The sequence below is a fragment of the Diceros bicornis genome, chromosome 2 (assembly GCF_020826845.1).
Source record: "Diceros bicornis minor isolate mBicDic1 chromosome 2, mDicBic1.mat.cur, whole genome shotgun sequence".
NCBI lineage: Eukaryota > Metazoa > Chordata > Mammalia > Perissodactyla > Rhinocerotidae > Diceros > Diceros bicornis.
This window is the reverse complement of record NC_080741.1, coordinates 83,496,665-84,523,690: the sequence shown is the minus strand read 5'-3', so window position 1 is coordinate 84,523,690 and position 1,027,026 is coordinate 83,496,665. Positions and strand designations below refer to the sequence as shown.

The following is a 1,027,026-nucleotide window of genomic DNA, read 5'->3' as shown; positions in this document are numbered from 1 at the left end:
GGGAGAGGGAATAAGGAGAGACTGTTAGTGGGTACAGAGGTGTTTTTTTGAGGTGATGAAAATGTTGTAAAATTAGATAGTGGTGATAGTTGCACAACTCTATGAGTAGACTAAAAGCCATTAATTGTACACTTTAAATGGGTGAATTTTATGATATATGAATTTTATCTCAATACAGCTATTAAAAGAAAAAAAAGAAATACATTTTTGTTAAGTTCAACCACTGAGATTTCAGGGCTAATCTGTTACTACTAAAGCATAATCTGGTCTATCCTAGATAAAACACTGCCCAAGGTGCCTGCATGTCTATATCAGCCTTGGTCGTAATAAACTATGAATAAAGTACCACGAGGTGGGCCGGCCCCGTGGCTTAGCGGTTGGGTACTCGCGCTCCGCTGCTGGCGGCCTGGGTTCGGATCCAGGGCGTGCACTAACACACTGCTTCTCTGGCCAGACTGAGGCCGCGTCCCACATACAGCAACTAGAAGGATGTGCAGCTATGACATACAACTATCTACTGGGGCTTTGGGGGAAAAAAATAAATAAATAAAAATTAAAAAAAAAAAAGTACCACGGGAACATAGAGCAGGGCTCAGCTAACTCCACCTGGGAAATGGCGGAAGAATCCCCAGCCAACGTGTGGGGACTGGTCCAGTCAGAGGGGTTTTTAAAAGAGGGCTGGAGTGGCGATATTTGTATTTTAGATCACTCTGGCACCAGGGCAGAGACGGGATTCAGTAAAACCCTGGGTCAGAAGCTGGGAGCTTGAGGCCATGTGCCCACAAACCCATCCTGCTGCTGGGCCTTCACACATGCCAGCCCCTCTGCCTGGTACACTCTCCCCTCACGTCTTCACCTCCTAACTCCTTCTCGGCCTTGAAGTTACCTCCTCCGGGAAGCCTGCCCCGGCTGCACAGACTAGGTTAGGGTCACTTGTTTTGTGCTTCTGGAGTATGCTGTCCTTCTAGCACTTGTCTCCGCTGTGATTAATCACCTCACATGGGATGACTTGCATATGGTCTGTCTCCCTCACTGAACTCTAAACTCCAACCAGCCGTGCTTGTCTTGTTCATGGCTGCACCCTCACTGCCTAGCACAGGGTCTGGCCCACACCAGGTGCTTGATAAATACTGGGTGAATAAACCGGGGGGGCGGGTATGTGAATTGGTAGATGAATCTGGAATTCTAATAGCTGGCTTGAAGGTGAAATTTCTTCTGAAGGGAAAGAGAAGCATGATCTGACCTTCCGTGAGAGCAGGGAGTGGTGAGAGTTCAGGCTCTGGTGTCAGCCTGGCTCAGTCGGGCCCCAGCTGCGTGACCTAGAGCAAGTCACTTTCCTTCTCTGAAACTCAGTTTCTTTCTCTGTAGAATGGAGACAATAATATTTATCTCATTCAATCAGAGTGTACAAAAAGCAGCTAACCTGGTGTCCCGCGATAGTAAACTCGCAATATATGACAATAATAATAACAAAAATAGAGCTTTATTTTCTCAGTCCTGGCAATAATCCTTTGAGGATTATAACTCAGTGTTTCCCAAACTGGCCTAGTTATAAGAATCACCTGGGAGAAACATGGTATTGTGGGAGATCAAGATTTGGCCACCCTGAAATCTATCTCTTTACCTTGGTTGTTTTCTCTAGGGACATTTGACCTCCCCCACTAACTGCCTAAAGAATTTGACATGGTGGCTCCTTTCTGGAACAGATCTATCATGATGGCTGTAAAGATAACGTAGGGTAAATGTTACAATAGGAAAGGCACCAACAAGCCCCTCTTATCAGAAGTTATGTCTCTCTGGCCACATTCTCTGGATGACCCTGTGAAGAGTTGCCAGACAATCATTTACATTTATAAGGGAAATCTCCATTTGTAAAGGTATCTCCCTCTCTGTTTGGAGAAGAGAGGGGGATGAGCTCATTTCTAGTGACTTATCAATGTGGAAGGTGAGGCCTTGGGCTGTATAGTAAACCTTACTCTTGTTTACTGTGCTTTAGTGGTAATCTCCTGTAACTGACTCCCCCCACCCCTAAAATCCTCCTTTGTCATTGGCTGAAAATGATATTTAAGACGAGAATTTCTGCTATTGTGTTGAGAAACGCAGTGTCCCTGCTTTCTCCCATGTATACATGTTATTAAACTTGGTACTATTTTCTCCTGCTAACCTGTCTTGTTAATTATTTGGCCAGCCAGAAGAACCTTAAGGGAAAGGGCAGAGGGTGATTCTCCCTCTTCCCCCGACAGTATAAATACAGATTCACAAACTCCTGCCCTGGACGTTCTGATTTAGTGGGATTTGGGTGAGGCCTAGTGACTGTATGTTCATCAGGCATTCCAGGTGACTCTCATGAGGAGGTAAGTCTGAGAAACACATTGGGTGTTATTATTACCCCTATCTTGGTGATAAGGAGAGTGAGTCTTAGACCAGAGCTTCTCCCGTGCACTTTAACGTACAAGAGAATCACCTGGGGATTCTGATTCAGTAGGTCTGGGGGTGGGGCCTGAGGTCCAGGAGTTCTAGTAAGCTCCCAGGTGATGTTGATGCAGTTGGTCTGAGGACCACACAGAGTGGAAGGGGCTGGCCTGGAGAGTCAGCTCACTGGTCCTCAGATAGGTGCACACTGGTGTTGGCTAAAAATGCTGATGCCTGGGTCCTGCCCCCACAAATTCTGGTGTAATTAGTAGGGGATGTGGCCTGGGCATTGGAATTTTTAAAACCTCTCCAGATGATTCTACCTTATAGCAAAGTTTGAGAACCACTGGTTTAGATAAAAGTCATATAGTTTGAATTCATAGAGCTAATAAACGGCCAAGCCAGGATGCGACCCCAGAGCCAAGTATCTTGTGAGAGAGTACACAAAATAGTAACTGATATTATTTTTATTATAAGGATATTATTATTTGAGGGGGTACCCCAGAAATAAGGCACAAAGAAGCAGCATAAGGCTGGAGTCAAAATCTGGAACTTGCAAGCACGAAATGGGCCAGGCCACCATATGGGCAGGGTATAGTCTAGGAGAGAGCCCTGCTTGTTTTCCCAGCTGGGGGCGGACAAAGGCAGACAAACGTGGGTGCGCGCCTCTCCCTCTCTCACTGGCAACCCTCCAAATGGCTTGAGCAGCTGCTGAGGCCTGAACTCACCTGGCATCCACGCTTACAGCTTTTTGAAGATGGAGACAAAAACCAGGCTGCCCTGGCCCCCAGATCAAAGAGGCACGATTGGACAACCTTGAGAAAACTGTAGCCACCCCTAACTCAATTTCTTACCCATTATCCCAACGAAATGTCTCCAAGGGACAGATGTCTGTGGCCTGATTAGCTAGAACGCCAGACCACCGGAGACAGGCAAACATTCCAACCGCAAAATTCATCTGGAAGACTCAAAGCAGAGAAGGTTGTCAAAGAAGACTGGCTATAATTTCAGAAGCCATGAGAGGCACCATTTGACATGAATAACAAAAATAAAAGCTGTCATTCATCGCGGGACTGCCGTGTGCCGGTCTCCATGCTAAGTACTCCCCATGCATCGTCTCAATCCTCACCACCACTCTGTGCAGTAGGTACTCTTGGCCCCCTTGAATAGGAGAGGGGATTCAAGTTCAGAAGTCCCAGGGTCACACACAGCTATTAAGTGGCAGAGCTGCGGTTTGTATTTTGTATTTTCCTTCTCACTCTGTGTAGCTGAGCCTCATATATCACTGCCTGCTTTGGCCTTTAAACAAAGAAAGAGATATTCTTCCTCTGACTATGCAGTGTAATAATTATCCCAGCTGAGCAGAGGGGAGACAGGGCCCAGCTGTTCTCTGTACCCACATCCATCTCTCCAAGTGCCTGCTCTCCAGCGAGGAAAGAGACTGACTTTGGGATGGCTGCAAGGCCTCAAAGGGAGAAACGAATGAATATACTTGGCTTTGAAGAGTGCCAGCACCGGAGAAAGAGAGGTTGTTTGAGCAGCTTGTCTCTGGTTTTTCACCAGAGCTTTCTGCTGTTTTAATTTGCCCCGGGGTTCTGGAAAGACAAGCCCTCTATTTCAAAGGCTTCATGCAGAAACAACTACAGGTGTGGTCATTTAATTTCCTATCTTACAAAAAAAAAGACCAGGTGACATTTTGAACCAGCTGGCAGATATTTGTTCTAAAGAGGAGGATTGTGACTAGCTCTTATTTTGTCCCTCCACCGCAGGGCATACCAGTGTTCTGTGTCCTCTACCAGGGTCATTCCCAGGATCCAGCATTATCCATCTCCGCCTGCCCTGAAGACTGAAAACCTGTTCACAGGAGGACAAAAGCTTTCCTTCTGTGATTAGAGACAAGGCTTAAAGGCAGATAGCCTGGAGAAAGGCAAGGTGAGGTCTTTCCATCCTATCAGCCAGCAAAGACCTAGAATCATCATGACCTGAGTCTGTCCTTATCAACTCACAACCGGGAACGTCTTGGTGAGGGCAACCTTAAGCAAAAAGCTGGGAGCAGTCTTCAATTTTAGGCTTTTAGCTAGCTAACAAATTAGTGAACAAAGAATCTGAATTACCTTTTTTTTTTTTAACTTGCAAGCTAATGAGGAAACCTCGTCCCTCAAGTTGAGAGGTAGCTAACAAGCTAATGAATAACTGAACTCCATGGTGGATTTCAAGCTCTATTGTTGGCTTGGATCCATCTTGGTTTGGAGACTCTTTAGCCAGCAAGCATACAAGCAAGCAGTTTGGGAGACCATCTTGGCTTTGTATCATTTTGGCTACAAAACCCAGACATGAATCTCTTCCCAGTTCTTTCCCTAGCTATCAAGTGTAACCTTTGTTTCTTACCAGGCTTGGTTGCAAAGTGGTCACATAATAGGAATAATAATAGCCAATCTTGATAGAGTGCTTACTATTTGCCAGATGCTGTTTTAAGAGTTTTATGTATATGAACTCATTTGCTCCTTGCAACAATTCTATGAAGTAGGTACGATTTTCGTTCCGATTTACATATGCAGAAACAGACACAGACATTAGGTAACTTCTCCAAGGATACAGACAATAAGAGACCAAGTCAGGATTTGAACCCAAGCAATCTGATTTCAGAGCCCACACTCTTTTTAAATTTTAATTGTAAACATTTTATGGAAGGATAACAGACATACAGGAAAATACACGAGTCATAAGTGTACAGCTCAAAAAATTTTCACAAAGTGAACATAACCCAGTGCCAATACTCAGATCAAGAAACAGAACATGCTCAGATCCCAGAAGTGCTCTCCTGCTCAGTTGCAGTCCCTACCCCCACCCCAGGGTAACTACTATCCTGATTTCCTGCTCTCTAAGATCCTACTATCTTTGCCCATTTTTTAACTTGATATAAATCTAATCATATAATATGTATGTACCCTTTGGTGTCTAGCTTCGTTCATTCCTTGTAATGTCTGAGATTCATCCATGTAGTTGCCTCTCTATCCCATTCTACTGGTCTGTCTGTCCTTGGGCCAATACCACACTCTCTTAATTACCGCAGCTTCGTGTTACGTCTTCACATCGGATAGTACTAACTTAAAGCTGTAGTAATTAAGACAGCTTTCTTCTTCAGGATTGTTTGGCTATTCTTAGCTCTTTGCCAAGCTTATCAATCTCTACCAAAATACCTGTTGGGATTTTTAAAATTGGGATTACATTAAAATTATGAATAAATGTGGTGAGAATTATTATCTTTACAATAGTGAGTCTTTCAAATGAAATATCCCTCCATTTTTTTAGATGTTCTTTAATTTCAGTAATGTTTTATAGAGTTTTTTTTTAGGTCTTATACATCTTTCATTCAATTTATTCCTAGATATTTGATGTCTTTTATGCCATTATAAATAGATTTTTTAAATTTCATTTTTTATTTGTTTTGTTGATAGTATTTAGAAATAAAATGATTTTTATATATTGATAAATAAATGGCAAGCAATAGGATATATTGGAGCATATGAGGAAGCCATTTGGAGTAAAACTAATTCGGCCTGAGTTTGTTTTTCCAAAAGGGCCTATCACCTGCATTATGTATCTGCTTTGCCATGTCCCAAAGAGAAGAGTAAATGCCCTTAAGATAAGGATGCAACTTCCCCCACATTGGCATTTCCTTAAGGATAAGCATTTCTCCCTAGGCTAGGATTTGATTGCTGTACTCATCCTGTGACCACCGAGCTCGAGACCACAGACCTGACACCAGCCACGCCTGTCGAGACAGCAGATCTGCTCCCCACTGTGTCCATCAATAGCTATTGTGGCAGGGCAGTTGGGCAGGGCCATTTTGTGGCTACTGTAAAAGGGACATTGCAATCATATGTGATACATGCTCTTTGACAGTATATAACTGCTCTGTACACCCCACTTCTTTGGTGCCCTTCCTTCCTTAGGGAAGGAAGGCCCCGGGCCATGGTCCTCAAAAGTTGGCTCATAATGAACTCACCCCAATTTTGATTCATAGATTGATTATGGATTATTTACGTCAACAATACTAACCTTGTATCCATTGACCTTGCTAAATTCACTTAATTTAATCATTTTTGTGTAGATTCTTTCGGATTTTAGTGTGTGTGTGTGAGGAAGATCAGCCCTGAGCTAACATCTGATGCCAATCCTCCTCTTTTTGCTGAGGAAGATTGGCCCTCAGCCAACATCCGTGCCCATCTTCCTCTACTTTACGTGGGATGCCGCCACAGCATGGCTCTACAAGTAGTGCATCAGCACATGCCCAGGATCCAAACTGGCGAACCCTGGACCGCCGCAGCAGAGCACGTGCACTTAACCACTTGCGCCACCAGGCCGGCCCCTCTTTTGGATTTTTTACATGCACAATCATAATATCTACAAATGATGACATGTTTGTTGCTTCCTTTCCAATAACTATGCCTCTCATTAATTTTTCCCACTTCATAGCTAATTTCTTAACTACTATGCTATAATCCAAATTGCTACACAGAACACCAGAGCTGTCTATAGAACCCACTTCCCTCCCAAGTCCAACATTCCCGGGATCCCACAGCAAATATTCTTTACATGTGTTCATTGATCAAGTTAGGAATGCTTTCTGCCCCAAAGAACAGAAAATCTGACCTTTGTGGCATAAACAAATAGGAGGAGTTTTTTTTTGTTATTTTGTTTTGCCTAAGGAGTCGCCTAATAGAGGTCCTAAATAAATGGCTGCTGCAGCTCCAGCCATCACATCCATTTTCAAGACAGGAAGAAAAAGGAAGAGGGTGAGGGCCCCCACGTTTATACCCTGAACACTTCCCCAAAAGTCCCAGAGCAGATTACCCCTTAAGACACATTGACCAGAACTAGGTCATGTGGTCATTCCTAATTTCAAGGGAGCCTGGGAAAGTGGGATATGGAGTTATTATAATTGACTTAGATCAGATCTATAATCTGGGCCAGACACATTACCTCTTTGAACAAAATAGTAGTTCAGTTAGCAAAGAAGAAGGCATGGTATTGGGTAGGCAACTAGTGGTGTCTACTACAACTCAAACTTACCTCCACCATGACAGGCTTCTGCCTGCTCTCTCTTGCACATACTAGGTATTGTTGTGTCCCCTCTGGACAATACCAACTTCTGCCACAGCTGAAGCCTCCAGGTAGTCAAAGTGCCCTGTGACGTAGCAGCCAAGTGGAGCAAATGCATCTCACCTCCTTTCATGCTACCCTCTGTTAGAACTGTCACACAATTGTGCTGTTCATGCTCAAAACATTACAGAATTTTTAGTAAAACAGATCACTTACAATCCTCTTCTTTGCAAAGACCTCAACACAAGCATGTGGGCCTGATCCCAGAAGCAAGTGAGAACCACCACACTGTGCACATGGCCCCATGTGAAGACCAGAATTTACTAGTGAGTCCAGCTTGTTATGCTAGGTGCCCTCTCTCCTCTTTCCCAGGAGACACTGGTATTCTAGTGAGCCAAGATTCTCATCTGGATCCCCAGTCAGACACGAGCTGGGACCCCGGCTATACATATAAGTAAGCAAAAAACCAGTGATACTGAACCTCTCAATCTCAAGTCTGTGTGCCCCATGCGCAGCAAGCCAAACACTGAGACATCAGTGCTTGGAGATGGAGAAAGTTTTATTTGAATTGGCCAAGACAAGAAGGTGGGAGCCTGGGTTCACTCAAATCCACCTCCCCAAGAATAGAAAGCAGGGGGTTTTATAGAGCTAAGGGGCTTGGCAGGAGGGGCTTTGGAGAAACAAATGGATAACTCCTGATAAGCCCCTGGGCAGTCTGACTTCTGCGCTGGGGGCTGCCATCCAGTGATTGCAACCTCCCTGAAGGCATTTTCTTTCTTCTGCAAAACAAGCTCACAAATCCTCAAGACCCCTGAGTCACCCCTCAAGTTAAACAGGAAAACAGCAAGTTGCTAACTGAATATCTACAGTAACCCTCAGATACCCAGCTTCACTAGGAAACCATTTTGGCTTCAGAGCACTTTTGAACTGGGATAACAAAGCATTTTCAAAGTATTTTAGCTAGCTTGGAAGTCTAGAAACCTGGAGTCTAGATCCAATCTTGGCACTAATTGGCTAATTAATCTAAGGGAATTTCACTCCCCTCTCTGGGCTTCAGTTTTCTCATCTGAAAACATAAGAGAGTTGGACCAGATGGCCTCTCACATTCAGCTCAGCTCAACTCTTTTTAGAGCCCATCCCCATGAAAGTGTGCTAAGGGGATGCCCCAGTGGGCCCTCAGGATTTGTCCCTCAGTGTTTGTAGCTTAGATCCTGAGTACCCGAGGAGGAGGTCCAAATGTTATCACCAAGTTTAAGATGAGGAAACTGTGAGTCACAAAGATAAGGCAACTTGCCCAAGATGGCACAGCTAGTAAGCAGTGGACCAGGATTTGAACCCAGTTCTGCCTGTCTCCATCCCAGGCTCTGGAGCACCATGACATGTGGCCTCTATCAATCCCCTAAGAAGGGAGCCTCTGCAGCCGCTGTGCAAAGCCTCGGCTGCAGGGAAGAGAGTCTTGCTTCTGGGTGGAGCTGGAAGAGCTCCCAGGTGAGGGGCAGGGCTGTTATCCGCCTACGCACCCTCCGTGTGCATTGTCTGCCCACGTGATTACAGTGCTCTGCTAAGCCTTCAGCTTCTCTCCGCTTTTCCCTACCATAGGCTTCTTATTTTATGATTTCAATATAAATGACTTACTGGGAATTGTCATTCCTTAGACTGCTCAGCCTGCTATAGAAATCAGGTTGCCCTAATCTACAGCTAAGTTGAACAGAGGAAGTAAACGTACCCTTAGCTCTAAGGATCCAGAACTGAGACAGCAGGCAGGCCATCACAGTTGCCACCTGTGTCATTTACTCAGTGGTGCATCTTGGGACCTGTCACACGGGAGGCCTGTAAACACACCCACGTGTGTGCATTCTCTTCCCATAGTCTCCATGGGAGGCTATATACACATGCCAACAATTCCACCTTGGAAACTTTTGTGAGAACTTATGTTGTATTTGTTGAGCTGCCTCAGTTTCCCCCAAAGCAATCAGCCTATGGGAGGCCAAATGCAAAAAAACAAATGGGAGTATTTCAGTTTATTGACTATTTTCTGAGGCAAAGGCAGCCAGGATGCCAAAATTCTGAACTCTCCACCAATCCCTTACCACTGCATGTTCCTGAAGGAGATTTGCAGAAATCTAAGCAACAGCCGCTCCTTATTGTTTTGTTGTCTCCTGTGCTGATAAGCTTGGTGGTCCATATTGGCATAGAAAGGACTCCTTTTGCACCTTTTGCCTGAAGCTCTCAGCCAGTGCTGCTTTTTCTTTTTTTGTGAGGAAGATCAGCCCCGAGCTAACATCCATGCCAATCCTCTTCTTTTTCGCTGAGGAAGATCGGCCCTGAGCTAACATCTATTGCCAATCCTCCTCCTTTCCCCCCCTCAAAAGCCCCAGTAGATAGTTGTACGTCATAGTTGCAGATCCTTCTAGTTGCTGTATGTGGGACACTGCCACAGCGTGGCCTGACAACCGGTGCGTCGGTGTGCGCCAGGGATCCGAACCCGGGCCGCCAGTAGCAGAGTGCGTGCACTTAACCACTAAGCCCTGGGGCCGGCCCCTCAGCCAGTGCTTTTTGTGAAGTACCATTCCTTTTTCCAATCTGTCACGGGCCAATAATTTTATAAAATACAATAAAACTGAATTACTAGGAAAAAAAATAAGAAAAAAGACATACAAAATGAAAGCCTGAGTGTTTTATTATTAGATTCAATATAGATTCAACTAGATTCAATAAAATTACTCGGTCAAACTGCCATAAAAGTTTCTAAACACTTACTCTCAATTTCATTTCTTACCTTGTCCTGACCACTTTCAAACAGCTTACAGATCAGCACTGGTCCATGGACCACAATTGAGTAGCACATTGCCAGACCACAGAGGGGCAAATATGTGGCATATGTGCCACCAGTCCCCTATCCCACAACCACAGCAGACATTGCTAATTGATCACAACACTCATTCTTGAATACAGCCCCAGGTTCCTTCTCAGCACATTCATCCACTCCCAAAATCAGATTGGGTATGCAAAACGAAAACTATTTGCTATCCCTGGTTCCCTTTTTCCAGTCCCACTCTCTGATCCTGGCTCTTCAGACTCTGTGTAGAGCTGCTGTCCTGAGCCGTCCACTCCACCCCTCTCTTCCACTCTCTCCAACATGGATAGGTCTTCTACGTTGGAGAGGCCAGAGCCTGTCTGTGAGGGAGGCAGCCCCAGCACTGGATTCATTGGAGGGAAGAGAGAGAAGTGCAATCCCAAAATTTCAAGGAAAGAAAAGATCAAGAGAATCCCCCCACCCCCCAATTCCCTTGCCAGCCAGTTCTATTTATGGTCTCTTTACACCCCCCCCCCCCCCCCCACAGTATGGCCTAATCATGTTCTTTGAATCTTTTACTGGAGATACCATCTGTGGAACACCTGCAATGTATCAGACCTTATTTTAGGTGATTATTTTTGCCATCTCAATTGATCATATAATACCCCTATGAAATAGCCATTATTATAACCGTTTTAACAGAGGATGAAACCTCAGACAGAGAAAGTGATAAAGCTTGGATTCAAACGGAGGCCAGTCACATTCCAAGGTCTGTGCCTTGATTCATTTTATCTTCTCACCTCCATCCAAACCCAGCTTTGGAGTCAGGGAAGACAAACGAGCTCCCTCTAGAGGTGACATTATGTAATCCACGGGCTTCTCCAGGCGGTACTACCAGGCAGGAGAGGTAGCACTTCCCCTCCGCACCCCTAGATGGCAACGGAGGGCAGACCAAGGCTCAGCCCCAAACTCAGCCTTTTATCTTAAAGATCATATATTGACGTCTGTTGAGGAATTACAATGTCCGCTCCTACAGTCCTTAGGTGTTGCTAGGGCAGTTAATTGGACATTGTTCATTTGCTTCTCTGGGTCCTGGAATCTTGACCTTTTAAAGTGGGAGACTACAGAGTGTCCACCCAAAAAAACTGGTAGAATGAGTCAGTATTTTATCAAAAGCATTGGCTGGAGAATTCACCCATCTGGCCTCAGCAATCTGGCCTCCTAGACAACTGTGGAAATAAATAAAACCAAATAAGAAAATGAGAATAACAACTGCTGCTATTTATTGAGCTCCATATGCCACACACTGTGATTAGCATATATATATTCCCAAATATACATATATCTATACATATTCCTAAAACCCAAACAACATTCCTTTGCATTTCTTCAGTAAAGGGGAAATTTCCATGCTTTGGGAGAGTGATTTTTCACAAGACCCTAGAGTCATTTGGTATAGAGGCAGATGAATAAGGTGGGCGATGGAACTGAATCACAGCTGTATTTGATCCAAAACGAAGTGATGACTATGGAGTGATAAGATCAGTTTCCTGTGTCTCAGAAACCAGCACTTCAGACTGCGAAAGGGGCCCTGGAAGATTTTGAACACTGGCAGCCCTCCAAAAGATTATTTGTAGTCAAGGTGACTTTTTTCCCCCTTTTCAAAGAAGTAGCATTTGTTTTCTGAATTGCAAAGGCCATTTATCTTTACTGTAGAAAATAGAAAATAGAAAAGATTAAAAACAAAAACATAAATTACTTGTAATTTCCTGTTTTCCTTGTTTCCAATTTTGTTGCTATTAAAATTCTGCTGCAATGAATATTCTTGTATATATTTTTTGCACATCCCTGATTATTTCCTTAATATAAATTTCCAAACATAGAATTTCTGTATCAAAGAGTATGTATATTTTTAAAACTTTCAAAACTCATTGCCAAGTTGTTAAGTGGAAAATGTTATCTTATTTTAAGGTGAATGTTTTAATTATTAATAAGATGGAACTTTTTAATAGATTTATTTGTTGTTTGTGTTTGTTCTTTCGTGGGTTGCCTATTCATGACTTTTGCTTATTTTCATATTGCAGTATTTATGTTTTTCTTTTTTTTTTTATATAGTGAGGCAGCCAACCCTATGTATGACATGTACTTCACTTTCCCTAATTTATCACTTGCCTTTCAATCTTTAATGATTTTTTAAAATTATGTTTTTCACTTTCATGTAGTCAGATATATAGATCTTTTTTCTATATGGTGTCTGTCTTTGCTTGTATACTTTAAAAGGCCTTTCTTATATGGAGATAACTATTCATTAAGGCGACTGCTTTGCAGGGAACAACATGTGTTTGGGTATATAAACACCAGTATATTGTTTTTAAAGTCTCAATGTTTTATAGTCATGCCATTTAATTTATTCAATCATTTTTTTCAACCAACATCTGACGAGTACCTCTATTTGCCAGGCTCTATGCCAATAGTTGAGGGGTGCAGTGATGAATATTTTAAGAGCTCAGAGATAACCCTGACCTCACTCTACTTTGGCCAAAGCCAAACTTGGCAACTCAGGGAGAAGAAGAAAATGGTGGTTGCTCTCATCAGTCTCCTCTCCTCGACCTCAGTGTGTCCCTTAGATGTCAGTGCTTCCTGGAGTTCTAATCTAGGCCTTCTTTTCCCCTCACTCCTCTCAAGGTCCCTGGGTGATCACCTCCAATGACTGTGGAGGTGTGAGACACCCATGTCACCCTCCTGAGCATCAGCTGTGTATGCTACCTTCATCAAAACCCATGGGTCCCACCAGTACCTCCAACTCAACATATCCCAAATGGAGCTCATCATCTTACCCGCAAACCTCACTACCCTTGTTCAGCTCAATAAATGGCCTCACTGTCTACCCAAGGGTCAAGCCAGCAACCTGGGGTCATCCTTCATTCCTAGCCTCTCTGTTGCCTCTGTTATCTAACCAGTCACCAAATCCTGACAATTCTGCCACCAAACAAAGTTCATTTCCATCCCCTTCTTTCCAAACCCATCACCACGACCGTAGTCTGGGCCCTCTCATCTTGCACCTGGATTACTACCCTGGGCTCCTAACTAACCTCCACGCTTCCTTTCCGGTCCCCTTCCAACCTATCTTCCACACAGCAGCCAGAGTGATCATTCTAAAGAGCACCTCTGACCATGTCACATCCCTCCTTCAATTGATCCTCACTGGCCTCAGGATAATGTCCACGCTCCTTAGCCTGCCCTACAAGACCCACTGTGATGCAACCCCTGACAACCTCTCTAAACTCATCTGTCATATTCCTCACCCATCCCTTCCTCCAAATTACATAAACTGCTGGCAGATCCCTGAATGTACCAAGCTTTCTCTTGCCTCCAGGGCTTTTCAAATGCTGTTTTGTTTGTTTGGCATTTTTTTCTCCCACACCTTCACATGGCTAACTCCAGCTTTTCCACGGGGCCCGGTTTAGATATCATTTTCTCCAGGAAACATTATGTGAAATCCACCTCCATGTCCAATGGCTTGATTAAGTACCCCTGCTCTCTGCTCCCACAGTCTTCCTTCTTACTTATCTTGAATACTGTACCACAACTGCTTGTTTACTTGTTTATCTTCCTCTCTAGACTGTGGCATAGCCGCACGGGTTACACATTGCACAACTCAAGAAAGATGATGATGTAAACAGTGGCCCCTGAAGTTATGCAGTGCACACCCTATACAACTGTATCTGGAAGCCCTACCTGTCACCCCCTTGAGGAGCAGGAGGACTATATCTTGTTCACTCTTGTATAACTCATGTGCTCAGAAAATAATTGTTGAATTGATGGATGGATAGATGGATGATGAATGGGTTGATAGATGGAATACAGAACTTGCCCCTTGGTCTCCATGTCTGCCGGCCAACGAAAGTCCACATCATTTATTATCTTTGCCGTCTCCCATCTGCTCTGCTCGTCTCTAAACCAATTCACCGTCTCACCAGGCTTCCAAGCAAGTACCTTATTTATGGGGGTTAGTCCTTCTATTGCTTAAAATCAAGACTCATTTCTCTTTGGTTGCTGCCCCAACTCCTAAGCATCTCCTGAAGGTTTAATCAGGAAAGACTGATGACCTAGGATTACGTGGGTTTTTGTCTTTGACATTATGAAAAGTTAGCCAGACTCTCTGCTGTGTTTCTTAGGGCATAGAAGATTTAAAGAGAAAACAACTCAAATCTTCCTTCCTTTCCCCACCTCCTCTTTTTTCCACTGTTTAAAGAGAAATTGCCTTTCGAAAATTACAGTGTTTTTTTTTCCTGCATCCTGAAGAGGGGGAAAAAAAAGAGTTTATGAGAATTATAACCAAGGGACTGTGCCTAGGAAACATTCGAAGGTAAACTATGCAGATATGCCAAGTGAAATAACCCAGACTCAAAGGCAAAATATCATATAATTCCGTTTATATGACATTCTTGCAAAGACAAAACTATAAGGCCAGAAAACAGATTAGCAGTGACCAGGGGTTGAGGGGTTGGGGAATCTGGGTGGAGACAGAACTGTTCTACATTTCGACTGTGGTGCTGGTTACATGGCTGCATACATTTGTCAAAACTTGCAGAACTGTACGCTAGAAAGGGAGAATTTTACTGTATGTAAACTATACTTTAATTTTTAAAAACGAAAAAAGTTGTACCATGCAGAAATCGTTAACAACAATGTAAATGGGAAGAATGCAGAAGGTAATGTATGACAAATCCAATTCTGTTAGTTTCTATTCATTTTTTACCTCTGGAAATCCACCGAGAATGTCATTTTTTCTCACCCTCCCTTTTCTCAAACTAAAACAGACTTGGGTATGAAATTTGTGGTGCTACTTCCCCAGAGATGAATCCTGGACAAATCGCTCAACCTCACTGAGCCTCGGTTTCTGTGTTTCCTTATCTGTAGACTGGGGATAATAATATCCATTTCTCAGGGGGTCTCTGGGAGTGCTAAAAAGATAATGTAAATGAAGGCAGGCACAGTGTCCTGGGGCAACCTGTAGTGTAGGTAGAGTGCCATTTTATTCATCAATCTATCTATCTATCATCCACCTATCCATCCATCCATCCATCCCATCCTTCCTCTACTGATCACTTAGAGATTAAAAGGGAAGAAGGACCAATAAATTAACTTCATTAAGGGTCTACTGGTACTGTAGCAAACACTTTCATTTAAAGTTTCCCATTTAATCCTCCTAACTCCATGAAGAAACTCAGATGCAGAGATATCAGGTTGCACAGCCAGGAAAAGGAGTCAACAGGGTGCAAATTTTTCTGAATTCACCTACTCCTTCCCCAGGTGTCAGAAATTCTATTTTTCAAATGTTATCTGTTTTGGCACTCACAACAGCCCTGTGAGGCACACAGCCTTATCCTCATTTTATATTTCTGGAGACTAAAGGGTGGTCCCTTGCACAAGGACACACAAAGCTAGTAAGTGACTGACTTCTGCAGCTCCAGTCCAGCCCTTGTCATCACTGCTTACTGGTCCAGGTCAAGTTGCCAAGCATGCCGTGCACGTTCTTTTACCAAGCGAAGACCCAGACTGTGTGCGATGCAGTGCATTGTCAGTGCGTATAGGAGGAGACGCTATCACTGTCCTGAGGGGTAGGAGATGCCTGGGGTTTAAAAGCATCCTGGTAGGTAAATAATCTTCATAGTGTGTGGGCTTTTGCATTATTCAGAGTGTGACCTTGAACCTGTTACTTCCACCATCTGAACCCCAGCTTCCTCCTCTGTTAAATGGAGTTTATTATGCCTGTCAGTTGGAGCTGGGGTGGGGATTTAATGAGACGTATGCAAAAGCACCTAGCACGAAGATGGTCCATAGTAGGTGCTCAATAAAATGTAACCTTTCTCTCCCTTTCTTTTCGCAGTCCCTGCTCTCCCAAGGTTCAATCCGCCTGTGAGCAGGTGGTCATGATGTTTATGGCTTGTTTATGTGCAATGGGGTGCTCAAATCAGCAGCACCCAATGAGGTGATTGGAACGGAATGGAATCATCTTGGCACCTGCCCATGACAGGTCAAAGGCTTGGGAGAAGAAATCTGAGAAGACAAGTTTATGAGGGTACCCGTTACATGTGGATTTTGTGTGTTCAGATCAAGATCCCTACCTCCATCTCAGAAGGATTAGGAGTGTCCTTGGATGTAGAAAGGGGAGTTGTTGGTGAAGTTACCTTGTGCCCCGGGCAATGCAGCTGGCCAGCGACCGAGCCAAGTCTTGGGGCACAGGTGGGCATTACTCCTGCAGGACCATGCTGGGTGCTATTGAAGGGGGTCCACACTCCTCAACCAGCAAGAGGACAACTGAGCCCTTAACACAGAGGCTTGGAAGTCTACAGACACTGACTCATTTCCCATATGCTCCCAGTTGCAGGCAAGGGACAGTATGCATGCAGGTAGAAGCTGGATGGTGAGCAGAAGCTGACTCGGCTCCTGTCCATGTGGTCTTTTCAGGTCCAAATCCATGAGCTGTCTACCTCCTCATGCCCTCTCTGTCTCTCTCCCTCTCCCCTCTAGCACAGAGAATCTTTCTGTAGTTTCGAGGACAAGAGGCTTTAATCTGAGTTCTCAAATTTTTTCCCAAATGTGTTGAATATGCCCTGAGGTCTTTTCATTCCCTTGAAAGTCTAGCCTTCGGGAACTCAAAAGCCAGAAACAGTGCGCTGTCCTCTGCCAAGGCATCCCTTTCCTGGGATAATTTGTCCCAGAACAATCTAGCCCAGGGGTTCTCAAAGTGACTAGTAGCAACTTCATCACCTGGAAACTTATTACAAGTTCAAATTCTCAGGCCCCACCTCAGATCTAATGAGTTGGAAACTCTGGGAGTGGGGCTCAGCAATCTGTTTTAACTAGGCCCCCTGGTGACTCAGACACAAGATACAGTTTGATCACTATTGCTTAACTGATGGCTGAATGGTAAGTGAGGTGGGTTGGGAAAGGGTGGAGGAGGAACTGAAAATGCTAAGGGGAACCAAAGGTTATTATTTTAAACATATTCTCCTCTTGTAATAACAACTAATAATCACAGCGAATGTTTTCAACTACCTGTGGTGCTCCACGCACTAAACCAGGCACCCCACCTGCACACAACCACCTTGTGAGGAAGGCACTGTCATAATTCCCATTTCCCAGGAGAGGATTAGGAATTTGTATTTAGTTACACAGGAAGTAGTAAGGTCAAGATCGGGATATCATAAATCTGTTCAAGAGCTCCATTTTAGCACTAACTTAAAAAAATCAGGTTACAAAATAGTCAATAATATGAAAAGTAGCATTAAAAAATTACTTTAATTTTCTTCTATTTTTCTACATTTTCCACATCTCTCCACAAACACATTTTGCTTTTTAATCAGAAAAAATAAGCAGCTATTTTTAAAAAAACAATCTGTACACTATGGCCCCATATTGGCAAAATAAAACCTATAAAACATATAATTATATATAAATGCACATATATATTTTACATAAATATATTACATATATCAATAGTTATTTATTCACAGAAGAAAAGACTAGAAGTCTCAGCATCAAAATGTTAGCAATGATTATCTCTGTGTGGTAAAGATCTAAATAATTGTAATTTTCCTCTCTTTGCTGCTTAGTATACTTGTATAATAAACATAAATTAGTTTTGTCATCAGGAAAAAAATTATTTTAAAAATCCGAGGCTTTTTGGCTCCAACACCAGGATTCTCTCATAGCAAACTGTCAATGCTTTTTTTGAAATCCTTTTTTTCTAGCTTTTTCCAATAAACCAGTCTTGTTTTTCTGTCCCATGCTGTGACTAACCACTCATCTCATTCCACATCATCCAAGAAGGAATGAAACCTTCCAATGAGGAGCCTCCTGCAAGGCTGCCCGATGATATCTCTGATGGAGATTTTGCCTGCAATCCTGTTGTTCTAAATAAAGACTAGAAACACACTTTGCCTTCCACTAGATAACAGTTGAGCTCTAGGTAACTATGGTACGCTCCTCTCTGGATTTTTGACTATAAGTACATGAGAGGCAACGTTCCCTCCTCGCTTCTTAAAGGATTATGGGATCATAAGACCTAGGTTCAAACTCTGGCTCTTTTCATTTCTTACCAACCCTATTGACCTCGGGCAAAATACTTAACTCCTCTGAGCTTCAGTTTCCTTCTCTCTAAAATTAGAGAAAGTTATGAATGCCTTTCAAGATTGTTATGAGGAACCAAGGAGAAAATATACGTGAAATTTTCTAAAGTGCCTGGCTCATAGTGGCTCTCAACCTTAGTTTCCTTCTTTCTCGAAGATTCATAGTCTGATTCTCTGGTTACTAACAGTGGGCTGGTTACATAACCTTTTTCAGCCTCACTTTCCTCATCTGTTAATGAGGATAAGACTTCCTTTCGTTTTTATGCTGAGACAGTGCACACAGACATGAGCTGCCCAGATGCCCCTTAAAGGAAAGACTTGTTGCCCCAGCTGTCTGCTCCTGCAGGGGGGCTTCAGGGTGGGACCTTATCCACAGACTGACCGCAGTGGGGATCTCAGGGCACCCCACTTTAGCCCACTGCAGCGTAGCCCTAACAGGGCTGGCCGGGGCTTTGTCATGCCTGTATTACAGTTCAACTTCTCCCTCTAACAGTCTGTCTTCCTCCCTTCCCTGCCACAGCTAGTGCTCCCTAATAAATATACTTCATGCCAAACTCCATCTCAGTGACTGCTTGCAGAGAACCCAATCTGTGACAGAGACTTCAGGAGGAGTCTCAGAAAGCAGGCAGTAGATGAGGGCTTGGAGCTAAATCACTCACCAGTGAAGACCCCATCACTAGTGGAGTTAGAGCACACGCAGCCCCTGGCACAAGGAGATGATGGTGCAACTGGCAGAACATTCGCCTGTGGTGAAGTGGGATGGCACCTGCCGGTGGAAGGGAAGCCCAGGCGCCTGTGATGTACCAGGTGTTGGAGAAGTGTGGGCAAGTAGTAGCTATGCAGACAGTGAGATTGGATGGAGTATTAGTTTCCTAGGGCTGTCTTAACAAGTTACCACAACCTTGGCCGTTGGAAACAACAAGAATATATTATCTCATGGTTCTGGAGGCCAGATGTGCAAAATCAAAGTGTCAGCAGGGTTGGTTCCTTCTGGAGGCTCTGAGGGAGAATCTGTTCCATGGCTCTCTCCTCATGGTTGCTGGCAAGTCTGGGGGCTTCATAATCCAACCTTTACCTCCTTCTTCACATGGCCTTCCTCTGTGTCTCAAATCTCCTTCTCCTTTCTCTTGTGAGGACATCAGTCATTGGATTTAGGGCACCCCCTAAATCCAGGGTGATCTCATCTCAAGATCCTTAATTACATCTGCAAACACCCTATTTCCAGGTAAGGCTACATTCTGAGGTTTGGGGTAGACATATCTTTTGGGGGCCATAATTCAAGCCCCTACATCTGGTTATTACTTTACACCGTGGGTGCCTTAGATAAAGATCGTGAAAAACTACTGGATCAACAGGCAATGAAAGCCACAGGTGAAAGCGGAAGGACCTCCTGATAGCTTACAGAGGGGCTCTCATCTCCTGCAGCAGGAGGGCAGAGCTGAGGACCAGGCCCAGGACTTAATAGTCAGAGTGGCCAAGCTCCAGAGAAGACTAACTGCTCAATCAAGGCAGATTTGTCATGCCAAGGTCAGGTCTCTGATTGGAAAAAAATGGGACCCTGACACTTGAGAAGGGGGAATCTGGTCTAGACCTCCTCTAGAAGCTCTGAGCCAACGTAAGTAGCACCCCTTCTTATTAAGAGCCAGCACTCCCCTTGCTTGCTTGAAAACAATGGGGAAGCCTTTCCCCAACAAGATAACAGGTCCCCCCCCACCTTTAGGATTTGCTCCCACCTCCTCTCCTGGCCACTAGGCCTATAGCTAGATGACATGCTGGGCCTGGTAAGGAACGGACTACCCCCAAAGAGCTGTAAGACCTAGCAAACGTGTGTCTGCAGAAGCCAGGGGAGCACATGTAGGACTGGATTCTGAGGATGCTTGAGCAAGGGGGTTTATGATCAAGAACATAAGATTGGAGTCTGGAGAGTTGATTGATTTCCAAGCACTCTCCCAAGATACAGGAATTAACACCCCAGCAAAGAACTCCAGGAGATGGTGCAAACTCTCCCTTAGGATGGTTCCTAAAAGCATGGGAGAAGTGATGACCCATGCTAAGTGAAGTTTCAATTGTCATGGCTGGCCATGGAAGAAGGTAGTAAAATGCTCAGGGAAGTAGATATACTATAGCAGACCGAAAGACCCACCAGAGTATTATGTTCCATGGGAAGGCCCAGAGGCTGTACCATCTACCAAAGCTTTAAAGAATGGGCTGGTGAGAGAGACGCTAACATCACTAAAAATTCAGTGATGAATGGTTCTCTTCTGTAAGCCAGGACTGACACTAGAAAAGACTGGTAAGACCACCATTGATAGGAGTGGAGATGATAGGACCCCAAAACAGAGGCCAGGTGGTGGCACTTAATCACCAGAAGCCAGGTGGATGCAATTATCATAGTGAACAGCAGGGTTGGAGTGGCAGCCAAGGGGCCTGCCCCACAGAGCTGGTTAATAGTGCACAATGTCCTAGAGCAAAATAGATGGCAGCTTGTACCATCAGAGGAAATCAAGAGGGATGATCTGGAGGCTTAGGACAGTTGTCCTAAGAAAAAGCCCGCTCCCTTGTCCATTTCCAGACCTGAGCCAGTTTTTGAACCTAGAATTCACCGACTGAAAAGGAGGCCGGGTCCTGTAGAGGAAGGCCTCTTGTAATACCATGGCCAGTATACACAGTAATTATCCCCCAGTCCTTCCCTAAAGGGACCTGCAGCCATTTACTCTGGTAACTGTTCTCTGGAGAAAGGTGAATACACAAATATTTTGAAGACTGTTCAACACATGGCCTGAGCTGACATTGTTAACTGGAGACCCGAAGTGTCACTCCCCGCATTAGAGTGGGGGTACATGGGGACAAGGTAGTAAGTGGAGTCCTGACTCCAGAGACCAGGAAAATGACTAGTCAGCTTTAAGATGTCCTGCATGATCCAGATTCTGCTCTCTCTCCAGACTCATCTCTCAACACTTACTCCACTCACTCCCCACAACTGAGCTACCCGCGCTTCCTTGATGCTTCATCTCCCACCCCCATTCTTTCCCTCAATTTCAATATCTCTTTCAATCTCTCTCTGTCTCTCTGTCTTACCTCTCTTCTATCTCTCTCCCATCTCTTCCTCTCTTCCTCTCTCCCACCACCCCCTTAAATCTTTCCCTCTCTCGATTCTCCTCTGTCTCATCTCTCTTCTGTCCTGATCTGTCTCTCTGTTCCTCATCTTTCTATGTCCCTCATCTCTCTGTCTCACTCCATATCTCTCTCTCTCACCTTCTCTCTCTCTCACACAAACACACACAAACACACACGCACGCACACACACACACAATGTCAAGTTCTGTACATGCTTATTCACCTGTCTTGAATGCCCCCCTCTTCCCCTGCCCTTCTCCTACGTAACTTCTATTTGTGCTTCAAATTCCTTTCAGGAATCTCCTCTGAGGCTCAGGGAAGCCTTCTTTATTCTCTCTGTGCTTGCTTCAACCACAACATAAACCATACTTTATGAAATAATCAGGACTTCCCAAATTGACCTACAGATTCAAGGCAATCCCTATCAAAATCCAAAATGGCTTCTTTGCAGAAATTGAACAGTTGATCCTAAAATTCAGGTGAAAATTCAAGGGATCCAGAATAGACAAAGCTGCAGTAATCAAGACAATGTGATACTGGCATAAGGATAGATGTATAGATCAATGGAATAGAATTGACGGTCCAGAAATAAACTCTTACAACTATGGTCAATTGATTTTTGACAGGGATGCCAGGATAATTCAATGAAGAATAAATAGTCTCTTCAACAAATGATGCTGGGACAACTGGATATCCATATGCAAAAGAATGAAGTTGGGGGGCTGGCCTGGTGGCGTAGTGGTTAAGTTCGTGCGCTCCGATTCAGTGGCCCGGTGTTCACAGGTTCAGATCCTGGGCATGGACCTACGCACCGCTCATCAGGCCATGTTGTGGCAGGTGTCCCATGTATAAAAAAAAAAATGGAAGAATATGGGCACAGATGTTAGCCCAAGGCCAATCTTCCTCAGCAAAAAGAGGAAGATTGGCAACAGATGTTAGCTCAGGGCTAATCTTCCTCACCAAAAAAAAAAAAAAAAAAAGAATGAAGTTGGAACCCACTCTCATCATATACAAAAATTAACTCAAAATGGATCAAAGACCTAAATGTAAGAAATAAAACTATAAAACTCTTAGAAGAAAATCTTGGATAAAATTTAAAACCCTTTCCCATCACGGAAATGCAATCAAAACCACAATGAGATACCACTTCACAGTCACTGGGATGGCTTTAATCAAAAAGACAGATACTAAGTATCTGGAGGCAGTTTCTCCAAAATTTAAACATTGAATCATCATTTCATCCAGCAACTCCACTTCTGAGTATGTACCCAAAAGAATTGAAAGTAGGGACTCAGATGTTTGTACACCTATGTTCATAGCCTCATTATTCACAACAGCCAAAAGGTGCAAGGAAGCAACCCAAGTGTCCATCAACAGATGAATGAATAAACAAGTGTGGTATATACATATGGTGGAATATTATTTGGCCTTTAAAAGGAAGTAAATTCTGACACATGTGACACCATGGGTGAACCTTGAGGACATTATGCTAAGTGAAATAAGCCAGTCAAAAAAGGACAAATACTGTATGATTCCACTTATATGAGGTACCTAGAGTAGTAAAATTCATAGAGACAGAAAGCAGAATGGTGGTTTCCATGTGCTGCAGGGAGAGAGGAATGAAAAGTTAGTGTTTAGTGGGTACAGAGCTTCAGTTTGGGAAGAAGAAAAGGTTCTGGAGATGGATGGTGGTGATGTTGCACAATAGTGTGAATGTACTTAATGCCACTGAACTGTACACTTAAAAATGGTTAAAATGGTAAATTTTATGTTATATATATTTCACCACAATAATAAAAAAGAATGCTTATAGTTGCCTAAACTTACCATTTTGTTTAAAAAAATAGCATGTTGATCATTAAAGGTCACAACACTATTAAAGTCACTGATGCTAAATTTGGAGGCACTGAGGAGGCCCATGTGCCTCCCTGGACCTTGTGTCTTCATCTTAAAAATGAGGTGGGGGGCCGGCCCGGTGGCGCAAGCGGTTAAGTGCGCGCGCTCCGCTGCGGCGGCCCGGGGTTCGCTGGTTCGGATCCCGGGCGCGCACCGACGCACTGCTTGGCAAGCCATGCTGGGCGGCGTCCCATATAAAGTGGAGGAAGATGGGCACGGATGTTAGCCCAGGGCCCTCTTCCTCAGCAAAAAAAAAAAAAAAAGAGGAGGATTGGCGGATGTTAGCACAGGGCTGATCTCCTCACAAAAAAAAAAAAAAAAAAAAAAAAAAAAAAATGAGGTGGGTAGGACTAGATCAATCCTACTCCAGCTTGGAGTCTCAGGATCCCTGTGGACTCCAAATGTAATAAAAAATATCCTCTGTTTACTTTCAATATTTCCAAATAAAACCTAATAAAATTATTCTTTTACCTTTCAAAAACCTGCCCAGAGCAATAAAAAACATCATGCTTCTCTCCTATAGACTGGGATTATAAGACTTCAGGCTGGACTTGCAGGTTATTAGTTACTATTTTTACAGAGGAGGGAGGGATGGGTTCAAGCTGCTTATTTAACAGCTGCTACTGGTGAAGAGGAGGGGACTGTCACCGTGGAGCCTAACTGGAGAAGCACTTCGGAGCCAGCAAAGGGCACAGCAGTTTGAGGGTGGGCCACACCACCTACGGCTGGAGAAGGAAGAAAGGACGTCATGCTTGAATGGACACAGGTACTCACGGCAGGCAAAAACATTGCAGTTGAAGCAATAGTGCCTTCAGGTTCTGTGACAACTGGAGTTGTCAGCAGCTGGGAGAGGAAAGGAGGAACATGGCACTGGCTACATGGCAGCTGAGAAGACCAGAGAGCCATTCTTGACACTGTTGATTCCCTAAGTTAGTAGTTCTTAGACTGTAGCATACATCAGAATCATCTGGAGGGCTTCTTATAGCCCAGAGTGCTGGGTCCTGCCCCCTAACTATTGTGTTTCAATAAGCCTGGGGTGAGAACAAGAGAATTTGCATCTAACAAGATCCCAGGCAATGCTGAAGCTGCTGGCTTGAGGACCACACTTTGAAAACCACTGCCCTACTACTGATTGATCAGGATAAGCTATGCTATGCTACGGTAATAAATAAACTGTAGCATAGTAAATAAATAAATAAATCTCAGGAGGTTAACACCTTAAAAGTTTATTTCTTGCTCACATCTCAGTCCAATGCAGTTTGGGTAGTCCTCCCCCATATTGTACCTATGCCAACTTCCCTGTGGAAGAGAAAGAAAGCAAGTACTGGGACAGTGCATGAGAGGTGTTTAAGGCAACGCCTGGAAGAGGTCTACATCACTTCTTCTGCCTCCCATTGGCCAGATCTCAACCACAGGACCTCAACCTAACTGGAAAATGTCGTCTTCCAGGATGTCCAGAAAGAAGGAAACACTGTGGTAAACACACAGCATTATCTCTGCCACCAATCCACTATCGATTCCCCATGTCTCTCCCTTCCTCCTCACTAGCAGATCTTTTTTTGGAATACATTTTTTTTTATTCAAATATATTTGACATATAATATTGTGTAATTTAAGGTGTACAAAATGTTGATTTGATACATTTATATATTGTAATATGATTTCATTGTAGCAATAGTTAGCACCTCTACCATGTCACATAATTATCACTTCTTTTTTGTGGTTGCGATAATTAAGATCTAGTCTCTTAGCAAGTTTGGTGATTATAATACAATATTGTTATCTATAGTCACTATACTGTGCATTAGATCTCTAGGACTTATTTACTACTAGTTGCAAGTTGCACCCTTAAACAACATTTCTTCTATTTCCCCAATCACTAGCCCCTGGTAACCACCATTTTACTCTCTGTTTTTATGAGTTTGGCTTTTTTTGGTTCCACATATAAGTGATATCATATAGTATTTGTCTTTATCTGTCTTATTTCTCTCACTTAGCATAATGTCCTCGAGGTCCATCCATGTTGTCAAAAGTGGCAGGATTTTCTTCTTTCTCATGGCTGAATAATATTCCATTGTGTATATATATATACACACACAATGGAATATTATTCATATTACATATGTTCTGGGTAAGAAGGAGTAAGCATACTCTACCCTCTCTCACCCACTGAATGCAGCTATAAAACCTAGACATGACGCTTGGAGCAGACATTTGAAATCTCTGAAAAGTAAATACTAGCAGTCAAATTAGGAAAGAAGACTAGAATTCAAAGTACCACTAAACTGAAAGAGAATTTAGCACTTTTTTTTTTTTTTTACTCCAATGTCTCCCAGCCTGGGCTCAACACAGCCCCAACCTGGAAGTGGACATCCACATGGACAGAGAAAAGTCCTCTAGGTATGGCTCTAGGAGCAGAATAAGGACGTTCTGATGCTCAGAGAAGGTGAGAGGTTTCCTCTGGGGTTTTTCCTTCTTTTTTTTTTCTTTTCTTAGCTTCTATACACTAGTCCCCAAGCAATTGTGTGGCAGTGGCAGTGACAGTAGTGACAACAGGGACTCACAGAAACCTAAACCTCTGAGAGAGGGGGAAACTTCCTCTCTGATCAGAGGACATGTGGTCCCAAAGGGGTGGAGGGAACCTGTTCATTTTTCTCTTTTTGACCTCAGATGTGGGTGTCCTCAATGGAAGTGAGCAGCAGAGCAGGATAAATAAATCCCCAGCTTTTTGACTAAGGGCTAGAAAATATATAAAGTGTTGAAAGAAAGAATCTACAAAAGAAACCTGAATAAATGGAGAGACTGATATACCATGTTCATGGATCAGAAGACACAACATAGCAAAGAAGTCAATTCCTCCCATATTGATCTATAGATCTAACATAATTCCAGTAAAAGGGAAATCCAATGGGATTTCTGCAAATATAGACAAGCTGATTCTAAAATATAGGGAAAGACAAAGGAACTAGAATACAAAACAATTTTGAAAAACAATAAAATTGAAGCCTACCCACTACTCAATTTTAAGACTACCCAATTTATAAATCTCCATTAATCAAGACAATGTAGTACTAGAGGAGGGACAGACATATAGATCAATGGAACAGAATAGAGAGTCCAGAAATGCACCCACATAAAATATAACCAATTGATTTTTCACAAAAATGCAAAGGCAATTCAATGGAGAAGTGACAATCTTTTCAACAATTGGTGCTGGTAAAATTACACATCATATGTAAGAAAATGAACCTTGACTTAAACTGTACAACTTATACAGAAATGAACTCAAAATGGATCATAGGTCTAATGGTAAAACCTAAAATTATAAAAAGAGGAGGATTGGCAATAGATGTTAGCTCAGAGCCGGTCTTCCTCAGCAAAAAGAGGAGGACTAGCACGGATGTTAGCTCAGGGCTGATCATCCTCACAAAACAAACAAACAAACAAACAAAAAAACATAAAATTATAAAGCTTTAAGAAGAAAGTACAGGAGAAAAATCTTTGCGATCTAGGATTAGGCAAAGAGTTCTTAGACATGACACCAAAAGCATGATCCTTAAAAGAAAAATTTATCCCCTGTTGATAAATTGGATTCAATGAAAGTTAAACCTGTTGCTCTGTGACAAACGTTGTCTAGAGAATAAAAGGATTAGTTACAGAGTAGGAGAAAGTATTTGCAAATCACATATCTGACAAAGAACTTGTATCCAGGATATATAAAGAACTCTCAAAGCTCAACAGCAAGAAAACAAAAAAATCCAACAAAAACAACAACAAAACAAGCAAGAGATTTGAACAGACACTTTACCAAAGTGGATAGAGAGATGGTGAATAAGCACACAGAAAGATATTTTTGGGGTGAAGGAACTGTTCTATACCCCGATTGTAGTGGCATTTACATGAATCTATATATGTGTTAAAATTCACAGAACTGGGGCCGGCCCCCTGGCTTAGCGGTTAACTGCACACGCTCTGCTACTGGCGGCCTGGGTTTGGATCCCAGGCGTGCACCGATGCACCGCTTCTCCGGCCATGCTGAGGCGGCGTCCCACATGCAGCAACTAGAAGGATGTGCAGCTATGACGTACAACTATCTACGGGGACTTTGGGGAAAAAAAGGAGGAGGGTTGACAATAGATGTTAGCTCAGAGCCAGTCTTCCTCTGCAAAAAGAGGAGCATGGATGTTAGCTCAGGTCTGATCTTCCTCACAAAAAAATAAAATAAAATAAAATTCACAGAACTATAACAGAAAATTCAAAAAGTCATGATAATTTTAAAAATAAAATTAAAAGAAAAAATAGCATCATACTAAAAGTACTTTCTTGATAGGGCTTTGGTGTTTCCGGCATGGAAGTACTAACAAGGAGGTGTTTGTGCACTAGTTGTGGTATTTCTTCTTCAATCACTTTCATCCTTGAAGAGGCCCAGATGATGCCCAAAGCAGGAAGATGCCAGGCGAAAGGGTCACGTGTCAGACCCTGGAGATTTGGAGGGTGTCATTCTTTTTTTTTTAATAATTTTATTTATTTATTTTTTTCCCCCAAAGCCTCAGTAGATAGTTGTATGTCATAGCTGCACACCCTTCTAGTTGCTGTATGTGGGACACGGCCTCAGCATGGCCAGAGAAGGGGCGCGTCGGTACGCACCCGGGATCCGAACCCGGGCCGCCAGCAGCGGAGCGCGAGCACCCAACCGCTAAGCCACAGGGCCGGCCCATTGGAGGGTGTCATTCTAAACAAGAAGATTGTTCCTAGAGTTTTATCAGTTTTAGGTCTGAACAAAGACATCATCAGAATCAAAAGCATAGATATTCCTGGGTTTTTACAATCACAAATTATAACGGTAATTCATGTGTCAGGAAGCTCCTCAATTTCTCTCTCACGTTATGAGATCCTCTGGTGCCTTTCAGGCAAAAGAGGTCTTTGTAAATTAGTCTTGATTGGTTTGGGACACTGAGATGATTCTGCGACAGCAAAGGAATGCTTGGCACCAATGTTTCTCAAATCGATGCCACAGAACAATAATCCCAAAAGATGTTGAGAGAGGAGGGGAGTGGGAGAGAGAGAGGTAGGGAGAGAAGAGGAAAATATAGTCTGGGAAATTGGAAAATGCCACATGTTCTATTATTCTCTTGGAGATTCACAATGCATGTTTATATATTAATGCTCTGAGAAATTTCACAGCAAAGAAATCTATTTGCCTCTATTTAATCTGATTTCCCAAACCTAGTTGGCAATAGAATTTTTTTTCCATGTAATTCCAAATAGTAATAATTCCATGAAACTCACTTTGGGACATGCTGCTCTACACCAAACCCAGATTGTGGACTTTGGTGGCTAGAGATAGACTTGGTATTTAGTAATTAATTCTTTCTTCTCTAACTGTGTTCTTTGCCAACTCATTTATCCCAAAATTCAGGGCAAACAGATAAAGTAGGCAGTTGCTGACTTGCTTGAATGTCAGGGACAGTATATTAATAATAATAATAATAACAACAGCAAACGCATACATAGTACTCACTACATGTCAGGTATTTTTCCAAGCACTTTATGTAGGTTAACCAGTTTAGTTGTTGTGACAACCCTGTGAGGTAAGCACTATTATTATATCCATTAAACATGTGGAAACTGAGGCACAGAGCTACTTGCCCAGCGTCACACAAAGACAACAAATGGTTGAGCCAGGATTCAAACTAGGCAGTCTGGATCCAGAGCTCACGTTCTTAACCACTGTATTATACTGCCTCTCAGATGAGATACATGCTCTGTTCTCTGAAGTTATACGATTATTCATTCATTTCTTTGGTACCGTAAGAGTCTATGATCTTCCAGAACTCCATTGGACAGCACAGTGTCCTCTCAGAGTGAGGACTGCAAGGCCCTGTGTAGAGGCTGTTCTTTCTCTCTAGAATGTTTTCACTACTCTTTCCCATCTGATAAAGTGCTGGTCATGTTTCAAGACCTAGCCCAAATGTCTCCCCACTCCCAGATTCCCAGCCAAGAAGCTTTCCCAGAAACCCAGCCGTGGTACAGACCTTGTCTGTATTTTACTGTAATTGCTTTGTATACATGTTTATTTTTTTGTCACCAGCCTATGATGTTCTCAATTGCAGAAACTGTGTTTCAGGCACTGTGCTAGGCACTGAAGGGTAGAAAGATGAATCAGATGTGGTCCCTGACCTCAGAGAGTCCGCAAGCCTTTTATAACTGTTCTTGATAGACTCATCCGATATTTAGACAAAGGCTGGAGAGCTGTAAGCAAAGGGTTTTGTGGGCACAGAGGACTGAACAATTACTTCTGATTAGAAGGAGGTGCTATTTGAGCTGGGACTAAAGCATGAGGAAGATTTCAATGGCAGAATGAATGAGTGAATGAATCCTTTGGGAAAACGAACAATTTTGTGTCATTTTTATGGTGCAAGAGGAAAAGGGTTACACTTGGAAACTGTATTGGCAGGGGCTGCCGTTAGCTCTGCGACTTCAGGCAAATCACTCCATTTTTCTATGCTTCAGTATATCCATCTGTAAAATTGGGATAATAACCACTCATTTCCCAGGATTTGTTTTAAGAATTAAATAAAATCAAGTTTGGAAAAGTGCTTTGTGTTAAATGCTAAACGCCATAAAGATGTTAGGTATAATTATGCTTCTTAATTCCTCTTGTATATTGTCTCAAGAATTCAGTAAGATGGGGAACAGTTACTGAGAACCGACTCTGTGGCAGGCACCAATCTATGTATTTTCTGGATACTATTTCATTTACTGTCCCAACAATCCTGTAAGGTAGGTATAGGATTATTATACCATAATAATCCTAACCATAATACCATAATTATTATTATGCTCATTCTACAAAGGAGGAAAACAAGACACAGAGAACTTCAGTTGTCCTGCCCAAGGTCACACAGCTAGTAACTCCTGGGGCCCACATTCAAACCCAGGTGTTACCACAGAGCCTCTGATCAGAGACTGAAGATGTATTAAAGAGCTCTCAGTCTGGCCCAGGTGAGACAGATCAATCAGCTGAGAATGGACAGATGCGACGGTGATCCTCCGATGAGACGGAGATCGAGACCCCGCTCCTTCACCTCCATCAGCAGGTAAATTGAGCATGTGGTTAATTATAACAACCACAGAGCTTGGATTTTTTTCCCCCAGACATTTTCTGTTCTTTACTTAAACACTAATCAGAAGAAAAACCAGGACATAAAAGTTATAGAGATTCCATTTTTAAAAAATGGAATAGATGAACATTCTCCTGGTGAAACCTAGCCTGACAAGGTCATTGTTAAGGAATACAAAGCCAACAGCTGGATAAATCAGAAAAATGAGGCCCAGCATTCACTCAAATCAAGTGGCATTCATCTATATTTTAAAATGGCTCTCTAAGGTTTTTCTTTCATTGGTATGAGAGTTCCAACAGAACCCTCAAGCGATTATATAGAACACTAGGGCTATTTAATAGCTTCTAATTTAGCAAGCCATAGTCATTTAAAAGGGAGCAGATGAACTGGTAGGAGCAGGAGATTTCTGCTGGAAAATACAAATGTGTTCTCTGCTACAGTGCGTCTGCCTCTTTCTGGTGAAGGGCAAAATGCATACGAGAATGTGATGGAACTTTCCAGCTGGTGGTTTTGCATTATCAGAAGGAAAGTGTTTGTGAAAATGAAAATTACTGATAATTAGGTGTGAAAGCCTGTAAGGGAGAAACATTGCAGAATCTTTACTTATATCAAGTGCTGAACGCTGTTGGTGAGAGTGTGAATTGATACAATCTTTTGGAAGGGATTTTAGCAATGGGCCGACACTTTGACCCAGCAATTCCAATTCTAGGAATCTACTTTATAGCAATACTTGCACATGTTCACAAAGGTCTGTATACAAGGATGTTCACTGTAACAGTGTTTGCATATATGAAAAATGGAAATAATCTATATCTGTCAATATAAAAATGTTTAAACAAATGATGGCATATCCGTATTTCAGAAAAATTTGCTGCTAATAAATAGATTGAGATAGATCTATATATTCTAACACGGAAAGGTGTCCCTGATACGTTAAGTGAAAAAAAGCAAATTGCAAAATAGTATTTATCATATGATTCCATTTAAAAATGTTTTTAACGTTAATGTATTCATAGAAAAATATCTGGAGGAATATGTACCAAAGATTACCAGTGGCTATCTCTGGGGGATGGTATACATATTTTTGTAATGTTTACATTTTTATGAGCATGGATTACTTTTGTAAAGAGAGGGGGGAAAAACAAAGAGTTGAATTATTTCCTCAAGGGAAGAAATAAAAAAAAGAAACAAACAAATAAAGCTGGTCGAGATTTATTCACTGTCTTTGGGTGAAAGGTTTCAGTGTAATTCCACGGTGAATGCATTTCAGATTCTGGGAGTCTGGGCAAGGACGATATTTAGTCCGAAGGAACCAAAATGATTGTGCTCACATAGAGAGACTGCGACGCACCATGTGTCCCTTCTGCCATCCTTATTCTGGTCTCTTGATTGTCCCTTTGGCTACTGCTGCTGTTCCTCAACCTTGGCTGATGGATTAGAACCAGCTGATTTCCCATTCCGTTCTCTTGCCTCATAGGCTGCCCATTTTAGAAGGCACTACAACACGGTGGTAAAGAGCTTGGCTTTTGGAGTTCGGGGTCCCTGGGTTCAAATCCCGACTTCACCACTCTCCTGTGTGACTTTGGGAAATTTGCTGCTCCTTTTAGGGCCTCTGTTTCCTCGTTTGAAAAAATGATGATAATCTTAGGGAACCTGCTTCATAGGGTCTTTAGAATGATGAAAAGAGATAAGTATAGAAAGTGTTGGGAATAGTAAATCAATAAACAAATATCATCTATTATCATTATCATGGTGTCCTATCAATTCTTCCTTGGTAGGATCTCTCCCATCTATCTTCTGCCTGATAAACTCCTACCCATCCTTCAAGGCCTGATTCAGACGCCATCACCGTGAAATCTCTCTTCTCTTCCCACACGCCTAAAACCTATTAACACTGTCTTGTCAGAGATCCTGTGTGCACTGGGTATGCAGCTTCACGACTGCACGTTATACTCTGGTTTGCTCGTCCGTCTCCTTCACAGATCCTGAGCTCCTGCAAGGCAGCCGCCCTGTTCTATTCATCTCAGATCCTCAGCACTTACCTCAGTGTCAGGCCCAGAGTTTGAATACAAATAGTAAACTTTTTTCAAATTGAATTAACCCATCCCCGCCTCTATGACCCCAGGCCTGGCGTCTTTAGTTCATGGTGAAACTATGGTAACAGCTTCCTAACTGGTCTCCTCACCTCTTCTCTCCCGGCTCCAATCCAGGCTAACATTTGAGTCCCACAGTCTTTGCTCAAAACCCTTCAAGGACAGAGTAGAACTGTAGGATGTGGAGCCAAACCTGGGTTTTAGCTCTAGTTTTCCCATAGCTTGATGTGATCCTAAGCACACTGCTTTTTCTCTCTAAGCCTTAGCTTCTTCATCTGTACAATAGAGGCAATAATCTCCTCCCACAGGGCAGTAGAGTGGACTCGATGAAAAATGCATGTGAAATGCATCAACATAACCCAAATGTTAGATATTATTCCTTCCGTTATTTCTAAGAGGCATTGTACACTGGGGAAGAAGGAAAGAGTATCTGAAAGTCTCTGTCCTGGAACTTCAACTACATCATGAATGGCCCTGTGATCTTGAGCAGGTTTCTCCGGTTATACATAGAGGTGAGCTTTCACCTGGGGTCCTGTTTCCTCCATAAACTGCATTTAATATGCCTTTTGTGAGACCAAGCCCCAAGACAAAAGGGCAAAGACTCTTCTCTACCCTTAAAATTAAATACAAATATCAGAGAACATTGTGCCGTCCTTTACCACTTATGGAGCACTTTCATATCCGCCATAGGATTTGAAAAAGTCTGTAATGGGAAGAAATCACAGCCAAATATTAACAATGATAATCTCTGGATGCTGGAATTGGGCATGATTTTAATTTTATTTGTGTTTTCCTAAACCTTCAAAATCTTCTGCAATTTTAGAGACGATGGTTGCACAACATTGTGAATGAAGTAATTGCCACTCTATTGTACATAAACTGTACAATTTTATGTTATGTGAATTTCCCCTCATTAAAATTCTTCGATACACATGCATGATTTTATAATCATTTATTAAAATGTGGTTTGAGGCAAGAACAAAAAAAGATTCTTAAGGCTCAAAAGCAGTTCAGTTAGCTGACACTCTCCCGCACCCACTTATCAAGTCACAGTCCCAGGCCGCTAGCCTGCAGTGCGCTCCTCCGACCACCAGGGATCTCTGCAAATCCCCTGCATCACCACACGCTGGCGAGCGACTTCTCTTGCGCCTTTGAAGCGTGTGTGCGTGCGAAAGGCGTGGCCCCAGATGGTCGGTCGCTCGGCCGGCAGGCGTGCTGCCCGCCCCCGAGCCTGCGCTGGGCGCATTTCTGCGCCTCCGACTGGCCTACCGCCGCTAGTCCTTGCCGGTCCCTCCAGTTTCCCCCCCACGGACCCACCCTTCTCCCGTTGGGGCCGGTCCCCGACTTCCATCTCCCCACGTATAACCGTGGCATCCTCTTGCCCGCTGTCCTCTGCCCCGCTCTGCTCCACCTAGGGTCCTCGTCCCTGAACCTCGGCCCCATGGCGCTGCAGGCGCTGCAGAGCTCGGGGGTGGGCTTACGAAAGATCCTGTCTCACTTCCCTGAGGAGCTGAGTCTGGCTTTCGCCTACGGCTCCGGGGTGTACCGCCAGGCGGGGGCCAATTCAAACCAGAAGGTGAGCCCGGCCCCCGGCCAGCCCCACGCCGGGAATCGGCCTGTTCTCACGAGTTCCCGTTTTCTTGGATCCTTCCAGAGGCCTTGAGCTGCCTGTCCGCTCTGCGCCCTCCACGTATCAACTAGCAAAGTACAAACCGTTCGAAAGTGTTCCTAGTGTACCGACAGCGTTAGCTGGGTTTTGAAGTTTACGAGTCCATTTCGGTCTAGAGCGGCAGATGAAGTTATACTGAGGGAAAAGCTGATGCAGAAGCAAGAAAAAAAAAGGAAAAGATACTTGCCAGGTGCTAGTTCCGTGTTCTCAGCCTTGGCAGAACATTGGAGTTTTCAGGGAAGCTTTAAAAAATTCTACCTGTGGAGATTCTGATTTAATTGGTCCGGGATGAGGCCTGGGCTTCAGGAATTTAAAAAACCTTCTAGGTAATTTAAATGCACAGCCGAGCTTGACAGTCACACGTGTAGCTGTAGGAGAAAATATAAAATGATCCACTTGACTTCAGGAAGCCGACAGACTGGTTGTAGGGCCAGAGTAGGTGCAGTGAAGTTAACAGCCAAAGTTAGTGGGTAACCAGTATGTTTATGCATGCTGAGGACATTTAACAAGAGTCTGTTTAGGACTAGGCGCTGTAAGGCTTCAGAGTTGGCTGAGCACAATGGCAGTGAGGGTGCAGTTTTCTTTGTTATCCCAGATTTTGTTTTTCTGTAAAGGAAAAAAGCGCTTGCTTTCAAAGTAGAGACAAGATTCAAGACATAGCAGAAGAATAGAAGGCAAATGTTTTCCACTTAAATGAGGCTATTGACTTTCTCTGGCAAGGCTTTAGAGCTTTTGTTGAATTAACATAAAAGGAGCAAGAGTCTGAATAGAGATATTTTGTGTGTGTATAACTCACATTCTGAACTGGATTTCTACTTGCTATAGTTCATGCACAGCCTAACAGTTCACTGTCATCTTTAATAAACGAAGGGAATGAAAGTGCGCAGATTCCAATAGGGCCTCCTGGATTTGGATACCTGGCTGTAATCTGTCTTCTGGTTAAAGTTTGCCTGTTTACTTCCTGGTGAGGCCATCTACAGTTGCTTGGATTTCCTGTTTTCCACATATAGTAGTGTTTTGCTTGTCTTTAAATTGACAGCATGTGAGAAATTGTAGATAGGTATATAAGAAATTATAGGTTATTATAGGCTAGTTATTCTTTCTGACATACATTAACATAATTATAAATTTTTTAAAAACATATCCACCCCAGATCTTTGGTATCACCAGTGGTCTGTGGATCACACTATAGGAAACTCAGAGCAGGTCTTAGCCACCTGATTCTATAGCTGCCTCTTTATCTTTCCATGAACGTTTTCCTTTGAGCAGACCTGGAATTCCCTCCAACAAAAGGTCCTTCCTTCTCTTTCCCTCACCCTCATTCCCTACAAGTTAACAAGTCTTGTAGATTCTAACACCTAAGTCTGTCTCACATCAGTGCCTCAGTGCCTTAGTTAATATCTTTTCATTTCTCACCTGGAATCTTGCACTTAGCCTCCATGTGGTTTCCCTATCCTTAGTCTCTCCTCCCTCCAATGAGCTCTTCTGCAGGAAAATTTCTTAGCATGGCAACCAGCCTCCCTCTCTGGTCCCATCTCCTACCACTCTCTGCCAGTGTTCTGTTCCAGCCATAAGCAAACTAAAAGCATCCCCCAGAACTTGTCCTGCTCTCATATCCACAGGAGCATTTTCCTCTAACAGGGCTCCCTTGCCTTCCCCATGCTTCTAATACTTCCACCAAGCCTGCTTAACTCTTGCACATTCTTCAAGACTCAGATTTATCAGTCTTGAAGAATGTAATTTTATAGGAAAATTTCTCCTTCCTGTTCTCCTGGCTTCATTCTGAATGAAGTTAGTACATTTTGCATTCCTCTATCAAGTCAGATTAGTGATAATTTGTCTGTTCTTCCCAGGAGACCCTGAGCTCTTCTACCCCAGGACCTATCAGAGCTCATTTTAGGTGCTTAGTGAGTGGTTGGTGAATGGGTGAGAGTTAAACTAACTTGTTTCCCTTTACATAATTCTTTATAGAGCTTATCCATAGGGTGTTACTCAGTCTGGAAGACAAGTGAAGCACATTTAGCTGAAAGGCAGTGTAGCATAGTGGTTAGGCACGCAGAATTTGGAACCAGACTGCTTATGTCTACTGCTTACTAGCTATGTGTCCTTGGGCAAGGAACTTACTTTGTGCCTTGGTTTCCTTGCCTATATAATTGGGATAGTAACTACCTACTTGTAGGATTGTTTTGAAGATAAAGTGAATTACTGTACATGTAATATACAAAGTGTTGAGAAGAGTGCTGGCGCCACAACACGTGTTAAGTCAGCGTTGCTGTTATTATTTGAATTGATGAAAACAGAGCTCAGATTGGTTCCAGAGACTTGCTTAAATTTCTGATGAGAACCCCAGATCTCCTGTTAATCATAATGGCATAGAATTTTAGAGCTTTCCACTCTATCTAGGTGCCTTTCTAGGAATTAAAACTAAAATCGTTCTCTTTTTTCACCTCCCAGGATGCCATGCTGGACTTTGTGTTCACAGTAGACAACCCTGTTGCATGGCATTCAAAGAACCTGAAGAAAAATTGGAACCATTACTCTTTCCTAAAAGTTTTTGGGCCAAAGATTATCACAACTGTCCAGAATAACTATGGCGCTGGAGTTTACTACAATACACTGATCATGTGCGATGGGAGGGTAAGTGACTTCCGGCCTTTGTCTTAACTTGGGTGGTTGTTAACCTTTGTTATTAGAACACCAGCTAAACATGTATGTTCTAGCAGTCAGGAAATGTTCACACTCCCGCTGGATGTCTTGAACTCAGGAACAGAGTAATAACTGGAGTCCTCATCTTCTCTTGACTGTGATTGTAGTGTGAGAAGGTGGTGAGGCATGATTTTCTTAATTTTTTGTCTTTGGCCAAGTGGTTCTCAAATTTTGGTGTGCATTAAAATCCCCTGGAGTGCCTGTTGGATACACAGATTGCTGGGCCTCACCCCCAGAGTTTCTGATTCATTAGCTCTGGGGTGGGGTTTGAGGGTTTGCATTTTTTTGTTGTTGTTTTGTGAGGAAAATCAGCCCTGAGCTAACATCTGTGCTAATCCTCCTCTTTTTGCTGAGGAAGACCAGCTCTGAGCTAACATCTATTGCCAATCCTCCTCCTTTTCTTTTCCCCAAAGCCCCAGCAGATAGTTGTATGTCATAGCTGCACATTCTTCTAGTTGCTGTATCCACAGCATGGCTGGAGAAGCAGTGCGTCGGTGCGCACCCGGATCCGAACCCGGGCCACCAGTAGCGGAGTGCATGCACTTAACCGCTAAGCCATGGGGCCGGCCCCTGCATTTTTTTTAATTGAGATATAATTGTCATATAACATTGTGTTAGTTTTAGTGTACAACAGTGATTTGATATGTGTATATTGCAAGTGATCACCACAATAAGTTTAGTTGACATCCATCACCACACATAGTTACAAATTTTTTTTTTTGTGATGAGAACTTTTAAGATTTACTGTTACAGTGTACGTGTATATCAGCTCATCAGGTTGTATGCCTTAAATATATATGATTTTTGATTGTCAAATATACCTCAGTAAAGCTGGAAACATCTTTTAAAAAAATCAATTCTCTGCTAAAAAAAAAAAAGATTTACTTTCTTAGCAACGAGGATTTGCATTTCTAAGAAGCTTCCAAATGATGCTGATGCTGCTGGTCTGAAAAACAGTTTGAGAACCACTGGTTTGGTCAGTGGGAGGAATAGGCAGGCCTGTTAAGGATCAGGGTGGAGATTAATGTTATGTGTACGGGGGGCAGACACTCCCAATAGAAAGTTGGAAGTGAAGAAGGTATCATCAGTAGTTGGGAGCATGTGGTGCCAAGTGATAGGAACCTCTTGGTGCCAGCAGGTGGGTGAAATTTAATGATGGGGTGTTGGAGAGCAGGTAGAATGCACGGATCCCAGCAGAGAGTTGTCTGACAGCAGAAACCCTGCCAAACTGTCTTTCAGATGAAGGGGTCCAATCTCTAAGAGAGCTCTCAAAAACTAGGCAGGACCCTAGCCTAAGAGGACCAATGGGGGACTGTCAGATGCCTCCTAGAGATTAGCTGGGCTAGGGGTGACATACGGGTTCTGCCAGCTGTGGCAACTCTGTTCATGCTGCTGATTGCTCACAGCAATCAAACTTTGATGTGCAGATGAATCACCTGAGGACCTTGTTGAAATGCAGATTATGATTCAGTTGGTCTGGGATCGAGCCGGAGATTCTGCGTTTTTTTACAAGCTCCCAGGTGATGCTGATGCTACAGATCAATGGACCACACTTTGAAGGGCAGGAGGTTGGAGTACTGACTTGAGAAGGATTTTGAAGACCTATCTGAACTTGGCAGGATTGAGTGCTATGATTAATTGGTGATGTCTGCATAGCCTTTGAGCCACATATTTACTTTTCCTGGTTGAAGTCCAGTCCTGTTCCAACTGTGTTTTGCAGATGAGGAAACCAAGGTTCAGACAGAGGCAATGACTTGCATAAGGTCATTCAGCAAGTTAGTGACAGACTCCCAATTTCCAGGCTGGTGGTGTTTTCATTATGTCCCAGTTGTTACGTGCCTGCAGCAAGAAGGGCTTTCTGCAATGCTGTGGCCAGAGTGGAGGGAAGAAGGTTATTCAGCACAGCCTTCCACATCCACTTCAGTCATGCCAAACACATAGCTTTGTTCTTTCCCCATAATTAATATTATGCTGAGCCTATCTTTAATTAGTAGTTTCAAACAGTATTACAAGCTCCAGTAGCCAAATGTTTGAGCATAATTATATACCCAAGGGACTGTACTTTTTAATTGAAATTCTTTAGTTACTTTTTAGATATGTGCAGCCTGAGAAGGCTGTTTGGATACTGAAGTTCAGGAGTGAGTCTGAAGATATTTTTTAAAGCAAATTGGATTTTGTAACCTGGAACAACTACATTCAGGGTTTGTACAAATTACTTTTGAAATGAACTTGACCATGATTCTATGTGTTTAGCACTGATAAAGAGGTTTTATTTTTGGATATTGCTTTGTAATTATAAAAGTGTTTGAAATAGTAGCAAAAGAGAAATTCACCATGTAAACGATGTCAGTGAAAACTTTTAATTAAAGAAAATTTCTTGGACTTTGTGATGAAACAAACATTGGAAGCCCGGACTGAAATCCAGGGACCTAATTTTGACTCTGCTACTAATGGTGCCACCTTGGTCATGTCATTTATGCTCTCGGAGCCTCAGGTTTCTTATTTCTCAAATGAGAAGCATAAACTGTATCATCACGTCTCAATCTGTCTGTGGTGAAGGACCAGTTTTTTATTTCCAGTCCATTGAGGACCAATACTAGATAGCCTCTAAGAGCCATTCTGCCTTAACATCGCAAGAGCGTAAGTTAAAATAGTGATCACTGGGCCGGCCCGGTGGCTTAGCGGTTAAGAGCGTGGGCTCCCCTACTGGCGGCCCGGGTTCGGATCCCGGGCGTGCACCGATGCACTGCTTCTCGGGCCATGCTGAGGCCGCGTCCCACATACAGCAACTAGAAGGATGTGCAACTATGACATACAACTATTTACTGGGGCTTTGGGGAGAAAAAGGGGGAAAAAAGGAGGAGGATTGGCAATAGATGTTAGCTCAGAGCCAGTCTTCCTCAGCAAAAAAAAAAAAAAAAAATAGTGGTCACTTCACCTGGCAGACCTGAGGGGACAAATCAGTCTTGGAAACTAATCCTCTGCAAAGGGTTTTGGTGGAGATGTCTGTTTTCACAAGGTAGGCGTTTTGAGTGACTTCGGAAATCAAGGTACTACTCTAGTCAGAAATTTATTTCCTTATATTTTGCATTTGCATTAGTAAAAATATGGTATTTTGCTCTTTTTCATGCGCATTTCTTTTCTTTTCCAGCTTATCAAATATGGGGTTATTAGCACTAGTACTTTGATTGAAGATCTCCTCAACTGGAATAACTTATACATTGCTGGACGACTCCAAAAGCCGGTGAGTGAGTGTTTTGTTGGCTGCCACATTTAGGGACGTCTCTCCTCTCTGAACCTGACCTTACTTTGATCTTTGTGATTGCAGTGAGATGGAACCCCAGGAAGTAGGAGTGAGTTTCAGACTCCTTTTACTTCCTACAGAGTCATGGCCAAACAATATCCAGATATTGCCCACACGACTCCTGCCCCCTCTCTAAAGATTCTTCAGTTGTCTGAATGAATCAGACTCAGAGTCGGTCCAGTTAGGCTGGGGGAGGATGGCAGAGGAGGTGCCGAGAGCCTCCGTGGAGCCTCTATCAGCACTACCCAGATCACCTTCCCTTCTAGAATATAAGTGCCATGGGGCACTGTCTGTCCTCTGATGTATCCCAGCAGTACCTGGGACAGTGCCTGGTAAGCATTCAGCAAATACTTGTTGAACAAATGAATGAACCAGGTAGTCATTCCAAAGGGAGTAGATTCTGATCCCCTTTATTACCCTCCTCAGGCTCATGGTGAGATCCTGTCATAACTTCTTCCCTCATTTGGGATACGGGTGGCTCGTGGAGGCTCTCGGGGGTGGGCTTCTCCCTGGGCTCTAATAGAACAGAAAACAAACTAAAACAGGAAAAAAAGTGGGAGAGGACTTGAATTTTTGACAAGTATTTGCAAAGATCACATTTCTTCTTTTTTGCAGATACATAGTCTATTTTCTGAGAAGGTGTCTTTTCATGGTTTAAGAACAATGTGAAATAGTCACAGTGCAATCTCACAGCAAGGAAAAATTTTCTCTGTGCTGTCGGAGGGTCTCAGCCCCACAAGAGGGTACATGGATTGTTCGCAAGTGTCTCTCAAGACAGTGACTCTGCTGCTGCTCCTTTCATCAGTCATGGCAATAAACTACAGATTTATACAGTCTTAGCTTGCTTGGTTGTGTCATAAAAATCTCTTTATCAATGGGCTGTCAAGAGTCTCTTGCCTCGCCCCTTGGTTTTAAAATTTAATAGTATAGCTCATTAAAACATCCAGAAACACTTGCTCTGGGCTTTACAGAGGTATATACATATTTTTGAGTATATCAAGCTATAACCCATTCCATTTGTGCACTTCCCTGTAGGTAATTTTTACTTCAGCAAAATCACTTTTTAGAAAGTCCATAAACAATAGGCTTTATTGTTATTTACTATTAACCAAAAAATTCTCAGTGATAACTATCTTTACACAAACTATTTTTACCTCTAGGTGGCAGCAAATATTAATCAAACTTGAACAAATCTGATGAAAAGAAAGAATTGGTAGCATTTTGGACCAAAAAAATGGGTGACTGTCTAAAGAAAGAATTGTGATAATATGAGTGAATTCTTTGTTTTCATGTGTTTTTTTGTGTGTGTGTGTGTGAGGAAGATCAGCCCTGAGCTAACATCCATGCTAATCCTCCTCTTTTTGCTGAGGAAGACCGGCTCTGAGCTAACATCTATTGCCAATCCTCCTCCTTTTTTTTTTCCCCCAAAGCCCCAGTAGATAGCTGTATGTCATAGCTGCACATCCTTCTAGTTGCTGTATGTGGGACACGACCTCAGCATGGCCGGAGAAGTTGTGCGTCGGTGCACACCTGGGATCCGAACCCGGACCGCCAGTAGAGGAGCGCGCGCACTTAACCGCTAAGCCACGGGGCCAGCCCTGTTTTCATGTGTTTTTAAAAAAGGAGTTATGTTAAATTATATTGTCTGAAGCTCTAAAATTATCTTCCATATTGCAAATAGAATAGAATTTCTCAATCACTAGCAATTTAAGTCTTTGAAAGGAATAAACAGAGGGTATTTGAGAACTCTCTGTACTTTCCATTCAGTTTTGCTGTGATCTAAAACTGCTCTAAAAAATAAAGTTTATTAATAAAAGAAAAAAAAACAAAAAAAAGAAATATAAAGGAGTACCTTGCTTAAAAAGATGGACATTTCTGGAAAAAGTTGAGTGTAAATTAAATTTCTATCATACTTTACCATTAACTTACCTCATAATTCAGGAGTTAACCCATTTTTATTTCTAGTGCAGACCTAAGTTTCTGAGTCATTTTCCAAGTATAAAACCATGAAATTTTAAGTATTTAATAGAACCTTGTGATCAATCCTTTTTTAAGTCAAAAGAACTATAAAGTAATGTTAATAGTCATTTTGCTAATTTATTTAACATAAGTTTGGATTTTTATATTTCATATTGTTTTAGCATGTAGATAATTTGGCTTGAATTTTTAGTGTTCATGTTGACATGCAGTGGTATTTTGCCACACTGTTAAGATTTTAATTTAATATATTCATTGCAATATATTTTCTCTTATTTGCTAGTAATATGGCTTTTTTAGTAGCTTTATTGAGATATAATTCACATACCATACAATTCAGCCATTTAAAGTATACAATTAGTGGTTTTTAGTATAGTCACAGTTTTGCAACCATCACTATATTGTAGCTTTATTGATTTACTTTTTGTAAATAGAAAAATCCGAATGGTATAAAAGAATTGGAAAACCTGGCTTACTAATCTTGGCTCTGCCCAGCTGTGAGCAAATCTTTGGGCCTCTAGCCTTTGAAATGCAAAAATTGCGCCATTCATTTTCTTATTCAAAAGACAACTGTTTCTTCTCTGTATATGCCAGAGGAATAAAATAACACCACATTGCTTGTCCTGGAAGAGCCCACAGTGCAACAGGTAGATAATTAATAAGTTTTCATCCAGCTCTAATGTTCATTGTTTCTTCTCAGTCCTCAAAGGGTGACCATTTAGAAAAATTAGGCTTTCTGGTCATTTGTAATGAAAACTTCTACGAAAGTGTCATTTGGTTAGTGGTTGAGTATTTCAAGACTAGGTAGGGCTGTGTTCTTTGTAACTGTAACTTCACTCTTTGCAATTCAAGTACTGTCTCCATGTGACCTGTATTATAGAGACCACATGTGACTTTCTCTTTTTTTCTATCTTGAAAGGTACTCACAAATCTCTTGAGCTGGGCTTTTGAAAGTCGCTTCAAGCGTTGCCCCTTCCTCTCTTCAGTAAAGACTTTCTCCTTGGCAGTAGTGCTAATGCTATTTATGCGGTTCAGGTCGGGGCATTCCCAGTAAGACACAAGCAGCTATTCACAAATCTGAGGGCTTTCTTTTTTTCTTAGGCCTCTCTGGCAGTGTCCCAAGAGTTCACTGGCTTTTCATTCTGAACAACAAATAACAGTGCTGCTGAGACAAGTTCCTAGTTCACCTCACACTGGAGAACCAGATCAGCACAGTAGCAGAGTCTTCTGAATTGACATTTTTCCTTTGAGTAAGGATGCTTTTATTTTCACTCTCTTAACCTTAAATAGCAGACTGCTTTTCTGCAACCTAAGTAGAACAGTTTTCTTGGAGAACAAGAGGCATTTCATTAAATAGGAAGATTTCCCCAAGCTCACGCTTTTCTTTGCATCTTTCATTTGTTATTGTCTCAAAATAGCTTCTCTTTTCATTGAGTTTCTGTAAAAGCCACCAAAAAAAAGAGAGGATGAAGAATTATTGAGCAGGACCTGGAGGTAAAGAGGCTTCACAGGCTTGTGGAAGGAGCTCTGGACAAATCAGGGACCTTTGTCCTCATCCAGTGTGCCACTGCATCTTGTGGGGAAATCTTTTAACCCTCGGTGCCTCAGATTCCCTGTCAGTAAGATGAGGAAGTTGCCCTCCTAGATCCATGATTCTGTATGGAATACAGGTTTGGGAAAGTTATTCAAGGAATAAACACAGGAGTTATTTTAGGATCCCACCATTTGTTTTAATCATCTTTCAAGATAAGAAGTTAACCAGAACAGACCCCTAACTGAATGCATGAGAATAATTCAAAATATTTAGAGCTGGATTTGCCAAGTATAAGGGTGTTACCCTGATTTTTGCCATCAACTCATTATGCAGCCTTGGGCAAGTCATGCTACTGGGCTGCTCCTTGGTTTTACTTTCTGCAGATGATTGCAATAATACTAAACTCACCCAAATACTGAAAGGCTTAATTAAGGACTAGTGAATCCTTGTAATTACAAAGGAGGAGGTAGTAATATTGAATAAAGTGGCTTACTTACCATATGAGAGGTTTTTATGTTATAAATAAATATTCACTTAGAAAAAAAGTAGGGACAAAAGTAAAGAATTTAGGTTCTTAAGCCTGATTTATAAAATAGTTATGTTTTATAACGTTGCTTTTTACAATTAAGAAAAAAAAGAAGAAACTATACTTTGAGATATACGTCATTCTCTTTCCTTGCTGTCTGATAGAATTTTAATTTGGAGTTTCTCCTAGTGTATGTGTCTTTTATGTGCCATCTTAATTTTGTCAGAAATTGTCTCTATTTGACAAATAAAAGGCAACTTAAGCCCTATTTTCTAGAATAGGAGGACAATTTGGTGACAGCACTAAATGGTTTAGATGTGGTGGATACATTTCAGATATATGGGAGTCCTTATTAGAGACTTCTAGACCCTTTCCTTCTTTAGAAAATCAGTCAGAAGCAGCATGATGGTTTAAAAAGATTACGGCGGGAGTGTCAATTGGCACAACCACTCTGAAGAGCAATTTGGCAATTCTACTTCCAAGTATTTACCTTAGAGCAGTGGTTCTCAAAATGTGCTCCCTGGACTAGCAGTATCAACATAACCTGGGAACTGGTAAGAAATGTACATTTTCAGACCTCACCCAGGCCTGCTGAATCAGGAACTCTGGAGGATAGGCCTACTAAGATGTTTTAACAAGCCCTCCAGGTGATTCCGATGCTCGCTAAAGGTGAGAACCTCTGGCCCAGAGAGACTCTTGCATTGTGCACCCAGCAACACACGAAGAAGCTCTCTTCAGCTAAGAGTTCATATGCAGTATCTCATTTAATCTTCCCAGCAATCTTATGAGCTTGATTCTAAACCCCATTTTACTGATAAAGAATCATGCCGTAGTCACAGAGCTAGAAGGAGATGGAGCTGGGACTTGAACACATTCTCTTAAGTACAGTGCAGTCTTTAAAACCGATAATCTCGGAGCAGACTAGAGCAATTTGTATTTTAATGGATTCGGGGCAAGTCAACAACAGCAGTTTCTGCTCTGTATTCAGGAGAAAAATCCTTTTTATTGATTAAGGCATTCACTTGTGCGTTAGGTACTTTACATTTATTATCTCATTCAGTCTTTATAACAATTCTTTGATGCGCGTCTGTTATCCACATTTTATAGATGAGGACTTAAGTTCAGAGAAGTCAAGTAATTTGCCCAGATTCACACAGCTAGTAAATACCTGGACTTGAGCCCATACCTGTCCCTAAAACCTATGCTCTTTGTGCTGTAGCTAATTTTCCTTAGTCAAATTCAAAATCAGTTCAAAATGGAGCATGAACTGCTCAGGTTATGTATGGATAAGAACAGAGGTGAGTTCTAAATAAAGAAGTGAAATGCCTTTGTCCACCATAAAATTAAGTGAAGAACAATGAGGTTATAAAATAAAAAAATATTAAATTTCCCAAAGGACATTTATTCCATTTCTGCTGACTTCTTTTACAAAACCCATGGAAAATTTCTTCATTTAAGAGAAATATTTAGGGGCTGGCCCGGTGGCACAAGTAGTTAAGTGCACGTGCTCTGCTACGGCGGCCCCCCGGGCCGGTTCGCCGGTTCGGATCCCGGCCGCGCACCGATGCACTGCTTGGCAAGCCATGCTGTGGCAGCATCCCATATAAAGTGGAGGAAGATGGGCACGGATGTTAGCTCAGGGCCAGTCTTCCTCAGCAAAAAGAGGAGAATTGGCAGATGTTAGCTCAGGGCTGATACTCCTCACACACACACAAAAAAAGAAATATTTATTTTGTTTTCTGTATCATGATTTTTCTAATTTTGGCATAAAACAGGAAACTCTGGGGTTGCTTATCAGAATAATAATTATTTCATATCAACTGGCCTAATACTCCAAGATCTTCAGGGCTAAAGGTTTGGGACATCTCCAGTGCATGTGTAAACACATAGCTTGACCAATATTCTGCTTCTGGAATTTTTCTTCTGAATGTTCTGCTTTTTTCAGGTAAAAATCATAGCAATGAGTGAGAATGTTGCTCTGAGGTCAGCCCTTGATAAAAATCTGAAGAGTGCTGTGACGGCTGCTTTCCTTATGCTCCCCGAAAGCTTTTCTGAAGAAGACCTCTTCATCGAGATCGCCGGGCTCTCCTATTCAGGTTAGTACATTTGATGCCCATATCTTCTGCAAGAAGGAGATCTGTTGTTTGAAAATCCTGCAAACATCCTGCCGCCTCACCCTGCACTGGAGCTACAGCAACCGTAGTTCTGAATCCCATCACTTCCTGTGTAGGTTATTGCAGGAACCTTGTGATTTGCCTCCTTGCCTCCAAGGTCTCTTCCTTTCCACATCTGTACATAGATTACCCCAGGGTAGTCTTTTTATTGTTGTTGTTAATTTTTATTTTGAAACAATTTCAAACTTACAGTAAAGTTTCCGTAATAATAAGACAACTCTCATATACCCTTTCTCCAGATTTACCAATTTCAACATTTCATCACATTTGTTTTAGTATTCTTTCTGTATCGGTGGTTTTCAAGCTTTAGTGTGCATCAGAATCCCCTGGAGGCTTGGTAAAACAGACTACTGGGCCTACCCCCAGACAACTGATTTAGTAGGTCTGGGGTGGGGCCCCAAAATTTATATTTCTAGGAGGTTGCTGGGTGATGCTGATGATCCTCCAGGGATCCCACTTTGAGAACCACTGCTCTCCTTGTATGTGTAAAAACACTGTATTATGTATTTTTTTCTGGACTATTTGAGAGTAGGTCACACATAGCATGTCCCCTTTAGACAATATTCTTCTGTATGTTTCCTAAGAACAAGGACATTCTCTTACATAACCGCAGTACAGTATCCAATTCAGGAAGTTTAACATCAATACAGTGTTTTTATCGAATTGATGATCCATTTTCCAAATTATTGTCCCAATAATGTCCTTTATAGTATTTGTTTCCCTCAAGTACATGGTCCAGTCAAGGATCATGTATTGTATTTAGATGCCGTGTCTCTTTTCTCTTGTAATCTGGAACGCTTCCTTTGTCTTATATGACATTCACATTTTTGAAGTCTACAGACCAGTGACGTTAGCATCCTGATAAGCAGGGTCTTCTCCCTTCTAAGCAGTCTTTGGGGAGACATTTGAAGATCATGCAAATGTATTGCTTCTTATCAAACTTTCCCTCCTAAGGTTGAGCATCCATTAATGATTCTTGCTTGAACCGGTCTGACTATGATGGTTACAAGATGGTGACCTTCCAACTCTCTCTTCCTCCACATTAAGGAAAAGCTTTCCCTTCTTCCCCATTCATGTATTTATTTATCTAAAGATTAACTTTGTTTCCCTTTCCCCTTAAATCAGTTGTGTTCCTCAGAGATGTCAGGGGCCCCCTCCAAGGGCGAGGAGAAAGCTGAGAGGATAGAGCCCCTGCCTCACCCTTGCTGCAACCAGAGGAGTGCTTGCTGATCTGTTCAATATGTTAAGGATCCATGTAAAATTTCATTTACAAAAAAGTAGTCTGCTACTTAAAAAATAGTTTGAAAACCACTATCTTAAATAATTATCCTCTTTCCCAACTTTTAAGTGTGAGTCGAACTCTATGCTCAAAATATTGCAAAAGCAGTTTACTCATTTTCTGAATCTCTGTACAGATAAGATTTCATGGAAATGTAATGCTGAAAGAGACCTTAAAGGTCTTGTTCTTCAGTATTTCCCAAAATGCAGCTAGCATAACCACAGCTGTAATTGCAACACTGGGGAGAAAGGAAGTGGAATAACCTCAGTCTTTGGTTGCTTCCAGCTTCACATGGCAACATCCCTGCCTTTCAGCAAAGGGTGGAGGGGCAAAGAGTGGTGTGGCTGTGTACCAGAATGAATGGGCCTGCATGCGGCATGTGGGAAAAGGGGGTCTCTTTGTTAGGGTCATTCCCTCCCCACACTCCCCTGTGGAAAAAGATGGATGGGAGCCTTTTATTGACTTTGTGGGAGAAGATGCCGGACTCTTCTCTACTTTGCCCGCACCACTACCACTTGTCTGTTTTTTCCCGCGTAATCAACATCAGCATAGTGTTAGGTGGAGTCTAGGAGTTCTCTATAAATTCTGAACATTGATTAAAGAAGTTTATTGACTCACATAACTGCTTTTACCTATTTTCAGACCTTAAGTTAGCATTCAAGGTGCTATCAATCTTTAGCTGATTTTTGCTTTGCCTCCTGGAAGGACTACGTTTTATATTCCTCGTTTAGCCTGGGCTGTGAGGCATGCACAAATTGTTCAGTAAATACTTGCTGACTCATAACAGAATCATCCCCTGTTTAGTTTCTTTTATAATATTTATTAAGGGCTGCTGTATAGTAACACAGTACCAGACGCAGATAAGTAGGTAAGTAGGTAGGTGCGTAGATAGATAGATCGTTTATTCCATCATTGAATCCTCGCACAACAGCCCTATTTATTCAACAGATATTTATTGTGTGCCTTCCACATGCCACACTGTGCTAGGCCCTAGGTGTACCCTAGTGAGCAGGACACGAGTGAAACTCCTCGTGGAGTTTATCTTCTTTTAGGAGAGTCAGACAATAAAGAAGCAATAAAGTAATTTCAGGGCTGTGAAGAGAAGAAAATGAATCAAGATGAGGGCAGGGCTGTCTTTACAATGGATAGACAGGAAGGGCCCTCTGAGGTGATGATAGCTGAGGTAAGATCTAAATAGTGATACGGAGTCAGCCCTGGGCTGTTGGGAGAAGAGCAGTCAGAGAAAGTGAGTTGCTCCCTAAGAGCCCAGTTTCAGACCTTGGTGTGTCTGACTCCAGCTTTCTCAGCCTCCAGTCTCTCCCATTTCTCATCTAGTCTCCTCTTGTATTCTTGCCATTAGGTTTTTTTATTGCTTAACCCTGATTTGGATCTGAGAATTTGGCCAAGTATCCTACATTACTCATTTCAGTGAGGTTGGCTTCTTTTTACTGCAAAACTTAGAACACAGTACTTGGCAAATCCTCTCTAGAGGGAACTGATTCCAACTCTGTGCAGTCCCTAGCTCATGAATGAGACATTTTCCAAAACGTCTTCTATAAGCCGGTTGTTTAGAACTGGAAACATATTTTCCCATTGAAACAACGTTATGCATGATGGTGTTCCTAAGGCAGGACACGGTATAATTAATGGTTACCTAGTCCATAATATGATGGAACTAGACTGGAATAGTGAGGCCAGGGAAGGATCTAGGCCCTGCAGGTGAATATCTTTCCTAGGAATGAGACTTGCCCCAGGTGATGTGTTGATAAGGCAAGCTTTTCCTCCTGCCTTTCCTAGGCTTCTGAGAACCCAGTATCCGAACTGATGGGCTTCTATGCCTTTGACAAACCACCCAAACCTCCCAAGCTCTCAGAATATTCCAAACTTCAAATTATCCACCAATCTCATTTTCATTTACTTTGACATTTATTTTCCACCTATTTCTAGTTGAGAGATAATATGCTGTCCTTAACCTGTGAAGTTCAACATTTCTCCCTGGAAGGGTGGGGAGAGGGGAGGGAGGGACAGAGAAAGCACTGTCTCTCCGTGTTATTGGACAAGTGCCTGCCAGTAATTACTGGCAGAGGCAAGATCTATCGGTATTACTAATAGTGATAATAACCCCTTACGTTTTATGTAGTATTTAAGGCTCACGTTGACTGCCCTGGGTCAGTATTTATGGCATTACTTGTTGTAAAGGATGGTGAGAAAGGAGTAGGTGGAAGATGAGAGCCTGCAAAATTGGGGAGGAGCAAAGCTTTTCTAATTCTTCAGTTATTCTTAGAAGTCAACATTTAAGTAAGCAGAAAAGGAAAGCCAAATGAACTTTAAAGGGTCACCTTGAACTTTCTTATGTAAATACAAACTATTAACATGATTAATTTTAGGTAATGAGCCTGGTTTAACATTTATCAAGTGAATCAGCATCCCATACCTTTTAAAGAATTGAAGATGTAATTTCTGCTCTGAGGAACTTCACATTAACAAACACATGCAGTCACGGTGAGTCAGTGGTAGACTTAAAACCAGCAGCTGTGGAAAAGGCAGGGAGTGTGAAAGAGCATGGCCTGTTTAGGGAAGAAGGAGTAGACTGATGGGACTGAAGTTCATGGCTTTTGGCGGAAGAAATAGCATTTATTATTGTGTGCCAGAAACAACTCGCAATACTTTTGATGTGATAACTGGTTTTGTTATCCTTGTGACAACCCTTTGATTCAGGTGCTGTATTATTGCCCCATTTTACAGGTGAGAAAACTGAGGCCCAGAGCAATTACCGGTCTAAGGTTACTTGTCCAGCATGTTGGTAGGTAGTGGAGCTGGAATTTTAGCCCACACTTTTAACCATTTAACTTCACTGCCTGTGGTATTTTGGAGAAGAGGTTAGACCCAGGCCAGGTTGAGTAGGGCATTGAATACAAACTTAAAAGATATTGGAATTTGACAACCTGTACACAGCTAGGAGCCATAGAAGGTATCAAGCATGCCAGATGGTCTGAGATTTGTTGTTGTAGAGAAATAATTTTGCCAGCACTGTGCAGGAGGCAGAGAGACCAAAAACAGAAAAGTTTTATTCATTCAGCAGATAATTACGGGTCTCCTATGCCGAGCACTCTTCTAAGCCCCCAGCATCATACTTCATGGATAGTTGGTGCTCAGAAAATGATTGCTGTTGTGACTTATTACTAGTATCATGTATTATTGTTGGCTACATAGGTTTTCCTCAGGTTGAGACACCATTATTTGTTCATTCTTTCAGTGATTGGTGGACACTCAGGTTGGCTTCCTGTATCACTGTATTGTTTATGACAGTGCTATGAAATTCTGTGGACAAATTACTTTGGTAGGGAGAAGGGGGAGAAGGGTGGTACTAACTCCCTTGAACATATTCTCTAAAATGGAATTATGTTGTCAGTTATAAAAATTAAAAAACTTGTTACATGTTGACAAATAACTCTTGTCAAAATTAGCAGAATACTTATATCAGGTAGATTGAAACTTGACAGCCCAGATTCATTTGGCCCTTTACGGTCCTTAAGGAGTGCAAAACACCTTCCAGCACTCTCCTGTAAGAGAGAGAATAGGTTTCTTTCAGTGCCAGACTGTCTGAACACAGGCTCAGCTCCTTCTAGGAATAAGACAAAGCAGTGAGGAAGTTGCCAGTTGAGTGATTCTTGGAGAAAAAAATTAGAAATGGGTGCCAGCACTCCAAAGTGTGAGTAAAGTTCTCCATTTCTGGATCCTGGGAAAAGCTAGTAAAGAAACGTTTTCTCTGGGTGAGAGCTCTTAAGATTCATTCCATGACAGTCACACCGTCTGAAACCTTACGGTGTCATTGGGAGACCTACCTGTTGGGTGTTGACTGTTTGAGGAATCTGGAAGCATTTCTCTGTGCTTGGCATGCTTGGGCTTTTGCTGAAGCCTTCGTTGGAACTCTTTGTACTCAGTAGTCAATTGCTAATTTCTGAGAATGCAGCACTTTTGAAGGGATATTATCAATAATATCTAATGTTTAAGGATTACTGACTGTGTGTCAGATATTGTTTTAAGTGTTTTACAGGTATTTTCTCAATTAATCCCTGAGACTTATAAACTAGTTACTATTATTTCTTCCATTTTACATTGGAGGATACCGAAGACCAGAGAAGTTAAGTAGCTTGTCCTGGGTTGCATAGCTTGTAAGTGCCAAGCTAGGATTTGAACACAGGCATCTGGTTCTAGAACCTTTGCTCTTAACCCTTCACTGTTCTACCAAGGGTCTGTCTGTTGTGGCAGGTGACATTCCTGGTTCTCCCCTGGGACCCTCTTCCCCCAGGGATCCACGTGGCTCACCACGCACCCCCCCCCCCCAACTCCCTGTCATCTTTCTCTGCTTGTGTTTTCTCCATAGCTCTTTCTACCATCTGAAATAGTATTTATTTTATTTGTTTGTTGGTTTGTTTGTCTTTGGTTTTGGTTCCACTGCTGAAATGCGGAGGGCAGGAATTTTTGTCTTCTTTTGCTCCCTCTACCCCAATGCTGACAGTAGTACGTAACACGTACTAGGTGCTCCGTAAATACTTAGGAATGAATGGATGAGTGGTTGTGGTACTGGTTCCTTCCTGAACCAAAATTGTAAAGCTGATTCCTCCCATCCCTCCCTTCACCCATCCATTTTGTGTTCTCTAAAGTGTGGAAAAGAAAAAGTGATTCAAATTTATATCACCAAGTGCATCAGCCATTTATTCTCATCTCATTCTCTTCCACATGTTAGTGAGTGTGATATGGTGTCTTTTCTGCAGCCATGGAGATATTTTTGAGGATGCATTTTAAATGGTGCATTAGACTGCCTCCTAGAAATACTGTCTTAGTCATTTTTGTTAAAATAAATATTATTTTGTCCACATGCAAAAGAATGAAGTTGGACCCCTAACACACACCATACAAAAAATTAACTCAAAATGGATCATGGATGTAAGAGCTAAACGTATAAAACTCTTAGAAGAGTGACTTTGGGTTAAGCAATGGTTTCTTAAATTATACCCAAAGCACAACAACAAAAGAAAAAATAGATTAATGGGACTATATACAAATTAAACTTTTGGGGCCAGCCCGGAGGCGCAAGCGGTTAAGTGCGTGTACTCCGCTGCGGCGGCCTGGGGTTCGCCAGTTCGGATCCCGGGCGTGCACCGACACACCGCTTGTCAAGCCCTGCTGTGGCAGCGTCCCATATAAAGTGGAGGAAGATGGGCACGCATGTTAGCCCAGGGCCGGTCTTCCTCAGCAAAAAGAGGAGGATTGGCAGATGTTAGCTCAGAGCCGATCTTCCTCACAAAAAAAAAAAATAAATAAACTTTTGTGTTGCAAACAACACCTCAAGAAAGTGAAAAGGCAGTCAACAAAATGAGAGAAAATATTTACAATTCATATATCTGATAAGGGACTAGTATCTAGAATATATAAAGAATTATTGGAATGCAATAAAAAGACAAATAGCCTAATTTTAGAAATGGGCAAAGGACTTGAGTAGACATTTCTTCAAAAAAGGTGTACAAATGGCCAATAAGCACATGAAATGATGCTTATCATCATTAGTCATTAGGGAAATGCCGCTCAAAACCACAGAGAACCACTTCACACCCACTATGGTGGCTGTAATCACAAAGACGAGAACAAACGTTAACAAGGATGTAGAGAAATTGAAACCCTCATATATTGCTGGTGGGAATGTAAAATGGTGCAACCACTTAGGAAAACAGTCTGACAGTTCCTCGAAATGTTAAACATGGAGTTACCATTTGACCCAGCAATTCCACTCCTAGGTATCTACCCAAGAGAAAGGAGAATGTATGGTCACATAAAAACTCATACACAAATGTTCATATCAGCGTTATTCATAATAAATAGCCAGGGGCTGGCCCCGTGGCCTAGTGGTTAAGTTTGCATGCTCCACTTTGGTGGCCTGGGGTTCGCCGGTTCGGAACCCCGGGCGCACACTCACACACTGCTTGTAGGGCCATGCTGTGGCGGCGTCCCATATAAAGTACAGGAAAATGGGCACGGATGTTAGCTCAGGGCCAATCTTCCTCAGCAAAAAGAGGAGAATTGGCATCAGATGTTAGCTCAGTGCTGATCTTCCTCACACACACACACAAAAAAAGTGGAAACAACCCAAATGTCCATCAAAGGAATGTGTAAATAAAATGTGGTACATCCATACAATGGAATTTTATTTAGCCGTAGTACAGATAACAACATGATGAAGTCTGAAAACATTATGCTAAGTCATAAAAGACCATATATTGTACAATTCCATGTGTATAAAATGTTCAGAATAAGCAAATCTATGGAGACAGAAAGTAGATTAGTCTTTGCCTAGGGCTAGGGGTGGCAGGATGGAGGGAGATGGGAAGTGAATGCTAATAGGTACAGGATTTCTTTTAGGGAGGCTTAAGTGTTCTAAAATTAGATGGTTGCATAACCCTGTAAATACACTAAAAAACATTGAATATACTTTACATGGGTGAATTGTATGGTATATGAGTTATATCTCAAAAAAAGCTGTTAAAAATGACTATTATTTTGCCATATCAACATCCAGTTTGGGCTACTGTTCTTAAACACTACCACATAAGAAATACCCACTTCTGTAACCTGCACTGAAATGATCTGTTTTCATGTCACTTGCTGCCTGAGGTGGGGCCTATATCTTTGTATCTCCATTGTCTAGCACAGCTCTTAGAACGTAGTAGCCACCCAAGTATTTATTGAACTGAAATGACAGCATTATTTCAGTTAGTTTAAGAGGGGAAGAGTTAGCCAGTCATCGTCTTCAAAGACTCAGGCTTCCTGTACCCTCCATCTTTTGCCCATCCCATCTGCTTTACTGTTTACAAAGCATTCTTTAATACTTTACTCGTTTCAATCTAAAAGCAACCTTGTGGGGTTAGTATGATTGTTACAGCTGTTTTACAGATAAGGAAACTGACTCAGAAAGGTTAAGTAACTCAGCCTAGGACATTGCCAGACTTGAAAGCCTTTCCACTGACTGTGCATCCCCTCACATCCCCGTGTTCATAATAAGGTCCCTGACCACTGGTGGCGTGCCAGAATCACAGAACAGGCCAACTACAGATAGTTTCCAAGCCTCTGAGTTTGTGTCATTTCAAAGTCAAGAGAAATTACCCTTTTGGTTACCCATTGTATTAGATTGGCGGTTCTCTGGCTTGAGCAGTCAAGAATTAAATCCATCAGTAGAGGCATAAAATAAAAGTCACCAGTTGCTTTTTCTCAATCCCTGTGTTTTTTTGCAAACTTGTCTCTGGAGGTAAGAAAAATTCATTGTTATGATCAGTTGCTGGTTCATGCTGTGCCCACGATTTTATTCATTTTGTTCTGAAGAAAAGGGTAATAAGCCCATTTGCTTGCTATTCCCTGTGGCTGAGCTGGTCTACTGCATAGCAGTTGGAGAAATTCAATTCAGCAGACATTTATTGATGTGCCTTCCGTGTGCCACGCAGTGCACAGGAGCTGGGCATGCAGAGGTGAATAAGTCCGAGTCCTTGTTCTCGGAGAGTCTCGGAGAGAGACTCGGAGGTCTGCAGGTCCTTCAATCGTGGCTTGTTCTTTTGGGGAGGATTTGGATTGGTTTGCTTTTACATTTTGGTAAAATACAGTCCCTCTCTCATAAAGTTACTATCTAAAATATAAGAACATTTTGTTTGTTGAATGTATAGAAAGAGGAGAAATGACCCAAATATTTAGACCAACAGTGCTGCAAACTGATCTTTCACTTCAGAGCCAGCCAGGTTTGATTCTGAGTTGGATGACATTTCATCCTTTCAGGGATTCATGGAATCCATTTATAGGCTCTAAATAAAAGCGTCAGGATTTACTCAACTGAAAGTTAACCCAGCTGCCTCTCCATTCAAATTTGCCAAGACATCATGTCTATGCTCCCTGTGAATTTATTTAAAATGCTGGAAGTAATATGCCACTATTACAGAAGTGAGGAAAATGACAAAGTAGAGTAAAACTAGTCACCTACAAGGTCACTACCCTGATGCTGAGAGAGTGGCTGGACCTTGGGCAGGTTATCTTTGCACCTCATCTCATCTGTAAAATTGGGAATCATTAGTACCTTCTTTATGAGGCTTTGCCAGCACTAAACGAGATAACAGATGTAAAGCACACACACATAAAAAAGGCACAATAAGTGTGTATCTTATTAGAGCAAAAAATAACCTTTTTTTTTTTTCTTGTGAGGAAGCTCAGCCCTGAGCTAATATCCGATGCCAATCCTCCTCTTTTTGCTGAGGAAGATTGGCTCTGGGCTAACACGTGTGCCCATCTTCCTCTACTTTATATTGGACGCCGCCACAGCATGGCTTGACAAGCTGTGCATTGGTGCGTGCCTGGGATCCGAACCGGCGAGCCCTGGGCCACCGAATTGGAGCACAAGCATTTAACTGCTGTGCCACCAGGCTGGCCCCAATAACCATTTTTATATAGTCCCTTTGTCTTGTTTTTCCTGTTTTTTTACAAAGTTGTTTTCTTGTTGTACTTTTGTATCCTGGTTTCTTAACTATACATTATTCTATGATCATTTTCTGTCTTGCTGTGTGTGATTACTATAATTTTTAATGGTTGCACACTATTCTTACACACTGTGGTAGAGTATGGGTGTACCATCCTAGCTTATCCATTCCCCTACTGTTGGACATTTGGGTTGCTTCCAATATTTCAGTATTATAAATAGTGTTTAAGTGAACAGTTGTATGTGTGTACTGTATTCATTTACTTCCTGGGAAATCTTAGGCAGTTACTTCATCTCTGTGTCTTTGTTGCCTTGATGCTAAATGGGGATAGGATAGTCTCTACCTGAGAGGATGGTTGTGTGGACTAAATGAGGTAATATGACAGAGCACTTGGGAAGTGCCTGGCACTTACCAGATGCTCAGTGAACGTTGCCTCTTCACCTCTGTTTGGGTTTGTTTTTTCGGGCTTCTCTCCAGGGATGAAGTTTCTTCATTCCCTGCTTTCCAGAAGGATTTTAACAGTTAATGATGTCAACAGGGGCCGACTGGGTGGTGCAGTGGTTAAGTGCGCGTGCTCCACTGTGGTGGCCCGGGGTTCACCGGTTCGGATCCTGGGCACGCACCAACACACCGCTTGTCAAGCCATGCTGTGGCAGCATCCCATATAAAGTGGAGGAAGATGGGCATGGATGTTAGCCCAGGGCCAGTCTTCCTCAGCAAAAAGAGGAGGATTGGCAGATGTTAGCTCAGGGCCGATCTTCCTCACACACGCACACACACACACAAATGATGTCAACAGCGTTATGTGCAAGGACCAATTTCTCTACACCCTCACTAGCAGTCATCCCAGGGTGTAACTATGGAACTCTCCCTTTAAAATAAGAGTGAAACAATAAGTTCATCCATATTTGAGCAGCTTGTTATGACTGGGACTCACTTCTGCTCACTGCCAGAACAGCTGGACCTTGTGTCAACAAAGGTTGGGTGTTCCAGGGGCTGTTTTTTTGTGTGTGTGTGTGTGAGGAAGATCAGCCCTGAGCTAACATCCATGCTAATCCTCCTCTTTTTGCTGAGGAAGACTGGCCCTGAGCTAACATCTATTGCCAGTCCTCCTCCTTTTTTTCCCTTTTTCTCCCCAAAGCCCCAGTAGATAGTTGTATGTCATAGTTGTACATCCTTCTAGTTGCTGTGTGTGGGACGCCGTCTCAGCATGGCCGGACAAAGCAGTGTGTAGGTGCGCGCCCAGGATCTGAACCCAGGCCGCCAGCAGCGGAGCGCGCACACTTAACTGCTAAGCCATGGGGCCGGCACCCCTCCAGGGGCTGTTTTTAAGCCCCTGTTTCTGAAGTTGCAGTCCCCAGCTGCTTTCCACCAAATTGTGTATAAGTTGGTCCTTGGAAGTTTAAGAACCCAGGGTAGTTTATTCCTTGTTGAAGTGCATACTTTTGAGTATCTTTTTGTTTTTCCAGAACAATCCAACAGTTTGTTCTGGGAAAATCTGTTGTAGCAGGTAATAATCTGAGTGATCCCTTCCCCCCTCCAGAGAAAAGAAATCAGCAAGGGTAACCATGTGTCCTGGATTGCCCAGTTTATACTTTTCTTGGTGTAATTATTCGTAGTGCCCCCTTCACCCTCAAAAGTGACCGAGTTTGGATGATAAATTGTATTGTCACCTTGTCCCAGGGCATTCTTCAGCAGCTGGGGTATCTGCCTACACTTGCCACCTCACTACTCCCTGGACCACTTTCTGTCTGTCCAACAAAGCTTTCAGCCACATTGCTGTCCCCAGGCTTCACCTGGGAGTTCCTCACACAGGCCCAGCCTCTTGTGAATTAACATTAACACAATAGGCATTCACTCTAGTTTTCTCACTCTTTTCCCCTCATATCTTGCTGATGATTGTCAGTGGCAAAGGCAAGGCAGGGCACTTTAAATTTGTTTCAAAAGTTGCTCTTTGTCATTCAGAATTATTTATTTTGCAGCTCAATTCATCCCACAGGCAAACCTAAAGTTCCCTCATTTCTCACCATTTGCAGTTTTTAAAATTATATCTGCTTTCAAGTTCATCTTAAATGTAAACCTCTTCTTATGTAAACCTCTTCTTCCTAGGACCTTTAACACTAATTGCTCTTGTCCTTATCAAATATAATAAGGTTGTTTATATTCATAAAGCGCCTCAAAAGCCCTCATGCAAACACAGCAGGCAGGGCCAAGCTGAGGAAGCAGTAGCAAGGACACGCCCAAGATGATACACACAACCCCATCTCTGTGATTGGTCGCAGACAGAGTTTTGGTCACAGGATGAAAGTTTATAAATACAGAAGCTTCTGCATTGGAAAAACAAACACAAATTAGTTTCTCAGTGAGGATTATCTTTTGTAGGTAGGTAACAATATTTTAACTGACATAAGAGACTTTGTAATTAAGAGGCTCTCTTTCCCCCCAAACAAGTTCCTGCATTCCTTGGGTAATGTCTTCACGGTTTTAGTGAGGAAAAACAACTGTCTTGAATGAGGGATGCTGCCAGGTGCAACTAGTGCAGGAATCAGTGTGGGGGCTGTAGTTCACAGATCAGAATGTGGATTCTCAATGGAAAATTTGTTTTCCCGTTTGTTTTAACCAGGTGACTTTCGGATGGTGGTTGGAGAGGATAAGACAAAAGTGTTGAATATTGTGAAGCCCAACATAGCCCACTTTCGTGAGCTCTATGGCAACATACTGCAGGAGAATCCCCAAGTGGTGTATAAAATCCAGCAAGGCCGACTGGAGGTAAACTCTATGTGAAAAATAAAATGTATGTCGTTTCTAAGGCAGGAGCTATTTTAAGGGAAAAAGTAGAGGTAGAGCGGTAGGACTAGTGTGATAATATTTATATTTTAAAAAGTAAGTTTTGGGGGCCGGCCTGGTGGTATAGTGGTTAAATTCACGTCCTCTGCTTCGGGGGCCCGAGGTTCGCCGGTTCAGATCCCAGGTGCGAACCTACACACCGCTCATCAAGCCATGCTGTGGCGGGGTCCCACATACAAAATAGAGGAAGATTGGCACAGATATTAGCTCAGGGACAATCTTCCTTAATCAAAAAGAGGAGAATTGGCAACAGATGTTAGCTCACGGCCAGTCTTCCTCACCAAAAAAAAAAAAGGTAAGTTTTGTATATAAACATATTCTTCTCTATATTTGGAATAATGCTAAAAGGTAACGCAAGAGACTAGTAATAGGAGGCTGCCTTTGGAGAAGGGAACCACGGGCTGACGTGGGAGAGGGACTTGTCTTCACCATGTATGTCTTTTTTGCCATTTGAAATTCTTACTATGCATATTAATTACCAATCAGAAACAAGTGAAAATAAACTCTCAGATTACCTTCTTTCCATCCCCAATCCCATTTGCCTCCCCAGAGGTAACCTTATTGACGGTGTGGCATATATTTTTCCAGGTCTTTTTGCATACATTTTTGTATGTGTTTGTTCATATAAACAGGTATGAAGCAGTTGAGTCTTTTTTGTTTGGTTTTGTTTTACGTAAATGAACTCATACATGTTATTCTGAAGTTTGTTTTTTCCCCACTTGTATGTTTGTCATGTCTTGGAACTTTTCTTTTGATATATCAAATAAAACTTTCTTTCAAGGTATTTTAAAAAATAATATTATTAAATATTTGAAAATAAAAATCAAAGAACCTTTCCTTTTTGAGAAAAGTAATTCTGATTTAAGATTTTTTTAAACTATAGAAACCACAGTTTTTTATCTTGAACATAAAGAACACTGTATTTTATTTTTTTTTATGCTCTTCCTCTTCCACATAATAGGGACAACTTATGTTATATTGAATGACAAATTAATGGAATTTCTAGAACTGAAAGGAAACTTTAAAAAATAGGAATTATTTTAAACGTAAGAGTGGAGAATAACATGAATGCCCAGAATACCCACCAACCCAGTCTGACAGATTTTGCAATGTTTGCTTCAGATTGAGGTTTTTCGTTTTAAATTTTTGCTTTTCTCAAAGTAACGCGTTCATATGGTTTAAAAACCAAGTGGTTCCTCAAGGTTTATAACAAGAAGTAGAGTTGCCTGCTATTCACCTTCCTACTTCTCAGCCCTACTTTCCAGAGGCAGCTGCTTTCATCTCGTTAGCTGATTCTTCTGATATTTACCTCCAATTTCTAAATACAGTCATGTGCTGCATAGCAACGTTTCAGTCAACGACAGACCACTTATACGACGGTGGTCCCATAAAATTAGTACCAGGTAGCCTAGGTGTGCAGTAGGCTATACCATCTAGGTTTGTGTAAGTACACCCTAGGATGTTGGCATAACGACGAAATCGTGTAAACGACACATTTCTCAGAACATATCCCCGTTGTTAAGCAATGCATGACTGTGATATGATTTAACTGTTATTTCTTGACTTTTGCCTTATGCTTTATTTTTGTCATCCTTCTATGGAAGATGAGGATTTTTTACTCTCTTATGCCACCCCCATCAATGCACACACATGCGTGCGCACACTTACAGACTTCCCCTGCCACGTTACCCCCTCTTGTTCCACATGTTATTTCATAATTTTTGGTTAGGTTAATATTCAATATTTACTTTATTATGACAACTTACTTTGTTTTCATTGCTGAGATACACTACTATGAAATTCCCTTTCCTGTACAACTTTGTTTTTCTTGGAGTTGTCTGATTTTTTTCACTTGCTTGGTTTTCTGCATACCTGTAGCTAAGTCATCCTCAAACTTTCTTACAAACCTGTAAAATTTCTCCCATTGTAGACAAAGACACCAGGTATTTTCTCTGTTTCTTGCTTTTCTTGGGGACGTTCTTCCTGGAGCCCTGTGTCCCCTGTTCCTTTCTGCCTGGTTGTTTTCTAGGCTGCTGCACAGCTCTTCTCCTGGAACTTCCTTTCATTATCACCCTGAGAATTTCTTTTGCCTCTCTGCTTTGCTAGTTTTTGGTTTTCTGGATCTTTTCCTCTTTCACAGTTTACACTTTAATTTTTATGTAGTATATACCTTTTAGTACCTTCCTAACACAGGTTTCGAAGGAGGTAAATTTTCTGAGACCATGTAAATCTGAAAATTCTACCCTCGTACTGATTGATGGTTTGGGCTAGATATCACATTCTGGGTTGGAGATAATTTTCCCTCAGAGTTTTTAAGTCACAGCTTCATTTCTTCTAGTTTCTAGTGTTGCATTAAGAAGTCCAATGACATTCAGATTCCCTACCCTTTGGATGTGACATTTTTATTTCTCTGACAGTGCTTAAGATCTTTTCCTTTTTCCAGTATCCTTAAATTTCTTGATGATTTGCCTTTGTCTTTGTCTCTGTCTGTTTTTCATTTATTATTCTGGCACTTCATGAGCCTTTTCAGTCTGGAAATTCGTCAACCTCAGCTCAGGGAAGTTTTCTTTTATTATTTCTGTAATAATTTCTTCATATCCATTTTCTTAGTTTGTTCTTTCTGGAACTCCTGTTAGTTGGTTATTGGACTTCCTGGTTCGATTGGTTTTATCTTTTTTCTTTTTCTCTTTCCTGTTTCTTTAGTTTTTTTGTTCTGCTTTCCAGGGGAATTTTTCAAATTGATTTTCTAACACTTCTATTGAATTTTTAATTTCCTCTGAATGTTCTTTTTTATAGCATCCTATTCTTGTTTTATGAATGGATTATCTTTCTTCATCTCTTTAATGATCTTTATTATAATTTTTGAAGTTTTTTTTTTTGCTCTCTACATTGTTTCTATTTCTCTTATTCCTTTTTTCTGTTGATTCACTCTCATCTGTTAGGTTAGAGGCTTTCCTCAAATATTTGGATGTCCTTTGTGGCTTGTTTTTAAAGAGCAAGGCACTTTTAAAGATGCAGACTGGGGCCGGCCCTGTGGCTTAGCGGTTAAGTGTGCGCGCTCCGCTGCTGGCGGCCTGGGTTCGGATCCTGGGCGCTCACCAACGCACTGCTTGTCAGGCCATGCTGTGGCAGCATCCCATATAAAAAGTGGAGGAAGATGGGCACGGATGTTAGCCCACGGCCAGTCTTCCTCAGCAAAAAGAGGAGGATTGGCATGGATGTTAGCTCAGGGCCAGTCTTCCTCACAAAAAAATAAAAAATAAAAAAAATAAAAATGCAGACTGGAAGTTCTTTTTTTTTTTTTTAATTTTTTGTTTATTGCAGTAACATTGGTTTACAACATTGTAAAAATTTCAGGTGTACATCACTACACCTCCACTTCTGCACAGATTACATCATGTTCACCACCAAAACACCAACTACAACCCATCACCACACACATGTACCGAACCATCCCCTTCACCCCCCTCCCTCCCCACCTCCCTCCCGGCAACCACCGATCCAATCTCTGTCTCTGTGTGTTTGTTTATTGTTGTTATTATCTACTACTTAATGAAGGAAATCATACGGTATTTGACCTTCTCCCTCTGACTTATTTCACTTTGCATAATACCCTCAATGTCCATCCATGTTGTCACAAATGGCTGGATTTCATCGTTTCTTATGGCTGAGTAGTATTCCATTGTGTATATATACCACATCTTCTTTATCCATTCGTCCTTTGATGGGCACTTAGGTTGCTTCCAAGTCTTGGCTATTGTGAACAACGCTGCAATGAACACAGGGGTGCATGTATCTTTACGCATTGGTGTTTTCAAGTTCTTTGGATAAATACCCAGTAGTGGAATAGCTGGATCGTATGGTAGTTCTATCCTTGATTTTTTGAGGACTCTCCATACTGTTTTCCATAGTGGCTGTACCAGTTTGCACTCCCACCAGCAGTAAACACATGCTTTCAGGCAAAAATTCCAGTGCATTCTTTTCCTCAAGAGAAAGCAATGGAAAATACTATTTTCTAATTCCTCATATTACTCAAGCCATTTTGGCATCTCTAAAATTCCTGGAAGTTTCACAGGTAAAACCATACAGAAAGATAAGATCCTTTTGACTAATCTCAATACTTGGCCCTGAAATATGAGTCCATAAATGTCATTTCTAGCATATTTTACAGAAATATCACATTTTTTGTCATTTATCTAGCCAAAGCTAAGTAGAGGTCCAATCCTGTGAATTTAGAACCATCTTAATGATAAATATGAAATATTTAGGTTAAAAAAACCTTTCACCTTATTGGAGCCACTAAATAATAGCATTTTCTTCTTCTTTGCGTAGATTTTATAGATAAAACTAGAAAATCCAAACATTGGCATGTACTCAGTAAACATTTGTTGAATGAAAAAAAAGTGGTAGAATGAATGAATTCGAATTATTAAGAAAGTTGCTCATATCTAGAAAATCTGAATCTAAAATTTAATACATTCATCTAATTTTTTTTCTTACTATTCTCTTAGTTGAAGTTAAAACCTAAACATTTGTTAAAGGAATACAAGACAGATTCTTACTTGGAAAATAATGTGATGAGCTGTTGAGGGCAGTGTTACTGGCTCTCCACTTGGCAGGCAGTCAGTGTTTACATGATTTTGCAAAAATTTAGTTTCATAAAGTAAAGTATATTAGACTGGGAGGTAGGGAAGCTAGATGTGGCCTCAGCTCTAACTTTTGATTCAAAGGTTTCTATGTAGAGGCTGATGTGTAGTTTCATATATGTTTGATTTCTATATTTATCTTTCAACTTGATGTATTTTAAAATACCTTGGGAACAGAAACCACTGGTGTAACTTACTCCTATTTAAGAAATAATGACAACTAAGTTTTATTGATGGAGTTATTCATTCCTTTATTCAACCAATGTTTTTTGAGTACCTACTATGTGCCAGGGGATTAAAAGTGAACAAGATTAGTCTTTGTCATCAATTTAATTCTGCAGTTTATGAAATACAGCACGGTATGTAAAAGGCCCTAAAGGCAGGAGACACAGATTTAGATTCCATGTTCTTTTATTGGCTGTATGGTCTGGCTGTGTTACTCAGTGTCCCTGTGTTTAAAATGGGAAGGAGAATGCGAGTGCCTGGGTTTGCTGGGGCTTCAGTGAATGTTAGCTGCAGCCTCACTTTCTTTAACGGCTGGACTTGAAACAAATAGAAATTTTATTTTTATTTTATTTATTTATTTTTTTTGTGAGGAAGATCAGCCCTGAGCTAACATCCATGCCAATCCTCCTCTTTTTGCTGAGGAAGACCGGCTCTGAGCTAACATCTATTGCCAATCTTTCTCCTTTTTTTTTTTTTTTTTCTCCAAAGCCGCAGTAGATAGTTGTATGTCATAGTTGCACATCCTTCTAGTTGCTGTATGTGGGACACGGCCTCGGCATGGCCAGAGAAGCAGTGCATCGGTGTGCGCCCGGGATCCGAACCCGGGCCGCCAGTAGCGCAGCGCGTGCGCACTTAACTGCCAAGCCACAGGGCCGGCCCCAAATAGAAATTTTAAAACTGAGAATCAGAAATTGATCCTTAAAAGAGGCTTCTATTCTTTTCTTGTGTAGAAATGAAATATTATAGGAAAAGAATTGGCTTTTTTGAAGGGACTTAGAATCCTGAACACTTACGCATTCAGTTTCAGAAAGGAGAGGCTGGCTTTAGCATGCTGCCTAGTCTAGGGTGTGAATTCATCTATGTTTGTGTGATTTTAAAAAGAACTCATGTGTCTTTGAATATTTATAGAATTCAAAGCACTTTCCGTAGACATCATCTTTTTTTTTCTTCTTTAGATAGATAAAAGCCCAGAAGGACAATTCACTCAGCTAATGACATTGCCCAAATCCTTACAGCAACGAATAAATCATATTATGGACCCTCCTGGAAAAAACAGAGATGTGGAAGAAACTTTGTTACAAGTTGCTCATGATCCTGACTGTGGAGAGGTGGTGCGTCTAGGTGTGTTTATGAATTTGAGGTTGAAGAGGTGCTGGCTGTGGGTAAACACAGACTTTGTGACTGAGACGTATTCTTTATTCTTTCTTGCCCAGTGAGATCGGGAGATAGATTGCCTCTAGGCAGAAGAAAGCACTAACAATCTGGGGTTTTTCCAAATATAAATTTTTGCTTCTTTGAAGTGGGGTGGTGAAAGTACTTCTATTTTCGGATTCCTGGGCCCTAAATCACTGTCAAAGGGGGAAACAATGTTTCTTTTGGCTCCAAGAGCCTAACTTCTAAAAGCTATTTCAAAGGCATGTCTGTGTTCTTCATGGTGGTCTGAGAAGGAAGGAGACCAGAGACACTTTTAATGCTTTTAAACAGCAAGAACACAGCTTTCCGTCAGCCAACTCCCATTCAGTGTGTCTCATGGTGTGTTCAGCAGGTTCCCTGCGACATGGCCTGTGTTCCACACGTTATCCCCAAGGCCTCCCTAATATTTACCAAAAAATCTGAACCTCCTCTTCAGAAACCCACTTCCCTTTGAGGTGTTAAAGGTAATTTACGAGGTCAGTCAATAAAGAAATAATGATGAAATTGAAAATGACTTCCTCCCTCAGATGAGTACATTCTGCTGTTTTATGGAGTAAATATTTACTGAGCTCCTCCAGGGTGCAAGCCACCTGCTAGAGGTGATTCACAGTGATGAACACTATCCCCAATAGGCAGACTCCACATGCACTCCCTCAGGACCTGCCCCAGGTTGTCAGAGGTCACCAGGTACTGATGCTGAAGATAGAGTGGAGACATCCTTTGTTTGCTTTTCACTTTAACATGATTCTGGTCACCGTGTGATCTCACTGCCTTTCTGAGGGCGTGGAGCGTTGTACTGTTGCTGCTCACTGAGGAGTCCTCTATATGTGTTTTCAGAATGAAAGTTTTTCTTCCAGGCAGAAACATTTGTTTTTTTATCTTTTCACATCTTGGAATTGAGAACTGGCAGCCTTAAGCAAATTTAATGTCATAAAGTGACCTTTGAGGGTCACCTAACCCACCTACTTGTTTTAAGGTGAGGAGGCCCGGGCCCAGATGGGGTCAGTCATTTGTGCTCACATGGCTGGTTGGTGACATGGCTGCCAACTCCGGTTTCCTGATCCTCAATCCTGATCCCATTTTCACTGTCACTCTATAACACCAGGACAGAGATAGATTTGCTGGCTTTATTGGATAACTGGGAAGAATAGATTTCAGATTTTAAAAGTGTGAAGATGACTAACATCTGGCTTTTTTACAATCCTTTTTGGTTTTTCCTCTCAGGGCTTTCAGCAATCGTGAGACCCTCCAGTATGAGACAGAGCACCAAAGGCATCTTCACTGCTGGTAAAAACTTGAGAAAATTCATGCTTACTGAACCTGCTGGATTGAGTGGCGTCAGCACTCCTGGTTAAAATGTAGAGCTTGTCTGTATTCTGCAAGCACTTGTGAAATGCTGAATTTTGATGGTCATAAACTAGGACACAGCAATAACATGCAGACAGGCAGAACAGTGCTGTGATCTGGTCATCTGAAAAAGTCAAACCAGGTTAGGGACTGTTGGAAGGCTTTGCTGTCCCTCTAAGTTTACTGAGTGACTCCTTGTGTACAGGTTTTTCCCTCGTGTTTTTATATTTATGAAACTTACACATGCGTATCATTGCAAACACAGCAGTACCGTGCTCTTCCCGCCATTTCGCCTCTCCAGAGACAGCTGCTGCCAGCTCTCTCAGTTGGTTATTTTTGTTTACAGTGCCAGTTCTCTAAATAATAAGCTTATGTTGTTGCCTCTCTCCTTTTCAGTTTTAGGCATCATCTGTTGACTCCTCACTCCAGCAGGTTAGAATTCAGCTCTTCACCCACCTCACCACACATACTCACTCTCCATCCCTCTGTCCTCCTGATGTAGTTGTCTGGAGCTCTGGTAAGGTCAGTCTTCAGAGCTGACGTTGTATGACTGTGTTAATGTGATCCATAGGTGAGCCACATAATACACTTTTCCTTCCCTGCACAGCTTTCTTTGCCCACAGAGACTGTCTTCAGCTGGCTCGTGTGAGGGATCCTGTTTCCCGTATCTCGTGTGTTTTACTTTCATGGTGCACACTCATTTTGATAAAGTACATCATCTAGTAATTTCCTGAGGAAGGGTACATGGGAGGCAAATTTGGAGACCATGTATATCTAAAAATATGTCGGGGCAGGCCTAGTGGCGTAGAGGTTAAGTTCTCACGCTCCACTTCGGCGGCCCAGAGTTCACAGGTTCGCATCCTGGGCATGGACCTATGCATCGCTCATCAAGGCATGCTGTGGCAGCATCCCACATACAAAATAGAGGAAGATGGGCACAGATGTTAGCTCAGGGCTAATCTTCCTCAGCAAAAAAAATCTTTAGTCTACCCTCATGCATAATTGAGACTTAGGCTGGATATAGATGAGAAATCATGTTCCTTTAGAATTTTGATATCATTGCTCCGATCATCTTCTCACTTCCAGGATTGCTGTCGAAGTCCAAAGCCATCCCGATTCTTAATCCTTTGTATATGTTCTTTCCAGAAGTTTGTTAGGTCTTCATTTTCCTCCAGGGGTCTGAAATTTCTCAGTGACCTACTGTGATGTGAGTCTGTCTTTATCTGTTACACTGGCTACTCATTGCCCTTTCCGTTTGGAAACTCAGAATGTAAGATTACAAAACTATTCTTTTATTCTTTCTTCACTTTCTTCCCATCTGTTTTCTCTCTTCTCTTTCTGAAACCTCTTTTATTCAGACATTGGATCTCCTAGAATAGTCCTTTGGTTTTCTTTCTTTTGTCCCTATTTTTGATCTCTTTGTCCTTTTATTTTGCTTTCTGGGAGATGTTCTCAACTGTAGCTTCCAACCTTTCTATTGAGTTTTTATTTCTGCTATTATATTTTTAATTTCCAGGAACTCTTCTTGTTTCCTCTTTTTTTCTCTGAAATTCCTTTTTTTTTAATTTTAAAACATCCTGTTCTTGTTTTATGGGCTTAAGCATTTGAACATATCTTTGGATATTGCCAAATTGGCCTCCAAAGGGGTTATATCGATTTATAGTCCACTAGCAGTTAACGAGAGTTATGGTCTCTCCTCATTCTTTCCAACACTTGGTTTTGTCAAATGATGGACTTCACTGGTTCAGTCTTTCTTCATGTAACCATGTACCGAGCGTCTCTCATGTCCTAGCCACACAGGATGCAAAGTGAACATGACACTATCCTGCCTTCAAGGAGTTCATAAGCCAGAAGGGGAGACAAGTGTGTACATAGAAATTCACAGTACAGGGGGATAAATGGCCCAGAGGTAACCCAAAGAAGGGAGTGAGCTTTCAGCCTGATTCTGATCCCTGGGTTGAGATGCCAGGGAGCTGGTGTGGTCACACCTCTTAGCGTCTCACCCCAGCTGCCTGGATACATAGCCAAGCATCTGGCCCCAAGGACACAGTGTTGCCCTCCTGATTCTTTGGAAAGATTCAGCCAAAGAGTCAACAAAGATTTAGTAGCACATGTGCCAGATCTACTCAGCTGAAGAATTTTCTGCCACTCGGGTGCATAGATTTGCATTTCCAATTAAGATATTTATTTAATCTATGTTCCAGCTGGTTTTTCCTGTCAAGGCTGAAGATGAGGTGCTTTTGTTTGCTTGGGTGGTTCAGGCTATTAATCTGTGTTTTGCTTGATTGCAGCTCCCTTTCCATAATCCTCCTTGGATGAGGCTGAATGTTTTGGTTTTTTTTTTATTTTTGGCTTCCGGTGCTATAAGGAATTATTAGATTGATGGATGATTTGTTTTTAGTTGTGATAATGTGTTAGAGGGTTTGTTAAAAATTCATTTTCTTTTAGGAATGTATACTAAAATATTTACAGATGAAATGACAGGATATCTGAGATTTGCTTCAAAATAAAACATGGGGAGGGCAGTGGGTAAGGGGTAGATGACACAGATTCGCCATGAGTTGGTACACTGTTGAAGCTGGATGAAGATACATGGGGACGTATTATACTATTCTTTTATAAGTTTGAATTTTTCTCTAATAAAAGGTTTTTAAAAATTCATCGTCATCATCTCTTGACACTTCAACTTGAAATGAAATCTTTGGTCCTCTTTCCGCTCGTTCTTTCCAGCCGCCAGCAGAGGGCAGTGGGTGACACCTCACAGAACCCACAGCACGGATTTCCTTGTGGCTGTGGAGTGCCCTGTGCTGGTTTCCCTGAGTGTGTACTGCTCGCTTCCCTTTCCCTTCTAAAGATGCCTCATTGAATTGTGGAAGTCCGGAGTAGCAGAATGTGTGTAACCTGCACTGAGGTTGCAGAAATTGTGGCAACTGATGTGCATGTCTTCATATTCTATGGGTTTACTTACCTTATGCTCTGGCTTCGCTGGTTTATGGTGATGGTGGGCTGTGATGAAGGCAGCCCAGGCCAAGAGGAGGAGTTTGTGAGCCCCAGAGACTAGGGTACAAATTCCTACTTAACTACTGTGACTTGGGCAGTTACCTAATTTTTCTGAGTTTTAATTTCACAGGGATAATTATACCTGCCTTACCAGGTTGTAAAAATCATGTCTTAAGATATATAAAAGCATCCAGCACTGTGCCTGGTCTTTCCTCTTGTAGCGTCATTAGCTAAAAGTTTCCTGACCTCTTTAGAACGTGCCACTGTGCGCTGTCATATTCAAATGGCATTAGCCCATTCGCCTGGTCTCCAGCTGGAGTGAACTGGCAACGATAGGCCCTGAGTGGCCCTGAGTGGCTCCTTAACTGCTCCTCTTTCCTCTAACTTCACAGTGAGCTTCAGAACCTCTGTCCTCCTGTGCTTTGTTCTGAAGTCCTCCTGTTGTAGTCGTAGCTGTTGTTGTTCTGTCTTGCTTTTGTTGAGTCCACCTTCCTGAAATCTCCACAGTTCTGCCTCTGTTCCGTTTTTCAGCAGCTGACATAGCATCTGCAGAGTGAGAAAACCCCAGTGTATTTGGTTGAGTTTTTATTCCTTTGTAGCCGTCATCACTCCTCCCCTTTGCAACCTCCCACTCCGAGTGGGGATGAAAAGGAGGTTCAGTCTCCCCTTCACCAGCAGATACCTTTTATATTCAAATACAGTTAAATTTAGGGATATAGCTAACCAGGAGCTAAGCTTGGATCAGCAGACTTTGGCTTGGAGTTGTAGTTATTCGTTTCTTTGCTCTGTAACCTGGGCATATTAATTAGCCCCCCTTCCCTGAAATGGTGGGGGATACTAATACACAGCTCACTATGAGTTCTGAGAGAGTCCAGTATGTAGCCAGTGCCTAGCAGGTACTATATAAACTTGGCTGAGTCTAGATCTAAATATCACTCTATCCCTAGAAAAGATGGAAGCCAGTCTTCTCTAACCAGCCCAGAGGCTTTCCCTTTCTCATAAACTGTATTGGATAACGTGGCAGCATGTTCTTGTGCAGTCTGACACTGTCTTTATTTGTTCCCTTGAAATTCCCTCACCATTGATACACTCCTTTTCAAAGATGAGTACAGAAATGCTTCCAAAGCCAAACACTATTTTTTCCCTTTAGCCTGGGAGTTGATTATGTAGAAAATAAGATTGACTTCTCTTAGACTGTGCTGTTAGTAGAAGAGCATAGCTCTCATCACGGTAGCGGATCAGCAGCTGGAGGCAGCCAGCTCAGGAGGAGCGAAAGACTATTCAGTCTCCTAGTACTTCCTGCTCCTCCTTTCGTGGTAGCAGCAGATGGCATCACATCTCACACTGGTAACAAAGACCAGCTAGGCAAACTGTCCTAGTCTGACCAGCAGCAGCCTTTTATGTTTCTAGCCTGATTAGAGAGAATGGAACTGTTTGAGTATTCTGTTTGGGAACTGGGAGAGAAATGGGGGAATTTAGTGATTAGATTGAGGAGTAAGCAGGAGCCAGACAAGGGAAGGCCTTAAAAGCAATGAAAAGGAATTCAGAGTTTATTTTGAGGCAGAGCGAAGGCAGCGGAGGATTATAGAAAGACCACTACAGCTAGAGACTAGAGAACAGATTGAAGGGAGATGAAGCTATTGCTAGGAAACCGATTAGATGTGGTTGCAGCCAGCCAGGTGAGGAATTATGGCAGCCTGAACTCAGGTCATTGCAGTATAGGTGACGGAAGAGTTGCAAGCAATGTTTAGAAGGCAAGTTGCCGGGTCTTGGTGGTTGGAAGGATATGGGAGTGAAGGAGCGAGAAGAGTTGAAGGTAATTCCCGTGTCCCTGGCTTGGGCAGCAGTGGACAGTGGTGCCGTTCCTAGAGGCGAGGAACACTGGGGGAAGATGATGAGTGTAATTTTTGTAATCTTGCTTTATTTTTTCCCGTCTGTATTTCTGGTCAGTCAGAATTAACTCTGGGGGCAGATACCTGTTTACCTCTCTAGCTTCAAAAGATTCAGCTGAATTCACAATACAGGTTTAGTCTCGTTCCTAAAAAGATTCTCATATGCCTCAGTTGATCTTTACCAGCCCTTTCCTGGAACACAGTAGAATGGATCATTGATAATCCTTTATGTCTGATTTCTTAAAACATTTCTTCCAATTTTTGGTACCTACTTATTTAAATAGGAAGAACACATAATAATAGTTAAGATTTATTCTGATGATGTGCTTACCATTTAAACCTGAAAGTTCTTAGAATAAGTTGTCCTTCTGCCTCAGAAGAGATTTTCTTTGTAGGTATTTTAACTATAGCTGGAAATTAATTGGAAGAATGTTTAGGGGCTTGCTGATTTTCTCTCCTAAAGATCTGAAATATAGAATTGTGGGAAGGTAGAGACCTCTCACAACCTAGTCATATCTCTGCCACACATTGTTTCCTGGAGAATTTTGTCTGGCATTGGACCCATCAATTTAAGGTCACACAGGGAATTCCTAGTCTTACATGTGTAGTAACTTGGTTGTAGGTCACGTGAAACAAGCTAGCAATCACCAGAAGAAAAACCTTAGGAGCCGTATATTGAAGTAGATTTCTGTAGCTTCCAAAACAAAATCCTGACTTTAGATACTAATCAGAATTCGTAATGACTACCTTTAGGTAAATAAGGATCTGTCTAAAGAGAATGTTATCTAAAGAGATGTTGTGTCTTTATTCATTGGGGAAGGAACAAAGATGATGATGATGGTTCTTAAACTTTCTCTCTTAGCAGGCTGTCTTCAAAACACATTCTAAATGCAAATTTCCTAAATCACCATCCCTATCTTGTTTCTTCTTCTTCTTTTTTTTTTTTTGTGAGGGAGATCAGCCCTGAGCTAACATCCGTGCTAATCCTCCTCTTTTTGCTGAGAAAGACCAGCTCTGAGCTAACATCTATTGCCAATTCTCCTCCTTTTTTTTGTTCCCCAAAGGCCCAGTTGATAGTTGTATGTGACAGCTGCACATCTTTCTAGTTGCTGTATGTGGGACGCGGCCTCAGCATGGCCGGAGAAGCGGTGCGTCGGTGCGCGCCCGAGATCCAAACCCAGGCCGCCAGTAGCGGAGCGTGTGCACTTAAGCGCTGAGCCACGGGGCCGGCCCACCATCCTTTTCTTTAGAAAAGAAGCAGAGGGCTGCGCCGGCCCACCATCCTTTTCTTTAGAAAAGAAGCAGAGGGCTGCGCCGGCCCACCATCCTTTTCTTTAGAAAAGAAGCAGAGGGCTGCGCCGGCCCACCATCCTTTTCTTTAGAAAAGAAGCAGAGGGCTGCGGTGGGCCGGCCCCGTGGCTCAGCGCTTAAGTGCACATGCTCCGCTACTGGCGGCCCGGGTTTGGATCTCGGGCGCGCACCGACGCACCGCTTCTCTGGCCATGCTGAGGCCGTGTCCCACATACAGCAACTAGAAAGATGTGCAGCTGTCACATACAACTATCAACTGGGCCTTTGGGGAACAAAATAAATAAATAAAATTATTAAAAAAAGAAAAAAAAAGAAAAGAAGCAGAAACCAAAAGTAAGCTTAATGAAGGCCAAGTAGAATTCTGTAAACTCGGCGAAGGTGGAGACCATAACTTTTGTTCATACCAGTATCTCCAGCAGCTGGCTCAGTGTCTTGTATATGTAGGTGCTCAGTGAATACTTGTATTTCAGTGACTGAATAAATGAAAGATTCTAGATCATCTGGTGGCAGGAAGAATCTCCATATATACAGAAAAGTGCACAAATCATAAATTTGGTGAATTTTCACAAAGTGAACACACTAATGAACCTAGTGCCCAGATGAAGAATAGAACAGTACCAGTCCCCCAGAACCCCCCTCCTGCCCGGTCACAGTCACTACTCCTCCAGGAGTAACTGCTATCCTGACTTCTAATGCCAGGCTTCTGTTTTCCCCGTTTTTGAACTTTATATAAATATGTGCTCTCTGTGTCTCTCACTCGTAACATCCTCGTAGTGTCAGTGAGATTCATCATGGTGTTGGGAGTGGCAATAGTTAATTTATTCTTGTTGCAGCTAGTCCATTGTATGAATACACCACAGTTTATCCTTTCCACTGTTGATGGTTTCTTGGGTTTCCAGTTTGGGGCTATTACAAGTAGTGCTCCCGTGAATGTCTTTGTACCTGTCTTTTGCTGAGTGTATGTGTGCATTTCTGTTAGGTATATACTTAGGGGTAGAATTACTGGATCATAAAGTATGTGGATCTTCAGCTCTGGTATATACTACCAAACAGCTGTCCAAATTACACTGCCACCAGCAGAGTTCCTGTTGCAGCGCTTCCTTGGCCAATACTTGATAGTAGATGTCTTTTTCATTGTAGGCAGTCTGGTAGGTCAGTAGTGGTATCTTATTGGAGTTTTAATTTAATTTTCCTAATGACTGGTAAAGTTGGGCATTTGTTCATATATTCATTTGGATATCCTCTTTTGTGAAGTGCCTAGTCTAGTCTTTTGTTCATTTTTCTATTGAGTTGTCTGCCTTTTCCAACTGAATTCTCCATATAGTCTGGATGTAAGTCCTTTGTTGGACATATGTAATGCCAAAATCTTCTACTCTGGGGTTGTCATTTCAGTCTCTTAATAGTGTCTTTCGGTGAAAAGAAGTTCGTAATTTTACTTAGTCCCACATGTCAATTTTGTCCTTCGTGGTTAGCGGCTGTCCTATTTAGGAAATTTTGCCTATTCCAAGTTCGTGAAGTTTTAAGTCCTCCACCTTTATTGCAATTAGAATATTAAGGCAGAAGGAGCCCTTCATTCTAATCTGTTGGTTCTTCACCTTTTGCAAATCCTGGCTTCCTCTGAAACTCTGGACCCTCTGCACAGAAGTGCACATGTACACACGCACAGCAGACTTCCCTGCAGTTTCAGGGAGTTCACAGACTGACATTGAAGCCTGCCCATGGGCCCCTCGTGAGAGAACCCCTGATCTAGTCCAGCCCAGTCATTTTGCAGATGAGGAAGTCAAGGCCCAGAGAGGGGGAGTCACACTGTAAGTTTGTGGCCCAGCTGGAACTAGAATCTGGGTCTCTTGACTCCTATTCCATTGCTCTTTCTAACACAATTCCCTGCTGCAGTCTTTCTGAGAATATCTCTCTGGCACAGCCATTGAAGGGAGGGACTGGTTTTTTTTGTTTGTTTGTTTGTTTGTTTTTCCCCCAAAGCCCCAGTAGATAGTTGTATGTCATAGCTGCACATCCTTCTAGTTGCTGTATGTGGGACGTGGCCTCAGCATGGCCAGAGAAGCGGTGCGTCGGTGCGCGCCCGGGATCCGAACCCGGGCCACCAGTAGTGGAGCACGCGCACTTAACCACTAAGCCATGGGGCTGGCCAGGAGGGCCTGTTTTTAATTACAGGAGGTTTCTATCCACTTGCAGCAAAAAATGGCTACATGGTGATGCTCATGTACATTATGTATTTACCTTAAATGTTAAGTTCCAAGGAGTGTGTGAGTAAGGTTTTTGAAGTTGAGCTGGGACTTATCATGGTCGATGCATCTTCCTCTAGCTGTGACTCAGTGCCCTGGGGTTGCTGTGTTGGACCTTACCATTTGCAAGTACCTGTGTTCTGCCTAGTGTCTTGATTGGTGCTGGCTGGGATTTTAAAAAGCATCTTACGTAATAAGTTTCCAGCCTCAATGCTCAAGTGGGTGAGGTTTACCAGAGTGGTTGCTCCAGGGAGAAAATTAAAAGGGGTGGAGGCAGGGAAAGGAGCTCTCAGTTTCTCGATTAGGCCATGTCAGTTTGCAAATAGTCAGTCAGTAGACAAGCCAGGCCAGAGTTTCTAGAAGTATTTGCTAATGATTTTACTGGTACCCTGCCTTTTTACCTGCCACTGCCTGCGGTAGCCTCTTAAAAGGTCCCAAGTGGACTAGGCAGCTTACAGGTAACATGGCCAGGTATTTTCAAGAGATCACTCAAACCCCAGAGCTAGGAGTCTCCAGAATGAATCCTGTTCCCTCGTGTACTGCCAGGGGTGTGCATTTCAGACTTGCAGCACAGACCACAGTTTGTATCTCATGGTGAAAAACACTGTTTGGATCTGTGAGCCACACCCTGAAACACAGACTGAATGACCTCATCCTCAACACAAAGGAAGTTGAGCCCATGATACCATCTACAAATAGGATCCTATTAGATCTGACAGACTAATAACATCCCATTTATTTTATCCTATTTTATTTCTTCCCATAAGCCTCCAGAGAGCCTCTTCTCTGGTTTCGTCAGGTACTTGTGATTAAGTAGATAGGGAATGCTAGAAGGTCAGATACCTGAATGAGGTGCATCTTCTATCATTTCAGAAGTGATTACTGAACACCTGCTATGTGCTGGGTACTGTACAAGGTGATGGGGATACAGGGACGAATCTACTGACGAGTGTTGTCCGGTGTGGTGCGTGCCGTGCTAGAGGTCAGCACTGGTGCTGTGAGGCTAGGAAGAACAGAGTCTGAATCGCCTGGGGAGTCAGGGAAGGCACTTTTAGAGAAGAAATCTGAAGGGGCTTTTGGAGTCTCCCAGATAGGAAGTGATGGAAACGACATTCATTATGGGCGGATCAGCGGCATATGCAGTGACACAGAAGCAGTGAGCTGGGGGAGGTTGGGTTGTGGGCATTGGGAGTTAGAGAGGTGCCAAGGATGCCCACTCGCATCCAGAGTCTTGTCTTTGTTCTTCCTTTCTCTTTTTTAAAAGAGCTACTAAATTCAAAGGCTGCCACTATGGGGTAAGTCAAAGATTCACTTACCCCAGAAGCTCAGGTACCTTTGGCATCCATATCACTGTTTCAATAGATGCCTGAATCTGAATCTTTTCCCCTCACATTGATCATGGTGACCTTTAATAACTTCGGCTCCCAGGGTCTCCTGGACCCCTCAGACAGCCCATCACTGCTCCACTCCAAAGACAAGTCTCTGGTCTGAATATCACGGAACCTCTAGCTGACTATCTGCTCAGTAAGCCTCAGTTTCTCACTGTCTCTTCTTTTCTCTTTTAGGCATCAAGAAATCAGTGATTTATAGTTCACTAAAACTGCATAAAATGTGGAAAGGATGGCTGAGGAAAACGTCCTGATTTTGGTTGCTTTCATATATGTTATGTATAGATGAATAAAGTGTTCTTGTCTTTTTGACAGAGCAGTGTTACTTTGACCCATTGCTTGAATTTGTAGATACTTTGGTCTGCATAATACTTGATTTTTTAAATGTATATGTCAGATATTTATCCCGGGGACCCAAATACCTTTGAGGACTTAGGATGAGAGAAGAATCCTCTTTACATACAAAACCGTCTGGGTCCTGCTTTCCTAAGAGCGTTAGCTGTGGTCTGCATCTTTTGTACATGAGCATCAGAGACCCAAGAAACCGTGCGTACGCTCATGGACGTGCAGCCCCGGGGTTTACAGGCGGGGACATCTGGCTCCTCCGCCTAGTCTCCATCCTGTTCTCTGGGTTTTTCCAGTGAGAGCTCACAGGTGTCGCATCAGCATTTTCCTGGATCTAGGTTTTTTATGTTTCTCTTTGTTCTCCACAAAGGCATGTGGCAGTGACTTTTGGGTGAAGAGCCTGTGACAGACCCCTCGCAGAGCTTTCCCTGTTATAACAGGTAGGAATGTTTGGGTAAAGGAAACCCACGCAGAGTGCCTTGAACAACAAAGGCTCATTAGTTCAAAGAACTGAAAAGTTAGAGGTGTGGTGGGCTCCAGAGCTAGGTCGATTCAGTGGGTTAACAGCTGATATTCGGACCAGCAGTCCTGGACCCAGTTTCTCTCCGTCTCTCCTTTCTTGGCCCTTTGCTGTGTTGACATCACACCAAGGCTGGCTCCTGTCTTAATTCTGAGACTGCTGGCAACAACTTCCAGGGCTGTATGCTTCCCCATCTGCATTTGGGGAGACAGAGAGGGTTCCTTTCAGAAGCCCTCTTAGAAAAGCAAGAAACCTTTCCAGCAGCCGCCAGCAAGTCTCTGTCCAGTTTCTTGGGCCCTAATTGGATTACTTGGCCGTCCCTATGCCAGTAATTGGCCGAAGGATGGAACCAGGCTGATGAGTTTAGGCCTGAGCCATGTGCCACACCCGAGTCACCCTCCCCTCAAGCTCAGCTGCAAGGAAGGAGTGGACACCTCGCCCATCACGTTGGTCTCTTCAATCCAAACTCAGGTTATATCTTTCTTTTCTTCAAATTGTCTCATCACCTCACACTGTTTGCATCGCCCAGGGCTCTAGTGCAGACCCTTAGGTTCTCTTGTAAATTTGAACAATGTGTCTCTACTTATTTTTTCTACCTTTGGGTTTAGCTCATTCCAACCCAAATTAGAAGCCTCATGGTGGGCCAGCCCCGTGGCTTAGCGGTTAAGTGCGCGCGCTCCGCTACTGGCGGCCTGGGTTCGGATCCTGGGCGCACACCGACGCAACGCTTCTCCAGCCATGTTGAGGCTGCGTCCCACATACAGCAACTAGAAGGATGTGCAACTACGACATACAACTATCTACTGGGGCTTTGGGGGGAAAAAAAAGGAGGAGGATTGGCAATAGATGTTAGCTCAGAGCCAGTCTTCCTCAGCAAAAAGAGGAGGATTAGCATGGATGTTAGCTCAGGGCTGATCTTCCTCACACACACACAAAAAAGCCTCGTGGTATACTGAAAGGAGGACAGGTTTAGGATATGACCAAACTGGGTTGAATCTCAGCTCCACTGCTGACTAGCTGTGTGACTTTGAGCAAGTTATTTAGCCTCTCTGAACAGTTTCACCATCTGTGCAATGGGGATAATACTGCAAACCTCCTTGGGCTGTTGTGAAGACCCTGTGAGCTAAGTGTCCTGTGTACTAGGACCCCTGCCTAGTAGCATTCAGTATGTGATTGTTGCTGCTGTCATTTTGTATTACTGTTTTTGGTACTATTTTCTTCTCTAAACCTTTTTGTTTCTTTGAGTCAAGTTCTTCCTCAAGAAGCTAAAATGATTCCCCACTGCTTATAGAATAAAATAAGAATTTCTCATCAGCCGTAGTCAATTTGGGTTGCTATAACAGAATACCACATACTGGTTGGCTTGTAAACAACAGAATTTATTTCTCACAGTTCTGGAGCCGGGAAGTCTGAGATCAGACTGCCAGTATGGCCAGGTTCTGGTAAGAACCCTCTTCCTGGTTGCAGAGGGCTATTTTCTCACGTCTCACGTGGTGGAGAGGGAAGAGCCTAAGTGAGCTTTCAGGTCTCTGCCCACCTCTGAGTACCATCACAGTGGGGACGTTAGAATTTCAACATCTGAATTTGAGGGGGACACAAACGTTTAATCCATAACGATTCTATTTAAGACCTTCTATAAACTGGCTTTATTTTACTTTAACTTCTGCTCCCTGTATCTGCCCCCTGCAAAGTAGATAACGCAGTAGAGCACAGAAGGTTAGAGTCGTTTTCCAGGTGGGGATACCTGAGGCCCCAGGAGAGAAAGTGACTGCCTAGGGTCATAATATACGTGAGTAACATAGCTGAGACTTGAACCCAGGCTGCAGACTCCCATCTAGTGCCTTTTCCCACACACGCTGTAGGCTTCACAAGTGATGCATGCTTCAGTCCTTGTGTTCCACTTCCCCTAGGTGTGTTCTTTTCTTCCTTTTCCTCAATTCATCTTGCAGTATCGATGTCTGAGTTGGGATTGATCAAACAGGTATAGAAGGATGAGAGGTGAGACCTCCTCTGAGGAAAATAGAATTCTTTGGCAGGAAGTAGCTCTTCTCAAATTCCAGAAGACCCAAAAAATAAATGTCTGTCTTGGGAGTCAGACTTCTTTCCAGCTGTGTGCTTGGGCAAGTTATTAAACCGTTCTGAGCCTCAGTTTCTATGCCATAAGGTAGGTGTATTCATACCCATCTGGCAGGGCTGGCGTGCGAGTCAATGAGATAACATAGGTAAAGCACCTAGCATGGCTCTTGGCACATGAGAATAGTTAATGTTTCTACAAGTCGCTCTGCTATTCAATTCAGATGGTGAGTTTGGATAGCCAGGGATAATCCTACATATATCAGAGTCCAGTCAGGAAAGCAGAAATCATCCTAGGTATTGCACATAGAGGGGATTTAATGAAGGGAATTAGTTACAAAGGTATTGAAAGGGGTATGCTGGAGGAGGAAGAGGGGATTACTCCCAGAGATCAGAAAGCGCCTAACATCCCTTGGCTGGAGTCTCCAGGCTGACCTGCTTGCTGTGTTGCTGGAGATGCTGCCTGTGGTAGTTTCAAAATATGTTCTCAAATTCTTTGGCCTTCCTCCCATCAGGAGGTGGAGTCTGATTCTTCCTTGAATGTGGGCTGGCGTTAGTGACTTGCTTCTAACAGATAGAATGCAGCAAACGAGATATTCTGTGATTTCCAAGGTGAAGTCCAAAAGGTGGCACGGCTTCCACCTGGCTCTCTTGCAAGACACTCACTCTTAAAACCCAGCTGCCATGTTGTGAGGAAGCCCAGGCCACATGGAGAGGACAAGTGTAAGTGTACCAGCTGACAGCCAGCATCAGCTACCAGCCAAGTGAGTGAGCGGGCCCTTGTGGTAACTCCAGCTCTAGCCACTGCCTGACTGCAGCCAAGTGTGGGATCCCAAGCCGGAACTGACCAGCTAAGCCCAGTCAACTCCCAGACCTCTGAAGGAGAATAAGAAAATGATCATTATTATTGAAGTCATTAAGTTTTGGGGAGACTTGTTATGCAGCATTAGATAATTGCTCCAATGCCCCTGCCACTGTAGGAGCTGCCAAAGAGGTGCCACCACTGCCCAGGTGCCACTTGGGGACCACGAATAACTGCTGCTGCTATTGGGGTCAAACCCAGGAACTTCTCTCTTCCCCCACTCTCTGATCTCCCGTCACCTGGTAAGAAAGCCTGGGAAGTGTAGCTTGCAAATGCCTAGCCCCAGCAGTCTAGGGTGGAGTGTAGAAGAGTGGGTGTACGGCTGAGGCCCACCAGATAAATAAAGAGTGGCATGTCCACTCCTTCAGTGCCTGAGTGTCCATATGTGCCCTTTAGTCCATACGTAAACTTCCTACGATAACAGCAGCAACCTGCTTCCACCCAACACGATGCAACTATCCTTGTACAGAAGAAAATGCTCTCACTTTCTGGTAGGAAAGAGTATGATATCCATCTCCGGGTGACACTAATTCCTCTTGTAATCATAATCTCACCTGGCTACCATATAACCTAGAAACTAACCTATAAAGTTCACCACCACCGACACTCCTTGTAGAAAATAATAGGAGAATGAAGGAGGTTAAAAATACGTATGTGCCTGTCAGAGAGTAAGAGTGTGTGTGTGTGTGTGTGTGTGTGTGTGTGTGTGTGTGTGTGTGTGTCTACGTGTGTACATGCAAGCAAGGAAAGAAAGACAACTACCTCATTTTTCTAAGTTGGTCATGCTGTTACAGTAGATCCTCAGAGCATCTTTCTTCCATTCCCCATTCCATGTTTCTGTTTTCCTCAGCCTGCACTTCAGCTGGTGAGTGTTCCTTACCTGTTGGGGTGACCCAAATCTTCATTCCTGAAGGAGCTGTGTCCTTATTGGTCCTGTCTTTATTAGATTGCTCTAGTCTTTTATTAATTTTTACTATTGAACATGGTTCCAAGTTTTACATGTTGGATAGTGAGAATTAGAAAGTGCTTATTATTCTAAGGAATGTTTCTTGTATTAACTCATTTATCCTCACAGCAACCCTATAAGGTAGGTACTGTTACTATCCTAACTATACAGATGAGGAAACCGAGGCTCAGAGAGGTTAGGTAATTTGCCCCAAGTCACACAACTTGTTACATGGTAGAGCCAAGATTCAAACCCACACGTGTGAATAGTCTGAATCCAGTCTCAGAGCTCTTAACCACTGTGCTACTCCACACTGAGCACACAGGAGGCACTCAGCAAACGGTAGCTGTTATTGTGGATATTACTTCCATTTGACTGATACCTGTCTCGAGACTCTTTTACTCACTGCCTTGTAAAAATAACCAGTTGACTAAATAAAGCCTAAATAAAGAAATCACCCTGATCTCTGTTTTGATTCCTTAAAACGCTGTTTCAGAATTCACAACTGCCTAATGAAAAGCTCGATTCCCAAAAGAGAGCTTCCTCACAAACTGGGAGTCATGGCCTCCAGTCATGACATTTTCCTTTATTAGCCGGGGATCTTGGAAAAGCTTTGGATTTGGTGACCAAAGACTCATGAGCAAGTCACAAGTCGGCTTGGTGACCTTGGCCCTATCTGGAGGATTGGATGGTTGAGTTTCCTCTCTGCTCCAGGATGAGCAGTCTTTGGGAGACCAGAGAAGAGAGGGCAAGACCACAAGTACAAGACAGCGCAACACTGGAAGGCCGCCTCTGCCCACAGCCTGTGTCACAGCCCAAGTGACCCCCAGATGAGCGTCAAAACAGCCGTGAGCTCAGTGAGACTTGTATACTCTGTCTCATGAGCGGAACTTCTTAGCAGTAAGGTAATCCTGTAGCTCCCGGGGGCGGCTGAGGGGTCTCCGTGGCCACGGCCCGGATTGCAGCTCCAGCTGAATGGTGGATTCTTATCCCTCTGAGGTACTATGTGGCCAGTGAGTCTTCAAGCCCGTGTCTCCCACCTGAGCCCGGCCCCTCCCTGCCCTCCAGTTCCCCCAGAGCTGGTGGTCACCTTAACTACCAAAACACCCTCAATGAACAGTAAGATGCATAGGACTGAATCTTATCAGACACACTAAGAAGATGCTCATCTACCTTGGCGCTCGCCCTACCAAAAAGCCACTGAGCTGGTCTAACCTGCAGAAACGTCCACTCCCCAAATTCCAGCCTGGTGAGGAGCAAAGCAGTAAAGTATCACAGGCACAGACTGGTATCTGTGCAAGTCCTTTTAACTAGTGAAAGAGTAAGTAGAACAGGAGAAATGACCTAACATTTCTTGAAGGCCTATAAACACCAGGTGTGATTCATAAACTGCTTCATGTAATCCTTACCCTACTTCTACAACATAGGTATGATGCCTGTTCTTTTACAACCAAGCAAACTCAGGGTTAGAGGTTAAATGACAGGCCCACAGTCCCATAGCTAGTACCTGGCAAAGCTAGGATTTGAATTCAGGTCTGTCCCTCTCAAAAGTCCACTTGTTCTCTAGTATCACACCCTATTTTGGGTCTTGCCTGCAAGATGTGGATAAACCTCTCCAAGTTTATCTAGATGATCTCGCCTATGATTATTTTCAGCCATCACTGGCCAGGGAGCTCCAGACACCTGGTGTAGTTTCCTCTACACCATTTCTATTCTTTCTATTCTGAGATCAAGTGGAGCAATAGGAAATTCCTTCCTAGAATCATCTGGAGAGATGATGCATGATATGTCAGAGTGGATGGGAAACTTAGAGACCCCTACTTTAAACATTTAAACTCCCTCGCTTTACAGGTGGGACAAGTAAGTCCCAGACAGATTGTGACGTCCAAGGTCACATATATTTGTTGTCAGCCTGGACTAAAACCTGCATCTCTTACTTAATTCCCCTTTTGCTTCAGCCTGCTCTTCTACCCACCCAGCATATAGGTAAATTAGAACAGGCCCTCAAGTTTCGGTAGCATTTACAAGATAAGGAAGAAGAAAACCTCTGGGCTCACTATTCTTTTCAAAAATTACAGGACACCCCACCTAAATGTAACTCCTAACTCTAACTTGAGTTTCATTGTCTTCAGCCCCATCTTGTATAACTAACTTACTAGAACAATTGGGCTACAGAGGCCGGCCCCGTGGCGTAGTGGTTAAGTGCACGCGCTCCACTTCTGGCGGCCCAGGTTCAGATCCCGGGCGCGCACTGACGCACCGCTTGTCAGCCCATGCTGTGGCGGTGTCCCATATAAAGTGAAGGAAGATGGGCACAGATGTTAGCTCAGGGCCAGTCTTCCTCAGCAAAAAGCGGAGGATTGGCGTGGATGTTAGCTCAGGGCTGATCTTCCTCACAAAAAAAAACAAACAAACCATTGGGCTACAGATACAAGAAAATCTTCCTCTGGAATTCCAGGTTACAATGGGTCAGGTAAAGTAGATCAGAGGATGTGGCAGGTGGAAAAGCAGGAAAAGTAAAGGCAAAAGGCTCTCGGAGAGGAGAATTTAATTCAGCTGATGTTAATTCAGTGTCTACCAAAATTAAAATGTTGCTAAGCAATGTTGGGTTGGGGGGAAATGAGATAGTTGAAGATGACTCTACTTCTAATCCTGCTACATATCAAGCTCTCATACATCAAGTTGGGGGGCTTACCCTCATATCATAATACACGATGAGAAGTGGTCAATGCCATGAAGAGAAGTTCATTCGTTATTGATTTAATCATGTAACAAATATTTAATAAATACTTACTACATGTCAGGAACTGGAGCACTAGTAATGAATAAGACATTGTCCCAACTCTGAAGATCTTACAATGCAGAAAAGTAGTCAGGTAAGTAAATGGGGAATTATATTTCTCTGATAAATGCTTGTTTATAGGGGTACCTTGAGGGTACTCTGGAGAAACATAAAAGGAATGGCAAATATTGGTTAAACTCTTACAGTGTGTCAGGCACTATTCTAAGCACTTTCTATGTATTTATTCATTTAATCCTCACCACAGCCTTACGTAATAGGGACTCTTATTATTCCCTGTTTTGTGTGTAAGGAAATGGGGACACAGAGAAATAATACTTAGCATATGTTTCACAGCTAGTAGATGACAGCCAGGATTCAAAACTGGGCCATCAGGTTCCAGAGCCTCCCTCTTAACCTCTTAGCTGAACTATCTTTCCATCACTCAGTGTTTATCCAGTATGAAAAGAAGGGGCAAGTGATGCCCAGCTTGTTACTTTAAGTAGGAGTTACCCAGAGGAGAAGGAAGAGTATTCTGGGCATAGAGAAATGCTTGTTCAAAAGCCCTGAGTAAAGAGATCACAGTGTGTTTAGGGAACTAAATTTAATTCAAGATGAATAGAATTCCAGGCAAATACTGTTTAGAAGTGAGGCTGGAGCTGGAAATGTAACTATGAGAGTTGGCAGCTAATAGATGTTGGTTAAAAACACCATGGGAGTGGATGAGATTCCCCCAGGAAGTCTTTAGAGTACGAAAAATGGAGAGGTCACAACACTGGGGAACACCAACATGGAAAGAACAGGCACAGAAACCTGAGGGGTAACGGAGAGGTCAGGAAAACCAGGAGAACTGGGTGTCAAGTCATGCAGAGGATGGTGAGGAAGCATTAAATTGTGTTACTGTTCCCCTCAAGAATCGATTTTCCCTCGCTGCAGTGCTCTACCCTATTGGAGGATTAATTGTCTCCCCCCATGGACATCAAGTTTGGCCTCATGACTTGTTTTAGCCAATAAAGTGAGAATGGGAGTGACGTGTCAATTCTGAGCAGAAAGTTTAAGAGCCAGCCCAGAGTTTATGTCTTATTTTCCCTCTGCCACAGGACTGGCAATGTTCCAGATAGAGGCTACTGCTTCAGTCTGGGTTCCAGAGTGAAGACCACATGGGCAGACCTATGATGCACACTTAGCGTAAGTGAGAAACAAACATTTGTGGTTGTAGCCTCTGAGATTTTGGAAACACCTGTTACTGCAACATAACTTAGCCTACTCTGACTGATCAAGTGAGAAAGGTCAGGTTCAGTTGGGAGGATCAAAAAAGGTTTCATGCGGTCAGTTGATTTATTGATTTTTGACAAGGGTGTCCAGGCAGGAGTGGGGAAAAGAATGATTGTTTCAACAAATGGTGCTGGGACAATTGGATATCCACGTCAAAAGAATGAGATGGGGGGCCAGCCTGGTGGCATAGCGGTTAAGTGCGTGTGCTCTGCTGTGGCGGCCCTGGGTTTGCGGGTTCGGATCCCGGGCGCGCACTGACACACCGCTTGCTAAGCCATGCTGTGGTGGTGTCCCATATAAAGTAGAGGAGGATCAGCAGGGTTGTTAGCCCAGGGCCAGTCTTCCTCAAGAAAAAAGGGGAGGATTGGCATCTGATGTTAGCTCAGGGCTGGTCCTCCTCACCGAAAAAAAAAAAGAAGAAGGAGATGGGACCGTTACCTCACACCACATACGAAAATTAACTCAAGAGGCCGGCCCGATGGTGTAGTGGTTAAGTGCACGCGCTCCGCTGCTGGCGGCCTGGGTTCAGATCTGGGCTAGCACCGACGTGCTGCTTGTCAGGCTATGCTGTGGCGGCGTCCCATATAAAGTGGAGGAAGATGGGCACAGATGTTAGCCCAGGGCCACTCTTCCTCAGCAAAAAGAGGAGGATTGGCATGGATGTTAGCTCAGGGCTGATCTTCCTCACAAAAGAAAATTAACTCAAGTAGATCAAAGCCTAAATGTAACAGCTAAAACTATAAAACTCTTAGAAGAAAACACACTTAAATCTTCATAACTTTGGATTGGTGAAAAGCTTCTTAGACATGACACCAAAAGCACAAGCAACAAAAGAAAAAAATAGATAAACTAGACATCCTCAAAATTTAAAACTTTTGTTCTTCAAAGGACACCATCAAAAAAAGTGAAAAGAGAGAGTGACGTCAGCATCATGGCGGAGTGAGCTTTCCCGTGAATTCTTCCCCCACAAGATACAATAAAAGCAATAGCCACAGGCCAACAACGGAATCCCAGACAGTGAAAAGCTAGAGCAGAGGGATCCACACTGCCACACATCTGAGAGCGGAACGTGCTGGGCCCCCGGAGGAAGTGGGGAGAGGTAAGGAGAACTCCGCTCCCTCCCCATCAGATCAGCGATCCGGTCCGAGCGGCTCCCAGAGAGGGGGGAGGGGCGGCCCTCGGCGGGAAACTGTAGCTCTTCGGGCTCTCTCAGCCAGTGGGAAACTCCCGCACAGAGGGCTCAGAGGAGCCACAGGGCTACCATCAACATCTGAGCACCCCAGAGAGCGGATAAAGAGGGGCAAACGAGAAGCCTCCCACGTCAGGGACCCAGAGGGCAAAAGAGAGAGCTCCCCCCTCCCCGCAACCCGGAGTCTGCAGCTCGACCAGATCTAGTGATCCGAGGCAGACCTGAACAAACTGGACTGGACCCGTGGATCGCAGTGGGGAAACAAAACAAAACAAAACAAAACAAAACTGCGGATCGCAGCAGAAAAACTGGGGCAGAGCGCAGGGGGCTTAGACTACACAGCCCTTTACCACCAGACAGTGGCGGCAGGTGGAAATTGCAACCAGAGACTTCCAGGATGAGGAAAATCAAAACCAACACAGGAACCACAATGCAAAAATATATGAAATCACCAGACCAGAAACAAAATGACAAGCACCCAGAAATCAACCCCGAAGACACAGAAATCCATAAACTAAATGACAGAGATTTCAAAATAGCTATCATAAAAACACTCAACGAAATACGAGACAACACAGACAAACAATTAAATGAGATTAGGAGTTTCTTCACAAAAGAGATTGAAATCATAAAGAAAAACCTATCAGTGCTGATGGAGATGAAGAACACAATGGAGGAGATAAAGGAGAATCTGGAATCTTTAAAGAACAGAGCTGACAATATGGAGGAAAGAATTAGTACTTTAGAGGATAGGAATACAGATATACTCCAGATGGAAGAAGAGAGAGAACTAAGACTAAAAAGAAATGAAGAAAGACTCCGAGAAATATCGGACTTTATTAGAAAATGTAACATAAGAATTATAGGTATTCCTGAGGGAGAGGAGAGGGAAAGAGGAACAGAGAGCCTATTCAAGGAAATAATAGCTGAAAATTTCCCAAATCTGGGGAAGGAGCAGGAAATACCAGTAAGCGAAGCCAACAGGACGCCTATATATATTAACAGACAAAGGCCTTCACCACGACACCTAGTGGTAAGGCTAGCCAGGGTCAACGACAAAGAAACAATATTAAGGGCAGCTAGACAAAAACAAAAAATAACGTACAAAGGAACTCCCATCAGGCTCTCAGCGGATTTCTCAACAGAAACTTTTCAGGCTAGAAGAGACTGGAATGATATATTCAAAATACTAAAAGACAAAAACTTTCAGCCAAGAATACTCTATCCAGCAAAAATATCCTTCAAATATGATGGAGAAATAGTAACTCTCCCAGATAAACAAAAGCTAAGGGAGTTCATGGCCATGAGACCCCCACTACAAGAAATACTCAAGAAGGCCCTCAGGCCTGAAAACAAGAAGAGAAAGGGAACACAAAGCTTGGAGTAAGGAGAAAAGTAGGTAGACAAAATCAGAGAAATAGTAGATCTTTACCGGAATAGGTTAGCAACCACTTAAATACTAAACTCAAAGATCAAAGGAAGAAATTCACCAAAAATAAATTTAACCTCATCACTGTAAACACACAGCCACAACACAAGATAGAATAAGGTATAACAAGAGCAACTTAGAAGGGGAAGAGGAAAGTGACTGAATTGACTTAGTATAAGGAAATAGGAGGCTATCAGATAATGGACTATCTCATACAGAAGATTTTTTGCCCAAACCTCAAGGTAACCACTAAACAAATAATCAAATTAAAACCACATATGATAAACAAAGAGAAAACTAGAAGAATCATAAGACAGAACAACCAAACTGAATTGGCAGTCCAAAACAAATGGGACAAGAAACAAAGGAAATGCAAAAGAACCAGAAAATAAGTGACAAAACAGCAAAATTCAGCCCTCATATTTCAATAATTACCCTAAATGTAAATGGATTGAACTCTCCAATCAAAAGATACAGAGTGGCAGGATGGATTAAAAAGCAAGACCCAACAATATGCTGCCTTCAGGAAACACATCTTAGCACTAAAGACAAGCACAGGCTCAGAGTGAAAGGATGGAAGACAATACTCCAAGCTAATGGCAAACAAAAGAAAGCAGGTGTTGCCATACTCATATCAGACAAAGTAGACTTCAAGATAAAACAGGTTAAGAAAGACAAAGAAGGGAAATATATAATGATAAAAGGGACACTCCATCAAGAAGACATATCACTTATAAATATATATGCACCCAACATAGGAGCACCAATGTACATAAAACAACTATTAACAAACCTAAAAGGAGAAATCAACAACAACACAATAATAGTAGGGGATCTTAACACCCCACTTACAGCAATGGATAGATCATCCAGACAAAAAGTTAATAAAGAAATATTAGACTTAAATGAAAAACTGGACGAGATGGACCTAGTAGACATATACAGAGCACTCCACCCAAAAACAGCTGACTACACATTCTTCTCAAGCGCGCATGGAACATTCTCTAGGATAGACCATATGTTGGGAAACAAAGCAAGCCTCAATAAATTTAAGAAGATTGAAATCATAACAAGCATCTTTTCAGACCATAAGGCTATGAAACTGGAAATGAACCAGGAAAAAAAAACTGGGAAAGTGACAAAAATGTGGAGATTAAACAACATGCTACTGAACAACCAATGGATCATTGATGAAATTAAAGGAGAAATCAAAAACTATCTGGAAACAAACGAAAATGATAACATGCCATATCAAACCATATGGGATGCAGCAAAAGCGGTCCTGAGAGGGAAACTCATAGCGATACAAGCCCACCTTAACAAACAAGAAAAAGCCCTAATAGGCAACCTTAAATTACACCTAACAGAACTAGAAAAAGAAGAACAAACAAAGCCCAAAGCCAGCAGAAGGAGAGAAATAATAAAAATCAGAGCAGAAATAAATGATATTGAGACCAAAAAAACAGTAGAAAGGATTAATGAAACAAAGAGTTGGTTCTTCAAGAAGATAAACAAAATAGACAAACCCTTAGCCAGGCTAACTAAGAAAAAAAGAGAAAAGGCTCAAGTAAATAAAATTAGAAATGAAAGAGGAGAAATTACAACGGATACCATGGAAATACAGAGGATTATAAGAGAATACTATGAGAAATTATATGCCAACAAATTGGACAATCTAGAAGAAATGGATAAATTCTTAGACTTATACAACCTCCCAAAATTGAACCAAGAAGAAATGGAGAATCTGAATAGACCAATCACAAGTAAAGAGATTGAAATAGTAATCAAAAACCTCCCAAAAAATAAAAGTCCAGGACCAGATGGCTTCTCCAGTGAATTTTACCAAACATTCAAAGAAGATTTAATACCCATCCTCCTCAAACTATTCCAAAAAATAGAGGAAGATGGAACACTTCCTGAATCATTCTATGAGGCCAACATCACCCTGATACCAAAACCAGACAAAGACAATACAAAGAAAGAAAATTACAGGCCAATATCGCTGATGAACATTGATGCAAAAATCCTCAACAAAATATTGGCAAACCGAATACAACAATATATTAAAAAGATCATACACCATGATCAAGTGGGATTTATACCAGAGACGCAGGGATGGTTCAACATCCGCAAATCAATCAACGTGATACATCACATCAACAAAACAAAGAATAAAAACCACATGATCGTCTCAATAGACGCAGAGAAGGCATTTGACAAGATACAACATCCATTTATGATAAAAACTCTCAATAAAATGGGAATAGAAGGAAAGTACCTCAACATAATAAAGGCCATATATGACAAACCCACAGCTAACATCATACTCAACGGGGAAAGACTGAAAGCCATTCCTCTGAGAACAGGAACGAGGCAGGGCTGCCCACTCTCACCACTCCTGTTCAACATAGTACTGGAGGTTTTGGCCAGAGCAATTAGGCAAGAAAAAGGAATAAAAGGAATCCAAATAGGTAACGAAGAAGTGAAACTCTCACTATTTGCAGATGACATGATTGTATATATAGAAAACCCTAAAGAATCTGTTGGAAAACTGTTAGAAACAATCAACAACTACAGCAAAGTTGCAGGGTACAAAATCAATCTACAAAAATCAGTTGCATTTCTATATGCTAATAATGAACTAACAGAAAGAGAGCTCAAAAAGATAATACCATTTACAATTGCATCAAAAAGAATAAAATACCTAGGAATAAATCTTACCAAGGAGGTGAAGGACCTATACAATGAGAACTACAAGACATTATTGAGGGAAATCCACGATGACATAAAGAAATGGAAAGATATCCCATGCACGTGGATTGGAAGAATAAACATAGTTAAAATGTCTATATTACCTAAAGCAATCTACAGATTCAATGCAATCCCAATCAGAATCCCAATGACATTCTTCACAGAAATAGAAAAAAGAATACTAAAATTTATATGGGGCAACAAAAGACCCCGAATAGCTAAAGAAATCCTAAAGAAAAAGAACAAAGCAGGAGGCATCACAATTCCTGACTTCAAAACATACTACAAAGCAATAGTAATCAAAACAGCATGGTACTGGTACAAAAACAGACACACAGATCAATGGAACAGAATTGAAAGCCCAGAAATAAAACCACACATATACGGACAGCTAATTTTCGACAAAGGTGCTAAGAACATGCAATGGAGAAAGGAAAGTCTCTTCAATAAATGGTGTTGGGAAAACTGGACAGGCACATGCAAAAGAATGAAAGTGGACCATGTGCTATCGCCATTCACAAAAATTAACTCAAAATGGATCAAAGACCTGAAGGTGAGACCTGAAACTATAAAACTCATAGAAGAAAATATAGGCAACACACTATTTGACATTGGGTTTAAAGGAATCTTTTCGGATGACATGCCTACCCAGACTAGGGAAACTAAAGAAAAAATAAACAAGTGGGACTTTATCAGACTAAAGAGCTTTTATAAGACAAATGAAACCAGAATCAAGATGAACAAACAACCAACCAGCTGGGAGAGAATATTTGCAAAACATACATCTGACAAGGGGTTGATCTCCATAATATATAAAGAACTCACACAATTGAACAACAAAAAAACAAACAACCCGATCAAAAAATGGGCAGAGGAAATGAACAGACACTTCTCCAAGGAAGATATACAGATGGCCAATAGGCACATGAAAAGATGCTCAACATCACTAATCATCAGGGAAATGCAAATCAAAACAACACTAAGATACCACCTCACGCCCGTTAGAATGGCTATAATCACCAAGACAAAAAACAACAAATGTTGGAGAGGATGTGGAGAAACAGGAACCCTCATACACAGCTGGTGGGAATGCAAATTGGTGCAGCCTCTATGGAAAACGGTATGGAGATTCCTCAAAGAATTAAAAATAGAGATGCCCTATGATCCAGCCATCCCACTACTGGGAATCTATCCAACGCACCTGAAATCAACAATCCAAAGAGGCTTATGCACCCCTATGTTCATTGCAGCATTATTCACCATAGCCAAGAAGTGGAAGCAACCTAAGTGTCCCTCGACGGACGATTGGATTAAGAAAATGTGGTATATATATACAATGGAATACTACTCAGCCATAAAAAAAGACAAAATCGTCCCATTTGCAACAACATGGATGGGCCTGGAGCGTATTATGTTAAGTGAAATAAGCCAGAAAGAGAAAGACAAACACTGTATGATCTCACTCATATGTGGAATATAAACCAACACATGGACAGAGAAAACTGGACTGTGGTTACCCGGGAAGTGGGGGTGGGGGGTGGGCACAAGGGGTGAAGGGAGTCATATATGGGGTGATGGACAAACAAAAATGTACAACCCAAAATTTCACAATGTTAGAAACCATTAAAACATCAATAAAAAAATAAATAAATAAATAAATAAAAAAAATAAATAAAAAAAAGTGAAAAGACAACCTACAGAATGGGAGAAAATATTTGCAAATCATATATCTATCTGATAAGGCCCTTGTACCTAGAGTATATAAATAACTATTACAATTCAATAATAAAAAGACAAATAACCATATTTAAAAATGGGCAAAGGATCTGAACACACTTTTCTCTAAAGAAGATAAACAAATGGCCAACAAGCACATGAAAAGATGCTCAACTTCATTAGTCATCAGGAAAATGCAAATCAAACCATAATGAGATACCACTTTATACCCACTAGGGTGGCTATAATCAAAAAGATAGAGGGGCCAGCCCCGTGGCTTAGCGGTTGGGTACTCGCGCTCCGCTGCTGGCGGCCTGGGTTCGGATCCCGGGCGCACACCGACGCACCGCTTCTCCGGCCATGCTGAGGCTGCATCCCACATACAGCAACTAGAAGGATGTGCAGCTATGACATACAACTATCTACTGGGGCTTTGGTGGAAAAATAAATAAATAAAATTATTAAAAAAAAAAAAGATAGGAAATAGCAAGTGTTGCTGAAGATGTGGAGAAATTGGAATCCTCATACACTGCTTGTGGGAATGTAAAATAGTGCAGCTGCTGTGGAAAACAGTCTGGCAGTTCCTCAAATGATTAAACATAGAGTTACCATATGATCCTATATTCTAGCTCTATACCCCAGAGAAATTAAAATATGTGGCCATGAGAAAACTTGTACATGAAAATTCATAACAGCATTATCCACAATAGCCAAGAAGTGAAAACAACCCAGTGTCCATCACTGTTGAATGGATAATAACATGTAGTATATCCCATCAAATGGAATATTATTCAGCAATAAAAAAGAATGAAGTACTGATGCATGCTACAACACGGATGAACCTTGAAAGCATTATGCTAGGCAAAAGAAGCCAGACACGAAAGACCGCATGTTGTATGATTCAATTTATATGAAATGCCCAGAATAGACAAGTGTATAGAGACAGAAAGTAGATTAGTGGTTACCTAGGGCTGGAGATGGGTAATGGGGGGCTTGGGAGTGATAGCTAAGGGATGTAGGGTTTCTTTCTGGGTTATTGAAAATGTTCGAAAATTGTGGTTATGGTTGCACAACTCTGTGAATGTACTAAAACCATTGAATTGTACTTGAATGGTTCAAGTACATTAAATGGTGAATTGTATGATATGTGAATTATATCTCAATAAAGCTGCTAAAAATAAAAGTTTCATGGAGAAAAGCCACTTGAGATGGTCTCAAAGGAATGGTAGGAGTTGAATAAGTGGAGAAAGAACAAGTGAGAAAGGGCATGAAGCCTGAAAAAGTAAAGAGTTGACAGGAATAGGACTTTTTTTTTTTTGCTGGAGAGTTTAGGGTTTTGTTTTAGGGTCTCAAACTAGAGCTACCTGTCATCGCTAAGCCATGCTACATTTTAGGACACAGACAGATCAAAGAGTGTCCTACTCCCTTTGTTTACTCTTCAGTGCTATGCCCAGAAATACCTGGGTATCAGCTACACTGCTCCCAGCCCTCTACTGGAAGACAGATGCCTCAACCCGCCCCAGAGCCAGTGTTGCTCTCAGACACCTTCGAGCTGAGCATCTACAGACCTCAGCACGTGAGGAACAGGGCCAAATGATGGGCCCAATCTTAACCTTGAGAGTGGCAAGTTTGTCAACATTCTTTTATAGAAATTGGAGAAGCAAGTATGATTCCTAAGACTGGAGGGACTTTTAAGAGAGAATTTGCAGTGATTATGTATTTTCCTCCTTTCCTGCAGATATGTAGCCAATTATCTAGCAAGAGGCCCACAGACCTTGGTATCTTTGTGCAAGTATGGCAGACAAAAGTCTCAGTCTGTTGATACAGCCGCTTCCCTTGAGAAGGACAACGTAACTCTGGGGATGTAAGTCTTAGGTGGGTTCCCTGGGAAACAGGCTCTGAGAAGGGGATCTTCCTGCAGGAGGGTTATCGGGGCGTGGTCTCAGGAACAACACCTGTAAGAAGGCGAGAGCAGCAGGATCCTATGGAGGGAGAAGTTGGGCTGGGATGCAGCTGCAATAGAGGCCTCAGCCGTTCCTCCAGGAACACTCTGGAGTTGGATGGCCTTGCAGAGTGGTCCCAAAATGAGGCAAGACAGTTGGTCCTTTATACCAAGGCAACAGCTGGTTATTGGATGTGGGGCCTACCCCTTGGCAAGGTGACTTCCTCTGGCCGGTGGTGATGCCCACAGAAGGACTCTGCTGTGGCAGTCAACAGTCCTGGCAGCTGGAGGAATGTTTGCTCCATTTCTGGAGGGAAATCTGGATGGTGCTGAAGTCAAAGGGCCTTCTGGACCTTTTGCAGCTGTAAAACCTCAGAGCTCCCATAACATAGAATAAATACTCAAATATTAAATGTTTATATGTTGACACTTTTTTGTAGCACTTCTCTCCAGAGGTCTCATAGACCTGTGCTGCCCAATGTGGGGGCCATTAGGCACATGTGGCCAGAGAGCCCTTGAAATATGACTGGTCCAAGTTGAGATGTGACGTCAGTGTAGAATACAGACCAGAGTGCGAAGACTTAGTATGAAAAAAAGAATGTAGAATGTCTCATTAATAATTTTTAATATTGATTGCATATTGAAATGATAATATTTTGGATACATTGGCTAAATATATTATTAATGCTGATATTAATACCAATTTCCCCTGTTCCTTTTTACTTTTTTTTAATGTGCTATTTGACAATTTAAAATTACATGTGTGGCTCCCATCATGTCTCCACTGGGCAGTGCTGTCATGCCTGTACACCGGTTTCTTTCTGAAGTGGGAGAAGGCTGTTGCTCTCCTCATGTGATGAACAGTAAGAACTATATTCATTTCTTCTAGTCAACCATGCCTTGTCCATAGAAAGCGCTCAAAAAAGTTTGTGGAGGAAAATGACGAAGCAAGAACATCCCATTTTGTTTTACTTCCCTCTTTTAGGTGCTGCTATGCTATTTTGTTTATCAGATTCTTAGCTTCATCACAGCTGGGAAAGAAGAAAGATTGTGGATGTGTCAAGGGTGTGTGAAAGAAAGAGTAAGTTATTAGGACGCTGTGATGTCATTCAAAGAAAGTAATTGAGTGAAGATTATATAAAACCAATGGCTACTGTTGGTGCCATCTTAACAGTTGTAAGCATCTCTCTGAGTGCTTTTTCATGGGCATTGTCTGATTTAAGCCTCATAACAATACTGTGGGATGTATATTATTATTAGCCTCATTTTGCAGGTGAGGAAACTCTCATCTCTCCAAACTCTGGTTTACATTACCAGCCTGGCCTGCTGAGATTTGAGGTTTTGACCCCTGCTCCTTGGCCAATTACATATTTTTTATACGGAAAAACTGATTGAAACCAAATGAATAGGGTTCTAATCTAAGTCTTAATTGAAAGATCTTGATTGAACTTTTTTAATCAAAGGCATTTACATTGTGATTTAAATACTTTAGACCCGAATCCATCCCTAGCACAGGAGATTCCATTCAAGGTTTTCTTTGTAAGTACACTCTAGTTGTTTAACATAACCTTATTATGCATCTTTCTTAACTCAAAGATAATTTTAAAGTTTCCTTTTTGGGAGGACCAGATGCTGAAAGCAATTCGTTTTTCAAAGTTGGGAGCTATTCCAGAATATGAAGCTAATCGAAATAGATAACTGTGAACTCACGGGGAGGTGACCCATTTCCAATTCAGCAGGTCAGGGAGGGGATTGGGGTGGTATTTTCACTATTTTTATTAGGAGTGCAGTCACAGCCAGCACAAATGTAGAGATGGCAATGGTTTTATTTAACTAGAACAACACACATATGTGTTCCAGATATTTATATTCAAGACCAAAAAAGCAGGAGATTTTTTTCCAATAAAAGAATGAGAATTTTAGAAATGTTTAACTCATTTACAAATATAAAATACATTTATTTAAAAAATATGTACTAAGCAGGTTGTTTCCATCAGGTTGACGTGTGAACCTTGAACTATATGATTATTTCACATGAATACATATGTACATATGATTACGTATGTACATATGATTATGTAGCGAACACTGTTCTCATTTTCTCCTTCCTTTCTATTCACAGGACAGAAGAGAAAGCATTCCCACTTTCCAGTTCCCAAATGGTATTTCCACATAGTATTAACTTATCTAAAGGAGATACATGTTCTTTCTATGCTTATTGCTGTTAGAAGCTTAATCAACTCAGAAAGGGACTGTGTGGTTTAATGGAAAAGATGTGGCCTCTGGTGGTAGTCAGACCTGGGTTCAAATCCCAACCCTACTGCTTATCAGCTGAGTGGCCTTGGAAGATCATTTATCCTCTAAGAAGTTGGGTTTCCTTTTCTGGAAAGTGGGGATAATACCATGTTGCAAGGGTTGGCAAGAGGCTCAAATTAAATGGCTATGGTAGTATTTTGTCTGTCATAAAGCTTACAGAGAATATCCTCTCTGATGAATTCCAGTGACTGAGGCCGTGTGGTGTAATGGAAAGAGCTCTGAATTTGAAGGCCAGAGGGGAAAGAAGGTAAGGCTGCTTGAGTACCTACTGCTCTCCAGTACTCTACGCAAGTTGTATCATTTCCTTACAATAACCCTCCCAGGTAGGTGTTAATATTCCCACTTTGCACTCTGCTCTGCTCTCTATACCTCTTAGATTTAAGTTCAAATTTCCATTATGCCAATTACCACATGGCCTTTTTTCTAATGCTCAGTGTTCTTCTCTGTAAAACTGTAATAGTATTAATCCTGACATCACAGAGTAGCACCTCAACTCCTTTTTGGAGATGCCTTGGAGCTAGGTTAGCTCTAAATAAAAAAGTAAAAGGTCAAATGGCTACCTTTAGGGTAGAATGGGACACCATGCATGGGAACACCTAGCTCATAATAGGAGCTCAGTAAATAATCACGACATCCGGATCTGAATTAAGTTACTTCCACCAGCACACTAGCATGACTTTGTTTTAAAACTTCTCAGCACACACATCTCTTAAAATTTGTAACAGTTTATATAGCGGAGATGTGACTACAGTATGGCCAGATCCTGGCCACCTTGATGAAACTGTCATGCTGTCCTGAAAAACATAGTTGAAGGGTCAACTGTTCACATGGATATTGGAAATCTCCAGGATGGTAGCAGGGAAGGTGACAGAAAGGAAGATGGTGAGCAGGGCTCCAAAGCCTACAGCGAATGTCAGGAGGCCATTCAGAGATAGTAATAAAAGTATTCTGGGGGCTGGCCCGGTGGCGCAAGTGGTTCAGCGCGCCCTCCGCTGTGGCGGCCGGGGTGTCACAGGTTTGGATCCCAGGCACGCACCAAGGCACCGCTTATCAAGCCATGCTGTGGCAGCGTCCCATATAAAGTAGAGGAAGATGGGCATGAATGTTAGCTCAGGGCTGACCTTCCTCACAAAAAAAAAAAAAGAAAGAAAGGAAAGTATTCTGGCTTATGGCTTGAACCTCAAAGGGAGAGAGGTAAGGTCTAGGGGCAGCCTCGGGAGCCAGGAGATTGCAGTCTCCACCCCTGGGCCTGTGGCATGTAGGTGCTTCATGGAAAGGCTCCCTCTTCTGCTCATGGCACAACTAGTTGATCTTGTGCTAGCCCAGCCATCTAGTTAATAGCCACCCTGCAACTCAGTTACTGCTTTTGTTAGCAGGGTGGAGGGCCTGCCTGTGTCAGCGTGGTTTGATAGAGAACTTTCCAGGTGCACATATAAAGGGAAAGAACACCTTCTGATTCTCAGGGAAGAGAAGAAAACAACTCCCTGGGTTGAGGTTTCTCAAGTGGTGAAAGAACTCTCGCTTGCTCTGTTTGGTCCAGGAAGTTTTCCTGTGCATAAATTATGCGTTCATAGAGTCGGATAACAAGGGTGCTCAAACCTGTTTTAGGTGGCAGAGCACGTAGACGTCAGCTTCCTTTGCAGAAGATGATGAAACACTGGCATTTCTATTTCTCATTATATGGATTATGATTTAGCTCAGAATACATTGATGGATTTAGCATCTTGGCTGGGTTAGAAACGTCTGCTTAATTAATGTGCACACTGTTATAAAATCACAGCCGTAAGCATACTGGCTCATGGAAGAAACAAGTCGGTGAGCTACTCAGGATCCAGTTTCCAAGTGTCTCCATGACATTCGTTTCTAATATTCATTTGGCAATACGTTTGGATGTTCTGCTCATACTTGATAGTAGCCATCAAAGAAAAATGTTGGGAGAAAAAGTTAAAATTGACAAAGTACTAGTCATTAGCTTTTTTTTTTTTTTTCAAGCAAATCAAAAAGAAAAAAAATCATATTTGGAGGACTTTGGAGTCAGAAAGACCTGGGTCTTTAAAAAAAATCCTTGGCAGGATTATTCTCCAGATTAGCATTAATGTATGTAAAGACTCTGGCACAGTGCCTGCCCCATAGGAGAAAGCTTAATAAAGGACAGGTATTGTGAAAATTATTGGCATCAGAACACTTCCTCCAGCTCCTGAAACACTAGTGTTCCATTAGGAGGGGAAAACTGAGCTGGAAAAAACCTAGGGACGATTGAGCTGTATTCCCCCATTCAACATGAGGCAACGGAGACTCAAAATTACATAGCAAGTTTGCCATGAGCGAGGCGTGGAATCGCAACCCCACCGGCCTCCCTACCATGCTGAGCTGTTCTGTTCTGCAAACCTCATGCCTGTCTAAAATGCCCCACGTTGTCCCTGAGGCCACCCGCTGTTGTATGCCTTGTCTTCTCTATTGGTAGCTAGCCAAGAAGCGAAAATGTGCAGTGACTCATCAGGTGAGCCAGTCCCCAGTCCCTAGTTACTGTTCCTGTTAAAGAAAACACTCCTCTCCCAACTGTGCCCGCACGTTTGTGCTTCTCGTTATGTTTACTCCTCCTGCTGTGGCTTTGCTCTGTTTGGAGAATTTGTCAAGGGCGGCGCCTGCTGCGCACAAGGGCACAGCTCGAGATGCTGATATCGTGGCCATCTGGAGCAGGGAAGGACCCGCGTGCTCAGCCTGGCCTGGGCGGCAGAGTGGGAAGCTGGCTGCTCGCCTCAGGGCTCCAGAGAGCAGGTTTGGGCAGAGAGAGGGGACTGGGAGTGGAGGGAGACGTGTCCGCACTTGTCTGCGAGTCTCCAGGGAGAGAGAGACACCTGGGACAAGGAGAGGCAGAAGCAACACAAAAGAATCCAGGTGCACCTCAGGGACCGTACATAGTTTTCACTACCTTGAAGACTCTATTATTTAAAACACGGCCCCCCATGCTTTAAAAGATGTTGGTTGGTTGTCCCCCTGCGCGTCTGTTCCCATTCTGGACATGCGCCTTTCACGTCCTCCGCCTCCTGGCTCAGAGGCTCGGCGGGGGCAGCTGGCCCGCCAATCACTTTCTTGAGCTTCTATTATGTCACCAGCAGCCAATCAGAGCGGCTGGTTAGTATGCGCTGACCAGCGTCACTTCCCTGGCTTGACAGAATCCCAGCCAAGAGCAGAGAAGCTTGACGGTTTTCGTCAGCAGGTAGAGCCTTTTAAACGGCTTTTTGAAAGCCTGCATGTTTCTATAGGGCCACTCATAAACTTTCTCCATGTCTCCACCCCACGCTGACTGATGAGCCGCCTGCACACGGAGGTAGAAAAGCCGGTATGCAAAGCCTGCTGCAGACACCGAGAGTCGGTGCGGCCCAAGAGACCGAGAGAGGCACCTGCTGCTGACTTTGCAGCTCCTGGCTCTAGTCCAGGACCACCTGCACCTCCCACGCCTGGGTTCTAGGAGGTGCCCTGAAGAAATTCTTCTTTACTTAAATTAACTGGAATCAAGCCTTCCTGTCTCAGACTGAATGATGCTTTGCCAAGACTTTCTACCTTGTTATCTAGGCTTCTCCTTGCCTGGGCTGTGGGTTCCTTGGCAGGATTGTCACTGGTTTAGGCTCCATGACTCCCACGTTGCTGACCCAGGGGCCGGCAGAGAGTTCTCAGTGTTCTCAGAGTTCTCAGTTCACAGTGGCCCCAATGAATGAATGATGTGCTTTGGCACAGCTCCAGGGTTCTGCATTGCCTTGTATGAAACACTGGCTGGGGAGTGGGAAGCAGAGTTCCACTATTCAGCCCAGCCCATGCTGAGGACCTGACACTTCTTGAAGTCTAAAGATTCCCTCTGCTTCAGTTAAAAGTCAAACTTCCCTTGCTCCGATTTTGATTTTCAGCACTAATGAGAGAACTTTCTGGATGGTTGGGGGTCTACTTGCTTTCATTCTTCCCTTGGTCTAATCTAGGAGTCAGTAAACCATGGCCCTCCAAACAAGTCCACTGCGCCTGGTTTTGTAAATACAGTTCTGTTAGGTGACAGACAGGCTTATTTCAGTATTGCCTGTGGCTGCTTTCCTGCCGCAACAGCAGAGTTGAGAAGTTGTGATGAAGATCATATTTTGGCAAGGCCAAAAATATTTACTATTTGGCCCTTTACAAAGTTTGCCAACCTCGTAGTTCATCTACCTGGCTTCTCCCAGAGTGATCTCTTTAAACGTCAGATCCAATCACATCATTCTTCTGCTTAAAAAAAAAAGAAAAAAAAATATCTCGGCCGGCCGGGTGGCATTATGGTTAAGTTCGCGCCCTCCACTTCCGCAGCCCCGGTTTGCAGGTTCCGATCCCGGGCTCGCACGGACGCACCGCTTGTCAAGCTATGCTGTGGCGGCGTCCCATATAAAGTAGAGGAAGATGGGCACGGATGCTAGCCCAGGGCCAGTCTTCCTCAGCAAAAAGAGGATTGGCAACGGATGTTAGCTCAGGGCTAATCTTCCTCACTCACACACACAAAATCTCAAAATCCACTGTCTATAGACAGAAGCTCCTAGTGTGGCTCTACACAACCTGGTCCACACTCCCTTCCATCCCTGCGTTGCACCCTCCGCCTCTGCTCACGCTCAGCTGCAACGTTACCAGTCTTGCCTTTGTCCATGCTGTGCCTGATGCCTAGAACGCCCTTCTGCTTTCTCCATCTGTCAAACCTCTAAACATCCTTTAACCAAATTCAAATGTCCCCTCCCCTATGCACCCCTCCTAGATGCCCAGCAGAATTAATTGCTCCCTCCTCTGTGCTCCCATAGATCTTTGGACAGACGACTGCCATTGTATTGACCATATGGGATTGCAGTGATGTTTTTATGTGTTCCCTCCTCTAGACAGTGAGCTACTAGGGATCAGGGACCGTGTCTCATTCCCTTTCTGCTCCTGCCAGAACGAAGATGAATCATCTGGAGGATAAGTTAAGTCAGAAACAGACCTTTACAAGAGTGCCAGGAACCTGACTGTAACATCTTATTTATGCCACCTCTCATGACTGATGGTCTGGCTTCTTCTTATCTCTGTACCTCCTGGTAGCTGGAATATCATTAGGTGCTCAGAAAATGTCTTAATGAGTGAGTGCGTAGATGAATAAAATACATATTTTTTTTCTTCTATTCTAACATCAAAATGCAGTAAACACGTTGTCACATTCACTTTATCATCAAGTACATTCAGGACTTTCAAAAGTAGTCTACCTCCATCCAAAGATATGCAAATAGCCAATAAGCCTATGAAAAGATAGTCAACATCATTAGCCATCAGGGCAATGCCAATCAAAACTACAGTGAACACCACTTCACACCCACTAGAATGGCTATCATCAAAGATAGAGAATAACACGTGTCGGTGAGGATGTGGAGTAATTGGAACACTGTCCCTTGCTGGTGGGAATGTAACATGGTGCAGATGCTGTAGAAAACAGTCTGACAATTGCCAAATGACTCAGCAATTCCACTCCTAAGCATGTACTCAAGAGGAATGAAAACACGCATCCCCACAGAAACATGTACCGCAATATTCATAGCAGCATTATTCATAATAGCAAAAAAGTAGAGACATCACAAATGCCCATCGACTGATAAATGGATAAATAAAATGTGGTATATTCCATACAATGAAATATTATTCAGCCTTAAAAAGGAATGAAATTCTGATACATGCTACAATATGGATGAACCTTGAAAACATCATGCTAAGTAAAAGAAACCAGTCACAAAAGGCCACATGTTGTATGATTGCATTTATATGAAATATCCAGAATAGGCAAATCCATGGAGACAGAAAGTGGATGAGTGGTGGCCTAGGTTTAGTGGGCATGGAGGTGGAGGAAGAGATGGGCAGTAACTGCTAATGGGTAGAGAGTTTCTTTTTGGAGTGATAAAAATGTTCTGGAATTAGATAGTGGAGATGGTTGTACAACTCGTGAACATGCTAAAATCATTGAACTGTACACTTTAAATGAGTTAATTTTACGGTAGTGGATTATAAATTTTTTTTAAAGTATTCTATATCAAATAACTCTATATCAAATAAGAGCTAAAATTGGTGAATTCTGTCAATTCAGTATCCTAGTTGAGACATTGTACTACAGTTTTGCAAGATGTTACCACTGAGAGAAACTGCCTTAAAGGTACATGGGATCTGCTCTGTTGTTTATTACAACTGCACGTGAATCCACAATGATCTGAAAATAAAAAGTTTAATTTAAAAACATGCTCCAGGGCCGGCCCCATGGCTTAGCGGTTAAGTGCGCGCGCTCCGCTGCTGGCGGCCTGGGTTCGGATCCCGGGTGCGCACCGACGCACTGCTTCTCCGGCCATGCTGACGCCGCGTCCCACATATAGCAACTAGAAGGATGTGCAGCTATGACAGACAGCTATCTACTGGGGCTTTGGGGGAAAAAATAAATGAAAATTATTAAAAAAAAAAAAAAACATACTCCACCTCTTTCCTGTTCCTCTCCTCCCCAAATCAGAATTTCCCAGAGCAGCATGTCCATGTTCTTTAAAGGATGTTGCCATTTGATGGCATCTTTTACTTGTTAGAAACCACAGGCCTGGCTAATAGACCCTATGAGCTTTTCAAAAGCTGGCCCAAGTGTTGGATGCATCAAAAATATTTACTGACTCCAAATGGTGAAAAGAAAACCATAAAATTAACAAATATTTAAATGTCTATAAAATATGATCTTATATCCAACAGTCAGCTGTAACTCAACTCAGCTCATTTATTTCTGTGTGTGTGTATTATATATACTTAATATTTAATGTGGGATGTCAGGAGGATTCGAAACCAGAGGTAACCTGGTTTTGAATCCTGTCTTTACCTCTTGTAGCTCTGTGACTTTGGATAAGTTTCTTAACTTCTTTGAGTCTTAATTTCATTATCTATAAAAAGAAAATTGTAGTCTCCACTCCGTAGAGTTGTTGTGAAGGTTAAAATTACGTGATTAACTAATGCATGTAAAAGGCTCAGTAGAGTACCTGCCTCGTAGTAGGGCTCAATAAATGGTAGTTATTATGATGATAATGCCAAGGATGGCGATTTACACACTATTGTCCCTGCTGTATATTTGTAGGTGACTGGGGCTGGTGCTAAAGCCCTCAGCCCAGCAGGTTCTCAGGTCCCCTTGATAATGAGTTTGTACTTAACCAGAGCCAGACAAAAGGCTTCTATTGTCAGTTCTGCTAAAGGAACAACAGGAGAAGGAGAACAAAGGCCTGGTTACATTGGAGGCTCAAGCTAATATTATTTTAAATGAAAGCTACAAAAACAGTATAGAAAAACCACAGGACAGGTGAGGCCAGCTAAAGTTTGCGTCCCGAGGTCAGCTGGTGGTTGACTGAGTCACGAAGCATTTCATACAAATCATGATCTGATAATGACTGTATTTTCCTTGCGAAAACTCAGGATATCTGTTCTAATTTTTTTTAAATGTGTGTAATTTGTGGTGTCTTATATATGAAAAGGCTTGTATACAACTTAAATTTGGTTACACATTTACTCAGTCGTCTTTATTGAAAAGTCGTCTTTGTTGAAAAGAGTGACATCAGGACCTCACCAGCACACCTGAGCTTTAAGGTTGTGTAAAATTGTGTAACCTTCAGGATAACTGTTTGGAACATCTCTGCAAACGTGTGTCAGGGCCGGGCACCTCACTGAGTATTGAGGATGCAAAACACCCCTGTCCTCAGGCACACGTGGTACTGTACCTATAAACTGTAAAAAAAAAACCACAAAGAAACAGAGAGATGTGCAAAAAATAAAAATCAGTGATTCTGTGAATGTTTTATCTTATTGGTCAAAGATAATATTGAAAGAAAAATGATTAGGAAGGTCATCTTCATGTTTCTGGCATTCGAAAGGTATTGTTTATGAAAAACAGTCTAACAGTAGAAATAGTGCTGATCTACTAAGCAATACAAAGATGAGAAATGAAGAGAGCTGTGTTGTGGTCCAGGCTCCGCCACTTACCTATTGTGTGACTCTAGCCAACTCACTTAACCTCTCTGTGCTTCAGTTTCCTCGTCTGCAAGAAATGAATAATAAAACCCATCTCATCGGTTTGGTATGACATTAAGTAAGAGAAATTGAATTTGATTCAAATAGAAGGTAACATTATAGGAAATTAAAGAGAATGTTCTCAGTGGTGGGCTGTGTACAGATAACCCAGGATCACGGAATTGTTTTATTTCTAGATGTGTTTGTTTTTCTGCATTTTAGGCCAAAATTAGAGTGGGAAGTAAAAATTCCAGAACAATAGGAGACCACAACATGAACCTAATTTATCAAGTTTTCAGTGTTTTTCTCTTTCAAGAGCTTTAGGACCTTCAATTGGTAAAAGAGAAATCTGTGTCTACACTGGGAGGGCAAATGCTCAACTAATAGTGCGTGCTAGGTAAGTGCTGGGTGAGGAGGGGTCACGCAGCAATGTCTGGACAATAAGAGAGTTCTCTGACCAATTGGTTTTTTGTTTTTTTTTTGAGGAAGATCAGCCCTGAGCTAACATCCATGCCAATCCTCCTCTTTTTGCTGAGGAAGACCGGCCCTGAGCTAACATCTATTGCCAATCCTCCTCCTTTTTTTCCCCAAAGCCCCAGTAGATAGTTGTATGTCATAGCTGCACATCCTTCTAGTTGCTGTATGTGGGATGCGGCCTCAGCATGGCCGGAGAAGCGGTGCGTCGGTGCGCGCCCGGGATCCGAACCCGGATGGCCAGTAGCAGAATGCGCACACTTAACTGCTAAGCCACGGGGCTGGCCCCTGACCAATTGTGACGTTTGCCATGAGCACGGGAAGGGCAGGATAGGTAAGAGTTCAATGTTCACTGACCTTGCATTTCTAAAGGAGAGACACTGTGTTAGCTTAGGGGGAAAAAGCAAAGGGGGATTATGAGAAATCTAGAAGACAGCAATGGGAGTCTAAGGTTAAGTTGTTCAACAAACACTAACTAAGCACCTGTTTTGTGCCAGACCTTGTGCAAGGCACTGGCGATGGGGGATGAATGGAGCTGTAATTCTCAGTGTTCTAGACAAGAGGCCTTGGAGTAAGACTGAGGCTCAAATGCTGGCTCTGCCACTTGACCTATGACTTTGGGCAAGGGGTGGAGTCAGCCATGTAAGCAATCATAATACCATGTGACAAGTGGACTAACAGAGGTACGTGCAGAGGATCTGGGAGGCTTCTGGTCAAGATGGTATCATAAGGTCATGCTTTGAGGCTTTCCTCTGCTCCAAACATATGAAATGATAAAGTGTGAAATGAGAGAGAGAAAACATAGCCACACTAAAAAATATAATCGATATCTCTGTGGAGCAAAACTGGAACATATACATGAGTGATAAATGGGCCCGCAGGGCTCTGGGTAGAGAAGCAGGCAGAGGTGACCAGGATCGGGCTTTTGTGTAGTCACAGGAATGGCAAGGGCACCAAGCAAGGTGAAGGGCCTGGGGAAGGGTGTCCTTTTTCTTCACACATGTGCACACGCACATGCACACACACATGTAGCTTCCACCTATGAAACGAGGCTAAGAAATCTGCAACTGTCAGCTCTTTGGACCTATGACTTATAAAAGCATGTTCCCTGGGAGATGGAGAAGGAAGACCTGGGCCAGCCTTTCCAGTGACTTGGTGCCTGGGTTTGCATTTCCCCCACAAGAGCGGAGAGCCCAATATTGGATGGGCACCCAAGGCACCAACATAACATTTAATTCTGGACTAAGAGCCTGAGAGGCTAGATAGAGGCAACTAGAAACTACTGGACACGAAGAAGGAGTGCGGTACAGAGACTAGGGTGGTCAAAAGGGGAAATGCATCCTCAACAAGAACGTGCAAACCAGAATCCCAAAGTCTGTAGGGAAGAACAATGCTAAAACACAGCACCAAACAAAATCAACAATCAAGAGATGAATTCATTCCAGATATAATGAAAATAATCAAGCAACATGAAGATGACTTTAAGATGATTATGTTTACAGTCCTCTAAGGAATAGAGGGAGAAACAGCAGCTATTTTTTAAAAAGGACAAGACATTAAAAAATAAAAAATGGGAAGAAATGAAAAAAGTGGATATGAAAAAGAAGCAAAGGCTGAAAATGAAAAAACCATTTACAAGAAGTGTTCTTCAAGGATAGGAAAGAAAGCTCCTAATTCAGTTGGTGGTAGAGCTCAGAAGGAAATGCTGAGTTCCTCAAAGGTTTATAGGAGGGCCACCAGGGACTCCTTAGCATGTCTTGTATTGTTATACTCACTAGCTGTTGGGTTACTGTCAGAAATGGCAGTAGGCTGGCCTCCCAGCTTTTGGGAGAAGAGTAGACAATTGCTTGCATTATAGGGAAGAAAACAAGCTTTGTTTGACAATGAAGTTAAGATATTTCCTTCAAGTGAAAAGCTTCCTGAGAGGGCAGCAACTTGCCCATCCAGAATGACCACCACTGTGTGTTCTGGCAGTATTATTATTTGGTTCATCATCTTTGTGTGGGTTTTCTACTGAGGAATATTTTCTTAAACCTGATTTATAAAATTTGGTTTTAGTCTAGATGCTTAAACCTGGAAGTGGGGGGGAGCAGGGGTGGAGTGGCAGGAATGAATATTTATCGAGCCATACACTGCACTTGTTTGCCAAACATTTTCTCATTAATCCACACACCAACCCTGGAAATCAGGTATTTTTATCCTCATGTTACAATGATGAAATTGAGGCTCCAAAAGGTTAAAGTAGTTCAATCAAGTTGTCCCAGGACGTAGTAAGGTGGGAATTTGAATCCCTGTCCATCTGTTCCAACGATCTTCCCGCCGTACCACTTCAAAATAGAGACTGGGTCACATGTATGTTTGGACTCCCATTGCCTAGTGTTCAGCACATGAAAGATGCCTGATGAGTGTTTGCCAAGGGATGGAAGACCATTGATCAACCTATAAGCTCCTAAATGGGCGATTACTCCTTCCACTTAAATATATAGAAGGGAGCTGAGTAATACTGAGCACATGCAGGTAAATCCCTGATGAACACTTTTTTTTATGAGAAAGATGAAAAATAATTTCTTTTTCATCATTTCATTCTTTAATCTCAGTAAATCCTGTTAACTTCTCCCTCTTAAACATCTCTTGGGGCCAGCCCAGTTGGCGTAGTGGTTAAGTTCTTGCACTTAGCTTCGGCAGCCCAGGGTTCACAGGTTCAGATCCTGGGCATGGACCGACACACTGCTTGTCAAGCCATGCTGTGGCGGCGTCCCATATAAAGTAGAGGAAGATGGGCATAGATGTTAGCTCAGGGCTAATCTTCCTCACAAAAAGAATAAAAGAAAAAGAAAAAAATCTCTCAAACCCATTCACTTCTCTTCAGCCCAGCCACCTCCATCCTAGCCCAAGACACCTTTCTTTTTTTTTTTTTTTTTTGTAAGGAAGATTAGCCCTGGGCTAACATCCGTGCCCATCTTCCTCTACTTTATATGAGATGCCACCACAGCATGGCTTGACAAGTGGTACATTGGTGTGCGCCCAGGATCTGCACCTGCGAACCCTGGGCCACCAAAGCAGAGCATGCGCACTTAACCGCTATGCCACTGGGCCAGCCCCCAAGACACCTTTCTTTCTCCCCTCCACTGCTGCCGTAGCCTCTCGCCTGGTCTGCCCACCTCCCCTTTGCCTCCTTTCCATCCATTCTCCACACTGCAGACACGATGGTCTTAAAAATATACAGATATGATCATGTCACTCCCTGCTTAAAGTCCTTGAATGTTTCCATTGCCCTAAAAAATGAAAAGCCCTAAAACCCTTAACATCTTAACTTGGCCTACAGAATCCTATAAGATTTTGCCCCTGCGGAGCTCTCCCTCTTGCTCTCTCTCCTTCAGGCAACTGAGATTGTCTCATTCCTTGGACTTTGCTGTCTCCTGCCTTCATACATCTTTCCTTCTTTTCCCTGCCTCGCTCCTACTCAACCTCCAGGCCTCAGCTTAGATATCAGTTCTGCAGGGAAGCATCCTCTGCCCTCCCAAGACTGAGTTGGGACCCCTGTTGTCTGCTCCCATGGCTCTCTGTACACCTCCTTTAAAAACTCCTAATTCAACTCTAATTGTTTCTTAAATGTCCCCCTTCCCCACTATACTCAGTTCCTAACCAACGGGAACTGTATCATTCTTATTCACCGACATATCCTACTCAGTGAACAGACATACAAGGGGCTCTCAATGAACACATGTTGTCTGCACGAACAACTTTCACACTGCACTGACGTGTGACGTGCCCAGTGATTGAAGGGAAGTGACACAGAATTGCTTCTAAATCGCAGAATCAGAGCAAAGATTAAACAACCCTGTGATTTACTTCTGAGTGACTTTTAGACGGGGAGCTCCTGATGGTCTGAAGAATAAGTTAAAAAGCATTGTCATTTTGCTGTCTGTGGCTGGCAGTTAATCAAGCCCTGGTGGGGCCCGACTCCCATGTGGGGAATAAACAAGGTGACATCATGGTGACATACTCCCGAGAGATTGCGAAAGTTGTCGGCTGTTTGCTGGTTGGAAGAGTCTGTCCTTGCTCTCTTGGGCCACTAATCATCTTTGTAAGGCTTATGATTCGGTAGGTCTCCAGGGATGGGTGACAAACTTCAGTCTCCCGCTTTCTTCGCCCTCCACGTGACCCTCAGGATCTGGCCTGGCCTGCTGGGGTGGTGGCCTCCACTGCACATCAGAGTTCCAGGAGAATAGCGCCTTTGCTCACTGGTTTTCAAACCCTGAGTCACTCAGAATTTCCCCTCACTTGAATTTCAACATAACATCCCTCCAGCACATCACGGTTTGTAAAACTTTCCCACTTACTCTCTCTCATTTGATCCTGGATCTTATGCTCACTGAAGAAAGAAGACAGAAGAAGACTGCAGTGTTCCACACACATTATGTACACAAACAGATTCAGCTTAGTGAGCTGGGCAAGTTATTTAATCCCTTTATGCTTCAGTTCTTCTCTGTAAGATGGGCTAACAATAGTACTACTTCATAGGGTGTTTGCAAAGGTTAATTAAATCAATACGTGGACAGAGCTGTCAGCATTCCCAGCACGCAGGTAATCACTAAGTGTTAACTGTTTTTATTACTATTCTGGTTATATTGTACTTTTCATGAGAGGAAATGTGGTCTATGTGAAAGAACCTGGGCTTTGGAATCCCGAAGACTGGATTTCTATCTTGACAATATCGATTACTGGCTGTGTGACTTCAGGAAAGTCACATAACTTCTCAGAGCCTCAATTTGGTCGTATATAGGATAGTGGTTAACAGTAGTGACCCCCAAGAGTCACTGTGAATATTACCTGAGAGACTCTCTGGAAAACACCTGGTGAAGGCCAGGCACGGAGTAGACACCCGGTGAATGATAGCTCCTGCCTATTACTCTATGTGGAAAATGCGTCTCTTCCAATACATAATAAATGACAATTGCACTCAAGTTCACCAGCAAAGGGAGGTCAAGGAAGAAGGGAAAGGCAGTGCTATCAGATACTGTTGGGAGCATCCCACCAACAGTAGCTGTTCAATGACTCTAGAGTTAGAACCAGCACTTACTGAGTGCCTCAAGGGCAAGAAAGAGAGCTAACGCTTATTGAGTGCCTACTATGTGCCAGGCAGCTTATACAAATCCATTTGAGCCTCAGAAAGACCCGCAAGGAAGGGATTACAGCTCTATTTTCCTGATAATAAGACAGACAAAATGATTTCTAAGGTTTCATAGTGAGTAAACAGTAAAGCTGGAGTTCAAATCCAGGATGGTGTGATGCCCAAACACGGCTTTTGTCCCATTTTATACGCTCCAACACCTATGTCAGTCATATGGGTGGACAGACAGTAGTCAGGAGGGGTGTGTGTGCTTTATCTGGGGTGAAGTCATTGTAGGCAATGGGAACAGCATGGCATTGGAGAAGCACAAACTAGCCGACACTTACAGGAGGGGAAAAGTCCCACCCAGGGAAGGTGAGAGAGGAGGCGGGAGAGGTGTGTGGAGGAGGGCAGGTTGTGGAGGGTTTTTTGCAGCCTCTTGACCCCTTAATAGTGAGAGGAGGGGAACAGCATGAAGCAGCCTTAGCGCTGGCCGCAGAGTACACATGGGTCACAAGGGCACAGGAAACAGTCCTTCTCTTTGGCTTCAAGGTGAACATTCCCACCTGAGAGTGTCCAGAGTGCTGGGTTCTCAGAGGTGATTCTCCTCGTCTGAATTCCTTTTCCTGGCTCCTTAGTAGGAGTGTGTCCTCCACTTTCTCTTCTTTCTGTCTCTTGAAGGCCTCTCAAGCCCCTTAGTCCTTTCACATTCCCTCTCCAAGAGCTCCCTCTTCTTTGTTCTGCCTGGATCCCTTGGGAGAGGACAATGGCCTTGGAGTCCCAGGTTGTGTGTGGGAGGCGCCCACAAGTTCCAGACTTTTCACAAAACCCAGACCATGGCCCTCTTTGCATATCTCCTATGTCTATGCATGATTATGCCTAGTCTCATCTCTTTCTCTACTTTGAATTCCATTCCCAAGGCTTCCTTTTGTTATCTTATCTTAGGCATCTGCCAAGGCCAGGAAGAACAAGTCGGTGGGGAGGAAGGGAGAAAAAATGGATCCCACCACCCCACGAGCAGGAGTTTGGACTTTCCTAGGTTCATCCCGGGCAGACTAACATTTTAGCGAGTTCACTCTGGTGGTCAGTGTGGAGAGTATATTTGAGAGGAACAGGATTGGGATAGGAGGACTGTTGAGGCGGCTGTTGCAACTATCCAGGGAAGAGCTGTGGTCACCCGCTTTAGGACTGTCATCTGAATTAGGCAGGATAGTGAGGAAAAAAGAGATGTGAAAAATATTTAGGAGGTTAAAAAAATTGGTAATTGACTGGCTGTAGGAGGAGAGACTCACAATGACACTCAGGTTTCTAGGTTGGATGTCTGGGTATCAGGTGGGGAGTGGAGCCAACTGAAGGCAATGCTCCTGGAGGGCTTTGCACAGGTCTGAAGAGCCTGCAGGATGGAGGGAGGGAGGGTCCAGCCTGTGTTTGATGCATGAGTCCGAGGCCCAGGAGAGAAGTCTCAATTGCCATGAGAGCAATCAAGATCCCCTCAGGTAGGGGCCAGCCAGGTGGCGTAGTGGTTGAGTTTGCACGCTCCGCTTCGGCGGCCCGGGGCTTGCGGGTTCTAATCCCAGGTGGGGACCTGCGCACCCACTTATCAAGCCATGCTGCAGTGGTATCCCATATATAAAGTAGAGGAAGATGGGCATAGATGTTAGCTCAGGGCCAATCTTCCTCACAAAAAAAAAAAAGAGAGAGAGAGATCCCCTCAGAATGAGAAGACCAAGGGGCCAAGGAAAGAAGCTGGGAGACTGCTAACACTTAAGGGGCAGGTGGAGAAAAAGTAACTCATAAGAAACACAGGGCCGGGCCAGCCCCATGCCTTAGCGGTTAAGCCCACACGCTCCGCTACTGGTGGCCCGGGTTCGGATCCCAGGCGCGCACCGAGGCACCGCTTCTCCGGCCATGCTGACGCCGCGTCCCACATACATCAACTAGAAGGATGTGCAACTATGACATACAACTATCTACTGGGGCTTTGGGGGGGAGAAAAAAAAAAAGAGGAGGATTGGCAATAGATTTTAGCTCAGAGCCGGTCTTCCTCAGCAAAAAGAGGAGGATTAGCATGGATGTTAGCTCAGGACTGATCTTCCTCACAAAAAAAAAAAAAAAGAAACACAGGGCCCAGATGATCCTGCCCTGCCTGCTTCATCTCCTTGTCTCTTGCCCTTCCTTTCTTAGATCAGACACATGACCTTCCTCTTTTCCCCGGCACACCAGGTACATTCCTGTTTTAGGTCTTCTCCTTCTGACATCCACCACCTTCCAGGGCAGCCATTTTTTTTAACCACTTTATTGAGGTATAATTGACATGCAAAAAGCTGTACAGATTTAATGTATACAACTCAGTCAGTTTGGGGATAAGTGTACACCTGTGAAACCATCACCACCATTAAGGCCATAAACATATCTATCACCTCCCAAAGCTTCCTCTGCCCCCTTCATTATTATTATCATTTTTGTGTGAGTGGTAAGAACACAACATAAGATCTAACCTCTCAGCAAATTTTAAGTATACAATACAGTACTCTTAGCTATAGGCATTACACTGTATAGGAGATCTCCAGTTTGCATAATTGAAACTTTGTACCCTTTGACCATCATCTGCCCCATTTCCTCCTCCCCCCAGTCCCTGGCAACCACTATTCTGTTCTCTCCTTCTATGAGTTCCACTATTTTACATTCCTCATATAAGTGGAACCGTGTATTATTTGTCTTTCTGTGTCTGGCTTATTTCACTTAACATAATGTCCTCCAGGTCCATCCATGCTGGCACAAATGGCAGGATTTCCTTCTTTTTATGGTTGAATACTATTCTATTGTTTTTTGGGGTTTTTTTTAATAATTTTATTTATTTATTTATTTTTTCCCCCAAAGCCCCAGTAGATAGTTGTATGTCATAGGTGCACACCCTTCTAGTTGCTGTATGTGGGACGCAGCCTCAGCATGGCCAGAGAAGCGGTGCGTCGGTGCGCGCCCAGGATCCGAACCCGGGCTGCCAGCAGCGGAGTGGGCACACTTAACCGCTAAGCCACGGGGCCGGCCCCTCTATTGTTTACATAAACCTCATTTTCTTTATCCATTCATCCATCCATGGACGTTTAGGTTGTTTCCATATCTGGGCTACTGTGAACAATGCAGCACAGCCATTATTGACCATCCTATCTAAGGTAGCTCTCTATTCCTCTCACTTCATCTTGATTTATTTCCTTTATGGCTCATAGCATGATCTGAAATCTTTTGAACATTTACTTGTTTACTTGCCTCTCTCCACATCCCCCACTAAAATATAAGCTGCGTAAGGACAATAAGTGTGTCTGCCTTGTTCATCTCTGTACGCTCAGCACCCACCTGAGTGGCACCTAGTGCGCACTCAGTGAATTCCTGAAGAATGAATGAATGGACCAGGAGAGGGTGCTGTCACAGCAGCCTCGGGCAGTGGTTCTTAATCCGGGGTGCTTGCATCAAACTCACCCGTGAAGCTTTATAAACATGCAGATGCCTGCCCCCTGCCCCAACCTCATACCCATAGAATCTGAATCCCTGGGCATTGGTAAGGGTAAAATTCTCCGCTTGGATAGATGCAGATGACAGCCAGGGTCAAGAACCTTTAGAGTAGGGAATTTCAAGAAGGATCAACAGTGGCAAATGCAGCAAGGTGTCTGAGTGATCTGAGGACTGAACAACGTCCAGACTTGACACGCTTTGGGATTAAGCCAGTCGGTTCAGAGAATGGAGGGAGCTGCTCAGGAGGAAATGTGCAGACTGCCTTCCCAGGTTGACCTCCCTCTTCTCCTACCAATGCTGCCCTGACTGTCCTTTGGGGGATTCATTCTCCCCCATTCTCAACCATGTGGTTTGGTGGGTCTGACCCCATCCAGAGCAGGCGCTTACCGGTCTTAGCGATGTGTTTGCCTCCCACAGCATTCAGCTCAGGACTGGACACAGCCAAGGACGTCCAAGAAGATGCTTGGGATCCTGAGTAAAAACCTCTTCTGTAAACTCCTGGAAAAGACTCTTTCTCTTCCTCTGGATGTTGTGGTATGAGAGTATGTGACCTAGACCTGTGGTAGCCATTTTGCTACTATGAAAGCAGAATGTGGAGCCTGCGGATAAACTAGGTCCGACAGGAGCGAGAGCTGAGGGACAGAGTAGCTGCAGCCTCCATGGCAGGTAGATCCCTGAGAACAAGCCCTGTCTGGGGCCAGTTCCCTCGGAACACTTCAGTTCCACGGGTAAATAAACTCTTCTTATGGACGAGAGTCCCAACCGATACAAGTATTACATCAGCCTGTACATCAGGTGAGTTGAGAGTGAACTGGGCTTTAGTTTGTTGATGCTCAGACTCGTCAAAAGATTTATTGAAGTAGGAAGTGAATCTAAGCCACCAATCTTCAGTCACCAGGATGATGTGAATGATCAGAACATCTGTCACAATCAGTCTGCGTTTTTAGAGGGTTAGAACATGGGTCTAAGAGGGTGAGAAGCCTAAAGGAGGCTTGACTCTGGAAAGTAGATCTTTTACAACTGCCTCAATACAGAGAAACCTTTTTAGAAATAGTCACTCCATGAAGTCTTCTGTTCACATGCGCACACACCAATGCCAAGGTGTTCCAGTATCCAATATGGCACAGTAAGTCTTAATAACCAAAGTCAATTCTTGCCATCTTCAGAAACCAACATGGGAACAAGCAGATCCAGCCAGTCTCAAGCTACTGTGGGCGTGAAGGAACACTCCCTTTTGCTTCATGTCTCAACACTGTACATCTGTTTGGGATTGCACATTGTGTGTGTTTATGCTTTGATTCACAGTAACTTCTCATGTTATAGAATTGATTTGCGTTGAACACCACTGTAAATAGAAAGAATAAAAATCAAAATAAATAAATGTCTTAAAGAGGAAAAAAAAATCTGCCAGCAGATCCTGACCAACTGTAGTAACAGTGGACTGTCTTACCTATGTAGGTTGGAGTTGTGCAGAATTCAGGGGCTCTCCTGGGGACCCTGATCATTGTAAAGCAAAGGAAACAGGCTTTGGTGGCTGGGACCCACACATATGACTATGAGATTCCAGTTTCCAGGGCTGTACTAAAAAGAGTATGGACTTTGGAGACAGATTTAGGTTCAAGCCCTAGTTCCATCATTTACTGGCTGTGTGACAAGTAAGTTGTTTAACAAATCTGAACCTCTTTGCTCAACTATAAACACGAGTGCAATCGAATCTACTTCTTTGGATGTTGAGGGTCAAACGATAATACACATCATTTGAAAATGCCAAGCAGGACCCGCTCGAGGCTCTCACACTTTTTGTGGTAGCAGGTTCAAATCTCACGCTCTGCACCATACCATCTAGGTGACCTCTCTGGTAGCTCCCACAGAAAAAGAAGCTATCAAAAATGTCAGTTTCTGTTTCTTTTCTTTCTTGATCATTTTACTGCTGCATGTAAGAGTACAAAAAACATTAATAACATGAATATGAGACATTCTAATCACTTGGAGGCTGAAGAATGGGATTCTAGTGTTTGATATGTAAATACTGAGTAGACTCTTCTCATCTCTGTCCCACTAACATTTTTTCAACTTTATTGAAGTATAATTTAGATCTATTTTAAGTGTACAGCTCAAGGACTTTTGACAAATGTATACACTTATGTAACCACCAATCAAGATACAAACTATTTCCACCACTCCAGAAAGTTCCCTCATGCCTCTTTGCAGTCAGTCCCTCCTAAGCATTATCCCAGGTCACCACTGAACTCATTTCTATCACCATAGATTAGATTTGTCTTTTCTGGAATTTCATATGGATTAAATCATACAGTATGTAGTCTTTTGTAGCTTGATTTTTTTCCCCTCAGCATAATGTTTTTGAGATTTATCCATATCGTTGCATGTATTGGTAGTTCATTCCTTTTATTGCTAAGAAGTATTCCATTGTATGAACATACCACAATTTGTTTTTTATCTATTTGTCTGTTGATGGACGTTTAGCTTGTGTACAGTTTTTGACTATTCTAAATCAAGTTGCTCTGACACTTGTGTACAAGTCTTTTTGTAACATTTCATTTTTCTTGGGTATATATCTAGCTGCAGAATCACAAGGTCACATGATAAGTGCATGTTTCAATTTTTAAATGTTTATAAAATGTGCCAAACTGTGTATGAAAATTCCAATTACTTCTCCTCTTTGCCAACGCTTGATATTGTTTTAGCCATTCTGGTGGGTATGAAGTGGTAACTCATTGTGGTTTGTTACTAACTTAAAAAAAATTGTGTTAAAATACACATAATATAAAATTTACATCTTAACCATTTTTAAGTGTACAGTTCAGTGGCATTAAGTACATTCACACTGTTGTGCTACCATCACCACCATTCCTCCACAGACCTCTTTTCATCTTGCAAAACTGAAACTCTGTCCCCATCAAACACTAACTCCCTATTCCCCCTCTCCCCGGCCCCTGGCAACCACCATTCCACTTTTGGTCTCTATGAATCTGACTACTTTAGGTACCTCATATAAATGGAATCATATGGTATTTGTCTTTTTATGACTGGTTTATTTCACTTAGCATAATGTCAAGTTTCGTCCATACTGTAGCATGTGTCAGAATTTTCTTCCTTTTCTTTCTTTTTTTTGTTTTTGTGAAGAAGATCAGCCCTGAGCTAACATCGATGCTAATCCTCCTCTTTTTTTTTGTTGAGGAAGACCGGCTCTGAGCTAACATCTATTGCCAATCCTCCTCCTTTCTTTTTTTCCCCCCCCAAAGCCCCAGTAGATAGTTGTATGTCATAGTTGCACATCCTTCTAGTTGCTGTATTGTGGGACGCGGCCTCAGCATGGCTGGAGAAGCGGTGCCTCGGTGCCCGCCTGGGATCTGACCCCGGACCACCAGTAGCGGAGCGCGTGCACTTAACCGCTAAGCCACGGGTCCGGCCCAGAATTTTCTTCCTTTTTAAGGTTGAATAATATTCCATTGTATGGACAGACCACATTGTGTTTATCCATTCATCTGTCGATGGACTTAGGTTAGGTTGCTTCCTTCTACCTTTTAGCTATTGTGAATACTGCCGCTATGAACATGTGTGTACAATATCTTTTTGAGACTCTGCTTTTCATTCTTTTGGGTATATACCTAGAAATGGGATAGGTGGATCATATGGTAGTTCTATTTTTAATTTTTTGAGGAAGCTCCATACTGTTTTCCACAATGGCTGCACTATTTTACATTCCCACCAACAATGCACAAGGGTTCCAATTTCTCCACATCCTTGCCAACACTTGTTGTTTTCTATTTTTTCAATATCAGCCATCGTAATGGGTGTGAGGTGGTTGCTCACTGTGGTTCTGATTTGCATTTCCTTAATGATTAGTGATGTTGAGCATCTTTTCATGTGCATATTGCTCATTTGTGTATCATTGTTGGAGAGATATCTATTCAAGTCCTTTGCCCATCTGTTAATTGGGTTGTTTGTTTTTTCGTTGCTGTTTATGCCATTAACTTTTTTTTTTTAAGATTTTATTTATTTATTTTTCCCCCCAAAGCCCCAGTAGATAGTTGTATGTTATAGCTGCACATCCTTCTAGTTGCTGTATGTGGGGCACGTCCTCAGCATGGCCTGAGAAGCGGTGCGTCGGTGCGCGCCCGGGATCGAACCCAGGCCACCAGCAGCGGAGTGCGCTCACTTAACCGCTAAGCCACGGGGCCGGCCCTATGCCATTAACTTTTAAACTGTCCTTCTCTTTGTTTGTTATTCCATTTTATAGATAAGGAAACTTTAGTTCTGAGTGGCAAAGTGACCATAATAGTACCAGTAACAGGCATTGTTCTTATCTCATAAAATAAAGATAAGCAATTATTTGAATATTCATTTGCATATTAATTGAGCACATACTAAGGGCAGTAGAAGCCTGACAGAGTCTGGGGATACCTGGTTTACAGTTCCTAGAGGGAGACAGATAAGGAAACAGACAATATTAATACAAGGTGACGAGTGCCATAAAAGGGGAAGTACGTGAAACTAGTAAGGTACATTTGGGAAACTGGAAGTGGTGTAGGATAGCTGAAGCCCTGAGTATAAGGAGTGGCCAGAGATGAGACTAGAGAGGGAGATTGGTTGGAGTTCTTAGCGGCAGACAACAGAAGCCACTCAAGCTTATTTAAGCAGAAAATAAATTTGTAAAAGAATGTTAGTAGTGCACCTCGCCAAGAGGGCCAGAGAGCGGGGCTTGGAGACCACGGGACCAGAAACAATGCCCAAACAGCCCCACAGGACTTTCAGCAAAAAACCCCCTGTCACCACTCTGCTGGTGTAGTCATAGGAGCTCACTGGCTGCAGTGACGTGGACACCCAGACCATGTCCCCCAAAAGCTGGTTGCCTCTGCTCTCATCTTTGTCTTAAAATGGATTCTCTGGCATGCCTGCTTCCTCACAGAGCTCACCTGTGAACAAGATCATGCACGGCTGTGTCTGACAGACAGAGTCGAAGCACCTCAGATGCTGGTAAAGTGTTGGTAAAGTGAGTTTTTCTGGCTTTTATCTTCAGTAGGCAGAACTCTAATGGAGAGAACTCCCCAATCATGGGAAGGCTTCAAAAAGCAGAGGGCATGTTCACACAAAAACTTGTACATGAGCATTCATAGCAGCTTTGTTTGTAATAGCCAAAAATTGGAAAGAATCCAGATGTCATTCACCAGGTGAATGGTTAAACAAACTGTGGTCCATCTGTACCATAGAGTATTACTCAGCAATAAAAGGAATGGACTATTGATACACGCACCAACTTGAATGGATCTCCAGGGCATTACGCCAAGCGAGAGAAGCCAATCCCAAAAGGTTACATACTGTGTTATTCCACTTATATAACATTTTGAAATGAAAAAATTTTAGAAATGGGGAACAGATTGGTGGTTGCCAGGGGTCAGGGATGGAGAGAGAGGACACAGCTGGTGGGAGGTGAGTGTGGTTATAATGACAGATATAATGTGCTGTGTCTTGACTGTGGAGGTGGATACATGGACCTACACACATGATAAAATGTTACAGAACTAAACACACACACACACATCACACAAATAAGGACAAGTAAAATCGGGAATTCTGAATAAGATCGGTGGATTGTATCAATGTCAATTTCCTGGTTACGATATTGTACAATAGTTTTGCAAGATTAGTTAGCACTGGAGGAAACTGGGCAAAGGGTACATGGGATCTCTCTGTATTACTTATTACAACTACATGTGAATCTACAATTATCACTATAAAAAAATTACAAAAAAAAGCAGTAGGAAGCTAGAAAACACTAGGGACTTGGGACTTGATTTTCAGAGCTGTGGGAACTATTGAGGGATTTTAAGCAGGAGTGACACATGTCTTCATTTAGCACCTATTTTCTGTCCAATGGTAGGATAGTGTTATCCTGGTTTAAGTTACAACTGTGACATTTTAATTTAAAATAAAATTTTAAAAGTCCGTCTTTTTTTTTTTCTTTAACCTGATGTGGTTTCCCAGAGTTTCCAGGAAGGCAATTTTGGACCCAATATGTGAACTCTGATTCCTCCTGCAACAGAAATGAGGATTTGTTCTTTCATTCCTTCCTCAAGCATTTATTAAGCATCTGCTATGGGTCAGGCTCTGTGCCAGACACTATAGATTTGGCAATGAAAAAGACAGTCCTGCCTTTGAGAGACTGCGTTGTTAGACTCTGGGAAAAAAACCATGGCTCCAATAAGAAAGAGATTTGAGTATTATGTAACCTGAAGACTGGGGACAAAGGTCCAGAGATGGTGCAGTGGCCTCACAATGTCACCAATGTCTCAGGCGCCTACTATCTTTTCCCTCCACCATCCTTAGCACATGTCTCCCAGCCTCAAGCTTACCACCTGGTTGCAGGGTGGACAATGCAGCTCAGCTCACATAAGGAGGAGGGAAGAAGGGCAGGGGACCTGCCAGCTGAGTCATCAAGCCCCCCCCCGGCCCAATCTCTCCTAGGGAACTCTCCTGGGAGCTGCACCCATCAGCTTCTGTTCACATCTCATTGACCACTCCTGTCTGCAAGGGAGCTGGGAAATCAGCATTCTCTTGTTGGGGCAAGGAGAGAATGGATAATGATTGGTAAGTAGCAGTCTCAAACACAAGGACCTTGTAGTCTAGGTGGGGAGGCAAGCATGTAACTAGTTAGTGCCAATACAGCATGCTAACTGCCATAGTAATAGAAGTATGACATAAAGGCTGCAGAGCCACATGTCCAGCCTTGAAGCAATCAAGCAAGGCTTCACAGAGGAAGAAACCTTTTGAAGAAATGCCCAGTAGAGGGAACTGCACTGCGTATAGGAAGGCATAAAAGGGTCTGTCACGTTAAAGCGGAGAGTCAAGTCTAATGGTGTTGGAGCATGAGGTGTTTTCAGGAGTGTTAGAAGAGGCTAGAAAAGTAGGCTGGGACTGGAGCAGGAAGAGCCTTGAATGCTGTGCTAAGAAGTCTGGACTTGGTCCTATAAAGCCCTAGTTCTCAGACTTTAGCACGCTTCAGGATCATCTGTAGGGCTTGTTAAAACACAGATTGCTGGGCCCCCCCACCAGGAGTCTCTGATTGAGTATGTCTGGGATGGGGCCTGAGAATGTGCATTTGCATTTCTAACAAGGAACTGCATGTGGAGAGCCACAGGTATAAGGAATATGGACAGGAGTTTTCAAGTAGGGGAATAATGTGATCAATTTTTTTAGAAGGATCATCGGTGGAATCAACCTAGAGACTGAGTGATTTCCTGCAGAGTGCAAATTCCTCACATACATGTGCCCCATGAGCACAGCCCTAAAAGGTAGGCAGCTGCCCTAATGGCATCACCCTGCTTAGCACAGCTGGTCTTAGAAGCAAGGAGCTACGTGCTGAGAGGATCTGGGTTTCAGTTCTGTCTCTGTGATGACCAACTGGCTGTATGAACTGGGGCAAATGTGTTAACGATCTGAATGTCAATTAGGACACCAGTGATGATAATTACTACCATTTATTGAATGCTACACAATCATCTTGTTTAATACGACTGTCCTAAAAGATACGTATTATTGTTCCATTTTACGAGAAAATTAAGGCTCAGAGAGATTAAATAACTTGCTTAAGATTCCAAGACTATTAAAGGGTGGGGCTAGGATTCAAAACCAGGGTTTGTTTTTTTTTTAACTCCAAAGCTTATGTCCCTAACTACTTTGTCATGATTTCTGAAACTAGGGTTTACAAATGTATTCTTAGGAATTTATGAGTTTTTCATGAGAATTTTTTATATTTAGTTTTTTCTGTGTGTGTGTGTGAGGAAGATTAGCCCTGAGCTACCATCTGTTGTCAATCCTTTTTGCTGAGGAAAATTGACCCTGGGCTAACATCTGTGCCCATCTTCCTCTACTTTATGTGGGACGCCACCACAGCATGGCTTGACAAGCAATGCGTAGGTCCGTGCCCAGGATCTAAACCTGCAAACCCTGGGCTGCAGAAGCAGAGCACGCGAACTTAACCACTACACCACCGGGCAAGCCCCTATGTTTAGTATTTTTGATGTTAATCTTTAAAAACTTCATTTAAGAAACTATTGAGTCATCTGGACGACCCTTCCAGCTGATTCCCAGTCCTGCATTTGCATTTGTGTTTACAGTGGCGTTAAGGCCAAGTAGGACGATTTTAATTGCCCCAGCCAAATGACAAAAGAACATCAGTAGTCTTCATTTGTGAATGATATGCCCATGCAAACTACAGAGCAAATGACCTCAAGACAAGCCGTGTGAATGAAGTGTTCAGTGGTTTGAGTGGAGAAAAGAGGTAGAAGAGCTAAGTCACCAAGTGGCCCATGGTAGTAAAACATAAAACCACATGAGCCCCTATCAGTCAGTTTCACATTCACATTACTAACATTTCCTTTACATATAACATTCACATTTTACAAAACAACATCATCTGTCCTATTAAGTTAATGCTGTTGATTTCAACATTGCTGATTTGGTGGCATTGCTTGTATTTAGCTTGCAAATGTTTGTGTTTTATAGTTGCTTAAAAGCTACAAGTCTTGGGCCGGCCCCGTGGCTTAGCGGTTAAGTGCGCGCGCTCCGCTACTAGCAGCCTGGGTTCAGATCCCGGACGCGCACCGACGCACCGCTTCTCTGGCCATGCTGAGGCCGCATCCCACATACAGCAACTAGAAGGATGTGCAGCTATGACATACAACTATCTACTGGGGCTTTGGGGGAAAAATAAATAAATAAAATTATTTAAAAAAAAAAAGCTACAAGCCTCTAAGGAGCTTATATTTAGTTTTATGACGTACATATGTGAGTGACATGAGAATAAAACAATGTAAGTCAACACTGGGAACCCAGGGGGATTTTTGAATAGGGGTCTGCAAATTACTTAAGATTAAGTCTGGGTTCTGGGTTATAGTCAACAGAAATGGTCTCTGGTTCATATAAGCAGAAATGGAGTTTATTGGGTGGCTGCAGAACAGATGGGAAGGCTAGAGAACCACAGAGAAAGTGATTAGGTGCTAGAGAGGGTTGGCAGGGCTGCCTCAGAGTCCTCGGAGTGGAAGAAGCTCTGACTCTCCCAGCACTGGACTCACTTTGGCCCGGGCACTGCCGTCCTGGGTCTCTTGACGCTGCAACCACCAAGCCTTCAAATCACTTTCTCAGGAGTGGAACATCCAGGCAGAAACATCCAGTTGCCTGAGCCTAGGTCATTTGCCTACCAGGGAGGGGCCATGTGGCTCCTTTTGGCTTCTGCTGAGCCAGCCAATGGAGAATTTCCCCCAAATAAGAAGGACTTCTAGATGCTGGGGAGCCAAAACCCAGCCAATGTCTGCTAGACACTCTCTCCTATAAAACAGAGAAAATGGTACCAATTCCAGGGATGTCAGCATTAAATAGGACAACCTCATGAGCATCAGCCATGAAGCCCTGCCCACGTGTTTGCAGGTTATCAATGAGCAGTGACCACTGAGGCCCCACTGTTATCGGGAGCAGCGATAAGAGGCCCAGACCCTGCCACTGGTATTTTTGTTTCCTGACCCTCAGTCCAGTGGGCAGATCAGGAGGGAACCACGAAAGGTAATTTAACAGGCCTGAGAAACCGTGTCTTCCTTGAAAAACAAAATTTTTTTTCATTTAAACCAGCTTTTACTGATATTTATAAAAACAAGCTAGTAAAAGGCTTCTGGCTCAGATTTTGGAGTTGAAATTCAGAAAACATAGTATGTATCAGAGCAGCATTTTTATGTTCCCATCCTCCTGGGCTAATCGCACAACTGGTTTTGTTCTAAGCACGAAGGACGGGAAGCGTTTGTCCAGGTCTCTGATGGCGCTGGCTAAAAATGCTTCCCTGCAGTGCTTCACATGTGGCTGCAATTAACCGTGAAGAAAACCTTCTGCAGGAGGCAAAACTGTGCATTCTTGCTCCATGTTATGAAACTGTTACCTTTCCTTATTTTAGTCGCAAATCCTCCACTTTGAAGGTGTTTCATTTTAGGAATTGCACGGCAGGTTCCTATTGTGCATTGCTTTCTTTGCAAAGATCTCTGTACCCGGAAATAAGTTTGTTTTTCTCCTTCCTTCTCCAATTACATGAAGGTGTTGGGAAAAAAACCTGTTTTGGCTACTGCATGGTCTGCGCACTCTCCCACCCTTCTGACCTCACTCCTTACCAGTCTTCCCCATTCCTACCCCACTGCAGCCAAACTGGCCCGCTGGCTGGTTTTGGAACATGTCAGGTACTCTTCTGCCTCTGGGCCTTTGCACGTGCTTTGCCCTTGCCTAAGCACATTCTTCCTCCATATAGACACATGATTTGCTCCTTCATCTTCCTTCTGGATTCTGCTCAAATGTTCCTTATTATAGACGTCTTCCTGCTTCTAGTAATTCCCGCCCCCAACTTTCCTAGTACTTTCTCATTCACCCTGCCCTATTGTTCTCCAGGCTATGTACTTACTTCTTTGTTTATTATCTATTTTCTCCTATTAGAATGCAATCTTCACAAGGCAGAGATTATGTCTTCTTGCTAATCATCAGTGCCCAGCACATAGTAGACACTCAATAAACTATGTGTTGAATGAGTGAAACCATGTAATATCACTTAATGAATAACAGATGTATAAATAAAATAGATTTAGTGAGTAGTAAATAGTAAAAGCTATCATTTAATGATTAATAGAATTATAAACATTATCTCTAGTATAGGAGTGAAATTATGCTGATGCAGTTAATGCATTGAGGGTCAAGGGCAATGAGGGGCCCACACCACTGTAGGAGGAGGTGTCAGGATCAGAAGCACTGGGTAAAGGGGAAATGCAACATTTAAATCTTCAGTCTTGACGGCTCCTCTGCAGTCCTGACGCACATACCCAACTGCCTTTTCAACATTTCCATCTGGATGTCCCACAGGCAGCTCATACTACATACGTCCAAAATGGAACTCTTGATTCCCCTGGCCCCCAGTATAAATTTGTTCCTCTCTCAACTTCCCACTTCAGTTAATGACCACCTTCCACCATTGCTCAGGCCAAAAGCCAAGGAGTCATCCTGGGTGCCTCACTTTCCTTCAGCCCCCTGAGCGCAACCCACCAGAATGTTTGCCAACTCTACCATGACAGAAATGGCCAGCTGGCCACCAAAGATCTGTGTTTCCTTTCCACAGTGTACAGCTGTTGACAGAAGTGGCTGCCCGCACAGGCACTGCATTTCCTAGCTCCCCATTATTCGGGTGAGGCCGTGTGATGAATTCTCTTCAGTGGGATATAAGTGGAAGTGATCTGTGCCACAATCAGGCCCAAATGCTTAAGAAGCATGCATGCCTTCTCCATGCTGTCTTTCTCCATCTGCTTACTGGATGAAGAAGATCCTGCAAAGCATTCTGGGGCCCCAGGGGCTGGCAGAATCACAAAATGGAAGGATCCTGGGTCTCTGAGTCACCACTTAGAGGAAAGACACTTGCTCTTCTAGAATACCTGTTTGGCTTTATGTGAAAAACCACCAAGTTTTTGGGGTCATCTGTTATAGTAGCTGGCATGACCTCAACTAGTACATCTACCTCCAAAATACATCTCAAATCTGTCTACTTGTCTTCATTAACCTCTTATTTTATTTTGAAACACCATCTTCTCTCATCTGAAAGATTTTAAAAGTCTCCTAACATCTCCTTGCTTCCATCTCTCTGCCTGCTTATAGACTGAATGTTTGTGTCCCCCCAAAATTCATTGTTGAAACCTAATCCCCAACGTGATGGTATTTGGAGGTGGGGCCTTTGGGAGGTGATTAGGTCATGACAGTAGAGCCCTCATAAATGGGGTTAGTGCTCTTATAAGAGACCCCAGAGAGCTCCCTTGCCCCTTCCACCCGTGTGAGGACACAGCAAAAAGACACTCCTCTAAGAACCAGGAAGCTGGCCCTCACCAGACACCGAATATGCCAGGAACCTTGATCTTAGACTTCCCAGCCTCCAGAACTGTGAGACGTGAATGTTTGTTTAAGCCACACAGTGCATGAGACTTTTGTTATAGCAACCTGAAAGGACTAAGACATGCCCACAGTCTATTCTCCACACAGCCAGCAGAGAGATCTTTTAGGAACTCAAATCATGTCACCCCTTTCCCTAAACCCCCTCAAATGGCTTCTTTTTGCATATAGAACAAAGTCTGAACTCCTTACCATAGCCTGTCCACTTCCCCAACCTTCTCTCAAACCTGTCTCCCCCTCACTTATGGTCCAGCCACCCTGGCCTCACCCTGTTCTTCAAACACGGCAGACTTGCTCCTGGAGCCTCCGCACTGGCTCTTCCTTCTGCCTGGAAATCGCCCGCTTCTCCCCCGAGCCCTCCCTTCCTGGCATGACTGGCTCCTTGTCATCATTCAGTCTCAACTCAAACGTCACCTCTTCACAGAAGCCCTCCCTTATCACACTATCAGACTGCTGCCACCACCAGTCATTCTCTATTTTATTGCCCTATTTTATTTTCTTCATTGCTCTTATCACTATTGAAAATGATCTCTCTTAAGTTATCTTAACTTATAGGACTTAAATCATGTTTCCTGGCTAATTGCCTCTCTCCCCACCTCATCCCCAACACCTTCCCAGGAGAGTAGCTCCATAAGAGCAGGACCTTATCTGTGTTATTGACAGTCATAGCTTCAATATGGAGACCAGGAAATGGCAAACGGATGGTGCTCTAGACGGAAGGAAGGGAGGGAGGTGAGGAGGATGGAAAGAAAGAGGGACGGGAGGGAAGGAGGGAAGAATTGCCCTAATTAGATCAAGGACCCTCACAGAGCAACCCCGGGAGCCACACACAGTTCCTGGAGAGGAAGAGGAGTGGGCTGCGGAGAGACAGATGGGAGGTAAGCCGGGCAGCCCCGTGGCTCCGGAAGTCGCCTCAAAGCTACAGAAACGACATTACCCACCACCCTGAGCCATCAGCTTCCTATTCTTTGGAAGGCGCTCTCACACTCTGGAAGAAAAAAAACGCCCTTACTCTTCTTTCCTCCCTCTGTACAGAAACCTCATCTATTTTGGACCCAAACCTACTTCTCCTACTGCCAATAAGCACTGCAAAGATTACAATGCCTCCTCATATATATAATTCAGAAGAATATCAAACTGTAAAAATAGTATAAAGAAGACATAATTTTACTCAAGATGACTAGTTATTTATTTACATATATCAAATTCTTTCAAAAATAGTCTTGTATGGGGTTGGCCTCGTGGTGTAGTGGTTAAGTTTGCTCGCTCCACTTTGGCAGCCCAGGGTTCGCAGGTTTGGATTCCAGGCGCAGACCTACGCACCACTTATCAAGCCATGCTGTGGCAGGCGTCCCACATATAAAGTAGAGGAAGATGGGCGTGGATGTTAGCCAAGGGCCAATCTTCCTCAGCAAAAAGAGGATTGGCAGCAGAACAGGGCTAGTCTTCCTCACCAAAAAACAAAAAGTCTTGTACATTTTGGTGCCCTAAATACAAACACAGTCCGCTCACTGGGTATTCCAGCACCATATGCATTTGGGGCATGTTAGACTTTGAACTGGGACCCACTTTTATTGATTATGTGACTGTTCTAATGTATACACTTTTTTGTGTGTGTGTGAGGAAGATCAGCCCTGAGCTAACGTTGACAGCAATCCTCCTCTTTTTGCTGAGGAAGACTGGCCTTGGGCTAACATCTGTGCCCATCTTCCTCCATTTTTTCTATGGGATGCCACCACAGCATGGCCTGACGAGGGGTGCATCGGTGCACGCCCAGGATCCGAACCCAGGCCGCCAGCAGCGGAGAGCACGCACATAACCGCTACGCCACAGGGCTGGCCCCACACTTTTTTTTAAATACAAGCTAATATGAATTCATTAGCCTAAGCAAAGTTGACTTGGATTTTAAATCTGTTTTAAGTAATCAACCTTAGGCCAATCAGATGAATGATGAAGTGGAGAAAACAGCCATTAAATAATTTTAAAACTGTTTAAAGTACTTAATGTTTAAAAAACTCTGAATCTTTTTTTTTTTGTGAGGAAGATTAGCCCTGAGCTAACATCTGTTGCCAATCCTCCTCTTTTTGCCGAGGAAGATTGGCCCTGGGCTAACATCTGTGCCCATCTTCCTCTACTTTATATGGGCCGCTGCCACAGCATGGCTTGATGAGCAGTGCGTATGTCTGGGCCCTGGATCCGAACCTGTGAACCCTGGGCCACTGAAGCGGAGAGCATGAACTTAACTGCTAGGCCACCAGGCTGGCCCCTCTTTTTTATGTTTTTCAGTTAGGGCTTTTTCTTTTTTTTTTTCCCCCAGTGTTATTGAAATATAATTTGACATACAGCACTGAATAAAGTTAAGGTGTACAGCCTGATGATTTGACTTCCATATAATGTGAAATGATTACCACAGTAAGTTAGTTAACATCCATCACTTCACACAGATACAAAAAAAATGGTTGTTTTCCTTGTGATGAGAACTCTCAGAATTTACTCTCAACAACTTTCAAATATATCATACAGCAGTGTTAACTATAGTCACCATGCTGTATATTACATCCCCAGCACTTATTTATCTTATAACTGGAAGTTTGTACCTCTTGACCACCTCCCTCCAATTCCCCCCTCCCCCTCTCCCTGCCTCTGGTAACCATAAATCTTTTTTTTTCTATGAGATGCTTTCTTTCTTCTTTTTTTTTTTAGATTCCACATATAAGTAAGCCTATACAATATTTGTCTGTCTCAGTCTGTATTTGTCTGTCAGTATTTGTCTTACAAACACCTTTGTAAGTAGGAATCATCTCCACTGTATAGGCAAGAAAATGGAAGTTTGGGGAGTATCTGAGTTTGACAAATAATGTAAAAAATGATGTTAGAACCCCAGTAAATTCCAATTGCATATGGTAGGTAGCCCATAGGGGATGGGAAACCAAGAGGAGATATTTCCCTCCAGAGTTGAAGTGTTAGTCTAGGAGGTAGATTCGATAACTTATTTAGATGTTATCAAAGGGGTCTTTTCTGGGTGAACTTAGTGGTGTTGTGGCACGATTGCTGAACGAGGAGTCAGGCCAGCTGGTGTGAGTCCTGGTTTGGCACTACTCAAGTAGCTGCTCTAAGGCAAATGTTTCACCCTCTTGGAGCCCCCATTTCCTCATCGTAGAATGGGGTCAACAACGTCTTCCTCACAGGATCACACCGCATTGAATGAGAATGCTTGGCACAGTGCCTCACACGCAGTTGGCGCCCAGTAAAGCTGATCTTTCCTTCCTTGTTTACTTTCTTCTTGCCTATATATAGCACACGCTTGCAAGAGCTGAATGCAAAAGAAGTACTTAGAGCCAAGAGAGACATGGCAATCTTGGTTTAAAGAGTTTCTCTCTGAAGTGTTGTCCTCCACGTGATTCCACACTCAGAAGAAAAACACATGCTCATTTTTGATAAGTTCCCCAGTTCGAGCCATCCTCTAAGAGGTGGCTAGTTAACTGTGGCCAAACTCGAGCTGGCCTTGAATCCAGCATCTGCAACATTTCTATTCTGTGGAAAATGGCTCTTAATATCTCCTGCCCCAGCGCACTGACGTTTGTCTTTAAGAAAGACAGCAAGAACATATTGCCAAGCTGAATTGCTCTTATAGTATTTGAAGGAAAATTCCCTGTGTGAGGACAAATCCAATCTTTGGATCAGTGTTAGATATCACTCAGAATTCCAAGGTCTGAGCAATTGTTCCGGCCATAAATCTGGTCTTGCTTAAGGGGACTCATTCAGAACTATGCTGTGAAAACAGCTGACATTCAGAAAAATGCTCACTGACTTCTTGACAGGTTTCAAATGGTACCTCCCCGAACCTTGGAACAGTGCCCTCCAGCACAGCTCTTCATCAAATCCCTCAAGGGGCTCCAGGCTCAGGCTACTACCACTCACAATGGCCCCATCACTGGACTCCATCCAGTGGGGTGAAGAGCAAAATCCACGTTGGGTCATGGTGGAGGTGAGGCTCATTTCTGGGCTCTGAAACAGTTGTAAGGAAGGAAGGAAGCGAATTAATTGAGTGCTCACTGTGTTCCTGGTACTGTTAGATGCTTTCATATACATCTGCCTAGAAATTTTGCAAATGTTTTAACCTTTCGTAGTTCTATTATTACCACATTCCGATCCTGTGACCACATCTCTGAAATCTGAGCAGTAGACGACTTGGCAAACCAGATCTGGGTTTGAATTCTGACTGCCCACACTCGAACGACAGCTCGGTGAGGGCACTGTTTCTTCACTGCTATCTCCTCAGTGCCTTGCACACAGTAAGGCCTCGGTACTATCTGTTAAGTTTATCAGTTGGGCTGGTTACTTAGCTTCTTTAAAGCTTCTGTTTCCTCAACAATAAAAGTAGAAAAATATAAAGCCTACATCATAGGATTTTTTAAGTATAGTTTTTATTTTGAGATAACTGTAGATTCACATTCAATTGTCATAAATAATACAGAGAGATCTTATGTATCTTTTCCCCCAGTGGTAACATCTTGCAAAACTATAGTACAATATCACAACCAGGATACTGACACTGATCAATCCACTGATCTTGTAGGACTTCCTTTCTAGGATTTTTATGTGGATTAAATGCAATTATATAGGCATAATGCTTAGCACAGTGCATGCATGTTGTAAACATGTAATAATGGTAGATAATATCCTTCTATGAGACATATGGTGTAGACCAGTGCTTCTCAAAGTGTACTGTGAATAAGAATCATCTGGGGAGCTTGTTGAAATGCAGATTCTAATTCAGTAGGTCAGGGTGGGGCCTGAGAGGCTGCATTACTAACAAGCTCCCAGGAGATGCCTGATATGGAGGTACAGGCTAAGCATGTGGACTCTAGAATCAGACTGCCAGGGTTCAATTCTAGTTGCACCCTTATTTTATTTATTTATTTTTTTGTGAGGAAGATCAGCCCTGAGCTAACTCCATGCTAATCCTCCTCTTTTTGCTGAGGAAGACCGGCTCTGAGCTAACATCTGTTGCTAATCCTCCTCCTTGTTTCCCCCCCCCAAAGCCCCAGTAGATAGTTGTATGTCATCGTTGCACATCTTTCTAGTTGCTGTACGTGGGACGCGGCCTCAGCATGGCCGGAGAAGCAGTGCGTCGGTGCGCGCCCGGGAACCGAACCCGGGCCGCCAGTAGCGGAGTGCGTGCACTTAACCGCTAAGCCACGGGGCCGGCCCTACTTGCACCCTTATTATCTTTAAGACCTTGGACAGGTTATTTAATGTCTCTATGCTTCAGTTTCTTCATTTGCTTAACGGGGATATTTACAGTCCCTACCTCATAGGGCTGTCATGAGGCTTACAATAGATAATTGTCCTAACGCACTTAGAACAGTGCCCGGACCACAGTAAATGTTAGGTATCATTATTATTTTAGAGCATTTCTTATTCTGTACTGTCTCATTGAAATAAGATCATTTGAATTTTTCCACTGGTTACTTTGGCCCCCAGAAAAGCAGAAATTCACCTGTTCTCCCTCTATGAGAAAAGAGAGAAGTTACTGCTAGAAGGGAGTTTTAGAGCTCTTCTAGATCAGAAACGGCAAACATCTGGTTCACCAGTTCCTATTCCCTGCTCATAGCAGACATTACTAATCGATCTGGACACTCTTTTTTCATTGAACCTCAACTATGGCTTCAGAGTCCCTGTAAAGAGAGGGCTCCAGGCAGAGCTGGTGCTCAAGATGAAACCTGTTTGCCAAAACTGATCTGGTCTCAGCTCCTCACAGGTGTGGAGACTTAGACCCAGAGGTGTAAAATGACTTCCATGGGCTCAACACTGTCACCTAGAGAACACACATCCTCTGAACTAGAACCCACATCTTTGGTCTCCTCACTGCTCTTTGTGGAACAAGTTGGAGGGAAGAGAAGAAAGGAAGAACAAGAGTCATGTGAGCACATTATAAGCAAAGGGGCATAGGGTAGAAAAGACATTCTTCCTACACAGACTACTGCATCAAAAGAACAATAAGAGCCTATGTGCACTGTGAGCATTTCAGATTCGCAGCCATCGGTGTTTCCCTAATTCCCCCCTTGGAAGTATGCCATGGGAGGACAAATTGAAAAATAAACTACTTATTGGGATTTGGTGTGGAAAAGAAACCTGATTTTATAACACTCACTAATTGGGGAGCCTTAAGAAATCATAAGGAGTAAACAGAAAGGCAAATACCTTATTTTTACTTAACTGAACTCCTGAGGGCCTTTCAACGTGCTGCATTGCTGCCATCCCCTGCTCCTGCTGGCAGCCATATTATATACCCTGTAATTCTGCCTCCCCTCTCCCTCCCATTTCTCATCACTGGACCATGCCTGACTTCATGGACCCTCATGAACACACGACTTCAAAGTGGATCAGACTGCAGCCATTTCTATGGATTAGTAGAAAGAGAAAAATCAGATTGTCTCTCTGAGCAATTTGAACCAGGACGGTATGAAGGGAGTCAGTTACCAATGGGAGCAAAAGCCAAAAGGAGTAGTAGAGACAGTAATAAGGGAGCCAAAGAGACGAGGAAGCTCCTCGGTAGAGAGATGAGAAGGAATTAAATGGGGAGGAGGCACAGAGACACAGAGAGGGAGACTGACCAATGAATGACTCTGTGGTCCGTGGAGGAGGCAGAATAATGGTCCATAGAGCATCCTTCAGTCCTCTGACTTTCTTTTCCTTTTTTTTTTTTTTTTTTTTTTATTTGTGAGGAGATCAGCCCTGAGCTAACATCCGCCAATCCTCCTCTTTTTTTGCTGAGGAAGACGGCCCTGGGCTAACATCGGTGCCTATCTTCCTCCACTTTATGTGGGACGCCGCCACAGCATGGCTTACCAAGCAGTGCGTCGGTGCGCGCCCGGGATCCGAACCAGTGAACCCCGGGCCGCCACAGCGGAGCGCGCGCACTTAACCGCTTGCGCCACCGGGCCGGCCCCTTCCTTTTGATTTTTTAATGTTTTAATATGAAAAGTTTCAAAGATATGCGAGAATAGACAGAACAGTATAGTAAACTACCCTGTACCTTCACTCAGCTCCAACCATCATCACCTCAGGACCAGTCTTGTTTCTTTTCAATCTCCACTCACCCACCTCCTTAATTATTTTTCATTGTTCTTTTCCTTTTTTTAAAAAATAAATTTCTGGTGCATTTATAAAATCCTAGGTTTGAAACACGTTCTTATCAGTGGTCAATGCACAGTGTACCTTTATTTTTTTAGTTAGCCACTCAAGTAGTTTTTAGAAATTTGCCCAATTCTTTTTCCTACAGCACCTTATATATTTTTTATGGTGGTAAAATATACATAACATAAAATTTACCATTTTAACCATAACTTTTGTTTGTTAGTGAGGAAGATTAGCCCTGAGCTAACATTTGATGCCAATCCTCCTCTTTTTGCTGAGCGAGGTTGGCCCTGGGCTAACATCCGTGCCCATCTTCCTCTACTTTATATGGGATGCCGCCACAGTGTGGCTCGACAAGCTGTGTGTCGGTGCGTGCCCGGGATCCGAACCTGCAAACCCCGGGCCACCGCAGCGGAGCGCACGCACTTAACCGCTGCGCCACAGGGCCAGCCCCTTAAGTATAACATTTTTAACGTTTTAAAGTATAATTCAGTAGCATTGTGTAACATCACTTAAGTAGTCATTTTTAATAGTGAACCTGTGAACCCACTACCCCAAACCTAGGACCTTGACAATAACCTACATCTAACCAGTGGTTCCTTCCCATCCATCCCATGCAGTCCCCCTCCCTAGATGATTCAGAATTCTCGCATCATCATTGCCTTACTCCCTTTTTATATAGTTTCATTGCAGGTGTATGTACTCCTACAATTATTTTTCATTTTACTTTTAACATCACAAGTAGGATATTATGCTATATGCTATATCTGATCTTCTGGGACTCACTGTTTTCACTTCGTATCATCAAGATTCATCCATATGGTTGCAGGTCACTGTAAGTGATGTGTTCAGGCTGCTGTGTAATAGTCCGTTGTGTGACTATTCTATGTGTCTGACGTGTTCCCGTCCCAGTCCACCTGTGTCTTGACAGCATGGTAACTTGAGTGTCTCCCTCCTGCACATCTAAAACAGCCAGACTAAAACAACCATGCTTAGATGTTGCCAGAGCAAAGGCACACTAATGCTGATGTAAGGGAAGCAGTGAGATTAATCCTTGCAAAGGTCAAAGACTGGCCACATCCATGAGAAAAGGCCCTCTGTCCTCATGATTTATCTGCAGAGTAAGGTTTGCTCTAAGCAGTGATGGAAATTAAAGAGGCAGCTTTAGGACCTCTGCACTGACCCCCAATGGAAATCATTTAATAGCATACAAATGGCAGAGTTGTCATAAAGATCAAATGAGATAATGATATGTGGGAACACTTTGTAAACCCCAGAGCTGTTTTATAAATGTGCCATTGTTATTATTATTGTTATCACTATTTATTTGCATTATCTGGGGAAACCATTTTCCTCCCCCCTCCCCATGATTAAGGTGGGTACCTGTTTACAAGGTGCCCCAGGAGGACTGGATTTAAGGCAGGAAGAGAGAAGGAGGGAGATGCAAATATTTATCACATATTCTGCCCAGTCCTTAGTCCCTGCAACAGCTCTTCGAAGTAAGAATTATTTTCTCTGTTTTATAGATGAGAAACTGGGCTTGATAACATACCCAAAGTCCTATAACTAAGAGAGGTGGAGTTCAGATTCAAATCCAGGTCTGTCTGAATCCAAACATCCAAAGCCCTTTTTCTCTCTTGCCACGCTTGCTGAAAGCTGCCCAAACCATCCTCACCCTTTCCTCCTTCTCTGTACTGATCTGGCAGGACGAAAATCTCTTTATCACCTTTCTCAGGATTTTTTTCCTAGTCTGAGACTACTGATGAACTGAAATGGAGTCCAAGTAAAAATATCTTTGGGAAGACTGGGAGCCTTCCCAGCCTTAATCTGTGAATTTGAATCTGGGCACCAGAAACCAGGGGCAGCTATGCTTGGGTCGCCTTGTCACTTGGGTTGCCACATCTACGGTGGCCCTGTGTGGGCTAGAGGAGAGTGCATTTCAAAAGGGCCACAAGACCAGGGCTCTGGTTCAGGCAACGCCTCTACCTGTTTTTAGGTAAACCATCTAATCTCGCTGTAAGATGGAACTGTTAATACCTGTCCTGCTACCCAACAGGGGCTAAGATCAAGGAAGATAATATGCTTCGACTTGATACGATGGGATGAGGTAATAAACGGGAAGACAGTTTGAAAACTTTTGCAAAGCACTCCCCCCCACCCCAGCGTTAATGTAAGCTGGTATTTGTTTTTATTGCTATCACTCCCTCTCAGCAGTCCTCTTCCAGGGAAAGCCCTATAGTAGGAGCTCCTAATAATGACTGAGGTTTGAGAACAGCCAGAAGGCAAGCAACATGAAGCCGTTTAAAGCAAACCAGAGGAAGTCCAGTCTCTGACTATTTATTTTATGAAGTTAGAGGCTGGATATGTTAAGCAAATGTTTTCTTAATTGTGGCAGTATGAGAAAACAATGGGGCAAGGGCTGCCGGGGACCGGGGAGTATCAGGCCTCCAACCCCCTGCCCCCACCATCAAATCACCAGAGAATGACAGGAAAAAATTAAAGACAGGCCTTTTCTTTTCGTGGTCACATGTCTACGCCGCTGCTGTAATAAAAACCTGCACCAATTAGAAATGTTTCACCTCCTCCTCTCTGCCCCTCCCCGGGCACATTTCAGAGCAGCCCGGGTTGTGGCCTCCTGGAGTTTGCCAAACACAGCAAACTCGGGTGTGTGAGCGGCCGGAGGGGACTCTCTCCACTCAGATCTCTCTCCCTTCCTCCTCTGCTCCCTCCCTTCCACACTGTTTTCATTTACTAGGACTTCCTCCTCCGGGCGAGGGAGGGGGAGGAAAGAGGCTGCCGAGCGCCTGGGGTGTGTGTGTGTGAAAGTGGAGTGGTGGAGTGGAAAACGCTGTAATGGGAGGACACCGAGCCGCGTCGGAGTGCTTTGGACTGCAGCGGCTGTTCTGATCGCAGTGGCACTTGAGCACACACCTCTCCAAGCCAGTGCGACCTGTACCTTCAGGTACGTGTGGCCGCCGGCCTGTCTGGGCAGCGCGGCTTGGGTGTGTGTGGGTAAGAAGAGGGTGAGGCAGTGCCCCAGGTCGGCGCCCCGTGGAGCGTGGAGACCCGCGAGGCAGGAGGCCCAGGCGTGCGCCGCGGTCCGCCGGGCGAGCGGGTGTGAACGCCCACCCCGGCGCCCGAGGGGTCGTACGCCCTCCCAGGGGCTGCTGTGCGTGAGGCGGGGACGGGCGCGGGTCTGCAGCCGAGGGCAGCGTCGGCGCTGCAGGTCTGGCTCGCACGCGCTCGCACCTGGCTGGCGGTGTGAGGCAGTTAAGGGGCAGCCGGTCCAGTGGGTACCGAGCGTGGTTCGACCATGGACGTCGGTGTCGCGCGGGCTGTGTCCACTGTGTGCGTGTGGGGAACGTGCCTGAGCCACAGCCGCAGGCACCTGGAAGCGCACGAAAGGTTCGCTTGTGTCTGTGCGTGCGCACTGAAGGTGTGTTTCCACTGGCTGGGCCTTGGGGATAGACGTGTGTGAGATGCAGGGTACACAGCGTGCGCCGGCCCCACGCGCAGGACCAGGCCCTCAGCGGACGTTCGCAGCCGGAGCGCGGCCGCACCCGCCGGGTAGGTTCGAGCGGCCGCCCGGCGCGCGGCGGGCGGGGGAGGGGAAACGGGCCTCTCCCCGGCGCGCGAGACCCCGCCCCCGCCGCCCGGCCGGCTCACCTGGGCTCGGCCCCCACCTGCGTGGTGGGAGGGGCGTGTCCGAGGGCGTGTCCTGGCGGGTCTGGCGGAGCCCGGCGGAGCCCGGGTGGGGGCGGGCGGCGCCTCATTCCAGGGATTCCTCGCGCTCCCGCGCTCGCGTCCGCCGCGGAGCCGGCCCGGCACGCGCCGCCCGCGTGTGCGTGTGGGTGTGCGGAGGGGGCGACGGTGCGGGAGCGCGAGCGCGCCTGTGCGTCTGCGCGCCCCCGGGGTGCGCCCCGCGCGCCCGGCGGTCCCGCCCCGCCCCCGCCCCCGCCCCCGCCCCCAACCGGGCTCGGCCGGCCCGAGGCGGGCGCGCCGAGAGCCGCCCGGCGGTGAGTGCGGCAGGGCCGGGCCGGCGGGCGGGACCCTGGCCCGTTGAGGGCTGGCCTGCGGGGGAACCCCAGGGTGGGCTGACTTGGAGCGGGCCCGAGGGCGTCCTCCTGGAGGGAGAAGACGGCTTGTCCTCGCGGGACCACTTGAGGCTCCCGGTGAGACCCGAAGCGCCTGGGCTCCCGGAGCGGGAGGTCCAGCTCCTGGAAGGACCCCGAGTCGAAGGCGTCCTGGGAGTCCGAGGCGCGGGGCCGGAAGGGAGGCCCCGCGCCCTGCATCCCCTTGGTCCTGGCCAGCAGCAGAGGAGGGCTGTGGAGTGGGACTGCGGGAAGGGGCTGAGGAAGGGCAGCCAGGACCGGTCTCTTTCCTCCTCATATACTTCCTGCCCCCTCCCCAAAACAAAACGGCAGTCTCTTCCTGCCCCGAGTGCAGGCCCCGCCGAAAAGCAAGGTCTTTTCCTTTTTTGTTTCGCTTCAAGTCTTTAATTCATCGCTCTCAGACCTTTATATGTCTTAGGTTAGGATGACAGTACTTGCTGGGGCTGTTAACTTAGTCTTTATGCGCTTTACTGGCATGTGTTCATCTGTTTAAGCTAGATGATTTTAAAAAATCGGTTTCACTTTGATCACTGGTGCTTGTATGTTTGCTAGTTGTATTTCTTTCTCTGTGGTTAATAAGAACCAGCAGCCTAGGGGGCGGGGCGGAGGCGGCTCTTTCTAGTTTTTATCAGCAGCTGGTTGCCCCCTCTATGTGAAAGGTTCTATTCCTCGGTTTGTAGAGTTTGAATATCTTTTTCTAAACCCAAGCTACCCTGACGAAAATGAAGGCTCGCATTTGTTTCCTCTGAACATTCAAAGACAAAAACAGTAAATGTTAATTTTCCTATTGGTATTTGAAGGTCAGTTTTGCATACCATTTTAGCATACTTCAACTCGTTGCTCTAGTCTCTGAGGCCACAGTCTTGTAATGTTCATTGTTTTCTGCTTGCAGCTAATGAAGTCTGCGCAGGACTGAGGGGCGTAGCGGGGGTGGTTTAAAGAGAGCTTTGGGGTCAGCGCTTTAAGGCTGTACTGATGACGCCGTCTTGGAACAAGTTACTGATCGTCTGTAAATCTCAATGCTCTAATTTTAAGTAATAGGTTTAGAAATACTTTCCTAGGAAGTTTGTTGTCTTATACTGAAGACACAGGTTTTTTTCTTTTTTTCTTTTTGTTTTCTGTGCGTTTCCTGTTGCATCTGGCTGAAGAGTCAGCTCCCCTATGGTAGAAATGATGTAAACCCCTCACTTTGTTGTTTAACTTTGGCAAAATTTTAATCCCAAGCTGATTTCCCCTGCCACTGTTTTTTCACACTTCTGGGCAGCCTGCCTTTGCTTTCCATTTGGAAGGGAATGCAAACTAATTTTTATGTTGACCAAAACAGAATACAATTAAGAAGATAATTCTGCTATAAATAACCATGGACTACATTCCAAAACTGTGAATGGTGTAGTAAAAACAGCCCTGATGTATTTCTGGAGACTTGAGTTCAAGTCCTATCTCTCACCTACTAAGTTTGTGACCAGAAAAAGTTACTTTTACTTAACCCTTGTGCATGTTTTTCCTTTGTAAGAGAGTGATAGAATCTGTTCCAGTACATCACAGAGTTTCAGGAATTACAGGGAATAATGTGCTTTGAGTAGTTTGTGTTATGTTATTTACAGAAGTCTTTGATGATTTGAGAGAGTTTCGTAAGCACAGTCATTGCCGCTTCCCCCAACTGATTTAGAACTATGACTTTACCTTAAGATTTTAACACTTCTTACAGACACGATAATTATGAAACTAAAACTTTCACTCTCAAATGTTCTGTTTGATGTGAGTTCTGTAATGGGAAATTCCTTTTAACTCCTTATGGAGTCAGCATCGTTACCAACCTCTGGTGGTTGCCAAAACAAATCCAAAGGAAGATTTTATTTTGTGTCTCTTCCAGGTAACTCTCCTGGATAGTTCTGCTGTGCAACTTTTAGTTTGCCTTAATATAGTAATAAGTGAAATAAAAATTATTTTGCAACTTTGAATATGACTTAATAAAATAATGAGAGTTGTAAGTTCAGAAGGTAAAAGTTAAATACATTGGGAAAATTCTAATGTAACTAAAATTATGACACTGTATGGCGATTTTAACATATCAAGTTGTCTGTTTCTTGCCTGTGTTAGATAAGCTGTTGCAGTTAGGAGAACCTGGTGAAAGAGAAAAGGTTTTTGGTTTAAGACGTTGCTGCAAGATATGTTAACTGAGGCTCATTTGTGTTTCTTTTAGGGCGCCTATCTAAAGTTAATGAAGTCTGTATATGGGAGTTTAATAGAAGAGAAAAGCAAATGCTGCTCATCAGTCTCTAGCCGTTTAGGATCTGTCTGCATTAAAAAAAAAAACCTAACAACTTAGAAATTGGACTGCCAAATCTTCATGGTATAAACTGCCAAGGTAGGAAAGGAAAGAGTGTATGTGGGAGGTGCTGAAACCAGAAAAATTCTTTCTGCTTTGGATACAATATGATAGCTCTTTTGCAAAGGAGGAAAACCTTGTAGAATATACTTGCTGTGTCTCATGCCTCAGGTATGATAACCAGATATAGTCTATCCTCACTATTTGTGGATTCCATATTTGCGAATTTGTCTACTCACTAAAATTTGTTTGTACAGTAGTCCCCCCTTATCCGCAGTTGCACTTTCTGTGGTTTGTTACCTGTGGTCAACCGTGGTCCGAAAATATTACATGGAAAGTTCCACAAAATAATTCATAAGTTTTAGATTGTGCACCATCTGAGTAGTGTGATGAAATCTCTCGCCCTCCCGCTTTGTCCCACCCAGGACCTGAATCATCCCTTTGTCCAGCGTATCCATGCTGTATATGCCAGGGGCCCGTTAGTCACTTAGTAGCCATGTCTTTGTTATCATATTGACAGTTGCGGTATTGCAGTGCTTGCGTTCAAGCAACCCTTACTTTACTTAATAATGGTCCCAAAGTGCAAGAGTAGTGATGCTGGCCATTCGGATACACCAAAGAGAAGCTGTAAAGTGCTTCCTTTAAGTGAAAAGGTGAAAGTTCTAGACTTAAGGAAAAAAAGCATATGCTGAGGTTGCTAAGATCTACAGTAACTTTTATTACATTATATTGTTATAGCTGTTCTATTTAATTATTATTGCTGTTAATCTCTTAGTGTGCCTAATTTCTAAATTAAACTTTATCATAGGTATGTATGTATAGGAAAAAACACAGTATGTATAGGGTTCAGTACTATCTGTGGTTTCAGGCATCCACTGGGGGTCTTGGAACTTATCCTCTATGGGTAAGGGGGGGACTACTGTACTGTGAATAATGAGAATTGACTATTTACTGATGCAGATAACTAGCGTGTCATTGGTTAGAAGACTTTGTCTAGACTGTTAATGGGCTGAGAGTTGAGATTTTGGAACAGTGGAGAGTTAGACCTGGGTTATTATGGGAAGTTGGCCAACTTGGACTGTGATGCCAATTCATGTCTCTCATTCTTGGGGGTAATAGTTCCCTGAGAGGATATGGCACTCAGTACTTGTGATAGAAAATTCTAAGTATCCAAATAAAATAAGTGGCAAGAACGAGCATATCCAGAGTAAACTAAAAATGCCAAAGAGTTTCTCTTAGTTCACATGCAGTGCTGTAGAAGGCTGAGGTCTCAGAATGAAGAGACAGATTCACAATAGCCTAAATATGAGAGAGAAAATGATGGTTCATTTTTATTGGACAACAGTGTTGAAAAATGGTGGGAATTGGTAGTCTGCTCAAAACGTCCAGACTTGAATTTTATTTTTCCTCTTTGGATTCAGTGGTGTCAGCGTGGGCCCACAGTTACTTTCCAGGAGGCACTTTAGGGAGAGGGGTCACGTTCAGCCAGCAGTAAGAATTTTATGCCAGCATTGGGTAGCCTCACATAAAGGTCATGAAATATGCTGTAACCTAAGTTTGGTTCTGTGGCTTTAACCCTATATGGATGGCCCTCGGCTGACATATGGTCAGCTTTCATACAATCTTGCGTTTGCACAGTTTACACTGATACCAAACTGCATTGTAGTAACTGAGGATTTTAGTTATGGCATGGTGGAACTGTTTGCCAGCTCCTTTGCCAGGGTCATCGAGATGACTAAATGTCACATCCCTACCCCTCACCCCTACCCCCACTCCCTCTGGGGCTGAGGAGATCTACACAGTCAAGTCTGGGGCGCCTTTTAGCATCAGAAAATCTAAAATGGTTGAGCTGAACATTCACTCAGGGGTTTCCATCCAGAGTGATACCCCTTATTCCGCCTAAGCTAACTGGGCCCTCCATCTCTGCTGAGGGGATGGGAGGAGGAGACCAGAAGTAGGTAGAGCCGAGTTGATGGCAGGCACCTGAGGTTACCTTGTTTCTGATACCTCATGTGCCCTGCTTTGGAAGATAAGAGATTGATGGCTGCCCAACCTACAGACCTGCCTCTTGCAGAGGTTTTATGGGAGAGGCGTTAACCCTTATGGGAAGGATGCATCCCTGCACAACTTATCAACTTCTTTAGTATTGTAGGACAAAGGGAGGACTGCCAGCAGAGCTTGCTCTCATCCTGGGGCTTATACTTGAGGTTGGCAACACCCGAAAGAAGCCTAACTAGGGATTTTACACATACATGTTTTTAATTCTCTGGAAGTAATCATAGAGCATGTAGGTATATTTTTCAAATTTCAGACCTTTGGCCTTCCAGTGAATTTTCAGGAATGATTATGTGTAGAAGTAAGGAATTGGATGTAGGTGAAAGCTGGTCAAGTCCTTCTGATGTTACAACTGGTAGGGTGCTTCAAATTATGGCAGTTTGGGCCAATAACTCATTCCCTGGGAAATGCCTAGACAAGGAAAGCTGGCCAGGCAAAGGATCCATCTGTTTATGCTCTTTCTTTGGTAGTATGACTATTGAAAGAGTATTTTGAATAAGGGCTGTCTTCTGTTTAGGAATGTGGCATGCAATTTAAGGTGAAAAATACAGACTAGATGAAAATTAGAAAATATTCACTGAACCTTAACAGTTATTCATTGCAGGTTAACAACAAGTTTTCTTGAGCATGACTACCATCCTTTCTAATTCTGAACCTGTTCTTGGAGCCTGAAGTCCTTAGGGCTTATGTTTAATTCCTGTGTAGCTGCAGCCCCAGTCTGCTCCCAGCATTGTCTACCCCACTCGCAGCATCAACTGACTTGTGAGCATCTTCTTACCTGCCTTGGTGGGTATTCATGTGATTCCATGCCTGTCTCTATTCAAGGAAAGTAAAATACGGCAGATTTTCATGTTCCCTAGAGAAGAGGGCTTGTTTCCCTTTGCTTACTTTAGAAACCATCAAGTTGTTGCCTGATGTGTATCTCAGAGTGTAGGAGAAAGAGCACACACTAGAAGTCTTGCTTTGTTTGCTGATGGAAGATTCTTTTTTTTTTCTGATACCTTAAGCTAAATAAATAACTGTGCTTTTCTCCAAAAGGACTCTATGAAAATCAGCTTAAGAATAGTAAAAATAGCATTGGATGGTGAGGCAGGAGACTTGGATTCTAGTCTTAGCTTCTTCAGGAAGTTGCTTATATTCTTGGCACCTTGGTTTTTCATCTGTAGAATACTAATCCTATTTGGTCAACTCACAGTGAAAATCCAGTAAGTTAATTTATGTGAATGTGTTTTGAAAAACTTTGTGCTGTACAGCCATAAGATGGTGGTGGCGGTGGAATAATAACATATATTTCTCACTGAGTTTATGAGATATTTTCAGTCACATCATTTAATCCACGTGCCAAGCTTGTGACCATATGAAGTAGGCAATGTTATTACTATTTTCTTTAAATGAAGAAACTTGGGCCTGGAGAGGTTGTGTGACTGGCCTCCACAATTAGTGTTAGGCATTTAGCGCAAAACCTAGAACATCACAGGCTTTCAGTGATTAATTGTTGATTGAATGAGTGAAAGTAGTAAAGTAGGGCTCAAACTTAGGCTTTCTGAGGCTCAAGTCCTGGCTCTACTGATTTAACGGATGGTAAAGTGTGAGAAGAAAAAAGGATTACACAAATGAGAGATGTTTCTAGCAAGAAAAACAGAGGGATGGTCTGAGAATTCGATGTTAACAGAAGAATGAGTTGTAAGAAGTTAGTGGGAGGGGCCGGCCCTGCGGCTTAGCGGTTAAGTGCGCGTGCTCCGCTGCTGGTGGCCCAGGTTCGGATCCCGGGCGCACACCGATGCACCACTTCTCTGGCCATGCTGAGACCGCGTCCCACATACTGCAACTAGAAGGACGCGCAACTATGACGTACAGCTATCTCCTGGGGCGGCTTTGGGGGAATGAATGAATGAATAAATAAATAAATAAATAAAATAAATAAATAAAAAAAGTTAGTGGGGCATCAGTTGGGCACACTATGGGGAAGAAACACCTAGGAGGACATTAATTCATGTCTGCCTCATGTGCCTGAAGCTGTGTGTGCATATGGCCACCAGATCCTGGTGACAGTTTGGTCTGAGTTTTCATTTCAGTTATCCTCACTGAGATGGACAGCTAGCCACATGGACCACCATGTGATCCATGTTCAGTGTAAGTTGCTCCAGGGCAGCGAGTTTACCTTTTCTTTTCTGTAACATCCATATATAGTGTTTAATAGAAATAGTAGATACCAATTGAAAGCCTCTCAATTCTTGATGGCCCAAGGGGCCATACACCCCATGCCATGGTGTGGTAGTTCATACTAGGCTTGTCCTACAGTTGTACTTTATTAGCTGAGGCCGAGTTGGATTAGCCCAGGAAGTGGTCCTGATGGGGAGGTAGAGTGATGGAACAGGGCCAAGAAGAATTCGGGTTACTGAATAGTGTGCATCGGGATGTTGGGGATGCCGTCAGGTATGCCAGGATAGTATGTAGAAGTAATGGCTTCTTGTTTCTGGCTTTTGGCCAAGTAACAGCGTGGCAGGAACATCAGGAAGTTTGAACGTGCTTCTCCCCACCCCTCCCCGTGTCCACCTCTAGCCAAGATAGTTGCTCCGTGTTCATATTCTTTCCTAATCATACTGTACTTAGCCATTGTTACTGGAAGAGCCATGTGGTGAGGCAAGCCTGGTGCTGTAGCTGTCCCTTTGGAAATCTCCTTGGAACACTTCCATAACATATCTTGAAATTCCGTTCCCTTGCCTGGAAAAAATATAATATACCCCATAATTTTATTCCCAGGATAGGTGCTCTTGTCTTGTGGATCAAAAAGGGACAGTTCTTTGTGTAATGCCAAAATGATGGCTTTCAGATTTATGGCTGAGCTTCTCATTAGCACTGAGAGCCCCTAAATTTTAGTAGCTTTAGAATTGATACCTGTTATTTCCTGATTCTCAACCTTAAGTTATTTGGAAAAGCTTATTACTGGGGATAAGGGAGTCTGAGGAAAGGAATGTGGGCTGACAAAGAAAATACTGACCATTGCTGGAAAACAAAACAAAACAAAATATACGTTCTGTTCGTGATGAGTAATGTTCGTATACAACAACCACACAAAAGAAGCTGAATGGGTGGACCAGAAATGGGTTGCAATACAGTAGAACACACTTACTAGTACACTTTATGTCTTTTTCCAGAAGCACATTTCTCTCACTTTAATGGCGTTATGTTCCAGGTGTCAGCATTTCAAGTGATTGTATTTTTGGTTATCACCATATTATAATGAAAAAACTATCACAGAAATGAGAACACATTATTTGGATGTACTTAGATTTATTTTTGGATGCTGCATAATCTTTTGCAAAAGGTAGTAGATGGTTTATGCTTCATAAAGGATGTAAGATAACCTAGACTTGTCACTCCCCTGCTTAAGACCATTCAAACCATTCAAGGGCTTTTCATGAACTTAGAATAAAATCTCAGCTTTATCATGCCCTGCAGGGTGTGCATGGTCTGGCCCTTGACCAGTTCGCCTCCTCAGCTCTCCCTCTTGCTCCCTGCAGTGTGGTCACAGCAGTCCTGCACATCCACAGGTCCAGCTTTGGTTTGTCCTCGGTTTTTTGCAAATGCTGTTTGTTTGCCCTTGCCCCGCCCCTTCACAAGGCTAATTCCTCTCATCCTTTACATCTCAGCTTCCATTCTTCTCAGAGAAATCTTCCTAGATTACTCCATCTAAAGTAGTGGCCAGTGCCATGTCTTTTTTTCGATACATTTACTGTCATTTGCAGTTTATTTAATATGTTTGCATATATTTTGACAAATAATTATTTTAATGTTTAAGTCCATTCATTTCTCATAACACCCTATGAGGGAGGTAATTGCCCCCCCCCCCAAGCCCCAGTAGATAGTTGTATGTCATAGATGCACATCCTTCTAGTTGCTGTACGTGGGACGCGGCCTCAGGATGGCCGGAGAAGCGATGCGTCGGTGTGCGCCCGGGATCCGAACCCGGGCTGCCAGCAGCGGAGCGCGCGCACTTAACCGCTAAGCCACAGGGCCGGCCCGGAAGTAATATTAATAGCCCCATTTTACAGATGAGGAAACAGACACACAGAGGTAAAGTCACTTTCCATGGTCACACAGATAGGACGTAGCTGAGCCCATTTCAAACTCAGGTTGGCGTCCAAAGACCACCCTCTTAACCATTATGCTAATTTGCCTCTCAATGTAGTGTGGCCCTCCATCAAATACTGCAACCATAGTTGTTTCCCCCATGTTACTAATATTTTTATTGGGTTTGTTGGTCTGTGAGTATTGTACAAGATGTAAAATTCAGACGTCTTTTTTTTTTTTTTTTTTTTTTTTACTGTTCCACCTTTATTTGTTTAGGTCTTTTGTGTCTAGATAGTGCCTGGTCCCTCATCCTCATCTTTCACCTGTATTATTGTACCAGCCCTTACTGTCCTTATCTCACATCTGGTTCCTGTGGAAGCCTCCTAACTGATGTGCTCCCAGTGACTGCTTACTTCACCCCCTCAAGTCAAACCCCCCTCCCCAGAACTGCTAAACAGAAATACCCATGTCGGGTCACCAGCCTGCTCACGGACTCATGACGACTGCTGGTTGCGTGCTGCATGAAGTGTAAACCTGTCTAGGGGCCTTCAGCTCTTTCCTAAATCCACTCCCATCATGCTCACCCAAACTTGATTTCTGCTGCTTCCTAACAAGGATTCTCTGTCTGACCAGGCTGGTCTCAGTGTCCCTGTCCCAGGTTGTCATTCCTGCCTCTGTGCCTTTCCTCAGGCTATTGATCCAGCATGACTGTACATGTAAAGATAAGACAGGGTCCTTGCACTCAGGAAATATTCAGACAGTGGGATCCCGGTGAGTAAGAGAGGTCCAGGAGGAAAGTGACAGCTTGGGAGAGAGATACTGGGGAAGGAAACTTTTTTTTTTTTTAATTTTTTATTGATGTCATAATAGTTTATAACAGTGTGAGATTCCAGTTGTACATTATTATTTGTCAGTCACCGTATAGATGAGCCCCTTCACCCCTTGTGCCCACCCCCAACTCCCTTCCCCCTGGTAACCACCAAACTGTCCTCTCTGTCTGTGTTGGTTTATATTCCACACGTGAGAGAGATCATACAGTGTTTGTCTTTCTCTGTCTGACTTATTTCCCTTAACAATACTCTCCAGGTCCATCCATGTCATTGCAAATGGGACGATTTTGTCCTTTTTTATGGCTGAGTAGTATTCCATTGTATATATATACCACATCTTTTTTATCCAGTCATCTGTTGATGGACACTTGGGTTGCTTCCATGTCTTGGGTATAGTGAATAATGCTGCAATGAACATAGGAGTGCATAAGCCTCTTTGGATCATTGGTTTCAAGTTCTTTGGATAAATACCTGGAAGTGGGATAGCTGGATCATAAGGTTGGGGAGGGAAACTTTTGAAGTGACTTTTTGAAGCATGCGCACATGTGCACACTCACACAAATACACACGAATATACGGACACATACACACACAAACTAAACAAGAAATAGATATCCACAAGGTAAACACCAGCTGACGCTAATCTCTCTTTTATCACAAAATACACATTTTAGTTTTACATTACATTTTGACTTTTATTATGGTCTTTTAAATTTGTCTGTTGTTATCCTATTCCATATACTTTAGGTTGACAAACAAGATCGTAACTCCTGGAAAGCAGAGATCCTATCTTCTATTTTTCTTCAACCTCTCCCGAGTACTTCACTGAACTTGGAATAATTGTGTAATAAAAATTGGTTGGTTTCATTAATAAGAGTGCAGCAGATGGCAGGTGCCTTGTAGATGAACCTTCAACACCTAATCTGTTATCTACCTACTTTGAACATAAGTTGCTTGGGAGTTTCGATTTCATAGTGTCTGAATAAACTTAAATATCTAACCTGTGGTGCTAGAATTCTGGGTCTACTTCTTTGTGTCATTTGACATATTTATGCTTTGATATTTTGCTTCTGTGCATAACACTTCTGGGCATATTTCTCATAACTTAAGGCATAATGTTAATATGTATTTATTTGGGTTTAGAATTTTGAAAGCATTGTCCTTCAACTTAATGGGGAAATTAATTTAAGGAATTGTGAGTCTAAATACTGCATTATATATAGAGTAGAATGCTTGTCAGCATTTACTTAATCAAAATAAAAGACTTTAAACCTGTACCTTTGCCTGAATAGGAAACTGTCTTGGGTGAAGGGAATAAAGTTGAATTCTTGGGAGTTCAGCAACCCTTTTCCTATCAGTCTGCTCCAAACCTTTGTTTTCTCCACCTCTGAACAAGTTTACAAATCCTCACTCGCAGAAGATGCTCTTTTCTGTCTTAGAAAGATTAGGACTGTGAATGTCATTAATTTTTCTTTCCTATTCTTCTGATTTTACTTATCTTCCCTTTTCTCTGAAAAAGAAATGTACTCTGGTTTATGACATCACTGGCCTCTCACTCAGAGTCTTCATTGACTCTCCTCTGACATCTTGAGACCTTCCAAGCTCTGTCAGTTCTGTCTCTGCGGATTTTCTCTTATCCCTACTGCTCCCATGATAATGCCCCTCATTACCTTTGCATGCCCCACAGCTATGTCTTTCAAATTGTCCACCCTGCCTTTGCCTTCCCATTCTGTAGAATGGCTCTATTCCATTCTACACAGTGCTAACAGGATAATTTGTGTAGAACACATAGATGACCAAGTTATTTCTCTGTCCAGAGATTTCAGTGGCTCCTTAATGCCTACGAAAGCAAGCCCAAATCCCGTCAAAGCCCTCAGTCCTTTGGCGATGTGGCCCCAATCAAAATTTCCCTCCCTGTCTCTTACATCCTATCCCCATTCTAGTTTTGTCTTCTAACTGATCTTGGCAGCTTGTTCTTGAATGGATTCTGCTTTATGTTCTTCTCTTCTGGAGTGCTTTCATGTTCGTTCTTTGGAGGCTCAGCTTAAGGTCTGTTTTCTCCACAAAGCCTTTCAGAATTCATCTGTATTTCTATAGGATTTTGTTTATAGCTCTGTTTTTGACACTTAGCACATTTCATTAATCCATTATTTCCGTAAGTGACCCTTAAGAGATCTTTCAGGTTAAAAGAACGGCCAGTGATGTTGGAGAGATTTCGAGTATATAGAGCTGCGGTCCCCCTGCCTTTGCCCCCTGCGAAAGGCACAGCAGCGTATTGGCAGCGCAGGAAGGAAAATACGCTGCTTAACTTGGTTCACTCCGGTGTTTTCCAAACTTATTTACCGTGGAGAAAATGTTTCTTCTTACGAAATATGAACACCCAGTGCAAAACACTTTAGAAAAACACTGCCTGAAACCAGATTTCTAGTAGGTGTGTCTACTGTGCAGATTGAAAGCTCTTTGGAGGCAACTACTGGGCTCTGTTTGTTTATCCTGCCCTCGCACCTCATAGATGGTTGCTGTTTATTGAATGAAATCACATTGCGAGATCAAGAACTGATATTTCCTTGGAGGCCTGAAGTATGAATATTATAAAGAAAAGCTGGTCTGCCCTGTCTTGTAACTGGCACATGCATAGTAGGTACTCAGGAAATGTTGAAGAATGCTGAATAAATGTTGAGTGTCTTTAAAGGGGTGCAGTTAAGAAGGTATTTTTCTCAGTTGTTGAACTAATAGGATGTGTCTGTTTTCCCAGTAATTGTGTGTGCATGCGTGCATGCGTGCATGCATGTGTAGGTATGTGTTTAGATAATCCAGAAAAGGGAAACTGGGCAAAAGCCTGGTTTTCTAGGTTTTCCACCATCTTTAAATCTTTTGCAGTTTTTGCTTTTATAGGTGGGTTGTAATTTAGGAAACAGAATTAAAAATAAACATCCAGGCTTATTAAAAAACATGGCACTAGATAAATTGGTGATAGGTGGTGGTGATAGTAAGTACACTACAAAACGTGACGTTTTAAAATAAAGATTTCTGGGCCTGCCCCGTGGCTTAGTGGTTAAGTGCGTGCGCTCCGCTGCTGGCGGCCTGGGTTCGGATCCCGGGTGTGCACCGACGCACTGCTTCTCCGGCCATGCTGAGGCCATGCCCCACATACAGCAACTAGAAGGATGTGCAACTATGACATACGACTTTCTACTGGGGCTTTGGGGAAAAAAAAAAGGAGGAGGATTGGCAATAGATGTTAGCTCAGAGCCTGTCTTCCTCAGCGAAAAGAGGAGGATTAGCACCATGTTGGCTCAGGGCTGATCTTCCTCACAAAAAATAAATAAATAAATAAATAAAGATTCCTATTGAACTTAAATTACCATTTAACTCACCAGTGGAATTCACACACTTTTCATGAGAATATTGAATGTTTTAAGGTATGCAGTTCTGCAGCCACTCTCAGCTAAGGAGGTGAAAGAACAGAATGGTTCAATCTTTTTTTTTTTTTTTGAGGAAGATTGGTCCTGTGCTAACAACTGTTGCCAATCTTCCTCTTTTTCTTTTTTGTCCTTCCCCAAAGCCCCAACATAGTTGTGTATCATAGTTGTAGAGTTGTAGCTCTTCCATATGGGACACTGCCACAGCATGGCATGATGAGCAGTGAGTAGGTCTGCACCCAGAATCCAAACCGGTGTACCCCAGGCTGACGAAGCAGAATGCACGAACCCAACTACCACGCCACCGGCCCGGCCCTCAGAATGGTTCAATCTTAGTAATCTTTGTTAAAACTAATAAACCAACCACCACCACTACTACAAAAATCTCAGACTGGTAGTAATGCTCTGTTAATAGAGTAGCCTTTATTCTGAAAACTATTTTTTTTTTTTTTTGGTGAAGAAGATTAGCCCTGTGCTAACATCTGTTGCCGATCCTCCTCTTTTTGCTGAGGAAGATTGGCCCCGGGCTAACATCTGTGCCCATCTTCCTTTACTTTATATGGGACACCTGCCACAGCGTGGCTTGATAAGTGGTGCGTAGGTCCACACCCGGGATCCGAACCTTCGAGCTCAGGGCCACTGAAGCGGAGCGTGCAAACTTAACTACTACGCCATCGGGCCGGCCTCCTGGAAACTTTTTTACAGGGTATGTCTGTACAAGCATGTTACTATTTACTATGCGTGCACATAAACATTTATAAGCACAAATAACGTGGCGTGAATATTCACAATATCCCTTCTTTTAGTTCTGACATGAGCTACTTCCTGGAATCAGCAAGGTTTAGGTTAGTAGACAGAGTGGAATTTAACCCTTTTCTCTATCTGTTCCTGAACCATTGGATTTCTTCACACGGTGGAAGTTTCATCCTCAGAATTGTGGTTTGCAGTTAGTGGAGGAATCATTCTAATTGTTAACTACCAGAATTCTAAGAGACTTTCAGATTCTGTTTAAATTTTTTTTCCTAGTTTTTTTTTTTTTTTCCTTTTAGGCTCCAACTAGGAATGGAGACGCCACTGGATGTGTTGTCAAGGGCAGCATCTCTGGTGCATGCTGACGATGAAAAACGTAAGTCAGGAGTCTGTGTTAAGTGCTTTTTACCTATGCCCCCTTGTCTGCTGCGCTATAATAAATCACATGCTTCTTTACATGGTTGTGTGGCTATATGTTGTTAATTTTGGTTGTTTTCTTCAGAGATAAGAGCTTGGTATCCTCATTTTTATTTTCAAGTGACAGACCATATAAGTCTTTTAAATGTTGTCTTTGGATGCTAAGGCTTGAGCCGTTAACTCCAGGAGGTCCTTTCCTTTGCAGCTTACCCTAGTGGGGTCTGGAATAGAATTACTCCTTACTGTCTCTAGAAGTTTAGATAAGTATGTGTTGGCTGATGGACTAATTAACCAGAAGAGAACTAGAGATGGAAAAAAATCATGCCAAGATCATTCATGTCGTTGGAAGTGTGCAATATGTATCATAATGGGAAACAGTTGTGCAAATTCTGTTTGCATAGCTGAGAGCAAATATGTGGGGAAAACATTCGCTAATGCAGTGGGGGAGGGGCGAAAGACTGAACATTGACGTTGGAAGATTATTCCACAATGCGTGAAAGTGATTTTCCTGCTCATCTTGAGGTATATTTATTTTTAAATGTTCTTGTTCAAAGTTAAAATTGCTTGCTGAACAATATTTGCAAGAATGACTGTTTTATGTGGGAACAAAGTTGTGGTCTTTTTCTAAGCACTAAAATACAAATAACAAAAATATATATAAGGTTCAGCTTTTATGCATTATAAGTTCTTGAAGATGAGCTACTTTCCAGTTTAGTTCTTAATAATTGGCAGCTGGAAGTGCATGTCCTTAAAACATAAGGTCTGCCTTTTACTAGCTGTTAAGACTTTTATTTTTCTATACCTCCGTTTCCCCACTAGTCACGTGAAATAACAATACCTACTTACAAAGTATTTGTGAGGATTAACTGGGCAATTGTGTATACAGTGCTTACCTTAGCTCTCAGTTCCCGGTGGGACTTGCCCTGTTCTCTCTGGGCACTTGTGGGCCCTCTGATAGGATTTACTCTGATCTTCTATGTTATCAACCTGTCTGCATCTCCTTCCCGCCCCCCTCCCCCTCGAGAGATTATCTTTAGAATAGTGATTGGGTGAGATAACCTTTTTTTTTTTTTTTGTGAGGAAGATCAGCCCTGAGCTAACATCTATTGCCAGTCCTCCTCCTTTTTTTCCCCTTTTTCTCCCCAAAGCCCCAGTAGATAGTTGTATGTCATAGTTGCACGTCCTTCTAGTTGCTGTATGTGGGATGCGGCCACAGCATGGCCAGACAAGCGGTGCGTCAGTGCGTGCCCGGGATCCGAACCCCGGGCCACCAGTAGCAGAGCACACGCACTTAACCGCTCAGCCACGGGGCTGGCCCCTGAGATAACCATTAAGGTTTTTTTTTTTTTGGTCAACCTCTTATGTAATTTACATTTATTTAACTTTTGATTGTTGGGAGGCTATCACTACTCAATGGTAAGGTGTAATTATCCCTTCCTAAGGAAATTGAAGCTCAGGGATGTTGAGTGTCATTCCCAAGGACATTGAGCCAGGGAGAGGCAGCTCAGGTTGTCTGCTTTTATGTAAACAACAGAAAACTTCTTTATGCCTCTAAGATTGCAATAAATGTTACTGACTTGAATAGCTACTCACAAACTTCGTTAAACATTAATATTGTTAATTTAGAAGTTTTTATAGAAGACAGAATTTTGAGTTTTATAATGCCCACATTTGGTTAGGATCAGTAAAACAAAATACTGTTTATACAAATGAAAAACAGAAGTAATGACCTCAGGGTGGTCTTTTGTGTCCTGAGTGTAGAGAGTAAAAGTTTCTTCTGTTTTTTCTGCTGCCTTCTCAGGTTCGCTCCTGGAGCCCGGCTTCAGGATCACTCTGTTCAGGTTGCAGGCCTGCATAGTTATCATCTCAGTGAGCAACGATTGAACGCTTCTGTATAAGGGACATCTTTAGATGAACAAGGTGTATGTAGTCCCTGCCTTCATGGAGCTTATGAACTTAGTTGTGTATAGACTCTTGCGGCTGTAAAATGTATGGAAGGGGAGACTGGGTATCCTTGGTGACGCTGATGCAGGACCTACTTAGAGCCTACAGTTTGGGAGACCTGTTTTCATAGAAACAGAATGATACTGCCAACGGAGAGAGGAATTCTTACTTTCCTCTGGTGTTGAACACAGCTGTTAGTGATTTGCAGAGTGAGGATATTTACATATTTAAGGCCAGAACAATCACAGAGTAGACTTTATTCTGGAATATTGTTTGGACTTTGGTGATTCCATTGGTTTGGGAAGGGGCTGGCGTAATTCTGGAATCCTTCTGTAATGGTTTCAGCTTCTCAGGATCATTGTTTACATTTGAAGAAGAGGAAACAAGTCCAAAGATGTCTATAATCATTATTATTAAATGTACGCCAGGTTTTTGAGAAATTTTTTGCTGTGGTCCTCTGCACCACCTACAAGAGTATAGAGCACAAAACCAGGCATTTATTGTATTTTCTGTTGCCTAGTAAATATATGTATGTGAAAACTCATGCAGTTTATAGGCAAAGTTGAGCATTAAGTTCCAAGTCTTTCAGTAGATATTTTAAGACCTATGTGGGCTTGTTCAGCCTGATTCAGCGCCCTCTGCCCTAGATTAATTCTGTTTTAGCTTTTTGTTATAAATTACTCTTACACTTAACATTCTCCTCAATACTTTAAAAAAGTCTTGTGTATGTAATCTGATTGGGGTGTAAAAAGTCTGGTGTATGTAATCTGATTGGGGTGTCTAATTACAAACAAAAAAATGTTCTGCTACGTGAGATCCGTTTCCCAACTCATGCAGGTGACCTAAATGATTCTCTTTTCTTTTGCTCATGGAGGACCGAAAACTCAGGCATATTTGAAGATTTTATTGTTTTAGCATTCTGAAGAGAACAGTACCTATTAGGACTTGAGTATATAATACCCACTAGCCTTAAGGCTTCATTATGTCTACCAGCAGAGAATAAAAGAAATATCTTAACAGTACACTGTAGAGCTAAAGTCAATAGTGAAATGGTGGTTTTGTAGTAACACAATAGTCACTTATCTAGATGGCCCAGAAGGAATACATTTACTTAAAATAATCATCCCACTGCTCATGAGACATTGATTTAATCAGTGTCCAGGGTAATTCTGGAAGGTACTTAATGAAAATACAATGTGAGGTTGCTGGTTTTCCGTGTGCTTGAGGAATCTCTCCTTTCAGTGATAATTAATGCTGGTGCTGGGAACACCCCAACCTTTTTCCAGGTCTATTTTTCAGTAGTCAAAATTGAGCAAAATTTGAGGACAAGACACTTATACACTGATGTTGAAAACAACACCTTGGTGTGTCTTCAACACGATACTTCATTTTATTGTGATGTTTACAAAAGGTTTTATTTTTGGTAGTTTTGTTCTTGTATCTTCTGATTATAAAGTCTTGTATCTGCTGACTTCCTCACTTAGATTAAAATAATTTTAAGAAACGTTTAACTTTTTTTTTTTTTTGTGAGGAAGACCAGCCCTTGAGCTAACACTCGATGCCAATCCTCCTCTTTTTTGCTGAGGAGGACTGGCCCTGGGCTAACATCCGTGCCCATCTTCCTCTACTTTATATGGGACGCCACCACAGCATGGCTTAACAAGCGGTGCGTCGGTGTGCGCCGGGGATCCAAACTGGCGAACCCTGGGCCGCCGCAGCGGAGCACGCGCACTTAAGCGCTTGTGCCACCGGGCCGGCCCCATTGACTTTGTTTTTGAGGATTTTCGTGGTGGGGATAGTGCTTTTGATCTGATCTAATGAATATGCATATGATGAGAAAAAGCTGGCTGAGGTTGGCCAGAGTGATGTGGAGAGCGGTGAGGAAGGCAGCTGGCGCAGGTGGTGCTGCTGCATCTGCGCCTGGAAATTCACTAAGTCCTTGTTTGGTGAAGGTCACTGAAAGTTGACTAATTGATGAAGCGTAAATTACCATAGTCTTTCCAAATAAAGCACTCCTAGGAGTACAAGCTTTTATTGTTATGGGGACTGATGCCTCAGATATATGGAGTATTTTCATGTATATGGGTTGTGGTCTATTTTACCATAAAAAGGAAAAAAAAAAACCTATCCAATTATAGCATAATGATCAATTGCACTCACATACTGTGTTCTCAGACTGATTTCTTTCCTCCAAGATCATGGTCACCTTTAGTCAGCCTCCGCATCAATAAAGTAAGCAGGGTGCTGTGTGCACAGGTTGCGGTGCTTCAGTCAGCACTTTTCTTTGACCAGATAGCTAGGCCTGCTCCTGATTTTTTTCTCTCTTTTTTCCTTTCCTTTTGTTTTCTTGCTTCTCCTCTCAGCATCTGATACAGTGGCTTTCAAACATGTTTGATCATGGCATAGAGTAAAAAAGCAATTATATTGTGACCCTTGTACTCGTATACTGACATAACTGATACAAAAGCTTCATGAAACAATACTTACCCTGACTGTGCTCAGTGTAGCTTGATTTGCCTGTTATTCTTTGCATTTTACTTTATCTAAATAAAAGTTAGGTCATGACTCATTAAATTGATTTTAGGATCCACTAATGAATTGGGACCTGCAGTTGAAAAAACATGATTTGGTTTATATCTCCCTCGTTGGATAAACTTGTTCTGGCTCCTCCATTTATGCACTGGGAAGATTTGACTAACAGGTGGATCATGAAAATGCAGTGGAATATATTGGTGACTGAGCAAGAGTGATGTCATCATATTCGCTGTGAGGAGCACTAGAGGACGTGGCACACCAATTGTAAGCAAACACAACTACTCCATTAGAGGCAGTTCCTCTCTATTCTAAGCCTATATTGTGCCTGCTTTTTAGAGTCAGTGCTCAAGAAAATGGTCACTCCTCTTTGGTTAAACCTATTTGGCTCCCTCTTGTTCCCTAAGGCCTGTTCCTAGCTGTACCACGGCTCTGTCGAGACTGCCTGTTAGACTCTGATTGAGAGGATGCTGATCTAATCATTTGTAGCCTAATTTGATGGCTTTGATCACTGCATTTGAGATTTTTATCCTTTATTTTCTACACACCTGAGAGGGATACCATGCATCCAAGGCAGGGGCTCACTGTGGCAGCCATTCTCAAAGAGAGGAGAAAGGAGTACTTGTAAGCGTCTGGAAACGCCTTCCTAGGTGATTCTGATGTTGGGTCCCTTCCCCCAGATGAGAGTCACTGGTCTAATAATACTCCTTGGGGAGTTCTGGATCTGTATCTTTAGGAAGGAGGGGCTGGATCCTTCTAGGTAGGAGGCACTGTAATGATCATATATCCTTTAACCAGATGCATCAGTTGTTTATATTTTATCCCATTTCCTTTATCATTCTCTCCCTCCCTCTCTCTCTACACACACGTATATATGCACATATATATGCTATATATGTGATTATAGTTCTTTTACAACTTTGTAAGTGGACTATGAATTTATCATTTAAATATAGCCAATAAAAGTTAGCCATGATACAATAGATGAGGATCTGCTACAACTAAATCCTGTTCCGCAAGTGTATGCCACCTGCTGCCGCCGTTCTGGGTTTGTCCTTTCATGTCAGGTGCCTGTACCGCCATGTGTCCTTTGACTCAATTTCCTCACCAGTTTTATCTTTGCGAACTCTTGTAAAATATTTCATTGTATAGATTATGGTGCCGTAAAGTGGCTTTCTCTTAATGGAAATGCCTCAATTTTATATTAGATTTGTTTCTGTCCTTTTCTCATTAGACGGGGGAAAAAATGCAAACATGGTCACCAAAATCATGTGCCAATGCTTGGTTATATAGTAGGTGTCTGATTCAGAATATGCTTATGGCAGATTTTAAAAAAGATTCTCATTGAAATAACAACACAAGTGAAAATTCCTCACAGACCCCTGAGCATTTGTCTGTGGACATCAGTTTAAGGATTACTGTATTATCTCATTTAGTTCTCAAAACAACCCTAATCAGTAGGTACTAATTTAGTCCCATTTTATAGATAAGGAAGTTGAGGCTTACAGAGGTCAAGTAATTTGCCTGAGGAGGCTTAGCTGGTAGTGGGGTGTTGAGATTTGAACTCAAACAGCTGACTCTGAAGTCTAAGCCCCTAATTTCTCTGCTCTATGCCTCTCAAAGACAGGGCATTGAAGACTTGACTGCTGATTAAAATAAATAAATAAATAAATAAAACAAAACTCCCATATATACCACCTCTGCTAATAAGTCAGCAACGAGGTTTTCATTTGGAAAAGGTTTCCCAACCAGTGAAATAGTATTTCCAAAGTATTACGTAGTTATGATCAGCCAAAGGTTTAGGGCAGGTGGTAGCACATATTCAGGAACGGCTATGACTCTGCCTTCTCAGGTGTGTCTGGCTCAGGTGCACACTGCCACAGGACCTCTCTTTATGTTGAGCTTTCTTTTCCAGTGAGCACCTCAGTTAACTGAAGGAGACGATCTGGGCTCTAGTCACATAGGCTGCCTCATTGCCAAAGTGTTCAATTAGAGATGAGGTAACCACGTCCAGAGGCATTGTAGAAGGGAATTGGCGTTGGGTGCGTGGCTGAACTTGATGACCTGAGATTCTGTGAGTCTATCTGTGTTAGACCCTAGGCTTGTTCAAGGCAGGGATCCTGTTCCACACTGCTTTGTGTTCCAAGTGTGTACCGTTTGATGCATATGGTAGGCATTTAACAAACAAATGTTGGTAATAAAATCACTGCTGGAGTGAAAGGCTCATCTCTAAGGAATTAATTTATATAATACTAGCAAAAATGACTCGTTAAAATTATCACTATTACCACCACTAATGTGCAAATTCAAAGGAGTACTGGATTCTACTTGATAATACTTCATACTTTGCAGAACGTTTTTGTTTGGTTCTTATAACAAGGCTGAGTGGGAGGTGTCAGTAAAAATTAAGTTTGAAGAAGTTGGATGCCTAATTTAAGATTAAAGAGTAAAAAAAGAAAAAAAAATCTTGAGGTGCTGCCCCCCCCCCATTGCCTTCATGTGCAGTCACATGCTGTGACCATCGGAATGGCAGTTAATAACTGAGTGTCAGCTGTTGCTGGGTAGGGCAGAGTCCTCCAGGGGAGGAAATCACAAGGTCTTGGGGGGCATCTTCTTCTCTGACTCCATGTTCCCAAGCCTCCTTTTGATTTTCATAATAAGGACTGAATCTACTGCCCTTTCTAAAGGTCGGAGTCACTAATAATATGTTTGTGCTTTCAGTTATTTCCCTTTTGTGAACAGTGGCATTGAAAATATCGCCTCCCAGTAGCCCATTTTCCTTTAAAAGGCTTCATAAAACATAAAACATAAAGTGGGATAGTATTACGTGCTTATTTAAGACACTCTGTAGGTGTGGTCAGCTGCTTTAATCAACATCTGCCTTCCAGGGTAGGTACCTGGCGTTTAATCCGAAGGGCTACCCTCCAGAGACAACTACTACAAATGTCTCTGCTATTTTTGTAGTTATATATCAGATCAAATTAGCATAATAAATGTTAGAAATGGATCTCCACTGGTGAAAATAATGGCTTGTTAATTAGCATAATGGATATTGAAAATAGATTCTTCCACTGAATAGCTCTTTAGACACTTGAGGATGGTTTATTATGTTTCCTTTAAATGACTATTTCTCAATCTTTAGAAATCCCTGCTTTCCTTTAATACACATAAAAATGTTATGAGCTATTTTAATGTCATTTGCAATTCAATTTAAAATATCAGAGTCAAGAATCCTTGGATGAAGTACTTCCCTTTTTCCATTTGATACTTATCTTTCTCAGTGGCTCCTTTGCCTCCCAGGGTGTTCCTCCCTGCCCATTCTCTCTTTCCTTCTCTGCATCTTGAGAATCACTGCCCTAATCAGTATCTTGACCAAACATCCCCGGTACAAGCAACCATACTTTGTTGGCTATGTATTCTAAACTCATCATTTGAAGTCGCTGTATTCACCAACCCTGGCTCGTCAGTGCCCATCCTGTAATATGGTACATTCTAATCTAAACAATGATTTTTCTGTGTGATCTAGTTTAGTATAGTATACCTAGGACAACCACCAACTTTGTTCTAGTCCAAGAGTTCTTGGGGGTAAAGGGACAGAAGTGGTTGGGGTAGACTGGTGACAAGTGCATGAGGCAGCCAAGTGTAAGACTGTAGGAAGCAGTGGGAACCCTGGAGAACAGAAGGCCTCTACTCCTTTTTAAGGGGCAGCCACCACCCAGCTGTGGCCACTGTTGTGTCAGAGCTGGCTCATGAGAGCTGATTGTGTGCGTCTCTTCCCAACTTCCGACATCATGTTGGGAGCTTGAAATCAGCCATGGTGGGAGTATTTCCACCATGGCAAAAGCTCCGGATCAGTGCTTTTTTTTTTGGTTGTCTTCCTGACAGAGCCAGTTGTTACCATTTACCAGCACACCACTGGCTCCTGCTGACTGCTTTTACATGGAAATAACGGCTGGATTTGTCAAGTTTTCTGATTGTTCAAGACAAACTGAAACCTGGATTTTTATGTAAAATATCTAGATTTTTAAAATTCCACGTGAGCCAAACAATAGTTCCCTTGCCAAGATTGGCCTATAAGTATCTATCTAGTATGTGCTTTTTGGTCTAGTCTCAATACTTCTATTTGTACAACCTAAAATAACAGATTTTTTTTAAAGCAACCTCAATTAGCTTCTCTCCCCTCCCCAATTATAGTTGTGAAATACTACAGCAATTCTTTAAGAGCTGAAAAGGTGGTATTTAACATTAAACCATCTCCTAGTAGCTATCATCTCAATGTGGAAATTAATTTGGATATTTTTTTTTCCTTCACATTCGGATTTTCTTTTGTTAAAAGACAAAGGCCACATCTTTTCTTTATCTTCTTTTGCTTTCTTAAAGATTTATGTTGCACATGTATGAAATACTTGTTGACTTGGCATTTGATGTGGATTTAATTTGTAGAAGCAATACATTTGGGGTTTACACTTTTAGAGAAATCAAATAAAGTTTGAAAAATTAAACTGTTACATCCTTAGTGGCTTTAGATTTATTGGAACTGCCTTTTTGTTGGGTCAAACTCTTGATTCCTTGTAAATGAAATGAATAAATCTTCATTTATTGGGGAGGTTACCATTTCTTTCTCTACGACTATCTTTCTCAGCAAACTTTACATATATGTGTTTTTTCTCCCCCTGAAAAATATTGCTTAAATGTCAATTCTTTCATGGAATTTACCTTAACTGGACTGTAGTCGCTTTTTAAATGAACTTGACAAGGTAGAAATCTGTTTTGTTCACCAGTAAGAAGGAGTTGAGAAGAATGACTTTTCAATTCGCTAGCAAAATGCTAGTTTAGAGTGCTTTGAATAAAACAGTTTAAATTACAAAGGAGTATTTCATTTACAAATTCAGGAGGACAAACTGGATTTTTGGAGTAAAATGGCAGCCTGAACATATGCATCAGGCTCCCCTCTTACCATACATCCTTAAAATAACAAAATATAGACATTTAAAAATAGTAACACTGGGCCGGCCCTGTGGCTTGGTGGTTAAGTGCGCGCGCTGCGATGCTGGTGGCCCCGGTTCGGATCCCGGTTGCGCATCGAGGCACCACTTCTCCGTCCATCCTGGGGCTGAGTCCCACATACAGCAACTAGAAGGATGTGCAGCTGTGACATACAACTATCTACTGGGGCTTTGGGGGGAAAAAAAAAATAGTAACACTGCTGGAAAACTAGAAAGGGTGCCTACCTTCAGGACACCAAAAGTTATGAACAATTCCTGGAAAACTGAAAACGTGGGAGGACAACAAAAACAAAACTAAAAAATAACTCAAAACACAGGTGCAAAAGGAAATGGAATTAAAAGAAGAGCTTACAGTGATTAACAGCTGCCAACAGGAAGGGGCCCTAGAGCCAAATTCAAGCAATTGAAGTATTCCATTTATAACAATGACCCCATGGTGAAGAATGGAGAACTGTGCCCTCAAGAAAGTGAACATCCTGTTTGGGAGGATTCCACAAGTGGGTTTAGGGACCTGAGAGAGAAGCAGAATAGAGCTTAAGATCACCATGGGCACTCCCAACAAAAAGCGTGCTAGGGAAGGCAATGTAAGCCTTCTAGTAGGCAATATCTACTAAAATCCTTCACCACTAGAGAAAAGACTTTCTTATTTTGACAGGTTTGAGTATTCGTCTCCCACCCTGCCTTCCTGCTTGTTCCCCACTCATATACCGTAAAGCAAAGCCCATCATTGGACACCTCTTATACTCTTACATAGTCTACAGTTGACCTTTCCCAGGGAGAGACCTGATACTGAAGAGGAAACATGCATTCGTTGCTCTTGTTGATTGACCTAGTCTTTTATTCTTAAGTGTAAATGAATATCAAAGGATCATCAGACATTTGAGGAAAACAAATAGGATGAAAGAAAAGACCCAGGGTAAGCAGACTTTAGGGAGTATTGGAGAAGCTAAAAACATGTTAGTTGGTATCTTCAAAGAGATTTGAGATAGTGAATATATTAAATAAATATATTTTTTATTTTATTTCTATAGTACCCTGCTATAGAAAAAATCATTTAGAACAACAAAGTTTATGGAGATTAAAAATATAATTATTAGGCTTAGATTAAATAGATCAGCTTGAAGAATCAAATGATGTGATTAAAGACAAAATTAGTGATCTGGAAGATAGGCAAAAAAATTTTGCAGAATATTACAAGGGAATTAGGAAGTAATAGAGAACAACCCCAGGATCTTAGGCATCTGTTAGCTAGAAGTTCTGGTGGAATGAGGCCAAAGAAGTATTGAGAAGAAGATGCATTATTAGAAAAGTAGGAAATAAATGAGCCAAATGAACAACCCAAATAATAATAATAATAATGATGATGACGATGATGATGATGATGATGGTGTGCCCAAGGTAGAGAGAAAAAAATTGATCTCTGCTTTATCTTTATAAATAAAAATAAAAGATTAGATGAATTTTACCAAATCTTCAAGAAACAAATTTCCCTGTAAGGCTATTCTAGTGTATAGAGCATTTTCTAATTCTTTATGTAGGGGTAATATAACCATGATACCAAAACTGAACAAGCAAAGCATAAAGTAAATGTATATATTATAAATAAGTCTCACTTATAGATATGAAAACCCTAAATTAAATATTAAAAAATTCAATCTAGCAGTGTGTTCAAAGAGTAACGTGACATGTCCAAGTAAGTCATTTGCATCATAGGAATGCAAGGATAGTTCAATAACAGGAACTCTTACAATGTAATAAATTATTTATATTACTTTAGTAGATTAAAAGAAGGTAAATTCATATAATCAGGACAGAAGTACAAAAAGTATTTGATGAAATTCAGCATCTACTCGTGATAAAAACTGTTAGCATGGGAGCTGGCCCCGTGGTGTAGTGGTTAAGTTCACGTGCTCTGCTTCACGGCCCAGGTTTGCGGGTTTGGATCCCAGGCGTGGACCTACACTGCTTGTCAGCCATGCTGTGGCAGGGGCCCACATATAAAGTGGAGGGAGATGGGCACAGATGTTAGCTCAGGGCTTATCTTTCTCAAGTGAAAAAAGAGGAAGATTGGCAACAGGTGTTAGCTCAGGGCTAATCTTCCTCAGCAACCCCCCCCCCCCAAAAAAAAGCTGTTAGCATGATATGAATTAAAAGAAACTTTCTTAAATTAATAAAAGTTATCTGCTAGAAACCTGTGATGAATATGTTTAATAGTGAAACAGTTTAAAAAGGAGCAATACAATTTAAATAGCATTGAACCTGAGGTTCTAGCTAGTGAATTTTTAAAAAGAGATATAAAAACTAAAAAGGGATAGGCAAAACTATAATTTTCATTTGTTTTAATAGTCTACCAGAAGATCATAACAATAAATGGAGAAAAAAGCTACTAGGACTAATAAGAGACTTAAATAAAGTGGCTGGTTACAAGAATAGCATAAAAAAAATCAGTATTATCTTTATTCACTTGCAATAACCAGTTAGAAATTATCTCTAAAAAAAAATCTCATTTTTTTATCATATCAATGAAAGATATAAAATATTTAGGAAAATATCTAATAAACAGGTAAGACCTATATGAATAAATTATAAAACTATTGAATGACAAAGATCTGAATAAAAGGAAATACATACTATATTTCTGAGTAGGAAGATTCAGTCAAAGATATCAGTTACATTCAGATTAATCTATAAATTCAACATAATCCTGATCAGAATATCAAAAATAATTTTTAAATGGATAAACTGACTATAAAGTTTATCTCAAAATTTTTGAAAAATAAAGAGTGGGGAGAGAAGGGATGTAATGTATCAGACATTAAAATACTCTGTAAATTAAATTACTATAAATTAATTAAAATGGGGTAATATTGGTATAGGGATAACTTGAACAGTATTTCTTTTTTTCTTAATTGGGGTATAATTGACATACACGTTATATTAGTTTCAGGGGAACAACATAATGATTCAATATTTGTATATATTGCAAAATGATCACCCTAATGAATCTAGTTAATTTCCATCACCACACATAGTTACAGAATTTTTTTTTTCTTCTGATGAGAACTTTTAAGATTTATTTTCTTAGCAACTTTCAAATATACAATACAGTAGTAGTATTGTTAACTATAGTCACCATGCTGTATTACATCCCTGTGACTTACTTATTTCGTAACTGGAAGTTTGTACCTTTTGATTCCCTTCATCCGTTTTGCTCATCCCCCACCTCCTGCCTCTGGCAACCCCCAGTCTGTTCTCTGTATCTATGATAGAGCAGTATTTCTTAAAATTTTTTAGAACTATAGTTCATGATAACAAAAACGTTTAGCAGTTAACCAAATGTACATATAGACATCTAGACATCTATATGAAACAAGTTTCATAATATTTTACTGTATCAGAAGTGCTCTGCTATTTTCTATTGCACTTCACTAAAAGACAACAACCATGGGGGTTATGAACCATTAAACTGATTTTAAGAACCACCAATGGGGGTCTGGCCTGGTGGCGTAGCGGTTAAGTTCGTGGGCTCCGCCTCGGCAGCCAGCGGTTTGCAGGTTTGGATCCCAGGCTGGTCCTACACAGTGCTTATCAAGCCATGCTGTGGTGGCATCCCATATAGAGTAGAGGAAGATGGACACGGATGTTAGCCCAGGGCCAGTCTTCCTCAGCAAAAAGAGGAGGATTGGCATGGATGTTAGCTCAGGGCTAATCTTCACAAAAAACAAGAATCAACTGTGATGGACCTATAATGCTTATAACTCAACACCCAGTCACCCAAAAGAGACCTCATATACTGCTAGATTCAGTTCAAATCAACAAATCTGTATTGACTGCCCATTTTTGAGCAATGTGTTAGGTTCTGCAAACCACAAGCTCACAGTCTTCAAGTGTAAGGAGACAATTATATAAATAACCGTGAGCCACAGGAGAGTGTGTTGATCACGTGAGACATTTCCAAAGGTCTATGAAAATTCTTAGGAGAAAGAGACTATCTGGTTGAGAGCGAGCGAGACCGGTTTCAAGTAAATCAATTGCTTATTTTTTATTTATTTATTTATTTTGTGAGGAAGATCAGCCCTGAGCTAACATCCATGCCAATCCTCCTCTTGTTGACGAGGAAGATCTGCCCTGGGCTAACATCTGTGCCCGTCTTCCTCTATTTTATATGGATGACGCCACAGCATGGCTTGACAAGCTGTGCGTCGGTGCGCGCCTGGGATCTGAACCTGCCACCGAAGTGGAGCGCGTGCACTTAACTGCTGCGCCACCGGGTGGGCCCCTAAATTAATTGTTTACATCTTGGAGGGGAGGGAAGTGTTTAAAAAAAAACAATCTTCCTCAGCAAAAAAGAGGAGGATAGGCATCGGGTGTTAGCTCAGGGCCGATCTTCCTCACACACACACACACACACACACACACACACACACACACAAATTGGTTTTATATCTAACTTGAATATTATTGGTTAATCTTGACTATTGTTGAATTTCAAAATTTATTCAACCGTAGTATCCTGGGTGAGGATTCTCAGCCCCCTAAACTTTGCCTGTGGAGATTGGGATGGGATATTTCTAGAATAAGAATAAAAGTACGTTTTTCTTTTATTAGATTTGTTTGTAAATGTAATAATGTTTACGTGCCGTGGTGTTTTCTAGTGAGGCCAGTGAGCTACTGGATATTTTACCACATCATGTTGTGAAGTGCCAGAGTCCGGTTTTGGCACTTGATGTGTGTTATCTTACTGAAGTAATCGATACACAGAAATTTTCCATAATCTTTGTAGTGGATGCCTTGCTGCTGGTTGTGTGCAGGCTGGCGGCTCTCAGCTGATGGGAGCCTCGCCTCCCAAGGTCATGCACCTTCCTGGGTGCAGCCTGCCTGCAATGCCTGGTGGATAAGGGGTATAAGGTCCAGCCAACTCTCTTGCCCTGACTCTGAGGGGTCCTCCCCTTACAGAGCTTGCTGTGGGGTGGGCTGAGGCCCTGTTGTGACTGCCTCCTAGCCCATCTTCTCCCTCTGCTCCTGGCTCCTTCCCTTCCCCCCCATGGGTGGTCCTGAGAGCACTCTGCATCCATCTTACTGCACACTATCTCGGTCTCAGTCTGCTTTCTGAGGAACTCAGCTTGCGGCAGACCTCTGCTTCGCTTTGAGGACTTCTGTGCAAACGGATGCTACTTTGGGATTACAGAGATGGACAAGGCTTGGATTATCCTCTTGTTTAATCTTCCCTCTAATGCAGAGGTGCCCACTGCAATGTTCTTTTTTTTTTTTTTTTTTGTGGGGAAGATCAGCCCTGAGCTAACATCCATGCTAATCCTCCTCTTTTTGCTGAGGAAGACCGGCTCTGAGCTAACATCTATTGCCAATCCTCCTCCTTTCCCCCCCCCCCCCAAAGCCCAGTAGATAGTTGCACATCGTAGTTGCACATCCTTCTAGTTGCTGTATGTGGGACGCGGCCTCAGCATGGCCGGAGAAGCAGTGCGTTGGTGCGCGCTCGGGATCCAAACCCGGGCCGCCAGTAGCGGAGCGCCCGCACCTAACCGCTAAGCCACAGGCCGGCCCTGCAATGTTCTTGATATTTGACTCTGTCTTCTGCTTGGATGTTACATCATTACACCATCAGTTGTTAAATACTTTGAGGAATTAAACAGTTATTACTGAATGGAAATCTCCATCCCTGTAACTTTCACTCCTTGGACACACTTCTACTCTCAGCTCCTCGGAATGTCTCTTGCAATCTTTAGCATTGTTCCAATTTCCATCCTTGGGATATTTGAAGAAAGTTATCATATTTCCCCTAAGTTTTCTCTGATCCCATCAAAATGCCTCCTTTTCTTACCTATTTCTTATATGATGTGCTTTCTTTTTTTTTCTCCCAGCTTTATTGTGGTTTAGCTGACAAATGAAAATTGTATATACTTAAGGTATATAGCATGATGGTTTGGTATACATACCCACTGTGAAGTGATAACCACAATCAAGTTAATTAACACGTCCATCACCACACACAGTATTTTTTGTCGAGAGAACACAAAATCTACTCTTAGCAAATTTCAAGTATACAATACAGTATTATTAGCTATAGTCACCATACTGTACCTTGTATCTCTAGAAGTTTTTCATCTATTAACTGAAAGTTTGTGCCCTTTGACCAACCGCTCCCCATTTCTTCCACCTCCCAGCTCCTGGCAACAACTTTGTTTCTATGAGTTTGACTTTTTGAGATAACACATATAAGTGAGATTGTACGGTATTTGTGTTTGTCTGGCGCATTTCACTTAGCCCTTCAGATTCATCCGTGTTGTTGCAATTGGCAGGATTTCCTTCTTTTTTGTGGCTGAATAATATTCCATTGTATACATATACACGCCATATTTTCTTTATTCATCCACTGATGGACACTTAGGGTGTTTCCATATCTTGGCTATTGTGAATAATGCTGCAGTGAACATGAGTGTGCAGATATCTCTTCACGATACTGTTTTCATTTCCTTTGTATATATACCCAGAAGTAGGATTGCTGGATCATATGGTAGTTTTCTTTTTGTCTTTTGAGGAACCTCCATACTGTTTTCCATAGTGGCTGGACCAATTGACATTCCCAGCAACAGCGTACAAGGCTTCCCTTTTCTCCGAGTCCTTGCCAATACTTATCTTGTCTTTTTGATAATAGCCATCTTGACAAGTATAAAGTGATATCTCATTGTGGTATTATTTGCATTTCCCTGATGATTAGTGATGTTGAGCACCTTTTTGTATACCTGTTGGCCATTTGTATGTCTTCCCTAGAAAAATGTCTGTTCAGGTCTTTTGCCCATTTTTTGATTTTTCTTTGCTATTGAGTTGTATGAATTCCTTATATATTTTGGATATTAACCCCTTATCAGATACATGGTTTGCAGTTTTTTTCCCTGTTCCACGGGTTGCCTTTTCATTTGGTTGATTTTTCTTTAGCTGTGCAGAAGCTTTTTAGTTTGATGTAATCCCACTTGTTTATTTTTGCTTTTGTTTCCTGTGCTTTTGGTGTCATATTCAAAAAATCATTGCCAAGACCAGTATGAAAGAGCTTACCCTTTGTGTTTTCTTCTAGTTTTACCATTTCAGGTCTTACGTTTAAGTCTTTAATCCATCTTGAGTTGAATTTTGCATATGGTGTAAGATAAGGATCGAATTTCATTCTTTAACATGGGGTATCCAGTTTTCCCAGCATCATTTATTGAAGAGACTGTCCTTTTCCCATTCTCTCTTCTTGCCACACTTGTCATAGATTAGTTGACCGCATATGCATGGGTTTATTTCTGGGCTCTTGATTCTGTTCCATTGGTCTATGTCTCTGTCTTTATGCAAGTACCATACTGTTTTGATGACTATAGGTTTATAATATAGTTTGACACCTGGAAGTGTGATGCTTCCAGCTTTGTTCTTCCTTCTCAAGATTGCTTTGGCTATTCAGGATCTTTTGTGGTTCGATACGAATTTTGGGATTGGTTTTTCTCTTTCTGGGAAAAATGCCATTGGAATTTTGATATAGAATGCATTGAATCTGTAGATTGCTTTGGATAGTATGGACATTTTAGTAATATTAATTCTTCTAATCCATGAATACAAGCTATCTTTCCGTTTATTTGGGTCTTCAGTTTCTTTCATCAATGTCTTATAGTTTTCAGTGTACAGACCTTTCAAATTTCTGAATCCCTTACCATTCTTAATTTTCTTCCAAATTGTCTTCATTCTTTTTAAATGTGGTTCAGACCAGGCCTTGGGCGTATTACTGCATTTTCCACACATACTATTAGTTATCGCCTCATTTTAGGACCTTGCACCAGCTGCACTCTCCCTTTGAAATGCTCTTCTCTCAAATCTGAATCGCTGGCTCCTTCACGTCCGGTCCTCAGCTTGAATGTCTCCCAGGGCCACGGTATGACTTTCATGAGCTTCAGGCACTTCTGCCTTTGCCAGTGCCTTCCTTCATAAAAAAGTATTAAAAATTATATTTTACAATTGTGTTGGTATAAAGATGAATATGTTAATATTGTATATTGAAACATTCTCCTCAGCCTCACAGTTCATTTTTTTCTTCTGATTTTGAAAACAATTAAACTGTTAGGCCTACAGTGCCTAATGGAAAGTCAGCCTGAATGTGCCCTGCTCAGAGCCATGTCATGCTCTGTCACATGATATTATGGTACATACTGTATTTATTGCTGTATTCTTAGTGTCTAGAGCAGAGGCAGGCTCATGAATGAATGAAGAAAGAAAGATACATTGGGCTCCAAATGAAGAATTCTGCCCTGACCAAAGTTCCTGAGAATTGTATACTCTTAAAATCTTTAAACCTGTATTAAGTTTTTATTATACAAATAATACCTGCTCATTGAAGAAAGTCTGATAAACGCAGAAAAATAGGAAGAACAAACTCATAATCCCACCACCCAGAACGTCACGATTACTCTTTTGCTTTGTTTCTTCTGATCACTCTTCCACACATGCTCGCTGATTCACGGGGTCGCTGTGTGATGCTGGATACATTCTGTAGTGTCTTTTTCCAGTTAACATAATATGAGCATTTTTAATGTTAGGAAATGTTCCCCGATACTTTAGCAGTTGTATAATTTACCATCCAGTGCGTGGGCCAAAACAGATGCTCCTTGATTGTTGAATTTTAGACATTTGTTTGTTTGTTTATTGTGGTAACGTTGGTTTATAACATTGTATTTTAGACTTATTTGTAATTTTTCCCTTTTATACATGATGCTATAGTGAACATCTTTTATTCAGAAAGCTTCTCTTTCCTCTTCCTCTTTTGGGGTTATTTCCGTATGGTAAGTTCCCAGAGATGAGTTACTAGCTCCAAGAATGTGTATGTGCTATTATTACTACTTCTATCGTGGCTGTCCTGGGTCTTTTTTTTGTTTTCTTTTTTAATTATTCTCTGGCTCTTATCTTTATTACATATATTTGAATTTTCAGTTAAATAACCTTTTGATAAGTGGAATTAATTGCTTACTATTGTCTATTTATTGTTTCACATGTTTATTATTTCTAAGTAGGTATAAAATTCTTGAGGGCAAGATTCTATATTCTCAATTTTTCATAGTGCCTAGCACAGTATAGAACTCATAGTAGGTGCTTAGTTTTGGTTGATTGGTTGAGAAAAAAGAGAATTTTAGAAGGGGAGGTAATTCTGGGGAAAAGATGGCAAAACTTTATTGATATCAGATCAGATTGTCATTTTTAGACATATGAATTTGGAATTTATTCCAGAAAGAATAATAATCAACTGCACTGGAATGGATCATCTCTGAGGGAGAGAAGCCACAGCAGATGAGAACAAGGCAGGGTACAAGCCTTGGGAAAGGGACAGGAGGGGAGGTGGAGGGTAGGGAAGGCTGCTGTCGTTTACCGAGTACCTGTCATAATGGTGCGAGCATTTCCACATTTAATCCTCATTTTAATTCCACCCACCCATCCATTCATTCTACAAACAGTTATTGAATGCTTCTGGCCTGTCAGATGCCATGCTAAGTAGTGAGGTAGAGAGTATCATCTCCATTTGGCAGAGATCCGGCACTTTGCCTGTCTTCCCACAAGATCGTGGCAGAGATGGGGTGGGAAAGCAGACCTGACTGACTTCATAGCGCATATCCTTTTCACTCTGCCGTTTCAGCGTAGGTGAACATTAAATTGACTATTTGGAGTTAATCATGCAAATTTTATTTAGAATTTTGTTAAGGAACTTGGCATAAGTGCTATGGATGAGAAAAAAGTGGCCAAGTGGTATCCACCAAACCAGCCCATGGTGTCTTCCCACTTTCCTCCCTGCCGCCCTTCTGGAATCCGTCTTAGTATATTATGGACCCTATATTTCAGTATAGTCTGCCTTGCGTCAGACTTGTTATTTGCTCTGTCAGTCTGTCGTCTGCGCCACACATTTAGATCTCTCAGAGTGTCTTTGTGTAGTACTTTAAGCAAAATAATTTTTTTTAATTTTATTTATTTATTTACTTTTCCCCCAAAGTCCCAGTAGATAGTTGTATGTCATAGCTGCACATCCTTCTAGTTGCTGTATGTGGGACACCACCTCAGCATGGCTGGAGAAGCGGTGCGTCGGTGCGCGCCCGGGATCCGAACCTGGGCCGCCAGCAGCGGAGCGCACGCACTCAACCGCTAAGCCACGGGGCCAGCCTGCAAAATAATTTTTTATTTTAAATTGAATATTATTATTTTTCTTAGGATGAATTTGGTAGTGTTTTGGGATATTTGATTATCATACTGCTGTGGAAAATAGCAGATGGTTTTAATAATAGGGAATACTTAAAAATGAGATGGCTTTTCTTAGCAACATCCCTTTGCTGTGATTTTTAAAAAATGAATATGATTAAAAATTTGTTTTATGAAAAATTTCCAACATATACAAGTAGGGAGAACATTATAATGGACTCTCTTATACCCTTCAACTGGATTAGGATGATATGTTGAAGGTCACAGCTAAACAAAAGCCAGGAATGCATTCCCACTGGAAGATAATTAGAATGTAGGTCAGAATTAGTTCTTTGTGGGCCGGCCCTGTGGCTTAGCGGTTAAGTGCACGCGCTCCGCTGCTGGCGGCCCCGGACCCGGATCCCGGGCGTGCACCGATGCACGGCTTCTCCGGCCGTGCTGAGGCTGCGTCCCACATACAGCAACTAGAAGGATGTGCAGCTATGACATACAACTATCTACTGGGGCTTTGGGAGGAAAATAAATAAATAAATAAAATCTTAACAAAAAACTAATTCTTTTTTTTTTTTTTATCTCTGGAGAGAATAATACAATGATGTTAAGAATTTAGCTATGGGTTAGAGGCGTTTTGTTTGGTGTGAATCTTTTTCTTGAAAACTGAGATCTGACAACAATGACTTCCATTGAAGGGAGCCCATGGAGTTAGTCATTTAAATTGTAAAACAATATGGTCACACCATTAAGTGAAATTTTAAAAAATGATTACCTGTGTGTTCTCTTCTCATTTTTGTTTACAAATATTCTATTTATTATAGCACTTTTTAAAATTTGCAGTCTGCTATTTTAAAAATCTAACAAATTATATTCATACTCATCGATGGGAGTACAAAATTAGTAGACTATCCATACTTATTAACTCAGTAGTTCTTCTAGGAATTTATCTTAAGAAAATAATCTGAGATTTGCACAATGATGCTTATTGTGGCATTGTAAAATATTGAAAACAACCTAAATATTTAACAATGAAACTACATATGTGGTATGACACTAATTCTGCCAAAAACGTGTATGTGTAGCATAGGGGAAAACATACATCAATTTTTAGTGGTAGGATTATCAGTGATTTTTATTTTCTTATTTTATTTTTTCTGTATTTTCAAAAAATTTAACGAATGGATTAAATGTGCAATTATCAAGCACTGTAACTTATTTCACAGTGCTCTTATGGAGTTGGTGTAACAACTTATTAATTATTCCCCCTTTTATTAAATGGATTGCTTACAAGTAGTTATTATAGATAGTGACTATTTTCTTGCCTTATAGCATTTTTCTTCTCTTTCCTTATTTCCTGGTTCCAGGAAGAAGATTACTGAGTAAAAGAATATAATTTCTTAAATGTTTTTTATATACTTTTCTAAAAGGTTTATACCAATTTACTGTGGCACAAAATAGTTACATTTATATCAATTTTACCTGTATTGGATATTAACCTCTTTTTTTTTCAAAGTTTGTGATTCTGTAGACAAAATAGTGCCACATTCTTTTGTATTTCTTTGATTATTAACTGAGATGAATAGCCTATAAGTGTCTTAAAATTATCATTTTTTTGGGGGGGGGAAGATTGGCCCTGAGCTAACATCTGTTGCCAATCTGCCTCCTTTTTTCCTTTTTTCTCCCCAAAGCCCCAGTAGATAGTTGTATGCCGTAGTTGTACATCCTTCTAGTTGCTCTGTGTGGGACGCCGCCTCAGCATGGCTTGATGAGCAGTGCGTAGGTCCGTGCCCAGGATCCAAACTGGCAAATCTATGGCTGCTGAAGCAGAGTGCGCGAACTTAACCGCTCTTGGGCCGGCCCCTTAAAATTATTTTTCCACTGCATAAATCCATGGAGATTTCAAACTCATAGTCCTTGGTTCTCTGTTTTTTGGAGGTTACACAGGGTAAGTAACTGATACGAGAAAGTGAGAGTAAAGGATAAATGTGATAAATTATGTTCTTTTGAAAACAAAACATATATTTTTTTGTGTGTGAGGAAGATCAACCCTGTGCTAACATCTGCCAATCCTCCTCTTTTTTTGCTGAGGAAGACTGGCACTGGGCTAACATCCGTGCCCATCTTCCTCTACTTCATATGGGACGCCGCCACAGCATGGCTTGCCAAGCGGTACGTCGGTGTGCGCCTGGAATCCGAACCGGCGTTCGCCGCAGCGGAGCGCGTGCACTTAACCGCTTGCGCCACCAGGCCGGCCCCCAAAATATATTTTTATGGAAGTTAAGTGTACGTTATTGTATAAGAGTAAAATCAAAGGAAAACAGATCAAGAAGGAATACCTCTTATTGACCCCTACATGAATCCAGTTAATTTTTAACAGTTAGTTTTACTGAGTAGGATTTTTCAACTCTATTGAGTATAGCTTATATAATGTATTTGTGTTAGTTGAAAATTATTAACCGAATGATGTTTATTGCCTAATCTCTTAAGAAAGGAATCTAAATATGATTAAGTGTGGCTGTTATCCCGGAGAAAGTTTGCAGATATTAGGCAAGTTAGTTCTCCACCTCTAGTAATGGGATTAAGGTGAGCTTCTGTGGAGGTTTATGGAACAGATGAATTATATATTACAATTTCATAGCTTTTCTTTCTCCCTAGGGTTTTACACTTGAGTAAAATATTTTATTTAAAAAGAAATTCTGAACGAATGCATCTGAGTTGGTTTATGGGTAGATGAGTCAATGGAGTTAGATGAGCGCCCACGTTGCCCAGGACCCTCTGAACATTGTGAGCACAGCAAGTGTCTCATAGCTACAGCCGGTGAGGGCCTGTGCTGACCTGTTGCATTTTGATGGAAACTGAAAAGATGGGTTGAAGGAACTTGGAAATTGGTTGGATTTGATTACTTAGTAACGGATGAGACATATGACTTGTCGTCATTGAGGTAGGTTACGCCATTTAAGACTATACTTTCTAGGGGCCAGCCAGGTGTGCGGCAGTTAAGTTCTCGCACTCTGCTTCGGCGGTGGCCCGGAGTTCACCAGTTCGGATCCTGGGCGTGGACCTACTCACCACTCATCAAGCCATGCTGAGGCAGCGTCCCATATAGAAGAGCTACAACTCTACAGCTATGAGACATAACTATGTACTGGGGCTTTGGGGAGAAAAAAGAAAAAAAGAGGAAGATTGGCAATAGATGTTAGCACAGGGCCAATCTTCCTCAGAAAAACCCAATAAAAATAAAAATAAACGGAAAAGATTGCATTGTATTAAAAAAAAGAGACTGTACTTTCTGAAGTGCTGACCGTGTCATTGTAGTCGCATTCCTTAGTCCCATGTCTGTTTCCTGTTTCTTTCCATTTTTTTCCTTATCACTTCTCCTCCTTTTCCCTCATCCTTCTCCTTTTCCTTTTTTAATTTGGAAGAATCGTTAAAATCAGAAAATAAATACTGAGCAATGTGGCATCCAGCATTCATCTCGTCTGTATATCCTGTCTTAGGTGCCTGTCCTCTTTGCCTCATTATCCTTGTTCTCTTTGTCTCCTCCTTCAGATTTCCAAACTTCTGTTCTATCTCCAGTATCCCATAGTGGTCGTGAGCATAGACGTAAAAGGCTGACAGCTGGGGTTTGAATTTTCAACTCTGCCAGTTAAAGTTGTATGACATTGGGATATTAACCTGTCTGAGCTCAGTTTCCTCATCCACAAAATTGCCATGATTTGGCAATAATAGCTAATCTCACAGCTAATAATAGCTAATCTCACAGGGTTATTGTAAAATTTAAATGAGATGATGCATGTAATCTGCTTAGCACAGTGCCTGGACTGAGTGGCCCCTCCGGAGCAGTGAGCACTGTCCCTGGTCTGTCTAGGTGGTTGTCCACTGGGCTTAGGACACACACAGGGTCATCCTGGGATTCCTCTTCACTTGCATCTGTGGATCCCTCCACCTCTCGCCTGTGCCCGGTATCTTACGTGTTTCTCTTTCCAGATTTATTCTCTTATGTTGAAAGAGCTTATCTGAGAAAGAGCATGAGGAAGATAAGTGTTTTGAGATATGGCAGGAAACACCTTTATTCTACATTCCCATTTGATTGGTGGTTTGAGTATAGAATTCTCAGTCGGGTATTTTCCTTCAGAATTTTCGAGCAAGCTTCATTGCCTTCTGGCATTGTCTTACTATTAGGAAATCTGAAGCCATTTTGATTTCCTGTGTGTTAATATGTGGCCAGCTTTTTCTCTCTGGAACTTTTAGAATAGTCTTTTTGTCCCCAGGGTTCTGAAGTTTCACGGTGCTGCTGTCACTTGTTGTGAGTCTCTTTTGGTCCATTCTGTCGGAGACTCAGTAAGCCTCTTCCATCTGGAAACTCATTCCTGGGAAAATTTCTTAGATAATTTCATTAGTAATTTTTCTTGTCTCTGTTTTCTTCCTTCTCTCCTTCTGACAATTTTATTTTTCTGATGTTGGACCTCCTGGGCTAGTCTTCTAATTTTTCACCCTTCTCTCCCTTTTTTCTTTCTGGACTTTTTGTTCTCCTTTCTGGAAGATTTTTCTCAACTATTTTCCAATCCTTCTATTAATTATTTTTAAAACTTCTGCTATCCTATCTTTAATTTTCTAGAGCTCTTTTTAAAAATCATACCTTCTTTTACAGTTGCTCTCTCTTTCTTTGGCAATTGATATATTTTTTAAAGTTTTCCTTCTTTTTGCATAGTCTTTGTGTCCTTGGGTTGTTTTTTTTTTTTTGGTTTGATTTGGTCTCTATCTTCCACATTAGTAGCTTTCCTCCAATATCTGGTTGTCTGTTCATGGTTAAGGGAAGAAATTACTGAGTTCAGTAAAAGGAGGCAGGGAGCTTGTACCCTGAGCCCCACCGCAGGGTGGTGTCTGAGGGCCATCTGTTGGGGGAACCTCCAATCTCAATATCGTGGGTCTTGCATCTTGGGCTGGTGGTTTCTCAGAGCTTCCTGGAGTTCGGAAGTCTGGCTGCTGGCATTCTGGGAGCCAAATTGGGGGGTGCAAATCAATCTGCCATCTTAACTTGGCTAGGTGCTTAAAGTAGCACAAAATTGTGAAGTTTAATACCCAACCCCATTGGTTTCTACTCCCTTACCCTGCATTTTTAAAAACAGCTTTATTGAGGTATTGAGATTGATGTACCATGCAATTGACCAATTTATACAGTTCAATGTTGGTTAGTGTATTCCCAGAGTAGTATATTTGCTGTGTTGTGTAACCTGCATTTATTTATTTTTTTATTGAAATATATTTGACATATAACATTGTGTAAGTTTAAGATGTACAACATATTGATTTGATACATTTATATATTGTAATATGATTGTCACTGTAGCAATAGCACCTCTATTGTGTCACATAATTATTTCTTTTTTTATGGTGGGAGTAATTAAGATCTAGTCTCTTAGCAAGTTTGATGATTATAATACAATATTGTTGTCTATATTCACTGTACTGTGCATTAGGTCTCTAGGACTTACTTATCTACTACTTGCAAGTTTGCACCCTTAAACAATATCTCTCCTATTTCCCCACCTCTCAGCTCCTGGGAACCACCATTTTACTTTCTGTTTTTACGAGTTTGGCTTTTTTAGATTCCATATATAAGCGAAACCTGCATTTTTTTTTATAGCACCTGTTATTATGTTACGTATTTGTGCGTTGTCTCTCTCCCTCACTGGAATGTAAGCTCTATGAGGGCTGGGAATTTGTCTTGTTCACTGCTGAAGCCACAGCATCTAGAACAGTGCCTGGTCTGTGATACACGTTCAGTAAGTGTTTGTTTACCGAATGGAGTTTTCACTTGGATTGCTTATTGGGGCTTCCTTCCCCTTTCAAGCCCCTCTTTTACTCTCTCCTTTTGAAAATAATTGAGAGACTGCCTGCTGAAGTAGAAAAACATTGAACTAACGATGGAGTTCTGGACTAATTATATAATGTTTCAGAGACCTGTTTTTTGCCCGTTGCTCTGGCAATAACTGTGTTATTTATTTAACCTTTTTATATTCCATTTTCCTTAGTGGGACTAATACCTGCTCTGTTTGCTTCAAGTGAGATTCCCATGAGATGATCTTGTGAAAGTGCTTTAAAAAGTATACAATGCTGTTTTAAGGTGGGGTATTTAAAAATTAGGAACACATTTGTTGGGTTATCTTCAAGCCCTTAGCTTTTGAAAATTGGCATTATTAATGGTCCTAGAGCTAGCCTTGAAGGCAATTAGAGTAAGGAATGTATGCACTAAGTTCATGAGTAACAGCAGAGTCTCGTATGTGCTGCTGTGTTTGGGGATTAGGGCTGGTAATAGAGGGTATATTGTGGTTTAGGAAGGTGATAATGCAATATTCGTTGAAAATATTATGTTTATGTTCTGGGCATTAGTGGCCAAATTTGTGTAGTTAGCTAGTAACAACTGGCTAAGGAAACAGTACCAGATTGTTTTTGATAGCCAGCTGCAATATTATTTGTTTTTATCCTTAGGTTAGTTCAGGTGAATTTGAAAATGCAAACTTAAAAGAAAAAATGGGGGGGCCCGGCCTGGTGGCACAGGCGGTTAAGTGCGCGTGCTCTGCTGCGGTGGCCCGGGGTTCGCCGGTTCGGATCCCGGGTGTGCACCAATGCACTGCTTGGCAAGCCATGCTGTGGCGGCGTCCCATATAAAGTGGAGGAAGATGGGCACAGATGTTAGCCCAGTGCCAGTCTTCCTCAGCAAAAAAAGAGGAGGATTGGCAACAGATGTTAGCTCAGGGCTGATCTCCTCACAATAAATAAATGAATGAATGAATGAATGAATGAATGGGATAGGGGGCTGGCCTGGTGGCGCAAGCAGTTAAGTGTGCGCGCTCCGCTGCGGCGGCCCAGGGTTCACCAGTTCGGATCCCGGGCACGCACCGACGCACCGCTCGGCAAGCCATGCTCTGGTGGCGTCCCATATAAAGCGGAGGAAGATGGGCATGGATGTTAGCCCAGGGCCAGTCTTCGTCAGCAAAGAAAGAGGAGGATTGGCAGAAGTTAGCTCAGGGCCCATCTTCCTCACCAAAAAAAAAAAGGGGGGGGGGATATAGGTAAATAGGATGCCAAGAGTCTTTCTTTCCAAACTAATAATTATTATTTGGAACTGAACTTCCTGTTTAGTTACACTAACTGATAAATATTTGCCAGTAAGTGAGGAACCAAGAACCTATAGGCAGGAATTGGCCCTCAGCCTGGTTTTTTTAGCCTCTGAAGATAGAGGAGTCAGTTGCTAATGCCTAAAACTTAAATCTTTCTTCTCCATCCTAACCTTTTCCCATCTCACCCCAATTTTTTCCTCTTCCCCTTGGTTGAACCTCAAGTCATGGCGTATTATCTGTCATTGATCCATGCAAAGCTCATCTCTGATATATTTCTTTCTTTATCCCCATTTTCCACACCATTCCCCAAAAGCAGCCATCCCAGTGTGTTTAAAATATATATCTATGTGCTGCATTCTTCTTTCCCTTTTCTCTTTGAGTCATACATTCAACAAGTATGTTTTGAGCACGTGTTCTGCGCTTGGCACTCTGCTAGGCACTGGGACACAGCAGTGAACAATCCATGACGCCTGCCCTCGTGGAGTTGGATGGAGCTCTCAACTCTCTTCAATCTGGGATGATGCTTTTAATTGCCGCCGATATAAAATAAAAGTATATAATTAAATGATCCATGCATATCTTGACTAAAGTTCAGTGGTCTTTGTTCATATTTTAAAAAGTTAGTTGCATACTCTAAATTTTTCTGAGAAATTAAACTTTAGTTCTTTTATTTACGAATGATCCTTCGTTGATTTTCTTTTGCCCTGCTTGGGTCAACGGTACTCAATGAAAAAAGGATTTCTTCCCATTACTGAATAGAGCAGATTTACTATGAAACTTGGCCTGGCAGAATAGAGGAGGGAGGATTTGCTGTTTTAAATTCAAGTCTATGAGTAGCTGGCCTAAGAATTCAGTGTGATGTCTGCCCTTTCTTCTTCAATTAAGATAAAGAGTTTAGCATTCTCTTTTTTTCCTTTTATAGAATTTTTTTATTGGTAACTTCTTAAGTAAATGTTTATAAATAGCTTTTATTTTTCGTAATTGGCTGCCTCTACTTGTCTGTAGATTATTAGAAAATGTACGAATGAAGCCAGGAGAGTTGGTTTCAATACCAGTGTAACTTTGAGTAAGTCACTTAACCTGTTTGGTTCTGTGCCCTCCCCTGTAAAATGAAAGGGCTGGAGAAAGCTGTTTGAAAGTCTCTTGCTGTGCTAAGAATTTTAGCAAAGTCTCAGCAAGGGAAAGATAATAGAGTTCAGGACGTATATGTCATTACCTTGGAGAAGTTTGACAGATGATGTCTGCACGAGTTTTGACTTAGAAACCTGTGTCTGTCTGTGCTGGAAGACTCATGGGGGATTGTGAAGAATTTGCCAGGGATGTTGAATGAGAATGAAGGTGTTTTAAAAATAAGAAAATAATAAGATAGTAGAACTTAAGATGAGAAGGAAAAAAAACGCTAAATAGAACCATATGCTTTCTTCTCAAGCTGTTTTAATACTGAGAGTACAGTCTTGGAAAGTCAAGTTACTGCCTGGGTTGTCTGAAAGGTCTTTGCATCCTGAATTCATTTGAAGTTGACCTTCTGTACTTAAATTCTAGTTTTGTAATTAAATAGAGTTTTTGCTTTGCAAAGAGGACTCATGATTGCCCTCTCCATGGGATGATGATGTGAAGTAACCACAAACTTTCAGAAAGTCCACAAGTTCTTGTTGGTTCCCTAATTCCGTAACTCCCGCATAATACTGTGCGCCATTGGAAATCGTAAAGAATTTAGAGAAACAGGGAGACGTTGGTAAAAGGTTTTGAACTTTGAGCTATAAGATGAATAAAGTCTGAAGATCTAATGTAAAACATGGTGACTGTAGTTGATAATACTGTGTTGTATAATTGAAATTTGCTGAGAATAGAACTTAAGTGGTCTCACCAAAAAAAAAAAAAAAACTGAGACATGTTAATTACTAGATGAGGGAATCCTTTCACAATGTATATACATGTCAAATCACCTCGATATACACTTTAAATATCTTACAATATTATATGTCACTTATACCTCAATAAAGCTGAAATTTTAAAATATAAAAGAATTTAGAAAACTTGCCAGGAAAAAAATCTTCTGCTCTGTAGGAGATAAGCAAATGGCAAAAGGGGTTTCATCTACTTGACAAGCAAGAACAGTAGAAATTTGACATTTTTGTGACACAATTAAATGACAAGATAGAGCAGGAAGTGAAAACTGAAGGAAGGATTAGGTTAATAAGAAAAAAATAGTAATCGGATTGGTGAGTATCAAGAACTTTGCTAGAATTTTAGGCAAGTATCCTATTCTTTTTTAAAAAAATGCTAAGCATTTTGAAAACCTATTTTTAAGAGGCATGTGGCTGGGATCCTGGGCTTTGAGCCAGGGTCTGGATTCATGGAATTTTCCCAGTTGCAGTAAAAAAAAAAAAGTGAATTTTTAGATTATATGTTCTCAGAATGATAGCCTTTATTAAGCATATTGCTGCGTAGAATATATTCTCTACTTCTTTGCTACTTCAGTGTGGTCCGTGGCATCTCCTGGGAGCTTGTTAGAAATGCAGACTCTTGATCCTCATGGCAGAACTGCTGATTGAGAACATGCATTGTGACCAAGTCCCTGAGTGAGTCCTGTGCTCTCCAGAATTTGAGAAGCACGGCTCTAGACCATGGTAAAAATGTTCTCTTCATTTTCACATTTTTCTTTTTTTGAGGGGAAGGGGGAGGAGACTCAACAGTTCTTTTTTTCCCCAGCTTGAGGTATAGTTGACAAATAAAATTGTATATATTCAGTGTCCAACATGATGATTTGATATACATACCGCTGTGACATGATTACCACAGTTGAGTTAATTAACACATCCATCACCTCACATAGTTACCGCTTAAAAAAATTGTCACGTTTTCTTAATTGACTGGGCAAAATGGTATTGCATTGCTTGTCTTGCAAAGTTTGGTATGTTTATCTAAATGCCTCCTTCCTTCATAAAAACACCACTTGTGCTTGAGACCAGACTGTCGTCTCCTGAAGGACAGGGCCTGCTGCTGCTTGACGTCACCCGCCCTCCTCAGCACCTGCGCTCCCCCCCCCCCCCCCCGGTGGGTGCTCACCAGTATCCATGCAGGATTCTGCTCTCTCAGCCAGTGGGCTCCAAAGATGATGGGGAAGTCAGTATAGAAGTTCTATCTATTTTTATCTAAAAGTGAGCTTTACTACTAGTTAATATAGATATTGATGATATTACATATAGTTTAAAAAGGAATATACAGATTTGGGGTATGAATGTTGAAAATTTTTAATGATGGGTCACTTGATTAAATCAAATCCAAGTAAGAACCATGTGTACACATCCTGAAGGGGCCCGTGGGTTTCAGGGAAATGAGCACGTGCTCTGTCTCCAGAGCTGAAGATACTTGAAAGTGATAGCATTTTCAACAGGAAGGAACCTAAGCTTTCCTTATTTTACATAAAAAGAAACTGAGGCCCAGACAGTAGAAATACTTTCCTAAGGTCATAATACTTGGGACTAGGACAGAGGTTTTCCAAGTTATGCTTCAGTTTTCTTTCCATTGTTCCTTTGGCTTCTGAATGTCTTCCAGGGAATCTCGGGGTTCCATGGGGGTGCCTCAGATGCCAAGGGTGTGGTGGGAGGAGGAAGGATGATAGGAAGAGGTTCTGGTGGCCTGCCTTTAATCTGAATATTTTTGCTTTTTTCTGTTTTAGAAACAAAGAGGCTCCCACTTTTATCACAATTCATTCTTGAAAAAATATGTGATTGTCTTTACAGAAGACGTACCTGCTAGAAGAGGGATTGTATTTAGTTTTAAAGCAGCATGCCAGAATTGATATATTGAAAAGAATGTTATTCTAATCATTAGAATAACAGTACTACAGTGATACTCTCACTGTTCAAGACATTTTTGGAGTTGCCTTCAGGAAGTGTTTATGCACCCAAATAATAGGTTTTGTTAATATTTAAGCTTTGTTTTGGGATAGCAATCATATTACCCATATTAACCACCCCTTTTTATTCACACCATTTATATTTAAATGATTAGATGATCCCTAGAATTCTAATTATACCTTCAAAGGGTATTTTCCACCATTTAAAAGAATGCCATTTAAAGAAATGTTGTAGACTCTAGAGGAAAATGTAAAGATTTCCAAAGAAGCGTTTTGAACGAAGACAATATTTAATTAAATGCCTGTTTATTCCAAGCCGTGTGCTGGGTGCCAAGGCTACAAAGATGAATAATATATGGTCCTGCCCTTGAGGTACACACCACCCAGTGGAGGAGAAACAGACATTTAAGTGTGAGTTACAGTTTAGGGACACACTCTTGCTGTGTTGGAGGATAAGTGGAAGCCCAGAGAAAGAGGGATTATTTTAGCTTGGTTGCTGTGGAGTCAGGGACAGGGTATGGGATGGGTGGAAGTGGCTTTCTTGATGAGGTTTGAGTTAAAAGTTTTACAGGTGTGGAAGGAATTCTAGGTAAAGAAAACAGCGTGAACCCTGGCAGGGAGTCGGTTAAATGCATGGATGTGTTTGGAGAAGGGTGGTGTGGTGTGAGGAGAACCCAGGGGATGGGGAGCTGGCAGGAGACAAGCCCTGAGGGCAGCTTCCCCACTAGAAGGCAAGTTCCGGGATAGCGGGGATGTGGGCTCCATCCTCACAACCTGCACGTGTGCCTGGGGTGTAGCATGTTCGCTGATTTAGTGGGAAGACTGTTGCAATTAAATTATGAAGATCCTTCACCTTTTGCTAAGGTGTTTGTGTTTCTCCTATGGCCATTGAAGGTTTTTCATGAGAGATATGACGTGTCGAGGTGTGTTTTCAAAATGTAACTCCGGCAGCGGGATAGAGCTGTCCTTCTCCAGCGTTCACTTATGAAGCTTGTCTGATACAGTAGGTTGGGGAGGGCCCATTAATTTGCATTTCTGACAAGCTCCCAGGTGTTTCTGATGCTACTGGTAGCCTCACTTTTAGTAGCAAGGGGAGAGTGGATTGGATCCATTTCAATGAGAAAGTTTCCCGGAACAGTAGTAAGCATGATGTATTTAGAAATAGCAGTTACTCTAAAAGGCTGTATTTGGGATTTAGAAGATGAAAGTAAAGAAAGCTGTTTTGATGTTTAAAATTTTGTCTCCCCTTGGGGCTGGCCCGGTGGCGCAAGCGGTTAAGTGCGTGCGCTCCACTGCGGCGGCCCAGGGTTCGCTGGTTCGGATCCCGGGCACGCACCGATGCACTGCTTGTCAAGCCATGCTGTGGCGGCGTCCCATATAAAGCAGAGGAAGATGGGCACAGGAGGGTTGGCATCAGATGTTAGCTCGGGGCTGATCTTCCTCACACACACACAAAAAAATTCTGTCTCCCTTCAAAATACTATTCTTCGGCTGGATTTGTTTGCTCGTTTTTTTGTTTTTGGTGTTTTTTTTTGTTTACATCTTAAATGAGTTGCTTCCTTTGGCTTAAAGATAGGGATTTGAGACCTTCATAACATATGTCAGAAAGGTTCTCTATTTGTAAAAAACACTTGTTAATTGCAGAATAAAGAAAATGTAACCCAAGTGGTGATAATATTTAGAGAGTTTTAAAAGGGCCTTTTGAAGAAATTTTTTTTTTTTTTGGTGAGGAAGATCAGCCCTGTGCTAACATCTGCCAATCCTCCTCTTTTTTTGCTGAGGAATACTGGCCCTGGGCTAACATCCGTGCCCATCTTCGTCTACTTTATATGGGACGCCGCCACAGCATGGCTTGCCAGGCGGTGCGTCGGTCCGTGCCCGGGATCCAAGGGCGAACCCCTGGGCCACCGCAGCGGAGCGCGCGCACTTAACCACTTGCGGCACCGGGCCGGCCCCTTGAAGAAATTTTTAATGAGCTGACTTGGATGTTTGTTCACTTTCCATTGTCTTTCATACATTTGTTCATGATACAACAAATATTTATTGTGACCCTTTTGTGTGCAAAGTCTGTATATGCTGGTACCGCAGAGAAGTTATATAAAGTGAATTAAATAGATCCTAAATGATTGTCTAGTCTAATAGGGAAGATAAAGCAATCAGATTAACAGTAAATAGTATATATCATAGTATATGTGTGTTATGTCACCTTTTACCTCTATATCAGGTAGAAAGTGACATACACCATAAAAACAAGACAGATAACATGTTGTATAAATTCAGAGGGAAAGATAAGGAAAGATTATTAGGAAACTCACCAGTCTTATTTTGCTCTATATTAGCCATCCAGGGAAGCCCAAGCTATGTAGCCTGTCACTCAGTCATGCTCCCCGGGCTTTAGCCAAAGAGAACAGTGAAGGTTGGAAGCTCAGTTGAGGACTTCGTGAATTTTAGAGGTTGCAGGATATTAAGAAGTATCAAGGATGCCATTTGAAAGAGCAAAGAGAGTCAGGCTAGAGATGTGAATTTGTGTGCTCTGCTTTAAAGGGATTGTTGCGTGAAGTGATTAAAACTGCCATGAAAGACTTAGAGACAGAAGACAAGATAGAGGAGAATAGATCTTTGCAAACTCTCGAGATCCAGGTGTGCTGAATGAGAAAGCGGAATCAGGAAGGCAGGAGGAGTCCAGGACAGCACCACAGAGGCTGAGAGAGGAATTTCATCAAGAGGGGCCTTAGCAGTCTTTCCAGCAGAGGAGTTAGGAAGAGTGAGAACTAATGAAGGTGTTATCAGTGATTTATGAGAATAAATAAATTTCTCATTAAATGTATAAGAATCTCTACAAAGAATAGAGTGTGAATAAATAAAACTATAAAAGCATTAATATTTTGTTGGTTATTAGCTATTGTAGTGAATTTCTTTGTAAGTGTGGTGTTTTATGGAGCCCCAGAAGCCTTTAGGTTTATAGATCCCTACAGGTGCCTTTGATAGCTTGCAAGGTCTCTTTGGCACTAGATTCCAAGCCTGTTTTCAGTGTGAGTAATAGTCGTGCCTAAATATACATTTAAAAAATCTTGTATGGAGACCAGAAAGCTTAGAGTCATTCTTGGCTCTGTTTCTCTCACATCTCACAAACTGTCCCCCAGCAAATCCTGTTGGATCTACCTTCAAATATATCCCAAAGCTGACCACTTTTCACCATCACCATTGCCAGCGCCCTGGTCCACAGACACACATCGCTTGCCTGGATCATTGCAGAAGCGTCCTAGCTGCTGTCACTACTTCTAACCCTGTGCCTGTTCAGTCTATTCTCAATGACTGTGCTATGGGCCGGCCCCGTAGTGCGCGCGCTCTGCTACTGGCGGCCCGGGTTCGGATCCCAGGCACACACCGAGGCACCGCTTCTCCAGCCATGCTGCGGCCGCGTCCCACATACAGCAACTAGAAGGATGTGCAGCTATGACATACAACTATCTACTGGGGCTTTGGGGGAAAAAAATAAATAAATAAAATCTTTAAAGACTGAAAAAAAAAAATGATTGTGATAGAGTGATCCTTTAAAAATGTAAATCAGATTATGTCACTCTTCTGTTCAAAAACCTTCCAGTGGCTTTCCACCTCATGCAGAGATAGGAACTGACAATCTTATATAGCCTCTAAGGCAAGCTGGACTCCTTACTGTTCCTGGGAAGCACGTCTCCCCTCCTGCCTCAGGGCTTTTGCACTTGCTATTCCCTCAGCACAGAATGAGCTTCCTTCAGATAACTTGTGAATTGCTCCCTCCCTTCCTTCATGTCTGTACTCAAATGCACCTTCTTAGAGCAGCCTTCCTTCTCTCTGTTTCTCCCCCACCTGTGACTTGACTGCACTTTTTTGCTTTATTTTTATTTTTATCTCTTTTGTTTCTCATATACACTGGATTGTACGATCCATGAGAGCAGGGATTTTTGTCTTGTTTTGTTCACTATAGAATCTCCAGTGCCTAGATCAGTGCCTGGCACATGGTAGGCGATCAGTAAAGGTGTGCTGAGTGAAGGAATGCCTTCTCCTCCTTCCCCTGACTGATGGTGTTCTGGTGTGGACTTTGTTTGGAGCTGTGTGCACGGACGGGACTTGGCTTTCTTATAGGGGAGCGATCCTCAGTTCTCCTTCCTCCACGGCTGCTCAGCCAGCTCTTTCTGCCCACTCAGAAATTACTTATCCTCCAAGTTGTGGGCTGGTAATATGCTGTAAATTGGCTTTGGCAGAGTTAGAGGTGCATGAAGGCATGTTGGAATTTGAATGTGGTGGAATTTTTAGAGTAAGTGAGGACATTCAAATTTCTTTCATTTTGATAAGTGACATTTGGAACTTTATTTTGGAAATAATTGAATTTATTAAAAAATTAACTAGAGACATTAAAGTCTCTACTAGTCACTACAGAGTCTCTAAAAGTCACTACATATGTCATGAAGGAGTGTGTGAAGATGCTGCCCTGCTTTGAGGGAAAAGAGAATGGGAATGTACTTTGGCTAATTGGTGTAACTATTTTGTTATATTTGAGGTCAGTTTTATCTTCTGAGAGAATTCTATGAATTGCAGGGATCTGGGGCTAGTAGGGTTTCAATAGAGAAAAAATGCATTTTGGACAAATCTCAAGGATTACTTCTTTTCCACGTATTTCTGGTGAGATATTTGGTTCAGAACTGTGTTCTCTTTGAGGGAATTATTTCCAGTAATAACCCTTGAAAGTCTGTCTCTAGCTCCAAAGTCTAGAGTAGTATCTCTTTTATGTGGAAAGCATTTCACTTCTGGAGCATATCAAAAACCCTTGGAGGAGTTTTTACAGACGACATTGTGTGTGTGCGTATGTGTATATATGTGTATTATATATACATCTTCAGAAATTTTAATACAAGAAAGTTCTGTGACTCCTGAACAAGAGACAAATGATAGAAAATAAACCAATATCACGGATTTCAAAAAATGATACAAGTTTATTGTCGTTTGCTTCTTGCTCATTCATTAAAAATTAGAAAATATGTAAACAGTAATAACAAAAACCGTCTGAAGTCCTCCCATCTGCCCACAAGATAACTTACTATTAGTTTTGGTGTATATGCCTCAAACATTTTCCTGTACGAATATATAATACATCACAAAAATAGAATAATATCTAATATAATAATATTTACATGTAGTTACCCAGATATACAATATTATATATACACTATGTACATAAAACAAAAATGGAATCATACATATATAGACAAAACTGGAGTCATACCGTATATGGCCTGCTTTTTTCACTTAGAATTATTATGAACATTTGTCCATATCACTAAATGCAGAGCTGCATCATCATTTTAAATGACTATGTTATATAGATGTACTGTAATTTATTTTATTAGTTTATTAGTTTAGGTCATTTTCAATTTTTTTATTATAAACAATGCCATCATGAAAATTTTTGTATATATATGTGCTTTTGTGTTAGAGAGTTTCTTTTTTTAAGGTGATTTGATAGATATGTGATAGGTATAATTATTATTTTTCTTCAAATAAAATTTTAAGTTGTGGTCACAAAATTTTTCTTTTTCTGATTTGTGAATATATTACATGGGTGTTATTATCACTAAGGTAGAGAAATCTAGCCATATTTAGCTGTACTTAAAAGAATCGCATATATTGGAAAAAATACGTGAAGTTGGAATTGTCTTAGAAAACCAGGATGGGTGTTGACTAGTTGTTGGTATATATTGGCTTAAGCCCATTCCCTGCTTTATACATAGCTCTGGGCTGAGATAATTGATCTTTCCAATGATGACCTGGCTTCAAGCATTCAAGGACGTTGAGGGAAGTCTGAGTTTATCTTGTATACTTATGGTTCTACACGTGCTCTGCTCGTATTAAAATATTTGCTCTGTGATTGTCTTCAAAGTAATTGAAAATCAATTATTTATTCATGGTAACTTTCAGTTAACCAGAGCATTTAATTAATACTCTCTTTCTTCCAAGCTCCAAATAAATAGGAGTTTACTGCAATTGCTTCTTATAGTAAAACTACCCCGAATAGTTAAGGCTGTGTATACCTGTGTCACTGAGTTTAGATATTTAGTTAATTTAAATTGACAAGAAGTTAAAATGTTTATCTTGATGAGATAATACTAATTTTTAAGGAGTCTATTTCTAAACATGATTCTACCATAGTTTTACTTGGCAAAATTCCATACGCAAATAGAATTTCAATTATTAGGTAATTTACTCTCTGGATTCCGATGCATATGATCTCTCTGTTCAGACAGGTTCTGCCAGTTCTAATTTTTCTCCAATACATTTTGGAAGTTACCTAGTAAAGAGTATACGGTGCTGTATGAGTTTTTTTGTTTGTTTTGTTTTGGCTTTGTTTTGGTTTATTTTAGTTGCTCCTGGGAGCAAGGAACAAAGAATCTAAAGGAGAGAATAGTGGGACATAATCTAAAAAGGAAGTAGACAGGAGGAAAGAATCAATAGTATAGAAGTATGAGATCATAGGAAGCAATAATTCCATTCTGTTGGCCAGTTCTCTTCTGAAATATTCTCTGCAATTGTGTACCATTTAACAGAGGCTCAGTAACAAACTAAATTCACATGAAGAAGGAAGTTGAATGATGTAGGGTTAAAACTGGGAGACAGAGTTGAAGGACCCGGGGGTGGTTAATTCAGAGAGAAGTCTAAAGTTGAGGCAGAAGAGCTGGCTTCTGAATGACCAATATTCTCGTTTTAGAGGAAGGATTAAGTAGGTTTATCCAGGGTTGCTGCAGTGGACCTAACTAGGATCTTTGGGCAGAAATTACAGGAATTGATTTCAGTTCACTGGAAATACGAAATGTCTCGCATTGAGTTATCCAGCAATGGGAAAACAGGCCCCCAGTGAGATAGTAAGCCCCCCTCAGCGGGAGCTGAGGGGCCCATCACGCACTGGCCTTTTGTACAGTGAGTGATTTCTTGACTCTGGTGAGAGGGTGAGGTCTAGACAGCCCCTAGGACCCTTCCAACTCGGAAATGTTGTGATTTTATACATTGGTTGGTGAAAGGCTCAAACCAAATGCTTAGCCCTTAAAGTCTATTTCTTGCCATTTAGTTAAAAAAATCTAAGTGCGTCTCTATTGGAACTTCTGGTGGCTGTGCAGCCGCAGCCTGGCTGCAGGTGGCTGTGTTATGGCACAATTACTTCAGCGTGAGGTGCATCCCAGGGCTGTGAACGTCCTTCTCCAATACAAAAATTTCTTTGTCTTTTAAATTTTAATGTCTTTATTTAGGTACTTGAGGATATAGATTTACAAAAGAGAATATCTCAGTGTAAGAATTCTATCATTGCATTAATTTAACTAACAAATTCACGATCCATTTCTAAGAAGTAAATGATACAAAGAAAACGCTCACTGAAAGGCTGAATATATGAAGATAATTTCTGCAATTTATCTAACTGATGTATTCACCTAAAGGCATAAAGATTTATTTACTAGGCAATTTATCACGGCTTTTGTGTGTTAAAGCAAAAAAATGTGATAGTGAATAACATTCCTCATGTATATATATATATCTTTTTTATTGCACTAATATTGGTTTATAACACTGTATAAATTTCAGATGTTCATCATTATACTTATATTTCTGCATCGATTACATCATGTTCACCACCCAAAGACTAATTACAATCCATCACCACACACATGTGTCTAATTATCCCTTTCGCCCTTCTCCCCCCCCCCCCCCCCCCCGCCATATGTGTATTTTTTTAATTGTGGTAAGAAAAGTTAACATGTGATCTACCCTCTTAACAAATTTTTAAGTGCACAATGCAGTATTGTTAACTATAGGCACTGTGTTGTACAGCAGGTCTCTATCTAGAACTCATTCATTTTGTACAACTGAAGCTTTATGTCCGTGGAACAGCAACTCCCCATTTCCTCCTTCCCCTGGCCCCTGGCAACCTCCATTCTACTCTCTGTTTCCATGAGCTTGACTGTTTTAGATTCTACATATAAGTGGAATCATGCAGTATTTGTCCTTCTGTGACTGGCGTACTTCACTTAGCACAGCATCCTCCAGGTTCATCCATATTGTTGCATATGGCAGGATTTCCTCCTTTTTAAAGGCTGAATAATATTCCATTGTGTGCCTCTGCCACATTTCCTTTCTGTGTGAAGAAATAGAAGAGAACTAACTGGGATAAAAGATGAAAGCAGTTTATGCATTAAGATGGTGGTATTCTGGGTGAATTTTTACTCTTTGTAATAGTAAGATACTAATTATACAGTCTTTAAAAAAGCCTTATATATATTATATATATTTTATTGTTACTATAGCTATAAAGGATCCCCATATTCCAGGTAAATATGAAAATTGGTAGTGCAAATTCCTAAGTAGAGGACTTCTTAAATATTCAAGGAGTTTTAAATATCATGGTTAGGATGATATGTGCCCGGGTGGCATTGGTGACCCGTGACCTCACAATCTCAGTTGTTCAATCCCAGGTCTCCAGCTCTGGACCCAGGTTCTCTTTGCTGCCATTCCCGCCAGCTTCAAGGTTAAACTATTCTCAGTTTTAGAATTGGAAAGGACTGTAGCACGCTTTTGGTCTAACTCCTTTATTTTATAGATGAGAGTGCTGAGCTTCTGAAGGAGGAGGTGACTGCCCAGGACCACACAGTGAGCTACAGGGAGACTTGAAACCAGAACTTGCATCTCCAGGTTGCTAACTGTGTGCTTTTTATTATCTGTGCAGAAGTAGTAAATTGGACTCTGGGTGCCTGCCTTCTAAGGATTGGTCTGTGTCCAGCTACTGTCCTTTTTGGAGCCGTTTGGATGGAATTTTTACTTATAATGAAATGGACAAAGAAATGGCAAGTGTTTTCTCTTACATTAGTGTTCAGCATAGAGAAATTATTATTATTATATTTTTAAAATAATTTTATTTATTTATTTATTTTTTCCCCAAAGCCCCAGTAGATAGTTGTATGTCATAGTTGCACATCCTTCTAGTTGCTGTATGTGGGACGCTGCCTCAGCATGGCCGGAGAAGCAGTGTGTCGGTGTGCGCCTGGGATCCGAACCTGGGACGCCAGCAGCGGAGCGAGCGCACTTAGCCGCTAAGCCACGGGGCCGGCCCCAGCATAGAGAAATTAATCCATGATTTTGCTAATCTCAGAAATAATGATATGTAAAGCAGTAGTGTGTAATAACAGAGCTGTCCAAATTCTTCAACATATGCAACAACAAAAGTTTTTGTAAAGTACTGCTAATTTAATATTGAAACCTGAGAATTGGGTTGGATGAATTAGTTGTGATTTTCACTTTCTTTTTCTTTTGCTTCTTTCCCAACTTGTTCTGTATCCTGGACTGATTTTTAGACGTTGTTTTTATCATATCACACTCTCCCTCCCCCCAAAAGGAACCTACAGGGAGTCTTCACTACTGCACATTCCTGTACAGAGTCAAGTCTGATTTCTGTCCAATTTATTCCTGGTCCTCATCCTCTGGCCCCTTTACCTTTTTTTTTTGGTGAGGAAGATTAGCCCTGAGCTAACATCCGTTGCCAATCCTCCTCTTTTTGCTGAAGAAGATTGGCCCTGGGCTAACATCCGTGCCCATCTTCCTCTGCTTTATATGTGGGATGCCGCCACAGCATGGCTTGACAAGTGGTGAGTAGGCCCATGCCCGGGATCTAAACCTGTGAACCCCGGGCCATTGAAGCGGAGTGCGTGAACTTAACCACTACGCCACCTGGCTGGCCCCTCCCTTTATCTTTTCACTTATGTTTTCTATGACTTTCCACCCCCCAAACCCTGGTTGCTTCAGTAGACTCATGGCTCATGTCATTTTGATAGTCTGAACACCTTTTCCCTTGCTATTTTGCTTACCTGACTTTTACTTGTCCCCACTCTAAAACCTCCGAACTACTGAGTGACTCCTAGTAATTTCTTCTTCTGTATTTCCAAAGTAATTATCTTTATTTACTAGTTTTTATTAAAAATGTGCTAAATAAAAAAAGAAAGAAAATTCAATCAGTGAAGAAAATCCTTCCCATCTCAAGTTCCTAGTTTTTCTGAGGTAACCACTGTTAAGTTTCTCTTGTGGCCTTCTCATGCTTTTCACATCATAGTCACAAAATGGCTGCCTTGTCTCCAGGTATCACATTTGCATTCAAGACAGTAATTTTGGGAAGGGAGAAAAAAAGGGTATCATGAGCCATATCTGATCTTTTTATTAAGACAAGCAAAAGCTTTCCCAGAAGCCCAAAGCAGACTTCTGTTTATGTCTCATTGATCAGGTCTCTGTTTCATGGCTACTCCTACCTACAGGAAACTCTGGAGTAGAGAGTATTTAGTTTCCTCAGTCCCTCTAGTGGAGGTGAGAAGAGAGTTGGGACTGTATTCTGAGTTAGCCATCAGATTGTGTCTACCGCACATAAAATGTTATTTTCATATTGGATTTTGATAAGTTAATTTTATAGCAAGCCACTTAACTACATTCTCCTATTGTTTTGAATACTTTTTCAGTTGTTAATTTCTTGTCTTCCTGGTGTGTTATTTTAAAATTATGAAAATTTTGCTTTTTTATTTCAGTTGCTTTTTAATCTCTTATATCAAGAAGCTTTCAATTGCAAGTAATGGAAAACCAAATCAAAATGATTTAAAAAATAAAAGGAATTCATTAATTCACATAGCTGAAAACTCGGAAGGTAGGATTGGCTGTAGGTGCACTTTGATTAAAAGGGTCCTGGTGTTATCAGGTGCAGGCTTCGTCTCCCTGTGATTCTCTCCGCATGTGGCTCTGTCCGCGGGCCGACCTCCTTTGTAGTAGCAGAATGGCTATGCCATGTTAGCCAGAGAAGAAGGTCTCATTTGATAGCTCTCTTAGACTTCTTTCCAGAAAGTCTACATTAAACATCTGGAAGGCATGTGCTCATCCTTGAATGCACTGCTGTGATTTCCTGAAGCCTATCCTCCATATACCTAATTGGGTTTTCATCAATGTCTCTATTTCTTTTATTGCTTTTAATGTGACATCCACTTCTGTCATAGCCTAATTTTTCTTTTCAGTTTCTTCTCTGAACTTTGCTAGCTATCTTTTCATCTCCCCTTACTGTCTCGCTGTTTCTTCTCTGAGCTCTCATTTCAGAGAAGTTACGCCTTTTTTTTTAATTCTCATAGAGAAATATTGGTTTATAACTTTCAAATTCTTCGCAGTATAATCTCTCTGGTGTGTTTTCTTTAACTGCTTGTTATTTGTAATTTCCTTTCCTTCTTTTGTCTTGTACTTTATTTGCATCATTCGCTGGTGATTTCTTTCTCATTATTACTCTGTTTTAAATGGGGATTGTTCTTTCCGGGGTAGCGATTTGCTGAATGATTGTGACGGGGGAGTGTTGGGGCAGAGTGCTGGGGCTGTAGGCAGCTTGAATTTCGGTCTGTTGCCTCAGAATACTTTCTTACCAGCACTCCATCCTGAGGGTTTTTCTCCTCTCCAATACAGCAGGAAGTTTGTTGATAAAGCCGGTATGCCCGGGTCCTTCTGAGTTAGTGTTAGAATAGATAAACAAGCAGACTTTATGTGTTCTTTTTTTTTTTTTTAATTGTGAAATTTTTGTTGTACGTCATTGTTTATCAGTCACCGTATAAATGCATCCCTCCACCCCTTGTGCCCACCCCCCACCCCCATAGCTTTTGGTAACCACCAAAAAGTTCTATCTGTCCATGTGTTGGTTTATCTTCCACATATGAGTGAAATCATGCATTGTTTGTCTTTCTCTTTCTGGCTTATTTCACGTAACATAATACCCTCCAGGTCCATCCATGTTGTTGCAAATGGGACGATTTTGTCTTTTTTTATGGCTGAGTAGTATTCCATGGTGTATATATACCACATCTTCTTTATCCCTTCATCAGTTGAAGGACACTTGGGTTGCTTCCATGTCTTGGCTATAGTGAATAATGCTGCGATGAACATAGGGGTGCATAAGCCTCTTTGGATTGTTGATTTCAGGTTTGTTGGGTAGATACCCAGTAGTGAGATAGCTGGATCATAAGGTATTTTTATTTTTAATTTTTTGAGGAATCTCCATACCGTTTTCCACAGAGGCTGCACCAGTTTGCATTCCCACCAGCAGTGGATTAGGGTTCCCATTTCTCCACAGCCTCTCCAGCATTTGTTGATTTTTGTCTTGGTGATTATAGCCATTCTAACGGGTGTAAGATGATATCTTAGTGTGGTTTTGATTTGCATTTCCCTGATAATTAGTGATGTTGAGCATCTTTTCATGTGCCTATTGGCCATCTGTATATCTTCTTTGGAGAAGTGTCTGTTCATTTCCTGTGCCCATTTTTTGATTGGGTTGTTTGTTTCTTTGTTATTCAGTTGTGTGAGTTCTTTATATATTATGGAGATTAATCCCTTGTCTGTTATATGGTTTGCAAATATTTTTTCCCAGCTGGTGGGTTCCCTATTCATTTTGATCCTGGTTTCCTTTGCCTTGTAGAAGCTCTTTAATCTGATGAAGTCCCACTTGTTTATTTTTTCTTTTGTTTCCCTTGTCTGAGTAGACATGGAATTCAAGAAGATCCCTTTATGGCTGATGGCGAGTAGTGTACTACCTATATTTTCCTCCAGGAGTTTTATAGTTTCAAGTCTCACCTTCAGATCTTTGATCCATTTTGAGTAAATTTTTGTGTACGGCGAAAGAAGGTGGTCTACTTTCATTCTTTTGCAAGTGGCTGTCCAGTTTTCCCAGCTCCGTTTATTGAAGAGGCTTTCCTTTCTCCACAGTATGTCCTTAGCTCCTTTGTCAAAGATTAGCTGCCCATAGATATGAGGTTTTATTTCTGGACTTTCAATTTTGTTCCGTTGATCTGTGTGTTTGTTTTTGTACCAGTACCATGCTGTTTTAATTACTGTCACTTTGTAGTATGTTTTGAAGTCAGGGATTGTGATGCCTCCAGCCTTGTTCTTCTTTTTCGGGATTGCTTTAGCTATACAGAGTCTTTTGTTGCCCCATATGAATGCTAGTATTCTTTGTTCTATTTCTGTGAAGAATGTCCTTGGGATTCTGATTGGGATTGCATTGAATCTGTAGATTGCTTTAGGTAGTATGGACATTTTAACTATGTTTATTCTTCCAATCCAAGTGCATGGAATCTTTTTCTATTTCTTTATGTCATCATTAATTTCACTCAGTAATGTCTTATAGTTTTCATTGTATAGGTCTTTCACTTCCTTGGTTAAATTTACTCCTAGATATTTTATTCTTTTTGTTGCAATTGTAAATGGGATTGTCTTCTTGAGTTCTCTTTCTGTTAGTTCGTTGTTGGTATATAGAAATGCAACTGATTTCTATAAGTTGCTTTTGTACCCTGCCACTTGACTGTGTTGTTGATTATTTCTTATAGTTTTCCAATGGATTCTTTAGGGTTTTCTATATATAAGACCATGTCATCTGCAAACAGCAAGAGTTTCACTTCTTCATTGCCTATTTGGATTCCTTTTATTCCTTTTTCTTGCCTAATTGCTCTGGCCAGAACCTCCAGTACTGTGTTGAATAAGAGTGGCGAGAGTGGGCACCCTTGTCTTGTCCCTGCTTTCAGAGGGATGGCTTTCAGTTTTTTTCCCATTGGGTATGATGTTGACTGTGGGTTTGTCATATATGGCCTTTATTATGTTAAGATACTTTCCTTCTATACCCATTTTGTTGAGAGTTTTTATCATAAATGGATGTTGGATCTTGTCAAAAGCCTTCTCTGCATCTATTGAGATGATCATATGGTTTTTATTCCTCATTTTGTTAATGTGGTGTATCACGTTGATTGATTTGCTGATGTTGAACCATCCCGCTGTCCCTGGTGTAGATCCCACTTGATCATGGTGTATGATCTTTTTAATGTATTGCTGTATTTGGTTTGCCAATATTTTGTTGAGGATTTTTGCTTCTGTGTTCATCAGGGATATTGGTCTGTAGTTTTCCTTCTTAGTATTGTCTTTGCCTGGCTTTGGTATCAGGGTGATGTTGGCCTTGCAGAATGTGTTGGGAAGTGTTCCATCTTCCTCTATTTTTTGGAATAGTTTGAGAAGGATAGGTATTAAGTCTTCTTTGAAGGTTTGGTAAAATTCTCCAGAGAAGCCATCTGGTCCTGAACTTTTATTTTTTGGGAGGTTTTTGATTACTGTTTCAATTACTTTACTTGTGATTGGGCTATTCAGGTTCTCTATTTCTTCTTGATTCAGTTTTGGGAGGTTGTATGAGTCTAGGAATTTATCCATTTCTTCTAGATTGTCCAATTTGTTGGCATATTGTTTTTCATAGTATTCTCTGATAATCTTTTGTATTTCTGTGGTATCTGTTGTAATTTCTCCTTTTTCATTTCTAATTTTATTTATTTGAGCCTTCTCTCTTTTTTTCTTGGTGAGTCTGGCTAAGGGTTTGTAGATTTTGTTTACCTTCTCAGAGAACCAGCTCTTTGTTTCGTTGATCCTTTCTACTGTTTTTTTAATTTCAATTTCATTTATTTCTGCTCTGATTTTTATTATTTTCCTCCTTCTGCTGACTTGAGGTTTTGTTTGTTCTTCTTTTTCTAATTCTGTTAGGCGTAGTTTGAGGTTGCTTATTTGGGCTTTTTCTTGTTTGTTAAGGTGGGCCTGTATTGCTATGAGTTTCCCTCTCAGGACCGCTTTTGCTGCATCCCATATGAGTTGGTACGGTGTATTTTCATTTTCATTTGTCTCCAAATATACTTTGATTTCTCCTTTAATTTCATCAATGATCCATTGGTTGCTTAGTAGCATGTTGTTGAGTCTCCATAGCTTTGTCACTTTCCTGGTTTTTTCCTTGTAGTTGATTTCTAACTTCATGGCATTATGGTCTGAAAAGATGCTTGTTATGATTTCAATCTTCTTAAATTTATATAAGCATGCCTTGTTTCCCAACATATGGTCTATTCTTGAGAATGTTCCATGTGCACTTGAGAAGAATGTGTAATCTGCTGTGTTTGTTTTTTTTTTTTTTTAATTTTATTTATTTTTTCCCCCAAAGACCCAGTAGATAGTTGTATGTCATAGCTGCACATCCTTCTAGTTGCTGTATGTGGGACGTGGCCTCAGCATGGCGGGAGAAGCGGTGCGTCCGTGTGCGCCCGGGATCCGAACCCAGGCCCCCAGCAGCGGAGCGCGCGCACTTAACCACTAAGCCACAGGGCCGGCCCTAATCGGCTGTGTTTGGATGGAGTGCTCTGTATATGTCTATTAAGTCTATCTCATCTAGTTTTTTGTTTAGGTCCATTATTTCCTTATTTATTTTCTGTCTGGATGATCTGTCCATTGAGGAGAGTGGGGTGTTAAGATCCCCTACTACTATGGTGTTGTTGTTAATATCTCCTTTTAGGTTTGTTAATAGTTGCTTTATGTACCTTGATGCTCCTGTATTGGGTGCATATATATTTAAAAGTGATATGTCTTCTTGGTGGAGTGTCCCTTTTATCATTATATATTGCCCCTCTTTGTCTCTCATTACCTGTTTTATCTTGAAGTCAACCTTGTCTAAGTATGGCAACACCTGCTTTCTTTTGTTTGCCATTAGCTTGGAGTATTGTCTTCCATCCTTTGACTCTGAGCCTGTGTTTGTCTTTAGAGCTGAGATGTATTTCCTGGAGGCAGCATATTGTTGGGTCTTGTTTTTTAATCCATCCTGTCGCTCTGTGTCTTTTGATTGGAGAGTTCAGTCCATTTACATTTAGGGTAATTATTGATACATGGGGGCTTGTTGTTATTTTATCACTCTTTTTCTGGTTCTTTTGCATTTCTTTTGTTTCTCGTCCCCTGTGTTTCGGACTACCAATTTAGTTTGGTAGTTCTGTATGGGGGTTCTCTTTCTTTATTGTGTGAGATTCTGTTCTGATTATTTGGTTAGTGGTTACCATGAGGTTTGTATAAAGAATCTCATGGATGTGATAGTCCAGTTTTTGATGGCTTCTTATTCCCTTAGACTAAGTCGGTTCGATCCCTCTCCTCTTCCCCTTCTAAGTTATTGTTGTCACATCTTATTCCTTCTTGTGTTGTGAGTTCATGTTCAACATGATGAGGTTATATTTATGCTTGGTGCTTACCTTCCCTTGATCTTTGGTTTTATATTTAAGTGTTTGCTAATCTATTTTGGTAGAGGACTGCAATTTTTCTGGTTTTGTCGACCTGTTTTCCCCCTTGTTCAAAACTTTGAATCCCCTTTCTCTTTTTTTCCTCAGGGATGAGGGCCTTCTTGAGCACTTTTTGTAGTGGGGGGATATTTTTGCTGGATAGAGTATTCTTGGCTGAAAGTTTTTGTCCTTCAGGATTTTGAATATATCGTTCCACTCTCTCATAGCCTGTAAAGTTTCTATCAAGAAATTGGCTGAAAGTCTGATAGGAAATCCTTTGTATGTTATTTTTTTTTTTGTCTAGCTGCCCTTAATATCTTTTCTTTGTCGTTGACTTTTGCCAGCTTTACTACTATATGCCTTGGAGAGGGTCTTTTCATATTGATATATTTAGGAAATCTATTTATTTCATTCACTGGTATTTCCAGCTCCTTCTCCAGGTTTGGGAAGTTCTCAGCTATTATTTCTTTGAACAAGGTCTCTGCTCCTTTTTCCCTCTCTTCTCCCTCTGGAATACCTATAATCCTTATGTTGAATTTCCTAATTGAGTCAGATATTTCTCAGAGAGTTTTTTCATTTCTTTTTAGTCTTAGTTCTCTTTCTTCCCCCATCTGGAGCATTTCTGCATTGCTGTCCTCAATATTGCTAATTCTTTCCTCCATATTGTCAGCGCTGATGCTTAAGGCTTCCAGATTTGTCTTTATCTCCTCTTTTGTGTTTTTCATCTCTAAGATTTCTGACTGGCTTCTTTTTACAGTTTCAATCTCTTTTGTGAAGAAACTTCTGATTTCATTGAATTGTCTGTGGTTTCTTGTGTTTCATTAAGCTTTTTTATGATGGCTATTTTGAATTCTCTGTCGTTAAGGTTATACATTTCTGTGCTTGCTGGGTTGACTTCTGAGTGCTTGTCATTTTCCTTTTGGTCTGGAGAGTTAATATATTTTTGCATGGTGCCTGTCGGTGTTGGCTTACTTTTCCTCATAGTGAAAATATATCGTCGCAGTTTCCTCTTGCTGCCACTGGGTGGGGGTCGAGGGCTGTGTATTCTGGCCCGCCTCAGTCTGTGGGCATTCTCGTCGGCCCCTAGCTGATCTGAAGCATGGCTGAGCAGAGGCTGGTGGGGGTGAAGCATGAGAACAGCTGGAGCTGGAGCATGGGAACAGCTGGGACTGGAGCGCAGCTAGGCGGAAGCAGCTGGGGCTCAAGTGTGGGTGGGTTGAAGCAGCTGCAGCTAAAGTGCCACTGGACCGAAGAAGCAGAAGCTGGAGCACCACTGGGCCAAAGAAGCTGCAACTGGAGTGCACTGGCCTGAAGAAGGAGGAACTGGAGCTCTGCTGGGCCAAAGAAGCTGGAGCTGGAGTGCGCTGGGCTGAAGAAGCTGGAACTAGAGTGTGCTGGGCCAAAGAAGCTGGAACTGGAGCACCGCTGGGCCGAAGAGCCTGAAACTGGAGTGTGGTGGGCCGAAGTTGCTGGCGCCAAGTCAGCTGGAGCCTGAGCACAGGCCAAGCTGAAGCAGCTGGAGCTGGGGGGGCGGGAGACTCAAGCCGAAGGAGCTGGGGGCAGGGCGCTGTTGAGCTGATGCAGCTGGAGCCAGGGCACAGTTGAGCCAAAGGAGCTGGTGCCGTGGCACAGTGGAGCCAGGGCAGCTGGGGCCGCAGCTTATTCCAGCCGGAGCAGCTGGGGCTGTGGCGCGGTGGGTCCTGAACTGCTGCTCCCTCTGGTGCGGGGGCACATGCTCACCCCCCTGCTGGTGGGTCCCTAGCACCTAGAGGCCACTGCCTCCTTCCACTTACCCTGGGGATTCCAGCACCTCAGTCCTTGGGTGTAGGGCTTCCTGGGTGCCTCAGACGTCCCCTGTGTTGTGTGAATAGCTTATGTTGGAATATGAATGTCCTTTTTGTTGTGTCTTAGAGGGGGAGAATTCAATGTGGGAAGCTCACTCTGCCATGATGCTGACGTCACTCCTCTACGTGTTCTTTTTTGTGAAGACTTGTGTGTATGATAATCTTGCTGTTTGGTCCCACGGCTACCCTGAGGAAACTGAAATGTGCAATGAACTGTTTTGGTTGCTGTTTGGTGTTCAGTGGTTTTCTTGATCTATTGGGAGCAAAGCTGAAATGAATGTTCAATTAATGTAAAGCTTAAGAGTCTTCTCTTAGGATCTCAAAGTTTTTTAATTTTTAGAACTATATTTAAGTGATTTTCCACTGGTGTTTCATATACCCAAGTCCCCAAAGAGATATAATTTTTAAACCTGTAACATTAATCATACAAAGACTCCTACTGGAATAGAGATCTGCTGAAGTGTACAAAGTAAAACTCAAATTTTGGGATATTTCACACTTTGAAGAACAGCATACTTTATAGTACAAAGGAAAATATTTTCATTAAATAGAAATCCAAAATAGGGAAGAGAACTTGGCATTTACTGGATGTCTGCTAGTACGCACGTGGGGCTAACTGTCTCAGAGTAAACAAGCAAAGAGCTTGGTCCTCGAGGAGCTCTTGGTCTTGGTCTATTGGGGAGACAGAGCCATGCGTAGTTCTAACAGGCTGTATTAAATGCTGTGATAAAAGTGATCAGTCTTCTGAGGGCGGAATCATGATCCACATTTTTCGAAGATGGAGAACTAGCTCCGAAGGATTAAGTAATATGCCTAAACTCGCATAGCTAGTCCTTGACAGATCCAAGATTGGAACCCACTTCTGACTGACTCCAGGATTGGGCATTTTAAATATTTTTATGTTTTAAGTTACTTTTGTCCTAAGTAATCACTTAGAGTTCACTTAATATGCCTATGGAAAAATCAGTGAGGTACATCAAATATTTTGTTTGTGTCGGATGAAATGCTCTGTTTGGAATGCCTTGTCCCTCAACCCTGCTTTGAAGTTCTGTTCTTTTAGGGGCCCAGACAAAGGCCACTTTCTCTGAAGCCCACACCCAAGTCTCTTCATAAAATAGGATCTCTCCCTCCTCTGCCTTCTGTTGTATGTTTGCAGTTCTTGTGGTCTGTCCTCAATTATAAGCTCTTCAGGGATGAGGACCCTGTCTTGTTCATCTTCAAACCAGTCACTTCTAAGAGAGTGAGGTGGTGCTTGTATTAACATGGCACTCTGTCCGTACTGTTTATTGGATGTCTTGCTCGCCATGTGTCTAGGGTCCCGAAGACAAGGAAACAGTACTTGGAGGCATGAAAATTGTATCTGTTGGGTTTAACTTCTAGATTTTTACCTCTGTCATGGCCCTGGGCAGGATAAATCTGTACCTGAGGCTGGGAGTTAGGGGTCAGGTGTGTATGGGAGCATTTTCAGATGTCTCTGCTTCTGGGGCTTGGCAGCATCCTTCTATCAGGAAAAAAAAATTCTAGGTGCTACACTTTGTATAGTGTCTTCTATCAACAGCCAAATAGCACTTTTTGGGTCTTCCAAATATTTTCACATTCATGTACCAAGTGTACATAGTAGACATTTAAACATTTCATAAGTGCATCTTGGACAAGTTATTTGAACTCTCTTCGATTTGTTCAGTGTTATCTGTGCATTTATGAGTGAGAATTGAGGGCATACTTTTACTCTTGCATGAAGAATAGTGGGCCAGATGCCAGGTGGGTAAAAGGAAGTCTAGAAAGAGTTTGTGTTCTATTTCTCTGTGGCCTTCCCAGTTTATTACAATTGGCAGCTGGTTCTTTAATTGATCATGATATGAAAACAGCAAACACATTGCAGTGCCCTGTCAGAAGGTGATTGGAAGGTATTGGGCCCTGTGTTTGCCTAAATAAGAGGAAGAAGGCTTCTGTTTTACATGTCAGCCTTCCAAAGGAAAATACACTGGTGTACCTTTCGTTGGTGGTTCCAGGCCAAACTAGAAGTGTTTTAGCCTGTGCTTTAAGCAGTTGTACCTTGAGAATGTCTATAAATAAAATACGGCCACTTGGTTATTGCTGTGGGGAGCAGACACCTCCAGGTATGCAGGTGCAATGCTGTATTTTCTCATGTTTCTCTCTTTATTTTTATTTATTTATTTATTTAATTTTATTTTTTTGTGAGAAAGATCAGCCCTGAGCTAACATCCATGCTAATCCTCCTCTTTTTTTTGCTGAGGAAGACCAGCTCTGAGCTAACATCTATTGCCAATCCTCCTCCTTTTTTTTCCCCCCAAAGCCCCAGGAGATAGTTGTATGTCATAGTTGCACATCACATCCTTCTAGTTGCTGTATGTGGGACGTGGCCTCAGCATGGCCGGAGAAGCGGTGCGTTGGTGCATGCCCAGGATCCAAACCCGGGCCGCCAGTGGCGGAGCGCGCACACTTAACCACTAAGCCACGGGGCCAGCCCTCTCTCTTTCTTTTTAAAACTTGTTTTACTGGGAAAACGGAGGAAGAGAGAGGAGGAAGAATCAGTTATTTTGACGCAGTATAAATTGGCATTACTGCAAGGAGGATCATAGTTTTCTTCTTGGCAGCCTCTATCACAGGGCTGTTAGCACAGATATCCAGTAACAGCAGTCCTTGAATAATCAGAATGTCAGAGAACACTGATAGCCATTCAAAAGTAACAGGATTATACCTACTTTTACAGGTGAGGTGGTTAGATTCCTTAACCCTTTAATAAGTACCCTCACCTAGAAGCAGAGACAACCAGGAATTGCAGATCTTTTCATTCTTATTGAACAGAAAAGCCAGATTGCTTCTAGGTAGGGGACAGCTTGCCTCAATGTTCTCCCCAAACAAAGAAACGTACAACTTTTGTAACTTTAGGGTCTCGCTGTTATTGTTGCTATTGTTAATTCAGACCATCAGGAAAATGAGCTAAACAATATTCTTCATGTTCATTGTTCTGATAAAAATGTCTCTCCCTAGCTCTCTCTCTTTTTTTTTTTTTCGCTCTGGGAGGTACAGCTCTCTCTCTCTCCACATCCTTTCACCATGAAAAACCAAAGAAAAACAACCGTAAACCCAGCACAAAGAACACTGTGTAAATAATATTTACCACCATGTATTATATAAAATATGAAATTCTGTCTTGAGATTGCAAATGAAAGTGGCAGCCTATGGTTGGATAGGAATGAGGAGCAAAAGAGAAGAGAGGAATTATCCAGAACCCCAGAATTTTAGGGCTGACTCAAGATACCATAGAGATGGAAGAGAGAAGAATGTTGTTTATTGAAGTGGGACGTATGGTGGATAAGAGAGAAGAGATGAGGCTTGGGGAAATATGTAAGTAAACGTACATTTTGTGTGAAGTCAACAGAGTAAATCTCCTCTAGTATTAGATCCCTGTTTTTAATGCAGTCTTCGGGATATGCTTTTGTTTCATTTAAATAATGGATAAGTTGGGGCCGGCCCCGTGGCGTAGCGGTTAAGTGCGCGCGCTCCCCTGCTGGTGGCCTGGGTTTGGATCCCAGGCACACATGGACGCACCGCTTGTCAGGCCGTGCTGTGGCGGCCTCCCATATAAAGTGGAGGAAGATGGGCATGGATGTTAGCCCAGGGCCAGTCTTCCTCAGCAAAAAGAGGGAGAATGGCATGGATGTTAGCTCAGGGCTGATCTTCCTCAAACATACAAAAAAATAAATAAAAATAAATAATGGATAAGTAGTTATTGTGACTTTTGAATATCTGACAGCTTTTAGGGTAAGAATGCTGAATTTAACTGAGCATACGTTATGATCATATTTTTAAAGTTGAAAAAAAAAGATGTGTGTGGATTCCTTCACAGATCCACAGCCGTCTTAAATTACTTTTCCCTCCTCTGGATGAACAGATGCTGTATGTGGCAGTGGCATTTCTGGACTCTCTTTTCAGAAATCCGCATACAGTCTGATTAAACAGAAGGAAACTGCTGACTGGCAGTAAGACGACCTTTGTTCCTGCTTCTTTTTTATAGTTGTTGTTTCTGTTTGAGGTTCTTTGGGGATTGGAGGGGCAGGGCAGTCTTATTGTCTGGACAGACCTTGCTCCTCCTCATGGAATACCGAGAAACTCCATCATCTTTAGGAAGAATGTACTTTGTAGTTATTGGAACACTATAATAGCCATTGTCTCACTGGGTCCTTGACAGCCACATGCGAGGGGCAAGTGGGGTTTTATCATTTTACCCTTTTGCAGGTAAGGAAATTGAGGCTGGGTGAGGTAGAATTCCTTGATCAAGATCACACGGCTAAGTGAGGGTCAGAACTGGACTAGGAACCTGGCTTTTCTGACTCCGTATCTAGTGCTCTTTTTTACTGGAAAGCCAGTATGAGATTGCAGAGAGCTCGTCATGGTTAGGGCTCATCATTGCTCTCAGCTTGCTGTTCTACCTTCCTCCTCCTCCTCTGTCCCACTCCTGGCGTCACCTGCAGATGGCCGTGTTCCCCTACAGCCTTTCCTCCTTGGCTTAGTCCGTAATTTCTAAACCCTCTTTTCTCTTTCTCCAGGGTCTGAATCCCTCACCAGGGCTGTGGTTTGTTCTTACCGGGGCCACCGTATTTATTGGTGTTTCTCTGGGAGGCTGGAATATGTCTAATCTTCTAAGCCTTGTTAGAAACCTGGTTCTTCTGCAGAGCTCACCAAGCTGTCAACATGCTCTGCCTTCTGACTCCCCTAGACTTGATCCAAACCTCAGGGCATCTAACCCTGCTGGCTTTCTCCATTCCCAGCTTAGATTCTAGAGTTCCTCCCCATTTGTTCTTTCAACAAATCTTTATTGATCACCCACCAGGTGCCAGGCATTGTGTTAGATGCTGGGGAAACAACGATAAGGAAAACTGGGAGGGAAGTGGACATTAATCAGAGGAGCACACACGTGACATTACAACTGCCTGAAGGGAGGTTCATGCGCTGTGAGAGTCGCTAAACATTCACCGTCACCAGCCTCAACTAGACACACACTCTGTGGAAATCCTACTCTGCTCCTCCAGTAAATGCTGTCTCATTTCCAGGAGCCTTCACACACCACACATCCCTACCCGCGTGGGGATAAATAGGGAATCCTGGTTTGTATATTTCTGGTCTTAATACAGTCGAGTATTGGCAGTTTATAAATTTCTAGTCCTGTTCCAGGTATGGAGCATCCGTAGTTTAAGAAGAACAGACTGAGAATGAGGGGGTTCATTTGCCCCTTCTGTGTAAATCAAGACAGGAATTGTGTCAATTCAAGTGGTCAGGCTCACAGTCTAGCTTCCCAGTGGGAAGGAAGTTGAGCTGTTCTTAGGTTGGCTCACATTGCCCCCTAGTCCTGCCCAGGAGTAACTCACTGGGATGCATTTGTACTCTGGTGTGGAAGGCTTGGGGCTCCCTTAGCCAGGTGCTCTACTAAACTCAGTTCAAAATCCCCAGTGCAGTAGTCCTGAACCTCAAGGGGAGGGGAGCGTGTCAGAATTACACGGGGAGCTATTTCCAAACCATAGTGCTAAGTATAGTTGTTTCCTGGGTATAAATTCAAAGTACATCTTTCTGGGCCCCACTCTGCTCCACCCCAGATTTACTCAGTCAATCTCCAGTTATGGGTCCTGGGCATCCATGGCTTTCAGGGCCTCCTGGGTGATTCTAATGCATGGCCAGGGTTGAAAACTGCTTTTCTAGTGGATGGATTTCTGGTGGCCCTATGACTATAATGTCCTCACAAGTAGGAGCATTAATAAATAACAACCAAAGGATGATTGACAAGGCAATGTTTGCAAATCTCTCCTTGGAAAAATGAAACTGTTTACATTGTGAAAAGAAGTTGATGATATTGACCATGATTTGATTTAATTGAATATTTTCAACAAAAAACATTTAATTCTATTTTGTACTAGTAAAATATAGTTGACTTGGTGAAAAAAGAAAATCTGAACCATCTGCCTTGCTTCATGAAACTGTCTCCCCTCATCGGGGTTTTTAGGTCAATAATTAATCCAGGAGACTTGAAATGTCTACTCCTGTAGGCATGGGGGCATATACAAAGAAAATTAAGACACGGATCTAACTTCAAAGAGATCACAGTGTGGCGAGGAAGATGAATTTGTTTAACATTTTTAAGGTACAGTTCTTACAGGTACGTGTTAATCTTAACATTGCAAATGATCTATTTTTCATACCTAGTTTTTATTCTGTTGCTTTTTGCAAATCTAATGTAAAACTCACCCTTTGCAAGTTAACAATCATTGTGGACTTTAAAAACTCGTCTTATTTTTAGTTAAAAGTAAGACCTTGGCTATAGTGGAAAATCACGGCTTCAGATCCCAGATTTACCACTCTGTGTGTGAGTTTGGACAAGCTACTTTGCCTGCTATTTGTTTCTCATCTATAAAATGGTGATAGTACCTCGTAGCATTGTTGTGAAGATTTAAAAAGAAACAAGATCTGTGAGAGAACCTAGCACTATGCCATGTGCCATGCCCAATACATAGAAAGTGTCATTTGTCCTTCTATCTCTCCACCGGTAGGGAGAAAATAACATTTGAAGACAGTGGGAAATTGACCTCTTGAGCTGTACCAGCTATTGATTATATGGCTAAGGAGAAAAAATACTAATAATGGTTTATTTAGATCAGTTTCTTGACAGCGGCATTATTGGCATTTTGGTCCAGGTAATTCCTTGTGGGAGGCTGTCCTGTACATTATAGCATCCTTGGCCTCCATCCACTAGATGCCAGTAGTAGCCCCAGGTTGTGACACCCAGGCATTGCCAAATGTCCCCTGGGTTGGGGGAAGCAAGATCGTCCTGGTTGAGAGCCATTGGATTAGACCCTTTCCCCTCTCTTCTGGGTGGTGAATCCTATCCCTCTGCTTCTTAAAAGCATTTAAAAGTTTTTACTCTAGGTCAGAGAAGTGCAAAGTAAAACCACAGTGAGGCTGTTCCATACCTACCAGAGTAGTGGGAATGGAAAAGTGTGGGCAAGGATGTGGAGCAACCTGAAATCCCATACTCTGCTGGCAGGAGTATAAACTGGTACAATTGCTTTGTAGTTTTTATTTGGCAATATCTACTTAAGCTGAACATATGTTCACTCTATGACCTAACATATCTACTCCTAAGTGTGTATGCAACAGAAATGCAGTCAATATGTCACCAAAGACGGGTACTGAATATTTGTAGCAGGACTGTTTGTAATATCCCCCAAATAGAAACAACCCAAATGCCCATCAGCAGGAGAATGAAGGGAGTGTTATCTATTAGAGCAATGGAATCCTACACAGCATTGAAAATGAATGATATTTTTTTTCCATCTGCACATAAGAATAACACCACCCATAAACATAATGTTGAATGAAAGAATCCAGTCACACAAGAGTACATACCATATGATTCTCTCTATATAAAGTGGTCAAACTAATTAATACTCTTAAAGGTTAGGATAGTAGTTACCCTAGGGGGATAGTTATTGGAAGGGGGCACAAGGGGAGGAGGTATTGAAATTCTCTCTTAAAAAAACAAGTGTGGTGTCTGTTTTCTGGACTAGATCCTAACTGGTTGAAAGGGTGATTCTGGAGGTAGAAAAATGCTGCATAATTAATGAAATACTGTGAAGGCAAATTGAACTGTTATTTGAAGATTGGGGCAAACAATGGACTATCAGTGTTCTTAGCCCTTCAAATGTTAAATATTTGGGACTTTTCCTTCATTGGATTTATTTTCCTATTTTTACCATGGAAGTAAGTTCTAGCCAACCCTGGCAGGAATATGTCTGTGGATAATTATAATTTTTGAGAATGTGAATATCAGAATAATATTTTATTTATGAAAGTTCTTTGAATGAAATTTACTGAACCTAAATTGTTTGTAGTAATGAAAACCACTAAAATAATCATTTTGTTTGTAAGGAAACATTTGTTTCAAGCGTATAAGGCACTAGTTGTAAAACTGGCAAGTTATAGTGTTTTGCAAGAGATTTCTCCTTTCTTGGGAATGCTAAATGATTAAATTCTCTTCTCCAGTACAGACATATTTAAAACATCAGTCCTAGTCTGCACTTTTAAATACTATTTATATTTTACATTCGTGTTAATAAAGCAGATTTCCTATTCAGTCATTTGATATCAATTGAATTGGTTTTGTTAGTATTTTATTATAGTTTTTGCAAAGTTTAGTGAGAGTGGAACTGTTTGTTAAAAGATATTTACTGTGACTTTTAAAATTAAATAAAATAAGAGGCTTACTGGGTTTGAAATCAGATGAGAGTGGCCCAAATGAGACAGGTTGCTGTCTCAAAATTGTCTTTGCAATTTAAAATTCATCCCTAGAGGGTGCTGTTGTATTAAAAGTTTAAATCTTTGATTTGAAGAACCATTTTAAGTTTTTTAAAAAGTGCATATATTTGTATTAACATCCCACTATATTAAGTAAATAATCTAGTAATACTTAATAGAAGTTGAGAGTGTTTTAACTTTAAAAATGGTACTGTTTTACAAACAATAAAAGTCAAGACATATGGCTTAATGGTATTTGCTTTCATGAAACATTTGACAAAATACTGTATGTCTTTCATTGTCATTTCGGTGTGAGCAACTCCATGTTAGAGAAATAAGCAATGATTTATGATATATTTAGAAATTCTTTCCTTGAAAGAAAACATAGTAACATAGGGGACTTTATAGATATTTAGGTTCACATCATTGATACTTGATGTATTTGAAAATTGTTTTGTTTTGGTGTCTTCTTTAATTCAACAGCTATGTTGTTGAAGACCTACTGTGTGCAAAGCAGTTTTTATAAGCTGGTAGTGGAGAGATACATAAATTATCTCATAGACTGCCTTGTTTTAGAATTAAGTGGAGCATAAACCTAAAATACAGTGGAATAAAGAGATTAATCCTAGCTAATGGGCTTCTTGGAGAAGGTGGGGTTTTTATCTAGCCTTTAAGGAGCCACAGAACTTTGCATTCTGAACAATATTTAAAAGAAAAGAACGTTTGGTTTCTTCGGTCTTCTTTCTTACCACTCAATGCTAGGTTTTCATTTAAACTCTTTTCTGTGCTTTCCTTCTCACAACCTTGTCTTAGTAATTAAGATAATTAGATAAAACAGTGCAAGTGCCCTGACGAGTGAAGTGTTTAACAAACATCATCATCATCATCGTTATTATTGTGACTATTCATATCTTATTGAAGAATGTACCCATAATTGCAGTGAATTCTAGAGATACTCTTAAACATGACATTTTTACACATCTAACTTCTTGTTTAACTGATACCTTAGATTAAGGTACAGTCAAACTTATTTTCTTCCCTTAGTAAGGTCTATTTTGATTATTATTCACATATCAGGTTATTTCTAAAGTAATTTCTAAAATTATAAGTGATTTCTAAAATAATAAATGTGTGGTAAGGAGGAAAAAAAACTGTTAAAATGAAAGCATAAATATCTAGGTTACTTAGACTCCTGGGAAGAAGAGAGCAGTTGAATCTGGTGGGGGAACCAAATAGCCCAGTAGGGTTATTTATATTTCCCGGTGTCTTTGAGGAGATTATTGTTAGACTTAGCATTAAAATATCCCCTTCTGTGTGAGTGCTCTAATGAAAGCATTTTATTTTTTAAAAAGTATCTGGAGAGTGATTTTGATCATTTGCCTTTTATTAAGCAGCTCACAGTTTTGCTGGTTCTATTCTAGACTGGTAGACAACTCTCCAGCAAATAGAAGAATTTAACCCAGTAATTAGCCGGGGTTGCTTTTACCTTTGTTTTGCCATCATTATGCTGAGATGCTACCATAATGAACATTTCTGGAGCACTTACTGTATGCTGTGGGGAGCTTTATACCAAGAACTGAAGCTTAGTTTCCCTTTTCTCCAGAAGCTTATGTTCTAGTTTGGGGAATTGATACTAATACATGAAATAATTACTAAAGAAGACAAAAAGCTTATGCATATATGTCTATGTGCTCTGCAAGTTTAAAGTACAGAGAGTTTCTCCCTGTGGACTGTTCTTTTTTTCTTCCAGTTTTATCAAGATGTAATTGACATACATCACTGTATTGTAGGCTGTTCCTTAGACAGATGCCTCATCATAAACATCTTTGAATCTTACAAAGACCTAAACAAATGTTTGGAATTTTATCATCTTTAGTTGTTAAATCTAAATGAAAAGGACAAAAGGACAGATCATGGTGTTTCAAAATAAGATATATATGTGATCCATTGCTTATGCCTTACCAGGGCATATTTTCTCATTATGCGCCTGCTTTTTAAAAAATGAGGAACTTCGTTCTCCCTTACCTTGATTGTATAAGGAATATGCTCTTTGTAGGTAAATTAGAAATACAGAAAAATGTCAAAAATGCCCATCCCTCAAAGATAGGCATTGTTAACATTTTGATGTGCTTTGTCTTTTAAATACATGTGTATACTTTTTTCTATTTATGTGTATATATTCATAAATATATAAGCAAAATTGGTGTGTAGTGTACATACTACTTGTATATCCTATTTTTATTTACTTGTTTTCACTTAAACATATGTAGTACTATTATCATATAGTACAGAGTATAGCACTTCCTCCTGTCAGTGTATATTTTTGAAGGAATTATAATGGCTGCATAATGTTGTTAAAAACAAAATTCAGCCAAATAAATTTGAAGATCTAATTGGCTTTATTAAATGATTCGTGAATTGGGCAGCATCCCATCCAGCAATTAGAAGGGTGCTTGGAGGAGTTGTACAAAATGGAAAGTTTTTATAGGTATAAGTTATGGGTGGGGTAAGGAGGTTATTAGTGAAAGAAAAGAAAGGATTGTTTCAGGCCAGGTCATCTTCTTTTGGGGAAGGGAAGGCAGGGGTCTTAACCATGCAGATGACCTCACTACTGCTAATCGGGAAAGTTCAGGTGGCTGTTCCAAGGTCATGTTTCTGGGTGAGGTTGAAACTGTAGTTAAGTCTTGGTTTGCTGTCGTGGGGCAAATGACTCCATTTGGGGCCTGTTATTTCTTTTTTAACCATATTCTGTCATTGATATATCACAGTTTTAATGCATTCCCTTATTTTTTGGACTTTTAGGTTTTCAATTTTTCATTATTATAAATAGAAGAATGATAAGCATCTTTATGTAACTCTTTAACCAAACCTTATTATTTTCTTTTTTTGTTTTTGTTTTTGTGAGGAAGATCAGCCCTGAGCTAACATGCATGCTAATCCTCCTCTTTTTGCTGAGGAAGACCGGCTCTGACCTAACATCTATTGCCAGTCCTCTCTCTCTTTTTTTCTATTGCCAATCCTCCTCCTTTTTTTTCCCCCAAAGCCCCAGTAGATAGTTGCATGTCGTAGTTGCACATCCTTCTAGTTGCTGTATGTGGGACGCGGCCTCAGCACGGCCAGAGAAGCGGTGCCTCAGTGCGCGCCCAGGATCCGAACCCGGTCCGCCAGTAGTGGAGCGTGCACGCTTAACCGCTACACCACGGGGCCGGCCCTATTATTTTCTTAAGACAGAGTTCTAGAGGTAGTGTGCAGTGTGAGGAGAAGGATATGAACATTTTCCAGACTACAAATAGCTTGATGTGTGTGCCAGACTGCTTTGTAGAAAGGCATTATCTGCTTACACTTGCACAGCGGAGAGACCCAATTCCAATGGCATCTCGCCTCACCAGCATTAAATAAGATTGAAAATGTCTTTTCTTTTTGTTAATTTGGCAGATGGAGAATCACTAAATTTTTTAAAATTTGTTTTAAAAAATTTTTAATGATGTTGAATAGATTTTTAAAAATGTATTGGCCGTTTCTCGTGTGCTTTGCTCATTTAAAAAATATTTAGAGGGGCCAGCCCGGTGGCGCAGGCGGTTAAGTGCGCACGTTCTGCTGCGACGGCCCGGGGTTTCCCGGTTCCGATCCCGGGTCCGCACCGACGCACCGCTTGTTAGGCCATGCTGTGGCGGCGTCCCATATAAAGTAGAGGAAGATGGGCATGGATGTTAGCCCAGGGCCAGTCTTCCTCAGCAAAAAAGAGGAGGATTGGCATTGGATGTTAGCTCAGGGCTGGTCCTCCTCACAAAAAAAAAAAAAAAAAAAAAACTTTAGATTGTGTTTTTCTATTTTTAAATGTTCTTTATGTACCAAGAACATTTATCCTTCATCCACCATAATATATGTTACAGATAGATTCTTCTGTTTTGTGTTTTGCCTCTCTACTTGGTTTTGGTGTTTTCAGATGTACAAAAACATAAAATTTGTATATTCAGCCAATTCCTTCAGCATTTTCCTTTGTGACTTCTTTCTTTAAGGGTTTTTTTCTTTCAGGCTTAGATGTTTCCCTATTCCAAATTAGATAGTCTGAACAGAGAGTATTTAAAGTTTTTACAATAAAAACTTTATGACGGTATCTGTTCAGTGCTACTTAATCTGTACCAGTTCTACCACAAAAATGTTCTTTGCTTTATGTTTTAAATATATGATTGCTCAAATTTCTTCATCCTTAAAAAAACAAACAAAAAAAAACTTCCTACCTGATTTTTTGTGGATAGAATTTAGAACCATCTTTCCAATTTCCTTAAAGACAATCCTGTTGGTACTTTAATTATGACTATATTAGCCTATGAATAAACATAAAAAGCATTGACATTTTCCAGTATTTGGGTTTTTTAAATGAATGTGTTGATTGTAACCTGAAGCTCGATCAGAATCTAGATGAGTGTTCCTCAAATGTGAGGACTTCTGGTCACCAAAAGCTGTTGACAGGATCCAGTTTGAGAAATGTCAAGTTAGATAATGCAGTGTGTGCTGGGAGGGGGGAGGGGGGAGTTGAGAATCTGCCTTTGAGATGTTTTATTCTTGCTGATTTTATTCAACAAGTATTTATTGATGGCCTACCATGTGCCAGGCTTATGCCAGACTGACCTTGCAAAGGTGAAGAAGGCATAGCCCTTGCTCCTTTAATTTTTTTTGGTGAGGAAGATTGGGCCTGAGCTAACACCTGTTGCCAATCTTCCTCTTTTGGCTTGAGGAAGATTGTTGCTGAGCTAACATCTGTGCCAATCTTCCTCTATTTTTGTGTGTGGGACGCTGCCACACCATGGCTTGATGAGTGGTGTAGGGTCCACGCCTGGGGTCTGAACCCGCAAATCTTGCGCCATGCTGCTGAAGCAGAGCACGTGAACTTAACCACTATGCCACTGGGCCGGCCCCAGCCCTTGCTCTTAAAACCTAGACTTGGTTAGGATAGAAGCATGTACTCACGAAAATGATAGCACAGAGCAGGGAATGAGATGGAAGGACGAGGGTTCCACAGGACAAGAGAGGCATATGCCACGTACTGAGGGAAGAATGGGTGTTTGCTGGGTACACAGGCTGGAAAAGTCTTTCACCAAGAGAGAACATATGCACTGAGGAGTGAAATAATGTAGTTTTTAAAAGAAACTGTAGGTAGTTCAGTGTGCTTGCAGCATACAGAGAAAGATGTGAGGAGCTGGGATGGAACAGGCCAGGTTCCCAAGGGCGTTTACCCTACTGCAGAGTCCGGCCGTTGTAGCTGGCCATCCTCCAGCACAGGGCTTCTCAGACTGTCTGGGTGGAAGATTTAAGAGACATAAATTACTCTGTCAAATTGCTATAAAAGTTTCTAAATGTTCGCTCTTGGATTCTGTATCTGTCTCTTGTGGATAGTAACAAGCAGTTCTTGAACCCCTCCATGGACCACACTTCAGTTGCACCACACTAGCATCCCAGATCAGTGGGAAAGATGTGGCTAGGGGCTGGGGATTTTATGACAGATCATTCTAAACAAAAGTCAAGGTATACCTGTGGGACTGTGTGCACACAGATGACTGCCATTCAGAGGCCGAGAACCACATTGTAAGTGATACTGCGTTATTAAAGGGAAGTTACTAAATATTTTGCTCATATTTTTACACCTGTATTGTTTGAATTTGGTTAAATCACTATATTAAAATAACAAAAAAAAAATGAAACTATCCGTCTTAACTAAGTATATAAAATGAAGTGCGTTAAGGCCGGTAATTTTTTTCCCTCCCAGATGAAAGTAATGGTTCTCAACCGTGGCTGCATGTTAGAACCACCTGTGACTCTTTAAAGTGATACTGATGCTGGGCCTCACTTCAGATTATTTTGGGATGCAGCCTCAGCATCAGGATTTTTAGAAGCTCCACATTGATTCCAATGTGCAGCCAACTTTGTCCCATGTGGGATATGCTAATGACTCATAACGTTTTCTGATTGAGAACTTATGTCAAAGAACGTAGCACAATAATTGTTCTCCAAAACTGTCAGTTGAATTTAAATCTATACCTAAAGATATTAAGATTGTTTTAAGTGCAATAATCTTATGTATACTAGATTCTATAGAGTTTTCTTCTGACCCTGCCCACCAAATACCATTACGTGTTTTAATTTATAATTGATGGAATACATAGCTATCAGTACCTAGAATATGTATTCTAGCATTAATAAATATCTTTATAAATTAAAGCTTGTGAAATCTTGATTTTTCTGTTGCCTACTTCACCTGCTACTATCCCTATTACTACTATTGTAGCAGTGATGGCAACAGGATTGGGTGTTGTATTAATCTCCAAATAAGATTTGATTAGAACAGCTTGCCATGAACGTGCCTATTGCCCAAAATGCAACTATTGCTGAATTTTTAACATATAATCCCTTGAAATTATTTATTCAACTCTTATTTTAGAGTATTAAAATTTCAGGTTTTGTTCTACTGTATAGCACACTCCATATTTTCTAAATCCCTAAATACCATACAATAATATCAATATAGAAACACTTCCTATGGTGAATTATTAGTCTATTTATGGTGTCAGAAGCTAGCTGTGATCTGCGAAGATAAAACTATTTTTTTCCCATATTTTGCTAGTGTGTTCTTCATGTGCTGAAGACTGAATATTCAGTGGTTCACTCATTCAGTAAACAACACCTACTTGTGCTAGATGTCGGAGATGCAAAGTTTAAGCCTCACATCCTTCCCATGAGGAGCAACATGGCAGCATGCTCCTAGCCTCTGATACACAAATGGAACAGCTTTCATATGGGCAAAATGAAAGTAATTTTATCCCCCCCATCATTTCAAGTAGGCTTTCAGTTTTGGACATACCAGTCGTACTTGCTTAAACCTCTCTCACTGCGTCTTTCTCTTTCTCTTCCCCTGCTTGTTTTTTAGGTTATATTAGGGGAAAAACACTGTAAAAGTAGTTGTACCAATTATTTTGGGGGCCCTGGGCCAGTTGTGTAATCCCTCTGAGCCTCAGTTTCCGCTGCTGTAATAACCATCCGCCCTGTCCGTGTGAGTTGTTACGAGGATTATGAGAGAAGTTATATGGGGGATTACCATCAAAATTTTAAATATACAGTTAAAGAATAAATGGACATTATAAAACAATTTTAAAAAGAAACCTTACAAATGTGTGATATAGGTACCACAGCAAAACACTTTGGGTTTCTGAAACCCAAACGTGATGATACACCAGAGTTAAATTCCATGGAAGTTTGCTTCCTTGATGGATTTCTTACTTTTTACTAGCTCCTGAAAAAGAAACTTCCCGGGTTTTCTTTTTCCTCCTACGGTTTTGCAGTGGCAGGGCTGCTTCCTGCCGAGAGCAGCTCTGCCATGGCCCCTCTGTACAGACTCTCCACCTCCTCTTTCTCTGTCTTTCAAACACTTAATACATTTAGAGACTGATCTTGTGCAGAAAATATCCCTGACATTTGAAGAGCTCCAGGGATGCAGTGAGCATGCTCCGTGCCCCTCCCGCTGGGAAGAGGAAGCTCGTTTACATAGGAGTCATACCAAGCATAGCCAGCATGTCAGCGCAGTTAACTTGCAGCGGGCTGTGAGGAAAGCGAGCGTGGCTTTGTCCTAGGAAATGTGCTTCGTGTTTTTCTTTTTTACTCCTTTTATATTTTGAAGAAAGACTTGTAAAGACTTCTGAAACAATTTTTAAATGCTCAATTGAGGATACAAAACGTATACCGTCTACAAATAAACCCTTGAAGGGTTTTGTGCGAGTTCGATTTTTGTGCGTGTGTTCTTTTTTTTACTTTTACATACTTTGTTTTGATCATCTGAGGCCGGGCCTCCGTCTTTGTGAAGTTTGAGAAAAGAGCCAGGAGCTTCTCAGCAGTAATTGATTTTTGAAACGTACTCTTCTGGGGCGAACGCAAAGAGCTGGTTTTCTGTGCTAGCCCAATAAATGCTATTTATGAAGATGGACCTGTTGAACTACCAGTACTTGGACAAGATGAACAACAATATCGGCATTCTGTGCTATGAAGGTAGAGGTTCCGTTCTAGAAATTGCTATTCTATTGCTTTTATGAAGGCCACTCTTTCTTTAGGGTTCTGAATGCCTTCTGTGCATTTTGTTCTTTCTTGGGACTTTAGGGTGCTTTGGAAGGCGAGCGGTTATTATGTACTGTTTTCAATACAAAGTTGGTTGTTTGGATCGGAGCCTTCAGGGTTATGGTGGAGAGGGCTGGGGGGTGGGGAGGCGGAGAAATAGAAACTTAAAAGTTTGCTTTAGGCTTGCAACATACTAACTCTTCAAATTTTTAACTCTTTAAAATGTATTTTTTTTTAAATTTCTGTTGGTGTTCTCATTAGAGGAAGAACTTCTAGGACCCAAGTAAAAGTTGTGTGTCGTTTTTTTGTTTTTGCTTTGATACTTGTTTTAAACATACACCATCTACATATTCGTGTTGTATTCCAACAGTGCTTTGGATTTCCTGCAGAGGGGAACATCAAGTTATAATGAATTTTTGCTTTGGGGAGTGATTGTCCCAAACAATGAAGAATTTTTCTGTTCAGTTTGGAGGACTGGAAGGGCATCTGTGTCACGGAGCACAGACTGCCTCTTTGTCTGATTTCCCATTTCCTGTACAGCTCTGAGAGAGTTCTCACGTTGAGGGATGTTCCCTCCACACTCTGGTCCCTTGTGGAAGTGATAGCACAACACACCAACCAGAAAGCTAGATTAAAGAAAAAAAAAAAAGCTCTGAATTCTTATTGTTTGTTACCTCCTACTAAACCATGAGGTGTTTCCCCACTGCCTTGTAGTATTTCAAGCTGTCTCTGTTAGTAGTAAGAAGAGAAAAAGCGATTTCTTAATCTGTTGGAACATTATCTACGTGCGATTTGAAAAAGTGGTAATGGCCTGGGTTTAAGTGGCGGGAGAGGCATCTCTAGGGGAATTCAGCTTGGCAGGAGGAGTGTTTTTTGTTGTAACCACATACAAATCGAGGCGACATCTCCTTTCTGATTCAGCAGGAGCAGTTTCCATGTTTTCTCCTACAGTGAACTGAACAAGAAAACATTGAAGAAACTTGGGAGGGTGAGCTGACCCACTTGTAATTTTCATGTAAAAATTTCAGGCCTGTTGCCTAATCAGTTGAAAACTTACCCTTCAAGGATAAAAAATATCTCATTCACGTGTTTTTTTTTTTTTTAATTTATTTTTTTAACTCTGTGGATACGATCTCATACTTAAGGTTTAAAAAAAAAGGTTTTTTGTTTTTTCTTTACTCTTAGTTCTTCCTCTAATGAGAATTTTGGTGAATTGCTTTCTTTGAATCTGCTGCTTTAAGTATCATCTTACTTCTGAAGTCCCTCATTTAAAAGGCAGACTTTTTCAGAACCTTCTAAGCAGCAAGTGACTGGGCTTGTTGCCTGTGAAATTAACATATTGCAGTTAGTTTTTTAGCCTTTTTTTTTCAGTGAACAAGAAATTAAAAACTCTTAAGGCAATTTCTGTTGACTTGTCTTTGTCATCGAGTAATATGATATTTTCAAAAACAAAACAAAACGATCAGCCTAAGAGAGGAATATAGGGCTTGCTAGGAAATTGATACCACATTAATTTTTTATGTCGCCAGTTGGTGGTGGTGAGGAAAAGCTTATGGAAACCTTGCCCAGGTTGATTTTTTGTTGTGTAGTATGTAACACACATGAGACTAGTCTTCTGGCTTCCTTCCTTATTTGGGAGGAAGAAACTTTGATTTTGAAAGTTGAGTAGATATGTGGGATGATTTGCCATAGTCTGTTTGGTTTAAACATCTGCTGCTATTTTCCTTATTATGAAAGTTAACATTACTTTAACACCAAAATAAATACACAGGAAATGAAGAAAAGCACAGCAAAATTTGAGTGGTGTTTATAGTGGATTGTTTATGTCCCAGTGGTTTTCTCAGTGTAAACACTGCACACATCTGCTCTGAACTCAAAAGGGTGTTTTGAAGATGGGCATAAATCTTAGACGGGACTTTTTTTTTTTTTGTACGAAAAGTTGGAACAATTATTATTCCTTTAAATCCAGCACTTTGAGAATATTCATATTAAACATAGCAGTGCACTGGCATTCCTGGGAAGGTATTTGGAAAATGGAATGTACAGTTGGTGAGCAGCATTTAATTCCACTTAGGGCACAGGCAAGTTTCACGTCTCTTCATAATAAGGGACACATTAATTTTCTCAATTTTTAGTTTTAAAAATTAAGATGTTGATGGTTAGTTATTCTCTAGGTTAGTTATACCGTATTCCTTAGTTTTATTGACACAGCTCTACTCTGCAAAATAAACCATGTTCTGCATCATCTTTATTCAACCTCTCTAGCAACTTATACACAAATAGGTCTTTTTAAACCAATTATCTTGTAGCATATAAGGTTTTCCTAAAATCCCACATTTAGCATGGGCTCTAAATGGCTTAGATATGGACTCTGCTTGGTGACTTCTCTCTGGCACTTCTACTGTAGTAGTACAAGTGTAAATGAAAAGAGAATAAAGGAAAAAAAATAACCACAAATAGTAGGTTCGGGGTGGGGGCCCATCAGGATAGGAGAAGAAGATTGGCAAAGGGCAGGAAGAGTCTAAGTCTGGCTAACTTCTGGAAACTGACTAATTACCTTCAATGGTGATGAGCAAATTAGCAGAACTCTGCTTGTGTTAGTGTGTCTGTTAAAAAACCTCATGGTTTATTACTACAATCCTCAACGGTTAACCAGTTCACTACTGAATGTTCAAATCATACCCACTTGAATTCAGGTTTTGCCTCTGTCTCCATGAAAAGGTCATAGGCCATCCTCAGCCTTCAATTTTTCCCTCTAAACCCTGAGAATACTCCACTAGTAGACTGAAAGCCTCCTGAAGGCAGGGCATTGTCTTGGTCACTGCTGTGTCTCTGCGTCCTGGCACGGTGTCTGATTTGGCTCTCAGGAAGTGGCTGACTCAAAAAAATTAATGAACTCTCTCCAATGGCATAGTTGCTACTGTGTAATTTAGCACTTAATTATATATGATCTTGTATTCTCTAATTATTGCAAAGCTATGCAGGGCCTTAGAAATATCTAATATATTTGCCTTGTTTTTGCCAAGGAAACTGAGGCCCAGAGAGGTAAACTGTCTGTTCAAGTTTCTTCAGAAAGTTTGTAGCAGAATTGAATTGAGGTGAGAAGCCAGTGGTTTGGACTATTCTGTGATTCTTCAATACCATACTGCCTCTCCAAAACTATTTTATGTCTTGTCTCCTTAGTTATTAGCTCTGAGATGTTAGAGACCACGCCCTGTCCCAGGGACCCTCACAGCCCCCACACAGGACGCCGTCTTGGATGACAGTGCACAGTCCAGTCTGTCCTCGGTGCCTCGTTGCTCTGAAGCCAAGTTGCTGGTCTAGATTCCCAGGCTGTTGTTCAGGAAAGACGATAATGAGAACTCCAGGTGACCGGGCTTGTGGGAATTTGTTCTCCTTGCTGCTCTGGCACTTAGGTTTGCTTTACTTTTTCTGATTGTGCAGAGAAGGCCCTGTGTAATGCCAGTTCACAAAGAGTGTTTCCCCAAGGGAGCAGGGAGCTGGTGAGACCATTGACTTTTCTCAAGATGGCTGACAGTTGTATTTACATAATTACTTGGTGCTGAAAACTTAGGTCCTAATAAATGTGCTCATAGTTGGCTGTGGCTTTAAGCTGCTGTTAGTGATACTTTAATTATGGGTTAAGAGCCATTAGTGTGTAATTTGGTGGGATTTCTCCCCTTTTAATAGTGCGATTTATATTGGAAGAAAGTAAGAATAAATTGCATGTTGTGATCATCTGAAACCTTAAGAGAAGAGTATTCTAAGTTTCTCAAATTTTAAAGCTGTTCCGTTGTTTTAGAACATAATTATCATTTGTTTCATCACAGGCTACATTGAAATTAATTTTCTGGAATTGAAAGGAAAATGCGCACAACAAGAGTTGTTGAGTGAGTCTCTGCTAGGGATGTGCGCGGGGCTGGGGGCCGGGTTTCTTTTGTTTTCTCCCAGTCTAACTACCAGCAGTTTAATGGAGTCCTGGTTTCATTGTTCTTTGTCTAATGACCTCAGAGCCATCAGGAAAACTTAGGAGTGTTGGGTACGATTAAGGTGAAAAGGCCACAGAGCAGATCCATTTTGTGCCAGCCTCTGGTCCCCAGCCCTGCAAAGCTGGGATCACCAGCTCTGGATCCAGGGGTGTGTTCTGAGGTAGAACATCTGCAACTATTTTGCTGTGGAAATTCGTTTTACTTTAGCTTTTTATTTGTAGGAGAGGGTGGAGAGGGAAGAGAGAGAGAGGGAGAGGGAGGGAGAAGGAGGGGGGAGGGGAAAGGGAGGGGGAGATGGGGAGGGGAGAGGAAGGGGGAGGGTAGAGGGCGTGAGTGTGGGAGAGAGACTGGGAGGAGTCTGATTAATGAAATATGCCAGGTGAGCCCCAGAGCTCTCCTGTGAGAGACCTGGCCGGTTTGTATTTCTGCTAATCACAGTTTGTGAAGCCAAGGTGTGATTATACCCTCCTTCCTTCCAGCTCCCCACCCTTGTTTCCCTACCCTCTTCTGGAAGGATTATTTTGCTTGGCTATTTATCTCTTGGAGCGTGCACGTGGCTTTGTTTTGGAAGGCAAGTTTCTCTTCCTTCTTTCCTCCTTCCCTTCCCTGTTGTCTGCCTGGCTTTCTATTCCTAGGGTGCCTCCATTTGTTGCTATGAAGGTTTTTTTTTTTTAACAAGATGCCATAAGGTACAAAACTTCCCCCTCGGCCTGTGAGAAGATTCAAAACCTCTCAATATAGTTTGGTTCTGCTTGATTGTGAGGATGTTGCAAAAAACTGGGTTTTGTCATGAAGAACTTGGATCCCGATTTACCGCTTCTGCATGTGGGCGAATATATGAAACCAGTCTTACAAGGGGTTGTTTCTGGCTGTATCTGTTTTGTCTCTATATATCTCAGCATCTGTTCAGTGACTGTTGATATGTAGTGGTCTCTGTGTATTCATATTGAGCTCACTGGAACTATTCTCTAGTCTTGCTCAGCAACATCAGTTTGCCCTACAAAATAGAGTCCTTCTCCCTCTTATTTTTCAATGAACTCATATATCCGCCCTTCCCCCGCCCCCCAAAAAAACCTTTCAATCATGGACACTTAATTTTAAAAGCAGAGTCTGAAATCATTTTACTTTCTCAATTTATTCTCTCTCTCTCCACCTTCCTGAATGTTACATGTTCTGCTAAGTTCCAAGGAGTTATTTTCATCAGTTTGCTTTGTTATCTTGCCTTTTTTTCTTTTCTGTTTTTTTTTTTTTCCTTAGAATTCTGTAGATTGTTTTAAATTCAGGGTATTGTCTACAGGATATGTTTTAATCCTAACAATGTGCATCACTACTAGTTGAAAGAATGTTTATTTACCCTAAAATGAAATAGAAAATCTATTCTTAGGGGTTCTCTTTAATTTCTTGCTATTTATATGATCTTTCTGAACTCTTAACATTTCACCCATTTGTTTGCAAAGAAGTCTGTAAACATAACAAACTGAAATATATTTAGTAAGTGATCAGAGAAAACTCAGTACTGTTCTTTTGTCACCCCATATCCATCCTCTTAAACATTTGTGGAATGCCTACACTCTGCTAAGGAATGTGTTAGGTCTTGGGGTCGGAGTTTGTCTGTCTGTCTCTCTGTCTCTTTCTCAAAAACACTTTCCTAATGAAATATATAGTATACACATAAAAGTGCATAAAATATATGCATAGTTTATAGTTAAAAAATAAACAGTTTTGGGGCCGGCCCGTGGCTTAGCGGTTAAGTGTGCGCGCTCCGCTGCTGGCGGCTGGGGTTCGGATCTCGCTCCACCTTCGGTGTGCACCGACGCACCGCTTCTCCGGCCATGCTGAGGCCGCGTCCCACATACAGCAACTAGAAGGATGTGCAGCTATGACATACAACTATCTACTGGGGCTTTGGGGGGAAAAATAAATTAATTAATTAAAAAAAATAAACAATTTTGTACTCATCACGAAGTCAAGAAATAGTAAATTGCCTCCTTCAAGTATTCTCTCCCAATCAACATTCCTCCAGCCCCAAGAGGTCATCACAAGGGTGACTTGCTTTTCTTTATACCTTTACCACCTATGTGTGTAATTCTAAACAAATTAGCTTAGTTTTGTCTGGAATTTTTTTTGACCCCTATAGAACTGAAATTATCCTGTAAATCTTCTTTTGTGTCTTGTTTATAAGGTCTTCTAAAATAGTAGACAAATCCCAAGAGGTTGTCTTTTCCATATGAAGCCCGCTTATCTGCGAGTGTGGGGGATTGTCTGTCGGATATATGTGGATATCCCAGCCTTCCTTCTCACTCACCTGCTGCTCCACTGTTTGTTAAATAGAACTGGTGACGCCTTGGTCTGAACTTTTTTTCAGTCGGTATTTTGTTCACAGTCATCACCACCTGTTAAAGCTGGTGGTGTACATCATCCATGCTGTAATGGAAAATCGTGTGTTAGAAAAATTCTGTGTAGTTTTGGAGAGTGCAAAGTGGGGGACATTTCTGGAGATACATAGCTTAATTAGGATCTGAACAGTGACTTAGTTCTGCATTAATAAGCAATTTGCTTAAAGGCTGAGACTTGTTACAAGTCAACTTGGTTGCAGTGCCAGGTTTCTTTGGATGTTAATCCAGGGACTTTTAGATACACAGAAAAAGCTTAAATTGTTGCAGTATTCAAACAATACTCTAGATTGTATAGAGATGCTGTTAGAGAGCAACAAAGATCTGAAACAATAGTCTGCGTTATGCACCATCTAAAATTATGAATGAAAAAGAATGATCCGTATGTGTTGCCCTTGATTTTTATTTTATTTCTATTTTGCATGAAAATAGTTGCCTGTTAATTCTTCTTGGCTAATGATTTGATTTTAATAGAGAGAATTCCAGAATTTAATGGTTTGATGCAGATGCGCTCTGCCAAGCAATTTAGCAAAGTTGTTTACACTACCCCAAATCCAGCTGGACAGAGCCTATGCGCCTTCCCTGATAACAGATGAGGGAGTGATGAGTGCAAATTTCTGGACATTTTCCCCCCTTTGAAAACAAGCACGTCTTCCATTACGTGGCAGCACTATTAAAGTGACAAGGGATTAATTTAAAATTTTATTTTCATGTCAGCAGCTTTTTCCTGTACCCATTTTCTCCCATTCTTACTATGTGTGTCCTTTTAAACTATTGTTTTTCTGATGAGCAACTGATAAACTATTGGCTGACCCTACCAAGAACCCTTGTTTTATTTCCCTGCTGAAAAGCTATGACCTCTTTGCCAAGGCTTAAAATCACCCATGAGAGTGATTTGGGTAGCTTTTTTAAAAGAATATGTAATAGCAGCTATACCAGGCTTTAAGTTCTACTGAGTAGAGGGTAAAAGTGATGGGAGATCACACTAGTCACTCTAGGTATAAAAGAAGTAGAGTGAAGGAGAGTTCCAGAATCAACAGCAGACGTCAAGCACTGCTTTTGGTGTCCAATAATAAATACAACACATTCAAAAATATGTATATAATATAAAGACACACATACATACTGTACTTGGTTCTATGTTTTGTCCAAGAAAGAGAATGAATGGGAGAAGGCCTTCTTATATTAGAGCTGTAAGAATCCTTATATATCATTTAAAGAGAAAAGAGAGGAACCACCACATCTTGGCTTTCCCACCTGCAAACTCTTCTGAATTCCACTCCATCCTTCCTTCCTTTCCTTAAGCTCAGTGAAAGGCTAAATCTTCTATTGGTGCTCACAAGTCCCAACCCTCTGGCCTCAGGGACTCATCAGTGATCTGTTTCTTCCCTGATTTCTCCTCCTCCCTTGGTTTTTCTCTTCATCATGTGCTTGTGCACAAAGTCTCTCCCAACTTTATTTATTTATTTATTTTTGCAGAGGAAGATTGGCCCTGAGCTAACATCCGTTGCCAATCCTCTTTTTGCCTGAGGAAGATTCGTCCTAAGCTAACGTCTGTGCCAGTCCTCCTCTATTTTGTATGTGGGTCACCACCACAGCATGGCTGCCAACAAGTGGTGTAGGTCCACCTCCAGGAACTGAACCTGGGCTGCCGAAGAGGAGTACACTGACCTTAACCACTAGGCCATGGGGCTGGCCCCTCCCAACTTGAAAACAAAAACAAACCCATCCCTAAATCTTGTGTTCCCCTCCAGCTATTAGGCTTTCTTTTCCTTGCCATCCCTGTTATCGGAAGAAGAAGGTCAGTGTGTCACCTCTTCCCTTCTACCCATTCTCTCCTTGGTCTGCCATCATCTGATTTCTGCTCCCACAACTTCACTGAAATTGTTCTGGACAAGGTCACTAATGATATTCTAGTGGCAAGTTCAGTGGACATTTTTTAGTCCTTACCTTAGTTGATCTCTGTGCCATTCGGTGCTAACTCCTTCCAAATTCTTAAAATTCTTACATCCCTTAGCTCAAATACTTAATTGAGTACCCACTCGATTGGGAACGAGGTGCTGGTGAACAACAACAGCAGGGCTTTCTGGAGCTCCTGGTGTGGGTAAGAGAGCATGAAAGAGTGAGGCAGGCTGATAAACATTAAAGACAACCTACAGTTGCAGGCTGAGAACAGGTTGGAAGGGAATAAGGAGAGGACATAGAAATAGGAGAGGACGTGAACCTGTTGCAGTGGTTTAGGGAAGAGATAGTGGTAACCCAAACTGTGGTGATGGTTATGGAGGAGAGCAGTGGCTAGATCTAAGAGATTTTCAGAGAGAAGGCTGGCAGGACCTGGTGCTGGATTGAAGCAGGGGATGAAGGAGAAGACAGAGAAGACACTGAGGGTGCCTTCCAGGTTTCCAACTTGTCCAAGTGGGTGGATGGTGCTGCCCTTTGCAGAGATAGGAAACACAGGAAGAAGACTGGGTTCTGGGGTGAGATCATGAGTTTAGTTTTGGATATGTTGAGTTTGAAGGATCTTTGAGATTTCATAGGAGAGATAAATATTAGATAGTTGGGTGTATGAGTCTAGAGCTCAGAGGAGAGGCTGCTGCTGAGATATTAGTTTGGGAGAGAATAAGTGAAGCTTTGGGGAAGAATGGTCGCCTAGGAACAAAGGATAGAATAAGAAATTGAAGAGAAATTTTTTTGTGTGTGGTGAGGAAGATTGGCCATGAGCTAACATCCATTGCCAATCTTCCTCTTTTTGCTGAGGAAGATTGGCCCTGAGCTAACATCTGTGCCCATCTTCCTCTATTGTGTGTGGGGGACACCACCACAGCATGGCTTGATGAGTGGTGTAGGTCTGCACCCAGGATCTGAACCTGCAAACCTTGGGCCGCCAAAGTGGAATGTGCAAACTTAACCACTTTGCCACCAGGCCGGCCCAGTTGAAGAGAACTTTTGAACAGGAACTTTTCTCTTAGGTCTCCATGAATTTTCTTCTTTATTACTAAAATAAACCCATAACTGACCCCTGCCTCTAATCTTATTCCCTTCTAGACCTTCATCCATAATGGTCCCAGAATGCCATTCCCTTTTTACCTCGAGCCTTATCTCCACCATTCCCTCAACCACACCCTGTAGTCCAGAAATATCAAACTACTTCCTTTGAATGAGCCATTGCCTCTTTCTGAAATCCCATCTGCTCTTTCTCTTGGCTCCTATTAGTCCCTCAAGTGTAGAGGCTTCTTCTGGAAAGTGACCCTCCTCACCCTTGACCTTCTTGGCAGGTTAGGTGTTATGTTTGTATTTTCCTGGCATGCCGTGCATGCTTCTGTCAGAGAATTTTTCTCGCTGTGTTATATACTCATCTGTCTGCCTTACTATAAGCTGTGGGAGGGCTAGGACTTGGTCTTTCTTCTCTTTGTTTTTAGAAGTACCAGACACCACAGTGTCTGCTTGTGGATGTATCTACTCTAGAGTCTCTTTGTTAAAGATAAAGAAACATTGAAATTGTGTGATTAACCCAGAAACACTCAGTTAGTTGGTGACACAGGTGAGTTTGTTAACACTGAGAATGTTATTCTTAGAGGAAGGAAAGATAGCTGGGAAAAGGAGGGAAGAAAGAAAAGAAAACTCAAGTCTCCGATTCTATAGGGAAACGTTTGAAGTGGGCTGGTTGTTGGAAATAACTGCCCTACTCCTCTGGTTTTCTGGTTACTTGACTTTGGGTGGTCTATTAAATGAACTGATCATTTGTGGGGAAACATTAATACCTGGTATTAATGTAGCCAGGTCCTGTTTTATGTGCTGGGAATATAGCCGTTAACAGACAGACAGCAAGATGGCTGACTTTCTGGAGCTGACGTTCTCAGCAGGGGAGACAGACAACAGGTATATAAAGAAGATAATTACAGACTATGAAAAGTGTTATTACTACATTAGTAATAATGTAGTTATTAGTTGATTTACTGTTTAGAATAGTTGTATTTATACTTAAAAGTGACCGCTTTTATTTTCAAACTTCAGAATATAGATTTGAGTGGATTATTTATTTCTTCCATGGTCTTGTGAAGAATTTAAAAGTATATTAAGAGGGGCTGGCCTGGTGGTGTAGTGGTTAAGTTCACGCGCTCCACTTCGGCAGCCCGGGGCTCGTGGGTTTGGATCCCAGATGCGGACCTACACACCGTTCATCAAGCCATGCTGTGGCAGCGTCCCATGTGTAAAATGGAGGAAGATGGGCATAGATGTTAGCTCAGGGCCAATCTTCCTCACCAAAAAATAAATAAATAAAAGTATATTAAGAAAACTTTTATAAAATTTCCTTTGGAATCTCAGAAGTGTGGAATCTTTTACTTGTTTTATTTCTACAGTCAGCGAGGTAGACTGCTTCACTCCATTATACCTGTCTATTATATTGGGAACTAGCATTTATTATAGTATTATCAACCTGGAACAAAAAAAGGTCAAATGGTTCATTTGGGTTCTAATAGGAATAAAATATAATTAGAATAAAAAAAATTCAGTGAATTTTAAAAATGCTCAAGAAATCAATGGATTTGTTGTATGTTCCTCTTAAACGACTCTGGTCAGACCTTAAAAGATATTGCCCTGAATAGGATAGATTCTACAACACCCCAGGGCACCTTTTATCGTGAGCTCTTATTTTGTGAGAATAGAGGATTTGGTGAGAGCTAGACAAGATGTAAACCTTGGGCTTCATATGGATAATGCTGGGGTGTTCTACCTGTTCAATTTTCCTTGTTTTTCCTTTAATTTTATTGAGGCATAGTTAATTATGGTGAAATCTTCAGGGCATGGCTTTGTGAGTTTTTTCCCTATGTTTATACCTTTCGTAACCACCACCCAGATCAAGATATAGAACATTTCCATCACCCCAGAAAGTTCCTTCATTCTTTCTTCCTAGTCAATACACATCCCCCAGGGATAACCACTATTTTGACTTCTATAGTTATGGATTACTTTTGCCTGCTCTTGAGCTTCACATAAATAGAATCATTTTTTTGTGCTCAACGTGTTTTTGAGATTCATTCATGTCATGGGGATCAGTAATTTGTTCTTTTGTATTGCTGTGCTGTAGGCTGTTGTATGAAAATATCACAATTTGCTGATCTATTCTAAGGTTGATGGAAATTTGTGTTGTTTTTGGTTTTTAACTATTATGAATAAAGTTGTCCTAAACATTTTTTTATTGTGGTAAAATGTACATAAAATATATTATTTTAGCCATTTTTAGGTGTACAGTTCAGTGGTATTTAGTATATTCACTTTGTGGTGCAACCTCTGAACAGTTTTATACAAGCCTTTTTGTGGCTATATGCACTCGTTTCTCTTGGATAAATACTTACGAGTGGAATTGCTGGGTCATTGTGTCTGTTAAACTTTTTTAGAAACTGCTCAACTGTTTTCCAAAGTGGTTGTACCATCTTACGCTCCCACCATCAGTCTATAAGGGTTCCAGGAGCTCTGCGTCCTCACCAGTACTTGGTATTGCCAGTTTTAAATTTTAGCCCTGCTTGGAGTTTATGGACAATATTAAGGTGTTTTTCATTGTTAACTTATAATTCGTTACTTATTAGAATACCTATTGTGACACTGCTGATTGGTACTATGTGCAAAAAGCCATATTCTCTACTCGTGATGAGTTGATCGTCTAAGTTAAAGGCTAGAATATGTTTCTTGTCTAATTTTAGGGCAGAGGCAGTGATTTTGGTATTGTCAAAGGAGGGGTTGTTTTTCCAAATGGGTAAAATCCAAGCCGTGGAAATCAGCAGGCAGCCCAATGGAGGGATATGAACAAACACCAACGTGGCACAGAGGACTCTTTTTTTGGGAATACTTTCCTTTAGTAGAGTGTTGCTTTGCTTTATTTCTTACTTGGTAATGATTCACCAACCCCTGGCCTGTTAGAAGAAAGTGCAGAGATTCAGCTCTGTGCGCTCCAGTTGGACTTATCTTCTGATTCATTTGCCGTTCCCTCTCTAGGTTCTTCTGTTACCCCCCTCACCCCCCGTTTGGAATGCCCTTCCTGCTCCTTTCCAGCTGCGGGAATTCTGTATATCCTTCAGAGTGTAGCTCAGCCTCCCTTTATGAAACTTGACCTGAAACTTTTTGTAGGCAGGACTTGTGCTGTAACCTGTTACATCGTCAGTGCCTACCAAGATGCCTTACCCTGGTTCAATGTGAGACAGTGTTTATATCCTCTTCTTTTGGATGTCTGTAAAGTTTATATATAATACTTGTTTGGCAGTTGTATCACCTTGTATTTTGTTATCTCTAATGTAAATAAAGTGTGACATTAAAAGCAAACACATGTAACAGCTTACATATTTAAATAAGTAAGGTGTTCAAGCTTGTCTTCAAAATAGTTACCTTGGAAAATTACACATTTAACCTAACAGTTGATGATTTCGTTCCCAGAACGTTGTTGGTTTTTTAGAAGTTGCCTTCAAGGGCTGGTTACATTCTTTTGAGTATTTTAAATAGTGGCCAGTCATAAAACATATACATATTAGACACCTATAGAGAGCGCTTACTGTTTGCCAGGCCCAGTTCTATGAAAGTGTGCCTATAAAATGACGAGCTAGTTTTTTCTATGTCATTCTAAAACCAGTTCCACAAATGGAGTTTGAAAATATTTTTTTTAATCTTGATTTTTTTGAGGAAAATTGGCCCTGAGCCAATCTTCCGCTTTTTGTTTTTTTCTCCCCAAAGCCCCAGTACATACTTATATATCCTAGTTTCTAGGTCCTTCTATCTCTTCTATGTGGGATGCCGCCCCAGCATGGCCTGAGGGGTGGTGAGTATGTCCATGCCCAGGATCTGAACCGGCAAACCCTGGGCCGCTGAAGTGGAATGCACGAACTTAACCGCTATGCCACTGGGCTGGCCCCCAAAATATTTTCTAATCAGTGACAATTTTCTTTGGAATAAGTAGGTTCAAGTCATTCCAGAATGACTACTTTGAAAATGACAACATTCATTTGCATGTTTACCAAAAAATTAAAAATTCAATTTCACTGTTTTATATATATGTATACACATGCACATATACATAGATACACACATATATACATATACATAGATATATTATTTCATATTTTATATATATATAAAATACATACGTGAAATCATCACATCTCAAATGTGTTGCTTGAGGACAAGGAGTCTGCCATCTTTTGTGTACCCCTCTGCCCGTAGCCCCTCTCATTGTTTGTGACCATGGCAGGCACTAAGTAAATGGGGATGATTTGAGATCACAGAGCCCCTATTTTAGAGGGCTGAGATAATTTGGTTGTTATACTGGGTAGACTGACAATCTCTGTTTTTTTTTTTCTTCTGTTCAGCTTTGCTCACTCGTTTGTCACGCAGAGCAATGGGTGTTTGTGAAGTTCTAGCGATTTGTTCTTCACTTTACTTTATGGAAGATGTGAGTGCTACCTAATTTATCTATAAGAGATTTTCTGTAGAATGAGTCCCCCATTCCTACTGAAGAGTGGGGGATGATTAGAGCTCATAGCTACCACAATGGTATTTAGAGTACCGTTCAGGGAATATTCATGGCACCTTAAAATACTTATTCTTACTGCCTTTAAAGGTTGCGAAATCTCCAGCTGTGCTAGATTTTGTGTGTGTCATAAGAAAAAAAAATTCAAGTTCCTGCCTTTCCCAGGGCTTATCTTTTAAGTAACAAGAGAAGAATGAGAGAAACTCTGGTGACATGAGTAACACTGGGACACCTATACGCCCTTACAGGGACACATGTTGTTTTCATTTTGTGTGTGTTTTTGTATTTTTTTTTTTTCAGTTTGTTTCTTTGGGTTTAGAAGAATTTCCCTTCCATGTTTGATTCATCTTGCCTTGGTTACCATTGCAGCTGTGACAATTGCTTGACTAATTCTTATAATGCCCAGGACTCATTAAGAATCTTGGAATGATAAACAGCCGCCATATTTACTCTCCTCAATGTTGGCTATGTTTCTACTATAGCTTTTTAAAGATGATAGTTGTTTTAAAAAAATCTAGTATTTTTTAATAGCTTTACTGAGCTGTAATTCACATACCATAAAATTCACCCATTTGTAGTCTACAATTCCAACCATGTAACATGTACAACATATACCCATTTAAAGTGTGTATTAACAGAGTTTTGCCAACCATCACACCATGATCGAAGTTTAGAACATTTTCATCACCCTCAAATAAATCTTGTCCCCAATAGCAGTCACTCTCCATTCCCCCCTCCTCCTAGGCCCTGGTAACCAGTAGTCTGCTTCTGTCTCTATAGATCTGCTTATTCTGGACATTTTATATAAATGGAATCATACAATATATGGCCTTTTGTGACTGGCTTCTTTCACTTAGCATAACGAAAGGTTCACTCATATTGTAGCATGTGTCAATACTTCATTCCTTTTTATTGCTGAATGATAGTCCCCTGTATGGATATATCACATTTTATGTATCCAAAAGATAATGTTTTTTAAGAAGCAGTAATAGCTCCTGGATAAAGGTTGGGCTGAGCAATTATACAGTGCCTACAATGCCTTTTTCACTCTTAAGCAGGAGAAAAACATGCCATTTTATTTGCTGATTTGCACTTGAACCCCAGCAAAATGTCATGGTCCCAACTCTGTGGTGTAACCCCTCTGGAGCAATAGCATGGTTTATTTTTAGTATCTGAGTGATAATTTCTGCTCACGGGTAGACTGACAGTCCCTGACTTTGTCTTTGGTTCAGCTTTGCTCACTCATTTATATGTTACACAGAGCAATGGCTGTATGTGAAGTGGGTAGCCTCCTTGCTCTCAAGTAATTTACACTGTACATGTGCTGATTTTGTAATATAAATTCTGTACATACATTTGTGTGTGTGTATATATATATGGCAGTGAAATTGGATTTTTTATTTTAGATCTCTAATTTTACGTGGATATCTATCGATAGATATACAGCTATATTTATAAAATTTATATATAAATTATATATATAAATTTAAAAGATGTATCTATATCTATACCTAGATATATATCTGTATGTATTATATATCTCTATGTAAAAGATATGTCTATATGTATACCTGTATATATCTATATCTAAATAGATATAAAGTCTTTTGGCATTTTCAAACCTGTACTTTCAAAGACTTCAGATCTAAATGTCATTCAACCTAAACCATGATGGATTATAAACTAAGTGTTCTCTACTATTGTTCTCAGTTGCATGGGGTCAGGTAAGATAGACTGCCAAATGTTAGCAGTCCTACTTAGGAGGCGTACTTGTAGGATTTAAAAGAAATGTACTGCCATTGATGAATTATCTGACACCCATGGCAACATCTGCCTATTGTGAGCCATCCCTTCTGTCATGGACTAGCATTTGAAAAACGAGCTGGGACAAAAGAAAAAGCCTCTGGCACTTTTGAATTTTTGGAGAGAGAAACCTTTAGGAGTTAGCAAATGTGATTCTTTCTAATTATTTTATTATTTTATTTCTTAATTATTTTTACTTTATTTCTTATTTTATAAATATTCTCAGAATGAAATGAGATGTTTTAAAAGATGGATCCACTAGAAAGAATTTTGATGTCCCCCTCTTCCAGCACCAGTTAATGCCGGGCCGTTCTTAACTCCATCCTCTATTCACCTCTGTGGCATCTCGGAGAGTGATCACGGGGGCTTTGTGGCTGGCCTCAGTGTAATCAGGAGGTGCTCGCTGGGAGATTGCTGACAGTTTCCTGCTGAGCCAGTTGAGACTCATTTCTGCAGTCAAAGTGGAAGTTTCTCTTTGCTTCTTTCCCTGTCCCTCTCATGTTTCTTGACTTTGAGAAATTTACAGATTGGTAGTCATGGACTCTATCTGCAAGGCTTTAATTGACTGTCTTGTGGGCCAAATTCAAAGCTTTTGGGGGAATGAGTTGTTTTGTTATGCAAAAGACATAGAGGAAGTATATGGCAGTATACACATTATAGGGAATATATGGCAGCAGATGGTACACCCATTTTCCATGTGGGGAAACAGGCACCAGCGAGGGTGACCCAACTAAGGTTCTGGATGCTTGAACATTAAGATACTCAGTCATCAGTTCTCCCTTCCAGCTCATCACTGCCAAAACACTCCTCAGGCAGTTGGAAATGTTTGATTGATCATAGTATTAGTTGATCATAGTATTGATCAGCTGCGAAAGTGAAAGAGAGACAAGAGAAGATATACGCTAGTATGCATGGAACCTCTTGGACACCATGCTAAAATGACAGATTTTTAGGGTCCCTGGATAACTTTTTCATTAGAACTGGGGTCAGGCTCAAGAATATGCATTTTAAATAATCATCTCAGGTGATTCTGATACAGGTGGTCCAGGGACAACGCTTTGAAAACCATCGTACTAAGTGGTAAATAGGAGCGGCTGAATGAGAAACAAGGAAAATTTCCACAGATTGATGAAAATGAACTGAGAACCACTTTTGCTTTAAATAGGAGCTTGTTAGATCACAATGAAACTTAACCTAAAGTTAATTTATTCCCAAATTTTCGGGAATACATTTGTCACATGAAGTCAGTTTCACCTAGATAGTCATGGAAGTATTTAGCATCAGCAATTTACAGAGAATCCTGAGATAAAGAATAATATAATTTCTCATTAGTATACAACACCTATTTTTTTTTTCGGATTTCCTTAGGTTTTTTTTGTGTGTGAACTTTTAGTTGTACATTATTGTTTGTCAGTCAGCATATAAATGCATCCCTTCACCCCTTGTGCCTACCCCCAACCCCCTTGCCCCTGGTACCCACCAAACAGTTCTCTCTGTCCGTGTGTTAGTTTATCTTCTGCTTAAGAGTGAAATCATGTGGTGTTTGTCTTGCTCTTTCTGGCTTATTTCGCTTAACATAATACCCTCCAGGTCCATCCATGTTGTTGCAAATGGGACGATTTTGTCTTTTTTAATGGCTGAGTAGTATTCCATTGTATATATATACACCACATCTTCTTTATCCATTCATCAGTCAAGGGACGCTTGGGTTGCTTCCATGTCTTGGCTATAGTGAATAATGCTGCAATGAACCTAGGGGTGCATGAGCCTCTTTGAATTGTTGATTTCAGATTCAAACAACTATTTTTAACTCTTTGCTAAAATAAGTTCCTTTACTGCTTCTACTTCATAGATCCTTCTTCTATTCCTTCCAGCAAGTCTACAGTGCCTTGACATCATCCCAGTAGATGATGTGCTATCTTAGAGAGGTAACTTGATTATGTGTGGGTTAACGTGGAAGCTAAGATTTGGGTACGTACGAGGTTATGTCACTTTCTCCATCTGGGATTATCACCTCTCTGCTTTCAGCCAGTTTTGGGATCCGTAATAGGTCTAATGTGAGAATCTTCAATGAACGTCCATCCACCTTTGGCAAGAAAGGTTGAAACGTTAGCCGTTTAAGATATTTGCTGAAATACCAAGTGCTTAAGTAAATGGGTCATCCCAAGCCTGCACGTGAGTGTAAGAGAGAAGATGCAAGAGTCTTTCAGGCCTCAGTTCTCACTGCAACGGATGGAAACCTCTCAGTTACATGAGCTCACATCTGCCTCTCTGTCTTGACTGGGTTTGTGCCATAATGTGCTGTGGAATTACTGATTCTGTAATCCCTAGAAAGCATGATTGAAGTGAGACTGACAAAGAGCTAGACCCTAAAGGTTAGTGGCGCAGAGAAAGTAAAGAGCCTGGAGAACTAATAGTGAAATATAAGTGTCAGTGGTTGAAACCACTCATCCATTTAATTTGCTAGAAGTTAATATAGTCTAGTAGACCCCAAATTAAAATGATTCAGTTTTGCTTTATTTCTTCATTAGTCTAATTCCTGTTGACCTTGTGTCAAGGCTAAAACAATTTAAGAGCATTCTAGCATGGGAACAGTTGTAACAATCATTGTCAGCATGGTTTTAAAGAAAATAGGTTGGCAAAACACATGTAGGTTCTGCAATCTATTAATAGTGTGACATTGTATTTCTTTATTTTGTAAAACCACTAAAATAAGGCTTTTGCAATCTATTAATAGTGTGACATTGTATTTCTTTATTTTGTAAAACCACTAAAATAAGGCTTTGGGAAGATGGATTGAATTTCTGAAATGCCAGAATGTCTATGGTGAACATCACTGTTATTTATTATCTTGGAGTTGGCTGCCTGGGTATATGTGGTGGGTATTTAGCAATGGCTAGGGCCTCATCATTCAACAAAGGCTGGCCAGTCAAGAAACAGGATGGGAAGATAATGGCTTTTAGAAGAGCATTTGTAATAAAATTCACATGCCTTGTTAAAGAGGTAAGAATAAGGATCAGATTTTGTGTAATGGTCTTTTGTTCCTAAGCCTGAAGGCCATAGATAACCGCAATAATAGATTTGAATGAAAACCCACAGAATGGGGGGACATTTTTACAGATCATATATCTGATAAGGGACTTGTACCCAAAATATATAAAGAACCCTTACACCTCAACAATACAAAAACAGATAACCCATTTAAAAGCTGGGTAAAGAGAGCCAGCCCCAGTGGCCTAGTGGTTAAGTTCAGCACGCTCTGCTTTGGCAGCCTGGGTTCAGTTCCCGGGTGTGGACCTGAACACTGCTCTGTTAGTGGCCATGCTGTGCTGGTGGCCCACATACTAAAACATAGAGGAAGATTGGCAAGGATGTTAGCTCAGGGTGAATCTTCCTTGGCAAAAAAAAAAAAAAAAAAAAAAATGGGTAAAGAGTAAAGAATTTGAATAGCCATTTCTCCAAAGAAGATATACAAATAATAAGCACATGAAAAGATGCTCAACATCATTAGTCATTAGGAAAATGCACATTAAAACTACAGGGAGATACAACCTCATACCCACTAAAATAAAAAAGACAATAACAAGTGTTGTTGAGGGTGTAGAGAAATTGGAACCCTCATACATTGCTGGTGGGATTATAAAATGGTGCAGCCACTTTGGAAAATAGTTTGGCAGTTCCTCAAAAGATTAAACATAGAGTTACCATTTGACCCAGCAATTCTATTCCTAGGTATATACCCAAGGGAATTGAAAACATAGCCTCATAAAAATGTGTCCACAAACAATCCATAGCAGCATTATTCATAATAGCCAAAAAGTAGAATCAATCCAAATGTGCATCACCTGAAAAATAGTTAAATAAAATGTGGTATATCCTGTACAATAGAATATTATTTGGCAATAAAAAGGAATATAGTACTGACATATATTATAACATAGATGAACCTTGAAAACATTATGCTAAGTGAAAGAAGTCCGACACAACAGACTACACATATGATTCCATTTATATGAAATATCCAGAATTGGCAAATCTATGGAGACAGAAAGTAGCTTAATGGTTGCCAGGAGCTAGAGAGGGGGGACCATGTGGGGAGTGACTGCTAAGGGATATGAATTTCTTTTTGGGAAGATGAAATATTCTAAAATTAGATTGTGGTGATTGTTGCACAACCCTATGAATATGCTAAAACATTGGATTGGACACTAAATGGGTGTATTTTATGGCATATGAATTATCTCTCAAAAAAGCTATTGTAACATTTAGAGATTTGAAGTAGAGAATATTGTTACTGTTAGTCCATTCATTTGATTCTTTGTGTGTGTTCCATGTGTGTGCATTTGCTTACATGAAAATATTTTGAAAAGTATTATTAGCTTGATTATGAACCTTACTAATGGCACCTGTAGGTTATTCAGTGAATGTCTGAGTGTCAGGCTTTGTGTCTGGTGCCAGCGGGACCTGTACTGCTGAACATGATACAGCTTTTCTCAAGGAGCCAACAGTCCAGTATTGTGTTTTCTTTAAAATTAGTACTAGTGGCCGGCCCCGTGGCCTAACAGCTAAGTGTGCGTGCTCCGCTGCTGGCGGCCCGGGTTTGGATCCCGGGCGTGCACCGACGCACCACTTCTCCAGCCATGCTGAGGCCGCGTCCCACATACAGCAACTAGAGGGATGTGCAACTATGACATACAACTATCTACTGGGGCTTTGGGGGAAAATAAATAAATAAATAAAAATTATTAAAAAAAAAATAAAATTAGTACTAGCTATTTTATAAGAAACAAATTGGCACTATGCATGTTGTACATTAAGATATAAATCTTTACAGAGAATAAATTGTGCTTGTGGAGGGTGGAGTGTTTGGGGCCTCGGGGTGAGGAGAGGAGGGGATGGAATTCTAGGTGAAGGCAATCAACAAGGGCAGACGCACAGATGGCTACGCATACGTGTAGGTATGTTGCTTTCCAGCCTGAATGTTGTCATTGGCTCCCCAGAGCCTGCAAAAGAAAGTCCAAACCCTTTCTTTAGCATGGCCCAGTAGAAGAGGCTCCTCCAGAATTTCCATACAGGAGAGCTGTTGTGGTGGCAGTCTGATTGGAAGTGGGTGGAGGGAGGGCTTGTCTGGAGCTTGTCTGCATAGCAAGCTAAGTTTTACATATAATGAGTATTGATTTGAGGGGGCCTTGGAGGTGCTAAAGCCTTTGGATGGCTAAAGCCCAGCCTGTCCCCCAACACTGCTGTTAACAGGGTCTTTTATCTGCCCTTGTCTCTTACTGCTCTTCTACCTTTGCCCTGTATACGCCAGTGACTTGGCGGTACCACGCTGTTTCCCACCCCTCTGCACCCACTGCTCTTGTGGCCTGCAGGATTTTGTTCACTGGCAAACTCCTGTTTATCCTTCAAGACCCAGCTGGAGCACAATCGGCTACATTAAGCCTCTCTGAAAGGCATGTGACCTTGTGCTAAGTGCTAAGCCACTTTTTGCCTCCATTTTCTCCTCTGTAAAATGAGACTAATAATAGTACCTACTTCATAGGTAATTAGGAAGATCAAATGAATTCATGTATCTAAATTCATGTTTGGAACACTTCCCAGCACCAAGTAAATGCTCTTAAGTGTTACCTATCATCCTGATTTTTTTTTTTTAATGAGGAAAATTAGCCCTGAGCTAACATCTGTTACCAATCCTCCTCCTTTTGCTGAGGAAGATTGGCCCTGGGCTAACATCTGTGCCCATCTTCCTCTACTTTATGTGGGACACGCCACAGCATGGCTTGATAAGCATTGCGTTGGTCTGAGCCCAGGATCTGAACCCGTGAACTCTGGGCTGCCAAAGCAGAGTGCGCGAACTTAACTGCTACGCCACTGGGCAGGCCTCTCATCCTGATTTTTAATTTCAGGCAGAGTGGGTAGCTCCCTCCTCTTTGCTTCCTCTGCACTTGCATGCACTTCCATTACTAACAATAAATGACAGGGGGAAAACCCTCCCATAAATTCCCTGAAGTCTCCAGTTTGTCCAGAACTATATAGGTAAGGTTGCTCATGTGTTAAAGGGGGTGGGGTGGTGAGTGCACATTTACCCCTTTCTGTAGTCATTCCAGCGAGTCTGTCTTAGGAGGGAGGTTAGATTGAATGACTTAAGAGCCCCTTATACTGTCAAATCTTTACTGCCTAAAGAAGCTTCTGTTTGCCAAGGTACTGTGTATGGGTGGGAGGGGTGGGTACAGGGCATAGTCGGGGTGCAACAAGGGGACTGCTGTGGAATCCTAGTGGGTTTGATTTTCTCCTCCCCTCCTCCCTAGCCGCCTCGTAGCTCTAGACCAACTCGACTCCCACCCAAAAGCCTTAAGCACGCCTGGGGGTCCTTCTGCATCAACACACTAAGTATCCTGCATTAAACTGCTAGGGAAATGAGACTTATTGCTACATCCAAGATCTCAAAATTATGATTTATTTCATTATACACCTAAAGGCTTAAGGAAAAACCCTGTTTAAATATAATTGTTCACCGTTTCAGAGATGCCAACTTCTTCAGCAGTCCTTGAACCTCATTGAATTTTATTATTTTCATTTGTGCAAGTGCAGAAATGACGTACGCCACTTTATATCGTGGGGTTCCCTCCTCCTCTTTACATCCCAGAGGAAAACATTTGCATTTGCGTTTGTCCTTGCATTTCTGTTTTGTGTAAGGAGCGTACACATAAAGGACTCTGGGAATGTAGCCTTGTCCATTGCACTGCTCTCTGCACCTCTGAGGAGGGGACTCTTGCGGATAGCTCACTGAGCTCCGCTGTACCTTTGAAGTGGAGGGTCAGCCTTTCATCTTTGATTATTTTCACTTAATGACAGCCCAGCCTTTGATCAGCTCAATTTCCCTCTTTTGCTTCAATGAGTCACTTGGAGGTACGGAGGGACCTGAAGTAGGCTCCAAAACGGCTGCGACTTTTATGAGCACAATGGTTGTTTGACCTTCATATCTTAAGTAAATATACCAGAGAGAGTCAGCCCTTCCTGGCCTCTCATTGATAAAATTTGCTCACTGGATAATGTAAACTTAAAAAGAGAGGTGGGGGTGGGGAGGAGCGAGAGAAGTAGAAATAAAATGTGAGCAGCATCTCCCTCCCCCCGATGTTTTAATTTGGGGAAACTCCCTCACCTTAACGCTCCCATATAAAACGTCTCAGCATCATGGGGATGTATTGTGTTTTGGAAACACATTAAATTCTACATGCTGGTGGAATATTTGTTTTCGCATTACCTTTTATGACTTTTTAGTTTATTGTTTAACAGTCTCTTTTCTCGGAACTTGGTAAAGATACAAAAAGTTCTTGATTGGATATAATTTTTGCATAAGATTCTGAAGTTTTCTGATTACTATTAAAATCTGGGGAATAAATTTGCAGTAGTCCCTTTAAAAAGCAGCTCATAGATTCACATATTCTTGGGTTATGCTGCACTATGCCATTTTTATGGCATTACTATGCCATTTTTATTAATATGAAATAAATACATTTTGATATTGAATACTTTTTTATCTGTGTGTGAAATTAGCTGTTTGCCTCTCTAGTAAATGTTTTAATATCCTCTCAAGCTAGTCAGTATACTTTTAGACTTCAGTTCCAATGGTCTCTTAAGTTTTGGTTGAGGAATGCAAACATCTTTTAATACTAGCTGATGTAAACTATCATTACTGAGTAAAATTTAGTCCATAAAACGACTCCAAAATATACTGCATACTGTGAAAAACCCAACATAACTGTATATTAGCTTGACACCAATTTTATGAAGGATTTCATGTTATAATTATTTTTTGTGTGTGTGAGGAAAATCAGCCCTGAGCTAACATCCATGCCAGGCCTCCTCTTTTTGTTGAAGAAGACTGGCCCTGGGCTAACATCTGTGCCCATCTTCCTCCACTTTATATGGGACGCCGCCACAGCATGGCTTGACAAGCGGTGCATCGGTGCGCGCCCAGGATCCAAACCTGGGCCACCAGCAGCGGAGTGTGCACACTTAACCACTATGCCACAGGGCCAGCCCCATGTTATAATTTTTTAAAATTGGTTTGTTTCAATATAGGGTAGATTGCATTTGAGTCACTTTTTAATCACTATTCAGAATTTTTCTTCTATAAGTATGCATTATGATTTGAAATGTTTGATATTTGTTCATCAACTCAGATGTTACCCAGGACATATCTGTTGAATGAACGTTGATTAATTATGGATAATTGAAGCTCTTAGCACAACCTCTGCCACTAAAACAATAGACATCTATGTTGTTTTATTTGAAGAAAATGAGTTTTGGTATACTGAATTTTTTTCTCCAACAATAACGATGACATTATTAGAATATTAAAAATGTCAGCTGACAATAACAAAAATGTGGATGTAGAAGGTTAATTAGACTTTGTCAGATCAACCTGTGGAACTTAAAATGTGGAGTTATACTGTGAGCTCAATCTTTATTTTCCCTCTTATATATTGATAAGCTGGAAAAAAAATGTACCTTCTGACTTTTTAAATTCATACAGTTTCTCAATTTATAAAGAAGAAAAGATCAACATTGAGTACTGAGAGAATTACTAGGAAGAAGATGAGGGTGGCCTGTTTTGAAAGGGTAGGTGAATGTACTAGCTGAAGCACTTTTCCAGTTCTCTGGTTTTGTCTTAAAATGTCTCTTGGACTTGCCTCTTCTCCACTCTCACAAACCTGAGCACTGTTGCCCCCGCCCCGCCTGCAACGTGCATCACTGCCCTGTCCCCTGGCTCAGGTGCGTCCCTCCAGGCAGCCATTGGCATCATGTCATTAGACCACCCGGCTCTGAAGTTGCACGTTAGCTGTGTCAACACCTGTAATGGCTCCCTGTCAGTTGCCTGCCACCTCAAGTCTAGCTGTTGCGCCTGTGTTCAAAGCCCTTTATTGTCTGTCTGTTTAGCCTGAACTCTTTGCTACTGGAAGAAATGAGCCCTTTGTCCTAGTTCATCTGATACTGCACACACATGATGCCGTTCTTGGTCCCCAGTTATTCCTGAGGTTGTCCTCACCTGGAATGCCCATACCTGCCATTTCCAAGTGTCCAAATCCTACCTGTTTTTCAGACTCCACTTCTGTTACAGCTGGAATTGATATCTTCCATGTATAAAATGTCCATAGCTTCTCTCTGTTTTTTTACATGTAATGAGTTTATTTTTATCTTCAAATTAATTAATATTTGGAAACTTTCTCCATTTTAATTCCTAATATGTTAGTTACTGATAGATATAACCTATATAAGCAAAAGCTCTTTGTGGTCCTCAATGATTTTTTGTTTGTTTGTTAACAGCTTTAGTGAAACGTGATTCACGTACCAGACAATTCACCCATTTAAAGAGCATCTCTTTTATTTTGGTATTTGTAATGTTCTTCCTTACAGTTATTTATCTCCGTGACTTATCACTCCTACTACAATCAAGTCCCTCAAGGCAAAGCCCAGATCTGAAACATCTTTGTGTTCTCCTTAGCTCCTGGCATAGCGCTGCAAACACACCAGGTGCTAAAATGCTTTTGAATGAACCACATCCCCTCATTTTTTTCTGCCCATTCTAAATCCCATACCTTCTTTAGCTGGGGCTAGATTCAACATTTAGCAATTAGCCTTTAAAATAAGGGCTCCGTGTGTCAATTTCTGGGGTGATTTCGGCAGGGATACAAGTTCTGCTTAACTATCATTTTGGGAAGAGGACCATCTCAAGAAGAGAGCTTGGGAGGTGGCTTTCAGAGCAAAGGAAGACAGACTAGGGTTTGCCCCTCAAACCCGCTACAAGAAAGGAAAAGAGAACATGGGGAAGGAACTAGGTCTAGAAAGTGGTCTGATGACTTACCAGCTTTGTCAAAATACTTGTCAATAGTGCTGCCATTAGGTGACATGAAAAGAGCCTGCATGATGCAGACTATAAGGTTTACAAATATTTTAAGACAGCAAAGACTAAGGAAGGCTGACTTGCCAAGGAGGCACTTGATGAAGGAAGTACACTTGCACTCTAGACCAGACCTGAAAGTGAGGGGATGCCTTAGACAGGTGAGAGGGGAGACGGGAGAGATTCCCAGCACAAGTGAACAGCACGAGCAGTGGAGTCTGGGAGGAGTGGTGAAGACAAGGAAGAGAGGGGTGAGGCTAGAGGGATGGGCTGTGGACTTTATTCCAGAAATCCAATGCATCAGGGACTTGAATTTCTCATGGTGGGAGGCTGGGTGACCATGTTGGAAGACTTTCCACCCAAGGTGTGAGGTGATGTGAGAAGAAACAACTGAAAGGTGAGGCTAGTGCCAATGGCTTTGATTTGCCTGAACCATGTAGGTCACTTATTCAATAAATATTTATTGAGTACCTGCTATATTACAGGAGGAGTTAAGCCAGTTCCTGATAGTATTGGATGTTTTCTTGTGTTTCTCTTATCCAGCTTAGCTCTATTATCTTGCCTAGCAAATAAAAGCTGCTTAATAAATGAGCAAGAGATTGAGTGATAATGACAAGATACATACTCTCATATTATTACTACTGAAGGGAAAAGGTTACTTTTTTATAATAGAAAAGCTGTGGGCACCACCCTAACCAAGTACTCAAGCTTAGTTTCACCAGTAATGGGATAGAGTGGCATCAGGTACCTTCTGATGCGATGCCATGAGATGTGCACAATACTACCTCTCTGGTATTCTTGCCAGGAATGTTCAACCCGAATTTAATCCCGAGGAAATGATCAGATCACCAAAAATTGTAGGATGCTTCATTGGGCTGGATTATTTAAATACGTCAATGTCATGAAAGAGGAAGTAAGATCGAAGTTCCTTTAGATAAAAGGAGATTAAAAGAGACATGAGAACTACATCAAACTTGATTGGATCCTGGATTCTCCTACCTCCCTGTCCCGTGCCCCCAGAAAAGAAATAGATCAATTGGGGAATTTTAAATATGGATTGGATGTTAGATAATGACAGTATATCAACTTTAACTTTCTTGGGTGCGATAATAGTTTTGTGGCTATGAAGGAGAACGTCTTTGCTCTTAGAAGATACTTGTTGAAGAATTTTGGGGTGTGATGTGATGTCTACAAGTTACTTTAAAAAATTAGAGCAGTTATAGCCAAAAAGCCAATGCATGTAGATAAAACAAACTGACAAAATGACTTAAGGTGAAGGGAATGGGATAGTCCTTGTTCATTCAACACTTCGGTAGCTGTAAACATTTTTTGAAATAAAAAGTTGAAAAATTAAAATTATTTACTTGGGTACTTAGCTCTTTCGGTGATAAAGTTGACGAGATCTTACTTTACATTGCCTGTTTTGCCAGTCTTCGTGGTTATTAGGCACTTGAATTGTGTGTGTGCCTGAGTTCTTCAAGCTGCTTTCACTCTCAGTAATATGGAGCCTTTGAACTTTGCGTCCTATTGTAATCCTTGGAAAATTCTCTCTGTGGATCCTGAAACCAGCATGTTTGGCAATGATAAGTAATATAGTGAGTTAATGCTTCTCTGTGGGACAGTAGAACGGCTTTCTGGGATATTTGACTTAGGATATTTGTCATGTGCCAGCTGCCTGCCCACCTCAGCTCTGTCAGGGGTTTGATAATGAGATTTCATATTTGGGATAGGTAGGTCCACACGTGGCCTTCAGCAGTCCATATGCCAGTTTGCGTAAAAATTTGGAGTTGGTTCCTGGGAGCCTCCTCTTATTCCTCAAAGCCTGGACTAGAATGTGTTGCGGAGAGCAAGATTGCCTTTGCATCTTTTGAGAGAGAGTAGCAAGCATGATGGTATTGCTCAAAAATCTGTAGTTTTTGAGTTGGAGGTGGGCAGTATTATAATGTCACTTAGGACTCTGCCACGCAGCTTGGCCCAGCCAGATGGTATCAGAAGAGGTGCCCTTGGGGCAGGGCAGCCAGATGCCTTTGGGTTGGGTTTTGAAAGTGGAGATGAGTATGAATTGGCCGAGAGGAATTCTGAACGCATTCTGGTGGGGAGAAAGGTGAATGGAAGCAAGCACATGAGTTAAGGGTGTGTGCATGGGGGCAGGGGGTGCTGGCTTACCAAGCACCAACAATGTGCTGGGCACTGTGCCAGTATCTTGTTTGATCCCGGAATTAGCTCAGGGCCTATGTGTGGGTTCACATGGTCATTTTCACACGTGTGGAAACAGTCATAGGAAGTCAGGTAGCTGCCCCAAGCACACCCCACTGGCTTCTGAGGGAGCAGGTCTGGAATGCCCACTGGCCCTTGCTCCATGGCACCATGTCTCTGGTCTTTTTCCATGAGTTGGTGGAAACCGTGTCTGTGCTATCAGAGGAGAGGAGCTCTCATGAGTGGTGAGAGCGACGTTTGGAGAAGTTTCCTTTGCCCCCATCATTTTATCCTCTACATGGAAGTTGTATCAACTGATAGAATTCAACAAATAGTATAATAAATGGCGTGTTCCAGGCTGGGAACTTTCTGTAAGTTTTCATTGATCCTCACAAAAATCTGTCAAGGTAGATGAAGAAATAGAGGCTCAAGAGAGGTGAAGAGACTTTGCCAAGGTCACACATTGTCTGATTCCAAAGCCCACTGCCTGTGACGTTTCTCTGCACTGGGCCCGCGTGGTCCGGCACGCAGAGATGAGACGCTCCCTGCCTCACAGGGCAGGACTCTGACCACACCCAGGATGTTACAGGGAGGAGTGGGGCTGTGACAGGTCCATTCTAGAGGTTTAGAGTGTTATAGGAGATCAGAGGAAGGAAAGTTTAATTTTCCAATCTCTCCTTCCTCTCCCAAAATTATCTCTTTTTTCCCTCCTCCAGTGGGTCAATGACTGATTCTAAGACTCAACCCTCCCAGGGCTCCTGGCCTAGTCATACCCTCCAGAATTCCCTTCAATTAAAGAATGTTTTGAAAGTGCAGGTGCTAGCATATCCCTTTAGATGTTTAACCTGTTGCATGCCAGAGAGCTTAAAGAGTTTCATTGGGTAGGTTTACTCACATTTTGGAGAAGCGATACCATTTCCCCCCCAGCTTAATTCCTCTAGTTCATGGCACCTGGAGTCCCGCAGGAGGGGGCTCTGCTGTTGAAGGGGTTAGGACACCCGCTTTTTTGCTCTACCTCATTCAGTGATTCCTTCTAAACACTTATAATATAAGCTACACCTGAGGGGAAATCGAGCCCTCAGCAAAGTGCCTGATTCATCTGCAGACACTTTGCTTTCATAATTCTCCTCATTAACAGTAATATGTTACAAAAGTAGATTTGCACGTAAATATAGTTAAGAATTTCTGCTGGGCTGAAAGGGTTTTTTCTGTTAAGGAGGGTTCTGTGCACTTGGCATTCCAGGTTCTTGAACTGCTGTTATCTCCTTGGGGTTCATAGGTCATGTGTCAGTGCTGTGGCCTCAGATGGGGACATGTGAGGACATGTGATGCATTGTCCCGACTTTCTAACATCCAGGCGACACAGGCCTTCTACCTGCAGCAGTACAGAAAAAGCAGGGCTTGGACTCGAGTGAGACTCGGCTTGCTGACTTACTTTGAACCCTCTGCAGCCCCGTTAGAGCATAGACTAGGGTTGAAGGACCGAGGATAGAAGTCGGTGTGGCTATTAGCTCTGACTCCGGAAACCAAGAACGCAGACAGGTCTTGGTTCTTTTTTGAATCCCAGTATGATTTACGAAGCCAAAACCCAACCTAAGACCGAGATCTGCTGATCTTAAGCCTAGTCATGTCACTGTTAGGTACCTCAGTTTTTCTTTAAGCTGAGATGATATGTATAGTAAAGACATTAATTTGAGCCCTCTTACTTTGTGATAATTTCACGCAGGTTACAGGATTATGTAATCTATGAAGATACAGTTCAGTTATAAAGTGAATAATTCAATAGGGTAAATGAGATTGCAGGGACTTTTTTTTTTAACCCCAAATACAACAAAAGTATTTTAAGCGGTGTAGAACTTACTAATTAAATGAATAGCAATGTAAGGATGTGAATATAACAGTTTTTAACTTGCTTTTTTTTGAAGAGATCAGCCCTGTGCTAACACCTGCCAATCCTCCTCTTTTTTTTTTTTTTTGGCCGAGGAAGACTGGCCCTGAGCTAACATCTGCGCCCATCTTCCTCCACTCCGTATGGGACGCTGCCACAGCATGGCTTGCCAAGCAGTGCGTCGGTGTGCGCCCGGGATGCGAACTGGCGAACTCCGGGCTGCCGCAGCGGAGAGCTCACGCTTAACGGCTTGTGCCACCGGGCCGGCCCCCTTGGTTAGGCTTTTTGATATTCAGAATGACCTTTCCGTTCAATGTATTAAAAACATTTTAGTATATATTCAAAATTGATATTGAGAATTATAGACATCTTATTTCTTTGAGATGATTTTTTATTCTTTCCCTTCTAACCCCCATAGAATTAGATTTAAAATCATTAGGGGCTGTAGACGTTGTCCAGCCCTCGGGCACAGCAGCATCAGCACTGCCTGGGAGCAGGCGTCACCCAGACCTCCTGAATCCCAATCTGGCTAGAACTCCCACCTGGTTTGGGGACCCTCCCCTTCACCTGTGATTCTCAGAAAGAGCCCTGGTCACTTCCTGTGCGTGCGTTTGTGCTGAGGCACAGCACGAGTCTACACTTTTCCTGGTACTGAGCCAAGAAGTCCACTCTCTTTCAGTGCCAACCCACTGGTCTCCTCTCCTTAGCAGGCTCTAATCCGGAGGTGGCCTCTGTGCATTAGATTGCTTCTATCTCGACTAGTCCCACCACGTTAGGTTAGTTGGGATAGATCAGCAGTGGAAGCTGGGTCCAAAGTAAAGAGCTTTATCCTTTGAGTCACACCTAGGTTTCAGTCCTATCCTTGCCGCCTCCTCTCCTCCTTTCCTCTTCCCTCCTTATGTTAGTCTACTCGCGCTGCCGTAACAAAGCACCACAGACTAGGTGGCTTAGACAACAGACATTTATTCTCTCACAGTTCTGGAGGCTGGAAGTCCTAGATCAAGGTGCTGGCAGGGTTGGTTTCTTCTGAGGCCCCTCTCCTTGGCTTGTTGACGGCCGTCCTCATGTTCACACGGTCTTTCCTCTGTGCTTGTCTGTGTCCTCGTCTCCTCTTCTTAAAAAGACACTAATCTGGGGCCGGCCCCATGGCTTAGTGGTTAAGTGCGCGCGCTCCGCTACTGGCAGCCCGGGTTCGGATCCCGGGCGTGCACCAACGCACCGCTTCTCCGGCCATGCTGAGGCCGCGTCCCACATACAGCAACTAGAAGGATGTGCAGCTGTGACATACAACTATCTACTGGGCCTTTGGGGGGAAAATAAATAAATAAATCTTTAAAAAAAAAAAAAAGACACTAATCTGCTGGACTAGGGCCCACCCATATGACCTCATTTTACCTTAATTTCCTCTTTAGAGACCCTATCTCCAAATACACTCACATTCTGAGATACTGGGGTTAGGACTTCAACATATGAATTTTGGGGGACACAGTTCAGCCCATAACACTCCCCTTCCTGCCGTTCCCACTCTTCCCCTCTACTCTCTCTCCTTCCCTCTTCCACTTAACCCTCTCTCCCCATCTCCCTTCCCATCCTTCTCTCTCCTCTTGCCTCCCCCTCAGCTGTCCCCCCCCCTTCTTTTCCCTAACCTGTTAGGCATCCTGCACAGCTAGAAAGAATATGAAAACTGGGGACTCTAAATGCCAGGTTTTTCCGTCCAGCTCTTCTCTTAATCAGCTTTGTGACCTTGAGCAATTCGCTAATTCTTGAAACATGAGTTTCCTTAGCTGTTAAGAGTAATGGGAATTACTCTTTCCCTCTTCCCTTACAGGACTATAGTAAGGAAAAACCAGAATAATAGCTCATACTTTTAAATGCTTTTAAAGTGAAATATACTAATATAAGAGACAGGAAAGCTCTGAAAAGTGTAATGCTTATGGATTATTTGGATTACTTGAAATTCGAATTAAAATGGTGTATGTTTCAACTCCACAAGGTTTACTGTGTTGTTGTTCTCCTTAATTATATTATTAGCAGTCAGCAATACAGGTTGTGGGTTTGTTTTTTTTGTTTTTTCTCTCAAAGATCTCATTGTTGCTTTAAAGAAAAGACTAAAGCTGCTCAAACCAAGCTCAGCCGGGGGTCTGTGCTCAGCATAGCCTCCCCCGCCTGGCTGGCTGGCCAGAGTGACCTTTCGCTGAGGTTTGGGCTCCAGATGTAAGATCCGGCTCTGCAAGTTTAGAGCTGTGAGGCTGGGCTGCCTGAGAATGACAGTGGGAAAGGCATCTTGTGTTGCACCCAGAGGGGTGGGAGGGGTGGTGGGAAAGGGGGCTCGTCACTGAGTTGTTGAATCTCATGCAGCCCTTGTACCACCTGCAGGCACCATGTCACATCTTTTATCTCTGCTGGCTCCCCCGGTTTCATTGTGTGGCCTAACAGCCCTCCTTTAAAAAAAGGGAAAAGTTAATCAGAATGCGGATAGCCCCAAGTTGAACTATTTGAAAGAGGTTGATTTCACTGTTTTCTCCCCAGCTGCTAGTTCATGAGACAAAGAAGTATTTTTTGAAAGAAAATGCATGTACTTTGGCTGCCGGAGCTTCTGCCCTGCACGGTCATGAGTCTGAGATGCGAGCTGGGTGGAGAAATGTTCGAGTGCAGTCGTTGATCAGGTGCTCTCTTGCCAGTGGGGCGATGTCAGTCTGGTCCCCGGGGGCTGTGGTTGGACAGGAGACATATCCACGTGGCCGAGCGGCTGGCGTGGGGGACCAAGCTGTGGTTTTGCTTCTTTGATTTAGGTTCAGACACAATAAAAGGAGTGGGGAGGGGAGTAGACAGTAGAGTCTTGGACATAGGGAATATTTAAATAGTGGCAGAAAACTCTCTGTTGGGTGAGGCATAGAGATTTTTGTAAAAATCTATCCTTAAAAGTTACAGCAGGATACTTTTTAGTCTCGATGTACTTTCCTCTTCTCCATTAACACAGACATTGTCATTTCAGCCTTGTGTTGTTTGACTAATCTCTGTAAAATGACAATTAGTGCCATTATTTTGATTAATTACTCCTGAGTCATGCCACAGTCTTGAATGCGGTCACAAATCCCTGTCTGGCGGTCGGCCCACAGGGTTGGTGAGGAGGCGCTGTGATGGGGATCAGGAGACCTAGGTTCCAGCCTTGCCTCTGCTTTGTGCTTGAATCTTTCATCTGTTTGAAACCGAATCAGTTGCCTCATGTCCATGTTGAAGGTCTGGGCCTTGATCATTCAGTTCTAAAAAAGTTGAATATGCATTTTGTGGACCAGATTACATTGATCTCAGGTTTCAATTGACTACTTAAAACTTTCTTGTAGTAATTGAGTAAGTGAATGAGGCCAGAACACTGAGAATAAGTGTACTTGATTTTTAACTAAATCTCCTTCCATTATAAGGTGAATTACTAGTTAAGAACACATAGGTGAATCAGCTTTTTCTCCTACCACGTGAAGTGTGTCTTGTAAAAGTTTAGTGTTTATCAGCAATTAAAGTAAGACTTAGCTTTGGAAGATACACGTTACATAGAATGTAGACTTGGAGAGCCGAAGTTAGGCCATCAAGATGATCTAATTGAACCACTTAATTTTACAAATGAGGAAACAGGCTAGAGAGACGCATACTGTTTTGAAGCCTCTCCAGTTAGTTTCCGTAGCGCATCCAGTCTAAGATGAACCATTATTTCCTGTCCCACTAAGAAGGAAACAGTCCTGCCTGTGAACATATGCAAATTGATTATAAGACAAACTTCAGCCTCAGTTGTATTAAAATGTAGGAAATAAGGAGTTTTAGAATTGTTGAAATGTGGGAAGAACAGGATTCCAAAATTAGGCTACATATTCCTGGATCTTGTCACTGTGCCCTGCTCACCCCCCTGTCCATTCTGACTTTGAATGCAGAATTTTCTCCAATATTTCACAGGAATCGTTGTACAGCACATCATAAAGCCAAGTGGTTTTCTGTTTTCTTTCTGTTAAACTTTTTTCATTGAAATTAATATATGTTGATTCTTGTGAAATCTTGGGCCAAAATCTTTGCTCATCTTCGTTTGGGAGAAATATTTAAGAAATATTTTTGATCCATATATTAGAACTGCCACTATAACTAAAAACAGCAGTTAAGTAATTTTTGTATATATTAGGCATTTTTCTTCAGTAACACATACCTAGATAAAATTAATCTTCATTAACAAGGCCAAATACATTTTAAAAATTGAGCTTCTTTGGTTATAATTGTAAATTAAAAAAAAAGTTATATTGACCATTGTACCTAAGCCAACATAAGAAACTTAAAATACTGGGTTACTCAGACAGCTCAAACCTCCCTTCTCCAGTTTATTTTTGACAAAGTTAAATCTTTTCTCCTTTTTCAATTACCAAACCATTGTGAAATTTAGAATACACGTTAGTACAAGAGAAAAAAGACTTTTACACCCCCAAGATGAGTTCCTTTTGGTGTATACTTTTTTCCTCTCCTCTGTGGTTAGGGTCTGTATAAATTTCATTGTTTGTTTTTCTGACAGTTTCCCATGGCCTTCGGAGTGTAATGGGCACTCAGACACAGTCTGCTTAAAAGCTGAGCTGGAGCTTCATAGAACTCTGATGAAACCAAGTGCCTACATGACCTCAAGCGGTTCTCTGCTTTGCTTTTTTGAACTTAATAAATATTTTAAAAATTACCTGACTGTAACACAGTAGGGAGACATGGCTATAAGAAAAGGTTTATTTTTATTTCAGGGAAAATTAATGGGTATTTGTTCTTATTTAACAGTTAAGTGTGAAAAACCTGAGAGAGAAAAAGATCTAATAATACTGGGTCTTCTGTCAGCTACTTATAAATACATTCTTACTATAGGGGGGTGGGTAACAGCTTTATTGAGGTATAATTCACATACCATACAATTCACCCATTTTAAACTGTACAATTCGATGGATTTTATCGTATTCACCGAGTTGTGCAAGCTTCACCACAGTAAATTTTGGAACACTTTCATCATCCCCAAAAGAAACCTTGCACTTATTAGCAGTCATTTTCTATTCCCCCTCCTCCCAGCCCCCAGCAGTCACTAATTCTACTTTCTGTCTCTATGGATATGGATTTGCCTATTCTGGACATTTCATATAAATGGAATCAGACAACATGTGGCCTTTTGTGTCTGGCTTCTTTCACTTAGCATATTGTTTTCTAGGTTCATCCATCTTGTAGCGTAAATCACTACTTCATTCCTCTTTGGCTGAATAATTTCTGTTGTATGGATATACCACACTTTTTTGTGTCTGTTCATCAGTTGTTGGATGTTTGGGTTTTGTCTGTTATGAATAATGCTGCTGTGAACATTCATGTATAAATTTTTGTGTATGTTTTCTTTTCTCTTGGGTATATACCTAGGAGTGTAATTGCTGTGTCGTGTGGTAACTCTGTGGTTAACCATTTGAGAAATTGCCCAAAATTGTTTTCCACAGCAGCTGCACCATTTTACATTCGCACCAGCAACGCACAAGGGTTCTAACTTCTCCACATCCTCATCAACACTTGTTATTATCTGTCTTTTGATTATAGCCCACTAGTGGGTGTGAAGTGGTAGATCATTGTGGTTTTGATTTGCATTTCCCTGATGGCTGCTGATGTTGGACATCTTTCTACATGCTTATTGGCTATTTGCATATCTTCTTTGGAGAAATGTCTATTCAGATTCTTGCCTATTTTTAAATTGGGTTATCTTTTTATTGTTGAGTTGTAAGAGTTCTTTATATAAATACATTCTTTAATAGGTCTTTTAAAATTCCTTATACTGTGTCATCTTTGATCTTTAACATATCCTGAAACACTGTCACCTGGGCACGCCATTGCCTTGCCTCATATTCATTCAGTCAGTATTTACTGACCATCTGCCTTGTGGGAGATGCTGTGCTCTGCACTCTCAAGGATATAAAATGAATAAAATGTCCCTGCTTCAAGGAGCACCAAACAAAGTAGGAAGGGAAGTGCCGTGGTGGTAAATTTCTTTGGGTTCAGAAGAAGAGACGACTTTCAGGAATCAAGGAAGACAGCCCGAGGAGCTGGCATTTTAAGTGGCGTTTGCAAGATGCGTAGGATTTAAATACAAGAAGATCAGGGGAAGAAGCTGAGTAAAGATAGGTCTTCAGGGTAGACAGGGAGTTCTCTGTGGAATGGTGACTAATTGTGTTTAACTTTTAGAGCCGAAAGTTTCAGACCTTAAAAAGAAGAATATTAGGAACAAAGACCGGAAAGGTGGTTGGGACCAGATGTTGGTTTTGAAGGTTGAAGCAGTCTGGATGTTTGGGGTTAGGACTGGGGTTACATGGGTTGACGTGCTCAGAACGGGGCCCTGGAAGGCTGAGTTTTCAGAAACATGTAGGATGATTGGAGGTGGGGGTGACTGACAGCAGCACAGCTGTGTTTCCATCTTGGAGACCGACATGTGCCTTAGCAGACGAGATGGCCTGTAGTTAGGAAACGCCTGTGAAAATTGTTTAATCTCATGGTTTCCAAATTTATTTCATCATGGATTCACTTTTTTTTTGTAAACCTGTAACAGCTGAGGTACATACTTTGGGTTTTGCTGCCTTAGTTCAATGTTGCACAAGTAATAATTTCTTTAGTAAATGTTGGTTGGTTGATTGGTTGGTTGGTTTGTTACTTGATCCCTTGCAGGACTGTGGATCATAGAATTGGGTAAGTAATTGTAAAGGCTGAAGGAATGTTAGATATTGGCTAGTCCATCCCCTCGCTGTGTGGAGGCCTTAGAGGGGAAGTGTGTGCCCATATTCACCTGGTCTTAAATAAGGGAGAGTGTCCTCCAAGTGTCTTGACTCCCGGACCAAATGTTCTCCTCGATTTTACTAAAATACTTTTAACCTTCCTTTGCTACATGCACAATAGTAACAACAAATCCTGTTCTACAATACAAGGTGTTGGGCTGGGGTCCTCAGGGTGAAGGCCCAAGGATGAATGAAGGCACATAATAGCCAGACCTGTTTCTGCCCTTCCAACTATGGATTCTTTTCCTTCTACCCCTAGTCCCTTGCTCTAAGCCATATGTGGGGCTTGCACAGGGTTTAGTGGGAGGTGTTTGTCTGGTAAGCATAGGCATGGGGTTCTTGCCTACAGTTTCCCTGTTAACCATGTGACCCTGAGTAGGTCACTCCATGTTTGGGGGCACAGTTTTCTCATCTGTCCAGTGAGGGAATCTGTGTGTACAAGGACCTTTCCAGCACTAACACCATGTGTCCCCATCACCTCTAGGGGGTTCTCACCTCTAGGGGGTCTGGTAGAGTTATGCCACAGCCCCCAGGGCAGAAGGACCACCTCTGGTTCCTCTGTGGGTCCTTTACCCTCCAGGTTAGAAATCTTCAGTCTTCTCAAAGGATTCCTGTGAACTTTCTTCTTTCTATGTTAGACACCAGCAATTCAGTCTTGAAGATAAGCAGTGCATCAATTTGATGAACTTAAAATGCAAACAAGCACAAGAACTTATGCAAGGATGGAAATTGGGGAGTGGAGTGGACATGCTGTTCTCACCCCGGGAGTTTTGCTTTTCGTGTAACAGTGTATGCTGGTGTAATGAGTGACTCTTCCTTTTTTGGAGTGATTTGAATTTGTTGCTGTGGTGGTGGTTTTCCATGGCAACTGTGGTTGCCACACATCTGGCATCTGATGAACTGGCTCCCAAAGCCCAGGGGTCCGCACAGAGCCTGTGTGCTCCTCATCCCCGAGTGTCCTGCCAAGGCTGTGGAGAAGCACTGGGCGGAGGGCGTGGTGGCTCTGTGCCCTGCTGATGAGGTTTGATTTGCAATTGCTGAGTTCCTGGGGGTATCATCAGGGCTCCTCCTGAAGTTAGCTGGGCTGTTGACACTCTCCACTGGAAACTCCCTCTCCCCTCTCTGTGGAGGAGGAGAGTATAAGAAAGGGGCATATTTGCAAAGAATATTTTCTAATTTATCAAGGTATAAATATTAGTACTGCCTTCTTTTGTTTGTTTGTTTAAACCAAAAATCACTAATTGGGAAGTAGAGGTCAACCAAAATCCTACTGAATTTCTGAGTGTAGCAGACCAGCACAGGGCCTCTTTTTTAGGTATTTCATTTAGAATGGAAAGTTCCAATGTGCTTTGGGGCCAAAATCCCTAAAAGAAATCCTGCCTATTATGAGTCCCTGTATATTTGCTAGTTTATATCTTGGTAACTAAATTGGCAACATTTTAATTTTTTCCTGGTAAACATTCAGAAGGTTTTTTCCTCACTCCTTTCCCTAACAAAATCGTATTTGTCATATCCATATGAGGCAAATGACTGTTCGCACTGTCCACACATCTGTGATGATATGAAAATTAGTGGTGGCAAACAAAGATTTCCTTTCTTAGGTACCACAAGACCTCAGATGAAGTTGACTTTATCCTAATATTACTCCCAAATTGTGACCAAGTGGAAACAAAGTTGGTCAGGCCTCAGAGACCAATGTGAATAGCACAACAAAAGGGTTATTATTTGTGAAAAATTTAGGTTTCCCCCCCATATGACTTAGAAAGCTTGAGGTTTTCTCTTAAAGTAATTATTACTTTTGCTTATAAATTTTGGAAGGTGTATAACATTTATTATAATAAAGGGTTATGCTTATTTTAATTCATAATGAGGCACAAAGTTGTCGCCTAGCACAAAGGCTTTTTAAAACAGGAATGAAAAACAGCAAGATGTTGAATCAGATCAAAATGTGAACTCTAATTTGAAAAATGTTTTGAACTGCTCCTGTGTATTAAGCTCGTGACAAGTTATATGCACTAACTTTGTGCTGGTAATAATCATAATATTTTTAATGTGCCATTTTTAGTGTACTGTAAGAATAAAATGTTTATTTCCCATTAAACAATGTATTTTTATTTCTCTTAACATTTTGGGCAAATATGTGAATTATTAACCCATAAATTTTCCTCATTCTTTAAAAAAAAAAAACATACCAAACATACAATAAAAATGTAACAGGCAAGAAAAGTGGGTTTGGGGTAGTGTTCTAATGAACCCTGTGTTAGGTCATTCTCTTGTAGGTATGGAGTTGAATACCCATAAATCAAAAGGTCTTTAATGTTTTAAATTAACTTTTGAGATGGTTTATGGTCAATACTTTTTTCCTCTGTTACTTTATTTCAACTTTTAATTTTAAACTCTACCCTAGAATTATTGGAGAAATGGTAATTACGTGACATGATGGAGGTGTTAGCTAATGCTGTGGGGGTAATCGTTTTGCAGTATAGAAGTATTAAATCAATGTGTTGTATACCTTAAACTGACACAATGTTATATGTCAGTTATATCTCAATAAAGCTGGGGGGAAAAAGAGTTATTGTGCTAGAAAACCACGTTTATGTAAAATGTCTCATGCTTGGCACCTAACCTCGTGCTCTGCCTGTGTACTGAGAATGGCAGGCAGCCCGTCACGCTGCCAAAAACTTTCCACTGGGAGTAGTTTTGCAAGGGGCCGGACAGGCAGGGGAAGGGGCGGCATTTCTCCTGCTTGGTGACTGCATCATCTCTCTTTGCGTAGGTGAAGCTGCTCTCAGGGGCGAACCCAGGATGCAGACCCTCCCTGTGGCGTCTGCCCTCACCAGTCACCGCACAGGCCCGCCACCCATCAGTCCCAGCAAGAGGAAGTTCAGCGTGGAGCAAGGGGACGATGACCTGGACTGTGAAAATGACCATGCTTCCAAGATCAGTCGCATCTTCAACCCCCATCTGTAAGTTCCCTCTTTCTGAAGTGTGGGCGCTCTGGTTTTGGCTTGCGTGTTCTCAATGCCAGGGCCATATTTCTCTTGCAACTTTGTGCCAACCGTGAAGTGAAAGGATGAAGAGTGCTCATCTGCCAGGGGGGGCTACTGAACCTATTGTAATAACTCATGGAGAGGTGACATCTTACTTCTTGCCAGCTTACTTGTGTGACCATTCGCGTGTCTTCCCCATGGGTGTTAACTTTCCCTTAGAGCTTCATGGGTGGTTGTCTGAAAATTTGGCCCTTGCTTGCCTGTACTACTGATGGTTCTTAGGAGAATCAGTCTTTGGTGAATGTCTTTACGTGCCGGGGAAATGGAAGGAAAAGTTAGCACCTGAGCCGACTTCTGTCAAACATTTTACTTAGGAGTCCAGAATTGTAGGTATTAAGTATTAATTCTCACCTTGTGTGTTCACGGTACAAACTTGAGACCTTCCCATAGTGGGAAAGATGGCCTTTTGTGTTTATGATAAGGGGCCGCTCATCACTTCTGATCTGGGAGGCTGTTACAGCCATTAGAGAACCAGCCTTGGGGCCAGGAGACCTGGGTGCCACCAACACTCTTTGAAATCATGACATGAGTTGCTACAACTCTCGGGGTCTCAGTTTCCTTATTTGTGAAATGAAGGGGTTGAAATGAATGTTCTCTTAATCTGTGCAACATTACCACGTTTCTATTTGGGAAACAGCGTGCTTCTGTGCACTATATTCTGGCTTCCTCTTTGCTCTCTCTTCCAACACATGCGTGCCTCACAAAGGGAGTGGAATGCTTGTTCACGTTTTCAGCACTTGGAGACACCCAGCCAGCTGCCCAGAGAGTCTGCTCTGGCAGTTGTGTCGCCAGTCGGTATTATCAGAGGCTGAGGTCAGAAGGGATGAGGTAGCTCTGATTATTGGAAGGAGTAGCTCTGCACATGCAGGTAAAAAGGTCCCATTCCTTTTCTCCTTATCTTTCCCAAGCCCTTTCCCCAGGCATGAGTTAATGTTTTGTAATTATTCAAGATGCTCAGCTTCAGCAGTTCTGATTTCTGAGGATGCTGCTGTTTCTGGCAGGCACGGGAAGCTCCGAGTTCCTGTTTCCTCATTGGAGGAGGAGACCTTGCGCAGTTAGAGGTAGCTGATACCGCCAGCAGCCCTCTGCTGCCTCAGCGCCAGCAGTCCTCAGCATTCCACACATTCCAGCCCGCTCGGACTGTTGTGTTCAGTCATAAGACACACTGACGGAGGTATTTATCCTCAAATAAATCACTGCAGTGTTAGTCAGAGGCTGAGCCTGCAGTCTGGAGTCCTGGAATTTGCTACAATCAGGAATCCAGCAACATGGCACTGCAAAACAATGAGTTCTCGCAAGCAGGGAGAGGCTCGTCAGTTGGATCCCCGGTGCTCCACTATTTGGAGTTCTTTGTTTTGTTACTGGGAATTTCTTCTTCTCTCACGTCCCCTTTTCCCCAAACCCGAATAAGAGACATTTGGTCTTTTTTTTAATTTTGAAAGGAAGAGGGAGGCGCCCAGAGACAGTATGTTTTGTGATCAAACATGCCTTAGTTTACATCCTAATTCTGCCACTACCAGCTGTGGAGCCTTGGACCATCACTTAATTTATCTGGGCCCAATATCCTTATTTGTAAAACGGCAATGATGATGGTTCACATATAGAACTATTGTGAGCATTAGAGTTAAAATATGCAAGGAGTTTGGCACAGTACAATACTTAGTTGATGGCAGCTATTACTTTATTATTAATAAGTCCATTATTCAGACATTGGTAATGATGATAGAGAATAAGAATACTATTATGGTAAATTTAATGTTTGAGAGTGTGTGTTCTTTAGTCAGAACATCTGGGCTCAGATCCCAGTGTCTTGATTGCTTGGTGGGAGTAACCATTGTTCCTTCCTCGTAGGATGACTGTAAGTGTTTAGTGCAGTATCTGGCGGAGAGTAAGCACTCAGCTTCAGTCAGTAGTATTATTAGAATGTTAAAGCATTTAGAAAATGATTTTGTAACTCCTTGGGTGGTTACAATTATGACCTTGAAGTCCAGGTCTATGATGACACTATAAATAATTTAAATTGTAAATAATAGAAATAGGATTGCTAGATTTCATGTGCAACTCACAATTGACGTCATCATGCAAAGTTTTAGGAAAATAGAAACAGCAGCACCTCCATGGGCCAGACACCCTGGACTTAGCGAGGACAGGTGATCAGTGTGTGGTCAGTTCCTTCTGGTGTCACTTGTTCACCAATAATGATAGTTATTCATTTCAGTAACATTACCAGGGTTTCTACTTGTGTTTTCTAAGAGGTGAATGACAGATATTGCATCTCTTACTTCATGTTTTAGTACTGTTAGTACTGTTGTTTGGTTTGATGAAATGTTCCCTATTTGAGCTATACCATGTTCCTTCCTTTTTATTTAATATGTCTAAGAAGTTTTCTATAACAAATTACAGGTTCATATTTATTTGGAAAAGAATAGTCTAGTATATTTGTGTCTTTAAGGAGATTACAAAATGATTTTTGCTCTTTATCTTCTTAGAACATGTTAATGTCATGTAATGAAAACATGTTTTGCTTATTTTATCACGAAAGAAATCATAGTAATTCTTGGGGGAGGAGTGTTGTTGAAAAACAGTTTTGACAGCTAGCTAAGAGGGTCTCAAAGATGCATGCTTTGGCTGCATTTCATTATAACCATCGTATTGAGATATTTTCTAGTAGAGAGATGGGGAGATTGAGTGGCTCTGACCCAGAGCAGGAAGCTACAGAGAGGAGGACTAAATTTTATCTGATTTGATTTGGGGAGCAGGAGGGGAAAGAAGAGAGGTTTCCTTAGTGATTTCTCCAGAACTTGAAAATTGAGAATTCCTGGGCTCTTATTCCAGACTCTTACAGCCTGGGTCATTTGAACTCTTTATTAATTTTCTTGTTGATATGGTGACCCTGAGAAATAATTTTGTTGTTGGTTGTTCCCTAAGACAAGTGTTAAGAACATGAATGTCTTATTTGAAAGTTGAAAAGTACTCTGCCTGCCACTTAGAAAGAAAGTGGATTAAGGTATGAGGTAGGGGTCAGGGGAGGGTGAGATTCGTCTCGTGGAAATGTCAATAAGTAGTTTTTTCTATGACCCTGGTGTTCAAGTGTGATCTGGTAAGGAAGAGCTCTCCCTTTCACCGTGTCTACGTATCTATTATCCATATGGACTCATGGATTCCTGTTTTATTCAGTGAGCTGTAGCTGGTCCTGATTTGGCAAATAGCCCCTTTATCTGGCTCCTGGGTCCTTGTTACATGCTTCCTTTTTTTTAGCAGTTTCTTATTTTCTGGCAAACAAGTGCTTATCTTGTAACCTACCTGCCCCAGCCATGGAATCAGCCATTTCTCAAGGGGACCCTGGTTCCTTTTTGTGGGGAATAGTATATAGAAGCCGAGATCTGGGCTCTAGGTGTTACTGTGGTGTCATTGACTTGAGACTTGAGTTGTCTAATATGGTAGAAACTGGCTGCACGTGGCAGTTCATATTTAAAAATACAATTAAAAATTCAGTTCCTCAGTTGCACTAGCCACATTTCCAGCTCAGTAGCCACATGTGGCTAGTGGCTCCCACATTGGACAGTGCAGATATAGAGCATTTCTACCATCACAGAAAGTTCTACTGAAAGCACTGTTTCTAGACGCTTTCAGTGGAAAGAGCTAGGAAATCATGAGTTCATATTATATTAACACTCCAGTTCTAATCCAACTCCAAGGAGTTCGTCCTCGCCCACACCCATTCGTGTTTGTGTCTCCCTGGTTCCCAACAACATCAACACATTTACTTATTGTTCAGTCCTTCAGTTTCAGAATTCGTTTGCCCATACTATTTTGAAAAACAAACCTACTAAAAGTTAAAACTCTGTAATATAAGTAATATATTTGCAATATAAGTAAGTCAAGTCATTATGCTGTATACCTTAACCAACTTATACAGTGCTGTGTGTTGATTATATTTCAATAAAACTGAAAGAAAAATATCAAAACTATATTAAAAAGTACTTAGAGAAGTGTTATTTCCTTCCTTGTCTCTCTCACTCCTTTTGCCGCTCTTCCCCCCCCCCCCCCCCCCGGGGAGTTTATCTTTTTGGTGTATCTTTTTGTTAGAGTAAGCAGATACATGAACGTTTTCTCATTTCCCCTTCTTTCTTACACATAAGGTAGCATACTTTATATACTCATTTGAGCTCTGGGGGTTTCATTCAACAGTACATCACGGAAATCTTCTCATGCCCGTTCCTCATCCTGTTTATAGCTGCATAGTACTCCACTGTGTGCATGTGCCAGAGTACATTCAGCTAATCCCCTTTGTTTGGACATTGAGGTAATTTCTAGTATTTTATAATACTAATAATGCTGCCGTGGATAATCTTATGCATTTGTAATGTGTATTTGTAATACAGTAAAAACTCTTGAAGGCTAATAATTGATGCAGTATAACAGCATGGTAAATTCCTATTGGTTTTGAGACTTATTCTAGGCTTCCTGGCTGGTAGAAGCTGGTGAGAGGTCTGTGCTGAGGAGTACAGTCTAAGACGTTTGGAAATGAAGCAGTTTCCAACTTTGTGTGCGTGTGAAGGTTTGTAGTAGGGATGTGTGGTTGAACTGTTCACTCAGTCACCTGTGAAGGGAAGGGAACGTCTATTGAGTGCTTACTATACACTGGCCCATGCTAGACACTTTAAATATATTGTCTCACTTAACCCTCACAAAAAATGTGTCCGTTTAAGATGGTGTGTGTGTGTGTAGGCTCTATTTTACAGAAGCAGAAATTGAGGCTTTGAGAGGATAATGTGTGCAGAGTGGTGGAGCCTGGTCCCTGCTATGTGTGAAACCAAAACCAGTGGTCATTTGATTACGCCATAGCTGTATCTTACCTGAGACAGGATTATGCAGCTTAAAGGTGGACCTCACATAGTTAGGATGACACTTGGCCAGGCCAGTGTCCAGCACATGGCCGGGGCTAAATAATTTCTGTGTTGAATTGCATTAGACACACTATCCAGAGAATGTGCTCTCTGAGCTCATGTTCCAGTTGGAGGAGGCATCCTCTTTTTGATCAGTGGTATACATCTGCAGAGTAGTTGCCCCTGGCCTCAGAGCAGGGCAGAACCCGTAAGCTCACACTGAGATCAAAGCCATGGTCACTAGCCTTGTGCTGTGACCAGCTGCGTTTACCACAGCCCGAGTTAACAATCCCTACTGGACGAGGAAGGGCCCCGTGAAAGAAAACACCGCCTCTTCTCCCTGGTGGTGCTCCTTGGAAAGACTGTCCTGGTGTGAAATGTGTCCATTGTTGTTGTCTTTGCTTCTGTGGCCATTCCTTTGAAGTTTTTCCTCAAGTCTGATGTAGCCAATTCTGGTTTATCCTTGAGTGCTTGATCCCGTCTCGGGGGCTTCTGTTTCCTTTGTCCTCTTTCTCTTCATTGTCCTGTTTCTCTTCTTCCTTCTTACTCCTTTGCTTTCTTCTTCCCTCAACCCCCTGTTCTCATTCTTTTTTTTTTTCCTTGGCCCTTGTCACTTCACTCTTCCCTCCAGAAGGGTGAATAGAAAAAGAGGGGAAAACAGACAAACTCAAAACCAATAATTCTTTCATCTTGACAAAAGGTTGGAGGAAGCCTTTGAAATCAGGTGCTGGGCATACACAGAAACTCAGTAAAAAAAAAATGTATTGATTACTGGCTTAAATGGGTTTTGGGGTTTTCCTCTGGGTTTTGTTTATTTTTTGCAATTGAGTTGATTGTAAAAATGGTCCTTGAATGTTCTGGAGTATCTACAGTTTGTGATGTCTGTGCATAATCCTTGGCAACATTATCTCACTCCGTTTGGTGCCTCTGTCTCTTGTATCTCTTTAGTTCCTTCAGTTTGGGTGTATATAGACATGCTCATCAAGAGACTGTTTATTCCACAAACTCTGTCAACGTGGAGGAAGCAGTTCCTTATTTCAAATTAAAACTAGACCCAAAGGAAATGGAAAAGTTGGATTATTTTAGTACCTTGACTGTACTAGGAACTGGGACTTTGTAAGGTGAACAGTAATACATATTTATAGATGGAGCATGTTACTGTCGTGTTCGTGTCTACATAAGCCTTAGAGAGATGCAGACTTTTTCTCACTGAGAATGGTGATAGGTCAGGATTCCCAGCATGCAGAGACTCATGAGAGCCTTTGTATCAGGCCTTACTAATAACAGCGACTATTTATTGAGCCTTATTTTGTACTGAGCGCTGTGCTAAGTGTTTCATGGGCATGATCTCATTGCATCCTCACAACCCTATGATGTGGATACTATGATTATCCCTCTTTTACAGATGGAAAAACTGAGGCTCAGAGAGGTTCTATAACTTGTTCAAGGTCACACAGTTCACTAGTAGGTAGCAGAGCCAGGAATCAAAACCCAGGCTGTCTGTTCCCAGACAGTGCTCTTAGCAACCATGTTACATTGATATTAATAGAGAACATAGGGGCCGGCCCGGTGGCGCAAGCGGTTAAGTGCGCGCGCTCCTCTGCGGCGGCCCGGGGTTCGCTGGTTCGGATCCCGGGCGCGCACCGACGCACTGCTTGGCAAGCCATGCTGTGGCGGCGTCCCATATAAAGTGGAGGAAGATGGGCACAGATGTTAGCCCAGGGCCGTCTTCCTCAGCAAAAAAAGAGGAGGATTGGCGGATGTTAGCACAGGGCTGATCTCCTCACAAAAAAATATATATATATATATATTAGGGGCCGGCCCCGTGGCTTAGCGGTTAAGTGCGCGCGCTCCGCTGCTGGCGGCCCGGGTTCGGATCCCGGGTGTGCACCGACGCACTGCTTCTCCGGCCATGCTGAGGCCGCGTCCCACATACAGCAACTAGAAGGATGTGAAACTATGATGTACAACTACCTACTGGGGCTTTGGGGGAAAATAAATAAAAATTAAAAAAAAAAAAGAGAACATATCCAGCAGCCATGAATCATTTGATATAGGACCTTAACGCCTTATAGTTTTGGACAATCTGCTATTTAAGCACTCTCAAAACACAGTTGATGGTTACTTTGGAGATGAGAGGTGGAGACTGTTCATTTTAGCACGCAGTAACGAGGAGGGAGGGGCATAAGATGATAAAGGTCCTGTCAGTGATTAAGAGTACCACCCAAGTGAAACTCTCCCAGCCTGGTGATGGTTCCCTTCAGAGATGTGAAAGGAAGAGCTGCTATTCACTTTCCTGTGAAGAGGCTGGAAATGGTGTCTCTGTTCAGGTGAGAACCCTACAGGAACAATGAAGGGTTTTCTCTGTGCTCAGGAAAGTGCTTTTTAAATTGTTTTAGTTCTTGTCTAAAATCTCTGACCCAATTTTAAGTTAGTGGCACAGGCCAACGGTAACCTTAGTCTAAAAGATTCAAACTGGAGTGTTTTAAAATTTGCTTTAAGCATATGAAGACACATTTTTTTCTCTCCAGATTTCGTAAATCAAAGACTCTTGAAATAGAATCCCTCAAACTGTGTGCTTTCTCTCTTTTTCTCCCACATCCTTCTTGGTGTCGTCCAAACAGGAAGTTTTAGTCCCAAAGTTCTCTATTGTTCTGCAGTTTCACACACAATCTTATAAGTGTTCTGGGGATTTAAGAGGATATTTTATATCCTTAATTTTAATTATCGTAAATAACTAATTCAGAAACTGAGACATTTTTAAATTAGAATTTTTTTAATCCCCCCAATGTACAGCAAGTATGTGTATTTGCTTTGAAAAATAAATTAGCAGGGAGCCTGGCTCTTTAATAAATGTTTCACATGAGGGAGGAACAGTCTAAGAACTGCTTCACTGAGAGCGACTGTGCCCCTTACATGTTAGCTGGAGCCATGGGTCAGCCTTAGCAGCGATGGAAATGAAACTGGTTTTTGGTGGCTGCTCCCGTGTGACGTGAAAGGGGCATCTATGTCTTACATGCGAGTGTTTTGCTAATGAAGTGTGGTACCTTTAAATAAAGGTCACAGGCCTGACCTGTGTTGTGTGGGTTTCTTGTTTGTCAGGCTAGAGGCATTTTCTCATTTTCACAGTTCAGCCGAAAACAAAGACCTCCTTATCCAAGCAGGGAGCTGTGCTCTTAAGAGCTGACATCAGCCTTTTCCCAGCAGGCATCATTTCTGCCTTAAGAGTCTTTGCAGAGAGCTGGAAAGGCAGATAACCATCCTGCTACTGGTGTTTTTCTGGCCAAATAGCACAGAGGGTGAAGGAATGCTGAGGGTGCCAAGAGTCAAGGAGGCAGAACAAAGGGACTCTCACTGTCCGTCTGTTCTAGTCTGCAGCAGGGACCTCTCTGGTGCTCATCCACATCATGGAGGTTATAAAAGTGGGACGAGAACCTTGAAAAGGGAGGACTTTTTCCTGGAGAGGAATTAATGAACATTGAAGATCTGTCAGAACTTTCATTAGCCGTGTGTAAAGTCACTTTTTAAAACGACACACTAAAATCGAAAAAAGGAGTGTTTTTATATTTATGGATTAAGTCAAAGGCATTTATTCAAAAGATGAGGAAACAAAACAACACAGGATTTGGCTGTGTGCCCCCCCCCCCCCCAGATTCCCTGCGCACTGAAGCTCTTTTGGGAGTGCTGTTTTCCTGAAGATCCTTCTGCTCTGGGAACACAAATGGCAGCTATTTTTAAACATAGTTAGAGGGTTAATCTTGATGTTGCTTTATGGCCACACAGACCTCTTCTTGTTGCAATACAAAGCCAGGCTGTCCTGAAAGCATGTAAAGTGCTGTCACTTTAGTGATTTGATTGAGGACCAGAAAGAGGCATGCTAAGAAATGTGCCTGTGTGAGTGTTGAGGGTTCTTTTGTATCCCTCTAGGATCTTGCTTGTAAATGGATCGTTTGCCTGTGCTCCAGGCAGCTGGAGCATGGCGAGGTAGTTTACAAGCCCCGTGTTCTATGTCTAGTGTAGTTTTTATTTAATAAATGCCAGGACTTGCTCTCTGTCTTCTTTGGTAAATCTTTGGGTAAACCCACACACACACGCACGCACGCATGCTCTCCCCCTCTCCCCCTTCTTCATGTTGAAATTTCTTCACAGATTGTCTCCAAAGCATAATTAGAGAACTTAATGTTGCAGCAATGTTCTGGGTCTGGCAGTAGCTAGAAACCTTGCCAAACAAGGGATGTGAATTCTGGATCCACGCCTTCATAGTCCCGACAGAGGCAAAATGGACTGCAGAATAGAAGAAAACAAATTTCACTGCCGTCTTCTCCTCTAACTTATCCTACCTCTTGCCTCCCCTTCCTTGAAGAGACCTGAGAAATACAGTTAATGGATCCACATGGAAACCAGCTCCAGAAACTGGTCCAGGCCAAGTGGAAGAAACAAACCAACTCTTATTAGGTCACGTCACTTTGGAAGCGAGTCTGAGAGCTGAAACCTCTTTGCTTCCTTAAATTCGTCCCTGTTGTTGAACCCATCAGGGAATGGTCATGGAGTTTTCTAACTCGGTCGGAGTAATTTCCTCAGCTGCACGTGAGCACCGAAGTGACACACCTCCCCACGGGGATGCAAGGCACCGCTGCCCATAGATTCTTTCAGAACACTCTTGCCTCAAGATGCTTTAAGGGAAAAAAGTGTTCCCCTGGCCAAAGTTGGGGAAGTACCTAACCCGTTCTTCTGTTTGTTCGTGCGCAATTGCACATCTCAGGCTCGGGAAGTCCGATGTACAGAAACGTCGTGTAGCCCAGGATTTCTCAGGTGTAACTGGCCGTGGAATCCTTTATTCCTTTTTCATGAGACCTATTAGGAATATTCCAGGGAGCATACTTGCCTAACAATGTGAGCATTTTGTTTGGTTTTAAAATTCTATTATAAATGTTCAGACTCACAAAGGTCTGGTACTGTACAGCTTAGCTGTTGTAATGAGATGATTGTATAATTCCTTGATTTGGGATTGTTGGGTGCCATCTTGCATGCTTTGGGCTTTCAGGGAAATTCACTGAGGCCAGAGAAATTGAGGAAGCCTGAGGCCCTGTCCTCTCTTGACCTCATGTCCCTCATCTGCCATCCCTCCCTCTCTCCTTCCCTCTGAGCTGTTTCTAGAGAGCAGATTTTCTCCACTCCCCAGTCCAATGCTTTGATCCCTACCAACAATTTTAATGGAAATTCTCTCTCTCATGACCCACTAATCACCAGATCCAGGGGGAAACCTGCGATTCCTTATCTTACTTGACTTCCTCTTCCTTGTAAGTCTTTCTCCTTGGTTTCCATGGCCCTTTCTTGTTTTCTTTGGTTCCCTTCCTACTTCTGCGGCCATTCCACTCAGGATCTTTCAGAGACTCTTCATTACTGCCATTCTCAGGGCTCCAACCTTCTCTTGAAGTCACACACCAAAACATGGCTTGAATTACCACTATAGGTGGATGATTCCCAAGTCTTTATGTCTAGCAGAGACGTACTCTTCACACCCTTCATAGAGCTGTCTGCCTTCTAGACATTGTGTGTGCACCTCAAGTTCAGTACTGCTTCACTGGAATTGATTTTTAGGAGCTCCTTTCTTCTTCCAGCCCTGTCCCAAGTCTGTCCCCGATACTCATGGGGACGACTAACTTTCCATTTGTCCTGTAAGTTGCTGCCTCCCTTCTTCCGTCTCGTCCCCCGTATCTAATCCATCGCCACACGCTATTGAATCAGCCTGCTAAACAGTTTCCACATAGGTACTGGCCTTGATCATAGTTTAGACCCCCATTTCCATGGGAGCACCTCCTTACTGGTCTTGGCACTTCAGAAGAAGGTTTCTGAAGTCTTACTCTCTGCTTGGAATCTTCCATGGCTCCTAGTCAGCTCCAGGAAACATCGAACAGACCCCTGTCTACACGAGCTTCTGTCCCTGTGTGCTCCCCCGCCTTACTGGGATGAGCCCATGTGCCCTCACTCCTGTCCTGGTACACTTTTCTTGCCTTCTCTTGGCAAATGGCACTTCCTTCTGCTTCGAGATGAACACTTCTTTGTATAAAATGATGATATTTGGCTGTAATTGTGTGCCCATCTGTCTGTCCCCCTCCCCAGACTTCAAGTCCCTCCAGTGCAGGAGCTGAGTCTTACTCATGTGTGTTCCGCTAACACCCAGCACAGCACCCGACACCCTCCAGGTGCTAAGTAGATGTTTGGATGAAAAAGGAGTCACTGTAAGAGCACTGTCAAAACGCTCTTCCCGGGCCGGCCCCGTGGCTTTAACGGTTAAGTGTGCGCGCTCCACTACTGGAGGCCCGGGTTCGGATCCCGGGCGGGCACCGACGCACCGCTTCTCCGGCCATGCTGAGGCCACGTCCCACATACAGCAACTAGAAGGATGTGCAACTATGACATACAACTATCTACTGGGGCTTTGGGGAAAAAAAAAAAGGAGGAGGATTGGCAATAGATGTTAGGTCAGAGCCGGTCTTCCTCAGCAAAAAGAGGAAGATTAGCATGGACGTTAGCTCAGGGCTGATCTTCCTCACAAAAACAAAAAAAAAACACTGCTCTTCCCTTGTCTGGGAAAGATTATCAGAGTTGCTTTCAAATACGCGATAAACCCTGAGTGGCACCACTTACTGTGCTTCCATTTTTTCCTCGTAGCCTTGATTTTTCATTCAGAGAACCTGCTGGAACAGAATCCCACCACCACTACCTCCACTGCCTTCCTCTCCCCACCCCAGCTCCCCCAAAACAGAAAAATGTCAATCCCTAGTACCTGGGCAGATGCTCAGTTCATAACCTGAATTCCTAGCCCTGCTTGTGATGCTTGTTTTGGATCAAATGATCTTATCCCAATGTTGATTCTGTAATAAGTAATAAGCCTTCAGAGTGTTTTATATGAATGAATTTTTTCCCCCCACTCCTCTATTTACATTTCCTCTTATGCGTCTTGCTCTGATCCCAGTGTGGACATAAGGTAAGGTATCAGGTGGGTGTGCCTCACAGGTCAGCGAGATGGCCAGACGTTTCTTCTGGGTGGAAACTGACCCAAAGAGTAGATCCATTCATACTAGGAAAACACACAGATCTCTGCCCAAGTGTTTACTGTTTCTGGTGTTCTTCAAATCTACCTAAAAAATTCTCAAAGCCAAAGTGTCTTCCAGTTATTTTCTAATAGATCCATTGTGTTTGTTTTATTTGTGCCTGATAACTCTGGGTTTACATCGATAATAGCCCTCGTTCCCTGTATGTTGGTTGGAATGACACTGCCTCACTCGTGTTGGGCTGTTAGCGTTGGAGCAGGTTATACCAAGTGATTGAAACACAGACACTCCGCGTTCTCCAGGAGCTAGCCGTGTAGCACGGATATACCTTGGGAATGGAGACATTGTTAAAACGGGTGGATGGCCACGGTGCTCCACAATCTGCAGGTATTTCTTGCGAGCCTATTTGGAGGACGTGGCAGAGTTTATTTGGGGTCAGTGACTCTGGCTCCTTTTTGGTGACAATAAAATCCAAGTTCTTTAGGGTGACCTTCAACAACTTTGGTGATCTGTCCCCAACTTCCCTTCGCAGTATTGTTTCTCAGTAGCTGGCCTCCTTGGACTATCGTTTGTCGAAAGACTCCTTACTTAACCATGGTTAAATTTAAAAAGAATTTATTTAAATCCTGCTATTATACACCTTTAGGCAAGCCACACCGAGTGTGAGAAGCAACTCTCCCACAGCTCAGGGCAGGTGGTTTGTCCAACTTGCCACGTGTCCAATCTGCCTTGTTCATTTTGAGGCTAGTATTTGAAACCAGCATTCTCGTTGCCTGTGGCATCTTCACGTGTGTGGCGTGTCCCTCGCCATCACAGGTTCCTCCTCATATCCCTGTGCCAGCTCTTTTGAAAGGCTATTCTCAAATAGCTCCCAACATCCCACGTTGGCTGTGCTTTAGGTCAGATCATTCTAAACAGACCATCCAAATTTGGTGATAATCTCACCTGCCATTTTTCTCTCCCTCCCCTACAACTTTTCATTTTGGAAAAAGTTCAGATCTATAGAAACATTGAACAACTAGTACAGTGAGCACCCACGTATCCCTCACTAGATTCATCAGTTGTTAATCTTCTGCCACATTTGCTTTCTCTTTCTTTTTATGTGTTGTAGACAGTGATGCGATCTGATAGACAATATATGTTCACATTCAATAATGCCCTCTATAGATGTTTTCTTTCTAATTTAGGATTCAATTACGGATCACACGCTGCATTTAGTTGCCATGTCTTGAGTGATCTTTAATCTAGAATAGTTTTTCCCATTTTGTGGGGGTGGCTGGTGGTGGTGTTTTGGTGGGTAAGGGAAGAGGTCACCCAGACAGGGGCTGCCCTGGAGTGTCAGCTCCTTGTGAGATCTCTCTTTGGAACAGCACCTGGACCAAGGGGAGGGGGAGACTGTCAACCCTGAGAGGAATAACATTGTATATGATAAATAAGGAAAGTATTCAGGATATGTGTGTAGTTATTTTGTGGTGGGAAGTGTGAGTTCAGAAACAGGGGACAAGGGAAAGGGAGAGAAGTCCTGCTGAAGAAGGAAGCAAGGGATTTGGGACCCAAGATGGCGAGGTATATGGAATAAATTGAAATTTTCATGCCTGCTCTACGATAACTTAAATCACCTTTTGTAAATTTTTATTACTGCCCTAAAGGTTCATTTATATTTCTAGCCAATAATTCCAACAGTTTTACTTAAAAAAATTCAGTACCTTCACTTACTCATGGCAAAGATGGAGCAGTCCCTCTTCCTCTTCTCCCTAAACTTACAAAACCCTGGTAGATGGCTTTCCTGTGAGACCCGCAGTTTCTTTCTTATAAATAATTCATTTGAAGCTCAGGTGAAGTCTCTTGACTGTGAAAACTGGCATCATTTGTGTGTGGGGTGGGGAGGGGTCTTCTGATTTTCAGCAGCACATTTGATATCTAATAAAAACGATCTCAGAACTTCTAAGACTTGATGCTAATAACTCCTTATTGGCGCTGTGATTGGAGGTGGATATGTATGTAGGTCCTAGGAGGACGCCTGTGCTGTTCCTCCCGATGACTGAGTGGTAAGGCTTGTGGTGGTTGGCGGTGGTGCGTCCCCGCCGAGCCTCTTGCCCAGGTGCTGGGAGGGGCCAGGCTGGGCTGCAGGGAGCAGCCGCTCTGGGTGCACTTCACAGGAGCACGGAGCTCCTTCCACCCCGTTTTTCTTTTTCAAGGATTGGTGGTTCAACTCTTCCTTCATTTCCAAGAAATGTAGCACAGTATCCTTCCAGTAAATTCCCCTTTCTTTCTTAAGCTGGCTAGCCTTGTTTTATATTCCTTGTAACCAAAAGAACTTGTTAACAAATACAGATATTTGGGTTGTTTACAGTGTTTTGTTATTATTTGCAAAACTTCTGGGACTGTCTCTATATATTCATCCTTGTTCATATCTCATATTTCCCATTTATCTAGAAGTGGAATTTCTGGGTCAGAGGGCGCTGTTTCGGCTTTCACTGGTGCATTCTGCCAGCTTGGTCTCCAGTAGGTGTCCTGGTTTGCATTCCCACTAGCAGCTATACGCAGGCGCCTGTCTCCCTGGTCCTTGGAGGGTGACTGTTACAATGTACTTAATTTTTGCAAGTTTCATAGGGGAATCATGTGGTAACTTGCCTTTTTTTTTCCTGCTAATAGGAAAACTAAATCATCTTTTCACATGCTTATTGGCCTTTTGGATTTCTTCTTTTGTGACTGTTTATATCTTTGTCTTTTTTTTTTTTAAGTAGAGTGTTCATCTTTCTATTAGTATGTTACAACTCTTCATATTAAGGATTTTCTGTCAGATGTGATAGGAAAATAATCATTTTCCTAATTTGTTATTTGCTTTTCAGCTTTACTGTGTTTTTGAAATTAGATTTTTTAAAATTTGGAAATGGTCGAATCCTTGAATCTTGTCTTGAATGGAAAAGGCTTCTAAAGTGTTCTAGAATGGACTGAAATGTGTTGGCTGTTACCTTGTAACGCACGTCTAGTTTGTGTGGTGTTGGTAGGATAATTGTATATGCTTATTACATGTTAGCTGTGGAATGAAGAGAAGTGTATTGTTTGTATATAACTTAATCAGTTCATTTATCCCACATTTCCTGAGTGCCTCCTTTGTTGGTGGCATGGGGGAAGTGAGTGTGTGTGCGGGAGTCAGACCTGGCGGTGGTGGTGTGCAGGGCAGAGCAAGGGGCACTGCCATCTCAATGGAAGAACAGGATGCCAGCCGTCATTTCCTGACCTGTCTGCTCCCCCCCGCCCAGGACATTTCTCACTATGACATTGAGCACTGTGAGTGGTAGGGAAGCTTTTGGTATTTGTTTTAATAGCCTCTTGTTGGGTACGATAAGCAACCACTGAAATCAAAAGTTCAAATTCTGTTTTTATTTAACCATTTTACCAGATGTTTCCTGTGGTTTGACAGATGTACCATTTACTCGAAAGTTACACTCCTGAGATTTTGAATGTTATGGACACTGTTGCTATAGACAATGATTCTGTCAGGGCAGGATTTGGAAGACAACCTTCACATCATTTTTGGGTTGAAGATATGTTTTTCCCCAGAACAGAAATGCTTGTCTTCATAATCTGCTTTTACCTTCTCTGTTACAGTTCTAATCTCTGGTTTATAAAGTCTATAACCGGTTGATCAGAGTTTATCCCGAGAAACACCACTGGGCTTCAGTGGGTATTACTTTCTGAAAGCAGGTGGGCTCAGGTATATCTAGGTTTCGTTTGCAAAACTCACCTGGGTCGAAAGGAACCCAGGTCCTGGGCAGGTGAAAATTTAAATTGGGCTGAAAATCTGCTGCTCTGGCCTCTTTGGTGCTGGGATATGGTTAAGAAAGCTGCAAACTCAGCAGTTTTCTGCACCCGCCTGAGGCCTATCAAGAGGAACCAAGGATGGCTGTGGCCCCCCTGCCTTCCCAGGGCCTGCAGTCGGCATATCTCTGCAGCCTGAGTCCTCACGGAAAAGAGCCTCTCATCCAGGATTCTGCTGGTGGGAGGAAAGCAGAAGGAAGTTGCTTCCTACAAAACACGAGTGAGACTGTAGTTGTGGCTGCAGCGGAGGAAAAATAGGGATTTTTGACATTCCTTCTGCGAGGGGCCAGCTGCAAGGGTGCTGTGGAGTTGTGTATGCCTTGTTCTGTCAGAGCTGGCGCTCTTCTCCAGCAGCCTTCCTCTCCTGTGTTTTGTTTAGCTTTATTTTAGAGTTTTATAAAAGCCTTATGTTATGGAAGACGGAGAAACAAAGAAAGAGGAAATTGCATGCTATAATTCTGACAGCAGATCTATTTTCTCACAAAATGGAACTGTAATGATGCATGTAAGGTTTTGGCAAGACACCCTCTATAAATAAACCCTCCCAGGAGCTGGGAGTTGCTAACCTCTCCGGGACCCATAGGAAACTTCTCTTGCAGCGTGGGGGCAGGCAGGCCTGTACCTTGCAACTCTCCTTTCAGACGGGGACTTTTATTCTGACAGGCGTTCTGCCTATCCAGTTCTGTGCCTGGGATGGCTTGCCAAGTTTGTGAGGCCCAAGGCTTTCTTGTGGGAGGACGCTGGGCTGTCTTCATGCTCTTTGGCAATGATTAAAGTGAGGTTAGTACCAAAAACCCTTTCATTTTATTCCCTTATCCTTGCTTTTTCAAACCAGATGGCAACCCTGTATTTTCAGCTGTAATTAATTTAAACTATGAGGCAGCAAGTGCTGGGAGAGGTAGAGTTGATTTTGCACAGAAGGGACAGCAGAGATTTTTCCCTCTCATCCCTCTCCCCTCACCAAAGGGCACCTTGTCCCAATCAGAGCCATGTCATGGACAGTTTCTTCTGAGCGGGGACTGGAAGGAGAGGGAGGGCCATTTGCGGGCTGGCCGCTGATGGCACGTGCGAGCTGGAAGGGTTAACGCACACGGAGTAATCGTTTCCTTAATGGGTTGGAAGTAAGCAAGTTCCAGGTGACGGCTGACATGTTATTGCCAGGCTGGGCTCTCATGTGACCGCCTCCGCACAGTGCCGCATGGTTTGAGTGGCTGCTGATCCCGGGAAGGGCAGGCTGCTTTTTCTTCCTACTCAGCTCAGCTGCCAGGATCACCTCCAATAGGGCGTATGTTTTAGGTTGCACATTTATTCTTAAAGAAAATTACAAGGGAAATGAAAGCACTTGGCCACAATTGAAGTCTGGAGCTTCTGACCTCAGCCGTTTGACCACTTCCCTCCGTGGAAATTTCACTTGAGTCTCTCCTCTGTAAGTCGCCTTGCAGTGCAGGATCAATTAGAGATTGAGAGATCCTTCACATTTAATGGAAAATGAATGCTTTTGTTGAATCTCTCAGTAATTTATAAAATAACCCCACAGAGCAGCCACTCCTCCCTTTCTTTTTCCCCTCCTTGCTCTGAAATGAAGCCGAGGTTAAAATGGAGAGTGAGGTAATTGACTACTTGAGAGCCGGGTGTCCAGGTGCCCTCACCTGCCTGCAGAGATAGGTGCAACGGGGTTTTAGTTTCATCGTTTGAGAAACACATTTTCCGGGCATTATGGAGGAGTTGCAGATCGAAGAATATCTGTTAACAATAATATATGTGCAAGGCACTTTGTAAAACTGTATGCTGATGTTCTACAAATGGTAGTTATTCCTGTTATTAACATGAGCCATCCTTGGATGGAAGTAATTTTTAAAGGCCCATAGTGAGAAATGAGAACCACAAATATGTAGCTTGTGAGTCTCCAGAATGCTCAGTGGTGATCACACCATCATTGACTGCAGTCCCCATGTGTGCCTGAGTTTGCCGAACTTAGTGAGCTGGGTGATGGGTGTTCTTTGTTTATTTAATTTTTACGTCACATGTTTACATTACTCGTGAGTTTCTCTCATGAACCACTGGGACTGTGTTTACAAAGATTTGCACTTTTTGTTGTTGTTGTGGGCCAGACCCATCCTTTTGGAAACCTTTTATTTTTCTCTAGTAGAGAGGGACAAACATGTAGTGAAAAATGCACCCTGTAGTTCCAACCTCCTTTAATGCCAGTGATTTGTTAAAAAGTCTAAGGACTAAAAATTAAACACAGAATTGCTGTATGATCCAGCAAGTCCACTTATGGGGATACACCCCAAAGAATTGAAAGCAGGGACTAGAATGGATATTTGCACACCCGCGTTCAAGGCAGCATTCTTCACAATAGCCAAAAGGTGGACACAACCGACACGTCCATCACGGATGAATGGGTAAACAAAACGTGGTCTGGCCATACAGTGGAATATTATTCAGCCTTAAAAAGGAAGGACATCCTGACACATGCTGCAACATGGATGAACCTTGAGGACATTATGCTAAGTGAAATATGCTAGTCACAAAAGGACATTGTATGATTCCACTTAAATGAAGAGTCATATTCATAGACAGGAAGTAGAATGGTGGTTGCCAGGCAGTAGGGGAGAGGAGAATGTGGACTTAGTGTTTAATGGGTAGAGAGTTTCAGTTTGGAAAGATGAAAAAGTTCTGGATATGGATGGTGGTGATGGTTGCACAACAATGTGAATGTATTTAATGCCACTGAACATACTTAAAAATGACTAAAATAGTGAATTTTATATTATGTGTATTTTACCACAGTAAAAACATTAAAAAACCTTCTAGGGACTAATAATGAACTTTGGTTCACTTGAATAAACAATAATGCGTATATTATGTGTTAAGCCTCTGTATTCCGTACTCCGCTGGGATGAGCAGTGTGTAAAGAGGAGGTAAGTGGTTTGGAGGACAGAAGTTCAGCTCTCTGGGGATATACTTGGTGCCTAATAATAGAGAGTCACAGCGTGATGACTCTTGGGGGTGGTGATTTTAATTTAAAGGGTAGTTAGGACTAACCATTACCCTTTAGTTTTTGGAAGTCTTCATGAAAAGGAATGAGTTATGGCACTTGGGGTTTGGGGAGATGGCAGGTCTCTGGATTATCCAAAGGCATTTTTAGAATCATCACCTCAAGAATTTGGAAAAGTAGGCCACTTCAGTGTTGAATGGAATCATCAGGTTCCCCTAGATTCCTTTTTCTTCTTCCTTTTCAGGGTTCCAGGTTTCAGATTAAATATGGTTTTAATAGTCAGGGGCTTGCTCTTAGATGTTAGTGATGTTGTAATAAAGCTAAGCAGACAATTTAGGGAAAGTCAGTTCTGAATTCCGTGAAGAGTTTGAAAATGAGAATATTTGTAAAGAAATGCAGTTTTATAACTCAGAAAAATGAAGTAGGCCATCAATTTGTTTTTTTCAGGTCCCTTGGGGTCTTTGCTTTAAGGATAGAGATTGATTGGTAATTTGCCTATCGATTGTCGATATAGTGGTAGCCTTTGTAAGCACCTGAGGGTGCTCAAAATAATCTCTAAGTAATTTAAATCTTGTTCCTGTCATGTAATCTATGTTTAAAAAAAATAGCTTAGCCAACCTTTTCCTCTAGATTTTGGAAAGATGGAGTTCAGCTCAGAGTGGCTGGTTGCTCACAGGGAATTGATGTATTAAATGCTTCGAGTTAATGCACTACGTAATTTACTTTCAGATGGAAGGTCCTTAAGATTTTTTAATAATTTTATAATTAATTATAATAATTAATAATTTAATAGTAATAGTAATAAATATTTTAAAGAATATGTAGTAGATGCCTTAGTATCTTTTATTAGATGAACATTTAATCACTTTATGTACTCAGTACTTCAATTTTTAAACTTTTTAGTGTAGTTGTATAATTAACTCAATAATTTAATTTTGCACATGAAGTTTCTGATGTCAGTCAGTAGGTGGGTAGTTTTAAAAGAAAAACTGGCTTTCTTAATTTTTGTTGAGCATTGAACAAATGTGTTGAATTAGAGGTTATCCGCCAATATCAAGAAGTCCACGAAATAATTTGGAACTGGTTACCACCGACTTGGGGACTAGATGCTGGGGGAGGCTGCTGCTTGCGTTCAGGTGTAGGAGTGTGGTTGTTTGGGTGCGTGTAAGGGAGGAGGGAATTGCAACAAACCAATAGCACAACAGGAAGGAAATTTGATAGTTTGTATCTGACATGCATGCACATATAGTGCAAATATGGGTAGTAACTCATTTATAGCTCTCTTCAGCCAATATGAGGTCACAAATATAGCTGAATTCAAAGAAGGAAAAAGAGTAGGGGATTTTAGGTGACCACATACTTACTATGTGACATGGCTGCTGAGTGACTGTTGGCATCTTGGGTGGTGCTATGACAAGTGTGGCTCTGCATGACTGCAGGGCTTGGAATAACCCTGATTTCCAATGTTCTAGTCTGTTGACCTTAGGTCTCACTTACCAGACCTTGTGCCCTGACCTTTGGTTCAGAAATATGCTACCATGAGTGGAAGGGAGTGATCTTCTCCTGTGTGCTCTGTTCTTTTTTTTTTTAAATTTTTTGTTTATTGCAGTAACATTGGTTTATAACGTTGTATAAATTTCAGGTGTACATCATTATACTTCTATTTCTGCATAGATTACATCATGTTCACCACCCAAATACTAACTACGACCCATCACCACACACTTGTGCCGAATTATCTCTTTCACCCTCCTCCCTCCCCCCTTCCCCTCTGGTAACCACCAATCCAATCTCTGTCCCTATGTGTTTGTTTATTGTTGTTATTATCTGCTACTTAATGAAGGAAATCATATGGTATTTGACCTTCTCCCTCTGACTTATTTCACTTTGTATTATACCCTCAATGTCCATCCATGTTGTCACAAATGGCTGGATTTCATCGTTTCTTATGGGTGAGTAGTATTCCATTGTGTATATATACCACATCTTCTTTATCCATTCGTCCCTTGATGGGCCCTTAGGTTGCTTCCAAGTCTTGGCTATTGTGAATAACGCTGCAATGAACACAGGGGTGCATGTATCTTTATGCATTGGTGTTTTCAAGTTCTTTGGATAAGTACCCAGCAGTGGAATAGCTGGATCGTATGGTAGTTCTATCCTTGATTTTTTGAGGAATCTCCATACTGTTTTCCATAGTGGCTGCACCAGTTTGCACTCCCACCAGCAGTGTATGAGAGTTCCCTTCTCTCCACATCCTCTCCAACACATGTTGTTTCCTGTCTTGTTAATTATAGCCATTCTGACAGGAGTGAGGTGATATCTCATTGTAGTTTTGATTTGCATTTCCCTGATAGTTATGATTTTGAACATCTTTTCATGTGTCTCTTGGCCATCTGTATATCTTCTTTGGAGAAAGGTCTGTTCAGGTCTTTTGCCCATTTTTTAATTGGGTTGTTAGTTTTTTTGTTGTTGAGATGCATGAGTTCTTTATATATTTTGGAGATTAACCCCTTATCTGATGTTTGGTTTGCAAATATCTTCTCCCAGTTGTTAGGTTGTCTTTTCGTTTTGTTGATGGTTTCCTTTGCTGTGCAGAAGCTTTTTAGTTTGATGTAGTCCCATTTGTTTATTTTTTCTATTGTTTCTTTTGCCCGGTCAGACATGGTGCTTGAAAATATGTTGCAAAGACCGATGTGGAAGAGCGTACTGCCTATGTTTTCTTCTAGAAGTTTCATAGTTTCAGGTCTTACATTCAAGTCTTTAATCCATTTTGAGTTAATTTTTGTGTATGGTGTAAGGTAAGGGTCTACTTTCATTTTTTTGCATGTGGCTATCCAGTTTTCCCAACACCATTTGTTGAAGAGACTTTCTTTTCTCCATTGCATATTCTTGGCTCCTTTGTCGAAGATTAGCTGTCCATAGATGTGTGGGTTTATTTCTGGGCTTTCGATTCTATTCCATTGATCTGTGTGTCTGTTTTTGTGCCAGTACCATGCTGTTTTGGTTACTATAGCTTTGTAGTATATTTTGAAATCAGGGAGTGTGATACCTCCAGCTTTGTTCTTTTTTTCTCAGAATTCCTTTAGCTATTCAGGGTCTTCTGTTGTTCCATATAAATTTTAGGATTCTTTGTTCTATTTCTGTGAAAAATGTTGTTGGAACTTTGATAGGGATTGCATTGAATCTATAGATGGCTTTAGGAAGTATGGACATCTTAACTATATTAATTCTTCCAATCCAAGAGCACGGAATATCTTTCCATTTCTGTGTGTCACCTTCAATTTCTTTCAGCAATGTTTTATAGTTTTCGCTGTACAGATCTTTCACCTCTTTGGTTAAGTTTATTCCTAGGTATTCTATTCTTTTTGTTGCAATTGTAAATGGGATTGTATTCTTAATTTCTCTTTCTGCTACTTTGTTGTTAGTGTATAGAAATGCAACTGATTTTTGTATGTTGGTTTTGTATCCTGCAACTTTACAATATTCGTTTATTACTTCTAAAAGTTTTCTGGTGGATTCTTTAGGGTTTTCTATATATAAAATCATGCCATCTGCAAATAGTGAGAGTTTCACTCTTCCTTTTCAATTTGGATTCCTTTTATTTCTGTGTGCTCTGTTCTTTAGATGGCATCTGGATATTATGGGTCGCACACTTACAGATGAATGCTAACTTGGAGAGCGTGCAGTGCTGGGTGACAGGATGGTGAGGGGTCTGGTATTAGGATAATTTTGGTGAAGTGAATTCTGGGCATGGCAGGGCCGACATAGAAGCAGTTTTCCAGTAGTTGGAAGCGGAAATGGACTGAGTTTTTCCAAAGGGCAGACCTTTGACCAAAGAATCATACTGGAAAGCAGATTTCATTCACTGTGAGGAAGAACCTTTTATTGAAGCTTTTCAATCGCTGAGTGAATTGTCTAAAGAGGAAGTGAGCGCCAGCTTTGGACGTGTGTGAGCAGCAGCTGCACAGCAGTCTTAGGGGTCTGCAGCTCCACACCCCTTCCCTCTAGTCACAGCCATTCACCACGCAGCCCTCGTCCTCTGAGTAGGACGAAGCATCCAATCTTTTCACTAAACAATTTGATAATATTTTCCAGCGATTTGCTGTAAAATGTGGAATTAAAAGTTGAGTGAGCCTTCAGAAGAATTTGAATGGAGTTATGAAAGATGGCTTGGTACCAACCCAGAATAATGAAAGCAGAAAAGACGGTTGAGGTGTTTTCAGACCATTCCTTTCTGGTGGGTTTGCGACGGCTGGAGTTGTTTCTCGTCCCCCTGAGCCAGAGGCTGCCCTGGTCGCCCAGCTTTGTGAGCCCCTCTGTCTTATTCAAACCAGTTGGTGCTGGTTTTTCCTAAGAATTCATTTGCTTTTCTGTTGATTGGTTCATAAATTAGTTATTGTGTGCCAGGCACTGTTCTGGACACCGACTTATGAAAACTTCTGAGCAGCGCACTGTGTGTAGGGTCACTTTCCCTAGTTTGTTTTACTCCAGGCACATCTAGAGGGAACCTGTAATCTCTCGAGTTGGTGGATGGCTGAGAAAGGGGGTGCTTCCATCCCTTCCTTCCTGAGAAGGGTGTCTGAAGCAGTGGCAAAGTCCTCCACTTTTCTAGCACGAGGAAGGCTTTGCCAGTGGATCTTAGAATCCGATTGAGGGTGTGGGAGGGCGGGCAGCAGCAGGGAGAACTGAGCTTCTGGTTGACCTCAGCAAAGCCGGTGCAGACACCGTCCATTTAAAAGCCGGCTCTGGACAGTCTCATGGGCAAAGCCCTTTCCCTCCCCCCTTTCTCTAGTCCTCACCCTGGTGGTCTGGTCTCAAGTATCCCTAAATCAGGACAGCAAAGTGAAATACCACCATGTTGATGCCTCTCCTGCAGAGAGAGAAATGATCTTGCCTGTTTCTTGTCCACATTGTAGCTGAGTTACAGAAGGAAAGACATGATGTTTTCCATCCCTTCTTGGTACAAGGACCCTGTTTAATGCCAAAAATGTGATAGTGTTTGTATTTTTTTATTATCATTCATTGAGAGAATACATAATGACAAAACGACTACAAATTTAGTAGCAGTAGGAATTTTAGATTAATTTATATTTTATTAATCTCAGCTACATCTCCATTCATTTAAAACTCTGAGTGTTGGGGCTGGCCCGGTGGCGTAGAGGTTAAGTGTGCGCACTCCGCTGCGGCAGCCCAAGGTTCACAGGTTCGGATCCCAGGCGCGCACCGACGCACCGCTTGTCAGGCCATGTTGTGGCGGCGTCCCATACAAGGTAGAGGAAGATGGGCACGGATGTTAGCCCAGGGCCAGTCTTCCTCAGCAAAAAAAGAGGAGGAGTGGCATTGATGTTAGCTTAGGGCTGATTTTCCTCACTAACTAACTAACTAACTAACTAACTAACTAACTATAAAATAAAATAAAATAAAAAAAGAAATAAAGCTCTGAGTGTACACGTGTGGGGCATGTGATCCGAGCAGGCCAGACTCGGTGCTCTGTGTGTCCGTGGATGGGCCCGTCTGTCGTGAGTCCCCGGGGTGGCCCGCAGGTGGGGGTTACTGCTTTCATGGCAGCAGCTGCTCACAGCTCTAGGCCCTGCACTCACTCAGACCTCTTACTTTCCACATCATTCTAGCAAACCTCGTGGCCTGGCTTTCTGGCCCACCGTGAGAAGGGAGAGCTGAGGGCCACCTCATCATGCAGTGACAGGCACGCTTACTCTAGGAATGGCCTGTGATAACCAGGGACACGGCGAGGAGCTGCCCCAGCAGGGCAGGCGGCTGAGCAGCCTGAGACGCCCTGTACGGAGCACACGGGCCTGTCGTGGAGGCCTGCCGCTTCATTTCTGAAAATAGTGCTTGTAATGAAGGTCCTGGGACACCAGGAAAGGAAAGAAGTACACTGTGGGATGTTTCAGACGGCTTTCTAACTAAACTAGTTTTAAAATGTTTTCTCTCTCAAAGCTTACATTTCGGTTACCCTGAAGCTTTACTTAAGTGGCTGCGATGGGTGAGTGCACCGCATGGCTCCAGGTGACGGCAGTGGGGTCTCCTGGGTGCCCCTGCGTCCCTGACGCAGGGCTGCACAGTAATTGTTCTCAAGGACAGGAGAGACCCCCTCTCCCCTGGAGCTCCTTCCCGTCGTAGAGCAAGAGGGGCACATCTTGGAAAACGCTAACTAGGGCTGAACTGCTCGAGGTGGAGGGGAGTGAGGACTCTTGAAGGCTAGAGACTAAGGAGAGTAGGTTATGCTAATTTAACGCGTCACCCCAGGAGGGCTTTGACTGGAAACCCTTGACTCAATTACAGAGCAGAGTCCAAGTCAGTCACAGCTGAAGTGTCTCTCAGATGGAAGTGTCTCTCAGGTATGCATTTCCTCTTCACTATGCAGTATTGCTGATTTTCCCTCCTGCACCAGGGATGTGTGCTATTTCTGAAACCCTTGCAGGCAATTTCCACAGGAGAGGAAATGCTGGCCTGACTTGAGTCCCTGCCCCACACCTACCAGCCATGTGACCCTAGAGAGCGCTCCATCTCTCCACTCCTGCTCCCTCCACGTACTGGGGGATGGTGGCGGGCACGGCTGAGAGCAGGCGCAAGCACAGAATGAGAGAAGGCGGGCGGGACTCTCAACTGGCCTGTGGTCTTGGGGAGTTGGTCATCGATGGGCCCTTCAGAGCAGGAATAACGAACAGATCTGCTGGTTCATTCATTCTTTCATCCACCCAGATGTTCTGAGCCAAAAGGTTTTGGATTATAACTTGGCTGCCGAGCTTCTTCCGCCTTGTGTGTAGGGGCGGGTGGGAGCGTCTTTTCCTGGCTTCCTGAATTGTACTGGGGGTGAAGTCAGGGGCAGCTGGCCCCCTCCAGCTTCTCATTGGCAGGCCTGGCCTCACACACTGGTCTCGACTCGTGTTGTCATCTCTTGGTGCTTATTAAATATGCCGTACAATGACAGGCGTGCGTGACAAAGAATACCTGAGGTCCAGTGGATCTTATGGACCTCTGAAAATGTCCAGAGGAAGGTTTAAAAACGGAGGGGGGGTATTAATTAGAGATAAAGCAGAAAAAAATATGGGTGTGGAAAATATCAAAAGAAGTATAAAGCAATGGGAAGAAAAAGGCCGTGGAAATGGTGTGAGTTTCCCGGGTGCCACAGCCTGGGGGGCTTAAACAACAGAAATGGATCATCTCACAGTCTGGGGCTGGAAGTCTGAGATCAAGGCGTCAGCAGGGTTGATTCCTTCTGGGGGCCGTGAGGGAGAGTCTGCTCCAAGTCTCTTTCTTAACTGCTGGGAACCTTGGGCGTTCCTAGGCTTGTAGACGGCATTCTCTCTCTGTCTTCGCATCGTCTTTCCCCTGTATATATCTGTCACTTTATCCAAATCTCCCCTTTTTATAAGGCCATCAGTCATATTGGATTAGGGCCTACCCTAATGACCTCATCTTAGCTTGATTATCTGCAAAGACTTTATTTCCAAATAAGGTCACATTTACAGGTACTGGGGGTTATGACTTCAACATCTTTTGGTGGGGACACAATTCCACCCATAACAAATTAAAGGCAATTCACAGAAGAAAGTAGAATGGCCAATAAATGTATGAAAAGATGCTCGGCTGCGTTGGTAAGTGAAGAGATGCAAATTAAAACAAGACAGGGGGCCAGCCCGGTGGCGCAAGCGCTTAAGTGCGTGCGCTCCGCTGCGGTGGCCCAGGGTTCGCCGGTTCGGATCCCGGGTGCACACCGATGCACCGCGTGGCAAGCCATGCTGTGGCAGCGTCCCATATAATGTAGAGGAAGATGGGCACGGATGTTAGCCCGGGGCCAGTCTTCTTCAGCAAAAAAAAGAGGAGGATTGGCAGATGTTAGCACAGGGCTGATCTCCTCACACACACAAAAAAAGAGCGATTCCACACCACGCGAGTGGCAGAAACTGCCCTGCCACTGAGCCCACATGTTAAGGAGGATACACGTGGGCAGGTGGGAGTGCCGAGGGGATAACTACGTCGTAAAGGGTTTTGGCAACATCTGTTGAAGTTGCAAGTCGTGAGCTTTACAGCCCAGCAGTGTTACTTCTAGATAGCTGCCTGAGAGACGCTCAGAAACCCCTGCACCCAGGCACGAGGAGACATGTGCGAGGATAGAAACACCATGAGGATAGAATAACCATGAGGTTATTTATAATAAGGAAAAACCAGAGATTGTCCAAAGGCCTGACGGTACAGGAGTGGATGAATAAACTGTGGTGTATTCATGTGAAGGGATACTATATAGCAGGTAAACCGCGTGAATAAACTAGATCTCTGTGTCGGAACACGAGGGAAAAAGCATGGGTGTAAAGCAATACCTGCAGTGTGATACCATGATGTGGATTTAAAACGTGCTACATATTATTTACAGAAATACTGATATGTGGTCCGAGGACAAAAGCACAGATAGGAAGACTCCCCAAATTCACGACAGTGGGCACATCTAGGGATGAAGTGGGGATGTGCCCGGGGGTGCGGGGGGGTCTTCAGCTACGTCTGCCTCATCCTGCTGCCTTGATCGCTGCCATGTTTCCTTGAAGAGCAAGGAAAAGGTCTGAGGCAAGTGTGACAGTGCGGCTTCGTCTGTCAGTGCTGGTGGTTAGTACACAGGTCTTTGAGTTTCTCTGCCCCTCCCCCCGCCCCGCTTTGTCTCTCTGTCTCTGTCTCTCTCCCTCTCTCTCTTGAGACCGAAAGGTGAAAAAGAAAGGCTCTGGAGCCAGTGAAATATAGATGAGAATCCTTGTACTAGTTTTGCAAGTTTAGATAAGTTACTCAACCTTTCTGAACCTCAGTTTACTCATCTGTAAAATGGGGATGATGACACTTGTTTTGCAGTGTTGTGGTGGATTTATTAAGGTACTGAGGTCCAGCACATAGGATTCAGTAAATGATAGTACATGATAATAAAGATAGTCAAGGTGAGTAATTACTTAGAGGGATTCCCCAGCTTTTAATGCACTGGATTTTGGACACTGCTTTCTAAGGGCAACATTGCAGTGGTATATGCTTCTCACACAGGGATTGCAGGTCACAAGTGGCACGTGATAGAGCCAGTGAGGCGTATGTTGCTGAATTCCATGTAGTTGATGTTTGAAATCTGAACTAGCAGAAAGGGGGATGCTGCCTTTGTGGGGAGTTAATGGAGGAAATGTCACGTGGGTGGGCAGATGTGGCAACAATGTAATTAGCCCCTGCAGTGTCCTTCAGCCTCAGGCTGGGTCCCCTTGAGCCTGTGATGGCGGTAGGGCTGTGGCTTTTTCCTTGATTGTTAAGTGATGATGGTTAAGTGATGATGTATGCAACACAGTCTTTCCCCACAGTTGACGCCAAAGGCAGTCTCCACCCCCATTTCACTGCTGACCGGGATGGGCTTGTCATTGAAGCAGGGCGCCCCTGGTCGTTCTGTCTTTGGGACACTCTGAATGCCAACTTTTGCCTGCCTGTGACACACAGCTCACCATCTTGTACCCCGGGGGTGTCTCTGCCTCACCTCCCACCACCTGCACATGCAGACGCTTCCTCTACACCACAGCACCCTGCCGGGGTCATCCCCACCCCCTCCACTTCCTGTCTCAAATTGGTACCAAGGGGTGACGAGACTTGCCCAGGATGTCTTAGGGGCACACCCAAGAGTGTGGCCAGGAAGCTCAGGAGGAGAAGGAAGGAGGGGTGATGCGTGCATCCCTGGGGGTTGGGAGGGATAACTAGGGGACATTTACAGGTGGGGGGAGGAAAACAGAGGATGGGGAAGGTCGTGAAAGGGAGAAAACATTTCACTACTGTTTATGCCCCTTGTTTAAATGCTCCCTGAATTATGCTTGTTCACAAAAAAGTCTTTCCTTCTGAGAATTTCCTCTGAAATTTCCTCACTTCCCTTTTCATTCACCACAGATGCTGTTAACTGGACTCACACATAATGTATGTACTTGAATAATTCACTTAATTGTTAAAACATCCGCTGTGTGCTCAGTCTTGTGCCAAACGCTGGGGAGGGCGCGGAGCGTGGAGGCATGGGGCCAGCTGGGGAGGCGGGATGTGGCCCTGGGAACAGCACCGTGAAGCTGGCTGCTTAAGAAAGTAAGGCAGACAGTTAACTGGGGGTGTGTCTTGGGGGCCTGGTCCATGCACACACATCCAGGTTCCCACCCTTTCCTCCATCCCTGCATTTGGGGGGTCAGGGAAGGCCTTCTGGAGGCTTGGGGTGGAGCCGGCAGGTGCTGAAGAGCTGTCCTGGAGGTCTGGGGTGAGGACGGCTGAGCAGCCGCCGTGTCTGTGGTGGATGTCCTGCCTCCATCCCATCTCAGGCCAAGCATTTATTTTCTCCACCCTGGTCCTCTTTTAAGTAAACCTAGGGTAGTGCCACCTACCCGATCCACATCATAAACCCGAGGGCTCAGTAAGTAATGGCTGTGGGGATGCTTTTTGTTTTTAATTAAAAAAATTTTATTTTTTTAGTTGTGGTAAGGTACACATGATGTACAGTGTACCTTTTTAGCCATTTTTAAGTTCAGTGGCATTAAGTACATTTTCTGAGGAAGCTTTTTAAAAGTAAAGATGCTTTAGCCACTTTATTGTTATTAGTATTGAACTGTGAAGGTTTGTCTCTCTCTCGTAGGTCCCTAGAGGCAGACGCTTCTGTAAGGAATGAAACGGGAGAGGGAGGGAGGGCTGAGTGGAGGGCTCAGTCTTGGCCGTGACCCTCTCGGCCCTGCTCCTCCTGGCCTCACCACTGCTCCTGGTTCCTTCCAGCTCTGAACCTCGTCTACACCGAAACCCTCGTGCACAGTGGGTGTTGCCACAGACCTTCAGTTCCCTCCTGCCAGGAGTGCTCTGGCGTCCCGCAGGGCCACTGTCGCCTCAGTGACTTTCTGTGGATTACAGGAGCCTGGGCCCAGGGTGGAGGAGATGCGGGGCTGGACTGGTCCTTGCCTCATTTACCTGCCGAGGGACCTGCCCCGAGACTCTGCCCAGGTGCCTGCAGCACGGACTAAATGTCTTATACCCATCTCCCCACCTGTCGTAAGAAGGCACACTTACATTGGTTGAGTTAATAGCTGTCAGTAGGTAAGGCCTGAGCAAGTCAAGTAATCCCTTCCCAAGGGTTTGCTTTCAGCTCAGAGCCCGTGTTTGTTGAAGGGCGTGGAGGTCCCATTTTAATGAGAATACAAATGGATGCAGTACACTTTTTTCATGTGATGGAATCTTTCACAGTTTCACTGCTTGGAATCTAGTTTGCTTATTCCCAAACGCCGTAGACATTTCTGTCTTCTCAGCTCGGAGGGCAGGCTAGTAGCCTGTGGCATCTGTCTCCGGAACACTTTGTCCTGGAGGAAAGTCTAAGCGGCGTCTTTTTTTTTCCCCACCTTTTTACTTTCGCACCCTGGTTCTATTTTCCCTCCTAAAACAGTTGGAGGTGGAAATGCCGGCCCCAGGGTGAGTGTCAGTTCCCAGGGAGGGGCCCGCGTGCTGCCAAGCCTCAGTGTTGTGGGCCGGTCCTCAGCGTTGAGACCCCTGGGAGCCCTCTCGCCTCTAACTGGGCTGCAGCTGGGTTTTCATGAGCAAACTTCGTCTTTAAGGAGAACGGAGGCGACTTCGAGCTCCCAGGCAGGAAGCGTGTGGTTTGGTCTGCTGTCCGTGAGAGCACATGATGCTCTGGGAAGCAGCGGAGCCTGGGGTATGATTCACTGGGGGGACGTGGAAAACAATGTCTGTCTTTAAGCTCCGGGAACCAGGAAAATGAGCTGGAAATGTGAGTAATGTATAATTTTACTAAAATTAACCAGTGAGTTCTTCAGACGTTTTCTGTGTTTCTCAGTGTCTTTGATCCAGGATGCCCCACTGCGTCATGTTTGCAGTCGACTCTTTTCCTGGTTAGCGTCCCCACAAGTCCCCCTCTCCCGCTTCCCTGCCTGGTGGGCGAGAGCAGATCTTCAGGAGCACAGAGGGTGGTTGTGGGTGTGGCACTGCTGCATCGTCACCTCTGCCCCATTAGCTGGGTGACTGGTCATTCACTACCCTCTTTGGGCATCCCTTTCCCCTGGAACGGGGTTTATTGATCCCTGGTCCTCAGCGTTGGCTGTCTGGAGGCTCAGCTGCGTTAATAACACGTGACTGTGCTTTACCAATATTGAAGTGCCACTCGGACGTAAGATGTGAGGGATCGTGGTGCTGTGTGTACCCACGGGTGACTTGGATGTTGGATGGGGACGGATGCCACCTGAGCTTTAGGCTGCTCCTTCCTGCCAGCTGGGAGTGATTCTTCATCCTCACTCTCTCCAGCCTTCTGCTGGCTTCTCTGGCACATGCTGCCTCCCCGCGTGTGGGAGCCGTCACCTGTGAGCCTGTAGCCCTGAGAAGGCACGCTGTGTCTTATTTTCTGTCACCTTCACAAAATAGGGACTCATTAACACTGGTTGAATAAACTGGAGTCTGAATTGGACAGAGGCAGATTCTGACGGAGAAACTCATGAATCCATTCCCTGAGTTTGCATGGTTCATTAAGTGGCCTTTAGAAACCTCATTTTGGGGGGAGGTGAGGGGGAGAAGATTTTGTCAGGGAAGCAATTCACATATCTTGTCAAACATTAAATTTTATTTTATCCAAATTTAGAAGAAAACCTGATACTGAAGATGAGTGTGAGTGATGATGTAGTCTTTTCCTACACTGATAAATTGTATACTTAGCAATAAATATCCATTTAGGTAAAAGCTAGTTTATCTTGGGTTTGACTGGCCCCAGATCCATCCAGTGGTGCATCCTCACATCTATACTGCACTGATAGCGGTGTTTGTGATAACACCCCTGAGGCATTCATTGTAAAGGCCTGTAATGTCGTCTGAATCATCACAGGAAGATCAAATTATGGACGGGCTGGTTTCCAAATTAAGTGCATTATTTTTTTATTTTTTTGGCATTGTGATTCTTTGAAAATGGCCAGGATACATGAGGCATGTATGAAACATATCACCTAGACTGTTTGGCCAGAATATTCTCTTCCATGATTGTCTTACTGGGCTGGAAATTTACTCTCTAATTGCCTTTAAGTCATTCTGTAAAGTCAACCAGAGAATAAAAGGGGGAAAACACCCATAAATTAGAAGCTGTGCTTATGCGGTGAGTTACCCTGTAATCCATAAGTAAGATTAGAGCTGATTTGGTTCCTCTGATGGTCACTGATCGCCTGCACTGAACCTACACGCTGTCTATGTTTGTATAATATTCAGCCCCCATTTCAAGCTCTCTGAGGTGGATCTCACCATGACCACACGGTGGATGAGGACACAAGGCTCAGTGGCCCGCCCGAGAGATGGCGCGGCAGAACCATGGCTTGCATCGAGAGCTTGCAAGACTTTCCACTGAGCCCCTAATGGCATATTGATTGGGGCACATAATCCATCTGGAAGCTGTGAACGGCCCTCCAATTGGCTCCTCAGCCCTCCACCTCTCCAGTGATTCTGCCCATCCATAGTTCCACATCCACGGTGCCTGCCTTTCCTCGTTCAGTCCTCCATGTAATGTCTCTCTTCACTCACTCACTGTCACCGTGGGCCTGTCATGCTGGGCAGTGTGCTAGGCACTGAGGGTACTGATGAGCAGGGCTTGGTGCAGGCTTGGCCTGGGGGCTGGGGGGCGACATAGATGAAGAAATCGTTGACAGTAGTATGATGGGTTCTCTATTAAAGGTTTGCGTGGGGCACTTTGGGATCCAGAGCACAGCACGTAATGCTGCAGCCACGGTTGGCAGTGGGTGTGTGTGTCTATGTGGCACGAACAGAGGCATAAAGTGATGTGTCTTATCTGAGGAACAGCAAGTAGACTGTTGTAACTACAGAGCACAACGTTGGGGGGCATGGAGGTGGAGATGAGGATGGAAGGGTGGTCGGGGCCGGAGTGGGAAGGGCCTGCGAGGCCTCTGAGGACCGTGCTGAGCTGCTGAAAATTGTAACAGAGGGTTTGATGTGGTCGGATCTGCTTTATAAAAAGATTATGCTGAAATGAATACAAATGAAACAGGAAATCTGAATAAGGTCGGCGGCAGATGGTCTCAGTGTCAATAGCCTCGTTGTGCTATATTTTATAAGACATCACCATTGGGGGAAACTGGGTGAGGGGTACATGGGATCTCGCTGTATTATTTCTTACAACTGCATGTGAATCTACCATTTAAAGGCATGCCTACCACATGCACACACACGTGTATGTGTATGTACATAAAATACTACGTTACATTTTATTGTATTCAGCCAGTCGAGGCAGGCCATCCTGCTGCTTTCTCTGGGTTTCTTTCTTAGTGCCTGAGCCCAGGCCTCTCTGCTATAAAACAAGATGTCTGCTGAGGCAAGAAGATGACTCCTTGTGGACTCGGAGAATAATTTGTATTTCTTAAAGAAAAGTCACAGAAATCATTACCTACCACATTTTTAGTTAAAAGATTTGCTTATTTGTTATGGAAAAAAGATTGCTCTGGCAGCAGAGAACATGGTGGATTTAAGAGGCTGAGACCCGAGGCAGAAAGACCCCCTGGAATAACAGGGGAGGAGGGACTGGAGCTGAGCCCATAACGGTGTTCATAGTCCTCTCTCGCTGCTGTGTCCTTGCCTTCCATACTGTGCCGTGTCCCTTTCCTCATAGACGCGACACAGGATGCTGCCTATAGACCAGACCGCATCAGATTGTGGGTGGGGCGGTGTTTACAGTCCCATCCGTGTCCCCCACAGCACCTGCTGTACGCTGAACGTACAGCCGAGGCCCTCGTGCGTGCAAGTCGATGGACCTTCCTAGAGCAGATTCCTCTCTCTGGTGTATCCTGGATGGAGGAGCTGCACGCTGGCTCTCTGCTCTCCAGACGAGCTTGAGCGCACACACCGTGAGCCAGAGCAAATACCACCACTTCTCGGCAAGTGACCTCGGCCAGTGACACAACTGCTCTGAGTCTCAGTTCCCTCATCGGGAGAGGGGGTAGTTATGGCATCTCTTTAGTGCTGTTGGGAAGATGGAATGAGCTAGTGCCAGTGGAGTCTTAGAACAGGAGCTGGTGCATAGGAGGCATGTGGTGACTTTGGATCCTCATCATCGTCTTCATCCTTCTGAGTGGCAGATCCTTGTCAAACCAAGCTGGCCTTGAGCACATAGGTTAGTTCTGTAGGCTCTGAGCAAGTGGAGCTTATTACAGAAGTGCTCAGATGGGCACGTGGCCGTGTGTGAGACAGGCTGCTGAGCAGAGGGCTGCCATCCCTGTCTGGATGGCCCTATAGAGCTGCCTTCAGACCCTGGTGAGGGTGCTTCCTCCTAGCACCAAGGGACTTGAGAGTCACACTGACCTGGGTTAGTGTCCTGGCCCCTCAACTTACTGCCGAGCTGTGTGACCTGAGCCTCAGAAAAACGGGGACGATAATGATGTAATATTTACCCACAGCAAGGTGAAGAATTAAATGAACTAATCAGTGTGAGATGCCTGGCATGTGGTCGGTACCCTTGCATCATTCCGAGGATGCCAAGTATCCCATCTGACTGCTCATTCCTCTTTTCAGGAACAAGACTGCCAATGGAGACTGCCGAAAAGACCCCCGGGAGCGGAGCCGCAGTCCCATTGAGCGTGCCGTGGCCCCCGCCGTGAGCCTGCATGGCAACCACCTGTACGCGTCTCTCCCCAGCCTCAGCATGGAGCAGCCCCTCGCACTGACCAAGAACAGCATGGACGCCTGCAGGCCGCCTGGCATCTCGCCCACACTGACCCCGGTGGAACGGCAGCAGGTGTGCCCTTGTCCGGGGGGGTTCAGGCTGGTGGCTGATGGTGGGCACTGAGGCTGGGTGGAAAGCGCCGAGAAGAGGCCACGGGGAAGGGTTGAGAGAGGGCGAGTCCTTGGTTCTGTACTCGGAACAAGGGGCCCGCGGTGGCAGGAGCAGGAATCCTTTTACCAAATGCCGCCTGATGTTCAGTTCCTACCTCGACCTGCCTAGGCCTCGCCTCTTAGGACTAACGGGCCTTGGAGCAGACGGCTAATGTCTTGGGGCTCCATTTCTTTGCCCGAGGCAGGCTTGGTCTAGATTAGGTGTGTCAGCAGCGGTCTCCGGTGGTGGTCCTGTTTTTATTGGGATCAACGTAATGATCCTAATGGGAATCCTACATTTACCCATTGTAAAGTCCCACGGATGAAGTTAAATGTCAGGTTGCTTTGCTTTGGGCTGGAATCCTGTAAAGTCACAGTGATTATTGGGTCATGCTGGTCAGAAACTTGTGCTTGGCAGATAAGGGTGTTTTTTATTAAAGGAAAATAAGAAAATTAAATTATTACTTAATAAACAGTTTACTTGATAGAAAAAACAATTATTTCTTTAAAAAATGGGGTTTCTGGGGAAATGAAGCATTGAGGTTTGGAATCACTGCATGAGCCCGTGGCTTTTCTCTCTGAACCTCTGGGACATGTGACCTAATAGGTCCTCAGTCAACTTTGCTTAAGACTGACGGATGGACAGCGAGCAGAGGAAGGTGCTGTGCGTGAGGAGATGCTGGGTGCAGCAGGAGGAAGGCTCAGCTTCTGGGCTCGCCCCTGCATCCCAGCAGCACACCTCTGCCACTCCTGCCTTACTGCCTGGCACAGCGCTCTGACAGCTGCTCTGCCTGGCACAGTGGCGCCTCAGCCCAGCCGGCACTGTCTGGCGCCAGTCTCTGATCTAGAGTGTAATAACTGGTTGTGGGCAGGCCCTGGGCGTTGGGGGAGGTTATACCGGGGCCTGTGAATCCCAGTAAGGCGGATGAACAGTGGTGTACTCTACCTTGAAGCCAGACATCATGATCCCGGTTGTTTCCTTTGTTCATTTAACAAAACTGCAGACACTCGTGTATAAGGATGTGTGCTAGAGACAGGTAAAGTAAGATATGCTCTGTCTCAGGACACTCACAGTTCTAGTCTGGAGGAGAGACATGTAATCAAATAACTAAACTGTGGCATTTCAACTATTAACATATCAGTAGATAGCCCCTTATTCTAAGAAGAAGCTGGGGCCCAGTTATCATTTATTGAACATTGACTAGCGCTGCCCATACCCCGGGCTCTCTGTAAAGCTCTGGAGATAAAGAGATGTGTGGGCGGGACACAGGTCCAGCCTGGAAGGAGCTCAAAGTCTAGTCAGGGAAATGGATGTGTGAAGAGAAGGTTACACTCTAGGGCAACAGGGGCCACAGCATAGAGGTGATTTAAGCATAAAAGCACTTTATCTAGGATCCAGGGAATTCAGCCCTCTGGCTACTACCACTACCCTGAGAGTCCCTCAGGGAGGAGGTGGCCTGGGATTCCACTCGAAATTTAACCTGAGCCCGTGGTGGCCTGGGGGAAGAAGCTCCCAGAGCCATCTCTGCCCAGAAGTACAGGGTGGGCCCTGCCCTACCTTTAGCTTCTATGAAGCTTTAATGTTTTCTTGGATCCTGGATTTCCATGACTTTGCAAGGCTTTTGAGGATCTTCTGGTTGGTTTTTGGTCACGGTTGCTTTGTGCAAAGTGTACTGTTGGCCACGGTGACATGGCTCTCTCTACCATGGTCTCCCCAAACCTGCCCTAAAATGTGCCTGGCTGCCCACTCCAGCAAAAGGATCCCCTGGCCCATCGGATGTGCTGTGGGGCCATTGAGCGGGTTTTCTAGGAGTGCGAACCTTGAATTCCCACCTGCGTTCTTAAGGGATTCCTGGCCAGGATTGAGAACAAAGCCAGTGGCCATGGAACAAGCCAACAGCTTTCCTGGGATGGGCACAGTGGCTCTGGCTTCCCCAGTATGGCAGCCACTGACCTGACGTAAGCTTTAATTGAATGTTGGGCTTGGTGATGAAGAGAAGGTTGTCAGTCTGCTCTCCTCCCCTTCCTTGCTGGTCAACGTGTGTTTCATTCACATAGTAGCCATACATCCAGCTCCTTCCTGTGTCTGCGTGGTGTGACTTGGACAGTCCACTATAACCTGAGCTTCTGCTCAGACACGGACTGAGTTCTGTGCCAGCTGCTTTGCTGAGGACACAGATGAATGACACAGTCCCTGTTCTCCAGCAGCTCAGAGGCATCCACCGGTTTCCAGGAGTTCTGTTTCACTTGTTGGCCCACTGCTATCAGGGTGGCTATTGTGGGGAAGTGTGGGTGTCATCCAGCAACTCTGAGCAAGGGAAATGATGATGGGGAGGGGGCTTCTTGGCGCAACAGCAACGTGTTGTGTCGGCGGGCAGGCAGGACAGGCTGTGCAGTGGAAGGAAGCCTTCCGCTGTATGGTGGAAAGTGTGACTCAGATCTCTGGGAACCGGGACAGGAAAGTTCCCAGAGAGGCATGTCTGGGCAGGTTGCAGAAAGTGTCACCCCATTTCATGTTTTTGTGATGGCCGCTTTGAGGGTCTAGAGTTTTCTAAAGAAAGGTACAAAAGATACCAAGAAAGTGGCCTCGAGGGTAGCAGCAAATGAGGGGAGACAGGATAAGATGAAATATTAAAACCCGCGGGACAGTGAATATTGGGATTGCTCTCATATGGGGGCTCTTTCCTTTGGGCATCCTCGGCTCCTCGTGTGGCCAGAATGGGTGGGGCAAGGGATGGATGGAGCATGAGTGACAGATTCTCATCCTGGCCCTGACGCTAATTTGCCATGTAACCTCAAGCAGGTGACTCGTTTCTGGCCTTCATTTTCCTCATATGGAAAACAAAGGTGTTGGGGAAGGGGTGTTGGGCCACGTGAGCTCACAAGCACCCGCCGTCTGGAAGTGTGAGGCCTGTTCTAGGTGGGTTTGTGACGCCGAAGCCCAGCTTGCACTCAGCTGGAGTTGGGGGTGAGATGCTGGAACCTGAGCTCGGAAGACGAGGATGGTTTGGTGTGTCCCTCAAGAGCTCAGCCAGGCTTCCCTGCAGCCTGGGTTGGAACCAAGGCGCTGCCCATTTGCACATCCTTGGGTGTTCACTTCATCTCAGGTCAGGAGGCGTCCTAGAGATGATCTGAAACCACCAGTGATGAGGGAATCTCTTCACAGCGTCCCCACGTTAATCAGTCGTCCTGCCCTGCTGCCCCCCACTGGGGAGGGGGCCGCATTCTCTCCCAGGTGGCCTTTCCCGCCTTTGGACAGTGCTGACAGAAAGGCTGGACTTGGACTTTATTCTTCAGTCTGAGCTTCCCTAAATCCATTCCGTGACACTTTGCGTTTCTTTACCTTCCATGACTCTCTCCCCCAAACATGTCCCCTGACATTTGTGTTGGTCAGGACTCTGGTTGCAAGGAACAGAACCACCCTGAGCAGGTGTCAGCGCAAAAGGCAAGGAGTCTTACTGGGAGGGCTGTGGGCGTCTCCCAGAGCAGGGGCCCGGGTACAGCCTGCTCAGGAAGGAAGGGCCGGCCTTTGCTGGGAGAGCTGGAGAGGAGGCAGGACTCGCCCTCCTCTCCTGGCTCTCTGCCCGTCCCGGTCTCTGCATCCTCTCCTCTCTGCTTCTCCACCCACACGGCCAGCCTGGCGTGGCTGTCCTGTAACTCTGGAGGTCAACTTGAATCTCTTACTGAGTCTGCCTCAAGAGTTGGCCCCAAGCCTGGGTCACATTTCCAGCCTGGCCAAGGGGGCAGGGTCACTTAGGAACATGGCTGCCTTAGCCCCACCTCGTGGATGGAGGGCACGTTCCCAAGAGAGGGGAGGGAGGAGATCATGGGCTCAGGGATTAAATAGACCCTTCAAAAGAGGTGGGCTCCAAGCTGCAGGCTGTCCTCCCAGCGTGGCCTGAGTAGCAGCTGCAGAGCAGGACCCCTACAGGCCACCACAGCCAGGCTCCCTGCGCCTCATCTCAGGCAATCCTCCAACCCCTCTTCAGGTGCTGTTCTTCCTCTTTCACGCGAGAAGAAACAGAAGCTCAGCGTGGTGAAGGCCTTGCCCAAGGCCCTGCCCAAAGAGTGGAGAGCTGGCATTCGCTGCAGGCCCCCCGGCCTCAGGGCCATGTTCCCTCCTCCGCGCCATTTCTGTGCACCCTGCGGGGGGGTCACACTGACTCCTTTGGTGGCTCCCTCCCCATTGCTGACGTGTGGAACTCTGAATAAAGCCCCGAATTCTTCTTTCATATGCTTCTGCCACGCCACACCTTCCTCCGTCCTGGATGTGTGGAATTCCTCATTAGACTTCAGCCCGGGCCCTTATGTTTCATCCCAGTTTATCCTAGTAGATCCAGATTTCTATCACAGAATGTGTTTTTGTCATTCCTGTTCATTTCCCATCATGGGAAGGTTTGCTGTGCAAGCTTTTGTATCTTTATACTGTCTACTGATGGACTAAAGAAAAGGCGGGGGATGGACAGGCCCAAGTCCCCTCTGGTTGACACTGTTCTCATCCTGCAGCCCTTTGGGGTGACCCTTCAGCCAGCTCCTCGCTGTCTGTCTTGGAACGCAGCACACGTCCTCCTCCATCTTGTCCTTGGGGCTGTGAGGAGGCACCTTTCCTGGCTGAAGCTGAGGAAGCTCAGTGTGGGTCCCAGATATTTTCTGTCCCAAATACTGCAGCAAGGTCTGGGGGTCCCGCAACACTCTCCAGTGCCTGCTCAGAAGTGCACGTGGTCTGGAGGAGGAGACATACTGCTGTCTTATGGGTGCACCTGGAAGGGCTGATTTACTTGCTGAATTGGGGAGGGGGGGTGGTCATAGGGTCATAGAAGGCTTCGCAGAGATGGTATTTGAAGGTTTTACAGGACGAGTGGAGTTTGCCAGGCAGACGGTATGGTGGTTATGGGGAAGGAGAGAGAGAGCGGGCAGAGCAGACCGAGCAAGGGCTGGAGTGCATGCAGTGCATACACTTGGATGTATTGCCTGTATTTCCATCTCCACCATCATTCATGTGGTCGTAATAGAAAATCAACCTGAGCTGGCTTTGGTTTAAGCAAAAACCCGGAGTATGTTGGAAGGGTACTGGGATGGCTCAGAGAACCCCTGGGGTGCGGGGGTGCATAGTGAGAAGGGCAGCGAGTGGGGACTTAATCGTAGGGGCTGAGGAGGCTCCTCACACACCCTCGGAGGCTCCCTCTCTCTGGATTCGCTGTGGTCTAGCAGTTGGACTCCACTGTTGAAGCAGAAGGCAGCAGACGGGCTGGACCTGGATTTGCCTGTGGTCAGGGAGGGCTCCAGGACAGGCTCACAGCAGAGCGATGGAGGGGGCTGGTGAGGGCCCTGAGTGGAGGAGCTGGGACCCCGCAGAGGGGGCTTCAAGCACCAAGATGGCCGACGGCACTTGGTTCTCCCGGGCATGACGAGTGCCCGTCCGTGGTGTGGGAGGGGTGTGGAGATGGTGGTCCTGCCTCAGAGCTCTGGCAGGAATATAAGGCCGGGGGCCGCCGGCTGGGTGAGGAGGCAGAACTGCTCCTCGTCTGTCTTCTCAAGCCTGAGCTAATGCCAGCTCTCCTCCTCTCCCCAGAACCGGCCTTCGGTGATCACGTGCGCCTCTGCCAGCACTCGCAACTGCAACCTCTCCCACTGCCCCATCGCGCACAGCGGCTGCGTGGCGGCCGGGCCAGCCAGCTACCGGAGGGCTCCGAGCTGTAAGTGTCCCTGGGGTGTGGGGCGGGCAGGGGCCTGGGTGGCGGCTCGGGCTTCCTCGTTCAACATGCTTTCAAGTGGAGTTCGCCTTCCTTTTGTCTCACACGCTGTAGACAGAATAGCTAAGCCCTGGAGCTGATTTCTTATTTAGCTTGAGAAAGTGCTTTTTTGAGCACATAGGCACCTAGTGTTGTGCCTGGCTTTAGGGGGACAGGGAATAAACACATTGGCCCTGACTTCCAGGATCTCACTCTAGTTGGGGGGACAACGAGATCTACCATTATTGAATGCCACTTTCTCGCTGAACCTGTAGCTAGCCCAGGGCAGCAGACATGTTACAGGTTCAGAAAAGTGACCTGCCCAAGTGCCCAGCTAGGCTGGCAGGTCCTCTGTCCCCAGAGCCTGACCTGTCCGCTGTCCTGCTCTCCCGCAGCCACCACCACCTGTGACCCTGTGGTGGAGGAGCACTTCCGCAGAAGCCTGGGCAAGAACTACAAGGAGCCTGAGCCGGCGCCCAACTCGGTGTCCATCACGGGCTCTGTGGACGACCACTTTGCCAAAGCCCTGGGTGACACGTGGCTTCAGATCAAGGCGGCCAAGGACGGCGCATCCAGCAGCCCTGAGTCAGCCTCACGCAGGGGCCAGCCGGCCAGCCCCTCTGCCCACATGGTCAGCCACAGTCACTCCCCCTCCGTGGTCTCGTGAAGGGAGTACTGCCCTTGAACAAGATGTCAGTCTGCATGGTTTGCCTGAGCTTTGAACAGTCAGTGCTTAAAAAATGGGGGAAAAAAAAATGTGGGGGTGGGGTGGGGGGAAGGGAAGGGATGGTTTATTCGCAAAAACCATGTTGTTGGGATTTTTTGTTCTGTTTTTGTACTTGCTTGGTATTCGTACACGGGGGGCCCTCAAACATGATAGCAGGAACTGCGTGGGGGAACATCTGTCTCATGTAGCATCCTAACTTCCTGCCTTGGTTACCAAAGAAACCTCTGATGCAGGTCTGCTGCCCAGACAGGGGCCAGGACTCCACGGCGCATGCTTTCTCAGTCAAAAGCCATGACATCGGTGACCCAAATGCTTTGTGCTTGTTAATTTGCTTCTCGAGACTGGGGTGTGTGTGGCTCAGCTTCCGTGGTGTGTTTGGTGCAGCCCGTGCGTGTGCGCGCTGGGGTGTGCGTCTACTTGAAGAGAGCAGAGAACCGTCGTGTCTGATTTGCACTGTTGCAGGAGGACTCCAGTTGCCTGCCTGACAACTTGACGTGAGATGCTAGTACTCGGAGGGCAAACTGCTGGAAAACAAAGGGTTTAAGGATGACATTTCTGGCCGTTTGTGTGTTCTGTTGTTGTTTGTTTTTTTAATTTAGACAAAACAGCTTTGGAAGGGGAAGTCTCATACAGGTTATAGGTCTTTCTCTCTAGATTTCAGGTGCTTGCAACTGGACTGCAGACTCCACCAATCACGGGCATTTTACCTTCTCTAAACACTGCAGTTTGTTAGGCTAGAGCTGAGGCTGGAGGATCCCATAGTGCTTTAAACGTGATGCATGTTTTAATGGAGAAAAATAGCTGGTTTCTATTAATTGTATAGACAGTAAACAAAAACCTTAATACTTACTAGCTTCTTTTCAGAATTAGTTTATTTTTGTCAGTTACAGTCCTAGATATACTTACTGCTGGTACAGTTGTGCTCTAAGATTTGTATTTGATATTCACCTTACTCCCAAGTAGCGGGGGCCGGCCGGCCACGGGCAGGCCCTGGAGACGGGCAGTTGAGTGGTTGGTCAGCCTCGTGTAGGATGCTGGAGTTTTTGCTGCAGGCTGACGTCATTTATTGTTTGCATCCCTGTCTGCTTATTACTAGCTCCCAGGGGAGTTGGGATTGGTGTCTTCCAACTGCCCTGGATGCAGAAACTGCTCCCTTTAAACTCTCTTGGCTGAACAGCAGATTACTGACAATCTGTGATATGGTATTTTGTATGCTTCCTCTTACGCTGGGGCCAAGGCAGTATACATTCCTCTGACTTTATACAGTTATTACTGCATTTATTATTGTTTGCTAGAGTAATAGCTACTAACTAGAGATTAGGTGAAACAGCAAGCATGACAGACACAGCTGTGGGTATTCAACAGCTGCTCCTCGTGGTAAACGCACGCTTCTACCCCCGCCCCTCCACTGCGCTACATTCCAGCCTCGCCCACCAGAGGGCTTAAGAAGTCACCTGGCCAGGTGACGCAGGTGTGACCACCTCACCTGCGAGGCATTGTGGACTCATGGGAACCCTCGAGGCTGGTTTTCAGTATGGGAAAAATAACAGGATAGCTGGTTAATTTTGAAAATTGGCACTGGGTGAAAAGGTCGAAGGATTGGCTCTTGTGGCCACAGGGTGGCTACGGGTCTTTCAAAAGGCGAAAGAAAAGCCCTTCTCCTCTTGCCCTGCACACATTTCACTCCCACTTAACTGGGCTTCCAGGCTTTCGCAGTCAGGCCCCTATATTTTCTGTAGGAGAAATCGTTGAGAACACTTTTTTTATATAGGTAACTTTAAGACCATCATTACGCTGTGCGTAAAGAATGTACAGAGAAATTTGTAGGTATTTTTTGAAGAACAATTAATTTGTTAATGATATGTAGCTATTTAATTTTTCCCTTTCCTATTGTAATCATTCATATTTTTGTTTGGAAAAAAAGTTGATCTTTTTTTGTTGTAGATTTTGTCTGTAAAAGTGCAGGAACACAGTTATTCTATGAGAACACTGCATCTGCCTTAATAGCCACTAGTTTGTTATTGCTACAGGCTACTGAGTGTCGCCACAGGAAAACAACCCCACTGCTGGTGGGCTCTGTGAAGAATAGGCTCCTGGGACACCCCTCTGTCAGCAAAAGAGGCCACCGCTTTGGGAGGAGGTGGTGCTGACGGCCGGGCCCCTGGTGCGCTGACCTATCTGGGATAGGCAGGACCCTGGAGGGGCCTCGGGCAGACAAGGAAGCAGAAAAACCTAACATTTCCCTGGGAAAGGACACAGCCCGGGCCTCAGGAGCACAGTGAGCTTCTTCACAGAGCCAGGCCATCTGCAGTGCATTCTGACCGTTCTCTCCATGTTTGTAAATCTGTAATATACCATTTTCTGTGGCCTGTTTTTCCTGGAAGAAGAAGAAGAAAAAAAAAGGTTTGGCAGGCCATCTTTTTTTTGTACTTAAAAGTAGCCTTAAGAACAATAATAAAGTGCTCTTAAACCACAGACTGTGTGTGTGCCCACTCGGTCCTAGAGTGACAGTGCCGGGCTGGGCAGGGCCTTCTCTGGGAGGCTCCGGGGAGGGTGGGGTAAGCTCAGCGGCCCTGCACCTATGTATGGCGGTGTCCCTATTTAAGCCCCACATAGGCTGGAAAACTAATTTTAATTTTAACTAACTCTAGGAGAGGCATCATTTAAAACCTAACCTACAGCAGTCCTACTCGTGTAAAAGAGTCAGCCTCCACTTTGACTTTGGTTCCAGACCTGAGACAAAAGATGACACCATAGGACTAAAAGCGTGGAGAGGGCACCTCCCTCTCCTGGGTTTCCACAGCCACCTTTGCGGGTGTCTCAGACGAGCAACCCCAGGATAAGGAGGAAAACCAGCCTGAGTGACCTGCAGCGGAGCCTGTCTGAACCCTCCCACCGTCCAATGGACACCTGGCCACAGACTGAGGCAGACACGGACGGCATCGGGGCCTCCAAGCCACCAATAGGGAGAACCCTGGCGGGGGGTGGGGGTGGGGTAGGGGAAGCAGCCCTTGCTCTGAGGCCTTCTCTGGGCTGCGGGTGTCCGGGGTGGGGCAGGAGGGGCCCCACCTGGGCAGTTGCCAGCACCTGGCTCTGAGGCCTGTCTGTCTCGGGCTCTTCCACCAGCTCAAGGCAGCAGCAGCAACTTCTTCTCTCCTCCCCTGAGCAGGGAGGCTTCGGTGCTGCGCCCACAGCTGAGGACAGGCTGGGAGGTGGAGGCGCTGTTTGGGCAGCAGACTCGGCCCTTGGTGGAGTTCTGGGTTCACTAGGAAGAGCACGGTCCTGTCCATCCCGCAGGAAGCTCAGCTTTCCTTGCCTCCGTCTCCAGCAGGCCAGGCTGACGGAGAGCTCACAGGGAACCCCAGCCCTCATCGGTGCCCAGGGACTCGGGTGCTGCTGCCCACAGTGGCTACTGGAAGGAGCTGGTTTCTCACTTCCCCTTTTGGTCTATGTTGGGCCTCTTCTCAGTGCTACCCCATGGGGGTGAAGGCAGGAAGGATCCTGGGAGGTTTACTATCAAACAACAGTTGTGACAACAGAGAAAAGAACTGCTCATGGAGGGAATCAAGTCCCAGATAAATGGCAATGCCAAAGCCAAGGTTATTATTTAGCTCAGAACTGGTGGGATCATGAATCATGAGAAATGGAGAACGCCAGAAGGTCCTGGACAGCGGAGGGAGGCCCCAGTCCTCAAGATGTGGAGAGGAGGGGACCAGAAAAGTTGGAGGGGCACAAGGCCCAGAATCGCCAGTCCTGGGGGTGGCAGTCCTGCTCCGGGGTTGTGAGCTCCTCGGCAGGCAGCCAGGGAGAAGCCGGCCACGCGAGGGTGGGCCATGTCAGACGGTCTCATCGTCGCTCATGTCCCAGATCTGCGTGGAGAAGGGGGAGACGTTCAGAGGGTTCACTTGCCTGGTGGTGCCCACTGATGCTGTCTCAAATCATGCAGTTGTGATAACAAGCAAAAGAAACGGCTCCCGTGTGTAGATGACACACTGTGTGCCTCACAACTCCCGTGTCACTAAGGGATTGACACCTCCATTTCTTGTGTAATGAAACCAAATCGCAGAGAAGCTGTTCAGTCACTTACCCAAGGCCTCTCTGCTAAGTGAGCTAACCAAGGTCTGAGCTGGGAGTCAGACTGGGGCGTGTGAACACCTCCTCACCTCTCCAGCATCCGCTGCAGGGTGGCCATGCCTGCCCCAGCCCGTCCCTGCTCACTCTTGTTTCAGTAGCACTGACCACTACCCCAAATCATCCTCGTTAATCACCTCCTTCCTACTGCCCATCCGCCCTCCCTGGGGGCAGGGATTCTGGCTTGTGCACTTGCTGAAGGGGGCCCAGCCTGCCTGCGCACACACATCCCGCCTCAGCAGGCTCCCACCCCCAGGAGGACTGCTCCATTGTCCATGTGAATTGTGGGTCCAGGTGCCAGCTGGACTAAAGACCACATGCCCGGGCAAAAGCTAAAGAGCTGGCTGTCCCTCGAGAGTAAGCCCTCTCCCCACCAACCCTGGGGGACCTGGGGCAGGACAGTGGCGACAGCCAGATCCTGCCTGTGGCCCTCAGTGTGCATCCTTGGGGAGCCTGAGACTTCTCAGTCTGACCCAGGGGGGGAGGGGGCATGAATATGGGGAGAACGGGGCCCCCCACGGCATTGCTGTGAAGAGGAAGGAGTGAAGGGGAGGGGAGGCCCTGCCCAGCTGGCCCAGATAGGCCTGGCTCTGTGGCCATCAGCAGAAATCCCCAGGAGAGAGCTAGAGCCAGCATGGCGGCCCCTGGGGCTCCTCTCACCCCGGGCTCCCTGGGGGCGCTGGTCCCTGACCTTATGCTTTCAGACTTTCAAAATTCCTAGAATTGGTTGCAAAAGGCCACCTCAACACCAGCAGAGCTGAGAGAAGGAACATTGTGTTTACATGACGCTGGCCAGGGGAGACGGGGAGGCCTGGCCAAGGTAAATATCAACACCAGCTTGGCTTTCAAAGTCAAGGCTGTGGAAAATAAACAGAGAAGGAAATTTCCTCTCTCCTGAGGACCCCGGCTACCCGGGCTGAGGGCTGGTAGTGGGTATGCCTTTCACACACACACACCCCAATTCTGCATGGACCCTACTGTCCCAGCACATTAGGATGGGGTGGCAAAGACCCAGATGCCTGCAGGAGTAGGAATGGAGTGTGGAGAAGCCAGGTCTAGGGTCCAGCAACCTGAGTGTGGCGAGGCAGGCCCTGCCCTTCTCTGGGCCCAGCTCCCCACCCACCTCATCCTCAGCATGGCTTGAACCTCCTGGGCCTGCCCCTTGGGTGGGATTCAGCAGTAGGGGGCAGGATGGCCGCAAGGCTGTGTTTCAAATGAAGGGTGCACTTAGGAGCCCCTGTAGCTGATGATCTTCCAGTTCTCTCCATCTGAGTGGGGAAACCAGCCACCAGAGGGTTCACCAGCACGGTTCATCATTTCTTTCACTCAGCCCCTCAATGAACACACATTTATGGAGCCCCTCCCTGTGCCACGGGCACGCAGACCTGGTGCAAAGGCTCCCTCATTCTTGGGGGCCAGCCCGGTGGCGCAAGTGGTTGAGTGCGATCCACCGAGGCGGCCCGGGGTTCACCAGTTCGGATCCCGGGCGCGCAGTGATGCACTGATGCATTGGCAAGCCATGCTGTGGTGGCATCCCATATAAAGTGGAGGAAGATGGGCACGGATGTTAGCCCAGGGCCAGTCTTCCTCAGCAAAAACAGGAGGATTGGCAGATGTTAGCTCAGGGCTGATCTTCCTCACCAAAAAAAAAAAAAAAGTTCATCTCCTAAGGAAGAGACAAATGATCTCTTTTTATAGATGATTTTCAAGTACAGCTAGAAAATAAATGCTAAGATGGATACAGACAATAAAGAGTATTCAGTAAGATAGCAAGTTATAAAATTAACAACAACAAATTATAGCCTTCCTATATACAAACAACATCCAGTTAGAAAACATAACAAAGGAGAAGAACCCATTATAAGAGCAATGAACAAGATAAATTACTAGGGAATAAAGCTAACATGAAATGTACAACATCTATATGAAAAAACCCTTCAAAGCAGTCCTGCAACAGTCCTCCCAAGAATCTCAAGAAAAGTCAACTGGAACAAATGGGGAAACAGCCCTTGTTTTTGCTGTTTATTGTTGACGTCAATTAGGATGTCAACTTCTCTCAAGTTAATATATAAATTTAAGATAATCTCAGTTTTAAAAAATCAACAATCTTTTTTGGAGCTAGACAAGCTGGTTCTAAAGTTTATGTGGAAAAATAAGCAAGACTATCTAGGAAAACCTTTGAAAAGAAGAGCAATGAGGAGGCTCCCCTCCCGTATGATTAAACATGTCATAAAGTCTATAATTTAGAGAGGGCGCATCAGCACAGGAATAGACACATGGGCCAATGGGACAAAATGAGTCCAGAAACAGAACAGAGTAGAATGTCCAAGTACATATGGAAATTTAGGAATTTAATAATAAAGGTCTGGGCAATGTGATCTCAAATCATTAGAAAAAGATGGACTTTTTAGTAAATGATATGGGGATAACTGGATAGTCATTTACAAAAAGATAAAATTGATTCCATGCCTCACACTGTACATCAGAATCACTTCCAAATGGAACAGAGATCTAAACGTGAAAAATGAAAGCATTGGAAGACTAGATGCAAACACGGGTGAATTCCTTTGTAACCAGGGAGTGGGAAGCCTACGACCCAAAATCTATAAGCAGTGAAAACAGATAACATTGGATTATGTCAAAACACGTGCAGTTTTGCATGAGAAAAACACCAAGTTGAAAAGACAACAAACTGGGAGAAAACATCACAACATACCATAAAGGCTAATCTCCCTAATGTACAAATAGCTCTCAAAACTCGAGAAAGACCAATAAAGTGATTTTAAAGAAACAGGCCAGAGACATGGACAGTTCACAGAAAAAGACAGGCAAGTAGACTTTACACATAAGGTGCTCAACCTTACTCAGAATAAGAGAAATGCTTCAATTTCTTAGGACACAAAAAATGGTAACCAGAAGAGAAAAAATTGGGAACTCACAAAAATCAAAACTTATGGTCTCTGAAAGACACCACTATGAAAATGAAAAGGCAAACCACAGACTAGGAGAAAATACCCATACTGTATATAAAAAGGACTTGCATCTGGAATATACCAAGAACTCTCATAGCTCAATAATAAAAAGACAACCTGACTTTTAAAAAAATGGGCAAAAGATTTGAACAGACACTTCACAAAAGAGGAACTACAATGCCAATATAGTTCCTAAGGATGCTCAGCATCCTTAGTCTTCAGGGACATGCAAATCTAAACCATAAAGAGACAGCACACCCCACCTTCTAGAATGGCCAAAATGAAAAAGGCTGGCAACACCAAAGGTCCACGAGGATGTAGAGCAATGGGAACTCACACACTGCTGCTAGTGGGAGTGTAAACTGGCATAACTACTTGAGAGAAAGGTCTGGGGACTTATACAGTTAAACACGCTTTCCATATGACCCAGCCATTCCATGCCTGTACCCTGAAGAAATGAAAACACATGTCCACAAAAAGACCTGTGCAAGAGTGTTCACAGCAGCTTTATTCATAAGAGGCACAAACTAGAATCAACCCAAATGTCCATCAACAGGCAGAGAAGCTAATTGTGGTACCCGTACAATGGATGGGACTCACCATCAAAAGAACAAACCACTATTACACGCAGCAACATGTCTGCATCTCAGAATCGTTATGCCTCTCAGAATCGTTGTGCTGAGTGCAAGAAGCCCGACACAAAAGACTACATACTGTGTAAATCCATTTATATGAAATTCGATAAGGGACAAAACTAATCTATGGTGACAGAAAGTTGATCATCTGTCACAACTCACCAAACTATATACTTTAAATGGGTGCATTTTATTGATTTTTTAAAAAGCTGCACAGGGGCCAGCCCCGTGGCTTAGTGGTTAAGCATGTGCGCTCCGCTGCTGGCGGCCCGGGTTTGGATCCCGGGCGCACACCAACGCACCGCTTCTCCGGCCATGCTGAGGCCGCGTCCCACATACAGCAACTAGAAGGATGTGCAACTATGACATACAACTATCTACTGGGGCTTTGGGGGGAAAAAGGAGGAGGATTGGCAATAGATGTTAGCTCAGAGCCGGTCTTCCTCAGCAAAAAGAGGAGGATTAGCATGGATGTTAGCTCAGGGCTGATCTTCCTCACAAATAAATAAATAAATAAATAAAATAAAATAAAAAGCCACACAGAACATTTTCTCACCTATCAGAATGGCAAAAATCCCAAAGCTTGACAATATCTTGTTTGTGGCCCTGTGAGAAAACAGCACTCCTACAGTGCTGGTGGGACATCAGTGGTACAACCCCTCCAGAGGAAAATTTGGCAATATCCAACAGAATCACTTATGTCTTAAATTTTGACCCAGCAAGCTCATCCTTTTTAAATTTTGCAATAAACACAAGAATGATAAGCTAGAAATTAATCTACATGGCTACATACAGGGGTGGGTGGGATGGAGGTGAGACTGCTCTGAGGATACCTTTTATCTTTAGAATCAAGTAAATGTTTTACATATTTAAAAAGTTAAAAGGAAAAATAACCAAAAGCACAGCCACAAAACAAAAATAGATAAATTGGACTTCACCAAAATTAAAAACTTTGGTGCTTCAAAGGACACTATTAAGAAAGTGAAAAGACACCTCAGTGTGAGAGGGATATTTCCGCAAGTCACATTATTATCTGATAAGAGACTTGTATCTAGACCATTTACACTTAATAACAAAAAGCCAAATAACCCAATTCAAAAATGGGCAAAGGAGCTGAGCAGCCATTTCTCCAAAAAGATATATAGGGGGCCGGCCCGGTGGTGTAGTGGTTAAGTTTGCACGCTCCGCTTCGGCGGCCCAGGGTTCGCAGGTTCGGATCCTGGGGGCGGTCCTATGCACTGCTCATCAAGCCCTGCTGTGGTAGCATGCCATATATAAAAGAGAGGAAGATGGGCACAGATGTTAGCTCAGGGCTAGTCTTCCTCAGCAAAAAGAGGAAGATTGGTAACAGATGTTAGCTCAGGGCCGATCTTCCTCACCAAAAATTAAACAAATAAATATTCAAAAAAAAAGACATATAAATGGCTAAGAAGCACATGAAAAGGTACTTGAACATCATTAGGCATCAAGAAAATACGAATCAAACCACAAGGAGATACCTCTTCATACCCATTAGGATGACTTTAATCAAAAAGTCAGATAATAACAAATGCTGGTGAAGATATGGAGAAACTGGACCCCTCGCACATTGCTGTTGGAAATGTAAAATGGTGTAGCCACTGTGGAAGACAGTCTGGCAGTTCATCAAAAAGTTAAACACAGAGTTACCATAAGGCCTAGCAATTCCACTCCTGGGTATCTACCCAAGAGAAATGAAAACCTGTGTCCACCCAAAAACTTGTATACGAATGTTCATAGCATTATTAGTAATAGTCAAAAAGCAGAAACAACCCAAATGTCCACCAACTGATGAATGAAAAATATGGTCTATCCATACATTATTTGGAATATTATTTGGCTAAACACTTGCCTGCACTAGGTCCTCTCGAGCCCCGGGATGCTGGTGTGCCCAGTAGGCAACTCAGGCTCAGGGAACCTTGTGACTCGTCAAGGAGACCGTGCTAGTAAGGGGGAGAGCAGAGGCTTCTTCCACTTGCTCTCACCACTTCCTTACTGTTACACATACTTCCTTCTAAAAAACCATGGAAGACAGTCTCTGAAGCCTGCTTCCTGGACCGACAGTTATGCTGACGCACAATGAGTGGCCCCACTGCCAACAGCACACACAGGAACCACGGGCAAACCCAGGGTGGGAGGAAGGCCAGGCCAGCCTCTGACCTGTCCTGGCTCCTGGGCCCCCTATGTCTGTTCTCAGATCCGGTGCCCCAAGGTGGAGCCTAAGCTCCCACCCCTCTGCTTGGGCAGGGGCTGGAGGGAGAGGACGGAAGTATCCTGTGCAGTTCTTGGCCTGCCAGCCAGGGGGCCTGGCCCCCGGGGATCAGGGCCTGACCGGAGCTTCTCCCCTAGCCGCCGCCCTGCAGCACTGACTGGGCCCACCACTCTGCATCTGGGGGACTTTCCAACCATCGGGGCTCATCACAAGGGGCCAGGGAGACTGTGTGGCTGGACCGCACACACCCAGAGGGCCTCAAGGTTTCACTTTCCGCTCTCTCCAAATGAGACAGACAAACACGTTTGAGAGGAGCCGTTCGTCATCCAATTTCAAACTTGTGTCCCATTTCTGGACCACACTGATGGAGCCTGCCATGGGCTAGGGTTTTTCTTTTATAAACACTGTAATTACCCTGTGAATGGCACAATTATATTTGTGTGTTGTGTGTGTGTTAAAAGTGTTCATTTGTTAAATGTAAACATTTAAAATATACCACAGTTTTTGAAACCCAGTTTTAGCATTTCTTTATTTTTTAATATAAAAATGGAAATATCCAGACCTCTCTGGGCCTCTGAGTGGCCCTGCTTCCTACATGTCCTCGCTGGGACCTCACAGGTACGTATCTCTTCACCAGAAAGGACAGAGAACAGAGTGGTCTGGGGTGGATTTGCTGGGGACCAGGTGAAGACGTAGGATTGGCCGTCCCCAGCAGACTTCCCAGCCAGGGTTCTGTCCACTTGGGGGAAGAATGAAGGCCCCATCATGTTTCCAAAGGGATCACACTGTAGCCATTCATTCATTCACTCATTCAAAAAACATTTCCCGGGTAGTACAGCATGAGGCATGGGCGGGGCGGCCTTCGAGTCTTGCCTGTCCAGGTGGTCAGTACCTTCCTCAAACCTATGGCAAACAATGGGGGGCATTAACTCCATGTCTCCCATGGGGGCGGGGTCTGGTAGTCTGCGAGCCCTTACTGAGCACTTCCAGGGGACCGCTGGGGCTAGGGGAGGACAAGGACAGGAGGCACCCAGAAAATAGCTCCAAACAGATTCAGGGGGCAGCCAGCCAGAGACACATGCCCACAGGAGGGCCAGGCCAGACAGGGCTGCTCAGGACAGGGGGCCCAATCACACCCGAGGCCCAGAGAGAGGACAGGGCTTGCGGGGCTCCCCCTACCAGTGGACTGTGGGCCTGTGCTCAGTCCCTGACATCCTAGGTCAGGTTCATGGACAGCAAGGGAGGGGAGGAAGCAGCCTGGCAGGAGGAGGAGAGCAGGGAGGAGCAGGGGGCAGGCTGCAAGCTGCTCCCCATCCCCCATCCAGGCATCCCGGCAGGCCCCCGCCTCAGCCGCCTGGGTGGAGACACCACCGGGATCCCGAGGAGGGAGGCAGGACTGTTTCTAGGGTCACTCTGCAGGCTCTTGATGCCCACCAGAGAATAGGATCGGTCCTCCTCAGGTGCCATTGGCCCCTGGCTGCTCTCCTGGGGTCTCCACAGCCCCTCTGGTGCTGTTCCACCCACACTCCACACAGCACCAGGCTGGTTTTCTCACCATCACATCGTGCTCCAGCTGTACAGCCTTCAAAGGCTTTCAGGGCAGAGTGAATTATACCAGGTCCCATGCCCCGGCCCTGCTGGCCTCCCAAGTTCCCCTCCCGTGATGCTCCCTCTCGCTCACCAGCTTCTAGCTGCTCAAGCTCTTCCCTTCCTCTCACACCCGCCTTCCTTTGGCGAGGGAGACCCCTCCCCAAGACTCTGCGCTGCACAGCTGGCTCCCGTTGGTGCACAGCTCTTGGCGCCTTCCCTGATCACCCATCAGTCTCTGCAAACAACCAGTTTGGGTCCTCCAGACCCCCCACCATAAATTGTCACCACGTTTTAGTTTGTGCATCTGGCTGACTCCCCATGGGAGCCCCCTGAAGGTAGGGGTGGGTCTGTCTGTTCACTGCTGTGCCCCCAGCCCTGGCACAGAGCCTGGCGCATTACACAGCTTTTGAACGAACCGTGATTTAGAACCATCTGCTCTGGATATGATTCCACAGTGGAGGAAAGAAAGAGGAATTTTTGGTGTCAACATAATACCCAAGAATCAAACAGTAGAAAGGGTCCTTCAGTCCAGCTGGTTGCTGGGGTCTCCAGCAAGTCAAGCCCTTGGCTTCCAAGCCCCAAAGGACAGTGGGGCAGAGCTGTGGGCATCTCCTGGTGGGAGCCCATGGGGTATGTGGGCAGCAGAGCCAACCTTCCGGGAGAGGCCTTAGCTCCAGACCACTGATACCTTATTCTCTTTCCTGGGCCCCACCACTGGGTCCCAGACCAGGCCGTGGGAATACAGAGTGGTGGACAATTTTTGTTTCTCGACTCCAAGAGGCCCCAGTGCAGGATCAGTGGTGGTCAGAAAGGATGCTCTGACTGCAGCAGCTGTGGGGCCTCCCTAGATGGAGCGCCTCTCGGGCTAACCTGTCACCATGCCGGGCCCAGGTCCACTCGTGCAACATGTGCCTGGGGGGCCGCAGGAGGTGCCACTGGGTAAAGGCCCAGATTCTGACTGCCCAGTTCCCAGAATCCTGCTTGGAGCTCCTGTCACACCATAGGGACCTGGGCCAACTCAGGAATAACCCTGCTCTCTCTCTCACAGTAAGTCCAGAATGCAGGAGGATAGAGTAGGTGCCCTAACATCCATGTCTGTACCATGGGATCCAAAAGCTTTGAGATCCTTCTGCCCCTCAGCCAAGGCTGGCTGATGTGAACTGCCTAGGCCTGCTGATGCGAGCAGATGATGACCATAGTGGACACACAAGAGGGAAGATGAAGGTAGAGTCTGCACAAGGAAGGCTAGAGCAGATGGCGAGGGCTACCCTGGGGACTGGTCACCCAGGTGCCCTTGCTGTCTGTCACCGGCAGTCAGGGCCCCTCGCTCACATTACAGCCATCTGCCTTTCACTCTCCATAAGTGGCAATGAAATGATTCCTCCCCCCCTCCTCAGGGGTCTGCACCTCCCCTCTTATATACCACCACTTTGGTGCCTCACTTTTGAAAGATGCCCTCCTGCTGTTCCACCCTGTACCCCATTCATGACCTCCTCTAGCCTCGCCTCTGCTGGGCACCAGATTTGAGAGAGGAATTAAGGCCCAATCCCTCTTCTCAGGGAACCTCAGCCCCAGACTCAGCCTTCCAGACACCAGGCAGCTGAAGGCTGGGCGAGAGGAGGACAGGGGGTAGCTAGAACTTCTGAGGCAACTTCCAGCACTAGAGTCTTCTGGTGGAGAACTTCTCACCAGCCTTTCCCACCCCAACCCCTACCCCGACGGGCGCCAATTCAGGGACCCTGAGTGCACTGCCCCATGCCCCCGCTGCTGCAGGGGTTCTAGGAACAAGGTTAAGGGTTTACTAGAAAGAAACTGTCATGGCCAAGGCAGCTGGTAAGACGCAAATAATGACTTACACAAAGCACCCAGGGCAGCCAATGGTGAGGGGAGAAAAGGGAGAAAGGAAATGTTTTATGTTGGCAGCAGGATGGGGGCTTCTCCCCCTGCGGTGGGTGGGGAGGACGCCTCTGTCTGGCTGCACTAGATCAAAGGCACATCAAGGGAGGAGGCAGGGCCTGGGCCTATGCACACATGTGGCTGGCACACCACCTTCGGGGGCCCTCTGCCCCCTAATCCTCCCTGCTGCCCCTACAAAGATGCTCTAGGCTTCAACTGACAAGAAGAGAGGGTCTCATGTCTCAGAACCTAGATCCAGGGAAAGAGACAGGCCAACACACCAGGCTCGCACTCAGAGAAGCACTGGGGGGTGCTCAGTGGCTCCTAAATTTATTGCTCCAGGCACCAAGAACACAGCTAACACCTGAAACACAAAGAAACAGGGACAGGATGCCCTAGAGGGGGTACCCAGGGGTCATCATCTTAAAGGAGGCACAGGAGGGAAGCAGTGGGGAACAAGGTGCTGAGAGCAGCTGCGAGGCTGGGAGAGGAAGAACGGAGAACAAGGTCGAGGCTGCAGCTCCCCTCCATCTGGGGAGGGGCAGACCTCAGGTGACACCATTGGCAGGGAGGCTCCACGACAGTCCACCTGAGGAAGGGCCGCTTGTTTCCACCTTCCCACCAGGGCTAAGTGGGCCCCCAAGGCCAGCGCAGTGGCACCCAGGAGGCAGGGGAGAAGGTATGTCCCCTGGGGGCCAGGAGGCTCAAGCCATCCCCTGGGCCAGAAAAGAGAAACTGCTGTCTAGGGCTGGAATCCTTGTCCTCCCCACACTACCAGGGAGACTGGCCCAGGCTTAGGATGAGTATTAGGTGGGCATTAAACATGTTTTCAACCAAGTTTTAATGATGTGAGAAAATGATCAGAAATGTATTAAATGAAAAGAGGAAATAAAACTGTATGCTCAGCCTGACCCTAGTTACATACAGGCATAGTGTTAAAAAAAAAAAAAAAAGGCTAGAAGTAAAAAGCAAAACAGAACAGTACCTCTGAGTGGTGGAATCATGTAAAAATTTTTTTTTTTTGGTGAGGAAGATCAGCCCTGAGCTAACATCCATACTAATCCTCCTCTTTTTGCTGAGGAAGACCGGCTCTGAGCTAACATCCATTGCCAATCCTCCTCCTTTTTTTTTTTTCCCCAAAGCCCCAGTAGATAGTTGTATGTCATAGCTGCACATCCTTCTAGTTGCTGTATGTGGGACGCGGCCTCAGCATGGCCGGAGAAATGGTGCGTTGGTGTGCGCCCGGGATCCAAACCCGGGCCGCCAGCAGCGGAGCGCCCGCACCTAACCGCTAAGCCACGGGGCCGGCCCTAAAATTTTTTTACAATGCTCACATAGGACTTTCATGATCAGAAAAAAATGCAGAGTAAAGACGGGATACTGATGCCCCCCAGGGACTCGCCACAGTGCACAGGAACTTGGTACTTGTTGGTTCCTTTTGTGTTTCCCTCCCAGGAAGTGCTGAGAAGCAAAATAAGAAACCTCCTGCCAGGAGGAAACGCTTCCATTTTAGCCGTGGACTCCTCAGTGAGGTTTAAATGAAGACCCTGGAATTCCCAGCCCTTAGCACGGGCTGCCGAACATCTCCCCATTTGATTAGTCTGGAAAATGGGCCTTGGGGCCCTGATGTATTCAGCACCCTTGCTCTGGGCCTGCCCTTAAATGAGCACCAATATCTAAGAGCTCTGGCTGGCGTTTCTGCCTGAAGATAAGGGCACAACAGAGCTACGAGAGGGGGTCACTGGAGGCCCGGCCTGGCGAGGAGCAGCCTGGTGTGGGGCTCTCAGCTCCTCATTACCTAGCGGCACTGGAAGGCGCGAGCCTCCAAAATAGCAGCAGCAGCAGTGGCGGCGAGTGACTAACACCAGGGCGTGTATTCCGGGTCAGCGTCACCGCTGTCCCCGGAGTAGCGCGGGTGTATTTTGGGGACGCCGTGGAGGAAGGGGACGTGTGGGAGGAGGGCGGCCGGTCCCAGCTTGCTTGCTTTCGTCTCAGCTTCAAAACACATTTTTCAAATTAGGTGGTAAGAATACAGGGCAATTTCTGTGGCATCAACATACTTTCTTTCAAGATATGATTTATGTGTTTGGCCCAAATTTTAAATGAAATGGTTATTGAGATAAATGGCCTTGCTGGAGGCTGCAAAATGGTTTCCATTATGTAGTTCTTCTTTTCAGTTCCTTAGAAAACTTTCTGAAAAGTGCCCCTTTAAGAAGGCGGACACTTGGGCATTTTTGTTCTTACCTCAAACGGCTTTTGGGGTCAGTGCTGGAGAGGGGAGGGGGAAAGGGAGAAGAGCGGGGGCGCTCAGAGCTCTGGAGGGAAGTGAAGGCAGGATAAACACACACAGGCTGGACTTGGTAAGAAGAGATGATTTTGAAACCTTAAGTTATCTGCAAATGTGGATGACCTGGGATGTCAGGAAAGGGCCAAGATTCTATCCCAGGCAGGCGTTCTCCTGAGGCCCTGCCTCTGGGCCTGACCCGCAGAGACCGTGGGATGAGACGATGCCGACCCCTGACCTTGTATAAAGCTACAGGAACCAGACAGTGTGGCACTGAGATAAGAAGAGAAAAGAGTAGAGAGGCAGAAATAGACCCACATATGTACGGGGCAAGACTTTCAACAAAGGTGCCAAGGTAATTCAATGGGGAAAGGAGAGTCTTTTCACCAAATGGTGCTGGAACAATTAGAGACCCATATGGAGAAAAATGCACCTCAACCCTTACATAGCACTTACCTCAAACTATACGCAGAACTTAACTTGAAATGAATCATGAACATATATGTAACAGCTAAAAGTATAAAATTTCTAGAAAACAACATTAAGAAAGTGAGATTTTGGAGTAGGCAAAGAATTCTTAGGATACTAAAAATATGAACCATAAAATTAAAAATTAATAAACTAGACTTCAACAAAATTCAAAACTTTTTCTCTCTTAAAGAAAATATTAAGAAAATGAAAAGGCAAGCCAAAGATATGAAAAAAATATATGCAATAAATATATCTGACAAAGGACCTATGTCCAGAAAATATAAAGAACTCTTATAACTCAATAAGAAGATAAATAACCCAATGAAAACATGGGCAAAAGATTTGAAAGAAATGTCACAAAAGAAGATATAGAGATGGCAAATAAGCAGATGAAAAGATGTTCAGCATCCACTGCAGAGAACGGCAATAAAATCCACACGATAACCACCCCATACCCACCCACTTGGCTAAAATTAAAAAGACTGCCAGCTCCAAGTGTTGACCAGGATGTGGAGCAACTAGAACTGTCATACACTGCTGGTGGGAACAGCAAATGGTACAGCCACTTTGAAAAACAGTTTGTTTCTTTAAAATTTAAACATACTTACACCATATGATAACCCAGCAGTTCCAGTCCTACGTAATCACTCAAGAGAAATGAAAACATATGTCCACACAAAGACTTGTACACAAACACACACTGGTGCTTAATTTATAACAGTCCCAAACTGGAAACAACTCACATACTCATCAACAGGTGAGTGAATAAACAATCATAGTACATTCACAAAATGGGGCACTACCCAGCAATAAAAAGGGACATACTGGGGCCGGCCCGGTGGCGCAAGCGGTTAAGTGTGCACGCTCTGCTGCGGCGGCCTGGGGTTCGCTGGTTCGGATCCCGGGTGTGCACCAACGCACCGCTTGGCAAGCCATGCTGTGGTGGCGTCCCATATAAAGTGGAGGAAGATGGGCACGGATGTTAGCCCAGGGCCAGTCTTCCTCAGCAACAAAAGGAGGAAGATTGGCAGGTGTTAGCACAGGGCGGATCTTCCTCACAAAAATTAAAAAAAATTAAAAAAAAAAAAGAGACAAACTACTGACACATGCAACAACATGGATGAATCTCAACAATATTATGCTGAGCAAAAGAAACCACACAAAGAGTACTTAATATATGATCCCACAAAACAATCCTAAAATTTGTATGGAATCCCGAAAGACCTCAAATAGCCAAAGCAATTATGAGAAAGCAGAACAGAGCTGAAGGTATCATGCTTTCTATTTCAAACTATACACAAAACTACAGTAATTAGAACAGTTAGGTACTGGCATAAAAACAGACACACAGACCAATGGAATACAACAGAGAGCCCAGAAATAAGCGTCCACATTTACAGTCAACTAATCTCGGACAAGGGGGCCAAGAAGACTCAATGGGGAAAGGGCAGTCTCTTCAACAAATGGTGTTGAGAAAAGTGGATAATCACATGCAGAAAAATGAAATTGGACCCCTATCGTATACCACTCATAAAAATTAACTCGAAATAGATTAAAGACTTAAACATAAGACCTGACTCTGTAAAACTCCTAAAAGAAAACATAAGAAAGAAGCTCCTCAACATTGTTCGTGGCAATGATTTTTTTAGATATCACACTAAAAACACAAGCAACAACAATAAAAATCAACAAGTAGGTCTACATCAAACTAAAAAGCTTCTGCATACACACAAAAACAAATAGACAACCTACAGAATGGGATAAGGGGTTAATATCCAAAATATATAAAGAATTCATACAACTCAATAGCAAAAAAATTAATCTGATTAAAAAATGGGCCGGGGATCTGAATAGACATTTTTCCAAAGAAGATATACAGATGGCCAACAGGTCCATGACAAGGTGCTCAACATCACCAGTCATCAGGGAAATGCACATCAAAACCACAATGAGATATCACCTCACACCTGTCAGAATGGCTCTTATCAAAAAAGATAAGAAATAACAAGTTTTGGTGAGGATGTAGAGAAAACGGAATCCTTGTGCACTGTTGGTGGGAAAGGAAATTGGCGCAGCCACTATGGACAACAGTTCGGAGGTTCCTCAAAAAATTAAAAATAGAACTACCATATGATCCAGCAATTCCACTCCTGGGTCTATATCCAAAGGAAATGAAAACAGGATATCAAAGAGTTATATGCACCCTCATGTTTACTGCAGCACTATTCACAATAGCCAAGATATGGAAACAACCTACGTGTCCATCAGTGGATGAATGGATAAAGAAGATATGGTAGATATACACATACACACACACACAGGCACACTGGAATATTGGAATATTATTCAGCCGTGAGAACGAAGGAAATCCTGCCATTTGCAACAACACGGATGGATCCTAGGGCATTTTGCTAACTGAAATATGTCAGACAGAGACGGACAAATACTGTATGATCTCATTTATATATGGAATCTAAAAAAACTGAACCCATGAAAACAGAGAGCAGAATGGTGGTTACTGGGGGCTGGGGGTGGGGGAATTGAGGAGATGTTGTTTAAGGGTACAAACTTGCAACCACTAGATAAGTCCTGGAGATCTAATGCACAGCATAGTGGTTACAGACAACAATACTGCATTAGAAACTTCAGAGCTGCTAAGAGACTAGATTTTAATTGTTCCCACCATAAAAAAGGAAAAATAATTGTGACGTGATAGAGGAGTTAGCTAATGCTACGGTGGTAACCATATTGCAATATATAAATGTGTCAAATCAATGTGTAGTACACCTTGAACTTACACAATGTTATACGTCAATTATATCTCAAAAAAATAAAAATAAAACAAAAAAATATGATTCCATTTATATGGAACTCTAGAAAATACAAATGGAATCTGTAATGACAGAAAGCAGACCCTTGGGCTGGGCGGTAGGGGATCTGACTTTGAAGGGCCCCGAGGAAATCTTTACCTTTTGGAGTGATGGAAATCATCCCTATTTTGATTGTGGTAGTGGTTACACAGTTGTGTAAGTTTGTCAAAACTCAAAGAAATGTACACTTTTGCATACATTTTATTGCATTTAACTTACACCTCAGGGCCCACCCCGTGGCGCGGTGGTTAAGTGCACTCGCTCTGCTGCTGGTGGCCTGGCTTCAGATCCTAGGCGTGCACCGACGCACCCCTTGTCAGGCCATGCTGTGGCGGCGTCCCACATAAAGTGGAGGAAGATGGGCACGGATGTTAGCTCAGGGCCAGTCTTCCTCAGCAAAAAGAGGAGGATTGGCATGGATGTTAGCTCAGGGCTGATCTTCCTCACACACACACAAAAAAACAAACTTACACCTCAACAAATTTGATTTTTTTAAATGCAGCAAAAAAAGAAATATAGTCATGCATTGCTTAATGATGGAGATATGTACTGAGAAATGTGTCATTAGGTGATTTCGTCGTTGTACAAACATCATAGAGTGTACTGACACAAATGTAGATGGTATAGCCTACCACATACCTAGGCTATATGGTACTAATCTTATGGGACCACTGTTGTATATGTGGTCATCGTTGACTGAAACATCGTTATGCAGCACATGACTGTACAGCTAAAAAGGGGGAGTTCACAGAACATAAATACATATTTAAAATAATTGCCAAAAAAGATGATAAGAGGAATACTGTGTCCTTTCCAAAGTGGGCAAGAAGGCAGAGGGTGGGCAGTGCTGAAGTGGGATCCGTTCTACCCTTTCAGTACCATAACTGTTTCCCAACCATTTTATCTAGAAGTCTTATTTCCCAACTGGTATAAGCAGAACAGAATGATTACAGTCTAGTGTCCCCTTGCTTCCTCAGCTCGATGGCATGCCACCTCTTACCCTGGATATGATTCCCCCTTTAGTCACCAATCAACACCACGTGGCTTAGCCGAGGAGTTAAGAGCCTGGCCTCTGAGGCCAGACTTCCCGGTTTGAGTTTCTGCTCTGCCACTTACTAGCTGGGTGACCTCAGGCAGCTTACTTAATCTTCCTGTGCCTCCGTTTTCTCATCTGAAAAATGAAGACAAAAATGGTATCTCCCTCACAGGGAGGGAATGAGTTAAAGGATATAAAGTGCTCAGAACAGAGCCCGACACAGGGCAGACGCACGAGTACGTGCTGTTATTTGTTTAAAATTACTGGGAACACAACTTCACAACCTGAAAAAAAAATCCCTGTTCCCATAACTAACATTTTTTAGTAAGATCTTGGAAGTGTGGGTAACTGATCTCATAGAATAGCCTAATTAAAACTTCTTGTACTGAAAATAACATGAAGCTGTTTCCTCCTCTCTGTTGTCCCTCGGGGAGGAGGACATCTCGGATGTCACTCCTTCACTCACTCAGTCACAAGAATTATTAAGTGCTGATTCTGCGTCACATTCAACTATGAGTCTTTTTAATCTCTCCCATACTGTGGTATCTTAGAGATAAACAACTTGTGGCTCACACAATTCCCATGCTCTGTATGGCACCAGTTCTCTAGAAATGCCACACCTTATGACACCGTGAGGCTCAGGGACGTCAGGGGTCCGTGTTTCTCCTGGCTAGGTGGACAAGAGAGGCCACCTGAAATTGCACACAGGTACCTACTGGCCCTCCCTCCACCCTTCCCAGGTCCCTGCTATGTTCACGGCCACAGCTTGGCTCAGTGGCATCAGGTATGAAGGAAATAGCACTGGACCTGGGCAAAGCACTGCCAAGTTGAGATCTGGGCTCTACCACTTACGAGCTCTGCGATCTTAGGCAACATTACTTGACCTCTCGGAGACTCAGCTTCCACCATCAACCTCACAGAGGTTGTCAAGGGTAAATGAAATAATGATTGCAAAGCACTCACCCAGAACCTGGCACGGAGCAGCCCTTAGGAACTGTTAAACGAATCTGAGTCCAACCGCACTAAGGCCACAGGAACAAATAGTGGGGTGGGGAGTAAAAGACCCTCTTGGCTATTGACTAAGGACTTCATATTGCACACTTGGTTTGTTTTATAATCACCTCATTGCTACATTCAGACCCTTGAGGGAAAATGGGGTCTGAGACCAAGAGATCAGGAAGAAAGATGGAGCTCTTTCTAGAGGAAGCGTCCATCCATTCAACCACTCATCCATTCCACATTTATGGAGCACCTACTGTGTACCAGGCCTTATGCTAGGCTCCATGTGTTCAGCAGTGATCAGGACAGATAAGGCCCCCACTCTCGGGAGGTCTCCACTTGGGTGAAGCTCACATTCTAGTGGAGGTGACAAGAGACTAACACATAACTGGATCTAAGAAAATAGTTCCAAGACATCTAAGTACCATGAAGCAAAATAAACATAGAGTGAGAGGTGGAATAACAGAGGAGCACTTACTTAGACAGGGACTTTGAGTAAGGCCTCTCAGAGGTGACATTTAAGCTGAGATCTGAAAGATGGGAAGGAGCCAGCCCATCAAAGAGTGGAGGGAGGGTGGCTCTAGGTGGAGAGAACAGCCGGTGCAAAGATCTGAAGCAGGAAAGGGCACAGTGTGCTCCAGGGACTGATAGCAGGGCATGTGGTTTGGTGGGAAAAGCCCAAGGCAGAGGGACGGGGGTCTGCGATCAGAGGACCGCATGGTGAGGAGTTGAGGTTTCTTCTAAACCACTGAACTTAAGCAGGAAGCGACATGATCATGCACGATGCCGGGAGAAATGGAGAGCAGCCTACATATTTGAAGTGTATTTTGGAGGGAGAATCAGCAGGCTGATCATAAATATCTAAGATCAGAATCCTAAAATAGAGCTGGAAATGATCTTACATGCGTCAAATTCACTCCCCACTGTTACGGAAGGGAAAACCGAATCCCAGAGAGGGGACGTGGTCTAAGCAAGGTCACAGGCGGAGGTGTGCTCAGAATCCTAGACACCAGGGTGGTCCTCAGCTGTCCCGTCCAGTCCCGGGTCAGAGCTGCGGACTTGGTCTACGCCTGCGGAAACAGTAAGTGAGAGGGTCCGCTCTCCATGGACTCCCCCTATCGGAGTGCACTCACACAAATGTTTACTCTAAAAACAAGGGCAGCGACCTCCACGGAACACAAACATCCTCCCTAGGTGTGTGTGAAGCTCTGCACTTTTGCTGGGAAACAGAAGTTTTGGCTTTCTTCCTCTGCAATCCTGGTGAAGGTCCTGGGAAGGCACAGACATATGCTGAAATCCAGGCTCCACTGCCAGGACGAAACTAAACGAATCAGTGATGATGGCTGCTGCTGATGGAACAGGGTGCTGGCAAGATGGTGCCTGGGGCCCCCAGCTGTTTCTAGGCACATTCCCCTGAGCCCACAGTGGTAGGGGGGTTGAGTGGACCAGCACCAGGGCTTATGAGGGGTTGGCTATGCTCATTAACAGCAGTCCTGAAAGATATTTCTTTTGCTACCTAATTCATCCTTAATGAGCTATTTCGAACCCACTGGAAGGCTCTCAGTTCCCCTCCAGTCCCGCTCCCCTGGCCCCCAGGGGCAGTCCTTTCAAACTTCTCCTACCCAGGTACCAGCCCTGAGAGGCCCAGAGTGGTCAGGGATTGGCTTGGCCTGGCCTACCTCCTCAGTGGAGAGGGGGGCCTCCTCATCCCCACCGGCCAGTCATGAAGCCCCTTCCCTCCTGAACCACAGCCAGGCTGGGCAGCTAGGCCTGACAGCTGGTTTGGCAGGGGGCTCTGCCCCTCCCATTTGGAACTGCTGAGGACAATAAGCCTTGGGGCTTATTTTTTTATGGGATCAGCAGAAATTCTTAGAAAAGGACAGATGCATTTTACCATGAGAGGCTAGCAGGAACCCCGGTCCAGGGGAGTTCTGAAGTGCTCTTGAAGGCTTTTGGGAAGGCAGGATAGAGAACAGCTCGCACAGCTCTCCCAGGAGTCAGAACATGGAGTGCCTCATCCTGGGCTCCCCCAACCTTTATGCCAAGGAGCATGGACATGCAAATTCAAAAACTGAGAGGGCCGAGCCCGTGTGTTTCAAATGCCAAATCCACCCGGAAAGCTGGGTCCCTCCATTGGGTTTACAGCGAGTCCTCAGTCCACTGGCCCGAGAGCCCCATCAGGGCCACTGTCCCATCATCACTGCCTCCCCCAACCTGTCACAGGGAGCCTGCTCTGAACCTCTTCTTGCCATGCACACACTCTTCTCCCTGCTCTGGGAGGGGCCAATGCAGGAGACTTTAGGATAACAAAAGTTGGGGTTCCACCTTAGGGACTTGGGCACTGAGCTAGGTGCTGCTGGGGCTACAAAGATGACTAGGATGGGATGGCCCCTTCCCCCTGGCAGTCTTCGGTCTGGCCAGGAAGATAAGGCACACCTCAGATAACAATAGGCAGAGTGTCTGATAGATGGGCCCAGGGGAGTGGCCTGAGCTAGAGGGGACAGAGAGCTGGGCACTCAGCTAAGGCTCTGCACGAGATGGTCTGGGTCTAGGCCCTGAAAGATGAACATTCCAGAGGGAATGCCAGCATGGCTTCAAGGGAGGCCTCCAAGCAAGGCATCCAGGAAGAAATCAATCAGCCCTTCACAGAAGGCTTCCTGGAGGAGGTGATCCACAAGCACGTGGAGGGTGTGGACTGGTTACATGGCTGGGGCGCTAGAGGGGAGCAGAGGCATTGGGGTGAAGAGGTGTAGGGTGAAGACTGAAGGTTAGCTGGTGTTAGGAAGGAAGGAAAGGAAAGGCAGAGAAGGCTTCTAGGGTGGGGGGCCTGAGATGGGAGAAGCATCTTAGGGAAAGGTTGCTGAGCTGAGCCACCCCTCTGTGGGGGGGGGGGGGCACTCAGGAGGTCCCAAGGTGGCCAAGTACATAATGGCAGGCAGTGACTGGGGTTCTGTCCCCAAGAGGTCAGCAGGCCCAGAAGACAGAGCCAGGAGAGAGCGGCTCCCCATTGTGGATAAAGGACAACTGCTTTTGAGAGATGATGAGCCACTGGACAGGGCTGGCCACTCAGGGCTCAACTACACGGCCTGCTAACAAAGAGCATGCAGCAGCTGCCTTCAGGACAACAAATAGGAAACCATGGTGTCCAGTCCCTGCCCGGTGGCACGTAGCCACCCAGCATGAAGGACAGTCATTCAGGAAGGGCTCTGCTGCCTTCCACACTGCCTGGGCTTTGGGGCGATGCCTTCTTCTCCATGAGAGTGTCTAAGCCACGTGGCAACACAGGGCCTGCCTGTGAGCAGAAGATGTGAGGACAGGCAGCGAGGGCCTCTATTCCAAGACAAACAGCGTGCTGAGGCAACATCGATCATGCCTTCCTTTACCTTGGCAATCTCATGCCCCCACCTAAATATAGATGCCTTTGCAGAATGGGCATCTGCCTGCTGCCACAGAATCGGCCTGGTCCAACTTACAGGAGAAGGGCACAGTGTTAAGGCTCTAGAAGCTTTTCACTCTGTGTTGCTGGAATCTCAAGTTCCTTTCTCGTTCAGATTGAACACCCTCAGATGCAGGTGAAGAGGACAGACGGCCTGGCAGAGTGGGGGACAGCCATGCCAACTGGATAGACATGAACCTTTTCACTAGAGGGGAGGAGAAGGCTCACAGCCCCATGGCCACAGGGACGCTCTCCTCTGGTCAGTACTTTTCCAGCCCAGATAGCCCAGAAATGCTGCAATTCTTGACTTTTCCTTCGTGGCTGCACATTTCTGACAGCAGGAAACCTGGGCCTCAAGATGCGCTCCAAGTTTTTTTAATTGGCCATAACTTGAAAGAAATTAAATGTTTAAGAGCAAAAAAGAAAGGGTAGTTCATTCTCTTAACAAATATTTAAAAAAAAAAACACTTTATAAACATTCAGAGTTTTCTTCTTCTAGTGTCTTTCATTTTTCTCTTTTTTCTTTCTTGGTTTGTTGATAAACAACAGGAGCTGAGTTCGGAAGGCTGCATTTTGGTTAACAGAGAAGAAAGAGCAACTGTGGCTTCAAAACATAACATCTTTAAAGACTCAGCTCGGGGCTGGCCCTGTGGCTTAGCGGTTAAGTGCACGCGCTCCGCAGCTGGCGGCCCAGGTTCGGATCCCGGGCGCGCACCGACGCACCACTTCTCCAGCCATGCTGAGGCCGTGTCCCACATACAGCAACTAGGAGGCTGTGCAACTATGACATACAACTATCTACTGGGACTTTGGGGAAAAAAAAGGAGGAAGATTTGCAATAGATGTTGGCTCAGAGCTGGTCTTCCTCAGCAAAAAAAAAAAAAAAAAAAGAGGAGGATTGGCATGAATGTTAGCTCAGGGCTGATCTTCCTCACCAAAAAAAAAAAAAAAAAAGACTCAGCTCCATGTAGTCCCTCCCATCTCCATTATCTTCTCAGAAAGTAGTTTTTAGTGACGGTTTTTAGTCATTTCCGAAAAGAGTTTCTGCTTTGCTGTATTTATGTAATGCCTGGCTGTTTTTACAGAATGGAGTTTTTCTCAGTGGTCCCAAATTACCCTGAGAAGACGGTAAATGAAAGTTCATGTTGGGAACAACATCAAACCCAAGCAGAACAATAACAAAAAGCAAGCTAATGTATGGGCCTAACTCTTTAAAATCACACTTAAAAATCACTTTATCTTTCTTAATAAATTATTGCAAGCTGGACTGGGGAAAAAAATCACTCCCGAGGAGGTTTACAATATAAACAACCACTAAGAGATCATTTTCTTTGTTTTCATTGGCATGGATCTTGCTGAGTTTAAATGAACACGCACAGTGATGATGAAAGGAGCCGGAGAGTGGGCTGGGGGATAAACAGCTCAGTGTGGCCACCAGAATGTGTCTCCCAGCCCCTGGCCCCCAGCAGGCAGCACAGCGGGGCAGTTGGGGGTGGGGAATGAGTGGGCTCTCAGACCCTCGAGGGGCCAGAATTCCAGGTCACAGACTCCAGGGTGCAGAGCACTGAGCCACATCCTCCCTCTCTGCTCTGCCCAAAGGTCCCCTCCAGGCTGTCCCTGTCTCAGGGCCCTTCCTCCAGTCCTTCCCTCTCAGGCTAGGGCCTGCTCCTCTTCCTCACCCCTCTGGGAAACGTTCCCGGTTAGCATCCTGGTACCTAGTGTGTATGTAAGCCAACACCAATACCACTAGGGGATGGTGTGCGGACAAATGAACAAAACTCAGGGCCTCCTCCAAGCCCTTGTGCTCTATTAACAAAATAGTTCATTTTTCCTGCCTGCAGACTGCCTATCAGGCACTATGGTAAACACACCATTCGATCTCTAGGTCCATCCTCACCCCACGTGGAAACAGGTGCTATCATAAACCTTGGGAGAGAAGCCTGTGATCTTAGCCACCAACTCCTTCTCCCTCTCTGGACTGCCAACTCATCCTTCCATACTCAGCTCCTGTCCTCCTGCTCTCTCTCGGGCTGGGCACACTGCACTTCCGGGTTATGGGCTGCAGGTGAGGCGCTCCTTAAGATCAGCAGCTGTGCGTTAGTTGTGTGTCCGCAGCATCTCACAAGGTGCTTAGCCCCAATAAATGCTCCATAAATCCTAAACCATGCATAAGCCAATAACTCATGGCCAATAAACGCTTGTTGAATGAGGAAATAAGAGAACAAGTCTACTCTTAGCACTGAATCACGCTATGTAAATTCTCTTCTTCCCATTTTGAATCTCAAGCACCTTGAGGCCTGCAGCCCTCACAGTGCGTAGCACCGGAGGCACAAGGGGGATTGGTCTGTCTGTTGGTATAAAATGCAATCTTTTCGTTTCTAAGACTTAATAAGTGATCACTTTCTAAGTGATTACTCTGGGGAAGACTAAATAATTAAATTCAATGATTAAATTAAATTTAATGCCAACAAAGTGTTTAGAACAGCCGTTGGCACACAGTAGGCACTCAATAAATGTTAGCTGCTGTTATTATTATTATTAGACCATTTCTAGCTACTTAAGAAACTTCAAAACGCTATGCTGTCAGGGTGGACCTTAGTGAAAGCCAACACACACGCTTGTAGACCACTTGACTGTTCCTTGGGCATGAGGTTGTTTACAAATGGTGAGTGTTCTAAGTGCCTTCCAGCAAAGGACTGGTGCAAGGAGGTGGGGGTCCGTGTCAGGAAGGTGCTTGGCCTCCCCAGGTGGGTTGCACCCCAGTTCGTTCACACACAGGCTGGGAGGCATGTGCCAAGCATGAAGTGAGAGTGAGTCCCCTCTTGTTCCTAGGTCCCCCCACCTCTTAGGCTAATGGGACAGGAGTCCTAGTTCCCCACGCTCATACTCTTCCTCCCCAAGCCCCCACATTGGCTGGGTACCTTGCATAGCACCCCCACCCCGCTCCCAGAGTGCCAGGCCCAGGTCCAGACAACCAGGTTTTAGTCTCAACTCTATAACCTATTAATTGAGGGCACTGGGCAGAAAAAGAAACCCTCTGTGAACCAGCTAGGGGAGATGAAGCCTTCCCTGCCTAACTCCACAGTCCTGTGGTGAGGGGACATCACAGGGGACCATGGGGAGGAAGGCAGTCCTCATTTTAAAGAGTAAAACAAATGTGAAGAGTTATTATTCATTAGTAAGAAGGATCAGAGAGACAAAGATTGTGGCTAAATGGGAGTCACTGATGGAGGTAGGGGTCGGGAGGGCAATGTGATCTCAGAGGAGGGGGCACATTTCATGAGGTGGTCCAGGATGGTGCTGGTTGGAAAGAATTTGGATTTTTCTTGCATTTCTGTTTTCAACTAACACAAATCATTACTTCACTATTGAGTATCCAAGTTTCTCAGAAAACTGATGAAAGAAGGTCTGGAAGCAACTTCTGGGCCAAGATGCAGTTCAGGTCATTATGGCTCTTTAAATTCAAAAGGTTGCACTTCCTAAAAGTTTATCTTAGAGTGTTGAACACATTGACGGGCAACATGTTCAACAGAAGGAAGTCCTCAGACGCACACCCGGTACTTTTTCTGCTGAGAACGTGCTGCTGCTTGCAAGGCCTCGCTTGCCCTGTGAGCTGCTCTGACAAATGAATTAATTGTTCAAAGCAGACAGAGTTTGTTTAGTCATGTCTGCTGAGGTGGGAAGGATATTACAACACATCTGTGCTGGCTCTTTCTGCATGGGTCACCCAGTCCTCAGGCCTGCCTCTAACCCAACACCCTCCAGCCAGAGTGAGAGGCATCGCCACAAAAGCCAATGGCACACCTGTTCCACTGCTTTCAAATTAAAACGGAGCGAGCACAAGAGAAGTCTGTGGGCTCTTCCTCTCTCAGGAGAAGATGGTGAAGCCCAGTCATTGTGAGGGTGAGAAGAGGAGAGAGGGCTGGGTGCCTGAAATTGACTGAACATCACCGAGCCATCTCGGCCCCAGAACCCTCAGGTGGAAATGCAAACTCGTCACCCAGGCTGGCTTTTGAGGTGCCCCAGAATATGACCCTCAGGCTCTTAATTCCTAGTCTTTCCTTCCATCCCTCTTCACGTGCCCTCTTGTCCAGCTACACTTGATAGTTCCCACTGTCACCTGGAGGTACCATTTTCAACCGTGCTTTCAATGCAGTATTTCACTTACCTGAAATGTCCCCAGGCCCATCTTTGCAGTTCCTATCTGTTTTGCGGAAAGCCTTCCTCCACCTCCCGTCCCCACTGACAGTCTGACTGGTTATGTAGTTAACAAGTCCAACAACATTTTATTTATGACTTCTCTTCTGTTGCGTCCTTGAATTATGACTTGATTTCTGTCACGTTGTTTTTAACTTTCTACGTGCACTTTGTATTGTCTCCTCTACTGCACCGGACACTAGACTGTGATGTCAGAGACCAGCCTTTTTTACTGTAGTCCTCTGGTGTAGTCTCCAGTGGTGGCTGGCATACAGGAGGCACACAGCCATCTGACTTACTAGATATTGGCAATAACAAATAACTGACTGTAAGCGCTCTAAAAGCAAGAGAGATGACATGTTTTGGTACGTTGTGTGCCATTATAACTTCGATATACTCAGACACATTAGCAGGGTCTGATACTTGCTGATTTAATAAGAGCAGCTCAATAAATATTAAATATTTGTTGAATGAAGTCAACATTCTTGTGGGCTGAAAACAAGATTCATTACAGAAAACTTTGCCTTGTGAAATGGTTAACTTTCAAACAAGAAAAGCAAGCAGAACCTTACTTCATCAATGTGTTCTTTTTCTTTGCTATGCATATTCCCATGGTCCCAAAATTAAGAGGGCAACAGAAAGCCCATAACTGAAGTAAAAATGACTGCTTGGGTGCTCTTCAAGCAACAGGCAAAGTAGGGAAGATTTAATGATTCAAGTCAATAGGCAAGGACACAGGATTCATCCCAAATCAGTTCACTGTTGCATTTCTGTGCAGATAAGCGTGATAAATCTTAAAGCAGGGAGGCAATATACTGTTTCCTATGCAGTTCAAGTCCTTTGCAGCATAGAAGTTTCTCAAACTTTGATATGTTTGCTTCCTGAATAAACTCTGTGTGATTGTACATTGTAACACAAATCCCAGTGTTCCTTCCCACACAATCCTTGTGAGGCATTTGCATAACATGAAAAATAGTCCAGTGTCACTGATATCCCAGGAGTTAGTTCCCAGGAACCCAAATTCTTAACTATGGGAAATGGTTACTCTGAGACAGGTGGAAGAGAAGGACATTATCTCAGGAATGCAAAGATGGTTCAACATAAAAAAAAATCTAGTAATTTAATATACCACACTACTAGTTTTTATAAAAGGATAAAAAATTTAAATGTCTCAATAGGTGCAGTAAATGTTTCCAATATTCACTCAAAATTTTAATAAAACAGCAAATCTGTAACCAAAGGGAGCTTCCTTAACCTACTAAAGCCTACAGCAAATATCACGACAAATGGTAAAACTATAGAATCATTCTTAATAAAGTCAGGAATAATTCCAGGAATCTGCTGTTAGTGCTTTGATTCTAACATGATTTTGGCAGCCTTAGTCAAAGGAAAAAAAAAAAAAAAAAACACAGGAAAAGAAATGAAGTATACAGGGGGCTGGCCCCGTGGGGTAGTGGTTAAGTGCACACGCTCCACTGCTGGTGGCCCGGGTTTGGATCCCGGGCATGCACCGACGCACCACTTGTTGGGCCATGCTGTGGCTGTGTCCTATATAAAGTGGAGAATGATGGGCACAGATGTTAGCCCAGGGCCAGTCTTCCTCAGCAACAAGAGGAGGATTGGCATGGATGTTAGCTCAGGGCTGATCTTCCTCACCAAAAAAAAAAAAACAAGAAAGAAAGAAATGAAGTGTACAAATTGGAAAAGAAGAGTCCAAACTATTGTTATTACAAAAGATGTGTTGGTCCACGTGGAAAATCTGAAATAATTTTCAGACAAACTATTAAAACCAATAAGATAAGGGCTAGCCCAGTGGCCCAGCAGTTACGTTTGTGCGTTCTGCTTCGGTGGCCCAGGGTTTGCCAGTTCAGATCCTGGGCGCAGACCTACTCACCACTCATCAACCATGCTGAGGAGGTGTCCCACATAGAAGAACTAGAAGGACTAGTTCTTCTAGGACATACAACTAGGATATACAACTATGTACTGGGGGCTTTGGGGAGAAAAAAGAAAAGAAAAAAGCTAAGAAGATAGGTCAACAATGTTGTTGGATATATACTCAACATACAAAAATCAATAGTTTTGCTGTATACCAATAATAATAACCAATTTGAAAAAATTAATAGAAATAACCAGGGACATTATTAACAATCCTATTTTTTATAAGTTAGCAACTTAAAAACATCGTCAAAATTTTACCACGGCAGTGGTTCCTGAGTGAAGGCTATGGTCCAAGGTTACAGAATCTCATACTATGCCGTGAATTTGGGAAACAGAGCAGCAGTAATCACATCCATATCAGCATAGCATTTTAAAGCTTACTGAGTGTGATACTGCGATATAACAAGAAATATAATGAGTGAAAGAAAGACGAGTTGAGTGACTGCTAAGAGGTATGGGTTTTCTTTTTGGGGTGATAAAAATGTTCCAAAATTGATTGTGGTGATGGTTGCACAACTCTGTGAAAATACTAAAAACCATTGAATTGTACACCTTTAGTGGGTAAACTGTATGGTATGTGAATTACATGTCAATAATACTGTTATTAAAAAACAACAAACCACAATAAAAACAAAGCAAAAAAGAATTTCTCCAGGCAAACACATCTTAGAATTGACAGTAAAACGTCACCTGCTTAATACATTTTTCCTAAAGGTATCAAGTCTTATTTTGTTTTCTGCTTTAACCTCATAACAATCTTTGGAAATACTGTTAGCTCCCTTTGGGCTTTATTTTACAGTTGGAGCAACTGAAATACAGAGCCCAGATTGGCCTGAGAAAACTTTATGGAGAAAAGAAGACTTGAGTTGAATTTTGCTTGCCCTAGAAAGTGGGGAATCTAAAGAAGGAAACAGTACTGGAGGATAAAAGTTGACAGCTTTATTAAAGAAGGAAAAAAGGGAATGACATAGTCAGCTTGGAAACTCCCTGAAGGCAAGAATTCTCTTTCATCTGTGCCCTCCGTACCTAGTCAGATCTAGCCCAAAGGAAGGGTTTAGTAGATATTTGTTTAATGCATAAATAAACAAGTGGATGAACAAACAAACAAAAAAAGAAATATACATTTTGGTCTTTGTCTTTGGTTCTTGGCCAGAGCTCCCAAAACCCTTGTAATTTCCTAAGTGATAAGAGCACTAGGAGCATCTTTTGTTCTAATATTTGGTCTTTGACCCTGGTTCCTGACACAGAGCTCCTGAGTCCCTTGGAATTTCCTGGGTGACAGGAGCACCTTTGTTCTAATGAGGTGACTCTAGGTGGGCTCCTGGATGGCTTCAGATGGGTCCGGTCACCAGAAAGACCAAGCCATGATAAGAAGCTTAGAACTTTCAGCCTGTCCCCCATCTTCTGGGAAGGTGGGAGGGGCTGGAGATTGACTTAATAATTGATCATGTCTATGTGATGAAGCCTCCATAAAAATCCCTAGACTACAGGGTTTGGAAAGCTTCGGGGTTGGTGCACACCTGGAGGTGCTAGGAGGGTGGCGGTGCCCAGAGAGGGCATGGAAGCTCTGTGTCCCTTCCCCTATACCTTGTCCTACAAGTCTCTTCCATTTTGTTGTTCCTGAGTTGTATCTTTTTATAATCAACTGGTAATATAGCAAGTAAACTGTTTTCCTGAGTTTTGTGAGCTGTTCTAGCAAGTTTCTGAACCTGAGGAGGGGGTCACGGGAACTCTCGATTTGTAGCTAAGTCACACAGAAGTTGCGGGTAACCTGAGGACCCACTACTTGCAATTGGTGTCTGAAGTGGGAGGGTGGGGGGAAGTCTTGGGGGACTGAGCCCTTAATCTGTGGGATCTGACGCTATTTTCAGGTAGACAGTGTCAGAATTGAATTGAATTGTAGGACACCCAGTTGGCGTCTGCAGAGAATTGGAGAATTGCTTGGTGTGGGAAAAACACCTACACGTTTGGAGTAAAGTATTCTGTCAGTAGGGAGAACAGAGTTTTTCCTGTGACGGAGTCAGCTCTCACAATAGCATTTTAGATCCTCAAAATAATCTTGTGAGCGAGACAGAATCTCTATTTTATACATGAGGAAATAAAGCCTTCAAAATTTCTCAGTACTTGGTCTTCTGATTCAAAAAACAGCTAAACTACATATTCCTACTGGCTCCATAGAAGATGCTCAATCAGTCAACAAATAAGTGAGTATTTATCAAATACAAGGACAAGGGAGTAAAATACAAACACACACGAATGATTTCCTGTGAACCTGTAGGAGTAAAGTCACTCACTGGGGCTGGAGAGGAGGGCACTTGGTTTCTACTCCTCAGGAAACAGTGAATGTGAGATGTGAGCAGACAGAGGAATAAATGCCCCTAAATTCCATCCCAAATCCTGAAGCAGTGAGGACAATACAGAATATCTGGGATTTGTTTCTGTGTTGTCATCTTAAGCATCTGCTCACTGATAAAGAGTCATGTCCTTAATGATCCGTAAAGTAGGGAACCTCACCTGGAAGATGACAGGATCATGGGAGATCTGTCTAGACTCGGAATGCATGGTATTTATTAGTAGCATTAGAAACAGGCTGTACATTCTTTATTAGAATTCTTCTGCTTTTCTGAGAAACGTGTAGCAGCTGCCACCATTTTCTATGGTACTTTTCTATTTCTATACTATGCCAGCTTTGGAGGGAAACCTCAAATCCCATTTTTCAGCACTCCAACTCAGGTTTCCCAGGGGTGACAGTATTGGAGCGAGCGGCTCTGTCAGCGGCTGGAAGGAAATGCCTTCCTTCATCTCATGTGCTTCAAATTCAGCTTAACTAAGCCACAGTTAACCCAGGGGAGCCAGTTAACTGGGCTAGTCAGTTAACCCGGGGGAGCCTGCGAGGTAGACAATCAGAGGAAGGGGCACACGGAACAGTGGAGAGATTTGGGGTTCCTTTTGATAGAGACATTCATGTGAGAAAAACAGAGAATGTTTCAAACTGCTTTTGAAGTAAGACTTTTAAAAATTGTTTTGTCTGTTTTGGCTTCAGGCTGCATACTTGAAATGATAAAAGCAGTGCTTTCAACTCAACTTTAAATCACAGAGTTCCCACAGCTAGTGTCAACATGCAGAGCGCTGATGGCTATAAAAGATGGGTGGGGGCGGGGCCCGGGCCGAGAGGTGCTGCAGTTACTACCAGACAAGTGGAAACACAGGACTTTGTGTCCAACCAAGGCCCCCTTTCCCCGTCCCTTGCCACAGGTTTGGCTGATTTCCCCCCCTTCTCTTCTACTTTTTCCATGTTAGCTGGATTTAGCAACTGTTGTTTTAGCTGTAATCAGAGATCAAGTGTGGTATAATCATTCTAACATCACAAGGTGCAGTTTTGTTTCCAGAGCCGACATTTTAAAACCTTTGTTACTTGCTCAGTGCCAACATCACCAGAGCACTTCCTTTAGAGTATGTGAAAGGAAATCAGTACCAGGGCGATGCCGTAAATCAGGTTTCCCTGAAACCCCCACCCTCCCAAAGGCAAGTCGACATTCAGGGCTCCCTGAGGAACAGCAGGGCCGATTTCCCCATTACTCTAAATCAAACACTGTGGCGTACTTCACCTCAGCCTAGAGGTAGACTGGGAACGAGTCACGCATATGGTAAAAATTAAAGAGCATCCTCCCCCTTCCTCCTTCTAGGCCTGGAGACGGGCTAGATGGATGTGCCTCGTAAGCGATGGGTCACCAAGATTGAGGTAAGAATTTTATAAAGATTCTTTTCATAGAATTGAACATTCCCGTCCTCCCCCCACACCCCAAGAATGAAGACAGAGAAAAAGGTATTAATTTTAGCTTATAGGCCAGACATTTACAAAGCCATCACCACGACCTCTGGTTGATCTTACAACTTGATGTTCTCAGGAATGCACTGGAGGAAGCATTTCCTACATGACACAAAATTATGTCAACATTTACAAGGTACTTTACAAAGCAAGATCACACTATTTCATTAGCCACTCTGAAAAGCCCTAAAAGGTATCAGTGTGTCCATCTCACAGATGAGGAAACAAGGCTGCGAGAGGAAGAGTGGCTTGAGGCCACACAGGTGGTTGGTACCTGACCTCTGCTCTGTTTGATTCTAGATCCAGAGTTGTCTATTAATTTGTGAAAAGGAGCCTTCAAACACTGAATCAAAACAGTGCAGGTGTTCATAGTCTGCCTACATCTCCTGCAAGCCCCGCCACTGACGCAGCCACGCTTAAATGCAGGTGTGTCAGGCTCCGAGTAGAGGACACAGTGAGCATTCACTAGGCTGGTCTGAAGATTGTGGTTTGTTTGAATTCATTATTCACAGTCACATGGAATTGCCCAGTAAACACTTTTAAAATTGGGTGCACCAGTTTGAGAGAATTTAGTTTAAATTCCATTAATAATCATGTCTGTCGCCTCGGGGCATGACTACTTCTGTTCCAAGCCTCTCCCAGTCCTGTGCAGCTCCTCACAGGAGTGTCTAGTGGCCTTGCCCAACCCCTGCTGATTCACTTGGCCAACCTGCAGAGCTGTGAACTCCACGAGGCTCATCTGCTTGTCTGATGGATTAATAAGTCCTGAGCTTATTCAGGAATTCCCCAGTGTCTCCTAACGCAGAATCGTCTTCCAAATTACTGTAAACCTCCCTCTAGTAGGAGAAAGGAGTGAAGACACAAAAGAGTGGGAAGTTCCAAAAACATACAACTCTTGGCTGTAGGATGTCAGGATTCCCTGACACTCCACCAAAAAGATCTGCCAGTCTCTGGTGTGGCCTAACCTTTCAACAGGCAAGTTCCCAAATAGAAGATAACTAGATAAAAAGAGGTGAATGGGGTTGGGAAGCATAAAAATCTCCTCTTCCCAAGAAAAACCTTGTAATGCTGGGCCATGGGCTTGGGCCCTGGGGATAGACAGATCTGAAATGGAACTCTGGCTCAGCCACTTATTAGCTGAGGACTTGGGGGCAAGTCACGTAAGCTCTTTGTCCCTCAGTGTCCCTTTCTATAAAATGAGGATAACAATGGTAGCTACCTCACGCGGTAATGATGAAGCCCAACGACATAGAGTTAGTACAATATCAGTAGGCACTCAAACATTTATCTACGTTGCTATTGTTGTCAGCAGCAGCAATCCAGAGTCACTAAATGCATGGAAAATTCCCCACAAAGCTTCCCAGGATGGCCAAGCAAAGTTGATCCCATGGCAGGCCCTGGCAGCAAATTAGAAAGAGGCCATTTGGGTGCAGAGTCTTGCATCAGAGGGTCTTCAATGGCCCTCGTTCAGCTTGCTCCTTCCTGCTACCTGCCATTCTGTGTGCCTTTCCTCCCATCTAGAATGTCCACGTGTTCTTCTTCACCACCACATGTCCATAATCTCTGAGTTTATGAGTCACCATCTCTGTGACACTTCTCTTAGCCACCCTTTCCGAGGCTGGTCCCAGCCAAACTCTGATTTCTGTTAATACTTGGTCAGCACATGGCACGTACAGCCAGCATTCTCATACATCTAGTTGTTTCACGTGTTGCTGGCCTTCCCAACTCATTATCTAATGGCAACTAACTTTGGCTTAGTGCTTTACAGATCTTAAATGCATTATACGTATTATCTCATAATCTATGACCTGTTGGGACTAACCGCCCAAGACCTCTGTTAGGCAGACATTTTTACCATTATCCCCATGTTACAGAAAAGGCAACTGTAAACCTGACAGTGTGTAGCTGTCCACTCTGCTATTCTCCCTCTCAAATCCCCACAAGTGGCTGGAGCACAGCTGCCTCCCGTTATGCTAACATGGCAGCCTTAACTGCTAGAAAATGCTCACTGGCTTGCAGAATATTGCCCCACCCCCACCCCCCGGCCCCAGGACTCACATCATCTATGCCTAACTCTCAGGGGGTGAGTGCAGGGAAGATGTGAGGCACAGGAGGGGGATGGCTCCTACTAACTCCTCACACGGTAATGGTGAAGCCCAATGACATAAGGAGTTAGTACAATATCAGTAGGCACTCAAACATTTATCTGCATTGTTATTGTTGTCAGCAGCAGCAATCCAGAGTCACTAAATGCATGGAAAATTCCCCACAAAGCTTCCCGGGACTAAATGCTGACTTTTTAAAGAGGGAAAAACCACGTCCCAAACACATTGTTGATTATTGACAAGCCGAGGCCCAGACCCACAGAGTGATTTCCATGATCAAATTTATCAGGTCATTGTGATCGCTGCTGTGAGGTAAGAGGGCAACCTCAGAGGTGCAGAGGCCATTTCCTCTGCTGCTCTGTGAGCTCCTCCAGGGCAGGGACACGTCTTCCTCACGCCTATTTCCCCAGCCCACCAGCTACAGTGCCTGGCATAGCAGCCACTGTTAGTAGCCCTAAGGGCTACTGTTTAGCAGGCACTGACTGCTGAGCTGTAAGCCAAAACCCTTATAGGGAGTATATCTCTTTAATCCTTAAAATGTCCCTATGAGGGAGGTGCATGTATCATCTCCACTTGTTTACTGAGTGAATAAACAAAAGGAAGACAGTGGCATTTCAGACATGCTAGTTCTCTACCAGAATATTGCTAGAGAAGGGATTTTAACCAGGGGTCCCCCAATGATGGTAGAGCAGCATGCTGAATGGAGGAACATGGGGTGGGGTCTGCTGAAGTGGGTTCAAATCCCAGCTCTACCCCTTTTTAGGTAGGTGACCCTGGGTAAGTTTACTGAATTTCACCGAGCCTCAGTTTCCTTGTCTCACAAGATTCTTATGAAAATTAAATGAATTTATGTGCAAAGTCTCAAGCACAGAGCTGCCATTTGGGTATCAGATAGGCTCCCTTCTTCCCTTACTCACTGCAAGACCAGCACAGCCTCAAGCTGTATGAATGAGGCCCCTAAACCATTTCCTTTTTTTTTTTTAAAGTTATTCTTTTTTTTTATTTATAATTTTATTTATTTATTTTTCCCCCAAAGCCCCAGTAGATAGTTGTATGTCATAGCTGCACATCCTTCTAGTTGCTGTATGTGGGACGCGGCCTCAGCATGGCTGGACAAGCGGTGCGTCGGTGCACGCCCGGGATCCGAACCCGGGCCGCCAGTAGCGGAGTGCGCGTACTTAACCACTAAGCCACGGGGCCGGCCCAACCATTTCCATTTTAAAATGTCAAAAAAACGTGTCATCTGAAAGTGGGGAGGGGAAAAAGGAAGTCAAGATAATTTGGGTTGAAACAAAAAATGTTTATGATAGTATAAAAACTCCTCTCACTGACCGACGTCAATGATGACAGCAAATAATATCGGGAGCATGAATGCAGGACGGCTTGTGCCCATTTTATCCCTCTGCACTGAGAAGAGTTGGCTGCGATTGCTTCTCAAGTCTGTCCTAAGAATACCATCAGAACAAAATCTCAATAAGATTCACTATCCAGAAATATTTCGCCAAGGTCTGAAATAATTACATTCATCTACTTATTTCTTCATCATTAAAATGGGGATTATAATTGTACCCGGGTTCCTTAAATGACACAAGATAGCTGTTAGCTTTTCATAGCATTGGTATTGGGAAATTCATTGCTGGAAACATGGAACTTGATCTTTCTTTCCTTCAGAGGCTGGTATTTTCAAACAATAACAGTTCATTGGTTAGGAGATTTACACTCTGGAAAATCTGGCAAGTTGGAGTTTCAAAATTAAATTTCTGGATAAAAAAATGTTTGAAGCTCAATAAGGGATAACACTGTACCCTGTGTGTTTATTCACAGAAGTGGAGGTTTTTTTTTTTTTAATCTTGATGAAAAATTTTATTAGGCTAGGATTTCAGGAACTTTGCAATTCCTGCAAGGGAACTTTGAGATCAATCGGTCTTTTTCCTTCATTTACCAGATGAGAAAATTGGGGTCAAGAGAGATTAAGGTTGTTTCTATTGTTTACCTTACCATTTAAATTTAATATTTTAAGAAATAATGGTTAAAACTCAACACAAGCTATTCTCTTTTAATTAACTACATTGGCATTGAGGCTTCTATCAAGTTTTTCTCCATGCTTCAGCAAGCCCCAGATTGTCAGTTTGGGTATATAGGCCACTTTGGGAACGCAAAAGCTGTCAAATGTTTATTCTAGAATCCAACAATTCCCAGACGTCCTTCTATATCCTAGGTTCTGGCCGAAGTCTGATGTATCAAAGAAAAGAGCAGTATCAACAGCGATTTGCAACAAGACTGTGCCTGTCCTGGGTTTTCAATATGACATCTTTACCTTGGCATTCAGTTCTCTCACAGCATGGTCTAATCAACCTTCCTAGCTTTATTTCCTATCCCTCCTCTCCCAGCTCCTCATCCTCTTCTTTTTGAACGCCCCTACCCAGCCTGCTGTTTGAGCCAGAACCCAGGGAAGCCCCATAGTCCTTCCTCTCCCTCAGCCACCATCCAACCAATCACGGGGGCCTGTAGATTCTACCTTCTGAATTCATCCATTATTTTCTAGCTTGCTTAGCCAAGCCACTGTCCTCCTCGGGCCAGCCTATCATCTCTAATCTGTCCTCCACTCTGTGGCCATCTTTCTGAAACAGGGATCTGATGTCGCCCTGCTCAAAACCCTCTGGTTCTCCCCACAGCTTTCAACACTTAGTCTCCATGTCCTTGTGTAGGCGACTAAGCCTTGCCTGACCCAGCCCATCTGTACCTCGGTCTCCCTGCCCATCCCTCCCAGCTCTGCTGAGTCGCTCTCAAGTCAGGTCCCGCCTCTGCCTTCCTCTGAGTACAGAGGAAGAATCTGTACTTCCTCCATCTCCTTCTATGCTGTGTGTCTGTCTCCTCCACCTAGACCAGACATTTTTTATTTTTGAGGAAGATTGGCCCTGAGCTAACACCTGTTGCCAATCTTCCTCTTTTTTTCCTCTTTTTCCTTTTTTTTCCCTCCCTAAAGCCCCAGTAGATAGTTGTATGTCATAGTTGTACATCCTTCTAGTTGCTGTATGTGGGACGCTGCCTCAGCATGGCTTGATGAGCAGTGCGTAGGTCCGCGCCCAGGATCCGAACCCATGAACCCCAGGCTGCTGAAGCAGAGTGTGCGAACTTAACCACTATGCCACCGGGCCAGCCCCTAGACCAGACATCTTTAAGGAGAAAGAGGGAGTCTTTTTTTTTTTTTCACTGCCCTAAAAATCTTCTGTGCTCTGCCTACTTGTCTCTCCCCCACCCTAGCCCTGGCAACCACTGACCTTTTACTGTCTCCATAGTTTTGCCTTTTCCAGAATGTCATATTGTTCGAATCATACAGTATGTAACCTTTTCAGACTGGCTTCTTTTACTTAGTAATATGCACTTAAGGTTCCTCCATGTCTTTTCATGGCTTGATAGCTGATTTCTTTTTAGCACTGAATAATATTCCATTGTCTGGACGTATCACAGTTTGTTTATCCATTAACTTACTGAAGGACATCTTGGTGCTTCCAAGTTTTGGCAATTATTAATAATAAGTTGCTATAAATATCTGTGTGCAGGTTTTTATATGGACATAAGTTTCCAACTCATTTGGGTAAATACCAAGGAGTGTAATTGCTGGCTGGATGGTAAGACCATGTCTCATTTTGTAGGAAACTGTCAAACTGTCTTCCAACGTGGCTGTCCCATTTTGCATTCCCACCAGCAGTGAATGAGAGTTCCTGTTGCTCCACACCCTCGCCAACATCTAGTGTTGTCAGTGTTTTGGATTTGGGCCATTCTAATAGGTATGTAGTGGTATCTCATTGTTGCTTTAATTTGCAATTCACTGATGGCATATGATGTGGAATGTCTTCTCATATGCTTACGTGCCATCTGTACATCTTTGCTGGTGAGGTGGAGAGGTAGTTTTTTCATGCCAGAGTCCCCAGCACCTAACACAGTGGTTGGCACAGAGTTTGTGCTCAATAAACATCAGCTTAGGAATTATGTCCCATGTTAAAAAAAACAAAAGGGAATGTGAGCTGTCCCCAAAACACACTTCCCTGCTTCCATGCCTTTATTCTGGCCATTCCACACTCTAAGATCTCACTGCATATGTCACCCACCCGTCAGGATGGTGTAGGTTTCCCACAGCCAGCAGTGTTCTATGCTGGCTTCAAGTCCCATAAACATTCTTTTGTTCAGCTTCTCTTGTGATATAGGCCATATGTAGCTATACAAGACAGTTTACTATCTTACCTCTCATTAAACTATAAGCTCTTTGAGGGGAAGGACCCATCTTATGCACTTTAAAAAATAATTATTTTTAAAATTTACATATGGTAAAAAGCTGACTTTTCTGGTGAACAGTTCTGAGTTTTACAAACATATATGTCTATGTAACCACTACCACCACAATCTCACTCACTTTTGATTCCCTCATTGGCCCTGGGGACAGTGTCTTGTCACTAGACAGTTAAGACATATTGAGTACTGACATGAATTAAGACATGAATACTCTGAAATGTGGCAAGTTTTATCATGTACCTTTTCTTGAATTAAAACTAAAATTCAATCTATATAAAATCCTTTCAAGAACAAAGCATTTCAAAACCTTGACCACATACACTTGGCTGTTTTTGTTATCCGGAAACAGCCGGATATCTCTTCTCACCATTCTACCCATATATACCAGCATGCAGATCAAATTCTCTTTCGTGGAGGCTTCCCCAAAGCCCACCTTAACCCCTCCCTTCTCTGAATTCTCTTCATAGATGCACTTAATCCTATACTGCCAAATATACACACATTAATTAGTCACAATGCCTGTCCTGTCTTTTCTACAGGATCGTGGCTCTACACAGGAACCAAGTCTTCTATTTCCAATTCTCTTTGTGGCTAGCAGTGTGCTATGCCAGGGGCTTGATGAACTCACACCTGCCCTAGGCTCTTAAAAGCAGAGCAGTTCTAAATGCCCTACTCAATCCACTGTCAACCACAGAAACAGAAGTACAGTAAGCACTTTCTGAGCCTTAGTCATCTTGACAGCTAGTGGCTTACACAACAGAATCATTGTTGAGTTGGCTAATGTATAGTCAGTGCATCAGGGCGGTTCAGTGTGGGTGACAGGAGTGGGTGGTGTTTCCTGGAACCGGCAGCCACAGCTCATGTCTCCCTCTCTCAGTGGGAAAATCACCGAGTTCCTTCTGCTGAGGGGAATAAGGCCTGAGTACGGGAAACTGGTTGTTGATCTGAAAATGGAAGGCAAAACAGGTATCCCAACGAAAAGAACTACTAATGTCCATTTTCAAAGTTAATTATGCTTTTCTTACCAATCCTGAGATGGGAAGGAAAATATCCTGCTTAATAGATAAGAATATGGGCCTTAAAGTCATACTGGCCAGACTCAAATTTTGACTCTACCACTTTCCCTAGGTGTGTGATCCTGACCGATAACTTCATCTTTTTGAGCCTCATTTTCCTTTCTGTAAAACAGGCATACTACTACTTTTAAAGAGTAGTTGTCAGAGATTCAACATCCATTTATGATAAAAACTCTCAACAAAATGGATATAGAAGGAAAGTACCTTAACATAATAAAGGCCATATATGACAAACTCACAGCCAACATCATACTCAATGGGGAAAAACTGAAAGCCATCCCTCTGAAAACAGGGACAAGACAAGGGTGCCCACGCTCGCCATTCTTATTCAACACAGTACTGGAGGTTCTGGCCAGAGCAATTAGGCAAGAAAAAGGAATAAAAGGAATCCAAATAGGCAACGAAGAAGTGAAACTCTTGCTGTTTGCAGATGACATGATCTTATATATAGAAAACCCTAAAGAATCCATTGGAAAACTATTAGAAATAATCAACAACTACAGCCAAGTGGCAGGGTACAAAAGCAACTTATAGAAATCAGTTGCATTTCTATATACCAACAACAAACTAACAGAAAGAGAACTCAAGAAGACAATCCCACTTACAATTGCAACAAAAAAAATAAAATATCTAGGCGTAAATTTAACTAAGGAAGTGAAAGACCTATACAATGAAAACTATAAGACATTACTGAGTGAAATCAATGATGACATAAAGAAATAGAAAAAGATTCCATGCACTTGGATTGGAAGAATAAACATAGTTAAAATGTCCATACTACCTAAAGCAATCTACAGATTCAATGCAATCCCAATCAGAATCCCAAGGACATTCTTCATAGAAATAGAACAAAGAATACTAGCATTCATATGGGGCAACAAAAGACTCCGTATACGTAAAGCAATCCCGAAAAAGAATAACAAGGCTGGAGGCATCACAATCCCTGACTTCAAAACATACTACAAAGCGACAGTAATTAAAACAGCATGGCACTGGTACAAAAACAGACACACAGATCAATGGAACAGAATTGAAAGTCCAGAAATAAAACCTCATATCTATGGGCATATCTAATCTTTGACAAAGGAGCTAAGGACATACTGTGGAGAAAGGAAAGTCTCTTCAATAAATGGTGCTGGGAAAACTGGACAGCCACTTGCAAAAGAATGAAAGTAGACCACCTTCTCCACCATACACAAAAATTAACTCAAAATGGATCAAAGACCTGAAGGTGAGACCTGAAACTATAAAACTCCTGGAGGAAAATATAGGTAGTACACTAGTCACCATCAGCCATAAAGGGATCTTCTTGAATTCCATGTCTACTCAGACAAGGGAAACAAAAGAAAAAATAAACAAGTGGGACTTCATCAGATTAAAGAGCTTCTACAAGGCAAATGAAACCAGGATCAAAATGAATAGGGAATCCACCAGCTGGGAAAAAATATTTCCAAACCATATATCTGACAAGGGATTAATCTCCGTAATATATAAAGAACTCACACAACTGAATAACAAAAAAAAAATCAAACAACCCAATCAAAAAATGGGCAGAGGAAATGAACAGACACTTCTCCAAAGAAGATATACAGATGGCCAATAGGCAAATGAAAAGATGCTCAACATCACTAGTCATCAGGGAAATGCAAATCAAAACCACTCTAAGAGGGCTGGCCCTGTGGCTTAGGGGTTAAGTGCACGAGCTCTGCTACTGGTGGCCCGGGTTTGGATCCCGGGCGCACACTGACGCACTGCTTCTCTGGCCATGCTGAGACCACGTCCCACATACAGCAACTAGAAGGATGGGCAACTATGACGTACAACTATCTACTGGGGCTTTGGGGGTGGGGGGAAGGAGGAGGATTGGCGATAGATGTCAGATCAGAGCTGGTCTTCCTCAGCAAAAAGAGGAGGATTAGCACGGATGTTAGCTCAGGGCTGATCTTCCTCACAAAAAAAAAAAAAACACACTAAGATATCACCTTACACCTGTTAGAATGCCTATAATCACTAAGACAAGAAGCAACAAATGCTGGAGAGGCTGTGGAGAAATGGGAACCCTAATCCACTGCTGGTGGGAATGCAAACTGGTGCAGCCTCTATGGAAAACGGTATGGAGATTCCTCAAACAATTAAAAATAGAAATACCTTATGATCCAGCTACCCCACTACTGGGTATCTACCCAATGAACCTGACATCAACAATCCAAAGAGGCTTATGCACCCCTGTGTTCATGGCAGCATTATTCACTATAACCAAGACATGGAAGCAAGCCAAGTGTCCCTCAACTGATGAATGGATAAAGAAGATGTGGTATATATATACAATGGAATACTACTCAGCCATAAACAAAGACAAAATTGTCCCATTTGCAACAACATGGATGGACCTGGAGGGTATTATGTTAAGTGAAATAAGCCAGAAAGAAAAAGACAAACAGTGCATGATTGCACTCATATGTGGAAGATAAACCAACACATGGACAGATAGAACTGTTTGGTGGTTACCAGGGGCTAGGGGGGTGGGAGGTGGGCACAAGGGGTGGAGGGATGCACTTATATGGTGACTGATAAACAAAAATGTACAACAAAAATTTCACAATAAAAAAAAAGAAAAAAAAAAAGAAAATGCTGATAAAAGTGTAAAAGAGCAAGGTTAGTCTACGGCAATCAGCTTTAAGGCCACTCTCTCTCAAGCCTATAACACCAGCTCAACTGAATAAAATGTCACTGACCTTCCTAAAAAAAATAATAATAAATAAAATAAAAATAAATAAAAAAATAAAAAAAATAAAGAGTAGTTGTTGTCAGGATTAAAAGGTGGTTTCCGTGACATATAAACACAGCACCTGGGACACAGCAGATGCTTATAAAATAGTAGCTACCATTTTTATTCTTGCTGTTGCTATGCTCTCTACTTTTCATAAAACATTTCAAGTATTAAATACATTATTTCATTTGATCTTCATAGTTATTCTGAGATGGAACGTTCATCCCATACAAAGGCAGAACCAAAGCTCAGAGCATGGATGGACATCATTGGTGACCTGGTTTTGTGATCCCTTTGGCCGGACGGCAGCGCCAGGCTCTGGGGCCCTTGACCCTGAGGTGGAACTCAGAGATTGAAAACAGTCTCTTTTACTTCCAGTTCTCAGCCTAGGAAGTGAGAAAGGGCTCCCGCACTCAGGGCTGGCTGAGGGGTGGGAGAGTGAGGGGAACTCCAAGAGGCAAGCTAGTTGTAAAGTTAAGGAGATACTCAACTGGGTGGGAAGCCACAGATGCTGGTAAATTATCCAGGGCAGCTAAGATGCCAAATCGCCAACCAATTTAACATTTACCTTTAAACCATCATTTCTACCCCCAAGCTTAGAAGTTTGACTGCCAAGAACAGCGTGGTCAAAACACTAGGTGAAAAGGAGAGCAGAATCAATTTTTGTTTCAAGTTGAGAATGTGCTGTTTTCAGCATGAAAACCTGGGGGAGAGGATGTAAAGAAAGGGCTGTGGTCCAAGGCAAGTCTCTCCTGGTTAACAGCACAAGTACTGTGGTAGATTTGGGCAGGGGGTGGGGGTGGGGCATCCCACGAGGAGGGAAGAGAGCTCTGGAGACCCCCGGATGCAGACATCCTCCGGGCAGGCCTGACCAGGCACTCCAGTGTCTTTATCACTTGGGGCGGGTGTGTTAGGCATCTCTTCTCTCTTCTCTTTTTCTGACTATTAATTGAAGCCTGGGAACAAATAGGGTTGGGGTTAGGGAAAAAGAGTAGGGACCTCAAACGAGGCAGTTTGGTTCATTAGTGGTAACTCTACTTAGGATTTTTTTTTTTTAACTTGGGGCAGGGGCACGCCTACAAAGACAAACAAGAGGTAATACTGTAAAATATACATTCAGGTATGAATGTAGGGAATTGTTCTGCCTGAGAGCCGGTAGATATCTATTTCAGACAAGGCAGCCGGTCCCAGAGATCCTGTGGCCTGATGGGCGGAGTAGGTGCCATTCTTAGGCCGGATGAAAGAAAGATGATCCTGAAAGGGGGTGAGGATAGATATATGATTTCAGGCAACTCTGTGTCAGGCACGTACCTTCCTTCTGATTTCTCCAGACACCAGCTGGCTGGGGCAGGGGGAAAGACAGGCAGGCAGAATGAAGAAAGGATCTCCCCAGTGGTGGAGGAAAGCAGGGGAAGCCAGAGGGAGGAAGTCATTCTGGGTTCAAAGAAATCAACTTAGAAAGCTTCCCTTATAAAAATAGCCATTGGCAAATCCTAGTCTATTTATATCACCCGTCCAAGATCACTATCAGGATCCTGGGCTGAATCACAAGACCCAGTAAATAATCCTCACAAGTATGGGGCGCTGGCTGTTTGATTTGTGGGAGGATATCTGAAACACCACTGGAGCAACTGAGTCAGGGAAAATTTGAGTGCTGGCACCAAACGGTACCCTTGCAAGTGGATCTCACTTTACAGAAATAGATAGGTTCCTGAAAAGTTGGCTCTAAAATGAATTCAATTAATAGAATCATATTTTCCTAGTGAATCACATTTTAAAACTAGAGATGGATTGGGGGAGGGGTAGCCAAAAAAATAAACAAAACAAAATAATGGTGACCCTAAGACTAAATAAAAACCACCCTTCATTCAGCAAACTTTAAAATGGCACTTACTTAAAAGGCCATTATAAATGCTCATAAAATAGAAACGATTTGTCAGCAAATATATGTCTAGCGCCTATGACGTACAAGGAATCGCACTAGACTTTGTGGGGCTCCAAGACCCCAGTGCCTGCCCCTCAGGAGCTCACAATCTGGCATACTGAACATTCATGCTGCATCAGAAAAATACCCCCCTGGATCGAGACAAGGGGCGTGTAAGGGGTCGCCTGGCCCTTTAAGTGCTGTCTGGGCTTGGAACAGCTCTGCCTCCCTCCTGCCAGCAGAAGCCAACCAAGTTCGCCTCTAAGTATGCCTTTCCAAACCCTCCCTTTATAAGCTAAAAGCTGCTGGCCATGTGGTGCTGCGTCATAATTGCTATTTATTTAACTAACTTAAAAAAACCCCAAAAAACCCACGACTTGGGCGCTTTAATAAAATAAGAAGAGTTAAGGTACTTAAAGCTCTCTGAAAAGTTAAAGGCCTGTACGACCCAAGGGGCTGTTATTTTAAACTTTAAAGGGCATTTGCTCAAGAGATCTCTTTGTTTGGAAAAAGCCTGCCTCCTACTTTATGCTCTCGCACATAGAATATTGGTCATTGGTAACAGGAGCAGACACCTAATTTATTAGTTCCATAAATGCAGACCATGGCATACTGAGTTTGCTTTAAGCAAGGGATAAACACACTCTAACACTGATGAAAATGCTGTCTGTGCTAATAACAATGTTGCCAGCGACTGCAGGCATATGCACAGAGCTGGGGAATATTAACTCAAAATATGCTATATCCCTTAGATACCGTGTAACACTGTGGGGGCAGGTCCACAACTAATAAGAGTGAAATTCTTCCTGTGGATATCTGACTTAGACCTGAAAATGTACAAAATATCGGAGAATAAATAGCATATTTTGAAAAAGCACTTTTTGTTTCAATTGCATACTGATGAACGAAGCTGTAGCAGAGACTGCTATTTATCCTAACATCCATTCTTCCCTTCTTCCTTTTACTGATAGAACTTCTCCAGGTTTTTTACTAGCAAGGTATAGGGCTGCCCTGGAGACTACATTTCCCAACCTGCCTTACACTATAGGTGGCCAGGTGACTAACTGTTGGCCAATGGGATGTGAGCAACTTCCAGGTCATGTCCTTTAAAAGAGAAATCATCTGACCTCCACTTCCTCTCTTTTCCCCTTTCCACATTCTGGAATGCGGACTTGGCACTGCCAAGACAGCTCTGACAACGCCCAGCAGGCCTAACACTGGAGTCTTCACTGGTCTGTAAACTTGGATGGGAAAAAAAACTATGTAACTTTATTTTCATTGACCTCTATCTGAAATTTAGCATTTCCTTCAGTTATCATATAGGGAACAAACCACAGTATTATTAGCAGTATCCATGACTCTGTCATCAACAGAAATTGTAGATTATTTTCATATTACATTATACTTGTCATGGATTATCTTGAATTATCACATTTGCTCATCACTACTTTGAAATTATAATAGCTTTTAGACTTGCCACTAGATCATTACTTGGTTATATTAATAAAGCACCTATTACTATGTCATGAGTTTGTTTTTTTAAAATACTTTGACAATTGTATTTCAACATAATTAATTTCCTTTGTAATTCTATGTATTTTACATGTTTAAAAACATTACCCTATGAAGTGGTCCATAGGCTTCCTCACACTTCCAAAGGCATCTATGGCACAAAAAATGTTATGAATCCTTACCTAGGGAATGGCAGAGCAGTAACATTTAAGGAACTCAGATCCATGGATGACCTTGTGGAGCAGAGCCACCCTTCAAGTTCTGGACCATTCCTCTAGATCACAGCTGCCCAAGAGAACTTTATGATGATGGAAATGTTCTATATGTGCTGTCCAATATGACAGCCTCTAGCCAAGTGGCTACTGAGCACTTGAAATGTGGCTAGTGCAACTGAGGAATTGAATTTTAAGTTTAATTCTGGGGCTGGCCCGGTGGCACAAGCAGTTTAAGTGCGCGCGGTCTGCTGCGGCGGCCCAGGGTTCGCCGGTTCGGATGCCGGGCGCACATTGACGCACCGCTTGGCAAGTCATGCTGTGGCGGCATCCCATATAAAGTGGAGGAAGATGGGCATGGATGTTAGCCCAGGGCCAGTCTTCCTCAGCAAAAAAAGAGGAGGATTGGCAGATGTTGGCACAGGGCTGATCTTCTTCACAAAATAAATAAATAAATAAATAAATTCAATTCTAATTGATTTAAACGTAAATAGCCACATGTACCTAGTGGCTATCATATTGGATAACACAGCTCTCGATTGTTATATGAGAAAGAAACAAACTGCTGTCTTGTTTGAACTGCCATATTTTTGGGTCTCTCTGTTACAGTACCTTAGCCTACGCCTTAACTAATATACAAGCCTACCTGGATTCAGTATTAATGAATATCCCAGGAAAGAAGGCACATTTGTAGAGACAAACTCAATAGGTAAAGAAACTCACTAATTGAAACCAAGATTTGAGGGCCGGCCCCGTGGCTTAGCAGTTAGGTGTGTGTACTCCGCTGCTGGTGGCCCAGGTTCGGATCCCGGGTGCACACCGACGCACCGCTTCTCCGGCCATGCTGAGGCCGCATCCCACATACAACAACTAGAAGGATGTGCAGCTATGACATACAACTATCTACTGGGGCTTTGGGGGAAAAAGTAAATAAATAAATAAAATTAAAAAAAAAAAAAGAAACCAAGATTTGAAATAGGAATTTTCTATTTACAAAGCATTCCCATTTACTAGATTATTCCACCTAATACTTACAATCACCTTGTGATTATTATTGCCTTTATCTTAGTCTCAAAGAGGTTAGGTGACTTTGCTGAAGTCACAAAGACGGTAGAGCCAGGAGTCAACTTCAGATCTTACTATCACACCATATGTCTTCCAGCATTTTGAATGCCTCCAGACAACAGTCGGAATGACCCAGCTGCAACAGACCTACACCTAGCACTAAGCCACCTGAGCACTCACCCAGAGGTCCATCTGCCTCGAGGGTACACATGTCTGCCAAGTCCTTTTTCTGGCCCTGGGGTTCTGGGATGCTGCAGGCATCTGAATGTCCCAAATTCTTGAAAAGTACCCATTTCCTTTGGAATCTACTGTCTTGCAAGGACTCCTGAAGGTGGGAAGTGGTGGTTAGAAGATTCTTCGAAGTCCAGGTAAGGACTTGGAAATGACACTGTCTTTTCAGCAAACTTGATTGCAAAGGTCTTTTCAGTGACAGCTCATTTTCCTCTCTATGAAATTAGTTCAAAGAATACAGTTATTTTAGAACAATAACCAAACCTAGTAACAGTTTATAATTTTATCAGTAACAAAAGGGCCATGTTTTAAATTCTCAACAATATACAGACACCAAAGGGAGAAAAGCCAATACCTAGGTGTGACTGTACCCCACATCTCAAGCTTCCTTCAGAGGCCACACTACACCCACCCTGCTCATTGCCAGTTTTGGTTCTCTCTACCTCCAGCACATCCCTTTATTCCCTAGGCCTACAGAACTCTTACACATCCTTCAAAAACCCAGTCTGTCAATCCTCATTATCACTTCTTCCATTTTGTTTTGTTCTTTTTAAGAAGTTTTCATTCGATTCTAAGTTATACATGAGCATAGTTTAAAAAACCAAATAATTCCAAGGCTTGTTATAAAAAATAGCAGGCCTCCACCTTTTACTCCCTGTGGTGAGTTACCTGATGCTATTCAAATATTTACCTCTATATGTTAAAATAATATGCCTGCAATATTGTGATTTATAAGCAATATATATTTGGTCATTCAGATGATTAACATATATTTCTCATATATGTTTGTTCTTCCTCCACAGTTCCTGGCTCACAGCTCCCAAAACCCTTGGAATTTCCTGAGCAATGAGAGCAATGAGAGCATCTTTTCTTAGAATATTTGGTCTCTTGTCCTCAGTTCCTGAAATTGCTTCAGAGCCATAAAGGTGAAATGGTGTCTTGTTATTTATAACAAGTCCCTTTCCACCACAACTAGGTTTATGTTAATGAGGTGACTTTTAGAAGTCTTCTAAAGATGGTGGGGGGCTGGTTGCCAGGGGAACCAACCATGAATAGAGGGTTGGAACTTTCAGTCCTGCCCCAATTTCTGGGGAGGGGAGCCAGAGGATGGAGGTTGAATCAATCAGCAATGGCCAATGACTTAATCAGTCATGCCTCTGTAATGAAGCCTCCATAAAAACCCAAAAGGGGAGAGTTCAGAGAGCTTCCAGGTTGGTGAAGCAGAACACTTCCATGTGCCACCATGTTGGCTCCCGAACCACAAGGACAGAGGCTCCTTTGTTCAGGACCTTGTTCTATGTATCTCTTCATCTGGCAGTTGATTTGTATCCTTTAATATCTTTTGTAATAAACTGGTAATCTGGTAAACTGGTTTCCTGAGTCCTGTGAGCCACTCTAGCAAATTAATTAAACCTAAGGAGGGGGTTGCAGGCACCTCTGATTTATAGCCGGTCAGTCAGAAGAACAGGTAACAACCTGGACGTGCGACTGGCATCTGTAGTAGAGGGTGGTCTTGGGACCAAGCCCTTAACCTGGGTGATCTGATACTATCTCTGGGTACACAGTGTTAGAATCGAGTTGAATTGTAAGACATCCAGCTGGTGTCAGATAATTGCTTAGTGTGGGGAACCCCCCACACACTGGCATTGGGTACAAAATCTTTAATGTCTATATTGTTACTTTATTTATTTATTTATTTATTTATTTTATTTTATTTTATTTTATTTTATTTTATTTTATTTTATTTTATTTTATTTTATTTTTTCCCCCAAAGCCCCAGTAGACAGTTGTATGTCATAGCTGCACATCCTTCTAGTTGCTGTATGTGGGACGCGGCCTCAGCATGGCCGGAGAAGCGGTGTGTCCGTGCGCGCCCGGGATCCGAACCCGGGCCGCCAGCGGTGGAGCGCGTGCACTTAACCGCTAAGCCACGGGGCCGGCCCTATATTGTTACTTCTTAACTTCTTGATTTTTTTTCTTTCAGGTTTAAGCATTATAAATCTATTTCCCATTTTGGTAAATGAGAATTTAGCTCTCTTCCACTGCTGAGTGCCCCCTTACTGCTACAATCACCAACTCTTATCTTCCTTTCTCTCAGCCTTTCAACATAATTATAATCCTAAGTAGATCAATATCTAATTTCTATATCTAGGTGAGCTGTGTAATATGCTAGGATTATTTTTTTTTCTTCTACAACATTGTTTTCCCTGGAGTTGAACAATTGTCTTTGCTTTACTTCGTTACTATGTACTTATCCATAATTTAATTCCAAACTTTCTGCCAACTGTCTAAATCTCCTAAATATAGGCTCAGACACATTAGGTATTTAAACAATTTCATTTCCTTAACAAAATCTGTGCTGGAGCCTTCTGACCTGATCCAATCTGTTCTACATGCCCTCAATGCTTCAGGCACAAGTGTCGTCCTGAGACTTCCCTTCATTATTGTTCTGGCGATTTCTCTGACTCTCTCCCATGTGCCACCCCATTTCCTATCATCCATGTCTTCCTCTTTGTTGGTTTACTCTTTCGTTTTTCTGAAGTTTATCCTGCAGTGGTTTCCTCAAAAACAGTGAATAGAAGGCAAATTTTTTGAGATCTCGTGTAACTGAAAATATCTTTATTCTACCTTCATACTCAATTAACATTTTGGCTGGATACAGAATTGTAGATTAGAAATAATTTTCCTTCATGGTTTGAAAGCATTCTTCCATTGACTTTTGGTTTTTGATTCTTTGAATATGACTATTTTTTCCTCTCTTTAGGCTGTATGTATTTTTTGACCTCATTGTTCTGAAATTTCACTGCTGGGCCTTGATGTTGGTTTATTGTTATTCACTGTTCTGGACAGTCAGTGGACCCTTCTAGTCTAGAAACTTGTGCCTCTCAATTTTGGGAAATTTCTTTAATTTCTTCTTTATTTTTTCTGGTCTGTTTTCTCTGTTTTTCTTTCTGTAACCTCTATTATTTGGACATTTGCACTCCTAGCCTGACCCACTGATTTGCTTATCTTTTCTCTCCTACTTTCCATTTCTTTGGCCCTTTGCTTTAGTTTCTGGAATATATTCTGAATTTCACTGTTTAATCCTTCTATTGAATTTTAAATTTATTATATTTTTAATTTCTGAGAGTTTTTGAAAAGTTATCTGAATATCCCTTTTTATTGCCTTTGTTCTTGTTTCATGAATATAACATCTCTTTTATCTCACTGAGAACATAAATGATAGTGGAATTTTTTGGAGTATTTAAAATTTTCATCTCCTGGCATAGTCTGTTTCTTTCAAATTTAGTTTGGTCTCTGTCTTTCAAGTTAGGTGCCTGGTAATACTTGCTTTCTGCTCCTCTTTAAGGAGGTCCTCAAAAGCTGTTTGAAGTCCACTGTGGACGTCACTGTCAGGTCATCTGGCTGAGCTATCATGTCACAGAGCTCCTGATGTTTTCTCTTTAGGGTTGGTCAGATTCCCTGGAGAAGGATCATCCACTCTCCTGTCTGGAAGGTGTTTAAGCTTGATAACCTGAGTTGTGGGAGCCCAGAGTGGGTAGAAGGTCTGACCTCTCTGTATTTCATATGTGTCCATGCATTTAATCCCATGTTTTCAGTGTTATACATCCTCCTCTCAACTCTGGCTGATGTGCCCGCATCCAGAAACCCTGCTTACTCTCACCAGAAAGTAAACTTTCAGTTTCCTAACTGGAACAGGGAAGGCAGTTGTCCTATTGTGCAAAGCTACAATGGGGAGCCAGGAATCTAACTGCTTCTTAAGAGCCTTTTCACCAACCCTCCTATTTTAAGCCTCATATTTACCTCTTACTTTCAGATGCATCTACTGTCTCCAATTCCCAAGCCTCTGTGGAAAACAGTGGCTTTCTCTATTGGCTGGCTTAGAATTTAACTTTCTTTTTGTCCATATATCTTAGTCAGTTTGGACTGCTATATCAAAAATATCACAGACTGAGTGGCTTAAACAACAAACGTTTATTTCTCACAGTCCCGGAGGCTGGGAAGACCAAGACCAAGGCACCAGCAGATCTGGTGTCTGGTGATGGCCTTTTTCCTAGTTCACAGATGGCTGTCTTCTCACTGTGTCCTCACATGGTGGAAAGGGCAAGGGAGCTCTCTGGGGTCTCTTTTATAAGGGCACTAATCCCATTCATGGGTACTCCACCCTCACGACCTAATCACCTCCCAAAGGCCCCACCTCCCAGTTCCATCACAATGGGGATTCCGTTTCAACATATGAATTTTGAGGGGTCACAAACATTCAGTCTATAGCACCATCTTTCCAGATTCTAAATTTTTCGTTGCTGTTGTTTGCTCTCTTATTCTCATTGTCTTTGAGGGTTTTAAAAAAATATCCCTTCACCGTCATTTTAGGACGTTACAGCAGGGTTCAAAAATAAATGAATATGCTTGATCATTTTTTGAGTAACATATTCACATGGTTCAAGCTTCAGAAGGAAAAAAAGAGTACATAATGAAGTGTCCCTCCTATCCTTAACCACCAGCCACCAAAGAACCCTCCTAGGAAGAAACCAGTGTTACTGATTCCTGGTGTCCTTCCAGCCTACCTTTATCATTTTAGATCTTACTTGGTATTATCAACTTATTTGTGTCATTTTAGACTTTGCTTTATTATTATAGTACCTATCACACTGCACTACGAACTTCTTGAAGAAATAGATGTAAAACCGAAGGAGCCTAGCTCCTTGGGGAGGATTAAAACAATGATAAGGTTTATCTTTACTGTCCCTTCCACTGTATGTACCCCTTCCCACCCTGTATGGCCCTGTTCACTGCTTCAGACACGATGGAGTAACCACAAAAGCTTCTCCCCACCTATTATTAAACTAGCTCTACGAAAAGGGAGTAGACACAGTGGCGTGAATGACTAAGGCAGCCTACTCTGCTGTTCTTCATCTGAAGTGCCTAAATTTTCACAAGAGATAAACCTTAAGGCCAAAAGAACTCTAAACTTAAAACTCTAGTGGCTGCCATTTTGGGAGTCACCTAGGACAACAGGTCACTTCTGCCAAGAAGTGCTGTTCCTGGGACCATGCTTTCTAGGAATACAGGGTCAAACCAGAGTAAATTCTCAACCCTTGACAGATTTCAAGCCAAGAAAATGCTGAAGAAGCTATCTTTTAATACAGTGAGCACCAAAGCTGAACAGGCCAATTGAAAAATTCATACATTAATAAAGATGTTGCTAAAAAAATAATCATCTTCTATCTAAATGATAAAACCATCCCTGGTCTACATGTTGGGAAACATTACTGAATAACAAAATTAAAATGAAATAAACTTAAAATCAAAATAATCTATAAATTATGCTTTTAAAATGAGTATCTAAAGAAATATAACTGAAATCAAGATAGCAAAATGTTGACTTCTAGTTCCGACCACGATAAAGTAAATGGTATCAGACTTATTTTGTTGCAATATACAATAATAAAAACTTGACAAAATATATAATTATAGCTGTTACCAGACTCAGAGAGTAGCCAACACAGGCGGTCAGGCGGGAGCGAGGGCCTTGGCAGAAGGACGAGGCGGAAGTTAGAGGTTGGTGCTGCTAAGGAGGCTGAGACTGGGGAGCAGGGTGGCAGAGCTGGGTGAAGCTCAGAGCAAATCCAGCAATCTATATGGAAACTGCCCTTGGATCCTTGCCTAAGTCTCAGGCTGCAGAGTGAAGGGTGAGACTCCTAAAAGTATGGGAGCAAGTAGTCGCTGAGCAGCTGAGGTCTGAGGCTGAGCAGAAATGCCAGATATTAAACAGTGCTGGAAAGATGCTGGATTTTGCGCCAGGTCAGAGTGGAAGACATAGGTGAACACACCATTTATTTAGGACTCCAAGAAGCCACCCATAAGATTATTGACCATCCTCCAGAAGTACAGTAGTTCCCCCTTAACCACGGGAGATATGTTCCAAGACTTCCTTGGATGCCTGAAACTGCGGGTAGTACCAAACCCTATATATACTATGTTTCTTCCAAAATGTACATATATTTTTTTTGTGAGGAAGATCAGCCCTGCGCTAACATCTGCGCCAATCCTCCTCTTTTTGCTGAGGAAGACTGGCCCTGGGCTAACATCTGTGCCCATCTTCCTCCACTTCATATGGGACGCCGCCACAGCATGGCTTGCCAAGCGGTGTGTCGGTGCGCGCCCGGGATCCGAACCGGCGAACCCCGGGCTGCCGCAGCGGAGCGCGCGCACTTAACCGCTTGCACCACTGGACTGGTCCCCCAAAATGTACATATTTGAGGTGCGACAGCAAAACTAGCATGAATTTCTTTTTCCTTCTTCATAATTTCATGGATAGAAGATTTGTTCTTACTGTAGACCTTAGCAACCTCAGCATACAATTATTTTTCTTTCTCTATTAAGCCAACAACTTTCACCTTTTCACTTAAAGGAAGCACTTTACAGCTTCTCTTCTCTTCTATCATTTTACAGCTTCTCTTTGGCATATCTGAATTGCCAGCATCACTACTCTTGTGCTTTGGGGCCATTATTAAGTAAAATAAGGATTACTTGAACACAAGGATTACTTGATACCACAACAGTTAATCTGATAACTGAGATGGCTACTAAGTGACTAATGGGCAGGTAGTGTATACGGCATGGGTACACTGGACAAAGGGATGATTCACGTCCTGGGTGGGAGAGCACAAGATTCATCACACTACTCAGAACAACGCACAATTTAAAACTTATGAATTGTTTATTTCTGGAATTTTCCATTTAATATTTTCAGACCATGGGTAACTGAAACTGTGGAAAGTAAAACCGTGGACAACGGGAACTACTGTAAGGAGAATACTGAAATAGATCTGCCCTATCAAGCTAAGCCAGTTCTTAGCAGAATCAAAGTGACCTTCCAGGGTTTAGCTGACTGTCAGAACAATATTAAACACTTTTTAGAACACTATAACATAATCCAGAGTAAATTTATCATTTACAATGTCTGGCATATCATAAAAAATTACTAAATATGCAAACAAAAAACCTATAAAAACTGACCAATTATTAAGAGATAAAATAGTGAATAGAAGCAGGTCAGAGATAATCCAGATATGTGATTTAGCAGATAAAGAGTTCAAAGTAACTATGACTAATATATTAAAAAGAAAAAGATAGGGCCGGCCCTGTGGCGTAGCGGTTAAGTGCACACACTGAGCTGCTGGTGGCCCGGGTTTGGATCCTGGGTGCGCATCAACGCACCACTTGTCAGGCCATGCTGTGGTGGCGTCCCACATAAAGTGGAGGAAGACCGGCACAGATGTTAGCTCAGGGCCAGTCTTCCTCAGCAAAAAGAGGAGGATTGGCATGGATGTTAGCTCAGGGCCAGTCTTCCTCAGCAAAAAGAGGAGGATTGGCATGGATGTTAGCTCAGGGCTGATCTTCCTCACCAAAAAAAAAAAAAAAAAAAAAAAAAGAAAAAAGAAAATGACAGACAATTTGGATGGAAAAATAGAGCATCTGAACTTAGGTTTAGAATGATCAGTAAAAAAAATCCAAGAGGCTGGTCTGGTAGCGCAAGTGGTTAAGTGTGCGCACTCTGCTGCGGCGGCCCAGGGTTCGCTGGTTTGGATCCTGGGCACGCACTGATGCACCGCTTGGCAAGCCATGCTGTGGCAGCATCCCATATAAAGTGGAGGAAGATGGGCATGGATGTTAGCCCAGGGCCAGTCTTCCTCAGCAAAAAAAAAAAGAGGAGGATTGGCAGATATTAGCTCAGGGCCGATCTTCCTCAAAAAAAAAAAAAATCCAAAAAACTTTCCAGAATTTCCAAAAACAATATCTGAAATTAAGAACTCACTGGATGAGTTTAACAGGAGACTGGATACAGCAGCAGACAGGATTAGTGAGTCAGTAGACAGGCTTACTATGAATATTAAATATTCAAAATAAAGCACAAAGAGAAAAAAGAATAGAAAAACCAAAACAGAATGTAATATAGATTTGGGATATGGTCAAATGATCTAATGTGCAAGTAATCAGACTCCCATAAGGGGAAAAAAAAGAAAATGGAAAAGAAGCCATATTTTAAGAAATAATGGCAAATAATATTCCAAATCTCAACGTACTGAATGCTTTACACATATGGCTTCAATTGACCTCTAAACCACTCTGAGAGGTAGGCATTAGTATCCTCATTTTACAGATGAGTAAATAGAGACTTAGAGGTGTGGGCCTTGCCCAAGGTTACACAGCTCATAAAAAAGCAGTCAGGCCTGGGGTTCAGGTTTATATGATCAACAAAGCCCTTCTGATATAAGTAGGTATACACATATGACAAGAGAACAGATATGATGAAGGGAGACTTACTAAAGAAATTTCTCCAAGGTTACCTTCTCTCTATTTTCCCCAGCCATATCTCTAGTGTAGCACTTACTACAAGCCATCACAACTTATTGCTTCCCAGACTCTCTCTGCCACTAGATCGTGAAATGCCTGTATCCCAACTAACTGGCACAATGCCTGATGTATAGTTGGAACTCAAGAAAAGGTTAGATGAATAAATGGATTCAGCAACAATCTACATTTTCAACAATCCGTGTGTTTAACATTTTGATGTTTCCCCTGACCATTTTACAGTTCACAGGTAATGCACGAGGGTTCCAATTACTCTACATCCCCACTAGCATTTGTTATTGTCTGTTTTTATCTTAGCCATCCTAGTGGGTGTGAAGTGATATCTCACTGTAGTTTTGATTTGCATTTTCCTAATGACTAATGATGTTGGGTATCTTTTCATGTGCTTATTGGCCATTTGTGTATCTTCTTTGAAGAAAAGTCTATTCAGATCCTTTGCTTATTTTTCAGTGGGGTTATCTGTCTTTTTATTGACAAGCTGTAAGATTTATACATTCTGGATTTTGGACCCTTATCAGACATATAATTTGCAAATATTTTTTCCCATTCTGTGGGTTGTCTTTTCACTTTCTTGTCCTTCTTCATTCTAATGTCCTTCAAAGAACAGAAGTTCTAATTTTGATAAAGTCCAATTTGTCTATTTTTTTCTCTTGTCCCTTGTGCTTTTGTCTCATATCTAAGAAATCATTACTTAATCTAAGGTCATGAAGATTTGCACCTATGTTTTCTTTTAAGAGTTTTATAATTTTAGCTCTTACATTAGGTTTATGATTCATGTTAAGTGAATTTTTGTATATGGTGTGAAGTAGGGGTCCAACCTCATTCTTTTGCACGTGGATATCCAGTTGTCCCAGAATCATTTGTTCAAAAGATCATTCTTTACCCATTGAGTTGTCTTGCACTTTTATCAAAAATCAGTTGATCACAAATGTATGGGTTTATTTCTGGTCTCTCAATTCTAATTCATTGATCTATATGTCTTATCTTAATGCCAGTCACACTGTATTGATTACTGTATCTTTGTAATAAATTTTCAAATGAGGAACTGTGAGACTTCCAACTTTGTTCTTCCTTTTCAAGATTGTTTTAGCTATTCTAGATCCCTTGTATTTTTTTTTCTTTTTTGTTTATTGTGGTAACATTGGTTTATAACATTGTATACATTTCACGTGTACATCATTATACTTCTATTTCTGCATGGATTACATCATGTTCTCATGTTCACCACCCAAATACTGATTACAACCCATCACCACACACATGTGCCTAATTATCCCTTTCGCCCTCCTCCTTCCCCCCTTCCCCTCTAGTAACCACCAATCCAATCTCTGTCTCTATGTGTTTGTTTGTTGTTGTTATTATCTACTACTTAATGAGTGAGATCATATGGTATTTGACATTCTCCCTCTGACTTACTTCACTTTGCATAATACCCTCAATGTCCCTCCATGTTGTCACAAATGGCTGGATTTCATCGTTTCTTATGGCTAAGTAGTATTCCATTGTGTATATATACCACATCTTTTTTATCCATTCGTCCCTTGATGGGCACTTAGGTTGCTTCCAAGTCTTGGCTATTGTGAATAATACTGCAATGAACACAGGGGTGCATGTATCTTTACGCACTGGTGTTTTCACATTCTTTGGATAAATACCCAGCAGCGGAATAGCTGGATCGTATGGTAGTTCTATCCTTAATTTTTTCAGGAATCTCCATACTGTTTTCCATAGTGGCTGCACCAGTTTGCACTCCCACCAGCAGTGTATGAGACTTCCCTTCTCTCCACATCCTCTCCAACACTTGTTTCCTGTCTTGTTAATTATAGCCATTCTGACGGGCGTGAGGTGATATCTCATTGTAGTTTTGATTTGCATTTCCCTGATAGTTAATGATGTTGAACATCTTTTCATGTGCCTGTTGGCCATCTGTATATCTTCTTTGGAGAAATGTCTGTTCAGGTCTTTTGCCCATTTTTTAATTGGGTTGTTAGTTTTTTTGTTGTTGAGATGCATGAGTTCTTTATATATTTTGGAGATTAACTCCTTATCAGATGTATGGTTTGCAAATATCTTCTCCCAATTGTTAGGCTGTCTTTTCGTTTTGTTGATGGTTTCCTTTGCTGTGCAGAAGCTTTTTAGTTTGATGTAGTCCCATTTGTTTATTTTTTCTATTGTTTCTCTTGCCCGGTCAGACATGGTGCTTGAAAATATGTTGCTAAGACCGATGTTGAAGAGCATGCTTCCTATGTTTTCTTCTAGAAGTTTCATAGTTTCAGGTCTTACATTCAAGTCTTTAATCCATTTTGAGTTAATTTTTTTTTTTTCTTTTTTGTGAGGAGGATCAGCCCTGAGCTAACATCCAATGCCAATCCTCCTCTTTTTTGCTGAGGAAGACTGGCCCTGGGCTAACATCCATGCCCATCTTCCTCTACTTTATATGGGACGCCGCCACAGCATGGCCTAACAAGTGGTGAGTCGGTGCACACCCGGGATCCGAACCCGCGAACCCCGGGCCGCCGCAGCAGAACGTGCGCACTTAACCGCTTGCGCCACCGGGCTTGCCCCCATTTTGAGTTAATTTTTGTGTATGGTGTAAGGTAATGGTTTACTTTCATTTTTTTGCATGTGGCTGTCCAGTTTTCCCAATACCATTTGTTGAAGAGACATTCCTTTCTCCATTTGTATGTTGTTGGATCCTTTGTCGAAGATTAGCTGTCCATAGATGTGTGGGTTCCCTTGCATTTCTACATGAATTTTAAAATCAGGTGCCAATTTCTGCAAAAAAGGCAGCTGGGATTTTGATAGGGAATATGTTGAATTTGTAGATCAATTTGGGGAGTACTGCCATCTTAATAGTAATAATTATCCCAATTCATGAATATGAGATGTCTTCTATTTATTTATGTCTTAAGTTCTTTCAATAATTTTTTGTAGTTTTCAATATACAAGTCTTATATTACTTTTGTTAAATTTATTCTTGAGTATTTTATTATTTCTAATGCTATGGCATATAGGATTGCTTTTTAAATTTCATTTTCTGATTGTTCATTGCAAGGGTATAGAAATACAATTGATTTCTGTATATTTACCTTGTATTCTGCAACTTTGCTGAACTCGTTTATTAATTCTAATACTTCTTTTGTGGATTCCTCAGGATTTTCTATACACAATATTATGAACAGAGATAGTTTTCCTTCTCGCTCCCAATATAGATACCTTTTGTCTCTTTTTCTTGCCTGATTGCCCTGGTCCTATGTCCTTTGGGCATGACTTGTTAGCTTTGAGAGCTTATGTTTTCTGGCATAAAAAGATATTACTCCAGATCTGGAAATAGTGATTTCTCCCAGGAGCTCTGCTGACTAGAGATTTTAGAGATGCAGTTACCCTTTCTGGCAGTTATATTTCTACAGTGGAGAGGGCCACTGGCACTTAACATCATCCAACTTGCTCTGTTCCACGATCAGCAAGTTACTTGATTATAACTGGGCTTTCCATGTAGAATGTGCCAGCCACAGGATGTGGATGAAAAGACTCTACCACAGGTTAATTTTTCTCTAGTAAGTTCATATGTTTATCAGCTCTGGGTTCTGTGACAAAACCAAGTTTCTGGGACTTCATAATTGAGAGTCAGACCTTGATCCATGGAGATGGAACTGAGCTGAGCAGTCAGCTGGCAGCCTGGGAAACCTCTACCTAATCATGTTTATAACACAGCTGTACTCTTCATGGGCAGGGCAGTAGTCTGAAGCAGGTATACACCTGAGGGTGTCTTGTCAAGTTCTTTCTGCCTTTATTCCATAGTTGAATGCCAATTAAAGCATAGTCACTCCTCTGAGTTCACTAGATCTTTATATTAGCTCATTAGCCAAAAGTTAAGGCCAAGTATACCACCACTTGCTTCATGAATCCTTTAGAAGCTTTCTTGCCCCTAAACCAATATAACTGCATATATTCTCAATGGGTCAGATTTAGAATGAAATCATATGACCCATGGAAGAGGTTTACAGAAACTTGGTAAGCAGTTCCCCTTCTTGGAGAAGAAAAAGGTGAGTGATATCCAGAAAGACACGCCCCAGGCGAGAGGCCTAATGTGCTGTCAGCAGAGTCTGTACGATGTTAGGTCTGGAAGGGATCCTGGGGCAACAGACAAATCCTGTTTTAAGATGGAAGGGACCACAGTGTAGAAAGGTCAAGCGGCTTGCACAAGGTCTCACAGATAGTCAAAAGGCAGAGCAGGGACACTAAATGCTGGCTCCCTAATTCCAAATGCAGAGAACTTTTCTCATTTCCTGACTTCAGCATTTGCAGAGATCAACACATGAAAGACACGTGGGATGACTCTTTAACATTTTTTGTGTGTGTGCGTGCGAGAGGAGATCAGCCCTGAGCTAACATCTGCCAATCCTCCTCTTTTTGCTGCGGAAGACCGGCCCTGGGCTAACATCCATGCCCATCTTCCTCCACTTTATATGCGACGCTGCCACAGCATGGCCTGACAAGCGGTGCGTCGGTGCGCGCCCGGGATCCCAACCCCAGGCCGCAGTAGCGGAGCACGCGCACTTAACCGCTACGCCACCGGGCCGGCCCCTTAACATTTTTAATTGATACTTATTTCTTTCGTATGCCTCAAACTCTTGTCCTTATTTAGATGTTTATGCAATTATTTCCACATTATACTCCATTTTGTTTTCTCCTATTGTCATAGCCCTAAGTATTGACGCAAGTATTGCTGCTATTTACATTGGTCTGACCCCAGTTTGACAAAATGAATAGAAACAGAAAAAGAATAAGTAAAAAAAAGCTGCCCTCTGTCTACCAATCTGCATTTTGTTCACTTCTGACAGAGTAGCTACCTTCAAATTCATCCCTTCCTTCCTTTTTTCTACTGCTACTGACCTCCTCCTATCTCCTGATAAGGCCTCAGCTCTCCCTTTCCAATTCACACCCTTCCTGGTTGCCAAAGGCATTTTTTCTAACAGTCCTTACCACGTCTCTCCTCTGCTTAACAAGATGCTATGGTTCCCCCACATCTTCAGGATAAAGTCCATTCAAAATGTTCCCCAGCCTAGCCCCAACCTACCTACCTCCCTACCTTTCAAGCTTCATCTCTCTGCATCATCCTTGCCTACATCCTGCCCCCCAGTTACCTGAAGAAGGCAAAATCTGTGCCTTTGAACCAGCTGTTCTCATTGCTCATCTTCTCTGTTAAAATCCTACTAGCTCTTTTAGATACAGCTCAAATGGCCCCTCTTCCATGAAGTCTTCCTCATCTCCAAACTGGTATCATTCCCTCTTTGACACTCTATAACCTTCTGTTATATGTATGCAGTGGCCTTTATGTAATTTCTGGTGTTACAGTTATAAATGCATGTATCTGCAGCCTTTAGCACCAGAACACAATCTTACTGAAGGCAGGGCTGTAACCCCTATATTCAGCATGAGACTGGAATAAGTGATTGCCCTTGTATCTGAGATTAAAGAGGATAAGGCTTTCTCAACACAGAAGGAAGAAATACAAACAGCAGCCAAACTGCCATAGGTACAGGTGCCTATAAGGGATGATACAGGTGGAAGCAACCAGTAGGCCAGGACCGCACCATAGTGGTATCTCATGTTCACAATGGTTACTCTGCTGAAAGACCATTTCCTCTCACAAGGTCTGCCCACTTTCTAGGGGGCTATGACCACAGGCTAGTGAGATGTGGCCGCGGGAGGGACATGGCTTGCATGCTCAGCTTTGCAGAGAGTAGCCTATCTAAGTAGGGGTGGTAAGTCAGTGGAAGACCTCAGTCACTAGGAGCTTCTTCAAGAGGAGGTTGTCTTTCCCTTCAAGAAATTTTTTTTTTTTTAATAATTTTATTTATTTATTTATTTCCCCCAAAGCCCCAGTAGATAGTTGTATGTCATAGCTGCACATCCTTCTAGTCGCTGTATGTGGGACGCGGCCTCAGCACGGCCGGTGAAGCGGTGCATCGGTGCACGCCCGGGATCCGAACCCGGGCCGCCAGCAGCGGAGCGCACGCACCCAACTGCTAAGCCACAGGGCCGGCCCTCCCTTCAAGAAATTTCTATTTCAATAGGTCTGAGGTAAAGTCCTAAGTTTATTTTAACGGAAAAAAAAAATATCCCAGGTGACTTTAATGAACCACTCTCCAAGTTAAAAACACCGAAGTAAACCCATGTGCTTTCTCTCAGATAAGTACTCACTTTTATGAATCATGAATTCCTGAAACAGAAAGAGACCTAACCATTCGTTCAGTGTGTTGATCAATAAAGGATACAAAGATAGTGAGAAAAGAAAAGGCTCAAACCCTCAAGGACCGGTATTATGTGCCCAAGAAGCAAGCACAGGGATGTTTGCTGGTGCATTATTTGTTCTATCAAAAGCTTGAAAACAACCTAAAAGTCTTTCAGCAGAAGAATGGATGGATTTTCAAATACATATACAATAAAATACCGCGCTGTGGTGAAAATGGCTGAACTGGAAATACACGCAGCAACATGGATAAATCTCAAAAATACACTCGAGTGAAAAAAAAGTAAGTTGTGGAAGGATATGTACAACTTGACACCATCTGTATAAAGTTTTAACATATGGAAAACAAGGCAATACATCGTCTAGGGAGACATCTCACAGGAAGCCAGGGTATAAAGGCAGGCAGAGCAATGATAAACACCAAATTCAGGACAGGGCTTACCTCTATGAGAGGGCAGGGTGGGGCTTCAACTAAATATCCCACTTCACTCTTTGGCTGAGTGGTAATCTGCAGGCTTTCATTGTTTTCACTAAGTCCTTTTGCATGTCTGAAGTATTTCATCATAAAGTTAGTAGCTAAGAAAAGTTCTCAACTGTTCTATGTAAAATCTCCAGTGTTAGGTATTTTAATGCACCGAAGGCAAAGGACAAAATCCCCCAGGCGTTTATCAATCTCTTTCTAGTAGGAGGTAAACTGGGTTCCTTGCCAGGCCTTGCATGGGCAAAATATGATCTTTAGTGAACCTTGCCTCACTTCTCAGCCCCCTCTCCCTCCCTGCCTCCTCAGCTTTAAGCTGCACTACATCCTTTTCTTCTGAACAAGCAAGCAGATCAGCTTCAACACCAACTGTCGAGTGTCAACGAGTCTAATGCCTGCAGGAGCCCCCAGAGCCCTAAATCCCTATGGGCTTCTCACGCTGCTCAGTGTCATGGAAAGAACCCTGGAGAGATGGCTCAGGGGACATATGGTTCCTAGCTGAGCCACTTAGCTGAGTCAATGGACGATGGACAGACCTCTCCTGGCCTCAGTGTCTTCATTTGTAAAGTGGCATTACCAGCAGGCCAGGACTGCACCACAGAGCAGTTTGGATCCCTCAGGTAAGTCCCTTCCAGCTCTGAAATGTTGGCACCACAAGCCATATCCAAAAGACTATCAATTCTGGTTCTCACCATGGAGGAAACCCCAAGGATCATGTGCCTCTTACCCTGAACTCTGACACCGGGGAGTCTCACTGGTGTCAGGGTAAACAAGTTACTTATTAAAGCGTAGTCCATAGAAGTGTGCTCCCACACATCTGAGTCACAGTGAAAACAGGAAGCCCACACCTTTTTCTTCTGAGGACCATCCCATGTGCCCACCACCTCCCACCAGCTGTAAAAACGCCTTCATGAAATCCCCACAGAGCCAAGGCCAAAGGGCTGCTCCATGCGGACTGGGCGGGACGCAGGGGCAGGAAGCACATAGGCTGCTCACCCACAGGAGGACAGCAGCACAGTCGGGACAGTCCAGGGAAGAAACCACCCAAGAAATCCACCCTGAGAGAAGGCATTTCCCAAGTAGTCTTCAGTCCCCCAGGCATTCTTATTTCATTTATCCAATGACGGCACAACAGTGAAACCGAGCACAGGACATAGAGTTTAAAATAATAAAAAAATTTAATAACTTTTTTTAAGATAGAAAAAAGAAAGCACATAGCACAAGATTCCAAAGCTAAGTGTCCCTCCAGTCCTGTACCAGCCAACCAGTTCTGTTCCCAGTAGCAACCACTGCTCTCAATTTCTAGTATATCCTTTAGAGACAGTTAATGCATGTACAAGCATATAAACATATAAACACACACATATACATATAAATGATTTTTGAAAAACATACTATACACGTTCTATACCTTGGTTTTTTAATAATAATATTTGTTCTTTTTCTTTGGAAAAGTTTCAAATGTAGAGAAAACTTGAATGAGCACTCTTATATTATTCACCTAAAAACACTAATTAATATTTTCCCACATTTTTCTCTCTCTTAATATACGTTTATTTTTTTTCCTGAACCACTAAAAAGTATACAGCAGACATCATGACATTTATCTACTGAATACATCAGCATGTATCCTCTAAGAATAAGGGCATGCTCCTATACACCCATAATAACATTAGCACACCTAGGAAAATTAACATGAATTCAATAACATCATCTCACCGAGTCTACCTTCAAACTTCCCCAACTGTCTCAAAAATGAACCTTGCTTTTTAAACTTAGCACTATATCTTGGAGATTTTTCTGTACCATTCAAATGGAAACTCCTCAATCGTTTTGACAACTAAATAATAATAACGGCTAACATCTATTAAGTACTTACTGTGTGTCAAGCACTCTTCTAAGATTTTTCTTCTGCCATCTCTGGGTTAATTTTCTTGTTCTTTTTATAACTTGGTAAGTTTGATGCATAATTTCTTTTATTTTCATTCATTTTTTGCTATTCATATAAGAACTTACATTGGTGAATTTTCCAAAGCACTGTATTAGCTATATCAAAATAATATTTATGGGTAGAATTTTCACACTATTTTCTAGATAGTCTACAATTTTGATTTTGATTCCCTCACTGACCCGAGGAATTTTTTAAATTTCCCAATGGTGTTTTATTTCCAACTTATCAATTTTTTTATTTTGCATTTTTCACTTGTATTACACAATGATCAGATATGTTTTTTGTGCTATTTCTATTTTTTTGGTATCTACTAAGGTCTTCTCAGTGTCCTACTACATGGTCAGCTTTTGTGGCAAGTGAAAAGAAGATGGTTTATCAATTAATCTACCTTATTAATTAAGGAAACAGCAGTTTTATGTCTCTACTTCCTTCCTCCATACCAAATTCAGTATGTTAGAATTCAAATATCTTTGTATTTTTGGCATGGGGGTTGAGACATTTCATCCCCACCAGTGTCATGCAATTGTGCTTATATTGGTCTTAAATGGCACATCATTGCTACTGAATGAAAGAACCTTAGCAATGGAAGGGAGTTTAAAGGGCATCTAAGCCAATCTTCACTCAGTATAAGAATTTCCTTTACAGCATTCCCAAAAGTTGTTCAAATGGATTTATCCTGAATTATTGCCATGCCAGGGAACTCAGCACATTGCTGAAGTTGTGGCATTTGTGGCTTCTATCAGGTGGCCAAGGACTAAGATCCTCATAAAGTATTAACTGGCTGCCTACTATGAGGACTGCATTACCCAATGCACTTTGGGGAACACACGAGAGAAGTATGATATTACACTTGTGCTCTAGGGCTGTGGTTCCCAAACTGTGTGCTTCAGGGCACTGCAGTGAATTTGTGCCATGGGATATTTTTAATTTTTGAAGGAAACAACATGATACCCAACATTCGTCAGGCACTGCACAAACTACTAGATCAAAGTAGTTTGCAGCATCAACATTATTTTGTGCTATATTCTTTTTGATGATCTGTTATCTTTGCAAAACTGGGTTTTTGGCAGTCATTTTATAAAAATAAGTATTGTGTGAAAATCAACATAGAGCAGGAAAGGAGTGTGGCAGTGTCCCATCTGATTCCAAGGTTTGGGAAGATGTGCAGTGCCCAACAGGAGCATATATCCTATTAGTAAATAACTGGTTATTTAAGAATAAAACAATGGTATTTTCTTTCAATTTATGTGCAGCACTTTTTCAAATAGCTACTCAATTGTTAGGACAGAACTACTTAGTAAGTTGTTTGGTCATAACTACCTAATAAATGGAACTGCTATGTATTTCTTTTGGCCTAGGAGACTCTGTGAAATAATTCCTGAGACTCCAAGAGCACCTTGAACCAAGAAAGTTTGAGAAATTCCTTAGGAGCTCACAGCTGAGTTTCAGAGACCAGAAGTTCTGACAGCGATGCAATCAGGATGTGAACAGTTAGGCTTATATACTCTCACAGAATCAGCAGACATTCCAGGAGTTCAGAGTGGAGGGAGCACAGTCACGCTGGAGCACAGCCTAGTACAGAGTCAAACACGTGGGACCGGCCTAGCCCCTGCGGGGTGGGGCGGGCTGAATCACAGATAGGAGAAAGGGCCTTTACAGGAGCAAAGAGGATTGGGAATGAATACGGCCTGTTCTGGAGACAGGGAGGACACTGGTCTGACTGGGGCCTTGGAGGAGCAGCGGAGGAGTTTGGAGCTTTGATCTGGGGGCAGCAGGGGAGGTGTTCAGTTGCAGGAGTGATACAGTAAAAACCAGTGTTTTAGGAAAAGTAATCCTAGTGAAGTTAGCAGATGGACTGGAGGGGTGAGAAGGTAGGAAATTGTATCACCTGAAAAAGGAATTTACCTACCAAGTACAAGCCTCATATAATACAGAGTAGATGTTAGCCTCCTCCTTCAATGGCAGCACTACATGGGGGGGTACCATACTGCAAAGTTCCCCAAACTGTAATCCCTGATAATAGGAACTGTATCCTTTGATCGTGTACTTGGAAAACTGCTGTTTTAGGATTCTCTCTAACTGGGGTATACTGGAATCAAGTGTCTGCTTGGAGACCATAACCTTGCTTCTAGGAAAGTATATAAAAAGAGGGGTTAAGCATGGAATAGGAGAAAAAAATACTGGATCGAGAGTCAAGAGATTTGGAGTTGAATCTCAATTTGACCACAAACTCACCAAAAAGTGGTCCTAGGCCTCAGCTTCTTCACTCTTAAAATGAGGGCTCTCTGACATGAGACACGAAGAAATACTACATCGCCAAAGAGGGCCCATGTCTACCTGATGAGTCAGGTCCAATCTTTTTGTGTACTGATAAGTAGAGCCAAAATGGTGGTTTTACTATTTCATTCCAACTTGCATGAAGCATTTATATCAACAAAGGGCTCTATATTATTAAAATATCACAATCTGGGCTCTTGTAAACTAGTATTACCATAATAGCAGTGAATGTATACAACAGAGCGGAATATTGGCAGAGACTTCTAGGGAAAGAAAATCAGCCTCATGTACCAAAGTTGCCCCATGATGACGGCTCACAGACAACATTTAAAATAAAAATTAAGCCACTGATCTGCTTTGTGTCTCGAGGGAACAAACCAGCTCTGTACAACCTGCATTGAGACAGAGTAGGAGCCTCCAAGTACAACAGGGTGAAGACGATGGAAAATCAGGGGAAATCAGGGCACAGAGTAACAGGCTGAGAACTGAAATCATTATGAACACAAGAAATACCCAATAAAGGCTGCATCAGAAAGGACATTAGGAAAGTTTTACAGATTGTTTATTTCATTTTAATTCAAGCAATAACAGCTTTATTTTTTCCTTTCCAGCTTCAAAAGGAATGATAATGCATCCTACAGAATTAGCCCATAAAGCACTCCTGATTTTTCACTCAAACTGGGTATAAGATCAAATGAGACAGTATTTGGGACCCCCTACGGTGATGGGTTTATTAAATGTCAGGACTTGGTGATGAGTCACAGAAGTGGTCTCTGGCTGTTTAAATGGGCACTGGATATTGCAGTCTCTTTGATCACCCTGAAATGTCTTGCTAGAGGCACTGGTCTAGTGGGAGCCTGATGTCCCAGCCTCAGCAGCTCCCAGAGAAGACCAGGATGAACATTCCACAGCCAGCCTCTAAACGCAGCTCTGTGTTACAGCTTTTGCTAGGGTAAGTGGGTTGTGGTTGTTTTACAGTGGGGGACACGGGGGAGTGCCAAGGGAGGGGGAAGAAAAAATATTCTCTCATCCTTGGGAAACTTGCAAACTGACTTCCCTCCATGAGTTTGTGAAAGTGAAATCTCCACCTCCCACCCCTGCTTACAGGTCAGCGAACCCATTCAAGGATTAGGAAGTGACCCTCGAGAATCAGTGTGAGGAGAGGGGCGCGGCAGCAGTGGAAACACTTGGAGAGAATGCTGTATCCTGTTTAATTTGGCCTTGCCAATGCCAAACCCTTTCTCTGTGAATGTTTCTTTAGTTAAAGAGCGATAACATTCTCCTTCCAATGGCCTTTCCTCTCATGCAACGGGCTATTCTCCATACTTACGAAACCACTCTCACTATATCATTTAACCTCTCCCACATTAATCTCCTCATCTGCGAGAAAGGGATTAAGCCCTAATTTACTTACATCATAGGGCCGTCGTGTGGAAAATGCCTGGAAATAAAAGTGTGATGCACTTGCAAAAGGTAATCTACATGATACAGTGGAAGTTCTTATGGTGCAAATGAACGGAGTTAATGCTACCATGTACACTTCGCATCTTGCTGTTGGCCATTCAGTCAAGAGAAAATAAAGGGGCAATGTGAGAAGTTAAAACTAAAGTGTGCTGGTGGCCAGAACTAAGTTAGAGTTGTCTAGAGCCACATTTATGAACAATGGCAAAAAAGACGCTGGTATCCACGGCTGTTAGAAGGACAGCCACCAGGAATGATGACGTACAGCTTCAGAGAGTTTAGAGTTAACATTTGTAGAAACTCATAATCTGAAATATGGCTGCAGGTGGATAAATAAGCCTAATTCCTCATAGGTGCCTTTCCCCCACAGTCTTTAGGAAATTGCCTGTGGCTCTTGTGTAGCAGAAAGAGCTACTAGGTGGTTTGGTCTGGGCACCCTTACTCTCTATCCACCAACAGAACAAGGAGCTGCTGACATCACTAAGATTGTGGGGTCAAGGTCTGTCACTGTCTCCTTGTATGAGACCATGTGAGAGCAAGGGTGTCCAAGGACATCAGTGCTCTCTCTCTCCTTAGGATTATGCACCTTATCCCTCTCCCAATAAAAACCTTCAGTAGCGTACTACCACCTGTAGCAGTGAGCCCAAATCTCCATTTCCTGCTCAGGCCTTCCCACTTGGTTGCCCTGCCTTATCTATCCAAACTTCTCATTATTTCCCAACGCCCCACCTCACCATGCATGTCTACCTTCAAGCATCTTGTGCTCCTTAATTCTGTCCACCCTTGAAGATCCACAACAATCCCTGCCTCCTTCCGTAGGCATTCTACCCACAGCCATCTTACCAGAACCCACCAGAGCCTGCATTGTGTGCACATAAGCAATCACAGAATATCAGGGTCAGATGTGGCCTTATGGAGCATCTGTTCCAAACCTCTACAAGGTGCACGAATCCTCTCCACAACACCTCTGACAAGTGGCTGCCAGGGCCCTACAACTGGCATGAGGTACATCCTCCATAAATATGAGTCTTCCACATCCGTGCCCAGTCACAAGGCCACCTAGTCCATTCTGCTCAACAACTTCAAGTGTGGGTAATGGAACCAGAGACTCTTCTCTGTAACTTCTCCCTAATCCTAGCTTGGCCTTCCAGGACACAAGCCTCACATGCCTCACACACGGGACAGCCTGACAGGCATTTGAGGATGGGGCATAGGCATCCCTTTGCTTTTCTCTTCTTCCACCTAATTAATTACTCATTCTTTTATTTGAGAATGTTCCTCATAATGTGGTTTCCGATCCTGGTTCTCAGCATCTTTGAGTGGTGATCTGAAGTGAAGTCAATGCTGGACTCCAGACGTGGGTTCTGGCCATTCAGTTTCTGGAAATGTAACTTCATAGTGCAGAAGCTATTTTTATGCCCCTTCACACCATTGCTTTACTCACATTGTACTCGCAAGCATGGAAAAACCTCTTTACACAGGTGCTATTTATTACATCTCCTCCATCCTATGCTCACAGAAACTTTTTTTGTTTTTTTAAGGATCTAAGGACTTACACTTATGCCTGTTGTAGTTCAACTTTTTAGGTCCGGCCTCACGTCTGTCATAATCTCTTTATTTATTTATTTATTTATTTATTTTTTGTGAGGGAGATCAGCCCTGAGCTAACATCCATGCCAATCCTCCTCTTTTTGCTGAGGAAGACTGGCCCTGAGCTAACATCCATACCAATCTTCCTCCACTTTATGTGGGACGCGACCACAGCATGGCCCGACAAGTGGTGCGTAGGTGCACGCCTGGGATCCGAACCCAGGCTGCCAGCAGCAGAGCCTGCGCACTTAATCACTATGCCACTGGGTGGGCCCCGTCATAATCTCTTTAGATCCTGATTTTAGCACTCTTCCCGGCTTAGCATCATCCATGAATTTGCTAGATGTACCAATTTTGTCCTAATCTAAATCATGGATAAAAATGCTGAAAAAGACAGTTTCGAGGACTTTTTTTTGCATATCACCCTCCCTTCAGGCTGCAAACTGTGCTTTGTGCAATACTGTGCATATAATAAATACTTATACATAATTGTTGAATTATACCAAATTCTATCCCATATCAAAGAATAATTATATTTTCAGTAACGATGGAATCTATCTCAGTTCTTTCTTACTGGGTTCATCTTCTCTCTCTTTTTAAGCCTCCCACTCTCTTTAGCCCTCAGAACTCTGGGAACACGATGTAGCCTGCAAAGCCCAAGAAATAAACATTATGTCAATAACATGTTCCTTAAATCCTTTTGTAGAGGCTATCCTGATTGGCTGCAAAGTCAGTTTGTAGAAAACCCATTGCATTAAAGCAGATATCATCTGTGAATCCTCTGGTTTCCTGTTCAGCTCCAGTGTCAATGTAATAATAGCTTCTTGTAGATATTTTTACTGTAGGATAAACAGACTAAGCTCCACTTTTAAATACAAGGATTTGAGTATGGCAGTACAAGCCAAAATGGGGGCTTCTGTGTACCTCCTGTAAAATAATCTTCTCATCACATTCCTCACTACAAACAGTTCAAGATGGTCGACAGCAACATGTTAAAAGGGCAGTGCAATGGTGATACTCCTCTTCGAATGCATTCCCCATCCCCAAGAAAACTTAAAACATAATCAGGGGAAAGAAAAATCCTACTTTGACAGAAAGAGGAAAACAGGAATCTGTGCTTGTTGGGAGCTCAGTGGATGTCCCGTGATCCTAAGAACCACACTCTTGTTCAGCTTAGAAAACACTACACCGTGAAGTTTGGGCACCAGGAAAATAGGACTAAAGTCCGTGGTGTCTGTTTCTCTTCTCTTCCAGATTCTGGGATCCAGCATGACTGACCAGAAAGGATGGCGATATCACCCGCCCTCCCCATGACCTGGTAGGGGAGGTTGCGGGGGGGCAGAGGGCATATTAGAATGTGTGTGTGGGAGTGGAGGGCAGGAAAAGCATTTCCAAAATTACCACTACTTTGTTTCTTTTTGGTCACAATAGGCGATAATTAATTTTGAATTCTTAAATGATATTAAGTAGGAGAGTGGGACTTAGGAAAAAGTATATAGGTTGGAAAAAAGTTGAGAACCCAAACGAATCTAAGCTGATAAGAGGTCAGAACAGTAGTTATCTTTGGCGGTACTGACTAGAAGGAGGTTCGAGGGAGGCTCTGGAGTACTGGAAATGTTCTAAATCTCTATCTAGGTGGTATTTACACAGGTGTACAGATAATAAAAATTCATTGAGATGTACACTTAAGCTTTATGCACTTAATTGTATATAAATTATATAATCCTCAATAAAAAGCTTAAAAAATCATAATAAAAGGGTTGAGAACCACCGGCTTAATAGCCCAGGACTAGCTATCCCCTTGAACTCATGGTATTGGTACAGAAGGGGTAGTCAGCTCTTTATCAGACAAGTGTTTATAAGATATAAAAGGATGTCATTAACTTGGGGAGGCTGATAAATTATACCACCGATTAAAGTACTCTAATCTCTTAACAAACTGAATTCTAGCTCTTGGTGAGGCCTCATGCAAGGCTAGACTGTTACCTGGAGCCAGGAGGAGCAGCACAGATTCACGAGGAAGGAAGAGCGAGAGTCGCCAGACACAGCTTTCCATGCTACATGGAAGAAGGCCTGCTGGGGCCAAGCTACCTGCCGCAAAGACACAGATCTGTGGTAACAAATACTTCTCTTTGCTGCTAGCTTTTGACTAAGGGACAAGAGGTCAAAAGAAACCAAAGGGAAGAGATTCTAACCCAAGGGAAAGTTAGTAGGTCTGAGAAGCATGATAGTGAGGCCTTGGGGTCTTAGAAGAGCAAGAGGCCAAAACACCATCAGACACTGAGCACCGCTGTGTTTCCATAGCTGCTGTTGGCTCCAGGCCAGGGACTGAGGGGCGGGCCATTTCCCCTCTCACACAATGTCAATATATTTGTATCATGAACTTCCCAGTTCAAAGGCAGGCAGAGTGAAAGAACAGCCTAGTGAGTGTCAGGAGAGGGGACCTGGGTATCAGGAGAGGGAGAAAAGGATTTCCAGGAGATGGCTCCCACCCATGTAGGATGAAGGGCTCTCTGGAGCCTGTTTTAGACATCTACTGTGTTATGGTCCTTTGACTGTCACAACAGCTTCCACAGCTTCAAGCGCAAAAGAGATGGCATAAATTTACCACCTACTATGTCCCCAGCACAGTGCTAAGCGTTCCCACAAATGTTCGCACATTTGGTCCCGACAACCTGCAAGGCAGCATCTTCATTCCCATTCTACAGATAAGGACACTGCAGCCCACAAAGATGAGATGACTGGCCACAGTCACACTGCTGGCCGAAGGCAGAGGAAGGAACTGGAGCCTGAAGCTAGGGGCTTTCCACACTTTAGCAAGCCTCAAGATAGGATCTGAATCTGTTCTCCAAGCTCTACAAAGCCCTCATTTTGAGGCACTGTGGCATGGACATCAAATCGAAGGCCTAACTCAGGAATGCATTAAGACACTTAATTAATACATAATACAATTCATTAGTTGAGATTCTGTTTTTACTTCTGTTGCAGAGGATAATTGTTAACTTAAATAAGATCTTGTATAGTACTCTGATAATAGGAGAACTGTGAAATAATGACCTTAGTACTTACTATGTGAAATATAAGAAATGTGGAATTCTAGGTTTTTCTGATGAGTGACATACATTTACATTTTGCTACAGAAGATATGTAGAACTTATAATAAATAAATAATTAACTTTGACTTAAAAAAGTACAAGAACTCTAATTTTTTTATTGTGGTAAAATATACATAACAAAATCTACCACTTTAATCCTTTTTAAGTGTACAGTTCAGTGGCATTAAGTACATTCACAATGCTGTGCAACCAGCACCATTATCCATCTCCAGAACTTTTTCATCTTCCCAAACTGAAACTCTGCCCCTATCGAACACTAACTGCTGTATCTGTTCTCAAGAATAGTGGCTTCGGGCCGGCCCCGCAGCTTAGCAGTTAAGTGTGCGCGCTCCGCTGCTGGCGGCCCGGGTTCGGATCCCGGGTGCGCACCAACGCGCCACTTCTCTGGCCACGCTGAGGCCGCGTCCCACATACAGCAACTAGAAGGATGTGCAGCTATGACATACAACTAACTATCTATTGGGGCTTTGGGGGAAAAAAATAAATAAATTCAAAAAATAAAAATAAATGTTAAAAAAAAAATAGTGGCTTACACAGTACTTTGCATGGAGCACAAGCTTAGGAAATGCTTCTTGAAGAAAACTGAGATTTATAGTCATACAAGAAGACTAACTATTATATTATATAAATAAAAGAGATTAAAGGGAGTATATTTTTCCATAACTAAAGACTAATAGCATCCGTAGCCAAGAAGAATTAAGAGTAATTTATGACTTGTTTACACTTCTGGCATCAACTCTAATCATCTGTTGTGAACAAGACCTCTTGCTCTCTTTAGATGCTTTAGCAGGTGGTGGTGAAGTCTGATGCTGGGAGTAGGAAAGAAGAGAGGCCCGCCAGCCAGCACTCGAGGCTGGTTGTTGAGCTGTCACCCGGCGGGCAGGGACTCGGTGCTCTCCTAGGAAGCCTCCCTTGACGGATTTGTGTGACTTGGCAGTGAACCTGTGATGGAAAATCACTGAGGAGCCTGGATTTCGAGTCCTGATGAGCAAAGCTTTCAGAGATCTTCTGTGTACAGAAGCAGCCTTGGAAGAAGGCGAAGGCTTCCCTAGCACCCTTTGGGCGAAGCTGGGGAAGCAGAGAGGCACACATTACAAGGCTTTTTACTGATTCCAGGGCACTGCAGAAGCATGGAAAGCCTGAACAAATGGTCCCTTCATTTCAGAATTTTCTAATCTGGTAAAGGCACATGGCCCTAATTGGAGAGGGTGGGAGGTAGGCTATTTGTTGGAAGGAGGTTAGCTGGGTTTTCAAAAAGTGACCAAGGGATCAGGCACACATCCAGCAATGGCCACTGGTTGGCCTCCCTTAACTTTCTTTGGCTAACCAAAATATTAAAGAAAGATTTTTGCTAAAGAAAAAACTGTCCACTGGGACAACACTGCTGTCTGTGTTTTTTGACTCACTTGACAATTGCTGTTTAACAGTTTTCCCTTTCCTTCCTGGAGAACATGCCTTTCTTGGTGCTTCACACTCAAAACCCAAGGCTGGGAAGGTGATTCTGAGCTGGCAGATTTGGACTAGTTGAGAGATGCTCTGTTCCCAGAGAGGGGACCGATAAATATCTTCGATTTGGAAGTAACTTTATGATGTTTGGATTTTGTGCTGGCACCAGGCTCTGGCTTTTAAGCACTATGCTGTCATATGGTGTGCAGCTCTTCCAAGAAAAACTCTATAAAATGAAAATACTTTATCGTCATGGCCTTTGACTTCTTGAGAGTCACACAAATACTGTAATCTCTTGCAACATTTAATTTAATTTAAACTTGGTTCACCTAAAGAAAAAATTAGTTCTGAATCTGCCCCTTTCACCTCTGAAAAAGCACCAGTCTTCTCTACGGCGTCACTGTTTTGTTTGCTGTGTGCCAAACTGTTATTTCACATATGTGAAAAGAAAATTGGCATCAGGTCCATATGAACTAAACTATTGGCAAAGGTGATGCTGGAGCTTGCCATTGAGAAGATTAGATTCCCAAGAAACTGCTCTAGCAGTGTCCAACATCCACAAACTAAAAAAGAGTGTGTGTGTAAATATACACGCATAGACTCGATTTGAAGAAGCTGATTCCTCACCCCAAAGTTCAGGTAGTATTCTATTAGTCATTTAAGTTACCCTCAGCTTAACTATCTCAGTTGTACAAATAAATACATAAAAAAATAAATGTGCATTGATTAATAAGAGAAATAGGAAACTGAGAATTATTTTTATTCAAGTTTGAGCTTGCACATTTCAATTGTCTTCTTTATTTGCTTAATAAATAGGATGATTCATACTTTCCCCACAAATAAGACTGACTAGATCATGTTCTGTGTGTGTGTTTGTGTGTGTGTGTGTGTGTGTGTGTGTGTGTAGGGTGGGGGGGTGCTTTTCTTTTAAATTTTCAGTTAACATTTTCCTTTATTTTTAAGGCTTTTTGCTATTTAAGTCTGCTATTTTGCAGACTGTTTTGAATCTTTGGACCCACAGATTCAAATATGAAAGTAAACCAAGAGAGAAATGGAGAATTTTATTATCCAGAACTGTGGTAAGTGGTTTAGTACTCTGTATTAATTAATAGGTCATCTATGATTTGTGCCTCCCATCTCTTCAGGACCCTGCTCTTAGATCACACTATTAAGGGGTCTTTTGGGCTCACGAATGACAACAGGTGAGGTTAGGCAATCATTTGAAACTCAGGTGGATACTTACAACCCTGTCTTACAAAGGTGGAATATTTCTAAAAGAAAGATGAAGATCCACTTTGGGAAAATATGTAGAGAACATTTTATAAGTTTGGATATTTCAGATTTTCATATTCATTTTCTAAAATAATCATTGTGTTTTTCTCAGTTATTAAGGTACCTATGGAGACATATTAATGTCTCTGACAGGATCATCAATCACAGGACTCCATCTCCCTATCCTACCCCAGGGATAACATGTGACTTAGGCTTAGCCAATCATATGTTGCCATTTTCTTGGCAACAATAATTAGTCGAGGGGGTGGGTATACGACCCAAATAGGGCCAATCAGAGTCCTTGTCTGAGACTGATTTACGAAAGATGGAAGACACATGTTGCTTTCCACTGAAGTTGCTCAGCTAAGAAGATGGGAATCTGGGGCTATTAGTGGCCATGTTTCCTGCCACAGGGGGAAGCCTGGAAACCTGCCCTCAGAATGAAGCCAAGCACGGGCAGGCTCAGCTGAGAGATCGAGAGAAAGTGAGTCTCAGAGGTACTGAATCCCAGTTCCTAACCCTGAGCCCTGGTTCCGGCAGCTCTTCCTTTAATCTTATAAGCAATTCCAACAATATTCCAGCTACATAAGCCAAGAAATTTCCTCTTTGCAAAGACTGCTTAGAATTAGATCTCTGTCACTCATAACTGAAAGAGTTGTGAATAAGGTAGGGGCCTATCTTGACTTGAGAATCATATTGCTACTAACTTCTTTAGTGATTAATGGCTTTCCAGGTGCATGTTAATGAATGCCACATATCTTTTATATCAACTTTTTTTAGTGGCAGCCCATATCAATTTACATGTCAAGAAAGAAATGCTGAAATTTATAAACTAGAGTGGGAAGAACACTCCTATGCTTGTGTTAAGAAAAGCAGAATTGTGGAAATATACTTCTACCCATTTAGCAATTCTCAGCACAAGGAGAAACTTAACATTCATTACTGAATGTATCCACTGATATAGGAGTTTGTAGCACAAAAATTCTTATCCACATCTTATTTTATCACCTTATGGAACAAAAGAGGCCAAGAACCAGATTGGGGGAGAATAAAAGATAAGCTTCCATTCATAGAAGTGCTTGATTCTTCCTGTCCATATGTTTAGGTTCTGCTTCTTCCCGTAATCCAGAGCTGAACATCTCAAAGATGCTGGCAGGTACAAACATGCTCCCTTTTAATTACACCACCAAATTGCTACAATAACTGATTGCCAGTTAAATAATTATAATCAAGTGCCTATTGTGCATAACAATCATTTAATGACTGCCATCCGAAAACACTATAATAAAGAGAGCTTTAATGAAGAAAACTGGAAAGGGGCCAAGGTTTTATGGCGGTTTGCTTAAAGGGAAAGAGAGCCATAATCTGTATTTAAGATTAAAAGAAGTCTTTAATCCAGATGCTCAACATTAAACAAGGGAGTGGAGTCATGTTTTGATCAAAAGTTACTGCATGCATAAAAGAAAGTAATGTAAATGTTCTTTTAGAAAAAAGCTCCAGTAAATTATATTAAGTGTTTGTAACCATTTGCTTTAGAAAAAAATGAAAAAGAAGAAAAACATCTGATTTTCATTTTGGACAAGAATACTCAGCTAAAATAAAAGGGAATAGGATGTTATTTGATTTGTATAATATCACTGAAAATAAGTAAGTTGCCATTCAATCTACTCTGTACTCATTCTCCTTCTACTGACCCTTTTATTTTTTGCCTTCACTTTACTAGGCCAGGCCTATATCTTTGGGAGGTGTAATTATATTTGCACACAAAGTCCTAATTGAAATGGTTGTGATGATCTCAGCTCTAGCAAACAGTAGTTCTCATCCGAGGGGGAAAAGAAAACAAAACAAAAATCTCACCACATAAACTCAGATCAACTGGCAGCTACTGCCACTGCTGATGCATGGAGTATTTGGCTAACAAATTAAGACTGCACTTCCTAGAACTGCAGCCGTTTTCTACGAGCTGATATGTAGCCTGGCCAATGATAAACACAAGCACCTCCAGATTTTGGTGCAGTGAATGCTGGGAGAAAACTAAAAGCAATTTAGTACGTCCTCTCAAGGAAGAATCAGCAGGAAAAGCAAAACCAAAAATGGTTCCTAGAGATGAGACCTGATTTGGGACCCAACAGCTTTCCCAGAACCTCAAGGTACAAAGGAGCAGGACCTAACCCTAGTGAGGAGCCCATAGAAACACACCAGTTCTTGGGAAGTCATGATGATGTCTTGGGGCTGTGAAAAGACCCCAAGCACCTGAGGGAAACAAAATCACACCTGGGGATCATTTTTGTCCCAAGGTGAACATTCAGGCGCTCTTGAGATGCCCCAGAATGTGCAGGTCCTCGGTGTGTGTGTATGATGGATGGAAACAGACAAACACAGATGAACTGGGTTTAGGAAAAAAATATCCACCTGCCTACCTGGGGTAGAGGACACAGACAGGTCAGGACAGATTTTTCCAAGATAATGTTAGCTTAAAACTGACCAAGAAGAAGGTGTAGGAATTCAATTATGACACCAGGACTTTCCTGAGATTCTAAGTTAAGGGTATTAACAAATTCTCCTTCAGAAGTTCCCACTTTTTAGTCTGTGTGAGAGGTAGTCTATCTGATCACCAGGTCTGTAACTTGCCCAGGTAACGGCGTTAGCGTCCACTCTACCTAAGTCTCTCCTGCAGCATTTACCCTAGTGGTTTACATACCGGGCAGGCCGCCCCGTGACACCCACTCTTAACACAGGCTCTTCACCAGGACCAGCTCCTCTCCTTCGCACCTCAGAGTCACTGCCAAACTCCAACGGCCTTTGTGTGCTTCCTGATGAGTCTCCCAGCCCCCTCCACGAGTTTGGTGCCTGGTAACCATGCCGCTCCTGTCCCCTTTCCTTACTAACAAGTGGTCAGTATCTAGGCATTCCTTACCTCAGTTTCCTCCTCTATAAAAAGGTGACGCCAGTAATAAACCCAGCTTATAAGGGTTTTTGTGCATGCGAGGATTTGATGAGAAATGCACATAAAGCCATGTGACTGGCGCCGGTAAGTGTTCAGTAAACGGGAGCTCTTACTGACACACAACCACATCATTGCCTTTAGGAGAAAATCCAATTTCAAATTCCTTTGCCAGGTATATGATAATGTCAATAATTATAACAACATAACTTATCTTGCTCAGCCACTCACCACAAACATTCTTGTTTCTACCCTTCTACACTCCAATCCATTCCCTACATAGCAGCCAAGGCTTTTACAAAAATGTGAATCACTCCCTGTCACCCTCCGGCTTAAAACACACCCAAGCTTGTTCTCATGGCCTACGAGAGCCCACATCACTTGCTCCCTGCCTGTGTCTCATTTCCTAGCACTCCCCCCCTAGCCCACTGTGCTTTCACCATGCTGGCGACATTTCCCCCTATTTCTTAAAGTGAATAAGCTTGTTCCCAACTTAGCTCTTTGCACAGGACATTCCCTCTGCCTACAGGCTCTTACCCCAGATTCTCACGTCTGGCTCCCTTCTTCTCTGCATTCAGGTCTCAGCTCAGAAGCCACCTTATGAGAGGGACCTTCACCGACCTGCCATTCTAAATTGTCTAACTCTTGACCTCCATTCTCTCCTCCTCCACTCCCCACACCAATTCATTCCACCCCAGCACCCTGTTTTGTTTTCATCACTGTGCTCATCACTAACTGAAAGTGTCTTTTTTTTCACTTGTTTATGGAACTAGAAGGTAAGCTGCATGAAAACAGAGACTTGCCTTGTCTGCCTTGACCACCACTGTACCCCCAGTGCTTGGAAGGGGCCTAGCATATAGCAGACACTGAACGAATATGCTATATTCCCCCATGGAGCTTGGCACACTGGCTGCCACTCACCAGGCACTCAGTAAGCCTCAGGTGAACTAAACTGCATTGAATCCAACCAAGTGGCAGATTTTTATCCAGGATAAAAATTGTCCCCTGGCCACTGTCTTACCAGATCAGTTGTACAATGAAGAGCTCATGACTGTGACCTGTGCTTATCAAGGAGTTCACAGACCTAAAAGGCAGTGGACATGAGGGTGAACATATGTAAAGATATCTAGGCTCTCTACAATGTTTCTGGGTTCAACAGATGTGTGAGGAGACACACGTCTAAATTCACAGCACAAAGTAAACAAAACAGTGAATTAGCATATTGTGAAACTGGGGCCAGGGTTACATTTAAAATAAATTCTTGATTTAATATTTATATATATTCCTGGTCAGGTTGAGATCGAAGTAGAGTGGGATTGGGAGGCAAAATTCACCGTTTTCTGACCTTAAAGAGCACCATAAACTACTATATCACAGCACTGAGAACTGACCCTATCTTAAATTCACTCTTATTGTTTCAAATGTGTTAGTCTTATCCCTCTGACTTTAGGTCAGAAATTGGATCTTATACTTTTCCAGTATCTTAGAGTTCCTAGCCTAATTCTTAGAGAATGGGCTTTGAAGTTTAGCAGACCTGGAACAGAATAACAGGTCTTCCACCAGGTCTAAGACGTTTGGCAAATTATTTATCCTCTCTTAGCCCTTACTTTCCACATCTTTTTTATTGTGTGTGAGGAAGATCAGCCCTGAGCTAACATCCAATGCCAATCCTCCTCTTTTTTGCTGAGGAAGACCGGCCCTGCGTTAACATCCGTGCCCATCTTCCTCTACTTTACACGGGACGCCGCCACAGCATGGCTTGACAAGCAGTGCATCGGTGCGTGCCCGGGATCCGAACCTGCGAACTCTGGGCCTGAAGCAGAGCACGCGCACTTAACCACCGAGCCACCAGGCTGGCCCCAATTTCCACATCTTTTAAGTGGTAATAATGATACCCATTCCACAAAGGGTTGCTATGAGAAATAAATGGGATGATTTGCATAAAAGGTTTATTGAGATACTGAGAAAATAGGTACTCAATAAATTACAATTTCCTTCCTGGGTAGGTGGTAGGAGCTCAAAAAATACTCACTTAAGTGGCTGCCAATTGGGGTGCAAAGCAGGCCAGAAAACAAGTGTATGAAGAGTGGCAAGAAAATACCAAACTATCAATAGGAAGAAATAAAACAAGGCCCAAAGTGCTGTAATGTTTTGTTATTACTCCCCATATAAGAAGGATCTGCAAATACTGGTATCATATGGCTTGATCACAGTGACAAGTGGCAGTCAGGGCTGAATATCAGAAAGTCACTGAGTATCAGAAACAAGCAGTCACTAAATATCAGAAATCATTGGTTAACTTCAAAAAGAAAGTAAAGGGAAAGTACATTCCTGAGAACAGTATTTGCTTTAAATCTATATAGTATCACAGAATGCACGGCAGGATTCCAGTTCAAAAACCACTGGGAATTAAAGTATTCCTTGATCTTATCAAGAAACACAAGTCATCATGATAAACCGTTGTGTCCAAATCACTCCGTTTGGCATTCCAAGGTTTGGACACAAAGAGGAGAGCTGCTGGGACTGATCACAAAGGCCAGGGTGAAAAGTAAGTCCAAGAAAGCAGTGAACTGTTTTCAAAGATCCTGGGGATGGGGGTTGCATTTACAGAAAAAAGACAAGACAAGCCACCCACTTGGGGTCTATCACACCATTTAGCTATAGCAAATAAGAGAAATATTAGCACAAAGAGACAGGGAAGGTGACTGTCATGGACATCTGTCACTCTACCATGATACCTATGATAACCACGCCAGTTTTTTAATTTTTCACCAATTTCTCCCTGACTCTCAGATCATGTGATTTAGGTGAGCTATCTACCCCATTACCACTAGAGATGGGAACATATCCCAGATTTGACCAATGAGAGTTATCCCCTGCCTCACCATGCTGATTAGGTCACTGGTGACCAGTAAAGCAGGACATTAGCTAGCTCCATTGGGAACAAGGCTCTCTTTCCACAGGAGTTGCTAAGTCTGGGGGTGTAAGCCTGGAGCTACCAGTGCCATCTTGCTATCCCGAGGTGCGAGCCCACCTAAGAATGAAGCAATGCAGAGAAAAGCCAGGCAAGAGAAGGAGATAGAAGGCCACTATTGACATTTTTTGAACACTTGGGTCTAGTGGTGCCTAAGGCTAGAACTGTCCATGAATTTCGTGATTACTTGAGCAAATAAATCCCCATGTTTGCTTAAATCTGTTTGAGTAAGTTAGTGTCTAACTTCCAACCAAAACAGTCTGACTGATACGGTAATCTTGTAGAGTTTAATCCTAAAGGAGTTATCTAAAAAGGCAGTCCATGAAGTACTTTTCTGAGTTCTCTGAAAAAAGAAAGGAAGAGTTGGAATATGCGAGACACTGGGAAACCACCTGCATTTCTCACATCAGCAATTCCATTTGACTATATATATATATATATATATATATATATACACACACACACACACACACACACTTACACACACATACTATATATATAGTATATATATTCATATATATTTATAGTGTATATATTTATATGTACTATAAAAATTTATATATTTATATATAGAATATATATATTCTCTCTATATAACATGTATATATATATACATACATATGTTACATATATACATGTATATATATGTGTATATAGATACATATTCCGTTGAATATAAATGAGACAACTGCACTGTGAGGTTACTGTAGACAGAAAGAGACTTATTTATTATGTCCCTGATCCTTGATCTTCATCTCCCCACAAAAAGAGTCAAACATTCATTCATTCAAAAATGTTCTGGCCCGGCCCCGTGGCTTAGTGGTTAAGCATGCACGCTCCGCTGCTGGCTGCCTGGGTTCGGATCCCGGGCATGCACCAACGCACCACTTCTCCGGCCATGCCGAGGCCGCGTCCCACGTGCAGCAGCTGGAAGGATGTGCAACTATGGCATACAACTATCTACTGGGGCTTTGGGAGAAAAATAAATAAATAAAAATAAAATTATTAAAAAAAACGTTCTTAGTAAGTGCTGAATATGTGGTAGGTATTATGCTAGGTACTGGGGATACAAAGATGATTAAAACATAGTCCTTATTCTCAAGGCGCTAACAAATAATTATGATTCAGTGTGACAAGTGTGAAAAGGGAACCAGGGGAGCCTTCAGAAAGGATGAAGGCCTGAAGGATGAGTTTGCATTTCCCAAGCAGAGAGAATGCGTGCAAAGGAATAAGCAGGAAGCATGAGAAGTCCAACTGGTCACTGGACTGATAAACTTGAGAGGCAGGCTGGAGCCAGGCTGTAAGAGCTGTCTGTGACTGCCATGCTGAGGAGCCGATCTTATCCTGAAGCAAAGCTGAGACTTTGGAAGTCCCTGAGTAACGTGCTCAGATCTTTGTGTTAGAAGGGGAAACCTGGTGCCCATTGTAGAGGGTGAACTAGGGGACGGGGACAGAGACTGAAAGCAGGATTTACTGGGGCCTATGGTTGTCAATGGGAAATGGCTCTAGAGACTTTGGTGGAGAAAAGCCAGACCAGACTAGGAGGCAAGTATCTATAATTCTAACTCAAAAAGCAGTGAAAGCTAATCTCATGCAGATGGCTTGAGAAGAATTCTGGTCAAGGGGATTATCTTCATCTTAAAGGGCAAAGACTGAACAAGAGTAATACAGGGAGAGGGTAATAAATTTTTCCTCAGACTCTGAGTCTCAGTTCCTCCATCTTAAATTCTCTCCCCAGTCTAAATCCTGTCTACCCACATGGCTCAGCTTCAGGGAAGGCCTCTGCTCCATATCCACTGGTAGCCCATTGGGTCCCCCCATGCTACGGCATCCTACACTTGTATTTTAGACTTGATTACTGACTACCTCACCTATAAAATAGGAATATTGTCATTTACCTCAGGATAAGGATTAAATAAGACAACTATCATAGAGCAATCTGCACCAAGCCTGGCATGTGATAAACATTTAGTACATAGAAGCTGCCATACTCCTACTGAAGATGAGGTAATTTGCACTACTAAGAAATAAAGACACATTCACACCAAGCAGTGGCTTTTCACTTGCCAGAGATTTCCAGATCTTACAGTTAATCGAATTCTGTTGTAAGAGCAAGGCAGAAGCCCCTATTTGGGTAGTTAAAGCACAGGGACTAACACAAGTGCACTATCTCTGAAGGCCTGTAAGAAATCTCGTCAGGCTGCAGTGAACAGTGCTGGATGACAAAAAGAATGTCAATGCTCCTGGATGCGGAAATGAAGCTCTCATCCTACCCTTCCTTAGGTGAAGAGGTCCAATGTATCATCACTCTTCCTCTAAGAGTACGGGAATGGCTGGGGAATGTTTTGTGACTGAAGGAAGAAACTCAGTGTTCTAATAGGTAGGTTTGTTGGTGATGTAGCTTTATTTTATTCTTAAAGTCATATCTATAGCGATATCTTGTTTATAGAATTTCCTACTACCCTCTTCAACCAAGCCCTCTGCTGACAAGGAGCAGGACTTGGTTACCAACGGGCCTGCCTTAATTTGTGCAAACGAGCAAACTCAATAAGAGATGAGAGAGCCATAATGCAAAAACCCAACAAGACTGGGCAGCTCTACACTGCTTCAGCATTTCCATCCTCAACCCACCCACACAGAGCTTTGAGTGTCAGAGGGGCAAATCTGCAGAGTTTGCAAACACTATAAAAATATATTAGGTCCACTCAGGGCCGTGGTTGCACACCTGTTTTAGACCAATGATGATATCTCTTGAGAATATAATCACATTAAGCCTCCTCACATAACACATGTACATGCAACATTTTGTATACAACCCCTAGGTGATCAGGAACCATTGACACCCCACTCCCAAGCCCATCTTGGTCCCGGAGGAATTTAGAGGAACAGTTCAAGGGCTTCAGACAATGAGGTAGGAGAGTCAAGAGTTCCTCTTCTCTAGGCTCAATTTTCTCCAGGACACAGTTCATTGCCATGACTGCCACCTCTTCACAGGGAGAGGGCTAATGAATAATGCGAAACTCAGAGCCTAAACATTTATCTGCCTGCAGTGCTCAACTCTGAGTGGCTGTGGAAAATCTTGGAATCTTAGTGATTTCCAAGGTGCTAAGTAAATAAAAGTCCAAGAGGCGTTCCGGGGGAATGGGGTGGGGAAGGGGGCAGGCGTGGTCCAGGCCTTGGAGAAAGCTGCCAGGTTCCCCTGGGAAGTGGCAGGGCGGCCTGTTCTCTCCCACTCAGCTCCACTTAATGCTTCCATTCTCATTCTTCACTTACGCAGAGACTGCAGATTCCTCGGGTGATCTGTACCAAATCCAAATGGTTAAAAATAATTTGCTAAATACCTTCCTAGATAAATTGAAATCCAAGACCTTTTTGAGCCTTGTCCAGCCATCCCTCAAAGGGCGAGCAGGGCTGAAAGTCATGCTCTTTCCTAGCTGAATCCCTGAGTCAGACTTCTGCCTGTCAATCTTCTGATGTCACAAGTCAAACTGTGCCATCAAAGGCTGAGTAAGCATCTTTAGGAAATAGAAACTCAACTGTAAGAACACAGGTATTTCCAAATGCAAAACATCTCTGCCTGGTGTCTAACTCAGCTACTGTGTATAAATTTAGCCATGACACTGGGAGGGGAATTTTTAAAAATAGAAGTCAAAGGTGAAAAAATAAATAACAATAATGTACCAGTCACTATCTTAGGCAAGATATATAAAGTGGTAAACAAGACATATAAAGTCTTTGCTCGTATGGGGATTATATTTGAGTGAGGGCTGGAATGGGAGACAGAAAATAAATACAAATAAATAATTTCAGATAGTGATAAGTGCCATATAGAGAATAAAACAAGGTAAAGGGATAAAGAATGGTTGAGGTACTATTTTCATATCTACTTTATGGATGAGGAAACTGAGGACAACAGAAGTTAGGTGAATTGTTCAAGGCTTCACAGCTAAGTAGTAAATTTAAACTCAGGTCTGTCGGATTTCTAAATTGTTCCTAACCACTATCCCATGCTATCTCTTCAGCTTCCAGAGAAACCAAAGAATCTGGAGAACAGATAAGGGGAGAGACTATCATTATTTTTAAAAGTCCCTCTATTTAGGACATCAGCAAAATTCGGAGATCTATGAACTCAAATGAGTGTTATAGGCAGCTATCTCGATGCTAATATAACTAACATTTGAGATTCTATACATGATATTTAATATACTATAATCCTTAACACCACCCTCTGAGATGGGAATTACTGTCCTTGTATTTCATAAAAGGACACTAAGGCTCAGAGAGTTCAAGTAACCTGTTTAAAATTACAGAGCTTATAAGTGCGGAAGCTGCAATCCAGGCCTCATGCCTCTGAGTGCATTGTTTTTTCCATTACACCATGCTGCCTTCCAGAAGACTCCCCAAGGAGCTACATTCTTCTCCCACTGGGAGACAAGGCAGTAACTAACTTGGCAGTGCAGACAGAAAGGAGTGACTGTTTTGCATCTCTGCCAAACAAGTATTCATACCCTCTGCAATATGACTTGGACACAATACCCAACCGATCTTCAGCAGCTAAGCATTCTAGAATTTGCTGAAGAATTTTCTCACCTTCTCCTTATGGGGTCCAAAATTAAGAGGGGAAAAACATATTTATGTCTCATTCAGAATTCAAAAAGTAATAAATCCTTCAAGGCCTTGGCAAGTTTCTCTAAGCCGCTGTAATCATGTTTCCTTGTATAACAAGTCTTGTGATGTCTGTAGCAGCGTCTCACTATAGTAACGGCAGCCTGAATGTTAGAGTTCTTCTTCTCGTGCCTGGGGGATTATTCCATTTTCCACATTAGGAATAAGCCGAAGACTTTAGGTTCTAAAACAGAGCCAGAAATGCTGACTAGAATCCAGATGCCCTAAATATAATTAGAACTAAAAATTGTACTGCCCTCTATGAAAGACACAAAATGAAAAGAATGTACCAACTTCTAGAATACTGGTCCAGAAAGCAAAGTCATGAATAGAGCCAACATGGGTTCTGTTGCACTTAGAGGCTCCTTAGAGCTACCTGGCAACTTTCCAATTATCTCCCCTACTTCACATCCCTGGCTTCTTAATTTTTACAAAAGGGAAGGAGGACACGATACAGGTTCATTCTAATAACTCAGGTGTTCATGTAGCTCTAGAACTTTCTGGAGGTGTCCTTTTACATTAAAAAAAATTATTTAAGTTTTCAGGGATTGATTGGATAAATAAAAAATGATTGTTTTCTACAGCTAAACAATCACTTCTCTCTAATTGTTATTAAAAGAAATAAATTTATTAAATTCTTTAATGTAAATAACATCCTTACACCATTTAACATAAGACTAGTGTGAAACCGTATAAATACATGTCTCACTTTAGTGACTGTTAATAATAATTATAATGATGATGATGATGACGATGATGACAGAAGGTCCATTTGTTAAGTGCTTACTATGTGCCAGGAACTGTGTTAAGTGCTTTAAATACACTATCTTATTTAATCCTAACAGTCCCCCAACAAGGTTGTTATTATTTCCCTTTCACAGTAAAGGGGCTAAGTCTCAGGATGATTCTGCCACTTGCCCAAGGTTACACAGCTAGTAAGCAGTGAGCTAGAATTTGAATGTAGGGGATTAGACTCCAGAACCCATTCTGGAATAAATGGTGAAAGTCCTCTCCCCACTACAGAGAACCATTGCTTTTAGCAACTCGCTGTCATCAAATCTTTCTAAATTAAACTTGATTTTCATAGAAATAACTTTCTTTTCACATTGGTTTTTCATTTGGGGGATATTCAATTAAATGTCCAACAAGTCCATCTGGCATTCCTAGACCTGGCAAGAAATGAAAGACTCTTGGAAAGCATAGGCCTCAAGTGATAGGAGTGGAGATGTGCACGTGTCCTAGAAACCAGCCCACCAGCTGAGAGCAAGCAGCCTCGCCTCCCGTAGGCACCAGATCATGCTTTAACAAGGGAGGGCAGAGTTAATTAATCGGGAGAGTCAGTTAAGAGAAAGTAGGTTAGGAAAGCTTTATTGAACATATGATATTTTTTAAAAGCATATTATGCCTGTTGTTTTTCAACTTGCTCTTGTCACTTAAATTACTTAATCATTCCTCTCCTGATGGACTCTCAGGTTTGTAACAGACACTGCGGGTTCTGTTAGCCCAGCACCCTCCTGTCTTCTGGTAATGGCAAACACCCTTTGATCGGAACTGCTTCTCCCCCCCCCCCCCCCCCCCCCCCCCCCCCCCCCCGGCCAACCGTGTTCCTTTACAGATCCCGCCTCTCTGGCCCAACTCGAATGGCCCCAAAATGAGCAACAGATGCAAGCTGGGCCCTGAGTTTTGAATCTGGGACCTGAGAGGATGTGGGCCAGTCCATGTCAGGTGACTGAAGCTTAGCATTAGGAGGCTCTGGAGCTGCTAGCAGCCATGCTTCCTGCCTTGTTGAAGAAGCCCGTCTGCAAGGAGAGACCTGTTCCTGTTACTCCTGAACTGCAGCTTTTCCTAAGGTTTGCTCGATCAACCTTTCTTTCAATTGTGTTCAACGCTCCAGTGCTTCCATTTGCCTCTGATAATTCAATCTGGGTTTATGTCACTTGAAACCAATCGAGCCCTGAATAATTTAGAAAAGGTACCAGGAATGGAGAGTTGCAAGTGACCAAGTTTAAATGCAGAAAAGGATAAGATGAGGTGGGAGGGGAGGCCATAAGAAATACCCCAATCAGGGTGAAGAAATTCCCAATTGCTGCTACAAGGCAGTAAAACAATTGGTTTAATAAGTGTGAATGTTTAGGAGACTTAGGTAAGATTCAGATCATTGCAAAGCACTGTCTACTTCTTGCAACATTCCATAAGGGGCAAGAAAGAGAGATGCTTCAGTACAAGCTGGCCCATCAAGAAGCAGATAAGGAACAGCAGAAGTGTTACAAAACACCTTCAACGGAGCCCTCTTCTGCTTTTGGTCAGCAGTTTGAGTCCTTTTGAAATTCAAAGGCTGAATTTCCTGCTGCAAGCTGAAGTCAGGGTTGTTATGGAAATGGTGGGAGTCTGACAAATGGACAGAAATCTATGGGAAGAGCCATGGCCCTTAACAATGGCAAACGGAAGGTCCTGAACTCAGATTTTGGGCAGGGGAACCTTCCAGGGCTCCAGCAGAAGTCCTTAACTCAGTCCCAGAAGGATAAGCAGAGGCTCTTCAACAGCTCTTGGAGGCATTGACCTCCAGTTAGAAACAGAAACCTCGAGCGCTGAGTAGGTTTTAATGGCCAGACCCTTTGAATTATTTGGAACTGTCCCTTGCATTCAGATTCCACATCTTGGGCCGGCCTGTGGCTTAGCGGTTAAGTGCGCACGCTCCGCTGCTGGCGGCCCGGGTTCGGATCCTGGGGGTGCACCGACGCACCGCTTCTCCTGCCATGCTGAGGCCGTGTCCCACATACAGCAACTAGAAGGATGTGCAGCTATGCCATACAACTATCTACTGGGGCTTTGGGGGAAAATAAATAAATAAATAAATAAATAAATAAATAAATAAATAAATAAATAAATAAAAGATTCCACACCTTTAGAATGAGAGCATTGGATAAGATGATATCCAAAGTGTCCTCTTGGTTTTAACATTTTGTTTCCAGGTGATTAAATATAGTATAAAGCTTTATAATTTTCTTAAACACTGAGAATTCTCACTCTAAGCATTAAATTTAAGAGCCAACGTGGGGGTGAGAGCAATTAGGCACTTGCTTCTGAGTCTTTGTTCAATTCACTGTGCCATCTCAGACCACGAACTTGATTTCCTCACCGGGGTGAGGAAAATCTCCCATCTGCAGATGGGAATTTTGGATGCCTGTCTTCACAAAGCAGTGAGAAGGGAGAAGTGAAAGCCTTTTTACTACTCTTAAGAGAAGAAAAGATGCCTTGGAAATCTTAAGCAGGATTAGGGCAAAGCTCTCTCTGTAGCTCCAAGGTGACTTTACTTGTGGTTTTTCAGCACCAGTGATGCCATTTCTGACCCCACTCACTGTTCCCTGCAGTTTTCATGTCTGTAGAGAACACGCTTCCTAGTGGACACAGAACTGGCTTTGGAGGAAATGCCAGTGCCGGCTCCTCTCTGGCAGTTCTGATTCTCCCTTTTAGTGTCTGCCTCCCTATATCCCTGGATTCATCTTCCCCAAAGGCCTTACTCATAGCTAAACTTGTAAAATATTGAGCCATCATGATCAATTAGTTTCATCCTCTTTTCCTATGTGTGTAACTGCATCCAGACTCAAAAGAGATGACTTACTAATGGTGGCATTTGTAGGCATTGTGAATACGACAGTTGCAAAAAAAAAATCAGGGACATTGGTCATGCCAGGTGGCTGTCAAAACACACTTCCTATAGGCTCCATACACATGGACTGAATTAGGGTTTGGACTAACTGGGACCTTCTCTGTGAAGCCTGTCTGCCCTTGCCAGGTATAGATAGCAGCTCTTTCCCTTGTGCTCCCACAGCACTTTATAAGAATAATTATTTTCTTACTGTATAGAAATTAATTGTTAAAATTTATATGTCTCTGGCTGGAATAAAATTTTTGGAGATGGAGACTTTGACTTATTCATCTTTCTATTATGTGTCTTGTACACAGCAGGAATTCAGTAAATTTTTATAGAATGAATTAACGAATTATGTGAATGACTACATTCTGTTCTCCTCTTGAAGGAAAAATAATCTCATGCAGTTTAGAGGGAACCCCTGATCCTGAACTAGACTAGGCTGGCAAAGACATGCACTTGTGCGAGATGTATGATGCTCTTCACGCCAACACTGAAATGTGCAAAAGAATGCTCAGAGAGAGCCTACACTATTTCTTTAAAATTCAAGATGCCATATTAAAAGAATGTCAAAAGAACCAGTTAACTCAGTGAGCAAATACTGATTCACTCAGTTTATGTAGCACTGTGGCTGCCTACTTTTTTTTTTTTTTTTTTGTGAGGAGATCAGCCCTGTGCTAACATCTGCCAGTCCTCCTCTTTTTTTGCTGAGGAAGACTGGCCTTGGCCTAACATCCATGCCCATCTTCCTCTACTTTATATGGGACGCCGCCACAGCATGGCTTGCCAAGCAGTGCGTCGCTGCGTGCCTGGGATCCGAACCAGTGAACCCCGGGACGCCACAGCAGAGCACGCGCACTTAACCGCTTGCGCCACTGGGCCGGCCCCGTGGCTGCCTACTTTTTAACTGGTTATTGTTGCTTTAAATGAGACATTCTGTCCCGAGATGGCTCAGAGCTGGAGAGCTGAGCTGTGTAACTGACGGTAAGTTAAATCTCTGTGTGATTTCAGACATGCGAGAGGCAGTATGGTGTAGTTGTTAAGATCCCAGCAGACCTCAGAGCATCATTTCTAACTCACAGGGCTGTTGTAAGGCTTTGATATATTAATATATGTAAAGTGCTTAGAACAGTGTCTGGCACATAAGCACTATAAAAGTAAGCATCAGCTACTATTATTACATGTGACCTGGCTCAAGTCTACCAAACAACTAGTAAAACAGCCATTATCGATTAAATAAGGCTTGGTCTATGTTGGCACACTTCGTTTGCAATTTAATGGTTTCATTATTAACTGATGGCTATTGCCTTGATAAGAGGTTATTAGAACAGGCCTGTCAGGGTGACAAATCGTACCTGCATTTTCCTTTTTTTCCCTGCAAAGCCAATTACTCACTCTGTTTCTTATCAGACAAGGAGAACTAGGTAACCCATTATCTCCCTCTTTGCTTTGGCTGTCAGGAAACACAGAGTCACATTTCATGTTCAACTTGGGCAGTTTCCTTAGTTTAAGTTTCCTAAAATAATGACTTAAAAAAAAAAAAAAAAAACTTGGCTCTTATCCTTTTATTCTCATTCTAAAGGGTTTTCGGCTTAATTATTTCTATGGTTTTGAGTATAATTATTTTTAATCTTTTTTTGGAATCAGGCAGAATGTGCATAAATATAAAAACATATATTTGATTCTTGGTGCTGAACATCAGCCAAGACATGTGTCTGAGATGATACATTATATTTCTATGTATCACACACACCATAATCAATTCTCTAATTTTATAGAGGGCACTGAGACCCAGAGTGGAGAAGCTTAAAGTCACATAGTGTGTTAACAGTTGAGCCATAAGTAAAACAAATCTGACTTCCAGGCCTGTGTTCTTTCTAAAATGCCAAGATGCCTCTCTAGACCCCTGAAATAGAAAATAAGGGTGCAGAAATAGAAGTATAATGATGTACACCTGAAATTTATAAAATGTTATAAACCAATGTTACTGCAATAAACAAAAATAAATAAATAAATAGAAAAAGAAATATGGAAATAGGCACAAGAAAAAAAAGAAAATGAGGAAATGTGCTTCGAGTAGCCAATTTAAATTAAACTCTTGACATGTATTATTTTGTTGTAGCAAAATGGAGCACTGTTTTGAAAACATCAAGGCAACAGCTCAACAAAAAATCAAAGTTCTCTAAGAAATGTTTCTGTTGCAAAAATTCATTTACTGTTAAGGCATTTGATGTGTATTATTTACTTAGAATCATGGGCCAATTGCAAAACTAGGAAATCAAACCACTCATTCAACCAATGTATACTTATTGGTTACTTATTACGTGCCAGGCAATGTGCAAGGTCCTGAGGATGTGCTATCTAAGCTCCTTGATGACAAGGAGCTCAAGGTCTAGGGCAAATACTCAACACATGTTCTACTCCTTATTCTCTTAGGTGTTCATGACACACGTCACTAATTCATTATATGATCATCTTCCCTGCTTAGCCTGAAATTGGCCTCAAAAATCCTTCCCAGCACAACCCTACAAGTGGCCACAAGCAATTGATAAGAGGGGCACATGAACTGAAATCTGACATCCCTGAACTAGTATAGTTTCTATGTGCCTATTAAACGCTATGCAGCTGGGGGTTGGCAGGGGTGATGGCGAAAGGGGTAAAGAGGCACATATGTATGGTGACGGATGGAACCTAGACTTTTGGTGGTGAATACGATGCAATCTATACAGAAGTCGAAATATAATGATGTACACCTGAAATTTATATAATGTTATAAACCAATGTTACCTCAATAAAATAATAAATTTAAAAAAATGAAATAAAAAAATTCTACCAAAAAAGAAAGGAAAAAGAAAAATACTGTCATTGCAAGTGTTGGCAATGATATGGAGAAATTAGAACTCTAATAACCTGTTGGTGGGGTTGCAAGATGTTAGAATTTCTTTGGAAAACAGTTTGGCAGCTTCTTAAAAAATTAAAAATACACTTACACACCATTTTAGCCATTCCACTCCTAGGTCTTCACCTGAGAGAAAAGGAAATATATGTCTACACAAACACTGTACACAAGTAGCTTTATTTGTAACAGCCCCAAACTGGAAACAACTCAGATGTCCATCAACAGGTGAGTGGGTAAACAAATTGTGATCCCGCCATACAATAGAATACTACTCAGCAAAGAAAAGGAATAAACTCTTGGTACATGCAACAACATGGATGAATCTCACAATAATTACACTGAGTGAAAGTAACCAGATAAAAATGAGTATATACTCTAGAGTCCATTTATATAACCTCTAGAAAATACCAGCTAATCCATGATGACAGAAAGCAGAGCAGTGGTTGTCTGGGGAAGGGAGGAGGAAAGGCATGAGGACATGAGGAATCTTTGGGGGTGGTGGATGTGTTTGCTGTCTTAATTGCAGTGATGATTTCACAGGTGCCTACAAATGCCCAAACTTATCAAACTGTACAATTTAAATATGTGCAGTTTATTGTATGTCACTTATACCTCATTAAAGCTGTTTTAAAAAAATGCTATGCAATTGGAAGTTCTTATTGTATGTACTAGAACCCTGATTCCCCCCACTCAGAAAAGCAGAACATAAATTTTTTCATTCATTTAGCATTGGTTAAACTCCTGGGTGAAGATCAGTTCTTCTAAGCACTGTAAGAACTCTTGATAACGACTCATGAAACACCAATTAAGCCCCAATGAGAAGCATTTCTCTTTGACTCGAAATTTCCATTTCATACATTCATCCATTTCATAGAGGAAGCACAGCCCTCTATCTTATGTCTGTCATCACCCACAGCTGCCATCTGCTGCTGGAGAATCAAACAGAGTTGTTACACCACTCACTTCAAAGCAGTTGCTTATCATAGCCAGTGATTTACCAACTGAGACAAGAAGCAGTTACCGAAAATGCCGCCTCGTATAGTTCTTCCTGCTGGCAAGAGTTTGGAAAAAAATACTTCCGACCTCACCTCAAGGTGGACCCAAAGACAGCTGCAGGGCCTCCATTTTATAAACCTGGCATCTTTCCTCTCATTTGTTTAAGCTGTTTTCTTAGGGTTTGATCAAGGGAGAAAAAGCAGGAAGATGTCTTTTCCTTTTAATGGCTTTTACTGTGTCTTTAAACATTTTAATTATTGGTGATAAATGAGTAAAGAGCCTGTGAAGCCCTGCTTTGCAGAGGTGCCTTATTACCCCACAGCTGACCTTTCTTCAGCAGTGTGGAACAGTGTGTGTTGTTTTCTGGAAGGAGACATGTTGAAAGCTGACCTTTCTTTGTGCCCCAAAGTACATCTCCTTCAGAATGTTCAGACCTGTGGAGTGTCGTACACCAGTTACCCGCAATTGCAAATCAGTTCACCTCCAACACCTGGAACTCAGAGAGACCAAATACTTTTAGAAAAGAGGACAGATGCAGCACGAACAGAAAAAGGTGACATAACTTAGGGTTAAACAAGGAAGAGAACTTCACAAGCCTCTACTTCTTTTCATTACATTTTTAGGTCCAAACAGTGATTGTGTTTTTTTTAGTCAGCCGTGGTGGTCGGTACTGGGTGGAATAGAGAGAGAAACAGGCTCTTTTTCTGCCCTCAAGGGTTTAGATTGCCTAAGAAAGGCAAGACGTGGAAATGATAAGTTAAGTACCATGGGATTTAAATATCAGAAAATATAATGTTGCCAAAAGAATGACACAAAACACAGAGTTACCACACAATCCAGCAATTCCACTCCTAGGTATAGACCCAAAAGAAGTGAAAAGGTATATTCACACAACAACTTGTACACGAATGTTCACAGCAGAATTGTTCATAACAGCCCAAAAGTGGAAACAACCCAAATGTCTATCAACTGATGAACAGATCAACAAAATGTGCTATAGCCATACAACAGAATATTACTGGGCCTTAAAAAGGAATGGAGTTCTGACACATGCTACAAAATGGATGAGCCCCGAAAACATTATGCTAAGTGGAAGAAGCCAGTTACAAAAGACCACATATTATAAGATTCCATTCATATGACATGTCCAGATAAGGCAAACCTATAGAGACAGAAAGTAGATTAGTCATTGCCTGGGGCTGGGGGTTGGGGGTGGGATGGGGGAAATGAAGGCTGACTGCTAAAGAGTACACGGTTTCTTCTTCTTTTTTTAAATTTTATTTATTTATTTTTTCCCCCCAAAGCCCCAGTGGATAGTTGTATGTCATAGCTGCACATCCTTCTAGTTGCTGTATGTGGGACGCGGCCTCAGCATGGCCGGACAAGCGGTGCGTCGGTGCACACCCGGGATCTGAACCCGGGCCAACAGCAGCAGAGCACACACACTTAACCGCTAAGCCACGGGGCTGGCCCTACAAGGCTTCTTTTGAGGGTGATGAAAATGTTCAAAACAGTTCACAGTGACGGCTGCACAACTCTGTGAGTATATTGAAAAAAAACATTGAATTGTACATTTTAAAAGGGTAAATTGTAGGGTATGTGAATTATATCTTAATAAAGCTGTTATGAAAAAAAGAATAGTACAGACAATGCTGTCGAGGTGAAAGGAGGGATAAAGAATTTTTGTCTTGGATGGTTGGACACACAAGGACAGGTTAGGTATTTGAGTTAAGTTTTGAGGAGAAATCATTAACTGGAGGTGGGGGGATGGATAGGCACACAGTATGAGCCAAAAGACAGAGATGCTCTGGGACTGTAAGTAAACCGCTTTGGTTAGGGGGCGAGCCTTCTGTGGGGAACTAAGGAGAGGAGGCTGAGAATAGAGCTGCGGCCAGCTTGGGCTAAATCCGAGAGCCTGAAGATGGCCCCCGGTGAGGGCAGAATCCATCCAGCCCTACGAGTGCTGCTAGAGTCCTGGCCAACAAGGAACAACATGTTGACAGCCTCTTGGTCAGCCTCTCTCACAACTATTAGGAAAAATGGATGCCTCTGGAGGAAGGAACCGTGGGGAGGCTGCTTTCATATCTCTTCCAAAGGAGTATGTTGGAGGTCAGAAGATGCTTCAGACACCCTACTCTGAAGAAGGGGACGGCAAAGAGCCAGATGTGGGACACAAAAGAGCAGAAGAGGGGCACCTGGATGTCCAGGAGCCATCTGCCAGAAACTGATTACTCTGAACCAGGCTATTTCAGAATCGTCATCACTATGGCTTGGCGTGTGTGAGTCCTTACTGGATAAAGAGAAGGAACAAGTTCTGGGAGAAATTTTAGGATTTTAGTACTCAAGTGAAGTTCCACTTAAAAATCAATGACTTACTTCCTGAAAAGGCTCCAAAATTCAACAAGGCATCTAAGCATCTTCAGTTTCCAGGCCCAGTAAATGCTAGTTCCTCTTGCGTGAAAGAACACTCAGGTGTACCTCACTTTGCATGATGCATGGCTCCATACAGTAATTTCTTTCATTAAGCTATAGTCATGCACCGCATAACGACGTTTTGGTCAATGATGGACCGCATATCCGATGGTGGTCCCATATAGCCCAGGTGTGTAGTAGGCTATACCATCTAGGTTTGTGTAAGTACACTCTATGATGGCTGCACAACGACGAGATCACCTAACAATACATTTCTCAGAACATATCCCCGTCACTGAGTGACCCATGACTGTACTTAATTAGAATTTATACTTAAATAATTATACATAAGAGAAACGAGGCTGAACTTTTATAAATCAGTCTTTTCAGTAAGTCAGACTATTGTTCTGTTATGTTATGCTCTCTACTGTTTTGATAATTTCAAAACGAACAACTGCTAAAATATAGCTTCTTGGAGGCATGGTCTGAGTCTTATGCATGTTTGTATTCTCTATAGCAGTGCTTCCTAAAGAACTTTCTCCAATGATGGACATGTTCTAGAAATGCACTGTCCAATACAGTAGCCACCTGGCTATTGAGCACTTGAAATGGGGGTGGTGTGACTTAGGAACTGAAGTTTTAATTTTACTTAATTTTCATTAAGTCTAAATTTAAAGAGCCACATGTGGCTAGTGGCTGCCATAGTGGACAGAGCAGCCATATAGGATCCAGAACAATACCTTGTTCCTCATAAATGTTCAATAAATATCTGTTCGACTGAACAAGAATTGATGCAATAGACACATACTGAACTTCCTCTACACGCCAGGCACTCTGCTAGAAGTTGGGCATAAGTGAAACACTGCCCCTGACTCAGTTAGAACCCTTAACTGCAAGGGACAGAAAACCCAACCATGCTTTACTCAAGCCCAAATGGAACTTGTTGGCTCACACACCTAGAAGGACCAGGATAATGGTGCCTTCAGGGCAGCTGGGTTGAGGGCTTAGGGGATAACACTATGACCATCCTCACCCTCTTCTCCCTCTCTCAGCTCAGCTAGACTTTGCTCTCTTCCACGTGTGGTCTCCATGTGCAAACTGGCTCTCCACTCACATTCACTAGAAGGCGGCCCCAGACCAGAGCTCATGCTGGCAAAGCTCCAAGTCCTGATCCCAGCCTCCCAGCCAAAGTCTCATTAGATCTCACAGGTTACGACTGAGGCACATGCCCATTTCTGAACCAATCAGATGGCCAGGGAAACGTGACACGTTGACTGTCTTGGGCCTCAATTACATGCTCTAACCTTGAGTCAAGGGTGGAGCCAACTCCACCAGAAAAGCACATGGGATGAGAGTGAGGTCCTGGATGGTCTCTCAGAGTAAATTCAAGGTAATTGTTAGGGAAGAGGAGATTTTGCTAGGCAGCAAAAACAACAGATATCCATTCTAGTCTCTATTTTAAAGAGCTCAGTGTCTCTCTAGGGAAATCTTAAATAAAAATGCGGGTCAGATCTGCTGGCCAGATAGTGAAAAAAATACCATCTAAAAGAAAAAGCTCAACTTGGCAAGATCCAGGGTGAAATGATAGTAACATTTATTTACAGAGAATTTCCTCTGGTGTTGTCTACCTTTTTGTAGATAATTCTCATAAAACCCTTCTGGGAAAGGCTACATCTACGAAGTCTAGAAACCTTTAGGATGGAGCAGCCAGCTGACCAGGCCCTGCTGCCTGTAGCCTTCCTTGCCTGCCTTAATTTCAGATTCCAGATGTCTCCTTCTGTGCTCCCGTTTCTGAGCACACCAAGGGTATGCTCAGACCTTAGAAGTCCTGACATGTGTGGATGCTGGCGGAGCAGACGCGGCACAGCCCACCCAGGGAAAGGACACACAACTGCCAACTCACACGATGCAACGTGAATTGTCTATTTTCATAAGGGCTACTCCAAGAGAGATTATTTGTGGGCAGGATGACTCATGAGAGAGACAAATGAATTCGCCCCACAGAGAAGACAAAGAGCTTCGAACATCACTAAAATGAGAAAAATTAGCCAAAACAGCTGCAGCACTTTAGTGTCTTTTAAATAGCCTCCTTCTGCCTACTTCTCCACCCTCTTCTAGCTGTTCTCTCTCACTCATTAAATACTGACTGAGGTTTTGCTTTTCTTGGCTCAAAGGGCCAGCGGAGGCTGGGAAATTTTCTTTTTAGCAAGCATATCTTTTTATCTCTCTGAGTTTTCTGGTATTATCTTCTGTGACGATGATTCTGGATTACTCTGAGAATTACTCTAAAACTTCTCGGTTTGTTTCTAGGTGGAAAAAGAGTTAATAAACCTTGTGGACAGGACTTTCCATACTTCCAGGACATTAAGTGCTCAGGCCACATGGTAAGAAGGCCCCTGACTCCACTTGTCCTCCTCTCCTGGGAATCCAGGAACTCTCAGCCCTCGCAACATCAAACTGACCACACCTTCTCTTACTGTACAAGGTGTCTTCCATTTTGAGTGCGGCTCTCTTTAGGCCTGGTGGACAGAGCTGTAGATACTCCATTCTTGGTAAGAAAGGAGGGGTTATTTGTTTCCAGGATCCTTCCTGGGTTTTCACAGATGGCTCAGTTCAGCAGTAAGTGGGTCTGTCCCTCACTGGACTGCTCCTGCGCTTGCTGGAGCCCAGGAGACCCTGCACTTCCAACGGACAAGAACTGGTCCTCCCTTGGGTCTGCAGCTGGCACACAGTAGGTGCTTAGTGAATGCTGGTGAACTGCGGAATATTTTTGGTAACTTCAAGATGCTACTGTGCATAAAAAACACTAAAGAATATGGGACTGAACACTAATATCTTCAATATCTGTGTTCCAGAGAAGTGTTCATCTCTTCTACTTTATTCTGTAAACCTCAGTCCCCCAATTCTAACAAATTCTCAACCCTAAGGCGACTCAAGTTTTAATATGGTCTTTATTATGGATCTCAAGCCTATGTAAACTAGTTAACTGGTTATGTAAATATAAGCTAGTTAACTGGTCCTACATTCCTCAAGGGCTAACACCAAATGACTCTGGTAGGTCAGATTAGTATGAATGAATTTGTTTTTCAGAATACCCCTAGTCTTTTCCCTACTACATCTTTTACTTAATGTCTAGTGGGCCTTTTTATGGTTTTCACCTTCTCATTCATTCATTTTTAAAATAAATGTATTGAGATATGATTCACACTCCACATAATTCACCCATTTAAAGTGTACAATTCAGTGGTTTTAGTATATTCACAGAGTTGTGTCACCATCACTACTAATTCCAGGACATTTTCATCATTCCCCAAAGAAACCCAGTACCCATTAGCAGTCACTCCCTATTTTCCCCCAACTCTCCCCTCAACCCCTAACCCCACCAGCTCCTGGCAACCACTCATCTACTTTATGTCCTCATAGATTGCCTATTTTGGATATTTCATATAAATAGAATCCCATTCATTTTTAAAAAACAAAACATTTATTATATTTTCTGTGTATATCCACTGTGATGCCAGATGCTGGAATCATAAACTTGAGTGAAATCTAGTGCCTGCCTTCTAGTTACTCACAGTCCAACAATAAACATTTGCTGAGTGCGGAACTCCCAGGGTTTTCTCTTGGGCACAAAAGCCACACTCATATTAGCTGGCAGAGGCCCCTTGTGCCAGTGGGATACTTAGGCCAAGAGACCCATCATTCCCTTTGGGTTCAACTTCACTGGGTAGAAGTCACCCAGCGTTCCATCTCACAAGCTGATCAGGCCTACACATGTCTACCTTTACTCCTATTTGATCAGGCCCCTGTATCTGACCTGCTCTTTTCAAAAGATACCCTCCTTGGTAAAGACTAAGAAGTTTTGATTTGTTTTTAAATGCACCCAATTTGTCTTTTTCTTTCCATTAAGATCAAAGGAATATTTTCCCCGGGTTTCCAACAAGGTATTTGAGATTTTCCTGTGCGATAATGGCTGTACTTAGCACACAGAGGAGGGTATATTGAGGTCTCTCTGCGGATCTTGAAAATAAGGTTAGCCTTAGAGAATGGAATTAGTAAGAAGTGACATGCCCTGGAGGACATCAGCCATGTGTGGAAGTTAGTCATCTGAAGAGACTGTAGAAAGCAGTTGAGGAGATTGGGAATTTCCAGCTTCAACCAAAATGACAAAAGAGTGATCTCAGGAGATATATAAGAAAGCTAAAACTTACATAAATTGAGAAGATTGTTCATAGATGGTAGCAGGGCCCATGTGGAGATTGGAAAGAGGGAGTCCAGAATTTGTGCAAGAATTTGTTAGTGTCTCTGCCACTGTCCAGAAATTAGCAAGGTGATCTCACTGGAAAGCAGATCCCTTCAGTATCTGAGGTATCATAACTCCTGAGGTGACCATGAAATCTTCTAATTACCAAGTGTCCCCCCACGTACATATGGGGAGTGGCAGACAGGACAAATTAAACAGCTTAGTTTATACATCAATCTCTTATGAGTTTGGCTATTGTGAGTTAGTCCCTGAAAATCTTCATGCTCTGGCAAAACTGTTTCTCACCTGAAGAGGTAGGACCCGTGGACCATGACGATCTACCAAAGCATAGATCTGGAGAACAGAGCTTTGGTGAATGTGAAAAACGTGGCCACCATATGAAGTCCTGTCATTTAGAAGAGGAATTCAACTAGCTACAGGAAGGCCCAACTAATAGAGGCACTACAAAGAAGTAGTTAAGAACAAATGCTCTGGAGCCAAACTACTTGGCTCCAAAACTTACTAGCTACATGAACTTGGGCAACTTACCTAGCTCCACATATCTCAATTTCCTCATCTGTGAAATAAAGTGGTTGTTAAGGTTAAATGAGATAATCCAAGTAAATGCTTAGTACAACATCTGGAACATAAGTGTTCTCAGAAGTTAGCCACCGCACCTTCACAGTCCAAAGAAGGAAGAGACTACCATATGAGATGGGGAGCCCCCCAGAGTGCAAGTTAAGGGAGAGATTTGTCAATTGAGGGCCAAATACAAACTCGATGCTGTTGAATTTACTTCAACTCCAGGACTTCCAATTGGCTCCCATGCCCCTTAAACTCTAACATACAATTCAAAACAAAAATGTGGTCTCTGATGTGTTTTTCACGTAAAGCTGTTCTTTTTTCTTTTTTTCCATTCAACCAACATGCACTTTTCTGAGTACTTCTGTACAAAGCACCTGTTGGCCGATGAGAATACAAAGAGGGAAAGGCGGTCCTTCCCCTCAAGAAGCTGAACATCTAAATGAGAAGAGAGGATTAAAAAACCACCTAGTGACGTAAACTGTTAAAAAAGAAATTACAAGACCCAAAGTGGAGGCATTTGCCCCCATAACAGCAAATCAAGACTTAATTGCGGTTTCAACCTCTCCCAGAAATGTGACCTTGGAACAGCCACCTGAACTTTCCCGATTAGCACTAGAGAGGTCATCTGCATGGTAAGACCCCTGCCTTCCCTTCCCCAAAAGAAGATGACCTGGCCTGAAACAATCCTTTCTTTTCTTTCACTAACAACCTCCTTGCCCCACCCTTCTGCCTAGAAAAACCTTCCATTTTGTACAACTCCTTCGAGTATTCTCTTCTTGTAGATGGGATGCTGTCAGATTCATGAATCATTGAATAAAGCCAATTAGAGCTTCAAATTTACTTGGTTGAATTTTGTGTTTTAACAGATTGGGTGGCAGTGGTGGGATCCGAAGTGAGCTTCCGGCAGCATTTGGGGACACCATGAAACACAGGTGTGGTACTCACGAACCCTTTTTGAGTTTACTGCCTTTCCTGCAGTTTCTGAGGGCCATGGGTAAGTTCCTCTCAGTTTGAGCTCTGCTCTCTTTGTGTTGAAGCTCCGATCTAATTGGCTTTTCAGTCTGCAATTCCCAGGTTTTTGAGTGGAAAACCCCAGCCCTTGATTCTGTCCCCAGGTTCCATGTTAGGAACTGCTGGTAGTTTAGTCTGCAGTTCCCCATTTGTCTGCATTCCTTCCCCAGATTCCATGGTGGAGACTGCTGGTGACAGCTGCAGTTCTCCATTTGTTTGGAAAGTCCACAATTCCCATTCTTTGAGGTCTGCTGTTTCAATCCTTTCCCCAGTCCTGGTTCTTTGGTTACTGCTGGTGGCCACAGTTCTGTTTCCTCGATTACTGTTGGTTTCTGTGAATGTGCACATGAGGTAAAGGCTATTGCTAAATGGGAATCTCGGAAGCCAAAAAGCCACAAAAATTGGTGGGCACGGGTTGAGCATTTAAAGGCTGTTAGAGGGCTCGCCACCTCAAGGAGACTCCTGTAATAGGACAAGTTGGTTACAGAACAGGTCACATTGACACTGGGTCAACCCCCGAACATCACAGAAATTTCCACGCAATGAGGTACACTGTAAAACACTCCACATTCCCAACCCTATGGCATGTCCCTCTTAAGTATTAGTTTGGCTCCAAGAAACCCAAAGGCCTAGCGACAAGAAATGGGATCCCTTATATCCAGAGTTGAATGCACCATATTCCAGCACATCTGCTTAAGAACTACAGTCCCAGAAGCTACAAATATTTAACAAAATGGCAAAATTTTACTAAAGACAACCTAGAATTACAATGGCCATCATGAGGAACATTCCAATTAGATAGATCGCTCATTTAAGAAATGTACTTGAGAGCAAGGGATCCCAAGGTGAACAAACAGAATGGGATGCCTACTTTAACCGGTATACAGAAGCTTACAAAAGCCTTCAAGATTCCAAAATACCTTCATTGAAAGATTCATTGCAAAAGGTTAATGAAAAATTAGAGACACAGAAGGTATGTAAAACACCACCTAGGCCTCCCTCATTATATCCTCCTAGGGGTCTATCATCAAAATGATGGCCTAGAGGTCAATGTTTCGATTGTAATCAACTGGGAGACTGAAAAAGAGATTGTCCTCAAAGGCTCTATGTCAGTTCTTCAACACCAACTTGAATGGTCCCATGTGGGCCCCTCCCAGAGTTGACAAACCTCTGAGGGATTTTCTTTTTGGTAAACTGATAGGTTATTCCCTTAAATAGCCAGGGGAAACTAAACTTATTCAAAGACTGATAGGAATTGTTTTTAGGCCTTCTCCCTTAAGCTAAATGTACCCAGAAAGGGGCAAAAAATTGCAAAATAGGTGGATGGGTGTGTCAGCCTTTTTGATATCATTTAGGCAGCAACTCAGTTCTTCCAGGAACTGAAAATAACTGTCTTTGCCTTGCAAATCTCTACAAAACCAGAAATGCGGCTCTAGAACTAACTCAAAAGCTCACCTATCTTTACCATCCCCGAAATCTCCCCAATCATCTCAAAATACTGTGGATATTGGGATGTTAGAATTGTCTGCACTTAAAAATTTAAATTACTTGTGATAATAGGCAAATATGCCCCCAAAACTCCATCTTGGAGAAAACTTGAATACTTGTCTCTGTGCCTTTGTAATATACATTTTCTACCCCCATCTGCTTTAGGTACTAAGAGCCACTCTTTGAAATGCAAACTTTAGGGAAAAGTTTCTGATCAGAAGCAAAAAAAAAAAAAAGGAAGTATTTGGAAATTGGGTAAATGAAAAATCTTCTGTCTTCTCCATAAATATTAGTACCTATAAGGTCTCTGTTTGCATATGTCTGTATGTTTCTATATATGTATGTTGTAGATGTGGGATATATATATTTTTCACATCCAGATGGTATTGCCAAAATTAATTTGTAAAATAGTTCTATTTAACTGGCTTAAAGAAAATTAAAGCACTTATATAAATGAAACTCTCAGAAATAGAATAAAAACTAGCCCAAATGAATTTCAAGTTCATGTGATCTGGTAAGTTATTAAGTGTTAAAGCTAGTTTAAGTTCGTTGGTTTAATTAAAACAGACATATCTTTAGAGTTATCAGTATTAAATATAATCTTTTTATTCTACCTAGGTTTACTAGTCAAATTCGTTTTATCTCTGTTGCAAATTTATCAACCAAAATAAATAACTTAGAATGCCGGCTGATTTTGTCTAATGTCTCATGAAGTTTTTGTGAGTAATTTGATTGTTAAAACAAATAAATTTAATAGATGTAAATGGGATAAAAGCTTTTAGGCAGACGTTTTTTAATAGTTTCCCCAAACCTTTTTGGTAACCTGAAATCTTTGAATTTTTTTAAGTTAAATGATGGGAATTCATTGACTGTCTAGATTATTTCCAAATAAGATAAAATGCTGAAACATTAATTGCTGAACAAGTCTAAATTTACCTACTTTTGACTTCTTATCACAGAGAAACTAAAGATATTTGGGTCTATTAGTAAACATGCTTTATGCTATGTTAAAAAGCATATTTCTAAAAATTATACAAGGTATTTATAAAATCTGCCAAGCCACAAAATGCTAATATAAAAGACAGTTCACAACCATTTACTTCCTAGTTAAGGTTTCTAAGGGTTAAGAATTTTAATTAATATATGTAATTAAAGCTACTAGAAATAATAAGGGAAACACAACTCTGTCGGCAAGGAAAGTAGGATGTGTTTTTGTTTTTTTAAAAAAAAAGAGGTATGGAGATGTATTTTCGTTAAGGGAAATGAGAGTAATTTTGTCTAAACCAGAACTTCCAGTTATGAAGGACAAACTAAATTTGTACAAAAAGCTAGAGATGGGGGTGGGGGGGGTGAGAGAGAGGAAGGGAAAGGGAGGGAGAGGGAGAGAGGGAGAGGGAGAGAGGGAGGGAGAGGGAGAGGGAAGGAGAGAGAGAGAGAGGGAGAGGGAGGAGAGAGATAGAGTGAGGGAGGGAGAGAGAGGGAGGGAGAGGGTGAGGGAGGGAGGGAGAGGGAGGGAGGGAGAGAGAGAGAGAGGGACAGGGAGAGGGAGGGAGGGAGAGAGGGAGAGGGAGAGAGAGGGAGGGAGAGAGAGGGAGGGAGGGAGAGAGGGAGGGAGAGAGAGGGAGAGAGAGAGGGAGGGAGAGAGAGGGAGGGAGAGAGGGGGGAGAGAGAGAGGGAGGAAGAAAGGGAGGGAGAGAGGGAGAGGGAGGGAGGGAGAGAGAGGGAGGGAGGGAGAGAGAGAGAGGGAGGGAGAGAGAGAGAGGGAGAGAGAGGGAGAGGGAGGGAGAGAGGGAGGGAGAGAGAGGGAGAGAGAGAGGGAGGGAGAGAGAGGGAGGGAGAGAGGGGGGAGAGAGAGAGGGAGGAAGAAAGGGAGGGAGAGAGGGAGAGGGAGGGAGGGAGAGAGAGGGAGGGAGGGAGAGAGAGAGAGGGAGGGAGAGAGAGAGAGGGAGAGAGAGGGAGAGGGAGGGAGAGAGAGGGAGGGAGGAGGAGAGAGAGAGGGAGGGAGGGGGAGGGAGAGAGGGAGGGAGAGAGGGAGGGAAAGGGAGAGAGAGAGAGGGAGGGAAAGGGAGAGAGAGAGAGGGAGGGAGAGAGGGAGAGAGAGGGAGAGGGAGAAAGGGAGGGAGAGAGAGAGGGAGGGAGAGAGAGGGAGGGAGAGAGAGAGAGAGGGAGAGAGAGGGAGAGAGAGGGAGGGGGGAGAGGGAGGGGGAGAGGGAGGGGGAGAGGGAGAGAGAGGGAGAGAGAGACTCTGGCCTTGTGTAGTCAAGTTGGCTAAAAATTGGATTGTTATTACAAGGGTTTTAGAAATAGGCTTAAATAACAATGGTATACTTGTGTAAAACTGAAACTTGATTTTCTTTCATCTGATAAAAGGACAAAGTTTTTTTTGACTATTAGTCTGCTCCTGATAAAATACTGTGAAAAGTTTTCAGCCTAGAAAGCAAAGATTTTGTGTCTTACCAACAGTGCTACACACTGTTTTCATCAGGTCTTTGACTGCTTAAAACCAAGTCTTCTTAATACTAAAAGAGCTCAGTTTTGCTAGCAACTACGTAACCTTCTGTATTTGCCTTTGAAATCTTTTATGGTCACTTTGGTCAAATAGATAATTAAGTATTGTTTCATAGTGACCTATGATCCTATTTGACCAAGTGTCCACAGGTTCTGATATCTTTGACAAATTTCCCAAATCAAGTTCTAAATGAAGTCCTTTTGACTTCTAGCTAAGTTTGGGATTTTTCAGAGGACCTCTGAAACATCTCAAAGAGTGCTATTAAACTAATTAGGCTTATTTGGTATATTCAAGTGCTTGGGAAACACTGTCAAATAAGTGATGTTAAACTTTCTTTGATTATATCTGTGTAGACATATGTTATTAATACAAATGTTCTAGAAATTTTATAAAATCCAAAAAATCTGGTATGTCTTGGTATACTATTATCATTTGTAATTCTAGTTATTATCTTAAATGTTGTGCCATACAAATAACCAAATTTCCTTATCAACTGCATTATAATGAACCCTAATCAGATCTTTAACCATGTCATTTTTAAGTTTTTTGTCATTTACAGTTATTGTTTTACCCTGATGCTTTTGCAAAGGTGCTTCATCTTCAGTAAGACTCATGGAAAGATCTCTGAGTATGGGTTTCTGATAACTTTAAAATCATCAAAATTGAGGCTCACAGTAAAAGGATTGAACCTGAATATCAGGGAAATGCCTTGGCTGACTTTCATTCAAAGGCCGTATCAACAGAATCTATAAAGACTGTGGCATATGTGGATGAAGTCCATTTTGTTTCTGAAAAAAAAAAAAAGGTCCCTCATTGCCAGACTTTTGCCATCCTGATGTCCTTATAACATGGCAATAGTCTGCTCCTGAATCAGAGAAATTTAGATGGCTGTAAACTAAACGAACAGTTGAGGCTATGGGAAACCCAAGATGGCCACTTGTTTCTTCCTGGCTCCCTGGCAAACCACATTTTTCAGTTTTTGCATTCCTTTACCCACCATAGTGCATTTAAGATGACTCAAATTATGAATCGACATCGGTAGGGAGACTTCTATACAACTGCAAAAACAGTCTACCAGAAATGACTGATCTGTCAGGTCCATAATCCTGGAAAATCTATTTTTATCCCCAGAGGCCTCAGACCTCCTCCCTCTGGACCCTTTGAACACCTGCAGCTGGACTTCATTCAACTGCCACTCAGTATGGCTTACCAATATGTTCTTGGTACTGTATGTATGTTTTCCGGGTGGGTTAAAGTCTTCCCCTGCAGCAAAACTGATGCCCCCACATTGGCAAAGAAACTGTCAGAAAATGTGTTTACCTTCCACAATCTCCAGTGATCAAGGCACCCATTTCACTGGGCAAATCTCAGAAGCTTTAATAAAAACCTTGCAAATTTCTTGGAATTATCACTATCCCATCACCCTCAATCGTTAGGCAAGATTGAGAGAATGAATGGGATCCTCAAACTTAAAAATTTCTAAACTTGCCAAAACCACTCCCCTGGCCTAAGGTATTGCCTTTGGTCTTGCTTACTGTTCACAGTACCCACTTTGGAAAACATAAACTCACTCCACATGAGATAGCCACCAGCAGACCAGTGTCTATTGGTATACAACCTTCTGCTGATGCTTTGTTGCCTCATGCTAGTATGACCAGCTACTGTAAGTCTTTAAAATCTTATGCTCAAGCCTATCATCAACAGGTCAAAGAAACTTTCCCAATTCAAAGGATCCTGCTGATCACAGTCTAGAGCTTGGTGACTGGGTATTCCGGAAATGTCATCAGAGGAAGACAGCCCTCGAGCCCTACTGGAAGGAACCTTACCAAGTGCTCCTGACCACTGACACTGCTGCAAAATTAGAAGGCACTGAGCCTTGGGTACACATCTCACAGCTAAAGAAAGCTCCCCCTGGGCTGGCCCCGTGGCTTAGCAGTTAAGTGCGCACGCTCCGCTGCTGGCGGCCTGGATTCGGATCCCGGCCGCGCACTGACGCACCGCTTCTCTGGCCATGCTGAGGCCGCGTCCCACATACAGCAACTAGAAGGATGTGCAACTGTGACATACAACTATCTAACTGGGGCTTTGGGGGGAAAATAAATTAAAAAAAAAAAAAGAAAAGAAAGCTCCCCCTGACACCTGGTCCTGTCCAAATGCTGGGGACCTCTGAATCGAGTTAACAAGGAAGAGAAGTGGCTGACATCAAGGTGGACTGCTTTCTCCCAAGACGTCAGGTCAAGACTTCAGACTTGGACTAAACATTCAACTCTCTTCTTTTCCTTCTTTCCTTTACTATGACATTGGCCTGGAAAAATAACACCATCATCTGTATCTCCCGGGCCACTGCGAAGGGTGGTAACCTCTGGAATTTTGAACAACCTTTTATATCAGGCTAGGAGAAAATATAACTGACCCCTGGGGTGAATGAGCAAATGTAACAATTCCTGAGAATGCATCCATTAATAGGGCCACCTTAGTGCAAGTGGTTTGTGCCCTGACAGGATTTACCTTTATCTGTGGTGGTTATCATCCTCCTAGGGCCTATAAATGCCTAGATGGCTGGTGCACAACTGGACAACACCTCTTAGGATATCTAGCTGTGCCTCTAATTATTCTAGAAAGGACGTACCAGGAGGCTTTCATGATTCAGGATTCACTTCCTTGGGCAGGGCCCTACCTCCCCGGTTAGGAGTAAATACAAATGAGGATATGATCAGGAATCTCTCCCTTACTCTTAAAACGATTGCAGATTCTGTTGCTAAGACACTGGCTGTCCAACAAAAATCCTTAGACTCTGTTCAAAGTTGTTCTTGATAATAGGCCAGCCCTTGATTCTCTTTTAGCTGAGCAAGGAGGTGTCTGTGCTGTGGCCAACACCACCTACTGCACCTGGTTAACACTTGTGAGGAAGGTAAAACTCAGTTACATAAGATCACTGAGCAAGCCATTCGGCTTAAAAAGGTGACTCCTTCATTAAAGTCTTTCTTTGACTTTCTTGATTTTGACTGGTTTGGGTCTTGGGAACCATGGCTCTGAAATGCACTCCAAACATCGGGAATTATCCTGTTTATTATAATCATAATAATCCCCCTGGTGCACTGTATTCTCTGAAAAACTTTAAATGGGTGTTCGCAGCCACTATCAGGAGGACGATCTCCCTAAAATTGGAATGTTGCAGGGGGAAAGAAGAGGATGACCGACTTAAAAATTGCGAACCTTAAGCCATGGCCTGTGATTATCACAGGGATTCAGCAAAAAAACCACCATGAGCTGTGAATGCCACACAGAGGATCAGTAAAAGCTTCGAGAACTATAGACTAGCAGCTGAGAGTAGTGCTAATGCCTTAATTTTTGATCATATCTCTTAGTTAGGCTGAGGGTTTGATCAAAAGGGGAGAACTGTTAAAAAAAGAAATAACAGGCCCCAAATGGAGTCATTTGCCCCCATGACAGCAAACCAAGACTTAATTGCAGTTTCAACCTCTCCCAGAAACGTGACCTTTGAACAGTCAATCTGAAATTTCCTGATTAGCACTAGTGAGGCAATTTGCATGATAAGACCCCTGCTGTTCCCTTCCCACAAAAGAAGATGACCTGGCCTGAAAAAATCCTTTCTTTTCTTTTGCTAATAACTTCCTTGCCTCACCCTTATACCTATAAAAACCTTCCATTTTGTACAACTCCTTGCAGTTGGAGTCTCTACTTGCTAGATGGGATGCTGCCCAATTCATGAATTGTTGAATAAAACCAAGAGCTTCAAATTTACTTGGTTGGATTTTTTTTTTTAACAAAACCTATGTGTTGGATTTAGGTCAATCATCCATTTGGTGCTTGACTTTTCATTAGAGAGCCATAAGCAAGAGAAAGGTCAGCAAAATCATATCTAGAATTACTCTATTCTACGGACCATGAGAAACTCGTTAGTACACTAAACTAAAATCAATCATACTCCCTCTCCCTCCCTCCCTCCATCTCAATCTCTCTCTCTTCTTCATTCCCTTCAAGGATAGCAAAGTAGTGTCATGGCTCTGCGATCTTTCAGTCCCAAATTCTCAGGCTCATTTATTGGCTGGCCCATGGCAGCAGCTGGTAAAGCTAGACAAGCAGCTTCCGTGTTGCAAGTTGACACAGGACTCCTTCGCAGGACACTGAAGGTTGTCCATTATTTATTTGTAACTACTGCTTTAATGGTCCTCTTCCTCTCATCTGTAAGTTCAATGAGGGGAAGGATACTAGGCTTTCTTCATCATGTGGCACACACAGGCTCTCAAGTATTTATTGACTGAGGCAGTTTCATTCTATTCATTCTATTATAAGTAGCATCTGTAGGAAAAAGCACTGATCCCCATTCTCTTACAGCACCCCTCCACTAATGCTTTCTTTTTGAGACATTCTAACCACAGTTCCAGCTTCCTTTAGGTTCTGTGGGTTCTGGTTGCTACATTTAAAGTATATTACTCTCCTGTAAAATGTCAGGTGGGGGAGAGAGGCCCCCGGAGTCTGCCCTGCATTTTGTGGACAAACATCCAGGACCAGGGAATGCCAGGAGGCTCCATTCATGTTGGGACAGTCGCCAGTTTACTGATTGCCCCGTTGCCTCAAGAAATTCATAGCACCTTCAGGCAAGGGAACAACAGTGTGGTGTTTATTGAAATCTACATCTGGTAGCAATTTGTTCAAAAGCAACCAGCAACCCCCTCCTTTTCTTCAGTCAAATAATCCACAGAGGCCCATAATACCCCACAACTGCTCATTTGTGCGAGGCCTATATTGTGTCGTTTATGTTCCTAATTACAGATCTGGGTTTATCAACAAATTTCAGCCTGGTAATTTTTTAGACTGCAGAGGAGACTAAAGGCACATGTCCTAAGGCAATGACACTGCTACTGACCATCACCATCTGGGTGGAAAGACGAAGCCTCACACCGGCCTCCTGTCCCCAGCTCTCCAGCCCACACTTAGTCAGCAGAGGCAGCCAGAGCACTCCCCTTCCACACCCTAAGAGGAGTGGCCTCAGGAGGGTGTGTGGGAGCTTGGAAGAAGAAGTAGCTGAGTCTTAACCTAGAATGATACATTCATGTACTACAGAGAAAGAGAGAAGCCCTATGCTCCAATCTCGGAGAAAATTCTTTCCTCCTCTGCAGGAGTGGTGGTGAGGGAGACTGAGCAGCTAGTTCTCTAAAGGACTCAATGAATGAAGCTGTGGTTTGGTGAGAAGATGGGGTAAATCCGGAAAGCAGAGTAAGTCAAGCTCGGGGGAAAATCTGGGGCTGGAATATCATGACTTGCAATACAGTCCCTAATTTGAAACCGCACATAGAAAAGCAGAACTGTGTAGGAGAGACAAGAACAGACACAGAAGTAGAAGTAAGAGTAGAATGGACTTCTACCACGTATGCCCAGCTCCCATCCACCCACGTCAGCCCCTCCTTTGGGAGGACTGTGTCTTTCTCATTCCAACCACGAGGTTCTGAGGGATTCTGCCAATCACTGCAGCTGCCCATGGCCCAAGTCGGCCAATCACAGCAGCCCATCGCTGTCTACTGCAACGGGTCCAGAGATGGCACGTGACCTGGTCAATCACAATCGATGTCTGGGATTTTCCTTCTGGAATCACTGGGGAAGATGCTCTTAAAGGACGAATGAGATTTTGGAACTGCCTGAGGTCATGTTTTTTGCAACATAGGGGGAAAAAAAGAACCTGTTTGCAGTGAGAGAGAATGAAGGCAACAAAGAGAGAACAGAGATGAGCAGAAAAGACAAAGATGGTCATGACACTAAACTTCCTAATCTAGAATTCTTGGGGCTAGGATTTCACGGCCTGGTTATAAATTCCTTGTTTACATTAAAGCCAGTTTGAGCTTTTGGTTTCTGCCATCATAACCAGGGTCTAGATGGCTACAAAAGGCTTTTCATTGAAAATGATTGCTATGATGATCAACTGAGTAAATGCAAATAAACACACTCTGAAAAATACAAGTGCCACACAAATATAAGAATCAGCTATTGGGGCCGGCTCCGTGGCTTGGCGGTTAAGTGCGCGCGCTCTGATGCTGGTGGCCCGGGTTCGGATCCCAGGCGCGCCCCAGGGCACCGGTTCTCCGTCCAACGCGGGGCCGGGTCCCACGTGCAGCAACTAGAAGGATGTGAACCTGTGACATACAGCTATCTACTGGGGCTTTGGGGGGAAAAAAATGAATAAATAAAATCTTAAAAAAAAAAAAGAATCAGCTATTGATCTACATGTGGTATAGTTATGAGTGGCAAGTGGGCACTAGAAAACATTGCTGACTCAATGTCAGGAGAGTGGTCTTTTAAAAATTATTCATTATGGAGACTTCTGAAGATACACAGAGGCAGATGGAATGGTATAATGCCCTCTCACAGTATCCCTCTCCAGCCCCAATAACCACCAACCCATGGCCTGGTCCAGGAGAGCAGTGGTTTTGACCAACTCTTCACAGAGTACAGCTGGTTCACCCTGACTGTGCCATGGTTCCAGGTGGCTGCAGCCCCTTACCCAACTGGAATTGGAAGTAGGGCCTCTGGCGATGGGATAGAATCTGACAGTAGGAAGTCAAATGTCAGGAATTCACAAATTCAGCCTTGTCAGGCTTGCGCTCGGCCCAGACACTGTGGCCTGACGTGTGCCTCTTTCATTCTAAGGCTCATTTATGATTTCTTAACATTGTTGTTGGATGTGTATTTTGTCGCGACAGGTGTCAATGAAAGAAAATCCTATCAGTGCTGAAAGTAAATCAGCTACAAAAAAATATTTTGAAAGTTGACACCAGGTTTCCTCTATGGACTAAATTAAGCAGTTTCCCCCTTTTAAAAACTCATTTATAAAACCAGATTATAGTCCTACAGAGAAATAGTCCTTTGGCATACTTAATTTAGGGTGCACACAAGGAGGATGATGGAAACCATGGACCCTAGGTATTAAGACTTAGTCTATCAACATCACAGAATGTCAGGTTGGAAAGGATCTAGAAATCTCTAATCCAATTGAATCACACTTTCTGGTGAAGGTGTGGTCCAACACCAGTTTTTTTTTTTTTTTTGGTGAGGAAGATTCAGCCTGAGCTAACATCCATTGGCAATACTCCTCTTTTTTTGCTTTTGCTTGAGGAAGCTTAGCCCTGAGCCAAGATCCATGCCAATCTTCCTCTATTTTGCATACGGGATGCCTCCACAGCATAGCTTATGAGTGAAGCAGGTCCGTGCCCGGGATGTGAACCCGGGAACCTGGGCCGCTGAAGCAGAGTGTACAGAACTCTAACCACTTAGACACGGGGCTGGGCCCCTAAATACCAGTATTTTTGAAAAGCATTCCAGATAATTCTAATGGGCAGCCAGGTTGAGAGCCATGGCTCTAACCTAGCTAACACCTTTACTTAGCAAAGGAGGACACTGAGGCACAGAGGTATGGAACTCTGATCAAGACAAATAGTACACCTGGGATTAGAATACAGGTCTCTGGGCTCCATCGTATTTTCAAGTGAATAACTAGGTCATCCTACCGTGTTTTCTTTTAACAGGGGCTACGTGAGTGGAACATACAAGAATTTTTAGAGTTCAAGTAGAGAAATAAACCATCAGGGAAGAGGAATTTAAATAAGTAATAAACATAAGCCATTTAACCTTATTGGTAATCAGGAAAATACAAATTAAAGGTATAATGAGATATTGTTATATACCTAACAGATTGGCAAAAATTTTTTAATGTGACAGTACCAAGATTTTAGCAAGGATATACAGCCACAGAACCTCCCACATACTTTAGCAACCACTGACATTGGTACAACTGCTCTGAAAGACAGTTTGTCATGATCTAATAATGTTGAAGATTCACATTTTCTATGACCCAACAATTCTAGGCTTAGGTATATAACCTAGAGAACGCATTCTCAATGGGGGTAATATTATCCCCACAAATGAGCAAAAATTGGTTTCTGGTGGGTGAAAAAATCTTGGATATTACAATGGCTTGTGGCCCTCCAAAGCTCATCTCTACCTGACAAAATCTTACTCTTTAGGATTAATTTAATTTGAACGTTAAATTTTTAGTTTAATATTAATAAAATTTTCTCCCTAAGAGAGGTGATAATGGAAAAAAGGTTGAGAAACACTGACTTAGAGAAATGTTGTGCATGTACCCCAGGAGATGGATACAAGAACACTCCAACCTGCACTCTTTATTACAGTCCAAAACTGGAAGGGCTACAAATATCTATCTACAGTAGAAAGAGTAAACTGTATTATATCTACACTATAGAATACTATACAGCAATGAAAAAGAACAAACTTTAGCTGCACACAACAACATGGGTAACCATCACAATGTTGAGCAAAAGAAGCAAGACATAAAAGATTATATAGGGCATAATCCATTTATAAAAATTCAAAGTCAGGCAAATTGAATTAAATTGTTTAGGGATTCATACATCAGACTAAAGCTATAAAGAAAAGCAGGGCAATAACTAACACAAGAGTCTGTAGGGCAGTTTCCTCTAGGGCTGTGATCAGAGAGCCAAACATGAGAGGGGTGAAGGATGTTTACATGATAATTATTCTTTAAGTTGTATATAACGTTTTTGCTTTCTTCTGCATATGTTATAGCTCATTTGAAAACATTAAGATATTAAAAAAAAAAACAGGGGAAATTTTCTTGATCTTTGCCATTTTCATTTTCCTAAAGCATTGTTTGAATCAAGTTATTCCTCTGTTTACAAGTAATGATACCAACTGGCCCACATGTGCATAGTGCTTTCAAACTTTCATTTACAGAATCTCATCTGCACCATGGCCTCAGAAGGAAGGAGAGAGTCAGAAACCATTTCTCAAAGGAGGTAGTTGATTGAGCTAGAAGGACCAGCAGGAATACCAGGGAGATCCCATGGGGAAGGAAACGGGGCTTGACCAGCAGAAGGATCAGCTGAACAAAGTCTGGAGGTAGGAGAGGACACAGCAATGGAACAGAAGTCTGTACACTTGAACTGAAGAGAACACACGGAGACACACGGGATAAAAAGCTACGCTCAGCCGTCCTTTTCAGGAGTCAATTTCAGAACAGACAAGAATGTTCTTTTAAAAATCACGATTGAATCAAGTTGCAATTGTTTCATATTAGGAAGTTTTACACAAATTTATGTGAAAGTTAATGTGTATTCTTATATCTTGACCGGAATCAAATAGTTTTTTATTTAGGTTCTTCTACAACAAAACCACCTGTTGCTAATCTCTCTGACACTCAAATATTATTCATTTAATATGAATTACCATTTTAATGGTTAATGATTGTTTAAAGTTTAATTTAAGATATTTATGTTCAGAGGCCTATGGTATATCAAGAAAAATTTTATTTAAAAAAGCAATGGCAGTTTTCCATTTGATTCATTTGTATTTAGCTTACAAGAACTAATGTTTGTATTACACTTCTAAAGATTTCAAAGCACACTGTAATACCAACATTGAGGGGTAGGTATTATCCCATTTTACTGATGAAGCCCAGGCAAGAGGAAGTGATCAACTACTGGCAGGACTAGACGCAAATCCCTACTCTTCAGAACCCAAATCCTACGGTCCTTCCACGAGAACACAGTTTCTAGGCCCATGCTGCTAAAGTCTGAAGGGAGCTGGGCTTAATAATATTTTAGCCTAGCTTTCATGGTATTGAACTATTATGAAGTTTTATTACCATTGGTCATGGTTGAAAGTAAGAGAAAGGGGAAGGAAGGAGCAGAGTATAAATAAACCAATCAGTATTTGGGTATAAAAACTCAAAATAGTTATCTCTAAAGAGTTGGTACTGAATTGGTGCTTTAAAACATCAATTCAATGCTTAGAGTTGAAGTTAGACAAAGAAAAACATGAGCATTTTATGTGTGTATCTTTTATGAAAATAAAATATTTAAAAATCTTTTTAAAAGCCACATTTCTTTCCTTTTAATAAAATGCTAAGCAGAATTAGGTATGGCCTCTCCCAAGGAAGATTAAGGTAAGATAAACACAAAGGCCTTAAGTTTAGTAGCAAAATTAAAAACAAAACAAACCCACAGCAGTTTACTGTATTTGTAATTGGGAACTCAATGATTTTTGTCCTGTAACAATAAGATATAAATACAATTCAATGCTTCCAGTTTAGCATTGAATTTATTTTTTCACCAGACAGCTGAATAAAGGTAATAGTGGCAAGCTCTTAATTTCTCTTTACAATTTAGGGAAAAGTAAGGGCCAGGAAGAAAAAAGTTATCTCTTACCTGCCCTTTTCCCATTATAAGTCTGGAGATGGAATCATGAATTATTCATCAGAAATCTCATTCCCATATATTTTATTAGAAGCCAGTCTATTCTTAAAGACATTTCAAGAGCAAGAGAGCATAGTGATGCTGGCTGACCAGGCCCTGGGGTGGCAGAGCGAAAGAAACAGACAAAAACCAAAACTGCGTTTTGACACTGCTCAATCTGAAAGTAGAGGTACTCCCTTTAAAGCAGAACACATTCATATCTTCCTCTCTGCTCCCAGGCTTATGAAGTGTATTATAAACCTCAAGATGTAGATAAACACTGAGCACAGCTAAGTTTAACAATGTACAGTCAATGTGGCAAATCAATTCACTTCTTTGAGCCTTGACTACCTCATCCATAAAATAGGATAATATCCACCTCATAAGATTGTTGTGGACATCAAAAGGCTGGGTATAAAAGTTCCATGAAAATTATAGATAATGTAGTCAATATTGGTTGCTATGCCTCTCATCGTACTTTTCTTTTCTTTTTTTTTTTTTGAGGAAGACTTGCCCTGTGCCAACATCTGTTGCCAATCTTCCTCTTTTCCTTTTTTCTCCCCAAACCCCCAGTACATAATTGTGTATCATAGTTGTAGAGTTGTAGCTCTTCTATGTGGGATGCTGCCTCAGCATGGTTTGATGAGCGGTGAGTAGGTCTGCACCTAGGATCCAAACTGGTGAACCCCGAGCCACCAAAGTGGAATGTGCGAACTTAACCGCTATGCTACCAGGCTAGCCCCAATCATGGTACTTTTCATCAGAGATCTAGGATGCATCCACGCCATGGTCCACTCTGGAATGCCTTCTCTCGTTCTCCTCTCCTACACCTGCAGTTCCAACCTTCAAGGCCCAGCTCAAAATCCAACTCTTGCCTGGAGCCCTCTCTCTGCATCTGATGCTCCTGAAATCCTGCAGGATTTACTGTACCATGTATGCAGCTCTGTATGCACACCCTCTGCCCTGCAGTCTCAGTGACTTTTCCATCCTACCTCTCTGACTATCCCACGCTAATCTCCTGAAGGCCTGGCTTGCACCCCTTTGAATCCCTACATCACCATGAACTTGGCAAGGGGTCTATAAATATTTGTTGACTGATGGAAGCAGTAATTAAACAAGAACAATATTTAATTTTAAAAAATAAACACCTTAGAATATTTCATATTCTCTTCCCTCCCTGTTCTCCCACAGCTAATTGAGAAGCAAGATGGATCAAAATTAAGATTTCAGAACCAAGAATCAATTTAATTTTACAGTATCAAAACATGGAAACCCCCCAAATTCAACACATAGCAGCTGTTATGTTTGCAAGTGAGAAGGATCAGCTGTAAAAATACAGCCCCTAGAATAATGGTCACAGGGCAAACTGCAGGAACACCTCCCCAGGACCCTCCTCTGCTGATGCAGTCAGGAAGCCAGGGGCCCGGCACCCTGGGCCAGCGGCTCTCCACTTCCTAACCCCCACTTTCTCTCTCACAGACTGTATCTAGAAAAACTCCTCCTACCCAACAAAACACTTATCTTACTGTTTTTATAATTCAAAGGCATATATAACTACCAGTCAGAGTTTCTGACTGGGTCAAGCTAATCAGTATTCCATTTCACTCTGAGACAACAGAATTCAAGAAAAAAAAAACAACCAACTTGATGGTTTAGGTGGTCAATGTGACATGTCTTAAATGTTTTACTTCTGTTTTGTTTTTTTGCGTGTGTGTGTGAGGACGATCAGCCCTGAGCTAACATCCATGCCAAACCTCCTCTTTTTGCTGAGGAAGACTGGCCCTGGGCTAACATCCATGCGCATCTTCCTCCACTTTATATGGGACGCCGCCACAGCACGGCTTGATGAGCGGTGCATGGGTGCGCACCCGGGATCTGAACCTGTGAACCCCCGGGCCGCCACAGTGGAGCGCACGCACTTAACTGCTGCACTACCGGGCCAGCCCCTATTTGGTTTTTCAAAATATTGAAAATAGCATTCACAGTCCCATTCCCACCTCCTCAAAAACCTTAGGCACTGAGGACCCTGGGGGAGGATGGGTAGGAACCACTGCTCAGGGCTGCTTGGCTCTGAGGGCTGCCTCAATCAGACCAGGATGCCCAGGCGGTACCTGGAGATAACCTCACCTGGAAGAGGCCTGCCTGGAACAGCAGGACCTCTGGGGCACACCGCCTCACAAGAGAACTGTCTCCCGCCATTCAGGCATGCAAGTGTCAGGAGCTTAACAGATATGCTCCAGTTTATATACCAAGTGGCTGATACTTAATTACTATTTAAAAAAACTTTTTAAGTATAAAGTTACAAACTTGAGGAAAAAGCAACAATGGTTTAAAAGGTGCCTTTAAAATCCTGTGGACTACCGGGAAAATTCAAATATGTACTGGATTTTAGGTAATATTATGGGATTATTGTTCATTGTTCTGTGACAATAATGGTATTCTGTTTACATAGAAGAATGTCTGTATGCTTAGCAGATTCATGCTAAAAATTTAGGGGTGAGGTGTCATTGTATATGAAACTTGCTTTCAAATGGTTCAGGAAAAGAGAAAACGTATGAGTGTGTATGTGATGTGTTGTGTGTGTGTATGTCTATAAATATATGTGCGTGTAGAGACAGAGAGAGAGAGCAAGAGATAAATTAGGTGTGACAAAACGTTAATTGTTGAATCCAGGTGGAAGGTATATGGGGTACTCATTGTACCTTTCTTTCATCTTTTCTGTATGTTTGAGAATTTTCTAAATAAAAAATCTTGGGAAAAAAAAAAATCCTGTGGTAAAGAGAGAAATTTTAAAAATTCAGATCCTGGTTGGGATTTGGATCTTCCAAAACACCTGCTTCAACTTACAACAACAGATAACAAAGCACTCTTGTTCTCCCCAACCCCTCCATCTGTGATGCCTTGGTGGTTGGAGTTGACATTTTGACCCTCTCTCCTCCCTGAAAGCCTGCAAGGTGAGCATCTGGTTGGTGGATCCCTTCCATATTCTGCCCTCCACCCCCCGGTATTTACCGGTTATCCAGAGTGCAAGAAAGAGTCCAAACAGGTGAGCAGAGACTCAGGCTTTGAAAACTGAGGCACAATAAAACGGAAGAAATCATTGTCACATCTCACAAAGTTCATCCCTATAAACAATGAGCTCACACGCTCTGACAGCTGGTCACAGACAGAAAATCAACACCGCCCGGAGATAGCCAGAGAGAGAACAGGAGAGGAGGAGGATGCACAGAGAGTCCCAGCTATGTGCATCAGGGCTATATGCTTGCTTGCTTTTCTTTTTTGTAAAAACATCTTTATTGAGATATAATTCATACACAATTCACCCATTTAAAGTGTACAATTCAATGGTTTTAGTATATTCATAGCTGTGCAACCATTTCCACAATCTTTTTTTTTTTTTTGTGAGGAAGATCGGCCCTGAGCTAACATCTGCCAATCCTCCTCTTTTTGCTGAGGAAGACTGGCCCTCGGCTAACATCCATGCCCATCTTCCTCCACTTTATATGGGACGCCTGACACAACATGGCCTGACAAGTGGTGCGTTGGTGTGGGCCCGGGATCCGAACCAGCGAACCCCGGGCCACTGCAGTGGAGTGTGCGCACTTAACCGCTTGTGCCACCGAGCCAGCCCCTGTTTCCACAATCCAAGTTAGAACATATCATCACCTCAAAAGAAACCCTTAGGTCCGGCCCCATGGCTTAGCGGTTAAGTGCGCGCGCTCCGCTGCTGGCGGCCCAGGTTCGGATCCCGGGCGTGCACTGAGGCACCGCTTCTCTGGCCATGCTGAGGCCGCGTCCCACATACAGCAACTAGAAGGCTGTGCAACTATGACATACAACTATCTACTGGGGCTTTGGGGGAAAAAAATAAAAAATAAAAAAATAAATAAAAGAAACCCTTACTCATAAGCAGTCACTCCTCATTTTTCCCCAAGCCCCCACCCCCACTCCCCAGCAACCACATTAATCTACCTTCTGACTCTATGGCTTTTTAAATTCTGGACATTTCATATGAATGAAATCCTACAATATGCGGCCTTTTGTGATTGGCTTGTGTCAGTAGTTCTTTCTTTTTTATTGCCAAATAATATTCCACTACTTTCCAATGTAACATCCACATTTCATTGATCCATTCACCAGTTGATGGACCTCTGGGTTGTTTCTACTTTTTGGCTATGAATAAACAATGCTATTAGGAACATTTGTGTACAAGTTTATGTATGAACATATGTTTTCATTTCTCTTAGTTATATACCTAGAAGTAAAATTGCTGAGCCACATGGTAACGCTGTGTTTAACTTTTTCAGCAACTACCAAACTGTTTCCCAAAGTGGCTGCACCATTTTACATTCCACCAACAGTGTATGAGGGTTCCAATTTCTGCACATCCTCGTCAACACTTATTATTGTCTGTCTTTTTGATTATAGCCACCTTAGTGGTCTGAAGTGGTATCTCAGTGGTTTTGATTTGCATTTCCCTGATGGCTACTGATGTTGACCATCTTTTCTTGTACTTATTGTACATTTGCATATCTTCTCTGGAGAAATATCTACTTAAATCCATTGCCCATTTTTTAATTGGGTTATCTGTCTTTTTATTATCAAGTTGCAAGAGCTCCTGATATATTCTGGATACCAGTTCCTTATCAGATAAATTATTTTCCAAAAAACATTTGAAGCACAAAGTTTTAAATTTTGATGTAGTCCAATTTATCTCTTTTCTTTTGTTAGGTGCTTTCTTATTTAATGCTCATAGTAAGCGTGAGGAGTAGGAATTACTGATCCCATTCTACAAATGAAGAAAATGAAGCTCAATGAAATTAAGTAAATGGCCCAAGGTCTCACACGGGGCAGCTGCACGTGGTCTTGCCCTGCACAACCCAGACAGTTGAATGCAGCAATATCAGCCATTTGTTGAAGCCTTGACATGAACTCAGGCCTTCTGACCAGGCCAGGGTTCAGGCTACTCAGTCACTCTGTGAGTGTTATAGTGTGATATGGTTGACTTTTAAAGAAACTCCTCAGATATTATACATTCAACATTCTAAGGATGCTGCCATTACTTAAAACAAGGGGACTTTGGAGTTCATCTTTGGAAGCTGTATCAAGAGGTCGGGAGTGGCATGTTTTATGAATGTACTCAATTATGGTGAGGGATGACTTGAGTTTATGAAGAAGCCAAAAGTCCTGGGCACCAACTCTGGAGAATGAGATAAGTTATTCGGCTGGATTATGCCATATTGGATTTATATACACTGCTACACACACCAATCAATACAAAGGGTGAGAAATGTTATTTTATGGCTCAAAGCAGATCTAAATCTCAAAAGAATGTGACCAAAAATGTTTCTAGCAATGGCAGCCAGATATGATAGATACCAGAGAGTATTTATAAAATGTATAAAAAGTAATCACTTTGACAAATTTTAAAATATTTTGATATAAAAATTGGCCATCTTTTTACTTCTTGGTCATACTGGGAATATTGGAATCAAAATCACTTAATTATTAGATTACATAGATTTCACATATGTTTCAATTCCCTTATTTTAAGTGGGGAAACTGATACATAAAATGTTGAAGTTATTCACCCAAGTACTCATGAGAACACTAGCAGAACAAGGACTAAAATTTAAGGAGGAGGCAGTTGCCATGTTCTATTTCTTACTATTAGCTGTTTTAACTCTGCTTTTAGAATTTATGATTCTCTCTTTCTCTCTCCCATAGACCTCCAAGTGGATTATAACCATCCAAGCTCCTCTTCTGAAGGGTGGGGGACTCTGCCCAGACTTCACTGTCTATCCTCCAACTGGATCCTTCCCTAATACCAACTTATCTAAACATCTCAAATCCATGTAGATAACTCTGACAGCAAAGAAAAGGGACTCATTTTATAAAGTGAGTTGTGAAGGGATACTGCCAAGCCTTATTTCAAAAACCAGGCTCTAGTTTCCAATCTAAGAATTAAATGGCTTTCTGCCTGCTGTTTCTGTCTTTTCCTCCTCACTTAGGAGAGAAGGCCAAGGCTGTGTCTTGAGGGATTGCTTCCTACGGAAAAATCAAGGCAGCATACAGTCTTAGGATGGGCCAGTGCAGGTTGGAAGTGGGCTAGCAGAAGGCTTTGGGAAAAGAAAACTGGATTCATGAGCGGGCTAGGTCAGTCCCCGGAGTGCACTTCTCTCCACTGAAAACAGGTCTAAGTGCTGACACGGGGGTTTCCCACAGCTTCTACTGGCCTCCAAAGGCATATTTGTCATCGGAGGCTCTTGATGAAGCTGTACATAAATATCTGACTGTTGTTAAATACAAAACAAAACAAAAAAAATATTCCACAGGAACCAAATCAAAACCAGCTGTTAGGAGGAGAGGCCAAAAACTCAGTGTAAGTGTAAAAGGCCCAGCCGAAACACTTGTTAATTGTGTTATTTACTTTGCTGAATGGTAAATTGTCATGCCAATGAAGTCATATCACATGACTATAATGTTTTTCATATGACTTTCCTGCTATGAGATATGGGCACTTTATTTTCTAGAATTCCGAATTCTGTAATGGATGAGTCAGAATCTGACTTTTAATTCAGAATCAACCCATCAGCTCAACTTTGTTCATTTCTGCCAGCCTGTTTATAATTTTATATCCTGTGTTATAGTTGGTGCTAAACTGTCTTTTTCAATGATCATGCATCAATCCCCAATTCTGCTGAAAAGAAAGTTCTGCTTAGCAAAACTTGACAAACATGCAAATTATATTAATGGAGTGCTGTAACCGCAATCCTGAAATCATAACGGCATGAAACAGCATCAAATATTGATAATATAGTTAAGGCAAGGGAAGAAAACACAGCCTGCCTAAAATTAATCCTGGAACCATGGAACTTGCAAACTTTCAAGAATGAGAATGAAGTATTTCAGGAGAGTTGGGTTACAGGATTTTGGAATTTGAATTTCTCAAAAATATACTAATATAGCTTATTTTATTACCTCTCTTATGAATCAGTCTTTTGGAGTTTGAAAATTATTTGGCATTTCCCACAGCACAATGTTGAATCCACAGTTGGAACTAAATCAGTACATGTGAACTGATACTTGACGAAAAATAACCCTAAGATAAGTCACGGCAAATTTTATGAAAGATGGATAAGTCATTCACATGTTTGATTTAGACTGAGCCTTTCTTCAACAAATTCAGCAATTTAAAAAGTATTTGGTGAGTACTTCAACAGCTTCATGACATGGACATTTTGTCCTTCATCAACTTTAAGGCCATTTCCTTTGGTTTCAACTGCAATGAACAGATATCTAGGAGCAAAAGGGAACTGGGGTTAATCTCCAAGCATCCAAACCCATTCTCAATAACGGTCTTGAAAGTAAAGGTCAGAACTTCATGCAAAATTCCCTATTCAGACGGCAACACTGTTTTCTTTTTGCTAAGAAAGATTCGCCCTGAGCTAACTAACATTTGTGCCAATCTTCCTCTATTTTGTATGTGGGTGGCCACCACAGCATGGCCACCAATGAGTAGTGTCGGTCTGCACCCCAGAACTGAACTTGGGCCGCTGAAGCAGAGCATGCCAAACTCAACCACTAGGCCATGGGGCTGGCCCCCAGATGCCAACATTTTTTTTTTCAGGGGAAGATTCACCCTAAACTAACATCTGTTGCCAATCTTCCTCTTTGTTCTTCCTTCCCCCTCACACCCCAAAGCCCCACTACACAGGTGTGTGTAGTTGTAAGTTCTTCTGGTTCTTCTGTGTGAGCCATCACCACAGCATGGCTACTGACAGATGACTGGCATGGCTCCGCGCCCAGGAACCGAACCAAACTTTAACTGCTAGGCCATCAGGGCTGGCTCCAGATCGCAACATTTTAAGGGAGTAAAAAGCTGAGTAAGGCCTTTCCTCTGTGGGGCATTCTAATACCTCATGGGCAGAACGTGACTATAGTTTGGGAGCTAGATGGGCTATAGACAAAGTATATGGGTCTCTGTCCAAGACCCTTCTTCATGAAATAGAACATCAGCAAAAACATTTATGAGGTGTTTTTAATTTTTCAATCTACAACTTGAGATAAAATTAATCTACCACACACATTTCTCATTTAAATATTTTTATTGCATCCTAGCTCTACAGCTTCTCCTCACTGCATTAAATGAAAGAGGATAATTTTCCTTTATCTGCTAAATCAATCTACCAGGTCTGGTCTTTTTCTCCAAGCTCTACCTCCAACACCATCCAGTCATTTTCACTCATTTATTCCATTACTTAAAAATCATCATAACCTGAAACAAACTCACCTTTGTAAGTCTGGCACCCTCCCTCCACCACACTCCCGGGCCCCACTCTGCACCTTGCACCTCAACCCCTCCTCCAACAGAAACCAACCTGGTGATTTGTCTGTTAATCTCAACAGCACTATGATTACACTAGTAACCGAGAATAAAATAATGGCAATCGTTTTTGGATATTTGGTGATGGAAGGGGGAGGGGTACAAAAAAATGGGTTGCATTAGTCAATCTCACTAAATCTGGATGATTCTGTCTTGAATATCTCCCAATCCATTACCTCTGTGCCCCTGTCTATGAAAATAAAGGGATTTGCAGTCTGTAGTAGGATCAGCTTTGCAGTCCTCCTTCATAAAGAGGCTGCATTTTGGGAGACAGACCACAGGCATTAAGGGATATGGGAAAGTTTAATAGCCTCAAAACTTTTTTTTTTTCCTTAAAGAAAAAAGAATTACCTTGTTACAACATGGATGAACCCTGAAAATATCATGCTAAGTTAAAAATGCCAGACATAACAGGCCCCGTATTGTTTGATTCCACTTATGTGACACGTCCAGAATAGGTAAATCCATAGAGACAGAAAGTAGAGAGTAGTGGTTGCCAGGCCTGGAAGGAGCAGGGAATGAAGAGTGACTGCTTAATGGGTATGGAGTTTCTTTTAGGGGTGACGAAAATGTACTAAACTTAGCAGTAACAGTAGCACAGCAACTCTGTGAATGTACTAAAAACCACTGAATTATATACTTCAAAAGGGTGAATTTCATGGTATGTGAGTTATAATGCAATAAAGCTGTTATTAAAAAAATACATTATCTGGGGCTGGCCCAGTGGCTCAGCGGTTAAGTTCACACGCTCTGCTTCTGGTGGCCCGGGTTTCGCAGGTTCAGATCCCGGGTGCAGACCTACACACCGCTCATCAAGCCACACTGTGGCAGGCATCCCACATACAAAAAGTAGAGGAAGATGGGCACGGATGTTAGCCCAGGGCCAATCTTCCTCAGCAAAAAAAGAGGAGGATTGGCAACAGGTGTTAGCTCAGGGCTAATCTTTCTCACACACACACACACACACAAAAAGACATTACCTGATTTCAGGTAACTCCGGCTCCAACTACACGCTCATGATTCTGAGTAACACACTCTTGGCCTCTGAGACCTTTATTTAGTCTAGAATACCCTCCCCTACCTCTCTACCCTTTCCTTGCCCAAATCCAACTTTTATTTTTAGAGAGAGTCTACTCATCCTTTAAAATGAACTGGAATATTTGTTCCCTTCCCTGAGAAGCTTTCCTTGACATCCCTACTCCCCCATGCAGGAGTAACTGCTCTCTCAGCACTTAATATATAAACGACTAAAACATTTTTGATGATACTCGAGTTCACTATTTATGTCTGTTTCTTACATCAGACTATGAGCTCATCTCATTAACTTCTGTATTCAGTTACTAGCACAGTGCATTGCAATCAAATTTTCAAAAGATGTTCAGTAAAGGTTTTTTTTTAAAAAGCAGTATTTGTACAAACATATTTTATAAACAACATAAAATGATACTGTCACATATCTATCTGGTTGAATCTTTTGCGATCCCAATGTTGATGGATGAAACCAGTTAGCTCAAGATGAGAACTAATTGGGCATTCTTGATTTCAATGCTGAAATAAATAAGTTGGGACCTTTCTATATGGCATGCAGAAGTTTGTATTTTTATTACTGAACATCTGTAAATGCACTGGGAATCAAACATGTATATCAAAATACTACCTTTACACAGATATGTACATATTTTTTGATAGACATATTTATTTACACACACATACTTTTTTTTACAGTAAAGTAAAATAATATAGGTAGGACAATGATTTTTGTTGCTATGAGGTCCTCTGGGAAGCACTATCTTAAAACAGTCCTACCTAGAGCTTTTTAAGGAAAATAGTGATCCTTTTCTAAGATAGAGGTTACAAATTCTAATACCAAATAAGGGTCATCCACAGAAAAGCATCATCTAAATGGTGAACATCACCTAAAGAATACCTTTGGGCAAGAAAATTACAACAGTGTGTGTCTCTAGGAAGGAAACCAGGTGATAATGGACAGGTGCAGAAGGACTATTTCCTTTCCACACAGAATATTTTTTATACCTTTAAAATTTTGTATCAAGTGCATTATTTATCTATAAAATTTGTTTCTTGGCTCTAGCTAACCACCGCTGTTAAGGAATGCAGGCCTGGGGTTGCCAGATCTGATTTTTCAAAGATTTTTCAAATGGGAAAATTCATATTTTTATGTAAAACTCATAATTTTTAAATGTTGGCTTTATTCAGAATTGAACACATAGGGCAGGCCAAACAAAACACACCTGCAAGTCATATTTGGCTCACAGGCCAACTAGTTTACCATCTCTAATCTAAAATTTGATGTGTGGCTTACGATTCCAAAACTATAAATATAATTTAATGGAGGAAAACTTCAAAAAGAAAACTCAAGACTTGTGGATGAAACCATGCCCCCTCCTGCCCCACCAACTAGTCACTATTGTCCTCTTAAAATTCTCCTTCTCTTCCCAGGTCTTTGAAAAGGCTATTAAAGTTTGACCAACTAAAATGCAAAACAAACCAAATTTATCAAGGAATCGGCCCATTATCCTAGCATCTGCTCTGTTTTAAAGAGTGAAATATGGGGTCAATTTCAAGTTGCAATTCTTCTAGCCAACTAAAGAGAAGTATATGAATTATTTCTAGGTGTGTGGAAAAACTCCCCTAGCCAACTAGTCAAACAACTGCATGGTTGAAAAGACCTGTAAGTTATTTTCCCCTTACCATCAGGCAGTACAGTGCTGCTCAAAAGACAAAATGGCAGCCACAATCAACGTAATGTTCTGAACCTTGTCTGGGAATCCAATCACAGTTCTGGAGAAAATCTCAAAGTTTCTTGAAGTCCTGCAGAGATGCCATTCATCTCCTGAAACTGAAGCTAAGAGATTCTATGTGGGTCTACCTACTGGCCATAAGTGGAAGACTGCATCTGTTGAATGCCCAGAGGACACCAAAGCAAGTTAAAGAAGAACCAGTTTCAGCTCCAAGTCCAACACTAGAGATGCACTATGTTGCCTCTCTGGTATGCCTAAAAATCTCACCCCAACCTGCTGAAAGCTTAAAAGAATCTCACTCTGGTATTTCCACATGGTTTTCCTATTTTTAGTGCCAGCTCCAATCTTCCAAACAGCAGCCTTTTCACCACTACCTGGTCCAGTACTGGGCCTGACCATCTACTCACTGACCAGTCGGGCCTCTCCCAATGGTAAGGATACACAGTCCTAGGCAGAGGTGGAGCAGTAACCAGCGAACAGGACTATAAGACTAATGGCAACTTTGCAAGTGTTCCATTCCTACAAGACACAGACACTCAAGGTTTTCCTTATGTAGCTTCTGGAAACGCTGCGATAGGCCACATTTTTCCTAAGAGCTTCTTCACCCAGGTAACTGAGGGGAAAAGATGTTGATTTAATCTCGTTCATCCATTTTGCCAAGTGATCCAAATAACCCCACATCATATAGAGCATACCTTTTCTAAGAACAGTGAGCATTTGGAAAAATAAAATGATAATCTATTTTTTAATCCCAGTCTTTGGGGGAAAAAAAACTATTATAGTGACCCAGGAAATTAAGATTTGCAAAATGTTCTAATTGACAAGCAAAACATAACTCTCTTAGGCTGTAATTGAGGAAGCCATTCCATGGTGGGGTTCAGTGGCCTAAGAAGACTGATCAAATAGTGAAATAAAAGCCAAGCATGTTCTCTCTGAAGAACATGGCCAGAGTCCAGTGTCTTCCCTGATTCGCATTTTGATGTACGGACATTAGAACCAACTCTTCAATGGCCACAGGTATGCTGTTCTTCAGTAAGGACCACAGGTGTTTGGAAATCAATAACCTGACTTCCTTTATCAGCAATTTTGTGCATTAGGCACCCACCGTATGACAGCCTGCACAAAACAGCATCCAGCAATTACAGAAAGTTCCTTCTTCTCTGATAACTAGCAGACTTATTTAGTGATGTTTGTTCTAAGGAAAAACATTATAATTAACTGCTTCCTTCCTTTTCCATAAATCTGAATATCAAATAGGTTTCAAACACATTAGTCCTCAGTAAAGAAAGCTTGTTTTATTCTTACCTCAGCAGCTTGAGTTTCCTGATGCAGCAATGTAAGGCCTGTCAAATCTTCTAAGAAGGAATGTGAAGAATTAAACACCTTCACTAGGAAATTAAATCCTTCTCGTTCATATTGATCAAGAACCTGTAAAACATTTATATATTTTTAAAAGGGGGCTGCAGGTTTTAAATGCATATTAAAAGATTTTCACTTCTGATAAGCACTTGTCAAAAATGAAACAAAAACTAGAATTAAATACAGGGATAATCGATCTGGTGGGCAAAACCTGGGAAGGCTTAGTATTTATCATTTTTTCTTTCTTAGAAAGAATGACAATGTCATCTTCTAACTCAGATGACAATTTTTCTCAAATAAGTTCCATGCAAATTCACTAAATATTCTAGGAGACTTGGGTTTACTGATTCTCAAGTTCACTTGTTAGGAAAAAAAATAACAGGCAAGAGAAGAGCCAAGGAAAAAAAAATTAAAGGATAAAGGGAAAGGGATGGGAAATATGACCTACCAGCTAGCCAAATGTATTTTAAAAAATTCTAATTTAAAAATGTCAAAATACATTTCACCAGGGACATGACAAAAGAGAATACCCAAATGGCCAATAAACATATGAAAAGTTGCTCAACACTGTAAGTGATCAGGGAAATGAAAACTAAAACCACAATGAAATACTACTTTATACCTACCAGAATGGATAAAATGAAAAAGACAGAAAATACCAAGTACTGACAGGGATGTGGAACAACCAGGATTCTCATGGGAATGCAAAATGAGACAATCACTTCAGAGGTTTAACACGTATAAGCCCTAGGATCAAGCAATTCTACTCCTAGATATATAAAGCCAACAAAAAATGCATACATACATGCATCTGAAGACCTAAACAAAAGTGTCCATGGCAGCACTATTCATGACAGCCCCAAACTAGAAAGGACTCAAGTGTCCATCAATAGTAGAATGAACGAACAAACTGTGGTTTATCCACACAATGGAATACTATATAGCAATAGAAACAAACTGTACTACATGCAACAAGATAGCTAATTCTCACAAACATAATATTAAACAAAATAAGGGAGAAGCAGTATGTACTGTATGATTACATTTATACAGAGGTTTTTTAAAAAAGCAAAATGAATCTGTGGTGTTAGAAGTCAGGAGAGTAGTTACCCATGCAGGGATTGTAACTGGAGGGGGCACAGGGAGGTTCTGGGGTGCTGGTAATATTTGTTTCTTTATCTTGGTGCTGGTTACAAAGGTGTACTTTGTGAAAAACCATCAAGCACTTTTTTGTATACATGTCGTCCTTCAATAAAAAAGATCAAAAGACAAAAGGCCAGTAGTCTTGACAGGAGAACAATATATAAGAACATATGAGTACTTAGAAGCATACAAATAAACGATTATCATGTTTAGGAATTCAATGATCACAGGAACTGTGAATTGTAGACAGCAAACAGTGAACCAGAATGCCTCAGAAATTTTCTCAGAACTGAGAAGAAATAGATAAAGAGATAAATGTTTCAAAAAGATAGCAGATATTGAAGACAAATCCAAGAAACTAATTACACATGAATATAAAGGTTGAAGAAGGATTAACACAAGAAATAGATAAATATTTTTAAAAATTTTTCTCTATTCAGAAATGAAAATATATAAACCTTTCAATACAGCAATTCCACTCCAAAGACTTTCTTTCAAAGTTTTTTTTCTTTTTTTAAGGGCTGGGAAATAGTGATTTTCCTTTTTTTTTTCAATATTATCTAATATTCAATTATCTTTCAGTTACAAAGTGAACATGTTAAAAGAAATCTGATGATGTGAATGTTGACTCCTAAGGAACATGTCCACACCATTCCTGCTTCTGCCTGCTTGCATGGACACAAAGACTGGTGTGTAAGGATGCTCATTGCAACACTGTTTGCAGCAACAAAAGATCAAAAACAACTACTCTTTAATAGGGGACTGATTAACTAAATTATGGTATATTTACAATCAAGGACATAACTGGTATCCATTAAAAGAATGAGGCAGTTCTATACTATTGATATAAACTGATTTCCAAGACACGGAGATATTAAAAAACAGTGTCCAGACCATGTATCTAGTATTAATCTTGTAAAAATAAAGGTGCAGGGGGCCCGCCCCGTGGCGTAGCAGTTAAGTGCTTGCGCTCCGCTGCTGGCGGCTGGGGTTCGGATCCCGGGCGTGCACCGACCGCTTGTCAAGCTATGCTGTGGCGGCATCCCATATAAAACTAGAGGAAGATGGGCACGATGTTAGCCCAGGGCCAGTCTTCCTCAGCAAAAGAAGAGGAGGATTGGCATGGGTGTTAGCTCAGGGCTGATCTTCCTCACAAAAAAAAATAAAGGTGCAGGAGGAGAGAGGGAAATGTACATATGTATATGCTTGTTCATGCATATAATATCTCTGGAAGAATACACATATACACACAACTGGCATCAAGTAGTTCTCTCTCTATATTCTTTTACACTACTTCAATTTTTAAAACCATGTGCACGTATTACTTATTTAAATAATAATAAAATCTTAATGTAGCTTTTTTTTTTTTCAGTGCTGGAGAAAGGTCTCGGAAGAAGAACTCTACAGTCCTGACAAAGAAGTTGGAGCTAAAAAGGAGGGACAGCCCTCCCTTAGGCACAGGGAGTGTGGAGGCAGGGTGAAGCGGCTGGAGTCATAAGTTAGGAGCGTAAGGAACCAGAGGTTGAGTGCTAGGGTCTGAACAGCAGGCAGCACGTGAGAGGGATGGGGTGGGCCATGGAGTGTGAGGAGGGAGCTGATGGTGCGGGAAGGCCGCGTGGGGGATGTGAGAAAGGAAGCTCAGCAGCAGCACAGAACAGAGCTGTTCAGGACAGAAAACATGTTTTGGGAGAAAAGTGGTCAAGGACTCATCTAAGCTTGGGGACTGGCAGGATAAGGGTAACAAAGACAGAGGTCAAAGAAACGGAGGGGCTGGTGAGTACTAATGAGGGCACCTGAGGCTGGTAAGGAAAGACCTGCAGGCAGGAGAAAACAGATAGACTGGGGATCCCGGAGGACTGGAGCAGCGGGGTGACTGTTATGCCTCAAGGCATATAGCCACGGTAAATTAATGTGACATCCCAATGCCTGGATAAAAAGGCACTTAATAACTGAATCCCTCGGTAATAATGAGATTCTTTACAAACCAGAAAGCTATCTCAGGGAAAATGTGCACAGCACTTAAGCGACCTTTTTCAAAATGATAAATACTGTGTGTGTAGTGATCACTTATTTCTGAGTGAACCACTAAGCTCACTAAATAGCTACTTTGTGCCAGGTTTCCAGTAAGGTAAAAGAAGAAACAGGTTTGAAAAACAGACAAAAACTTAAAAGAAAATAGAAATAAGTCCAGAGATGATACTTTGTTGGACCTTATTAAACTTTGAGATTTCAAGCCTATGTTTCCACAGATAATTTTGTGGGCTACAAATGTGGACAGTGGAAAAACTAACAGCAAGGGCAGAATGAGTAAAGGCCTCTCCATAATCAGGATGTACAGAAAGTTTAATGCTGAAACATTATTAATAGCTCTGGCTTGAAAAATATGTGGAAAACTTAATCCTCTAGGGGCATATTTAATCATGCAAGGGTTTTCCAGTATTCCCTTTATGTGCTGGGAAGTTAATCTGAGTTACGAGTATAAGCAGTTTATAAAAGGTATGAGGATTTTTCCCCCTACAAACAGCTTAACCTTCTTAAAGGGGAAAAATGTGTTTTAAATTACCCCAAAAAAGAAGATACTATCACAATGAATTTGAGCACCTCAACAACCTATCACTCTACATAAAACACATCAAACCTCTGGGGCCGGCCCGGTGGCGCAAGCGGTTAAGTGCGCGCGCTCCGCTGCGGCGGCCCGGGGTTCGCTGGTTCGGATCCCGGGCGCGCACCGACGCACTGCTTGGCAAGCCATGCTGTGGCGGCGTCCCATATAAAATGGAGGAAGATGGGCACAGATGTTAGCCCAGGGCCGTCTTCCTCAGCAAAAAAAAGAAAAAAAAAAGAGGAGGATTGGCGGATGTTAGCACAGGGCTGATCTCCTCACAAACAAACAAACAAACAAACAAAAAAAACACATCACATCTCTAAAGTGAATTATATAATACATGGTCCTGAGACATGTACACATTACATTTTGGTAGGTTATAAGTATTCTAAAGGTACTAGGAGAGTTTGCTAAGTAGGGAAATAATAATGACTCTCTTAGTACAAGGATATGGATCCTTTCCTGATGGACATGATTTTCCTTACTTAACAGTTTTGTAAGGCTAGGTCATCTTTATTCATGACATATATGAGCACATACCCCTGGAAACAGATGGTAGAATTGTTTCTTAAACCACGGTTTTAGGAATATCACTTCTCTTGTTGAGATTCTTTGGTGACTCTTTACTAGACCAAACCCACACTTTCCAGCTAGGCCTTTAAGTCCCTCCAGAACCCTCCAATTTTGGACAACTCTCTGGAGAATGCCTCCTGACAACGCCACGGAACAATTTTCATTTCATGGGAAGCAAAAGGGATTCACAGTTTGCAATTCTTGTCTATTATTCTTAAACAAGGACACCAGGAACCGTGTAACCTACCTTAAAAAAAATAGCTTATGTATTTTCAAAGGGGGAAGGGAACACGCAGTGTCTGCGAACCTCTTACTTAAAGTCTCTGTTGTTTAGAAATTTTACTTACTCGCTCTTAACAATTTAAAAATATACATGTGTCCTGATTTCTAAAAAACTTAAGAAAAGCTTGCCCAATGTCCCAGATACGGTAATAAAAGAGTATGGCTGGAAGCCACCATTAAGTCTCACCCTGCGATAATCCACAAAAGGAGGACTAAACCATTTCCCTCTTAGGGACAGTCAGTCACCCAGTCATCTGCAGAGGCTTTGCTCCGAGTTGAGGACAAACCCACTGTCTTCCAGAACTGTTGCTGAGAGAGCCATTCCAGGATGGAGAAGCCCCACTTTGGATAATGAGCAGGAAACCTCTTTATCAGTTTCTGTCTGTTGGTGCCCTGGCATTTCTCTCATCATAATAAAAAAGAATCAAAGAAGAGGAAAAAAATCCCTGATTTCAGCAGCCCTTACAACACTACTGTCCAACCTTCACTGCTCCCAGCTCCTCCACAGGACCACCACCTTGGAAAAGCTTCAGCTCCTTTCTTGTTTGCTCTTGGTGCTACCCTACCTAGAGTGACGTCTGTCTCCGCATCAAATGAGATCTATTTCCATCAAAGCTCAGCTCCAGGATCAACTCCTACAGGAAATCTTCCCAGATTCATTCCACTCCCTATGATCTTTTCTTCCCTCTTTTTTTTTTTTGTGAAGAAGATCAGCCCTGAGCTAACATCCATGCTAATCCTTCTCTTTTTGCTGAGGAAGACTGGCCCTGAGCTAGCATCTATTGCCAGTCCTCCTCCTTTTCTCCCCTTTTTCTCCCCAAGGTCCCAGTAGATAGTTGTATGTCATAGTTGCACATGCTTCTAGTTGCTGTATGTGGGATGCCGCCTCAGCATGGCCGGACAAGCAGTGCGTCAGTGCGTGTCTGGGATCCGAACCCAGGCTGCCAGTAGCGGAGCAGGAGCACCAAACCCCTAAGCCACGGGCCGGCCCACTTTTTCTTCCCTTTTATATTCTCTGACTGCACTCTCCATGGCACATTGAGTTGCCAAAGGGATTAAGGAAAATGCTCTGCTTCACTGTCCCTGGTAATCAGCAGTTGATGGCATTTTCAAATACCAACCAGATGTTCAATAACTTTGGTACTATTTCTATATATATCAGTGATATAAATCATGGATGAGAAAAGAGTTTCATATTGAAACATGTAGCTATCATCCTAACTAAATCTATTGCTGTAAACTTACTCTCTTGGACACAGGAAGGATTTACAAGGCCAAACTTTAACAAAGAAGGACAGACCTAAGTTCAAGATATATAATCCTATGTCAGAAACTATAGCATTATTCGGGACAATTAGTGGCATGCCAAAAATATAGAACAGACAAGTCTCTTCTCCTTTTCCTAAAGTCACTATATAGTATACATTACTCTTAGGCATCCAAATGCAAAATGGGCACAACAGTAATTTAGAAGATGTGGGAGATTTCAAAGCAAAACATCAAATAGCTTTAACATTGAGATAACTGACTATGGAATAAAAGTCCCAGCACTTTAGTATTTTAATTAAACTTCTTATGGTGCAACACACAACTGTATTAAAAGAATAAAATAATAATATATTTTGGTTTCTTCACATACCCAAAGCACAATTCTGCTGCAGTCAACTAGGCCAAAGGGAAGAAACTGATACCCGGGAGTCAACAAACAGCCGAGAGTAATTTGGCCATACTGGGGAAAACACTTCACCTTTTTGAGCCTGTTTGCTCATCTCTAAAATGGGGATGTAACTCCATGCCTGTCTCCCACATACTGAGATACAAAAAAGATTTCATGACTTCAATCACTGACAAAGAATGGCTTACAAAGGGCAGTAGAAATGATATGCATTTATTACTTTAAAAATATTATTATTATTGCTAAAGAGGGTTTGATAAATACAGAAAATACCTGACAAGAAGAGACATAGTGACGTCAGCAATAATAGTGGAGTAAGGACCTCTGTAAATCCTCTCCTCCATAAGAGAAAAGAGAACACTAACAAAATCTGAGGAGCATTTATTCAAGAAAAACAGCTGAATCTTGGTGAAAACAATGGGCTTTGTGGCATTTTACCTCGCCCCATTCCCAACCCTTTCCCCTTTGAGCTCGACTACAGCCTTGAAAACCAACAACACACGATCACAGTGAAAACCAGCCTGGCAGCCACTGGAGAGGGCAGAATGGGGCTGGAGGTCCTTCAAAGCTCCATTTTCAGAAAATTGCCACCTGTTTGGTGGTTCCCAGGAAGAACTCTCGCATGCTGTCTTTATTTGACCTGACTCAGAACTTACCCAGTGTGAACGCCTTTTTCAAAGGGCTAGCTGTTAAAAAGCATCAGGGGCAATTGTTTAACATCGTGATCTCCTGAGGTGGTAGATGACAGTTGGAGCAACAATAAGCTAACCAAATAGCTTAAAAAAAGAATCTGGGGAACACCACAGGAGCCTTTGAAAAGTTCCAACATATTCTTGGGCATATAGAAGACCAGGCACAGGCACAGGACTAGGTGCATGCCCAAAGTTGTGCACATGCTCAGAAAAGACCTGAGAAGGCTCTAAGCTCTCACCTCTAGCTGACCTGGACGATTTGTGCAAGCAGGAGATGCAAGGTAGGGTAGAGTTCTTAACTGCCAGGCTGAGCATTGAAAGCATGCCTCAACACACACATAGAGCCCCTTGGCAAAGACTAGGGGACTTAGTGGTTCTAGGCATTTAAAAAATCTCTGCCCAATAATTAGATGACCACTAAGCTAACTGAGGAGAAACTTCATGGCTGCACAGGACAAAGAACACAAACTTAATGGAATTAGTTCAGAAAAGTCACTAAACAACAGCAACAACGACAGCAAAGAGCAACAACAATAAGCCATGGGGAGGGGAGAGAATCTGATTTCCAGAGTTGCCACATTATATTATTTAAAATGTCCAGTCCTCAACAAAAAATTACCAGATACAACAAAGAAACAGGAAAGTACATCCCATATACAGAAATAAAACAAAAACAAAAACAGTCAATAGAAACTGTCCTTGAGGAACTTACTAGACAAAACAGCTTTAAAACAGCTCTTTTAAGTAGGTTCAAAGAACTAAAAGAAACCATGTCTAAATACCTAAAAGAAAGTATGAGAACAGTGCCTCACCAAAATAGACAATATCAATTAAGGGATAGAAATTATAAAAAAAGAACCAAAGAGAAATTCTAGAGTTGAAAAGTACAACTGAAAAATTAATTAGAGAAATTCAACACCAGGTGCGGGCAGGCTGAGGAAAGAATCAGTGAACCTGAAGATAGGTCAATTGAGATTATCAGTCTGAGGAACAGAAAGAAAAAAGAATGAAGAAAAATAAACAGAGCCTCAGAGATCCATGGAACACCATCAAGCATACCAGCATATGCATAATAGGCGTTCCAGAAGAGAGGAGAGAGAGAAAAGGGCAGAAAGAATATTTGAGGAAATAACAGCAGAAAATTTCCCAAATTTGATGAAAAACATTAATCTACACATTCAAGAAGTTCAACTCCAAGTAGAATAAACTAAAGAGATTCATACCTAGACACATCACAATCAAACTGTCAAAAGACAAACAGGGATAATCCTGTAAATGCAAAAGAGAAATCACCTATTACATAAAGGAGATCATTAACAGCCAATTTCTCATCAGAAACTATAGAGGCCAAGAGTAGTGGCCTCTATTAGAATATTAGGATGAAATACTCAAAGTGCTCAAGGAAAAAGACTGCCAACCAAGAATTCCATGTCCAGCAAGAGTAAGCTTCAAAAATGAAGGAGAAATTAACACATTACCAAGTAAACCAAAACTGAGAAAATTCATCACTAGCAAACCTGCCCTGTAAGAAACACTAACCGGGTCCTTCACGTTGAAATGAAAGGACAGGCTGGCCCCATGGCTTAGCGGTTAAGTGCGCATGCTCCAGTGCTGGCGGCCCAGGTTCGGATCCCGGGCGCGCACTGACGCACCACTTCTCCGGCCATGCTGAGGCCGCGTCCCACGTACAGCAACTGGAAGGATGTGCAGCTATGACATACAACTATCTGCTGGGGCTTTGGGGGAAAATTAATTAATTAATTAAAAAAAAAAGGGAGTAAACATATTCTTATTAAAAAAAAAAAGAAATGAAAGGACGCTAAACAGTAACTCAAATCCACATGAAGAAATAAAGAGCACAGGTACAGGCAACTACAGAGATAAATATAAAAGATGGAATAAACATTTTGTTTGTAATTATTTTTTTCTTCTATGTGATTTAAAATACAAATGCATAAAGCAATAATTATAAATCTACGTTGATTGCCATATAATGTATAAAGATGTAATTTGTGTGACAGTAAGCACAAAGAAAGGGGAGGGAAACAGAAGTATATAGGACCAAAGTTTTTGTATACTATTGAAATTAAGTTGCTGTTAAACCAAACTACACTGTTATACATTAATATTTTAATTGTAATCCCTGGGGCAGCCACCGAGAAAATAACTAAAAAATACACTGTAAAATAAAACACTAGGGAATTAAAATGGCACGTTAGAAAATATCTGTTTAACACAAAAGGAGGTAGTAATGGAGTAATACAAAAAAAAAAAAGACATAAGACAGAGAAACCAGGGACCGGCCCCCTGGCTTAGCGGTTAAGTGCGTGCACTCCGCTACTGGCAGCCCGGGTCTGGATCCCCGGCATGCACCGACGCACTGCTTCTCCGGCCATGCTGAGGCGGCGTCCCACATACAGCAACTAGAAAGATGTGCAACTATGACATACAACTGTCTACTGGGGCTTTGGGGAGAAAAAGGGAAATAAAAAAAAGGAGGTGGATTGGCAATAGATGTTAGCTCAGAGCTGGTCTTCCTCAGCAAAAAGAGGAGGATTGGCATGGATGTTAGCTCACGGCTGATCTTCCTCACAAAAAAAGAAAAAAAAAAAGAGAGAGAAACCAAACAGCAAAATGGTAGATGTAAATCCTATCTTATCAGTAATTAAATTAAATGTAAATGAATTAAACACTCCAAATAAAAGGCAGGCATGACAGAACGGATTAAAAAAATATGATCCAGCTATATGCTGTCTACAAGACATTCATTTTAGTTGCAAAGACACAAATAGATGGAAAGTAAAAGAACAGAAAAAGATATTCCATTTGGTTTCAATTATGCAAAATGAGTAAGCTCTAGAGATCTAATATATAGCATTGTGCTAACAGTTAACAACAACGTATTGTATATTTGAAAGTTGCTAAAAGGATAGATCTTATATTAAATTTCTCAACACACACAAAATGGTGACTATGTAGAGGTGATGAACATGTTAATTAGCTTGGTGGTGGTGATCATTTCACCATATATGTATCTCAAAACATCGAGTTGTACACCTTAAATATATATAATTTTTATATGCCGTTGATATCTCAATAAAGCTGTTTAAAAAGAGAGAGAGATTCCATGCAAGGACTAACCAAAAGAGAGTCAGTCAAAGAGGCTATACTAATATCAGACAAAACAGACTTTAAGACAAAAATTGTTACTAAAGACACAGAAGGACATTATATAATGATAAAAGGGTCAATCTATCAAAGATATAATAATTATAATCATATGTGTACCTATCAACACAGCCCCAAAATATATGAAGCAAAAACTGACAGAATTGAAGGGAAAAACACACAATTAAACAATAATAGAGGCTTCAATACTGCACTTTCGATAATGGATATAACAACTAGACAGAAGATCAGCAAGGAAACAGAAGACTTGAACAACACTATATACCAATTGGATCTAATAGACATCTATGGAACACTATATCCAGTGACAGCGGAATACATCTTCTTCTTAAATGCACATGAAAGTTCTCCAGGATACACCACGCGTTAGACCATAAAACACATTTCAATGAATGAAAAAAACTGAAATCATACAAAATATGTTCTCTGACCACAATGGAATGAAATTAGATATCAATAACAGAAAGAAATTTGGGAAACTCACAAATATGTGGATATTAAACAACACACTCCTAAAAGCAGGGGAGCAAAGAAGAAATCACAAGGGAAATTAGAAAATACTTTGACATGAATGAAAATGGAAAAAAAAAAACACACACCATACTAAAACTTATGAGATGCAATGGATACAGTGCTTAGGAGGAAATTTATAGCTATAAATGCCTATGTTAAAGAAAAATGATTTCAAATTAAAAACCTAACTTTCCACACTAAGAACAAAATAAAACAAAAAGCAAACTAAACACAAAGAAAGCAGAAAGAAGGAAATATAAAGAATTGAGCAGAAATAAAGGGCTGGTTCTTTGAAAAGATCAACAAAATTGACAAACCTTTATCTAGACTGACCAAAAATAAGAAAGAAGACTCAAATCACTAATATCAGGAATGAGAGATGGGACATTATCATCAATCTTACAGAAATAAAAATGATTATAGGGAAATACTATGAACAATGTATGCCAACAAATTAGATAACCAAGATGAAATGGACAAATTTTTAGAAAGACACAAAGTACTGAAACTGACTCAAAAATAAATAGAAAATCTAAATAGACTTATAAAAAGTAAAGAGATTAAATTAGTAATTGAAAAACTTCCCAAAAAGAAAAGCCCAGGACCAGATGGCTTTGTTGGTGAATTCTACCAGACATTTAAAAGAATTAACCAAGCTTTCACAAACTATTCCAAAAAACAGAAAAGGCGGAAACATGTCGCAGCTCATTCTATGAGGCCAGTATTATCCTGATATCAGAACCGGAAAAGACATTACAAATCAAGAAAACTACAGACCAATATCCTTCATGAATATAAACGTAAAAATCCCCAATAAAATACTAGCAAACTGAATCCAGTAACATATAAACAGGATTAGACTCCATGACGAAGCAGGATTTATCCCTGGAAAGCAAGGTTGGTTTAATATATGAAAATAAATCAATGTAATACACCACATTAAGAGAATAAAGGACAAAAACCACAGCATCATGTGAACAGACACAGAAAAGGCATTTAACAAAATCCAACACCCTTTCATGATAACAAACACACAAGCAGCTAGGAATAGGAGAGAATTTCCTCAGCTTGCTGTAGGGCATCAGTAAGCATCAAAATCATACTTGAAGGACTGAAAACTTGCCCACTAATATGAGGAACAAGACAAGGATGCCCACTTTGCTGAGTCTATTCAACGTTGCATTGGAGATTCTCATCAGGGTAATAGGCAAGAAAAAGAAACAAAAGGTATCTATCTAGATTCTGGAGGAAGAAGTAAAACTATCTCTGTTTGCAGATGACATGATCTCAGATATAGAAAAGCCTCAGGACTGCACAAAAAACTCTTAGGATTACTAAGTACAGCAAGGCTGCAGGACACGAGAGGCATATACAAAAATCGGTTGTATTTCTATACACTAGCAACGAACAATTCAAAGAAGAAATTAAGAAAACAACTCTATTTTACAATACCATCCAAAAGAATAAAATATCTAAGAATAAATTTAACAAAATAGACTATAACAAACTAAAGATATGCTTTGAAGGAACATTTAGATCCTCTGAAGGAACAAATGATGCCAACATTTTTAAAAAATACACTTGAAACCTTAATATAACCAAGTACAACTTTCTAAAGTCATTCTTCAAAATAAGTCACAAACCGCAGAGCAGTAGTTCTCAAACTGGAGCATGCATCAGAATGCCCTGGAAGGCTTGTTAAAACACAGATAGCTGGGCCCCACCCCCAGAGTTTCTGATTAGTTAGGTCTAGGGTGAGGTCTGAGAATTTGCATTTCTAGCAAGTTCCCAGATGACAGTGATGCTGCTGGTCCTAGGACGACACTTCGAAAACGCCTGCTGTGTCTAAACAGGAGCACGTTCTCTTGCGACTCAACCCATGAAGAACCTGTGCGTTTCCTTGAACTTTAAAAAAACTCATCTTTAGCTGTTCCTCCTAAAAAAAATTATTTTGAGTGACATTACTGTTTATTTAGCAGTTTTAATCAACCTTTTTAATAAATTCTTTATGGTAAAAAGTTTTTAGCTCCTCTGTACAGAGAGCCAGGTCTCATTAAGAAAATTATCACCTCAAGTGACTTTCGAAATGTGTGAATTTTGGTTCAGCAAGTTTCTTTTAATTTTGGAACTGAGAATTATACAAGCACATATTTGGTGCAAGGCCCATTGAGAAAAATTAGGCACTTTATATTAAATTATTTTTATACATTATTCTCTATCTCCAATCTACATGGCCCTTGAAGTGACTGCTATACACTAAAAGCTCTTGGCTGGAAGTAGCCCAGACACAAGTTTGGTTTGATTCATGGAGTATTTTGGAGAAAAAATACTCTTGAACCAACACTTAAAAATCAGGTGCTTTCACATTAAAATTCAGATTTCCACCTACTCTTAAAAAAAAACTGAGAAGATCTGGCAACATTGTTCCCAAATTTCTGCAAGTCAGTAATTAGCCAGAATCAGGCTGCAGCTGCCCTTCAGAGAGAACTTGAGCTTTATCTAGCCATAGTCCCCATTCATTTCCTGTTGTCTTCAACCTGGTCCTCTTCACTCATTTATTTATCGGCCTAGCCCCTGTAGGCTTGTGTATCTGGGTGCCTGGCATAAGAGGGAACGGAGAGCGGAGTCTCAATTTCAAAAAGTACATAGACACTGGCTTAAACTAAGTGAGGTGTAGGTAAATTTCTTTGGATTTGGTCTCTTATGGCCTAAGGTTATTGAGTTGTATGATCTACCAGCAGGCCATGTCTACTCTGGAAATTCTTACACTGGAAACCTTCAGGCTAGGATGAGCATTCTCTGAAAAGCGGTATGTCAGGTTGAGACCCTTCCTGTCTGGCAAAAAGAAGAATGTAAATGATGCGTGTGCCTGCGAAAACCTACATGCAGAATGTCTATTTATTATTTTAACCTTTTTTGTTGTGAAATAACAGAAAAGTAAAATGTAATATATAGTTTAAAATATTATAGAGTGAACCTCCGTATAACTACCACCCAGTCAAGAACATCAGCACATCAGAAGTCCCTACAAAGCCACTTTGCAATCACGACACCCTACTTGCCTCTCTGAGGTAAACACTGATTTGTATGGTAAACACTTCCTTACTCTTCTTTATAATTTTTCCACCTAAATCTGCTTCCCTAACAATATCACTCAGTTCTGTTTCTGAATGCCAAACTTATAAGTTTATTCTTTCGTATCTGACTTTTAAAAATTTAATACTACGTTTTTAACATACATGTTAACTGTGTCTTTTTCCTCTTGATCAGCTTCCCCAGAGGTTTATCAATTTTATAAGTCCTTCCAAAGAGCCAACTCTTAGCTTTGTTGGTCTTTCTGCTTCTCTTTTGTTTCTAACTTCTACTCTATGTATTTATTGTGTTTTTTCTTTATTTATTTTTTATTTTTATTTATTTATTTAATCATTAATAAATTTATTTATTTAATTAAATTCTTTATTTATTATCTTTATTTATTTATCTTGAGATAAATATTTGCTCATTAATTCTGAGCTTTTTTTCTTTGAAGGCTATACATTTTTCCATTAAGTACTGCTTTATCTGTATCCTTTAAATTTTTATATGAAATATTTTTTATCATTCGTTTAAAATATTTCTTAATTTCCACTATATCTCCTTCAATTCAGGAGTTATTTAGGGGTATATATTTGAATTTCCCAACACACGGGGATGATTTTCTAGTTATCTGTTTATTACTCATTTCTAGCATAATTACATTGGAATCAGAGTACACATTCTGTACAGTTTCGCTCTCTGAAATTTGTTGAGATTTGCTTAATGATCCAGTCTACGGTAAATTCTTGTAAAATATTATGTATGTGCTTGGAAAGAATGCATACTTCACAGTTTCCTGCAGTGTGTTCACTAGAACATGTTTATTAATCATGTTTATCAAATTTTCAATAACCCTTACTTATTTTTTTTTGTATCCTTCTTTCATCAATTACTAAGAAATATTTGTTAAAATTTTCCACTGTGATTATGGATTGTCTATTTCTCCTTGTAATTCTGTAAAATTTTGTTTTATATATTTTGCAACCATGTTACTAGGTACACACAAATTTAGAATTCTATCTTCCTGGTGAATTAAAATCAATCACTAAAAAGCAATAGTAATACAGAGTAATGCTTTTTGCCTTAAAGTCTATTTTGTCTAATATTAACATAGCTACACCATCTTTCTTGTGATTAGTGTTCATACTGTAAACATTTTTACATCTTTTTATTCTCATTCTGTATCCATATATTTAAAATAATATATTGCTTGTATAATGCATATAATTTAAAAAAACCCTAGTTTGACAATCTCTGTCTTTCAACCACAACATTTAGTCAATTTATGTTTAATGTAATTACTGATCTATACGAGTTTAAGTCTACCACTGCTTCTTGTGTTTTATATCTGTTTTACTTGTTCTATGTTGCTTTTTTCCCCTTTAAATTGTTTTCTCATTAGATTTTTCCCTTTATTAGTTAGAAGTTATAAAATTTTTCTATTTGTTTAGTGTTTAGTCTATTAATTACAACACATATCCTTGACTTATAAAGGTCAAACGTTAACTGACACCTTTACCCTCCTCCAAGACAATGCAAGAACCTTAGAACAGACTAATTCCATTTACCTCCTCTCAACTTTTATGGTGTTTTTGTTCCGTATTTCAAATCTATATTTTAAAAAATCCAACACTGTATTGTCTTATATAGTTAATGTTCATTTCAAGTTGCCCACATATTTACCACTTTCTTTGCTTTTTTTTTTTTAATACACTTTTGACCTGGCATGTTGGATTACTTTCCTCCTACTTAAAGAATTACCATTAGAAATTCCTTTTGTACAAACGTGCTAGTGGGTGGACTCACTTTCGTCTATATAAAATGTCTTTAACCTTCACTTTTACCTCTATCCTTTCATTCTTTTTTTTTTTTCTCGTGAGGAAGATCAGCCCTGAGCTAACATCCATGCCAATCCTCCTCTTTTTGCTGAGGAAGATCGGCCCTGAGCTAACATCTATTGCCAATCCTCCTCCTTTTTTTTTTTTCCCTTTTTCTCCCCAAAGCCCCAGTAGATAGTTGTATGTCACAGTTGCACATCCTTCTAGTTGCTGTATGTGGGATGCCGCCTCAGCATGGCCGGACAAGCGGTGCGTCAGTGCACTCCCGGGATCCAAACCTGGGCTGCCCGTAGCGGAGCATGCGCACTTAACTGCTAAGCCACAGGGCCGGCCCCTCCTTTCATTCTTGAACACTATTTTATGCTGGGTTTAAAATTCTGGGTTGGTAGTTATTTCTTTCAGCACACTGAAAATATTACTCCACTGTCTTTTGGCTTACAATCTGCTACTGAGAAGTCAAATGTCAGTCTGGCCATCACTCTTCTGAAGTTAATGTCTTTTTTTACTGCTTTCAGATTTCTTTTTGTATTCTGTTTACTGAAGTTTCATTATGATGAGTCTAGATATGGATTTAGTTTTATTTATACTGTTTTGGCTTTGTTGGGCTTCCTGGATCTGAAGCCTGAGGTCATTCATCTGTTTCAAAATGCTTGGCTATAACTCTTCCAATATTGCTACAGAACCATTCTCTTTCTCCTTGTTTTCCTAGGCCTCCAATTATATGATTGTTAGATCTTCTTACTCTATCTTCTGTCTCTTACCTTCTTTTTTATTTTCCTTTTTTTTTTTGGCTCTCTGTGCTTCACTTCGAATAGTTTCTTCTAAACAATTTTTCAGTTCACTAATTTGCTCTTCAGCTGTGTCTTAATTACCTAGAAACCTGTTCATTTTGTTTTTATATTTTCAGTTCTAGAATTTGTTTGTTTAACCTACAAAGCCACATTTTAGGGTTTTCAGCCCTTGCTGAAACTGAAGTTTGGCTTTTATTTCCTTTAATACTGTAAGCATATTATTTTATAGTCTGCATCTTATAAGTCCAATATCTAGAATCACTGTGAGTCTATTTCTGTTGTCTGTTGCTTTTGCTGGTTCTCACATATGATGTCTTCTCTCTTTGTGCCTGATTAACTCTGATTGTGGCTGAATACTGTTAACTGAAAAATTATTTGTAGAAATAATTTGAGGACTGGAATCATGACATCTTCCTCTAAGAAGATTTCATTGATTTTACCAGGCAACTATGGGCATTAGCTAAATAGAATAATTTTATTCTGAGTGAGGCTTAAGGTTTCTGGGCCACTCAGATAATGTCACACTGAGCTGCAGTCAATGTGAGAGTTGATTTACTTCTAGTTCACTCTTATTCCTAGGTGTATCTCTTCAGGGAGTCCTAACCTAAAGTGGGAAATGGTTTTGCCAGGTTTTCCAGGCTTGACAGGACCCAGACTACAATTTTTATTCCCCTAACCTTGAAAGCCCACCAAAGGTGAGCTCAGGCTCTCAACTTTTTTCCCCTGATGAGCAAATGGCCACAAGACAAAAGTGGCCCCAGTACTATGCTCACTCCTCTGTGTTTACATTCTCTCCCAAATCTCAACTCAATAATTTCTCACAATTTATTAGTTCTTTGATATTTAAGAAGATTAAAAAAACAAACCATAATTTATCTAGTTTCTTTAGGTGACTTCAGAGAGAGGTGGTTTGAATCATGTGGTTTACCACTAGCTAAAGTAGAAATCTCCTGGCATTCTGTTATGTATATTATCCTCAGTACATGGTCTTATCTTGCCAACACCTGCCCCAAGGTAAAAAAGTTCTATGGTATTCTTTGAAGAATCATAGCGCAGGGGTCGGCCCGGTGGCGCAAGTGGTTAAGTGCGTGCGCTCCGCTGCGGCGGCCCGGGGTTTGCCAGTTCAGATCCCGGATGTGCACCGATGCACTGCTTGGCAAGCCATGCTGTGGCAGCGTCCCACATAAAGTGGAGGAAGATGGGCACGGATGTTAGCCCAGGGCCAGTGTTCCTCAGCAAAAAAAAAGAGGAGGATTGGCAGATGTTACCCAGGGCTAATCTCCTCACACACACACAAAAAAAGAATCATAGTGCAGAGGAACTATAAAGGACAAGAGTTCACATTATAGTTCCTCTAATTTATTCACTCTATGATCCTAGACAAAGATTTGCCTGTAAAATTGGGTAGGGGAGATAATACCTCCATACATATCAGAAGAACAGACGAAGGAATGCAAAAGAGCTTGAAAAAGCCTACAAAACTAACAAAAATTACAATTCTCTTCCCTCCTTTCTCAGGCCTACGGGTGAACCCTTCATCCATGGCTCTGTCTAATTCATCATGGCAGGCTAGTGCTCAACTGATAACTCAGGTCACTCATCACTGGCTGGCAACATTATGGAAGATACAATATTCCAGGGTCAAATATAGAGACACCTACCGCTATATTAGCTATAATTTATCTTTAAATACTTCAGTGTACACAGTGTGCACACATACGATGTGCTCACACACTCTCTATGTGCTCACACACTCTCTACCTACCACGGGTAGCTAGTTAGTATTTGAGGTCCCCTAATCAGGAATGCCTGCTCCAGGTGTAGTTGGTTCACATTTGAAAGACTAATTAGAAGTCCAACCTCCAGAGTCAGTCTATTACAAGGGTTTCAACTATAGCTATCCAAATCTACACTAGAGGGTTCCCAAATGAGTACAAAGGAGGGCAGAAATAATTTTTCCGATTAAAATAATAGCGTTCAATATATAGGGGTTAGCTGGAACTATCATACAGGAACATCCAACCTTGCAAATACATGAGAGTTATAAGAATCTGGCAAACCAGGCAACCTAAGGCTCTTTGCAGCAGCACTCTGGACCTAGGGCTCTGGTCTTGGGTCTGCACACATAACAGGATTTCATCACCTGATCCAACTAAAAGGTTAGATATGTCCTATAACAAGAATATGTCTGCATCTGTCTCTACTGAACCTTTGACGTGCGGCACATATAAAAAGGACGAAGGTTGAAGCTTTTCCCAGTCTACAAGAACAGGTTGAATGACTAACTTTTGCGCCTGCTTGCTAATAAATGTTCATATGTGTGGCAAAATTTCGTCTGAGACTTGACTTTATTGTCACAGACTGCATGGTAGCATGATAACCTCTAATCATTGGAAGCTACAGACTTCTACCAAAAAGATTTGCACTATTGGGAGCAGTGAAACCACCTCGGTCCAGTTTGCAACAGGTTTGGTGCATCAAATTTCCCAAATGAAGCTTGTTGGGACATAACCTCAAAGCAGGAATATCATCATGCTGATCTAGCTGATGTACAAACTTGCCATCCTGGAACCTCCAAGAGAAAGGCTATTTCTCTTCAGTGGGAAAACCACAGGAAGCTATAGAGACAGCCTTGGGGTGTGGGTTTTGCTGGGCCTGGGAGCCTGCCAAAAACACCACCATTCTGTTTCTTGGCCCCTAGAACGCAATGATACTCAATCTTTTTTTTTCCCCAATGATTTCCCCAAAACCACCTGGACTCCGTATTCTACTCAAAATGATGTCATATAAACAATATCTGTATTCAAAGGAATAGATGGGAGGCAACTATCCCATCTACTTCCTCAAGTAAATGCAAAACAGAAGCATTTGCATTTTCAAAACAGTACTGTCTCGGATTCTCAGCAGCTGCCATGTCCCTACTCTCCAAATGTTTTAAAAAATATTTAAGCTGAAAATTAACCAAAATAGGAAAGTGAACCATTTCATAAACAGTTTCTTGAGGAAAAACCTTGAAATTCTCATCCCCCACCCAGCATCTGTGCTGGAGGGCACCTAAAGTTGCTCTAGCCCACACAATTTTCCTGATGATACAGTCGGAAAATGCAACCATAAGAAATACATTCCTCTGGGTATCAGGATTCCCCTTTAAAAGGACAAGTTCCCCAAAGATAGTTAACCAATTGGTTCACCAAGGACCTTAACCAACCAGACCTCAAAACTGCTAAAAATTTAAAGATGGAACCTTTTTTTTTCCTCCCCGAAAAAGTACATTGGAATTCTGTGAGTGTGAATTAACCCTACCACATTATTGACTGAGAGGCGTTTAATACAGTAGATGAGTGAACTGGGAGTTGGAAACCCTGGACTTTCACGTAATTTCTCTGAGCCTAACGATCTCTCCACCTGATACACTGGGAAGCCCTCATGCTAGCCACGTCACAGGAAACTTGAAAGAGATCCTGGGAAAACACCCATAAAATGATGCCAAAGAAGACAGAAACGCTGCAGCACTCGAAAAGATGAAGCCAAGGCAGCTGATCATCCCTGCTTGTGTTGCACTGGCCTCCGTTTATAGCTGCAGCAAGAAAAAGCAAGACGGTTGAGGCTGGAGAAGGGCTTCTGAGAAGCGGCATGGGACAGAGACAAGCACAACTACACTGACAGCCAGCGGGCCTGCTGCTGTTACAAGACCTGCCCTCCTGGGTCTCACGTCCCTGACTAACAGCACAGGGGAGTTCAGAAGGGAAACAGCCGAGAAGTCTTTCTCAAGGTCTATGTCAGCTCATCTACAGTTGTGGGCCTGACACTGGTCACAGACACCTGCAGAGACATTCAGGAAATAAAAGGATTCACCCCCTTCCCTAGTACACACTCTTGGGAACATTAAACCTCTGCTTCATTTTGGTTAATAATTAAACCCCTAGATTAACAGCCTACTTGAAAAGACAAGGGAAAAGGAAAGAAAAAGACAAAGAATCTAATAACCTGCACATTAATATTTGCTCACCTCTTGAGGCCATGCCCTTTGTAAAAGAATTGCTCATCCTTTTTTGTTCCTCTCCCTTTTGGTCAACTTGGAAAGTTTTTTATGGCTGTAAATTACAAAGTGAGTGCATTTATGAAAGGAAATGGGAACGGCACCTGATCTCCGTTCGTACAGAGTAGCAATGGAAAACATTCACAGAGTGCCAAAACATGACACTCGGCATACAAGCTATCACATAATCTTCATGGCCACAAAAACGGTATTTTAACTATTTTCCGTCTGAGGAAACCAAAGCTCAGAAAATTTGAGATATTGGTCATAGATCACACCATTAGTAGGTGGCCTTGTCTTTAAAGCTAGAGCTCATTTCTACCGCACAAACCATATCAAAATGTCCTGTTTTCTTTCAGCCAACTCGTAGTCTAAAGGTTAGTATACTTGGAGCTCCCTTGAACCGGTGCCCTCGCACTGGGACCTGCAAGCCACTAGACGCCTTTGCAGTTCTTTTTTATATTTTTTAATTTTTTCTTGTAAATCACTTGTTCCCTTTATTCACAACACAGAGCTTCAAGTTAATTCTGGCCTTTTCCAAAAAATCAAACCCGCCCTCAAAGGTCATGAATTTACCACTGCTGGGCCTATTAAGAGGAAAATATTGTGAGATCTGAAGCAATTTCCCAGGAAGAACTAATCCACTGTTTTGAGCTGGCACAGCAGAACTGAGACAGGCGCACTGACTCCCCAGGGAACACTCTGGAAGGGCCCATTGCTTGGGACTAGCAGTCCTTTTGCAGAGAGTGTGATGGGGTGATGTAGGTCTCATTTTTCAGGTATAAGTGCCTATTGAAATATTGTCAAAAATAGGAAGCAGTGAGTGATTAGGCAAAGAACAGCAGATGTTGTGAAATAAAACTCTTACTCCTCCAGTAGAGCCAAGTGGCATGTATGTGTTTTTATTTTCCTACTTATGTACGTTATTCTACTAGGAAGTCATTCTGCACTCAGTTACTGTTTTCAATCTGCTTGCATTATGACTGAAGTCAAGTCCCTCAGGTCAAACCGAACTAAGAGAAAATCTGGATATGGGCACAGTAGCAATCTTATGGATGGTTTTTGGTCAGGCTTTCTTCTTAAGAAAGAGCAATGTCGAGCTTGTGTCCCATGTTCGGGATAGCTGAGAGGTTTTAATGCAACAATGAATAACTGCCACTTGCTTCAATCCCCACTTTTGTTACCATCTCCCTCCAGGGTCCTTCAGAAAGGAGTTGACATAAAGGAAAGAGAAATGTGAAGTATAACTGAGAACTGGGAGAAACCCAAATTTTCTCTCCCACCTTTATAAATAACACAAAAATATACTTTTGCATGAATTTCTATTCCAAGTTGGAGTGTCGATAAAGGTCTTAAAAATATCCAAATGCTTCAGCAAATCCAGAGTCAACTGCCAAGACACCGAAGCTGTCTAGAGTTATGAGGACAGATAAATTCTGACTACAGGCCTTGTGACTATTCAACTACCCCTTAAAGCAGTCCTAGTGGGAGACTGGGCGGTTATCCCAGGGACGCTGCTGTTCCTTAAGACACTGCTGATTACACGCTGATACAACGTCAAGATGGTTCCTCTCTGGCAAAACTTGCTCTGTCTGTTCTCCCATTGACTATTCACCTTTGGCACACTTGCAGCCATTTCAGAATCACAAAGGAAACAGTTTCCCAATTTTAGTCTGATGGCTATAAATTCAAGATGTCTAACTTTGGTGTGTGCTTTAACCAGCCCCTAGATATTCTAGAAAAGAGAAACACGTAGTCTTTTCTTTCGTATTAAGAAAAAAAACTTGAACAAAATTGTTATGAAAGAATTACTTAAAACTAGGGAAGGTCAGACACTCTAGAATTTATGACTATCATCACATAAAATGTTATATAAACAAGTTATAAGGACAATAACTATGGGAATAGGATGTTCTCAAACAGTTCTTTCACATCTTCTATAGCAAAAAAGGCTATAGTGATAAGCACTTTTAGAAATACCTGGGCAGGATACTGGAAAGCCCTTGAGAAAAAATAAAATGGAGACATTTAAAAATTCTGCAGGAGAGCAAGTAAAACCCATCAAAGAGCTCATTGCCAGAATGTGTCCTTTCATAAATGTTAAGTTATCCTTGATGAATCTCAAAGGCTCCTTGTTTTACTATACTCTGGAAATGGTCTTCCAACATAATAACAAATCATCGAAAGCATCAACTAAAGCAAATGAGATAGTAAAAGCTGGAAAGAAGCTTAGCTGAACAAATACTCAGAACACTGAAATGTATCATTCAATAATAGCTACCACCCATGGCTTAACGATAAATCATACCTCTGCACTAGTAGGCAAAGGGCATTCTGCTACAGAGTCTTAGCTACCTACCAGACTGTGAGTTCTTGGAGGTCACAGGCCATCTTCCTTTTTTCTCCCGTTGTGCTGTTCATTTATTTAGCTACCAAATCATTAATTAATTTTTCTCACCATTCAAAACATATTTAATCAGTTCCAACCATTTGCTAGGAAGTATTTATGCCTTCTAAGCTAGGAATATTTCTTGTGTAAAGATGTTTTAATAACTTGATATACTTGAATTATATAATCATGTAATATAACTTTATTACCTTGTCCAGAAGGATATTGTCAGAAACTTCAGAGGCAGTCTTATTCACCTTTGTATCATCCAAAAATATATCATGAAATAGGAGTTCCAATGATTGCTGAACTGAACTGCTAGGACAATAGTCATTAAAATAAACTCATGTAAACATATATTTGAGTGTTTTAAGTATTCAATTTAAATAGTCATATATATTGTATACAACCTGTGTATGTATCAACATGTACATCCATAAAAGGTTTCCCAGTTCAAGCTGATGGCTTCCTTATTCCAAAAAACCAGCAGCTACTACCATGTTTCTTCCTCCCTCCTCCCCTTCCAAAGGTATTAAGGTTGAAGGGAGAAGGGAAGAAGATGAATGTATCATATAAATGAGACAGAAAGAAGGAACATGAACAGATGATAGTTGGGGCTCTTTGCCCATCAGGAGCAAATCAATGCACCACCAGAGCAGGGAGAACTAACTCATAGAGCTCTGAACAAGGTCAGTGTCTTCTCCCGTCCCCCAGTTGGATGCAGCTGGGCCTAAAGAAACGAAATAGCTGATCAAGAGACTACACAATCTCAGAGTCATAAAAAAAAAACACAGTGGTAGATCCGCCCATGCATCTCCTTTTACTACAGTTGAGGAAAACGAGTCCCAAAAGAGAGATGGCTACCTCCCAAAGCCATACAGAGAGTTCACGGTGGGGCTGGGCGTAGGGCTGGCTGCAACCCCCATCCCCAGTGTCTCATCCAGGAGAGCTTGGGCACGATATCAAAGGAAAACTCATGGAGCAAGGGTACTTTACAAGGATTCATAGGCATGTTTCAGGGACTTCATGAAGCCACTGAAATTGCCTGCAAAACTGTTCATGGCTTACATTTTTCAGGGGAGAAGGGTTTACTGTTTTCATCAATCAGGCTGAACAAGGTCCATGACTCAAAAAATTTAAGAACCACTATGTCAGGTGTCCAGCTTGGTGAGAAGGCTAAAAGTGAATGAGATTAATTCCAAATTAAATGAAACCCAGATTTTCAATAACCTGAAGACTAAGCTTGGGCCAGGCAGCCAGTAGAATCATCTAAGGAGAAAACAGTCCTAAACTTTCTGGTCTGGATGGTAAAAGGGATCCTGTTAAAAAAAAAAAAAAAGTTGTGTTTAGGCAGGCTAGGCATGTCTTTGTGACTTCAGGTGACAGGGAAAGGAGTAAGCAGCACAAGCTTTAACTACTGATTAGGTGGTCTCAGAAGACCACAGGTCAGACATAACGAACAAGGCTGAGTTCTCTGGAATCTCGAGAAAGGTTCTGGCAGTAGTTGTCATCAACCATGATGGAAGGTTCTATAGCCTCTCAAAGTCAGGGCAGCCTCAATTTCCAATCAGACCTTTCATTGTACCTGCTTGTGTACAGTGAGCCCCGAAAGGGTTCCACATATCCCAGGAGACCTAATGTGATCACCAGGGGTCTTTTTTTTTTCTTATTTCTGATGTCAACATCAGTCCCAGGAGTGGGCAGAGGCCTTGGTACTTGGTCACAGGGAACTGGATACACGTCAGCCATTGCAATTTTCCTGGGAAACAGAAAATATTTTCCCCACTCTATGGATGAGGAAATTGAAGCAAAAGGAGAAATGTCCAAGGTTTTTCAAGGAGGTGAAGAGCCAAGAGCTCTGAGGTTAGGGCTTGCAGCTAAATACTCCACATTGGCTCTGGCTGGATATTGCGTCTCCTTTTGGGAACCAAGCAGTTCTGGAGGTTGAGGAAACACTAGTTGCTAAGGACAAGATGTGGGACACAGTTTATACCACACAACCATACATATGGAATCTATCACACATTAAAACAGAAGACTTGAAGCCTCACTGGGTAAATGAGATAGGAAAAGGCAACCTGGGGTTACTCATCATTTTCCAAATCAGCGATTTATGTCCCTTTTGGAAAGGAGAAGGAAAACTTGGCTGCAGCCCAGTTTTGAGTAATATTTGCCACTGAGAAGCTGTATGCAAAAATTCCTGGCACAAGCTTTGGTGAGTTCTTCCGATTGGGTTCTGGCCAGTCCTTGTAAATGACTGAGATTTAAAACCCTATCAAATCAGAGGAGCAGGGAGTATCCTTGATGCAGCACCATAAATCCCTCTCTCTAAAGCTAATTTCAAATTTATAATAAGAATGTTCGGAGAGAAAAATAACCTACATATACCTATAGATTTTTTTAAAAGTCAAGAAGGGTTGAAATCAACAGCAAACAGTGACCTGAGTGGTTAGAATATGGTTGATTATCTTCTTTATCCTTAAATGTATTTTCTGATTTTTCTAAAATTAAAATGCACTGCCTGTGGAATAAAGAATAAAATAAATTAAGTAAAGGAAATACAAAAGCTAGTAACTCCAAGTGTCAATAGAGAGCCAGAGCTTATCTCATCCAACTGACTCATTTAACAAAAGAAGAAACAGAGGCGGACAGAGGGGAGAGCACCTTGATCGTGGTCACTCAGCTGGCCAGCAATGGACCTAGAGCCAGGACCCTGGAAATCCCCTGACTTCCTGCCCTCCACACCACCCTGCTGCAGCTGCTTCATTCCTTAGGCTAGGAAACCCCCTAAGCTTGGTGCTAGGTGAGAAAGAGTTTTACATAGAATTGTAAAATTCAAGACAGCAGCCTCAAGTGTTAGACAAAGTACACCAGATTCCAACTCAAAGAATAGCCGAAATTAAAATGGCATTCACAAAGACAAGAAGACAATTTGTAGAGAATTAGGTGTCCCAGCCTCTGGGACAACTGCTTTACTGAACAACTTCATAAATACGCCATGTTTTCATTGCCTCTGGCTGTTATATATGCTATTCCCCCTGCCTAGAGTGCCTTCCTCTTGTCCTCTCTCCCATGTTTCTAGAAATTCCCACTTGTCCTTTAACATCAATTCAGAAGTCACTCTCTGCAACGCCTTCCCTGGTTTCCCCATTTATAAAATTGATCAGTAGTAGGATACCATAATAAAGGACGTACCTTGACTGTAGAGCATATCACAATATAAGGGAGATCATTATTGGTTTATAGGTCTGTCTCACCCTCTAGATAATGTTCCTTGAAGGCAGTGGCTATTTTAATCATCTTTGTATGTCTGGCACACAGCATGGATGCAAATGTCAGTTGAATAAATGAATGCCTGCTAAGAGTCACACAGTAAGACTTTAACCTTTCTTTCCAAATCTATGAATTGTATTTCTATCCTCTAACTGGTAGATCTGCAGAACTCTTAGGTGACAGGCTGCTTTGGGAAAGAGGTGTTTCCTTTTTTGGTGAGGAAGATTGGCCCTGAGCCAACATCTGTGCCAGTCCTCCTCTATTTTGTATGTGGATCACTGCCACAGCATTGCTTGATGAGCAGTGTAGGTCCATGCCCAGGATCCGAACCTGTGAACCCCAGGCCACCAAAGCGGAGTGTGCGAACCTAACCACCATGCCACTGAGCTGGCCCCAAGATGTTTTCCTTAAAGTTTAAATAGCTGAGTTTAATTTTGGGATTTCATGCTTTTTAAGTAACAAATAAATATGAGAGAAGAAAGGTAGGATTACATAATATCAAAAGATAAACGGACAGGCCGGCTATGACAAAGGCAAAAGAAAGTATAATCTACCATATGATGATACCAGCTGACAGATATTCTTCCTGCACCACCCTCTCCCTATCACCCCTCAAGATACACATACACAGACGAACACAAAAAGCTCATGACAAGTCACTTTGGGATATTTAATCATAACCCATCTACAGAAGAGCCCATCGCATAGTAAACATCAGAATGAGTATATTATTAGGATTGCTAATCACTAATTAAAATCTCAAGATCAGGTTTCTGGGCATATCCTGCTACATCTGTGCAGTAGGCAGGTCCAAGATTGTTTAAAAACCAAGTTTGGGGCCTGTTTCTTCAGAACAGGCTGTTCCTCCAATATCACAAAGATTGTGGTGACAGAATCGTGCAATAACAGCAAGAATACTCTGACACAGTCTCCTCAGGCACAGCCCTGCTCCTGACTCTGCAGATCTGAGAGAAGTTTTGGTCAACTTCTGGGTCCCAGAGCCAAGGCTACTGTTGCATGAAACACCAGAAGGTGCCTAGCTTTACTCCTTATAGGGAAAGAGGATGGTCACGGTATTCAACATACTGTTCCCTCCGCCAAGACTGACTGGGAAGGGATACGTGGGAACTTTCTGGGGTAACGGAAACGTTCTGTATCTTGATTGAAATGTAGGTTACATGAGTGTATACATTTGTCAAAACTTATAGAATTGTTCTCTTAAGATTCATGCCTTTCACTGTATATAAATTTTAGCTAGAAAAAAAGAACCATGCACAAATATCGAACTCTAGCTGGTAGGTTTACTTTCCGCAGTAGTATGGGCTAACAACTGTGAAACTGGTTTCTGTGTATTCTAGACTTGAGCAAGTGAGTAAAAATATCCAGGATAATGGGAGCCAGGTTTCTCACTGTTGGGGAAAGTAGTTACAAATACGGAGAGGGGAAATTAATATCACCAAAGGGGATAAAATACATCATGTGCCTCCTAACATGAGGATACAGCATCACTTCTTTGGTATTCCTGCCAAAAATTCATAACCTGAATCTAATCATAAGGAAACATTAGACAAATCCAAATCGAGGGAAATTCTACAAAATAGCGGGCAAAATATCAAAATGTTGAGGTTACGAAAGACAAAGAAAGGCTAAGGAACTTTTCCAGATTGAAAGAAGCCAAAGAGACACGACAACTAAACGCAATACTTGATCCTGAATTGGATCCTGGTCTGAGAGGGGAAAAAAACCTATAAAGAACATTCCTGGTACAAAAAACGACATTTGAAACATAGACTAAGGATTAGATAACAGCATTGGTCTTAGGAAACAGACATTGAGGTATTTAGTTGTAAAGGACCACAATGTCTCCAACTTACTCTCAGTTTCAAAAAAATGAGAAGGGTGGGGAGGAAGCAGGGAGGGTGGTAGGGGAGCGCACACACACAAATGGGGCAAAATGTAAACAACTGGTGAATCTGCGTAAAGGGTATACAGGAGTTCCTTGTACTATTCTTGCAACTTTTCTGTAAGTTTAAAATTATATCAAACTAGAAAGTTATAAAAAAAAATACCCTAACTTACCCAAGAATATTTAGGTGAAAGGCTAATAATAAAGTGGCTCTAAATTCATTTTTAGTACTAAAAAACAACCCATATAGCTTCAAATAAGGTTTTTTGAAATTCCAGTGGCCGACACAGTCATTTTAGAAAGTCTTGCAAGGCAATAAACAGAAATTGGAATGAAAGTGACTCCTCACCACCCCCTCCCTCCAGATTCTCCAATATTTTTTCTGTGCGATGGAACAATTCACCTGGCTCAATGCCAAGCTAAAATGAAACAGGATAAGAAATGATTTATGTGTAGAAGACTCAGCCTTCCCTGCCAGAGAAGCAGAGAACTGTATTCTTCCTCACTTCAGGCCTTATAGAAGCTCTATATTTTTATATATATATATATATATATATATATATATATATATAAGATAATGAACAAGAGGATTATCACTCAGCAGAGCTGATCTACCTCCCCAATCTTTCTGTCTGTATTTGTGGTTAAATCAAGACATAAGTATGTTCTGGTCCTAGGAAAAAAAAAGCAAAAATACTGAAAACTACCGAAGGAAAAAATTACTTCATGGATGTCAAAGGAGAATTTTTCAAGTCATTTTTAGCCCCAAAGAATCTTTTTGAAACAATAACAACTATGATATGACTCAGTATAAAAAATATTATGCTAAGTATGCGTTAAGAAAAATTCACATACAGAGATGAAAATGTAATTGGATTTGTCATTTCAAAGTTTTAATGTGCGGTTTGCAGATAATAGAGAATGACATTCTTCTAAGCTAATAAAGAAGTTAGCCAAGTAAGTAAATGCTGTGTTTCTACTGTAAGGAAATACGTGCACCAATGAAGCAACTTTTTCAGCACAAAAGAAATTTAATACCCAGACCACATGAAAAGTGATCGCTATGGGAATAGTATAGCTGTTAAAATCCAAGTCAGTTTGTATTAAATCGTCCAGCATGTTTATGTAAAGCAGGACTCTCAGAATGACCACCAAGAAGAAATAATTTTGCTAACAAAAAAGTGATACTTGTATTTAATTTAATGCTTACAGTAAGTGTGAAAGAAAAATGCAAAGCTATTCTCTTTTAAAGAATGCAAGGGACCTCAGTTAGCTGGTATGCTTGTGATTCTTTTCTAAACAGTATCTCAAGGGCTAATTTAATTAGAAATAGAACAAGAAAGAGTGAGTGTTTGCATTTCACTTAGAGAACCCAATTATCTTTATTTCATTGACTAGCCAGATCTACAAAAAGCCACAGAAAAACTTCTGGCACCTGTGCCAAACGATTTCAATACGAAAATTAATACTACCAAGTTATTTGGAGACCAATTAGCTCAGCCATTCAAAGAAAAAGAACGTGCTCCACTAAAGAGCAGATAATCCTAAAACTTGCATTTCTAAAGACAAAAGTGCTCCTAGACATCCTTGAGGCCCTGATTTAAGCAGATGTAAGATACCTGAAACTATAGAAAGAATGAGCTCATGGGTAACTACTGACAAATGGTAAGCTTTAAATCTCAATGTAGGCACTTGGGATGCATAATAATATAACAAGAGTTTAGTTTACTTTTGAAGAAAAAAGAAAAACTACTCTAAATTTTGGAGCACCTAAAATTAACCAAATTTATCAACATAATTTGCCAAATCTAAGTTAACTTTTTAGAGAAACTGGTCAAGACAGTGCTTCTCATAAGATATGACCCAAGTAAAGTTTTCAAAGAAAGCTTGTCAACTCTGAGTGGAGAGAATTTCCTTAGAATTCAATCCCTTCCACACTGCAAGATGTAGGTTACACAGCAAAGAAGTCCCAAATTACAACTGAGAGGCCATAGTTTGGGATTAATGACCCCAGCACTATTTTGCATAACACTCTAACATGAAAGTTTTATCAAGAATCATGAGTTTTTAAAGCCCAGGTTAAATCACTGGGTGTTAGAAGGCTTAGAGAGGCATCCAAAAGGAAATTAACTGTAACACACAGTATATGTGTAAAAATAACTCAGACTATCTCAAAGCCTATTAAAAAATGAGATGCCATCACTGTAGTTTTGAGATACATCAGCCGTTTCCCATTACAATGGAGGACATACCAGGTCTATTTTTAGAGTCTCTGGAAAGATCAAAGCTGAACTGAGCCCTTTTATTGGCTCCTCATCCAGGCCCATAATCTCTCTTTACTTTTTCTTTGTCATTATGTAGATCTCCAAGAGACACACCGCCAGGACTGCCTGGTATCCCTTATTCTCTGAGTAACACTTAAAAATTGCTCTATGATGGTCCATGCGGAGGAGGAAATCTCTGAGGAAGAACAAAGACCAGTAAAGTTCAAGTTCCAGCCAAAATTACTGTGACGCAAATATTGATACAGAACTAAAATCTCTAATTCAGTCTCTCGCCATATACTGTAAATCAAATTTTCTCAGGCTGGTTTCTCTGTGAGAATGAATACAGATAAATGAAAACATGAAATCTTTTCTGATTTTTTAGACCCCAACCCCTCCCTGCAAAAAAGCCCTTAGTTGGTTTTAATGCCTCTGGCTGGTAAGGCTGACAGGCTATTTTTTTTTTTTTTTGTGAGGAAGATCAGCCCTGAGCTAACATCCATGCCAATCCTCCTCTTTTTGCTGAGGAAGACTGGCCCTGGGCTAACATCTGTGCCCATCTTCCTCCACTTTATATGGGATGCTGCCACAGCATGGCCTGACAAGCGGTGCGTCGGTGTGCGCCCGGGATCTGAACCCGGGCCGCCAGCAGCGGAGTGCGTGCACTTAACCGATATGCCACCGGGCCGGCCCCAGGCTCATTTTTAAAAACAAGTCCCTCAAATGCAGAATGACTTACTTTGGAAGAACAAGCTGTACATTTGTCAAATGCCAGGCTGACAGGAAGGACATTATCAAACCGTGACAGAAATCCTCGGATCTAAAAACAAACAAACCAAAACAAACAATTCACATCAAGCCTAGAATGACCACACCCATGAAATGTGTGTGTAGTTTCTGACAATATGGCAGTCTTGACACAGATTACTAGCAAAAATGAAGTTCAACATGGATATTTTCCCTTGTACTATAATCAGTTTGAAGAAGAACTATAATAGGTCCTTTATTCCATTAGGACCCAGGGCCTACAAGCTCTTCCAATATTTGAGACCTAAAAACAAATTGACTCCAAAATACAAAAAGAAAGCTGTAAAATCTGAAGTATTGTTTTAATAAATGTCTTCAAAAATGTAACAGGTCAACTAGTTTATTACGACTCAACTCTCATATATGTTATAGTGAATGTGGGATAAGTGTGCATTTCTAGGATATGCACCTAATATCTTAGGTGGGGCTTCACAAGGTAAGAAGGCCTGCGGACTACAGAAGGCAGAGATGGTCCTAAATATACATCCAGTTATTTATTTGCTTGACTTGGAACAAATTGGGATAAAATACAAAATATCACCAAATTTATGGGGAAACAGTGCCACCTTGAGCATAAACTTCTATACTACAACTGATTTCCATTTATAGAGTTTCAGCTATAACTAGGTTTCACAAACTATGATTTAGGTAATTTATTCAGAGCATTATACCTCTAGAACTACACTTACACTAAAAAAGGAGTTGTAAACTGTTGCATATATCATCAAAATATTATTACCAAAAATATGAATGATGAAATCTCAAGTCTCTACAGGACTCAACATTTATAATAAGCCAAACAACACAAATCCTCTCATGAGTTAATTTACTTGATCTTGCCAACTACCCCGTTTTATGTTGACAAAACTCAGGTTCAGAAAGGTGAGGCAACTTGGCTCAGAAAAACAGAAAGTGACAGAGTGAAGATTTAAAAGTAGACCTTCTGACTTCAAACCTGGGCAGGCCCTGGCCTGGGCTTGCTCCCTCCCTCCCTCTCTTCTTCCTTCCCTCCTTCCCTTTCTCTCAGGTTATCACAGCTTTTGTCTTCAATATTAGGTCTCAACACAAATTTAACGTCTCACTTGAATAGGGCAAAAGAACCAACCCACCCACCCTTGCTGCCTTTAGCGACCCTACCAGCATTCTCCTCAAAACAAAACTGACAAAACCTGACAAACTTTTTAAAGAAAAAGGCTTCCTTCTGAGTTTGGATAACTCCATCTTTATATCCCCACTGCAACTAACAGTCTAACTGCATGTGTACATTTATTGCTGGAAAAGCTAACCTTGAAGGAAATGCCTCCAGCAACCTTTTAAATGTCCTTATCCATATGTTCCGAGATTTCATTGTAACCCAAGATCAAAAGAGTGTTTGGTAGAAATGATAAATTAGATAGTTGGGAAAAGTTAGATGGCCTCATTGTGAACCTCTGAAAATCTTTTAGTTCCCTGTATCTCAGGAATGTGGTGACCATTTCATAACACAGTACTGAAGCACAATCAAGGTCATAAGTTTGCTACCCAGGACACCAAAACAGGACACGGGAAACTGGCAGAAAAGACTTGAATGGCAGGTTACAAATGGGAATCCTGAGATCCTAATGAGATCTGGAAGTTGTAGGCCTGAAAGAATTTTCACAGTGAGCCTCCTCATATCTCAATTACTTTTATATTAAATTTACCTACAAAAAATTTTATATTTAGCAAATTTTCCATTAAAATGTTCACTGATACAGCCTACATGTTAATGTCTCCATACATGCGTCATGAAAAGGTTTCTTCATTCTCTTTTCTCTCATGTAGCTAATATCAAGCTTTCTTTATGTTGCGCAGAGAAACACTGGTAATTTTCTCTGCTAAACTGTCTCATGACTGGAGGTTCGGAGGTGAAGCCGAAGGGAAGGGTGACAGAAAACCTAGTTAAGAGCAGAAAGGAAGAGAGAAAAAGGAGAGGAAGGAAGGAAGGAAAGAGAAAATAAAAAACAAAAAACACAGGTGGTGAGCACTAGGAGAAGAAAAAGGAGCCGAAATGAACGGACTGGCCGAGTAGGGACCCACACGCTATTGTTAGCACCCTCAGACAGCTCTTTACCAGGAAATGTGATTCATTTTCCCAGGAAATGAAGTAGAATAACATCTGTGTGCGAGGCCTTTCAAATTCAACAAGTTGGTATCAGAAGGCTCAGACTCAACCAAAGTAATTCCAGTTTTAGGTAATTTAAAAGAGGAAATCCTTCATCTCAAACCAACCACAACAGACTCCTAACGAGTATCTCCACAGGTGAGCTCTCCCGCTTCCATTTAACACAACACTCTGCTGTTGATTAATTTTTCTAATACACAGCCTTGAGGTGTGTCACTTTTTATCAACTTCCTAGAGCTGACTAAATACAGCACAGAGTTCCTTATGCTGGCATTCAAGGTCTTTCCTAGTTTGGGCCCATCTTTCCTTTCCAATTATGTCTTGGATTGAATCTTCTCACAACTTCCCTTGCACAGACATTCCCACATTCTTGACCTTGTCTCATGCCGAATTCTGTGACCCAGAACTCTTCCTTTTGGAAACAGCTACATATCCAAATCTTCATCTTCCTTAAAAGCCGCTCAGCTCAAACACACCTCTTTCATAAATGCTCAACCTATCTACCACTCGACTTAGAAATAATGTCTCCATGATCTGAAATTCTTCTTTTTGGTATTTGTCACAAAAATACATTGTGTAATATTTTTTTAAAAATAACAGGTTTATTGAATTATAATTTATGTACCATAAAATTCATCTCTTTAAAGTATACAATTCAGTGGCTTTTAGTATATTCATAGAGTTGTGCAACCATCACCAATACCTAATTTCAGAACATTTTCATTACCCCAAAAAGAAACCCAGAACCCATAAACAACTGGTCCCCATTCTCCACTTTCTCCAGACCCTGGCAACCACTAATCTATTTTCTATTTCTACTGATTTCCCTTTTTTGCATATTTCCTATAAATGGAATCATACAAGGCTGGCTTCTTTCACTTAGCATAATGTTTTCACCCATATCGCATCATGTTCTGTACTTCATTCCTTTCTATTGCCAAATAATATTCCATAGTAGATACAACTCATTTTGCTTATCTATTCATCAGTTGATGGACATTTATTTTAGGTATATAGAGAGTGGAATTAATGAGTCACATGGTAACTATATGTTCAACATTTTGAGGAACTGACAAACTGTTTTCCAAAGTGACGGCACCATATTCCATTCCCGCCAGCAAGGTATGAGGTTTCCAATTTCTCCACCTTCTTGTCAACGCTTGCTATTATCTCTTTTTTTTTTTTTTTTTTTTTTGTGAGGAGATCAGCCCTGAGCTAACATCCGCCAATCCTCCTCCTTTTTTTGCTGAGGAAGACGGCCCTGGGCTAACATCCGTGCCCATCCTCCTCCACTTTATATGGGACGCCACCACAGCATGGCTTACCAAGCAGTGCGTCGGTGCGCGCCCGGGATCCGAACCAGCGAACCCCGGGCCGCCGCAGCGGAGCGCGCGCACTTAACCGCTTGCGCCACCGGGCCGGCCCCTTTTTTTTTTTTTTTTTAATAATTATTTTTTTTTCCCCCAAAGCCCCAGTAGATCGCTGTATGTCATAGCTGCACATCCTTCTAGTGGCTGTACATGGGACGCAGCCTCAGCATGGCCGGAGAAGCAGTGCGTCGGTGCACGCCCGGGATCCGAACCCGGGCCGCCAGCAGAGGAGCGCACGCACTTAACCGCTAAGCCACAGGGCCGGCCCTATTGTCTCTTTTTGATTACAGCCATTCCAGTGAGTGTGAAGTGGTATCTCACTGTGGCTTTGATTTGCATTTCTCTAATGACTACCACTGTCAAGCATTTTTCCATGTGCTTCTTGACCATTTATATATCTTCTTTGGAGAAATGTCTATTCAAATTCTTTGCCAAATTTTAAATTGGGTTATTTTTCTTTTTATTGTTTAATTGTAAGAATTCTTGATATATTTGGATACAAGTTTCTTATCAGATATAACTTGCAAATATTTCCTCCCATCTTGTGAGTTGTCTTTTCATTTTCTTTTTTTTTTTTTTTGTGAGGAAGATCAGCCCTGAGCTAACATCTGTTGCCAATCCTCCTCTTTTTGCTGAGGAAGACTGGCCCTGGGCTAACATCCGTGCCCATCTTCCTCCACTTTATATGGGACGCCGCCACAGCATGGCTTGACAAGTGGTGCGTCGGTGCACGCCTGGAATCCGAACCCCGGGGCCACCGCAGTGGAGCGCGCGCACTTAACTGCTACGCCACCAGGCCAACCCCTCATTTTCTTGATGGTGTCCTTTGAAGCACAAAACTTTTATTTTCACGAAGTCCTATTTATTTAATTTTTCTTTTGTTGCTTGGTCTTTTGGTGTCATATATAAAAAACCATTGTCTAACCCAAGGTCATGAAGATTCATTATGTTTTTTCCTAGTTTGAGCTCTTACATTTAGGTCTATGATCCATTTTGAGTTGATTTTTGTATATAGTCTGAGGTAAGGGTCCAAATTCATTCTTTTGCATGTGGAAATCCAGTTGCCCCAAAATATTGTTGAAAAGATTCTTCCCCCATTGAACTATCATCAAATGATCATAAACGTTAAGGGTTCATTTCTGGACACTCAACTCTATTCCATTGATCTATCCTTATCTACCCTTAGATATCTATCCTTACAATAGTACTACACTGTCTTGATTACAGTAGCTTTATGGTAAGTTTTGAAACTGATAAGTGTGAGTCTTCGAACTTTGTTCTTCTTCAAGATTATTTTGGCTATTCTGGGTCCTTTGACTTTCCATATGAATCTTAGGATCAGCTTGTGTGCTATAATTACAGTCATGTATTGCTTAATGATGGGGATACGTTCTGAAATATACATCGTTAGGTGATTTCATAGTTGCGTGAACATCAGAATGTACTTACACAGACTTAGATGGTATAGTCTACACACCTAGGCTATATTGTATGGCCTTTTGCTCCTAGGCTACACACCTGTACAGCATGTTACTGTACCGAATACTGTAGGAAACTGAAATACAATGGTAAGTATTTGTGTAGCAAAACAGAGGAAATGTACAGTAAAAATACGTTATAAAAGATAAAAAGAAAGGCACACCTGTATAGGGCATTTACCATGAATGGAGCTTGCAGTTCTGGAAGTTGCTCTGGGTGAGTCAGTGAGTGAGTTGTGAGTGAATGTGAAGGCCTAGGACACTACTGTACACTACTGTAGACTTTATAAACACTGTACACTTAGGCTACACTATATTTATAAAAAAAAATTTTCTTTCTTCAATAATAAATTAGCCTTAGCTTATTGTAACTTTTTTACTTTATAAACTTTTAAATTTTTTTAACTTTTTGATTCTTTTGTAATAACACAGCTTAAACACACACTGTACAGCTGTACAAAAATATTTTTTCTTTATATCCTTATTCTATAAGCTTTATTCTATTAAAAAAATTTTTTTTAACCGTAATAATTTTTTTTGTTAAAAAAGACACACACATTAGCCTACACAGGGTCAGGTTATCAATATCACTGTCTTCCGCCTCCTCATCTTGACCCAGTGGAAGGTCTTCAGGGGCAATAACACACACGGAGCTATCATCTCCTATAATAACAACGCCTTCTTCTGGAATACCTCCTGAAGGACCTGCCCGAGGCTCTTCTTGAGGAGGTGTCACTCTTTTCAGAAATATGTCCATGGTGGTTTGCTTGGTTTGTTTCTTTTTTTCATCATAGATTTGCTTGTAAGCAGATAATGCACCAAGAACATTCCTCTCTATTCATGAAAACCTCTTGGTGTTGGGGGTCCATGCTTTCAAACTTTTAAAGGAGCTTAATGAGGTCTGCAAAAGCTTCTGCTAAATCCTTCATTGTGAATTTTCTTGGTATTCTTTTTCTTCTCCTGCAGTTTCCTTTTCTCTTGCCTCTTCTTCAGCTATGTGTTCCTGTTCTAGTTCCATCAACTCCTCATTAGTCAATTCCTCAGGAACCACCTCTAGGAGCTCCTCAATGTCATCCTCATCCACACCCAGGCTGAAGTTGTTTGCCATTTCAACCACAGCCCTGTTGATTTTTGCGACCTCCTCATCCTTGGCAAAGTCTCTGAAGTCATGGATAAACCTCTTGAGTGTCTTCTTCCAGATGCCATTCCTACACTCTTTGGTGACATCACTCCAAGCCCAAACAAGGTTCTTGATGCAGTCATAGATGTTGTAATCATCAAATCAGTGTTTTCTCCGTGTCTTCCTCAGTTGGAGCAATAGCCTGGACAAAGGTCCTCCTCAGGTAGTAGGTCTTAAAAGCTGCTCATCTCATTGGTTGGATCAAAGAGGTGGTATTTAGAGGGAGAAACACCACTTTGATACTGGGATGAAGATCACCAATAAAAGGAGGATGTTCAGGAGCAGTATCAACAATAAGCAAAATCTTGAAAGGTATGTTATTCTCTAACAGTACTTCCGCATTTCTCTGGCATAGCAATTCAGGAGGGCATCCTGGAAGAGGAGCTGGGTCATCCGTGACTTCTTGTTGCTCCTGTAGTACACACGCTGCGTGTGCTTATTGATATGCTTGAAGGCCCCGGGGTTCTCACTCTGCCAGATCACAAAGGGTTTCAATTTGTAGCCTGCAACACTGCCCCCACACAAGACTGTTATCTTGTCCTTAAAAGCCTTGAAACCTGGCATTGACTTGGCCTCCTTATGTATGAAAGTCCTTTCAGGCATCCGTTTCCAGAATAGGGAAGTTTCATCCATATTGAGTATTTGCTCTGGCAAGTAATTTTCCTCCACAAGCAGCTCATCTAGTTTCCAAAAATTCTTCAGCTGCTTTGACATCAGCACTTGCAGACTCACCTCTCACTTTCACATTAAGTAATGAATAACTATTCTTGAATCGTTTAAACTACCCAGAGCTGGCAGTAAATTCAACATTGCAGTGGGGTCCAGCCTTTTCTTTCAACATAGCAAACAAACCTTTTGCTTTGGCCAAGATCGTCATGGTGCTAAGAGGGATACGCTTCTGTGTCTGGTCTTCAATCCAGGACATTAGAAGTTTCTCCATGTCTGATATAGGTCCTTCTCGAATTTATGTTAGTCTCAATGCCTTTAATGAAGCAGATCCTTTAACAGCTTCTGTCGCTTTGCTCTTGTTCTTCAAGATCATAGCTATGGTGGAATGGGACATGCCTGACTGGCAAGCAATAACCATCACTGATTTTCCACCTCCGTAGTCCTTAATCACTTTTAATTTTGTTTCCAGGTCAATCGCTAGACATAGCCTCTTATTGGCAACATTAGCAGTGGATTTTGTATGCTTAGGGGCCATGATGAACAAAACAACACACGATTAAATGAAGCACAAGAGAAAATGATATAATCCAGAGGTGCGGTAAACACGAGATGTATGAGGCTGCTGCTGACATAATGCATGTTTTACAGTAAACTTTTTTTTTTAAAGTAGAAAGAGTACACTCTAAAATAATGATAAAAAATATATGGTAAATACATAAACCAGTAACATAGTCGTTTATCATCATTATCAAGTATTATGTACTGTACATAGTTGTATGTGCTATACTTTTACATGACTGGCAGCACAGTAGGTTTGTCTACACCAGCATCACCACAAACACTGAATAATGTGTTGGGCTACAACGTTACAATGGCTACAACATCACTATGTGTTATGAGGCACATGACTATACTTAAAAAAGTCATTTTTTATCTCTCGTGCTTTTAGAGGGCAAGACACAGGTTGAACTATTTGCATTTGCCCATAGCACAGTGATTTGCTCATAAGAGATATCCAACATTGTTAATTATGAAATGAATGAATGAGAAAAACACAAACATCCCAAAGGCTACCAAATTATTCATATCTGAACTATACAGAGAAAACATGCCCCAAATAAACCACAAGAAAAAGTCCTACTTACCACCATTCTCATTTTCCAGGCAATGTGAAGCCCTTCCCCATTAACAACGCTTTAAATCCTCAGTATTAGAAATGCACTGAGCTTCTACAATATGCTTTGAATTCCCTCAATCTTAAAGAAATGCATAAAATAAGAGCAGAGGTTGCTAATTAAAGTTTTAGCACCTTCTTTAGATATGCACAGAAATCCCAGAGGAATCTATAATTCAGGTACCATATGCAAAATCCTAATAAATATATTCACACCAATTTAGGGATACTAGGCCCCAATTCATAATCAAAAAATTTATAAAGATTTGTCCCTTGCTTGAGTGGAGAAAAATTCACCATCACCTTCCTACTTAGAAGTTTGCAAAGTATATGAAGCAATATGCTCTTTCAGTGTTTTTCTAAACTTGCCTGATCAGAATAATCCCCTGGAACTTGATTCAAAAGGTCTGGGGTAAAGCCTGAGAATCTGTATGGTTAACAAGAGCCCCAGGTGATTCTCATCAGGCAAGCACGGGAAACAAGATGCTTTCAGTTACTAACCTTATTTACACCTTCCTGTGGTTGGCTCTATACCAACTCAACATCACTTATTAGATGTCAGAAGACAGACGGAAGCAGTTAGCAAGTCTCTTTCAACGTTTTCCTTTTTTTGTGTGTGTGTGAGGAAGATCAGCTCTGAGCTAACATCCATGCTAATCCTCCTCTTTTTGCTGAGGAAGACCGGCTCTGAGCTAACAGCTATTGCCAATCCTCCTCCTTCCCCCGCCACCCCCCAAAGCCCCAGTAGATAGTTGTATGTCATAGTTGCACATCCTTCCAATTGCTGTATGTGGGACGCGGCCTCAGCATGGCCTGAGAAGCGGTGCGTCGGAGCGTGCCCGGGGCCGCCAGCAGCCGAGCGAGAGCACTTAACCGCACTTAACCGCTAAGCCACGGGGCCGGCCCTCTTTCCACATTTTCTAAAAATAGCACCACCACAGCCACCTAATTTAGCCCACATCTAAATTAACATTTAAATGAAAAGGCTCTATAAAATCAAAATTATTTCTCCATCTACACAGGAACTAAGGCCCCTTGACACTGTTCAAGGTAAATTCTCTCAAGGTAAATTTTGAGATTGCACACAGCTTACTCTAAACTCTTATTCTATTACTAATATTTGCTGTCAATCTTTCCTTATAGGAAGGTAGGTATTAAACAGCTGTTTAAAAAATTTAACACTACCTATGATAAAAACAATAAGCACATGACAGAAAACAAAAGGGCAAACAAAAAAAAACACCTGTACTCCCATAGCACATTTACTCCCATTTTCTTACTTTTTAAAAATAAAATTTATTTAAATATTTAACTTCCTTTTAAACAGCCTCTGAACACACACACACACGCCCCTCCACCTAGCTTTGTGGCTAATAAGAGTGATTCTTTACAGGTGCCAAATCCTTCCTGCCTCCTTATACATTTTACTTATTTTTAAAATTTACATTAAGTGTTTTTCTTTTTCTTTTTCTTTTTTTTTTTTGTGAGGAAGATCAGCCCTGAGCTAACATCTGCCAATCCTGCTCTTTTTTTGCTGAGCAAGACTGGCCTTGGGCTAACATCCATGCCCATCTTCCTCCACTTTATACGGAACGCCGCCACAGCACGGCTTGACAAGCAGTGCGACGGTGCGCACCCGGCATCCGAACCGGCGAACCCTGGGCCGCCACAGCGGAGCACGCGCACTCAACTGCTTGCGCCACTGGGCTGGCACCTACATTAAGTGTTTTTCCTCTTAAAACAGAAAAGAATAAAGAGGAAATAAAAATGACCCATATAGAAATTTGATCAGTGGTTGCCTAGGGGCTGAGGGTGCAGATATTACCCAGGAAGGGGCACAAGGGAAATTTTGGGGGTGACTGGGAATGCTATATCCCATTTGTGGTAGTGGTGGTTAGATACAAGTGTATACACTTATCAAAACTTATTAAACGCACACTTACAATGGGTGCATTTTACTATATATAAATTATGCCTCAAAAAAAGGTGATTTTTAAAAAACGGTTTATAATCTTGACTAACATTTTCAAAGCAGTGCAGAAAGGTACAAAATGAAAAGTACAAGTCCCTATTGCCCCCAATCCTTCTTCTTCAAAATAATCACCAGCATCAGTTTCCTGTGTAGCCTTCTAGGAAAAAAAAATTTACATATAAACCAGCTCTACAATATCTTTGCTCCAAATATTTAAAAACCCACCTGGGAATGACAGAACCTAGAAGAAATACGATTACCTGTGATTTCTTGGCTCCCTTCCCTCTCATCACCCCAGGCCCAAAAACGGGCAAAAGCAGCTTGAGTTGAAATTCCCATGCCAAACACAAGGAGGCACTTGGTGGTATGTGCATTTGGCCAACAGGGCCTTATAAGACAGGACCAGCTCTCCTCACCAAGAGGAGTAAAAACATGGCAGAAAAGATGCAAAAGCATCAGAACAAGGCCTTTACATGCTCATTTGGCCTCCTTCCCGGGCTGTTCCCAGCAGAGCAGTGGGCGGTCCTGGCAAATTCATTAGGCACACCTGCAAGTCTAATTAGCATCCAAAGGTTCCCAGCAGGAACACCTGTTGGGGCTGGGGACAAAGTGTCAAGGGTCCTTTCTGAAACAACTAGTGGTGTTGAGAGCACAAAACTCAAAGGCATGTTCAAAGAGAAGGGATAAGTCTAGGCTACCTTGATGAATTACGTACTTTGTCCCATATGATGCCACCAAGAAGCTATTTTTTAGACAGCAGCAGTGGCTGTCACTCAATGGATCTGGAATACAGCTGGGAAATGTGTATGCTGAAATGTATCTGAAATCTGAAATTCCCAGATACACATCTCCTCCAGTCTATTCACGCAGCAGCCAAACCTTACCACGTCAAGTCTCAGCTTATAACTTGTCAATGGCTTTCCACTGCCCCTGGATTGAAGGTCTAAACCTTTAAAATGGCCTAGATGTGGGCCGGCCCCGTGGCTTAGCGGTTGAGTGCACACGCTCTGCTACTGGCGGCCCAGGTTCGGATCCTGGGCGCGCACCGACGCACTGCTTGTCCGGCCATGCTGAGGCGGCGTCCCACATACAGCAACTAGAAGGATGTGCAACTATAACATACAACTATCTACTGGGGCTTTGGGGAGAAAAAGGGGAAAAAAGGAAGAGGATTGGCAATAGATGCTAGCTCAGGGCCGGTCTTCCTCAGCAAAAAGAGGAGGATTGGCATGATTGTTAGCTCAGGGCTGATCTTCCTCACTAACTAACTAACTAACTAACTAACTAAATAAATAAAATGGCCTATATGATCCTGCCTGCCTCTCCTTCTCTGCTGTGTGATTCCAACTCTTTGTGTTACAGATACACTAGCCACCTTTCAGATCCTCAAACTCACCAAGCACCCTTCTCACCCATCTACTTCGCCTCTCCTATGCCTCCCCTAAAGTGCCTGCCCCTCTCCCTTTTCCCTTCCACATAAACAACGGGCTCCCTCCTAACCCTGGGAGCCGAGCCGTGCAGGAAGGCATGCCCTGGAGTAGTGTGGGAAATGAGTGAGGAAGGGAGAAGAGCACTAACACTTATCAAGTGCCATCCCTGTGTCTAGGGCTCTTGGGTGTTTTCACATCCTCATCCCATTTTGGCCTCACTACCATCCTATGACCTTCCCCCATATTCCAGACAAAGAAATCAAGGCTCAGGGAAGTGGCATGGCTTGCCCAAGGTTGCACAATTACCAAGCGGCAAAGCCAGGAATCTGAGTTCAGTTCTTTCTGGCTCCAACGCCAGAAAAGGGAAGAAAGCTGCAAGGCAAGGAGGAGGTAAAAAGAAAGGAGGAAAGAGAGAGAAGACCAAAGGAATTTTAAAAAACCACCCCCCTAAAAACAAAAACTCCATATATAGATGACTGCTATCAGGGCCTCAGTAGATTCATTATCTTCAGTCAACTATTCCCCACTGGCTACAAAACAAATAGATCAGGAACACAAAGGAGTCCTTCCTTTCTGGGCCACCCCTGACAGTGTTTATACCTAAGTAAAATCAGCATGAGCCCCAAGCCTCTCTTGCTTCAGTGGGAAGCGAAGATCCAATGCCCAGAAACAAACAGCCGTTCTGAGAAGGCAGAGTCGCAACCACCACTGAAACCTGCTGCTTTAACTTCACACCAGTTTCCAGCAGGCCTGGCAATATTTCTAGAGCGTGGAGTTTGCATAAATAAAAACTAACTCCAAACATCAGATTGCTCTTGGATGTTGGAAAGAGTCTTAACCAAATTCAATGCCAAAGTAGAGAGTTTACCAATTGCAAAACCCCAGGCATACCCACAGTGATCTTTGTTTCAGACAACAGCTTCAGCTACCACCACCAATCCACCTGTCATTATCAAACTGGAGTCACCAAGGGGCAGAAGAACTAAGTGGAAAATGAGCCAGCGTCATCCTTAGAAAATACTTAAGAACGGAGCTAATCCTTCCAACCCTTCCCTACTCACTCATTGCTTCCAGAGTTTTATGAGATTCTTTGTAACTCTCTTTTTAGGAGAGCAGTATAAGCTCCATTTTAACTGAAAGAGAAAGAAAAAACTAACATTTACAAGTGTCTCTTATGTGCCCAGAACAGTGCTAGTGTTTAGTAAATGTAATTTATTCCACATGTGAATTCCAGGACTTTATTATATAATTATCCCCATTTTATAGATATAAAACATGAGGTTCACAGAATATCAGTAACCTGCCCAAGGTCACACACTGACAAGTGGCAAGAGCTGCCTCAAATTCTTTTGCAAAATGAGGTAATGAATGGATGAATATGAAATTAAGAGGCAAAGCTGGGATTCTAATCAGACCTGTAAGATCACAAAGCCCCCAGGCTGCCTCTCAAACCAGGACAGCCTCATTAGGTGAGCAAAACTCGTGGGGCACAAGTAACATCCTTCAACTGATAGTCATGCCCAAGTCCTCTTGGGACAAGAGATGCTATCTGAGATGATTCTGAACTCTATCTATAATTGATCCTGTCCTTTGTGTACCAAGGAAATGAAACCCCCCTCTCTTCTTCTAGGACCTCACACAGGAAGCCCAGACATTGTCACATCTTGTATGCAGATCCCTCCTTCTATTCAGGGGCCTCCCCACGGGAACAGATTCCACGACATCCAAATGGCTTGGGGTACACTTACCACCTTGGATGACTCCAAAAGCAAACGGAACTAAACACTGGGTGATCTTGTGCCAGTTACTTAACTTCTCTGAACCTAACGGTGCTTGGCACAGAGACAGTGTTGGGAATCATCAGCTGAAGCGATGGTTGGAAGGAAGGAAGGAGGATAACTAGGTCACAAATCACAACAGCCAACATGATGAAAGAGCAGACACTTGGACTGTCCATTTTTCCTGCCACTCCTACTGACATCAACCTAAGGGGTATAGAACCAGAGGGGGAAGGAGATTCCTTTTCTTGGGCTACCTTTCAGGAAATATGCTCGTATTGTCTATCTTCTTAACCCCCTTCCTCAGGAGTCAGTCCATCCATATCCCTAGAGGCACACTGAGACAAGCATTTCCGAGCACACTAAAGAGACCTTATTAAAAGCTAAAGGCCTGAAGATTTGTGGGGCATAGCCTGTGCAGACAGGCCAAATAAACAGCAGTCCAAGGCATGTCTTGAGACCCTAACTGCATCTCAGCATTTGTCTCAGAGATTTCCCAGGCCAGGTCCCTCCCAGGGTCCTGCCCTAGTTCAGGTTTTTTTCTCCTTTTCTGAAAGCAACTGAAAGAAAGAATTTAAGAGCGTGAGAGACCCATGGGGCTGGCAAGTCCAAACCCCTAGGAAAGGAATACACACTCAGGGTCTTTATTCACAGTAGTTGAGAACCGAGCGTACATTCAGCCCTAGAAAAGCATGTGAACCGCCTGGCCCCTGAGTGGGACAAAAGCAGGCTGCTCCACGAATGAGCGTGGTGTCTGGACCACTGCTGTACTGTCACCTTGCTTTTCGTTCTTCAAGGATGTCCAGCCAAATAATCAGCAACTCCAGAGGCTGCTAATTTCTGTCACATTCAGGATCTCTCACTTGCCTACAAACCAACTGCCTGGATAATATCAGGAGTGGCCTGTACATTTTGTAACTCTTGAACCGTGCCTTCCACCAAAGAACCAGAAAAAGGGTGTGGCCTCACAGAACTCAGCCCCCACCCCAGGAGCCAGGAAAAGACAACTTTAAAAAATAAAATAAAATAAAAGATCTCACTTGATGGGAAGCAGAGGGAACAATACCATGCTAAGATTTACGATGAAAAAGTTCTCTCTTCACAAGAAGCCGGACTCCAAAGAGTATATACTATATGATTTCATTTACAGAAGGTTCAAAATTAGACAAAAATCGCCCATGGTGCTGAGAGTCAAGAGATGCTTGCCTCTATGTAGGAAGGAGGCAATAATAATTTGGAGAAGCATGATGAGGACTTTGGAGATGCTCGATAACATTTTATTTTGATCTGTCTGCTGAGTACGTGAGTGTTCATTTTGTGATAATTCAAGTTGTGTACTTAAAGATCTGTGTGATTATCTCTATGTCTTTTATACATCAATAAAATGATGACTTAAATAAAAAAATCACTCTCTTTATAGACAGAAAGTGGCGTACACTTATTGCTGCCTGCTTGCAGAATCCCATCCATATACACTGGGCCAGAGACTTTAAAAAAGGACAGACCCATAAGCCTATTTTCTCACCTTCAAATGGTTTTTTCACAGTTTTCAAATTCAATAAGAGGTTTTTTTCAGGCTGAATATCACTGAATTTCAGGGCCTAATCAAGCCTTTTTCTGCACTTGGCCGATCTCTGGATGGGCCAAATTCTGCCCGTGGTCTCATGGAGAGATCAACTAAGTAATCCTCAGGCCTCCCAGGTCTGACGAGGAGAGCAGAGACACAGAGAGCACCGGCTAAGTTAAGCAACTTTCTCCAGAGTACACAATGAGTTGCTGGTGGGGGGCCTTGTGATTCTGGTCCAAGGACTATCACTTTTCTACTACATCTCATTCCACAGGGGCCAATTAATAAACACTCTCCTTTGGGGAACTGAGAAAAATGAGCCCCGGGAATATCATTGGTCGTTCTTTGTATACAAAAGCACACAAAGGGGTTTACCAAGTTCCTCTCCAACAGGAAATCATTCATCTCGGAGAGCCAGGAAGAGGAGGAGGGAAGTGCTGAGTCTGCACCAACGCATTACAACACAGCCCAGGGTTTTTGTGGAGACACTGTTCTCCTAATCAAAACACAGTTGCATAAATGGACTCACTCCACTTAAAAAAGAAGAAATTTAAAGCCTATAAATAGGGACCACACAACTCTGATTAATTTTAAAGTTCTTTCTCCACTTTCTTTTTTAGAAAGTAGCTAAAAATAAAGGCTTGAAGCGTGAAATAACGTAAGCAAGTAATCACACACACGCACTGGGCTTCTCCCATATATGGCTGCGTTATTCTTCAGCCTTTGAAAAGACCAAATGAAGAGATGGCCAACAACCAAAATAATCCTTCAGACATTTGAAAACGAGGAGAAAGAACTAGAAGAGTTGGTGAATGACAAATAATTACAAGGCTCAGTGGGGCAAATAATGCTGAGAGGGATTAGTTGCCATAGTACTTTAAAAACACGGGCACATGCATTTTGACACTGGACCCCTTCTGTAAAGAGACTGTTTTGCCCTCCGGCCTCAGCACTGAGAAAACTACAGCTGTGGTGATTTAACATAAAGGACTTAAAGAAGGAAACCAGTGCAGGGGCATGACTGAAAATTTAATTAAGGCCCTTCTCAGTATGAGATCTGTAAAGACGCTGAAGGCGCATCTCAAGGTCAGAAGAAAGGGAAGAAGGCATGAAGACGGGAGAGGGGAGGGATTCGCATGAGATACGAGAGTGTAAACAGCAGAGGTCGCCTCTGGAGGACAACTTCCGACGATGGAGGGTTATTACAGTGTCTGTTGGGTCCTACTTGAAATATTTCTGCAGAAAAGATGAACACATTCGTGTCAAATAAACGCCACCTTGTGTGAGGTAGGCTAGAAAAGTCACATTTGCACGGTGTTTTATGGTTTATAAAGCCTCGTCACAGACATAATCTTGGACACAAGGTAGAGCACCTGCTTTCTAATGGTTTTCCCATGCATGCCTATAAAGGCTTTGTATTTGGCTAGGGAGTCAATAATAACAACAAATGACAGCAACAAACATAGCAGGCATCATTTATTGAGAGCCTATGACATATCTGTCACTGTTGCTGAGCTCTTTCTATATATCATCTCTAATCTCTGCAACTACCAGATGAGGTCGATATTACTGTCTCCATTTTACAGATAAGAAAACTAGGCTCAGAGAAGTATAGTGACTTGGCCAAGGAAAGCCATCTTACTAACTGCAGGGCTGGGATTTAAACCGCTGTCTGGCTGATTCCAAAGCCCATTCTTTCTTTTTCTCCTCCATTATGAGACCTCTAGTCAACATGCTAAATGCATCAAGACTATGGGTAATGCTGCTTGTTCACGATTTCCTCTCATCACCACTCTGCAGAATGGGATACCTCCCAGGTGGTCATAAAGCACTCCCACTGAAATTCCAGAGTAGCTGGAGGATAAGTAGGTTGGAGAAGAGGTGGGCTGGGCTGATAGCATGGTAAAGTGACCCCAAATGCTTTCCCCTTGCACCACTGAGATCTGGTCCAGAACTGTGATTTCATTTCCAAATCACTAACCTGGTGAGGCACAAGCCCAAGAGAGGTTGGAGGCTCATTCATGCGGTCGTCACTGCTGCTGGCAATGGCGTAGCCCCTGGGAAAAGGAAACAATTAGAACTTCTCATTTCATAAAAGTTTATGTTTAACATCTGTGAGGATGATCTGGAGGAGATCCATGTAAGATGTATAAGGTTAACCAAAATGCCCCTTGCTAGGCAGCATAAGCTAGTGAAAAACTAATTTCGCTGGCAGGGAAGGCAGAAGAGTACTAAAAAAATGCCTGCACTTTGGAGTCAGAAAGACCAGAGCTTGTGACCATAAGCAAGCCGTTTAACCTCTCTGTGCTTCAGGCCCGTCATCTATAAAGTAGGAATAAGATGGTTGTGAGGAATAAATTAGGAATAAGGTAGATAAATTGCCAAGTGCAATGTCTGGCATGTGATAAGCCAATAAATATTAATTCCCTTACTCTGAGATGGTCTTGTTAAACACCACAGCACATTTTTGTATTGAAATTTTGAAATGGAAAACTTTCCAACCTGGGCCGGTCTGGTGGCGCAAGCCGTTAAGCGCTTGCGCTTTGATGCGGCGGCCCAGGGTTCACGGGTTCGGATCCCGGGCACGCACCGACGCACTGCCTGTCAAGCCATGCTGTGGCAGCGTCCCATATAAAGTAGAGGAAGATGGTCATGGATGTTAGCCCAGAGCAGTCTTCCTCAGCAAAAAAAAAAAAAGAGGAGGATTGGCAGATGTTAGCTCAGGGCTGATCTTCCTCACAAAAAAAAAAAAAAACTTTCCAACCTTAACTTCTGAGGTGATGTAAATGCTACCAAAATGGAGGAAGGGGAAAGAAAAGTGAGGAATTAATTGGGTAGGAGAAGGAACGCATTCCTTCCCAAACAATGATGTGATGTTTACTTACGTCACAGAGGAGATGTGACTCAGGACTTAGTTTTAACCTATGACCAAGGCAAATGTGGCAGACAGAGGGGTCAGTGTCAGGCAACTGTAGGATCAGCTCTCTAGGATTTTATCCCAAATACATCCTGTCAGGAGGCCACATACACTTAGACGGCAGGGACAGCCAAGGGGGCGACAGAGATGAGAGGAAGACACAAAAAGTTGCTTATTTTCATTTAACTCTGGAGTATCTAGACTAGTTACAAATGCTACCAACATTGTACTGAGCCTGTCTTTTCAACTGCATAGAAAAGCTCTGAGTTGCACAATAAATAGAATATTCATGTTAATTTCTGAGAATTGGAAAAAGACATCTTTCGAAAATTCAATTCTCCCCTGCCTATATCACAAACAGCATAGCAGGTGATTAAAAACAGAGTTTGGAGCCAAACTGACTGAGCTAAATCCCAGCTTTACCAGCTATGTGAATTTCAGCAACTTACTTATCCTCTCTGCCTCAATTTCCCCACCAAAATTGGGACTAATAATAGTTCTTTCCTAATAGGTTTGCTCTGAGGATTAAATGAGTTACTATTTATAAAGTGCTTACAACAGTGCCTAGCACAGAGTAAGCGTTTGAGAAATAAAATAAATTACAGTGTATCTGTCATATAGTCAGGTGTAAATACCTGTTTGACTTCAGTCTGTCTTCACCATCTGACATTTGACAGCATACACTCGGGCAGATAGTAAGAGACTCTTAAACTGTTTAATCATTTTCTTTTTCTTTTCTCTTTTCTTCATTCTCTTTTCTCTCTTTTTCTCTTCTCTTCCTTCCTTCTTTCTTATTTTAAATTACTGACTTTATTTTTTAAATTAATTTAATTTTGTCTCACTTCTATTTATTATAAGATGAACTAATTCTATTGTTTATAAGTCATAAAGATAGGGCGTCCAGATCACAATTGTGCTAACTTATGTATCTTTAATATAACGTATATACAAGGTGTTAAACACACAGACTACTAAAAGGCTCAAGGTCAAGTTGAAACAAAACACACCAGCCCACTCATTTCTTTACTCTCACATGCAAGCCTAGTACACCATAAGTGCTTAATAAATTAAAGAGATTTTTAAAACTGATGTGGCATTGGTGGACTAGCTGGTCAGGACCAACCCTCCCCCTGAGAACAGACAGAAAAAGCTAGACAAAGTACAAAAACTTTTGTTTGGAAGCATCAGAGAGCTACCAAGTTAGGGAAGAATTGCAGAGCCAAGATCTGTGAGAGGAGAGAAGCCGCCCGGAGACGTAATTTGCAAGGGGAGCTTTCCTCCATAAAGTGATTGCCAACCTCTGAAAGCAGTGGGCATAGGATCAGAAGCTGAATAGTGATACGGAGAGACTCACAGTGCTGGAGAGAAAAACAAGAGTTTGAAGTCTGCCAATCAAGAGGAACCACGGAAAACGTCCCAGGCTTTGGGCTGGAACCATTGCGGAGCTACGTCCTCAGAGCAAGGGTGAACCAGAAATGGATAAGCACTAATTGAATTTATTTGTTCCAGGACTGCTAGTCCACTTGACCTAGCAGTTTGCCAGAAGAAAATGTAAATCACATCATCTCTGTAATTTTTCGTATATAATGTCCAATGCTCAATGAAAAATAACCAAGCAGATTCAAGGAATTGAAGAAATTTAAATACTGATTGGATATGTGATGACATTAAGAAATTGCCTTTAATTTGTTTTTATATGTGAAAATAGTAAAGATATATACTAAAAAGATACACCTTTATGAATGAAATGCTATGTCTTGGATTGCTTTATTTATTTATTTATTTTTGTGAGGAAGATTAGCCCTGAGCTAACATCCGATGCCAATCCTCCTCTTTTTTTGCAGAGGAAGATTGGCCCTGGGCTAACATCCATGCCCATCTTCCTCTACTTTATATGGGACGCCGCCACAGCATGGCTTGACAAGTGGTGCGTTGGTGCGCACCTGGGGTTCCGAACCTGCGAACCCTGGGCCACTGAAGTGGAGCACGCCCACTTAACTGCTGCGCCACCGGGCTGGCCCCTTGGATTGCTTTAAAATAAGCCAGTGGGGAAAAAAACGTGGATAGCAGCACAGGCACATCTTGTTTTATTGTGCTTCACTTTACCATGCTTTGCAGATATTGTGTTTTTTACAAGACCTTCCACAAACAAAAAAATTAAGAATCACCAAAGGCTCAGATAATGGGTAGCATTTTTTAGCAATAAAGTATTTTTTAATTATGGTATGTACATTGTTTTTTTAGACATAATGATATTGCACAATTAATAGACTATGGTACAGTGTAAACATAACTTTTATATGTACTGGGCAACCAAAAAATTTGTGTGACTTGCTTTTTTGCAACATTCACTTTATTGTGACATTCGCTTTATTGCAGTGGGTCTGGAACAAAACCCACAATATCTCCAAGGTATGCCTATATAGGGAAATGACGATTGCCCATGTGTTGGTAATTGTTGGAGCTGGGTGGTGTATACAAGCGGGTTTATTACTTTATTTACATATGTCTTGTTTCATATATGTTTGAATTTTCATAATAAAAAGGTTTTGTTCAAAAAAAACCCCAAAACACCAGGTATATGAGGAGATAATACATAACCCAAAACCAAGAAAAACAATAGACACATAGGGAAAGACTCATAGGAGATCCAGACAATAGAGATATCTAATAAGGACTTAAAAAGAAAACATGATTAAAAGTTTTGAAGGAATGAAAAAGACCAAAATCACAATTTCAGCAGAGAACAGGAAATGTGTAAAGTAAGGTCAAATGGAAATTCAAGAACTGAAACATTTAATAATGAAATCGAAAACTCAATGAATGGTTTTAATACATATTAGACAAGAAAAAAGAGAGAATTATTAAACTGGAAGAAAAGCCAAAAGCAAATACCCAGACCAAAAGAAGAAAAGACAAAATGATGGAAAATACAGAAAATAGCACATTCTAACTGACATGCAATTGAAGTCTCAAAGGAAAGAAGCAAGAAAGAAAGGAGCAGAAGCAATAGTTTAACAGATAATGGCTGAGAATTTTCCACAACAGATGAAAAACATCAAGACATGGATTCAAGAAACACTAGAAAACACTATCGGAGTAAATATAAAAGTAGGTATATCACAGTACAACTTCTGAAAACCAGTGGCAATGAGAAAATCTTAAAAGCAACTTGGGGGGAGGGCAAGAGGAAGAAAAACAAATTGTAACAAAGGAACAACAATGAGATAAACACCTAACTCCTCAGCAAAGATAAAGGCAACCAGAGACAACAGGATTATACTCTCAGTGTGTTGAAAGAAAATTACCACCAATCTAGAATTCTATACCCAGAGAAAAGATCTTTCAAACATGAAGATAAAACAAAGACACTTTCAGACAAACAAAAACTGAAATATCTTTGTCACTAGCATTTCTAAAAGAAATAATAAAGAGTATTCTTCAGGCAGTAGGAAAATGCCCTTGGCTGGAAGCTTGAAGATATCAAAAGAAATAAAAAGTAACAAAAAAGGAAAACGTTAGCAAAACTAAATGAATACTAACTATATAACAAGAATAATACCTTGTAGGGTTTAAAACACATACAGCAGTTTTAAAAATGAGTGTGCAGACACTGCTGGTTGCCTTCCCAACATCCATTCTCCACTTCTTTCTTATCACAGTTTTATTCAGAGAGGCAACACACCCAGCAAAAACAACTACATTTGTCAGTCTTCCTCAAAGCTAAGCGTGGCCATGTGATACAGGAATTAGAATCAATGGGTGAGTCTTCCAGCAAAGCTCTATAAAAGGGGGGAAGACTACACTGAGCACCACTTTTATCCTTTGATCTGTCTGTTCTTCTTAACTGTAACACAGAGGCGATACTGGAGGTAGAGCAATCATCTTGTGACCACAAGGTGACAAGCATAAGGAAGAAAGCTAAGAGTGGCCGAGTGAATGATAAGAAGGAACTTGAGTCCCTGATGGCATAACAGAGCCTCATACTAGCCTGGATTGCATGCCTCTGAGCTTGTTGCTGAATAACAAAAATAAACCCACATTTGGCTAAGACACTGAAAATGGATCTGTTACATACAGCCAAATGCAATTGCTATCATGAGTGATTCATGTATTTCCTTACAAATGTTCAGGGCTAAGGAGATCGAAACCTACTAATAGAATAAAAGCATGAAGGTCCTAAGGCCCCTACCAAAATTTTTATTCTTCCTTATCATTAGTTACCAAATAACTCTAGGAGAGTTCAATTCCAGAAGGATGCAGAGATGTAGTCCCAAAGATCACATAACAAGTTCTTCCAGGCCAAAGAATCAGACCAGGTTTTTTAGTGTTGTTTTTTTTTTGAAGATATAAAAAGCAACACAATTCTCAGAAGAGTTACACTGAAAAAAGGCCAAGGGAGACACAAAAGCTTTCTTTGTTTAAACATCCATCTCTAAACAGCAAACTCACCCTTCTGGATGCTGCAAAACAGAAACCATCAATTCCACTGCCAGGGCTCCCGCAATCATGGCCAATCCTGGACGACTCACAGTGCACTGCTGGTCCAAGGTCCGGTCTCTGGTTGACTACAGAAAAACAATCATTGATGTGTGCTCAAAGTTCTATTCCACTCAACTCTAGCTGTCTGAAGCATGAAACTTCTCCACAATAAAGCTATACAACATAACCAGACACTGTTGGCAAAGAACATTCAGCTTCAAATAATATCATTTCTTGCAAGTACCAAAAAACCCAAAAATATACAACTTAGGTAACTAAATGAGGTAATATACTAAAACAGATGAGCAGTTATAAAAAAATTAAAGACAGAGGGATATCAACCAAAACAAGGGCCTAGCTGCCTCATACAGTGGAGATGCATCATGTGCTCTTCTAACTGACTCAATTCAACTCTATTGTGCCTGGTAGTTAAGAGACAGAGACACAGAGAGGTATAACTATTTGAATAGTGCAGACGATTCTGCCCTGCCATGCTAATGGAGCTAATGCCTCAGAGTGCCTGTGAGATGGGAGCAAGGATTTGCTATTCCTGCAGTCCTCAGTTCCCATGTGCCTCTCACATCTTGTTACCCTGAGGGTGACCCCAGGGCCTAAATACAAGCATTTTTGCTACAACATGGCTCCAAACACAAGCCTTCATTAGTTTAACCAAAGAAAATTCTAATCTTCCAACTCTAGGCACATTAAGGGGTTGTTAGACATAATTTTGACTGAAAATCTTGCTTTATAAACAGATGTGACTTTACTGCAAATGACCCTTAATCCTATTTATTGGTAATAATGAAGTAACAGGACCAGCTGCATATTATGACACCATGATGGAGACCATAAAGCCATCCTTTTCACATAAGACAACATTTATCTTTTTTTTCTTTATACTGGGAGGACATAAAAGCCAGTCATTCCAAAGAGGTATGAGTTATTAAGGAACAAGTTTTAAAAGGGGAAAATGGAGAGGAGGGTAGAGAAAACACCTCTGCTTTGCTTCACTAGAAATGAGTATCTGTTCTGATAACAGGCCATTCTCACAGACTCTGCCTTGCGTGGTGGCATTAACGCTATAGAAACTTACATTTGAACAGTGCAGTGCTTGCTGTTCAGGGCACTTGTATGTTTGATCCACCTCGTACTGTGAGTTGCCAGGGAAAGTATTCTTCCCTCCCCTACTGGGGTTAGCAGATAAAATACAAGATGCCCAGTTAAATCTGAATTTTAGATAAACAACAAATACTTTCTTAGTATAAGCAGGTCTTGAATATTGTATGGGACATACTTACACTAAAAAAATTATTCACTATTTACCTGAAATTCAAACTTAACTGGGAATCCTGTATCTTTACTTGCTAAATCTGACAACCCTATGGCCCCGGCTCCATTTTGCGGAAGCACAAGGAGCCTAAGAGACTCATCTGGAGTTACCCCATAAGGCAGTGTCCAAGCCCGCACTGCAGTCTAGGTCTTCAGACTCATTTAACGCTCTCTTCACTAAGATCAGCACAGGATACAGTGCTGAGCGCTGCCAGGGACCAGTCCATCCAGCAGTTTCCATGCTGAGCTTTCCACAAAAATGGCGTATCACTACATTTATATTGGAGAACAGGGAGTACCTGGACACAGTTGATGACGCCAATCAAGGCTCATAGTGGGATGCCACCTGCCAAATTGGAGAATTCTTCTCTTTGTTAAAAGACAATACTTAAATAGCCATAAAGGACAGAGCTGGGTCTCTCTGCCCTAGTGGGCAAGACGGTTATAGGAAATACTTGGAACCACAAAGAAATTCACTTACATCTCCTGGGGCCACCACGTCATTGCAGAAATAGCAGCCAAGTTTGTAGCCGGGGATGTTGGCAAAAAGCGACGAGCCCAGGAGGTCCGCAGGTGCCATAGCGTGGCTGGGACACAAGTCCCCAGCTCCCTGCTGCTTAGGTTTCTTCAGGCCGTGTCTCATGACAACAAATGTGTCAAATCCCAAGGCAGCATTGATGACCAGCTTCGGGTTTCAAGGAAAAAAAAAGACTAGAGTTAAGAGACACTTATATTTTAAGCCATGGCTAATTTCATATTTGGTCAACTTTTAAAATTTATTTTATAAGTATTTGCATATGAGTGTAATTAGATTCTAGAAGCTAATGTTGGTAAAAGCTATCCAATACTGAGGGCTTTTTAAGTGCAAAAGACTTGACAAGTGATTAACAAATTATCTCATTTAGTTTCATTTAAAACTCCCAGCAAACATTTCCTATTTACAGACGAGAATACTGCAAGTCAGAGAGATTACTTCTACAGTTTGCCCCAGGTCACGTAGCTGGTAAGAGACGGTGTATAAAACCAAGTCTTGATAGTTCTCAGACTCATTCTTTCCACCATTATGCTATCTTCTGTCATGTCTACATAGGTTTTTTCATAGGAGCTTTTATTGAGATATAATTCACATACCATACAACTCACCTTCCACGTACATTTTTTTAAGGACAGTTTTTTTCATTTTTACTATAAGAACTTCTCTTAGTTGTAATTTAACTTATTCTCCCAAATTTCCAGTTATACAAAAAGTTGTAAAAATTAAAAAAAAACCATACTAGAAAAGAAAACAAAAATCACTCACAATCTCACAGCTCAAACAATTACTATTAATAGTTTAGGGTATTTCTTCCTGTGATTTTCTCCCTTTCTCTCTCATTCCTCCCTCCCTTTCTCCTTTCTTCTTGCTCTCTCTCCTCTCTCTCTAGATAAACATATATAGATATAAATGATTATATGTATATTATATATAAACATAATTGATATAAAATATATACAATACTGCATCTTGCTTATTTAATATAACACAGTGTTTCCATGTTACTAAAATTCTTTGAAAACGTAACTGTGAACGGCTGCATACTATTCTATCACATGTATGTACCATGATTTATTTAACCATTCAGTACTGTTGGCCCCTTGAAGCTGTCACTAACCAAAGAGTAGTGAATGAGACAAAGTCTTTGTCCTCCTGGAGCTTACATGCTTACATTTTAATGTAAGTAGAGGACCCCTTCTAGTGTAGAGTACCTCAAAGGGTTGTTATGAAAATTGAACAGTAAAGGACATCCTATTATATTGGATGATGGTGTGTGAGGCAACGATAGACTCTGCAGTGCAAGTCCTTTGGCACTGTGTGACTAGGTGACACAAAGCACAGCTCTTTTCTGGAAAAAGGGCAGACTGGGGACAGTTCTCCCCCTAGGGTGACAGTGCATTAAGTCACAACCAGAGACAAGAGCCCCAGAGCCACACACTCTACCTTTCTCTTGCTTGCAGCAATGACAGCAGGCAGCCAGCGGCTCTCCCTGGTGTCCATCAACAGAAAAATGACATCATGGCTTTCGATGAGCTGCTCCAGCTGCTCCACATCCCTGCGGGCTTGCTCCAGGGTGACGCTAGAGAAGTTCACTGGGTGTCCAGGCATGGGGATGCTCATGTTGAACCCTCTGGCATTCTAGGGAAACATCCAGACACATGGACGTCTGAAGCCAAGGTGGAGGCGACATCTCAGAGTCCCTGTCTCCCCATCGCTACAAGTATGTACGCATGGGCACTTATAACCAGAAATTTCCCCAAGAGTGATTACACTACTTTTTCCTTTTGCCCTTTGTGCCCTCTACCTTCTTCATCTGGCATCCTAGACCACCTGGTCCTGTCACCCCAGGGTCCCTGAGCCTGGATAAAGCAGCAAGCAGAGACATACAGATCGTAGTTCCAACGTGGGAGGACCACGTGGGAGCACTTCCCATCTGAGGCAAGTAGAACACTGGAGAAAACTGTGTATCTTTGGCTCTTTCCTACAATACGAGGCCAAGAAACTTCATCAAAGTGCCTTCTGTCTGTCCAGGTCCCCTCTGTCCAGCCAAGCTGCCTCTCCCTAGTCATTCCCAAACTGCTCTCCCCTCCACTTCCTTAGTGTACAACACCTCCAAATGGGATGTTATAACAAAAATCATTTGATTTAATGCAGTCACATAAGATTAGAATGACTGATAGTCTTGTCTTAATCTTCTTAGGGTTATATGCATTAAAAAAAAAACCCTCAAAACCAAAAAACTCTACTTGCTAACTTTTGGCCAGAAAATCTACTTCGGAGTGTGTAGATATTTGTTTGGGGGAGGTTGCAGGGGGCGGCAGAATATGTTACTGAAGTGAAGCTGCATCCCCTGTCCAAAGCAGAAGTTGCTCGGTGACCTGGTCGTCCTTTCAAGTGTGGGGACTCAGCATTTTCCTCAGGAGCTGTAGAACATCTCTGTAATTTACCGTTTGCCCCCTGCTAGCCCCACAGCGTCTTGGCAGATTAACAGTGAGTCACATATGGGTGCCAACAAAGCCAGGGACATTACCTTTCCCTAAAACAAAAAAAAGTGTTTTAGAATCACAAACTGCACCCTTCATCCCCTGCACAGCACTGGCCACAGGGAAGTGTGTGAAAACAACAGTTTTTTCACTCATTTGCCAAAACTCCTCACCTACTGGAAAAATACCTCAGGGGGCAGGGTAAGTAGGTCCTTTTATAAAAGAAAATCTATTTTGTAGATTGTAGCTACTTTCTCCTTATCTTAAATTTTAAACTTAATTTCTGGAATTCAAGAAAGGGACAATAGTAACAATAGCAACAATTTTTAAAAGAAACGAAAAAAAAAGTGGCAAGCAAAGCAGGAAAAGACGCCAGGCAGAAAGGACTTCAGAAAGAAGAAAGCTTCAAAACAAGTCCATTTTAACAATGAGAACACCTCAGAGACAACTATCAGGACCTCATTCACTCATTCATTCATGAAATATTGTACAGCTACCATGTACCAAAGACTGTAATAAACAATGAGCAAAGCAACAACCTCAGTAATAATAATACCTTACTGTCTTCTTACAATTTACAAAGCATTTTAAATGGTGGTAGCTTGATCCAAAAAGGTATTATTTAGGTATTTGAAAGACACCAAGCTTAAAGCGTAATTACTCAATACTAATTCTGACCTTTTGAATAATATAGCCCCTCACCCACATCCACTGTGCGAACCTGAATTACTCTGCTTGCTACAGTTCCAGCCAGTAGGCCTACATGGACGGGCTCTTAGCCCACCATTTAGGTCCACACATCTGAGGCTGGAATACAGCAAGTTTCAACACAGTAGTTTTCAACCTTTGCTGCACATTAGAACCACCTAGATAGAGAGTTTAAAAAATTCCTAATGTCCAGGCTTTTCCCCAGACCATTTAAATTGGGATCTCTGAGAATGGGCGCAGCCACCAATATTTTCTAAAACTCCCCAGATGATTCAAATGCGTAGCCGGAGTGAGGTATAATTTATAGAAAGTGAAATACACAGATCTCAAGTGCACAGTTCAAAGTGTTCTTACAAACCACGGATTATCCATGGCATAGACTTATCAAGAGACAGAACATTTCCATTCCCCCAGAACACGCACTTGTGCCCCCTCCCAGTCAATCCCTAATACTCTCCACCGCCACTAGACAACCACTGTTCCGACTTTTTAAATCCTATTGCCTATTCTAGAACCACATACAAATGGTATCCTACAGTATATACTTGTTTGTGTTTGGCTTCCTTCGCTCAGCAAAATGCTTTTGAGGTTCATTCATATTGTTAAGTATCAATAGTGTGTTCCTTTTTGTTGTGTGAATATACCTCAATTTGTTTATTCATTCTTTTGTCGGTGGTCTTTCGGGTTATTTCTAAATTTTGGCTATTACGAATAAAGCTGCTATGGACATTCTTGTATAAGTCTTTCAGTGTATGTATGTTTTCATTTCTCCTAGGTAAATATCTAAGAGTGGAATTTCTGGGTCATTAGGTAGGTGTTTAGTTTCATGAGAAGCTGCCAGACTGACTTCCAAAGTGGCTGTTTTATCAGCAAAGTATGAGAGTCCTGGATGCTCCACAACCTGATGACATTTAGCAATGTCAGTTTTTTTAAATTTTAGCCATTTTAGTGAGTGTGTAGTAATGTATCTTTATGGTTTTAATTCATATTTCCCTGATGACTACTAATGTTGAGCATGTCCACGTGTTCACTGGCCATTCATAGATTTTTTTTTTTTTCCTCTTTTTCTCCCCAACGCCCCAGTAGATTGTTGTATGTCATAATTGCACATCCTTTCTAGTTGCTGTATGTGGGATGCCGCCTCAGCATGGCCGGACAAGCGGTGCGTCTGTGCGCACCTGGGATCCGAACCCAGGCTGCCAGGAGTGGAGCGCGCGCACTTAACCACTAAGCCACGGGTCCAGCCCCCATTCATAGATCTTCACTATGAAATAAGTGCCTGTACACATGTCTTGGTCTCTTAAAAAAATATAGTTTATCTGTCTTCTTATTATTGAATAGTAGGAGTTGTTGGTGTATTCTGGGTAAAAGCTGTTTCCCAAATATACATACTGTGAGTGTTTTCTCGGTTTGGGCCAGCATTTTCATTCTCTTAATGGTGTCTTTTGAGAAGCAGAAGTTTTAGATTTTGATGAAGTCCAAGTTACCCATTTTTTCACTTACGGTCAGTATTTCCTGGGTTCTAAGAAATCTTTGTTTATCACAAGATCACTAAGCTGCTTTTTCCTGGAAGCTTTGTAGTTTTAGCTTTAATATTGAGTTCTGTGGCCTTACTGGGGTATCACCTAAGGGCTCAGAGCGTTCAGTGAGGTCTCTCCATTCTGGATGGGAGGGATTCCAATGTCTCCCAGCCTTGTGGGAGCTCTGGAATCCCCATTCTGCTCATAACAGAATGGTGGTGCTTTTTGCCCAGCCTTACAGAGTCATGCCCTAAACATGCACAGCTTGATATTCGGTCAAAGACTCAAGGTGCTGCCTAGACAGTTTTCTGGAACTTCTTCTCTGCATAGCTCCTGTATGTCTGATACCGTGTCCTGCAAATTCCAGCCATTTCAGCTGCTCTGAATTCTGATCTTAGCTTCCCCAGTTCATCAAGACCACGAATATCTCCTTGGGCTCCACAGGGGCTCTGGCAGAGACCAAAAAGTGCCTCCATGCAATGAGTTGGGACAAACATTCTTTCTTTCCCTTCTGTCTGAGACCACAGTCTTTCACTGCCTGTTGTTCATTGTCTGAAGAGAGTCATTTTATATATTTTACCCAGGTGTATAATTGTTTATGGTAGGAGACCTAGTCCAATATCAGTTACTCATCAGGGTTGGAAGCAGATATCCCAAGTTGGGTTTTAAAACCTCTAGTATGGCTCCATAATCTTACATTTTATTGCCTCAACTTAAAAAAAAAAATAGTAACCTCATATAGTTATTTGATTTATTAAAGGTCAGTTTTTTCCCTATTCAATTAATTCAACCCCAAGATTACACATGGTATTTGTAGCAGAGCCGTTCTTCTCACGTCTTATTCAATTAGGACTAGCCTTTTGTCTCTGGCCTGCTGTAAGGAAGATGATGAATAAATATCTGTTGAATAAAAAAACTAAACCAAACTGATCATACAAAGAAAATCCCATTAGCCTGGCTAACCTGTAAGTGAAACAGTTTCACAAGTACTTTTCATGAAGTTGATGAATTACACTCACACTTTAAAGGGTTCTGTACATTATCTATTATTATTTATAATGCACGAAGGATAAAAGTATAAGAGACCTGACTCCTGGCCTCAAGGACTGAATACTCTGATATGGAAAACAGAATAACATGATGTAAGTGCTGAGGAAGAAGCTCTATCCTGGTGGGCTGCTGGTATCAAGACAAGTTGAACTTGATCTCGAAGGCCCAGCAGGATCCACAGACGCACCACGCTGCTTCCTACCTCAGGCATTTGCACAGACAGCTCTGCCACTCTTAGTCTAGCTAACTCCCACTAACTTCCTCAACGAAGTCTAGTCTAGGTCAGGCCTACCTGTTAAACATTCTTATGGCAACGGAGCCCCTGCTTCATGCGTTTATTACAATTATAATTGTTTATGAAATTGGTTGTTATTGACCATGTCCCCCACTAGACTATAAGCTCCACGTGGGGGAGAGCAAACTTCATCTGTCTTATTCTCCAGTCTCTAGCACATTGGAGGCCTTAAATAAACATTTAATGAATGAGTAAGTAGTAGAGTAACTGAAGAAATAAACAGAAGGAATTGTATTGGGTCACAGGCAACAGCTAGGATCTGGGTAAGCAAGAATTTCAGGCAACTAATAAATGGCAGTGCTTAGATCCAAAGCCAGGTCTGTCTGGGCCCTGAGGGGAGTTTATAATACTCTCTAGTGATAGTCTGAATTATTCTTCCCAACTATGCACTGCCTCCCTCTAATAGGCTTATAGGTCCTTGTCCTTTGCCATATGACTTTGCAGGACCTCCCACTAGGAAGGCAGAGTATACTGACCAACCCCATGGACTTTGGGCTTTGCTCTGGCAATGCAGATGGAGGACATTGCACTGTGCCATTGTTGAGCTGAGATTTTAAGAGGTATGATAAGTTTTCACCAACTCTTTTACACTTCCACCTTCTACCATAATAAGAGCACAACCCAAATGACTGTTGCTCCCTGAGCCTAGATTTGGAAATAATGACATACAGAGCAGGATGGAACCTAACTTGAAGCCTGGAGTCCAGCCTAGTCCAGCAGCTAAGCCACAGCCAACCTGCAGACCTGTGAGTGTGAAATAAATGTTTATGATTGTAAGCCAACGAGATGTTGGGATTGTGTAATATGCAATATTGTCACAGCAGAAACCTAACTAATATGCCTCTTCAATGACAGGGTTGTAACTTATTTCTTTTGGCTCCCAGCACCTCTCTGGGTACACAGTGGGTGCTCAATCAATACCACTGAATTAAACCCAATAAATGACATTCCTTGGGTACCTGGTGAAATGGACAAAACTGTCAAAGTGGCTTCTAAAGCAAAGACTTCTAAAATGAATGAATCTAATGCTGAGTGACTAAACGGAAACTTTGAGAAAGCAGGCTTTTTTTAGTCAGTGCTGAGAGCGTCTTGTGGTACTATAAGTATAAGCAGATGCTTCAGAGACATCTAATCTAACCTCTGTCAGATAAATTAATTAAGCATGCAAGATGCAGAATCTCTTTTGCTGGATGACCTCAAAAAAACGGGCAAGATTTTGAATCAAATGAGCTGAATGACTTGTCTCTTATTAGCTAGTGTTTTTTTTTTTTTTTTTTGTGAGGAAAATCAGCCCTGAGCTAACATCTGCCAATCCTCCTCTTTTTGCTGAGGAAGACTGGCCCTGGGCTAACATCCGTGCCCATCTTCCTCCACTTTATATGGGATGCCACCACAGCATGGCCTGACAAGCGGTGCGTTGGTGCACACCTGGAATCCAAACCCGGGCCGCCAGCAGCGGAGTGCGTGCACTTAACCACCTAGCCACAGGGCCGGCCCCCATCTAGTGGTTTTTAAAGTAAGTGATGCAACTCAAAAATAAGAAGCAGCTAGAGTAAAAAGCTAAACATTTAGCCAGGTCTTTCTTCTGCAGACTTACATTCAACTTAATTTCATAAACTTGTACTAAGTAACTATCAAGTGACTCTAGTAATGAAGGAAAAATAACATTCTACATCTGAGCCACCATAGATCCCTTTGGGACAAGACAGGATATAAAAATGTACATACCCAAGATTGCTTAACTTAAACTCAGATAATGCTTTGCAACTTATGAAACATTCTTTTCATACATTCTTCATTTCATTTTCACAATAATATATAAGATTTTGTTTTGTTTTTTACTTCCCATCTCTGAGATGAGGAAACAAGAGGCTCAGCCGCATGGCCTGATAGTAAATGACAGATGTCTGACTCTCTTTCACCAATACCTTAGAGCCTCATTTCCCAAGACTTAAACACTGAAAGATATAGGAGAAAACCTCTGACGTTCCCAAACACCATCAACGTACCACTCCGGGGAATATTTTCTGGAGCCGGTCTGCTGCAGCCAGGGCCTTGGGCTTACCACTTGCTAGGCAATCTTCGAATTCGTAGAGAGGCTGCCTCACAGGATTGGAGTACGAGATCTTGGCATTGTCTACAAATGTGATGTGTCTGACGCCCCAACCCTGCATGGAAAGAGGAGATCATGGTGTGTCTCTGATGAACATTTCACAGGGTATCTCCTTTGAAATCCCTAAAAGGAGTTTTTCTTTGGAGCAGGTTGGGAACCTCAAAATACAGGATATTTAGAAATTAAATTGTGCAAATTCAGTTTTTAATAAACAGAGTGTCAACTTCCTTTGAAAGACAAAATAACTATATACCCAGTGCCTGGTTTCCTGCTGTAATGAGACTAAGAAATGTCAGAGTACATCTGACTAATGATTCATTATTTTTGACAGTGGCACCAGAGAAAGATTTGAAAATCAGTCCCATAAGAACAGTCTATGTTGCTGTCTTCAAGGGATTAGCAACAGCCCCCAAATGTCCTTGCTTTCCCTTAATGAATAATTAAGTATAAATAACAGCTCATCTTAAAACTCACTTAAAGCCTGAAATAACTCCTCAGAAAAATGACTTACAGGTTATTTCCCACTGTATAATACTGTAGAAGATTTTTTACTACCTCTCCAAGAGGCAAAAGCTTTATTAATATTCTGGAACATAGAGGATGATTCTATAATCTCAGAAATAGGTTTCATGATTTCATATATTTCAATTACATCTCCTATAAAGGCTTATAGAAACACACAATTTCAAAGTTAGGTGGGATCTCTAAAATCCTTGGTCCAATTACTTTGTTTTGAAGATATGAAAACTGAATCCCAGAAAAGATAAGTGAGATAAGATTCACTTAAGGTCACAGACCTGGTTAACGGTGGGGAGAAAATGAGATCCAAAGTTGCAACCAAAAGAAGATGCCTACTTTTTAGGGGATAAAGTGGGGTGTGTATATTTCAGTAGATCATAAACAAGCAGTGATCTAAGAGGAGCTCTGCCATGACTGGTTACAAAGCTAAGATTCTGCTCTCTCTTTTATTTCAATATCCTTCCATTAGGGACTTTGAAACTCAATTAGACTGATGATTTCAGGAGGACAGTCAACAGGAACCCAAGATTCGTTTTCAGGGTTGAAAACGACAGCCCAGAATCCATCCTTTCAAAAGCATAGTTTAGATTGGCTGTTTTTTTTTTGTGAGGAAGATCAGCCCTGAGCTAACATCCATGCCTATCCTCCTCTTTGCTGAGAAATACCGGCCCTGAGCTAACATCCATGCCCATCTTCCTCCACTTTATGTGGGACGCTGCCACAGCATGGCCTGACGAGCAGTGCATCGGTGCGCGCCCGGGATCCGAACCTAGGCCGCCAGCAGCGGAGCGCACACACTTAACCACTAGGCCACGGGCCCGGCCCTGGCTGTTTGTTTTGAAGCTCACTGGTAACTTTTTGGTCTACTCACCCAGTTTTATAAGTGACTTTCACCAGCTAAGTAATCTACCATGGAGTGGGAACAAAGGTATGGAAAATCCAAAAGTCACTTGTTCTTGGTTTGAGGATATTTCTTTCTGAAGTGTTTTTACATTCCTTAAAGTAATGCTGAGTGGATAGCAAGGAAGGCAGTCTGGGAACATGCTGGACAGTGGGAAGAAGACCAGATAAATTACAAATACGCCATAGGTTAGTCACAGGCAGGTGGACTTTGACACTTAACTTTTGGCTTCCTGGAATGCTACACAGTTTAAATGGCTAATCTGCAAAGATTAAAGAAAATTACAATACTCAAAGCTGGTGAGGATGTGGTGGTGAAAAAACTATTTTACTGGTTGAGAATGTCAACTGGTGTAATTTTTCTGGAAAGGAATTTGGCAATATGTTTCTAGAATTTTCTTAAATGTTCATATCCTTTGAGCTACTTCCAGCAATCTATCCTAAGGAAACACTTCCAGCAATCTATCCTAGGGAATAACCTGAAATATCGACAAAAATGCAATCACAAAGATGTTCTCTGCAACATAATTTATAGTTGTAAAAAATTGGAAATAATGTTAACACTTAACATTAGGGGAATGTCTCAGTAAATTATGTTTCATCATATAAGAAGGCATATTCTACAGCCATTAAAAAGGCTTTATAGGCATCCTTTTTAATGACATGAGAAAGTGTTTACAGCATTAATTGATAAAAGGGACATTTTTATATATCAAATGAGACTTAAAAATATACATTAAGGGCCGGCCCCATGGTGTAACAGTTAAGTGTGCGTGCTCTGCTGCTGGCGGCCCGGGTTCGGATCCCAGTCGTGCACTGATGCACCGCTTGTCAGGCCATGCTGTGGTGGCATCCCATATAAAGTAGAGGAAGATGGGCACGGATGTTAGTCCAGGGCCAGTCTTCCTCAGCAAAAAGAGGAGGATTGGCATCGGATATTAGCTCAGAGCTGATCTTCCTCACACACACACACACAAAATAAATATATATATATATATATATATATATATATATATATATATATATACAGACACACATTAAACACTGAAAGGAAATAAGTGAAAAAGTAGGAAAATGGGTGTCTTTTTTCCTGCTTTATAACTTTTACACTTTACAAATCTTCTACAACAGGTCTACACTGACTCTATAATTTTTTGTGTGTGTTTGTAAGGAAGATTAGCCCTGAGGTAACATCCATTGCTAATCCTCCTCTTTTTGCTGAGGAAGATCGGCCCCCGGCTAACATCCGTGCCCATCCTCCTCTACTTTATATGGGACTCTGCCACAATATGGCTTGATAAGCGGTGCGTCTGTCCGTGCCCAGGATCCAAACCCTCAAACCCCAGGCCGCTCAAGCGGAGCGCGCGAACCTAACCGCTACGCCACCAGGCCAGCCCCCTGACTTTATAATTTTTAAGCTATGTTAAGAAAACCTAAGCACCTAATTCCAGAAGCTAGAAAAAAGAACAATAAATTCCACAAAATTTCTTCCAAAAGAAGAAATTAATGAAGATAAAAGTAGATATGAATGAATCTGAAAGCAAAATAAAAAAAAATTATAGAACTAATAAATAAATCAAACATTGAGTTCTCTGCAAAGAGTGATAAAATAGGCCTCTCTGGCAAGTTTGAATAAGAGAAAAAAGGATAAAACATACTATACAACATTAGGAATGAGGAAAGATTAAAAAGAAGATAAAGACAAGATTTAAAAGATAAGAGAATATCATATGTATTTTATGTCAATTAATTTTTAAATTTAGATGAAATGGGTTATTTTCTAGGAAAACAACATGACTAAACTGATTCAAAAGTGGTATAAAACCTAAAAAGGTCAATCAACATAGGACCATTTGTAAAAGTTTCCAAAGATTCCTTGCTCCCACCACCAAGAAAATTCCAAAAGGCACCAAGCCCAGTGGGATTTATAACTGAATTTTACAAAATTATCAAGGAACAGATAAGTTATATACTTAAAATATCCTAGAATATAGAAAAGGGCAGAAAGTTTTATTTTATAAAGCTAGCATAACTCAGCTATAAGATATAAAGAGACACTACAAAGAAAAACATTACTATAGACCGACTTGACTTATGAATACAGATGTAAAAATTAGAAATAAAAGATTACCAGTTGAATCCCATAGTATACGAGAAGAATAACAAACATGAACAAATAGGGTTTTTTCTAGGAGTGCTCAACATTAGAATACTTTGATTATCTTGATAGATATATTTCTTAAGGCTCAACAATCATTTCTGATATAACTCACAGTAAGCTAGAAATAGAAATCAGCTTCCTTAACTTGTAAAAGAGCATTTAGCAGAAACCAATATCACTTATCAAAATTAAAGGTAAAACAAGAAGTTTCTCATTAAAGTCAGTAATAAAATGAGGACACCAACACTCACTGCTATTCCTCAACATTACTATGGAGTCCTAGCCAATCCTATAAGATAAGGAAAAGAAACAGAGATATAAATGTTGGTGAGGAATACTTATCAACCTACAAAATTCAAAAGTATCAAATGAAAAACTATTATAACTAAGAGACCTTAGAAAGATGGCCAGATAGAAGATAAACATTCAAAACTCACTATCTTTCCTATATCCTAGTAATAGCCAACAGGAAAATTTAGTGAGAGAAAATATTTTCAAAAGAAAAAAATCATTAAATATGTAAAAATAAACTAAATAAGACACATACAAGATCTATATAAAGAAAATACTACTGAAAGACAAAGATGATCTAAATAACGTTAAGAGCTATACAATGCTTCTGGAACTAAGGATCAATATTATAAAGATATTAATCCCAGTTTATCTATAAATCCATTGTCATTTGAATTAAAACTGAGTAGGAATGCAGGAATGAACAACTGAAACAATGGAACAAAATAGAGACTCCATAGAGACGCAGGTACATAGGGGATTTAGTATTTGATATAGGTAGAAAAATGATGATTTGTATTATTGAATAAATGTCATTAAAACAAATGACTTCCCACTTTGTGGAAAAGAACTTAGATCTTTACTTCTCATCATATAACAAAAATAAATCCACGCTGATAAGGATCTAAACATAAAATCAAGAGTTCTATAGACCATAAGGAAAATACTGACATATTTAATAACATAAAATTTTAAAAACTTCTATATGGTTAAAGATACCTTAAATAATTGAGAAAAATATTTGTATTGTATTATAGAAAAAAGGTTAATATCCATAAAAAAAGAACTCTAAGTCAATAAAAGAAACATAACAAAGGACATGAATAGAAGAAATAAAATTCACAAGAGAGACACATTCACTAATTAAAGAAATGCAAATTAAAAAGCTCTGTTTCTGACGTGTTTCTAGGAGTACAGACTACTACATGTTTTTGGAAGGTAATTTAGTTTGGGGAAAAAATATCTGTCTATAAAAGACTGTACATTCTCTCTAACATAGTAATTCTGCTTCTAAGGCTTTTTTCCTAAAGAAATAATCCCATGGATATGTAAAGATATAAGATTGTTCATTTCAACAGCATCTCTAAAGAAAAATATGTTGAAATTGATTAAATAAATTGAGGACATAGTTATACAACAAAAACTACATATACAGAAAATGGATTACATAGAAAGAGAGTCACAATTATTTTTCTATTAAGTTAAAAATAAAAACCTATTATAGACAGTATGCCATGATCCAATTTTTGTAAATATAAATAAATAAATAACAGCAAAGATAACAAATGTCTCTCTGTATTTGTAGATGCCTATGAAAACTTCAGGGAAAGATGCTGCCTACTAATCTATGGAGTCTGCTTAATTCTGGGAAGTGGGACTTGGGATGGGAGTGGAGCGAGATTTTCTGCTTCTACCTAACAAAAGCACGTATTCCTTTTATAATTAAAAAGATACTGAGAAAAGAAAAAAGGAAGGGAGGGAAGAAGGGAAGAAGGGAAGAGGGAGAGAGGAGAGGGGGAATCTGGGAGGTGGAAGGCATGCAGGTATAGTAAAATAAGAAGAGAAGCCACAGCTTCAAAGGAACATTCGCTCCCCACAAACTCACCATTAATGTCCGAGCTACATTACAACCCAAGGTGCCAGCTCCAAGCAGCAGACACTTGACAGACACAACCTTGTCTAAGTCCAAAGTGGGGACCAATCTCCAACACATCAATTTGAGATTTAGATCCACTGATGACTCTGCTAACCTAGAAAATAAGAGAACTATTATTTATTAATTCAGTCAGTCACTCATTTATGCCTCATTCTTGTCCTTTTTAGATATAAAGTGGCTGTATGAGACAACAAGAAACAAATACCAAGGAAATCGAGATCAAAGGGAAAATAAGATGGAGCTTGAGTGTAAATGGGGAGAAGAAAGGTTACCACACAGAACGCATGCCACTGTAGTCCTCTGTAATTGCTAGTGATAGGCCACAAATTTGATACTGAGCTCTTAGCAGCCAAGGTGAAAAGGGAAGGATGACCAGCTATAGGAGTCCAGGAACAAAAACACATCAGCTGCTTAAGAGGAAAGTTTTCCTAACACTGAAAACAGAGAAATTTCTTCCATGGCCCCTCAATAAAGGGTGCACTTAGATCCTCCCTTAAACACAATACTGGTTTCTGTGAAATATTTCTTATAATGTCCTTCAGTGTAGGCTAACAGGACAAAATTAAAGGGCAACGAATAAAGGACTAAAAGGTGCAGGTATACAGGTCTGTGAGTCTGAGCTTGAAGCAAGACAAAAATTTAGAATGTCTAGAAGAACAGATGAACTGTGTGCCCTTCAGGATAGCCATCATTAATATTAATTCTCACAACCGAACTCAGATTAAGAGTTAGGCAGCAAAGAGTGGAATAACACTGGTTTTCAATGTGAACGCCACCCCTGCACTGTGTTGGGCAAAGCAGTTGGCCTGACAGAACCTCGTGTGTGTCCTGGTTACAAAAAGCCCCCCTGGAGAAAACAGCTTCCACAATATACCTTTTAGGGTCCATACATTCACTGAGGTTCACCATCCTCGGTCCCATGCCTCCTTTCTGGTTCTTTTCCCATCCGACTGCTTTAGGACAATCTTAAGGCAAATAAAACAATAAGTGCAATGAAAGAGAGAATAATAAAAACAAATAAGTCAGGCAGCAAGCTTGCTTTTAAAAGGTTGACATTCACAATGCATGCCCTGGCGAACTGCTAGTTCACTTCTACCTCAAAGAGGCTCATGGGTTCTGCCCCACCTTCCTCAGCCACTAGGAATCCTGTTAGCCACCAGCCGACCCAAGCACAGTCTTCCTGCAGAGGGCCTTCTGAAACAGCTCTCAACTCTGGCCTGAGTTGCCTCAACTTCTGCAGTTACTGGAAGTGGCTCAAAAAAAGATGACCATATTTGGGGTAGGTATAACCCTGCGGAGGCTCTCTACCTGAGGAAGACGAGCCAGCGTGACCCTTCAGCACACCTACTGACATTCCCATCGGGATGTGAACCTCTACGTTCAGTACATCCCTTCTGTTCCTCATCCTTGCCATGCCTCTCTGCTCAGCCTCTCAACTCCGTCACTGTGCACCTACTGTGTGCAGATCAGTCCACAGGGACTGTCCCTCTGCTAAGCTGCCCTCTCCTTCAAGCTCACCCTCATCCACTCAGGCGTTCTCCTTCTCTGACTTAGCTCGTCTCTGCCGACCTCTTTTAACATCTGCTACGGGAGCCTCTGTAACTCCAAATCCAGCAGTCCTCAACGTGTGCCCTACGCCAAGCTCTGAGAGGATAAAGATCCCATGGCTAAGGAAGGCTTGGGAAACGCTTCTAGACCCATATCTATGTTCTATACCCACACCTACCACCACCCAAACGTGGCGATTCCCGTTGCACATGAGGGAGGTCAAAGCTCTGAGAAGCCTGCAGTAATGAACCACTTTACTTGACTGGTTGTGTGTTTCCCAAACTGACCTGGCTGTCCCTATCTCCCTCCCTCATCCCGTAACACCAATTCAAATCTCACGGCACACATTTAGGAATATGCTGCTCTAGTCTATTGTTGCAAAATCCTCTTAAAAACCTCAATTGCTTTGTAGAATACTCCTGCTACCTCTTCACCTCACCAGGGAAACCTGGCCTTGTAAATCCTGCTCATGAGAGCCACCCACTCTCTTACACTCCCCATACTTCAGGACCTTGCTTGCTCTTCCTTTCTCACTGAATCCCTGAAATTCACAAGAAAGCCTCAACTCCTTAGCAGAGATTTCACCCAGCCACAGCCTGCCCTTCCAGCATCCCCTCCGATGTCTGCTTAAGTAACAGTCTCTGAAGGAACAGAAACGCCCTGACTTAAGATTAAGATGTGCAAGACTACTGGGAGGAATTTTACATTTGTTTCTAATTGTACACTGGTGATCTTTGGCCATTCTCCTACTTTTAGATGTCTATCAACACCTCTATTTTCCTTTACTTGGGGACTTTTTAGCTTTTGACCTTTGTCTTTTAAAATAGTATTGCTCAACATAATTATGGGACCTAGAAGGTGTAGAAATTCCTTTACACAATCTTTTCTTTCTGGGATAGGATGACCAATGGGGAATCATGGGGCCAATTATCCTCTAAAGCTACTTGGGCCCCAATTTGGCTGGGGGCATCATTCACCTCAGGAAGCAAGAAAACAAATGGCCCCTCTCATTTTAACTCAGGCACTCTGGTGTGGTCCTATTTTTAATGTTAGAAAAATTAAAACTGACATAATAGATTTGAGTTCTTAAAGAGGTTAAGACTTCAAAATTCTTTTTCTGGGGAAAAAAGAGTTCAGACCTATTACTAATTAATATTTTGTTTGATTTCCTTGCTATTCTTACTTATTCTTACTTGCTTATTCTTCAAATAAAAAATGCTTCTCTAATATATAGCACAGAAACTTGACAAGAACTTCAGAACCAGTCTAGTACTGTAATTAAAAATTCCAGTCTACGCTTTCTCCTGTTACAGATAAGAAATCCTAAGACAAAAACAAAATATCATTTCAAATTAAAACATCTCAAACATTTTGTGTACTCAAAATGTTACAGCCATTTCTAAGAAAATTAGATATAATTTAAACTTACTACTAATAAAAAAATACTATGTATGACAATAATATTTAATCTGTTAAATCTGCCTCCATATAAGCTACATCCATAAGACAGACCCTAAATTAATAAAATATTTTTAGGGAAAAATGAGGTCCTGTTTTCCCACAGTTGGGTAACCAGGAAGAGCATGTCAGGACAGAAATTAAAATGAGGGATCTCCCACTCCTGCAGTGTCTGCTGCCTCCTTCAGCCGGATGCTGGAATACTCTTTGTAGCAGCAATGGAGAGTGGGCCTGGCTGCACCATGAGGAGCAAAAGAAGATAAAGGATATTTAAAGTTATACTTCTTATAGCACTGCCATTGCAACTACAGGATGTCTTCGAAATACTAAAAAGTACTACCACACTAATACTTTCAGTTCACATTAGGTTACAGAATAACTCTTCAAAAAGATTTATTTACTATAAAGTTTTATTTACAGCTAAGAGGGAAAACATTAATTTAAATGGAAAAAAAAAGAAAAGAAAATCTGATTTTCCTAAATTAAATAATCTACACTCAATATCAAGCATAAAGAAGATGTGTTGAAGGCATTATTGGACTATAGAAAACCTCTTTTTCAAATGGAAATGTACAGCATTTCCTGGTTTGCCAGCTTCACCAAGCATACCATTGGTAGCGTATCATTGGTAGCAGGGAATAAGAGTACTTCAGTGACTTTATCATAAAAATGGAAAGAAAACTACCTCCTCCATAGGGTGGTTGCCAGGATTAAGTGAGCAACGTATGGAGGGTAACTGGTAGACTACCAGGCATCGACCAGGCACACATTACTTGTTAGTTAACTCTCACCTCATTCCCCTAGAACCATCTTCAAGTTGTAGCTTAATAAAACAAAGGTATAGTATTTAAGTTACATCACGTGGAAGCTATTTTAGAATGTGCCAGAAGAGGGTGCTAAATCAAATGGAAATATCTAAAGACAGCACAGAGGGAACAGATTCCTATGGCTCTCAACCGAGAAGTTATAGCTTTCTCCTTTGCCTGACCAAGCAGTCCTCTGTCAATCTTTCTAAGAAGTCTAAGATATTTATCAGTGCTGTGGCAAAGAATCACTGATAAAATGTCATCAGAGCCAAAGCTGAACCGTTTCGATTTCTATACTCTAGAAATGACATCTCAGAAGAGATTTTAACACCCCACCACACACACACTTTAAGGCACATGACCCACGGATTAAAGAAAGCAATGTGCCTTGGAACAATGCAGACGTTGTGAGGAGCAAATTAAATGATGTATGCGGAAGGACTCTGGAAAGCATATAAGTGACAGAGATCTGAGGGATCATTTTGGAAAGAGTGCTGGGCTCTGGGTGAAACAGGAAATTAACATAAATTAGCATTTATTAAGCACCTATAATATGCCAGACATTGTGTTCTGTCTTTTACACCGGACACAGATTCCTCATAAGGGATACTCTATAAGGTGGGTATTATTATCTTTATTTTACTCACACTTGAGTATGTATTCTGTTTCTGTGATAGGTGTATAAATATATAAATAAATGTATGTACATATATTCATACATACACATATATACACACACACATACATATCCTTATATATAAAATGTGTGTGAGCCCCAGTTTCCTCATCTATAAAACGAGGATAACAGCTGATGTCTACTGCACAGGATCAAATGTGGAAGGGGAAATGGGACTTTTGCTGGCTGGTCTACTGTACAGAAAATGGATCACACATAACTTTATGAAACAAATAAACATCTAAGCCCATTAATACTTCATTCTTCCTTTAAGAAGGGTCAGAAATAAAGATGTTGTGTTAATCAAAAACAAAAACTAGGGGGAAAAAAATCCACAAGATTGAAAAAACTGCCTGGAGGAAATTTCCTGAGGACAATCTTTGCCTTTGTTCCTGACTGAATAGCACAGCCCCCTGTTCAAGGGAAGTGTTCGGTTGGCAAAGAGGTAGGAGTTATACTTTTCTCTCCCTTCTGTTCCCATTGTGAAGGGATGAAAGGAAAGTTAAACCTGATTTGGTTTCTGATAAATGATAATTATATGCATTCTCAAAGACCGGCAAGTTACCTGGGCTAAATGCCATTTCTGGAAGCTTCACTTCGAAGATGATGCTGTGGGCGACGTCTCTCACCCCCTGCATGGTGCGGTCCCGGAAGCAGAGGACTTCAACAGACTGAAAACGGCTACTCCTGTTGTCAGGCCCCGGATTTTTATTTATTGATTGATTATTATTTTTAAGAAAGGAAAAGAAAGGGCTCACATAAGAGCTTCAGCAAATCCAGTTGGAGAGAATTCAATTCATTGTAATCATGCCTCCCTGACACCCTCAGGGGGTGGCCTTAACCTCTGAGAGATTTGAATACATCCAAGCATGCTTCCTTTGAGTAAGTGTTTAGAGGCTGAAGGCTGAATTGGCTGTGCTGTCTTTTTAGGTGAATTTTATATAACAATCACAATGCACATATGTAATTCTGACAAACAAATCTTAAATACAGAGAAGGAAAAAAGCTCAGAAGACATTAAAAAGAACCTCTAAGGCACACACGGGTTCTTCTGGTCCCCCTTCTCCCCATCTGAATTTACATTCTATGCAACAGCACCTCAGTCAGTAGTTAGGAAGCCCATTTGCCTGATACAGACACACCACCTGCGTAAGTAAGTATAATCATTCTCCCTCTAGGGACAATCTATAATTTAGCTAGCTTCATCTTTTTTTTTTAAATAAACATTTTTATTTAAGTAAAGCAGATACAAAGACAAGTACACGCATCCTAAATATAAAGGAGCCTGTCTCAGGCCTTCTCCTAGTCATTAACCACCCTCTTCAAAAATAACTATCACTCTCAGTCCATATATGGGTTTTGCCTGTTTTGACCTTTACATAGATGGAATCACAGACTATGTATTCTTTTAGGTCCAGCTTATTTCATTCAACATTATGTTTTTTAAATTCATCCATGTTGATACATGTATCGGTAGTTCATTCAGATTCTCTGCAACATCACATTCCATTGCAATGAATACAGCACAATTTATTACCCATTTCTTTGTCGAAGGACATCTGGGTTATTCCCAGTGCTCGGTATTAAGAATGATGCTGCTATAAACATTCTTGTATGTGTGTTTTTGCTTGTATCTGAGTACGCATGTCTGTGCATTCTACCTGAGTGAAACCACTCAGATAATTTACAGATAATTTTAACTTTGCTAGATACTGACAAACAGTTTTCCATCAGCGTTTGAGAGTTCCAATTGCTCCACATCTTCGACCACACTTGGTATTGTCATTTTTTTGAGTCATTCTGGTGGGTATGTAGCAGTGTCTCATTACTGTATCTCATCACTGTATCTCATCTCTATTAATGAGTAGTATCTCATAATATTTTATGTCCTTGATGTCTAATGATGTTGCATATATTTTCAAATGTATATTGGCCTTTTAGACACCCTCTGTTTTAATTATTTTAGGGTTAGGAAAAAAGGAGGCTAGTAGCAACAGGACAATCCTATCTGAAAGCGACCCAGACAGCTGAAGGGAGGGCTGGAGAATTCCAGGGTTGGGACTCCTGGCTCCTTGCCCTGCCGTACTCTCAAATACCTTTAGTACAGTCTGGTAAGTCCGCAGCTCCATAACGGACCTGCTTAAGGGCTCCCTATTGATGGCAATTGGATTGACTAATTTACTGATTTATTATCTGGTTTCTATGCCAAAAATGAAAAAATGCATTTGGGAAAACGGAGATACAGATATAGGCAGACAGTTTCAAAAACATAAAGACAAAGGCAAACAGACAGATAGACAGACAGACACACACACATGTAAATACCATCTGTGGGCTGCTAGGACCAAAAAATTCCTCAAAGGCCATCCAGGGTACTGGGCTAAGTTACAGGGATCATACACACCGACTGTTATCTGTGAACAGAGAAGACTTTCTGAGTGAGTCAAGCATCATGTCACCTTCACAATACACACGTCGATAACACTTCCACTTCCCTCTTTATGCCATTTTGCAAAAGCATTAACAAGTAGACACCTGGTGAAGGCTAGAGGGAAGAGAAGAAAGCAAAAGGATCTCACACACCAGATGACAGAACTCCTTGATGGCAGGAGCTGTCAAATTCTCTGCACCCCCTGCACCTTGCATTGGGTGGAGAGTAGGAACTAGATACATTTAGAAGAAAGAAAGATTGCAAGGATAATAGGGAGGGAGGGAGGACAGTCAACTGTCAGGGCTCACATAGAGAAAATCCTCTCTTAAAGAGACAATCTGTGAAAACTGCTAATTTTTATATAATGAGAAAAATCAAAGAAGGGCCACTACCATCGTAAGTCTATAGTCAGATCAAATTAAAAAGCCAGATGCCCTTGATATTGCTAACTTATATTTCCTCCAACCTCTTCCCCTCCAACTCCCTCAACCCTGGCCTCCATCTGGAAAACTCAACTTCAAATATCATTTCTTCAGTGAAGACTTCCCTTGGTGGAAGTAGTCATTCTGTCCTCTCTACTTCCAGAGCTCTTTACATATTATACATAACATTTTTTACTTTTTCTGTCTCCTTTCTCTCAAAATGAGTGCCCAACACCTAGATCTTGATTTTTATTTATTTATTTTTTTGTGAGGAAGATCAGCCCTGAGCTAACATCTGATGCCAATCCTATTTTTTTTTTTTTCTGAGGAAGACTGGCCCGGAGCTAATATCCGTGCCCATCTTCCTCTACATTATATGGGACGCCGCCACAGCATGGCTTGACAAGCAGTGCGTCGGTGCGTGCCCAGGATCCGAACCAGCGAACCCCAGGCCGCCGCAGCAGAGCATGCTCCCTTAACCGCTTGCGCCATCGAGCCGGCCTCTAGATCTTGATTTTAAAATACCATTCTCCAGCAAAAGGAAGAAGAAGTCCGTGGACACATGCCTCATTCTAGGGGTGAGGCAGGGAAAATACAAGATGAACCTGGAGCATCTTGTATACCTGAAAGTAAGGAAGTGCTCAATAAACAAAAAGATGAGGGCATGTCAAGGGGACACCAGAGCCAACTGAAAGAGCCCCCAATAGCCAAGCCTGGCCAATTCGAGCAACAAAACAAATAATACGGTATTGGATCACAACCCATAGTATAAAATAAATATGAGTCCACACTGACATAAATAAATGATGAGATAAATAAATAAATGAAAGTAAAGGAACAAGTCTTCCTTACAGAAGATTTCCAAACAATAAATGTAGATACTGCCCCCTCCAGGAGTGGAGCTTAATTCTTCTCCTCTTTGAGAATGGGCTGGACTTAGTGACTTGAGTCCAAAATAAAAATAATAACTTTACAGTTAAGAAACCTGGCAAATACTACCTTAACCAAGTGATTAAGTTTAACATCACCAGGGACGCCATCAGGTACTGCTGATGTCATGTGATGACAAGGGCACTTCACCTTAGAGGAATTCTTTCCAAAAACCCATAACCCCAGTCTAATCATAAGAAAACATCAGACAGGGCCGGCCCCATGGCTTAGCGGTTAAGTGCGGCGCTCTGCTGCTGGCAGCCCTGGTTCGGATCCCGGGCGCACACCGACATACCGCTTCTCCGGCCATGCTGAGACCGCATCCCACATACAGCAACTAGAAGGACGTGCAGCTATGACATACAATTATCTACTGGGGCTTTGGGGGAAAAATAAATAAATAAATAGAATTATTAAAAAAAAAAAGAAAAGAAAACATCAGACAAACTCAAATTAAGGGGCATGCTACCAAAATAACTGACTAGCACACCTCAAAACCGTCAAGGTCATCAAAAACAAGGAAAGTCTAAGAAACTGTTATAGATCAGAGGAGACAAAGGAGACATGACAACAAACTGCAATATAGTCTCCTGGGCTGGATCCTGGAAGAGAAGGAGGATGCTATTGGAAAACTGGGAAATCACAATAAAGTCTAGAGTTTAGTTAACAGTAAGGTAACTAATATTGGTTTCTCAGTTTTGACAAATGTACCATGGTAATGTAAGGTGATAGCATTAGAGAAAACTGAAACTGGGTGAGAGTATATGGGAACTCTCTGCAACTTTTCTGTAAATCTAAAATTATTCCAAAATAAAAAGTTTATTTTAAAAAAGAAGACAATGAGCATCTAGAGAGCAGGGAGTATCTTTTTCATCTCTCCATGATCAGTTCATAGATACGTAGCAGATACTTAGTGAATGCTTGTTGAATGATGAAAAGATGGATGGATAGATGGAGCGGTGGCTGGATGGACAGATGAAAGGAGCGAGGGAGGGAAGACCATGAGTTAACCCACAGATTTCCTTTGTAGATGTAGCTATGGGTTAAATAAAAACATGACAGATATATTTTTGGTTACTCTAGATCCAGTTAGTTCTGTAAGGATGGGATCAGCCCAAATACTTCCATTTATTTACCACAATGCTCAGTATTAGTGTCAGCCACAAAGAAGGAGCTTAACTAACATTCAGATGGAAAGGAAAGGAAAGGGATCATGCTGTAAATACTGTTTTATATCTGTTATTCTGTTGTGAACTCTCTTCCATGCCAATAAATGTCATTCTAAAACCATTGTCAGTAGTGGCTGAACAGCATTCCGTTGTATTGATGTACCACAGCTTTTTTCTATTTCCCAATGAAGGACATTAAGTAGTCTTCCTCTGTGCTCAATAAATGTCTGAAAATGAATTTTACTCTTGTCTTATCAATATTGCATTATTTCAAAGATATTCTTTAAAAACGTTTGTTGCCTCCTCCTCTGCTATGTGAAATTTTCTTATTCCTAAGACTGAAGGTTTATGTCTGGCTGCATATTCAGGTCTTAAATGCAAACAGATTCATATTTAATTTAACACAAACAGATTCATATGTATGATCAATCTTTCAGGAAATACAGGATACCTTTATTTGAGATTTCCTTTTCCACCGGGAGATAAGATATCAGCATCTAGGGACGTTTTAAAAATAGAGCTTGCAGGGGGCCGGCCCAGTGGCATAGCGGTTAAGTCCATGAGCTCTGCTTCACAGCCCGGGGTTTGCGGGTTCAGATCCTGGGCACGGATCTACGTACCGTTCATCAAGCCATGCTATGGCGCCATCTCATATACAAAAAATAGAGGAAGATGGGCACAGATGTTAGCTCAGGGCTAATCCTCCTCAGCAAAAAGAGGAAGACTGGCAACGGATGTTAGCTCAGGGCCCGATCTTCCCCACCAAAAAAATAGAACTTGCAGAGACTGCTCTGAGTACTGTCCCTTACTAAATGAGTTGCCTAGGGCAAATTAGTCAACTCCTCCAGGACTCATTTTTTTTTAATCTGAATCATGGGGAAAATAATAGTTCCTACTTCATAGAGTTGTAGTAAGGATTAAATGAGACGGTACTGAACATGAAAAGCCTGCGCGTGCATTGTGCTACTAACATCGTTATTAGTGACTCTGAATCCCCAGGGGTGAGCCTAGCCATCGGTATCTGTATCAAGTGCCTGAGTAACTCTGATGCAGCTGGTCCAGTCTACAGACTTGAATTTGGGAACCATTAGAAAAGGCAGTCTTATAGACAAAAGGAAAAAAAGTCTGTGGGGCTATTTCTCATTACCTTGAAAACTCTGGATTGGCTCTATGTCTTCCCATGCTTGGCAAAGTGTGGTCCATGCGCCAGCAGCATCGGCATCACCTGGGAGCCTGTCAGAAATGCAGAATCTCAGGCTCCATCCCAGCCCTGCTGAATCCGAATCTGCGTTTTAACAAGGACCCAGGTGATTCCCATGCTCACTGCAGTTTGAGGGGCACTGCTTGAATTGCAGGTGGGAATCACCTGGGGAGCTTTCAAGGCCCCTGCTGCCTGGGTCCCACCTCCAGAAGTTCTGATTTCATGAGTCTGGGGTGCGGCTGGAGCTTTAGTTGTTTGAAAAGCTCCCCAGGTGAGTCTAATGTGCAGCCAGCCTGCCAAGTCGAGAAAGGCTGAGAGTCCGCCGCAGACCACCTGCATCAGAATTGCCTGGGAAGCTCTTTGAACTCACACCACCCCCGACCTGATCCCAGACTTCCCTAAGCACCAATACCTGCATGTTCAGTGACCTCCCCATGTGATTCTCATGTACTTTATCATTTTCTGCGCTAGCTGCCTAGAGCCTAAGAAGGAGAAAACAAGTGCTTGCTTAAAATAGGGCTCATTGAACCTTGTATTTTTCCTTATGGTAACTGTGATTACTTGTTAAACCTCTACATTTTCTCGATTCAAAGGCACCACAGATTAGAAAATGCACTTTCAAACTGGACAGAAAAAAAGGGGAACTATCACCACATTAAATATACACAATAATTGTAAGAAATTCTTGACTTTAGAAAAATTAAAATATGAAGAAAAAAGCATTTTAGAATGGACAAAATACAGGATGCATTTCATATCTGTTTCCCTTGCTAGTCCACAAGCTCTGTGAGGCCTCAGCAAATATTTGTTGAATAAATGACAGAATTGGTCAGTTTCTCCAGGCCCCAATATATGAAACGCTCCTTCCACCCCCACCTCCACGTTGGGTAGGGATCCTGGGAGGCAGCTGGAGGGGGAAAGGTTGACCTTGGATCAACTGAGACATGAAGTTTACATACAAAACCGTGATGCGGCACCTCGGCTAGCTCCTTTTCGTCCCCTCGCTCCTTTCTCAACACGATAGGTTCTCCATTCACTGACATTCTAACACTGGGATTCTCCTGGCTGAGAACGTGAGAGTATCGTCTAAAAGAGCATTTCCTATGGGAAGCAAGAGAGCTCTGAGAATGAGGTCTCCAGCCTGGGGCGCCCTCTGAATGAAGACGTTGTCTTCCTGGAGTTCTTCTGGTCCAGCTGGCACTGCTACCACCTGGGACATCTTTTTATTTTGCTCCCTCTATCAACCGTGACAAGACAGTATCTGCTAGACAGACTACATATATTAAGTAATCATCATTTTAACTTCACATTTTAAAAAATTCATCAAAGGCATTTACAATTCTGTCATCCAACAAGAGAAGGGGAGAAGGGAGAAATTGGCATCCTACTTCTGTAACATTTGAAACAGGTTAGAAGAAGAGAATGGCCTGAAGCAGTGAAAAAAGCACTGGCTGGAGCATCAGCAGGCAAGCGTTCTAATCTCGCAGCTAACTTATATCAAGACATTGGGGAAGTTCTTTCCAACCCGTAAAATGAAGGGGTTGAATCATTTCATCTCAAAGGATTCCTTCTAGCTGCAGAAGTATAGAACTTTACAGATCATTAAAGAGAAAAAAAAATCCTATATAGGTTACAAAACAACACAGACTATATTAAGGCTCAATCCTCCAGGTTGTCTAAAGGCTATCCAATTTTTATTTAGGAAGAACCTAGACAGTATCAATCCAGAAAATGCCATTCATATAGAGACGCTGAGTTTCAATTTTCAAACGTGACTCCATAAACCTGGGCTCTTGTCAAATGTCCTGAGTTACTTACTCTCACGTGCCCTTCAGCAATTTACTTAATCTCTCTGTCTATGCCTTGTTTTCTCATCTATAGGATAACTCTTACCTGCACTCAGCACAGAGACTGGGAACAAGGCAAGCACTCAACAGATGGTAACTCTAAAAACAACATAAATAAACTCTATTGTAGTAACTTCACTGACCTCTTTGTTCAGTTAAATCTATCACCATTACATAGTTATCTATGTTCAGTTTCAAGGTTATCTTTTCTTAACTGGCAGCGAAAAGAAGGGGATAAGTTCTAGTTTATCAGATATTCTCTGGTTCTAGGTTTTATCATCTACAAATGTAGAGGTGGGACTAAGTGATATTTAAATTATATAAATTAGAATGTTATATTAGATACCACAAGTGGATGCCTAATTTCAAAGAATGAGCATATTTCTGACACTTATAAATAAAGGAAGGTAATAAGAAAAAGAATAAATCTTTTTTTGAGCAGAAAAGACCAGGAATAAGTTTCTTAGAGCAACCTGACCTAAGATGAGCTATAGAGCAGGAATGAACTACTAAAGAGAAATCCATCGCTTACACATAAAGGTAGGTCAGCTTGAAAATGCTTTAAAGTAACTCTCCTTCCCACACGAGGCATGCTTGAGCATAAAAAGCAAGCATCCGGACAGGAAAATGACAGAATCGATTTGACACTAGGCTGAACATCATTTAATATTCCTTTGATGATTTAAAAGTGAGTCCAAAATCTTTAAGTGCTTTAGGAACCAAATCAGGAACCTCAACATTGGAGAAATTAATTGGCACAATGCTAGGTAAGCCACTCTAGCCACTTGGATAAACAAATTTTTTAAATGCCCGTCAGAAACAATCATTGGCTAGGAGTTCTGGGTTCTAAACTGGCTTTGCCACAAATTCATTGTGTGAACTTGGGCAAAGCACTTCCTTTTATAATACGAATCATCAGAAAGAAGCAAAATGTAATTGCAAAAAAACCTTTGTTTAGAAGGTTTATGAAATAAGCGCTCCTTTCTTCATGGCTAAGAGCCCACAATTCACTGAAGTGGTTCAGTCATAATCTGGCTACAGTCCACCTAGCAATTTGCTGAAAACGTACAACACGAGAAAGAGGGCAAAATTGTCAACTTGAGTGTCTTCAGCTGGAGAAATTTCCACACTGATCCCATTAAACACGCTTATCTGACAAATGGCTATTACCCAAACATTTGATATAACAGGAAATGCACAAAGGAGATTAATGTTTTAAAGGTATAGGAAAAGCATTCAAATGTCTAATGCACGGTGATGTCACAGATGGCTGCCAATATGCAGAGATCACTAAGAGAAGGAAGAGCCCCGCAAATGCATACCAATAGCTGCTCCTTTGCTGTTGCTCTTGTCCAAAGATTTTAAAGCCCTAGAATTAAAGGCTAATGTTGTCGAAATTACAAAACATTTCCCAAACATTCAATCTTCAGTAAGTGCTCTAAAGAAAGCAGAAGACTCAGCAAGCTTTCCCAAAAGACTGGCAATGGGACAGCGATGTGGGCTGTTTTTAATGTAATCACAGGAACTATTTGTTGTAGCAGTGCAGTGGCACCGGGACAGATAAGTGGAATCAACATTTCACTAAGGAAAATCAGAACTTAAGGCCCATTTTCAACTGACCAAATGTGTAGAGATATATAACGTCCACTGCTGGTAAGGGTGTACTGTTGGCAGGAGGGAAGATTGACACCGTTTGGGTGCAACAGTTATTATAAGCAGTGGTGTGCTAGTGGCTCCAACAAGCTTGGGAGAGCCAATTGTTCTCTCTCTTCCCAACTCCACATCATGTGACTTCACATTGGTAGCTTGAAACTGGCCATGGTGGGAGTACTGACACAACAGAAATAAGCAAACACTAGAAAATCAGGGGTCCCCCATCCCTGAGAGCCAGTTGTTAAACTTTTACCAGCACACCACTTAAGATTATAAACCATAAACTGTTTGAACTCCATAACCCAGTAATTCTACGTCTAGAAATCTTTTCTAAGGAAATATTTCAAATTCCAGAGGGTTAGAGGGAAGGAGGGGACGGGAGGGAGAAAGAAGAGGAATTTCACCGACAAAGAAGCTCCTAACAGTGAATCATAAGAAACATAAATGTCAAAAATTTGATAAAATACATTATCATACATATCTATTAAAAAGGATGATGTAGAGTGTCATATTATTATGCTAAAATAAAACAGAATATAGTACAATCTTAGTCTCTAAAAAATGCAGAAAAGAAAGACTAGAAGGATACATACAAAATGCTTACTTCAGAAAAATCCAAAAACTTAAAATAATAGTTGAAGAGCTTTGTGAGATTTTAAAAACAGAAAGATGTATCTGGAAATAAAAATAATGAACGGGACCACATCTAGCACAGTTCATTTATCTGCCAGTATGCTCAAAAAGGGCACACAGCATTGTCCAAATTACAGGTGAGGAGCTATTTGTGAGTCCCGAATCACTTAGCAGGTCACAACTCACATTTTTTAAAAAGATAAAACAGAATAAGATAGAAATAGAGTGCATAGCACCTATTAAAGTATTATTTTGTGAAAGTTTTGTTTCAGTTATACATGTATGTGTATATGCATCTAAAGGCACACTTAAATATAATCCTTGAGTCGTAACATAACAGGTATTTTTAACTATAAGTAACAGTCAAAGAAGTCTGGCAGTCAGTAATCACCTTAACAACCATCAGTCACCCAAGCAATGAAAGAAAACCAATCAAAGATGCACTTGCTATTGAGCTTTAAAGAAAGCACGATTAGTGAACTGGTAAAATCTTCCTGGATGATCTGGGAGCTTCTGAACTGATAATCCTGCAAATCCCAGGAGGGGCTTCTCCTGCAGGAAGACCACTGCTAATTTCTTCAGGTTTTTTGAAAAACAAAAAGGCAAGAAAGTTTGCCATTTTTTGGTAAAGTCAGCTGCATGACTCAGGGCCTCAAAATTCCATTTTTATAGACTAGCTGGAGACTGAGGTTAGTCCAAAGAAAAGAATTTTCCTTTGAAAATGAAAACTGACAAACATTTTAAGAAAATACAGCAGGAAAAATTATAACATGTGAATATAACTTAATGAAGCTTGTTTATAACCATCATCTCTTAATTCTCACAACCACCTATGAGGAAGAGAGTGTTATTACTGTACACTGTATATGAGGAGGAAAGTGAGACTCAGAGGGCTCGGCTCATGAGTTGCAGTTGGGACCCAAGGCTAGGCCTTCCTACTCTATCACAACACGCTGTGAGCCAGGGAGAAAAAAGTGGATGATTCTTTTTCTATTATGGGGAGCATTCTGACTGTAGGAGGTAAGACAATTCACACGTGAAGAGGCTTCCATTCCCTAACCTCATTTCCATTCTCCTCATCCATAAAATGGGCGCAATACTACTCACTTTGCAGGATGTTGTAAGGATTACTGATAGCACGTGCAAGTGACCAGTTCTGTGCAGGGCACAGAGTCATAACTTAGAACGTGGTAGCCACAGCTGCTGCTGGCTAAGTAGACAGTGTGCCCTCTTCAACGGCAGGTACCCACTCCCTCGCAGCCAGCCAAGGCTCTCGACGTGAGTGAGCAGTACCCTAGATGCAAAGGCTCCATTCTGACTTGGAACAGAGATGGGCCATACCCCTCCTGATGTCAGCAATCCCACAGGCTCCCCCTCAGGCAGGCTAACTCCTGCACTTCCCTTCATCTTCCTCTGATCCAGGGACCCAAATAGGATCCATGAATGGGTTTTCAGTGTTCTGTGGATCCCCTAACATTAGAACCCAGTGTAGATGTGTATTTTTCTGGGGTGAGGATTCATTGCTTCCACCAAATTCTCAAAAAGGTTATGCATTTATACCACCACCTCTGCCCCAAAGTAAGAACTACTGCTCTAAATTACCCATTGTAGGTCATATGTTTTTGTTGTTAGTGCCTGGAGTCAATTGACTCCTAGTGACCCTGTGTACAGCAGAGCAGAACGCTGTCAGGTCTTTTTGCGCCATCCTTTCACCTCCCGGCGCCATATCAGACAACGCTCTGCTGCTATTCACAGGGTTTTCAAAGCCAACTTTTTCGGAAGGGGGTGGCCAGGTCCTTCTTCCTAGGCTGTATTAGTCTGGAAGCTCCACTGAAACCTGTCGACCAGGAGTGACCCTGCCGGTATTTGAAATACTGATGGCATAGCTTTCAGCATCACAGCATTATGCGGCCGCTATAGTATGACAACCAATAGACAGGTGGCATGGTTCTCTGACTGGGAAACGAACTCAGACCATGGTGGTGAGAGCACTGAATCTTAACCACTAGACCATCAAGGCTGGCTTGCAGATCATATACCTCCCTATATTCCATCTCCCATCAGACCACTAAGCACACCTGTCACTCATGCTATACATAAACTTTAGGTGCAAAGACAACTTGAGAAAGCCTTTATAAACTACATGGCCTTAATCAGACAGCAGAATACTGTGGTTAAGTGCGTGTGCTCCGCTACTGGCGGCCCGGGTTCGGATCCCGGGCACGCACCAATGCACCGCTTCTCCGGCCATGCTGAGGCTGCGTCCCACATACAGCAACTAGAAGGATGTGCAACTATGACATACAACTATCTACTGGGGCTGTGGGGAAAAAAAGGAGGAGGATTGGCAATAGATGTTAGCTCAGAGCCGGTCTTCCTCAGCAAAAAGAGGAGGATTAGCATGGATGTTAGCTCAGGGCTGATCTTCCTCCCAAAAAAAAAAAAAAAGAGAGAGAGAGACTAGAATGACTATAATGAGCCATACCAAGAGCGACCTGTTACTTACTGAAGGCCTACTGTGTGTTGGGCACTGACTTAGGTGCTTCACACATGTGAGTTCCAATCCTCACGACACCTCATGCATTCATCCCTCCATTGTATTCTACACGCCAGGCACAATACTACAGCGTGCAGATGCAAAGGTGGGAAATCAAAGATAGGGTACCTGCCCTCCTGGAGCTTACATTTACATGGGAGAAAACTACATTAATCAAAGATCATCCAAGAAAATGTACAACTACAACTGTGCTAAATATTACAAAGAAGAGCTACACAGGCTATAAGAGCCCATTACAAGCGGAATAAACCTTTTTACAAAGGTCAGGGAGGGTTTCCTTGAGGAATCATGATTAAGTTTAAACATAAAGAAAGAGTAAGCACTTCACTGGGCAAAGGAGAGGGATGGAGGTAGGGGAAGAGTCAGAAGAGAAAGGAGAAAGGTGTTCCAGGCAAAAGGCAGATGCAAAAGCCCTGCGGCAGGGGGGCACCTACACCTCTGAGGTGTGGCGGGTGCAAGGTGACAGGGAACATGGAATGACTTGGGGCTGGATCTGCACAGGGGCCAGGCCATGTAGAGTCTTCTTTGTCATATTAAGGAATTCGGTTATTATTCTTAGAGCACAGGGAAGAAGACATTACTGGGCTTTATTTTGAGAGTGACATGATCAGGTTTGCTTTTCTAAAGATTGCTTCAGATGATATGGGGATAGACTGGAGGGAAGCCAGAGTAGATTGCTGTATCACAGAAAAGCAGACAAAACACAATGGTAGCTTAGACTGGGGTGGTGGCGGAAGACATGCAGAGGCGGCAGACTGAGAGAAGGTTAGGACACAAAATCCACAGGATATTCGGGTGGTAAAACAGAGAGAGGTGTTTAGTAGGCTGTCCAGATTTCTGGCTCTCGTGACTGGATGGATGGCGGTATCACTGCAGGATAGTGATGCCCGCAAGAGGACCAGATTTGGGGTATAGGTCATGAATTCAGCTTGGAGATATTGAATGTGAGGTGGAGAAGGCAAGGTGGCAGTTGGATAACACAGTGTGGGGTCCAGAGGGAGGTTTAGGCTGGAGAAAGTGCTCACTGGAGTCATTGGCACAATGAGATCCCCCAGAAGAGAAAACAGATTGAAAAGAGAGAAACTTGGAGGAATTCTAACATTTCTCCATCTTCTACATGAGGACACCAAGGCTCAGAGAGGAACAGTGGCTTCGTGGGGGTCAAAGTCCTGGTAATAAGAGGAAGCAGAAACAGAGTAAAATATGAAGCCAGAGTACAAGTGCAGGAGTTCACACTGAGAAGAATGCCTTTTTCTGGAAAAACAGGGTAAAACCCCTCAAGGAAACTTCATGACTCAAGGAACACTAAAGAGAAATTGGAATTCTGCTAGAGAGAGTGAACTAGATTAATGCCATAAAAGCAGGAAGGACTTCAAGGGAAGTAATATACAGGTTTCACAGAAATCACCTCTTCAGAGTTCTGTTCAAGTCCTACTTTGCCCCCGAAGCCTTCTGTGATTATACCAGTCCACAATTACCTCTCTCCCTCTCAACATTCATGCATCATGTGCCCATTAAGTGTCCAGCATTACACTACATGTTGAGGGTACAGTGTTGGGTAAAACATGTGCTAAAGTTGCTCACAGGCTGGTGGGGGATGGGGGCAGGCAGATAAGCAAACCAACAATTACATTAGAGCTCAGTTAGTGCTGGGAGAGGGCCTGCTACCAGAACACAGAAGAGGGATATCAAACAGTGCAAGGAATTGGCCAGTGCTTCCCAGGGGTGATGAACCAGAAAGGGCAGTGAGGCATGAGCCAGGTGAAGGAAGGGAGACAGACAGAAAGCCATGTCTGAAGGCACAGAGATGAGGCCTGGGGCATTTGGAGGGTACAGTTGTAGCCAGAGCATAAGATGCATCTTGGGGAATATCAGATGAGGCTAGAGTGACAGGCAGGAACCAGGTTTGAAGAGGCTTTGAATGCCAAGCTCAGTAGTGTTAACTTTATCTTGAAGTCTACAGGAACCATAGAAGGGTTTTAAGTGAAGAGTGACACGATCAAATTTACATGTTAAAAAATGCATTTGGGCAGCAGTGTGGGTGTTGGATGGGTCATTCAGGACCACAGATAGGAAGGTCTGCCAGGAGGCCATGAAACTTCTATGAGGCCACCAATCTGCACAGCTTCTGGTGATCCTTTCTAGAACAAGACAAGGCATAGATAAACAACCAAAGTATCATCTGTATCATTTCATTGGCACTTCTCTTCCATTATCTGAATTTCTAGTTAATTTTCCCCAAGTCAATATCTCATCTCTCCTAGAAGACCTCAGATTCCATGAGAACAGGTATAATCATATCTCACATTTCCAGCCCAGAAGGAGGTGCTCAACAGATGCGCTGAGCAACTCCAGGCTTTCCTGAGACACGAACTAACCAAGTGAAGCATGCTGTGTCTGAACACAGCAGGTGGTTGGTCTCAGGGTCAGGGCACTGGTAAATTCGCCCCGAGCGCTTCAAAGCAGACTCCAGAGATTACCCCAGTCTTTGAAAATATGCTGCTGGTGAGGAAGAAAGGAAGTGGATACGTATTGAGCACCTGCTATGCACTGGGCCTTATATTCACATTATCATGTTTAATCTTCACAAAGCCTTGTAGGAGGTAGTATTACCACCATTTAACAGCTAGACTAAGGTGTAGAAAGTCATAGGACTCCCCTAAGGTCGTGGAGCTACTAAGTGGCAATGTTGAGTGTCAAATCCAGATCTATTTGATTTCAAAGGTCAAGCAGAGATTGCTTTTACCCGAATGATATGAGAATGAGATGGAGGAAAATGCACAGGCTTTGGAATCAGACAATCTGGCCGTGTGACTCTGACTCTCATTTTTGTCAAATAGAAAATGCAGATCCTAATAACACCAATTTCACAAAGTTATTACAAGATCAAGTACGTGAGAGCCCCTTTTAAACTGTCAAGTGCCCTGCAAATTGTTATTATTTGGTAGAGCTGCACTTTGGAGGAGGACCACTTACAGACCACACACAACCAGAACAGCAGCTGCTTTCAAACAGCACTCAACCCTGCCTGCTATCACAACTGGGCCTTGCTCTAGACTAGACTTTAAATTATTAATGCTCGGTCTCATTGTTACTAATTTAACTCCAGTTCTGTGAAATTGCCTGGGGCGAAACAGAATTTTAATAAAAATTCAATCCTCAGTCATCAATTTAAAAAGAGCTCCCTCTGAAAAAGAAAATGCTAATGAAGTTGAGAAAAAAATGAACCTAAAAAGGTTTCCTAAGTTCAGGCTAAAGAACCATCAGGGCATCAATTAGAGGTCTCTCTTTTCTCAGCTCTGATATATCTACACAGCTATTGAAAATTATCCCACTTCATCTCATAATACTCATCAATTTTTTATTTTTAATTTACAATCTCTTGCATGGCTAAGACAGCTTACAACATATCTCATCATATCTAAAAGACACTTACAGTACTCTTTCATTAATTCAAAAGAATTTTATTGAGGGCCTCAGATGCTAGAAACTATGTAGCACAGATACAGGAGACATGTCCCTGCCCTCTAGGAGCTTACAGGCTAACACAGCATGAAAAGTCACTAGTACAAGAGGATGGAGCAGTGAATCAGGATCAGGGAGTAAGCGCCATGAGTCAGAAAGGGATGGATCACACAAGCAACACCTTGAGAAGGCTTCATCACGGAGGTAGGATTTCAACAAGGAGAGAGTTTCTTTGGATTTTCACAGGCAGAATAGATTTCAGGAAGAAGACATAATGCAAGGACAAAGAGATAAAGGAAAAGTTCTGGGTATACTTGATTAGGGGGGTTGTCTGGTAAAAACAGACAAGCTTAGCTGGAGCAATGGCTTATGAGGAAAACAGTAGAAGACGAGGCAGGAAAGGCAGCTTGGAGCCAGAAGGAAGACACCACTAACTCTTGATCAATGAATGATACAGTGAATGTGAGTAGTTTGAGGAGAATCTTCTATTGTGGTGGTGCACGAGATGGAAGCAAGAAGCCTAACTGCCTAGGAGTGAGATAATCAGGGCCTGAACTACAGTGGTAGCTCTGGGAACAAAAACATAGATAAGAAAATATATCAGGAAGGGAAACTGAAGTAACTTTGTCACTAACAGGAAGTGAGGAGTCCAAAATTACAGTGAGTTGTAACAGAGCTAGGAAAATCTGGAGGAGGAGCTGATTTGGGAACTGCAGGGGCGGGAGAGGGTGAAGATATAGAAATGTTCTCAAACATCCTTTGGAGGACTAAAGATATCTAAATGAATTTGAATTTTGCAGTGGTCTACCATAACATGAACATCAGATTTTTTTTACTGGATAATAAAATGATACTCAAAGTTTCTCTGACCTTTGTCCTTTGACCTTGGAAGAAATCACTGTAGTGTTTAAGCAAGGAAACCAGTACTGTGTTCTCATCATACTTGATCAAGAAGTAAGGTAGCGCTGGGACTCCTTCTGTTTGACAAAGATCATCATAGGCATGCTCAAGGGCTTGAATCTGCAAACAGGAAACATTGAGTTATTCTCCAGACAATTACATATCTAGTTCTGAGCTAAAAATTAACATAAAAGGTATTTTTAAGCCAGAAGACTAGAAATGACTGATCACATCCCTGTTACTCTTTTGCAGCAAATGAACATAAAAGTGCCTCAAACAATACCACTTCACGTCTATAAACACTTTTCACATGCATGGTGGTGTGTCTTAGGGGCACAAGGGGACATTTATAGTACAGCACGGTGGTTCCCTAAGACATCAACCACAAAGGTTTAGGAGGTATCCAAACATTATTTCTCTTCTAAAATAACCAAGCATGAATCTACCACGGATTAATTTTACCTTTTGAACCTTTCCATAATCTACAGCTTTATTGAGACATACTTCACTTACCATACAATCCACCCATTTAAAGTGCACAATTCAATGCTGTTTTTAGCATGTTCACAGGATTATGCAATGATCACCACAATAATTTTATAACATTTTCACCCATCAGCAGTCAATCTCCATGCACAATCCTTTTCTCTACTTACACTTCTTCTTGGGAAATTAGTTCCACAATACCACAACCTTTGATTTGTCCTAAACGAACTTATTATTTTTTAATCAATAAGGGCTTCTCTCTGGCTTTAGAATTTTGGGTTTTAGTGACTGATGTGATTCATGAATTCAAATCATCTTGCCACTCAATCTTTCCCTCAACAACAATCAGAATTCTTTAGTTTAGGGTCTGTGTTCTGCCAGCCCGATTATTTTCATTGCCCTTCTCAGGACCATCTCTATCAATCTTATTATCTTTCTTAAACTGCAGAGACTAGCTCTGTATCATTCCTGATGTAGAAGTTGTGCAACTTGGCATGAGGGTAGGAGAATGTCTTCCGTTTGGTTTCAAAGACTCTCTTCCCAAAGTATATTTTCTTATGATCCGCCACACTGAAAGTGAAGACCACATTTTGGCAAATTCTTGCAGTATTTCAAAATGTTCTTATAATTCCTCCTTATTGGCTTAGCATTTCACCAAATGTCATGGAAAACCTGGAAAAGTACTCACTACTTCTTCAAAATGATTTTACAAACATTTGGTGAAGTCTGTTCCTAGTACCATCTTTGGAGAATGTAACCACCTCTTCATCCAGACAAGTGCCTATTTGTCTTTAGAATGAGCTAGATAAATTACTGATACACATTAAACCCAATTTTACCTGCATTTTGTTTTATTTGTTGATACCTGTTTTGGTGAAAACCTTTGATCCAAGCCCACTGGCCCCTGAATGAGGGGTATACTCTCTGGAAGGCAGAGAGCAGGGGAGCAAAACCAATAGTAGAAGTGGTACTTCTTTAGATCCTAGAAGAAAGAATATAACATAGGATATCAGAATAGCACCGACTAAACCAAAATTCATCTATTAACGTAACTTCCCATAGCCACATTAAGACAGAAAAGCTGACGCACACAAGATATGACCAGCTTATCAGAAATTTCCATCTCCAAAAGTACTCATGATAAAATACAGAATTTATGTCTTTACCCCAAAATAGTCCCACACACCACACACTAATATATCATGATAAACATAGGATACTTTATCAGTCACTTGCTAACAGGAAGTGTTCAATAAGTAACTGACATTATCATCATCACTGTTTAATACACAAAACCACCCTGGGAGGTAACTATTATCACTCCATTTTACAGAAAGAAAACTGAAGCTTAGAGAGAGGTGAAGAACAAAACAAAGATAATACGTGGCAGACAGGGGGGCAGAACCCTGCTTCCAAAACTTAAGCTTTTGTCCATGGTACCATACATACTCAAGGTTCTACCTGTGGAGGTATGACCTCCAAACACAGTTATCATTCTCTTCACAATCAAATGAATTAAGCATGTTATTAAAGAAGCTGTGCTATTCATAACCTATATATGCCTGAGATAATATAATGTTGCTTTTAGAAATGCCTTACTGGCGAAATACAAGTCAACAACTATTAAGCACTTGCTATGTACAAGGCAAAACATTAGACACTCTGACAATAAGATGAATAAAACCCAGTCTGGCCCTGGGGCAGCTCACTCTCTGCACGGAGCAGAGATAAAGTGAGTACATGATTAACTATATGAGTCACAGAAGAGGTTCTAAGAACTGAGGAGCATCAATGATAAAAGAGATTACACCTTCAGGGGTTATCTGACTGCTCCCCGACCAGGGGAAGTGATGCAGGGGCACTGACTCGTGAAGCTGTCCTAAGATACTGTGCCCACTCAGGTTGAATGCTCTTGCCTCTGGATTCCTGCAGCATTTGTGGCCTGAATCACTCATGTGGTAGGATCCCACAGTTATGTGGGTATTTGACAGCTTCCCCACCAGTCTTTTACCACTGAACATCATGCAGTTCATTTGGCTAATTAATATTTCTTCTTGAATCTTGCTAAGAGTAAAGAGTGGATGGTTGTTAGATGACTTTTTACTGAGATTTAATTCACATACCATAAAATTCACCATGTTAAAGTGTACAGTTGAGCGCTTTTCTAGTATATTGACAAAGTTGTACCACCATCATCAACTCCAGAACATTTTCATCACCCCAAAAAGAAACCCCAATAGCAGAAACCCCCCATTAGTTTATAAGTTAGAAATACTCATTCACAGAAACTCCTCATTCTCCCCGCCTTTCCCCATCCCTTGGAAACCACTAATCTATTTTCTGTCTCTGTGGATTTGCCTTTTCTGGACTTTTCATATAAATGGAATCGTACTAGATGACTTTTTAAATATAAACTTACATATAAACGCATGTCCAGATGAGAAAGTCTAGTAATTATGGTTTCCACAGTCTCTAATTCTGCCACTAACTGATCAACTGAGAACAAATTCCCTTCTGACAATAGTAAAACAAACTACAAAACTGAAATTAGTGTGTCTGTTCCTATTGAGTCCTAAAAACAGCAGAAATAAAAGCAAAAACACCTCCAGAGATTATTCTCTCTTCTTTGTACTTAAATGATTTGTCATAACTGATCTTTAGTAAAAGCTTAAATAATTCAAGATGAAGGACTTCACAATTTCTAAGAAGCTTTATCAGGCCATCTTCAAAAGTCAAAAGGCTTGAATTTCTTAGGATTTTTTTCAGGATACAAAGGACCTCAATTGAATTAAACATAAAGCCCTTTGTGTCCAACGATGTTAAAAGACAGAGACTTGTAATTTTTTTAAGGCAGGCTAAGAATGCACAGTAAAAAGGGCAATAAGGCCAACACACACAGTGACTCTAGGAAATGTCTTAAAACTTTAAGACCTAAAGTTATTTTTCTATTTAAATTGTCAACTGGATTCTACTAACTAGAATTCTTGGTACAGAAAAAGTATTGATGTTAAAGTAACAAAACCAGAAATCTTTAACTAGCATGATTTATATCTATCCTAGTAGTGAACCTACAAAATCACTCAAATTTACAGAAAATTATCAATGACAAATTGCACCTAGTAATCCCAAGAAGAATTTAAACATTTGTCTATCTCCTCTACTATTGCACAGAAAGTATTATAACTGGTTAGAAAACATGTTCTTTGTAGATAGCCACCCTTTGGTATGGCCTCCAGTTTGATTCCTGTCATTCTCTCAGTAAATCAGAGAGGCAGCATTCAGAAGAAACGGAGGATTAGTTCACGGGGCAAGAAGAAAGCCAAGCCCTGTAACTTGGCAAAAAAAAAAAACAGAGAGAAAAATGTGGGAAAGAGGATTAATACCCAAAGCTGATGAAGCTGTGGTGAAACAACACTCTTATTCATATCAACTCAATATGTTTATATGCCTGCTCCAAAGAATTTATTCTAAAGAAATAAAACGAACAGAAAAAAAGATCAGTATGGCCAATAACGTTCACTGCAGTAATTTTCTAATAGTGAATATTGAAAACAGCCTGGATGTACAAGAGTCTAGACAACATACACTTGACAGAATAGTATACAGTCAACATAATTATAAAGGATAAATTAGTTTTATATGGAGATACATGGAGATCTACACACACATATACATATATGAGTATATATGTGTATGTGAGTGTTTGTAGCTGGTACTTCTACAATCAACTTTCACCTTTTTCCCACTTTCCCCATCACTGAGACCAGGTCCTTCCCCCTACCTCCCTTGGCAGCAGATGCTACCCTAATGTGATTTCTTTTCCTCTTGAACGCTGCCCCTAATGTTCATTTAAATTAGATCTCACTTACATAAAACATTTTTCTCTTTTAAAAAAACACAACTGTGTGGACAAACTATGTAGTGTGATCTCCACTAGTCCAGAAACCACTTGGGGATGGTCGGGATCCCCGAGACACCACCTCTTCCTTATCATGACGGACCCAGCAACTGAGCTCTGCAGGACTGTATTTAACAAAGATGTTAGCAACTCAGGGACCACTGCTCCCTGAACCTGACGATCGTGTCCTGAATGACAAGAGTTGGGTCACCATGTTATATAAATCACGCAACTACTACCAGCACTATGACTATATCAGGATGATTGGTAAGAACGCATTAATTTTGCACTGGTAATAAGTGCCAGCACTATCGGACCACTAACCAAATGAGCGTTTCTTTAACAGTCATGACTTGAATAACACAAGGTAATAGCTTCAGGGAGAAAACAGCAGACTGTTCTATTAGCACATTGGGTTATAGGCCAGGGCATCTGAGGAATCTAAATGCGAACAAGGGTCCATTTACTTACTGCAAATGTCAAGAGGAGGAACTTGTTGAGGAGGACAGGGTTTTCGAGGGCAGTGCCCGATTTTATGGATTCCCATATCTGCCAGAACAAAGAAAAGTGTCAAGGCAGGTGATCAGGCATCTCTGAGCTTCTCACTCTCAAGCAAAGCACACAGCTGAAAAGCACTGAGCCCTTCTTTCCTAGAGGCCCAGCACCACTTATCCTGGGCAATGAAGTGGGTCATTACTCACTCTGCACACTCCACACTGCCTCTCCACCAGCCACACTCCCTGCAGAGGCTGAGGAAAGTGAGAGAACCCAGAAGCTCCTCTCAGTGGGTCTCAGCATCAGAGGAGGCAACCAGGCCATTTTCATGCCTTCATTATTTCCTTCAACACATATTCACTTATTGTCGACTGTACATCAGGCGCACTAGGGTTACAGAAATAAAAGACACAGTCCCTACCCTCAAGAACCTTATGGTCTCATGAGAGACAGAAAAGCATCAATGTCCGAGTACACCACCACGTACGATGCGCTATTACAGAAGGATGTTGAATTCCTGGGAGGAGCACTGTCTTGGCTGGGGAGGAGAGAGGGAAAAGAGCCAGGGAGGGGTTCCAGGAGGCAGTGATTTGAACTACGTATAGGAGATTTCTTAAAGTCTTATTTGGGATTATCTTGCCCTGAGATATGAAGGAAAGAGAACAAATTTCGAGTTTACGAATACTCAGCAACTATCGTGACTGGAAGCAGCAGCTGCTGGTCACAAGATGTTTTAGTAGCTAAGATTAGTTGCTAAACTTTGTGTCACTAAGCAACACAAACAGTTGCACCAATAAAAGCCATTCCCCACATATGGGTGAAAGAGTTAAAGAAGCAAAGAGAAGTTCTTGTTATTGAAATAATAACCTTGGAGGAGCTGGACCACTGAAGAGCAGCCTCCCACTTCTGATAAGCCGAGGCGGGGAGACTGCCGGGGGAAAGCTGAGCCCTGGGGAAGGGGTGGGATTCCCGCGGGGAGCAACCTGCTATTTTCAGTGATGGAGTAAGACCTGACCCAACTCTTTGGAGACAGCTTTTTAAATGTGCAGCCAAGATAGGAGGCCCAGGAGCAGTCAAGGAAAACAACCATCATCACCGGACTCACGAGCTGCATGCATCTTGAGGGATGTAAGGGACGCCTGCCTCAGGACCAAAGGTGGGAGATGCCCTTCTCTGACCACGGCTCCCACATAAATGAGACTTGTTTTATAAGACTAGTGTGAAGACCACTCGATTAAGTGGGTTAGAGAGGATGGGATAAACTGTCCCCCCATTTTAATTCCTCGCACTAACTCAGATGTGAAGAAGTAAGACAAGACATTCCAGGCAGAGAACATCATGTCCCTAGGATAAAGGAGAGAACAACAAGTAGGTGAAGGAAGGAATTAGAAGTGATTTGCTGCAACTGAGTCAGAGAAAGCAGGGACAAGAGTGATAGCACAGAAAGGCCACAGAAGCCAGGCCCTGAGGGGCCCAGTAAATCAGATGGAGTAGTTTTGATTTAGCCCTGAGGATCCTGGAGACACTATATGATCATCTCTGACAGCACTATGGTGCTTAGGACTGGAAAGCCTCTCCAAGGGGCACAAAGAACAGAGAACCCAAACACAGACACAGGAACAGAACTCTCAGAGAGGTCAAACTGCTTCAAAATGCTACCTAGAGATCAGCAGCAAAGCTCTTCACACTGCCCTGCCATGAATTCCCAGCCTATCCCCAGGTGAGAGCATGAATGTCTCCTCCATGACCTTCCCACCAATGCAGAAGCCCACAACCATCTCTGAGTATCGACTACATCCTAGTTTCTATGACAGACCCATGCACCTGACCAGAAACAGCACGCCTGCCAGGACCACAGAAAATATGACGGATACATCACGTTTTCCCAGCTAACCTCATCTGCTGCTTGTTCCAAAAGTAGCTTCTTATCTGCAGCCTTGAAAGCCTCGAGTGTGTTGGTGTTATGCAGTGTTCCAACAGCCGGGCAGCAGTGAGCTGGGGTAGGAGCACTCCTGAATACAAGAGAAACATGGTTAAGCAGGAACAGCTGGGACTCAGAGAGCCAGGGAGTGACAAGTAAACCAACACAGCAGTGGGAGACAAAGGGCAGTGCTCTGTAGGGCAAGGAGAAGACCAACTGTACAATTCTTTGGGAAAAGACGAATATCATCATTTAAGAACTAAAAACAGGCACTGTATCCAAAAAAGCCTCTATATTCCTTTTACCCTAATCTCTCAGCATGCTGTTCTTCCACTGCCTCCCCTCAAAACATAAGTTCATTTCCTAATTTTTATTCTTTCCCATCTTTAACCTGAATGTGAAACATTATTTATTGAGCTTCTATTGTGTCAGGAACTGTACAAGATTTGAATTGTCATAATAGCTTGTTTCTCCATTTAAAGGTTTAAATAACTTGCTAATGTCATGTAAGAACAGGCAGAGCTGGACTCTAATGTCAGAACTAGTTGACTCCAAGGTACTGTGCTGTCTACTCCCCACTCAAGCCCTCCCAGGCTTCAAGGCCCTATTCCAAGCCGTCTTCCTCCAGGAAGCCATCTCCCATTTTCTCTGGTAATGGTTGGTACATAAAACTGAGTATAATATTTTAGAGTGTTTTCAAGACCAACAGTAATATATACCCAACTGGAGGACAGTAAGCTGTTTGAGGGCAGGGAACATGTCTCCCTCTTCTGACTGTCCTCAGACCTAGCCCAGCCCAACAGGCTCTGCACAGAGCTGCTGCTGAGCAAACCCCTGGTGGTGGTCTGAGTCACATGGACAAAATGTGTTACACCTGGGCTACCTGCCAATCTACCGTGTATCACACTCGACACTGCCCCCAAACGCCTCATGGTCTTCAGAGTAATCAAAGTCAGGAGAGGAGAAGATGAGCTGATTCTGAACACAAACTCAGAGGTGGAAAAATCTGGTCTCTTCTCTGAAATGATTAACTTGTGTTTCAGAATTCACAGATGCTAAACGAAAATATCCATTTCATTAGTAGTCTAACGTTGTCACTTACAACTACTGCAGAGAACGCATTTTTATTGATTACACTGATGGTAGTTATATGGTTTAAAAGACTCAGTGTCTCTTCATTTGAAATCTGCATAAAATTGGGTTCAGGGGGGCTGCAAGGAGAAGAGATCTAAACCTAGAACAGGTGTGGAGGGATGCAATGGATGAGGAAGGCTCTGCCAAACACTGCCTGTAAGGCTCAAACACCAATTCTTGGGGGAGAAGTAACTTTCAATGGCCAGAGCCTTCCTTTGGGAGCTCATGAGTCAGCAAATCATAGGTTATTTGTCACTACTCTATTCCAATCATAGAATTTTTCATCCAGGTGAGATGAGGCCAACAAAGATAGTCTTTTAGAAAAAAAGACACCACAAAGGGGAGAGATTAAACCTAGAGGGAAGAAGGAGAAAGCAGAGCAGTTGGTAAACTACGCCTTCTACATTCAGACTTGGTTTTACGAAATTACTGCTGAAACAGAAGGAAGGATGCTATGATACAATATGGATAGAAGCACAAGAGGAGGAAGGTACCCTCCTTCCTAAATGTCCACACGTCCTAGGAGTGTGAATGCCATGCTAAAGCCTCGCCCTGAGAACAGAGGAAACTACATCACAAGAATTCAAGCAACTGCCAGGACAGCTGTGCTCCCAGAACATCAGCGCTCATGCAAGTTAATTAGCGAGAACAAGACGAAGTTTCAGAGAAGCGTTTTTCATGACTAAAGTTCCAAACCAGGGGAGGTGGCCAGGGAAACAAATTTAAAAGGTGATAATGCGAGGGAAAGCCATTCTACCAGTTTCTCCAGGTTCAAGTTTCACTTGTTCCACAAAGCGGTGGCTCAGATGAGGAGTGGAAAGAGCCCTAGACTTGGAAACAAGAGAATTTAGTCCAAATCTTGGTGCTGGACACTTATTAGTTTAGTTTCCTACAATTCCATTTATATGAAATGTCCAGAATAGGCAAATCCAGAAAGACAGAAAGTAGATTCATGGTTGCCTAGAGTTGCGGGGAGAGTGAAGGAATAGAGAATGACTGCTAACAGTGACTGCTAACGGTTTCTTTTGGGATGATGAAAATGCTCTGGAATTAGACAGTGGTGGTGGTTGCACAACCTACTAAAAACCACTGAATTGTACATTTTTAAAGAGTGTATGTAATTTATATCTCGATTTATATCTCGATAAAGCTGTTAAAAAAATTGGAATTGGAAATATCCCCCATATCTCAAAGCTAACAGTGAACTCGCAAAGATGTGTACACTAAGCTGGTAGGGAATGGATCTCACAAAGGCCTGAGGCCGGGCCTGCCTGGGGATGTTACCCCTAGAAACTTGGCCTTCACTCACTCAGTCTCATGGTGATTACTCAGGAAAGTACTGAGGCCGTTTTGTACCTGTTATTTACACTCAACCAAAGGCAAGCATGTGGCCAGAGCCTCCAAAACAGACAGGCCGTAGAGGTGGCCAGGACAGAATAATCTCCTAGAAGAAGGGCAGAGGTCACTTTTCACACCTGAGGAATCTTTGCTCCGTGTGCACTGCTTTGCACGTCCATAGGGAACTTTGGAAACCTGGGAAGTCATATTCAGTCTGGGGTCATGCTGCATTATCTTCTGCTTTCCATAATAATTTGAGTTTCTGTTTATAACATCCTCTAACAGAGTCCATTGGTGTCTTTCCATCAACCACACAACACCCCATTTTGACAGCCATGCACTTAGACTGCTTGTAATTGAATACAACAATTATTTGTCAGATCTGTGTTAGGTGCTAGCGAGGTAGCAGAGAATAAGACACAGCCTGTGCCCTGCAGAGATGATTTTGCATATGAGTCTTATTTCCTTAGCTACTTTCTAAGTTCTTTGAGGGCAAGGGTTATGCCTTCTATTTCTCTAATGAAGTCCAACTCGAGGCTTAGAAAAGAAAAATATTTCTTATGACTAAAAACATAAATGTTCAAGGTAAAGAAAGACTCTTTTTTTTTTTTTTATCAGTTTCACTTTATACAAAATCTATTCTCTTCTTAAACAGAAATAGAACACATACATGATGCCTGTAGCTGGGCACCACATTTCCCAGTCAGTCATTCTTACAAGACAGCTGAGGCCTTGCGCTCTCTCCAGCAGAATCTGAGTGCAGTGACGCATGTCCCCCCACCAGCCAGGGCCTTTAAGAGACCGGGGGTGTCTCTTCCACCTGTTTTCACCCTGGCTCTCTTTTTCCTTCTGTCTATTGTTACCTGAAGGTGACAATTCAGTCTTAAGCAGCACCCAAAGACAAGCCCTCAGGATGATGGAGCCACAAGAGGGAAGAAGACTGGACCCTGGCCCTGGACTATTCAGTTGGCAAGAAATGAATTACCTTTGTGTTTGAGCCATTTTTGGATCTGGTTCAGCAGTACACCCTACCCTAGGACAGCAACCTCCAGTGCAAGACAGTTGGTGCCTGACAAAATACTCCTGGACTGATAATTTACCTAATATAATGTAGAGAATAGGATCCCGTGTTGCCAGCTTGTGGCAGAGATCCAGTAGGCTTCCAGGGAAACAGAGTAAGAGGGATTTATCAGGTGTTAGGCAAAGCTGAGATACCCTTGGCATCTATACATGAGTACTAGGACTGTTGGCTCTTCAACTGTGTCTTAGTCCTCTCTGTGTGCTCAGTGCCTAGCGTGTTCTATTACCAAGACACAGAGGAAGCAATCAATAAGTATTTCTGAAATAACTATCACCTCTCTACATTTATTACAGCACAGAGCACACTGTAATGCAAATATTGGTCTTCTACCTCCATCCAGAGCTCCGCCAGAGCTCCGGGTTTCATAAATCTTTGTATTCCTGACACCTACACATCCTGCACATAAAAGGCATTGTGTCTCATGAATAAATTCATAAAGGTTTTCCCTACAAACCTATGCAGATGTACAGCAATAAAAACAAAGAAAGAACAATAATAATGAAAATAATTTGGATATAAAGAACTCTTTTCTTCTACGGAACTCCAAGTGCTTTCACTAAACTTCCTAACTGTTTTAGTCTGCCCGAGCTGCTGTAACAAAATACCACAGACTGGGTGGCTTACAAACAAGAGAAATTTATTTCTCACACTTCTGGAGGCTGGAAGGCCAAGATCAAGGCAGCAAGATGGCTGGGTTCTGGTGAAGGCCCTTTTCCGGTCGCAGACTGCCCACTTTTAGCTATGTCTTCACATGGTGGAAGGGGAAAGCCAGCTCTCTGGGGCCTCTTTTATATAGGCACAAATCCCATTCATGAGAGCTCTGCCCTCATGATCTAATCACCTCCCAAAGGCCCTACCTCCTAATACTGTAACCTTGGGCACTGGGCTTTTTTTTTTTTTTAATGTTTATTTATTTTCTTTTTCCCCCCAAAGCCCCAGTAGATAGTTGTATGTCATAGCTGCGCATCCTTCTAGTTGCCGTATGTGGGATGCGGCCTCAGCATGGCCGGAGAAGCGGTGCGTCGTTGCGCACCTGGGATCCAAACCTGGGCCGCCAGCAGCAGAGCGCATGCACTTAACCGCCAAGCCACGGGGCCGGCCCAGGGCACTGGGCTTTAAATATATGAATTTTGGGGGGACACAAACATTCAGACCATAACACCAACCATCCTAAGAAAGAGGGACTCAGAAAATCGCAGACTTTTAAAACTGGAAGGAACATTAGAAGCTAAGAGTTATAGATGAGGAAGCTCCAGCTGAGAAAACCAAAAGGACTTATTCCAGGTCCCAGAGTAGACACCAGGTCTTCAAACTTCAAATCCAGGGCTATCTTCACAACATTATCGACCACGTCTTATTCTTGCTCATCTCCCCCAGGGCCTACCACGGAGCCTCACACATTGTGAGTATTCAACAGCTAAATGAAAAAATACGACCAGTAAAACTGAGCAATTTGTGTGAAAGTCACAGCTATAGGATCACAGATTTCCTTATCTCCTTCAGAATTTTCTAGATTACTGAAGTTTAAGATGCTTGGATTTTATAAGATCAAGCCTAACTTCTGTCAACTGTTTTTTTCTATAATTAATTGTTCCAAAGAATAAAACGACAATATCTTTTAAAAAATAACCTTCAGTCTAGTCTCAGAATAAAAATAGGAGTGAGACTAGCTTGTGATGAATGTTAGAATCTCCAGATTACGTTAAAGCTACACCCCACTTTATCATCTTCAGATAATTTAACGCTTGAACACTGTCTGTATTTTCTTCCTTATCTTGTAATTGCTCCAAAAGTAAGTTAGTCTTTGCCAAAACAGATTACTAGAATCTAATTTGTTTTGACAAGTAATCAAAGGAATTTATTACAGAGCAAGAAAGCTCTGAAGAGAATAAGAAACACCAACATTTACCTTTTAAAGATATAAAATGTATTGACTTTTGGAGAGATTTAAATAAAATTCCAGGGATACTTTATTTGAAATACACTAGCCTTTGACTACTGCCACTTTCAAAAGCCAGGCAGTCCTTACAAAGACCTCTTCGCCTTTCCCAAACCCCTCATCTTGACACCACTAAGGTATAAGAAAACAGAAAAAGTTGCCCTCTCTGCAGCCTTTAATTCTTCAGCTCTCAATTGTCTTATAGCCTCTCAACATGGTTTCTGCTCCACTCTTTTGTGCAGAATTCAGTTTGAGAAACGGAATCCTCAAGAACCACAAAAGACCTAATCAACAAATCCAAGGACCCTTGCATTGAATTCTGACCTTCCTGATTCTGACATTGTTGACTATCTCTTTCCTTCCTGAAAACATTTCTTTCTTTGGTTTCTGTCACACTTTTCTGGTTCTTCTTCCTCTCTGATAACTCCCATCTCCTTTGCTAGTTCTGTATCCTCTTGCCCTCCCTAATCGAATACGTTCACTGTTCTGGCCCTTTGTTTTTTTTACACTCTACTCTCTCCCTCTCTTACAGCCTCATGATCTCCGCTACGTGCAAGACTCCCACATCTAGTCTAATCATCCTTCCTTGACTCTAGTGCCTCCTGGACATTTCTACTGGACGCTGTCATCTCAAGCTCAACATGTTCTAAACCAAACTTACCTCCTCCTAAAATTGTAGCCCCTCCTGGTTTCTCTATTTCTGTAGAAGAGAACAATATGCCCCCAGCTACTTAGATTGCAAGCTCAGAAATACATTTTACCTTTCTCTCACTCTTCCTTCCTAAATTAGGCCACATGTGACCTTGGGCAAGCCATTTTACCTTTTGACCCATTGTTCCCTCATCTGAAAACGAGAGAAAAATCACACCTGGGAGATCTGAAAGGATTATATATGTGAAAAAGCCTAGCTAATTAAGTCAATAAATGTCTCTCTTCTTTCCAGCAACACCCCATGGCCCCGAACCAGATAAAAAACTCTTTGAGGGTGTTGTCATACTTCTTTGTATATCCCTATAATGCCTTGCATAGTGGCTTGTATACAGAAGTAGCCTAATAAATGTTCATTGATGCCTGTGGATAAGCAACTAAAGGAGTAAGTCAAGAGGTACCAAAAAGGATCACAAAATATTTACTACAATCAAAATCAGGAGGGATGTTATCTAAGTCTCAATCAATCTAGATAGTACTTGGCACCTAATAGGCTCTGATAAATATCTGCTGAAAAAATGAATCAGATAGTCCTAAGCATCTAGCATTTGTCTCTGTGCTGTGGGAGGTAAAGAGAATCATGAGGAGCTGGCCCTGCTCACCAGGAGCTCCCCCAGTCCCCTCCGTGGTCCACCTATAAGGGAGGTTAAGAAGGCTCATTCCTTGCAAAAAGCAAAGTGTTCTTTTTTTTGTGTGTGTGTGAGAAAGACCGGCCCTGGGCTAACATCCATGCCCATCTTCCTCTACTTTATATGGGACGCCACCACAGCATGACTTGACAAGCGGTGTGTCGGTGCACGCCCAGGATCTGAATTGGCAAACCCTGGGCTGCAGCAGCGGAGCGCGTGCACTTAACTGCTTGCGCCACTGGGCCGGCCCCACAAACAGTGTTCTTTACTTTAGATTTTAAGCAAAATATACTCACATGTCAAAAGCACTGAACTCCAATGTTAAGCGAGCTGGCAGCCCGGCAGAATCACCTGCACAGAAGTATTATCACATTTTCAATTGTAAGTCAGTAATAGCAGCATTCATAACAAAAACATTTGTGAATGATTTTGTTCTCTTTGTTGAGCCCAAAGTGCCCCACTCAATTCCCGGTTATCAAAACTAAACAGGGACATGGCAGAAAATGACAGAGCTTTTGTGAATTCAAGGAATTTGCCAAGAACATAAAAAAAGATTTATTAGAATAAAATATTTCCAGTCTCCCCCCCACCAGCAATACTAAGTAATCAGTATTAATTCTTTGGATTAATAACCTGGGTTTCACTACTCTCTTTCTTTTCCCTGCAACAGGAGAAAAGAAGTGAAAATGAACTTGGGTCAAAAGTCAGGAAGTAAAATAGAAAGCAAGGAAGAGCATTAATTATCAAAGACAAAGGTGTCCCTTTCTAAAGGAAAGCTGACCCTACACTGGAGGGCAGAGAAGATAACAGAAGATGATGGAAGATGGAGTTTACTATCGCCTACCATTGTAGTAATAACCCTTAATGTCCTTGGGAGCTTCATCCAGCCGGTACTCATTCAGCTTCCTCTGGGTCAACTCATGCCAGAATCCAACATCCAAAGCACTGGTAAAGGGGGCAAACTGCAATTTGGAGAGTACAGGATGCCCCGTAGCTGCTGCCATTATTTGTTGCCTACTAAAAAACGAGACAGAACACAGCAAAAAAGCACAAAACATGGTGAGAAAGAACATTGTAATAATGCTTAAGTAAAACAAACAAAAATTAATGAGAGGTATCTGGGCTACCTAAAGATACAGCTTTGGAAATTAACCCCAGTAACTTGCCTCTGTTGTCAAGTTTAGCCTCCTCATGACACAACTGATCTTTCTAAGTAACCCTTTCTGGCCTTCACTTGCATGCATCTTCCTTTCTTATTAAAGTCAGTCTGACTGATGCACTAGCGTTATTTCTTCTTTGACAAAGTCATAGTCTCAGAAGTTTTTGCAGCCCTGGAGAACTTTACAAGGACAAAATCCAAAGTCCAGCCAGTTAGAAACACAACAACGCAAACTGTCCGAGTTCTGAATGAGAGCAGGGCTTGAGCACCCGAACTGAGGCGAAGAGTGAAGAAGTTTCTCTCAAGACAAATACTGTATGATCTTACTCATATGTGTAGTATAAAAAAAAAAACCAATAACAAACAAAACAAAACAAACACATAGATACAGAAGACAGATTGGTGGTTACCTGAGGGGAAGAGGGGTAGGAGGGCGAAATGGGTAAAGGGGGTCAACTGTATGGTAATGGATGGAAACTAAACTTTTGGTGGTGAGCATATAGAGAAGTGGAATTATAATGTTGTACACCTGAAACTTACATAACGTTATAAACCAATGTTACCTCAATTACAAAAAAAAAAAACTTTCTCCCCACCTAACCACAGTAGCTGAATTTCTTTGAAATCTCATCTTTTATTTTTTAAATGCATGGAAATTTTGCATTTTATCTACTATATCTATTTTAACATTTCATTCTCCCCCTCAAATTATTAAATAAAATTGACCCTCCCGGCAATCAAGCATGTGTACTTGTAATTTCCTATTTCCCCTGCATACTCTCAGGGGTACACACACCCTGTTTTGAGAAGCACAATAGTACTAGAGGAACTTGGCAGTCCCAAAAGCACAAACTGATGACATCCCTTCACTTTCCATCCTGTCCAACTGCCCCATGACCAGACGGATTAATATTTCTCCAGCAGAATGTATGAACAGTCACACTAGATGGAATAAATTTAAAAACACAGTTCACATCCATTCTGAGAGGTTTTGCCTGAGTTTGTGCCAAGGTTATTAAATAGCTTTCAGTTTTCCAAACTTGTTGGATTTTAGAATTAGAGACAAGGAGCTTTGGACTGATAGTAACTATATAGGAAAATGCAAAGCTAGCACTAAATAAAAGTGCTAAAAACCAAGAAAGAAGAGATGAGTGTGGGCAGAGCAGGGAGGAACGGAAGTCTCTGTGAGGGAGCTGGGCGCTGAGTTATGCTGAAAACGATGCATACGGAAGGGGAAGAGGGGCCGAGAGCAGAAGGAACAAGAAGAGCAGAGGCACCACTGCGGTGGAATCAGGGAAGCATGACTCGCTGTTCTTAGTGGAGCGTTTGTACTGTACACAAGCAACACACACAAAGCTGAATGGGTTACAGGGTGAACACATGGAGAAGGCTTCAAAAGTGAGACTGAAATTTTGGAGTGGGAAGCCAGTGGCAGTTCTGAACAGGGATTGTGACAGAATTCTACAATGGCAAAATGGCTTTGAAGGAGGCACATAGGGAAAAGCAGTTAAGAGCCTAAGAACTTATGAAGACCTGGATTAGAGCAGAGGAGGAAAGACTGAAAAGAAGAGACCCTCATAAGGGACAGAGAAAAGGTGACCAAATGGTATCTTGGTGGATTCAAGGAATGAAAGGAGGAAAAGGCCCCTGAGGTGTCAAGCTGTGTCTGGCTAGGAGAATGCAGCTCTACTGAAACAAAAGACGCTTGAGAGGCAGAGCCAGTGGCAGAAGGGTGATAATAAACTGAAGACATGTTCAGCTGAGGACAAATGCAGAGTCAAGTGAAGCTGGGTCTAAGGAAATGGGCTGGCCCAAGAAGGTGGACTCAGAGATGTAAGAGGCATTTACACTGTAACAGCTACAGCAGGTGAGAATGATCAGGTCTCTCAGAAGTTCCTCAGAGAAAGAAAAGCCACAGCCCAACACAGTCTTAGAGAATGCCCATAGTTAGCAGATAAGAAGCACTAGGACCAGTAACACAACAAACAAAGCAGGAACTGGTGCTCCAGGAGGCTACGTCTACCCACTGACCCAAAGGAATAAAAGAGTTTGAAGAAGAGAGTGATGATGAATGATTATGAAACACTAGCAGTCAAAAGAAAAGAAAAGAAAAGAAAAGAGGCCTGGTCAATACCATTGGATTTTTCTAAAGTGCAATTTGATGGCAGAGTCTTAAAAACTGAACAGGCTGTAAGGGTAGGATCAGCATGGGGCAGTGGCCCTGGCAAGGTCTGGGGAGAAAGTTAAGTTTGCTACTGGATCCCTAAAGGGCGGTTGTTTTCAAAAGGCTTAAAACGTTAGCCACATTTAAAAATATGCTTTGGCAAAAGAAATCCAATTATGAATTAATCAAAATTTCACAATGGAAGCTTAACAAACTCAGAAAAACAATCAGAAAACAAGAGACGGGAATTAGAATAATCAAATATTTTTCTATATAATCAATAAACTCAGTTGATCACAAAGGACAGGGCATCACTGGCCCTGAAACTCACCACTGCTCAGTATGGACTTGCAGCACCACCAGACAAGGCCTGACCAAGGGTTTTCAAGCTTTCCTCACCTTGAGGGTTTATTAAAAAAGGAGGATGCCTAGGCTCCACCCGCTGGAGGAGAGAAAGAAGGGTGAGGGGGACCAAAGCCTGACTAGTACCCCAGGCGATTCTGATCCAAGTTTGACGCTATCTTGATGCCAACAAGCCACTGGCACTCTTTCTTTTAGAAAGAAGTCATAGCAAACATTTAAATGTACCCTCGTCCCATATTAAATAGTTTCTGGCTTTTAACTGTTTGAAAGGATTTTTATAATTTTCCCCTCTCAGAATGTTCATCTTTTTTCAGTTCACTCCTATTTGCATAGGCCCCAGAAAAGCTTGTGGATCCTACACACTGTGGCTTCAGTGCCCAGTGGAGAAACAGACCTTCATACAGGTGACCTGGGGCCCACGCTGAGAAAGGCCAGACTAGAGCCCCCTAAAAGCCTCTTGCTTGGTTTTCTGGGCCTCTACTGGCTCCCTTCTCTACAATGTAGCTAGCATTTTCTTTCTACTGTTGGTTTTTTGCAAGTTTCCATGCTCAGCCCTCTCCTCAGTCTATAAGCTTTCTCAAAGCAGTTATTCATTTTCTACATCGATTTCCATCTATCTATACGCCAATAAATCCCAGGACTGTATTTCTAGCACTAACCTCCAAACATATATTTAAGTGTGTTTAAAAGCCAGGACTGGGATTTCCCACAGACACTTCAAATTTGACAAATCCAAAACTGAACATATCTTTTCCCAAAATTCTGCCCCTTTTCCTATCTTTCCTAGTTTGCTTAATAGTACCACCATACATCCAAGGTAGAAACCTCAAAGTCATCTTCAATGTTTCTCTCTCTCACACCCAATAAAGCACTATTTGCTAGAGGCTCAACCCTACACAGTCTTCTGGGATAAAATGAGGGTAACAGTTACTGAGGACTGACAGGCCCAGGCTGCAGCAGGGTTATGCAGCTGAATCTACTCTTCCCCAAAACCCTAAGAAGGGGCAGTTCCCATTTTACAGGGGAAGGAACGGAGGTTCAGAGAGGTAAGAAATTCACAGAAGGCTGTACAGCTAGGGAAGTGGGGGAACAAGGATCCAAACTCCAGTGTTACTCCAATGCCCACGCTCTCCGTGCAACTTCATGCTTCCTGTCCCAGTCTGCATCCCTTCTCTCCATTCCCACTGCCACAAGTCAGGCCCCAACATCTCACCTTGGCTCCTGCAGTAACATGCTTACAGGTCACTGCCCTCAGTCCCCGTCTTCTCCAAACAAGATGCCACACTGCCACCAGAACTGATCAGCACAGGTGGTACCCTTGTTTAAACAAACAAACAAAACCTTACTGGCTTTATTACACAGAGAGGAAGGTGTCACTGTTGCCTTAGCCTGCTAGTTTTCTGACCTCATACCTTTGCTGATGTCCCTAGGAAACCTCTCCCCCTCTCTACCAGGAAAATTCCTTCTCCTCTCTTAAGATCCTTTATGAAGCTCTCATTAATACCCACAGTCAGTGGGTATCAACGGTTCCCTTCTCCAGGACGACAGATGAAAGCTTCCATTAGAGCATTTCCCATCAAGAATCATACTTGCTTTTTGGATCATATCCCTTTTAAAACTTTTTAAATAACAGCAGCAGTCATAGTAACTGTTCTAGTTGAATGTTTATTCTGTGCCAAGCACTACACTAAACATTGTACATATTATCCTATGACAACCCCAAAGTGGTTCTATTATGCCTACTTTATAGAAGAGAAAATAGAGGCACTGAGAGGTTAAGTAACTTGCCCAAAGTCACACAGTTAGGACAAGGAAGAGCTGAGATTATATCCCAGATCTGATGCTTCAAAGCCCCAACTCTCATCACTATACTATACTGCCTTAAAGGAAGAAACCCCCTTTTCAGAATCTTTATATTGCCCATCAGCCCCAAATATGCAAAAAAAAACAACCAATAGTTTTAAAAAACATTTACATACTAACCTCCTCTTCAACAGAGTCAAAAGAAAAAGGCCATGGCCAGAGCAATCATCCAACATGGAAGGAAATCAACACAGTGGCAGATAATGGCACAAATGAATCTCATCTGAAATCCTGTGTGATGGGTCATCAGGCCCCCACACACTTTAGTCATCCACAACTTATTCTTAAAGATCAACAGTAACTCATCATCATTTTGATGACCTACTGAGGGCCAGAGACAAAAGAGAAAATTCTATTCCATACAGCATTTCAGCAGCTGGGAAAAAGTGATTCAGATGACCACTTAGAAGATAACGGGACAGGCATGCAAGTAATTTGCATAAGAGGCACTTCTTTCAGACATTTTCTGACTTATTTGGTCTTTGAGCAATTCCCAACAGAAGTCAACAGCCTATTTCACAAGAGGATATGGTTGGTGTCCAGCTGCTGAAACTGCTGCCTGACAGGTTAAGACAACGGAAAAGTTTCAAGCAACAGCTGCAATATGTGATTACGAATTTGCTGGAAACATCTAAATAGGATACTCAAGTATAAATAGGATACTCAAGTATAAATGTATCACGTAGGAACCTATATATCTATGTTATATCACCATCTTTCTTAAGCTAGAAGGAAAGATTTAAGAGGTAATCCAGAAGGGGATTATGGAGGGGGTGAGAAGTGAGTCCTAGGTACAAAGTCATTTATGTATAACTAACCTAGATCCAAACACTAACTGCTTCCTGAAAAGCAAGGCTTGCCTGTATAAGGCAGCACAGTGCAAGCGAGACTTCTGGCCTCTGCTTAGCTTCAAAAGCTAAAAGATTATTTCTATCACACTTCAACATTATATACAGACATATTCAAGGAAAGAAACTGACAGAGGCATCAATATAACTGTGGTTCAATTTTATTTGCAACTATTTCTATCACATTCAGGATATGAAACCCAGAAGTTACACAAGATGAGACTGTATCACTCCCAATGAAAGAGGAAAGGCTTTGATGAGGATTCAACACTGAATGAACAAGAATCCCAGCAGTAACCAAAACACCCAGTCTAAACATCAAGATTAGACCAAAATAGCAGGCGGGTGGTTAAGCAATACGAACCCTTTGGGGCTGTCTGCCACCCAAATGTGGTGCAAATTTCAGACTTTCATGAAAATAAAACTAAGTCAGGCTTAGCAACTTCCACAAGTAGGAGCTCAGAAAATGCCATTGTATGAGTACTTATCAAAAGTTTCTGTCCCAGTGAACCTAAACTTTGTGTTAGTGCTGTTCTTCAAAGTCGAATCCCCACAGGAAATATGTAATAATCTTTGCCTCCCAAGAAAGAAGCGATGGGGTCAGGAGACAGGGGTGTGGAGAGACTTATTTTCACTGTACGACCTTTCTGCCTTTTGAATTTTGTATTCAAAATTCAATGAATTTTGAGTATGTGGAATAGCAATACAGAAATAAGTAAAATAATTACAGAAAAAAGTCCTAACCCAATGGCAAGAAGACAGAGAATGAAAGAGACATAAGACTATCAGTTCAACCGCTTTGGTTCCAAGAAATAACTCCTGGGAGATCCTTGATGCAAGAACCATGTCTTATTCATCTTTCTTCAGCACTTTGCACGGTGCCTAGAATACATTAAGAGCTCAGTAAATACTGACATGATTTAATAGCTCTCTTTCCCCAAAAAGGACGGATGCTATAGTGAGACAAATTTCAACGGAGTTAAAAAATTACTAATAGCCTGAATTGTCCAAATAAGAAATGGATTGACCAGAGGGATAATCAATTTTCATTAGTAGAAGTGTTCAAGCATATGTTAGATCATTATTTGCCAAGTAATACTGCACAAAGGATTACCGCATCAGGTAGTAAGACGAGACCAGGGGTTGGCAGGCTTTTTCTGAAAAGGGCCAAACAATAAATATTTTAGGCACTGCAGGTCAAAACGGTTTCTGTCATATTTTCTTCTTCTTCTTCTTTACAACTCTTGAAAAATGTGAAAAACATTCTTGGCTCATGGACTGCACAAAAAAAAAAGGCCTCGGGCAGGATCTGACCTGCAGGCTGTCATCTGCTCACCCCTGAACTAGATGATCTACCAAACACGTAATTTTTGGATCCTTTGAGGGTGCCAATAATATATTTTGTTTTTAGGGAGACTGACGTTTTTGGCAGAATCTTTTTAGTGGGTAGTAGAGATATGCAAGGGGTGCTGAGGGTGAACCAGATTGCAAGCCCAGACGCTAAGGCCACATCTGCTGGTCTACATTACGCACCTTGTAATGCTGCAAATACACCTTTGTGAACTGGTAAATGTAGTCTCCACAGAACACTCTCACGCATAGGTCAGCATCACTAAGCAGACGAAGCTCATTTGATACTTACTGAGGCTCATAACATGCGGGAAAGTCTACATCAGGGCATTCCACATCCTACACAGGCATATGACCACACCTCTGATGGTTTCCTTCCTACTTTCTCTGGACCCCTGCTACTGCTGCCCAACTGCTCTAGTGCCACCCTGGTGGCCCTGCCGCTCCTCACCTCTGACTTGAAGAAACATTGAGCTGCTTGGTGCTCCTCTAACAAACCTGCTGTTCTGATTCTACAACCTTGAACGAACAGCTTCCTTTGTCTGAAAGGCACCCCAGCCCCCGTGACTGCCTGGCACTTCTCAATATCCAGCTCAGAGGTAATCTACTCTAGAGAGTCTTCCCAGAGCTGCCTCTCACTCTCTTCACTCCTCTCCTGCTCCTCCCCTGGCCACTACAGTTAATCACTTCTGTCTCTATGCTACTTCCACATTTCGTATCACTGTTCAACTCTTTGCTTATCTATCTGCCTCCATCAACCTGACTGTAAATTCCACAAGTACAGATCCTGGCTCATATTCCTCTTGACATATCCTAGTCCCTTGCAGAGTGACTCTCAAATGTTACTAAGATGAATTCTAGAAACCTTCTATGGTCACCTTCCCCAAGAGAAACAAGAGAAAGAAATAACCCAGGCTTCTGTGATCGGGAGGACAAACTGCAGGCTTATACTATGGAATATGGAGACTGGAGTAAGAAATCATGAAGAACATATGGAGATATGCCATATGACTTGGAAGGTCTCTAAACCTATTATTGTTTTTTTAGGACTAAAATCTTAGAGGACAGGAAATATGCATGTACAAATCAATTTAAATGAGACCTTACTCAACCAAACACAAAAGTAGTAGAGAATAAATCTTTCTTCCTGAAAGTGTTCCCACAATTATGTAAGTTAAAAGCCCACATTCACAGTCTCAAAGTGTCTCTCCACAAAAAATTTACTAATTACAAAGGAGAGAAAAAGTGACTTTACAGTGACAAATCTGGCAGACACCATCTTAAAGAAGGGATCAAAGTTAACACCAGCAGCAAGGGGACAAATAGACATTGTGCGCTATCTGATAGAATGCAATGGAAAGAACGGTATTCAGCTGAAAATACATAACCTGGGTCTAATCAGGAGGAAACATCAGAGAAACCCAAACTGAAATCATTCTACAAAATGACTGACTGGGACTGGCTTATAATCTTCAAAAGTATCAGGGTCTCAAAAGTCAAGGGAAGACTAAGGAACTGTTCCAGGGTGAAAGAGATAAAAAGACATGATGACTGGGAGCAACGTGTGATCCTGGGTTGACGCTCTGCTATAAAGGATGTTACTGGGACAAAATCTGAATGGAGTCTCTGGGAAAAGGGTATATAGAAGGTCTCTGTCTTAAGTTTGAAACTGTTCCAAAATCAAATATTAAGACAATTTTAGTACCTGCATACACTCAGCCTATGCTATATTCAACACTCAGCCTATGCTATATTCAACAGGCAAAACCAATCAACATGATAGAATGGGAATTACAGGGTGTGGTGGGGCTATTGACTGGGAAGGGGCATGAGAGAGCCTCTTGGGGAGCTAGAAAAATTTTATAGACCTTGAGCTGGGTGGTGGTTACAAGGTACATAGGTATGTAAGAGTCTACGAGCTATATACTTATAATCAGTGCACTTCACTATATGTATGTTATACCTGAACAAAAAGTAGAACAGAAAACCCCATATTCAAGCTACACCAATCCTTCAAAGAACATCCCGTATTCATTCAACAGTTAACAGATGACCTATTTAAATCTAACTTTGGTGAAAAGAAATTCATTGCTCTAAATACGGAGTCTAAATGAAATACCATTTCCATAAATTTTTCTGGCATTTTGTTATTAAAGATGCTGAAGATGGAAGTATCTTGGCTTATAAAATTAATTGGAGCAGAAGAGCTTCCTACAGTGAGTCAGCCCAACTGTTCTCCCTCCACAGGGGACCAATAGGATCGGACACAGCAAATAGTAAGCCAGTGCAGGATTTTTGGAAATGAAGAAGCAAAATTGGTAGAAAATAAACAACAATCATAGAGAGAAACAAACAAACGTGTGTTTAGGGAAACTAGATGCTTGGAGGGAGAGCAGAAAAACAGACCAGCCTGGCTATACCAAAAAAATCCCTTGCTGTAACTTTTCCACGTGTGTGTTGTTGGGTTTTTGTTTGTTTGCTTTGGAAGGGGAGGGGCGTTTTTAATGGTTCAGAGAAAGGATGCTAAAAGCTAAGGTAGTTGGGAAACCGGTCTTCAGTCAGATAAACAGGAGTTTGAGTTCGGCTCTAGCTCTCCCTGGCTGAGTAGCCTTGGACAGATAATTTCATGCCCTGTGCCTCGATTTCGTCGTCTGTAAAATAAGGGTAATTATACTCAACCCAGGAGGTTGCTGGAGGGTGAAATGAGAAAGTGTGCGATGCGCCTGCTACAGTGCCTGGCATACAGTCAGCAGCCAATAAAAGGTAGCGGCTATTATTTTTCTTGTCACCCCCACGCCCCCATTAGCCAACAGTGCCTGACTCAAGTGGTTGCCCTTCCCCATGCTCACTATGAAAATTTCTCTCCCTCGAGCACACCTCATTTAGGTCTCACCTCCCTCAAAGGAGCACTGTAGTCACAGTGGAGGTTTAATTAAAATGTAACGGATGATCTGCTATAGGTCATCAAGGGGAAGTCCAGAGGAACAAGTTCTAAGGGGTTAGGAGCACTCTGTGTTCAATTTCTCTGAGGCCGCGTGGGGCCACTCACTTAGCAGAAGTGCCAGAATAACCGCAATCTGGCCCTGAAGTACCTTCTCTGGGCCAAAATGGAGCACACAGAGCAGGCTTCTGTTCTCATTTTCCCAGCTGCGGGGCTGCGAGCTCTGGCAGTCACTAAAATAGGCACCAAACCACATGACCGAGTCCCGCTGACAAACAGCGCATGTGCTCAGCTGCTGATGGGTAAAGAGGTGGTGGAGATGGCCGCGAGTGGGGAGAGGGCCCCTGTGGCACACGGAGCCAACACACGTTCTCTCAGCTAACGACGCTTCTGCAACTTCATCAGTCTTGGAAATAATTTGCAAGGCTGCTAAAGAGGGAGGTTTTAAAAGCTTTCCCTCCAAAAGGAGTGGGAAAATGTTCCAAACTTAGAAGAAAGATTAGGCTTTACTGGAAGATGAAAACTCAGGACTCCTACAGGGGAACGAGCTGGGTACAGAAGCCTCAATTCCTTTCAAAAATTGCATTAGAGTCAAGATGTCCCTGAGCCAAACCAATGGCTCCACAAGACACCAAGTCACCCCAAATGGCTTTTTTTGTGACCGTGCTATTAGGTGGTAACAGCTGATCACATAATCAGGCAGGATAATTGCTATTATGGACAAGCTGTCTTCCTCACCTCCATGTGAGCCACCTTGACTCCTACAGAATCAACATGATTTGCTTCTTCAGGAGGTCAATCAGGGAAGCGGCAGGCACCTCCCGAGTCTTCAAACGGTAACCTTCATTCTCGGTGGTTACTTCCCAGAGATGTTTTCTTTTGTTTTCCTTCTGCTATAATAACCTTAACCTTCACATACAACCTGCTCTCGTTCAGCCTTAGTTTTGAGAATGCACATCCTGGATACCAGCCTTGTGGGGTGTGGCAAGACTGTGAGGGAGTGATGGTGAAGGCTGAAAAGATCTGGCAGAGAGGAGACAGAAAGAGACACAACAAGGAAGATGGAGAACAGTATGCCTACTTTTGAGTCCTTTCTGTTACCTCCACCAATCAAGAGTGTCAGCTGGGTCCATTCTGCACATGACGGACAGCCACCTGATTCACCTGAACCACTGCAGAGCCCTGATGTCCACCAACAGCTAAATCTGTGATGGTTTCCTAACAGCTGGCTGCATTAGGAAGGCTCGCTTCTGAATAACAGAAGCTCCGTGGTTTGCATTTCTGGTGACTGTTAAGGAGTCCCGGAAAATGGGAGAGGTGCTAAAAAAAATTGGGCCAAGCAAACACTTGATTTCAGATTTTCAAAATATCTGATTTCCAAAGATGAGAATAACAATGGATTCTGTCACCCACTGGACAGAGAATTTGCTCCCAGAAAGGTGTCATGTAAGCCATTCTAGTCCACATGGCACTTTTGTACAATTAGAACACTGCACCCCTTCCTCAAGACATTTTACTTTCTTTTCTTAGAAAATTGTTGTAATATATTGATTAGGTTAGCTCAAGACATTTTACCCTTGTCTGCCAGAAAACTGTCATTACAAAAATACACCCATGATCCAAATGGACCCCCTCGGATGTGGTCTCTTGTGCAGTGCACAACCTGCGCAACAGTATGCAGCATCCTTGAGTAATCACAAGAGGCCACTATGATTTCTCTAAGAATAAGCCATGAAAGAGTAACCGCATGTCTGCCTCATCACAGAAAAACCATAGACATAGGACATAGGATATTTGGACGTCAGCAAGGTCTCTGAAAGGTTGCTCCAGGTATCCTAGTAGATAAGACAAAGATGTAGGAAGTGGATACTGACATAATTAGAGGAATTAAGAACTGGTAAAATAATCTCTTTCAAAGAATGCTGATTAAGGAATGAACTGATGTTAACAAGAAAGGAGCGAAGAGTGATGTCTTTGGCCCTGTCCAATTTACCTTTATTTTATTTATCTACATGAATAATACTCATCAATATTTACTAAGTACTCCATGTGTGCTGACCCTTGTGTTAGCTGCTTACGGCAAGGAAACAGACACATAAACAAATATATTCAATAAATATTCTTATTACCACATTTTATCAGTGACTTGGATAACAATATAGGTTTGCTTATCAGTTCCACATGTGACGTGATGCAGAAAGGGACAGGCAATACGACAAATAACACAAATTCAGAATAAAAAAGATTCTGACAGCCTGAAATGACAGGCCTATTTTAACAAAGATTAAAAATTTCACAGAGGTAAATATAGGGTCTAAAATCTCAGTCCAAAAAAAACGATTGGACAACAGTGCAGGCTGATACACTGAAGGCAGTATGACAGACAGAAGGGCATCGCTTCACGAGCCAGAGAGAACCCCGTTCAAATCCCATCTTTGCTACTTCCAGCCATACAACCTTGGGCAGGTCATGTAATCCTCAGAGCCTGTTTCCTCATCTGTAAGATGAGACACCTACAGTCCAGAATTATCAAGAGGATTCAATTAGAAAATGCATCTATCTGGCACATAGGAGGCACTCACAGGTAGAACTAATATTATCAACAAAACATGTAACAAAGACATGGGGGTTTCCATTTCGTTATTCCTTCCATAAACATTTATATTATGTACTAGTGTCTGTGCTATATTTTAGGATTCAAGTGGCAAAAAGCTATGGTCCCTGTCTTTAAGGAGCTAACAGTTTTGATGGCAAGACAGGTCAGGACTGACTATATAGCAATTTGTGGGTAAAACAAGTACAGTTCAGTGTGGTAGGTGTGTGTACTGGGTGTTACAGGAGGAGCAAGGAGGGACATCTGAATTAGAATGAAGAGGCAGGGATGTTTCCCACGGAAACCCTTGAGCCAAGGTTTTAAAAAGAACAGTTAGCAGATTCTCAACAGGGGCGCTATTAGCATGTTGGATACGACAATTCTTTTTCCTTTGGAGCTATCTTTGCACATTGCGGAAGGTTTAGCATTCCCAGGGTCCTCCTAATAAACGCAGTCAAGCCCTCTGGTCATCGTCACAAAGTAAAATGGCTCCACACACTTGCAAACACCCCCTAAGGGCTGGGAGAGGGGAGTGCTTGGCAGCACCACCCCAGCCAGTACCACGGGATGAGGAAGGCTACAGGTGGGGAGTGGGGACACTCCGGGCACAGGGAGGAAGCTGTCTCAGCTCCAATCACAGAACCAACCCACAGCCTCTGCACAAGCTTAGAATGTCTTGTCCACCCACACGCCCACCATCCTTTATTCCCTTCAAATCTCAGCTCAACCACTTTTTTGTGTGTGTGAGGAGGATCAGCCCTGAGCTAACATCCGTGCCAATACTCCTCTTTTTGCTGAGGAAGACTGGCCCTGGGCTAACATCTGTGCCCATCTTCCTCCACTTGATGTGGGAGGCCGCCACAGCATGGCCTGATGAGCGGTGCATCGGTGCGCACCTGGGATCCGAACCCAGCAGCAGCGAAGCGCGCGCACTTAACTGCTACGCCATGGGCCCGGCCCCTCAACCGTCACTGCTGAGGGAAGCCTTCCCTGACTCCCTCACCCGCTTAGGTCCATTCGGTATCACACCCCCAGAGAGCACCACGTCCCTCCCCTTCATAGCACACGTGCACTTATTTTACATACAGTTATGAATGTCAGTCTTCCCTACTAGAAATAAAAGCTCAGAGAGAGATATCATGTCCATTTTCCATTCTCCTCCATTCATCATTGTTTTCCCAGCATTTGACTCAGACCTGGCACCTCAGAGCACCCAATAAATACTTGCTGATGACTGAATCGATGAGCAAAGGAAACAGCATGTATGTCTGAGAAAATACAAATAGTTCTGTATTGCTGGAAGGTGCATGTGGCAGAATGGCTGGAAACCACACTGGAAAACTAGGCAAAAGCCGAATCATGAAAGGCCTTCTATGAAAAGCTATGGATTCATATTTTAGCAAAGATCTGTATTTTAGAAAAGGCACTCCAGCACCAGTGAGGGCCAGACTGCTGAGGTGGGGCAGCCAGCTCAGAGGCTGCGCAGGAATACAGGCAAGAAGTGAGAAGGGCCTGAACTAAGGCAGTAGGAGAAGAAATGGAGGAGAAAGTGTATCGGGCGATATCAAGGAAGGAGAATAAATCCGATGACTGCCTGGGCTGGGAAGGAGAAAGGGAGGGATGGTATGAGAGCGAAATGTCCAAGATGACTCCCAGGAATGACCAAACGACAGAAGGGGAATGAGTGAGATCAAAGAACGGAGAAAGAATCGCAGGTTTGGAGGGAAGATGGTGAGCTCAGTTTTGGATAGCTGAGTTTGAGGACTGGCACTCAGGAGAGATCTGGACTCAAGATACAGAGAAGGGGTCTCTGGCACACAAATGAGAGTTGGCGCTGTGGGAGAGAAGAACACAGAGTAGAAGGGAGAGCCTTGGAGAAAACTAGCACTCAAGGGACAAAAGGAGGAAAAGAGCCTACAACGGAAACTGAGGAGGAGATGGCCAAAGATAATACAAAGCAGGGGTGGTTTTCATAAGGGAAGGAAGACCAGCAATGTCAGACATGCTGAGAATTCAAAAGACAAGGAATGAGGGGCCGGCCCAGAGGCACAGCGGTTAAGTGCGCGTGCTCTGCTTCAGTGGCCCGGGGTCCGCAGGTTCCGATCCCGGGCGCGCACGGACCCAGCGCTTGCCAAGCCATGCTGTGGCGGCGTCCCATATAAAGTAGAGGAAAATGGGCACTGATGTTAGCCCAGGGCCAGTCTTCCTCAGCAAAAAGTGGAGGATTGGCAGATGTTAGCTCAGGGCTGATCTTCCTCACAAAAAAAAAAAAAAAAAGACAAGGAACGAAAAGTGTTCAGGAGTTCCAGCAATGTCGAGTTCTGATGACTTTGGGGAGAGCAGTTTGGGAGGAGAGTGAGGCAGAAGCAGGATCCCAGCCAATGATGGCTTCAGGAAGTAGATGTGGCAACTCGTCCAAGAAATGCGGCTGGAAAGAGGCAGCGTGATGGGTGGGGTACAGCAGAGGTTAATGGGAGGGTGTTTGGTTTTATTTTTTTTCCAAAATGAGAGTAAGCAGAGGATATTTAAATGAAAGGGGTTGGTTAAACAGGAAAGAAACAGAACAGATGATGGCATCAGATCCTGAGGAAAAGGAGATGGGATCTCAGCACAGTAAAGGAATTAGCCTTAAAACAAACAACATTTCTTTCACCAAATTAAAATAAAAGGTAAAGTGATCGGGTCAGCTGGAGACAAGTTTGTAAACGACAGAAGAGAAAGCTGAGGAGCCTTAATTGATGGCTGTAACTCAGTGAAGTCTAGGGTAAGGGAGGAGGAGACCGGCAAGAAAGCTGCCCCAACACACATGGAGCGCGCTGGGCAGGGCCGAGCCCGGCGGGATATCAAAACAGTATCAAGAGCAAGATGTGTCTACAACAAAGCCCAATGAAGCAGGGTAGGGCCTTAGGCTACCACAAGGAAAGTACAGTCCTGTTCTGCACGGTCAGACTCCTGGAGGAAAGAGGACCTCCTCTCTATACCACATACTGCAAGAGACTGTCCAACAGAAACAAGTTCAAAGGAGGGTAACCAGAATGAAGAACGTGTGAGGAAATCCCAAAGGTGATCATTCTGGGGCTGGACTGAGACCAAATGAACAGGCTGTCAACCAGTCTGCCTAGACCATGGAGATGCACACTGTCTACCCGGTAACAAAGCAGCATCTAGTTATGCTCCCTTGAGCACACAATTGGGCTTTACCTACACTGGAGAAAGGTGGGGGGATCAGGAGACAGAAAGAGGAGAGGAGGAAGCCATTAGTGAACTTGGGTAAATTGGACTTCCAAATAAAATCTCACAGGTGGTCAGGCATAACCAACCAGGGACCACTAAGCGAAGAACTTGGTTATTACTTATTTCCACAGAGGATTCATCCCCTCCCCCCGCCTCAATATCCTGATTCCTGGCTCCCTCCTCTCCTTGCCATCCAATCAGTTACCAGTCCAGTAAATCCTTCTTCCTTTATCTCTCAACTCCACCCACCCCTCCCCATCCCCACAGCCACTGCCTTGGTTCAGGCCTCTCTCCCATGTGACCTGGACCACTGCAACAGCGCCCTGACTGGTCTCCCTGCTGGTCCTGCCCTATTCAGTGTAATCACCACATTGCTGCCTGGGTAATTTAAAACAGATGAGAGGATGTCACACCCCTGTTCAAAATTCTTCAGTGCCCCACTCTCCAGCCCTGTGCTTTCAAAATAAACTCCAAATTTCTTAGCATGGCAATACTAACTGCTACAGTTTAGAGTTTACCATCTACCAGTGCCAAGTGGGTAAGAGATATCATCTCATTCAATTCTCACAGCAACCTTGGGAGGTAGGCTATATTTCCCTTTTACAGATGAGTAAATAGAAGCTTAGAAAGGAAGCGACTTGCCCAAGGTCACAAAACTAGTTCAGCAGCAAAACCAGTGTTGATACACAGGTATCTTAGATTCCAAAGTCTGTGTTCTTAACATGCAACTGCCCACAAGGCCCTTCGTGATCTGGCTCCTGCTTACCTTTCCAGCCACCCTTATCCTACACTCCACTCTAACTCGGGGCAACTACCTGCAGGTCACGCATTCTCACCCACAGCCATTTGCTTGCACCCCTCCCAATGTCTGCAAAATCATCCCACCTCCCATCCCTCTTCACCTGATTAATCCTGCTCATCCTTTAGGACTTGGATAAAGCAACATCTCCTCACAGAAGCCTTCTCTGATGCCTCAGCCTGACTTAGCCTGAGCATGCTAAGTCCTTCTCCAGCAAACTTCAACAACAGCTTCATACCATAGTGCTGTTGTCTACCTCCTTGACTTAAAAAAAAGTAAACTCCTTGAGGACATGGATGTGTATCTTACTCACTTTCATGTTTCCACTTGCAGAGCAGTGCCAGGCACAGAGCAAAAGCTCAATAAATATTTATGCTTATTCTCTATTACGAGAAGCTGGCTGGGAAGAAAAAAGGGACCTTGTGGTTGAATGCAAGCCCAGTTCTCAGCTCTTTAAAGGGTTTCTAAACCATGTCACATGAGGGGCAGGGAGGAGCTGGCCAAGAAAAGAGGGGGAAGGGAGATGTTCTAGGCAGCAGAAACAAAGGACTGTAGGTGAGACACAGCCTGTAGGCAGTTTAACAAGACTAGAGCACAGAGGTGGGGGATGGGGGAACAATTAGGCAAGATGAGCCTTCACAAGTATGGCTTTTTCTTCATTCCGGTGTTAGATCAAACGTCACCTCCTCAGAGAAGTCATCCCTGATCAGCTAGCTTTAAAAAGAGCTCCCTCTGCTTCCCCTCAGTTACTCTCCACGCTGTTACCATTTCTTTTTTTCGTAGCATCCATCAGGATCTGAAACACCTGCCAACCATTAAAAGTATCGTATTTATTGACAATCACAACAGTCGCCACCACTACCATCAAAAGTAGGGTCCATGAAACAGGGCTGTTTTTTTGCCTTATTTTACCACTACATCACTGGTGCTTACAATAATGCCCGGCACATAACAGGCACTCAAATATTTGCTTTATTCACTCATTCAGCAAATATTTACTGAGCATATATAATATGTCAGGCACTGTTCTATACGCCAGGGATACAACTACAAATAAAACAAGTCAAAATTCTCAGTTATGTGGAGTTTACTGTGGCTAAATAAATTAAATATGCTTAGCCTGGAAAAGAAAAGGTGGGAAGAGGAAGACAAACTAGCAGCTTTCAAAGATGTGCGGGGCAATTCCGTGAAGGGAGAGCCCAAGAGCCTGAAAGAGGGACAACCAGCTGAGATCACTAGGGAACCGCTTTCAGCTCTGCATACGACTTGTTATGAGTCAGAGCTGGGGGCAGACCAAACAGGAGTAAGGCCAAAAGTAGTGAGCTTTCTGTCACTGAAGAAATTTAACCAGCGAGCGGGGGTGCCACAAAAGAAATCCAAGTATTCAGTGGGAAAGGGAGCCTGGGATCCAGAGGCCCCAAACTGGCAGCCACAGATACGCCTGGTTACAGGCGCAATTTAAAAAAATGTTTTCTATCACTTGCCAATGCTTTTTAAAAAATCATTAGTCATTAGTGTTTAAAAATCAAGGGATTGCACGTGCCCGCACGCACACACACACACTGAAGTTCTGGGTTCATTTCTTCAATATGTTAGTATTGCGCTCATAAAACTCAATTCAGTAAAAATAAGTTTGACTGACATAAAATTTTCTTACACCCACATTTACCTAACCTGACTGATCAAGCATTCAAGTCTGTAGCATCCGGACCAAACCAAGAAATCGAGCACCTTGGATCAGAAAAGCCCTTCGAGCTGCCTTAACTGAACCTCCTCGCCTCACCAATGACGTGTTATCACTCCCACATCACAGATGAGGGAAGAGAGGCTCAGCAAGGGGAGGGATGCGCCACAGCCACACAGCAGACCGTGGCAGGCAAAGCCAGGACCAGAACCCAGGCGTCTGTCTCCAGGGCTCCAACAACGGAGATTCGGGGCACTCCCCGCCAGAGACAGGACAGCAGCGTCCTGTCCGAGCACCCCGGCTGAACCAGTCTGAGGGAACGTGACTGGACGAGGGCGAGAGCCGCAGTCAGCGACTCCCTGGAGACAGACAGCCCAGGCACGGGCAGAGGAGGATCCTGAGACCCGCCGCGACCCTCGCCCTCATCGCCGAGCTCGCCTTTTCCCGCCAGGCCTCCAAAAGCCACACCGAAGCAGCCCGCGCCTCCCTCACCGCTGCGGCTCACTTACCGCCGCTCAACTTCCGGCAACCACACAGTCATCCGCAGCGCGCGCCCCGATGACGCAACGCGGCCCCGCCCCCGCCTGCCGGGGCGAGAGGACGGTGCGCGTGCGCACACAGAGCCTCGGGCCAGCCTGGTAAAGGAGCCCCTAGCACCAGGCTGAGGGGGCGGAACTTGAGGCGTGGGGAAGGCGGGACATCAGGAGGTGGGCGAGGACCCCCTGGAGCGAGCCGAGGCACAGAGACTTTCTCCCGTTTATCAGATGTGGGATTGTGTATATGTGCCCGTGAGACTTTTCAAAAAGTGCTCCACGTTCTTTCTTTTGATTTTAGAGGATGACAGGAATTATCATTATTTCCATTTTCCAGGAGAGGCAGTATCAAACGAATCACGGGGACCACGAGGAAGGCAGGTATGGAGACACAGGAGATGAGAATTTTAATAGGTAAAGGTCGATGAAAGTCGACACTGACCGACTTGCTCTTTGTAAACCAGACATTATTCTCATAGCTTCCTGCTGTCAATGAGATAAAGTTATTCATTCTAAATTATTTATTGAGCATATACTCTGTACCAGGCATTGGAGAAGTGTTGATACAATAGTGAGTGTAAACTTAATCTGACATATAAGGCCATTCACAAAGCGCCTCTGACGTAGCTCTATAGACTTACAATAACAAGAGTAATGACTACTATTTATTATCTACAATGTTTTCAGGTTTTCACATCTGTAATCGCCACAAAGGGCCTGCAAGGTAGATGTTATATTATTCCCATTTTACATATGAAAGAGCGGAGACTAGGAAAGGTTAAGGCGCTTGCTGAAGGTTAAAGAGCTTTTGGGCCAGGAGTCTAACAGAAGCCTGTTTGACTTACTGAGGAGATACTTTATTCGAAAGGATTGTTATAAGCAGTGGGGAAGGAGAGGGCGGGGACTATTGCAATGGGTGGGGGAGGGAATCTTGCAATAGGGAGACTCTGACCAAAAGATCTGCAAGTGTCTCCAGGGTTAGGCAAAAAGAGTTTTTCTTCCGTAGGGAAGAGTGAAGGCAAGAAAGAACTCCGGTGGGAAAGTGAGAAGAAAGCGTGGCTTGATTGGACAGTAGTAAATCATAGGATGTTTTACTTTGAGGCCAGCCTGTTCTCAGGAGGGGTGGTATGCCGGCTCCATCTCTGCTACCCTCACCCTTCCTCTGCTTGTGTAACCCTTTCCCCATCTTCAAAATCCAGTTGAAATGTTGATAGAAAAAAGAGTACATATTATATGATTCCACTTATGTAAAGTTCTAGAATCAGCAAAACTAACATAGTGATAGAAGTCAGATCAGTGGTTGCCTGAGGCATAAAGGGAGCATTGTCTGCAAAGGGACATGAGGAACTTTCTGGCGTGATGGAAACGTTCTATATCGTGATTGAGATGGGTATGACATTTGTACACATTTGTCAAAACTCATCAAACTCTATATTTAAAATGAGTGCATTTTACTGTATATATTTAATGTAATAAGTTTGATTTTTAAAAAACCCAGTAGAGGGGTCACCTCCTATGTGAAGGCATGCCTGACACCCACCTACCTCCAGGCTTCACTCTATTAAGGTTATATGAGGCTAGGTTGAAGTTAGTTCTTTTTAACCTTGTTTCCCCTGCTGGACTTCGAGATCCTTAATTTAATACCTTGTGGAGTTTCTGCCGAGCTCACTCTGCCGAGCTCACAAGGATTCCCCCTTCTCTGGGAACTGCTGGTTCTCCTACATGTGCCACCTGGCCTCCCACCTCTCTTCAGAGTTGACTGCAGCAGAAATGGACACAGGATGATTCTTTACCCTGAGCTTTGGACTTGAGAACTGATGCTCATAGAAAATAGGAACAGGAATAATTCATATTGGTCAATGGCAATATTCTATAGGGAACTTCCTCAAATTCTGACCGTTGAGGTTCCTGTGGCTGACTTGGCTCAAGCTCTTCCTGAGGTGAGGTCATCTAAAACGTTATTGGATTTCACAAAACACCCCAGCAGCCATTCACAAAGCTGGTTTCCATCACTTCCAACCCTGAAGTAGCTCCATAGGGTTGAAACCATGTCATCTTGTTCTCCATGGTCTCCTAGTGCCTGGCTCAAGAATTGGCCCAAGAAGTGTTCAAAAAGTATCTGTTAAATTAAGAGATGAGGTCTGGGCAGCCAAAATAGATGGTGACTCAGGTCACAAATGTGGCCTCCTTGTTAGCAGGAATTAGGGAGGCTTGGAGCAGAAGACCTGCCCCTGCTGCCCAGGATGGGGGATACAGACCCTTGGGGCACCAAGATGATGAAGCATCAAGAAAGATGCAAGACCAGGAGCCATAAAAAGGCAGAGAATGTTCTCAGATGCAGCAGGACAATGAGGCCCTTGACACTTATTCAAGACCACAATGATTCAGGTCAACCCACTTTTATCACTTGCCTTGCAGCTCAGTTGAGAGCACAGACTCCCTACAATGGGAACCATATGCCATGCCACCTACGCTTTGAAAGCCCAAGAAATCGTGGAATGACACGTTGGCAAATGAGATCTTAACAGCGTTGTTTCTTTACAGCACTTAGAGTGTGTTGCAGCCAGGAGAGCCCCAGCATCTTTTTCACCCTGTGTTAAGACTATTAAATCTACCTCCTGGAGGGCTCTTCTTCAAAAGAGAGATCAACAATTTTCTGCAAGCCAAGTAGCCAAATGATCACTTCATCAAATGGCCAACCTGCAGACTTGTAGATTTTCTGAATGAACACTTTGCAAATGTCACCAACTTCTAAGGTTTACAACAATTTCTATTGGATGGAATGGCTTCATGAGCTTCTAAAGATTTATGTGATGCAGTAGTTGACTGGTTTTCACGTCGTCTTCAGAGAAGCATTTGAAAGAATTTTCTATTTATCAAAAGCTAAGGATGGTTTATTCTTCCTTTGAATATATTTAACTTATGACTACATTAATGAAAAATATGTTCTTGAATGTAGATTTTTCTTAAGTGTATTAATATTATGCCACTCGGTCTATTATCTTTTTGTCTCTGACTCTCCACTTCTACTTTTCTATCTTCTTTCTCATTCCTCAGTTTCTCCCTATGTCTCCCTCTCAGTGTCTCCCTTTTTCTCTCACTAAATGTCTCCGTCTCTCTGGCTCTTAGTGTCCATCTGCCCCTTAGTATTTCCCCATCTCTGTCCTTGTGCACATCCATTTTGCCCTCTCCCTCTTCTGTCCTTTGGTGACCCCATCTCTTCCTCCTAGTCCATCATCTCTGACCCTCTGTCTCCCCCCACCTCCCCTAGTTTCCTCTTCTTTCTACCCCTTATCCTTCCTTCTCTCATCCTCAGTCTCTTCACCTCTATTTCTCCCCTGTCTACAACTCAGTCTCTCCCTGCAGTAGCAGCAAGCTGGGGACAAAGACAAATTGACCTTCTTCAATATGTGGCTATGAAGAAAAACGAAAATCAGTTGCTATAACTTCACAACAATTGTAGAAAACTGTTCTTAAAAGCCTCATCCAATATGTGTCATTGTAAACCCTGTAAATAGTTAAAAAGATGCCAACATTTGATAAATTTGGCAAATTGGTCATTCGAGGAATTGGCTTTAAGCTAATTAACTTTAAGCCCATAAAAAGAAACTCGAAGGAGCTTCTGAGTCTGCAAGTTCTTATCTACAATCAAGGTTTCTATGACAGCCTTCTCCTAGAAGGTATTTATTTTAATATTTCGGGCAGAGAGCCTGGTTTCAGCTAGATTTTGTGCAAGCCACTGGCCACTGATTCTTTCCTGAATGGGCTGAGGCTGAGTTATTTCCGGACCATGGTCTATTGCCTTTTATAAATTCAAGAATTAATTCAATCAATCATATAGGAGTAGGAAGAGCAGGTAGATACTGTGGAAAAGAAATGTATTCCAGAATCAGATTTTGGAGCCGGTCCTTAACCTCTCTGTGCTTCCATTTGCCTGTTTGTAACAACACAGCAATCTTCCTCATGAGGTTGTTGTAGAGGTTAAATTAGATAATGGTGGTAAAGCACGAAGCCTGGCACATGGTATATGCTCAGTATGTTTGAAAACTACATGTGAGTCCCCACTGTGTACCAGACACTCTGAAAGCACTGTAAACACTGTATACAGTAATGCATGGTCTGAAAGCACTGTAAACACTGTATACAGTAATGCATGGACCTTGTTCTTTATGCTCTGACAATTTATATTGACAGTTTCTTGTTTTTGTCAGACTCAAATCCAGGTCTCTGATCAAAGTCAGAGCTCATAGCCACTTCTCTTCACTAGTTGCCCCAACTGTTCATCAACATAAATCATGGGCACTTGGCCATTTGTCTGTGTGGGGTGGTCTTTTTGAGTGTTCCTTGGTCCTGAGGGATCCCAGGACGCAACACTGTTACAGGTCTTTTGGGAAAGGGTTTCTGACCAGGAAACACACCAGCTGCTGCTTGTAAAACCAAGATAAACACCTCCTTAGATCCCCCAGTTCTGAGCAGGAAGAACTTTGGGGATGCAAAGTAGAGTGAGAGCAAAGCTTGTTAAAAAAGTAAGTCCTTTTCTAAAAACATTTACAAATGTGACCAGAAACCAAAGAGAAACCCTATATCAAATCTTGTAACATGACATTTGACAATACATTACAAATGACAGTACACTTCAATACATCTTCTCAGTCCAAGAGACTCAGAAAGGTAGAATTAAATAAATCAAACTCCTAACAGTATAGTTTCAAATCATATTTTAGGTAGGTAAAAATCTCTCATTTTAAGAGATCATGCAAACAGGAACACAAGACACAAAACACCAGCTTGTACAGGCACTCCCATTTGCTACATATATTACAGTTTAGTATCAAGTTTTAAAATACAAATCACAATCAGATTGCAACACAAAGACCAAGTAAAACTGTATGTTCTCATGCCTTTGCTAGTTTTTACTTAAGAGGTGTGACTATAAAAGAACATGACTTTTTATAAACACAGCAGAACTCACAGATAAAAATACATGCTCTCCCTTCAAAGTATCCCCTTCTGTGGCCACAGACATATTCGATGTCAGCCATTTCTGCTCCCAACATATTCTTTTGAGAATTGCTACCACTCTCAGGAACACTGTGTGTGTGTGTGTGTGTGTGTGTACACTTAATAGGACAAATTTTTGCCTTTTGGAGAAAATGTGTCACAATGACCTGGAACCCCACAGGGTTTTCCTTCTAGCTGTCTCACATAACTAGCTGCGTGATCTTGGGCACCTTATTTCACCTTTCTGTGCCTCAATCTGCTCCTCCAGTAACACCACCTTCTTGTTGTGGGGTGTCATGGGGCTTAAGTGAGATAAACCTGGCACAGGCCTCAAGAAATATGGCTTTCTCCTCCCCATTTTCTCTTTTTTTGTTTTTAATGTGCAACCATTAAAAATATTCCTTTTCTCTTTCTTTTCAGGGCAGTTTTTATCATTATTTTTTTAATAGCCAAAAGGAATTTGGGGTTGAAAATGATGGATATACAAGCTGCATAATTTCCTATCGACTCTAAGACATGTGTGAGTGTGAAATAATAAGGCAGAATGTCCAGGGTGTTTCAGACACTGGTTCTGGAGAAAGCTGTAAAAAGGGCTCGGAAGAGAGGTGTTCCGAGAAGTGGCAGTCACAGTGGAATAGCTCTCAAGGTGACCCATGGAAGGGCCAGCATTTGTCTGCATGTAAGGTCTCTGCACAGTCATATATCTCCATTCCAGGAAGGCTCCCGAGTTCCATCTAATTCTCCAATGGAACTCTACCCACATGTCCCTTTAGTTGCCAATTAATTCTAGTCTGAAAGCTTGAATTACAATGAGAGTCTGAGGCTCCCACATTTCCTGAGGAGTAGGAGAAATTATCTAGATTCAGTTCTCTTGGAAATATTCTGCTTTCTACTCAGAGTACCATCTCTGCTGACCACAGCCATATGCTATTCTTCCAATGGTGCCTAAGAACTTTCCAAACTACCTGGACCCTAAGACTATTCTTTTGACCCCAGAAAGCCAAGGTACCTGGCAACTCACAGGCCTTCATCCTCTATTTCCTTCAGGGACATCCTAAGTGTCACTTTGTCGCATCCCCTTGTAGCCTCCCTTAGGAGCGAATGTGCAGAATTTTCTTGAACGTCTTCTTGAAGTTCTCATTGCACAAGGGGTAGATGAGGGGGTTCAATGTGGAGTTAATGTAGCCCAGCCAGATGGTGAACATGTGCACGTGCTCGTTGCAACAGCTCTTGCAGAAGGCAATGACCATGAAGAAGATGAAGTAGGGAATCCAGCAAAGGATGAAGGCCACCATGATAAAACCCAATTGTCTGGCAGCCTTCCGTTCTCGGTTCATGTGCAGCCCAGACACATACTGTCTCGAATGTGAGCGGAGCCTCTTCCAAGTGAACTTGATGTAATCCAGGCCTGTGCTGGACCCACGTCTTGGTTTGCCTTTCCCCGATGCTGGCTCTGTGGGGGTGTCTGAGTCTGTCTGGGAGAAGGATGGGCTATCACCTAGGATCTGATCCTCTGGCATCTCATTGGCCCCACGCATGTTCAGGCCCTGCTCATCCATCTCAAGCTGGCTCTGGCTCTGGTTGATGGCTGCGTAGCCCCTGCCACTCCCCTCTGCCTCAGTCTGCATCTGCGCAATGTTACGTGGGAAGCAGTGGAGGTTGTCCACGTCTCCGTCCTCCTCTTGGCTGGAGTCACCTGGGGACTTCATCTCCTTTGGGTCTTCAGATGGTAGCTTCAAGACAGGTCCACCACCGGCATCTTTTGGCTTCCTTTTCAGAACCGCCCAGGGAGACTCCTTCCCTGATTTCTTAGCACCCACCTTGGGATTCTCTGGCCTCAGCTTAATTTCCGAGAAGGAAGGGAGGGATCCGTTGATGAGATCTCGGTGCTGACAGTGCTGCCGTACGGCCTTGTAGATCTTGGCATAGAACCACAGCATGAGCAAGGTGGGCAGGTAGAAGTTGATGATGGCGGTCATAATCTTGAACCAGGTGACATCATAGAAATCTGTCTCGCACTTGTCCTCCTGGCGCCTCAAGGTCTGCGACACGAAGCGAGACCAGCCCCAAATGGGAATAACCCACAGGAAGGACAGAAACCAGGCACCCAAGATGGTGGCTGACGCTCGGGTCTTGGTACGATACTTCAGGTATCTGAGGGGCTGCTGGACTGAGCGATAGCGATCAATGCACAAGATGAAAACACTGAAAATGGATGCTGTGCTGGCCACGTAGTCCATGGAAAGCCAAAAGAGGCAGAGAGGCCGGCCCAGGGGCCACTTGGACATGAGGAGGTAGAGGATGTTCATGGGCATGACAACAGCTCCCACAATCAGGTCTGCCACCGAGAGGCTGACAATATACAGGTTCCCCACAGTGTGTAGCTTCCGCTCGCTCCGCACAGCATACAGGACCAGCAGGTTGAGCCCCACTGTGACCAAGGAGATGGCGCTCAGAACCACCACCAGGGGCATCAGTTGGGGGCTGGCCATGGTGGTCTTGTTCCCCTCACACATCTTATCTTCTAAGACGTAGGAGGAATTGAGAAGGGTCATTGGCAGAAGAGTAGCCTATGGCTATGTCTCATTCCCTGGGAGAAAAGACACAAGGATTAAGGTCAGAGCCTTGGTGATCAGTAGAGTCACTTAGAACCATCACATTGATCAAACTGGGGTTTTGTCTGTCAGGGGCAGTAGACGCTGCTGGTTACCTACAACTTATATTCCCTTCTTCCTTAGTCATTCATTCCCTCATTCATTCAATGACTATTGAATTTCTGGCATTGTTCTAGGTGTTAGGAATACAGCAATGAACAAAACAGACAAACATCTCTGCCACCATAGAGCTTACATTCTCGTGAGGGAGATGGGCAAAAAACAAGGGAAAGTTTGTATAAGTCCCACATTGTGCGTGTTCTGGGAAAGTGGGCTGCATCATGATTGGTCTAAGCTGAATATGGTGCTCTAGTTCCTCTTTGCCACTGGCTAGCCTACGAGTGGGCATGAGACACAACTGTGGCCAAGAAAGTAGATAGGGAAACCTCATGGCCGAGGTGGGGTACTGGAAAGTTCCTTCTCTGTAACAAATGAGCAAAACAAGGAAAAGGGTTGTTTCCCACTTGCCCCCTTCTTCCTGACAGGAAGTGATGCTTGGGGCTATGGCAGTCACATTGGGGCCATCAGGGAAATGCCAAGAAAACCACTGAGATGCCAACCCAGAGCCCTGTTATCACTGAGATGCTGAACCAACCATGGAATCTTCTTCCCCCAGACTGGTTATTATGGGAAATAATGAAGTATCTTCTCTGCTTAAGTCACTGTTGTGGGAGTTTTTACTTGCAGCTGAAATCACCCCTAACTGATATAAGGGAGGTTACCAGGGTACACAAAACTTGAGATAAATCTAGCATATCGCTTAGATGAATGGTTCTCAAATGGGAAGGGGGTTGTGTTATTTGAGAAAGCATATTTATTATTTTACTTTTATATTTGAAAAAAATTTTTTTTTCATTACATAAACTATGCAAAGTAATACGTAACAAAACTTTCTTTGCTAGTGAGGCTACACTGAAAAGAGATTGTATCCTCAACTGGGGTGGGAGATAGAAGTAGGTATTAAAGCTTCCAAAAGGAGTTGTTAGATTTTGATACTCATCAAAAAGTGGTATGAGTTTAAAGAAAACTGAGAAACACTAACAGAGAGTGTAAATCTCTCTCAATAATTTAGCAAAAACAAATTATTTTTACATTAAGACAAAGCCAGATAAATTCTTGAGTAGAAGGTCAAATTCATATGATTTTTTTAAGATAAAAATCAAGACCCGATGGCATTTGGTCCCTGAGGAAGGAACCCTCTGAGGCAGTTTGTTGGAAAAGCACCAATTGGGTAGCACTGGTTAAGCCCCAGCTCTGCCACTAATTTTCTGAGTGATCTCTCCACCTGCGTTTTCGCATGGGTCAAAGGTGAAAGGTGGGGTAGGTGATCTCTACAGTCTTTCCTAGGTCTCCTTTTTAGAGTCTCACTTTAGGTATTTTTCCTTGTTCTCCTCCAGCTCTGAACTGCCAGTCAGAGCAACCCTCCGACTTCTCTGAGTGGGCCTCTGCTGACTTCTCCTCCTGTGACCCAGTCCTGCCCTTGGCTCCTGTCACTCTCTGCTGTCAGTCTCAGGGGCCTTATCCACTCACCCCGGTCCACCCCAGCCATCACCTCTGTGAGGACAACCCCCAAATCGACAGCCTCAGCCTGTATCTTTCTCCACTCCTACATCCAATACCCAATACCTTGCAGCTTCATCTTCAGCCCTGACCAAGACAGAACACCTTGAAATTGTCCGCAGTTACCTTAGGAAGGAGCAAAGAAAGCTAAGGAAGTATCATCTCAGGGATTTTTATGTTTTATTGTTTTGGTTGGGAGGAAGCAGGTCCCTAAAACACACCCATGGCTTGGCATTCTCAAGGCAGATTCAACCTCCCTCTCCGACAGAAGTGTCTCCTTTCTCTCTTTTCTTCATTGCCTTGAAATTTCTCTCTTTTCTCCTTTCTCTCCTTTCTCCTTTCTCTCTTTGCCTCATGGCACACAGAGGGGAATCAATAATTTCTTTTTTCACTATGCATATACAATTTATCGTTCCATAATTATAGTTGACAGAAAATTGTTTTTATTAAAAAATCTATATATTTTTCCTCTTTGGTTAAAAAAGAAAAGTTGTTATGGTTGAACTGAGATCACTGAACTGAAAATTAGTTTGGCATATTAAGTGTTTAGGATTGAAATCTACTGATGTCTGTAACTTACTTCGAAATGAATCAAAAAATAAGTTGGATAGAAGAATGGATAAATGAATAGATATATAGTAAAGCAAAAAGAGCGAAATGTTGATTGATAACCTAGATGGTGGGTATATGGGTATTCACTGTACAAGGCTTCCAACTTTTCTGTTTTATTGATAATTTCTGTAAGAAAATGTTGGGGAAAATTAAGATAGCCTGTTTATCTTCCTCACCTATCACCATAAGCTCAATTCTTTATCACGTTTTCTCCTTCGTAGCTTGAACATGTTATTTTGTGTAAAGACTAAAGCAAAAGGCCAATAGATATTTGTTAAACGAATAAACAAGTGAGTGAGAGACACAACTGAGGGTGCTCTGAAATATCTCAGCTCAGACCTTACTCATTCAACAGAGATTCACTGTGAAAGGTTCCTTTTCAGCTCAGTGATCTGCTTCAGGAGCAAGAAAATCCACTTTTGTCCTCAGAAGCCACAGGATTCAGAAGAAGGATTCCTGGAAAGGCACCACAGCACCTGCGCTGCCTACACACGGCACTTGGCGCCTGCCTCCCAGGGAAGGAGGAGGCCTGAGAGAACGCTGCGACCCAGCCCTGAGCCCGGACGACGCGGGCCACACAGGGCAGTAGCAGCGGCCACAAAAGCATCTACTTCATGTCCCACTCGGGACCGGCTGCATAACTTGTGGGGCCCAGCACAAAATGAAAAAATTTTAAACTATTAAGAATTTCAAGATGGTGACAGTGGAACATTAAACCAAGCGTGGGGCCCTCCTGAGCACAGGGCCTGTGTGGCTGCAGGGTCACAGGCCCAGTATGCCCTTCCTGGTCTCTCCTCCTCCCACCCAATCCCTCCGTTGGCTAACTCAGTGAGATGACTAATGTAAGGTGCTGTCCCCTCCCCAGGGACCTGCATTTTGAAAAACAGATCTATGAATGGTTTGCCCTCTTTACACGCCAAAGGAACGTCAGGTGCTCTGCAGAGTGTGGGAGGCATCTGGGGACACGGGTCCTCAAGTCACCTCACGTTACACAGAAGGTCATGCTCCCCTCAGGCTGCTCAGACCCCACTGGGGCCTACAGAGATGGTGCTGGCGAGAGGGTGTGCTCTGGGGGGAGGGAAAGGAAGCTGGAGGAGGACTTGAGACAGGGCACTTGGAGAAGAAAGGTGGGCCCCTGGGGGCTCTTTCCAGCACCGTGTCCCTAGAGAAGCAGGGATGGAAGGAGAGTTCTCACCTGGCTCTGCCTCTTGCTGGGCTGTGTGGAGAGTGGGTAAACAGCCGGGCCTCCAATTTCCTCACCTGTAAAGTAGGGAAAATATGATTACCTCCCTCCCTGGGCTGTGGGGAGGGTCAGTTGAGACAGTGGGGTGAGAAAGCTCTGCTAACCCCCAGGTGACAACGACTTGGTGACAAGCAGAAATGGACTCTTTTTCTCTAAGAGGCTCATGTGTACGAGCAAGCCATCATTTTTGAATTAAGGCAATGGCTCCAATCCCAAAACCATGAGCTGCAGTGGGACTTTTACTAGACTGACAACGAGCAGTCTAATCCAGTCACGTCCCTGTGCCAGCAAATAAACGAAGGTAGTCAACGTTCCTTCCACATCCCAGGACCGTGACTGGAGCAGCCACGACAGGAATGAGCTGAGCCTGGGGCTTTTCATAGGCAGGTTCCCCACTATCCGGAAGCACAGTGTTCCTATGAAAACTTTCCTAAGCCAAAATGGCATAAAGCAAAGAAGTGATTACCATTAATCTATATGGGAAAAAATTTTGAGCCTTCCCAGACCCAAAAAACAACCTATCAAAATAAGTGGAGGTAAAGCCCAGATGGCCACAGACACAGCCCAAGACTATGGTGGCTTGATGCTGAGAGGCTGAGTGTAGTTCCCAGGGCAGGCGCTTGGCGGCGCCACTCGCTGCTCTGGATGTGAGCTGCCTCTATAACAGCTCTCTGCAGAACGAATGCTGAACACTATTTTTGCTTTTCACCTTTTTCCATAAAAATGAAAATCCTCTTCAGATTTCTTTCGGTTAGCGAAAAGCAGGTACTAATGTAGGTCTTTCATAAAAGTGAAGTGGCATAAAAAGAGCTTTCATATATTGGGGGAAACCTGTGTCCATTGTTAAACGCCCACCACAAGCCAAAAGGGAGGTCTTCCGATTGATCCCCCAGGTAGCAAGGAGGAAATGTTCAGCTCAGGCTCAGAGGGGTGAAGCAACTTGCCCCAGGTCACACAGCTAGGCAGCAGTTGGTGAAGACGAGATTCAAACCTGGGTCTATCTAACAGAGTTTCTCAACCTTTGTTCTATGGACATTCTGAGCTGGATAACTCTTAATTGTGAAGGGCTGTCCTGTGCATTGTTGGATGTTTTGCAGCATCCCTGGCCTCTACTTACTAGATGTCAGTAGCACCCTCCCCCCATTCCCAGTGACAACCAAAAATATCTCTATAACTTGCCAGATAGCTAGTGGGGGGCAAGATGATCCTTAGTTGAGAACCACTGATCTAACTGAAGAATGTGCACCCTGAACTGCCAAAGAATACAGCTTTCAGCTCAAGGTAAGGAAGAACTTTCTAAAAATAGATGTTATCTAACAATGCAATGAATTGCCTTGAGAGATAGTAAGCTCTGTCATGGGAGGTATGCAGCAAGAGGTGGCTTGGATCTGATTCCAAATTAGAAATACTCCTGCTTTCCCAATGGCAATTATTTACCTAAGTCAAACTTGCAGATGTTGGTTTTAGATAACAGAGACCGATGGGCAGGGATCTCTGCTGACAGCCAGGAAGGGGAGGCAAGAGGAACTGGAGGGTTTGGAGAGATGCTACACATTAAATGAGGCTCCCAATGACCTCACCCTCACCACTCCCCCTCCCATTTCAGCAGTGCTGGTCTGCAGGAGGCTTGGAGCTCATTTGGGTGGTAGAATAGAACAGCAGTTAAGAACCCAGGCTTTGTAAACCAGTAAACCTCTGCTCCAACCCTGTTTCTGCCCTAATTAGCTGGGCAAGATCTTTCACCTCACCAAGCCTCAGTTTTCCTCACCTCTGAAATATGAATAAAGCCCCCAGTACAGTGCCTGACATACAGGAAGTGCTCAATTAATAGCAGCTCTTGTTTTCTTTCATTTCTTGGTGAGCAATCCACCCATCCCACAGCCAGCCCAGGCCGGATCAGAGGAATCATCCTTGACCTCTCCCCGTTTTTCACTGTGGCAGAAATTGCTAATCGTCTTCCAATATCAGTTCTCCTCTATTTAGGAATAGACTTCTGCTTTTTAGCTGAGTACATGGCTGCCTGGAATAGAGACTAAGTTTCCCAGGCTCCTTTGTAGCTGGGTATGACCATGTGACTAAATTCCAATGAAATGTAAATGAAAACATAGTTTGCAACTTCCAGAAAGCAGCCCTAAAGGGAGCATGTGTTCTTTTCTTTGGCCCTTCTTCTTTCCAGCTGGCTGGAATGTTGATAGGATGTATAGAGTTTAAGCAAGCATCTTGGCACCATGAGGAAGAGCCACAAAATGACGGCAAAGCAGCAATTTGGAAGGAGTTGAGGTCTCTGATGATCAGGGAGCTGCCATACCAGCCAGGATTCTCCACCTCTGGGTTAGTTTGGGTTTTCTATCACACATAGCCAAACTGAATCCTAACTGATACACTGCCCGATTTCAAGGAGTTTGTCGATTAGCATGAGAAGAAAACAAAAGATAAACAAACAGGATTAAAGAATTAAATTAAAAATTCTGTGCACCTGGGACAAGTGTGATGCTTGAGGTGAGATCAAAGCAGGTGGCAGGAGAGAGGAGGGAGGAGCAGCCTCTCCCAAGGTAGAGTGTGGATGTCAAGAAGAACATCAGAGAAGTGGAGATGTGTGAGCTGGGCTTTGAAGGATGAGTAGAAGCTGACCGGGAGGAAGGGAGAGGAATTTAAGGATGAGTAAAAGAAAGAATAAAAGTTCTGCGGGGGCTGGCCCCCGTGGCCTAGTGGTTAAGTTCAGCGCATTCCACTTTGGCGGCCCTGGTTTGGTTCCCGGGCACGGACCCACACCACTCGTTGGCGGCCATGAGGAATTCCCGTTCAAGGAATTAGGAGGGAATCATTGGAAGTAACTGGAGCGCAGGATGATAAGTCTGGGAAGGTGTGCTGGGGCCAAGTTGTAAGGAAGCTCTTTTACGCCTCTATGCATTTGCCTGTGCTATCTCCCCTGCTGGAGCACCCTTCTGCCTTGAAGCTCTTAGCTGCTCCTCCCTCTGTGTATGCACAACACTTCTAACACTCCCCTTTCTATCACTTATCTTAGCATTCTTTCTTTAGCTGATTCCCCCCAACTAAACAATGAGCACCTTTAGAGGTGCGTTAGCGCACAGAGTGTCCACTATTTCTGTTTCTGAAGTGTGATGCCCGTGACCACCCTGACGGCAGGGACCACACCTTTTGACTCCCTGCCATTCTCCTGTGCTGGCACCAGGCTCGCACACGACAGGTGCTCAACAGAAGTTTACTGGATGAGCTCTGAGGAAATGAGACACAAATGGATACAGAGCAGCAGAAGACACAGGAAGAAGGACCTGAGCGCAGAAGGTGTGGGCACATTTTTCACAAGCATGTTTAAACCCACAAAAATTTGAGAAAAGACTTATCCTATTGATGAATAGTGATACCTTTCAGCTAAGTTCTCTACTTTTTCCTGGAAACTTTATTGTTAGAAATTTCTTTCATGGTAATCCAAAACATGAATAGAGATTTATGCACAAAGATGCTTACTGCAATGTTATGTATGATAGGAAATAAAGGGAAATAATCTAATATTTGGGAACTAAATGTATTATATACATTTAGCTACAGAATAGAGTATCACGCAGTCACTGATAATCACATTTATAGAGCGCCAGTAATGATATGAGAAAATGCTTATCATGAGATTAAATTTACAATAGACATTGTTTGTACAGGATGATGTCAGTTCTGTTAACATCTAACTGTTAACTAACAGGCTGAGAGCGAGGGTGGATCTCTATTATGTTGTATTAACAGTGGTTTCCTCTGGGGAGGGGGTGATGATCAAGATAAGAAAAAGATTTATCTTTGGTATTTCCCAAACGTTCAACAATGAGAATGTCTTAGTTTTATAACAGGGAAAACAAGAACTAACTGCATTCATTTTTAAAAACAAAATAAAATAGATTCAGTCCATTGAAAAAAAGTTTTTTTAAAGAAATGTCTTTCACATTCTTAGCACAGTTTTTATTTTCTTCAGCAAAAAATGAGTTTGGGGATTCCTTTCTTGATACATTCTGAACTGCCTCACCCACTATTCCCCATTCTGAACTGCTCTGCCCTCAGCCTAATTTGCACTGGACGGCTATTCTGGCCAAGTAAGTCCGGACATTAATGTCTCTGCTCTAGTTCCAAGACAGAGGCGCCACGCGTAAGGGTGCCCCAGGACTGCATATCTCATTCAGTCTGGCCAGGGCATAATTTCCATAAAACACCCAGGCTTATCAGTGCCACTGGTGTGGTGCAGACAGCAGACTGCAAATAGCAAAATCCCATTATGAGCCCAGTGCTGTAGGAACGTGGCTGACAGAATCTAGGGCAGTGCTGGGTTAAGAGTTGGCCTCTGGATGACCTGGTGGGCAGGCAGTGGCCTCAAAGATTTTTCTAGGGGTGGAGGTACACATTCAAAAGTCTACGGAGTCAGGGAGGAAAAATTACTAAGAACAGGGGGCTGCGTGTAGAACAAGAAGGAGTGGTGGGGACCGGGGCAAGCTGGAGAGCATATTCTCTGCCTGAAAAGGACAGCTGCCACTCAGAGGCCACCAACTGCTGCAGGCCCAGATCTGCCTGTTTTTTAAATGAAGCACAAAAGCTGGATTTTTACATGAAATCTTTTAGTTCTTAAGCGTTGTTAATTATTCAGTTGTTTCATTTGTTTTCCTGAACACTTGCACACAGGTCAGCAGAACAAATTTTGGGCACATGACCTGTGAGCCCTGAGCTGAAAATGTCAAGCTAGTTCACAGGGGATCCAGAGTGGTGAAGAGGAGATAATGACTATGGAGCAGACACCTTTTGGAGTATTTGCCCAGCTCACAACAAGCCTCCTTCTCTGAGACCCAGCATCCTTCTAGGGCTGGGCCCTGGCAGCCATCGTTATACAGTGTAACCCTGACTCCTGGGCACATGTAATTGGACCAGAGGTTGTTATCTGACCCCAAACGGGCCAATTGGTCCCATTCTCTCTTCTGGAAAGCTGGAGTTGGGGTTGTGCAGTCAAGACAGTCTGCTGGTCTCCTGAACTGAAGGGATGGCACAGTAGGGGCTGAGGCTGCACGGAGGGGCAGCATTGCTCATCTCCAGGCGTGCTGAAGAGATGCTCCAGGGAAGGGAGAGGAGAAGGCAGCGGACAAATGCAACGATTCACACGCCGCAACAACTGATATCTTGTGCAAAAAAGAACTTAGACCTTTCTCTCACACCACACACAAAAATTAACTCAAAACTGACAATAGTCCTAAATGTAAGAGCTAAACCTCTTAAAACTCTTAGAAGAAATCATAGGAAAAAAGCTTTGTGACCTTGAGTTAAGCAAAGATTTCTTAGATACAACACCAAAGGCACAATTAATAAAGGAAAAAATTGCTAAATTGGACTTCAAAATTAAAACCTTTTGTGCTTCAAAAGGCACCACTAAGAAAGTAAAAAGCTATGGAATGAGAAAAAGTCTGTATATCATATATCTGACATACCATATATCTGATGTATCCAGACTATATAAAGAACTCTTCCAACTCAATAATAAGAATACAAATAATCCAATTTAAAAGTAGACAAAGGATCTGAATAGACATTTCACTAAAGAAGATACAAGAATGGCTCACAAGTTCATGAAAAGATGCTCAACATCATTAGTCATCAGGGAAATGCAATCCACACTACAATGAGGTACCACTTCACACCCAGTAGGATGACTATAATTTAAAAAAAGAGATAATAATAAGTGTTGAAGAGGATGTGGAGAAATTAGAACCCTCATATCCTGCTGGTGGGAATGTAAAATGGTGCGGCCACTATGGAAAGTCTGGCAGTTCCTCAAACAATTAAACACAGTTACCACATGACCCAGAGATTTCACACCTAGATATAAACCCAAGAGAACTGAAAATATATGTCCAGGGCTGGCCCCGTGGCTTAGCGGTTGGGTGCGCGCGCTCCACTGCTGGCGGCCTGGGTTCAGATCCCAGGTGCGCACCGGCGCACCGCTTCTCCGGCCATGCTGAGGCCACGTCCCACATACAGCAACTAGAAGGATGTGCAACTATGACATACAACTATCTACTGGGGCTTTGGGGGAAAAAAAAAAAAAATATATATATATATATATATGTCCACACAAAATGTGTATGTGAATTTTCATAGCATTATTCATAATAGTCAAAGAGTAGAAATAACCCAGTGTTCATCAACTGGTGAATGGATAATCAAAATATGGTATATCCAGGCAATGGAATATTATTTGTCAATAAGAAAGGACTGATACATGCTGTAACATGGATGAACTGCAAAACATCATGCTAAGTGAAAGAAGCCAGACACAAAAGGCAACACATTGTCTGATTCCATTTATATGAAATGTCCAGAACAGGCAAATCCATACAGACAGAAGATAGATTAGTGGTTGTCTAGGACTTGGGGTGGGAATGGGAAGGGGTCTTTTGGGAGTGATGGCAATGTTTTAAAATTGGATTCTGATGATGACTGTACAACTCTGTAAATTTGGTAACAATAATTGAATTGTATGATTCACTTAAAAGGAGTGAAGTTCATGGTATGTAAATTGTACCTCAATAAAGTTTTTTTGAAAGAAATTCAGTGGCCCAAGAAAGAGCCTGCTTGGGTTTCCAAATCTCTCTGTCTGTTTTTAAAATGTACTTCCATATACCAGTGTTGCTCCCCAAAATACCTACCAGGCACTAGGATTAAAAAATAAGCTAAGATAAAGAAGTGTTAGGCAAATAAGGATGAAACTAGGGTGGGGTCCTAAAGAACCATTAGTGTTGGGCCACAAATTTGACTCTGAGTTTCCCAGGAGCCAGAGCAAAGAGGGAAACAGGATCAATGACAAGTGTCTAGTGTCATTTAAATGAAAAGCAAACTAGTTGCTTAGCAGAAGGACAACTTTAGCTGGTACTAAGTTTTAGATAAAATGTATCTCATGATTTCTTGTAAAAGGGGCACAATGAGATGTTACACATAACTTTTTAGTTAATTATCAGAAGCAGAAGTATGGAAATGACTTAGCCACATCAACCCTTTCCTCCTGGACCTCTACAATCTTCTCTCATTTTATGATTTGCCTATGAGTTTGGGAGGTTGGACTCTTTTAAGTGTTCGTCTGCTCTTTCCATCTCCCACCCCTGGTATGACAGGCTGGGATTTTTTAAAATTAGGCACAGGAAAGGGATGCTGAAGGATAATTATCACTAAATGGCAAAGAAAAGAAGTATAAAAAGCCCAGTTCCATTACCTCTTACCCTCTGGCCTTGAAACGCAATGAAGAAAAAGAAAAGTAGTATTTCAAAGACCTTCTGCAAACCAGCATTGAGCTGGGAGGTTTCCCGTGTGGCCTCATTTAATCCTCACCGTGCGATGACCTCACAATAAAGGAATCCTTTTTGCCCTCATTTTAAAGATGTGGAAACAGGTTTTTGGAGCTTATAGGGCTTGGGGCACTGCACTAAGATCCCAAGGTGACTGAAGAGCAAGTTTCTTACAGGCCCAAATGACACCCACCATCTAAGACATTTGAATGAGCTCCAGACCCCTCCCCCTCAGGCCCTCCCCCCCCCCCACACCTCCTTTTCACTACGGTGAGAAAGAGAGAAGTCAATAAAGGGACTTCAAATAAAGGTTTCATGGAATTGGAAATAGGAACATCCGAGCTAACATTAGATAAGGAACAGTGCACACAACACCAGGCCCAGCACGCACATCTATCATTTCAGGACACGATGAATATTGTTTTCTTTTTGTTCCAAATCCCTGGAGATTAAGCCTTAAGAAAGGCGCTTTCAAAGATTAAAGTTATCCAGGCTGTTCTCTTTTTGAGAAGAAAAAAATTATTTATGATATTGAAGTAAATAAAAGAGCAGGCAGAAGAGAAAGGAGAGGCAGATGCGATGTCTACAAGAGGGAGCACCTAGGGAATTAGGAGTTTCTTTAATGTCTCTGTATCCTCAGGTCAAGTGACCCACTGCCTGACTGTGCGGGGCACCCCAGCGCCAACCTGGGGCTCCTCAGCACCACCTGCTGTTCAAGCCCTCCCGCTGGTTCTGAGGCCAGACATGTCTCTCAACAGGGGCATAGGTGAGTGTGATGTACGTATAGGGGCCCAGGTGAGTGCAATGTATGTATAGGGGCCTACGTGAGTGTGATGTACATAGAGGGGCATAGGTGAGTGTGATGTATGTACAGGGGCCTAGGAGAGTGTGAATGTATGTCTAGGGGCCTAGGTGAGTGTGATGTACATATAGGGGCCTAGGTGAGTGTGATGTACGTATAGGGGCCTAGGTGAGTGTGCAAGTATATATAGGGGCCTAGGTGAGTGTGATGTAGGTACCGGGGCCTAGGTGAGTGTGATGTAGGTAGAGGAGCCTAGATGAGTGCAATGTAGGTATAGGGGCCTAGGTGAGTGTGCAAGTATGTACAGGGGCCTAGGTGAGTGTGATATATGTACAGGGGCCTAGGTGAGTGTGATGTATGTACAGGGGCCTAGGTGAGTGCGATGTAGGTATAGGGGCCTAGGTGAGTGCGATGTAGGTATAGGAGCCTAGGTGAGTGCGATGTATGTACAGGGGCCTAGGTGAGTGTGATGTATGTACAGGGGCCTAGGTGAGTGTGAATCAGTCTGGCTGCTGGTTCTATTGTGACATTCATGTATTCATTCATTCATTCATTCATTCATCCACCTATCTATCCATTCATTCTCCCTTCCTTCCATCAATCCATCCAAAAAATCTTTATTGAGGGATGTTCCTTGTCAGGTACAGATGTTATGGTAGATAAGGACAGACACAACCCCTGCTCTCATGGAGCTGACAGCCTATACCAGTTGTTCTCAACCCTGGCTGCCTGGACAGCTTTTAAAACATACTGAGATTTCTGTTTCTGGGCGGATGGAGTACAGGTGCTTTTCCCTCTTCTTCGGCTAAGTACAATCAAATACCCTGGACATTATATTTAAAGCAAACAGAAGATGACTCTGAAAGGTGCAGAGGCAAAGGCAGACCAGCTAGGAAACCCAAGACCCAAAGAATGACACAGTGATGAGTTCCCTGGGTTTTCTTTTGGCCACATAGATCTGAGACTCTGAGATGAAGAAGATGGCAACTCAGAAACCCCAGTGGGCACAGACCAAAACAATCCCCAACAAATGCCTGCTGTGTCTATCCAGGAAAGGGGCAGTCTAGCAAAACAGAAAACTTCTAGATAATAGCTGTCCTACTGCAGCCAAACACCACAGAAAACACTGTAGCCTGTTTCTGTCCTAGCCAGCAAATGGAGTAGGGAGCCAAGTTTCCAGCTTCATCAGGCTGCAACAAGGCAACCCAACCCCCTGCTGGGGTGGTGTTCCCTACAGTCCTTGGAGGGAGCTGAGACTTTCATTCTCATCAGATGGAGAGAAGCCCGGCACCCCACCCCCAAGAGTGTCAGTGGAGGCCACGTGGGGAGCAGTAAGGAGGCACATCTACCCCTCTCAGCCAGGGAGTTATCCCTGGAGGCTAGTGGGAAGTGAGAGCTCCCACCCTGCTCATGGGTAAGGAAGATCCCTCCCACTTCAGGTGTCACAGAATCTGGACTTCTGCTCCCACCTGGAAGTAATGAGGCGATGCACTCTCTCCCCACTGCCTCCTGCTTCCCCTGCTGCAGCAGTGTCACATAAAGCCAGATAAAACAGAAGACTTAAATATGACCCAGGGTATTGTAACATAATACCTAAAATGTCCACATTTCAATGGAAAATCACTTATATCAAAAAATGGGAAGATTTCATATGGAATTTTTAAAAAGCAATCAATAGATACCAATGCTAAGATGACAATGATGTTAGGATTATCTGACAAATATTTTACAGTAGTCATCATAAATATGCTTCAATGTGAAAATGTGAACACACTTGAAACAAATGAAAAAATGGAAAGTCACAGCAAAGAAACAGAAGACGAAAAGAAGAACGAAATGGAAATTTTAGAACTGAAAAATCTAATAACTGAAAAAACCCTCAATGTATGGCTCAATAGCAGGATGGAGGGAACAGAGGAAAGAATCAGTGAATGGGAAGACAGAACAACAGAAATCACCCAATCTGAACATCAGAGGGAAAACAGACTGAAAAAGAAAATAAGCAGAGTCCCACGGACTCTAACAAAAGATCTCATATTCATGTAATCATAATCCTGGAAGTTGACAAGAAAGAGGGTGCGGATGAAAAAGTACTTGAAGAAATCATGGCTGAAAACTTCCGAAATTTGGCAAGAGCCATAAACCTACAGAATCAAGAAGCTGAGTGACCCCCAAGCAGGATAAGCACCCCCAAAAACCCACACAGGGACACATAATATTTAAACCTCTGAAAACTAAAGACAAAGAAAAAATCTTGAAAGCAGTCAGAGAAAAACAACACCTTACAGTAATGAGGATAGCAGATTCCTCATCAGCAAATATGGAGATGAGAAGGAAATGATATGACATTTTTGAGACACTGAAAAAAAACAACTGTCAACCCAGAATCTTATACTCAGTGAAAATATCCTTAAGGAATGAAGGGAAATCAACACATTCTCAGATGAAGAACTTATACAGGACTTGCATGCTGAAAACTACAAAACACTGATGAGGAAAGATCTCCATAAATGGAGAGATCCCGCTGTTTGCGGGTTAGAAGATTGAGCATAATAAATATGTCAATTCTCCCCAAATCGATGCACAGATTTAATGCAATTCCTGTCCAAATCTCAGCAAGATATATCGTAGATATGGGCAAGACAATTTTAAAATTTATATGCAAAGAAAAAGGAACTAGAATAGCTAAAATATTTTTTAAAAAGAAGAATAAAATGGCAGAAATCAGTCTACCCAATTTCAAGACTTATTATATGGCTACAGTAATCAAGACTGTGGTATTGATGGAGGAGTAGACACAGACCAACAGAACAGAATAGAAAACCAACAAGTAGACCCACACGAATATGCCCAAGAGATTTTTGACAAAGGTGCAAAATAAATTTAATTGAGGAAACAGCATTTTCAAAAAATTGTGCTGGAGCAACTAGACATCCATATGCAAAAACGTGAACCTCGAATGAAACCTCAGGCGTCATAAAAAAATTAACTTAAAACGATTCACAGACTTAAATGTAAAACATAACACGATAAAACTTTTAGAAAAACACATTAGGGAAAATCTTCAAAGTTCAGGGCTAGGCAGAGAGTTCTTAGACTTGAGACCAAAAGCATGACCCATAAAAAGGAAACTGGTGAATTGGACCTCTCCTTCCTTTTTTTTTGTGTGAGGAGGACTAGCCCTGAGCTAACAACTGATGCCAACCCTCCTCTTTTTGCTGAGGAAGACTGGCCCTGGGCTAACATCCATGCCCATCTTCCTCTACTTTATATGGGACGCTGCCACAGCATGGCTTGACAAGCGGTGCGTCAGTGTGCGCCCGGGATCCGAACCAGCCAACCCCGGGCCGCCGAAGCGAAGCGCGCACACTTAACCACTGTGCCACCGGGCCAGCCCCTCTCCTTCTCTTATTTACCTGTCCCGGTATAATCATTGCTGGATCTATGTGTCTCTTGTACTATCATTTACTTTATATATATTTCAATGGATCCACTTTTTTTTTAAGCTTACACTTATTTCACTGCCACATATGAAAAACCAGTCATCTGTTTTTTTGTCATCCATAGAAGCTTTCCATGAGAATAAGTAAGATGACAACAAAAGAACATGATTAAATTCTAGCCAGACATTTTGAGGAAGGCTCTGCTTTGTTAAAAAGAAAGATGAGCAAGTGTAAGACAGGTGGTAAAGACCTATCAGCACCAACCTGAGACTCTCCTGGAGGTAATCAGGAGGAGTGAAAACCAGTGTGTGCTGATGTTAATTAATGCCACATCTCTGTACCATTTAGAGCCACGTCAGAGACCACCTAACATGTGATAAACACTATTTTAAACCTCATCATACAATTATTTTGCTCTTAAATGCCTTTAAGGAAAAGTTCAAACACCTTAGGCTGCTGGCATGACATTTCCTTCATGTCTGGCCCACTACAGTCCAGTAAAAATGAAGTCACTGTCCCCAAATACCCCAAATTCTTTCAGCCTTTGGGGCTCTGCACATGTTATTCCCTACTCCTAGAAGAGGATGCGCCTTGAGGGTGGGGACCTCATTTTTGTTTACTATTGTCTCTTTCTGGGCCTACTTCACAGCCTGCCTGGAAAAAAGTGAGAAAGATAAAAAACAGAAAGCAGGGTTGACAAAGAAGATGGGAAGAAAAGAGGAAAGAAAGGAGAAAGGTGAGAAGGAAGAGAGGGAGGGAAGGAGGGAGGCAGGGAGGGAGAAAGGGAGAAAGGAAGGAAGGGAGGGAGGGAGGGAGGGAGGGAGGGAGGAGGGAGGAAGATATTGATGAACTTCTATTAATCCTACAAAACCCATTTTAAAATTTCCTTTCTCTTTGAAGCTTTCCTGTATCCTTTAGTCACATGTAAGCATTCCTTCCTCTGGGCTCCCACAGTGTTCCTTCCATATCTCTATTAAGGCATTTAACGCTCTGTATTCTACTGAATGAATAAGTGAACAAATGAATGAATTCAGGTATCCTCTACTTAGACTTTGATCGTTACAAGGGCAAGGACAATATGATATTCACCTAAAATTGCAGCACCTAGCCCAGCGGTTCTCAATCTTGGCTGCACACTGGAATCACGTGAGGAGCTTGAAAAAAAAATACTAATGCCTCCTGGGTCCCACCTTTGGACATGATTCTGATTTCATTGGTTGGAGTGTGGTCTGGGTCTCAGGATTTTTGAAAACTCTCCAGATGCAGCCAAGTTTGTGAACCGTTGTCCTAACGCAAGGCTGAATGTTGGAGGAGCTCCATAAACAAAGAATAAGTGAATGGATAAATCCTGCCTCTAACATATCACAGTCCTGACCCCACATGGCCACTTTCAGGGTTTCATGTGATGTTAATTCATTAATATATTCAGGAACTATTAATTAAACAATAATGCGGTACCAGGTGTTATGCTGAGCCAAGCTACTGGAGATGGAAACATGAGTAAGACTGGCCCTTCTCCCCCTTTTCCAGTATGCCTGAGGGAAAGCTGGGCTGTGTCCTAGTTCATCCAAGAACTTTCTGTCCTGCTGGTGAACTGGCCAGTCCCAACAGCAGTCATCTCCCTAGTGACTGACAGCAACCTTACTTCTGGCTGCTTCCTTGGGCAAATGTAAGGACAGACTCTGTTCATTCCCAGAGAGACAGTTCCTGGAGGGTATGTATGAGTTAAGAGACCAAAAAGAAAGTGGTCCCATCTGGATCTCCCCAATCCTTGCAGCAGTGAAGGTGAGGCTCAGCTGGCAGACCAGAGTCCTGTGCTGCTCAAATCAACTTCCTCCTGGGTGGGTATCTGCACAAAGAAATCTGAGGACTTAGGATGTGATTAAGACCTTAATTATCCCACAGGAAAAGGGAATTTCTTTCTCCTGCTGCCCCCTCATACTTAGGCCTGCTTTCAGATTTTGCACCACAGATTACTGAAGAGCAGAGACGATGACCATCTGTGCCACCACGGCTCTGGGCAGACTGATAATACCTCCTCTCAGCGGTTGTAACAGCTTCCTAATTGGCCATCCTGATCCTGGTCTTGGCCCCTTCAGCCCATTCTACACACAGAAGCTAGATAATCTTTCTAAAACCATAAATCCAAAGAGGTTTCTAAACCTCTTTCTCCCATCTGAAACTCTTCAATGGCTTGCCACTGCTGTCAGGATATAATAGGATACACAGAATAAACCCCCTGTGTATAATACAAATGTAACCCAAATAAAGCTGGGCTGTCTTGTGTCCAGTCTAACCATGGTATTACATTCAGAAGAAATTCAAGTTTATTATCCAGAAAGAAAAAAAATGGAAAATAACTTAAACCTTTACTGAAGACTCTTAAAGAGGCAAAAAAAAATCCTAAAGAACCTCTCCCCCACCTATCACCCCACAGTGCCACTCCTTGTGTCAGCTGCTCACCCTCAGATTTCCCCTCCCCACTCTAAAAACTTCAGTGTGCACTGGCTCCTGCTTTATTCCCTCTTTCTTCCTCTCACCCACTCTTCAATCTTCCTGACCTACTGAAGGGCACCATGCATTTCTCATAGAAATCCACCTAGTTTCCCCAGTGACTTCTCTTCTTTAGTCATTACTCCAATCAGTACAACAAAAGCCCAAGAGATCAACATTCAAAATCAGATTCTACTCTGGAGACTGAGGGAGAGGGCCAGGCAGTGACTGGTTATACCTTTGACCCCATCACACAAGAGCCTTTTCCATCTGGGCCAGCCTCATCTTCTGCTACTCCACTTTCCTAACAGGCCTGGCTCCTTCCCACCCTCCTACCTTTGCAAATGCTGTTCTCTCTGCCAGGGTTGTCTTCCCTTCCTCTCAGCCTGACAAGACATTCAATTAATTCTTTACAATCGGCTCTGATGTCTTCCTTGAAGGCTTTTCTCAGTTCCTCCAGACAGGGTTCATTTGCTTCCTTCACCACATCCTGGAGAAGGGTGTCTGAACTTTGTACGGGCCTCTATTACAACCTTTGTCAAGCTGGGTTGTAATTCCTTAATTGTTGACCAAACTTTTTTATTAGACTGTGGGTGCCAACTTTAAGTCTGAGTCCTCTGTGTCCTCAGCCCCAAGAACCAGGGAGGTGCTCAGTAAAGCTACTGAATGGTCCAGAAATGCGCTCCAGCTATGAGTGCCACACACAAGCATTTACCTGTGCCCTCCTCTCTGCTCACCAGCTGGGGATGCCTGGGAGCATGTGTCATATTGGAGCTTGAGAGATGTGCCCTGGCCCTCACCTGGCTGTGCCTGCATACCCTCCCTTATGACGCCCTCCAAAGGGTGGTCTGTCCCTCTCTCTGACTCCAGCCAGGCGTGGTTCTCCCCCAGTCAAAAATAAAAGGAGTTAAAAGCAGCCCAGCAATTAGGCATGAAAATAAAATAAAGGCATACAGACTTGAAAGGAAGAAGTAAAACTCTACGTGCAGATGACGTGATTTTCTGTATAGAAAATCCTAAGGAATCTACAAGAAACTATTAGTTAATAAGTGAGTTCAGGGGGCCCAGGTCCTCAGTTTGGGATCTGAGGGGCCCCTCTGTCGTCTGGATCCACCTTTCCCAGGGCATTTCTCAGCACGCCTTCCCTTCCATTGCTCTTAGCACCAGCAGATGAGCGTCCTGTTCAATGCTGCCCGCTCTCCCCTCTCTGCACTGTGCCTGGGCACTGCCTTGGTCTGCACTGCTCCTCTCCCACCAGCACCTTATCTCTAAAGTCTAGAAATGAGAGATACATTTACTAAAGCTAAGAGTTGGACACGCATCATCTCATTTAATTCTCACCGCAACCCCCTGAGGTAGGAACAATTATTATTACCCACATTTTTCAGATGAGACTCTGCCCCCATCCCTTGCTCAAGCTCACACTGTTATCTTGCCCAGCTGGGCTTTGAAACAAGGGCAGCCTGACTCCAACATCCAAATTCCTCGCCTAAAAGTTGGGAAGATAGGAGAGGCCCAGTTCAATGCCACTTCCCTGGCTAGATGCATCTCTTCTCTCCCCAACCCAGACTCCAAGGCTGGTGAAGTTATCATATCAGTCCCTCCTTATGGCGTTCGGTGCTGATTCTGTATTGTGGTCACTTGTGTAGAGCTTTGCTCTCCCCTGTGAGGCTGGAGGTTCCTTGGGAGCAGGAGCCATGTCTTAATCAGGTGTGTAGCCTCACATGCTAGCACTGCTTAGCACGCAGTGGGTTCTGACAAAGATCCTTTGCTTGACCACATTCAGTCAGGCTCCTGAACCTTCTCCTAGGCCCGTCTGTGCACTTCCTTATAAAATCTAGTTTTAGTAAGAACTGTGCTAAGTCAGCTTCACCAGAACCCCTACCCTCAATACCTGATCAGGTTCCTCATCCTCCAGCAGCCCCAGGGTGATGTGGGACCACCCTGGCCTGTCTTCAGCAAGAATCCTGGTAGGTTGGTTTAGCCAGAACCTCCCTTTCCCCTGACGTTTCCTTTTAGTCATTTTCCATCCACTGACTCCGACCCTGCTCCTTGGCTGTAAATTCCACTTGTCTGTGCTGTATTCAGAGTGGAGCCCCATCTCTCTCCCCTCCGTAAAATCCCATTGCCGTGGTCCCTATACCTATAGCGAATGTCCTGAATAAAGTCTGCCTTACCATCTTTAACAAACGTCGTTTACTATTTTTTCTTTTTTTTTTTTTGAGGAAGATTGGCCCTGAGCTAACATCTGTTGCCAATCTTCCTCTTTTTCTTTTCTCTCCCCAAAGCCCCAGTAGAAAACTGTATATCCTAGTTGTAGGTCCTTCTAGTTCTTCTATGTGGGACGCCGCCCCAGCATGGCCCGACGAGCAGTGAGCAGGTCCGCGTCCAGGATCAGAACCGGCGAACCCCAGAGTGTGCGAACCCAACCACTATCCCACTGGGCCGGCCCCGACTATGTTTTCCTTTCACAGCACACACATCGCAGGGCTGCTGCAAGGATGAAATGAGATGGTGGGAGAACAATATACTAAAGAGAACAACATCTGTTCCCTTTGGCATGCGCAGGAGAGAAGGCATCACTCATAGGTAGGGGTGAGGATGATCTGGCTAGAACACATTGTGGGTGGGGGAGCTGTCCCCTTTATCACTGACAGCTCCCCATGTGTCCCCCCAAGGCTACAGAGGGGCTGTCCTAGAGAGAAGAGCCCCACTCCTCATGGCATGGGATTTGTGCACCCATCTTTGTTTACTGTGCATCCGGCCCATGGTGGGTGCTTGGAAAATATCTGTTGAATGAATTTGCTGTGTGACTTTGAGCCTTTGTCTCAGTTTCTCTGGGCCTCTTCCATCAAACAAGGGGGTTGCAGTAGATCAGAGGCTTTTAAACTTTTTGCCCTCTTTTCTTGGTAGTGCAACTACTTGTTCACATAAAAAATTATATCAAACAGATAAAAGCAGGTTGCTCTGGTGGGAGTGGAGAAGTGGGGGGGTCCAGAGCCCCATGTGCTTGGCTCTTCCCATCTCTCTCTGCCGCAGACTCCCCAGAAACCCTGGCAGCACAGTTTGATAACAATCAAGCTAGATGAACCCTAAAAGTCCTTATAGCTCGAAAATTCAGATTGCTCTTTAACGAACATCTGCATTTTAAGAGAGTGGCTCTGAAAAGGGAAAATTCTTTCTGACATACGTGTGGACAACTATTACTGAGTGTCCCATGTGCATGAATGGTGGAATGTGAGGGACCTTGACTGGAAAGGGGAGGTTGGGTTTTCTTCAGATGGAGGGTGAATGCTTCCCAGTGGCTTAAAACTGCACTGGATACAGGGGACCACTTGCTCTGCCTTGACAGGTATATGAGTTGGCTCTAGCCACACAGCACATCACCAGGCAGCAACTGGGACCACCGTTCCTTCCTGTCTGCCATCTTTTTCCTAAATAGGCATCTGCTTCAATCTACTTTTCTCCATCAATTTTTCCCTCTTCCTATTTTCCAGAACTCACTAAAACCTCCACTGGTTACAAGCAATTTAAATAGTGCAGTAAACTCGGAGGAAGTTGACCAAGTGGATGAGTGATAGCCAAATAGCTTTAGATTTCGGTATTTTGGTCAAAGTTCCACACAACACCTGGAATTTACAATCACATGGGAACCACTTAGCTTCTTATGGAAACTCGGAAATGGAAAATAATCATAGTTTTCATAAATGGCTGCCAAGAGAAACTTCCCATCCAGAGAAGTTACAGCTGTGAGTATACAGCACATTCTGGTTCCTTGTCCTGGCCCAACCCTGGCTGCCCCTCACCCCCACCCTGCCTGCTGCTACTTTGCTATTTCCCCAGTTCCTAAGCCCAGGGTGCAGGTGTTGAAGAGAGGTGTTACCTGACTATTAGTACCTATTAGGACCTCATACAATGAGAACAACTATACAATAGTTGGAATAAAGGATTACCGGGTAATTAGAAAAGAAACTGATACACCCATGTTCATAGCAGCATTATTCACAATAGCCAAAGGATGGAAGCAACTCAAGTGTCCATCAATGGATGAATGGATAAACAAAATGTGGTCTATACATACAATAGAATATTATTCAGCCTTAAAAAGGAAGGAAATCTTGACACATGCTACAACATGATTGAACTTTGAAGTCATCATGTTAAGTGAAATAAGCCTGTCACAAAAAGACAAATACTTGATTCCACTCAAACTTAGAGTAGTCAAGTGCACAGAGACAGAAAGAATGGTGGCTGCCAGGGACTGGGGGAAGGGGGAATGGGGAGTTAGTGTTCAATGGGGGCAGAGTTTCAGTTTTGCAAGATAAAAAAGTTCTGGAGATGGATGATGGTGATGGTTGCACAACAATGTGAATGTACTTAATGCCACTGAACTGTACACTTAAAAAATGGTGAAAATAGTAAATTTCATGTTATGCCTACTTTACCAGAATTATAAATTAAATAAATAAGAAACCGAGTAGCCCCTTATAGCATGCTGGGTTCAGGGGGGCCTCACAGGAAAGGATTTATCAATTGAAGGGGATCTTTAGAAGCAATCCTCCTGAGAATTCAGGGTAGATTGAATGCAATTGTCCTCTAGTAGGTGCCAGTGCATTGAGTGAATTGTTATACATTATATTTAATTTTCTTACAAACTCATATTCCACATGCAGATACTTCAGGAAGCGGCAACTCCAGGCACGCCACGTGACTTGATTTGTCCTGTCAAGCTCAGTTAATGAATCGGGGCTTAGCTAGCCATGTCTTTCAGGCTCCCGGGGAAGCAGGATTCTGAATGAAACCCAACTATGGAAAGCAACTCTTTGATAGGCAGGTCACTCTTCTCGTGGTGGCTGTAATTACCCTCCACGTGTCTGTTCTTTAGGTTCACACAGCCTGGGGAAGGCAGTAGAGGGCCAACAAGGCTTACAGGAGACAGCCCAAGACCAGAAGGGCAAAAACAGCATTAGTTTCCCTGCACAGACAACAGAAAGCAATTTACCGTCTCTGTCGAGTGTCTGGGGTGCATTTTCACCTGCACCACCCTGCATGGGAAGCGTTGGCAATTCCATGCCTCTCCTTGCCAGCTGCTTCCTGGGGTGACTGAGGCTCTGCACGTCGTTGGAGGAAGCACCAGCACGGGCAGGCTCAGCCCTGAGCACCTCAGGACCCAGCAGGCAGCCTTCCAACCTCAGTTATTGTTCTTGCAAGGGACGGGGAGTATCAGGAAAACTAGGAGGCATCCGACCGCAGGGAGAAGCGACTTTACCAAATCATGCAGCAAGTCAGGGGTAGAGGTGAAGACGGCACTCAGGGCATCTTACACCCAGGTCCACTTCTTCCCAGGATCCACAACGACTAACATTTATAGCACTACTAGGGGCCAGGCGTGGTGCTAGGGCATTAGAATACACTGTCTTATTAAATTGCCACCACAATGCTAGGAGCTAAGTACATTATAATCACTTTTCCAGCTGAGGAAACTGAGGCTTACAGAGGTTAAGTAACTTGCCAAAGGTCACAGAGCTAACAGGAGGCAGAATGTGGATTTTTATCTTGGTCTGTGTGCCTCCTCTCTCTGTATCCCACCCTTCCTCACTGCCTTTTTTTTTTTTTTTTAATTGATGTTTTAATGGTTTCTAACATTGTGAAATTTTTGGGTTGTACATTTTTGTTTGTCCATCACCATATATATGACTCCCTTCACCCCTTGTGCCCACCCCCGACCCCCACTGCCCCTGGTAACCACAGTCCAGTTTTCTCTGTCCATGTGTTGGTTTATATTCCACATATGAGTGAGATCATACAGTGTTTGTCTTTCTCTTTCTGGCTTATTTCACTTAACATAATACGCTCCAGGCCCATCCATGTTGTTGCAAATGGGACGATTTTGTCTTTTTTTATGGATGAGTAGTATTCCATTGTATATATATACCACATTTTCCTAATCCAATCGTCCTCACTGCCTTTTTAAAAGTGGTTTTATGTTTTGTTTGTTTTTTGTAAAATAAAACATAGACACAGAAAACCACACAGATCTAGCGTACGAATTAATGGATTATTGTAAGGCAAACACCACCCAGGTCAAGAAAGAGAACTTTGCCCCCAACCCCATCCCACTCACAGCCCCACAAGTAACCACTCTCCTGACTTTTAAGGAATCACTTCCTGTGTCTTTTAAAGTTGTTCGATTACCCAAATGTGCATCCCTAGACACTATATTCTGGCCCATTTGAAAAATTTGATGTCTTTTAAGTCCCTTTTAATTTATAGTTTCTTTATCCATCCCTTTTACTGCCTTACACTTGTTCACTGAAAGAACCTGGAAATTTGACTGTAGCATCTCCCACAGGGCAGCTGCACACCCAGGTTTCAGTTTAATAGCTGTTCTGTCCTCTGCCCATCCTGCAAACTGGCAGCTGGTTCCAGAGACTGGGTCAGACTCAGGTTCGATCCCTTCGGGAAGACTACAGGTGGGGTCTGGCTTCTCTAGGAGGTACAGAATGCCTAGTTGTCTCATTTTTGATAATCTTAGCAGCTGTTGATACTTAATGCCTATATCTACTCCTATGTTTCCTTTTTTTAATTTTTAAAAATTGTAGTAAAATACACATAACAGAATTTACCATCTTAACCATTTTTAACTGTACAGTTCAGTAGTGTTAAGTATATTCGTATTGTTGTACAACTAACCTCCACTTAACTGATCACCTGATTAACCAAAATCCACCTCCCCGTAAAATTGTCTTGTACAAAAATAGTAAGTGCTTAGTGTTCATTAAATGAAAAAATGAATGAATGAATGACAAATGCATGTCCTCCTGCCTTCCAAAGTTAACCATTCAGTCTTTCTCCCTTCTTGGTTTCCCCTTATACCTGTGCTTTGAATTTCTTCCAGTCTACAAGGCAGCAGGATGCCACAGTGCCCAGAAATCCCACCACTGCCAATAGATTTCTTGCTAATGTGATCCCCTACTCAGGGATTTGCAGGTGACCTCAGGATTAGAATAACAAACACCTAATAAATTCTGCCTACCTCGAGAAGGGTTGTGCCAAGCCCACAAAATGATGCTCAGGGGATTGCTTTACTACAAAATGATGCTCAGGGATTGCTTTACTAACTGCAAAGCCCTCTGCACCAAGAAGAGGGTTGTAAATCAGACTTTCCTTTTGTTACATTGTTGTTGCACAGCTTGTTGGAAAGCACTGGCTGGTTTCTCTTCTTCCAGGAAGCAAAAGATGCTTACACCCCTTATTCTGCGTTCCCTTCCCCCACTTTTGAAGCCCCTGGAGTTCAGGAACACGCCTGACCAGTCCCTGAACTCTCCCCCTCGTGCCTCTCTGCTCTTCTCTACCACCATTGCACGAACTTGGTTCTCACCTGCCGAGAGATCCTGCCCAACCCACAGACCCAATGCCGCCCCTGCTGAGAAGCCTTTCCTGATTCCAATCACCTGGGCAAAACATGTGCCATTGCCCAACAGGACAGCCCTTTGCAAACCTCTTTCATTTTTTTAGCACAATCTGTCTTATTTTGTTGGTCTCAGTAATAACAGTCTAAGGTCAGTCATCATTTATCGAGAAGTTTGAGTGTGCTGGTCACCATGCAAAGGACTTACATGCAGTCTCATTTAACATGCAAACCTCTATAACCACGTCCATTTTATAGACCTGGAAACTGAGGCTCAGAGATGCTAAGGAGCTCAAGGTGACAGAGCTAGAAGGAACAGAGCCAGGCATTCATTCATTCAATCATTATTTATTAAGGGTCTATAATGTACTAGATATATTCTAGATGTTAGGGAAATAGCAGTAACCAAGTCAGACAAAGTTCTCATCCACAAGGAGCTATCATTCTAGTGAGGAGAGACCGATCATACAAGAAAATACAAGTAAATAAATACTATGTCAGGTGGTGATAAATGCAGAAGAAAAAAAGGGGTTAGTGATGGCTGGGGTGCGGGTGCTATTTTATAAAGGATGGTCAGGGTGACGTGGTGACATCTGAGCAGAGACCTAAAGGAAGTGAGGGAATGAGTCATGCAGAGTGCTGGGGAAAACAGCATCACAGGAAGTGGGAACAGCCTGTGCAAAGGTCCTTGGGTGGACACATCCTTGACACATTCAATAAACAGCAAGGAGGTTAGTATGGCTGTTGCTGAGAGGGAGATGAGGTTAGAGAGGTGACAGGGATTAGATGACATGGGGCCTTGCAGATGTGGTAGGGACTTTGGCTTTGACTTTGAGCAAGATGGGGAGCCACTAGAGGATGGCTCCCAGAACCCATGCTCTTAATTACTATGCTATACTACGGATTGATATGTGAATAAATGCCAGAAGGTACTTGGGGACGTTTTCTCATTAAAACCAGCAGGATGCCGGCCAGACAGTCTGAAAACCAGAGGACAAGATGGCTAATTATTAAGGGAGGCATGACCATCCATTTGGTTGTCAGGAGTCTCTGTGGCCCCCACAGCACAGGACTGGGGGGTCCTGTGACGGCCTCCGTGGGTCCTCTAACTGCACACGGCAAAGAGTAAATTTCCTAGTTCCTGGGGAGGTCTCAGGCCTCCATGAAACGTGTCCTTTGCTCAGAAGAGGCAGCGAGAAAAAGGCAACTTCTGCAACGACTCACTAGATAGAAATGAAGATTGTGTCCAGGCTGGAAAAGAATCCATTTGCAAGGGACACATTGCCTCCAGAATATACATATAAAGCTTTTTCTTTCTCCTCCTCATTTGAAGTATGGCAGAGCCTTCTCACACACACAGCCTCACAGTGGGACAGAAGCCAACTTCTCAAATTCCTGTGTCCACTCCTGCAACAGTTCTCTCAGAGGCAAAAGTACAAACCTGGGATGTGGCCAGCCCCCGCCAACCTGACTCGGAGGTGCCGTCTGACAGCAGGACAGCAAGTGTGTGCCCTGGTGGGCTCAGGACAATCACGACTGCAAATATTCTTCTGCTCGGTGCCCCCACCAACCAGCCGTTCCCCAACTCTGGAGTGCAGAGAACCACCAGGAGCTTGTTCAAATGCAGACTCCTGGGAACTGGACTCAGGAGGTCTGAGACGAGGCCCAGAAGCTGCATCTTCAGGAGTCCCAGATGTCACTGGTCTGAGAAACACTGGCCCAAACCACACGGACAGCCCCAAGAGTCCAGTCTTTCTGCATCAGAGCTTACAGGACAAAACGGCCCCAAATCCGTTCTCAGACCAGGAGAAGCATGTTTTAGCTCCTGGCAGGGGCGGGAACTCTCCTGGGCAAATCAGACTGGAGGAGAATCTTGAAATCCCAGTCCTTGCCGGTGTTCATCCGAATCCTCTGCACGATCATCCTGACTTGAGCTACCACCACCGCCCAGCGTTGCTCTCTGGGTCACACCCAGGAAGGCCCACGCCCTGGACTTTGCAGCTGCCTTGGGTACAGCCATAACTGGAGAGGGTGCCAGACCTTGTCTAAGGCTCTGATAGTGAAAGGTAACAAAAGGCCTAATTGTGATTATAAAATAGTCACTGTTTCATTTCTCAATTTGTCAAATTTATATGTTAACAGCAGGAACTCCCATAGCAGTTGGAAAACAAAGAGCTCAGTGTACATGATTATAATTTCCTGGAATAGAGAGATACCAGGTACAGCACCTGGCTGCACTCGCTTCCTCATGACTTACAAAGGTGGGCCCTGTTAGTGGCTTGCTTTGGACACCAAAATTGCTAATTAAAATTTTCTGGTGGTGCACTCCTCTTCGTTCAGATCTCTGCTCAGATGCCACCTTCCCTGTCCCTTCAGTCTAAATTATTCTCCTCCCTAAGCCCTCACTCTTGTTATTTCTAACCTTGTAACCTGCTTTATTTTTCCTCTAAGCCTGATTTATTTTTCTTCACAGCACCCGGCACTATGTGAATTATGGCATAGATTTATTTGCTTGCTACTTTAGCTTCGATCTCAATCCCCCTAGCAGGTAAGTTATTTGGGAGCTGGCCTCTTGTCTTGTTCACTGCTGGATTTTGATGTTGGGCACATAATAGGCACTCAATCAATATTTGCTGAGTGAATGAATGAATGAATGGCGTGATGCTCTGAGGGTCTATGGAGCCATCTCTAACTCCATGGTGGTCTACTCCTTGGCTCCAGGGGCCTTTGGGGACTAAATGAACATATCAAAAATAACAACATCTGCTTTTATTTAGTGCTTTAGTGTGTACCGGGTGCACACACTATCTCGCTTCATCCTCAAGGCAGTTTTGCAAGGTAGGGATTATTAACCCATGTAAGAGACAGGAAAACCAAAGCCAGAGCCACACAGCTGAGAAGGGGCAGAGGTGGGATTCAAACCCAAGTCATCTAATGCTAAGGGCTTTACTCTCTCCTGTAACAGCTGGACTTGATGCCATCTACCTTGTGTTGACACTGGGATGGGATCCAGAGGCGAGCAAGAGAAGGCCCTCCCCTTCAGAAGTTCACGGCCTACCTGGGCATGTGGCAGAGTGACGATGAGCAGGGAATTGGAGGCAGCCTCCAAATCTGAGCTCCATCTCTTATCAGCTGAGCCTCAGGTTCCTCCTCTGTAAAATGAAGCTAATAATTCTTACCTCGTAGGGATGTCATAATGATTTAGTGAGGCAATACATAAGGAGTGATTACCTAACACAGCATGGCATGTAGTAAACACTCAATAAACAATTTGGCTTATTGGCTACCACTGGGGAGACAAGACTCACATCCAAACTCACACAATGATCCAGCCCACTGGTTCCCAGACTTGTCCTCATGGTAGATGTTATGGACTGAATGTTTGTGTCCCCCCAGTTCACTTGTTGAAGCCTGAACCCCCAGTGTGATGGTATTTGGAGATGAGCTTTGGGGAGGTCATTAGGTTTAGATGAGTTCATGAAGGTAGAGCCTCCATGATGGGACTGGTGCCCTTAAAAGAAGAGGAAGAGACACCACGGCGTCCTCTCTCCACCCTGTGAAGATACAGTGAGAAGACAGCCATCTGCAAGCCAGGAAGAGAGCCCTCACCAAGAACCTGACCATGTTGACACCCTGATCTCAGACTTCCCAGGCTCCAGAACTGCGAGAAATAAATGTCTGTTGTTTAAGCCACCCAGTCTATGGTATTTTGTTGTAATAGTCTGAGCTAAGACAGTCAAGATTCTGTAAGTCAGTGTTATTAGACAAACACTGTGAACCACTAATACATTTAATTCCATCATATGAACCAGAAGCAGTTTTATTATCAGACCAGATGTGCCAAGAAGAGTCAAGAATCTCTAGGCAATTAAAAATTACCAGCACAAAACAATTATTTCCAAATCTCTCTGTTAATAAATATTTCCTAATTGGGCTTTTTAATTTTAGCGTCTACATAAGCAACACAAGAGAGATGAGGGTGAGAGAAACTGGTATCTCACAGTTGGGGTGATATAAATTGGGGCTCTCTTCTAGGAGGGCAGTTTAGTGATTTTTATTCAAAGTCTTTAAAGCATACACATCCTTCGGCTTAGCAATTCTACTTCTGAGAATCCTTCATCCACAGAGTACAAAAAAGCGTTCACCACAGTGTTGTTTATATTATTTGGAAAACTGGAAACAATATAGACACCAGTCATTATGGAATTGGTTAAACACTGGTATATAAGAACACTGAGATAATATGCAGCCATTAATATGATGTGGCTTTTTCCACCAACATGGAAAATTGTACATGATTGTCAAATCAAGGTCACAAAACAGTATGTAATCATACTATGTAAAATTGTACGAGTGTGTATGCTTGGAGGAAATTTTCCTAAGTGTTCAGTTGGTTTTATCTTGGTATAAGGATTTCAGGTGATTTTTTTCAAACTTTTGATTTAATGGATAGTATTGTGTTAGGATAAAACTAAACAACAACTATGAAAAGAGTGAGTCAATTTAAAACTGATTTAAAGAAAAGTGTCAAGGCAATAATAGAACAGATAGTAAACAGATGTGACAAAATCGTGAAGGGGAGTGTGAAAGTTTGTGAAACATAGTTTTAAATTCTTCTCATCCTACTCTCGTGTACACTCCATAACGTAGAAAGCCTATCTGCTGTCACCTTCAAATGATAAACTTCCGAATGAGAAAACCGCCCCCTTTTCTTTATCCATTGACCCAGTTTTTGTGGTCCACGACACCCACCCTTCCTGACAGCTGTCAAGACATGGACCATTGCTCTTCCCTGGGTCTTACAGTGGCTCCCTATGCCCCTCAGCAAAGGGGGGCAGTTCATGCTAATTGAGGGTTCACTCTGTAGAGACTGTGCTATGTTGCTTGCGCATCTTCTCACAACCACCCTAGGAGAGAGGCCTTTTGATTACCCTGCCTCCATTTTATAGATGAAGAAACCAAGGGTTAGAGACGTAAAGGTTCTAGTCCAAGGTGACACAGCAAGTAAGCGGAGAAGCTCAGACTCCAGTCCAGGCCTGTCTGATTCTCGAACCCACCACCCAAACCTCTAGTAAGTTCTGACTTAGCCTAGCCTTCGAGGCTCAGCATGATCCAGCCTGTATCTACCTTTCCTGCCTCCCCCTCCCACTGCCGCTCCCTGCCCACCATCAGCCCCGGACCCCTAAACTTCAAAACACCCCAAGTATCTCACATCCCCATGCCACTGCAGCTGCTGTCCCCTCCTTTAGGAATGCCCTTTCCACTGCATGCTTCCAAAGTCTTCCACCCATCCTTCCACTCTCAGGCCAAGTGCTCCCTCCTCTGTGATCCCTTCCTTTCTTGACTCCTCCCTAGAAAGACAAAGGCCCTCCCCAGTCACAGCAGTTTAACTAGAGGGCTCACAAATGAGGTTAGGAGTCAGACAGCCTTGGTGTGAGTTCCAGTTCCATACCGTACCAATTGTATGACCCTGGACAAGTCACTCTACCTCTCTGAGCCTCAGTTTCTGCACCTGTAAATTGTTGTGAGGATGAAATAAAATAATTATAGGCAAACAGCTTGACACAGTGAACACTCCACAAATATTAGCTATAATAATGACGTCAGTTGGGTAATTTATTTATAAGTGAATCCGGCCACAGGTGGGGGGGGAGCGAGGGGGTGGGAGCAAGTGGGGTCAGGTGCCAGAAGGAAGTCCAGGCCAGCAGGCCAACTTTGATATCCAAAGAGCGGAAAATAGCCAACCAGCTGGTGGCAATCCATGCAAAAGGTAAGCTGTTGGGTGTACTCCAGCTTCCAGCCAGACCAACCACAGGGACAGGGCATTTAGGTCCTGGGGAAAGTCCAGCTCCAAGACAGTGGGCCTCTGAAAGCAGCAAAAAGAAATTTGTGAGCCTAGGGTTTGGTGGGGGCAGAACTCATGCCCATGTAGAATGTGGAGGACTGGCAGAGCTAATGAAAATGTCTAACATTCATGTGCCAGGTGCTCGCCAAGTGCTTTACATGCATCATCTCATTTCATCTTCACAGCAACCTTATCAGGTGATGCTATCAGTGTCCCATTTCACAGAGGAGGAAATGAAGGCCCAGAGAGGTTAAGACACTTTCCCAAAGACACACAGCCGGTGAGTGGTGGAGCTGGGATGCGAACACAGGCAGTCTGGTTCCAGAGAACTGCGTCAGGCCCCTCTGCCCCACATTGAGGGGCCAGGGCAGGGCAGAGCCTGCAGGTGGGGGTCAAGGGACCCCAAGGGGAGGAAGGCAGCAGGGGCTCAGAACTGGGTGAGCCCCACACCAGGGATCACGTGATCCGAGCAGTTTCTGCACCATGTGTTCTATCTGGGGCGGGTTGTCCTTCTCCAGCAGGAAGAATTGATCCCTAGAGACTGGCCAGATGCAGCTTGGTGGGTGGCAGTGCACACACTTCCCATATCCTCAGACCTGTCTCCGGAGAAGAGAGGCGCTGATGAGAGCCCTGTGTCACTGCCAAAACTGCCTTCTTCCTTAACTATACAGATCTGCATTTCATCAGGTTTAATGGAATACAGTTACCAGACCCCAAGTCTTGCTCTCTGATTCCAAGCAAGAATGCCACAGAGACAGGTCAGAAGCCAAAAACTGGGCTGAGGAGAGCCTGGCGTGGCTCTCCCTGCAGGAAATCTCGCACCTGGGAAAGGAAGGCAGGGTGCCGGGCAGCAGGGACAGCAGCTGGGGCATCCAGGCACCGGAGCTGAGGGGCCAGGAGCTGAGGAGGGCCTGGGCTTTGGAATCAGACGTGGTGGGAAGCCTGGCTCCGCCTCCAACCAGCGATGTGACCGGCAGTTACCTGCCTTCTCTGAGCCTCAGTTTTCTCATATGTAAAATGGGATGGTGAAAACATTTACCACTGGGCAGCTGCGGGGATCAAATGAGATCACCCATATGACTGCACCCAGCACAGTGCCTGGTATGTAGTTTGTCCTCTTTCTCCACACCCTCCCTTTATGCGCTCAAGGCCCAGGAGGTCATGCGGAGCTGATCCCCACCTACCCCTTCAGTGATTCACTGAGCATCATCTTACATCACCCCCCTGCCCCGCCCCATGCTCTAGCCACGCACTCCTCTGGGTCCTTGGAAAGCTCTAAGCTGCTTCCTGCCTCAAGGGAGTTGCAAGTGCTGTTCCCTTTGCTTGGATCACCTGGCCCCTGTCTCTCTACCTGGTTAAAACTACTCATGCTTCCAATCTGAGCTCAAATAGCACCTCCTCCAGAAAGCCTTCCTAGCTCAGACTAAACCTTCCTAATGCCATTTATCTGTGTGATTATTTACTTAGGTCCCTCTCTCCCCTACTAGCAGTAAGCTCCGTGAGTGTAGGGAACATTTCTACTGTGTTCTGTGTGGTATCTCCAGCTCCCCGTGCAGGGCTTATCACACAGTAGGTCCTTAATTCATGTTTGTGTCATGGATGGATGTGCACATCTCGCGAGCCTCACTGAAATGGGAATCAGAATCCCACGCTCAGGGCGTCGTGAAATGATTAAACGATTTTTGGAACGCAGTAGGTCCTCAATGGACCATCTCCCCAGACCCCATTCCTTCTGATTAAGGAAGAGTTGGAAGCAGGAGTGCAGCCAGCTCAAAGAGCAGCGTGGCTGGGGGATGGAGGAGAGTGGGGAGCCCCGAGGGGCAGGATGTTAAAAGCTGGAAGGAACCTCAGAAATGATCTAGTTAATTGGTTCCCAAACAAAGGCTCCTTTTAATCTTTCCTGCCACGAAATAATTTCATCTACCACTCGACTACACGTATGAAGGAAGAATCCACTTTCCCAGCTTTGCATTACTCAAAGGCAGCCTGCTCTGTCAGCCCGGTGCCTATGCAGCGCGAGGGGAGCCCTGCGGAGAGCCATGCCGAGGCAATTCCAGCAAAGGGAGCCCACCGCGGCCCGGGCAGCAGGTCAACGATTTCCTTTAACATCAGCCTCTGGAGGCTGGTACAGGGCCTGGTGTGGGACCACACAAAGTGGAAGGTCTCTGCTTTTATTTTCCAAGCTGGATGTGCTTCCTGCTGGTGGCTCAGCAGGTGCACGACAAGGCCCAGACGGGAGAGCCTTCTGCCCAGGCAGGCAGTGACGGCCTTGGCGACACCTTGAACTGACCCTTTTCTGACAGAGTCTGAGGTTGTGCTGACTTTTCGGCCTGTTTCTTGAAAGCCCACGTCTGACGTGAGGGCCTCACGCACCTCTGCACAGAGTTCCTACTCTGATCCCCACTCCTATGGCACAGCCCAAGGTAGCCAGTACTTGGCCACCTCCCCTCGGCTCCTCTCCCACACGCCATTCTCTGCCCTCCCACCCACCCTCCACCACCTCCCAGTCTCCTCTCTCGCTACACAATTACTCACCATTCCACAATACCCGGTGTCCTCTCACTCCTCGGGGCCTGTGCACAGGCCGTCCCCTCTGCCCACGGGAGGCCCTCCTCCGTCTGAGCACCTGGCGAACTCCTACACAAGCAGCAGGGCTTTCCCCTGTGTTCCAGGCAGCTCAAGTCCCTCTCCTGGTGTCACCAGGCCTCCCCTCCGTCAGCGCCTCTCGAACCAGAGGCAATTGGTTTCTCTGCACACCTGCCTCCCCTTCTGCAGGAGGGCTCCTCTGAGAAAGATGGAATCTTCCTCCATTCCCCTAGCTCAGCTTGGACAGGGCTGGAAGGCAGGAATGGGCTTCTGAATGCCTTTATCCAGCTGAAACCACTGATGGATCCCCGAAAACTGTCCACAGCATTTTGAGGGCAAGAGCATCTTTCTGGGGAAAGCCATCACAGGGGTCTATATCCCCCTTGAAGGTGAAGAAGCTCCATCCTAGACCCGAGCGTGTCAATGGAAGGGAATGTGTCTAATTCCTTCCTGTATTGCATAGCCTTGCCTATGGCAACCCCGAAATATAAAATGCTATCAAGTCATGGAGTTTTCCAAGCTGGGGATATAGCCCAACCTTCCCATTTTACAGACAAAGAAGCTGAGCCCCAGAGCAGAAAAATGACTGACTGATCTGTCGGCGAGGTGGAATGCTTAGGGGAAATATCTCTTCTCTTATGAGTTGGGATGTAGTAATAGTAATGTTAAATTACTCATCCTTCCATTTACTCCCCAATCCTTTTTCAAGCGCCTACTATGTGGAAGGTACAACCGTGGGGATACAGAAATGACCAACACCCAGGCCCTGCTCTCAGAGAGCTCACAGCAGCAGGCAGAGAAGACGCATGCACGGATCATCAAGACACACAGATAGAGGAATCCAGAGGAGGGAGGAACGACTCCTGGTGGGGCCTCTAGGAAGGTTTTGTGGAGAAGTGGCATGTGAGCTGTGCACAAAGGATGTCCCAGGTCCCTGCTCTATTCTCCACCTCTCGCAGACTGTGCTCTCTCTCCATGGCACAGTGTAATCGTTAGGATGATTTTGGCTAAAAGTAATAGAAAACCCCAACTCACTTGGCTTAAGTAATTAGAAAACATATTCTCCCTCTAACTAGAAGTCCCAAGTTAGAGCAGCTCCAGGGTTGGTCAATTCAGCACCTGTAGGACGTCATCAAGGACGCTGGTCCTTTCCATATTTTGGCTCTGCCATCCCCAGCGTCTATCAGGAACGTCCTCAAACCAGATCACCTCCTGGTCACCAGACGGCTGCCAGAGGCCCAGGGGCCACACCCAGACACGACAACATCCCACTCTATGTGTTTCTTTCCTAAGATCAAGGAGACCTTTTCCAGAAACACCTGGACCCCAGCCCCACCAATCTCCCTCATATCTCATGCCCACTACTGAATGAATCACCAACAATGGGGTTAGATTTCCCGCAACCGGCTGAGCTAAGAACAGGGTCACCTTCCCTGAGGGGTAGTTACCCAAACAAAATGAGGGTTCTACTGGCCAGGAAACAGGGGGATGGCTGCCAATTGTGACCATTACACATATCAACCAAAATGACTCCTTCTCAGGCTCCCTACCTAGGGCACATCTGAAACAGAACCAACAATGGTGTCAGTTGTGCAGCTCTTCAGCCAGGCACTCTCTGAGATCCATAAGAGCACGTGACAAACATGTCGGGGGTCCGACCATGTGCCAGGCTCTGTGCTAGATGCTGGCAGGACTTCGATGGGCCAGACGGACACAGTCCTCCGCCCAGGAGGGGAAGTGACAGGTAAACAGGCAATTACAACATGGCATGATGAGTCTTACAGCAGGGGAAGAGGTATACCGGGGACGACACGGAGGCAGCTCGTCCTGCCCACGACAGGGAGGACGTGTGTGAGGAAGGCTTCCTGGAGGAGGCATAGTCCAACCACGACCTGAAGGAGAAGTGGGAATTAGCCAGGCAGGGACATGCAGGTTGGGGGCACTGCAAGCAAAGGGAACAGCAGGTGCAAAGGCCCTGAGGTGAAGGAGAGTGAGTGTCTCCCAGTACGCTTTATGGATAAGTGTAAGACCTCTGAGTCAAAGAGATTTGCGTTGGAATCCTGACTCCTCACTAATACAGAACATGGCTATAGGCAAGCTGCTTAACCTTTCGGTGCCAGAATTGTTTCATCTATAAAATAGGGATAGTAAAACATATCTCAGAGGGTAGGCGTAAGGCTCAAATAAGATCATGTCTATAAAGCCCTCATCACAGTGTAAATTCTCAACCATCATAATTCTCTTATTATGGAGATCGGACCCTACAAAGAAGAGACGCACCAGGAGAGATAGGTGGGGGCTGCAGTGGCCCCTCCCCGTAGTCCTCAAAGCAGACAGGCTGGACTTGCGCTGCCCAAGGTGTGAGCACCAGCCACATGTGAGCAGTGAGCTCCTGAACGTGGTGGGTCTGAACTGAGCTACGCTGTGAGTGTAAAAGACACGCCGGAGTTTGTAGACTCAGTCCTTCCCCACATGCAGAATATCTCGTTCATGATTTCCTGTGTTGATTACATGTGGAAATGCTAATATTTTGGATATATTGTTAGTTAAAATATATTATTGTAATTAATTGCACCTGTTTTTACTTTTTTATTTTGATGTCTTAATAGTTTATAACATTGTGAAATTTTGGTTGTACATTTTTGTTTGTGAATCACCATATACATGTCTCCCTTCACTCCTTGTGCCCACCCCCCACCCCCTTTGCTCCTGGTAACCACAATACAGTTTTCTCTGACTGTGTGTTGGTTTATATTCCACACGTGAGTGAGATCATACAGTGTTTGTCTTTCTCTTTCTGGCTTATTTCACTTAACATAATACCCTCCAGGTCCATCCATGTTGTTGAAAATGGGACGATTTTGTCTTATTTTATGGCTGAGTAGTATTCCATTGTATATATATACCACATCTTCTTGATCCAATCATCTGTCGAGGGATATATTTTCACTTTTTTAAAGGTGTCTACTGGGATCTTCACAATTACACCTGTGGCTCGCATATAGTTCTACCGGATATTGCTGGGCTAGGCATGTTGTTCCACTGTAAACACAAAGAAATGGAAACACAAACCCATCCAACGCCCTGCCTGTGTCCTGTGGCTAAGCAGGTGCAGTGGGGACCAGGGACACAGCACCACCTCCTCGCCCATTACCCCTAACACTCACACTCCTCTGCACAAGCCTTGGGCCACCTGGGGACCCACTTAGTGTGGCTGAGTGATGAGGTGGCACTCTCCACCCCACCCCAGCTCTCTTATTTTTCACTCTGGGCAGTTTGTCCTCAGATGAGCCTACCTTCTCCCAGGCCCCCAGCTTTCTCTTTGCTTAATGAGCCCCATTTCTTGGAACTGTTGACTAGTGGCGCTCTCGATATAAAAGGGAGGAGGGCAGAGGCGTAGAAACAGTCGATGACTATTCCGTGGAAAGTGAGCCGAGCCCTAAAGTATGGGCTTGGCCGCCAGCCCCAGGGGCAGGAGATGAGCACATCTCCAGGCCCAAGCAGACCACAGCCCTAGGGGGCCCTACAGAAACATGAAGGCACCCGCCCTTCCAGGGCACAGCATCCAGGACTCCTTGGAGGCTACTACAGTGTTACCACTGTCTGTTTGGGGACATCTCCAGCTGGAAGTCTCAGATGCCTGGGACTCAACCCATCCGAACTGTCTCATCACCTGTAGCAAATGCCTTTGGTGCCCAGCCCAAACCTCCTTTGTCTACTCTGAGACAGCTGTATACTCAGAGGGAGTCTCTCTGCCCAAGGACGTTCTGTTTCCACTGCCCATGAGGGGCAGGCTGAAAGTGCCAGAGAGTTAACGCCCCAGGAGCGACGCTCAACTGGCTTCCTGGGACCATCTCCGGCATGGCCCACGGTCTCTCAGTGGGTCCCCGGGAGAGCTGAGATGCTGTCACTCCCAGCAGTAATCTGTCATCAGTATTCCTCCTTTTCCTGGGATCACCTCCCTAATAAACTGCTTACACCCAAATCCTTGCTTCAAGCTCCGCGTCAGGGAGAATCCAAACTAAGTCATCATCTTCCCCCAAAACTACTTCTTGTCCCACGGATTGCATGGCCCTCCTCTCAGATGCTGTGGCTAGAAAACTGGGAGCCAACTTTGATTTTCACCTCCATCTCACCTCCCATGTTCCAACCATCTCTAAGTGCTGCCCATTCTATCTCCTAAACGCTTCTCACTTCCATCCACTTTTCCAGAACATTTTGCCACCATTTCTGAGCCAGGCAACCACCATTTCTCATCTGGACAGCAGCTCTAGCCTTCTGTATCCCTGCGTCAACTTTTTTTTTTTTTGTGAGGAAGATTAGCCCTGAGCTAACATCTGTTGCCAATCCTCCTCTTTTTGCTGAGGAAGACTGGCCCTGGGCTAACATCTATGCCAATCCTCCTCCACTTTATATGAGATGCCGCCACAGCATGGCTTGACAAGCGATGTGTCAGTGCACTCCTGGGATCTGAACCTACGGACCCCGGGCCACCACAGCGGAACGCGAGCACTTAACCACTGCGCCACCGGGCTGGTCTCTCCTGTGTCAGCTTTTGATCCTGGTGACTCCCAGATCTGCCTAGATTTGCCAAGCCCAGGCCTATGTATCCAAATGCCTCCTGGACAACTCCCCTTGAAGCGTACCCCAACTTGGCATTTGCAAGCCTTCTCCTGGAGCACCCACGTCAGTGACTTCCTGTAAAGCAGGAAGCCATCCTCAGTAATTCTCTTTCCCCACCATCCCACTTCTGACTTGGAAATTTCAATCCTCTCCTTCCATTTTCACGTCACTGCCTTAGTTCACGTCACTGCCAGTGTCTCTGGGCAGGAACACTACGACTCTCTTCTAACTGTTCTGCCTCCCTCCAGTCTTGCCCTCTCTGATCCCTTCTCTCTATGTTATTATTAGAGGGATTTTTCTAAGATCTCAGTCAGATTGTGCCATCATCCTATTTAACTCTTCACTGGCTCCCCACGTCCTACAGGATGAGTTCTGTCATTGACATTAAAGACCCCTTACAATTTGGCTCCAAATAACCCCAACTCCCACCTTCTCCCCCAAACCCCGTAAGCTCCAGCCACCTCCCAGACCATCTGTACTCCTTCTTGCCTTGGGTCTCACAACTGCTGGGGCTGGGTCCGGGTGATGGGGATCTCCCTTGTCAGCCCAGTCAGCCATCTTGACAGGAAGTCCCCACTCTCCTCTTCTGCACCCCAGAGAACGGCACCCCCGTCCACCTGCAGGTCCAACCCAGAAGCCAGGGAGAAACAGATGTTCACTGCACAGCAGCAATTACTGTAATAGTAAAGGACAGGTCCCTCAGTCGTTCATATGCTACGTCATCTGGTTCCTTCATTAAATAAAATCCCAGCAAGAGGGCTCTCACAAAATGGGAATTAGGTCAGAGGGAGAGAATCTTCGGAGCACGAGGAATTGGAAAGTGAGGATGGGGAATGGTTTGGGTGGGACTTTGTGGGGAGGGCAGTGAGCAAGCGCAGTGGGTGTGCAAGGACAGGAAGTACGGGGAGCAGAGGGCCAATCCCAGCTCCTACGACCTCACAGCTTTGCAGAAGGCGGGCCCGGGTCTCCACGTCCCCAGGGCACAGACGGCACAAGGGGCGGATGACTGAGGATAGCGCGGCAGGTGAGGGCCCGGCGGAAAGCCGGATAACCGAGGCTGCAGCTAGACGGTGGAAAAAACGATGCTGAGAGACAAGCAGAGTCGGAGGGCAGCATCCTCGCCTTCCAGGAGAGGAAATAAGACGGAGTTGAAAGAGTCGCCTGCAATCACCAGCTAGAAAAAGGCAGAGCGGGGACTTTCCAGTCACGACCTGCCAAATGTGGTCCCCCTTCCTCAACTCCGAGGAGCTCACGCTGCAGTGTCAGAAACAGCGTGTGGACAGGAGGGAAGCCTGCGATGAGCTGTTCTGTTTCTTCAAAATCAACTCTGTGGATGTATGTCGTGACCCCACAACATAACCACATACTGTAATACTTTTTAAGATGATTTTCAAAAGGCACCTTTACAGCGATATCCAGCAATTACAATGGTGAAGTCATACTTTTCAGAAATGATGACTAAATCGCCTTACATTTCTTTATCTATTTCTCATTGAATCCATTGAGTGACTGCTATGAACATCCAAACTAGCATTGAGGTCATTTTTAGATTAATGTGTCTTTTCTAGACAGTACTTTTTATTCAAAACAAAGTAATTTATAAAGCATCCTATAATATGAAAGATTTGGTATGGACCCTTTTCTAGGAGATAATTTTAGGGAAAAAACATCCTTGCCTATATATGCCAGGCCATGTACCACCACCACCACCAGGCCATGTAACACCGCAGTTAATGAGTTGTTAAAACAACCAGGGTCCTAGCCCTCAGGAGAATCAAAGTCTAGAAAAGAAGTCCAACACTAAAGAAGTAGTTATAAATGGAAAGAAATCAAGGGGGGGTTATAGGAAGGTATCAAGGGTGTCCTAACCCAGTGCTTCTTAAACTTTAACATACACACGAATCACTTGTTAAAACACAGATTCCAATTGAGTAGGGCTGGGGTTGGGTCTGAGATTCTGTATTTTTAACAAGCTTCCGGGTGATGCCGAAGCGGCTGGTTCGCACATCACACTTTGTGTAGCTACATGTCTACTTAACGACTTGGGATATAATTCTCTATGACAGCATCATACACAGTTTTCAAAAGGGAGGCATCTCAAACATATGATATGGGTTTGAAGCACAGGTGCTCTGAAAGGCTCTGAGAGACGACTCAAGCATTGCTGTTACTGAGGAGCACCTACTATGTGCCAGGAGAATAAACAGACATGTCTCCATCCTGATGGAGTGAGCTATTGAATGGAGGCAGATGAATCAAAAACCAAAGAATCATAACGCAGTCAAATGTAAACGTGCATCTGTGACAAACGTTATGAGTGTCTGTAATAGGGGGAGTGACCTAGTCGTGGAGGATGTAGTGGGAGGAAAGGGTGCTCCAAGAGGAGAGAACACATGGGCAAAGGCAGCTGAGGAGCGAGGGAACTTGGGTGAGGTTAGGCAGTGAGGGAGGGGATGAGGCTGGAGAGTTAGGAAGGACCTCAGGGCCTCAGGAAGAGTTCTGCCTTCATCCTAAGAGTTTGAGGGGCTGTTGAAGAGTTTTAAGGGAGAGGAAGAATATAACCAGATTTGTATTTTGAAAAGCTCACTCTGGCTGCAGGAAGGAGAATGGACTGGAGAAATCAGAGCGTGCAGGCCCCTCCCTGGGAGTACGGGATCAGGCTGATGGAGACAGCACTTCAGTCTCTCTCTGGCTGGCATAAAACTCTAAAGCTGTGGCCACTTTCTGCCCCAAGGATGCTGGAAGCGGGGACAGACAGTCTGCCAGGAACAGAGAAGGAATCAGACACACAGGAAGCAACTGGGAGAGAGAGGACTGGCAGGGGACGGGAGGGGCCCTTACAACGAGGCAGTAGGGATTCTTGTTCCTATCTCTCAGCCCTTCCTGAGGCGCCTCTGCAGTCCCGCCTTGATTTCCTTGGGATGCCTCTGTATCTTATGAGGATAACCCAGAGAGTTCTAGAGAATTCAACAGTACGCCTGAACTAAGGCTTTCAAAAGTGCAAAAGCACTACAAAGGCAAGCGGCAGAGCCCCAGGATTGGAGTCTCCAGACACCCCATAATTTAATCCAATGCCATCGCAAGGTCGCTTGGTTCTGATGAACGCGTGTAGATTCCTGAGCTCCCGCAGGGCCACATGGGTCACTCCCACCACTGTGCGGCGGTGGAGGGATTTCTAGCGAAGCAGGGAGTGGGAAGTTCCGGGGTGGGAAGTTTCGGGGGTGGGGGGGTGGTCAGGGGACCACATGGCAGATATGCCTAAATATAGTCCTGGCTAGAAGCACAAATTGGCTTTAAAGGCCAGCACTGTCCAGCCGGCCCCACTGAGTTATTTATGGTTTTGCCTCACACTGGAGGTTGAGGTTTGATTTATAAGGACTTGAGATGACGATAAGCCTTTTCAAAGGAAAACCTTGCAGAAATCTGCTCTTCCAAGGAAACACTTGCTACAGTGTTTGCTCTTTTGGGTTAAAGGCAAGAAGAGGATTCAGGATCTGAAAGATTCCTCTTAAAAAGAAAACGTCTTGAAGGAATGTCAAACTGACTTCTCAAAAGTACTGGCTGGATGCCTGCTGTTGATCGGGAAATCCATCTCTTTATCTTGAAAAGGGGGGTGGTTCTCCTCTTGACAGGACGTCTTGAGGATTAAATAAGGACATTTGGGGCATCCCAAAGTGTGGTGTGCATGTAAATATTGGTAAGCACAGTGATTCTCTTTTTTTTTCTCACACACAGAAAATTTGTTGTTTTAACAATTATGCATATATTTTAAGGCACGTTCGGAAAAAAGCACACCAAACCCATCATTTCACGGCTACTATTGCTCGGCATGAGGCTTAAATTAAAAAGTGAGTTGACTTAGAAGGTTATTAAGTAAATAAGACTGTAGTTGATATACAAATAAGGCAAAAGGTGTGAAATCTGCAGAACATTGAAATGAAAGGTGGGTATGCTCATGGCACAGAGCCTGGTACAGAGCAGGAGCCCCGAGGTGACGGCCACCATTTAGCAAGTGCCTGCATCAGCTCTAACTCTTACAACAAGGTAGTAGGAATTCCTGTTCCTATCTAACAGTTGGAAGAACTGAGGCTTGGAGAAACGACAACACTTGCCCAAATGCGTAAAACTAGAAGGTGCCAAAGCTCGGATTCGGACGTGGGTCTGTTTGCCTTCAGTTCCTGGATTCTCTAAGTGGACTGTACCACCCTTAACAACAAATCACTCTCTCTCGCCTCTAGAAAAAACAAGTGTCCTTCGTACAAACCTCATAAAGATCCCAGCCGTGGGGCACGGCCCACTTGATCCCAATGCACACACTTATGATGCATGTTTATTTGCATCTGTGCTTGGACAACCCAGTACCAAAGCAACACACTTGAAGACCAGCTCTTCCTTGCACGTGGCTGGCCCACTGCCCTGTCCTCAGGAGGCCCAAGGGGAGCAGCCTGGGTCGGCTTGGCCTTGGGGCAGCACGGGATGGCCGGGTCTTCTCTCACTACTGCAGTGCTGAGAGTTGAGCCCGAGTGAGGACCAGGGAAGGGGCCTTCCAGTGCAGTCTGGTCATGCCCACTCGGGGTCCACGTGGGTTTCTGGAGGCATAGTTGCAGAGTGACACTCTGCTCAGAGTCCTCTGGGCACTTACATTCCCCCCCGGGACCTGCAGGGCAGGACTGGCTGTTCCTGGGCCTACACACTATCTGGATGACACCCTCTACGTTTTCAACACCCAGAAGGGCGTCCCAAAGGCTTCCCATCCCACACCAGCAAGGCTTCCGACTTTCTCCCTACACACAGTTGTTCCACAGGCTCGTGCTTTCTCCCGCCTCTCCTCCAAGTTACCCAGATTTTCACAATTCTCATGCCCTTAGTGGTCATTTTTCACACACAAGTGAGCATGTGTCTTTTAAAAGTATCATCATAATATTATTCCATGTGAGTAGTTAACTTGTCTCAGCAAAACAACAAATTGTGACACATCATGAACCAAAGTGCTCCTTTCAGAACTGCCAAACTACCCATCCACTGATGCCAAGCGTCTCATTAGAGTACTGTCTGTATCGACTGAGCACTATGCCCAAGCACTGTTCTAAGAGCTTGGATGTATCAGATCACTTAATTCTTCTCGAGGCAGGGACCATTATCCTCCCAATTTTACAGATGAAGAAACTGAGTCACAGAAGGATTGAATAGCTGGATTATGAAGTCAGAGCCGTGCCCTTAAGCAGTGGGCTGGGCTAGGATAACCAGTTTGTCTGAGAGTAAGGAGATCTGGGGTTGCAGCTACACGGAGCTGTGTAACCTTGGACAAACCACGCCACCTGAGACCTTCCTGTCATCCGTGCACTGGGCACAGACCTGCCCCGCTCATCCAGGGGTTTCTGTGACAGTCAGGAGACATAAGTGATGTGAAAATACTTAGTTTTTGGCAAACGTATGCAAGAAGGAACAGGGAGGAGTGGATAAGTCTGATGGTGCTCCTGCCTTCAGGAAGCATCTAGGATCCCACAGAAGAGGAAAGGCAACCAGACAAGCATTTTCTTCTGTAGACTTTTGCAAACACTCGGGCAAAGTGTGTGAGGCCAGCCGAGTGTGACGTGAAACAGGAGACGTCCTGTCTCTGGGCTTCGCCCTCCTCAAGCCTAAAGTGAGAGCATTTTAGAGGAGGTCCCTCTCTGTTCTAATGTTTTATGACTTTCACCTTGCTTCTGAGTTAAAATATTTGTGACACAGCAAACAGTTTACATTAGGGATTCTTTCTGCCAGTGGGAGCAGATGGCAGCGATGTGTCTGACAGACATTAATGGAGTCTACACATGCAACGCCGAGGGGTGGTCCTTACCAGAACAATGTTTACAGCGGCCTTTGTGCCTCTCCGTAACACCAGCATTCTGATTTGGGATCTTGAGCCCGAATGTTCCTTCTCAGCCTAAACTGAGGACTTCACCTTCGACCCACCCCCTCAGCCTCCGACCTTCACCTCCCAGAATACATTTTCATGTCCAAGCTCCCTTGAACTTGGAACTCATTTAGGAAGAAAACACCAGCCTTGAAGTCGGACAGACCCGAGGCCGAACCCTGATTCTGCAACTTACCAGCTGCGTGACACTGGGCAAGACTCTCTGAAATTCTGATTCCGTATCTGGGAAATGGAGATATTAAGCTCTCTCCTGAGGCTGCTGTGAGGATTAAGTGGGATAAAGCAAGTCAAGTGCTTGGGCACATGGTAGGCACTCAATAAATGGCAGCTGTTATGACTCAGGTTAGGGACTATATTAGTCAGCATAGGCTAGGTTATGCGGCAGGCACAAATTAACACCCAAGTCTCAGAGGTATAACAAAGCAAAGGTTAACTTCTCACTCGTGCTAAATGGCCAGTGTGGGTCAGCAGGGGATTCTGTTCCATGTAGCCACTCAGGGAACCAGGATGAAAAGGCTTCATCATCTGAAACATTGTTGATGAACACCAGAGGGAAAGAGAGTGCTGGAGGGTCTAAACGGCAAAGTGCTTTGGACTTGACCAGTCTGAACTAGTTACTGGCCATGATTAGTTGCAAGGGGCTGGGAAATACAGGGGAGCATATGGAATATTAGATGAGCATTACTCTTTACATGACATGGAGCCAAATTTCGTTCACCTTTGGTTCTCTCACAGGGCTTAGCAATGTGCCAGGCTTACTAGAGATGATTAGTACTATGCCAGGCTTCTTGGAGAAATTAAGACACAAGTCAAAAAGAAAGTTTCTCTCATGATGTAATAATTTTCTAGCCAAAATGTTTTTCTCTCTTTTTTTCACTTTAATCAGATATTATTCTCTCATCCTGCAGTTTATCACTGAAACAAGTATTTCAGAAATTTTGTAGACTATGTTCGTTTTGAGGACGTTTGCAAATGCCCTTCAACTTAAGGGAAAACCCCAGGTCATGTCTAGGCCTTGAGTTCACACTTGGAAGAGAAAGAAAGAGAAGAGAGGACAGGACCGCCAAGGACAAGATGTTTGCATCTCTGACTATACTTCCAGCCCTCCCACCTGCTCGAGTCACCTGGGGGTAGGTGGGTGGTTAAGGGCTGTGGAATTCGATGCAGGGAGGCAGTATGGCTTACCCAAGGACCCAAAACAAGGCAAGGGTAGACTAATGTTCCTTCCACACTTTTCCCTTCTTTCCAAACTCTGGTACTCTGCAAAGTCCTCCTTCTTGCCTAAGATTCACAGAAACTATTGTGGGTCGTGATGTGTCTAATATGTCTACTCAAGAAAATTTCTGAGAGCTGATGATGACTGGCCCCCTTACCCTGGGTGGAGAAAGGGGGGCTCGGGAAAGATCCTTTCCCACAGGAAGGCTCACCTGTCACCACGCTCCCCTCTGGGCCCAGAGATGTGTTCTGGTCCTGGCTCTGCCACTATGTCACTGGGTGACCTCGGACAACACACCGCTCTTCTCTGGGCATCCCTTTACTCACCTGTAAGTCATTCAACAAGCATGCAGTACCCCCTGAGAGAAGGGCTGGGGATGTGTGGGTAACTAAGCCATGAACCTGACTGCCAAGCAGAGGAGTAGGTCGAGCAGGGGGACTGCGGAGACCTGGCAGGTGCACACTGCACCAAATGGGCCAGCTGCCTTTCAGCTCTGGCCAGGTCTGCCAAGTAGAAATGTGCACTCAGGGTTGGCAAACTTCTTGATTTTTTCAAGAGAAGCAGGAAATACAGAATTTTATGTATTTACATATACAGAAATTTGAGCAGGTCAACCAAAAATCAAATTCATCTGTCGTCTGGCTTGAGCCCATGGTCCACCTGTTTGCAACTCCTAACGGGTGTCCATGATAAGACTTCATGAGACTATAATATTATACAATCTATGTGGTCTGATAATCTGATTATTTCTTCATATGGTCAGGCTTTTTAAAAGCATGCAGTATTTTACTCTAACGAGAAAAGTATTACTACGGAATATAGAAAAAAAGTATAAATAAGAAAATTAAAATATTCTTAACTATTCCTAATCCCATCCTCCAAAGTTAACATTTTTTTTTTCCTGAGGAAGACTGGCCCTGAGCTAACATCGTGCCCATCTTCCTCTACTTTATATGGGACGCCGCCACAGCGTAGCTCGACAAGCAGTGCGTCGGTGTGCGCTCGGGATCCGACCCGGCGAACTCCCAGCTGCCGCAGTGGAGCGCGCGCACTTAACCGCTTGCACCACCGGGCCGGCCCCCAAAGTTAACATTTTGATGTATATTTTGGTGTATTTCCTTCCAGTCTTTTCTCTCTATATAAATTATATAAATAACATTATATATATGTATTTGCATGTGTATATGCTTATGCATGTGTGTGTATATATTGTATGTGTCACATTATATACATAACGTGTTAACACAATTTTGCCTATATCATCTGAGCTCTGCAAGAGGGAGGATTAATGTTATTCCCATTTTCCAGATGAGCAGTCTGCTCATCAGACTGAGCACAGGAGCAGCCCAAAGTCAAGACCACAGAAGTGGCAGTTATAACTCAGGTCTTTGCAGTCTGAAGGCCAGAGCACAGGACCTCTGGACAGGAGCTGAATGGACTCTGTTTAGTCATCTGTTTCTTCAGTAAACATTCGCTGAGCACCAACTTCGTGTCAGCAATGGAACACGTGCTGGGTGTACAGAGGCGGATAAGACACAGTTCTTGCTCAAGAGGACCAAATAAACAAATAACTACTCTGTGGTATCAAGTGTGATGGGTGTACAAAGTGCCGTGGGAGCTCAGGGAAGGAGTGATGAGCTACTTCAAATCAGGGAAGGCCTCCCAGATGAGGCAACTTGTGAGACAGAACTTGAATGGTGCTTTCGTCATCAATGATGAGCAGGAGTTTTATTCCTCAGTGACTGAAAATGCAGCTTCCTTGGCCCCATTGCTACGCTGCAGGCTCCTGCCCTCTCTGGCTGGACTCTAGAACTTCCAGGGAAGCTTGTTAGAAATACCCATTCCTAGGCCTCCCCCCAGACCTTGTGAGTCTGAATTGCAGTGCCAGCACCAGGCACTTGAATTTTTCACAACCTCCCAAGTTTCTATCTGAGGATGCGTATTTGGAGCCCACCATCCAATGGACAGCTACCGGCAGCTTTTTTTCCTTTTATGAACATTGTTCATTTTAAGAAAAACTAAACGCAACGGAAAAATAAAGCCAGAAGCCCCAGGGGTAAACCCCATGCCCATTTAGCCCATCACGATTAATCTGATTCTCTCCCTTGTGCTTGGAAAACATTATCTGGGAAGTTAGGAGAGTGCTTCCTCCACTCCCACTGATGATGCCTGACCTTGTAAGAGAGGCTTTGAGCTCTGGGAACTTCTTGTGCCTGTCTGGGAGAAAGGTGGCCTCAGGGACACGAGAAAGGGAGGGCAGGCTGTGCCTCACTGCCCGTTTTTAAGAAAGGAAGCAAAACATTTGGTGGTAAAGAGCATAAAGCCATACCACTTGTGTTCTGATCCTGTCTCTGCTACTTCTGAGCTGTGCGATTTCAGACAAGTTACTTAACCTCTCTGTGTCTCCGTTTCTTCATCTGTAAAATGGGGACAGCAATAATGTCTATCTTATAGGTTGTGTGAGGATTAACTGAGTTAATACATGTAAAGGACTTAGAATAGTGCCTGTGAGATATAATAAGTTTTATGTAACTATTTGCTTTCATTATATTAACATGCAAGTTGGAGGTGGAAAGTCGAGGGCTGGCCATGGCTAAGACTTAATCCTGCAGAAGGCATCTTCTCTGACCAACTGTCTTCATTCAGCAAGTCCTGCCTGAGAACTGGCTACGTTGGTTGACTACGCTGGGCACTTGGAGATACAGCAGTGAATGGGACACGCACTTGCCCTCAGGAGGCTCCAGGCTCTGAGAAATGGAGCAAACCATCTCAGCATCTGTCTCTCTGAGCAGGAGGGAACTGCCTTGGGTACGGGAGAGTGGATGCTTCAAAACAACAAAGCAAGCTTTCCCACTGCCTGGCTTCATCACAAGCTCATTTGAAATTTCCAGCCGAGATGGGAGAAAGGGGAGCAGGAGAAGAGAAGGATCCCGCTTATCAAGCAGGTGGTCTTCTTTAGCCACGAGAGTCGTCCCCACGCGCACACATATGCCTCTGCTCCAGGTGGGCCCACGGGGGAGCAGGACCAGTTCTGCAGCCGTGTTTGCCTCAAACAGGATCTCTCAACCTCTGCACTGCTGACACTTTGGGGCAGGATAATTTTTTGTGGTGGGGGCTGCCCTGGGCATTGTAGGACGTTTAGCAACATCCTTGGCTCTACCCACTAGATGCCGGCAGCACCTGCCCTCCCACCCCTTAACTTTCAACAGCCAAAAGTGCTTGCTCCTCAGTGTTTTCATTGCCCCTGGGGGCAAACCACCCTGGGCTGAGAAGCACTGCTTTAGGATCTGAGCCCCCTGCCAAGAGACCCCCACCTTCCACCCCAAGTGAGGAAGCAGATTTGCCTGACTTCTAGAAGGAGAGGCCTAAGAGATGTCTGCCTCAAAACTCAGCACGATCTGGGCTAGGGCTGGCCTTGGAGATGGTTAAACTTCTAGCCTCCCCAGCCATCACTTTAAAAAGGTGGGACTGGGGGCCGGCCCAGTGGTGCAGTGGTTAAGTGCGCGCGCTCCGCTGCGGCGGCCCGGGGTTCGCCGGTTCGGATCCCGGGCGCGCACCGACGCACTGCTTGTCAGGCCATGCTGTGGTGGCGTCCCATATAAAGTAGAGGAAGATGGGCATGGATGTTAGCCCAGGGCCAGTCTTCCTCAGCAAAAAGAGAGGATTGGCGGATGTTAGCACAGGGCTGATCTTCCTCACAAAATAAATAAATAAATAAATAAATAAAAGGTGGGACTTGGCTGGGCCTGGGCTGCACGGGCAAGTATCAGGTTGGTAGGTCTAAGAGGTGACAAAAGCATTGGATACGACCAGGATAGGAGTGCATTTTCCTTTTCTTTGGATTTCCTCTGTGGTTATTATAAGGTTTTGGATATAACCACAATAAACATCAGAAAAGAAAGCAATAGGGATAAGTACTTTCCTGGGGTGACCCAGGAGAGAGAGTATCCCGGGAGGCTTGGTGTGGCAAAGAGAGGACAGGCATTGGGGCTGGAAAATCCTGAGACTGAACCCTGATGCCTAGATATAAGCCCTTGGGCAGGGACTTCACTTCTCTGAGTATCAGTTTCCACATCTGTGAAATGGGCAGGTAGGAACCCCTGTGACTTAGTGAAGGCGGGAGGACTGTACGAGCTTGTGTTCATGACAGCATTTCAGACAATTTTGCCACATATGAGATGCTCAGTGCAGGCGAGCTGTGACCCCCTCCCTCACCTCCACTTTACAGATGAAACTCTGAGGAGCAAGGAGAGGAAGTGACCTGCCCCAGTGATCTGGGCTCCAGTCCAGATCTGCTTTAAACCATTTCTGAAGTCAAGACCAGGAAGTAACTTTCCCTCTCTGGCCTGAGTGGCTTCATCTGTGAAACGAGTAGATCCAGGGGAGGGTCAGATTAGATGATATCTGGAGGCTTATCTGGCCCTGTGAATTAAAAGCATGTTCTATTAATGATAACAGCTAACAGCTACCCAGTATATGTCAGGCCCCTTATATACTTTGTGTCTAATCTAGGGAACTCAGCAAATTACAGACAAGGGAGCTGAGGCCTTGTATAGCCAATCAGGAACTAATATCCAGAAAATATAAAGAACTCTTACACATCAACAACAAAAAGACATATAACCCAATTTAAAAATGAGCAAAGACTCTGAATGAGCATTTCTCCAAAGAAGACTTATAAATGGTCAATACGCATATGAAAAGATGCTCAAAATCATTAGTCACCAGGAAAATGCAAACCAAAACCACAATGAGATTGCACTTCACACCCACTAAGATGGCTAAAATCAAAAAGACAAACAATAACAGGTGCTGTCGAGGACGTGGAGAAATTGGAAACTTCATACATGTTGATGAGATTTTGGTAAAAGTGCAGCCTCTTTGGAAATAGGCAGTTCCTCAGAAAGTTAAACATACTGTTACCATATGACCATATATATATGCCTGAGAGCAATAAAAATGTATGTCCATACGAAAACTTGTTCACAGCAGCACTATTCACAATAGCCAAAAAATGGAAATAACTCAAGTGTCCATTAATGGATGAATGGATAAACAAAATGTGGTCTATCCATACAATGGAATATTATTCTGACATAAAAAGGAATGAAGTACTAATACATGCTACAACATGGATGAACCTTGAAAACATTTGCTAAGTGAAAGAAGCCAGCCATCATCAAAGACCACATGTTGTATGACTCCGCTTATGTGGAATGTCTGGAATAGGTAAATCCATAGAGACAGAAAGCAGATTGTGGCTGTCGTGGGCTGGGGGGTGGGGTGGGAAGGAAATGGGCAGTGACTGTAACGGGTAGGGGCTTTCTTTTTGGGGTGACGAAAATTTTCTAAAATTAGATTGTGGTGATGGTTGCACATCTCTGTGAACATACTAAAAACCATTGAACTGTACACTTTAAATGGGTGAATTGCATGGTATATGAGTTATATCTTAAAAAGAAAGAAACTGAGGCCTAGGGAGGTGAAGAGATTTCTTGAAGGACAATCAGTAAGTTTAAGACAGAAGTCAGGACCCTCACTTCCTAGGCCAATGCCTTTCTGGCTGACTTTCTGAAAAGAGGGGTCATTCAAAGGCTAGAACAGGCCAGATGCGAGACACTTGGCATACTACTGTACTTAATCCTGCCAACAACCGTAACAAGTACACATTACGAACCCCAAGTTACAGACAAGGACACTGAGGCTCAGAAATGTGAAGTGACCTGCCCCAGTCGCTGTCTTAATTCAGGTTGCCCGAACAGACCCAGAGACAGGGACCCCTGTGCAAGAGATATATGAAGGCAGAGCTCTGAGGAGAGAGCCCAGGGGCTGGGCAGGAGGGAGCAAGTGTGCCGGCTCAGACAGAGTCCTGCCGACCCTGCGGGCAGCTCCGAGTGTAAGCTGGCCCAGGCAAGGCCAAGGAGACGGGCTTTCATACCCCTGCACCCAACAGTCTTTGGTCAAAGGCCAAGGGGATGGAGGTGGGAGGTGTAAATTCTCGGGCACTTAAGGGTCTCTGCCCTTGTGGACAAAATGGTTCACAGCCCGACCGCAGCCCTCCAAGAGAAGGGTCGCAGGTGCACGCCTCTGGAGGCAAAAGCACAGCGAGGTTAGAGGAGGGTCGCACAGACACTGTAAAGGGATCCAAGGGGATCTGGGAGGAACACTGACATTGTCCTCTCCAGGCATCTAACCAGGAAATAAGGGACCTGGGATTTGAAACCAGGTCCGTCCCCAAAGCCCATGGCCTCCCCCCTCTTCAAGAGGGATGCATCACAGACTGGGCCGGGGAATGGCCCACAGGGGTGAGGGTGACCAGCTGGAACCTGAAGGAAGGGAGGACGATGACCAGCAGCCAGAGGCTGCAGAGGGACAGGAGCCCGGACCCCGAGGGAGACAGCAGAGGAACAAAGTATGCCTGAGGAGGAGAGCTGGGTGCTGAAGGACAATGGCAGGTCAGGCCAGGAGCACTCCCTCCCTCCGCAGCCTGGATCTAAATGCAATCCAACCACCTCTACTCGTCTGCTGAAAGCTCTGGTCTGGGGGTGGACAGACCCAGATAACAGAACGCGGGTAATAGCGATGAATGCAGGATGCAGACGAGTTTGAAAGAAACCCCACGGAGGGAACTCTTCTGGATAAACCTCTTCAGAGGGAGGCTGGATCGAGGCAGGGACAGGCTGACTCCTGTCTCTGTCTGTGCCAACTGAGAAGCTGCAGTGTTTAAAGAGAGGCCATCAACAGCCAGGAAAGCCCAGGTGACTGTGACCTGCTCCACTTAGTCACCCAGCACGAAGGGTCTGCTCCGTGAGCAACTCTGCAGGCAAAGTGAATTGACTCAATCCAACAGTCATTCATTCTGCACTTATTCATGCCTGCGGTGCACCGGGCTGGCATTGTGTTGGGCATTGGGGGTGGAGGGAAGTTGCTGGAGGTCTTAAAAAGAATCAGGTAAGGTCTCTACTCTCAAGGAGCTCATCATCAAGTAGGTGAGACAGACACAGCAGGGGTCACAGCAAAGGGTGACGGTAAGTGTCATGGTAAGGGTTACAAACAGGGGCATACGAACCCAGAGGAGGGAATACTCCCTCCTGCTGGAGGAACTGTGGGTAACTCACAAATAAGATGATGTCTGAGTTGAGTTTTGAGGGATGAGTAGGAGTTCACCAGAAAAGAATGAAGGAAGTGCCATTTCAAAGTTACTTGGCCGATGGGTAGCAGGACTGGAGTTCTACTTGAATCCAGGTTGTTCTCTGAACACTATATAACACAGTTTATCTTAAGACTCCCATTCCATTAATCCCCTAAATTACAACCTTAATTTTAGCAAGTACGATAGAAACCACCCCCTTCAAAGTCAGTCCTGTTTGAATCCTGGCTTCACCATTCATTAACAGTATGACCTTGGGCCCAGGTGACAGTAAATACTCAATATGCATAATTTCTTTCCCCCCTTTCTTACTTAGCTACAGGTGCACCCTACCCAGTCCCTGGGCCAACCTGAGACACCGGGCACCATCACCAGTAGGTGGCACCTGGAACAGCAGCCAGAGGCCTGGGCTTCATTGTGTGTGTTGGAGGTGGGGCACTGTGGGTGCCCCCACACCTCTCTAAACCTGACCCCACCATGCTACCTAGAAGAGTGGCTTTCAAGGGGGGGAGGGGTTCGTCTTCTATGGGGCGTCTGGAAACGGGTGAGGAGATTTTTGGTTTTGATTTGGAGGCCACAATCGGCATCTAGGGGCCAGTGGCCAGTGAAGTTCAACACAACAGAGCGCTGTCCTTTGTCCCGCCCACTGTCCAGATGTTCCCTGGACGACATGCAGGTGAGAAAACCTGTTTATAATTATCTAAATCCGGAAATCCCAAATCCGTTTACTTATAAACATAAAAGCTCACTGCACAGCTTTACCCTGCTCTGGCTTGTCTAAGATTGCTCTGATCGTGTACACCCAGGGAAGGTGTCTCACTGTTTTGTCTGGAGCTTCACCACGGTTGAATCACTCATGGTGTTTGAGTTGCCAATTCAACACACCTGTATCCATCTGTATGTGTACCTGTGTGCTTACCTAATTCTAGAAGTTGCTTCAGAAAATCTTCGAGTGCGGGCATGCCCAAGCATTTATGTAATGTGAAATATGTATTATTGTTTTATTATAAATATTTTTTCTTTTATTTCTCCTTTACCATAGGATTAGTGTATTATTATTACTATTTTTAGTATTTGTAGATAGATTATATGATCTATGTATGAATTGCATTTCAGGACGGTAAAGAGGGCGTCATAAACTATTTGTTATAAAAGGGGGCATAGGTTTGAAGGATTCAGACCCACTGGCCTGGTCTATACCACTGGGCCTCTACCCCATTTCCCTCGGGATGACAGACAGTATGGACTGAGGACAGGAGCCAGCGTTTTGGAGCTAGAAAGACTTAAATTGGAACCCCAGCTCTGTCGCTTACTAGCTGTATGACCTGGGGGAATTTGTATAATCTGCTGAGCCTTAGCTTCCTCATCTGAAAAATGGGGATAAAATACCCACCTCAAAGGGTGGTATTGAGGGTTATATGAGGTCAACTGTAGAAAGGCACAGATTAAGTGCTCCATAATAACAGATGCTGCTATTATCATTATTGTTGTTGTTACTATTATTTCTCCAAGGAATCTTCCTCTGCTGGGAGCCCCAGACCTTAGCATCCCAACCCCAACCCCCCACCTCTAGTCTGGCTCAGCATCCTGGATCTCCAGACACTGACAGGGTGAGGGGACCTAGTCCACAGGAACCATGAAACTGAGACTCCCCCATTGGGACGTCGCTGGATCCAGGCCTGAATCAAGCTTCATTTTCTACTGACTGTTGCCCTGGGCAGGGGGCGCAGTCCATTGCCCAAAGCTCCCCCAGTCTCCATGCTGGCTTCAAGCTCACCTTCCCCGCCTCCCCACCACTGCTGGGGCCCTGGCATGCCCTCCGCTGAGCCCCTATGCTGTGGGGGCCAGCCAGGAGCAGCCCCCAGGCTCCAGCTCTGGTCTCTGAGCCCTCCAGAATCAGCCAGGACCCTCTGCACGAGGCCCACCCCTAGTCTTCAGAGCGCTGGAGACAGCTGTCTCCTTCCACAATTAAGCATCCACAGAGCCCCCACCTAGCGCTAAACAAGCCACCACTTTTGCAGGTCACAGTATGTGACCTGTGGAGTAGGCCTTGGGAGCTGGCTTGCTTACCATTCTTTCGTGGTTCTCTCTGCCCTTTCACATCAGGAATCCCAGTTTTCATCTCCTGCTTCCTGGGCCTCTGCACTCAGGGAGCCCAGAAAGCTCTTGAACCCTGCATCTGGCAATCAGAAGGAATGGGAACTACAGAGTGGTCAGAGCCGAGATGGCGTCTGCAGTCTCAGAAGACCCAGAGCTACCTCTTCACTCCTCCTGTCTTTGGCTAAGTCATTAGGAATCCTTCTAGGGATGGAAACGTGGTCTTGACCAGGTGCCGTCTGAGAGCACTGAGACGATACACACGACACAGCCCTGAAGAGGGTCACAGTCTAGCTGGGAGGAGACAGTCATGTAACAGACAATTAGTTAAATGTGGTATGCGTTGAGTGTGACGTTTGCACTAGAGACCACGGCTTTCTCATGGGGGTATGGCCAACTATCTGCCTGGGCTAGATGGGAAGCCTTCTGAGAAAAGGTAACATTGGAATGGGGTACTGAAGGATGAGTAGGAGTCTTCCAAGGCCTGGGCTAGACTCTCAAGCCTTACCCCCCACTTCTAGCCTTACAATTCTAGCATGGTTAGCCCATGCCTTGCTTCTTGAGTGACAATCTCGGGGGAAGAGGAGATGGGAGGAGGAACCGAGGATGAAACACAACTCTTTACACCCAGAAGAATCCATGTTTGCAGTGGCTCCTGGTTCAGAGACATTGGCTTTCCCAGACTATTCCCAAAACACAAAAATCAGTATTTCCTAGAGTCGCACAGAGCACAAATTCCTTAGGGAAGTCCTGTATGTTATGTGGAAAAGGAGACTCCAAATAAATTTCAGAAACATTGGGTTAAGCAAAGTCAAGTAGATTTTACTGCAGGACTTCTCAGAGCCTTTAAAGGTAAATTAATAAGATATAATTTATATATTTAAAATAAATTTTTATAAATAATTTAATAATATTAAAAAATAATAATAATAATTTAACAGCTACCCTTTTTTAGTGTTTCCTAACGTGCAAGGCGTGTTCTGCATTATCTCATAAATGCTCACAATAACACTATGTCATCAGTACTGCCATTATTCCCATTTTGCAGACAAGGAGAATGAATCAACCCAAAAAGTGAAGCTCACTGCCCAAGAGCACACAGAAAATGGTGGAGCTGAGACTCAAAGCCAGGTTCTGCCCGACCCGAAGTCTCTGCCCCTCACTGGGTATTATGGATCCCTAAGAAGCGGATACGATATAGGGCCTTTCACAACTTAGACACGGAATCTCCTTTCTCCTAAGGTTCCATAGACCGACTTTGGGAAACACTGCTCTAGAGTGTCCTAGTAGATTCACCAAAAGCAACAAAAGGACTTGTGAGGCTCTGCTTCTCTTTCTTCCTCCCCCTTCTCAGCTGGGCCGGGGGTCCTGGGTTCCTCAGCAGACCCTTCCGTGGACACCCAGAGGCTGGTGTGAGAATTAGGAGGGGTTCCCAGGAGGGGCGGAGATTCCAGCCAGCAGCTCCTAAACTGTCTAGATCTAAACAGATGACTCAATGGCCACAGATGTCCCAGAGAGGGTTCCAGATCTTATTGTCAGCCAGTTCTAAGTCGCTGCTTCCAACTTAGGTGCTGCATGAGTCTCCAGCAGACTAGATAGGTTATGAACTCAGAATCCTTGAGCCACTGCCTGCTTAGCAGGAGAAAGGGCTGATGCAGAGTGACCAAACAGGGCCACTGGCTGGACCGAGGCCTGGACTTTCTCACTCGGGCCCCTGCGTCAGCCTCTGCACTGATGTCTCCTCACTGCCAGCAGAGTGGTCTTTCAACAGGCGACATTCAACTTGTTACTGCCTTCCTTAGAACTCCTCAATGGCTCCCCAGCGCCCCTGGCAAACGTCCAGATCACTTGGCCTGATTTTCAAGGTCCTGGGAGATGGAGGAGACTTTGTAGTCATTTCCCCTTTCTTGAGAAAACATGTAGATGAACAAACGGGGGCTGTTAAGCAAGTGACACACACAAAGTCTGGGTGCCCTGTCCCTGAACATAAACCATATCGTGGAAGGAGCCACGTAGCACCTGCCAAACCTCTTGGCTGAATATCTTTTATTTGGAGACTGTTTTTAACAAGAAACAGAGAAAAGCTTTCCCTTTACTTAATAAGTAAGAAAGTTGTGTGTAGATGTCCCATTTCATCCTGCTTCAGATGAGGCAAGAGACGCCAGGGAGGTAATAAAAAGGTTCAGACATCTCCCCTTTTCCAGCAGTCCCAGAGCTGGGGCACTGCCCACCTAGTTCTTCTCTAAGACCAGTGACACACGCCTATTCGAGGGTCCTGGACTGCTTGAGGAGCAAAAAGCCGACTTTTGCCGGGGGCTGGCAGCAGAGCAGGCGATGTCCGAATGATTCTTGGCACTGTGTGAACCTCAATCTGTAAGGTGCACACGTGTCACCTTGGTAGAACGCAGACTCTGATTCTGCAGGTCCGGGGTGGGGCCTGAAGTCCTGCATTTCTAATGAGCTCCCAAGTGATGCCGGTGCTGCTGGTCCTAGGACCGCGCCACGAACAGCAAGCTTCCAGAGAAGAAACGGGCAGTCAAAACCCTTCCACGCCCCTTGGTCTCCTGGTGACCCTGAAACTTTCACTCATTGCGATGAGAAGATTCCAGGTTAGACCAAGAGGGGGCGGGGGGAGGGGGAGAGCGACCCCTAATGACCCTGCTTCTCTCTCTAGATGTGTCCATCTCCCGCCACCCCCGCCCTTAAGCTTTACTTTATGCTCTGGCAAAACCTAACTCCTCACAGTTTCCTCCACGCACCACACTATTTTGGACACTGTTTTGCTCTGCTCAGGCTGTACCTTCTACCTGGAAAGCCCATCTCCCTTTATTTTGCTGAATTTAGTTCTACTCATCTTTGAAAACCCTGAGGGCACACCCTTTGGCTGAGATAAGTGATCCCCTGACTTCTGTGCAGCCATAGCCCTCGTGTTCATCTAGACCATGATGCGTATCTTATTACATGGAGACTGCTTGTACGTGGGTCTGCCTTCCCCACCACGCTGCACATTCAAAAGCACAGATCATGCCTTGTCCCCTTAGTCTCCCCAGTGCCCAGCACAGAGCCTGGCACATAGTAGGCGTGACAAGAAACGTTTGGCGAACTGATCCAAAGCTGGCAACACCTCCTCCAAGGAACGAGCGGCAGATTCTTTCCATCTCAAAGAGAAATGATTTAATTTTACAAACAAACTGGTGTTTGTTTCTCTGCTTCCTTCTTTGTCCTGGGTTTAAAGCAAGGCGTGAAGTGCTAATAACAGTGATGCGGTCTGCAGGAGCTCCGCTGGGCTAACTCACTGAAATCCTGCGGGGCAGCTCCTGCTATCAACCCCCCTTGAACAGAAGAAAACTGAGAGTCACAGGGGCCACTGGCCTGTCATACAGCACGTAAGCGGCAGAGCAAGTGGGGATTTCCCACACAGCTTCCTTGACTCCAAGCCCAGAGGTCCTTCTGTTGAGCTCTGAAAGCTGCACAACTTGAAGTCAGCCTTCTCCATAGGGGAGGGAGGCCTGCCCTTGTTCACGTGCTGGGCGAGGAGGAGCTGTTAAGTCGTGGGAGGGAGTCCCAGAGGGCTGGGGTGTGAAGAAAGGGGAAGGAGACCCTTTCCTAGGGACCAGGTGCCAAAAAGGGATCTAATTATTAAAGGATACCTAGAGAGGGAGACCAGGTCCCCAGACGGAGCTGTCCTTGCCCGCAAGACAGTGAGAAACTCATTTTGATATTGAGCCGGAGAAAGAGCCAGAAGGGTCATCGGCTTTGACTTGATGGAGATGGGGTGGGGAGGTTGTTTCAGAAGGAAAGACAATGAATTGCCTCTTGAAGAGTGCAGAAAGAACAGCAGATGGACAAGGGATTCCAGAATGAGTCACAGCCCAGCTCCAGCCTGCCTCAGTCTCAGGGCGCCTGGGAGGCAACTGCAAGGGCTCCCCGCAGGAACAAAGCCTCCAGTGGCGCCCAGCCGGCCTTTTTCTCCTCCAGCGACCTTGCTTCCCGCCCCCACTCTTCCTCTGAGCCATCACTGCTATAATGAGCTGGCTGAGGTGGGCCAGAGGGTGAGAGAGGGAAGGACACCCCCCCACCCCACCTCCTCTGAGCCTCTCCTACTCCCCCATCTCTTGGTTTCCATGACAGCATCTGGCAATGAGGCATCTACTTCAAAATGCTGGCAGGGATGCCAGGCAGGAGCACAGAGACACAGGCCTGGGGGCGAGGGAAGGGAGCTCTCGTCTGTTGAGTGCCCAGTCTGTGTGGGTCCTGTCCAAGACTTCACATCCATTACCTCCCTCACTCCTCACTCCAGCCGGGCAAGGAACCCACTATTGTCTCATTTTACAGGTAAGGAGACTGAGGCACAGAGAGGGGAAGGGACACGCCCAGGGTCATACAGCCAGTGAGAGGCAGAGCCGGGATTCAGACTCAGATTTCCGTGGGCCCTGAGACCAGGTCGTTAATCACTATATCACCCTGCCTCTTGACTGGGGGCCAACTGTTCAGACCCAAGTTCTGCTACTTGCTGTGGGCCCCAGGTGAATCCCTTCACCTCTCTGAGACTCTGCACCACGGGGTTGGTGAGTCCCACTGCTCCAAGGGGCTGTGAGGATGAAATGAGTTGCGGAAGCCCTGGGCTCCTGGCTGGAGGTTGGTAAAGGGGTCTGCTCCTCCATTTCCAACTGGAAAGACTCCAATCTCAGGGTTCCTGGACAGACCAGAGCCACTGCTGCCCAAATCCACCAGCAGACGTCCGACCCCGAGGTCTTCCTTGATGCTGCCCCACCCCCAGTGTTCTGAACAATAATAGCTCTCATTGCTGGGCATCCACCTTGTGTCAGCAGCCCCGCTAGGGCCCTGCACGCTCACAAGGACCCTGGGAGGGAGACACGGTTATCACCCTCTGGTTATAGATCAGGAGACCCACTGGCGGCACCGAAGGTGAGCACCTCGGGGCCGAGCGGAGGCAGCGCTTGGTCCACCTGGGCCACTGGGGGAGAGGGTATCAGAGAGACGCCCGTTATGCTCAGTTCCACCTTCAAAGGAGACCTGCAAACTGATCACTTCTCATCGTGTCCACGAAATACGCGGGTCTAGGCCACACCGCCCCCTGCATGAATGACAGCATCACGAAATACCCGGGTCTAGGCCACACCGCCCCCTGCATGAATGACAGCATCACGAAACACGCGGGTCTAGGCCACACCGCCCCCTGCATGAATGACAGCATCACGAAACACGCGGGTCTAGGCCACACCGCCCCCTGCATGAATGACAGCATCACGAAATACCCGGGTCTAGGCCACACCGCCCCCTGCATGAATGACACCATCACGAAATACCCGGGTCTAGGCCACACCGCCCCCTGCATGAATGACAGCATCACGAAATACCCGGGTCTAGGCCACACCGCCCCCTGCATGAATGACAGCATGAGTCTCCCGTGGCGCCACTGTGCCACAACTCTTCCCTTCCTTCGGTGTGTCGTCCACACGGCAGCCAGGGCGATGCTTTTCATTGCACATTTGATCGTGTCATTGGAGGCTCAAAACCCTTCAATGGCTCCCAATGTCTTCTGAACAAAAGCCAGGTCCTCACGATGGCCAACAAGGCCCTATACATCTGGCCCAGTGCCCTCTATGACCCCATCCTCTACACTCGCCTTGCTCACTCTACTCCAGCCACTCAGGCCTCCTCACTCTTTCTAGAACATTCCAAACCACCTCCAGCCCAGGGCCTTGCTGTTCCCTCTGCCCAGAGTGCTTTTCCCTCAGATATGAGTATGCTTCAATACCTCACTTGATTCAAATGAATCCTCCCACCCCACGTAAAAGGACCCCTCTCATTCTCCCACTCTGCCGTCACTTCCTGCTTGTCAACACTGCATTTTACATTCATTTGTTGATTTATTTCTCGCCTGCCCCCACCCCGGGCATAAGTTCTAGGAAGGCAGGCACTGCCATCATGTTCATCCCCGTATCTCAGCGCCCAGAATAGTCTTTGACACTCATTCATAGGCTACTGTGGGGTGGCCCAGGGCAAAATCTATGGACAACTAGATACCTGCTAACTGAGCTCATAAGATCCCCTCTGGGAAGGCTGAATGTGAAACACACAGAGCAGCAGCAGTCGGTAGGAATCACGGGCAGAAATCAAAAGCCAAGAGCCTATAGAAGCCATGAGTACACAGAAACTACGAGACAACAGATGTCACAGGCCGGCAGAAGCCACAGGAACACAGATGTCATGGGCCAGCAGAAGCCACGGGAACACAGATGTCACGGGCCAGCAGAAGCCACGGGAACACAGATGTCATGGGCCAGCAGAAGCCAGGAGGTGGAATACAGGCCCCACCTGGGCAGGTGTCTTTGTCTCCTTTGTTCGGCAGAGCATCCCAAGTGCCTAGAGGAGGGTCTGGTGCACAGAAGGTGCTCAGTGTTTGTTGAATGAATGAGAGGTAGAGGGGAGAAAAAAGATGAGTTAGTTGGCATAAGCAGGAACAGCTGAAGCAGGAGAGCAAGGAGCTGAGGCCCCTCGTTGTCCCAGCACTAGAGAGGGAAGTAGAGGACACTGCTGCAGGGGGAGGACAGCCTAAGGGGTCTCCAGGGGAGCCGAACGACCCTCTAGCTCTCTGTGGGGCCTGGCAGTATGGTGGTGACACTGTTTTCGTCTTTCTTACATCTCTCTGTATCCAGACAATAAACCACATTAACTGAGGTTAAACTGGGCACATCTCTAGTCCCTGTAACCCTGAACAACCTGCTAACAGGGCAGCCTTCCTGGAAGAGGCAGCACGGAAGGGGGAACTCGGAATGGACATTCCCTCAACCTCTCTCCTTCCTTTCTTTTTGTAAACAGTTTTATTGAGATACAATTTACATACCATAAGATTCACCCATTTTGCTATATTTTATCACAATAAAAAAACCCTAGAATAAAACGCTCTTGTTTCCAGTGTACAGTTCAGCGGGTTCTTAGGGTTTGGGAGGGCAGCGGCGGCAGGAGGGTATGCTGGCAGCACAGACGTGGTGATGAGTGAGCACGAGGTGTGTCCGGGGAAGGGCGAGGTGTCCAGCAAGCGTGGGGCACGTGTAGTGTACGGTGTGTGGCAGGGAGGAAGGCATCCAGGCCAGCGTGCAAAGAGCCCAGGAACAAAACTGGCTGAGTCTGGCTTTGATGTGGTCTGCCCAAAGCCAGCGGCGGTGCCCGCAGAGGTCAGAAGACCTGGGTTCTAGAGCCAGCTCCACGACCACAGGAGGGAGACCCTGCGCAAGTTGCCCTCCCTCTGTCGGCCCCATGCTCCTCCCTGGAAGGAGAGGCCTGCCTCTGTCGTCTCTTAAAGCTACCTCCCCTAAACCAACGTGGTGAGGAGCATGAGGCTGGGAGCCAGAACTGGCTTTGAATCCTGGTTCCTCCACTTTCTAGCCGTGTGACTCTGGGCTCCTTACTTCTAGGACGGGGACAACAACAGTCCCGATCTCGCAAGGCTGTTAGAGGGTCAGATGAAGTAACAAACAGGAAGCACTCAGCACGATGTCCGACCCCTAGCAGAGGCTCAATACGTGCCTTGTCACCACTGCCTGTGTTAGGTGACGCCGGTAAGATGCACGAGGGCAACAGTGCAAATAATGAGCGCAGAAGTGGAGATCCACTCCCAAGTGCATTTTCAGTCACATTTAGGGCATGGGTAGACACACAGCTGTGTCCGGGATGAAAGGGAGTAAAAGGCACTCATCAGAAAAACGCTTGGTTTCCCGTAGCGACCAAGAATACAGAGAAAGCCCTTGGCGTCCAGAACTGGCACCATGTGCTCCCCGTCACGGAACTCGGCGCTGACGGGGCAGCCTGGCCCGACGGCAGCTCCGACAGACCTCGGGGGTCCAAATCCCTGTACCACACACGAGCTTTCCGCTCCGGTCCACAGAGCCAAATGTTCACCCGAGTTTTCTTCCCTACTTGCCTGCGTGTTTTTTCTGCTTCCAACAGAGAGCAAACAACGAAATCTCTGGGCATCAGTGAGAACCCAACATCAGAAACCCAAGGCTTAGCTTTGTGACTCACTCCTGCTACCCAGCCTGGAACTCTGGAAAAAGGGTACGGCGCCTAGCACCTAGACGCAGCCACTTTTTATATTTATAGATGGAAGGAATGAATGGATGAATGCAACCTGAGGTTCCAAGCAAAGAACTGGAAGGATTACCAAATGCTGAGCAATTTCCAAAAATGTTTCAGGCAATTAACATCATACCTCAGGGCTTCATAGCACAGTGGAAAGGGATCAGAGGATCTCAGTCAAACCCCAGCTTGGCTGAACTAGCTGTGTGACCTTGGGAGAGTCACTTAGGCTCTCTGAGCCTCCCTTAGCACTATGTTTCCCCATCTGAGAACATCACCTCCCGCTTTGTTGTTACTTGTCCAGCATCATCTTCTCCACCACCCTGCAAAGGCAGTGGCTGTGTCGGTCTGCCCGCAGCAGCACCCCAGCGCACAGTAGGGACACGATCCCCAAGAACAGACTCTAACTCTTGCTTTACCTTCCCTCCCCTCTGCTGCTGGCCCGGGCACTGCCTATTTGGGTTTGGCAAGGATTCTGTTCAGCCTCAAAGACCTAAGCGAGAACATTTTCTTCTGCAGGCCACTGGTCAAAAGGCCGACGTCTACATCCGCCCCAGTAATGCACTGCAAGGCGGTCCCTGTTGCTGGCTCCACTCAAGAACTCCATAAAGGAAGCAGAGCCACGTGAACGGTTTAATTACGCGGAGAAGCTATAAATCCTCTGCTCCCATGAGAACCGGAGTGATTTCTACTAGGATCCAGGTATCAGAATGCACCACACAAGCCGTGTCTGCAGCCCTACATGGCAGAGGAAAGCAGGTGAGGGAAGTAGCTTATCTTTGTGGGCAAGAAGAGTTTTAGCAAAAAGAGAGGAAAAAAACACCATAAATTTCTCTCTCGAGGAGTTTATAGTCTGGTGATGCAAAGAGACAGGTAAACCAGATATTTGTTTTAAATTATGATGAGTACATGGTGTCACAGAAGCACCCAGGCCAGTCTGGGGATGAGGGTACAAATGCAAGAAGGGAGTGCTGCCCCTCAATAGACCCCTTCCTTCTCCATGCCCACCCCACATCACGTCTGCTTTCCTTTTCTGTACACAGACCATTTCTATGCCCCCACCCCTCTTCCCACCTTAACTACCTTCTGTTAACCTCCCTGATCACACTCTAAGACATCGCCTGACAGGGCCACTTGCTTCTCCTGGAGCATATGTCTTCCCACCTCTGTGCCTTTGCTCATGCTGTTCCCTCTGCCTGGAATGTCCTTCTTCCACCTTCCTCTACCCATTGACACCTTATGTTTCAAAGCCCTCCTCATGCTCATTCATTCATTCATTCAACAAATATTTTCTGAGGGCTCACTATGTCCCTGGCACTGTGATAGGTACCAGGGACATCACGGGGAACCAGCCACAGCCCGCATTCTCAAGCTGCTTGCAGCCATGGGGACAGATGGCTACAGTAAGGAGGAAGACACGTGTGGTAGGTGTAAGTCCAGGTGGTGCTGTGAGTCCAGGGAAGGGTCCTAGCCCAGCCTTGGGCAGAGGGGGGGCTGTTCAGGGAAGGCTTCCGGGAGGAGGAGACTTGTAATCTTTGCTCTGAAGAATGAGGTGAAAATGGAGGGAGGTGCATATAAATGTATGTGAACAGATACAATTACAGCCATAATGACAGCTGACATTTATTGAGTGCTACTAGGAGCCAAGCACGGGGCGAAGCACTTCAGATGCTGACCCCTCTTAGTCCTCACAACCCTATGGGAGTGAGCACTGTTATCATTCCCACTGTCATATGAAGAATTCGAGGCACAGAGAGATGAAGAACTTGCTCCTGGTCACACAGCTACTAAGTGGCAGAGCTGGGTTCAAACGCGGTGAGGCCCCAGAGCCCATGCTTTCAACCACTACATGCCGTCTTACGCTGTCAGTGATATTCTGGCACTTGCTCTTTTCACTTAAGGATACATTTACCACAGACATCTTTCCAAGTGATGCAACTCAAGTTTCATTCTATTTAACAGCTGCAGAGGATGTCACTGGATTTTGAGCCGGGAAGTGACGTGATCAGATGCTTCCCAGAGAAAGAGCCCTCGAGGGACAGCAGGGGGCTGCCTCGGGGCTGAAGCTGTGTTGGGTGTCCTGGGGAGGGGGAACGAGGCCTAAGCTCAGGCTGGGATAGGGAGGATGCGGAGGGGTGGAGGGCCCGGATCCGGGAACAGGACAGGGCAGGGGAGTGCTACTGCCACCCCTCAGGAGACAGTGAAAGGGGAAGAAGTGGGGCAGGGGTCCCAAGACCTCCCTGCAAGACCTCTCACAGACCTGCGTCTGTTCCCTTGAGCCCCTCCCTCAGCCCTGCGTGTTTTCACCCTCTGGAGCACGCTCAGCTAGGACTTCCAATTGAGAGTGGGCGATCACCAGTTTCAGTTCCCTGAGATGTGCAGATGTGGCGCAGATGGAATTCTTCATTCTCTGAATAATCTCAGTCTGTCCACCTCTCTCCATCGCCACCAGCCCCTCTCCTCTGGACGGCTGCAATAGCCTCCTTACTGTCTCCCCAGTTCCACTCTAGTGTAAGTCAGCCTCAGTGTTCTTTTTTGTGTGTGTGAGGAAGATCAGCCCTGAGCTAACATCTGCCAATCCTCCTCTTTTTGCTGAGGAAGACTGGCCCTGGGCTAACATCTGTGCCCATCTTCCTCCACTTTATATGGGCCACAACATGGCCTGACAAGTGGTGCGTTGGTGCACGCCCGGGATCCAAACCCGCGAACCCCGGGCTGCTGCAGCAGAGTGCACACACTTAACTGCTTGCGCCACCCGGCCGGCCCTAGCCTCAGTGTTCTTATCTATTAAATGGGCATCCTCATACTTATCTCACAGGGCTGCGGAGAGGACTGGGCGACAGGAATGGAAAGCCCTGGCCCGGAATGCTTTCTCAGTAGATGACAGTCCTTTCCTCGGCCAGCTGGATGGGAGGAATCAGAAAGGTCAGGACTCGCTTTCATACTCGGCCAGCGCGCACAATGAGCAGGCATCAGAGACCTCTGGGTCTCCCTGCCTCTCCTGACCTCACTCTTCCACCTACAGGGCTTCCTGCCCTGTTTCCCTCCTCACACTGCCTTCCATGTAATGAGAGGTGCACTAGCTTTGTGCCCTGGCCTCTCTCCACCTCCTCGTTTGCTCCTCCCCGGGGTCTGTGCATGGTGCCACCTATTTATAAGTGAGTTTGAGAGATGAAATAGGCAAGTATAACTCAGGCTCTTCTCTGCTTCTCTTAGGAGCCAGCCTGCAGGGAGCAGGAGTCCGCCTCCGCTCTCTACTCTGGAGGAGAAGGGGCTGCCCCTCTGCAGGGGCCCAGCACTGCCTGCACCCGGGCAGGGGACACCTGTCCAATTCTGGCCTTCAGCATTAGCCAGCCCACACGCTCCCATGATGAGTAATAACAGTGACATTTTGTTCTACAGCTGCCTTGCTTTTTCTCTTAATTCTCAGCTGGTCCAGAACTCAGGTCGGGCAAAGGAGTGCTATGTATTGGCCTCTGCCACCCCCCAGCAGGATTGAGCAGCAGGAGAAAACCCTGTCCTGTATTCCTGCCTTGTTAATGGAGCTTCTCAGGCCCTCGGCCAAGCCTGGTGCTGGGTGCGGTGAGAACCAATCAGTAAACGACGGACAAATATTTATGGGGCTCCTGACACAACAGTGAACAGCACTCACCTTTGCTCAGTGTTTCTTACGACTTTGGAAATGCCTAAAAGCATCTTCAGGTGTGCGAGTGCTACAACGTGCCAGGCACATTCACCACCTCGGCGGTCTTCCCTACCATTCGCATGATCAAGGCACGCCCTTGTCTTCAAGGATCTGGCTGTGGTCTTACTTCCTCCTTCCAGTAAGTTTTTACTGCACACCTACTAGGTGCCAGGTGCTAATTACTGAAGGCCCTGCGGGTATAGCAGTAAACCAGTCACATGGTCCCTGCACTCCTGCAGCTGACAGTCTGGTGGGGGCTATGAAGAAAGTCAGTGGAGAGTGACTGGATTGGGGTGGGTGTTGAAACAGGGTGGTCTGGGAAGGCCTCTCGGGGGACATCTGAGTCCTCAGTGATGAGAAGGCATCAGCCATTGCAAGATTTGGGGGAAGACGCTTTCAATAATTTTGTGAGATGGGTATTATTATTATTATTATTCACCTTTTACAGATGAGGAAATTGAGGTCAGGGAGGTTAAAACGCTTCCTGAGGCCAAAGAGGTAAGTATGGCAACAGGATGCAAGTCCAGATCAAGACTCTGACATCTCAACTACTACCACCAAACCCACTTGCCTCTAGGTTCTAGCACTTTTAAAGAATCTTAACCTTGGGAAGCTTCAGCAAAGTGGCAGGCAGCAAGCCCTCGAGGAACTTCCCGTGTAACTTGAGAGCAAACACTGATAACACAAGGCAGGTGAGAAATGGATGTATAGGATTAAGACAACTTCACACTTTAGAAACCCAATGGGATTCGTTTTGGAACATGACAAAATGACTCCCAATTTCTTGGGGGAAAAGAAATCCGTATAACATATTTATTTATTAAATAAACACAAGTTGCCGACTCTGCTGTAAATGGTTTTCAAATATTAATTCCTTCGAACTTCATGACTCATTTAATACTCAACACAATCCTGCAAGTTAACACGGTCACTAACCCCACTTTACAGCTGAGGGAATCAGGCAAGGACAGGCTGGATGCCCCACGCAGGACACACTCTGGACAGTGGTAGAGGCAGAATCCAAACCGACGTCATCGCGCCCTGGAGTCTCTGCTCTTAACCGTAAACTGGATGCATGAGCACCATTTATACAACTGAATTTACATATACAATTACATTTTGTCTATTTGTCTCTTTCTGCCTCAAACGAATTTGTTTTCAGGGGGTGGTGATGGTCTGATTTAAATGCAGAATTCATAGTTTCCCCCAAAGTTGCTCTGGGAAGCCCCTGGGAGGCGCTGCGTAGAGCCAGACTGTCCTTCTCTAGGAGGCTGAAAGTGAGCTCTAGAGACCTAGGTTTGGCCCATCAGGGTGGGCCCGCCATACAGGCAGATAGGTGCTGCGGACAGAGGACAGAAAATGAGGGCTTCCGTGTGGGCCCAGGATCAACAGTCACGTCAGCAGATGCTCCAGACCACATGTGTGGGCTGGCGATGGAAGGGCACTTCACGTGGGCTCAGGGAGATGGACAGCAGGACGGATTCACTTAACGAAGACGCTCTCCAGGAACGGAGAAAAGCCAGCTAATAAATATATGAAGTTCTCCCAAAACAATAAACCGAGTGAAAACCTCCTAGAAAAGTTTGAAAGAAAAAAAAAGGAAGAGAAAGGAGAAGGGGGAAGGGGGAAGTAGATGCCTTTGCTAGCTACTAAAACAAATGCTCATCAAAGCCGCGTGGCACAGATCCCCACCCTTCTCCTCCACCAATGCTGTGCCCAGTTGGCATCTGCCCTCTGTTTCCTGCCATGGCCCTGTCTGACAGTCGGCCTCTAGAATCAGCAGAAAGCTCAATACCAGAGCAGACAGCCTGGACAGAGACCTGCCGCTAACGACAGCGTTTCCAGGTTGCACGCCTGAGGCCCAACACAGAATGGTGTCCCCGGAGTTGTGCAATGCTGCGGCTCTGCAGGCTCTGCATCAGGGACACAGAGTAATTTAGTATCTGATACGGGTGGCAGAGGGGAGGAAAGGAAGAAAGAGGCAGTAAACAGGATGGGGACAACTGGGTAAATGTGTAAAATTAAGTTAGACCTTTATCTTACACCCAAACCCAAACAGGTTAGAGAGTGATAATTGAGTAAGAAATATGAAACTATTAAAACAATGACAACTAGAAAACTTGTTTTCCTAATCTGAATAATGGGGATAATAGTAACCACCCCATAGCGTTGTTATGGGGATTAAGAGAGATGATCAGAGTTAGTACCACACCTGGCACTTTAGTAAAAGAGGATGGAGGGAAGATTTCGGCTGACACATCTAGCTACCTGGGGTGGAGAGAGGGAAACTGGCAGGAGGGGTGTGGCTCCCAGGTCCTAGGGACCAGGCAAACGCATATCACGGAGAGGGGAAGCCTCTCCTACCAACTGGAAGAGATGGTCCACAGAGTCAGGTCCCTCCACAGGCACCAGAAATGATAATTCACAAGCACACTGTCTGCAGCCGCAGCAATTTCACAGGCAGGAGACTCGAGCGGAGCTCATGGCATCAGGCTTTCACGTGGGCTGAGCTCCCTCCATCCGGGGTCCTTGGTTGTAAGAAGCCTACCAGCACCCAAGGCTGGGCTCTCCCCGCGGCACTCAGGACAGATGAGGTCGCGCGCGTCCCTATCCACTCCCACTGGAGGCAGCCTGAGCCTCTCACTGTTGGAAAGTGCCTCCTTGGATTGAGCTGACACAGGCTGTCCTCCCCACCCTCCACTTTAGCTTCCAACCACTGAGGCCTCACTGGTGAGTTCCACCAAACTCTCAACAAGAACACCACCCAGTTTGCATAATCTCTTCTAGAAAACCGAAGAAGTGGGAACACTGCCCAGCTCCGTTTCATGAGGCCAGCATAACCTTGATACCCAAGTCTGACAAATAAGCTCCAGAAAGGAAAATTGCCAGCAAATCTCACTCGTGAATTCAGGATGTTCAAGTCCTAAACAAAAAGGTTAACAGAAATAATCTAGCAATAAAGATGCTACAGGACGATCCACATTGGGTTTACTCCAGAAATATAAAAATCAACGTAGTTCACCATGTTAATAGATTGAAGAAAAAAAAGCATGTGACTATCTGGGCAGATACAGCAAAAACATCTATTAAAAACGCTACTTCCATTTATCACTTAAAAAAACCCACAAAACCAAAAACACTCAGCAAACTGAACTTCTTTAATCTGATAAAGATTATCTACCAAAACCCTGGAGTAAACATTATACCTAATTGTCAACTGTGGACAGCTCAGTAACAGCTGCAAAAGGCAAGATGCCCACTATTCCTTCTTCAATTCATCCTTGTACTGAGGTCTCAGCCAGGGCAGTAAGGCCAGAGAAAAAAAGAGGAAAACAAAAGCAACAAAGGATTGGACAGGAAGAAACAACTGTCATCTGAACCTCTTACAATTGTATACAGTCATGCGTTGCTTAACGACAGGGACGAGTTCTGAGAAATGCCTCCTTAGGCGATCTCGTCATTGTGCAAACATCATCGAGTGTACTGAAGGGGAACAAAACTTGCCACCCAAAAATGTGTCTCTTTAACATGAGGATTATTTTAGGCTGATTATTTTTAAGAAACAAAAGACTCAGCAAGTTTTTCTTGTTACCTCCCCCTTAGCCGCCTAGAAGAATTCAGATAAAAACAGCTGTCTCAGGAAGCGAGCTATCACCTTAGCATCACGTGCACTGGGTGCTAAGGCGGGGAGGAACCTGTTTGTTGGGCCCCCCCGTGTCTTCTGTTTCTGTGTGGCCAAACGTGTCTTTCAAACATTTGCTCCTTTTCACCTACCTGTGAATTGTCTTCCTTCCCTTTGAAGTCCCTGACTCTCCCCATCCCCAACACCTTCTCTTGTCTTTAGCTAGCTAAGGATGGTATTTAAGATGAGGGCTTTGGCCATTCTGAGTTACTCAGTTTTCCTGGGTTTTTCCCATATATAAATGGTATTAAACTTTTGTTTGTTTTTCTCCTGTTAATCTGTCTCATGTCAATTTAATTCTTAGATCAGCCAGAAGAACCTAGAAGGGTAGAGGAAAATTTCTTCCTCCCCTACAGGACTTACACAGACCTAGATGGTATAGCCTACTACAAACCTAGGTTATATGGTACTAATCTTACGGGACCACCATCATATGTGTGGTCATTGTTGACCAAAATGTCATTAAGTGGCCCATAATTGTACCTAGTGTCTCCAAAAGAATCTAAAAATACATTTGTTTGAATTAGTAAGAGAGTTTGGCAAGATTTCTGAATACAAAATCAATATGGAAAATACAAATATATTTCTCCAAAAAGTAACCAATGTAGCGTTAATTTAAAAAATACATACATGTAGTTAGATAGAAAGATACACCATTTACAATAGCATACAAAATATCAAATAACAACCATATATCTAACAAAAGATGTGCAAGACCACCAAGGCAAAATTAGGAAACTAGACCTAAACTGTATCCTAAGTAACAAAGAGAGATACCATGTTCATGGAAAACTAAATACTGCCCCCTCCACCCCCGATGGGGCCATAGAGAACTCAGCAATAATAACTGGCAGATCAGAGCAACCTGGGCTTACATGCCACGTCCTGTTGCTTCTTTTTGTTTTTTTTTTTTATTTTATTTATTTATTTTTTCCCCCAAAGCCCCAGTAGATACTTGTATGTCATAGCTGCACACCTTTCTACTTGCTGTATGTGGGATGCGGCCTCAGCGTGGCCAGAGAAGCAGTGCGTCGGTGCACGCCCGGGATCCGAACCCGGGCCGCCAGCAGCGGAGTGCACGCACTTAACCGCTAAGCCACCGGGCCGGCCCAACCTCCTGTTGCTTCTAACACGTGTGAGTCTGGGCATTCCAACAACTCCTCTGGACCCTGGTCTCCTCACCTGTAAAACAGGGATAGCCACTCCTGTCTGGTTGTCAGGAGTCAATGAGTATGAAAGCACTTTGCCGAGTGCTGTATAAATACAGGGATTCTATGACTAGCAGATTTGCCCTTTGTTGGTCTGAGGGTGGGGAAAAAATTCTCTTCCCAGATTAGGCCAGCTGTGTCCTTGCTTCTGTTCATCAATTTGTCATCAAGGGCACTTATTGCTTGATGCTTATAACTGGGTGCTTATTCTGTGCACAGCATTTCCTCATTCAGTCCTCAGAGCAACCTAAAAGGAGCTACATTAGCCCCATTTTACAGAAGAGAAAGCTGAGGCTCAATCAGGCAACTTGTCATTCATACAGTCATTCATTCATTTATTCATTCATTCATTAGGCATTCATGAGCCCCTCCCCTTTGCCACGAGCTGTGAATACCCTGGTGAACAAGACAGAAATGGTCCCTGCTCTACTAGAACTGATAGTCTAGTTGGGAAGACAGTAAAAAATCATACAACAACTAACAAGCTGGCAGAACCAAGATTCAAATTCAGGTCGGTTGGACGCCAGAGTCCATGCTTTTAACCACTCCTTAAGGGTGCCTTCCTCAACCTCCTCTGCTCCATCCTCTCTGTTGTGATGTGATGGTTTCTAACATCCATTCTGCCGGCAGCGCCAAGTTTCAACGGGCCTTGCCATCCAAGCTGCTGCACGAATTGAGAGCTGTCAGCTTCCATCCTGGCCCATGTGATCCTTGTGTATTATCACTGGAGAAGTACAGCGGGGAAGATGAATGCGTAACAGAAGAGAGGCATCCTGCCCCCACCCCCGAGCATCAGAGGCATTGTTCCCAACGAGTGTGCGCCTGAGTCCTCTGCCACCATTAACGGCAGAAGTGAGTCACTTATAAATAAGATACGGAGCTTTATTATAATTACATCTCGAGACTCAGAAATGCTCAGCGTCACTATGAAAGGGAGGGCAGCAGGTGACTGGGGCTTGAATGATCCTCTGCCAGGTACGTCTTGCAGATAAAACGTCTTGGATCAGGAGCAATTACAGCTAATGCCCAGCCTGAATGCTAATGAGAATTACTTACAATTGCGTGTAATTCTGTGCCATTTATACCATCTGATGTTTTTCCTTCTTTTCTCTGTTTTTCCATCTGGGCGTTAATCCTGAGAAACAGACACTGGCAGGTACAACAAATGGCCATTTTGCAGATGAGGAAACTGATGCCCAAAGTCACTCAGCTCAAAGGGTCAGGGCTGGGGTTCTAACCCTGAACTTTTTTTACTCCACTATCCCATCTTTAAGGAAAAAAAAATTCAGAATTCTGCTGTGTCCTCTCCACCTGGAAGGTGCACAAAATATCCCCGGCCAACAAGAGAAATCTGAAAGGCAGCTGGGGTGGTGCGTTCTGTTGCCGCCTCTGCCTTGGTGAGGACAGGGCAGCTGTGGGCGGACTTATGAGATGAATCTTAAACCTACCCTCCACCATCCCACAACTGCCAAGAGGCCCACACCTGTCTCTCAGGGACCTGAGAAACGACCATGAAGAGAGAACCTGAGCAGGATAAGAAGAGCCTCTCTCCTGCCCACAAGCCAGAAAACTGGCCCAAATCCATGCCCCTCAGAACCAACGCAAAGCATGAAGTTCAAGCCACAGGTGAAGGAGTGGGGTTAGCCACAACAGTGATAATCGTGGTAACGCCCAGCATTTGCTGAGTCCCTAGGAGAGCGCCAGCACTGTAAATAGGTCCGCACTGAGACTATTGAAAGGTTTTAGGCTATTTAAAGCTTGAGACTGCACTAAGACCTCTGGGACACAGATTATATCCAACACGAGACCTACTCCCACTTTACAGATGAGAAAGCGAGAGGCTCGCAGAGACTGGGCAGCCTGCAGGTAGCAGGGCCAGGATACAAAGCTGGACCTGTGTGACTTTAATAGTAACAATAATGACAACTAAAGTTTAAATTGCTCTTTCAGGGGCCGGCCTGGTGGCGCAGCGGGTAAGTGCGCGCACTCTGCGGCAGCGGCCTAGGGTTCACAGGTTCGGATCCCGGGCACGCACCGACGCACCACTTGTCAGGCCATTCTGTGGCGGCGTCCCACATAAAGTGGAGGAAGATGGGCACAGATGTTAGCCCAGGGCCAGTCTTCCTCAGCAAAAAAGAGGAGGATTGGCATGGATGTTAGCTCAGGGCGGATCTTCCTCACAAAAAAAAATAATAAAAAAATAAATGAATTGCTCTTTCATGTATCACATGGCACCATTTGAGTGCTTTATGCACATGAACACAATTAATTCTCTCGCCAACCCAGTGAGGAAGGTGCTATGGGGAAACTGAGGAACAGAGAGGTGTAGCAACTTGCCCAAGGCCACAGAGCTCCTAAGTGACAGCGCTGGGATTGGAGCCAGCTCGATCTCTTTGCTCTGCCTCCTCTTTGTTATGGAAAGGCCACACCAATTCCACCAGGCACTCCTTGATTGGAAAGGAAAGTGAGAACACGAACCCAGAATTCTGAGCCAGTCCAAGGGGAGGAAGTTCAGACACAAGTTCTTCCTACCCAGCTGAGGGCCAGGAGAGACCACGCCTAGCCCACGACTGCCCACACTCCTCTGGGCTACGGGGTCCTTGGCAGGCAGCTCCAGCCTCCACCCAGCTCTGAAATCACGGACAGGCAGTGCTCGCCTTGGAGAGATTCTCTGTCACACTGGAAAACTGTACCCAGCTTCCCTAGAGACTCTCCCTCCACCAGGGGAAATACCTCTCCAGACAGCCAGACAGCCTCAGGCAGCTTTGGGCTTGCGTGTGAGGGTCCAGCAAGCCCCGAATCATATTAGGGTATTTACACGGGATTGTCAAGGCTTCCTGTGAGTGCTAACCCACTCAGCAACAGGCCTCCCGCAGGACACTTATCAGAGAGAGAGGAGAGCCATGCAGGGGCATCCTGGAACCCTGCTGCCTGGAATCTCTCTATTCTTCACCTTTGCTGCTGCAAGCCACAAGCAGGAAGGACCCAAGGTCCCCTTGGCAGCTCGAGCTGAGCTGAAAATCTGGAAGGAATCAAGTAAGACCTATGTTCAAATCCCAACTCTGCCACAGACCAGCCAGGCAACCTCAGGCAAGTTACTTAACCTCTCTGAGCCTCAACACACTATCTTTCAATGAGGCTAGTAATAATAGTGCCCACCTTGTAAGGCTGCTGCGAGAACTAAAAGAGATAATGCATAAGGATACTCTGATTGGTCCACGCTTGCTCCCCGTCCCGGTCTCTGCTGGTTCCTGGCTGCCTCCAAGAGCCAAAACCGGGCATTCAAGCCCCTCCCCATCAGAGCCCCCACCCCCCCTGTCCTTCAAGCTCTGGAGACACACTCCACTGTGCTCCTGTCACAGGGGCCTACCCCCCCATCACGGAATGAGTTCCCCAAGCACCTAGGATCTTGCTCACACAGTACTCCCAGGGCTGTGCCCCTCCGGTTCTGGGTCTCAGGTGAGAGCCCCCTGCCGGAGGTCAGCGACCCTGCCTGGCGTATCTCTACACTACAGGCTTCCAGAGTGGACACCTCAGAGAGATTAAGGGATTCGGGTCGGATTTCTTCGGGGGGGGGGAGGAGGGGGGCGGGGAGCAAAGGGGTAATCGCAGAGAGAAAGTGGCTTCCGTGAAGAACTGCTGCGCTCCAGCTCCTGACTTCCTTGGCTCCTTCCAGAAGAATCCAGAGCAACTTCCAGAATGTGGTATCCTCTCACTTTTGCCCTGAAAGAGCAGCCCCGATGCGCTTCTGCCACTACAATCCACTCCCTGGCAGAAATGCCACTAGCTTTTCAAGGGCTCCTGGCGCGGTACAATGAGGAGGAGATGGTCGCCCCGCCTGGGCTTGCAGCCGTGCTGCAGGAGACCGCGGGCGGTGGCCTTGACGCTTCCCACCCCCCGACCCCTGGCGACGCCGAGCCTGCGGCTCGCCCGCGTGTGGTTACGCGGTTTCGGTCAGGCCGACTCAGCCTCAAAACCCTGGCTCTCCCCTTGACTCGCTGGTGCTCCTGGGCACAACTTTCCCTCTCTGAGTCTCAGTTTCCTCCTCTGTAAAACAGGTATAACACCTGGTTCACCGAGTTACAGGGAGAATAGAAAGAATGGATGCCCAGAGCCTGGCACAACGAATGCACTCAACAGATGGGCTGGGACTACGGTTAGCATCAAACTCGGAGCCTGAGCCAGCCCTGCGAAACTGGAGCCTCGCCCTCTCGGCGTCGGCGCCCGGAGGCAGCCGCTCGGGGCGTGCACCCCGGCGAAGCCACGTGAAGCCACAGGTGTCTGCGCGTCGGGGCGCTGGGGCCAGGACTGAATGTCAGGGAGGTGCCGGGGAGCCGCGCTACGGGGCCCTACCCCAGCCGCGCATGTCCCTGGGTCCCCCCGCGCGCCCTCCTCAAGCCAGCCGGCTCCGGGGGTCTCTGCCGCTGCTCAGGGACGCCCGCACCCACGCCCGGCCGGCGCGCAGCCTGGCCTCGCCGCCGCGGCCCCGCTGGGCGCCTGCCCGCGCCCTGCTCTGACTCACCCGCGCCCGAGCCGGCTCCCGGGAAAGTTTGGCGGCGCGGCGACCGCGGCGACCAGGCTGCTCCGTGCGCGGCGGCGGCGGCGGGGGCGGGGGCGCCGGGGGAGCGGACCTGGGAGGCGGGGCGCCGGAGGAGGAGCCGCGCCGGAGAGGGCCAGCCCGGGGAGGAAGGGGGGGAAGGCGGGCACCCGGGCCGGCGGGCCTGCAGCGCCCCCGCACCGGGCTCGCGCTCCTAGGGCCGCCCTCACGCCGGGAGGGGGCGCTTCTGGCGCGGACACCCTCTCCCGCGTCCCGCGCCGGGGTCGGAGCGGCTCCCGCCCGGCAACCCAGCCTCCGGCTCTGCGCAGGGGCTCTCTGCGGCTCCCGGGGTTTGGAGAGAGAGGTGAAAGAAGGGTCAGAACCTTGGCGAGAACCGCCCCACGTCCCCCTCCCCGCCACACACACATACACCTGAGGGCAGACAGACGAATAGACAAGTCAGGACAGAGAAGCAGAGAGAGAAATAGTCAGAGACGAGACAATGTCAACCACAGACCCACTGAGAGACAAAGACATGTAGTGATACCCCACCTCCCCTTATCCCTGCTAGAGAGCCGGAAATAGACAAAGACAGACGGACAAAGCCAGGCAGACAGATAGGGACCCTATCCCTAGAGGTTTCGTGGGGAACTAGAGAGACCCCCCAAGGTCAAGAACTCCACACCCCTCGTCAGTTTCTCCCTACGCCCTCCAGATGAGCTCAAGTTTGACAACTGATGTGTTTCAGTTAGCATGCTGTGACTGACTGAGCGGAAAGTTGGGCAGTGTTGCGAGAGTGAGGGTGGGGATGTGGGTCTTCTGCAAGTCCCCGGGAGCCGCTGCCCCCTGACTCTGGGAGCCTGAGAATTCTTACTGGCTGCCTTAGTTTCTGGAGCTGGGGGAGAGAGGTAGAGTGTTCTCTCTCTCCTCAGTGCCAGGAAAACTCCACTTGAAGCTCTAAACAATTATGGTTTCAGATCTTATCTCAGCATTTCAAAAGAGACACCCAAGCTCAGAGGGAGAGGAAGGTGTTTGAGAGGAAGGGACTTGGGGGGAGGATGGCTGGAGTGTGGGTTTGGGGATATTTCATGGGGGTGTCTTAGCCTCCTCTGAGTAGAGGGCACTTCCACTCAGTGGCTGTGGGATCCTGTGGAGCTAATTTGAGGTCCATCTTCACCACCTGTGTGTGGTAAGTGAGTGATCCCTCTTTCTGGCCTCAGGGTCCACATCTGTAAAACGAGCGTTCATAAAAACAGCTGTCATTGTGCCATGTACTCTTCTAAGTGCTACAGGTGCTTACTCATTTAATCCTGATAACACCCTGAATAAGTAGGAACTATTATTATCCCTAGTTTACAGAGGAGGAAATGGGGGTACAGAGAGGTTAAGTAACTTACTCAAGGTCACACAGGAGGACTGGGAATCCACCCTATGCAGCCTGGCTACAAAGTTCAAAGACATAGTAGTGTTCTGTAATCTTCTTCTCACTGGGGCCGCTGGAAAGTTCCATGAGATCATTTATGTAAAGGTCTTAGCAAGTGCTCCATAAATGGTAGCATAGACCACTGAGCCTGTCTGCAAGGTGGAGATTAAAGGGCTGATGGTGATGCCCAGAGATAGGAGACTGCGGACTCAGGATAGCTGACATAATAGAAACATGGCCATGTTTCTATCCTAGGTGCCAGCTCTGACCTTAATGAGTCAGAGAGGCAAGGGATTCCCCCTTTGTTTCCCTGACCAGCCCCCTGTATGTTAGCATAACTCCACAACCAGGACTCACTCTGAGTCCACAGTCCACTCCCTCCCATTCCTTGGTGATTCTCCAGGGCCTCCATCTTCTACACCTTACCAGACCGTACACTCCTTGGTACTGAGTTAGCACTCAGGGGAGTAACTGTTATAAACTCTGAAGGAAATGGGTTTCCACTCTCTACAGCTGTAGGGCTGACAGGAGTGAGGGGGAACAACCCTCAGAAATGTCTAGGTCCACATCCATCCCCTCTCTCTCTCCTTTCTGCAATTCAGCAAAGGCTTGATTATTTGAAATTCCAAAGTTTCACTTTCTGGGCTGTTTTTAGGCCTGCTAAGCCCATAGTGATCAGCATTTTTAGAAACATCAGCATTTTGGAAACAGTATGTCAGACATTATTTGAAGCCCTGGTGACCAGGGTGTGCTGTTTTGTTGTGGCATTTGGAACTGATGTATCATGAGATAACTCAGACCATATCCTGAGTGTGTGGGGTGAAGAGGGGGTAGCCAGCTTACTAACGATATACATGCAGCAGAAGAAAAATAATAGCTAGCCGTCATGTCACACCTCTTGTGTGCCAGGCCTGTTCTAAGAGCGTTATGTAATCTAATTCATCTACTCCTCACAAAAATTCCATGAGGCAGGAACTGTTATCCTATTTTGCGGATGAGAAAACCGAGGACCAGAGAGGTGAAGAGCCTTGTTCAGAGTATACAGGCAGTGTGTCATTCCAAGATCAGACAGATAGGAAGCAGCTGAACCAAGTCTGGAAATTGGGTCAGTCTGGCTCCATGAGCCTGTTCCTACTTCTGTGATTTGTGGAAGAAAGTCAGAAAAGGAGAACCACTTGAGCCACTGAGTAGAGATTAGAGGTACAGATTAAGAAGAAGTAGATTAAAAATATCTGCTCTGCCACTTGTTAGCTCTGTGCTTACTTTGCTTCTCTGAGCCTCAGTTTCCTCATCTGTAAACTGAGAATAATAATGCCTATGTCACGTCCAGGATTTTAATGACAATTCTTTTGACTGCAGTCAATGTAAACCTGATTATAACCAGCTTCAGCCAAAAAGGGCTTTGAACTGAAAAATTTAGGAGGTAGTTCTAAATTCGGGCACAGTCCATGCCAGAATCTCAAGGGAAGTTGTCATAAATCTGTCTCCCTTTGTGTCTTGTCTGTTTTCTTTTCTGTCAGTTTTGTTAGCAGGCTGGGTCTCTCCACATGGAGGCAGAAATGGCCAATTAAGGGACCTCAAGTCCAAGCGATTACTTCCTTCCCAAAACTTCCAGCAAAAATCCCAGCCCCAGCTCCCACTGCCTGGCCTGGGTCACATGCCCAACCCTGAAGCCATCCTGGTTGCTCTGATTGGCGAAGCCTGAGTCACATGCCCCCACCAAGAGTCAGGGGGTGAGGTCAGCCCCTCCTAAGTCACAGGGACTAGGAGTGGGTGAAGGATGGTTCTTTAAAAGGAAATCAGGGTGCTTTTAGCAGAATAATGGGCACTGGGGCTGGACAGGCACAGATGTCTGCTTCCTCACAGAACTGCTGTTGGGATTAAATCCGCTCGTGTGTGCAAAGTGTTTGGCTCTGGTGGGTGCTCAGGAACTGAGTCCCTTCCCTTCTTTCCTCTCCTCTGGGAAACAGAATTCACCAAATTCAGGCCAATTGCTTCCTTGTTCACATGGGGAAACTAAGAAGGTCCAGAGAGGGGAAGGGACTTGCCTAAGGTGACCCACCTAACCAGCCACAGAACCCAGCTGATCAGTCATAGAACCCATATCTCCTGGCCTGAAACAAATTCCTGTTAAAGTCTTAGCTGAGAACTTTTAGATCCCCTACTAACCAAGGGAGTTATCTTTGCATTTACAAAGGGAGGACTAGAAAATTGCAAAACCCAGAGGAAATGAATGCCACTTATGTTGGGCTCCCAGACTGGTCAACAAGCTATCGACTGGTAGATGTGGGCAGAGTGCCAAGCCCCGCTCCCTACCTGTGGTATTATGAACGCAGCCGTTTCCTCTGGGGACTCTGCACTCTGGGTGCCAAGAGATCCAAGTAGTCATTTTGCTTTTTTTTTTTTAATTTTATTTATTTATTTTTTCCCCCCAAAGCCCCGGTAGATAGTTGTATGTCATAGCTGCACATCCTTCCAGTTGCTGTATGTGGGACGCGGCCCCAGCATGGCCGGAGAAGCGGTGCGCTCCCGGGATCCGAACCCGGGCTGCCAGCAGCGGAGCGCGTGCGCTTAACCGCTAAGCCACGGGGCCGGCCCTAAGTAGTCATTTTTCATTTAGCTGCCCAAAGAAGGCAAGATGGCCCTTCCTTCGTCTTAATTCCTGCTCAGTGTGTGAGAGCAGAAGTGCATCCTTCAGGGCCAAAGTGGGCCACGTAGCACGCGCGTTATTTAGAGTTATAAAAATGGACCCTTCCAGCTTGCCCTGACTCAATTCCAAAGCTGCTGGCCTTGGACAGCTAGTCTGACTTTCCAGTCTAAATTTAGTTAGACTGGCATGCTCTAGAGCTGCTTCGTTTAAAGGAATGTGAGCAAGAAAGGCAGACATTAAGCTGGAATGACAAGACCCAGTCCCTCCATCCCCCTAAGGTAAAGCATGTAGATTTGCTGTGCAGGGTGTGGGAGGAAGTGTCAATTTCCCTCCGGCCTTCCGGGAGGGCAATTTGCAGCCAGATGTTGAGAACTTTAAAAATGCTCAGTTTCTTATTCCATACTCCAAGAATTTTTCCTGAGAAAATAATCATGGATATCACCAAGATATGCATGAAAATGTTCATTGCAGGATTGCGTATCATCGTAAAAGACTGAAAATAATCCAAATGTCTAACCATAGGGAATTGGTTAAATAAATTATGGTACATCGGGATAGAATGGACTACTATACAGATGTTAAGATCATATTAGAGAGCATAGAATTATGTGAAAACTGATCATGGTATGAATGTTAAGTTAAAGGAGCAAGTTATAAGAGACTAGGTATGCATAAACTCATTTTGTGAAAAAAGATACTTATTTATGCATTAAAAAAACTTTAAGTAGTTATATCTGGGGTAGGTGGGAAGGAGAGGAAAATTTGTGGGTGCTTTTAGTTTTACTTATCTGTATTTTCTAACATTTCTTTAGTAAATTTGTATTACTTTGTTAATTAGGAGACATGCCCAATAATTTTATAAAAAGATTTGTGTTTAGTTTCATCTTAGAAAAGCATTTTCATTTATTAAAAGATCACAACCAGAAGCGAGATTAAATTTCTCCCTCTCCCTCCCCCTCCCCCTCCCCCTCTCCCTCTGGCTAGGATGTGTGGAGAGGAATGGGGAGCGAGCAACAGCAACCACCACCGGAGAGCAGTGCAGTGCAAGAAGGTTGCACCAGGAGACTGTACCCATTTGCTGTGTGACCCTGGACGAGTCACTCAGCATCTCTGGACCTCGGTTGCTACATCCATAAAATGAAGCGTTTGGTTACATTATCTCTGGAGTTCTTTCCAAGGCCGAAATTCTGGGTGTGGATAAGTTCTGTGAGCTCCAACGAACGTTCATATATGCTCCAGGAGAGCATGTAATAGCCCAGAAACGTGTTCAACATAAATTGTTTTTGTCTCTCAAGCCCTGTGAGACTGCTGGAAGCTCTGCTTAGCGTCTCTGCTTCTTAGCATCTGCTGTCTGCTCAGCTTCGCAGTCTCTCCATCTAGCTACCTAGGAAACGGCAAATTCATGGGAAAAAACACATAGATCGCTGGGCTCACCCCCTGTGTTTCTCTTCACTCTGGGATCGTGATCCTTCAAGTCCTGGCTTCCTGGATAGCTCTTTGGTGCCCTCTAACAGATCTGAATTTTCTTTTTAACAATTTTATCCAGATTTTCTGGTTGTTTATTGAGAGGATTGATCTCTACCGGCTAGTTTGTCATGGGGAAAAGCAGAAGTCCCTTCGTATGTTCCTAAGTGAAAGTGGCTGGTCATTAAATGGGATTCTATTTATATGCAAACGTGTATGTGCTTATGCGGAAGAAATAGAGAGAGAGCAAAAGCTATACACAGCTCTTATCTCTGGCTAGGTTTTCATTTTTTACCGTTTAGTTATATTTTTCAATTTTATACAATGGACACTGAGAATGTCCAAACTGGGATTGACTGTTGAGGTCATTTACACCCATTTTAAAAATGGGGAAACTGAGGTCAAGAACATTTAAGTTCATTTCGGTTTAATAACTATCGGATGCTTGCTGTAGGCCAAGAACCACGCTGGGGGCCTCAGGCCATCTAAAGAAACGTAACGCCTGGTCACTCCTTCCTCCATCTCAGATGTCTCCAACATGTGCTAGACTTTGGGATATGAAGATGAAGAGAACAAGAATCTGCCCTCCAGATATTCTAGCTGGGGAGGAAGATATCCAAATAAACATCCCAGAAACCATGTGCCAAATGCTAAAGTAATGGTGTGGCAGAGACTGTGGTTTGCCTCTTAATAACCATTCTTCCAAAATCCAACTAAAAGATAATATTTCCCAGCCTCCCTTGCAGCAAGTTGTGGTCATGTGACTAAATTTTGGCCAATGAAGTATAAGGGGAAGTGTTGTGGGGATTTCTGGGAAGTCTTTTTAAAGGGAATAAGCAAACTCTCCTTTCCTTTTTTCTGCTGTTTGAAACGTAGATGCAATGGCTGGAGCTTTAGGAGCCATTCTGACCCGTAATGTCACATTGGGAAGGGAACCCCATACTAGGATGATGGAGCAGATAAAATAGCCCCAGTCACTCACATGGAGCTGCTATATCAGCCCTGGGTTGTCTATCTCCATACTTCTTTTTTTTTTTGAGGAAGATTGGCCCTGCACTAACATCTGTTGCCAATCTTCCTCTTTTTTCTTTTTTCTCCCCAAAGCCCCACACATAGTTGTGTATCGTAGTTGTAAAGTTGTAGCTCTTTTATACGGGACGCCACCTCAGCGTGGCTTGATGAGCAGTGAGTAGGGTCTGCACCCAAGATCCGAACCGGTAAACCCTGGGTCGCCAAAGTGGAATGCGCAAACTTAACCGCTATGCCACCGGGCCGGCCTCGGTCTCTCCACACTTCTTTTGTATGAGAAATAAATAAACTTCTTTCTTGCTTATGCCACTGTTATTTTGGATTTTCTCTTACGTGCAGATAAACCCAATCCTAACTTATACAAATCCTAAAAACAAAGTGCTAGGGGAACAAAGGAGTGAAGGGAAGGAGGAATGACTATTTCCATTCTTAAGCATCACAGAAGTCAGAGTAAGTGTGAAGGGTGTGAAGAGTTCACCAGTGAGATGGGCAGGGATTAAGAAGGAAGAGGTTTTCAGGCAGAGTGGACCATGCAGGGAGCATGGGCACGGGGCTGGGAATGGGTGTTGGAATGGGCTGGAAATGGGCACTGGGGTGTTGGAGTCAAACAGCCTGGATTTAAATCCCATCACAATCTTTAGCAAGTCACTTCAGCTCATTCCCATATCAATCATGTCATCAATGCACAAGCGCCTTTCCTGTTGCCCTTGAGAACCTAGACTTTTGAAACTCCAAAGCCAGGAGAAGGCTCTGGTTTCAGTTTTTCTGCAGGGCCAGAAAAGGACGGTAGCCTTGAGACAATAGCCTAAACTGGAAGGATGTAAGGCTCCTGGTTAACAGAAATTAGCAAGAAGGAAAAACAGCCCAAAGAGCTCCCTTGGTGCCGCCACTGGCATGGCTGAGATGAGGAAGACTGACAGCGTCAAGCGTGGGCCGGGACGTGGAGCTGCTGGAACTCCCGTACACGCTGAGGGGCGGGCAGGAGGGTGTAGGCACTTCAGAACACTGCTTGGCCACTTTAATACACACAGGTCTACTTTATGACCCAGAAATTCCACTCCTAGGTATATCTGGAAGGTAGATGAAAACATATGTCCACAAAAGACTGTACATAAAGCATACAGCTTTATTGATAATAGTCCAAACTGGAAACAACTCAAATATCCACCAACAGGAGTTTGAATAAACAAACTGTGGTAAATTCATACTGTGGGATACTACACAGCAATTCAAGTGGATGAACCACTGCCACCCACAACAACATGGAAGACAGCCAAAATCATTATTTTGAATAAAAGAAACCAAACACACAAAAAAAGTAAACATTGTATAATTCTACTTATGTGATGTTCAGTAGCTGGCAGAACTAATCTGTGGTTTTAGGTGTGGTTACCTCTGGGGGGAGGGACGGAGAGGGACTGTTCTTGACCTGGAAGGGGCACTGGGAGCCAGTGCTGGAGAAGTTCTATACTTTGGTCTTTGGGATAGTAACGCTGGTCTATAGATAGGTAAAAATCCTAATATTCGCGCATTTTACTATATATAAATTATACCTCAATTAAAAAAATCTAATTTTCCTTTAAAAACACAGAGGCTAACATTTCAAAAATAATACGCTACCCTCGGTGCTATGAAGAGGTAGGAACGCAGCAGTCCGTGAGAGCCCAGGAGAGGCAATACCCACACTGTGTGTGGGGTCTGGGTAGGGACTGAGGGGAAGTGATGGCTAGACTGAACTTTGAAGGACTTGAACTGAAAGTCAAGCAAAGAAGAAGGCTAATGGTATTCCAGGCACGAGGAACAGCATGCAAAGGCGCTGGGTGAGTCCCAGGAGAACTTTTGTGAGAGAGGTGGGGTGTGAGGCTGCAGATGGCAGCAGGAGTCAGATCTGACCGAGCCTCATAAACCAAAGGGGAGGTCGAGGGGAGGCTTGAAGAGGTCAGATGTGGGCTTTAGAAAAGCTCACTAGGGAGGTAGGGAGGAGGGTGGCACAGAGGGTGTTGCAATAATCTAGGAGGTGGAGGTATGTGGCTTGAACTAGGGCAGGGGAGAAGGGGATTGAGGCGGGGAGAAAAGCTCCCAGGGATACTGAGGGGGGAGGCTTTGATAACTGGCAATACTAGGGGACAAGGGAGAGCAAATAGTTAAGGAGATTCTTGGGTTCTTGCCTTTCATCCAGGGTGGAGCCATTTGCTGAGATGAAGATCAGAGGTGACATTTGTAAGTGTGGTAGTGGTTGGCCAGATGTTGTTTTTGCCTGTTCAGCCCCTGCTGCCCTTTTCCTTGTGATAGAACTCTGCTTTTCCTATGGAGAACTACTCCTTGTTACCCTCAGGCCATGTACCAAAAGTGGAGGTGACCCTGCCTCTCAGCTATAGGACACATGACCCTCGCCTGGCCAATCAGCATGTTCCAGCTCTCTGGTGGAACACTGTGATTGGTTCAGAAATCAGCACATGACCCAGATTGATCCAATGAGAGTTAGCCCTGGAAATTCTGCTGGAACTCTTGGGAAAGAAGCCTGTCTTTTCTGCTGGGGGTGTTGAGCTGATGGAATGTAAGCCTGGAGCTGCTGATGGCCATCATTGCCACCAAGAGGGGGAAAGCTGCCTGAGAATGAAGCCAGCACTTGAGAGTGAGGAAGAATGAGAGCCAAAAGAATGAGAGAGCTGTATGGCTGATGAAATTGTTGGGGCCCCCTAGATCTAGCCATGCCTGAAGACTAACCTGGACTTTTCATCTTTGTGAGCCAACGGATTCCCTTCTTGGAGTAAGTCTATTTGAGGTGGGCTTTTTGTCACTTCTAACTGAAAAAGTTCTCATGAATATAGGCTCCACGAAAATGCTTTTATATGTTTAGGATGATGAGAAAGTTCTGGAAATAGATAGTGGTGATGGTTGCACAACATTGTGAATGTACTTAATGCCAGTGAATTGAACACTTGAAAAATGGTTAAAATGGTAAATTTTATGTTAGTATATTTTACCACAATTTAAAAATGTTTTTTAAAAAGCTCTTATAGATATGCTGAGACAAGCTTTAGGTAAAGGAAACATAAAATGGCTTCATGGAAGATGTGCATTTGGAGATGGAGCTTGAAAGATAACTGAACAAGATCTGGTGTGGAAGGGGAAGGATTTCAGGTGGAGGGAACAGTACAAACAAACCCTTGGAGGGAGGCAAGTAAAATTTGCATTCAGGGGAGAGTGAGTGGTCGAGTTGGCCTGAGTGGGCTGGGGAATGGTGGGAGATGAGTCTGGAAGGAAGGTTAGGGGCCAGACCAGAAGGGTCTTGAATGCCAGGGTGAGTTTGGGTTAACTCAACCAAAGGTCAATTCCTGTTGGCTAGAAAAGGCATCAAGCATTTCCACGGCTGTCGGGAAAACTCCATGGCAGCTGTCTACAAGCCAGGAAGAGAGCTCTCACCAGAGCTAAACCCTGCCTGCACCCTGATCTCAGACTTCCAGCCTCCAGACCTGTAAGAAAATAAATTTCTGTTGTTTAAGCCACTCAGTCTACAGTATTTTATCGCAGCCCAAGCAAACTAAGACACACGACATTGTACATTTTACAGATGGAGACACTGAGGCCCAGAGAAGTTATGTAATTCTCGCAGAGTCACGCAGCCTTTAAATGTCAGAGCCCAGGTTAAAACCTGGCAAGTGGATATGTTTTTACAAGTGCATAGGGATGACGGGAGGTCAGTGGAGTTCCTCTGAGGGAGGCTCTGGGAAGAAGGGAGCAGGGAGCAGTGTCTTGAAATGGGGAGGTGGCTTGGTGGAGAGGCTGGGGCATGGAAGGGTCTGAGGGGGCAGAGTGAGTCCCCAGGAGGCTCCCAGGGATGTATGAGGGCAAAAAGGGAGCATAGCTGGAGTGGAAAGTATGAGCAAGTCCGGGTGTGTGGAAGAGGCCTGGGTTAAGGCATGTGAGTGTTCGGCAGAATTGCAGCTGGAGGGCTGTGCAGAGTGAGAGATCTTGGAGCTTGAGCCAAAGTCAACCACTGTGCCTAAAGGGGAAGAAGGACTAATTTTGCCTCTTGGGTAGTTTTAATATATTCACAATTTTATACAACCATCACCACTATCCATTTCCAGAACATTTCCGTCACTCCAAAAACACAACTCCATATCTCCCAATTCCCCTCTTCCCCCATTTCCTGGCAACCACTAATCTACATTTTGCCTCTATAGATGTCCCTATTCTACACTGTCATATAAATGGAATCAACAATGTATTGTCTAATGTGACTGGCTTCTTTCACTTAGCGTAATGTTTCCAAGGTTTATCCATGTTGTAGCACGTGTCAGTACTTCGTTCCTTCTTATGGCTGAATCCTATCCCATTGAATGGATAGTCCACGTTTGGTTTATCCATCCATTAGTTGATGGACACTTGGGTTGTCACCTCTTTTTGGCTGTTATGCTGCTATGAACATTCTTGTACAAGCTTTTGTATGAATATACGTCTTTTATTCTCTTGGGTATATGCCTGGGAATGGAATCGCTGAATCATATGTTTAATTTTTTGAGGAACCACCAGACTGCTTTGCAGAGGAGCAGCACCAATTTTCATTCCCATCGGCAATGTTTGAGGGTTCCAGAGTCTCCACATCCTCTCCAACACCTGGTGTTTTTTCTTTTATTACAGCTGTCCTAGTGGATGTGAAGTGGTATCTCACTGTGATTTTTATTTGCATTTCCCTAATAACTAGTGATGTTGAGCATCTTTTCATGAGCTTATTGGCCATCTGTATATCTTCTTTGGAGAAATGTCTATTCAGATCCTTTGCCCATTTTTCAGTTGGGTTGTCTGTCTTTTTATTGTTGATTGTAAGAATTCTTTATGTATTCTAGATACTAGACCCATATCAGATATACGATTTGCAAGTATTTTCTCCCATTCTTCGGGGGATGCCTTTTTCTAATTCACACCAGGGCTTCTTTGGGTCTGGTAGGGACCTTAATCCCTCAGCCAGAGCACCGGACACTCTCCCACCATGAAAACAGAAACAGTCTCTGAGAGGTCTCGCTCAAGAGGATGTGGTAGCATCTCAGTCCCTTTACAGTGGGTTCACCACGTGCCAGGCACTCGGGATATAAATCTGAAGATAACGTGGTCCCTCCCTGTCGTGTTCTGAATTTCCATTAACAATACCTACTATCACCCAGACTCTCAAGCCCAAAACTCAGGCGGGGCCTTGACCCCTCCACTCTCAGGCCACCATCCAATCAGCCACCACAGCCCGTCACCTCTCCACTCTCCCTGCACCCCACAGCCTGCCCCCCAGCTTAGGCCGTGGTTACCTGAATGATTTCAACAGCTTCATAATTGTCTGCAGACATTACAGCTTGCTTCTTCCAGTCCATTCTCCCCTCCATCAGCACACGAGCAGAGTGACTTTTCTTAAGTGGAAATCTCATCGTGGGGCTCCCCTTGTGGACAACTTCTCAATGGCTTTTGTCAAGAGAAAACACGCAAGGCCTGCCGAGGCAGCCTTTGGCTCGACTGATCTCTCCACCATCTTTCTTAAAGTGACTCAGCCAGACTGCACCTTCTCCCAGTTTCCTGGCTCACCCCGCCTCCACACTGTGCAGAAATCATTCACTCTGAAATAGGGGCTGGTAAAGAAATGGCAGCGAGGGTTTCCAAAACAGGTCACAGGTTAGGTGGCAGCTGGGCAGGGAGGAGCTGGGGGTTTGTGTGGGGAAAGGGAAGAAGAAGGGGAAGGGGAGGGGTGATGTGAGGGGAGGGGACCTCGCTCACACGTGTGTGGGGGGTGACATACTTGGACACGCAGGCCCGCCTGGTATTCATCTGAGTCACCGAGAGTCTCCTGGGCGTGTGAGAGCCTGAGTCAGCCCCAGCAGTGGGAGGCAGGGTACGCTGGCCCACTTGGATCCTCTTAGAGTCCTCAAATCCAAGGGCTGGAGGCCCTGTGGCTCACCCCTCCAATCTTGGCCTCTAAAACCTCCATTCTTTCCACCTCAAAAATGGGAATGATGACACCCTCCAGGCTGTCGTGGGGCTCAAAGCAAATCTGTGCTTGGGAAGCACATCTGGACTATGGTGTTAACTTTTCTAACAGATGGGGAAACTGAGGCCCAAAGAGGAGTCAGTAGTTTCCAGCCTTGACTGTATCTTAGGATCACCAGAGGAATTGGTTGAAAATAAGGATCCCTGGATCCTCCTACTGGCTTGGGGTAGACCCTGTCATCTGTATTTTTACATGTGATTCTGCTGAGAACCAGGGGAGCGGCTGACTGCTCCGAGGACACACAGAAAGGTGTGGGTCTGGTTCTCTTCCCAGAAGCCCGAGGTGTGCCTGTGGCGGGCAGGTCACTGAGGTCGGGGCTGTGTGTGGCTGGCACACCTTGCTTTCTCAGCCTGGGAAATATTCTCACTATTTCCAAGCTGCTGGGTGGGGCAGGAACAGAGGGGAGGTGGTGGTGGCGGGGGAGGCAGGTGCAGCAGGCTCCCAGCATCCTCCTGTCTCCCTGCCCGCTCTTCCCATCAAGACCTGCTCTCCGTCTGGGATCTGAAATGCATCCACACTTAAGTGCAATTTGCCTAATAATACCAATCTAAAACATGACCATAGTTCCTTCTTTCTTTTCTTCTCTCTCTCTCTTTCCTTCCTCCCTCTACCACCTCCATGGTCTGCTTTTTAATCTTGCGCCTGATTTTGAGCTGTGAATCTGAGTTGCATTTTCTCAGGTCTTTATTTCTTCATTTATTATTATGTTTTCCACACTCGCTGGGCAAAGCCATGACTCTGGTCCTGTCCACTCTCAGCCAGCCCCGCCCCTGCCCCCACACAGCTGCAGCTGAGCACGGCCCCGCCCCGAGAAAAGCTCACAACCACCCACGGTGCGCACTTTAAAATTCATGACCTTGGATGTGAAGAGAGCCCTCAGTGCTGCCGGCAATTAACTCTACCTCCCCACTCCTTCCCTCTCCAGCTCCGCTAGACTCGCTCACTCCTCCGCTCCCCTAAACCCCCATCGCCTCCTCCCCGGTGCTCTCTCTCTGTTTCCCATTCAGTGAGAAGACTGAAGCAGTCAGCAAGTCCACAGCCCCGCCACGCATGACCCTCCTGCTGCATCTCCACCCACAGACTCAGCCTTCCTACCTCTGGCCACAGGTGAGCTGACCATGCGCTTACGCGTCTGTATTGTGCACTGGACCCACCACTCTTCATCTGCTCAAGGACATCTCTCCAGCAGCTCTCCCTCTTTTCCCACAGCGTCATTTTTAACCTCCTCTGGATCATTCTCTTCAGCATACAAACATGCCGTTATTTTGTCTTTAAACTCTTCTTGACCCCTCGTCCCCCTCTAGCCACACGTTCGTGTCTTCCTGTTTTGGTTAGTTATTGTTGTGTAACAATCCACTTCAAAAAACAACCATTGTATTCTCTCTCCAATTGGGTGGGTTGATGGGCTCAGCTGGGTGGTTGTTCTGCTTCGTGTGGCATCAGTTAGGACTGTATCCTTCTGCCGGCTCCACTGGGCTAGGATGTCCCAAAGCTGGTGGTTGGTGCTGGCTGTTGGCTGACGCTCGGTTGGGGCTGTTGAGCAGAGGGCCTCCATTCTCTCCTCCATGCAGCCTCTGCATGTGGCTTGGGCTTCTTACAGCATGGTGCCTGGTTTCCAAGAGTGCAGAAGCTGCTGGACCTTCTTAAGGCTTCAGCCTGGAACTAGCACAATGTGGCTTCTGCTGCATTCTATTGGTTAGAGCCAATCACAGGGAAAGCCTAGATTCAAGGGAAGGGACTATGCAAGGACTTGAATACCAGGAGGCAGGTTCATTGGATGCCACTGAGCAAAAATCTACCACACTTCCTATTCCTCAAAAGAGCTGTCCATCCTCAATCTCTCTAATTCCTCCCTCCCATTTTTCTTAAAACCATTCCAATCAGGCATTCATGCCTGCTGCTCCACAGATGCCCCTTTGGCCAAGGTCGCCAATGTCCTCCACAAGGCAGAATCCGGGGTCAGTTCTCAGTCCTTGTGTTCCTTGGCTTGGCAGTCGACTGCTCCCTTCTTCACTTGATATCTGGGACCCTGTGCTGTTTTAGACTTCCCCCTACTCACTCATCTCTCCTTCTCATTCTCCTGCACTGGTTTTCTTCTCTCCCCAACCTCTTAATGTTGGCATGACCTGGGCTCAGTTCTTGATCCTCTTCTCTTATCCATCTGTATCACTCTCTTGGTAATCCCACCCGATCTCATTGCTTTAAATATCATTTATATGTAAGTGACTCCACATTTATATCTCTAGCCTGGATCTCTCCTGAATTCCAGTTAATATCAACTGCCTATTGACATCTCCACTGGATATCCAGGGCACGTCCAAACCCCTCGTGTCCAAAACTAAACTCCTAATCCCGCCCCCCTTCCCAAAACCTTGACTTGACCCACGCTTTCCCCGTTTAGGTTGATGGCAACTCCTTTCTTGCAGTTGCTCAGGCCGAAAACCCTAGCATCAAACTGGATTCCTCTCTTTCTCTCATACTCGTATACAAAACGCCATGAAATCCTGTTGGATCTCCCTTCAGAATATATCCAGACTCTGACCATCTCTCATCGCTTTAACTGCTGCCACCCTCTTAGCCTCACACCCTCACCCCTGGTGTGAGCCACCACCCCCTTGTAGCTGTCTGACTTCTTATTGTTCTTTCTACTTCTACCCTGACCTCCTATGGCCTACTGATTTACGGCAGAGTGGCCAGAGGGATCCTTTTAAAATCTAAGCCAGATTATGTCCCTCCTCTTCTCAACACCCTCCAATGGCTCCCATGTCACTCAGCAAAAAAGTGGAAGTTCTCACCATCACCTACAAGGCCCTCTCTGAGCTGGCCTCTCCGTGACCTCTGACCCCTTCTTCTCTCCCCTTCACTCACTCTGCTCCAGCTGCTCGGCCTCTGATATTATCCCTCAAACACAGTGGGCACACTCCCACCCAAAGTCTTCACATAGGCCCTTTCCCCACCTGGAACGCTCTCCCCCTAGATCTCTGCAGGGCTCTCACCTTCACTTCCTTCAAATCTTTGCTCAGAGGTTACCTTCTCCGTGAGGCCTTCCCTGATCTTTCCATAGAATTGCACCCCACCCCACCTCTCTGGCTTTTCCAACTTCCCTTTCCCTGCTCTTTTCTCTCGTCAATAGCTCTTAACCTTCTAACCTACTCTATAATTTACTCATTTATTATGTTTATTGTTTATTGTCTATCTCGTGCTGCTAAAACGTAAGGTTCACTAGGGTGAGAATCTCTGTCTCTTGTTCACAGATGTATTCTAATGCCTAGAGTGGACCCAGGTACAGGGAGGGTGCTAAAATTTTATTTTTTAATTTTACTGTAAGTGTCTTGAATCTTCCTAAATATCTCAAATCCTTTGTGACACAAGGCAGAATGTAGACAAATTCATTTTTGCTTTCACCACTCACCCATCCATCCATCCATCCATCCACTCGACTGCCCATCCATTCATCTATATCCATTTATCTGCTTATCACCATCGATTCATGTCTGTCTGTCTTTCTATCCATCTATGCATTTGTCCCATCCAACATATATCCAGCTAATCCTTCAAACAAACATTGTTGAAGCATTTACTTTTGGCAAAGTGCTGTGCTGGGCTCTACAGTCAAATCCACGACGATAAGATTTTGACCCCGGAGGTAGTTGTAAGTGAATAAGTAACTGTTCCAGGATGTTCTCCTGAGGGAAAACAAAACAAAACAGGGCCTGAGGTCTTAATGTAAAGAAAGGCACCTTAAGCGACAGCTGGTGAATTGCCCGGGTGGAGGCAGGCTGGGGGAGGGGGAGAGGGAAGTTGCTGGGCTCCCTCCTCCTCTGCTTCCACTTTAGGCTGCCCTTGCCCACTGGGCACAGGCCTGGGACATCTGGGTTCTTCTTCCCTCCACGTCCCTGAGCCTCGGTTTGCTCATCTGCAAAATGAGATAGTAGCACTCACCTGAGAGAATTAGCAGATGCAGGGAGGAAACATCTTGTATGAGTGGTTTTTCACCCTGGCAGCACATTCTAGTACCCTGGGAAGCTGATGCCCGGGTCCCCCCTCAGAACAATTAAATCTGAACCTCTTGGAGTGGGGCCTGGGCACCACATTTTAATTGTTTGGCGGTGGGGCCTGGGCATTGCTGTTTTTAAGAAGCTTCCAGAGGATTCTAATATGCAGCCAGGCTTGTGTACCACTAGAGCTAGAGCCATTTAATCAATGCCCCTTATCTATTTAATTGATCTTGAATATTGCAGCTGGAGAAAAGCAGATTTAATTAGAGGAGGTGAGACATTTGTGAAGATGCTGCTGACAATGTCTGGACACTTCCAAGGGCTTCACAAGCTGTATGTTTCTTGTTATCTTACCCTTACTGTTTTTGATTTAGCTTATGTCATGGGCAAAACTCATGTTCATAAGGTGAATTTTTGGAGGGGGGAGTTAAAGGAAATAAGAGTTGGAGAGAAACTCTCAAAAGGTGAGACCCAGAGGGAAGGAGGGAGAGAGAGACTGAAAGATATCTTCCTGAGCTAATTGGGCAAGAGAAAAATGAAGAAATGGCAAAGAAAAACCTGTGAAAGTACAAGAGAACTGGCCAGAGGTTGTATCCCCAACTGTCCACTGCGAGTGTTGGGGGAGTGGGCAGGGCAGGGGCTTGCATCCTGCCAGACAGAAGGGGGGGTCTTGGTGGGAACAAGACAATTGGACCCAGGTTCCCACCTCACAGTTCCACGCAATGGAATGCCAGTTCAGGTCCCCAAGGAGCAGACACCAAGACAATAGGTGTGCAGGGAATTTATTGGGAGAGCTCCTTGTGAGGAATAAAGGGGAGAGCCTCAGATCACAGTGCAGGTCAGACACTCCTGAAAGGAGAGGGGGAGGGAAGAGCCTTGCGTGGAAAGACCTCAGGCTGCAGTGCGCTGTTGAGAAAGTCTTGGCCAGGCCGATGGGGAGCCCCAGACAAAGACTGGCCATTAGAAGAATCCCTATTGGGAAGGGAAGGCCCAGCTTTTGTACCCTCCCCTTGCTCAGTGTTGTCTGGTAGCAGCCTGGGGCCACAGCAGGAGGCTGTGGGCCAAGTATACTCTTCCCAAGAGGGAATCTTAAAGGGGCAACTCCATGGCTACCATAGACACTTACAAAATAATAGAAATATTCATTCATTCAACTAATATTTATTAAGCTCATATGAAACATAAAGCTCTGTGCTAGGCATGTCCCTGCCATCCAGGAGCTTTACACCACAGCTGGGGAGACAGACCTTAGAGGATGAATTAGTCATAATTAAGAGATGCTGGAAGGGTCTATAATAGGGGGGGTAACCATATGATTTACCATAAACCTGCACCCTTTTGAGAGTGAAAGTGGATGCTATTAATAATTATACCTGTCAATTGGCATAAACCAGGACTATCCTGGGTAAACTGGGATAGACGGTGATCCTGAAATAGAGAAACTTGATGGAATCTGGGGAATCAGGGAAAACTTCCTTGAGAAAGGGCCGTTGGAGCTGGGATCTGAAGGATGTGTAGGAGTTAACTCGTTGCTCGGGCCCCATTATATGTTATGAGAGCCTGTGACCCCACCTGCATGGCTGTGATCATGGCTGTTGGTTGCTCATTTGGTGGTTGATCTCCCACTGTCTTAGGGACCCCCACATTGGGGATGTCACCGTTGTCTGAAAGAGCACCACCTGGGATTCTTTTGATGGCCCTGAAACAGAAATGCAGGGCATCTAGAGAGAGTCTGTCCATGGCTTTCCCTCTGCTTTTTATTGTGTCATCCTGGACAGAAAATAGGGGAACTGGTGACATCCCATTGTATGGGAGTTTTACCTCTGTTGAGACATCAATGGACCTGCTTTCCCCCAATCCGTTTTTTTTTATTGTTGTAAATATACGTAACATAAAATTTACCATTTCAATCACTTTTTTTTTTTTGTGAGGAAGATCAGCCCTGAGCTAACATCTATGCCAATCCTCCTCTTTTTGCTGAGGAAGACCGGCTCTGAGCTAACATCTATTGCCAATCCTCCTCCTTTTTTTTTTCCCCAAAGCCCCAGTAGATAGTTTTATGTCATGGTTGCACATCGTTCTAGTTGCTGTGTGTGGGACGCGACCTCAGCATGGCCGGAGAAGCGGTGCGTCAGTGTGCGCCCGGGATCTGAACCCAGGCCACTAGTAGCGGAGCATGATCACTTAACCGCTAAGCCACGGGGCCAGCCCTTTAATCACTTTTAAGTGTACAGTTCAGTGGCAGTAAATATATTCACATTGTTGTGAAACCATCACCACCATCCATCTCCAGAATTTTTCATCTTCCCAAACTGAAATTCTGTCCCCATTCAACATTAACTCCCCTTTTCTCCTTCCCCTTAGCCCCTGGCAACCACCATTCCACTTTCTGTCTTTATGACTTTGCCTACTCTAGGAACATCATATAAGTGGAATCATATAGTGTTTGCCGCCTTTTTTTTTTAAATGAGGAACATTCTTTTTTTTTTAATGGATTTTTATTTTTTGAGGAAGATTGGCCCTGAGCTAACATCTGTTGCCAATCTTCCTCCTTTTTTTCTCCCCAAAGCCCCAGTAGATAGTTGTATGTCATAGTTGCACATCCTTCTAGTTGCTCTATGTGGGACGCTGCCATAGCATGGCTTGATGAGCAGTGCGTATGTCTGCACCCAGGATCCAGGCGCGCAAACCCCGGGCCGCCGAAGCAGAGTGCGTGAACTTAACCACTATACCAACAGGCCGGCCCCTGTATTTGCCCTTTTGCACTGGCTTAATTCACTTAGCATAATGTCTTCAAGGTTCATCCTCGTTGCAGCATGTGTCAGAATTTCCTTCCTTTGTTTTTTTTTTGTGTGTGTGTGAGGAAGATTGGCCCTGGGCTAACATCCATGCACATCTTCCTCTACTTTATATGGGACGCCGCCACAGCATGGCTTGATGAGTGGTGCACAGGTCTGCGGGCAGGATCCGAACCTGCGAACCCCGGGCCGCCACAGCGGAGTGCGCGAACTTAACCTCTGCACCACCAGGCTGGCCCCTCCTTTCTTTTTAAGGCTGAATAATATTCCATTATATGAACTTACCATATTTTGTTTATCCATTTATTTGTTGATGGACACTTGGACTGTTTCCAGCTTTGGGCTACTGTGAGTAATGCTGCTATGAACATGGGTGTACAAATATCTCTTGGAGTCCCTGCTTTCAAGTCATTTGGATATACACCCAGAAGTGGAATTGCTGGAGCATATGGTAATTCTATGTTTAGTTTTTTGACAACCTGTCATACGTTTTCCAAAGCGTCTGTACCATTTCACATTCCCACCAAAAATGCCCAGGAGGTCTAATTTCTCCACATCCTCACCAACACTTGTTATTTTCTCCTCTAATCTTTTACAGGGACTTTAAAAAGATTTTATTTGAGACACTTGTAGATTCACATGCAGTTGTAAGAAATACTATGGAGAGGCTATGGTCACATCTTTCATAACAGCAGCACAATATCACAACCAAGGTGTTGGCACTGACACAATCCACTGACCTGAAGCAGATATCTCCAGTTTTACACACACTCGTGTGTGTGCGTGTGCGTGTGCGTGTGTGTGTGTATTTTTTTGCAAATTTATCCCACGTGCAGACTCACGTGACCACCACCACAGTCAAGATACAAAACAGTTCTGTCACAAGGATCCACGATAGGAATTTAAAAAAAAAAACAAGGGCCGGCCCCGTGGCTTGGTGGTTAAGTGCGCGCGCTCCGATGCTGGTGGCCCGGGTTCGGATCCCGGGCGTGCACCGAGGCACCACTTCTCCGTCCATCCTGAGGCCGAGTCCCACATACAGCAACTAAAAGGATGTGCAGCTATGACATACAACTATCTACTGGGGCTTTGGGGAGAAAAAAATAAATAAAAATCTTAAAAAAAAACAAAAAAAAAAAAAAAAAAAAAAAAACAAACTTTTACTTTGGAAAAATTAAAATTACACAAAAGTAGAGAGTGTAGTGCAGTAAACAGCCATGCACCATCACCCAGCTTGAACAACTCTCAATTTATGGCTGTCGTTTCCTCTGTGGCCTCACCCACTCCCGTATCATTATGCAGTAAATATCCGCCTTCTTATTATCTCACCTGCAAGTATTTCAGATCGTCAGCTCTAAGAGACAAAGACATTGCTTTGAAGCAGAACCATAACACTATCATTATGCTCTATCCTCTGCCCCCCGCCAACAATGGTCCCCAAAGGGGCTACACAGGGAATCTGCAGATATTATGAATTCTCCTTCCTCACCAATGACATGCAAGCCACCTCTTAGAACAGGTAGGCGTCAGCTGCAAGTAAGCTGCTGAAAGATGATAGACAAGACTAACAAGTTCTTCTCCCCCACCCCACAGCCAATCCGTCAGAAAACCACCAGAAAACCACCATTGCTCCACCTTCAAAATGGAATCACCATCCAACCAACCAGCTGTCACCACCTTCTCCTGTCACTCTTGCCCCAGCCCCACTGTCTCTCACCTGGGCTGTGCATAGCCTCCTCCCTGCCCCCACCTCCACCTCTGCCCCCTACTGCCTAGTGTCTGCGCTGAGCCAGAGCGATCCTGGCAAAACATAAACCAGAGCAGGCCCCGCTCTGCTCAGCACCCCCCAGGGCTTCTCGTCTTCTTCAAGAGCCTAGCCCATTGGCCTGGCATTCCTGTTACCTTCTGATTTCATCCCCTCCTCTCTCCCTCTGCCACAGCTGCAGAGGCCTGTCTGCTGTTGCACAGACATTCCAGGCACATTCCCACCACAGGGCCTTTGCCCATGCTCTTCCCTCTGCCTGGAATATTCTTGTCCAGATGTCCACTTGACCTCATCTCCTTCAGGTCTCTGCTCAGATGTCATTGTGTGAGCAGCTTTTGTTTGCACGCCTGGATCCACTCAACACTTATTTCCACCCTGTCCCCCAGCTGCTGATGCAGGGACTAAATCGACAGACTCCTTCAGCCCCTGGCTTCCACTGGGTTGGCCCAGGGAGGGCACCGTGAGAAGGTTGACTGAGGTAGGAGAGGAGCAAGGTCGGTTATTTGTTCCTGGGCTCCATTCTCAGGTACTGTTGCAGGCTGGCTGTGGCCCTGTCAGGCGGCCTCTCCACACAGCCTTCTCTCTGTCTTCTGTCGTGTCTCCTCCTCTTCCAGCCGCAGGGTGATAGCAGCCCCACCCCACTATCCTTGCAGTTTCCCTCCATCCTGCCCACATTGTTGTAAATAGTCCCTCTGCTGACTCTTCTGCAGTGACCCACTTCACTGTGCCAGCTGTTCCGTGCTGGGACGCTGACTGATGAAGTGATCTCAGTGAGCTCGTCCCTGGCCACCCAATCTAAAATTGCACCCTCCCCCATGCCCACACCCTCTCTGTATTCTCTACTTTATGTTCCTCAGCATTTCTCACCATCTGTCATGGTACATATGGTATTTACCTATGTTGTTTATTATCTGTCTCCCCCAACTGGGACAGCTGTGTCCTGTTGCATAGGCTGTGCACTGCATGGTTCCAGAGGCCACTATTTCCATAGACTACAATGTGATAGGGCAACATCTCCTCCTGGAGTTGTGCAACAGGGTGGTCCTGCCTCCCACTGGAATATAAGCTCTGCCTTTTTCTTTTTTCTACTACTGTATCTCAAGTGCTTAGAACAGTGCTTGGCACATAGTAGTTCTCACAAAATTGTCTTCAGTGACCGTTAATCCCTTTTACTTCCCATGAGAAGTATAAGTTTCTTTATACTGCGGGGTCAGGAGGTCTTAGGGAGTTTTCTGAGGTGTCCCCTGATACTCTACTCTGTGACCGGAAGGCCCTGAGCGTGCGAACCACATCTGGTTTTCTTTATCTACTGTTGCCCCTCCCAGTTCTCCTGAGAATTGCCCTCAGCCAAATGGGAGCCCCCTTGCCTTCCACACCCGGGACAGCCCATGGCCAATGACTGACGTGGGGTACAAAATCCTGCCCCCTTGCCGCAAGGTGGGACCAACTCCGCAGTGCTCCCCTGCAGGGCGAGGCTGGAGCCAGCCCCCCTCAGAGATGGCATCCTCCCTTAGCTCCCACCCCACCTGGGCGTAAGCATCCCTGCTCCGGCTCCGCTTCCTGGGAACCTGCCCTGAGACACCTGTGTACCCTCTGTGCCTGGCATTCTGTCCAGCACACAGCCGGCGCCCAGTAAATATTTTGAGTGAATGAATAAATCAGGGTGGAGTGGCTTCCCAGCTCTGCCACCCACTGGCTGCATAACCGTGGCCAAGTCAGTCCTGATCCCTACCCCACTTTCCCAAACGGCCAGGTGGGGACGAGCCTGTCCACCGAGAAGCCCTGCAGAACAGTGAGGGGCCACTACTAGTTAGGAGAGTTCAGAACGCACCAGGCAGAGTTCGAGGAGCCGTCACATCCCTCGGCTCCCTGCGTTTTCCGACAACTTTGAGAGGCGGGGCAGCAAACTCGCCGAGCCCGCCCTGTCCCGCTCTTTCTTTCACTCTTCTATGAATGTTAAATCTTGTCTGGCCAGCTCACTTGTTAGCTCCTGGTGGGGTGGCTTTCTGTTTCATGGCCTCTTTCCCCCAGGGGACGGAGCTCAGAGATGCTCTGCGGATGCTCTTTGCTTGATTGAATGTGCTTTGGGAAACAGGAGGAACTTGGGAAAAGACAGCGATTAGAATGAACCATTAGGTATTAATGCCACCCGCCATCAGTGCGGCAGCCAGACTGGCTTCCCTTGAGTCTGGGCTAGGGTTAATTAGCTTTTGGATTTCTTAGCTGTGGGGTGTCTCTTTAATCATCTGCCATCTGGCCCAGCTCGGCCCTGGCAGGAGAGAGGCCTCTAGAAGCATGAGCTGATGGGAGGCCAGTCTTGCAGAGGGAGAGCCCTTCAGAGCTGAAACCGTGCTTCAGGGACCAGACTGTCCACTGCTCATGCCATTTGAGGAAACAGAGGCCCGTAGAGGTTGGGGCTGATCCTCAGCGTGCAGCAGAGCGGGGATTAGAGCTCAGGTTTCCTGTGCTATGGTTTGGGGCTTTGTCCATTGCAAATTCCCTCCATCCATTCAACAGATACTTCCCTGGCACCTCCTCAGGCTGGGACGCTGGGACATTGTGGATGACTAAACCAGAGCGGCCTCTCCCCTCCCCTCCTGGGGCTTACACTGCCACCACCAATCAACATGCAAGCAAGCAAATAAATTGATAACGGCAAATGGTGAAAGGTCCAGGAAGGAGACAAATAGTGCAGTTAAAGGGACTGCCACCAGTCACCTTATACAGGGACATCAGGGAAGACCTCTCTGAAGAGCTGACTTAATTTCCCTGAAATGACAAGGAGTTTTTCTTTATAGAATGGCGGCTAATAAATAAAGATGAAATAATAGAATGAGAATCTCATAATTTTGCAACCCCCAATAGTTTGAATGGATCCAGCCTTCGGGCATCAGTGGCTGCAAACGTCACAAAAAGGGAAGCCCACAGACACTAAGTGCCTCCTGATGGAAGAACACAACATTGCCCCTAAATTGCCGGAAAACTGAACCTAAAGCTGATCAAGCCCCTAGCCCAGCACTATCGAACGAAATACACACACAGGTGAGTCACACATGTCATGTATGTAATTTTAAATTTTCTAGAAAGCACGTTAAAAAAAGTAAAAAGAAACAGGTGAAATTAATTTTAATAAGGTGTACTATTTAACCCAATATATCTAAAATATTATCATCTCAATATATAATAAATATAAAAATTGTTAATGAGATATTGTCCATTCTTTTTTCCTACTTGGTTGTTGAACTCTGGCACATACAGCAGGTCTTAACTGGACAGCCCGCATTTTGAGTGCTCAGTAGCCATGTGTGGCTGGTGGCTACTGTCCTAGATAGCCCCTCTCTAGATCAGCTACCAGTTTCCAGGAAATTCGGAGGACAGAGGAATGTGTGAAACAACCCCTCCTTGATGCAATCAGCAACTCTGATTTTCTGGAAAACTCTACAGGAAAAGCAACCAGGCTTTGGGTTTATTATTTATTTATTTATTTATTTATTTATTTATTTATTTATTTTTGTGAGGAAGATCAGCCCTGAGCTAACATCTGATGCCAAGCCGCCTCATTTTTTTCCCCCTCGAGGAAGACTGGCCCTGAGCTAACATCTGTGCCCATCTTCCTCTACTTTATATGGGACGCCGCCACAGCATGGCTCGACAAGCAGTGCATCGGTGCACACCCGGGATCCAAACCAGCGAACCCTGGGCCGCCGCAGTGGGGCGCACACACTTAACTGCTTGTGCCACCGGGCCGGCCCCTGGTTTTATTTTTTAGAAATGTATTGTAATGGGGAAAAATAATGGAGAGGGAATCCACAAATTAATAGAATCTTCAAAGGCATACATATCAACCAATCACAGCGTCCGAACCCTGTTTGATTCTGGTGGAAACAATCTGAAACATTTTATAGTCTTTATGAAGTAATTGGATATCTGAACACTGAATATTTGATGCTATTAAAGAGTTGTTATTTGTTCTAGGTTTAACAATGGTCTTGTGGTTATTTCCTTTAAAGAGTCATTATCTTTTAGAGAGACATACTGAAATGTTTATGCAGGCATCTGGAATAATATGCAGTCTGGACTTTGCTTCAGAATAATATGGGAGAGGAGAGAATAACCGGGGTGGGGACAAATGAAACAAGATTGGCGATGGGCGATGCTGGGTGATGGATGCATGGGTTTGTTATACTATTCTATCTACTTTTGTATATGTTTGACATTTTCCACAGTAAAGCTGGTTTTTAAGGAAACTGGGATGATATTGGAAAGGGATATGGATAGTCGCAGCCACAGAACGACAGATTCCACGAGGGTAGGGATGTCTCCCTCATTCATCAGTGTTTCGTGGCATCTCACACAGACATGACACGTGGTAGGTACTGAGTATATTTCCCCCCCTTTTTTGCAGTTATCTTTGTCCTTAGGGCTCTTTGGGCATATCCCACCAGGGATGTATGGTCAAATTACTGCTTTTAAGAAATAATTCTCGGGCCGGCCCTGTGGCTTAGCGGTTAAGTGCGTGCGCTCTGCTGCTGGCGACCCAGGTTCGGATCCCAGGCGCGCACTGACGCACCGCTTCTCCGGCCATGCTGAGGCCGTGTCCCACATACAGCAACTAGGAGGATGTGCAACCATGACATACAACTATCTACTGGGGCTTTGGGGGAAAAAAATAAATAAATAAAATTAAAAAAAAAAAGAAATAATTCTTTTCTGTGAGGCTGTATCACCAACTTTTTTTTTAGCTTTATTTCATTTTATCTTTTATTTTTAGTGATTTTTTTACACTTTAATTTTGTTTCATAATTGTGTAAAGTATTTGAATGTTCCTCAGGTCAAATCTACAAAATAAGGCCCAATCAAAGGAGCCCAGCTTCAATCCCTGACAATTTCCTTGCAAGATTTACCGCTTTGGTAAATCTTTGGCTACAGCCAAAGGCAGTGAACTCAGAGACTCTCCTTCTTCTAGCTGAAGGGTGAGCCCTTGACCCATCAACTAGCCCACTGATCATCCCTCTTTGGAATTTGAAACTCAAACAGAGGGACAAAGAGATGAAAGTGGTTGGACTTGACTTATCAGGTGGTGGCATACTGACCAGACTGCCCTCGCTATGGTCCCACTCCTAAGGTCCCTGCATCCCAGCCCCTGACGTTGCTTTGGTTCCTGCCTCGGTCCCAGCCAGGATCCCTAGCTTTCACTCAGTTCTGAGTGCCTGATAGGAATCCACTAAATTCCCTTTGGCTTTCATTAGCCTGAGTCCACCTCTGTTGCTTGCATCCTAAAAACCCTGACTGAAGCACAAACCTTCAGCAATGAGTTGCATAAGTAATTACTTAATCCAAATCCTGATAAGACAATCCAGAGTGCTATGAGAGCGCAGAGCCATCGTGGGGGTGCGGTGAGCTGGGAGAAGGCTCTGAGTCAGGCAAAGCTGGAGAAGTGGGTGTGGCAGCCAGGACACCTGTGTTAGAGGTGTGGCTGGGTGATTCATGTTCCTGAGGGCCCCACACCTGGTGGTTTCAGCCTGAGGGTCCCCAGAGCCTGTGCTTAGGATGGTGCTCCCTGAACACTTCACTCCCACCTCTCCCCAGCTTGCATATCCTCCTCTATGACATCACCAGATGAGGGCTTGTGATTTCCGCCACAGCTCAGCCTTGTTAGCTATTCAGAAGACAGACCGCTAAGGGTCAGGGGGCATTTTTGTTTTTTGCTGTATTGAGTCCTCCTGACTCTGCTCCCGGCCAGGCTGATTGAAATGCCTGGAGGAGCCAGGCCAGGTGTAGGACAATATGGAGCAGTGAGGATTGGGGAGAACTCGAGGGTCCTGCTATTAGGTTTCAGTGATTGTCACCATGTGAGAAAGGAAGCTCGGGGTCACTAGGTCATCTGATTTTTCATGAGAACTTGAAAATTATGAACTTTATGTAAAGTGTTCTTACTTTTAAAATAGTCTGAAGGACAAACAACATATGTCTATGGGATGAATTAATCCCGTGGGCCCCAGTTTGAAAGCCCTTGTCTACTACCTACATGGTGTACTTCCCTCTCTGTATGGTCATTGCCTGCCTGTCTATCTGCCTCGCCCATAAGACCCTGAGCTATGAGAGGGTCGGGTTCATGATTCTCTTGTTTACAGATGAATCCCGCATGCCTAGCTTGGTCCCTGGTGTATGGTAGAGCTCAATATATGCATGGATGGATGGATGGATGGATGGACGGATGGATGGATGGATGAATGGATGGGTGAATGGATGAATGGATGAATGGAGAGATGGAAAGATGGATGGACAGATGGATCACACAATTCATGGAGGAAGACAATGCATAGACATGAATCAGTATCATACGAGGCAGAGAGAGGGAGAGAGTGGAGAGAGGTGACTCGGTTTCTTCACTTGGGTGGCTGATGGCCATTAGCCATTAGCAGGCTCTTCTGTAGGGGTTCATGAGGGTCAGACAAGTCCTTTCGCGGAACTGCCAGATTCTGTTCTTGGAATAGTGCTTCCTGAGCACTCACTCCACCCAGGGTGAGGGACCTGCTTTCCTTGGTCCACAAAGCTTACTGTCTGTGGTTATTCAGAGCTAAGGGCCTGCAGGCTATGGCTTCCCCTGCTTTCCGTCTCCACCTGGCCTCAGAGCACCTGTGTGCCCCAGCCCCAGTGGAGAAGCAGTCTGCCTGGCCCCCCACCAGTCTCATTCTGGGGCGTGGAAGTCACGGCTGCCAGGCCAGGATGGGGCTTCCCTCGGTCTGCCCACCTTAGCTTCCTGCTGGCTCCCTTTGAGGAGCTTCTTCCTTCCATGTTCCACCACCCACTTGGCTGTGAGGACACAAGAAAGTCTCGTCAGCTGCTATAACAATTCCCACCACTGAGCCAGCTATTATTCCTTCTCAGACAATGGATCTGCCTGCACGGTGACCGCGCCCCCTTGAAATGGCAAGCCATTGGCCCAGCCTTTGGCCCCGGAGTTGAGTTTGAACAATTATTGTTATTACTATTAGTAGTGGCATTGCTGTTATTGTTGTTTTAAGCTGCCATTTCTTGAGTGCTCACCGGGTGCCATATCCAAGCTAAGCCTTTATGAGCACTGTCTCATGTAATCCTCACGGTGACTCTGTGAGAGGGAATATTGCTCTCAGTTTATGGCTAAGGGCAAAGCTGGTATGGTCTAGTTTATAAGAGCAGGGACCCTGGAACCAGACTGCCTAGGTTCAAATCCTGACTCTGCCAGATGCCAGCCATGTGGGCAAATTAATTCTCTTCTCCATGCCTCAGTTTCCCCATCTGAAAAATGGAGGTTAGAATAATGCCTAGAATAGTGCCTGTCGTGTAGCAAGTGCTTGTCTTCATTACCCCAGAGGCAGACCCTGAGACAAGGAAACCAGCAGAGGCAGTTTGTTTGGGGAAGGTCTGAGGCAGGGAGGAGGGAGTGAGGCAGGGATAGGAAGGCAGCCAGGAAGCGTGATTTATTAATTCAGTCAGCGCTGGGGACAGCTGGAGCTGAAGCCTGCTGGGAGCGAGTGTAGATACATGCCTCAGAGTTACCTCACGTAAAGGATGATGGAGATGGGGTGTTTAGCCACAAACTACCGTCAGCCGTGGGTTGAGGGTTGCTCCTGGGCGGGTGTGCGTCCCCCAGTGCTTCTGCCCTACTCTGTGGGCTCTGGCAGCTGGAGAAAGCCTCCGGACAGGTAATGCAGATGCTGGCAGCCGGGAGCTGGGCTGGGCGTGTACCGAGGGTGTCGATGGTGTCTGCTACAAGCTAATCAATACTTGTCGAGTGCCTGCACAAAGGAAAGGAAAGCATGGTAGGCAGAATGCCACCCCCCCCAAAGATGTCAACGGCCTAATCCCAAGAGCCTGTGAATATGTTATATCACATGGCAAAGGGACTTTGCAGATATTAAATTTACAGTTCCTAAAATAGGGAGATTATCCTGGTGGACTCAATCTAATTACATGAGCCATTAAAAGCAGAGAACTTTCCCCAGTTGGAGTCAGAAAGAAGCAGCAGAAAGAGAAGTTGGAGAGATTTGAAGCATGAGAGAAACGACCCACGTGAGAAGGAATGTGGGCAGCCCCTAGAAGCAGAGACTGACTCCCAGTCGACAATGATCAAGGAGAGAGGGACCTCAGTCCTACAGCCACAGGATCAGATTCTGCCGCAGCCTGCTCCACTTGGAAGTGAGTTCCTTCCCAGAGCCTCCAGGGAAGGGCTTGGGCTGACTGACACCTCTATTTCAGCCTGTGAGACCCTAAGCAGAGCACCCAGGGGAGCCCCCTGGACTTCTGAGCTAGAGACTCTGAGATAATAATTTTGTGTTTTTCAAGCCACTGAGTTTGTGGTAATGCATTACAGCGGCTGTGGGAAACTAATACGGAAACCAAGGCTCAGAATGGGCAAGTGACTTGCTCAACGCCACACAGCCAGTAGGTGACAGAGCTGGGATGTGGACACAGAGTTGCTTATCTTCAATACTCAGCTTCCTGACCTCTAGGTAATTTTACCTCCTGCTCCTCGAGGGGCAGGAGGGGAGAGAGGATCCCTGAAAAAGGCTGTGGAAAGGGGGAGAATGAGGAAGGCGAGGAGTACCCTGTTCACGTGGAAGTGTAGCATCAGCTGAGAGCACCGATCCTGAACTGGACAAGTTTGGGTTTGAAGTCTGCTCTGTAACTAATTTTCTGGGTCACTTTGAGCAAAATCACGTTACTTCTCCAAGCTTTAGTTTCCTCATCTATAAATGGGTTGAAGATAGCACCTCCCGGATGGAGTATATTGTGAGGATTCAATGAGATGGTGTTTATAAAGTGTTGTTTGTAATGTCTGGCACACCAGAAGTGCTCAGGAAACTTTGTCTATTATTACAGTCATGTAGTCAGCATCTATTTTGTGTCAGGTGCCATAGTGGTACCTCATTCCCTTGAAGTAAGTATTGTTGTGCCCATTTTACAGATGAGGCAACGAGGCTCACAGAGATGAAGGGACTTGTCCAAAGTCACACAGATGGTGTCAGAGCTGGACTTAAACCCAGCTTTGCTTGGGTCCCAGGCCCCGTGTCTTTGTCCTGTACTCCCCGGCTGTCCTGACATCTGTGCTCCAGACTTAACCAGTGAGCCTGGGGATGTCAGAGCCTTCTTCTCCCTGCCCCGAGGGCAGCCATATCAATTCCAGATGTTCAAAGAAAGCTTTCTCCTCTTTTGGTTTTGGTTTAGCTGTCTGATTCCTAGTCCATACTGGGTGCCAGAAAAGGACCTCTTGGCTTCATTAAGCGAAAAGTTAAAGGGGGCCTTGGCTGTGTCATACCCTGTCCTGGACATTGGGGACACTTATCTGAAACAGCCCCAGGCTCACCCAGCCCCTGAAAAGCACCCGGTCTCATGAAGGAGACAGGCATGGTGCACCCAGGTTATAAACCAGGTGTGAACAGCGACGGTGATGGTGATGGTGATGATGACGGTGATAACACACTGTAATGGGATTGTTTTCAAGTTTGGCTAGTGAGGAGATGACAGAAGTTTATCTCTTAAGGAAGTAGAAATGGTGAGGGAGGGTGCTGAGCATTAGATTGTTTCTCGAGGAGGCCCCACAGAGGAGGCTCATCTAAATGATGTCCTGAAGGAAGTGATGGAGCGAGCTGTGGACATACGTCGGGGAGAGTTCTCTAAGCAGAGGCAACAGCCAGAGCAAAGGCCCAAGACAGAAGAGTGCCTGCCACGTTCCGGGAAGAAGGAGGCCAGCGTGGCCAGAACTGAGTAAGGGAGAGCGTGAGGCGGATGAGGCCAGTTCATGGAGGGCCTTAACGGGCATCAAGGACTTCAGTCTTTACTCTGAGTGTGATGGGGAGCCATGGAGGGCTTTGAGCAGAGGAGCGACACTGGGGGAGGTAGCAGGACGCCAGCTGCTCTGTTGAGGAGAGGCTGGGAGTGGGAAGCAACAGTGAAAGCAAAAACACCTGTTTGGATGCCACTGCAGTAATCCGGTGAGAGACGGTGGTGGCTTGAGCCAGGTGGCAGTGGTGAGAAGTGGTTGGATACTGGCACTGATGTGGAATGACCTCAGACATATATTATTAGGCAAACAAATCACGATGTAAGATACAATGTCTTGGGTCACATTGCCCCAGAAGCAGCCCCTGAGACAAAGATGAGGATGTAAATAGTTTACCCAGGAAGCGCGGGTAGGGCATAGGGAAGTAAGACGGGGAAGGGAAGGAAGCCAACAAAAGGTGTGCTATTAAGCAGGTTACTTTTTCAGCAAATGAGATACAGTCCCTCCGGGGAGCTCTGGGAAACTGTCCAACGCGCCTCAGTGATCCCAATAGAGAGGCGAGAGCAAGGGAGCATTTATACACCAACTCCTGCTCGTCACTGGTGGAGGTCGGCTCTCAGGAAGGGGGGCGTTAACGTCCTGGCACTGCAGCCTGGCGTGGTGCGGGCTGAGAGGATGCTATGACCAGGAGAAACCTGCAGGCAAAGAGACACGGGTGCTGGGAGTTGGAGCAGGGTGAGTGTGCATGGAAACGGCAAGTGGAAGGAGCCTGGGCAGGATGTTGACGGGTCTGTTGGACCGTGTTTATGTTGTACTGTCGTTTCTGTTTTTAAAAAGGATCTTCCCTTTATATACTTCTATAGAATAGCTCTGAAAGGATAGATAAGATGCTGGTGACATTGGTTGCCTCTGGGGAGGGAATTGGGATATTTGAAGTCAAGATGGTTGAGACACTTACTCTTCACCATGTAACCTTCTGTACACTTTTCATTTTTTACTGTGTGCATTTTTTCTTTTTTTTTTTCTTGAGGAAGATTGGCCCTGAGCTAACATCCATTGCCAATCTTCCTCTTTTTGTTTGAGGAAGATGATCCCTGAGCTAACATCTGTGCCAGTCTTCCTCTACTTTGTATATGGCACGCCGCCATAGCATGGCTTGATGAGTAGTGCGTACGTCCGTGCCCGGGATCTGAACCTGTGAACACCAAAGCGGAGTGCGCAAACTTAACCACTATGCCACCAGGCCAGCCCCATAGGGTGTGCATTTTAATTTACAAAATTAAAACAAATAATGACGGGAGTTTCACTTTCATCATGAAGGAGTCATCCTTCAAAGAAGGGAAACAAATGAGTGAAGCCTCACGCTCCCCCTGACATTCATCCTGGAGGCACTTTCAGGTCACAGTGTAGGATGGTGGCAGGGTGGAGTTTGAATTTGCTGATCAGTGACATCTGCAAGGCAGAGTACCGAAGAGGAGGGAGGGGAGGATGGCAGGAGGAGAAATCTATGTGGGGGTTTCTAGTAGGTCCTTGGTCAAGGGCTGAAGTGCACATGGACAGGGAAAGACTCTGCAAAGCCCAGCGGAGAGTGAGTGCTGTTGCTAAATGCCGAATGGAGACACTGGTGGTCACGTGATGGAGTTCCGTCCCAGTTACAAGTGGGCAGACCTCACTGAAACCTTGGACGTTCAGTTGAGATCTCAGAAAGGCCACATCTTAGGAGTAGGGATCAAGCATTAGCGCCATGTTCTAGACTAAGGACAAAACCAAAAAAGACTAGCCATTATGAAGAACAAAACCAAACCTGTTAACTGCCTGTCAGAGCAAAACTCAATACTATTTTTTTTTTTGGTGAGGAAGATTCGCCTTGAGCTAACATCTGTTGCCAGTCTTCCTCTTTTTTTTGCTTGAGGAAGACTAGCCTTGAGCTAACATCTGTGCCAGTCTTCCTCTACTTTGTATGTGGGTTGCCACCTCAGCATGGCTGACGAGTGGTGTAGGTCAGCACCCGGGATCTGAATTGTGAACCTGGGCCACCGAAGCAGAGAGTGTGAACTTAACCACTACACCATGGGGCCAGCCCTCCTCAACACTCTTTAAAGGAAGAAAACCTAATCTAAAGTTCCTACGATATTATCAATAATGTGCAGAATAAAACAAAAAAAATCACTAGACGTGAAAAAGCAGGAAAGTATGATTCATAATCAAAGTTAAAATGTGTGACAGAGACAGATTTTGGAATTAGTAGACAAGGACCTTAAAATAGCTATATATATGTTTAGAAACTTAAAAGAAAAGATGGGCATTGGGGTGAACAGATTTCTCATCTGTTCAGAGAAATGGAAGATATATGAGAACTAAATGGAAATTCTAGAACTTAAAAGTATAATGTGATAAATAAGAAATTCACTGCATGGATGCAACAGTATATTGGTGACTACAGAAGAAAGGGTCAATAAACTTGAAGACAGATCAATTATCCAATATGAAGAACAAGGAGGAAGAAAGATAGGAAAAAATGAAGAGGTTTAAATACCAGTCTAATATACACATTACTGAAACTTCAGAAGGAGAGGAGAGAAAGAAGGTGGCAAAAAAATATTTCAAGAGGTAATGGCTGGAATTAACAAAATTTGGCGTAAAATTCAACTTATAAATCCAAGAAGCTCAGTGAACCCTAAGCAGGATAGGGCACAGAGGGTCTCACTAGGCTTATCAGAGTCAAACTGCTGAAAAACCAAGATAGGAGAAAATCTGAAATGAAGACGTTGTCTAAATGGAAACAATGATATTAATGAGGGCTAAATATTCATTAAAATCAATAGAGGCCAGAAGATAATGGAATAATGTATTTAAAGTGCTGAAAGAAAGAAAAGCTGTCAACTCTTTATATATACAGTGAAAATATATCTCAAAAATGAGACTTAAAAAAGACATTTTCACATAAACAGAAGCTGAGAGAATTTCTTGCAAACAGACCTTCACTACAGGAATTGCTGTAGGAAGTGCTTTAGGCTGAAGGGAAATGATACTAGATGGGAACTCAGATCTGCGGGAAGAAATGAAGAACCAACGAAATGGTAAATATCTGGGTAACTATAAAAGACAATCTCTTTTTCTTGTCTTACTTTCTTTAAAAGACAACTGATTAATACAAAAATAATAAGACAATATGTGAGATTATGATACATGTAAAAGTAAAATGTGAAACACCAATCCCATGAGGAGTGGGTAGTATGCACACACACACACACACACACACACACACACACACTGTTGCAAGGGTCTTATATTTTTCCATGGAATGATAGAATGTTGCTTCTTCAAGTAGACCATGATAAACTAAGGATGCATTTTGTAATCACACTAAAAACTAATACAAAGACATATAGCAAAGAAGACAATAGATAAACTACAGTAGAATACTGAAAAATATTTTATTAACTCCAAAGAAGGTACGAAAGGAGGAATAGAAAAACAAAAAACAGAAGAGACAAACGTAAAATAAATAGTAACTTGGTAGATTAAAACTCAACTGTATCAATAATTGTATTATGCATAAGTGGACTAAACACCCAGTTAAAAGTTGAGATTGTCAGACTACATAGAAAAAGCAAGACCCAATTATATGCTGTTACAAGTAGTGTATTTAAAATATAAAGACAGATAGATCAAAAGTCAAAAGGTGGAAAAAGATACACCACACAAACAGTAAGCTAAAGAAAGCTGGTGTTGTTGTATAAATATTGGACAAAACCAACTTTGAGACGAGGAATACTATCAGAGATAAAGAGGGACTTTTCAAAAGGATGCGACTCAATTCAATCCTAAATGTATAGGCACCTAATGACAGAATTTCATGATAAATGAAGCAAAACTCCATAGCTTAAGAGAAGAATAGACAAAACTACTATTGTGTTAGGCAATTTAACAACTATCTCAGTAATTGATGAAAAACTAGAAAAAATCAGTGAAACTTTGAACACTATCAATCACCTTGATCTGATTGACATTTTAAGAGCACTATACCAAATAAGTGCAAAACACTCTTTTTTCCAATTACATGAAACATTCTCTAGGATAGGTCATAAACCAGGCCATAAAATAAGTCTCAATAAATTTCAAAAGATTAAAATCTTACAGAGTATGTTCTCTGACTCCAGTGGAATTAAATTAGATATAATTAACAATAAGAAAAACTAGAAAAATTCCTAAATATCTCAGAATTATCTCTATGTAAGCTATGGTCAAACTAAGAACTAAGAACATATTTTGAACTAAATGACAACGAAAACACAACATGTCAAAATTTATAGGAGGCAACTAGAGGGAAATTTATAGGTTTAAATGTTTATACTAGGAAAGAAAAAAGGTTTAAAATCAACAGTCTAAAGTGGAGATGTATACTGTGTTCATAGATTCTAAGACTCAATTTTCAAGATGTCAATTTTCTCTGACTTTATATATAAATTCCATGGAATCTCAATCAAAATGCCAGCAGGATTTTTTTATTGTAGGTATTGACAAGTTGGTTCTAAAATTTATATTAAAAGGCAAAGAAACTAGAACAGCCAAAACAATTTTGAAAAAGAACAAAATTGGAAGACTCATATTACGTGATTTCAAGATTTACTATAAAACTACAATAATCAAGACAGTGTGGTATTTGCAAAAGGATAGAAGTATAGATAAATGGAAGATAATGAAGCGTCCAGAAAGAAACCTACACAAATGTGGTTAACTGATTTTTGGCAAAGGTGCAAAGGCAATTCAATGGAGAAAGGATAGTTTTTTTCAACAAACGGTGCAGGAACAATTGGACATCCATGTGCAAAAAAGTGAACCTCAATCTGTACATCATGCCTTATACAAAAATTAAATCAAAATAGAAAATAGATCTAAATGGAAAACATAAAACCATGAAATTTCTAGAAGAAAACATAGGAGAAAAATGGATTTGGCCTTGAATAAGGTAAAGAGTTCTTAGATATGACACCAAAAGTATGATCAATCAAGGAAAGAAATTAACTGGACTGCATCAAAATTAAAATCTTTTGCTCCATGAAAGACACTATTAAGAGAATGAAAAGACAAGCCGTAGACTGGGGTAAAATATTTGCAAATCACAAATCTGGCAAAGGACTTGTAAATAGAACATATAAAGAACTCTTAAAACTTAACAATAAAAAAGCAGGGAAAGAAACAACCCAATTTAAAAATGGGAAAAAATTTGAATAAACACTTCACCAAAAAGGACATGTGAATGGTAAATAAGCAAATAAAGATACTCAATATCATTAGTTATTAGGTACATGTAAGTGATTGAAATTGTGGTATTGAAGTCTCTGTTGCTGTTGCATTGTCTGTTTCTCCTTTCCCTTTCATCAGTTTTTGTTTCTTGTATTTTGGGGCTTCATTGTTAGGTACATATACGTTTATAATTGTTATATTTTCTTGATGCATTGACCCTTTTATCATTATAAAATGTCCTTTTTGGTCTCTCTTAACAGTTTTTTTCTTAAAATCTATTTTTTCTGACATTAGTGTAGCCACTCAGGCTCTGTTTGCATGATATATTTTTCCATCCTTTAACTCCCAACCTATTTTTTTCTTTGAATCTCAAAAGACAGCATATAGTTGGATCATATTAGGCCTTAAAACAAGCCCTGATAAATGTTAAAAGACTGAAATCATATGAAGTATATCCTCTCACCACAATGAAATAAAATTAGAACTCATAACTAGAAATACCTACAAAAAAGGAGAAAGTCCTCAAATCAATAATCTAACTTTACATCTTAAGAAACTAGAAAATTGGACCAAAAGCAATCAGAAGCAAATAAATAATAAAGATTACAGTGGAAATAAATGAAATAGAGTATTTAAAGAATTGATAAAGTTAATACAACCAAAAGTTGTTTCTTTGAAAGGATAAACAAAATTGACAAACTTTTGGCTAGATGACCAGCAAAAGAGAGAAGATTCAAATTACTAAAATCAGGAATGAAAGAGGGGGCATTATTACTGACCTTAAAGAAATAAAAATTATTATGAAGGACCAGTATTACCTTAATACCTAAAACCAGAAAAAGATATCATAAGAAAAGAAAACTACAGACTAACATCCCTTGTGAATATAAATGTAAAATCCTCAACAAAATATTGGTAAACCAAATCCAGCAACCTGTAAAAAGGATCATACACTACAACAAAGTGGGATTTATCCCAGGAATGCAAGCTTAGTTCAACATCCAAAAATTAATTAATCACATCAATAGAACAAAAAACAAAAATCACATGATTATCTCAATAGATGCAGAAAAAGCATTTGACAAGATCCAACATCCTTTCATGACAAAAAATACTCAACACGCTAGGAATAGAGATGATCATCCTCAACCTGATAAAGGGCACCTATGAAAAAGCCACAGCTAATAGCATTCTTATTGGTAAAAGACTGAAAGCTTTCCCTCTAAGATCACGAACAAGACAAGGCTATCTGCTCTCATCACTTCTGTTCAATATTGTACTGTGGGTACTAGCAGGGAAAATTGGGCAAGAAAAAGAAATAAAAAGCCTCCATATTGGAAAGAAAGACATAATCATGTATATGAAAATCCTAAGGAATACACAGAGAGGAAGAATTAGAGGTAATAATTGAGTTCAGGAAGGTTGCAGGATACAAGATCAATACACAAAAATCAACTGTATTTCTATGTACTAGCAACGAACAATCCAAAAATGAAACTAAGAAAACAATTCTATTTACACTCAAAAGATTAAGATACTTAGGAATAAATTCAACAAAAAAGGTGACTTTTCCACTGAAAACTACAAAGCATCTTTGAAAGCAACTAAAGACCTAACTAAATGGAAGGACATTTGTGTTCATGGATTGAAAGACTTAATATAGTTATGATGGCAATACTGCCCAAATTTATCTACAGATTCAATGCATTCCCTATCAAAATTATAGTTGCCTTTTTTTTTTCTTTTCAGAAATTGACAGGCTGATCCTAAAATTCATATGGAAATGCAAGAGATCCAGAATAGCCAAAATGATCTTGAAAAAGAATGACAAAGTTGGAGGAATCATACTTCCCAATTTCAAAACTTACCTCAAACCTACAGTAATCAAGACTGTGATGCTGGCATAAGGATAGATGTATACTGTGCATCTGGAATGGAATTGACAGTCCAGCAATAAAGCCCTGCATTTATGATCAACTGATTTCTGACGGGGGCCAAGACGATTCAACAGGAACAGAATAGTCTTTTCAACAAAAGTTACTAGAAGAACTGGATATCCACATGCATAAGAATGATCCTACCTCATACCTATGTAAACATTAAGTCACAATGAATCATAGACCTAAATGTAAAAGCTAAAAATATAAAACTCTTGTGGAAACATAGGTGTTAATTTTAGTGACCTTAGATTAGACAACAGTTTCTTAAAAATGACACAAATAGCACAAGCAACAAAAGAAAAAATTTAAAAATCGGATTTCATCAAAATTAAACACTTTTTGCTTCTAAGGATACCATCAAGGAAGTGAAAAGGGGAGAAATATTTGCAAATCATATATCTGATAAGGGTCTAATATGCAGAATACATAAAGAACCCTCACAACTCAACAATAAAAAGACAAATAACCCAAATTAAAAATGGACAAAGGCAGGCTGGCATAGTGGTTGGGTTCGCACACTCTGCTTCAGTGGCCCGGGGTTCACAGGTTCAGATCCTGGACATGGAGCTACGCACCACTTAACAAGCCATGGTGTGGCAGGCATCCCACATATAAAGTAGAGGAAGATGGGCACGGATGTTAGCCCAGGGCCAATCTTCCTCAGCAAAAAAAGAGGAAGATTGGCAACAGATGTTAGTTCGAGGCTAACCTTCCTCATCAAAAAAAAAAAAAAAATGGACAAAGGATTTGAATAGACATTTCTCCAGAGAAGATACACAAATGGCCGATAAGCACATGAAACAATTCTCAGCATCATTTGTCCTTAGGGAAATGCAAATCAAAATCACAATGGGGGGCCGGCCCCGTGGCTTAGCGGTTAAGTGCGCGTGCTCTACTGCTGGCAGCCCGGGTTCAGAACCCTGGGCGCGCACTGATGCACCACTTCTCCGGCCATGCTGAGGCTGCGTCCCACATACAGCAACTAGAAGGATGTGCGACTATGACATACACCTATCTACTGGGGCTTTGGGGGAAAAATAAATAAATAAAATTAAAATTCTCTAAGAGACACTTTGAGCCTCCTTGGAAAAAACTCTTTAAAAAAAAAAATCACAATGGGTTGGGATGCAACTTCCCATCTGCTATGATGACTATAATAAAAGAGAAAAAGCAGCAATAAGAAGTATTGGCAAGTTGGTGGAGAACCTGGAACCCTTATACATTGCTAGTGGGAATGTAGGATGGTGCAGCTGCTGTAGAAAACAGGTTGGCACTTCCTCCAAAAGTTAAACATAGAATTACCACATGACCCAACAGTCCCGCCCCTAGGTATATGCCCAAGAGAATTGAAAACGTATGGTCGCAAAAAACTTGTATGTGAATATTCATAGCATGAATATTCTTATGAATATGAATATTTGTTCCAAAGAGTAGAACAACCCAAATGTCCACCAACTGATGAATGGATAAACAAAATGTGATATATCCATACACTGGAATGTTATTCAGCCTTAAAAAGAGTGAAGTCCTGATGCATCCTTAACATGAATGAACCTGGAAAACATTATGCCAAGTAAAAGAAGCCAGACACAAAAGGCCACATGTTGTATGACTGCATACATATAAAACGTCCAGAATAGGCAAATCCATAGAGTCGGAAAGTAAGTTAAAGATTGCCGGGAGCTGTGGGAGACTGAATTGGGAGTGACTGCTAATGGGTATAGGTTTCCTTCTGGATGATGAAAATATTCTGGAATTAAATAGTGGAGGTGGTTGCACAACCTTGTGAATATACTAAAAACATTGAATTGTACACTTTAAATGTTTTTTAGTTTAATAAAATAGTTAAAAGAATAGCATGCATGCACAGCATTTGTATTAGGAGGCTTTGAGCTACAGATAACAGAAATACAACTTCCACTAGTTAATCAATAAGAGAGTTTATTGGCTCACGAAACTTGCAGTGCAGAGGCAGAAGAGAGCTTCAGGATCAGTTGATTCAGTAGCTGCATGTTGTTGTCAAGGACGCAGATTTTTAAACTCTCTCTGCTCTGTAGTATTCCGTGTCAGATGTTTTTCAGGCTGGTAATAAGACATCTCACGTGACTCCAGGCATTACATCTAGACAAAACAATGTCTCAGGCAGAAAAGAGAGCTCATCTTCTTAAGGGTTTCTCTTAGGAAAGAGGAGACTTTCCCCAAAAGCCTCCAGCAGACATGCCCTCACATCTTGTGGCCAGAGCTGGCTCACGTGCCCATCCTAAGGCACTCACGGCAAACAGGAATAGGATTACTTCCAGATCACTGAGGCCCAGCCTGGATCTTGGGGTGCTGTCAACTTTCGCTGCAGCAATTGGCTGGGTGGGAAAGGAGTGCATACTGAACATAGTATGAATTAGAAAGGAAGGGGAAATGGATGCTGGATAGGAAGCCAATCGCTTAATTATCTCAATAGACTATGATTGATTCAATTTTCGCACATTTGATTACCTATTATTAATATCCAATCAATGGGCTAGAAAGAAGTGCACGGACGATGTGAAATCTGGTGTTCTCCAAGGAGATTTAAGATGTAATAGTGCCAACCAAGGATGCGTCATGACCTCCATCCCCACTGCCAGAGATTCTCCTGAGAGGTTCCATCTTTCAATCACTGGACATCCCCTAGCAAGAGACCTTAGCTACAGAACAAGGAGGATCCAACTCGGAACTGCATTATGTGTATCTCAGCAGCATCAATGAATTAACTTCTAATTATTCCTCTCTAAGACATGCCCATCATAAGGCAATCACTGCATTTATAGGATGATTTATAGAGTACTTCTCTCCTATTTGTAAATGGAAAAATAGTTAACAAAATATGAAAATAAATAATAAAAGCATTTTTAAAATGGGCAAAAGACTGGAACAGATATTTCATAGGATAATATACACCAATGAGCGCCTGAAAAATTGCTCAACTTCATAAATCATCAGGGAAATGCCATTTCTAAAATTAAAAGCAGTGAAAAGCCAAAGGTTATAAAGCAACTCAACATGTCAGACACTGCCAGCGGAAGGATAAAATGGTGAACTCGCTTTGGAGAACAGTTTGTTAGTTTCTGATAAAGCTAAACACCACCTACCCTGTAACCCACCAATTTCACTCCTAGTGGAATTAATCCACAAGAAATGAAAACATATGTCCACAGAAAAACTTATTCAAGCATGTTCATAGCAGCCTTATTCATAATAGACAAAAAGTGGAAACAACCCAAGTCCATCAACAGAAGAATGGATGAACAAACTGCGGCATACTCCTAAGGTGGAATACCGCTCAGTAATGGAAAAGAAGGCTCTGCTGCTACCTGCCCAAGGTGGACGCATTTCAGACATGTTGTTGAGTGCAAGAAGCCAGACCCCAAAAGTACATACTGTGTGAATCCATTTATATGATGTTCAAGAGCAGGCACATCTAATTCATGGTGATAGAGATCAGAACAGCGATTGCCTACGGGGGCTAAGTGGAAGGGAACACGTGGAAACCTCCTGGGATGACGGAAATGTTCTATATGCAGAGAACTGTGCTATTACCTAGGTGTATACATTTACTAAAATCCATTTATTGGTACACTCAAGACCCATGCCTCTCAGTGTATACAAACTTTACTTCAATTAAAAGAAATTAAAAAGGTGAGAAGCAGAAGTGGTAACTGGAGGGAAGGTGTCTGGAGCTAAATCAGACAAGGCAGGAATTTGGGGCTAAAGAGTTTGCTTCTGATGTCCTGGGGCCCTGGGGGCCTGGGAGGTGTTTGAGAAGGGGTATCTGGCTCAGCCTTTGCCTCGTGTTCTAGGACCTTGTCTGTCTCCCGTCACTGCCCTGCAGCTTCAGTGGCTGAGTCAGCTTAGCTCCTAGTATCTGGGCTCCGTCATCTGCCCCCACCTTCCTGAAACACCTTGGAGAGTTTGTCCCTTAGGAGAGGCTCAGCTGGGGGCAGAGCAGCTCCTGGACCTCCTCCTCTTGCCCTGGGGGGACCACGGATCCTGAGCAGAGCAGGACTGAGGCTTCAGAGAAAACTCCTGTCAAATGTCAGCCGCCCGCGGGGTCCTGCTGCATGGTTTCTGGCTGCTCTGCCTCTGCACGAATGATTACTCAGTGCGGGGGAGGAGGCGACAGCAGCCGCACTCTGCCCAAGGAGGCCAGCACTGCAGCGGGGGGAGGAAAAGCAGCCCACCCCTGCAGGGACTTGGGGTTTCCGTTCCTGACCTGTCTGCTGTCCATTTTGTCCAGGCAGGATGAAGGAGCAGAAAGGGCTTGAACTTTGGGAACAGACCCAGCTGGGGGGGCATCCTATTTAAGCCTCAGTTTCCTGTTCTGTAAAATGGAGTGGGAGTGTCTCAGGGCTATTTATTGAAGAAATGCACTTAGGAAAACCCCAAGGAAACAGGCTAGAGAAGGGGGTGGAGCCGAGGAGGGAAGTGGCCGCAGGTAAGTTCCAGCCTTAGCCTGACCCACTAGGGTCTGTGGGATTGACCTCACCACAAAGTTGTTACCAACACCAGACGGGATGGGGGGCAGCCTTTTGCACCCCCATGCCAGCATTGATTGTGGGCTGCTTTTGGAGGGGTGTAACCAACTGGCGAGGCTCCTGTCAACAGAGGCCAATTCTCTGGAGAAGGGGGCAGCAGAGAGCTCTTAGCAGCCAACACTTACACAGCTGGAGAGTGTGGGCACACTGGCCTGCAGACCTGGTTATGCAGACCTGGTTGGGGCCCCAACAGCAACTACTAGATGGGAAAAATACCCATCGCCCAGGGCTGTTGTGAGTTCACACGATAGGCAGTGAAGAAATAGTAACTATTTCTTATCTGCATGGGGAAGAGTACCTAGGACTATAGCTATGTGTACCCTGTCTATTGCAGATTCAACATTTTTAGGGACCGGGGCAGGTGAGAATCTAAAGTCTATGCATCTAAGCGAAAGCAACCTCAAAAATATTTACAGCTGGAAGCTGGCAGGGTAGCTGGGTCCTAGAGGCCCCCTTTAATTTCTGGATCATAGGAAAGTTTGGGGTTACCGAGGAAAGTGGCTGGGGTAGTAGTGGGGTGGCCCTTTAGGGACTTGGGGCAATGGCTTCCTACCATTGGGTCTTCCCAGCTTCCCCACATCATTCTACTGTGGGAGATCAAGATTTGGCCACCCTGAAATCTATCTCTTTACCTTGGTTGTTTTCTCTAGGGACATTTGACCTCCCCCACTAACTGCCTAAAGAATTTGACATGGTGGCTCCTTCCTGGAACAGATCTATCATGATGGCTGTAAAGATAATGTAGGATAAATGTTACAATAGAAAAGGCACCAACAAGCCCATCTTATCGAAGTTCTGTCTCTCTGGCCACATTCTCTGTGTGGCCCTGCAAGGAGTTGCCAGACAAACATTTACATTTATAAGGGAAATCTCCATTTGTAAAGGTATCTCCCTCTGTTTTGGGAAGGGGCCGATGGTCTCATTTCTAGAGGCTTATCAATGTAAAAGGTGAGGCCTTAAATCTGCATAATAACCTTACTCTTGTTTACTGTGCTTTAGTGGTAATCTCCTGTAACTGACTCCCCCCACCCCCAAAATCCTCCTCTGTCATTGGCTGAACACGGTATTTAAGACGAGAATTTCTGCTATTGTGTTGAGAAACGCAGTGTCCCTGCTTTCTCCCATGTATACATGTTATTAAACTTGGTATTATTTTCTCCTGCTAACCTGTCTTGTTAATTATTTGGCCAGCCATAAGAACCTTAAGGAAAAGGGCAGACGGAGATTCTTCCTCTTCCCACGACAGTTTTGGCGTAGTCGCCAGGAGCCACACTGGCCGGCAAGTTGCCTTCTCTGGCTGGGAGAACTGCCTTCTCCCTGGACTACTGCAGATGATGAGATATGGGAACACCTGACGAAAGCTGGCCAAAGGTAAGACGTCTTACCATGTGAGCCTCCCGGAATCTCTATCTGCGGAGTCCGGCAGAAGGAAGTGGTGAGAATTTTTTCTCTTTCTAAATTTAGATTGGCAGGAGAAAATATTTGGGAAACTAGTTTCTTGTGCTTTTAGTGACTCTTGGTTTAAATTTGGTAGAGTACTCTTGGTTTTGATCTTGATCCCTTTTCCTCCCAGAGTAGCCTCTGTCTTGTTCTGTGTCCTGAGAAAACTTGGCTTTGTGACCAGTGAGAATATTCTCCTTGGTCTCCACCATATGGAAGGTGCATTTACCGGGGTGCCCCTTGGTGCCCAGTAGAGTAGACTGGGCTTCCGAACTGTCTCTTTGTCCGGCTGTGACAAGCTCTCAGGGGAGTTTGTCATACAGGGCCCAGTCCATAAGGGCTTTTGTTGTCTTAACCTTCGTTGCTTGTTAGCGCTGGAAAAATCCCATTCCAGTATCGCCCGCCCGGTGTCACAGATTAGCGGGTCTGTGACTGGAGGCGTCCCACACTATTGTGGGAGACCGGAGACACCATCCTTACCGCCTGTGCAACGAAGGTCTTTACTTTCTCTGAATATCTTTGGGAGTGAATTCTGTGGATCATGGGGGCTACATCATCTGCGCCCTCACCAGGGATGCCTCTTGCGTCCATGGTAAAGATTTATTTTAAGCGTGGAAAGTTACCTCAGGTCTTTCCTTAAAAAGGCTTATTGGTTCGAGTCACTATTGGAATAAATATACAAATGAAGATCCTACTCGTCAATGGCCAGACGACGGATCCTTTGAATTGGAAAAACTTCTAAATTGGAGGAAAAAAATTGTTTTGAGAGCTCTCACATAATTGTTTAATTGGTACCTAAGAAAAGGCCAAAAAAAGGAAGGGAAAAATTTGACTAGCCTTAAGACCTTGACTCAGGTTACAATTGAATTGAAAACATGTAAAAGTGTAAGTGTTGATAAGATTATAAAGGTTGGAATGTTTGAGCTAATTTTATATAAAGAGGTTACATCAACTTTGCCTGAGTATGTTTTAAAATGTCTGACTGGGATTGCTTCTCTTGTCCAAAATGAGAAGACCAAGACCTATTGATAAAAATCTTAATGATAACTATGTTTAAAGGTATAAGAGGTGATGAAATTTGCATGAAATTTTGTAGAAAAAAACTGATGTTATTTCTATTACAGAACTGGTTAACAAAAATAGTAATTTAAATGATGGCTAATTTTATCTGAAGTCTTATGAAGTCTTGTAGGCAATCTAAATAATTATTGGGAACAAGTAACTAAATAGTTGTGAAAAAGATGAATGTTGGATAAACTTTAAATGATAATTATGTGTTATGGTGGTTACAGCTTCCAAACTCTTTTTGGTGACTTAAAACTTTAGAGTTTTGCTAAATTTTATGATAAAAATTCAATTGAGTATCTAGATCATTTCCAAATAACATAAGATATTAGACATTGATTCCTAAACGTACATTTGTCTACTTTTGGCTTTTCATTACAGGAAAATTAAAAGGTGTTTTGAGTCTATTGGTAAACATGTGTTTTATTAAAAGATTGTACTATAAAGTAACATATTTCTAGAAGTTATAAAGTGTTTATAAATTTTCCAAGCCACAAGATACTAATGTAAAAGAAAGTTTATAATTGTTTACTTAGTTTTTACTTACAAATTAAGGTTTCTAAGGGTTAAAATTCCTAATTAGTATATGTGATTGAAGCTGCTAAAAATTAAGAAAAATATGTCTGTGTACAGGAAAAGTAAGATGTATAAAGAAAGAACAAAGAATGGAAATATTTTGTTTGATTGATTAAGAAAGATAAATTTGTCTTCAAGTACTAGGAGGGAAAAGAAAGACATGGGACAAATTCTGAATGTAAAAAGAAAGTTATAGATTTGTGGAAGAGGAATTCTAGAAAAGGAGTGTTTGCATGGTCAAGTTGGCTAAGATTAAAATGAATTTAATTAAGTAAATGAGTTTTAATATTAGAAGTAAGCTCATACAAAATTATAATTTGGTCTTATTTCTCTTAAAAGGATAATTTTCTTGAACTTGATAAAGAGGTTATAAAAGATTTTGCTTTACCTTTGGGTAAGTCTACCTAAAAGACAGAAAAAAAAAAAAACTGTTAAAATAATTTCCTGTGTTCAAAAGACTGAGGTCTCTCTATTAAGGCTTTTTAGACTGTTAATGCACTGTTTGCTTTAACTTTTTATATTTTTGACAAGCTCCCCAAAATTCATATCTTAAATAAAGTCTTTTTTTACTTTTTTCTTTGAGAATTTTCAAAGGGCCCTGGAACTTCTCAAAGAAATTTGCTCTCTTCCTATAAGGGGAAAGATACTAAACTTATTAGGGTTATTCAGTATGTTAAAGTACATGGAAAGCATTGTCAGACAAGTGATGATAAACCTTCTTAGGTGGTATTATGTGGGCAAATGTTATTGACATAGGTGTTTTAAAATTGTATAACATTACTAAAATTCTGATCTGTCCTGGTTATCAATCATAATTCTGGTTATTATTTTAAAGTGTTGTATGTCACAAAATTAACCAAATTTCTCTGTCAATTGCCATTTTGAGGTCTTGTTGTTTACAGACTTATTTCTTTGCTCTAATGCTTTTGCAAAATATGTTTCAACTTCAGAAAAATTCATGGAAAGGACTCTGACATTTACACTGGAACACAGGTTTCTGACAAACTTTCTGATCATAAAATTGAACTTGGTAAGAAATTACAGAAATCTGTTGGAGAGGCTGATAACTTCATAAAGCTGCTAACAAAAAGATTGGGATCAACAATAGATTATACAAGACTGAATGAACTGATAAAGATGATTATAATTTTTATGATTTTTCATTTGAAATGTTGCTAAATTTTTAATGTTTTGTTTTTTCAGATTTAAGGAAAACTTTTTCTCTTTTCTCCTGAGCTAGCAATGACTTATAGCAATTTGGTAAATGATACTTTTGTAAGTAAAATTGAAATATTTATCTTAGATTTCTCTCTATCTGATCCCTCAAATTTAAAAACTCTTAGTAAGTGAGTATTGTTGTTTTCATGGCAATATAGTTATTTGCATAAGTTCAATAAAAATCTGTTCTCCTTATAACAGAACACAATTAGAAACACTGGTTATATTACCAAGGCTGTGACTGGAACATCATATTTGCGATATAACCATACAGCCTTTGAGAAATACAGATTGGACTTTATGGAATAAAGCCACGTGGAAATATTAGCCTGGTACCTTTATGTTTCAAGCAGCACTTACCAGGATAAGTAAAGAATGTCACTTATCTGGCAGGTACAAGGAACCTCGAAATATTTTGGGGGAACCTTGGAAGAGAGGAATTCACCCAAATCTGTAGGTATTACAGGCGAAGTCTGATGACAAAATCCTTGGCTTGGCTTGGCTTTCCTGGCCTCAAGAGGCCTTTGAAGTTCAATGTGAGATTCCTTATAAAAAGTTCCAGCAAAGCAGATTTAAAAGAGCCTATGTGATCAATTGCTATTCTTGCTGTACTTATGTAAATAATTGGGCCAACTCTATTAGAACTAGACTTATTTTGCAAACTAGTTAGTTTTAATTTGGCTATCTTAATAAAAATGAGGGTGATTTTAGAAAAAAAATTATATTTCAGTAAAAACTCTAGTATACATTTGCGGATATTAGATCCTAGTTTTGTTGTCTTTTGAGGTTTTTGTTTTATGTCTATTGACTGGACTGGATCCTGATTTCTTCCAGTCTCCTGAAATATCTGGCTACAGATATACAAACTAACATTTTTGATTTTTTCCATCATTTTCATTTAGAATCACTAAAAACTGAACCTGCCCTTTTTCCTGAAGCCTTACAAACTAAAGCTGATAGACTTGATATAAACCGGAGAGATTACCTGATGACATCATCAGGGACATTTAAACTGCAAAAGATACTTTGATGCTAACATCTAAAAATCTTCTTAACTGGCTGTCCTCTGAACTCAGAAACTGGTTTACAATTTGCTCCAACCATTAACCTTGTTTTTCTTTTGTTTACATAGAAATGCTTCTATTAAATACTTGATAGCTTGCTTCCACAATATAGGTGTAACCTTGAGAGCCCACCTGCATCACCACCTTCTAAAATAAACTTAATTCAACTGATCTATTATCAAGACTAAGAAATGTGTTCAGTGAGATGAAACAATCTACCAACTCAGCTTCTGGACTATGCTTTAAGTTTCAGAAGGACTGTGAAACTTTTTGTTTCAAAGGCGGGACTGTGGGAGATCAAGATTTGGCCACCCTGAAATCTATCTCTTTACCTTGGTTGTTTTCTCTAGGGACATTTGACCTCCCCCACTAACTGCCTAAAGAATTTGACATGGTGGCTCCTTCCTAGAACAGATCTATCATGATGGCTGTAAAGATAATGTAAGATAAATGTTACAATAGGAAAGGCACCAACAAGCCCATCTTATCAGAAGTTCTGTCTCTCTGGCCACATTCTCTGTGTGGCCCTGCAAGGAGTTGCCAGACAAACATTTACATTTATAAGGGAAATCTCCATTTGTAAAGGTATCTCCCTCTGTTTTGGGAAGGGGCGGATGGTCTCATTTCTAGAGGCTTATCAATGTAAAAGGTGAGGCCTTAAATCTGCATGATAACCTTACTCTTGTTTACTGTGCTTTAGTGGTAATCTCCTGTAACTGACTCCCCCCACCCCCAAAATCCTCCTTTGTTGTTGGCTGAACATGGTATTTAAGACGAGAATTTCTGCTATTGTGTTGAGAAACGCAGTGTCCCTGCTTTCTCCCATGTATACATGTTATTAAACTTGGTATTATTTTCTCCTGCTAACCTGTCTTGTTAATTATTTGGCCAGCCATAAGAACCTTAAGGGAAAGGGCAGAGGGAGATTCTTCCTCTTCCCCTGACACTACCTTCCTTCCATGCACCTAGGAGGTGTGCACTCATGCCTACCTGTGACAGGCGAGCCTCCAGTCACCGGTCCCCGCTCCTCCCCCTGACATCTCTCTATTGTGTGCTTTTAGGAACTTGAGAACTGACCACTGGGCGTCACCTGGTCCATTCCAACCCAGGACTTTGCTTTTGATGGGGCTTTCTGGAAACAGCAAGTTAGAAATGTACGTGGGATGTCCACATTTCCTCTAATAACCCATTCTGTGTCATGGGAGGAAAGAACCCTGACTTTGGAGTCAGACAGACCGGTTTCAGCACTGCCATTTGTTGGCTGTGTGCACTTGAGCTAGTTGCCTTACCTCTCTGAGCCTCAGCGTCCTCCTCTGTAAAAAAAAAAAAAAAAAGGTAAATTAAAGTGCCTGCTCAAAATGGTGATTGGGAGGATTAAGAGCCTCATCACATGATGTGTTCAGCACGTAGCAGGGCCTTGGTAAATGTTTGCTTTCCTGGAATGATGTTGTATTTCCGGTCCTGCCATCCCCGGGGTAGCAGCTTTCCTAGGTTCACCACCGGCACTAGAGGGTCCAGCTCATCCCGCTCGGTTACCCTCGTGGACCTCTCAACCGTTGGGAAGGGGCCCTTGTCCTGTTGCTTCCTGGCCCCAGTTCCAGGAACGACCCCACAAAGGTCGGCTGTTTCCTCTCGGCTGTTTCTCATACCTCCCAGGAGACTCATTCCTTTTATGAGCACCCTCTTTGTCCCACCAACCGGCCATCCTTTTCTTGGAAAGAAGGTTTGGCCGAGCTGGAGCCTCTGCCAGTAAGCCGTGTCTTTTGTTTGGAATCCTGACAAGACCGTGTGAGCCCCTGGTGGAATCTACCGTCACAGACAGGACTTCACGGCGGCTGGTGGGCAGTGGCTCAGGGCTCGCTTCCTCCCTTTACTGGAGGGGCCTCTGCAGGCCAGGAGGGACTTCTAGGTCACAAATGTCGGGGCACAGACAGCACGATCCCAGCCTGACCTTGAGGTCCAGGGAGGTAGCTAACAACTGAAGTGTGTCTCTTGCTAGAGTCTGGGGGTTTAGAGAAAGTGAGAGAGAGACCCAAGTGTGTGTGGGGGGGCCCTGCCCTGAGTTCTGGGGCTGCCACACCCCGGGGGAGGGGGTCTGGGTTCGAGTCCTGGCGTGGCCACTTACCAGCTGTGTGATCTAGGGCATTATACTGAACGGCTTTGTGCCTCAGTTTCTACTCCTATAAAATGGGTATGATAATGATAATGAGCATTTTTTCCTGATAGTGGATTTTTTCCTCCTTTACACATAGGCATCATCACTTCTGGTAATGGCATCTGCTTTTGCTGGGGTATGGTCCCTGCACGCCCAGGCCCTGTGTTTGGGAAAGCTGGCCTTGGCCTCTAGCCTTCAAGTTGGGGGTGTACTTCAGCCTTGGCCTATGAGCATGTTCCATCCTCACGCCGTCCCTGATTGTTCAGATGTGGGTGCTGGACCCCTGAGGGCTCAGTGACTCCTGTTGGAAGTGTTGAGAAGCAGAAGCTCTCTTTCCACAGGGATTTCAGAGAGATTAGGGTTTCTGCTTGGGGCTGCTCATGGCCATTTTGCGTCCATGAAAGGAGAACTCGATTGAGCAAGAAGCCAACACAAGGCCACAAGATGGGGAGACAAATGTTCCTGATAACATCCTTTGAACTCCTGGATTCAGCTGGGCCTGAAGACTACCTCAGGGTTTTAATCACTATTTTTTGCTAACGCCGGTTTGTGTTGGGTTTTCTGTCCCTTGCAATTGAAGAGTCCTTCAATTGTATTGTAAGCACAACAATAACACACCCCTCTCTGGTTGTTTGGAGACTCGAGTGAGACAAGCCACGCGAGGCTCTTAGCACAGGGCCTGGCATACAGTAGGCACTCAGTAAATGCCTCTCTCATCCAGGGCCTCAGTTTTCTCACCTGTCAGATGGGTGCATTAAACTGTGTCCTACCACTTCTCAGTGGAGGTGGAGACCCTGAAGGGGAAGTCTGGACAGTTCTGTTAGAGCAACGATGAAGCATGGTGGCGGAAAGAACAACGGCCCCCAAAGTGTCCACATCCCGATCCCTGGAAACCACGAATAAGTTACCTTACATCCAAAAGGGCTTTTGCAGATGTGACTTAATTAAGGATTTTGAGATGAAGAGATTCTCCAAGATTCTTCAAATGGATGCAACCTAATCGCGTGACTTCTTAAAAGAACCTGAGGATCAGGTCAGAGAGACGCAACGTTGCTAGAAGACGGAGGAGGGGGGCCTTGAACCAAGGACTATGGGCAGCCTCTAGAAGCTGGAAAAAGTAAGGAAATAGATTTTCCCTAGATCCTCCGGAAAGGAGCGCAGCCCTGCTGACACACTGGTTTTAGCCCAGGGAGACTGGTGTCAGACTCCTAACCTCCAGAACTGTGAGATAATCCATTGGTGTTGTTTTTGGCCACTGAGTTTGTGGTGACTTGTTACAGCAGCAACAGAAACTCACACAAGCATTTGCACATTTACTTATTCTCTCCATTCATTCATTCATTCATTCATTCATCATTCCACAGCTATGTATCAGGCCCTGTTAGGAAAATATCCTTAGTTTCTGCTCATAATCTACTTGAGGACAAAGGTAATTAATACTCAGTTTGAAAAACTCTGTATTGGGAAAATTAAACCTCAGTTTGCTGAGTGCTACAACGGGGGACATACAGGTTGCTCTGGGAACACAGAGGAACCACCTAACCCAGCTTGGGGTTGAGACTGATGGTGGTCAGGGAAGACTTCCTGTAGGAAGTGCCATCTAGGCAGAGACTTGAAAAGATGAGCAGAATTAACCAGTATATGAGCCATGTGGCCTGCGGCAAGCTAAAAAGTGTATGGCAGTGTATTAGCCAGGGGTCTCCAGAGAAACAGAACCAACAGAATGTGTATGTATGTATATAGAGAGATTTATTTTTAAAAATTGGCTCATATGATTGAGGAGGCTTGGTAAATTCAAAATCCACAGAGTAGGCCAGCAGGCTGGAGGCCCAGCAAAGAATCGCATTTTGAGTCCAAAGGCTATAGGTTGGCAGAATTCCTTTTTGCTCAGGGGAGGTCGGTCTTTATTCTATTAAGGCCCTCAACTGATTGGATGAGGCCCACCCCCATTCTAGAGGGCCATCTGCTTTACTCAAAGTCCACTAATTTAAATGTTGATTTCGTCCAAAAGACACCTTCACAGAAATATCCAGAATAATGTTTGATCAAATATCTGGATACCATGGTCCAGCCAAGTTGACGTATAAACTTGATCACCACAGATAGGCATCAATTTGCTCCACAATACATGGACACACAAAAAGCCACATGATCTTATTTGTCTCAGTCACTTACCACTGAGGGCACCCCTCTGTCCGCACTCACCAGACCGGCAAGCACTTCAGTCTCAGGCACGTTTTCACAGGCTACTCCCTTTTGGGCTTAAACAAGAATCGAGGGTGAGGGCTTTCTGGGACAACTGGACAGACAGGACAGGGGCTGCTCCCCAGTCCACAGAGAGGCTGCTGTGGTCCTTTATCCTCCTCCCCAAAGCCACCGTTGGCCTGCTTTTCTGTGACCCATCGGTCCCTGTGCACTCCAAGAGTTTCTCTTGCTGCCAGCCGCAAGTCTGGCCGTGGAAACCCTCGTGGCTTCACTCAAGGTCTCAGGCTGTCTCCCTCGCCTCCCCAGGTTCTGCGACTGCCGGGCCACAACCTCTCTTCCCTCCTTGAAAAACAACAACCCTGAGAGCCCCTCCATTTCCTTCCCAGCCCCCTCCTCCCCAGTCGGATCTGTGCCCCCACCCTAGCCTCCCTCCATGGACTCCCCTCCCTATCTGAAGTCTGGCACAGGTGAGGGCCCATCCATAGGCCTGGAAAGTTTTTTTGCAGGCTCCGAAACTTGAAAGCTCCTAGAGGTATCGGAATCCACGCTCAGAATTATAAAGGGATTTTGGGGAGAGGAGGAATAGACAAAGGCTTGCCATTTTTCTGAGTCATCTGCAGGACCAGGACTCCGTCAGAAATGAGTTCTTTAATAAGTAGCTTTGCCACAGGCATGTTAGACAGAGGGATCTGCTTGTGCAAAGGCCGTGGGGCAGGAGAGGAGAAGCAAGGAGGCAGCGGTAGGCATAGAGAATGAGGGGAGAGTGGTGAGAGATGAGGCGGGTGGTAGGCAGAGGCCAGACCACAGTGGGGCCTTGAGTCAGAACAAGTCAGAGATTTGAAATGTATCCTGAGGATGTGGGGGAGACATGGAACATTTTTGAGCCAGAAGCAACACAATCACATTTGTGTTTTGGAAAGCTCCCTTTGGCGACTGGGCAGAGAGTGTCCTTGATGAGCGTTATAGTCTGAATCATGTCCCCCCAAATCCATATGCTGAAGTCCTACCCTTCGGTACCTCAGAATGTGACTGCATTTGGAGACACAGCCTTTAAAAGGGTAATTAAGTTAAAATAAGGTCATGCGTGGACCCTAATCCAGCATGTCTGATGTCCTTATAAAAAGAGGAAATTTGGGCACAGACGCACACAGAGGAAAGACCACGTGAAGAGGCCCAGGGGGAAGGCGGCCCTCTACAAGCCAAGGAGAGAAGCCTCGGAAGAAATCCACCCTGCCAACAACTCGATCCTGGACATCCAGTTTCTCCAGAACTGTGAGAAAATACAATTCTGTTGTTTAAGTGACCCGGCGTGTGGCACTGTGTTACGACAGCCCGAGCAGACTCACGCAGTGGGGCAAGAGTGGCCCCCAGGACACCGTCGAGGCAGCGGCTGTGGTTTCTCAGGCGAGAACTAGCAGTGGACCTGGGGCGGTTTGGTCTGGGGTGATGGGCAGGCGGCCCTGAGAGCTGCTCTGAGCCAGAAGCTGGCCGGGCCTGAGACCAGACACGTCGGCTTCTCTCGAAGGCTCTGGCTGTGCCGAGACGGGCAGGGCTTGGTGGCGATTCCGCCCCGTCTGGAAAATAGCTCTCCCGCCACATTCCTCGTGTGTCCACATCACGTGGCACGGATTTGGCTCCCCTGAGCCTTAAACAGACTTCCTCGAACCCCAAGCTTTCTTTTCTCTCGTCTCTTGGACAGGTGGCATTTCCAAAGTTGGTCACACCTAGAACAGTCCTTATTAAGAAGGGACAGACCATTTTTCTTCCTTTTAGAGCATGATTACACTCAGGGGTATACTTGGTCAGTTGTTTGTGAAAACTTGGCATTTGGACGCTTCTAGTGGTTTTTATTGGGTATAGTTCTAGAAGCAACACACACACACACATATGATTATATATATACAAATGTTTATATACTAGGATTTATATAATTGTATACTAATGATATTTTATTGAGTTATTACTAAAGTACAGTAAAATGCATAAATCTTAGGTGTACAGTTTGATGAATTTTTATCTCTGTTGACACTGCTGGAACCCCTGGATCAAGTTGTAGAACACTTCCATCTCCCCAAAAGTCCCCTGTGCCCCTTTGTAACCAATAACCACCACTCCTCCCTCCTAAAGCAACCACTGCCTGACTTTTGTCACCACAGTTAAGTTTTGTCTGTTTTTGGACTTTATGTAATGGACTCATACAGTCTTTAGTCTTTTCTGTCTAGTTTCTTTCACTCGATATAATGTTTTTGAGAGTCATCCATGTTGTTGCATTTATCTGTAGCCATTCTTTTTTGTTGCTGAGTCGTATTCCATTATATGACTATACCTCAACTTATTTATCTAGTCTCCAGCTGATGGACAAGGCCCAACTGATTTTAAGCAGAACAGACACAGGTCATGTTGAATTTCAATGATATCAGGGCTGAATGGAGGGAACCTTAGAAATCATCTGTCTCAACTTCCTTATTTTGTACATGAGGCCCAGAGACGGAAAGTGAGTAGCCTGAGGCCCCACAGCTTCGTCAGGGCAGAACTAAGATCCAAACGATGTCTTCTGCTTCTTCGGCCAGCTGGGGGTCCTTTTGATTCCTCTCCATAGCTCACTGTATCTCTCAACAAATATGAAAAATTTCATCCTTTACTTCCTAAGAGGGCTCATCCTTTTAGTCGCGTGAGTGGCAGGGAAGTGGGAATTTGATCTAAAGTGTGTGGGAGACCATTTTCTCCCTGTGAAGTTTGACATTTTCCTTGGCAACAGCTGTAAGCCCTTCAAGCCTCTGGCACCCGGCCTTGTCTATCTGCTTTGCCCCCCACCCAGCCCCAGGTCCCACCTTAGAAAGAGAGGGCAGGAATCTGGTGTGGTCTGGAGGGTACAGGGCTGGGCAAAGACAGCCTTGGTGTGGAGCCCCAGCCTGGCACTGAGCCTGGGGGGCTGAGCAGCAAGAAAAAAGGAACAGGAAGGCCCCAAATAGGTAACTCTGAAGTTTTCTTTAACTTTTCAGGGCCTGAGGAGAGCCTCCTAAATGGGGTCTCTAGATTTGGGGTGTCTGGAGCAGAGGGAGGAGCCCACTTCCTGGGCAGCCCTGGGTTGGGATCGCTGCTCACCTAGCTGTGTGGCCGTTGGTGAGTCACGTTCATTCTCCGAGCCTCAGTTTCCTCATCTGAAAAGTGGGGAGAGAGTCATTCCTACCGGGCAGGTCGCGAGGCTCCGATGAGATGACGATGGGAGAAAGGGGATGGGTCGGGTCGAGTTCCTCTGCCCTTTTTCTAGTTGGTGGCTGAGAAGCCTCCAGGCCACACCAACCAAGTGAGCTGCTAAGTGACTGAAGCCCCCCAGCCCAGATCCAGGGCAAGCCAGGCAGCTTTTGCAGCGTGTCCACAGTTCACATCCGTCCCACGCCAGGACAAGGAGGCAAGCCCAGCACCCCTGATGGAAGAACATGGCTGTCATTCTTCAGGGGAAGCAAAGCGTGCGTCGTCTGTCCTGACGGACAGATGCTGCCTGCTGTGTGACTTCAGCCACTGTCTCCCTCTCTCCTGTTTCTGTTGCTTTAACTGTAAAATGGGATTAAATAATTCCCCTATATTGCAAGATTATCACAAAGATTAAATGAGTAATGATTGCAAAGCACTTAACACAGAGCCTGGTTAAGTGCAGTGGATAAAAGAATGGGCACGGGATTCAGGCTGGGTTTGACCCTTGAATCTGTGTTTGTGTGACCTTGGGAAACTTGCTTAGGCTCTTTGGGCCTCAGTTTCTTCATCTGTAAATTGGGAAGATGACTAGAACCCACCTTACAGAGTAAGTAGTGCCAACAAGGTAAAGATGTGAAAAAATAGAATGAATGGAAGCTGACCAAAGGTTCTAGAGTGGTAGCCCACAGACATCGTCTGGGTGAGATGACAATGGTTGAGATTTGAAATCCGGGGCCAACTTGTTTTAACTATACTTAGTTGTCTGTTTGCAAAAGCAGTGAGATAATGCATTACTAAAGCCCACCCTATAGATAACATCTCTGGCGCTTGGGTCACCATGGTAACAGGTGGTACGCTCAAGTTTTGCAGGAACTGAGAGTGACTCCTTGTCCAGTTCAGGCCAGTTGAGACCACCAACTCATCGACTGGGCCTGTACAAATGACCGATAAATGACCCTTTGACATCAGGAAGCTAAAAACTCCACCCTCAGATCATGGGAATGCCGCCTTTTTGTGAACACGCGTCCTATGAAGAGGCATGAAGCTGGACTACGCTTGCGTAGATCACCAGTCACCTCACTCTCCTCACCTCCAAACATCTATTCCTGCTTCAGACCACCTTGCCCCTACCCTATGAATATCCCTGAGTCTCCATTTTCAGGGATGTGGATCTGAGATCGATTCTCCTACCTCCTCACTTGGCTGCCTTGTGATTAAATCCTTTCTCTTTGCAAGCTCTTTGTCTAGGTGATTGGCATAATTGTGTGGCGGGCAAAAATAACCTGGTTCGGTAACAGATTCACTATTCCTTAATCTCCCTACCAATCACAGCAATATATTTGAGCTTTAATCAGTGATAGCAATATAACTGAATTGCATACTGCTATGGCAGCCTTTTCTTATTTTTTATATTATTCTCTTCCCAGAAGGAGGCAACATGGTAAGTGGAATGAACGTGGACTCAGGGTTCAGACCAAGTGTTGAATCCTGATTCAATCACAGAGCAGGTATGTGAAACTGGGCACATACTTCTCCTTTCTGAGCCTCATTTTCATGCCCTAGAAATGGGAGTGATTATGCCAACCTTGCTGGGTCCCCCTGAGGGTGAGATGACACATCGGGGCCAACATCCGCCACCTTCTGGCCCAGGATCAGCCCCGCAGACTGGGGTTTCCTGGCTCCTCTTTGTGTGGTAGTTACCAGGGTGGTAAAAGTTTGGCTCAAGGGCATTAAGATAACTCCCTGCCATTAATGGAGTGTTGGGGTTTGTTTACTGTTCTGCAGCCTCTCAGCCTGTACCCCCCACACCTGCATTCTGCACGTGGACGTGAAGATGAAGACATACCTCCGGGTTCCTGGAAACAATCAAGATTCCTGGCTCCTTTGCCTTCCTCGGGCCGTCCGCCTCCAGAGGCCGCTCCAGGGAAAGGCGGGGCATCTGGGCTTTGATGTTAGACAGAGCTGAGCTGGAATCTGTCTTGTTCATTGTAAACTGTGTGCCCTTGGGCAAATGACTTCTCTGCTCTGATCCTAGGTTTCCTCATCTGAAATGGGGATAGCAATGGTCCTTACCTCAAAAGGTTCCTGGGGCACCTTGCTGTATGTGGTGAGTGGTATCTTCTATTATTGGTATTAAACATAGAGATGGGCCTGGCACATGGTTTACTGACCAAGTAGTGGATTCCCCAGGGCGAGCAAAGCCAGGCTGTCCCCTGCACGGCTCTCCACAGGCTCTGGGGAGTGTGGCAGGACAGAGATTAACAGATGAACACTCGGCAACGTCGCCCACGTGCTCGGCACACAGTGGATGCTCAGTCAGTGCTGATTCCCACAACCTCTCGAGGTGGGTCCAAGAGGCCCCGCGCTTCTTTGGGCATCACAGTCCTCATGGCCTTCTGCTCAGCCCTTTGCAGTATTCAAAGGGCCCCAGGTCTCCTTCAGCCCCCAGGACAGCCCATGGGGCCTTGGTCCCATGCGAGGGAGGAAACTCAGCAGGGAGGCTCTCCGTGGCTTCGTCAACGTGTCAGAGCTGGTATGTGATAGTGTGGGAGATCAAAATTGGCCACCTCAAAACATGTCTTTTTACTTTGGTTATTTTATCAATAGACTGGAGGGTCCTTGCTAAGACTAAACATTTACATTTATAAGGGAAATCTCCATTTGTAAAGGTATGTCCCTCTCTGTACCAGGAAGAAGGGGGAAGGACCTCATCTCTAGAAACTCTTATCAGTGCAGAAGGCAAAGACTCAAATCTGCATGCTCTTGATTACTGTGCTTTCTGACTCACCACCCCCAACATCCTCCTTCGTCCACCTGAATATGCTATCTGAGGTGAAAAAAGGCCACCATTTGTTGAGAAACTGAGTTTCCCTGGTTTCTCCCACGTATACATGTTATAAAACTTCGTTTGATTTTCTCCTGCTATTCGATCTCATGTCAATTTAATTTGTAGCCCAGCCAGAAAGGACCCAGAGTGGGTAGAGGATAGCCTTTCTCCCATTCAATAGCAACTATATCCATGCCGTCCACTTCCTCTCCATCATTCATTCATTCAACAAACATTTATTGAGCACCTACTATGTGCTCCTGGGCATCAGGTGGTTAACAGGAGGAACTCATCTTGGCCTGTGGAGTTTATAGTCTAACTGGGAGAGAGGTGTGAATAGACAACTACACAAGAGTTTCTGGGTCACAAAGGTGATAAAAGCTATGAATGGGAAATGCGGGGAATGGCCAGAGTGTATAGGGATGACCCAGCCTCCTCTGAGGGGTCAGGAAAGGCCTCCATGAGGAGAGTCTCAACCTGAGTCCCCCCAGAGAAGAGCCTCAGGCAGAGACTTGGCTTTGAGGGGTTATCTGGGAGGGGCCCCCAGGGAGCAGCAAGCAGGGAGAAGAGAGGTGAGATGGGGCTGGAGGAGAGCCAGTAAGATGGGTTATCAAGGTCGTTACTGTGGGTTCTGGGGCAGCTCCCCCAGACCACCAGAGGAGAGGACAACAGAGGGCCTCCTGGCAATGTACCCTCAAAGGGAGGAGGGAGCAGTGTCCCTCTGGGAGGCCCAGCCAGCTTCCACAGTGTCTTTTCCATGGAAGGAGCCCAAGGGCAGCCGTCCAGCCCAGCCCCGCTGGATCAGAGCTGGACCCAGATGAGTTGGCTACAGGAGGTAACGTTTTCCATGTAGCTTCGGGGGGAGAAGTTCAAGTGAAGGAGCAGCTCCTAATTCACCAGCCTGTCAGAGGGGCGGTTAGCCCCCACAGCCCGGGCCCCGGCGTTGCTGCAGGCCCCTCTGACCTTGGAGTGGGAGTATTTTTTGGGTCAGTACATTTTCCCAGAGCCCCGGGGCTCCTTCTGGCCCCCACCCAAAGCTGCATGTCTCAGAGCACCGGGCCGGAGAGCTTTCTCCACCAAGTGCCTCCGCTGTCGATCCAGGTGGGCGTGCGGTACGTGGTGAGAAGTGTTGTTCCTTCTCCTCCTCGCTGGACTTCCTGCCTCCCGGACTCTCGAAGGCTTTGGAAAGGAGGAAATTCCCCAACAAGCTATGGAGGACAGAAGGCAGCCTGTGCCCGGGGGTTTGGGGCGTGGAGAGGTAGCTCTGGAAAGCCCTCTGGTGGCCACAGAACCCAAAGAAGCCAGATCTGAAGCACAGTTACCTCTGAGGGAATTCAGGAAGCCCTGCTCCTCCCGGTCATCCCATTTGAGAGGCGAATGGCTTCTGCTCAGGGGCCCAGGGGTGGGGCTGGAGAGAAAATGCCCTCCGGGAGGTGGCAGAGCTGCATCTCGGCCCCTCCCACTGACAGGGGCAGAGCAGTGGTCTGGGAGTTAGGAGACCTGGTTCCAGGCTCACTGACTCCTGGGACCGCTATTGCAAACAGACCTAGGCCAATCGACAAAGAACCTCAACTGAGACGCACAGTCGAGGTTCTTTCTGGCGGATGGCGGCAGTGGCCGACAATCAGGATCACGTGAGGATCTGCTGCTTCCCCACAGTCTTGCTACCAGGCTATGATGAAAGCAAGTCGTGGACGGAATTCTGCCCCCCGATGGCATTTATTAAGCAACGATTATGAGCAAGCAGACCCCAAATAGTTCATGCAACATGTTATTAAATTCAGTAAATCTGAGGCAGACATAAGAATATTCCAGAGCCACATTCTGTGATGGTAGAGTTCACATCAGGCAACCAGCATCACCCTCCACTGATAACTGGATGCAGATCCAAAGGGACCAGCCTGGAGGGCCCTCCCCAGGGCTCGCTGGTTTCTTACACCGTGTTTAAGCCAGGGGAGGGAGTGCCTAAAGTGTTTAGCCAAGCTATGTATTCTGAATCCCATCAATTTCATGGAGTGCCTGTTTCTAGCATGTATTAAACTGGCTAACAAGCCGCTGATTTCACCTCTGAAAACCCATTTATTTTTAACAGTCATTATGCTAATCAGCAAAGCCTCTAGTGTTGATCAACGTTAAGGATAAACAAAGCTCTTGTCCTAGTGACCTCTGGAGCCAGCGAGGCCTTCCTGGAAAGGATGCCCACTGGCCACCCGTGGACTGTGAATTCTAGAATAAGCAACTGACAACTCCCCTGGAGTTGCAGCTTGAACAGGGGCACACATTTATACCACATTTTCTTCTCCCAAGTATTTTAACCTTAACTTCAGACAGCGTGATGGTAACCTTCCGACAGTCAACTCCCCTACCGGGCCTCAGTGTCCCCATCTCTAAAGTGACTTGTGCCCCATGCCCTTGGCACAGGCTCCTGCTGTGGGGGCAGAGTCTTAGGTGAGGCTGTTCCAGGCTCCCCGTGGGCAAGGCTGGTCATTTTTCCAGCGCCTTTCATTTTGTTTTGTTTTGTTTTTTGAGATATAATTGACATATAACATTGTATTAGTTTTGAGTGTACAACATAAAGATTTGATATTTGTATGTCTTGTGAAATGACCACCACAATAAGTCTAGTTAACATCCATCACCACACATACTTACAAATTTTTTTTCTTGTGATGAGAAACTTTTAAGATTTACTCTCTTAGCAACTTTCAAATATACAATATAGTACTATTAACTATAGTCACCATGCTGTACATTACATCTCCAGGACTTATTTATTTTATAACTGGAATTTCATGCCTTTTGCACCCCCTTCATCCATTTTGCCCACTCCTCACCCCCTGCCCCTGGCAACCACCAATCTTTTCTCTGTATCTATGAGTTTATTTTTTTAGATTCCACATATAAGTAAGATCATACAATATTTGTCTTTCTCTGTCTGATTTATTTCACTTAGCATAATGCCCTCAAGGTCCATCCATGCTGTCGCAAATGACAAGATTTCCTTCTTTTTTATGGCTGAATAGTATTCCATTGTGTATATATACTACATTTTCTTTATCTATTCACCCATCAATGGGCACTTAGGTTGTTTCCATAGCTTGGCTATTGTAAATAATGCTGCTGTGAACATGGGGGTGCAGACAATCTTTTTGAGTTACTGTTTTTGTTTCCTTTGGATAAATACTCAGAAGTGGGATAGCTGAATCATATGGTAGTTTTATTTTTAATTTTTTGAGGAACCTCCATACTGTTGTCCACAGTGGTTGCACCAATTTACATTCCCACAAGGGTTCCTTTTTCTCCACATCCTCACCAACACTTGTTATTTCTTGTCTTTTTGATAATAGCCATTCTCACAGGTGTGAGGTGATATCTCATTGTGGTTTTGATGTGTATTTCCCTGATGACTGGTGATGTTGAGCACCTTTCCATGTACCTGTTGGCCATCTGTATGTCTTCTCTGGAAAACGTCTATTCAGATCCCCTGCCCATTTTTAAATCGGATTGTTTGTTAATTCTTTCATTTTGGCAAAGGCAGTCCTGCCTCCTGGTTGGGCCTCCCTCTGGCGAGAGGTCAGAGCTGCTCATTGTGAGCCCTTGATCCCAGAGTGCTCATCTTTAGGAAAACGTGCCTGTTTGCTGCTGGCGGAACCAACCATTGTTTCCAAACACTCTTTTTTCAGCTGATCATTCCGTTGCTCATCAACAATTTTCGGAAGTGTTTTCCATGTGCCAATGACTGTGCTGGTGTTAATTTTCTGTCTCCCCTGGTAGACCATGAGCTGCACCTCCTGTGCCTAGCACAGTGTTGGCCCTCAGGAAATATGGCACGAGTGCCTGAATGAGTGACAGGAAAGGAGAAAGGGGCTTGGGCTGCGGATGAGAGGAGCAGAGACATGGCGGCAGGCCACTGCTTGTCTCGCAGAGATGCCAGCCCTGCGCCTCCCCCAGGTTTCCTTGGTCCCTCCTCTTAATGCTTCCCCCAGGTTAGTGTTAAGCCTTGAGAGAGAGGCTGAATTCAGTGTGAAGCTTCCTTCGCAGCCTGAGGGCCGCGACAGAGCTGTGCCAATCAGCTGATCACCGGAGGGAGAGGCACTTTTCCTTGCCTCACTCCCTTGGGAACAGGTGGTTGAAATTCTAAAAAACTGAGGCCTGGTGAGGTTTATGGATAGAGGGAGACAGAGGAGGAGGGAAAAAAAGGACAGAGAGAGAGTCAGAGCCGACTAATAGGTGCCACTCCATGCCAGCCGTGCTGGAGGCCCCAGAGGTTCAGTGGTGAAGAGAGAATCAGGTCCTGCCCTCCTGGAGCTTAGAGTCTAGAGCAGGGGCCCGAAAACTCCAGCCCCTGGGCTGACTCTGGCCTGCCACTTGTTCTTGTAAATAAAGTTTTATTGGAACACAGCCATGCTCATTCATCTGAGTGTTGTTCATGGCTGCTTTCACCCAACGGCAGAGGTGAGTAGTTGCAACAGGGACTGTGTATGGCCCACAAAACCCGAAATACTGAAAAAATGCTAACAATCTGGCCACTTTACAGAAAGTTTGCTGGCCCCCGCCATAGAGGCCAAGCAGACATGCAGTCAGAAAGAGAAGCAGAGAGAAGAGTGAGGAAGTAAAATTACAGGCAGAGAGAAAACGGCGAAGAGAGAAGGAGAACTTGTGCTGTCAGTGCCGCCTAAACAGCTATGGTAGGTTCCCTCCCAGGGCCTTTAAAAGGCCAGTGCACATTGCGATAAATTCCCCTTTGGTGTACGTGTGTATCAGTTATCTGTTGGTACAGTAATGCTGTGTAACAAACAACCACAAGACCTCAGTGGCACACAACAATAAATATGTATTTGGGTCACAAGCGGACTGGGCTCTGCTGGGCAGTTCTTCTGGTTTCAGCAAGACTCTCACTTGTAATGCTTGGCCATGGGTTGGCAGATGTAGGATGGCTTCAGCGGGGACAAATAGGGTGACTTGGTTCTGCACCACGTGTCTCGTCCTCTAACATTCTAGGCATGTTTCACAGTGAAGGCAAGGATTGAGGGAAAGACGCAGAACCACACAAGTGCTTTTTCAAGGCTCTACTTGCATCGTGTCTGCTAACATTCCTTCGGCTGGAGCAGGTCCCACGGCCGAGCCCAGACTCAATGGGTGGGAAAATAGATCTCCCCTCTTAGAGGCAAGGAACTGCAAAGCCCCATGTCAAAGGAAGTGGCTACATGGAGAGATGATGACTCAGGACCATTAAGGCAATCAATTCTACGCCTGCTTCTATGTATATACGGTGTCTGCCTGCTTATGTGTTTGCAGGTGTATGTACATGCAAGGCTGTTGTGTGTACACTTTCTTCGATTGTGTATACAGGTTCTACATGTGTGGGCACATTCTGGAAGCTTTTCTACTTGTGTGTCTGTGCAAGCGTGAGCTTCCCTAGATGGATGCCAAATGTAGTGGGCTGCGGATAGTGCCAAGTCAATGCACGTGATCCCCCAACCCCAATGCCCACGGGATTCTGGAGTCACTGAGTCCTTGCCTGTCACTTCCCCAAGACAGGCAACTGTTAGAGGGGGAAGGGCACAGGCTTTGCAATCTGGAAGGCTGGATTCAAATGCCAGCTCTGTCACTGCCTGGCTTGGCCCATGACTCCAGCCCGTTTCTGATCTGTACAATGAGGACACCACTTCCTAGCTTCCCTGTGAGTACCCCACGAGGTAGTGCTTGTGAAAGGGCTTTGTAACGGGCTCCATGCTACGGCTTTGTTAGTTATGAAGATGCCAGGGGAGTGGCTTCCCTTCCCACTCCACGTCCCAAAGGCTTGACCCTTTCCAGATGCTCAAACTGGAGGTAGTTCTGCATCTCTTAATGTGCTGCCATGGCAACCGCTGCCTCCCACTCTTAGGTCAGCAGTGTGGGATGGGGCTCCGTCGCCCCCTCACTGCTGGGCCTGGTGGGAGGGGGGGCCCTGGTGAAGGAGCAGGCTCGCAGGAAGTCCCTTCCCCTCTGGAGCTGGTCAGCGAAGGATTCGGGGGGGCCATCTGCCTGTGTTGCTTCTGTTCTGCCCCTTTCACCACACCCCCTCCAACAGCAGCTCAGTTTGGTGCTGGTGCAGTATCCTCAAACTGTGGCACACCTCAAAATCACCTGGGCAGCTTTCAGAAACACGGACTCCTATACCTCATGCCAGAAAGTCTGCGTCGGTAGGTCTGAGATGGGTACCGGGAGCCTGGACTTTTAATATGCTTCCCAGGCACCACACCTGGAGAAACCCTGTACCGGTAGTGCAGGGCCCAGGGCAGCCCACTGGCTTATGGTGCAGGCCCTCACAACATAACCAGTCACTTCATTCATTCATTCACTCCTTCATTCATTCACTTACTCATTGGTTTATTTGCTCATTCATTCAGTTATTCATTCATCCACTCACACTTAAATAACCATTCCCTCATTTATTTATTTATTTAAACAAACATTTATTAATGTCTTAGCTCTGGGAGATGGACAGATAATTGGGGACACAGCCCTGCAGCCTGCAGGAGGTTCCAGGGCAGTGTTTTTCAGACTGTTTCAAAATGATTTTAATGGATAGACTAGCATACTTAAAAAGATGAAACAGAATAGACTATAAAAGAAAATAATAGTGCACATAGCAGGTAGCAAGGGAAAATAGTGTTTTGGAAACTTTTGCTTCCAGTGTGTGTGTGTGACTGTGGGTATTGGATTTCAATGTGAAATGTATTTTCCAGTGGTGAGTGGGGGGCGTGGAAATAAACGACAATCTACATGCTGGGTGCTATGGGAGGAACGTGCTGGGGGTGGCAGAGCTCAACCCTTCTGCCAGGGTGACACTGGGGAGGCTTTACAGGTGACATTTGAGCTGGGTCTTGAACCATGAGCAGGAGTTTTCCCATTGAAGGAGGAGGAAAGGGATTGCAGGTAGAGGGAACAGCATGTGCAAAAGCACAGAGGCATGGAAAAGCAGAGAGGAGAGCCAGATGACCAGCAGGCCTGGAGCACGGAATGCGTGGCTGGACGTGCCGTGAGGGGAGGCTGGCGAGTAAGGGAAGGCTGCATCCCAACGGGCCTGGAACATCTAGGAAAGCACTTGGGTTCTATTATGATACTGTGTGGAGCCGCTGGAGAGGAAGCAGGGACGTGATGTGATCAGAGTGGCCGTTTAGAGAGAGCACAGCAGCAAGACTGGGGCCGGGAGAGCAGCCGGGGACTGAGGGGAGAGACGGCGGTATCGGAGCCCGGCAGTGGTCTGTGGTGGGGCTTGGGAGATGCGATACACTTGAGAAGAGTTTCAGGAGGGAGCAGAACAGGAAGTGGTAACTGGACTTGGGGAGAGGCATTCGGAAGAGTCCACGATGACGCCTGGGCTCCTGATGGGGGCAGCCGGGGGGTGGGGAAGCATTTACTGAAACAGGGCCTCTTGAGTCTGCTCTTAAGGGCCCCACCTGATTTCAGCACAGCCTCTCTCCCCGGGCCGTGGATGCAGTTACTCAGTCCTCGAAATGGGAGAGGAGGTTTTATAGCTTTATAATTCTTTTCAAATTAAGCCAGTAATGGAAGCTTATTGTGGAAATCAATAACAGCAGTGTGGGTCCACCGCTAATCCGACTTACCCTATTCCAAGCACCTGGAGGAGTACACTCCCCGCCCCTCTGTGACGGCTAATTTTATGTGTCAACATCACTGGGCCGTGGGGTGCCCAGATATCTGGCTAAACATTATTCTGGGTGTGTCTGTGAGCGTGTTTCTGGAAGAGATGAGCGTTTGAATCGGTAAACTGAGGAAAGAAGATGGCCCTCCCCAATGCAGGTGGGCATCACCCAAAAGATGGAGGAAAGGAGAATTCTCTCTCTGTGCCTGACGGCCGAGCTGGGACACTGTTCTCCTGCCCTCAGACCGGGACTCACACCCTTGGCTCTCCCGGTTCTCAGGCATTTGGACTCAGACGGAACTAGACCACCAACTTTCCTGCGTCTCCGGCTCGTAGACCGCCGATTGTGGGGCTTCTCAGCCTCCACAGTCGCATGAGTGCATTCCTATAATACCTCTCCTTAGACAGACAGACAGATAGAAGCAGATACAAACAGACACAGATATCTCTATATCACCTATTGGTCCTGTTTCTCTGAAGAACCCTGATTCACACACCCGTGAAGCTGGGCATTGGCTTGTGACTCATTCTGACCACTGACATGTGAGGGGCAGGGACACATGGCACTTCCAGTCAGAAGCATTTTGCTGCTGCTGCTGCTGCTCAGATTGTCACCACTCTCTTCCTCTGGCTTGATGAACCCTGAAGCCTCATGTCAAAGCACCAGCACCATAAACTGGTGGCGCCTCAACCAGCTGGATCCCTAAGTGAAGGGCCCCCGCTCACCTGGGCCAATCCTTTGATGGACACGTAATGTGAGTAGGAAATACATCTCTGTTGCTTCAAGCTGCTGGGACGCGGGGTTGTTACCAGCACACCCTGGGCTATCCTGGCATCTCCTAGGAGCCAGGCTCTTTTCTCACAGAATAGCTGGAAGCACCCTGTTTCTGTGCAAGAGTCACAGCGCTCCATTGTTGAAAACCTTCTTGGCTTCTCATCTCATTCAGAGTGAAAGCCCAGTTCCTTCCACCATCACCTGGAGAGCCCTCCATTGTCCGGCCCCCTGCTCTGACCTCCTCTCCTACCACTCTCCTCCCAGCTTACTCCAATCCAGGCCTGCTGGCCTCCTAGTCCTTCAACATGCCGAGCACACTCCTACCTCAGGGCCTTTGCACTTGCTAGTCCTTCTGCCTGGAATGCCATTCCCCTGCACATCCTTGTGGTTTGCCCTCTCACCTCCTTGGCTCAAACGTCACATTTTTCTGCGAGGTGTTCCTTGGCGCCTGACTCGAAGTGTGTATCCCCTGACTACACACTTCCCTTCTGCCTTCTCTGCTTTATTATTTTTCCTTATTACCTGTCCCTGATTTAATACGTACCTTATTTCTTTGTTTACTCTCTGTCTCCCCACTGGAATAGAGTCTCCTCGAGGGTAGAGATTTTTGTCTGCTTTGAATCCTCACCCTCCCACCCCCCACCACCTGGGCCCCCGCGCAGAGGAGGTTCTCTCTCAGGAAATTCGTTTGAATGAATGAATACATGAGCTCCTCAAATCTTCCCAACAACCTGTGAGGAGGGGACTGTTAGCTTTATCCTTGGAGGAGGAAGCAGACTAAGCATGTGGCCCAAAGTCACTCAGCTGTAAGTGACCCCAAGGCTGATGTTCTAAAGCTGCCTGTCTGTCTCACAGGCAGGGTGATGGCAATACTGTGGGAGGCTTTTCATCTTTATCTGAAGCGTCTGGCACGCTAGTCTCACTTCAGGCAGGTTCTACTGCCCAGTCCCCCTTCCCAGCCTGGCATAGACTGACGGGGGGGCGGGGGCAGAGGGCTCACCCTCCTGGACCAGGCATCAGCCCCATCTGCTGGACGCACGAATCCACCTGCATCTCCCGGGACAGGCCGATGGCGGGGAGGGAAGCCACCAGGCTCACTGCTTGGGACTCAGCCTTGAGGCCCTCAGAGTTGGAGTACGTGCCTGCAGTGCATGATCTGAGAGACTCGGTCACTCCCTCACTTACAGCGCGGTTAAGAGCTCCAGGGCTGGGCTCCAACACACCTGGATTCAGTTCCCGGCTGGGCCACTTCCCGTCTGGGCAACCCTGAGCAGCCCCCTGCGCCTCAGATGCCTCATCTGTAAAATGGGTGTAATCACAGTGCCTACCTCATAGGGGTGTGGTGAGGATCAAGCCAGTAACGCCCAACACCACTTCCTCAGAGAGGCCCTCTTGATACCGGCTCAAGACAAGGTTGACACGAGGGAAGTATATTGTAACTTTGGATGACCTCTGACTAACTCTGGACTTTACAGCCCCTCACAGCTGCTATAAGCAGATAACTGTTCTCTTGAGTTCTTTAGAAATGTGATGCCCCCCTCGCAGAGAGTCTATGCTGACAGCCATCATTAAGGCAACTGAAAGATCAGGGTGTAGGGCGTTGCTCCAGTCTCTGATGCATATCCAGTAAAACAAAAGACTGCCAGCAACTAAGACCAGATGCCGCCCCCACTCAGAGGCCAGCCCCCTATAGAACTGGCCTATAGTCTTTGCTCTGTAAGATGGTTTTTTTCCGACGTTAGTCGGCCATCTTCCCTCTTGCTAGCAAACTGTAAGAAAAAGTCCTTTCTTTCCTACCACCTTGCCTCTTGCCTCTTGCCATGTTTCGCAGCCAGCAGAAGATTCCCCGCCTTGGGCGGTAACACTCCCAGGTTACACCCGGCAGAAAGAGCTCCCCCATCTCCCTCCAGGCCCTTCGTCATCCTTTTACTTTGTCTTACTCTTTTCTTTATAGCACTGTCAAAGGACAAAACTAAAACAATTCAGTAAGGAGTCGGCGTCCTCTGGTAGACGGAAAACAATCCGCGGACTAGAGGAGTCGAGACCGCCCGGGCTGTGGAGCCCAGTTCCCGCGGGATTTGGGGCGAGAGCGCGTTCACAGAGTGGAGGAGGCAGGGCGATGGGCTGGGGGGCGGGGCTCTCCTCTGGGGGCGCCGGGTCCTGGGTTCTAGGGTCAGGGTTGCAGGCTGGAGCTGCGTTAGAGGACCATGACCGGAGTGTTAGGACTTCTTGTCAGCAGTTTCCCGTAGGTGTAGGACTGTGACGTGGCCGCTGGGTCGGCCTCCGTTTTGTGGGTGCCCATATATGACTTTATCAGCACGAGTCACCAGCCGACATTTTAATATTCCTTGTCTACCATCTTTCCCAGGAAAGGTCAGCTCTGTCGTGGTGGCGATGTGCTCACTGCTGTGTCCCAAGAGCCCCTAGCACCGCTGGGCACGTCGCAGGGCTGAATAAAAGTACCTGTGAGTTGCACCGCACCTTGCACGACGACTGACGCGTACTCCATATTCAGTAAGTACTACTGTTGTCGTGATCATGCATTCCTTTATTCACCTGCTCATGTCTTAGTGGATTCACTCACTCACATATATTTCTTTTTTATTGTGGTCAAATATACATAACACAAAACTGACCATTTTAACCATTTTTAAGTGTTCCAATGCATTAAGTACGTTCACATTGTTGTACAGCCATCACCACCAGCCACCCACAGAACTTTCCATCTTCCCAAACTGAAACTCTGTCCCCATTAAACACTAACTCCCCATTCCCCCTCCCCCACGCCCTGGAAACCACCATTCCACTTTCTGTCTCCGGGACTCTGACTGCTCTCGGGACTTCATATAAGAGAAATCACAGTATCAATCCTTTCATCACATGTATTTCTTGAGCCCCCACTACACACATAGGGTGGGTGTAGTTCTTGTAGGCTGCAGTGAGAATGAAGGAGATCAGTGCAGGTAAAGCACCCAGCACAGGGCCAGCCACAGAGGAAGAGCCCAGATGGAACTGGCCCAGGGCCTGCCTGCTCCTCCCTGAGCTGCGAGGTGAGGCGGTGTCCCCACCCCTCCAGGAGGGAATTCTCAGACTCCTGTATTTCCTTCTGTGGCTGCTGTACTCTGCACAGACTCCAGATGGCAGCCTCGTGCCACAAAGAGGCCTTTGGCTGCCGCCTTAAAGGGGGCAGAGAGAGATGCTGGGGGAGGAGGGACCCGGTCTGCGGCTCCGTGGGCAGCAGGAAGTGATTAAGAAGAAGGTTTTAGTGGAGGGGGGAGGGCAGGGGGGATGGAGGGGCCTAAGTCAGGGTTGGAATCCTCTGCAGACAGCAAGCCCCCAACAAGGAGGAGGAGGAGAGGAAGGGGCAGCATGTTGCAGGGGAAAGAGCACCGGGTTGGTGCTGGACACGCATGGGCTCAAGCCCAGCTCAACCACTCCTCTGCTGTGTGGCGTCAGGTGGGTCTCTTCACCTCTCTGAGCCTCTGCTTCAGCGTCTGTAAAATGGGTCTTCTGATAGACCCTCTGCAGGGTTGTCAGGAAGAATAAGTGGAAAGTTGTGCTAAAAGGTTCTGGCACACAGCAAGTGCCCCATGTTTGTTGGTGTTTGGTCCTGTCTATGACCACTGCAGAGCCAGGAGGTGAGGGGAATCTCTCTTCCTCCCCATGCCACTCAATAAAGGTCACTCTAGTTCCTACTTACCAAGTTCTCGCTTCCTGGCAGACCCTAAGCCAGCTGCTTGGCACACCTCAAGAGGTCAGTGCGTTCTCGACGCCCCCTTTACAGCCCCAGGCTCCAGCATCTCAACCCCGGCTGCTTCCGTGAGCTCTTCTGTCTTCCCAGCGGGAGCCACCGCACAAGGGCTGTCATATTCCCATTTTATAGATTCCTCCCCGACCTCAGAAACTTGTTTTTGTTGCCCACAAGAAGTCTGATTTAAAAAGCCAGATACAAAAGTTGACATATTGTATGATCCTATTTATAGGAAATGTCCAGAAAAGGAAAAATCAACAGAGACAAAGTAAGTTAGTGATTGCCAGGGGATGGAGGAGGGGAGGATGGGGAGAAACTGCTTAACTGGATGTTGTTTTGGGGTGGTGAAATGTTTTGGAACTAGCTAGAGGTGGTGGTTGCACAACATTGTGAATGTACTCAACACCACTGAACTGTTCACTTTAAAGTGGTTAATTTTATGTTGTGTGAATTTCACCTCGATTGAAAAACAAGTCTGATTTAAGAATATGTTACTGTTGTTGTGACCATTAAAAATAAGAGCTGGGGGCAGGCCCAGGGGCCTTCCAAACCTTGAAATCCGAGACTGGAGCTTTTCTCCCTCTAAAGATAGAGGAAGGCCCAGCATTCATCCATCCATCTATGTGTCCACTAGCCTTTCAGTCATTCATCTGTCCATCCAGTCACCTACTTGTCACCGTCTGGGCACCTCGAGAAACTCAAAGGTGGGTTTGGAAGCAATTAACTGTTTTTCCAAGTTGTTTCTTTTCCTTTTGTGTGTTAAGGAGATGTAACCACCAGCCACCCTGAAACTGACCAAGCCTCACCACAAGAGCTATGCCCATGACCTTTGCCTTATTTTTAATGCAAAGATCTCTCCCCGGGGAGCTTAGGCCTCATTATGTGGAAGCATGTTCTCCAACTGAGCCTGTGAAAGCAAATACCCACCTCTCCCTTTTGAATATTCATTCCCCAACCAAAATAAAAGTTCCTGCTTCCCTTCGTTTGGGGCTGCCATGACTTTGGAAGTGATTCCTCATGGCCTCCTATTTGCTGCAAATACACTTTACTTTGTGAGACAACTTCCACTGGTGTAGAGTTTTATTTAACTCACCAGGAGGTGAGCCCACTTGTTTCGCTAACATACTCATTCTCTGTTTATCCATTAATCTATCTATCCTCTCATTATTCATCCACCAATATATTGTTCTCTCTCTCCACTCACCTATTTGTCTATTCATCTATCCATCTGTCCTTTCATTCATCCACTCATTCATTCACTCATTGTACTCATCCATCCATCCATGTGTCTGTCCATCCATCCATTCATCTACCCATTCACCAAAGCATCCACTCTTCTACCTACACATCCATCCAGCCATCCTTCACCCATCCAGCAGGTGAAGCACCTTCTCTATCCCAGGCACCATAATTTCAATAATAAGCAACTCCAACTTGGTCCCTATTCTCAAGGAGTTCCCTCAGTCCAGTGGAAGAGACACACTTTTAATTACAACAGAGTACGATAAATGCTCAATAAGGGAAGTTAGGAGGTTGTGGAAACCCTTAGCAGGGGCAGCTAACTTAGCCTGGAGTTAGAGGAGTGTTGGGGTGATTTGCTCAAGGAAGCAATGGATAAGTGTAGCAGTTTTGGTGGTGGGGAGTGGAGTGGCCGGCAGGAAGGGAGCTTCATGCAGAGGGAACTGCACCATCAAATGCAGAGGTGAGAGAGCACGGTACCAAGAAATGTTCAGCATGGTCGGAGCTTAGTGGTTGAAGTTGGGGAGGGCAGCGGCCAGAAAGGATGGAAGAGGGACAGCCCAGACCGGACGGATGGGGCTTCAGGGTCATGGCAAAGAGTTTGGACTTCCTGTGGAGGATGATGGGGATGTGGGAGGGTTTTAGACAAGCTCAGATCAGATCTGCATTGTAGACATATTACGGAACCAAGTGGGCTCGCCTCCTGGTGAGTTAAATAAGACTCGACACCCGTGGAAGTTGTCTCACATAGTAGAGTGTATTTGCAGCAAATAGGAGGCCATGAGGAATCATTTCCAAAGTCATGGCATCCCCAAACAAAGGGAAGCAGGAACTTTTATTTTGGTGGGGGAATGAATATTCAAAAGGGAGAGGGGGTATTTGCTTATACAGACTGAGTTAGAGAACAAGCTTCCACATAATGAGGCCTAAGCTCCTCCCGCAGAGATCTTAGCATTAAAAGTAAGGCAAAGGTTATGTGGTGAGGCTTGGTCAGTTTCAGGATGCTTGGTGGTTACATCTCCTTAACACACAAAAGGAAAAGAAACAACTTGGAAAAACAGTTAATTGCTTCCAAACCCACCTTTGAGTTTCTAGAGGTACCTAGTGGGTGACAGACATCCCTCTGCTGCGGGCTGGAGGCTGGCCTGGGGGCGCCGGCCTGCAGGACAGAGCCGGGGAGGAGCCATCGTGGTGGTCCAGGCTCCCAGTGATGGAGTCGGGCCACAGGCACTTCTGTGGAAGGGGCAGGGCTGAGATGCCCCACGTGGGGGTGTTCTCACTGGCCTCCTCCTGTCTTCAGCTGCCCTCAGCTCCTTTAAGCCCAGCCCCCGGACCCCTGCTGGGATCTGATGCGATGGGGCCTCAGGCTTCATCAGTTGCCATTAGGTGGTAGTTGTGGGGTTTGGGGTCTGCATCTGGCTGCTCTGTGGGCTCTGGGCTGCTGTGAGGGGCAGGGAGCCGAGGAAGGAGGAGGAGACCCTTCCAGGAGCAGGGGTCCGGGACCTACAGGGGACAGGTCCTTCTCCTGGTGCCCCTCCCCTCCCCACCCCATCCCATGACCCGGCACAGGGACTGTTCTTGCACAGCCTCTTACTCTATTGCACCTAGAAAGCAGCCACACTGAGGCTGGAATGCAAGTTGGCCTGACCCCTGACCCCCTGCCCTTTCAACTCTGATAATCACTCCCTTAATATTCATCATCTTAAAAAAATTGCTACAAAGTATTATCCACACCTACATTTCCACATCTACATATCCTTACTGAGAAATGGCATAAAATGATGGCTAAGCACGTCGGCTATAGAGCCTCAGGATCTGGGTCTGAATCCTGCTCCTCTCCTTACTAGATGAGCTGTGTGACCTTGGGCAAGATATTTAGCTTCTCTGTGCCTTGTGTTTGCATCTGCCAAAAGAGATCATGAAAGTGACTACCATGCGGGATATTGGGATGGATCGATGAGTCAACCGGTATAAACATAAAGTGTTTTAATAACAGCTAACATTTATTGAGTATGGGCAACGTGCCAGGTACTGTTCTTATGCTTTACACGTATTTACTAATTTAATTCTCACAACAGCCCTGTAAGACAGGCCTCACCATTATCCCTATTTTACAGATGAGGAAAATGAGGTCCAGAGAGGTGAGTTAAGTTGCCCTCAGCCACACAGCGAGGGAGGAGCAGAGGCAGGATTCAAACGCGCGCAGGCTGAGCTCTTACGATGCACTCCCAGGGGCGGCAGTGACGTTCAATAAGTGTCGGCTGCAATCATTGCAGTGGCCACCGCCACCGCCACCGCCTCTTCCAGTGTCGTCTGAGCCTCCTGCCCTGCTGCCCGGCCACTGGAAAGTTGGCTCAAGAGGAGGGACAGCCGTGAGCAGGGTCCTTCCTCCCCTTCATTCCCTCTGAGCGGAGAACCTGAGAAGCCGGGCTCCCTGGCACGTGGGCGAGAGGAGCAGGAGGAGTGCGGGAGCCAGCCCTAGACGCAGACTCTTCATGGGCCGAGCCCGGAGCCCCCGCTCCCTGGTTGGCACACATGTTCTCCCCACCTCTCCTACCCGCCTAATAGCGGGGGTATTAGCAATAATCCCATTGGGGTGATGGGCCCTTTCAGGGTCCTGGCTTCTGAGGTCAGCACCCTTCCTCACTGCAATTAGAAGACCCCAGGCCTGTGGGGGCCTCAGGGCAGAACTGCCGGGACAGGAGGCGGCTCCCTCCCCACACCCACTGCTTCCTCTGGCATCCACCCCTGCCTGCCCTGGCCAACTCCATGTTTCATCAGAAAGGGTTTTACAGCCCCCCTGATCCTCACTTTAATTAAACGGAATGTCCTCCTGGAGTTGTTGGGCTGGTTTTTCTTTTCCTCCTTGGAACATTTGCTCAGCCCGAGCTGGAGCCTGGTGCCTGGCTGATTGAAAGTTACAGATGAGCAAGGACATGGCCCTCCTGGGAGGGAACTGGAGAGACACAAGCTGGTGCTGGCTCCTCGCTTTCCCGCGGGGAGGGAGCAGCCATGTCCCGGGCTGGTGGGCAGAGGCCGGGCAGGGGTCTGGAGGTGCCACCTTCCCCATGAGAGCAGGCACCCCCTGCAGAGCCTATGGAAGCCCCAGACGCCGCACATGTCTGAATCCTAAATAACTCGTGCGCTCACTTTCTGCAGAAAAACAACAAAATCGAGGGAAATGAAGAGCCCAGGATGCTCCAGTCCTCCTGCCGGACGGAGATAATCGTGGCTAACACCTGGGTGTGTACAGCCTTCCGGAACTTTCTGGACACGTTGCATAAACAAATGATTTTATTGCCTTTTCCCCCTTGATTATGTAAGTGATAGATGTTCATTGTAGGCAGCTTGGAAAATAGTTTTTAAAAACATAGGAAAGTTTTAACCACCTATCCATAATGTCACACGGGGAGACTGTGTCTAGAGAAGTAGAGTGTGGAAGGTGGGGGCCTGGGGGTGGGCTCTGGAGTCGCCCAGTCTTGGCCTTGGTGAGGGGCTGAATTTCCTGCGCCTCAGTAGTCACATCTGTGGAAGGACAGTCACACAGTAGTGGCCGTGGCAGGGGTTGTTCTGGGGAGGAACGAGACCCTGCCTCGCCTGCTCGATGGATTGAGCCAGTATTGTTGTACACAGTGTTAACCTCCGGGAGATTCCCTTCCAGGTGTGTAATCATACAATACAATGTAACACAATACAATACAAATGATACTATGTATACATAATTTTGTATCCTATTTATTTTTACTCATCACTGAATTTTGGACATTTTTAGAAAAATGACATTTACTTTTCTTTTATAACATCGCTCTTAATGGCTAAGTCATGTTTCATTGTTTCTCCCACCAGCCCTATTGCTGACCTTCTAGGTGAATTCCTTTCTTTAGTTGCTGTTGTTATACATAACACTGAAATGAAAACTTTTCATACAAATTTTGTCCAGCATTTCTGAGTATTTCCTAAGAAGGAGATTCCTAGAAGTGGAATTGCTGAGACAAAAGGAACAAATATTCTTACTGTATATTACTGCTAAATTATGTCAAGAAAATTTTTTAAAAATCAGTGTAGGTATCTGTCCTCCATCTGTGAGTATGTTTATTCCCTGCATCCTTGCTGCTACTGCCATGTATGATTTTTTAAAGTTCACAGATTTAATGGATGAGGAAGATCTCTAGTTGCCTTGGTTACTGGGGGAAAAGATGAGTGTTCTGATGTTTGGTGGTGAGTGTTTGGTAGTTGAAAGAGCGAGTTTCTCATCTCTTTGCACTGCTGGTTCCTAACCTATAAAGTGGGGAAAACAGTAATATCTATTTCACAGGGTCGTTTCGAAGATTAAATGGGTTAATACGTATAAACCTGTTAGAGCCCTTCTTGATAAGTGTCAAATAAACCTCAGCAAATTATTATCTTTGTTGTTATTGTTGCCAAATTCCACATGCATAACTCAGGGCCTGTCTTCTGAAGGAAAGGATGCTGTGTGATTTTGTGTAGGTCTCATGTCCTGTTTGGTCCTTAGTTTCTTCTCTGTCGAGTGGGGCTGAGAATGCCTGCCTTGCCTGCCTCGGAAGGCTGTGGGAAGAACTGAATGAGGCCTTGCCTCTCAGAGAGCTGGACACATGTGAGGGTTCACAGCCTCTCTTCTTGCTTGATGGGTCTCAGATTCCAGAGAGGCCCAGACAGTCCAGGAAGGCTGCCTGGAGGAAGGGCACCAAAGCCAAGACTTGAGACAGAAGTTGGAGCCGGCCAGCTGGACGTGACGAGGAGGTGGCTCCAGGCAGAGCAAACAGCACTTTTGCAAAGGCCAAAGTGGGAGAGCATCAGAAGGTGGGGGGGCTCAGTGCAGCTAAGCATAGGATGGGGGACAGCGACCGGTGAGAGAAGAGGTGGGAGCCTGCCAGAGTGATGTGTGACAGGAGGCTTACCAGAGCCCCAGCTCAAGGAGTCCACCCGTCCCCCTCCACAGAGCTCTCCCTGCTCCTCATCCGTGAGACATCTCTTCTACTGTTGTTGAATTCCTGTTTTGCACCCCTACCCACCCCCGGCCCCGGAAAACATAGAATGTAAACTCCCTGGTGGGGTGGGGACTTCCTAAGCTTTTTCTTTAGGCCTCAGTGTCCTGGGGGATAAGACGAGAATAATGACGGTACTCACCTCTTATGGTTTTAGCTAGGATTCGATGAGATCATGTGTTAGGGCCTCAGAACAATGCCTGCCTGTTGTTACCATTGTCAAATGAATATTATTGTTATTAATGTGAAGGGAGGGTGGAGATTTTGAGAGGGGGCATAGGAAAGATGGAGGGAGGGTGGATGGGAGCCGTCTCGGGGGGGATGACATAAAGTAATCATGGTAACAGCTCATTCCTGGGCACTTGCTGTGTGCTGAATGCTGAGCGTCACAGGCATCACCTTGTCTGTTTCTCACAGCTTCTCTACAAGGTGGTCCAGTTGAAGAAACAGGCTCAGAGAAGGGGAGTCATATTTCCAAGGTCACAGAGCAATGGGTTGCAGAGCTGGGATTTGAACGCATGTGGGTCTGGCACAGGGCTACCCAGAACTCTCAGAAAGAAAGAAGGGGCCTTTGAGCAGATATATGGGTGGGGTGGGGGATCTGAGAGGAGAGATGGTTCTGGCTGGGTAGAAGGTTCTAGAAGGGGGTTGATAGGAAAAAACACTCATTTGTTCATTCATTCTCTTATTTATTTTTTGGTATCAGTTGGGATATATACAGCTACAAGTTACAGGAAACCTAAATAATAGAGAATCAAACAGTGTAATCAGTGCATTATCTTGCATAATAAGAACTCAGGAGGCAGATGTGATTCAACAGCTCAATGATGTCATCAAGCACAAGGTTCCTTTGTAGTTTGTCCTCTCACCTCCTGATCATAATATGGCTGCCACATCGCCCAACATCACATCCCCTAGCAACTGTATTCAAAGCAAGGAGTAGGAGAGGAGCACCCTCTTGTCTTTTTCTCGGGGAGAAACATCTCTCCCAGAAGCTCTTTTCCCCTCCTCCCCCCAGATACTTTCTCACTCTCATTGAACATTGAACATGTGCTTGTGGCACAAGCACATCTCTGGCTACGAGAGAGGCTGGGAAAGTGAATATTTGGCAAAGGGAATGCAATCAACATGACCGGCTCAGACGAGTGGTCCTCAGCTCGGGTTGCCCGTCAGTATAACCTGGGAGCTTTTAGAAAATACTGATGCCTGAATCTCCGACTAGACCAACTCGAACCTTTGCATATGAGGCATAGGCTGGGTGTTTTTAAAATCTCCTCGGATGATTCCAATGTGCAGCCAGAGTTGAAAACCTCTAGACTCGACCAGTAGTGATCTGTTCCCAGTGACCGGGTCCATCGCTGTCCAAATACAATTAGGTTCTGTTAACAAGGGGCAGGGGGTGGGGGGGATGGCTGTTGGTGGGCAAGCCTCAGGGTCAGCCCCACATTGTTCCTGGTAGTTAATCAAGATCTACTGAGCACCTGCTGTACCCCTCCCTGCCCTCAGGAGATCCCAGCCTGGGCAGGAGGAGGTGGGCTGGTCAACAAACGAGATGCTGGATGGATGCGACTCAGAGGTGGCTGCACGGAGGAGAGAGCAACCTCCCAGCCTCGGGAGAACTGTGCTGGCGTGTAGGAGAAGGGCACTGGGCCCCAGTCCCAGACCACCCTGCTGTGTGTGGAGCACACTCTTCCACTTTCTGTGCCTCAGTTTCCCCCACAGTGAAACGAGAGCTCTTCCTGCTGGGATTGTCCAGATTCTGCTCCCGTTGAGTGTCTGCAGGACCTGAGCTTCCCTGTCTGGAAGGTTAGGATGCTCATAGCAACTCAACAAAAGGGCTTAACCAGCAAAGGCCATTTGCAGTCTTACAGAGAAGCCTGGAGAAAGGTCAGCGTCAAGGTCAACAAAGATGCTGTCCAAGACGCATTTTCCATCTTTCTGTTCTGCCATCTTGGAGGGTTGGCTGGTCCATTTGTGGTCATAAGATGACGGCAGAAGCTCCAAGCATCACCACCTCCTCCAGCTGCATAGAGAGTCAGCCCAGGGGGAGGTTCCCTCAAGAACATGCATTTTAAACTCTTAATTGAAGAATACACGAAGAAAAGTGCACAAAAAGAAGAGTGCAGCTCAGTTACTTTCCTGTAACCAGCACCAGATCAACAAGCAGAATATTAGCAACACCCTAGGAGTGCCCCCACCCCCTTCCAGTAACTACGCGGTGGTATAGTTTAGTTTAGCCTGTTTATGATCTTCCTAGAAATGTTAACTGTACACTATGTACCTTTAGCGTCTTTTGCCCCACATTATGTTGGTGAGATTCACCCCATTGTTGTGTGCGGTTGTAGTTACCTAGTTCTCATTGCTGTGCAATATGCCATTATGTGAATCCACCGCAATGTGTTTATCCATTCTTCTGATGATGGACATTTGATCATTTTCAGTTTTGGGCTATTATAAATAATGCTGCTATGAACACTCTTATCCACGTCTTTGGGTGAACATAATTATGCATTTCTGTTCTACCTGGGAGTAGAATGGTTGGGTCCTAGAGTATGTATTCAGCTTTAGCAGATCGTCAGGCTTCATGTGTTTTTTTTTTAACATTTTATTATGAAAAATGTCACACATACAGAAAAGTTTAAAGAATAGTATAGTGAGCACCTGTATACCACCACCTGGATTCTGCCAGTCAAGTTTTGCTATACCGGCTTTATCACATCTCCATCAATCCATCCATTTATCCATCCGTCCCCCTAGTCTGTTCCTCACACCTCATTGGCTATAATTGCTCCCATGCCCTTGACTCCACCAATCACTGCCCAGGAGATAGTATCACGTGATTGACGTAGACCAATCAAGATTTACCCTCTGGGCTGAGGTAGAGCCCCGCCTCCACTGTAGCCGCCTCATACCTGAACCAGATCAGGGGTTGGTACTGAGGAGCAAGCGGGGAGTGGCTGTTGGTTCAGCAGTCAACTAAGTCTTTCACATGGTCTCCAGAGACCACTTTGGCAGACGGGAAAATAGGCTGTGTGGAACCCAAGCATCCCCGAAGGAAGAGAGCGTCGAATATTGCTGCCAGCCAGGAGCCTCTAGTTGGCTGCCTTGCCTCGTGTGCCCCTCATTATGTTCCCCTTGGGTCTTGGCAACCCCTGGGGGCTCAGAAGCAGGGGATGGATCTGCTTCTTCTTCCATTGGGGTATGGGGGAAGCAGGAAGCCTGGCCCAGCCCCTGCCTTCCCTTGCCCCCCTGAGTTGGAGCTGAGACCCCACAGGGACCTCCCATCCCTAGAGTTCCGAACTTGGGGTGCTGGTGTCAACTCAGAAGAGGGCAGGGCTGGGTTAAGAAGCCTGCGTGGCATGTAGCAAGTCTTAATGAATATTCCGTTAAATCACCTTTTAAAAAAGGTTTGATTCAACAGCAACTAGAAGGATGTGCAGCTATGACACACAACTATCTACTGGGGCTTTGGGGGGAAAAATAAATAACTATAAAAATCTTGAAAAAAAAAAAAAGATTTGATTCGGGCTTTGGGCAAATTACTGCTCCTCCTCGGGCCTCGGGTTCCTCATCTCCAAAAATGGGAAAGTAAAGAAAAAGGAGAAAAATCAATAGAGCAATCTCTGTCCCACCCTTATGGCGCTTCCTGCCCCCAAACCAGCAAGTATGACCTGCCACCTTGTCCTTTCTCTGTAAAGGACTGGAGAGAAAGGCCTCCTGGTGCCACCCCACCAGCAGCACCAGCAGCATCCCGGACCCTGCTGGACATGCAGATGATGGGGGCCCACCCCAGGCCTCCTGAACTGGGGGGTTACCTGAGAAACACTGATGCTCCCAGGGAAGCGGCCACTGCGGGTCCGGGGACCACACTGGGAACTACTCAGCCCTGGCTGAATGTTGGAACCACTCTGCCTTTAAACGGTCTGAAGCTTTGGCCTCCCCACTGAAGATTCTGCATTAATTGATCTGGGATGGGGCCCGGGCTGGGAGATCTTAAAAGTTCCCAGATGGTTCTAACATGTAGCCAGGGTTGAGAACCATTGCTTGAAATGTTTTGTGGGAACGTTCTGTCACTTATTTACTTGCATTTATGTATTCATCCATTTAATCATTCATTTAAGTTTGTATTTGTTTGTTTGTTCGTTTGTATTTGCTAGTTTGTTTCCATGGGGAGTACTGTTTAATCTGTCTTCTGGTATTCTCATTGGTTCATCCATCTACCCATTTGAATCAACGCATGGTTATTGAGACTTTACAACATGACGGGCACGTGCTCGGTGCTGGGGAAACTATGAGCAAGTCACTGTGCTCGTGTGGCTGACAGTCTAGCTGAGGGATGAGATGATATCAATATGGTGCATCTGTGCACAGCCAGGCAGGTCCAGAGACCTCAGGAGCATGGGGAGGGGCCCGGCTGGGGAAGGAAGACGTTGCTCCAGAGGGTTTTGAAGCATGAGCAGGAGTTCACAAAGCAGAGGGGAGGACAGGACAGGGAGCATGTGGCAGAGGGCAGGCACCAGCAAAGCCAGGGATGAGAAGAGCCAGGGGAGTGTGCAGAGAACTGGGGCAGCGGATGTGGCTGAGGCAGGAGACCAGGTCAGACAGGGCTTTGCAGGGCACAGTGAGGGCTTTGAACTTGATTCTCAGCACAGCAGAGGCTGCTGGAGGGTTTTCAACAGGTGAGTCTCGCGACCTGACTTAAGCTTTAGAAAAGCTCTCTGGCTGTGTGTGGAGAATGGGTTGGAGGGTGGAGAGTAGAAGCCGGAGACCAGAGAGGAGGCCACTGCAGCTGCCAGGTGAACCACAGTGATGGCCTGGACAGAGGGCGGGGGAGACGAGAGGCCGGAAGTGAGATATATTTGGAAGGGGGAATCCCCAGGTAAGGGTCCCACATCAAGGGCCCATGGGGGTCTGGGGTTCGAGAGCTGGTTGGGGGTGGAGGCTGGGAGCTGGGTTCTGGCTGAGGCTGAGACGATGCGATTTTGAACGTCCCAGTTGGCTCTCAAGCCCCAGATGGGACCAGCTGCAGGCCCCGCGTGACCACTATTAGTCTCATTGGGGGTCGGCTTCCTCGCTTTAAATAAAGTCTAATGAGGCCATTGTTTAGTTGCAAAGCTTCAGCTTAAAAATATTCTAAGTGCAAGGGCCCATTTTTTACATTAATGTTTTAATGGGCCAGGCCTTGGCCACGTGCCCTCAGAGAAGTGTTCTTCTTGGAGTCGGGGTTAGGCAGGGGTGAGGAAAAGAGGTCACGGCTTATCTTCAGGGATCCCGTGTCCCAAGTCCCTTCTCCCCTGGACCAGCTCAGAAACCCTCTGCTGCCAGGAAAATCATAGAATTGGCCCCTCCCGGGTGTGCAGCCACCTCTCGTCTTCCTTTTATCTCTGTCGAGGTGGGGCCCTCTGCTTGCACACCTGCAGGGATGGGGAGCTCACTCACTACCAAGGCTGCTCATTCTGTTGTTGCACAGTCCTGACCGTGAGAACGTGCTTCCTTCGGTTGATCTGGAGTCTGTCTCCTGGGTTCCCCCTCCCACCCCTAGGTCACACGCCTTTGGCCCCCTGGGGTCACAGAACATTCTGCACCTTCTGTCTTATTTATTTATTCGTTCATTCAATAAATTTTTTAAAAGCAAGTCACTTCATTTCTCTAAGCATCATTTTTTCATCATAAGATGGGAGTAAAGGCTCTACCTTATAGGTGTTTATGGTACTAATGAGATAGAGGTTAGGCAGGGCTTAGTCAGCGAGTGTGGATTACAAAATGCTGGACCTCAGGAAGAGGAAGCCAACAGCTGATCTCTTTTGAGCACTGGCGTGTGGCAGCCATCATGCCAGGACTGGGGACGCAAAGACAAATGAGACACAGTCCACTCCCCTCCGGCCCAAGAGGCTCACAGGCCAGAGGGGGAGACACGCGAGCAGACAGGGTGAGGTGGCACGGGAGGACGGGGGCACCCAGCACGGCCTGGGCAGTGGGGATCCTCAGGGGCTCCAGAGACATAACTTCTCAGCTGAGACCTGAAGGAGGAGTTTTCCAGAAGAAGAGGGGCAATCGCAGGGACAGGGGTGGGGATGAATGAGGAGTGGCCCTGGTCCAAACCAAAGCTTGTGTGTCCACCTCCCGGCTCCCCTCACCCCTGTAGAAAGTCCATCCCCACTGCCCTGATGGCTCTCATCCAAGGAAGGTGACACCCAGGCTCTTCCTAGACTATGTGTTCGTTTAAATAATTTCACACTCTGAAGTTGCAAAACTAGTTAAAAAAAAAAATCTGTAGACTCCTCACCGAGGTTCCTTGAGTGTTCTTCCACATTTGCCTGCTCATCATTCCCTCTCACCACACACACACACACACACACAAACACACACACTACATATGAGTTTATTATTATTTTTTCTCAATCATTTGAGAATAAATTGTAGACACGTTATCCCTTTACTCCTGAGTACTTCAGCATGGTAGACACGTTATCCCTTTACTCCTGAGTACTTCAGCATGTGTTTCCTAAAAGCAAGGACATTCTCTTACCACATTCTTACCACAGTGCATGGATCAAAATCAGGAAATTAACACTGATACAATATTAATATCTAATATACATATCTTATTCAAATTTCACCTATTGTCCCATCAATTTTTTTATAGCAAAAGAAAAACATTTTTTTCTGGGCCAGAAACTCATTCAGGATCACTCGTTGCATTGGGTTGTCATGTCTCCTTAATCTGAAAAATTCTTCCGTCTCTGTCTTTCATGACCTTGACGTTTTTGAAGCTCACAGGCCAGCTGTTGTGTAAAATGTCCCTCGCTTTTGGTTCCTGGATTGTTTTAAACAGTGTTTCTTGATGTGATCGGCTGTCAACTTTCTCCATCAGAAAGGCTTAGGTGCTTTTTAGAATGCCAGTTGTGGGTCCCAGTCAGGACTTCCTGCATCAGAATGTCTGAGTTGGGGCCTTGGGATCAACTTTTGGTCTGGCACCCTCTGATTCTCATGTGCACCGCTGGGTTAAAGCTTTCTTCTTCTGTGCTCTGCGCCTCTGGGCTGGTGCTCCCTGGCGCGGTTCTTGTAAACTCCTTGCCCTGGAACCCCCTGCAGACTCACTGGGTCAGTGCAGACCCTTACATCCAGAGAGGCTGGTGGCAGAGGTAGGGCCAGTCCCTGAGGCCCCAGAAGACAAGGGGCAGAAGACCATGACGTCCATGCCATGGGATCTTCCTGATCTCCCTCTTGCCCTGACTCTGCCTGGTGCCCTGTGCGTGTCTCTGTGCATGGAGGCCACTGTGATGTCCTGTCCTATTGCTTATAGCTGTGTGGCCTTGGGAGAGTTGCCTTCCCTCTCTGAACTTCATGATACTCACCTATAAATGGAAATAATAGCCTGCAACTCTTGCAAGTGGTGGTGGGGTGTGAACAGTGTTCCAGAGAAAGTGCTGGGCAGGTAGAAGGCATTCAGGAAATGTGGATGTCCTTCCCGGTCCCTGCGTTCCTGTAATTCTGGGAACGGCTATGGAAGAGTGCAGTCGGCTGGCCGCCTCCAGCTGCAGCGCCTTTGGGATCCACCTCAGGTTTGAACAAGTCCACACGCTCCCTGGCGGCCCAGCCAGGGACTGAGCCTGCTGGAGGTCCTGGGGCCCAGAAGGCCCCCGGGGGGCACTCCTCTAATGGCAGTCTTTGCAGTGGGGCTCTGCATTGGTCTGGTGCCCCTGTCCCAGGGCGCTTCCTCCCCGAGCCTGCTTCCTTCACCCTCTCCTTGTAGGTGTGTGACAGCCCGGTGGCCTGAGTGTCTCCCCGCCTGCTCCTGCCCTTCCTCCCCGTGTCATTTAAAGGCATTTACCCCAGCAAGTCTCTGGAGCCCCCGGTTTCTCCTTAGACAGCATGCTGATGTTCTCAGAGCCCCTGCCCAGGTCCCCGTTAGCATTTTTTAGCACAAGAAGACTTTCCTCCAAAAGCAAAATATGCACGGTCCTTAACTGTCTGTGCGTCGTAATGACATGTTCTTGTCAGTAAATTGTCCTCCTTCATGTTGGCAAGCTCACGTGGCTTTGTGTTTTTAAAAAATACCGTTTATTACGTACTTCTCATTATAAAAAGCAATGCATGTGTCTGCGGCCCAGACAGGAGGTGCTGGATATCGGTGTGAACGCTCAGGGGAGCCAGTGTGCACAAAACAAAGACAGGAGAGGGACCCGGGGCTGAGGCTGGAGCACTGACGCAAGGCTCGTCTACGCCTCCTGGGGGTTCTGTGGGTTAAACAAGGAAATGCTGGGAGGTGGTTGGTGCAGGGGCTCGTACTTCACGGGGCCTCAACCAATGCTCATTATCATCACTGTTGTTACCAACACCACTGCGCCAACGCCAACTGGGCAGCTTCTGTGAGCTGCCCCACAACAGCTCACGAGCCTGAGGGTGTCCCAGGGAAGATTCTCAGAGGATCGTGAAAAGGACGGTTTGTGAGGACAGAGAGGGGAGTCGTCCACTGGCGCCACTGTGGGGTCTCAGAAAGCCAGTCACCAGAACGGTCAGATCTGAGCGCTGAAATGCACCAGGCCCTGTTCTAAGCATTTGACACCTATTAAGTCATTAATCCTCAACCGCCGAGGAAGGTGCAGCAAGAGGTGGCAGTTATTCTCACATTCCCACCTGAGCGAGGGGCTCGACCCACACAGGATTGGAAGAGGAGGTGGCTGGAAATGATTTCTTAATTTTTAGCTCAATGCCCATCTCAAACTATAAAGGGGTGGAAGCTGGAGAAGCCAGGAACGGGAAAACAGGAAGAAGTCTTCTATGGGAGAAGATGTCTACACCTACATCTACACCAACACCTACACATCTATACCTACAGCTACACCCATACATCTACACCCACACATCTATACCTACACCTGTACATCTGCACCTACACACCTACACCTACACACCTACACCTATACATCTACACCTACACCTGTACATCTATACCTACACACCTATACCTATACATCTACACCTATACATCTATACCTATACCTACACATCTACACCTACATCCACACATCTACACCTACACACCTACACCTATACCTACAAATCTACACCTACATCCACACATCTACACCTACACACCTACACCTACATACCTACACCTACATCCACACATCTGCACCTACACATCTACACCTACACACCTACACCTACACATCTACACCTACACCTATACCTATACATCTACACCTACACCTACACATCTACACCTACACATCCACACCTACACATCCACATACCTGCACCTACACACCTACACCTACACCTATACCTATACATCGACACCTACACCTACACATCTACACTTACACCTATACATCGACACCTACACCTACACATCTACGCCTACACCTATACCTATACATCGACACCTACACATCTACACCTACACTCCTATACCTACACATCTACACCTACACACCTACACACCTACACCTACACATCTACATCTATACCTATACATGTACACCTGTACATCTACACCTACACACCTATACCTACACATCTACACCTTCACCTACACATCTACACCTACACTCTTACACCTACACATCTACACCTATACCTACACCTACACATCTATACCTACATCCACACATCTACACCTACACACCTACACACCTACACCTACACCTACACATCTACACCTACACCTACTCATCTACACCTACACCTACTCATCTACACCTGCATCTACATCCTGTGATTTAGCTACCTAAGATTTAATATGTATTTTCAACATACATAAGATAAAGTGTTAATATCCTCAATATATGTAAAAAACTCTTCTTATCAAATAAGGCCGATACAAAAACAAAATGTCTATGAAGTGTAGATTCACAAGATAAATACAGAAGTCCAGAAAACACGAGAAAAAGACCAGCATCAGTGAAATTCAAAGAAATAGAAGCTCCAACGTGGAGATCTCTGGCTGTGAAGTGGGAAGGACTTTTGACAATAACCAGCCCTGGGCCGGAAGGGCGTGGGGTCTTTGTCACCTCCGCATACTTGCGGGGGAATGAAAACTGGCTCAGCGTTCCTGGAAGACAACTTTGCAGCAGGTGCGAGCGGCCTCATACGCCGAGTGGGCAGTTGCCCTGCTGCGAGTTGGTCTGAAGGCAAGGGAGCGTTGCACACCACTGGAGTCTCAAGACCGCGAGCTGTTTCTGTGATCTTTCCTACTAACTTGATCAGGGGTTGTGGTCCCCTCCTGGAGGTTTGCTCCTCCAAGCAACCTGTGCGGCTGTGATTTTAGAGGAGCAAGGCCAGGTCTGCAGCCAAGTATTCTGTGAGCTGATGGAGATACGCACCCCGCCTGAGGCCCTGGGCCTGTGAGGGTCCTGGAGAGGCCAGTGGGCGTCGGGATTTCCCGGAGCTCAGAGGAAATCACAACATCACCACGGTCAGGCGAGCTGTGGATCCAGAGTGCCACACTGCTGTGCTTTGTCTCCACTGATGTCAGCTCCGGGCCGCCACTCTGGTTCCTATGCTAGTCAGGAGCTCTAATTAGCAGCCCCGGCAGATTGATAAAAAGCAGGGCTTCATTATTAAGTGACAGTTTGGTAGACAAAATCCTTCAGACACGGGGCTCTTGGTGGGGGACGGCCCTGATTACAGAGGTCCTCCTAAGGGGCCACCTCAGGGCCCACGGCTGTGGTAACCTTGCTGTTTTTGCATGCTCGTTTTGGGGGAAGCCCTGCGCTCCGCACTCTCCCTGTTTCAACTCATTGCACTTTAACCACAATTTTGTGAGGAAACTGAGGCACAGAGAGATTTAAGTAACAGTGTTCAGAGTTGCTTGGAGAGTTAGCAGCAGAGCCAGAGCTCACATTGAGGGCTGTCTGACCCCAAAGCCAGTGCCCTGGACAGCTGTTACACTGTCATCCCTGTCCATTCATATTCATTCATCACTCATTCAGTCATGTACTTACTGAGCTCCTTCTGTGTGTCAGCTCTGTTCTGGGCAGTTAGGACACAGCAGTGAACTAGAAAAAGCCCCTGTCTTCCCAGAGCTTCCTTTATAGCGGAGGGAGGCAGACAATAAATTAATAAACATGAGTGCTGAGAATAAGAAAATTAAAGCCGAGTTAGGGCACAGAGAGAGACGAGGGAGAGTGTTATTTTAGCTAGGGTGGTCAGGGAAGGCCTCCGGGAGGAGGTGACATTCGAGCAGAGGCCTGAATGAAGGGAAGGAAGCAGCCTTGAGGAGATCTGGAGGAAGAGCAGACCAGAGGCAGAACACATCCCTGGCCTCCCTAACAGGGAACTGCAGGTGCGTTCTGCCCAGGCCTCTGTGTTCCAAGGCCCTAGGGCTTTGCTTACTCTGCCCCCTCTGTCCCGCTCACCAAGTCTTCCTCATCCTTCACGTCTGGGCAGGCTTGGGACCATAGTTGGACCCAAGTTCCATGGTTAAGTCAGCCTTTGGTTCCCAGCTTAGGCGGCTACCTCCCCAGCAAGTCATCCCTGTCCTTCCAGGCTGATTCAGTGCCTCCTTGGTGACCCCGCAGCCTCCTGAGCAGTGTTCCAAGCACAGGGAACAGTAAGTGCAAAGGTCCAGTGGCAGCAACAAGGTTGGAGGGCTCAAGGGACAGAGACGGCCAAGTGTCGTGAATGAGAAAGTGAGTGGTACGCATTGAGGTCAGAAAGTTAGGCAGTGGTCAGATCATGGAGAGCATTATAGGTTACACTAGGGAGACAGAATTTTTTTCTAAATGTGATAGGAGAAGCTATTGGAGAATTTTAAGCAGGGAAATGACATGACCTGATTTATATTTTCAAGTGATCACTCTGGCCACTACTGCGGAACAGATTCTAGGGGGCAGGACTGGAGGCAGGGAGACAAGACAGGAGACTGTTGCAGTGGTCCAGCTGAGCGATGATGGTGGTCTGGATGAGTGGAGGCAGCGCTCCCGAGGACTTCCACCTCTGGGTCTACCCAACAATAGTCCCACCTCTGCCTGTCTCAGCCCAGCTGGGAGTCGCCTGGTTCCTCTCCATCCGCCTTCCTGATTGGTCCACAGCACAAAGGACTTGCACTAGAAACTGGAGCAGGTGGGCGCCTCTGCTGGGAGACTCATGTCAAGACAGGGCTTTCAAAGGGTTATTTGAAGAGACAGTGGCTTTCTCCAGCGGGCCTGTGCTGTGTTCGCCTGCCCAGCATCTGCTCCCCCTTTTCCTGTGGGGATCTCCCCGGAGCCTCAGTTCACATGTTTGGGGGCTACTGGTCCATTCCTCAACTCAAGACGTGGCCAGGTGACCCAGGCCTGGCCAGTCAGCACGTTCCATCCTCTTGGCCACACTGATCCGTTAGGAGATGAGCATGTGATCTAGGCTGGTCCAATGAGATCTAGTCCCAGGACTGCAATGGAAGTTTCCAGGACAAGAACTCACTTTATGGTACGGTTGCCAATCTGGTAGGTTGTAAGCCTGAAGCTGCTGGAAGCTGCCCTTACCCCCGTTAAGAGTAGAGATAGTCTGAGAGTGAAGCTTGGGCAGAGAAAAGCAGAGCTGGGAGGTGGAGAGAGACTGATTCCTGATGCCATCCTTTGAGCACCTGGATCCAGCTGTGCCTGAAGCTGCCCCCTCTGGAAATTTTTATGAGTCTACAAACTCTCTTTTATGCTCAAGACAAATTTGAATTAGAGTTTCTGTCAGTTTCCTAAGGAGGTGGTAAACTCTCTGTGAGTATTTAAGAAGAGGCGAGGTGGCTTTTGGATCCTTGCTACTCAAAGTGTTGGTGAAGGCCCATCGGCTACCTGAGAGCTTATTGGAAATGCAGAATCTCAGGCATCACCCCAGCCCTACTGAATCAAAATCTGCACTTTGACAAGACCCCCAGGTGATTTGTGTGCACATTGCAGTTGGAGAAGTGAGTCCTTAAAAACAGTTCAAACTTCAGATAGAACCAGATGACCTTTAAGATTCTTCCCCATCCTGAGCCCTTTGACCTGTTTCCATCTTCCCTCTGAAGAGCGGAGAAGAAAGCGGGGGAGGGTTCTGGAATAGCACAGTGGGGTAGGGCTCAGAGCGGGTGGACCCTAAGGAAGTCACCCTGGACACATTTGACAGGCGAGGCTCACGTTTCGGATCCCCTTTTCCTGTGTGCGCTTATGGTTCAGGGAAGGAGGGCCGGGGAGGGGGGCAGCCGGCCGCGTGGAGACGGGAGAGGGGAGAGGGGAGAGGGGAGAGGCGACGAGAGGCGGCTGGCGCCCCGCCCCCGGGAGCTGGCTCCTTAATGGAACGCTTTTCTGCTCTCCCGAGGGAAAACACGCTCTGTTTGAGATGCCCGTAACAAACCCCGGCTGCTGTTTCTCCGGAGAGCAGGCGGTGGTAGAGACAACTCGTCCAGAGAGGAGAGGTGCTGGGCGGGGAGGAGGGGCTGGCATGTCGTCTCTGCTTGGCCGGGAGGAGGCGCTCCTGAGTGTCTGCCCGGAGACACGACAACTAAACGCAGTGTGAGATCCTGGATCGGACGAAGATTGCCAGCAAGGGCACTAGTGGAGAAATTGGCTGTGGGCTGCAGATTATAGTAGTGCAGCGGTGTGAAACTTCCCGAGTTTGGTAATGTACTGTGGTTCTGTGAGGGGAGGTCCTTGTTCACAGAGGAGACATGCTCACCTTTTGAGAGAAGCAGGTCCAAATGTCTGCAACTTACTCTCAACGGTTTAGCAAAATCATCATCATCATATTATTAGTGTGTGTGTTAGAGAGAGATAGAGGGGGAGGGGGAGATAGATCGATAGATAGATAGATAGATTCTGGGTGAGAGGTGGCCAAAAGCAACATTTGCCCAAGATTTGGGAGGCAGCAGTGAAACAGGAGCCATGACTCTTTGAAGGTCTTCAGGGTCAGATGCAGTGCAAGCCCTGCGTGCTGGCAGAGGGGTGGGAGGGGTCCGGCTGGTCCCTGCCTTCCCTGCCCTGCGCCCTGCTGGCTAGTGGCTCCAGGTGGTCCACCAGACATGCAGACAGATGAGGCAGCTACGCAGAGGCAACGGCCTTCCCTAGCCTTTCCCCAGGCCTGGCTACTGTATTTGCAGGTTCCAATGCAAAAGGAAAATGCAGAGCCCCTTGTTCAGAAGGCCAGAGAAAAGTGCTGTTAAAGGTACTAAACTATAATGCTGTTCCTCCCTTCCATGGTCTTTCTCTCCACTGGTCATGGTGTTTTTTAATTTGCTATTTAATATTGTTCTAAGTAAAGGAAAACTTAAAATCTAAATCTTTAGCATAAATTTTACTGTTCATCTTTATAGTTGCAGACATGAAAGCATTTAACCCATGTGTGAATTACACAACGTGTGTGTGGAAGCTTGTCCACGCATGTGCGTTTCGCTCCTACCAGCACAGCAGAAACCTGCACAAAACTAAGTTGTTGTTATTTCACATCCTGATATGCGCACATTCTGCCAATACTCACTGCCTTCAGCTGGCTGAGTAAGGAACAGAAAGTACAGGTGGCCGCATCTTTTCTGTCCTCCTCTGCCATCGTCTTTGGTCTAAGTGGTGGCTAACACAGGGCAGTCACTTGAGTAAGAAAGGATAAGATAGGGCTCCTTGGGCGCTGGGTGTCTCTTAGAACACAATTGACTCTCTCTGCGTTGGAAGCAAGTTCTGGTTCAAATAGAGAGAGTGGCCTCTCAGAGCCCCTGCTTCCTCAGTTGTAGATGTAACAGGCTTCCCTTGTGCTGGTTTGCGTCTCACTCAACTCCCACACATTGTGGGTCCCTGGGATTGTGTGTTCCTGGGGCATCACAAATGCTACATGCACGTTGCACACACCTCTTCTGCTCACCTGGCTAGTGACTGCTCTGAGCTGTCAACTCTTTCAGACTCTTACTTCCTAACTTCTCCCACACTGTGTAAGGTCTTGTTGCTGTAATAAATCCCTATTCCAAAACACCCATACTAATCAGAGTGGTTCTGCTTCCCAGACTGAACCTTGACAGACAGAGTTACAGTGGCAGCATGTCAACAACTGGTGAATCTGGGTGTCCACTGAACCATTCTTTTTTTTTTTTTTTTTTAATTTTATTTATTTATTTTTTCCCCAAAGCCCCAGTAGATAGTTGTATGTCATAGTTGCACATCCTTCTAGTTGCTGTATGTGGGACGCGGTCTTAGCATGGCCGGACAAGCGGTGTGCCGGTGTGCACGCGGGATCCGAACCCGGGCCACCAGCAGTGGAGCACGCGCACCTAACCGCTAAGCCACGGGGCCGGCCCACTGAACCATTCTTACTTCTCTGGAGAATTCACATTTTTCTAAATAAAATTTAAAAATTAAATATTTTGAAGAATGAACCATGAGTGAATGAATGAGTGGTGGTGTTAACTAAATGTGCTCCTATTATCCTAATTTTAGACTTTTATTTAGTTGACCACATTAAAGTTTCTTAGAACAGAGAAAGCACCTCTTACGTGGCTCAGAATCATTTTCTATCCACTCATTCCAATACTTTTGGGGAAGTCCAGCTCCATCTTGCTGGATTTTGAGCCCAAATCTCTCTCTCTCTCTGTGTTGGGGGAAAACGCTGTGTTTGTAAGCGTTGTTGTTCTGATGAAAGAGGCTATTGTGCCCCCACTCCAAAGAACTGAAGGTCTGATATTGTATATCATAGAACCTTTATTATTTTTCCTCTAAATTCTTAGAAACGTACATAATGCCCGTGCTCTAGTTATGACACCATTATAGACGTTTAAAATGCATCTTCATTTATAAATATTTTACATTTGGTCCATAGAATAGATAATTTTACTAAATAATACTGTAGTTTTTTTTTTAAACAGGCTCTGTATATAGTTTGAATATGTATATATTACATATTTTTTTAATATAGAGATAAATTTACTTAGTGATCTGAGAATAAATCCTTATTGCAAAAAAGACAGCATATATGATAATACAATATATTCCCCCCCAGGGCAAATACTAAAAAAAGTGACACATATTCACAGTTCTCACAGGAATTGTACGATGTGTAATATTGTGCTATATAAGTAGGTTTGGATGGAAATCAGTTACGGGATTTCTTGCCAAACATCTCACTTAGATTTGCTTACAAACATTAAATACACTGCGTTTGTCTTAGAAAGACTTGGTCTAGTTTCACACTGAAGAACAAAGACACGTCTTCTGCCCTTATTCTAGAGGAATTCACACAGGATGGGGGTGGGACCATGGCACAGTGAAGGGTTCCTCCCATCCTAAACCCTATTATGTAACAACACATATGCATTTTGATCATGGAGTCACCGGTCAGCATCTGCGATGCCTTAGCAATGAGCCTATTTTACAGATGACCTCAGGAAGAGGTTTCAGATTTCCTACAGAAACTACATACCACACGTGAGGATGAAGGGACATGTGTGTGCATTTACACGTGTACAGGTACTTTCTGTTTTCTCTACAATAATGTGCTTAATATTCTGAGGGTAATACTTATTGCAAGAGCTGGTATGCTGGTCACTTTCGGATGAGGATGACAAGAGATTAAAAAACCCACAGTCACAGTTATTTACCATAGTTCTTAAGGATTAGTCGTAAAACACAGTTTGTGAGCTAACTAGCTAAGGAGCTACGGGGCACAAGAGACGATTCACTACATGGGAACCCATCTTCCTGGCAAAGGAGAGACGCTGAGTTACCGGAGCTTGCAAGGAACTGTCTTCACCCGATTTGCCACCACCACCAGGGAGCCCAATTCTGGAAGGGAACAAATACTACTTCCCAGTGAGGAAGCAGGCTTGATCTTGGAAGCACTAACACTAGCTCCTGGGTCAGCGGCAGTGAGGAGATCCCGGGGAGGAACTGCAAAGGTGAGACGCAGCAGCTTTGATGGGGTGGCAGTGAGGGCAGTGGCCCGAGAGGGCCTGAAGGGAACCGGGGCATTCGGCTCAAGGACACAGCGTCACCTGACGTCCTCTGCAACTGTCCTGTGCTCTGTAACGCTGGGCCGCCTCAGAGAAACTGGGGCTCCTGATCAGGGCGTTTCCCCAGCGGGATCCCAGGCCCCAGGAATGGCGACAGAGAGATCAATTGTGCTCGTGGCAGTTTTCCAAAGAGCAGGGCCTGTCTGGAACGCTCGCTGCTGGGCAGGTGCAAGCAGAACGGCCTGGCGAGGAGGGCCAGGAAAGCTTAGCTACAGAGATGCTCGATCAGCTGGGCGGCGGGGAGGAAGGACCCCACACCGGCTGCTCGAGAGAGCTGCTCTGGGGATACGGACTGGGGTCCTTGGGGGTCGTTTTGTCAAGCTGCCTCGGGAAGGAGAAAACCAAACACTGAAAGAGCTCCGGGCTCCCTCACTGAGGAGCGAGCTCTCCCTGGAAATCCCCGCTACACAAAATGCCCTTTCCATGCGCACAGAGCAGCGTCCCCACAGCACCCAGCTCCCGCAGAGTCCAGATAACAGTCGTGGGTTTCAGCAGTAAGAGAACAGTCGGGAATACCACTAAAAGCCAGGAGGGCGCGGCCTCTCCCGTCACACTCGCTGGCGGGATAAAAGTGATCTACCTTGGCAGTCACCAACGCTTGGTGCTTAAGGGGCTGGATTCAGGGGTCGGAGCCGTCGGGGATCTGCCCACGGCGGGCCCAGGGGGGTGACTGTCCCCTGCCTCCCTCTCTCTGCGCGGTGATGGTGTCTGGACTCGCCACTCGAGGTAGGTTGAGATCGACGGTATCCTCAGACGTCAAGTGGTGGTGTAGTCAGCCAGGCTGGGGGTGAGAGTGTGGGTCGCGAGCACCCCCACCCTAGATGTAGGCCTCTTTGCTGGCTGAGCCGCTGGCCTGGGGCTGTTCTGGACCATTCTCCGGGCGAACGATGTCTTCGCTGGGCTGGATCATGACCTGGACGCGCTGTGGGCACCGGGGAGAATTCGGGCCGGGATGGGGAGGACTGAGCGCTCCATTCCCCCAGCATCTCTTCAGTCTCTCCTGTCTGCTCTGCCTTCACACGGCACCCAGACTCCGGCCTCGTCCCCGCGTTCTCCAGACCCTCACACGCTCCCGCATGGGCCGCGCCACATCTCCTCCGCTCAGGTCATTGTAGCGACTCCCACCTAGTCCTCCGCTTCCACTCCTGCCCATCACCCCTTCATTCTACTCTCAGCACAGCCGCTGGAGGGCTTATGTCAAAACCAAAGTCAGATCCCGTCCTTCTACTTCTCAGGACCCAACAGTGGCTCCCTTTTCACCAAAGTCCTACAAGACCCCACATGGTCTGGCCCCCGTCACCTCAGACCTCGATGTCCTCCCCTCACCAAGCCCCCCCCCAACTTACTCCACTCCAGCCACAATGGCCTCCTCACACGCACCAAGCATGCGCCTGCCTCAGGGCCTTTGCACTTGCTGTACCCTTTGTCCGAGACATCTTTCCTTTCAGATAGTTACCTACTTTGATCTCTACCTCCTTAAGTCTTGCCTCAGTGCTTTCTTCTCAGCAAAGCCTCGCTCAGCATTCCCCAAACCTCCTTCCTACTTTATTTTTCTCCATAGTACTCATGCCCATCTAACATGTTTTTAATTGTTGATTTTCCTCTACTAGAATGTAAGCTCTATCAAGGTGGGATTTTTGCCTCTTTTGTTCATGGCCATGTCCCCAGCACTGACAGTACTGTCTGGCACACAGTAGGTGTTCAATACATATTCGCTGAGTGGATGATCCCCCACTACCTTCCCTACACACATCCCCTGAAACCCTGCCCCTTCGGACAACGCACCATCTTCAGATGTGCCTTGCCCTTTCCCACTGCTGGGCCTTTGCACAGGCTGTGCTCCCTTCCTCAAATGCACCCCTTTGCCTCTGCCACTCTAAGACCTGTCTGCCTTTTGAGGCTCAGCAGAGGATCGTGGAAAACGAAAGCACTGCACCTGGAGTTGGAAGAAAGGGCTGCGAGCCCCAGCTCTGCTAATAACTTACTGCAAGGGATGGGTAAGTGGTTCCCGCACTTGGCCTCAGTTTTTCCATCTGTGAAGGAGGAGGCTGGCCCAGGAGCTGCACACAACCCCACCCCCTACCCCTTTCCTTGAGGGTAAGACCACATTTTCTCTTTATCAAGCCCACAAATGAGGTCTAGAGTAAGCCCTCAATACATCTGATCCCACCCTTCATCTGCTTCAAACCCTTGATAGCTCCCCATTGCCCTTAGGATAAAGTCCAAAGTTCTTATTCTGATTTTCAAAGCCCTTCGTGATGTGGCCTGAGCTTCTTATATTCCCAAACTCATCTCTTTATCACCCACTCTGAACCCCTCCCCACTCTACCTTCCAGCCACACTGATCTCCCTTCAGTTCACCAAATGCAGTTTATACCCCTGGGCCTTTACACATGCTTCCCATCCCCTCCTAGGAATATTCTTTCTGCTTCTACTTTTAACACTGACTCATCTTTAGGCCTCTCCTTAGCTATACCCTCTTTTAAGAAGCCTTTCCTAACCTTCCTCAACCCAGCAGGGCTAACCCATCTCCATGGTTTACCCTGATCATGGTGCTTCTAACACTCTATCATCATTGGTTATTGACTTGTCTATCTCCCCAGACTGTGCACTCCACAGGGTAAGGGCTGTGCCCAGCTCAGTGGGGGAAGGGGACTAGCAATTTGAAGGGTGGAGAAGGGACTTACCTGCTTCAGGGAGCCCTTTAAGGTGAGGAACATGTAGGCCATGTACCCGGGGATGAGGACCATGGAAGACAGAGCCATGAGCCAGCCCACGCCCTGGCCCCACTTGGGGAAAACGTAGCTTCCCATGGTGAGAGGAGTCATCTGCACAGCACTGAAAATGAACACACCCTGGGGAGGGTGGGGAGGGCACGGGGGCAGTCAGTCATCCAGACTGGACAACCAAGGCCCCCCAGACCCTGAAGCTGCCAGGTCCACCACCCTCCACCCCTGCCCTGAGGCTGACCCTCACAAGGGCCCAGCATCTTGGCAATCCCGCACCCAAGGCCACTGCTGGTACGTAAGGCGCCTTCCTGCATAGTAGAAAAAGGCACCTCCTCTGGGAGGACCAATAGCAAAAGCCTCCTTCTCCTAAGAACAAATAGAAAAGGTCCCCCAATAGAAGGACCTTTGGGAGGTCCAATAGAAAAAGTGCCCTCTCTGGGAGGACCAATAGCAAAAGATGCCCTTTCCAGGAAGACCAATAGCAAAAGGTGCCCTCTCTGGGAGGACCAATAGAAAAGACACCCTTTCCGGGAGGATCAATAGAAAAAGGTACCCTCTCTGGGAGGACCAACAGAAAAAGGTGCCCTCTCTGGGAGGACCAATGGAAAAGGCGCCCTCTCTGGGAGGACCAACAGCAAAAGCCTCCTTCTCCCAAGAACAAATAGAAAAGGGCACCCCTTCTGGGAGAACCAATATGAAAAAGGTGCCCTTTCCGGGAGGACCGATAGAAAAAGGCACCCTCTCTGGGAGGACCAATGTAAAAGGCGCCCTCTCTGGGAGGACCAACAGCAAAAGCTTCCTTCTCCCAAGAACAAATAGAAAAGGGCACCCCTTCTGGGAGAACCAATATGAAAAAGGTGCCCTCTCTGGGAGGACCAATGGAAAAAGGCACCCTTTCCAGGAGGACCAATAGAAAAAGGTGGCTCCTCTGGGCAGACCAATAGGAAAAGGCATCCCTTCCTCCAAGTTAACCAGCTTGGCAAGCAGAACAAGGGTTGGATGTCAGCCCCCGGGGCCACCACCAGCTGGGTGCCCCTATGCAGGACACAACATATGCAGTGGCCCAGTCCCTACCCCAAGGGACAGCCCCGCGCCAGGCCTGCTGAGGCCCAGCTTCCTCTGGTGGAAGGGAATGAAGGACGCTGAGAATGAGAGGTCTCCCCACGCGAACGCCTTCGGCTTCAGAATCAGGCCCACCTGGGTCGAGGGCAGCGCCAGCTAGCTGCACGACGCTGGCTGGGTGAGCCCCGGGGGCCCCGGCAGGAAAGGGGGGCAATAAGGCCTATTTTGCAGAGGTTTGTGAGGATGCTGTAATGTGTCTGGTACCACACAGAGCACAGAGCAGATGCTCAACAAGCAGGAGGCAGCAGTATTACTAGAGAACAGGGGGATCTGGGGCCTCTGCCACCCGCCTTTGCCTCCAGAAGTTTGTCTCTGGCCGAGTCGCCCCAGGGCCTGGTCTGCACTCATCCTAACAGGGCTGGTCAAGCCTTGTCCTTACCGCTACAATGATTGGGGTGAAGAAGGACCAGCAGAGCTTCCACCAGATGCAGGGCCTAGAGCCAACCATTTCTTGGATGTTGTCATAGAATCGGTTGACACCTGTGACATTCGGAGGGAGAGCAGGAGGGATAGATGAGCTGTGGGGACTGCAGGCTTAAAGCCCCAATCTGCCGCCTTCTCACAGTGTGACCACAGGCAAGTCACCTAACCGCTCTGACCCTCGGTTTCTTTGTCTGTCACATGGGGCTAATGCTCCAGGGGGGTCCTCACGATCTAAGTATTCAATAACCAAATCCTCTCAGCAAGTGGGCTGTGTAGGAAAGCAAGTCACCTTCACAAGAAAATATCTACCACTCAAAGGATATACTTATAAAACATGTCCCCACCACTCTCAATGTCCCTGCCACTCAACACCTATCCCCGCCATTCCTTCAAAGCTTTGCTGGACGGGGTGGTTTTCCTGATGACCCGATGCTAAAAGCAACTGGCAGTAGAGTGCAAAGAACTGCAGATCTTGCAACAACACCGCAGACGTCGTGAAGTTGACGAGAGTGACACGCTGGGCACGGCTTGAATTATAAGCAGTCACTGCCCGTGGGGACCGGACAGCCTTAGCCCAGTTAGAGAGGGCGGAGGGGAGCGACAAGGAGGGTGAGGCGGCAGAGAAGGCACGATGAGAACCAAGGACTAGGAGGGACCCTGGAGGACCTTTCGAACACATCACCTGGCTGTGAGAGTCGAGGTGCAGGGAAGGGCACCCTTTGGACTGTCCCGCAGTGGGGTCTGGAAACGTGGCCACAAAATAAACAGATAAAATCACTGCTTCCTTCATTCTCAGGTAGTGCATACTGTTAATTATAGCTCAGCTTTTGTTCAATATTTAGCTTCAGAATGTTTTTTGGTAATTTTGGTTTCCCTTTCCTACCTAAAATCTCAAACGAACCTTTTTAATCTCAAAATTTATGAAGAAATTTTGGCTCCCATTTTAAATGAATTTATTTAACTTTTCTTCTTATGGTATATCGTAAACAAGGGACCTCCTGTGCTAACTTCCTCCAGTTGCTGTGAGGACTAAATACATCATTGTATGGAAAGGGCCTGGGGTTCAAGTTGCGTTTGTTGAAGGATGACTGAGAAAGGAAAGAGGGAGGGAGCGAGGAGGGGTGGTGCTCACCGTAAAACCAGGAGATGGAGACACACTCAAAGAACACGAGAAACAGCAGGCTCATGCCGCTGGCAGAGTAGTAATCAAAAAGTTTGAAGACGTAAATGCCCCCCTGCAAGAGGAAAAGACGTGAGAGTGGGTCCACCTTCCCTCAGCGCCCAGTGCCTTCAGACCACAGTCCACAAGGGCTTTAGAATCTGATCAGGCTACACTGCAGCAGAAGGCTTGAGGGTAGATTAGAAGAAGCACTGAGGGCCTAATGACCATGGAGGATGTGGTCACTGACTCCCTGGTGACTGGGAAGACAATGTCCAGGTGGCAGAGGGAAATGCCCCATGTCTGGTAAGGCTGGGGGCAGAAAGGAGAGTTGGTCACCACAGCCATCTCTCCACAACGCTCAATCAGTCATGTCTCTCCCCTGCTTAAAATGTTCCATGGCTTAAATAGACAATAATATAACACACAAATTAAGTACAGAGATATAAAATAGAATAATAAAATAAAATCCAAATGCTTGGGCCTGCAAGGTCCTGCATGTTCTGGTCCTGTACTCCCTACCTATCCTCTCACTCCCTCGGCACCCCCACCCCCCAACTGGCCTTCTTTCTGTCCCTCAATCTTGCCCAGCCCATTCCCACCTCAGGGTCTTTGCACCTGCTGTGCTTCCTTCCCCTAGCCAGAGCTTCCCCTGGCTGGCTCTTCCTTGTCATTTGAGTCTCAGCTCAACTGTCACTACCTCAGAGGGACTGCTCCTGACTACTCTGTCTGAGGTAGAATCTCTCTCACCCCCCCAGGGTCATTCTCTGTCCTACTATCCTCTTTTCCTCACGGCACTTAACACTCTCTGAGATGATCTAATTTGTATGTCAGTCTGTCCACCAAAATATATGCTCCAGGAAAGGAGATACTGTGTCTGTCATGTTAACTGCTGAATCTCCAGTGTCATGCCAGACCCATAGGAGGTGTTCAGCAACTACGAAGGAACAAAGGAATGAATGAGCAATGATTCTGGGTCTGAATTGTCTTTGGATCCAAGGGTAGTTTTGTGGATCATAAACCAGATCCATAGGGCTGAGCTCATGGCTTTAGGGTCATCTACATTTATGGTACAATTCGTCAGTTCTGTGTCTATCTTCTGACCAGAATGGGAGGGCCTTGAATGAAGAGAGCATTGTTCGTTAATACTGATAGAAAAAAAAAGTGGGAATGAGAGGAAGGGGCAGTGTCAACTTTAAAGGCCCAACTCCAACTTGAGGTTTGAGTCTTTGAGACCTCAGCCTTTGCATCCCCTCCTCCAGGAAGCAGGCCCTGGTGCCCCAGGCTGGGTTACGGGCTGTATTCTCTAGCTGTGTCTTATCATTTCCAGCCAGTGTCTGTGTCTCCCACCAGCCTGGGAGCCCCTTGAGGGCGGGGACCCCATCTGACTCATTGCTGTGTGTGCAGGGCTTGGCGCAGAGATGGTGCTCAATGAACAGACGAACAGTGGGATAGGACAAGGTGGGGGCAGAGAGGAGCTGGGAGTGGTCCCGGGGCAGGCAGCACCACAGGTGTGCCAGGTGCCGCCAGAGCTCACCTGGGTGATGTTAGAGAGGCCGATCAGGTAGGAGACGATGCAGACGGCAGCGATGAAGAGCTCCCTGCGGTTGCGGAGGAGTCTGGGGTACTCGTCCACCAGGGCTGTGATGAAGCCTTCTACGGTGCAGAACTTCAGGGGGCAACGGAGGTCAGCCAGGTGCAGCAGCCCTCAGCCTCAACCCACCCACAGCCTGACCCTCTGGGGAAGACCAAAGAGCCCCAGCAGCATCGGGACAGCAGGGCCAGGAGAGCCCCGGGAGCCGTGCCTGATTCAGCCTCTGCCTCCCTTTGTGATCTCAGGACAGTCCCTTCCCTTGGGGCATCTGGAAAATGGGGAAGGTGGCTGAGCTGATCCCTGAAGTCTCATGTGGTGGAACATTCTAGAGGTCAGACACTCTCAGCCATCTTTTTGGGGGCCTAAGACAATGGGCTCCTCTCCCTGCTTGCTCCTGGACCAACGAGGCTGGGTGGGGGGTTCCTCAAGGTGCCAGGGAGGGTGTCCTCACCTGGCTGTCGATGCCCAGCATCAGCAGCATGGAGAAGAAGAGGATGGCCCAGAGCGGAGAGATGGGCAGCTGGGTCACTGCCTCCGGGTACGCCAGGAACGCCAGCCCGGGGCCTGTGGAGGGAAGGGCAAAAAAGACAAAGAAAAGAAAAGGCCCTGAGCACTGACAGCATACCCAGGACACCACCCACTGTCTAAGCTTTATTTCATTTCATCTTCGGAGTAACCTTTTGGGTGAGTGTTATTAGCCCCTTATTCTAGATGAGGAAACAGAGTGTGTGTTGGGGTGGGAGGCTGTAGGGTTGGGTCCAGAGGCAGGGGAACCAGTGAGATGAGATGAGGGACTGCAGTGGCCTGGCCAGCAGTGGGGACAGTGCAGACACAGAGAGGTGGTCAGATGGAGAGGTACTCAGGAGGCAGGATGGGCAGGTCCTGGTACTGGTTGGTTTGTGGCTGCAGGGGAGGGAAGGGTCCAGGACGTCAGTTTGGGACATGCTGTTTGAGTGTCTGGGGGGCAGGTATTCAAGAGATCAGGGAAAACCTTGGAAGGAGAAGGAGAGAGATTGTAACCTCCCAGGAGTCTGGCTCTGGAAAGGAGGGGTGCGGCTCACGAGTTCCAGAGCAATGAGATGGTGGGCTGCCCGTGTAGAGGAGATGTGGACCTCAGCGGAGAAGGGTCCTTTCCTCAGGACCAGCCCAATTCTCCACGACGGGGAAGGGACACGTCTCGTCTCGTTGCCTCCCTGATCCTCATGGTCTCTGCATGCACACAGTGGGTCCCTCATGTTTGCTGCTTTCCTGGCTGAGCAGGGGAAGGGGGGCTGCCTGGGCTTTTCCTTGGACCCTGTGGCATCAATGCCTGTGTGGCCAGCAGAGTAGGCACAGCCTACTTGGTGGAACTGGGACAAAAGCACTGATTTGGGTGCTTGTGTCGTGGCGGTGAGCCTGTCTGAGTTGGACTAAAGTTTATATCCCAGGGGACAAGCGTGGGTCTTGTCCTCCCAGGTGTCCAAGATTGTGCTGGAAGTGTCAGTGTGGCCAGGCTTTGCAATCAGCCGGGTCTGGGCTGGACTCCAAGGTTCCCCCACCTCTCGAGCTCCGTGAACTTGGGCAGGTGGCCTCAGTGGGCCTCAGTTTCCTCATCTATGAAACGGGGATACAACAGCATCGACCACACAGCGTTGGGAAGATTCAGGCATACGGTACGCGTACATGCTCGGCGCGCTGCCCGGCACCTGGTGACGCTCGACGCCAGCGCGCCAAGCTGGTGACATGACGACAGCGCAAACGCGGCGCGGTGAGCCCCTCCCTCCCAGGAGCCCGAGCCCTCCACCGTGCGGCGCTGACCTGAGGCAGCCACATCAGCAATGGACCTCTTAGTGACATGGGCCATGAAGCCCACGATGGAGAAGATGACGAACCCTGCGAACATGCTGGTGCACGAATTGATGCAGCAGACAATGATGGAGTCCCTGCAGAAAAAAAGGGGAGTCAGGGACAGTGGGGCCGGCACGAAGGTGGCTAGCGGGCAGTGGTTAGCGAGGGGCAAGGTGGAGGAGGGTACCTGGGAGCGGCGGTACGTGGCTGGCGAGCACCCCCACCACAGGGAAGGGAAGGAACCCGTAGGAGTTTGGCTCAGCGAGGGGCGGGGCCGCGGAGGGGCGGGGCCGCGGAGGGGCGGGGCCGCGGAGGGGCGGGGCCGCGGAGGGGCGGGGCCGCGGAGGGGCGGGGCCGCGGAGGGGCGGGGCTCCTGAGCTCCCGCACCTGTAGACGTTGTTGTGGAAAGAGTTGTAGCTCCCAAGCGCGATGAGGGATCCCAGGCCCAGCCCGTAGGAGAAGAAGATCTGGGTAGCCGCATCCAGCCACACCTATAGGCAGAATGTTCAAAAATTAGTCAAAATTACAATCATAGCCACAGCGCCCCAGCGCCTTTTACATGTGCTAAGCAGCTCTCCGTGGCCACAATCCCAGTTTACACGCGAGGGTCAGACGGGCGCCGTAACGCATCCTAAACCCGGTTAACGGCTCAAGCCTCAGGTGTGCTCCTAACCCAGCCGGTGCCCTCCAGGACCGGGGCCGGGAGGGCCGCTCACCTCGGAGTCGGACAGCTTGCGGAAGTTGGGCGTGATGTAGAAGAGGATGCCCTCCTTGGCGCCGGGCAGTGTCACGCCGCGGAAGAAGAGGATGATCAGCATGATGTAGGGATACGTGGCCGAGAAGTAGACCACCTGGGAGGAAAGCGGGCGGCGCGGTCAGGCCCCCCCAGCGGGGCCATGCTTTTCCCTCCCCCACTTCACCTGCACAGGCACCTGTTGAGGCGCTGGGCTTGGTTCCAGTTCATCTTCCTCCAGGAGGCCTTCCTGGATTCCTAACCTACTCTGGCCACTTTTCTGAAGCCGCTGCTTACAGTCTGAACCAACCAGCTCAGCCCCCGGTTTTTCTCTTCTCTTACCCCTGCTATTTTTTTTATTTCTGTTTAAATTATTCAAGTAATACATGTGGTGACAGGAAAATTTTAAAATCACATATGAACACACACATACACACACACACACAATTAAAGTTCCTTTCAACAGCCCCTAGAATGTAAGTTACATGAGGGACAGGCCTTGTCTTGTTCACTTCTCTGTTTTCCCAGCACCTAGAACAGTCCATGGTATATAGTAGACACTCGATAAATGCCTGACAAATACATAAATGCATGGATGTTAACATTTTAATATTCCTCTTTTGAGATATTCCTTTGCACATATGATAACATTTTCTTAGAAAATGAGGCTCAAATTATGTACTTAACTTTTCATTTAACATATTTAAAGTTAAAAAACACACAGCACATACAGCTTTGTTTCTTGTTTTGTTTACTAAACGTTGTTTTATTGTTTTGTAACAATGTGATTTTTAATTATACAAAATAGTCCCTCAGGAGGTTCCACCATCCTTTTTAAAGTTCCCCCACTGTAATCCATTTAGGTTACTCCTAATTTTACGTGAATCTTAATAATACTACACTGGAAACCCCCGTATAAAAAATTTGTCTACAAAATTATTATACCATTCTTGGGAAAAATTTCTATAAGTGGAATCACTGGTAAAAAGGAATATACTTCTCAAAGGCTTCTAATCCATATTGTCTAATTGCCTTCCAGAAATTGACCTTCGTCCAGCATTACAGAGAGAGCCTTTCCCACAAAGATGCCAGCACTGAGTGTAATTATCTTAAACATTATTTTTTGCCACATTGATAATCAAAAGACTGATGTCATTGTCTGAAACTGCATTTCTTTGCTCACTAGTGCGAAAGAGCAATTTTCAAGTTCAATGACCTTTATTTCTCAGAGTCTGATTTGACCCCATTTCCTGGTCAGTATGAATTGTTCTCTGGGTTAGTTTCATCTCCCTGACTTGGCTCTGAGATTCTTCAAGGTTAGGAAAGGCAGCCACAGTCCAGTAGAAAAACCACTGTACTTGGCATTAGGAAAAGGAGATTCAGAACCATCTGCATCACCTACAAGCTATGTGACATTGGATCAATTTCTTATCCTCTCTGAGCCTAGCTTTTTCTTGTCTGGAAGATGGGTACAATCAGCCTTGCTACTCAGAAAGGTTGGTTGTATGAGCACATACAACATGCTTGGTATATGTTGCCTAGGTCTTGCGCTTCAGTGTGTCTTCCATGTTCATCATGAAGCTAGGTACACAGTAGGTGCTCAGTAAAGCTTACTGATGGATTGGCTGACTCAGTCAAAAGACACAATGAGAAGGACCTCACTTTCTGTCTCCACGAAGCAGTCAGTCTCCTAATGCAGCAGGAACTCAAGACACCACAAAAATGATTATGATGTCGTGTACTGAGTGCCCACTATGTGTTGGGCATGTGCTACATACTCTCCATAGATTATTCCCTTCAGTCTTTGTGGCGAACCTGTAAGGTACTATTATCGTAACCATCTAACAGATGAGGAGACTGAGGCTCAGAGAAGTGAAATGACTTGCCGAAGCCCACACAGCTAGGAACCAGGACACTGAGATTCAAACTCAGCTCTGTCTCTTCCGAAGCCCTTAGGCGCTACATTCTTCCACCTCCTAAAGCTGGGCCGGGAGACACCTGTGCCCTCCTCCTGCCAGCCTGGTCTAGGGACAGAGCAGAGAGGTTTTGACACCAACCTTGGATCTGAGAACCCGATGGGTCCAAAGGTCCCACCAGACTGAAATAGGGTGTACCCATGCCTGAGGGTGGAATTCGCTAAGTTCTGTTCTGCTGGTTTCAGCTTCTTAGGCAGTCCGCACCTCCCTGTCTCCAGCCCCACTCAGTTCAAATCCCTTCTCTCCCTCCCTCCTCGTAAGACCTCAGACAACACACTTGCCCCGAGTTTCCTTCAGGCCAGGGCCAGTGAGCGACTCGCCATCTTCTGTCCCTGGACTCCTGGGGTGGGGCTTGAAGGGGGAAAGAAGTGGGGGTGAGGCCAGTTCCTCTCCCCACAATTTGATCGGCAAGTTCCCCAGATGTCCCCAGGCTGGACACCCCAGCTTGGCATGGCTCTGCCCTTGCCCATAATAAAAACAAAAACAATAACTCCCCTTGCTAGCTGCCTAGTTCTTTCCAAATCTCCGTCTCATTTGATTGGCACAACAAACCGATGGATAAGCATAGTTATTAGCCCCATTTTACAGAGGAGAAAACTGTGTTTCAGAGAGGCGAGGTGACTTGCCCGAGGTCACACAGCCAAATAAATGGCCGAGTTGGGATCTGGACTCAGGGCTGTTTGAATACAGAGCCTAAGTATTTAATCATTAATCAATCCACCTCTGTTGCTCCTCAAAGGCTGGGATGTGAAGCGTTTATCTCTGGATCACCCATACCACAACAAGACTTGCAACAGGACAGTTTGCTCAATGGTCCATGAGCAGCAACTGCCCTGTTTTTTGATGGCTCTGTCAGGACCAGGGGAATCTCAAGAGACTTACTGTGAGCCTGGCACTGTGCTAAGAGCCTGACTTGCATTATTTTCTTTAATCCTCACAACTGCCCAGAAGGTAGGTAATGTTTTCATTCCCATTTTATAGGAAAGGAAACTGAGGCATGCAGAGATGAAGGGACCTGCTTAACTCAAGGTTGGATGGGGTTCCTGGGAGGTGCAGACTCTTTGCCCAGGGCAGAGATCCCTCTGTAGACCTGTCCCTCTCCAGTCCCCACTGTGCACATCCTTACCTTTCCAGTCCAGCCAACACCCTTCCAGATACAGAAATACACAAGGATCCAGGCGATGGCCAGGGTGATGGCCAGAGGCCAGCGGATCTGACCTGGCTTGTCCAGCCCGTCTGTCATCTGATGCATGTTGCGCCTGGTGGAACAGTGGAGGGAGGAGAAAGTCACGTGGGGCTGGCGGGAGCTGGAGTGACCGGGGGTGCCCAGGGCATGGACATGGGTGACACCCTCCACTGTGATTGTGCTGACAGCTGTGATCACTGAGATGCAAGAGCTGGGTGGGGACTGCAGGGCCATTATACTAATGTGTAGAAAGGGCTGTTTGCTCAAGGGACCTGCCACCATCGCTGCTCACCGGGATGGATGCGGTAGCCTCCTGGCAGGACCCCTGCCCTCACTGTTGCTCTGTCCCGCTCCAGCCCCAGGGATCCTTCTAAACTGCGAGTCTGACCACGTCACTCTTGTACTTAAAATCCGACAGTGAAGAGCTCCCTGTGGTTCTCAGAAGGAAGCCCAGACCGCCCAGGCTGACCTCGCAGGGCTTTCACGAGCTGGCATCCCTCTCCAGTCTCGGCTCTCAGTGCAGCCCCCTCACACCCTCAGCCCCTCACCGGGGCCATGCTGGCTCTTGCCTGCTCCCAGCCCTCACGATGCTCTTCCTTCCGCCAACACCTGTCTTCCCTGCCTTGTTTTTCATCTTTAGATGCCGCTCCTCACCTGGGCTGGTCCAGGCGCCTCCTTGAGGCCCCGACAGCCTCCTGCGTGTCCCCCCTCTGAGCGCTGGCCATCCAGTGTGTCATTGCCTGTTTGCTCATCCCTGTCTCTAGGCAGATTGGCACGTAGTAGGTGCTCAAGAAATGTTTACTGAATAAATGGCTGAATGAAAAGCCTGAATGTGTGCAAAAGGGTTGCATGTGGGAGATGCTGGAAAGCAAAACCAGCCGGAGCAGAATCTGATTTTTGTTTGTAAGGAGACAGCCCAGCTAAGGACATTTCAGCACAGCGACTGGTGTCACGTGTTCGACACCTCCTGAGAACAGCTCCCCCTGAGCTTACCCAAGGTGCACTGGACCCTCCAGGCTGCTCCCAGACCCCTTTGAACTGCCCAGCACAGATGCTTCCTTCATACCAAAGAGATCTGGGTCCCAGGACCTCATCTTGTAAAATCAATGCCCCCAACACACGTCTTCTATGACGCGTCCCCTGAAGATCCAGTCATCGTGGCCTTCACCATGGACAGCGTGTGCGTGTGCGTGTGCGTGTGTGTGTGTGTGTGTGTGTGTGTGTGTCTTTACTCCCAGTGACTCTGGGTTTCTAAGTAGACCAGGAGTTTTCTAAGCAGTTTTCAGGATGAATCGGGATTTTGTCGGCCTCTCCTGGTGATTCCTCTCGGCCTGCACTGGTGCTCCCCTCCACTGGCTCACTGTCCACCCTTCTCCACCTACTCCGGGCCCAGTTGCTGCGCCGTGGCTGTGGCACCGGCTCCCTCGCCCTCCGGCTTCTAGAGGGTTTGACCAACGGCAGGAGCTCAGGGGTGGGAGGAGAGGGAGTGGGGATGTATCCCCCACTGGACGTGGCTCCGTCTGGAGCTGGGTTTCTCTACCGAAGGTCAGGGCAAGTGTCTAGCGGCGCTTCCGCAGGCCAGCTCCCTCTGGGGGAGGAAAGGGCTTCACCCTCCCTTGTGGCTTCCTGAGCCCACCAGGGCTCCACAAACAGTGCTTTACCTAACTCGCCCGTCACCCCCTGAGGCCGCCTCTGTGCCCGCGGGCCCTGGGTAACGCTCCACCACCCGGCCGGCCCCGCACTCACTCCCAGAACTCCACCACGGCGCTGGTCATGTTGGTGGTGTTGACGATGCTGTAGTTGGAGAAGCAGCGGTCGGTGTTCCAGGGGTTGTCACACTGTTTCCATGGCAGTGTCTGCAAGACAAACGCCACTGAGCCCCCAGGGGCTGGCAACAGCGACCCCTGCACACCTCAGGCACCCTCACATCCCCCAGCGTCCTCAAGCCATTATCTCACCTCCCCTCCCAACAGCTCCTGGATGCAGGGCATGTTGTGATCCCCATTTTAGAGATCAGAGAGGGGCAGCAACTTGCTCAAGATCACACAGCTCTTAGGTATCAGAGCTGAAATTTGAACTTCAGACTTTTCACTCTGAAACGCAGCTTTCCAAGCTGTACCATAAGGTCTGGTGTGTCCACCCTGGAGCCACTTCCCAGCTACGTGACCTTGGGTAAGGGGTCTCGCCCATTTGACCCTCTGCACACTGATGTTAACAGTGAACACTTACAGGGTTTAAGAGCTTTACACATATTTACTCCTTAATCCTCACAACAACCCTAAGAGGCGAGTTTCACTTGTACCCCCATTTTATAAATGAGAGCACTGTGGCTCAGAGAGATTAAGTCTCTTCCCAAAGTTGCACAGCTGGTACGTACTAGGGTCAGGATTGGAACCCAGGCCGTCTGGGACCATATGAAATGAGCTAACGACACCCACCTAGGAGGGGTGTCATGAGGATTAGACGTCAGCCCACACGAAGAGCCCAGTTCAGTGCCTGGCCTGGGCGGGTGCTGTTATAGTGCTAGGAGTTGGGGGAGACAGGGCGACTGAAGACAAGCTGGGCCCCCCACCCGGAGGCACGGCCCTGGCCGTGGAGGGTGGGCTGCAGGTCCGGCTCCCTCTGGCGGGCGAGCCCAGGGCACTCACCGTGGTGAAGGAGTTGTACAGGTAGTAGATGGCCCAGGAGATGATGACGATGTAGTAGATGTTCAGCCAGAACGACAGCACAGCAGCGGCAAGGCCCACGCCTGGGAGTGGAGCACGCCAGCACGACACTCATTTATTAGAGTGATAAGAATAACTGCCCAGTTCGTGTCATTGTTATTGTTTTCCACATTGTCTACAGTCTCACTGGACCATGGACACAGGCAGGGGCTTGGCTAAGGTCACACACGTCTGGCATGTGAGGGAGCCAGGCTTGTGTCTGGGCCCAGCACAGGCTGGTCGCGGTGGGGGCCAGGTAAGCATGACCTCTACGTGTCCACCTGGGTGTCTGTCCGGCACTGAGCCAGGAGGCAGAGAAAGCGGCAGCCAGCCCTGGGTGGGGAAATGAGCCCATAGGGCAGGGCAGGGCAGGGCAGGCTGACGTGCGTGCGGGCCTCTGGACTGGGTCCTCCTCTCCACCTCCACGCCCTAGGTTCTGACAGGCGTTGTCATCTGTCACCTGGGCGCCTGCAAGGGCTTCACTCTGCTCAGATGTGGACCGAGCAGCTCCCTCTGTCCAGAGGGGCGAGGGTGTCGGGAAGGCCCTGGCTTCACCACCGTCCTGTGGGCAGCACCCACGGCCCACCCTGCAGACTCACCCTTGAACATGGGGGCCAGCTTCCACACGCCCAGGCCCCCGATGGACGTGTACTGGCCCAGGGAGCACTCCAGCAGGAAGAGCGGCACCCCCGCAAAGATGAGCGTCAGGAAGTAGGGGATCAGGAAGGCCCCTGCGGGGGTGAGAAGAGATGCTCGTGGCCCCGAGGCTCTGGAGAAACCCCTGTCGGAGGGAGCATCGCGGCGGGGCGTTCTGGGGTCCCAGCCACGATTTCCTCACACTCTGCCTCTAAAGCAGCACCACAGCCAGACTGAGGCCCAAGGACATCCTTGGCTCAAACTACATCTCCACACTTTGCAAAACGGAGAGGGGCACTTGTAGGTTGCAGTGACAAAGGACGATCGCCCTTGGGGAATCCTTTGGTGAAAAGACGAGAAACAGAACAGAGCCTGGTCCTTCCTTTGGAGTCTTTATGGGACCCTTGCCCTAAGGTGGCCCTGGAAGACGCCCGCTTGGGACGTTCTCCAGGGGTCAGCCAGGCCGGGAGCCGCCAGGCCGGCACCTACCGCCGCCATTCTTCCCGCAGAGGTAGGGGAACCTCCAGACGTTGCCCAGGCCGATGGCGTAGCCCACGCAGGACATGAGGAAGTCGAAGCGGCCCTTCCACGTGTCCCGGTCCGGGAGGTCCGCCGCCCTCTTCTGCACCTTGACCACCAGGGTTTTGGGCTTGTCGTTGGCCACAGGGGCCTCGCTGACCTCTGTGGATATCTGCCCGTCGGCCACCTTGCTGCCGTCGGCCGCCATGTCTCGGGGTCTGGACGCAGGGGTCCCGGCAGAGGGACGTGCGGTGTCAGCCCCGGTCCACGCGGACAGCAGTTTTGCGGCCCACGGTCACCCTAGGAGAAGAGAGGGCTGGGGTGACAGGCACAGAAGGGTGGCAAGCTCCTGGAGTTGCCCCCAAATAACAAAAACAAATCACCCACAAACACACCTGGGGCTGAGAGGGCTGCCCCCGAAAGCCCCCTCTCCCGCCGGCTCCTGCTCCCAGAGGAGGAAGGAGCCTCTCGTGTCCAAAGACCACGTGTGAGGATGCGGTCTGCCAACGTCTCCTGGACCAGCTTCTACTGGGGTCACCTGCGCCGTGTGCCCCCCGTCATGTGTCCTGCTCAGAGGAGAAACCCGAGGCAACCAAACTTCCAAACAGAAACACTAAGTGCCCCTCATATTTGTCTTGCAGGATGCGATTCGACCTTCACTCTCTGAGGCCATGATAGCCACAGCCGGGTGAGCAATGGACTTTAGTGGGCTGAACAGGGAGGTGTCCCGGCTGCAGGCGATGGGTGAGGGCGGCACATGAGCGCAGACTCTGATCATGATCAAAGTCCTCTTTACCACTTTTGCGCTGCGTGACTTTGAGTAAACTTCTTAACCTCTCTGGCCCTCCCCCCCGCCATCTTTTAAATTGAGGATGATAACAGTACGTCCTCATCAGGTGGTAGTTCTCCCCTTATTCAGTGGGGCACCCTGTGCCTGGCAAATGGTGAGGACTTGTTGCTATGTCATCAGCAATTCCCAAGCCTGCCTGTGTTTCCATGTCGTTGGGAAGCTCTGTGAAGATACAGATTCCCAGGTGCCACCCCAGATGAGCTACATCAGAATCTCTAGGAGATGAGCCCCGAATCTACACTTTTCACAAATTCCCCAGAACGAGATTCTTATGCCGGGAGCCTAGCTCCAGCCCTGAGGTGAGGAAGGACCACTGGCTTAGATGCCTCTCTGACCCTCAGTCACCAGATGTCCCAATGACACTCTGCCCCTTCTCACCTCTTCAGGTCCAGAGGCAGCATGGCGTCGAGGACAGTGTGTGACACCGGACTCAGACCAGCCCTTGGTTCAAGTCTCCAGTCTGCCTTCTACCAGCTGAGTGACCCTAAATCCCACTCCTGACTGCTCTAGCCTCAGTTTCCCCATCTATAAAATGGGGTGATCCTATCTGGCTTATAAAATTGTGGCAAAAATGCGCTTTCCTGGCTGTAAGAGGGCCTCCCCCGACCGGTTCAGAAAGAGAACCTCATACACAGTTCTGATTGTTTTGGCTGTTGTTGTTACCTGAGGATTTTGTGGCAGGTCAGCTCCAGCCCAGCTCGCTCTGCAACCCCGGGGTGAGAGCCTGCAGAGCAGAGGAGAGGAGGGACACTGGACCAGCAGGTGGCGGCTGACGGGCAGCCCCAGGCAGAGAGCAGCCTGCCAGCACCTCTGCTGTCTCAGCCCCACGGAGCCACCCAGCCAGGGTGACCACAGTCAGGCCATGCAGCAGGGCACTGGCCCACGGGGTGCTGGGGACATGCAGAAGCAGGGCCCGCCGGCCTCGGGACAGCTGTGGATGGGCATGAGGGCAAGGTGAGGGAGATGTTCCATAATTTTATCAGAAGGAAAAGAGAAATCAACCGAGGGCCAAGGCTCTCCAGGGCCCCACGGGAGCCAACCAATATTTTCCCCCATCCTCCACCCAAACGTGCAGAAATATTGTCAAAGACCAGGTAAGAACAGGGGAGAAACCACCTTGTTTTGTGGAGCGAGGAAAGCAGGTTTCAAAAGTTTATTTAGCATGATCCTATTTTTGCTGCCCCCCAAATCTGTTCATTAAAAAAAAACTAAAACATTGGAAGGATATAGCCTAAGATGTTCACAGTGATTAGCTTATAAGTGATTTTTGTTTCTTTTTTGCACTTTTCTGGATTTCTATAATTATTTCTAAATTTCCACTAAAACATAGAAATAAAATAAAATATATTTCTAAGTTTCTATAAAAATGTCTTAAGTTAATAAAATAAAAGAGTAAACTTATGGAACCCTCACAGCAAACGGGAATGTGTGAAGCACTGGTCTGTGGCCTCTCAGATGTGGAAGCCAAGCCAAAGCAAGGTGCGGCGTGGGCCCTGCCCTGGTGGCCTCCCTCGTCAGCTCTGCCGGCTGGGGGCCCTGCTTGCTGTGCACTCGCCCTCCGGCCCCTCGCATGCAGGCCCCATTACCAAGCACCACTGTCTCTTCCCGGAGTTCACAGAGAACCAGACCACCTTTGGACAATCCAAACTTGACCGCCAGCCCCGCCTGTTGCTCTCCAGGACGACCCGCAGGCGTGTCTCGGATGCCCATCTAGAGCCTGGCCCTGCGCCGTCAGAGGGCACTCTGCACTCAGGGGGGCGAGCCCTCCCATCGTCAGGAAGACCCACTCTGTGGTCTACCAGGGAGTCTCGGATTTGCAGGGGAGAGAGAACCTCAGCAAAGCGGGGAGAGGCTACAGTGGACCCCCTTTGGGGGGTCAACCATTAACTCCAGAACAGTGATGCCCTCAACTGTTCACCTCCATGATTTACCCTGTGGGGTCCAGCTGCCATGTTTGTTCAAAACGATCCTATCACCTTGGACCAAGCTGATGACCTGACCCTGGCTAGCCAGTCAGAGCTCCTTCCCTGGGAACCTGGCATGGGACTGAGAAGGCCAGTCTCTGCAGCGACGTGGGGACTCTGAGGCAGCCATCTTCTGCCACCTTGTACTCAGAGTTGCAGAGAGAGCCGGTCTGCTGAGGAGGAGGGAAATCAGAGATCCAAGAGGGAGAGAGTCTTACAGGCATTCTGCTTTGCGGTTCCAGGCTTTCCTAAGACTGGCTATGTTCCTGCTCTCAGAGTTTATCAAGTATCCCTATAGTCATAAAATAAATCCCCCAGTTTGGCTTACATTGGCTCAGGGGGTTCCTGCCACAGTCTTGAACCTGCACACACCCCTCCCACCACTTGACCACGGTCGCAGGAAGGCCTGTGGCCTGTGGGAACGACGACTTCTGGCCTCCACCCTGGACTTACTTGTTGGTTATCACAGAGACTAGAATCAAACTCCAAAATCTACCGGGCTTTTGACACTGGTGCTGTGCACCGGGCCACGGGATCGCCCGACACCATGCGGAAAGAGAGCGAGCAGTCAGGTGCCGCTCCGGCTCAGCTCCCAGCAAGCAGGCACGACGGATGGCAGGGCGTGTTCCACAGGGTGAAACTGGGCATGTCCGTCCTCTGAAGAAACCACTCACCATCAACACGGAGGGTCGGAAGATCGGCAGGTCGGGGGGAAGGAGGGTTCTAGTTCAGCCAATGTTTATTCCGTCGCCCTCGCCATGAGTACAGGGAGCACCTCCTCATGTCAAGCTCGGAGGGCTCAGAGACAACGGCTGCTCTGAAGAGCTCACCACGAGGGAGACACACGTGTGTGATTTCCAGAATACAGGGAAGTATATTCAGATTCAGCCAAGTGCCTATAACCACCCTTGAAGAGCCACACAACCATATGTGGAGCTTTCCTTTTAGAAGACGTGCAATATGGGCAGACCAACAACACAAAGCCACGAATTCATAAAACTGATGCTTCTTTGAGGGTCCAGATTGCGGGCCTTCAACGTGCCAGGCAGCAAGGCCACCGGGGCTAAACCACACAGACCTCGGCCCCTCCCACACTTACGGATGCTGAGCGAGTTACTTCACCTCTTTGATCCTCATCTGCAAAACGGGGGCGGGGGGGGGGTAAAAATAATACTCCCTCACAGGGTTGTGGTGGAGATTAAAGGAGATCACACATGTGCAGCGTGTGCAAGAACGCCGGCTCACAGGGAGGGACATCTCGCCTCCGTGATCGTCACCATCTGTGTATGGATCGGTGGCTCTTAATCTGGTGTTCACGGCTTCCCAGAAGGCCATAATGATGATGATGATAATAGTAATAATAGCAGCTAACATTTATTAAGGGCTAACTATTCAGGCCCGTCAGTGTCTTCCAGTATTTTCAGAAGCCGGAGGAAAATCGTCCTTTTAGTCGCCATGGGAATAGTAGCTAATAAAAACGTCAAGTCCTTTGCTCTGGGCTCTCTTTATAGCAACTCAGAGCAGTCTAGCTGATCACCAGGGGCCCATCAGAAGGTGGGAGCGGTACAGTTGGTTAATTAAAAAAAAAAAATTATTCTGTGACAAATACAGCCTGGTAAGAAAAAAATCCCAAACATCTCACAGATGGGAGGAAAGTGCTAAGGGAAGCCATTAGTGAAGACGCCTGGGACCCTGGGCTTAAATAGAGCAGTTCCAGGAAGCCGCCTCGCTCAGGCCCACGCGCGGGGATCTCTAATTCCTGACAGCAGCTGGTGAACCTGTCGCTTCCCTCTCTCATGCAAAACAGCACGCGGGCACGTGCAAGTTCACGGCTAGGGATCCCGGCTGTCTTTCTAGAAAATTGTGATCTCTGAAGCAGAAGCAACTTTTCTGCAGTCCTTCCCTGCTCCCTCTTGAACAGGCTCCTGTGCTCTGTGGCGGCTCAGGGGCTGCTCTGCGGGGCTGTGGCAGGGAGGCGGCGCAGCCCCTCCCACTCCCGGGGGTGTCAGTCCGCACCCTCCTGTACCTGCCGGCGGAGGGGCGGGCGCGGAAGAGAGGCCTCGCCAACTCATGATTGGGCAATTTTCCAAGGCCTCCTTCCAGAGTCTTCCATTTCTTCCTCATCTGGTGACAATACTCTGCAGACCAAGAATCTGGCTACACATTCCTTCAGATCCTTAATATGCCACCATATTAAGGAATTCCACTGGAGCAGCGGTCCAAAGGGCACTGTCAATGTGAAACCACAGGTGACCAGTCCTCTGTACCCCCTCACCCGCTCAGTCGATCCTTCATTCAACAAGTGCTTACTGAGCACATGCTGCGTACCGAAAAGGCGATGGAACAACTGTGTCAAGTATTTTGTATTCTGAACTACACCCTGGTCACCGGAGGTTGAGTCAGTGAACTAAGAGGGGCCAGCAGAAAGATTCAGTTTTGTAACTATTTACTGAGAGCCTAACATGGACATGCAGCTGGGCTAGACACTCAGGTTACAAGGATTGATGAGACAAGGTCACAGCCTAGAGGGAGAAATCTCTCTGCCTACTGTGATAAGGGCTGCCAGAGTGTATGAACAAGACACTGTAGGCCTAGAAGGAAGGAGTTCATTCAGCCAGAGAAGGTATTCCAGACGAGAGGACATCTGAGCCAGGTTTTCAAGGCTGAATAGGTGTTCGTCAGGCTCAAAAAGAGGGAAAAGGCATCCCAAGTGGAAAGAAATGCATGAACAAAAGTAGGGGAGGTTTGAAGGTAGGGAGGTCAGTTTATGAAGGGCCTTAAAAGCCAGGCTAAGGAACTTAGGGACCAACTGCAGGGATGGGGCGGGGGTGACAATGTGATCAGATTAGTGTATAGAAGACGACTCACTCAGGCAGACTCTGGGAAGCATGGAGTTAAAAGAAAGAGACTCAAGGCAGGAAGGTGGTGAAAATACTCCCATGATGCCACATCCTTCCTCAGCGTGCACTCTGCGACCAAGTCCTAAAGCTATTGATAAAAATGGGGCAAACCAAGCAGAAAGAATACCTCTGCCAATCCTGAATGAGGAGACGCTTTGTAAGAAAAAGAAAACGTGGAGTTTGGAAGCTGCAGACCAGAAGTGGCAAAATTGGCCTTTGGGCTTGTTTTATTTGGCCCAAACAAAATTTTTTTTCAGTTTGAATTAGGAGCCAGAAATATGACTTTCTGGGATACAGTATTTCAAACAGAGGGAACAGCAAGTTCAAAGGCCCTGAGGCAGGAATAAGCTTGGCATGTTTGAGAGACAGCATGGAGGTCAGAGTGGCTGGAGTCCAGTGCGGGAGGGAACAGATCTAGTCAGAGGGGGGCAGGGGCCAGCTCACACAGGTCTCAGAGACGACTGCAAAGGAGTTCAGATTTTATTCTAAATGGGAAGGGAGGCAGTGAAGGGTTTAAGGGGTGGGGGTGATCTTACTTACATTTAAGAGTCTCACTTTGGCTGCCCAGAAGAGATTGCCGAGGGGCAAGGGGTGAAGGAGGCTCATCAACAGGCTGCGAGTCCACGCGAGAGATGATGGTGACCCATATGGCAGCAGGGCAGAGGGGGTGAGGCGTGGGACGGGGATCTGTTTTGGAGGCAGGGCCTGCAGGCCTCGCCGGCCGCCTGATGGCAGGCTGGGGGGAGGGGAGCTTGTGGCCACCTCTTGGACAATCCTCCTCTGTCCCACTGCACCAGAGGGACGGGAGGCTACGTGGGGTGGGGACTTAGGCAGAGGCTGAAAGGCTGAGGCCAGAGCCTCAGAGCCGCCATTGTCCAGGGCCAGGGCGGGCCCAGAACCCACTCGGAGGAGTGGGCACCCTGAAGAGCCAGGAGAAGGGAGGGGGAGCAGCAGGCCTGGGAGCAGGACCCACCCCCTCCCTGACGCTGCACGCACCCCTGCTTTGTTTTGCTCCCGTTCTGTAATTACAGAAATTACAGAGGCCTGCTTCAGACTGCAATCACCCAACTCCCTTTTCTTTCTTTTTGAAACTCTGTGGTTCAAGAAAAAAATTAATATTGGGTTTGGCTTCATTCCAAGGGGAAACATAATGCAGTTTATTCTCTGCTTCAGGGAAAAATGCCAGGCTCAATCAATTGGACAAGGCTTTACTGAGCATCTGTTGTGTACCCAGACCCACGCCAGCTCCCACCAAGGGAGAAGAGCCAGCATTTATTGAGTGCCTATTGTGTGCCAGGCACTTCACAGGTGTGATACTATCCAGTCCTCATTCCATCTCTGTGAGCCGAAGGCTATTGCACCCATCTGACAGATAAGGAAACTGAGGCTTGCCCACCTGGGGTGACTGTAGAGGCGTCTCAAATTGCTGAGTGATTCAGGGCTTTGTTTCTCAAAGTGTGGGTCTCTGAGAGGCAGCATCAGCATCAGCTGGGAGCCTATTAGAAACGCAGAGTCGTGGGCCCTCTCCAGACCCAGAGCATCAAAAGCTGCATTTGAGCAAGGTCCCTGGGATTCAGGCACACACAGCAGCTTCAGAAGCTTAGGCTCGGGGTGACCCTGATTAATTCACGGAGCTTGATTCAAACCCCTGCATGACCAGGGGCTAGATATTTAGCTTGCCCGGGCCCCTGTTTCCTCCTCTGTCCATATGGACCCCTAGACTTCATAGGACTGTTGTGAAACTCTGAAGTGAGACAATGCATGGAAAGAGGCCAGAGAAAACAGAGAGAGTGCCTGGTACACAGGAAGTGCTCAATAAAGAGCAGCTTAGACTGCCATTCAGAGAGATGAATAGCCGCGGAAGCGCTTGGCAATTGAAAAACGTGGTACAGACGTGAGAACCAGTTAATAGCTGATGACCAGGTGCAGAAGGTTAGAGGGCGGTTGAAATTATGCAGGCGGATGGCAGTGCTGTGGGCGGCCCTTGCCACGCATTGCCCTGGAGGTCAGGGAAGGCTCCCTGGAGAAGGTGCTCGGATGGAGAAGGGGCAGCGGGAGAAAGTCTCCAAGGCCTCAGGTCTCCTCTGGGGCCAAGAGTCAACCTTTGCCAGGGTGTAAGCTGCAGGCAAAATGGCCACGGTAGGCCCTCATCCTTGGACCCTCAGCCAGTGGGGCTTGGGGCCAGGACCTATGCGGCCTCCTTCCTGGTCCAGACTTGTTCTATGCCACACAGGTACACCTGGTCTATACCGGCAGCCTACCAGATGAAGAAAAAGGCCCAGAGAGGGCTGGTGGCTGGTCCAAGGTCACACATCACACAAGCGGTATGATCCTTACAGACCTCTACCACCCCAACGCTCAGCCCACTACACACTCGCACTCAAGAGATGAAGGTGAGCAGCTCTGCATCTTGGTGCAAACCCCTCAGCTGCCTCAACATACCTGAGAGGTAATCTGCAGACCCAGGTGCATTTCTCAATAGCATTTACTGAATGCCTACTCTTCACAATAACCCAGCATGACTTTCAAGTAAGTTACTTATTTTCTCCAAGGGTTTGTTTCCTCATCAGGAAATGGGGCCACTAGTAACCACTTCACACAGGGTGAGGGCTGGATTTGAATTTTCTAGTGCTATGTCCAGCCCAACAAGTGCTAAATACATTGAAGCTAAAAGGATTAGTATTGCCATTTTGCAAATATGGTACTGAGGCTCAGAGAGGTCAAATGACCTGCCCAAGGTCACACAGGATTTAACCCAGGCCCTCTGACTCAGTCTGATGGTATCTGTCATCCAGCAGGTGCTCCCCAGATCCTGGCCTGTGTGACATTCTCTGAAGCCTTTAGATGTGGCCGTGTGACCTATCCGAGCTGCCTGCTGGGTTCCGGAGGGGAAGAGATGCGACTGCTGGCCTCACAGCCCAGGACAGACGAGGAAGCGGAGGCTCAAGCCCTTCCCCTCCGCTTACAGCCTCTGAGGCCTGGAAGTCTGGTTTTCTAGGCCGCCTCCAAAATCAGAATGTACGAGAGGGTCAGAGGACCCCCCCCCCCCCCAACAATCCGAGTGAGAACAAGACCAGCCAGAGGCTTCAGAGACCCTCCAAAGGTGAAATAAACTCCAGGAGCCATGGTTCTCTCTCCTCTGTGGTCTCATAGAAAAAAAAAAAATCCCAACTTTTCATTAATAAAGAGGGAAGAAAAAGAGCTCGGAGTGTGGGAAGGAAGCGAGCTGGGCACACTCACCAGCATGCCAGGGCCAGCTCGAAAAGCTTTATGTATATTAACTTGCTATTATCACCCCCCCTCATTTTACTGATGGGTAAACTGGGGCACAGAGGGGTAAAGTGACTTGCCAGAGGTCTCCCGGCAAGGAACTAGGGGGGCTAAGACTTGAACCCAGGCAGCTGGGTTCCTGTGTCCACGCTCTCAACCACTCTATTCTGCGGTCCCTAGTGGAATGCCTGCAGAACCCCAAGCCCCACTTCGGGGTGTGTAAGAATGGCCCTTTTCCAGCAGGCAACTCCTTCCAGGGTGAACCCCCACAAGAGACGCTGCTGGCACGGGACCCTCAGAGGTCTGTCTCCACGAAAGGCTAACTTGTCCCCATGGTCATATGGGGCACACCCTGCAGGTGTCCCAGGAGGCAACGAGCGGTCACACGGGATCAGGGCTGAGCAGCTCTCCCCGGGCCCGGGGCCTGGGGCTCTAATTAGAGTCCTCCAGGAGGCAGCCAGCCCCAGGGGGCGGCGACCCCTCCGGGAGTCCCCAGCTCTCCTCCACTGCAGACACTGCCCCAGCACCCAGCAGCACGGAAGCCCCGCCTCAGGCTACGTCTGCAGGGAGGGGAGGAGGCACAGTTAGACCCCAGAGACCCCGGTTTGAATCCTCGCTCCACACTTTACTAGCTGTGTGACCTTGAGCCAGTTCCTTCCCCTCTCTGTGCCTCGACTGCCTTCTGTGGGCAAGGAGAGGAGTTGGACTTTGAGTTCTAGAGCCTCTTCTGACTTCAGTCCTCATTCTCCTCTCATCCTGCCTGTCTCGCTCACACCATCAGCGGTCTGCTAACATCTGTTCTGGCCCCTAATTGTCTGCAGTGCTCAACTGAGCACCTCGCTTTGTCAAGGCAATTTTCAATCCAATCTAACCCGCATCGACCATGCACCTCAGGGAGCCAGGCCCCATGCTGGGTGCAGGGGATAAAGATGCCAGCGAGTCTGAGTCGTGCCACCACTGAGCTCTCAGGACCGCTGGGAGACGGGCATGGATAACCAGCATCCACGTGATGAGCTCTTCCCCAGCCAGAGAAGGAGGGATGGCGCCCTGCTGAGGGGCCAGGTTCAGGCAAGCAACTGACAGGATGGCATTTGGGCTGGTGGAAGGGGACAGAAGCAGGGACATTCTTTTTATAATCATAGCTAGAGAGGCAGGACTGGAATCCTAGCTCTTAACCACACACCTAACTGCTGCTGGCTGATGCCAGGCAGAGGGACCAGAGTGAAAATGCAGTGTGTTTAGAGTCAGTGGGGCCTGGCTTGTCGGCTAGAATCAGGGGTGACGTAGGGAGCGTCGCTGGGGAGGTGGCCAGTCGCAGCAAAGGGCTCTGAATGAAGGAGGACGTGCGTTGTATCCTGTAATAAGAACAATAATCACACCGCTTATTAAATGCTTAATATGTTTAGTGCATTTCATGGATGATCCTATTTACTCTCACAAGACCCCAATGCACAGATGTGGAAACCGAGGCTCAAAGAAGTAAAGCAATTTGCCTACAGTCCCAGACCCAGGAGGTGGCAGCTTGATTCCTAGGCCCGTGCTTCTAACCACACATCCCCCCACCACTGTGGACAGACACTAGGGGTGCCCTGGGGACTACTGGAGGCTTTTAAGGTGGGGAGACTTGATCTGATGGTATTTGCCAAGAGCCTGGCAGCTGTATGAGGGAGAGAGAAGGCGGATGGGAGGATGGTGACTGAGCTGGGACGATGGTGGGGGCAACGGGGAAGGCCTGGTCACTCTACACAACTTGGCTTCTATCCTGACAAGTAACTATTCTGTCCTATCTCCCCAGCTACACTGTCACCTCTGTACCAATGGGACCTGGGTCTTCAACTTGCTCTGCTTCCCCCACAGCAGCTCAAACAGTGTTAGATGCATATGTGCTCTCCTGAGTCCCACCCTCTGTGACAGGGGATGTGCTTATTACAAGTCCTCAAGAACTGTCTGCTTCAGAGAAGATGGCACTCCTCTCCAAAGCAATGGTGTGCTAGAAAGTGTTTAACAGGCTCTCGAGAGCAAACAAAAGGCCTGATTTGGGGGCCTGCTGATTTCTGTGGTATAAATGCTCCCACCACGGCCAGGTCAGAGCACCACCATGAGGTCACAGGACTGGGAAGAGATGGGCACATTCCGGGAGCGGGCTCTTGATTGTCCTGTAAGGACATCACGTCCTTGGCTGGCACCAGAGCAGACACTGCAGCCCCTGTGGGTACAGTTGGAGGGGGGCCAGAGGCCAGCCCCTCAAAGGATGCTTAGGAGTGGGAGGGACAGAGAGGGGGAGAGCTGGAGGGGTGGGAGAGAGGAGGGCGGGCAGAAGGAAAGGGAAAGGAGAGTGAAGAAAAATGGAGGGAGAGGAGGAGAGAGGAAGACAGGAAGAGAGTAGCCGAGTGGCAGGGAGAAGGGGCGCAGGAGGGGGAAGGGAGGACCACAGAAGGAGGAAGACAGAGGAAAAAGAAACAATTAGGACAGAAGGCAGGCAGGAGGGGAAGCAGATGTACTGTTCATTCCCTATGTGCTGCATGGGCTCTACTCTGTGATCTCACTGAACCTTCCTGAGAACCCAAGGAGGGAGGGAGCCTATACCTGAGCAATAAGAAACCTGTGGTTCACGGAGTCCAGGGTCGCAACTGGCTGAGGAGCTGTGAGTGGAAGGCGGGCCGCAGGGCCTCCCCTCTGACCTCCTTCGTTGGGTCCAACTGGATTTGCTGTGGGCCCGCCGCTCAGTCTCAGCCTCCACGGAGGGCTCCAGGCACCTCCTGAGAAGGTCTCCTGTGTCCCCTGTGCTGGCACAGCAGGAACCCCGCTTTGGCCCTCACAGTCCTGTTCCAGGCTGCATCTTCCGTCCTGCCTTCCTTTGCCGGGTGTGGGAATTCTAGAGGACTTCTGCTCCAGGGGACGCCCCTGAGGAGGCGCCCGGCTCAACCGGCCAGAAAGGATGAATTCAGACCAGGAAACCAGAGTGACATGATGACCACCTGGCATTCCTTTCAATTGGGCCTTTTAAGACACATTCGTAAGAAAACCAGGGGGTTAAACAGCTGTTCTCTCCGGTTCAAGATGTGCTTGAAGGACTCTGAGGGCATTAGGATAAAGACCTTTAAGAACTCAGATTTGGGAAAAAGAAAAACATAACACAGCAGGGACTGGCTGAACTAGGTGACAGTCTGTATTAAGTCGCATGCAGACAAACGGCCCAAAAGGAGAGCTGTCTCCATGTCACAGAATGGTACTTCAGTGATGGTGGCCCTGGGCATCTCCACCTGGGACTCCATTTCCTCCTCTCAACAACTCTGCAAGCTTTATCAGCCCCATTCTCGAGATGAACACACTGAAGCCCCAAAGATAAACTGTCTGGACCAAGATCACACGAAGTCACAATAAGAACCACCAGAGATCTCAAACTGGTGGCCTGTGGGCCGAATGGGACGCACATATGTGTTTGGTTGAATGGCATCAGCTTAGAATTTTAAAACTTGACTTTACATGCTTTATGGAAAGGGAGTGGGTATGTGTTTTCCAGTTTACTATAGTCCCCCTATGGCTGTCATCTTGTCTCTGAGCTCTTTACTCATACCTTTGACCTACCTGGCCCTTGATGACCTTTGAGTTTGCAATCCTCATATACATGATGCAATCCAGTCACTCCTGAAAGCTCTTTCTCTAAGTGGTAGAAGAAGGACAAGATCACTGTTGCCCCTTCCCTAGCGGATATGCAAAACCCCTGGGGTGGTGATGTTTAAAAAAGCACGTTCAGTATTATAATTTTAAATTTGGAAAACAACAAATCCTATTGTTCTCTTAAGACAAGCTCAGTTGGATTTTTTAAAAATGTTGAGACAGTGCTTTAGAATATTTTGCAAGAATGAGGAGGGTGTGTATTTTCAGAGTCTATTAAGGGTCAGATTCCAGGGTCTCAAATATTTCCCACAAGAGAAAGCTGATTTTATTTTTAAAAGACTCAAATGAATGCTCACTTTAGCCAATGCATCTGTTCCTGATTCATTCACTTAGCTTTCAAAAGGAATCTTTATAGTATGAATTCCCCCTCTTCGTCAAGTGAAAAATCCCACGTAGCGAGAAGAACCTGCACATTTGGGAGAATGGGATGTTTACTGAGCAAATTTTCTTAAGACCCATGAACAATGAACAAACTCATGAATAACTTCCGTTTGGGATGCCAAAGAGTGTTCTGAGATTTATTTGTCATGCCCATGATAGGGATGGGCAGAACTGCGGAAAAGTCCTGGGCAGAATGCAGTTACCTTAACCTATTAGGCAATCAGTACAAGGGCACGGTGGGAGCCCCTGGGAGAGGCTGATCAAATCAAATCCTCAGAGCAAACTTCATTAAACACGATTCCCAAAGTGGACGTGTACCTATCTTGCAGTTAGTGCATTGGTGTAAATCCTGGTGAGATGTCAACTGTCTCCACTGTCCATGAATGAGTCTCCCGACCCCTCTCCTGCCTGCACAGGATGGAGGCATCAGAATCCCAGGGCTGCAGCTCATTGCTTCACACCCTGCATTCCAGCCCAAGGATCAGCAGTGAACAAATTACCCTCCTTCTCCGGGAATCCAGGAACAGGTGGCTATCTCTGGGGGTGGATTTGCTCAGACAGGTTCGTGCAAACAAACAAAATGGTTGCTTGCAACTAAGTCATCAGCATCCCAGCTCTCCCCACTGCTCTGGAAACAGCCAACGCCTGAGTCCAGCACCCTCTTGTTGCTTCCAAAACGGAATGGGGTTGTCTGCCAGCTCACCGCAGCACATCTTTGCCAGCATGCAAATGATGCACTTGGGGTTCTCAGGGTGTTAACCCCCTGCTCTCCAATCCCCGACTGGGGAAGCAAATGTATTGCACCAGCTGTGCAGGAGAGATAAATGAAGAGCGTGGGTGAGAATCTTTATTTTCCAAAAGGGTTTGTAGCGCGGGGTCATTTAGACACTAGCATAGAGAAACGCCTTTCCTCCCCACGTGGTTATGCAGAGGCCGCTGGGACAATACATTCGCAGGGAGGTACATCAATCATGCTTTCTGAATGCAAAATATTGATGTATATTTTTGGTGATGGGGGCTGCTCATTTGTTCTACTGATATTCACCAGTCTGGAATGAAGAGCCCTGTTGTTTATTGTTCTTGTACTTATTGTAGCCAGTTTCTCTCCTTCAACACCACAAATTAGAAGCAACACATGGCTGGGAGCAGACCCCTCCCCTAGCCTCCCCTCTCTGGTTAGTAATAATAGCTCTGTTGATTGAACTACGGCCAGGAGCCAGGCTCTATGCTCTGCCTACCTACAACAATCCTATGAGGTAGGCCTGTTATTCCCATTTTGCGGATGAGGACATGGAGGCTCAGAGAGGTAAAGTGACTTGCCCAAAGTCACACAGCTAGGACGTAGAAGGGTGGGCTTTGACTTGGGCTCCAAAGCTGATGTCTGAGGCTACCTTGCCCTACTGTTTCCCCATTCTTCTTGGGCTGGCATCATCCTCCTGGCCCACTGCAATCCCCATGAGCACTCTCCTCAACAGTCTATAGAGAGGTCTAGGTGCTCAAGCGCCAGCTTCCGTCTGCGTCCCCATCCCACCGTGGCCCTCCCCTCTGGGCAGCAGTTTGAGGTTTAAATCCCAGCTCCACCTCTCGCCGGGCCATGTGACCTGGGGGAAGGGTCACCTCCCCTCCCTTCACCTGACTTTGTGCCTCCATGAAGTGAAGGTCATTGTCCCTTTCTGGCGAGGTTGTAGGAAGGATGGAACCAGACAAGGCACGTTTCCCCAAGCTGCCCCCACCCCTGCCAGCCCTAGCCTCCTTCCTGGGGAAGCTCCAACCCGAGACACAGGCCCCTCCGCTCTCTCACTTGCTCTCTCCACGGCTCCCGAATCAGCATTCAACACACATCCCTCTGCCTTGTGCAACGCCATTATCTCCGAGGACACAGGCTCCGTTGTCAAGGCAACCAGAGTCCTTCCACCAACTCTATTTAATAATTTCTCCGCAGCGGAGCTGGGCTGGCTTGGGGCAGGGGAAAGAGCACCGGGTTAGGGGTTAGAAGCTCTGGGTCCTAGTATGGGCCTAGGACTCAGTTTACCCATCTGTAACACGGGTGTCTGAAATTGGTGGGGTTTGTGACTTTCTCTGGCCTAGAAAAACCTGAGAAACAGCTTTTGAGGTGCAGGAAATGGGGAGGCAAGGGGACCAGAGCCACTGGAGAGGGGTTGGAGGTTTGAGTGACATTTTAAACCCACAAGAAGAACCAGAAGCTGCCTTTGGTGACCACGCTCTCTCCTTCTGCTTAATTGCCTCCAAAATGTCAGTTTTCAAACATTTATGCAATCTCCGTGACCCACCAGGTTCAGGGCTTGGGTTGGTTAGGAGACACAGTTTTGCCTGCAGCCATCACAGCCCTCACTGTGGCCAATTTGCAAATGTGCAAACTGAGGCTCAGAGATGGCAAAGGGGTTGTCCGTGGTCACCCAGCAGGTGGAAAGTCCAGCCGTCTAGAAAGGCAGGATTAGTGGTGCCAAGAGAAGACAGCCAGTGCCCCTGCCCGTCCTCTGCCCCACTAAGCCCCAGCTGACCCTGTTCTGGCCCCAACCTGTGTGGCCTCTGGCTCTCACTAACGGAGCCATGTAGACAATCAAAAGCAAGAAGTAAGGACCCTCTATGCGTCTCCCACTATGCTGTTCGCCGGAGACACCAGAAGACACAGCATTCCTGCACTTGGAGAATTTATGGCTTTGACTGTGAGCAGCTCTTCAAAGGGCAGAAGCAATACCTGATTTATCTTCGTGATCCACAGTTAGGACCCGGCACAGAGTAGGTGCTCAAACTTTTACTGGTCCAGCTGTTTGCCCACATCTGCCGCCGAAGGGAACTTGTCTAGACCCCACCAGAGGCCTCTAAGAAAATCTCCCAGAGCAGCCACTCGTGTCCCCAGCTCCAAGGAGCTGCTACGGACCCCGTGCTGGGGACAGGACCAGTGTGAACGAGACTTTGTGACTCCTGTCTGGCTTCCAGGTTGGGGAGGGGACTCCTGCCTTGGCCCAAGCTGATGGCACCGCTTTTCGCTTTTCGGGACAGCCATTGCCAGCACAGCTATTTAACTCCTCTGGGGCTGGCGTTTGCACTTAATACCCACGGCATAATTAACAGCGCTGCATCTGCTCTGTCATTAGCGGCATTCACTGCCATTTGGAGAAAGAGCTCTTATCTTCCCCAGTCATTAGTCTCGGGAGGCTATTATGGGGGAGATAGAGGAGGAAGTGGGGCGTGCAGCCTCCCTTCCCCTACGGGGAGAGGGGAGCAGCAGGAGGTCCCATCCAGTTCAGATCCCTTGGCTTTATGGGCTGAGAAAGCAACAGCAGAGAGGGGGAGGCCTCTGCCCACCACCCCCCACAGGCAGCTCACCCACTTCTTTCCCGGGTCTGCAAGCCCAGGCCTTGGACCTGCAGACCCGGATCTGAGTCCCAGCTCTGCCGAGGGTCAGTGAGCCCATGACCTTGGGTAACGGCGTGAGCTCCCTGGGCCTCAGTTTCCTTCCTAAGGATCCTGGGACACTGCTTGTAAAGAGCTCGACACGTGTCTGCGGCACAGGCAGGGCTTGCACAGATCTGATCCTTTGGTGTCACGGGCTGAACCAGCCTGTTACAAACGTGTACGTAATACGTGTCTGTATTTGAATTCCATCCATACGGAGCACTCTCAGTAAGACGACTTCTTCCCCAGCCCCAAGCTCACGCTTTTTTTTTAATCATAAGTGGGTCCTTGACCTCAAGCTCTGGAAACATCCGACGTGGAGCAAAGGGGCTCAGGCAGCTGCAAGGGCTGCGGCAGGACCGAGCGCAGAAGGCGCCTGGGAAGCGGTGGTCTTTGGCTATAGGTGCTCTTGTTTTGTATTGTGGATACTCTGCCTCAGCCCGTCTCCCCCACTGGTATCTCTGCTCAGGCGCTTTCCAGAGGCAGCAGGAAGCGTGGAAAAACACTCAGGGGTGGCATCAGCAAGACCTGGGTTCAAACTCTGCAGTGCACTCTGCTGTGCAACCCGGACGAGCAATGCCACCTCCCCTGACTTGGGGTCCTCCTCCGGCGGCGTCGGGATGCGGCCAGTGGCAGCTGTCCTAGCATGGTTCTCACCAGCCTCGGGAGGCCCAGGACAGGAGCCCAGGAGACGCTCCATACTTGGTGAATGGGGCCAGGCGGGCCACACAGCCAAGGGACGCGTCACACCCTCAGGTATCCCTGCCTCCCTTGGCAGCCCAGAAGGAGACGCACGTGTATTTCACAATCTTCATCATGTGCAGCGGTGCAAGGGCAGAGGGAGGAGTAACGGCCAGGGTGAGCGGCTTTCATTCCCTACCTTCCTGGCTGGGCACACTCAGAACCACACAGCCCCTCCTCCAGCAGGACCCGAACCACCCGAGGCTCACATTCAAATACTTCCTCACACCCTTCCTGGTTCCTTAGATTCTTCTAGACAGCCCCACAGGGATTCATTTTCACCGGAATCCGTCTAGATAAGCATGCTTGTGTGAGCGCATGTGTGCGTGACAGCAGTCGTCCCCTCTTTTCCCCCCAAATCCAGCCACTGCTGGGGGCCCCCTGACCAAATAAGCACACTTCAGACCCCCAACTCTAGGCCGAGGAGATGTTAGCCTCTGGCCAGAGCACAGGGGAGGTTAGAACAAGACGCCGGGGCCCTTTTCTCCCAAACCTCGTGGCTGTGCCTTCCCAGGCTCTCTTGCAATCTCAATCTGTGTTCTGTCTCCCACAGATCCCGGCTCACTGGGGCTCCTTCTCAAGGGGCTACCTGGTGAACTTGGATTTGGGCTTCGTCACGGTGATTCCCGTCAGCTGGAAAACCAGAGGTCAGGGAGGAGGGTGTTCAGGGCTCCCTGACCCTCAGCTTCCCCGTCTAAAAGATGGAGATGATAACGGCAATAGCAATATTATTATTTCCACTTGGAGCTCCCAGGGCTGTTGCAAACTTCAGAGGAGAAAGCACCTGGACTGTGAAATTCTCCATAAGTGTGTGTGTACTCACATGTGTGCAAAGAGGCCTCACTGGAGTCAAGGTCATTCTGATTTGGGCTTTATGAGAAAACTGGTTTTAAAAAACAAGGTCTCTTTTTGTTTGATAGAGGATTCTTCTCCAGGATATTAAGGACCACATTTTCTTTCCCTGGGATACTTCATATAAGATCAAAACAAAGAACAGCCACAAGAGCATTTTTTCACACACTGTAAAGTGCCGTTCTGATGACCGGGGGTATTGTTACCAGCACTAAGTCCCAGCAAACTGCAATACTGATAGCAAATGTCGTTCACCTCCTTGTGGCTGCTGCCCTCTCCCTGCACAGAACTTCCTCGCCAAACAATAAGGCCATGAAAGCAACCTGCTGTCAATGTCTTTTGGGGCATCTCTGACCTCCAACGTCCTCTGGCCAGGGCTCAGTTATCTCAAGAGCCGGCATGCGACACTGACCTTGCAGACACCACATAGCTGACAGGTGGGCAGGGCTGCAGGTCACTGTCCGACGCAGCCACTAACTCCTGCATCTTCCAGCCTGGCCTGCATGCCAGGATCCTATTCGGCCCTGGAAGCTAGGGGCCCCTTCTGCAGCCAAGAGGGCCCCTGGCACCCTAATGTGGCCTGTTCCACCTAGCTGCACACCCCAGCTTGCAGAGTGCCACAGCCAATCGCTCTGCAAGACCTGGCCTCCTTGTAATTTCCAATTTGTGAGAAATGTAAAAATAGAAGGCCATTCGCTGCAGGCAGCTCGCATCAAATTGGATGCCACTTTCGTGTCATGTCAGATCACGGTAAACGGAGCTGATGGCTTCGTTGGCCGCTCTCAACGGCTTCCAGAGCAGTGAGAGGGTGGTGACGAATTGGGGGACACTTGAGAGTTAGGGAAAGTTGGCTGGCTGCACAACATTAACACCAGCTTTAAATGAATTCACAGTCTAGATCACAAATATGCCAAAACAGGAGGCACCTGAGTGCGAATCCCAGTTCTGCGACTGCAACGGAGCGACCCAGGGCACAAATTCCTCTCTCTGTGCCTGGGCTTCCCCAGTCATCACACAGGAGCTATCAAGTCACTGGCCTCCCAGGGCTGTGGCAAAGCTCAAGGGACAGAATGAATGGGGAAGTGTTTTCTAACCGTGCAGCTCCTTAAATGGGGAGCCGTGGTCCTTGCCAAGAGAGCAATGCCAGCGGCTTTTCCAGGGCAGGATGGCAGCATGCTATGGCTGAGTTTGGGCTCGAGAGCCACCGATTTGCCCAGCGATCCTGCAGCAAGGGCCTTAGCCTCTGTCTTGCAGTTTCCACACCCGCACAGGAACAGTTGTACTGCGTACCTCACAGGGTTTGAGGAAAAGTAAACGCAATAATATAACTAAAGCACGCAGCACAGTCCCTGGCAGATCATCAACTTGCAGTAACTGTTAGTTATGACTGTTATCCATATTACCATTGGAACAATATTAGGGGTTTTTTTTTTTCTGTTTATGACGGAATCCAAATATCACAGCCTGCATTCACACCTACCGTCTATGCCGGGTAACATTTTCTCGGCTATTAGCCGGCTTCCCACTGACTTTTACAGTCCCTGCCCCGGGCTCCGGGTCTTCAGATGAGCGTGGAGTGAAGATGCTGGGTGTTCACAGAGCCCACCGAGGGACATTTCCTGGGAAGCCCTACTTTGGAGTCCGCATCTGCCCTCTCAGCCTTTTCCCCTCTTAAGTACCACCCTCATTCCCTCCACCTCCCAGTGACCTTCAGAGAATGGGGCAAAGGTGGGGAAAGGACCACCGGTGCTGGGCCCATTGAGGGGCCGGCCGGGATGCCTCCAGGCAGCAGACAAACGTCTGATGGTCCGCACTTCGAGGGGCTCTGCACTCTCTGCCATTGCTGTCAATACCACGTTATTTTCATTGCCGCAGGGGCTGTGCTCTGCCCCCATTCTCCGGGCACAGGGGAGCTCCGGCAACTCTGCACAGTGGAACTGAAGGGGCAGTTCTGACACGGCCAGGACAGGCTGCTGACACATCTCCGTTTCCATTTGGGGAGCCAGGTGATTAAGGGGCTCTAACTGGGTTTGGCGTTGGGGCTGCGGCTGAGGGAGAGGGCTTAGGTCAAAGAGAAGGAAGCTAGGCACACCTGGGCCAGGTCACAGGGAGGGGCTCAGGCATCCCGCCTGCTCCCAAGGACAAAGGGGATGGACTTTGGGATGCGGAGGGGCTGGAGGCTGCAGGCAAGGCTTCATCGACTGGGGCTCACACTTGGCCTGTGATCCATACACAAGCAAGAGAGGGGGAAAAGGACCTCTCCGAATTCCAAGTGGCCTGGGACGTCTCTATCTCAGCTACTAAGCTTACAGCCAAGCATAGGAACGGCGTCTTTACGCGATGGCGAGAAGCCGCCTGACATTTGTGCTTGATTTAATGTTGCTCTTAGCATATGCCGGAAGGTGGAGGAACAGCCATTGCTCAGACAGCAGGCCCGAGGGGCTTCCATATCAATCATCAAATCCCAGCCATCACCCCACCACTGCACTTTATGGAGGTGAAAGCTGAGGCCCAGAGACCCAGCAAGGGGGCAAAGTGTTGGTCTGGAAATCAGAAGCGCAGGGTTCAAACCCCTGTCCTGCCTCCTCCTAGCCGTGTGACCTGGGGCAAGTCACTTCTCCCCTCTGTATTGTACTTTCCTCACCTCTGAGGTGGAGATTAGAATAGTTCCTGCTGCACAAGGTCACTGTAGGAATCAGAAGTGGGCACACTGGAAGCTTTCGTACTCCACTCCTTCCTTCCTTCCAACGGGAATGAGAACTTACCCAAGGTCACCTGGCCAGAAAACGGCGGCACCCCAGCTCAAAGCCCGTCATCCAGGCTCGTTCCTGGCCGTCGTCTCAGAGGCCACATTTTATAGCCTTCCTGGCTGGATGACACAGGTCGATACTGCAGCTAGCATCCATGCAGGCTTTATTCCATGATATTTATTGAGTGCCTGCTGTGTGCTGGGCCATGCGGAAACGCATTCACAGCATTCAGAGCTCCTGGTTGCCAAGCACGTGAAATGCACGGACAGCAAAGCTATTGTGCTTCTTCCAGCTTTGATGGACTTGCTTTTTCCTCATCTTTACTCTCTGAGTTGCCTCCTCCCTGGCCCCTAGGCGCCCCTCCCAGCCCCATCCTGAGTTCCTGGGGGACCCACTTCTCAGCAAGCCTCCAGCCCTGGGATACAGGGTCGCACACCAGGAGGAATGGTTCCCGCTATCTCTGCCACAGAAGCTGTCTCTCTCCCGTGTGGTTCTCAGGGATCGCTCCACTCTCTAGATGCTCTGCCAGACAAGCCAGGCTCTGTCCCACTGCCTGGGGCTCACTGTCCTCCTACTGCACCAGCGCTCGGCTGGAGAGAGAGCGCTTTCTTTGTTTGCCGCCTGCCTGACAATTTATTTCTGAGGTTCAAGAGAGGCTCAGCCATTTTGCCCAGGCTGCTCTGGGAAAAGGTCCCTCCCACTCCTGCAGGGACTTACACCTCCAAGGGCAAGTTCTCCTCTCCCTCCTCTGCCTGGGGGAGGGTCTGAGGCTGCAGGACCAGGACCACAGCAGGGGCTGGGTCAACTCTCCCCAGCGAGAGAGCTCCAAAGAGAAAGAGAGACAGAGTGCGAGATGCCTGTAGTTTCCACTGGCCTCCTTTGTTCTGGAATCTGGAAGTTGGGGCAGCCTTTTCAGACTCCCTTATGGATGCATTTTCCCCAAAGTTCCAAAGAGAGAATCTAGGCAATACTCGGCACCCAACACCCTCTCTGTCGCCAAACATTCACCTTGTGTGTCACAGAAAAATGAAGGTCGATCCCAAAGTCCAATCACACAGCCTGACAGTCTCTGATTTTGGGGGTGTCACCAAAGCTCAGGAGCCATTTTATTCAGCCCCCCCCCCCAGTTCTTCACGGGATGAGGCTGAGCTTCCTGGGAGAGGCAGGGAGAGCTCCAGCCCCACACAGGGAAGAAACTGGGCATTATCATTTGTCTTTTGAAAATCTGATTTTCTCCTTGGGGTCCACGTCTATTTGGGGAGATTAGCTCAGAGCCCCAGTGGGGGGCTGCCCGGTCTGAGTTCCTTGTATGACGACCAAGCCAAGCTAGAACAGGGCATCCGTGGGTGCCACCCCTGGGAACGTGAGGGTACAGAGGGACCCCACGCATGAAGATGTGATGGTCATTGCCCCAGGGGTAACCGCGGCGGGCAGGGTAGCCCCTTTTCCCCACCCCCAGGAAGTAAATGCCGGGACACAAGGCAAGAAGGTGAGAAGGGTCCCCGCGGTAGCAAGGAGAGCCAGTCCTCAACCCCTCTGGGGGAGCCCCTTACCCCACATTCCTCGGGTAAAGGAGTTGGGAGCGCGGCGCCAGTGTGTGTGCGCTCAGCCCGACAAGCTGTGGTCCGCTCTTTAGCCAACATTTCTTAAGAGCTTGAGCTGCCCCAGGACAGAAAGGAGGCGTCCCATTCCCGAGTCGCCTGTCCCCCATAGCCCTCGGAGAACAAATGAAGGGCACAGCTCTGCCTCGGCGCAGCTGACCCCGAGACGCAGAAGTGGCGCAGGCCCCCAAACGCTCCTATCATTCTGTCCCGGTCCCCCGCCATGCCCCGGGGAATGAACGCGGCGCTTCGACGGCTGCAGCAGAGGCCAGCGCCAGCTGGGGGGTCCAAGGAGCCCCGCGACGAGGAAAGGGCACGAGATTCTCGCGACCCTGGCGCGAGTCCCCCTGCCACTCACCCCCCGCCCCCCACCCCCCGCGCGTCCCAGGGGAACGGCCCGAGCGCGGGTCGTCGGGCGGAGCTGCGCCCCTGGCTCCTGCATGTGGGCCGAAGCGAGTCTCGGGAGTCGGAGTCTCGGGGTGCCCGCCCGTCCTGTCCGGGCCGTCCCGGGCTCTGCGCCCCGCGCCCCGACGCCGGCCGCCCGTTCCTACCTGCGGCCGGGGCTGCGCTGCCCGCGGCGGGCGCTGCGCGGGCAGCTCGGCCGCTCCGTGCGCTCGGGGCGCGGGGCCGCTCCCGGCTCCTCGGCCGCTCGGCTCGGCGCAGCTCCCCGCAGCCTCGCCGCTCGCTCGGTCTTTCGAGGGCGGGCGGAGGGACGCGGGGGAGGGGGGGCTGGGGAAGGAGGGACAGAGGAGCGCGGGCGGGCGGGCAGGCGGGGGCGGGGCCGCTGCGCCCGAGCCCGCCCAGCCGGGGAGGGCACCCCCCCACCCCGCCGCCCGCCGGCCCCTGCGCTCCCCCGGCCCGCGCGCCTCCCTCCCCAGCTGCCTCCGCGCAGCATCCCCGCCAGCAGCGTCTCCCCCTTTCGCTTCGGCCCCTCTCCCTTCGCCCCCTCTGCTCCCTCTTTCTCGCTCCCATTCCCCCCCAATTCTCCCTTCTCCCGCTCCCCTCCTGCTCCCCTTCTCTCTCCTTTCTTCTCTCTCTCCCTCCCTCCCTCTCCCAGCCCCCACCCCATCCTTCTCGCCTGCTCCCCCCTCCCCTCCTCCTCTCACTCTCGCCTTCCTTGTCGTTCAGTCCGTTGGCCTCTTCCCCGCCTTAGCCTGGGGTCGTCAGTCGGTCTGTCTCGGTCTCTGTTTCTCAGTCCTTTTCTACATGGATTGCCCTTTCGGCTTTTCTCTTTCCAGCCTTGCAGGTCTGCTTCTGTTGCTCTGTCCTTTTGTTTCTCTCTCTCTGTCACCCTCTTCTCTCTTGGTGGGTCACAAGGCCCCGAAGTGTGGGTGGGGGGTGGCTCCTGCCCCCTCTGTGCTCTCCTCCCCGGGGCAGCCTCCCCTGCCTGTTACACGGGGCACCCGGCTGCTGGCCTGGAGCTGACAGGCTCTTGGTACTAGGTTGGGTGTGTGCATGTGGTGGTGCGGCGCGCTGGGCAGGACTCCCTGTCTGCTGCCGGGGGTTGGACGTGGACACACAAGTGGCTGTGTGTGTGGATGGACAGGTGGGTAAACAGATGACCAAAAAGGCAAACACAGCCTGGAAAAATACCCAGGGAGGGCGGCAGAATCCCCAAGACATCTTCCTCCTTCCAGTTCTCGAGGTTTGAGGGATTGTCCCAGAGAAGCCTCTCTGGCAGCCAATCCCAGCCCAGCGCCTGAGGACCCCCTCCCACTCCTTGCCAAGTCCTGACCACCAGCCCTTCACAGAGGCTCCTGGGAATGAGGCCACGACTGCCCTTCCCTCTGGGTTCTGCAAGGACTCACAGACAGGATTCCTTCTCTCCAGCCCTGACCTACCCTTCCCCTCCTCTCTGTGTGCCCAGGGCTGGCATTTGCTGACTGATTTGCCACTCCCACCCCATATTGCCCCTCCCTCTGGGCCATCCTGGGGTCCCACAGCACGCAGTGCTCCCCCAGGTGCCCCTGACTCCTGCCTCTTTCCCCGCACTTGCATCCACAGACTGGGCATCTGGATGTCTTCCTTGACCATCCATTCCTCCCCCTCACTGTGCACTAGCTCCCATGTGCTTATTCCCTCCACTGGCACTTCAGGTAAATACTTACCGAGCTCCTTCTACCTGCCAGCGCTGGCCTAGGCTCTAGGGATACGGTGGTGGACAAGACAGGCCGCAGACCTCAAGGTGGTCCTGGTCCAACATGGGAGACAGGCTTCTGTCAAATAACCACACAAGCTCAGATTGACAGGCTCTGCCGGGAGCGCTCATTGGAGGGACCCCCGTCCAGCTTGAGATGGCAGAGGAAGCCTTCTTCAAGGAAGCGCCCTTTAAGCTGAGGGCCACAGGATGAATAGGAGCTGTCTGGTGGAGATGTGGGGCACAGCTTTGAGCAAAGATATGAGGGGAGCAAAAATGGAAGCTATTTTTGCTTGCCTGACATTCATTTCAACTTCTTCAGGTGACAGCACCTCAATTTTGATTTTGGGAACTTCCTCTCCTCCACTCACATTCCCTTAGTTGGGTGGGGTTCCCTCCTTCCAGAGGTGGACAGGTGACCCAGGCACAGTCAGAGCACATCACCCTGATCTCAGTGGGGGGACATGTGACATATGCTGGGTCAATGAGAACTCTCCCTGGGACTTTTGCTACAACTATTGTCAAACAGAAGCTTGATCTCCACCACGGTTCCTAAGCCTGGAGCTGCTGGCAGCCATCTTTGTCACACCCTGAGCAGACTCTACCTGAAAATGAAGCCAACATAGAGGAAGGCAGAACTGAGAGATGGAGAGTGGGCTGAGTCCTGATGAATATTGTTTGAGTCCCTGAGTCCAGCCATGCCTGAAGGGAGATCAGTTATTTAAATCTCATTAAGTTCCTTTTTGTCACTTAGGCAAGTTTAAGTTCAGTTTATGTTGCTTAAAACCAAAATAGTCCTGATAAATCCAGCCAGTGCTGGATTGAGAAATTACTTTATGTTAAGGATTACTTGTTTAAAGGGATAGTAACCATTTCTATTCTCCTTTCTTCCTTCAGTTCTCCTCGATAACCTCGCTCACAATTTGTCTCTTTTTTTGTATATTCCTGATCAGAAGTTAATTCCCCTCTACTATCATTGCTCTAAATGTGTTTTGCCTACAGATGGAAGCAGACTCTGGCTGTCAGGTCAATCTCATAGGCTGACTATCTGATGCTGAATTCTCTCCACAGCATTCCCTGCTCCCCACCCCCATGACTGTCCAGCATCTGCCTGTACATCCCCAGTGCTGGGGAGCTCATTATTCCACCAGGTAGGTGGTTTCAAACAACAAACTGTGTCTCAGCGGAGCTCTGAGAACTGTCTCCTGTGCAGTGGTGCTTAGGGTAAGGGACATTGTACTATAAAGTTGAGGCGGCTGCGTGCAGGGTCTCTATGTCCTTCCTAAGAGCCCAGGTGAAAGTCTTCCAGAGAACTCGCCTGCATCTCCCACGGGCTAGAGTGATGGGTTCTGTTAGAACAGTGCCCTGAGTGAGGGCTGGCAACCATGGGTAGTAGATAGGATAATTTTCAATAGAGTAGAATAACTTGGCATGAAAAAGCTCTTTCATATTCATCTCCCTGTAACATCCTTGTGATTTCTGTCCACGAGCAAGTCTCAGGTTGGTGCTAATTTGTCTTTAACATCTCTTGTACCACTGACTAATCCCATTTTAACTAGGATTCCAGCCTTGGGAGACAACAATATCTAGTTAGAATTGAATGCATTGCTCTCTTGTCTCTGTTTATTTTAATGGAGACCTATTTCTGGCAAGTAATCCTGATCTTCTAGTTATAGTATGATGTACGGTTTCCTTTTGAGATAAATTTATTTAATCTAAAAAAGGAAAATATTTAAGTAAATGAAAATAGACACAGTGCACAGATTTTTGCAGAACTCTTGTGGCTGGTTTGCAAATGACTAAAGTTTGAGTAACCTAATTTAGAGAAACATTTCACCCATGTGTTCATTCACTCAACAAAACACCTCTGAGTACGAGGCATGGGGAGGGCTAGATGAGACAACACGGTTGATGGGAGATTCCATTTGAGAGGGCAGGGCCTGAGCGTGGAAGGCTTACCACCACATTAAAGAATTGGGATTTGACCTTGGCGGGCACTGGGGAGCCATTGCATGTGCTGGAGCAGACGAGTTAGGTAGACTTTAAGAGAGCCGAGACTGGCCAGATCTGCCAGGTGGATTGAAGGGGACAGATTAGAAGCCAGGAGACCAGCAGGAAGCTGCTGTAGTGTTGTAGCTGTGACATGAGGAGGGCTGGCACCTTGCAGGGTTCCCAGCACACAGGAGGCACCAATACGTGGTTGAAACTGTTATTGTGAATATTATTGTTGTAGTCCTCTCCTTTCCTTGACTTGGGGTAATTCACTGAGTCACAAACCTACAGGGCGCCAGACTGGAAATGGCCCTTAGATATTACCCAGTTGAACAGTTCTATTTTAAAATAGGTAAACCGAGGCTCAGAGGGAGGCAGTGACTTGCCTGAGGGCACTTAGCTATCTGGTGGCAGAGCCAGGAAGATGATGACTACCAGCTACATTTTGGGGTACTTGCTGCATGCTGATCGCTGACACACGGGGAAATGGGCCCAGAAAGACACTGGCCCAAAATCACACAGTGGGGGTCCCAAGTCATGCCTGGCCACCTCCAAAGGCAGTGCTCTGGGCCATGAAGCTCATTCTTCTGCCTCCCCAGGCAGCCTCCTATTGGCCATGAGTGATACTGTGGGAAGAGGGGGGTCAGGATGCCCAGATCTGTCACGGATCCTCTGGGTGACCTTGCGCAAGTCCCTTCCCCTCTCTGAGCCCCAGTCTCCTCACCTGTAAATTAAAGAGCCTGCAGTTCCCTCTGCCATCCCCAGTCACAGGCTGCTGGGCGAGGGGCTTAGGAGGAAGGCCAGGCCCGAGTCTGCTCCCAGCAAATTGCCCAGGCCTCCCACCCTGAACCCCTGTCAGCTGCTTCTAGCAGACTCTGTCTCCACGGACAACAGAATTCCATCTTCTAAGTTCTCTAAAATTATAGTAAAACTGAGAAGCCTCCCTTCTTCGACCTAAGAAAATACCCCACCGTAGGGAAACAGGACTTCATGTTTTGTTTTCAGAAGGGATGCTGTTACCCTAACCACACCCCCCTCCGGGCCAGAAATTCCATTAGCAAAAGAGCCACTGCATTAATTTGCGTAACCACTTGAAAAACCACAATAAACGTCTTGGGGGGTAATAGGCCCGAAGATCATTTTGTTATCCTGTCCCCAAGTCACCCTGGGGCAGGTCCCTGGCAGCAGCCTCTTTGCTGAATGTTCAAATATTTGTGTGTGTCGTACTATGCTGGGATCAACACTAAACGCCTTGACAGACAGCCACTTCCAAAGGGCACCCCCCAAAAGATGAGTGGGGAGCAGCCCGTGCTCGGTGGAGCCTGAGCCTATCCCCTGGAGATGGCCCGATGAACATTTCTCCACAACGTGCAGCATTGGGAGCAATGTACAGGCTTCAGAGCTGAACAGACCTTGGATGAGGGACTTTCCCATTCTGGGCCTCCGTTTTCTCGTCTATAAAATGGGAATAGTGAGAGCATCTACCCGACAACATTGCTAGGAGAAAGCCAGGTAACGCTTGGGTGCCTGGTGAATGCTCGATAGCCTTTTATTATTCAGGGGCCATGAGCAAGGACTCGTCCTCTCTGCTGCCCCAGTCGACAAGACTGTACTTGAGGGTCGAAGGTGATCTCAGACGCTGCCGTCTCCAGGAATCTCCCCTGACTTTTGCCCAATTCTGTATGATTTCCTCTTCCCTTGAATTCCTACAGGTCTTGTTCCTGCCTCTCTGTAGGTTCTTCCATTCTCCCCTGGGTGGAGGCAGGGACTGCTGTCCCGTGGAGCCTGTACACACTAGGGACTCAAATGACTTGTCCAAGGTCACACAGCCAGTATGACCTGGTTTGGACCCAGGTCTGCCGCCTACTCTCTGGGGGGCCTCTGTCTGGAAGAGTCACTCATCTCTCTTGACCTCTGATTCATGGTCTGTGAACTGGGAACGAGCTAGGAGCCTGCCAGTGGCATCCTGAAAGCTGAATGACAGGCTGGGAGGGTTTGCAGCACTGGAAAGGGCTCAGGAAATGCTGGTTTTTATTGAATAACACAGATAGCTAACATGCTCAGAGCGTACTGTGTCAGAGACTGTTCTAGCTGCTTTACTGACAGTAATCCTCCAATGAGCCTGTGAGGGAGGTACTACTAACATCCCCATTTTACAAGTAAGGAAACTGAGGCACAGAGAGGTTAAGTAACTTGCCCAAGAGCACACCTAGAAGTGCTAGAGCTGGGATTTGAAACCAGGCAGTTTATCTGGGGCTTCTAACCATTTTCATAAGATGTAGAAAGTGTCACATCTAGGTAAGGATTTTTTTCCCCTTATCTATTGAGCATCGCTACGTGGTGCAGATGCGAGCATGAGCTCCAGAGTTAAGTAAGAAAGGAGTAAAAAGCACATCACCTCTTACCAGCTGTGTGACCTCGGGTGAGTTGCTCGAACTCTCTGCTGTGTCTCTGCTTCTTGGGCTGGTTGTCTGGGTTCAGCAAGGTGATGGCTACTGAGTGCCTTGTGTCCAGCCAAAGTGGCGGTTCAGACGCTGCCATCTCCCCGTGATGGCAGCCCCCGCAGAGGGCTTTCGGTGGCTTTAAAAATTATGGCACCTTGGGTGCAGCTTTTGAGATAAACGTCTATGAGGAATAGGCTGCTTCTAAGGAGGAAGTGGGGGAACACTTCCCCAGCTGCAGGCCCTTGGGTGCCTCTCTGACCCCAGTCTTGCCCACACTTGGGTGAGAGGAGCCACCAGCAGCCAGATATCACCAGTCTCACTTCCCTGCCTGTCCACGGACCACCCATTAGCCACCAACACAGCTTACCTGCTGGCCTGCCTATGTAGCCACCCATAGCAGCCAACACAGCTTGCCTGCTGGCCCACCCTGTAATTTTTCAAATTGAGGTATAGTATGTGTACATTAAAGTGCATGGAGAGACTGATCCTGCGTGTACAGCTCGATGACATTTTACGTGTGCACACTTGCATATAACTACCACCCAGAGCAAGATATAGAGCATTTTGAGCCTCCCAGAGATTCCCAGTCAATACATCACCCCAAGAGGTAACCACTCTTCTGACTTCTGGCATCATCCATTAGTTTTGCCTGTTCTTGAACTTCATATAGAGTCATAGTCTTGTGTGTCTTGCTTCTTTCACTCAGCATCATGTCTGTGAGATTCATCCTTGCTGGTAGGTGTAACAATAGTTCATTCTTATTTGGGGCTGTGTAGTATTCTGTTGTATGGATATGCTACAATTTATGTACTTTCCTGTTGATGCATGTTTATGCTTTCTCCCATCTGGGGCTATTATAAATAGTGCTGCTGAGAACATTTTTATATGTGCCTTTCGGTGCACATATGAACGCATTTCGTTTGGCGGTTTTCTTTCACACTTACAGATTCACTAATAAAGCGTCATGCATTTTGAAGCCAAGACTCACTTGCAGAATTGTCTCTCCAATCCCTCCAGTGGGATTGCTGGTCCTGGGTGTGTGTGTGACTTTGGTAGATATGCCAGCAGCCCATTTAAGAGCTCTGCGTCCTTGTTACTAAGAACCAAGACCTGCCTCTTTCAACTGGAAAAAAGGAGCCCTTGAAACAGGCTCTTTTTGAAGTTCTGCCCCCAGCCCCAGGAGGCAGAAGACGATGTGTGCAGGGCTCTGCCTCCACACTCCACAGGTGCCAAACGGAGGTCTCGCCCACATCTTTCACTCAGAGGATTCAAGAGCTACTTAGTTCCCTCATCTGACAGCTCTGCTTCTCGCTCCATCAAAATATTCAACCATTTGATGTGATTCTTGTTTGATGCTGCATTCTAGACAATCACCTCTATTTATATATTTTTTAAAAAACAAAAGTTTTTCTATTCCAGCCCTAGCTGGGGAAGGGATGATAAAGATGGCAGGTGGACTTATCTCCTTGGCTTGCTTCAGCGTGGCTATCACCAGGCCCCTTTCCGTGTGACCTTGGACAGTCAGGACCTGGGAGGGTCTGGTCTCTCTTCCCAGCACAAGAGCGGTCACGGTCTAGACAAGGGTCACCAAACTTTCTCCATATAGGAACAGATAGTAAATATTTTAGGCTTTGCAGACCATATGGTCAGTGTTGTGACTATTCAACTCTGCCACTGTAGTATGAAAGATAATATATAAGCAAATGAGCATGACGGTGTTCTAATAAAACTTTATTTACAAAACCAGGCAGAGCGCCAGATTTGGCCAATGATCCATAGTTTGTCAACCCCGGGTCTAGACTCTCCTCCGAGTGTAATCCAGGGACCAGCAGCAGCATGGGCTTCCCCTGGAAGCTTATTTATTGTTTATGCAGAATCTCAGCCCTCCTCCCCCAACCTGCTTAATTAGAATCTGCATTTAACAAAATGCCCAGGAAACTCATGCGCACAGTGAAGTTTCAGAAGCACTGGGCTATGGAAGAATTTCCCCTCCTGTCAGATGTCTATCACTGGGGGGCCAGAAGGGGATTTCAGGGGGTACCTGGATGTGGCATTAAACAGCACTGATCCACAAATATGGAAAGTGACTTCCTCCTCAATCCACTTCTGACCCTGCCATTCACAGCGAAAAGAAAGACTCTACCAAGAGTTTGACAACTCCCCAATGCTTGCTAATCTCCCTTTTTAACAAAACAGCTGGCCTCAGCCTCCCTCCTGCCACCTAGAATTTAACAACATTGTTCTTTATTGTGATTCTTTCAAGTTGGCTTCTGTTTGGCAAAGGATACTACCTTTCCATTTGCAGTGGTGAAATGTTTCCTTAAATGAATTGATTGCTGTTTAAAGGAGGTTGATTTAAAGAAAGATATGAAGTCAATGGCAGTCTGGGCACTGCCCAGATCTGGCAAAATTCCTACAGTGAGGCGCGAGTGTTGAAAGAAGAATTACGAATGTGGCCTGTGAATGGCTGAAACTTAGAGAACCCAGGCGCAGAGGGTGGAGTTGGGGGCTCACCTGGATTCCAGTTGTTGCTCTGAGTGTGTGACCTTGGGCAAGTCACTTCCCCTGTCTGGTTCTGTGTGTCCTCAGCTGGATAGTTACGGGACCAGGACAAGACAGTCATTTGAGGTCCTGCTCATCCCTGGATCCTCCTGTGCATGTGTCTCGGGGGGCAGTAATGTGTGAGTGGGGGGAAGCTCAAGGTTTCCCACCTCTGATTCAACTAGAACAGTTCCACTTTGATAAGCTGGGCTTCTACTTACAGTTTTGTTTGCTACCATTTTTGTGCAGCTGAAGATAACAGTTAGAAGGCACTGGCCTTAAGATCCCAGAGGGCTGTCTAGCTCATTCCCTTTGGTTCTTTAGCGCGTCTCCCTTGCAGATTCCTTTGGTTGCAGGAGATGGAATTTGAGTTCAAACTACTCGAAACACCAAACAGATTTAGTGCCTTGCACTGCCAAAAAGCCAGGGGGATCTGGTTGGTAAGCTGGATCTGTTCTCTGTCTCCCTCTCCGTTTCTCAGTTCTGCTTCCTCAGAGTTGGCTTCATTCTCGGGCAGCCTCTCCCCATGTGTTGACAACACAGCTACCAACAGCTCCAGACCAACATCCTCATCGTCTTGTGAGGAAAGACCCTCTCATGCCCAGCATCCCCAGGAAGCTCCTGGGGTCGACTCTCATTGGACCACAGGCCGTATCCTGAATCAGTTGCTGTGGTCAGAGTTACCTGATGCTCTCTTTGGCCAAGCCTGGGTCACTGCGCCCCATCTCCACAGAGCCTTGGTGGACTCAGCCTGCCCGAACCACGTGTCAGGCCCTGTACTCGGCCCTTGTGTGTGTGAACTCATCTAATCCACACAAGGCCCGGGTGGGAGGTCCCGTCCTTGTCACCCATCATATAGAAAATAGAGCTCAGTGAAGAGAAGTTCTCACCCTAGGCCCCCAGGCAGGATTCAATTCCACACACTCAGCCACAGTCTTGACCAGGATGCTATCCCATGTCCTGCTTGGACTGAGTTTAGGAGAAGTAATTTCCACCCCCACCCCCACATCAAGGGTTGCAACCAGATCAGGGAAAATAGTTGCTGAATAGGCAAAACGTCTAAATTATCCAAATACCACCTTAAGAAGTTTGCACTTAACCTAGGGAGACCTTGAGAAGGGTGTGATCAGATCTGAGTCTAAGAAAATTCCTTCTAGAAGATTTGCTGGTGTCCAAAGCTTCTGTTAAAGTGTGTCTGGATCTTGGCTGCAGAGGGGGTCTTTGCTTGGGTTCCCCCAGAGGCCGAGCCGAGACAAGGACTTGAGTGCAGGCGGTTTATTTGGGAGGGGAGGGAACATGGTAGAGAAATGGGATGTGAGATTGGGAAAGGAAGGTAGCCAGTACAGGGCGCATGATCCAGCCAGCTACCAGGTGGGCACCTGGCACTTAGTTCCAGGGACGAAACTCTAGGAAACAGGGTAGCACATGCACCTCAGAATTACCCCACCCAAGGGGAAAGGGAGCTGGGGTATCTGTACACCAACTCTTGCCAGCCATTGGTTGAGGACTGCTCCAAGGATGCTACTTTCCTGGCACTTCTGGACTAGCAGGCACTTGGCAGAGCAGCCTTCTGGGGTTGTGGGGAAGCCCCCAGACACAGAGATGCAGGTGATAGAGTGGGAGGTGAGCCAGAGCCCCTGGAAACGTCAAGCCCAGGGTTATGGATGACATGCTGTGTCTCTTCCAATGGGGAAGAGGTGGGCACTGCAAAGGTAGTTGATGCCTGATGGGGCTGAGCCATGGAGTGTTACCCTGAGTCTGCTCAACTTTATTCGTTTTCTGGAATTTCTGCCTTCCAAGAGTAAGGGACAGCTGGGGTGTAGGACGTGAATCCTGATCTTGGAGTCAGAAGTCCCTGTTTCATTCTAGGACTCCGCAGCTGGGAGACATCTCTTGGCCACAGTTCTTCCTCTGTTATGCAGGTACAGCCAGGACTGCCCGGGAGAGGGGCTGGCAGGCAGCAGGAGTTCGTGGCACTCAGACCCTGGCCCCGACTGGGTGCCCGTCAGGGCTCAGGGCCTCCATACAGCTCTGTCTCAGGAAACCCAGAAGCAGCAAATGCCTGCTGCACTTTCATGAGCTGCCATCAGAACGGCAGCTAATCACAATATCATTATTTATGAGAAAAATGGATTCAGCATTTTTACTCCAAATGGAAGCTATTGACATTCCAAGAATAGTCCTGGGGAGGAAAGCCCATTGCAAAACGCTCCTTCAGAAACAATTTGCAATCACTGGGCCAGGCGTGGGGCCAGCAATGTGGTCCTTGCTGGTTCTCACTGATAAAGGGAATAAAGTGCTCTACAGGAGGCCAGGGCTGGGGTGGGCAGGAGCCAGGAGAGGAACAGACATCTTAATGGGAGAGAAGAGCAGAGCCCTGGGCATTCAGCTTGTCTGCCCAGGCTGGTGCAGCTGGAAAGATCCTGGCAGGTGGGGGAAGGAGGGGCCACAAGGTTTCCGCACAGGTCTGCTTCTCTCTGCCCTCCCCCCTCACTTTCTCTCTGACCCTCTCTCTGACGTCTCTTTGTACCTTCCTTTTCTCTTCCTCCCTCTCTCTCCTTTCGTTCCTTATTTTGTTCTCCTTCATTTTTCCTCTTGAAAAGATATCAGTAATTACACAAGTATTTCTGCTATTTCCTCCTTGTAAACTATTGCAATATTTAAGACAGCAGTTCCTTTCGTCATCCCGCTTAATCCTTGGTTGCTCCTCCTCCCTTCCTGGACGTAACATGAACAGTTTGCTGCATGGCCCTCCAGACTTTTTGCTTTCCATTTGCATACATCTATATATACCTAGAAAACCTATAACAGTGTTTATGTTTGTGTGTGTTTATCCTATAAAAACAGCATTGTACTTTAGTTATCATTCTGCTACCTGCTTTTTTTTTTTAAAGACCTTTTTATTAAGAGAAGTTTTAGGTTCACAGCATAACTGAGAGGAAGATATAGAGATTTCCCACACCCTCCCTGCCCCCCACACGCATAGCCTTCCCCATTATCAACATCTTCCACCAGAGTGGTACATGTGTTACAACTGATGGACCTACATTGACACGTCATTATCACCCAAAGTCCATAGTTTACATTATGGTTCACTCTTGGTGTTGTGCATTCTGTGTATTTGGGCAAATGTATAATGACAAGTAGCCATCATTATAGTATCATACAGAATGGTTCCACTGCCCTAAAAATCCTCTGTGCTCTGCCTATTCATCTCTCCTTCTCCCACAACCCCTGGCCGCCACTGATCTTTTCACCCCACAGTTGTGCCTTTTCCAGAACATCATATCGTTGGAATCATACAGTATGTAGCCTTTTCAGATTGACTTCTTTCTCTTAGTGATATGCATTTAAGTTTCCTCCATGTCTTTTCATGGTTGACAGCTCATTTCTTTTTAGCACTGAATAATATTCCACTGTCTGGATGTACCACAGTTTATTTTTCCATTCACCTACTGAAGGACATCTTGGTTGCTTCCCAGTTTTGACAATTATGAATAAAGCTGCTATAAACATCTGTGTGCAGGTTTTTGTGTAGACATAAGTTTTCAACTACTTTGGATAAATACCAAGGAGTGGGATTGCTGGATTGTATGGTTAAGAGTATGTTTAGTTTTATAAGAAACTACCAAAGTGTCTTCCAAAGTGGCTGGACTATTTTGCATTCTCACCAGCAATGAATGAGAGTTCCTGTTGCTACACATCTTCACCTGCTTTTGATGTTGTCAGTGTTTCGGATTCTCGCCATTCTAATAGATGTGTAGTAGTATCTCATTGTTTTCATTTGAATTTCCCTGATGACATATGATGTGGAGCATCTCTTCATATGCTTATTTGCCATCTGTATATTTTCTTTGGTGCAATGTCTGTTAAGGTCTTTGCCCATTTTTCAATCAGGTTTTTTGTTTTCTTACTGTTGAGATTTAAGAGTTCTTTGTGTATTTTGGATAACAGTTCTTTATCAAATGTGTATTTTGCAAATATTTTCTCCTAGTCTGTGGCTTGTCTTCTCATTCTCTTGACATTGTCTTTCACAGAGCAGAAGTTCTGAATTTTAATGAAGTCCAGCCTATCAATTATTTGTTTCATGGATTGTGCCTCTGGTGTTGTTTAAAAAGTCATCACCATACCCAAAGTTACATAGATTTTCTCCTGTGTATGTTCTAGGACTTTTCTCATTTTGCATTTTACATTTAGGTCTACGATCCAGTGTGAGTTAATGTTTGTGAAGGGTGTAAGGCCTGTGTCTAGATTCATGTTTTTGTGGGTGGATGTCCAGTTGTTGCAGCACCACTTATTGAAAAGACCATCCTTACTCCATTGCACTGCCTTTGCTTCTTCATCAAAGGTCAGTGGGCTATATTTATGGACGTCTATTCCTGGGCTCTCCATTCTGTTCCATTGATCTATTTGTCTATTCCTTCACAATACCATGCTGTCTTGATTACTCTAGCTTTATAGGAAGTCTTGAAGTCAATTAGTGTCAGTCCTCCAACTTTGTTCTTCTTGAATATTGTGGGCTATTCTGGGTCTTTTGCCTCTCTATATAAACTTTAGAATCAGTTTGTCAATATCCACAAAATAACTTGTTGGGATCTGGACTGGGATTGCATTGAATCTATAGATCCAGTTGGGAAGAACTGACATCTTGACAATCTTGAGGCTTCCTATCCATGAACATGGAATATCTCTCAATTTGTTTAGTTCTTTGATTTCTTTCATCAGAGTTTGTAGTTTTCTTCATATGTATCTTGTACATATTTTGTTAGATTTATATCTAAGTATTTAATTTGGGGGGGAGTTCTAATGTGAATGGTATTGTGTTTTTAATTTCAAATTCCACTAGTTCATTGCTGATATATAAGAAATCAATTGACTTTCGTATATCAACCTTGTATCCTGCACCTTGCTATATTTGCTTGTATGTAGGCAATCATATCATCTGTGAATAAAGATAGTTTCATTTCTTCCTTCCCAATCTGTACGCCTTTTGTTTCCTTTTCTTGTCTTATTGCATTAGCTAGTACTTCCAGTATGATGTTGAAAAGGAGTGCTGAGAGGGGACATCCTTACCTTGTTCCTGATGCCACGTGCTTTCTTCACTCAGTGACATCTTGGTGATTTCCAGGAGGAAGGGGCCGCCATGGAACCTGGGGGGGGGGTCCCTTGCATGGGGGTCCCTGTGAGGCTGAGCCAGTGCAGCGCTGCCCAGGCCCAGGGGGCAGGTGTGACAGGAGGAGAGGGCACTTTCTTGTCCCTGTTTGTGGCCGGCCTGCAGCACCTGTCCAGCAGCTTGAGAGACACTTGGGGCCAGCACCCTGAGCCCAGGCGTCAGCAAGGACAGCTGGGGGCAGCCTCTCAGGCAACAGCCGATGTGGCTGCTGGAGAGAAAGAGTGCAGTGGAGGCCACAGGTGGCTGGTGAGCACCTGGGGGACGTCCGTGTAGGGCCCCGTGTGAGGGGAAGCGGAGCCAATGAAAGGTGACTAATGTCTGCTACCAGGGCCCCAGCTGGACTCTCACGCTGGGGAGCCCTGCAGCAACATAAGACACAATGATCTTTTGTATTTGCATACCAGTTTACAGTTAAAAAAATTTCATGTTTCTCAAGATATATCCATTGTTATCCCCAATTTACAGATGAGGAGGCTGAGGGCCCAGAGGGACAGGAACTTGTTCCAGGTTGCACAGCCAGTGAACAGTGGTGCCATCTCAAGTCTTGGACTCCTAGTCCAGCACAGAAGAGTGGAAAAGACGAGGCTGGAAGAACTAATGTGATATCTTGGGGGGTCTTGAGCACCAGACTGAGACATGAGGATCTTGTCCTGATGGCAGTGGGGAGCCAAGGAAGGTTCTTGAGCAAGGGAGTGACTTGGAAGCTCTGGGAAGATTAATCTTGGTGTGTGGTGTGGGTTGGGTGGAAAGAGAGTGGGTGGGGACTGAGAGGCATCCGGGAGGTGGCTGCAGTTATCCAGGGAGTAGTGACGACACCATGAGGAGAGACCCTAAGGACAAGCCCCACACAAAGAAGCCCCAACTGTCCACTGGGAGGGCCACATTGACATCTTGTGGTGTCCACTCCAGGGCCACTCCACATACTGTGGTGCATGTCATCCACCACACCGGGGCCTGACCAAGGTGGGAAGTGGGTCTGAAATCCAGTCTGTGCTCTATTGGCCAAGCTAACGTGTGTGACTGCATCCACCCAGAGGAGGGCACTGATCTAACTCACACGAAGGTTTGCTACAGGCAAGTGCAGCTCTGGTCATTGCCCCAAATTCCCTCCGGGGCACCACTCCTCCTCCCCTCCCAGGTCATGTGGTTTAGGTGGGGCTGGACTCCCTTCAGCTCTAGAGATGGGCACATGACCCAAGCCTGGCCCATCGGGGTAACTTCATCACACCCACGGCTGTGATTGGTTCTGGGAGGAGCACATGACCAAAGCTGACCCAATTAGAATGAATCCCAGGACTTTTGCTGATGACAGCCATGTTGTCCCCACAAGAAGAGTGCTTGTCTAAAAATCAAAGCCAACACAGAGGCAAATGTAGTCAAGGGATGGTAAGAGTGAAACTCGGTCATAATGAGTCCTAATGATATCATCTGAGCCCCTGGATCCAACCATGCCTGAAGTCTCCCTTGGACTTTTCTCTTATGCGACCCCATAAGCCCTCTTCTTCCAGACAGTGTTTAGCTTAAGCCAGTATGCATTGGGATTCTGTTGCTTGCAGCCTAAAGTATCCTGAGTGATATACCAGAAGGGGCACTTAGATCTGGGGTAAGCAATCTACAGCCCATGAGCCAAGTTCAGGCTACCACCTGTTTTTTATAAATAAAGTTTTATTGGAACACAGCCATGCCCATTTGCTTACGTACTGTCTATGGCTGTTTTGCAATAGAAGGCAGAGTTGAGTGGTTGTGACAGAGACCCAAGGCCCACAAAGCCTAAAATATTTTCTATATGGACTTTTACAAAATATGTTCGTCAGCCCCTGACCTAAAACGGTCTCTGTCATCTCTTATTAAGATGGAAACTGGGGCCCAGAGAAGGGCTTGCCTGAAATTGGGGCAGAGCCAGGCCTAGAACCGAGGTTTGCTGACTCCCAGCCTCAAGCCCTGTGTGCTGTCTCTCCTTGTTCCTAGACTCTGCCCTGAAACATCCATGGGTCCTTCTGGGGGTGCGTGATTCATTTGACAGCTGGATCCCTCTCCCAGGCCCTGACAAAATTCTTCCCTGCAGCCTCCCTGTGATGCTCCTAGGAGTCGCAGGGAGCCGGGGAAATTGAATTCCAAAAATATCCGAGCCTCGCATCCCAGCCGATCCAGCCTGCCTCCTCTGGGAAACTGCTAACTGGAGCTGGAGCTGACGTGGAGGACAGCTGTCCTGATTGGGACCCTATCCGAATCCCACAGATGCTCTCCTTGTCGTGGGACCCAGGATCAGAGGAAGGCCCACCTGTAAAATGCTTTTTCCGTCCTTCGAATAAGACAAGACAGGGGTTCGGAGGCTCCTCATCTTAAGGGGGCTGGGAGGTGATTTGGGTTATCAGGAATAGGGGCTGAGAAAGCTCAGAGACACAACAAATGTACAGTCAGAGAAGGTTCCGTGGAGGAGGTGCTCTGGAACACTCAAAGACAAATTTTGTGTGTGTGTGTGTTTGTGAGGAAGATTAGCCCTGAGCTAACATTCATGCCAACCCTCCTCTTTTTGCTGAGGAAGACCGGCCCTGGGCTAACGTCTGTGCCCATCTTCCTCCACTTTATGTGGGACAAATAAAGCCTCAGCACAGCCTGACAAGCGGTGCATCGGTGTGCACCCGGGATCCGAACCTGGGCCGCTAGCAGCAGAGCACACGCACTTAACCGCTATGCCATGGGGCTGGCCCCCAAAGACAAAATTTTAAAATGTTCAGGAAACCCTATGCTACCTCTCTGAGCCCTCTCTTCCCCTAGCTCTCTATATTCCAGCCATACAGGCATGACCCAAACATGTCAAATCCACACCTACCTCAGGGCCCTTGTTCTTGCTGTTTCCTCAGCCAGGAGTCCCCTACTCTCAGAGCTTTGCATGCTTGGTTTCTCCTCATTGTTCAGGTCTCAGCATACTTGTCACCACCTCTGAGAAGCCTTCCTTGATCACCTTTCTTAAATCTCATCATTCTCCAACTCTTCCTCCTTTTTTAATTTTTTTGTATCACTGGCCTCTAGAATCGTCCCTGGCCTGGGGTGGGGGGAGATCAATAATATGTGCTAAGTGAGTAACTGGGGATACAACAGCACACAGCACTTGCTCCCTGGGAACTTACAGCTCGGGGGGCAGGAGACACAACCCCATGTGGAGTTTTGGAGTGAGAGACACCACATAGGGAAGGGGAGGGGACTGCGGCAGCACGGAGATGGCTCCCTGACGTGGACCTGGGAGGCAGGGAAGACAGTCTTGAGGAGGTCAGGGTGGTCAGGAGTTAGCCAGGAAAGTGTGAAGGAGAAGGGAAGGGTCCCTGTAGAGGGAACAGTGTATGCGAAGGAGCATGAGTGAGGAACTCAGAGTGAGAAAGGAGGGGGGCGTGCAGGGATGAGGCTGGACCATGGGTGCGGCCAAGGCCAGGGCCTGCTGCAGCGTGGCCGGGGGCGGAACTTCACCCCGAGGGCGATGGGCGCCAGGGCAGAGGTGGAGCAGGGACATGACAAAGTCAGCCGTGGGCTTGGAAGCCTCATTTCAAGGATGTGTTAGGATCAGAAGGCGGGGCCCAGGGGATGGGTCAGTCAGAGGGGAGGGTCTTTCCCCTGGAAAGGGGTGGTTGCCAGGGAAGAAGATGGGGTGGCCTGGGCTGGTAGCCCCCCAGTATCCACATCCCAGGCCATTTGTTGGGACGGCTTCCTGGAGGAGGTGACCTGGAGCAGCCCCGGACCCATTTAAAAAGGCGGAACGGGGAGACCTTAGCACAAGACCCGGTTTGCTACAAGTGGGCTGTGTGTGCTACAAGTGCACCTCTCTGTGCCTCAGTTTCCTCATCTGTCAGACAGGCAGAACTGTAGCACCTGTGTCTCGAGTTTTGTAGGATTAAATGAGACAGCACGCATCAAGTGCGTAGCACAGAGCCTGGTGCAGGCCCAGCCCCTGGAGGAGTGGGGACTCCCTCAAGGATTATCAGGGGCTGGCTTATTCTGGCTGGAGGCTCCCGTGGGGAAGGAGGCAGTGAGCCGTGAGTAGGGAAGGGTTGCTGGAGGTTTAGGGGAGTCTAAGGCATTTGGAGAACCTCAAATCTCTCTGGAAGAGACTTCTCCTTGGGGATGGCTCAGGGCTGGGTCTGTCCCCCACAGGGCTTCCAGCCCCTAGGGCGGGTCCGAGAAAGTCAGTCCTGGGACTGGGAGGGGGACCCTCCGCCCCAGAGTTGGGAGCTGAGAACAGAATCCCTGCCTTCCCGTCCTGCCCCTGTTCCTTTGCAGCCACTGTGTGCAGGCCAGGTGGAGACAGCGCAGTGTGGAAGGCGACAGATGGCCTCAAATGAGGGGTGAACAACCCGCTAAATCATCAGCTGGGAAATTGAGCATCTCGTCTCCCATCTGCGGGAGCCTCTCCCTGTGGAAGGGAGCGTGTGTTTGGGTGTGAGTGTGGGGGGCGTTCCGTGTGCATACAGACGGACTCAGTGCTGTGCCTAGGGCGTGTGTGCACACACGCTCACACATATTTCCGTACACACATGCACACATGCATGATCACACCACAAGGCTCACATACACACGTGCACACATGCTCATACCCACGCATGCACACCCACATGCTCACACTTCCCTGACCCACGTTCACATGCACGCTCACATTTGTCCGTTCAGCCACAGGCTCTTGTACACACCACTTACATGCTTTTTTTACATCCAGAAACACCAGCCTACACCTGTCCACACCCAGAGCACAGGGCACCCCAATAGGTAGATTTGTGCACTGCACTTTCTCACATTAACCGAGCCCCACTGAGACCCAGACACTCATTTGGGTTGGCTCCTCGCACACCTGAATCAGCGTGGGCTGGGCTGTCTCCTTGTTCACAGGTACTTCCCGGCCCTGAGGGAGGGGTCCACTTCCAATCATGTTGAGCACAGGCTCGGTCACGTGACCAGCTCCTGCCCGTGAAACAGGAGAGGAGGAGCCGAGGGTCACTTCCAGGCGGGAGCTTTAAGAGCCAGCTCACAGCTCCTCCGTGTTCCCTTTGCCCTCTGCCGTGGCAACGAGCAGCATCCCAGGTGGAGGCTGCCCATCTGCCCCGGGCCCCAGGGGGCAGTGGACAGGGAGCGGAGCCGTAGCTGACCGTGGATTAACTGGTAGATGCTGAGAAATAACTCTGCTGCTGGGAGCTCCTGAGATGCGGGGGCGTTTGTTCCGCAGCGGAGCGCAGCCTTGGCTGGCTGAAGCAACTCTTCGACGCACATGCTCCCACTGGGCTCAGACACTTCACACACACGCACACACACGGGGCTCACACTCACACTCACGCTGGGCTCACACGCACACTGTGAAACAATAGAAAAACAGCACGTGTTGGTCTCTGCCCCCAGTTCCTGGCACAGAGCTCCTAAAACGCTTGTAATTTCCTAAGGGATAAGACCCCTAGGGGCGTCTCTTGTTTCGTGCTTGGTCTTTGACCCCGTCCCTCACGCAGAGCTCCGAAGTCCCTTGGAATTTCCTGAATGACTGAGTGTCTTTTGTTCTAAGGGGATGATTCTTGGTGGGCTCCTGGATGGCCTCAGGGTGGGGGCTGGTCCCCCGAAAGACCAAGCCATGATTAAAAGCTTCGAAATTTCAGCCCCAGCCCCCATCCTCTGGGAGGGGAGAGGGGCTGGAGACTGAGTTAATGGTCAGTCACGCCAACACGGTGAAGCCTCCGCGGGAACCCAGAAGTATGGGATTCAGAGAGCATCCACATGTCGGGAGGGGGGCGCACCCCGACTCCACGGGGACGGGGCTCCTGCACTGGGGAACCTTCTGGACCTCGCTGTGCGCACCCCTTCATCTGGCTGTTCGTGTGTATCCTTTCTCACATCCTTTATTGTGCGATAACCTGGTGACACAAGTGAGTGTTTCCCCGAGTTCTGTCAGCCCCTCTAGCAAATTATCACACCCAGGGAGGGGCGTGTGGGAACGCTGATTTCTATGCGGTTGGCCAGAAGCACAGGTGACAACCTGGGACATGCGTTTGGCATCTGAAGGGGGGGCAGTCTTGTGGGACTGAGCTCTTAAGCCGTGGGGTCTGACGCTAACTCCAGGTAGACGGTGTCGGAACGGAATTGAATTGCAGTGCGCCCGGCTGGTGCTGCAGAATTGCTTGAGCACGTCTGCCGTCAGTAGTGTTGAGTGTGGCAGTAGTGTGACAGTAAAGGAGATGCACACGGGGGAGCGTTTTTTCTTATGCACACATTCCTGCAGGGCTCACACACACACACACACACACACACACACACACACACACACACTCCCCTGGGTCACACGCTCTCCTCAGCACGCTCCAGGCTGGTCTGGCACGCAATGTCTCTACCCTCTGATTAGGAACAGGGAGGGGTGGGCACGGGGGATGGGATGGGGATAGATGCGTGGTTCTGGGATGGAGTTGCGGTTGAATTATTTCATTCCAAAGGGCATTTGTGCTGTCAAAGGATGCAGGACTCAGCCGAGGCCAAGCAGGCAAGTTTCTGCGGGTCAAGGAGCACTTCCTGGGGAGTCAGGAGTCTGGAAACTGGGCTCCCAGCCCCAGGTGACTGTGACCTTTCCCGGTCTGCCTCTCCCTGGGGACAGGAATTGCCCTGAATCCAGGAGGGGAGGCTAGCTGAGTCCGAATACAGTGAACAGCCCGCCGGTGCCTTCCCCTGCAGAAGTGCCCACTGCGTGCCCAGCGCTGAGCCAGGCTCCTCAGGAGCGTGCGCTCTCGGAATCCTCACAGCAGCCGTCAGCAGAGGACGTTTGCAGGATCTCAGGTCTCAGGACTAAAGTCTCCTGGGCAGACATCTGTGGGTGGCTCCCAGCCTGCAAGGCCCCCCACTGGGTGTGGGTGTGGGCGATGCCATGGTGACCCCCACCCGTAGCGACACCTGACCGGGACCCACAGCAGGAGGGTCAAGCGTGAGCTTGAGATGGAGTGACGTGGGGGGTCCCAGGAGTGGCCACATCCCGGCGAAGTTTGGGAAGACTTTCCCTTGGGAAGGCTATTTGAGCTGTCCTTCCGATGCGGGGGAGGGCATGGGCTTTGGTGACAGGAAGACCTGGGTTCAAGTCCCAACTCCTTTGCTTCCTGGCTGTGGAACCTTGGGCAAAGGACTTAGCCTGACCAGACCTCAGTTTCCTCATCTGTGAAATGGGTGTAATCACTGCTGTAATTGTCGTTGGGTTGTTGTGGTGAGGATGAGATGACAAGATGCTCAGAGCAGCCCCAGGCAGGGCCAGTCTGTGCCTCTTAACTTAAAGGTCCACTTCTGATGTTTCTTCCTCCAGGAAGCCTTCCTTGATCTCTTCTTCATCCGAACTCACAGAGCAGTTTGTCCCTGATTAAAACACCTATTCACATTCTGGCCTGAATTAGAGTTCACTCATTCGTGAATTTGTTCTACATTTTCTTAAGCAGCTTCTCTGAATCAGAACTCAGGCAGGGGGCTGGGGTGTGGCGTTGAATAAGACGAGGTTGCTGTCCTCCCACAAGGCGCCACCTATTTACCTGTAGTCAGCTGAGGGCTGTGGCCAGCTCTAGCCTTTCCTTCTGGCTGGCGTGGTGACTGGCACGCGCGTGTGCACCAGGGGCCGGGAGACAGAAGAGCAGAGTGGGAAGGGCTCAGGCCTGGAGGCAAGTCCCAGCTCTGTTTCTTTCTTGCTGAGTGACCCTGGGCAAGCCCCCGCACCTCCCTGAGCCTTAGTTTCTCCGTCTGCAAAGTGGCAGGAGTTGGGCCTGATCATCTCTAAGTGCCACTGGGCTCTGGCCCGCCAGAGTTGCTGAGCATGAGTCTGTCCTCACACTGGAGGGGGCTGGCGGCCCAGAGCCCACCGGCCACGCTCACCCCTCCAGGCCCGGAGTGTGCCCTGCCAGGGGAAGCGAGGGAGAGGTTAACGCCGCAGCTCTCAGGAGCCGCCCCTTGTTCGGAGTGGCTTGAATTAGCTTCCATCCACTGTGCTGAGTTGTGATGAATTAACCCCTCTGACAGCTCCGAGTGCCGGCTCTGTGCTCAGCCCGAGCAAGCCTGGGGTGGCCGCTGGCCCAGGTCCCAGGTCCCAGGCCGGCCGAGCGGCCCACGGCACCCCTGCTTCCGGCAGCGTTCCAGCAGCTCAGCCGGGTTCTTGCCCTCCTTCGTCTGCATCCAGCCTCTCCCTCCTCTCCGCCCCTCACTTGCCCTGCTCCCTAGTCCACTCCCGTGCCACGCCGCGTCGCTCAGCCTCCCCGGCTAGTGGCGGCCTCTTCCCGACTCCTGTCCTCGGATTGAGTGAAACAGCGCTCCCCCAGCTCCTGGGTAACCAGGGGCAGAAAATCACAGGCTCTCAGAAGCTCATTTCCTCCCCGGAAAGAGAGGGGTTTTATTTGGCTGAATACTCGTATACCTTTCTGGGGTTTGGGGGTGAGATCTCCAAAGGGAACGTTGGACTTGAGGAATGCAAATTGAGTGCAGAGCAGAATGGCTCCTGCAGTAAAGGAGAGTTTTAGAGACTGTGTGGGGACAAGAGAGAGGAAGAAACGAGGGCACGTTCTGGTCGGTCCTTCTGCCTTGGCCTCCTGGCCACACTACGACCTTTCACAACCCTGGGCCTTTGCTCAAGCTGTTCCCTCCACCTGGAATGCTCAGGCCTCTCTTCTTGGTTTGAGAACACTCCTAATCATGCTTCAAAGCCCACTCAACCTTCTCCCATCAGCCCTTTCTGGGTTTTCACTCAGCTCTGAAAAGATTGTCCCAGAGGCATTTATACTCTTGCTCTGGATCTATCTGTGTGCACCTCCACCTCCCCTGGTGGCCGGGCTGCCAGCTCCTAGAGGGCAGGGACCTTGTCTCATTCCCCGTTGTAGCCCCAGGGTCAGGCACAGATCCCGTCCCAGAGAGACGCGCAGGGAATGGCGGGGAGGGGATAGAATCGGTCGAATTCCCACTGAAGCCTGAAGGAGGTCCTTTGGGACTAGTTGAAAACTTCTACCTGGGGTTTTGGTTGTGTGTGCCGCCTGGACTGGAAGCCCCGTGAGGGCAGGGCTGACGTCTGAGTTCTCTCGGAGGCCCCCGCACGGCCCGGTCCGGGGTGGTGGCTGAGTGGAGACACGGGGCAGCTTGGGGCTGAGTGAGGCCTGGGGCCAGACCAGAGGGGAGCTCTGGGGGCCGGAGACAGGAAGCAGCCGAGCTCCTTGTCTGGCATCCTTCCCTCTCTCAGGCTCCGTCACTCACCCGGGCCCGGAGCCTGGGCTGCAGGGATCTCAGGCTGCCCAGTCCTGCGCCCGCCAAGGGACGAGGCACAGAAGGCGCCCACGTCAGACTGTCGTATGCAGGCAGGGTCCGCATTAGGAGGCAGGACCCCCGCTCTGTCACTTCCTCACTCTGTGTCTTTGGGCAGGTGACTTAACCTCTCTGAGCCTCATTTTCCACATCTGCATGACGGGCATATGGACAGGACCTCCTTCCCAGCGCTGTCCTGTGGTTTCAGTGAACCGACGAATAGAAGCCTCGGTAACGTGTCTGCTGGAGTTGATGTTCCCAGAAGGGCCTCCCACTCCTTTTCTTCTTTTCCACTCTTCCTTTACTTTCCCCCCTTCCTTTTCCTGCCCTTTGAGCTCCATCTTTTCCTTCCTCTCTCTCAACCTTCCCGATTTGCCATTCAAAGGCAGAGAGAGACAGAGGGCACAAAGCTCGATTCCAAGGAGCTGATGCCCTCTTGGGGGGATCAGGCCTCTGTGGCCACATTCTGACCCGCGCCCCTGAGGCGTGCCTCACAGGCCGCTGGGCCTCCTCCCTTCACAGCAGGGCTGGCTTCCTCCGAGTGTGATTAGTGTCTCGGCAGCTGTGCCATCCCCTGTGGGGCGGGAGGGTTGCAGCCTCAGCCTGCTGCCTGGGGCTGCTGCGCGGGGGCTGGAGGAGGATGAGAAGGCTGCCGGGACGGCCTGGGGCCTCAGGACAGCCGCCCTCTGAGGGGAACAGTGGTCACGAGGGTTCTGATCATCTGCTCTGCGTGGGGCTCGCTTTCATGTCTGTGGTCACACCAGCACCCTGAGGTTGTGCTGGCGGCAAGGGCAGCTGGGAACACAGCAGAGGCCACCAGCTTCCCGCCAGGCCAGCTGCTGTCTGCGGGCCCGCCCGGATTCCAGACTCGGCGTGCGGTGTGCGTTTCCACCAGCCTCCTGTCCTCTCCTGCCTCCCGTCTCCCCAGAAAGCAAGGAGTTAAGACCAGTCTATGAAAAGGCACAAGGATGCTCATTCACTCACTCATTCTCTCACTCAGCCACTAATTGCCTCACTCGCTCATTCATTCATTCACACACGACTTCACTCTCTTCTCAGCGTGGTAGCCAGAGGGATGCTGTTCAGCGTAGATCAGGAGCCACCTCTCTCCCAGCGGGCATCAAAGTCCTTCAGCGGCCCCCCAGCCCCGTCCCCTGGGACGCCCCTCATCTCAGCCACACCTGCCCCCTGGCGGGCAACAGGCAGACTCTCCTCTCAGGGGTTTGTATTTACCCTGCGCGTTCCCTCAACTCGGGTCCCTCACGTGGACACCTCCTGCCCTCACTCCCTGCGAGTCTAGGCCCAAATTATGTGGCCTCAGGGACTTTTGTCTGATCCCCACGTTTCATTTTGTCCTCCCAATCCCCGTCCCTCCTTTAGTTTTCTCCGTAGCACTCGTTGCCTTTTAAAGCTCCGTACATTTTACTTACCTATTTTATTTATCATCTGTCTTCTCTGAGAATTTACATTACATCAGGGCTGGAATTTCAATTATTTTGCCCACTCACCAGCTGTGAGACCGTGGGGGAAAGTATGTAATCTCGATGCCTCAGTTTCCTCATCTGTAAAATGCAGCTGATGGCTCCCACAACCTCACAGGCCCGAGTGATCACGGTGAGGAAGGGATGTCAGGGGCAAAACTCCGCACAGACGGTGGCGATGCAAACCCACGGACTCGGGACCAAACAGGACGCACGTCACAGGGGGCTCTGTCCTGTGGCTGAATGACGGGTGGTGCATTTCAGGCGAGGGTGGAGGGGCAGTGCCCACTGCAAGGCCCTGCCCTCTCCTCACGAGGGCTTCCTCTTGGCCCTGCGGAGCAGGCAGGGTGCGGGGCAGGCTGTGCTCCTGGAAGCGGCCCTCGGCCTTTGAGGGGCGGGAGGTGGAGGACGGATCCCCGGGCGCGGGCCCCTCTGTGGTGCGGCTCTGAGGTGTGCTCTCCGCCCCAGTCTCCCACAGCGGTCAGCTCCTCAGTGAGGAGCCCTTTATTTCCTTCCTTCCTCCTCCCCCTCCTCCGTGCCCCTACCAGTGCTTCCTGGGGGCACCTCCTGAAGAAGCTGCTTGCGTTCAAATCCTCGGCTCAAGGTCTGCTTCTGGGGGAAGCCAACCCGAGACAGGTGGCTTCTTGGGGAGGGGTCTTCACAGGGAACACCCGCCATCCTTTCTTTACCAACCCAGCCAAGCCTCTGCATCCCAAGAATTGTCTCTGTGGCTTTCTTAGAAGTGCCCTTGGAGTCTTCCTTTGAAAGTCCACCAGTCCCAGCAATGGGACTCCTGGTCTGGACCTGGGCTGCATGGGACAGGAAGAGCTATGCTAAGTGGTGGAGGATTTCTTCCCTTCAACCAGAATCGTCACAGGCCAGGGGAGTGTGTATTTGGCTGAGTCAAAAGGTCACTGGGAGGAAACCGCCTGGTGTGGGTGGGGGTTCTTCCACCACACCCTCAGGACATACATGGAGGGGAGACTTGCGTCTAAAATACAGGGAGAGTCAGCTGGCTCCCGTACTAGCCTATGGACTCAAGTGTTCATTCATTCATTCGCTCAACACACGATTACGTAACAATACTCACTCACTAAGAGTTTCCAAATTCTGGAGGGGTCAGGTAGAGAGAAAAAGATAGATGTTTCAATTCTGTTTACAAAAGTATGGCTTACCAAATTGCTGTAAGTCGTAGTCAGCTTAAGAGAACAGAGAAAAGGTTTCCTTTAAATCTGAAAAAAACATTTTTTAAAAATCAGCAATATTTTATTATTTTTTTTTCTGAAGAAGAGTCACCCTGAGCTAACATCTGTTGCCAATCTTCCTCTTTCTGCTGAGGAAGATTTGCCGTGAGCTAACATCTGTGCCCATCTTCCTCTATTTTGTATGTGGGCCGCTGACGAGCGGTGTAGGTCCACGCCCGGGAACTGAACCCAGGCCGCCAAAGCAGAGCGCACCAAACTTAACCACCAGGCCACGGGGCCGGCCCCATAAAAAAAAATCAGCAATATTTTAAAGAAAAGTCATAAAAATTATAATCATCTTCGTCAGCTCAGTTAGTGTCACGTAACCAACTCTTGATCTTGGTCTTTTGTTGGCAGTTTCAGGAAGTTGTCAGTTTCTCTGTTAGACTTCTGCTGTTTTTTTAAACAGCTCACTTTTATAACCTGAAAGTTTGTCAGAAACCTGCTTTCGAGAGTAAATGTCAGAGTCCTTTCCATGAATCTCTCTGAAGATGAAAACATTTGCAAAAGCATCAGAGTAAAACAATAACTGTCTTGAAATGCCAAAAGACTTAAAAATGACAATTGACAAAGAAACTTGGTTCTTTCTGTGACATACAGCCCTTAAAGATAATAACTAGAATTATGACTGATAACCAGGACAGATCAGAATTCTAGGAATGTTACATAATTATGAAAACACTTACAGCAATAACATTCACTCACACAGTATCATAGGTCCCTATGAAACAATGCTTAGTTATCCACTTGACTGTGGTGACAGTTAAAGATTTTCAGGCAATTGCAGAAAATTAAATAGCTGTAAGAAAACCCTTAGCACCTGTGATTAGAGACCTGATAAAAACAATATAGGAAATTTATTTTGGTAAAACATAAAATCCCTACGCTTCTGGTAGACTGCTCAAAGAAAAACCTTTTATAGTCCCTTTACCAAGACCAGACTAAAAGTTCAAGAAAATTATCCTTTTAAGAGAGGGAAAAAAACAAATTCTAATTTTGCACCAGCTTACTTTTGATATTAAAACTTATTCACTCCATTAAATTTATTTTAATCTTAGTTTCCCTCCTAGTATTTTGGGACAAATTTATCTTTCCTAACAAAACAAACAAAAATGTTTCCATTTTTTATACCTTCTTTACTGAAAACATACATCTTACATCTTCCTTTCCTTGAACACAAAGATATATTTTTTAAGGTTTTGGTAGCTTTAATCACATATTAGAATTTTTAACCCTTAGAAACCTTAATTTTTAGTGAAAACTAAGCAAGCAATTATGAATTGTCTTTTACATTAGCATTCTGTGGCTTGACAAATTTATAAACACTTTTTATAATCTCTGGAAACATCTTACTTTATAGTACAATCTTTTATAAAATACAAGACACGTTTACCAATAGGCCCAAAACACCTTTTAGTTTTTCTGTAATAAGAAGCCAAAAGTAGGTAAACTTATATTTAGTAATTAATGTCTAATATCTTATCTTAATTGAAAATGATCTAAATACTCAATGAATTTTTACCATTTAAATTAACCTAGCAAAAGTTCAAAGTTTCAAGTTACCAAACAGATTTGGGAAGTTATTTTAAGTACACATGTCACAAACTACAATTATCGCTAAAAATGTATCTATAAACTCTGTCATTTGTTCCCGACAATTATGTTTAGATTATCCAAGAAAACTTCACGAGGTATTAGACAAAATCAGCTCTGTTATTTTAAGTTATTATTTTTGTTAACCAGTTTTCTGATAAAGAGAGCATCAGCTTATTTGACCAATAAATGTAGAATAAAGGCTGCATGTCTGCAGCAGAGCCAATGCCGATAACTCTGAGGGCACGCCTATTTTGATCAAACCAACACGCTTAAACAAGCTTTCGTTTACCAAAGATTACTTCCTATCATGTTAACTTGAAAGACATGTAAGTGCTTACTTTAAGTCAATTAAACAGCACTCTTAATCGTGGCCATACCATCCGGAGGTAACACATCACACATGTATAACATACATATAGATGCACATACACAGAGACTCCACAGCTATTGTTTTAAAACTTTAGGCCAATGTACCACCCCTTTAAAAGTCTGCGCAAAGCATTTAAAGGCCCTCTTTTTAAGTGTACAAGTTAACCCTAGACCAATTTACCTGGGAGAGGGGCTTTTATTATCCATTTTTATTAGCACTTGACATTAGCCTCTAGTTTTTTTCTCATACAGTGTGGGCTCAGGCAACCCTATTGCCTTCCCTTTGGTAACTTTAATTAACACTGTCTGAAGAGCAGATTTATATGCTGTCTTGCAATCAGGCACGGGAAACGTTCCCCGGTGAGACACAGTGTCTATCCCCACAATACAATCTGTAATACAGTCAGGCAAAAAGAGATACAATCACTTCACATAAAGCCTGTAAATATATCAATTTTTCTACAAAATTTCATCTGAATTGCATCAACTCTTATACCTCTAATCATAGCTTTCATTAGGACTTTATCAATAGGTCTTGGTCTTACAATTTTGGACAGAGAAAGCATTCCCAGTCAAACATTCTCAAGCACACTCAGGCAAAGTTGATATAACCTCTTTATATAAAATTAGCTCAAACATCCCAACCTTTATAATCTTATTAACACTTACATTTACATTTTCTCAATTTAAGTGTAGCCTGAGTTAGGGTCTTTAAGGCTAGTTATTTTGTTTGTTTGTTTGTTTTTCTTTTTAATTTGGCCTTTTCATAGGTACCAATAAAACAATTATGTTGAGAGCGCTCACAAGTTTTTTTCACAATTTAGAAGTTTTTCCAATTTAAACGGTCCATCGTCTGACCACATTGACGAGTAGATCTTAAAAGCGACTCATACCAATAAGCTTACCCATGGATGCAAGAGGCGTCCCCAAAAGAGATCCAAAAAATTCACTCCCAAAAATAGTCTGAGAAAGCAAAGGCCATCGTTGCACAACAAGCAATGAAGGTTGAGATGACAAAGGCCCCTAATGAAAGCAATTGGGACCCCTTATGACAAACTCCCCTGAGAGCTGACACAGCCAGACAAAGAGAGTGTCCCCAGCACCCCAGTCTACTCAACTGGCCGCCAAGATGGGTGCCAGTACACGCGTCTTCTGGATGGCGGAGACCAACGAGGTCGCAAAGCCAAGCTCTCAAGACACAGAACAAGGCAAAAGAAAAAAGCCTCATCTGACATGCACATTAACAGCTTGAGCTGAGCTTTGGGTCTCTTGGAACCAGAATATACCTAAGGGGGAGGTGCCATGGGGTTGGGGATCGTGTGTGCTTTACAGAGTACCTCGTCGTTGCACAGACATCTTCTTGAAGTTGGCAGGGGGACCTGTGCCATCTACCCCGTTCTGTGACCAACTTATCCTTTCACGGGAGACTTCTTGAGGTGGCGAGCAACCTAATGGCTCTTAGCTGCTCGACCTGTGCCCACCAAATTTGCAGCCTGTTGGCTTCCAAGATGCCCTTAGCAACAGCTTTCACCTCAAGTGCATATTCCCAGACAACAAGCTTATAGAGATGCCTGTGTCTTATGACAAATGACAAAAAAGACGGAGAGAAGGAAAAATACTATCTCTGGGAGGGAAAGGATCTACAACCAGTGAGTACTCAGCCAAATTTCCTAGAGGCACTGAGTCGAAGAAGCTAGCTTCACCAATATTGTCTCCTGCTAATCTCAAGTTAGAAAAGGAAAAAACTCACCACTCTGGCTTCCACTGAGCCCTGCAGGTAGAGATCTGGGAGACTGATGTGGCAAGAACTCTTAACTCCTGCCTGCTCTTGTCAGGGCTCCAGGATCTCTCGGCTGCAGTAGTTCCAGGAGTGAGCAGTGTCCAGCCAGTGAAATTTTATCCCATCCTCATCACCACACTGTAGGAGAGGAAGACAAATCCTCTACCCACTCTGGGTGCTTCTGGCTGGGCTACGAATCAAATTGACATGAGACAGACTAACAGGAGAAAATCAAACAAAGCTTTAAAACATGTATACATGCGAGAGACCCAGGAAAAACCGGGTAACTCAGCCAGAATGGCTGAGGTTGCCAGCTTAAATAGCATCTTCAGCTACAGATAAAGGAGGATGCTGGTGGTAGTGGTTTGGGACTTCAAAGGGGAGGAAGGCAATTCACATGGAGATGGAAAAGCAAATGTTTCGTAAACAGAACTTTGACAAGGATCAGCTTAGCAAGGACCCTCACAGTCTACCGCTACCCAGAGTTACCTTTGGTGATGGCCCATCCTGGGAACAGGTCTTTTATCTCAAATACTTTTAGGCAGTTAGGGGGAAGGCCACAGTTTCTTTCAGAGTCTTTCATTCTTAAGAATAATCAAGCCAAGGCAAAGAGACACATTTCAGGGTGGCCAATTCTGATCCCCCACAGTATTGTCAGTTAATGTAGTTGGCAGGTCAGCAAGCTTCTGGGCCACGTGGCCACCTCTGCTGACAAGAAGACCCGTACTAACAATTACGAGCTCCTTGAGACCATCGGTGAGGGCAGCTTCAGCGAGGTGAAGTTAGCCCGGCACATCCCAACTGGGACAGAGGTGGCCGTTCAAGTCATTCAGAAGAATCGACAGAGCTCCAGAATCAACAAGCTTTTCCGTGAAGTCCACAGCCTGAAGGCCTTGGATCACCCTAATACTGTAAAATTATTCGAGGTTTTTGACACCGAGGAAACATCATTCCTCATTATGGAGCACGTTAGTGGAGGAGACAGGTTTGATTACTTGGAAAACCACCGCCCCATGACGGAGGAAGAGGCCCGAGGCAAACTGCGGCAGCTAGTTTCTGCTCTCCACTACTGCCACCAGAAAGGGATCGTCCACCGGGACCCGAAGGTGGAGAACCTTCTTGTCGATGCTGAGCTTAAGGTAAAACTTACAGACTTCAGCCTCAGCAACGTGTTCCTCGGCCGTAAGCTGAGTATGTACTGGGGTAGCCCCGGTTGTACTGCCCCAGAAATCTTGCAGTGCCAAGACCACGATGGACCCCCCCGTAGACGTATGCAGCCAAGTTGTTGTCCTGTATGTGATGATCCCTGGGCGCCCGGCCCTCCTGGGAGACGACTTCTGTGCAGTGAAGCGGCGGGTACTGAGAGAGCGGTGCCTGCTCCCTAGGTTCTCTTCATTGGAATGCCAAAGACTCTTGAAAAAAATGATGACCCTTGACCCCAGTGAAAGGACTACTTTAAAAGATATGCTGTGTCTTCTGGGGGGTCTGGGGGGTGTGCAAAGGCCCAGGGCAGATGGGAGAGGTGAGGTGTGGGCGTCACAGCTGTGACAGCCTCGCTGTCTAAAGGACCGGGCTGCGTGTGTGCGTTCTCACATCCAGAAACAGGTCGCTGCCGTTAGCAAACTCAGGAATTAAGGCCGTGTTTACTCTCTCTCTCGTCAGTTATGATCAGCTGCTCGAACAGAGGTCTCCGGGGTTTATTAGCAACATTGTTTCCTGTCACAGAAGGCTCTGCTCAGCTCCTAGAGGACAGGAGAGCCCTGCACACCTGCGCTTCCCGTCTGCGCCTGTGCTCACTCTCTTGCTCAGCGGCTCTCAGTGGCTCCCCATTGCCCAGGGCCCGCCGCGCTCCAGGCATAAAAGGTGACGTGAGGCCCTGCCCACCTTTCCCCACCTGAGCCGTGCTCAGGCGGCAATGAAGCAGCAGTAATCCCGGGCACCGGCTCGTCTCCCGCACCTCTGCTCCTCCGCGCCTCCGCACGTGCCGCTCCTCCTGCTCTTCTGTTCCCTGGTCTTTGAAACCTCAGCTCCCTCGTCCGTTTCTCCCTTATGGCAGGATTTACTCACACAGCAGCCTTTGCCCACCCCACCTGCCTTCTTCCCGTGGATGCTCAATTTGGAGGAATCACGGTTGGTCCAGCCAGTCATGGCAACTGCTCCTCCCTCCCCTCGCCCACCTCGAGTGACTGGTCAGGGCAAGGACTCATTCTGGCCAGTGAGACATTAGAGGAAGTCTGTGGAGGCTCTGTGAGAGGTTTTCCTTCCTGAAAAGACAGAGATGGGCGGGGAGGAAGGTGCCCCGTTTCCAGCTTGAGCACTGACTATGCAGATGTGATGGCTGGAGTGGAGGCAGCCACACTGTAATCATGAAGGGGTGACACTAACACTCTCTTAATGGTGGAGTGGAGAGGTGGGTGGCATCTGAGTCACCGATGACATTGTTGGGCCACCAGACCACCTCTGGACTTCCCATCTCCCACATCGTCTTTAAACATTAAACATCGGATGCCTTTGTAGTTTAAGCCACTGTTAGTAGAGTTTTCTGTTACTTCAGGCAAACACATATCTAACTGGTACAGCCTTCAAGTCTCAGTTAAAAATTCTGTCCTTAACCAGTTCCCCAGCAGACATGGGTCTCTGCCCCTGACCCCCACCCTTCACCCTTGAAAACAGCCCGTGAGCCATGCTTCTCCGTCTGCCTGGCCGGCTCGTCTGTATTGGGTTTGTCAACACCTCGGGGGCCGGCCTCTGCCCTTTCTTCTCTGCGCACCCTGAGCCTGCCCACGGCGGGCCCTCAGACACCGCAGGGACCTCGCCCCCCGACCGTGGCCAGAAGCCCCCAGCCATCAAGGAGCTTTTGAAGTCACTTTGGCCCGAGAACTGCTTCTGGCCCTCGGGGGCCTCGACAGCCTCTTCAGCTGGTGCGTCAGGTCCCTTGTGAACAGCGCTTCCCAGTGGGCAGCTCTTGCTGCCTGGCTCCACACTTCGTCGCGACAGCCCAGTTACCTCGCTTCCCTGAGGCTCAACCTTGTCCTCTAAAATGAGGATTCATCTGGGTAACACGAGTGGCCCAGCCGGTAGCAGGCCCCCAGCAGGTATTGCTTGAGACCATTGGGATCTCCAGGTTTGACTGGAGTCTTGCAGTGTTATCTGGAAGTTCTTCCTTGAAGCACGCCTAAATCCTAAATACCGTTGCTGTTCCAGAGTGCTCCATTTAGCCAGCTGGAAGGAACAGTCAGAATTCTTTTGATAGCCAGTGACGGAAAACCCAAAGTGGCTTAAACTAGCAAACAAGCAAAGCAGGAGAGAATGGTTTATGTATCTAAGAAGTCTAAAGGCAGACAGCTTCTGTACCTGGGTGCTCGATGCCATCAGCGGGAATCGTCTCCCCCAGCCTCTTGGCTTGGCTTACTCCCCTCTGTGCTGGTGTCCTCCTCAGGGGGGCTTTCCGTTGATGAAAGCAAGATGGCCACCACCAGTCACAGGCTGGTCTCATCCCCCCTCAGCAGCCCAACAGGAATAGAACTTCTCTTCCCCCAAGATTCCAACCCTACCTGCTCCCCGTTTCCTGGGTGGGAGATGGTGTGGTGCCCGGGAGAGCAGGGCCGGGATCCAGCTGCCACGCTCCGCCGTAGCTGATTTCCTGGGGTGAGCCTGCTCCTTTGGGCTTCCCTGACCCCCTGTTTTCTCCTTACAAAGGATTCATGGCCGCACTTCTTCCCGCCTCCGCCTCCTTCCCCAGCCCCACTTCCCCCGTACCAGAGAGGAGCGGGACTTCCTGTGGAAGACAGGATTTGGGGTCCACTCCCAGCTTCACGGCTTGCTTTTTCTGTCCCGGTATAATCACTGATTCAGTCCGCAAATGTCCACTGAGCCCCTACTGTGCGCTCCTCTGAGTTTTCAGGCCTGTTAGTTGTTCCAGGCAGTGGGCGTCGCCCAGGAGCCCCCCAAAGGCGATGAGTTTTGTCTGGCGGCTGGCTTCCAGTGCCACTCTGCCCTTCGCTGTGTGGCCTGAGGGAATGCCTTCCCCTCTCTGGGCTTCTGCTTTCTCATCTGCAAAGCAAGGCGCTGGGAAGCTGAGGTCCTGGGACCCCGTCAGCTCTGACACTCTGTGGTTCGGTCTTAGAGCGTGTCTCCAGCTGTGAGGCAGCCTGTGAGCGTCACGGACGGTGACCACGCTGCTCCAGAGGCGGGCTGGGCTGAGACGAGTCCACAGTCACACCACTGCTTATCTGAATCCTTCCCCTTCGCGGCTGCTGAGGGCGCCCGGGGCAGAGGAGGATGTGGGGCTTCCGAGCCTGTGAGGACCCCGGGCTCTGAGTTTCTGTGAGCGTGCCCGATGCTGCTGCTGCTACAGAACATCCCTTTCGCGGTGTCTGACTCCCCAGCCCTCCCAGAGTCAGGTTGTGGACTCTGAAAGGGAAGTGCGGGGAGGCCACGGGGAGGGGAGGAGAGGAGGATGCAGAGGTTCCACGGGGCCCACCCACCGTCCGCCTCCCTCTCCTTCCCCTCTTCCTCGCCCCCCTCCCGGCTCTGTCACAGCTGAAATGGGTCGTGTCCCTGGAGGAGGAGAGACCCTGAGCTGTTGGTAGGGAGGGAGGGATCCCTCTGAGGCCTGCCCAGTGGGGAGGACTTCCTTCTTCTTCTGGTCGAGCCTAGTTTCTCTTCATTCTTTGAACATCTGGGGACGCGAATGACTCCCCTGCTCACCCTGTCACTCATTTGTCAGCTCACTCAGTGCTCATCGTCGTATTAATCCGTTTGTTCCCTCCTTTATTCAGCTCATGCCTTTTTTTTTTAAGCAAAGGGGGAGTTGTATTAGGAGGACACGGAGCCCCAGAAGAAACAGACAATAGGCTAACCGGTCTGCCCAAAAGACCAGAGCCAGCGACTGGTCAGACAGGAGAAACCAAGCCAGCTACGCTCCTTCCCCCACCCTGGGGCCGCGTAGCCACTGGTCTCTGCTTCTCTTTGCGCGTCACCGGCCTCCCACCTGTTGAATCTGCTGCTTTCTCTCTGTTTCCACTGCCATGACCCTAGTCTAGAGGACTGTCCTTTTCGTCCCAGGAAAACCCAAACGGCCTCCGAATTTTTCTCCCCAAATCCACTCTTGCCCATTTCCAATCTGTTCTCCTCGCCGCGGCCAGAGTGACTTGTCACCAGTGGAGGATTTGTTCGGTGGTTTTGCTTTGCTCCTGGGATAAACACCAGAATGGTAAGCGTGGTGTCCATCCAGGTGACGACGCGCCCCCCTCAGTGCCCTGGCTGTGGCTCCTCCCTCACTGGGGCACTAGACAGCCCTGCTCCTTGTTGCTCTCAGGCATGGCAGAGGGGCTGAGGAACAGTGACAGAAACCTGAGCTCACACTTCAGGAACCGGTGTGGGCTTTCCCACGTCTCCTTCCACGGCCGTGGCGATATTCCAGATAGAGACTGCCCTGGCAGCCTGCGTCCAGAGGGTGGGTGACATGGAGCAGAGCCGTGTGGACACGTAGCACGAGAGACAGACAAACCTGAGTGCAGGCCCTGACATCCGGGGCGTCATTTGTGGTTCAGCATAACGCAGCGTCTCCCCGCTGGTACCCGTGCTCCAGGAGCTCTCGCTCATTGCCCGTCTCCCTGCTAGAGCCTTTCAGCGCTTACACGAGCCGCTCCGTCCCACCGTAGAACGTGGTCTGTTATTCCATCTCCTTGGAAAGTTCTTTATACCCTTTTCTGCCCAGTATATTTACTCACCAATGAGAGCTCGTCTTAAATGTGAAGTACTCAGGAAAGGATTGCCTGATCTGTGTTCAAAGTACCTTGAAGACACCTTCTTTGTCATTAGATCTCTGTCACTAAACTATAAGTTCCATGAAGTCACAGCCCAGGTGTTTAGCTCATGCTTTTTTGAGGCCCTGCTCCATCCTCACTGTGTGCCAGGGTCCGCGCCGTGGGGCTGGAGGTAATAGGGGTACCTGGGTGTATAAGCCCTGTTCCCACAAACCTACCCCATGGTAGGGGAGACGGACATGCAAGCAGCAGCATTTGAACCCACTGTGATTGCTCAAGCCCATATAAGAGTCTAAAAAGTGTATATGAAAGAGGCCGGAGGGAAGGCAAGGGAGACTGCCTGGAGGAGGAGGCATCAGAGCGGGTTTTGAGGAGGTGTTGGAGTTGTCCAGGTGGGAAACTTGCTGGGGGGTGGGGTGGGGGGTCGCAGAGCCAGAAGCAGTGTGCCCGGAGTTTCCAGGGCTTGAAAGAGGGTGAGCCAGGAGGAACCGGGACCAGAAGTGAACATCCGGCGTCTGACTCCTTCGGACACAAGCGTTCTTGTTTCCGCACCTTTGCAAGTGAAGAGTGGTGTGTGGTGTTTGCTTCTCGGAGTCTCCGGACAGTGATGATGACAGCAGGTTCCAGGCCCTTCCACACAATGGGCGGCAGGGGCAGTCTCTGATTGGGGGTCTGGCGGGCCAAGCGTGGGCGCGTGCCGGTGCTTTGTTCCAGGACGAAGCTGCCAGAGACAGCTTTGTCTCCACCTGCTCACTGGAGACGTCGAGATGCCATAAGGTCCTGTCCTTGTCTCCTAAGAACCCGCCACCGTTCTTTCCAGTAAATCAAGACTTCCTGCCCATGCAGCCCCTGCAGTCATTTGAAATTTGCATAAGGTGAATAAAATGGAAGAGAGATGGATCACCAAAGACACCATGTCACTGGATATAACGTCTCTCGATGTGATCTCGTTACTGCAATAACCTGCAGGTAGTGGGAAGAGATGGGACGAGTCCCGCTGCTTGGGGACTAGGGACTGTGGTCACTCAGCGGCCCCTGGCCTGGGGGAGGGGGGCATGTCCACACAGGACTGGGGTTTCAGGGCCCTGGTGGAAAGTGGCAGAAAAGCTTTCCTGGCCTCCCGGAAGGTGGGAAGGTGGGATGGTGGGCAGTGACGCTGGAAAGTCACTGTCCTTTGTGGCCCTGACTTTCTCGTTGTCACAATGGGAGTGAAGCGTGTCCCCTCACTGCCAACTTCACTGCTCTGAGGCAGATGCAGCAGGTGAAGAGTGTTTGGAAAAGACCACTGATTCCAAGGAATTGTCGTCGTTCCTGATGGCATTATTATTTTCATGTCAGTTGTGAGGTGGTCTCTGAGGGGCTCCTCGAAGTGGGGGACAGACACCCACAGAACCTGGGGCCAGAAACAAGTTCTCCGGGAGAAAGCTGACCTCTGTGGCGTGGCCGTCTGCAGGAGGGGACGTTAACCCCCGGGGGAGGAGGGAGCCCGGGCAGTGTGACCAAGGAGGATTCTTGGGAGCCGGGGCCCTGAGGGGAGGGAAGACGGGGGCCTCCAGGAGAAAGGCCCGGAGGCCCGAGTAGGCAAAGGTGGTGGAAGGAATGGTGCCCATTGGAATGGAAGCCTGGTGCCCATGGTGTGCTACAACAGCAGAGTCGAGGAGTTGTGACAGAGACCACAGGTCCTTCAAAGCCTAAAACATGTACTCCCTGCCCCTTTCCGGAAAAAACATGCTAGCCCTGCCGGAGAAGACAGTCCTCACAACAGCACTGACAGCCTCCTGGGGGCAGCACTCAGCCCGAGCCGGCTCCTGAGCTCTCCCTGTACCTCATCTAAGGTACCCCAGGAGAGAGAGAGTCCAATGTGCCCATTTTACAGATGAGATAGCTGAGGCCGATTTTGCTCTTAGTAACTAGCCAAGTGGTGGAGCCGGATTTCAACCCCACAGTTCTGATTTCAAAGCCTTCCCGTGTCAACCCCTGCTCCCTGGATGGCTGGGTCCAGACACGTGGGACCCTCTGTCTTGCACACTTACAGCCGTGCTCCAGGGCCTGTCATCCCAGAGGCGGCTGCATTAACACATTTAGTCGACTTATTCTGAACCTGCTCACCCTTGGCCCCAGCTCTCCCTGCTGCCTGACACTCCAGCTGTGGAGTTTATGGCTGAGGTTTTATAGGTGAGTCGTCACTGCCCCCCCAACCCCGCCCTGCCGTGTGGGCAGACCCCTCCCAACCTCCTCCTCCTAAATCCTTAGCTCCTGAATGTGCAGAGCTGCAGCAAAGAGCCCGGCTTGCAGGTAGCAGGGGAGGGGGTTTATGGGAGGGCCTCTTATGCTGAAGTAGACACCTCAAAGGGACAGTATTTATGTCCGTAATGGGACTCAATTTGAAGCTAAGAACTTGGTCCCAGAGAGAAATAAAAGCTGAGGGGCTGAGAGCTACGAGGGAACAGGGTAGGGGGCTTGGCTGTTGGGTTGTAAATATGTAATTTAATTAGAGAAATCAGCCTCTGGATGATCCCAGTTTGCCTTTCAGGCCAGAATTGGCCAACCTGAGCCCCAGGCGCCCCTCTCTTCCAGGATGTGAGTGTCCGGGCATAGGGGCCTGAACCGGGTGCTGTCCTCCCAGTCGGGGGCCGGACTGTGAGGCCTCACCCGCAGCACACCCGCCCGCGTGTCACTCCACGGACTGTGGGCCCCGTGGGAGCAGGGCGTTCCTCGTGCTCAGCCTCGGAGGCCCTGGGTCATAACGAGTGACACGTCTATGGGGTCCCACGGCTGACCCTCTGCGTGGGATTGTTCGGGCAAGGACTCGTTCTGGCCACTGAGATATTAGAGGCAGTCCACGGGGGCTTCTGTGACCCAGCAGCTCTTCCCGTCAAGAGGTGGGGTCTACTTACCCTCCTTTAATCTGCTCTGGCTGTATGACTTGCTCTGGCCAAAGGAATGTGGTGGAAATGAAGCTGTGCCGCTTCTGGGCCTGGGCCTCAAAGAGCCTTGTGGCCTCCTGTGCCCACCCTCTTGGGACCCTGGACCACCATGTGCAGAAGCCCAGCCGCCTCCTGGGCCAATGAGAGACATGTGGCCCCGTCACTACCACCCCTGGTCGCCTCAGCCAACAGCCGGCCGGCAGTCAGCCGACCCCCAGCAGCAGATCGGCCCTGCTGCCCCGCTGTTGACCACGCATGCTGGAGGGAGCCCAGAAGACCTGCCCAGCCAGCCAGCTACTCAGCTAAGTAAACTGTTGTTGTCGTGAGCTGCTACCTTTTGGAGTGGCTGTTATGCAACAGAAGGGAAGCGACACAGGCCCTCCAGAGCGCCGAGCATGCAGGACTCAGGCTGCACAGGCTGCGGGGCTGACGGGAGGAGCCTGGCTGCAGACACGCGGGCTGGCTGGCCGCAGGGCCTCACCTGCCAGCATGTTTGCCGTCACCTGGGCTCTGCCCCATAGATCAGACCCCGGGCCTCCGGCCACACAGTTACAACCAAGGACAGTCTGCCTGCAGTCACCGTGCCCAAGCCCTGTGGCCTCATCTCCTGCTTCCCGGCCCTCCCCATAGCCTTCTGGTGGCTTCCCATGATCTCAGGGTGAAGTCCAAACTCCTCACTCAACCCACACAACTTCCCCTGCTCTCCTCCCCTCTGGGCCTCATGTCTCCCACTCTCTCACTCCACTCCAGGTGCATCGGCCTCCAGCCCACAAAACCCGACCCTTTGCATGTGAGCTCCTCCAGATTCGCACGCTCTTCCCTGGCACACACACAGCCCCTCCTCATTTCGTTCAGGCCTGGCCTCCCACATCACTCTATCACCTATCTTGAGCAGACTGCTCCTTAGCTGACGGCACCTGTCACTCTCTCCGCCCTCCTCCTGCTTTGTTTCTTTTCAGAGTGCGCAGCACGACCTGGCACAACAACATCCACATTGTGAGACCTCCAGTGGGAGCCAGCGAGGGTTATGAAGGGAGGGCAGGGTGGGGAGGAAGAGGGTCAGCCTTGGGTCTTCCAGGGAAGAAAGCCAGCTGACTAGGAACCCGAGTGTTCTGGGAGCAGCCTGCCAACGTCTCTGCCTGACAGCCACCAGCGACACTGTTGACAGTGACGTGCTTCAGCCACCTCTAAGAGCTGGTGTCTTACTCAAGAGCACAAGCCCAGATTTACGGCTGTGCCCCAATTCCTTACAACCCCCATGCGGGTGACACGTTTGTCAAAAATAACTTGACTTGAGGTGGCCTTAGGGGCCTGTTCTGTGGAACACAGGGGGCTCCTTGAAGCAAGGTCTACCCAGGAGCTCCTGCTGTCTGAAACCCTCTAACTGAGGGCCCGGTGTTCAGGGCCGTTCTCAGAATTGCTAGAGCCTGCAAAGGAGAGACTTGTTAAACTGGGGGCTGGAACTCGCCTGCTCCCCTGGGGTTTCAGATCAGCTGGCAGGAGGCAGAGCTGGGGGCCTGGGTGGGGTCCGAAGGGACCGTGTGGCATTGCGGTGAGGAGCACGGAGTCTGGAGCCAGACAGCCTGGGTTAAAGTCCTAGTTCACTCACCGACCTGCTGAGGGACCTGGGAAGTCACGTAACAAGTCGCGTAACAAGCTCTGAGCCTCAGCTCCCCCATCTGAGGTAGGCATAAAAACAGCGTCCCTTACAGGGCTGTGGGGACCCCATGAAATGCTGAGACCAGGGCCTGGCACGTCACCAGTGCTGTGGAGGTGACTCGTCATCATCACCATTGACATCATAAGGTAAGGGTGGGACCACAGTAAGAGTTAAGAGGCTCCAACAGCCTTTCCCTGGGCAGCATCATCCTGGAACCTGGGCCCTCACTGACGCCGGGGACGGGAGTCAGGGGTGGAGACTGGAGCCAGACAAGGACAGGGCAGAGATGCAGGGGCTGCATCAAGAGCCCGCTACTGGCCCAGGTCGCAGCGAGAGGCTCCCTGCCTTCCAAGCTCAAGACCTGATAGTGGGGGCCTGTGTCAAGGGCCCAGGAGGTAGGGATGAGCAGGGGGAGTGCACCCTTAGAGACCACAACTCTGCACCCCCACAGCAGGGGTGGAGCCTTCGGGGCCGGGACACTGCTCTCTGTTCCAGGCTCGAGGGGGACACGGTGCTGCTCGCCGGCTTCTCCATCTCGCAACCAGGCAAGGAGACAGCAAGGTGCAAGAGAAGGGAGTCTATTAGACTGCACGTGCTTCCTCGTTGAATGGACACTGGGTGGGATGAGGCAGGGAATGAGAAGCAGACGCAGCAAGAACCTCTCAGGCCTTTAGGAGAAACGTGCCAGAACGGCCTCCACGCCGGCTCAGTGGAGCCCACAGAGGGAAATGAGAAGGCGGGCTGTCAGGTCTGATCCCAACGCTGCCAGCCCCAGGGACCCAGGTCCCACCCACCAGCCCTACTGTGTGTAGCCAGACACTGAAAGGAAGGAACACAGACCTTGCCCTCAGGGAGCCCAGCCAGACTGCGTGTCGGGGTCACTGCAGCATGGTCATTGCAGACCCAGCCCCTCTGTGTTCGCACTTCCTTGTCCTTGCAAAAACATCCACACATGGCGACACAGGGCCTTCCGGGGCACTTGGGCACACCAGAAATTGCAGTGGTAGGAAGAGAGAGCGGGGGAGCAGACAGACAGGAGGCATGACTGCAAGGTGCTCTACAAATTCTCAAAGACTTGAGGGCCTCAATGCTTACAATTTTTAAAAAGGCTCCATGATATATGACTGAAGAAAGAAGGCCCATTTAGCAAACAGTGCTGGGACAATTGGGTATCCATATGGGAAAATGAAGTTGGATCCCTACCTCACACCACATCCCCAAACCAATTCCACATACATTAGAAACCTATATTTGAAAGGGAAAACTTTAAAACTTAAGAATAATTTTCTATGGGGCACTATCTTTCCAAACTTGGGGTTGGGAACAATTTCTTAAACAAGAAACAAAAAGCTCACTAAGCATTAAAAAAATGGTAGATTTGACTGCAGTAAAATGAAGAATTACTTTTTACCAAAGACAGGTGAAAAGACAAACCATGAACGGCAAGAAGACATTTGGAATAGGTACAACCAACAAAGGATTAGTACCCAGAATACATAAAGAACTCCTACAGATCCATAGGAAAAAGAGAAGCAAAGAGCAAAAGACTGCAGCAGGCATTTCTTAGAGAACACAGGCTCACAGAGGACACAGCAAGAGATGCTCAACTTCACTAGTGTACAAGGAAGTGCACACTAAGATCCCAATGAGCTATCATTTCATGCCCCCTAGACTGGCCAAAAGTAGGACATCTGACAGTACCAAGGGCTTGAGAAGGTACAGGCCACCTTGAACACATACGCAGGGTTGATGAGAGTGTCAACTGGTACATCACTTAGAAAATCACTTTGGTATTTTCTTTTTTTCCTTTTGTTTTCTTTTTTTTTTTTGGTGAGGAAGATTGGCCCTGAGCTGACATCTATTGCCAATCTTCCTCTTTTTTGCTTAAGGAAGATTATCCCTGAGCTAACATCTGTATCCATCTTCCCATATTTTGTATATGGGATGCCACCACAGCATGGTTTGATGAGTGGTGTGTAGGTCTGCACCCAGGATGTGAACCTATGAACACTGGGCCGCTAAAGTGTGAACTTACCACTACACCACCAGGCTGTCCCCAGCATTTTCTTTTTAGGCTGACCATTCACACACCTTATAACCCTGCAAGTCCACCCCGAGGCATTACACAGGACACATACAAGAAGATCTCATAGCAGCATTGTTAATAATAGAAAACAATAAAATGGAAATGACCCAAATACTCATGGACAGGAGAATGCAAAAATAAATCGTGGAATAGTCACACAATTTGCTACACACTACAGCATGGAGAAAGCTTAGAAACAGTAAAATGTTGAGTGAAAAATGCAAATCTTAGAAGTCCATGCATGGTCCGCCATTTTTATAAAGCTCAAGAACAAACCAACCAAGATGTTGCTTGGAGATACGTAGTAAACCTCTGAGCAAGAGAATGACGAACAAACACAACATTCAGGACAGTGGTGACCTCCAGGGCAGGACGAGATGCAAACACACAGATTCAAATTATTGAGAAGGTTCCAGTTCTGGAGTGAGGGGTGTGTTTACAGATGCTCATAATTTTATTATCCTTTATAATGTATAAAACACATTAAATATTAAAAAGATATAGGCAAAGGAGATAAAAGGGGAGAAACACAGTGTGGATCCAGACAGATCCAGTATGATGTCCCCATCGCACAGCTCACTGTTTTCTCTTTGTGTCACAATGGGTACCCGGAGGTCTGTGGGGAGGTCAGACCAGGAGGTGGAAGGACCAGAAACTGGATGAGAGCATTCCTTCCCCAGGGCCTCAGTTTCTCCATATGCAAAATAAGGGGGTTTACAGGGAATGACAAATGGCTGGCATGGGTAACATAGGTCTCCCTTTCCTTATCCACTGCAGACATTACTAATGGATTACAGCACTCTCTCATGCTGAGCACACACACAGCTTCGGACTCCTTCTCAGCTTGGCACTGCAGTCTGCCAGGGATGGCAGATCAGAGATGGCACACTCAAGGATACTTACTTGCTGACCTGGAGAGTCCATCCAGCTCTGGCCTGAGAGTGTTGAAGATAGGCCAGCAGGCACCAGCACCCTCAAAGGCAGTGCCTCTCAGGGAGCAGCCCACTGGCTTTGGAGCCAGCTCTGGCCAGACACTGGCAGGTGTCTACAGCACCCACCTCTGTGGCCTCCTGTCGCCAGGAGCCCCCTGCTGCCCACCCACCATCCTTCGGGGCCTCCATGCTCCCACCTGTCAGGCGGGCAGGCTCAGGTCTACCCTGTGCTGGTGGGCTTCACTGGGCTTGACAACAGCTGGACTGGCACAGAGGGCCGGGTGGGAGCTCATCGTCACCCTCTACCCAGAGGGCACTGGGATGCCCACTGTGCCTTATCGACCAGTCTCCCCCACAGAAGGACGGCATTCCTTCCACCACCTTTGCCAACTTGGGCCTCCGGGCCTTTCTCCTGGAGGCCCCCGTCTTCCCTCCCCTCAGGGCCCCGGCTCCCAAGAATCCTCCTTGGTCACACTGCCCGGGCTCCCTCCTCCCCCGGGGGTTAACGTCCCCTCCTGCAGACGGCCACGCCACAGAGGTCAGCTTTCTCCCGGAGAACTTGTTTCTGGCCCCAGGTTCTGTGGGTGTCTGTCCCCCACTTCGAGGAGCCCCTCAGAGACCACCTCACAACTGACATGAAAATAATAATGCCATCAGGAACGACGACAATTCCTTGGAATCAGTGGTCTTTTCCAAACACTCTTCACCTGCTGCATCTGCCTCAGAGCAGTGAAGTTGGCAGTGAGGGGACACGCTTCACTCCCATTGTGACAACGAGAAAGTCAGGGCCACAAAGGAGAGTGACTTTCCAGCGTCACTGCCCACCATCCCACCTTCCCACCTTCCGGGAGGCCAGGAAAGCTTTTCTGCCACTTTCCACCAGGGCCCTGAAACCCCAGTCCTGTGTGGACATGCCCCCCTCCCCCAGGCCAGGGGCCGCTGAGTGACCACAGTCCCTAGTCCCCAAGCAGCGGGACTCGTCCCATCTCTTCCCACTACCTGCAGGTTATTGCAGTAACGAGATCACATCGAGAGACGTTATATCCAGTGACATGGTGTCTTTGGTGATCCATCTCTCTTCCATTTTATTCACCTTATGCAAATTTCAAATGACTGCAGGGGCTGCATGGGCAGGAAGTCTTGATTTACTGGAAAGAACGGTGGCGGGTTCTTAGGAGACAAGGACAGGACCTTATGGCATCTCGACGTCTCCAGTGAGCAGGTGGAGACAAAGCTGTCTCTGGCAGCTTCGTCCTGGAACAAAGCACCGGCACGCGCCCACGCTTGGCCCGCCAGACCCCCAATCAGAGACTGCCCCTGCCGCCCATTGTGTGGAAGGGCCTGGAACCTGCTGTCATCATCACTGTCCGGAGACTCCGAGAAGCAAACACCACACACCACTCTTCACTTGCAAAGGTGCGGAAACAAGAACGCTTGTGTCCGAAGGAGTCAGACGCCGGATGTTCACTTCTGGTCCCGGTTCCTCCTGGCTCACCCTCTTTCAAGCCCTGGAAACTCCGGGCACACTGCTTCTGGCTCTGCGACCCCCCACCCCACCCCCCAGCAAGTTTCCCACCTGGACAACTCCAACACCTCCTCAAAACCCGCTCTGATGCCTCCTCCTCCAGGCAGTCTCCCTTGCCTTCCCTCCGGCCTCTTTCATATACACTTTTTAGACTCTTATATGGGCTTGAGCAATCACAGTGGGTTCAAATGCTGCTGCTTGCATGTCCGTCTCCCCTACCATGGGGTAGGTTTGTGGGAACAGGGCTTATACACCCAGGTACCCCTATTACCTCCAGCCCCACGGCGCGGACCCTGGCACACAGTGAGGATGGAGCAGGGCCTCAAAAAAGCATGAGCTAAACACCTGGGCTGTGACTTCATGGAACTTATAGTTTAGTGACAGAGATCTAATGACAAAGAAGGTGTCTTCAAGGTACTTTGAACACAGATCAGGCAATCCTTTCCTGAGTACTTCACATTTAAGACGAGCTCTCATTGGTGAGTAAATATACTGGGCAGAAAAGGGTATAAAGAACTTTCCAAGGAGATGGAATAACAGACCACGTTCTACGGTGGGACGGAGCGGCTCGTGTAAGCGCTGAAAGGCTCTAGCAGGGAGACGGGCAATGAGCGAGAGCTCCTGGAGCACGGGTACCAGCGGGGAGACGCTGCGTTATGCTGAACCACAAATGACGCCCCGGATGTCAGGGCCTGCACTCAGGTTTGTCTGTCTCTCGTGCTACGTGTCCACACGGCTCTGCTCCATGTCACCCACCCTCTGGACGCAGGCTGCCAGGGCAGTCTCTATCTGGAATATCGCCACGGCCGTGGAAGGAGACGTGGGAAAGCCCACACCGGTTCCTGAAGTGTGAGCTCAGGTTTCTGTCACTGTTCCTCAGCCCCTCTGCCATGCCTGAGAGCAACAAGGAGCAGGGCTGTCTAGTGCCCCAGTGAGGGAGGAGCCACAGCCAGGGCACTGAGGGGGGCGCGTCGTCACCTGGATGGACACCACGCTTACCATTCTGGTGTTTATCCCAGGAGCAAAGCAAAACCACCGAACAAATCCTCCACTGGTGACAAGTCACTCTGGCCGCGGCGAGGAGAACAGATTGGAAATGGGCAAGAGTGGATTTGGGGAGAAAAATTCGGAGGCCGTTTGGGTTTTCCTGGGACGAAAAGGACAGTCCTCTAGACTAGGGTCATGGCAGTGGAAACAGAGAGAAAGCAGCAGATTCAACAGGTGGGAGGCCGGTGACGCGCAAAGAGAAGCAGAGACCAGTGGCTACGCGGCCCCAGGGTGGGGGAAGGAGCGTAGCTGGCTTGGTTTCTCCTGTCTGACCAGTCGCTGGCTCTGGTCTTTTGGGCAGACCGGTTAGCCTATTGTCTGTTTCTTCTGGGGCTCCGTGTCCTCCTAATACAACTCCCCCTTTGCTTAAAAAAAAAAGGCATGAGCTGAATAAAGGAGGGAACAAACGGATTAATACGACGATGAGCACTGAGTGAGCTGACAAATGAGTGACAGGGTGAGCAGGGGAGTCATTCGCGTCCCCAGATGTTCAAAGAATGAAGAGAAACTAGGCTCGACCAGAAGAAGAAGGAAGTCCTCCCCACTGGGCAGGCCTCAGAGGGATCCCTCCCTCCCTACCAACAGCTCAGGGTCTCTCCTCCTCCAGGGACACGACCCATTTCAGCTGTGACAGAGCCGGGAGGGGGGCGAGGAAGAGGGGAAGGAGAGGGAGGCGGACGGTGGGTGGGCCCCGTGGAACCTCTGCATCCTCCTCTCCTCCCCTCCCCGTGGCCTCCCCGCACTTCCCTTTCAGAGTCCACAACCTGACTCTGGGAGGGCTGGGGAGTCAGACACCGCGAAAGGGATGTTCTGTAGCAGCAGCAGCATCGGGCACGCTCACAGAAACTCAGAGCCCGGGGTCCTCACAGGCTCGGAAGCCCCACATCCTCCTCTGCCCCGGGCGCCCTCAGCAGCCGCGAAGGGGAAGGATTCAGATAAGCAGTGGTGTGACTGTGGACTCGTCTCAGCCCAGCCCGCCTCTGGAGCAGCGTGGTCACCGTCCGTGACGCTCACAGGCTGCCTCACAGCTGGAGACACGCTCTAAGACCGAACCACAGAGTGTCAGAGCTGACGGGGTCCCAGGACCTCAGCTTCCCAGCGCCTTGCTTTGCAGATGAGAAAGCAGAAGCCCAGAGAGGGGAAGGCATTCCCTCAGGCCACACAGCGAAGGGCAGAGTGGCACTGGAAGCCAGCCGCCAGACAAAACTCATCGCCTTTGGGGGGCTCCTGGGCGACGCCCACTGCCTGGAACAACTAACAGGCCTGAAAACTCAGAGGAGCGCACAGTAGGGGCTCAGTGGACATTTGCGGACTGAATCAGTGATTATACCGGGACAGAAAAAGCAAGCCGTGAAGCTGGGAGTGGACCCCAAATCCTGTCTTCCACAGGAAGTCCCGCTCCTCTCTGGTACGGGGGAAGTGGGGCTGGGGAAGGAGGCGGAGGCGGGAAGAAGTGCGGCCATGAATCCTTTGTAAGGAGAAAACAGGGGGTCAGGGAAGCCCAAAGGAGCAGGCTCACCCCAGGAAATCAGCTACGGCGGAGCGTGGCAGCTGGATCCCGGCCCTGCTCTCCCGGGCACCACACCATCTCCCACCCAGGAAACGGGGAGCAGGTAGGGTTGGAATCTTGGGGGAAGAGAAGTTCTATTCCTGTTGGGCTGCTGAGGGGGGATGAGACCAGCCTGTGACTGGTGGTGGCCATCTTGCTTTCATCAACGGAAAGCCCCCCTGAGGAGGACACCAGCACAGAGGGGAGTAAGCCAAGCCAAGAGGCTGGGGGAGACGATTCCCGCTGATGGCATCGAGCACCCAGGTACAGAAGCTGTCTGCCTTTAGACTTCTTAGATACATAAACCATTCTCTCCTGCTTTGCTTGTTTGCTAGTTTAAGCCACTTTGGGTTTTCCGTCACTGGCTATCAAAAGAATTCTGACTGTTCCTTCCAGCTGGCTAAATGGAGCACTCTGGAACAGCAACGGTATTTAGGATTTAGGCGTGCTTCAAGGAAGAACTTCCAGATAACACTGCAAGACTCCAGTCAAACCTGGAGATCCCAATGGTCTCAAGCAATACCTGCTGGGGGCCTGCTACCGGCTGGGCCACTCGTGTTACCCAGATGAATCCTCATTTTAGAGGACAAGGTTGAGCCTCAGGGAAGCGAGGTAACTGGGCTGTCGCGACGAAGTGTGGAGCCAGGCAGCAAGAGCTGCCCACTGGGAAGCGCTGTTCACAAGGGACCTGACGCACCAGCTGAAGAGGCTGTCGAGGCCCCCGAGGGCCAGAAGCAGTTCTCGGGCCAAAGTGACTTCAAAAGCTCCTTGATGGCTGGGGGCTTCTGGCCACGGTCGGGGGGCGAGGTCCCTGCGGTGTCTGAGGGCCCGCCGTGGGCAGGCTCAGGGTGCGCAGAGAAGAAAGGGCAGAGGCCGGCCCCCGAGGTGTTGACAAACCCAATACAGACGAGCCGGCCAGGCAGACGGAGAAGCATGGCTCACGGGCTGTTTTCAAGGGTGAAGGGTGGGGGTCAGGGGCAGAGACCCATGTCTGCTGGGGAACTGGTTAAGGACAGAATTTTTAACTGAGACTTGAAGGCTGTACCAGTTAGATATGTGTTTGCCTGAAGTAACAGAAAACTCTACTAACAGTGGCTTAAACTACAAAGGCATCCGATGTTTAATGTTTAAAGACGATGTGGGAGATGGGAAGTCCAGAGGTGGTCTGGTGGCCCAACAATGTCATCGGTGACTCAGATGCCACCCACCTCTCCACTCCACCATTAAGAGAGTGTTAGTGTCACCCCTTCATGATTACAGTGTGGCTGCCTCCACTCCAGCCATCACATCTGCATAGTCAGTGCTCAAGCTGGAAACGGGGCACCTTCCTCCCCGCCCATCTCTGTCTTTTCAGGAAGGAAAACCTCTCACAGAGCCTCCACAGACTTCCTCTAATGTCTCACTGGCCAGAATGAGTCCTTGCCCTGACCAGTCACTCGAGGTGGGCGAGGGGAGGGAGGAGCAGTTGCCATGACTGGCTGGACCAACCGTGATTCCTCCAAATTGAGCATCCACGGGAAGAAGGCAGGTGGGGTGGGCAAAGGCTGCTGTGTGAGTAAATCCTGCCATAAGGGAGAAACGGACGAGGGAGCTGAGGTTTCAAAGACCAGGGAACAGAAGAGCAGGAGGAGCGGCACGTGCGGAGGCGCGGAGGAGCAGAGGTGCGGGAGACGAGCCGGTGCCCGGGATTACTGCTGCTTCATTGCCGCCTGAGCACGGCTCAGGTGGGGAAAGGTGGGCAGGGCCTCACGTCACCTTTTATGCCTGGAGCGCGGCGGGCCCTGGGCAATGGGGAGCCACTGAGAGCCGCTGAGCAAGAGAGTGAGCACAGGCGCAGACGGGAAGCGCAGGTGTGCAGGGCTCTCCTGTCCTCTAGGAGCTGAGCAGAGCCTTCTGTGACAGGAAACAATGTTGCTAATAAACCCCGGAGACCTCTGTTCGAGCAGCTGATCATAACTGACGAGAGAGAGAGTAAACACGGCCTTAATTCCTGAGTTTGCTAACGGCAGCGACCTGTTTCTGGATGTGAGAACGCACACACGCAGCCCGGTCCTTTAGACAGCGAGGCTGTCACAGCTGTGACGCCCACACCTCACCTCTCCCATCTGCCCTGGGCCTTTGCACACCCCCCAGACCCCCCAGAAGACACAGCATATCTTTTAAAGTAGTCCTTTCACTGGGGTCAAGGGTCATCATTTTTTTCAAGAGTCTTTGGCATTCCAATGAAGAGAACCTAGGGAGCAGGCACCGCTCTCTCAGTACCCGCCGCTTCACTGCACAGAAGTCGTCTCCCAGGAGGGCCGGGCGCCCAGGGATCATCACATACAGGACAACAACTTGGCTGCATACGTCTACGGGGGGGTCCATCGTGGTCTTGGCACTGCAAGATTTCTGGGGCAGTACAACCGGGGCTACCCCAGTACATACTCAGCTTACGGCCGAGGAACACGTTGCTGAGGCTGAAGTCTGTAAGTTTTACCTTAAGCTCAGCATCGACAAGAAGGTTCTCCACCTTCGGGTCCCGGTGGACGATCCCTTTCTGGTGGCAGTAGTGGAGAGCAGAAACTAGCTGCCGCAGTTTGCCTCGGGCCTCTTCCTCCGTCATGGGGCGGTGGTTTTCCAAGTAATCAAACCTGTCTCCTCCACTAACGTGCTCCATAATGAGGAATGATGTTTCCTCGGTGTCAAAAACCTCGAATAATTTTACAGTATTAGGGTGATCCAAGGCCTTCAGGCTGTGGACTTCACGGAAAAGCTTGTTGATTCTGGAGCTCTGTCGATTCTTCTGAATGACTTGAACGGCCACCTCTGTCCCAGTTGGGATGTGCCGGGCTAACTTCACCTCGCTGAAGCTGCCCTCACCGATGGTCTCAAGGAGCTCGTAATTGTTAGTACGGGTCTTCTTGTCAGCAGAGGTGGCCACGTGGCCCAGAAGCTTGCTGACCTGCCAACTACATTAACTGACAATACTGTGGGGGATCAGAATTGGCCACCCTGAAATGTGTCTCTTTGCCTTGGCTTGATTATTCTTAAGAATGAAAGACTCTGAAAGAAACTGTGGCCTTCCCCCTAACTGCCTAAAAGTATTTGAGATAAAAGACCTGTTCCCAGGATGGGCCATCACCAAAGGTAACTCTGGGTAGCGGTAGACTGTGAGGGTCCTTGCTAAGCTGATCCTTGTCAAAGTTCTGTTTACGAAACATTTGCTTTTCCATCTCCATGTGAATTGCCTTCCTCCCCTTTGAAGTCCCAAACCACTACCACCAGCATCCTCCTTTATCTGTAGCTGAAGATGCTATTTAAGCTGGCAACCTCAGCCATTCTGGCTGAGTTACCCGGTTTTTCCTGGGTCTCTCGCATGTATACATGTTTTAAAGCTTTGTTTGATTTTCTCCTGTTAGTCTGTCTCATGTCAATTTGATTCGTAGCCCAGCCAGAAGCACCCAGAGTGGGTAGAGGATTTGTCTTCCTCTCCTACAGTGTGGTGATGAGGATGGGATAAAATTTCACTGGCTGGACACTGCTCACTCCTGGAACTACTGCAGCCGAGAGATCCTGGAGCCCTGACAAGAGCAGGCAGGAGTTAAGAGTTCTTGCCACATCAGTCTCCCAGATCTCTACCTGCAGGGCTCAGTGGAAGCCAGAGTGGTGAGTTTTTTCCTTTTCTAACTTGAGATTAGCAGGAGACAATATTGGTGAAGCTAGCTTCTTCGACTCAGTGCCTCTAGGAAATTTGGCTGAGTACTCACTGGTTGTAGATCCTTTCCCTCCCAGAGATAGTATTTTTCCTTCTCTCCGTCTTTTTTGTCATTTGTCATAAGACACAGGCATCTCTATAAGCTTGTTGTCTGGGAATATGCACTTGAGGTGAAAGCTGTTGCTAAGGGCATCTTGGAAGCCAACAGGCTGCAAATTTGGTGGGCACAGGTCGAGCAGCTAAGAGCCATTAGGTTGCTCGCCACCTCAAGAAGTCTCCCGTGAAAGGATAAGTTGGTCACAGAACGGGGTAGATGGCACAGGTCCCCCTGCCAACTTCAAGAAGATGTCTGTGCAACGACGAGGTACTCTGTAAAGCACACACGATCCCCAACCCCATGGCACCTCCCCCTTAGGTATATTCTGGTTCCAAGAGACCCAAAGCTCAGCTCAAGCTGTTAATGTGCATGTCAGATGAGGCTTTTTTCTTTTGCCTTGTTCTGTGTCTTGAGAGCTTGGCTTTGCGACCTCGTTGGTCTCCGCCATCCAGAAGACGCGTGTACTGGCACCCATCTTGGCGGCCAGTTGAGTAGACTGGGGTGCTGGGGACACTCTCTTTGTCTGGCTGTGTCAGCTCTCAGGGGAGTTTGTCATAAGGGGTCCCAATTGCTTTCATTAGGGGCCTTTGTCATCTCAACCTTCATTGCTTGTTGTGCAACGATGGCCTTTGCTTTCTCAGACTATTTTTGGGAGTGAATTTTTTGGATCTCTTTTGGGGACGCCTCTTGCATCCATGGGTAAGCTTATTGGTATGAGTCGCTTTTAAGATCTACTCGTCAATGTGGTCAGACGATGGACCGTTTAAATTGGAAAAACTTCTAAATTGTGAAAAAAACTTGTGAGCGCTCTCAACATAATTGTTTTATTGGTACCTATGAAAAGGCCAAATTAAAAAGAAAAACAAACAAACAAACAAAATAACTAGCCTTAAAGACCCTAACTCAGGCTACACTTAAATTGAGAAAATGTAAATGTAAGTGTTAATAAGATTATAAAGGTTGGGATGTTTGAGCTAATTTTATATAAAGAGGTTATATCAACTTTGCCTGAGTGTGCTTGAGAATGTTTGACTGGGAATGCTTTCTCTGTCCAAAATTGTAAGACCAAGACCTATTGATAAAGTCCTAATGAAAGCTATGATTAGAGGTATAAGAGTTGATGCAATTCAGATGAAATTTTGTAGAAAAATTGATATATTTACAGGCTTTATGTGAAGTGATTGTATCTCTTTTTGCCTGACTGTATTACAGATTGTATTGTGGGGATAGACACTGTGTCTCACCGGGGAACGTTTCCCGTGCCTGATTGCAAGACAGCATATAAATCTGCTCTTCAGACAGTGTTAATTAAAGTTACCAAAGGGAAGGCAATAGGGTTGCCTGAGCCCACACTGTATGAGAAAAAAACTAGAGGCTAATGTCAAGTGCTAATAAAAATGGATAATAAAAGCCCCTCTCCCAGGTAAATTGGTCTAGGGTTAACTTGTACACTTAAAAAGAGGGCCTTTAAATGCTTTGCGCAGACTTTTAAAGGGGTGGTACATTGGCCTAAAGTTTTAAAACAATAGCTGTGGAGTCTCTGTGTATGTGCATCTATATGTATGTTATACATGTGTGATGTGTTACCTCCGGATGGTATGGCCACGATTAAGAGTGCTGTTTAATTGACTTAAAGTAAGCACTTACATGTCTTTCAAGTTAACATGATAGGAAGTAATCTTTGGTAAACGAAAGCTTGTTTAAGCGTGTTGGTTTGATCAAAATAGGCGTGCCCTCAGAGTTATCGGCATTGGCTCTGCTGCAGACATGCAGCCTTTATTCTACATTTATTGGTCAAATAAGCTGATGCTCTCTTTATCAGAAAACTGGTTAACAAAAATAATAACTTAAAATAACAGAGCTGATTTTGTCTAATACCTCGTGAAGTTTTCTTGGATAATCTAAACATAATTGTCGGGAACAAATGACAGAGTTTATAGATACATTTTTAGCGATAATTGTAGTTTGTGACATGTGTACTTAAAATAACTTCCCAAATCTGTTTGGTAACTTGAAACTTTGAACTTTTGCTAGGTTAATTTAAATGGTAAAAATTCATTGAGTATTTAGATCATTTTCAATTAAGATAAGATATTAGACATTAATTACTAAATATAAGTTTACCTACTTTTGGCTTCTTATTACAGAAAAACTAAAAGGTGTTTTGGGTCTATTGGTAAACGTGTCTTGTATTTTATAAAAGATTGTACTATAAAGTAAGATGTTTCCAGAGATTATAAAAAGTGTTTATAAATTTGTCAAGCCACAGAATGCTAATGTAAAAGACAATTCATAATTGCTTGCTTAGTTTTCACTAAAAATTAAGGTTTCTAAGGGTTAAAAATTCTAATATGTGATTAAAGCTACCAAAACCTTAAAAAATATATCTTTGTGTTCAAGGAAAGGAAGATGTAAGATGTATGTTTTCAGTAAAGAAGGTATAAAAAATGGAAACATTTTTGTTTGTTTTGTTAGGAAAGATAAATTTGTCCCAAAATACTAGGAGGGAAACTAAGATTAAAATAAATTTAATGGAGTGAATAAGTTTTAATATCAAAAGTAAGCTGGTGCAAAATTAGAATTTGTTTTTTTCCCTCTCTTAAAAGGATAATTTTCTTGAACTTTTAGTCTGGTCTTGGTAAAGGGACTATAAAAGGTTTTTCTTTGAGCAGTCTACCAGAAGCGTAGGGATTTTATGTTTTACCAAAATAAATTTCCTATATTGTTTTTATCAGGTCTCTAATCACAGGTGCTAAGGGTTTTCTTACAGCTATTTAATTTTCTGCAATTGCCTGAAAATCTTTAACTGTCACCACAGTCAAGTGGATAACTAAGCATTGTTTCATAGGGACCTATGATACTGTGTGAGTGAATGTTATTGCTGTAAGTGTTTTCATAATTATGTAACATTCCTAGAATTCTGATCTGTCCTGGTTATCAGTCATAATTCTAGTTATTATCTTTAAGGGCTGTATGTCACAGAAAGAACCAAGTTTCTTTGTCAATTGTCATTTTTAAGTCTTTTGGCATTTCAAGACAGTTATTGTTTTACTCTGATGCTTTTGCAAATGTTTTCATCTTCAGAGAGATTCATGGAAAGGACTCTGACATTTACTCTCGAAAGCAGGTTTCTGACAAACCTGCTTTCAGGTTATAAAAGTGAGCTGTTTAAAAAAACAGCAGAAGTCTAACAGAGAAACTGACAACTTCCTGAAACTGCCAACAAAAGACCAAGATCAAGAGTTGGTTACGTGACACTAACTGAGCTGACGAAGATGATTATAATTTTTATGACTTTTCTTTAAAATATTGCTGATTTTTTTTTATGGGGCCGGCCCCGTGGCCTGGTGGTTAAGTTTGGTGCGCTCTGCTTTGGCGGCCTGGGTTCAGTTCCCGGGCGTGGACCTACACCGCTCGTCAGCGGCCCACATACAAAATAGAGGAAGATGGGCACAGATGTTAGCTCACGGCAAATCTTCCTCAGCAGAAAGAGGAAGATTGGCAACAGATGTTAGCTCAGGGTGACTCTTCTTCAGAAAAAAAAATAATAAAATATTGCTGATTTTTAAAAAATGTTTTTTTCAGATTTAAAGGAAACCTTTTCTCTGTTCTCTTAAGCTGACTACGACTTACAGCAATTTGGTAAGCCATACTTTTGTAAACAGAATTGAAACATCTATCTTTTTCTCTCTACCTGACCCCTCCAGAATTTGGAAACTCTTAGTGAGTGAGTATTGTTACGTAATCGTGTGTTGAGCGAATGAATGAATGAACACTTGAGTCCATAGGCTAGTACGGGAGCCAGCTGACTCTCCCTGTATTTTAGACGCAAGTCTCCCCTCCATGTATGTCCTGAGGGTGTGGTGGAAGAACCCCCACCCACACCAGGCGGTTTCCTCCCAGTGACCTTTTGACTCAGCCAAATACACACTCCCCTGGCCTGTGACGATTCTGGTTGAAGGGAAGAAATCCTCCACCACTTAGCATAGCTCTTCCTGTCCCATGCAGCCCAGGTCCAGACCAGGAGTCCCATTGCTGGGACTGGTGGACTTTCAAAGGAAGACTCCAAGGGCACTTCTAAGAAAGCCACAGAGACAATTCTTGGGATGCAGAGGCTTGGCTGGGTTGGTAAAGAAAGGATGGCGGGTGTTCCCTGTGAAGACCCCTCCCCAAGAAGCCACCTGTCTCGGGTTGGCTTCCCCCAGAAGCAGACCTTGAGCCGAGGATTTGAACGCAAGCAGCTTCTTCAGGAGGTGCCCCCAGGAAGCACTGGTAGGGGCACGGAGGAGGGGGAGGAGGAAGGAAGGAAATAAAGGGCTCCTCACTGAGGAGCTGACCGCTGTGGGAGACTGGGGCGGAGAGCACACCTCAGAGCCGCACCACAGAGGGGCCCGCGCCCGGGGATCCGTCCTCCACCTCCCGCCCCTCAAAGGCCGAGGGCCGCTTCCAGGAGCACAGCCTGCCCCGCACCCTGCCTGCTCCGCAGGGCCAAGAGGAAGCCCTCGTGAGGAGAGGGCAGGGCCTTGCAGTGGGCACTGCCCCTCCACCCTCGCCTGAAATGCACCACCCGTCATTCAGCCACAGGACAGAGCCCCCTGTGACGTGCGTCCTGTTTGGTCCCGAGTCCGTGGGTTTGCATCGCCACCGTCTGTGCGGAGTTTTGCCCCTGACATCCCTTCCTCACCGTGATCACTCGGGCCTGTGAGGTTGTGGGAGCCATCAGCTGCATTTTACAGATGAGGAAACTGAGGCATCGAGATTACATACTTTCCCCCACGGTCTCACAGCTGGTGAGTGGGCAAAATAATTGAAATTCCAGCCCTGATGTAATGTAAATTCTCAGAGAAGACAGATGATAAATAAAATAGGTAAGTAAAATGTACGGAGCTTTAAAAGGCAACGAGTGCTACGGAGAAAACTAAAGGAGGGACGGGGATTGGGAGGACAAAATGAAACGTGGGGATCAGACAAAAGTCCCTGAGGCCACATAATTTGGGCCTAGACTCGCAGGGAGTGAGGGCAGGAGGTGTCCACGTGAGGGACCCGAGTTGAGGGAACGCGCAGGGTAAATACAAACCCCTGAGAGGAGAGTCTGCCTGTTGCCCGCCAGGGGGCAGGTGTGGCTGAGATGAGGGGCGTCCCAGGGGACGGGGCTGGGGGGCCGCTGAAGGACTTTGATGCCCGCTGGGAGAGAGGTGGCTCCTGATCTACGCTGAACAGCATCCCTCTGGCTACCACGCTGAGAAGAGAGTGAAGTCGTGTGTGAATGAATGAATGAGCGAGTGAGGCAATTAGTGGCTGAGTGAGAGAATGAGTGAGTGAATGAGCATCCTTGTGCCTTTTCATAGACTGGTCTTAACTCCTTGCTTTCTGGGGAGACGGGAGGCAGGAGAGGACAGGAGGCTGGTGGAAACGCACACCGCACGCCGAGTCTGGAATCCGGGCGGGCCCGCAGACAGCAGCTGGCCTGGCGGGAAGCTGGTGGCCTCTGCTGTGTTCCCAGCTGCCCTTGCCGCCAGCACAACCTCAGGGTGCTGGTGTGACCACAGACATGAAAGCGAGCCCCACGCAGAGCAGATGATCAGAACCCTCGTGACCACTGTTCCCCTCAGAGGGCGGCTGTCCTGAGGCCCCAGGCCGTCCCGGCAGCCTTCTCATCCTCCTCCAGCCCCCGCGCAGCAGCCCCAGGCAGCAGGCTGAGGCTGCAACCCTCCCGCCCCACAGGGGATGGCACAGCTGCCGAGACACTAATCACACTCGGAGGAAGCCAGCCCTGCTGTGAAGGGAGGAGGCCCAGCGGCCTGTGAGGCACGCCTCAGGGGCGCGGGTCAGAATGTGGCCACAGAGGCCTGATCCCCCCAAGAGGGCATCAGCTCCTTGGAATCGAGCTTTGTGCCCTCTGTCTCTCTCTGCCTTTGAATGGCAAATCGGGAAGGTTGAGAGAGAGGAAGGAAAAGATGGAGCTCAAAGGGCAGGAAAAGGAAGGGGGGAAAGTAAAGGAAGAGTGGAAAAGAAGAAAAGGAGTGGGAGGCCCTTCTGGGAACATCAACTCCAGCAGACACGTTACCGAGGCTTCTATTCGTCGGTTCACTGAAACCACAGGACAGCGCTGGGAAGGAGGTCCTGTCCATATGCCCGTCATGCAGATGTGGAAAATGAGGCTCAGAGAGGTTAAGTCACCTGCCCAAAGACACAGAGTGAGGAAGTGACAGAGCGGGGGTCCTGCCTCCTAATGCGGACCCTGCCTGCATACGACAGTCTGACGTGGGCGCCTTCTGTGCCTCGTCCCTTGGCGGGCGCAGGACTGGGCAGCCTGAGATCCCTGCAGCCCAGGCTCCGGGCCCGGGTGAGTGACGGAGCCTGAGAGAGGGAAGGATGCCAGACAAGGAGCTCGGCTGCTTCCTGTCTCCGGCCCCCAGAGCTCCCCTCTGGTCCGGCCCCAGGCCTCACTCAGCCCCAAGCTGCCCCGTGTCTCCACTCAGCCACCACCCCGGACCGGGCCGTGCGGGGGCCTCCGAGAGAACTCAGACGTCAGCCCTGCCCTCACGGGGCTTCCAGTCCAGGCGGCACACACAACCAAAACCCCAGGTAGAAGTTTTCAACTAGTCCCAAAGGACCTCCTTCAGGCTTCAGTGGGAATTCGACCGATTCTATCCCCTCCCCGCCATTCCCTGCGCGTCTCTCTGGGACGGGATCTGTGCCTGACCCTGGGGCTACAACGGGGAATGAGACAAGGTCCCTGCCCTCTAGGAGCTGGCAGCCCGGCCACCAGGGGAGGTGGAGGTGCACACAGATAGATCCAGAGCAAGAGTATAAATGCCTCTGGGACAATCTTTTCAGAGCTGAGTGAAAACCCAGAAAGGGCTGATGGGAGAAGGTTGAGTGGGCTTTGAAGCATGATTAGGAGTGTTCTCAAACCAAGAAGAGAGGCCTGAGCATTCCAGGTGGAGGGAACAGCTTGAGCAAAGGCCCAGGGTTGTGAAAGGTCGTAGTGTGGCCAGGAGGCCAAGGGAGAAGGACCGACCAGAACGTGCCCTCGTTTCTTCCTCTCTCTTGTCCCCACACAGTCTCTAAAACTCTCCTTTACTGCAGGAGCCATTCTGCTCTGCACTCAATTTGCATTCCTCAAGTCCAACGTTCCCTTTGGAGATCTCACCCCCAAACCCCAGAAAGGTATACGAGTATTCAGCCAAATAAAACCCCTCTCTTTCCGGGGAGGAAATGAGCTTCTGAGAGCCTGTGATTTTCTGCCCCTGGTTACCCAGGAGCTGGGGGAGCGCTGTTTCACTCAATCCGAGGACAGGAGTCGGGAAGAGGCCGCCACTAGCCGGGGAGGCTGAGCGACGCGGCGTGGCACGGGAGTGGACTAGGGAGCAGGGCAAGTGAGGGGCGGAGAGGAGGGAGAGGCTGGATGCAGACGAAGGAGGGCAAGAACCCGGCTGAGCTGCTGGAACGCTGCCGGAAGCAGGGGTGCCGTGGGCCGCTCGGCCGGCCTGGGACCTGGGACCTGGGCCAGCGGCCACCCCAGGCTTGCTCGGGCTGAGCACAGAGCCGGCACTCGGAGCTGTCAGAGGGGTTAATTCATCACAACTCAGCACAGTGGATGGAAGCTAATTCAAGCCACTCCGAACAAGGGGCGGCTCCTGAGAGCTGCGGCGTTAACCTCTCCCTCGCTTCCCCTGGCAGGGCACACTCCGGGCCTGGAGGGGTGAGCGTGGCCGGTGGGCTCTGGGCCGCCAGCCCCCTCCAGTGTGAGGACAGACTCATGCTCAGCAACTCTGGCGGGCCAGAGCCCAGTGGCACTTAGAGATGATCAGGCCCAACTCCTGCCACTTTGCAGACGGAGAAACTAAGGCTCAGGGAGGTGCGGGGGCTTGCCCAGGGTCACTCAGCAAGAAAGAAACAGAGCTGGGACTTGCCTCCAGGCCTGAGCCCTTCCCACTCTGCTCTTCTGTCTCCCGGCCCCTGGTGCACACGCGCGTGCCAGTCACCACGCCAGCCAGAAGGAAAGGCTAGAGCTGGCCACAGCCCTCAGCTGACTACAGGTAAATAGGTGGCGCCTTGTGGGAGGACAGCAACCTCGTCTTATTCAACGCCACACCCCAGCCCCCTGCCTGAGTTCTGATTCAGAGAAGCTGCTTAAGAAAATGTAGAACAAATTCATGAATGAGTGAACTCTAATTCAGGCCAGAATGTGAACAGGTTTTAATCAGGGACAAACTGCTCTGTGAGTTTGGACGAAGAAGAGATCAAGGAAGGCTTCCTGGAGGAAGAAACATCAGAAGTGGGCCTTTAAGTTAAGAGGCACAGACTGGCCCTGCCTGGGGCTGCTCTGAGCATCTTCTCTTCTAATCCTCACCACAACAACCCAATGACGATTACAACAGTGATTACACCCATTTCACAGATGAGGAAACTGAGGTCTGGTCAGGCTAAGTCCTTTGTCCAAGGTTCCACAGCCAGGAAGCAAAGGAGTTGGGACTTGAACCCAGGTCTTCCTGTCACCAAAGCCCATGCCCTCCCCCGCATCTGAAGGACAGCTCAAATAGCCTTCCCAAGGGAAAGTCTTCCCAAACTTCCCCATGATGTGGTCACTCCTGGGACCCCCACATCACTCCAACTCAAGCTAACGCTTGCCTCCTCCTGCTGTGGGTCCTAGTCAGGTGTGTCTATGGGTGGGGGTCACCATGGCATCGCCCACACCCACACCCAGTGGGGGGCCTTGCAGGCTGGAAGCCACCCACAGATGTCTGCCCGGGAAACTTTAGGTCCTGAGACCTAAAGTCTCAGGTCTTCAGGTCCTGAGACCTGAGATCTCGCAATCGTCCTCCGCTGATGGCTGCTATGAGGATTCTGGGAGCGCACGCTGGGCACGCAGTGGGCACTCCTGCAGGGGAAGGCGCCGGCGGGCTGTTCACTGTTATTCGGATTCAGCTAGCCTCCCCTCCTGGATTCAGGGCAATTCCTGTCCCCAGGGAGAGGCAGACCGGGAAAGGTCACAGTCACCTGGGGCTGGGAGCCCAGTTTCCAGACTCCTGACTCCCCAGGAAGTGCTCCTTGACCCGCAGAAACTTGACCGCTCGGCCTCGGCTGAGTCCTGCATCCTTTGACAACATACAAGCCCCTTTGAATGAAATAATTCAACCGCAACTCCATCCCAGAACCACGCATCTATCCCCATCTCATCCCCCCGTGCCCACCCGTCCCTGTTCCTAATCAGAGGGTGGAGGCACTGCGTGCCAGACCAGCCTGGAGTGTGCTGAGGAGAGCGTGTGACCTAGGGGAGTGTGTGTGTGTGTGTGTGTGTGTGTGTGAGCCCTGCAGGAGTGTGTACGTAAGAAAAAACGCTCCCCCGTGTGCATCTCCTTTACTGTCACACTACTGCCACACTCAACACTACTGACGGCAGACGTGCTCAAGCAATTCTGCAGCACCAGCCGGGCACCCTGCAATTCAATTCCGTTCCGACACCGTCTACCTGGAGTTAGCGTCAGACCCCACGGCTTAAGAGCTCAGTCCCACAAGACTGCCCCCCCTTCAGATGCCAAATGCATGTCCCAGGTTGTCACCTGTGCTTCTGGCCAACCGGATAGAAATCAGCGTTCCCACACGCCCCTCCCTGGGTGTGATAATTTGCTAGAGGGGCTCACAGAACTCGGGGAAACACTCACTTGTGTCACCAGGTTATCGCACAATAAAGGATGTGAGAAAGGATACACACGAACAGCCAGATGAAGGGGTGCGCACAGCGAGGTCCAGAAGGTTCCCCAGTGCAGGAGCCCCGTCCCCGTGGAGTCAGGGTGCGCCCCCCTCCCGACATGTGGATGCTCTCTGAATCCCATACTTCTGGGTTCCCGCGGAGGCTTCACCGTGTTGGTGTGACTGACCATTAACTCAGTCTCCAGCCCCTCTCCCCTCCCAGAGGATGGGGGCTGGGGCTGAAATTTCGAAGCTTTTAATCATGGCTTGGTCTTTCGGGGGACCAGCCCCCACCCTGAGGCCATCCAGGAGCCCACCAAGAATCATCCCCTTAGAACGAAAGACACTCAATCATTCAGGAAATTCCAAGGGACTTCGGAGCTCTGCGTGAGGGACGGGGTCAAAGACCAAGCACGAAACAAGAGACGCCCCTAGGGGTCTTATCCCTTAGGAAATTACAAGCGTTTTAGGAGCTCTGTGCCAGGAACTGGGGGCAGAGACCAACATGTGTTGTTTTTCTATTGTTTCACAGTGTGCGTGTGAGCCCAGCGTGAGTGTGAGTGTGAGCCCCGTGTGTGTGCGTGTGTGTGAAGTGTCTGAGCCCAGTGGGAGCATGTGCGTCGAAGAGTTGCTTCAGCCAGCCAAGGCTGCGCTCCGCCGCAGAACAAACGCCCCCGCATCTCAGGAGCTCCCATCAGCAGAGTTATTTCTCAGCATCTACCAGTTAATCCACGGTCAGCTACGGCTCCGCTCCCTGTCCACTGCCCCCTGGGGCCCGGGGCAGATGGGCAGCCTCCACCTGGGATGCTGCTCGTTGCCACGGCAGAGGGCAAAGGGAACACGGAGGAGCTGTGAGCTGGCTCTTAAAGCTCCCGCCCGGAAGTGACCCTCGGCTCCTCCTCTCCTGTTTCACGGGCAGGAGCTGGTCACGTGACCGAGCCTGTGCTCAACATGATGGGAAGTGGACCCCTCCCTCAGGGCTGGGAAATACCCATGAACAAGGAGACAGCCCAGCCCACGCTGATTCAGGTGTGCGAGGAGCCAACCCAAATGAGTGTCTGGGTCTCAGTGGGGCTCGGTTAATGTGAGAAAGTGCAGTGCACAAATCTACCTATTGGGGTGCCCTGTGCTCTGGGTGTGGACAGGTGTAGGCTGGTGTTTCTGGATGTAAAAAAAGCATGTAAGTGGTGTGTACAAGAGCCTGTGGCTGAACGGACAAATGTGAGCGTGCATGTGAACGTGGGTCAGGGGAGTGTGAGCATATGGGTGTGCATGCATGGGTGTGAGCATGTGTGCACGTGTGCATGTGAGCCCTGTGCTTGGTAGCATGTGTGTGTGCACATGTGTATGGAAGTATGTGTGTGCGTGTGTGTGAGCGTGTGTGCACACACGCCTTAGCCACAGCACTGAGTCCGTCTGTATGCACACGGAACGCCCCCCACACTCACACCCAAACACACGCTCCCTTCCACAGGGAGAGGCTCCCGCAGATGGGAGACGAGATCCTCAATTTCCCAGCTGATGATTTAGTGGGTTGTTCACCCCTCATTTGCGGCCATCTGTCACCTTCCACACTGCACTGTCTCCACCTGGCCTGCACACAGTGGCTGCAAAGGAACAGGGACAGGACGGGAAGGCAGGGATTCTGTTCTCAGCTCCCAACCCCGGGGCATGGGGTCCCCCTCCCAGTCCCAGGACTGACTGTCTCGGACCTGCCCTGGGGGCTGGGAGCCCTCTGGGGGACAGACCCAGCCCTGAGCCATCCCCAAGGAGAAGTCTCTTCCAGAGGGATTTGGGGTTCTCCAAAGTGCCTTAGACTCCCCTAAACCTCCAGCAACCCTTCCCTACTCACGGCTCACTGCCTCCTTCCCCACGGGAACCTCCAGCCAGAACAAGCCAGCCCCTGATAATCCCTGTGGGAGTCCCCACTCCTCCAGGGGCTGGGCCTGCGACAGGCTCTGTGCTACGCACTTGATGCGTGCTGTCTCATTTAATCCTACAAAACTCGAGACACAGGTGCTACAGTTCCGCTTGTCTGACAGATGAGGAAACTGAGGCACAGAGAGGTGCACTTGTAGCACACACAGCCCACTTGTAGCAAACCGGGTCTTGTGCTAAGGCCTCCCTGTTCATCCTTTTTAAATGGGTCCAGGGCTGCTCCAGGTCACCTTCTACAGGAAGCCATCCCAACCACCAGCCTGAGATGTGGATACTGGGGGGAGGAGGCAGAGCTGAGAGTCCAGGTAACTCCATCTTCTTCTCTGAGGAATGAGACCAACGTGCAGTGACCCAGCAGGGAGGGAGCCCAGGGACAGACACCCCACTGGGGGATGGGCAGAGTGCCCTTGGACCTGAGCACCCACCCTCCTCCAGGCCTCCCTTCTGCCAGGGCCTCCCACTGGCTGAACCCAGCCCTTCGTCAGAGGACAGGGAGCCTGAGGGTGTAGTTCTTATAGGCCAGCCTTCTGGGCCATAGGGCAGCTTGAAGAAGTCTGGAGAGTGGACCTGGAGCTGAGAACAGAACATGTCCATTAGAGGGAGGTGCCATGATTATCATTCCCTCGTAGGACTGGTAAAGCCATTGTCAGGGCTCAGTGCAAAATGAAATTGCCGATCCCCTTTTTAAAAAATTATTAAGAATTTCAAGACAGTGATAGAATTAAACCACGTCACATGCCCATGAAGCCAACCTTGTTCCCTTGTTACAGAGGAGGAAACTGAGGCACAGAGAGATTAAAGCGTCTCATCCAAGACAGTTATACCTGGGCTTTGAGTCCTGGCTTGGCCCCTTTCTAGCTGTGGAGCCTCAGACAAACCACTTTACTGGCATCCCAGAGGGTCTCAAGATAGCTAACCACGGGGCGGGGGGGGGGGGGGAGGGTGTTACAAAGCAGGGGGGAGTGAAAACAAGGCAGGCAGGCTTGCGCTAGGACCACGCCTTTGGGAGCTGTCCATGGTTCTGATACTGCCTGGGGCTTGCCTTTGGGAGCTGTCTAAGGTCCTGATACTTCCTGGGGCTCCCTGGGCTCTGCGTGTCTCTTGGATGCTGAGGCTGGCAGCAACCTTTGAAATAACCCGTTCCCACTTCCAGTCTGTCTCTGGGCTCCTCTAAGCAACGGGGTACTGAGAGCTGGAGTGTATTGTCTGGAGTTTGGGCAGTGATGTGCTGAGGTGAAAAGAGCACAGGAGTGGGAAGTCAGGAAATGGGAATTTAACTAGGGTAGTTTTGACATCATCTGATTTCATCCTCACAACCGTTCATCAGAGTGACTACCTTAGTCACACCACACGCTTTATTGAACACTTACTGTGTGCCAAGCATGACCACTGCACAATTACTCTATCATGTAAGTGCTGTTATCATCCTCACTTACCAATCAGGAATCTCAGGGCAAGAGAGGAAGTCACTACTGCAGTGGAATCTGTCAGGGCATCACACATCATGCTTGTCCAGTGCACCGGGAAAGCAGCAAATGCTGGAGCTAATGCCCATGGAAACAGCTGTCAACCAATGGCAGGCAAGGATTGCATGGAAACATACCCCAGTGTCCTCAGCTGTAGGCTGGGATGACTCTGAGGCATGTTCTACACTGTCTCCCAGAGTCCCTCTTTGGGGTTAACCTCTAGTTGCCCACAGCAGGACCCGGCTTGATAACACATCCTCTCTTGGCTTCCCTTGCTTCCCCCATCCCACTTCCTGTCACAGCCAGCCTCTAAGCTGGCCCCCAGGATCCCCACCTCTTGGTGTTCACACCCCCTGTAGCCCCTCCCATGCTGCATCAGGGTGGTCTATGTGACCAATAAAATATAACAAAAGTGATGATATGTCACTTCTGAGATTAGGTTTTAAAGGACACTGTGGCTCCCGACTTGATCTCTCTCTCTCCCCACCATCACTCACTCTAGGGAGATCCTGCTTCCATGTCATGGGTAGTCCTATGGAGAGGCCACATTGTGAGGAACTGGAGCCCATAGCCAGCAGCCAGTTGGGAATAAAGTGCTGCCAACAACCAGGAGAGTGAGCTTTGGAGTGAATCCTTCGGCCTCAGTGGATCCTTCAGATGACTGCAGCCCTGGCTGATGGCTTGACTGAAGCTGCCTGAAAGAAACTAAACCCCTCCCAGATTCCTGACCCTCAAAAACTGTTAGATAATAGACATTTGTTGTTTTACACTGACGAGTTTCGGGGTAATTTGTTATGGCAATAGATAATTAATACACTTTCTCACTTCACTACTTATGTTTCCTGGGTTCACCTCCTAAACAAACTATTTAAACTTGAATCCTTGTTTCAGGCTCAGCCTCTGGAGGAGCTCAAACTCAGACCTTTAACCAAGGACACCTGCCTGCTAAGTGGAGGAGCCGGGATTCAAATCCAGAGCACATGACGTGTCTGCTCCAGAGCCCAGCGCTGTATGTGTCAGTCACACCTGGCTTCAGCCTGCAAGGGCCTTGGTGGCAGGGACCAGGTCTCGGTTCCCTCGGCAGCCTCAGGACTCAGCTCAGTGCTTCCACATACTAGGTGCTCAGTATGTGTTGCTTCCCTTCTGCTCCCTGCCCTGCCCTTTATTATGGATGTTTGACTTCATCAAGCATAACTCTGTTGTTTTAGATTGAGATTTAAGAACATGTACTCTGGATTTAGGCTATCTGCATTCAAATCCTGGCTCTGGAATTCGCTAGGGTGACGTTGGGCAAGTTATTCAACCATTTTGTGCCTCAGTTTCTTCCTCTATAAAATGAAGATGACAATGGTCCCACCTCATAGTGTTGCGGGGAGGATGAAATGAATGTATGTATCATCTTGGTCAATGCCCAGCACTTAGGAAGTGCTATATAAGGGTTTGTGTTACTAGGATCATTTCATGCCTGTTCCCACTCTTCCTGCACATACCCATCTGAAGCGCACACAGCTCAGGCAGCCATTGCCAGCCTTCATTAGAGAGATGACTTTGAGAGACATGAGAGATGATTTTTTCAATTCCCAGAGCCCCATAGGGACCTTTCCCAGACAGAGACAACTTAGAGTGAGGCCTCATCCTCCCTACCACACATAGAGGGAGCTCTTTGGGAGTGGGAAGGAGGGATGAGAGCATGCCCTGTGAACTTCAAATACGTTTTTTTTTTTCAAAGAACAAATCCTGTCTGCCTCCCCAGCAGGCACTCAGTCAATACACATCAAGAGGTGATTGGAGAAATGCCAAAATGAACATCGCTGCCTTGAAAACAGGGGTGCATATTACATAAAATAACATCTCCTGGGGACACTCATACAGCAACACCCCTGAATACACACACACGTCCTGCGCTCTTCTCTTCCTTCTGAACTGGTGACCCCAACTCTTGGCTGGTGTTGATATCTCTACTAGAGACCCTGAAGGCACCATAATTCATATTCATCGCCCACGTTGGGTTAGGAACATTGGCCCATTTATGCCCTGATTATGCTAATTGATGAGTTTTTTTTTAAAGGAGACAATTATTACCTTCAGTTTGACGGTTTCTAACTCCATTAGCAGTCACAGCTGCCAGCATCATGGTGCAGATTAGTTACCTCAAATTGCTCAGAGAAAGACAATTAACATCAGGATGCACCCCCAGCCTCTCTTGCAGTGATGGGGCGCTGGGCTCAGTGATTTCCACAGTGAGCTGGAGTCGAGAGAGACGAAGCCACACCAGCAGGGTCAACAGCTCTGACTGGTCTCGGCGAAGGCAATGCAGGGGGAGCAGGAGGCCAGTGGAGTGGAGATCAGGCAGCTGTGGCCGCTGCTCCCCGCTTCGTTGCCCATCCACGTGGCTTTCCGTGGTCTTGAAACACTACGCACCGGGCCCTCATTTCTCCTAACTCTTGGCTCCCGGTCTGGCAACTCAGGGACAACTATTTCCACAGCTCATATATTTTTCTCTCTTTTTAAAATTATTTATCTCTTGATAAACATTTTTGTCATTTTTTTTATACTGTCACTGAACAGTTAGGCCGTGACTTATTAATAATTCACAGGAGTGATTTCATATACCTTTGACAGTTTCATAATGCTTCTGACAGTTACACACTTTATTTTTGTCTCTGAGAGGCTGCAAGGGGGGCTCGTGTGACCTGAGCTGCCTTCCCCAAGGTTCTGCTTTTGAGTGGCAAGTGCACTTGGGGGAGGGCAAAAATGAGGCCTCCGGGAATGCTGCCTTCCACCTCAGGGACCTGAGGGCCAGGGGCTGACCGGTGCCACCAAAGGGACAGTAAAGAGGGAGATGGGGGTCTTAAGCAGAAGGTGGGAGTCTGGGCCCATGGTCTCTGGCCCCTATCTGTGTCATCCCAGTTATAGTCATAACCCTCACTTACAACACCTTCCTCTACGCCAGGTACCAGGCTAGAAGCACTCTGCAGGCATTTTTCCCACCTGATGTTCAGTAGAATCCTGAGAAGTAGGAAGCATCAGCCTCATTTTGCAGATGAGGATACTGAGACTTAAAGACATCCAGACCCTTTCCCAAAGCTTGTGAGTGGTGGATCCAGGATTTGCCTGCAGATTCTATATGAGTCCTCCTTCCTCTGCCACTTTGCCTGGTCTGTAAGGTGGGCTTATAATCCCCACGGTTGTTGTGGGGACAAGAGAAGACAACATCTGTGAAAGACTTGATAGCAGTAACTGAGTTCCTTTCCTCCTTCCTCCTCCTTAACCCACCGAGAGCCCTCTGCCTCCTCGTGCCCCCACCTGCTCTCCCTGGGGTGGAGTGAGAAGGTCTGCAGTGCAGACAGGTGACCTGTTGGGGACTCCCGCTTGGACTGTGGGCTCCGTGACCCCCTCTGCCTATCTGTAGCTGTGGCTGGTTTGTATGAGAGCTCCTAGGCTACAGTCTGGAGACTGAGAAAGCGTGCACACATATGTGTGCCCACACGTGTCCACATATAGTGGGCTCACACACTCCTGCAGGTACACTCACACACGTAGTGTTCATGTGGGTTCAGGACTTGAACACACGTGCACAGGGCATGAACATGCACATGTGACTCTGTGCGTGAACAGATATTTGCCCCCGGGCCCCTGAGCCATCACATACCACTCTGGGTGAGACAGAGACAGATGGTGGGAGAAGGCCATGGAGGACGCGGGAGGGAGACGGACTGAGGTTGGGCGAAGGAGAAGCCCCAAAGATTGCAGGGAGGAGAGGAACAAGAGGAGGGTGAGGCCACCCAGGGAACACCCAGACTTCCCTCCAATACCCGTGCCATTCACAGGTCACAGTCACAAAGGTCCAACCCACTCACGGAGCAAACCAAGAAACCAAGACCCAGAGGGGGCATCCCCCTGTACCAGGTCACACTGTGTGTAGATGGCAGAGTCAGGGTAGGACGCAGGCTCCTGAGCCAGGCTCAGGTTCCCCTCAACTCCGAATCTGAGGCAAGAACTTGCTCGAGGTGGTTTGTGTGAAAAGTGAGGCAGGGCGTAGGATCAGGGGAGCCGGGAGAGTGAGACAGGAAGGAGGAGAAGCTAATGCAAGGGCATGATCCAGGCTGCCACCGTGGCAACAGGGGCTCGAAGATGTCAGCTTCTCCTGCAGAATACACAGAAAGCCTCCCGGAAGTGCCCTTTTGTCGAGGGTTGCCCGGAACAGTGGCACTGACTCCCCTGTACTTCTGAGCTACAGTGCACGAGGTCCAGTAAGCTCTGTGGGCACCCCCCACGTTTAGGCAAAGACTCCAGCATGTGCTCGAGCAGAGCGAGGAAGAGCTGCACAGACAGCCGCACTGAAATCAGAGGGATCAGGAGCGTGCCAGTTGAGATCAGAGGTGTCAGATGCACTCTGGGCACCAAAATGCATCTGCCACATACATCGGCTTCCTTTGGGTAACTCCTTGATAATTCACCCGTCTGTGCTCTCTGCCCCTGGCAGGGTCGCTCACTCTGATAACAATACCAGATAACACTTACTAAGCCTTTGCTATGTGCCAAGCCCTGTTCTCATCACTTTACATGTATGAACTCATTTAAACCTCCCAACCACCCTGAGGGCAGTCCTAATATTCTTGTTTTCATTTTAAGATGAGAAAACTGAGGCAGAGCTAGTAAGTGGTGAGGGTTGGATACAAACCTGGCTCCAAAGTCTGAGTCTCTAATTACTCCCCTATGATACCCCAAATTCCAAGTTGCCCGAGCCCCAGGGGGAGCTCTGGGATATTTCTACCTTAGTAACACGTGGCCAGCAGCTGGCTCACATCACTTCCTGGGGAGGGCTTTTGGGCAGAGGGTGTCCCCAGGACTGGGGTGCTGGGGAGAATGGGGCTCCCCTGGCCCTCAAAGCCTGGTGGTGTCTCTTTTAACCCCTGCAGGCCGCCCCGGGGCTCCTCTCTGCAGACCGTCCAGGCTCTCTCCCCTGCCTCTGGCTGCTCACCGGGTCTGGGTCTCAGCAGAGCCTCATTTCACACCCTGGGGGTGCGGGCACAAGCGCTGCTGAGAAATAGCCGTCCAGGCAAGTGGCCTGAGCAGCTTGATTTCCGGCAGCTGTGGCAGGAGAGTTGCTAGGTCACTGAGAACCAGGAAGCTGCCAGGCCACAAGTGCCCACTGATTGCTTCTGAACGCACCTCTCCCTGGAAGCTCAGGGCCCGCTCCCCTCTGCCCACCCGGGCAGGGGTCAAGGGGGGACAGTCGCGGGGAGGCAGCGTGGTGTCCTGGGGCACCTGGCCTCCCCCTGGCTGAGTGACTTGGGATCCATCACCCTCCCTTGGACCCCTCTGAAGAGCAAAGGGATTGGCCTAAGCCAGGTTTCCTCCCCTGTAGTCACAGGGGATGGAGTAGGGGGAGAACCTGCACTGAGACCGTCCACCCACTGTCAGCGAGTTCTGTCCCCAGGGCCCAGAGCCCGGACGTCTTCTTCCCCGCTAGGCCCCGTGCCACACACGCAGGTAAGTCTCAATAAACATGCAGTGAATAGATTCGCACACAATTCCCTATTACCAATATCACAGCTGCCGCTGGCTGAGAGATTACTCTGCACGAGGCTCTGTAAAAACATCACTGTGCGTGATCCTCACCAGCCTGGGAGCTGAGTGTCTTCATTTCACAAATGCAGAAGCGGAGCCTGAGACAAGTTAAGCCACTTGTCCCAAATCCCAGGCTCGTGGGAGCAGAGCCAGGTTTCCAGCCCAGGTCTGGCCGACTCCCACGCCTGGCCACTCGGCCTCTGTTGGCTGGAACAAGCATCATAGCTGCTGTGTGTGGAGCTTTCCTCTCAGCAGTCCCAAGGCAGGATTTCATAGACACCACCTTGTCCAAGCTCTGCCGCAGCCCAGTCTACGGATGAGGAAACAGAGGCTCGGAAGAAATGATGCCAGTTGCCCAAGACGACATGACTCGGAAGTGGGGGAGTTGGGTTTAGAGCCCACATCTGGCTGCTACGATACTGCCCCCAGACTCCCTGTAACCCCCACTCCAATAAAGTCGGGACACGGGGGTGACAAACCTCCTAGAACGCCCAGCATGAACCACAGGCCTCCCTGCAGCCCCTGCTCTGTGCTCGAGTTGTTCAAGCCCGCCTCTCCCTACGCTGACAAGGCGGAAAAGAGGGTCAGAGTTGCCAGCAGGAGAGCAGGAGAGGAGTGAGTGCAAGGTGACAGCCCCGTGGCCAGTGCGCCCGCGGGCAGGAGGGAGGGGAAGTGGGTTAGCGGCCAGGGCAGTGCTGACCCACTTTGGGGCTTGTCTCCTCTCTCTAAGCGTTCCTTAGGCCCCTCCTCCCCTGCCCAGCCGGCCGGGGAGAGTGGGCTCGCCCCCCCACACTGGGGAGCCGGGGACCCTGGGGCTGTCCTTCTCTGTTTGCTCCCCCCGGGGAAAGCACGTGCCAGGTGCCCTCAGCGCCAAGGAGACCTGCCTGAGAGATTCCAGCACGCCCGTCTGAGCAGGAACAAGGGGCGGCTCGGCGGGTCCTGGGAATCGTCTGGGGAGCCGTTACAAGCTGGCAGTTTCCATCTAAACATCCACAGGAAGGCTGTTCCCACAAGACAACTGTGTAAACTCCTGCCATTCATTAAGTACCCACCATGTGCCAGGAACTCGACAGACCTCATAAAGAATCCTTGCAATGGATGGAGGGACCGGAGTTACATTCAGTTTCCCCATTATAGATCAGGAAAGGGAGGCTCAGAGACGCTCAACGACTTGCCCAGGGTCACACAGTAGGTCTGCTGGGATTTAAGGCCCCCAGCTTTTCCCTCTGACCTACGCTGAGGCTCGCCAAGTGTCTATTCCAGAGCACTGGTTCCCAGTCACGGAGAAACTTATTAAAAATCCAGAATTCCCTGGGAGATTCTGCACTGGCAAGTCAGGGATGGGTCCTGGGAACCTGGATGTTTAGAAGTTTCTGGTGGGATTGGGAGCCCCATTTTAAGGTGGGACCTGATCTGCATGTGGAGGGTAAGTTCTAGTGACCGGGGACTGGTGTCCATCCGTCCTCGCCTGGGTTGAAGCCCTCAGGTTGGGAGACCAGGGAAGAAAGTGGCGGAATTCCCTGGAGCGTGAGGGTGCTCTCTGAAAGCTGTTCAGGTGCCATCCCAGCGGATGGGCCTCCGCTGAGAGTCTCGGCCGGGTGCTGCACGCGGGGAGCAGCTGCGGGTCAGCAGAGAGCAGCGAGGAGGGGAGGTTCGCGCAGCTGCTGCCCTGAACAGCCAACTGAGGCGCCGTCTGGCCAGCGGATTCTGCCTCGGGGCTGGGGGTAAATCGTGAGCTCCACACCAGCTCCACGAGGCCTCTGGGTTGGCCCTCCACAACCCGCAGCCGTGGCCTCCACTTGCCCGAGGCAGAAACCCACCCACCCTTGATTCCGTTTCTCCCCCACGCCCCAGCTCCCCGTGGCCGCTCCAGACCCGCCACCAGGTCCCGCCCAGCGGTCTAGCCTCTACCACGCTGTGCCCTCACTCACCAGCTCCAGTCACTCCGCCGCCTCGCCGCACTTCACCCGGGGCCTTGCACCGCTGTTCCCTTTCCCTGTGATACAGTTCTCTCCACGCTGCCTGGCTGGCTCCTTCTCCCCCTGGGGGTCTCCTTCAGAGCCGCCTTTCCTGATCACCCTGTCAGGAGCAACCCACCCCCAGCCTTAAGATTCACTGTCTCAGGCCTTATCCCCTTCCCAGCAGGCATCCTCGTCATCATTTTGTTTATTTACTGATGGATTCATTAGTTTATATACTCCACGCGGCAAGGAGCGTGCATGCAGCTCGGTGGTTGGCTCAGAGTAAGTGCTCAATAACACCGTATTTGGTGAGGTTCACAGACGACCTCAAGCCCGCACTTCTAACTGGACGTCGGCACTGCTGCTCCGGCTCACGGCCGCTCAGGCTCCTTTGGAAATGGAAGACAGAAGGCACTGACATAATCACGGTGAAAAGATAACTTCAACAAAACTTAACAAGAAATCTGGGAAAGACTGTCTCTGGGGAGAGCCCCCAGGCCCATGAAAGCAGACACACAAAGGCTGTGAGGAGGTCCTTCGTCCAAATCAGGAACAGTGACAACCAGGCAGCCAGGGTGAGGGGCTGAGCAGAGAGGCCCACTGGGCCAGGGTCAGGGGAGACCCTCCCTCCCCCAGGAAGGCCTCGGGCCCTCCCTGCAGATGGGACAAGTCCCCCAAGCCCCGGCCCGGAGCAGAGCTTACCACTCAGGGCCCCGGAGCCTGCTCCCCGTGGCTGCTCGCCTCCTCTCAGCCACCTGGCGTCCACAGGACCCTGCACTGCCGGCCTCAGCTCACTCCTGGGGGTCCTGGTGGTTGCTGCCCCAAATCGGAACTTCCTGTGTTCCTCAGCTGGGTCGGGAATGATCATATCTGAGATGAGAAGATCAAGAAAATAATGAAAACAGTTCAGGGGGAGGAAAAAACCCAAACAGCTCTGCAGGGAAAATCAGCACGTGTGTGCACGTGTGTGTGTGTGTGTGTGTGCATGTGTGGTGTGTGGTATGCATGTGGCGTGTGTCTCTGTCCATGTGCACACGCGTGCACATTCCCCCGGGCCTCCTCATTTCAGGTCCCGCCCTCCTGTTTAGAAACTCTTCACAGGCAGCCCCGCCAGCACGCTTCCCCCCTTGCACACCTCGCTCCACGCTCACCTCCCGGGCCACGGGGCAGACAGCTCCTCCACGTCCTTCCTGACCCAGGCAGAGGGCTTGTCCTTCACCAAGGATGGTCCCCGGTGGACCACATCACTGGGGCCGGGGCACTTTCTCCCCCCGCCCCACATCAGCTGCCTCCCGCTTCAGTTGTGCACAGAGGGGCAGGTCTTGGGAGGTATAAACCATGTTCACAGATGCTCTGAACAGCAGAACCCGAGCACCTGCTCTGACTCCTGATTTGACAGACGAGAAAACCGAGGCCAGGGAGGGAGGGAATTGCCCAAGGTCGTACAGTCAGCTAGGGGCACACGCAGGGGCAGACACCAGGCTCCTGACTCTGTTTAGTGCCTGAGTCCCCACACTGCCCTGCTTTCAGGAAGGTTACAATCCAGCTGGCACAGAGCCGTGTTCATCCTTTCATTCACGCATGCATGCATTCATTCAGCGCATACTCACTGGGCATCACCATGCGCGCTTACTGAGAGCACCTACTATGCGCTCCAGGGGATGAGAGCTGTCTAAGGCATGATGCTGCCTCCAGGGATCCTACATGGCTGTGGAGACGGGGCTGACGTGGGGTTGAGGAGCCCCCGTGTGAGGGGCTCAGGCCTTCCGTGCTGAGGCAGCTGGGGAAGGAGCTCACGGGGCCCAGAGCGGGGGCACTGGTCGGGTGTTGGTGCCCAGTGTGCCCTGCACGGGGAGAGGAGCCATGATGGGGAGGTTGGTGGAAAGGGCCTGGTTTGGAGGCCAGTGACTCTCCCTGTGTGGTGGGTTGAAAGAGCTCACTAAGATGTGTGTTTGTGTGTGTGTATGGTGTTGTGTGTGTGGTGTGTGTGTCTGTGTGTGTGTGTGGTGTGTGTGGTTTGTGTGTGGTGTCTGTGTGTGTGTGGTATGCATGTGGTGTGTGGTTAGTGTGTGGTGTCTGTGTGTGTGTGTGGTGTGTGTGTGTGGTGTGTATGGTTTGTGTGTGGTGTCTGTGTGTGTGGTATGTGTGTAGGGTGTCGTCTGTATGTGGTGTGTGTGTGATGTGTGTGTAGGTGGTGTGTGTGTAGTTTGTGTGTGTGTGTGGTGTGTGTGGGGGAGCCCCTGCTAGGTTCTCCCTAGCACCGTGATGAGCAGCGTGGGGTGCGGTCTGAGTCTAGGGACTGGGAGAGAATGTTGCTGACTCCAGACCTCACCCAGCCAGCCAGCGAGACTCTCAGGCGGACCCTGTGGTTGCCAGGCAACCATGGCCCTCCCCAGCCTGATACCCGTCTCCTGCCCCTGTGGGTGACATCTTTCCTTCCTCCTGCAGCTGCACCAAGGACCCGGTGAGCTCCCGTCCTGACTCCCTCCTCACACCCTCACACCTAAACCGGATTGTAGGGCAAACATCTGCCCCCGGGAATGGAGCAGCGGCAAAGTCAGAACTAAGGAAGCTGTGCCCTGGGGGCGGGGGATGCCTGGGTTTCATCCTGGCTATTGCCAAGCCCTGGAGGAGACAAACAAGAAAGGAAGGGAGGGGTAAAAAGTTCCCTGAATGCCACCTCTGTGTCCAGCACCCACTCCCCCATTTAGTTTTCGCAGGGAGGGCTCGCTATCATCAAACCCATTCTACACACCTAGAGTCTGAGGTTCAGAGAGGTGAAGGGGTTTGCCCACGGCCACAAAGCAAGACAGCGCAGAGTTAAGACCTGAGGTTGTCTGACTTCCAGACCCCATGTGCATTTCATTCTGCCACAGTTCTCTGGGCCTCAGTTTCCCCATCTGTAAAATGAGAGGGTCAGAGCAGATAAGAGATAATAAACAGGTTTATCTTGCATGCCAGCTCTGATCCATTGTTAGCACTGCCTGACCGCTGTGTTGAGAATTCTGAGGCTAAGGCTGGGCTCGGTGGGAAGGAGAATGGTTGTTGATTAGCAATGTCTGCCCTGGCTCAGGAACTGAGGGTTATAGTGCATGTGCCCTTTAGGGGCCAGCTTTCGGAGAGTCCTGCCAGCTCAGACATTTTGGTGCCAGGATGTGTTGACTCTAGTGGCCTTGGGCAAGTCCCTGCACATCTCTGAGGCCCCATCTCTCACGGGGTCTGGCCTGGGAACGGCTTCCACTGGCCTCTTTGTGAAGGACAGAGCCAGCTGCTCAGCCTCCCCCACCCAACCTCTGCTTGTACCCTCAGCCACGAGCAGCCGTTGCCTAGCAACAAGGGGAGTGGAAGGGCCGGAGGGGGCTGCAGAACCCCGGAATCTGGGCACACATCCCGCCTATCTCCCACATCCCAGGCATGGGCCTTGGAGACCCTGTGCCAGCCCTGCGAGGGTCCCTGGAGCTGGGGCCCAGTACCAGGTGATGGGGGGAGACAGTTCTTGAGGGGCCACACAGCTGAGTTCCGTCTGTGGACTCGGGGCATGTGGCCACGCCCTCCTGAGATCGGTGTCTTAGTGTATAATGGGTAAATCATCCAACCCGGCCGAGGCACGGGAAGGGTTATGAAGATGATGGGTGTGAAGGTGCCCTGGGAGTCTTAACCCTCCTCCCTCCGAGGGCTCATCTAGAAACTCAGGAACTGGCTCAGATGTCCACCCCTGGCCCAGATGTCTAGCCTGGGACCAGGGTCAATCCCTAGCCACCTACTAAGGTTACTAAGCACCCACCGCATGCGGAGCCTGGTGCCAAGCACCTTGATACATTAGCTCGTGGAATCCTCACAACAACCCTGGGAGGCAGGAACTAGCCTTATCCCCATTTCACAGATGGGGAAACTGAGACCCAGAGGGGTCAAGTGACAAGTCCAGGGTTACACAGCCAGGAAGTGGCAGAGCCAAGATTTGAACCCAGGCCTGTGTGACTCCAGAGCCTGTGCTCTTGAACTTTGACCTGACAAAGCCTCCCCTAGATCCCCTTTGTTCTACACCCTCCTCCCACCACAGCCGGGCCTGCTCCCTGCCCCTGAGGCCACTCTGCTCTGCACAAGGACATCAGGGGAGGACTTCTGAGGGCTTGTGTCTCCCTCGTCTTCTCCTTCCTCAGGATCGGGACGTTGGAGCCCCTCCTGGCAGTGGTGGAGGGGCTCTGAAATCCGTGGATAACAGCATAGGGCTGCGGGTCAAGTTCCCCGCCTGGCCTGTCCACAGGGAGGTCATCTCCTCAGTCATTTGTGGAAACATCGTGGCCTGGCCTGGCGCCTGCCCCCTCCCTGGGGCCCTGGGCTGGGTGGACAGGGGGCCTGGGTCGGGTAAGCAGAGGGGAGCAGGGGGTGGTGCTGCAGAGAGGGAGATACACAGGGACGAGGTGGTCAGACAGGGAGGGTGTAAAACGATGGGAAGGGGGGAGGAGGCAGCAGGGGTGTGCCCAGGAGAGGAGGCCTATGGGAGCGGGGGCGGGGAAGGAGGAGGAGGAGGATTAGGAGCAGGGAGGGAGTGGAGATGCTGAAGAGGGAAAGAGGAAGTGAGGAGGGGAAGGATGAGGGATGCTGGAGAGAGAAGGGGCCTCAGAGCAGCTGAGAGGAGAGGAGAGAGCTGACCTGCACACTCCTCAGAAAGCCCTGGGGGCTGCCAGTGCCCCTCACCCAGGAGTGGGGGGCAGGTTGTTCCCCTTCCCAGCGCTGCCCAGGACCCAGAGGCCAAGTGGAAAATCTAGTGAGAATGCCAGTCTCTTTGCCAGAGCTCTGGAGCCCCTGCTGCTGCCAATAGGCCTTTGCTTCAGCTGCCCGGGGATTCTGGGGACCAGGGCGGGGTTTCCATTGCCCCCTCGCTCCCCACACCCCAGAAGGTCAGGGCTCCCTTGACCTAGAGAACCACAGGCTCTCCTAGGCAGGGAGAGGAATCCCGGGCTCAGACCCAAAGCACGCATCCCCTCCGCGACCTCCTTCCAAGTGGATCTGCAGAATCTCCCTGCATTCCTCCCTCCACGGGGAGCTTACTACCCCTAGGGCAGCCCGACCCCTCCCAGGAGAGTTCCGGGAAGTGAGGTTTGCGCTCCATCTAAGGAACCTGCAGGAGTGAACTGGAAAAAGCAGGGAGAGAAGGTGCTGCAAGAGAAGGGACAGCAATGCAAAGGTCCTCTGGTGGCCAGGCACAGAGTGGGCAGAAGTCTGAAATCTGAAAGGAGACCAGGGAACTGCAAGGAGAGGGGGTTGGGGTGTAAAATGAGGCCGGAGAGGAGGCAGTGGCCAGTCCCTGCGGGGTCTTGCAGGCCACAGTGTGGGGTTTCATCTTTATTCCTGGCAATTCTTTATTCTTTACAGGGATAGGGAGCCACTGATGGTTTAAGCCGAAGGGGAGCGCTGGTGTTCAGATTTGCGTTTCAACATCCTTCCATCTGCTGTGTAGAAAACGGACAAATGGGCTGGGACGGCAGCAGGGAGTCCAGGCAGGGGGCTGCTGCAGGGGTCTGGGCATGCGCCAACGGGGCAAGCGCTGGGGCGGGGAGCAGTGGGGGTGCAGAAAGCCAGGCGTACTGGAGGCCCATCGGAGAGCAGAACAGACAAGTCTTGTGGATGGATGGGGCTGGGCGCTGTGAGGGAGTCTGGGGACACCATTGACCCTTGTCAGGCAGAACCACCGACCCTCACCTGGAGAGTGTCTTAGAACAGTAATTCCTGGGCCCCTCCCAGGCCTATTGATCTCAGATCTCTAAGGATGGGGTCCAGAATCATTTTTAAAGTGTGCTTCCAGCTTATTCCAAGAATCAGTCCATCCAGCGTGGGCAATGGCCTAGAGATTGGGGCACCCTGAGTCAAACCCCCATTCTACAGAGGAAGAGCCAGGCCCTGGGAAGGGAAGCAGTTTTCCAGGATCACACAGGACTAGCAGAGCAGAAAACTAGCTTTAGACGTCTGCTACTGTTCCCACTCATGGTTGCCCTTTGAGCAGGCTGGGGGAGGGTGGGACACAAGGCTTGGCCATCGCAGCGACCTTGGCTTAGATCCCGACGTGGCCATTCTCCAGCTGGGTGGCGCTGGGCAAGTCACATCACCTCTGTTAGCCTCAGGGTCCTCGCTTGCACATGAGCACAGACTATGTGTCCCAGAAGACAGACGATGGTGGCGTGTGCACCTGGCACGTGCTCAGTAGGGGAAGCTCGGATGACTGAAGTGCAGTGTGGCTCATGGCTCTGAGTCTGTGCGCGCGCGCGCACCTGTGTGTGTGCCTATGTGCGCACAGGCACGTGTGTGATGGGATGTTTTGAAGAGTCCCTCCCCCTCATGACCCGTCACGACGTCTGAAAGCCCATAGTTAAAGCTGCACTTTCCTGCGACTCTTGTTCCCAGCTTCTTGAGCGCAGAATTTGGCAGCGGAGGAATAGAGGCCAGGGCGAGGGGGAGTCGCCTGCGCAACGCCCCCGCGGGAGAGGCGGCAGGGGCCCCAGCCCGCTGTGGGCGTGTGGGGTACCCGCGGGCCAGGCGGCCCCTGGCGGGGAGCGGAGCGGAGCGGAGCGTGTACTCCCCGCAGAGCCTGGGGAGGGGCTGGGCCGCGCTCGCCATCATCAAGGCGCAATCAGCGCTCGTCAGCGTGTTCTTGAAATAGACCCAACTGGATGGGGAAGCTAGCAGCCGCCGGGTTTGTATAGCGGCAATCAAACGCGGGCAATTTTAGATCCGCGGGAACAACGGCTTTGTCCGCGCGGGCCTCTGCCGAGCTCTGCGGAGCCCGCTGCGGCTGGGAGACACAAACACTCCTCGGGGCTGCAGCTGCGCCGGCCCCGGAAGGGGGGCTCGGGCAGGGGGTCCAGCTGCCTCCAGGGACAAGGCCAAACTCTTCAGCACCTTGGCTGGACACTACTATGTGTTGCGTGCACGCGCAGCTGCCTTTTTGGTGAGAAGCGGGCTCCGTTTTGCAGGGGAGAGGATGAAGGCTCAGAGGGGGCTTTGCCCTAGGTCACCGGGCTGGAGTGGCGGAGCGGGGATGGGCATCTGCCTGACTCCAGAGCTGGGGCCTATTCTTTCCCGGGCAGGGGGAATCAGGCCTAGAAGACATCATCCTAGGTTAAGCCAACACGCGAATGGAACTCCCAGGTCCTGCAAACATCTTAAGGCCTGAGGATTATGGGTCCCAATTAGCAGATGAGGCAAACTGAGGCTCAGAGAGGTGAAGGAACTTGCTCAAGGGCACCCAGATGGTGTAAGTGGTGGAGCCAGCATTTAACCCACATCTGTGAGGAGCCACAGCCGCCCCACTTGAGATCACTAAGCTCTGAGCTCCTGCAAAGGCCCAGCCCTTGCCACCACTGCCAGGAAGCCTTCCCTGCCAACTCTAGGGGTGCCATCCTCTCTCCCTCTGAATGATGCTCGATTATCGTGGAACTGGCCCCAGACGATGGGTGTGGCTGGGTGGTGGACTTCATGGGGTTTTTGGCGACCCAGGGTCATTCTCCATTCTGTGGGTACTGGTGCCCCCTGCTGTCCTTTTGGGGTGGTAACTTTCAGAAGCAATGCTCTGACAGCCGGCAGTGAGGCGGGAAGTGCTCTGGCTCAGGTCCCCCAGCCAGGAGCACCAACAGGTGTGAAGTGCTTTATCACAGGAGGGAATGCATCGGAGGAGCAGGGGGCAGGCAGGCCAGGTGGAAGGCCCCAGCAGAGGTCCAGGTGATGCTGCGGATGGAGGGGTGTGAGTGGATCCGTGAGATTTCCAGGAGGAAGGACCAAGGCGCTCGCTGACTGGTGGAATGCGGAGAGTGAAGAGGGTGTCTCCCCCGACCAGCTGGCCCACACCTCCTTCATCCTTGACTGCTTTCTTCTCCTCCCACCCCACCTCCAACCACCAGGAAATCTCGTCGGTCTAGCTTCAAAATACGTCCAGAATCTAATCACATCTGCCCCTCTCTCCCGGGTCCAGCCACTGGCACTGCTCACCTGGACTAGAACAGCCTCCTCACTGTTCTCCCTGCTTCCACCCAAGCCCGCACAGCAGCTGAAGGGGTCTTACTAAAACAAAACCAGGTTATGTCCTTCTGCTCACCACCTTCCTGTGGCTCACGTGACAGCTACACCAGCCTCCCCGGCCCTCCGTGATCTGCCCACCACCTCTGTCAACTCACCTTTTACACTCTCCCTTGCTCACTTGGCTTCAGCCACCCTGGTCTCCTATGGCTCTGGGAACCCTCAGATAAGCTCTCACCCTGGGGCCTTTGCACATGCTGTGTCCTCTGCATGGAATGCTCTTCCCCAGACACCCACAGGCTCCCTCCCTCCCCTTCTGGATGAGGCATTCCCTGACCACCCTATTCAAAATTCCAACCCCACGCATACTCCCAGGCCCTCCCTATACCTCTTCCTCACTTTATTTCTAGCCCAATCGTTTAACGTCCTTGCCGCACTGTTGTAGGCAGGTAGTGAGTCAGACACGAGCAGGGCAAGGGATAACAGCTGACAAACCACCATAGAAGAAGTCTCCTTGGATGGGCCCCCTTCAACGCTCACAACGTCCTGTTTGCAGCCAGACAGGCACAGAGCCAGCGTCCACCTGCTGCCCCCTAACCTCACCCCCATTATACTAAAATCATAACAAATTTACATCGTGGTTTTGACCCCCCCTTGTGGGGGATGGATGCCATGACAGATCCACTAGGGACCATCTAAGGGGAAAAACTCCCCCTCCTGACGTAAGGGAGGGGGCAACAAGCCAATTGTACAGACCCCCTTCAATCCCCTCCTATCCCCCTCCACCACCTATATAACCAAAAATTACTCAAACCTTGGGGCAGCCGCTCACCTCAGGACTGCCTGCTCCCTCTCTTGGAGTGTATTTTCACTTTGCAAATACATCCCTTCTTGCTCTGAACTTTGTGTGTTCACTCACAAATTCTTTTGCGACGGCAAATAAGAACCTGGAAAAACCAGCCAGCCCACCTGGTAACACTACCTTACAGTTTACTTTTCAAAATATTCCTTGTCCTGTCCTCCCACTAGAATGTCAGCTCCACGAAGGCAGGGTCATAGTGGGTACTCAGTATTTGCTGAATGAAGGACGTGGTTGGATGTGGTGTCATTTATGGAGATAGGGAGGAACAGACCAGTGGCATGGGGGTTGGAGGAGATGAATCCAAGTGGAGAAACTGAGTTTGAGATGCCCCAATGGACACCCAAAAGGAGCTATCCAGAAGGCAGTCGGATATACAAGTGCCTACCTTAGTTTCTCCATCTGTAAAATCAGCTAATCACCAGCTCCCTTAATGGGTGTGTGCGGGGAGGGGGGTCTGTGGAGATAAAAGGGGTGGCAGCAACTAGCACACAGTCAGCCCTCAACAAAGGGGGCTGCCTTGCTTGTTTGCTTCCTAACTTCTTTCTCAAACAGCTGTGACAAGCTCCCTGGTCGCCCAGATCCCACAGGGGACGCGCGAGCCAAGGACTGAATCAACATTTGTAGTGGCCACGCCTCCCCTCCCTTCTGCCCCTAGATGTTTCTTCCAACCATATGAGAATCCTTTCTCACTCCCTGGGGGCCTTCATTTGGGACCAACCTCTCAGTGACAAGGAGAGGATTTTTAAAAATAGCTTTATCAATTTTATTTTTTAGAATATAAAAGCAATAGGCTTTCTTTGCTAAAGAAAAATTAGATGGTATGGGAAAAAAGGAGAAAATAAAAATCCCAAACCTTATCGCTCAGAGATCATCATCATCTACATTTCAGTGTTTGGCCCTCTATCTTTGCTCTACGTTTTGTGTTGAAATGGGTTTGGGGCAGGACTCCAGGGCAGATGGAGCGAGGCAGGGACTGGGGGAGGCTGGGCAGGCACCAGGCAGCGCCCAGCTGACGGGGCTGTGTAACCGCTGGTCCGAGGTCCGAGCGCCCCACAGCTGTCCACGCACAGGTCAGTCCTGAGGGGCTGCCTGCACTCCTCACACCTGATGCCCATTTGCGTGTTCACTTAGCCACACCCCCCTGGAAACTTGAATAAGAATATTTTCAACAATCACCTTTCCTGTTTATTTGGAGCTCTATAAACAAATGCCACATAGCTACTACCTCACTGAATCCTCAGAACAACCAAGAGAGAGTCCCTGTGATTAGCCCCATTTTACAGATGAGGAAACTAAGGCCCAAGAGGCAAAGTGACTTTGTCCAAGGCACACAGATCATTCAGAACTAGGACACAGGTCTCCTAACCCTGGCTGGTGCCCTTCTGACTATGGTCCTGAGAGGAGTGACATGCAACAGAAACCACATTCCTTCTATGCGCCAGACACTTGGCACACACCATCGTCTCATTCGATCCTCTCAATGTCCCTGCCAGAAGGGGCTTCTTCTGTCCTTTTGCACAGATGAGGAAACTGAAGTCAGAGAGGGGAAGTCCCTTACCTGAGGCCACACAGCCAGCGAGTGGGGGAGTTGAGAACGAACTCAGGTGTGGCCGGCTGTTGGGGTACTGCTGCAAACAGGAGTTAGGGATGGGGCAGGGGAGGAGGGGGATTGCGTCCTGTTGTCAAGGGCAGCCTCTTTGTCCCTCATCTGGGCACCCAGAGTGGGGCCTCTGGACCCTCTAGTCTCCAGGTCTGGTCCCAGCTCGTCTCACCGCTCAGAGCAGGGACCACAGGCAGGGGGCTTGGGTTTAGCAGCACCGCCACCTGGTGGCTGATTTGCTGCCACCAGAGCCTGTCTGAGCAGGACTCTGGGTGGCAGGGCAGTAATGAGGGGAGGGAGACCAGGGCTCATTCTTCCCTGGGACCCGGGACAACCCAAGAGCGGCCTGGTAGAGAGAAAAAAAGCAAGGACTCTGGGTTTGACAGACCTGGCTTTGAATTTCAGCTCACTCCGTGTGACACTGGGCACGTTCCCACACCTACCTCTCTGAGTCTGTTCCCACATCTGTAAACGGGAATAAACCACAGTTGCAGCGGTGGTTTTGAGGCTTATGGGAAATACTTGACCCTATCCCAGGTGCGTGGTAGGTGCTCAGTGAATGATGCTTTAGGTGATCAATAAATGATGCTTGCCTTTGCTCTACTGTTTCCTCTGACCCCTCTCCCCACTATCTGACCAGGGGCTCCCATAGGTCGGGCCCAGACCCTCTGTTGGGCTTCTCCTGAGTCACCCTTCTCTGGCGGGGCCCGAGCTCCTGCTGGACCGGGCTCCAAGAGAGCTCTCACTCCAGAGATGGGTGGCTTTGGAAAGATACTCAAAGGGAAGGCAGAGAAAACTCCTGAGAGAATAAGAAAAGGCAAGTGTCGGCTAGGACTATCTGACACACCTGGGGCGGGGGGGAGCCAAGCCTGCTCCACGCTCCAGAGGTCGAGGTCCTCCAAGCTGGGGTCCCTGGCCCAGGCCCCACGTGTCCGCCACCCCTCGTGGTTTGCAGCTCTGGCCGGGCCTCCCCACCACCTGCAGGGAGGCTCTGCCCCTCTTCACGCACACTCGCTCCAGCCCACTGTCTACACCCCCCCCGAAAGCATGGCCAAGCATTTCCTGCCTTCCTTCGCTTTCCCGAGGCTATGTCCTGCAGAGTGCTCTTCAGAGGCGCGCTTCCCCCGAGGTGACCCCAGGTTCCCCTAGAAGTCTGGTGGTCCCAAAGCCTCCCAGTAATGACCCCTGACATTTTTATAACTCTGGATGGCCCTCAGTAACTCTGACGTGCTTCCCAATGATCCTCTACTTTTCCCAGCAGTCCCCTGTAACTCCCACCCACCCCAGTACGCTCAACCCCTCGTGACTCCAAAGAGCTCATCACCCACTGACAGCTCCACGCGATTCCACCGGACCCCAGGGCCTCCCACCCTCTCTCAGGTCTCCAGGGTCCCAATGGTCCCTTCTGCTCTCAATGCCTCTTACTGGCCCCAAACATCCCCTGTGCCTCTCGGTGAACCTCAGTGGCATTATATCATTTCTGGGGAAATAGAGAGGCTTCCAGAGGCCCCTAACATAACCAAAGGTGTTTCAAGGCTCCTGGAGACCCTCAGGACTTCCCCTCGTGGCTTCCACCACCATGGCCTTGAAGGATCCATCAGTGCTGATGGCCGTGGTGGCACGTGGTGGCTCCCAAAAGTGGTCCGTGGAAAGTGCACGAGCCTTGGAGCCAGAGAGCCCTGGGGCTGTTCACGCAGCTCTGCCGCGCTCCGGGACACTGGGCAGCCGACTCTGCTTCTCTGAGCCTGTTTCCTCAGTAGAACGTGAACACCACGCAAACCCACAGGGAGCCGAGGGCAAGGGAATACTATAGAAGGGCCCAGCATGTTTCCGGCACCGAGCAGGTCTTCAGTGCCTATTTCTTCCCTTTCCCGAGGCTCCCCACTCCGGGGCCAGCTGGGCACGTGTCCATTGAAGCCCCTGCCCGTGGAGCACCTCCTCTGTGCTGAGCATGGTGTGGCCCCATCCCCTTGCTCTGTCCGAGAGGGTGGGGAGGGGCCGCCCCAGCCTCACAGCAGAAAAGGTTGCACAAGGGCTCATAAAAGCAGACCAGGGATGGGGAGGACTTCGGTTTCCATGTCCCCCCAAGACATTTTTCTGCCTCTACCTTTGCTCAGGCTGTTCCTTCATCTCAAATGCCCTTCCCTGCCTGGCGAAATCTTCTCACCTCTCAAGGTGCAGCCAAGTCCCCACATCCTTGGTTAAGTGGTTGGGTTTGTGGGATCTATTTAGACTCAGCCAACCTTAGTCCAACCCAGCTTCTCCACCTTCCAGGAGGTAGACCTGGCATCTCTGCGGACAAATTATTTACAGTCTCTAAACTTTAGTTCCTTCATATGAAAAACGAGATTAACAACGCTTACCTCTTAGATTTCGGAGGCTCTGACGAGGGAATGCAGGTGTGAGCCCCGGAACAGAGTGGGTGCTCAATCAACAGCTCCCACGCTTGCCCTTGGCACCCCCGAACACCTGGCCCCTGGCACGTCCTGCCCTGTAGGTCCTCGGGGGGTGTTCTGACCCTTCAGCTAGCCTGGACGCTCTGAGAACAGTGTATATGTATCTCCCACAAAGTGGACTTTATTCCAAAGTGAGGGGCAGAGGAGGCCAAGAGTCGGCAACAGAGACCCACTTTGCCCCCCTGATGGGTGACAAGGCGCCAGGCCAATGGCTCATTAGACGATGAGACGATGATTGGACTGAGACGATGCAAGGGGCTGAGTATGAGACAAGAGTGCACATGACTTCTAGGGGAATCTTGAGCCAGCTCTGTTCCCTCTCTGGGTCTCACTTTCTTCACCATTCTACTGATAGCTAAGCTGAGGCCTAGAGAAGTGGGCACCCTTGCCCAGCCACACCACAGAGCTCAAGTGGCTGGAGAAGGCTGGGAACAAGCATGCAGAACAGCTTTTCCTCCATGCACTTACCCCTGTCCAGGGGAGCATGGACACCATCCTCGACTAAGAAGACCAGGAACATTCAAGGATAGGGGTTGTTCCACTTGTCTCAATATCCTTAGTCCTAGGTCCGGGCATGGAACATGGAGCTCAGTAAAGGCCTGGTGAATACACGAAAGGACCCCGTTTTCCAAGATTTGCAGCTCTCAGTAGAAGGTGCCATCTCTTTGGTGCCTGATCCCCTCCCCCATCCCACAGGAAAATCTCTTAGGCTTGAAGTAGCCTTTGACTTCACTTCCAAAGTTCCCCTCTCCTCCTCTGGCTAACTGCAGTGCCTAATAGAGCTAGGCTGCAGAGTCACACTTGGCCAGCAGGGGTCGCTAGCACACACTGCAGCCTGCAGGGTCTACTGGGTTAATTAATGTCTATGTCACCAATTCTGTAAGCTCAAGAGTCTGCAAATCAGATTTCCTGGGAATGAGGGAGACCCACATTTCTGTGACCCAGCCTTTTCGTGTCTTGCTGCTGACTGCTGCCTAATACAATACATGTTTGGGCACGAGGAGGGAACGGTGGCAGGGGACAGGCCACTGCACCAATCCTGGTGGCTCTGTGAAGTTAGGAAGTACTCAGGGACCCTCTGGGGATCACAGAGATTTTCTGGATTCTGGAACTTTGTGAGATGCTTTCCCTGTGAGCAGACGTTACCACTGCAGAGTGGGTGAGAGGGGAAGGCAGGTTCAGGGGGACCCCCAGATCCCATGACTCTTTTAAGCAAAAGAGTCAACCAGTCAGGAATGAGCAGACACCATGCATGGATGATCTTACTGTACCATGGGCTGGCAGGACAAAACATGCTCTGTGGTCTCGAGCCACTATTTGCAAACCTCAGACACAAATTTGGAGATTTTGTCTAAGTTGTGAGCAATACCAAACTTTTAGCACTTAGGCACTATTCATTCAGGATAATAATAACCAGTGAGAATACACAGCCTCACTCACACCCAGAGCTCACAGCATCTTCATAATCACCCTGAGTTTGAAACAGGAGCTACCACCCTTATTTTAGAGATGAGAAAACCGAGGCTGGCGAGGGCAGATCCTGGAGCCCAAACCAGGGCCGCATGCTGTAAATCTTCCTCTCCAGCCCACCTCCCCGCCGCAGACATGCAGTGTGCCGACCAGGACAGGTGCCCGGGCTCTGTGGCAGAGGCTGCTGCCATTGTGGGGTGGCTCATGCCTCCTTCGGGGCCTCCCAGCAGGAGAAACAGCAGGGCATAGCGATTAAGAGACCGAGCTTTGAGGTCCGACACAGCTGACTTCTCTTTCTGGTCCTGCTGTTTACTAGCTGTGCAACTGGGCAAGTGGCTTGACTTCTCTGGGCCTCAATTTGCCCTATCTGTCAAGTGGGGGAAGTAACAAATCAAGCGGGGGAAGCGCCTGCTCTGGGGTGGCTGCGCGGATTAAAGCGAGAACTTCCGTAAAGCATCCAGCACACGGGAGACATTCGGTGCACGGCGAACACAGGACGGGAAGTGTGCGCTCTTGACACACCCCTGTGTGTTTCTAATTTGTAATCCCAAGTTGAGACTGCAACCTCCACATCCGGAACCAAGAGGGTTTTGCAGGAATATCACGGAGATCATAAAAAACAGGAAGAAAAACCCAGTGAAAACCACTCTGCTGGGAACAGCCACGTATAGTCGGTTCATTCCTTTAATTTTTAAAAATGAGTAAACAGACAATCGTGTGCCCTTTGAATACCCAATAAAAACGTTCATTATGCAAAACAGTACAACCTTTTTCATTTTTTAATAACACTGTAAATATCTCAGAAAGGATGTATTGTTTCTAATGAATATCAAAAAAGTCACCACATGGATGTTTCCCCTGCCCCGACATTTCCCTCCCCTCCCACCAAAGTTACCCAAATACTAGTAGGAAATTACAAAAACCAGAAAGCCCTCCCCCTGCCCAGCCCCAGGAGTAGTGTTACGTGAGTGATACGTTAAGTGGCCCCGCGAGACCGCGGGGCTGCGCGTCTGAGAGCTGTTGGTGGAGAACCGGCAGCAGCAGCAGTGGGGAGACCCCCTCCCCAGACCTGGTGGGAGAAGAGCAGACAGGACAGACACAAGCAGGGGCAGTCTTCCTGGGTCCGCTTCCTGGGTCCACCGGATCAGACAGCTCAGGGAGAGGCCTGGGCCGTGCATGCAAAAGGGTGTCCAGAACCAGGCATCCTGACCTGCCCGGGGGCACCGGGGATCTCTCCTAGCAAACTCGGGTTTCAGAGGGGGCTGGCCAGAGCAGAGAAGCTGGGAGTTTGGAAACTTCTGGATGAATCAAACATGTGTGTTCATTACAGGAAACTAAAACTTCAGTTTGGAGAAAGTTTGCATTTCCACCAAATAAAATTGGGAACATAAAGGAAAAGGATAAAGAATGCACCTTCCCTGTCCCCAAATAACCGAGAATCCAAGGCAGAGGCTTGACATGGGGTCTAATGAGGAGAGAGAGGGAGCAGTAGAGAGGTCTGCAGCAGGGCCAGCCCCCCCCCCCCCCCCCGCCCCGGGGCCCCAGGCCTGCACCGAGGGAACCAGGTCTCTCCTCCAGGAAGAGCTGAGGCTCCTCAGCCCCCTGGGAGAGAGAGGTGGGGGTGGGGGGTGGGGGGTGGGATGGCTCCTGAGAAAAGGGTAGGGAAGAAGCCTCCAAAGGTTCTGCTGGTGCCAGGAGGATGGGGAGGGAATTGAGAGGTGACAGGACGGCAGGAGAGGGAGGGAGGCAGGGACAGCAAGAGTGAGAAGACCCGGTGGGGGATGAAGAAGGGGCTGGAGGAAACCAGGTCCCAGGCCCCATGGGCTCCTTCCCCCGGAGCTGGTGGAAGGTCCCACAGTGCAGATCCCGGCGGGGCAGCGGCAGGACCAACAGCCGCAAGCAGAATCGAGGCCGCTTCCTGACCCGGAAAAGCAGCGCCCAGGCGACTCCAGCCAGCCCCGCCGACGCTGCGGAGCAGAGCTGCGGCTGCGAGCAGGCAGGACAGGAGCCCCATCATGCGGCCAGGACCTGGCTGGTCTCCAGAGAACAACCCGCTCACAGATGAAATCAAACTCGAGTTTTGGGGAAAACACACATCACCGCCACCATTTCCAGGATAAACTTGACTGAAAAAGAGCAGGTGGGGGTGGGAGCAGGGACGGCTGCCTGCGAGCCTTCGGAAGAAAGCAAGATCTACGGCAGGTCTGCAAGCCAGCGAGGCCGCCAAGAGAATCCCCAGGAGAGCGCCAGGCCTGGAGGGACCTCAGAGATCACCTGATCCCGCCCTCCCCATCTGGGAGGGGGGAAACTGAGGCCCAGGGAAGGGAAGGGAGTGCCCAAGGTCACTTAGTGGATCAGGGCAGAGGGGGGCCGCAACCCAGGAGTCCAGGGTCTGGCAGGACCTCTGTGGCACAGCCTTGCTGTGGGCAAACCCACCCTGAGAGGTTGGGGAGGGAGGGGGCTGCGATGGTCAGGGAAAAACAGGGGACATGGACTGGGCGGTTAAAAGGCTGACGCCGGAGGGCAGGCAACGCTCCCACCCCACCCGCCCCACAGCCAGAATATAAAAGTTTGACCATATAATACATTTCTTCCTAACCCCTAGAAAACACTGGTTAAAACCATCCTAGCACGAGAAGATTCTGCTAGGCCCTGTACAGTAGTATCTCTTCGTAATGTTACTTACATGATAACTGGGGGCGAGGAGGGAATACGACTTTAAACCCGAGTGTACACGGCCACCTTAAAATTAACTTGTTAATAAATCCTGTGCAAAACGAGCAAGCCTCTATCACTAGGTGAAGTACGCGGTTCAGGTATTCACTTATACACATGGGGGAGGAGCAGGAGGGAGAGGCATCCGAGGCGGCGGGTGGACGCTCAGAAGTACGTCTCCTTCTCTGTGATGGCGGCAATGGTCCCATCGCCCTTGAGTTTGGCTTCACAGTCATTAACCGTCACCATCCGTGGGCCCGCTCCAAGCTTGCCCCGCATTTTCAGATCAGCGCTGGGGGTTGTCAACTTCCGGAATTTCTAGATAGTTGGAGAAGAGGAGAAGAACTGTCTGAGGGCAGCTTCCAGGGTCCTGGGGCCTGCCTCGGCCTCTTCCAACAGCACCACCATCAGAGCGAGGGCCGGGTCCCCAGCTCTGCCACTGAGAGCTCTGTCCTGGGTGACAAACTGACCTCTCTGGGTCTTAGTTTCCTCCTCTGGGAAATGGGGACAACGGAGGTAGCCACCCCTGGCGTTTGCTGAGTGAGGAGGTGGTGCGCGGAAGTGCTCAGCCTTGTACGTGGCCAACTGCAGGTGACCAGGACGGGAGAGCTGCGGTCAGTGCCGATGCCTCGCCCCATCCCTCCGGTGGAGACTGAGTCACTGCTCGGCCATCACTAGCTGTGTTGGGCAAGTCACCTCACCTCTGTGAAGTGGGATCACAGTACCTGCCTGAAGGGCTGATGTGAGGGTGAGCTGAGGCACCTCTAGGGCTGTTCATACAGTGATTGCTGGATAAATGGGTACATATCCCAAAAAACGGATGTCATCACGCTGCCACCATCCAGAGGAACATGTGGTGGGTACCATGCTCGAAGATGGAAACCTTATCACTAACACCAACACTCACAGCCACAGCCTCACACCGCCTTGCACAGGGCTGGCCCTGGGCTGCGCAGACGGGATGGCTATCGTCCCTGCACTGACGAGGGAGCGGAGGCCACGGGCAGACTTCTGACCGGCTCCTGCTGCAACAGCCCTGCCCCGGGGCCCCACACCTCAGCTTCACGTGCACCCCCAGGCTCCCGGGAGAGGACGCCGGGCCAGGATGTGGGAGGTCCCTTCTGGGCATAAACCCTTTCCCCAGGAAGCCTGGGAAGACTTTGGGGTGGCTGGTTTCTCATGGTCAAGGTTCTGTCTTTTCGTTCAGATCCTGCCACACCTAAGGGGCTGAGCCGACACTGCCCAGGTGGGAACAACAGGGGGTTCTGCAGACCCCCGTGCAGAACACCTGCTGTGTGCCGGGCACAGGCTCCGGGGCCGGGCGCCTGGGTTTGATCCCAGCTCTGCCACTCAACTGCGGCAAGAAACTTTCTTCTCTGCCTCCTCTCTGTCACAGGGGTAACAACGGTGCCTGCCTTCCAGGATTATCATGAGGTTCAGGTTAGTCGACCTGGCCACAGATTAGCACAGATTATCCATCCTCACAGCAATTCTCCGAGCTAAGCACCAGGGACCCCAATTTTCCTTACAGATCCTTCCTGTCAGCTGGCGGAACATTCTGGAAATGGAGAGAGGTGAACTAACTGGCACAAGTTCCCTCAGTAAGGAAGCCTGGAGACCAGGTTTGACGACCTCCAAAGAATTCGCTCTGTGTGCCGGCAGGCGTGTGAGCATAGAGAGATGGAGGGGGTTCAGGAGAGCAGCCTCTCCTCCCTCCCTCCCTCCCTCCCTCCCTCCCATGCCGGGCCTGAGATAACCTCTGGAGGATTCTCGAGGAGACGCTGGGTATTTCTCAACGCCAAATGCCACTGGAAATTCGGGCAGTGGCCTGCAGGGGCCAACGATACGGTTTGGTTTCAGATTTAACCAACCGCCTTTGAGCTACATTCCCTTCAGGAGCCGAGGAGCCTGACTTTCTCTGGGGGCACAAGCAGGCCTGGGAAAGGGACCTCCCTCTGGCGGCTCCTTCCGACAGCACGCGTGGCTTTTTCTGGAGCACAGGCCCCTCGGTGGGCCGGGTGAAGCTGTCAGCTGGCACTCGCATCCGCACCGCTCCCATCCCCTCTGGCCTTGTCCTGGGAGGCAAAGGTCAAACCCCTGAGATCGCTGGGCTGTGGCGCTGGGGCAGAGACAGGGCCCTGAGACGAGTGCGGCCAGTCCAGCAGAGGACCGAGGCAGAGAAACTCAGGGGATGAGAGCAGAGTCCTGAGTTTCTGCTCCACCACCCAGAGGCTGTGTGCCCTGGGGCAAGTTGCTTCACCTCTCTGTGCTTCAGCCTCCTCATCTGTGAAATGGGGACAATAAGAGCCTCTACCTCAAAGGACTGTTATGAAGACGAAATGGCTTCGTGTTTGTAAATGGCTGAGAACAGTGTCTGGCACACAGCAAACGTCTTGCTAAGTGAGTGAGAAGGTGACTCAAACTGTGTGGTGTGCCGACCGGTGGAAAGGGGAGTGAACAGAGTGGGTGCTCTGGAGGAGGGCGGCCGGGCTCTAATCCAGTCTGCTACACAGACACAAACCATATGATTCCACTGACGGGAAACGTCCGGAACACACAAGTCCAGAGACAGAGAGGAGAGTCATGGCTGTCTGGGGGTGGGAAGAGGGTCAACTGGGAGTGGGCAGGGATCTTATGAGGGTGATGAAAATGTTCTGAAACTCACTTATGGTGATGATGGCACTACACAGGAAGTCACTAAGAATCACTGAATTGTATACTGAAATGGGTGAATTTTATAATATTTAAACATACCTCAATAAAATTGTTTCAAGAAATTTGGTTTCCACTATGGAAAAGAGTATGGCACTTTCTCAAAAAATTAAAAATAGAACTACCATATGATCCAGTAATTCCACTTCTGGGTATTTATTTGAAAGAAAGGAAAACAATAACTCGAAAAGATATATGCACCCCCATGTTCATAGCAGCATTATTTACAGTAGCCAAGCCATGGAAGCAACCTAAGCGTCCATTGATGGATGAATGGATAAAGAATACACACACACACATATACATACAATGGAATATTATCCAGCCATAAAAAAGGAAATCTTGCCATTTGTGACAACATACATGGAACTTGAGGGCATTTTGCTAAGCAAGATAAGTCAGACAGAGAAATACAAATACCACATAATCTCACTTATGTGTGGAATACAAAAAAAACAAAAACAAGCTCAGAGATAAAGAGAACAGACTGGTGGTTGCCAGAGGCGATGGTTAGAAAGTGGGTGAAATGGGTGAAGGGAGTCAAAAGGTACAAACTTCCAGTTATAAAGTAAATAAGTCATGGGGATGTAACGTACAGCATGGTGACTATAGTTAATAATACTGTATTGCATATTGGAAAGTTGCTAAGAGAACAGATCTTAGCTCTCATCACAACAAAAAAAATTATAACTATGTGTGGTGATGGATGTTCACTAGACTTATTGTGCTCATTTCACAAAATATACACATATCGAATCACTGTATTGTACCCCTGAAACTAATATAATGTTATATGTCAATTATATCTCAATAAAGAAAATCCTGTTTACTAATTTTTGCCTGTGATGCTCATTTTTGATTGAGTGATGATTTCTCTGAGCTTCAATTTCTCCATTACATGCAGAAAATGATGCCAGCACCCCGGTTTGCTCTGAGGACTCAAGGAGATACAGCATGTAGAGAGCTGGCACAGTGATGACATGGGACAGGTGTCCCCAAATGTCAGACCCTCCCCTCTGCCCTGGGAACGGGGTCCTCAATGAATTAACAGGACAGTAAGAGGTAACAGGTGCTCGCTCTCGGTCCCAGGTTCCAGGCTAAGTGTTTTCCCAATATGAACCACTGAGTCCTCAGGAAAACCTCTGTATGGAAGCCAGGGACTGTGGTTGGCCCCATTTTACAGATGAGAAAACCGAGGCTGAGCTTAGTGAAACTGGCTCGACCCAAGGCCCCACAGAAATGCCTCCACACGACGGTAATGATGAACACCTGTCACGGAGGAGCTGTCCCTGGCTTCCCTGAGCGACACATGGGGGCACGTTCTCATCACATCATTGCCCAGAGGAGGGAGCCGAGCCCCACGGCCTCGCCATGCTCACCAGCCCTCCCGGGCAGAGCCAGGCCGGCACTCCCCCGGCCGTCTCACCTGGGGCAGCGTCCCCTCTGTCTTCCACACCTTGATGAAGGTCCAGAGCGGGATGCAGAGCATGGAGGACAGGGCCATGAGCCAGCCGATGCCGTAGCCCCAGGCAGGGTAGGTGTAGATGTTGTTGTACTTGAGGGGCTTGTACTTGACCAGGAAGAAGATGAAGATGCCCTGTGGAGAGACGGGCAGAGGTCCCGGGGGCCGGACTCCAGCCCTGCTTAACCCCGAGGGACCCAGGGGTGGGTCTGCGTGCAGGAGGTCGGCAGGGAAGAGGGTCGACCCCACGTGACAGCCTCGGAGAGGCAAGGCCCTGCCCCGGGCCACAGGGAGCTCGAGGCCCGTCCCGCCGGCATCAGAAACGCAGGGAATGGGCCCCCACAGATCCCGGGACCTCGCTGGGGCTGTGAGACCCTCATCAACCCCCGGCAGCCTCGGCCCAGCCTCTGCCCGGTCAGGAATCAATTTTTATTTTTTCCTAGCTGTTTCCCAGGGCTGGTGTCAAAGCTGCCTTTCACAACTACGATGGTTTGTGAAGACGCTTTGACATACTTGCAGGACCAAGAACTGAGTGAAGAGCAGTGGGGTTGTTCTCGTATTTAAACATCTGCTCACAAAGGCCTCCTCGTGGTCTGCTCTGAAGGCAGGCGAGAGCCCGACTTTACCCCCAGTTCTGCTGCTTCCACAGCCAACAACAAAGCCGAACGGGGCCTCCGGCACGATCCTCCCCCCGGGAGGCAGGTCCCAGCCGCCTAATCTGCGGGCACAGACTCTGAGAAGGGAGGTGGCTTGCTCGTGGTCACACAGCAACCCAGTGGCAGAGCCGGGCTCCCAGTGAGGCCCTCTCTCGCCCAGCCCGGAGACTGTCCCCACGACTCAAACTGAGAAAGGTGTCAGGTGCCCTGGACTTTCTGAACGCACAGAGCGTCACCCAGGGGGCACCATCTCCTCAGTTTCGGCCTTGGCCAGGCTTGGGCTCTAGAGCGGAAAAGTGGGTGGGTGGGCTGGAGGCGGCTCCTGGCAGGGCGCTTACCGCACAGATCCCGGGGGTGACGACCTTCCAGCACCATTTAATGAGCGACAACGGCCGGTAGCCAATCATGTCTTCAATGTTATCACAGAAGCGGTTGCTTCCTGTCCAGAAGAAAACAGACAGGCACACACACCCAGAGAGTTTCTGTACAAGACTCAGAGGAAAGGCTAGGAGGGTCTGCTTTCCCCGCCCAAGACAGACAAATTGTGGCAGGGATCTTCTTTATCACTTAAAAACTACGCAGATGTTACATGGGTGAGGTTTCAGAACAAACTGCAGCAGGAGGGATTCTGATCCGATACTGGGGACACCCCTCCTGACCCTGGGCAGTGAGGCCCAGGAATGGTGAGGAGGTCCTGGGAGAGAGGTGGACAGCAGGGCCACCCACTCTTCGAGAGGTAGGGCCAGGGGTTGGCTGACTTGCCAGGGTGAGGGTCTGGGCTCTGCAGGCGAGGGCCTGGCTGGGCTGCTAATGAGCGGGGGGCCTGCAGGGCTGTCTGTTCCCTCTCATGCTCCAAGTGGGAGTGTCTGTGATCACAGGGCCCAGCATCCTCATCCCCTCATTCAGTCTGGGGAGCGGATGCAGGGCCGGGCACTTGCGGCTGCTCTGCCTACTTCCTCTCCTACTTGGAGACACGCTGATAACCACCCCATGTTACAGACGGGGAAACCGAGGCTGTGGCAGAACGACGGGCCCAAGGTCACAGCGCCTGAGCCCAGAGCCCCTCCCTGTGATGCAGGGTTGCCAGAGCAGGCAGGTCTCGCGACACGTGGGAAAGGCCAAGGAGTCCCTGAGGGGAAGGAGGGAGGACACAGATGGAGACAGGCCACAGAGAACGGGCGCCCACCCGGCCCCAGGCACCACGGCCTCTGCTCACCGTACACCCAGCCGATGCAGATGCACTCAAAGATGGCCACGAAGAGAAGGCACATCCCGCTGGCGGCGTACGAGTCAAAGAGCTGGAAGATGTACATGCCGCCCTGTGGGCGGGGACAGACACACGGACAGGAGAGCAGGGTCAGCTCCGCCCTGTGGCTACCGCCAGCCAGGAGTCACTGCCACCAGGGCACACTGCTTCTCCCCAGCACCCCAGAACACTGCACCCCCGCACCTGGGCGACCCCCCAGACGCCACCCGCGGCGGGCTGCTGGGATCACCTTGGTCTGTCTCCTCTCTCTCCCCAAATGCCAGAGACAGCACCGACGACCAGAGACTAGAGGTTGGCCAGCCTCAGCTCCTCTCCCGATGGTTCGAACAGCCTCCCACTGGCCTCCCTGCCTCCAGCCTCGCCCTCCCCAATCCTTGCTCACACCAGTTTTCACACGGAGCTTTCTAACGTGCAAATCCAACCAGGTCACTCTACAGTTTAAAATTACACCTTGGCTTCCTTCGGCCTGCCAGTCAGGGCCGCCCTCCTCACTGGGCTTCATCTCCCCTCCTACCAGCCACCCTCAACAAGCTCCCTCGAACAGACCAAGGGACAGTCTCACCTCTGTACCTGGACACAGGCTGTTCCCTTTCACTTGGCAAGTTCCTTCAAAGCTCAGCTCAAATGTCACCTCCTCCAAGAAGCCCTCCTGGACAGCCTCATTCTTCCTTTGGGCCTCCACAACATGTTTTATGGACTCCCAATTTAAAATAAAGTGTCCCCCTGGCAGCTGCTCTGTTAGCACTGAGCTCCCGCTGGGAAGGCCCGCGCGCGGGTCCTCTTCGTGTCTCCAGCCCTCATCGCAGGGCCTGGCTTGCAGTAGGACCTCATTAAGCGCAAACTGAATTGTGTGGAGTGAGAGACCCATGGGGGAGGAACTCGACTGGCTTGTCCACAGCCGTGTCCCTGTCCTGGCCCAGGACTTGGCTCACAGTAGGTGTGCAGTCGATCTTCATGGGATGTGGGAAGGACGTGAGCCAGCTCTGTAATACACAAATCTGTGACGATTAAGTTCAGTGGGAGGCCCGGGAGGTGAGCTCAGCTGGCCAAGGTCATCCAGGAAGGTTCCCTAAGAGGGAGGGGGTGTCTGGGTGGGCAGAGGAGGGGAGTCCAGCTGCAGGTGTGGGGAGGGGGCATCTATAACGAAAGTCTATATAACACAATGAGGGTCCTCAGGGGGCAGAAGCAAAAGCAGGGGCAATAAAAGTGCCAAAGGGAGGGAGGGTCAGGTAGGGGAGGCACTCTGAATGCCAGGACGGGGTTGGGAAGCCAGGACGAAGCCTGGACAGCCTCCTGTGTGTCTACATGGGGGCTGATTTGAATTAAGCTGCCTCCCTGCACTCACACAGCCCCCAGGACCTCCCTCTATCATGCGAGCCCACACATCCCGGGACTGTGTTTCCTCGTTCATCTCTTCAACTAGATCGGCAACATCTCAGTACCCACAGGGCCAGACAGATAACACAAGTGAGAAAAGTGGGCTGGCTGCGAGACAACAGAGAGTGGTGGGGACTATGGCTAACTGGAGAGTACAGGCCCCATTTGGCCACACAATTCTGGTCAATTGTTGCTGGGGGACACACGCCCAGGTTGCAGCCAGATCTGCAGATTTTCTGGAAGACACCAGAAATCCAGATTTTCATGAGAAATCTGTTTGTTGACAATCTTTTCATGTTTAAAAAAAATACAGTAAACAAAACGCCAGATATCTGGGCTGTATCTGGTCTGGGGCCTCCCACCTGTGACGGATATGGTAGATATTCGGGTCTGCGAGGGTAAGGAGCAGGTCTGAGGCTCCTCGGTGACTAGCAGCGGGCTTGGCTTTCTCAGCTAAACCACCCTCCTAATTGTTCTCCTGGCTGCCTCCTTCCACGAACATCACGCATTTAAGAAAGAATGAGGGGGCCGGCCCCGTGGCTTAGCGGTTAAGTGCGCGCGCTCCGCTGCTGGCGGCCCGGGTTCGGATCCCGGGCGCGCACCGACGCACCGCTTCCCTGGCAATGCTGAGGCCGCGTCCCACATACAGCAACTAGAAGGATGTGCAGCTATGACATACAACTATCTACTGGGGCTTTGGTGGAAAAAAATAAATAAATAAAAATTATAAAAAAAGAAAGAAAGAAAGAGGGGGCACCCTTACGTACTGCTCTCCAAGCACCAGGCTCTGTTTTAACTGCTTCCCACGTCTCAATCCAGTCGCTCCTTCACAGCGCGATTTCAAGGCAGGCACTATTTTACCCCGTGTTCATATGGGGAAACTGAGGCACGGAGCGCTGAGAACACGCCGCAGGTCATCCAGCTAGCCGGGCGCGGGGCTGAGGACGGAACCCAGGCGGCCCTGGCTGAAGCCCACGCTCTCAGCTACCCAGCACACCGCCCCCGGGCAGAAGCTCGTGGCCTGTTTTTCCCTGGAGCTGAGTGTTAAGTGTCCCTAAATGAGGGACAGGAGCCCGCCAGCAACAACAGGGACGGCCGAGGCCGGCACAGCCCACTTGGCCCTCTGGACTTCTCCGGCACGACGGCTCACAGATTCTCCTCCACGGAGGAGGGAGCCGGCATGCGGAGCCCCAGCACCGCTGATTAACGGTCTGGGGCAGCCAAGCGCAGCCCCTGACGGGCCTGCGGCCACGAGGCGCCCTTGGGCAGAGCCGAGGCCCCAGGCGGAGGGCGGACACGAAGACTGCGAGCTGGGGGCGCCCAGGGCCGAGGTCCAGGAGGGCCCACCGCCCGTCGGCTCTGAGCCGGGGACGCCCACCCAGCGCCTGCTCTTCTTGTAGCCCTGCCCCTGTCTGCCTCTTAAATGCATCAGGTTAACCCCCCAATTCGTACGTGACAAAAGACTCTACGTTGCGTAATTAATCAGCACTTAACGAGGCCCTGGTTTCCCCGTGTGGGAAGAGGCGAGGTGGAAACGGGAAGGACCGCACCTTTCATTTGCCGAACGCTGATTATCACTCCCATTAATGTGACAATGACTAGGAGCAGTCATAACACCAGCCACCACACACCAGTGCCGCTCTGTGCCCTGGGGGCCTGGCCCAGGGCAGGCACGGAGCCGAGCGAGGCCAGTTTCTGTTCTCGTGGACCTTGGGGTCTGATGGGGCAGACAGGTGGACAGACGGTCATTGTAATGGGGGGAGGGAGGCCGGGCTGGGCTTGGAACAAAGTGCTGCAGGGAAGGAAAGCAAAGGAGGCTTCCAGGAGGAGGCGGTGTTTGGTCTGAGACATGGAGGATGAGGAGGATCAACAGACCTCCTTACTTCAGTATCACAGCAATTGCTTTGACGGATCCTCAGTTCCCCCATTTCTTTCCATGTTTCTTACAAAACCTCTTCTTGTTTCTAGGCAACAGTTTTTTTTTTTCTGCTTTTTAAATTAATTTTCTGAGTGTGGGGAAAAAAGATATCTAATCTCATCTGCCCAAGACACTTGAGGCAGTATTTATTAGACAGGATGGCTGCACGAGGGGAAAGAAACATGGTTTTATGAGACAGTGTTAATTTGGGGGGGTCACAGTGAACCCCTCCTCACCCACAGGCCCAGCAGAGACGAGAAGAGGGGTACACACGGAGGGCTGGGGCTGGAACTCACTGCACCTGAAGGTGCCAAATTTCATCACGTGTGTCTATTCTCAGTGATGCCCCAGAAAAGCCTGCTCTGAACTTTAGGCCAGTAACAACTAGTCGAGGGGTCCATGGCTGACACTGTCCCCTTCACCCAGAAGTTACTGTAAGGGGTGGCCCGGGCATCCAGATGCTCACGATTACCAGACAAACCTGGCATGTCCCTCTGTGAGTTACTCCCCTCTGGTAACGAGAGCAGTGACCCTTAGCTGAGCATCCACACATGCGAAACACTGTGCTAAGGGCTTGATGAGAACTTCCATTCGCTTCACAAGAACCCATTAGGAAGATGAGAAAACTGGGTCACAGGGGACTCGGCGCGGCCAGGTCACACAGCCAGTCGATTTCAGAGCTGGAGTTTGACATCACCGCCTAATCCAAAGCCCAGACACTTAACTCGCGTGCCACCCTGTTCACACCACTTACCCTGTCCACACCACTCACCTCTGTTAACATCACGAGGCCCAGAAAATAGGAGACGATCGACAGGGCCAGGATGAGCAGCTCCCGCCGGTAGCCCCTCCGGAAGACCTTGGGGTACATGTCCACTACAGCGGTCACGAGGCTTTCCACACACACAAACTGCACGGGGTAGACGTGACGGTGTGAGGCCCAAGAAAAAGGCAGTTCTCAGCGGCCCTCGCTCTGGGCCAGCACAGCAGGCCTAAACCCCAGGCTTCCCGCCCACACTCACTCACACTGACGGGGGCCCGATAACAACAGTCCCGGCTCTTACAGAGCTCCAGCAGGCCCATTTAACAGATGAAGACACTGAGGCTCAGAGAGGGGAAGCAACCTGCCGAAGATCACTCAGCAAGGAAGTGGCAGAGTCAGCACTTGAGCCAGGGTCCCCTGACTCGAAAGCTAGCACTTTTTCTTTCCCCTGTGCTGCCTGTCATGCATCTATGTGCTGGGCTCTGCTCTGGGGCTGAGGATTTAAAGGAGGGCCAGCCCCTGCCCGGGGGCAGGACGGGAGTCTGGGACTGTCCTGAGAGCTCAGTGCTCCGTGGGTGGGGGGCTCTGGTCAGTCTGTGTGGGCTCTGGCAGTGTGTGCGGCCAGCCTCGATTTGCTCCTGCTCCAGGATGGTGACAGCTGCCCCGCCCTTTGCTTCTGGTGGACGAGCGCCCCTCTGCCGGTGCAGGGCAGTCAGGCGAGCCCACCCTGGCTCTTGTGTTTCCACCGAGTCTCCGGGCCCCGGGCAGACTGTGCAGGCTTAGACGGCAGAGCGTGAGCCGCCAAGTGTCTGCACCACGCCACGCTGAGACAGCGCCAGGCACGTGGTATCAGTTCCACTCCTATTCACCCATCAACACCCAGCCCAAATGTCCCAACACACCAGTCCCCCTCCCCGGGTTCTCCTGAGGCAGATCTCCTACAGGAGCCTGTCCCTGACAGAACAGGACAGAACAGACCCTCCCTCTCCTCTATGCCCAGGCCATGCCCCTCACCCCGAGGGGTCTGTGCTTGCTTAGATCTGTCTCCTTACAAGAAGGTGAGACTCTGCAAGGCAGGGGCCATGTCATTGTCATCTATTACCAGTGGCACAGAGGAGATGCTCAGAAAATGATAACTGAATAATAATAATAATAATAATAATGGCAAACACATGGTGTGTGTTGTGTGTCAGGCCCTGTTCTAAGCAGTTAACAGATATGAACGTATGCAATCTGTATGCGGTAAGTAGTATTATTACCCTCATTTTACAAATGAGCACAGGGAAGCATAGGGGGGTAAGCCCCTGCCCAAGGTCACAGAAGGATGACACGGCAGAGCCTGGATTTGAACCAGGCAATCTTGTTCCAGAGGACGGGCTTTAACCACTGCGCTGCACGCTGGGAGGGAGAGAGGAGGGGAGGGCTAAAGGATTCTTTTGCTGGTCACCATGTGGGGGCACCTCCCTTCCCTGAAGCCATTTCTTGGCCCAAATCCTTTCTGATTCACTTCTACCTCCTTAAGAAAGGTATTTCTATCCTCACTGTGCAGACAAAGGGACTGCAGCACAGTGAGGTGAGGTGACTAGCCCAGAGTCACACAGCTGGCAAGAGTCATGAAGGCTGGGACTCAAACAGAGCCCTGCCTCACTCCAAAGCCCAGACGCCTAGCCTCCCCGCTGCCCTGCCTCTGCCGGAGGCTGGCTGTGCTCATCCTTTCTCCAGGGTCCCCAGGGAAGGAAGGAGACAGTTCAGGGGAGGCTGAAGAGACATCAGAGCACGTGGGCTAAGGAGCAGACAGACCTGGATGCATATCACTCAGCACCTCTTAGTCTGTTTCTTCCTCTGCAAAATGGGGGCAACAAGAGGGGCCCCCAGTCCCTGTGGTTATCGTGATGGCGACCCGAGGACACAGCCCAGGCACATAGTAAGCGCAGCACACGTGGAAGTGCGTGCGTCGCCCTCTGTGCCCGACCGCTGGGCCCCCGGCCCCCATGCAGACTGAGCATCCCAGCCTGGGTGCCGGCCTGGCTCAGCCCGGGACTCGCAGAGCTGAGGCCCAGCCCCAACCCCCTGCGGAGGCGGCCCTGTCTCGGTCACGCACAAGCTGCACATCCTCCGGGGCTCCCCCCGCCCCCCAACAATCAGGAGAAGATCATGGGCAGAAACACCCGGCGTCGCAGCGGCTCGACTTAGCGGTTTCTGAGAAACCGTCAGGGGAGGACACTGGACGTGGCTGGGCTGACAGACACGTGGGCCGCGGGGCTCGGGTGCTCAGTGCCTCGCCCGAGGTCACGGGGGGCGGGGCGGGCAGCACCTCGCCAACAGACCTCAGTCTGCGCGCAGAGCCGCCGCTTCGGCGGGAGGACGTTCTCTGGGGTCTCAGGGCAACGAGCCGCGACGCAGCAGCAGGGCGAAGGGCAGGTTTCTGGGAGGGAGGAGCGCGCAGGCCGCAGGACTCGGGCTGGAAAACCAGGGAGGGGACTGCAGGAGAGCGGGGAGGGCAGGCTGGGGTGCGTTTTCCAGGGCGAGAAGACGGAAGCGCACGCATTCGAGTGGAGATAAAGGAGGATGTGCACAGGTAAAGGGCCAGCTCTAACTCCAGCCCTCGCGGAGGAAGGCAGGCTGCCGAGTGGAGGCCGGGTCCGAGGGAGCCTTCCAGACGAGGACGAGAACAGAGCCAGGCGGTGGACGTGGGGGGCGGGAGCAGGTGGCGGTACTGAGGAGCCCTGTGGCCGCTGGGGCACGTCACGGGGGCCCCAACACAGAGACGGAGGAAGGAAGAAGAGGGGCTTTTCCACGTCCCCGGGTCCTCCGTGACTTGCACGGGACAGGGACACGCGCTGGCGCTGGCGGGGTCCTCGGACCCCAGGAACCACAGCCCACTAGCTGGGAATCTCTTCCGCTTTGCCAGGTGGTGCGCTTGGGCCGAAGTAGTTTAGCAAAATGGAAGTATTTAGCAATTTTTTAAAAATTTGGATTGGGAGTTGGGAATTCCCGGTGTTAAAGAGAAAACCACAAGCCCAAAATGGTGTCGCTTGTGCTAAAGCCCATAATGCCAAACTTAGATTTAATACCTAACCTAATTGCAGTTTCACACTCGCCCAGAAAAGTAATCTTAATCAACCAGTCTGGAATTTTCCCGTCAGCACCAATGAGGTAATCCGTCATGCAGGCCCTCTGCATCCCCTGGAGGAAGAGGAGACAATCTACATGATAAAACCCTTGTGGTCCCTTTCCCCCAAAAAGATGCCCTTGCCTAAAAATAATCCTTTCTTTTCTTTCGCTAATAGCTCCCTTGCCCTACTCTTCTTCCTATGAAGACCTTCCACTCTGTACAACCCCTCGGAGGGCATCTCTCTGCTTGCTAGATGAGATGCTGCCGATTCATGAATCGCCTAATAAAGCCAACTAGATCTTCAAATTTACTCAGCTGAATTTTGTTTTTTAACACAGATGAGGAAAAGTGTTTGGGAAGATGTGGAGGGACCCGAGCAGACGTGTTTGGGGGTGACTGTGGAGACCAGCAGGTGGACGGGAGGGTGTGCTGGAACGGTGGGGGGCCCTGATGACCAACACCAGGAGGTGGTGGCTAGGCCCTGAGCCACTCCTAAGAGCAGCGTCTGGTCTCCCCACCCTCCCAGCCCGGGGAACCCCCTTACCTGGCTGTCCAGGCCCAGGAAGATGAGCATCATGAAGAACAAGGCAGCCCACAGCGGGGAGAGGGGCATCATGGTGACAGCCTTGGGATAAGCGATAAAGGCCAGGCCGGGGCCTGGAGAGGGAGGAGAGAAAGGTGCTGGGTGGAGTGCAGTCCCTCGTTCAATTATTATTTTAATCCATCTGTGTACTGAGTGCTTCTGTTGTGCCAGGCGCTGTGCCTAATTCTCACTCAAATCACTTACATCCCCCAGCCACCCTATGCAGTTGGTACTATTATGATGCCCATTTTGCAGATCAGCAAGCTGAGGCATAGAAAGGTGAGCAAGGGTCGGGATTCAAACCCAGGGTGGTCTGACACACAGACCTTCCTCTGCACAGACCCATCTCTACTGTTCTCACCGAGGCCAGGTTCCTGTTAAAATGCAGGTTCTCAGGCCCACCCCAGAGCCTCGGATTCGTCAGTCTAGGGTGAGACATGGACCAGGTTCCCAATGAGTCCAGCATAGGCAGTTAGGAATCCAGGCTTGGAGAAACGCTGGGCCACCCAGGACGCCTCTTCCTTTGGGGTCCTCCCCTCATTTCCCAGGGCCACACTCACTTGTTTTGGCTGCTCCAAATAGAGGGCTTGGTTAGCACGTCCTCAGGATGAGCTTTATTTATGTCAGGGGAGAGGTCCCTGCTGTTCTAGCCCTATAGCACAGAGGTCAGGGGTACAGCTCTGCAGCCAGACGGCCTGGGTTCAAGTCTCTTTACCGTGATCTATAGCTTAGCTGAAAAAATGAGGATAATGAAGTCCTGCCTAATAAGGTGGTTTTGAGAGTTCAGTGAGATGATGCAGAATATGGAAAGCACTTAAAAAGGTAAATGCTTAATAAACATGAGCTCTGATTATTATTTTTTTACCTTAAAAGCAGCCTTATTAAAGTCTACCTACAATAAGCATTCATTTTAAGTGTACAGTTCAATGAGTTGTGAAAAGTGTGTACCCCCAGACAACCACTGCAGTCACACATGGAACATTTCCATCGTCCCCCTGGGCCCCTCGCAGTGCCTCCACCCCCACTCCCTGTCTTCACCCTGGGCAACCATTGACCAGATTTTTTTTTTTTCACTTTAGAGTAGCTCTGCCCACCTTACCTAGGAGTGAAATTGCTGGGTCCTATGGCAATTGTATGTTTAACTTTCTAAGAAATGCCAAACCGATTTCCTAAGTAGCTTTGATAATTTTACACTCCTACCAGCAATGTTTGAGTTCCAGTGGCTCCACATCCTTGCCAACACTTGATATTGTCAGCCTTTTAAATGTAGTCATTACAGTGGGTATGAGGTGTTATACATCATTATGGTTTTAATTTGTATTTCCCTGATGACTAACCATGTCTTCACATATCTTTATTGTCCATTCATATATATTCTTTTATGAAGTGCCCGTTGAGTGTTTGCCTTTTTTAGGGGCTGTCTCCTTTTTACTGAGTTGTGAGAATTCTTTATATATTTGAGATATAAATCCTTTACCAGAGCAGTGTTACAAATATTTTCTCCTCATCTGTGGCTCGCCTTTTCATTGTCTTAATGGCATCTTGTAAAGAGCAGTAGTTTAAAACTTTCCAGTTGTTTGTTGCTAGCATCTTAAAAATACAATTGATTTTGGTTTATTGTCCTTTTATCCTGTGACCTTACTAAGTTCACTTGTTAATTTTTTCTGTAGGTTTCTTAGGGTTTTTTGTGTGGTTAAGCATGTTGTTTATGAATAACAACAGTTTTTATTCTTCCTTTCCAATCTTAATGTTATTTATTTTTCTTGCCTTATTGCACTCTTTAGGAACTCCAGTCCTGTATGGAACAGAGGCAGAGGCAGCACACATCCCTGCTTTGTTTCTGATTTTAGGGGAAAGCATTCAAAACAGTCAGGAGGGCCGGCCCTGTGGCTTAGCGGTTAAGTGCGCATGCGCTCTGCTACTGGTGGCCCGGGTTTGGATCCTGGGTGCGCACCGACGCACTGCTTCTCCTGCCATGCTGAGGCCACGTCCCACATACAGCAACTAGAAGGATGTGGAACTATGACATACAACTATCTCCTGGGGCTTTGGGGGGAAAAAAAGGAGGAGGATTGGCAATAGATGTTAGCTCAGAGCCGGTCTTCCTCAGCAAAAAGAGGAGGATTAGCATGGATGTTAGCTCAGGGCCGATCTTCCTCACAAAAAAAAAAAAACAGTCAGGAAATTAACACTGGTGCATACTATTAGTTAAACTACAGAGCTTATTCACGTTTTACCAGTTTTTCTCCTTATGTCTTTTTTTCTGTTCCAGTATCCAGTCCAGGATTCCACATGCACTGCACGGTTGTGTCTCTTTAGTCTCCTCCAATCTGTGACAGCTCCTCAGTCTTTTCTTGTCTTTCACGAGCTTGACATTTTTTTGTGTGTGAGGAAGATCAGCCCTGAGCTAACATCCATGCTAATCCTCCTCTTTTTGCTGAGGTAGACTGGCTCTGAGCTAACATCTCTTGCCAATCCTCCTCCTTTTTTTCCCCAAAGCCCCAGGAGACAGTTGTATGTCATAGTTGCACATCCTTCTAGTTGCTGTATGTGGGACGCGGCCTCAGCGTGGCCGGAGAAGCGGTGCGTCGGTGCGCGCCCGGGATCCGAACCCGGGCCGCCAGTAGCAGAGCGCGCGCACTTAACCGCTAAGCCACGGGGCTGGCCCGAGCTTGACATTTTTGATGAGTACTGGCAACTATTTTGCAGAATGGTTCTCAGTGTGGGTTTGTCTGATGCTTTCTCATGATTAAACTTAGGTTATACATTTTTTGGCAAGAAAACCATAGAAGTAATGTTGTGTCCTTCTCAACATACCATATTAGGGGGTATATGATGTCAATCAACCTTATTACTAGCAATGTTTACCTTGATCAGTTGGTTAGGCTGGTGCCTGCCAGGTTTCTTCACTGTCAAGTTACTCTTTTTCTCTTTGTAATTGATAAATATTTGGGGAGGAAATTTGAGATTATGAAAATATCCTGTTTCTAGTCAAACTTTTACCCATTGATTTTAGCATCCATTGGTGGATCTTGCCTGCAACAATTATTACTCTAGTGTTTGCCTAATGGTGGTTTGTATTTTCTTCATTCCTTCTACATTTACTAATCAGCATTCTTCTGTAAGGAAGAGTTGTCCCTTCACACCTATTTCTTTCTTTCTTCAATTTTTATTTATTTCAGTATGGACTCCTGGGTATTTAGTTTATTCTCTGGGTCATAATCCAATACTACCATTATTTATTTTGCTGTTCAAATTCTTCCAAGTTTGGCCACTGGGAGCTTCTCTAGGTTGATTCCTGTGTCCTTCTGACACGCCTCCATCCTTTTTCTGAGCACGTCCTTATCTTCCGGCACGACAAAATGCTGCACCTTCATCTCGTCCTCGACCTGAATCAACTGCTTCTCCAAAGGGCTCTGGCTCCTTTTACTGGAGAATGGTGTTTAGACACCAAGATCTGGCCACTGGGGATGCTCACTGCTGCTGGAGTCTCATCGCTCAGAGGCCTTCTAGCACACACAGCTAGGAAATGCGTGTATCTATGTTTACCTACATATACACACACAGATATTTCTATATCTATCTGTATACGTATTAAAACCAGGAGTTCATGCTGATATCTCCAATTCCCGTACAGTCCTTCTAGCTTCTCCACTTTCCTTATTTCTCAGTGAAAAACCTGGCACTAATTATCTATATTTACTTGTTTGTTCAATCCTACATACACCAGTTACAGAATTGCTAACCCATACCCCTGTGCTACCAAGAGTATGTGCAGTGATTTTTATCTAGCCTTACAGTATCCAGTCAAAATACTGCTTCCGGAAATTTACTCAGCTTAGTTCTTTTCTTCCCCCATTCTCTTCAGTGTGGTTACAGTATTCCCCTGTAATACAGCTAAGTTCATTTATTTGTACTCCATTTTGGGTTCTACCCACAAAAAGTAACTGTTTATTTATCTTGGGTGGTATGTGCAACATTACGTGGTTCTAGGAGTCAGAGCTAATGAACAAAGATATACTCAGCAAAGTGTTGCTTCCCTCTCATCTTACTACCGCATTCCCATCCCACTTTCCACCTCTTCCACTCAACTCTGTCAGTAACCATTCTCTTTATTTTCTAGTTTGACCTTTCTGTATTTCTTTTGCACAAATGAGCAGACATACTTTCTTATATCTCTTTTTTTTCTTACATGATGCGTAGGATACTATAGATACTTGCTTTTTTAACTTCTATACTCACAGACATTTATCATTTAAAAAAATACCCCCAATTTCTATTTACTTGATTATTTTAAATTTTGTCAAAGACATTTTCAGCATCTATGGAGATAATTTTATGATTTACTTTGTTGGAGCTATTAAAATGGTATAGGATAGTAATGGATTTCCTAGAATTTAACCAACTTTGCATTATTCCTGGAATAAATCCTACTTGGTCATAGGATAGTACCTTCTTAATGTGATTTTGGATGCTAATATTTTGGATTTTTATTTGCTGATATTTTATTAGTATTTTCACATCAATATGCATGAGTGGTATTGATTTGTAGTTTTCTTTCTTTGCATTGTCTTTATTTGGTTTAGGTCTCAATGTTAAACATGTTTATATAAGGAGTTAACAAGTTTCTCTTCTCTTTCAGTGCTCTAGAATAACATACAGAACACTGGGACTATTTGGTCCTTGAAGGTTTGGTAGAATTCCTCCGTGAAACCATCTGGGTCAGGTGTTTTTTTGTGGGGTAGTTCCTCAATAACTTTGTCTATTTTTTCTATGGAAATTGGCCTGTTTATGCTTTCTAAATCAAACTAGATTTTTGGCAATCTGTAGTTTCCTAGGAAAACATTCATTTCATCTAGGTTTTCAAATTTTTGTGCATAGACAATTGCAAAGTAATCCCTTATGATTTTTAAAGATTTGTTCTGCTTCAATGGTTATTGCCTCTGTCATTTCCCGTTTTGCTATTTATGTGTTCTTCCTTTTTTTCTTGATCATCTGGTGATTTGCATCTTTTAACTTTTAAAAACTCAGGATTTTAAGTTATTAATTAGATCTACTGTTTCTCTAGTCTCTACTCTAAGTTTTGCTTTTTATTATTTCCTTCCTTGTGCTTTCTTTTGGCTCACTTTGTTGTTTTTCTTGTTTCTTGGTTCTTTTTTAGTTGTGGATATAATTAATTTATTTTCACTCTTTTATTGATAAATATGTTTAATATAGTTTTTTCTTGTTAGTTTATTTCTATGTATGTCTGCTTGTATCTCCTGCAGTTTTTGTTTCATAAAGATAATTGCTGTGTTATTTAGCGCATACATTTTCATTTGTTATAGCTTCATTGTGAATTGTGGTTTTTAACATTAAAGTGTGCTTTGTCATGCTAATGCTTTTGAGCTTAAATTCTACTTTGTCTGATATTAGGATTGCTATCATTGTCTATCACTTTATTTTTAGCCTTTGTGAATCACTTTGTTTCAGGTGTCTCTTTATGCAGCATATAATGTAGACCTTGTTTTCTGAGCCAAACTGAAAATCTTCTTCTTTTAATAGATGAGTTAAGGCCATTCACATGTATTGATATGACTGATATATTTAGTCTGACAAAATATTTTATAGTTATATGTATTTTTTATATTTGTTATGTTTCTCTATGATTTGTGTGTTCTTTGTTCATTTATTTGTAAATGTATTTTGGTATTTCGGAAGGTTCATGTTTTTGTTCTAGTCGTCACCTTTATACTTAACACTTTTTTTTAACGCCCTTAGGCCCCTGTTTTCTTATTTAAACCTTTGCTATCTGCTTTCCAGGTTTTTCGCCACATCCTTTACCACCACCTACCACCATACAACAACAAGCTCTTTCTATTTTCCTCTCGCCTTCTCTTTCCATTGTTCAGCTGAATGAGTTCCACTTTGTGACAGTACGCAGCATTTCTACATTAGTCCTCTACCCTCTTCCCCACCTTTTAGTCTCACGTGTACATTTATCTATTTTTAAGTGCTCACCATCAGTCCTTTTTCTGAAGTTTTCCCAGTCATTATTGGGTTGGATGAAGCTCACCTCTAGTAAATTCCTCCAAAGGACTGATGAGTGAAGTCTCTAAGTTCTTGTACGTTTAAATGGTTTTTCTATAGCCTTGACATTTGAAGAAATGGCTGGATATTAAATCCTTGATTCATAATTCTTTGTGAATTAAAAAACAATGCTGCTCTATAGTTGCCTTGCTTTGTACATTGGTTTTGAAAAGTGTGATGGCAGAATAATTCTTTTGCCTTCATAAGTTATTTGATCTTTCTTGCCTAGAAGACTTGAAGACTTTATCTTCATCTTTGAAAGCTAATATCTTTATTAAGATGTCTTGGAGTTGATCATACTGGGTTAATTTTCCCTAGTCCCCAAGAGGTCCTTTCAATGTGTAGATTAAGCTTTTTTTCTGTTTCTGAAAAGTTTTCTTGGATGAGAGTTTTAAATATTACCTCTGTTCCATTGTTTTATTTTTCTTCTCCAGGGACTCCGGTAATATGAATATTTTTCTCCTTTGCCGATCTTCATTTCTATTCTTTTAGGAGGATCATTTTTACTTCTTTATGTCATTTTCACTCACTTGGTTGTTTTTCTCTCTTTATTAAATGCCTCTTATTGAGACTATTCTCCATTGGGCACTTTGTAATTTATTCTTCATTTCTGAGATAACTTTGTCTTTTCTCTTTTCCCATTTTTTTCCTGAGTTCAATCAACTCTCTTTTCATTTATTCCTGTTCTCCCTCTCCTCCACTTGTTAAATTTTCTAGTTCAAGGTGCTTTTTCACCTCCTCAGATGCTTGTTTGAGTATATTTAATTCTGTTCAGAGTGTTGACTCACAACTGCCTTCTATTTCACAGCTGGTTTTCAGAAGGGAAGTGTGGTTCTTCATCAATACGTAGGAAACTTCTATTCCTGATTTTCTGCGGTAGCTCTGTCAGGACTTGATTTCTCTCTTGTTCATGTTCATGCATGTCTTGGGTATTTTACGATATTCCCAGTTGGTAGCGCCCTCTTCTGTCAGTATAGCAAAGTCCAGGTATTTTAGCAGTTTTATTTTGATAATGGGGGAAGGGTGAACTCCCCTCCCCATCCCCTGATCTTATGGGTCTCTTGTTTTGCAAGACTTTACATTTTATCTCCTTGTCTTGGTTTTCCCTTAACTACCTAATTGTTAAAGGGTGCTTCTCTCTATCTTTTTGCCTTTTTTCTCCCCCAGAAGCTTTGTGTTTTAGAGGGTGCCTCGTTAAAATTGTGCCTGTGCTTTGAAATGGTCCCTGCCCCTGTAAATCACACATACTTTGAATCTGTCCTCAGCAGTCCCTGCTCCTCGGTCTGCCTGGATCCTCTGCAGTATTTTCAGATGTAAAGTGGATTTCACCTTTCTGGTGATTGCTCCAAATCACTCTTGGGTCCTGTCACCAGCCTCTGTCCTCTGCCTGTCCCACAGTTCTTCTCAGTGGGGCCTCTGCTTACCACGGCCCTCACAGCCGTGAGGGCACGCACGGGTGCTAGTCGGAGAGTGTGCACCGAAACTGATGCTTCTTCCTTTGTTACAGTATTCACAGCTTCAATATTTTCTGTCTTCAAGTTATGCAGGGGACACGGTTTTGTGTAGAATGTACTGTTCCCTTCTTGGTTTTTTCTTGTTGTTTGAGAAAAAAATTGGGGGACATAAGTAGCTATATAGCTGTCATTGTGCTCAGATACTTAGAAGTCTTACTTTCTCTAATTTTTAAGCGTTTGTGTAAGATGGATATTCTATCTTTCTTAAACGTTTGGTAGAATTCACCAGTGAAACCACCAGGGCCTCGAGTGTTCTGGATAGAAAGGTTTTCGATAATGAATTCAATTTCTTTAAAAGATACAGAGCTATTCAGTTTTTCTATTTCTTCTTGAGTCAGTCTGAGTCAATTATATTTTTAAAGGAATTTGTCCATTTAATCTATATTATCAAATATATTAACTTGAAGATGTTCATAATATTCCCTTATTCTCACTTTCAATATTTGTAAGATCTTCACCCATATCTCCTCTTTCATTCCTGATATTGTAGTTTGTGTTTTCTCTCATTTTTTTCTTGGTTAGTCTTGCCAAGGGGTTATAAATTTTATCTTTTCTAAGATGACATTTTAGCTTTGAAATTTTCTCTATTGCTTGTATGTCTCACCTTTATTATTTCTTTGCTTAATTGGTACTTTTTCAGCATCTTCAGAGAGAAACAAATTTTTTACTTTAAATCCCTCTTCTTTCTAATACAGGTATTTAAAGTTATAAATTTCCCTGTAAGCACTTTAACTACATTCCACAATTTTTGATATGTTGTGATTTCATTACCATTCAGTTTGAAATATTTTCTTCTTTGACCCACGGGATATTTAGACATTAATTTACACATAATTGGGGATTTCCGAGATATCTTTTTATTATGGATTTCTAATTTAATACAATGGTAGTCAGAGAATAGACTTGGTAAGATTTCAATCTTTTGAAATTTATTGAGACTTATTTTATGGCCCAGTTTCTGATCTCTCTTGACGATGTTCCATGCACATTTGAAAAGAACTGTACTTTGCAGTGTTGGGTGCAGTGTTTTATAAATGTTGATTAAGTCAACGTGGTTGATAGTGTTGTTCAGCTCTTGTCTCGATTGCTATTCTGTACAGTCGTTCCAACATTAGTGGAAGAGGGGCGTTCAAATCTCCAACTCTGATTGTGGGTTTGTCTATAGTCCCGTTTAGTTTGTCAGCGTTTGCTGCATGTCTTGTAAATCTCTGTCATTAGGTACAAACACATGAAGGATTACACGTCTGACCAATGAACTGCCCCTTATATAAACATTACGAAGTGTCCCTCTTTATCTCTAGTAATACTCTTTGACTTGGAGCCTACTCTGTCTAACATTAAGATAGCCAAGCCGGTTTTCCTATGCTTATTTGTTGTGTGGTATGTCTTTTCCTATTCTTTTACTCTGTATCTGTGTCTCTAAAGTGTGTCTCTTTTAGACAGCTTATAGCTGAGTCTAGCTTTTTACTCAGTCTGATCATCTCTGCCTTTTAATTGGAGTATTTGGTCCATTTTCATTATGTAATTATTGATGTGGTTGGGTTAAGTCTGCCATTTTGTATTTGTTTTCTTTTTCTCCCTCCTGGGTTTGTTTTATTTTGTTTTTGTTTACTCTGTTGTATTTTGCCTGCCTTCTTTTGGGCTAATCAATATTTTTAAATATTCAATTTAAAATATTTCATTGTATTTCATCCATTAGCTTTGTAGCACTATCTTTTTAATTATTTTCTAAGCTTTGGGCTGACAATAGGCATCTGTAACTCATCAAAGTCTACCCAGAGTTAATAACGTATCACTTTCTACTGCTACCACACATCTGACACTTCTCACTTCTGATGATCATTCTGACATTTTCTGCCTTGAAACAGACTTCGGGACCTAACCATAACTACAAAATGCAAATAGGCCAAATACTCCTATTAAAATATAGAGATGATCAGACTGGATAAAACAGCAAGACCCAACTATAATCTGTGTAAAATCTTGACCCCAGGAGAGGGCTCCCTGACTGGAAAGGGTACCAGAGAAAGAGACCGAGGGGCATGCGGGAAAGGGCAGCAAATCTCGGGTGCTGGGCTCACGGCAGGACAAAATCTGAGCCCTGCGAGAGCACATCTGCCTTCCTGGCTCAGGCTCCAGGTGTGCTGGGGCATCTCACTGAGTGTTCTGCCATCAAACTAGGTATTTTCCAAAACTTATTCTTCAGAAAGTGGGCCCAGGTTCTGCCGAGCAAGGTGAAATGGCTACGCATTCACTTGCAATTTCTCCAAATGGGGGGGCTCCTAAGGAAGATCTTGGTCTGATCCACACCCCCAACCAGGGGCACAGAGCAGGCTTCCCTGCTTGGTACCAAGAGCCACACAGGAGGGTGATGCAGAAGAGGTCAGAGTCAGGCTGCACCACCTATCGGCTGCGTGGCCTTAGGTGGACCATTCGCGCTCTGAGCTATGGGGTCCTTATCTGTGACGGGCAGAGGAAGCCCAGGGCTGCTGTCTATGTGAATGGCGCCCCCGGAGGTGTGCAGCGCACATTCTGCATGGCCACGACGGAGGCCTCAACACAGCCTATGCTGCAGAGGTGCCGTGGGCATTTCATGAGGTTGTGTTTGAAAAAGAACCCCCCCAGGCCTGACAAGCGAGACAGAGTAAATCAGTGATGGTATACCCACTCAGTGGAATTCCGCATGGCCATTAAGACTCACGACTGAGATCTCTGTTTAGTGAGGCAGAAACTCCGCATACTTACTGTGACGGGAAAATGCAGTCTACAGAATACCAAGGACAATACGATCCAGTTTTCATCAACACAAATATAGCTATATATGCATGGAAAATCCTGGCGGGAGAACCCCAAAGTGTTTTCGGATGTGGATTGGAGACTTTTTCCTTTGTCAGTATTTCCACATTTTTCTCCAATGAATATGCTTTCAATTTGAAATAAGAAAAAAACTAATAAAATTTATATTTTTACTTGGCTCCTCTCCGTTCTATTTATGACTCCTCTCTGAGCTTCATCCATAAAATGGAAATAATGATTAAGAAGAGTAACAACAGGGGGCTGGCCTGGTGGCATAGCGGTTAAGTTCTCACACTCCACTTTGGCGGCCCAGGGTTCACAGGTTCGGATCCCAGGCGCGGACTGACGCACCGCTTATCAAGCCATGCTGTGGCGGCGTCCCATATAAAGTAGAGGAAGATGGGCACGGATGTTAGCCCAGGGCCAATCTTCCTCAGCCAAAAAAAACCAGTAACAACAGTGTACTAGATGTCCCGTCTCACTCAACACCCGGGGTGGGAAGTAGGACGTCCCTTTTACAGAGGAGGGAGCAGATTCTCACAGAGGGCAGAGCTCCCTCAGGGGAGGTACCACTCCCTCCTCACGGGGCTGCCCTGTGGTTTAACATGAGGAAGAGCATGCACGTTCTGTGAAGCGCCACCTGCTCTGCCCACAGTGGGCAGTAGGACGGAGTGGTCAGAGTGTGGGCTCTGGCGCCAGATGGCCTGGATTGAACCCAGCTCTGTTCCTCCCAGCCTGTGTGACCTTGGGTAAGCGCCCTCACCTCTCTGAGCCTCAGCTTCCTCACCTGTGTAATGGGGGCAGCAAAAGTGCCCCTCAGAGGATCACATGAGACAGTTCCTGCCCACAGTAGGTGCTCAAGGAGGGAGAGCTTCGGTCACAGTAACATCCTCTGGTCCAGCTCTGGACGCCTGATTTTAGCCGAGACTGTCTCCAACACACGGCATCCAGAGGAAGGTGGACCCTGAGTGGCCACGGAGCAGAGCTCGGCAACCGGCTTCCTGCTCTGATGTCTACACCCACTGCCCTGCCCAGCAAGGTGGGTCAGAGGGTGATATCGCATCCGTGCAAGCCAGACAAAAACGGCCACACCCTGGACTTGGGTTCACAGCGGAGGCAGTGCGGCCCGGGGGGGCTGGGGTCGTCACAGTGAATGGGGGCGTGATTGGCAGGAGTAGACGGAGGCCAGGGAGGCTGCGCTCCCCGTGCTGCTCTTGACAAACCGTCCCACCAGACATTCCTGGGAGTGAAAATCCTATTTAGACTTATCTGAGGTTAGAATCTAACTCTGTCATGTAAACACAAACCATTTTTGTACTTTTTAACATATAATGAATTTTACCAGAATTCAAACACCATACAAATCAAGGGAAGAGTTATTCACTATTTTGCACATTCACCTCAGCAGCAATAACTGCCTGTGGTGTGTTCGATACAAACACACGTCAAACTACATTTAAGAAAGTCACACTCATGGTGATTCTACATCTAGCACAGGGAAAGGGAGAGAGAGGCTCTCTAAGCAGAGGGAACAGCATGTGCAAGGGCCCTGGGGTGCGAGGGAGCAAGCTATGTCACAGAAGTGAAAGCAGACCACTGTGGTGGGGTGGAGTGAGCATGGGGGAACGAGGTGGGTGGTGAGGCTGGGGAGGCCATAGGAGCTGGGCAACACAGGGCCTTGTGGGCTAAGAGTTCAGCACTGTGAGAAGCCCAGAAAGGTTTTTCATCAGAGAAGGACCTGTTCTGATTTGCATTTTGAAAAAAATCACTCTGCAGGGTAGTGCACGGAATGGAAGGGGCAATAGTGGAGGCAGGGAGGTTCCTGCGAGAGGTTCCTGCAGTCATCAGGTGAGCAGGGATGGTGGTCTGGGCCGGTGGGGAGACAGCGGAGCTGGCAGAAAGTGGATGAAGGGAAACAACATCGAGCAGGCAGAATCACACAACCTGGGGATGCCCTGGATTCAGGAGTGAGGCAGTGTCAAGGGTTCCCTCCCAAGTAATTCCCAGGATCCTGGTTTGTGGAGGGACCGTAGGGCCACCTCCTGAGACCTGAACACAGGAGAATGAGCTAAGGAGAAAGATCATATTTTCGGTGTAACCATCACCGAAGGCTTCCCCAACCTCTGGCATACTTACCTGACTCTGCCACCTCGGCAATGGGCACCCCCTGCTCGTACGCCATGAAGCCCAGGACCGAGAAGATGGCAAAGCCGGCCACGAAGCTGGTGCCACTGTTCAGACAACAGAGCATGACGCAGTCCCTGTGGGGAAGCAGCGAGAGGGGCTCGGGTCAGCGCGGGTGGAACAGGCGCTCTGCTCCCACATGCTGTCTGAGCACCACGGCCGTCTTGTGGGGCCAGCAGGGCAGAGCAGGCACGGACTGCCCCATTTGCCTGATGAAGCCCTTGTGGTTCAGAGAGGTTAGGTGGCTGGCCCAGGGTCACACAGCTTCTCCTGTACCTCTGGAAGATAAGGCAGGTCACACACCAGAAGCACGGAGAGGGAGTGGGAAGGAAGAGAGGCGGGCAGATGGGAAAATGCACAACTAGTGAGAAAACACTCGGAGACAAACCAGCACTCCTACAAATCCATGGTGAGGGAGAAAACCAAGGAAAGAAAGAGAACACTGATTTCCTGGGAGCTCAAAGCAAGGAGGGCAGGAGACGCCTCTGAGACACGGCTGCCCCTCAGCCAGGGGAGCGCCGCGGACTTCACACCGGAAGCCCCCAGCAACCTCGGGAGGAGACACCCCTCCCGGCCAAGCTCTGCGGCTGCCAAGGGGCAGCCCCTTCCAGGCCGGACCCCTCACGGAGGGGTTTACCGGAGCAGTGACTGTCCCCTGCTCTTGGGACGGCTCACCAGCAAAGAAGCACCGGCATAAAGCTGCGACCCAGGAGAAATCCGACTACACACGGCGGGGCTTTGCCAAGATGAAGGAGATGGGACCCTCGAGTCCTGGGCCCTCCTCCCTCGGGACCGCGTCCTCACAAGGCCACGCCAGGGAATCGGCCTCAGATCTCCACTGTACTTGCCAGGTAGGCCTACAACACACGCGATGCTCCACTTTAAAGGCAGGAGCCCCCGGCAGGACTGGCCCGAGGCCTGGCTAGCTTAGAGCATCCTGTGGTGGTGGTGAGCTGCCCTGCTCACACCCCAGCGAGCAGGAGCTCGGCCTCTCGCTCCCCGGGCCTGCCCCTGGCCGGACGGCCCCTGCTGCCCACAGCAGGAAGAATCTCCTCATGCCGTGCTCCACCCAAATCCGCCTGCTCTGATACGGTTTCGGTTTCGTTCCACCCTCCCAGACAGCCTGGAGCTCCTTTAGGCTTGGGAGATCTGAAGACAGTGGCCCTACAGCTCCTGAGTTTCTGCTCTCTCAGTTAAACGTCCCAGTTCCCTTACCAGTTCCTCCCCCGCTCCTGATCTGTAACACACTCCAGCTTGCCCGCCCGTCTTCAAATGTCACACCCAGGACTGAGCTCTAGCCTCAAGAACGGAGTAGGACTCTCGCCTCCTCTTTTCCTGACACCGTACTTTTTGTAATGCAACCAAAGGGTGCACTGACACTGCTGATTGTAACCACCTGCTGTCCGGCAATGACCCTGGGGATCAAGGGCATAGTGGAGAGAGCATTAGACCGGGGTCAGGAGCGTCGAGTTCCAATCCTTTTTGGACCTTTTCTTCTCTCCAGCAATATGTTTTCTTTGGGGCTGATTGTACCAGTTATAGGATAAGGTGCTTGAGTAACAGGGTCTCTTGGGCCTTGTCAGAGATGAAATCATTTTCCAGCAAGTAGTCACTCCCCCACCTTCTTTCTCAGGGTGGAGCATATCTCCCCGCCCCACTGACTTTGGACTCAGCCACGTGACTTGTTTTGGCCAACGGGATATTAGCAGAGGTGACGCAAGCAGGGGCCTGAGATGCGCTTGTGCGAGTGGACTTGTCCTTTATCCCCTCGTGACGTGCCACGAGAGGAACTTCCCCAGGGGAGCTGCTGTCCCCGCAGCCTGCACCCCAGGCCAGAACTACACACACGGAGCAGACCTGTGCCTGCCTGCACCCTGCAGCCAAACCCACACAACCCAGGGCCTTGAGAGCTTCCCAGGCTGACCAGCAGACTTGCGAGCGACAAAAACAAACACTGGTGGCGGTCAGCCCCTGAGTCCTGGGGTTGCTGGTTACACAGCATTACTGTGGAAGCGAGGGACTGATACGGGTTCCTTCACAGAACCCTTCTGGCACTAGACACAAGGTGGGCTGGCAGACCTGAGGACTTGATCTGCAAGTCTGATTTACCTTCTCGCAAAAGGAAACTGAGCTCAGCCCAGGCAAGGGCAGGGCTCTTCCTAAGGCTGGGATAAATCTGCTCTTTGTGCCCATTTCCTTTCTGGAATTCTCCTGTAACACCTGGACCTGTGGTGTGCCCAGCCCTGTGCCAGGGTTTCTTGAACACTGTGTCACGGAGTCCTGGGCCTCAGGGAGGAGAGTCACACACTCGAGGTCTCAGCCACCTGCTGGTGAAGTTGGGGTGTGCATCCCTTTATCTCAGACACCAAAGCCCACGCTGTTTCTAGGAGTTATACAAAAACGCTGCTCCCTAAGAATTAAGACTTTCAAATCCTGACTTGTGGACAATTATCTCTGGGCATCCACGTAGTTGGTGAAAAACAAATGTCCCTTTGCAAACTCCCCATCTTCCCCCCAGAGGCCTCCCGTGTGATTTCTTCACACCACAGAGAGACAGAGGCTCTGAGTGGACCCGAGGCCCTTCCAGCCCTGTGCCCTGCACTCCCGCGCTCCGAGCACCCACACTTCAAGCAGACAGAGCTCAGCCGCCTGTGTTCTGAAGTGAGGATTTTCCCCGCCTGGCTTGCTCCATCCCCATCCCTCTAATTCCCTCCCTGCACGGCACCTTCCAGGGGAAAGGCTTATGTAACGAGTGCTTTGAAGTTGGCAGGAGCTGAGCTGGGCTCCCAAGACCTCCAGAAGCTATTACGCTGTCAGAAGAGAGGGTATTAATTTACTCCCTCTGAGTTAGGAAGACCTGCTCGTGGAGCAACTTGGAAACGGAAATAAAATGAGCCTTCGGATCTTGCAATGTCACCCAGGGGGTTTGCTCTCTTCTGCTGACAGGAGGGCAAAAACCCTGCTTGTCGGATGGGAAAGCAGACGGGATCCACGGCGAACAGCACACTTCACCCACGTGCTCGCTGGGAACAAGGTTGCTGCTGACCCAAGCCACAGCCTGACGACAAGGCAGTCTGGCCAAATCCTCTTCACCGGCAGGTGTCGGGAAAGAACTGGCCGCCCCCAGTCGTGAGGAACAGGAGAGCAGGAACTGGAGGGGCCCGGGTTCAGAGCCCCGTTCCATTACTGGTGACGTGGACACGAGCAAGTCACATACCCTCGGGCCTCAGTTTTCTCGTCTGTATAACGGTGTGGCTCCTTCCCCCTTCCTTACGTGTCAGCCAGCACTATACTAGGCTGGAAGGATGGTGGCAAACAAGAAGACCCAGCCCGTGTCCTCACGGAGCTGCCAGCCTCGCTGGAAGTGATGGAGAGTGACCACGGATTTCCGCAGTGCCCGGCACAGAGGGCCCCGCGCTGAGCGCTGGTTGCCGATGTGCTGACAGCTGTATGCAGACGGCACCCTCTCCAGCATCACAAGGGTGTCACACTCGCCCCGGGCCAGAGGTCTGCTGTGATGCTCTCCCGTCCCAGTGCCTTGGCCTGCCTGCCCACAGGTACTATTTTGTGTTGTGGCTGACAGCGCTCATCCCCCAGACCCACCATCCGCCCTGAAGGTGGAAAGGATCTTATGGACAACCTGGTCTGACCTCCACCTCTCTAGCATCCCTCTGTCCAGCCACAGCCAGTTACATCTCTGCCCAAAGGCCCCCACGAACACCAGAACTTGCTGCCTAAAGGCGCACTGGCTTCCACAATGGCTCTTCCTTCAGCATGTTGGATCTGCCCACTTGCACTGCCTCGGTTTCCCCAAGTTACAATCTCTATAGTCTGGAGCTGTGCCATTACTGTGTGTATCTCCCAAGGTGTCGATTCCGGCGTCTCACACTTAGTATACACACAATGCACCTGGCTGACCCGACAAATGGCTTAGTAAAGTGACCACAAAGCTGGCTTGCAGAGGGGATGCAGCAGAGGGCTGGGGTGGAGACGTGGAGACCTCGGCCAGAGTCCAGCTGAGGGACGAGCTCAATTTCCCTATCTGGAAGACGGAGATAAGGTGGGAGGGACTTTATCCTTGACAAACTTCTTTGAAATGATGCTGCTGCTAGAGCCACACAACAAGCAAGTCACGTGGTTGTCAGGCCAAGCCAGGGGAGTGGGACACGGCCTCTCCCTGCACCACTGACACGGAACAGCGCTCATGTCTAGACCTCTGCCGCTTCGCTAGTTGAGGAAAACGAGCTCATCATTTTAAGAGCGTGCTGTTGATTTCTCTATTGGTGTTTAGGTTTCTCATGTTGATCTGCTCGTCTTCTTTACATACTAGTGACACAAACCCTTCGAGTATCATATTATATGTTGTTAGTATGCTCTTTAGTTCTGCAGATGATTTTCACAGTGTTTATTTGGAGATATCATACAGAAGGGTATGTAGATAACATTTGTATCAACTTGATTTTTTTTAAATTATAAGAGCAATATGTACTCAGAGTGGGAAAAAAACCATTTAAATTGTATAAAACAAAACAAAGCATTTAAACTCTATAGGAAGGTACAGGTGGAAAAAGCCCACCTCCCCATCTCTGACTTCCCAGTCCCACTCTCCAGAGCGGGCTATTTTTAATAGTTTCCTCCCAGAAATTCTTTAAGTTCTAGATTTTTATGTGGACCAATCTGTCACTTTTTTCCTTTGTGATTTCTTTAATTATTTTGATATTTTCTATATCCTTTCCCAATCTGAAAACAATATTTTATTCCTAGTTTTAGGATGGTTTCCTTTTAGAAAATATTTAACTCTTTAATCAATCTGACACCTACTGTGGTGCACAGGGGACAGGGTATGACCATCTACCTTGATTATTTCCCCCCAAATAGCTACGGTTTCTCAGAAGCATTTGCTGAAAAACTCTTCCTTCTTCATCCCTGTGATCAGGGATGGCTTCACGGCCACGAGTCCACGAGTTTACACCTGCATAAGGAGCTCTTGGACTGCAAGGAACAGATGTGTCCAGCCGTCCCTGCACCGTCACCTGCTGTGACCAGGCACTGCGTTCAGGGCTGCAGAGGCCTCAGCAAACAGCCCATCGGCCTAGAGTCAGAGACCAGGGTGCAAATTTCACTTCCACTATGCGCTGCTGGGTGACCTTGGACAAGTCCCTGGCCCTCTGTGGGTCTCAGAACTCAGGCTGCAGGCACGAGAGGCCAGGCAGCCAAGTCAGGCAGCCTCAGGCTGCCCTCCCCACGGGAGCCCCCTCCCAGCCCTGGGGACAGCCAGAGGCATGAGGCCAGGGAGGGAGGCCTGTCAGGTCGAGGGGCAAGACAGGGCACCAGCCACTCCAGGTGGGGCAGGAGAGGACCCTACAGTCAAGTGAATAGGGGTAGGAAGCCAGTTTCTCAACAGAAGGCAAAAAAACAAGACCTTTGGTGTCAAAGCCTGGGTTCAAGTCCCGGCTTTGTCACTTACTAGCTGTGTGACCTCGGGCAAGTCACTTAACCACCCTGGGATAAATCTATGCTGCACAGGGTGGGACAGAGGTCTAAATAAGATTCTAGGAGTGGATTCGCTTTGCAGCCTGGAACGCACTCTGATCACATTTGCTACTTTCCTATCTCCTCTGGTGGCCCAGGGTAGGGAGAGGCTGAGAAAGAGCCCATCTGTCTCCGCCTGGCCCTGCAAGGTGGGAGGACAAACACGAACCAGCCGGGCAGCGTGGAGGGTCATGGGGTTCGGTGGAGAGCTGGCAGGGCCCCGGGAAATGCTCACCTGTAGCAGTTGTTGTTGTAATTGTTATAACTTCCCAGAGCAGTCAGACAACCCAGGCAGATGGCATAGGAGCAAAAGATCTATGTTCCAGCATCTACCCAGACCTGCAGGAAGGCACAAAGAAGTTGGCACAGAGAGAAGAAGTCAGATGTGTGGAGGCCCTGTTCTCTGGAACCCCCACCCACACCCTACCCTCCAAAAAGACTCCACAAAGGGATAACCAAACTGCCTAACCTTCTCAGGTACGTGTTTTTTAGGAGTTCTATTCTGGGGGAATGCTTGACTAAATATAAACGTCCTTAATTAATTCCAGAGTTTTCCAGAGGTTATGGATAATAGCTCACTGAATGGCAAGAACTTGGTGTTTAGGACGCTGCTCCAGCTGTGTGACCTTGGAAAAGTGACTTAACCTCTCTGAGGCTGAGTCCCCTCATCTGCAAAGTGGGGAATGACCCTCCCTCTCAGGATTGAGGATTCACGTGGTAAGGAGGGTAAGCCCTGGGACCCAGCGCGTCATGAGGTAAGTTACGTTTAAGCCACACACGTGATTTTCCTTCTTTGTGATGAGACCACCATGAGAAAACTGCCCCAGGATTCCACAGGGGAAACCGTCTGCACAGCTGGCTGAGCATAAGAGGAGGCAGGGACGGAGAGGAAGGCAGAGCCCACCCGTCCAGCCCCTTCCCAACGGGTCTGGGGTACAGACGGAAACGACCTCCTCAGCCTCCAGGTGCCTCTCTGACCGCCGCCATGGACGGCACGGCGTGCACCACAGGAGTTACGGACGCTTCTCATCACCTTCCCAGGCTCTCTGCGCCCAGCTCCTGGGTGTCGCCAAGGAAAACCCACGGCTAAAACCCAACTGCAGCTGAGGAGACGCACGCTGGAGAGCCAGACGCCACCTCGAGACCAGGGTGTTGCACTCAATACAAACACTGGCAAACACGTACTGAGCACTCACTCCAGGCACCCGTGCCGCACCCGGAGGCATTACTGCACTGCGACAGTCACAGCAGCCCTATGCAGCAGGTGCTGTTATTAGCCCCCTTACAGCTGAGGAAACCGAGGAACAGAGAGTTGAGTAATTTGCTCAAGACCGCACAGCTGGGAAGTGGCGGACGCAAGTCCACGCAGACCCACCTCTGGAGATGCAAGCTGACCCCTCCCAGAACCTGAGAAGTGCTCTGGCGCAGCCTCCACCCAACACGAGACCCTCCTCTGAGTCTCCTGACAGAACAGTCCCCGGATTACCACCAGGGATGGAGAGCTCTCTCTCTCCTGACCCGGCCCCTCTCTTCTTGAAAGAGTTCCAACCATTAGGACATTTCCTAAAATGAGAGGAAGTCTCCCTGTCCGTCTTCCTAGCTCTGGGCCCCCCACATCTCTCTGCCCTGTGGTAGCACTTTCGAGATTAGAGGAAAGCACCAGTGCCCCTGGGCCCTAGAACTCTCCCTTTTCCAGACAAAAGATCTCTATGTCCTCTCTCTTGGGGATTTGATTACACGGTCCAGGTCACTCTACCCTGGATTTGCTCGAGTTTATTAAGTCATTCAATAAATACTTATTAAAATTGAAGATCCTAATGCTGCCTCTCGACCTAAGAAATGAATCCATTTTTTCCCCCTCTACCTTAGGGTCCCTGGGTTTAGTCTCCTGGAGCTAAATCAAGAACTTAGGGAAAATTTTTTAAAGAAAATTTACAAAAGGGAGGATTTTTAAAAAACTGGTAGAAAGGGCTGGCCCTGTGGCTTAGCAGTGAAGTGTGTGCACTCTGCTACTGGCGGCCCGGGTTCGGATCCCGGGTGCGCACCGACGCACCGCTTCTCCGGCCATGCTGAGGCCGTGTCCCACATACAGCAACTAGAAGGATGTGCAGCTATGACATACAACTATCTACTGGGGCTTTGCGGAAAAAAAAGGAGGAGGATTGGTGATAGGTGTTAGCTCAGAGCCGGTCTTCCTCAGCAAAAAGAGGAGGATTAGCATGGATGTTAGCTCAGGGCTGATCTTCCTCACACTAAAAAAAGAAAACTGGTAGAAACTTGAGGATGCTTAAATGTTGATAGGAAGGGTCTGGTGCAGAAAAAAGTGTTGAAGATTCAGGAGAGAAATGGATGTATTTTAAATTCTTCCTTCTCTGCCTCAGTTTCCCCACTTGCTACCTCAGTGGATTTCCCGTTCTGCTCGGTAAGGCCAGTAAACCACATGGAAAAGCACAAACAGTACAGCTGCTGACCCAGGAAACAAAACTGGCTCACAGGAGCAACCCCCCGGGATGCTCAGGGCTCAACCGAGCACTGCTCCCCGAGTTTCCTGCACTTGGTTTTAATGCCTCTGTAAATGGAGTGTCCCTCTTCCAGAACCTTCTTGTCCCCTGGCTGAGTGCACAGGCCAGAGTTAGAGAAGCCCCCAGACTTGCGGGAAAACCGGCTCCTCCATCGCAGCTGGGCCCCATGGTGAATTCCCCCAAAACATGATAAATAAACTCTGTGAGTTTGAAAATATCAGAGAGAGCTTTCCATCCACATGTCCCAAAGATGGACCCCCAAATCATGATTTTCACTTGCAGGGAGTTTTTCTTACAGTTTACACACTGAGCACGTCAACACTAAAACGACGTCTGTTGTTTCTGCCCATCTGGCACCCATCGCTCCTTTTCAGGCAACAGCACCTCAATTTTACTTTGGGAAACCACCTCCTCCCCACTCAGATAATGTCACTGGTTGTCACATGACCCAGGCCTGGCCAATCAAAGCATCTCTCTCGGCCACAGTGATTGGTTCAGGGATGAGCACATGATGCAAGCCAAGCCACTCAAACTCAGTCCTGGGACTCTCAGTGGAGCCACTGGAAACGAGAGACATTCTTTCCTCCTGGAGACGTTAAGCTTGTACCTGCTGGGGTCATCGCTGACCACGAGGAAAGAGCCTGCCTGAGAACACGGCCAACACCACGGAAAGCAGAGTCCAGAGCAAAAAAGGACTGATATTGGTGACCTGACTCGAGTCCCTGGATCCAGCTATACCTAAAATCAGACCTACCCTAGAACATTTCAATTTCAGAGGTCTATCAATTCCTCTCTTTCTTAAGTCAAGTTGAACGGCATTGCCGTCACTTCAAATGGAAAGAATTCTGACTAACAGCAACACTAAGCTCTTCAAAAAAACCCCAGAGGCTGTAAGCCCAAATCCTTCAATTAATCCTGAACTACCAAAGAACAAGCATTTATTGAGTGCCTTCTGTATGCAAAACCCTGTGCCAGACTCTGAAAGAGGTACTGTCCATTATATACGGCACTCCATCTCTGTGTGCAGGTGAGACAAGATTCAGAGAAGAAGGCACCCAGTACCAGGAGTGGTGGATGAGGGGGAAGATTAACACGTGCTAGGACAATCAGAGAAGGCTGTCTGGAGGCGGCACACCTTTAAAGCCCGGAGAAGCGATGAGAGAGGACATGTTGGGCCTGGAGGTTCATGTGAGAGAGTGAAGTGTTCTCAAATGATTTTCCCTCTTGCTCCCTTACCTCTGTGGGAAAAGGCCTGTCATTTTCCTTCTGATGGTTACCGTTAAATCGACACCTTTATACCATGCCCTTGGCACTCCCCATTTTGACAATGTCTGTTGGTTCCCTGCCATGAGGAATACTGAAATAAGCCAACAGTCTCTATTTCTCTCCCTTCCCTTTCCTCTAGCACCTGATTTGAAGAAATATCCATTAGTTCCAAGTTAATATGTAAAGGCAGTGTGTAAATTTATTCTCCTTTTCACACGCACGCTCCATTCTCTCTCCAGTTTCTAATGCCTGCACTGTATCTGCATTATCAGAACCTACAACTGTTCCATATCGTATTATCTCCCTTACAGTCATTATCCAGTGTGAGTCCACAGGTGACTAGAAATTTAATGCTCCCTCTCAGCCCTTATGTTAATACCTCTCCAGTCAATTTGGTTGCCTGTAGCTGGTTCTTTAGTCAATTCCTCTGGAAAGGCTTATGGGAGATAATATTTCCCAGGTTTTTGCATGTTCATAATAGTTCATCTACAGCTTTCGTACTTGCAAGTCAGTCTGGCTGTATATAAAATCCTTGACTCTCTTTTTCTTTTCCTATCTTGAGTATGTTGCGTGGTTGTCTCCTGGCACAAAGAGCTGCTGTAGAAAAGTCTGACACCACTCTCATCTGTTTCCCCTTATAAAGCACTTGCTTTTTTTGTCTGAATGATCAACAGGTTTTTTCCTTTCTCTGTAAAGTCCAATAATTTTTATTAGAATGTATCTTAATGTTGATTCTTCCGGGTTGTGGTGTACTTCTTCAAGATGGAAGCTCAAGTCTTGTCTTTTATTTCAGGGGAAAAAAATCCCTGAACTATTGTTTTTAGTATTTGTTCTCTTCCGTTGTGTTGGGTTTCTTCTCGGGGGAATTGTATGCTGGGTCTTCTTTGTCTATCTTTTATACCTCTCACTTTTTCTTGCATCCTTTAAAAAATCTCTTTCTTCATTTCTGACTTTATTTTTTATTATCCTCCTTTACATACTCTATTTACCTTATGATATTACCCATGGTGCCTATTCACTCCTTTACCCTTCTATTGAGTTATTTCTCCTCAAATATTTTTTCCTTTTGTAAACTGCCCTCCTGTCAACTCTTTTCAAATCTTCTAACAATTTCACATATGCTACTGTTTCATAGCATCTCTTGGTTTCTCAGTTTCTTTCAGCTTGTTTTGAAATAATTCAGTTTCAGTGCTTAGATGTTTTGTGGGTCTTTGTGGAATGTATGATCTATAGGAACACTATTCTCTTCATAATTCTTTTTCTTATAATAGCTTTGCATGAGATCTGACCACAGTCCTTTTCTGCTGCTCGTGTGTAGGTGAGATGCACGTTCTCGTACTCTTAGAAGGGGGTTTTCTTGTGTCGAGGTATGGGGGTGGCTCTGGGGTCGATTTCCTGACCTCACAGTTCCAGGGCTGCCTCTTCTGTTACTACCAAAAAGTCTTTAAAACTATGGCCATACAGTTAGTTCTTTCTGAAACTACTGTTCTCCGTTCCCTTCCTCCACTCTTATCTGGAACTTCTCTTTTGGTTTCCTCTAGTGTCTCCATCCTGCTCAATTCGGATTCTGCTTCCAGTGGCTTCTCCTCAGTGTGGGGCTCTCTCCGACCACGGAGCCTCAGCTGGTCAGTCCCTGGAGTTCCCAGGGCCCAGACCCCCGCCTGAACTTCCCGCAGTCCTCGCTCACTCACCCATGACTCGCAGCCTGCACAGATCTTTCCCACATTTGTCTCACGTTCTCAGATAGCTCCACCAAGCTTCTACTCCCAGTCCTCTCTTCCTAGAGCTGAGGACATGTTAGAGATTTCGGGGTTTCTTGGATCTTAGCCTTCTGAATTCCTTTTGCCTTTGCCTTCACCTTCATCTTCGTCTCACCCACAGAGCTGATATCATGCAGACGTATTGCTGTTGGTGTTTGGCCCCACCTGTCCACGTTTTGTGGTTCATGGAGTCACCTAGACATGTGGAAGGTGCTGTCCACAGGTTTTTTGTTTTACTATCCTAGTTTCCCTGGTTGGGTGGAGAGATTCTGCAAAATTAAAAAAAATTTTCTTTTCTGTTGACATCTTGTCTCCTTGGTTCTCAAAAAATGTTTAGAGGGCAGATTAAACAAAATTGGTCTCAACTGGAGGTGGCAGAATACCCAGAGCTGAGTAATTTGGTGGATGGGAGTGCAACACTCAAGGATGAGCCCGTTTTTGTAAGGGAGGGTGGAGGTGTAAAGTGGGGAAATGGGTAAGTACAGTTCTGGGAAAGGCAAGTATGAGACAGCAAATGAAATGTGCAGGACGCTGGAGGGAAGTCTAGGGCTAAATATCACAATCTGGGCTGGAGACACAGATCTGGAAGTCATCAGAACTTTAGCAACAACTTAACATCTCCACAACTCCAGATCCAAAACTTTCTTCATTGGCATTTTCTATTTTCCACATTTGGAAAACCCATGTTGATATCAACTTTTCTGCTGAGACACATGTTCATTGGGCATGCAGTGCCCAAGAACCTTCAGGATTAGATTTCTTGACAAAGTCTCACAAAGAAGCATGATATATCTTCACAGGGAGTCCGCATCATTAGACTTCTTAACAGACTGGCATAACTGATGGTGTGTCTATGTTCTTAAACATATGCCTATGGTTGTGAAAATGCAACAGGGCCCCAGTTGTCAGCCTTCCTCCTCAGTCTGGGAAAGAACAAATTACTCATAAGGAAGCTGCTACATTTGTTAAGATAATTACTGATAGGCTATGCTGGATCAAACAGTAAACCCCAAAATCTCAATGGCTTAGCACAACCGAAGTTTATTTCTTGCCAGACACAGATTGTGAAGGGGCTCTCTTCCACCCAACGACTTAGTGATACGAGTCTTCCTATCTTATTATGATATTTCCATGTCAACACAGCCTCTGAGGCAGAGGAACAGAGAACTGGAGGTTTGCTTGGGAAGTTTTTAAGAGCCAGGCCTGGGATTTGGTATCAACAGTGTCACTGACCAGAACCAAGTCACATGGTCCCAACCTAAAGGCAAGGGAATCTGGGAAAGGTAGTCTTCCCATTTACCCAGGAAGAGAACAAATAAATAGTTGGTGAACACACAGCACTGTCTCTGCTGAAGGCATTATCCCAATCCATGTCATCCAAGGCTACTTCTTTCTCCAACTAGGAATTCTTCAAACACCCAGAGGTCACACAAGATCATGGCGGCCACTGGAGTGACTGGACAAAGGGGCAAAGAGAGGCTAACAAATCAGGCTAAGAGAACACTCATGAACCCTTCTACCAGTCTGGTGATGCCTTAAGAATTAGGAAACTTGAGTCAACATTTGCTGAAAACCTACTGTGTACTTGGGGCTTTCATGGACAAAGTCTCATAATTTACAGAATCGTCTCCCTAGAGAAGTGTTATCATCTCCACTTTTATAGAAGAGGAAACGGATACATAAAAGGTCAAACAGCTAATAAGGGTGTGAATCAGGCTCGAACCCAAGGCATTCTGGCTCCACGTTCTACAGAGAAAAGCTGGGGTGCTGAGCAGGCCTGGAGCGTCAGCTGGGATTTACATAGCTCTGTGGCTGTCAAGTCAAACAGGACAAAGGCAACCCCACCTCCATGAACGAAGACCAGGCAACTGAGCCCCATTGACCAGCATTTCCCAGGACGCTGCAAAGAGGGCAGCTCAGCGGAGAAAGGGCTTCCTATTTCTCAACACAATTTGAAGGGAAAATAGTCTCCTCAAAACAAACCCTAAGGAAGCTGGGTCAATAGCTGAGACACGGATCACTCCCCATGTTCTGCAGCAATGAATGGGGGGCGTTCTGGCAGCGTGGCTGGGGGCGGTCCACATTCAGAGGTTTGGAGGACAGATCTGCATGGGAACAGGGGAGCAGAGCCCCTTCAGAAGAGAGGTCGTCCCGCCCTCTAGCTCTGGGGTAACCTCACCTCTCTCTGGGCACCTGGTTCCAATGAACCCCGGTACACAGTAGGTGCAGAAAGCAATGGATTAGGTATAATCCACCGTCCCAACTAGACCCTCAGGGCCCAGCACGGGTCGGCACAGAGTAGGTCCTCAGTGATCTCGGCTGGGAGGAGCAAGGAAGGATGGAGGGACAAGGACACTTCTTCCCTACCCACATTAAGAGGCTATATTTGTCATGATGGATGCTCAGTGTATGCTGCCCCAGTCCACATGGATAGCACTTTACAGTTTATAAGGCATCTTATATCCTGTGACCTGCACACTGCCCTGGGGTGGGCATCATTATCCCCAGGTTAGAAGCTGCATGTGGGTGGAAAAACTCTTGCCCTCTCCCCCACATGCCCACGTGGACCACGTGAGGGTGTCTAACCTCCTAGAAGTCTGGGGAGAGAGCTTCATGTCTTTTTCTCACCTCTTGGAGAGAAGTGACTTATCCGACCGGGGAGACTGGGGAGAGGGTCACTGCGCACATGTGGCTAGCGCCTCCCTCTTTTTCCCTCACACACAAAAGATTAAAAAGACAATATGTGTGAAACAAACATTCTGCACGGTGCCCAGGTCTTGGGGAGCACTGAGGAAGCGCTCAGAAACCCAGCCGTGAGCGCTAACCAACAGCAGGTGCTTAGTCCACATTGCTGCCCCCCCGCAGGACACGCCAGTCTTCAAAGATCTGGAGAAATAAAGCCTCTTTCCTCGTTCCCCACAATAAACATGCGGTGAGTGTCTGCTGTGCGCCAGGCGCAGTTCCAGGAGCTCCCGCCCTCAGGAAGCTTACATTCCAGAGGAGAGACGGCGTACGCAAAGGCAGAGAAGATGTAATACCACACCTGGGGCAAGGCAGTGAGAGGGGGACCGGGGAGACGAGGTCGCGGGGCAGCAGGGGCCAGGGCCCGGCCCTATGAGGGTGTGGCTGCAGTCCTGGGAGCTGGAGGGGAGTGGAGGCGCAACAGCGATCTTCCACGGCGTCTACGGCACCATGGGCTACAGAGAAGCTCCCCTAGAAACGTGCTTGGACGAGAGCCACCGTCAGAGAGAGGGCAGCACCTCTGTCCGTCCTCAACGCCAGTGCCAGCAGGCGGGCCTGGCCCGTCCACCTCCGCGTCCTGGAGTCGGTGGTGGTCGCTGCACTCGTGCTTTAAGGGCTCTGACAAATGCAGCGTTCACCCACCCTGCCACGAGAGCACGAGTAAGAGGAGGTAGGTGATGATGGTGATGCTGATAGCCACAGCGACACCTGCTCACCTCCGTCAGCACCCACGACACAGCAGGGGCTGTTCTAAGCGCTTTACAGGGATTAGACTCACTGTTCACAAGTATTAGACTCAAAGAGTGCTATCATTATCCCCTTTCTATAGATGAAAAAAAGAACACTCAGAGAGGTGAGGTCGCTTGTCCATTTAGCTCTGGAGAGATGGTCATGCTGACCACTGTGTGAGGAGTCCCCTTGCTCTTAGGGACAAATTAACCTCCGGAACTGCCCCCTGGAACCTGGCCTGGCTTTGGGAGAAGGCACTGAAGCACCAAGCAAAGGGGGACTAAGTTAAATGAGATGGCTTTTGTCGGGTGCCTGTCTCTGAGCCTTACGTGGGCTTAACGGAAAGGGTGTGAGCTTCGGGGCAGGTAGACCCGGGCTGGAGCCCTGTTCCTCCACTTACCTGCTGTGGTACCCTGGGCAAGTTACTTCACCTCTCTGAGCCTCAACTTGCTTGTCCGTAAAAGAAAGATACGCTGAATGTAAAGGACGCAGTGGGTACCTGGTATGATTCTCTTAATCTGATTTCTTTTGGTGGCTAACACTTCTCAACTACACTATAAAAGCAAGCTCCTACGTCTTTTCCACTATCCCAGTCCCCCTCCCACCAGTGAACTAACCAGATTTCTGAGCAGCGCTGCATGCTGCGGCCGCGCATCACTAAAGCAGACGCGCCTGCCCTTGGGGCTCAGAGCAAGGGTACCAGCGAGGGGCGGAAGGAGCCAGCCTCCCACTGCTCCCACGCTCCCTGCCGTCCCCACAGCACGTGTGGCATTTGCCTTTTGTATCCAAGTAGCCAGGACAGGGCTGGGTGGTCCTCCTGAGCCTTTTCTCTCTTTAACATTCTCTTTTCAAACAGACAGCCACACACAGACACACAAACACACACACACAACACAACTTTTGTAAGCGGAGTCTTCGACTGAGGCAAGAACATAACTTACATGGCCCGGCAGAAAATGGCTGAATTAAGCACTTTCTTTTCGCCTTTTATATCGGTAAAGATTCTCAAAAGATTAAAAGTAGGTTAGGAGAACAATACAACAGCTGTGTTTCCAGTGTGTACCTGACAGCGGCTTTTGTAGAAGTGAATAATTACATGAAAATCACTTCCTGCCCACCTCTTTCTGGGCCCCTCCAGGTTGCTAGGCGCCCTCTCTCCTCCTCTCGGCTAATGCCACATACAGACGCTGACTAACACAGTATGGCCATTGTGAGGGAAGGGAGTCTGGGGGGCAGGATTCAAACGCTCCCTCCCGGGTGGACTCAATGCGGGGAGAGGGCGCTGGGGGCGCCGACTCTGGACAGATTTAAACGCTAATGCGCTGGGCAGGCAGGCAGGGCCAGCAGGGACGGTGGTGGGAAGGGGCAGAAGCTCTTGGCCTAGAAGCCCCACTGGAAATATGTTCTGCAGCCTGTGGCTCCGGCGCCAAGCCCTCCCCTGGGCAGCCACCCCTGGGGGCCAACTTGGGCCTTGCCAGAGGGCCTGCCAGTAAAGTGTCGCCAGGCTAAGAGCTGCACTGCAGGCGGCGAGGAGCTGTTCAGTTCTGTGGGGGGAGCCTGGGGGTGTAGGCTGACCCTCGCGGCCCCTCTGTGTGGAGCAGGGAGCCGGGTCACTGTGGCTGGGCCTTTGCCCAGAGGCTGGACAGCCGTGCCCCAGTCACAGAGCACAGAGGCAGTGGACGGGCGGTTGCCAGCACTGGGCTGATGGCAATGACCTCCATGCCTCATGTGGTAGAATCCTGGGGGCTGCGCATGCCTACCCCTTAATCCATTGCATGAGACAACGGAGCCCCATTTTACCAAAGGGCTAAGCAGAGGAGGTTGGGAGCAATGGAAAGCATGGGCAAGGCCCGAAGACGGCCATCTCTGAGCTTTTCCCAGGATGCACCCTCGGGGGGCTATGTTTTAGGCCAAGGTCTTCCCCCATCGGTGTTCCTCTAAGGGGATGCTATTGGCGCTTTGGACAGGACGATTCATTGTGCAGGACTGTCCTGCACACTGTAGGAGGTTTAGCATCACTGGCCTCCACTCTCTAAATGCTACAGGTGGCCCCGTCATCATGGAACCAGAATTACACCCCGACGTGTTTCTAAGTGACCCTGGGCAGTGGGCCTACCTAGCCCTGGTTGAGAACCACGGAGGCAGAGCAGTCTGAGCTGGCGTCAGTGGTGGGGCTGCAGAACCCACATCCCATCCCTGGGGAGCACAAGGTCAGGGTCTTCTGGGCCAAACCAGACGTCAGCTCCCAACCAAGGCCCAAGCCGGCACGTTCTACTGTGTCAGCCAAGCAAGCAGCCGATGGAGCCTCATCATCTCCCACCATAACCACCTCTCTCCTCTCACAGCCATGGAGCTGGTGCCAGGCAGAGAGCCAGGGAGAGAAAGGGCACACCAGGATGCTCCACTCCCTGGGACAGCCAAGAGGCCGCGTATACTCCAGTCTATAAAAAGGACTAAGCCCTTGGGAGGGAAACGAAAAAGGAAACAGCCACGGTCCATGGTTGGTGAAGGCAGCTGCCTCCACGTCTGCCCAGAGACAAAGAAGTACATACATTTACCCACATCATCATATTCACTGTTTACTGTCTGCCTCCTCCAACTGGACCAGAAGCTCCAGGAGGGCAGGGAGTCTCGTCTGTGTTTTCCACTGACGCATCCCTGGCACTGCGCACACTGCCTGGCACATGATAAGCACTCAAAAATATTTGTTGAAGACCCACAGCTGCTTAGAGTCTCCAGGACACAGGAAGGGAGCACTCAAGGCTCATATAGAGTCCTAGCTGCCAGCCCACGTGGAGAACGTGCTGGACTGAGAGGGTCAGGACACCTGGTTCCAATTCCAGGTTGCCCTGACAGTTCCTGTGTGTTCTCCCGAAAGCTCTTGCTTTTCTCCTGGTCTCAGTTTTCTAATCTGTAAAATAAGGAGACTGGATTGCAATGGAGATGTCAAATATGTGGCATGCACATCTCACCCCCATTCCTGCCAGTGGCAGACATTGCCCGTCAATCCCACTCCCATTCCTCCCATGGCAGACATTGCTAATCAATCACAGCACTCTTTTGCCTTCAGTCCAGCTATGGTGGAAGAAGTCCACCACCAGTCAGAGTTGGTAAGTGAGCTAAAACCTGAGAGAGATGGTTTTCTAGCCCTGACATCCCAGGCTTATAAAGCAAGGATTTGTTTTGGGGGTCAGTTGAGGCTCATTTTCCTCGGGGTGTTTCAACCTTACAGTCTTGAAAGTCCAGGAAGACTGTGACACCACAGAGTTTAAGCTCCTGCCCCACACTAGTGACAACTTCAAGTGAAATGCAGGGGGAGGAGAGTCTTTATAAAGGGAAGGGGAGAATGACACCACGTTCATGGAGATACACGTGTGCAATGGCTTTTGGCACTTGTCCTGGCCTGGGAGGAAGTGGCAGCACATTCCCGTGATGCAAATGGTATCAGCGAAGCCTAGAGGTAGGAAAAGCAAAGACGTGCGAGAAGTCGCCCAGCAGGAGTGCTTATGAGCAAAGGACTGAAAGCGGGGATGGAACGCACCTCCTTGGACCCCACGGACTCATAGAGCTGGTATTTCATTCATCACTATGTCTTTCGTTGGAAGCTGCTCAGAGTTTGAGTGGGAAAATGTGAGTGGCAGCCACGGGGAGGATGCAGGAAGATGCTACTCAATCCCATGGGAAACCAAATTCTGACAGTGAAAGGGAAAGCACTCAAATTCTTGCCTGAGGAGCCACCCAGAGGGGACCCCTGGTGGCTAGGGGGTGGGGACAGTCACAGTCAGCAGCAGAAGAGGTTCCTCCCTGGCTGAGAGCTCCAGCCCTGGGATGAGCTCCCTGTTGCCAGAAGTAACCAAGTAGTTGGGGATGCGGTGAGGAAATTCTTGCATTGCATTAGAAGTTAGGGCAGAAATCTCTGAGGTTTTCTGCTGCTAAGAAACTTAACGGTCAGTGGGTCAACTCCCCCCAACAACATTTTCCGAGCATCATATACCTGCCAGCCATAGAGAATATAGAGATGATTAAGACCCCCATCCCCTGTTCAGGAGCTGCAATCGAGCAAGTGTACGAGGGAAAGGAAGTCAGACAAGCACCCTCCCCGGTCCCCAGACTCACAGATCTGGGTGAGTGCCAGCTCTGCTGGGCGACCTTGGGGAGGCCACTTCTGTGAGCCTCAGTTTCTTCATGGGTACAGTGGGGACAGCAGCAGCTCCAAGCGGCCAGCACTGTTCTGGAGACAAAACGAGATGATGTGTGTAGAGCACACACTGACACCTGGCTCACGGCAAATGCAGCATTCGGTGGGAGGGGCTGAGTGGCCAGAGAGGGGTCATTATTTCCAGCTTGAGAAAGCATCTTTGGAGGGTCTGTGGGGCTGAGGAGGTGTGTCCCAGGAGGGGAAGCAGAAGAAAAGTCCGCTATTCTGGACTGGTCCCAGAGCCCCGGCCTCCTCCCCACCCCAGGGTGAGTGCTCCCACAAGGGGCGGCAGCCTGCCTACTCCCTGGCTCACAGCTCCCCTCCAGGCCCAGCAGATGACCCCAGGGAGCTGGGCTCTGCAGCCTCACTTGGGGCCTCGCCGTCTCCCTGGGGCCATCGCCTCTGGGCAGCATCAGGAGTGAGAATGGAGGGAAACCCACCACCTCTGCTGGGCCTTTGAGGAGCCATGCAAGCTGCTCATACGAGCATCAGCTGGAGAGGCAAGGACGCCCTTTGCTCCTAGAAAAAGGTGAGTGGATCCTCTTACACCATCTCAGCAGCAGACAACAGGCCCTTAAATCCTCACGGACTTCACTTCTGCGCTGGGGGCTTACGAGGCTGCTGGTTTATTTAGTCCTCACAACAACACTGTGAGCTTGGTACTACTATTATCTCCGTTTTACAGATGAGGAAACTGAGGCCCAGAGAGGCTACAGAAGTGGCCCTCGATCACCCAGCCAGTAAGTGGAAGACTCAAATCCAGATCTGTCTGACCCCAAAGCCCTCCCTTTAACCTTCCCAGGAGATGGGCACCGTCCCAACCCAGATGAGAGAGCCCAGGGTGACCAGCCTGGCACACATGTCTCTGCTCCTCACAGGCTCAGCACAAAAGGATGTGGTGCCTGACATGCGACCACTTGCCTGTGTCGGTTCAGAGCCTGCTCTCCTGCAATCTCTCCACATCCTCACCAGCCTTCACGGTCACACGGCCCCTGCTCCACACTGCCTCTCCTCTGCTCATCCAAGTGCGGAGGTGGCAGCTTTCCCCGACACCAGATCCTCAGGAATCTGACGAACGGGGCAGCAAGTCCAGAGCGCTCAGGGCAGAGGACAGAAGCAGGTCGCGTGACGGGCGAATGAACGACCACAGCAGCATGGCAGGCCGCTTTCACCCACGAGCTTTGACACCATCTTCCCGACCACGGGATGGTTTTGGAGGACAAGAACACAGGACGGACAGCTAACCTCACTGGTGGACTAATGGGAGATGTGACAGGCTGCCACAACACTCCCTCCCAAAGGATGCTCCAGGACTGTGGCCTCGGCTCTGGGCAAAGCCACCATGAGAGAGGGGCTGTCCGCAGTCCTCACGCCTCCCTCAGGGACTTCCCCAGGCATCGGCTTGAGCAACAAAACCAAGAACAATAATTTTAAAAATAAATCAATACATGACTACGGAAGTGTTTAGGGGGTGAAGCGTGCTGATATCTGCAACTTACTTTGAAATGTATCAAAAAATAAAATGGATGGATTGATAGAAGGCTTGGAGAGGCCTGTGATGAAGCAGACACAGCACGATCTCGATGGCAGAATCTAGGTGGTGGGTACGTGGGTGCCCCCTGTGCGGGCAGAACCAACAAGACCACAGAGGGGAAGCTCCCGTCCCAGCGGTGGGAACTGGCGGGCTCCCCGAGGAGGGGAGTCACATCTGCCAAAAGGGAAGGGACACCCCTTCCAGAGGCACGTTGGTGACAAGGTGTATGCTTTGTGACCAGTAACTCACGATCACAGCAGCGGCGTAAACCGAGGAAATCCCTCCCCTGCCCAGGGGGCAGTCAGGAGCCAAACCCAGTGTTCAGCCCCCCAGCAGAAAACCCGGGAGTGTTCTGGGATTCCACTGTCTCCTCCTTGACATCACCTCAATGACTAACAATACTTCTGAATTCCTTACATCATCCAACTACAATTCATGGACTGATCTGAGTTCTTAAACCTCATTTTCAGCCCCAGTTCTCTTTTGGGTGAGGAGGAATGACCTTCCAGGGCTCAAGGGATGAGGAGGAGCCACGGACAAGAATGGACAAGTACACACCCCCAGGCATCCTCTGCACAGTCTTATGGATTCCTTTCATGTTGTCTCCGAGGCATTCACTAAGAAGCCCGTGTCTGTAGTTCATTTTCCTCACCTGTCTTTCTTAGAGAACCCCTTCTTTCTCTCCTACTTTGTGTCTTCTCCACTTGCTCACCTATTTTGAGGTGTAAACAATTATTACAGCACCCACAGCCCTGGGCAGGAGCACAGCGCTGAGATGGAGATCACATTCTACAGCGAGCGTTTAGTGAGCACTTACTATGTGCTGAGCAATATGCAAGTCCCCAGGATAGAAGTGGGGCTGGATAAGTCATTGACCGTGCTCTGGAAGGGCTCTGGAAGGGTAGTCGTGGGTGGTGATCAAGCATAGTTTGGATTATCTCCCCAAGGATGTTGACCACACACTTGCCTAGAATGACATTCATCTGATCCTCCTCCCACTCACTTTCAAGGCCTTGAGAAATCGTAATGCTCTATCATCTATAACCTTAGGACACGGATGATTTATAATACAAAAACACTCACATGACCACAGATAAATCATCTCATCTTTCCGGGCCACATTTCCACAAAGGACATTTTAAAGAATAATTCCTGGGCTCTGCCACCTCTTATTAATCAGACACACATAACCACTAATAGGAACTTGCTGTCAGCATCAAACAGCCCATGGGAATGGGCCATGAGGGGGGAAAGAAAAGGGTAATTGATAGCGAAAAGATTGAAAACCAGTGATTTTACTCGTTGCCCTAATTTTATGGCTGAGGGCACTCTGGCACGAGGAGGGACAATGACTGTTCAAGGTCACTGAAGGCGTTGGGTCCCCTGATTCTGAGCCTGGGAGTTTCCCACAATGCAACACTGCCTCCTGGGGGCAGAGAGGGTGGGAAATGCAAGGACCAGGCCTTTCCAACACTGGAGGCTGAGCTGCACGCAGGCGCCTCTAACATTTGCAAGGTCTCGAAGGCTCTAATCAAGGAGACAGCTCTGCCTGACCTCCTTGTGAACAGTGTGCAGGACTCGGCGCCTGCCCTGCAGGCCTTTCCAGAGCGTGGCTCGCATATGAGAAGTGAGGGGAGTGGAACCTGAGATTCACACACCAGTGAGCTTTCACAGAGAAGAACATCAAATGCCACAATCCCAGCAAACTAAGATGTATCAAAGCCCCATCCCCCTGCTGCTCACAGACAGAGAAACCCCCTGCCCTCCTTGCTCCCATCTGTGCTGGGTCAGGAATCACCAGAACACAATGCATCTGCAAAGCACTCTTCTTCCTGACCAGGGAGGCGTCGCAGGAGACAGTCTCAGCATCTTAATTACGAGAACCGCACGCACCTCCCTCAGCCCTTGTGTTTCTCGGAGCTCTGTTGTGCATGTCAGCCTGTCTGATACTCTTGACAGTCATTTGAGGTAGAGAGAGTAGGGCTTATTAAGATGGAAGCCCAGAAAGGTTAGGCGATCTGCCCAAGGTCACAAAGCTAGTGAACCAGGACTGATTCCACGTCTACTGTAATCTCTTGATTTCACAGACGAGAAAACAGGCTCAAAGGGTGGAAAGATGACAGACGCTGCCTCCTAGCCCAGCTCTCCACCAGCTGGGTAAGTCACGTCCTTTCTCTGGGAACCAGCCACTCACCACAACAGAAGAAAGTGAGCCTAGACAATGATTCTCAAACTTGTTAAAATAGCAAATAAATGGGCTCCATGGGGCTTTCAGTCCAATACCTTGATGAAACGATTTTACTGCATATGCCAGAAGCAAATTTACTGTCAGAAAATATATTCACAGATAGTATGAAATACGAAATCATTGCCACAAACATATGACGTTGTGAATAAAATTGCACTGTTGAATTAAGCATGAATGACCAAGGGCTACTTCCATCAATATTAATTTACTGCTTGAACATTCACTATGTCATGTTCAAGACCAGCAGGTGAAAAGAAGCAAATACTGAGAATTAAGCATATTTTATGGGACATACAGAAGACATACAATCATGGAATATAATAGACATTTTAAACTCACAGCTTGGCTTGAAAGGAAGACAGAAAATTCTCCCAGAAGCCCGAAACGAGAGAAGTCAAAGCTGAAAGATGAGCAAGAACAGACCCAGCAGCCCATGGGGTATCCAAGCACACAGAAGCCCACGAGGCTGCGGTTAAAGTTGCTTCCCAAGGACAGAGTTAAGATTGCAGGCCCTGGGCATGACCAAAAGCTGAGTGGGCTCACAGCTAGGAGCCAGAAGGGGACTGTCCTACAGTGATGGAGATGTTAGAACACTCTGCCCCTCAGCCCAGGGCTCAACATGGAAGTGCCAGGTACGGGTGTGACTATGCACTGCTCCTGCAATGGGGGCACCCAAGTTAAACTGTAACTTTAAAATTACCATCCTAGAATTCCATACCCAGCTAAACTCCCATTCAAGAATGACAGTGAAATAAATATCTTTTCAGACATATACAGACTAAGAGAGCTTAGTTTCCACAGGCCTTTGTGGAAAGAACTACTAAAGGATGTACTTCAACAAGAAGAAAATTTAATACAGTAGAAAGGAGTGAAAGTAACAGGGAGCAAAGAAATTGGTAAACACATTGTACAATCCAAGGAAGTATCAACTCTAAAAAATAATAAGGCAGAATTTAAAAAGTGATAGATAAGAATAAAGCAAGGATGATGAGGGGGGTGTGGAATTGGAGGGAAATTTGTGTCCTATGGTATTTTCTGGTTCAGAAAGAGGATGAGGCTAGTTAGCCACGCTGGCTAACAGGGCCCCCACATTTTCTGTCTTTCCACCGTACTCAGGGGCAGGCCCTTTCCTCCCAGCCGGGGCTGCTGTGCATGCAGCTGTCACAGACTTCTTCACACTTCACAGGGCGGACCTCCACATATAGCCCTTTCTGCCCGAGACAACCGTGGCCACAGTTCTGGTCCTGATTCCTCCCTGTGCATTCTTTGAGCTCTTCTGGAAATACCCCTACGGGTGGAGGAAGGAAACCCACAATACCAACAGCAGGTCTTTGGGGAGCCAGGGGTCACTGCTCCATTTCCAAGCGCCTGGTGCAATGTGAGTTTGTTTCCACAGACGCCCCTGCTCCTTGGGCCTTCTTCCCTCTACAGCACTACTGTCCAACAGAATTTCCTGCAACGACAGAAATGTTCTATATCTGCTCTGTCCAGTGTGGTAGCCCCCAGCCACATGTGGCTATGGAGTGCCTGAAATATGACTAGTGAAACTGAGGAACTGAACTTTAACTTTCATTTAATTTCAATTACTTTAAATTTAAATGGTTAGATATGGCTTGTGGCTCCCGTGTTGGACAGTGTAGTTCTAGAGGGTGGGCAGTCCTTGAAAGGATCCGTTCCATTCCCAAATGGTCCCGAGAGACGGGTGCAGGGATCCTGGACCGTGCTCTCCCTCCCTCTGCCCTGAGTGGAGCGGGAGCAGGTGGGTGGCCCCGACACCCAGGAAATCCCTCTTGCTCACCTAACTCGGCCCCAGCACCTCTGCCCGCTCTGACCACAGCCCTCACTGCTGTGTCTGACAGGTCTCCACCTGCCCCTAAAGCTCTCAGACCGGCACTCCTCAAACTTTCATGTTATGCAAACCAGCGGGGACGTTGCTGAAACGCAGACTCTGACGGAGCAGGTTTGGGATGGGGCCCGAGAGTCTGCATTTCTAACAAGCTCCCAAATACGGCTGCTGCTGCTGCTGCTGGTCTGCGGACCGCATGTCGAGGCGTCAGGTTTTCGACAGCTGTCTTGAGGCATCAGTTAGCTCTGCCCACAGGCACAGTGACAGCCAGCACAATAACAGCTCACATTAACCTCTGTGTCTTCTCTTTTTGCCCTATCGGTTCTCCATAGGCTTTTAAAAGCATACTCTGTGGGAGAGGATGGGTCAAATTGGTTCACACTATGCAGCATCACAAAAATGCCTCAAGTTTTGGTCAAGACAATAAAATTAAAGGCATATTCATCTCTTAAAGAAAATAATAGCTAACATTTACTGAGCATTTACTACGTGCTGGGCACAACGCTACGCACATTGCGAACGAGCATTCTCTCATTTAATCCTCACAACAACCCCCTTTACAGACGAGGAAATCAAGGCACAGAGAGGCTGAGTAACCCGCCGGAGGTTACGCAGTTAGTAAGCGGACCAGCCATGACTCAGACCCAAGCAGTCTGACGGGAACCCCCACACGGTACCTGCAGCTTTGCTTGAAAGCTCAGGAACAGGGATCCCGACTGCTGGGGACTCTTTTCAAGAAAAACATGCGTGATGAAATACCTGCGCCCAAATGTTCACAGCAGCTTTACTCACAACTGCCAAATTTGGAAGTACCCAAGGTGTCCATCAATGGGTGAAAGGATAAACACACTGTGTACATCCAGACAATGGAAGATTATTCAGTGATAAAAAGAAAGAGCTAGCAAGCCACAAAAAGACATGCAGGAACCTTAAATGTTACTAAGTGAAAGAAGCCAACCTGAAAAGACTACACAATGCGCGACATTCTGGAGAAGGCAAATCTGTGGAGGCGGGAAAAAGATCAGCGGTTGCCGGGGCAGGGGAGGGAGGAAGAAGGATGGCTAGGCGGAGCACAGGGGATTTTTAAGGCAGTGAAACTAGTCTGTACAACACTGTAATGGTGGAAACATAACATTATGCATTTGTCAAAACCCACAGAATATACAACACAAAGAGTGAACCCTAATGTAAACTACGGACTTATTCAGTCAATAACAATGTATCAATACTTTCTCATCAATTGTAACAAATGTACCACACTAATGTAAGATGCTAATAATAGGGAAAACTAGGGGCGGGGGTGAGGAGGCCTATGGGAACTCTCCATATTTTCTGATTAATTTTTCTGGAAAGCTAAAACTGCTTTTAAAAAGTTTATTAATTAAGAAAAGTACATGCCTAATGCACAAAATTTTATATCCAACTTTGGGGAGGGGGCCAAAGACCCTTCCCCAATTAAAAACTCCTGTCCTAGGACACATCACCAGCCACCCCCTCCACCCCACTCCCACTGAGCCCAGCAAATGGCTGGCAAGAGTGGATACCTTACACATTTCAAGACCTAGCCCAATGCCTGGCATACAGTAGGTGCTCAATAATACCTGCTGGATGAAGAAAAGTTAAGGTTGGAATTCTACAAAACGGCCTAAGAATTCCTGGTGACGGGCTCGCAGCCGTCCCTCCCCGGGGCTGGTACGGCTGGAGTCGTCACTCTCCACGGCTCGCACCAGCCCCTCCTGTGGCCACTGCGGCGAAATCTCTCTCCTCTGGGAGATGGCAAAATCCTCAAGGGCAAAAACATCCCTCGCACTCCTACTGTGCGGTCAGGGCTGGCACAGTAGGTGCATCCCGAATATTCGCTGACATCTCTTTGCCTCCTTCCTCTGAGGTACCTCTCGGGCTTCTGGAAGTAGCTGGACAAACTCACACAGTGGCACTAACTCCAGCCACATCTGCCCATAAACGCAGGACGGCACAGCTGGAGGGCCGCTTCTCACATCCCCTACAACACACAGAGCCTCCGCCACCCTGGCAGACAGACTCCTTCCTTGCTCCCCCAGCCCGCCCTCAAATCAAGGTCATTTGATATGTGTCTCCACTTCTCTCCCCTTCACCTCCAAATTCACTCTATTTCCTTGCTCTTTCTATGCACCTGGAGAAGTTTACATGTGTTGTTTCTTCTAACCTTACCGCATCTATGAGGGGGCAGGAGACGTGTAAAAGATTGGACCCTGCCCTCTAGAAGCTTACAAGAGAGGAAACCGAGGCTCAGAGATGGCAAGTCACCTGCTCAAAGTCACACAGTGGGTGGGTGAAAGGCAGGCATTCAAATGCAGTGCTGACTCTAAAATCCTCTGCTGCGGAGCTCTGCTGAGCCTCTCTTGTCCGAGTAATCCACCGAAGCTACAGCTCTGTTCACGCCAGGCGATCTCTTGCCCAGAAACACTCAATAGCTCCCCACTGACCACCGAGTGAGGTCTTAGACTCTTTGGGCTTGGCACCCAAGGCTGCCACTGAAGGGCCTTGGTTTACTGTCTCAACCTTATTTCTTACGATTCCCTGTCACAAAACCTGTCCTGTAGCCACACTGAACTACTCACCATCTCCTTCATATATGTAGACTTTGTGGGTTTTGCTTATCTCCAAGCAGCCTCCCCTACCCAATCCCTCAAGGATCAAATCAAAGGCTACCTTTTCCACAAAGTCTTCTCTAGGACATGCAATTGGACATAATTTTGTTCTCTTCTTACTGTTTGCAGTCCTTTATCTAAACCACCATATGGTATCTGCCCATCCACCCACCCACCCATCCATCTACCCATTTACGCACCTACCCACCTATCCACCCACCCACCCATCCACCCACCCACCCATCCACCCATTTACCCATCCACCCACCCATCCAGTATTGACTGGGAGCCTAACATGTGCCAGGTGCCAGGGAGTCCACAGTGGACAACACAACAAGTTCTTTGCTTACATGGAGCTGACATTCCAACTGGGGAAGACTAACTGTGAGCACATCAACAAACAAACACGTGAGATTGCTTCAGGCCGCCATTAGCCCCGTGAATAAAATAAAACAGGGGCCTGGTTAAAGTCAGGAGGTTTAGTGAGGATGTTTGAGCTCAGCTAGTCGGAGATGAGCTGACTTTGGCACCGAGATTGGCAGGGTGAGAGCGAGCCGGCCATGGGAACATCTGGGGGAACAGTGATCCAGACAGACAGAGCCTGTGGTAGGAAAGAGCCTGCAATGCCCAGGGCCGTGTGGGAGACGGGACCAGGCCACAGAGAGCTCCTCAGCCTTGGCCACGGCAAGCAGTCTGGATTTTGATCCTAGTGCAAGGGGGGTTGTAAGCAGGAGAGGTTCTGCTTTGGTCATGACTGAGTGACTGGTAAAGGAATGGCCCTCCTGCAAAAGCAATTATCAAAGCAGACAGAATACAAGAGGCAACTGTTTTCAGGCCATAGATAACATGCAGGGCAAGACCACTACCCCCGAGAGATGGGGACCACCAACGGGTCTCCACCCAGCCCTCCACCAGGGGACGACAGGTGGAGTCTGAGCAGAACACACGGCCTCACCAAGCTGAGGAGGTAGGGCGAGTGTGGGGCAGCTGAGACAGCTGGAATCCACAGACCCAGAGGGCCAGGTGGAGGTCCCCCGAGAGGCTGTGGCTGACGGCTGGGCTGTAAATGTCCAGGTTTTCCAGATAGCACTGGCATGGGGTCGAGAGTGCAGCGGAGACACTAGAGGTCGGACACTGCTGGGGACTGGGGCTCCCGCCCTGCCGCAGTGGACAGATCTGGTCAATGCCAAGTACTCACCCTGGGTACTGGCTGAGACACAGAAAGACCTCCCTTTAGGAGCAAGAACCATGCTATCAGGCGGGGCTTCTCCACTGCGGCACTACAGATATTTTGGGCCCCATAATGCGTTGTTGCGGGGGCTGTTCTGTGCACTGTAGGGTGTTTAGCAGCATCTCTGGCCTCTACTCACTAGATGCCAGTAGCCCCCCAAGTTGTGACAATCAAAACTGTTTCCAGACATTGCCAAATGTCTCCTGGGAGGCAAAACGTCCCTGGTTGAGAACCATCGCTCCAGAGTAAGAACTACTCTAGACCCATCTGAATAAAGCCTAAAGCCAGACTCTGAGGAGACCTACAGGGGAGACAGAGCTGAGAATCCTATTACAGCCTACTGAGTCCTATGAAGTTAGAGGGCCTCGGGAAACAGCTTGTGACGTCCACAGAGTTGCACTAAGAAAACATAAAGTTGAACCACCATAAAATCAGCCAGTAATTGAGCTACCTATTAAAATAAAAACCAACACTCTTCAGAGGAAGATAACAGAATCCAGAGCTTCCACAACATAGTATCCATAACATTCAATCACAGTCCACAGTATTCAATCAAAAACTAGCAGACATGCAAAGAAACGGGAAAAGATGATCCGTACTCTAGAAAAAAAAATGTTAGATTTAGCAAAGACTTTAAAGTAACTATTATAAATCTATTCAAAGAATTAAAGGAAAATACATTCAAACAACGACAGGAAGCTGCACGAGCCAAGATTGCTCTTTCAAAGCTCCCTCAGTCTGCTGGGTGAGGGATGGAGCAGTGGGGAGCAAAGGCAGGCAGCCCACCTTACAGGCTCTCCTATTAGTCCAGAGGAGGCTGCCTTGTGCCTTGGTTGTTTAGGCTGCACTTATATTGGTATGTCCAATCCTGGTGGAAACCCTCAAAGTGGGGCACTGCCAATTAGAGCAGAAGAGTCAAGAAAGAATAAGCAAAAGAAAGAATGAATGACTACCTCAACATTGGGAACCAGGTGAGCAGTGGGGTGTCCCAAAGTGAGAATGAGGGTCTTCGCTGCCACAAGAGGGGCCAGTCGGAGGCTGACCACCTTACTACAGAGGGGTTTCCTGCACTGCGTGGGGGCCACATCTATCCAATGCTGAGACTCTAGGATTCTTGAAGAGCAGTCACGAAGGTCTGAGGTGCTCAAAGACCCCAGAGCCAGGATTGCCAACCCAGGGCTGGACAGAGCCAGAGCGAGGCCCGAAAATCAGATACAACAGAGAGTTTCCACACGGCATCCTTTACACGGCCAAGTCAGACTTACCTTGGTTCAGTGCTAGATGTGCAAGAAGCAGGCAAGTGCTCAAAGCTCTCGGAGCCTCAGTCCCTTCATCTCTAAAACCTCAGGACTTAGGGGCCAGGCCGGTGGCACAGCAGTTAAGTGCTTGCATTCTGCTGCGGCAGCCAGGAGTTCGCAGGTTTGGATCCCGGGCGCGCACCGAAGCACTGCTTGTCAAGCCACGCTGTGGGCAGACTCCCATATAAAGTGGAGGAAGATGGGCACAGATGTTAGCCCAGGGCCAGTCTTCCTCAGCAAAAAAAGGAGGATTGGCGACAGATGTTAGCTCAGGGCTGATCTTCCTCACAAAAAATAAAAAATAAATAAATAAATAAAACTTCAGGACGTAAGTTTGCAAATCCGCACGACCCATAAGATAGGACCTTTCTCCTTGTCACAGGATCTTAAGGACCCATCTTATAGGTCATGAGAATTTAGGGTACTTACATATAGCACTTAGCTCCTAGGTCTAGAACACAATAATTTTTTTTTTCGTTTTTCTTATTATTTTTTTATTTTTTATTGATGTTTTAATAGTTTTTAACATTGTGAAATTTTGGGTTGTACATTTTTGTTTGTCCATCACCATATATATGTCGCCCTTCACCCCTTGTGCCCACCTCCTACCCCCATTGCCCCTGGTCACCACAATACAGTTTTCTCTGTCCATGTGTTGGTTTATATTCCACATATGTGTGAGATCATACAGTGTTTGTCTTTCTCTTCCTGGCTTACTTTACTTAACATAATACCCTCCAGGCCCATCCATGTTGTTGCAAATGGGACAATTTTGTCTTTTTTATGGCAGAGTAGCATTCCACTGTATATATATACCACATTTTCTCGATCCAGTCATCAGTCGAGGGACCCTTAGGTTGCTTCCACTTCTTGGCTATAGTGAATAACGCTGCAATGAACATAGGGGTGCATAAGCCTCTTTGGATTGTTGATTTCAGGTTCGTTGGATAGATTCCCAGTAGTGGGATGGCTGGATCATAGGGCATCTCTATTTTTAATTCTTTGAGGAATCTCCATACCGTTTTCCATAGAGGCTGCACCAGTTTGCATTCCCACCAGCTGTGTATGAGGGTTCCTGTTTCTCCACATCCTCTCCAACATTTGTTGTTTTTTGTCTTGGTGATTATAGACAATCTGACAGGCGGGAGATGATATCTTAGTGTGGTTTTGATTTGCATTTCCCTGATGATTAGTGATGTTGAACATCTTTTCATGCCCCTATTGGCCATCTGTATATCTTATTTGGAGAAGTGTCTGTTCATTTCCTTTGCCCATTTTTGGATCAGGCTGTTTGTTTTTTTGTTGCTCAGATAGAGATCAACCCCTTGTCAGATGTATGTTTTGCAAATATTCTCTCCCAGCTGGTACGTTGCCTGTTCATCTTGGTTCTGGTTCATTTGTCTTGTAGAAGCTCTTTAATCTGATAAAGTCCCACTTGTTTATTTTTTCTTTAGTTTCCCTAGTCTGGGTAGGCATGTCATCCGAAAAGATTCCTTTATGCCCAATGTCAAATAGTGTGTTGCCTATATTTTCTTCTATGAGTTTTATAGTTTCAGGTCTCACCTTCAGGTCTTTGATCCATTTTGAGTTAATTTTTGTGAATGGTGATAGCAGATGGTCCACTTTCATTCTTTTGCATGTGGCTGCCCAGTTTTCCCAGCACCATTTATTGAAGAGACTTTCCTATCTCCATTGTATGTTCTTAGCTCCTTTGTCAAAAACTAGCTGTCCGCATATGTGTGGTTTTATTTCTGGGCTTTCAATTCTGTTCTATTGATCTGTGTGTCTGTTTTTGTACCAGTACCATTGTTGTTTTGATTACTATTGCTTTGTAGTATGTTTTGAAGTCAGGAATTGTGATGCCTCCTGCTTTGTTCTTTTTTCTTAGGATTGCTTTAGCTATTCGGGGTCTTTTGTTGCCCCATATGAATTTTAGTATTCTTTTTTCTATTTCCGTGAAGAATGTCATTGGGATTCTGATTGGGATTGCATTGAATCTGTAGATTGCTTTAGGTAATATAGACATTTTAACTATGTTTATTCTTGTAATCCACATGCATGTGATGTCTTTCCATTTCTTTATGTCATCATCGATTTCTTTCAATAATGTCTTCTAGTTTTCATTGTATAGGTGTTTCACCTCCTTGATAAGACTTATTCCTAGATACTTTATTCTTTTTGATGTAATTGTAAATGGTATTATCTTTTTGAGCTCTCTTTCTGTTAGTTCGTTATTAGCATACAGAAATGCAACTGATTTTTGTAGATTGATTTTGTACCCTGCAACTTTGCTGTAGTTGTTGATTATTTCTAATAGTTTTCCAACGGATTCTTTAGGGTTTTCTATATATAAAATCATGTCATCTGCAAATAGTGCGAGTTTCACTTCTTTGTTACCTATGTGGATTCCTTTTACTCCTTTTTCTTGCCTAATTGCTCTGGCCAAAACCTTCAGTACTATGTTGAACAAGAGTGGTGAGAATGGGCAGCCCTGCCTCGTTCCTGTTCTCAGAGGAATGGCTTTCAGTCTTTCCCTGTTGAGTATGATGTTGGCTGTGGGTTTGTCATAAATTGCCTTTATTATGTTGAGGTACTTTCCTTCTATTCCCATTTTATTGAGAGTTTTTAACATAAATGGATGTTGTATCTTGTCAAATGCCTTCTCTGTGTCTATTGAGATGACCACGTGTTTTTTATTCTTTGTTTTGTTGATGTGATGTATCACGATTGATTTGCAGATGTTGAACCATCCCTGCATCCCTGGTATAAATCTCACTTGATCATGGTGTATGATCTTTTTAATGTATTGCTGTATTCGGTTTGCCAATATTTTGTTGAGGATTTTTGAATCTACGTTCATCAGCGATACTGGCCTGTAATTTTCCTTCTTTGTATTGTCTTTGTCTGGCTTTGGTATCAGGGTGATGGTGGTTTCGTAGAATGATTTAGGAAGTGTTCCATCTTCCTCTATTTTTTGGAATAGTTTGAGAAGGATGGGTATTAAATCTTCTTTGAATGTTTGGTAAAATTCACTGGAGAAGCCATCTGGTCCTGGACTTTTATTTTTTGGGAGGATTTGATTACTATTCCAATCTCTTTACTTGTGATTGGTCTATTCAGATTCTCCATTTCTTCTTGGTGCAGTTTTGGGAGGTTGTATAAGTCTAAGAATTTATCCATTTCTTCTAGATTGTCCAATTTGTTGGCATATAATTTCTCATAGTATTCTCTTATAATCCTCTGCATTTCCGTGGCATCCATTGTAATTTCTCCTCTTTCATTTCTAATTTTATTTACTTGAGCCTTTTCTCTTTTTTTCTTGGTAAGCCTGGCTAAGGGTTTGTCGATTTTGTTTATCTTCTCAAAGAACCAACTCTTTGTTTCATTAATCCTTTCTACTGTTTTTATTGGTCTCAATTTCATTTATTTCTGCTCCGATTTTTATTATTTCTCTCCCTCTGCTGACTTTGGGCTTCATTTGTTCTACTTTGTCTAGTTCTGTTAAGTGTAATTTTAGGTGCCTTATTTGGGCTTTTTCTTGTTTGTTAAGGTGGGCTTGTATCGCTATGAGTTTCCCTCTCAGGACCGCTTTTGCTGCATCCCATATGGTTTGGTATGGCATATTTTCATTTTCGTTTGTTTCCAGATAGTTTTTGATTTCTCCTTTAATTTCATCAATGATCCATTGGTTGTTCAGCAGCATGTTGTTTAATCTCCACGTTTTTGTCACTTTCTCAGTTTTTTTTTTCGTGGTTGATTTCCAGTTTCATAGCATTATGGTCTGAAAAGATGCTTGTTACGATTTCAATCTTCTTAAATTTATTGAGGCTTGCTTTGTTGCCCAACATATGGTCTATCCTTGAGAATGTCCCATGTGCGCTTGAGAAGAATGTGCAGTCAGCTGTTTTTGGATGGAGTGCTCTGTATATGTCTACTAGGTCCATCTCGTCCAGTTTTTCATTTAAGTCTACTATTTCTTTATTGACTTTTTGTCTGGATGATCTATCCATTGATGTAAGTGGGGTATTAAGATCCCCTACTATTATTGTGTTGTTGTTAATGTCTCCTTTTAGGTTTGTTAATAGTTCCTTTAGGTACATTGGTGCTCCTATGTTGGGTGCACATATATTTATAAGTGATATGTCTTCTTGGTGGAGTGTCCCTTTTATCATTATATATTTCCCTTCTTTGTCTCTCTTAACCTGTTTTATCTTGAAGTCTCCTTTGTCTAACATGAGTATGGCAACACCTGCTTTCTTTTGTTTGCCATTAGCTTGAAGTATTGTCTTCCATCCTTGCACTCTGAGCCTGTGCTTGTCTTTAGAGCTGAGATGTGTTTCCTGAAGGCAGCACATTGTTGGGTCTTGTTTTTTAATCCATCCTGCCACTCTGTATCTTTTGATTGGAGAGTTCAATCCATTTACATTTAGGGTAATTATTGATATATGAGGGCTTAATGTTGCTGTTTTGTCACTTATTTTCTGGTTCTTTTGCATTTCCTTTGTTTCTTGTCCCATTTGTTTCGGGCTGCCAGTTCAGTTTGGTTGTTCTGTCTTATGACTCTTCTAGTTTTCTCTTTGTTTATCATATGTGATTTTGTTTTGATTATTTGTTTAGTGGTTACCTTGAGGTTTGTGTAAAAAATCTTGTGTATGAGATCGTCCATTATCTGATGGCCTCCTATTTCCTTATACTAAGTCAATTCAATCACTTTCCTCTTCCCCTTCTAAGTCGTTCTCGTTATACCTTATTCTATCTTGTGTTGTGGGTGTGCATTTACAGTGATGAGGTTAAATTTATTTTTGATGAATTCCTTCCTTTGATCTTTGATTTTGGTATTTAAGTGGTTGCTAACCTATTCCGGTAAAGATCTACTATTTTTCTGAGTTTGTCTACCTATTTTTCTCCTTGCTCCAAGCTTTGTATTCCCTTTCTCTTCTTTTTTCCAGGCCTGAGGGCCTTCTTGAGTATTTCTGTAGTGGGGGTCTCGTGGCCATGAACTCTCTTAGCTTTTGTTTATCTGGGAAAGTTACTATTTCTCCATCATATCTGAAGGATATTTTTGCTGGATAGAGTATTCTTGGCTGAAAGATTTTGTCTTTCAGTATTTTGAATATATCATTCCAGTCTCTCCCAGCCTGTAAATTTTCTGTTGAGAAATCTGCTGAGAGCCTGATGGGAGTTCCTTTGTACGTTATTTTTTGTTTCTGTCTAGCTGCCCTTAATATTGTTTCTTTGTCATTGACTTTGGCCAGCCTTACCACTAGATGTCATGGAGTGGGCCTTTGCCTGTTGACGTATTTAGGTGATCTATTGGCTTCACCTACTGGTATTTCCTGCTCCTTCCCCAGATTTGGGAAGTTCTCAGCTATTATTTCCTTGAATAGGCTCTCTGTTCCTCTTTCCCTCTCTTCTCCCTCAGGAACACCTATAAATCTTATGTTACATTTCCTAATAGAGTCAGATATTTCTTGGAGACTTTCTTCATTTCTTTTTAGTCTTAGTTCTCTCTCTTCTTCCATCTGGAGCATATCTGTATTCCTATCCTCTATAATGCTAATTCTTTCCTCCACATTGTCAGCTCTGTTCTTTAAAGATTCCAGATTCTCCTTTATCTCCTCCATTGTGTTCTTCATCTCTATCAACACTGACGGGTTTTTCTTTATGATTTCAATCTCTTTTGTGAAGAAACTCCTAATCTCATTGAATTGTTTGTGTTGTCTCGTATTTCACTGAGTTTTTTTTATGATAGCTATTTTGAAATCTCTGTCGTTTAGGTTATGGATTTTTGTGTCTTCAGGCTTGGTTTCTGGGTGCTTGTAATTTTCCTTCTGGTCTGGTGATTTCATGTACCTTTGAATTGTGGTTCCTGTATTGGCTTTGTTTTTCCTCATCCTGGAAATATCTAGTTGCAATTTCCACCCACCCCCACTGTGTGGGGGTAAAGGGCTGTGTAATCTGAGCCCCCTGTGCTCTCCCGCGGCTGTTTGCTGCAATCCCCCAATAGTTTGCTCTGGTCTGGTGGGCTGAGCTGCAGGGTCCAGCTTGCGGGGGGTGGGGGGGCTCTCTCTTTTGCCCGCTGGGTCTCTGGTGTGGGGGGCTTCTCGTTCACCTCTCATTATCCATTCGCCGCTCGTTATCTGCTCTCCTGGGGTGCTCAGATGTTGATGGTACCCTGTAGCAGTTCTGAGTCCTCTTTGTGGGAGTTTCCCACTGGCTGCGAGAGCCCAAAGAGTTACGGTTTCCCCGCAGAGGGCTGCCCCTCCCCCCTCTCTGGGAGCAGTGCCGACCAGGATCGCTGATCTGATGGGGAGGGAGAGGAGTTCTCCTTACCTCTCCCCACTTCCTCCAGGGGCCCAGCACGTTCCATTCTCAGATGTGTGGCAGTGTGGATCCTTCCGATCTTGCTTTTCGCTGTCTAGGATTCTGCTGTTGGTCTGTGACTGTTCCTTTTGTTGTATCTTATCAGGGGAAGAGTTTACGGAAAAGCTCACTCCGCCTAGCATAATAATTTTTAATACCTATTTGTTGATTGAGTGAATCGGATAAATTAAATGACAAGTTTGTACAGCATAGAGTCAGCTGCCAAGAAACGATAACTAGCATCATCACAGTCAGTGGCACCCAAGCAGCTATCCATCCCCTGAGACTGCAGGCTAATAAGGTGCTGCTAAAACAGCCAAGAATGAAAGATAAGGAACCTTCACCCTGAGGAAACCCGTGGCTGAGAGAATGTAATGAGGCACCCCAGCGACGCACAGAACCTCAAGGAAGGAGAAACATTCACTACCTTTCTTTAGGTGGGCATGATGTTAGATCACCAATGTGTCTCTAATTCTTGGGGAGTTTACCTGACAGCTGGAAGGAGCACACCTGTATCAGGTGAATTCCAACCCCAGAACGGTCCTTCACTCTGCAATCACTGACTTAATTATGTGTCTCTCCCCAGAGACTGTCATCTCCTTGAAGACGAGAACCACGTGTGATGAGATTCTGCATCCCCAGTGGTACTGAGCGGATAACAAACCAACGCCGGGGCAGGGGGGCAGTGACCCTAACCCAGAACCAAACATACTGAAAGGAAACCTTGGGGGATTTTCAGTCCCAGAGAGCAGCCTCCACGTCACTGAGGTTTGCAATATTTTCAAAATCATACCCAATGTCTCTAAGTCCATGTCAATTTTGCAAATTTTGGTTTGAAAGTCCAACAGCCAAGAGGCCCGTTTTTCCTTGGGTCCTTGCCTGGGATCAGAGCACAGTGCCACCAAGTGGCAGCAACTCCACGGTCACATCCACGAGGTTCCTCAGGTAGGGTTTTACACCAGGGTCTTGTTTGCCCTGACCCGTCCTCCTGTGGTGTGGGGAGGGGAGAGATTTGGTGTTCTGAGGTGCTCTCATTGTTGGGGCATCCTTTGACCACATCCTCAAGGTCTGGACTCCTTAGCTGCAGGCTCCAGTTCCCTCCATAGAGGAGGCCGACTTGGAGAACTTGCGCACACCCTGGGAAAGCAGACCCCGCGATCTGGATCCATGACAGGCCTTTCTGTTCTTGCCCTGAAAACACACACTCAAAACACAATGCGGAGTGAGAGTGGCAGGAATCTGGGGCAGGGAAAATGTGGTTTCCTGCAAGAGTCCCTCCCTCCCCAAGGTCTGAAAAGACAGAAAATAAAAATTTGAGGGGAAAAAAATTGGAGTGGAAGCACTTCACACTTCAGAGAGAACACAGGGCTGACAGAGACGACACATAGATGTTTGGAAAGTTATAACAGACCACGGAATGCAAATCACCAGGAGACAAAGAAGGCAGCTGCTGTGTCGCTTCAAGTTCTTGACGAGAAACTTAATTTACTGGATCCACAGTAAAGGCACTCAGTTCTGAGTTCAAAGCCTCCCCCTTGGGATGTGGGGCTTGGATTCGTCCTGACCAGAGCCAGTGACATGGAGGCAAAGTGAGGAACACGACCAGTGTCCCTGGAGCCCTACTGTGTGCCAGGTCCTGGGCCGAGCACCAAAAATGAGAAGGAGAAGTGCCCTTGCATTCATGTGCACACTGGCTTCATAGCTACCCTGTGCAATAGATATTCTGACCCCAACAGACAGGTGAGAACCCAGAGCCCAGAGAGGTCACGGCACAGGCTGAAGGTCACCCAGCTGGTCAATGGCAGTAGAGTGACTCAAATTTCCTTCCCTTGACACCAGATTCCACCACACCAAAACCCTCTCTCTGGAGAGTGTACCCACAACCGTAGTATATGCTGCATCACTGCAACACAAAGTCACACAGGCTCTGCCAGAAACCGTCCTTCATTCATTCCAAAAATATTTACTGAGTGCTCACCGTGTGGCAGTGGCTGCTCTGGGGGCTGGAGAGCCAGCGGGGAATGCACAGGTCAGCTCTCTGCCCTCATGGAGCTTACACTGTAGCGAGTGGAGGGTGGTGATACAACATGAACAGTGTCTGAGATGGTGGCAGGTGTGACGGAGGAAACCAAAGCCCGGAAGGTGGACGGGATGTGTGGGGGGTGAAGGGGGCGCAATTTTAACCCAGGTGGCCAGGAAACCCTCACGGAGATGATAACAGCATGGCGCACAGCCCTTTAGACCTTAGAGCAACTTCCCTGGCTCTGTCTCTCGACCTCGGGGTCACCCAGCGAGGACGAGATTCTCCTTGGCTCCCAGGCTCTCCACAGGGAGCTCTCTTTCCATCCTTTCTGGAGACAGGAGGGGGCTGCTATGAATGTGCCCACCCACCCCACTCAACACTTCATCAGCCTCCATGCGGAATCCCTGCCACACAAACCCAGAGGGGCCAGGAGGGCTCCTCAAAGGGAATTCTTCCTCGTCTAAGGCCCCGGGAGCTGGGATCCAGAGCTTTGCACCAGTCAGGCGCCCTGTGTCCCTTCAGAAATGTAAATGACACAGCAAACAGGCGTGTCTGAGCCCTTCGTAGGCAGTGGGGAAGGGGAGCGGGGCGGGGTCTGGAATGAATGGAGGTCCTGGATCATGGATCACGGAGCGGCCGCAGGGCTGCCTCGGAGCTCCTCCTCACCCGGTTGGGATGCGGGGAGCGGGGAGAAGAGCGTCCTACGGCGGGGCGGGGAAGGCACCTGGAGACTGTCTTCTTCCGGGGGGTCATTTCTTCCCCTCCTCCTGCTGACCTGCATGGCCACCACCCCCCAGTCCAGGCCCCAGACTTCACGAAACCCCAAACATGTCTGCAGAGAAGCAAAGCTCTGATGCTAATGGGCAACCCCACAGCTATTACTGGAGCACCTGGCCCTCCAGGCTGCTGGAGAGAGAAGGCATCTCCCGGGTTCTGTCTAATGCCTGGGGCATCGGCCATCAGCCCTCTCCTCCACCCAAGGAAGCCCCTGGTAAGGCTAGAGAGCGAAAGCGATGGCAAGGGTGCAGCCACTTTAGATCCGCTCCAATGTATAAAAGGCAGGAGTCGTTCTCAGCTTCGGCACAAGGACCATTATCAATAACAAGCTGCTAGGTTCTTTTCAAAAGACCAAAAGGAACGATGAGAAGCTCTGATCTCCCCCAACCCCACCTCCCTCTTCCTGTAGGGAGAGAAACAGGCGGGGAGAGGTGCCACTCTGCCCTCTGCCACAGACTATGGGCTCCTCGGGGAGAAGGGGGTCCTATTCATCCTACACACTGAACATCTGGCACACAGAGGCATGCCACAAGTGTCAGGGGAATAAACTAAGGAACAGCTGTGCCAGACTCTGGCGACAGATAACTGGTACACAGGACTGTGGTGACCCCTGACCTCATGGAGGTGGCAGACCAGGGAGGACTCCCAGTCAAGGGCTCATTCCACCCCCTGCTGGCCTCAGTCCACCTGAGACCACCCCCAGGGACTGGGTGGAGGAATCCAGGGGGCCAGGGGGGCTCAGAGGCTGGAGACGCGAGTGTGTCCTGGAGTTCACCCTCTGACCAGCCCTCTGACCTCCCCCGGACCCCCTCCCCCGGTCACCTCTCCTTCCCATCTCTCCACCCACGAGAGACATCTCGGTGGCTCCGGAATCGACCCATTAGTCCTCTAGCCCCTCACAGCTGCAGGAGGCCTCAACACTGCAACTTCTAGATCATCTCCAAGAGACAAGGGTGTTCACGCCCAGGCCAGCCAAGCCACCAGGCCTAGTGACACTTCCTGGGAACTTTCCCTCCTGGGGTAATCTGAAGTACAAATGAAGAACTAAGGCAGGACGATTCTTCAGGAAACAAAAATCTGGGCTTGTGAAAAGGAGAACACTCCCAAGGGACTCTGGACGGAGGCTTTCACCGAGCGCCTGTAAAACGCTTCCAGCCGGAGCTCCCCTGACCTACTTTCCAACTCCAGAGCGGTGCCTCGGCTGTCTCGCGCTCACCACGCGCTATCTGAAGTCCCGACACTATCCCAGGGCGCTTCTCCTGCCCCAGCTGCATCCTAAACGGGAGCCAACCATCTTCCACCTATGCCGTTTTTCCATGTCCATGCTTATTCCAATATTTATTCATAGCTGCCTTTCAAGTGACCTTGCTTTCTATCATATATATGATATGTGCACATAGATGTACGTATACGTGTGTGTGTGCACATACATGTCTCCTCATTCTAGCAATAATAACTATGAAGTCATGGTTTAATGTTGATGTCCTGGGTTTTTTCTAATGCACGTTAAAATATATACATAACTGTAAAAGGAAAAAAGCATTCCTCCACCAACTAGGTCATCATACTTGAACTTCACAACCATCTGACGGGGCAGGCAAGTACAACCTGCGACCCTCATGCTAAGGAAGAGGGGGCTGGCCCCAGAGAGGTGAGGAGACAGACTCGAGGCCAGACCACCAGTAACAGCAGAGCAGGAATCGAAATCAGTGCCCTCCTGCTGCTTCGTGGTCTGGGGTGTTCACAAATGGGAACGGTTGGCACAGGTGGTGTGGATCTGTCGTTCTGTTCTTAAGACCTCACCTTCCCTCATTTAGAAGCTCTCCCCCCAGAACCCAGGAACCCTGGGCTCTAAGTCCTAACTGGGTTGCTAAGCTGCTGTGTGGCCATAGACAAGTAGCTCAGCCTCTCTGACCTGGATCTCTCTATCTGTCGAGTGGACGTTCCAGCTGGGGCACTGTGATTCTTCCCTCAGCACACAGAGACAGGCTGTGCGTGATGCACCAGCCTCTAAAGCTTGAGGAGCCCTCACGACCCCTCCATGGACTGTACACCCCACCACCAGCCTCTCAGCCCCCAGAGCAGACTGAGAGCGGGCCCATGGCTGCCCCCGCCTCCCTTCCCAGCCATGCTGGGCCTTCCCTGCAGCACACTCCAGCTTCCAAAACCACCAGCGACACGATCTTGTCTCCCTTTCCCTTTGGAGTCACCAGGCTTATCTGTACCCCAGAAAATCAGCTGTCACTGCTGCTTTTGGGAACACACACACACAGACACACAGACACACACACACACACACTCACATCCATTTCCTGGCATCACTGATAGAAAATGAGAAAACATTACAGCTCACAGATCTGGTGAGCTGGAATTTTTTAGACTTTTTGCTAAAGCAACAGTATTTTTCTTCAAAAATCAAAATAGCTCTGGCTTTTATATTCATTCAGCAAACACTTACTGAGCACCTACTATGTAACAGGCACTGAGCTAGCCAGGGACTGGGGACACAGTGGTGGGTGAGGCAGACACAGCCCTTGGCTAGAAGCTGCCTCCTCGGAGAGGTCTCCCTGGCCACTCTGCTGGAACTGCAGCCCTACCCCCAGCACTCTCTCTCCACTGCCAGACTTTGTCTCCATGGTCCTTGTCACCAGCTAAGGGACTGCATGTTTTACTTTCCCATTTTGTTTACTGCGTTATTCCCCAACTAGAATATAAATTTCATGGGGTGGGGATGCCTGTTCTGTCCACTATGCACTGCTATATCCTCAATACCTACACTAATCTCTGATACAGAGTAGGCACTCCGGAAATATCTGTTGAGCAAATGAATGGGCATTAAACAAATGAATCATACACGTAATATATATATATATACACAATTATATAAATATTTCACTGCAAACATGATAAGTGCTTTGGAAAATACGCACAGAATACTGGGGGTGGGGGGGTGCATGGGTGGCAGTTGGGAAAGACTTGCCTGACAAAGTGATGTTTAAACTGAGTCCTAAAGGATGAGTGAATGTTAGGCAAAGTTGGGTAGGAGGGTCTGGGGAAGAAAAACAAAGTGTTTCTAGCAGAGAGACAGCATGTGCAAAGGTCCTGTGGCAGAAAGGAGGCCAATACCTGAAATGAACTGAAAAATGTGGCAGAAAGGAGGCCAATATCTGAAATGAACTGAAAAAGGGGGAGAGTGATAGGGGGTGCAGCAAGGAGGCAGCTCATGGAGGACCTTCGAGGCCCCACCGTTTGGGTCTCATTCCAAAGACCACAAGGAACCTGAGAAGGGATTTAAGCAAAGAGGTGCTCATCAGATCTATATTTCTTTATTATTGTTACCACTTATTATTATAAGGTCACTCTGCTGCTGGGTGGACAGTGGCCTAGAGGGGTCAAGAGCCATTTCTGGAAGACCAGTTAGGAGGCTGCTGCAGTTATCAAGTGGGAGATGGTGGTGGCCTGGACCAGGCTGGTGGCAGCAGAGGCAGAGAGCCACATGAATGGAGTGGAGGTCACAGCCCATCAGCTCTCCCCTCACAGGGGTCTGAGGGTTCTTCAGCTCAGGAATACACAAACTTTTTCTAGAAAAGGCCAAACAGTAAATATTTTAGGTCTTGCAGGTGTGCAGGAAAGAGTGACTGCAGCGGGCTGGAGGGTGCTCTCCAGTAGGGCCTGCTTGCAGGGTTGGCTTTGACTGGTGTCGGAGACCTTGGCTTTGAAGACGGTCCTAAGTGACACGGTTGTTCTGTTTGCCTGGGGCACTGAACTCGGCCGTGCCAGCCTGCCTGCCCTGCTTGTGCAAGCAACGTGATTTACGGTGAACACCTGCTTTCCCTCTGCGAGTCTGGAATTCTGAGGACTGTGGTCGCTCACGCAGGCAGGAAGTACCCGTGCACTTAACAGCACGCCCCCATTAAAGACCTGGACTCTGAGTCCTGAGCAGGCTCCTCTGGACAGAAATACCGCCCACAGGCTGCCGCATTTCGATGCTGAAGAAGGAGCACGTTCCGTGCGGCCTCTCCCGGCAGGAGGGGGACTGTGGGAAGCCTGCGCGCCAATTCCTCCAGACTGCGCCTGATGTGTCTCTTCCTCACACTCCTGGTGGACAGGAACCACGTCTGAGAGCGTAGCTGCTCCTGAGTCCTGTGAGCCCCTCCAGTAAATCACCGAATGTGTGGGGGTCTTGGGACCTTCAACACAGGGGGTCATACAGAGTCTGTCTCGATTACTCAATGCTGCCTTTGGGTTAGGCCTTTGAGCAGCCACAGACAACATGGAAAAGAAATAATAATCACACGGCTGCGTTCCAATAAGACTATTTATAAACACGGGCAGAGGGCTCAATAATTTGGCTCGCAGGTCGTAGTCTGCCCACCCACGGCTCACAGAAAACTCAGGGTTCTCCGAATCCATGTTGAAAACCACTGATGGAATTCAACTCCATCATGTCATCTGTGGGGAAACTGAGGCCCAGAAAGGGAAAGAGAAGAAACTTGTCCGAGGCCCCTCAGGATCAGCGGCAGCACCAGAGGGAGAACCCACAGCCTGACTCCCAGCCCAGTGTTTTCCACGACTCCAAGCAGCCGCTCCACAGAACAGGCCTGCAGGCCAGCGCTGGCCCAGGAGCCGAGGCCTAAACGGAAGGAGACGGCAGGACAGCGGGATGATTAGGGCACAGACCGTCTGAACGGTGAACTGCCTGGCCTAACCTCTGCTCTGCGTGTGAGTGTGTTTGTGCGTGCACGTGTGTATACGTGCAGGGCTCTAAGGTTGAAAGGGCTGACTGGGTTTCCCCAAACTTTTCTGATCATCGGAATCCCCTCTGAAACCTCTTAATAATGATGATGCCCAGGTGCCAGCTCAGAGCCCCTGAAACTGAATCTCCAGGGGCAGGGCCTGGAATCTGCATTTTTAACACGTTCCCAAGTGTTCTGATGAGCAGCCAGCTTTGGAACCTGGGTGACGCTCGAGACCTCGACTGACTACCTCGAGAACCAGGAACAGGGAGCCTGTGAGCAGAGGAGAGAACAGGAAATCTGTCCCGGATCAAGGCAGAATTTGTGGACCTAACAAAAATACACAGACCAGTGATTTTGGAAACACATTTTCCAGAACTGCTTCTTCAACTGAGCCTTTGCCAACAGAGGTTGGAGCGGGCGAGGCCGACAGTCAGGAGCTACTTTCCTTCCTCCTAGGGGTTCTGCCTACAGTTCGGGATGCTACCTTCAGGCGCCTGGTGGTGCCCTGAGCCTCAGGGCCTCTCACCGCATGGCAATCCTAGACAGAAATGAGAACCCGTTGCCACTCCACCGTCCACTTTCATTCACCGTAAGGAGCTGCATCTGAGTCGCATTAACTAGCACTTCACAACATCTGCACCCAAGTTCTCCTAACGGGGTGGCCGGAAACCACAGCCACAGACTTGAAATTGCTTGCAAGACTCCTGTTCCATTGAATGCGGATTCCACATTCCACCACGTGATCTGTCTGTTTTAATAGAAAAATGAGCGTCTCCTCCCCCACTCACATATCTTGGAGTACGTTGTTTCACACACTGGAATTACCCGGGGATTTTAAAATATACTGACACCTGGGACCAGCCCCAGAAAGTTTAGTTTAATTGGTTCGTGTTGCGCTCTGGGAATTGGGATTTTCAAAAGCTCCTCAAAGCTTCTAATAAGCACAAGGTTGAGAAACCCGGGGCCCCTAAGATGCTCTGTTTCCATCTCTCATCTAACACACCCCAGGCACACCACCCCATATCCACTTAGAGAAGCTTAGGCGGAAACAATTACTACGCAATATGCAGAATGGCCAATGCCCTACCAAAGGCAGCTACCAGGTTAGCCAGTTTTCACCAATGCTTTCTAACCCCGAGCTACCCCCACAAAGAAAATCAGTCACCAACCAAGACCTGGTTTCTCTCACTGAGATGCACAGCTGCAGAGATCTGTGATCTTAGGTGGGGGGAAAATATGTTTTTACTTGCACTAACCTGTAACTGCAATTTAGCATTTCCTTCAATTATGTATACAGGCAACAAACCACAGTATTGTTAGCAGTAGGAATCCCAGATACTTTCATATCACAGTATAGATATCACCAAATATCCTTTACGCTCATGGCTGCTTTGAAATCGTGGAAATTATTGGACCTGTTGTTGGATCTTGCTATGTAATGTAATGATAAAGAGGCACATATATTATCACATCACAAATTTTTCCTTTTGAATATTTTGGTGATTGTATTTCAATATAGTTAATTTTCTATGTATTTAATTTATGCATTAAACTTATTATTCTGAGAAGGGGTCCACGGGCTTCCAACTGCTCAACTGGCCATGGAGCCTCCGTGGCTGGCAGCAGGGGCCCACAGAAGGTTTCCCGGTGGTGGCAGGCGACGGTGCAGCAAGCAAGCAACTCTTACCTGCGGGTCGGAGAGCCGGGAGAGGTCAGGGTACAGGTAGAACTTGATGCCTTCGGAGGCCCTGGGCAACGTGACCCCCCGGATCAGGAGGATCAGAAGCATGATATAGGGGAATGTCGCAGTGACGTAGACAACCTGCCCGGGAAAGGAGAGGAAAGAATCAGAAGGGGTGACACGGTGGAGGACACGGTAGGCAAAGCGGCAGGCCCCTCACATCTTGCCGGGGCAAAGGGCTTTCCAGTGCAGGGACAGGCAGTGAACCCCTAACGCAGCCTGATCTCCCGCCTCATCTCTCACCACCATCCCCTCAAGGGCTGGGTCTCTCAGCGAGCACCTACTGAGTGCCTACAAGGATGCCTGACCTCAGTGCTTTTCAAACAGTTTTGACCACAACCCACAGAAAGAAATACAGCTGGTATCACAACCCCACACACAGTGAGCTGAAACAGGAAGTTTCACAAAATCCTACTCACTCTTACACGTGTGAGGCACTCGATACTTTCTATCATACTCTATCTCATTTTTTTTAAAGCTGTTGACCCTCCAAGTTCATGTCATAATTCACCAATGGGCCAAGACCCCCATTTTTGAACAACATTGCTCTTAATGAAAATCCGGTTTTTACAGCCAAGGACAGGATAGAGTGGGACAGAGGAGGGAGGGGCGGGCAGACCCAGTGTTGGCCTGGAATCCTCTCGGCTCGGTCTGCTCAGAGGCAGGTGACGGGACCCCGGGAACTGAGAGGCCCTTTCACCCCAGGGAGTCTCTGTAAGAATCAAGACGGTGAAAGGGACAAAATCTCCCCCGGTCTCCTCACACAAGAGCACTTAGAAGCAACCCCTTCACAGACTGTAGGAGCTCCTGTCCTGGGGCCAGCCCTGCCTGAGGTCCCTGCAGGACCCGCGACCCCTCCAGTGCTGGTTTCTTCTCCTCTGTTGCATTCTCTGCTCCAATCACCTGGTTCCTTCCCCCCAGCGGGGCCTGTCTGTTCCATCTGTTTGGATCAGCAACTTGTCAACATGGAGGCCACGGACACTTGTGAGAATCTGAGGACGGCCATGGACCCCACCCCTTCCCCCAGTGTGCAGAGACACAGGCAGGTGTGCAAGCTTTTGGATGGTTCAGAGACTCATTCCCCAGGTAACGACCCTGTGCAGCCTCTCACCCCCGACAACCCAGGCTTCCTTCTACCAGTGGTTCGGTCCTTCACTCCATTCACTCACCCACTCGTCTACCTACTCACTCCCAAATGCCAAAACACTCCTGTGTACCAAGCACTGAGACAGGCTCTGGAATGCACCAATAAGAATGAGTCACAGGATGGAAGTTCTGCTTCAAGAGGCTTCCCCACTGATGGAAAAGACAGACCTGTAGGCAAGTAGGTAATCAATGCACTACGTAATCAGGGGAGTGCAGGATGGTGGTGCACAGAGTAGCTACACCGCAGGGGCAGTCAGGGAGGGCTTCTCCAAGGAGGTGATTCAGGTGTTGGCCCGTAAAGCAGGAGTAGGAGTTCAGGACATGGGACAGGAGGATGGAAGGAGGAAGAGAAGAAATAAAATCCAACTCCGTGCCAGGCACGTCACACACGCCGACAGCGATGGCTACATTTATTCAGCACTTCCACACACCAGGCACTCATTCTTTGCATAGGCATGATTATCCTCTTTTCACATAGCAGGAGGGTCAGAGAGGCCATGAGTAACTTGCCTAGGACGGCCCAGTTAATGAATGGCAGGTGTGGGATTCACAACGAGGCCTGCCTGACTTCAAGGTCATGCATTCAACCATCAGGCTATGTACAAGACTCGTGACGGCAAGGCACACTCGGGGCAAACTTATCCCCCCATTTTAGAGATGCAACTCAGGAAGTTAAGTCATTCAGCTGGTAAGTGACAAAGCAGGTTAAACCTAGTTCTTGAAAACAGGAAACAAGAACCAGCAGGTGGTGTCAATGGGTCCTGCCAACACAACCTGGAAGGCTGGATTATTCCATCCAGACACTGTCCCCAGCCTACAATGCCGGCGCCATCCTCAGCCCACTCACAGCCCCGCCCCACCAATTTCGGCATCCCTGTTTCCCAACCAACCATCGGCTCAGTCAACATGTCATGTAACCAATACAATCTCCTGCTGTCATATATAATGTAATCCAGAGAAGGTAAAATACAGGTCAAATATAGAAGAACAAGACACCGGTAGTCGATATTAATAATAACGGCCAGCAGTCAACAAGGGTTGATGGTTCCTGCCCAGGGAGCTATCAGTGCTGTAAAATAAGTCTCCATTACCCTTAGCTTTGTAGGCACAACCTATCACAGATCTTCAGCATTTCATGTAAATTCTTCAGTCTCTTAGTTCTAAACAAACCCCCTAGTCAACCAGCTTAAGTCTATGAAAAGTCAGGCTAAAAATCTACTGCTTTTACTGAGTAATTTCCACTTTCACCTCTGTTGTACAGCAGAAGATCAATTGTCCAGAATGCCCAGGACCTGATTAACGATATTTTGGGGCTTAGCCATCTTAACCCCCAATGCTCACAAAATTTAAGGAAAAGAACATTACCATGTAAAATGTAAGAACAACTGAAAATCACAGGAATTTGTCCTTTATCTGTGGGACCACTTCACATGACTAAACTTGTTGGTTATGCCTCGCTCAGTCTGTTTAGAGTGGACTGGGCCACTGGGGTGTGATTAAGGGGTCACTTATAACCCGGCCAAATGCACTCTTACCATGCCCCTGGCAACACACACAGCTGATGCTCCTCAACGACCTCAGTGCCGTGATTTATTAAATGGCTGATGACTATTTTGAGGCAATTCCATTGTCTAGAGTTGTAAATGGATACTCTGTTTCTATATTATATTTAGGAGAAGCACACTCCCTCCACTGGTATCCACACCTCCATTTTCACACTCCTTTTATAAAACCATAAGGGAAATAAAATATTCAGACGAATTGCCCAAAGACCACAGCATAGACAACGAGTTAGGCTGCCAAAATGAAACCGCTGGCTGTCGAGCTTCAGCTAGAAAAATTCCTTTGTAAGCTGAGGTTTGAGAGCTTCGAGTTAGGGTACAAAAGGTGGTTTAGGGGCACCATTATGTAATGCACACAAATGGCGAGTGGTGTGAAAGGTGAAACACAACGCTGAGGACAGCCTGTATCTGTCGCTGGTGCCAGCTTTCCTAAAAGCCCCTTCTAATCTGTTTCTACCCTCAGCCACACCAGACACCTGGACATCACCTTTGATTTTTCCTGAGGACAGCTGCAGGCTGTCCAAACAATACAGATCTAGCCATCAACACACTGCACATAAACAGCATGCACGCTGCCACACCCCTCCTGTGCTCAGGGCAGACATCACTAATTGATCACAACACGCTGGATGCAGCCTCAGAACCCTCCACACAGGACTCTGGCAGCCCCCATAATCAGTTGGGAAGAAACCCACTACCTACCACTCTTTATCTAGCTCATTTTTTATTTATGTGTTCAGAGTCTCCTGCAGGTCCCCAGTCTCTGTCCTCAGAACGATCAGACCCAGGTCGTGCGCTGAAGGAAAGGACTGCTGAGTGCGTGCATCATGAACGCGACGCCTGGGGTCAGGACACCACGGCAGCAGGGTGAATCAGGGAAAGGAGGTGAGAGGGACAGGTCAGGAAGGTCTCTGTGAAGGGATTCAGCCTTCTCCTGGCTGTGATGGGGCGGCTGAAGCTGGTCTCCAATGGTAAGGAGGAACGGGAGAGGCCGAGTCACGCAGGGAAGACGTGGAACCAGCCAAGGACATGGAAGTGGGCACAGAATCTTGTCCCCTGGGACGTCCAGGAACCTCCAGGGGCTCAAGCTGGAGGCAGCCTCTCCTCTTTCCTCAGCTTCTGCCACATTCAATCAGTAGGATCAAGTCCTGCCAACTTGATCCCCAAGTGTATTCTGAAGTCAGACCCCTCTTCAGCCTCATCCTCGGGGCCCCCGTCACCTTTCTTCTCCATCATGCGACAGCCCGCACCGTGGCCCAAGTTTTAAGAAGACAGAAGTGGCATGTGTCTCCCTGCTCCTCTGAGTCCACCTCCCCCCTCACATTCAGGGTTGTGGGATACTGCAAAGGGCTGGACTTGCAGGCAGGGGGCCTGGGTTCACACCCTGGCGCTGCCCCAACTCGCGGTGCGGCTGGGCCGGCCTCCACCCTCGCCCAACCACTGCTCTCTCCGCCGCGCCAGGGCCCTCGCCGCTGGGGAGCACGCCAGGCTCTCTCAGGCCTCCTTGCCTTTTCACACCTCCCTTTGTCCACAACGTCCATCCCCAGCTCCCAGGCCACCCACTGCGTCAGTCCTGGGCGTGCCTGAATCCCCACAAGTCTGAGGACGCCCCCATCAGGGACCCCGCCTCCAGCTGCGATACCACTGCCCTACCCACCTCACACGGCAGGCAGCAGGAGTCCACAGAGGTCGACGGGAAGCGCCTCAGTCTCACCTCCGGAGCCACGCTCCTACCCGTAAAGCATGCGTCTGCCCAAACGTTGCTGAGAGGCTGAAGTGCCAGGTCCTCCCTGACCCGTGTCCCACGTTCATCCCCCAGACACTCCCGTATCCTCCCAGCACTACGGCTGCTCTCCACCAGCTGTTTTACCGTCTAGTAAGTTTAAAATTTCTACCACGTTAAGTTCCATGAGGAAAGGGAGTTCTGTCTGTTGCTTTCCCAGCTGTGTCCACGGTGCCCAGGACAGCATATGGTACATAAAATGTGCTCAACAAATATTTGCTGGATGGATAAATAAATAAGCAGGCTGATATCTGGAACTGAGGTTAGAATGCAGGTCTTCAGAACACCACTCTGTCCTTTGTCCTTGTGAAATGGTGGATCCACCTAAAACAGGATTCCGCAAATTGAATCAGATTTTAAGAGGAGTGTTTATAAAGACATCACAAGAGATTTGGTTTTAAAAGAAAGACCAGTTCGGATACAAAGGGCAAGGAAGTTCGGGTGCAAGGTGCTTCCGGGCAGACTTGAGAGTCCCTTTTGAGATGTCTGAGGCCCCAGGACTTGTCCGGAAGAGCCAAGCAGGGCCCAGGCATTATGCTAAATTATGCAGCATTTGGTGACGGGCACAATAAGGTCAACGACGAGGTACCAGCCAGCCCGGCTGCTCCAGGCCACTGCCAGTGGTGGCTCAGACCCAGGGAGGTGGGTGCAGGGGGAAGGAGACTCCAATCTGTCAGACTTCTCAGATCCCAAAATGAGGCTCCTGCACAAAGCACACCCCTCGGTTAAGAAAGAGTTTTTTACTATTGTTTAGTTTTGTTTTAGCGGGTCAAGTCCTTCTGAATATAAAGGTTAGCACAATTGGTGGTAATTATACTGTATCCTGCTTTAATTGACTCTAATTGCTCATTTGCATTCCAATACTGGAATTGTGGGGGTCTTCCCCTTACTTCCAGGACACAGCCATTTATTTCATAGCAGGGGGATTGTCTGATCATTGGGAACGCCACAAAGGCTGGAGAAGTGCCACCCCTCCCTAAGTTTTCCGGGATAATGGGGTCAACTGGAAAGCTGAGTGTTGTTCAAAAGGCACTGGGCAAGGAGGGTAAGAACCCAGGACTACAGGGTCAAAAGAGCCAATGTGCTGGGCAGCCTGGGCAAGTTCCCACCCTCTCTGGGATGGCATTTCACCATCTACAAAGGCAGGGGTGAACTAATCCAAACTTCAGTCACTCTTGTACCATTTTTCCAATATTTTTTTTGCCATATACATTATCGCTTTTGTATTAGTTACTCAGTATTTCTATAAATCAATATGCTCTCTTACATTAAATAAATATATGTAATGAGAAAACTGTGAATTATCATCATAAACCAAAAACTTTTATCTCTTAACACAAATAGAAGGTAAATGCAAAAACAAATGCAATGAAAACCAAATGTGATTAAATTCCAGCCAGAGACTCTGAGTCCCAGCTGTGCTCTCTCTTTGCCCAAAAGCAAGAGTAGCAAGTGTCAAAGTGGAGCCGGCTTACTGCTCCCGTTGCCTTAGGAGACACGCAAAGGGGACGTTTTCTCATCATGCGATTGGAAGTTCTTTCATCTGGGTTCACGTACCACTAAATCATCCTGTGGACTGCCAGTAGGAAGAACACTTCCCATATTTGTGGCCAGACAGCTGATCTTGAGGTCCATCCCAGCAACTGCAGTGTTTTCTAGAACAGTCCACCATCAACCACAACCCTTTTGAAAGGACCAGGACTCCCTGGAGCTATCCAAGGTCCTGACACTGATCTAGGCTGAACCTTCTGTAAGCCAGCTACAGAGCCTTGGAAGACACTGCCATTATTGAGTGCTTACTGGGCACCAGAAGTGTGTCATGGAGTATCTCTAACTGACCTTCATACCCTTAAATAGGTTCTATCCTCATTTTGCAGACAAAGAAAAAAACTGAGGATTAGAGACAGAGTGGCTTCTTCCAGGTCACAGAGCAGTAAGTGATCGGAAGTCTGCTCTCTACCATGGCTGTGCTCTCTGTCGCAGACCTGGCCAGGCATTGCCTACCTGTTTCCAACTCCTGTTTTCTCTTCTGCCTGTCCTTAACCTCAAAAGTCCAGCTCGCCTGACTTTTGGCAACAAGTCATCATTCTCAGTCTGGGAAATACTGTGTTAGGCCAGCCCTCCCACAATTCCCTTCCAGCCAGGCTTGCCTCTGTGTCTGGGGTACATCTGCCCATCCCATATGGTTGGAAAGCATGGTACTGAACATCCAATCCTCAGAGAATCATTGTTTTGAATGCCAACAGATTTTTCCCGGCTTTGGTTTTTGCAAGAGCACTACCTGAATTCCCAGGAGAAAACACCACAGCAGGTACCAAATAGCATGGCATCACATCCACTAAGACGTTATCGAACACGATGCTAGGAGAATGTGAATCCAAAGAAGGGAGGTCATCACGGACACATCTGGCCTCTTCACCATTGTTTGAGGTATTCTTAGACTATTCGAACAGAAATAGTAAATGGAAAAAAAAGTTCTGTTTTAATCAACCCAATTATAAATAGCTGGAGGGAGTCACGTTTTCATAAGAAAATAGTGAAGATATTCATTATTCAAGGAGGTGATGGTATTTTAGCAATGCAGCAATATTTCCACGTGGAGCTAAAGTTACAATTTTTGTGCAATGACAGTGGCTTGTCATTAGCTATGAAAGTTAGCCCATGCGTGGAGCCTCAAGAATATACCAACATACTGGCCCACCTTGGGATTCCTGTCTCATGGCATCGTCCCTGAGCTGGGCTGAAGAGGAAGAGAGGAGAGCTGACGAGGGACAGGGTTAGAGCAGGTTAGAGCAGCCCACACAGGGTGAGACGACCAGGTTCTAGTCCCCACTCCACCACAGCGGTAGAGACCATGAGTCCCTCCCCCCGCAAGAGCTGCTCTCCGTTCTTCTGCAGTAACAAAACCCCGAATTTTCAACTAGATCCATGGCTACCTAGAATAAAGACATTTCCCAGACTCTCGTGCAGCTAGGTATGACCATGTGACTACGTTCTGGCCAATCAGATACGAACAAAGGTGCCGTGCACAGCTCCCAGGTCGTGTCCTTAAAGGGAAGGGCTGTATCCTATCCTTCCCTTCTTGCCCTTCCCATGGGCTGGAAGGAAGATCAGGTGGTGAGCCACCTTAGACCATGGAAATGAAGGCGACATCCAAGGAAGGCAGAGCAACAAAACACAAGGAGTTTAGGTCCCCAAAAGCAGGCAGCTCATGCCTGGACTATTAGAGGAGAGAGAAATACACTATCTTGTTTGCACTATTGCTCTTTGAGGTCTCCACTGTAAGGAGCCTAACATGTAACCCAAATACATACCAAACACAAATTGCCTCTGTGATCATGGCTAGGTCCTGTTCAGGAACAGGATCTAAGTCTGCATCATTTTTTGTTAAATGAAGGCCCAGCCCAGATGATCCACACTATTGCTTTCTACTCAGAATGAAGAGAAGATGCTGAGGACAAACTGAGGATCCCGAAGGTGGACTCTTGCGAGTGACCATCCTACACTTGGGGTCAACCAGGAATGTCAACAAATAGTCAGGAAGTCTTCAGAAAGGTGCAGTCAGTAACATGAAAAGAGCAGTTAGAACAGACCTGCCAAAGAGATCACCATGTCTTGGTAAGCCACAGTTCTAACCTCCTCTGTCACAGTTTAGAATGAGCCTCACAGGGTGGGGAGCCAAATTTGGTGTGGACCCCACCATCAAGTACCAAGCTGTGTGCATGTGTTAGAAAAACTCGGAGGCTTCCCTCTGCCTCCATCTTCCTCACATGTGGAATGAGGATAATGCCTATTTCAAAGGTGGACGTGAGGATTAGAGATTACGCAAAGCACCTGAAACAGACATCACCCAATAATTGGAAGGATTATGATTGCCTTTGCTGGCCATCACTGGGTCAATAAGCAATGCCCCTCCAGCCCAGTGAGTGAGTGGCCTTGACTGGCAGAGGGGTTCAAGAATACAAACAGAGAGGCTGGAGTCAGCCCTGTCTTGGCTGTAAAAGCAGATGGAGGAGTGGCTCCCGAAACTCCTTATGGGATCCTCTCACTGACAAGGTGGGTGACTGGCAATGTGGTGGCAGTGGAAGGCTGGTGTAAAGAGGTGGTAATACATTAGCTGGGAAAATCTCGGTGAATAGGACCCAGAGATAAGAAAACCATCATGACACGAGGGAAGTGTACACAGCCATGCTGAGGAGTTATAGCAGCCAGACTCTGGAACGAAGGCTAGAGGGCAGTAGGAGTAAGCCAAGGTGGCCATTACGGACCAGAATTCTCTGGAGTCCCAGCTCCAGCCAACAGCTATGGCAGCTGAGGGGCCAGGGTGCAGACAGTCTTAGATGGAACAGAAGATATTGCTGCAGGAAGGAACCAGGTGAGACCAAATTCCAATTTAAAAGAATAGAAGGGACTCAAAAGCTGAATTGGGGCCAGCCCTGTGGCATGGTGGTTAAGTTCACGTGCTCCACTTTGGCGGCTGGGTTCATGGGTTTGGATCCCAGGCGTGGACCTACACCACTTGTCAGCTGTGCTGTGGCTGTGACCCACATACAAAAAAAAAAGAGAGGAAGACTGACACAGATGTTACCTCAGGGAGACTCTTCCTCAGCCAAAAAAAAAAAAAAACAAAGCTGAATTGAAGGAAAGGTTGGGCCTTGGCTGTGTCATCACAGACACATACGTGACAGGAGTGAAGCTTGCCCCGTAAAGAGGGAGGCCAGGCTTTGAGGAGAAGCCAAGGACAATGAGCATCACCAACCTTCATGAGGCTCCAGTGAGAAAGGAGCTGGGGGGCTCCCCATTGAGGGGTACGTGGTTGCTGTGGGCTCAATGCAGCTTATGGAGGGAAACTTGCTAAGACTCCTCAGATACCGATCCCACAGTGCCACTCTCAGCCCTGATAGGTCACGAGGAAGGATTAGATCCATGCAGCATCTTCAGGGGTTGGGGCATTGTGGGCAAGAAACCAAACGCCTTAGGAGCCCAGAGAACGGCATTACTCCTTCTTCTTGCTGATGATGGGGACCACAAAGATCATCGACACCCATGGCCTGTTCTAACCTGGAGATTCCACGGCTTTCTTATTTAGTAATCAGGGACACCCTGGTTGGAAGCAGAGGGCTTACGAGGGAAAAGTGCTCAGGTCAGGGGAAATGGAAGATCGGGAGGTATCTAATAACAACGGCACTGACATTTACTGTTGGCTCCTCACGTTTCATTCTTATGTCACCCAGCTCTATAAGACAGAAACTATCATCATTCCCACTTGGCACAAGTAGAAACTGAAGCACCCAGAAGTCGGGTATTTGGACCATGGTTGCACAGCTCGAAAAAGGCAGGATTCAAGCTCAGATCCATCTGATCACAGCCTGATCAACCCCCACCCGGCCCACGGGGAATTTCAGTGCCCCCAGAACCCACCCAGCTTCACCTCACACCACATCTTCCCGTGTTCCTTGAAGAAACGGCACTTTCCTGCCTGTAAGCCTTGGCTTTTGTCACTCCCGTCACCTGGGGTCCTCGCCCCCTTCTCTACTAACCACAATCTTGCCAGCCTTCAAGACCAGCTCAATCACTAAGTCTTCCAGGACTGAGCACGAGGCCATCCAGGCAGGAAGAAACGCTCCTTCTACAGCCGACAGCACACTGGGAAATATGGCATGCAGATACGGGATCCGCCCAAGTTCAAATCCAGCCTCTGGCACTTTCTATGTGTGTGACTGACTTTCCGCAAGTTATTGTCTTTGTAGGTCTTGTTAGTCTCCTCTGTAAAATGGGGATAACGCAGCAGATTAACTCAATCCCTTTGAGCCTTAGGTCCTATGGAATGTGAATAAGAGTTCCCACCTCCCATGGTAAGTGCGAGAATTAAATGAGCCACTGTCACACAGCACCAGGCACAGTGACGCGGCACATCAGCCCTTAGTAGACAGCTCCCCTTCCTCCTTTCACTTAGCCCTATCTCAGTCCAACTTCTCACACACCTGCCTCTCCGTCTAGGCTGGGAGCTACTGAAGGGCAAGGGCGTCACTCACCTTTACAGGCTCTGAAACGCTTCCTGCAAAGACATACATAGACTGCAAATAGTTGATGAATGAATACATTCCGACCTCAATAACCCAGTGAGAAGGAATGGAACAAAACGGGGTATGACCCCCCGTGTCTGCGATGGGCCTTCGGTGCACACAGCCCCTATTCTCACTGAGTTTCTCCATCTGAGAGTAAAGAACTTTCTGGTTAATTCCATTCGTCAGCCATTTACTGAGCCCACTGTGTGGCAGGCGCTGCCCTGGCTTCAGAGAGCATGCTGAGGAATGAGCCGGCCCTCACCAGCAAGGGCGTATGAGCTAGCCCTCGACATGGTCAGACATGATGGCCCATTCATGGTGGGAGCTCTGGGACACACAGAGTGACAAGGAACAGCTGGACAGGTCCTCCTGGAGCTGGGCTCTGAACGGGGACAGGCTGTCCCTGTCACTCCAAAGACTCCTGATCTAGAAAGTATCAGGTGAATCACTCCTTAGAGCAAGAAGGGCTCGGGACATGGAGCACGTGGGATGCTTCAGCCTGGGAATGTCACCTCCAGGGGAAGAAACAAGCTCTGCGTGGTGGCAGGGAAGCTGGGCCCGGAGGTGACAAGATACTTAAATAGCAACCACGCTCATTAAGACGGTTGAGCCCAATTCAAATCCTTGTCCACAGGATATCTAAAAAGCACTGGATGGGAAGTCTAGTGTTTAAGCCTATTTCATGGCGAATTAAGATTAGCTAGAGAGTCAGTGCTATTGATTGTTACATAGTTCCACCGTAAAGACCACAAAAATGAAAACAAATCCCCAAACAAGCCCAGCGACATAAATATGCCATGCAGTGCCCAGTCAGGCTTACACCGGCATTAGGAGCTATTATTTACCGCCTGGAAAACACACTCAGTACCTTGGCTAATAATGATTTAAACTCCATCCATCTCTCTTGGACTAGAAGGCTGGTGTCGCCCTGGTGACCAAGGGCACCATTAAAGCACACCACTAAACCCCAGGCAGGGATTTAGCAGTGTGGGGAGGCTGTCGGATGAGAAGCACCACTCCATGTCCTCCTACCCTAGTCTTCAACACGCTCCTGGTGGTAGACGTGTGGAGAGGAGGGCGCCGACGCTTGGGGACCACGTCTGCAGCCAGAAAGAGCAACGAGCTGCCTGGATGCTGCAGGCATCACCTGTTCTCTACAACAGACTGCCTCCCGTCCATCCGGCAGGCCAACAACTTGGGGCTCTCCTACGCCCTTCCTCAGGCTCCCTGAGCAACACGGATCCCTCCCAGGCCACCTGCGCTGGTTACAACACGCTCCTTCCAAAACAGCTTCATTTCTTGAAAGAGAAATCTGTGCTCGCCTCCCATCCTTGCATCAGTTGACAGCGGTCTGCCTCCCGCCTCCCACCTCTCCACTCAGCAGCCACCCCAGAGGACACCAGGGCCCCTCTGTTAAGTCAAACCTAATAGCTTCTTAGCGCTTGGTCTTCTCCAATTTTTCAGCTTTAAAACTTTTCCTCATTAGACTTTTCTGGTTTTCTGCTTCCTTTCCTCATGATTTTTTTAGTCTCCAACAGGTTCATTTCTTCACTCATTCTTCCCATCAATTAATCAACCAACTTGGATTAGCACCTGTTATGTGCCAGATACCACGGCAGACACAGGGCACACAAAGACAGACCAGGAGCGAGCCCTGCCCTCCTGCTCGCCCTGTGGCGGCTTGCTCTCCGTACATTTCTAAGCTGTTTCCCACAAGTCTGGCCTCATCCCATGTCTATTCTCCCCCCATTGCTCACCTGGTGTTTCCTACCTACTCCTGTGGGTTTAGGAGCCAGCGACGTGCCGACGAGCAATCTCTCTCATCAGCCCAGCAGTATCACTTGAGTTTAAGACCCATTATTTTCAACTTCCTTAGGAAATGGACCTGGATTTCCTACCTAAATTCCACACGCTCAAAACCAAAACCGTGACTTTCTCCCTGAAACCTGTTCCTCCCTGTGTCCCCTTCTTGGATAACGGTGCCACCCAAGCTACAACCCCCAGGCCATCTTTGATTTCAGCTTCTCCCTTTGGCCCCCTCTCCGTGAACAAACCCTTTCAAAGGAGAAATGCACAGTCAGGCTCCACTGCCCTGCAGCCCCTCCTGCTCTGGCCAGGCGTGGCCGGTCCCAGAGGGCTCTCCCTCTCCCCCTCCTCCTCTCCTCGACGCCTCACCATCCTGAATTTTCTCTGCTTCCCAGAGAACTCAGCTTCCACACAGGCTCCTCCTCTCGGCTCCCCAAGTCCCATCTTTACCCCTCCGCCCTTCTCCCGAATTCTCTCCCTGAGTCTCTCACTGTTCCCAGAGCTTCACTTCCATCAATCCTAAGACGCACGCTTTGAGCACTGTTCATCTCATTACCTCTGAAATCCGGATGGCCCCCAGGTGGCAGCTGCAGTGTAGTTCCAGCTCCCCGAGTGTCAGGGACCTAGATCAGAGCTGCTCCTATTATCATCACTTCAGTTGAGTTACGGGCTTTGTTGGTTAAAATATTTTAATTTAAATAAATTTAAATCAATTGCTGTTTAATGTTTAAAGTATCTTTTTAAAAGATTACACTGTCTGGGGTCAGCCCGGTGGTGCAAGCGGTTAAGTGTGCGCACTCCATTTTGGCGGCCCGGAGTTCGCAGGTTTGGATCCCGGGCGCACACCGACACACCGCTTGGTAAGCCATGCTTTGGCAGCGTCCCATATAAAGTAGAGGAAGATGGGCTCGGATGTTAGCCCAGGGCCAGTCTTCCTCAAGAAAAAGGGAGGATTGGCATCGGATGTTAGCTCAGGGCTAGTCCTCCACACAAAAACAACAAAAAACACAAACACAAAACAAACAAACAAAAAGATTACACTGTGTTTCTGCAGAAAGGCACAGAAACAGGGGAGAAAGTTGATACTGTAAAGAAAATATAAATCATTAGAGAACTGACTGGGATCCCCTATTTTCCTGCAAAGAAACAACCAAGTACTCTACAGATCTGAAAAGATACCCACCAGTAGACGAAGCTGTATTACGTTGTTACTGCAGTACCTACAAACTGACTGCTGTTATCCTCAAACAATACACCTGTGGACAGGAGACTGATGATTCCTTTGAAAGACATTAAAAAAAAACTTCAAAGCAACAAGAGTCTGGTGTAGTATCTCATGTGCCACACAGGAAGAACTTTAAGGCAATGTAGAGCAGATGATTTGGAAGTGTTTTTGTTTTTTTGTTTTTTTTAATGTGTGGAAGATCAGCCCTGAGCTAATATCCACGCCAATCCTCCTGTTTTTACTGAGGAAGACCAGCCCTGAGCTAACATCTATTGCCAATCCTCCTCGGTTTTTTTCCCCAAAACCCCAGTAGATAGTTGTATGTCATAGTTGCACATCCTTCTAGTTGCTGTATGTGGGACGCCACCTCAGCATGGCCAGACAAGTGGTGCGTCCGTGCGCGCCGGGGATCCCAACCCAGGCCGCCAGCAGCGGAGCACGCGCACTTAACCGCTAAGCCACAGGGCCCGCCCCCGGAAGTGTTTTTGCTTCTGGCAAACATCTTTCTTAATTGGAAGCATTACGTACCTGCTGGTATATAAAATAATGATGTAACTTACATCAGAAGAAATATGGAATATCAGGGGTTTCTCATCTTTTGGGGGATATAGGCCCATTCAAAAATCAGATGATACGTTGTGTTTTTACTTTCATTTGCCCTATGTTCATGGCAGTGTTATTCACAATAGCCAAGACGTGGAAGCAACCCAAGCGCCCATCAATGGATGAACGGATAAAGAAGATGTGGTACACACACACACACACACAATGGAATACTACTCAGTCACAAAAAAGACAAAATCGTACCATTTGCAACAACATGGATGGACCATGAGGGTATTATGCCAAGCAAAATAAGCCAGACAGAGAAAGATAAACACTGTGTGGTTTCACTCACATGTGGAAGATAAACAAACACAAGGATAAGGAGAACTAGTGGGTACCAGAGGGGAAGGTGGTAGGGGGCAGAGGGGCAAAAGGTGTAAAGGGGCACATATATGGTGATGGATAAAAACTAGGCTATTGGTGGTGAGCACCATGCAGTGTATATAGAAACAGACATATAATAATGTACACCTGATATTTCACAGTTTTATAAGCCAATATGACCTCAATAAAATAGGTAAATTAAAAAAATCAGATGATAGCTATGGACCCTTATCATAGAAAAGTGTACTTATTCACATGATCCCGTAATTTGTATACAATTCAAAGGAGTTCAGGGGCCTCTGGAAGCATCTTTGGACCTCAAGTAAAGAAATCCTAACACACGCTGATGACTCCACTCCACATCCATCCCCTGAGCTCCACACCTCCTCAGTCTCACAGCCATCACAAACGTATTGGGTCCCCAAAAAGACGCACTGTCCCCCTCCACTCCAGGCAACCTCCTCCTCTTGCTGCCTCAACCCATCTCTCCCAAGCCCCTCCTCCTCCCACCTCACCCCACCTCTCCCAACCTAATCCTCCTCCAGCCTCACCCTCTCTCTATCAACCCCCGCTTCCTCCCGCCACCTCACCCCACCTTTCCCCACTTCCTCCTCCCGGCGCCTCACCCCATCTCTCCCAACCTCCTCCTCCTCCCGCCTCACCCTCTCTCTCCCCATCGCCTCCTCCTCCAGCCTCACCTCACCTCTCCCAAACCCCTCCTCCTCCCACCCCCTCACGACCTCTCTCCTAACCTCTTCCTCCTCCTCCCGCCGCATCACCCCAATTCTCCCAATCTCCTTCTCCAGCCGCCTCACCCCATCTCTCCCAACCTCCTCCTCCTTCTCCCGCCTCACCCTATCTCTCCCAACCGCCTTCCCCCGCAGCCTCACCCTCTCCCCACCCCCTCCTCCCGCCCCCTCACCCCCGCCTCTCCCTCCCTCCTCCTCACCCCACCTCTCCTCCCTCCTCCTCCCACCCCTTCACCCCATCTCTCCCCCCCCACCGCCTCACCCCGCCTCTCCCCCACTCCTCCTCCCGCTGCCTCACCGCATCTCTCCCAGCAGCACCACCGAGCACCGGGCACTCAAGCCAGGACCCCGGGGTGCACCGTGGACATCTCTGTCTCCTTCACCCTCTACATTCAGTCACCAGGGCTTATGTCACACTCGGGTATTTCTCAAATCCGACCTCCTCTGTCCACCTCAAAGCCGCCACCATCTCCTACTGAACCCATCTCCTGCTGAACGACCACTACGTGGACTCCAGCCTCGGCTCCCGTCTGCCCACTCCCCACGTCACAATCACACTGCCTTTTTACAAAGAAAACCGGTCATCCTCCCCTGCTTTCAGCCCCTCAGTGACCGTCCATGGCCTTCCTCTTCTCACAAGGCTCCCTACGTGCCCTTCCAAGCCGGCCCTGCCTACAGTCCAGCCTGCCCCTCCCGCTCCCGCTCAAGGACTGCCCGCTCCCGCCACACACAACCTCCTGCTCCTTCCTGAGCCGCGTTCTCTCACACGCTGCACAGGGACCACAGCCTAGATATCCGCCTGTGTGTCTCCAGGACTTACCAGGGTGCTGTAATCCAGTGCGTGTTTAGTACACGCCTGTTGAGTTAATCTTAAGGCACATGGTTCCATAAACACCAACACACTATGAAATGCCACAGCGAGGCAGATGAACAGGGCGGGTTCCGGGCCCAGCCCGTGGCCCTGAGCAGACCAGGGCGCCGCTCTGCGCCTCAGCGGGCACGTCCACGATGTGGGGATGGACACAGACTGTGGAGGACTGCTGCGGAGCTTCAACAGCGGAATCCAGCTTGGTGGCTGCCACAAAAGCAGCACTGTCCTCCGAGGGGCAATCTGGGGACATGCGTGGCCCTCTCAGGCCATCACAAAGATTGAGGGGCAGCATGTAATGACCAAGGGCTAGGAAAGCTGGAATACTGCGATGCAGGGGGCCGTCCTCGCACAACAGAAAACCGCCCGGTTTCTCATGATTTCCAGCCGTCCCACCAGACATTCGTGGTCGGGGGGCTGTTCATAATTCTCAAGTCTAACTCTGTTTTACATATAATCTCAAAGTATATTTTACCTCATTTTAATATAAACTGAATTTTCCACAAATAAATTACCATGTAGAGGAGGGAAGGCTGGACTCTCATTCAGCGCTTTCCCAAACATTATTCATCGTTTCAGAAAATCATGTCACGACGGCGCTGCCACCCGTGGAGTCTGAGAGGCCAGTGCAACGCCCTCCCCTCGGCCCACACTTGTGGCCGCTGGGTTTGCGGCGATGCTGTAGGAACAGACGTGGTTAGCCCTACCTCAGACGGGAACCACAGAGAACAAGCACTGGCAGGGTGCAGCGGAACCTCGGCTCGCTCACCTCACGTCCACACGGGGTCACTCCAGGTGGCGGCGGCTCCTAATACTCCCTTACCCTGAGAGTGCCTACGCATTGACACGCGTGCTGTTTTTTCACAAGTGGCTTCCCTTTTGCTTTTCCTTTAAAATATAGCTAGAGTACTCTATCGATTTTCTCGAACTTACTCGTGCAGGTAGATTATTTATGAGTTGCACCTCAGGGTAGTAAACGCGCTGTTACAAATCCTCGTCATACACAAGGGGTGCTGGGTCCGTGAGTGGCTTCAGCAGCGCTGGGGACTTGTAGAGGCCCCTGTGCCGGGGCTGGCACAGATACGCACTCGCTTCTGTGTTGCTACTACTATCGTCAGCATCCTGGGTCAATCATAAGTGACACAACACACTTGTGATTCAGGATAAAGATCGTGCCTGGCTCCTGCAGAGGGCGTGAGCATCTGCTCCAGTTCTCACTGGAGGTTCTGGTTCATCACACACGGGGGCTGTCAAAGGGGGAGGAGGACAGCTGCTGCTTCAGCACAGAGCACGGTGTGAGGCCTGTCCGTGATGCCTCCACCTTCCCAAAACACACTCCTGCTCAAGAACCCTCAATGGCTCCCCACTGCCCATAGGACCGTGGTCTGGCACTTGTACTCCCCTACCCTGAAGTCTGCCCCAGCCTATTGCAACCCAACCTCCACACCCACCCCCGACCCGCCCTTCCTCACCCCTCCTCCACTGGGAGGCCCAGCTCAGCCCCTCCACTTGGCTGCCCTTCAAAGTAAAATCCCACCTCTTCCAGGAGGCCTTTCCAGACTCTGGGCAGCAGCACTTCCTTATCCAAACTCCGTACCAGCACCGACTGTGCCATTATCTGACAGTTACTATGCACCACAGAATCGGGTTGATCATCTTCAGGTGAGTGAATCCAGTCCTAGCTCCCCAGCAGATTGAGAACTCTTTTAGGTCAGAGAATGGGTTTATAAAAATTACGAGCAATAATGGGGCAGGCCCAGTGGTGCAAGCAGTTAAGTGCATGCGCTCCGGCTGCGGCAGCCCGGGGTTCGCCGGTTCGGATCCCAGGCACGCACCGACGCACCGCTTGTCAAGCCGTGCTGTGGCGGTGTCCCATATAAAGTGGAGGAAGATGGGCATGGATGTTAGCCCAGGGCCAGTCTTCCTCAGCAAAAAATGAGGAGGATTGGCGGATGTTAGCTCAGGGCCGATCTTTCTCACAAAAAAAAAAATTACAAGCAATAAAATAAAAACAACAGTGATTTGCGTGTCGACCGTGCGACAAGCACCCTGTGAGCGTTGCACGCATCCGCTCACTGAAGCCTCACGGCGACCCAGTGAGACAGGTGTTCTTACTGTCCCAGTGAAGGCTGAGGATGGTGCTCGCAGGCAGAGAGGCCCACGCCCACGGTCAACCGCGGGCAGAGCTGCGATTCAAACCCATGCCCACCCAGCTCTGCTCTCTGGTGCCTGACCACCTCCACGCCGCCCACCAGCAGTGCCGGCTCATGGTAAACACTCGGGCAGGTGGGGGACGAATGTTCACCTAGGCAAGCAAGGGAGCCAACACCTCCTGAGGGCTCCGCATGCACCCGTGGGAAGAACACTGGATTTGGCATCCGTTCTGGCAGTCCTGGGTTCACATCCTGCCTCCTCCACTAGCTGTGTGACCCTGTGCACACCACTCACCTCTCTGGGCCTCAGCATTTTCATTTATAAAGTGGGCTTGCTAACACTTACATGTTGTGAAGGTTAAATTAATGAACGAATGCAGGGTGCCAAGCCTGATGTCAGGCACACAGTAGGTGCTCTGTAAATGATGTTTCCTTAGCTTAGGAGACCGGAGCTTTGACTGGGCCAGTCTGACTCCTTGACTTCTGTGCCCCTCCCCATCTCCGTGCATGCCCTGGCCTGCGATCACCTCCCATGTGCGGCACGGCTCTGCACCCAGGATCACACACATTCCTACCAACCCTGCCTCATTCTTCACTCCTCGCCCCTAATTAGGTTTTCCCTCTGCTGCTTCCTTAGCCACTGCGGGGAGGGCCTGGCTGTGTGACTGTCAGAAAGTGCTGTGGAACTGTCTCCTGTCAGTCAGACGGGTCCCAGCACACGACAGCCATCACACACACCTGGCTGACAGAATCGCTCCCAACACCTACCAGGTGGCTCCCCAGGGACGCAGACATGTGTAAGAGCCCCTGACGTGCAATGGGTGCTCACTCCACACACAGGAGGAGGAAGAGAGAAGGGAAAGGAAGAGAGGAGGGAGAGAGAGGACGTAGCTGGCTCTGGGGCACTGTCCACAGCTCCTCTGCCCTGGAATCCTCTTTCTCCATGGCCTTCAGGTAATCAATAACCAGCCATGCTTCACCGGCCAGCTCGGACGCCCCTGCCTCCCCGGGGCCGTGTTTACCCCCAGCACAGAGAGGTTTTGTAACTGCCCGTTTACCTGTCTGCCTGCACTCGAGCCTCTGAACTTGTTTAGAGTCAATATCCGCAGTGCCCGGCACAGGACATGGTACACAGGACACTCTTAATAAATATTTGCCTCCTGGGCTAAGAAATCTCCCTGGGCCCACAAGCCAGGCAGTCATGACACAGTAAGAGGCAAACTCAGGGCAACTGGATGTTGCTGCCGGCAAGAGGCACAGGAGGACTGAGAAGAAGGCCAAGAAGGATGAGGGTGGGAGGGTCAGCGCAGGCTCCCTGGAGGAGCGAGAGACAGCAGGGTGATGAGGAAGTGACAGACAGAGGAGGGCAAAGTGCTGTCTGTCACCCTGCCAGGGAGCACAGGGGGGACCGGAGGCGAGGGGCGGAGACGGGGGCCTGCCCATCACCCTGCTAGGGAGCACAGGGAGGACTAGAGATGAGGGGCGGAGACAGGCGCAGATGTGAGGGAGCAATTGTTTGGGGTGAGGGAGACAAACCTCCTCCATCCAATTCTAACATTTCCCAAATACCAGGACGGGACTCGAGCTGGGCTTCAACCATGAGCAGAGTGTCGCGGGGGGAAGGCATCCAGGCCCAAGGAGAGAGGTGGTAGGGGCCCAGGCTCACTGGGGGAGGCAGAGATAGGACAGAGATTTTCCGGGCAGATAAGACAGGTGATTCTGGCAGGGGTTTCCCACCTTTTAAGCTTCCTAACAAAATGATCTCCCATACGGAAGGACAACCACGTGAATAAAGCATTTCCTTTAGCGTTTTCTTTTCTTTTCTTTGGTGACAGAGATTGGCCCTGAGCTAATACCTGTTGCCGATCTTCCTCTTTTTGCTTGAGGAAATTGTCCCTGAGCTAACAACTGTGCCAATCTTCCTCTACTTTGTATATGGGACATGATCACAGCATGGCTTGATGAGCATTGTGTATATCCATGCCCGGGATCTGAACCTGCAAAACCCAGGCTGCCGAAGGAGAGCGTGTGAACTTAACCACTACACAACCGGACACCACTGGGCCAGGCCCCTTTTAGCATTTTCAATGATGTGAAAAACTGTAAATATCCTACAAGTCCAACAGTCATGGAATAATCTATGATGTCATAGGATATTTACTCAATGGAATTTAAAAACCATCTTTCCGCAAAATGGGGGGGGGGGACGCTGGGTGATAGACTTAAATGAAAAAGGCAAAATATTAAATTCTATCATGTTATGATTAAACAAGGTACAAACCATGGTTACATGCATCTAAGTATTAGAGGGAACATGCAAATGATTTGAGGAGATTGTTTTTTCACTTTGAAATAGTTGTCGTTACAATATTGTTTGGGCAGTAGGCGCCCCAGGTGAAGGGGAGCTACTGGGAAGTTCCGAGGGGAAGAGTTACGCAATGGAAGCCATAGTCAAGGAAGCCGAGTCTGGCAGTGGCAGACAAACGGCCTGGGCAGGCGCAGCAGGGTGGCCTCTGTGCCATCGTCCTGATGTGAGGTGGGGCACACGTGGATGAAGGTGCTGGGAAGGCTCTGTAATATGCCCGGTCTGGGCTACAGTCCTCAGCTATCCATATACGAATTGAGGTGTTGCCATGAAGGTGTTTTGTCGACGTGATTCAAGTTCATCATCAGTTGACTTTAAGTAAGGGAGATTATCCTAGATGACCTGGGTGGGCCTGGTTCAATCAGTTGAAAGGCCTTCCAAGCAGAACTGAGGTTTCCCTAATGAAGAACTTCCACCTACCTACAGCAGCTTCAGCTCATGCCAGAGAGTTCCAGCTGCACTTCCTGACAGCCCACCTTCTGGATTCCAGAGCTGCCCCACTGGCCCCCACGACCACCAATTCCTCGCCCTGCATCTCTTAATAGATCTCTCTCATGGTTCGGCTGCTCTGGTTGAATGCTGCGTGACACAGGTGACAAGGGGTGGGGAGGAAGGGGCATCCAGTGGGCACTCTGGAGGAAGACAGCGGCTCCCTGTCAATTCCCACTGCTCTGGAGTGGGTTGGCCCACTGCCCCTAGGCTGACAGCAAACGGGGGCCTCTGTAACCTGCCAGCCCCCCACTCAGCCATCTGGCTCAAAAGTGGAAGGACAGCAAGGTCTGGAAGTTCTGTGCAACATCAGGCCCTCCAGCACCAAAAGGTGTCTCTGATCCGACCAGTTCTCTCCATTCCGCTGCCACCCGCACCCTGGTCACCCGCTAACAGGACTCGCACAGCCTCTCTGTCCCCTACACATCCATTCGCAACAAGCAGCCAGAGCCAGCTTTTAAAGGTGAAAATCAGATCATGCCACACCTACTTAAGAACTTTCAGCGGCTCTCCATTGCGCTTAGAATAAAATCCCCAACCCTTCACCATGGCCTGCGAGGTCTGGCCCCTGCTGACTGCCCCTGCCTCCTCTCATGCCTCCATCTCCCTCCACCACTGACTCCGTCTGGCCCGCAACTTGCTTTGCCTCTCCAATTCACCAGCTGCTTCCCACCTGAGCACTTTGTATGTGCTGCCCACCCGGCCAATCCCTTCCCCTCCATCCCATCACAGGTGGGGACTCCTCCTCAGGAAGGCTCTCCTGACCCCTCTGAGGAGTCCCCTGCCCTCATTCTTCTCTCTCACAGCCCCCTTCTGCCGTCCACAGCACTGCTGTGACTTGTTCATTTTCCATCTCCCCACCAGGCTGTAAGCTCCACGGTCTGGTTCACTCCCCGCTGACAAGAGCCCCCGGCCTGGTGCCTGGCACACAGCAGGTGCACAATAAACACTTACTGGATGAATGAAAGAACGAACGAGCGAATGAGCAACATCCAGAGCAAGCGAGCATCTGGACACAAGAAGTAGCATCTCTGGGGCTGGAAAGGCTGGGGTGAGATTTTTGAGGATCCTTCAGAAAAGCTCTCCATTGCCAACCATCACTGTAGCTTTTCGGTGTTTGAAACTGTCCACGCTCTGAGCGACAGCAGTTTAGATGTTAGTTTCTTGTTAAATAGCAAACAGTTCGCATGAAGTAGTTTAATAGCTTAGACTAGAGAGCCACAACTTTTTCGTAAATGGCCAGATAGTGAATATTTTAGGCTCTGTGGGTGACGTGGTCTCTGTTGCAACTACTCAACTCTGCCATTGCAGTAGCACAAAAGCAGTCATGACAATGCATAAGTGAGTGGAGGTGGCTGTGTTCCAATAAAACTTTATTTACAAAAACAGGCCGTGGGCTGGATACGGCCCTAAGGCCATAGTTGGCCAATCTATGGATTAGACTAAAGCCTGGCAAAGCCACAAGAGAAAGATACGTAGTAATGACCAGTTTTTTCGGTCTTCAACAAATATGCATAGCAGGTACTAGGAATATATCACAAAACCATAATGTTGCTTCACATGCTGTCATATGATAAAACAAAATAAAGACAGGAACACCTAGAATTTATTTGAAATTATTGTTTCATAGAATACAAAGGATTTCAGTTGTCTCATTCTGTATGTCAGGAAAATGTTTGTACAAGCGGGAAATTCTCAGAGTCGTTTTCACTCTGGAGGTACTGGGGAACCACTGAGGGTTCAATATTTGTTGACTGTGTGGGTGGGTGAGTGGATGGATGGATAACAAAAATGGACAGGATAGGATGTTTTCCAGGGTGATTACAAAAGTAGACTTCATCAATAATTGGATGAGAGGTAGAGAGAAGTTGTCAAAAATGACTTAGTGGTTTCAGGCCTACAAAACCAGGGGGAGGAGCTACTCGCAGGGATGGCCAAGATGAATTTGGTTATGAATATAAAAACAAGGTAAGAGCAAAGATAATCTTTTCAATAAACGGACACCCACATGTAAAACAACGAACTAGACACAGACCTTATACCCTTCACAAAAATTAACTCAAAATGGATCACAGACCTAAATGTAAAATGCAAAACTATAAAACTCCTAGAAGGTAACGTAGGAGAAATCCTATATGACTTTTTAGATACAACACCAAAGGCACAATCCATGACAGAAATAATTGATAAGCTGGACTTAATTAAATTAAAAACTTCTGCCCTGTGAAAGACAATGACAAGAGAATGAGAAAACAAACCATAGACTGGGAGAGAATATTTGCAAAAGACACATCTGATATATCCAATATACACAAAAAACTCTTAAAACGCAACAAGAAGAAAACGTGATTACAAAATGGGTCAAAGACCTTAATGGACACCTCACCAAAGAAGATACACAGATGGTAAAGAAGCATACGAAAAGATGCTCCACATCACCTCTCATCGGGGAAATGCAAATTAAAACAACGAGATGCCACTACACCCTATTAGGATGGCCCAAACCCAAAACACTGACACCACTAAATGCCGGCGAGGATGTGGAGCCACGCGAACTGTCATTCACTGCTGGTGGGAACGTAAAATGGGACGGCCACTTTGGAAGACAGTTTGGCAGTTCTGTACAAAATCAAACATACTCCTACAATAAGATCCAGTAATTGCACTCCTCGGTATTTATCCAAAGGAGTTGAAAACTTATGTCCACACAAAAATCTGTACACGAATGTTTACAGCACTTTATTCATAATTGCCAAATTTGGAAGTACCCAACATGTCCTTCAGCAGGTGAATAAACCGTGGTACATCCAGACAATGAAATATTATTCAGTGATAAAAAGAAATGAGTTATCAAGCCATGAAAAGGCATGGAGGAACATGCATATTACTAAGTAAAAGGAGTGAATCTGAAAAAGCTACATACAGTATGATTCCAGTGATATGACATTCTGGAAAAGTCAAAACTATGGAAGCAGTAAAAAGACCAGTCATTGCCAGGGGTGGGGAAGGGGGAGAGGAACAGAAGAGAGCACAGAGGATTTTTTAGGGCAGTGAAACTATTGGTGAATACATGTCATTACACATCTGTCAAAACCCATGGAATGCACACCACCAAGAGGGAACCCTAAGGTCATCTATGGACTCTGGGTGATTATGTCGTGTCAATGCAGGCTCATCAATTGTAACACATGTACCACTCTGGTGGGGGATGCTGATGATGGGGGAGGCTGTGCTTAAGTGGTAATGTGGGAACTCGTTGTACCTTCCTCCCAATTTTGCTGTGAACCTAAAACTGCTCTAAAAAATAAAGTCTTTAAAGACAAAAACAAAAAACAAGGACACAGGAAAATCACAAACATGTCTCCACATTCTGGTCATTTGATTTCAATTATCCATGTTCCAATTTTCCAGACTGAAACTGTCTATCATCTAGAAGATGACAAGTGATAAACAGCCTGGTAGTTTCCTCCTGGAGAAAGCAAGTGTTTCAGAATCCTACATTTTCTCGGGACTTAATATACACCTGAGAAAGGTTCTTATTTATTTTTTTAATCCAGATTTCTAGAATTTCCAACAGTGTCTGGAGAGAGGAATGACTACGCAGAACTGAGGGTGCAGCTGTCGCACTGAGGCAGGGAGACGGCTTACCAAGCACCTGCAGGGGCTCGGAACCGTGATCGACGCGCTCATGTTGAACCTCACGTGGACTCCCAGCGCGAGGCCTCAGAACAGATGAGGACCAGGCTTACGGAAGGCAGTCGACCCGGGTTTGAATCCCTGCTCTGCTCCTTCCAAGTGGGGCGGCCTCGGGCAACCCTTGCGACCTCTCTGGGCCTCCACTTCCCTATTTGTAAAATAGGGTTTAGACTTAAAAGCCAAGATGCCTCCCAGCTCTGACATGCCATGCTCTAATCTTCCAGAGCCAGTCCTCAGCCGTTAGAATCCTCGCGTTCTCGGGATCTGATTCTCTAACTGTCCTTTGTTTAATGCTAGCACCGATACGTACACTGAATCGCAACTGCTTCTGTGTCTGTGCCCGCCCCACCAGGATGCACGCTCTGCGGGGACAAGACTGTCCCCCGTCCTCTCCATTGCATCCCAGCGCCTCGCAGGGAGCCCCAGGCACAGGCGGGATTCATTCACTCCACAAATGTTTATGAAGCAAAGGGACGTGGCACCCTGGAACCAGCTAGAATCTGGTTAATCTCTCTCCAGCCCAGAGCAGCTTCCTCTGAGAGTAGAGGTTGCCCGCTCTGACCCTGGGGAGACCCCGAATGCCAGCCTCTGTGTCGTCAGAAGCTTGTAAAGCACCTGAGGAGGGTGCAGCTGAAGGACACCTGCGGATGTTGGCCCCGAGGGACGTCAGGCCAGCGCAGCCTGGGCCCTCGCACTGCCCCATAGGCCCCTGGGAGCATGGCCGCCCCATCACCTGTGGCACTGTCGAGGCCTCACCTGTACCCTACTTATTTGTGACCTGATCCCAAATCCCCACTTAGACAAGCAGCTGCCGAAAGGCTGAGCCCCCAGTGTCGGCCCACCTGCGGGGGGGACGTGCTTGCTGAATTGAGTCCAAGTTGGGGTCCTAGTTTTTACCTTGGAGACAGAAGGGTGCCAGGAACTTTTCTCAAATTAATAAAATTTCAGAAATCTCTGCTTGCGGCCTGAGTATGGGAAGTGGGCTGGCACTCGGGATGAAGAGGAAATGCCAACTCAGTCGTGGCCCGGACGATGGCGGGAAGATGGGGTTCTCCTTCATGAGCAGCGTCATGGAAACGGCTGTGGCCAGGGTTCTGCAGGCAGGGGGCAGGAGCGACCTCTGACCACTCGGGAAGACTCAGATGACCCAGTGTTTATTTTTAGCTATTTTTGTACAGAACCCGATAAACATTTGGACGCTGTGCTCATGGCAAAGGTGAGGCAAGTAATAAACAGTAACCTCTCCTGAAGAGCCCACGTGCCGATCCGGGGACTCCTGGTCTCCCGAAACTACCCGATGTGACCCCAGAACCTCATCAGTTATAAACAGCCGGGGAGCTGGGCCACCAGGCTCTAGTTTCTGAAGTGACACTTACTCGCTGTGTGACCTTGTTCCCCATCCATAAAATAAGGATGGGGGTGGACCAGACGGTCTCTAAGGAATCTCACAGCTCCAGCAAACCACATCTCAGCCCGATGCTAACTCTGGTCTTGGGCATGGAACACGGGGAAGAGCCCATGAAACCCAGCCTTCAGGAAAATCCTTAATCGGTTCATGTGATTTCAGCATTTCACTTAAAAGCACCATTTAGATCCATCTGCAACAAACAACCATTGAGCACCTATGTGCTAAGCTATCTCATTAACTGCTTTTCTGTAACTAGCCCATAAGAAAATCGTCAATTGTCCCCATGTCACAGGTGACAGGCACTATGGTACACTCATCCAGAGCATGGGCCAGGCGGTCACCAAGGCTTGGGGTTAATCCCAGCCCCTTGCTTCCTGCCTGAGGGTCCTTGAGCAAGCCAGGTAATCCCTCCGAGTTTCCTCATCTGTAAAATGGAGCTAACGCTAGCGCCAGCTCATGGGGTTGTTTCAAGGTCTGAATGGAAGGGGCACGTGAAGTACTCAATAACTATTACTTATTACTACTTATCAGTATTATTACTACAGCCATCATTACCATTTCTACTGCAGAGGAGAAAAAGCAGGCTCAGGGAGGGTGTGTGAAAGGACGTCACTCAAACCACCACAATGTTCTACATTTTCATCGAGTCCAAGTTCAGGCAAGGCGGGAGCAGCTCTCGGCGCGTGTTGAAGTGCAAAGTTGCCATGTAACTCTGTACTCAACCTCTCGGCCTCAGGGTCTCCGCCTGTGACACAGAGGCACTATCTCCCCAGTTTGTGGGATCTTATGTGCTAACGTAGAGGGAAGACCCCGGGCAGGGGGTCGAGCGAGCAGCAGGCCGTGGATGGATGCCCTCCCCCGTGCCTTCCCCACATGCCTCTCCTGAAATCTCCAAGAACATAGGCTGCCTGTCCTTCCTTGAAACTCGGTCCCTGCCTTGGAATTCGGACACACAGGCTGGACGGCCCAGCCAATGGCCAGTGGCCCCACCATGGCATCGAGCTTCCTCCTGAGGGCGGAGTGGAACCACATTTTGCCATGGCCCATCCTGGGCCCAAGCGTGCAAGGCCACATGTGCACATGGACAACTGACACGTGTGCACACACCACAACCCCGTCCAAGCAGTCCTCGCAGCAACCGCACACCACACCACGCAGCCAAGCCCCGCTGGCCTCAGCGTCGACTCCCAAGAAGGCAGCGATTGCAGTAGGAGGAATGATGAGACCAACCCTGACACCCCCTCCCGCCTCCTTGTGGTTCACAAAGCGCTTTCATGCATGTTATCTGGGTGGGGGAGAGGCCACCTTTTACTCATCTTTAGATATCTGCTGGATAGCGCTATGTATAGAGCAAATACTCAGAAACTACTTCCTAAATGAATAAATGTCATCTTCACAACAAGATTTTTAGAAATCACCATCGCTCGGTACTTACTCTTAGTTAACACTCTGCTAAGTGCTGAATGTGCATCCTTGCTTTTCCTCCTGGAAACCACCCTGTGAGGTGAGCTCCATTATCAATCCTTGTCTTGCAGAAGAGGAGACTGAGGCTCAGAGAAATTAAGTAGCGTGCCCAAGGTAACAGCTAGTGCACGACAGACCTGAGGTGTGAATCCTGACTCCAGACCCTGGTTCTGGATGCCCCCAGTCACAGTCTCCTCCTCGTTAGCCGGAAGAGGCAGCAAGGAGGGCGACAGGGGCAGCGTGTGTGTAGTCTGAAGAAGTCTATCAATAATGCAATAATTTTTATATTTGGAAAACCAGAAAAACTCTATTGTCTTTATGATACAACCAGAGAAGTAAAGACCAGCCAAGTCACCGTGGCTGAAGGGACACTGGAGTCTCTGTTCTGCTTCCTCTGGTCCCCACGCACACTCGTGACCACTTTCCAGAACATGCTCAGCTTCTCTACAGCCCACAGCACGGAGCTTGTTGACGTCTCTTCTCTGCCATCCCAACCTCCCTCCTGCAGCTCCCCCACATCCAGCATTCTAGCAGTCTCCTCTTGATCCCACCCACCGCTGCGGGAGCCAAGGGGACCATCTTTTATAAAAGGGCCCAGAATTGTTAAGTTCCTGTTTCCTTGGAGGTTTTAACCCTAGCCCCTGCCCCAGCCAATAGCTTAGAATAAAGTTTATGAGCAACTGCCTACCAGAAGCAGGCAGGCAAGGAGAGTCGTGGTCGGGGTGACGGAGGCATAAGAAAAGCTTCATTTTCCTCTTTTCCATAAGAATAAACGAGCAGCACAAACGAGGAAACTAACGGCACTGACATTCCGCCACAGGACTGGGGCGATAAGGAATGGTGAGGACTGCGGTCAACCAAAGTATCCCCAGGAGGAGGCGGCTGCTGCTCAGCTCAGCCCAGCGCTGCCGGTAGGTACGCAGGTGCAGTGTCGCCAAATCTTTCAATTTTCTAAGGGTTGCCAGAATCAGATTTCTTTTTTCCACCCGAAATCTCCTGATTTTTAAATGTTGGCAACTAGCTCCCCCACGGCCCTCTGCTCTTTTACATAAAGCGCATGAGCGGGCTGGACTTGGCCGTGAGCTGTAACCTCCGCACCGATGCTTGTGGCCTGCACGGCCACGCTCCCGGCTGACCCTGGCTCCCCCACACTTCCCGGCCTCCCTGCGGTTAGGTGAGGCCCTGCCTCAGGTTCTGGCCGGTGGTCTGCGCGGGGAAGGGCCGTGGTAACTGCCAGGCCAGGGCAGTTAAAGCCGGCTGTCTCCTCCCATTTCTCTCCCGCTGATGAGGCGCGGCCCTGGAGGCCACGTGCTGCGGGCGGCGCAGCAAGGCAACGAGGTGGAAGCGGCTGCCGTCCCTCCAGACGCCAAGCGAGTGAGACCTCGGGCTCTGTCAGCGAGGCTGCCAGCACTACCTGCGCCAGCACACGCCTCCAGCGCACGTCTGAATTACAAAAAACTACATGGCGGCAGTTCGGCACTTCCTGGCTGTCAAAGCACTTTAGTTCCCCTTTCCTCGTGCGACTCTCAGCTCAGCAAGAGGGACAAGGCTTTGCTATTTCACAGATGAGCAAACGGAGGCTCAGAGGGTAGAAGGGAACAGCCCTGAGGTGTGCGGCCAATACGTGGTGGACTGGGATTCCGGCTCTGGGCTCCTGAGTGGACTCCAGTCCAGGCTCCTCCTCCCTCCCAAGTTAAGAGCTGGCCTTTGCAACGCGAACTCCCCGCACTCTCTGGGTCTCCTGTGAGCTCCTGCAACGACAACTCACACCCACCCCCGGCCGCGGCTAGGTGCCTGAAGATCCACCTCCTACCTTCCCCGTGGACTTGGTCCCCTTCCAGATACAGAAGTAGCAGATGGTCCAGGCGGCCAGGAGACACAAGGCCAGCTCCCAGCGGAGGTTCCCGATGTGCTCGATCCCATCCGAGATGGCCAGGACCCGGCGCCTGCAGAAGGGAGGGCCGAGAGTCAGGGGGGCTGCAGACGGCCCACCTCGATCCCCACCTCGGGCAAAGCTAGCACTGCAGAGGGGCAGGGTCGGGCCCACGCGCTGACCTGCCCACCCCCAAAGCGTCTTCTCTGAGCCAAACCCAGGGCTGGGTGTGGGGGCCTCAGAGAGGAACAAGACCCAGCCCCCTGCCTTCATGGATTCCCTCCATGGGGGAAAGAGGGCCAGTCAGAGATGGTTTACCGCACAGCGTGGTAAAGGCGAGGATGCAGGAAGTACAGGGGCTTTGGGACGACCGAGAAGCACCCAGCCCACCTCAGGGGAGCCGGGAGCTCGCAGTACTGTCCACAAACACTCCAGGTCCTCGCTCAGGGGAGAGTACACATCCCTGGCCTGCTGAACTCAGCAGTGGCCAGAGGACTCGTCCCTTCGACAGAAGCTTTCAGAGCCAGGGGGTGTGGTTCGCCACGTTCTCTTTTCCCTATCTTACTGTCACGACAGGAGCATGTGTCACGATGGAGCCTCTAGAAGCCTGAGTTCCTGAGTGACTATGTAAGCCCTCCCGCCACCCTGTGTCAGAGATGTTTTGTGAGTAAGAAATAAACTTTGTTGCTTTAAGCTATTGAGATCTTTGGGGGCATTTGTTACTGCAGCATGACCCACCCTATCCTGACTGCTACAGGGGATCAGGGAGAGCTTCCTGGAAGAAGGGATATTTGAGCCAAACTTTGAAGGATGATGGACTTTAGCCAGGGGAGGGAAGGGGTAAAGATTGCTTTAGGTCAAGGGAATAGCACAAGAAAAGTCCAGAAGGTAGAGTACGGGACACCTGGAGGAGGCTGGAGCACAGGGATCAAGGGGAAAGCAGGAAAGGTCAGCAGAGGAGGACCACGGAGCCTTGACCAGCATGCTGAGGGGAGGGGTGTCTCAGAGGCCCGGGCCACGGGAGAACGAGGACGCCTGGGTGCACGGGGCCACGGCTCCAGCCACGGCCTTCCCTCAGAACCATCAATGCTTCAGAGCTGACACAGGCCTGGCTCCAGAGCCCACGCCTGGGGCTTGTGTTCCTTTAAAGTCAAACTCGCCACGCTCCATATTGTGCAGAACCATGGCACCAACACAAACGCCCTCCAAACTCGCTCCACGAACCCCGTTCCAGCTGCCAAACCACCCCCACCGGACCACGCCAGCCGCCTCAGTGCTCTGGGAACGTCCTTTGAGAAAGCAGCTCCCATCCCACCAAGCATGAAAGCCTCCCTCAGTGTCTGTCGCCCTGGGAATCCGCTCAGGGCCTGATTCTGCATTAATTACTCAATGACACCAATTAGCACTGGTCTGCAGGCTCCCTCCAACCCCAAACCCCGCTGGAGAAATCAGGCAGGCCCCCAAACAAAATCGGGCTGTGTGCGGCCATGGATTTATGCAAAAGGAAACCAGCTCTCAGACCTATGGCCAGGACAAGGGGGAACATCAACTTAAATACACATTCATGGAGCACCAACTGCGTGCCAGGCACTAAGTTGACACTGAGGATAAAAAGGGGCACATAGTTTGGCTCTTGGCCCCTAGTAGGATAAGCTAGACAAAAAAGAAGTCCAAGTTATTTGAGAAAGAAAGGAGGCAGGCACGTAGTTATAACAACCGTTACTTTATCTGCTTCTTATGTCTTACCAGTATCTGGCTCTAATTCATTTTAAAACTACAGACCTTATTAAATGAAACCTTCAAGAGTTTCTATTATTATAACAGAGCGGTGGGCCCCAGAGCATGGTCCTTGTGGGGTACTTGCCAAACACACAGAAATTCCTGCACCCCATCCCAGACCCACTGAGTCCCAATCTCTGTGGAGGGCTCTCCCAGGAAGACACATTTTGCCACGTTTCCCCAAGGCCTGCTTACACACGGTATGGCTTGAGCACCATAGAAGCAGTTTCCCAGCAATGAAGGAATGACCTACAAACTCCACCTGAATAGTTTTTTTTTTTTTTTTTTGTTTGGTGAGGAAGATTAGTCTTGAGCTAATATCTGTTGCCAATCCTCCTCTCTTTGCTGAGGAAGACTGGCCCTGGGCTAACATCTTTGCCCATCTTCCTCTACTTTATATGTGGGATGCCTGCTACAGCACGGCTTCATAAGCAGTGCATAGGTCTGCACCCAGGATCCGAACTTGCAAACCCTGGGCCGCTCAAGCAGAGCATGCGAACTTAACCACTAGCCACCGGGCCGGACTCTTTTTATCCTTTTTTTTGGCGAGGACCTGGGGAGGGAGGGAGGGGTGTTTTGAGAAGCTACCATTGGGATGGGCTTTCTCCCCAGAGAAATTCCCTGATGCACCTACTCACTCCCAGAATTCTGCAGGGAACTTCAGGGTGCTCACCAGCTCCCCTGTCTCCAGATGAAGAACCTTGCAGCCAGCCTATACCTGCCACCTTACAAACTGCCCCCAAAAGCGTCCCAAATGCCCCTCAGCTGGTGAATGAGAAGGGACAACCCTGAACAGGAAAGAAAGCGGGCCACTGCAGGGGGAACCGACCTGGGTGTGCTCCGCCCCAGGCCACTCCCGACTCTGCATGTTTCACTAAAGGAACACACAAGGCCCCTAGCTAGCAGGGGTGCACACACACGCCTTCTTGTGGATGTCGCTGTTTTCTGAACGGAGAATCTGAAAACTGGAAACCGCGTGGGATGGAGGGAGAAAGCAGGAGCAGACCTGTCAGGAGCAAACCGGCTCCGGTCCCCTCTCGTTCACATTCTGGATGCTGCAAACTTTTGAGCCATGCAGCCTGCGTCAGCGCCCTCGCTTAACTGAACACTCTCACCCCAGAGTGAAGCAGATTACTAGAAGCGACGCAGGACCAACCGCTCTTCTGTCCCACCAGACACTATCCGAGAACATCCCCAAACTATTTTCTTTAGGTTTTACCAGCGCTGACTCCAGCCACAGACCTTGAGTCCCAAAGGAGGGGCTCGGAGGCCAGGTTCTCAGCCTGCAGGGCTGTGGGGTTGTTCTGAAACCCCCAAGGGCAGCCTTTGAGAGCGCGGGGGCTGGGACACTCAACTGCGGAGACTCGGAGAAGGTACAGCTCCTCCTGGGAGAACGCTCTCTCGATGCCTCTCCCCCACGAAGCGCTGGGAGAGAAGAAAGGCCTGAATGAGGACAGGCTGCTGTCAGCACCCTGGCCAAAGGAGACCCAGGACAGCCCTCCCGCCACCGCCCAGGGAGCAGGAAACGCTGGAGACGAGATGGGGCTCTGAGGCCTTTAGTAAATATTACTCATCTACGCGAGCAGTGTTGTGCACCTGCTGTGAGCCAGGCAAGAAAGCAGCTTCTGCACGAAGCGTCTTTTTCTGGCCATAAGAGTAGAATATTTCTGGAGATTTCCACCCAGAGGCTGAAATCTCAGAGCCTGCAGGCATAATACGTCTGATTCTGCAGCCACTGGCACATCAGAGACAGGCTGGGCTCAAATCCAAGCTCTGCTCCTTATGAGCTGTGTGACCTTGGGTAATGGCATCACCTCTCTGAGCCTTAGTTTCCTCATCAGTAAAATGGGAAGGATGATACCTCTCTTCTCCAGGTTTTTAAGCACAAACTCATCTAACTCTCTCAACAATCCTTCAGGTAGGCACAATTACTAATCATTTCAAAGATGGGGAACCTGAGGTGCAGAGAGGTTAAGTAATTTGCTGGAAGTCATATCACAAGCAAGCGACAGAGCTGGGATCTGAACTCAGGGCTCCTGGCTCCAGAGCCCACACTTTCAGCCTCAATGCTCTCTCCTGGACTCCCCACCACACTCAAATCACCGCCTTCCCCTCCTTTGTAAGCTAAAGCTGTGGTAAATGCACGCCCCAAAGCTGTCTCTGTGTGCTAAGTAAAAGGAGTACACAGCACGTGTCCTTCATGCATTTGTTAATCTGTTCAAGTAATCCTTAGTAAGGTGTCTTCAGTGTACCAGGTCCTGTGTACATCTGCGCGTCCTTAAAGAGCTTGTGTTCTGATGGGGAGGGCAGATGAGGAAACAGAGCAGGGCGTGGAGAGGTCATATAGAGAAAAGCCGGGACCCTCATGGGGGTCTGGCCAATCTCAGGATGAGGGGGTGGGGTGGGGGTCCTGGAGGGTAGGAGGAGAGTTAGCAAACCAGAAGGGGGGGTATTTGGGGCAGAAAGGCCATCAAGGGCAAATGCCAGGAGGCTGGAAGGAAGGCTCGGCGAGGCCAGGGAAGGGCATGGCGTGTTGGTCAGTGCAGAGGAGGCAGGGAGAGGTGGTGGTGAGGACGAGACTGGAGGGGCGAGCAAGGGCCAGACTGTGAGCCTTGCTGAGGAGCTGGGGCTGCATCCTGAGGGTGATGGAGGCCTAAAAGAATCTCAAACAAGGGTGAGACCCCATCAGACGCATGTCTCAGAAAACTCTCTGGCTGCAGCGGGAAGAATGGACGGTAAGGGTGGAACGGGGCAGGGTGCCCAGTGCAGAGAATTTTGCCTTAATTTGGACAACAAACGGGGAGGCTGTGGACCAAGGAAGGGGAATGGCCCCAGACGGGAACAGGAAGGTTTGAGAGCAGCAGAAGCACAAGGGGACTGCCTGGGGGTAGTGGGTACCAGGGAAGAGGGAGGTCTAGGCAGATAGCCAGGTTCACACCTGGATGGACGGAGGTCATTAGCTGAGCAAGAGTGAACTGCACGTGGGGAAGAGGAGGAGGTGGAGAATCACTGTTTCAGAGAAGAGGATGTTGAGGTGCTTGCGGGACACCCCTAGCTGCAATGTCTAGGGCAACTGGGTCTCTGGGTGCAAAGCTCGGGGAAGAGATGCAGACCTGAGCCCTCGGCCATCGGGGTGCCCCGGGAGAACATGAGGCTGCCCTGGGAGAGATGGAGAAGGGGCAGGGAGGGGGCCTGCAGCAGAGGCCCCGGAACCCCAACACTGACAGGGCAGAGAGAGGAAGGGAGGAGCCCCTGAGGGAGGCGGAGAGGGTGGGCAGAAGGGCAGGGGACAACAGGCGAAAGTGGGTCCCCCAGGCAGAGGGAGAGGGAGAGGCCTCCAGGAGAGGAACAGCCATCTGCCAAGGGCAGCAGAGCAGCCTGGTAGGAGGGAGAGTGGCCGCGGGACTTGAGACCCGGAGGGGTGGGTGAGGCAAGTAGGGCCGCTCACCGATCACCGGTGGGGCACACTTCAGAAGGTGGGGGGGTGGCGAGCAGACAGGACCTGAGACCCTGGTGAGGTGGCTCTTTTGGAGAGTTTGGCTCTGACGAGTCAGAGACAGGCAGTTGGGGGAGGCGGGTACTGAGAGGTGAGCTTAAACGGAGCTGGCAGTGGAGGAGACTGTGGCAGGTGCCACCCGAGAGCCCTCACATCTCTCTGCACTCAGTCCTCCCTGTCAAGGCATTATTATACCCATTTTACAGGTGGGGAAGCTGAGGCCCAGAGAGGGGCAGCAACGTGCCCAGCTTGGGGCGTGAAACCAGGTTCTTCTGACGCCCACATATCCCACTGCCTCACCAGAAACCGACCCCGGAGAGAGGATGCATCCTGCCTAAGGCGTCTCGTACATCCTTCACATCTGAGGGAAGTGGCTGGAATCCCAAACCCGCTCCTCAGGCATCACCGTCATTTCACCCACACAGAGGGGCTGAGTCTGGAGAGAAGGACACAGCCACACAACCAGAGCTTCCCTTCCAAACACTCCTGCGTCCAGGGCCAGGCATGGCGGGAGCAGAGAGAGCAGAGACGGAGCAGACCTCTCTCTCCCACCGCCGGCAGAGAGCCCTGGAGAGGCGAGTGGGAATGGCTCCCAGCCGGCCTGGCAGGCCTCATCTTAATGTCCAGCATGGAGCCGGCAAACACGTCACCTTTCTTCAACCTGCCCTGGAGGAAAGTGCTGCCAGGGATGCAGAGACCACCCTACGAGCTGGCGCTGAGGGGCTGGGCTATAAATAGCCTTGTTCGGTCCTCCTTTCTGGTCTCCCAAAGCAACAAACTAACAAAAAAGGGCCCATCACCAAAACAAATGCGCCTTCCCTGGCCCTCGCTCTCGGGGTTCTGCTCTCACATCTCTGGCAAGAAAGAAGCGAAGCACAGGCCCCCAACTCTCCCCATGTACGGGCCCTGCTCCTGCAGAGCCCACAGCAGAGGCCCTACACCAAACTGGGGACTCAGGGCAGGACCCTCCCCAGCAACAAACTCAGGCCTCTGCGTCATTCAGCAGATACTGCTGGGTGCTAACTCCATGCTGAGCGCCCTAAGGACCAGGGCGCCAGTCATGAGTAAAGCAGGCGTGCTCTGCCCTCAGCGAGCTTCCCTTCCAGGAGGATAAAGTTATCAGCAACAAGGACAACAGCTTGCATTTCCCTCATTGTGCTTACTCCTGAGGTGAGCACCACTATCATTCCCATTTTACAGGTGGGAAAACCATGGCTTAGGGAAGTAACCTGCCCAGGAAGGCAGAGGCGGAGCCTGAAGCCACATCTGCCTGACTCCAGAGGCAGAGCTCAGACTCACTGCTCAGTCTTGGGGAAGATGGACTGGCCACGTGTCATTCAGGGAACACAACTGGGGACCTAAGTTGTCTTGAGGAGTCTGGGGCTACCGCTCCACGTTCTCCCCTCACTGCAGAAACCCTCCTTCCAGGCCACACAGAAGTCCCCGCCAGTCCCCAAACACACCCCGCACTTGTCCACTTTCCAGGATTCGTTTCCCCTGTTCTCTCTGCCAGGAACGTCCTTCTCAATTCTCCCAAGCCGTCAAAATTCTACCTTCAAGCCTTCAAGCCTTCAAGCACCAGCTCAAATAAGCCTCACAGAGTGCTTCCTCAGTCCCCACCTGTACCCTGACGGCCTGTCCCTCCTTTCATCTAAAGGTTAAGTGAGCACCTGCTGTGCACCAGGTGCCCCTAGGTCAGGGGTCAGCAGACTGTTTCTGTAAAGGGCCAGACAGTAAATATTTTAGGCTTTGCAAGGCATATGGTCTCCGTCCCAGCTACTCAACTCTATGCAATGTGACAGCCTCCAAAACAATTTGTCAATGAGTGGGTGTGGCTGTCTTCCAATAAAACGTTAACAAAAGCAGGCAGCAAATGGCACACGGCCCACAGTTTCTTAACTCCTGTCCCCGGCTAACGCTTCCCAAAGAGCACTAACCCTTCCCAACACCCTGAGTCCCAGGCCACAGTGGGCCTCATCTGAGGAAAGGCTGCACACGCAGCCCGGGTCAGAGCTTCCCAAGGCTCCTCAGAATGCTAACGGCTCCGAGAAATCCTACAACAAAGACAGCTCCACAGCTCTGTCTAACCCAAGGCCGCCCACATTCATTTAGAACTATTCCCCACTAAAGCGCAAATTAAAACCACAACAAGATACCACTTCACATCCACAAGGGTGCACCCGCGGGGACGGCTGCCATCAGAAAGACAGACGATAACAAGTGTCTTCAAGGACGCGGAGAAATGGAACGGTCAGACATCGCTGGTAGGAATGAAAAACGGTTTAGCCATGTCGGAAAACAGTTTGGCAGTTTCTTAAAAAGTTAAACATAAAATTTAGCAATTCCATCCCTAGGTTATTCTTAACAGCCAAAAACCAAAAACCACCCAAACGTCCATCAACTGATGGAAAGACAGAAAAAGAAAACGTGGTGTACCCACTCAGTGGAACATGATTTAGCCACAAAAAGGGATGAAGTCGTGATACAGGCTATAACACGGATGGACCCTGAAAACATTACGCCAAGTGAGAGAAGACAGTGATGAAGGACCACACGTGGTCGGAGCCCATTTGTGTGCAACGTCCAGACCAGGCAAATCCACACAGACAGACGGTAGAGGAGCGGCTGCCTGCAGGTGGGAGTGCGGATTAACTATAAACACACATGCGAGATCCCCGAAGGGTGATGGACAGGCTCTAAACCCACAGTGTGGTGACAGTTTCACACTCGGCAAATTTACTCAAAATCACTAACCTGTACACTTAAAAGAGGTGCAGTTTACGGTATGTAAACTAGACCTCAAAGTTATTAAAAAGTTGTTAAGAAGGAAGTGCCCCCACCACGCTTCTGTCTTTCCAAAGCGATACTTCCTAACACTGTGCAGACACACGCTGTGGGCTGGAGCTGTGGGCACTCTTGTGTGCGTGATCTTGTTTCATACCCCTTGTTCAGAGGAAACTGAGGCCCCAAGTGGATATGTGCCTTGCTTGGATCACAGACTGGTAAGTCGCAGAGGCTGGCCTCACACCCCAGTCTCCTGACCCCAAGTTCAACGCCATTCCGGCCCTCCACAGCTGGAGGGTGAGATCCAGGGAAGCAGGAGGCAGTAAGGAGAGGAGAGCCGGTCTAGAGGTGGGAACCATCAGAACACAGGGAAAGCCCCCAAACTCGGGCCTCGCGGGGAGAAGGGAACAGAGCATCTGCAGGTCGGGAGGCACAGCACACAAGGGGCAGGCTGAGAAAGAGAGAGGCTGCCGCAGCTTCCGGAACCCACCACAAGTTCACAAGCCCATTCTCACACACAGCACACGGACCCCACGAGGTGGATGGGATCATGACCCCACAGCTGAGGTCTCAGGGCCCTCAGAGTCCTGCCCCTTTCTCTCGCCCACCAGGACTCACACAGCCCCAAAGTGCCACCCGAGCCTTCCCAGCCCCACAGCCTCCACGGCACAGCAGCTCTGCATTACGTGGGACCAAAAGTTCAGGTCAAGTCTGACCAACTTTGCCCGTTGGCCCCTCTGAGATGGTCTGTGTTAAGGTTGGCAAAGAGCAAAGAGCCACTGTCTGCCACAGAGGGCCGGCAACCAGGACAGGCACTCGTGCCGTGGGGAAGAGCCCTGGAGAAGGAGGTCCGGAGTGAGGAGCGGGGGTCTGCTGCCAGCCGTGTGCAACCCACCAGGAGACCTCAGACCTCCGTTCTTCCAATGTCACCTCATCCAGCGCAGCTGTGGAGTGGGGGAGGCGGGCGGGTTGAGAATGAGAGACGCAGGGGTGAGAGAAGCTAACATTGACCGGCGCCTCCCCACCTACCACTGTCACTTCACACTGACTGTGCCCTGAAGGGTGGAAGATGTACACCCGTTCCACCAACGAGGAAACAGAGGTTCAGCATCATATGCTCAGGGGCCCCACTAGTACACGGAAGAGTCAGGTCCCCCAGCTCTGACGCTTCTTCCCCATCCTGGATGTCTTCCAGGGAGAGCGGGGAGCAGAGGTGACCATGTGTGTGTGTGCGTGTACATGCGTGTGTACACGCATGTGTGTGTGTGTAAAACTGGGGAGTTTTACATACTTTCCCATGGTTTTATTTAAAATAATCTGGAATCGAGATAATGCACTAAAATTGGGTAACAGCCACGTCTGAGTTATTCCATGCCTGAGTCTGAATTAAAGTCATTCATCAGTGCCCTGTGCCACCAGCTGCGGGGCCACAAGCTATACACGGGGAGGCCAGCATCAGTTTACATCTGTCACCACAGCAGATCATAGTCCACAGGTCTCACACAGCACCAGGCTCAGCTGGAAACCAGTTTTCTTCTAAAAGCAAGATTCAAGTCCTTTCCTAAAGGAACCTCTTGAAATCCAGAGAAGACATAGACCAACAGGTTTCTTTTTGTTTTTGCTGGGCATTGGAGCCTTCTCTTAAGTCATTCCTCATTAGTCTCCCTCTCCCTCTCTCCTTCCCTCCATCAATTATACCTCCCCATCTGCTGCAAAACTCTTCCTTCAAGAGCCTAGATCCACAGGGCTGCAGAGAGGAGGAACACGCCAGTCGGATTCTGCTCCGAAATAAAACAGGCAAAGGATGCATTTCAGATACCAGCAGGAGGAGCACGGAGGGAGGAGGGATCAGAGGCCGCTCTCAGCCCAGCTCTGGCCCCTGCTCGCCAAGAGAGGCACCTGGGACAAGCCCCTTAACCTCTCCCTGCATCAGAGTGAGATGAGGATCCAGACAGCGATGCCACATCACTCATCCCCCGGGTTGGGTGGATTAGTGAGGGAACGTGCCTGGACGGCCCTGCTCAGGGCCAGGGTACACAGCAGGCGCACAGTAACTAAATGAGAGTTCCCTTCCCTCACTGCATCCATCAGGATGTGAAAGACCCTCAGACAAAACTCTCCTGGTTCAGTCAATCGCTGCTTCCCAATATTTAGTGTAAGACATCCACTATCAGTTTGTGAAAACAAATACCCTTGTGGCTGACTTTATATACAAATCTTTACTCTAATGATCAAGAATGGGTAATAACAGTGGATCACAACTCTTCAGCACTTATTAAGCCCAATTCCTCCTCCTCCTCCTCCTCCCATTTTGCAGACACAGAAAGTGAGTTGCAGAGAGATTTAAGTAACAAGCCCAAGGCTAATAAGTGGAAGCAAGAGGATTCAAACTCTTGCTGTCTGGCCCCAAAGCCCAGGCCTCTGCATCCCCTGCACCCTATCACGGGACTTTTAAAGAGCATCTCGACCGCGGTACACATAAGCAGCACCTCGGCCCTCAGCTCCTGCTCTCAGCACTGTGCTCAGATTGCATCATCATCAGAACTATTAACTGGCCCTCTTGGGCAGGGGCTCTGGGCACGCGGGCATCCCTGGGGCTGACCACTTCCTTCGGGGGAGAGAGAGGGACACTCGGGCGCTGTCATCGAGGATTCGAGGAAGCTGGAATGGTGAGCCCCCCCACCCCACTTCAGCAGCGTGGAAACTGAAATCCTATCACGTGTTCTTTCTTCTTCTTTTACTTAAACATACGTCCTACATTTTCTACAAAAAACACAGATTACTTTTGCAACAAGGAAATCAAGTGTCGATGGGAGAACCCACTTCTAGAAAACGGAGCTGACCTAAGAGGTGAATTAAATTTCTGAATCTGGGAACTTATATTCTTCAACAGACAGGGCAAACAGGAAAGCAAAAAGAATGGTACTAAATGTACAGGGAAAGCCTGGCAGGAAGAGAATGAACTGTTAACAGAGTTACCTCTTCGCGGGCAGGGCTGGGGGGAAACGTTGCAAAGCACTGAATGTTTGTGTCCCCGCAAAATTCCTAGGTTGAAATCCTAATCCCCAACGTGCTGGTATTAGCAGGTGGGACCTCTGGGAGGCGATCAGGTCATGAGGGTGGGGGCCCCGTGAACGGGATTAGGGCTCTATGAAAGGGACCCCAGGGAGCTCCCTCACCCCTTTGGGATTAGTGCTCTATGAAAGGGACCCCAGGGAGCTCCCTCACCCCTCCTGCCACATGAGGACACAACAAGAAGACAGCCTTCTATGAGCCAGGAAATGAGCCCTCACCACACACGGAATCCGTCAGCGCCTTGATCTGGGACTCCCCAGCCTCCAGGACTGGGAGAAATAAATGTTTATTGTTGAAGCCACCCAGTCTATGGTACTTTTGTTACAGCAGCCCAAATGGAGTAAGACACATATTTCTAAGTGATTTATAATCTGACATGCAAACGTTATCACATTTATATAACTGTTGTGTTTTAATTGCATACAACAACATTCACTATTTTTGCCATCAGGTTAAATATTATAAACAATTAGAATAAAAAGACACAACACCCTGCTCGAGCAACCAAGTGCGGATTCAAGTTTGCTTTGGTGCATCTGCTAAGAGCTGGGAAGCGCTATGCCCTCAACTGGCCCTCCTCTCTCTCCTCCTTACATCAGAGGCCCCAGTGCTTGCCTGCCGGGGAGGAATGAGCAGGAAGGAACTTCCTCTGAGGGGAGGCTCCTCGTCAGTGGGGACAGCGCATGCAGGGAGAGGGAGCACCCTCCCTCCTCCAAGGGAGCAGGGCCTTCTGGAGAAGCAAGCTGCCCCGGAGGCTGTCAGCTTCTCCAAGATTATGTTTAGTTAACCAGAAAATGGAAACTTTTTTCTTCTGCCTGGCCAAAAGGGCTGATGTAAAAATCAAATGAAATGATGTTAACAAAAACGATTTGTAAAATAAATAAAATATGATTAGAAAGGTGAAACCAGGTCTGTAAATGGGATTTGTCACTTAAAGAGGAAGGATCATTATAATAAATGTCACCTTATTCAGTAACCCCATGGCTCCTTTTTTTTTTACTACTATGAAATAAACATGCTCCTGGTTTTAATTTTTTTAAATTCAAATATTACAAAAAAGTATAAAGCAGAAAGTAAGACCCTCTCTACCCTCTCGCTTACCCCACCCACTCTCGGGTGATCACCACAGTTAACAATTTTTTGCGTTCCCTTCAGAAACGTCCTATGGAGATAAAGCCGTGTACGTATATTTTATACATGTGTTATTATATACAACACTCTAGACCTCGCCTTTTTCACTTAATTTTATCTTAGAGATCGTTTCCATACCAACACATTCTCTGCCTCCTCCCTTTTTAGCAGTCACGGCAGGAATAAACGATAATTTACCTAATCAGGATCATATTTAAGGTTTTACACGTGTCTTTCTTTTAAAAAGAACGATCACCATCAGTGCTGCCATCGACACACTGCACACAGGCGATGCGGTCGCGCCTGCAGCCCTGACTGCAGAAGCGCAATTCTGGGCACACGGCGCGAGCGCGGCCCACGCGCCAGGGTGACTGCCGAGCCGGCCTCCGCCGCCGAGCGAAGGCCGCGAGGTCCAGGCCAGTTTGCAGCCTCCCCTCTGCCTGGCACGAGCGCCCCCCGAGCCCGCGCGCAGGTAGGGGAACCCGAGCGCAGGCGGGAGGCTGCGGAGGCGCTAGGAGGTCAGGGGGCAGCGCTCTCCTCACCCGGCGCACCGCATGGCCGGGCACAACGACCATCGTCCTCCCAAGACTGCTTCCGCCCGTCTCCCCCGCAGGGAGGGCACCGCTCCCCAGCCAGCCCCTGCCCAGGCGGAAACCTCCGCTTCCCGCACCCGCACCGCAGCACGTGCCCCCACTGCCCCGCCTCCAGCCGGAAGCCGGGGACCCGCCTTACTCCCAGACCTGATCACACTACTCCAGGGACAGAGCCCGTGGAGGGCCCCCAGGTCATCTCAAACCCTTTAGAAAGGCACCGCGGTCCTCCACGCTCGCTCGGCTCGACTCTCTGCCCGCCTGCTGCTCCCCGAACACCCCCACCATCTGCCCGCTGCGAGCACCGCCCTCGCTGCTCCCTCAGCCTCAGAGCTCGTCCCCACAGCGCACGGCTGGTTCCCTCACTTCTCTCAGGTCCCTGCTCAAACGCCACCTCCTCCCTGACCCCACGACACTCTCTGCTCCTCGCTTGCTATTTCCTCAGGAGACCGATCCCAACTTAAACCTAGTACTTCCTGCTTATTTGGTTGTCTGTGCCGTCAGCTCCACCACGGTGAGTCTTTGTTTCCTTCACGCTGCACGCCAGAACCTACGACTATACTTGACATATAGTAGGTGCTCAATAAAGACTCTGACGCCCTGCCTACCTCCTCAGCAAAGTCCCTACCATTCCCCAGGCTCCACATGCAGCAGCGTTCAGGTAAAGTCTACACGCCTCAACACACAACTTCAGGTCGCTGTGCTCTTGCCTATGCTATTCTCTCCACCTGGCATGCCATTCGCTCACTCCACTATCAACCACATGAACTCCTATTCACCCTGCAAAACACAGCTAAGCATCACCAACTCCATGAGTCCTTCCCCAAAGCCCAGGCATCCAGGCTTCCTCGTCTTGGCTCTGTGCAAGTATCCTCCAGATATCTGTTGCCTTCTATTTCAAAAATTCTTTTCATTTTTATTTTATATTTTTTACTTTCCAGCTTCCCCCATCAGGCTCTGTACTTCTTCAGGGACAGACAGTGTTCCCCTTATCTTTCTGGCTACTGATAAGTTGCCCAGCACCCAGTAGGTGCTCAGAGAATGTCAGAAGCTAACAACCAAGTGAAGAAAATGCACTAAGAGAGTTCTCCAGGTCCACAGTCAGGGGCAAAGAGACCTGGCTGATAAGGCTTCTCAACAGAATGTTGAAAAGAACCCATGCAGATTTTCAAATATCTGGACAAAGTCTTCCTTGTAAAATTAGCTACCATATGTTGAGCATTTAGCACATGCAAAGCATACGGGCCTCATCTCCTCTGATGCTCTCGACAACCCTGAGAGGTAGGGACTACTACCATCCCATTTTCAGAGGGGCCGATGGAGGCTCAGGGAGGCTGTCTAAGTCACCCGGGGTTGTGCACACGGCAGGTGGAGGAAGCAATGACTTACACTGGGCTCCAGAACTTGCTGGCTGAAGTCTACGCTGTGGCTGTGAATGGGGTGATATATTGGGAGTGGGGTAATCCACATTAACAGAAACAGATGGTGCCATACAGTGCTGGGTCTGACACAGGGAAAGGGTCTGGGGCGCTTCTACCTGCAGCAGGAGGCACAAAGGCCACTTCAGACACACAGGCCGACGCTGCCCAAGGCTCAGCCACGAATCTGCACCTGCAGAGGCAGAGGCCAGGCGGGACACTGAGGCTCAGGACCAGGAACTAACTCAGGCACCCCACTTGCAACCCATCAAAGTTCTCAGCGTGTGTTATCTCCTTTAATCCTCACAGCAACCTGGAGAGGCCAGCAAGGCAGGGAACAGGGCTAATCCCCATCTCACAAACAGGAGAGTCAATCAGGAAAATTCTCTTTCTGCATTCAAACCTTTCCAAAGGGCCTAAGCTATGCCAGGCTCGGTACACGCGAGGTCTCATCTAGTACTCATCTCAGCCTTGCAGGTGGGTGTTACCATCATCATTTCCAATCTATAGACGAGGACACTGAACTCTAAGGGATTAGGAAACATTCATTCTTTCATTCATTTATTCACTCCTCCACTCATCTATTTCAACTAATATTTATTGAACACCTAGAACATGCTGGCAAGACAACAGGGAATAAAACAGAATAGTCCTTGCTAGCATGGGGCTCATACTCCAACGGAATGAGAGAGAATAAACAAATAAACAAAGACATGAAGATTTCAGCTAAGTGCCATGCAGACAATAAAACAGGGTGCTGGGATGGAGAGGGACTGGGTACCCATTCAGCTGGATGATCAGGGAGGGCTTCCCCAACGACATCTGAATTAAGACCGAGTGATAAGAAGGAGCTGGACACACAAGGCTCTGGTGAGGAATCTTCTGAGCAAAGGGCACGACAACACCTGAGATGGATCCTGGGACAAGCCCAGTATGTGCGAAGGACAGAAGGAAGGCCAGCGCGGAGGAGGGCGATGGGCAGAGGGGACGAGGAGTCTGAGAGGGAGCAGGGACCGGCCAGATCCCCAGAAGAATGAGGTTTGCCTCCAGCTCCTTTGATCCCAAATTTTGCGTCCAAAATCAATCAAGTGGCCACGTGATTTAGAAATAAACAAATTGAAAAAACTCCTCCAGTAAAGACAAACCAGAAAGACAGGCCTCATCCTTCTGAATAAAGATAGAGACGCGAATACCATTAGAGTTTAATTCAGGCCCAGCACACAATATGTGCTCAACAAATGTTTGTCGAATGGATGCCACACAATAACGATTTCAACTGCATACACAGCAGTGTGGACTTGCCCGCAGAACCCTGGACTGACTGGACTCGAGGGCTTGAGGAAGGAAGGCGAAGGCAGATCAAAGCCCATCTGATGCCACGATGCCGGTTACACACTTTACAGCCCTGGATCCCACCAGAGACAGGCTCAGAATTTAGAACTGCAAACATATTTAGATAAATGCACGGACGCCAGATGCATAATGAGTTACTACGGGAAACCAGGATGGCCTGATTTTGAAATCTGACACGAGAAAGACAAACTGCCCTGGCCCCACAGGCCCCCTGCCTGAGACAGAATCCAGGACTGACCCAGGGACTGCGCTGTTCTCAGTAATTTAACTACACCCTGAAAAGGGCAATGAACCTTCAAGGCGGGGTGGGTCAGGCCAGGTGCCCATGGTCAAGGTGAAGCCAAGGCCCGTCGGGGGCAGGGAAGCAGCACCTTGTAAATGATTTTACGGTAATCTACGGGCTTGTCTCACCTCTGCTTCTAGAGGGCGTGAACCGCGTCTTACACTTCTGCCTCCTCCAGATACGCAGTGTCCTTCTTATGTGCACCAGGAGCTCAGGCGTTTGCGAAATGCATGAACAAGCAGAGAGCCGAGGCAGTCTACGTGGACCAAGCAATGTGCTGTGAATGAGGTCCCAGCCACTAGAGGCAGGGAGAAAAGGCAGCAGGGGCACAGTGGAGATCTGCATCACAGCCGGGCATCCGTGAGCCAGGCCACACAAGGAAACAGCGAAGAGAATGGGAGAAGAAACGTTTTTGAGGAAACCTGATCCAATACTTGAAGGGCTGTCACATGGGAAAGGTATTAGGCATGTTCGATCCAAAGCCCCAGGAGCCAGCTGGCAGCTGAATTTAAGGAAGAACTTCCTCCCAGCAAAGTGGCATCAGAGTGTGTTAGTGGAATGGTAGCATGCCGGGAGCGGGGGTAGGGTGGTGGGAGGAGGGGAAAGATTCCAAATGATTCCACAGGAAAATGCGTTTGGGGGTTTGGGTTAATCACAGGTTATAGATATTCTTACTGAAGGGCGCAGTTTTCAGCCCTTCTCCAATTTATGTGGCCCCAACAGTTTTTCACAGGATGCTATGACATCTCACACAGGCTCCACCTTCCAAGCTCACCCCTGGGGAAAGATGAATTAGAGTCGTCTGACAAAAGCACTGTATGAAGGGGCGTCCCGCTAGCAACCGAGTATTTCAGGATGCAGAATTCAACTCTGCACAGAAGGTACAGATGGCATCGGAACAGAAAACTAGAACCATGGATTCATTCACCCATGGACTTGCATCTTCAGTGGCCGAGCAGCAGGCCAAAAGGTCCAGTTACACATGAGGTGGGAGACTAACTGCCCCTCACACCACTTGTGTCCAAATAAGTGCTGACATGGATATTGCAGAGGGATCCCGGAGGCAAGCAACGCTGTCAGCTGGGGAGCTTAGTGACAGGATGGGTTCTTGAGAGCCCACTTCGACTCTTCTCATGTAGTACTTTCTAGAAAATACTCCCCGCTTGCCTTCTTCCCACACATCTATCCATTCTGTAAATATTCACTGGAGGGCTTTTCATAGACCAGCAGTAGTGAGTAAAGCCAGACGAGGTGCAGCTTCATGACTGTCTACTGGGAAACACAGACAAGAAACAAACACATCACACAAATAATGATTTGAGGTTTTCCACATATGTCACAAAGGAAATAAATGGTGCAAAACAACAGTAAGTTACACAGAGACTGCCGTGTGGGGTTCCAGGATGGGTTCTCTAACGGAGCACAGAGACCATGTTTTGCAGAGCCTCCAGTGTGCAGGTCTCAAACAAGTCTCTGTGACATTTCTCTGGGAAACCATGGCCACACAGGCCCTCCCACCACAGCACCCTCCCCTCTGGCACACATCCTCTGGATGCTCTATTTGAGACTGTGACTCAGTAGGTCTGGGGAGGGCTGGAGAATTTGCATTTCTAACCAGGTGATTCTAGTGCTGCTGCTCTGCCGACCACATTTAAGTAGCACTACTCTATCAGGCATTTAAAAAGACCTAAATAAATAGAGAGCTACACCATGTTCACAGGCAGAGAGGCTCAATCATCAAGATGTCAGTTTTGCTCAAATTAACCTATATATTCAATATACTTCCAATCAAAATCCCCATGGAGTTGTTTTGTTCTTTATTATTGTTTAACTTGACAAGCTGATTCTAAAATTCATCTGGAAGACAATTCTGGAAAAGCACAAAGTGAGGGACTTGCCTTACCAACTCAGGGCTTACAATAAAACTATAAGTGGGGTATTGACACACAATTAGCCAAAGAGACCAATACAGAACAGAGAGCCCCAAAACAGACCTGTGCTTTTAGGAAAACTATATATGGAAGATGGCATTACAAATCAGTAGGGAAATGATGAACAATTCAGTAAATACTGCTGGAAAAATTGGTTATTTTTATAAAAGAATAAAACTAGATTCCTACCTTGTACAATATGCAAAAATAAAATTCCAGGCAGATTATATTCCTAAATGTGAAAACATAAAACTTTAGAACTCTTAGAAGAAAATACAGAAAATTTTCACAACTTTGGGGTAGGGAAATATATCTTAAATAAGACACCAACTGTGCAAACCAAAAAGAATAGACTGGCAAATTTGACTTAAATAAAACTGAAATTCCTGTATGCCATAAATAAATAAGAAAGAAAAGCCACACACTAGGAAAAGTTATTTGCAGCAAAAACACTAATATCTAGGGGCCGGCCCGGTGGCGCAAGCGGTTAAGTGCGCGCGCTCTGCTGCGGCGGCCCGGGGTTCGCTGGTTCGGATCCCGGGCGCGCACCGACGCACTGCTTGGTAAGCCATGCTGTGGCGGCGTCCCATATAAAGTGGAGGAAGATAGGCACCGATGTTAGCCCAGGGCCGTCTTCCTCAGCAAAAAAAAGGAGGAGGATTGGCGGATGTTAGCTCAGGGCTGATCTCCTCACAAAAAAAAAACAAAAAAAAACACTAATATCTAGAAGGTATCAAGAAACTAATATCTAGAATGTACCAAGAATTCCTACCTATGAGAAAAGACAAACAATCCAAAGAGAAAAGGACACAGATGAGGAACCCAAACAGAGCAAAACACATGAAAAGATGCTCAACCTCACAAGTAATTAGAGGGATGCAAATGTAAAATAGTGGGATACAGTTTCATACCCATTACACTGGCAAAACTTAAAAACCCTGACCAGACCAAGTGCTGTCTAGAATATAGAGCAGCAGAAATTCTCACACATTCTTGTTCAGAGAGTAAATAAGAACAATCCTTTTAGAAAGCAATTTGACATTATCTGATAAAACTGATAATGCACGCACCCTACCATTCAGCAATTCCACTCTTTTTTTGTGTGTGTGAGGGAGATCAGCCCTGAGCTAACATCCCTGCCAATCTTCCTCTTTTTTTTTTTTTTTTTTGCTGAGGAAGACTGGCCCTGAGCTAACATTGTGCCCATCTTCCTCCACTTTACGTGGGACGCTGCCACAGCATGGCCTGACAAGCAGTGCGTCGGTGGGTGCCCGGGATCCGAACCCGGGCTGCCAGCAGTGGAGCGAGTGCACTTAACCACTATGCCATGGGGCCTGCCCTCAGCAATTCCATTCTTAAGTATACAACCTAGAAACCTTCATTCACTCACACAGAAAGGACATTCACCCAGTGTGCTTAATAACAGTGGGAAACAGGAGAGAGTCTAAATGCCCATCAAGAGGAGTTGGCTGATACAGTGTTGTCTATTTACACACTGAAATACTATACAGAAGGAACAAATAAATGAACCAAAGCTACGCATATCAACATGGAGACATCTCAAAACCAATGTTGAGCAAAGAAACAAAGTTGTAAAAAAATGAAAGTAATGGATACCATCAATATAAAACTTTACAACATGCAAGAAAGATCTGGGTGCTACTTGAGGACATCTATCTACACACACACTTACAGGGTCATGCATTGCTTAACGATGGGAATACATTCTGAGAAATGCGTCATTAGGTGATTCGTCATTGTGCAAATATCATAGAGTGCACTGAACGGTAACAAAATTTGCCACCCCAGAATGTGCCTATTTAACATGAGGGTGATTTTAGGCTGATTATTTTTAAGAAACAAAAGACTCAGAAAGTTTTCTTGTTACCTCCCTCTTAACTGCCTAAAAGAATTCAGATTTTAAAAAACCTGTCTTAGGGCCAGCCAGTGGCGTAGTGGTTAAGTTCGAGTGCCCTGCTTTGGTGGCCCAGGGTTCGCAGGTCCGGATCCTGGGCACAGACCTACTCACTGATCCTTAAGCCATGCTGAGGCGGCATCCCACACAGAAGAGCTACAACTCTACAACTGTGATACACAACTACGACTGGGGCTTTTGGGAGAAAAAAGAAAAAGAGGAAGATTGGCAGCAGATGTTAGCGCAGGGCCAATCTTCCTCAAAAAAAAAAATTCTTAAAAGAAAACCTGTCTCAGGAAGCGAGCTATCACCTTAGCATCATATGAACTTGGTAGTAGACAGGGAGGAACCTAGAAAAGCCTCTTTGTTGGGCCCCTCTGTGTTCTGTTTCTGTGTGGCCAAACACTTGTTTTCCAAACGTTTGCTCCTTTTCACCTACTTGTGAATTGCCTTCTTCCCTTTGAAGTCCCTGACTCTCCCCACCCCCAACACCTTCTTTTGTCTTTAGCTGAGGATATATTTAAGGCGAGGGCTTTGGCCATTTTGGTAGTTACCCACTTTTCCTGGTTTTCTCCCACTTATACATGGTATTAAACTTTTGTTTGTTTTTCTATCTGTCTCATGTCAATTTAATTCTTAGATCAGCCAAAAGAACCTAGAAGGGTAGAGGAAAATTTCTTCCTCCCCTACAGGACTTACACAGACCTAGATGGTATAGCCTACTGCACATGGGCTATATGGTACTAATCTTATGGGACCACTGTTGTATATGCCATCTGCATTGACCAAAACATCCTGATGTGCATGACTGAATATGCATATATTATACACATATATACTGTTATATCCATTATCAATGTATACATATAATAATGAATGTACTATATACATTAATGCATTATATATATTATATGTAATGTATTATAAATACTATATAATGTATTATATATATATATATAAAATGTGTGTGTATATATAGAGAGAGAATTATTTTATATATATCCAGTATAAACATGAGAATTATCAATCTAAATTCAGCACAACGGCCTCTAGAGAGAGAAGGAGAGGAATGGTATCTGGGAAAAGAATAAAAATCACTCATAAAACCACTGTCCCCTATACTAATGTTAACCAGCATTAGGGATTAGGGTACGGGATGTTCTTCAAGGAAGCCAGACTTTTCATATCGAAAAGGCTGAGAGCCTTTAGTCCAACCTTTGACCCACAGGGGAAACTTCTCTCCAACACCTGGAGCAAGGAAGCCTCCCACCTCTACAGAGAAGCTCCTAAGTCAGGGCCACTGTGTACAGTTATACAGGTTGGCACTGCACAATTCTGGAGTGCACATTTCACAATGCAAATGATGCCCCCTAGGGTTGTGCAGTGAACAACTTATACAACAATATGTGGCAGCCCTGTAACTCCTAGGTCATAGGCCCCTTTGGAACACTGATGAAAAATGCCATCTCTGGGAAAACGCCCATCCACACAATGGCTGCCCATGATGTCAGCGGATTCCCCAATGACGATCAGCAGCCTTACACTGGCCAAACACTTCCCAAGGTGGGTGATCACGACCCTCGGAGTGAGTCTAAGCTCTTCCTTAAGCACGTGTGAAACCTGCCTCTTTATAACCTCTATCCATTAAAGTTGATTTACTTCCCTTCTGCATGACACTTCAGCTACTGAAAGCAAGCTAACCTGTCCCCCCCGGGAGACTTCTGCCTTCCAGGCTAAATATACTTTTGACTTAGCTCATTGCAAACATGCCGTAGCTTCTCTTTTGTCAAAAATGAACTTTTAAACTGTCCATCATTTTACCAAGCACTTCTTGCCCTAACAAGCAACTAGGCATGCTGACATGTCATCAAAGAGTAAGAAAGCATTGTTCTCAGCAGCTCCTGTGGGAAACCTCTCAAGATTTCCACTGGCTTCCAAAGCAGTCAAAAGCCCACAGAAGCCAGGAAGTGAGAGGCCGGAGGAAGGAAGAGTCAGGCTTTTTCCAGGGGTGGGAGCAACGTTAACTGAGCAGAACCAGGACAGAGCCCCCGGCCAAGGGAGACAAGTCATTTTCCACTTACTCCCAAAACTCCATGACGGGAGAGGTGGCGCTCTGCAGGGACATGTGGCTGTGGTTGCTCACGCTCAGTTTCCGGAACTCCGTGCAATTCTCTACGGGGAGAACAAGACAAGAGATGACAAGATTAACCTCCGCGGGGCTGATCTTGGAAAACGTCAGAGCTGACGGTGCAACCAGGCCTTTCACCCAGCCACTCCGCGTCAACACGCCTCAAAGGGCCGTGGGGGGATCAGGGACTCCAAACAGTGTAAGAGAGGCTTGGCCTCATTCCAACAGGAGGACAAGTCTTGGGGGCAGGGCCTTCCTCTCTCGTTCCCACTCCACGTGCCCTGTCACTCTTTCCTCCCGCCTTGTTCCCGAATCTCCTTTCCTTTCCCACTTCCCCACCTAAGGCCTGCCTGTGGCATCCACCTGCCCCACTCAGCGGCCCCACAGGAACGGGGGAACTAAAGCAGTGGGTCAGTCACGGCATCCTTAGGGCAGTGATGCAGTCGAGACTCGGTTTTCCTTCACGTAAAAAGAGGCTGATCTCACAGCTGCCTCCTAAAGACGTGATGACTGGATGAAACAACGTGAGCCTGCATGTGTGAAGAAGCCCTCGTTTCCTCACCATTCCCTCGCTCCATCAATCAGTCCAAGGAAGGTCTACCAAATGTCTCATTTCACAAAACTTGATGACCAACCGAGATTTGAATCTCAAGTAAAAATATCCAAGTGTTCATCCTTTAAGGCTCAGATCAACCCATTAGTCCCTCCCTCCTCCAGGAAGCCTTCCCGATCTCCCTCCCTTGAATTCTAAGAATGTTAGAATTTAAAGGTCCTCCAAAGGACCACTTTCTCCAACTCCCCTTATTTTGAAGAGGAAGAATCTAAGGTTCAGAAATAGTCAAGTGGCCTCCATCCACACCCTCTCCCTCCTCTACAAGTCACCAGCCAGTTAGGGGCAGAACTGGGAATCAACCCCAGCCAAGTCTCCATCTCCTTTGCCATGGTTATTGTCCAGCACTGTCAGCCCAGGGGACCCGTGCCTCTTTACAGCACCCCTCTGTTTACAGCGCTCCCCGTGGGCCAGGCCTCCTGCACCCATTCACTTCTGAGCGGCTGCTCCCAGCACGGTGGCCAGCACGGAGCCCGTGTTCAGCCTCACCCTGCCATCTCTCTCTTCTCACGTGTGTACGAACCCTCTAAACCACACCTGTGATCTCTGGAGCAGGAAGCACCTCCTGTACGTGATGTTTCACCCATCTCAAGTGTTCATATGCCTTTAGAGAGAGGGGAGCACAAATCAGCGGAAGAAAGGTTTGCAGTTGGCTGGGGACAGTCCCCCCGACGGTCTGCCTCCTTCCCACTCCTCCGGGCAAGTGCGAACCACACTCTGGAAGCAGGTGGTCTGTGGGGCCCCCAGTTCTGACAGGAGTCTGGAAACCTGACATTACAGGCAGAACGTCGGAGGTGCCCTTGTGCCTTTTTCTGGGGAGAAGAGCCCTCAGCATTGATCAGATTCTCTCAAATAGTGTTTCTCAAATGTTTTTTCTACAGTAAAAAAATTTCTCAGACACCCAAGGTTGACAAGGTATTTTTATTAAAATGATATTTAATCACGTACGAATAAACCATGAGTTATAAAGTCTTTGTGACTGTAGTAGTCACATAACTATAAAACCAGAATTAAATCTACAAATTAAATATCGACTAATCTATGGACCCAATACAATTCAAACTGACAGCATAAAATGGATGGGAAAGATAATGTCAGTCTGCGAAATTAGGTGGACGGAGCTGCTGGGTGGGGCAGGGTCAGTGAGTTCAGCTTGCCTGAACTTCCACGGGCTGTTTGAGGCTCAATCCCACCAACTGTTCTCTGTTCACACTGTTGCGAAACCTTCATTGCTACGGTTTGCTGCGTTCTCAACCGGACCTCACTTGGTACGAATGTATCATTTATGAATTAAATCTCTCCACTTTTTCCCTGGGCTGCCATCATCCTATTTACTAAGGACACACCTTTAACTGTAACCATGCACAAAGTCAGGCACTGAAATCTCCTGACTGTCCTCAGTTAGAAGGTGGCTGTGCAGACAATCCAGAACGTGTGCATGTTTTTACAGCAGCCTCAAAATAAACACACAAATTATCATGGACGACTCACAGGCCTCCAAGAATATGTCCTTCAATTTCCGTTTAATAAACATGTCTATGAGATCCCCAGCCAAAGAAAGGTTAAGAGACAGGCCCTAAAGAGAGACAGCGAGACTTCCACAAAATGTGACGGGTGGGGGAGCAGGGCAAAGTCAGGCAGGGCTGGAGGCTAGTTCACAGCACTCTCTAGGCCTAATGCCTGCTGTCCCTTCTGCTAGTGACCAACATCCTACCCAGTCTTACTGTAGCTCAGCGTTCAGGATGACAGGTCACTTCCAGGGACAACCTAACCACAGATTACAACATGGATGGTAAATAGCTTAAAGCATGTGTGCCAGTCCCCATCGAAAGGCAGTGGATGCCTACAGCACTGCTGAGAAGGGTTCTAAGGCCAAGACCAGACTCAAAAGGACCGAGTGCTACAATCGACTAGTGATGTCTGCTCTGAGCACAGAGCATAGTGTAGATGGGGTTGGCACATATTTGTCTTCCCTAGATCATAAGACTCAACCCTGATAGGATGACAAATTGAAAAGCAAACAGTACACAGAATCAGAAGTAATCTAAAAAGTTATCCATTCAAGGAGGTGGGGTGGGGGTGGTGAATTCAAATATCTACCTGGGTTGGACAGGTAAAGTTAATGAGCAAAGTGATGTGGGTGGGGACTGTGGTCAATTTGAGGATAGATGCCTCATCCAAAGGCAACAGCCACTTCTCAGCTGCAGCAATTGCTGTCAAGCAAGAACGTGGGAACGTGGGTCTGGTGTTGCCAGATATTTTTAACTTTTCAAGAGAAGCTAGAAGTCTGGATTTTCACGTAGTCTTCTGGTTTTTCAATTTTGGCAACCAAATACATTTTTGAAATTTGCTGGTCACTGATCTAAAGCCTAATTGGCCAATAGGCCCCCTGTCTGTGACCCTTGACCTAGTCTAACCCCTTCATCTCAGAGGAAAACCTGACACTAGAGAGGTAGGGCTGGAACTGGAGCCGGACCTCTCACACCTCCACTCTGCCCCCAAAGGGCTCAGCCTCCATATTTGGCAAAGCGAGGAAAGAGCATCACCATTCTTCCACTCATGCCAATTCGTGGGCCAGGGCTCAGCTCAGGCTTCAGGGCTGCCACCCACAGAATGTACGCAGACCCAGTGCAGAGCCGATCTCCAGTTTCAGCGGAATCTGGACTCATGGCGAGAGGCCAGAGGCCGGGACTGGCCTCCAGGACGAGGACACACCCCCAAGGCCAGGCCCCCAGCAGGACCAGCAGAGACACCCTCCCTGGGGGCCATACCTGTGTTCCACTCGTGCCCACAGGTGGCCCAGGGGAGCTCGGTGGTGAAGCAATTGCTCAGGTAGAAAATGGCCCACGCCAGGATAATGATGTAGTACACGTTTAGATGGGCCTCGATCACCTGTGTCGCGTAGCCAATGCCTGAAAGAGCAAAGGAAGGGAGCGATTTGAGTCTCTCTCCACCTCGTTAAAACAGTCTCAGCAACTCTTCACAGCCTGACATCACCTGGGCATCATTTTATTTTCCAATTAACTCAACACTCACCTTCAAATAAAGGGCAAGCTTTTCTCCAACATGTAATGCCACCTTCACTCGTGAACTGTCCCAGAGCCGTTTCCAGGAAAAAAACAGGAATTCCACAGCAAACAAAAAACACCACGTAGGGAATCAGGAACGCCCCTGAAAGGATGCAGAATAAAGGAAGTAGGTTAAAATTGCCCCCACCACTTCACGTTCAGCACAAGAAATCTTTAATAAGCACCCACTACAGGCAAGACATAACGTCCCCTGAGCGTGTGTTCAAGTTCGCACTATGAGGGCCGGAGTCAGCCCCCACAGCCCTGGGGTTGTGCTCTCCGCCGCCTACTACGCCTTGAGTAAGTCTACCTCATATCTCCCAGCCTCCACGTCTTCATCTGTAAAATGGGGCTTTAAGACTTAATATCTGCACCACTTACGTCATAGAATCGTTGAGACGCAGCTAAGATGATAATGTAAAATAAAGTGTTTTATTTGCCTGATTCTTTTATTTACACATGTCGCCCCACACACAGGTCAAATCCACTCCCTCCCTGAATGCTGCATCCTCCTTTTTTATTCTAAAGCAACTTCAACAGGCCAGGTGAGGGGAACCTCTTCTTCATGTTTACTTTGGAAGTGAACTGCAAAATATCTTTTTCATAAAGAAAAGCATTCTTAAGGAGATATGCAATGAGCAGTATCCGGCCCCGATACAACGAGCCTCAGATATGGAGTTGAGTTATAAGGAGTTTGCAGCAAGAATCTGTCCAGAAAGGCTAGCTTTGAATCAATCTGAAAAAAGAGCATCGCAAGCTTTAGTGCTCCTATCTTGAAATACAATCCATTGCCTAGGCCTTTCTGTGAAACAAATTAAATAACTGAGGTGAACATGAGCTATTACAACCAGAAAGGAATTTTTCCAAACCCCTCCTTCTCTCTCCCATCTAATAACAAAGCATGGAAACACAGGCTCTTCCTTGCCAGCTGATCTCACAAATGAAGGCTTAACTGAAATTGCTTTTTGCTAAATGAAGTCTCTTACCCGCAGGATTAATAGCAACAATTTTGATCAATCCTGATAGCAGGACCATATCTACCAGGTTTCGAAAGTCTGTTAGCTTACCTGGGCCAGAGACTACTTTTAAAGTTTCATCTTGGGAAAGAAAGACTTTAAACTATTGTTGGGATCTATGAGTAGAGCTGTATAGATATTTTTTTTAAAGTAAACAGTCGATAAGCAGATATCCCAACTACATTAGAAGGCAAAAAGTGTGTGAAAGGGGATAAGAGGGTCTGTGTGCTGAATCTAAATCTAAGTGATTAAAACAAGCCACAGCAGGATCTCTAATATGTTGTAATTTACCTGCGAATCCTTTAGTACATAACAGATGACACTTCCTGAAAGCCTTTTGGCCTGTGTATTCAAAGCCAGCAATCCTAAAGATAACTAGCTCAAGTCAACCAGGAAATCTGTGTACCCAATGGAGACTCTTGGCAAGTTCGAGTAAGAAAGAAAAAAAGAATGACTCATTTTTAAACTTTACTCACTCCAACCATTTTTTTTAAATCTGTGGCAGAATTTGTAATTAACCCAACTTACTGTGTTTTTTGCTTTTAGGAATGCTTTTTGTTTTGGCATAACAATTTCCCGGATAAAAAAAGATCTTAAAACAATTTTTGCCAGGGACTACCCTAAAGGGTTTCCACAGGTTTCTAAGCAGACACGGCTGCTTATAAAGGCTGAATCTGCAAAGAGAGGCGGGATTCGCAGCCAAGGGCACAGGGCATGTCTGGGGTCTCCGAGTCCACTCCCTCTCTCCCCCTTGCCAAACCACCAACATCGGTGGCCACTTCATTACCAGTGCAGAGCAGGCTTGGAGCAGCCTGTGCCTTCAGGATGAATGTCTCCAAAGAAATGGCCTGGGCCAAGCAGTACTATTCTCGCTCTCGCTGCAGCTGCTCGCACAGGAAGTCCTGCTCTACACAGGCTAACAGCATGGGCCCTGCCAGCCAACTTCTGAGCCACCTTCACTGGGGTCTGGGGATCTGCTGGAGGCGCAGGGGCACAGCAAAGGGAGGGAGGAATACATAGAAAAGGCTTTTTCTTGGAGAAACCGTGCCACCCAAGAAGGTTTGACAAGGTCCCTTGCCCTGGACCCACTGGCTGTCTTGCTGACGACAACAGGCGGGGGCTCCTGAAGTCTGGAGCGCCTTCCTTGAGCTGGGAGATCTGAGGATTCACTGCTGCATCTCCACCAAACTGACTTGGACATGTGGTCACTAGACATGACTCTCTCATCACCTTTCTTTCCCTGTCGTCGTCCACCCCGCCCCCAATCTCTGAGCATTTCCTAAACATTAAATCAGTGTTGTTGCTATTCGTTGTGGGTGACTGAGACCAGTAAAAAAAAACTGCTGGGGGCCATTCTTCCACCGGAGAGACCCGAAAAGAGGCCCTAGAAGGGGCCTTAAGAGCAAACGAAAGCCTGGGCAGGAAATCCAGGCCTCACCTAAAAGTTCTCCCTGTTGTCGGTCCAATCTCAGTTTAAAACAAGGCCTTTGGTGTCAGAATCTCATCTTTATCACTCATTAAGTGAGTGGCTTCTCTGACCCTTAGTGTCCTCATCTGCAAAATGGGTATAGCGCTACCTACAAAGATGACTGTAAGGATGAAATGAGATGACGCAGGTAAAGCTTAGTACCCACCCTGGCATTTCAGCAAGTGCTCAAAACCCGAGCTTACTCAGATCATTATCCGAGTCCCCTTCCCCGATGCCGGTCTCTAGCTGGGAAAGCTAAGGCTGAAAGGGGCTGTCTCCTGCCCTGTTTCAAACAGCAGTGCAGCTACCACAAGCAAGGGCTCCTTGTCTCGGTCTGCACCTCACGCTGGGGCACAATGCACCTGGTGGGCAAGTCCCCGCGTGCCAGCAGGCGGCACAGTCAGGTGCGAAGCGACAAGTGCACATGCGCACTGGGAAGGCGCGCCTGGCCCCGGGTCAGCTCACGCGCCGGTGGCCTGGGGCGGGCAGTCTCCCGAGGGTCCCGCTACACGCAGGCGCGGGAGGGGCCTGGCGCACACCCCCTCGCTCCCCGCCCCCACCAGGCTGGTCGCGCCTCCCTCCGCTGCCCCCAGTGCCGCGTGCCCTCACCTCCTCCGTTCTTGTAGCACAGGTAGGGGAAGCGCCAGACGTTGCCAAGCCCCACGATCTCCCCGGCCATGCTCAGCACGAACTCCACCTTGCTGTTCCAGTGGCCGCGCTCGTGGACAGCCTGGTCGCGCTTGTCGCGCGGGTCGCGCGCGGGCGCCGCACCCCCGCTGCCGCCGGCGCCGCCAGCCGCTGCCTCGGACAGCCGCGCCTCCTCCGCAGCCTTCCCGGTGCCCAGAGGCAGCGCCTTCTCCGCCGTCATGGCCGCGCCGCCTGCCTCGCGCGCCGGCCCGGCTCTGCGCCGCCGCCCCGGGCGGGCTGGCTTTTCAGGAGGCGCGAGCGGGCGGGAGGGGGAGGCGGGGGTGGAGCTGAGGGGCCGGGCCGGGCCGGGCCGGGCGGGCGCGGGGACGGGGACTGGGGCGCGGCGCGGCGGCCCCGCCCTCAGGGCGCCCACGCCGCCGCGGCCCACCTTGCGCGCGCCGAGCACCTTGCGCGCGCCGAGCACCTTGCGCGCGCCGAGCACCTTGCGCGCCCTTCCTTCCGCCGGCCTCTTAGCGCAAGAGTGGAAGCGCCCATTCAGGCCTAGGCTGAGCTCCCGAGGACACCAAGCCCTGAAGTGCAACCACTCTCTCTAACCTCCAAACGCTTGGCCCTCGGTTTCCCATCTCTGATAAGAGAAGTGGGCTCTAGACCAGGCTTCTCCAACTTGAACGTGCGTACCAAGCACCTGCGGATCTTGTTAAACTGCCGATCCTGATCTGATGGGTCTGGCTGGGCTGGAGCTTCTGCATGTTTAACAAGCGCCCAGCTGCTGCGGATGCTGCTGGTCCAGGGACCATACTTGGAGGGAAAAGGGGTAAATGAATTCTTGGTTTCTTCCCAGTGCTCGGGGACTGTGAGCTCCCCTAGGGTGGGGACACCTCCAGATCTTGTTCATCCTGCTGCCCCCTGCTATAAACACAGTGAGTCAGGACAGTGTGGCAGTTCAGCGCTCCTGTCTGCAGACAGGCAAATCTAAGCTGAATGACGTGCTCCACCCATCTTAGTTGTGTGAAGTCATCTGACCTCTCTGTGCCTCTGTTTCCTGATTTGCAACAGGGAATACCAATAGTGCCTTTCTTATGGGTGGTGTGTGTGTTTGTGTGTGTGGAGTTAATGAGAAATTGCTTATAAAGTACTTCAGCAATTACTGGTACTATCATACAATGTATAGTCACACACACACACATATTTGTGCATCTTGTTTAATATCTGTGTCCCCACTCAACTATGAGGATGGTATACACTGTCTTGTTCATTATAATAGCCACAGCCTAGCACAAGCCCTAGCACGTAGTAGATGCTCAGTAAACATTTGAGGAAAGAGAGAAAGAGGAGGTGAGGGACGGAGGGAAAGAAGGAGGGAGGAAGAAGAAAAGGGAAAGAATTTTAGATCTGCAAGAGGCCACAGAGATAGTCAGGTCCACCTTTGTCATCTCAGCCCTGGGGAAGTCCACCCGCAGGAGCTGTCGCTAACGCTACCCATGTGCTCTCCACCTGTCCCCTGGAGCTCCCTCTGGGGCTCTCTCAGGGGGAGCCTCCCTGTCGTGTAGCCTTCAGCCTCTCCTTTTGTTCTGGCTTACAACCGCTCACATCTCTCCCCACCGTCATCCCCCAGGAAACCCTTCCCCTTTCAGGCTGCCTTCTTCCCCTCCCCCTTACTATCATATTTCTTGAAAGAGTGAGTTTATATGCTGCCGGCCCTGTCCTCACCTCCCACTCATTTCCCAGCCCACAGCAATCTGGCCCCCACCCCCACCACTCCTCTGAAAATGCTGTCTGTGAAGGCCCGGAAGCCCTCTTAATTTGGCAAATTCTGCGGTTCCTTGTCCAGCGCCATCCTGCCTAGGCAACTGTCTGCACCGTTATTCCCTTCTTTCCTTCTTAAAACTTGCACTTGCGTGATTTCCTGGACGCTGCCTGCCTCAGCTTCTGTTTCTCTCCCTGCTTCTCTGGTTTTCCTTTGTCTCCCTTAAATTTGGACTTTCTCGTGCCTTTAGCCACCCCACTAAACGCTGATGGCTCCCAAACCTCCACCCCATGCGCTGTCCAGGGTATGTTCGAAAGCAAAGATCCTGCAGGGTGTTTAGGGTGAGTAAACTGAATTCAGGTGGATGTGGGTTCAGATCCAGGCTCTGCCCCTTGTGAGCTGTTATCTCTTGCCTCAGGCTCCTCATCTGCCGAGTGGTGTTGATATTAATTCTGACCCCATGGTGAAACCGAGGATGAAGGAGTTCAAGTTGCCCTGGATGAGAATGAAACTGTGCCTGTAGGCACAAGGTTTACATGGGAAACCAAGTAATCCAAGTTTCTGAGCTGCCTTCCAGAACAGCGGGAGGACCCTGATGAGAGTAACTTGCTGACAGCCCTCCGCCTGACTAAGCATCACGCAGGAGCCTCGAGAAGCTAAAATGGATTGTAAGCTGCACACGTCAAAAGAAACATGAAAGACAGTCACCCCTGCGCAAAGAACTCTTAGAACTTCAGCCCCCAAGGCCACCTGCTTCCCTCCCCGTTTTATGCTCACAATGTGCTCTGGAAAAACATTTAGAACTGTATGTAGGCAAACTGATCTGTGACCAGTAGAAAGAGTAACTTGTTAGCAGAAAATTTATGTCCTCTGCCCAAACGGTCCCTTCCGTCCCAGGTAGGAAGTAGCTGAGGTTTTCTTAGATTCCTCGGGAGTGCTGCGTTCAGCAGATCTGCTATGGAGAGGCGCCCGACGTTCTGCCGCCATCCATCACCCGACACTCCGGAGCCCCCTCCCCAACCCCGCTTGCCTTGTATAAGTCACTTCCACATCAGTTCCCTTTCATACGGGTTTTGGGGAGGGTAGTCCGCCGTGGTCCCATACGCGACCTTATCGCCTGTTCGGGTTCCTGCTCTGCCGCCGCCTGCCTGGCCTCCTGTCTGCAGCAGCAGACTCAGCCTTGAGCCCTGGCTCCACATCGGTGGGCGGGTGTGAGGGCGTGGGTGCTCTGTGGACAGTAGCTATTATTTTTATTGTGATGATGATGATGGTGATACCATTCGCTTGCTTAAAAGTCTTCACTGGCCCTTCTTTTCCTAAAAAGGATAAAATCAAATTGCTGACCTGGCATTCAAAATTACCCTACAGTCTGCTTGTCCCAGGCTTTCCTTCTAAATGAAGGCCGTTCTTCTCCCAGGCTAAAGGTCCGCGTGAGTGCTCTCATTTTCTTTGGGGCGGTCCTCAAGGCTGCATATGGAATGGGCAACAGAGGAGGGAGTGCGTCTCTGACCTTGACAGTCCCTGCGCACAGTAGGCACGCAGGACCTAGGAGTCTGTTTGTTAAATGAACAACTACCTGGAAAGTTAGAGGCGCGTTCTCAACTCTTATTATTAATGTTAGGCCGTCTGCCCGGAATCTGTGACAGCTCCTTTGAATCCGACTGCACTTTGCTTTGTAATCTGCTGCTCAACTTAATGAGCCCCAGGACTTGACTTCCCCTGAGCGGCTCTGACTCCATGAGACCTGCCTGGGGAGTGGCGCTGCACCAGCGTGAGAAGGTGGGGCTGGCCATCCTCTGGCTCAGACCTGGGCTCAGTTCTGCCATTGGGGAGTTCTGTGGTCTTGGGTGCATCTCCTACCCTCTGAGCTTTGGTGTCCTCGGTTCATTAAAATGGGCCTGATTGTCCTCATCTCCCAGGGTGGTCTTAGAGGTGAAGTGAGACCACGTGCAGAGAAGAACATTGGACACATACCAGTGTCCCAAACTCGCCTCTCAAGTTTTAATGTTGCCCTTTATGAAAGTTGACCAGGTCCCTTTCCTCCCATTAGAATTTAGTAAATAAATGTTTAAAGTCCATCTCCTTGGCTAGTTTGTGGCTCTGGAAAAGGCTTAATCTGTCTCTCGTTGCTGTTAGCGCCATCGAGTCGATTCCAACTCCTAGTGACCCTGTGTACACGAGGACCAAACCCTGCCCGGTCTTTTTTGTGCCTTCTGGCACTGTATCAGACAACGCTCTGCTGCTGTTCATAGGGTTTTCATGGCCAGTTTTTTTGGAAGTGGGTGGCCAGGTCCTTCATCCTAGTCTGCCTTAGTCTGGAAGCTCTGCTGAAACCTGTCCACCGTGGGTGACCCCGCTGGTATTTGAAATACTGGTGGCATAGCTTTCAGCATCACAGCAACATGCAGCCGCCACAGTATGACAACCAACAGACGGGTGGTGTGGTTCCCTGGCCGGGAAATGAACACGGGCCACAGCGCTGAGAGCACCGAATCTTAACAACTAGACCCCCAGGGCTGGCTGATCTGTTTACTCTGTCCTTATCCAGAAGAGCCACATCTCCCCCATCAGTGTGGAGCCTCATCTCTGGCCCTTTTCCGTTCGTTCTTTCTGTGTTGAGGTGCAGTGACCTGAAGAGCACACCCCCAAGTCCACGGGGTGGATGGACTTAGGTTGGAGCCGGATGGGAACATGGGCTGTGTCTCCTTTCCAGAGCTGAGCCTGATGCAGCACACACAGTGGTTAGGGAGACAGGCTCTGCAGTCCCACTCCCTGGGTGCGAAGCCCAGCTCCACCACCTTGGCAGGTGACTCTGAGCCTCAGTTTCCTTATCTGTAAATGAGGGTCCTAACAGTATCTACCTTTTGATTGTTGTGAGGATTGGATGGGTTAGGATTAGTAAAGCACTTGGATTTGTGCCTGATACAGATGTGTTTGTTAAATAAATGTATAAATAGTCTTCAGAGAACAAAATGTCCTGACCTCCTTGTTCCTTTCTTGGGCAAGCATTCAAAGTCTTTTATCTTCTGGAAACAGCAATTGCTGTCCTGAAGGCTCATTTAAACTTCAGCATTGCTTGTTCGTTCATTCACCAAATATTTATGGCTCTTCAGTTACCTTCCAGATACTTTATTGGTCCTGAGGGTACAAAACCAGCTACCAGGCCTGCCCTGGTGGTGCTCTAGAGCCAGCTTATTCTAGCTCATGAGAGCTGATTATTAAGTTTTCAGGGATTTTGTGAGCCACAATGGTTGGTAGCTTGAAATCTACCCTGGTGGTTGTGTTTACACCACAGGAATCTGCCAGCACTACAAATCAGCCCCGCTCACACCAGCCAGTGTACCAGTCCCCCATTATGGACTAGTGAAGGAGGCAGATGCTAGTCAAATAATTGCAGAAATGAATGGCAAGTTGGAGATTCTGGTATATGCTGCAAAGAAGTCTGTGGTGCTAGGAGAGCTTGCAACTGAGAGATCTGACCTTGTCAAGGGGATCAGGGAGGGCTCCCTGAGCAAGTAACAGATGAACTGAAGCCTGAAGGAGCAATGAACTGGATGAGGAGGGGTTGGGGATCCTGAAAGATGATGGCCGGGGCCAAGGCTGGAGTGCAGAGTGTGGAACAAGATGTTCCTGAAGGGGAAATGTTTTTAGCAGTGGGTGACATGAGCATATTTGCATTGTTAAGGGATTAGTGTGGCCACAGTGTGAAAAGGGGATTATGGGGGGGTGGGGCAGTGAAAGGGCTGCTGTAGTGGTCCAGGTGAGAGAGGGCGGCAGCTTAGACGAGGGAGGTGGGTGTGGAGAGAGAGAGAGGAAGGTGGAGTAGAGTGATGGGGCGCTGCCCACAGGGCTTGCCCTGGGGCTGGGTGTGGAGGGTGCGGGAAGGGAAGGTGTCCAGTCTGCCCCCCTGGTTAGTGGGCCTCGAGCGCCCCTCTGTGGGGGTGATGGTCCTGCTCCGCCTTGTGCCGGTGCGCCCACTGCTGGCTCGCTCAGGGAGCGATAAACCAGAACCACTAGACCAGTGCAGTCTCCTGAATTGTGTGAATAGCTGCCGGACCAAAAACCTACGTGGCAGAACCAAGACCAAAGAGAGGAAGCTAAAAGGCGTCAGGTACCAGAAAGAACTTCCTACAAGTCGTCTAGTCTGAATAATCTGCTCCAGGAGGTGGTGAGCCCCTCAGCGCTGGAGATGTAGAGGTGGAAGCTGGCCTGGCACCCAGCAGGGGTGCCACGAGGGGACTGAGGGCTGGGATTTCCCAATCACGAGAGCCCCTGGGAACACAGTTGTCTGCAAAAACCTTGCCTCATTACTACCACCATGCTTTTTCTAAGAGGTTTGTGTTAACGATCCCAATTCTTCACCCTTCCCTGTATTCATGCCATTTGCCAGGTAACTCTGCGGGACCCTCCAAGCGCCGGAGTTCGGTCATCTGACTTGCCTTGGCCATTGGAAAGAGGAAGAAGTGATGACGTGCCAGTTGCGAGCCTCAGGAGACCGCAGGTGTTTCCTCCTCCTTCTGCTTCTGCCATCACCACGCAGAGGATGTTCCAGGTCAGTCTGCTGGTCCAGGAGGAACACCCGGTACACACAGAGCAGAACCACCACAGCTGAGTTCCCCAGACAAACCGAGACTGAAGCGGAGGCCCTCTGACCTGCAGAGGCGTAAGCGCACCCAGCCCGGATCAGCCCACCTCCCGCCTCCCGCCTCGGGAGCTGTAATGATCAGTGTCTGCTGTCTCAAGCCGCTGGATATCAGTGAGGCTCATGCACTTCTGCTCGTGTCCTTGCCCTCCCTGAATGCTCCTCTCATTCATCAGACACAACTCGTTCTCTTCAGCCCAGTGTATTGCTCACCCTCGTCATGAATTCCACAATGATTTCTCCACCCTCTAAATTTTCTGGGCTCCTTGATGACCCTAACTTCCAAAAGGAAGCATCATTTTGCAACCTTTACCCACCAGACTTAGGACCTGCCTTGACCAGTTGCTGTAGAAAACTTCCTTTAATACCCTCAGGGCTGGTTCAGGGCAAGATCTTTACTGGTAGGGCCAGAGTTCAGAGGGGAGGATGGGCGACCCCTCCTGCTGATACTCCCTCCCCTGCCCCTTAGCAGTCTCCCTAAATCCTTACTCGTCTGCTTATCTTCTGCCACAATGCCTACGACAACCTGCTTTTGAAAGAAGGAAAGCTATGAGAACTACCTGGTTTTCCACTGAAATGTCTGGATGAGCGAGCACGAGCAGATGATAATTCTGTCTGCATACTGTAATAGAGTGAAGGGCTGTCCGACCCTTCGCTCGCCCGTCGTGTGTTCTACACCCTCTCCTGTGTGGCTGGTGATGGGCAGATCGCACCTCTCCGTGCCTCGAATCGGGCTTGGTTGTGTGGCTCACACTGGCCATGCAGCGGTTTGACGTGTGCTTGCGTAGTCGGGCCTGCCCTCTTCTCTGCTGACATCACCAGGAGAGGAACATACCCCGTGGAGCTGCTGCCCCTGCAGCTTGGGCGCCAGAAGGAGACAATGGAGCAGAGCTGCCCCAGCCAACCGACCGTTACCGAGCAAGAAATAAACGCTCCTCATTATATGCCACTGAGATTTTGAGGCTGTTACACAGCAAAAGCTGACTGTTAGGCTTATCAGTGTGCGTGGGCCCTCCTGTACCCCATCTCTGTTAGGCTTATCAGTGTGCTTGGGCCCTCCTGTACCCCATCTCTGTTAGGCTTATCAGTGTGCTTGGGCCCTCCTGTACCCCATCTCTGTTAGGCTTATCAGTGTGCTTGGGCCCTCCTGTACCCCATCTCTGTTAGGCTTATCAGTGTGCTTGGGCCCTCCTGTACCCCATCTCTGTTAGGCTTATCAGTGTGCTTGGGCCCTCCTGTACCCCATCTCTGTTAGGCTTATCAGTGTGCTTGGGCCCTCCTGTACCCCATCTCTGTTATGCTGCACGATACCACTGTGGCGTAGGGATGGCAACATCTTTATTCTACAGGTGATGAAACTGAAGCTCAGAGAAGTTCAGCCACTTGTCCAAAATCACACAGTGGAGCCAGAATTCAAACCGACTTCTCTGACTTATACTCTGTGACCTGCCAGGTCTGACTTCAATCCTCTTCCAGCCAGTGGTGTCACCCACATGAACTCTGTCTTTCCCTGTTTGATCTGGGTAGAAAAGGAGAGGACAAAGGAGGAAGTTCATATCTTCTTCCTCATCTAAGCCCAAGAACATGAGCTCAAAATTTCATCATTATGTCTTGGATGCCAGCCTGGGAGGAGAAGCCCCCATCTGGGCCCTGTTTCCGTTGGAGAATGCTTTCCAAGCTCCGAAACCCTGATTTTCCACTTGGACGCTGAGCTGCAGTCCTTCTGGAGTTGGGCAGCGTGTGTGTGAACACACGTGGTTCCTCGTGTTCTGAGTGTCCCTGTGTTTTCTCTCCTCTCCTCGCTATTCTGGCTCAGATGTCTAAAGCCAGCGCCATGCCGCAGACATTTACGTTTGCCCACAGGTAGGGCTTCAGGACCACTGCACCCAGCCAGCAGGCTGTGCGTGCTCGGCTCCAGGAGCACCGTTCACGTTGTTACTCTGGAGTTGTGCAACACGGTGGCCCTGACCCTCTTAGTACTCATGTCCACACTGACCCCGAGTTACCCAGCTGGTAAAATGCCACGCTCCCCAGCGGCCCCAGATATACATGCCTTGTAGCTCTGTATCAAGGTTGCTCAAATATTTCCTGCAGAGGATCATAAACTAAGAACTGAATGACTGTTAAAGAGACATACAGCCCCAAATCACAGCTCTCTGGTCCAGTTTCTCTGGTAACAGTGACTCCCTAAGCAATGTTTTCTACCACTTTCTTTATTGTGAACCAATACAAAAGAAAATTAATGGGGAACTTTTAAAGACGTTCTCCTGATGCCCTAACATCCTCATCCCAGAGAGAGCTCCATAATTACCCCCTAAAGCCGACAGCTGTGATTGAGGGTCTGCCATGTGCCAAGCAACGTGCTAAGTGCAGGTGACGGCTCCAAAATGGTCTTGGCCTTTCGGGGAGGTAACAAGCAATAATCCAGAGTGGTGGGCACTTGAACAGAGATGCATACAAGGTCCTATGGGAGCACAGAGGAAAGGGCACCCCTGCTCCTACAGGGTTGCATAAGACTTCAGGGAGGAGGTGACAATTGCACTGAGCGCTTGAAGGATGAGCGAGAGTTCAGGTGGGGGAGGAGAGGAGGCTGTGCCAGCAGAGGGTACAGTGTAGGCAAAGGCATGGAGTTGTAGAAATGTCCGGTGGGCGTGGGGGATGCCAACTGCCTAGAGCTGCACTGTCCAACAGAGCAGCCACCAGCCACCGGTGGTTACTAAGTGCTTTAAACATGCCTGGTCCTAATTGAGATGTGTAAAACACATTCTGGATTTCGAAGACTTAGTATAAAAAACAAAAAGTATGTAGAATAGCTCGTCAGTATTTTTAATATTGATTACACGTTGAAATGATAACATTTTGGATATATTGGGTGCAATTGTGACTTATAAGAAATATATGTTTGGCCATTCGGATATATTTCTCATATATGTTTGGTCTTTGTCCACAGTTCCTGGCTCACATCTCCCAAAACCCTTGGAATTTCCTGAGCAAAAAGAACAATGGGAACATCTTTTGTCAAAGTATTGGGTCTCTTGTCCTCAGTTCCTGAAATCGCTTCAGAGCCATAAAGGTGAAATGGTGTCTTGTTGTTCATAACAAATCCCTTTCCATGACAACTGGGTTTATGTTAACGAGGTGACTTTTGGAGAGCCCCTAAGCTGGGGGGGGGTGCTGGTTGCCAGGGGAACCAACCGTGAGTAGAGGGCTGGAACTTCCCATCCCGCACCCTGATTTCCACCGAGGGGGTGAGGGGGATGGAGGTTGAATCAATCACCAATGGGCAATGAGTCAATCAATCGTGCCTCTGTAATGAAGCCTCCATTAGAACCCAAAAGGACGGGCTCAGAGAGCTTCTGGGTTGGTGAATAGGTGGAAATTTGGGAGGGTGGTGCACCTGGAGAGGGCATTGGAAGCTCTGTGCCCTTTCCCCACAGCTTGCCTTATGCATCTCTGCCGTCTGCCTGCTCCTAAGTTATATCCTTTTATCATAAACTGGTAAATCTAGTAGGTAAAATGTTTCTCTGAGTTTTGTGAGCTGCTCTAGCAAAGTAATTGAACCGGAGGAGGGGACCAAGGGAACCTCTGATTTATAGCCTGTCGACCAGAAGCACAAGTGACAACCTGGACTTGCAATTGGCATCTGAAGTGGGGGGCAGTCTTGTTGGACCGAGCCCTTAACCTGTGGAATCTGTTGCTAACTCTGGATAGATACTGTGAGAATGGAGTTGAATCGTAGGACACCCCGCTGATGTCCGAGAATTGCTTGGTGGGGGTGGGGGAACTCACACACACACACATTGGAATTGGTGATCAGAATCATTTATTGGGTTAAGTAAAATATATTATTAAAATTAATTTCATCTTCCTCCTTATACTTTTTAAATGTGGATACTAGAAAAGGTTAAATTAGTTATGTGACTTACATTATATTTCTATTAGACAATACTGGTCTAGAAAAGCTGGGGCAGTAGAGGGCAGTAAATTCAGATTTGAGCCTTTAGTTCAGCTGTGGGCTGAAATGAGCCTGTAGACATGCCCAGTTTGCCACACAACTCACAGTACCAGCCACTCGCTATTATATGGCTCCCAGCCTCTTCACGCTGTTCTGTTCTCTGCCTGGCCCCTGAAGCATCTGTGCTTTTGATCCCGCTGTGAGCACCTATGTGGTTGCCACGCTCCCCAGAGTGGCACCAGAGCGTTGAGTGTCCCAGCTTTTCTAGACCAGCACTGTCCAGTTGAGATATAAAGGGAGAAAGTCCAGATTCTCATTCCTGGGCTGCCTGGGAAAAAGTTGGTCCATGCTGCAAACCCAGTCTGAGTCCCATCCAGGTAGTTCTCAGGGGGCTATTTGAGGTCTCGAATCATTGCCAAATACAAGTCAGACATTTTCCTGCCTGAGGCTGAGTATTCAGCCACGACTTAGAGATCAGGCATTCCCAGTGGGCCATTTGCTTCTCATCAAGCCATGAGTTATGATGTGCTGTGCCCGTTTCTAACTGCCCATCTGTTCTCCTCTTTGGAGAGTGGCAGGGGACAGGTGTCTGTCACTGCTCCAAGCAGATCTTTCTCAACTGTCTTCCTGCAGATTCCCTCACTGAGTCTATACCACAAATAGCGTGTGGTTTGTATTAGCATCCTCTCCAATTTACATTTGAGCAAACCAAGCTGAAAGAGTTTAAATCACCCGCATGGCTAGCAAGCAGGGTTGCTGGGGCATGGATTTGGGTCTCCTGGCTCCAAAGCCGTCTTTCCATTGCCTGGCCTGGAGATAAAGTGTACAATTCAGTGGTTTTAATATATTCACATAGTTGTGCAAGGATTAGCACAACCAATTTTTGAACACCCCAATTTTCGTCACCCCAAAAAGTAACCCTGTACCAGCTATCACTCCCCATTTTTCCCCACCCCACCCCTCCCCCAGCCCTGGGAAACCACTAGTCTACTTCTATCTCTCTGGATTTGCCCATTATGGATATTTCGTATAAACGGAACCATAAAATATGTGGCCTTTTGTGCCTGGCTTCTTTTACTTAGCACAATGTTTTCAAGATTCATCCATGGTGTAGCACTTATCAGTACTTCATTCCTTTGTATGGCTGCATAATACGCCATTGTGTGGATATACTACATTCTATTATCCATTCATCGGTTGATGGACATTTGGGTTGTTTGCAGTTTTTGGCTATTATGACTAATGCTATGAACATTCATGTACAAGTTTTTGCCTGGACATATGTTTTCACTTCTCTTGGGTATATACCTAGGAGTGGAATTACTGGGTCATTTGGTAACTCTGTGTTTGGCCGTTTGAGGAACTGCCAGACTGTTGTACGAAGCAGCTGCGCCATTTTTACCTTCCCACTAGCTGTGTATGAGAGTTCCAATTTCTCCACACCCTCGTCACCACTTAGTATCTTTTTTTTCTTATAGCCGTTCTAATTGGTATAAAGTGGTATCTCACTGTGGTTTTGACTTGCTTTTCCTTTATATTAACTCACTTTGTTTATATTTAAAGGAGACTTTCTGTTGTTACCCTAAGTGCAAAGAGCATTATTTACCACAAATAGAAGGTAACTCGTTAATAACATAGCTATTAAAGTGACACTTGTCTGCGTATCACATGCTGTAGTAGATGGTTACCACTTTTTAGGGACACCAATATAATCTAGGTACGGGTCTTATTAATGCCTCTGGCACAGAGCTGGTGCTTAATAAACATTAAGCTATCGTTTTTATCCTTTATCATTTTTATTATTGTTTGTGAGGCGTAGGCAAAGGCAAAGGGATTTTTCTTTTTCAGGAAGAGGGTGGGATGAGAATCAGAGATCAGAAAGTCTTTAAAAAGAGAGGGGAGGCCAGCTAGTGAGAGAGAGCAGCCCTAGGAAATGGAAAATAACCAGAGAAGTGATGAAGTAGGGTTAAGTATAAACTGTGAGATCAACATGCCGGCTGGCAGCTGTGTGAGTTCAGGGGTTGTTTGCTGCGGTGTGTGTTGACCTAACTCTTCCACACACCCTCGCAGGGCGTGCTAGCCTGTGAGCTCCTAGAGCTTATCCAGAACAGCACTGGGCCTGATTCCGCCTTAGACACCACCCCGTCCCCCCAACCCCAGCCCCCGGCCTCCCTGCTGCAGCTCAGACACCGGCTGTGAGGAGGGCAGGGCAGGTGGGGCGTCCTGACCTGGCGGCCGGGGCTGAGGCTCAGAGGGCAGCAGAAACCTGTGCAAGTTCACTGGCTCATAGGTGGGAGACCTTGGACTAGAATCTAGGTCTCCCAATCCTTCTACCATTTTTCTTTCTGGAAAGCCCTTCTTGGCTCTTTATTTCACCTCTTTGTTTAGTGAGATGCCCACAGATTCCTTGTCAGTACACTGAGATTTCCTACCGGAAGTGTGGTCCCCCAGCAGCAGCAGCAGCAGCAGCTAGGAGCTTGTTAGAAACACAGACTCTCTGGCCCCGCCCAGGCCTACTGAACCGGAAGCTGCATTCTAACAAGCCCGCCAGGTAATTCCAGTGCACGTGAATGTTTCAGAAACTGGGACTGAGATATCAGTCTGGGTTTATCCATCCAGAACCCGTGTTTGAGCACCTGCTGTGTGCCAGACTCTGGTAAGCGCTAAGCAAGCAGAGACTAGTGAGTCCCCGTTTCTGCCACCAAGAAGGTCCCAGGCTAGTCAGGGAGAAGGATGAGGAACCAAAGGTCACAGACCTCCCACGGACTTTTTTTTCCTAATTGAAAAAGTAGTTGCTTTATCGCTTTCTCTAGAAATGAATTGCTGAGAATTCCATAGTGGCTGTTGTGGGTGTTTTTGTACGTCTGTCCAGAATGCTTTCCTTCTGTCTTCTTCCAGATCCTTTGGGAAACTTCTCCCCGACTCTTTTTATTTTTATGCAAAAATATTTATCGAGCACCTTTACATGCTGAGTCCTGTTCTAGACACTGGGGGTACAGTGATCAAGAAATCAGTTGAGGCCCCTCTTTTCAAGGAGCTTCTTTATATTCTAGTGAGGAAAGAGAAATAAATACTATCAAAGAGTGATAAGTATTATGGAGAAAAATAAAAAGACCACAGGGCCAGGGCGGGGTCTCCCTTTGGTGGTTGAGGAAGGCCTGTCTGAATAGGTATCGTTCTCACCCAAAACCTGAGAAGGAGCAGTCCTGGCATCTCAAGGAAGAGTGGTGGGATGGTTTGGGCGGGGCTTTCACTCAGGGATCTAGGGCTGCCCTCCGGCCACAGTGATTGGTGCAAGGATGAGCATGTGATCCAAAAGAGCCAATCAGAGTCTTTCCTGGGATTGACATATAGACATGGGGAGAAATCAGTTGCTAGCGATTTCTTTGTGCCCCTGAGCGAGGTTCTTCCCTTCTCTGAGCCTCATTTTACTGATCTGTGAAATACAAGTTTAGACCACGTGCCACCTAAGCCTCCACTCCCTCTGACTTATGGTTCTGACAGATCCTGCTTTTCAAAACAAAGCATCCCAGCACTGGCTTCTTTGGGGGTCTGTTCTCTCTCCCCCTTTTCAGACACGTCTCAAACAACAGTCTTAACCACTGAAGCTCACTCCTCTTTGAAGGTGTGGAATGCTCAGTCTCTACTTAACAGGGCTTCTGTCTCTTAGAAGTTTGACAAGGTCCGTCTACCACCCCTACGTGTGTTTCACAGCTGGAGTGTGAGAAGGCCTGGCTCAGACCCGGGTTCTGCCTCTTGCTAGTTGGGGGACCCTCAGCAGGAGTCGTGCCTTCTCTAACCTCAGTTTCTTCCTCTGAAAGTGGGTGTAATCGTGTACATCTCAGAGGATCCTTTTGAGGAGTCAGTGAGCTGTCCCTCGCACCTCTCCTTCCCAGAGCTTGTGGCTGGTGGGTCTGTGTTCACCTTCTGCACTAGGCTAGACTGTATGCAGCAGCAGGGCATGGACTGGGGCTGATTCTACATGCCATACAGGTAGCCATTATTATTATTAAGAAATACATTGTTGATTTTTGTCTTTTTAAATAACTATAGCAATCTGTTAGCAAGATTATAGAAAGGCTTGGGCTAAGGTAGGGCTTTTTAGGGGTCTCTGGTGAAAGTGTTGGCTTAAAATACGTGGGAATAACAAAAGGAAAAGAGAACGGGCATCTATTGAGTACCTCCAGTATGCCAGTCAGTGTGCAAGGAGCCTTCACATCCAACGTCCATTGACCCCTCACCATAGTCCCAATGAAGTGGGTATGATTGTTATCCCCATTGTACAGATAAGAAATGGGAAGCCCAGAGATGTTAAGAAACTTGTCCAGGGTCACACAGCTAACAAGCGACTTAGATGAAATTCAAACCAGCCTGGCTTCCGGGGCTGACTACTCTCCACCTCTTCCAGATGTAGTTCTGCAGAGGTGATAGGAAGAATGAGTGCTTGGTCAGGAGTCAGGGAGACGGGTATTCTCTGGTGCTTGAGGAGGGAAAGAGACCTTGCTTGTGAACTGAGGCAGGGCTTCTGTGCTGAGATGGTGATCTTGGGCTGAAAACAGGAGGTGTCTACTTGTGTGGCCAAAGAGCTGGGTTCCCATAGTGACCAGAGCTCAAGTACTGTTTGTTGACTGCCACTGCGTGCGATGCTCCATGGTTAGCTTTACAAGCATTCCCTCACAGCAGTGACAGGAGATAGGATGTTATAAGCCAGACCTCACAGATGGGGAAACTGAGGATCAGAGAGGTGAAGCTATGTAGTGGAGGTCACACAGCTAGTAAGGAGCAGAATCCGGGGTTGAAAGCTTGTCTGTCTGATTTACAAAACAAAGTAAATGCTGTCTTTTATAATGCATGATCTTCAGGGGGAAATCAACAAAAACCAGTGGACAGCGAAAGGGTCCCAAATCAGCTGGCTGTCATGCCTGCACCCTCCCAACACTCGGGTGCACTCCAGCCCACCTTCCCTGGGCCTGTCATTACCACAGGTGAGTGGGGCCCACTCTGCGTGCCCGGGTCCTTGGGGGTCTCTGAAGGCAGCAATGGGATTCCCTGGACTATTTTAAATATTTCAAAAAGCTTAAAATTATACAGTTCCCTACAGTAGGAAGATACAAGAAAACTAACCCATACTTGCTCTTGTTGAAGGTACACCTTCTTCTACCCAGGACAGGAGGAAGTGGTGTGCAGTAGTTAAACAGACCTGTGTGTGACAGTGGCTTTTGACAAGTCACTTCTCCTCTCCTAAGCCTCGGTTTCCCTGTCTGTAAGATGGGGATAATAGTAGCTCCTACTTCAGGGGCTGCTGTGGGGGTCATCTGTGTTGAGCGCTTAGCCCAGTGCTTGACACACAGTGGGTACACAAATTACGCGTGTCCCTGTGTCTGTGCAAGAGTGACTCTGGCTAGCTCAAGCTGGTCAGACGACCTGGCTGCCCGCGATTTGTCTTTAATTAGTAAAATGTTATAGCACACAGTAGTCGCTTTACAAGAGGTGGTGGGCTACAGTGGAGAAAACACGGGATGTAAAGCCAGGCAGACTACCTCTGAATACCAGCCTGCCACTCCCTAGCTGTGTGACCTGGCCTGTTCAGTGCACCTTGCAGAGCCTCGCTCTCCCCTTCAAGGGAGGACTTGCCCAGCTGCGGGGAGTGCGATCAGAAAGCAGCTTCCAGCTGTCACCTCCCGCAGGGTTGGCTTCAGCTGGAGAGAAACCCCCTGCCGAGCTCATGCCCTGCCCAGGACAGTCTGCATCGAGTGGCTAAGTGAGGCGAGGGTGTAGGGTCCAGCCGTTTCTGCTGGTGCAGGATGCTCTGATGCTCAGACACAGGACCAGAGCTCCCCTGATGAGCCAAGGCTTCGTCAAGCTTTCCACACGCTTCAACTTCGCCCTCTGCCAACCCTGCTTTCTCTTTCTTCCCTTTACAGCTATTGATCCCTGTTAACATCTTGCACCCCACACTCCATCTGGTGTCTACTTTTGGAGACCCCAACCTCCAGGAGTTGGTGCCAGGACTGGTCTGAGATGGCGGGTGAGAGGATGGGCTTTTGGAGCTTCATTGCTCACGGCCTGGATGGGAATGGTTCCCATCACTGGTGGCTGACTGAGCAGAGACAGCCCACGTGTTAAAACTTCCATGAGCAGGGAATTGGGAGGGTGGACCTGTGGAATGGAATGCACGGGCAGGTGTGGTACCCTGGGTACTTGACAGGGATGGAGAAAACAGTAGCCACGAGGCTCACTGGGATTGATGGCTATGGCTAAGCACCACTGATGCTCTGTACCAAGGGTCCACAGGCTTTTTCCTCTGAGGGCCAGATAGCAAATATTTTAGACTTTGCAGCCCATAAAGTCTGTTACAACAGCTCAGCTCTGCTGTTGTAGTGCAAAGCAGCCACAGATGATACGTAAACAAATAAAACTTTACAAAACCAGCCTGTGGGCCAGACTTGACTCATGGGCTGTGGTTTGCTGATCCTTGCTCTCTATACTAAAGAAGAACAATGAACACCTAAAGATGACTAACAGATAAGTGAAAGCCAGAGGCCCTCTTTGGTTGCTTCCAAAGAAAGAAGCTTTCATTTTTTCTAGCAGTAGAGAGAAAAGCTGAGGACCAAGGCTAGGGCCCCAGGATGTGACAGAGTTGACTTAAAGACGGTTAAATGACCAACCAAGGCGGGTCTGTTATGCTGGATCATCACCCTACAGCCTGTGGTTTTCTGGGGAAAAAAGTCCTGATTTATATCACACTGTCTATCCGTGCTGCTCCTCTCATAGCAGGCTCCTCCTCACCCTCTGACTCTCAGCTAAATATCCCTTCCTCCAAGGAGCCCTCCCCAACTGACCACCCCAGCCAGATTCTCTTTCCAGCACTCTGTTGGTTTCCATCACGGCACTTTCCACACAGTAAGTCAACCTTACTTTTTGAAGCGTGACATACGTAAGAAGAGTGTACAAGTCATAATTGTGCAGCTGGGTGAATTTCACAGGGTGAACCCTTTATGACCAGCATGCAGATCAACTAATGGAACAGAGCCAGCACCAGAAGCCCCTTCATGCCCCCTCTCGGTCACCACTGCTCCTAAGAGGACGACTACCCTGACTTCCAACCCACGTACGTGGCTTGCTCCTCCCTGCTTGTGCACTTTACAGAAATGGGTCCTACTGTGTGTACTCTTTGACGTCTGGCTGACTCTTTTACTCATCATTATCAGGTGAGCTTCATCCATGTGGTTATAGCTTGTTTCTTCCCATGTGTGAATATCCTGCAATGGATTAATTCTATAGTTGCTGGACATTTCCATTGTTTCCACTTTGGGCTATGAGGAATAGTGCTGCTGTGCACATTTTTGTGTATGTCTTGAGCATATGCACACATTCCTGCTGTGTCTATTCCTGAGTAGAAACGCTGGGTTGTAGGGTATGTGTATGTTCGGTTTAGCAGATCCTGCCAAGGGGTTTTCAAAATGCTTACACAATTAACACTCGTACCAGCAACGTATGAGAGTTCCATTTGCTCCACATTCTTGTCAACACTTCTGCCTTTTTAATTTTAGCCATTCTGGCTGTGTGTAATGGTACTGTATTGGGTTTGTAATTTATGTTCTTAGCTTTCTTTGGTGAGTGATGATGTTTAGTACTTTTCATACGTCTATTGACCACTTAATGGCCTCCTCTGTGAAGTGCCTGTTCAGGTTGTTTGCCCGTTTTTCTGGGTTGTTGGCCTATTTGATTGACTTGTAGGAGTTCCTGTTAAATTCTGGGTATCAGTCTTATCAGATAGATCTGTTCACACATCTTCTCCCACTACGTGGCTTTCCTTTTTAATAGCTTAACTTGAATGTTGCGTGCTTTTGTTTTCAGTTTCAGAAATCTTTGCATACTTAAGGGCATATAGCTATTTTCTTATGTTTTCTTCTGTGTTGTACCTTTCACATCTAAATCTGTGATCCATCTGGAACTTATTTTTGTATGATCTGAGCTAGGAGCCAAGATTCTTTTTTTTCCGCATGGTGATCTAATGGCTCTGGCAGCATTTATTGAAGGATCCTCCTGTCTCCACTGAACGGCAGTGACACCATATATGTGTGGATCTCTTCTGGACCCTTGATTTTGTTCCGTGGGTCTATTTGTCTGACCTTGTGCCAATACCACACTGTCTTAATTACCACAGTTTTTACTACCTCTTGAAATCTGGTAACGTAAATCCTCCAATTTTGTCTGATTCTCTAAGATTGCTCTAGCTGTCCTAGATCCTTTGCATTTCTGTATATATTTTAAAAATAATTTCTCAATTTCCATAAAAAACAATTGGGGGTTTTGACTGGGGTTGCACTGAATCTGTAGGTCCTATGGAGGAGACGTAGCATCTTGACAGTATTGAGTCTTCCCACTGTGAACACGGACTCTCTCTCCATTTTGTAGGGCTTCTTCGATCGCTTTCTATCATGTTTTGTAATTTTCAGTGTAGATGTCTTACACATCTTTTGTTAGATTTATTCTTAGATGTTGTACATTTTTGGAGCTCTTGTAGATTGTAAGATTTCGTTTCCCGTTGCTTGTTGCTGGTGTATGAAAATACACTAGAGTACAGTTGAGTTTCTTACAGCTACCCTTGAGGCACAATGGAGGTGCAGTAAGCTGTACGCATTTCGATTGTGCCATTGATACGTTTGGATGTGCATGTACACTGTGCAACTGTCACCACAATCAAGATAATAATGTCCATCACTCCCAGAACTCTCCTCATGCCCCTTTACAATTTTTATCTTTCTACCCCAGCCTGTCCCTGTGCACAACCCCTCTGCTTTCTGTCACTATAGATTAGCTTGCATTTTCTAGATTTTATATAAATGGAAATCTGTTCAATATGTACTTTTGGGGGGGAATCTGAGTTTTTTCACCAAGACAATTATCTTGAGATTTAGTCGTGATGCCCTGTGTATCAATACCTGGTTCCTTTTTTGTTGCTGAGCATTCATTATATGGATATAACACAGTTCATTTATTCATTTATCAGCTGATGGATATTTGAGCTATTTCCAGTTTTGTGCTATTAACAAGCAGCAGCTATGAACATTCATGTACAAGTCTGTCTGTGGACGTGTACTTTCATTTCTCCTGCCTTGGGTAAATACGTAGGAGCAAAATGGCTGGATCATGTGGTAGGGGTATATTTAATTTTTAAGCAACTACAATCTGGTTTCCAAAGTGACTATATCATTTTATATTCCCACCAGCAGAGTCTGAAAGTTCCAATTGCTCCACTCCACATCCTCGCTAACACTTTGAGTGATCAGTCTTTTTAATTTTAGCCATTCTAGTGGGTGTGAAGTGCTACCTCATTGTGGTTTTGACTTGCATTTCCCTAATGACCAATGATGTTGAGCATCTTCTCATGCACTTATTTACCATCCTCTTTGGTGGAATGTCAGTTAAAATCTCTTGGCATATTTTGTTGGGCTGTTTGTCTTAATACTGAGTTGTGATTTTTTAAAAATATATTCTACGTGCAAGTCCTTTGCTGAGTATTTGTTTTGCAATTATTTTCTCCCAGTCTGTACCTTTTCATTTTTCTAACAGTATTTGTTGAAGAGCAAAAGTTTTTAATTTTGATGGAAACCAATTAATTTATTTTTTTCTCTTATGGTGTAGGCTTTTTGTATCTTATTTAATAATTTTTTGCCCAAGTCTAAGATCGCCAAGGTTTTCTCTCATGGTTTCTTCTGAAGTTTTATAGTTTTAGCTATTACATCTAGATCTATGATCTATTTAAAGTTAATTTTTGTATATGATGTGATATGGTAATGATCTGCCTCATTTTTTACTTTCAAATATTCAACTGTTCCCGAACCATTTGTTAAAAAGATTATCCTTTCTCCATTGAACTCCCTTGGCACTTTTGTTGTAAATCAATTGAGCGTGAATATGTGGTTCTATTTCTGGACTTTCCATTCTGTTTCACTGAGGTTGTCTCTTTATATAGACACCACACTGCTTTTCTTACAGTTACTTTATAATAAATCTTGAAATCGAGTAGTCTGAGTCCTCCAAATTTGTTTGTCTTTTTCAAAATGATTTTGGGTATTCTAAGTCCTTTGTATTTGCCTATAAATTTTAAAATCAATTCGTAAATTTCTACAAAAAAAAAAAAACCTGCTGGGATTTTAGTTGAGGTTGATTGAACCTATAGATCAATTTGGTGAGATTGCTGTATCAATAATATTGATTTTGCCAGTTCATGAACATGGTATAGTTCTTCATCTTTTTAGGTTTTCTTTCATTTCTGTTAGCACTGTTTTGTAGTTTTCGACGTACAAGTCTTGTGTATCTTTTATTCAAAGCTATTGCTGAGTGTTTCATATTTTTCCTGCTATTGTTAATAATGTTTTTTAAAATAACAATTCCCAATTGTTGCTTACTGGTATATAGAAATACAATGAATTGTCGTATGTGAATTTTGTATCCTGCAATCTTTCTAAGCTCACTTATTCCAGTATTTTTTTTTTTTGTAGATTCTTTACAATTATCTACAGAGACTATAAAGTCGCTTACAAATAAAGACAGTTGTATTTCTTCCTTTCTAGACTGTATGGTCTTATTTATTTTTCTTGTCTGTTGCACTGGATGGAACCTCCAGTATAATATCACATAGAAGTGGAGAAAACAGACGTCCTTGCCTGTCTCCCGATCTTTGGGGAGAAGGTATAGTGTGATTAACCATCACACTAAGTGTGATGATGTTAGCTGTAGGTTTGTGGGTCACTTTTATTGGGTTGAGAGAGTTCCCCTCGAGTCCTGGTTTGCTTGGAGTTTCTGTCGTGAGCGGCTGTTGGATTCTGTCAGACGCTGCTGCTGCTGCTTTTTGTGGCGTCTGTTGAGGTGATCACAGGCTTGTTGTTTTCTTCTGTTCCAGTCTGTGAGCAGGGGAACTGCACTGACATTAAATCTAAAGCCAACCTTGATTCCTGGGGTAAACCCCACTTGGTCGTGATCCTTTCACATGTTGGGGTTATGATTTACTAAGTTTTGATCGTTTGCATCTATGTTCATGAAAGATACTGGTCCATAGTTTTGTTTTGCTCTTTCTTGTAGTATCTTTGTCTGGTTTTGCTATCAGGTTAATGCTGGCCCATAGGATTTGTTGGGAGGTGATCTCTCTTGAATTTTCCAGTAGAGTTTGTATAGAATTGATATTATATTCCTTAAATTTTTCATAGAATTCACCAATGAAGCTATCTGGGCCTAGAGTTTTCTTTGTGGGATGAATTTTAACTACAAAACAAGTTCTTTACTAGATATAGGGCTATTTAGGATATATATTTATTCTTGAGTGAGCTTTGGTAATTTATGTCTTTCAAGGAATTTGTCCATTTAATTTAAATTGTTGAATTTATCGGTATAGATTTATACATAATATTCTCTATTAACCATTACTGTCTGTAGGATCTATAGTCATGTCCCATCTCTCATTCCTGATATTGGTAATTTGTGTCATCTGTTTTGTTTTTCCTGATTACTCTGGCTAGTAGTTTATCAATTTTAATGATTTTCTGCAATAACCAGCTTTTGATTTTCTTTATTTTTCTGTTTCTATTTCATTGATTTTTAAAAATTTTTTCCTCTATTTTTTTTCTGCTTATTTTAGGTTTAAGTTGCTGTTTTTATTCTAGTTTCTTAGTTAGAATAAATTTGATTAGAATAATAAGTTAGAAACCTAGGTGATTGATTTGAAACTCTTCTTCTTTTCTAATATAAGCATGTATTACTATAAATTTTCCTCTAAACACGGTTTTAGCTGCCCACAAATTTTGATATATTGTGTTTTTATTTTCATTAGGTTCAAAATATTTTGTAATTTCTTCTTTGATCTATAAATTAACAAGGAGTGTGTTGTTTAGTTTCCTATAATTAGAAATTTCCCAGATCTTTTTGTTACTGATTCTTAATTTAATTCCATTGTACTTCAGGAACAAAATTTATATTGTTTAAGTGCTTTTAAATTTATTGATGTCTATGTTGATCCTGTATCTAGTGACCTTGACAACTTCGCTTATTAATTCTAATTGTTTGCTTGGCCCCTAAGGTTGTAAGCAGGATACTGGGCATCTTTATCTTTTCCCAGCCACAGGAGGAAAGAGTGTAATACTTCATCAGTAACTGTGATGTCAGCTGTGCATATCTTGTGCATACTCATTACCTATTTAAAGAAGTTCCTCTATATTCCTAATACTGAGAGATTTTTATCATGAATAGGTGTTGATTTCATCAAATTTTTTTTATAAATCTTTTGAGATATGATTTTTCTGTTAATGTTCTAAAATGTATTGATTGATATTTGAATTTTAAACCATGCTGGCAGTTTTCAAAGAAACTTCACTCAGTCATGATATATTATCCTTTTTTAAGATACGTCACTGTATTCAATTTGCTAATATTTTGTATAGAATTTTCACATCTCTGTTCATGAACAATATTGGCCTATAATGTTCTTTTCTTATAATATCCTTGTTTGGTTTGGATACCAGGGTTATGTTGGTCTCAAAATAAAGTGTTGGGAGATGTTTCCTCTTTATTTTGTGGACAAGATGATGTAAAATTGCTATTTTTTAATGTGTAGAAAGAGTTGTCTTTTTTTTAAAGAATATAGGACTATTCAACCTTACTGTTTCTTCTTGTTTTCATTTTGACAAGTTGTGTTTTTGGAGGAATGATGGGATAAGAATTTCCCTTTCAGCACAGCAGCATGAACATCAGCTCCGTGGAAAGTCTTCTGAAGCAGAGCGTGTTTGTTTTGGCTTGTCAGCACCCCCACTGCGGCCAACAGCAAGGCCGGGAAAGTCACCCCACCACTTCTGGAGAAAAAACTACGCAGTACGTGACAACACTTTGCACATTGTTTAGTGCATGTTGAAAGACGGTTGCTGGCTTTTAGCGAGATGGGAACATATTTTAGAATGCCTGAGGCACCCTTTTGCTGAGCCTATCTGCTGTGCCAAGATGAGGTGAAAATACAGCTTGCACGGGGCCTCCCAGCGTCCAAGGGAAGCTCTTGTACATGTCTGCATCCCAGGTCCAGAGCAGCCAGGAGCTGAGCTCCTTCTGGCTGCTGAAGATACCTCGCTGGAAATCACTTCCTTTAGTCAGCAGCTTCCTGGGAGCTGGGCCCAGAAACAGCAGCGCACGAGTCAGAAACCCGAAGAATTCTCCAGAATCTGTGTGTGGGTCTAGAGGCAGCAGCAAGGTCAGAGCCAGAAAGCAAGTGCAGGCCAGGCGGGGCCACAAGCCCCTGAGCTGAAGCCTCCTCCTAACTGAGGGCGCTCGGGCCCCTGACTGACCTCCTGCCTGTCCCTCCCGTCTCAGGGAGCAGGGCTGCCCCGGCGCCCGGGCCAGCAAGCGAGCCGCCGGCTCTGGCTGCAGTGGGGAGGATGTTAGGACCCTGATCTGCCCGCTTGTGTGTCTTGGGCCACCACTGCGGTGCCAGTCCTTTCGGTGCCTGCTACCCTGGGGGACACGAGCCTTCCCTCCCTGCCTTTCCCCGCCTCATCCCCGCTTCTTCCTAGCTTCATGTGTCTTTCCCTCTCATCCTTCCTCTCTCTCGCCTCCTCGCCTCCTCTCTCCTTTCCTCTCCTCCCTCCACCTTCCCCTCATGTCGTGGCCGCCCTTCTTCCCGTCCACCTCTAGGACACGTTTCTCCCTCTCCTCCCTCCCTGCCACCGTTCTTGTCAGACAGTAAGAACCATGAAGGTGGTTGCCAGGATACTAGACTAAAACAGCGATAGAAATGCCATCTAGAGTTGTTTGAGTAGAAATGAGAATGGAACAAAAATTCAGGTCAATGCATGTCAAGCTGTAGATCTTTCAGGTCCAGCCAGCCTTCCTGGTCTGAGAAGGAAGGACCAATGGCTCCCTGGCCCTTTAAGGGGACTTGATGCTAATGAGCGTGGTTCTCCTCTTGGGACAAGGAAGGGGCATGTAGCTGTGCTGGTGCTCTGCACCAAGAAATTGGGAAAGAAGAAAGAAATCGGGAGAGTCGTTACCCAGAATTAGGAAAGAAAGGGCAAATGTCCTTCCAGAGCCAGAGGTTCTACTTAAAATGGAAGTCCCAGACACGTGATCAGGCTATCACCGGATGAGTAATTTGAACCTGTGGAGCATCTGGTACTCATGTCCCCACGTCAGGGGCACCATGAGACAAACAGTAGATGAGAAATCGTAAACCAAACTCATTGCCCTCGCCAGGGGGCAGTGACGCAGGCCTGCAATTATGGAGATGGCCACTAGGGGAGGTAGTGATTAGTGCAGATTTGGGGCAATGGACACAGTGTGTGTAACTAAGATCTCAGAGCATGTGCGAGCGTGTGCGCGCACGCACACGAACACACACACAGATCTAGCTCTTTATCGAAACAATAGCAAGTATTGTTGAACTACTATAAAATATAATATCTTGATATCAGATTTAGAATAAGATAGGGAAGATGCAAATATCTAGATCCAAGCCGCACCTTTTCTCGTATTAAACCTCAGTTGGTTTCTAACGTGGCATATGCTGAGGCTGGTCCCTGGTGTGACATCGGGAAGACACAGAGGCTTTCTGGGGCTCTGGGGTCCCCATCTCAACTTCTTGCTTTTCTTTATGGGGACTTCAAATTGATTATCTTAAAAGCCTTTGCCTATTCATTTGCTCTTATCAGATAAAATGAGGTCATTGCCCTTTTCAAACTGTTTCAGCTGGAGAACGTCCTGTGCTGACTACCTCTCCAGCTTCGTTTCTTCCCCATTCAAACACAAGGACTTTTCTTTCACCCTGAGCGCAAAGTCACAACCCAAGAAAGGTTTCTTAAAACCGGGAATTATATACCCGATTTCCTCACGCCACAGTCATGACTCTTTCCCTTTTTAATCAGGAGAGAAATCCCAAGCGTCTAAACCCTCACCTTCTCCCTCCTCCCGCTCTTCAAGTTCAGGCTCCCTGGGACGGAACGGAACGCAGAAACAAATTACTTGTTAAAACTCTATCAGCAGGCCCCCGCCCCGCAGGCCTAACATTTTGCATTTTTCTTCCTCTGAATATTTAAAAACCCATTTTAAAAACGTTTGAATAAATGAGTTTTTAACCAAAGTTTGAACAATGAGTCTTCTTACATGATCACAGATTCTTGGGAACAGAATTGATCGGAAGCCAATGGGCAGTGCACAGCGGCTCCTCTTCTGAGCCAGCTCATTTATTTGCATGGGACAGTGAATGCTCTAATCACAACATATTTGGTTTCCTTTGTAATACTGGAATTCCTTAAGTGTCCTTGGACACCTTCCAACCCCCCAAATATTAGTCATGCCGCTTGATGCTCAAACAAATCCCAAAGTCGACACTCGCAAACACATCTTTTCCTATTTGCATGGAAATGAGATTTTAAAAACATCAAAACGAAAACAACTTTCATAGCCCGTGTCCACAAAATGCCTCTCCATCGGTAACTGGACTGTAAACTTTGCTTCCAAATAGTGGCTCTCTGTTCCATTAGTTTATGGTGCTTGAGGAGCTGGGAGGGAATTGCAGGCGGGCGCCCTTCACTGTCGCTCGGGGAGCTTTTCCCTCGGCGCCAGCTTCACTGTCTCTGGCTTTGCTTAGTCTGAATTGAAGCACCTTCGGGTTTTTACCTTGGTACTTTTGTTACACAGTAAAAAAAGTAGACCAGCTTTTGATCTCAAGTCCATAACATATCACATTGATTTTTAAAAATCAGAAGGTGAAAAATGCCCTAACCATCTTTGGCAAGGGATAGAAAATTTCATTGCCTCCAGGGTGGGCGTTAGGAATGATCGCATCTCACGATTCTATCCTATCATTTCTTATTAACTACTTAACGTTTTGTTGAGCACCTCGTATGGACCAGATGCTGGGATGTAGAGATAAAAATGATAGTGCGTATGCTGGTGGGGAGAGACATGTTAAGAGATTTGAATAGAAAGCAGTGCATGATATAATAAAAGCAGAAAATCAGCTAGGTTTGTGGGAAAGTGGATAACTTTCTGGAGAAGTGAGGGAAGCCTTCCCAGAAGAGGTGGCATTTGAAAAGTGCCCTGGATAAGAAGCAGTGTCCTAGCTGGACGTGGAGCATATGGCATGTGGAAAGGGAGTTTGGGTCAGATTTATGAAGGTCTCCAAATGCCCGGCCAGGAATTCTGGCCTCCCTCCTCCTCACGTGCATTTGGAAACATTTATTGATTTATTGGTTTATTCAACTATCTGAGCAGCTGGTCCCTGGTGCCAATGGTGCCAGTGGTGTGCTGAGATCTTCCATTGGCTCCTTCGGGTCCACTGGGAACCTTCCTCTGTGCTGCTCTGTGCCCCAGGAGGCTGACCCATACGGCTTGGGTCAGCAGGCGCCTGTGCCCTCTGGGTGCTGGGTAGAGGTGGCAAATTAGAGGCACTAGCAAGACAGCAGAGGGCGAAGAGAGAGAGACCAGGGTATTTCTCTCCCCAGTTCCCTCCCTGGGGGAGTAGCAGGGCCCGAAGCTCCCAGGCCACAGCTGCCGTCAGTCCGCCCTCTCAGATAGCTCTCAGGGTCAGAGAAACCCCCTCTCAGATAGCTCTCAGGGTCAGAGAAACCGCTCCCTCTTCTTGACCCTCAGGCCTCAGCTGCGGTGGCTGCCTGCTGTTAACTCGTCCTGGGCTCTGCACCATCCTTGTCACCCTGCTTAAACTCCACCCACACCTTTCCAAGTAGTCCTGGGCTGTCCTCAACTCCCCAGCTTGGTGTGTATGCCATCTGTCTCCTCCCAGGACCATGTCTCATAAAAATGGCAAAAGAGGTCCCAACTTCCATGGAGCTTGTCACGTAGTCCTCTTGAATTTGCATCAACAGGGGAGTGACTGAATTGGATATTTACGTGTTGGAAAAATCACCCAGATGGCAGTGAGGAGAAAGATGTCAATGGAGGGGAAGGGCCATGAGGGTAGGGGCTGTTGCTGTTGTCTGGGCAACGGATGCAGGTGCCCACACCAGGGAGGATGGGGGAGGGGATGAAAGAGCCATCTGGAGGAGCACATGGCTTGGCAGGACCTGGTGAGTGAGAAGGAATAGTCAAGGCTGGTGCACACGTCCTGGCTGGGGTAACTGGGCAGATGTTTCAGCTCTGAGCTGGGGGACCCAGGAGAAAGAGTCGATTGGCACAGGGTGAAAACGAGGACTTGGGTGTTGAGCATGTGAAGTATGTATCGCTGGTGGGACACCAGGTGGAGGTGTCCAGCCAGCTCTTGGAGATGCGGGTTTGAGTTTGTGGGAGAGGTCAGAGTGGGAAACATGGATCTGGGCATCCTTGGAGTCTAGGTGGGCGTGAAGTCGAGGAAGTGGTAAGACAGCCGAGAGAGAAGGTGTTGGGGAGCACCACAGAGAGCCCGAGAGAGAGCCCGTGGAGCTGAGACGTAAGGCGCAGCCCAGCACTGACGCAAGGGCCTGAACCTCCCCACGCTCGGTGCAGGTCCCTCCCGTCAGCCCCGGGCCACAGCGGGGGCCTCAACCAGCCGCGTGTCTAGGGAATGCCGCGCACCTGTCCTTGGTGATGCAGGTTTGCCGAGCAGCCCAGGCTCTTCATTCTGCTGAGTGTGGAGAGGGGTAAGGAAGAGGTGGGACATGTGAGGTGAGTCTGAATTAACCCGACATGTTGAAAAAAATAAAATGGCTGGCAGGTGTTGGTAACGTGGCTGCGGTCACCCAGCTGGTACGCAGACTCGTGTCCACACCCCTTCTGACCCTGGTGCCTGCAGTGGCGCCCCAGCTGGCTCAGCAGCGCCTGGATCTGATTCCAGGTGGTGGTGAGAGGCAGCAATCATTCTGGGAAGGTAATGAGCAAGTGTGAGGGGAAGAGGCACCCACGGGAAACAGGAGGCCAGAGGCTTTGAACACGGCCTTTTAGACATCAAGTGACAAGACTTGCCACTTCCAACATCGCAGTAATGGCTTTGGCAGTTTGGTCTGCACAGTTCTCTCCTCCTCTCTGAAAATCCACATACACACTTATGCTGACTCACCGACTGGCCTCTAAGAAGGCGTCAACACACGTCCTCAGTCAGAACACACAGAAAACAAAGAGCACAGAAGAATTTAAGTTACAGTTGTACAACCCTGAGCTGAGAAAGCTCAGACGAGGGGAAGCACAGAAATACAAAAGACACACGGAAAAGAGCGGTGAGGGAGAAGGGATGGGCAGGGCAGGGCATGGCCTGGGTGAAGCAGAGCCGAAAACAGAAGGGATCCAATCCTTGCAGGGAGGAAGTTTCTAGTTCTTGCTGCATGTGCTGAAGGTGGCAGGGAGGAGGTGGCACCTGCTGGCTGGTTAATTGAGTGACAGAATCGAGAAAACGTGAAATGAACAGTTCACACTCAGAGGAGACTGGAGAACACAGGAGGCTCTGAGAAATGCCACAGTACACCTGATGGAGCGTGGCTTTCATCAGACTTTCGGAGCTTCCCACTCTTGGCTCTGTACCCTGGATTCTTCCAGGGGGAGCCCCTTGGGGCCAGACTCATTTGTGCTCCTTGCTGCAAATATCTCCTCTGGAGATGCCCCTGTAGCAGGGTTTGCTGGCTTGGTTTTAGGAAAGAGGAGGCTATTGGAGAGCTTACTCCATCTGCTGCATTTTCAAGGTGGGGAAACTGAGGCACCAATTGGGACATGCCATCTCCAGCCTTTGCTCAGCTGCAGTCCTGGCCCTCTTGAACGTGGAGACTCAGCCCCCGCCACCTTCCTGAGTCATCCTGGCCTGCAGGGTGTGTGTGTCATGGGGAAGGAGGTATTAGGAGTCCTCCTCCCACGGGCATGTGAAGCTGCACTTCCTCTAAGGCTGGGGTCAGAGAGCAGCACCCCCAGCATCAGGTGAAGGACTCCCGTTCTTCACACTCACCCCTTCTCCGTGGGTTCATCTGTGAGTACAAAGGCGGCAAGTTGATTTAACTTTCTTTGGCAACTCTCATTGAGAAGGATTTGGAGACTTCCAGGGTACCGTTCTGTGATGGATTAGTTATGTCTGCCAGAGACAGAGGCTGCAGAGTGGTGGTGGCATGCAGGCCACGGACTGGCATCCCAATGAAGCCATGTCTAGTGCCTGCTGGACCTTGAGTATCACTGCAACCTGGGTTCTTCTGCCCCACCCGAAGTTGGGCCCCTGACATAGCTGCCTGCGGCAACCAGCCCCAGGAGTTTATGCCCACTCTCCCCTGCTGACCATCCACCTGGGCCCTCCCTCGTGGCTGGATGAGTGTGTCCAGTCTCCACTCCTACCTGATCCCAGCCACCTGCTTGAGAGGAAAAAACAAGCAAATGCATGTGGAGTATTTGGCAGCATCCGCACATAGTAGGTACTCCATGTTACCAATAATTTTATTATATCACAACTGTCTTTCTTAATAAATGATAATTGAGTGCCTACTATGTATCAAGTGTTTTCTATAACTTCTCCCTTTTAATCCTCCTGACTGCCCTGGAAGGTAGGTCTTACTCTCATAATTCCCATTTTACAGAGAAGGAGACTGGGGCTAAAGAGGTGAGGTCATGTGGTCAAGGTCAGGTAGCTTGTAAGTGATGAGGCAGGGGTTGGACCCCAGTCAGTCTGGTCCAGGCTCCGTCTCTGTTGGATGTTTCCCCCGCAGGCTGTCTCCAGCTTGAACCCCCAGCTCCCGTCGGAGCGTTCTTTCCCTCTCGGCGCCTGTACACAGGCTGAGGATCTTGGGTGCCGCCGCTGCTGGGCGTCAGCCTGCACCTCTTGCCACAGAACACAGAGGCTCCTCGGGGCCTCCTTGTGCAGTTCTGGTAGGACAAAGGCACGGGCTCGTGGCCAGCATCCCCTCCCACTCCCTGAAACCCTCCAAACCTCTGGCCACAGGTCCGGGACCCCAAGACTTGACCAGAGGAGGCCGCTGTTCCCATCAGCCCCCAGCTGCCTTTGCATTTCTGGCAGGGAAATTGCACTTAATTACCTTTCGGTGCATTTAATTGAGCATTCATTCTGGCTGATGTCGTCTGTGGGACCTTTTGAAGTCGGGGAGAAAAGACCTCAGAGGTATGCTTTTGTGAGCTTTCTCCCTGGGGCCGGCTGGCCACACGGGCTGGCACCGCTCCCCTCAGAGGGAGCCGCCCTGGCCACCTGGCCACCCAGCTCACATGGATGCCGGCCTGGCTGCCCTCTTGTGCTGCACGGTGAATTGCTGTGTGCTCTGGGCTTCCTCCCTCACTTCCCAACGAGTTGGTGGATGCGAGTGAGGCATTCTGGACATGGACTTGGACAGCGCAGAGGAGGGGAGGGAGAGGGGAATGGACACGTCCTGCAGATGTGAGCCTTGGGGCGGTGCCTGGGGCATCTCAGGCATCCTCATGCCCTTGTCTCCATCTCGGAGGATACGGTTACTTCCCTCCCTTCCACATCATGGGGTCAGACCCTGCCCTCTGCTGCCCACACACACAGCCACTGATTCACTCCAAGTTCTAAGCCAACCCTGGCCAAGGTGGGTAATATGCCAGTGGCCCTGGCGCCAACATCCTCCCCACAGTTCTGAGCCCCAGAATAATACCCAGGGAGCAGACGCTCTTGATTTCCCACCGGTACCCCGTCTGCATGCCGATAGATACCTGCAGTGGGGATCTGGGGATAAAAACCCCTGTTGGGATGACATGTCCTACACCGTCCCCCAGGGTCCCCAGCAAGACCAGGCCCCAATTGTCCAAGGGGTCACTTGCTCGATAAGAGCCTTCCCCTCCCCTCCTGGTGTTTCCTCAGATCACCTTCCAAATAAACAATTTATACTTCAACAATTGCCTCAAGTCCGCTTCTGGGAGAAACAGACCAAGACACCCTCACACGTATTCCCAGGATCTCCTGGCTGCCCCCAGCTCAGGGACGGGCTCCCCAGAAGACACCTGCTGGTTCAGGCCTTCCTCTCTCCCTACACTCCTTTCCAGCTTGTGCCCCCACCACCTTCAGGACTGGGGTCTGACTCCCAGAAGGCGTCTTGCCCACGGGGGCCTTAAATGTTGACCACTGTCTGGGTTCCCTCCGTTCTGCTCCATCTGTCACAATGGCAGCCACTTCCAGCATCGACTAAGACCCTTGAGTCTGCTCTGACCGTGTGGCTGGTGCAGCCGCAGTTTCACAGTCAGGTCCTCACTCTTTCTCTCCCATCAGCTGAAGGACCTGGCTCAGCCAGGAGGAGACACAATGCCCCAGGCAGAGGCAGCACTGCTCGGTGGAAAGACACCACGCTTAGGAGGCAGGCAGACACGAGCTCAGGTCTCAGCACTGCCATTTGCAAGCTGCTCTGCCTTGAGCAAGTTCATCTCTCTGAGATTCAGCATCTTTGTCCTTAAGCGATAGGTGGCAGAGACGGCTAACTGCCCCTGTGGTTTCCATTGTGCAGAGTTGGACAGTGACTGCCCAGCCAGGGACAGCATTTCTCAGCACGCCCTGCACTTAGTGACTAGTTCTCACCGGCAGAATGAGTGGAAGGAATGTGCCTCACTTCCAGGCCAGGGTGGTGAAGAAGCGGCTGTATCTTCTCCGTCATCTCCTTCAGCTTCCTCCCAGATGCCAGGCCTCCAGAGTTCTAAGCCTGGGTTCCCTGAATCCCCGTGTGGAGGGGAGCCGCATTCCCACCAGAAACACCTGCACTGGAGCATGTGAGCAAAAACATCTGTTAAACTACGGAGTCGTGGGGATTATTTGTTACAGCAGCTGGCATTACCCTCACCGATGCACAATTGTATCTCCACATTGTCAAGACCTAGAGAGATACTGCAGATAATCTGCTGTAATGAGTGCTCATTCTGCCAGGCACCGTTCTCTACCTGCACTGTCTTATTGAATCCTGGAAGCAGCCACGTGATCCACGTCTTGTAGCTGGGGAAACCCTAGCGCAGAGAGGTGAGATTCCATGGCCAAAGTCACACAGCGGGGAAATGCCAGATCTGACTCTAAATCTATTTCCTAACCACTAGGCTAAACTGCCTCTCGTGCATGCACAGCATCCACACAGTGCCTGCCACGAGTGAGTTCTTCCTAAATGGGTCACATCTTTGTTAATCAGGCCAAGCAAAGTTGACCAGGGCCTTCTGGTACCCATATGGAGCCTTCGTCTACATGAGGCAAAGCCCCGCCCCTCTGGGCAGATGAAGTGGACGCGGCACCTCCTCTGGTGGGAGGCATCGCTGCCCCTCTGTGATTCCTCAACTGGACCCCTTGCTGGTGGGCAGCCTGACATTACACCCTCCGTCCCAGACTTCCTGCAGCTAAAACGTGCCCTCACAGCCCCTCCCTGCAGCCAGCAGCCCTCGGGCACCGGCAGGCGGCTCCCGCTCCCCCTCGCAGAGGCCTCCCGAGGCCCCCGGGACTGCTCCTCGGCCCTTGGCTTCAGCCCAGTCTCCAGCAGGGCTATTTCTGGCCAGGCGGGTAATGGATTTCTGTCTCCTTTTTGAGGGCCTTTTGTGTGCCCTCAAACCCAGAGCCAAATGCTCCTCCTCCAAAAAAAAAAAAAAAAAGCCGTGATTCCAGCCCCTGCGTGAGGAGATTGCGGAGCTGGTGGACCCTGGGGGAGAGCTGGCCCCAGGGTTTATTTACGTTAACTGCCCGCCCTCTTCCCGGCCCCTCTCTCCACAAAGCTCCCTTGTGGGCCACCAGTGAGGCATCGAATGTGCGGTATACGAGGAGGCGAGGGTGCCTGCCCCGCATTTCCCAGCTCCTGAGTTATGAGGTGGGGCTGCACTTGCCTTCCTCCTCCCCGCCCGACCCTGCCTCCTCCGGGAGATACAGCCTAGAATTCTCTGTGATGGGGTCCAGGATGGGGTGCCCCGCCACACTGCTCCAAGAACCTACTGTGCCCCTTCCAGCTGCGGGTCAGAGGCTCAAGGAAACCATTATTTCCACTTGATGTATAGGGAAACTGAGGCACGATTGGGGAGCTTAGGCCTGTAATGAGAGGCCAGTGTTTCTCACCTCACTAATGGGAATCTTCTGGGAGGTGTTGAAAAATACTGATTCAGCTGTGTCCGGGGCCCGTGGTCATATGCTTCAGAGAGCTGCGCAGGGATGCTGCTGAAACATACAGAAGCCCCAGCCCACCCTGAGCGTGGACCCCGTCTTGAGTCTTCAGGGACGGAGCCTGGGTGTTTTGCTTTCGATGAGGTCTGAGAAACTCCCAAATATGACAGCCAAAAGCAGCTGTGAAGTCCGTAGCGTCCAGATTTCTCGTTTTCCGGAGGAGAAGATTGAGGCTCCGAGGGAGGTGGGGTCTGGGCCAGGGTAGCACAGCGGAGTGGTTGGGGCTTCCTCTGAGGATGGGGGGGTGGGGGCGTGGGGCGCTGGTGCCTGGAGAGGTGAGAGCAAGCAGAGGAAGCGCTGCAGTGCCTCGGGTGTGGACCGACTTGAATCCTTGGACTCGGGGAAGCTGGACCTGACGCCTGAGCCCAGGCGTTCTGTCCCCTACCACTTAGTCTAAGAAAACCCTTCCCCACTTTCTCCAGGTGGGGCAGCGTCCTGCTCTCCAGGTTTGTCAGGATTTGGCATCCACAGAGTTGCTTTGAAGGCTGTGTCAGGCCCCTGGACAGGGGGTCTGGGCTGTTCTAGAGATAAAAGCCAGAGCCGCCCTCAGGCTGCGCGGACGTGGCCCCGGTCTGCCTTTCCCCAGGACCCACCCCGACAGCCCAGGGGCCCTGGGGCCCCCAGTCCCCGGGCCTGCGTGCAGACTGCTTTGACGGCGGCCGCACGTGTGTGTGTGTGTGTGTATTCGACAGAAATGGATGGATAGAAGGGAAACAAGTTACCATTAATGAAAGATGGTGCTTCATTTAGAACTTCCTCTCCCTTCGAGTTACAGAACTTTTGGTCCACTGTGAACGGCAGCTGTGACCTGACAGAGGAATGCTGGACTTGGAGGCAGACATCCAAGGGCTCGCATCGCGGTTCCAGCACGTGGCCGTGTGGCCTTGTCAATGCCGCCCACCTTTTCTCCAAGCCTTGACTTCCCTCATCCGCAAAATGTGGGCTATCGTCTCTCGCTCACAGCTTGTTGGGTGCGTGACCTGAGATGCTACAGGTGCTAGCGTTCCTAGCACGCTTTAGGTGCTGGGCAACTACTTGTTAAATATGAGCCTTAAAGGGGACACAATTTGCAGAGTGAGCGCTCTCACCTGTCCATGCAGAGATTCCGCACAGCAGCACGTTCTTTTTTGAGATGCCTGTGTTAGCAGACATGGCCATTCTTTCAGTGTTTCCAAAAGGGGTGGGAATATAGTCGGGGAAACATTTTTCAGGAAAGATGTTTCTCTCTATACTTTTTCTGCCCTCAGACATTTGTGAAAATGAAGGGAATGAACACAAAAATACCTTCTTTAAGGTTTTTCCCTTAATTTTTACTAAAGCACAACAGACATGCAGAAAAATGCACAAATTGTACCTGGTTAGCTCCATGGGTTTCACTGGCTGACAAAATCCATGAAACTGGACCCAGATCAGGAAGCTTCTAGCACCAGCACCCCAGGAGCCCCCTTGATGTCCTTCCCAGTCACTTCCCACCCTCAGCTTGCAGAGGCACTATCCTGAGTCCTCCTGGGAGCTTTGGAACTCTGTAGGAGCAGAGTCCTACTGTGTGTCATGTTTTGTGTCTGCTTTCTTTCCTTGAACGTTACGTTGGTGAGATCCATCTATACACGTATGTTAGTCTCAGGTGCTCCCCCTCCTTGCAAATGCCTGTCTTGTCTGTCTTGCATTCTAGCCATTCTGAGGGGTGTGTAGAGATATTTCACTGTGGTGTTAATTTGCCCTTCCCTGGTCGGTAATGAGGTTGAGCCTTCTTTCATATCCCTGTTGGCCATTTGGATGTTTCTCTGCGTAAAGTGCCTGCTCAAGTCTTCTGCCCAGCTGTCTAGTGAGCTAGCTGTCATCTTCTTGGTTTGTAGGAGCTCTTTGTATGTTCTGGATGCTCTTTAGATTTTAGGGCCTTTTAGAGGGCTTCCCCCCTCTCGCCCAGACATTTCACGCTGAGTACTTTGGTTGCTCTGGTTTGGATGGAAACTCTTCAAGTACGAGCATTGCAGAGACCTGCTCCTCCCCGGCTCTCAGTAACAGCTCAGTGCTGCTGTGTCCCCTTCCGAGTGCAGGGCGGCTCCTCTGCACAGAGAGAAGCTGGAGAGCTTTGTTCTGGCCCTTCCCACCTCCACTGCCCTCTGTGCCTGTTTCACTTTTTGGTAACCCACCCCCTAGTTTCTGTTCCCATGAGCCTTGCTCTCAGCTTCCAAGGTTTCTATTGATCAGGAGGCTTCATTCCCTTTGGTTTCTGGATGGAGGGGAGGGTTGGCTGTGGGGAGTTGGACCTTACAAAGTGGCTAGGGCCCTCCCACCGCCTGTCTCTGTGCCTGAGATTCCACCATTAATGCTTTAATCTCAAGTGACAGCAGCTACAACACGAATGAACTTTTTCAGTATTTTAACAACAGGTTTAGGTGTCCCAGTACGCACCAGCTGAATACCAGCAATGCTTGTGGCTGAACCCTGACAGGGTCTGTGGTGCCAGGCTTGTTCTTATCTTAGCCTCACTCTTGCCTTGTTCCAGAAGGAACAGCTTCCATCCCATAACATGGCCCTTTAGATGCTTAAACCTGATGCCAATTGCACATTCCTCTTCACAAGGCAGCAGGCTCATGGATTCCACTTTGCTAAGCACCATTACAGGGCACGTGGGAGGCCAGAAGGAATAAAGCTTTGATGGCGGAATACAGGCACCGTCATAGGTGATTGAGGGAGATGTCTTCGCAGACCATCAAACCTAGGGAATCCGGCTGGCTTAAGTGAACCAGTAAAAGGCTACACTCCGTGTTCTTGGACATCTTTCCAGAGGATGGATGTACATTACTCTCTGCTGCCTAATCGTCCCCAGAGCAGGAAACTGAAAGGTCTTGCGGAAATTATTGTGTTGACATTTTGACTGAGCCGTTTCCCCTCTGGGTGGGTGGCCCAGAGCTTATCTGTGTTGGGCAGAAACCAAAAATAACGTCCACTGGTTTTAAAGCCACGTCCCCAAAGCATTTCCTTCTGCACATCCAAGTTCTGAAGGATATTTGTAAAAGGTTAGGCATCTCCTCCGGGAAAGGCATTTTGTTGTCTTGCTTGAGCAGAGAATGCACTTAAGGCTTCCAGTTGACGCTGCCAGCCTGAGCAGAAGAAGCTTTCCTCTACGAGGGTCGCTGTGAGGGTAAAACTCGAAACACTTTTAAACAAGCTTTTTTTTTCTTGAATGAGATACATGCCAAAGAGGAAACATTGAAATAATACAGAGGATCTGAATACTCAGCCTAAATTTTCAGCACTTTATGGCGACAACAAGCATGTTACCAGCCCCGTTTCCATGGGTACATCAGTCAGCATCAGCTAAGTTATGCTGTGGTAACAAGTAACACCAAGATCTCAGTGTCTTACAACCATAAAGATTTATTTCCTGTTCAAGCTGCTCGTCTGCTGGGAATTGGCTATGGTTCTGTGTCACATCTCTTTCTCTCTAGGACCCCGGCTGACAGAGCAGCCTCTGTCTGAGATGGTGCTGTCTCATAGCAAAAGGAAAACAGAGAACCTGATGGCACCAAGCAGTGGCTCTTTATGCTTCTGCCCAGAAGGGACATGTGTCACTTCCTCTCACGTTTCATTGGCCAGAGCAAGCCACATGGCCAAGCCAGAGGTCACTGTAGCGAGAGCAAATATTTTGATCAATTATACAACCTTCCATCATGGGCAAAGGTTAGAATGATCTTCTGCCTCTATAGACCGTTTATTCCCACCACCCTATGGACCCCTTCACCCTATAGAATGCTCTCTCCCCAGCATGTCCCAAAATGTGTTCCACGGCATGCTATTTTCCCCGATGTCAGTAAGTGTTAAGAGACAAAAGGGTTCCGTGGTTAAATAAGTTTGGGCGACTTTGCGTTGAACAGGGGCTCTCAGAACCTTTGAGAGAACGTGGATTGTCGGTCTTAAAGGAGATAGTCAACCCCCGGTCCTTCTAGGTCAGCATTCGTAACTTTGGCTGCACATCAGAATCACCTGGGGGAGCTTTTAAAGAAGTCCTGATGCCCAGGTCACACCCTAGACCAATTGCCTGAGCATCTCTTGGGGTGAGACTCAGTGTGGGTCTTTCTTAAAGCTCCCCTGGCGATCCTAATGGCAGCCAAGTTTGGGAACCACTTCTAGCGGGATGATAAATCTGGGGAATTGGCCTTCTGCAGGCTCAGTCAGCAGCCAGCACTCAGAAGGGGCTAGGGTTGATTTGCAGCAGTTCCTTGCACCTAGTGAGCAAACTAGCTGTAGCCAGAATGTTCAAGATAGTTCAGACGGAGCAAGGAATGTAATGATCACGAAGTACCTGATGATTCAAGGCTCTGATGCTGGCCAAAGCCTCCAGTATGTAAGTGGTGGCACGGGTGACTTGATATCTCGGTGGGGGACTTAGCAGTGCCGGAGGCCTGAGCCTCAACCAGGGCACACGCTGGAACATCCCAGATTTGTCTCTGAACTCCACACCAAACAGGTCCGTTTCTACGGTCTTTGCCTTTAAAGAAACAATAGACTCTTTCACGATGTCACTGGTGTCTTTCTGCCGATCTCCATCCATCCTGTTGGGACCCCTGCCACCAAGTGCAAGTTCTCAGGCTCCCTGGATCCTAAACCTTTTCCTAAAGGGCGTCCAGGCACAGGTGTCCATGGACCCCTTCGCCCTGTAGAATAGGCTTGTCCTAAAGGGTGTGAGGAGATCTTAAGGAGACACTCTTCTCCCTTGTGAGTCATGCCCCCGTGGCAATCCTCCTCCGCAGGAAGGATGAGATGCCCAACCCCAGGGGGCTGACGTTAACTACATGGCTCCCTGGTCGGAATGACCTTGTCACCGAGCCCTGCTGTTGCCAGGACCTTCTTGTTGAGCTGGGGAGATTAGGTATTAAAGACGCCTTAGCTCCAAGCGGGGTGCTCTCCTCAGTGTCTGCGGAAACCAGTGGAAAAGCAGAGGGTGAGTCTCTGAAGCATTTTGTGCTCTGATTCCTCTCATCGGTGGTCTTTAGAAATGAGTCTGGAAGAGTGAGGAGGGGCTAGTGTAGAGTCTGCCGCAACGGTATTCCGCATCAGGTTTAAGCTGGACTCGTCCTGGGGGGGTGACTGAGTGTGTCACCACTGCAGCCCCTGGTGACTCCCAGAGCCGGGGCCCCACGGTCAGGGTCACAGCCTCGCACCTGGACATCCTCCTCCGGCCGTCACATGCACCGCACAGTAAGGAAGCGATCCGTCGCTCCGTGTGCTCCCCGCAGTCCCCAGGTGGGGGCTGGTGCCCACCCACCTCCGCATCCCCGTGACCCTGCACGGTGCCTGGTGCAGCAGATGCTCAGTCAGCGTCCAGCACGTGCAAAAGCGTCCCTCGCCTTAAAGGACCCCTCACGCTCTCAGGGCTGAAGTCGCCCGTGTCTGTTTTAAAGGGTTAAATTCAGATAAAGCCGAGGGAAGTGGGATGGGATTTCAGATCCCTTGGATGTCCAGGATGGGAACTATCAGCACAGGTTTAAAGATTAGCAGCTTTACTGTGGCTGCAGAGGAAATGGAGGATTAAGGCTTACGTTTTGGGTTACAAAATGGAAGTGGTTCCCTTGACGCCTCTCTGCAGAAGAGAGAAACATCTCCATCATCTCAACTTATAGAAAGAAAGCAATCTTAAGGCCAAGAAGAGACAAGAGGAGTGATTTCAGAAACCCTCATCACGGGCAGTTTCTTAACTCCTGTGAGTCTGGAATTGCCACACAGGGACTCGTCTGCGAGCACTGCCCTTCCCGGGGCGGCTGTTCCTCAGAGAGATAAGGGAGCAGGTTGTGGGGCTGCAGCCTCGGGACGGGGACACGGACACGCACAGCGACAGGAAGGGAAAGGTGGGAGCTGAGTGTGGTGGCAGCCTGGACTGGCAGGCCAGGAGCCTGGGCTCTCTCTCCTAAGCCAAGACCTTAGTGCCTATAAGGCTGATGTGGGACCCTGTTGAAAACACATCTGCCTGTACCTTCCCCCCAAGATTCTTGCTCCGCGGCTGTGGGGTAGGAGCTACTCAGGCTAGTGAATTTGAGCGAGCGCGTGACGCTGTAGTGGAGGAAGCCAGCCTCCTGGGTTTCCCAGGCACTGTAGCAGACACTGTCATTGGCGTCCTGCTTTATCCTCTCACTCCGGCCCCTTTTGTGCACACCGCCTGACTTCTACCCGCCAGCCCTGCGTCCCTTTCTTGAGGGCCCTCTCTGGCCCCAGAGCCGCTCTGCCCTCACCAACAGCAGGCCGGAGATGCCAGGGGAATTAGTGCCTTCTGGAGCAGTCCTGAATTGATGCTGATGGGAAGGGAGCATAAACACCCCAGCTCCCTCGTCCGTCGAGCACGAGAGCTGGCAGGTGCATGTTCTACGGCTCCCAGAGGTTCCCAGCAGGCCTGAGCTCCAGCTGCCCCCAGGGGTCACCTGCTTGAGGACATACCCTCAATTGGCCTCCCTCCCTTTCCTGTCTCACTTCCTGCCCCCCTGCTGTCTTTCCAGGGGTCACCTCCCAGTAAACCACTTGCCCTCAAACCCTTGTCTCAGGCTCTGCTCCCGGGAGGCCTAAACCACAGCCATCAGTGAGAGCTGTAGGAGCTGAGGCAGGGGCTTCAAGCCCTGGAGTCCACGTTTCCTCATCTGTGGAATGGGGAAAAGCTTACCTGAGCCCTAGGGCAGCTGTCACACACAGGAGGCCTGGGGACTATGCGTGGGCTGAAAGTAGGTTTCCCTGATCTCCAGGTGGTTTTAAAATAATTTACCATGGAGTCCATGTCATGCATTCCAAAGAAAAAACATAATGTACATATGAGGTGTAAATAATCATGTAATGAACATCCACATAACAACCCCCAGCTCAAGAAACAGACCAGCCGAGACTGCAGAGCCCCCAGTGTCCCTCACCAGCCCCCCACCCCCAAGAGGTCACCACTAGGCCGAATTTTGTGTTCATCATCCCCATGCGTTATATGCAGTTCTACTTTAGATGTAAGTGATATATTGTTTAGTTTTACATTTTTACAAATTGAGAAGATTCCCATCAAAATCCAGATTTCCGACTTCCTTTAGCAACAATCAGAAGATCTGGCCAGCTGGACCCACAGTCTCCCGTGGGGACAGTTGCTGGTGCTGAGTTGTTGGAGACCTTCTAGGCAGGGCAGAGATCCAAGTGCCCACGGCTGTCCCCCTCGGGCTGTGGCATTCCTTCCTGTTACTGCCTATTGTCCCCTGTACACGTCTGAGTGGTGAACTCTCATCGTGAGACACTTCCCACTGAGGTGACCCATGCGACGCCCTTCGCAGGGCGCCTGGCACAGAGCTAGTGCTAAATAAAGTTGC

The 1,027,026-nt window shown here is 45.9% G+C and overlaps 7 protein-coding genes and 2 long non-coding RNA genes across 39 annotated transcripts; 4 read left to right on the top strand and 5 right to left on the bottom strand.

Annotated features, from left to right (window-relative positions):
• Positions 1–33,901: 33,901 nt before the first annotated feature.
• TAMM41 (TAM41 mitochondrial translocator assembly and maintenance homolog) lies at positions 33,902–76,789 on the top strand. 5 transcript variants are annotated; one of them, XM_058565268.1, is made up of 9 exons: positions 33,902–34,259; positions 36,807–36,989; positions 40,210–40,302; positions 46,345–46,495; positions 58,989–59,134; positions 65,040–65,205; positions 66,502–66,564; positions 67,021–67,056; positions 76,636–76,789. In XM_058565268.1, the coding sequence occupies exons 1-8, from the start codon at positions 34,125–34,127 to the stop codon at positions 67,038–67,040; spliced, it is 957 nt and encodes a 318-aa protein (XP_058421251.1). In that variant the 5' UTR covers positions 33,902–34,124; the 3' UTR covers positions 67,041–67,056; positions 76,636–76,789. The 5 variants fall into 5 exon arrangements, with proteins under 5 accessions (XP_058421251.1, XP_058421240.1, XP_058421261.1 ...); XM_058565257.1 differs by lacking the exon at positions 67,021–67,056; XM_058565278.1 differs by lacking the exons at positions 65,040–65,205; positions 66,502–66,564; positions 67,021–67,056.
• Positions 76,790–135,548: 58,759 nt separating this feature from the next.
• Positions 135,549–299,044, top strand: VGLL4 (vestigial like family member 4). Of its 14 annotated transcripts, XM_058565127.1 has the most exons (8): positions 136,899–137,041; positions 150,152–150,397; positions 150,741–150,817; positions 241,059–241,175; positions 255,209–255,398; positions 289,811–290,033; positions 295,683–295,806; positions 296,238–299,044. In XM_058565127.1, exons 3-8 carry the CDS (start codon positions 150,754–150,756, stop codon positions 296,507–296,509), a joined length of 990 nt encoding a protein of 329 aa, XP_058421110.1. In that variant the 5' UTR covers positions 136,899–137,041; positions 150,152–150,397; positions 150,741–150,753; the 3' UTR covers positions 296,510–299,044. The 14 variants fall into 14 exon arrangements, with proteins under 14 accessions (XP_058421127.1, XP_058421225.1, XP_058421136.1 ...); XM_058565144.1 differs by lacking the exons at positions 136,899–137,041; positions 150,152–150,397 and adding an exon at positions 135,549–135,831; XM_058565153.1 differs by lacking the exons at positions 136,899–137,041; positions 150,152–150,397 and adding an exon at positions 136,120–136,305.
• Positions 299,045–299,120: 76 nt separating this feature from the next.
• On the bottom strand, positions 299,121–551,303 carry ATG7 (autophagy related 7). 12 transcript variants are annotated; one of them, XR_009223319.1, is made up of 20 exons: positions 551,282–551,302; positions 532,619–532,791; positions 532,071–532,125; positions 524,919–525,036; positions 523,001–523,078; positions 519,497–519,613; positions 518,116–518,265; positions 503,263–503,351; positions 501,503–501,624; positions 497,324–497,414; positions 496,399–496,543; positions 490,818–490,976; positions 484,196–484,390; positions 482,699–482,902; positions 480,859–480,974; positions 475,471–475,546; positions 458,661–458,741; positions 451,709–451,797; positions 450,688–451,208; positions 427,679–427,743 (listed from the first exon to the last, which is right to left on the bottom strand). XR_009223319.1 is itself a non-coding variant. In XM_058565020.1 (19 exons), exons 2-19 carry the CDS (start codon positions 532,776–532,778, stop codon positions 300,406–300,408), a joined length of 2,112 nt encoding a protein of 703 aa, XP_058421003.1. In that variant the 5' UTR covers positions 532,779–532,791; positions 551,282–551,302; the 3' UTR covers positions 299,121–300,405. The 12 variants fall into 12 exon arrangements, 10 of the variants coding, with proteins under 10 accessions (XP_058421003.1, XP_058421075.1, XP_058421022.1 ...); XM_058565020.1 differs by lacking the exons at positions 450,688–451,208; positions 451,709–451,797 and adding an exon at positions 299,121–300,438 and having other exon boundaries at positions 427,621–427,743; XM_058565039.1 differs by lacking the exons at positions 450,688–451,208; positions 451,709–451,797 and adding an exon at positions 390,779–393,120 and having other exon boundaries at positions 427,621–427,743.
• A 5,911-nt stretch (positions 551,304–557,214) lies between these two features.
• On the bottom strand, positions 557,215–634,560 carry HRH1 (histamine receptor H1). The gene is made up of 3 exons (XM_058564987.1): positions 634,484–634,560; positions 562,328–562,392; positions 557,215–558,896 (listed from the first exon to the last, which is right to left on the bottom strand). The coding sequence occupies exon 3, from the start codon at positions 558,859–558,861 to the stop codon at positions 557,398–557,400; it is 1,464 nt and encodes a 487-aa protein (XP_058420970.1). The 5' UTR covers positions 558,862–558,896; positions 562,328–562,392; positions 634,484–634,560; the 3' UTR covers positions 557,215–557,397.
• LOC131419643 (uncharacterized) lies at positions 633,634–641,358 on the top strand. The gene is made up of 3 exons (XR_009223316.1): positions 633,634–633,665; positions 634,020–634,238; positions 639,556–641,358. It is a non-coding gene; the product is annotated as an uncharacterized LOC131419643 (long non-coding RNA).
• Positions 641,359–702,447: 61,089 nt separating this feature from the next.
• Positions 702,448–710,926, top strand: LOC131419633 (uncharacterized). The gene is made up of 3 exons (XR_009223315.1): positions 702,448–703,599; positions 703,723–703,868; positions 709,504–710,926. It is a non-coding gene; the product is annotated as an uncharacterized LOC131419633 (long non-coding RNA).
• Positions 710,927–727,109: 16,183 nt separating this feature from the next.
• SLC6A1 (solute carrier family 6 member 1) lies at positions 727,110–745,180 on the bottom strand. Its single transcript, XM_058564967.1, has 14 exons — positions 744,878–745,180; positions 744,352–744,483; positions 743,696–743,796; positions 742,794–742,903; positions 740,988–741,120; positions 737,869–738,003; positions 737,540–737,643; positions 737,123–737,247; positions 735,777–735,889; positions 735,269–735,400; positions 733,705–733,807; positions 732,529–732,629; positions 730,986–731,153; positions 727,110–729,220 (listed from the first exon to the last, which is right to left on the bottom strand). The coding sequence occupies exons 1-14, from the start codon at positions 745,113–745,115 to the stop codon at positions 729,116–729,118; spliced, it is 1,800 nt and encodes a 599-aa protein (XP_058420950.1). The 5' UTR covers positions 745,116–745,180; the 3' UTR covers positions 727,110–729,115.
• Positions 745,181–856,554: 111,374 nt separating this feature from the next.
• Positions 856,555–888,637, bottom strand: LOC131421307 (sodium- and chloride-dependent GABA transporter 3-like). Its single transcript, XM_058567972.1, has 8 exons — positions 888,573–888,637; positions 882,758–882,882; positions 870,204–870,316; positions 866,554–866,691; positions 862,436–862,538; positions 861,558–861,658; positions 860,528–860,698; positions 856,555–856,707 (listed from the first exon to the last, which is right to left on the bottom strand). Exons 2-8 carry the CDS (start codon positions 882,870–882,872, stop codon positions 856,555–856,557), a joined length of 894 nt encoding a protein of 297 aa, XP_058423955.1. The 5' UTR covers positions 882,873–882,882; positions 888,573–888,637.
• Positions 888,638–979,401: 90,764 nt separating this feature from the next.
• On the bottom strand, positions 979,402–986,580 carry LOC131419617 (sodium- and chloride-dependent GABA transporter 3-like). 3 transcript variants are annotated; one of them, XM_058564944.1, is made up of 4 exons: positions 986,224–986,580; positions 983,099–983,233; positions 982,834–982,974; positions 979,402–979,496 (listed from the first exon to the last, which is right to left on the bottom strand). In XM_058564944.1, exons 1-4 carry the CDS (start codon positions 986,480–986,482, stop codon positions 979,402–979,404), a joined length of 630 nt encoding a protein of 209 aa, XP_058420927.1. In that variant the 5' UTR covers positions 986,483–986,580. The 3 variants fall into 3 exon arrangements, with proteins under 3 accessions (XP_058420927.1, XP_058420936.1, XP_058420916.1); XM_058564953.1 differs by lacking the exon at positions 979,402–979,496 and adding an exon at positions 980,607–980,666; XM_058564933.1 differs by lacking the exon at positions 979,402–979,496 and having other exon boundaries at positions 982,309–982,974.
• Positions 986,581–1,027,026: the final 40,446 nt, after the last annotated feature.

Excerpts from the sequence above, each read along its gene's own strand:
- TAMM41 (XM_058565257.1), top strand. The coding sequence starts at position 34,125 with ATGGCGCTGCAGGCGCTGCAGAGCTCGGGGGTGGGCTTACGAAAGATC. Across the intron at positions 36,990-40,209 it reads TGATCATGTGCGATGGGAGG|CTTATCAAATATGGGGTTAT; the intron begins GTAAGTGACTTC and ends TTTCTTTTCCAG. Across the intron at positions 59,135-65,039 it reads TCCAGCAAGGCCGACTGGAG|ATAGATAAAAGCCCAGAAGG; the intron begins GTAAACTCTATG and ends TTTCTTCTTTAG.
- ATG7 (XM_058565010.1), bottom strand. The coding sequence starts at position 532,778 with ATGGCAGCAGCTACGGGGCATCCTGTACTCTCCAAATTGCAGTTTGCC. Across the intron at positions 496,544-497,323 it reads GAATGTATGGACCCTAAAAG|GTTAGCAGAGTCATCAGTGG; the intron begins GTATATTGTGGA and ends CTTATTTTCTAG. Across the intron at positions 458,742-475,470 it reads TTGGGCTTGTGCCTCACCAG|ATCCGAGGATTTCTGTCACG; the intron begins GTTAGTGATTTG and ends GTTTGTTTTTAG.
- VGLL4 (XM_058565117.1), top strand. The coding sequence starts at position 215,790 with ATGCTATTTATGAAGATGGACCTGTTGAACTACCAGTACTTGGACAAG. Across the intron at positions 215,872-241,058 it reads CGGCATTCTGTGCTATGAAG|TTATTTATCTCCGTGACTTA; the intron begins GTAGAGGTTCCG and ends TCTTCCTTACAG. Across the intron at positions 255,399-289,810 it reads CGCATCTTCAACCCCCATCT|GAACAAGACTGCCAATGGAG; the intron begins GTAAGTTCCCTC and ends TCCTCTTTTCAG.
- HRH1 (XM_058564987.1), bottom strand. The coding sequence starts at position 558,861 with ATGACCCTTCTCAATTCCTCCTACGTCTTAGAAGATAAGATGTGTGAG.
- SLC6A1 (XM_058564967.1), bottom strand. The coding sequence starts at position 745,115 with ATGGCGGCCGACGGCAGCAAGGTGGCCGACGGGCAGATATCCACAGAG. Across the intron at positions 741,121-742,793 it reads GCCGTGGTGGAGTTCTGGGA|GCGCAACATGCATCAGATGA; the intron begins GTGAGTGCGGGG and ends CTGTTCCACCAG. Across the intron at positions 737,248-737,539 it reads TTCCACAACAACGTCTACAG|GGACTCCATCATTGTCTGCT; the intron begins GTGCGGGAGCTC and ends TTTTTTCTGCAG.
- LOC131421307 (XM_058567972.1), bottom strand. The coding sequence starts at position 882,872 with ATGCTCTGTTGTCTGAACAGTGGCACCAGCTTCGTGGCCGGCTTTGCC. Across the intron at positions 866,692-870,203 it reads TCCTGGGCCTGGACAGCCAG|TTTGTGTGTGTGGAAAGCCT; the intron begins GTAAGGGGGTTC and ends TACCCCGTGCAG. Across the intron at positions 856,708-860,527 it reads CAGAGGGGACGCTGCCCCAG|AAATTCCGGAAGTTGACAAC; the intron begins GTGAGACGGCCG and ends CCAACTATCTAG.
- LOC131419617 (XM_058564933.1), bottom strand. The coding sequence starts at position 986,482 with ATGACGGCGGAGAAGGCGCTGCCTCTGGGCACCGGGAAGGCTGCGGAG. Across the intron at positions 983,234-986,223 it reads GTGCTACAAGAACGGAGGAG|GGGCGTTCCTGATTCCCTAC; the intron begins GTGAGGGCACGC and ends GCATCCTTTCAG. Across the intron at positions 982,975-983,098 it reads AGCTTGCCCTTTATTTGAAG|GCATTGGCTACGCGACACAG; the intron begins GTGAGTGTTGAG and ends TTGCTCTTTCAG.